The sequence below is a fragment of the Armigeres subalbatus genome, chromosome 3 (assembly GCF_024139115.2).
Source record: "Armigeres subalbatus isolate Guangzhou_Male chromosome 3, GZ_Asu_2, whole genome shotgun sequence".
NCBI lineage: Eukaryota > Metazoa > Arthropoda > Insecta > Diptera > Culicidae > Armigeres > Armigeres subalbatus.
The window spans coordinates 352715403-353762556 of NC_085141.1; the positions used below are offsets into that span (position 1 = coordinate 352715403).

At 40.6% G+C, this 1047154-nt stretch overlaps 8 protein-coding genes and 1 long non-coding RNA gene across 31 annotated transcripts; 4 read left to right on the forward strand and 5 right to left on the reverse strand.

Annotated features, from left to right (window-relative positions):
- Nucleotides 1-26086: 26086 nt before the first annotated feature.
- On the forward strand, nucleotides 26087-29155 carry LOC134222813 (uncharacterized). The gene is made up of 3 exons (XM_062701962.1): nucleotides 26087-26351; nucleotides 26405-27324; nucleotides 27560-29155. The coding sequence occupies exons 1-3, from the start codon at nucleotides 26087-26089 to the stop codon at nucleotides 29153-29155; spliced, it is 2781 nt and encodes a 926-aa protein (XP_062557946.1).
- A 2683-nt stretch (nucleotides 29156-31838) lies between these two features.
- On the reverse strand, nucleotides 31839-75472 carry LOC134226074 (protein germ cell-less). 9 transcript variants are annotated; one of them, XM_062706604.1, is made up of 5 exons: nucleotides 75304-75472; nucleotides 73961-74440; nucleotides 46584-46745; nucleotides 46129-46501; nucleotides 31839-35082 (listed from the first exon to the last, which is right to left on the reverse strand). In XM_062706604.1, the coding sequence occupies exons 3-5, from the start codon at nucleotides 46718-46720 to the stop codon at nucleotides 34066-34068; spliced, it is 1527 nt and encodes a 508-aa protein (XP_062562588.1). In that variant the 5' UTR covers nucleotides 46721-46745; nucleotides 73961-74440; nucleotides 75304-75472; the 3' UTR covers nucleotides 31839-34065. The 9 variants fall into 9 exon arrangements, with proteins under 9 accessions (XP_062562588.1, XP_062562585.1, XP_062562584.1 ...); XM_062706601.1 differs by having other exon boundaries at nucleotides 73961-74456; XM_062706600.1 differs by having other exon boundaries at nucleotides 73961-74808.
- Nucleotides 75473-80237: 4765 nt separating this feature from the next.
- On the reverse strand, nucleotides 80238-127339 carry LOC134223217 (homeobox protein vnd-like). Of its 2 annotated transcripts, none has more exons than XM_062702355.1 (4): nucleotides 126837-127277; nucleotides 81648-82060; nucleotides 80751-81575; nucleotides 80238-80317 (listed from the first exon to the last, which is right to left on the reverse strand). In XM_062702355.1, exons 1-3 carry the CDS (start codon nucleotides 126989-126991, stop codon nucleotides 80791-80793), a joined length of 1353 nt encoding a protein of 450 aa, XP_062558339.1. In that variant the 5' UTR covers nucleotides 126992-127277; the 3' UTR covers nucleotides 80238-80317; nucleotides 80751-80790. The 2 variants fall into 2 exon arrangements, with proteins under 2 accessions (XP_062558339.1, XP_062558340.1); XM_062702356.1 differs by lacking the exon at nucleotides 80238-80317 and having other exon boundaries at nucleotides 126837-127062; nucleotides 127214-127339.
- Nucleotides 127340-146790: 19451 nt separating this feature from the next.
- LOC134223218 (uncharacterized) lies at nucleotides 146791-147495 on the forward strand. Its single transcript, XR_009982483.1, has 3 exons — nucleotides 146791-146863; nucleotides 147233-147349; nucleotides 147421-147495. It is a non-coding gene; the product is annotated as an uncharacterized LOC134223218 (long non-coding RNA).
- Nucleotides 147496-148573: 1078 nt separating this feature from the next.
- On the reverse strand, nucleotides 148574-186331 carry LOC134226078 (ADP-ribosylation factor-like protein 5B). 8 transcript variants are annotated; one of them, XM_062706615.1, is made up of 7 exons: nucleotides 186021-186331; nucleotides 185115-185326; nucleotides 172025-172140; nucleotides 160564-160656; nucleotides 159299-159424; nucleotides 159124-159233; nucleotides 148574-149365 (listed from the first exon to the last, which is right to left on the reverse strand). In XM_062706615.1, the coding sequence occupies exons 2-7, from the start codon at nucleotides 185158-185160 to the stop codon at nucleotides 149317-149319; spliced, it is 540 nt and encodes a 179-aa protein (XP_062562599.1). In that variant the 5' UTR covers nucleotides 185161-185326; nucleotides 186021-186331; the 3' UTR covers nucleotides 148574-149316. The 8 variants fall into 8 exon arrangements, with proteins under 8 accessions (XP_062562599.1, XP_062562595.1, XP_062562598.1 ...); XM_062706611.1 differs by having other exon boundaries at nucleotides 185999-186331; XM_062706614.1 differs by having other exon boundaries at nucleotides 185932-186331.
- Nucleotides 186332-192785: 6454 nt separating this feature from the next.
- On the forward strand, nucleotides 192786-824368 carry LOC134226090 (uncharacterized). Of its 7 annotated transcripts, XM_062706634.1 has the most exons (6): nucleotides 583655-584368; nucleotides 655294-655323; nucleotides 721271-721296; nucleotides 760224-762359; nucleotides 795488-795801; nucleotides 818933-824368. In XM_062706634.1, exons 4-6 carry the CDS (start codon nucleotides 761626-761628, stop codon nucleotides 822433-822435), a joined length of 4551 nt encoding a protein of 1516 aa, XP_062562618.1. In that variant the 5' UTR covers nucleotides 583655-584368; nucleotides 655294-655323; nucleotides 721271-721296; nucleotides 760224-761625; the 3' UTR covers nucleotides 822436-824368. The 7 variants fall into 7 exon arrangements, with proteins under 7 accessions (XP_062562614.1, XP_062562620.1, XP_062562618.1 ...); XM_062706630.1 differs by lacking the exons at nucleotides 583655-584368; nucleotides 655294-655323; nucleotides 721271-721296 and adding exons at nucleotides 192786-193463; nucleotides 549803-549949; XM_062706635.1 differs by lacking the exon at nucleotides 721271-721296.
- On the reverse strand, nucleotides 437678-439081 carry LOC134222814 (uncharacterized protein K02A2.6-like). The gene has a single exon (XM_062701963.1). It carries the CDS (start codon nucleotides 439079-439081, stop codon nucleotides 437678-437680), a length of 1404 nt encoding a protein of 467 aa, XP_062557947.1.
- A 17533-nt stretch (nucleotides 824369-841901) lies between the features above and the next one.
- Nucleotides 841902-843581, reverse strand: LOC134222815 (uncharacterized). Its single transcript, XM_062701964.1, has one exon. It carries the CDS (start codon nucleotides 843579-843581, stop codon nucleotides 841902-841904), a length of 1680 nt encoding a protein of 559 aa, XP_062557948.1.
- Nucleotides 843582-979363: 135782 nt separating this feature from the next.
- Nucleotides 979364-982233, forward strand: LOC134222816 (uncharacterized). Its single transcript, XM_062701965.1, has 3 exons — nucleotides 979364-979528; nucleotides 979693-981822; nucleotides 982024-982233. Exons 1-3 carry the CDS (start codon nucleotides 979364-979366, stop codon nucleotides 982231-982233), a joined length of 2505 nt encoding a protein of 834 aa, XP_062557949.1.
- The last annotated feature ends 64921 nt before the right edge of the window (nucleotides 982234-1047154 follow it).

A 1047154-nucleotide genomic window follows, 5' to 3' on the forward strand; every position in this document is an offset into this window, starting at 1 on the left:
TCCAGGCTATTTGGTTGAAAGTCTCATTATAACTTTCTAGTTTTAAATCCATAAGTCTTTTTACAGTTTTCCACAGCATCTGTAAAAATCTCATGGAGGTTTGACTGTATTCGTATAATACACATTGCATTTTTTCTAATAATTAGAGTAAAACTAAAAAAACGTCCGGTTTCAAGCATGCTTATCTATTCCGTATTTATAAATTCTTTGAATAGTTCGTTATTATAAATGACGACGTTAGCATTAATATCTTGATCAAAATTATTAAAGGCATGTTTTATTTTATCCTTTTAAGGTTGCATGGATCGCATCACTTACCAAGGTGAATCCTGATCTGTGCAACTACTTACCCCATCCAACTAGCATAAATCCATCCTGTGACAACTGTGGAGATGCAGAGGTGATCTCGGTCTCTAGTAACAACAGATGCAGATCATCAAGACCATGAGATTTTTCAAAAGTTTTTGTCACTATTCGAGTCGCGTTTGTCGTAGATTAACTTTAATAGCGAGAACTTTGACCTGAGAGTGACCTTCTGATGGAAACGCCGATTGTTAAGAATCGGCAAAACAATCGAAGTAGCCATGCGCTATTTAGAAGATAATAAAATTCATTTCACATTATTCTGTCGTCGAAACTAGTTGTCTTTCCTTCAATCTACGATCACGAAAGTAGAAAATTTTGTTAAGCAATTCAAAGGGAACTGAATCCGTACCTTTTCGATGGAAAGATCTTTCCAATCTGGAGTTTTCGGATGGAACAGCGGCAGCTAGTCGATCGTGTGGAGGGAAGGGAACGAAACTGGTGGAGCAGAAACTTCAAGATGATCGTTGCAAGTCGTTTTTGCTGTTGGTGGAAAAGATCGCAGATTCGCAACTGGAGTACATAAAGGGCAATTCCACTCCGAAATCAATCTGAGCAACTTTGCAGAAAGTGCGTGCGAAAAAAGGAATTTCTGGTCAGTCTTACTTGCTGAAGCAACTGACCGTTATGAAATACAACGAAACGGATCCGATGGAAGAACACCTGCTACGTTTCGAAAAAATCCGACCGGCTGGTAGTGTTCAATTTGATGCAAACCGTGCCGAAATCTTTCTAACAGCTGGTGACAGTCCTCGAAACGTTCACTCCTGTAAGTTAGAATATAACACTATGGGTCTCCGGGATTCCTATAAAAAGTTTGTTTTTGCACGATATGTTGTGCAATGGTGCAATGCAGGCCAACTCCAAATATGCAAATTTTCAGAAACGACGTTTTATAATACATTTTTGTTATATATTTTTTTCGAACATTTCTGCATGATACAGTTAGTTTTGTGTGTTTTAGCGATACATTCATAGATATTTATGAACTTTTGGAAAAATCGACAAATTTTGAAATACACATAACTTTTGATATATTGTGCATTTTGACCTGAGTCTTTGTCAGGTTAAACTTAATACCATTTATCGCAATTTGCCATCAAAATATCAAAAACGAAAAATTTTGAGTTGTGCCAGTATTGCACGAAACCGTCGATATAGAAAGGCAGAAGTGTGCCTATGCTGCAATGTCCCGCTGCGTGGGTTCCAGTCGTTTCCGCCCCTACGTAACATAAGGCCAACCAAGCCTCACTTACGATCCCAATTTCTGTTGCTATCGGCTTCTGGTGACAACGACGATGGAGCTCTTTGTTCGAGATCCAGTTGTGAGGTCACCAGGCACGAATTAAATATATACCGCAGGCATCTTTTGATGAACACATGCAGCCGTTGAGTGTTCCCCACAGATACACACCATGTTTCGCTAGCATACAGATTTTACCGTAGAGTTGAATGTTTGGATTTTTGTGCGGTCACTTATCTGCCTGTTTTTCCAGATGATACAGATGACATTTTTTAACACTGCTCAGGCCTTTATTTTTGTGCATATGCACAGCATATGTTTCGAAATGGACAAATTGATACGAAATTTGTGAAAAAAAGTCCAACCTGTTTTGTTCAAGCCCGTTTTTCATCACAGTAGTATTTCATACTTTTGAGAACAAGCAAACCAAAACAATAACTTTGACATTCGAGGTTAACGATCGAACTCTCTACGCGAAATCCTGGTTACTATGGTTAAACCATGCTGAACACAATACTGCCCATGATCGCATATTTGTAACATTTGCATTTTTGTCGATTTTGAGATAAGCTCATGAATCATCTCCAAATTGCTAGTTCTTCCAGCTGACCAGGTGAAACAAGAAAGTTTGTTCCAAAAAACTCGAAAAACTACCAGGTTGTTTTGTAACATTAAGCAAAGTGACCGCATAACCGTAACACTGGAAAACTTTATTGCCGGTACGTCATGCGCTTTGTACAAAAAAATTCGAAAATAGATGGCATTCAAATACCAAGTAATGGAAATGTTTCTACCGAAGATTCCAACTGGATAAAGTGTTTATGCAATTTTTGGGAATTTTCAGAAAATCATTGAGATTTGCATACTTATGCATATTACAAACTTCATCGTTTCATTTCTCCCATGCCTACTTTTGTCGATTGTTACAAATATGCGATCATAGGCAGAATAGCTGTATGGGATAACTGTGCCTGTAGCGTTCTAATAGTTGTGTTACTCAGTAGATGCATAAGTATTAGATTGCTAATGTCGCTCCTGTTCGCGTGACTAACATCTAGGTCACTTCGACCTGACAGCCAAAGTACTGGTACTACAAGTGTCAAACCGATGTTGGTGATGAAACAAAACATGCACTACAACATGATGTATAAATTATGGCCAATAATTGAAGGTTGTTGAGGTATAATTTAGCAAAATAATTTAAATGACTACAGCGCCACTGGCGTTCTAGTACTTATGCTTCCACTTGTTACTCACTCAGATTTCATTCATAATACTATAGTTGCTTCGTTGTTACTGTGTTGGCTCGTGACTGGAAACAGAACCTCGGTTATCCCAGATAGTATTGCCATTCAGGGGGTGCGCATGCACAGCTTTTACCGTGGCTTCCCCACCTCAGGGTTTTTTTTTAACTAAGTAGAGGATTGTGATGGCCATATGAGGAGCGACGAGAGGGGATGTAGAGCAGTGCATGGCGTTGTAGAGAACGGTGCGGAGTGTAAAAATTTACTTGTCTCAATAAGTTTTCGCAGTCAATCACATTCCTCACCAGGTCAAAACAGAAGACCCTCTGTAGAAATACACGTGTCGATGTCAACTCGCATCGGTATGGGGAGCCTAACCCGATCATTCCACGGCAAGTTTTTTTAAAGCATGCGTTCCTCCTGCGTCCGGTGGTACGGTGCTCAAACTTGTGCCGCGTATTCTAGCACGCTCGGATTATAGCGCAATATACTGATTTGAGAACGTGAATGTCGTTAAACGATTTAGCGATCCTTTTTGTCAACCCTAGTAACGCAAAAGTTTTCGAGGTGGTAGTGGGGATGTGTTCGTTGAAGTTCACTTTACTGTCGATGACAACACTTTCACGATTATGGAACTTTCACGCTGTAATGCTTATGATGCCATTGTATAATCCAGCATCAATGGGAAACAAGATCGAATCATCCTACTTTTCCCGGCATTCATTTTCATGCCGTTTATTTGGCACCATTCTTGCAGCACGTCAAGGTCACGTTGAATAGCACAACAGTCTAAATACGATAGCACAGTTCTGTATTAGCTCACACAAATCGTTTATGAATCCAGCTTTCCACTTTCACCATAATGGCGGATGCTATAATTTTTTTGACAAGAACTGCTTCCAGACACTGAACTGGAATTCCTATCTAAGCAAACGATGATATCCTCGTTACCAATGACATCCATTGAGTTGTTTATTTTACTATCAACAAGCAAAATTTGCGCAAGATTGATCACTTACACTTAAACTCGACACTTACCCACAACTCCTCTATGTTCTTCCACGTATATCCCCACTGATGAACTCCTCGACCTCGCAAATCTGCCTTAAGTCACAGTAAGAAGCAGCTTAAACATGGTGTATTATCGAGGAATAAACAAGTGAACGTATTCCGAAATGAATTGGTACTTTTTTGCTACTGCTCCCTACGAAAACCATCCAGTCTTTTTACGTCGTGCCGAGCAGTTTGGCCTCTTATCAAAATTTTGTTTCTTTATGGGGTTTTAGGGGTAATGAAAATGGTAATGAGGTAATGGCAATGGAAATAGGTAAAGGCAGAAGTATCTGTGCAGATCAGATCACAAACCCCATTGGGAAAAATAAATATTGGTTGGAGTGATTGGTTTATAATTATATTTCAAAAATTCGATTCCAATATTTTTAATGATTTTTAAAATTAAATCAATTAGATTTAATTGAACACTAAACATCAAATTGATGTTCAGTGTTCAATTAAATCTTCTTCTGACTTGGAAGGAGCTAATTTTGAAGAAGTTTGAATGGTAAGTTCAAGCAAATATAGTATATTAAAATCTTTGGTTCAAGGGTAAGGTCGTCTATCTATCAAGTTATTTTATCGGTGTCAGTGTCACGCTATCAAGTTTGATAAAAGTGTAAATATACTGCATTCTAGTGCCCAGTAAATACAATAATTTTATCAGATTTATGTTTTGCTTATATGTACGGGTAGTTTCCATAAGGAACAGTCGTAAAAAGGTTACAATTCGTTTCGGAATTCATTCGTTCGTCATTGGGGTTATGGAAATACAAATTTTGTTATTCTGCTGATCATTGCCAAAATTCTGGACACAAAGATTTGAGGGCGTTGATTTTGAAGAGGTAAAAAAATGTTGGGTTCCTACTCCAGTTCGGGAAACTTTCCGCCAGCATATATAGTTTTGGTATCAAAAATATGAAAAGCTGTGGAAATTTTGTTGAGTTTCAGTTCGACTCATAGAATAATAAGCATCAATCTCGAATATGAAATTAAAAAAGAAAATTAGCACATTTTGAATTATGAAATCAATCTTGCGCAAAATTTGCTTGTTGATATTAAAGTAAAAATCTCAATGGATGTCATTGGTAACGAGGATATCATCGTTTGCTTAGATGGGAATTCCAGTTCAGTGTCTGGAAGCAGTTCTTGTCAAAAAATTTATAGCATCCGCCATTATGGTGAAAGAGGAAAACTGGATAGAACTAGAAGAAGCGGCCCTAAATGGCTGCTTTGCGGAACGCCCGTTGAACAGCCATGAACTTTCACATAAGCGTAGCGTGTCGTCAAGTATGATCACAACCAAACAGTTATCCACTGTTTGGTTGTGATGCTGTACTTTATCAAATGCATTCGAAAAAACCAATGCAAATCGTGTCGACCTGTGGATTTTTACCATCTTATTCTTCAAATTATCCACAAAAGACACCACATTAGTTGTTGTGGACCGACATTTCACAAACCCATGCTGGTGCTCGGAAATAACTTACGGCTTTTTACAAAGCATCGTGGGCACTTTAAAATCGAAATTCCACGGTAGTTTCCAGCGTCGTATAAGCTGCCCGATGTATGGATTGGAGTGATTGAAGCCCTTCCATAGCTCTGGAAATTCTCCGATAGAGAAAGAGCGATTGAAGATTATAGATGCTGGCAAAGCTTCAGCGCATTGCTTGATAAATAATGGTGGAATGCCATCCGGACCAGGACCCTAAGTAGAATCTAAATCTGAAAACCGCATAAACACGTCTTCCACCGACACTTCAATGAGAGGCATATGCCGGAATCGGATTTCTTGCGGCGTAAAGGCTACCTTACACCTCGGGAAAATTTTCCGCCGGATTTTGGACCCGTACATTTTTAAATGGGGCCGGGATTTTGATTTTCCGTGCCCGAATTCTGAAAACATCGCATATGTAAAAATGCATGGGGAAAATCCGCGGACCAAATTCCCGAGGTGTGAGGCTACGTTAGCATTACGTTCCAAACCGACGATATACTCACGAAAAGCATTCTTTTGCAGATCCAAATATTCTCGTTCCAACATTTGAAGCACTAGCATGTTTTTATCACATCGATGCTTGAAGTAGCGCTTCCGCATATTGCATAACCTGTTCCTGAGAGTGCGAAGATTGCTGTTCCACCACGGCTGAGTAAAGCGAGTTCGACGGCTTTTCTTTCGCGGCACATGCTCCTGAAGAATGTGGTAAAAAAATTACATCGTAGAACTTGCAGACTGCATAATCAACAGAACACTCATGAAGATGATCGAATTCCAGTTAACGCTGGCTAGACTTCTACAAGCTGCACTTTAGGGCAGTTCACATTTCAAAAATGTTCGAAAATTCCAACTCCCATATGTCTATTAGCATCATTTTGATAATATAGGAGTCCTGGCAAAATTTCAGGCAATTCGGTGGCCATTTAGGGGTGGCGCGAAGTCAAGCCTGCCTACAACTGTCAAATCGTGTTGAATTCAAATAAACATCCCCAACCTCTCTTTTTGGAATCTATATAAATGAGACCTCCGGATAACACATTAGTTATGAGTGGATTGGATGGTTCTATTGACAGTGTAAATATGGGATAAATGGCTACAATAGTGTAATTAGCCTCAACGTAGCAGTGGAAATTTAAATCAAAATTAATGAGTTACCCACTGATTGAGCTTAAATAAATTCCAAAAAGGAAGGTTGGGGATGTTTATTTAAATTCATCACGATTTGATAGTCGTAGGGAGACTTGCATAAATTTTAAGTTTTTCCCATACAAATTTCCATATAAATATAAATTGACTTCGCGCCACCCTAAATGGCCACCGAATTGCCTGAAATTTTGCCAGGACTCCTATATTATCAAAATGATGCAAATAGACATATGGGAGTTGGAATTTTCGAACATTTTTGAAATGTGAACTGCCCTACTGCACTTACATCATATTGTCGGAAGTCAAATTGGCAAATTTTAATGTCGTTGTCACAGTCAGTTGAAGGTAAAAAAGAAGTCAAAAGGAAAGGCTTATGATGTGCGTCAACCTTCCATATTGGCATCGGTGGCTGAAAAACTTCCACACATTGTGGGCCGTTAATGAACGCCAAGTCCAGTTGTGATTGACAATGTGTGAAACTTGAAAAAGGCCAAATGCAAGCACAGATTCCCGTCAGCATGATTTCTGACTCAGAGTAGGTGTCAATTGGTACATAGGGAGTTATATCGTCATCAAAGCGCCAAGATAGATGCGGTAAATTGCAGTCACCAAGGAGACAACTCCGCATCTGGGATTTCGCTGTGTAATCAGGTCTCCGTAATTGCAATTACATCATAATCGCAGCTACTCAGTTGCAGATATAGTTCTTTCGTCTTAGTTCTCGAGTCACGCATATTTTGATAGTATACCGAGAAGAAGAAACTAGAGTATTCAACGATGAATCGGCGACGGAAAGATTTCATTGATTCGGTGGGGGTAATGGAAGTTGTTGATCCAGAATACCTATGCTGTTCAATCTTGGAGAAACTAACCCAGCGTTGATTCTGGTCATGGATACCAGGGCTGACAATCGTCATCGTCATAGCACGAAATGTCACAGTAGCGACGAGTTGCATTGTCTTCATTGCTACTCTACACATCGTCAATGACGCGCACGACGTTAGCTTTCGCCGTGCAACCAAATCGTCATGACGTCATCGAAGAACGAAGACTTCATACCGTTATTCTTCAAGCAGCAGCTGCCATGCGAAGATTTTTACTAATTCATAGTAATAATGAATTTGAAGCAACGTATTTTTGTTACCAAATTTCCTACTATTTGTTTATTTGAGACGCTATTATGTTTTTAACCAGTTCGTCTATAATGACGTGCAATCAATTGTGTGAAGAAGTGACGACGAAAATCGTCATAACTTTTGGCTGCGCGACTATCGTCGTGGTACGCATGTGGCGCGAAGAAAACGAATAGGTGTTGCGTCGTGCAGTGTTATGACGAAGACTAAATTTTTTTCGCTTTCTTCATACGACGAGAATGACTATTGTCAGCCCTGATGGATACTGTCTCGTTATACTCGATGCTCCCGGATCGGTGCGATGAACTGACCTTCAAATGTGTATGTCTAACGCTTGGACTATTGTCAACATATTCCCGGAATCGTATTTCTTGAGGCCAAGTGGAGGGATCCATGACTTTTTATTTTAGATCATGGCTGATCCTCACTTTGAAAGATATACACGATAACGTTCGCCCTCTCGGCACAAGTGCCTTCGCTACTATATCTTCAGCTTGTGGGCAGCTCTTGGAGAGATTTACAATGTCCTCAACAGCTTCGGGTTGAATTTTCGTCAAATATATCCAGAATTTATTTTCCGGCCTCTCGGTTGGTACCGCAATATCGCTCGTGGTCTGATTAGTTTCGCGGAAAATTTTTTGTGGCCTATCCGAAGTCGGTATAACAGCTTCGTCTCGTTCACGTGTTCTCTTCAATATAGGTCGGTTATTAAATTGGAACCAGACGGGAGCGGGAGAGAGAATCGCTGGCGAGAGTTTATTAAATTATAAGTTTTGAAAGCAGTTGCATTTGCTAAGGTTGATCTCGTGTGGAGACGCGTGGTATCACAAACTCGTTAGAGCTTCAATGTAGAAAATTTTAATTTTATAGAGCTGACTCCACGATTATCAAATTTTATGTTCAAAATGAGCACATAGATCCAGCAAGCGAATTTAAAACAGTTAATGAATTCCTTCGCCGATTTTGTTAAAAAAAATTATGACTTGGACGTTGTATTGTCGAAATTGGAAAACATAGCCCTTCGTAGAAGCAGCAATCAGTGATTAGTTATGATTATGTAAGTATAGCTTAATTGCTTCTGCTTGCATATCAAAATCATAAAATGCGATTGTACAGTACAAACCGGACGAGAATAATAGGCATTGGCGAATCTGAAATGAATTATAATTATTAGGCTTCATTTGATCTTATGTTTACCAAAACCATACTCAAAGCGTATATGTCTGTTTTATAAACGAAATTGATTAATAGCAAAAATACTCGAAATTACTAAAACGATCAAGCAGACATTTGGATAGAATAATCGAAATATACAACAAAACAAATGAGAATCACAATAACTACAATCTTTTTCAAATCTATTACATGAAACAAGTAAATCCAAAAGTAAAACATATAAATGCCTTGCGTGTGTGATCAATATTCTTACATGATAAACAAAACAGTCGTTCCGAGACATACAAACGTGTTATAGATTACATATTTGCAAAGCAGACACCTGTTTACTCCTTGTAAATTATGTGTAACAAAACAAAACAAAAAAAAATGCTCCAACATCGCTAAAATAGTTGAAATTTGGAATGTGAATAATATTTCGCCGCATCGGTTGTAGGAAGTTGAATAGGAAATGAATGACCGGAAAGATTTAAATGGAAGCTTTGCTTTATTGTGCTTGTTAAAAAAACATTCATGTATTGTGCATTTGTAAGCAAAAACTCCAATTCAAGTTTGAAAATCTAAGCTCCATATGATTTCAACTTAAACTCTACTGAAAAATCAAATAAAGTTAACTTCGGAGAACACTGAGAACTACAAAAAATACGCATACAGTTGCCTTGATTTGCCTGTGCTTCTTCTATATATGTTTTCATTATTTACAAACGTGCAACAAGAAAATGTGAAATTGAAACTATTTATATATGAGTCGCCATTGAAGCGTAAATTATTAATACCTGCCAAAATCAAAGCTAAGGAAATTCATGAATGAGAATCAAAGTCAATGAACAGTGAACGAATTGCAATTGTATAACGAGGGAATTTGAGAATTAACGCAGGAAAACGATTAGGAAACATGGAAGAGAAATAGAACAATCGCGAATCCACTTCTGCTCCTTCTATCTGTTGTAACCACTGTCCACTAATGTACAGCGACCCTCAGAACCCCGAACTAATGAAAATGAATTGGGACATGAAATTATACAATGCGTAGAAGACAAAACAAAACAACAGACGCTATTTTTATAATTGTATTTATTACCACTAGCGAGTAAGTGTAATGAATCACTATGCTGTTGTGGCGCGAAAGTGATAGAGACCTAAAAAATGGATAGCTAGGAGACATCATCCTCACCGTGGTCCTTTTTTGCTCTTTATACACATTTAGTGATGAAATTCGAAGAAAAAAAGATCGTATGGAGACGCGAAAATTTTCAAGAATAAAACCTTAGTGCGTAAGTTTACTGTAAGCTTAAGAAATGTGCAAAGTGAAATGTGACGACAGCGAAATATGGCATATGAGGAGGCGGGAGAGAAAGCAGAGAAACAAAAAAAAACAGCAGAAACCGTTATAATTTGTTGATTGTATATTATTGTAATGTAAACAACTGTATTATGATGCAAAAGTGAACAAGAATATTCTCAATAAAAATGAAACGAAACGATCGGAAGGTGTTTTTAAAGGTATCACATTTCCAACACTAGACCTACCTGGATACCTGGTTGGCTACAACGTCGATACACCTATGCCTGGGGTATTGTAGAGCCTTATAATCGTCGGTCTTGGGCGATGTTCCCCGAATGTTTAGGGTCCCCAGGTCCGATTCCACCGCGTGCAGCCAACGTGTTCGTGGCCTTCCACGAAGTCGCCGGCATCTATCCCGGTTCTCTGTTGAATTCTGTTTTCCCTATTTTTTCCTCTAGCATTCGCACTAAGTGTCCAGCCCACTATAGCCTGTCGCATTTTATACGATGCACAATATTTTCTTCTTTGTATACTTGATAGAGCCCATGATGCATGTGTCTGTATCACACACCATTTTCTAGTTTCCCTCCGAGTATTGTACGCAGCACTTTGCGCTCGAAAACCCCGAAAGCTCTCCGGTCCACCTTTTTTAACGTCCATGCTTTATGTCCATAAAGGGCCACTACTGGTAGAATCAGAGTTTTGTATGGGGGGCGCAGACACATTTCAATTGGTCTATGGTAATTTTTTTCTGTTCCGATCGCAGTGATACGATATTGTAATTTATCCGTAATGAATCTAATATAGATGATAAAGTTCTTGTATTCGGCAACTGAAATTTGAACTTGTTCGCATATTAGTGCCTAATATGCTGCTCTGTGCAAGTGTCCATATTGCCCCTAAAAAGGCATTTTTTGGGAAAATGATGTTCTATGATAAATTCAGATTCAGATCAGTACAAACATGTGTGCACAATATTCAATTATAATAGATCTTTCGACTGTGGTGCATTTTTTACCTGTATTTTAATCAGTTTTGTGTCAAAACCTTATTTTTAAACTTTAAATCTTATAATAAGTCCGATACAAATATTCAAAACAAATTATGTAACAAATTATGTAATATTTAATTAAAATTATGTCCTACTGCTTTCCAAAAGGTCAAGGGGGAGGGGAATAAAAAAAAATATATCACTTGTCATAAGACGAGATACTGTACAATGCCTTACTGTTGAGGTCCAAATAATTGTATCTTGACAAGATACAATTTCGAATTCAACAGTACAGGCTCGTCTTATGACAAGTGATATATTTTTTATTATTCCCCTCCCCTTGACCTTTCGGAGAGCAGTAGGACATAATTTTAATAAAATATTTGTAACGGCCTAATTCCGCAAATGCAGCGAAAATTTACATTTTTAGTTGTATTTTCATGTTTGAATTGAATTTTAATTCGATTTTAACGGTGAGGCTAATGTGGAGCATTCTCTTGAAGATCATTTAACTTTGACATGATAAAACTTGTCAATAAGCTCAAATTAAGGGTGGCTCATGTTGCCCCGTATGCTCGTATTGCCCCAACTACCCCTAAAGCTAAAGCCAATTTGGGAAAAACTCGTTCGAGATTTGCACTTCACCTTCACCTTTGCTAGCGAGTCCGCTTGAATGAAACTTATTGCGAGAACATCGATCAGGGTGTCTATACTACCTGGAAAAACATGGAATAGCTGGAATTATCAGGGAATTTCTCCCCACTTGGAAAATATTTGGAATTATCAGGGAATTCCTGATATAATCAGGAAAATTTCAATACCCGGTGATCATAGTGACTTTGGCTGCCTTTGACGAGAAAAAAGTTACACCATGCACGCCTGGTGGCATATATAACTGTTGGCAAACGCGTCTAATCTTGTACTAGGGTGGGTGTACCAATTGTCGCCATACATAAGAACAACTATTTTTAAATAAATAAGTAAAAGACATGTGGGTGAACTTAATATATCAAGCGAAAGGTTTTACCTCCTGCTCCTTAGAGCAGCTGTGAAAACCACAATAAAATTTGTTATTATCCGCAAAATTGATTAATCCATAAAAGGAACGCATGCACCAGTTGTGGCACTATTCTTAATTTTGGTTCCTTATTTGGCAAATCCCATTGTTTTCTTATGGGATTGGCCAAATAGGGACCACTAGTGCGACAACTGGTGCAAAGTACGTCAAAAATTAAGCAAAATCAATTTTTACAATTATGCTTTGCTTGTTTTGGAGGAGTTCAAAGGTTTTATCGTATCATATGAATATGCTTTATCGATATGAACTTGGTTTGCGGTTATTTGATTGGCCATTTGGCATATAAATCACTAGTGCGACAACTGGTGCTATAGCCACAACTGGTACACCTAGCCTAATTAATTTATTCTCCGACGCACAATGCACATACCCAGGTTTCGAGACTATTTTGTGTCCTATTACGAATGAGTGTGAACACAGATAACAGACGTTTATGCAGGAACAAATTTTATTTGAAAACGTTTGTAAATTTTCAAAATAAAATACGTTGAAAGTCAATGACTCACTACCGCCATCTACTCAACTTATTGCGTCAATAAATCTGACATCAGAGACGATCGAAATGTGCGCATGTCGATCTGTCAACAACCGGTAAAAACCTGTAAAAACATTACAACGTTCCGAATTTAATGGAAATCGCGAAATTCAAAAAGGTGGAAAAGGGGTGGACCAGCAGCATCTATTTCGAAATGTGAAAAAAAAAAGTATGATAAAACGGTAGATGAACAGTCATATGGAGAGAAATCAATCACAGTAGCTGTTGGTTTTTATGCACTTGGTAAATAACGGTATATTTGTAGTCGAAACTGTACGAATCTATAAACTTTTCACAGCTTTCTGGAGATACAGATAGATATATCTAGGCACTGCATAACAATCCTTGCTTCCTGGGGTTCACTGTTGAAGAATAAAGTGTCACAAAACAATGGAACATCTGCAATGTAAGTACATAATTGACAATTATCAAAATCAATAAGTTTTTCATTCCATTATTCCATTAGGGTAAATGATCCAATAGTGGAGGAACTAAGCACGCCCCAACACTATTTAATCGTTTATAATTTAAAGATACCTCATTCCACTAACCTCACAGATTATTTCCAAACCTCTTTCAATTCTTTTTGCTGTGAGAATACATCGGTTCCTCCAGGATGTCAATGTTCCACCTAAAATGAGTCCTCCAAGTATTGGTACACTGCTCCCATAGTTGCGGTAATTTTTAATTCGTGTTCCTATAGTTGCGAATCCCATTGTTTACTCATGGAGCTCGCAACTATAGGAACACTACCGCAGCTATTGGTGCAAAGGTGATAAAATAATAAAGTAATATAATGATATTTACCGATTTATATCGAATTTCACGTCTGCAATTTGTTGTTTTGAGTTATGGTATGTCAATAAATCGATCAACGAAGCAGGTTGCTGCGTTAAATCCGCAGTTTTTGCGTAAAGAGCACTACCGCAACTATTGGTACACCCACAACCATCGGACCGTTTACCCTACAACAGGAAACAGCAATTGCCACTCTACATCTTGTTCTGCTACAGTATCCAGATAACGGTCAATATTGCTAAAGGCCACAATTTTTTTTCTGGAGAAGGATTGCAATGAAAATTGGAGCTGCTGTTGAACAAAGTAGAACTGTTGGAGCAAAATCTAGTGAATGCTCAAAAGATCTTGCCAAACCACCTGATTCAAATTCTGGAGCAGGGCTGGTGAGAAATAAAAATTTGAGTAAGGATCATCAAACAAACGATACGGCCGTTTCGAGGATTTACTACACGCTCGGCAATGGAAATGTACTGTATAATGTGGCTTTGCATATCTGGGGGTTTCATTGAAGGCAAGCTGTATCAAAAGAAGATGGAAACTACGCTGGCGCAAGAAGAAAGCAATCGAGAAGAAGTTATAGAGAATAGTTGAAAATTTTTGTATAATTTTATTATATATTGTTAAAGCTCGTGTACTCTGCATCGAAGCTTAGAACCGGTGTTAGGGCGCAATCGTTAATGTGAACATTTTTATATTCGGTTATTTACTGCAAATAAATTCTTTTTCGAGTCCCTATAATCAAGCAGGTATCTCAAGCATACCGCATCGTTATATTGCTGCATGATTGAGTGTTTAATTTTGATAAAATATCGAAAATAAAATTCCCTGACTTTCCCTGACTTTCCAGACCATTCCTCAAAAAATTCCAGATATGAAAAATGTTTTTTTTTTAATTCCTAGAAACGTAATAAAATCTCTGCATGTGTGAATCATTTAAGTCCATATGAGTTCCTGAGCTACTGGAAACCTAATCACTTCTAGAAACAGAACATTAAGGATTTGTATATAGGTAATTCTGGTCGTTCACAAAGATTCAAGTAAATGCGCATAACTCCTGAAATATTTTCATATTTCTAGACCAACATTCAAAAAGGCGTAACAGCCTAAAATAAGATTTTACAGGTTTCTAAAATTGGCTCCAATCAATGTTATAAGTTTTCTGGTGCCTTCATCCACCATTAGGAATTCTCACGGACTCCCTGGAGTCGCAATATAGACATCCAAGACAACTGATGGACTTCTTCAAATCGTTGAAGTTTTCATTATCTTTCTGGAAATTTGTGTGAACTCTTGTATCTTTTGACACGACTTTTGAACTTCCAAACAGTCGGAGAAGCTTCTAGAAATCCTTCTAATGCTGTAAAAATCGTACGGATTAGGTATTTTCGAGAACATCGAGAAACCTCCATTGGCTCTCAAGTATGATTACGGAGTAAGCATTCTTATTCACTCTCTGTGGAGTTTATAGACTTCTAAAATTAGTTACGGATCAATCCCTTCAAGCTCACATAATTCTATGCAGCACTTACAGTAAGCCCAGCAAAACACTCTAACCATTGCAATACTTTAAATAATTTGGCCTGAATTATTTATTTGAACACCGTCTTCAATTTATAGATTCTTTCACGAAGACATTCAATTCAAATTTGAGTAAATACTATACAATCTACCAAGTTTTTGGAGCAGAGCTTTTGAAAAAATCTACTGAACATCTATCGAGGAGATTTTTGGGATTTTTTACTTATCAGTGAGAATTCTGAGGTACAAAATTATCATAGATCAAGCAGAATATTTCCCGATTAAATTGTTTTAAAAACGCCAGCAGCGAATGTAAAACTGAAACATTACTGTTGATAACAACATTATCCGCCTCTTGCGTCCAAGCATAATTATGGAGTATCGAGTAACGTTTAATTGAGACCTTCACCACCTACGTATATGAGGTAGACCATAATATATTATGATGCTCTTTTATCCACTGTCATTCTCTCTACATGACCATTATTTTGACCACCTAAGGACGTGAGGATCGACCAATGACTGTATAAGCCCATCATTAAATGGAAGTTCCCGAAAATTTTTAAAACATTACCTACAGAATCTTGTTTAGAGATACTATTCGTTGTTTTATTTTTTAACAATCTTCCTAGTTGATTGTATGTTGAACGGTTCTGAACTATAGCCTATTTCAGTCATTTGATTCAGTTTTGACTGCTTTCACGAGATAGTTTTCAAACATTTGGGCGTTACATTTTCATCAGAAAGTATGTGATATATTAGGTTTTTAATTAGAGTTGGTTACTAGTCAGCAATTTAAATTCATCAGGATAGATCGCATTATATGAAATGTTCCTATATCATAAGTACATCAACATAATTTTATAAGGAATGACTCTCCCGATTGATGATTAAGTACCGCCATCGGGGGTGACAATGGGTCTGGGGGGTGAGAATGAGTCAACGCTCTCACCGGCAGTCTGGTCGTACAGCAAAATCGTTCAAAAAGGTCTCTTATATTTTAGTCTTCTTGCCCTCAGATACATTCAATCTATTCTAGAAGCATTCTAAGTAGCTGAAACAGTGACCCATTCTCACCCCCATTTGACCCATTGTCGGTATTTGAACAAATTTTCAGAACTTATTTTGCTTGATGGGAACATGACAATTCAAAACGACTCCGACACAAAATCACTCAAACTAAATAATCTAAAAAATAAAAGGGGTGTTTAAAAAATTCTATCAGGTCTCAACAGTGACCATTTGAGCAACGTGGCTTTTAACCTCTGTTATTGCTTAGAGAATCATAGAAACAAACTCGATCACAATGGGGAACATGAAAAGGCCTCGTAGTAGACTTTTAGTCTAGAGACTGCCAACAGCCACAAAAAAATCTTTATAGCTTGATAGTGGAGGTGGTTGTCGAATATAACTGCCTCGGAGTATTGTTTATCGGCTATGCAGTCTGATGACCAGCTAAAGCGCAATATTAATTCTGATCCGGATCCGACGATTCAGTACTTTTATCGGTCCTTTTTCAATGGATTAAAATTGGTTAGTTTAGTATACATTGCTAGAAATAAAAAAAATCACTATAAATAAGTATCAATATTGGGTTTGTGATTTTTTTTCCCTGACCTCAATCAAAATTCCCTGACTTTCCCTGACATTCCAGGTTCAAAATGAAATTCCCTGACTTTCCCTGACTTTCCAGGTTTTTCCAGGTAGTCGACACCCTGCTCGCCATAACAAAAAGGTGGTAGAGAATTAACACTGTTGTTTACAGTTTAGAACCAAATCCAGATGTCGCACATGTTGGGGTAGGGATTCAGTGCTCCACCTTCTCCCCCTGGTTCGGTTCCTGATTCGCTTTACTGTTCATCCCGAACCATTTTCGATCTAATAATCTTTTCGGACAAATCGGCACCAACATTTCATAGGGCCAAAACTCACGTCGCTGCTGGTTCGCGCCATTTATAGAAAAAAAAAAAACAAGGGTTCGCTGCTTCCATCAGTGGTGTTGGACTGCGTGGTTGGGCTCAAATTGGCCCACCAGTGACGTGAGAATCTCTTGTTTACAAAACGCCAAACGAAATTCGGCTAGATGTCTTTCAGCTTAACGTGTTATTCGACTAAGTGGCATTCGGACGAACAGCTTCCGCCGAATGACTTTTGGGTGGAAGTAACAAGGCCGGAATATGTTTGGCCGAATTTATAATATGGCCGAAAACATCGTTTAGCCGAAATGGACATAAGTCCAAAATGTCGTTAAACCGAACAGGTCATTTGGTTAATACTATTAACTTAATAGATTCGTTTGGCCAAATAGGTAATTTGACCAAAAATGCTGGCCATTCCATCCAAACGGCATTTTCGGCCAGATTACTTATTTAGTCAAACAACCAAACGACCTGTTGGGCTTAAGCAAAAAAAAAATTCGCCTGAACTGTTTTCGATCTAATAACCGTTCCGACTAACCGATCATTTTGGCCAAATAGCTTCTCGTTGAATGATTTTCTGTCTGACGACCCTTCACCCTTTGATTATTTTCTAGTGGAATTGCCGAAGAACTTATTATAGACAATGCACTAAAATTCCTTTAAAATTTTTCTTTTAAATAGGGGAACAGTTCGCCACTTCATCTCATAGCTCCTATTTTCAGCCCATCAAAAACAAAGCAATGGAAAGGAATTTGGTTTGTTTATTATTTTTGTGATTTTTTTCAGCAGTGAGCACGCACGTTGACGAATTTAGTGCCGTATTTCTTTGTTTAGCGATGAGATGGAAATATGTACAGTGAGATGGAGATCGGAACATTTCCCCTAAATCTTTGGGGCCATCCAGAAACCACGTGGTCATATATGTGGGGGGGGGGGGGGGGGGTTGGAAAATGACCACGATAAGCCACATGGGGGAGGGTGTTGCTCTCGAACCACGTGGTTTTTTTACACGAAAAACTTTTGGTGAATAACAATAGCGGTGTAAAAAATACAAATCATTAAAATTTAATGATTTAATCATTAAATGCAAAGCGCATCTTAGGGCCGATGCTCACGTAGCGTCTTTTCAACTCAGCGTAGGTGTGCATTGAGAAAAACCGGTAACGCAGCGTCGGTCGCAACGACGATGCATATCTGCGTTATTTGACCATCTTCCATCATAGATCTTGACCACCATAGATCCTATTTCCATAAAAAAATAAACGAAAAAACAGTCTCAATTTCCACAAAAAAAATTTCGCCGCAGATGGTTTTTGGCATCACTTTTGCATCAGCGGACTGCAGCTACAATTTTGAAAAATGTTCATGTTTTTAAAATAATCCAAGAAAAAATCTTAAGAAAAAAACTTATAAAGAATTTCTTGTGGATATTTAGGGAAAATCCAGTAAAGAAATTTCCTGTAAAAACTTTGACATTACTTCATACAATCCTGATAAAGTGCTGACATGCAGAATGGTTTTTGAACAATTCTCTCTGAAAAATTTTTCTTGGAAATTTTGCTACAAATTGTTAATGAAAAAAAAAAACAAAACATCTCCAGTGTAGGTTCCGAAAAAATTTCCTTAAAACTCCGATAAAAATTCCATGTGAATTCTGTCTGAAAATTCAAAACAGTCCCGTGGGAAAAACATATAATTTTCGGTGGAAAAAAATGTTCATATTTTCATATTTTTGCCTTTCTCGTATACTAAGTATACGGTAAAGGCTATATGATCGCTCCAAAAACAAACTTTTTATAGAAGGCCCGGAGACCCATAGTGTTATATACCGATCGACTCAGCTCGACGAATTGAGGTGATGTCTGTGTGTGTGTGTGTGTGTGTGTGTGTGTGTGTGCGCACCCACTCAAAAAAGAGTCACTCATTTTTCAGGCACTTATCATCAACCGATTTACTCGCAACAAGTTGCATTCGACGCAGGATACTCTACCATTGTTTCCTATTGAAAATTGGTCATATCGGACTATGGGCTCGGAAGTTATGGCCAAAATACCACTTTTTTATAGAAAAATTGAGTAAAAAAATGTCACTCATTTTTTAGGCACTTATCATTAACAGATTTACTCACAACAAGTTGCATTCGACGCAGGATACTCTACCATTGTTTCCTATTGAAAATTGATCATATCGGACTATGGGATCAAGAGTAATGGCCAAAATACTATTTTCATAATGCACGAGAAAGGCACCATCACCGCTAGGTGGATTAATCAGGTTTTTTAACATTCTAATGAATTTCTTCGACAAGTTCTTCCGAATCTTCACCAGAAATTCTTTTTCTTTTTTCGAACATTTTAAGGAGTGCACTTCAAAATGTTCAGTCTCCAAATAGCCTTGCGAGCAAAGGCGTAGGATTGCCAATCCGGGTGTTTTCGGGTGGAAACATTCTCGACACCCTAGGTATAATGTATCCATCGTATGTACTTGCTACACAAGATATATAATCGTGCAACGGCTGGCATATTAAAGCATTCAATTTATAAATGAGGAAATGCTAATAGAATATACTAAGTTGAACAGTAGACCAACTTCCAGTTGGAATGTGGTGCCATAGAAGAAGAAGAAAACTTCTACATTTTTCAAGAAAAAATCTTCGGAATTTCCAAGAGATATTAAACAGCCAATATTACATGAAACACTTTGATATTTTCGTTGGTTTTTTGTTTTTGGATATTTTTTTTCAAATTTGGAATTTTGAAATGATAATTTTGAAATAAAATTTGAAAAGTAAAAACATCGGAATTTCTTCAGAAAATTCATGATTGGTGTTTCAGATGAACTTTTTTCGATTTCCTACTGGAAAATTTTAGGAATTTCCATCGGAAATATTTTGGCATATTACGAATAATTTCTTTTGGAAATTAAAAAAAGAATTTCTTCTGGAAAATGAAAAAAAACCATTGGAAATTTTGAAGAATTTCATTTGAAGATTCATTAAAGTTGCCTAAGATTTTGAAAAAAATCTTTAGAGATTCTGTAAAAAAAAGTAAGCCGGAATTTTTTTTCTAATTTATACTGGAAACTCTTCAGAATTTGATGTTTATTGGAATTTTCATCGTAAATATGCATTTCGGATCCTTCTACGGATTCTTATAGTTCTTCAAAATTTCTACCGAACATTTGTCGGAACTCTTCCACAGAATTTCGGAAAAAAATGTCGTTGAAATTCTAAAGATTTTTCCGTGGAGACTCCGAAGAGTTTCTTGTCAATATTCCGAAGGGTTTCCCTTGCAACTCCAGAATAATTATTCTTGAAAATTCAGAAGATATTGGAATTTAAAATTAATCCAAGCAATAAATGTAGGCAATAATTTAGGCTTAAGAAGCCTAGTTGTTTATGATATTGAACAATTGGGATAACTGATCGAAATATTTAATAATGCACCTAAATGTTCTAAAGAGAGCTAGGCCACCATTTTCTTCAGTTAAGCCAGTGATTAATATTCAGGAATACGAGATGCTCAAGGTACTCCAAAACGTTCACAAGTTCAGCCCACGATATCTACCAGATCAATCAAGACATTTACAATGTCCTCATCATCGGTATATACCTAATCCGATGCAATATGCATTTGATCCTAATTTCCATTAACATGAGATCCAAGAGACAAGGTACCCAAAATTATCTTGAGTCAACATCAAGTTGCACAATGACAAATAGGTTTGTTCGCAAACTTTTTTGGAGGTCCTTATAAGCACTGGGTTCACGGACTTGAATGATCAAGTAGTTCAAACATTACGACTTGCAGGACGTTTTGTATAACCTAAAATGTCTGTAGTAGCTTGTATAAATAATAATTGAAGTCATGTCAACCCAATGGACCTACTGGAATATTATATCACACATCATTCATAAGTTGGTTAATTGGATAAATCGAATGATCCCAACAACAAAATAATAATTGGTCTATAATACATTCATTCCTCTATGAGTCGCTTATGAAAGGACCATTGACTGAAGCATATTCGAGATGTGGAAAAGAAGTTCCTTGGAAATTTATTCGAAAGAACCATCAGAGTGACCGATAAAATATTTTTAGTATGGCATCATTGGCTTCCACGAGACGATATCAAAATAAAATTTCAATGAAGAATTAGAAATTTTGAGAGATGAGCCAGCTCTGGACTGAAAATCTCTATAATAAAGAAAAAAATAGAAATTTTCCATAATAAAATTAGAAATTGCCAATATGAAATCAGGGTATGAGTATTAAATAAATATAAAATTCCATAAATAGTTGAAAAATTTCCACAAAACAATAATAAATTGACACTTGTAAAAGCAAAAATTGCAATTATGAAATAAAAATTTTCCATAAAGAAATCAAAATGTTCTACGAAAAAAATACAAAATTTTCATGAAAAAATCAATATTAGCAATAAACAATTACAAAAAATTTCACAAAATAAATATTTTTTTCCACAAAAACATTTTTTTTCCACAAAATCTCTATATAATACAAATGAGTTGAGATTTCCTTCCTTACGATTTAACTCGCGAACGGGTTGACCGATTTGCAGAATTTTCCCCCAATCGATTCGCTGGTGAATTTAACGGGGAAATGTAAAAAGTAATTAAAATACAATTTTGGGTCAGCTGTTGAGGAAAACAAACGCACGAAAATTGATCTAGAGTGCGGTGCTGCAAATAGTTCATTGTGACAATTGCAACATTTGAGCAATGCTGGGTTTCTTTCACATCAATAAAGAGCTATAAAAAATAAGGAAATTTCTATTAAAAAAATACTAAAAAGCAATCAAATTGATAAAATTTTCCATGAACTTCAAACGCTTTTAAAGAAAGGGTAATCTATGGAAAAATGCTCAATTTCATTGCTTTTTTATATTCTTGAATGGAAAATTTTCTTTTGTTTAATTCAGGCAATGGAATATAAAGGACATTGTGTTACGGTTCTGATTAGAATCATAGAATCTTAGCATAATGAAGAGAGTTTTGAGATTCTGAATAAAACTTGTATACCCTTAGAAAAACCGAATAATATTGGAAGGTAAACTAATTTGATGATTCTTTAAACAATACTGGAATTTCTACAGGAATGCTACTCAAAAGAAACAACAGTAGGAGGTTTTATTTGCATACATAAGAATACATAATAACTTTGTGATTCTCTGATAAACTTTTTGATGTAAGAGTTCAGTTCAGATTCTTCGCTGAATAGTTTTAGGGAAATTTAAAAAAATATAATATAATTAAAAAAATAGCGTTTAAGTTCTGTATAATTTTCAATGGAAATTTTGAACCGATAATGCTCGAGAAGTACTTGCAAGCACTCGGAGTGTTCGAGAGACGGATGCTGAGAGAGTGAAATCAGTACACTCTAAAAAATCATCACGTCATATTCACGTGAAAAATCACGTAACTCGTCTGTCTTGAACAAACGACGATTTTTACGTGATGTTAGTAATGCTTACCGGAAGGAAATTCACGTAACTTACACTAAAAATCTTGGTGAATATGACTGTATACCCACGTAAACAATTTAAGTGAGATTGTGTTAGTGTGATTGCAGCTTCGGCATTTGCGGAAGACCTGCATTGTAAACAAGAATGAATGATACATAACCTAAACATAATGAGGCTTTGCGGAGGTAAGTGATATTTTCCGTACCTGAATTTTTCCTCCTTGGAAAAAATCAACGAAGGTTGGATAAAATTTATTAGAATCGTTGTAAAATGATGTGAAAGAAAAGGAAGCTGCTTGGAAGTCTAGAGCTACAGTTGTTGAATACGCCCCTAGCGTAAATGCGCACCCTATCACCCAAAACACACATAGATGCAAAGTAGTGATTATGACACACCTTCCCATCCATTATATTGCCCATGATTGAATGCCTTTGTAAGAGCTAGCTTTGTATTCGATCGAGAATCAAAACACGCAGTTTATCGTTGAAAGATTAAAACTAAACTCATAGCTCCTTAGCTCCTAAATTATACTTATTCTATAAAGAAGTGAAATCAAGAAATCGTGCTAATCTACAGAAGTTTACTAGGTAGTATCCTAAATTGAACATGCCTTAAAATCTTGTTATTCTAAACTAAATATCTATTCCACAGTGCTTGCCTAAAGTATCTAAATACTTAACCTAAAATCCTTTCTATATCTATATCTACGTGCAAAGGTAACTACTATTAATCGAACTATTTACATGAACTTATTCAACGGCTATTTTAGTACGGATTTATTTAGTCACACAGCACTAGTTTGTGAGTAGTAGCATATACGACCCCCGGTGATTCGAAGCCTAGATTCCTTCCCGTAAACGTAGGACAAACGGGACTAAACGTAAGTGCAAATAGATAAAAACAACATTGAACTTGATTCAGGACGGTGTAAAACCGTTATTTACATTGTAACGATTGTAGTCTGTAAGACGTAATATCATTGCAGGAATATATTAATACTAGGATAAGAACATAAATCCTCTCGTTCCGGTCGTTCCTCACCTGTATTAATATCTCGGAAATTCACCCGTCAATTGGTTGGCTAATCTCCAACATTTTAATATATTCGTTTACGAGTCGGCGCGGTCAGATACGGTATGTCGAATCGAGGTCGGTCAAATAAAGGCAGCAATGCCGGTGGTAGTGAAAAAGGTGCAATCGGTGGTGTGCAAGTGGTGGTCACAAGTGAAACTATTGAACCAGAACCCTCCTTCCCAGGACAGTCGTGCAGAGTTTGCCGTACAAGCGACACCGAAGAGATGGTGAGGTGTGATACATGTCTCAAATGGTACCACTTTACCTGCGTTGGCGTCACTCAAGCTATCGAGAATAATCCTTGGGACTGTGTATACTGCGCGCAATCACTGAACGTTCCTGGTAAGCTACCAAGTCGGAGAGACGGCGGAATTTCCTGCGGTGGTACAAAGAAGAAGCAGACTGTCAAGGTTTCTGGTGGTAGCAACAAATGTTCGCAGCCGAATGATCTGCTCACACCCAGATCGTCGAATCCATGTCAGACAGGACTGGGGCTGGAACCTAAAAGAACGAGAAGAAGAAGTCATCGAAAGGAAAACGGATATACCGGATCATCTCTCCCAAGATCAGCAGCAGGTAAAACAGATCGCCGAGTTAACACTGAAAGAATACGCAATTCCTGCGATCATTAGTAAAAAACTGCAGTCTAAAACTAGCGCCGAGGAATTATTGAAGGAGACGGACGGTCGCCCACCGAAAAACAACAGCGGAAGAAGTAATTCGATAGTTTCCGGTGCCTCTAACAGATCTACACAATCTCTCGCCAAACTGCGACTGCAAAACTTGAAGAAGAACGGATCCTTAATCAAAAGAAGATTGAACAGGAACAAGCATACTTGGATGAGAAATACAAACTACTGGAAGAGCTAGCAAGTGATGACGGATCAAACATGTACAGCGAATCGGAAGCCATAGAAAATGGATACCTCAAGCCCAATCAAGTCACCATTCACAACCGGAGGATCAGCGTTCGTTACCTGAAGAATCAATTGCATCTGAATCATTCGTAACTAGAAATCAACAACGCAACGATCGAACTAGAACATTTGTGAATGCACAACGTAACGTCCAGCAGCGTATTCCAGAGTGCATCGCTCACGCACCACAACCCGAAGAAGAGATCTGTTCACTAACTAGAAACCAGTTAGCAGCACGACAGGCTATATCCAGGGAGCTGGCCCAGTTTTCCGGTGATCGGGAGGATTGGCCTCTATGGATAGCCAGATTCAATAACACAGGGGCGGTGGGTGGTTTCACGGAGGACGAAAACATATTTCGGTTGCAGAAAAGTCTTCGAGGCCGTGCTTTCGAAGCTGTAAGGTGCCGTTTGGTTCATCCTTCTAACGTTCCTGGTGTATTGAAAACGCTTAAGATGATGTTCGGACAGCCTGAATCCATAGTTCATACGCTCATAGAAAAATTCACTCCCTACCGGCCATAAGAGAGGATAAGCTTGAAACTCTGGTGGACTTCGCCGTGAGCGTGGAGAACTTTTGTGCAACTGTAGATGCCTGCGGCCTGGACGAATACCTCTACAACGCAACTCTTCTACACCAGCTTGTGGGCAAGCTACCTCCCACAATTAAACTGAACTGGGCACAGCACAGGGTTTCCCTTCCAAGTGTCAACCTAGCATCATTCAGTAATTGGGTTTATTCGCTTGCGGAAGCTGCCAGCACAGTGACCGTTCCAAATATCACCCATTCTACAACCATGAAGAGTGAGAGAAGTGGAGCGAAGAAAGGGAATGCCTTTGTGAACGCCCACTCAGAGAGCAATCTACCTGAGTACAATACATCGCGCCCATACAACAGAAGGAACATCAACGAATGCCGTGTGTGCAGTGAAACTTGCAAATCAATAGACAATTGCAAGCGCTTTCTGGAACTTTCTCGTGATTCGCGCTGGGCCATAGTGAGAGAATTTGGACTCTGTCGTCGTTGCCTCTCTCGTCACGACGGTGAATGCAAAGCCAAACCTTGCGGGAGAAACGGATGCCAGTTTAAACATCATATGCTGTTGCACAATGATCAAAAACAGCAACTACAAACTACTTCGGGATCATCTTCACCGTCAACATTGTCATCTGAGCACGCCCCGAGCAGGAGAACCCGGCAGCAGGACCTAGTTCAACATCGCACAGCTGCCACACGCATCAGACAAAATCAAGCGACATACTTTTCCGTTATATTCCCGTTGTGCTGTACGGAGCGCATAAATCAATTCGCACACATGCATTCCTGGACGACGGTTCTGATCTTACGTTACTTGACGAAGAGTTAGCCCACGAGCCACAGCTGAACGGAGAAATAAGATCCCTTTGTCTACACTGGACCGGGGGAACGCAGCGTCAAGAGGTTAAGTCGAAGGTTATCGAGCTAGAAATAGCCGGCTCACGAAATGGGTCCAAAAGATTCGCCATCAGCGGTGTGCGTACCGTAAAGAACTTCTACTTCCACATCAAACTATGGATATGGAGGAGCTTTCTTCACTACACTCTCATCTAAAGGGAATTCCAATTGACTCATACCATGGCGTTCGACCTCGAATGTTAATCGGACTGAAGAACCAGCATCTCAGCATCGCTCTCAAGTGCCGCGAAGGAAAGCCGAATGATCCTGTAGCTATCAAAACTCGATTAGGCTGGACGGTGTGTGGTGCTGGTACAGCAGAATCTGCAACCAGTCCGGTGCACTCTGTCTACCATATAGGTTCTAGTGAGAACTATCGACAATCCGACGACGATCTGCACCAAACTATTAAAGAGTATTTTGCACTGGACAGCATGGGAATTATGAAGCCACAGGAAATAAGTCTGTCTGTTGACGATCAACGAGCACAATCTCTTCTTCAATCACAAACCAAGCTCATAGGACAACGCTACGAAACCGGTTTACTCTGGCGCCACGACTCAATCCGTCTGCCGGACAGCCAAGCGATGGCTATACGACGTTTTACTGTCTCGAGAAGCGCATGAAGAAGGACGAAGCACTCGCAAACATACTGAGGGAGAAAATATCCGAACACCTTAACAAAGGTTACATACGAAAGTTATCCGAGGACGAGCTACGCCAATCATTTCATCGCATCTGGTACCTTCCCATGTTCCCAGTAACAAACCCAAACAAGCCAGACAAGGTGAGAATAGTTTGGGACGCGGCTGCTGAGGCTTTTGGGACATCACTCAACTCAGCGTTATTGAAAGGCCCAGAAAACTCCTCATCCCTGTTTGCTGTGTTGACTCGATTTCGAGAGCACCCCATAGCTCTGACAGGTGACATACGGGAGATGTTTCATCAAGTTCTCATCCGGAATGAAGACCAACAGTGTCAACGCTTCTACTGGAGAGACGATAACGGCCAGATAGCGACCTACGCGATGTGCGTGATGACCTTCGGTGCTTGCTGCTCCCCTAGCTGTGCCCAGTACGTTATGAGATTGAACGCCGCTCGCTTTGCTCAAGACTATCCAGCAGCAGTGGAGGTGATAGAGAACAGACATTACGTAGATGATATGTTGGTTAGCGTGGACACTGAAGAGGAAGCCATCAAACTAGCTCGGGACGTGAAGTTCGTGCACTCACAGGGTGGGTTCGAAATCCGAAATTGGACCAGTAATTCTCGGCGTGTCCTGGAATGCATGCATGGAAGTACCGACGAGGAAAAAAGCTTAGACCTCTCACCACAGATGACAACAGAAAAGTACTTGGAATGTGGTGGTGTACCTCTACAGACGTCTTCACCTTCAAGGTCAAATGGGATCGTTACGATACAGACTTGTGGGAAGGTAATCGCCGACCTACGAAACGGGAGGTTCTACGAGTTCTAATGACGATATTTGATCCGCTAGGCCTTATCGCACCATTCTTGATGTTTTGAAAATACTTCTGCAAGAAATCTGGCGAAGCGGAATCAAATGGGACCAGAAGATTGACGACAATGCCTTTGGCAAATGGTGTAGTTGGCTTAACGTGCTGCCCTTGGTAGAGCAAGTTCAAATAAAACGGTGTTTTTGTCCCCAGCTAGCCCCGAAATACTACGAGGTACAACTACATACATTTGTAGACTCTAGCGAGAATGGTATGGCCGCTGCATGCTACCTTCGATTCGTTCAAGATGAAGCCGTTCACTGCTGTCTAGTCGCCGCCAAAACAAGAGTCGCCCCGCTAAAATATCACTCGATCCCACGGCTCGAGCTTATGGCAGCTGTTATCGGAACAAGACTCTCCCGAACTGTACTCGATTCTCTCTCGTTCAATGTGAGCAAACTGTTCTATCACTCTGACTCTCAGGATGTAATCTGTTGGTTATACTCAGATCATCGCCGGTACACACCGTTTGTTGCATGCCGAGTCAGCGAAATATTGGAAGCAACAGAACTAGATCAATGGCGCTGGGTTCCCACAAAGCTCAATGTCGCAGATGAAGGAACAAAGTGGGGAAAGCTGCCAGATATGACTACAGATTCCAGATGGTTTAATGGACCACAATTCCTGCAGCAACCAGAGAAAGAATGGCCATCTCAATTAGCAAGAAACAGCCAGACGGATACGGAGCTTCGCCCCCGTCTTTTAACTCACCACGCCATCTCGAGTCCGGCAATCCACGTCTCTAGTTGGAAGCGGCTAATCACGATATCCGCGTTCGTTCATCGTTTTATCGCAAACTGTCGTAGAAAAATACAGAAGAAATCCATTATCTGCGACACATTATCTACGGAGGAGTTGCAGATCGCCGAACGTTCCGTTATACGTCAAGTCCAGCGAGAAGTTTACCCATCCGAAATAGCTGCTCTCAAGGACTCCATGAATGGACCGACAAACTGCATTCCGAAGGCCAGTCCACTGTTCAAACTGACTCCCTGGCTAGACGACCAAGGTCTACTGCGAATGCGAGGAAGGATAAGTGCCTGCAGTTTAGCAACCGAAGACGCTAAAAACCCGATAATTCTCCCACGTGACCACCACACCACCTCACTCATAATTTCACATTATCATAATAAGTACCACCACATAAATCACGAAACCACGATAAATGAACTCAGACAGAGATACTGCATACCTCGTCTACGTGCGACGTATGCGAAGATACGCTACAACTGTCAATACTGTAAGAATCATCGTGCCGTACCAAGGCCTCCAATAATGGCCGACCTCCCTTCGGAACGACTCGATGCATTTGCACGGCCTTTCACCCATATTGGTATCGATTACTTCGGCCCAATCGAAGTTGCCTTAGGCCGTCGCGTTGAGAAACGGTGGGGAATGTTGATTACATGCCTAACCATTCGAGCCATCCATATCGAAGTGGTGCATACTCTGAGTACCGATTCCTGCATCATGGGGCTCCGTAACTTCGTAGCACGCAGAGGTACACCAAAGACCATCTACAGTGACCATGGAACCTGCTTCATAGGCGCTAGTCGCGAATTACTAGAGGCTGCGACGACAATCAATCAGGACGAGATTATGAAGGAGTTTAGTAGCACTGAAATATCTTGGAAGTTCATTCCACCAGCTTCGCCACACATGGGCGGTAGTTGGGAACGCCTTATTGGTACCGTGAAGCGCAACCTAATGGAAATTCGCCCCTGCATAAGCCCAATGACGAGATCCTGAGAAATCTTCTAACTGAGATCGAGAACACGGTTAACTCTCGGCCACTAACACACGTCCCGGTAGATGACGAATCTGCAGCTGCGCTTACCCTAATCACTTCCTTCTGGGGTCATCTGACGGGACGAAGCCCCTATGTGCTCTGGACGACAGAGGTAAAATGCTACGAAGAAACTGGCGAATGTCTCAACAACTAGCTAACCTGTTCTGGAAGCGTTGGCTGAGTGACTATTTGCCAGAAATCACACGCAGGACTAAATGGTACGAGTACCTGAAGCCAATCGAGATTGGCGATATAGTTGTCATCGCAGATCCGAAGTTACCCAGAATGTGTTGGCCCAAAGGTAAGGTCATCCAAACTAACATCAACAGTAAAGATAAGCAGGTAAGGTCAGCAACCGTGAGAACAGTCAACGGAGTATTCGAGCGTCCTGTATCAAAGCTGGCCGTTTTAGATGTAAGATGCGTACAACAGTAAGCTGATCCAATGGTCAGCGTACCCGGGGGGAGTGTTGAATACGCCCCTAGCGTAAATGCGCACCCTATCACCCAAAACACACATAGATGCAAAGTAGTGATTATGACACACCTTCCCATCCATTATATTGCCCATGATTGAATGCCTTTGTAAGAGCTAGCTTTGTATTCGATCGAGAATCAAAACACGCAGTTTATCGTTGAAAGATTAAAACTAAACTCATAGCTCCTTAGCTCCTAAATTATACTTATTCTATAAAGAAGTGAAATCAAGAAATCGTGCTAATCTACAGAAGTTTACTAGGTAGTATCCTAAATTGAACATGCCTTAAAATCTTGTTATTCTAAACTAAATATCTATTCCACAGTGCTTGCCTAAAGTATCTAAATACTTAACCTAAAATCCTTTCTATATCTATATCTACGTGCAAAGGTAACTACTATTAATCGAACTATTTACATGAACTTATTCAACGGCTATTTTAGTACGGATTTATTTAGTCACACAGCACTAGTTTGTGAGTAGTAGCATATACGACCCCGGTGATTCGAAGCCTAGATCCCTTCCCCTAAACGTAGGACAAACGGGACTAAACGTAAGTGCAAATAGATAAAAACAACATTGAACTTGATTCAGGACGGTGTAAAACCGTTATTTACATTGTAACGATTGTAGTCTGTAAGACGTAATATCATTGCAGGAATATATTAATACTAGGATAAGAACATAAATCCTCTCGTTCCGGTCGTTCCTCACCTGTATTAATATCTCGGAAATTCACCCGTCAATTGGTTGGCTAATCTCCAACAACAGTTTTCCGGTCGCGTTAGTATAACATTTGTAGTCTAGTTTCCACTACTTTTTGGTTAATTAACAGCGGCAATATTATCAATTTTCGAGCAAAAAACTGGTTTTAAAATCCTCAGCGATTCTCATTGACATCATTTCTTAATAAATCTGATAAATTCCATTCAACATCCGCCGATAACTTTGTTTTTTCTTCAACAGTGTTTCTGCAATAACTCCAAAGCGCAATGACCAAATGACGGCATTTCAATGTATCAATGCATCAACAACGTGAAAAAGATTCCCTTTTATAGGAAGTCCCTGTTCATGTTTGCATTCATTCCAAAATCACTATATTTCAATACATTTCAAAACATGTAGTGGTTACCTGCTGTCTTGTAGCTTTCACTAAAATTTCACGTAACCAGTACGACCAAATCACGTCAGGTTCACCTGATCAAACACGTAACTACTTTCAAGCTTCACGTCATTAGTACTGGAAGATCCAGTCAGAGTCACCGGATAAATCACGTAACTCAAGGGAACTAAAATTTGTTCAGGTTACTTGTCATTCAGGTCACTCTTACGTGAAAAGTATGGTGGATGAGAACCACATTTGTTTTCAGGTAAATATGACGTGAAGATTTTTCAGAGTGTAGTGATTCTGTTTCATTCCAAATCTTCGACCACTATTCTAGTTTGAATCTGGAGCAAAATAGAACAAACTTGCTGGTTTCCCCAGTAGTGTTTTAAATATTTGAATCTCGTGATTCATTCGTGGTTCAAATCTGCAGAAAATAGAACGGAGCGTTATACCAGTTTTATTTTTTTGACAGTTGAGTGGTATAAAAAATTAATCTAGAACAGCTGCTGGGAAAATTAATGTTTCAGATTCATATTCAAACTGACAGCTGGAAGGGAAAGATGGGCAGGGCATGTTTATGCACACATGTCGGACAGCAACCCTGCAAATATGGTGTTTGTGTATCAAGCACGATGATTAGCATGCCATGATTTTGTAATTCATTAATAATTGAAATAAACGTTAGTTACTCTTAGACCATCAACCAAACAGGTTGTACTTTCTGCTACCTCGAAGAGCTTCCGACTCAGGAGGTACAAAAAAGCGTGGAGCACAGCGAGCAAAGTGGGCTGACCAGATACAGAACGACTTGGCGATTTTGGGGTGCAATCAAGGATGGAGAGATGTAGCCCAGAACCGTGTATTGTGGCGTCAAATTGTTTATTCAGTGTTATCTGTTTATATGTAGGCTAAATAAAATGAATGAATGAACATCGCCGCAGGTATTAAAGGTAGGGACCATATGGATTGATGAATTAGAAGCCCCCTAGATGTTGTTCGCTTGATTTCTCATTAAAATGGCTTTCTCAGGGTAAACAAATCTACATTACTCGTTCAGATAGAGAACTTTACTTCGATGTTATATTGTAAATAAAATCGTATATCCTATAAACAAATATAAATTGCATTTACATATGTTGTGCCTGCCATCGTTTAGTTTTATATACACAGTCTAAATAAAAAACCTAGGCATGGAAGTTAGTCACAGAATCACGTAATGAGAATGCAAGACTTGTTTGCTAAGTTATGGTGTCGAACAACATGTTCAGTTCATTTCTATGTATCTCACTCACTGCTGTAAATCATGATGGAAATGGAAGTTTTTACACGTTTTGACACAGTACAGACCTAATGAGTTAATAAACTAGTTAAGTAATTTTACCCTCCTCTGGCGAGCTTACTTTAACTTTAGTTATTGTGTTATATGGAAATTGAACGCTTATTATCACTTATCTTCATCATCTTCATATTTATAAAATGTAAGTGTTTGTTTTAATGACTAAAAATAATGCAAAGCATATGACTGGGTTTTTCTTGCATAACCTAATATTGAACTTATCTATGGCGGAGTTTAACTTATTTTGAGAGATTTAGACGTATAAGCTACGGGATAGTTTATCAGATTTCCTCATGCTGTTGTAGTTACAACTTACTGGACTGGGGACAGTTAATATTAATTATGTGCATTATATGAGAAACATGACGAGTTTCTTTGATATTTTTTAAATAATTAAACAAATATTGGATGCTCCTTTGGCGAATACCCACGTGTGTAAGGCACGCTATATATGATTACTGATCGTACTCCGTTTAAGACGTTATAAAGGGCGAATTTTGAATAATTTAAAAAAAACTGCGAGTTTCTGTACGGAAGATTTGCGAGTTGATTTTCTTCTTTAAGTTGTGCTAGTTAGGAGTCAAAGAAAACTATAACCCAGAAGATTCCATACAGTGGATAAATGATGTTAAATTCGTCTTTCATTTAGAAGAAATGATAGAGGTAGAAGTTTTGGAAATGTTATTGGAAGCACGAGGTCGACAACAGCAGTGAATACTTTTTGAAAAAACGAGCTAAATATTCATAATTAATCGTTTACTAGATTTGAATTCTATACCAAATCAATAAAATTCCATCAAACGATAGGCAGTATGTCATCTAACATAAACGGTTACATGATGAATTCCTATCGAATTACATCAAATATGGCGGACACTGGTGCTTATGGTAACTTTCAACTTGTACTAAGACAAAAAACGAAGTGCCATCGACGAAAACCAACGAAAACGAGACGTATTGGGTTTGCCTACGCAATCAGCAACGATGTAATGCGGATAATACCCCTAGGGGAACGGTTCGGCACTTCATCTCATAGCTCTCATTTCCATCCCATCAAAAACAAAGCAATAAAAAGGAATTTGATTTGTTTTTTTTTTAATTTTTGTGATTTTTTTTCAGCAGTGAGCACGCATGTTAGCAAAAAGAAGCAACAAGATTGGTGCTGTATTTCTCTGGTTTACAATGAGATGAATATATGTTCAGTGAGATGGAAAATGGAACAGTTCCCCTATATCATCATAACTTATTGCGATTTGGGAGCAAATGCTGGACCATTAATAACAGAAAGTTATACAATTCAAAAACAAGACATTTTTTATTTGTATGATTGTCGAATAAATAGCATGTCTTCAATTATGTTCATTTTTTTGGAATACAAAAGAAAAATTGGATCAACAACAATAATAAATACAAATAATTAAATTCGTTTGAAAGTTTCCAAATGTTTGCAATATATTTGAGGCTAAACCCTCGTTACATAATACAATTCAGAAGTTGTATACTCTTCAATATATAAAACACTTCTTGACATTGGTTCTAACCTTCGGTAGTTACAGAATAAGACACTGATTGTTAGAGGCGGTGCGAGAAAAACGGAAACACATCAGTTCGTCTCCCACAACGCTCGATTTACGCGCTTCGAACTGATATCAGAAAGGGACATCTTATCATTTGCAATGTACCTAATTAGATTTCAAAGCAAAGCAAATTCTGTTCGTATCCACTAATATATGTTATCTGTGCGTAACAACAGTTTTTTTTTTCGAGTAATATTTGTCGTTGCCAAATGATCACGATAAGTAAAAACAGCTGACACAAACCCGTTGAAAGATAACACAGAACGACGGGTTCAATAACCCCACTGTCCAGTACATTTTTCAGCACCCCGACGTGCTTCCACCGAACCGCCGACCGAGACGGCGAGCCCGTTTGACCCGAATGGTTTGTAATCATGAGCCCAGTGCGATATTGTTTCCACTGGCGTCCAATGATTCTTCTTCGTCGCGCTGCGACTGTCGAGAACTGGACGCACCATCTGTTAACGATCCTTGGACGGTCGACGAGTTAGAATTAGATCTTGGAGGTGATACGACCAGCATGTTGACCGAAATGAGTAACGGGAAGGTGAGTTCCTTATCGAACATGATCAGCATCGCTTCTTCGTTTTTGTCCAGCGATACTGTCTGGATTTGGGTGGTTTGTTGGTGTTTGATTTGCCGAAGGTCATTTAGGGAAGCTACCGACACCCTAATCTGGAACTGCCGTTTCACCTGTAGGCTAAGTAACCGTTCGTTTTCAGTTCGGTGGTGCCTTTTTACTCTCAGGGTTTTCGTGTCCGATATTAGAATCAAGTCCAATCCGAAATTAAATCCCGTCCATCGCCACTTGAGGTACTCATTTTCCGGCAGGGTTCGTCCACATCGTATGCAGGTTTCCAAGAAAAGTTTTTCCTCTACGTCCTTAGGTCCTTTATCTAGCGTTTGATCAACCAACAGCATGCTATTCCACTGCTGAAACAGCGGTTCGTGCAACCATTCCACCGGAATAATATTATCCTGCTTCAGCACTTTGATGTCCACGTGGTGGTTAAGTAAATTGTGTAAGCGTAACGCGCGGAAGCACTTCTCGTACGGCTTCCCCTTCGGAGTATCCAAGAATGCAACTGAGCTCTGTCTGTTTGCGAAATACTGTAGCTTTTCCTCTGAAGCCGCCACCTCCTCTCCCCCTGGATGCAATTTCAAATACATCCAATACCTCAGCAACGTATAGAGTGACAGCTCGGTTTGCATCACATACAGACCGGGACTGGCGACCAGCAGCTCCATCAACTCGACGCTAATCAACCGTAACCACTTGCCAGTTTTGTAGTACAGACTCAGCAGGTTTACCAGCAGCCAATTGAACGTCGATTGTTTCACACTTTTTACTCCGTACTCGCATGCAGCTTCGTAATACTTGACCGCCGTCTGAAAGAAATGGGGACATATGTTAATTATTATTATACAAGGGATGCTAATCAAAAAGCAAATGCTGGAAACGCATATAGATAATGTGAAGTACTACTGATTATCATTGGCGTAAATAAGGGGGGGGGCGGGGGGGGCTGGCCCCCTCCAGACCTACTTGTTCCCCCCCCCCCCCAGAAAATTTTGAAAAGTAATTTTCACTTTAGTCAGTTTTTATTTCATTTACATATTTCCTACATATTTCTTAGTTTTGATTATGAATTCTATAAACATTTTTTTTGTTGCGTTATCACATCTATGACCATTTGTTCAGCAAAGCATCGAAATATTTAAGTTGGACCCCCGGGAACATTTTCTCGATTTTTAAGCTAAAATCAATGCCGCTTCTAATTCAGTTGCTAGCATAAAATAATAAATTTGTTCTGCATTAGTTTGACTAGTATCCTGGTCGCAGAAACATAAAAACATAATTGTATTAAGATATAAATATTTCTGTTCTATTAAACTATCATCCGCTTCAAAAAAGACTGAGCAACTACATCAAAATGAGCACATGTACACAAATACGGTCAATGAAATTTCGAACGACCATTCTTTCGAAAATCTTCGAGTTAATCGCAAGGTATGTCGCAAAACAGTTGATCAAATTCCTATGGAGCTTTTTGCTCTCGCTATATAATTCTGGCACAGAAAGATATAAAATTATAAAACTTAAGAATCTTTGTTACAATGACAGAAAAATCAACAACGCATTCCATTGAAAGTATTAGGACAAAACTTAGGCAACCTTCGCACTCACAACAGAGATTGCATTAAAGAAATATTTTTATAATCCTCAAAAGATCTTGTTCTATTTAATTTTTTGGCGATTTCATAAGGATCATCGGAAAACTCTTTTGTGCCTGCTTTAGTTAGAATTTGTTTTTTAGGATAAAAAAAATAGATTTAGAAACCAGTCCGTATCAGAAAACATTTCTTTTACAGCTCACTTCAGATCGATTTGGTTGCTTCTCAAGTCTCTTTGATTTTTGCAGAGAAATCTCTCACCTATTCAGAAAACCATAATAAAGCCTCTTCCTAACGTCAGTAACTACAAAAACCCTATGTTATTCTGGAATTTGATTTATGACTCATAATTTTATGACGCATGGAATTTATGACTCATAAAAAAACACTTTATGATTCCAAATTTGTGTTCAAATTTGTGAAGCAATCACAGCATCATTGGATCCATGCGCACAGTGTTTTAAATCGGCTTTGAAAATTACATCCCACCAGCTGGTGCCATGGCCCCCCCTGGACCGAGACTCTAGTTACGCCTATGCTGATTATTGATAATCGTTTTAACCCATTAACGCTTGGAGTATAGGCAGAGCTTACTAAAAGTTCAAAAGAGCTATTTTATAAGTATAGGACGCTGGGATAATATGGTTTAACTTGTAGAATGCACTTATTCAAATAAATTTAATAACATATTTACAAGGGAACTATTTCATTTTTCTTCTTTTTTTCATTTCAGCCTAAAACAAAAATATCTATTTTCAAAATAAAAAAAAGCATTATTGTACACGGGGTCACATTCCGCGTAAATTCCAAAGCCACATAAAAACGTTACAAAGCGAGCCCGTCGTGTACTGTTGAAAATCACAAAAAGAAGGTTTATGAGATGAAGCATTTCCAAGAAACCAAAAGTTCGTTTAAAAGTACGTTTTTCGCTTTATCAGCTTGACTTGACAGCCATTCGCATACAGTTCTAGATTATAGTTTGAGGATACCATCACTGCACAGAACTGTCTGTCTACCACAGACAGTTATTTGGGATTAGGACCAATATTACTGCCTGCTATACTGCTTATGATCGCATATTAGTCCAATATGAAAAAAAAACATCAAATGAAGGAAATAGGAAACAAACATCGAGCGCAAGTAACAGTAAGGCCATCTTCAGTGTCTCGTACTCAACTCCACTTGACTTGACTTGGAATTCCTCCCGGATTTTGATTACAGTGTTGGTAAAAACTCAAAATCTCAAAACTCAACGATTCAAATCAATGGTGAGTTGAAACGCATCCAACTCAGCCCCTAGAAACGCTAGGATGAGTTGAATCATTGATGATTGAGATTGATGAATGATTTCACCAACACTGCTTATGACACGTTAACGACATTCCACTAAAAGCTCAAAATGATTTTCTCTAAGCATTCCTGTTTAACAGATGCATTCGACAATACTATGATGAATATGACCGTTACAGATTCTAACTAGAAAACTGTTGGGCAGGGCAAACGAACAGAGGAATCTTCTGAGGAACGCGAAATAAATACACGTGTGTATGATTGAAGTGACAAAAGCAGGGCTGTTACAAACTAGTCGAATTCAAATCCGCAAAATCCGCGACTAGCAAAATGTAATCCGCGACTGTAGAACCACATTCGCGACAAATGAAAATATGGTCGTCATAATACATTCCACTAAAAGCTTAAAATAATGTTCGTATATAAAAATATGGTTTCTTACTTCAAAAACACGTTTCATGAAATCGAAATTTCAATATATTTGCTTCTAATCTATTTACTCATTTTTCATCCATACAAAATTTTGCAACAACAAAAAAATCTAGCCGCTTGAGATTTGATTGTGTAGATTTGGCAGATTTGAAGACAGCACCTTTCTACTTTTATCCAGAGCTTAAAATATTCATCTTCATGAAGCAACTTCGGTCCGAATTTTGACAAACATCGCATGAATATTCAAAACATAGAATGACATAGTCAGACGACTACTCCGGGGCCGTTCAAAAATTACGTCCAAGGTTTGAGGGGGGGAGGGGGGTCAGAGTTTTGTGACAGTTTGTGACAGGGGAGGGAGGGGTTCGTCTTATGTGACGTCCGTCCACAAGAAAAAAATACTGAAAGCATTTTAGAAACAACTTGCATTTTAAAACATTCAAACTGTTAGTAAGGGACATAACTCACTATGTTATTGTGAAAATAGTGTACGAAAAAGATAAACCACAGTAATCGCTAAAATAAAAATGAGACATGTACGTACAGGGGGAGGGGGGGGGTCAATTATTTGTGACAGTTTGTGACAGGAGGGGGGGAGGGGGGGTGAAAATGCCGAAAAACGATGGACGTAATTTTTGAACGATCCCTCCACGAACTCATTCATTCGACTGTCACTGAGTGTGTTTACTATGTGCAGAAAAAAACATAATTATCATTGTTTATGTTGATGTTTACCGCTGAAAGTGCCTCGCGGATGAAAATCGGATTCAGTCCTGCCACTTTACTTTACTTTACTCATTTGAAACGTGTTCAGATTTCAGATAATTTATCAATTTGTAAAATGTGCATAAATATTCAATGACTAATATTCAACTGAATATTGACTGGCTAGAGCCGACTCTGAATATGTCGGAAGTGAACTGACAAATGAAGAAAAATTGACTTCACTAAAAATTTATGATTATTTTACACTCTGCTTTTATCAAAGCAAGTTCTTGGAGTGGGATCAATTCCCTCGAATATTTTTAAATTCAATTTTTTTATAGTATAGCATAGGATAGTTACGGTGTACTTCGTAGATTGGACAATAGCGATACTCATGTTTTTCTTTTGGAATCTTCATTCAGATTACTAGGTATCAGAAAACAAGATGGGTGTGGTCCTTGAATTCAATCTACGACACAAACCACAAAAGCATGAGGATTGCTACTCCTGTCCACGCCTTCACCTCTGGGAGAGGAAAGAAGTGTTGATGTAGTACTAAATAAGAGGCCCCCGACACAGCGACACCCTCATAAGTACAATGGAGTTGAATATTAGGGAAGGTTTTCGTTGGTCAGGATTTGCCTGTAGCTGAAAATTTGACCATGGTAAATCTTACACCGTAATGCACCACGCAAAGGTGTCTACCCAGCGTTAGAGAGCTTTAAGGGGGAACATAGATTAGCATGAAACCACTACATAACTCCGCATTTTTTGAATGAGTGTTTCTCGGTGTTGCACACCGCCGGTGGTAAATCATTCAGAAAGCGCTTTGCTGTGAAATCCGTAGAGCGTCAAGCGAAGATAACATACACCAAGCACTAGAGAATCCAGAAGAGGCCATAGGCTTCATGAGGGCTTTTTTTTATTTTGCAATTGAAGAGGACCTGAGAGTACGAAACTTCAGTGCGCTTTTAAGCAATTGGCCTCGGATTGACTACGTAAGAGTTAATGAATCTCAATCGGAGCGAAGCTGGGTAAGCGGAAATTGTTAGATTCTGCCACCACCTGTAAAAACTAGTTTGCAGTGAGTCATGTCCCAAATTGAAGCTAACGGACTTTCAATGGATGAAAGACGAGGAATTTTGAAGCACAGGTAATGGAACAAAAGCGTATGGAACTGAAAAAAAAACTATTCTACCCATGTTAAATTTATCCTATTAAATTGAGGGAACTCCGATTTTCACGAGAGTGTAATTGAAATTCGCGATTTTTGCGACAATGTTTGACGGAACCGCGATTTCCGTGACTAAAAGAGTAAATCCGCGACTGTCCGCGACTGTTGTAACAGCCCTGAAAAAGATAACTGAAGCTTTATTCAAATTATATCATCATTTAGTGTCATTTAGAACTATTTGGTACTCGGTGGGCCATGCGCTTGTATTGCGCTTTGCTCCGGTCAAGAAAAGTGCCATCCATAGTTTGCTTGCAGTTACCATTGGGCAAGTAAGTATAGAGTGCTGCGCGTCATTTCGGTCGCGATGCTCCACAGTCTGCATATGCCACCGGGCTCGGTTAATAGACACTTCGAACGATCTGGTATCATTGTGCTTTGTACAGTCGAGACGTAGCTTGTTTGCTGCAAGTAGGGGAATTGTGGGTAAAACCGACACTGCGGGTAAAACCGACACCACTTCAAATCTCTGATTTCAAGTGATTATCGGACAGAATTTCGACACACTTTGAATAAACGTTTGGTTTCTTGTATTTCTAGGCATTTTGTAGCTGGCGGAGACGTGTAAGAGTCATAATAAACAGACAAATAGCATTGATCGCCACTGAGAAGATAAGTTATGTAAAATTTTGGCATCGGTCTATAAGCTTTTTCGACAATAATTTGTAGATTTTCAGTATTTAATCCATCTCTGATCCATAATTGAACATCATTTTGTGCATGTTGAGCTTGAGCTTGAGCTTGAGCTTGATTGACTGCTCGTAGTTGCTACTCCATTATGACCAGATCAGCTGTTCTTGCACAGGGAACCAACAGATGTTTGCTTGGGACTAGCACACATCTCCAATGTACAAATACTGGTGATCTCATTTGTTAGGTCATACTGGCGCCTGCCACGTCAGAATGCAAGTCAATATAGGGAAGGGGGAGGAAATGATGATGCAATCACTCGCCCACTGCAAGCCGAATATACCTCTGCACTTGCCACGAGTTCATGCGGAATTTGTTGGAATTTCTGGGTTAGGTTGGAGAGGCAGAGGTCCGTCTTGGTTAACGAGCTGCCAATGTGATAGATAGGAGAAGGTAACTGATGGAATTTCTAATTGGATGTAGGAGCTCTATATTAATTTCCAATTCTAGCAGATTACTGATAGAATACTCAAGTTGAAGGTATAGGAATAGTAATGGAAACGGTGAAGTCCATGGAAGTCCATTTCCAGTTCTAGCGATTGCTAGAACATGAGAAATAAAGGGAAGATCCATTAATTACGTAACGCAAAAATTGGGCATTTTCAACCCCCCCTCCCCCCTATGTCACACTTTTTGTATGAAACGTCTGCAAATTTTGTATGGATCGTCACACTTTGACCAACCCCCCCTCCCCCCTCAAAGCGTTACGTAATTTGTGGACGCTCCCAAAGAGAAAATACAAAGTAGCAGAATGGAACGGACCTGGGATTGAACCCACGACCTCCTGCGTATGAGGCAGAAGCAGTAGCCATATGACTACCAAGCCCGCTTCTGAACATCATTTTGTGCATGTTGTGGAAAAATTGTTAACTTTTCTAATTTTAAACATCCACATGTATCTCATCATTATTATGTTATCAGTTGGGGTAAATTCGACACCCGCCATCGAATCACGAAATACCTCTGTTTTATTAGACTCATCATTCGCATAATATAATTCAAGTATTGGAAAACGAGGCGCCTGAATACAACTTAATCATAGACTAATAACATACCATATCATCATTGGGCATGACAATAGGTCTAGGGGGTAATATTGAGTCATCAAGGAAAACCTGCAGGTCAGATGACAATAGCGCTCAAAGAAAAACCGTATTTTAGGCTTATTTTGCTCTTAGATATATTCAGTCCGTTCTCTAGTATTGTTCTCTTGTGATCCATTTTCACCCCTGTAAATATGTAGCTTGTCACCTACGGAATTAATAATTTTCATTTCTTGTAATAACTGCACCATCCGTATTTATTTTAAATCGCCGTTATAAACAACTATTTAAAAAAAAGTGGAATTTAAATGTAGGTCAATATTTACAGTAGTTAATAAATTTGTTACTAACATTCTTATAATCTATATATTTTTTTACCCGACCCACTAAAGAAACTAAATAAAATATGATATATGGTGATGATTTTGAATATATAAAGTTTTGTTCAACCTCGTTTAGGGGTCACAAACCCTAAACATGAATTTCATACACAAATATCAAAATGAATGTTGTTAAACATTTTGTTGTTAAACATGGTTCTGGTGTTCGATTCCATAACGACTTGATGTGTCGGTTTTACCCTCATGTGGTGTCGATCTTACCCGCACCCCAGTTGGTTGGGCTGGAAGATGGACTGTTCGCATTTTCATCATAAATCAAATTTTATCAAGAAATATTGTCCTGAGACCTCATGGACTGATGCATGAAGAGCCAAAGTATGCTTGTATGAAATTTCTAGACCGAAAAATTGCTTCTTAGATTGGGGAATTGTAAAGTTGCTTAAGGTGTCGGTTTTACCCACTTTTCCCCTATGTGGTCATCCATCACGGATTCGAGTGACAGTTTGCTAGCAAACTGCCACTTGTCTAGCAGCATGATAATCTCCACAATTCTCATCAGAATCCGAGAAGAATTCCCAACAGAATCCGAGAAGAATTCTCATTGGAATCTCTGAAGAATTCCTTTCAGAATCATCGAAGCATTCCAACTGGAATCCAAAAGAATTCACACTGGATTCCTTTCGGTTTCGTTGAGGGATACCCTTGGGAATCTGTGGGGGATACCCTTCATAATCCATGGAGGATTTGCTTCAGAATCTCTCGTTGATTTACTTCGGAAAGATTTGTTTCGGAATCGTTCGGTGATTTGCTTCGAAATTCCTTGGGGATTTGTTTCAGAATATTTCGACAAATTGCTTCGGAATTCCTCGAAGATTTTGTTAAGACCAAGGATTGAATCCTAAAGAGAAAGAGCAAGTCTCTCACTTATCATCTCTGTATACATATACGATATGTAGCATACCGCAAGGTACTTTTTTCGCAAGCTGTCATGATAGAGAACTGATTCGGGATGCTATACCCTATGATAAATTTCTTTTAGAAAGCTCCAAATACGGGGAGCCCTGGTCCTGATGATGCATTTCAACTTGTTCTACACGCCTGTGCCAACACGAAAGGAGCGAAAACAAAGCGAGAATCACCATTTTTCTGTGGGAGCTGCCTATCCGATTCTGTGTTTTCGCACTTGTATACAAGTTTGATAAATTTGTTATCATGGCTTTTTAAGCTTCGGAACAGTTTTTGCCTCTCTTTTATCGTTGTTCGTTATCTATTGAGAGCAATTTCTGCAAACCCTCTTTAGGACTCTTATAGATTATTTACCTATAAGTATTAAAAACCTTATCCAATTTAGAACAATTGAAAATAACAAACAATAGTCAAAGTGCCCTGCTAAGGCCAATTTTGGGCATTAAAAGACTAAGAAAAAATAGTTTTAAGAAAAATGTCAAAGACAAATGCGAAAAGAGCAATATTGATTTCCCGTGCCAAATCACTTTTTATTAATATAAGTTTGAAAAAAATAATCTGTGGATTAACAAGAATCTTAACAAGGGAAGAACATAAAAAAATGTAATTTTTATTATATTCATCTAAAGGTTGGCACATATGAATAAATGTGAAATCTTATCAATTCACAGTCCTTTTTGATTGAAATTGATTTAAATGACGCTACTTTTAGCGCCACACCTTGAGAATATTGTCCATTGATTTTGCTCCCATGTGATTCAGTAAAAAGGGAACCCATAAACTGTAGAAGTATTGGTGTCGTATTTATAAAAAAAAAACGAGGAATATTAGTAGGGTAGTTCAAAAAACGACCCAGCGCCACAACGCTCACTCGACACTCCGAGTGTCCTCCAAAAATCGATTTGAACAAAAACTGTTGAGCGCAAGCAAGTTCAAGTTTTAATACACTGGTTACAGCGCCTCCCTCCAAACGCTGGCGAAAAGATAACCCACATGAATGAAAGCAACATTCCAGAGACTTCACTGAACAAAAACCGCACCTTAGAAAAGATCCATTGATTACGTAACGCAAAAATAGCATTTTATACCCCACTCACCCCCATGTCACAATTTTTGAATGAAGCATCTGGCCCTGGTGCGATAGTGTCGACTAGACTAGACTAGAAGTATCTGCCCCTGGTGCGATAGATATCACAGACGAATTCCGGGTATTTTGTTGAATTGCACGTTTCACTGATGCCTTCTGAGAAGCCTAATTATCATGCTAAAGATTCGCAACCTTGATTAAAATCGACTCCCAACTGTTCGAACGACCATTCAATATGCATTGTCTATGGTTTTGAAGCTCTTGAATATTTCATCCAGTCAACGGGAAGTGTGGGATTGACCCGTGGAAGATCCGGTTCCATATTGACTGCCATCGTGGTACTTATCCAACTATGTCCTTAACGGAATCCCATAAATCCCGTCCACACACATGGGAGTGAAATTTACAGACAAGCTCCTGATGTGTAAACTGGCCTTAAAGTACGCGAGGACCTTGAATCCCTAGAGGACCTAGCCTTTATTCCGACCAAATTTTCCCTCAGTTTGAAACTTAAGCTCCATGTTGTGCAGTTTATTTATAAACTATTTTTTCATGCCGTCGCTTTTAGAAATGGACGATTTCGAAATATTCAGAAAGACTTCGAATGATTTTTAATGGCTCTAAAAGAACATAATGATTGAAAAATATGTCGTAAAGCAGATTTGAAAAAAAATGAATCACATACTTCGGAAGATTTAAAAAGAATAATAGAAAATTAACTTAATCTGAAAATTAGAATGTCTGTCCCTGCGCTTCATTTTATTGACGTTGACATGATTTTCAGGAAATACTTGCTTACCAAGTAAGATAAAGAGATAAAGACACAAAAAACACTTTCCATGCATTTGAGTTTAGATTCCTAGTAAAATATAAAATTTGTTTGAATAATATTTTGGAGCTCTTTGGAAGCATCATTGAAAAAACGGAACTGAGGATTTTTAAGATTACGACGGGACAGCACAATAAGGTTTAAACAACGGAACTGTCCCGTTGAATACGGTACGTATGGTCAGCCTACTTAACAGGTATTTTAGTAGAGTATTTTAGTAAAGTCATGTCATTTCACCAAAGAAAACCCGTACCGCCTTATAGAAACCATCTTTCTTTACCACCAAAATAGGCGCCCGACCTTCTTTCCAAACACCATTCCAGCCACCATTTCGAACACAATTTCAGCAGCAGTTTAACCTGCCTTACCATGTTCCGACGCAGCATCCAAAACGACACCAAGCATTTTAACAATCCTCGAACCAGCCTCAAATGACATTTCCGAAACCCGAACCCAAGCATAAGAATAAAAATGGTAAGCTACGAAAATAGACCACCCATTCAGATGAAACGCCCAGCATCTCATCAATATCCAGTGCCACCATTCAAGAGTGTGGCTCATCCACTTGAGTATTTGATTACGAAGAATAGCCAGAATACGTCGATGGTCCATACGAACCGTATTATAATCAGGATGAAGAACAGGAACGTGAGGAAACCATGGATGAGAATGATGTATAGCAGAGGAGCAACAACCATCTACTTCTACTCAAGTCAATTTTTAGACTGGAAACCGAGTTGTTAAATCCAACTCTACCTATTTAAAGAATTTCCATTTTTGGTAGACACTGGAGCGAATATAAATATGACCGAACCCAAATTAGCATACAGTTATAAAATTTCAAATCCTTATGATTTTAAAGCCAGTGACATTTTTTGTGCAAGTTTCCACGCAACCGCAGCTATTGATATTATTTTCTTCAATCCCAAAATTAACTACAATGCCTAATTTCTTCTTCATAAAGTTTACCCATTTTTGAAAGGAATCATCGGAACCGGAATTCTAAAGACGAGCTCGGTGGTCTAGTGACTACCGCTTCTGCCTTATAAGCAGGAGGTCGCGGGTTCAATTCCAGGCTCGTCCTTTTCCTACTTTGTATTTCTATCTTAGTTCTTTCTGTGTTTCACGTTCTACCAAAACGATTCCTACTGTTATAACCTTCCACACAATCTCAAAACCTCCCGTGGCACCTATGAGAGATCGTAGAGTTCTCTGCATCTTTCTTAAGTAAGTGTCCAACTAACCATCCTTCCCCTTCCTCAGCATTCGCAAGGACGTGGCCAGGACAGATATCGACTATTGGAGAGTGCATTGCTTTCATCTAAGAGATAGTGATTAGTCCCAAATCAATATCTGTGGTAACGGATGAAAATGATGCTTCTCTCATACAATAGTCTTGGCTAGTACCACCTACGAATTTGTGGGAATTGCTCAATGTTGATGCTAATGCTAATCATCGCTAATCAGCCATTTATTGGCATTCGTTTAAAAAATATGCAATAAATAACTGTAGTAATACAAGACAGACAAACATTTGACTATATTATTTATCTATAATAATTATAAGCTTTTGAACGGTTTTACATGTTTAACGGTCTAACAATCAAAGTGCGACTTGAATGGGAATGCTAGCGAATCACACTTACCTCCGCGTTTGATGTTTCAATCATCACCTCCGCACACCGATCAATCAAACTATCCAACTGAAAGAGGGTGGCCGTTGCCAGAATGGAAACAATTTCCCTCGGTTCCAGCACCACCTCGTCCATGTACAGCGACCCGAACACCGAGTACAGCGATTCGATAGTCACCTTCGGGTCCACAATCTCGATATGGACGTAGTCCTCCTCCGCCTCTCGCCACGATCCGTTGAACATTGTGGCGAAGTAAGGACTCTGGCTGAGGTAAACTTTGTGCAGGTGCCACACCTTACCTAGGGCGTGCACCGTGATGTCCGAGTTGCGTTCCTCCTTGAATAGCGCCTGGTAGATGTACTTGGCCGTCGAGATGAGCTTCTTTCTGCAAGCGAGGTAGTAAACAAGTGGTAAGCGATCCCGAACGGAACCAACGGGGCGTGAAAAAAGTAAAGAAAAACAATTACCGTTTCGGAGTAGCAAGCGATTTGTCGAGCAAATCGTTGATCTCCTCGTTGCTGTCCGAGTCGTCGTCCTCGTGTTTGCGCTTCTTACCGCGCATTGCCTGGATCGGGCTGGTGACTTTGTTCATTACATTGCCCATTCTGTTGTGGATATCGGGTGGGTTTCTGTTGAAGATTTGGAAACAATGATAATGTTATTTATGGAACATGATTTATAGTCTGATTACATTTATGGATCATTTTTAGCGGTAACGTAACATTATAAAAAAACATTTTAGGAATGAGGAGTATGTGCATTCAATGAAAGTTGTTTATCTCCATAAAAGCCACTCTATGCGCTGTGGTCCTTATTCAGTATGTAAAAAATGTGTATGTCTGCGAATTCGCTAGTATTTTTTATTTTTTATTGTCTTGTTTCATTGGATTTGATTCAATAAAAATCGTAAATCATTACCTAGAAACCTATAAAATTATCTCAAATTAGGTCACCGTGTTTCTATAGCTGACCTATTAATGGCTCGTGCGAAAGAATATACTAATATCCGGTACCATTGAGGGAACTTCCAGTTTGAACATTTGGAAATCATCACATATTTCTTCATCGGCTCTTTACACGCTGTTGAAGTCGGCCTCAAACATCCAATCAAGCCGACACGGCGAAGCTAAAACACATGTTTCCATCATAACATTGGCCTGACATCACCCAAACATACAAAATTACGTTCCGAATTAGTCGCCACGCAGCTAAAAATAAACACCCTCGAATACGATGAGAGAGAGGGAGTAAAAATTGTACAAATATTGCACAGTGCGTACACTTTGTAAACCTAGCTTCTCAAAAGGGCTTTATATCGATGATGATTATTTTTTCAATTGCTTCGAAACATCTGTCGATACAGATCGTAATTAGACACTATTATTATGACTGAAATCTAAAACCATGGAACCAAGCTTTGAAAGATACTTTAGCTCATGTGAAAAGTTGAACGAAGAAATCATCTGTTAGATTATACAGACGCTAAACGAGGACATTCAACTTTCTGCTAATTCATATTCACGCGCTTTCTCAACAACGCCAGCAGTGTGCAAAAAGATGATGTCAACTATTTCTGTTTTTTGGTTTCGACTTTATTTTAAACACAAACCACCGGTTTGCGGTGGTTCTCAATTCCGAAATTTACACAACTAATGGACAGTAGTGCGATTCGATGCGTTCATGCATACTAACCCGGTCCAAAATTGTTAATTAGAAGTAGGTGCTGCACTATACAACATCTATATTACATTTGAGATTTATAATGAGCGATTGTTAACACGTAATTTGCTATTAAATGTGCTAATCTGTGCATTACAATCGAATTTTCTTACTCATTTCTCAAAACTTAAACATAACACCATACCTTTATCATTGAGTTTTTCTTCACTAAACTATCTGAAACTGGGCCACACAATTCTTCGATATACGAAGAATGGTTAGAGCATTTGATAATAATTGGTTTTAAGAAACCCCTTTCACAATCCTAGAAGAAAACCTGCCAAGGCCACCATAAAAACCATCTTCGTAAAAAACTTATTCTTTGATTTGCATATTCATCACTACTATTTTTCTTGAGCTGATCTAACGCGTATACATTGGTGATGTCACTACAGAATACAGATAAAAAAAACCTTCACATCAGCACAACCGTTTGCCTTCAAAAGGGGTTCCATTCTCTTCAAACTCAATGAAATATCAATAAAGCACGTCCATACGCACTTCAACTCGAATCACTGGACTGGATGGCATTCGATAGGGCAACACACAACTTGTGCATGGTAGTCTGTATGTAAACAAACCACTGCGCTGGCGTCATACCTTACTATAGTTAATTGCGCATCTAATCACACGAATTCAATCCAAGCTTCGTAGGGAGGTAAGCAGCTTCAGATCCCGATTAAGTAGATAACGTTCAATACAGTGCAGTGTTCGATCGCGCGCGCGTAGCTCCATGCGTCCACGTGATTGCAAAACTGAGTTGGCGGCGCCCGTCAACGGCGATGTGTGTATCAACAAGCTCGCGGTTCAGCACAGACTGCCATCGGCGGCGGTGCAGCTCCGAATCGGCTCTTTCCCGGTACAACAACAAATGGATGAACTTGACTGAAGCCATAAATACTTCCACACACATATTCTGCTCGCTATATTTACATTGCCGGCTGCATGTGGCAGCAAAGCGGTAGTAACTTTACTATAGACTGGTTGATAGAAGATTGAAATATATTTTGGGATTCAAATCTCTCAACGATTTAAATGAAAAAGCTTCACCTAGGTATAAGAAATGTTTCATACAACATTTGAAAATTTGCAAGAAAACAATATGACTGACTATGCCATATTCGTAAACATAGAACTATAAGAACTTTGCATGACTCAAAGAGGAATTGATAAATAATTAAATTCATAGCCTATCGTTGCATGAATTCGCGCAGTTAGAAGCAAATGGAAAAGCATATGCAAAAGCTCAATATGGATAGCTCTTTGCACCTTTTATTATCAGACTAAGACCGGAGTGGCCTGTACAGTGCATAAAAGTCTTCTCCATTCAGCTCGGTCCATGGCTGTACGTCAACTACCTCGCAGCCGGCAATGTAAATATAGCGATCCATCTTGCTCGCTGCACCTCGCCTTCTTGTTCCCGTCGGATCGTTGTCGAGAACCATTTTCACCGGATTTATGTCCGATATTCCTGCTACGTTCCCGGCCCACCACAGTTATCCAATTTTCGCGGTGTTAACGATGGATGGTTCTCCCAACAGCTGATGCAGCTCGTGATTCATTCGCCTACTCCACGCACCGACCGTCATCTGCACCCCACCATGGTACTGATAATACGCAGCACTTTCTTTTCGAAAACTCCCAGTGCTCGTTGGTACTCCACGAGCATCGTCCAGGTCCGTAGAGATCTACCGGTCTAATAAGCTTTTGTAGATAGTCAGTTATCGGAGGTCACAAAAGATCCCAAGTACACGAATTCTTCAACCACCTCGATTTCGTCACCACCAATGCTAGCCTAATAATCGAACACTGCCCGAGTAGATGTCATTTAAAAAAATTTGGCCTGATTCAGAATGATATATGTCGTTTCTGTAACATGGAACATGAAAGCTCAGAACATCTGCTTTGTATAAGAAAATGATTTTGAGCTTTTTAGTGGAATGTCTTCACTTGTCATAAGACGAGTTAGTACAATCCCATTGAATTCCACCACTTAATTGTATCTTGACAGATACGTATTTCGACCTCAAATGTAAGGCCGTCTTCAGTGTCTCGTACTACTCGTAGTCGAGTCAAGTACGAGACACTGAAGACGGCCTTACATTTGAGGTCGAAATACGTATCTGTCAAGATACAATTAAGTGGTGGAATTCAATGGGATTGTACTAACTCGTCTTATGACAAGTGATCTGCTTTGTAGTTTTGATGCATTGTACAAGTGTAAATCTAAATTTATAAATAGTGGCTTTATGCAACCAGGAGAGTCCTGGAGTGGGAGGACTCTAAACATACCTGAACGACAAACCATCACGTGGCTAGGTATCGTTGTGCAGCGTACACACGTTCAAGCAGTTTGACCAACATTGACTCCACCCTTTGTTTGGTCAAGCATCGACCATGTTCTACCAACCGCGAATCGACACGAACACTCAATTTATTCGACAAACAATATCACACACCCAGAAGATGCCGAATGTGATTACTAAGGTGGTAGAATGGCTTTTGGCCACACGCATCGTACGACTTGACCGGCGGACCAGGGGAGGTGATGTGGCCATCGCTCTTCGATACAACAGCAGCTCTCGCCTGCTGCCAAGCTTATAGCTGAACATCACTGAGGCCATCGGTGTCGAAGTTACTAGCACTGTCGGCACAATCACGCTCATCGCGACGTACTATCTAACTCGAGCCAAACTGCCGTAATCTGGCAAAGTGACGTATACGCCATTTTCCAAAAATGGTAGTAGTACTCATCGTACTCTTTAACAGAAAAATGGAAATCATGTATGTTGTAAAATGGCGCATACGTATACGTCACTTTTTCAGATTACGACAGCAAAGCCGGCGATGGTTTATCGGCCGCCCTGCGTAGGGACATCGTGAAGCTCACTCGGAGGCCAAACATCAAACCTGGGGGTTCAAAAATCCCAAAAAATTGCTTACGTAAAAAGTGTACGACCCCTTACAACATCAACTACATCGAGATGCGCCTCTCGAAACTTCCCGAGCAGGAACGACGACCTCGATAACAGAAATCGGTATGAACTAGCCTTGCATAAGAGGTAAAATACCAAAAAATAATACCAAACAAAAACTTATATGCCGAATACTTGAGGCATAACGGTATTTCAATACCAGGCTTAGGTATTTCATTCATTTTATTCATTTCATTAGGTATTTCAATACCAAACGAATAATAATTTGTTATGCATTTGGTATTGAAATTGAAATTAATAACAGAGCATCTTTGGCGGTGTGCAAGAAGACGGTGTGTGGCGGCGAAGAATGAACCATGAGCTCGCCCAACTCTACGGCGAACCCAGTATCCAGAAGGTAGCTAAAGCCGAAAGGGTACGATGGGATGTTGCAAGAATGCTGGACAGAAACCCTGCAAAGATGGTGTTCGCTTCCGATCCGGCAGGTACGAGACGGCGTGGAGCGCAGCGAGCGAGATGGGCAGACCAGGTGCAAAACGACTTGGCGAGCGTGGGGCGTATCCGAGGATGGAGAGATGCGGCCTCGAGAAGGCGTTCGACAAAGTATGGCATGATGGCCTGGTGTTCAAACTACAACGCTACAATCTTTCCAGTTACCTGGTAAAATCATCAACAACAATCAGAGCGCGCTCAGACCGCATCGTGCTTTCGTGCTGTGCGGTTCTTTCTCTCTTTGCGGAAGGAAGTTTTTAATACTACCCGAAGCTATTTTAATTTCAACGGTGCTTCTTAGCGCTATTTGTACCCACTGATCCCGTTACGATCTTTGCAAGGACCCGTGCCTTCGTTTTACGTTGGACCCGTTTGCGGAAGTAAAATTCCGACAAGCGGTGGTAATCCTGCAGGGACACCGTTCTGGGAAAAAACCTCTTAGAAGGTCACGTCTCCACGCTCAGCCATGAGCATTAATAAAAACAAGAGGAAGGGGAGTCTCTGAATTCTCCACTTCCTTCAAAGAAACAAGGTTTCAAGACCGTCCTGCCAAAGCGCGGAAAAAATAGAAGGAAGCTGGAGAATTCAGATATTCCTTCTAACTCTAATATCGGAAATAATTCTTCTCCAATCGAACTGAGCAATCAGTTCAGTTCAGTTCATTTTCAGTTAATTTCCAATTTTAGACAATAATCGTTGCAATCTTCTATTGCAACGATTAACTCCTTGTACCCTTAGTATAAAATAGGTTAAGATTAGTTTAAGTTGAAAATATTGTAATTCCTACATGGTTCAATTCAACCAGAGGAAAAATTCTAACTGCCAGAGGCAATTGAAATGTATTAATAATAACTAAAAATATAACATAGCAAATAAGGATGATAGTGTTAAGAAAACACGGAACACCTAGTCTAAGAGATGAATGCATGTATTAGATAATTAGCAAATAAAAAAAAAAAAAAAATCAGAGCGCTAGTGGGAAACCCCAACAAGGTCTGTATGCCCTGATAGAACATCTCAACAGCTGGAAGATCTGTATCAACACGGCGAAGACCCAGGTAATAATTTTCCCTCACTCCAAATACCTTAAATATGTTCTGCCTGGAGACTGTAAAATTATCCTCAATAGCACAACTGTGGAATGGGCAAATGAGGCCGAGTACCTTAGCTGGACCCTCGACAGCAAGCCTATTTTCCGGCAACAGGTTGACGAGACGGTGAAGTGTCACGTTTTGTTGAAACTACTGTACATGAGCTTGCTGTCTACAGGTAAATCATCCTCTCTGTGATAGAATAAGGCATGCCGGTCTGGGAAAGCTGCGCTAAAACGCATCACCACAAACTTCAACGGATTCAAAACAAATTCCTGAGGATGTTCCTTAACAACACCAATAATTGTTTTGAATAGTTTTTCAAGCGAAATCTTAGGATATTGAAAGCATGATGTCTCAACTGAAACCATCCAAAAGTGTATAACTATAATAAATCTGATTAAAACCGCACTACCCCCACTATTGGTGCTACCTCCACTAAGGGTACGGTTACCATATTATACATTGATTAAAAAAAGGATTGAAGCATCGGCAAAGGACATGGCAATGTTCAACGGAAGCTGATTGGAAACTCTGTACTTGGAACGATAGACCCTGTTGGAATCTGTCCGAGTTCGAGAGATGTAAAGGTGAAAACGGGTTGTTTCGCGCAATGGAACGGTTCAGTAAATGATCGTTCTTCAGCTTGATCAATGCATATTTCCTTTCTTTAGAAGCTCTGATAAATTAATTTAATTCCTTAATCAAGAATCATCTGAAGAACGTGTTATATAATGAATTCTAATAATAATAATACATAAAATTCGAATAAATAAATTAAATAAAAACATATGTAGATTAATGGAGGATTCTTTTTTTTAAAATTACGAGGAAATCCAGGCAAAGTAATTTATTCTCCAAGAAGTCCGAGGAAAATCTACTCCAACAAAGCTGGGGAGTTTCATACCCAACTTCTCTAGAAAATCAAATAATGGAGTATTCTTCCTCCATAAATTCTGGAGAATTCCAGCTTCCCGGTATTCTGAGAAATCCCCTCTTTTCAAGGAATTCGGAAAAAATCTTTCTCCAAGAAATCAAGGGATACCTATCTTCTACAGGAATTACATTGTTTGGTGTTTGTTGCGCTTTCACTTTCAACCGCAAGGTTTCCAAGTCAAGTTACCATTTTTGCATTCGTGTATCATCAGCAGTAGTGTTGGGAGAAACTCGAAAATCATGAATGACTAGAATCAAGCATGAGTTCAAATCTACCAAAGAAATGTTCGTAATTCGACTCATAGTATTATTTTTATGTATTAATGTATGTTTATGTATGCTTTTAAATTGACTGAATTGATCCCCAGTTGAGTGGATCAAACTTGACAATAGGTAAATATTTTATTAACATGACAGTAAAGTTAAACTATTTCGACCACACTTACTCAAATTTGACTTCCCACATGCAACTAGAGATGTCGCAAATTAATCGATTACTACGATTAATCGATTCATCGTTGTGATAATCGATTAATTTTGAATCGATTATTACCAAACAATTAATCGATTCAATAATCGAGAGGAATCGAGAGTAATCGATTAGTTACTAATCGATTAATCAGGATTTTACGACATCATAAGGATGTCGCAATTTGATCGATTTCCTCGATTAATCGATTCATCGTTGTGATAATCGATTAATTTTGTATCGATTAATATCCAACGATTAATCGACTCAATAATCGAGGAGTATCGAGAGTAATCGATTAGTTACTAATCGATTAATCGGAATTTTACGACATCTCTACATGCAACCTCGAAGTTGAACGGATTGCACGCACTTAAATTTACACTCTTATAGAATATTCTGCTTATGATCATTAAAAGTGCATTCAGAAACACAACAAAGCTAACGAAGGATAACTTTAATAATCCAACCTGAAACGGTTGATTTGCAAATTACGATCCCTCATTTAACATGTAATGCACATCCGATTCGTGACATGTTGCCTTCAAGGGTGATTTTATCGCCCAACCAAATTTGGAAATGGAACAATAGTGGTGTGATTAAATATTGCTATAAGCAGATTGAAGATATAGTTAGCAAGTTCTATTCGAATAGTATACTAATTCATACATATATAGTGCATCCAACACCCACGGACGCGGTTCGACCGGTAAATGTGACATCATATTCCCACACAAATAGCCTGCTGGCCTAAAGCGAGCTGTGGGCTGCGCGTTGGTGGTGTACTATTATTACACAACTGTCATTGGGGCGTGTGCGCGACTGTTTTGTTTGCAGTTGGACAACGGAAAGCAGGGCTGCTGTAGAATAAAGAGGAACATCATCGATAGTTGAAGAATATATACGAAATACTTATTCTCACTATTTGAAGTTAAACTGATTAACGACCGAAGTATATGCGAAGCACGCTCTGTGTTCATAAGAGCTGTCCTAATTATAGGACTTTTTTTTTTTTTTTTTTTTTTTTTTTTCATGTAACCCGTTGGCAGTCTCTCGACTCAAACTCTACTCCGGGTCCATCCCTGTTATTCCCCACGGTAATTAAATTTGCTTCTATGAGCCTCTATTTTAGATCAATAACAGACGTTCCTAAGCCACGTTGCTCAAATGGTCACTGTTTTAGGCCTGATCCAAATAGTTTTATTAAATAGTCCCCTTCAATAACACGATCACCGTTTTCACCATTATAACTATCACTCATCACTCTAACTTAACACTAGGTCTATTCCCTGTTGATCCGGTGATTAAATTTGCTTCTACGAGCCTCTACTTTCGATCATTAACAGACGTTTCTAAGCTACGTTGCTCAAATGGTCACTGTTAAGGCCTGATTCAAATAGTTTTCTACAAAATAATCCCGGTAGCATCACTTATTATCGTTTTCACCACCATCACTATCATAATTACTATTGTCCCTGTCCAAGGATGTTACCGATCATCCAGCAACTCGCGCTCGATCATCCAGTAGTCCGTCAACAACTCACTCCAGAAACTGAACCCCAAAATGCGCTATACGGTGGACCTCCAGTTCGAAGGCCTTCCTGCAACTCTGCCTCACGGTTCGCTGTCCGAATTCCACCAGTAACGGAGTTAGAGCTATAGCTTCAGTAACTTAGACTAAATGATAACAAAATTCCAATCATTTAGTTTAAGTTACTACAACTATCGCTATAACCCCCATACTAATTGAACTCAACAACGGGCCACGAGGCAGAATTGCAGAAAAACCCTCTCACTAGAAGTCCACCATACAACACATTTCGAAATTCAGCCTCTGGGATGAATCACTGACAAACCACCAAATGACCGAACGCGAACTACTAAATGATCGATAACATCCTTGTCCCTGTCATCACAAATATCTTATTTACAGTCATGAACATACACACAATGAATCGATCTTCAAAACAGCGCTGTTATATATCATATAAGAACCGACACTTCTACTAGCTTTCATAGGACATGTACCGAATATTTAACATTATTTCTAGTATAATTATAAAATAATTCCCACTTCTAGCACCTCAACTCAATATTGCATTTCATTCTTCATACTCACTGCGAACATGTTCCCATCCCAAATCAACTCTATCTTTTACCTAGCTTCTTCTGTCACTATGTCTACACCACCAATACCAACTTGTGTATTAACCTTTTCACTAACACTTGCATAACCTCACAACATTACCATTTTCATATCAACAACCATTTTTTTCACAATTTCATCGAGATCAGCAATTATCACTACTATCCCTACTACAATGTTAACGAAAACAAAAGCTAGTCAGTCATTTTTTTTTTCGAAGTTTGCAGTTTCCATCAAACAAATGAAGCTCAAAAAATAATAAGCTTAAAATCTATCGCGAGAGTCAGTCTTATTGTAGATATGATGACAAAGAGAGAAAACTCGAATAGAAGTGCATTTTGAAACAATAATAACGCACTAGATTTTGATAAATACCGTGCAAACTCAAACTTCGGACGCTTAAGCACTTTCTGATATAAAATCATCCAGTTTACTCACATTTTTAATCACATTGTTTAAATCACCATTGCAATCATCAAGTAAAGTATTCATCTTTGGACTACGTATTTAATATGTGCAAGATATTGCGAAGAATGTTTGCAATTTATGAAAATGTCCGGCTTCTGTTTGATTCAAACCTCGGACACCGGCGGGGTTGGATTCATATTTCGGACACAAAGATTCAAATTTCGGACACCAGATTACACAGTACCAAGAAGAATAATTGAAAACAATTCTCACTGCACAGCACAGACTGTCTTTCAATCATTCCGTTGCATTGTTTTAACATGTCTTATTAGAATGTAACTATACTAAAACAAGCTAAAACTATAAGTCCTTCCTACCCAGCTTGACGAAACATTTCGATGAAATATTTCAGAAAATTTCCCATACGAATTCAAGTGTCCGAAGTATGAGTGCGTCCGAAATTTGATTCACCACGGTATGACTCGTTTAAAATTTATTGTGGAATCTATTTAGTCTATTTACCAGGCCACTCTTCAGAACCGTGCGCCCAGCAATTATCAAAAATTCTCAACTTAACAACACCGAATACTGTTGCTATGGGCCTGTTGGTCTTCAAAAGATTCGAAATCGCCTCCGAATAAAATTCAACAGGTAATAATTTTACAGACATTTCTTGAGCTTCGAATTTTGATAGGGTTAGGAAGTCTTAACTTAGATCTTTATGTCTATGGATCTACTGTTAATCTAGTCATAATTATGTCGAATGTTTCGCACTGTGTCATTATTACTCTGTCTGTCTTAGTTATGTTATGTTTCCTACGTTATTCAGTTCAATTCTATACTCATTGTAGATTATGTTACGTTTTGATGTCAGTTCATTGTCTCTATTGCTAAAGGTCACCTCCTCTCAGGCGAGTATCCTAGTTCAAGCGTATAAGTAAGTACCGCTTAAGAGTTAAGCAAACGTGAAAAAATGCAGAATGTCTTGATGATATTTTCTACTGGTTAATTCCTACCTAGCTATGTTTAAGCGTGGCTACGACTCATCATCATCAGGGAACGCCTCTGAAAAGTATTGCCGCATAGCAGAGATCATTATCACTGATGAAAAGGACCTCTACCTGTCTGCACCACCATTCAAGGCTCCAAGATACGATGTCCGTTGAATCACATGCACATTAAACAAAAAATAGTCAACATGTGATATCACCACGACAGGATATGTCTTTGGTTGCCATATCAGTGCTAATGGCGTAAGCCCACCCATCGCGGCAAGATAACCTATCCGAGGGGAGGGAGAAATAATGTAAGAAAAATGCTTGAGAATATCATTTCAAGACCAAAGTCTCAAAACTACCCATACGCTGCTGCAAACAAAGACCCAAACGACGACCCGACGAATCCAACAGCTCTCCCATGCAAACCAACACCATCAACACGCACGCGAGGGTCTCTGCTGTTGACAGTGCTGGTCCGCGCGAGAGCGCCACCAGACTCCCGAAATCGACACTCGAGCTCGAGTCCCCGCCCACAAAGACAAGTCACTGTTCAAACGAATGTTGCCTTAACTGACTCCCCCATCCCGGGCACAGATTCTTTCCGAAGGATACTCAATATAAGTTCCACCGGGAAGCCAAGCACCAGAGATTGAGGAAAATCAGATAATCCAGCATCAGGCGTCTCGCGTCTGTTATTTAAGCAGAGAAGATGTTATAGGTGATATTCTCAATACGGCCGTTCAGAATGGTTCAGCGGATGTAAATTATGGATCATTATTAGGTCTTGTAATTTTGAACAAAACATTCTGAATACATGCGATAAACTATAAATATTATTATATCAAAGTTTTTAATTAGGATCGCGAATCAAGTAAAAATACTGATAAGTATAAGTTTGTAATTACTACCGACATTGTATTTGTGATCAAAACTGACATTGTGTTTTTAATTAAAACTCAAGTATACTAAATACGTAACGGAATAAAGTAGTGTTAATAAAAAAATTATAATAATTTACATTATAAATTCTGATTAATATCAAGATACTGATCCAACATCACATCTTCAAGGGCTCCTCACAAGCTACACATTTCATTCAGGCACTTTAGAACGTCCATGTAGTAACTTGTTCACACTTGAAATCTGCCTCGACCAAGTTGGCAGAACGCGCCCTTACCCTTTCTGAACCAAAGGGCAGGGAGAGCTGTCCTAATTATAGGACGTTGAGAAAATATGGGTTAAATAATGCTAATTACATGATGACTTCATTATTTAATCAGCAAATAGACTCCCTCAAATCTTTTGTACACTTTACTTGCTGAACAAATTGAATCAACATAAGCAATACACTCATTCGTCTCATTCAAACAAGATCTATGCTATGCATCAAACAACGACTACACAACACATACCCGCGCATTCAACAAAAACTGATCTAGCCGAGCTGAGATGTGTTTGGATTTTTTGTTTATCTTTCACACTGATGAACTGAGCAAACCGATGCCTTCGTTGAGACGTCCATCAGCTGTGTATTCGCAGTCCAATCGATTGGAACGGTGTGCTTAGAAATAATTATTAGAAAAGTTTCTATGCATTGCATATAGGGTAGAGAACCATTTTGGCAGCACCCCCTATTCTCGTCAGCAACTATAATAACTCGACCGCGTTCCAACCAAATGGCTTGATTTTTTGTACATAGTTTGTTTCTGTCGATATCTAGTGATGTACAAAAAGTCAAGCCATTTGGTTGGAACGCGATCGAGTTATTAAGGTTGCGGACGGGAATAGGGGGTGCTGCCCAAATGGTCCCGCTCCCTAGTACCAGTGGATAGGGATTGAGATTTGAGATCTCAATGTGCATAGTCGAAGAGCTCGGACCGGAAAGTCGAGAGCAGAAAGAGCTGAGCAGAATGAATACGTTTGCGTGTGTTTTGACAGTTTTGCCATGGGAAAACTGTCAAAACGCACGCAAACGTATCCATTCTGCTCCGCTCTGAAGCGTCGACCTTATGCGTATGAAGCAGAAGACATATGGCCACCAAGTCCATTTATTGGGGATCATCCACAGAATATGGGGTATCGGACCATTTGGACAGCACCCATTATGCCCGTCCGCAACATCTACTACTATACGTCTCTAAAAAATAACTTTGAGTTTTTTCATATAAGTGTGGTCCATTCTAATATGCAATTACGATTGTTCTGGTCAATCACGGAGTAGTAACTACGAAGTGTACTGTGTACAATCATCATGCCCATGAACAATAAAACTCGAGGCTATGTTGTTTGTCCCTGATAGATCGCAAGAAATATGCACGAAAATAATTTCGCGGTCATCACTATCGATAATTATTGTAAAAATATTCGCCGACGGATATCAGGTAATGACAGTTTCGTTTGATTTTAGCATGTTCCAACTTGGACATATGTCGTTTTCAGAAATCACGCATAATTTTTTTTTACTGTCGCGCCTTGTTGCCGCCAGTGGCCCATTGAGCAAGAATCTAGAGGAATAATAATGTGAATATCCATTCTCAAACCAGATCACGATCGTTTACTGTTTGCATCCCCGCGCAATCAGCAATTGAATTTGGCATTCCGAATCCCGCGCCAACAGTGAGTGTACAAGACAATTATTATTCTTTCGCTTGATGATCACATCAAAACAAATAGTGCTTGGCTACGGTTGGAACATGCATTGCACGTTGATTGCCGCTCAGCGTGTATCAGCTGAGTATTTAACTAGGACTGGATAAAATGAAACATCTTATTTTGAAAACAAGAATGCGATTAATTGAATCTCAATAAACACGTATACCGGTAGCGACTAAGGTTTTCCTATTTTCTACTGAATCGAATTAACTTAAATGGGAAATTAAAAGTGATAGAATTTTATGGGTGCCTTGTGCGGGCAATACTGATTGGAATTGGAATGTTATTTTCAATGTTGATTTATTGCTTTTCCTAATCTGATCAGTGAATGGTTTGAGAAAGGTTAAACTGATCAAAACACATTTGAAAGAAACATTTATCTTCGTTTTGTAGAGGCACGACGGAAAAAGTAATGATCGACGATAAAATCCTTACCTTTAGAAAAAATACATGTTCGGACTCTAGGTACGGAAGGCTACCCTTCTGATATAACTGAGTTATTCTACAATCTTATCATTTGTCCCATATATTGTCGATTCGATGTCGTCGATTCTATTTACATCAAGCGATAGCTCACACTTGAAAACAACCCATAAATGCTCGCGCAGGAGCTGCTCCCAGTCCCATAAACATTTTGAAAACTAAAACTCGAAACGTGCTCTCTCCGGTTTTGGAAGCGGTAAAGGTCAACCGCAAGCGGCCTTAGTAAAAATGTTGCCGCGTTTCACTCAGTTTCTTTTGGTTTCATTCATCTAAGTGTATACATACATAGCAGAAAAGCCCTATACATACAATACAAAATCATTTTTAATTTTATGAACTCAGTCAAATTTTGAAGACAGATATTTGAAACACATCGTCGCAGTTTCATTAAAACTACAATTTACATATCAATCTTTTAGGGAAAATCACCGAATGTCGAACGGCTAATTACCTTAGGAGTGGTGGGGTAAATTGGACACTATCATAAAAATTACATTATTCAACGCTTATCATGTTGGTTATCATTATCAAAGTATGCTGTGAAAACAATTTTAAAAAAATGTCCGAAGTTTGTTTTATACGACATCAACATTTCGTAGCGTTACAACGCAAGGTACTCTAACATAAAGAAGTATACCACTTTGATATCAATTTTAACATGAATTTTCGATTCCTATAGTATGGTATTGTACTAAAATGGAAAAGATGTAATATTCGATAATGTATTAGATGAAATCCTGGTTTTCGATTAATGGCACGGGAGGGTTAATTCAACATATTTTGGTTTCTTTGCAAGACACCACCGAGGAGAAACAAAAATCTGATCGTTCGAGCATAATACGCAGTTTTTTTCTGATGTAAAACTTTCGGAATAATTGAAATTGATTATTTTATGAAAAAAAAAAATCTGAAGGGTTATGTACAAGACACGACCGCCCAACGTAAACTACGTAAAACAATTTGGTGCGTTAGGAATGTAGTCATCACCATGCATGAATATTATAAGATAATTCATTCGATTATTTATGTCACTGGTTTATAACAAAATTTACGAAGCTTGGAATGTGAAAATTCTTGTATATCGTCGTCGGGTGTGACAATGGGTCAGCGCCCTTACCGACTGTCTGGAGGTCGGATAACAAAATCGTTCAAAAAGGTCTCTTATAATTCGGTTTTCTTGTCCTTGTCCTCAGATACATCTACAAGCATTCTAACAATGACCCATGATCACCCCCATTTGACCCATTGTCTCCCCCGACGACGGTACGATAACTTAAAATTTTCACTTCAAAAGCCCAAAGGTAAATTGCCTACATTTCAATAGAAAGAAAAATCTTTTGTACAGCGCTATCCCCCCTCCTTTTCCCGTCCGCAGCGTTTATTAATCGAAAGCGTTCCAACTACACAGATAGAAAAAGTTGATGAAATTTACACGAAAGTAATGTACATAAAAGGAATGCCAAAAAGCATACATTTAAACGATATTGTCACCTGAATGTGTGCAATTTCTATTGCATTATGTAAGTATTTCTCGCTTAACTTTTCAAAAGGACCTAAGTAATATTTTTTTCATGAATTAATTTGAGTACTGCAAACAAAAGCCTTCGTATTGGTCTATTGATTGCAATATTAAAATTAATTCATAATTTTTTTTGAAAAGTAAAGCACGATTTAAAAACATAATTCACTAGAAATTGCATACATTTAGGACGAATTTGTTGGAAAAGATTCTATGCTCAGAATAGTGTAATTTTCGGCGTCTTTATTTTTTACGCGCTGATTAGTTTTCATTATTTTTTCTTGTATATATCTTGATTTTTTGTACATCACTAGTAAATGTAGTAATACATAAATGGAAATGGTGGAGTATGATTATCAAATATGGAAAAATATTATTTTTAAACAAAAAACTCTATGATTGATATCGGTAAAAGAAATTCGACTAATTTTTCGAGAGTGCTCATTGATGATGCCACACGATGTTCCGGGGCCAATCCATAAGCCATGGCATTGCTGTTGGAGAAGGGATAGTTGGATTGTCGAGTACGACAAAGAAGTGCGGGTCGATAAAACCCGGTCGCGAGAACTAGAAATCAACAAATACAAATGCCAGCCATATGTACCAAACACCAAGTTATTCGGTTGTGATGCGCCCGAGTAGTAAACTGTTGCTGACGGGAATAGGGGAGGGGTGTTATTTTATTACAATATAGCTCTCACTGTCCGAAAGTGGCATTACGCTATTACGGATACAATATTCGTGCAACCAGTTTATTAATATAATTGCAAGAATCTTAGATCCGGGAGCTAGAAGGTGATAGATCTATTGTAACTCCTATAGCCCGTTTCAAGAACGTATGCGTTCCGAAGCTGTACTGCCGTCATACGCATATTTGTCCCATGTTTGCTGGGATTCCCTTTATACATGGGACAGTTATGCGTATAACGGTAGTATAGTTGTATACAATAAGCCCCGCATGATTGATACATATCATAAGAATATTTGAAGTGCATTCACACTTCCTGAATCAAGATTGAATCCTTTTGATTCTGGCGCGAATTTTATAATAAAAATATAATTAATAATTTGCAGTTTATCATAAAATGGCTTATCATTTTCATAAGTTATCCTTGAACCGAACATGTTTGTTCATTTACATTGCGATTATCGCATAATCACATTCAACGATGTTAGAAAATCGTTTCTAGCGACCAACGAACATGTACACAGCTTATGACACATTGTGAGATCTATTAGCATCATCGTCAATAAGCGATGCTTTTGCGCTCTCCACCCTTATTTGTGCGGAGCGTTTCGGGTAGTGAGTTACCATGATCTCAAGAGAGCAAGATACACGTAAATCTGTGTCGTCTACACTCACAGCTTGTAACTCACGCGATTCAACGTTTATTGCGAGAGCACGCAAAAAGCCGTTACTCTCAATGTGTACAGTTGTAGACATCAAGTTAATCGGAACATGTACAACTTACGATCGAATGGAATCGAATCACGATCATTGCTGCAATGATCGTGATTCTTCCTTTCAAATCGGACATGTGCTTTCGCTAGGGGCTGCCCGTTCACATGCGGAACATGCCGTTCGTATGTTTTTTACGGTGCAAATAGAAGAAAATACGTAGCTGCGCGTCGAAAGTACGCGGGCATAAATACTCGCTGGTGGAATTCAGGGTGCGCGTCCGCGTGACTCCTGCGTATAGTCTTTAACAGCTTAAACTGACATTTAGAAAATTCAAACATTCTTCTATTAGTTGCATTAACTAAATGACGGTTATAAAGTTGTTAAAATATTGAAACATAGAGAGTCTATTTCCCGATACTTTTCTTATCCCGGGAAAAGGTTAAAAACATAGTTTTGAATTCCCTCCAAGACTGCGAAGCAAAATACTTCCCAAATAAGCCTAAATTCATGTTAAAAACACTGCTTGTTCCAGGAAATAACGGGATTTTTTTTGTAATAAAAAGCAAAACTGAATCCTGATAAGGGATCTTTCATATAGCAAAAATTCGTTGCTGAAAACAATTTGGAATATTCGTGAGTTTTGTTCAAATTTGTTTTCGTGACGGATTACTGAACAATAGTTTGCACTGTGTTTTAAACGAATCACACTATATGTCACAAATCGCAACACCAGCATACAACAATGTCAAATAATTCAATTCCCAGTTTTCATTCAAAGTTATTACGAGGTCTTCCCCTTTAAAAATTTGAATTTGTAGCAATTGTTTAATCGATTTAACAAGGCTTATGAGGAAATATGTTTGTTCAAGGATATTAACATCCATATTTGGCAGCATAATTTTGCTTTATATTTTCATAGCCTTTCTTTATAAATAAGTTTCTTCTCTTGGTTTCATATCGCTTTCATAACACACTTCAAGTTTTTACCAATTTCGTTGCCAGGATTGAAGCAGAGGCGACATTCCAATTGATAATGTAACCCTTTTTTTTTTAAATTTAAAAATCGAGATTGCACCACATTTTTTCCTAAAATTAGAAAATTGATGTTCCTCCATAAATTGGACCTGTGCGCCGCCGCCGCCTCTATGTGCAAAAAGATGATTATTTTCAGCACCAGTATTAATTTTATTGAGTTTTTGGACTACGGATCAGCCAGTAATTTCAACAGCAAAATTGTCATTACCGAGAGTTCGGCATAAACGACAAAGTTCAATAAATATGGACATAACTGAGTTAGTCAGTAAATGAGGAATTGTTCTTTTGGAAACCTATTTTACTGACTGGACAGTATATTCAATCAATGTTCATTCGCATAAAATAAAAGTATAGGGTAATACAAACTTTGGCAGTTTTTGATTGATAAAGATTGAATGAAAAGAAAATCTCTCACTTATTATCATCATCACTTACGATAGGTAGCATAATATGAAAGATGTTTAGTACGGTATCTCAGGAAGCTTTGGCTATACTCTATGATAATTTCTTTTGAAAATTTGCAAAGGCAGAGGGCATCGATGCATTTCAACTTGTTTTACACAGCTATGCGATCTGTGGCTGAGTTTTGCAAAACACAAAAAAGTTCACTTTTGGAAACGCAGGTCAACCAGCACGACGGAAACAATTTACAAAATATTTTTTAGCTCCACGGGTAAGACATAAGCAACAAAAAAGAGCGAGAAGCTCTACAACCGCGTTTAGTATTTTCAAAAGGCTGGTCGACAAATTTTAATTTTTTACCGGTGGCGCTGTATAAATTTCTACCGACTTGTTGTGCCGTTCAGCATTTTATGGATTTCATGATTTATTCAGCAAAAATAAATAAAAGTCATAATAATCAACATAATTTGTTACCGAGACTCGGGAATTTATTACTGACAAACGTTGTTGGTCTACTAACAAAATGGAATTTCAGTAAAAAAGAAATTTTCCAGTTGAAACTCGGCATACAAAATACCGAACATTGAAACGCTGGTTAAGTGTATATACATTTTTCAAATCAAAATCTTCCACATAATGTACATTTTCACATCTGAGTTTCAAAGCATTGTAAATTAAGAACACGAAGTGCCCATTCCGCTCGAGCTCATTACGCTATGAAACTCTCTTACCCTCTTGATCTTAATAACCCATTTTTAACAATAATAGGTCCAAACCTGCCAAAACCATTATTTTTCCTTCAAAAATTTGTAAAAATATTTGAAAAACACGAGAAAAAAAATCTGCTAGAACATACCTATCAGAAAACAATTCTCGGATAATTCGAGTAAAAAAATCCAAAGGGAGGGACAAAAGTTAAAAATAATTTCAATCAACGAACTTGATGCTTTAAGTGAAAGAATTAAATTATATTTTTCACATTGTTTTACAAATTAAGGTCACAGATTTTACGTTCTTAACGTTTCTACTGATCAGGGACAGAAAAAGTCATTTCAACTACACTCAAACAGCTGACATCCAACACACAATCAAGTTGCTAGTCCTTCACGAATTTGAATGTGCGAAGAATAGCGGACGGCATGTGCACGAACAGCAGCAAGCGTCGACTCTCGGTGTCAGCGTTGTTTTGTGCGGTGTCAAAATGAATCTTCAGCTTGGCACATTGATATTCAATTTGAAATCTCAAAATTTGAATATCATTTTGTACTGCGGTGCATTGATTCAACATTTTGAAGTCAGATTCCTAAAATATATGCATCTGTTCAGTATATAAAGAAAAACAATCATCATTTATCGGTACAAATTTACCGCAATTCAAAATATTCATTTCAGCCCCGTTAGATATTCATTTTTTACGCTCGATTATCAATCGGCTATTGAAGATCGGGCGGTAAATTTGGTATGGAAGTTTGACAGCATGCTGCGAGATGTTCGTGCCCGCATCGCCGAGCTTCTGATCAAAACAAACACGAATCAATGACGAAGCTGCCTACTGAACATCAATGCAAGTGATAGTAAAACGAAGATTTCCGTCCTTGCTACTGATTTTGAAGGTTGCTATAAAATGATCCTCTCTTTAAGACAGGGCACAGACTGGTGTGCGCCAATTACCGAGAAATAACCATTCTTAATTCGGCGTACAAAACTATCTCCAGATTTCTGTTCAACAGATTGAAACCGCTTGAAAAGTCCATCGTCGGCGAATACTAGACAGGGTTTCATGAGAGCCGAACAACGACGGCTTACTGGTAATACTTGCTGGAAACAGAAGTATATTACGGACTTATAGAATATTTTTTCCAATAACATGCTCGTATATTAATAATGGCATTCGCAGAAGAACAATTTCGGCATCATTTGTGTCCTTTTTGTTTTTCATGCTGTTAGCTGAAAATCCCAAAACCCAATTTGAATCGCACCTAGTTTGCACTTAAATTGAAAGCTACTCAGAAAGAATTTTACTTTCAAATTTGAAAGACATTGCTTCTTCTCACGTCAATATTTTGATGATTTTAAAAAGTATTTAACTAGCGAAGTTCTCGAAACTACAGAAAATTAATCTGCAATAAGAAATAAAATGGGAACAAAGTACACATAATGTTAAATAATTAGTTGAGGAGCTTCAATGTACAGTGCACATAATTAAGCAAGCGCGCTCAACGTCCCGCTTGTAGTCATGCAAAGAAAACAGAAAGACACTCACGCTCTAGGGGCAAATAGTTGTCACGATTCGTTCATAGGTAGAACGGCTAGAGTAACTCATTTCTCAGAGCAAGACTCAATCTTGCAATATTTTGTTATGTGCGAGTGTCCAAGGTAATAACACTCAATCGAGAAAGATGGGAACTCGATATTGTTCGTAAATTGTACAGATCGCGATCTGTACAGTTTAGGATAAACGTCGAATCGGATCATGTTCGGTCGATTTCCATCGCTGCACATTGCATTGCCCTTTTTTCACAATCGATCATCCTATACTTGTACAAACATGCGCGTGTGAGTATATCACTTTTCATGCACTACATATTCACTATAGAGTAGGGTGGGGCAAGAGTACGCACTTAGTTTTCAATCGATCATGTGGCCCTTATGAAGCAAGCTTCTTCATATCAAATCAGTGTCGATGATTTATATACTCTTCCTTTATGTTACCCAGTGGAAAAAATATTGAAATTATTGAAATTCGTTTTAGTAGAACCCTTATTGCAAGACAAGTGAAAAACGCACTCTTACCCCACCGGTGGGGTAAAAGTGCGCATCGGGTGGGGTAAGAGTACGCATTTATCCAATCATGTGCTTTGAGTATATATTACCACAAATAAGAATTAATAACATTTAATTGATGTTTAATGAGCATATATTAGGAAATGTTTAAAGATTACGTAACTCTTGAAGGGGGAGGGAGTCCCAAAAATGTGCACTTTCATACGAAAAACCATTGTTTTTTTATATATGCAAAAAACTACAGAGGTAAAAATATATATCAGGTTTCGCGTGGCGTATATAAAAACATTTTCCTTAAAGAAATTTGGCTATTTCATCACCTCTCCCCTCTATCTTATACTATTTGTATAAATCCTCTAAAAATTATATGGATCGTCACACATCTCGCAACCCCTCCCAGCTAAACGTTGCGTAATTTATGGATGTTTCTTTTGATTAAATGAAATTATCATTTAGATGAAATTGTGTTTTCGTGCTATGTTTAGGTGTACAACAAGTCCTAATACAATTTTATTATTTCGCTTCAGTGCTTTGTTCGCTAAGTCCTTTCTAGCACCGAATTACTTCAACTTATCCCAAAAACTTGTTATAATTTCGAATTCTGTCCCTTTATTCTTAGTTGTGGATCTTTGCGCTTTAGAAGAAGTCTTATTTCGGCCGGAGATACGGGTTTGACATCATAACTTGAAGATTCATATGAGTACTTTTGCCCCACCGGTTCCTGCGTACTTTTACCCCACAGTCCCAAAAATTATTCAAGTAATGGTTTTGACTTCTTGGAAAACCAACCGGATTGGTGTTCTGTACCATAAAGTACTCTATACAATAGGTTATCGAAATGGTATAATGTTCACCTGATTGAACGTATATATGGTAATTAAATACTAGTTGCGGAAACCCAATTATTTTTAGCAAAATGACCAAAAAGTTATCTAACTCCATATCTCCCTTGTTGTTTATTCAAATCGTTTACAATTACACATGATAATAGTTGGCCAGAATACCTGTCAAACTGATGCAGTGTTGCTAGTTTATCTTTTTATATTACTTCAAAAAATCGAAAACGTACTCTTATCCCACGCGCACTCTTGCCCCACTCTACTCTACGTTAAGGGTCCCATACGCGCTCCGAAATGTTGTACAACTTTGACTCCGCCCCGAGGAAATTTGATTCGGTCGGAGTAAAGTCGGACCGTCTGTGGTAAGTTGTACTGCCCAACGATCGTACAACTTGCCCACAGACGCTCCGACTTTACTCCGACCGAATCAAATTTCCTGGGGGTGGAGTCAAAGTTGTACAACATGTCGGAGCGTGTATGGGGCCCCTTACACACTACGCATTTCTTTCGACCGCTGTCACTGCTCCGGCTCTACTTTTTGTGCCAAACTGGTGCGAAACACCACACAAAAAGAAGAGCCCAAAAGCCTACCGTGCTGGACGACGGCCGTAAGGAAACTCACTTTGTGGTGCTGCCAAAATGGTCCGATACCCTAGTTTAACGTTGATAATCAGAAGATCGAATACAACTGGCAACTTGGTGGAGAGTTTCTCGATTGATATATAAATCTCAAAAAACCATCGAAAGATGAATGCGCTAGTAACGTTCAAAATCTTACATGATTTCGTGACGGTCCTCAATTTTGAAATTTTCATTTTACACCCTGTATCCGAGTCTTACCCTTAGACGTAGTTTACGTCAAAATACATTTTAATCTAATGATAAATTATATCATAATAGTAGAAGGAAGTGTGTATAATTGGACTTCATATTCCGAAGGCACGCTTTGAGAGTTTTTAAACGCCAAACTGTTTGAATGTAACTTCAATAGCATAACTAGTTCTGAAAAAATGTATTGATAGATTGTCCACGTTGTCTTCTCTTCCACGTGAAATACAAGAGGCTTCATGAAATTTAGCATTAGTATTTAGTTATCTGAAAATGGTTGGTTTAAACTAGGGAAAAACTAATATCCTACCAACTTTGATAAATCTTGGCGAAATTTCCGAAGGAATTCCTGAAGCAGTTCCTGAAGACAATGCTGCACAAATGCAGCGTTTTTCCTTCGTAAATTCCTTTGAGAATTTCTTCCGAAATTCCTTTAGAAACTCTTTCCTTTTGTAAAACCATTCAAAATAGCTGAACTCTATCCGATAATTTGTTGGGAAAAAATCCATAAATTTACTGTACCGAAGAAAAGAATAGTTTCAGAGGGGGATACTAGAAAAAAATTCAAAAGAGTACTTAAAGGTCTTTCCGAAGGTATTCCTGACTTTATTTCAGAAGGAATATTGGAAAGAACTTATGAAGGGATTTCCTACAATATGTTTGAAGGAATTTTTGATGGAATTTTCAACGGAAAGGAATTTTGGAAGCATTCTCTAAAGGCATTCTCGAAGGTATTCCTAAAAGAATTTACAAATTATTTCCTAAAGGAATTTCCTAACGAATGTTTACAGGAACTCCGAATTTCTATAGGAATGAACTATGGAAATTATGAAAACAATTCCGGAGGAGTTCCTAAAGGAATTTATGGAGCAATTCCCAATGTGATTTCTGAAAGAGTTGCTGAATAAATTGCAGAGGAATGTTTTAAGTAATTTTCTAATGGATCTCCCGGAGGAAGTTCTGAAAGATTTGCTGGCGAATGGTCTAAAGGAATTTCTGCAAACTTTTTTTTTATGAATTACTAAAAGAATTTTTAAAGAAATTCCTCATTTCTTCAATTTCCTAAAGAACTCCTAAATAAATTCCTAAAAAAAATCCAAAGAAATTTTTGAACCCATTTCTTAAGGAATTTCTACGCGAATTTCGAAACCTAAAGAAATTTCCAAAGGTATTCCTAAAGAATCCCCTAAGAAGTTTGAAGGGATTTCCGAAAGAATTTCCAAAATATTTTCCACAGGAGTTTTGGAAGGTATTAGGGAGGTGGACAACATCAGGAGGAAGTTTCAAATTCCGAAGGAACTCTTGAGGTAAATTCCTAAGCAAATCTTTAAATTCCTTCTTACAATTTTCAAAGCACCAACCGGTGGAATTTGAAAAATAATTTTAAGGTTTACTTCCGAAGTTGTTTGCGGAGCATATTTCAAATGAATCTCTGGAGAAATTTTTGAAGAAAATTTTGAAACAATGCCCAAAGAAATTGTTGAAGAAATCTAAGAATGTCGGAATTTTCTTCAGGAATTCCTTTCAAAAATCCTTCATGAATTAATTCAGAAATTCCTCAGGAGTTTCATAGGATTTTGTTATAATTTTGGAAGGATTTCCAGACAGAATTTCTAAAAGTATTCCTCGAGGAATTGCCGAAAGAATTCTCGAAAGAATTCTCGAAAGAATTACTGGATTCATTTCATTTAAGAAATCCCTCCGGGAAGGAATTCCCTGAGTATCTAAAGGAATTTTCGGAGGAATTTTAAAATGTATTAATGGTGAATCATTTCCGAAAGAATAACTATCTGGGGCTATTTCCGAAGGAATTCCTGGAGAAATCTAGGAATGTCTTTGGAAATTCCAGTATTTCTGCTGAAATTCATTTTGGAATTTCTTCCTGAAATTCTTTAGGAATTGATTTAAAAATGCGTGCAGGAACTTTTTTTGAAATTCTTTTAAAAATTCCATTAGATTTTTTTTCATATTTCTCCAGAAATTTCTTTAACGAAAATTCCATCAGTTTTTTTTATTTCTTCGTGGATGCAGCCGGAAATTTTTGGAAGAGTTGATTTGGAAATTTCTCCTGAAATTCATTTAGAAATTCCTACAGGAATTCCTCCACAAAGTCCACATTTTTTTGGGAGCTCCCTAAACACTTTCCTCTGGGAATAATTTTAAAAAAACCTCGCTCTTTTTGTATCGCGTTGTATTCGAGCCATGGATAACGGATTTCAAACGGATGTGATATATACTGACTTTAATTCGACCGTATTGAACACAGCATACTGTTAAGAAAATTATTTTGAGCTTTTTAGTGGAATGTCTTCACTTGTCATAAGACGAGTTTGTACAATCCCATTGAATTCCAATTCCACCATTCCATTGTATCTTTTCAGATACGTATTTCGACCTCAACAGTAAGGCCGTCTTCAGTGTCTCGTACTTGACTCGACTTCGTAGTCCTAGTCGTACGAGAGACTGAAGACGGTCTTACTGTTGAGGTCGAAATACGTATCTGTCAAGATACAATCAAGTGGTGGAATTCAATGGGATTGTACAAACTCGTCTTATGACAAGCACAGCATACTACTGAAGCGGCTCGAAATGCTCGGCATTTCAATAGATTACATTCGCTGGATCGCTTGTGAATCGTAACAATAACGATTCCCGTGAAGTGAAAAGATGTATTGCTGCTGCGAATAGGGCCTTGTACGGATTACGTAACCAGCTTAGTTTCCGCAGCATGCAGACTGAAACGAAATTTGCTCTATACAAAACTCTGATTCTACCAGTGGCTCTTTATGGACATGAAGAAAGGACGTTAAAAGAGGCCGACCGGGAAGCTTTCGGGGTTTTCGAGCGAAAAGGGCTGCGTACAATAATCGGAGGGAAACTAGAAAATGGTGTGTGGCGGCGGCGGGTACATATGAATACCAATCTACAGTCGACTCTTTACATCTCGATGTTCTATGACTATATCTCGATATCTTTCCCTATGTCGATGGTTTCCTCAGTCCCTTCAATCTACATTGGGCTTTCTACATCTCGATAACCTCCATATCTCGATATCTCTCTATCTCGATGGTTTCTGACCATATTTTGTTCAGGATTCACTCTTCTTATGTCGATATGTTCAAATTTTTAGACTACTAGATGGTCAAGACTACTAGATTGGGACAATAACAAACACACCAACAACAAGAAACAACGTTTGTTTTATTGTCGTTTTTCATAGTAACGGGATTTTTTCGGATCTAGTACCCATTTCAATTTTCCTTCTATTACACTCGATCTCTCCCTATCTCGATGGTCCCTTCAATATCGAAATATGGAGAGGCGACTGTATTTTAAATGTATTTACTAAGTGACAGACAGCAATTCAATATTTAGAATCCTGCTTACGCTAGCAACGAGAATTTGATCCCCTCACCCCATGCAAGATTTTTCCCATAGCACTTCTCGTAAGCCTAGGAAAACTATTCAAACCACTGCGATGTTTACACAATTTTATTTTTGGAAATTGGACAAAACAAAAATGAGTAATCGATGCTTCATGTTTCGTTCATTATCAATTGAGAGAGAATTCTTGCTTAACTTTTCTAAATGACCTAAGTAACAATTTTAGAAAAATCGAGTGTTACAGATAATAACTATCACACATATAAAAATTTTGTTATAAACTCTAGACTTCACTGTTTGGTATCTATACTGCCGTTATACGCATAGTTGCCCTATGTTTGCTGGGATTTCCCATGTACATGGGACAGTTATGCGTATAACGACAGTATAGCACGTATTACATTTTGGGCTACACAACAATTCGCTTACCATGACCCAACGAATTTTATTTGGTGGCTTTCACTGGCAGCTGTTTCAGAATTTAATCCCTGCTGATCAATAGGTGAAGATACGGCGAGGATTCGCACCGGCAAACTAATAGCCAGGGAGTGGGCAATTAACTTGGGAGGGGAAAAACCAAAACGTCCAAGGGACCGTAGACTAAGACTTACTACGTAAGCATTTATGTGGTTAGGGGGTCTGTCGGGGGAGGGAGGTTCCAAAAATCCTGAAAAAATGCTTACGTAATTAGTGCACGACCCCCAATGTAGCATCCTCGAACATCAAACGACCAAAACAACATGATCAATGTTGTACAGCTGAGAGAATCAAAATTTCCTATCTGACTTTTTCGATGTAATTATTTCAAATTCAACATGTAATGTAATGTTGTGTGCTTCTACCAAAGTTCACTCTCTTTGGTCATACATAAAACGGGATTCAGAAAAAATGGTTATGTTTGGAACACTTCCATAAAATGTTTCCCAAGTCTTCAACCTTGTTTTTATCGTAAGGAATGGATTACAAAAAAAAAGCAATTCAAAAGTTAGACGAAAATTCTGTATTCCTTGCGAATGGTTCTGTAGAGTTTTCTATTAAACAAATAAATTTAACAAAAAAATAAGAAAATGTGTAGAAGTGTACAACGTGAGTTACTTTCAATGACACCGTCTTAATCAGAAAACATTTTAGCCCATGGATGACATACCTAGTTTTGACCATTCACAGAAAAAAAAAGTTTCATATATTTTAAAAAGCCAATACCAACTTGAAACGCAAAAAAATATTATATAATTATTTCTCTATGACTTTCGATTAAATTTAAAACTAAATGGATTAAAAAAATCAATCATTTAGAACATTGTTGTGATGTTGTACTTACCGTGAATTATTTAACTTGACGATAAAATATGCCAATTCTAAAACTACGCCAGCAACCACTAGTTAGCTGTAGTAATTATTTTATTCTTCTCCCAGTTCCAGTTGGTTTCTTTCAGCTTGCGTAGGTATGACTCACAGATGCAACCTTTGTCAGATCCCCTCCACAGATAGTAAAGCTAAGCGATGAAAATATGCATTTCACATCACGCACGACTTGGGCACAATCGCACGAATATGCATTTACAGTTGTATGAATGTATTGTTGCGATAAATTGACTCCAGCCAGCAGTAAGTACATCCAACAGCACACACGGATCACACCCCCGCAACAGATTATTATTAGTGTATTAAACCACAGCTTCTTCTTTCGACGCAGCACCTTTGTTTCCACTTGCACCGAGTTTCAGAACGAAGCGGATTCCTTCGATTTATAATTGCACTATTTTTGCCATGTAATTTTTAAATTGCGCACTTGATATAACTAAATAATTATTTAACTAAATTGTAAACGAAACGAATTGAGGTCAAGATAGGGATGATTATACAATCACCACCTTTTTATCAACAATCGATTGGCACGAGCCTATCCGTGAACGTGAAGAAAACGACAGACCTCTATACACAATGAATGAACAACACTAGACAATTTTTTTTATTTCACTGGAAACAACTTCACTGCAATAGGTCACGGAACAGCTGAACGTCTATTCCGTCTGGGTGTCTTTTCGGTAATTCATACCGATCCAACTCTGATAGTGTTCTCCCTCTTCGCCGTAAATATGAAAACAAAACCATGCAACGCATAGAAGGAAGAGTTCGTGAAATAACCGGTGTAAAGTGAATAATAATCTATTTTAAATGAAAGACAATTTGATAAGGGAAACAATCTAAGATAAAGCAAACGCTTTATATGTGTTCTGGATTTTTCAGAGTGCACACGTAACTACTAGCAGGAGTGACGACTTTGGGAATTGTTCACCTATTAACGTCCGGGTGAAATTCGGCAAAACAATCTTTAAGAGTGCTTACTCGATAGGTAAATCCTGTCCTCTCCGTTTCTTCAATAATGTACTAATTTCAAAAGTCTAGCTCTACATAACTCGATGATCCATTCAATATCAAATAAGGGAGAGTTCACATTGGGCTAAATTTAAGCGTAATAAATTTTGAAACCGTCTTGAATATAGTTCACGTACCAGCAATAGATTAGAAAATATCCAAATCAAATCCGTATCCAAGATTTTAACAAATTCACCCCACTGTGCTAATCTTGTTCAAGGCTTAAACTCCCTACGGAGAACAAAGTGGTTCTTCGAACTTTCACTTTTAAACGATGTTTCTCACAGATTTTTCGCTCAAAGATAACTTCTTTCGATGCGCAGCTAAGGATATTAAAAACTCAATGCAAATAAATCCTCAATTCGCGCACGAATGCCAAAAAGTTTGAAAATTTCCTAAAAAGGCACAAGCAACCGCACGCGACTGAAAACAGACTTTGCGTCAAAACAAAAATGGCTCGGTTTTGTTTTGTTGATGTCCGTTCCACTTCTCGTCCGTTCCACCTTCCAGATGTCCCATTTCCATACACGGAAAAACTAAATTGCACACTCATTGCTTTCTACTCATAAATATATACCAATTACACGGTACCTCATGTTATTTTGACGTTAGACAACGTCATTCGGGATAAAAATGTATATTTACTATCGGTTCAATACAGAATGGCACATGTCGCCAATCTTAATTACATACACTCTGGGTGGTCAATAACATCGCTAGTCAAGTTGAAAACCAGAATGGGGGACTATCGAAGTTGGATTTTTCTCGCAATCCGTACGTTAAACCTAACTTTTTTTTAAATTTCTTTATTCAAGTGATTTTCAATTAAACCTAACTTCGCTTCACTGAGCAAACTTAAAATAAATCGCCGAATTCGGTAAAATTTTACCGAAATCTCAACAGCTGTTCGGTAAATAGTTTTACTGGTTTTCGGTGATTTGACAGTTGAACAATGGAAAAAATTACAAAAAATCTGTACAATAATTACCGAACACTTCTGCTGTTGAGATTTCGGTAAAATTTACCGAATACTGTGAAATGAGTTAAGTGTGAGATAATTCCCCATCTACACGGAGAAAAAGGAAAGAGCAAGTTAGCTTAATATTTAATCTTCTCAAATCTTTTTCAAATTTTATTCCTTCTGAAGCCTAACAATCAGGGGGAGAAGTCGGAGCACTGAATCCTCACCCCAACATGTGCGACATCTGGATTTGGTTCTAAACTGTAAACAACAGTGTTAATTCTCTATCACATTTTTGTTATGGCGAGGCAATAACTTTTATGCACACTTTTGTTTTCGATATTTTATCAAAATTAAACACTCAATCATGCAGCAATATAACGATGTGATATGATTGAGATACCTGCTTGATTATAGGGACTCGAAAAAGAATTTATTTGCAGAACTAACCGAATATAAAAATGTTCACATTAACGATTGCGCCCTAACACCGGTTCTAAGCTTCGATGCAGAGTACACGAGCTTTGTTCGCCAGTGACAGGCGTATGAGGCCCTTGCTAACAATTAAGCTTCATTTTATGCATTGCAATGATTTTCAAAAATGTATTCTTTGCCTAGCTTAGTATAATTGGGACTTAGGAAAAAATCAATACGAAACATTTTTCGCAGGTAGGTGGCGGCCATATTTCACTTAGTTTTTTTTTCGGATTTTATGAAAAATATGTTTTTAGCATGTTTCCTAAAACGACATTGCTGGACGACATTCCCGAGGACCGCCGGAAACAAGTATGGTTCATGAAAAAGGACAGCAGCATCATCATCTTGGACCAGGTTATCGTGGAAGGTCAAGGCAGTACAGTCAGATTGTGGACGGGTATGGAGTGGACGGGTATGGATCCCCTCACCTATAAAATAAATTCGACGAGCTAAAAAGAAACGGCAATAACGGTTATAACTTTCCTCGCGGTTCCATTATTTTTATCTCTGTAGTGCGCTGTGCAGGATTGCCAAAGGAATCCTCACAGTTAAAACATATCCGCAGTATTTCCAGCAGGACTCCCGAAAAAAATCCCGCAGAAATCCCAGCAGTTTTCCACATACAGTCCCCGCAGCATTCCCGAAGGAACCTTCACAGGATTTCCAAAAGAATCGTCACAGAATTCCAAAAGTAGTCTTCGCAGAATTCTCGATGGAATCTTCAAAGGATTCTCAGCAGTATTGCCGAAGGAATCAGCGCAGTATATCCGTTCTAGGTTCTAGACATCGAAGAAAAATATCTAGGAGACTCAACTTTTTGTCTCAGAGATATCGCGGAGATGTCTAAAACAAATTTCCGAGCGGGAATTGTTTTGATTCTAGCATTGGAAAATAAATAAACATAAACATTGATAAAAGATATTAATTGCTTAAATGGAATTTAATCATTGATGTAGGATTATTTTCAAAATAATCATTTCCAATGTTTAAATTAAGTTTAATCCTTGAAGGCTTATTTTTAAAATAATCTTTAGGATGAGTGGATAGACCGAATATGGTTTTAGATTTAAATTTAAGCTAAACAGCTTTTATATTTTTATCCGTGTAGAAAATATGTGCACTGCACATATATTTTTGCAATCAAGCTTTGCAAATGTATTTTATTGGTTTTGCACATAGAATAAGAAAATCTGCTACCCTTATATTTTATGTGCACTCATTAACAGAATTCAAATTCATTTGAAATATTTATTATTAATTCATTCCAATATGTTTAAGTGCAACAACTAATAATAATCATTTACCCGATTTTTTTAAATCGTTTCAAGCTGATTTGGCATTTCAATTCCATGAAACAAAAAAAAAACAAGAAATGCGAAGAAACTCTCTTTTTATTTAAATTAATTACCATTTACACAACTTACTGCCTTAGCTTTAGAAACATCCCGTTTTCTGGCCGAAGTTCGACGACATGTGAATATTCAGGACAGATCACAAATTACGTAACGCGGTAAGGGTCAGTACAGTTGTTATACGCCCCAAGTAACCACTAAGCCGTTGAAAATGACATTAATTCGGTTCTATAGTCGCATTAAAGTAATGTGACCAGACGTCCCGCGTTTCGCGGGAAATTTAGCCCAGTTGGAAGACGAACTTTACAGTGTTGATATTCGATATCGATAGTAATAGATCCAACAGTTACGTTGAATAACTTGGTACTAAAACGTTATCTAAAAATTTGAATATTGTGTTCAATGTAGCCTTACATTCCTGGAAAATTGTAGGCCGGAATCTCCAGCTATCTGAAATTTGATGGGATTTTGATTTTCTGTGCAGATATTTATTCAGTCTCACCTGTTTGGAAATAGATTGGAACAAAAATCGTAGGCCATATTCCTGAACACGCAAACTTCAACCAGAACTTTTGTTAAAGAAAATATCTAATTTATTCATAATCACAGTATCTACTTTTGTTAGGTATTTTAGAAAGAGTTGTTTAGGTTATTCAGAAAATAATTTTCGAAATTCGAAATCATTGCTTCTATCGCTACAAAAAATAATATTTTAACAAAATTCTATACAATAGTCGTTCATCAGCTGAAAGTAATTTAACTGCAATAATTTTTAACTGTAAAAACTGTTGCAACTATAGTTTTTCAGTTATCGGACAGGAGCTGCATATTCAACGTTTGAAGGAAGCTTTGACTTCTAAAATGAGTTGACGTTTATTGAACAGTTAGCAAACTAAACCTTGGTAAAAATTAAAAATTGAGAGATTTGATTTAAGCGTATTACTTAAACATCTCAAACTATGAACTTTTTTTTTCCCGCGCTCACACAAAATTTATCTGGTCACATTACATTAAAGACATGGTCAACAGTGCTGATAAGAAGCGATTCAAATATGACGTCCACTACTTTTTGGGATTTCTAGACCCCTTCCCCCCCTCTGTCACGCTTTTCTGTATACCTAGTACATGCACTGTCACAAAATCTTAGACCACCTCCCCCCTAAAACCTGTGACATTATTTCGGTCAATCACTAAATTTCTTACAGAGTCGCAGTTGTCGAGAGCATTTTTAATGTCTGTACTTATGTTTAATCTCCTTAGCCGTGCGGCTACAAAGCAAGACCATGCTGAGGGTGGCTGGGTTCGATTCCCGGTGCCGGTCTAGACAATTTTCGGATTGGAAATTGTCTCGACTTCCCTGGGCATAAAAGTATCATCGTGTTAAGCCCCAAACGCAATACAACGGAACGGCGACGGAAACGGCAAATTTGACAGAAAATATATGGGCTAACTGTCAAATTTTCCGTTTCCGTCGCCGTTCCGTTGTATTGCGTTTGGGGCTTTAGCCTCATGATATACGAATGCAAAAATGGTAACTTGGCTTAGAAACCTCGCAGTTAATAACTGTGGAAGTGCTTAATGAATACTAAGCTGTGAGGCGGCTCTGTCCCAGTGTGGGGATGTAATGCCATTAAGAAGAAGAAGAAGAAGAAGATATGCGTCAGATTTTTTTTTAACTCAGTATTATTCGTCTTTGCACCTTGGTGCGGCAAAATTCAAAGATTTGCGCGAGCACCTTGCATGCAAGTAGGTACGATTTCAATTGCCCCCATTTTCCCACGCTCATGGCATGCTCGCGCAACGGTGCTTCGGGCATTTATCTTAGCTCTAAAAATGGATGGAACAGTTCCGGGATTTTGCCGTCGCTCTTGTACACTTTGGCAAAAGTCAGCATCAGTGACCGCTATTACGACATCCAGCTATAACAGCAGATATGAACGAGGTTTGGGCAGAGGTCCATGATTAGATCCATGTTCACTATTGTATATTTATTTTATTTCATATTTGATAATAAATGTATTTACTCTGTATCCGATGTAATTATCTTTTAACTGAACAAGATTGATTTTTTCGATTTGACAAACTCAAAATCCTATATATCAGATTTTGTGAATTTGAGTTGGTGTGCCCCCAAAAACGCGAGCACTTTGAAACATGGATTCCGTCAGGAGTGACCTTAAGCCAGTTTTTACGATTTTGAGTTAAACTGACCCAAATTTGAGTTCAGCCGGTGTAGAAAAGCTGCTGGAGAAAATTAATGTTTTAGGGGCCCCACACACGTTCCAACATGTTGTACAACTTTGACTCCACCCCTAGGAAATTTGGCTCGGTCGGCTTTTCTCCGACCGAACCAAATTTCCTAGGGGCGGAGTCAAAGTTGTACAACACGTCGGAGCGTGTGTGGGGCCCCTTAGGTGGGCCCCTTCATGTTCAAACAGCCCCGAACGGTTTGAATCACTGCTGATTTTTAGAGGCTTCAAAAAATATGGATTCATTGAGAGAGTTGATCCTAACTAAGTCAAAGAATTAGGACAATAAACCATGACATCTCGCTTCAACAGGGAATAGTTCGGAAAAAATAATTTCGGCGAAACTAATGATAGGATTTATAATATACATAATATACATACTTACCACTTTATCACATAGCACATTGCACAATAGCAAATCAATCTCACGGCCACCATCTACTTCCAGTGGAAGCTCCGTGATTCTGCATGATACCCTGCCCACCATGTTCAAACAGCCCCGAACGATTTGAATCACAGCTGATTTTTAGAGGCTTCAAAAAATATGGGTTCATTGAGACAGTTGATCCTAAATATGTCAAAGAATTAGGACAATAAACCATGACATCTCGCTTCAACAGGGATTAGTTCGGAAAAAATAATTTCGATGAAACTAATGATAGGATTTATAATATACATAATATACATACTTACCACTTTATCACATAGCACATTGCACAATAGCAAAACAATCTCACGGCCACCATCTACTTCCAGCGGAAGCTCCGTGATTCTGCATGATACCCTGCCCACCTTGTTGATAGGCGATCCCAAGTGAACCGTGATCTGAAGCCCCTATACCAACCAACGAATGCAGACTCCCGCTCATGAAATGCGGCTGCTGTTGGTGTTGTTGTTGCTGCTGATGGTGCTGTTGCTGTTGTGACGCCAAACATGGCTTTCCGTCACGCACAAGCACCGGAACGTTGATGCGTTTCGGTGAAGTTCCTAGTTGATGCGCAAAGCTTGTCGAACTCTTTTCTATTTGTGCCCTTTTCGTTTTGTAGCGATGATTCTGAAACCAAATTTTCACCTGTGTCGGAGTTAGGTGAATCATGTTGGCCAGATGCTCCCGTTCCGGAGCTGACAGGTATCGTGTTTGCTTGAATCGTCTTTCCAGCTCAAAGGTTTGCGTCTTGGAAAACAAAATTCTTCGTTTCCTTTTCTTCTGATTACTGCTACCACCAGCGCCCGTACCGTTCTCACTCCCTGCACGGTCATCTCCGGAATTTCCAACCTCGATGCTGTCGTCCAAGGATTCCCCATCGCAGGTATTGTTGTTACTATCGATTGTACGGGGTGTATCATGAGAGGAACGTTCCAAAGCCAACCGTTCAGAAGTTTCAATAACGGCCGTTGGGATATTGCTGTAGTTCCCTAAAGTGGCGTACGATGATCCTTCCGTCACCGATGATGTACTATCCGGACTAACATGGTGGTGGATGCTGTTCTCTATGCTTTGTTGAATTACTGCAGGTACTAAACACATTGCGATAGAACATATTGAGTTCAAAGATTACATAAAAATTATGTTACGACAAACATGCTTACCATAATCGGCATTTCCGTTGTCATAATACCAAGTTCTAGATGAACTGCCTATTGTACCGGAAAACAGGTGATGAGAGTGGTGGTAGTATGATGGAAGATCTCCATACGGAGGAGGCGGTGCCACGTTTTGCAACGGTACATAACCATTTGTGGTAGTCGTATTATGGTATTGCTGTGCGGCAGACTGAGATAATTGATCTGCGTTCTGGGAAGGGTACTCTCCAGCGCTTGGATGGCTGGTTCGGGCTGTATTCTGATTGGATTCAGAGTTTGTGCTACAAGGACCCTGATTATGCAGATGGGAGATTTCTTTGATGTTATTTTGCTGGCTGGTTTGATTGTTCAACTCTAAAATGTCGCTAATGTGGAATCCAGATCGCTGAACAGCAGGAATTTTCATGCTATCCAGTATCCTAAAAGAAAGAAAGCACGTTTCAATAAATTATGTTTAGCGGTCGCGAGAGTTGACTTCGATTTTCAACTGGAAGCATAATTATTCTAGGTCGGTGGAAGTATTCTAATAGATGCATCATAAAAAGAGCAATCCCAGAGTGCTATAATGCTACCGTTTTCTGGCCAACCAGTTTCAGAACGAAGCGTTTGTTTTATGTGAATCATGGCTAATCCCCGATGTTTTGTTTAGTTTATTTGTGAACCTCCTTCATGCAATATTTGCCGAAATCATGCAAACAGACATGAGTCTCAGAACATGAAAAAGTATTGTTGGGGTTGAGAAAACAGCACTCCTTCTATAGAGTCGATCATGCCCTAATGCCAGTAATCGAAGTCGTCGCATGTCAGGTGGCTACCAAAGAAAAAAACCTGAGTATTGCCACAATATATCATCAACCAAGAAGTGGAATATCTCGCATACACCTGCCACACATGTTTTACGGTTATACCCGATCCACATTTGCTCTTGGTATACGTCAACTCTCACAGATCAGGCTGGGGGAAATGTACGACCTCTGCGACGGCTTCGAAATGACCATTTTTAACACAGAAGTTGTAGCTGTACAATTCTACATACGCTAATATGTTAATATGTTCGAGCTCACTATCACTGGACTGCACAGTGCACATGGAGGGTAGTCGCGGATCGTTTGTTAATCGAAAAATCAATCTGCATTGGAACATACCAAACAACTCTGATCGACATCGCACATGACCTCACGAAACACATTGACATTGACCATTGACGGTGCTTCAATCGCGGAAAGAGTACCAGTTTAAATAAATAGGGTGGGTGTACCAATTGTCGCCATACATAAGAACAACTATTTAAAAAAAAAAAGTAAAAGGCATGTGGGTGGACTTTATATATCAAGCGAAAGGTTTTATTTCCTGCTCCTAAGAACAGCTGTGAAAACCACAATAATGTTAGAATATCAGGTAGTGTGCGACGCTTCGCTGTAGATCGAAGATGGTAAGAAGCAGGCGCCGGTTAGTTGTAGTTGCTCTTTGGTATAGATTAAGGAATATTGTTGTTGATGATTGTATATACTGCCGCTAACCGCAAGTCGAGCACATCTGTATATGGCATCCATATACAGATGTGCTCGACTTGCGGTTAGCGGCAGTATACCTGTTGTTGAATAAAATAGAGCTGCAGCTGCTGGCAGAGTATCAGTCAGTAGCCTGGCGTGGTGTAGGTTTTATTTTGGGCCCAGGAACGATTACCGTTCTCCATCTTAGTGAGATGTTATGGCCGTCGACGTTATCGCAGTGGGATAAATGGGATCATGGATCGGCCGCATAAGTCGCGTGGCGCAGTGGGATCATGGATCAGCCACGTAAGTCTTGGGTAGCGCCGGACGGAATTCATCAGGAGGTTGGAACGTTCGGTAGGATGCTGGCTGATCAGCAGGATTCCAGGAGGAGCGTCGAAACATTCAGGAGATGGTCAACAGAGGGTGCTGTGCAAACGTCGAATAGAGGCCATTTATACGGGCAACGGATTGGACCTGGAGGAATTGTTCGGAGAGGACTTGCTCAGGACTAGAGGCTCAGTGATGGGAGGAGCCAGGAGAGTTGCGAGGCCTGCACACTGAGGAGAAGTGTTGGAATATCAGGTAGTGTGTGACGCAGTAGACCGTAGATGATAAGAAGCAGGCGCCGGTTAGTTTTAGTTGTTCTTTGGTATAGATTTTGTTATTGATGATTGTATATACCTAATGTTGAATAAAGAGAGCTGCAACTGCTGGCAGAGTATCAGTCAGTAGCCTGTCGTGGTTTGAGAGGGAACTCTAGTATTTTTTATTCTTAGTGAGGGGGTTTTCTTTTCTCCGGTCAACAAATAAAATTTGTTATTATTATCAAAATTGATTAATCCATAATAGCACCGCTTGCACCATGGCACTATTCTTAATTTTGGTTCCTCATTTGACAAATCCCATTGTTTTCTTATGGGACTAGCCAAATTGGGTCCACTAGTGCGACAACTGGTGCAAAGGACGTCAAAAATTGAGCAAAATCAATTTTTACAATTATACTTTGCTTGTTTTGGAAGAGATGATGATGATGGTTCCACCAAATACCCCTACAAATGTTTAAGCTAGACGAGTTATCTTTAAGATAATTAATTAAGATCAATTTATTCAGATTTGCCATTAACAAAAAAAAAACGATCCGATTATTTTACAGATATAAATTCTAATACTGTCCATCGCTATACAGCAAAAAAAAAATTTAAAAAATGAACTGCAGTTCCAATTCACCACTTAACAAACACCGGTAGTGATACCTCGAGGTCTACAGAAATGCAATACTTGTGATACCTCTCGCACAGATTTCAAAAGTTTCGCCAGCAGCCGCTTTACGCATTCAACATCTCGGAAGTATCTTCCAGCATTTATTTTGATTTTCGACAACAAAACGCCTAAACTTGTGATACCTCTCCGTCGATATCAATAGCTCATCTTCTATCGCGTACAAAGACAATCTACCAGGTAGCCAAGGCCACTCATCTATTTCCACACATTACTAGTCATTCAAAATTCACTTTCATCAAAGATCAAAGGTGTTATCGTATCATATGAGTATGCAGGGTGTCGACTCAAATTTAAAAATGAAATTCCCTGACTTTCTGACTTTCCAGAGTTTTAGAAAAATTCCAGGTACGAAAATATGATGGTTTCAATTTACATTTTATGGTTTTAATTCTAAACTTTTATCAAAGATATAAAGCAGTTTCAACTTTTAGTATTTTTATAGTATGTACTTATCAATAATAACTGATTCATGAAACCATGATAGAATTCGTCTGATTACATACGGTTGAAATTACGGGATGGGAGACTTTGACAAGATTCCAGTGAGTAGCAGTGAGCAGAATCCATGATGTAAGCTGGTCTGAAAATTAATAAGTATTTCTTAAAGCCTGAATAATAGAAGCATATGAAGATCAGTGTTGATAGAATCTTGCTCAAATCTCAATAATCGAGGCCTGATGCGCGAGCTAACTCGTTGCGACTCTGATGGAGAGAGAACATCGAGGATGATTTTAGTTCATATATAACCGAATTGAAAATCAATTGAAGTGAATCTTAATCATTGAAACCCAATCGAAGCGTATTCGATGTTAACATATGGATTAATTTCATTGTTTAAAAATTTAAAAGAAAGAAATTAAGAAGGAATTATTTCGATGCATTCAACAAAGAAGAACACATGTTGAAGTCCTTGAAGACCGTGCGAGTCCCTGAGTTACTGGAAGCTTAACCACTTCTAGTCATTCTTAATCACCTCTAGAAGGAGAAAAGTAAGAATTTGTAGTTTCCTTAAATATTGTAAACTAACCTCGAGTCACCACGAGTACGCTGGCTCCTATCCCTCTCTTACTAACTGAAAAAAAATGACATTGATTGTATATATCACAAAGAAACATGGCTCCGTAAAGTGTTATACACGCCTGAGCCTACCAAATAAACGAACTTGAAAAAAAAATTGTGGTTAATGTTAAATTAGTAATTTTAAAGTAAAATCATGGAAGTTAATCAAAATTCATCATTAATCACATCCTTCCATTATTGATTCCATGTAATGTTATGTATACGGACTTTCTTGAATTCTTTTCCCCTAAATCATATTTACCTTCGGATTTTTTCCCAGACTCACTGGAATCGTGATAAACCATCAGGATTACTGACAGACTCTTACAAATCATTGGAAACATTTCAAAAGTTCTCAAGATCTTTCTGGAGATCGATACGTCCTTCCGGGCATCTTCAAGGACTGTTTGAGTTCTTTAGACTTTCGACAACTTCAACAACAAGATTTCTTAATCACACAGTTTCGTTTGTTGGCTGTTAAAAACAGTCACGGACTGATAGCGATCCTCCAACATCCAGATAATTTAAAATTCAATCCTTATAAGCTCATTAAAATTCATCTATTTCCTCCAGGAAGATAAACATAGATACATTTTTTGAAGAAATCCTGAAGATGCAGAAAAACGCATACGCCATTAACAATTGCACCATGACGTCATTTGACATTTTCTGCTTCTTCTTTTTTAATGGATCAGAATTCTAACTTGAACTTGGCCTGGTTTTCAACTTAGTATTTTATTGGTATTTGCTCAGTTAATAATTAAAAGCTTTTCTATGCCCGCCATACACTATGCCCAAGAGGTCGAAATGTTTACCACTCGAAAACATCATGAACTGGGGCCTCCTTGCGAATCTCCTTTCGATAGCTCTTTCGTATGACAGTTTGCATGTTTTGCTCGTTTCTAGTCGAGGTGCGCAATGCCACCCCTGGTCGAAAATTAAACTTGCTGTCTCCGTATGGACATCCTACGCTTTTGCTCGCAAGACTGATACATTTTTTAACCCGTGAATTCTCATTACGAGTGAATTCTCACGAGGACCATTTTTTTCATGAAACTTTTGACTCGTGCAACTGTCTATGAAATTCAAGGAACATCCATAATAATCTATCTAGTGGTGTTAGTGCCTTTCTCGTGCCTTATAAATAACCACTTTAAAAAGACAAATGTAGAGATTTCGGCTATCTCAGCTTATACTGCCATGAATCGCACGTCAGTCTCATCTGTATAAGATAAGGCATTCATATATAGATGCCGACTTGCGATTCACGGCAGTATAATACCACAAACAGACGTAACACTTCTCATTTCAACATCGTTCATGTGTTTAACGGTTGATTTGAAATTCATCTGTGTTACGCGATTGTGCCAAGAGAGGCACTAGTGTTCAATCGCTTTGACATTTGATTAGTGTTTATGCTGCTGAATGTTTTATGTGTTCTATTTGGCCTTATGGTTTCATGGTAGTAAGGTGTAAAAAGTGTTCAAAATGTAACAGTAAGTGCTTCAAATCAAGATACGATTTTAAAACGATTCTTAATCGCTGGCGAGTTTTTATCATTTTATAATTTAAAAATAGGATCGCGGGTGAGTTTGATCATCCTTGATTTTTTTTAAATTTGATTTTTCCCAACCCTGCATCGATGTAAAATGATTCAATATCAGTCAAAAGTAATCTTTTTCTCTGTGAGCAGGGTTACAATCAATATCATTTTATCATAAAGTTAATAAGAGATGGGTAGAAGCCAGCGTACTCGTGGTGACTCGAGGTTAGTTTACAATGTTCAAGGATGGACAGGGCTTAGGATTTGGGATAAGGAAATTTTAGCTTCTCAGCCGGGCATTTGGCGTCAGTGACGATGTGGCGTGTCGTCGTGCTCAAGGAATGGTTCGACTGGGAGCATCTTCCGGATGGCAAGAGCTATGGAGCTCTACGGAATATAAAGGCAGAGACTAAACAAAAAAAAAAAACTTTGAAGGAAGAAGAAAAAAACAAAATATTAAATTTTGATGTCAGAAGCACAAAGAAAACCATAAATGGCCTGCATATAGACAACATAACGATCTCCCAAACCATTCGAACTTCACTGAAGGGTAGTTTACCTCGGGCCACAAGGGTATCCAATAATTGCTCTCAGGCGTCATTTTCCGAGCAGGACCAAACTACGTGATCGATGTCATCATAACCGGCTCCGCACCTACATAAGTTGCTATCGACAAGGTTTATTCTGTACAGATTAAACGCACATCTGAATTGTGATTAGACATAAGTCTCGACATCACGCGAATGAAGCCTCGACTTAAGTCCTCACCTCTGAACCACGCTCGCCCAGAAACTTTTGGAACTATGGAAAATAGCCACCGTCCAAGTTCGTTGTGTGTCCAATTTCTTTGCCAACTTTGAAGAGTACTCTGACGGACTAATGGGAAAAACTCGTTGCTCGAGTATTGTCTATCATAAACTTCATCTTCCTGTGCGCCCACCTTTGCCAGCGAGTCTGCCTTCTCATTGCCGTAGATTGAGCAGTGAGATGTGACCCAAAAAAAGATAATCTTGAATGATTTTTCGACCAAAACACGCATCTGCTCCCTGATGTTTGTAAGAAAGAAAGATGCGTGCTTAACAGGTTTCATCGACCGGAGTGCCTCGATAGAACTAAGACTATCCGAGAAGATGAAATAATGGTCTATGGGCTGATTGGAAATTATCCCCAAAGCGAAGTTAATTACTGCCGGCTCAGCAACATAAACCGAACACGGATCCTGAAGTTTCCGGAAGGTGGATGAAGTTACATTGAAAACACCGAAGCCAGTTTATCCGTTGATGCGAGAACCATCAGTGAAATATCTGTTGTTGCAATTGGAATGAGTTATTGATAGACTACTAAATGATCGAACGCAAATTACTAAATGATCGATAACATCCTTGACTCAAAATGGAGTTTCCAGGTACATTTGGAATCAAACACGGCCCTAAGGTATTTAGAAGATAAAGATTGGTTGATGTCATCATTCAACAGCTTGAGTTTCAGTTGAGCAGGATACCGTTTCTTAGTAAGCACAACCAACTGAGTTTTTTGTGGTGAAAACTCGATCCCTAAATGTCTGGCCCAAACAGTCAGATTATCTAAGGTACTTTGCAATGGTCCTTGCAAGACAGCTGCACATGGACCTCTTAGAGAGACCACGGCATCATCTCCAAGTTGTCTGAGCGTGCACTGTCCTTCCAAACAATTGTCAATATCTTTAACATAGAAATTATAAAGCAATGGACTTAAATACGAACCTTGAGGAAGGCCTATGTAGCTATTTCTGGAAGTTGTCAGAGTGCCGAGTGTGAAGTTCATTTGTTTTTCTGACCACAAATTGTACAAGAAATTATGAAAAATAACGGGTAATCCACTGCTGTGCAGATTGTCTGACAGTACTTCTATGAAAACTGAATCAAAAGCGCCCTTAATGTCCAAGAATACTGAAGCCAATTGTTCCTTGTGCGCAAAGGCCAGCTGTATATCTGAAAAAAGCAACGCTAGACAATCGTTTGTTCCTTTTCCTTTTCTAAATCCAAACTGAGTATTTGAAAGCAATGCATTTTCTTCGACCCAATGGTCGACTCTTGAAAAGATCATTTTCTCCAATAATTTTCTCATGCATGATAGCATGGCAATCGGTCGGTATGAATTGTGATTAGACGCTGGTTTCCCAGGCTTTTGAATAGCTATTACTTTGACCTGTCGCCATTCAGGTGGCACAATGTTGGATCTTTACTGTACGGCAAATCCTTCAAAAATGCCGTGAATACCAGGTCCCAACGCACCATCTGTTCGTTGATTTCAAGGCGGCATACGACAGTATAGACCGCGTAGAGCTATGGAAAATTATGGACGAGAACACCTTCCCTGGGAAGCTTACCAGACTGATCAAAGCAACGGTGGATGGTGTGCAAAACTGTGTGAAGATTTCGGGCGAACACTCCAGTTCGTTCGAATCGAGCCGGGGACTAAGACAAGGTGATGGACTTTCGTGCCTGTTGTTCAACATTGCGCTAGAAGGTGTCATGCGGAGAGCCGGGTGTAACAGCCGGGGTACGATTTTCAACAGATCCAGTCAATTTATTTGTTTCGCGGATGACATGGACATTGTCGGCCGAACATTTGCAAAGGTGGCAGAACTGTACTGCCGCTAACCGCAAGTCGAGCACATCTGTATATGGGCCTCCATATACAGATGTGCTCGACTTGCGGTTAGCGGCAGTGTACACCCGCCTGAAACGTGAAGCAACAAAAGTTGGACTGGTGGTGAATGCGTCAAAGACAAAGTACATGCTTGTGGGCGGAACCGAGCGCGACAGGGCCCGCCTGGGAAGCAGTGTTACGATAGACGGGGATACCTTCGAGGTGGTCGAGGAATTCATCTACCTCGGATCCTTGCTAACGGCTGACAACAACGTTAGTCGTGAAATACGGAGGCGCATCATCTGTGGAAGTCGGGCCTACTACGGGCTCCAGAAGAAACTACGGTCGAAAAAGATTCGCCACCGCACCAAATGTGTCATGTACAAGACGCTTATAAGACCGGCTGTCCTCTACGGACATGAAACATGGACAATGCTCAAGGAGGACTTGCAAGCACTCGGAGTATTCGAGAGACGGGTGCTTAGGACCATCTTTGGCGGTGTGCAAGAAGACGGTGTGTGGCGGCGAAGAATGAACCATGAGCTCGCCCAACTCAACGGCGAACCCAGTATCCAGAAGGTAGCTAAAGCCGGAAGGGTACAATGGGCAGGACATGTTGCAAGAATGCCGGACAGCAACCCTGCAAAGATGGTGTTCGCTTCCGATCCGGCAGGTACGAGACGGCGTGGAGCGCAGCGAGCGAGATGGGCAGACCAGGTGCAAAACGACTTGGCGAGCGTGGGGCGTATCCGAGGATGGAGAGATGCGGCCTCGAACCGTGCATTGTGGCGTCAAATTGTTGATTCAGTGTTATTTGTTTAGATGTTAACTAAATAAATGAATAAATGAAATGAATGTTGTACTCCATGAAACAGTTGTGCAGGTCGAGCAATCGTATTTTTGCGACAGTGAGCAGGGTTATTCGTTAATTATCGTTGAGTTAAATTTCAGTTTAATTCTTCAAATGAGACAGACCTAAGAATGCATCCATCAGTTCGTGGTGGGGTGACATTTAAACACAGCTGTAGCTCGAAAAATCTGCAGTGCCTGAAGATTTTTTTTTAAACATAGTCCTCTCGTTATTCTTCGCTGAAGACGAAGTCGAAGAAAAGCGGTTACTGGCGGCCCCTCGTTCATGGTTTATCATGTGAGATCTCAATGTAGTAGACCGTAGAAGCATAATTTTTAGAACGCTGTTATCCTCTACAACATTTGTGATCATCATTAGTCAACCATAGTAACCTTGATTTTGCATAAAGGGTGTGGTCGGTACCTTGAATGACACATTCATTGTTTTGGTTAGCGTGTTCTCAACCTAGAATCTCAAGTATGAAAATTGGGCTACTGTGATGAAAAACATGGACATCTGACACATAAAGTACCGTCTAGAACCAAACATTTTGATCACAAGATTTGAAGCGCCATTAGCAATCAGGTAATACTTAGGCATCTACTATGTAGACATTCGGTTCGTCGAGAGAAATATGTGTAACATCGTCACCGATTTATTTCATTGTTCTATTTTGGCCTTTATACAGGATATTCCGGGTTTCCGTAACCTGATCGGTGGTCATCCGGAGGCCAATTTATGTCTATTTGGTTATCGGTGTCAACCATATTGACCATTAAATGCTTATACTAAAACACCTGTTATGACGTTAAATACTTCAAAATCCTGAACATTTGCATAAAAAATAACTTACGCCACACTTAAAAACTTCTCCTTCCAAAAGAGCATTTTACCCATTTTACCCATCTACTTTTTAAAACTCCCCTTGTCGCAGTTGAAACCGCTTGCATTTTAGCTGAAAACTGACAGAGAACGAGCTGTTTTAAGTTGTCAAGAATCGTCACGGCAGTTTGAGGGTTAACTGTCTGTGTTCAATAAAAACATACGTTATATGTACTCTTGGGTCCTATTGAACCCAATTTGAAATTGCAATAATTTTTTTTATTGTTTAGCCCATTTTGGATTCTTGGGCAGTTTCAAAAGATAATTTTATCATCTTTCAGGTCGTAACCTAAGATTGAACATAGGTAGGCGGGTACCTCTCGGGGAGGGGTTTTTGTGAAAAGGGGAACAAAAATAGTGATTTTCAATGTCTTTTATATCTGAAAATCCTACCCATTTTGAACTGCAGTTTTTCAAGAAGGTTGTGCAGAAAGACGTGTGCTTTGACATGAGGTAATGATTAGTTTAGAACTTGGACACTAGGTGGTAAATTTTAAATCATTATTTTAGACTACTCAAGATATTCCGATTTATGGAATTTTATACATTGTCAATATTCATATCGCACAAATTTGAAATTTGTAAAAATGATGCCTTAAGCAAAGGTCGTCAGGTGGAAATGGACTGTCTTGTGACGGGAAAAGAGATTAGGAAAAATCAATCTAGTGAAATAAGCATGAAAAAGCAATTATTATTATTATTGCCCAGGGGCCCTCCTTAGCCGTGCGGTAAGACGCGCGGCTACAAAGCAAGACCATGCTGAGGGTGGTTGGGTTCGATTCCCGGTGCCGGTCTAGGCAATTTTCGGATTGGAAATTGTCTCGACTTCCCTGGGCATAAAAGTATCATCGTGCTAGCCTCATGATATACGAATGCAAAAATAGTAACCTGGCTTAGAAACCTCGCAGTTAATAACTGTGGAAGTGCTTAATGAACACTAAGCTGCGAGGCGGCTCTGTCCCAGTGTGGGGATGTAATGCCAATAAGAAGAAGAAGAAGAAGTATTATTATTGTCTTTATTTAAGAGGCTTCCAGCCCTTGGCTGGCTCACCTCTGAAAAATCACTATTTTTGTACCTTTTTTCACGAAAATCTCTCCCCATGAGATACCCGCCTCCCATGATCAATCTTATGTAATGTCTTAAAAGATGATTCAATTATCTTTCGAAACAGCCCAAAATCCAAAATTGTCCAAACAATAGAAAAGTTAAAGCAGTTTCAATTTGGGGTCAATATGTCTCAGAGCACAGATAACTTAAGCTTTTTGATAAAAGTATATTGTAGCGCTCTGTTTCAAGATTTTTCAAGCAAATTTGCACCAAGAAGACAGATCTTGGCGAGTTTTAGCAAATTACCAAAAACTAGGAAAATCGGTTAAAAACTAAAAAAAATGACAGTCTTTGAAAGTGGCCTGGTGTCATATTGACACCAGAGCACAGACAGAAGGTTAATGAGGATCTTGAATGCTCACCGACGAATCCATTTACAAATAAAAAAAGACAAACAACGGTGTTAGCTTCATGAAAGATCCTAAAGCACAGCATAGGAAAATAATTTTAAAATTCTTATAATAAATCCTAGACAAAACACATAAACATCATATCAAAATATAGCTAAAATCTGTTTGATGCACGATACGGAAACAGTTCGGAAGCATATTTAGGGTGGTTCAAAAAATCGATTTTACTCCACAGTGCTCATCTGATTCTTTACCATGTTCTGAGTGTCCTCTGAAAATTTGAGCTCATTTGGATTAAAACTGATTTAGCACAAGCCGTTTCAAGTTTGCATGCAAATTAGTATGGGGAAATTTATTTTTTCATTATACTGTTAATGACGTTTCCCCATTAAGCGCAGGTTAAAAGAAAACCTACATAGCTAAAAGAGATACTCAACAGCTTTCACCCAACGAAAACCGCATGTTGATTAATCGTCCCAATAATTAGTAATCGATTTTAAGACAGGTTGCGAATCTTTAGTCATGATCGTTAAACTTCTTTGAGGGCATCACTGAAATGTGCAGTGCAACATAGTAGCCTGAATTTGTGTGTGCTATCCAGAGTTACTGTGCACGTGCTTAACTTGGTGGTGTATGAGACGCATATTTAGCTTTCTCGTATGAGCGAAGTAGGTGATGCGCTTCTAAATTGCGTGCCTCCTCCTAGTTGCTATGTACCTCATGGGCTGCACATGCGATCCGTCTCATGCGCTCGTCGCATGAGCTGATCACCTAGTGACCCTAGTGACGAAACGCTAGGGAAAATAAACAGAGTCAAGAAAAATGCACTGGTGCGCTTTTCATAGTACTTGACAACTTCACAAGCATCGGATGTGAAGGTGCTCCTGATAAATTACAGGATGATTTTAGCTGGTTTAATGGCGAAACATCTTTAGCTGGCAAGAACAGAAAGGATGTCAACAAAAAATCAAATCATTTAGACAGCAGCGACAATTTTGCTCTTTATAGGCCCCTCCATAGATAAAAAATAATTGAATTGTTTGCGTGTGAAATAAGTGCACATATATATAGATTAGACCTCTTCATGTTTTCAAAAAGTATCAAAAATTCAACCGGTCAGCCCAGAATCACAATTCTTATGCTAAAATAAGTCTCCTGTCAAATTTTCAGCTAATTCGGATAAAATTTCGAGGTGGCTCAAGTCGATTTAGTGTTTTTGGGCTATTTTCAATTTTGAAAAAAAATCTAACAAGTGATATGAACGTCGAAACCTATAGCAACAACCTCTATACGGAAGCTTTTGGTGTACTCTACAAGTCTTGTGAACATTGTGATTCGTTTCGTTCACGTTTTGTCCATGTTAAAGTGATTTTTAAGCTTTTAAGTGCATAAAAATACTGCTTCCCCCAAAAGTCGTTGTTCTACAAAATTCCTGAGTTTATGACAAATGATTGTAAATTTATTATATTATTATTCCTCTTTTTACCTTGAAAATTTGAGTAATATAATTGCCCATGTGCGATTTACCGTTAAATTCTTAAAAATCAGAAGCTGAACATTTGTCATAAATTTGCACGCTAGGATTTCTTTAAGCAAGTTGTTCGAACAAAACATAAATCAAATCATATGATATTTGATGCTTACAACAAATGACTTCTAAATTTTGTTAATTTCACCATATGTCTGCATGCTTTTAACATTGAGTGCATCGTAGTAACAAGTGAAATCGAAGCTTCTTTGTTTGAACAACTTGTTCGAAAAAATATCAGCGTGCAAATTTTTGACAAATGTTCAGCTTCTGATTTTTAAGAATTTAACGATAAATCACACACGGGCAATTATATTACTCAAATTTTCAGGGAAAAAAGAGGAATAATAATATAATAAATTAACAATTATTTGTCATAAACTCAAGAATTTTGTAGAACAACGACTTTTGGGGGAAGCAGTATTTTTATGCACTTAAAAGCTTAAAAATCACTTTAACATGGACAAAACGTGAACGAAACGAATCGCAATGTTCACAATACTTGTAGAGCACACCAAAAGCTTCCGTATAGAGGTTGTTGCGATAGTTTTCGACGTTTATATCTCTTGTTAGATTTTTTCCAAAATTGAAAATAGCCCAAAAACACTAAATCGACTTGAGCCACCTCGAAATTTTATCCGAATTAGCTGAAAATTTGACAGGAGACTTATTTTAACATAAGAATTGTGATTCTGGGCTGACCGGTTGAATTTTTGATACTTTTTGAAAACATGAAGAGGTCTAATATAGATACTGTGAAGGTTCTATAGGCAAAGTTGTGGGATTTTGTTAATCATTCCGGAAGTAATCGTAAAATTTCAAGATGCAATTTCCAATTGTAGATGACATATTTTATTTATACAAAATACTCCGAAATTATCACGATTAAAAGATTCAACACCTGTAGCCGAAAGATGCATGTAACACACCACCTAATTCCTGTTTCGCTTGCGTTCAGTCAAGCTCGTTTTCTGGAAGATTTGAGTGTCCACATTATGGCCATCCGGAGAGCATTCGCTTTTTTAACGTTGTAACTATTTTTTCAGAATCCTGAAAAAAACTGTTGTTCGTTAACGTCCAAGGTTTGAAAATTTGTTAGCTCGAATCTCGTGGGAAACAAAAATCATTTATTTTTTGTTGATGGAAGCATTAAAAAAACCATGGATACGCCCTAGCATTTTCAATCAAAACATTTTGTTTATTTTAAGAGAGCGCATGAGATAGCGCCCGGCGACGAGCGCGGGGCACGCGCACTTGATTTTTCTGAGGGGTCACATTTATTGCGCGCTCAAAATTTTGATTCATGCGTCCCTCTATAATCCAGCACGCTTCGATTCTTATGTTCTATGAGCCAGTTTGGTAAGAGTCTCAGTAGCACATTTTTGTACGCATGAGTAAAAAGTAACTCTGAGTGCTATCTGAGAGCAATGTTGCCTGTTGATGAGTTATGCAATTAGCTCCAGAAAACCACGTTTTCACTGACTGAAAGCTGTTGAGTATTCCTTTTAGCTATGTAGGTTTTCTTTTAACATGCGCTTGATGGGAAGCGTCATTAACAGTATAATGAAAAAATAAATTTCCCATACTAATTTGCATGCAAACTTGAAACGGCTTGTGCTAAATCAGTTTTAATCCAAATGAGCTCATATTTCCAGAGGACACTCAGAACATAGTAAAGAATCAGATGAGCACTGTGGAGCAAATTCGATTTTTGAACCACCCTAATATATATTTGAATTCTACGATGAGTGTAGAAGTATTTGCAGGAATACTCCCCAGACAGATCGTTTCACGGAATTATCGCTCTGGTTTCTCATCCGTTGTGAGTACCGAGGCTAGATAAACTTGTCAAAATTTGAAAACGCGTTTGCTGTTCAATCGGTTGTTCCAATCGAGCACAAGGTTTTTAAATGGTGGAAATGGCGTCATTTCTAGGAATGACAGTTAATAGTTTTGAAAATTCAACAACGTGTTGCAGCTACTTCGAACAAACGAATTAACATTCGATACTCAATTAAAGTAGACTGATTATTAGACAAGCAAGCACAATTTAAATTTATTTCGTTTATTTACATGCTCCAAATATCTGCATAAAAATACATTTAAAATCACAACATGTTTTTATCTGTATATATCCAGGCACTTCAGCTGTGAGGTACATAACACATTGGTAATTGAAAACTTCAAATCTGCTTGAACATAATCCATGGACCATGGACCACAGTTCAGAACCGTTCACCAAACAACCATAAAAATATCAACCTGCAGCTCTAACAACTACATATTTTGAACCTTGTTCCATGAAAACGACGAATACTATCTTTGTCGACTTATGACGGCCTTCCATAGCATCAACATCGTCTTGGAACTAGTTTCAGTAGGTAATGTTTGAAAACCATTTCGTGAGCCTCCATTTTATGATGGGCCTTAAAAAGATATTGGTCGATCCTCCTGGCGACCTTAGGTGGTCAAACTACATTAGTCCTGTAGAGAAAAAGATATTGGATAAAAGCATCGGTTGAGTTTTAGTCGATTATGAACTTGAGCGTCAATGAAACTATGAGTTCACACCGCGAAAAAAATCACAAATAAAATCAAAGAAAATTTCGAAAGCTGTGAAAGATCAGGTTAACCAACCGTGTAGTAGTAGTGGTATTTTTTTTCAATTTTTTAAGAACATACCTTCTGATTTCATTTGGGCAATAATAAAAACCAACAATTTTGAGACGATTCATAAGCTTCACTTAAAATCCAAAAAAAAAATCCAGGCGATCATGGCCAGTGCAGCTAATTCTAAAGTAAGTCTTACCACATGTTCAAGAACACGCATGTTAGGTAAATACATAATTCGAACTAATAACTATCCAATGTCCATTGTGGCCACACTTATTCCGCAACCACATTAATCTCTCACCCAGGCAATGACGAGTTGAACATAATCGGGTAGAGCGCCGCTGCTCGTAGCAGGCTGTGATTCAATGCCGCCGCTGGCATGAATATAGGCGCCCACTGGAGAAATGGTGCACATTTCGATAGCAGTTTATCCAATTTGGGTTTAGAAATCCGTTCGTTCGCCACTTTGCACTCTATTTATTGGATATAATCCTTTCTTCTGGTTCGAACTAGACACAACATGGATTTACGGATATGCACTTCGGCTAATGTTCATATCGCGATCGCGAGTTCTTTGCAACTGAGGGCATCCACATCCCAATACCCGGTATATATTCTATGCAACATTAATTTCTTCTGTGCTAGGATACTATGGAAACCCAATTTGTTTATTCTATCAACGGTGTGGAAGTTATGCTTTTCTCATCAACAGTGGTTTTCAAATTTTTTGAGATCGGTTTCCATTTGTTGTGAAATTGGTTAGCGCTCTTATGGAGAGAAAACCATTTTCTTACTTAAAGCGTAACAAGAAGGAAAACAAGTTAGGAAAAAGCGTACTTTGAGGAGAGGGGAGGCAAAAAATTCAGCAAAATCAACATAATTAGTTCCCCACTATGTCCTAGCAGGACATATTAATTTAATTCGACCATCGATATTCACATTCAAGTATTGATCATGAAGGCTATTTAGTATTAAACGAAGAAATAAATAAAGATGAATTCGCTAATTTTACTTGAGTTTGCATCTTCTTGAAAATTGAACGGTTGAATTGAGATTATTAAATGTGAATGCCCTGCAGAGGAAATCCTTTTCAATTCATTATTACTCGGTGTATCCGATAAAAAGAAGGCACTCACTGCGCACTTGTCTTCTTATGCCGCTGATTGGCTTTGCTTGCTGTCGCACGACGTTCGCTGCCATTGCACTGCATGGAAGAAGAGCCGGCAGGCACAGAGCAAAAATGGAGAAGCCAGGCGGTTCACTCCGGTGCACATTATCAACATTTTTCGCTTTTGTTCGCTCGAAGCCAAACAGCCAATCCGCGAAGCGGTGACCATTGAAAACGCTATGTGGGCGTTTCCCAATAATGGAAAGAAAGTTAATGACTGACAAAGTGGGTGTGTAGCAGAAGTGTAAACTGAAATTAGTTCTACGCTCGTTGGTTTTGACTATAATTTCGACAATAGCTATAGTTTTGAGTTCATCATGAGGAATTTATTGGAATGTATCTCTAACTTGTTTTATTCAACTAATAATTAATCCTGAATGCATATTTATTTAATTATGTTCATAAAGTGAACAACGTTTATCAACCTTTCATTCCTCATAATTGTCGTTTTGGAGAATGACCGTTGCTACTAAGCGAAGGAATGTGTAATTTCAACGATGTTGAACTGGTTTATACTAAATGATAAAAGTTTATTATCATTCACTGTATAAGGTAATACTAGGGTTCTCTTTAATATAGAGAAACAGAAACTTAAAGAATCTCTACATAATTTTCATATGCAACAATTTTATATGTTACAATTTTATTCGTTTTTTAAACTGAAAACGTGCGAACGTGAATCTGTAATGAGAAAAAGGTTTCGATTTTCAGACGCCTTGGCCTTCACCAGTGGGCAAAAGGGACGTGACGCTTTATTTTTGGTTCAGCAAAGACCCATAGTATCATATGCCAATCGACGAATTGAGGTAAAGTCTTCGTGATATTTGTAATATTTTTGCCGGTTCAAATCCACCTACGAATAATAAATTACCTTTTTATGATATGTTCAAAAATTAAACAGTGTTATTATAAACTGATACAGAAGAGTCAGCTCCATGACAGTTTAATTGTTTACTCGGATTTGTTTTTCCATTACTGAGCATTACTAAGGGTCGTGGGTTCGAGTCTTATCGAAGGAAAGTAGTTACCTCCAATACATTTTTCAAATCATAATCTTTCACATAATGTACATATTCACATCTGAGTTTTCAAACCATAGCAAATTAATGTTCAAGTCGGGTGGTATAATACCGGAATATCGGAAATTAACTTTGATTGAACTACTCGGATTTGTTTTTCCTTTCCCGTTTTCACACGTTCATGATATTTTTGATGACTACACGCCAAAATAGAAAAAGCTGAAGGCAGCTGAGGAAAGAAAACGATTTACTCGCAATAAGTTGCATTTGACGGAGAATCCTGTCCCAATGTATTCTATTGAAAATTGACCAGATTGTACTATGGACTTGAAAGCTATCGCCAAAATATTTTTTTTATGAAAAAGCGTGTAAAAAAGTCTGCTTAGTTTAGCCTAATTTAGCCAACTCTGAACAATGTATATTTTTCAAAAACTATCGATCAGTCTCCACAGCGAAGAAGCATAAGTGATATATATCCGGTTACAGTTAATACAGTCGCCTCTCCACATCTCGATATTGAAGGGATTATCGAGATAGGGAGAGATCGAGGAATGGAAGAAAAATTGAAATGGGTACTAAATCCAAAAAAGCTCGTTGCTATGAAAAACGACAACAAATAAAATGTCATTTCTTGTTGTTGATCTGTTTGTTATTGTCCAAAGATGGTCTAGTAGCCTCAAAATTTGAACATATCGACATAAGGAGAGTGAATCCAGAACAAAATATGATCAGAGCACATCGAGATAGAGAGATAATCGAGATAGGGAGGTTATCGAGATGTAGAATGCCCAAATGTATGTAGATTGAAGGGACCGAGGAAACCATCGACATAGGGAGAGATATCGAGATGTAGAACATCGAGATGTAGAGAGTCGACTGTAAAACCCTCGGGAATTGCTTTATTTTCATTATGCAAGAAACTGGCCAAATTAGGAACATAGCCAAAACTGTTACGTTTACCCTACTTATCCTTAACTGATTTACTCGCAACAAGTTGCGTTAGACGGCGAATCCTGTCGCATTGCTTCCTATTGGACTGATAGGACCCTGGGCTCGAAGCTTTTGATCAATATACTCTTTTGACAAAAGAAAACTTTTTATATGAAACCGAAAACACATTTTTTATTTGTAAAATGCAATTCAAAAACTGTTAAGAACTAAATCTTAACCTATTTATGCATAACAAGCATTGTATCCTATTAGTAAAAGCCCATATCGGACTATGGGCTCTACAGTTATGACCATAATACAATTTTTATTTGTCAAGTGCGCATCAAAAACTTACTTTTATAGCCATTTATTCTTAACCGATTTATTTCAAAAAATTACATTTGTCGATGCTGCCGATACTGCTGGTTTTGTATTGAAAATGATCTTAAAATTAATAGCCAGAATATTAAGTGTTAAAAGCGAACTCATTTTTTGAGCATGGTCGAATAGAGCTCTGAGTAGGTATATATCAGTTCTATTCAGCTGTCACGTATTTTTCCATGATTATTAAAAAACGTTAATTCGTAGCTAGTGAAGTCTCAATAGAATATCAAGTGCCATCGACAAATACAGACTGAAGATTTTCTCAAGATGTCACGCTCCTTTGACACAGGAATATCTCATCAAGGAGCAACTTCAGTGTTCATAGTAGTGAGCGTTTATTTATCTTAATCTTTTCGATTGATATAATTCATAAATCTTGTTTAATTCGAGATCCGTGGACATAATTTAAGCCTTGAAATATTATTCCAACAGCCAGTTAATGCAAAGTAAAAAAATCCAAGAATCGCTAGCTCGGATGGTGGAATTTTAAAGGCCTTTGTAGGACTAATTGTAAATATGTCGGTGGAAGCGATTCATAGTCGACTTTCTAGAAACACATTAGGAAGATGACGAGTTGGAAGATAACGAGTTCTGCTTTAATCAGAGCAAATCAAAGTATCAAGTCGCCCAGTTAGTTCCTGCGTAACGCACTTCTATCTACCACTAGCTTCTCATACGCAGCCGTGAATAGGATTTAAGCTAATTTTGTCCCTTGTTTGAATTATCGTTATACGAATAAAATTCATCAATAATGAGCATTTGTGTTTTTAAGGATTAGTTATCAGTAATCTAATTTTCTACTATTTTACTATTATCCAATAATGATAAAAAAGACCCAAACAAATAAACATATAAAAGGGATGTTGTTGTCAAAAATGATTTTCACACACGTTTAAACATTTTTGGTTTTCGAAAAAGTTATGAAAGTAATAATGATGCTTATTATTATTTATTCAGACTAAGGCAGTCTACGGAGGGTCCGCAAGTCATCTTCCACCTGATCGATCCACCTTGCCCGCTGCACACCGCGCCTTCTTGAGCCCGTCGGATAGTTCTCGAGAACCATTTTCACCGGGTTGCTGTCCGACATCCTGGCTACGTGCCCGGCCCACCGCAGTCTTCCGATTTTCGCGGTTTGAATGATGGATGGTTTTCCCAGCAGCTCATGCAACTCGTGGTTCATTCGCCTCCTGCTATAGATAGTTCGCATTGCTTATAGTCTGTTCAGATTACTAGATTTATAACTTAATATAATGTGAAACAACAACCTTGACATCTAGATACTCATTATTCTTTAATTCCATACATGAATATTAGACTGGCCCAGGAAACAAAAAGTTGTAGAATTCCTCGGGGCACCAAAGACCCCCCCAGGATTGTAAATATTTGATATCGTACAACGTTCTGTGGAATTGTTCTGTTACATACCACCTGCCTTTTTTTTTTGCAATTCTGAGTTCAATCGAGCAATCAGAACCAATTTCCAGATCGAATGAGTGGCGGAGGTGTATTTCCATATATATTTTGGCTATAATACCCGAATGCGCCAGCTTATGCAACAAGCGATTGAGCTGAAATTTTTAGAGATTGATTTTCTCACCCAAAGACACAATCCTGGGGGGTGCCCCGTGGAATTTTACAACTTTTTTTTTCTCCCCTGTGGGCACCCTTTTGTGTTTGGTCCATAACTTTGGCCCTGGTTGATCTTATGTCGACATTTGCATAGCAATCGAAAGCTAAACTTATAACCTTACTACTAGCAAAGAAATTAATATGATTTCATCGATTTAGAAAAAAATATTGACAATTTAGAAAATTTGACATTTTTGGACATTTTTATTTCGTGGTTCGGTTGTGGGCACCCTTGAAAACTTAGCCAAAAATAAAGAAGCATGGATAAAAACCACACAGATTTAAAGACAAGGAATAGTTTATTCATTCTAAAAGCCAGGAGACGCTAAAAAACTCAAATCAATTCACCTATCAGTGATGATGCCTCCCTCGGTACATTAAGGAGGACGTTGAAATAAATCACATAAGAAAGGTCTAAATAGTACTTTATGTAAATGGGTTTTAATTTTTCATTGATTTACGTTTTATTGGTATGCATCACAGTCAAAAAAATCCTGATTAATCACCCTAGCGGCAATAGTGCCTTTCTCGTTCATTTCAAAAAATAATATTTTGGCCATAAATTTTGATCCCATAGTCCGATCTGACCAATTTTCAATAGGAAACAATGGGAAAGCATTCCCCGTCGAATGCAACTTGTTGCAAGCAAATCGGTCAACGCTTTGTTCCAAAAAGTGTGTGTATAATGACTAGACATGCCCAAAGAACAAAAATATTAAATAAACTCATTATTTCGAACAATTATGTCAAACGCACAAGCCCAACACGAGTGCCAACCGGCACATCAGGATTAATACCAGTGAGATTCTGATTACGGTATACTGGTCACGGCCACCGACACACACACGCGCGCGAAAGTAATGCATAATAAACGACATGTAAAATAAACGTAAATTAACATTCTTATTTAACCTCAGATAGAGATAAAATAAGGGTTGCTGAATGACATTGGCTTTCCGATTACTATCAATGTGGTTAAACAGCCCTGAATATTACTTTATTTTCAATTTTAATCCCGTTTTTTACTTTCCTTACGTTAAATAAATGATGACGCGGGCGCCTAATTCGGAATTCCAATAAACAATCGCTCACTTAGAGCGATTGATTGTTTATTCTCGCGAAGAATGAATGATTGAACATATTTAGGAAATGCTCATACTGTTGTTTAGAAGTTGCATAGGTCACATCACTTTCCATGGTGAATCCCGATCTATGTTACTGATAACCCCACCCAACTAACACTTATTCCTTCCCGTGGTAATTGTGGAGATGCAGAGGTATTCTCGGTCTTTAGTAGCAACAATAACCACACACTAACATTCCCTCCATTTCCCAACTGACTGTAAGGACTTGGCCGGCGCCGTTATTGATCAACATTTGCGAGCTGCTGAAACGTGCACTTCGAGAATAGATGGTAAATCCCAACCACTGTTCACTTGGATCGTAGTGCAATTTGCACCAGTTCTGATCAATCACGGAGTAGCAACCATTGATATGTACAGTCAGTCTAAGCTAAGCTTAAGAAAAACAAAAAACAACCATGCGTTCACCATCATTTTATGTGCATGCAATTGAGTCATTTTAGACCACCATTCGGGCGTTTTGCCCTAGGCCTATTTTTAAAACATTTTTTAAATGCGTTAGGAAGTCATGAAACCCTTATTGTTTTGAATAGGATATCATTGTACAATGTAGCTGGGTTTGTAAATTGTGCACCTATACGTATTTTTGTTTATATGGGCGAAAACATCGAAAAAGCTTAAGGGGTGCATTTTGGACCGTTCTCCCCTATATAGAGGTGTGCGCCGGTCCGATATTCGTCGGCGGCGGCGTTTGCCAGAGTCGGCGGTCAGCGGCGGCGTGAATCGTTGTGACATTTTTTTTTTCATAGTTACATAATTTGGAAATGATTTTCGGATTTTCCACGGTAACTACTTTAAAGTTTCGAGAAATCTTTGGAATTCCCAAATATTTTTTTTTTGGAATCTCAGCATAAAATTCGTCGGAATTTATATAAGAAACTTTAGAATTTCCACGAGAAATTGTTCTTAGCTTCTACAGAAAAATCGTCGGAAATTCACCGAAAGTTCCTGTTGAGTTTCTGTTGAACATTCTTCGAAATTTACACAGACAATTCTTCATTATTGTAGGAGAGTGCGGCTGGTAGAACGTTGGCTTTCTCAGTCTAGAATAATTAAGACGGCTAGTTTGGCATGACCACCGATAAAACAGTAAATTCTTAAGAATTTCCACGGGAGACTCTAAGAAGTTTTTAAGAAAAATTTTCTGGAATTTCAACAAATCGGGACTGATTTGCGATTTGGGCGTAACTTATTTTGTAAACAAACATTGGAAGGCAAATTCCCTCTAAAACAAGCATTTCTCGGGAAAAGCACGATATGCATCCGACAGAATGAGCTATCCTCTATCAGGTAAGGGAATTAGTTTTGGAGAAAAGCGCTTACATTCTTCGGAGTCTTTGAAATAATGTTTGTTTACAAAATAAGTTACGCCCAAATCGCAAATTGGTCCCGAAATGTTGTATTGAACGTATCATATACGATAATTTTTACCATAGTGAAAATCAATCGTAATTGTGTAAATAAAAACTCATAATGACTTATATTCCTTGTAATATCCTATATCAGTGCGAATGAATGTCTACGTGAATCGTAATACAATCGAAACCACCTCAGTCCAAGTGGCTTGCAGAAGTTTCAAGCAGTTGTAAAGATATAAATTGTGTAGTTTATGTTGGACAAAAATCCGACTCACTTCAAGATGTGCACTATGGTGCCGTGGTAGAGTATCCGCCTGCAGATCCAAAGATCGCATGTTCGAGACTTGGTGCTCGTAAGATTTTTTTTATTTTTCATATTTTAATGTTTAATCGTAATACTGTTCGTATGATGTCGGGAAAAATCGTGAAATAAAACTCGTATGTACCTATATCGCCTCCACTTTGGTACGTATATAGCCATTCTGTGCATTATATACGATTTAGTTGGTTCTTATATAATAACCTATATCAAGAGTTATAGGTACCAAAAAGTTGACTGGGAAATGTAGATCAATTATACTTAGTACAATAAATACTTATTATCTAGCAGGATTAATAGGAGCGTAAAAATTAATATTTGCCAAAATTTCACTACTATCCACTCTTTGTGCGATAATATCGTTTATGAAAGCTATCATTGAGAATTCCCTGCGTTTTTTGAGTTCTCCTAGGTTAATCAATGAACACCGTGATTCATAAGGAGGCAATGTGACGTTCAACCTAGTTTTCGAAGCGCAAAGAGTAAAAACTGTTTTTGAACTGATTCTATGCGGTTCACATGTGTTTCTTGATACGGAGTCCAGACTACACTGCAGTATTCTAAATGAGGCCTAACATGTGCAACGTACAAAGCTTTGATTGTGTAAGGACCATTAAAATTATAACTGAATCTTTTGATAAAACTAAGCATGTTGCTTGATTTATAAATAATATGATTGTAGTGATCTATGAATGATAATTTGGAGTCCAGAATGATGAGTTTGGTCGAAACGGTCGTTTGACAGAATGGGCCATTTGGCCGAAAATATCGTTTGGGCTAACAGGTCATAAGGCCAAATGTCAAAAACTGAACGGGTAATTTAGTCAAAAATATCCATCCGTTTGTACTAATGACATTTACGGCGAAAAGGCCTTTCTGTCAAACGACCGTTGAACGAAATTTTGTAACCTCTCTACATTTTAAGTCGATACTGACCTTTAAGCCACAAGTCATGTAACTAAATCCTATTAAGCCGAATTGAACGAAACTTATCATGTCGAAAATGATTTGACCAAAAATGTCGTTTGACCGAAATCGACGTACAGCCGAAATGGACATTCTGGTAATATGGTCGAAAAAAATCATTCAACCGAATAGATCATTTGACCGAATATGCCGTTTGGTAGAAATGGTCATTTGGCCCGGAAATGTCCTTTCTGCAAAACAACCCTTTCGGGCAAAAAGTCGATCAAAAAGATATTAAATTAAGTAAACATAGTCGATGATTTCACAACATTAAAACAAGTAATCGATTTTCTCTCAAGCTTTCCTCGGGTAGGCTTCTACCAAATAGTCTTTTCGGTTAAACGACATATTAGACCAAACAACTTTCGGCCTTGTGGTCTTCGGTCAAATGGCTTTCTGCCGAACGACTCGTTTCTGTTCAAAAATTCAATTTAAAAGAATTTTTTTGGGTTTCAACGGAAAATCCTTCGCAATTCTCATACGAAGTTTTGCTTAGTTTTTACGGAGAACTTTTCGAAATTTTAACAAGGAATTATATGGAATTTTCATGGAAATCATTGGAAAAAAAAATTTGGGCTTTCAATGTTATGTTGTAGGAATCTTTTAGTAAATTATACGAAAATTACACTGAATCTTCGGAATTTCCACTAAAAATTTTGCGGATTTATTCAAATTTGAATCGGCGTGGAAAATTAAAGATCAGCGGCGTGAACAATTTTAAACATGAGGATCTGATAATCTAAGGAGTTAAAGGCAGTGTTTGCAGAAATAGCTCTCATTAGATAACGAACAACGATAAAAGAGAGGCAAAAACTGTTTCAAATTAGTACAAGTCATGATAGCAAATTTATCAAACTTGTATACAAGTGCAAAAAAACAAAATCGGATAGTAAGCCCCCAACGAGAAGTGATATCACGCTGATTTTGCGTTGGGTTGGGGACCATATGTTTCCGCAAAGCCGTGTAAATCAAGTTGAAATGCATCATCAGGACCAGTTCCCTCCTGCGTTTGGAGCTTTGTAAAAGAAATTTATCATGGGGTATAGCCTCCCGAATCAGTTCTTTATCATGACAGCTTGTGATAAAGTATGTATACATCTGTATAGATGATAAGTGAGATACTTTTTCATCCTCTTTTGGATTCAATCCCTGGTTAAAGGACTTCCCGGATAAAAATTTACAGTAACCTGTATGACATAACCCATTGAAATACAATAGATTGTGTGGAAAACAATACAAACTATTGAATGCTTATTGTAAAATGTTCACGGTTGTAAAAGATCTTCATTGTACGTACATTAAAAAAACAATATATTTAAATGTTTCCGATATATTCTATTATATTTTTATTGTTCGCTTATGTTTAGTATTGCTCATATAGAAACTAAACAAATTTTAAAAGTATTCGGTTTGGATGATCTGGAAATCCGTCTAATGTTATTGAATTTATATATTTTGGAATATTTCATGGATTTATTATATTGATGAAATAACAATTGAAAACAATAAAATTACAATAGCTTTGTTTGTTAAATAAATAAAAATGTTATACCGATTCTCAAGTATATATTTTCATATTGCAGGTCTTGTTGCAGGTCTAGAAATGTTATGCAATACAAATTTGATTTCAAAAAAATGAAAGGGAACAAAAACTTTTGCTTATCATTTTACTCGGAGAATGGCTGGATTCATTTGAGCGTGTACAGTTTTGTTTATAATTAGTGAAGAGATGAAAATAATGAAACTGTATGGTGCAGAAAGTGTCTTTTTCATTACAGTTTCTGCTGCTGGGCAAGCGGTAGATCACTATGGCTTCTGTACCGTGGTAAGTATCTGAAGTGTTGAAGCGCGTTAGAGCATACTGTACTGTCATTTTAGATTAGTCACTCTTTTTCGCATCGGTCACTATTTTCGGTATTTTCGGTTATCATTTTGGCTAGGATAGGATGTGACAACTCAATTGAGACTGCCTTGTTGTTTTTTAGTCGGTTGCTCTGACGAGGTGGTCGCCAGTGCAACCAAAGTAATTTGGTACAAAATCTTCCAAATATCATGTATCAAAATTTGATGTTTTTCTTCCCGTTCCATCCACTATTTATGTAAGAGAAGTGAAAGACTAACAGAGAGAAGTTTTCGCTACTGAAAAAATGACTATGAGATCGAAAATGACAGAAAGGTGAATGATAATGCTTAAATTCAACAGTTTTAAACCTGTACAACCCTGGAGAATAATTTATATGGCGTTTGCAGTTCAATATAAATTTATTTCTTACCAAAAAACTGGAACTCAAACATTTTCGTATTTTGCTTAATATCAACTTTAAAAACCTGCAACACGGCCAAAGGGGGGTTGTTTGATTTTTGTTACGCTTTGTTACGCAAAATATAGGAGGTGGGGGTCCTTCGAAATATTGTTACGCGTAACAAGTTATTTCCAAAGGGAAAAATATTTAAAAAATTCAAAAAAATTTCATTATCTTTGAAAAAGCATGAAATATACTGCCCATAAATGCACAATAGTCCCATGTGGAAAGGAAATCAAGCAAACATGGGACTGTTGAATTTATGGGCAGTATACAGAAGATAATAATTTATTGCACCGTCCTTCAAATTCTACTAAAATTAAGATCTATTTAAAAAAATCGCATTTGTTACGCGTTACGCATAGGGGTGGGGGTAGTTCTGAAAATTGTTACGGATTGTTACGAGGGGGTGGGGGGTTCTTAAAAACAACATTTTTCGCGTTACGTAATATTTGAACAGGCCCAAACTAACAACATGCTGCCCTACGGAAAACGCGCCGCCACCGATCGAAGTAATCGATTGTCAGTTTCAACCAATCAGCAACCGGTACGATTGTGACAGCAAATCGGTACGATTTTTACTGACTACTTGTCACATCCTATCCTAGCATTTTGGTGGCTGCATTCCGTATCGGTGACGTTCGACGTTTGATAGTTCATCAAATAGTAACGCTATTATTTGGTCAATTTGGTCACCTGTCAGTTGCGCTACTGTTTTAGCAGCGCGTTTAGTAGCGACCGGTAAAGTGTCAAGTAATGATACTGCGCTGACAAACGGTTTATACTCACCACCGGTAATCGTAATCTTATACAGTAGCCGTTCGATAACTGCAAAATGTTTACTTTTCAGTTAACGAATACTTACTTACTTACTTATACTTACTTCAGTAATCGCAAATGACTCGTTTTCGGTCAGTTTGCGAATAAATTGAAAACATTTTGATAACGAGGAATTATAGTACATGCATGGCAACAACTTACTTACTTACTAATGGATCCTGTACACCTCCGGTGGTGCAAAGGGCCGACTTGAAAGATATCCATCCTGAGCGTTGCCCGGCTATCGCTTTAACCTGTTGCCAGGTTAGATTTCGGTCGACTTCTTTTATTTCTTTATTGAGGCTTCGCCGCCATGAGCCTCTGGGTCTGCCTCTGCTGCGATGTCCCGCTGGGTTCCAGTCTAATGCTTGTTTACAGATTTCGTTCGATAACTGCAACGCATTCTAGACGTCAAACGGTTGTCAATCGTCAGATGCAATAAAAGTGCATCTAAATGTACAGCGCAATGCAGCTGTCATTGAGTTTAACACCAGTTTGAAGTTTAGCGACTGTTGTAACTATCGAATTGCAGTTAAATGACTTGCAGTTACTGAACGTCTACTGTACTACAAAAGTTCAATGTACATAATGAACACTGGTTCATTCCGAACAAAAAATAAATGAAAATTTTATCATCATACTACCTGATGACATGCCTGGTAACATGTATCCTTGTTCCTTTACAGAAATGAAGCTTATGATAAATAAAATACTGCTGCTTGCTGGCCACTGATTCAAGATCGTTCAGTGGCTACCATTGGCCAATCTCACCAACGGGATATAATAAGAACTGATGCAGGTAATTTTTCTTTTCTTCTCGACGTATTTTTCTAATAAAACTGACATTCTTTTATAATTTACATTTTCACAGGTCTATTGTATATTGTCTATTCGGAATAAAGTTAGTACGCTTTTTAAACCGATGTTGGATTTTCTCCAGATACAGGCAACCCACTCAACTTTGGAAGTAGTGCGCTGGATTCGTCTAAAGATATGCTAAACAACCGAAGGAAAATAAAATAAGTTGTAAAACAATTAATTGTATTTCATTTTTATTGTAATATTGGAGTATAATGTATTCTAAATCCTGTTGTTTTTCTATTGTAAAACAATAGAAACAGTAATTGAAAACTTTTAAAACGCAATGTTTTCTATTGTTTTGTCGCTCGAAATCATCCCATTGAAGAACCGTAAAATCAATTGTTTTGCTTCGAATTTTGTATGAAAAATTTTCGATTTTTTTATTGTAAAGATACATAACAACCCCCCTTTTCAATTGTAAAAGTCCCATTTACCATTCTTTTTATCGTGGAAAACCATTATTTCTCATGTGATTTTATTGTCAAAATTCCATTATATTCAATGGTAAAAATTATGTTTTAAATGGTGTTGTAACAATAAAATTTATGATACTTTAATGATATTTTTTATCCGGGTTTCTTTTGTACTACATAAGATGGTGGAGGGACCGCTGCAAGTGTCGTTTTCAGAAGTGTCCGCTATTTAGAGCTGTCTGGCGCTGGGGATCTCCCCCTCCTATCTTCTTAGTATTTTATAAGCTGAAGTTACTTTGTTTCAATACTGTTCACCAATTCACCAAATAATTGATTACTTTTCCTCATGTAAGCTTTCTTTCCTCTAAACTTGATAGCGACAACGGAATAATAATCCCCAAACTTTTTTAAACCACCAAATATCTTTAAATGATCGTTTACCAAGTGCTGTACATTATTCCTTCTCTCAAGGAATCACATAAAAAGACTGATTTTCCAAGTGTTACTTGAATTTATATTGCAATAACTTTGAAGCACGTCATCTTTACATGTTAAAGGAACACACTTACAAGATACATGAGTATGCAGCAAAAAACTCCACATGAATGATTCTAAGTAGTTTGACATATGAAATATTGAATTTTGTCGTTTTTTTACTGTACAGAAGAGCCATCAAATTTCGACACGCCATCAGACCAAAAGCCTCCCTACTTGTACATACTGCTAGTGCTCATGCATGAGCAATGGTTCCGACTAACTAAATAGGTAGCCGAAACATAGTTTTGCATGTTTCCCTCTGCTTCATAAGCTAAGGGCTCGGGTGAATCCAAATAGAGCCATTACTCTTCCCATTCTAGTTTCTGAATGGGTATTCTTCATTTGATAGCACACTTGACTGCGAAAACCCTAACTTCATATGAGCACGAAAGTGCACCTTCGCCGCGTGTGATCTACCCAAGTAGCGATATCATCAACGTTACGAACGGTGCATAACTCCAGGTGGAAAGCCAATCTACGAAAAACAATCTACCATGGCAAGTCATAAATAGTCGGTAATTATGAGTTGGCATGTGAGCAGCTAGCTTTCCATACCGGAGCGTCCGAGCCGGGGCGCCAAAATTAGTTTGTTAGAGAAACATCTTCCGATTTTCCCAGGGCTATCAAAAATAATATCTCCTCAAGGCTGAGGTGCTCTGCGGGGCTCTCAGAACTCGGCACAACAAGTCTTCGTGACAAAACGGAATGCGACATAAATGGGTGTAACCTTCTTCAGAGCAATTTCGGCTCTGTTTGTCTATTCTGCTCTGTGCTTGTGGGTAATGTGCAAGTTTGCATGACTTTGGACTTTGATGTGATGGATCGGAGACTTGATTTACCGTTTCGAGCTACATATTCTATTTCGGTTCAACTCAATTACGGGACGTCAATCCTTGGGTTGGATGTCGACTCTTTTGAAATGTAATTGAAGTTGACAATTTATGTCAGAACTGTCCCCGTTTGGTTCTCTGATTGACTCCGTGGTCGATTACGAGCAAAACAAATTTGCAATCTAAATCGAATTATCTATAATTTAATTTTGATTTATTACAGGCCTCTCCACCTCTGCTTTCTTAGCAGCCCACTCCGCACTCTTCTTTCAAATATACAAATTAGTTCCAAAAGCCTACATTGTATCAACCCCGAACCCTCGTTGACTCATGATTGATTCAACCGCTTTTCAGTCTTCATTAACAACTTTCAATTCACCCCTCAAAAATTGAACAGCTGACGATGATTCCATTATACCCATAACTCTCTAAACTTCATCGAACCTAATTGATCACGTATTGGCTACCTGCCACTACCTCGTAGGAACACTATGGGAACTCACGTAATTGGTTCAACAAACAACACATGAACAGCCGAGTGCTCTTCACTCCACTTGGCGTAGAACCCAAGTGCACCCGTAATACGATTTAGCATGAAGCCCTTACTGATTTTGTTAGGTAGTATTCACTCATAGCAAAGTTGGGGTGCCCATGGTCAGGTTTCCTTGTTGTATGCACGTACGTACGTCGAAAAGGTTAGCAAAAGCTGTTGAAGGAATCAAATGACTGCACGAAACGAAATATGCTTATTTACCATGCGAATCAACCAATACTGGATTGTGTTGCTAATCGAAATAAGGAGAAAATGTGCATTTTTATATGTTGTTTTTTTTTTCTCAGAAATTTAACCGGAATTGCTAAGATGTAGCAAATTATATTACGACACGAAAATTGATATTTCTTTGCCCAATGCATATGTTTTCAAGCAGTAAGGTAACCGTACCCTTAGTGGAGGTAGCACCAATGGCGGAGGTAGTGGGGTTTTAATGAGAATTTTCATAGTTATACCTTTTACGATGGTTGCAGTTGATGCATCGTGCTTTAAATATCCGGTTAAATGTGCAAGCAATATTTGGTAGTTGTAAATGTTAACTAACACCAATCTCATTTTTGTTAGTAAATTTATTCAGCGATTCCACGGGAAAAGAATAGAGTTGAAAAAAAAAGTTGTCCAATTTTGCTCAAAATCACTTGGTATGTTCTTCATCGAAAATAATTAGACCCGTATTTTTTTATTTTTTTATTAGGGTGACCATGTTCGATATAGGGTTACCAGAAAAATCGCTATTTTTCGAATTTTTTATTTTTAAAAAATCATAACTTTTGAACCACTGGATCGATTTGCAATATTTTTTTATGGATAGAAAGCTTATTACTTCTAGTTCTTACTAAAATTTTTGGTTTGGTGTATTGGCGTACTCAAATTTGCTAAAATGGTCAAAATATTCGTTTTTTAAGATTTTTTAAATGTTGGACCACAACGACTATATATTTTTATATTTTTTTATGAAAATTCAAATATTTTTACATAACATATCAAAAAATTAGAAATGTTCATCGAGCCGTTTTTGTGTTACATTTTTTTGAAAATTTCAAGTTTTCTGAACATACACACATGGAATGAGCATAATTTTCCATCACTTCAAAATAACTGCGGGAATCATTCTGTTGAAGTTATCAAACTTATTCCTAATAAATTCATGATAACCATGTGTACTAATCTAGTTTTATTTGTGAAGTAATGTACCTATCAAAAGTAGGGGAGTCTTGTCCAATTCTGACCCCATTAAATGTAAGAACTATAAATCACCCTCACATTGTTTAAAAGCAGAGACCAACATTGCTAGGGTTTACTCACCCATGGTGTACGCTTTAACTGGAACCACAATGGTCCGTTAGCGTCCTAATTCAGCATGAGTGCTCATAAGGGTTGCAGAGGCACTCATGCCGAATTTGAGTGGTAGCGTAAATCACGACTGAGTACTTAACTATTTTGAATTATTCCACAAAAGGGTCATTTTGAGTGAACCGAACTGAAACTAGAATATATTTTTTTAGCGTGTAGATTTTTTTTTTATATTTAGTGAAGTTGAAAATCAATTTTGAAGTCCAAAAAACACAATTTTTCCGGCCAATGAAATCTACGCTGAAATTCTTTGTGTAATGAATGCTTTCCATTGGTATTATTAAAAATTTGGCAACCAGCGCTGTCTGAGAGAATCTTGGCTCTGCTATATTGAGGAATGGTAGCTCAAATCTCAAAGCTTTAGACTACAAGCAATGGTTTTCTCTGATTACCTTCAATTAAAACTCAGCATTTAATTCGATTTTTTTATTTTTCATAATTCATCAAAAAAATATTACATAGCAAAATTCTTACAATTTAACACACTTTTCTTCATCTGAAAACGAAAACCGTTTCACGATAATGTAATTTTCATTTTGTGGCTTAAAGTAATGAAACGATTGTGTCCCAGAGATTTGTTTTACACGAGTATAACGGTTTTTTATTTTCTTTTCCATTGCATTGTAATCTTTTTCCGAGAAAAACTCGTAATACATTTTGGAATCTACTTTAGAAACATCCCAAGAGTAAAGTTCGTACGCAGTTGTAATATGATGGCCTTGTAAACTTGCTTTTGAAGCGTTTCGCTTTAGAACACCTCCTAAAGCGTCACAAGGCCCTTTTCCATGGCAAGTGGCAAAAAAGTTCCCCTCTGCTTTAAGACCGAAATCTTTGTACATGTGGCACAAATTGAAAGCAGTCATCTTATTTTTGTATTGTCTGCCTGATCCATCAGAAAAAAATGGATATTTTTCAGGTAAGGTAGCTTTTTTTTTTAATGAAATTCACACAATTTGTTATAAACAGCCGAACGGCAACATGGTTATGTTTAGTAAATTCTGCGATTGCTATGAAGCTTGTAAACTTTAAATTTTGTGCTTCATCTTTATAATATATGGCAAAAGGATGGATTGTGCATTGAGCGTTTGCCCAATGAAAACCTTGTATAGCGTCCTGAATAACAAAAGAGTAATTTTCAGAGAAGTCAGCAATTATAATGCAATCAGTTGCCTCGGGCTGAAAGTCTCCTTAATAAAGACACAAAAAAAATGCAATCAGTTGCTTCCAAATTAATTTTAAGTTGTTTTAAGTAGTTTCCTTGTTGCTCTGCAATAAAATTATGCGGAGATAATTCGCTTAATTTTTCTAAAAATGTTTCCACATACTCTTCTGCATCCATTCGCATTGAATTTAAATGACAACGATCTGTTTACCTCCATTGTATAAATTCTAAGGAATCGACATTTTCAAGAGAATTCATCAGGTCATTCTCTAGTGTCTGCGTACCCGGGCAATGATCACAGGTTTTCAACCAACATTTCTCTGTAGGATTTTCACAAAGTATTTTAAAAAACAAGTCATGATACGTTTTTAAATGGTTATGAATAAGTTTCTTGTCCTTAAGGGTTTTAAACATTCTGTTTTAACATTCTGATGATAAATGCATACGCAGACAGTATGCGTTCCACTTGAACAAGCTAGAATACAATTTTTTGGGCGGCTGCTGGAAAACATTGAAAATCCAATTTTAAAAGTAAAATATTGCTCTTTGAAAATTGAATAAATTTCACGAAGGTTACATAAAAGTAACCTGCGCTGTACATGCACTTTTTCTCCTGCCATATTTTCAATAACGAAATCCCTTTTCCCAGGACATGCTCTGCTTATCTCGTCACTATTATAAAAGTCCCTAACTACAGTTAGAGTATCATCGCTCAAAGACAACATATTTACTCTGGTCTCCGGTGTGCTCATAAAACCTTTTTCAATCTGTAATTTCTTTGCACGTTGAGCAGTTCGTTGCGAAACACCGAATTTTTGCATCATTTTGTATGCAGTCCAAGATTTGGGAAGGGAAGTTAGAATCCTATATCGATCGTTTCTGTCAGATATTTCATCAAATTTTGTCTTCATTTGTTGAAGAATTTCCTGACCGTCTCCGGGTTTCTGGGCACCAGCGCTACCAATTGATTCAGCACTCGTTGATTCCAAAGAAAACAAAGATTCTGAAAACAAGATGGAAAAATAACTATTAGTTAGGAGCATGTTTCTTCATATAATGTAATACATATTGTATTCGATTATTCTATTTTGTTGCATGATAGGCAACTGCTCTACAAATTGAGCTACTAGGTCGGATTAGGTAAGATTATACGGAACTGATGTTTTTCAATTTTCTGAATAATCGAGTACAACTAGTATAACGTAGCAAATCATGATGTCTGAATGAACAAAAAGAAGAGATTATTCTACTTACCAACACTAGGAACAGCGTCAATTTCCGATGATCCAGCGGCATTGGGATCGATTATTTCGAAACCACCATTATTGATGTTTGCTGGTGCGGCGAAATTGTTCACTCTAGATGGTCCCGCCACGAGGAAATTATTGATGCCTGATGATCCGGCAACGGCGAGATCATCAAGAAACAGTGAGTTCTTGATTTTCACATTCTATATTAACTGCACTTGGAGCTGCTGGCTCGTTTCCTTTCTTGATAATGCGATAAAGTCGGCAATAGCAGGTATTACAAATGTAGGAACAGCTTTTATCCAATTTTATTCTCCTTTCCGCTGCATAATCATACAGTTTAGGAGTAAGTTTCCTGTAACAATTACTCCAAACATGGCAATTTGAGCATTCGTGCTTCATTGTATTAAACGTTTCTTCAGTAAGGCAACTGGACAATTTCACTGATTTTCTTGACTGACATATACTTTATCTTATAGACCACTTTAAATAGTCCCTTTGGGCATCATTTAGGTAGAGTGAACAAGGAAAAGGAGACAGATGAATCATAATCAAAAAAGAAAATACAATGAATTACCTGCATCAAAAATATTGAAAAAATATAAACAAAGCAGGTAACCTATTGTATGGATTGCTGAAAACCAACCTTTTTGAAAAACGACATATTGCTTTGCCGATTTTGGAGAATGAAGTCAATAACAACAATAGTCTGTTCCGATTGAATTATTTTCAACTATTGCGATTCGTAAATTCTTCTAATAAACGAGACCAAACAAACACTCTTGAATAACATTTTCATACTTTTGAAATAGTGGAGAATAACGTTCATTCCATGTGTGTATGGGCAGAAAACTTGAAATTTTCAAAAAATGTAACCCAAAAACGGCTCGATGAACATTTCTAATTTTTGATATGTTATGTAAAAATATTTGAATTTTCATAAAAAATATAAAATATATAGTCGTTGTGGTCCAACATTTAAAAATCTTAAAAAACGAATATTTTGACCATTTTAGCAAATTTGAGTACACCAATACACCAAACCAAAATTTTTAGTAAGAACTAGTCGACCCGGCAGACGTTGTCCTGCATAGTAGGCGGAAATGCTCGTTGTGAACTGCCCATAGGAAATTTCAATACGAATCCTAATTTTAATTTTTCACGATTTACTCAACCTTACTCGTGATTTATGCGTGAGGAAATATCATATAAACCCGTCGGAAACTATAATGAACGTAACTGCTGAAGGAATGAATAAAATCCATCCAGCCGTTTTCGAGTTATGCGGATACGAACACAGACCATTTCATTTTTATATATAAGACTAGAAGTAATAAGCTTTCTATCCATAAAAAATATTGCAAATCGATCCAGTGGTTCAAAAGTTATGATTTTTAAAAATAAAAAAATCGAAAAATAGCGATTTTTCTGGTAACCCTATATCGAACATGGCCACCCTAATAAAAAATAAAAAATACGGGTCTAATTATTTTCGATGAAGAACATACCAAGTGATTTTGAGCAAAATTGGACAACTTTTTTCAACTCTATTCTTTTCCCGTGGAATCGCTGTATTAGTTTATCTATTAGCTAAGATATTAAACTTGTATATTTCCCATAATTGCCATCCATCCCAAATCTCCAGTAGCCTTGCGAGTAAAGGCGTAGGATTGCCAATCCGGAGATGGGGAGTTCGATTCTCGGTCCGGTCTAGGGTGTTTTCGGGTTAGAAACATTCTCGACTCCCTGGGCATAGTGTATCCACCTGCCACACAAGATACATACTTATGCAGTGGCGAGCATAGAAAGCTTTCAATTAATTACTGAGGAAATGGTAAAAGAATACTATGTTGTAAATCAGGTCAAGTTCCAGTTGGAATGTAGAGCCATTGAAGAAGAAGAAGAAGAAGAAGAAGAAGAAGAAGAAGAAGAAGAAGAAGTTATTTCCCATAATTATCGATTAAAAAAAATCTTTTTTGGATCTACTAGTACCTCCACTATTGGTACCGTTACCCTAATGATAATCATTTAATAGTTTTTGAAAAGTTAAAATATAGGGTATATGGCTCAAACCTTAGCCTATTATGCGGTGGTTGAGCACATTTATCGATTTAAATATTCATATATTGAAGATCTAAACGAAATTATGCCACCAAACGGCTTTATTACTTTTGGTTATTATGTTATGTAGTCAAAAACAACAATAATTGTTCACAATCTATTATTTAATCCATCAAAAGTTTCGTGCGAAATGGACTTTATGTTCGTCCAATTTTACTAAACTTGATATACTTTTTCAAAGAAGCATTGATAATTATCTCTCTACAAAACAAATTATTGTTGAATTATTGATTAATTTGCGTGATTAGCCAACGTTGCATCCAGGCCTAACATTACATCCCGTTACCCTAATGTTTTATTTTGTCGGTGAAATTTTTGATTGTTCGTGTTTTGAGGAAAACAACAAAGCCCCGAGGGCTAAACAACTATGAATCGTCGGGTGAAATATAAGAATGATGTGCTAATCGTCATTTGCTCCAACGTTTGCTCCTTTTTTTCGGAAAACTGCAAGAGTTTCCTATGTAAAAGAAACTGTCTAAGCTAAAACAGTTTCAGACGTGGTGAGAAGCTAAAAAAACCCCTCGATCAAGAGCTCGACATACCGAGAGTTCATTGTCAAATCACTATTTATTCGCGAAGTCGAGGTAAAATTCTTCACACAAACAATGACAGTTCTTTATGGGTTTTTACAGTAGAGCAACAGAGAGGAGGAGATGGCGGCCATGTTTCACTCAAACTCTGACAGATAGCAATGGGATTTCCCATGGGAGGGAAGAGCAGAATTTGCTTCGACTTCGCGAATAGACGAGGATGCTGTCGTGCCGCTTAGTGGCCATTAGATGATTAGATGATTAGATGATCAGATGCGAAAGTTCGAACTTTTTCGAAAGGCATTATAGGAATGTAGGAGGAGATCACCAGGGCTGACGAGGTACCCATGATTGGAGACGTGCCAATTTAAATTCGGTTGAGGGGTTCGTACGGGTTCACACAGACGGCGACGACGGAAAAAGGATTGTGAGTGCTCGAGAATCTCGGGCTCATTAAGTAGCCGCTAAGCTGTAGGCTGACCATACGTACCGTATTTAACGGGACAGTCCCGGTTTTTAGACCTTATTGTACTGTCCCGTCGTAATCGAAAAAGTCGTAATGGACACATTAAGAATCATTCAAAGTCTTTCTGAATAATTCTGAGTATTTCGAAAAAACGAGGGCTTGGAAAAATAATTTAAAAATCAAATGAACAAAATCGAGTTTAAGGCAGTTTGAAACCGAGGGAAAATTTAGTCGGATTAAATGCTTTACGGTCCTCACGTACTTTACGGCTGGTTTACACATCATGAGCTTGTCTGCAAATTTCGCTCCCATGTGTGTGGACGGGAGCCTGATTTACAATACAATCCGGCGAAGATCTCCGAGAGTCCGAGCTAAGAACGAGCTGTAAATCAAATTATAAATTGGCCAGGAAATTTTTACTATTCGTGACGAAATTGCATGGATCCCGCTTTTTTGGGATCAAAATCAATGGACAAGATTCCCGAAATGTGAGGCTACTTTAAACGTCATTTAAATCAATTTAGATTAAAAAGGACTGTGAATTTATTAGATTTGACATTGATTCTTATGCGCTAAATATATTCATGGAAATGATTAAAATTATATTTCATTAATGTTCGTTCCTTGTTGAGATTCTTGTTATTCTTATCCGCAGATTTTTTCCCACTTAAACCCAGTTTTTTTTTACACGGTTTGGTTTTAGTCGTTTAAGACCTTAAGCATCAATGAAACAATGAGTTAACCCCACGGAAAAATTCACAAAAAAATCAAAGAAAATTCAGGGGGTATTTAACAAGCTGTGAAAGTTTAGGTTACCCGAGAAATTAATGTATTCCAACCGCGTAAAAAAACCTGGATGTATATTCATTAAAAAAGAAATTGGTACGAAAAATCAATAATCCCATTCTATTGCTCTTTTCGTAATTGAGTAATTTTCTAAATTGAGTCAAAACAGATCATGTCACACCTCAAACATCAGGAAATAATAATCTAAGGGTTCCTGGGCAACTTGGGTTCAACGCGGTCACATCGGATACAATCCAGGTCTTACGAATTCGGACTGTAGTTTTAATTTTTGGAAGCCCTTACAAACAGACGTCAGTTACGGAAAGGTTGTGTGACACTCAAACTTCATAATTTTACAGAAAATGTTGGAAATAATATTCTTAGGATCCCTGGGCATTTTGGATATCCGGCGACATCGGCCATGATCTGAGGGGCCTACGGAATAGCCACTTCTAAGATCAATTGACACGCCGAAGACCGAGATCAGTTTTGAAAAAAACTTAAAATTTAAATCTACTACGCTCTGTCCCAAAACAACGTCAATACTTCAAGCCCACACATGTCCATAGGGTCTTATGTACAACTTGCAAATCAATCATGCCTGTACCAGGTTTTCTAAGTTCTCCAAACTGCTCCGTAGTTCAGACCTGTACCACACGACATCAACTCATAAAGCTCACACATGTCCATAGAGTCTTGGTGTATAACTTGCAATTCAAGCATGCCTAAGCCAGTTGTTCCAAAAACTCCAAACTGTTGCGGACCTCAGATCAATTAGTCTACCAAGTCAACAACATTCTGCATCACAACGACGTCTACTTTCAGAATCGAGTATTGATAGTGGCGAGACAGACGAAGGCTTTACTAGCGTCCTCATCACGGCAGGTGTCCCACAGGGATCAATTCTGAGTTTATTGCTGTGGAACGTTGAAGCTCCGGCCAGGAGTCAAGGCACAGGTTTGGACATGCGGTTTCCCCGCCTGTTCACAATTCCCAGACTTGACAGAAACGACTGAGCACATCCTGTTAACTTGTCCCCGGTTCAAAACGGAGAGTATTGCGATGTTTGAGGTATGCGAAATAGACACCACCATCGATAACATCGTCAGAAGAATGTGCCAGATTGCAGAACAGTGGAGTACGGTCGCAAGAGTGACGACCAGGATAGCCGGCATCCTACAGCGAAGTTGGCGTAGGAAGCAGAAGCAGCAGGCCGCCATTGCGGATAGCACAACATGAGTACACCACCGACGAAGATATATGTCGATAATGAATGGGAACGGCAGCGCCTGCTACCAACGTCGCAACTGTTTTCAGCTTGCGGCGAGCGCGTACCCAGTCAACATTTTGGTACCTATAACTCTTGATATAGGTTATTATATAAGAACCAAATTAATCGTATATAATGCACAGATTGGCTATATACGTACCAAAGTGGAGGCGATATAGGTACATACGAGTTTTATTTTACGATTTTTCCCGACATCATAAGAACATTATTACGATTATTCATAAAAAAATAAAAAATGGAAAAAGAATTTACCAGCACCAAGTCTCGAACATGCGATCTTTGGATTTGTAGGCGGATACTCTACCACTGCACCATACTGCACATCTTGAAGTGAATCGGATTTTTGTCCAACATAAACTACACAATTTATATCTTTACAACTGGTTGAAGCTTCTACAAGCCATTTAGACTGAAGTGGTCTCGATTGTATAACGATTCACATAGACATTCATTCGCACTGATATAGGATATTGCATGGAATATAAGTCATTACGAGTTTTTATTCACACAATTACGATTGATTTTCACTACGGTAAAAATTATCGTATACGGTGCATTCAATACAACATTTTTCGACAATAATCTGACAAAGTTTGATATACAATGCGATTTTGATTTTTGATGGACGCAAATGCGACTTTATTTGCTGTTTATTATACGATATGTGGTTTACTGGGTTTCCGCAGTATAGCCGCGGAAGTCAAATGGCGCAACGAAAAAGGTAGAAAGTGAATGACTCAAGCGCATCGAAAATTGGTTGTTGGAGTAGGCTATATCCACCACCCGCTGAGCTGAGTAGACCGTGGCGTGTGAATGCACCCGCCTCGGGTCGTCGGAGCACCATTTAACCGGAGATAGCTCCAATGTTTGGTCTGACCTAGGCATTCGTCCGTTCACCTGTTGAAATGTTGAAGTGAGTTGGACTTGAGCTGATCTATGCATATGCTGACCAGTTGAAAGCGTAGTATTGGTGATGTAATAGCCCTCCAGGGATGCGGGTCGTCGGTATCGGGAAAGCTTCTGCTGCCGGGGGACTATCTGAGTAGCTTGCTAGCACGTTGAGAACTAAATGACAAAAAAAATGTGGTTCTGAATGACACAAGAATAATAAAAAGGGCTTAAGGGCTCACTGCTTTTGCGTGCTTACTGGCACAAGCAAGAGAGCCAAAGGGCTCAAAAGTTAGGCAAAACATCGAAGTGAGGACCAAATAGCCTAAGGGCCACGAAAATAGAATTGATTTCATTGTTTTGCGAAATCATCAAGTATGAGATGGCACACGTCCTATTTTGTTTGAATTTAAAAAATGTCCATTTCGTAGGTCTTCGGATTATGGCCGATGTGGCCGGGTTGAACTCGAGTGGCCCAGGAACCCTGAAAACATTTTTCAGTTAAGTCATGAAGTTCGAGGTGTCACACGTCCTGTTTTGAGTTAAATTTGTAAATGGCCACTATTTCCGGAAACAACTGACCCTAACGGATTCTGGAATCTTTCGGGAACCGTACTGCGGATTAAAATCCAGTTTGAATCAAAAATTGGGATTCATCTGGAAATGTGGTTTTACAGCAGTTTTAATTTAAACAGACGTCAGGGACGGAAAGGTTAAAAGCACCAGTCTAGCGTACTGAAGGTCGTGGGTCCAATTCATTTTTTAAATCAGAATCTTCCACCTAATGTACGTATCCACATCTGAGTTTCAGAACATTATAAATGTAAGATTGTTAATTATGGTTCCGTTTCATTGCACCTTTCAGCACCTTCAAAGCATCTAACATGACGAACCAATCGGATGTCTCCCAGATATTCTAACACTCGATTTGGATCCTTCCAGCGTCGCACGAATCAGCCTAATAAGCTTTGCCGGAAAGCCATGCTCTAGAATTATATGCCACAGTGCGTTCCGTTTCACTGAGTCGTACACTGCCTTGAAATCCACAAACAGATGATGAGTCCGCAGGCTGTATTTCCGGAATTTATCAAGGATTTGTCGCAGAGTAAATAAATAACCAATCCGTTATTGATCGTCCTGCTCGAAAACCGCTTTGATGTTCGATAATACGCCAGATACTAATATTTTTTTTTTAAATATGCTCCATTCCTTGGATTTTTTGGCCCAAAAATAATATTTTGAAGGAACAACAAAAAATTTCCTAAAAATTTAAGGGATTTTCAAAACATTCTTTAACATTTTTTTTTCAATTTTAATATTCTTTTTTTTATTACAGCACCCCACACCTCCCCCCCTTGACCTTTCAGAGTGCAGTAGTACATAATTTGTATTAATTATTTGTAACGGTCCGTATTTTATTTTTCGGGAAACAAAGAAAAACTTTTTTTTTAATCTTAATAAACGAGAGCTTAATAAAAAATTAGAAAATTTCCTTAGAAAAATATGAAAAGGCAATGAAACTGAGGATTTTTATTCCATAGATGACACTTTAAATGCATTTATTGTTCATGAAAATTTTGATTATGGTATTTTTTTTTCTATTTCTTTAATGAAAATTCCATTATTTTTTATTGCTTTTCATTGATCATTTGTGGAAAAACAACATAATTATCTTTTAGAACATTTTGTAATTGGTTGTTGCTAATATTTATTTATTTATGGAAATTTTTAATATTTTTCAATATATTTTTTATTTATTTATGGTAAACTAGTTGACCAGGCGAACTTTGTATCGTCAAAAATTGATCAATTTTCTGTTACAGTTTATCAAGAAAACAAATGCAAATTGAACGAACAACCAATTACCAATTGAACAAATTCCTATTACATCAAAACATTTTTCCTCGTAAGAAGAAGAAGAAAACGGATATAAATTAGCGAAAATTGGGCTGTCTATTCTTGAGTGGTGCGCGGTCGTACAAATGCCAACTTTGTTTTATATATATAGATTCTTCTTTAAATAATTGCAATTTTTACTTTTAAAAGTGCTAATATATTTTTGCTTCTTAGAAAATTCTTGATTGTTTATGAAAATTTTGCCTTATTTAGGTAAATTTTATATTTATTCATTGCTTTTACACTTATTTCTCTAATTCTCTATGGAAATTTAATCTTACTGCAACATAGATGTATGTTTTTTTTTTCAATTTTTTAAAATATAAGACGCGATATCACGAACAGAGTACCACAAAGTACCACAGGGAGCAACATATAAAGTGGTGTTTCGCGACAAGACTGTGCTCAAACGGGAAGTAATGAGCTAGAATGAGTTGTGCCGAGAAGGTGATGTCAATCTATAGACCAAGAGGCAGAGCCGTAGTGTTGACTCTCAGCGCCCTTGGCGAAACCGTTATTGGACGCCCCCTTACTTTCATGCATGTTCAAAACAAATAGCAAGTCTTCCGGTCAGACGAACTCTACATTGGAGTGGATCGAGTTACCTTCAGAATCGCCATTGGACCTTGGTCGGTGGACTACTGGACTTGGAAGGGTGTTCTTTGACTAGATAAGATGTCATACTCGGAAATTGGTTTTATCAGTCTGAAGAATCAGGACGATTTTTTTACTTGTCCGACGTTCCTGTCGATGGGTTGTGGCCTTTTTCCATTGTCTATTGTAAATAATGATAAACCACGATCGATCAGTGGTAGAGAGGGTGCTTTTCATGCTAGCTTTTTGTAAAATTTTGGAATAGTGATTTTAAGATTGGGTTTGTTTTCTAACATACAACAACAACGTCGGGCAAGTAAAAACCATCGTTCTGATTCTTCATACTGAGAAAGCCAACTGCCGGACTTTAAATGAAATAAATATTTTGGAGAGAATTGGTAGAAGGTAGGAATAGCGATTGGACCAAGTCGAATCAATAAAAACCTACTCCAGACCTATTCGGATCAAAATTATATCAATTCTTAAGGTAAGTCTATCGAAAGTTTGGTGGCATTGGTTGAATTGGTTAGGTCAATAAATTTCCACTTTGAAGTAGATCAGTTGCCATCATTACTGAAATTCCCTTATGCTGATTCTCATATTCAGCATGTTTTAGACAAGTGCCTCGTTTAAAGCCTTACCAGATTATATAGACCCAAAAGAAAAAAATCAAATTCAAAATATCATCGAATATTCAACGGCTTTGCTTGTTTTTTACCCTCATACAATTGTCTGGTTTAAAGGAATCGAAAATGTCACTGGATCAAAATGGTCCGAATTTATCTCAAAATAAAACAAACTCCCTATCACTACTTCTACAATTTAGTGCTGGCGACACAATAGCCGTTTGAGACCTTCAGCATCAACAAAACAATGAGTTAACCTCACCAAAAAATTCACAAAAAATCGAAGAAAATTCAAGTTGTATATAACCGCGCAAAGAAGACCTTTTTCTCATAGTGCAATTCTGGATTTCGGCGCCCCTTTAAGGTTTGGCGCCCTTGGCGGGGGCCAACCTGGTCAACCACATGCTACGGCGCTGCCAAGAGGTCAAGACAGCCTTCCGACGACAGCTGAAGGCCAAAAGGAGAATAATCTCCACAAGCAATGACGGGGCGCGCAGCTTCGATAAACAGTACGGTACAGTTTTCCAAATGCCAAGCAAGAAAGACAGAGAGCAGAGATGACGCCGGTTATCCGCGTTTGATGGAACGATGGCACGCTAGATGCGAAAACCCCAAGCGGTCTCTGACAACTGGTGGATAGGAGGAAAGGTTATCCCTAGGATCCTCCGGGAAGGTAACAAAGGTGAGATATAGACGCAAGACTTTGCTACTCAAGACGGATAAGGACAAACAAGTACGCGGACGTCCTCAAATCGATGCATAGTGCAGAGAAGCTCTCGGCGCTGATGGATGATGTCTGTGCTCAATACCTACTTGTACTGCGTATAAGTAGGTAGCACAGGAAGTTTGGAGATGGCGTATAGTCTAAGGCAGTATGCGTTATTACTGGGATGGGATGATCCCCAACATAACGCAAAACTTAGTATTTTTCGAACCCCGTCCACTCCCTGGTAACGACTGCGAATGGGCACTAAAACGATTCCTCCAACATGGTAACTGTTTCATTTCCCGTTATTCGATTTTATACTGATGGTTATTCTTGCAGACAAACGTGATCACTGATTTAAAATCACAAAAGTAATTAAACATTTCGGACTGAAAGTAAAGATACTTTTAGTAAGACAGCAAATAAAAGGAAAAAATGCATTTGCTTCTCTCATAATTATTTTTTGAAGGATTGAATATGAGAGGAGATATATTGAAAACCCCGAACAATTACCCTACCTGTTAAGTAGTTATCAACTATAATCATGATGCATACTCAACCCAAAGTCTGGAAATCACGGCCAACACAAATAATCTCACTCTCTTACCAAAATTTATGACCTCTCGTCTCGGGATGCCCGGCGCACACCTTTTCAAGAGGTTCACACGTAATGAGACATCAGCCACTCCAAAAGTTATGCCTCAACCTAGGGAAGCCGCCCGACGCATTTTCAAGTGGTCCAAGCCTTTATTGCCACAAATATAGCACCCGTTACAATTGAGACAATTAGCTTCCTATTCGACTTCTGGTTGTCGATGTCCAAATTTTTACTACTACTTCGAAACAGCCCAATTTAGCACCGCAGTTATCTCTGATAGATTACGCGCGTGCGATCATAAATCTGCCTGCGCGAACGTATTAGGCTATTTGTCCCGAATTAGCTCGATAACTTACTCGTACTTGTAGTCGTATTCGGTGGCACCATAATCCGGCGGAATGAGCTGCCAGCTGGAATCGTAGTACTCGTCGTACCCAGCGATGGAGGCGACCACCGTGGGAATTGGCCCAGTGACATTGCCAGTGCCGGCCGGGGCACTACTGTTGCACATTTTGCGCTCGCACCGAAGAGTGGATCACTTGAGCTCAACAACGGTTTCGAGGGGACACACACTTGATTAACCTATTCATTCAATCGAAAAAAAATCACTAATTGATAAGTCAAACTACCTCTCACGATGAATGCTACACAGGATGAGTGTTTATTTGGCACTTGATATTCGGAAGCATTCAAATGAGTACCGGAACCACCAGGCGCGGATTGATTGACTCACCGCTGCGTCGACCTGCACGTCTACCGGGAACTGAATCCAGCGACAACTATCCACTTACTGATCTTGGGCAATCGAAAGTACTGTCTCGCCCGGTGAAAGCCATTATCTGTATCGTCGACTGTTGGTAATCGATAGGGAACGGGTCGGAGGGGTGCTTTTGATGGAAGAATGGACCCTGGTTGTTGATATTATGATGTGGCGTATGAAATTGCAATAAGTCGTGCAGGTTCATGATAACTATCGGAGTGCGTTGAAGGGACATAAAACGATATTTCCTGGAGATGATCTGGGAAAATTGCACTGAATGCGCTGATCCTTTTACTAAGCCCTGAAATAGTTTATACCTTAACGTCCGGTTGTATATAATCGTATTGACAGTTCAAACATGGATTAAGAAATAATGAACTGATAATAATGGAGACTATGTTGCCGGTATCGTCCCACCCACCAACGACCCGCTAAGGGATTGAAGACGACGGGCTATCTTGCCTGTCGCTATAGATGCCTATCGAACAAAACCAACTTATCAGTTAATCGCGCGCATTGGCGATTCAGCCAGCAGTTGTGGACATTCTCGCGCAATCAATTTATTAGTTTGCGGACGTTGCGTATCGATTCGATTCAAGGATAGCGACTGGTGCACGAACTATCGTGCCCGGCGACCAGCATGTGCATTACCGCTGATGTGTTCTGTTTGTGCAGAAACGCGCCTGATAAGAAACTGAGGGAAATAAATGCAGGTATGACCGACAGGTGATTTTGTGAACTTCATTGGGCACGTTTGAAATACTACACATGTTCAATGTTTGCTCGCAAATAATGCTAGTAAACATGGTTTTTCATTCATGTACTGTATAGCCTTCAACGCTTTGCGAAGTTTTATAGTATTAGACACCTAAATTAAGGCCGAAGTTATTTTTTTCGGTATGTCAACATTCTCTTCATTCCGTCCGGAATCACGCAGTGTGTGGGGGGTAAATTATCATCGATCTGACCTGATCGATCAAACTTGACCATTCCACATATTGTCTATTCATATCTGAGGAATAACTATCAAGAAAAAAATTACAAAAAATATGATTCTTGCTCCCAGCTTCGCTAACATGCCGTCTTCATTATTTGTTGCATCACCATTGATATGTTCTGCATGGTGTAGTCTACATTCGAGCTCGGTGCATCTGTTTCAAAGGGGTTTAAAAACTATGACTCTAAAAAAAATATTTTTGATTAAAAAATGTATTGTATAATACGAGCCACTGCTTTTCTTGGTTAATAGACAGACTAAAGTTACAAAACCGATAGTAGCTGATGCCCAAACATGTTTTTAGATCACCAAATTAGTGTTTGGATTACCAATAATAGTTAGGTACGACATCTATAACAAAAATAAAAAAAAGGATTTCACTCATAAAACGAACTTTAAATGGAGGCCTCGGATACCCATAGTGTCATATACCAATCGACTCAGCTTTACGAACCGAGCAAATGTCTGTCTTTCCATGGGAATGTGTGTATACACTAAAGCTAAGATAAAACGTTAGTCCACTTTTCTTATAGTAATCATTACCCGGTAATTCATATAGTAATCATTAAATGATAATTACAACATCTATCGATTGATCGCAACAGCTTGACTAGTAGTCTCCAACGCAGACCAACCTACAAGGAGGCATTACGAGTTGCAAGAAAATTTTGGATAACATGAAAATTCAATGCCGTTCGATTGAATATTTTCCGAACAATCCAATCCAATCCGCGTTCCATTCTTTCCCAAAAATTCATTCAGTACCAGGATCCCTTATTCTCAAACATCTGTTAATTTCTGGTTGCGTCTTGAAGCGCTATCCACGGAAGAAAAAAAAATGAGATTTTTCAAAACTGATCAATTCCTCCTGGAGTAAGCTTCTCCAAAACTTCAAACAAACTTTCGTTTTAGATTGTAAAGCCGCGTTTCCATTTTTTTTCCAAAAATTTCTTCATTACCGATCATAAGGGACCCCAAAATTCAGTAAAATTTTAGTTGCATCTTGAAGCGCGGTACGCGAGAGAAAAAAAAAATAGATTATGATTTTTCTAAAACTGACTAATTTATCCTGGATTAAACATCTCCATTTTGATTTTGGATTGAAAGCCCTGTTCCAACGCGACTTTTCAATTAAAAAAAAAGGGTGGAAGAAGCTCTGGGAATGGTCGGTCTTGAATAGGGTAGTCGGCGGTTTCGAAATCGGTAATACCGGTATTACCGGCCAATTTTGAGTACCGAAAATACCGGTATTAGAGAGGGATAATCCCGTTCACGCTACAAACAAAAAATCGGTCGTCATCGTCATCAGTCATAAGCTTCATTCTCTTAGCTATCTGTAAAATTGCCAATAGACCTGTGCAGGAGTTCATCAAATTCACTCACCTAATAGATTTTGACACTTGAGCGGGGTATTCACTCGAACAAAAGTTCATTTTGCGTTCATTTACGACTCGCTCAAATAATTTCTTCGGGGAGTTCATTTTGCGTTGGTCTATAATTTTGTTTCCATCGTCGAATAATTTCCATATTTTCCCGCAATTCTCGCTTAACTTTTCAAAAGGTCCTAAGTAACATTTTTTTCATGATTTAATTTGAATATTGCAATCAACAGATTAGCATGAAATATGTTGATTGCAATATTCAAATTAAATCATGAAAAAAATGTTACTTAGGACCTTTTGAAAAGTTAAGCGAGAATTAGGTTCTGCAGCGACTGCATGTAACCTCAATCTGGTGACCGTTTAGTAGTACTTTTTGTTGGACTCAGTGGCAGCCAACCAATCACGAACTCGGCCGTTGTCGGAGTCCTCGTCGGAGTCAGTGGAAAGTACTACCGAACTGTCAAAAAAGTTCATTTGACGAGGACCGAATTCATTCGTGACGTCATGCTATGCTGCAGAACCTACACAGAAAAAAATAATGAAAAGTAAACAACGCGTAAAACTTGAGATGCGGAAATTTACGCTTTTCTACGCTGAAATGGTGACCTTCCTGACAAGTTTACTTACAACTTGCATGCAATATTGATGATTCACGTCAAAGATTGTATACATTTAGGCCTTATTCCACATGGAATTACGCTAATAATGGCGTTCCATTTATGTGCATGATTTTTAGCGTAAATTTCAGTGCATTTTTCTATCTGTGTAATATATGAAATTGTGATGAAAGTACGTGCCGTAGTACTTCTCTCCCGGGGATCACCTGTGAAAAATGATTTGCTACAAAGATATGTCCGTTCTAAATTCGGAGAATAGCTTGTACTAGTGGTTGCTACCCAGACACGCTGGAATAGCATGTTATCCATGTGCAAACGGTTCTATTAATGGTAGGGCACGGTGCCCCCAGACGCGAATATTATCGCACTTTTATGAACCTCCGTGGTTTTCTCACGAAAAGAAAGCTTAGAGCACCAGGAAAAGGATACGGGGTGTTTTAAAATCTTTCATCGGTGAAATTTTGAATACGCCCTATTTTAAAATTGTATGGTTTTTCCCATATACATACATGTTTGCTGCAAAATAGAAATATATAGTGCTTTCCTTTTCAATAGTAATTGGATCAAGTATTGTTAAAATGCCAGTAGCAATATGAAATCTTCCAAATAGATGAATGTTCTTCGACATTTGGGTAATGTGTCCAGCCCACGTAGGTCTGTCATACATTAAGATTGGTCGAACTCTAAATTCGATGGAACAACAGTGCTGAACCCGTAAGTTTTCGCTCTTAATTGCACAGTTTACTCACCAGATTAGACAATCCAATGTTTCCATGGTAATAAACCCATGCGTCAAGACATGTTATGATATAGAGTATGTGATATGTTCCCAATAGTCATTCCCAAAAGATCGATTACGAAAAGTGCCGCAACTTAGTTTGCGTACTGTGTTTGGTAACGAAATCCTAATAAAAGATGTGTGCAAATGCCAATTCACTATTGCATTATCACGATAAATTCGACGAATTTTATTGGATAATAGGTACTGTAAGAAAAGTGTCACATGTAAACATAATAGATTAAAACAAGCATAAGTAATTGTCAAATCCTGAGCACAGATAGGGGAACAGACGGCTTCGGCAGGTTTTGTTCTATTATTGGCAGGGGGTTTTTGTCGACCGAATTTTATGAAATTTGGCCACAATATTCTTTGATATGCAGAATTTGAGCAGAATCAGTCATAAAAAAACCCCCTGCCAATAATAGAACAAAACCTGCCAAAACTGTCATTACCCCTATGTAAAATTTAATGATTATAATAAAAACAAATCACTGGTTACAAAAATCGGCCCAATAGCGTAAATTTGAGTATATTTAATATTTTCAATATTGTGTGTATCAAAGTCCACTTTTGTTCGCTTTAGGATAAGTTTAAGAATGATTGAAATGCGATATTTTCAGTGTTAAACAATAGAACTTGCTAAGCTTACCGTGTACCGATTGCATAGGTACTGAGTCTTCTGCTAGATTTTGTAACCAGCGATTTGTTTTATTATAAACAACAATTTTATATACCTGTGCTCAGGCTTTGACAATTGTTGATGCATTAGGAAAGCGAATATTTTATGCTTGTATTAATTCATTATGTTTACATGTGACACCTATTATCCAATAAAATTCGTTGACACAACACATTTTTTAATAGGATTTGCTTTACAAACACAGAACGCAAACTAATTTGCGGGGCTTTCCGTGATCGATCTTCATGACTATTGTGAACATATGCATGATCCTCTGAGTGACGTGTCCCGACAAACCTGCCACCGTACGAGGAGCGCTGTCGCTTGATTAGCATCGACCCACTAGAGGTAAGGCGGATCAAGCTAAGTTTGCTGGAAAGCTGCTTACGGGCCATATCGATTATCCAGCACTACTATCGCAGTTAAATCTGTACGCATCTGAAATACCTCTTCGCCAACGCCTATTTCTGTATCTAGAACTGCAGACGAGCAACTACATATGCACTATACTAGCCAATTCGATCTATCAGTCGGCACTTCAACGAATTCTTCGACATGTTTGACTTTGACTTATCAGTTGACGTGTTTCGTCATCGGTTACAAGACTTTTTCCGTACCGCTGGCCGCAACCAATTCATTTAGACATTTGTTGTCAGTTGGAAATTTTAATAAATGAACAAATAAACAAATATCACTTACTCAATATCATAACATGTCTTGACATATGGGTTTATTACCATGAAAACATTGGATTGTCTAATCTGGAGAGTAAACTGTGCAATTAAGAGCGAAAACTTACGGGTTCAGCACTGTTGTTCCATCAGATTTAGAGTTCGACCAATCTTAATGTATGACAGACCTACGTGGGCTGGACGTATTACCCAAATGTCGAGGAACATTCATCTATTTGGAAGATTTCATATTGCTACTGGCATTTTAATAATTGATAATTGATTCAATTACTATTAAAAAGGAAAACATTATATATTTCTATTTTGCAACATATATGTACATATATGGGAAAACCCATACAATTTTAAAAGGGCTTATTCAAAATTTCACCGATGATGAAAGATTTTGAAACACCCCGTATCCTTTTCCTGGTGCTCTAAGCTTTCTTATCGAGAGAAAACCACAGAGGTTCATGAAAGTTCGATAATATTCGCGTCTGGGGGCACCGTGTAGGGGTCCATTCAAAAAACTCTGATCGATATGTAACTTTAATCCAAATTCAACTTCAGTGATGATGATTTTTTGACGGTATCAATTCAAATAACTGAAATTACCGTCAATTTATTCGATGCTATCAAAAAATGAATCCCAGGGAGACGATAAAAATACGCTGCTTCTTTGGCTTTTTTAACAATCCTGCCGTATAGGTAAAGCAATTGATCAGAAACGATTTTGGCATTTTCTCTCAAGGCATCCAGAGGAACCTACTTTGATTAAGCAAGCGGACGATATCTTGAAGTGTCTAATCATTCCTGATGTGATCGTTGAAGATGAGACAACGACCGACAACAACAACCACACCTAGCGATCGGTACGAAGAAGATGCCTCTGTGATGATTTTTATGATTAGTCGGTTAAAGAACAAATCGTGAAGAGCTGCAGCAGAGCAACACACTTGCGCTGCCGGTGGCAACTGCGTTAACGCCAGGATCCTTGCAAGCAATCTGTAAAAAAATCTTTTACTGTGAATCTAAAGGGATTAACGGCAAATACTTGACACTGGTTTTCGACGCTCATTCGTCCAGCTTTGGTTGAACTAGAGAGGACATTTTCAGCAGCAACATTGCCAACAAAATTCGATGCGAAGTTGGAGATGAATCGCAAAGTATATTTGTATACTTAAGTTTCACTTTGCCCAGCTAAAAAAAAACAATGATTTTATCACAGACAAACAGACATAACACATTGAGCATTCCTTCATAAAATTCATCGTAGTACAAACACTAACGACATCTGTTGTTTTCACTAAGTTTGGTAAATCACGAACCAGATGGCGGTAGTGAGCAAACGTCAAACTCGAACAAATCCGATACACGCGCCACGAGTGATTGATTGCTCAACTGATGATTATTTTAAATTGACCAGTAAATCAGTGAACGAGTGTAATGTCTGTTTGTCTGTGATTTTATTATTTAAAGTTTGTCAACAAATTGTGTTTTACCCAAAAGTCTAAATCATGTTTTTTTAAATATAAACTAAACTAAATACTGAATACCGGTATTTGTAAAAAATGGCCAATACCGACCACCCTAGTCTGGAAGAAGTTGATCGGTATCGAAAATTTCTAATTCAAGATGCAATAAAAAATTAATCAAAGTTTAAGGCTCCTAATGAAGCAGAAGAATGTACGAGACATTGAAGACGGCCTCTCTGTTGAGGTCGATATACGTATCTAACTCATCTTATGACAAGTGATTCAATATTGAATAAGAACCAAATATTCAGCGGTCTGCTTCAACAGTTCAAAATAGCTGTGCAGCCCATGATAGTATGCATGCTGGGAGCAACTGATCTAGAACATCCTTTTCTGGAATATTTGTATCGTAAATCATATCTTTTGAACAGTATAGCCATGATTAGCATCCGAACAGTATAACCAGATGTAGATGACTGCCAACGTTATGGCACATTGCAGCTGCAAATAGGACTTATTACGGACTTCGTAACCAGCTAAATCCCGTAGTCTGCAAACGAAGACAAAATTCGCGCTGTATACTACTCTGATTCTTCCGGTGGCTTTATACGGCCATGAAACATGGACGTTAAAAGAGGCTGATCGGTGAGCTTTCGGAGTGAGCATAAGGTGCTGCGGACAACAGTCGGCGGTAAACAGAAGAACGCTATCTGGCGGCAGCGCATGAATCACGAGTTGTACCAGGAGTATAAAGGACTGGATATTATTAAGCTTATACAACACTGCAGACTACGGTGGGCTGGACACGACACGTATACCGGAAGAACGTCAAGCGAAGATAATATTTAGGAGAGAACCCGAAAGAGGCCACATGCTTCGTGGAAGGCCGCGTACACAATGGCTTTTTGCAGTTGAAGAGGACCTGAGGGCGCTCAATGTTCAGGACGACTGGAAGCGATTGGCCCAGGATCGAGTCCAGTGGAGAATGATACTCCATTCGGCGTAGATTCATCTAAGAGCTGTAGCCCATCAAGTATCAAGTAAGAAAATAATACCTTTGTACCCTGTGAGCCTGTATGGACATAAACAATTCCATATCAGGTGTAGTTTACCTGGAAGACCAAACGATCTTAACTCCAAAAGAATTTGGAGAACCTAGAACATCTGTAGGAACACTTACTGTAGCATGCCTGTTCACATTTCTGAGATTGTTCAAAGCTTAATTCTCGAAAAACCAGAATTAAAATCAGTCGAAAAATGACGAAAATACTAAGTTAGGCAATTATTGATCACCCCTCAAAGTGATATGCCTCTTTGCTTGAACATCTCAGATTTTCCATACAAACTTGCGTTTTGGATTTTAAAGCCGTGTTCCAAATTTTTTTCAAAAATTCTTTCACCAGGGGTCACTAGAGACCCCAAACGTCTGTTAATTTTTGGTTTCATCTTGAAGCGAGAAAATTTTCATAATTTTTTGAGCAGTGTTGTTGACGACGCACACGTGGACCGCACTCTCGGGAATGATTCACGGGAATTCGCTTAGGAATCTTACTTTCGACCGTTGACTGGTGACTTCACTCCTTTTCCGTTTGACTACCTTTACAGGCGGGTCTTATCGCACGCTCGAGCTCTTGATGACCGTTATACGAAATGACGACGCCACACGTATTCCAGTCGAGCATGAGCATGAGCATGATTGACCGCCCACGGTTGCTACTCCGTTATTGCCAGGTCAGCTGTAATTACACAGAGAACCAACAGATGAAGTTTGGGACTAACATCATCTTCAATGTGTAAGAACTGGTGACCCAAAAATAAGCAATACCAGCGCCGGCCGTGTCCGAATGCAGGTCAATTGAGGAATAGGTAGGATAATGTTGACATGATTCTCGCTTTGATAGAAGCCGACGAGTCATCTGCACTTCCACGAGAAATCACTGGGATGTTGGATATATGGGGTAGGAATTGTGGCAGGGTTCGTTTTGGTAAACGGTATGCCGTGTATGCGTGTAGTTTGATTGATTTTAATACATTCGAACGAACACTAATTATTTTAAATATCTACCGCACTAAGCAGAACCATTTTTTTTTATGACCGGCCGATCGTTCTGCTTATTGAAGAAAACACGACCGGAATCGATACAAATCTATACTTCCTGATTAGGTTACACAAAGCAGAACAAAATTTCGATGACCGGCCGATCGTTCTGCGTACTGAAAAAACACGATCGCACTCGATACAAATTTTTACTTTCTCGCATTCGTCAGCATATTTCTGAAATAGGAAATAGAAACACGATCGCACTCGAACTTTTAATTTCTGATTAATTTGCTCACCCGCACAAAGCAGAACAAAATTTCGATGACCGGCTGATCGTTCTGCTTATTAAAGAAAACACGACCGGACACAATACAAATGTTTACCTTGTGATTAATTTACTCCCTCGCACAAAGTAGAACAAAACTTTGATGCCCAGCCGATCGTTCTGCTTACTGAAAAAACACGACCGCACTCGATACAAATTTTTACTTTCTCGCATTCGTCAGCATATTTCTGAAATAGGATTAATGATAATTGTTTTATTTCTAGACCAACATTCGAAAAGGGCGCAACAGCCAAAACTCCCTCCGATTCCTCGCATGAATATACAGCTATATATTATCAGTTCAGCAGAAAACCGAACTAGCCGCCAGCGAAGTTGGATTCCTCCCACAATCCACACGCCAAACCCAACCTCGGAAGTGGAGCGCTGTATAGCGCATCACCAAATGAAAACAGCGCACCACTTCCGAAGCCAGGTCCAGCGTACGGACTGTGAGAAAAATCCAACCCCGCCAATCGCCCACCTCGGCCCCCTACCGAACTGACAATACGTGTACGAAGAATCAGCAGGAACAAACCCCGGCTGCTACGCCCCCTCCAAATGTTAGTCTAGATTTAAAGTTGACTTTGTTGTATAATATTGTGCCAGATCCAGCATATAATGTGTCTAAAAGATATTAATTGAGGGAATATTTTTCATTTCAATACCTGCATTTCCAAACTCTCTTATTAGGTATAAAGAATATAGAAAACTAAATAAAGACATAAGAATACAAAAAAATAATAAATATGTACGAAAATGTGGAGGTATGAAAAGACAGAATTACGAGAATATGAAAATACAAAAATAAGAAAATAATGAAATACCGTTTTGACTCAAATCCCGAACATGACTTACACTCCGAACACTGGCGTTTTAGCGCCCTAAAACTAAAACTTTTCGACTTCCTGTGGAGAAAATTAAACGAATTAGGCCAAGATTTAGGCCAAAATAGCGATTTAAAAGCGAATTTTCGGAATATAAAATTTACATTTTCTTAATTTTGCACTCATCCTAAATGTTTAACGCATATTCATTATCACGTGATATTTCACGATCACGTTGCAAAGATTTTGGTGGCAAATCTAAGTCAAACGATTAGAAATACGAGCAAAAAAAATCGTGTAAAAACAGAATCCCGTGTACAACATTATACCACAAACAATCACACTATTGAAAACCGCTGGGGTTAGGAAATTGATCTGTTTCGCAGCCTTTTTAATACTTAAACAACATCTTTTCAGCAAGTATCTGGATTCCATAATGTCCATAATTTTCGTTCTTTATTTGATGGTCTTTGCCTTCGTATTAAAAACGCAATAGGAAGAGACAAACCTTATTTTAGTTATCCTACCCTACCAAGCTAGAATTGAAAAAAATGGCAGTGCTTCCAATTTGGCTGCGGATGATCTTCACCTCCGATGCCGATAACGCTGGCCATTTCTCCAACTGAGCAGAGAGTCAGCATTATGTACGGCTGCAGCAGCACTGTCAGCGGTTACCGCAAAGATCAATGTTAATATTCTCGGCACCCTTCACACTGTATCATATACAAATTTGGAGGCTGTCATAATGAGGGGGATGAGCAATTCCTTTATAAGCAGTACATTTATCTAGGGAGTTGGCAATTCCCCTCTCCCAACCCACATACTTTCAATTGAATGCCCTTGATATCGCCAACATTTAAGTAGTTTATAATAATTGCAGATGTTTTACTTACTGTTTTACAATAATACTTTCAAAAGATAATAAAGGTACATGGATAGATCTCACCAGGAATTTCCAGAATCTTCAGAATTTTCCGCATTTTGACGGCAAGTTTTTTTTCGCTACAATGCATAATCTTTCTGTTCACCCAACACTATGTCAACAGATAACATAAAAACACCTAGAAAACTATCCTTAACATCACAAATTCTGCACAGATGCATCAAAACGTTACGACCAGCCGAATAATATTATTTCGCTGATGATACGCAGATGCAAAATTTTGACACGATTTTTTTTGCAACCTCTCGTGGCGCTTACTACGATCGAACCTCTCCTGCTAGGGTGAGTCTGGTTGGTCAATCAACGCCACACGTATTCCAGTCGAATACACAAACTCCAGCCCGTACCAAAAAGCGCAAAGCGCTGGAAAAGTTCAACGTAAAATCGTTTAATTAACAATTCAACATTTAAAGTTATAATTCGTTATACCGTATACGTTTTGGATTTTAAAGCCGTGATCCATTTTTTTTTTCAAAAATTCTTTCACCAGGGGTCACTAGAGACCCCGAACCTCAGTTAATTTTTGGTTTCATCTTGAAGCGAGAAAACTTTCATAATTCTTTGAGCAGTGTTGTTGACGACGCACACGTGGACCGCACTCTCGGGAATGATTCACGGGAATTCGCTTAGGAATCTTACTTTCGACGGTTGACTGGCGACTTCACTCATTTTCCGTTTGACTACCTTTACAGGCGGGTCTTATCGCACGCTCGAGCTCTTGATGACCGTTATACGAAATGACGACGCCACACGTATTCCAGTCGAATACACAAACTCCAGCCCGTACCAAAAACCGGATTGAGGACACACTAATGATGGGGACATTGCAAAATCCTGGGTTGATCTGGTAGATACCGTGGGCTGAACTCGAGAATGTTTTGGACTGGAATATTGGGTATAAGCCGATGATGAGGACATTGTAAAAGTCTTGGTTGATCTGGTAGATACCGTGGGATGAACTCGATAACGTTTTGGGGAACCTTGAGCATCACGTATTTCTGAAAATTGATCACTGGCTTAACGATGAAGATGACTTAACCTCATAGTGTGTCAAAATTATCAAACAATGCGGTATAGGACTCAAATATTTCAGATCCTTTTTCATGCTATCAGAAGCGAAATCTTCCCAAGGTTTCGGATATCTGGGTCTTCAGGGTATAGTCATACTTGACCTCCGATATTTTTTCTGTAAATCCAATGATGAACAACTTTGCTCAAGAAAGCGAGGACCTTGCTCTCTTCTGTGATTTTACACAGCCAATCTAAAACGCTGGGCATAAAAAAAAATCAAAATTTACTTAGTATTTCTGGCTTTGTACAAGGAATATAATTAATATATCAGTAAACTGCTTCCGTTGCAGTAAAATCCCATGTTTATATAAAACATGGTACTTTAAATATATCGCTAAAACGATTACTATCGACACTTCACGATGCTAAAGTTTCACCTGGCGTGAAAATCGCCACCAGTGTGAAGCAGTGCAGATAAAAACGCCAGCCATCGTTATCAGTGCACAGTGCGGTTGCAGCAGTGGTGTGATAAATATTGCATTATTAGTTTTTCGATGCAGTTTTTTTTTCTTCTGATTCCGCCCTACACCTCGCGCTCACAGCAAGGGTACATGAAATTACTTATTGATAGGCCGATTGATAGCTTCGCAGTGCTCCCGCTGATAAGAAAAGCCGTAGTCGCCGACCAGCGACGGAGGGAACTTCGCCGAGGGGAAAATGCATCACTGTTTGCGCTTTAAATTTTCCATCGTTTTGCTTGTTTCATGGAAATAAAAACTATCCGCGTGCTATCTTATCGCTTATTTTGCACCAAACAACGATTTTGCTATCTGCAAATCGGTGCAAGGTTTCAGCTATTTGTCCTTCGGTTGAATGGTAAATAGCGTCAAATTATATTTTTATTGAATGTTGAGAGCAAACTTTCTGTAATTTCTATAGTTCTTGATTACTAAAGGGGATTTTCGCACTCCGAAAATTTTTCAAGCTTTATACAAACATTTACTTCCAATATTTTCGAAAAATCTAACTCAGAATTTTTGGGATTATCTTAGAATATAGATGGAATTCTTGAAGTGTGTTCTAAGAGATAAAAGTAAACTGTTCAGCGAAACCCTGTTATCATTTGGAATGTTAATATGGAAACTTCATTATGAAATTATAGAAAGATGGAAACTCACACAATCTACGCTTTAGTATAGCGATTTTTATCGTTTCATTCCGTATTGCAGGATATGATTTTACGATCTAAAAAACTCACGCTTCACGTAGTTTTGCAGAGGTGTTTCCGGAAGGTGGCCATATTGATTTATCATCGTTGCAACAAAATTGTGACTTAATTGGCATTTTCCAAAAATATTCAACATGTTATCGATGAAGGTATGTGCTCAAATAAATAAGCCAAACGTTTTGCACACAGACACACACATACATCATCTAAAATCATCAAACTAAGTCGATTGGCATAATGGGTTTCAGAGCGTTCTATAAAAAGTTAGTTTATTTGTAAGTTAGCTCTAGAATCATAGCATTTTTTGCTGTAGTCAACTCAATTTTGACCAAAATGTCACTTACACCACTCTGCTTCGAACTCAATTCGAACAATTTTCGATAGAGTGTAAATATAAATCCGCGATTTTTGCGACAACATTTCGAGGAACCGCGATTTTCACGACTGGATGAACAAATCCGCGAAAATCGCGAAATCCGCGGCTGTTGTAACAACCCTGTATGTTTCTTGTGTGGCAATCACAATGGGTACCCCTAAACCCAGGAACCGATAATGTTTCTCATCCGAAAATTACGTCAAGTCATATGGCCGAACGGATCGAAAAATCGAAAAAAAAAAAGTAATGAAATATTCTTACTTCACGAAAAAAAATGGAAAGTCGGGTCACAAATGAGGAGTGAAAAGGGGCTGTCCATAAACCACGTAGACTCTTGAGGAGGGGAGGGGGTTCGAAAAGTCTACGTTAGTCTACGAAGGGGGACGGCGTAGATCAAATGTCTACGTAGACTATAAAAACTTTCGAAAAAATTCAAAATTTTCACTTGGATTTTAATGCAAATTCTACTACAATGTCTTTTGATTTCCGGCAGGAACGTCTTTGGAAACTATATACAAGTGATTCTTTAGAATTTTTATGGAAAACTATGTAGCATTTCAACGGATTTTTTTAATTTACAAAGGAAGCAGAGGAATTTGCCGAAATTTCCACAAAAAACAGAATTCCTACTGGAGATTTTCTGGGAAATCCCCGGGAAATTTCTTTCAATTTCGGAAATTCTTCGGAATTTTCGCGAGGAATTCTTTGGACATGCAATTTTGTGGGAAAGCCTTTATAATTTTCATGAATATTTATTCGAAATTTTTACGAGAAATTCACCAAAATAACCACTGAAAACTCTTCATAATTTTCACCGCAAATTATACGGAAAAGTCTTTGGAATGTCCGAATTTGCAAGAACGTATGAAACCATTCTATAATTTCGGGGGAAACATCTCGGAATGCTCATTTAAACTTAAAATTACCTCGGGAAATAATTTTTGATTGCCACAGAAATTTACTCGGAGTATTAACGGGCATACTTTTGAAATTTAAAAGGAAATTCTTGGGATTTCAACGGATAATTCTTCAACGGGATATAATTCTTAAGAAAAGCTTAGGAATTTTCACGGAGAGTTCTTTGAAGTACTATCGGGAAGCTTTAAAGGTTATCAATCGGGAAATTTTACGAAATTTCCACGAAAAACTTATTGGAATGTAGACTCGAAACATTCTCGGAATTTTAACTCGAAATTCTGAAAATTCTTCTATTTTTTTTTACAAATTTCAACCGGCGTGGAGAATTATATGTCAGATGTGTAACAGATTTTAAACAGTGGCGTACCTATGCGAAAGTGTTGGTAGCAGTGGCGCACACCTTTACGAGGAATCGAATCCAACCGAAATTAAATAAATTAACTTCGAGAGTTGATTTCAAGAGTTGTGACAAAAGATATTTAAGTTACAAGATAAAGAATTTCGCTGTCGTCACCGTCTGGAACATCTTTTGATGGCGAGGATAGAGTGCTAAATCTCAATGTCTTTTGACGAAAATTGAGTAAAATTTCCATGGGATAGAAAGAGAGAGCAATACAATTTTACTGAGTCACTGAGTAGTTGAAAGTTAGCGTGTTGTTTTGATGGATTTTGTTCAGTTTGATTGTTATGTTTAAAAATCGAATTTTATTTTGTGAAATTTGGAAAAGTCTACGTAGACTTCAAGGGGGGAGGGGAGGGGTTTCGGAAAAGTCTACGAAAGTCTACTAGGGAGAGGGGTTTGAAAATGTAAAATTTCGGTCTATGTGGTTTGTAAAAAGTAAGAGATGAGAAATGTGAAATTAGAAATGAAAGGCATCAAGTGAGAAGTGAGAAGTTCGAAATAAGAACTTGTGCCTTCAGCGTGTGTTTATAGATTCACATCTTAGCGTGTGAAACGGCGAGAAGCAATCCATGATTCTGCACTGCCTCTTTTGGTCAGATCTTCGCTTAGTGCACATGCATCCACGATGCATCCACGTTCCGGCCATTTGGGGCCACACATTTTGGCGATCCTGCCAGTCTACTTTTTGGATCCTGTCGCTGATTTCATGAGGTGAGTTGAATTCAAGTGGTTAAATTGTGAAGAGTGATATATTTTAGTTTGCAAAATCACAAGACGCGTCTCGAAGACCGTCGGAAAATGGTTTGTGGTTTGCAAAATCACATGGCGTCTCGAAGACCGTGGTTTGCAAAATCAGAAGACGCGTCTTGAAGACCGTCCGAAACTGGTTTGTGCTTTGCGAAATCACAATGCGCGTCTGAAGACCGATGGAAATGGTGTGTGATTAAGAAACCTGCGTGCCTGAAAGGTGTCCGAAAAATGTATTGCAGTATGCAGTTCGTGAAACTACAAGGTGCGTATGGATTACCAACGGGAAATGGTTTACGATCTATAAAATCTCAATATCCTATATAGAACATTGATTTTTGTTAAAACAAATTTAGATTTCATGTAGCCACTTGGCGGCGTTAGTGTACATAAAACTACCAATTGAGCTAGTATTTCTCGGGTACTTACTCAAAAGGACGTATGTTATTTTGTAAACAAAGAATCAAACGTTGATTTCTCCCATCTGATGCACTCCCACGCAAACCATCACCACAGAGAGGTAGGGGAAGCCTCGGGCTACCTGTTCGTGGTGATTGTTTGCGTGAGAGTGCTATCAAATTGGATAAATCGATGTATGAATTTTTGTTTGGAAAATTACATACTTCCTTTTGAATATATACCCGAGATTTAACGAAATCTGAGAGAAATATATAAATATTCTATACTGCACTGTTCGAAACTGTTGGGAAAGCCAAATATATTATCTTGGGGGCCCTCCTTAGCCGTGCGGTAAGACGCGCGGCTACAAAGCAAGACCATGCTGAGGGTGGCTGGGTTGGATTCCCGGTGCCGGTCTAGGCAATTTTCGGCTTGGAAATTGTCTCGACTTCCCTGGGCATAAAAGTATCATCGTGTTAGCCTCATGATATACGAATGCAAAATGGTAACTTGGCTTAGAAACCTCGCAGTTAATAACTGTGGAAGTGCTTAATGAACACTAAGCTGCGAGGCGGCTTTGTCCCAGTGTGGGGATGTCATGCCAATAAGAAGAAGAAGAAGAAATTTATCTTGGAATGTACTGACTTAGTAGCCATAGCGGGATTACCCGTAGGATCAGATATATTGGAATTTTCATAAGGTTGTCGGATTTGACAAAGCTATTCGGAAGGTCGAATTTATTATGCGTCTCTCTTTTGGGTATAATATCTCAGATTTTGCTCGGATGGTCAACATCAATATGCTGAAGTTCGAATTGATGTACACCATCAATGTATAATACACGAAAGTAAAAATTGGATTTGGAATGGATTTAAATTGGATCTGGATTGGATATGAATAGGATTTGGACTGGGTTTAGATTGGATTTGAATTGTATTTGGAATGTTTTTGGAACTTCATTGTATTTGCTAAAATTTCGGATAACAAAAGAAAGCCATTGGCTTCGTAAATTTGTTGTTCTCCAATCATCCATTCATTACATAGATCCTAATTGTAAAGCTTGTGTAGATTTGTGGCACGGAGTAGAAACGAAAGTATGAATCACGTTTCATCCTTCGCGACCCACATTTTGGGAACCCATGTTCTAAATCATTGTTCTGGTATTAAAACCATGATGTTGAGACAAGTTCATTTTGGTGTGCAGTTTTCAATTGAGTTACCGGTTGCATTCTTTCTCCATCTTTCATTCGCCCTTTATCCTTCTTCCTTCTAACTTTTTCCTTCTTCAATCCCTTTTCTGCATTCTTCTTTCTTTATTCTACTTTCTTCATTCTTCCTTTTGCTTTCTTACTTCTTCATGCATCCTGCATCCTTCATCCTACTTACTTCTTCGTTCCCCTCATTTCCTAATTTCTTCTTTTCCACCTCACCTCCACCTTTTTACAGAAGCCACTTCAATTCGTCGATCTGAGTTGTTTGGTATACAGTGTTAATCCGATTTTGTCTACCCGACTACACCACCAAATTTTGAAAATGTTAGTGGTTCTTTTTATTTTCGGAAATAATACCGAAAACAACAATGATTTTCATGAAATAACTTTCACTGCCTGTAGTTTATTATGTATAATTTCTGAGTATCTAACTAAGCCTTTTTGACAAGAAATAGCCGGTACCGTTCACGCATTTTGCCTTTCCAGGGCATAAAGTGATTCATATTTGTGAAACTGATTAAACAATTTGAAATATTTTAGAAAAATTTACCAGGGGGTTATTAAATCAGGAAATTACTGTATATAATTTTTATCTATCTAATTCAGTGGTGCTCAGCATTTTCGGCGTTTTTCCTATTAATTTGCTTGTCACACAATTAAAAAGCGGCTTCTTCCAACAAGTTAGTACTTGGACGAAAGCTTCCAAACATACCTATCAGCTGAGGGCATTAATACGAATATTGGTCTTGAAATCACTCTGTACGACTTGATCAAAGTGAAATTACACTGTGGCCCGCGGGCCGCACCTTTATTTTACTTTAATCGTTCCGTACGAAGTGAATTTAACACCAATATCCAGCAGATAGATATATTTGAAAGCTTTCGACCAAGTGGTAATTTGTATGGTCAAAGCTCATTTTCATTGTGTGAGAAGCAAATTGAGGAAAAAAACGCCCGAAGTGCTGAGCACCACTGATCTAATTGAAAGCTTCAAATATGGATCGCTAAAGCATCCAAATGATCCATGCTTTTATGGGCGACTTAGCGACACCTATTTGTCATATCCGAAAAGATCAACAGCTTTTTCTTCAGTTATAGCAATCACGACTAGGTAATCACCGCTTTCAGTTGAACCGTTTCGCCATCGGTCAAGTCGAACTTCAAAGCTTCAATCACATGTGCATTTTTTTCAATAAATTCATTGTGTTTTATGTCTTGGAGTTTGGTTCTGGTAAAAGCAATTTGGAAATTTTCTTATTTGTTAGACTTAAAGTAATGTTACACTACTCGCTGGAAAATGAACACGACAAATGTGCATTCCGCATAGATTTTGGATTGAAAAAATTATAAAAATGTTTGTAACGCTGCATAAATTGATTCAACTTTGAAAAAATCAAAATGAAAAATGCAGCGTCCTGCGAAACGCGGGACGTGTGGTCACTTTACCTTAAAGAGCACATGTGTATAGAAAGTTGAAAATTTCAATTATCAAAATTTAAAATTATTTAATAATAGTGTAAAAAAAACTAGCAAGACCATACAATCTAGGTCTAGGCAATTTTCGGTTTGGAAATCGTCTGGATTTCCTTGACATAAAAGTATCATCGTGCTAGCCTCATGATACAACTAGGGGAGAACGGTCCAAAATGCACCCCTGGGGCAAAATGGCCTCACTCATAAAATCACTCATATAATTTGTTGTAGTACATTTATGAACGAATATTACCATTACACTTCATAATTAGTTATCCATCATTGAGCTCCATTGGAAAAATTTAGCAAAATCCCTTTATATTCACTTAAATTTAACGATTTGTTATTCTTCCGCCACATCCGTAAGATTGCAGTTCAATCCATTAGGAAAAAACAAACAACCATGCGTTCACCATCATTTTGCATGCAATTGAGTCATTTTAGACCACCATTCGGGCGTTTTGCCCCAGGCCTACCCGGATGAAAAATTACAGTAACTTGTATGACATAAACGATTGAAATACAATAGATTGTGTGGCAAACAATACAAACTATTGTACGCTTATTGTAAAATGTTCACGGTTGTAAAAGATCTTTATTGTACGTCCATTAACATAACAATATATTTAAATGTTACCGATACATTCTATTATATTTTTATTCTTCGCTTATGTTTAGTATTGCTCATCCAAAAACTAAACAAATTTTAAAAGTATTCGGTTTGGATGATCTGGAAATCCGTCTAATATAATTGTATTAATATAATTTTGGAATATTTCATGGATTTATTATATTGATGAAATAACAATTGAAAACAATAAAATTACAATAGATTATTAAATGAATAAAAATGTTATACCGATTCTCAAGTATATATTTTCATATTGCAAGGCTAGAAATGTAACGCAATAAAAAATTTAATTCAAAAAAATGAAAGGGAACAAAAACTTTTGCTTATTATTTTACTCGGAGAATGACTGAATTCATTTTAGCGTGTACAGTTTTGTTTATAATTAGTGAAGAGATAAAAATAATGAAACTGTATGGTGCAGAAAGTGTCTTTTTCATTACAGTTTCTGCTGCTGGGCAAGCGGTATATCACTATACGGCTTCTGTACCGTGGTAAGTATTCAAAGTGTTAGAGCGCGTTAGAGCATCATTACTGGGTGCGAGTATTTTGAGCACCCTCATTGTGCTGTCATTTTAGATTAGTCACTCTTTTTCGCATCGGTCACTATTTTCGGTTATCTTTTTGGTAGCTGCATTCCGTACCGGTGACGTTCGACGTTTGATAGTTTTTTTTTCGGAGACGAGCCAGCCTCGGGCTGAAAGTCTCTTTAATAAAGACACAAAAAAAATCTTATACTACATACAAAAGTTCAATGTACATAATGAACGCAGTGGTTCATCCCGAACAAAAAATAAATAAAAATTTTATCATCATAATACCTGATGACATACCTGGTAACATGTATCCTTGTTCCTTTACAGAAATGAAGCTTATGATAAATATTTAAAATACTGCTGCTTGCTGTTCACTGATTCAAGATCGTTCAGTGGCTACCATTGGCCAATCTCACCAACGGGATATAATAAGAACTGAAGCAGGTAATTTTTCTTTTCTTCTCGACGTACTTCTAATAAAACTGACATTCTTTAATAATTTACATTTTTCACAGGTTTATGCACCCGTAGCCAAGTAAGCAATGCGAGTTAAAATTAGTTAAAATCAAGTTTTAACTGAATAAAAATTAATTTGAAAATAAAAAAAACGTAAAACAACTAATTGTATCGTATTTTTATTGTAATATTGGAGTATAATGTATTCTAAATCCTGTTGTATCTCTATTGTAAAACAATAGAAACAGTAATTTAAAACATTTGAAACACAATGTTTTCTATTGTTTTGTCGCTCGAAATCATCCCATTGAAGAACCATAAAATCAATTGTTTTGCTCCGAATTTTGTATGGAAAATTTTCGATTTTTTTATTGTAAAGATACATAACAACCCCCCTTTTTAATTGTAAAAGTCCCATTTACCATTCATTTTATCGTGGAAAACCATTATTTCTCATGTGATTTTATTGTCAAAATTCCATTATATTCAATTGTAAAAATAATGTTTTAAATGGTGTTGTAACAATAAAATTTATGATATTTTAATGATATTTTTTATCCGGGTATTTTTAAAACATTTTTTGAATGCGTTAGAAAGTCATGAAAACCTTATTGTTTTGAATAGGAGATCATTGTGAAATGTAGCTGGGTTTGTAAATTTGGCACCTATACGTTGAAATGGTTGGGTATTTTTGTTTACAGGGGCGAAAACATCGAAAAAGCTTAAGGGGTGCATTTTGAACCGTTCTCCCTATTAACTGCGAGGTTTCTAAGCAATGGTACCATTTTTGCATTCGTATTAAGTGAATATAAAGCTAAATTTTTCCAATGGAGCTCAATGATGGATAACTAATTATGAAGTGTAATGGTAATATTCGTTCATAAATGTACTACAACAAATTATATGAGTGATTTTATGAGTGAGGCCATTTTGCCCCAGGGGTGCATTTTGGACCGTTCTCCCCTAACTGTGTAAGTGCTGAATGAACACTAAGCTGTGAGGCGGCATTGTTCTAGTGGGGGATGCAGTGCCATAGCCAGAAAATCAGCCTCGCTCGGGAAAGGGGGGTTTTCTGAACATTTTACTTTTCGAAAAAAAAATTTCTTCTCAAAATTTTTTTTTTCAAAGTTTGCATTAAAATTTCGGTGATGATGTACCGCTTGGTGCTTGAAATGATGTGATATCTATGCAATTAAAACTCTAATATTATCCAATTTTATTTTTGTTCATTTTGTATTAACTAATTATGTAAGTATATCTCTGTTTAATTTTTTCTTCTCTTTTTCCAACATTTTACGTTCCACTTTTAGGTTCATATATTTAAATAATAAATCAGAAATAAAACACTTATCCTAGAGGTCTTCACCGGGAGAATCAAGGGGAGAGAGAACAAACGACAGAACACTTCAATAAGTCCTCTCCGCTCAGTTCTAGCGTGTTTCTTTCGGTTTCGATCTAAAGCTTAAAATGTTTCCCTTCAGGTTCACTTCGTGTTCTTTTGAATATATTTACCCCTACATTGATTTAGTTGCAGTAGGTTATACGATATTAATTTTATTTCTAAACGAACAGCAGAGGAGTGGCGAGCGATTACGCTCAGTATCAGTAAATTCTTACGTTTTTTTCTACAGCAGTCGACTGAGCACATCTCGGCGGAATCGCGAATTTTTCAGATTTTTGAAAAATTTATTCTATTATCCCGTCAACTGATGAACTGGAAATCGGTGATTTATGGGATTTTGTTACTGTAATTTGTTATACATTTTTTTGCTTCGCTTTTCCATCGTTAGGTATACATACTTTTAAGAACTAAATTTGATTGGAATTAAACTAAAACTCTCACTTGTTGTTCGCACCCGGGCTGTGTCATAGGGGATCCTGTCTGGCACACTGCTACGTTAAATGGTGAAACGGAAACGTTAGACGACTTACCCTTACATTTACTCTGGCAGGTGTCATTTCTTTTTGATCCTCTGAGCTATCCATTCTAAGCCCTGGTAAAGTCTGAAAATTTGAGAGATTGGACGCTTTACTTCATCATACGTGAGTTGGGACTTAAACCTAGGCAATTGAAATACAGTCCAATTAAATGAAATAATCAATCAATCAAGAAATCAAGAACATTCATAAAAGGGCCAATTTATGAATTTCAATTCAAAGTACCGATATTTGTTTAAGCATTTGTATGTACATTCCGAGTACAGCATTGACATTGTGACTCATGCTACCATGGTCCTCCGGAATATCCGGAATGGGTTCGTTCACAAATTACGTAACGCTAAATTTGAAGATTTTGAACCTACACCCCCCCCCCCTCGTAACGCTTTTTATATGGAAGGTTTCATTTATTTGTATGAATCGTAACGCACGGTTTCGGTCACGGCGTTTCGTAATTTGTGAACAGCCTCAATATTTATATGAAAAAATGGTTATTTCGCAAACGATGGTCCATGTAAAGATTCAAACACTGTAACTGATGTACGCATAGTAACAACAAAAAATCCTTGTGTTTAGGGAACATCCGTAACGCAACGCAATTTAGAAGTTTTCATTTTTTGGGATCTCCCAGATTTCCAGGAGGACCATACAGTGGTTAGAGGTGTGCGCCGTCGCCGCCGACAGTTTATGGCAATCCCGTTGAAACTCCAGAGGATTTCTCGTGAAAAGGCTATTTTTCAAATTCTAGAAATTTCCCGGGTAAATTATAAAGAATTTCCTTTGGGATTCTCGAAGAATTACCTGCGTAAATTTCCAAGGATTTCCTGTTGAAATCTACAGATATTCACGTTGAAATCAAATGTTTTGACGGGGAAGGGCTGTTTGTTGTTTGGCCGAATATGTCATTAATCTGAAACTCGACTGCCCGAAATGGACATATGGCCGATAAGGTCGTTCGGCCGAACAGATCATTTGACAGAAAAGTCGTCTAATCGAAAAGGTCATTTAACCTAAAAGGCCTAAATGGTTGTTTGGTAGAAAAGGGCCATTTGGCCGAAATGAACATTTGGTGTTGTTTGCCCGAGCTGCCAAAACTGATTATTTTGCCGAAAAAGACGTTTGCTCTGACAGCTCATTTGTTCAAAAATGGCGTTTGGCTGAACGGGTCGACGTTTTTCGCCGTATAATCCGATCAGCCGTATAACATTTTCGGCCAAATTGCCCTTCCTGCTAAATTACCGTTTCGGTCAAATGGAATTCCTATTCAACCAAACGACCTTTTAGGGCATACGGCTTTTTCGGCCAAATGACTAGTTTGGTCGTACCGCCAAACCATTTTCCACACAACGGTTATCGGAAAAATGGAATTCGGCTAGATAGCTTTCGGCTTAACGTATTATTCGGCCATGTGGTATTCGGTCGAATGACTTTCAACCTTTCAATGGCCTTTTGAAAATCGTAGAATTTCCGAAGAATTACTTATAGACAACATAAGGAATTTCCCGTAGAAATCCAAAGTAATTCCGTAAAAATTCCAGATGAAATTCCGTTGAAAACAGTTTATGTGAAATTTTAAAAAATCACAATGAAATTCTGTTAAATTCAAAGCATGCATGCCCGGTGGCATGGGCAAACTCGTAAACAATTTCCCGTGAAAATTTCAAAGAAGTTCCCGTGAAAACTTTAGAGCAATTCCTGTTGAAAATCCGAAAAACTTGGAAGAATCTCTTGGGACAGCTCATTAGATTTTTCCAGGGATGTCTTCCGTTAAGGTGATTATAGAATGAAGCCCGTGGTGAATTTCAAATTCACCACACGTTTATCTACATACATTTAAAAAAAACCCCAAATCTGGCGTAATAGTCTTCGTACAGTGCCGAAACTCAAATTATGATTGTTCAGCATAACTAAGCAAACGATCTACCATTATTTTAGCCCCATACGCGTTATGGTTTTTTCATCTCGTGCTCTTGAAAAAAATATTGGAAAAGCACGTGGTTTACAAAATGGCCGATTTCTGGCTTCATTCTATAATCACCTTAATGTCTTAAAATATCCTAAAAAAAATCGCCAAACCATCACCGACCAAAATTATGACAAACGTTGCCGCTTCAGGCTTCTGAAATAAATGTTTTGAACATATTTTAGTTAGACATAAAAACAACTTCTCTATAAGAATAAAAAAGTTCCCATAAATATCGTCTGAATTCCTTTATTTTTAGTTTATCCAATCCAGCGTTGGTGTTACAAGGAAGTTGTAGAAAATTAATTAGAATTTAAGCTTTCCCTTCTTTTTTATCAACGATTTTATTGAAAAATTCAATAAGGAATTCATCTGGGTGTTGCTTCGATGAGATTTTCTATAGGAATTTAAAAATGAATCCCGCATTTTTTCCTGAAAAACTCAAACCGATTTTTTTTATTTTTCGATTTTTTTTTATTTTTCCTATTTCATGTAGTTTATGAACTCATCTAGAAGCATCTACATAATTTTCGTTGAAATATTCCTTCAAAAATTCATCCACTTGTTACATAAATTCTAAGGATATCAGAGGATATTTTTTTCGATTTGTCGTCAAAAGTTTTTCCAAAACTTCCTACACAGAGTTTCCGACAAAGGCGCTCCCAAAAGCTCCTGTTTATTAGCAATTTGCACAACAACGGGAACTTCACTAGAAATCCTGTCATCAAAAATAATGAAATAAACTTTCAGGACTTTACCAAAACTGGCCAGAGTGGCATCTCAATTCTCATTTTTAAATTCTCAGTTCTCCCGCCTCATGTTTCAACTTTTAACTGAGGTGTATTGACGGACTTAATTTTCAATGAATGGTCCAATCAATATTAAACGCACATCTCTACAGAATAAATCTTCTCGATAGCAACTTAGTTTGGTTCTTCTCAGAAAATGACACCTCCAGAGTGTAACTATTGAGACCAGTGTAGGTCAGTTGGATTCAATATAAATAAAGAATAAAGAATACCCTTGTGGCCCGAGGTGAACAACCCTTCAGGGAAGTACGCGGTGTTTCGGGAGATCGTGATGTAGTCTAAAAAGACAGGAGCACCGTCTTCGACCAGAGGTCCTACAGAGTGAACACTTAAGACCTAGCATGAGACAACGGACAGGACACATAACACCCAGTGGACCAGTGGAGAAGTTTTCGATCACGAAAAGTATCCTCTTTACCGAGGCGGTAATCGAACCAACACTCCCTAGCACATGCGTCTATACTCGACGATTGACGTCGCTGGACGCACGGCCACGAACCGCACGCCCACGAAGTGGTGTGGTCTAGATACATCAAAGTCCAATAGTTTGTTTTTTCTCTCCGATTTTTTTTGTTTCTGTCCTATTTTACTATGCATCACGAAGATCAGGCCTTCTGGAAGACGCTCCCTGCCGTATCATAACGAGCACAACGCTACGCTACAAGAAGTCAAAGGCCCGGATGAGCTGCAGAGAAACCGAAGATCCAAATCCTTACCCTGTCCATCATAGAATAATGTAAAACCTCTAACCTCGAGTAACCACGAGTACGTTCCCCGTTCTACGTCCCAATAACTTTTTGCAATAAGATAATATCTATTGTAAGTATCATTATCTTAAACTGTGACTTTGCTGGTTGAACATGCCTACCAAGTAAACGCATTGAAAAAAATATTCGAAAGTTCCGGTTGTTTCTCAACCCATGTGAAAATAAAATCTATGCCATTAGTAAAGAATGCATGATTCTATTGGAAGTAAATTTTTTTGGAAACCATCAATTTTAGAATTTTGGGCAAATATCCTGAAACAAAGTAAATAGAGTCCTTAGCAGCCCCTGTACACATCAAGTTTTTCTAGGCCAATGACAGACATTATCCCCGACATTATCGACGTCAGGACCTATCGTGGCGCTAGCATCGAGTCTGAGTCTGGCCTGGTGATGATTAAACTGTGCCCAGAATTGCCCGTTATCAACAATGTTCGGTATCGACGGACGCTTCAGTACGTCCTAAAGCGACTGAAGCAACCTGATGTCGCCAATCCATACGTGCAGCATCTCGTGGCAGTGTTGCCGGAAGAGGGTGAGCTCGATGGGGCCCCTCGAGAGCAATGAGCTAGACTTTACTAAGGTGGCGCAGATCAGCGTTGCGTTCCACTAGTTATCTCTTTTATTTTCTCGCTGCTCTTATGCAACGCAAATAGTGACGTCGCTATTTGCGTTGCATAAGAGCAGCGGGAGTGTAAAAGAGACAACTAGTGAAACGCAACGCTGATCTGCGCCACCTTAGTAAAGTCTAGTTCCTTGCCTCGAGAGGACTGCAGGAGTACAGTTAAAGCAGCCATTAATGACGCAATGGAGTGCAACGTCGGGTAAAAAAATCTTGTTCATATTTTTAAGTGATAGCCCTAAGGGACATCATTTCGTTATAATAAACACGTCACAGTAATCACAAGATATCTACCTACTACTCTTGGGTAAAGATATTGATAGTCGGTTCGGTCGACAAATCGTTCAACCTTGGCCATACTTTTGAATTGGAAATGCTCCATAGAAGATCACTTCCCTATTATAAACATGTTACAGTATTCTCAGAACATCAACGGTACTCCAAACTATTCTTGAGCTCAGATCTTAAAGCTCTGTATGGTCAATAAAGTAATCTACGGGATAAAAACCTCTATTCTTGAGCAGGCATAGCTGTTTGAAACAATATTTCGCTATTGTAAACATGTCATAATATTCCTAAAACATCAACGGTACTCCAAACTATTATTAAGTTCGGATCTCTGTATTATTGAAAAAACGTTCTACATGAGCTTGACCATACTTTTGAGTTGATGAAATACATTGGATATCATTTATCTATCAAAAGCAGATCACAATTAGTCAAGAATCATACTTTAATTAATGGGACGGTACATGGAGGAGGCGAATGAACCACGAGTTGCAACAGCTATTGGAAGAACCATCCATCGTTCACATCGCGACAATTGGAAGACTGCGGTGGGCCGGGCACGTACCCAGAATATCGGACAATAGCCAGATGAAAATGGTTTTTGATAGCGCAGCGACGGGCACAAGAAGCGAAGCGTCGACGAGCGTTTTCAAACCCAAATCTGTTGAGTAAATATTAGATGTCAACGAAGAACTAATCAATACACCGGTTTTGGAACATTATGATTGCGACACACTGCCAAGAGACAATCAACTCTGAAAAATTAGATATTTATTACAGAGCAGTTATATTCGAAGCTGTATGATTGGTATCCTTGGAAGTCCATGCCCATGCTGGAGATATAATAATTCATTCACCAACATCGTTAGGAATGCTTGCTGAAGAAGCAGCTGAATGCCAATACAAGCACTTAAAAAAGTCGGACTCATCATGCCAGCATCAAGAGAGGAAAAGTTATGTGTCATTTTCATTCGTGCTATGAACTCGTCGGATCCTTTCATAAGCCCACTCAACTTAAGTAACCGACTTCAAAGTTAATCTAATCTGGAATATCCTGAAGATGTTTTTAGTGACTGAAAGTTCCTGCAGTACAACAGATACGAGTAAAGATAAAAATAGCTCTAGCAGATATTGTAATCGAACTTTGAGGAAATAATTATTAATTTTTGAGGATGTTCATGAACATAATAAATAAATAAATGTTGTTGCAGTATACTTGTAAACCTTGAAACCTTTATTACATGGAGTTCATGTAGCTCTCTTGGAGCATTACATTGTATTCCCTTTACTTGTTTTAAGGGTTAAGAGTCTGAACCAATTTTTAAAAAAAATCTATCAATGACAACCAAATACGCTTGTAGATGAAAAGGCCTGTATTCCATGAAGTCCTTGGGCGACTTAGAAAATCTGTACAACTCCTTATACCTTAGTCATAATAAAATACTCATCAATAGACTGCTGAAACATGTACATTACGAGATCAAATGGCTATATTCTAGGAATTTGAGAACCTCAAAGGTAATAATGACTTGTAAAACATATATTTCACATATTTTAGCCATTAATCTTCGAAATAACTGTAAAATATTGCATACATGTCGTGAAAACATTTTAGGTCACCTTCGCATATCTTCTTGTTGATTGTTTAGAATATCAAAATTTAAACTTAAAGACAGTTTGAATTGTCGTAGATATTCAGATAATGTTGTAAAACGCCCATAATGGTATTATGATGCCTCTAGAAGCTAATCCAATGCATAACAATGGTGCGGATATCGGATATCTTCATGTTGATTATTTAGAACATCAAGATCTGACTGTTTGAACTGCAGTAGACATCCTAATAATACTGATGAGTATCCAAAATGGTATTATGACGTCCTTAGGAGCTAACCCAACAGATACAAATAGTGGGACCATCGCATATGTTCTTGTTGATTGTTTCTTGATTGATTTGAACTCAAAGACAGTTGGAATTGTTCACCCAGCAAAAAAAAATCACTGTAATGAAGAAAGAAGTTTGGATTGTCGTAGGTATTCTGATAATACTGTAAAGTGCTAATAATGGCATTGTAATGTCGCTGTACCGCCTAAAGCCGATTTTTAACAACTGACTTCATTCTTAAATATTGGGTCAAATGTATATGACTCATCCGTATTGAATTGGCGAAGTGAACTAAGCTTGAAAAAAGGAGTGTCCTACGAAACGCTGAAACACATAAGGCTGAATACTCATAAGCCTGAACTCAAAAGGCTTAAATCGCAAAAGACTGAAAGTGTCACAAGGCCGAAAATATCAAAACGCTGTAAAGTATCAGAAGGCTGAAATATATCGAAAAGCTGAAATCGGCGGGATTCAACGACAGGTTGAGTGGTTAATAATGAATGAAGAAACAAAAATAAAGAATAAAGAAAAAGGAATTGAAAATAGAAAATAAAAAAAACAAGCAACAAAGAATTAAGAATAAATTATAAGAATAAAGTAGAATCAAGAATGAAGAAGAAAGAAGGAAGAAAAATAGGAGAAATAAAGAATAAAGAAGGAAGACAATAATAGGAACTTGGAAGAAAGAATAAGGAAGAAAACAGAAGAAAGGAGAAGGAACAAGGAAAACGAAAGAATGGTGAAGAAGAAAGAAAGAAAGATGGAAGATATAAGACGGAAGAAGGAAAAAAGAAGGAAGAAAGATGCAAAAAAGAATAAGTAAGGAAGATGTGACGGGGACAAGGAAGAATGAAGGTAGATTGAAGAAGAAAGTTGGAAGAATGAATTAGAAAGAAATAAGAAGGAACAACGAAGAAAGAAGAACGATGGAAGAGGGTAATTGGAAGACGGAAGAAGAAATTGAAAAACGAATAAGGAAGAAAAAAATTAACAAGGAAGAAGTAAAAGTAAAAGAAAGGAGGAAGAAACAATAAAGAAGGAAAAAGGATCAAGGAAGGAGAAAGAAAAAAGAGGGGAGAAGGAAACAGGAAGAAAGAAGAATGAAGAAACGAGGATCTTGGAGGAAGAAACAAGACACTGGGAGGAAGAATAGAAGGAAGAGGATAAAAGGAAGAAGAAATAAAGAATAAAGAAGATGGAAAGAAGGAAGAAGATTGAAAGAAGGAAGAATAAAAAAGGAAGGAATAAAAAGCGAGAAAGAAAAAAGGAGGAGGAAAGAAGGGAAAAGATAGATGGAAAACAGAAGGAAATCAAAAGAGGGAAGATGGAAAAAAGGAGAAGGAAGAAGAAAGAAAGAAAAGGAAAGATGGAAGAAAGTAGAAAGAAGAACGAAGAAAGAAAAAAAGAAGAAAGACGGAAAAAGATAGAGAAACGAAGGATGAAGGAAGAAGGATAAAAGAAAAAAGAACAAGGAAATAGTAAGAAGAAGAAAGAAGGAAAAAAAGACGAATAAAAGAAGAATATAGTAGGAAGAAGAGAGAAAGAAGAATAAATAACATAAAATATAGAAGTAATCTTGGCAAGAATCAAAAACCAAATGCAAGAACCAAGAACAATAAATAAAGCCTTGTTCCTTTCTATGCTACCTCTGTAATACAAAAGATGAGAATCGCGAAAACGTGCGATCGTTTACATCGCATCGCTTACGTTCGCAAAGCGATTGCAACGATGTAAAGCTTACGGCTCGAATTACGAATCGATCGATGCGACCACTGACGAGTATATGCTGGTCTTAGCAAAAGTCACTCCAGGAACCTTCCATTGGGTTCTATGCTAACACTTTGTAAACTAAGCATTTTTGAGGTCTGGATCGTCCTATAAATAAGATCCGTCCAGCCATAATAAATCAGTTCAGTTTTGGTCTTCGGACCAAGTGTTAACCCGGTATTTAAAAGTGATTAGTGATTATCACACCATCCTTCATCATCGTGGTGCCAACAAGGATCAATCCTACAGGTGGAATAGACGGACTATTACAGAGAAAAAGGCATAATAGCGGTCAAATTAGGAGGTGCTCCTCTTACCCCGGGGTGCGATCTTGTTCCGTCCTCCCCTATATTCATTTATTGTAAAAAAGATTCGAAAAAGTACTGAACAGGCCTTAATTTTAGCGATTTTCTAGGAAATAACGCATAACATAAAACATAAAAACCCAACTTAATTCACCGAAAAGTGATACTGCCTTTCTCGCATTTAACCAAGACACCAACCTTATATGGTTCAATCAAGGGTTCAATGAACCATTTTCTTAATAACTTTTGAGCGCAACGGCCGATCATCACAGTTCACAACACAATTCAATAGTGATCTACAAGCCCTTACCACCTTTCGAATGCAACTTGTTGCGAGGAAATCGGGTAATGATTACTACATGAAAAGTTGTCTAATGTTTTACTTAGCTTTTGTGCACACACGTACACACACACATACATACACACGGACAGACAGACATGTGCTCAGTTCGTCGAGCTGAGTCGATTGGTATATAACACTATGGGTCTCCGAGGCTTCTATAAAAAGCTCGTTTTTGGAGTGAAATGAAAGCCTTTCGGTACAACTTTGTTGTACGAGAAAGGCAAAAAGAGATAACTCTAGTAGTTATGATGAAATAAAAACAAATAAGAAAAAACCCAGATTAATCCACCTAGCGGCGATGATGCCTTTCTCGTGCATCGTAAAATGTACTGAAAAATCACATAGGAAAGGTCAAAAAGCACTTTAGGGGATAGATCGCATATTTTCTATCATTTTGCATGTTTTTGCATTAATTACTATGCATTCCCACCATTCTTGAAAAAAAATTTTTTTCGATTTTGTAATTTTTTTTTCCAAAGGGGGGGCCCTTGGCAAAAACAATGATTTTTCAATAATTCCGAAATGCAATGTCCGATCAGGCCAATTTTCAATAGCAAACAATGGGACCGCATTCGAATGCGACTTGTTGCTAGTAAATCGGGCAATGCTAAGTTCCAAAAAGTGTGTCTACAAAATTTGTACACATACACATACACACACACACACACATACATACATACACACAGACAGACATCACCTCAATTCGTCGAGCTGAGTCGATTGGTATATAACACTATGGGTCTCCAAGCCTTCTATCAAAAGTTTGGTTTTGGAGTGAAATTATAGCCTTTACGTATACTTAGTATACGAGAAAGGCAAAAATCATATATAAATATTGAAGCTCTTAAAAATACATAGGAGGAATGACGGCTTTGGCAGGTTTTGTTCTATTATTGTCAGGGGTTTTTTATGACTGATTATGCTCAAATTTGGCCTAAACATTCTTTGCATATCAAAGAATATTGTGGCCAAATTTCATAAAATTTGGTCGACAAAACCCCCTTAACAAAAATAGAACAAAACCTGCCAAAGCCGTCTTTTCCCCTAGTACAATAATTTGATTAATTGATTAACTTACCCTTCACCTGTGAGCGCACAACAGGACTGTATGTGCCACTGGTGCTTTTTGATTGAGGTCAAGTCTAACTGTTTGGAAATTTCAGCTGCACTCATCGATTCTTTTAAATCCTAAAATAAAAGTACGCACGGATCAAATAAAGAGCGACCAAATTGCATTCCAACCGAGAACTCACCTGCTTATTGGCATACACTAACAAACTAGCCTTGGTTAAGTCTTCATGCTGCAACATTTTGTACAGTTCCTCCCGCGTCACCGCTAACCGCTCGCGGTCTGTCGAATCTATTACCATTATGATAAACTGTTGCATCGCCACCGCAGCGGGGCCGGATCAGTAGCCGTGGGGATTCATTCATATTATAACGAAAATGGACGAAAGCCAAGAAACACGAGAAGAAGAAAAAACACGGGAAAATGTTGTTTACTAAACAGTTGAACAGTTGTTGCTTTCTAGCAGCATGTAATAAAAAATAAACAACAGCATAAGGCTGTGCACATGTTTGCTTAAAAATAAACCCGAAATGGAACTGGTGCAACATGATTGACTGCTCGGAAACGTAAGGCGGGCATGGAAACGGTGGAAATACGGCTAAGAATCCGAAACCAAAATAAACACAAGTAAAAAGGCACATGTTTGTCTTATTACGGATTACTCATGTGCAACGCCAGCACTAAAAGAAATCAACATCAATAGTGGGAGTAATTTAAAAAGCTTGGTCAGTAGGGCGAATCAAAAAAAAAATAATCAATGTTGAAGAAGCCATCATGGTAGGAATGGACTAGAAGGAACTGTGTAGAATTCTTTTTTTCAGTCCAGCCTCGTGTAGTCAACTTCGCAATATCTTCGCAGTATCTATATCGCAAAGAAATCTACGTATTGAACGAAACACCATATAAACTACCCAAGGGTAAAAAAAAAATCTACAAATTGATATCATAATATGATCATGTGTACAGTGTATGTATTTGATAGATTCTAAACCATTTTTTCACAAACGATTACATTCGGCAGAAAATACTATTGGCTATAGAAAATTGGCCAAACTGGTCATTACGATCCAGAGTTATATTTGGATTATCGACCTACAATAACTAAAATAAAATTTCGTAAAGAGAGACAAATCGTTATGATTTTAAATTTAATTCTTCAGTTTTTGTATAGAACAAATCTATGAACTACGAGTTTAGGAATCGACATTGTAGCCCTATTACATTCGCTAATTTTATTTCATTCAACAAAGCTTCTTCAACGATAATATTCTTTTCTGATGGGGCACCCTATTGGTCAGTCGCCAGCTGATGGCAAACGCACGTGAGTGTGAAACCATTCCCAGTGCAGTTTGACCATCAACCAACCCAATCCCTACCATTCATCATTATGAGGGTGGGAAACCTTACACACTGGATGCCTGAAGCTGAAAGTGGACGCATGACTCTTACCTCTGTGTTTGTGTAATACGTGCTCCACGCGGCCCGTAAACTCTGCTGGCCGCCCAGGTCCCACACCAGAAAGTGAATGTTTTTCCACACGATCTGCAGCCACCGATGGGATTGTTGTTTGCGGGTTGTTGAACGCGTTCGGAACGGACGTCGGTTGTCGTCGAAAAGTTGACCCGGATGGTGTGGGATAAGGGGCAGCGTGCCCGGATCATGAAACGAAAGTAAGAACGGGGGGAAGGATAAGTTTACAAACAGCAGTAAATCCTATACTGTAGCGGGAAATTATCTCTTTCCCTTTTTATAAGTGACTGATGAAGATTTAGTGCAGGGTAAATGCTTATTTCTAGTTCACTACCAGTTTTCACTGTAAACATATTGGTGTTTTTGACTTTGTCTTCAGGTTTTTTTTCGATAAGTCAAAGACCAAGTGATCTACATATGTATATACCAGAGTTGATCTACCAACTTCTTTTGACTGATAATATCGTTGCTTGAATAAAATTAATCAAATTGATTTTCCCACATAATTTGAAAGGGTGTCAAAATAAATTCTCCATCAATTCCACCATTTGTTACTTTTATGACGGTTTGACCTAAGTAAATATAAGATTGGGTAATCAATTTTATTTTGTCAACGAAGGTTGTAAATATTGCAATGTTTGTACCTTATTTATTTTCTTCATATTAGCGTCCCAGTTCAACAATCAAGCTGATGCAGAGCACATTATGATAGGTTGAATTTCTTAAAATCTAACTGGAAAATTCGAAAATCTAAGAGAAAGTATTAAAAACTAACCTTTATTTACAGGAACCCTTTGCTATAATCTGATCATGATCTAACAAAATTTCTAGCACTTAAGTTGCTTGTAGTTGACTCATTACATCACTCAATTGTGTGAAAAACCACATTTATGTTGATAAAACTATTTTGAGCATTTAGTGGAATGTTTTCGCTTGCCGTAAGACGAGTTCGTACTATCCCATTTAATTCCACCACTTGGTTGGAATTTTAACAGTACGCATTTTGACCTCAACAATAAGGTCCTCTTCAGTGTCTCGAACTTGACTCGGCTTACCCATTTATGTACAATTGTTTGAAAAAAAAAATTTTTTTTGATATTGTTTTTAATATTTTTTTAAGAATGTTTCAAATTACGCTGAGTTCAGTTTTTACGCCAGAGTCGTTTTTATGCAGATCATTTTTTTTTTCAAGATACACTTATACGAGCAACACCCATTACTTACATAAAAACAGACTCCATTGTATGAACAATTTTAGTGATATTGAAATCAAAATAGGATTTTCCAATCTCTTATAACTATCTCGAACCATATTTAGAAGTCTCATGAACTTCATAATTTCAAGAAAATTCATGGGATCTTTGGAATAAATTGGAAATTCTTAAAAAAAAGTTAATAAGGCCAAATATTCATTGTTTTTTCGTCCTTAGACGTTAATGGTCACAAATACTGACTGAACTTGTTCATGTTATGTGATGCTTCTTGTAGTTGACTCTTGCAAAAGTATTAAGTTATTCGGGAATCAACAAAATTTTCTTATGAATTTCCTCGCACCTAGTGGACTAGATAATTGGGACCTATTGCAAAAACTCAGTGCAAAACGAAAACAAACCTGCTGGCTCTCCCATATTAAAATCCAAGATGGCTGAATTGTGAATAAGAGTAAAATCAGCAGTGATTCAGTTTGGTTGCAAATTTTCGAATACTATTCTAGTTTGAATATGAGCCAAAATAGAACAAACTCACAGGCTTCCCCAGCAGTGTTCTATTCATGTTTGATTGTTTTTCCATTAAATGAAATGATTATGTTGCTGCTGAGGAAGGCGCGGTAAATGCAAAGTGGATTGATCCGTACATAAAATGACGCATTCATGCACCAAAACAATTGAAAAATATTTGAATCTCGTGATTCATTCGTGGTTCAAATCTGCAGAAAATAGAACTGAGCGGTATAACAGTTTTAAGCTTTTGAATCTCGACTGTTATAAAAAATGAATCTTGAGTCACTGCTGGGAAAGTGCATGATTCAGATTCATATTCAAACTGACAGCCCCGAACGATTTGAATCACTGCTGATTTTACTCTAAGCCATTTTATGAGACAGATTCGAACAGCTGATCGAAATTTTGAGTGGACGGCTCGGTCTTTGTTTTGGTAAATTTGCATGTAAACCATCATCATTTCGTCATCATCATCATCATTTCATTTCATTTTCGCAAATATTCCTTGTAAAATGTAAATATTAGTATTTGGTCTCCTGTCATTTGAGCTTTCTATAAAATGGCTTATTTGGCAGATTGGAACACCTAGTGGTGTATTCATCTTGGTCTGAACGGCCTACTTTCTATTAAAACCGTTTTGACTCAAATCCCGAACATGACTCATATTCCGAACAGTGGCGTTTTGGCACCCTAAACCTAAAAATTTCATCGGTTTTCAGTTCTGATTATCAAGATTACAAATGAATTTAAGGAGAGAATTACACTAATAAAGCCAAAACGGCCATTCAAAGGCAAGTCTTCGGAATATGAGCCATGTTCGAAATTTGAGTTAAAACTGTACTACAGGGAGTGTTTGGGTATAGGGCACTGCACGGACTGCTTTGTCTCTTTCTCGCTGCAAAGAAATTAGAAAACAACAAGGCCAGTAAACGTCAAAATGCAGGAAGAACGAAAGAAAAAAACATTCGTCCGTGCAGTGCCCTATAGGGCACTGCACGGATTGCTTTGTCTCTCTCTCACTGCTAAGAAATTAGAAAACAACAAGGCCAGTAAACGTCAAAATTTAAGTGCCCCTATCGGGCACTGCACGGAAACATCTCTTTCTCTTTCGTTCCTCATAATTTTTTACGTTTACTGGCCTTGTTGTTTTCTAATTTCTTTGCAGTGAGAGAGAGACTAAGCAATCCGTGCAGTGCCCTATAAGATCGACGCACCGCTCGGCGGGGATACACTGGATGGTGTGCGTAACCACCCATCATGAAGAGTTTTTTCGACTCTGCGACGGCGTCAACCTTTGAGGGAAAGTCTCCTACAAGCCATCAAAAAGTATCGGACAGGTCCAAATTTCCGAGGAATTAAATCCAAAATATGTGTGTAGTGATAAGAAAATTATTTTGAGCTTTTTAGTGGAATGTTTTCACCTGTCATAAGACGAGTTTAAACAATCCCATTGAATTCCACCACTTAACAGACAGATACGTATTTCGACCTCAACAGTAAGGCCGTCTTCAGTGTCTTGTACTTGACTCGACTTAGTCGAGTCAAGTACAAGACACTGAAGACGGCCTTACTGTTGAGGTCGAAATACGTATCTGTCAGGATACAATTAAGTGGTGGAATTCAATGGGATTGTTTAAACTCGTCTTATGACAGGTGATGTGTGTAGTGTTTAAGTAGAATAAATGTAGTTTCTGTTAAATAAAGTTTGTTCAATAAGCCAATAGCCAATAACAATATACAAATTCATGAAAAGTGACCTAGAACCTCTCCATTTAATTCGTGTTTAACAGCTTACAAGAATATCAAGTTAAAAGGTCGGCCAACTTTCAGTAGGAATTTGAAGCCATAAAGACTTTCATTAGTGTGATATTACCATCACTTAAATTAAGCACCAAAGCCAAGAAGACGTTGAGACCAACTTTTAAGTCAACAAGCTCTTAACTTTCATTTTCCTAAATCCGTCATTTGGTTTGAACAAAACATCATTCGCCAGGTACATAAATATTCATATTTTACAAAGATGTTTCTAATAAAACCCTTGATTTTATTCAAAATATTTGAAAAAGTGGCGTTTTACGAGAAAAAGTGACTTTAGTGACTTGAGCTAAAAGAGACTTTTTTGTGACTGACCCGAAAAAGATGTCCAAGTCACTAAAAAGTGACCTTAAATACTTTAACGGGAAAATCTTTTGAATTTTTCTACAAAAATCCAATGAATTTCATCGAAGAAATATTCTGGATTTCGGCGTAAAACTACCCCGGTATCATGTATTCTGTATAAGTTTAGTTTAAAGTTATTCAGCATTCCCACTTGGAATTATGCAGATTCCATGAAAAAATCCTTTGAGTTTCCACAGGGACTGTTTTTGGAAATTACACAAGGAACATTATTTTTAAGAATGTTCATGGGACATCATTTCGAATTTCAACAGAAAATTCTTTAGAATCTCCAAGGGAAGCTTTTTGGGAAAATTGTTCAGAATTTCAATGGGAAATTTTTCGGAATTTCCGCAAGCAATTCTTTGGACTTTCAAGGGAAGTTCTTCAGAATGGCCGTGGGAAATTTCTTCATTTTTTCAATGGAAATTCTTTGGAATTTCAACGGCAATTTCTTCGGGATTGCTGATGGAAAATCTTTGGAGTTATCAAAGGAAAATTTTCGGAATATTATGATGAAACTATTGAAAATTTCGACAAGAAATTATCTGTTTTTATCATTTCCCACTTGGAATTCTTGGAGTTTCCATAAAAAAATCTTCGTATTTCACAGGAAAGCCTTTGTAGTTTTCATGGAAAGTTATCCGAAATTTTCACTAGAAATTCACCGAAATTTCCACAAAAAAATCTTTGCAATGTTCTTATGAAACTGCTTAAAATTTGTGAGGAAAATCTTCAATTTTTCTTGATTGATGACTTGTGAGGGAAGTCAGATTTTTACTTTTTTTATGGAAAAGGTGTCTAATTTTGATACATATAGTTAAGTTTGCGCCATTTTAAGGTGTTTTTATGAGATATTGCGAAAAGAGATTTGGCTGCCGGTGGGACTTGTACTTATCCGTGTACTTATTGGAATAGTGTGGGTTCAAGTCCCACCGGCAGCCGAATATTTTTTCGCAATATCTCACTTATTGGAATAGTGTGGGTTCAAGTCCCATCGGCAGCCGAATATTTTTTCGCAATATCTCATAAAAACACCTTAAAATGGCAAACTTAACTATGTGTATCAAAATTAAACATCTTTTCTAAGAAAAAAAAATCCTTCATTAATTTCCAAGAGAAATCATTCTAAAATTCCTCGGAAAATATTTCGAAAATCCGAATATTCGAATATCTAAAATTACCTTGGCAAAATATTATCAAGTTTCCACTGAAGTTTACTCGCAATTTCAACGGTAAAACCACAGACAAACAGACATAACACATGGAACATTAGGCTATCAAATTCATCGTCACGCGAACACTAACGGCATCTGTTGTTTACTTTGACTTGGGCAAATCATGAACCAGGTGTCGCTAGTGAGCAAACGTCAAACTCGAACAAAATCGACGCACGCGCCTTAGGTGGTGGATTGGCCAATTAATAAATATTTGAATTGATCAGTAAATCACTGTACGATGAGATATTCTCGAGTGTTATGTCTGCTTGTCTGTGGTAAAACTTTTGGAATTTAGGACGAAATCATTTGAATTTCAACGGAAGATTCTTTAGAATTTCCACGAGAAATCTTTCTCATTTTTTAATCAGTGGCGAATCCACCGGAAATTCTATTATTTTCGAAATCTGGTTTTAGCTGCCGTGGGCAAAGGATTGAATTTGATTCAGTTTCAATTTGAATTTTGTTTTGTTGGATTTCGTTGTTTAAAATTTTTCTTTTTGTTGTTATGTTCTCATACCAATATGGATTTTTACTTAACACGTGATTGATCTTCCTCCACGTTATTTTGAAATACACAACACATATATCAAGCTCTATCTGGAATAAGGGCGAATGTCGCAAGAGAGAATTCTCTTCGCCGACTTCCCCTCTTTTAAATTAAAGTGACAAGCAGATGATTTCGTTGCGGTTTTTCCCCTCAGAATGAAAGAAAACAATGAAAACTTGCATTCTGAGGTGATAGACCGCGAAGAATCTCTCTGCTTGTCACTTTTATTTAAAAGAGGGGAAGTTGACGAAGAGAGTCCTCTCTACCGACATTCGCCCTTTTACCAAATATAGCTTGATATATGATATTTTGTAAAATTTGAAAAAAATCCTCGTATACTTTAGTGAGGGAGAAAGGGGTTTCAGAAAAGTCTACGAAAGTGTACTAGGAGGAGGGGGGGGCCTGGAATGTGAAAATTTGGTCTACGTGGTTTGTGAACAGCCCTTCAACTTGGCTTAGAAACCTAGCGATTGATAACTGTGGAAGAGCTTAATGAACACTAAGCTGCGAGGCAGCAATGTCCCAGTGGAGGATGTAATGCCAATGAAGAAGAAGATGTTATATGATCGAGACGATCTAAGGTCAGGTATGACCGAGTTGTACTATTCCGTGTATTTCGATTTATCTGTGTATTCAAACCGTCCAAGTTACGATTATCGTGCTTCCGTTATTATTGATTTTCATTTAAAGAGTACTCCGTTACGATTAAGCGTTTTATTCAGTGTATGAAAAAACACCTTTCTTAAAAGACATATTGTATAATTAGACTCTCGAACGTCGAACTGGAAAACTCTAGAACGTCGAAAGGGAAAATTAAAATCGATCCGAAGTATTATCTTAGAGGCTTCATTTATTACCGCTCTGGTATACAGAAATGGTAAGTGAGATTATTTCATTTCGTTTTGGATTCAATCCCTGCTCATTGTTTGTGCTCTTCAAGTTTTCAAAAAGTACGAAGCGATAATTTATAATAAATTCGAGAAGCACTTAAATGTTCTGAAATCACTAAAACATGGTCAGACCGAAATGAATCGTAATGTTCACAAGACTTATAGAGCCAGGGCTGGTAGCGATAAATGCCGTTTAAAATAGTGACTTAGTGACCAACGATGACGAAAAAAGTGACCAAATAGTGACTTTCAGATGCAGAAAAAGTGACCAAATAGTGACTTTTGTATGAAGTATTAACTAGGTAGTGAGCTGAGTTGCATTTGCATTGTAACTGTGTAACCCGTAGTAGATTGTAAACTAGTGATATCATGTTTTTCTTTTGAAATCCTTATCTAGAATGCTATCAGAAATCAAGAAAAGACAAAAATTACAAAAGCACGAGGATTACTACTGCTGGCCGTCCCCATCTTCACCATAACTAGGAAAAGGATGAAGCTTAGCAAGAGGCATCCGACTTGGCAACACCCTCATAAATAACACAAAGTTGGATATTTAGGAAGGTATCTATTGGGTTAGCTAAAGGCTAGCAATATGACCATGGTAAACCTTATTCCGTGACAAACCACGTAATGGTATTTACCAGCGTCGCTAAACCAAGTTTATAATTTCAACAACCATTTTTAAGATTTTTCCGTGAAACTGCAAAAAAGTGTGAAAGAGTACAAGAACGATGTTTTGGATTGCCTCTGGAGACGAGCCAGCCTAGGGCTGAAAATCTGCTTAATAAAGACAATAAAAATGTTTTTGATTGTGCTTTCGCTGATTCCTATGCAGTTAGACGTGTGAATATTTGTGTTGGCACGTTGAAAAATTAGCTGTACTTCGATAAAAAAAAAAACAATAAAATGATCTAATTAATTAGGGTTAAGGCAGGTATTTTCGGCAGGTATGGCAGCCTATAACCATGGAGCATCTAAACGACTTCGAATTGGCTGATGACGTTGCACTCCTCGCGCAACGGCGCTCTGATATGCAGAGTAAGCTCAACGACCTTGCCGAGCGCTCCTCTTCGGCAGGTTTAGTCATCAACGTCAACAAAACCAAATCGTTGGATGTAAACACGGCGACTCCTTCCAGTTTCACAGTAGCCGGGCAACCAGTGGAGAATGTTGAAAGCTTCCAATATCTTGGTAGCCAAATGGCGTCAGACGGCGGTACCAAGATCGACATAGGCGCACGGATCAAGAAAGCAAGGGCTGCCTTTGCGAGTTTAAGAAATATCTGGAAAAACAGGCAGATAAGTGAACGCACCAAAATACGAATTTTCAACTCTAACGTGAAATCTGTGCTGTTATACGCTAGCGAAACATGGTGTGTATCAGTGGAGAACACTCAACGGCTGCAGGTGTTCATTAACAGATGCCTGCGGTATATAATTCGGGCCTGGTGGCCTCACAACTGGATCTCAAACAATGAGCTCCATCGTCGTTGTCACCAGAGGCCGATAGCAACAGAAATTCGGGATCGGAAGTGGGCTGGGCACAATCTGTAAACAAGCATTAGACTGGAACCCAGCGGGACATCGCAGCAGAGGCAGACCCAGAGGCTCATGGCGGCGAAGCCTCAATAAAGAAATAAAAGAAGTCGACCGAAATCTAACCTGGCAACAGGTTAAAGCGATAGCCGGGCAACGCTCAGGATGGAGATCTTTCAAGTCGGCCCTTTGCACCACCGGAGGTGTACAGGATCCGTAAGTAAGTAAGTAAAAGGTATTTTCGTCTTTTCGTCATAGTCTCGAAAACCAATAAAGGAGACACTTTTTTGACAAACTCATTCGTATCAAATCTTAAGCTCAGGGGATACGTTCTGCTATAGTGGAGCTCTAGCGAATGGATGTTGCTTTCGATGGTTTTAGCCCCTATGACGATGGACGGAAATACCTGCCGTGTCCCTACTAGACAGTGAATTATTTGGAATCACAAAGCTTATAAATCTATATCAGCACAAATTGTTTCAAAAAACTTGAAGAATTCAAAATTATTTCGACATTTTTTAAATACAATTTTTAATATTTATTAATAACATTTTTAATAATAATAAATTTAAATGCATACAGTCATTTTTTGAGCTCCTGGTCTCGGTTGCGCGTGAACCGATTTGACTAAAAATTTAACCCGAACTCAGATATAACATAAATTTTACCATACCTAAGTTTCGACCGACGCGAAATCCGCGCCAACTAAAATCAAATATGCGACATGAAATCCAATTCGCGCCAACTACGCGCGAAATATCAAGTTTTGTTACCACAATTTACAGAATGTGTTCTTCTTCAGTACGTTTCATATAATATAACTGATTTTATACATGATTTTCCCACATTGAAAAAGAACATATTCATTAGTATCACATCTATTCTGGATGGTCCTGTTCACCAACGTTCTAACTAAGCAAACAAGAATGAAGCAGTCAAAATTATTTTAAACGTTTCATGGATAAAATGATGGTTGCAGCTTTGTTGTAATTGTTGTTCATAAGCTAAACTTACGTATAAAATAGGTAATAAAATAATGTTAATTTGTTCTTCGAACAAAACTTCTGTATACGAATTATTTGAACTCATAGAAACATATGAAATTATTTGGATTAATATCCAGAGAGAAATAATTCAGAATCTTACAAAGTTGGTCAAGTTTCGTAAAATGTGATCCATGGTGTTCCATCCATTCTGAAGATATTTTTTTTTCAGAAATTTCAGCAGAAGTTGAATTTCTGTGGAAATTTCTAGGATTTTTTAAAAGTAATTGTGCGGAAAATACTTCAATTCTTGTGAAATATTTCTCCAGGAGTTCGTACGTTAGCACAAAAATTTTCGGAGACTCTTTCATACCATAAATTCAAATCGGATTATATTGCAGATATTCCTGCTGTCTTTCAAGGAATCGCAAAGTTAATTCTTGTAAAAATTTCTCCGGCAATCCATGAAAAGAAACCTTCCACAAATACAAGCGTATTTTTCCATGAATTCCGGTGGAAATCGCTTTGAGAATACCTGTAAATATTGTTTAGTGAATTCAAATTCCTAAGAAAAACATTCGAAAAATTATTTCCCAAATTCAAGACGGAATTTTACGCAAAGATTTAAGCAGTCATCGCTACAAAAATTACAGTGTAAGTTCCTCCAAGAGAAAAAAATCTATTTTTTTGGAGCAAAGTTCAGCAGACTGAAAAAGAGTCTCATCGAAATGTTGAAAAAAAAAATTCAACGGGAATTACTTTCAGAATAATCAGAAAAATTCTATTTCTGTACAAGAAACAAGGAACATATTTGTTTTTCAAATTTTTGTATAGACCCTGTTATAAATGCTATGAAAACAATATTGAACCTTCAATGCTTTAAACTAATTCCTTACAAAAAATATCGAAAAATTTCATGCTGTGTGGTTCGTCGTAGACGGGGTTAATCAAGCAGAAACTCGGAATTATGTCAAAATTGACGTGACAAAAAATGGATATTCAAAAACGATGAAAAATGACCACAAGTGAAGTGTTTACCCTTAGATTGCTTGTTAAACGAGTGCTCAAGAGCATTCAATAATGGCTTGGGTACGGCATAGACTTCAAACGTGGAGTTCCTTCTCAACAACATTTTGCTATCGAAAACCACGCTCCTTTTTTATTAAATTTCCCTCCAAAACTAAATCCGTGCGAAGCCTTAAAACCTTAAAACATGAATTGCCAGCAATCTGGCGATTTCCACAATTCACTTGGAGCTTTTATGGTGCAATTTCTCAAGCTTCATATATTTTGCTAACAGCTTTACATTTGATTTTATTGATGATAATGGTAGGTACAAATGATTTTTATTTTGAATTTTTTTTTACAAACGGCGAAACTATGCGAAAAAAGTGACTTTAGTGACCATTTTACGAAAAATAGTGACTTTTGGATGCAAATATTGACTTTTTAGTGACTAGGCTCAAAATAGTGACCAAGTCACTAAAAAGTGATTCGCTACCAGCCCTGTATAGAGCTTACCTACCACAAGCTTTCGTTTAGAAGTTGTTGCGATGATTTTCGACGTTTATATAACGGGTTATATTTTTTAAATCTTGAAAGTAAGTCGACTTGAGCCTTCAAGGTCAGAATTAGCTGAAAATTTGGCAGAAGCCTTATTTTAGCTGATCAGTTGAATTCCTGATACTTTCTGAAACCATGAAGAGATATACTGCTCATGCCAAATACATTCTGTTTGTGAATTAACTATTTGACTTTGATAAGATAATTGAAAATCAGCTATTTGATTGCCTTATACCGAAAACTCCATTACAGGGGTTATGATTTAAGTTCACTTCATTCGACCTCGACGTTCAATTATACACATGTCCTCAATATAAAACCCTGTTTGAATAGGATTAGGATGGAAGCTTTAAGAAAAATCTGCCCTACCCAATCCTAAATCCAAACTTGAGCATCCTCCCTTTTCGGAATAACTTAATCCCGAAAAGCTGAACGAAATGTTCAATCCTACCTGGAAGCAGTGTTTCTATCAACACCATTAATACCATCACCGGCCATTCGCATCCTGATCGACCCGGCCCAGAACACTAATGGGTCGGTATTTCGCATAAAATTAAAGCTATCCTACTCCTGTTCGCCCACACTCTGTTGGGAAAAGTGCTACACAAGCACCCGATAGCTCCCATTGACTCCCTTCCAAATTGTCCCATTGTGTGTTGCTTTTGTGTCTTGTGAAAAACTAACAAAAGGGATACCGTGGCGGACCGAAGAAGGGTAGGCTTAAAATTCAGATTCTCAAATAAATACAAAAGCAGGAAATAATGGCCCATTCAGTTGATTGGCAAGGATTGGAGGGATTTTCGATCCGCCGAGCGCTACCGTACCTCTTCCACGTTGGATCCGATCGTCGGGCTCGTGTGAACGACTTCATTCATCAGAAACTGGTACAGGATGGTGGTTTTGCCGGCGTTATCCAGGCCGACCATCACTAGTTTGTGTTCTGCAATGAAAGTGGGAGAGAGAAAAATAAATGGAAATCTGTTAGAATAGTGATAAAACCAAACCGAAATCACTGAATAATATGCTCAATCGAGAGGGGGATAACTGTGCGGACAGGAGGCAGTTAAGCGACGAGAAAAGGAAGAGGGATTTAGGTGGCACACGGCCACCGTGCGATGATAAGATCTCTCGAGTGGTGGTAGTCTCGTGTTGGTTGGTTGAAGCGAGTTTTTCGACCGCCATGGACACGTGGTGACAATCGTAAACGGCACTGACATATCGTCAAGGGGATCTCAAGTAGCAGTTTAGACGCATTTTCATTATCGCCAAATCAGGATTATGTTTCGTAAAAAACGCAAATGAGCGCAACAGATGATCTAGTACAATTTACCATCATGGTTCATTGAATTGTCTAACCAGACTTAAGGGAGGTTGTAATGAATGTACAATAATTGTGTATAATTATTATTCATGTTGCCTAATGTTGCATATTCATCATGTTGGTCGAAACTGATCTTATTTAAACGAACTAGAGTTCTTGGTCGTTCAAAAACGACAGTGCAGTGTGACAGTAGGTACATATAATAGGTATACAAAAAAGCGTGACATAGCGGGGAGAGGGATACTAGAAACCTCAAAAAGAAGTGGACGTCATATTTGAATCGCACTGCAATAGCAAAAGTAGGGGTACACCCAACCAGCGGATGACAGATTTTACTGCAGTTCCGCATAACAACCTTACAAAAACTTTATAATATTTTGGCATTAGCATTAACATTGAACAAATCGCACAAATTCGTAGGTGATACAAGCCTAGACTATTGTATGAGAGTACTAGAGTAGCATCACTTTCATTCGTTACTGATTTCGAACTAATCTCTATCTCTTAATGGAAGCAAGGCACTCTCCAACAGTCGAGATCCTGGCCACGTCCTTCCGAATGCTGAGAAAGGGATAGGACGTTTAGTTGGCAACCTATTTAAGAAAGATGCAGAGAACTCTACGACCTTTCATAGGGGTAACGGGAGGTTTTGGACATGTTAGTGTGGAAGGTATAACAGTAGGAATCGTTTTGGTAGAACGTGCAACACCAGAAACAACTGAGATAGAAATACAATGTAGAAAAGTGACGAGTCTGGGATTGAACCCACATCCAGGGTTACTGAGTCCTACATAGCTGGGCTTATTCTACGAGTGGAGTGACGTGAGATTGCTCGAATGACGTGAGAAGAGTCGTATAGCCCCATTTGAATAACATGGTCACCTCACGTTAGAATTGGTAAAATCGACTCACCTCACTCGACTCGTAGAATAAGCCCAAGCATCATCTTTTGATGCCGCTAAGTGGTAAATACTACAGCTTTCGTTCGTATGTCTTTGCCACACGTGAGAGCACGATACTTAATGAATCAATTAATACATTTTGGGTTTCCTTTTTCATCCGTGGCAATCGCTGAGGTACCAGGGGTGGCATTGCGCATCTCGAATCGAATCACTCGATTCGTACGTTTTTCCATTCGTATCGAAAAAATTGCGGCATTGTGCATTTCGTTCGAATTTATTCAGTCGCAGTACAAGATTTCGAATGGTGCTGTACTAGCTCAATCAAGTATGTTCTGTCAAACGAAATGTAAACAGAGAGAATAAGAGCTAGCTGTCTCCGTGTTTAGTCTGTTTAGTATGCAGCCCGCTAGAGAGACAACCTTCAGCACATGGCGAATATGAGTAAACAGAGAGAATAAGAGTAATTTCATCTGCGTGTAGCATGTTGCCTGTTGGAAAGGCATCTTTCAGGGCATGAATTGGCAGTTCATTTATAAACAAGCAAACTGTGCCCAATGACTATAAAAAGCAATATTATTTATTGAGCAGTTGCAACCTATTGAAACATTCTGCTAATATGATATGTTTTATAAATTAAGATATTGTTAAGACACAAATTACAGGCATACCTCGATAGTACGTACACCTCCGTAATTTTAGTGTACGTACTATCGAAGCGTACGTACTATCGAAGCAAAAAAATACCGATCAAAAAAAATTTTTTTTTGCCTTTCTATTTATTTGGGAGTGGTGTAATGTTTATAAAACCACTCGGAAGCCAAAATTTCGATAGAAGGCTCTGTATTCTAAGCAAATTTATATTTGATATAGTACACAACGGACCAGCATGACTCAGATTTTTCTTGAAATGGTGCCTACATGTAGCATTGCGCAAAATTATCGTCCTTGTAAATGTGAGGCTATTGTTTTTATGAAATATTGTATGTTAATGCTTCGGAACATCCATAAGTTACACACTTAAAATAGATTTCGCTGTTCGGTAAATTTTTTGACGAAAAACTTCGGTAAATACTAAAATTTACAGTATGTTCGGTTGATTTGCGTTATTTTGCCGAATATTGGTAAAATTCTACCGAACGAAATGTAATTCCAAAATTATTTTACTGAATACGGTACTTAAAATTACAGTTCGTTCTGTAAAATCGAGTTATTGCAGTACATTGTAAAATAAATACGATAAATACCGAACAAACTGTAAAACAAACTTATCATTACAGGACTACGGTAAACTAAATCTGTCAAAATCCATGTTTGTCTACTTGTGTGATCGGGAAGGGAATTGCTTTCATTTGAAGATTTTTTTTTTCCAGCGGACCAACAACACAACGAAATGAGCAATCACGCAGAGCCGTTGATGGGAGGAATAATAGCAGGTACTTAACATTCATGATCTACGCAGTATGTTTTTTCACCGCAATAATTTTCTTTTCAGCTTCTCCAATCAGAGAGATTTTCCATGGAAAATCACGCGTTTAGCTTTTTGCGGAATGGAACAGAAAAAGCGATCCTTATTGACCCTTTCGTTTCGTGTATGAAAGACGTACCAAAAATGTATTATTAACCTTAGCCGAAAAACAAATTGAAAAATAAAATCTTTGTTGGAAACCGCATTTGTTTATGTATTTTGTTTAACTATCATTGAAATTGAAAAACACATTTATATTTTTATATTTTTCTGAATAAAAAAGTACCGGAGCGTTCGGTAATTTCGCTTTTCGAATTACCGAACTGTACGGTACTTTTTGACAGATCATCGAAAAATCAAACTACCGAACGATCGGTACTCGTTTCGTTTACCGAACTGATTACCGAACGTTCAGCTGTTGAAAGTTCGGTAAAAAATTACCGTATACTGTAAAATATTCTAAGTGTGTACCGTAGTAATTTTGAGAATGGCTGCAGTGTCTTCCGGGAGAATCCCTTAAATAATTACCAGAGGAATTTCTAGGGGAATTTTTGTAGGTAATTCCGAAAGAGTTTTGACCAGTGGTGGAAATCTGTGAACCTTGTTCATAAAACAAGAAGTAGGCCATGCTTGTTTTGACTTTTCTTGCCTACCAACTAATCGCAGAGAAAACAGAAAAGCGAACCCCGAAATCGATCAATACAGTTAAGCGCGAGATTTGTTCATTGTTTTTGTATTTATGTGTGAAGTTTATCCATTTTATTCGAAGTAACCTCAAATACTCGCGATCGTGATTTTTACTCGTGAAAAAAACTGCCCTGCTTTTTGTCATTGCTCTGCCCGTACACGCGAACAAATCAGGCGCTAGAAAAAATACAGGCAGTAGGTTCGCGCGAGTATGGCATTTCTAGTAAATAACACTCTTTTCTTACGCGTGAAGCGAGTATTTCCGGGAACAATTTTCCGGGAGAGTTCTTGCAGGAATTTCTGGAAGAATTCCCGGGGCGTGCGTATCAAGGGCTTCCACGTGAGTTTCTGAAGAAATTCAACGAGAATTTCCGGAAAGACCTCGAAGTGTCGAAGTAATTAATGGAGAGATCTTGATGGAATTAAAAAGTTACCGTGAAAATAACGGAATTTAGAGGGTATATTTGGAAGGATTAACGAAGAAATATTTGGCTATAATTTAAGATGGATGTTCGGAGAATTTTTGTAAAAATTCGCGGAGAAAATCCTACAGGAACTTCCAGCGGAATTCCTGGAAAAACTATCAGAGAAATATCTGGAAAAACTCCCGTAGGAATTCCCGGAGAATTTTTCGGAGGAATTCCTAGAGGAACATCCAGATAAATTCCGGAAAACTTGTAATACACGAAATTATTTCACGCTGACTCACGCCACTGCCACTGGGTGAAAATGATCTATCACGCCTCACCGTCGATAAAATTTCAATCAGCGCGCAGGTCTAGATAGAATATTGAGTTAAATCATGTATGGAATTTTCGACCAAACTACCAAGGTATCCCAGGAAGAACCCTTGGGAGGAACTACTGTTCCAGGATAAACTTCTTCGGAAATCCCAGTAAGACGTCTCAGAGGAAATTTTCGACCAAAATTTTTCCTCATTTTAGTAACGCTGCTAATTTGTTTCTCAAGAAAAAAATTGTGGAACTAAACTTAATGTAAACTTAATTAAACAGTAAAATATCTTGCCGAAAATTCAATTTTATGAATCACCATTCCCATGATGGAATTAATTTACTCCTCGGGGAAATATTTTCTGGTCTATCAGATGAACTAATGCTTGGGGAAGGGTTCTAGAACTGGAACTAATTTCCTTGATAGATAAAATAATTCATAAACATAATAATTGTTCAATCCACTTATAGCTTATAGCTAATCTGCTTTCTAAGAAAATCATACCCATAAAATTTCAATTATTGCTGATAACACTCTTATGCCGGTGACAAACTCACGCGAGTGCGTGTGCGAACGCGTCCAAGACAAAAGAATTCCTCTTGCTGATATTCTGCTTTATGAGGGCTTGGACGCGCTCCGCATCGCTCAGCTGTTTCAGATGTACCTTCAATTGTTTTAAATGATTGTATAATATATGTTACGTAAGACTGGCAAACATTTATGACACGCCGCTTTTTTCAAAGTTTTGCTACTAAATTCGTTATAACCTCACGATGGTGTTCAAATCAGTTGTGAAATTATTACGTAACATATGAAGGACCCCCGCATGTGCCATGATCAAAGCATATTCAAATATTTACAAAAATCGTACAGAAAATTGAACAAAAAAAAATTTATGTACGCACTATCGAGGTAAAATGTACGTACAATCGAGAGTACGTACTATCGAGGGTACGCACTATCGAGGGTACGTATTATCGAGGTATGCCTGTATAAGTTTTATGATTTTTCGAGTTCATGCCACAGATCCAATTTTGAGGTAAATAATTTAAAGCTAATTCACTTGCGTCTGACATGAGGTATTGTAAGATCTCTCCAAATCCAAGAGATGTTATAAGATCTCCAAATTGTCCTGGAGTTTGAATCAAATGGTCTACCGAATCAACCAAAGCCTTCATGATGTCCCAAGCCGTGGTATCAACTCAATTATGTCCTCCGAGGATTTGTCTTTCACTTGCGTCTCAAAACAAGACATATGAGGTGTTGTAAGATCTTCAAATTGTCCTGGAGTTTTAATCAAATGGTCCACCGAATCAACCAAGGCTTTCATGATGTCCCCAGTCTCGGTGTCAACCCAATTTTGTCCTCCGATTATTTGTCTTCCAATTCCGTCTTCAATTCTTGCATGTATGAAGTTTTAAGATCTCCAAATTGTCCTGGAGTTTGAATCAAATGGTCTATCGAATCTACTAAGGCTTGCATGATGTCCTCAGCCGCGGTATCATCCCAATCATGCCTTCCGAGTATTTGTCTTTCACTTGCGTCTCAAGTCCAGGTATATTAGATGTATTAAGATCTCCAAACTGTCCAGGAGTTTGAATCAAATGGTCTACAGAATAAACCAAGGCTTCTACTATACCCAGAGCCGCGGTATTAACACAATTTTGTCTTCTCAGTATTGGCCTTTTACTAACGTCTTAAATACAGGTATATGAGAATTTGTAAGATCTCTAAATTGTCCTGGAGTTTAAATCAAATGTTCTATCGAAACAAAAAAAACCGTTCATGATGTCCTAAGCCGTGCTGCCAACTCAATTATGTTCTCTGAGCATTTGTCTTTCACTTGCGTCTTAAAACAAGACATATGATGAGTTGTAAGATCTTCAAATTGTCCTAGAGTTTGAATCAAATTGTGTAATGAATCAACCAAGGCTTCCATGGTGCCCCCAGCCGCGATATCAACCCAATTATGTCTTCCGATTATTTGTCTTTCACTTACGTCTCAAATCCAGGCATATGATATGTTTTAAGATCTCCAAATTGTTCTGGAGTTTGAATCAAATGTTCTGCCGAATCAAACAAGGCTTTCACGATGTCCCCAGCCGCGGTGTCAACCCAATTTTGTCTTCTGAGCATTGGTCTTTTACTAACGTCTCAAATACAGGTATATGAGATGTTCTAAGATCTCCAAATTGTCCTGAAGCTTAAATCAAATGATCTATCGAATCAACCAAAGATTTCATGATGTCCTAAGCCATGGTATCAACTCCACTGGTATGGTATCAATACCATATATACAATTTTTTTTAATATATATGACCTGTAATGGAATAATTGTTGAATGCGTATCTAATATGGATCTATGGATCAAAATGGGATGAACCATTTAAAAATAATAATCCTGTAGACCTAAAGACCAGTACTCCATGACTTTTCTAAATTACCAGTCCTATGGATCAAAACGGGTATGAGCAAGTTTTTTTAAGAGATAACAGCTTTTTGGTTACGCGTGTTGACCGTGAAGCTTATATTTCAAGGATGGTTGATATTCATGGATGATCTGCAATGGAACAATAGTTGAAGCCGTATTCACTTTGGTTCTATGGATCAAAAAGAGCATATCCCATATGAATTGACCGAATTTAGTCACAATCAAATGGCTACAACCATCCCTACAAACATTTTAGTTTTATGCTGATTTTACCGAAGTCATGTAGAGCAAATAATGGTTTTCATGACCGAAGTAGAACTAAAAATGTTCCTTGGGATGAGTGTCTGACTTATGCTGCTCGAGTTGTTACTGGGGTTGCTGGGGACATCATGAAGGCCTTGGTTGATTCGGCAGACTATTTGATTCAAGCTCCAGGACAATTTGGAGATCTTAAAACAACTCATATGCCTGGAATTGAGACGCAAGTGAAAGACAAATACTTGGATGACATAATTGGGTTGATACCACGACTAGGGAGATCATGGAAGCTTCGGTTGATTCGGCAGACCATTTGATTCAAACTCCAGGATGATTTTGAGATCTTACTACATATCATATGTCTGGATTTGAGACGCAATTGTAAGAAAAATACTCGGAGGACATAATTGGGTTATTACCGCAGTTATGTACATCATGGAAGCCTTGGTTGATTCGGCAGACCATTTGATTCAAACTCCAGGATGATTTGGAGATTTTACTACATCTCATATGTCTGGATTTGAGACGGAATTGAAAGAAAAATACTCGGAGGACATAATTGGGTTATTACCGCAGCTATGGGTCATGGAAGCCTCGGTTGATTCGGCAGACCATTTGATTCAAACTCCAGGACGATTTGGAGATCTTACTACATCTCATATGTCTGGATTCGAGACCCAAGTGAAAGACAAATACTCGGAGGACATAATTGGGTTATTACCGCAGCTATGGACATCATGGAAACCTTGGTTGATTCGGCAGACCATTTGATTTAAATTCCAGGATAATTTGAAGATCTTACTACATCTCATATGTCTGGATTTAAGACGCAAGTGAAAGACAAATACTCGGAGGACATAATTGGGTTGATACCGCGGCTGGGGACATCATGGAAGCCTTGGTTGATTCGGCAGACCATTTGATTCAAACTCAAGGACAATTTGGAGATCTTAGAACAACTCATATGCCTACATTTGAGACGCAAGTGAAAGACAAATACTCGGAGGACATATTTGGGATGAATCCGCGGCTGATGAGTCTAGGGATTTCTTGGATGACCAGGAAAGGAACGGCTGCTTAAGGCATATTGAGTTTGGTTTTATAGATCATATAGAGCATGATCCATTTAAAAAAAAGAGATAATAGCCCTTCGGTTACGCTGGTAGACCTCAAGACCTATATTCCAGGGAATTCTTGTATGTCCTGGAACGGAATGTGGTTTAATATATCAAATAGGGCATAAGCCATTTTTTACAAGATATAACAGCGTTTTCGCTACGCTTGTAGATCTAAGGTCCTTGGTTACGCGTGTAGACTCCAGGAAATTCTTGGATGACATGGAACGGAACAATTGTTGAAGGCAAATGATGAATATACAAAGCATCTACTTTGTTCTTTGGGTTGCTAAGAGGGCCTTCTTATAGGCTTACTTTTGGATGTCAATAATGTTTCAAATTCTTTTTACGTCACGTGCCGTAAAAAGGAGGCCGTAAAACGAAGTGATGTATAAAAAACTGCCGTAAAAAGAGGGTTGAGTGTATCTCGAAATCTGTAAAATGTAGAACGCTGTCGGCTTCTACAAAGTTGTTCGGGGCTCAAAACCAAAGCGATGAAAAACAATTTGATTTGTTATTCGAACGTTATAAGGAAATAGTTAATTTTGGTAATCACTCAGGTAGGGAGTATGTAAAATTTAGAAAGTTTCCGACATTTACAAACTTGTTCGGATGGTAAGAAACATTGTGATTATTATTTGTATTCATCCGCTTGGTTGCGCTAGTGTATGGAAAATAGTCTTTCTGGTTATATGTCACAGAAATTTAGTAAATTGTTTGTTGGAGTTACCCCCACCCCCATTCCGCAAGAACCATTTTTTTTTGAAGAAAAATTTCGTTCAAACCCTCATATGAATTTTTTTTTACTGCGCGGCTGAATAGAACTAATGGGTAAGGTCTAGCAATTTTTGGAAGGTTCAGCCCAAGTGATCACCAAGCATTAATTATCACAAACTAGCATACTAAATCCTATTTGCATTAGATCAGTTTCAACGATATAAAGAGGCATTTATCAAGCAACGATACACTAGCTCAGCTATACGAATGCAATGATGCATTACTGATGCTTTGTTTCAACATGTTAAAATAATGAACCATTATTTCGGTCGTGATAAAGGGACTTTTTTCACTTTAAGTCAATTTTGGAACAACAGGAATAGACATCCATACCGTTTCCATTTCTATACTATAGCTTCAAATTGACTATTCTAGTAGGTAGTAGCTGCTAGAATTTGAAATGAACGGAAAAGCTCGTTTCCTATATCCAATTAGAATACCATCAATTGCTATCTTCTATCATATTAGCTGGGCAACCTCACCAAAAATTCCAATAAAATTGAATTCATGGCAAGTGCAGAGGTATATTCGGCTTGAAGTGGGCGAGTGATTGCATCATCATTTCCTTCCCCTTCCCTACATTGCATTCTGACGTGGCAGGAACCAGTGTGACCTAACAAATGAGATCACCTGTACTTGTACATTAAAGATGAGTGCTAGTCCCAAGCAAACATCTGTTGGTTCTCTGTGCAAGAGCTGCTGATCTGATAATAATGGAGCAGCAACTACGGGAAGTCAATCAAGCTCAAGGTCAAGTCAACTTTTGGTGTGCTGTATTATTTAGAAGCATATATAGCTTCATGGTTACTTAAAAGTCGATTTATTGACTTTCAGTTAGCAAATGCATTTATCTTCATTTCTCTAGTACACTGGGGTCGCTTTTTACGCGACTTTTTTTACGCGGATTCTGGGATTTACGCGGTTTTTTTCACGAGGATTTAATTTTTGACGCGATTTCTTGAAATAGTCTTGAAATCACGTAAAAATTGTAAAAAGTTGATCTTTTATCGATTTTGCAAAAGTCGTTTTTTACAAGGATTTCGGATTTTACGCGGTTTTCAAAAAAATATTCTAAATCTTTTTCAAGGGAAAACACTTAGAGTATTTAATGGAGGTACGATGCTGGGTCATTAGAGCTAAGGCCATCAGTCCCGAAGGTCATTGGGCCACTGCCGTTAACTCGAAGTGAGAAGTGAGAAATGAGAAAAAAAGGTGTAATATGTGAGGAGTGAGTAGCCCTTTCTGTGAGAGAAGTGTAAAGTGAGAAGCGAGAAGTAAGGAAGTGAGAAGAGAATAGTGAGAAATGAGAAGTAATTTGTGAGAAGGAAGTAGTGAGGAGTGTGAAGTGAGCAGCGAGAAGTGAGAAATAAGAAGGGAGAAATGAGAAGTGAGAGCCGAGAAGTGAGTAGTGAGATGTGAGAAGGAAGAAGTGAGAAGCGAGAAGTCCATCGGAGAGGAAAACAAGAAGAAGCAACGCAAGCAACACAGTTGAATCTTAACCACTGTGCATCTGTCCAGCATCTGCTGTGGCAGTCGGTCTCGGAGCTCTCCTGTCCGGCCCGTACAACGTCCCTGACTTGGGTCGTTATTTACGTGACTATTTTTACTCGGAATTTATTCCATGTACCACAAGGAGCAAGCAATTTATTTGAAACAGGTCGACAGACCTTTGTTTACGCGTGTAGATCGAAAGGCCTTGTTGCAGGAATTTCTTGGAGAGACAAGAAACTATGCTGTGTACACATTATATTCTATTTACAATAAGGAACATGTACCATATATGAAACAGGTCGACAGACCTTTGGTTACGCGTGTAGATCTAAAAGGCCTCACTCCAGGAATTTCTCGGATGGCCAAGAAGCTATTGTTCATTCACATTTTATTCTATGTGCCACAAAGAGCATGCACCATATTTGGAACAGATCGACAGACCTTTGGTTACGCGTGTAGATCAAAAGGCTTTACTTCAGGAATTTCTTGGATGGCCGAGAAGTTATTCTTCATACACATTCTATTCTATGTAGCACAAGGAGTATGCACCATATTTGCAACAGGTCGACAGACCTTTGGTTACGCGTGAAAATAGCGTAAAACCTTTTTTTTTATTGAAAGTCGTTTTTTACGCGGCTTTCGGGATTTACGCGGTTTTTTAACGCAATTTTAGGTATTTACGCGGTTTTTTTACGTGGTTTTCAAAAAAGGTTCGGAAACACATAAAAACCACAAAAAACGAATATTAGTGAAGTCGTTTTTTACGCGGTTTTTGGGATTTACGCGTTTTTTACGCGGTTTTGATTTACGCGGAACGTATCCCCCGCGTAAAAACCGACTCCAGTGTATAAGGTGATTCCATTAGGCATCGAATTATCACCGTATGCATAACAGGGATGCTCAAAATTTGTTCAAATTTATTTGTTGCAACTGGAAGTGCAAATCCGCAAAAAACGTGCTTTTCCGATCGTTAGCCCAACACTGATGCTCATCGACAAATATTCTAAAAAAATCCAAAATAGTATAACAAATTCGTCATAAATATCGCAATACACCAAAGAATTATTTCAACGATCTGGATCTAATTGAAAAAAAAATAATTTTTTTTTTAAGAAGTAAATAAAAAAAAAAAAAGAATGGAAAATCTCAGCATGCAGTCAAACACGTGCTCATCATTCTCACGTCCCAGCTTAATGAGGAATGTAAATAAATCAAAACAAACGAGCACGCGGAACCTGTCCGTAGGCAATCAAAGCGACAGATAGTGCGACTATCATTAGACGCTGGAACCAGATGACTTGTCGTGTTATGAATAATGAGCCAGTTGCCATTATCAAATATGTTTTCATAGGCACGATAGCGCGTGCCAATTGCCCCCTCCTGCGCACAGAAAAATATGCGATAAAAGAAGTAGGATAAACTCGTTTCGCAATTGTACACAAAAAATAATGCAATACGCGAACTCAGTGATCTCTTGACAGCCCCCTACTCTTTGTTGTGAGACACTTGAGTCTCTTACATAAAAATGCCTACAGCAAATGGACCGTCAATCCGCTTACTCGGAAGGGCTGTTTTAGTAATTGGAGCTCCGACCGACACATTTACAACTCTGATGGTCAAACCATGTGATACTTCAAAGATTAGCGCCGCGTCGTAGCCATGAGCGCCTTCGTTGAATCCCCAAAACAAGTTTTAACGTCTTACACTTTCCATTTTTGTTCCGGTCAGTAGAACTGCTTGAATACGCACGTCGCTTTCAATTAGCATAGGACGGTGAATAAGCGAAATTGGGATTGCATGCAAATTGTTCAAATCGCTGATGTTTGAGCGCCTTTCGGTTATTTGCATAGGATTGCGCCAATGAACGAATGATATCGAAGTAAATGAAAGAGACACGAACGACACGACTTGCGTTTACCATTGCCCTGGATCTGTGGCTAGTAGAGGATCTGTGGGAAAGAATTAAATTGTGATTCAATTTGATTTGAAGGAAAACCAGTTTAATGCACGTTCGTTAAGCAGCTGATTGGTGGACACGGAATCGCATTAATGTGAGCTAAAAAGCTGAAAAATAGAAAACACGATAGATTTTTTTTCTTGGGTCAGAGCACAAAGATTTCTTCTTTTTTATTAAACATCGATGAAATGATTCAAAAAGTTTATTGAAAACACCCATTGATTGATTCTCAATTATTTATGTAAACCGCCTAATTTCACTATCTACATTTTTATAGGAAAATCATATTTGAAATGAAGAGCAATGAAAAAATTAAAACCAAATGATCTTACCAATAGCAATAATAGTATATGCGGGCAATAAACTCATCTCAAACTCATTTCCCATCAATAGCACCGCCGCCTAACGGCGTTAGCCCATTCTCATATTTCACTCTCCCTATTCTACATTATGTCGAAATGCTTGATGCTGCTGGTACGCAGTTTGCCAGACAAGTTATCTTCCTTGCTAATTGACAACGACGGAAGAGCAATTAAACATCGCCCGCCACCGAACTTGTGACTGCGATGAGGAAACTCACTCATAAATTAATCATCTACATCTCAAGCGCAGACGACTACCCCTACTGGGGCAATCAAGTTTCTTTCTGTGCTCAACTTCCTACGTCTAGCTGTCAGCTGACGACGATGAAATCAAAAACTAGTTCCGTTCAAGGGCAATTTTTTTAGGAATATAGATTGGTGAGCTGAAACTGAATCGAATCGAAAACAGGACCTACCTTCATTCCCAAAGAGACTCCATATTTTGGCGAACAGCAGACCCATTTTGCTGTGACTGTTGGTCTCCTAAATCGACTATCCGGAATGACTTCTGTTGTCACTTTATTTGCAGGGCGAGTATTTTATTTCTTCATCAATAACGATTCGTCAATCCGAGACATTCCATAGCCCTCCCCTCACTTTCGCTTCGGGCTTTTACGCACTCTTACACCTTAAACAACAACAAAAACACAGATTCCGTTTCGATAAACTTATTTCTTTACAATCGCGCACAACACTCATCAACTATTGCTAAATTTCCTTTCGCTTCTAATCACACTGTGTAACATTTGAAAAAATAACTTCAGAAGTTGCTGTAGAACCGATAGGGTTCTTCTTTGAGTATTAAGAACTTTAAATTAAGTGTGAATGCATAGAAGATGAAAAACCAACTTGAATGGTGATTTGACTCAAATTACTTATCCAGAATGGTTAACTTTAGAAAAATCACAAAACCGTACGACCTGTGTAATGGATGTTTACCTTGCTCGGAAACTTTGCGGATGGGAAGTCTCTTTATTTGAGCAAACGCGATCGCTCTCGATCTGCAGCACACCGAGGCGGGTTACGAGTTACGACGGATTTCTTATGTCTTTTGCAATTATCAGCATCAGCAGCATCTGCTGCTGTTGTTGTTTGCCTTTATTCGAATCCAGCACACAAAAAAAAAACGCGATCACACTCTCCTTACACAACCACACTCGTTCGATTCCGCTCCGTTTTCTTTCGACTGACACAGGTAGCTGCAACTAATTTTTACATTCCTCCTCTATCTACCTGCTCAGGTGTTGAAACCAAAGAGGACAACGAAACCTTCGAAAGAGTCGTTTACCAACAACAGTACCTCTGCACTAGGGCCAGCACACCTTGGGATCGATTCCTTATGGGATCCAACGGAGCGTAATCACGGCGTAAAAGAAACACCCAAAAGCGCCACAATCAGCACTCGAAAACAGTGGGGGTTTCCGCCCGAAAATGTGACGGTTTCCACAAGCGCGACACCGAAGGCTACTCACTGCGACCGAATTACGAAAGATTACCACCAATCGCACTACTCTAGTGGCGATAATTAGCGCAGATTGGAAACGATATTCTTCGCGATACCGAGCTGCTTTCCACTTCCATCAAGCTGCGGGCGATCCGCTCCGAGGCTGCAACTTTTTCGATGGCAATTTTTGACGTTTTGTTTTCTGACATTTTTTGTTTAGCTGGGAGCGTCGCTTACAATGCTGAAAAGCTTTTGAATGAAGAGGGATAGGACTCATGCGAACAAGTAAATCGACACAGTTGTTTCATAAGGGCCAATGTCGCAATGAGCTCGAATGGAGAAAAATGGGTTGGAATGTTCCATGACATATTTTCAATTGTATTTCAAAGAGTAGATGTTATTTTAAATGTTAATAGTTTGCATGAAGTTCATCCATATCTAATCATTGAATCCACATATAAATAAAATTTACTTCGGATTTATTTCGATTTGAAAATATGATTAAAGAATTAGTCGTCCTTTTTCTAACGAAGTACACTTGCGCCCTTCAGAAATGCGCCATAATGTTTTGACAACACCTTTTCGCCCAAATTCCACGCCCGGCTGTCAACCTGTTTGTCAGTATCGCCTGTTTGCATCGCCCGTTGTGTTTTCAAAGTACCGTTTAGCCCTTTTGCTCACATGTGTTTTGATGCAAGAACGAAGTGTCATAATGCAAAAATGGAACACAGTTTAGCCCTTTTGCTACCATGGAGAAAACGGGGCGCAATCGCACCGAGAAAAAAATTCCAACGGAAATGTAATATCGCCCTTCTGTATTTCTCTGTTTTTACAGCAACAACATTTTGTGCCATTTTGCAAATGCTACATATAGTACGTTTCCAGGAGGTTCGATCTATGACATAAACTCGATTTGTTTACATTTGCGACTTCGGCCCTTATGAAACAACTATGTCGAAATAACCCATTAAAATTAAACTTCTCGGGAACTTTTTCAAATCGGCGTATGTAACATTTTGATCAAGCTGAGAAAATGAGCTTGGAAGTTTTCAGAATTTATTTTTATTCCTATTTAGAAACAAAACATTTTTACTGCAATTGAATACACCTCAACGATACATTATGAAAAGGTTCATCGTCACTGACCCTGAAATCTGCACTGCGTGTGAACATTTCAGTTATTTTGATAAAAATATATGTTACAACGTTCTGCAACAAATAAATCACATACGTCGTTTTGATACGTCAGCATGACCGAGGTCATGCTACTTTCGTCGAAATGTTACGCTGCTCCGTACGCTGCATTGTTGATACGTCGAAATGTTGCGTCAAGTTGAAACGTTTCACGCACATGCGTCAAAAAATTGCAACACTTACAACACGACGTAACAACATTTTCTGCAGAAAAACAACGTAAAATGTTTTTCTTAACGAAAATCAGAATATTCTAGCAACATGCTAAATTTTGAAATCAGTGATGAAGAAGTACAAGCAGACGCATGTTTTAAACTATTTAGTTGTTCGAAAAAACCTTTTAAAGTACATTTTCTGCTAAGCGGTGTATGTGCAATATTTTCAACAATGATGTTACACCGTTTTGAAAAAAATTGATTTACATTTTTAAAAACACATTTTCATGTAGCTTTGAAGATATACACATTTTTAGATGAATTTAATGCCATATGCTGTTAAAAACGGGTTTGTTTACAATTTGCGACATACGCCGTTTTGAAAAAGTACCCGAGACTTTATATTTTCCAAAAAAATGTATCTACACGGTTAGATGACTTTACCCATTAATGGGTACTGTGTTATTGTTGATATTATGCCCACCGTGAAAAATTCATCCATTTTCTTCAAAAAGCGCCACTACTCATTAAAATGGGTAGTGGCACTTTTCAAGAAAATGGGTGAATTTTTCACGGTGGGAATAATATCAACAATAACACAGTACCCATTAATGGGTAAAGTCATCTAACCGTGTATTATACAGTTCGGAACTTTTTCCGTATCGTACATCAATCAGATTTTAATTACAATTTGTCTAGAATTTGCAGTTTGAGTTTGCATCTGGAGCAAAATAGAACAAACTTGTTGGTTTCTCCAGCAGTGTTCCAATCATGTTTTTCAAATTTTCAATTAAATGAATTCATTATGTTGCTGCCAAGAAAGGCGCCGTAATTGCAAAGTTGATTGATCCGTAGATAAAATGACGCATTCATACACCAAGACAATTGACAAATATTTGAATCTCGTGATTCAATCGTGGTTCAAATCTGCAGAAAATAGAACGGAGCGTTATACCAGTTTTATTTTTTTGACATTTGACTGGTATAAAAATGAATCTAGAACAGCTGCTGGGAAAATGAATGTTCCAGATTCATATTCAAACTGACAGCCCCGAACGATTTGAATCACTGCTGATTTTACTCTTATTATAAGCATTTTAAAATATCTTCCTACACACTTAACTCATTTCACAGTATTCGGTAAATTTTACCGAAATCTCAACAGCAGAACTGTTCGGTAATTATTTTACAGATTTTTTTGTAATTTTTTCCATTGTTCAACTGTCAAAATCACCGAAAATCAGTAAAATTATTTACCGAACATTGCTTTTGAGATTTCGGTAAAATTTTACCGAATTCGGCGATTTATTTTAAGTGTGTATGCTGTGCTGTAGGGGGATGTTAAAAAAATACGTCCAAGGTTTGAGGGGGGAGGGGGTTCTAAAATTTGTGACAGTTTGTGACAGGGGAGGGAGGAGTCTCGTCTTGTGTTACGTCCGACAAGAAAACATTTTAGTAACAAGTTGATAAGAAAAAAAAGGATTGGAATTTGCTATTAAGGGAGTTAGTTCTCACTAAGTTTCTTGTAAAAAAAGTGTACAAAGAAGACGAACCTTTATATAAATAACAGTTGTACCTACAGGGGAGGGAGGGGGTTCAGTGATTTGTGACTGATTGTGACAGGAGGGAGGAGGAGGGTTGAAAATGCCGAAAAACCATGGACGTAATTTTTGAACGATCTCTAGGGTCTGCCAAAGTTTTTGGCTTCACTTTGACAACCAAATCGATTCTATCCGCACCACCCAGGTTAACACCGTCGTGTGTCTTCTTCTTATTTTTACTTGGATTCGTCTATAAGGCTTTTCGGGAGAGAGATTTTTTCTCTCTGAGCTCGAGCTGATGACGATTCGGAAAAAAATCCCGTTATCGGCCCCGAAGTTGGAGAAGGCTAATTCCTAACAGAAAAAAAAACGAAAGGCTTGGCCGTTTTTTAGGGTGGACCTCAAGGGGTAAGCCACTCGGCACAATGTGCCCACGGCACAGTACGGCACACTTCCGGCACATCTGGGCACCCTTTCTGAGTTTGACAGCTGGACTGTCAAGTGCGGTTGTCAAACCATCAGATGCCAACGTGTTTGAAATGAAATAAACATAAAACCATTCTTCGTGGGATGTTTCCGTGGTATCCGTAAAGCCAACGAATACCTGCTGCAAGATATCTTTCGGGACATTCTGAAAAACGGCATTTCATGGGAAACACTCATCACGACAAATAGAAGCGGAAGGACGGCCGTATCTTTTTGGAGCTGTTTCTCCAGTTGCCGGGCATCGACGTTAAAAATCCAGACAACGAACGTAACATAGCGCTCCACTTCGTTTCCCAAGCTGGGCTTTCGGACGTTGTAAAAAAGTTGACCATAAAGTGCCGGAGAAATACCTGCCCCAAAAAAAAATCACCTTTTTAACGAAGGCTCCAAAGAATGACTCCGTATGCTAAGCTGGTATACTATTTGCTGGGCATCCTCGATATGCGGCATCGCAAGACAGACAGCCCACCAAAATGGGCTTCATTCTAAATTCCACAATGTATTCCCCTTCAAGCAACAAACAAGTTACCACGAAAGTGGATGAAAACTACTCCAAAATTTGTTACGGCCTTAGTCTACCCCAGGAATAAGAGAATTATTAGTGACATACACCAAACACTACATTAATCAAAGGATTTGATTTACCATCCGCAGTCACAGTCTCCCTTCCACAGTCTATGACCCTACCTCATCTTCTCTAAAACCAGTTTTATTCATTTATATATGCATTAAAATATAAAATTATATAGTTATTCATAATTTTTCTCATTAAATTCTTATTACTGTAAAGAACGATGATAACGTCGATTGTTACCTCTATATCAGCACCTAGCAGGTTCACATTGTTACTGTTTTCAGTTGTTTGCCGCCGGATCCTTCGCCACTTTGAGATGTCCTTCCGATGTTGTTGAGAGGTACTTTTGGAACGGCTATCGGATGAAACTATTTCGGTTGGGCATGTTTATCGATCCATTGCGACAAACGGTTCGGCATTAGTCGACAAAATTTCCTCGCCTGGTCTGATCTCGTGCGACTGCTGACTGGCTGGAGGTTTTTCCAGATATGCCGTTATGATGAAGGTTGAAGACGGACATTGTAATCAAACTGTACGGATGATAAATTTTATGGAACTTACTTGTGGAACTAGTACTATGCCGGTCACTTGTGGTGATACCAGCCAGTCCCGATGGCAGTGGCAGTGGTGGTCCTATGAAGAGTTTCCGTTGTGGGTGGCGTAAGTGACGCACGGGTAGCGTAACGTTAAACATATTTAAATATGTCTTTCTGCGTGTTATATCCACTGAGGTCTGCGGAGCTGCCAACGATATCAAACGGAATTAGTTTACCTGCAAATAATGCTGCCGTTCGAAGCGTTCCTATTTTTGTTTTTTTTTTCACAAAACATAAACATTACCCCGTGATGCCAAATAGCTAATCATAACCAGTGTGGCCAAAACAAAAGTTTTTTTTTCTCGGCACTTTTTCGGCACACTTCGGCACAACATAAGGCACAGTGGGCACAATTACCCATTTTGAAAGTGTGCCGAGTGGTTTACCCCTTGGGTGGACCTACACAATATTTTGAAAATAACACGTTGTAGGCCCAATCAAAAATTAGTTTTTCCTAAGTAATTAAATTGAAGATGCGGAATATTTTTATACGATTAGTAGCTATTAGAGGATGCTATCGAAGGGTATGAAAATTGAATTTGTTTATTTTTTAACGTACCCAAGTAATAGTACGTTCAGATTATGAGCTATATCAATTGATATAGAGCATCTTGACATCAGTGTTTGTACATCTAGTTTTCACTGGAAATAATGCATATGGCATCTCATGTCAAGATTCGCTATATCAACTGATATATTGCGCATAAATCCCAAAATTTTATTCCCACCTTTGGGTTTCCGCGCCGAGCACTCAGCGCAAGACTCGGCGACAAGGAGAAAGTTATAAAGTTGGTAACCCTGATTTTTGACAATTAATGTCGATTGTTTGTGTGAGTGCACCGATGTCAAAAACTGAAGCTTTTAGGTAAATTTTTCATTGTCAAATGCAAGTTTTGATAGTATTATTCATGTATGAGTGAAAAACATGCATAAAAGGTCTATAGGGGAAGCAGTCGCTGGAGACAAATGTCATTGTCTTCAACGACGAAACGAAAAGTTTCAATGCAAACAGCAATAGCTCATAATCTGAACGTACTATAATCGTAAGCATTATGCATACCCCTAACCCAATTGACGTTTCCCATCAAAACTGTATCTCGTTGCATTGTCTTAGTCGATTCTTTGGCTTATTTAAGGTCAACAATTTTTAAAATCGAAAAAGTGCTGCACGTGTGAGCCTTGACAAATTCACCCGATGTTCTTTCAAAATCTGGCCAATCTGAAAAAAAAAAACAGTATTTTTTTCGATTTTTAATTTCAATTTTAAAAGTACTTACCCTGACTTAAATCCAACCATATCCATTATGTGGCTATGTGAATTCGCGTAACATATATGGGTAAACACACATAAAATCAATAACCTTTACGTGGATTCTCCTATAGCGGGTGGTTATCAATGCGATGCTTTATCACAACTTGTAGGCATTTTGAAGCCATTTTATAGCACATAAACGGCTTACCATAGTGCTTAATGGTTTCTTGGAAATATATTTTATTATTATTTTACAGTGGGTAACAATACAGCTTATTGTTATTACAATAAAATTTATCGGATTGTTACAATTATTTCTATTGTAATTCTATTGGAGTTTTTTATTCGGGCAATTGACTTCTCCAAATTAATAGAAGTGTGCGTGATTCCGCAGTATTCCTCTCAAAGTGTTTGTGATAGTTTTGCTGCAACTGGATTACCACCCACTTTTATTTTACACATCGCTTTGGAGAAGTCAATTGAATCTTTGATTTTTTTTTTTGAAAACTTGAAGAGGTCTGCTAAACATTGGTTCTTTTCGAAAGTAACGCTAGTTATATCCGGACTGTCCCTCACGTGAAAGCTCACTTTTCGCAGTCGCAAAAGCTCTCTCCTTGTTTTCTTTCAAACCTTTCTGACAGCGCTCTGTTTGGGTTTTCCTTTGTCGCCGCTCGCGAGAGAATCGCCTGTCGAAACAAGTTTCTTGCATGCATGTTTTGCATGTATATGCGTCGGTGGAGGCACATCAGAGCTCCCTTGCGTGAGCAAAAGTGAGATGGCAGAGTTGTGCGAAATCGCCTTCGAACCAACACGACAGAGCGAGACACATCGATAAAGGGATACAATGGCCGCGCGCAGTTATACGCAGACAGGATCGTTGCCTTCGCGAAGTGAAGTTTTGATGTTTTGGTGAAAAATCGCGAATTTTTCAATGAAAATAGTTGAGTGAATTTTCCGATCGGATTGTGGTGATTGTGACCCAGTGGATTACGATCGAGATGGTGTTTGGATTTTGATTTCAAAGGTGAAATAATTTTGTGAAGAATTTTAAAGTTTAATGTCCTTTTTGTGACAATCGGCGAGAAAAAAAGGTTCTGAGATTCAAGGAAAACAAAAATTGTCTCGGCGTTCGAATTTTTCCAATGGTGAAAATTGTTTGATGAGATACCTATTGTTAGTTTGAAAATCATTGCTAACTTCGAATGATTATTGTCGATGTATTCGGATAATGATAGTGCAAAATAAAATTTAATAAAAAGGAAGATTCCGACAGATGATTTTGGGATTAGTAAATTAATCAAAATACGATTACTGTTCCCCTGAATGCGTGCGGAGTGCGAAAGATTCAGTGAAGCGAATAATGTTTCATTTCGGAAGTGTTTTACGGTGAAAATTCCCAAAGGATATTCTACTGATTTGAATAAGTCGTTCGCCTTGAAAGGAAAAACTGTCTGGGTTTAATCCGTGGAAGTGCTAATGGTCGAAAGAAGAAAGGAGTTCTAATCTTGGACGATTCTTGGAAGGTAAGTTGAAAAAGTAATGTTTTTTTTATGAATGGATTAATATTTGACATTAAATGTAATGGAATTGTTTAAAACATATATAATACGTACAATAAGGCTTTCAAAAAGGGTTCAAATAAATCTTCAAGATCTCTCTATATATAAAAATTAAATGATCTGTGTTTGTATCCACATAACTCAAAAACGGCTGGATGGATTTCCTATTCATTCAGCAGATATCTTCGTTCAAATTTCAGACGGGTTTATATTATATTTCCTTATTCAACAATTTTGAGTTAAGTTGAGTAAATCGTCAAAAACTAATTGTGATTTATTTGGGAATTCTGCATGGGAAGATCACAACGCGCTTTCGCCTACTATACAGGACAACGTCTGCCGGGTCAACTAGTTGTCAATATTTTCCCATATTCTCTAAGGAATCCTTCCAGAATTCTCGAAGGAATTATTCCTGGATTCGAGGAGAAGGAAAGGACTTTCGGAAGAAACGTTCCTGGATTCTTGAAGGAATACTTCCTGAAAAGGATTCCTTCGTGAATCCGGAAAAGGATTCCTCCGAGAAACCAGGAAAGATTCCTCCGAGAATCCGGGGAGGATTCCTCCGAGAATCCGGGGAGGATTCCTCCGAGAATCCGGGAAGGATTCCTCCGAAAATCCAAGAAGGACTCCTTCGAGAATCCGGGAAGAATTCCTCCGAGAATCCAGGAAGGATTCTTCCGAGAATCCGGGAAGGACTCCTCCGAGAATCCGGGAAGAATTCCTTCGAGAATCCGGGATGGATTCCTCCAAGAATCCGGTAAGATTTTTTTCTAAGAATCTAGGTAAGATTCCTCCGAGAATCCAGGAAGGATTCCTCCGAATATCCGGGAAGAATTCCACCTAGAATCCGGGAAGGATTCCTCCGAGAATCCAGGAAGGATTCCTCCGAATATCCGGGAAGAATTCCACCTAGAACCCGGGAAGGATTACTCCGAAAATCCAGGAAGGATTCCTCCAAGAATACAGGAAGGATTCCTCCGAAAATCCAGGAAGGATTCCTTCGAAAATCGGGGAAGGATTCCTACGAAAATCCGGGAAGGATTCCTCCGAGAATTCAGGAAGGATTCCTCCAAGAATTCAGGAAGGATTCCTCCGAAAATCTATAAAGGATTCCTCCGAGAATCCAGGAATCCAGGAATCCGACAATCCGTGGAGGACTTTTCCGAGAATCCGGGGAGGATCCCTCCGAGAATCCTGGGAGGATTTCTCCGAGAACCCGGTAAGGATTTCTCCAAGAATCCGGGGAGGATTCTTCCGAGAATCCGGGGAGGATTCTTCCGAGAATCCGGGAAGAATTCCTCCGAAAATCCGGGAAGGATTCCTTTGAGCATCCGGGAAGAATTTCTCTGAATCTGGGAAGGATTCCTCCGAGAATCCGGAAAAGGATTCCTCCGAAAAACCAGGAAAGATTCCTCCGAGAATCCAGGAAGGATTCCTCCAAGTCCGGGAAGAATTCCTTCGAGAATTCGGGAAGGATTCCTGCAAGAATCCGGTAAAAAAAATTCCCGAGAATCCAGGAAAGATTCCTCCGAGAATCCAGAAAGGATTCCTCCGAAAATCCGGGAAGGACTCCTTCGAGAATCCGGGAAGGATTCCACCGAAAATCCAGGAAGGATTCCTTCGAGAATCCAGGAAGGATTCCTTCGAAAATCCGAGAAGGATTCCTCCGAAAATCCGGGAAGGAATCCTCTGAGAATCCGGGGAGGAATCCTCTGAGAATCCGGGAAGGATTGTTTAAAAAATCCTGGGAGGATTCCTCTGAGAATCCTGGGAGGATTCCTCCGAGAATCCTGGGAGGATTCCTCCGAGAATCCTGGGAGGATTCCTCCGAGAATCCTGGGAGGATTCCTCCGAGAATCCTGGGAGGATTCCTCCGAGAATCCTGGGAGGATTCCTCCGAGGATCCTGGGAGGATTCCTCCGAGAATGGAATGGAAAAGAATGGGAGGATCCTCCCAGGATTCTCGTAGGAATCCTCCCAGGATTCTCGTAGGAATCCTCCCAGGATTCTCGGAGGAATCCTCCCAGGATTCTCGGAGGAATCCTCCCAGGATTCTCGGAGGAATCCTCCCAGGATTCTCGGAGGAATCCTCCCAGGATTCTCGGAGGAATCCTCCCAGGATTCTCGGAGGAATCCTCCCAGGATTCTCGGAGGAATCCTCCCAGGATTCTCGGAGGAATCCTCCCAGGATTCTCGGAGGAATCCTCCCAGGATTCTCGGAGGAATCCTCCCAGGATTCTCGGAGGAATCCTCCCAGGATTCTCGGAGGAATCCTCCCAGGATTCTCGGAGGAATCCTCCCAGGATTCTCGGAGGAATCCTCCCAGGATTCTCGGAGGAATCCTCCCAGGATTCTCGGAGGAATCCTCCCAGGATTCTCGGAGGAATCCTCCCAGGATTCTCGGAGGAATCCTCCCAGGATTCTCGGAGGAATCCTCCCAGGATTCTCGGAGGAATCCTCCCAGGATTCTCGGAGGAATCCTCCCAGGATTCTCGGAGGAATCCTCCCAGGATTCTCGGAGGAATCCTCCCAGGATTCTCGGAGGAATCCTCCCAGGATTCTCGGAGGAATCCTCCCAGGATTCTCGGAGGAATCCTCCCAGGATTCTCGGAGGAATCCTCCCAGGATTCTCGGAGGAATCCTCCCAGGATTCTCGGAGGAATCCTCCCAGGATTCTCGGAGGAATCCTCCCAGGATTCTCGGAGGAATCCTCCCAGGATTCTCGGAGGAATCCTCCCAGGATTCTCGGAGGAATCCTCCCAGGATTCTCGGAGGAATCCTCCCAGGATTCTCGGAGGAATCCTCCCAGGATTCTCGGAGGAATCCTCCCAGGATTCTCGGAGGAATCCTCCCAGGATTCTCGGAGGAATCCTCCCAGGATTCTCGGAGGAATCCTCCCAGGATTCTCGGAGGAATCCTCCCAGGATTCTCGGAGGAATCCTCCCAGGATTCTCGGAGGAATCCTCCCAGGATTCTCGGAGGAATCCTCCCAGGATTCTCGGAGGAATCCTCCCAGGATTCTCGGAGGAATCCTCCCAGGATTCTCGGAGGAATCCTCCCAGGATTCTCGGAGGAATCCTCCCAGGATTCTCGGAGGAATCCTCCCAGGATTCTCGGAGGAATCCTCCCAGGATTCTCGGAGGAATCCTCCCAGGATTCTCGGAGGAATCCTCCCAGGATTCTCGGAGGAATCCTCCCAGGATTCTCGGAGGAATCCTCCCAGGATTCTCGGAGGAATCCTCCCAGGATTCTCGGAGGAATCCTCCCAGGATTCTCGGAGGAATCCTCCCAGGATTCTCGGAGGAATCCTCCCAGGATTCTCGGAGGAATCCTCCCAGGATTCTCGGAGGAATCCTCCCAGGATTCTCGGAGGAATCCTCCCAGGATTCTCGGAGGAATCCTCCCAGGATTCTCGGAGGAATCCTCCCAGGATTCTCGGAGGAATCCTCCCAGGATTCTCGGAGGAATCCTCCCAGGATTCTCGGAGGAATCCTCCCAGGATTCTCGGAGGAATCCTCCCAGGATTCTCGGAGGAATCCTCCCAGGATTCTCGGAGGAATCCTCCCAGGATTCTCGGAGGAATCCTCCCAGGATTCTCGGAGGAATCCTCCCAGGATTCTCGGAGGAATCCTCCCAGGATTCTCGGAGGAATCCTCCCAGGATTCTCGGAGGAATCCTCCCAGGATTCTCGGAGGAATCCTCCCAGGATTCTCGGAGGAATCCTCCCAGGATTCTCGGAGGAATCCTCCCAGGATTCTCGGAGGAATCCTCCCAGGATTCTCGGAGGAATCCTCCCAGGATTCTCGGAGGAATCCTCCCAGGATTCTCGGAGGAATCCTCCCAGGATTCTCGGAGGAATCCTCCCAGGATTCTCGGAGGAATCCTCCCAGGATTCTCGGAGGAATCCTCCCAGGATTCTCGGAGGAATCCTCCCAGGATTCTCGGAGGAATCCTCCCAGGATTCTCGGAGGAATCCTCCCAGGATTCTCGGAGGAATCCTCCCAGGATTCTCGGAGGAATCCTCCCAGGATTCTCGGAGGAATCCTCCCAGGATTCTCGGAGGAATCCTCCCAGGATTCTCGGAGGAATCCTCCCAGGATTCTCGGAGGAGTCCTCGCGGGATTCTCGCGGTGGTCCCCGCAGGATTCTCGGAGGAATCCTCCCAGGATTCTCGGAGGAATCCTCCCAGGATTCTCGGAGGAATCCTCCCAGGATTCTCGGAGGAATCCTCCCAGGATTCTCGGAGGAATCCTCCCAGGATTCTCGGAGGAATCCTCCCAGGATTCTCGGAGGAATCCTCCCAGGATTCTCGGAGGAATCCTCCCAGGATTCTCGGAGGAATCCTCCCAGGATTCTCGGAGAAATCCTCCCAGGATTCTCGGAGGAATCCTCCCAGGATTCTCGGAGGAATCCTCCCAGGATTCTCGGAGGAATCCTCCCAGGATTCTCGGAGGAATCCTCCCAGGATTCTCGGAGGAATCCTCCCAGGATTCTCGGAGGAATCCTCCCAGGATTCTCGGAGGAATCCTCCCAGGATTCTCGGAGGAATCCTCCCAGGATTCTCGGAGGAATCCTCCCAGGATTCTCGGAGGTATCCTCCCAGGATTCTCGGAGGAATCCTCCCTGGATTCTCGGAGGAATCCTCCCAGGATTCTCGGAGGAATCCTCCCAGGATTCTCGGAGGAATCCTCCTAGGATTCTCGGAGGAATCCTCCCAGGATTCTCGGAGGAATCCTCCCAGGATTCTCGGAGGAATCCTCCCAGGATTCTTGGATCCAGGAAGGATTCCTTCGAGAATCCAGGAAGGATTCCTCCGAAAATCCGGGGAGGAATCCTCTGAGAATCCGGGAAGGATTCCTCTGAGAATCCGGGAAGGATTCCTCTGAGAATCCGGGAAGGATTGTTTAAAAAATCCTGGGAGGATTCCTCCGAGAATCCGTGAAGGATTCCTCCGAGAATTTGAGAAGGATTCCTCTGATAATCCGGAAAGGATTTCTCTGAATCTGGGAAGGATTCCTCTGAGAATCCGGAAAAGGATTCCTCCGAGAAACCATTAAAGATTCCTCCGAAAATCCGGGAAAGATTTCTCCAAGAATCCGGGAAGGATTTCTCCAAGAATCCGGGATGGATTCCTTCGAGAATCCGGGTAGAATTCCACCAAGAATCCTGGAAGGATTCCTCTGAAAATCCAGGAAGGATTCCTTCGAGAATCCAGGAAGGATTCCTTCGAAAATCCGGGGAGGATTCATCCGAAAATCCGGAAAGGATTCCTCCGAGAATCCGAAAATGATTCCACTGAGAAGCCGGGAAGGATTCCACTGAGAATTCGGGAAAGATTTCTCCGAGAATTTGGGAAGGATTTCTTCGAGAATCCGGGAAGAATTCCTCCGAGAATCTAAGAAGGATTCCTGCGAGAATTCGGAAAGGATTCCACTGAGAAGTCGGGATGGATTCCTCTGAGAATCCGGGGAGGATTCCACTGAGAATCCAGGGAGGATTCCTCCGAAAATCCGGGAAGGAATCCTCTGAGAATCCGGGAAGGATTCCTCTGAGATTCCGGGAAGGATTACTCTAAGAATCCGGGTAGGATTCCTCCGAGAATCCGGGGAGAATTCCTCCAAGAATCCTAGGAGGATTCTTTCGAGAATACTGGGAGGAATCCTCCGAGAACCCGGGAAAGATTCTTCCGAGAATCCGGGAAGGATTCCTCCGAGAATCCGGGAAGGATTCCTCCGAGAATCCGGGAAGGATTCCTACGAGAATTCGTGAAAGATTCCTACGAGAATCCAGGGAGGATTCCTCCGATAATCCGGGAAGGATTTCTCCGAGAATCCTGGGAGGATTCCTTCGAGATTCCTGGGAGGAATCCTCCGAGAATCGGGGAAAGATTCCTCCGAGAATCCGGGAAGGATTTCTCCGAGAATCCATGAAGGATTCCTCCGAGAATCCGGGAAGGATTCCTACGAGAATCCGTGAATGATTCCTACTAGAATCCGGGCAGGATTCCGCTGAGAATGCGGGAAAGTTTCCTACGAGAATCCGGGAAGGATTTCTCCTAGAATCCGAGTCTCCGAGTCTCTTGAGAATCCGGGGAGGATTCCCCTGAGAATCTGCGAAGAATTCCTCCAAGAATCCAGGAAGGATTCCTCCGAGAATCCAGGAAGGATTCCTTCGAGAATCCGTGGAGGATTCCTCCGAGAATCTGGGAAGGATTCCAACGAGATTCTGTGAAGAATTCCTACGAGAATCTGGGAAGGATTCCTACGAGAATCTGGGAAGGATTCCTGCGAGAATCCGAGGAGGATTATTCCGAGAATCTGGGGAATATTCCTCCGAGAATCCTGGGAGTATTCCTCCGGGAATCCAGGAAGGATTCCTTCAAGAATCCAGGAAGGATTCCTTCGAGAATCCAGGAAGGATTTCCCCGAGAAAGATTCCACTGAGAATCCGGGGAGCATTCCTCCGAGAATCCTGGGGGGATTCCTCCGAGGATCCGGGTGATTTTTTCCGAGAATCCGGGAAGGATTTCTCCGGAAATCCGGGAAGACGACGATTCTCCGCATTGCCGAATTTTTTGAAGTATTCTTTGTGGATTCTCGGAGGAATCCTTTCAGGATTTTTTGAGGAATCCTTTCCGGATTTTCGGAGATTTTTTTGCGGACTTTCGGAGAATTCCTTCCCGGATTCTTGGAGGAATCCTTTCCCGATTTTGGGAGGAACATTTCCTGGATTTTTTGTAATATCTCCCTGGATTATTAGAGGAATCTTTCGTGGAAAAAATATTTCGAGATACTCGGAGGAATCCTTTTTGAAATCTTCATGATTCTTAGAGAAGTTCTTGGCGCAAATTCGGAGGTATGCTTTCCGCATTATAGGAGAAATCACCGCCGGGTTCTTGGAAGAATTCTTCTCGGATTCTCAGAGGAATCCTTCCCGGATTCCTGGAGAAATTCTTCCCATAATCTCGGAGAAGTTCTTCACGTATTCTTGAAGGAAACCTTCCCGGTTACACGGAGGAATCCTTCTCAAACTCTTGGTGAAATCCTTTTAGGATTCTTGAAGGAAACCTTGATGGATTCTCGGAGGATTTTTTCTCGGATAAAGTCCTTCAAAATTTTCCGAACATATTTTCAATCTATGTTTAGAATATGTTAATTTCTCTTACATTTCTTTTCTGAATTTACTGACAAAATTCTTCAAACATTTTCATGATTCTCATTCATTCACACGTAGAAAGCTTCAAAATTCTTCTTTTATTTGTTTTTTTAATTTGGTTTCGTTTGAATGCTAAATACATTCGTGAAGAAAACTTTTCAAAATTTCAAAACAACTTTTTTCACAATTTACATTGTTCAGTATTTGATGGAGTGTCTTCCACCCCAATGGCACTACATTCATAAAGTAACTGTTCTACTGCTGCTTTGAGGTAGCTAGCAACCGCCTTCCCTAGTTGGGATCGCCTTGTCATCGATATGTAATGTAAAACCGCGGAATGTTTATTCTCCCGTCGTTGCTCGACTCCCTGCCAGATCCAACCATATAGCTTCCCCGCTCCCGAGAGCGACACGAATCGGTAACGGTTGGACTGTTGAAGTGTACAAGTCAGTGGATGTGAAGCGATGGACGTCGTCGACGACGATCATTAGATTAGGATAAGGACTCAAATGTATACGCTTTCGATATTTTGGAAATTTCGCATAAAATACTCGAAATCTTTTTAAATTTCCATAAATTGAAAAACCTTCAGACCAATGCAATTTTCGAAAAAAAAATTTAAACTATTGTTTGTGTATTTTTGAACAAAAATATATTTTTTCATTTGTACGAGCTAAAGCTACCTCGAATTTGGTCCTACTGACGGGGGCAATACCGAGAGGGGAAGAAGTAAACAGCTTTCAGAGATAGAACGAAGCACTTAACTACTAACCAGCGGGTATGGCGGATCAATTCGCTTTCGGGTGTAGGGACCAGCCAGCCGCCGCTATTTGCTGGCTCAGATGGATTCGAATCGAAGAGCAAAGCTACAAATCAGCTAAGTATGCGCCGCCGCCGCCGCTGGTTGCCTCGCAGTGACACTTGGACATAGGTACGGCACCGATTCGATGCCGATGCCAACAAGTCAACATCTGCAGCAACAACAGCGAACAAGAATTATGGAAAAAATATAAGTGAAGGGAAGGTCATTTCCCAAAAACGGTTTCGATTCGCCTCTGACTAGCTGTGGTAGCTCGGTGAGCCCGAGCTCAATTAATAACACCGGACTGGGGCTTATTGGAATGCAAATTGGAAGGTGATATACTGTAAATTGTTTGCATTAATCGACATTAGTTGTTCACGGTCAGAAGCGGGAAAAAAAAGAGATGTGGAACACACATAATTTGCGTGACGGATGCTATCTTGGCGCAGGTTGGACAGCTCGGCGAGATTAGAGCGATGGGATTGGTTGGAATTTTCAGTTCAGGCTGGGTTTTAAGTATTTATGAGTAATGATGAAGGTCTGTCAGGCGATGATCGCCATGTTGAAGCCGCACCATACAGATCGTGGGAATACGTCTTAATATCGAATTCCCCAAGTTTCGCTTGAATAATCAGATTCTTTTACCACGTTTATAAAAAACTTATCGGAACCTGAGAAATATTTTCTCGAAAATTAAAGGTTTTCAGTTAAGGCGATTCCTACACTACCGTTCCAAGCATAGTTGTCCCATGTCGTTTTTAGTTGATGGCCTTCTTGCTGCCCTGGTGGCTAAAAAAGAATCCATCAATAGATTTAAGAGCTAGAAAGGTTTGCTGGCAAGCCTAGTCATGCTGTCTGATAGAGAAATAACTTGTCTGAACAAATGCGACACCACCAGCACACTGAGCATCGTAAAATAAACAACATGGGACAACTATGCTTAGCGCGGCAGTACAGGAATCAAAAATCTTATTTTTTCTTGCTAGAATTTAACAAAAAGTTATCAGATTAATTGACATATACCGTGCGGATTGCCGAATAATTTATTCCCAAATTTACTAAACCCCTTTCTTCTATGTTTTTGGTAACTTTCTAAATTGCTAGGCCGTTTTTTTTATATAGTTCTAACTCATGTGTTCGTAGTAATCTCTTTGGAACATATTCGCCGAATCTTTTTTGGATTTCTTATGACACTTTTAATGGCAAAGATATTTTAGTGTTTTAAATTGATCTCATCAGCAACGCCTCTGAATCTCCACTCTAACCTTGCTTAACAAAAAAGTCTTCCAAATTTGGTACCGATTCATTACCGAAACATTTTCATAAACTAAGTAACTTCACTGGCAAAGGTAAACAATCCAATCCAGCGTCAGTCCCAGATGGTGGGTACCGAAAATTAAACTACTCACAGAAAGCGAGGATTAATGACTGCGGTTTTCTGGTGCTTCTCTGTTCCGATCGCATTATCATCATAAACAACATCAATAACAAAACAGCTGAAGTCGACACGGTGTATAACGCGCAGGGAAACCGAATTGTATAATTTTCCCTACCGCGCTAAACTGACACGATATGCTCTGGCTCTGGTGGAGTGAGGGATTCATTCCCTCTTTTCCGCTTGAGGCCACTCACTTTGGTTTCGGGGTTTTAAGTGGTTCTTTGGTGCTGCGGTGGAGGTGGCAGCGTTGTTGGCAAGCACGGCGACGAAACTCCGGAATTAAACTGGGGGAGGTACGCTGAAAAGTTTTTGGTGTTTAGGGAACGATTCTTGTCTCATTTCGTTTCGATTTATATCCATACCATCCATCCGGCGAGGCGAGTGGCACCGAGGGACGGACGTGGCCGACCGTTGTTGGTGTCATACGGAGACGCCACACCACTGCTAATAGTGTAGCAGCTACTGCTGCAGGATGTTTTCCTCGCCGTGATGGGCTTTGTTTACATCCGACGTGGTTTTTTTTCTGCCTCCTGCATTTCGTTAGAAACAGAATCGATTTGAATATTTTACCGAAAATATGATCTATTCGGTATTGCTGCTGCGACGACGACAGTGAGACGGCATTTTTTTTTAAAAGGGGTCAACTGACAGGCGCTTGGCCTTTCCTAAATAAATCAATTTCGGGGAATTTCGGGCGTAGGATTACCGTCGGTGCGCGACTGTCAAAACAATCATCCGGCATTTTGGGTGCGTGCGTTCCGCTTCCGAGCCCGATAACGTGAAAGCGGCTTTCTGATTCGTTCGATTATTCCGAGGGGGAATCACGGAGACGGTGATAAAGTTCTAAGGCTTTTTACGGTTGAGATGTCTTCATCAATATTCACTTAGTGGCGCGTTTCGCGTAAAATGTATCTCAATCGTTGATTCCACTGGTGGATTAAAGTAAACAGTATTCTATTCAGCTGCCAGTTGATCAAACAGCTTTCAATCCACAGAGGATATGAATAATAATACCATGATGAAAGTAACAGCAACATGTAGAAACGCTGGAACGTGTCTTTAACAAGGTCGTACTTAATAGGCGAAACCTCAAAAATCGTTGAAAAATCAGTTGTCTATGAAAAATGCAAGAACAAGTTTCAGATACTTCGATCTAATTTGAGCATGAGTATGATGACCGTGCATTTGATTTCGTAGTTGCTACTCCGATATTGACCAGAGCAATCGCAATTGCATAGGAAACCAATGAATGGAAGCATGGGAATTGCTCTCCAACATTGAATGCACAGTCCGAGAGCTCTAGTATTTTAAATGGCCGAGTGATGATGCAATCACTCGCCCACTGCAAGCCGAGAACACTTCTGCACTCGGCACGAATTCATGCATATTTTTATTCGTATCTGGGGGTTAGGTTCTATGTCAGAGGTGGTGGTATGTCATTTGGCATAAAGTCGATTGGTATAAGTATAACACCGTGTTTGGCATAATGGTCATTTTTCATAAAATTATTTTTTAATTTTGATATATAAATACCAATTTCGGAACTTATCCAAGTAACTAGCATGTTAATGTTCCGAATCCAAGTAACTAGCATGTTAATGTTGACACGAGAACAAAGTATAGATCAGTTACGACGTATTTTGTTGTGTTCTTGTTCACCCAACGAAAGGGCAGACAATCAATCGCTCCGGTAGAGCTATTGTTAATTTGTCTTTTACCTGTCCGCGATAATCAGCTATCGTAATGGTTTTATATTCATCTAACGCGGGGGAAAAAATCAATATCTGCTTATTGCAGCAAAGATCGCACGGTAAGAGTGTACTGAATCTCAAGCGACGATTCATCCTGAAATAAAGATCTGTGGCAAAACTGGCATCTGGTTTGCATCGTTAAATGTTAACGGCTGTCGAACAACCGAAAAACGTGAATTGTTCACTTGTTCATCCTTCGCGAGGACAAACAATCCACCGCTCAAAGTGAGCAATTGTTCATTCAAATTTTTGGTAAGTACCTACGTCATCATTGCTCCAACGCGAGGAATGTAGAACAAGAATGGGCCAGATATTTAATAAAGGATTTAGATAAATTAAACATCCTACAACCTATAAATGAGCAATTAGTTGCAAAGTTGTTTTGCAGTTGCAAAACCTACATTTATTTCCAAAGAAACTCATTTCTTCGACGCGGGGGTATTCAAGAGACAAAAATGTAAACTCTCTCTAAAAAATTATATCGGGCTTTTTTGTGGAATGTTTTCACTAGCGGAAGCCACCAGACGTGTTTTGTATGTTTTATCTTACAATCCTGTACAATGACCCATAAAAATCATTACAACTGGGCATATGAGAAATTGATAGATTCCTCTACACTCCATCTGACAACTGGCTGAAAAAATGTGACACCTATTTTAAATACATAATTGGGACACAACCACCCTATAAATTGAACACGCCACAACATTTTCACAATATATCAATATACAGTATATCGAAGAAAATGTACTCAACCCTCTTATTATGTATGGGCAAGAATCTCATTGATACGTGAAATGAGAAACTAACAAATTTCGTATATTAGTAATCACAAACAAATATGCTCACAACAGGATGTCCGTTTTCAGTTTTCCTTCGCAAAAAAACGTAATTTTTATCCCCCCCTATTCATCCCCTAGATATAATTCTGGTGACCATCCAAGAGTGACGCAAAGGCAAACTATGTTTACATGGTAATCCATTCCGGAAAAATCTAGATTTGCTCTTCATTTTATGACAACTAAGGGAAGAGGAAGGGAGATGCAAGAGAAAAAAGAACCTAAAATTAGGTACCCTTTTTCAAACCGTGCACACTACCAAATATTTCATGATGAATTCTAATGTACATTCCCAACACTCACCTCCAGCATATCTATACAAATAAAACCACAGAACAATTAACTCGTCGTGCGTTGATTCTGTTAGCAAATCAGTTGACGCTAATTGCACCAAATTATTTAGGGTTTCTTACCCCATTCCCGGCCTAACATGCGTACGACTGCATTATTTGATTGATATTTGTGACAGGAAGCAACATACCTGAATTTTGTGGGCTGTATAATACTCCAATGGGGTTCACTTCTGCTTAAAAAATAGCTATTCGTGCTAAATATCGTTCAAAAAAGTTTTTATTTGATTTAAATTAACGAGGTGCAGCACTCATTTCAGTCATAGCGATTGCCATTCCGGCATACATAAAAACTAGTTCCCGGCCTAAGCAAAATTTCACTCAATCTCTCAACATTTTACTCTCATTCTCTCTCGGGACGGTAGAAAATGCGACGAAAACAAAAATATGCACGATCCACGACAACAAGATGCCAGATGGTATTATTCATAATCATTTATATTAGGTTGAGAAGATATATTTACTTTACTTTACTTATGGATCCTGTACACCTCCGGTGGTACAAAGGGCCGACTTGAAAGATCTCCATCCTGAGCGATGCCCGGCTATCGCTTTAACCTGTTGCCAGGTTAGATTTCGGTCGACTTCTTTTATTTCTTTATTGAGGCTTCGCCGCCATGAGCCTCTGGGTCTGCCTCTGCTGCGATGTCCCGCTGGGTTCCAGTCTAATGCTTGTTTGCAGATTTCATTCCCGGACCTACGTAAAGTGTAGCCGACCCAGTCCCACTTCCATTTCCGAGTTTCAGTTGCTAATCGGCCTCTGGTGACAACGACGATGGAGCTCGTTGTTTGAGATCCAGTTGTGAGGTCACCAGGCACGGACTATGTACCGCAGGCATCTGTTGATGAACACCTGCAGCCGTTGAGTGTTCTCCACTGATACACACCATGTTTCGCTAGCGTATAACAGCACAGATTTCACGTTAGAGTTGAAAATTCGTATTTTGGTGCGTTCACGTATCTGCCTGTTTTTCCAGATGTTTCTTAAACTCGCAAAGGCAGCCTTTGCTTTCTTGATCCGTGCGCCTATGTCGATCTTGGTACCGCCGTCTGACGCCATTTGGCTACCAAGATATTGGAAGCTTTCAACATTCTCCACTGGTTGCCCGGCTACTGTGAAACTGGAAGGAGTCACCGTGTTTACATCCAACGATTTGGTTTTGTTGACGTTGATGACTAAACCTGCCGAGGAGGAGCGATCGGCAAGGTCGTTGAGCTTACTCTGCATATCAGAGCGCCGTTGCGCGAGTAGTGCAACGTCATCCGCCAATTCGAAGTCGTTTAGGTGCTCCATGGTTATAGGCTGCCATAACAGCCCGCGGTTTGGTTCACGGTCAATCGCATCTACCAGAATCTCATCGATTACGATGAGGAACAGTAACGGTGATAGAATACATCCTTGCCTCACACCAGCTACGACCCGGATAGGGTCGGACAGGACCCCATTGTGCAGCACTCTACACGAAAAGGCCTCGTACTGTGCTTCGATGAGGCCGATGATTTTCTCAGGAACCCCCTTGCGTCTCAGGGCGCCCCACATATTCTCGTGATTGAGACGGTCGAAAGCTTTTTCGTAGTCAATGAATACCAAGTAAAGGGACTCTTGGAATTCGTTGACCTGCTCCAAAATGATGCGGGGCGTGACAATATGGTCCACACAGGATCTTCCGGCACGGAATCCGGCTTGCTGCCGCCGGAGAGTCGCATCGATCTTCTCCTGAATCCGGGCTAGGATAATTTTGCACAGAACTTTGAAAACGGTACACAGCAACATAATGCCTCGCCAGTTATCGCATACAGTCAGGGCACCCTTTGTGGGCACCTTCCCTAAGATACCTTGCATCCAGTCGACCGGGAAAGTTGCGGTGTCCCAGATATTACGAAATAAACGATGCAGTAGTTGAGCGGATGTCATGGGGTCAGCTTTGAGCATCTCGGCTGATATGCGGTCGACCCCTGGGGCTTTATTCGATTTCATGCTTTGGATGGCTGTTTGAATCTCTAGCAGTGATGGAGCTTCGGTATTGACGCGTGTTATACGTCGGATCCTAGGCAGGTCATGCCGAGGTGGTGATGGCCTGGCTGGCACTTGAAAAAGTTGTTCGAAGTGCTCGAACCAGCGTTTCAGCTGGTCAGTTGGGTCGGTCAATAACTGATCATTCGCGTCTTTCACAGGCATCGTTGCATTCATCTTCGCCCCGCTTAAGCGTCGTGAGATATCGTAGAGGAGGCGAATGTCCCCGGTTGCGGCGGCTCTCTCTCCTTCGTCGGCCAGAGAGTCTGCCCACGCTCGCTTGTCCCGTCGACATGAGCGTTTTACTTCCTTCTCAAGAGCCGCGTATCGTTGACGGGCTAAGACTTTGGCTCCTCTGGTTTTCGATCGCTCTATCGCGGCTTTGGCTTCTCTTCGCTCCTCTATATTTCTCCAGATCTCATCGGTGATCCATTGTTTTCTCTGGGTGCGTAGTTCGCCCAGATTGTTCTCGCTGGTGGTGATGAAGGCATTCTTGATGGCGGTCCATTGGTCTTCCACGCTGCCACCTTCCGGAATATCTGCAGCACGCGTCTCCAGTTCTTCAACGAAGGACCGTTTCACCGTGGCATCTTCCAGTCGGCGTGTGTTGAATCGTCGTCCAACTCTTTCCTCCTGCCGACGAATCCGCGCAATGCTCAGGCGTATTTCGCCGATGAGGAGGTGATGATCAGACGCGATATCGGCACTACGTTTATTCCGTACATCAAGAAGGCTCCGTTTCCATTTTCGGCTGATGCAGATGTGGTCGATTTGATTTTCTGTAAAGCCGTCACGGAGACCCACGTGACCTTGTGAACCGGTCGATGAGGGAAGAGCGATCCCCCGATCAGCATGTCGTTATTACCACGAAATTCTGCGAACAGCTCTCCGTTTTCGCTCATTTCTCCGAGACCATGGCGTCCCATAATGCGCTCATGGTTCGAATTGTCGGATCCGATCTTCGCATTGAAGTCGCCCAAACAGATCTTGATATCACCCTTCGGAATTCTATCTACGACGGCATTGAGTTGACTGTAGAAGTTCTCTTTGTCTTGCAGATCGGCAGCATCGGTTGGTGCATAACATTGGATTATAGTAAGGTTTCGGACCCGTGTTCTAAATCTGGCAACGATTATCCTTTCACTTATAGGTTCCCATTTCATAAGCGCAGAGTGTGCCTGAGCGCTTAGTAGGAAGCCAACTCCGCGATGCCGGGGAGCGTGTTCACCTCGTAAACCAGAGTATAGCAGAACTTGTCCCGACGGCGTTCTGTGTTCTCCAAAGTTTGGCCAACGGACTTCACTCAGTCCCAGGATCTCAAGCTTCATGCGGCGTGCCTCATTGGCAAGTTGTGCCAATTTACCCTGCTGGGCTAGGTTAAAACGTTCCATGTTCCTATTCGTGTCCGTTGTTTCGCGCTAAGAGTCGTCGCCGTAAAATCAGTCCGTATTCTTTCATTATCGGATTCTCGAACAAATTGATGTTTCGGGAACAGTAGGTTGTTGGCCCAAGGTTCCCTATCCACCGGGATGGGGCTGCCATCTTAGGTATAGCTTCCGGGGAATAGCATTTCATACTCAGCCGCTGGATGCCAGAACAGACACTGTTGGAGCCGCACCTCCTTGGTGGACAGACGCTCGATCAGTCGGGTCATATTTGTTTAAAGTCCCACCCAACACCAGGACTAGGCTAGTGCGCTTTGAGCGGCACACGGTCGCTTTGATAGGGCCTGCTTGGGGACACATGCAGCTTTTTATAGAAGTTCAACAGAGCCCACTGTCGAACCCCACCACATCCTAGGCAGACATCCACAGTACGCACCCTCTCACTCTAGCTGATGTCAGAAGGACAACAGTGCCCAGGCTGCACTACCAGCTAAGTACGCAACCCTTAGCTGGCGGTCAATTGTCATCGGAAGACCCGTGGAAGCGTGAGTATTGGAACTTGTGAGGACCAGAGCTATGTTAGGCGCCCCTTCCCGGATGTCAACTCACCATTTCGCAGCCCAAAGAAGAAGATATATTTACTCATCCAAATTTCTTCCAAACACTTAAAAACAATATTCTTTTCACCTTTTGAAATCGAGAGAATTATAAATAACATGATAGCGTCAACATATTAGACAGTTTTCCCGTTATGAATGAAGGATCATTTTCATACTTCTGGCCTTTTGGCAGCACGGTGCTGCTAGAAATTCTTGGGCCGAGGTGAATTTTTGTTCGGTTTGAGAATACATTTTCTAATGTATTCTAGTATGTTTATAAAAGTTCTAGGGATACGAACAAATCTCGCTTAACTTTTCAAAAGGACCTAAGTAACATTTTTTCCATGAATTAATTTGAATACTGCAATCAAAAGCTTTCATGTTTTTCTATTGATTGCGCTATTCAAATTAATTCATGAAAAAAATGTTACTTAGGACCTTTTGAAAAGTTAAGCGAGATATGTTCTAGTGATAAGATTGAAGCGCGTGTGTTTAGAATTATTGTGTGGTGATTAACAGCTTCAAGCAATGATTGTATCGAGCACTGTGACGATTTTCATCAGGTTTATTTGATGATACCGTTTTGTAAAAGTGGAAAGAATCACTCCGGCTCAGTGGTGTGGCATCGGATAGCGAAATTTTGGAACCTACATTTTTATTTTCTACAATTGGAACAATTAGGAGTCAAAAAGTGATTGAAAAATATTGAGTATTGTGAAAAATAAATGGGAGACTTTTTAAAAATTATCAATCATAAACCTACGGCTTCCAAACAGTATAAATCATTAGTTTTCTGTGCAGTGAGCCGGGAACCGGGTCCATAGGCCCAAGTAGTGATTTACCCTATTTATCTCATATAAACAATGCCAATTACATCGCTAAATCAACTCAAAAGTAATGGTAATGAGTCATCCGCATGCTCCGCCCATAGACACGGTACACAGCAAAAAAAAATTTGTAATATCACATCAGATTCGATGCACATCATCGCCGTCGTAAATTGCATGTGTTATTACATCTGTTTCATGTAACAAAAAGTGACGTAATTGGCATTTTGTCGCCAAAATGAAACAATGTAAGACGTAATATGTCTGACGTAATTAAAAAAACGACGTAATATCCAGCCAGCAGAAACCTCGCTTTCGGCAGCTGGGTTAGGGGTATCCGGGAATTTTCTTTCAAGCTTGAAAAACACATTTTATTTTTTTTCGATTTCTCATAATTTGACACGTCAATATACAATTAATTTATTGATTTCCGTTTCAATTTACAGTATTTTCACTCGATGAAGTTTTGTAAAAAGTGTAAAAAATGACAATACTTTTGTTTTAGTTTAGATTTTTAGTTTTTCAGGTTTAAAGTTGAGGATTTGTATTCTAAGATTTTTGAACTTTTAGTGAACCTGTGCGCCGTTAAAAATATTATCGCCATGGTGTGATAAAACATTTCCAGTCGACGGCGATGGCGTGGACTTATTTTATACATTACACTTTTTATGTCAATTCTGGAAATTTCTTGATGAATTTCTCTGGAAATTTCTTGATGAATTTCTCCGGAAATTCCTCCAAAAACCCGTTTTAAAATTCTTTCGTAAACTCCTTAGGAAATTTCGCCAGGAATTACTCCGCAATTTCTAAAGCAGTTTCTCCTCACTGTTCTGGAAATACCTTTGCGACTTCCTCCAAGAATTTCTCCACGAGTTTATCTGGAATTTCTTCTAGAAGTTCTTTCGGAAATTCTTCCAGGAGTTCCTCCGGAATTATTTCCAGTATTTCCTTTGGAAATTCCTCCAGGTGTTCCTTCGGCAATTCCCCCCAAAATTCCTCCAGGAGATCCTTCGAAAGCCTTCAGGAGTTCTTACGGAAATAACTCCAAAACTCCTTCGGAAATTCCTTCGCGAATTCCTTCAGGCATTACTTCGAAAATTCTTTGGGGAGTTCTTCCACTATTTCTTTAGGAGTTCTTCAAAAATTTCTACAAAAATATCGTAAATTCCATCGCATTCCATTCCTTTGTAAATTCCATCGCAAATTCGTTGAGGTTTTCCTCCAACAATTTCATCAAGGATACCTAACATAATGAAATTTTCTTGAAATTCCGTCAAAAGTATCTTTGGAAATTACTTCAAAAACTGCATCAAAAACACCTCCGCAAATTCTTCCAAGAGTTTTTTTTTAATTCTTTCAGGAGTTCTTCTGTAAACTTCACCAAGAGCATCTTCGGATTTTTATTTTGAAAATTCATTCATGAGCTCCTCAGAAATTCCTCCACAACTTCTTACGAAAAGTCCGCCAGAAGTTTCTCCAGAAGATTCTCCGGAAATTATTCCAAGAAACTTCTGGTAGATTTCCTACGGGCCAAGATTTCCTATAGCCAGGATAGGAAACCGAATCCAACACGATCCGGCAATCGTATGGAAATTAAAGGTCCACATATATCCTAAATCCCTCCAACTAAAACCACCATACAAACACAATTCTTCACCAATTTGGTCGAAATACTGCCAAAAAAATCCAACAGAAGACATAGCTAGAACCCTCAAACTTTCTATAAAATGTAACAATCCTAATATTCAATTAGCTGAATCAAACTGGCTGCCACATATTATCCCAACACCTAATGTAAATATGGGTCTTTATGTGAGAAATAATAAAATAACTTACCGAATGAGTCCTTCGCAACTGGTTACCTTTAAAGCTTCCAACCCAAATCCGGCATCGAAGGGCATTTATCCATCCGAAGCTGCCCGATGGATTCGCTGGACAACACGAATGGGACACGAATTGAGATGTTTTTGAGTTGGCTCATTTTCTTAAATTGTGGTGACATTTTCGGGTTTAAGCGTCAGTATTTTGGCCGTCTAATAAAAAAAACTTGAAAAAACAGTAATTTTCTTTTTTTTAGTTTGAAAATTTTCACCATGAAAATAGAGAGAAAATCTGTCAAGCGTGGAAAAAACGTCTTTCCTGCCCGAGGCCTCTCAGTAGCAATTTCGTCGTTGACTAAGACAAACTACAAAGCTTGAGCTTGATTGACTGCTCGTAGTTGCTACTCCATTATGACCAGATCAGCTGTTCTTGCACAGGGAACCAACAGATGTTTGCTTGGGATTAGCACACATCTTCAATGTACGTACAAGTCTGGTGATCTCATTTGTTAGATCATACTGGCACCTGCCCCATCAGAATGCAAGTCAATGTAGGGAAGGGGGAGGAAATGATGATGCAATCACTCGCCCACTGCAAGCCGAATATACCTCTGCACTTGCCACGAGTTCATGCGGAATTTGTTGGAATTTTTGGGTTAGGTTCGAGAGGCAGAGGGTCCCGTCTTGGTTAACGAGCTGCCAATGTGATAGATAGGAGAAGGCAACCGATGGATTTTCTAATTGGATGTAGGAAACGAGCTCTATAGTTCATTTCCAATTCTAGCAGATTACTGTTAGAATACTCAAGTTGAAGGTACAGGAATAGTAATGGAAACGGTATGGAAATCCATTTCCAGTTCTAGCGAATGCTAGAACATGAGAAATATAGAGAAAGATACAAAGTAGGAGAATGGAACGGACCTGGGATTGAACCCACGACCTCCTGCGTATGAGGCAGAAGCAGTAGCCATATGACTACCAAGGATGAATTTTCCCGGCATATGACAAAGGAAGATACGATTCCTTTTTTCAAATAAAGCATTTGCTCGGCACAACACAAGGGAGAAATAAGAATATATATGGTACTTATTCTCAATATATGTATTTATTCAATTAAAGGAAAGCGTAGGTATAATTCCTTATCTCAAAGATGCATTTACTCGGCAAAAGGAAAGAGAGGATATGATTTGTTTGATCAATTAAGGCAATTGCTCGGTTTAATACAAGGAAAGATATGAAACCTTCTTTCAAAGGATGCATTTGCCCATCAAAAGACAAAATACGATATGATGCCTGCTTTCAATTCAGACATTTTCTCGGTTAAAGGCAAGATATAATATGATCCCTTCATTCAAAGGATGAATTTGCCCGGCAGATGGCAAAAGACGATATGGTTCTTTCTTTCAATTCAAGCATTTGCTCGGTTCAATGCAAGGGAAGATATGATCCCTTTTTTAAAAAGATGCATTTGTTAGGTTTAAGGCAAGCGAAAATATAATCCATTCTTCAAAATGAATCCTTTTCAAAAATCATGCATTTTTCCTCTCTTTGGTTCTTTATATTGAAGCATGCATCAGCCCTGTCTAGGAAGAGAACATATGACCTAGTGCATAGATAGTTTCCCAAATTGGTGGGTCGTGACCACCGCATGTGTAAAGGAAGGGGGTTGCGACCCCCAACTAGTAGAAGGCCTGGAGTTCCATAATTCTATATACCAATAGATTCAGCTTAACAAATAGAAGTGATGTCTGTATGTATGAGCGTTTTGGGAGAGCGCAAAATTATGATCTCATTTTTTCATTGCGCATGAGAGAATTTGAATTCTTTTCTTAATAAAAGGGAGTAATGGTCAAGTTTTCTGGCATACCCTTACATGAAAAACAAAACTTGCTGGTAGGTGTCAACATTTGAAACTTTCTCATTATTACAGGAAGCTTCTTTGTTCTTAACTAGCTGACCCGTTAAGCTTCGTCTCGTCTAAAATTAATTAGTTAGCACAATCATCTATTTTGTATTCACATTTCCAGTTCAAGCGATTGTTAAAACATGATAAATGTATGGAAATATATAAAGTATGAGGATTGAGACTGGCCTGGGATTGAACCCACGACCTAAGGGTCGAAACTTCGGCAAACTGATTCTATCTGGGAACTTAACATAACTACACCACAGAAAAACAGATGTAACAGCTTGAACAGTTTTCTTGAAAATCCATCGTTCAACTCATCTACCACCATCTTGCGAGCATGTTACACGAAACAATGTTTCGTATGACAGTGTCATCAGAAGGCGCTGGAGTGAAATGTCAAACTCAAAGGATTACGACGCTAGCGCTTCTAGTTGTGGAACGCGCAATCAATCAAATTCAAATTGATCGTTTAAGTCATGCCCGATGGTAAAATAATTTATAGGCAGCCATTGTTTTTCATTTGCTAGAACGGATTTGACGTTATTTGGAATTGCTGGATGAACCTGCAGGGACCGAAAGTACGAAGCCGGTTTAACAGGCTTCCAAGGTGGGTTCCTGTCTAATAAACTATTTTTCTGCTGGTTAAGAAAAGAGATGTCGTAAAATCCCATTTAATCGATCAGTAACTAATCGATTACTCTCGATTCTTGTCGATTATTGAATCGATCAATCGATGGATAGAAATCGATTCAAAATTAATCGATTATCAACGATGAATCGATTAATCGATGTAATCGATTAATTTGCGACAACTTTAGTCAGTTTGTTTTCATCCCTCGGAAGGGCAACAGGTTATTATTTTCGGTGCAAACCAAGCGGTAGATGTATATTCAAGGAACTCCTCCGGAAGTTCCTCCAGGAATTCCTCCGGAAGTTCTTCCAGGAATTCCTCAAGAAGTTCCTCCAAGCATTCCTCCAGAAGATCCTCCGGAAGCACCTCCGGGAATTCCTCTGGAAGTTCCTCCAGGAATTCCTCAGAAGTTCCTATAGGAGTTCCTCCGGAAGTTCCTCCAGGAATTCCTCCGGAAGTTCCTCCGGAAGTTCCTCCAGAAATTCCTCCGGAAGTTCCTCCAGGAATTCCTCCGGAAGTTCCTCCAGGAATTCCTCCGGAAGTTCCTCCAGGAATTCCTCCGGAAGTTCCTCCAGGAATTCCTCCGGAAGTTCCTCCAGGAATTCCTCCGGAAGTTCCTCCAGGAATTCCTCCGGAAGTTCCTCCAGGAATTCCTCCGGAAGTTCCTCCAGGAATTCCTCCGGAAGTTCCTCCAGGAATTCCTCCAGGAATTCCTCCGGAAGTTCCTCCAGGAATTCCTCCAGGAATTCCTCCGGAAGTTCCTCCAGGAATTCCTCCGGAAGTTCCTCCAGGAATTCCTCCGGAAGTTCCTCCAGGAATTCCTCCGGAAGTTCCTCCAGGAATTCCTCCGGAAGTTCCTCCAGGAATTCCTCCGAAAGCTCCTCCAGGAATTCCTCCGAAAGCTCCTCCAGGAATTCCTCCGGAAGTTCCTCCAGGAATTCCTCTGGAAGTTCCTCCAGGAATTCCTCTGGAAGTTCCTCCAGGAATTCCTCTGGAAGTTCCTCCAGGAATTCCTCTGGAAGTTCCTCCAGAAGTTCCTCCAGGAATTCCTCCGGAAGTTCCTCCAGGAATGCCTCCGGAAGTTCCTCCAGGAATGCCTCCGGAAGTTCCTCCGGAAGTTCCTCCAGGAATTCCTCCGGAAGTTCCTCCAGGAATTCCTCCGGAAGCTTCTCCAAGAATTCCTCCGAAAGTTAGTCCAGGATATCCTCTGGAAGTTCCCGGAATTCCTTCGGAAGTTCCTCCAGGAATTTCTCCGAAAGCTCCTCCCGGAATTCCTCCGGCAGTTCATCCCGAAATTTCTCTGGAAGTTCCTCTTTGACGTTCCTCCCGGAAGTTCTTCTCGGAAGTTCTCGAATTCCTTCTTTCGAAAAAAAACTTCCGAGAGGAATTTCCGGGAGGAACTTCCGGCAGGAATTGCGGGAGGAACTTCTGGCAGGAACTTCCGGGAGCAACATCCGGGAGGAACTTCCGAGCGTAATTTCGGGACGAACTTTCGGGAGGAACTTCTGGAGGAATTTCGGGAGGAACTTCTGGAAGGAATTCCGGGATGAACCCCGGGATGAACTTCCGGAGAAATTCCGGGATGACCTGCGGAGGAATTCCGGGAGGAGCTTCCGAGGGAATTCCGGGAAGAGCTTCTGGAATAAATTCCGGATGAATTGCCGGAGAAATTCCGGGAGGAACTTCCGGAGAAATTCCTGAAGGAACTTCCGGAGGAATTCCTGAAGGAACTTCCGGAAGAATTTCTGAAGGAACTTCCGGAGGAATTCCTGAAGGAACTTCCGGAGGAATTTCTGAAGGAACTTCATGACGAATTTCTTAAGCAACTTCCGGAGGAATTCCTGAAGGAACTTCATGACGAATTTCTGAAGGAACTTCCGGAAGAATTTCTGAAGGATCTTCCGGAGGAATTTCTGGAAAAATTTCCGTAATTCCTACCGGAAGTTCCTCCCACAATTCCTGCCGGAAGTTCCTCTCGGAATTCCTTCGGAAGTTCCTCCCGGAATTCCTCCGGATGTTCCTCCGGAAGTTCCTCTCGGAATTCCTCCGGAAGTTCCTCTCGGAATTTCTCCAGAAGTTCCTTTTGAAATTCCTCCGGAAGTTCCTCCCAGTATTTCTTCGGAAGATCCTCCAGGAATTCCTCCGGAAGTACCTCCAGGAATTCCTCCGGAAGTTCCTCCAAGAATTCCTTTGGAAGTTCCGTCAGGAATTCCTTTGGAAGTTCCATCAGGAATTCCTCCGGAAGTTCCTCCAGAAATTCCTCCGGCCTCCGGAAGTTCCTCATGAAACTCCTCCGTAAGTTCCTCCATGAATTCCTCCGGAAGTTCCTTAATGAATTCTTCCGGATGTTCCTCCGGAAGTTCAACCGGAAGTTCCTACAGGAATTCCTCCGAAAGTTCCTCCAGGAATTTCTCTGAAAGTTCCTCCAGGAATTTCTCCGAAAGTTCCTCCAGGAATTTCTCCGAAAGTTCCCCAGGAATTCCTCCGGAAGTTCCTCCATGAATTCCTTTGGAAGTTCCTTCAGGAGTTCATCCGGAAGTTTCTCCAGGAATTCCTCTGGAATTTCCTCCAGTAATTCGTTCAGAATTCAGGGATTTGGCATGAAGTTCCTCAAGGAATTTCTTCGGCAATTCCTCCAGTATTTCCTCTAGTGTTTCTCCAGGAGTACCTCCGAAAGTTCCTCCAGGAATTCCTACGTTCTTCTGGAAGTTCGTCCAGGAGTTCCTTCGAAAGTTCCTCCAGGAATTCCTTCGAAAGTTCCTCCAGGAATTCCGGAAGTGCTTTCAAGAATTCCGGAAGTGCTTTCAAGAATTCCTCCGGAAGTTCCTCAAGGAATTCCTCCGGAAATTTCTCCAGGAATTTCTCCGGAAGTTCTTGCGGAAGTTCCGCCAGGAATTCCTCTGGAAATTTCTCCAGGAATTTCTCTCTTCCGGAAGTTCCTCCAGGAATTCCTCTGGTAGTTCCTCCAAGAATTCCTCCGGAAATTCCTTCGGAGGTTTATCCAGAAATTCCTATGGAAGTTCCTTCTGGAATTCTTCCGGATGTACCTCCAGAAATTCCTCCGGAAGTTCTTCCAGGAATTCCTCCTGGCATTCCTACGAAAGTTGCTCCTGGAATTCCTACGGAAGTTCCGCCAGGAATTCTAATGGAAGTTCCTCCCGGAATACCTCCGGAAGTTGCTTCAGGAGCTTGCTGCCATGAATAGATCATCTCTGAAGGTATTCATCATGCAGTCTCTGAATGATTTTTAAATAAATTCCAGTAGAAGATCGCGAAGGAATGCCTGGTTTGAATCCTTGGAGGAATATTTGGAAAATTTTTTGAACTTGCGATGTAATTTCCGGTGCATTTTCTAATGAACTTTCAGCGGGAATTTTTGTAGTAAAATCATGACAGAGTTGTTAAGTTCTAGGAGAAATTCTGAAAAGAATTCCTACCAGAGTTTCTGCAGAAATTCCATGAAAAATTCTAGAAGCAAAAGTATTTTCAAACAAAGCTCATAAATAATTTCTTTAAATACAAATCTTCAAAACTAATTTGTTAACAAATTTTAAATGAAATTTTGACTTAAATGCAGACCGCAATACCAAAGGAATTCTTGTAAGATTTTTCGAAGCGTTCTAGGAGCAATTCCTTAAATTCTTAAAGTACAAGTCCCACATTTTCTGAAAGATTAAATGTCTGTTGGATTTTTAAAGGCAGACTAAAATAGAAGCTAACCATCAAAACTAGAAATTTCTCATATATATTAGGAAATTGTCTAACTAATAAACATAAAATTCCCCAAAATAGTACAAAATTTCTTTAAATTTTTTTTTTCTAAAAACTAAACAAATATTATTAATTTGAAACCTATGGAATCACCAACAGTGGCTGTTTTCCTACCCATAGCGGACAGCATCCAGGCACTTACGTATATGCATAAACAGCAGCATGAAGTAACCGCCAGAAATGTGTATGGCGAAAGACATCTAATGTGGATTTTTCGAAGGTGGGAAATTTTTTAAGATAATATATTTGGTATCAGTTTTGAAAGGGGCTCGCCCCGTATCAAACAGTTTTTTGATAATGCATTGTTATTTCGAGAAATTTAACCTTAGATACATTTTGGCAAAAATCTTTCCAACTTGGGCTACATAAGGACTGTATCGAAAATAAGTTATCCACATTATTTTATTCGAATAAAATCGAATGAATTAAAAAAAAATCTAGCAACATATGTTAATTCTGTTTGTTGAGTTTTATGAAAAAAATTAATCATGAATATATTGCACTACATTCATTCAAGCTCGTTTTAAAAAATGATTACTTTCTGGTCCAAATTCCGGTCACTTGATTTTGATTTTCTTCCTTTTCCCAAAGGTAAGCGAACGTGTAGTATTCCCCAAGCTTGTTGACCATGTATTTTTTACCCTTCTTACGGAGCCATGTGCCCAAAAATCGAGCTTCAATATCACTTTCAATTTGCGATACATCGGAAGCAACAACTTTTCAACAAACAAACAAAAATTATTTGAAACTTAACATATGAATACATCGAATGCAGAGTCAAACAACCCAATACCTTTATTAGCTTCTGAGTAGTAACACTTTGAAAGTGGATAACTTATTTTCGATACAGTCCTTATTCAAAGTTCATTTGAATCTGAGTTTACTAAATACATGCTAACAAATAAAGTACCAGTACTAATTAAAAGTTGTACTCTCTAAATTTTATAAAAAATTGGAGAATTTGCATATCATTGCACAATTAAACTTTTGATTATATCACTTTTCATTTCACACATCCTTTTATCCCGTAGTCATAAACATTAATTTGTTCTCACTCAAGCCATTCATTTGCAAATTATGACTTCAGCGTTCAATGCGCAGTCAGTTTGGTCCCACATGTGCTAATAATCCATCTCCGTCGGACACTCCCCCTATGCATAACTCTAGAGTCAACCGATTTGCAATCCAATAAACCCCTCCCGTTTCCTCTCCCGATTACTAAATACTGAAAAAAGTTCACTAGGTCGCGGTGCAGCTGTTAGACTGCTGAACTGACCTGCCAGTTGCCACCCCAGAGGCAGCTACTATGGTTTATGGCACTTGCGAGTGCATCAAGTGTCCAGCCGACCTGAACCGAACCGGATCATGAAAGCCACCGGCCGCAGCAGCAGCAGCAACAGCATCAGCAGCGGTCCCAGGGACCATGAAAAACGATTAACGATTAGCGATTAGGAAAGCCGTTTCCTATCTGTCCAGCCATCGCTAATAACTCACCAGCTCGCTGCCAATAATATGTACATAACTATGCGAGTCACTTCGCCAATCGGTCCGAGGAGCGGTCGGCTCAAAATTCATTCAAGGGCTTTTGCGCAGTCCATAACTCGTGTTTAGAAGCGTTAAATCCAATTCGCGTTCCATCCACCTCCCCCGTCCTGTAGCCAGCGTCGTCCCGTGTCGCGTCGGTCGCAATTTAGGATCGGATCACTTAACTGCACATTATTATACAACAAAGAGCAAAACCAGCAACGGCGCACAGTGGTCGGAAAAACATATCGATGCACAACAAAAGTAATTAAATTGGTATTTTATTCAAGATCGTAGTTGATGAAACCTGTGTGTGAAAATCAAAACGCATAATGCCAATTCATAAGAAACATTTTTTTTTTAAATATTAATTAAGTTAATTTACATAATCCCATCTATATTCATGCTGCCGTTGACAATGAAGCTGGATCAGCAATTATGTATTGTCGAGAAACAAATTGCCAATAATTCAAAGGCCGTTTCTGTTCGGTTGGCAGAAGTTGTCATCAGTGACTAAGTATTCGAAGTCCATCCATTTTTCATTCGAAAACTCGCTACTGTGCGATGCGACCCGCGCGCGAGCAGTAAGCCCCCAGTCGAGTGTGGTATTCAAAACAAGGCTCAACGTAAAATTTCAACACATCCCCACGTTGCGGCCGTTGATGACGGTTAGGTGGCATTGCCTGCCTGCGCGCGTTGCGAGTGTCATGGAGAGCCGCGCTGCAAATCCCCATAAATTGTGTGATATATGAGTAATACATGGGAATGACTCTGCGGTTGGGTAGCCGGGGGGCTTAAGCCCCAGTCAGTCGGCACAATCTAGCGCCCGTGGATGGAGTTCTGCTTGTTTCCAAACAATGAGACGAACGAGACAACGGAGCTGCACATAAAAGTTTGGTGGCAAAGATCGCCTTCAAAGCCTTCGCGGAGCTGGTTGCTGAATTTGTGGCGCGTGAGATTCGTGAGCCGGAGGAGGAGCACACTCAGTGCCAGTCAGTGCAGTGTTTCGAATTCTTCGCTTCGATGGTCGTTTGGTTTGGTTGGTTGGTTGAGGGTGATTCTGTCAGTAACTGCCACGGCAGCAGGGAACACTTGTATCTTATGTCGATTCGATAGGTGGTAGGCGTACGTACACTGTACAGTATGGTATGGTGCTGCTGCTGTTGCCGCGTGATGAAAAGTGACTGTCTAGCTGGGCCGTGACTTGGCGAGAGCAAGTCGCATTATGGTAGCAGCAGTTGCAGAGATCTTGCTGGAAGGACATGCCAAATTCCGTGCTACACGGTTCGAAGGTAGCTGCCATGGGAAGGTCTGATCATTGATTTTAGCTGTCATAACTTGCATTGTGTGTTTATTGGCGATTATTGGTACCAGTTCAGTTCTGTCTAACAAAAGGCTCGTTGATTGATGTACAGGTTTGGCTTCACTTCTTGGCGTTTACGGTATATAGCAATATCTTCAAATAATTTGATTGATTATTTAAACCAGTTAACAAAAACAAGATTCCAAAATTTGAGATACTTAATCATTGAAATTTCTTATTTCAAACATTGAATTTCAACTTTCGGATTAATACTCTGATACTTCTGGCATTGGTGGTAGCTACTTTTGAGGAAATGGGTCGAGGGAAAATAGACGAAAAAAAATATCCGCATACAGGTAATCTTCTATATAACGCTCCCGCGATATAACGTACACTTTGAAAAATAGATATCCCAAATAATTTAGTAAATTACCATGAGCATTCATGTAGAGCAGCGTGTCTCATACATGTACCCCTGGTGGTACCTTCGCTGGCCTACCTGGGGGGCTACCTCGGACAAAAATGCGTAATAGCGGACGTATTACAATTCCAATCAAAACTTATTGATGATGTTCTGATAATTGTGAATTTTTTATTTCAAAACTTTGTCTTGTACATAGTATGCATGCGATCAGTAAATCACAGCCAATTCGCGACTACGAAGGTAAATTCTTCACGCACAGTCTGACAGATAGCAATAAGTTTTTTGCATAAGAGTAAGTTACCTTCGTATTCGCGACAGGCTTGTAAATATTCGGCAGCACTGGATGAAGGTGATGCTTTTCTATTTCATTTTTTTTATTTTCTTACTTCTTGAAATCGAACTCATATTCCCGAAGAGGGAGAGGAGTAAACAATAGAACTCACATCACCCAGTGCGTAACGAATATGAAATTCACCACAGTAAAATGTAGGGGGAGATCCTCCAGCGCCGTACACCTCCCAACACCGGACACTACTCAATACGATACTTGCAGAGGTCTTTCCACCTGCACGAGCCCGAGCGGTTAGTTTTATGGAAACAGTCATCACAATTTGAAAAATAAAACACTTGAACATTTCTGATGTGACTTGCTAACTCCAAGTCCAAAATCCGACTCTCTTCTTTATTTACAAAAACGTTATTTATAATTACTGGCTATTGTTTACAATTTTTCTCTCATTTTCAATAATGTTGCAGAATGTTGCATGCTACCTACATTTACTCTCATGTGACATTCTGCTCCGAGAGCATTCGTACTCTCTAAATAAACAATTATTTAACAATTGAGTCAGCTACTATTTCTAGGCCAGCTTATTCGCCAAGTTTTGCTTATACTTAAATATCCGTTGTTTATTTTCAACAGCGGTTGCTATTTGATAAACATAAATGGACAGGTTCCAACCTGTCCAATCTTTTCTTTTGTTCGTTTATATGACATACTTTAAATATAGAAGACAAATGATGATTATTGCATGGCGTTTAGGGTCGCTACATCTCTTCCAACCCACTGAGCTTGAAATTAGAATTGTAAATTATCATTTCAAGTGGATAGTTGATGGTTTCGTTTCAAAACTTTACGGTTCTCCTGAAGCTATAGTTCAAACATATTCATGAAATATTCAAAAGTTGTCCTCTGATCATTAAAAAATACAAATTTTCAAGCAGTGTATATCTTTGAAATTCCTTGATACTATTTTCGTGCAATTTTCTGATTCCTCAAATTAATTTTGCTATAACTTTTTTGTAATATTTTCGCCTAATCCCTCTACACATATACTTCCTCGAGAGTGTCTTACCTGATGATGCCTTCTTAACTCGCCTAGCGTCTGCTTGCTGATGCTCGCTTCTTCATAATATCTCGTGTAGATCACTTGGTCGGTTTCAGATTCCGAGTGCAGGGTATACTCCTGGTCTGTTGCTTGGTTGTTTGAACTTGTAACGTGGTGAAGTTTTTGATATATGATGTCTATCGTTTGCTGGGTGCGTAAAATTTGATCGTACCGTTCACTAGTAATAATTTGATGTGCCATCTCCGAATGTATATGTTGCTTTCCTCTGGTTGTAGTTCATGAATTTGCTGCTTGCCTTATAGCAAAAATGTGTAGCTATTATAGTGTATCTCCAATAGTTTTCAGTTGATTCGCCGTTGATACGTAAGTTGTGGTGAATTGCCGTGTATACGCTGCTCAGTTTTGTTGTGAGACATTCGCATCTTTTTTTTATTTTTTTTTTTTATTTTTTTTTGTGTGGTGCAAATTAGTTGTTATTGATAAAATTTTGCTCGTTTGATATTTCGCCTTGGGTTGATCCTCTTCATAACTTGTCTTCTATCGTGGGAGTTTAGTCTTCATGGTTTTCCTGTTTCTGCTTATCTCGGAGTTATTGTGTTATTCCGCCTGGTTAAATCTTCTTTTATATCGCCTTGTATAATTCACCTTTTCCTGATGTTCCTCCGAAAATTTCTACTCCTGATGTTCCTCCAAAGATTTCGTCCCGTTGAATCCGTCTTGATACCCCCACACTCTTTATCTTCAACCTTCCGTATGACCTGTCGTTCTGGTGATACCAATTAACTCTGGTATGTATTTCTCGATGCACTGTTGTCTTCCTTCGCCATCGGATGTTGTCTGTTCGTCTTCGCTGGATGTTCTCTCGCCCGTTTGCCTCTCGAGTAAGTTATTGTGCACATTTACATTTGGAAAATAATTGTGAACTATTTTACTGTCTTTTACTACTCTACACTGTTTTTGTTTTTTTTTTTTTGATTACCGGATAATGATTACATCTTCAGTGCTATGTTACTATTTTTATGAATTTGATTCTACTTATTGGGCCTTGCCTCCTTTAAAATTGATCGTTCGATAATAAAAAATAATTGATTGTATTACTTCATCTGATTATGTTATTCTCGCTGAATTATCCCCCGTGAAAAAAAATTGAGTTGAAGCAAAGAATGTATTCTGCAGGTTTTTGTACAGATATAACTAAAGATAATATAATTTTCTGCAAAATACTTTCTGCCACATATTCCATATTATACCTTATTGGTTGGCCTTGATAGTTAATTGCTGCAACTGCTCCCCTCCACCGTTTCTGGCTTTTGGCGTGTTTCTGAAATGAGACTTAGACCTCGTGTTTAGTTTATATTTCATATTTAGGCGATAATTTAACAAAAAGCATATTTGAACAAAAAGCAAAATTCTCAGATTTTATTAATTTAACAGTAACCCAGCTTGTTTGTAATACCTCGATAATTATAATAATATCAACCATTTCCGAATTCTCTTTCTTTTCACGAGTCTTACTATAGTAATTTAAAAAATGTTATTTAGTATAACCATGATTACCTTCCCATTTATTTGTTTTACCTTTTTTTTCAATTCTCAAATTTTTCAATTGTCTAATGCCCTTTTTTTAATTCAATTTGATATTGATTTTCCCTAGATTTCACTTAGATTCGTTCCACTTTGATTTTTTTTATCCCCATTTTAACCACATTGTCTCTTCTCCCATATTTCATGATTTTCGTTTTGTTCATTTTTGCAGTCACTATTTGTTACATATTTAATCAATCATTCATCAAGTTCCATATTCACACATTCCGAGGACGTCTCCTCTTGTCCATTCAAATAACTGTTTACCTTCATACTATCAAGCACTCAAACAAAAATTTTCATTTGTTGTCATACTCTGTCACATATTCCTTCTTAATGATATGTTTAATACAAGAGATTCCATCGCGCAAATCTCTCTCGGTACCCAAAACTAGTTTCTCATACTCATATTAATTAGTTTAAAAAAAATCACTTTCATATATCGTTCTTCTAGAATCATATTTTTACATTTCCGTTATACTTACAAACTTTACGAGTTTCCATCGATTATAATTTATTTAGCTTTTTCCATATTACATATATATTTTTTTAACTTTACTTGTTGTCTTCTCATACCTGTATTCAACTTTTAGTTCCTCATAATTCTTTTTTTTTTAGCATATGTCTTTCATATAATAATTTTGATATTTATATTACCTGATTTATCTTCAAGTTGATCTCATATTCTTACATATATTATTATCTGTTTCATTCTGGATGGCCATCCATTATCTTTTTAAAATGCTTTCTCACTTATCATCAGTTGTAAATACGTTTGTAATAAATCATTCTGTTTAAATTACTGTTTTATCTTTGCATTTTAATTTTTCTCGCAACGAATCAATTAAACTTTTCATAGAAATTCTTTTTCCATACCATTTTGTATTTCAGCTATTTAACAATATATTTTTTTTATATCCCATTACATGTTGCCTTTTTATTTTCCCTCAGTATCCCTCTTTCATATTTTCCCATAGTTGCTCTGTTTTAGACCTCAGCAGGTTACCCATTTTCATCCGTATTGGATTTATCATTCTTTTTTTTGTGGTCTCCCATAGTGCCCCTGTTTTAGACCCCAGCGGGTGTCCCATTTATATTCTCGTTCGTGTTAATGTTTTGTATTTTCCCATAACTTTCCCCATAGCTTTTACAAGCTTTAATAGAAGTAATAGTTGATTCGTGTTACACAGCTTTCCGGCAATGCTGTTGTTATACTTGTAAATGTAGGTTCGTTAAATTTAAATTTTAATGCGTTGACTATACTGTTTATGCTAGTTACCTTCTTCATCCGTTGTATTAAAACATATAATATACGCCTTAAAAATGTGAACCTATAAATCATTCCATTTTTTGTACTTAATTCATTTGAATTTATTGACTACTTTGTATACTATTTAAATAAATGTTTTTTTTTTTCATCATGCTTGCTAATATTTTAGTTTTTCTCCAATAATAATAGTTATGCGCCTAACTAGATTTCATATTGTTTTAAATTTATTGTATTTATATTTATTTGCTAAATCGTACTTATTGACTGTATATATAACTTTAATAATGTAAATTAAAATGTAAAGATATCAAAAATAGTCTAAGTCAATATATTATGTACAGAACTTAAATCAATACTTATTCTAACTAAGTTTAAAGCTTATTTTAAATAACTATGTTCTATCTATTTACATTACTTATGCTAATCCTTATAATGATAATCCTTAAACTTACTATGTAGACTCACCATGCTCGATACTAAGCTTTACTTTTCAGTCGTTGTATTTCTTTAGTCTGTTATTATGCACTTTTTCAAGTCTTTTCCCGTTTTTGATTATTGTAGTTTGTGCACTTGGAAGACTAACTACTTCATATGGACCTCTCCATAAAGATTGCAATTTCTGTCCTGTACCTGTGGGGTTGGCTTTCACTAAAACCATATCTCCCCACATTGGTTGCCAATCTTTAGCTGTTTTGTCGAAATATTCATTCCGTTTCTCCTTCGATGCTATCAAGTTTTCTCTAGCCGTGTCGTGAATATATTTTAGAGTGACTTTCAATTCGTTGGAATAGTCTCCATAGGTAAATTCCATATCTCTCATTCTGTATATTGAATTAGGTATTCTTGCTTTTCCGCCATAGAGTAATTCGAAAGGCGTGAAACCAGTCGATGAATTAATTGTAGTGTTATACTGGAATGTAAAATGGGGTAAAAGCCTATCCCAGGTTTGTGGATCTCCTCCTATAAATTGGCGTAAGTAAATTTTTAATTCTCTGTTGGATCGTTCCACAAGATTTGCCTGAGGATGATATGCTGTTGTTGTTATCTTTTTATTTTTAAAACTTTACAAACATTTTTCATGAGGTTGCTCACGAAATTTGCACCTTGATCTGTTACTAGTTCCTTGGGTGTTCCAAATTTACAAATAAAGTTATCTACGAAAGTTTTCGCTACAGTTTCGCTTTCTTGATTTTCCATTGCCGCAACTGTTAGATATCTGGTTAAGTCATCCTGTATGACCAGGCCATATTTGTTGCCATTATTAGATTCAGGTAGTACTACAATATCCATAAATATTTTATCGAATGGTTCAGTAGATGTAGTGGTAATCTTCATTGGAATTTTGTTTGAGGCACTAATTTTGTTCTTTTGGCAAGAGTCACACTGCTTTACATAGTTTTCAATATCTTTTCGCATATTTTCCCATATGAACATTGGGCTTATCCGCTGAAACATACGTTTACCCCAACATGTCCCCCAATGGGCAGTCGTGAAATTCCTTAAGTACTGTATCTCTTTCTTCATGTGGCACCCACATCCTCTCTTTGTTTGGGGCAAACAACGTGAATTTCTTATTTAATTTTTCTGCAATAAATCGTAGCATGTTTGCATATATAGGAGCTTGGAGGTTTCTAAACGAAATTATTTGAATATTTTTCGCTTCATTTGCGAATACTGGATGTTTGCTAAATCCATTCGTCAATTCCTGAAATAATATTTTCGGGTCTTCTTTTGATTGCTTGGTTCCGTTCAATATAATGCCCCACATTTTGTGATCTGGTATTGAAAATATGCTTCCATTCAAATAATCTTTTAGGCCATGAGGCAGCTTAGTCAATTCGCTCAACTCTTTGTATGCTGATCTGCTGTTAAGAATAACAAACGTTGCATCTATTTTATTTTCTGGAATTCTTTCTTTAGAAAAGTTCAAAAATTTGAAATCAATTTTACCATCTCGTTCAGCGTTTTCAAATTCTTCGTATACATTCTCATGACATTGATCGTCATCTATGTTGAAGCTTAAATCAATGTTATCCATCCCATCCATATCTGCGCTCCAATTTTTACTCGATTTTCCATTGAAAGCTTTTGTGTTTGCATTGTTTGCGTTGGTCTTTTCCTTTTCTTGCTGTTGTATTTGCCTTCTTTGTCGTCTGGTAACGACTGCAATATGGTTTGGGTTACTTTCCTTCTCATTATCCGGCTGCTGCAGTCTAGATAAGAAGTCCGCTACAACGTTATCCTTTCCTTGTTTGTATCGAATATCAATTTCCAATCCCTGCAATTTCAACCTTAATCTGGTCAAGGTTGGAGAGGTTTCCTTCAAGTGCCATAGCGAAATCAGTGGTCTATGATCAGTGTAGACTATAAACCGCTGTTGATAAATATAATGTTTAAAATAGTTTACCGCCCATACGATTGCAAGTAATTCCTTCTCAATTGTATGATATTTACGTTCAGCGCCAACAAGACTCCTACTGGCGAATGCAATAGGTCTGTTTATAGATTTTTCATTTGAAAGTACTGCTCCGATCGCATAATCACTAGCGTCTGTAGTTAAAACAAATGTATCATTGTAATTCGGCCTTACTAATAAGGTATCTGAAGTTAGAAAGTTTTTCAGTTTTATAAATGCTTGTTGGCATTCGCTGGTCCAATTGAACTTTACGTTTTTCCTGAGTAAATCATTTAATGGTTTTCGTATTTCGGCTATTCTTGGTATGAATTTTCCATAGAAATTAACTGTTCCTAGAAACGAACGAACATCTTTTACTGTTTTTGGTGTTGGCATCTTTTGAATTGCTGTTATATTGTCTGTTACAGGATGAATTCCGCTTTTATTCACGATGTGTCCCAAAAATTTCAATTCGGTCCTCAAAATTTGGCATTTTGATGGTTCAATTTTCAAATTATGCTTACGAAGAGCCCCCAATACCTTTGACAAGTTTTTGTTGTGTTCTTCAATTGTACTTCCTGAAACTATTATGTCATCTAAATAAACGAATGCTTTTATGCCTCTTAGTTCGTATAACACAGTGTTCATCAATCTTTGAAATGTTGATGGGCTATTTCTGAGTCCCATAGGCATTCTCGTAAATTCGAAATGTCCTGTTGGGGTGGAGAAAGCTGTTTTTGGAGCGTCTTTCGGATGAATAGCAACCTGATAAAATCCTGATTTCAAATCGATTGTTGAAAAGTATTTGCTATCACCAAGGCTATCTAAAATTTCGTCAAATATGGGAATTGGGTATACAAAAGGTTTTGTGATAAGATTTAGAGCTCTGAAGTCTACTACAATGCGATATTTCTTATTGCCGTCTGTATCCAAGTCTTTCTTCGGAATACACAAGACTGGTGCATTCCATGGACTTTTACTCGGTCTAATGATCCCTTGCCGCTCCATTTCCTCTATCTCTTTATTGATTTGAATTTTGGTTTTCTCTGGGAATCGATATTGTCGTTTGTTGATTGGAACATTAGTTGTAGTCTCGATCTCATGAACAGCCGCATTTGTTACTGTAAGGTGATCTCCTTGGAGAAAAAACACATCTTGGTAATTAACCATAATTTGGGCCATTGTATTAAAATCATCTGTTTTCAAATGTTTCATTTCTAGTAATTTCATTAATTCACTTGTTCTAATATTTCCGTGCAATTGTTCATGAATGTTGTTTTCTACAAGGCTGCAATCCAGTTTTTGATCTAAATTTTCGAACCCATAAATTTCCTCGGATGGTTCTTCTACCATAGCCTCTGATGTAAAAACTTCTCCCATTTTCTGTTAAGTTTGGCAAGGTCGTCATTCACAAAAGTATTCGCAAAGTATTCTTCTTCGTCTGTGTATATATCATCTGGACCTGGTTCCTCTGGTTCTTCTTCATCTTCATCAACATGTTTCTTTAAACTGTATTGGTCTTCAATATCCCTTAAGACGTAGTCTACTATGTTCCATCGTATTCGATTATTTTCCATATATGGCTTCTTACCCTCTGCATTAGTTTTGAAAATTCCAATTTTAAAATTATCTTCGATGGCATGAACGTGTTTTTGATAAAATTCGCTCCAATTATTGCTGGGACGGTTAGATTTTTAACCACATAAAATTTTGTGGGAAATATTTTCTCTCCAATCTTCAAATGTATCCAAATAGATCCTATTGATAAAATCGAATTTTTAGTCACTCCTTGAACTGTCATTTGATCTTTCGTATTAATGGATTTTGCCCCTACTCTGATTGCTCTTTTGGCGCTGATTATATTCATTTGAGCCCCAGTGTCTAAAAGGTATTTTGTTAATTCGTTTGAATTTTCAAGTGTGGCAAGCTCCAAACAGAATCGATGATCGTAGGTAAATTCTATGGGGTGTCTAATACCTTCATTTTTAATTTCGTCTAATTCCTGGTTTTCTTGAACCTTAAGCGAATAATTGTCTTCGAGTTGGTTGGTTTGTTCCTGTTTTTCATAATTATTTTCTGCAAAACAATTTAAATCCGTATGTTGTTTCATATAAGTATCCTTAGAAAAATAATCTGTATCAATAGTTTGATTATTTGTTCGACATCTTTTGTCAATAATATGTTCAGCTTCTTTAAATGCAAAATCTTCGTTATCTGTTGTCTCTGTTTGACAAGCCATGTCACTAAATAATACGTAATTCCGATTACTTGTGTTTCCTTCACTGATTTTTCCAGCTAATGAGTTAACGCCATTTATTCTCCTTTTTGATTTATTTTTAGTAGTGTTCACAATAATATCTGGTTTGCGCAAAATGATATACGCAAATTGCTGATCAATATATAATGTATGTTGCTTAAGAAATTCTGCTCCTATAATTCCCGGTACACATAATTCTTTTTATTAAATGGAATTTAATTTTATATTGCGAATTCCCCATTATCATATTTATTTCTACTGATCCTAATGTTAACGTTTGCGTTGAATTGAATCCAGTCATATTTAATTTGTCGGACACATTTACTTCAGTTTGCCCCATATTAGCAGCTACGTCCCATCTCATTAAGTTACCACAAGCACCAGTATCTATCAAAACTTCATTTTACGATTGGGATAGCCCATTGCTTTGAGGGCTAATAAAAATTGATTATCGCGTGTACGTATAATTGGCACCCTTTCATGTGCCGGAATACAAATATTAAGCTTGTGCATACTTGTAGAGGAGTTTTCTTCCATCTTATTTGAATGTGAATTATTGGAATTTTCCCTATAAACTTTAAATTTATTGTTATTATTATCCACATTATTATATTTAGCAATATTAGTGTTATAGCGTCTAATTGGTTTATTATCTATTTGTCGGGGTGTTCGGACGCGATATTCGAAACCCCCATTGATCAGTTTTTTTGTTTCGTGTTAGATGTAGTCCTTTGAACATATGCGTGTGAAAAAACATTTTGACATTCTTCACCATTCAAGTTTTTTCTATGTCCCTCGTTAGAGATTTGATTGAGATTGTCTTCCATAGCCTTGTTAATATTTCCACTCTTACGTTGATCTCTTCAATTTCATTTCTATCGTCCCACTCGTTTTTTAACCAGATGAGTAACTCTGGAAATGTTTTTTCTCTCTGGAATATTCCTGCATGGGCTAGATACTTGTTTCGAAGTCCCCTAAGAAGTGTTTTCGCAAAGATGATAACCCAAACGGCCCTTCATTTTCTATCCATTTATACAATTCTTCTCCTCTCGCTTTATATTCATCAAACGATTCGTTTGGTTTCTGTAAAAGTGTTTCAATATCTTTCATGAGAGCACTAATGCTTTTCTGAAACTTAAATTTTCGTTGTAAATTAGCTTTCACTTCTGTCCAAGTAGGGAAATTCTTCGAAGAGCCTTACCTTTCAATTTCATCCATATAACATTCAAAAGCGGAGTTTGATCGTGTCCTTCTAACTGAGATGCAAATAATTCCAATTGTAAAATGAATGGTTCCAGCTCTTCTGGATTTCCATCATATACGGGTATACATTGGAGTGCTGTTATTTGTGAAAACTCCATTTTACCTTCCGTTTTGTACCGAACTTTCACCAAAGTATTTAATCAAGAATCAATTAATTGTGACATTGAGGTGTTAAATTGAATAAACTTGTTTGTAAGAACACAAATCCTGCGAACGCATATTGCTGGCAATTACTGTACTGCTGTTGCATACATTATTTCATTCAAATCAAAAGCTCCCGTACGTAGACGTGTAATCATATCCAATGCATTGCATTGGAAACGCGCCCATTACCGTGCGCCTATCTGCTCGTCCGCGGTTTGGACGACTAATTGCCGACGCATCAAAATGTACTCATTCCGTTCGCGGGTCTTTCGTTCAGTTCGTTCGCGGGTCGTATTGAAAAAAGTGCCGAGAGAGTTACCGAAAAAAGTGTGTCATCCAGTGTCCAGTGTAGAACATCGTCGTGGAAGGTAAATATATAGTGATAATTAATTTATTGTAGGTGAACATATGTGAATGCCATGGGTATCTTAATTTTAGTTTTCACCGGAAAATCCATCAAGACGTCTTCGAGTTATGCGAAAACGAACAGAGACCGTTTAATCGTGGACAAATTCTAGTGCTTTACCGCAGTGTTTCCTGTTGTGCGGTAACCAAGTATCGGTGATAGGTGAGTATAACACCTCTGTATCGTGTAAATAATTTCACCTTTCAATTTTAGGACTTAATACCAACTTTTAATCGGATACTCTGGGCTTGGCATCTATTGAGTGTGAGTATTTAGTAGTAAATAATTTGTTGAGGATACTTGTATTATGGTATTTATAAATAAAAATGTTTTATTTAATATTACATGTAAATGCTTCGAAAAGCCCGAAATTCATGTACTCACCTATACCACATTTTTTTTTTACTGCTCCGATGCTCCAGGGAATTTAATTAATTTGTCCGAGTTTTTTGTTCATTATGACTGATTTTTTTTGTCCTTTTTCGCACATTTAAAGTTTTTATTCTGATGTGCACAATCATAGTTTTCTTCACTTTTTACACATTTTGGATGTGAATTTCATTTCACTAAGTTTTTTTTTGAACTTTCTCACTTTGAAATTCAACCATTCTGTCTTCTCGATTTTTTATAACTACTAGACAGTTCGAAACGGCGTTTCCATTGCCAAATTTTAGCGGTTACCGCTGTCACCAATTGCACGCGCTCGAGCGGTTAGTTTTATGGAAAATAGTCATCACAATTTGAAAAATAAAACACTTGAACATTTCTGATGTGACTTGCTAACTCCAAGTCAAAAATCCGACTCTCTTCTTTATTTACAAAAACGTTATTTATAATTACTGGCTATTGTTTACAATTTTTCTCTCATTTTCAATAATGTTGCAGAATGTTGCATGCTACCTACATTTACTCTCATGTGACATTCTGCTCCGAGAGCATTCGTACTCTCTAAATAAACAATTATTTAACAATTGAGTCAGCTACTATTTCTAGGCCAGCTTATTCGCCAAGTTTTGCTTATACTTAAATATCCGTTGTTTATTTTCAACAGCGGTTGCTATTTGATAAACATAAATGGACAGGTTCCAACCTGTCCAATCTTTCCTTTTGTTCGTTTATATGACATACTTTAAATATAGAAGAAAAATGATGATTATTGCATGGCGTTTAGGGTCGCTACACACCATCTAATGTAGTGCAAAGGATAGCTATTTCAAGGCCCATCACCTGTAGGAAAAAAATGATCTTTATAGGTTGATGAGTTTAGGTCTTTGTTCAAAATTTAGGATTTAAATAAAATGGTCAAAATTTCCTTGTATTGCCTTACTTTAGGAGGTTTGAATCAACAAGATCAAATTCGATCGGAAGCATTCTAATCATGTAGAGATGGTCAATATCAGCCATAGTTTGAATAACGATCATGATTTGTTAGATATGTTAAGTAATTGTGGTGCAAAGTCAATTTCGTCTATCCGGCAGCTGTTCCCCAGCTGTCCGGACAGTGAGATTCTTATGTAAGCAAATAGTCATTTTCACACCAGTTTTGTTAAACTTACTTCAATTTCATTGCTTTTTCTTACTAAAGTATCAGGAAGCCACAGAAATAAGTGGAACAAAAATTTGAAGATGGCATTGAAAAAAGGTGAGAATTTGAAGTAGGAAGTAATAAATTTAGCTGGAGAGTCGATTAAGCTCTATGAACACATTTTAATATCCACAACTCAAAGCAAGTGAAAAATAATGCTATTCTAAATGACGTTTCTACTCATATAGTAGCAACTTCGTTATATTTGAACATGATGCAAAAGTGTCCGGTACTAGGGTACGCTTTTCTGAAAGGTGATATTTTCCACAAAAATTCATCAATCAAATACATTGTCGCAAAACGTATTCAAATGCTCATGTATAGTTTGTATGACTCATCAATGATCATATTTTGTGTATACGGTGTACCAGTTACCATAATCTGTATAGTTGGTGAGATTTTCGTTAAATGGCTTATGTGTCCGCTATTGGAGGATCTCTCCCTACACATTCCCTCAGCAAATGACAAAAAATCATCACGCGTTTAAATGGGCCACTCACATTCATGCGGTCAGAGCGACTTGTGTTGGGTTGAACGCCAAATCGAATGGTTGGTGCTAGAATGATTTTTTGGCTGCCTCACAGTCGCACTCACGACGGTGGCGATGAGATTGACCGAAGAATATGCAGAGATCCATGTTTTTCACTGCATTGACTTTGACGTATGTCAACCCTGATTCACGAATTGAGTCATACCTTCAAGAGGCCTGGAAGCCTCTTTTCAAGAGGCCTGGAAGCCTCTTTTCAAGAGGCCTGGAAGCCTCTTTTGAAGAGGCCTGGAAGCCTCCTTTCAAGAGGCCTTTCAAGAGGCTCGGAAGCCTCCTTTCAAGAGGCTCGGAAGCCTCCTTTCAAGAGGCTCGGAAGCCTCCTTTCAAGAGGCTCGGAAGCCTCCTTTCAAGAGGCTCGGAAGCCTCCTTTCAAGAGGCTCGGAAGCCTCCTTTCAAGAGGCTCAGAAGCCTCCTCCTTTCAAGAGGCTCAGAAGCCTCCTTTCAAGAGCTCAGGCCTCCTTTCAAGAGGCTCGGAAGCCTCCTTTCAAGAGGCTCGGAGGCCTCCTTTCAAGAGGCCTGGAAGCCTCCTTTCAAGAGGCCTGGAAGCCTCCTTTCAAGAGGCCTGGAAGCCTCCTTTCAAGAGGCCTGGAAGCCTCCTTTCAAGAGGCCTGGAAGCCTCCTTTCAAGAGGCCTGGAAGCCTCCTTTCAAGAGGCCTGGAAGCCACCTTTCAAGAGTCCTGGAAGCCTCCTTTCAAGAGGCCTGGAAGCCTAGAAGGCCTGGAAGCCTCCTTTCAAGAGGCCTGGAAGCCTCCTTTCAAGAGGCCTGGAAGCCTCCTTTCAAGAGGCCTGGAAGCCTCCTTTCAAGAGGCCTGGAAGCCTCCTTTCAAGAGGCCTGGAAGCCTCCTTTCAAGAGGCCTGGAAGCCTCCTTTCAAGAGGCCTGGAAGCCTCCTTTCAAGAGGCCTGGAAGCCTCCTTTCAAGAGGCCTGGAAGCCTCCTTTCAAGAGGCCTGGAAGCCTCCTTTCAAGAGGCCTGGAAGCCTCCTTTCAAGAGCCCTGGAAGCCTCCTTTCATGAGGCCTGGAAGCCTCCTTTCAAGAGGCCTGGAAGCCTCCTTTCAAGAGGCCTGGAAGCCTCCTTTCAAGAGGCCTGGAAGCCTCCTTTCAAGAGGCCTGAAAGCCTCCTTTCAAGAGGCCTGGAAGCCTCCTTTCAAGAGGCCTGGAAGCCTCCTTTCAAAGGCCTGGAAGCCTCCTTTCAAGAGGCCTGGAAGCCTCCTTTCAAGAGGCCTGGAAGCCTCCTTTCAAGAGGCCTGGAAGCCTCCTTTCAAGAGGCCTGGAAGCCTCCTTTCAAGAGGCCTGGAAGCCTCCTTTCAAGAGGCCTGGAAGCCTCCTTTCAAGAGGCCTGGAAGCCTCCTTTCAAGAGGCCTGGAAGCCTCCTTTCAAGAGGCCTGGAAGCCTCCTTTCAATGGGCCTGGAAGCCTCCTTTCAATGGGCCTGGAAGCCTCCTTTCAAGAGGCCTGGAAGCCTCCTTTCAAGAGGCCTGGAAGCCTCCTTTCAAGAGGCCTGGAAGCCTCCTTTCAAGAGGCCTGGAAGCCTCCTTTCAAGAGGCCTGGAAGCCTCCTTTCAAGAGGCCTGGAAGCCTCCTTTCAAGAGGCCTGGAAGCCTCCTTTCAAGAGGCCTGGAAGCCTCCTTTCAAGAGGCCTGGAAGCCTCCTTTCAAGAGGCCTGGAAGCCTCCTTTCAAGAGGGCCTGGAAGCCTCCTTTCAAGAGGCCTGGAAGCCTCCTTTCAAGAGGCCCTGGAAGCCTCCTTTCAAGAGGCCTGGAAGCCTCCTTTCAAGAGGCCTGGAAGCCTCCTTTCAAGAGGCCTGGAAGCCTCCTTTCAAGAGGCCTGGAAGCCTCCTTTCAAGAGGCCTGGAAGCCTCCTTTCAAGAGGCTCAGGCCTCCTTTCAAGAGGCCTGGAAGCCTCCTTTCCAAGAGGCCTGGAAGCCTCCTTTCAAGAGGCCTCAAGCCTCCTTTCAAGAGGCTCAAGCCTCCTTTCAAGAGGCCTCAGAGCCTCCTTTCAGAGGCTCAGAGCCTCCTTTCAAGAGGCCTGGAAGCCTCCTTTCAAGAGGCTCTGGAAGCCTCCTTTCAAGAGGCCTCAGGCCTCCTTTCAAGAGGCCTGGAAGCCTCCTTTCAAGAGGCTCAGAAGCCTCCTTTCAAGAGGCTGGAAGCCTCCCTTTCAAGAGGCCTGGAAGCCTCCTTTCAAGAGGCTCAGAAGCCTCCTTTCAAGAGGCTCAGAGCCTCCTTTCAAGAGGCTCAGGCCTCCTTTCAAGAGGCTCAGAGCCTCCTTTCAAGAGGCTCAGCCTCCTTTCAAGAGGCTCAAGCCTCCTTTCAAGAGGCTCAGAAGCCTCCTTTCCAAGAGGCTCTGGAAGCCTCCTTTCAAGAGGCTCAGAGCCTCCTTTCAAGAGGCTCAGGCCTCCTTTCAAGAGGCCTCAGGCCTCCTTTCCAAGAGGCTCAGAGCCTCCTTTCAAGAGGCCTGGAAGCCTCCTTTCAAGAGGCTCAGGAAGCCTCCTTTCAAGAGGCTCAGAGCCTCCTTTCAAGAGGCTCAGAGCCTCCTTTCAAGAGGCTCAGGAAGCCTCCTTTCAAGAGGCTCAGGCCTCCTTTCAAGAGGCCTCTAGCCTCCTTTCAAGAGGCTCAGGCCTCCTTTCAAGAGGCTCAGAGCCTCCTTTCAAGAGGCCTGGAAGCCTCCTTTCAAGAGGCTCAGAGCCTCCTTTCAAGAGGCCTCAGAAGCCTCCTTTCAAGAGGCTCAGAGCCTCCTTTCAAGAGGCTCAGAGCCTCCTTTCAAGAGGCTCTGGAAGCCTCCTTTCAAGAGGCTCAGGCCTCCTTTCAAGAGGCTCAGAGAGCCTCCTTTCAAGAGGCCTCAGCCTCCTTTCAAGAGGCTCAGGAAGCCTCCTTTCAAGAGGCTCAGAAGCCTCCTTTCAAGAGGCTCAGAGCCTCCTTTCAAGAGCTCTCAAGCCTCCTTTCAAGAGGCCTCAAGCCTCCTTTCAAGAGGCTCAAGCCTCCTTTCAAGAGCTCAGAGCCTCCTTTCAAGAGGCTCAGAAGCCTCCTTTCAAGAGGCTCAAGCCTCCTTTCAAGAGGCTCAGAAGCCTCCTTTCAAGAGGCTCAGGCCTCCTTTCAAGAGGCTCAGAGCCTCCTTTCAAGAGGCTCAGAGCCTCCTTTCAAGAGGCTCAGAGCCTCCTTTCAGAGGCTCAGGCCTCCTTTCAAGAGGCTCAGGCCTCCTTTCAAGAGGCTCAGAAGCCTCCTTTCAAGAGGCTCCAGAAGCCTCCTTTCAAGAGCTCAGAAGCCTCCTTTCAAGAGGCTCAGAGCCTCCTTTCAAGAGGCTCAGGCCTCCTTTCAAGAGGCTCAGAAGCCTCCTTTCAAGAGGCTCAGAAGCCTCCTTTCAAGAGGCTCAGAAGCCTCCTTTCAAGAGCTCAGAAGCCTCCTTTCAAGAGCTCAGAAGCCTCCTTTCAAGAGGCTCAGAAGCCTCCTTTCAAGAGGCTCAGAAGCCTCCTTTCAAGAGCCTCCTTCAAGGCTCGGAAGCCTCCTTTCAAGAGGCCTCAGAAGCCTCCTTTCAAGAGGCTCAGAAGCCTCCTTTCAAGAGGCTCAGAAGCCTCCTTTCAAGAGGCTCAGAAGCCTCCTTTCAAGAGAGCTCAGAGCCTCCTTTCAAAGAGCTCAGAAGCCTCCTTTCAAGAGGCTCGAGCCTCCTTTCAAGAGGCTCAGAAGCCTCCTTTCAAGAGGCCTCAGGCCTCCTTTCAAGAGGCTCAGGAAGCCTCCTTTCAAGAGGCTCAGAAGCCTCCTTTCAAGAGGCTCAGGCCTCCTTTCAAGAGGCTCAGAAGCCTCCTTTCAAGAGGCTCAGAGCCTCCTTTCAAGAGGCTCAGGCCTCCTTTCCAAGAGGCTCAGAGCCTCCTTTCAAGAGCTCAGAAGCCTCCTTTCAAGAGCTCAGAAGCCTCCTTTCAGAGGCTCAGAGCCTCCTTTCAAGAGGCTCAGAGCCTCCTTTCAAGAGCTCAGAAGCCTCCTTTCAAGAGGCTCAGAGCCTCCTTTCAAGAGCTCCAGCCTCCTTTCAAGAGGCTCAGGCCTCCTTTCAAGAGGCTCAGGCCTCCTTTCAAGAGGCTCAGAGCCTCCTTTCAAGAGGCTCAGAGCCTCCTTTCAAGAGCTCAGAGCCTCCTTTCAAGAGGCTCAGGAAGCCTCCTTTCAAGAGGCTCAGGCCTCCTTTCAAGAGGCTCAGAGCCTCCTTTCAAGAGGCTCAGGCCTCCTTTCAAGAGGCTCAGGGCCTCCTTTCAAGAGGCTCAGAGCCTCCTTTCAGAGGCTCAGAAGCCTCCCTTTCAAGAGGCTCAGAGCCTCCTTTCAAGAGGCTCAGGCCTCCTTTCAAGAGGCTCAGAAGCCTCCTTTCAAGAGGCTCAGAAGCCTCCTTTCAAGAGGCTCAGAAGCCTCCTTTCAAGAGGCTCAGAGCCTCCTTTCAAGAGGCTCAGAAGCCTCCTTTCAAGAGGCTCAGGCCTCCTTTCAAGAGGCTCAGAAGCCTCCTTTCAAGAGGCCTCAGAAGCCTCCTTTCAAGAGGCTCAGAGCCTCCTTTCAAGAGGCTCAGGCCTCCTTTCAAGAGCTCAGGCCTCCTTTCAAGAGGCTCAGGAAGCCTCCTTTCAAGAGGCTCAGAAGCCTCCTTTCAAGAGGCTCAAGCCTCCTTTCAAGAGCTCAGAGCCTCCTTTCAAGAGCTCAGAAGCCTCCTTTCAAGAGCTCAGAGCCTCCTTTCAAGAGGCTCAGGAAGCCTCCTTTCAAGAGGCTCAGAAGCCTCCTTTCAAGAGGCTCGAGCCTCCTTTCAAGAGGCTCAGAAGCCTCCTTTCAAGAGGCTCAGGCCTCCTTTCAAGAGGCTCAGAGCCTCCTTTCAAGAGGCTCAGAGCCTCCTTTCAAGAGGCTCAGAAGCCTCCTTTCAAGAGGCTCAGAGCCTCCTTTCAAGAGGCTCAGGAAGCCTCCTTTCAAGAGGCTCAGAAGCCTCCTTTCAAGAGGCTCAGAGCCTCCTTTCAAGAGGCTCAAAGCCTCCTTTCAAGAGTCTCAGAGGCCTCCTTTCAAGAGGCTCAGAGCCTCCTTTCAAGAGGCTCAGGCCTCCTTTCAAGAGGCTCAGAGCCTCCTTTCAAGAGGCTCAGGCCTCCTTTCAAGAGGCTCAGAAGCCTCCTTTCAAGAGGCTCAGAAGCCTCCTTTCAAGAGGCTCAGAAGCCTCCTTTCAAGAGGCTCAGAAGCCTCCTTTCAAGAGGCTCAGGCCTCCTTTCAAGAGGCTCGGAAGCCTCCTTTCAAGAGGCTCGGGAGCCTCCTTTCAAGAGTCTCGAAAGCCTCCTTTCAAGCGTCTCGGAGGCCTCCTTTCAAGAGGCTCGGAAGCCTCCTTTCAAGAGGCTCGGAAGCCTCCTTTCAAGAGGCTCGGAAGCCTCCTTTCAAGAGGCTCGGAAGCCTCCTTTCAAGAGGCTCGGAAGCCTCCTTTCAAGAGGCTCGGAAGCCTCCTTTCAAGAGGCTCGGGAGCCTCCTTTCAAGAGACTCGAAAGCCTCCTTTCGAGAGGCTCGAAAGCCTCCTTTCAAGAGTCTCGGAGGCCTTCTTTCAAGAGGCTCGGAAGCCTCCTTTCAAGAGGCTCGAAAACCTCCATTGAAGAAGCTCGGAAGTCTTCATTTCAGAAGCGCAAAAGCCTATTTATAAGAGACTTGGGAGCTCCTCCGAGATTTGCTTCTAGTGTTTTTTTCAGGAATTCCTTCGAAAGAGATACAGGCAGTTCCTCTGTCGGAAATTTCACCAGAAATTAATTCTAAAATTCCGCCAAAAATTTCTTTGAGAATAATTCCAGGATTTCATTCGAAAGTTCCTGGAGGGATTTTTTCAAAACATCCTACGCAAATAAATAAAGTAATTTCTTCGCAGATCCTTCCATCCTTTATTTTACTCCCAAATTTACCCCCAAATTTGTTCAAAATTTTTATAACGAATACCTCCGGAACAGTTTTTGAACAAAATTCTTGGGAACTCCTGGGAAGTTTCTGAACAAATTCTTCAAGGAGTTTCCAGAGGAACTTCGGAAGGAATTCACAACATTTTTAAGTATTTCCAGGAGTTCCTTTGGACATTCCTTCAAGATGTCCTCAAAAAGTTCCTCCAAGAATTCCTTCGGAAAATCCTCCGGAAATAACTTCAGCAGTAAATCTGACAATTCCTTCTTAAATTCCTCCGGATGTTCCTTCGAAAATTGAAAGAAGGAACTTTAAGACTAACTTTAGAATTCACCTCAGAAATTCTCTCGGAATTCAGAACTTGTTTCTGGAATATCTTCGGAAATTCTTTAAATCATTCATTTAGTTTACGAATTCCTTTAGATATTTCTTCGGAAATTCCTTCAGAAATTCATTCTCTTAAAAAATGAAAATATTTTGAAATATCGTTCGCGTATTCCCTTAGAACTTTTTTTTAGAAATTTATTACGGTTTTGGAAAATTCATGTAGAAATTTGTTTAGAAATTTCTTTACAAATTTCTTTGGATTTTTTTCAGTAATTCCTAAACAAAATCCTCCAGGAATCCCTTCAGAACAGTCTCCAAAAATCTTTCATGACTTCTTCCAGGAAATCCACGAAAGAACTTAGAAAGAACTTACTTAGAAAATTCCTCATTAAATTTTTCAGCAACGCTACGCTCCGTAAAATTCTTTACAATTTCCATAAAAGAACCTATAAAAATAGAACTCCTTCAAACATATTTTAGGAATTTCTTCGCAATTCCTTTTCGAAAGTCTTTGACTATTCTGTTGAACATTCCTTCAAACATATTTTAATGAAATACCTTCATTAGTTCCGATATTCCTTCGAAAGGTCCTTTAAAATGCTCCTCAGAAATTCCTACCATCAGAAACTATTGCATTCTTCAGTACAGTAAATGATATTTTCTGATTTTTTCCTTTTAAACTTTCTAGGTTTTATGAATTGCGTGAATTCTGTTCATTCTGTGATTCAATGTAATGTAAATTCTGTAGACTTATGTAAAATATGAAAATGAATGATTATTGCTTAACCCTCTCCTTGCCATGGTAGCTGTAGTTGCTGTAGAGCTCCATCAAATTTTGCACCTTCCAACTTTTATCGAATTGTTTCAACAACAAAAAGCAATATTTGGCACATGTTTATGGTTTCATAAGACTGCTATGTATATATTCAATTTTGTGTAAAAATGGTGAAACTATTGACAATCAAGTAACTTTTTTTTCGTTTTCCACTAATTTTTGACAGGCCAAATAACTTCTGACGTCTATATAACGAAATTTGAAATAAGTGCGTTAAACAAGATTGCATACACCGGGCCCAAACGCCCTATTCTATTTAACTACATTTCCCACACCCTCTTATCCACCCAAAAACTGTGTACATTGACCGCAAGAAATCGTACACTTAACGTAAGTAGCATTACAAGTATCCCTTTTAATCCCTCGTCCGTCAATAATTCGAGAAGACACATCGCCTTGTAAACCACTTCGTAATGCTTACTTAACTAAACGAAGGAACTCGGGCAGGAATCCATCTTATGTGACAAATAAAACAAACAACAACACCTCTTTCCGGAAGAGGGTGTGAGACCAAATATGCAACCGAAACGGAGAGTCCCCGTCAGCCATCGATTCAAACGGACGGCAACCGAACGGAAAGTGTTTTAAACTTCGAATAGCGCTGGTTTGGCCGATGCAAGAGGGGCCACCACCTCTACAGGAGACAACTAATCGCCTTACTGGGGCACCGGGCCAAATACGACATGGTATGATACACAGACTGCCGCCCTCGCCACCGCGTCGCGTCGCATCGTGGTCGCATGCGGAAAGGCTCAAAAGCGCATCACACTCTTTACGTTCCGGGCTCGTCTCTCAAGGTCCATATACCTAATACTTAGTTTAGGAAGTTTTGTTGTCAGCCCCATGTGTCCAGTAGACAGCTGCGCACACAGTAGAGCAATGAAGCGATCGGAAACGGTCGGTATCGCGGCGTTGTTGTCGCCTCGGCCGACGGCGGTGTGTTCTTTTGGGGTGAGAAGTTGATTCCCCCATCAGTGCAAAGTCCATAAGTCGCAAGGCAGTAAGTTCCGCCGCATCGGTTTCCTTCACACATCGTTTGGAGTCATGATCCCTCCTTCTGCTACAGAGACAGCCTCATCCAGGTGAAGTGCCTCTTGAACGATGCGGTACGTGTAACCGATCCGTTTTACTTCCTTGTTGTTTTTACTTTGCAATGGGAAAGGTATTTTAAGTACTTAGAATACATCAGAGCTGTGTCAAAGTGGAAGTAATACAATCAAAAAGAAAATTTTATTCGACGTGTTCCTCGTGACACGATAGCATCTTTTATTAAATAAACAATCGTCCACACTAAACACAAAGCATTTCATCAGCATGATAAAAGAACTTAAAGCTATTCGTGAATACATTTAGTTAGGTTAGATCACTAAAAACATTATCTAAAAATTGAGGTCTAATCATGTTGTCTTTCCGTAATTCAACGGTAACAAAAGCTAATCTTGATGAAGGTGGCTGAATTTCGAGTAACTGGTCGGTATTATGAATTTTTTTGGTAGGGAGTTTCCTCAACTTATGTAGATATAAGAGTATTTGGGATGGGTTATGAAATTGTGAAACAACATCTGGGCAGCAGCGTCCACCCATAGCTCGGGTCATAGCTCACTAGTTCCAATTCTCATTCTTTCACGGGTTAGGGGTTGCGTACTTAGCTGGTAGTGTAGCCAGGGTACTGTTGTCCTTCTGATTTCAGCTAGAGTGAAGGGGTGGAGCCAGTCTAGAAAATGGTGATGTTTGATCTGTTGAACTTCTATAAAAAGTAGCATGTATCCGCAAGAACCTCTTCACCTAAACGATCATGTATCGCTTAAAGCTTACTAGCTTACTTAATACGATGAATGTATCCGAATACAATACAGGATTCAACAATCCAGGAATTCAGTTGAAATTCCTTCCTGAATTCAGTTGGATTTTCTTCCGGTATACGATTAGAATTCCTTCGGGAATTCGGTTGGAATACCTTCCAAAAATCGTTTAAGTCCTTCCCGAATTCGGTTAGAATACCTTCCGGAATTCGTTTAGAACTCTTTTCCGAATCCGGTTAAAACTGCTTTTCGAATCCGGTTAGAATTCCTTCCCGAATTCGTTAAGAATTATTTACGGAATTCTGTCGGAATTTTCTTAAAAAAAATTGGTTAGAATTCCTTTTGGAAAGTTGAAATTCCTTCCCGAATTCAAATAGAATTTCTTCCGGAATACGATTAGAATTCCTTCCGGAATTCAGATACAATTCCGGAACTCGTTTAGAATCCCTTCTGGAATTTGTTTTAAATTTTTTCCGGAATTCGGCTGGAATTTCTTTCGGAATTCGATTAAAATTCAGTTAGAATTCTTTCCGGAATTCAGCCAGAATTCCTTTCCGAACTTGGTTAGATTTTCTTCCGCAACTCGTTTAGAATCCCTTCTGGAATTCGATTAAAATTCCTTCCAGAGTTCAGTTGGAATTCCTTCTGGAATGCGGATAGAATTGTTTCCTGAATTGGGTTAAAATTCCTTCGCGAATTCGGTTAGAACTCCTTCCGGAATCCGGTTACTAATCCTTTCCTAATTCGGTTAGAATTCCTTTCGGAATTCAGTTCGAATGCCTTCAGGGATTCAGTACAGTTAGAAATGCTTCCCGAATTTAGTCAAATTGCTTTCGGAATTCGGTTAGAATTGCTTCCGGAATTCGCTTAGAACTGCTTCCTGAATTCGCTTAGAATTCTTTCCGGAATTTGGTTTGAATTCCTTCCGCAACTCGTATAAAATGCCTTCTGGAATTCGGTTAAAATTCTTTCCGAAGTTCGGTTAGAATTCCTTCCGGAGTTCGGTTAGAGTCCTTCCGGAATTCAGATACAATTCCTTCCGGAACTCGTTTAGAATCCCTTCTGGAATTTGTTTTAAATTTTTCCCGGAATTCGGCTGGAATTTCTTTCAAATTCGATTAAAATTCAGTTAGAATTCTTTCCGGAAGTCAGTCAGAATTCCTTCCCGAACTTGGTTAGAATTTATTCCGCAACTCGTTTAGAATCCCTTCTGGAATTAAATGATTAAATTATTAAATATTATAAAATTCCTTCCAGAGTTCAGTTGGAATTCCTTCTGGAATGCGGATAGAATTTCTTCTCGAATTCTGTTAAAATTCCTTCGCGAATTCGGTTAGTATTCCTTCCGGAATCCAGTTACAAATCCTTCCCTAATTCGGTTAGAATTCCTTTTGGAATTCAGCTTCAGGGATTCAGTACAGTTAGAAATGCTTCCCGAATTTAATTCAAATTCCTTCCGGAATTCGATTCGAATTTCTTCCAGATTTTTGGTTAGAACTCCTACCGAAATTCGGTTCAAATTCCTTCCGGAAATTGGATAGAATTTCTTCTGCAACTCGTATAAAATGCCTTCTGGAATTGGTTAAAATTCTTTCCGATTTCCTTCCGGAGCTCGGTTAGATTCCTTCCGGAATTTGGTTAGAACCCCTTACGGAATTTGTTTGGAAATTTATATATTTTCTACGGAATTCAGTTAGAATTCTTTCCGGAATTTGGTTAGGATTACTTCCTGGTTAGAATAGGTCTGGTCGACAAACAGGAGAACGGGAATTCCGCGCAGTGGTATCAATTGCGGGTACTTCCTTCAAGTATCACAGCTACTACAGTGGTGGCAAGAAGGCGGAGCTTGAAGTTGACTTCTTAGAGCTTGGTAAGCAGCAGCGTTGAATCATTGGATGGAGGCCGATAAGTGATCGCATCTGCGAGTTGGGAATTAAGTTCTTCAGCTACTGCTTGATAAATATATATACACCAACCAATGACAAACCCGATGATGTGAAAGACTAGTTCAATGAGAATGCCCTACATGACAAGATCTATGAAGAATGCCTATGGAACTTTCGCCAAGGCATTGGAAAGGAGAGCCTCCACGCAACTACCAACGACAATGGCCTGAGGCTAGTCTATTTCGCCGCAGCCAGAGGAATTGCTAGTGCTAGTATCTATTTTGCGCGCAAGAATATTCGAAAGCACACTTGGAGACACTCAAATGGCGATACGTGTTCTCAAATCGATCATGTTTTGGTGGACGGTCGGCATTTCTCAGATGTCATAGATGTAAGGACCTTCCGCGGGCCAAATATCGACTCTGCCTAATATCTGGTGGTTTGCAAGATGCGCGCAAGGAAGTATCACTGACTCTCTACGTAAGAGAACCATGCGGCTGAACATACTGGGACACTCGGGATGGATTGACGTAGAGGGCCAAAGAGTGACAGGCAGCTGAGAAAAAACTCCAGAGGGAAGATTTTCCAGAAACGACGCGCGGGAGTTCTTCAAAACGATCAACAACATGCGCAAGAAAAGCGCACCGACGCCAGTCATGATCAATGTCAGCGCGGAAAATCTGTTGACCGACCGAGCAGGGGTAGCTGTTAGCTGTAAGGAGCACTGTGAGTTATTGAGCACAAACAGGATTGTAGTTGATGGACAATCAGCAGAGCTACCCACGCCGTAAGAAAGGCTGTTCGAGAGCTAAAGAACGGTAAAGTAAGGTCGCTAGAAAAGGACGGAATCTCGATCGAGCTTCCGGCTGAACCGAAAAATCCCGATTTAGATTTGAGATGGAGAAGGAATGCCTCCGAGCAGGCTTGATGACCTCATCTGTCCCTTCTACAAGAAAGGGCATAGAGTAGATGGTGCTAACTATCGAGATAAAACACTCCACAATACTGTCTATAAGGTATCTATCTCGAGTCTGTTTAGCAGACTACGCCCGTTTCCGGAGACAAGAACAATGAACATCAGACCAGATAATTACTCTGCGAATGTGTACGACTCAGTGAAACGGAATGAACTGTGGCGTATTATACTAAAACATGGGTTTTCATGGTGAGACATCCGATTCATTCGTGACGTTAGATGTGCATTTCATATCCTAGAACCCCGCTCATGCAAGTGCCTCGATTTGCATACAAAACCGTATACTGCATACACCGTTGTTTCTGGCGATAGCCTTGGCACCAAGGCACAGTTCTCCGTAAGCTTCGTCGTCCTCGGATGCATTAGTTATCGTTCTTGTAGGAACGACCAAAGTAAACATTCCGGCAGCAAGAAACACATTACGCGGGCGTGCGGGAACAATACTTCGATATAACGTACATTTTCCCCCGATATAATGTACACTTTGAAAACCAATTTTTTTTGGGTAGTTATTCCAAAATATTTTAGTAGATTGTCATGCGCTTTCATGACATCGTCTTATAGAGTCTATTTTTATCACCTAGAGACATTTGTTACTGTTTTCTTCAGTACACACGATACTCAGAATTCTCCCGAGGTATTCGGAAATATGTCGGACAAATGTCTAGTCGAAATAGGGAAAATTTCTGTCAAAGTCGGACCTAGTATCGGATTGCTTCCAAGTTTAAGTCAGCCAATGTCGAGTGAGGTATTGGTATTGTAGATCCAAGTTTGAAATGTGTATCAGAGTTTTTAAATTAGTCCAAGAGGAAATTTCAAGAGGATTTTATGGAGGAATTCCTGTAAGAATTCCCAAATGAATTTCAAGAAGAGTTTTAGAATCAGATCTAAAAAAAAACGAATTCATGAAGAAATTAAAAAAAAACTGGAAGGAGTTTTCGAAACGAATTCGTCAAGCAATTTCTAAAGAAAGAAGAATTCCTAAGGGAATATCCGAAAGAAGTAATATTTTCTAAGCATTTCCTAAAATATTTTAGAAAAAAATTCCGAATAGAATTGCGGTAGATATAGGGTATCTGCTCCTATATCAATAACAATAAGGCAATGTGCATATGAAATGCATTGATTTCTCACCCAATAATCAAGAAACATGAGAATAATTATGCTCGGCTCACGTAATTTTCAATTGAAAACAATTTGGTAACTTCGAAAATGAAATTATTATCACATTATAGAAGTATTTAGCTAAAAAACATCATCACCGCCATGTACCTATTTCAATGACATTCAAAAACAGTTAATCCTATGCTTGTACCTATATCAATAATACTGTTTCCAACACAAAATACGCACACTATTACTTGTGTGTATACGTAACGATATGATTGCAGTGATGCCGAATTCTTCAATGTTTTGTATTTAACTTGAAATATAATTACAAAACTGCAGTTTTTGTTGTAGTTTTTCAACTTATCAGTTTAATTTTATGTTTGTCATAGATATGTTTTTGATATACCTTATTTTACAAACATAAAAGTTGAATTTCACAGTGAGAGTTCATTCAAGCATTTTTGAAATAAAAATCTAGGTCGGCAACCCTTGAGAGTACTGGAAGCCATGTAAACAGTTTGGAATACGGACAAGGATAATTTAGACGTTGTTCGAAATAAAGCTATATCAAACTATAGGAAATCGCGTTGGTTTTACAAATTTAATTATATTAATAGTGAAAATGTGATGTGCTTTATATGTTGTGAAGTGAATTTTGAAAGGATACATTTGTGTTAGCTTGAAATTGAGTGGAAAACAACGGCGTGAAAACAGATGAATCTGCTAGAAGCAATCGAGCAGTGCATCAAACCAACAGTTCAGAGGTAGGAAAATGAAAATAAAAGTGCTTCATAATTTTATCTTTTAAAAAATTGATTCTTGTGCATTTAAACATTACTCAAACAAAATCTTGAATAATATTCCAAACTTTCGAGAATGTGTTCCATCCATTATTGTGTACATACGATGTGTGAAATTGTAATTAAATTGATTTTTTTTGGTTTATCGACGGCTGGGATTAATATACAGGCTGTTATTAATATGGGAACAGATACCCTACTTATTGGAATTTTCAAATTAATTTATAGATTTCTCCAGAAATTCCATCGGAATTCTTTCAGGAACTGCTCCGAGAATTCTTTTAAGAATTTCTTCGGGAATTCCTTCGAAAACATCCCCAGGTAGTTTCTTCTTTGGGAATACCACCAGTTTCCTTTGTATTATTCCTCTGAATTTTTTTAGGAATTCTTTTGGAAATTCCTGGAGGGATTTCTGTAAAATATGTTCCGGAAATAAATCTCGAAAATAGTTGAAGGAATTGCTTCAAAATTTCTTTCAAAAATCTATTCAAAATTTTCATACCGAGTTCTTTATGGGAAATTCTTTAGGAAAACCTTAGGAAATTCCTGCAAAATAACCCTTCGGAAATTTCTTTAAGGACGAACTTTTTTATTTCTAACTAATTTTATTTGCTAATTATCAAATACATGCATTCATCTCTTAGACTAGGTGTTTCGTGTTTTCTAAACACTATCATCCTTATTTGCTATGTTACATTTTTAGTTATTATTAATACATTTCAATTGCCTCTGGCAGTTAGGATTTTTCCTCTGGTTGAATTGAACCATGTAGGAATTACAATGTTTTAAACTTAAACTAAACTTAACCTAATTTATACTAAGGGTACAAGGAGCTAATCGTTGCAATAGAAGATTGCAACGATTTTTGTCTAAAATTGGAAATTATTTTGTTGGACATTTGTTGCAATGTCTCAATATTAGAAATTCTATGAAGTTCATTGGTACTATACCACGGAGGCAACTTCAGAATCATTTTCAAAATTTTATTTTGAATCCTCTGAAGTGCCTTCTTTCTGGTATTGCAGCAACTAGTTCATATTGGCACAGCATACAACATGGCTGGTCTAAAAATTTGTTTGTAAATCAAAAGTTTGTTCTTAAGACAAAGTTTTGATTTTCTGTTTATAAGTGGATATAGACACTCAATATATTTGTTACATTTGGCTTGAAGGCCTTCAATGTGATTTTTAAAAGTTAATTTTTGATCTAGCAGAAGTCCTAAATATTTAGCCTCGCTAGACCAATTAATTGGAACCCCATTCATAGTGACAATATGTCTGCTAGAAGGTTTCAAATAAGAAGCTCTCGGCTTATGTGGGAAAATTATAAGCTGAGTTTTGGAAGCACTCGGGGAAATTTTCCATTTTCGCAAGTAAGTGGAGAATATATCCAAACTTTGTTTGCAATCTACTACAAATGACACAAAGGCTTCGCCCTTTGGCTGAGAGACCTGTGTCATCTGCAAACAAATATTTTTGACACCCTGGTGGTAAATCAGGTAAGTCAGAAGTAAAAATGTTATACAATATGGGCCCCAGTATGCTGCCTTGGGGGACACCAGCTCTTACAGGTAATCTATCAGATTTGGAATTCTGATAGTTTACCTGCAGTGAGCGATCTGATAAATAATTTTGGATCAGTTTAATGATGTACAGAGGAAAATTAAAATTCATCAATTTTACAATTAAACCTTCATGCCAAACCCTAAAAATGCTTTCTCTATATCAAGAAGAGCAACTCCAGTCGAATATCCTTCAGATTTGTTGAGCCGAATTAAATTCGTTACTCTTAATAACTGAGGGAGGTTGAATGCCCATGGCGAAAACCAAATTGCTCATCAGCAAAAATTGAATATAGAATATGAACCATCATTCTATTTAAAATAATCTTTTCAAATAGTTTGCTTATTGAATAAAGCAAACTGATTGGGCGATAACTAGAAGCCTCAGCCGGATTTTTGTCCGGCTTCAAAATTGGAACAACTTTGGCGTTTTTCCATTTATCTGGAAAGCATGCCAGTTGAAAACATTTGTTAAATAAATTAACCACATAGGAACAGGAGCTCTCAGGAAGTTTTTGATAAGTATGTAGAAAATACCATCATCACCCGTGGCTTTCATATTTTTAAATTTTCTAGTAATAGATCTCACTTTATCCAAATTTGTTCCCAACGGAGGGTCAAAAACATTCTCTTGATTGAGAATGTCTTCGAAGCTCCGTGTAACCTGATCCTCAATTGGACTAGTGAGACCTAGACTAAAATTATGGGCACTCTCGAACTGCTGAGCAAGTTTTTGAGCCTTTTCGCCATTTGTTAATAAAATTTTATTTTCCTCTTTAAGTGCTGGAATTGGCTTTTGAGGTTTTTTAAGAACTTTCGTTAATTTCCAAAAGGGTTTCGAACTGGGATCCAACTTCGAGATATTATTCTCAAAGTTGGTATTTCTCAGAATAGCGAAACGTTTTTTAATTTCATTTTGCAAATCACGCCAAATAACTTTCAACGCGGGATCGCGAGTTCTTTGGTACTGCCTTCGCCTCACATTTTTAAGACGGATCAGTAGCTGAAGATCGTCATCAATAATAATGGAGTTGAATTTAATTTCACATTTAGGAATTGCAATGCCTCTGGCTTCGACAATTAAATTTGTCAAAGATACGAGAGCATTATCAATATCACTTTTGGTATCGAGATCAACATCAAAATTCCTATCGATATTCGTTTTATATAAATCCCAATCAGCTCTATGATAATTAAAAGTAGAGCTGATTGGATTTCAAATGTCACAGGAAGGTGATCAGAGTCAAAGTCAGCATGAGTTACCAATTGGCCACACAGCTGACTTGAATCCGTTAAAACCAAATCAATTGTCGAAGGATTTCGAGTGGATGAAAACAAGTTGGACTATTGGGATATTGAATAGTATAATATCCCGCAGAACAATCTTCAAATAAAAATTTGCCGTTGGAATTGCTTTGAGCATTATTCCATGAACGGTGTTTGGCATTGAAGTCACCAATTACGAAGAATTTAGATTTGTTGCGAGTTAGAATTTGATGATCAGATTTCAACAAATTCTTTTGCTGTCCATTGCATTGAGATGGCAAGTAGGCTGCAATGAAGGAAAATTGTCCAAAATTTGTTTCAACAGAAACTCCCAAGGTTTCAAAAACTTTGGTTTCGAACGAAGAAAATAATTTATGTTTGATACGTCTATTAATGACGATGGCGACCCCACCACAGGCGCTGTCAAGACGATCATTTCTGTAGATAAAATAATTTGGATCTCTTTTAATAGAGAATCCTGGTTTTAAATACGTTTCAGTTATAATGGCAATATGCACATTATGAACTGAAAGGAAGTTGAATAATTCATCTTCCTTACCCTTTAGAGAGCGGGCATTCCAATTTAGAACTTTCACACAATTATTTGGATCCATTAAAACGGAGTCCGATAACAATTTTTTGTGAGTACTTTATACCAACCTGAACAGCTTCAGGTATGGTATTTGCGTTGAACATTGCATCAATCATGTGATGCAATTGTTCAGTAAAAAAATCAAAATCGGAAACAGACATGCTACCTGAATCGGCAACATGACCGTTATTTTCCGTTTGGATATGGGTATAAACCTCATTTTGAGAAGAGAAATTTTGTTTGTTTTGAAGCAGCGATGTTTGCATACGTAGGTACGACGGGCGGCGAAATTTGTTTGTGAATTGTGGTGGGTATGAATTGCTCGACCGGTAACTGGTTTCGAAATTTGAGCGTTTGAAAAATTTCTACCCGTCGAATCTGGGATCCGATTGGAATTTCCCGTCATCAATTTTGCAGGGGAATTCAAAACTTTTTTGTGTGAAGAGCATTCCCAGAAATTGGATTTATGATTACCCCCACAATTTGCACACTTAAATTTATTGGAATCTTCTCTCACAGGACATGCGTCCTTGGCGTGAGAGGTTCCACCACAAATCATGCATTTAGCATCCATGTGGCAATGTTTGGTTCCGTGACCCCACTTTTGGCACTTACGGCACTGAGTGGGGTTTTGGAAATTTCCCCCAGGCCTGCGGAAATGTTCCCATGTAACACGGACATGGGACATAATACAGGCCTTTTCCAAACTTTTCATATTATTTAGTTCACTTTTGTTAAAATGAACTAAATAAAATTCTTGAGAAATGCCCCTTTGGGAAGTACCAGAGTGGGATTTATTTTTCATCTTAATTACTTGGACTGGTGAAATCCAAGTAATTGAGAAATTTCAATTTTAATCTCATCCAGTGATTTATCATCACTGGGGAGACCTTTCAAAACGACTTTGAACAATCGCTCAGTTTTGTCGTCGTATGTGAAGAATTTATGGCGCTTCTCAGTTAAATACTGAAGAAGACGTTTGCGATCGTCAAAGGATCCCGGCAAAACGCGGCAGTCACCCTTCCTGGCAATCTGAAATGAAACCTTGATCCTCTGAAGGTTACTCAAGATTTCATTCCGAAAGCCAGAAAACTCGGCAACAGATACCACAATTGGTGGAATCCGTTGTTTCTTCGCATGAATCGAATCACCTGGGCTAGAGGTAGATTCGATTTTCTCAAATTCGTCGTTAATCAAATCGAACTGATTGCTCAGTTCGATAGGAGAAGAAATAATGTCAACGTTAGAGTTAGAAGGAATATCTGAAGTCTCCAGTTTCCTTCTATTTTTTCCGCGCTTGAAAAATATATGAAGCTCGTTTAGTGGAATGTATTAAACCGTCTAAGACGAATTAAGTACTGTCCATTTAATTCCACCAGTTAATTTTCGTTATCTTTGCAGATACGTATTTCGACCACAACTGTGTGGTCGAAATACGTATCTGCAAAAGATAACGAAAATTAACTGGTGGAATTAAATAGAAAAATCTTGCAAATCGGGCAACCCGTTTGCGATTTAAATCATCAGAAAGGAAATCTCAACTCATTTTTATTATATAAGAGAAAACATTTTGTGAAAAAAAAATTGCGGATTTTTTTTTATTTTGTGAAAAATTTTGTAATTGTTTATTGCTAATATTGTTTTATTCATAAAAATTTTGTATTTTTTTCGTTGAACATTTTGATTTTTTTATGGAAAATTCTTATTTTATAATTGCAATTTTTGCTTTTGCAAGTGCTAATTTATTATTGTTTTGTGGAAAATTTTCAACTATTTATGGAATTTTATATTTATTTCATACTCATACCCTGATTTCTTTATTGTCAACTTCCTACTTTATTATATATATATATATAATGAATCTACAAAAAAAATTCTTCTAAATTTCCAATGGATTTTTTTTCATTTTCCAAAAGAAATTCTTAGAAATTTTCAGTAGGGCAAAAGACCCAATAGTGGAGGAACTAAGCACGTTCCAACACTAATTTATCTTTAACACCTAATCCATATTTCATTTCCCTTACCTTAAGAGTGCATCCGAAACCTCATTATCTCTATTTTATTCGTAGCGTGCCATAATTTCATCAAAATCCTTTATTGATACCTAAAATCAATCCTCCATTTATTGGTACAATGTTCTACTGTGGGCAGACATACCGTTGTAAATGCGTTGTACGCCTCAAATTGTATGTCTGTCACCATTTACAACGCTAGAACCACGGAAGCAACGCGATTCCCGCGTGGTTTCTGTACCATCATCGTACAGCGTTGTATGTCTCTCTCCATCCACAACGATGAAATCGAATAGGAATCATGCGCTACAACCGTTGTACCCGTACCAACCTCGATGTGCGTTGTACCAGCGTTGTTCTGATTGAATCTCGCATTTTCAGAAGAAAAAAAGCTTTCTTTCTCATTTGATTACTGTTGGTTAGATTACAGATACAAATTTGATTCATTGGATTTTAAAATATACAAGTTTATTTTGAAAATGTTCGAATCGCGTATATATTTATTTATATTTCAAACAAACTGGCATATATGTATTCATACACATATGTGCTAATGAGGAGTTTTGCACTCGTTTCAAAGATAAACAAAACTAGACAACTTATATACCATATAATAGGTGGAAGATTTTTTATCTATAATCCAAATTAATGACTGTGTATATTCAAGTAGAGAAAAAGAAAAACACATGAAATATGGACGATTTAAATGGCCTGAGTTTTTCTGACTTTCCAGACCATTCCTAAGAAAATTCCATGCATGAAAATATCCAGAATTCAAATTAAAGAAAGTATCATTGCTTACAGAAATATATTACCAATTTTTCATTTTCCATTTGTAAAGCGGTCATAGAATCGAGACGTATTTTTAACTCAAGCATGTACTATTAGTACTCACTATTGGAACTCATGAAATTCCTGAATTTTTAAAATAATTCTTTGCATAAGGGAAAATGAAATGTTAATAACTGTAACGAGACATAAACAAGATCCCAGTTAATACTCTCAAGGGTCCACAATGTAAGTTGGACTGAAAGTCAATCAAGATATTGTATAGCCTGATATAACGATCCCTGCAAGTTTGAATCCTCTAAGTTATCCTGAGTTAAGGTAAGCTATATAGCAAGAAGAATTTAAAGAATGCCGGAAGTAATTCTGGACTTCCCTTGAAGGTTAATCTACATTAATCACATCCATTAATAAACACGATGATAAAGTTTAAAAAAAATCACATGTTTAAACATTGTCTTCCTATACTGTCATGGACTTTTTAGAATTATTATTAGTAAACTAAATTTTCTCCACATTTTTCTTAAAATTAAGATAGGTTTCTATACTTCCTGCTCCGCTTGATCAATAATTGTTTTTTTTTAATGTTACTCTGAATTGCATTCGGCATTATTAAACTTTTGTTCTAACATTCACTAAAATAATTACCCATATTCTTGTTTATATACGCACGTGCTTTCGAACGAAAGTTGAAGCGCATTCTCGCTGGCCTAAACAGCAAAATCAAATGGAGAAACCGTTCAAATGAATCACATTCGTTCGAAAGTATCGTTCGTCCGTAAACAAAAATAAGGGTGAATAATAGAACATCAAACCGAAATCAAATATCTTTTGAATGACTTGGAGGGGTTATACACGTATTACGTAAGCGATTTTTTAGCTTTCTACTCGAGACGAGCCATCCCAGGGTTGAAAGTCTCGCTAATAAAGACAAAGAAAAAACCTTTCTACAGTATTCCCTTTGGAAAAAAAATCATGTGTTTTATTTCATTTGGATCGTTGGAAAATGATAGCTCTGACATGGTTATTTTTTCATAAAGTACTTAATGAACCTTCCCAAACACAATTGAGATTATTCAGCCCAAAGAAATATCATTTCAGTGTCATAGGATTGGACTGCTAGTAACTATATTTTAATTTGTTTTACCATTTTACATAGGACTAGCTTTGAAGTAACTTTATTTCAAAGATTTTATGATGTTGATGAAGCTAAAACGCTTTAAGGATCCTATACCGTTGTCTAACAAAATTTGGTTATAAACACAAAGTGTAGGGCACAAGAACGTAATTCCAAAATTTTCACAAAGAGTAATATCCCGTCTGACCATCTTATATGATCATTGAAGTTTTTCAGGTTCATGAAAATTCCGAATTGGAAATAGCTTTTGGAAAAAGCTATAAATAAATAATTCTCATAATACCTAAATAACATTTCTCAACACTGCTCAGATCCAGAATATTCGAGTGATGAATGAAAATCAATTCACGCTATGAAGAAAACTCCTTGAAACTTGAGAAATAAGTACATTTCTATACATTTGTCGATACATTTACAATGAAGCTTATATAAAAGCAAAATTTCTAGAGGAACTTTTGTCGGAATTTTCTGTCGAAATTCTATGAAGAAGTTTCGAAGATATTCATAAGCAATCTCCCGAGAAGCTCCTGAGTGAATTCCCGGAGAAATTCCATGAGGGAGTCTGGGAAGGTGTTTCTGGGTAAATTCCTGGACAATTCTCGGAGGAATCTGAAAGAATTTTCCTTAGAATTATCAAAAGACCTGATAAAATTTCCGAAAGAATCCTTGGGGCATTTTTACGGAGAGTTTTTGATTTTTTTGGGATGGCATTCCAAAGGAATTTCAGGAGGAATTTCTTGAAAATCTTTTGAAACATTCCTAGAGAAAATTCTAAAGGGTTTCATTAAGGAGGTATTTCTGAATGTATTGCTGGAGTAATTTTCCAAAGGAATTCTTGAAGGATATCCGGATAAACTCCTGGATTAGTTTTGGAAGAAGTTTCGGAGTTATTAACGGAAGAATTGCTGGAGATTTTTTGGAAGAAGTCCATTAACAAATTCACGAATTAATAACTTGACCAATTATCCCGAGAATATATAAATCAAATATTCTTTATATTATATTCTTTTACAAAATACATTGCTTTGAGATTTAACTTCATCATAAATCAGAGACGGTTCATGAATGTATTAATATCGTTATTTCTATTAGTTGTAGATGCGTTCGTCTTTTAAACGTATATCAACGATTCATGGTGATTCATATCATTATTCTTTTTCAGAAATGATTTAGTGTTATTGAATATCGACTTAATTATTTCCTTTTGCATAAATAACTTTGATAGAGTTTGTCGATGATTGGTCAATAATAATAAATAATCAGCTATGGGCCATTTTAGGAAGCAAATTCGGTTAGCTGATCAAAATTGTATTATTAACTGATAGGACGCCTAAATCTTTTGTTTCGCATTTTCTCAACTGTCTCTCATTTGACAAATAGAAAGTAATTTTGGTTTTACAAAAAAGGATTATATTCCATCAATGATATTTCCATCAGCTGATCAAAATGCGAACCAATTTTTTTCTTCGCTGCCCCTATCGAAGTTCGGCACAGCCATAATTTATACCATGCTTTGATTTTTTTAACAGTGAATTATATTTGCGGTACTTGAATGAAATTTACCCAGCATTTTTTATAACTTTCTTATATATAATTTTCACATCATTTGCAAAATCTTGATTTTCAGAACAGTATTTTCAGTATAAATGCATACACCCCAGACCCCACAGCGATATATGGTTCACTCTTGTTGTGTATTTCTCTCTATTTTGTGTGGCCGAAATGAGAGCATGGTGGTGTTTGACAGTTTCTAATCGAATAGCGGGAGAGTTTCCAATCAGAAACAAAACCTATGTGAGCATACAGAATAGCAATGAAAAAACAACAACAACCATACTCGCATCAGCCGAAATCTACCCGTACTGAAGGTTGTTCTCTCTTCGCTTTTCTTCCTATTCTCTCAGGTAAGAACAAAATGTACACGCTTAAAGTAAATTACACATCGCATGAATAATTTTCACACATGACGACGATGACACGAGAGAATAGCAATCTGTGTGAAAATTATGTGTAAGACATGCACAGTCGCTGTGTAATGTCTTTTATTATTTTAATATGTGTAAGAAACTTTGCTTCGAACTGTTAAGTCCATTTTGACCGCCATGATGGCGGTTGCGTCCGGCATGCACCGCAACGAAAATGACTTTTTCTGTGGATTTTCGTTATGTTTCGATACGATACAACTAAAATGTGCGACTATAAACATCGCACTTTAGTTTGGTCATATCGAAACAAATGGGAACTCCTCTGAAATAGTATAAAAATGTTGCGATAATTTTCAATTTACATGAAAAAATATAATTGAGGTTAGGTCCGTTTTCCGACCGCTCTCTCACTGTGTGAAATGAACTCATCGGAAATCGTTCACCGTCAATTACACTAAAATGAGTAACATGGCAGTTACTCATAATATGTGTTGTTCCAGGTTAGGCCCGTTTTGTGTGAACGAAACACAAAATTGTGTGAATGACTTTAAGCGTGTATGTCTGTCACTATGCTCCGTACACTTACAGCGCTGTACGCCTACAGCGCATTTACAACGGTATGTCTGCCCCTAGTATTCCAATAGTTGTGGTATTTTGTTATTCGCGTTCCTATAGTTGCGAATCCCACAGGATTTATACGGGATTCGCAACTATTGGAACACTACCGTAACTATTGGTGCAAGGGAAAGAAAAAAATAAAGTATTTCGTAGATACTTTACCAGTTAAATGAGATTCCAATGTTATTTTTGTTTCCATCGTGTTATGACAGGTCGACTAATTGATCGGTGATGTGGGTTACTGCGTTTCATTTGACTCACGACTACCGGAACTGTCACCCTAGTTTTTTTTTAATTTCCAAAAGAAATTATTCGGAACATGCCAAAATATTTCCGATGAAAATTCTTAAAATTTTCCAATAGAAAATCGAGAAAAGTTCATAAACACCAATAATGAATTTCCTGAGGAAATTCCGATGTTTTTAGAAGTGGAAATAACGAAGAAATTGTACTTATGTTGTACTTTTGAAGCATTTCCAGTAGAAATTCCTCAAAAAATTAAATCTAAATTTTAAAGATTTTTTGATAAATTAGGTAATTTTCTGTGAAAATTCCTTAACATTTCAAAATCATTTCCTGTGCATCTTTGCATGGTTAAGATTTAAAGCAATATTTAGCTGAACCTACAAAGAAATTTGAATGACTTCCTGAAGAAGAATGAATTCCTTATAAAATTTTGAAAGAATTTGTGGTGCAAATTCTAAAAACATAAACCTTGAGAATTTTAAAGATTTATTGGGAAATAATCCATAGACTCTTCTGTGGAAATTCTAAATAATGCCTTAAATAAAAAATACTTGGAAAATTTTAAAAAATGTTATAGATTTCACAAAGAGCGTAAAAAAGTATTCCGGAAAATTTTCATTTCAAATTTCCAAATTTGAAAAAAAAAATCCAAAAACAAAAAAATCAACGTAAATATCAAAATGTTTCATGTGGCATTGGCTGTTAATAACTCTTGGAAATTCATAAGAATTTTACTTGAAAAATTTAGAAGTCTTCTTCTTCTATGGCTCCACATTCCAACTGGAAGTTGGTCTACTTTTCAACTTAGTATATTCTATTAGCATTTCCTCAATTATAAATTGAATGCTTTAATATGCCAGCCATTGCACGAATATATATCTTGTGTAGCAAGTACATACGATTTTCCACCCGAAAACATCCTAGACAGGAACGAGAATCGAACTCGTCATCTCCGGATTGGCAATCCTCGCAAGGCTAACACTGGAGACTGAACATTTTGAAGTGTACTCCTTAAAATGTTCGAAAACCTTCTTTTTGAAATGAAGAATTTCTGGTGTAAAAAAACTTGTCGAAGAAATTCATAAGAATGTAAAAAAATATGAAAATAGGAACAATTTTTTCCACCGAAAATTATATGTGTTTCACACGGAACTGCGTTGAATTGGAACCACATGAAAAAATTTCAGAATTTACACTGGAGGTTCATTAACAATTTGTAGCAAAATTTCCAAGCAAAATTTTTCAGAGAGAATTGTTCAAAAATCATTCGGAATGCCAGCACTTTATCAGCATTGTATGAAGTAATGTCAAAGTTTTTACAGGAAATTTGTTTACAGGATTTTTCCTGAATATCCACAAGAAATTCTTTTGAAGTTTTTTTTGTTGGATTATTGTAAAAACATGAACATTTTTAAAAATTGTGGCTGCAGTCCGCTGATGATAAAGTGTCGGCGGCGTGATGCCAAAAACCACCTACGGCGGCGGCGCGGCGCGGCGGAATTTTTTTTAAAAATATTTTGCCATTTTTCCTTTCCAAGTTTTTTTTTGTGGAAATTGAGATTGAATCGCAACCTGTTTTTACGTTTATTTTTCTGTGGAAATAGGATCTAAGGCTAAAATGGTCATATAACGCAGATATGCATCGACCGGCCGTTGCATGCATCGCGGCGTTGCGACGCGACGCTGCGTTACCGGTTTTTTCGATGCACACCTACGTATTTTTGACGCTGAGTTGAAAAGACGCTACGTGGGCATCGGCCCTAGGATGCGCTTTGCGTTTAATGATTTGTATTTTTACACAGCAAAAGCTTTTCGTGTAAAAAAAACCACGTGGTTCGAGAGCAACACCATATCTGCTAATGGATTCGAAGCAGGACCACTCTAGAGAGCATAACATCTATAACTTCTGGAAAGTTACGGTATGCCAATTATAAGAAACAATGTAAACAATGATGAACAATGTAGCCTTTTACATCCTGACAATGATAAACAATGTAGCCAATGTAGTGAGTACTTGGAAGTGGTTGGCATGGAATCCATTACATGCTGTTTGTTGTTTTACACAAGCCACCAACTTTGTTCTACAGCAATTGAATGAAAGTACTGTACTTTTGCGCTAGTTTTATACGATCGTGGTACTTTTTAAAACTTTAGACTCTTTTTAGTAGCCTTCTGGGACAGCAAAATAGATACTGAATTAGCCCTATTATATTAAAGGCAGCGTCTAGTAAAACAGTAAAGCAAAATGAACAACTTAGGCTAATAGAATATGTATGAACTGGTATCAAGTCATAGTTTGCAAATTGTTTTCCTCCAAACTTCGGTTAACGATGAAACTCCGACTTACACAACAACTCGTACTTCCAATGCCTACCAAATTATGAGACCATGTTATGAAATTTCGTCTCTGCCCAGCCACATCAAACCCATAAGCCGTATTAGTCTTTGATATTAGCCTTCGACTCGTAGCTCTCTGAACACAACTTTCAAATACTGCATATTTCCTGGTAAGTTACAGCGCTCCTCCTCGGTCGTCCACTTCATAAATCTCCAATAAGCTGGGGACTGGGCACTGGGCCAACCACAATATAGTACACATAGAAGTGGTGGCAGCCGCTATTGGTGATGACTAAGTAACCCGGCCGGTCTGTCTTTGGGCCTGCCGCAATGCGAGGAGTTAGTTCGGCCATCGACGAGGACGATGGCGACGACGTCGCAAAGACGAGGATTAGAGCGTTTGATTGCGCTTATGAGTTTTACCGCGTTTGTGTTCCATCATCTAACAGTTTTTTTCCCTCTCGCCTTCCCGCGCGGATAAATGCCGCACTTTGCGACCATGTATCTAATGGATAATAACTTAGAGCTGCTGTATGAGTTTTGCGGATTATGAGACTCGGCTGCCGCTGCTGCTGCTAGCTCAATCCACTATAACGCAAAACTTGTGCCATAACCTTATCCACGCTGACGACGACGACGACGACGACAACGGCGACGCCTCTCGCCTCGGCGCCCACGCTCGCTGGAGTCCTGGTCGCGAGAAGCAAAGAAAGCCAAAAGCAGCCGAGTCGGTTTTCTGCGAATATGACTATGAAAATTTATGCATGGAACGAGGAAAAATTGCGATTGGATTACAGCTCGTATTTTTCTCGCTGCCACTTGCTGGCACCAGGCAAGGAATGGCTCCATCCGTGGCTCGACGGTGCGGTTGGTTAGTACCGTGCCTTTCCGTTTTATGGGAACTTTACATAGATTTACATGCTGCTAAACAGTTGTGTATGATCAACAACTTACAAAATGTCCATAAAACGGATTTTAGGGGAAGAGGTTCAGTTCAGTTTATACAAAAACGTTCAACATTGAAGATTTTACAAATTTTGCCTGCTGCTATTGCCTTTCCCTACGAATAATTGTCGAACAGTTAAGGAACGTATTTTTCTTTCGCCTTATTATGATTGATAAGATAAAATGCCATTTTATGGAGACACTATACGTTTCCCCATTTCATCAAGAAACATGAACCTACTGTACGTGAATAATAAGCAACAGTGCACACGCCGCAACCCGCACTGGATGGATGTTGGTCGGAGCAGGGGTTCGCCGCCAATGCGATACCTACTTTATCGGGAATGGTGGATGCTGCTGCTGCCGCTGCTGCTGGCTGGCTGGATGTCGTCTGTTGGTCTCTCGCGATCGGTATCACCCGTGTTCTCAGCGTCGCTCGTCGCCATCGTTCGATTACACGCGTTCCAATTCGTGGCTATGGCCGCGCGCGCGCCCGATTACATTTTTCGACGGAATCGTCCGCGGCTTTTGTCAACACCAGCGAACAAATTGCTTTTAGCTTCGGGTATGTACCGTGCTCGGCTGAATTCCGATCAGATTGGCCGACAATGTGTCGAATGCAGGCGCATTCATAGTTCACACCGATCGGACTCCGCCGCAGAACGGTAGGTAGGCACCGTGGAAAGGAACAGCGAGCGAGTCGATACATAGAAGAAAACCCTCGGAGCGAAAGGATGGTACTCGAGCACCAAGGAAGGGATGGATATCAAATGAAAACACGTTTTGTATTCAATCGATGGGAGCACTATAAATTGTGATAGTGCGATGCCTTTCGAAATAGATACGTCGCACTTATTATTTTAGAGGACATCTCAAAGTCGATGGTTGCTGGCTAGCCATATGGAACCTAACTTTATACATAATAGTTCAAATCTTTGTAGAACGAAAACGCTTATTGTCACGTTTTACGCTCTGTAGATTGGGGTAGAATTGTATTGCATTTGGATTGGTTTTGGATTCAATTTGAATTTAAATTCAATTTGGATTGAATTTCGATTACATTTGGAATGTACTCAACTTGATTTGGATTAGATTGTATTTGAATTCAGTCGATTAGAATCAATTGAGATTTGATATACGAAATAATTTGAAATGGATAGAGTTAAAATTTCTACATTACCAACTAGCGGGTGCCTGATTTTCTGAATTACTTACAAGAGCAAAACAAAACATGGAATTTCAGGTAGAATTCAATTTGAATCCCAAATGTAATTCGATTGGAATCCCAATTAAGATTCGATTGGAATATCAAATTAGGTTTAATTGGAATCGCAAATGGGATTCGATGTGAGTTTCAAACGGGGTTCGATTTGAATCTTAAATGACATTCTTCGGGAATCCTAAATAGGATTCGATTTGAATCTTCAATGGGATTTGATTGAATAACAAAAGATAGAAATTCCAAACAGGATTCGTCCATTTCATTTATACATCTAAACCAGCGGTTCTCAACCTTTTTCTTGAGAGGTACCCCTTCAAACTTTCGCGTTAATTCAGGTACCCCCTCTTGAAGTAGGCTTCCAAGCCATTTGAAAGTACAATTCAAAGCCTCTAGCATGGAGCTTCTGAACCTCTTGAAAGAAGGCTTCTGCATCTCTTGATAAGAGGCTTCTGAGCATCTTGTAGAGAGACTTTCGATCCTCTCGAAAGGCGGCCTTCGAGCCACTTGAAATGTTAAAATAAGGCCTCTTTAGCATCTTGAAAGGACGCTTCTGAACCTTTTGAACGTAGAATTCCGAGCTGTACACCTGTACACCTCTGGTGGTGCAAAGGGCCGACTTGAAAGATCTCCATCCTGAGCGTTGCCCGGCTATCGCTTTAACCTGTTGCCAGGTTAGATTTCTGTCGACTTCTTTTATTTCTTTTTGAGGCTTCGCGGCAATAAGCCTCTGGGTCTGCCTCTGCCCCGATGTCTTGCTGGGTTCCAGTCTAATGATTGTCTACAGATTTCGTTTCCGCCCCTCCGTAGAGTGTGGCCGACCCAGCCCCACTTCCTATCCTGAATTTCTGTTGCTATAGGCCTCTGGTGACAACGACGATGGAGCTCGTTTTTTGAGATCCAGTTGTGAGGCTACCAGGCCCGAATTATATACCGCATGCATCTGTCAATGAACACCTGCAGCCGTTGAGTGTTCTCCATTGATACACACCATGTTTCGCTAGCGTATAACAGCACAGATTTCACGTTAGAGTTGAAAATTCGTATTTTGGTGCGTTCACTTATCTACCTATTTTTCCAGATACTTCTTAAACTCGCAAAGGCAGCCCTTGCTTTCTTGATCCGTGCGCCTATGTCGGTCTTGGTACCGCCGTCTGACGCCATTTGGCTACCAAGATATTGGAAGCTTTCAACATTTTCCATTGGTTGCCCGGCTACTGTGAAACTGGAAGAAGTCACCGTGTTTACATCCAACGATTTGGTTTTGTTGACGTTGATGACTAAACCTGCAGAGCAGGAGCGCTCGGCAAGGTCGTTGAGCTTACTTTGCATATCAGAGCGCCGTTGCGCGAGGAGTGCAACGTCATCAGCCAATTCGAAGTCGTTTAGGTGCTCCATGGTTATAGGCTGCCATAACAGCCCGCGGTTTGGTTCACGGTCAATCGCATCTACCAGAATCTCATCGATTACGATGAGGAACAGTAACGGTGATAGAATACATCCTTGCCTCACACCAGCTACGACCCGGATAGGGTCAGACAGGACCTCATTGTGCAGCACTCTACACGAAACGTACTGTGCCTCGATGAGGCCGATGATTTTCTCAGGAACCCCTTGCGTCTCAGGGCGCCCCACATATTCTCGTGATTGAGACGGTCGAAAGCTTTTTCGTAGTCAATGAATACCAAGTAAAGGGACTCTTGGAACTCGTTGGCCTGCTCCAGAATTATGCGGAGCGTGACAATATGATCCACACAGGATCTTCCGGCACGGAATCCGGCTTGCTGCCGCCGGAGAGTCGCATCGATCTTCTCCTGAATCCGGGCTAGGATAATTTTGCACAAAACTTTGAGAACGGTACACAGCAACATAACGCCTCGCCAGTTATCGCATACAGTCAGGTCACCTTTTTGGGCACCTTCACTAAGATACCTTGCATCCAGTCGACCGGGAAAGTTGCGGTGTCCCAGATATTACGAAATAAACGATGCAGTAGTTGAGCGGATGTCATGGGGTCAGCTTTGAGCATCTCGGCTGATATGCGGTCGACCCCTGGGGCTTTATTCGATTTCATGCTTTGGATGGCTGTTGTAATCTCTAGCAGTGATGGAGCTTCGGTATTGACGCGTGTTATACGTCGGCATCGTTGCATTCATCTTCGCCCCGCTTAAGCGTCGTGAGATATCGTAGAGGAAGCGAATGTCCCCGGTTGCGGCGGCTCTCTCTCCTTCGTCGGCCAGAGAGTCTGCCCACGCTCGCTTGTCCCGTCGACATGAGCGTTTTACTTCCTTCTCAAGAGCCGTGTATCGTTGACGGGCTAAGACTTTGGCTCCTCTAGTTTTCGATCGCTCTATCGCGGCTTTGGCTTCTCTTCGCTCCTCTATCTTCCTCCAGGTCTCATCGGTGATCCATTGTTTTCTCTGGGTGCGTAGTTCGCCCAGATTGTTCTCGCTGGTGGCGATGAAGGCATTCTTGATGGCGGTCCATTGGTCTTCCACGCTGCCACCTTCCGGAACATCTGCAGCACGCGTCTCCAGTTCTTCAACGAAGGACCGTTGCACCGTGGCCGGGGAGCGTGTTCACCTCGTAAACCAGAGTGTAGCAGAACTTGTCCCGACGGCGTTCTGTGTTCTCCAAAGTTTGGCCAACGGACTTCACTCAGTCCCAGGATCTCAAGCTTCATGCGGCGTGCCTCATTGGCAAGTTGTGCCAATTTACTCTGCTGGGCTAGGGTTAAAACGTTCCATGTTCCTATTCATGTCCGTTGTTTCGCGCTAAGAGTCGTCGCCGTAAAATCAGTCCGTATTCTTTCATTATCGGATTCTTGAACAAATTGATGTTTCGGGAACAGTAGGTTGTTGCCCCATGGTTCCCTAAAGGAGGCTTCCGAGCCTCTTGAAAGAAGACTTCCGAGCCTCTTGAAAGAAGGCTTCCGAGCCTCTTGAAAGGAGGCTTCCGAGCCTCTTGAAAGGAGGCTTCCGAGCCTCTTGAATGGAGGCTTCCGAGCCTCTTGAAAGGAGGCTTCCGAGCCTCTTGAAAGGAGGCTTCCGAGCATCTTGAAAGGAGGCTTCCGAGCCTCTTGAAAGGAGGCTTCCGAGCCTCTTGAAAGGAGGCTTCAGAACTTCTTGAAAGGAGGCTCCCAAGGTTCTTGAAAGAAGGCTCCCAAGCCTCTTGAAAGGAGGCTTCCAAGCCTCTTGAAAGGAAGCTCCCAAGCCTCTTGAAAGGAGGCTTCCAAACCTCTTGAAAGAAGGTTTCCAAGTCTCATAAAAGGAGGCTTCCAAGCCTCTTGAAAGGAGGCTTTCAAGCCTCTTAAAGAAGGCTTCCAATCCTCTTGAAAGGAGGCTTCCGAGCCTCTTGAAAGGAGGCTTCCGAGCCTCTTGAAAGGAGGCTTCCGAGCCTCTTGAAAGGAGGCTTCCCAGCCTCTTGAAAGGAGGCTCCCGAGCCTCTTGAAAGGAGGCTTCCGAGCCTCTTGAAAGGAGGCTCCCGAGCCTCTTGAAAGTAGACCTCCAAGCCTGTTGAAAGGAGGCTCCCAAGCCTATTGAAAGGAGGCTCCCAAGCCTCTTGGAAGGAAGGCTCCCAAGCCTCTTGGAAGGAAGGCTCCCAAGCCTCTTGGAAGGAAGGCTCCCAAGCCTCTTGGACGGAAGGCTCCCAAGCCTCTTGGAAGGAAGGCTCCCAGGCCTCTTGAAAGAAGGCTTCCGTACCTCTTGAAAGGATGCTACCGGGCCTCTTAAAAGGAGGCTCCCAAGCTTCTTGAGAGGAGGCTTCCAAGCCTCTTGTGAGGAGGCTTCCGAGCCTCTTGAAAGGAGGCTCCCAAGCATCTTGAAAGGAAGCTCCCAAGCCTCTTGAAAGGAGGCTCCCAAGCCTCTTGAAAGGAGGTTCCCAAGCCTCATGAAAGGAGGCTTCCAAGCCTCTTGAAAGGAGGTTTCCGAGCCTCTTAATAGAAGGTTTCCGAGCCTCTTAGGGTCTGTCTCATTTGGAGAATTAAACTTAAAAGTGACAGTTCGAAAATTAAAAAATCACCCTGTTATAAGAATGGCTGGTGCTACCCAGCAATTCCAATAGGACATCGATGGAAAATGATTCGATATCTGTCAAAAGTAATCTTGCTCTGCGAGCAGGGTTATTCGATAATTATTGAAATGTCACTTTTAAGTTTAATTTCAGTTTAATTATCCAATTGAGACAGACCCTTAATAGAAGGTTTCCAATCCTCTTTAAAGGAGGCTTCCAAGCCTCTTGAAAGGAGACTTCCAAGCCTCTTGAAAGGAGCTTTCCGAGCCTTTTGAAAAGAACCTTCCGAGCCTTTTGAGAAGAACCTTCCGAGCCTTTTGAAAAGAACCTTCCTTCCTTTTGAAATAAAAATACAGAATTATCAAAACTTAAATAATAAGTTTCAATTGGAATTTAATACGTCCGCCATTACGCATTTTTGTCCGAGGTACCCCCTAGGGCCAGCGAAGGTACCCTCAGGGGTACATGTACCCCAGATTGAGAACCGCTGATCCAAACGGATAACATTCAAGCAACAAATTGACAGGATTCGATCTGAGATATTATTCAAATGAAATTGGATTGGGATTCGATTGGAATCGTAAATGGGATTTGATTTGAATCTCAAATGGATTTTTTTCGGAATCCTAAATAGAATTCAATTTGAATTTTAAATGAGATTCGATTAGAACTCGTAAGTTAGATTCGATTGGAGTCCCACCCAAATAAGATTCGTCCGAATTTCAAATGAAAGTCGATTATAATTCCAAATAGGATCGAATGGAATCGCAAAAGAGATTCGATTGGAATTTCAAACGAGATTCGATTTGAATCTTAAATGGGATTTGTTTGGAATCCCAAATGAAATTCGTTTATAATTCTAAATGGAATTCGGTTGGAATTCCAAATGCGATTTGAATGAAATCCTAAATAGAATTCGATTGGAATCCCAAATAAGATTTGATTGGAATTTCAATTAACATTTGATTGAAATCCTAAACGGGATTTGATAAGAATCTCCAATTGGATTAGATTGGAATCTCAAATTGTTATTTGGTTACAATCCTTATGGGATTCGATTTAAATCTCAAATGGCATTCTTTTGGAATCCTAAATGGGATTTGGTTTGAATCTTAAATGGGATTCGATTGGAACTCCAAGTTAAATTCGATTGGAGTCCCAAACAAGATTCGATCGGAATCTCAAATGGAAGTCGATTGGAATCCCAAATTTGGGATTGGAATTTCAAACGAGTTTCGATTCGAATCTCAAATGGCATTCTTTTGGAATCCTAGATGGGATTCGATTAGAATTCCAAATTAGATTCGATTTAAATGCTAAATGGGATATGATTGGAATCTCGAATGTGATTCGTTTGGAATCCGAAATGGAATTCGGTTGGAGTTCCAAATGCGATTCGAATGAAATCCTAAATAGTATTCGAATGAAATTTCAAATCGTGTTTGATTGGGACACCAAATAGGATTCAATAGGAAAATCGAATTACCCTTTCAGGACGGATGGGTCATATATGCCCAGCGTTTTAGATTGGCTGTGTAAAATCACAGAAGCGAGATAAGTCCCCACTTTCTTCAGCAAAACTGTTCACCGGGATGTTGGCTTTGCAGGAAAAATATCGGGGGTCAACTATACCCTGAAGACCCAGATATCCGAAACCTTGGAAAGATTTCGCTTCTGAGAGCACGCAAACGAATCTCACATGTTTGAATCCTAAATCACATCGTTTGATATTTCTGATTACTCAGACAAGTTGAGCCATCCTGAAAGTTATGCCTCTGATTAATTTTCAGGAATACGAGATCCTCAAAAAAAAACGTTCTCGAGTACAATCCACGGTATCTACCAGATCAATTAATGTTTTTGCAATGTCCTTATCGCAGGAATATCATTAGTCATATACGGTTCATAAGGCATATACGCATCATGCAACCCCCGTTTTTCTTAAATACGAGATGCTCAACTTACTTATGGGTCCTGTACACCTCCGGTGGTGCAAAAAGCCGACTTGAAAGATCTCAATCCTGAGCGATGTCCAATTGTCCATCGCTTTAACATATTGACAGGTTAGCTTTCGGTCAACTTCTTTTATTTCTTTATTGAGGCTTCGTCGCAATGAGCCTCTGGGTCTGCCTTTGCTGCAATGTCCCGCTGGGTTCCAGTTGAGTCTAATGTTTGTTTACAGATTTCGTTCCTGCCCCTACGTAGAGTGTGGTCGACCCAGCCCCACTTCTGATCCCGAATTTCTGTTGCTATCGGCCTTTGATGACAACGACGATGGAGCTCGATGTTTGAGATCCAGTTGTGAGGCCACCCCAGGCCCGAATTATATCTGTTGATAAACACCTTCAGTCGTTGAGTGTTCTCCACTGACACACACCATGTTTCGCTACCGCCCAGAACTCACGTTGGAGCTGAAAATTCGACTTTTGGTGCGTTCACTTATTTGTCTGTTTTTCCAGATATCTATTAAACTAGCAAACTATTGTGCAGTACTCTACACCTCTACACCACACCAAAGGCCTCGTACTGTGCTTCGATTAGGCCGATGATTTTCTCAGGAACCCCCTAGCGTCTCAGGGCGCCCCACATATTCTCGTGATTGAGACGGTCGAAAGCTTTTTCGTAGTCAATGAATACCACGTAAAGGGACTCTTGGAATTCGTTGATCTGCTCCAGAATGATGCGGAGCGTGACAATATTGCTGCCGCCGGATAGTCGCAGAACTTTGAGAACGGTACACGGCAACATAATGCCTCACCAGTTATCGCATACAGTCAGGTCACCATTTTTGGGCACCTTCACTAAGATACATTGCATCCTTGCATACCTTGCATCATGCTAATCCAATTTACTTGAATACGGGATACTCAAGGTACTCCAAAACGTTCTCGAGTTCAATCAAGGTTTGATCAATCAAGGCTTTGGCAATATCCTCATCGCCGGTATACACCCAATTCGGTTTAATAAGCATATACGTAAAAAAAAAACATTTTTCTTCAGTACGAGATGCCCAAAACGTTCTGGAGTTCAGTCCACGGTATCTACCGGACCAACCAAGGTATATACCCTGTCCGGTTCAATACGCATATACGCATCATGCAAATGCCATTTTTCTAGAATACGAGATGCTCGAGGTACTCCAATGCGTTCTCGAGTTCAACCCACGGTATCTACCGGATTAATTAAGGTTTTTGTAATGTCCTCGTCGCAGGAATACACCCAATCCGGTTCATTAGGCATATACGCATCATGCAACCCCATTTTTTCTTGAACACGAGTTGCTCAAGATACTCCGAAACGTTCTGGAGTTCAGCCCACGGTATCTAGCAGATTTATCAAGGCTTTAGCAATATCCTCATCGTCGGTATACAGCCAATCCGGTTCAAACGCATGATGCAAAACCAATTTTCTTGAATACGAGATGCTCAAGGCATCAAGAGGCATAATGACAATGAGGTTAGCCTGTGATTCGTTCTGCGTTCACTGACTTGGATGATCAAGGTGTTCAATCGTTTCGGTTTCCAGGATGTTTTGGTGAACCTAAAAGGTTTGTAGTAGCTTGTATGAGTAATGATTGAAGTCAAATCAACTCAATGGACCTACTGGGATATCACATCATACATCATTCATAGGTTGGTTAATTGTATACATCACATGATCCGAGCTACGAAAAGGGTATACAATAATGAAAGGACCATTGATTCAAGCATACATCGAGATGTGGAATAGAAGTTCCTTGGAAAATTGTTAGAAAAATTATTTTTAGTATGACATTATTTGTTTCCACGAGTCGATATCGTGTCGTAGACCATCGAATCATGGAGGGCCTATTGTAGCTTGTGAAAATAATGAATGAAATCGTATCGGCTCAATGAACTTGCTGTGATGTTTGGCACTAAACGGATACTTCGTTCAGGACTTGGTAGATCGGGTAGATCGCACGCTCTAAACTCCATGACGTTTCGGAGAACCAAAAAGGTATTTAAAAAATAATTAGTAAAATCCTATCAGCTCAATGGACCTGCTGTGATGTTTAGCGATGCACGAATGCATCGTTCAGGACTTGGTTGATCGGGTAGATCGTATGCTCTGAACTCCAGGACGTTTGGAGACCCTGGAATAGGTAACATTTATACTAAATTCGATAATTTAATGTCCAAAGATCCCATAGATAATTTTTGAAAAAAATCACAGCTTTGGACATTTTGTTTCTAGAGATATTTTCTTATGTATACGAGGATATGTACTCCAGAACAGTTTGGATAGCGTAGGACATCTGAAAAAAAATGTTCAAGTATTTTTTTATTTTTTAGTTATTTCTCTACAAGTTTTGATAGGATCGAGCGGAATAAACTAAATCTGTACTTTAAATTCATGTAAAAAACTCAAATCGGGTTGTACGCAAAGGTGACGCAAGACTACGCAGCATCACGCTATGGATTTGGTAGCAGAACAAACCCTGTAGATATTGCTTATGGGTTGGCAGTAAGTGTTTCGGTACGTCTATAGGGCACTGCACGAACTGCTTTGTATCTTTCTCGCTGCAAAGAAATTAGAAAACAACAAGGCCAGTAAACGTCAAAATTTATGAAGAACGAAAGAGAAAGAGATTTTTCCGTGCAGTGCCCTATTTTTTGCATCACGGCACTTTTTGTTGATTTCGTATTAGAATTATACGCTCTCTATGGAAGAGACACCAAGTGAAATTTTCTCTTTTTTCTCTTATCTTTTCGACTTTGGGTTTGTTGACGTTTGTGATGGAAAATGCGCATTATTGGAAATAAATCATTTTAGAAAACATTTTCAATATTTCTATAATGCGCTTTTCCAAACATTGCGGGCAGCAGGGACTATGTCCAAGGGCTTGACGATCCCTCCCCAGGCCATCTGTGAGTTGTGGGGCTTGCCTAGGATGTGGTGGGGTTTGACAGTGGGCCCTGTTAAACCTCTATAAAAAGCTGCATGTATCCGCAAGTAGGCCCCACCAAAGCGATCGTGTGCCGCTCAAAGCGCACAAGCCCAAGTCCTGGTGTTAGGTGGGACGCTAAACAGCCCTGACACGACGGCCCTCCGACGAGACAGGAGGTTTGTGCAGGACCAATATGCCGTCTGGAAAACCAATAATTACGAACAATATAAGAGCTTTTCCAAACATAACAACCAAATGACTAAATCGTGTAAGAAAACTTCATTTCCTACTCCTTAATGGTTGCAGAAGCTATCTCAGTGAATGACTTTTCTGAAACAAACAATCACTGACGGCCATCATTGCTACTTATGCTATCATTGTTATTGTTTTTTTTTGTCGATTTGGAGAAAATTCATCTTGAATCAACTTTCTTCTGTTAAATATGGTGGTCCTGACAAGGAACGATTTACGCTTTTTGTTGGTTGGGTAAAATGTTGGTTCGCTGAGGTTGAATGATCTGCAGTAACAAGGCCGTCGACCACCTTCAATGCGATGGTTCCGCTCTCTGCGGAATTCCGATCAAAATGGCTCGCACACGCCGGAAATCAGCTTTCTTGTATTCAATAAAGTAAGCCCATTAGCTCCGCCTTTTTGTGATCTGTTATGGGTGTAAATATAATGTGCGGGGCGGGGCTATTGGAATTACTTCATAAGATACAAGAAAGCTGCTTTTCGGCGCGCAAGCCATTTTGACCGGGATTCCACAGAGAGCGAAACCAACGCATTGAAGTTTTGTTTTGTTCTGTTGCAGTTGGGGATTGACAAGTCGTATTATTGGTTCTTTGCTGGACTATTATTTTACACAAAGGAAAGTAGATCCGAGAATTTTCTTCAAAGTGCAAAATAAATCATTTGGCGACTACAGAAAGTTACCCTTTGGTAGCAGAGTTACAAGCGCGCGTTGGTTGCTAGTTCCAATCTAGGTTATCAAATTTATTTATTGTAAATATTAGTGTACATAGTAGTTAGGTTATCAAATTTAAAAAAAAAACACACCAGCGCCTCCTAAAGGCCGTCATGATATATCATATCTTAAAACTTGCTTAACTTAGATAACAATGTAAACGTAAAAATTCAAAATTGAAGTTGGAGGGCCAAGCCGGCCGAGCACTGTACATGTAAAAAAAATAATTGTAGAACAGAAAATGAAACAATAAAGAAGAATTTTACTACTAACTACCGCGCGTTGGAGGGTGACGATGCAATAAATTTATGGATGGAATCACTTGTTAGATTCGTCCTTGTCAGAGGGCAAAGAGCAAGGATCGGACCGGCTAACAAACATAAAAACGCCTCAATTCATAAAAAAGCTGTGTGCAAACATTTTATTTTCCTCGTTTGATCTGCTTTTTTAACATGGTTGTTTACTTTTTCCCCATCTCTTATCTTCTACCCTGCATGCCTGCTAACCGTAAACGCTTACCTTTTCTTCTTTCACACCATTTCCCCTTTCTTCCTCATCACGGGGCAACTCACGAGCACTGAGTTCACTCTTCAAACCAAATCTTCCCTTTTACACGGCCAACCGCTGCTTCGCGAACCCGCGGAACCGGAAGTACTGGTTGTGGGGGAGGCGGCCTGCCGACTAGTCCACACCTTAGATCGCTCCTTCGACCGTGCCTTGGAGCACTTCCGACCGCACGGTGACTCAAACGAAGCCAAAACCAGAAACAAGAGCCCTGTCGAACGACTTACGTCAGCATTTGTACAATAGGAAACTTTCTGTGTCTACTTACTCCTAGTGGAGGCTCTTTTGGTCGGAATTTCGTCTCCGTTCAATTCTTCCGGTGAAATTTGGACACCTTGGAGCGTGAACGGCGCCCTCAGACTCAAGCCATTTCTTTCCGGATTATCCGCTTCGCTGCCTGGGTTTCCTGCCTTGATTCGCTCACTTGGCTATGCGAAGCCGTGCTGTCTTACGCTCGGTGCTGTTGCCCTATCCGAGTTCGCTGTTTTTGCCGCTACTTTTGCCTGCCTAGCTTATCCGATTGCGCAGATCCGGACGGTGTTCACTTTCACTTTTGGGTTTGTTTTTGTTCTAGTTTTAGTTTGCACACATTAAAAAAATCAATCAATAAGCTTCAAAATACGAACGTAACACACTAACAGCAACCAAGCTACCACGCCAAACGCTGATGCCACCGAAACAGTCCATTTTTGCAATCAACCCTTTCTTTCCAGAAAATGCTGGTCCTGAGAAGAACCAATTTTCTTTCCCCAATAAGCCTTTCCAATAACTAACTGCAACCAATCTTTACGTTGAAATTTCACTTTGTGCTGTTACTGTCCGACGGCTACTCGATGACTTTTCGCTAAGACGCCACAATTTGGAATAACTTTTCAGCATCGCCACTGGTGGCGCGGGATCGCAACAGGGCTATTTTGTAGTCAACCCTTTCTTCACATAAAATGCTGTTTTTGTTTTTGTTAGGGCGTCCATTGAGTTGAACTTTTGTGGTATTAAATTCTGGTTTGTTGAGGTTGAATGATCTGCAGCAATATGTCAACTACCGACCAATGCGATGGTTTTTCCGTTGAGAATGTTACCAGCGCTTTCGTGTTGCTGTGTCCGCTCCGCTATGTCCGCTCTGCGTGATATATTGTTCAAACCAAGGATTTGATTTTGATGTCTGTGCTTGCGATGCATGTATGTGATTAGTTGGTTTATCTCTATCTAACTTTTTTTTTCGATTATCGATAAAAAATAGTTAAAAATCAGTATTTCCAGATGAATAAAAAGGAAGCGTTGACGCATCCTTGATCGAATGGGCAAAAAAAAAGATCAAAGTCTATCATATTTTCGTGACGGTCTCCGATTTTCGCAATAGCAAAGTGTTCCCCAATATAGAAAAGACAGACGTAGTCCTACTTTAAAACGATTGTATTCCGATGTTATTCTGATTTCAGTTGACTTTCATTTTAATTATTGATTGGCTAGAATTATTTGGATTTTTCGTACGTTTTTGATTGATTTGATTTTTTGGGGTTTTGTTTAAAATTCTACTTTTGCCAATTTTACTGTTTTGAATTGGTTTCTACTGAAGAATTTGGAATGGATTTCGGCGTTTCCTCATGCACAGCAAATCAATGATACTAGTATTTAGAACAAACTCTCCACTACTCTATTCCAGAAGTGTGGTTCAATTTTCAAATCAACCGAAATTTTAAAGTTTATGCTCGAATTGAAAAAAATCCTCGACAATTTAGTTGACCACCATGGCAAACCTCTGAAACCGAATTTCGATTTCAAGACCAGACCAACGCAAAACCCCCATTAGCAACACTCTCGCGCGCGCAAAACCGGCAGTAGCTTAGTCCTCATCGTCCGTTTTCATTCATTTGGAGTATTCCGTTCCCGGTTATCTGCACATAGATAGATACCGTAAATACTTGCAGCACAGGAATCCCACGATCCAATGCAATGGTGGCAAGTGTGAGCAACAACTCCACCGGAGAGTGACAAACGATATTTCGGTCTGGAACTAATTTTATTGCAGCATCCAACAGGCCAGAAGAAATCCAATAATTCACCGTCTGAACCGCAGTCGTCATCGCACGCTCGAATCCGCCAGGGCTAGTCGGCAAGCAACAGCCAGAAGCAGGACTCTCGCAGCAGCCGCTTGGGAGTTTGGGAGTCACAAGGAACGTGGCAAAGTGGAAGAGTGCGCTTCTGTGTACACGGGGAATAAGCCTGAATAAGTGGCATCCAAAAGCTTGGGCTGGAATCGCGAGTGCAGCACCCAACAACCGAGGCGAACATATATGATTTTTCGTGCTCAAGAGTGCGCACCTTCACTGCCCGTCATCGGCGTAACAAATGCGGGGGTATGTTCATCCCTTTTAAAGGCTGGAGTAAAATGTTTCACACTTTCAATTCCATTCATGATCATAAAAAGTCCTTGGAACACATGTTTAAAATATTGATGCACATTTCTGAAAGTGTCTCAGTGATTGTTCACCCTCGCATATCCCAATGTCTAAATACGTCGATGGACACATTGAGGAGAAAAGGCGTAAATTCGCGACGAACCAACCGGCGACGACGGATAGGGACGACAACGAAACACGTATCTTGTGCGGTGTGTCCTCGGATAAGAGCAAATGCTGGCTGGCTGGCTGGTGAGGAGTGCTGGAGTAAAAACAATTTGGAAGTGAGGCTGCTTTCGCGATGCTTGCTGCTCTAAGAGTTTTGCCATAACCTCTGGTTACGGTACGGCTAACACATAACTGAAGCTACTAAACTCCAGAAGGGGCGAAGCTGTGTTAGATCTCGTATGGATCTATTCAAGCTGCGGCTCCAAAGAGGCTCACGGCAGCACCGACGCTGGGGGAGGATGAGGTTTTTTATATAATCATCGCCCGAGGTGCCTTTTCTGTGTTTCCACGGCCGGAGGGTATCGTCACGAACTGCTTGCTAACGGCGATAGTGCACTATGGATTCTAGCGACTGTGCTGTGCTGTTGGCCCAGAAGCCACATTATTTGAAAACAATCATGACGATATGTGGCGACGATGGATTCTGGCCCTGCCGTATAGGAAAGCGAACTGGGCTTTTGCTGTCATTTGATATCAATGCGACGAAATAATCACGCAATGCAAATGAAGCCACAACAGGAATGGGTGACGACTGTACAGAACTGGTTATGGGAGATTTCTTGTCACCCCTCTAAAGGAATGCAATGTAAACACTTCTTGAGGAAATACGAGATACATGCATTATGGCCATTATGCTCATAGATGTTACGTAATCGATGACTTTCCGTAGAAATAAGCAGCTATTTATTTAGAATGCATTGCTCATGCCAAGTTTAATAGAGGTGTTGACCGATTTCTCTTCATAGATTTTCTCTTTCGGTGATATTTCACTCAACTCGATAAAAAGTTACAAACCTTAATACAGTGCTAGACATTTGTTTAGTCGCATCTAAAACAGAATTTAATAGTTTTCAACAAATTAATTGAACATGGTTTTGAAGTGGTGTGATTTGTAGCTTGTTGACGTATCATTAGTACAACTAATACACTTTTATGGAACGGACATTCATATCACTCATAACATACATTTGCGGTATTGAAGGAAATAAACAATCAAACGCCATTTACACTGCAGACATAGGTTTGGGCAGCAGGGACTATGTCCAAGGGCTTGACGATCCCTCCCCAGGCCATCTGCGAGTTGTGGGGCTTGCCTAGGATGTGGTGGGGTTTGACAGTGGGCCCTGTTAAACCTCTATAAAAAGCTGCATGTATCCGCAAGTAGGCCCCACCAAAGCGACCGTGTGCCGCTCAAAGCGCACAAGCCCAAGTCCTGGTGTTAGGTGGGACGCTAAACAGCCCTGACACGACGGCCCTCCGACGAGACAGGAGGTTTGCGCAGGCCCAATAAGCCGCCTAGAAAACCACTCATTACGAACAATATAAGAGATAATGCGACTCGATATAATCGGCAAAGACCTAGGCGACGAATACAGGATCACGATTGGAAGCTTGGAACATGGAATTGCAAGTCGCTAGGTTTCGCAGGTTGCGACAGGATGATCTACGATGAATTACATCCCCGCAACTTCGACGTCGTGGCGCTGCAGGAGATTTGCTGGACAGGACAGAAAGTGTGGAAAAGCGGGCATCGAGCGGCTACCTTCTACCAAAGCTGTGGCACCACCAACGAGCTGGGAACCGGCTTCATAGTGCTGGGTAAGATGCGCCAACGCGTGATTGGGTGGCAGCCGCAAGGATGTGCAAGCTGAGGATTAAAGGCCGTTTCTTCAACTATAGCATCATCAACGTGCACTGCCCACACGAAGGGAGACCCGACGACGAGAAAGAAGCGTTCTACGCACAGCTGGAGCAGACATACGATGGATGCCCACTGCGGGACGTTAAAATCGTCATCGGTGACATGAACGCACAGGTAGGAAGGAGGAAATGTATAGACCGGTCATCGGACCGGATAGTCTGCACACCGTATCGAATGACAACGGCCAACGATGCATAAACTTCGCAGCCTCCCGCGGAATGGTAGTCCGAAGCACCTTCTTTCCCCGCAAAAATATCCACAAGGCCACATGGAGATCACCTAACCAAGAAACGGAAAACCAAATCGATCACGTTCTAATCGACGGTAAATTCTTCTCCGACATCACGAATGTCCGCACTTACCGCAGTGCGAATATTGAATCCGACCACTACCTCGTTGCAGTATGCCTGCGCTCAAAACTCTCGACGGTGTACAACACGCGTCGAAGTCGGACGCCGCGGCTTAACATTGGGCGGCTACAAGACGGTAGACTAGCCCAAGAATACGCGCAGCAGCTGGAAGTGGCACTTCCAACGGAAGAGCAGCTAGGCGCAGCGTCTCTTGAAGATGGCTGGAGAGATATTCGATCCGCCATTGGTAGCACCGCAACCGCTGCACTTGGCACGGTGCCCCCGGATCAGAGAAACGACTGGTATGACGGCGAATGTGAGCAGTTAGTGGAAGAGAAGAATGCAGCATGGGCGAGATTGCTGCAACACCGCACGAGGGCGAACGAGGCACGATATAAACAGGCGCGGAACAGACAAAATTCGATTTTCCGGAGGAAATCGGAGGATCGAGACCGTGAAGAAACGGAGCAACTGTACCGCGCTAATAACACACGAAAGTTCTATGAGAAGTTAAACCGTTCACGTAAGGGCCACGTGCCACAGCCTGATATGTGTAAGGACATAAACGGGAACCTTCTTACGAACGAGCGTGAGGTGATCCAAAGGTGGCGGCAGCACTACGAAGAACACCTGAATGGCGACGTGGCAGACGAAGATGGCGGTATGGTGATGGACCTAGGAGAACGCGCGCAGGACATAATTCTACCGGCTCCGGATCTCCAGGAAATCCAGGAGGAGATTGGCCGGCTCAAGAACAACAAAGCCCCTGGGGTTGACCAACTACCAGGAGAGCTATTTAAACACGGTGGTGAGGCACTGGCTAGAGCGCTGCACTGGGTCATTACCAAGATTTGGGAGGAGGAAGTTTTGCCGCAGGAGTGGATGGACGGTGTCGTGTGTCCCATCTACCAAAAGGGCGATAAGCTGGATTGTAGCAACTACCGCGCAATCACATTGCTGAACGCCGCCTACAAGGTACTCTCCCAAATTTTATGCCGTCGACTAGCACCAACTGCAAGGGAGTTCGTGGGGCAGTACCAGGCGGGTTTTATGGGCGAACGCTCCACCACGGACCAGGTGTTCGCCATTCTCCAAGTACTGCAGAAATGCCGCGAATACAACGTGCCCACACATCATCTATTCATCGACTTCAAAGCCGCATATGATACAATCGATCGGGACCAGCTATGGCAGCTAATGCACGAACACGGTTTTCCGGATAAACTGACACGGTTGATCAAAGCGACGATGGATCGGGTGATGTGCGTAGTTCGAGTCTCGGGGCATTCTCGAGTCCCTTCGAAACCCGCAGATGGTTACGGCAAGGTGATGGTCTTTCGTGTCTGCTATTCAACATCGCTTTGGAGGGAGTAATACGAAGAGCAGGGATTAACACGAGTGGTACAATTTTCAATAAGTCCGTCCAGCTATTTGGTTTCGCCGACGACATAGATATTATGGCACGTAACTTTGAGAAGATGGAGGAAGCCTACATCAGACTGAAGAGGGAAGCTAAGCGGATCGGACTAGTCATCAACACGTCGAAGACGAAGTACATGATAGGAAGAGGTTCAAGAGAAGACAATGTGAGCCACCCACCGCGAGTTTGCATCGGTGGTGACGAAATCGAGGTGGTAGAAGAATTTGTGTACTTGGGCTCACTGGTGACTGCCGAAAATGACACCAGCAGAGAAATTCGGAGACGCATAGTGGCTGGAAATCGTACGTACTTTGACTCCGCAAGACGCTCCGATCGAATAGAGTTCGCCGCCGTACCAAACTGACAATCTACAAAACGCTAATTAGACCGGTAGTCCTCTACGGACACGAGACCTGGACGATGCTCGTGGAGGACCAACGCGCACTTGGAGTTTTCGAAAGGAAAGTGCTGCGTACCATCTATGGTGGGGTGCAGATGGCGGACGGTACGTGGAGGAGGCGAATGAATCACGAATTGCATCAGCTGTTGGGAGAACCATCCATCGTTCACACCGCGAAAATCGGACGACTGCGATGGGCCGGGCACGTAGCCAGAATGTCGGACAGTAACCCGGTGAAAATGGTTCTCGGCAACGATCCGACGGGCACAAGAAGGCGAGGTGCGCAGCGGGCAAGGTGGATCGATCAGGTGGAAGATGACTTGCGGACCCTCCGTAGACTGCGTGGTTGGCGACGTGTAGCCATGGACCGAGCCGAATGGAGAAGACTCTTATATACCGCACAGGCCACTTCGGCCTTAGTCTGAATAAATAATAATAATACATAGGTTTAGCCACAGTGTAAAAACAATTGAATTTTATTCAAAATTCCAGTGTTTTTTGGAATTTTTGAAACTTTGTTTCGTGGTTTTCTTTTTGGAAGGTATTGTAAAGATGCGCATTGTTAATTGTTGATTTGATTTGATCTGTGAATATATTACAGAAATGGCGAAAGGAATCCGTTCGGTTGAAGAGCAACGGCAAATCGTAACCCAGTTCAAGGGCGAAGGGTTCTCAAACCGTTCCGAAAAAGTAATTCGAAACTTGTTTTTAAAAAGGTGATAATTTTGGCGTAAAAATCCCCACAAAAGGGCGAAGCAATACGTGAAACAACCAAGAACTGATTGTCTTGCTCACATCTTGCTCGCATTTTGCAAGAATAGGCGAACACGAAATGGGCGAAACTGAAGAGCAAGTCGAAATCGACGAAGTCCCATAAAGAGACCCATCTCAAATTCGCAATTCGAGTTTTGGAGGATGTTTTGGTCGGACACATGGAAAACGAGATATCAAAAACAATATTTTACAACAGGACAATGCTTCGATCTATGTTTCCAAGCAGTCTAAGGCATGGTTTGGCGAAAAAACATTTCACTGCTTGAATGGCCGGTATGCAGTCCTGACTGCAATCCTATCGAGAATCTCTGAGACATCTTAACTTGGCAAGCGTACGCAAATGGACGGCAATATGACAGTTACCCAGCCTAAAGACAGCTGTTGAAGAGTGCTGGGCCAACATATGCATGATCTCACTACAGAAGCTATCCGATTCAATGCCAAATCAAATTTTTAGGTTATCCGAAATGGAGGAGACCATACAAAGTACTAGTTATGGAATAACTTTGAAATTTGTTTAATAATAATATTTTAGTCCAAAATTTCAATGGTGTGACTAAACGGATGTCCTGCCTTTTTTTTATTTGATGTTCAATTAATTTGATGTTTTTTAATATCTTGGGCAATGAATAGAAGAGATTAAATAAGTTGTATCCCGAATCAACAAAAGTAATCAATAAATTTATTCATTTTTGAATAAATTTATTGGTTACTTTTGTTGATTTTAGATACAACTTATTTATTCTCTTCTATTTATTGAGCTTGAGCTTGAGCTTGATTGACTGCTCGTAGTTGCTACTCCATTATGACCAAATCAGCTGCTTTTGCACAGGGAACCAGCAGCACACATCTTCAATGTACAAGTACTGGTGATCTCATTTGTAAAGTCATACTGGCGCCTGCCACGTCAGAATGCAAGTCAATGTAAGGAAGGGGAGGAAATGTTGTTGCAATCACTCACCACTGCAAGCCGAATATACCTCTGCACTTGCCATGAGTTCATGCGGAATTTGTTGGAATTTTTGGGTTAGGTTCGAGAGGCAGAGGTCCGTCTTGGTTAACGAGCTGCCAATGTGATAGATAGGAGAAAGCAACTGATTGGATGTAGGAAACGAGCTTCTTTTTTTATAGTTCATTTCCAATTCTAGCAGATTACTGCTAGAATACTCAAGTTGAAGGTATAGGAATAGTAATGGAAACGGTATGGAAGTCCATTTCCAGTTCTAGTGATTGCTAGAACATGAGAAATATAGAGAAAGATACAAAGTAGGATAATGGAACGGACCTGGGATTGAACCCACGACCTCCTGCGTATGAGGCAGAAGCAGTAGCCATATGACTACCAAGCCCGTGCTTGTTTATTCTCTTCTTTCTATTGCCCAAAAACTTATCCGAATATCCAGCACTATAGCTGTTTCTGATGCATGAATCTTTTTTGCTCCAAATCATATAAACTTAGATAAATTACCGCATTTCTTGCATTGATTATAAGAATGGTGAAGATAAATGTTTCTAAGCAGTTAGGTCGTTTCGAAACTAAGAAGAAATTTAATCGAAATTCTATCCGAATTAAATCCATATCCAAATCCAATCCAAATCCAATCCAAATCGAATCCAAATCCAATCCAAATCCAATCCAAATCCAATCCAAATCCAATCCAAATCCAATCCAAACCAATCCAAACCAATCCAAACCAACAAACCAATCCAACCAATCCAAACCAATCCAAACCAATCCAAATCCAATCCAAACCAATCCAAACCAATCCAAACCAATCCAAACCAATCCAAACCAATCCAAACCAATCCAAACCAATCCAAACCAATCCAAACCAACCAAACCAATCCAAATCCAATCCAAACCAATCCAAACCAATCCAAACCAATCCAAACCAATCCAAACCAATCCAAACCAATCCAAACCAATCCAAACCAATCCAAACCAATCCAAACCAATCCAAACCAATCCAAACCAATCCAAACCAATCAAAACCAATCCAAACCAATCCAAACCAATCCAAACCAAGTCCAAACCAGTTCAAACCAATCCAGATCCAATCCAAACCAATCCAAACCAATCCAAACCAATCCAAACCAATCCAAACCAACCAAACCAATCCAAACCAATCCAAACCAATCCAAACCAATCCAAACCAATCCAAACCAATCCAAACCAATCCAAACCAATCCAAACCAATCCAAACCAATCCAAACCAATCCAAACCAATCCAAACCAATCCAAACCAACCAAACCAATCCAAACCAATCCAAACCAACCAAACCAATCCAAATCAACCAAACCAACCAAACCAATCCAAACCAATCCAAACCAACCAAACCAACCAAACCAATCCAAACCAATCCAAACCAATCCAAACCAAACCAATCCAAACCAATCCAAACCAATCCAAACCAATCCAAACCAACCAAACCAATCCAAACCAATCCAAACCAATCCAAACCAACCAAACCAATCCAAACCAATCCAAACCAATCCAAACCAACCAAACCAATCCAAACCAATCCAAACCAATCCAAACCAATCCAAACCAATCCAAACCAATCCAAACCAATCCAAACCAAACCAATCCAAACCAACCAAACCAATCCAAACCAATCCAAACCAATCCAAACCAATCCAAACCAATCCAAACCAATCCAAACCAATCCAAACCAACCCAAACCAATCCAAACCAATCCAAACCAATCCAAACCAACCAAACCAATCCAAACCAACCAAATCCAATCCAAACCAATCCAAACCAATCCAAACCAATCAAACCAAACCAATCCAAACCAATCCAAACCAACCAAACCAATCCAAACCAATCCAAACCAATCCAAACCAACCAAACCAATCCAAACCAATCCAAACCAATCCAAACCAATCCAAACCAATCCAAACCAACCAAACCAATCCAAACCAATCCAAACCAACCAAACCAATCCAAACCAATCCAAACCAATCCAAACCAATCCAAACCAACCAAACCAATCCAAACCAATCCAAACCAATCCAAACCAATCCAAACCAATCCAAACCAACCAAACCAATCCAAACCAATCCAAACCAATCCAAACCAACCAAACCAATCCAAACCAATCCAAACCAACCAAACCAATCCAAACCAATCCAAACCAATCCAATCCAACCAATCCAAACCAATCCAAACCAACCAAACCAATCCAAACCAATCCAAACCAATCCAAACCAAACCAACCAAACCAATCCAAACCAATCCAAACCAACCAAACCAATCCAAACCAATCCAAACCAACCAAACCAATCCAAACCAATCCAAACCAATCCAAACCAATCCAAACCAATCCAAACCAATCCAAACCAATCCAAACCAACCAAACCAACCAAACCAATCCAAACCAATCCAAACCAATCCAAACCAATCCAAACCAATCCAAACCAACCAAACCAATCCAAACCAACCAAACCAATCCAAACCAATCCAAACCAAACCAATCCAAACCAACCAAACCAACCAAACCAATCCAAACCAATCCAAACCAATCCAAACCAATCCAAACCAATCCAAACCAATCCAAACCAATCCAAACCAATCCAAACCAATCCAAACCAATCCAAACCAATCCAAACCAATCCAAACCAACCAAACCAATCCAAACCAATCCAAACCAATCCAAACCAATCCAAACCAATCCAAACCAATCCAAACCAACCAAACCAATCCAAACCAATCCAAACCAATCCAAACCAATCCAAACCAATCCAAACCAATCCAAACCAATCCAAACCAATCCAAACCAATCCAAACCAATCCAACCAATCCAAACCAATCCAAACCAATCCAAACCAATCCAAACCAATCCAAACCAATCCAAACCAATCCAAACCAATCCAAACCAATCCAAACCAATCCAAACCAATCCAAACCAATCCAAACCAATCCAAACCAACCAAACCAATCCAAACCAATCCAAACCAATCCAAACCAACCAACCAAACCAATCCAAACCAATCCAAACCAACCAAACCAATCCAAACCAATCCAAACCAATCCAAACCAACCAAACCAACCAAACCAATCCAAACCAATCCAAACCAATCCAAACCAACCAAACCAATCCAAACCAATCCAAACCAATCCAACCAACCAATCCAAACCAATCCAAACCAATCCAAACCAATCCAAACCAACCAAACCAATCCAAACCAATCCAAACCAATCCAACCAATCCAAACCAATCCAAACCAATCCAAACCAATCCAAACCAATCCAAACCAATCCAAACCAATCCAAACCAATCCAAACCAATCCAAACCAACCAAACCAATCCAAATCCAATCCAAACCAATCCAAACCAATCCAAACCAATCCAAACCAATCCAAACCAATCCAAACCAATCCAAACCAATCCAAACCAAGTCCAAACCAGTCCAAACCAATCCAGATCCAATCCAAACCAATCCAAACCAATCCAAACCAATCCAAACCAATCCAAACCAATCCAAACCAATCCAAACCAATCCAAACCAATCCAAACCAATCCAAACCAATCCAAACCAATCCAAACCAATCCAAACCAATCCAACCAATCCAAACCAATCCAAACCAATCCAAACCAATCCAAACCAATCCAAACCAATCCAAACCAATCCAAACCAATCCAAACCAATCCAAACCAATCCAAACCAATCCAAACCAATCCAAACCAATCCAAACCAATCCAAACCAATCCAAACCAATCCAAACCAACCAAACCAATCCAAACCAATCCAAACCAATCCAAACCAATCCAAACCAATCCAAACCAATCCAAACCAATCCAAACCAACCAAACCAATCCAAACCAATCCAAACCAATCCAAACCAATCCAAACCAATCCAAACCAACCAAACCAATCCAAACCAATCCAAACCAATCCAAACCAACCAAACCAATCCAAACCAATCCAAACCAATCCAAATCCAATCCAAACCAATCCAAACCAATCCAAACCAATCCAAACCAATCCAAACCAATCCAAACCAATCCAAACCAATCCAAACCAATCCAAACCAACCAAACCAATCCAAACCAACCAAACCAATCCAAACCAATCCAAACCAATCCAAACCAATCCAAACCAACCAAACCAACCAAACCAATCCAAACCAATCCAAACCAATCCAAACCAATCCAAACCAATCCAAACCAATCCAAACCAATCCAAACCAATCCAAACCAATCCAAACCAATCCAAACCAACCAAACCAATCCAAACCAATCCAAACCAATCCAAACCAATCCAAACCAATCCAAACCAATCCAAACCAACCAAACCAATCCAAACCAATCCAACCAATCCAAACCAACCAAACCAATCCAAACCAATCCAAACCAATCCAAACCAATCCAACCAATCCAAACCAATCCAATCCAATCCAAATCCAAATCCAATCCAAATCCAATCCAAATCCAATCCAAATCCAATCTAAATCCAATTCAAATCCATTCCAAATCCAATCCAAATCCAATCCAAATCCAATTCAAATCCATTCCAAATCCATTCCAAATCCAATCCAAATTCATTCCAAATCCAATCCAAATTAAAACCCAATCCAAATCCATTACAAATTCAATCCAAATCCAATCCAAATAAAATCCAAACCTGTCATAAGACGAGTTTAAGCAATCATTGAATTCCACCACTTAATTGTATCTTGACAGATACGTATTTCGACCTCAACAGTAAGGCCGTCTTCAGTGTCTCGTACTTGACTCGACTTTAGTACGAGTACGAGTACGAGACACTGAAGACGGCCTTACTGTTGAGGTCGAAATACGTATCTGTCAAGATACACCATGGTGGAATTCAATGGATTGTTTAAACTCGTCTTATGACAGGTGAAAACATTCCACTAAAAAGCTCAAAATAATTTTCTTATTAAAATCCAAATCCAATTTAAATCCAATCCAAATCCAATCGAAATCCAATCCAAATCCAATCGTAATCCTATCCAAATCCATTCCAAATCCAATTCAAATCCAGCCCAAATGCAATCCAAATCCAATCTAAGCCCAATCTAAATCCAATTTAAATCTAATCCAAATCCAATCCAAATCCAATCCAAATCCAATCCAAATCCAATCCAAATCCAATCCAAATCCAATCCAAATCCAATCCAAATCCAATCCAAATCCAATCCAAACCAACCAAACCAATCCAAACCAATCCAAATGCAATCCAAACCAACCAAACCAATCCAAACCAAACCAATCCAAACCAAACCAATCCAAATCACATCCAAACCAATCCAAACCAATTCAAACCAATCCAAACCAATCCAAACCAATCCAAACCAATCCAAACCAATCCAAACCAATCCAAACCAATCCAATCCAATCCAAACCAACCAAACCAATCCAAACCAATCCAAACCAATCCAAACCAATCCAAATCTAATCCAAACCAATCCAAACCAACCAAACCAATCCAAACCAATCCAAACCAATCCAAACCAATCCAAACCAATCCAAACCAATCCAAACCAATCCAAACCAATCCAAACCAATCCAAACCAATCCAAACCAATCCAAACCAATCCAAACCAACCAAACCAATCCAAACCAATCCAAACCAATCCAATCCAATCCAAATCCACTCCAAATCCAATCCAAATCTAATCCAAATCCAATCCAAATTCATTCCAAATCCAATCCAAATCCATTACAAATTCAATCCAAATCCAATCCAAATAAAATCCAAATCCAATTTAAATCCAATCCAAATCCAATCGAAATCCAATCCAAATCCAATCCTAATCCTATCCAAATCCATTCCAAATCCAATTCAAATCCAGCCCAAATGCAATCCAAATCCTATCTAAGCCCAATCTAAATCCAATTCAAATCTAATCCAAATCCAATTCAAATCTAATCCAAATCCAATCCAAATTCATTCCAAATCCAATCCAAATTAAAACCCAATCCAAATCCATTACAAATTCAATCCAAATCCAATCCAAATCCAATTTAAATCCAATCCAAATCCAATCGAAATCCAATCCAAATCCAATCCTTATCCTATCCAAATCCATTCCAAATCCAATTCAAATCCAGCCCAAATGCAATCCAAATCCAATCTAAGCCCAATCTAAATTCAATTCAAATCTAATCCAAATCCAATCCAAATCAATTCCAAATTCAATACCAATCCAATCGAAATCCATTCCAAAATCAATTCATTCTAACTCAAATTCAATCCAAATCCAGTCTTTATATAATCCAAATCTATTTCATTTAAAAATTCAATTAACTCGTAATCCAATTCAAATCAAATCACAATAATTCGATGTCGTTCGCAAAAGAAGTTTGTTTGACAAAACTTTTCTCCTATAAAATGCACTGCAAAGTTTTTCAAAATCTTCATATTTTCCACTCTATTTTTTCATAACCGACTTAGAAAACCATATTTTCATATTTCTGCAAAGCTCTATATTAAATGTTGTAACTCAACGAAGTTTCATCAAAATGTCTTTTGCACCCCTCCGCCTGTGACACCCTCATTTGAAATCCTGTTGTGTGCTATCGGAACAAAATTTATTTTGATCCTACACCATTTCTAATTGAAATCTAGTTTGACTTTCTCTTTCAAACCTATTGTAGAGCATTCTTCCATCTTTAATTTGATCGATTAGTTGTTCGCTTGTTTGCATTTTGTCATCATTTGTCACATTTTTTTACGGTACGAAAACTTAAGGATTGTTTTATGGATCATGACACCATGACATACCCTCCGCAAAGCGTGATGTGAATATATGAAGTCGTGGTAGATGTGATTTATTGTAGTTCTCTTGCGATAATAGGGCGGACTGCTGAATTCATGGATTAAAACAGAAGTATGTTTCATTTCGTTTTTGTTTTGTAATGAGGTCTTTTGGTATTTCGTTTTTTAATCCTCTTTAAATTGAATTGATATTTCTATGATCGGCATTAAAATTTTTACTGACACTTTTATCTTCTTATCACTTATATTGTTTAATTTTTGTATTTACAGGTAATCCATTCATTATTTGAGCTATACTGCACATAAAGATTAGTATCGACTTATGTCTGCTTTGTACATTATCAAGGTAAGTGCAAAAGTGAAGAAACAATCGGTCGAATGTTTTGTACATTTCGTAGGAATTTGATTCGATGCACAAAGGTGATTACCTTCACTTCGCCTGATTCAACAGAATCCATTTGTGAGCAAACATTGCGTTGCTATCAGCAAACCTGCTCACCGCACCTTTTAGTCTCGGGTTGGCTTCCAAGATAATGGATATAACATTCATTGACACGCATAACCAATCCCTAAGTTGGACATCAAGCCCATTAATCTTCTCGACTATGTCAGGGTCGCCGTATCCTAATGCCACCTGATTCGGCCGCCCGTCATTCGTAAATTGAAGCAATCTTCGCCAAATGCCAAATAATCTCCGGGAAGAACACACATTCACAAGAATCATCCCCAATTCGACTCATCGACCGCAGAAGACGTGTTGGGCTCAACAAAGAGCGACCCCATCGCGTCTTCGCAGTGGCTAACCATTCCGGGCCAAAACTCTTTCACGGATTATTGTACTTTATGGTTGGTCAGGATTTGTGTCAAAATGTTATGGGATGCCACCGCCGGTCGGTCGTTTGGAGTGTGTGTAAAGAGCGTTCCTTTATGCCTAGTCCGTAATTCCGTAGCTGAGCATTGCTGGTACTGCTGCTGCTGCTGCTGGAGTGGAGGGCCTGCCCCTTTCCCAACACTAATGGGAATGGAGATGGCGAGAGCCTGCTGAATATTCCGATTGTGGCTTGGTCATAAGAAGAACACTGAACACAATGGGCCAATGCCAATCGTGCGGCCAAAGAGCGTAGCAAACGAGCTTCCACTCGCGCACTCTTGTGTGTGAGCCGGGTCGAGACCGCTTTGGGCGTAATCGTGGTTGGAATTCGATGAATCAGTGCCAAGAGGTGTGTGATCTGCCTGCTGCTTGTCGTCGTCGTTATCGTTCTGCTGCTGTCTCAGCTATTACAGTGCTGTGCTGGATTCGCCCATTACTTATTCTGATTTTAGCAACAACAAAGCTAGTCATGACATTTTTAAATTTTTGCATTTTCGTACAAAAAAGATTTCATTCCAGCTTAAAAACGATGCACGGGATGATCACAGCAATAAACAGAACACATCAGGATTTTTTCTGCTTTTGTCCTACGATTGGTAACTTTTTTGTAGAACAAACTATCTAAAAATAAATCATAAGGTACTTTGTTAGTTCATGCCGAATTTGAGTACAGATGTCCTAAAAAACTTCCTTGAAATAAACATAAACAAATATAAAACAACATTCAGCATCTTAGATTCTAGAGAGAGCGTCATCCCCAACGTTGTTTGGAATACTGAATCAAAAATCTCGTTCGGTATTGAAGATTCCACAAACAACTTTAAAATCGATTTCGTTCAAAAACATTCAAAACATCGCAGTTATGATGCCAAAGCCAGGATGGCACTTTATCACGCTATACACAACTATGTATGAATCGCTGCTAGCTGCCATTTCGCCACTTCATTGCTTCCGTTCGAATTGTCATCCAGATCATGATCTCGCAGCTGCTGTTGCTGCTGCCTGGCTACTCGATGTGTCATGGCTGCTGGGAAACGAGAAGTAGGAAAATCCTGCTTCGTCCGTCCAACCGCGCGGCTCTGCGCCGTAGCACACCGAAGGATGATGATTCGGTTTGGCCGTGCCGCGCTCTCGGAATCACGGGAGGTGGGTAATGTAATCTGACCTTGATGCTGGCGAAACGAAACGTGTCGGGCCGAAGTGTGGAATAAAAGGCATCTTTTTCATGGTCTATTCTTCCAGTGTTTCTCCCACCATATCGGTGTGGCGCAAGAGTGGCCTTTTGTCAGCCTTTTGCCTGCCGGGATCAGGTCTCGCCTGCGGGGGTAACGGTCGGTAAGCATGGGTTGGGCCGTATGGGGATGGGGATTCGAAAAGCTGCTAAATAGACAGCCGGAGATTCGTATCGGTTCAAGATGGGTAGGTACCTAACCCGCAGCAGGGGCCATAATCTTCGGCCGCCGCCACTGCCACCGCTGTGTGCCGTGTTGTTAGTAGCTATTGACAGCTTTCGAGCATTGGGAAGAGGAAAAAGAGCTTCCAGCGATGAAAGATCTATCCATTTCGTAGTGAAGTTTTGAAGTTGAATTTGGATGGGATTGGAGCTTTGAGGGACGGGAGCATGAAGGGGCCAGGCCATTAGTTCAATTGATTTTCGATGCAAAGTTTAGATAGTGTTGTTTGCCATTCTTCGTTCCGCGCTGTTGAGTTTAAATTCCGTTCATTTTTCCAATGTTGAACACTCATATCTTATTTTGTTGTTTTGTTGATTCTTCATTACCAGAATTTTCATGATTTGATACTCGATGGAAGTGTCAAAGCTTCATAGCTTGAAGCGAATATAGAATTCATCGCATTATATTCGGTTTACGTGTTAAATTTTATTTTAATTCACAATTTGACTACTTTGATAGCGTCGTGAAACAGTTTTGGAACGTGGCCGTGCCACTGATCAAGATAATCTCAATTCATCGTTACAAGTAACCACCAAATCCGACTCCACGTAACTCAGGCTATTCCCGCACTCGCAGCTGACAATCTGGTGAAAATCACCAAATCCACATATTCCTACATCAGCTATGTCAGTCTCCTCTCCGTCGATGGATATCGCGTAAGCTGAATTGTGCTAATCGGCCATCCTTTGGTTTCCGCTGGCCACCATCTGCAACACAGCCCGTCTACTCTTCACGTACTTCTGGGAAAGGTAGGCTTCCTCTGCTTGGTGCGTAGCAGTTCTTGCGGGATTTGTTCCATATCACAAACCCTGTCAACGGAATGCCCTGTGTTTTAGGTAGGAGTTGCTGAAGGGTTTTCTTGCGGCCACGAGAACCTAGAACATGCCGGTGCAGATCTCAGCCTATTCAATGTCGGTACTCCAAGTTGATACGCCGAAACAACCCTGAGTACAATCAATTCAGGCCACAGTATCATGCTCCACAGTTTATATTCGGATTCAGTCAAGACCGCTTCATGAGTGAATCAATTACATCTACGGGCGATCATTGGTATACAGTCTTCAAACGCGGGCAACATGAAATCCTTCGACTTTACTAGTCGAGAACAGGATGACGTCAAACCAGGGGCTTCATTACTTAACTCTACTTGGTAGCGTTTTGGTTCAATTGTACACATGAAAGCCAAATTCCAAATGTTATTCTACTTAAGTTAGATACAGTACACTGATAAAGACGAAAAATAAAGGAATGCCGAGCTACCATACAGGAGACCAAGAAAAAAAAGTGGGAAGAATTTCTCGACTGTTCAATCCGCCGAAGAAATTTGGAAAAAGTTTAAATCCCCTAATGCAGCAATTCTCAACCTTTTTCTTGGGATGTACCACTTCGAGGTTTTGCATTCATTGAGGTACCTTTTATTTTAAAAGATGTAAATGAAAATAAGCGTAACTTATAAGATATATGCCCAGGGCTCTGTCAAGTTTTAATTTACCGGATTTAATTGATTGCAAATCTAGGATATTCATCAGCCCCTACAGCCCATCAGCCCCCCTAGGAAATCCTACAACAAATGTACAAACGACCTCCGTTTTTCTTGTATAAATAAAATATCCCAAGTTAGTCAAAAACCCGCTTGGTGTGGTTGTTTTAGTCTTTATTAAGTTTTTTTTTTAAATTTAGGATTAAGTGCACTTGGTGTGGTTTGGTAACCTCGACGATATGAAATACGGGCTTTTAAACTAACGGGATATAACAGGCCTGCTCAACCGTTTTAAGCTACGGACCAATTTTCAGAATGACCACTTGCTGTTGGGCCAAAAAATTGGGTACATATTTTTTTACACATTTTTAACAGAATCAATGTAAAATACATTTGGCTGATTTTTATTAAAAAACCCAGATTAATCCACCTAGCAGTGATGATGCCTTTCTCGTGCATTATAAAATATATATAGAAAGCATCACATTAGAAAGGTCAAAAAAGCTCTTTAGGAGAATAGATCACATTTTTTCGATCATTTTGCATGGGTTTGCATTGTATTGCATGTATTGCCACCATTTTCGGAAAAACAAATTTTCGGTTTTGAATTTTTTTTCCAAGGGGGGACCCTTGGGAAAAGACAATGATTTTTTAATAATTCCGAAATGCAATGTCCGATCGAGCCAATTTTCAATAGCAAACAATGGGACCGCATTCCCCGTCGAATGCAACTTGTTGCGAGTAAATCGGATAATGCTAAGTTCCAAAAAGTGTGTCTACAAAATTTGTACACATACACACATACACACACATACATACATACACACATACAGACATCACCTCAATTCGTCGAGCTGAGTCGATCGGTATATGAAAATCGGCCCTCCGGGCCTCCTATCAAAATTTTGTTTTTGAAGCAATATTATAGCCTTTACGTACACTTAGTGTACGAGAAAGGCAAACACCATTTTGCTTTGCATTGCTCTTTTTGTGTGCTTGTTTGGAATTGTTGGCGCAACAACCAATACACATCGAATATTGATTTCACAATCGGTGATCAAATTCAACAATTATTTTTCACTGCTTTCATTTTTTATAAGAGCTGTTCACACAGATGTGTAGGCTTCAAGCTAACCAGCAAATTTAACAGATTTTCATGAACTGTTTTGTACAAGATTTGAAAAATGTATCAGTTTTCGGCAATCAGTTGTTCCAAATTATTAATTTTGTTTCAATAAATTTGCATGTTGGATAATAAAAGTTCAACATGTTGATCCCTGCCTGGTGACATCTACTATAAGGGCCAACCCACTAACTCATTCAGAATTATACAGCTCGGTCATTGGTTTTCCTTAATAAAGAATATAGTGTGATTTCCTTTCAAAGAGAATAAAATCTCTCAAGAAAGGTGCTTTAGTCAACGAACTTCACAGTAACTAAGCAAATCTCTGTATTATTTTTTTTTTCAATTTCGTTTATTTGGTAGGCTCAGGCGTGTATAACATTTTACGGAGCCATGGTTCTTTGGGATATGTACAATCAATATCATTTTATTATGAAGTTAATAAGAGAGAGGAAGAAGCCAACGTACTCGTGGTGACAAATCTCTGTATTGTGTTTTCATTTCCACCAACAGTTGAATTCCTTCGCGTATAAGGGTAAAGTTGATTGTTTTAATAACGAGCATTGCTTACATCACGAATATTGATTGTTTTTCAACAAAGATTTTTGTTTGGGGAAAAATGCAATGTGCAGAGAAATATCACAAATTAACATTTGTGACTGACTAACAATTGATCAACAAATAAACAATTTAGATACGAGCCTCCCTAGTGCTGAAAGTCTCCCAAATAAAGACAAGAAATAAACAAATTGCATTTCTTTTCCTGAAAGTTTCCCATTGCCCGTGTTCGCTTCCGTAATTGCCGAAGCTCCATCAGTTGTTGGGCCTTAAGTCCAAGCTCCCCCACCAAACAGGTCTTAACAGCTTTCCTCTGGTCTATTCCGATAATCGATCCCTTTATTAGGACCAAAGCTGGTAATTCCTCTGTGATTTGAATCATCACTTCCACTTATAAAGACACCTACATGTGCTCTGGTTTTTTACATTCAGTATTTTCACCAATTGCGGGCAGGTAGAATCGCAAGCAGATGGCAGTAACGTGTACTTAGTGTTGAAATCTTCATCGCGAACTTTAATTCTACACCGTTCTTTACGACAAACTAATATTACTGAAGAAGGCGTTTCCCTATGGCACAAGATACCACCAACACCCGATATGCATTTCCTAACAAGTTCACCGTCCTAGAAAGGTTTATCCGTATTGCCAAAATCTCATTAACAGCAAAACTGGCCGTACTGCATTATCCGACTTCGTGCTTGCCAAGATTTATTTTTTAATCAGTAGTAACTTACAGAACTATTATCTATACTGATCCGTCCGTGTCACTCAACATTAATTAGTTAGCACAAATATTTTGTATTCACAAATTAAGCAAACGTTGCTCTGCGCTTTGAGTTCATTTGGAAGAGCAACGTGAAAACTCCTTTTTCCCCATGCCGAATTGGGTTCCATTTGCTTGATTGGTTCTTGAGTTATGCAGAAATGTGTATTTCAGTTTTATGGAAGCCCCTTTCTAGAACGGGAGGGGTCTCGAACCATCTTAAGAACCTTTCCCGGCTTAAAAAACCCCTGCATACAAATTTTCACACTGTTCAGTAGTTTCCGAGTCTTTAAATATAGATAACAAAAAGCAGCTTCTCGAGCCAGATAGAAAAGCATGCGGGACGGTTATGCAGGCCGCGGGCCACAACATATTATGCCGAGGGCCGCATCCGGCCCGCGAGCCGTACGTTGGGCGGCCATTCCGAGCCTCTTGAAATGAGGCTTCCGTGGGTCTTGAAAGGAGGTTTCCGAGCCTCTTGAAACAGGCTTCCGAGCTTCTTGCATGGAGGCTTCGAAGCCTTTTGAAAGGAGACTTCGAAGCATCTTTGAACTTTCCAGGTGCATGGAATTGAGCTTTCGAGACACTTAGAAGGGAGGCTTCCGAGTCTTTTAAATGGCGGATTCGGAGCATCTTGAATGGCGGCTTCCAAGCATTTTAAAAAGCGACTTTGAAGCCCTTTTGTAACTTTCGAGCTGCATGGGAGTAGCCTTCCAAGTCTCTTGCAATGAAGTTACTGTGGTTTTGGAAAAAAAGGCTTTCACGTCTCTCAAATTGAGGCCTTCAAAATTATAGATTCTAGATTTTTGTTTAGAAGCATATTTACAACGGTGGTAGGTCATTTGCATAAAGTCGTTCGGCATAATGGTCGTTTAGCATAATAATTGTGGAATCATCAATTTCAGAACTAATCTAAAATTTGTTCATTTTTTATGATTATTGTTACTTTGACATCATCATCAAAGGAGAGATGTTGTGTTTTATATCTGCCTTTTCCACTTGCCATCTTTTTTGCCCGACAGATGACACGGAAGGATAAGATTCCATCTTTCAATTCGGGTATTTGCTCGCTTTAAGGAAGGGAAAGGAAGGAAAGGGAAGGCAGAAAGCAAAAGCAGATGTGGTTGCTACTTGCTTCATTCGGTTCAGGAATTTGCTCGGTTGAAGGCAACTAGAGAGATGACTTTTTCTTTCAACGGATCCATTTGCTCGGCAGAAGGCAATTCAGGCATTTACTCGATTTAAGGCAAGGGAAGATGTGATCCCTTTTTTCGTAGGATGCATTTGCCCGGAAAATGGCAAAAGTGGATATGACTCCTTCTTCCAATTCATGCATTTGCTCGCTTTAAGGCATGGGAGATACGGTACTTCTTTCAAGGAATGCATTTGCCCGGCAGATGGCAAGAGAGAATGTGACTCCTTCTTTCGATTTAGCCATTTGCTAGGCTTAAGGCTATGGGAGATATGATCCCATCTTTGAGAGATGCATTTGCCCGGCAGAAGGGTAGCAAGGATATGACTCATTCTTCCAATACAGGTATTTTAACGGTTTAAGGCACGGGGATATGTCATCCCTTTTTTTGAGGAATGCATTTTCCCGGTAGCAGGCAAGAGAGGATATGATTCCTTCTTTTAATTCAGGAATTTGCGCAGTTTAAGGAAAGGGAAGATATGACCTTTTTTTTCGAAAAGTGCATTTGTCCGACTGATGATAAGGTAGGATATGAAGTATATGGTGCCGATGGTGAATAAGTTCGACAAATAGAAATAATGTCTTTATGTATGAGCGAATGAGATTCCCTTTCAAAAAATATTTTTCAGAACGCATGAACGAATAGGATTCCTTTACCCAATAAAATCGGGCTTTCCAGTAGCCTTGCGAGCAAAGGCGTAGGATAGCCACCAATGTCAAATTAATTCAAGAGAGATTTATCTTGCTAGTAGGTGTGTCAACATTTGAAATATTTTTGTTACAGGAACTTTTTTTATTCTTCAATGTTTGGTAGAATCAACGAAGCTGGCTTAATGTTATTCATCTACCACAAAAATTTAATAACAATTATGGCAAATGATCGTTATGTCAAACGACTTTATGCTAAACAGGTGCACAGCCTTATGTGCCGACACCTTCCTAAAACAATTTTAAATACTGATGGCAGTGAGATATTGTAAAAAAAAGGCCGAATATATTCAATTACTCAACTCAAAGTAATTTAAGCAATCAACATAAATTTAAAATGTTGCATGTAGGAATTGTTGGGTTAATTTACTTTTCATCAATTTAAAAGTTATGTGAAATATCGCATACCCTTATCACGCGAAACCATCGAAAACAGCTTAGTCAGATTTACTTAACTGGAGCGCGGTGGATTGACATGTTCAAACGTGTTCAAACACTAAGGAAAGAATTTGTTTGGGTGCGGAGCGCGGAATAATAACTTAGCCAAAATTATAGAGACAATAAGACATTGAATCTACATACACGTATACAGGTGTATGGATCTAAAGGGGTTTGTTGCCCAGTATGAAAAACAGAGAGAACATGATTTTGTTCTTACCAATATAAACTTGAAAGGAAATATTGATATTGGGGTCTGAGTGGTTCGGAAAAGGAAGAGCCGACCTGAAGGGGTAATGATTCTTTAGGGAAAGGGGAATTTAATTCAAAGCCCAGTTGAAAGAAAGAGAAAAATATTGATTGATTTTTAAGAGTATACTTAAAATCAAAGAGTAATACAAGCGGTAGCTGTTAATAGCTCGGCGGTATGGTGCGCTGTTTTACAAAGAACCCATGCTGGGTTCGAATACAGATTTTTAAGTGAAGGTTTTCACAACTCCGTTGGTTTAGTAGTATCATGCATTATGAAACATTTGGGACTTGTGAACATTACTCTGTGAGACAGCAATGGTCAAGTTTACGTGTAAAGAAAGGGGCAGGACTTAGAGATACTCATTTTATACAAAAGATATATGAATTAATACATTAGTAAATTGAAGTAGCCACTTGAATGTGTGCTCGAAATAAGAGAGTTTTAGAGAGTGGAAAGAGAATAGAATTTTTCCAAGAGAATTTCAAAGGGAACATCCAAATAAGGGGGCAAAGTTTCGTAAAGTATGGAAATCCAATATTAAGGCTGAATTAGCTAATTTATGACAAGAAATTAAATAACTATTGTAAAAATTTAGAATAAAAAGAAAGTTGTTTCGGAATTTATGGATTTTTCAAATAAGCTTTCAATTAAGCTGATTTCGTGCAAGAGAACTTTAGGGAGCATCCATAAAGAATGCAAAGATGAGTAATGAATAGAAGCTAAAAACTGAGGATATTTACGAAGTTGAAATTAAAACTACATAGTCTGAACAGATAAATGTGGGATGAAGAAAATGAATACGTTATTTAAGGATTCTCAGACCTTTCGTGGGGTCCAAAGTTCAGTCTGATGCAATTCATGAAATCATTATGAAATTCAGAACTCGGATTGACTATAAATACCGTGCGCTTTCCCAAGCTCGGGGTCAGTCCCAAATATTCAGCAGCACCTTTATTGGAATTCGGCGCTTTCTAGGTTTCCCTAGCCGGCCTACCGAACACTCCAATTGAATCAGGGTTGTACCTTAGACACCTCGCCACTCGTGACTAGTGCACGAATCGAGATCTAAGTTTAAATTAATTAACTTCTTGAAAAAAATAAAAGTGAACAGTTAAATAGTCCGTCGCGGTAAAATTGAAAATCGGTGTTAGAGTCTCAGAATAAGTATCGATAAACAAAAAGTGTTAGTATCTCTAGGAAAGACATTGTCATACGGGAAATAGTGCAAAAGTTTGTAAAAAGGAAAATATTCGAGTTTATAATTATACGAAAGGTGTTAATTGAAATAATTGTAATAAATAAGTGCTAAAATGTAAAAGAAGTTTATAATTGTACAAACAAGTGATACATAAATAATAAAGTTTTATTCTAACCGTGATTGAGTGTTTGAACTAAAAACCCGAAAAACCAGTGCCGCGCCTTCGGCATAGAACGCTTAACACATCGTGGAAAGGTGATTATTAACATTTGAGCGTGAACAATACATCGTAAAAAAGCAGTTTCGCTTCACGGGGTACAATCGAATAAAAGATATGCAATAATCAAAACTGTATCAATAAACTGTAATAGATCTGCCATTACGCCTTCTTTTCGAATGTACTCCCAGGGGTACATGTACCCCAGGTTGAGAACCGCTGTCCTAATGTAGAGCGCACCTATCCACCTCGATCTACAATTTAGTATCGTGTCCAAACCTCCAGAAGTCGCTCGCCGATGCTCGCGAAAAATATTTTGTGTCGCTCGGCTTCAGCAAATGGATATTCCTCTGACTTTCGAAATTCCGTCACTGCTCAAAGCCTTATTATCTTTCTGGAAGATTATCGGCCCCCCGAATCTGCAAGAACCAGCAACTAAATCACCATTTTCGGCAGTCGAGTTAACATTTGCCCCCGCTAAAAGATGTGGGATATCGGCTGGTAAATTTTGAAGAATCTGTTGAATACTGTCAAGCTCAAGCCAGTTCCCTAGATCTGATCAACCAGGAATTGCGCAGCCAGACCTTTCCGCAGGATCGATAGAGGAATTGAGGCATACCCGACCGATTCCGCTTCGCTTTTCAGGCTCCAGCATCAAGTTGCCTGCTCTGAGGCAGGTATTCTACCTTTTTGCCACCGTGTGCAGGCGGCTATTTACCGCAAAGCTATCTTGTTTGCTGCTGCGGAGAACACTACCACGGAGCGTGGAGCTGGCGGCACTACTCCAAAGCCATAGTAAACGACTTCGAGACGAAACGCTTCAGAAGGAAAAAAATGTGGAGGCCTTCTTTTGGTCGGTATTATTGATGTTATAAACCAAGTTTGCTGGATACGACCTCAGGTTCGGAATCTGATTAGATGTCTCCGGGAATAACATTTACAGTTTCTGCTAGTCTCTTGCTTAATACAGCGAGGCGGCTGCTATTATCATCGTAGCGACCACTCCATCAGATAAGTCAATTATCTGTGGAAATGTCCAATTCCGCCAGTGCCTACGCGGCACTGCACAGTGAGATCCATACCATCCCTGGATCTAGACCATTATTTGCCCGAAAATGACATTTTCCTGAAAATAAAGCTAAAATATCCATCTACCGAAAGTAATATTTGCCTAAAATATATTTTTTTCAAAGAAATCTCGTCTCCGTACAGGGCACACCCAGTTTCCACACAATTTCGGTGGTGGTACATTCCGGGTCATTTCATCCAGGAATTCCTCCGGGAGTTCCTCCCGGTATTCCTCCGGAAGTTCCTCCAGGAATTCCTCCGGATGTTTCTCCAGGAATTCCTCCGGAAGTACCTCCAGTAATTCCTTCGGAAGTACCTCTAGTAATTCCTTCGGAAGTTGTTCCAGGAATTCCTTCGGAAAATCCTCTAAGAATTCCTCTGGAAGTTCCTTCAGGAATTCCTCCGGAAGTTCCGGAAGTTCCTCCAGGAATTCCTCCGGAAATTCCTCCGGGAATTCCTCCGAAGGTTCCGCAATGAATTCTTCCGAAAGTTCCTCCAGGAATTGTTCCGGAAGTTTGTAGAAATCGTTTATTATAGCAATCCAAATTAACTGCGAAGAATATTGTGATCTATAGGACAATATCAGGAACACGCTCTGAACATGAGCTGTATAGGGAGATGCGCTCCCTCACTCGATGGAAAAACTCGTCAGTTTGTTCGTTCCTATTTCAATATTTCTAGACCAACATTTGAAAAGGGCGTAACAGCCAAAATTAACTCCTTCTGATTCTTCGTCCACATATATGGCGTCCACAAATTATCGGAATCGGCAACTTCTTTGGATGATCCGGAACTTCCGGTAGACCAATTATTGGTCTTCCGGGATCAATGGATGGTCCTTGAAAATAATTTGGCCTCATATTGCTATTCAAAAAATTCGGCCGTTTGGCCGAATAGTTGAAATACTTTTCCTTATTGAGTGTGTGAAGTGAGAAGTAAGAATTAAGAAGGGTTCGTAGTGGGAATCAAGAAGTGGAAAGTGAGATAGCGAGTAGCAAGCTAGGAGAAAGAAGAAAGAAAGAAGAAGAAAAAGGGAAAAAGGAAAAGAGAAGAAGGAAGAAGGAAGAAGAAAGGAGGTAGAAGGAAGAAGAAAGGAGGTAGAAGGAAGAAGAAAGGAGGTAGAAGGAAGAAGGAAGAAGAAAGGAGGTAGAAGGAAGAAGAAAGGAGGTAGAAGGAAGAAGGAAGAAGAAAGGAGGTAGAAGGAAGAAGGAAGGAAGAAGAAAGAAGGAAGGAAGAAGAAAGAAGGAAAAAGGAAGAAGCAAGAAGGAAGAATGAAGATGGGAGAAGGAGGAAGAAATAAGGAAGAAGGAATAAGGAAAAAAAAAGAAGAGAGAATTACCCATTCCCATTAACAAGAAGGAAGAAGATAGAAAGAAGGAAGAAAGAAGAAGGAAACACAAAGGAAGAAAGAATAAGGAAGAAAGAAGGAAGAAAAAGAAAGAAGGAGGAGGAAGGAAGAAAGAAGAAGAAAAAAGAAAAAGGAAGAAGGAACAAGAAAGAAGGAAGACAGAAGAAGTAAGAAGGGAGAAGGATAAAAGAAGAAGTAAGAAGGAAGAAGGATAAAGGAAGAAGTAAGAAGGATAAAGGAAGAAAGACGAAGGATAAAGGAAGAGGGAAAAAGGAAGAAGGAAGAATGAACAAAGAAGAAGGGAGAAGGACGAAGAAAAAGTGAAGAAGGTGGAAGGAGGAAGGAAGAAGGAAGAAGCAAGAAGGAAGAAGGAAGAAGGACGAAGGAAAAAAGAAGAAGGACGAAGAAAAATGGAAGAAGGAAGAAGGAATAAGGAATAAGGAAAAAAAAGAAGGACAAAAGAAGAAGGGAGAATGGATAAAGAAGAAGGAAGAAGGAAGAAAGAAGAAAGAAAGAAAAAAGAAAGAATAAAGAAGAAGGAAAAACTAAGGAAGAAAGAAGGGAGAATGGATAAAGAAGAAGGAAGAAAGAAGAAAAGAAGAAAGAAGAAGAAAAAAAAACAAAGTAAGAAGGAAATAGGAAGAAAGAAGGAAGAAGGAAGAAAGAAGAAGAAAGAAGAAAGAACGAAGAAGGAATAGGGAAGAAGGAAAGAGAAAGAAGGAATAAAGAAGAAGGTAGAAGGAATAAGGAAGAAGGGAGGAGGAAGCAGGGAGTAGAAAGAAAGACGAAAGAAGGAAGAAGGACGAAGAAAGAAGTTCTCTGAAAAAGAAAGAAAATAAGAGGAAGAAGGGAGAAGGAAGAAGGAAGAAGGAAGAAGAAAGAACGAAGAAGGAATAGGGCAGAAGGAAAGAGAAAGGAAGAATAAAGAAGAAGGTAGAAGGAATAAGGAAGAAGGGAAGAGGAAGCAGGGAGTAGAAAGAAAGACGAAAGAAGGAAGAAGGACGAAGAAAGAAGTTCTCTGTTCTCAGTTCTCAGTTCACTTTTCTCGTTTTACTTTTTACTTCTCACTTCCTACTTCTCATTTCTCACTATTCCCTACTCGTAATCTGAAGTCAATTTTTTAAACTTTTCGGCCAAACGGGATTCGGCCAAATGGCCTGACACCGAAAAATCATTTAGTTTAGATATTTGAATTCCGAAAAGGTAACCAGCCGGCCACATAAGGGTTAAACTCATGTTACTCCATGTAAAAACATTTGTCTGATAGAACTTATCAATTTTCATTACAAATACTGGAACGAATGGACGAGAAATCATCCAATTTTGATGCATAATATAAGTGATGAATTAATAAATCGGAAGTGAGAAGTAAAAATGTGAGAAATTACCATTGGAAAGGAAGATACGGCAAGTTAGTAATAAGTGGTAATTAAAAATAAAATAAGAAGTAAAAAGTAAGTATTTGAATTGAGAAATGATATGTGATAAAAGAGAGAAAGTGAAAATTTAAAAAATGATGTTATAAATGAAAAGTGGCATGACAAGTTACAAATGAAAGTGTGAGAAATGACATGTGAGACGGGAAAAATAAATCATCATCAGCATCAGAATTAAGATGTGATATATGTTAAAAAAAATAAGTAAGAAGTGGGAGGTAAGTGAAAAGAGAAAAATGAGTGGTGAAAAGTAACAAATAGGAAGAGAAAATAGAAGTGTTAAGTGATTAAAGAAAAGTGAGATATGATTTGAAAAGCGTGAAGCTAAAAGTGAAATGAAAGAATTGAAACAAAAGATGTGAGAAATAGAAAGTAAAAAGTGAAAAATAAGAATACATAAAGTGAGAAGGAAAATATTGGGTCAAATACCAATTTTTGTGCTCTTCACATCGAGCTGCTCGTTCTACACCATTTCTGCATTAAACTCCGAACCATATATTTTTCGCTGAGTAGCAACTACAAAACGTAAGTTATCCTGCTCATGCTCATAGCTGGCTACTTCGCAAGATGCCAGACTGATGGTCACCGGCGTATAGGACTTTTCACGAGACGTTAGAAATCAGCCTGATTTTATCGTCAATTGACAGTTCTTCTATAAAAATGACAGCTTCGGATTTGCACGTACCACTCAGTGGTTGTAAACAAGTTCAGTCTCGGCTGTGTCACATGAAAAGGCTTATTGTTTCCAAAATTGAGACATATTCTTGTTGCGGATTAAGTGTATTCGCAATGCCTTTATGAAATGTTCCACAATCGGGTTATCATTGGCTATAGTTCAGTTTTACATTCTCAATGGGACAGAAGCTATTTGGCCTCGTAAAGTCCATAGCACTTGATCCTATCAAACAAACTATCGAGTAAAAATCTGCTCTGCGATTCGATTTCATTTGGCCCTTCTGAAACCTCTTTCTCGAGAGAGACGATGAAGTATTCTGAAGGGGCAAATGTCATCGCAGAGCAAATTTCGTAACTTCTGTTATTTCAACATGCCAAATTTGGTTCCATTTGCTTGATTAGTTCTCGAGTTGTACAGAATTTTTGTTTTGTTTCATTTGTATGGAGAGGGACAGGGGTCTCGAACCATCTTAAGAACCTTCCCTGACCCGAAAAAAACCCTGTATAGAATTATGCTTTAAGGTCGCACGCTTGTCTGGCTCTAGGTACACAGTTTTGAGTCAGTTTTCCATTGCCGTCTTGTACCCTCCTATGTGGGACTTTTTTTTTTGATAAATTAGACCCAATTTACAACAGAATCTATCAGCGATGAGATATCCATTTTTAAATATTGCATACCAATAAAACCATTTCTGCTCACCATAAATGAGTCGTTCTCATTCATACTTCATCCCGATTTTTGACAATCATCATGATTGACAGCTTGACATTGACTTAGTCTTTATACAATGCTCATAGAGTATGCTGATTGTGTTAAAAGCATGAAAACTTTCTTGATTGTATTAAGGAGCATTGGGTGAACACACCCAAAATGTGTTTTCTTATGAAATTTTCACCCGAAAATATGATTTTCCTAGCACTTGGTATATGGAATGCAAACAATTATTCACTGATGCATAATAAATTGAAAATTGATAGAGCAAAGCCGATTATGTTTGCCTAGAAACAAATTGACAAAAAAGATACGCGACCTTCACATATTTTTTTATCATTTTAAAGCTCTGCTTGGTACTCTCAAGCTCATTCAAGAAAAAAGTCATCTCGTCTATTTTTTCTATAAGACCTAAGTAGGGGATTCATTTAGCTAATCTTCGCAAGGCTGAATTCGTGCTTTTTGTATATAAATCGAGTTAACTCAATTATCCTTCAATTTATTGCTTAAATAGTTTAAAGTTCTCTCCTCGCCTTTTGGGTAATGTAAACTAAGGAATATTCTTTCAATGCTACTTTAGTCCTTTTGAAATGTCAAACAAAATATGCCCCGTTCCAACAGTTGATCGCACAACAGCTCGCTTGGGAAAAATACACTTTCTTTATCTTTCGGGCAGTTAAGCACGGTTCAGTTGAACCTGTTCCGATATCTGATATTAGTTGCGGAGGGTGGCATCCACCACCATACCGGAGAGGGAAAAGCAACCAATGAATATAACGCCAGTTACCTACTTGGCACTGTTTCGGCCGAAGCAAGGGACAACAATGTCGAGAAAGAAGACGGCTACGACATATCGATTGTGACAATCACGTCGTTGGGCTTCGGGTGTCGATTTCAACTGAAGGCAACCAACATACCAATAGGGACGACGCACTATGGTACCAGGTGTAATATTCGTTTCTCAAAGCTCAAAATTAAAATTATTCTGGATGTGATGTTTCAGAATTAGAAACATGATCAAAGCTTTCGCGACTCGATTCGAAGAATAAACGTAGTTTCAAACTGTTCGCACTTTTGGTCACACAGCACTTGTACTTCACTGTACAGAGGACGCCGAAGCCCTTTTCGTCGGGCATCACCTAGTTAACGTTTCGCAGTCCCCCAGCTAGAAGCAACTATTTCTGACCAATATCTCGAAATCGGATCGAATCAATGATGATGTTGATGATGGTTGTTCGCTCACTGCTGTTACGAAATTCGAGAAAAGGTTTCGCATTCGCGCTGCGAATCGCCAGCCCGCCAGCAGGCATAAACGTTGCGTTGCTAACAACTAATGGGTTTTCTGGATTCCTAATTACGCCGACGGAATATTAAAACTACCATTTGTTGACGTAGCGTGTGTAGCGAGCTGCTATCTTTCTGTCGGGAGGTATCGAGTGATGGTGCCGTGACATGAGAGCCGTTGGATTGAATCTATTTTGCATACAGATTCCCATCATTAGGAAAGGTTTGATGGTTATGACGATGACGGGACACACAGCTGAACTGACTGTGTGCTCCATTCCGTTTCCAGAGAACGAAGAGGACAGCACCTCAGGGAATGCCTCTGTGCTCGGCGTTTCAATTGATACACTTGCTAATCAGACTGTGTTGTGGGTTGGGCTGGATTTGGAAAAAGGTAGCAGGTTCGGATTGATTAGATGGCTCGTGACGAGCTCGCTTGTTAGTGGAGAACCGTCAGCTTTGTGCGGGTAGTTTTAATAATGGGGAGAGTAAAGTTTGGAGTTCGCGCACGACCGCGTTAACTTCGCAACGGGGAATTAATTTGAGCCGATAGTTTATTGCGGTGTGTGTGGTGTGTGGTGTGTATGTACGTGGTATTTAATTAGCGGTATTTAATTAGGACTAGTATGCATGGTACGTTGAGTTATGGCATTAAGCTGAAAGCGATGAGATCAACGATGACAGTTTAATAAGGAACATTCCTTTGAAAGCCAAAGAAACTCAACTCAATGGAATAATGTTAGAAATTTGAAATTATTGTATTAGGGTGATACAAATTATTTAAGTCTTGGGTGGCCAGTGAATCGGGAAATCAGGAAACGCGGGAAATATGCTGGAATTGAAATTATATTCGGAACTGCGCGAAAAATTCGGGAATTTCTCTTTCTTCGCCTTTTATTAAATCGTGTATTCTTATTCTAGTGTAAAACATGAAAAACACTATTCTAAATGCATAGGCCTTTTCACGTAACGTTTTAAAGCAGGTAACTTAACATTATATAATTATCCGATTTGCTCGTAACAGGTTGCATGCGACGCAGAATGCAGCCTAGTTTTTCGCTATTAAAATTTTGGTCCGATTGGCCTTTGCGATCCGGATTTCCTGCATGTACACTATTCCATACATCACTCTATTTCAGCCGAATTCAAAAGTATTTATGTATCTGACATTTTTGTAATATACGTTCGTAGTTCGTAGAACCATTTGTACGTAAATTCCAAAATGAATGACCAATGGCATGTAAAAGATATTGGAAACAGAATTCTTTAATGTCAAGTCTAGATGTCTTCTAGGAACTGGTGATGGAAAGCAACATGCCACCTACGCTTTGGAAGGTTTCTGAGACCAAGGAAATCTCCGAGAAAAAGCTAATAGCATTTTGTTGCAGCTTGTGGATTCCTTAAGAAGATGTTTTTTCGATATTCTCTTGAAAGTGACTGGAGACTTTTGTCGACCGTAGTCGAGTGTGGGCAATTATGTTCAATTCCAGACAGACAACTCAACAATCTCTGATTATTCGTTGCTAACATCTTGATTCTATCAGATTATATTCATGAACAGTGTTTAGTCATAAAGCATCCTAAGGATTAGGAAAATATTGGCATAAATCTTCTTCTTACGTATACATAAAAATGAATTTATGTTTGTCTGACCCTTATAGACTCGGAAACTACTGAACCGATCGGCGTGAAACTGTGTATGCAGAGGCTTTTGGGGCCGGGGAAGGTTCTTAAGATGGTTCGACATCCCTCCCCCTTTGGAAAGGGGAGGCTCCCATACAAATAAAGCACAAATTATTTATTTCTCCATTTAATTCCACCAATTAATTTTCGATATCTTTGCAGATACGTATTTCGACCACAACTGTGTGGTCGTCTTCAGTGTCTCGTACTTGACTCGACTTATTCATAGCTCGAAAATTAATTAAGCAACCGAACCAAATCTGACATGTGTGGCGTTCTCAATCCTTTTTTTCTTCAACGGGTAAAAGTTTAATAACTTTGAATATTACTAATCAAAAGGTGTCAAATTTTACTGGACATAGTTTGATTATTGTAGAAGTGAATAAACTCACTTAATTAATAATTGCTTATTTTCCATTGAATAAAATTAGTAAGCAAAAGTGCATTATTAAGGCGTTCGTTGTATTCAATCGCTTATTATTGTTTTATATGTAACTAATTGTTCTGTTATAATTATTTTTTAGTTTAAGGATGAATTGAATTTGATTACTCTTCAATTTTGTTAATGCCATGTGGTAAACGCGGCCGGACTAACACCCAAAAAGGATGCCAGTCCACGCTGGCTGTGATATAAACTATTCTGAACTCGTCTATGGTTCTTCTAAGACCCTTTATTATTATAAAAATGACTTAACCTAAACTCAAGAGTACGATTGTGTTGTCTACCAACCGTCTATACATCGCAAGCTGGGTACTTTAAAGCAAAAAAAAAGTTTTTCTACCAAAAACTTTTTCTTTTTCGAATCGATTTCAGTGTGCTTTCATCCGAAATTAATCCAGTAAAATTCTAATCATCTCAGAATCTAGGGATCCTATAATGAGAGATATGCGAAAGCGACCATTGTGAGCCAATCATGCATTGAAAACTGTAAAAATGTGAGCCAAATGGACATTTTTATTGTTGCAGATTGAGAGGAATTGTTATGAAAAAACTTCAAAGAAATGTTTCACCGAATAAACAATTTGTTTTACTTTCGCGAGTAGAAGTAATCTTGTTTATGCATCATATTTCATTCATTTATATTGCATTTTAATTTTAGTGACGCGCTCATTTAAACACTGTTAGTGGAGAGACAAACATATTACAGATTGTCATCAACAAGTTTTCGCATATCTCTCATTATAGGATCCCTACTCAGAATCCAATGAAGCTCTTCTATTGTAGTATTTTATCTGATTTAACAACCAATTGTACTTTAAAAATGGAGAATCTCAAAGAATTGTCAAAGGGTTTATATCTTTAAACAAAAATTATAATAATCCATTAAAGAAACAAATCCGAAAGATCCTCCCTGGAAATTCTCAAGAATTTCCTTTGATAGTTTCTCTAAAAAGTCCTCCGTAAGTTCGTCCGGGAATTCCTCCAGAAATTTCTCCGGAAGCTATCCTTTCTATTGTACATACTTCCGATAAAAACACAATTAAGAGTTCTCCAGAAATTATTCTGGAAGTTTCTCCAGATTCCGTCCGAAGTTACTCCACGAATTCTTTCGGTAGTTCCTCCGGAAGCTGTCCTAAAAACTTCTCCAGAAATTCTTCTTAGCATTCCTACGCAGGTTTCTCCAGGAACTCCTCCAGAATTTCCTTCTGGATTCCTCCGAAAGTTCCTCCTGAAATCCCACCGGAAGTTCCTCCAGGAATTCCTGCGCAAATTCCTCCAAGAATTCCTTCAGAAGTTCCTTGAGAAATGCTTTCAGAAGTGCTTTAAAAAATTCTTTCGAAATTTCCTCCAAGAATTCCTCCGCAAGTTCCTCCAGGAATCAGTCCGGAAGTTCCTCAAGGAATTCCTCCGGAAGTTTATCCAGGTATTCCTCCGAAAATTGCTCAAGGAATTCCTCCGGAAGTTCATCCAGCAACTCATCCGGAAGATCCTCCAGGAATTTCTCCGGAAGTTCCTACGGAAATTTCTCCGGAAATTCCTTCGGAAGAAGTCCTGGAGGAAATCTTGGAGGTATTCTGGAGAAACTTCCGAAGGAATTCCTGAAGGAACTTGCGAAGGAATTCCTGAAGGAACTTTCGGTGGAACTTGCGGAGGAATTCTTGGAGGAGTTCCTGAAGGAACTTCCGGTAGAATTTTGTGGAGGAACTTCCGGTGGAACTTGCGGAGGAATTCTTGGAGGAGTTCCTAGACGAGTTCCTGGAGGAACTTCCGGACGAATTCCTGGAAGAACTTCCGGTGGAATTCCTGGAGGAACTTCTGGTGGAACATGCGGAGGAATTCTTGAAGGAGTTCCTGGAAGAACTTCCGGACGAATTCCTGGAGGCACTTCCGGTGGAATTTCTGGAAGAACTTTCGGTGGAATTTCTGGAGGAACTTCCGGTCGAATTCCTGAAAGAACTTCCTGTGGAATTCCTGGAGGAACTTCCTGTGGAACTTGCGGAGGAATTCTTGGAGGATTTCCTGGAGGAACTTCCGGACGAATTCCTGAAGAAAATTCCGTTGGAATTCCTGGAGGAACTTCCGGATGAATCCCGGGGAGAATTTTTGGAGGAGATATTCCTGGAGGATTTTTTAAATACTATGTTTAGTTGCTTATATAAGAAAAATCCCATTACAAATTAAGTTTTATGTGTTCTGAAATGATTACTGGTTTAATTTCAGATGAAAACACACTGAAAAAATAAAATCAGTTCGAACAAGAACAAGTTGTTGTTAGATTTTTTTTGTACTTAAAAGTGCCCAGCTTGCGATGTATGGACGGTTGGTAGGGAACATATTTACCTGTATTGAGACAAAATTTCGTCCAAAGGGGTGTTTTTTGCAAATCGACTTTTAACTTTAAAAACCGATTTTTTCAGTGTATGACTCAATTTGGGTTTTTTCAATACTTTTATTTAAAAACTTGACTGATTTTGCCATAGTCACCCATACAACACTTTTTTGTATGACGTGTCGTTTTTCCATTTATCCATTTGAAAAGAATCGGTATAAAACTTTGGCCTTTCCAAAAGATAGACTATTTTGGTCAATTTTGAAAAAAACTAAATATGCAAAGTGGCTTTTTGTTACAAAGTTCACATGTCCAGAAAGTTTCATTCAAATCTGAGAGGGTGCTGCCAACATTTGTTCGAGTTGGCGCGAAATCCCTCAATTGTAATTTCCCTTTTAACTAGGGCAAGTTTATTTACAAATCACTATTTGCATTGTATTTTATCGCAAACCTTCCTGTCTGTCTTTCTAAAGAACTTTTAACAATAGGCTAATCAAACCGCTTTTTCAATTTAGAGACAGGATAATAAATTAAAAATTAACAAAAATATCAGTTCAATCAAAGTTAATAACTTATATTCTGGGTATTAAACCACCCGACTTGGACATTAATTTACAATGTTGTGAAAACTCATATGTGAATATGTACATTATGTGGAAGATATTGATTTGAAAAATGTATTGGAGATAACCACTTTCCCTTCGAAGGGACTCGAACCCACGACCCTCAGTACGCTAGACTGGTGCTTTAACTAACTATGCTACGAAGGATCTCCGTCGTCCATCACATTTCAGCGGCAATTCATCAAGTGACTGATGTTGGCGTCAGTAGCAGTCAAGTGGAATATTTTTTCAAAATTCTGATTTTGTTTCTGTTCGTAGTTGGAATTATTGAAAACAAATGGGTTCTTTTGAGAACCGTCTTTTCTTGTCCGACCGCTCCTTGCCGCTTTTCATGGTGTGTTGATGTGAAAATTAACTATTTTTTCTATTAAGCCCTTTATAACTTTGACGGGTGTTAACCCTCTAATGACCAAGACCGCCTTAAGCCGGGGTATTTTGATTATTTTTTGTAATTTTCAATTGACTTCAATGCATGTTCAAATGTGGTTTAAGGTCAATTTTCACAGTTCTACACCAGGGCTGACAATAGTCATCGTTACAGTATAAAATGCCACAGTAGCGACGAGTTCAAGTGTCTTCATTGCTACTCGACACATCGTCAATGACAGCTTTTGTCGTGTAACCAAATCGTCATGACGACATTGAAGAACGAAGACTTCATACCGTTATTCTTCAAGCGGCAGCTGTCATGCGAAGTTTTTTGTTAATCCTTTGGAATAATGAATTTGAAGTAACGTATAAAAGCGTTATGAATGTTATCAATGCATTTATGTTACCAAAGTTCCTACATTTAGTTTAGACGCTATTATGTTTTTAACCAGTCCGTCTATAATGACGTGCAATCAATTGTGTGAAGAAGTGACGACGAAAATCGTCATAACTTTTGGCTGCGCGACTACCTTCGTGGTGGGCATGCGGCGCGAAGCAAACAAAGAGGTGTTGCGTCGTGCGACGTTATGACAAAGACTATATTTTTTCGCTTCCTTCATACGACGAGAATGACTATTTATGATTTATAAAAAATATTGAAAATTGAATAATACTTTATTCCTTCGTGTTTTCGCTCGTATACCTTTGAAGAGTGAAATATTTCTATTTTCTACAACAGACCTTTCTCAATAGAAGGTTATAGTGGTGAATGTTACACTCTAAAATATTTATCCAACTCGTTACACGGAAAATAAAAAGTAACCCTGAAATTTTAAAAATTGCAATAAGTCAGCATTGAATAGGAATTTTCAAACTCTAAATATGTTAAAAAATCAAGATTAATAGATTCAAGAAATTATTTGATTAGATGAAAAAACTCGAAAAACAAAATTCTTTAAAATCAAAATGAGAAAATTGATACAATTGCGAATTAAACATTTTTAATGCCCAAAGTATTGATTTTGAACTAAAACAAAAAAATGGGTTTTAGAGGGTTAAAATTGATCAAAGTAGTCTTCTAAACAAACATGTTTTTTGTCATTGTGAACAACTGTCTAGAATAAACCATATATTGCTAAAATCATTTTCAAAAATGTCATGCTCAAAATATGATTCAAAACAAAACGTGATCTAACAGAATAGGTGTTACAATTCACATTCTCTATAACATAGCAGAGGACAACCACTGGTTTTGTTCATTTCAAGGTGAATGGATCCTTGATGTTTTCTTATCAAAAAAAAGCCCAAGAAATATCCTTCAACTCTTCTGAAGACACCATGTCTATAGAATGTAGTTTTTAGGTCAAACACTATAAAAACGCACTTTTTAAGGGCTTTTTAACCTAAACAGAATGAAAAAATCTCTCACTTATCATCTCTGTATACATATACGATATGTAGCGTACCGCGCTAGATTTTTTTCGCAAGCTCCCATGGTAGAGAACTGATTCGGGATGCTATATCTCATGATAATTTTTTTTTTAAAAAGGCTCCAAACGCGAGGATCACTGGTTCTGATGATGCATTTCAACATTACACAGCTGTGCAGTCCCCAACATAATACAACAAAGTGAGATTCATCACTTCTTTGTGGGGGCTGCCTGTCCGATTCTTTTTGTTCGCACTTGTATACAAATTTGATAAATTTGTTATCATGGCTTGTTATGATTCGGAACAGTTTTTGCCTTTTTTATCGTTGTGCGTTATCTATTGAGAGCGATTTTTGCAAACCCTGCTCACAGTGCAAATCATAAATACCCAAGTATTGTGTTTAAACACGACTATAATAAAAACTCCCCCTTAATAAATAGAAATTTTCCATAAAATATTTGAAAATTGCCAATAAAGAAAAAATTTAATATTTCCATAAATAAATCAATATTCTTCTTCTAATTGGCATTACATCCCCACACTGGGACAGAGCCGCCTCGCAGCTTAGTGTTCATTAAGCACTTCCACAGTTATTAACTGCGAGTTTTCTAAGCCAAGTTACCATTTTTGCATTCGCTTATCATGAGGGTAACACGATGATATTTTTATGCCCAGGGAATTCGAGACAATTTCCAAGCCGAAAATTGGCTAGACCGGCACCGGGAATCGAACCCAGCCACCCTCAGCATGGTCTTGCTTTGTAGCCGCGCGTCTTACCGCGGTCAATATTAGCATTAAACAATTACAAAAATTTTCACAAAATAAATATTTTTTTCCACCAAAAATTCAAAACTAAAGAATAATAAAATAAAGAAAAATAAAAAGCAATAAAACTGAGCATTTTTCCATAGATGAACCCCTTCTTTAATAGCGTTTAAAGTTCATGATAAATTCTATCAATTTCATTCTTTATTGATTATTTGGTCGAAAGTCTTCTTTTTTTATGGAAAAAAATATTTATTTTGTGGAAAATTTTGTAATTGTTTATTGCTAATATTGATTTATTTGTATTCATTGACTACGAAAAAGCTTTCGATCGTCTCAATCACGAGAATATGTGGGGCGCCCTGAGACGCAAGGGAGTTCCTGAGAAAATCATCGGCCTCATCGAAGCACAGTACGAGGCCTTTTCGTGTAGAGTGCTGCACAATGGGCAGGTTTAGTCATCAACGTCAACAAAACCAAATCGTTGGATGTAAACACGGTGACTCCTTCCAGTTTTACAGTAGCCGGGCAACCAGTGGAGAATGTTGAAAGCATCCAATATCTTGGTAGCCAAATGGCGTCAGACGGCGGTACCAAGATCGACATAGGCGCACGGATCATGAAAGCAAGGGCTGCCCTGCCGTAATCTGAAAAAGTGACGTATACGCCATTTTCCAAAAATGGTGTTAACGAGTATTACTCATCGAGCTCTTTAACAGAAAAATAGAAAACATGCATGTTGTAAAATGGCTGTTACGTCACTTTTTCAGATTACGGCAGTGCCTTTGCGAGTTAAGGAATATCTGGAAAAACAGGCAGATAAGTGAACGCACCAAAATACGAATTTTCAACTCTAACGTGAAATCTGTGCTGTTATACGCTAGCGAAACATGGTGTGTATCAGTGGAGAACACTCAACGGCTGCAGGTGTTCATCAACAGATGCCTGTGGTATATACAGGGGTTAGACAAAAAGGTTGAGATAGGTAAATTTATGTCGAAATTCAAATCATCATAACTTTGCGTGCAATAATCCGATTTTGATAAAATTAGGACCATCAGAAACGGATACTTTTCTAGTATACTGCCCTTCTGCAAAACCTAAGATTGGTCCTTGGCCACCGTAGATGTTCCGGGTTTTCCGAAGGTATGTTCAAAATGCATTTTTTCCACTACTTGTCATTTTATGTGAAGTTTACTTTCATCATGTTTTATGCTTTCTCAAAAAACTAGAACTAATATGCCGGCCAATGGTGGCTGTAGATCGAGAATCCATCAAAACTACGCAGAGATATGGCAATTTCCGTAAAAACGGTTCTGGGAACATGATGAAATGATAACAGGTCGGAATGTTGCAAATATGGGTATCTATGTTCATGGCTTTGCGAGACGATGATTACAGAAACATTTCCAGAATGATAGTGTCCACTGTCACCCTTATAGCAGGTTCCAAGGGCCTTCCAGGAGGGGCCAGTTTTGGCACCGTCTGGAACTATGCATATATGGGTGTCAAAATTCATGTTTTCCCAAGACGATGAATATAGGATCTTTATTAAAGATACATTATGGTGACTGTAAGACTCTCTGGCCAATTTGTAACATGTTCCGGGTGTTCTGCGAAAGTGACATTTGTTCAGGGTGTATGGCCAATCCCGTACCGATTTTACGAAAATGGCCATATCTTTGCGTATTACAAACGAATTTTCGATCCGCAGCCAGCATTGGTCAGCTTATTAGTTCTAGTTTCCAGAGAGAGTATAAAACATGATGACAGTAAACGTCAGATAAAACGACAAGCAGAAGAAAAAATGCATTTTTAACATATCCTCGGAAAACCCGGAACATCTCCGGTGGCCAAGGGCCAATCTGAGGTTTAGCATGGGGACAGTATACTAGAAGAGTTTCTGCGTCTGAAGGTCCCGGTTTCATCGAAATCGGATCATTCTACGCAAAGTTATGCTGACTTGAACTTCGACAAAATTTTGCCTATCTTAACCTTTTTGTCTAACCCCTGTAATTCGGGCCTGGTGGCCTCACAACTGGATCTCAAACAACGAGCTCCATTGTCGTTGTCACCAGAGGCCGATAGCAACAGAAATTCGGGATCGGAAGTGGGGCTGGGTCGGCCACGCTCTACGTAGGGGCGGAAACGAAATCTGTAAACAAGCATTAGACTGGAACCCAGCGGGACATCGCAGCAGAGGCAGACCCACAGGCTCATGGCGGCGAAGCCTCAATAAAGAAATAAAAGAAGTCGACCGAAATCTAACCTGGCAACAGGTTAAAGCGATAGCCGGGCAACGCGCAGGATGGAGATCTTTTAAGTCGGCCCTTTGCACCACCGGAGGTGTATAGGATCCATAAGTAAGTAAGCAAAAATATTGATTTATTTATGGAAATTTTGTATTTTTTTTTTGTGGAACATTTTGATTTCTTTATGGAAAATTCTTCTTTAAAAATTTAAAAGTTATAATTTATTTTTGTTTTATGGGAAATTCTTGATTGTTTATGGGAATTTTGCTTTGCTGCCGTTCAAGAACCTACCAAAATCTGTACAAGAACTGGGCATATGCGAAATGCTAGATTCTCATACAAAAATTGTATGAGACCATACAATTCTGCAAGCCTTTCATACAATATTAGTTTGCAAGCTTACATTTGTTGTATAACAATCTACCAATTTTGCACATGTCCAGTTCTTATACAGGTTTTGGTTCTTATACAGAATTGTTAGAAAATCTAACAGTCACTGCTGGGTGCTAGCAACAGCTGAAATTTACCACCATTATGTACAAGATGAAGTTTGAAGAAGTTTTCTCTAAGTTACAAATGCAGAGGAACGTTATAGATAGATATTAGAAAAAAATAGGTTACAATACAACTGTTTTGGACAATATCCATTTCGAGATAAATTCCTGGTTGATCTCCAAGATGAACTCGTAGAAGGACCATAATATGAACTTGATTTGTTGATAATTTTTACGAAAATTTCTTTATTGATCTATCTTTGGGGATTTCTGAAATATTTCCTCCGTTTCCGGATGAACCTCTGTTTTCAGCATGCAACAACAGATTACCGAAGAATGCTGCTGATGTAGGAGTAATAAATACACTGTCACTGGACTGGACTGGAACATTCAACCAAACAAATATGTCCTCCTGTCAGTAATACTGCTGATTTGTTTCTCAAGTAAAAAAGCAACGAATGTTTTTTTTTTCGAAAGTGAACAGATCCATCTAATTGAAACTTAATTTACTTCTAAATAAATTGAACGATAAGATGCAGCGTATTTTTTTAAACACAATGTTTCAATGTTTGAATCAATGTGTTTTCAGAGGCAAATTGCTTCCGTCCGTCAAATTGCTTTCGGAGATTTGATGTGGAACAAAACTGGAACAAATTTCGTCGAACATTATAATCTGTGAGAATTCCCACATTTTATTCTTTTTACGTGAAATTTTTCCGGATGTCAATACAAAATTATTCGGAATTTGTCTTGGAATCAAAAATTACTTTTGTTATATATGTTTTAAAGTTAATCCTCTGTCATTTCCGATAATTTAGGCTCAACATTGATTATTAATAGATGCAATCATGCTCGCTTCGCAATGCATCTATGCACCAGAATAGGAAAATAATTTCGTTCGAAAACCTTTTTTCGAGAAACCCGATCTGGCCATTCAAAATGCGTGCGCAAAACCACCAAACGACAGTTGCTCTACCATTTCACGTCCACGGGCCAATCATGGATGGCGCTTAGCGAGAATTTCGCTGCACCAATTTCCACGAACTGCGGCAACACAATGTGAATCCATGCAAGCAACAACGGTGCAACCGAACCGACATCAGCGCTTGAAAGCGATCCACCTCTCGTACGTCATCGCCGCTGCACCCGCCGTACCATCATCAACTCCGGTTTACTGCCATCATCCGACTCTGTAAAGTATCCGTATTACCAAATGACGACCGAAATTGGGTGTTAAATATGAATTTTCTTTCACTCCGGAGTTATTATTCCCGGGAAATGTTCCCCGACAGCCTGTCGGTCCGTTGTTGTTGCTGCTGTTGTTGCCGCAAGCTGTTTGCCAGGCTGCTGCTGTTACACATTTTTATACCGCCTCTACACCCATTGCATCGGGTGAGCTCGCGGCAGGTTCCAAATATGGAACGAAACCGAGTAACCTAGAATGGAAGAGGATCCAGAGCAAAAAAATAAAGAATGTGAATATAGTGATTTACATTTTAAATATGCCCGGTCGGTCGACCGATGCGATAAATGAGCTTTTGTGTCGGATCGAAAATAGCAATGATTGCGGACAGGAAGGAGCGTATTCGTGAATTTGAATAAAAAAAATGTGTTGGGCTACTTTTGGGAAGTTTTTACTCTTCTTGAATCCTTCGCCTAAAAAGCGTTAAAAACAGATAAAACGTAATTTAAGTGTACCGTAGTCAGTGGACGACGCCCCATATCGGAAGGGAAATTTATGTGCAACCGTTTATATAGCCACCACCACCACCGCAGACCGTTGGTTTTTGCAGCCAGCCTCCTCCTCATCCTCCTAATCAAATAACACTCCACGTGCTGATATCGAATCGAATATTTCCAGCCTTTTCACGGCTGGTGGTGGTGGATTAGCACACCACCAGCGGCTAATATGCGTATGGGGTTTTGGCTTGGAATAGTTAGAAGCGGCATCGACGAGCGGACTGCGCGCGCGGAGCAAACAGACAACAAACGATCAACGATGATTGTGGTGTCAAATATTTGCACCAAGTATCAATATTGAGCTGGCTAAATAAGCACGTTTGATTAATCTGTGGGAATTTCCGGGACTTTGTGTGCTAGTTGCGGTTGGCTGTGAACAACTTTTTCTGTCGTAATGATAGGCTGCTGCAGGATCCGCTTGGTGGAATATGCTAATTTTTCAAAGTCACTGTTTATGATAGTGGCAAGTCGTGAATTATTCGAATTAGACAATATTGTTCGATTCGATCATCGCCGGTCAGTACAACAAGCCACCGGCCCTAATTTTGTTTATCTAAAGGAGTAAGCCATTTTCCTTTATAACATAGCAGTTAAGCGATGGGTATGCAAATTTAAAGCTAGGCTAACCCAACCTCACACGACGATGAAGACGTAGATATGATATAATGTCCAACGAAACCCGACGAGGATGGTGAGCTGTTGTGAACGTTAGTGCTGTGTACAGCAGAAGAAAACTCAGAAAAGCAATAACTTATTATTGTGTTAATGGTAAATACCCTGTCTCGCTAAGCAGATTAGATTCCATTACGAAAATATAGAGACAAATTGCGGGTCGTCATTTATGTGTTCAGACCTTGGATTTATAGATGGGCATGTGTTCGATAGGTACGATCTTCGGATATCTACGTGTCAAGCATTAACGATCGTGTGCTGTTGGCCAATTTACTCCTTTGAATTGCTGTGACATAACTTTGTGGAGTTCTCGCCACCAACCTCGTGCAGAGCAATGTCGTTTTGTAACCAATGCACTGCTTTGGGCTGCAATACACGGAATATTTTGATTGTATAATCCTTTCGGGGATTGTAATATGGTTTTCAAATTTTCCAAACGCATGAAAACATTTAGCGATTGAAATTTAGTTCACAATATGTATTTGAAATAATCATGGACGTGACATGAACATCCTTTTCTCATCGCTAATATTAGATATATGATGGTTTTGAGGGAGCAGTGAACATTTGGATTCACCTTCATAGATGTTTAGTGATACCGACTTTCTTATGATGAATCAACTACTCCGGTTGTTCATGAGCTTTTTTCAAAAACGTCTATCTCAATCCCAAGAGAAAGGGTGATGTTTTGGATCTCGCGTTATGCTCAAACGAACTACCATGCAATGATCCACACATCCACTGGAAAGCAACAGTAGATAAATTGGGAAGGTAATCTATTGGAAGTGGCCTTGGTTCGAAACCAAAGACAAATACTGTTTTTTCAATGCGCTGGCTTGCCAAGTGGTGACACAATCTGTCGTTTTTTTTCTATTGCTATTCAAGGCATATTCATTTTTATACTTTTCCTCGTGAGCGTTGGTAAACCAAGCTGTATTTTGATCCATTGCGCAATCTGTGAGAATTATCTTTGTACTAAGTATGAGGAATATATGATCGAATAATTCTCGCTTAACTTTTCAAAAGGACCTAAGTAACATTTTTTTTTCATGAATTAATTTGAATAGCACAATCAACAGAACAATATGAAAGCTTTTGATTGCAGTGCTCAAATTAATTCATGTAAAAAATGTTACTTAGGTCCTTTTAAAAAGTTAAGCGAGAATTGTTAGTTGCTACTTCTTGATTGACCAGAACTAGAGGAATCACACAACGAATTGATCAGTAGGCCTGTAGATTAGCACTACATTCTTCAATTACACTCTCCAGTTAGCCTTGCGAGCAAAGGCGTAGGATTGCCAATCCGAAGATAGCGAGTCTGATTCTCGTTCCGGTCTAGGATATTTTCGGGTGGAAACAGGGAATCAATATTCGAGCAACGCCTAACAATATACACTTTATCATCAACAGAGTTTGTTACTGACAAACGCACCTCGCAACAAGCCTTTATCAGAGCCCGAGTACAATATGACAAGAATCATTTGCCTTGCATGCTTTGATATTTCCGAAAATACAAAGCTATTTTTGTTATTACAGTTAGATTCTCAAATATTTCCATAAAAGCAGAAGCTACGATAGCATAAAACCGAAATTTGCTGTAGAGATAATGCAAAATAACGGAATGAAAAGTTAGCAACAAAATTGTCTACTTTTTTGTTGCTGACAAAATTTTTCGGATCTTTGTCATTATTTTCTCCGACAAAAACAAAGCTTTGTCGTTAGTTCTCTTTTGTCGCTTGTTTCGCATGCGCAATTGATTCCCTGGGTGGGAAACATTCTTGCCACCGTAGGCATAGTATATCCTTGTGCTTGCCTCCCAAGATACATTCTCATGCAACGGAGGGCATAGAAAAGCTTTCGATTTATAACTGAGGAAATGCCAATAGAATACTAAGTTGAAAACCAGGCCAAGTTCCTCCCAGTTGGGCTGTAGAGCCGTAGAATGACGAAGAAGAAGAAGAAGAAGTACATGTCCCAAAAACCCAACATTTACTCAAGTCAATAACGGCGTGGCCGAATTCTTCCAGTTATCAAGAAAGGAAATGAAATTTAGTGTTAGATCTGTTGTTAAAGAGGTATTGTTGGTGGGAGAGGGAAATGTCATCAGTCAGATCAGGTTGAACATGTTGAAGTGTTGCTAAATTTACTCCGGAAGGCTGATTATCGAGAGAAAGCCGTCATTTAGGTATTTTGATGAAAATTATTTGGATTCTGGACAGTTTCATCTTAATATGTCGCATGTCTTACGGTGAACTTCTAACACTAAGAATACCGAGATCAGATCTGAAAGATACTTAAAATTTCAATCGCTATATCTCTGCCGATTTGCAACATTTTTTCATTGATCTTTTACCCATCTCATGTAGTTTTATAATAGGGGAGACTGGATGGACTTGATCCCCTTTTCTGATTTCCGATGTATTACAGCCAAAAATAAATAAACATACGCGATTTCCACACAGACTCTAAGAAATATAGCATTTAACTTTACTGATGTATGACAGTCCTTAAATTATTGTTGTTATTGATACACAATCGATTTTTTGGAGTCAAAAATCGACTTTTAAAATATTCGGGGGAAATTGATCCCTCTCCAAGAACTTGCTTTGATAAAATTAGAAAGGTGCCCTCAGATTTTTTAAATATTTTCCCTTCAAAATACGCAGAATTATCGAATTGCTGTGCGTATACATGAACGATTTTTGTTATTGAATTCGATAGCACATGCAATTTTAAAATTTGGGGAGACTTGATCCCCTTTCTATGAGATCTACGCAATAAATCATTTTTCCTGCCAACCCTTCATCAAATCCGTCAAATCTACAAAAAATTAGAAGCCTAAGAACAGATTTATATTTTTTCGAATTTTTTCGCAAAATTTTTGTATGGGTGACTAACGGGGGATCAAGTGTCCCCATATTGAGGCAATAACTTCAAATCCAAATATCCCAAAACTTTGATGGAATGTTGACATTTTCATCAGTTCAGATCAAAAAGCATATTTATGGCTTGTTGCTGTGAAAAAACAAAAGACTTTGGGCATTGTTATGAAAAGTTGTTCAAATTTTGCGTGGCCAATAAAAAAATCTTTTGGAAGGTCAAAACATACAAACCGCCCTGCAGAATAAATAAGGTTGTCAATTCAAAAAATAACTCACCACATAAAGGTCATTTGTCTAGAGGATCTATACTAAAAATACGCTAGAACAAAACTACTTTAGTTCTCGAACAAAAAGGGGGTGATCAAGTCTCCCCGGGGATCAAGTCTACCCACCTTCCCCTACTGGTTTACCCCATGGAATGCCGTGAATCAGGACGCTGCCAATCAAAAAAAAATCCACTAACAGTGCTTCTTTTACGCAGTTATCTGCCCGAGTATTCAAGCGTCGAAGGGCGTGTGGTCTCCTTACCGGCCTCCCAATCCCGACGACCATGGTTCGAACCCAGTCTGCGGCGTTTTACTTTTTTGAAATGGAAATCATCATTCATGAAGCAGTATATGGAAATTCATACCGATTCCTTGTGGCAAATTTTCAATAGGCGTTTGGTTGAAAATCATACGCCCATTTTCCTTAATATAGTTTACTAACATTTCATAAGGAAATGCCACATAAGCTCTTAGAACATCCTCAGATCCCTTTTGAAGGGTCCACTATGTTGGAAAACAAAACAAAACAAATCGACATCGAAGTTAATCCATCAAGCCCACACATGTCGTAAAGCCTTTGGGTGTTACTTGCAATGTAATTATGCCTCAACCAGGTGTTCTAAAGTGCACCAAACTGTTCCGCAGTTCAGATCAGTTGGTCTACCAGATCTAAGACTACGTTCTGTATCACAACGACGTCAACCTATCAAGCCCACACATGTCCATAGAGCCTTTGTGTTCTTCTTCTTCTTATTGGCATTACATCCCCACATTGGGACAGAGCCGCCTCGCAGCTTGGTGTTCATTAAGCACTTCCACAGTTATTAACTGCGAGGTTTCTAAGCCAAGTTACCATTTTTGCATTCGTATATCATGAGGCTAACACGATGATACTTTTATGCCCAGGAAAGTCGAGACAATTTCCAATCCGAAAATTGCCTAGACCGGCACCGGGAATCGAACCCAGCCACCCCTTGCTTTGTAGCCGCGCGTCTTACCGCACAGAGCCTTTGTGTACAACTTGCAATTCAATCATGCCTCTACCAGGTGTTCTAAGTCCTCCAAAGTGTTCCGGAGTTCAGATCAGTAATTACATGTGTGGATGTGTCACATGATACGGTTCTCAAAACCTGTGCTAGAGAGTCGATTTCAGCTATTTTTAGTAGACCTTTGCGCCGATTGAAAATTTACCGGCAGTGGCGTGATAGATCATTTCCAGCCAGCGGCGGCGGCGTGGCGGCGTCACGCCGTTGGTGATCGGCGACGCGGCGGCGTGGGTTGGCGTGAACTGATTTCAAACATAAAAAATTCTTCAGTTTCTTCGGAAGTTTCTTAACGAGTTCATTGAGAAGGTCATTGTTGGGAATTGTTGCACGACGACACAATTATTGAAAGCAGCCTTCAGTTGGGCAACTTCAATGCTGGAATTCATTTTATTACAAATTATACATAACATAATGATGTTTACATAAATTAACTAATAGTAAACCTACATTTTGGTAGTGAATTCGTGTACTGTGGAATTCCACAACCTCCCAACCGATATTGATATAGATATGATACTAATCACTAAGGGGTATCGCAGCAGTGTTACCAGTTTCACTAGAAAACTCTCACAACAAAAATTCCTTTGGACATTCCTCCAGGAATTCTTTCAGAAGTTCCTCCAGAAGCTCCCCCATATAAGCATCCGAAAGTTCCTCCAGGAATTTACCCGGAGGCTCCACCGAAAGTTCCTCGGGAAGTTTTTCTATGGAAGAAGTCTCTTCAAGGAAGTGGAAGAAATCGTGTTCCCCCGGAAATTCCTTCAAGGATTTCTCCGGAAGTTCCATCGGGAATTTCGTCGGAAGTTCCTTCGGGAATTTCTTCGTAAGGTCCTCCAGGGGTTCCGTCGGAAGTTCCTACAGGAATTCCTTCGGATGTTCCTTCAGGAGTTCCTCCGGAAGCTCCTCCAGGAATTCCTCCGGAAGTTCCTCCAGGAATTCCTCCGGAAGTTCCTCCAGGAATTCCTCCGGAAGTTCCTCCAGGAATTCCTCCGGAAGTTCCTCCAGGAATTCCTTCGGAAGATCCTCCAGGAATTCCTCTGGAAGATCCTCCAGGAATTCCTCTGGAAGATCCTCCAGGAATTCCTCCGGATGTTCCTCCAGAAATTCCTCCGGAAGTTCCTCCAGGAATTCCTCCGGCAGTTCCTCCAGGAATTCCTCCGGCAGTTCCTTCAGGAATTCCTTCGGCAGTTCCTCCAGGAATTCCTCCGGCAGTTCCTCCAGGAATTCCTCCGGCAGTTCCTCCAGGAATTCCTCCGGCAGTTCCTCCAGGAATTCCTCCGGCAGTTCCTCCAGGAATTCCTCCGGCAGTTCCTCCAGGAATTCCTCCGGTAGTTCCTCCAGGAATTCCTCCGGTAGTTCCTCCAGGAATTCCTCCGGAAGTTCCTCCAGGAATTCCTCCGGAAGTTCTTCCAGGAATTCCTCCGTAAGTTCCTCCAGGAATTCCTCCGGAAGTTGCTCTAGGAATACCTCCGGAAGTACCTTCAGGAATAAGCTCCTCCGTAAACTCCTCTAGGAATTCCTCTGGAAGTTCCTCCATGAATTCCTCCGGTAGCTCCTCCAGGAATTCATCCCAAAGTTCCTTCATGAATTCGTCTAGAAGCTCCTTCAGGAGTTTCTGCACGAATTTATGCGGAAGTCCCTCCAGGAATTCTTCCGGTAATTCTTTCAAAAATTCTTCAGAAACTCTTCCAGAAGTTCCTATATGGATGCTTCAGGATGTTTGCTCAGGAAATCTCCGAGAAGTCCTGTAATTACTTAAGTAATTACTCATCGAATTTCATCAGATTTCTTTCCGGAGTTCCTCCAAAAACTCCTCCACTTAATAAATTACTTCGCAAACTCTACATAAATTACCACGCGTACTCTTCACACATTTTTTCCGAATTTCTTTCAAAATTCACATGAAATTCCACTAAACCCAACCCGAGTATTCTTCCGGAAAATTGTCCAGGAATTTTTGAAGAACTCCTTATGGAAATTGAATTGCGAAATCTAGATCTAGAAAATCTTACGTGCATTCCTCTGGGAATTCTTCTAGAAATTCCTACCCAAAATATCTTGAAGGATCCTCCCGGGAAGTCGTTTACAAATAAATTCTGGAAATTATTTCTCTGGGTATTTGTTTAAGAATTCTTAGGAACTCCTCCGCATCCTCAAGGAATCTCCCCGGCAACTCCTACGAAAATTTCTACACAATTTTCAGATTTCTTTAGAAACTCTCCAAGAATTCTCTCAAACAATCCTCAGTTCAGCGACAATTCCTTCATTGTATATGTGCTCCTGAAAGCGATAATTCCTTCATTGTATATGTGCTCCTGAAAATTTCTGTAAAAAATCCTCAATGAACTGCTCCGGGAATTTCCTCTTGTATGAACAATTTACGACGGAACTTTTATGGGAATATCCGAAGGAGTTTATAAAAGACTTTGATGATCAATGCATGGAGTATTTCTTAAAGGAATTCGCAAAGGAAGTCCTGATTTGAAACTCAGAAGAAATTTTCACATAAATTCTTGAATAAATTTTGTGTGGATTTCCCGATGGACTCTCACTGCCGCTAACCGCAAGTCGAGCACATCTGTATATGGAGGCCCATATACAGATGTGCTCGACTTGCGGTTAGCGGCAGTACAGGAGGAGAAATTCCCAAAAGAGTTTATGTAGAAAATCTAGAAGTAGACGTATTAGGTTTTAAAGAATTTAATAAAATAAGTCGAATTTCCGAACAATTTTAAATGAATTTCTGACGAAGTTCTAGGAGCTTTTTTTATTCCTGAAAAACAATTCTTCAATTTCTGAATAATCAAATGTCAGGTGCATTTTGTTTTTTTTGATCCAGCATACGTTATACAACGTTGGCACGGCAAATGCTGGGTAAAGCGTACCATTGGTACTTCACGTACCTGAAGGAATAAAATAGACCCCATCTCGCGGTCCTTAGCCTCTTACCCAGCAACTCCTATCCCTACCTCCCCGCGGCGCTGGCCGGGATATGAGCAACCTTAGGGAAGATCGGGTAACCAACCCCGGCGGGAACTATGATCGTATGCTGACAGGGAAGGGGAATTTGCTCCTCTCCGGTTGTGTAAATCTTATCAAGCCTCTGTTCTCCATGTTATGAGCGGCTCACAATAGCGTCTGTTCCCCATATTAGGGGCGGCTGATCATCGTCCGAGTGCCAGCGAGGGACTCTAAGTGAAACTGTGCAGCATGGTCCACCGGAAATAAGGAGGAATGGTCCTCCGGAAATTTAGGGGGTTTGGTGTCAGGCCCTGCAAGCCAGCCTTTAAAAAATCATAAGCAACGAACAATCAACAAGAGAGTACGGACCGGAACCATCGGCGAAGACCACTGCGACGAAATGGGACTAGCGATTGGAAACTCGGTTCGTGGAACTGCAAATCCCTCAACTTTATCGGGAGCACACGCATACTCGCCGATGAGCTCACGGACCATGGATTCGGCATCGTAGCGCTGCAGGAGGTTTGTTGGAAGGAATCAATGGTGCGAATGTTTAGAGGTAATCATACCATCTACCAGAGCTGCGGCAACACACACGAGCTGGGAACAGCTTTCATAGTGAATGCAAAGGCGCGTGATCGGGTGGTGGCCGATCAATGAAAGAATGTGCAGGTTGAGGATCAAAGGCCGGTTCTTCAACTTCAGCATAAACGTCCATAGCCCACACTCCGGAAGCACTGATGATGATAAGGACGCATTCTACGCGCAGCTAGAACGTGAGTATGACAGCTGCCCAAGCCACGACGTCAAAATCATCATAGGAGATTTGAACGCTCAGGTTGGCCAAGAGGAGGAGTTTAGACCGACTATTGGAAAGTTCAGCGCTCACCGGCTGACGAACGAAAACGGCCTACGACTAATTGATTTCGCCGCCTCCAAGAATATGGCCATTCGTAGCACCTACTTCCATCATAGCCTCCCATATCGGTACACCTGGAGATCACCACTGCAGACAGAATCACAAATCGACCACGTTCTGATTGATGGACGGCACTTCTCCGACATTATCGACGTCAGGACATATCGTGGCGCTAACATCGACTCTGACCACTATCTGGTGATGGTTAAACTGCGCCCAAAACTATCCGTCATCAACAATGTTCGGTACCGACGACCGCCGCGGTACGACCTAGAGCGACTGAAGCAACCTGATGTCGCCACTGCATACGCGCAGCATCTCGAGGCAGCGTTGCCGGAAGAGGGTGAGTTCGATGGGGCCCCTCTTGAGGACTGCTGGAATACAGTCAAAGCAGCCATTAACGACGCAGCGGAGAACAACGTCGGGTATATGGGTCGAAGTCGACGGAACGATTGGTTCGACGAAGAGTGCAGACAGATTCTGGAGGAGAAGGACGCAGCGCGGGCGGTCGCGCTGCAGCAAGGTACTCGCAGAACGTGGAACGTTATAAACGGAAGCGGAGACAGCAGACCCGCCTTTTTCAGGAGAAGAAACGCCCCCTGGAAGAAGCGGAGTGCGAGGAGATGGAACTGCTGTGCCGTTCTCAAGATACACGCAAGTTCTATCAGAAGCTCAACGCATCCCGCAGAGGCTTCGTGCCGCGAGCCGAAATGTGCCGGGATAAGGATGGGAGCATCTTGACGGACGAACGTGTGGTGATCGAAAGGTGGAAGCAGCACTACGAGGAACATCTGAATGGCGCTGAGAGTACAGGCAGTGAAAGTCAAGGCAGCGGAGGAGATGACTACGTCAGTTCAGCGGACGATGGAAGCCAACCAGCCCCCACATTGAGGGAAGTTAAGGATGCCATTCAACAGCTAAAGACCAATAAAGCAGCTGGTAAGGATGGTATCGGAGCTGAGCTCATCAAGATGGGCCCGGAAAAGCTGGCTACTTGCCTGCACAAACTGATAGTCAGAATCTGGGAAACCGAACAGCTACCGGAGGAGTGGAAGGAAGGGGTTATATGCCCCATCTACAAGAAAGGCGACAAACTGGAGTGTGAGAACTTTCGAGCGATCACCATCCTTAATGCCGCCTACAAAGTGATATCCCAAATCATCTTCCGTCGTGAACCACCATTAGTGAACGAGTTCGTGGGAAGTTATCAAGCCGGCTTCGTTGACGGCCGCTCGACGACGGACCAGATCTTTACTGTACGGCAAATCCTTAAAAAATGCCGTGAAAACCAGGTCCCAACGCACCATCTGTTCGTTGATTTCAAGGCGGCATACGACAGTATAGACCGCGTAGAGCTATGGAAAATTATGGACGAGAACAGCTTCCCTGGGAAGCTTACCAGACTGATCAGAGCAACGGTGGATGGTGTGCAAAACTGGTTGAAGATTTCGGGCGAACACTCCAGTTCGTTCGAATCGCGCCGGGGACTAAGACAAGGAGATGGACTTTCGTGCCTGCTGTTCAACATTGCGCTAGAAGGTGTCATGCGGAGAGTCGGGTGTAACAGCCGGGGTACGATTTTCAACAGATCCATTCAATTTATTTGCTTCGCGGATGACATGGACATTGTCGGCCGAACATTTGCAAAGGTGGCAGAACTGTACACCCGTCTGAAACGTGAAGCAACAAAAGTTGGACTGGTGGTAAATGCGTCAAAGACAAAGTACATGCTTGTGGGCGGAACCAAGCGCGACAGGGCCCGCCTGGGAAGCAGTGTTACGATAGACGGGAATACCTTCGAGGTGGTCGAGGAATTCGTCTACCTCGGATCCTTGCTAACGGCTGACAACAACGTTAGTCGTGAAATACGAAGGCGCATCATCTGTGGAAGTCGGGCCTACTACGGGCTCCAGAAGAAACTGCGGTCGAAAAAGATTCGCCACCGCACCAAATGTGTCATGTACAAGACGCTTATAAGACCGGTTGTCCTCTACGGACATGAAACATGGACAATGCTCGAGGAGGACTTGCAAGCACTCAGGTATTCGAGAGACGGGTGCTTAGGACCATCTTTGGCGGTGTGCAAGAAGACGGTGTGTGGCGGCGAAGAATGAACCATGAGCTCGCCCAACTCTACGGCGAACCCAGTATCCAGAAGGTAGCTAAAGCCGGAAGGGTACGATGGGCAAGACATGTTGCAAGTATGCCGGACAGCAACCTTGCAAAGATGGTGTTCGCTTCCGATCCGGCAGGTACGAGACGGCGTGGAGCGCAGCGAGCGAGATGGGCAGACCAGGTGCAAAACGACTTGGCGAGCGTGGGGCGTATCCGAGGATGGAGAGATGCGGCCTCGAACCGTGCATTGTGGCGTCAAATTGTTGATTCAGTGTTATCTGTTTAGATGTTAACTAAATAAATGAAATGAAAATGAATGAACGTTATACAACGAGGGATCTAGTGGTTCCCCAACAAACAATTAAAACTGAATAAGCTACTTTTTCAGCTTATATAACTTATTTTAATGAAACAGCATCAGCTTTCAATTTTGTTGGGTCTAGACTTTATTGGAGATGAGAATAAATGCTGCATAATTGTAAAGAAGATAAATGTAGACCAAACAGTAAAAATGTCATCGGCGTGAAAAAAAATTCGGCGGCGTGGTCTATTTTCATAGTTGCGCTGATTCATTTTTGACGACGGCGCAATGTGGGGAATTCTCATACAAATGAACGGCCAAAAATATTCATTCAATGTGAACAGTTTCTATGCAACATATATTGTGTGAAGGAATATTTAAGAACCCCTTTTAACCCTTTAAGGGCCATCGTTAACCCTTCAAAAATGTCACAAGCGAAAAAAATTTTTTTTTCCAAATTTTATGGGCATTTTTTTTTTGTTTTTTTTTTCGATACAGCATACATAAAATACCAACCATATTTCTAGTAATAATGATGTTTATTTTCTAATCATTATGAGATATCTATATAATAAGAATGAAATGGTCTGTGTTCGTATCCGCATAACTCGAAAACGGCTGGATGGACTTTCTTCATTTCTTCAGCAAATATGTTAGTCATCGTTTCCGATAGGTTTATATGATATTTTCCAATGCGAAAATTACGAAAAAGGTTGGGTAAATCGTGAAAAACTAAAATTAAGGATTATGTGGAAATTTCGCATGGGAAGTACACAAAGCGATTTTTTGCCTACTATGCAGGACAACGTCTGCCGGGTCGACTAGTAGAGAATAAAAACCACAATTTTCAAGAAAATTCTGATTGCAGCGTTCTCGTAAAAGCGCAAATATGCGCAAGCAAACCACTCACTATAAAGTGGTACTAGAGTTATATTCCATTCCCCCATCTACAGATCAGGAGACATTTGAGGACATTATATTCGCGGGAGCATTTTATAGTAAAGAATCATAATAATATTTTTTTCTTCTACAGCTTTTTGATATTAATCTTCGCGTGCGAAACAAAACAAACCATCAAAAACTAAGGTTTTAAGATTTGAAATGGTATGAAAAAAACTTATATTTGGAGAAAAAATTACTTCACGTGACATTCACAAATCAAAGTATGGAATAATCTTTTTATTTTCATCAGTTTTTTTTCACTTCGCGAGCCCATATATTTTAATTGAATGAACATGACGCTTCAATATTTTCCAATTCTCTTATCCAGGGTATATACTTTCATAAGATATATAAATAAGACAAATTAGAGATAGTAAATTTTTCGATTAATGGCCACCCTTTTTTCCATCGAAGAATATAGTAGTCTTCTTGGGTAGTGGACGCCTATAATGATAACTCGTTAAATCAATTCGATTTCCTAGTGTTATTTCTTTTTACTGCAGTTTTGCATTTTATAATGTGATGTGTAGTGTCACGGTGCATGCGGGTGAAGTGAATGTGAATAAATATGACCGGCATTTGAAGGAGAAATTATGATTTAGTTTGCTTCTATTTTGTGAAGTTTAGTTCATTTTTAGCGCTAATGGCAGTGTTCTGCACACATATACTGCCGTTGGACGCTTAAATGTCACATGTTACATTTTAACATTTTTGAGGTTTTGATGTTCAACGTCATAATTTGATACGTATTTTCGAAATATTTTGTCAAAACAGAGGTTTTATTCTAGAAAACTCGAAAAAAATGTGAAGTCAATTTGTCACATTCGAACAAATGGACGCATACTTGTCACACCGGGATAAATGGACGCATATTTGTCACACTAAAAAAAGGAGATATAACAATCACACAAAAAGACACATAGCACTGCGTGATGTGTCCTGAGGACCGTCCATAAAATAAACCATGCATTTAGGGTTATCTACAATCCACGTGGATAGTTTAGAAGGGTGGCTGGTAATCCTGTAAGGTCTTTCCCTACTTTCAGAATTTATATGAAGGGTTGTCCATGAAAGAATAGGGGAGGTATTATATTGTCTAGAACCTCTCCAAGTATAACGTGAAAGGCCTCTTGGGAGAAGACGATATGAAACTGTGACATAATTTAAATTTTCAAGGCCTGTAAAAAAGTGATAAAGAGGAACCCTTTAGCAAACCCGTTTTTTTCTAGTATGTTTCTAGTACGTTTCTTTTTCTAAGTATGAAACGAGTACAAAGATTAATCAGACGCTTCTTGCTTCGTCCCAAGATCAATGAAAAACGATTTTTCCTTTTCGGTGTTGTTACCACTTTTATTGGAGAAGTTTTCTTTTCTACTTCAATTCCTAGAGGAGCATTTTGCCAACGTACATTTGTATAAGAGGATGAATTCTTTACAACCAACTTAAATTGCTTCTTGGAAAACAACTTGCAGTATTTAAGGTCTTTACTGTTGATATTGTTTGCGTATCCAATTTCATAACGGCCTTTTTTAAACTCCACTATTTGCATGGAATCCACATACGGGCGTGGCTTGCAGTGGTTTATCGTATACTCCAAAACGGTGAGCTTTGAAGAAGTCAGTTGCTTGCATATCAAGTACGTCAACATTGTTCTTTGCATTGCCAACCACAGACTTGAAGTTTTCATAACTGACGACATGTTCATGGCGCATTTTGGAATCAAACGCCGCATGGAGAGTCATCGGTCATAAACGTATGTCACGATTGAAAGTTCTCCAACAGTATGCGCTTGACCTGAATTTCATTATTGTTTATCAGTAGAGTAATGTGATGGGATAAATACCAGTTCTTATTTTGCGAACAACAATTATCCAACCAAAAGATAATTGTCTTCAGGTCAGCGTACTTCACAATAACTTAAAAAAACAGCTAAGGATTTCGTTGGCTGTACGACCATCAACTGACTCGGACCAAATGCACGCAGACAATGGGAATGCTCGTATGTAGGGGCCAACAGACGCAAAGCTCTCATTAAAGACCAGCAGCCTTTACGCTAATGCTCTTGAACCTATCCAACCGTGGAAGCCGTATGACCTAGAATATAATCTCTATAAACAATTAAGAACTTTTTGCAAATCCACAGAAAAAACTATTTCACCTGGTAGCACTTTGTCACCATCATCTCGATAAGACAGTCGTGATTCCTTTGGACGTTGAGGATGTTGTGCATGTCCTTGTCCAGGGCAAGGAAACTACGCCACTGCCGTCAAGAATCGGTTGGTCAACCTCTGGGACCGGTAATGGAACGTTTGCCGGCTCCGCAAACAAAACACGATCACCTGTGTCATTTTTTAAATCGAACCCGAGGAAGTCCTTTTCCGATTCCAGCCACTGGATTGTCTGTATTGGATATTCCATTTCCGGTTCCACTTCTACCGACAGCAAAAAATCACACCAAAGAAATTCAATCGTCGCTCGCGAAATGTAAAAACAAATTAACAACAACTATCTCTCAGTTCACAGTGTGACAAATATGCGTACATTTTTCACCTGGCCAGTGAATTTCGCGGCATAAGCGTCACATTCGTGTTTTGATTGAAAAACGTGGGAAAAATTGTTGTTTTTGGCAATGTTTGAGTCCGGCCCAACGAATATGAATATTCTTCTATAGTTTATTGGGTTAAAGTCAATGAAAAAGCAAAATTTTGCTATAATAGGATGAATGTATTTTGAAACTTCAAATGGCGTTTTTTCTCATTTTTCTCGTTTGTAACATGTGACATTTATGCGTCCGACGGCAGTATAGGAGTGTGTAAACATGTGCTTCCTAGTGTCTGTGTTAATGTCCGCACCCATGGTTTACATTATTTTAGGGGTGGTGAGTACCGGTAACTCCCGACATTAGAATCTGTATTTCGGATTTAAATATTTTGATTTTATCCGGTATGGGTAAGTGAAAAATCTACAACATACTAGTAATTGTTTTAAACGGAATTTCTGTTTACATAATGATTCTCATTTGCAGTTGGCTTCTGCATTAATGTGGGATGCAAAAAAAAAAAATGCAATATTTATACCAAAGTCTAATAAAATTAGTCTTTGTTTATACCGTAGTATGGTCAACGAGGTACTAGAAACCACTAGTACGCTTTTCATTATAGAGGCACTCCTATATTAAAACACTTAATGGCCACAAGTTCTTTCGTTGTAGTGAGTGGCTATAAAGCTGTTTAATTTGATGCCGATACTGTGATTTATTTTTATTGTAGTGCAATTAATGAGGTACTAGAATCGCTTGTATGCTCTTTCGTGTGGTGGTGAAAACTCCACAATAATATTGGTACTTCTTAGATACTTACATCCATCAGTGGCTAAATAATTTACCACACATTAGCAATACAATCATCGCAACTGCTTGTACTGCCTATTGTTGACTTCTAATACTGACAGTTGAAAACACTTTATGGATAATTGCGTACAATGTCGTATATCATTTGAGTATGTAAATTTATTTGCGTACACCAGTGAAATACCATCATACTTATGCCAAGTGTTTGTAATTTGTATTTTTGCGATGATTTTATTTCTCTCCACTTTTGATACCAAGTTCTCTCCAATATCAGATGTGTTGGTGGGTCCATAATAAACGTCGGGCCATTGGAAGTGTTTCTGATTACAGATGATCTTTCTTTCGCTCTCAGACGTCGTCGATCGCTGTTCGATTTTGTCGCTGCTAGTGATACATTCCGTTTCATCAAAATGGCTGAACAAACAGGTAATGCATCTGATATTTCACAACAGTTTTCAGAGCCTGCTTCGGTAGCATTTACTGGGCATGTGACCGAGGAAGCTCTATGTATTACGCATTGCAAGAAAAATTTGGAATACAGGATAATTCAAAGCGCCTCCAATGAATATTTCCCTGGCAAATGATCAAAGACAGCTGTTGTGAAATTTGAAATGTTTTGTTCATATTCATACTCATGACATTTCGTCCTGAATCGTTCAACGCGTAATGAAAAATCTCAAAATAAAAATATTTTACTGTACAAAAAACGATGCCTTGCAGAATAGAAAGGGGAAATTCAGTTATATTCAAAGTTTGTGAGTTTCCGGGGGAGCACATTATATCCACAAGTAGCCGCTACTAAAGAGACCGTGTGCCGCTTAAAATACGCTAGCCCAAGTCTTGGTGTTGGGTGGAGCTTGACTCGATAGCCCGGACCTGACTCGGCGAGAGGTTGCAGGCTGAATAAGCCGCCTGTAAAACCAACCGATACGACCTATGGTATACCACGCGTAAAAACCGACTCCAGCGTTCATCGGCACCTCAAAAGAAAAGTATAATGCGTTTCGGGTTAGTTGACTCCTCGGCCAGGTACTGATTGTTATTAAATCTTTTCATATCTTTGTACGTCAAATCATTGGACTTCAGGGCAGCAGATTTGTTGTTATGTCCATTCAACGCACACTATGTGTGATTTGTTCTATGCGGGGATTTTCCTCTGCGCGTTATTTCCGCGAAGCTATCCAAATTTTTCTTTTTCTCCGTAATACTGTGAATGAGTTATTAGATGCGCAACCTACAGAAGCCACCATTCATTGGTGGTGTTAATAGTGAGTTTGTCGATAGAGGCAAAAACTACAATAAAAACCAAAGAAAGAAGGTTAACCGAGAAACTGCCTCAGTGGCTTTTCTGGTGGAGTTGTTAAAAGTTCTTTACCTTCATTGCGTTTGCAAGTAAGCCTTGTAAAAGGACTATTTTCAAACGCTCTGAAGGATGAGCTATTACGGGACTTAAATATCGTTTTATATCAAACGGCTCCTGGCTCATTTGTTCCATCGTTCTTTGGTTGTGGTCTCAGATATGGCAAAATTTGGTTTTCCCCGGAAAACCAAGAAAGCAATAACTGGCTGAAACAAAGCCTGTTGGTAATAAATGAGAAGGCGCCGAGCGATTTCAAGTTCTTGATAGAACCATTTGATCTTCATCTAAACAGCATCTGTTTAAGTATTCCTTGGAATGCAAATGAAGATCTCAATCAGAACGATGTTCTGAATAGATTGATTTTCCAGAATCCTAAAATTCTGGCGAACTTGTGGAGAGTTAATAGAGTCAAACCTACTGAAAAGGGATATCGACTGTTCTTTTTCAGTATGAGTAATGACTCGGTAAATTTCCTTAAACTGCAAAACTTTTCAGTAAACTATGGTTTCCAAAAGGTTTTTGCTCGGGTTCTTTCGAAAAGATTCGCTAGAACTTCCTAAGTTCTTTCGTCTAATATGCCGTCTTACAAGGCTAAATTGCAGATGAATTGAATATTATTTTGAATTCTAATTCGTTCTCAGTATCCCTTCGGGGGTGCAGAAACGAATTCATAACAGTTACTATTCACACGCGCATCCCAGTTGGGGTGTTTGTATGAAATAAATCCTTTCTTATATGTATTGTTTTGTATATCCTAATTTCCTTTTACCCTGCTCCTCCCATAATCCTATCTCTCCCATCGGGTAAATGATGAGAAAGGCTGTGAAGTGCGAGGCACAAATCTTCCATTGATAGGAGAACGTGCTGCCTGAGCCGACGTTCTGATACCTGATACCTGATAGTGCGGTGGCAGCGTGAGTAAAACGTTGGCGGCGTGGCGTGGCGTGGCGGCTCATAGGTCTACTATTTACCTTTGTAAAACTATACAGGGCTGACAATAGTCATTCTCGTCGTATGAAGAAAGCGAAAAAAAATTAGTCTTCGTCATAACATTGCACGACGCAACACCTATTCGTTTTCTTCGCGCCGCATGCGTACCACGACGATAGTCGCGCAGCCAAAAGTTATGACGATTTTCGTCGTCACTTCTTCACACAATTGATTGCACGTCATTATAGACGGACTGGTAAAAAACATAATAGCGTCTCAAATAAACAAATAGTAGGAAATTTGGTAACATAAATGTATCGAAAACATTCATAACGCTTTCATACGTTGCTTTAAATTCATTATTACAAAGAATTAGTAAAAATCTTCGCATGGCAGCTGCCGCTTGAAGAATAACGGTATGAAGTCATCGTTATTCGATGTCGTCAGGACGATTTGGTTACACGACGAAAGCTAACGTCGTGCGCGTCATTGACGATGTGTAGAGTAGCAATGAAGACAATGCAACTCGTCGCTACTGTGGCATTTCGTGCTATGACGATGACGATTGTCAGCCCTGACTATAATATTTTCGAAAATCGACCCACGGCGTCAAAAGTTATGATCAAAGTGTCAAAGGTTCGGTCTCGGTACAAAGTAAGGGCTGCCTTTTTCTTTTGACAGATTTTTTCTGATCAATACAAATATATTCTTAACACAAAGATGAACCGAAAAACTAAAACATTATCCCATTTTTTTCTGGATAAAAAGTATGTGGTCTGGAATGAACCCTATTTAATTTTCTAAATAGTTCAGTCCACCCATAGTCAACATTTTAAATTCAAATCTTAAATATAGAATAGCAAGAAACAGTTCAAACATGGCAAATGTCCTTCATGTCAAGCGTCCTTCTGCAAAACATTTTGAAGCAAAATGAGCCATCGCTAAGATAAATAACTTGGATAACTTTTCCATCTCTTATATTCGCAAGAAAAGAATACTTTGTCTACGAAGAAAGATTAGGTTTGTAGAATACCGTCGTACACGTGGCAAAATGCTCGAATGCAACATATTCAGATGCCGCTTTTGCACAAATTCAATCGAGCGGTACCCAGTTCCTTGCATGCCATATAACTCCCACAGCTAACACGAGCAAACTTTTCCATCCTAGGTCTTATTTATTCATCCGCGTCTCAGATCTAAGACAGAATAGCGCACGAGATGCCCGTATATGAATTTGCTGCTGCTGCTGATGCTGGTGGTGCGACCACTAAAGGAATCACCGCACACACCATGGCAGCCACCAGTCATCCGACGGAAAGGAAAAAGAAGCGGCAGTCGAGCTCGTAACCGTATAATGACGCCAGAGAAAATATCCCGAGGAAACCTCTTTTTTTTGGGGTAATACCCCTTTTATGAAGATCCACACCGGTTGGCACGCTAGCGCTGGTGCTGCTAGAGAGCTGGTGTCTCGTCTGAATAAGAAAAGTGTCCCCATTATGACACGATTACGACCGAACCGCCCAACCGAGCGAGGCACGGCTGGCCGCAGCTGAACGGAATGGATGATGTGGTTGCCACCGAGTGCGCGCTTAGACCGTGCGAAATGGTACTTTGCGCTCGGTACTGTCTTCTAACTCCCCCAGCTGGCTGGAGGCGTCCGGGAAAAAGGGTGTGAAAAGCATCCGCGGCGGTCACGGGGAAACAGTCAGTCAGTGGCTCTTTACAGCATTTCTGAGAAGCCACTCCAGCGCTAGCGCTAGAAATCCTGCTGCTCAGTCAGCGTAGGTGTAGGTAGACTGCAGGACAACTAATGGTACCACCCGGCGCGGCATATCGCTGTAGTGGAAATTTTCGGGATGCAGGATTTTCATGGAATAATAACTCATTTGCGAGTGTGGTTCCATCCTCCAGCTCGGCATCCAACCCCATTTCTGTGTCAAGTGGAAAAGGACTGAAGCGTGATTGTAAGTGGGAAAAGTGTTGCACAAAACGGGTTGATGCCCAAGGCCAAAATGCAATGGAGAGCTTGACACTTGCAATTTGCATTTTTATTCGCTGTCAGCTGGGGGAAAATAGCGACGGCTATTTGGGTGTGATTTAATGGAAGTGGGATTTCATGTAGGGGAAGCAATCTCATTTTGTTACTGAAATTGCGAATTACTGTTGGGCATTCATACTAATACTGACAAAAAATCCTAAGTTCGTCAACAAATTATTCAAATCATGCTTCTATTCCGGACGGCATACAATTGGAGAAGTGTCTTGTAGACGCCTTTTAGCGTTTAGCTTTCAGATATGTTCTTATGAAGTTTCTGTAAGTATGGGCTGAATCCAAAATTAAATCCGAAAACCAACCTCAACTTTCTAAAATGGTAAATACAAAGGTTTATGAGAGCTTTTTCCATGTCGAAATGCCAAGCTCCATAATAGATGCCCTTTTATTAACTACCACTGTATTGTGTATCCAAGCTCACTTCCAGGTCATCCGTGGGATTTTCTCTCATGCTTACCGGGCTGCTCAACCCACAAAAACCATTCATCCGTCTTCCATTGGTATTGACACGCACCGACACTAATCCCATCGGTCCATTCAACCGGATCCATCCTCAAGAGCAGCACATCGATCGGTAGCGCTTTCCTACTCCCGTCTATATACTATCGCCGCCAGAGGTTGCCCCTGCTCGCTCCAATCGATCCGAATCGAGCCGAACCGAATCGTAACAATAATTATTAGCATTACAGCCGGATTACTATCCATAATCTTCATCACCGGTCTGCGCCCACCGCCGTTGTGATGTAGGTACCTACACGCGGCCACGGCGCCCACCGTCACTGGACGCGGGAATCGTCACACGGCGCGACGTGACACATTCGTTTCCATCTCGTTTAGTTACCGTCGATTCTTGTGCAACTCGATGGTAGTGTCTCAATATTCATTTTATTACAAAAGAATTCTATAAACAAAAATAAACGGAAAAGATCTTTGACCGGACCGAGAATCTGCTAACCGGCACACAATTCTAACATGAACTTTTGTTTTCCGACTGTGACGGGATTGAATTTCAATCCTGGTCCCATAGTAGGTAGCACGGAACGGTAACGCTCAACTCATTCTAGGTGAGGGTATTCCAATATTCAGGAAATTAAACCGGATTCGAGTGTGTGCCCAGTGACACATATCTTCGTTCCGAACAATCCCATCGACCGAGCTGCCGAGCGATATGCAAGAACGCTTCCGAACCAGCCGGCCGCCGCCGCTGCCCGGTCAGGCCTGCCCTGTAGAATATCTGATTCGGATTTTGGCCACTACTGCGCTCTTCTTCGGTCTGGTGGGCGGCTGTGACGGTGGTCTTCATTCCATTCATTGGTCCGTTAAATGATGAAGCATATTTATCGGGAGGAGGGCCGACCGCCACTCTGCATTGAATGTGCAATGTGAAAATGGAGATAATTACCTGGTAGACATGGAACGGTTTTGATTTTGGATTTTGCTGGGGCGGTAGAACAAGCGGGGTGTATAATTGCGGGGTGATATCATATAGAAATAATCTTTTCGATCGGTTAGACTGATTCATGAGCTATGAACGGAAGCCTGTTTGGCTGATGAGACGAATGATCGGTCTTGACCCTGGAATAGATTTTTTGGGCATACATAGTAAGACCATGTTCATGCATGAGCAACGAGCAGAGATGACCACCAGTACCAGTGCAACCAAAACTACACAAATATCAGTGCTTATAGCCTGGCAGTTGCTCTCATCTCTTATGTACAACGTTGAGAATTCTGAAATTGCATTCAAAAACTGCGCAAGTAACGTGATATTCATCCCATAAAAAACAAATGACTGAAAATCAGTTAGTCTTTTTATATTTTTGTTGAAAAAAAAAATCACGCTTGAAGTTTTAATTTTTTACTGCTGAGAAGAGATGTATTTGTAGCAGTTAGATAAAAACTGGAAAAGTTGCCCATCATTCTATTTAAAATAATATTTTCAAACAGTTTGCGAACTGATTAGGCGATAACTTAAAGAATCAGTTGGATTTTTGCTCGGCTTCCAGATTGGAGCAAGTTTGGCGTTTTTTTCATTTATCTGGGAAGTATGCCAATTGAAAACATTTGTTAAATAAATTAACCAAAAAGGATAAAGAGCTCTCAGGAAGTTTTTTGATAAGTATCATATTTTTGAATTTTCTAGTAATAGAACTCACTTCATCCAAATTAGTTCCCAGCGAAGGGTCAAAAATATTATCTTGATTGAGAATGTCTTCGAAGTTCCGTGTAACCTGATCCTCTATTGGACTGGTCTAAAATTATGGGCACTCTCAAAGTGCTGAGCAAGTTTATGAGCCTTTTCGCCATTTGTTAATAAAATTTTATTTCCCTCTTTAAGCACTGGAATTATGGGGCCCTCCTTAGCTGGCTGGGTTCGATTCCCGGTGCCGTTCTAGGCAATTTTCGGTTTGGAAATTGTCTCGACTTCCCTGGGCATAAAAGTATCATCGTGTTAGCCTCATGATATACAAATGCAGAAATGGTAACATGCGAGGTGGCATTGTCCCAGTAGAGGATGTAATGCCAATGAAGAAGAAGAAGCGCAGGAATTGGCTGTTGAGGTTTGTTTTTTAAAGAATTTTCGTTAATTTCCAAAAGGGTTTCGAACTGGGATCTAACTTTGAGACATTATTCTCAAAGTTGGTATTTCTCAGAATAGCGAAACGTTTTTCGATTTTAATTTTCATATCTTTCCAAATAACTTTCAACGCGGGATCGCAATTTCTTTAGTATTGCCTTCGCCTCACATTTTTAAGACGAAGACGCTACGCTGGGATATGGATACTCTGAAGTAGTCCGTAACGGTGTAAATCCGGTCATATCGCCAGGCTCGGTACAAAACTGAAGCTGACAATATGACGTCCCTAACCCCGAATCCCAAGGTGTCAGGCGTGCCGAGGGGATAAATGGCCTGGGGGTGAAACAATTACGCAGGCAGTTAACGGAGCCTGTAATGTTTGGTAGACACTTTTTCGTGCTGCATTACGGAGAAAGATCTACCACACTGTGCTCTAGTTCTTACTATTCTTGTAATACTTATGAGTGATGGTCGGAAGAGTATGAAACGACTATAATCTGCTCTTAGATGACCCACCTTTTGCTCCTTTTGAATGGAGTCAAAGGAGCAAATTATAAAAACGTAACTCAATCTTAGGCTGATTTCGAACCCGACGACATTAATCTCCAAGCTCCAGAGCGCTCATTAATTAAGAAAGAAGCGAATACGAATTTGGTGGATCTGCTAAACTATCAGACTAATTAAAGCTCGGTGTAAAGGTGAAATTCAGAAATGCCAAACGCAATGAAATCAGATCTCTGTACAAAAACGAATTCGGAACCCATAAGAAGCAAAAATATGTTTGAACAGATGCATGACCAAAATCAGTATTATCCCACTTAATGTTGAGCCAAAACTGATTGAGGGGCGCGCCATTTGGGATTCCATTCGCATCCCATTTGGGATTTCATTCGAATCCCATTTGGGATTGCATTGGAATCCCATTTGGGATTCCATCCGAATCCCATTTGGGATTCCATCCGAATCCCATTTGGGATTCCATCCGAATCCCATTTGGGATTCCATCCGAATCCCATTTGGGATTCCATCCGAATTCCATTTGGGATTCCATCCGAATCCCATTTGGGATTCCATCCGAATCCCATTTGGGATTCCATCCGAATCCCATTTGGGATTCCATCCGAATCCCATTTGGGATTCCATCCGAATCCCATTTGTGATTCCATCCGAATCCCATTTGGGATTCTATTCGAATCCCATTTGGGATTCTATTCGAATCCCATTTGGGATTCTATTCGAATCCCATTTGGGATTCTATTCGAATCCCATTTGGGATTCTATTCGAATCCCATTTGGGATTCCATCCGAATCCCATTTGGGATTCCTTACGAATCCCATTAGGGATTCTACCCAAACCTCATTAGTGATTCCATCCGAACCCCATTTGGGATTCCATCCAAATCCTATTTGGGATTCCATTCGAATCCCAATTAAGATTCCATTCGAATCCCAATTGAGATTCCATTAGAATTCCATTTGGGATTCCATCCGACTCCCATTTGGGATTCCATCCGAATCCCATTTGGGATTCCATCCGAATCCCATTTGGGATTGCATCCGAATCTCATTTGGGATTCCATCCGAGTCCCATTTGGGATTCCATCCGAATCCCATTTGGGATTCCATCCGAATCCCATTTGGGATTCCATCCGAAACCCAATTGGGATTCCATTCGAATCCCATTTGGGATTTCATCCGAATCCCATTTGGGATTCCATCCGAATCCCTTTTGGGATTCCATCCGAATCCCATTTGGGATTCCATCCGAATCTCATTTGGGATTCCATCCGAATCCCATTTGAGATTCCATCCGAATCCCATTTGGGATTCCATCCAAATCCCATTTGGGATTCCATCCGAATCCCATATGGAATTCCACCTGAAACCCATTTGGGATTTAATCTGAATCCCATTTGGGATTCCATCCGAATCCCATTTGGAATTCCATCTGAATCCCATTGGAGATTCCATCCAAATCCCATTTGCGATTCCATCCAAATCCCATTTGCGATTCCATCCGAATCCCATTTGGGATTCCACCTGAAACCCATTTGGGATTCCATCCGAATTCCATTTGGGATTCCATCCGAATCCCATTTGGGATTCCATCCGAATCCCATTTGGGATTCCATTCGAATCCCATTAGGAATTCCATTCGAATCCCATTTGGGATTCCTTTCGAATCCCATTTGGGATTCCATCCGAATCCCATTTGGGATTACTTTCGAATCCCATTTGGGATTCCTATCGAATCCCACTTGGGATTCCTTTCGAATCCCATTTGGGATTCCTTTCGAATCCCATTTGAGATTCCTTTCAAATCCCATTTGGGATTCCTTTCGAATCCCATATGGGATTCCTTTCGAATCCCATATGGGATTCCTTTCGAATCCCATTTGGGATTCCATTCGAATCCCATTTAAGATTCCTTCCGAATCCCATTTGGGATTCCATGCGAATCCCATTTGGGATTCAATTTGAATCCCATTTGGGATTTTATCCGAATCACATTTGGGACTTCATCCGAATCCCATTTGGGATTCCATCCGAATCCCATTTGGAATTCTATCCGAATCTCATTTTGGATCCAAATCCCATCCGGGATTCCATCCAAATCCCATCCGGGATTCCATCCGAATGAAGTTTAGAATTTGGAATACCATCCGAATCAAATTTTGAATTCCATCCGAATCAAATTTGGAATTCCATTCGAATCAAATTTGGAATTCCATCCGAATCAAATTTGGAATTCCATTCGAATCCGATTTGGGATACTATTCGTATTCCATTCGATATTTCATACAAATCCCATTTGAGATTCCATCAGAATTCCATTTGGGATTCCATCCGAATCCCATTTAGGATTCCATCCGAATCCCATTTGGGATTCCATCCGAATCCCATTTGGGATTCCATCCGAATCCCATTTGGGATTCCATCCGAATCCCATTTGGGATTCCATCCGAATCCCATTTGGGATTCCATCCGAATCCCATTTGGGATTCCATCCGAATCCCATTTGGGATTCCATCCGAATCCCATTTGGGATTCCATCCGAATCCCATTTGGGATTCCATCCGAATCCCATTTGGGATTCCATCCGAATCCCATTTGGGATTCCATCCGAATCCCATTTGGGATTCCATCCGAATCCCATTTGGGATTCCATCCGAATCCCATTTGGGATTCCATCCAAATCCCATTTGGGATTCCTTCTAAATCCCATTTGGGATTCCACCTGAAACCCATTTGGGATTCCATCCGAATCCCATTTGAGATTCCATCCGAATCCCATTTGAGATTCCATCCGAATCCCATTTGGGATTCCATCCGAATCCCATTTGGGATTCCATCCGAATCCCATTTGGGATTCCATCCGAATCCCATTTGGGATTCCATCCGAATCCCATTTGGGATTCCATCCGAATCCCATTTGGGATTCCATTCGAATCCCATTTGGGATTCCATTCGAATCCCATTTGGGATTCCATTCGAATCCCATTTGGGATTCCATCCGAATCCCATTTGAGATTCCATCTGAATCCCATTGGGGATTCCATCCAAATCCCATTTGCGATTCCATCCGAATCCCATTTGGGATTCCACCTGAAACCCTTTTTGGGATTCCATCCGAATCTCATTTGGGATTCCATTCGAATCCCATTAGAGATTCCATACGAATCCCATGAGGGACTCCATTCGAATCCTATGTGGGATTCCTTTCGAATCCAATTTGGGATTCCTTTCGAATCCCATTTGGGATTCCTTTCGAATCCCATTTGGGATTCCTTTCGAATCCCATTTGGGATTCCTTTCGAATCCCATTTGGGATTCCTTTCGAATCCCATTTGGGATTCCTTTCGAATCCCATTTGGGATTCCTTTCGAATCCCATTTGGGATTCCTTTCGAATCCCATTTGGGATTCCATTCGAATCCCATTTGGGATTCCATTCGAATCCCATTTGGGGTTCCATTCGAATCCCATTTGGGATTCCATTCGAATCCCTTTTGGGATTCCATTTGAATTCCATTTGGGATTTTATCCGAATCCCATTTGGGACTTCATCCGAATCCCATTTGGGATTCCATCCAAATCCCATTTGGAATTCTATCCGAATCTCATTTTGGATTCCATCCAAATCCCATCCGGGATTCCATCCAAATCCCATCCGGGATTCCATCCGAATGAAGTTTAGAATTTGGAATACCATCCGATTCAAATTTTGAATTCCGTCCGAATCATATTTGGAATTCCATTCGAAGCAAGTTTGGATTTCCATTCGAATCAAATTTGGAATTCCATTTGAATCCGATTTGGGATACCATTCGAATTCCATTTGATATTTCATACAAATCCCATTTGAGATTCCATCAGAATTCCATTTGGGATTCCATCCGATTCCCATTTGGGATTCCATTCGAATCCCATTTTGGATTCCATCCGAATACCAGTTGGGATTCCATCCGAATCCCATTTGGGTTTCCATCCGAATCCCATTTGGGATTCCATCCGAATCCCATTTGGGTTTCCATCCGAATCCCATTTGGGTTTCTATCCGAATCCCATTTGGGATTCCATCCGAATCCTATTTGGGATTCCATCCGAATCCCATTTGGAATTCCATCCGAATCCCATTTAGGATTCCATCCGAATCCCATTTGGGTTTCCATCCGAATCCCATTTGGGATTCCATCCGAATCCCATTTGGGTTTTCATCCGAATCCCATTTGGAATTCCATCCGAATCCCATTTGGGATTCCATCCGAATCCCATTTGGGATTTCATCCAAATCCCATTTGGGATTCTATCCGAATCCCATTTGGGATTCCATCCGAATCCCATTTGGGTTTCCATCCGAATCCTATTTGGGATTCCATCCGAATCCCATTTGGGACTCCATCCGAATCCTATTTGGGATTCCACTCGAATCCCATTTGGGATCCATCCAAATCCCATTTGGGATTCCATCCGAATCCTATTTGGAACTCCATTCGAATCTCATATTAAGCGGAATTTGGTTTAAAACCTTGGTGAGATTTGGATGGAATCCAGATATTGGATCCCGATGATATTTTCACATGTTTCGGATGAATTTCGATGTGGGATTCGGATTCAATTAAAAACATTTGCAAGATATAATTCGGTGGTAAAGGGGATTCGGATTGATTCCCAAGCGAGATTTAGTCGTAATCACGAATGAAGATAGGGTAAAAAATCTACCTCTCTGATCGATTACCAGGTGGCAAAGATAAGATGATACATTTGAATTAATCAATAAAATTTGAATTAGATAATCTTTATAATAAAACGTAGTAACACCGTGAATACAACGCAGATTCATTAAAGACAGTTTAGTTTGAATGTAGTTCATGCTTGTAGATCGATATAATAGTGTAGAATTTTCGTCAAAGAATCAATTGTGCGACCAAGAAGTTTAATGACTTTTCAAAATGAAGGATCGTTTCTAGAATTACATATGTGAAGAATCAGTTTATAATATCTTCATTGCATTCAAACTTTTCAGCAGGTCTCTTTTGAAGCTTGGTAGAAAGTTTCGAAACTTACTTTTTTACGAGACAGGCCAAGAATTTCCAGAAAACAGGAAAGCATTATTTGATAATTAAGGAGTTTGCTTCAACTTCTTATGAATGAATGTATTTCACTAGTCAATGATTGATCATAACGAGTCGATTGATGTTGGCAATTGACAAATTAATTATCCTTTCAGATCGACGGGAGCTCTTTCCCAGCAGCAAAATGAATCAGTCTACCGACCAGCCGAGTATCATATTTCCATCGTTTGCCATTTCCCATATTTCAATCATAATATTCGAATCGGATTGGTTTTCTCCCATTTTTCCCCCATATCATCCGGATCTCATCTGCCTCACTTTCCGTATGCATGAGCGCACCGTCGGCACTGGTTCGTACCTTCGCGCTGCTGGTTTCCAACCTCCAGTAAAGTGTCATCAGTGTGCATTCGATTCGCCCCTCGGCTCGGTAGGGAATCACAACCAGATAATTAATTTGTCATATCGATAGTTTGTGCAGGCAGCCACCGACCGTACGTCGCCTGTGCCTGTGCGGGGTCGTTCCGCTCTTCTACGCCGACCCGAAGTGCCATCCTGGATACCACAATCTGAAATCTTGATATAGATATCGGAAGAGCAAGAGCAAATGCGGGAACGAGGCAATCTATCATTTCTGGATTTCCTTCCCTTGGTGGAGCCGTGCGCGCTGGAGGCAAAGAGTTGCATTTCACATACCACCTTTCTGATATCCAGTATCGATTCCGGGAAGCCCCCGGTAAGGATGGGGGTGGCTTTGCGGTGGGATCTCTCGGCGCGGGATTGCCAATCGATACGTTCTGCATGCGCAAACATATGGCTTTGTGCGACGAAGTGTGCAGCTTCTTCCGATTGTTGCTTCGCTTCGACTTCAATATTTAGGACATTTCTCGCCTCCCGGGGGCGTTGGCGATGGGATGTTTCGGATTGCTGCTGCTGCTGTGTGTTCTGTGCTTCCCGTCCAAATGGCAACAAATGCAGGCTGGTGGTGCCCTCGACAACGACGAAGACGACGACGGCGTTCAGTTTGGTTGTGCGCACGTGTCACTGAAATGGAACACCACTGACTGGGGGCTGGAGGCTGAAGGCTGGAGAAGAAAATATCGTGATCGTGTGATTACACGATTGAAGCAGCATACCTACTATTTGTGAGATTTGCTTTGACTTGCGGGGCTTTCGATGTTTGTTCTGTTGTTGGATTCAGTCTTTTGTGGAGGTAATAATTGAATGTTTTCCTTTCTCTCGTTGCAGGTACGATACGGTGGCACCCTTGGGCAATCGATTCGAAAAAGTAGGACGATTCTCGGATTGATCGGGTAATTTGAGGAAATTAAATGGAGAAAGGCCCATTGGATTAATTGGTGAAGGTTGCACTCTATAATTTGATAAACCTGCACTGCCGTAATCTAAAAAAGTGACGTATGCGCCATTTTACAACATACATGATTTCCATTTGTCTGTTAAAGAGTACGATGAGTACTAATCGTTGGCACCATTTTTTGCAAAATGGCGTATACGGCAGTGCCGCACTGCCGCTAACCGCAAGTCAGACTTATCTGGATATGGCGTTCATATACAGATAAGTCTGACTTACGGTTAGCGGCAGTGCAGCTCTCTATTCATATAATTTGTTTAGTGAACTGTTTAATAGACACAAATGGAGTATCGCACCAAAAAGGTTGGTGTTTTGGTTAATAAATTCATTATTAGAGATGGTTTCGGAACAATGGGGATCACTTCTGTTTAGTAGTCCGACAGAAGCAGTGTAAACCTGTAATTTATTATCAATAATTACTTCAGTGATAAATTATCCATCATTTACGTAACACTTACAGTATTTAATTGCCCAATTCACGAAACCTCAACCCAAAACACTTTTTATTGGTAGAAGTGTATCGAATAATTGTGTTTTATTATTAACTCTAGGAACAAATTTAGGAAGCCAATTTTAGAAATGGCTCTTTGCTCGCATATAATTAGGTTTTATAGTAGAATAAGTATAGTGGTTCGGGGGTTAACGATTCTTGTTCGACATCGTCCAATGAAGCGTACGTCAGCGTTCGTAAGTTGACGATCGCCTCCGCTTCCAGCACCACAGTCTCCAGAACCTCGTCGTTCGGATGACGATGATGACTGTGTAATGCCTGCCCATCGCTGTCTTCGCCATGTCCTCTCAACAACCGTCCATATGAGGGGCAGATGGAGGATTGATTTGCCAGATTGTCGTCGTATATATTATTACGTCACTGCACAATCTTCATGAATAGTTTTTTAGCTGCCCAGTCAAGAGTTTTCTAGCTTCTCGTTAACTTGTCCCATTGTCGAAGTAAGAATCAGACGGAAATTTGTTGCATGTACAAAATCTACGAATCGCCGTTTCGCAGGATTGCATGGACACGATTAATTAAGATGCGGTTTTCGCTGAGTAAAATCTCTTGAGTATTCCTTTTAGCTATGTAGGTTTTCTGCCTGCGTCTAATGAGGAAGTGCCATAATCAGTATAATAAAAAATTAATTAACCTCATACTAATTTGCATGCAAATTTGAAACGGCTTGTGCTAAATCAGTTTTAATCCAAATGAGCTCAAATTTTCGGAGGACACCAGAACATGATACAGAATCAAATGAGTGTTGTGGAGCAAAATCGATTTTTTGAACCACCCTACTGGAGAGAGGTACAGGCTTCTACGTCTTGTAGTACTGACAGTTTTTGACTTCTTAAGTCTCTCCGATATTCGTGGAGGTATTCCTTTGAGAGTCTAGAAGAGATTCTTTCGGAAATACTGAAAAGAGAATACTAAGAATACATGAGGGAAGTAAATCCTCCAAGATTCCTCAAGAGAAGCCTGGACGATTCCTCCGAGAATCTTGAAGGGATTCCTCCGAGAATCCTGAAGGAAATCCTCCAAAATCCTGAAGGGATTCCTACGAGAATCCTGACGGGATTCCTCCGAGAATCCTGACAGGATTTCTCCGAAAATCCTGACGGGATTCCTCCGAGAATTCGACGGATTTCCTCAAAGAATCCTGACGGGATTCCTCCGAGAATCCTGACGGGATTCCTTCGAGAATCCTGACGGGATTTCTCCGAGAATCCTGACATGATTCCTCCGAAGATCCTGAAAGAATTCCTCCGAGAATCCTGAAGAGATTCCTCCGAAAATCCTGACGGGATTCCTCCGAGAATCCTGACGGGATTCCTCCGAGAATCCTGACGGGATTCCTCAGAGAATCCTGACGGGATTCCTTCGAGAATCCTGAAGGGATTCCTCCGAGAATCCTGATGGGATTCCTCCGAGAATCCTGAAGAAATTGCTCCGAGAATCCTGAAGAAATTCTTCCGAGAATCCTGACGGGATTCCTCCGAGAATCCTGACGGGATTCCTCCGAGAATCCTGACGGGATTCCTCCGAGAATCCTGACGGGATTCCTCCGAGAATCCTGACGGGATTCCTCCGAGAATCCTGAAGGGATTCCTCCGAGAATCCTGAAGGGATTCCTCCGAGAATCCTGAAGGGATTCCTCCGAGAATCCTGAAGGGATTCCTCCGAGAATCCTGAAGGGATTCCTCCGAGAATCCTGAAGGGATTCCTCCGAGAATCCTGAAGGGATTCCTCCGAGAATCCTGACGGGATTCCTCCGAGAATCCTGACGGGATTCCTCCGAGGTTCCTGAAAGGATTCCTCCGAGAATCCAGAAGGGATTCCTCCGAGAATCCAGAAGGGATTTCTCCGAAAATCCAGAAGGGATTCCTCCGAGAATCCTGAAGGGATTCCTCCGAGAATCCTGAAGGGATTCCTCCGAGAATCCTGACGGGATTCCTCCGAGAATCCTGACGGGATTCCTCCGAGAATCCTGACGGGATTCCTCCGAGAATCCTGACGGGATTCCTCCGAGAATCCTGACGGGATTCCTCCGAGAATCCTGACGGGATTCCTCCGAGAATCCTGACGGGATTCCTCCGAGAATCCTGATCCTGACGGGATTCCTCCGAGAATCCTGATCCTGACGGGATTCCTCCGAGAATCCTGATCCTGACGGGATTCCTCCGAGAATCCTGATCCTGACGGGATTCCTCCGAGAATCCTGATCCTGACGGGATTCCTCCGAGAATCCTGAAGGGATTCCTCCGAGAATCCTGACGGGATTCCTCCGAGAATCCTGAAGGGATTCCTCCGAGAATCCTGAAGGGATTCCTCCGAGAATCCTGAAGGGATTCCTCCGAGAATCCTGACGGGATTCCTCCGAGAATCCTGACGGGATTCCTCCGAGAATCCTGAAGGGATTCCTCCGAGAATCCTGAAGGGATTCCTCCGAGAATCCTGAAGGGATTCCTCCGAGAATCCTGAAGGGATTCCTCCGAGAATCCTGACGGGATTCCTCCGAGAATCCTGACGGGATTCCTCCGAGAATCCTGACGGGATTCCTCCGAGAATCCTGACGGGATTCCTCCGAGAATCCTGAAGGGATTCCTCCGAGAATCCTGAAGGGATTCCTCCGAGAATCCTGAAGGGATTCCTCCGAGAATCCTGAAGGGATTCTTCCGAGAATCCTGAAGGGATTCTTCCGAGAATCCTGAAGGGATTCTTCCGAGAATCCTGAAGGGATTCTTCCGAGAATCCTGAAGGGATTCTTCCGAGAATCCTGAAGGGATTCTTCCGAGAATCCTGAAGGGATTCTTCCGAGAATCCTGAAGGGATTCCTCCGACCGAGAATCCTGAAGGGATTCCTTCGACCGAGAATCCTGAAGGGATTTCACCGGGAATCCTGAAGGGATTCCTCCGACCAAGAATCCTGAAGGGATTCTTCCAAAAATATCGACGGGAATTCTCCGAGAATCCTGAAGGGATTCCTCCGAGAATCCCGGCGGGATTTCTCCGAGAATCCTGAAGGGATTCCTCCGACCGAGAATCCTGAAGGGATTCCTCCGACCGAAAATCCTGAAGGGATTTCACCGGGAATCCTGAAGGGATTCCGCTGACCGAGAATCCTGAAGGGATTTCACCGGGAATCCTGAAGGGATTCCTTCGACCAAGAATCCTGAAGAGATTCCTCCGAGAATCCTGAAGGGATTCCTCCGAGAATCCGGAAGGAATTCCTCCGAGGATCCAGAAGGTATTCCACCGAGAATCCTGAAGGGATTCCTCCGAGAATCCTGAAGGTATTACTCCGAGAATCCTGAAGGATTCCTCCGAGAATCCTGAAGGGTTCCTCCAAAATCCTGACGGGATTCCTCCGAGAATCCTGAAGGGATTCCTCTGGGGATCTTGAAGGGATTCCTTAGACCGAAAATCCTGAAGGGATACCACCGGGAATCCTGAAGGGATTCCTCCGACCGAGAATCTTGAAGGGATTCCTTCTAGAATCCTGAAGGGAATCCTCCGACAATCCTGAAGGGATTCCTTCGAGAATCCTGAAGGGATTCCTCCGAGAATCCTAAAGGGATTCCTCGGAGAATCCTCAAGGGATTCCTCCGAGAATCCTGAAAGGATTCCTCCGAGAATCCTGAAGGGATTCCTTCGAGTATCCTGAAGGGATTCCTCCGAGAATCCTGAAGGGATTCCTCCGAGAATCCTGAAGGGATTCCTCCGAGAATCCTGAAGGGATTCAGAGATTCCTCCGAGAATCCTGAAGGGATTCCTCCGAGGATCCCGACGGGATTCCTCCGAGAATCCTGAAGGGATTTCTCCCAGAGTCCTGACGGGATTCCTCCGGGAATCCTAAAGGGATTCCTCCGGGTATCCTGAAGGGATTCCTCCGAGAATCCTGAAGGGATTCCTCCGAGAATCCTGAAGGGATTCCTCCGGGAATGCTGAAGGGATTCCTCCGGGAATCCTGAAGGGATTCCTCCGAGAATCATGACGGGATTCCTCCGAGAATCGTCTTAGAATCCTGAAGAGATTCCTCCGAGAATCCTGACGGGATTCCTCTGAGAATCCTGAAGAGATTCATCCGAGAATCCTGAAGGGATTCCTCCAAGAATCCTGAAGAGATTCCTCCGAGAATCCTGAAGGGATTCCTCCGAGAATCCTGAAAGGATTCCTCCGAGGATCCTGAAGGGATTCCTCCGAGAATCCTGAAGGGATTCCTCCGAGAATCCTGAAGGTATTACTCCGAGAATCCTGAAGGGATTCCTCCGACCAAGAATCCTTCCAAAAATCTCGACGGGAATTCTCCGAGAATCCTGAAGGGATTCCTCCGAGAATCCCGGCGGGATTTCTCCGAGAATCCTGAAGGGATTCCTCCGACCGAGAATCCTGAAGGGATTCCTCCGACCGAAAATCCTGAAGGGATTTCACCGGGAATCCTGAAGGGATTCCGCTGACCGAGAATCCTGAAGGGATTTCACCGGGAATCCTGAAGGGATTCCTTCGACCAAGAATCCTGAAGAGATTCCTCCGAGAATCCTGAAGGGATTCCTCCGAGAATCCTGAAAGGATTCCTCCGAGGATCCTGAAGGGATTCCTCCGAGAATCCTGAAGGGATTCCTCCGAGAATCCTGAAGGTATTACTCCGAGAATCCTGAAGGGATTCCTCCGAGAATCCTGAAGGGGTTCCTCCAAAAATCCCGACGGGAATTCTCCGAGAATCCTGAAGGGATTCCTCCGACCGAGAATCCTGAAGGGATTCCTCCGACCGAGAATCCTGAAGGGATTTCACCGGGAATCCTGAAGGGATTCCTCCGACCAAGAATCTTGAAGGGATTCCTCCGAAAATCCTCAAGGGATTCCTCCGAGAATCCTGAAGGGATTCCTCCGAGAATGCTGAAGGGATTCCTCTGAGAATCCTGAAGGAATTCCTCCGAGAATCATGACGGGATTCCTCCGAGAATCGTCTTAGAATCCTGAAGAGATTCCTCCGAGAATCCTGACGGGATTCCTCTGAGAATCCTGAAGAGATTCCTCCGAGAATCCTGACGGGATTCCTCCGAGAATCCTGAAGGGATTCCTCCGAGAATCCTGAAGGGATTCCTCCGAGAATCCTGAAGGGATTCCTCCGAGAATCCTGAAGGGATTCCTCCGAGAATCCTGAAGGGATTCATCCGAGAATCCTGAAGGGATTCATCCGAGAATCCTGAAGGGATTCCTCCGAGAATCCTGATGGGATTCCTCCGAGAATCCTGAAGGGATTCCTCCGAGAATCCTGACGGGATTCCTCCGAAAATCCTGAAGGGATTTCTCCGAGAATCCTGAAGGAACGCCTACGAGAACCCTCTAGAGCATATTCTGTGAATTAGGGAGGGATTGATCCGATAATCCAGGAGGAAGCCATTTGATAATCCTGAAGGGACGCCTCCGAGAACCCGAGGAATCTTCTGTGAATATTGGAGGAATTTATCTGATAATCCCGGAGAAAATCTTCCAAGAGCCATTAGATTCTTCCATACTTCATCAAATTGAAGAATCATTAATTATTTCCAAGTTCTCATAAAATATGAGAATCCTGTACGAATTGCTCGTATAATCCTGAAGGATATCTCGCAAGAATCATAAAGGGTTCCTTCGAGAAGGAGGAAGCAGGAAGCAGAAAGGAAAAAAAAATTAAAGCAGGTAGAAGAAAAAAGAAAAACGTAAGATCAAAGTAGGGAGAAGTAGAAAGGAATAATTTCCCATTTTTAAATTATTATTTCTCACTTCTCATTCCTCGCTTTGGAATTCTGATCCCTTCACACCTTACTTATAATTTCTCACTTATCGCTTCTCACTGTTTATTCTTCATTTCTCACTACTCACTTCTCTTCTCACTTTTCTTCTTAATTCTCACTTTTCATTCTTGATTTTGCAATTCTCAATTTTTGAACTCCCAATTCTCACTTCTCATTATTCACTACTCGAAAGTGAATAGTATTTCCTTGTTTTTAATTTTCAACTTCTTACTTCTCAGTGAGTTATTTTCAACTTCTTACTTCTTAGTTCTCACTCTCCACTCCTTATTTCGAATTTCTCACTTCTTATTTCTTATTGACTACTCACTTTTCAGTTCTGTTTCTAGTTTTCCACTTTATATTTTTAATTTCTGACTTGCTATCTTGATCTTCTCACATCTCACTTTTCACATCTTATTTCATATTTTTAACTACCGCCATCGGGAATGAGAATGGGTCATAGCTCTCATTGGCAGAACAAAATCATTCAAAAAGCCGGCTTGGAACTTTAACCCTTAAAGGCGCAAGGCGATTTTTTTTAGAAACCGTTGGAAATATTTTTAACGTAAACAAACATTAAAATAATTTATATTAAACGTATTTTCGGTTTGTTCTTTTAAAACAACATTGCGCATTTGAGGGTTAAGCGAAGGATGGGAAATAGATTTTGCGACGCCATCTTCGTCATTGCCACAACGAGCACACATCCCCAATAACATCATTCAACGAATTTATTGTGGTTTTACAGCACACTTGAGTAATCGATGTCTCCAAGAGCATTTTAAAACCTTAGTGTTACTTGGGATCGCACATTCTCCTCTTGAAAAATGCACCACACATAGGCGTATGTAATTGGAATTCGAATCGAATTCCATTCAGTTTCCCATCCGAATCCCATTTGAGATTCCAATCGAATCCTATTCGGAATTCTTATCGAATCCAATTAAGAATTCTAATCGAATCCTATTAGTGATTCCTACAGAACCCCACATGGGATTTCAATCGAACTCTTATCTGGGATTTTCTTCGAATTCCATTTTGGGCTCCAACTGAATCTCTTTTGGTATTCCAATTCAATCCGATTAGGGATTCCAATCAGATTTTTTTAAAACTGATTTTTTCAGTCCTGTAGAACAAATTTTCCAAAATTTGGTTGGAGCATTTCCTCAGAGTTCAGGAAGGAAGAATTCCTCAGAACTTAATTCCTGTAGATAGAATAACCTAAACTTATTGGAAAATCAGTTTCCCAGAATTCCTGGGGAAGGATATCCTCAAACTGGTATCTGGATAATTCTCTTCCGGTAATTTAGCAAGGCATTGAGCACTACTTCTATTGCTTTAGTAGACTATTGACCTCCTTTTCTCTTGAGAGAAATAACTTTAATTTGTTTGAATAATTTGAACATATAAATTGTACACACAACAAAGTTGTACCGTAAGGCTATCAATCCACTTTAAAATGGAAGTTTTTATAGAAGTCTCGGAGACCCATGATGGTATATACTAATCGACTCAGCTCGTCGAAATGAACAAATGTCTGTATGTATGTGTGTGTGTGCACACGAAAACCGAAAAACATTAGCCACTTTTTCATATAATAATTCTTAACCGATTTTCTCGGAACAAGTTGCATTCGACGGGGAACAAACCCTAGTTGATCACTATTGAAATGAATCACGAACGGTCATTGCATTCAAAAGTTATGAAGAAAATGTTCTTTATACCATATAAGCTTGATTGGTTGATTCGCTATACAGCGTTTGCAAGAGCCGTAATGTAGGCAACTATTTATGGTGTGTACCACACTAAGGCAAAAAGAAAGACATCGTCACCGCTAGGTGAAATAATCTGTTTTTTTGTTTTTTTTTTCACGGTTTGCGGGATTTAATAAATTGTAGGATAGTAGTAGCGGCGACGAAATATCGTTCCCAAATTCGGAATTAACAATTTTCTTAAAATTGACCATGTGCAAATATTATATATTATATATTATCTATTACTTAAGTATTTTTGCATTTGTGAAATGTTTCCAAACGAGTATAAATCCTAACCATTTGAAATAACTTCATCATGTGTACTGATCAAATTTGTTGAATCAAAATCTTTTACAATGTAGTTACGGAGGAAACTCTTGTCAAATTTAAATCCAAACTGCATCCATTTATCTTGCACTAACATGCAGGCCATTGTATTCCACACCGGACGAATCCGTCCCAGTAAATCAATCTCCATTCATGCCCCTAAACTCTTATCGACCTACATTGTTAGTGCATCATCATTTCCCTACATATCTACTGCTGTAAATTGATGCCACATTTCCACTTTCATCTATGATAAAAAAGAATCAAACAGCAATCAACCTCACTCCCAGGTCGGTGGTCGATGGGAATAGCTGCGGTAGTCCGCTTTTCCTTGCGGCAATAGCAATATCAGCAATCGGATGGCCTGTCTATCCGACTGCACACAGTACTGCTAGCTGGCGTGTTCTCGGTGGTGTGCACACAAGATCCATGGTACAAAGACCGATCCAGGTGCCAAACCATGAGCTCTGTAATCAAAGAATCGATAATAACTCAAACAAATATGTATAATTTCCAACATTCCCCTCCCCCCGCTCCTGCTTTCGAACGAACAACACGACAAACGGAACGGCTGACGGCGACGGGGTGGAGTGATCTGGTTTTCCACCAACCCATCATCCCGCAACTCGCCCGGTTGCGTTTGCTTTAGGGCTTCCAAGAGTGCGACGACGACGACGATGGCGATGATTTTCGAGATATTGGACAGCTGACACAATTCATTACTTAAGGTGAACCGCAATCGGCCAACCGAACTGATGCGCTGAGCCAACCAAACAACAACCTCCCAACCAACCGATATGTGGGCCTGTTATAAAGGGTTGCATTATGACAACAACGATTTGAGACTACATGGTACGGAAGGAACGTGCGACCGAGTGGGAATGTTGATATCGATGAAGCGATAACTAAGTGGTAATATTGTACCCATTCAGTTTGTGATGTATTATCATCAGTGTTGCTCGGTGGGATGGGGTGTCTGTTGTGCGATACACTTTCTAGAGAATCCCTTGTGGATGTCTAGAAAAGTTTATTTCAGCATTAGGATTGTTACGGTATTCTTCGTAGATTGGGCACCACAGACACACATGCTTCTCTTGACAAGATTTATGGGAATTTCAACAGATTTTTTTGAAATTTCTTTCTTGTTTTTACCAAAGATTGTTTTAGGAATAACACTATTTAGAATCAAAACAAATTAGTTTCGATATTGTAGTATTTTTTTTTGCGGTTCCAAAAGGAAAAATCTATTTCTGGTTTTTTACAAAATCTTTTTTGACATTTGAGCAAACTTCCTGTTACAAATCCAAAATAATTTTATTTTAAAACTTTTCAGCCATTGGGATTCCTATTGAATCCTGATTGAAGTTTCAGATGCGTCTCGATTGGGATTCCAATCTAATTCGGATTTGGATTCAAAACATACTAATTGAGATTCCAATCAAATCCCGATAAGGATTCTAATTGCATCCCGATTAGGATTCCAAACGAATCTCAATAAAGATGCCAATGAATCCCAATTGGGATTCCAATCGAATCCGGATTGCGATAGGGATTCCAAACAAATGCTGTTTGAGATTCCAAACAAATCCTGATTGAAATTGCAATCAAATCCCGATTGATATTCCAATAGAATCCCGATTTAGATTTCAAACAATTCCCGATTTGGAATCCAATCGAATCCCAATAAGGATCCCAATCGAATCACGATTGGTATTACATTTATATCCCGATTGGAATTCTAATCGAATCCGGATTAGGATTCCAATCGTACCCAATTGGGATTTCAATTGAGTCTCGATTAGGATTACAATTGAATCGCATTTTAGATTCCAATCGAATCCCGAAAAGGTTTCTAAACAAATCCTGATTGAGATTCCAATCGAATTATTTTTTCCAGAATATTGTTTGGGATTCCAATCGAATACGAATTGGGATTCCAAACAGATCCTAATTGAGATTCCTATCAAATCCCGATTGCGATGAGGACTTAATCAGCATTTGTTTGGAGTCCCCATCGCAATCGCAATCCAAATTAAGATTCCAATAAAATACCTATTGAGATTCCAATCGAATCCAGATTGGAATTCCAATCGCTCCCGATTGGTATTCCAATAAAATCCCGATTAGGATTCCAATCGTATCCCGATTGGCACTACATTCGAATCCCGATTGAGATTCCAATCTAATCCCGAATGGGATTCCAAACGTGTCTCGATTAGGATTATAATCGTATACCGATTGAGATTTCAATCGAATCCCTAAAGGGTTTCAAACAAATCCTAATTGAGATTTTCATCAAATGGGATTCCGTGGACAATCGAATCCGGATTGGGATTACAATCAAATCAAAATTTTAAGGCGACTCTTGATTAGGATTCCATTCGAATGCGGATTGGGATTCCGATTGAATCACGATTGGGATTCCAATCGAATGCCAATTGGAATTCTAATCGAATCCCGATCGGGGTTGAAATCATTTCCCGATGAAGATTCCAATAATCATGGTTTGGATTTCAAACAAATCCCGATTGATATTCCAATTGAATCCCGATTGGGATTCCGATCGAATCCCATTGGAGATTCCAATTGCATCCCGTTTTATTATTATTAAATCCCATTTTAAATTCCAATCGAACCAGATGGGTTCCCAAACAAATTCTGATTGAGATTTCAATCAAATTTCGATTTAGATTCCAGTCAAACCCCTATTGATAATACAATCAAATCCCAATGAAGATTACAATCGAATATCGATTTTAATTACAATCCAATCCCGATTGTGATTACAATCGAATCCGGATTGGAATTCCGATAGAATCACAAATTGAATTCCAATCGAATCCCGATTGATGTTACATTCATATCCCGATTGGGATTCCAATCGTATACCGATTGAGATTATAATCGAATCCCATTTTAGATCCCAATCGAATTCTGATGAAGTTCCCAAACAAATCCTGATTGAGATTTCAATCATATTTCGATTGAGATTTCCGATTGAATCACGATTGAGATTCCAATCGAATGCAAATCGGGAATCTAATCGAATCCCGATCGGAGTTCTAATCGTTTTCCGATGGAGATTCAAAAATAATCCTGATTTAGATTTAAATCAAATTCGATCGAAATTCCTAACAAATCCCGTTCGTAATTTCAATTGAATCCCTATTGGGATTCCTGTTTTATAATGAATTTGCGTTTAATTTAAAAAACCCAGATTAATCCACCTAGCGGTGATGGTGCCTTTCTCGTTCGTTCAAAAGGTTTGAAATAATCTAAAACAACACCAATATGTGGATTGGTCTTATTTTTCATATTTGTTCATAGGCATAACAAAATTTCGTCACGTCGAATGCAATTGCAAATCGGTTGAGGAAAAGTGCCTGAAAAATGAGTGATAATTTTTTAGCGATTTTTCCATAAAAAAAATGGTACCAACTTTTTACGCTAGCCATAAAGTTTATAAGGGGTGATTCAGCTATGACAGATGCTGTGTACAGTTTTATAGGTTTAACGAAGCAGCCCTTGAATATTGTTTTCCTATCTGTCAATAATTTGCACTTGTTTATGTCACGGTAAATTATTTGTTAAAATTGTTTATATTAGTTTCCTATATTTTAGGTTTCCTACATTAATATTATCGGAATTGGCATTGGCAATTTACAGTCGGGCTTGGAACTGGTTACTTTCTGGAGGAAGCCCAAACCTGTAACTGCTGGACAGCTTTTAGCGCGGAAATGACCTTATGAATTTTGAGCCCTAAAAGAGACATGAAAATGCTTGTGAAATCAATGGAATTTTTTTTCTGATATAATGGTTTCGAAACTGAATTCAATAAGGGGCGCACCGAAGTGTGGTATATGCGTCGAAGACTGTGTTGATGTTCCTCCTGTCGCACAAAAGAGTAACTAGAACAAATTCGTGGACAAAACCCAAAAAAAAATCTCAACGTTTATACATTCTTATATTTTTTTAGATACTTAAAAACATTCTGCATACTATGGCTGTTTCAGAAGTGAACTTTGTAAAAAATATAATTAGGGCTCAAAAATGAGGTATTGAATTGGAATTTATCTACTTTATTTGTGGAGTATTTGGAAAATCTGATTTTTACACAACATAAATGTTATCAACAAGCTATTATTAGTACACAACGAGTAGATTATTATTGTATGTCTTTATTTTGTTCATGTTTATGGTCAAATTATAAATTTTATGTTTCAGGTCATGACCACTTGAAAATCACTATTTTTTCTATTTTTCATGTTTTTCTTCAGAGGATCTATACGGCAAGATCCGGCAAAGATAAAACACTTGGGTGTAACTTCAAGATATGGACTAAGCATTCCACGTGAAAACTCGTCCGCAAACGTCCGCAAACTAGATTCTGAGCTATTTGAATAAAATGCGATTTTCAATCATTTTAAAACAAAATTTAACATTTGTTCATAAATTACCACATATAACGAATCCAGAAAAAAAAAGTAAAAAGCATGCTATTTAGCATGCATTTTGTCAAGACACAAATAGAATAATGGGTCTCCCATAAGTTGCGTTGATATCTTTTTGAAAACCTTATATTGAAATCGTTTATCTATAAATTCTGCATTGTAGAGAAATCTGTTACAACCTATTATTTAGGATGAATCCGTTTTCATTGAAATGATCATAATTTATGAACGGTGCCTAATAATGATAGTTTCGTCATGGCAAGCTATGATATTTTGTGGGCTTCGACTCGGACATGGTAATCGATGTTGTTTCAAACCATGGTATATAGAACACAGGTGATTTATATTTTTTACTACAGGCTTCACCTTTTCAGACCTCAATTTTTAAGGTTAGGGTTTAAGTTAAGGAGAAAAGAGTGTTCAAGCAAAAAACAGTGTTTACTTTTGTGCATGCGAATTTATACAACCATTTTTCTATTGGAATCTTGGGCATGGGTTAAAATAAGTTAGATGTTGTTTTCCTATGTAAATGTTAGAAAATCCATTTAAGGATAGAGCTTTCACTACGGGTTTCTTGCTACTTTGGGAAATATAGCCATTTTAGAATCGTTCGCGTAGCGGGAGCAAGAAATTTTACATAAAACGCGAGGTTTTATTTGAAAACACATGCATTTTAACATTTTATCTGGTTTTACACTGTTAGGTGGATAGATTTAGCCAAAAATTATATTTTCCTGCATAATTGGCAATTATTACTTCGTCCTAGGAATATCAGGCCCAAATAACCGCAAAACTAGTTTTGGCCAAGAATTGGTTTATTTACTTCTATGTGTGTCGGTGGATTACACGTTTCGCACCGTCAATTAAAATGTGTTGCAATGTACATACCAGGAACATACTATTAGATTGTCATTACTTGTGGTAGTGGGGATTCCCACAATCCTGAGCCGGATATGTTTCGTTTGGGCCTAAGGATCCCGGAGGCTACCTTGAAGCTGGTTTCAAAGCCATGTGGGTTTTATTCTTTTCTATCTTCTTAAAGCGATACATATAGTGAACACATTTTTAATACCCTTCGACCAAAGTGGTTACCCTTGGATTCGTAAGATCCGAAAGATTCACGACAGTTCATGAAAAACGCACGATATCAAATTTACGTTGTCTAACCTTCTGAGTTTTTGAATTTTGCGAAAATCAAAAGTTTTCCACACTATTCTGGGGATCAGCACTCAAGCACTTTTGGAAAACATTTTGCATAAAATCGCCCGGAGTTCTTATGGTTCCAGTATTGCAAAGAATCATATAACGACACATCAGAACTGTAATGGTTCCCTTTGGAAAGATTTCCGACACCAATGACAATATTGTGTCAGGCGAGCGTTTTAAATTTACTGCAACAGCAGTCTGCAAGTACCGGAAGACTAATACCCAAAAATGCATTCACATTAGTTCTTCAGTCCCAGAAGCATGCATCATTCATTGGAAACCTAAAAGTGAAACAGAGAAAATATATTTCATGAGGAAATAATAATTGTCGTATCTTCGAATTAAATTTTCGTTTCGCTGATCTATAGAAACTTTTTTTCGACACTAATTATTTAAGCGTCCGTTTTTACCAAAATTGGCCACAGTATTGCTGTGACGAACGGACGCTTAAATTATACATCTATTTTAGATAAGTTTTATCCATTTTAGATTTTCTCCAGCCGAATAACACCTATTGGGAAGCTGCAAGAAGACAATTCTCGTGATACAGCGTATGCTCCTAAAGTTTAATTTAAGTCAGTTCCCTGGAATAAGGAATTCTTTTTATCCTGGCCATTGTTACATGAATTACTTCGTTAGTAAAACCGACATATGCTTATGATAAACTAATTTCTGATCTTTCTGGTTCAACTTGAAATGCGAGAGCAAGTTTTTCAATTAAAAATAACAATATGGAAAAGGCATTCGCTTTTCACGAACACAATGTTTCGATGAGTCTACTCGTTGGAGAACTTGTAGGAAAAAATCCACCAGATTAAATTCGATAACTTCTAACGAGCCCTTCTTAAACTGATTAAAGATCCGTATAGTTCTTCATTCATATCATTAGATTTAGATTAGGCAAATGAATGCGTGGACTTAACTGATTTCAACTTAAACTTAAACGTGGTTAACTCTCTTCCAACGGTTTTAATCGGTCATTTCGAGTTGTAACTTGTTAACTTGAATTATATTTTTCTAAGTCTAGTTTAGATTCCCTTGACTGCTACGCGAAATGAACACCTTCGTTAAACTCATTTGAACATAAACAAAGTTGAACATGTTCAACTTTTGGTAATCCAATTGGATTCATTATGTGTCAAACATAGCATTAGAGCGGCATGACGTGAAACGTGCTATAACAAAGTTTGAATCGATCTTCATGTCATATGAACCCCAAGTAATCACCATTTGTTGCTTGGTTTCTGGCAAAGGATACGGTAATTGAAAATCACGTCCTCCGCGTTCCACTGCTCGGAAACCGGAATTCGGCATTTATTTTGAGCAAATGCGCAGAGCGACATCATATACCACATTCGGAACATTTGTAGAACACCGTACGCGAGGCTTTTGGTTTCGCCAACATAAAAAAGCATCTAGCTCTTACCAAGAGAGTACATCTCGTTTTTATCAATTCCGAAACCCAACAAATTGCCTATGTGCGTCTTACTCACAGTTTATGTATGGGTCAAATCTCCATGTTCAGCAGATGATGCCGGTTCTAAAGACGAGTGGTATTCACAGAGAGGTACCGCTCAGATTAATCACACCCACTAGCCTTCTATGAAACCCGTCTCGTCAGTGACATCGAATAATGAACAGTTTTTGAAGTGCTTTGAGAGGGCGGAATGCAATCGATTGATACAAATAGAACGGAGGAATTTCCATCACAATCATTAGAAAATGATCAGTCTGGCGAGGTCTTATCTTAGATCTTAGACAAATCTTAGATCAAATAAGTCGCGGGTGGAAACCGCCGTAGCACCTCGAAAACCTATCATTCTCTTATCCTGGCACATATAATCAATAGTCTCGTTTCCTCCAGGCGTGTTTCATAACATGCTCAACCGTCAGCAGCTCTTGAATTGCCTAAAAGTAGAAAATTTATGAAAATTAACTGAAATAGCAAAATTGTTGGTAAAAACATTAGGTAAACATGATGACGTTTCCATTGTTTCCATGCATAATCACCGTTTTTCAACATAACAAAGCATACTTTGATCGAATTATAAAAATTATAGTGGACACCTCAAACGTCAGATGGGGGTGATTCAAAATTTATAGCATGACCCGCGTAAAAAGCTGGATAATTTTCGATCCCATAGTCCGATATGGCCAATTTTCAATAGGAAACAACGGGACAGGATTCTACGTCGAATGCAACTTGTTGTGAGCAAATCGGTTAAGAATAAGTGCCCGAAAAATGAGTGACATTTTTTACGCGATTTTTTTGTATGAATTTGTATTTTGGCCATAACTTCTGATCCCATAGTCCGATCTGACCAATTTAAAATAGGAAACAATGGGACAGGATTCTGCGTCGAATGCAACTTGTTGCGAGTAAATCGGTTGAGGATAAGTGCCCGAAAATGAGTGACATTTTTTACGCGATTTTTTCGTATGAATTTGTATTTTGGCCATAACTTTCGATCTCATAGTTCGATCTGGCCAATTTCAAATAGGAAACAATGGGACAGGATTCTGCGTCGAATGCAACTTGTGGCGAGCAAATCGGTTGAGGATAAGTGCCCGAAAAATGAGTGACATTTTTCACGCGATTTTTTCGTATGAATTTTGTATTTTGGCCATAACTTCTGATCCCATAGTTCGATCTGGCCAATTTCAAATAGGAAACAAAGGGACAGGATTCTGCGTCGAATGCAATTTGTTGCGAGTAAATCGGTTGAGGATAAGTGACCGAAAAATGAGTGACATTTTTTACGCGATTTTTTCGTATGAATTTGTATTTTGGCCATAACTTCTGATCCCATAGTTCGATCTGTCCAATTTCAAATAGGAAACAATGGGACAGGATTCTGCATCGAATGCAACTTGTTGCGAGCAAATCGGTTGAGGATAAGTGCCCGGAAAATGAGTGACATTTTTTACGCGATTTTTTCGTATGAATTTGTATTTTGGCCATAACTTCTGATCCCATAGTTCGATCTGGCCAATTTCAAATAGGAAACAATGGGACAGGATTCTGCATCGAAGGCAACTTGTTGCGAGTAAATCGGTTGAGGATAAGTGCCCGAAGAATGAGTGACATTTTTTACGCGATTTTTTCGTATGAATTTGTATTTTGGCCATAACTTCTGATCCCATAGTCCGATCTGACCAATTTAAGATAGGAAACAATGGGACAGGATTCTGCGTCGAATGCAACTTGTTGCGAGTAAATCGGTTGAGGATAAGTGCCCGAAAATGAGTGACATTTTTTACGTGATTTTTTCGTATGAATTTGTATTTTGGCCATAACTTTCGATCTCATAGTTCGATCTGGCCAATTTCAAATACAAAACAATGGGACAGGATTCTGCGTCGAATGCAACTTGTGGGGAGCAAATCGGTTGAGGATAAGTGCCCGAAAAATGAGTGACATTTTTTACGCGATTTTTTCGTATGAATTTTGTATTTTGGCCATAACTTCTGATCCCATTGTTCGATCTGGCCAATTTCAAATAGGAAACAATAAGACAGGATTTCGCATCGAAGGCAACTTGTTGCGAGCAAATCGGTTGAGAATAATTTCCCGAAAAATGAGTGACATTTTTTACGCGATTTTTTCGTATGAATTTGTATTTTGGCCATAACTTCTGATCCCATAGTTTGGTCTGTCCAATTTCAAATAGGAAACAATGGGACAGGATTTTGCATCGAATGCAACTTGTTGCGAGCAAATCGGTTGAGGATAAGTGCCCGGAAAATGAGTGACATTTTTTACGCGATTTTTTCGTAGGAATTTGTATTTTGGCCATAACTTCTGATCCCATAGTTCGATCTGTCCAATTTCAAATAGGAAACAATGGGACAGGATTCTGCATCGAATGCAACTTGTTGCGAGTAAATCGGTTGAGGATAAGTGACCGAAAAATGAGTGACATTTTTTACGCGATTTTTTCGTATGAATTTGTATTTTGGTTATAACTTCTGATCCCATAGTCCGATCTGGCCAATTTCAAATAGGAAACAATGGGACAGGATTCTGCGTCGAATGCAATTTGTTGCGAGCAAATCGGTTGAGGATAAGTGCCCGAAAAATGAGTGACATTTTTTACGCGATTTTTTCGTATGAATTTGTATTTTGGCCATAACTTCTGATCCCATAGTTCGATCTGGCCAATTTCAAATAGGAAACAATGGGACAAGATTCTGCATCGAATGCAACTTGTTGCGAGCAAATCGGTTGAGGATAAGTGCCCGGAAAATGAGTGACATTTTTTACGCGATTTTTTCGTATGAATTTGTATTTTTGCCATAACTTCTGATCCCATAGTTCGATCTGTCCAATTTCAAATAGGAAACAATGGGACAGGATTCTGCATCGAAGGCAACTTGTTGCGAGTAAATCGGTTGAGGATAAGTGACCGAAAAATGAGTGACATTTTTTACGCGATTTTTTCGTATGAATTTGTATTTTGGCCATAACTTCTGATCCCATAGTCCGATCTGACCAATTTAAGATAGGAAACAATGGGACAGGATTCTGCGTCGAATGCAACTTGTTGCGAGTAAATCGGTTGAGGATAAGTGCCCGAAAAATGAGTGACATTTTTTACGCGATTTTTCGTATGAATTTGTATTTTGGCCATAACTTCTGATCCCATAGTTCGATCTGGCCAATTTCAAATAGGAAACAATAAGACAGGATTTCGCATCGAAGGCAACTTGTTGCGAGCAAATCGGTTGAGAATAATTTCCCGAAAAATGAGTGACATTTTTTACGCGATTTTTTCGTATGAATTTGTATTTTGGCCATAACTTCTGATCCCATAGTTTGATCTGTCCAATTTCACATAGGAAACAATGGGACAGGATTCTGCATCGAATGCAACTTGTTGCGAGCAAATCAGTTGAGGATAAGTGCCCGGAAAATGAGTGACATTTTTACGCGATTTTTCGTAGGAATTTGTATTTTGGCCATAACTTCTGATCCCATAGTTCGATCTGTCCAATTTCAAATAGGAAACAATGGGACAGGATTCTGCATCGAATGCAACTTGTTGCGAGCAAATCGGTTGAGGATAAGTGACCGAAAAATGAGTGACATTTTTTTACGCGATTTTTTCGTATGAATTTGTATTTTGGCCATAACTTCTGATCCCATAGTCCGATCTGGCCAATTTCAAATAGGAAACAATGGGACAGGATTCTGCGTCGAATGCAATTTGTTGCGAGCAAATCGGTTGAGGATAAGTGCCCGAAAAATGAGTGACATTTTTTACGCGATTTTTTCGTATGAATTTGTATTTTGGCCATAACTTCTGATCCCATAGTTCGATCTGGCCAATTTCAAATAGGAAACAATGGGACAAGATTCTGCATCGAATGCAACTTGTTGCGAGCAAATCGGTTGAGGATAAGTGCCCGAAAAATGAGTGACATTTTTTGAGTAGTTTTGCGCACACACACACACACACACATACACACACACACACACACACAGACATCACCTCGATTCGTCGAACTGAGTCGATTGGTATATAACACTATGGGTCTCCGGGCCTTCTATAAAAAGTTTGTTTTTGGAGCGATCATATAGCCTTTACCGTATACTTAGTATACGAGAAAGGCAAAAAAATAAAATAATAATCCCACATGTGGGCCCTGCTTAGCCGTGCGGTAAGACTACAATCCTAAATGTAAATGTTGAAAACCCCTAAAAAACAAACGAAAACTTCGTTTAATCAAAGTTAATTTTTCGGGAGTTGGCCACTCCCATGTGAATATGTACATTATGCGGAACTAAGATAAGTTAATACAATCCCATTGAATTCCACCACTTAATTGTATCTTGACAGATGCGTATTTCGACCTCAACAGTAAGGCCGTCTTCAGTGTCTCGTACTTGACTCATTAACTCGTCTTATGACAAGTGAAGACATTCCACTAAAAAGCTCAAAATAATTTTCTTATCATTATGCGGAAGATTTTGCCCTTAGTATTGAGGGTCATGAGTTCGAGTCCCATCGAAGGAAAGTGGCTATCTCCAATAAACTTTTCAAACCAAAATCTTCCACATAATGTACTTATTCAAATCGGAGTTTTCCAGAACACTGTAAATAAATGACAATGCAGTGGTGCAATTTATCAACAATGCCTACTGAGTGTGATTCTTTTGTTTTGTATTTTTCTCTGCTCCTCTTTGCCTATGACGGTGCCTTTCAGTCAGAACGACAACGCAGGAGTAGCTTAGCAAAGTCGGTTTGCCAACAACGGGCTGAAGCTGATGATCATTCGGCACAAATTTCCTGTCATTGTCTTTCATGTGAAGTGAGTGAATGTGAAGAGGCAATGGTATCAATATCCAACAAATTTCAGTCACTAAGATTGAGAATTCGCACCACTGATGACAACTAATCTCAAGTGTCAGAGATTTCAGAAATTTCAGGAATATTTTTTTTCAATTCAGAGATTGAAGAAATCACAACCGACAATCCTTTCACTTCCTAGATCCTTTCACGTGTCGCAGCTTTCTTCTCGAAATACAAATACATTAGCTCTGAAATCTGTTAAGTGTTATAGTTTTATTAGTTAAAACTTCTAAATTGTTTCTATTCAAGAAATCACACTTACCGTCTATACATCTGTTTGATAATTTTAGAAAATTATATTAGCATTACAATCATTCTAAAGCTAAGACATCAAACTGGAACCTTAGAAGTATATCTGAATTTAAGAATTCTTTTCGGACACATAGTGGTCTGTGAAACCATTAACAATACCCTATTTCTTAAAAAATGCTTTTCCAAAAAACATCAAGCATTTTCAAATTCTCCGAGAAATCTTACAAAAATATTTCTTGAGCTGTCTCGTTTTTTTATATTTTAAGTATGAACGTTTTGAAATAGTTTATTTTTTAATCAATCCTGTCTCAAATTTCTAAAGCATGTTATTTTTTTAACTTGATGAGGCGGTAAATTGGAAAGTTCATAACAACGGAATACGAATGCCATGAACTCACATTGAATAGAAGTGCTTTATGATATGAATACACCTCTCATGTTTAACTTTATATTTTTTTCGGTAGTTGTTATTATTTTTCTTATTTTTCGGTAATGTTTTTTCAGGAATTTTTTTTGCTGGAATCATCTTTGATATTTCAATCACATTTTGGATCAAGCTCATTATAACTCGTTTATTTTTCGAATAAAAAAATACAGCAAAAAATAATTAAAATAATTAATATAATTGCTTCTATCACTTACCCAGAGCTTCGTGTAAATTAACGTGTTGCCAGTGTGAAAGAAAAGAAAGAATGAATGCAGACATGAGCTTTGATTCAGTTCTAACAGTGACTGCTATAATGGTCAAATTGAAGGTATTTAGAATAGAGATGGAAACGATCTGGAATTGAACCCATGGCCTCCTTCGTATGGAGCAGGAACGAGCAGTGGCCTTATGACTTCCAAGCCTGTTACTGAAAAAATCGTCATAGCGGAATTTGCTTAACAGGTGCTTTATATTAACACATTGCCATATTGTTTTCTTTAATTTGTTGAGGATGTATTGTAATACAATTCCAAGGATTTTGATGGTGAATTTAAGTCACATGATCAGAGATTTGATCAAAATTTGGTCCAAATCCAACCGGCTCGTGTCAAACTTCGACTTTTTATGGCCGGTTTCGCCTGACACTGCTCTATCATTAGCCCAAATGGAGATCTAAACGCGAATGCAATAGGAACTGAATACAATGAAATCAGCCACAAAAAATCGATGAACTGAAATAGAAAGATCCAGGAACGATGCGCGCATTCTGTATAAGAATTTTTTTTAACTAATAGTAAAGTTGAATGAGCCGTAGATTCCTTTGAACCATTCAATTCACCGGATAGAGATGAAATTTTTCTTCTACCATTGCAAATGGGTAATTTTGTCACCTACTCTAACAAAAAATGATATTCCAAGTAGGTTTATCATTAGGCTACATTCCATCCGCTTGGCCACTAGTGCGGATGACATTTACCCCAAAATTGGCTTCCCAGATCAATTTTTCGTAAGGAGGACATATGATTTTACGGACAAATAATAAGGAGAATATGTGGAAAGTTATGAAAGTAGTTGCAAAATTACCAAGATTGTAAAAATACTAAAATGTTGATGTGCTGAGTAGAAATGCAAAACGAATGCAATAAACATAATCTAGAGTGTGATGCAGTAATAAGTTTAACAATGGGGCACTGCACGGGCTGCTTTGTCTCTTTCTCGCTGCAAAGAAATTAGAAAACAATAAGGCCACTAACTGTCAAATGTCATGAAGAACGAATGAGAAAAAGATTCGTTCGTGCAGTGCCCTATTGTCAATAATCAAATTATTCCGGACATACTGCCTTCATTATCACAATAAAAAAAAAACAATACAACGTTTGCCGGAGTTGATAATAAATAGTATTTCTTTGTGCTACTAATACGGTCTGATAAGATCTTGGTTCTTTCATAAATTACGTAACGCTAAATTTGATGATTTTGATACAGCTCTCCTGGTAGTTGGTCAACTCTAGGGGCTTTGTTGTTTTTCAGCCGGCCGATCTCCTCCTGGATTCCTGGAGATTTGGAGCCGGAAGTCGCATGTCCTGCGAGCGTGCTCCTAGGTTCATTACCATACCGCCACCGTTGTCTGCCATATCGCCATTCAGGTGCTCTTTGTAGTGCTGCTGCCTCCTTTGGATCACCTCACGCTCGTTTGTAAGAAGGTTCCCGTTTATGTCCTTACACATATCGGGCTGTGGCACGTCCTTACGTGCACGGTTCAACTTCTCATAGAACTTTGAACAGAGGAGATGATGCCTTCTTTAAATGGACGCGTTTGCCCACTATAGGTCACACAAAGGAAATAGTGCATTCTTTAAATAAACGAGTTTGTACGCTATAAGGTACACAGAGGAAATAATGCCTTCTCTAAATGAACGCGTTTGCCCGATATAACGCTGGCAGAGAAGATGATACCTTCTTTAAATAAACTTGTTTATACCAGGATGAGGCACACAGAGAAAATAATGCCTTTTTAAAAGTAACGCGTCTGCCCGATAGAAGGGGAACAGAGTTGATGCCTTCTTTAAATCAACACAACTTGCCATACTGACTCACCCCCATACTCACTTACTTCCTCTACCTCACTAATTATTACTTATTCACCCATTCTTACTTACTCAACCACCTTAGTCACTCAACCACTCTTACTCAGTAATCCACTTTTACTCACTCAGTTACTCACTCTTAATCACTCACTCACTCACTTTTACCCTTAAATCCCCTGTTACACACTTACTCATTTTTACTAATTCACTTACTCTAACTTACACCTTCCTCTTACTCACTCCCTCACTATTACTTACCCACTCACTCTAACTCACTCACTCACTCTTACTTACCCACTCACTCTTACTCACTCACTCGCCCTTGCTCACTGGCTTACTCCAACTCACTCGCTCATTCATACCACTCAATTTTACTTATGCACTCACTATTACCCACTTGCTAACTCACTCCCTCTTACTTACTCACTCACTCTTTTTTTTTTGTTGAGGCGAGAAACCACTGCGTCCACTAATTGAACTTTTGTGGTGTCACTCACTCTTACTTACTCACTCACTCTTACTCACTCACTCACTTTTACTCACTCACTCTTATTTACTCACTCACCTTTATTTACTCACTCATCACTCACTTTTACTCACTCATACATGCTCTATTACTCATTCACTCACTCTTACTCACTCATTAACTCTTACTCACTCACGTCTACTCGCTCCCTCTTACTCACTCATTCACCCACTCGTCGATTCTGAGATTTAGACCACGCTTCATCCAGAATCCGTTGCTTTTACTACAGCGACCAAGGAACAACTTCAACCTAGTTGCCCTTGTAGCCATGCTGACGTGGACAATGATTGCCTCCAACTCCCTCGTTGATTCTGAGACCACGCTTCATCCGTTGCCATTACTACAGCGACCAAGAAACAACTTCAAGCTTGTTGCCTTTGTAGCCATGCTGACGTGGACCGCAATTGCCTCCGATTCTCTGCATTGTACATAAGAACATGGTGCATAATTTTCCCTTTAGAAATCTTGAAGGGTGCCATACGAAGTGGAACAGGGTGTTACGGAGTAAGAATACTTAATGCTATACTGTATTGAAACAGTACCAGGCGAAGCGCAATCTATTATTCGTTCATATGAATTCTGAATAAACTTTTATTGAGTAATATTAATTCAATTGAATAATAAACTTGAAACAATGACTGATTTGGGGTACTGCATCATTCGGGGTAGTGTGCCACTAGGGTTAATGGCATTCGAGGTAGTGACTCTTTCGGGATAGTGGCGTTCGAGTCGGTGGCCTACACCCCGCATTATGGGTAGTGTCGTAGAGTCAGTGGAGAGATATAAGACAGAAAGAAGAAAAGAAAGGAGGAAAGAGAATCTCGTTTATACTTTTCGTTCACTCTTCTTCCTACTCCCTTCTCACAACTCCCTTCTAACTCCTCATTCCTCACTTCTCACTACTTACTTCCTAATTTTCTCTTCGCACATCTCGCTTCCCACTACTCTCTTCTCACTCCAAAGTTCTCTTTTCTCACTATTCATTTCTTATTTCCCGCATCTCACTTCTCATTTTTCACTTTTCACTTCCCCTTTCTCGCTTTTCACTTCGCACTTTGAATTTCTCACTTCCCTTTATTTATTTCTTACTTTTCATTCCCATCTTTTACATTCACTTATGTTTTCTTATATCTCACTTCTTACTTCTCATTTCTCACTTTCTCTCAAAAAAAAAAACCGGTAACAAAGAAAGATACAGACGGTGTTCTTAAAGCAAACACGTGTATTGAAAAGTCCCAAAATTCTTCAGAAGAAGACATCTGTGAAAAATAAAAAAAGCAGGTTAAAATGTTTTTTAAAGGATAACTCTTATCCTAGCAATTAAAATTAAATATTGAAAATTTAAATCTGTGAACTTATGAGCTATAGAAATAGCTTATATAGCAAAGTTGTTTAGAAAGATGTTTACTATAATTTTGTAATAGATTTTATGTCAATATTCGGGAAAAAAAACCTTTTTTTTACCCTTTTTGCCTTTCTCGTACAACAAAGTTGTACCAGAAAGGCTTTCATTTCACTCCCAAAACGTACTTTTTATAGAGCGCTTGTAGACCCATAGTATTATATACCATTCGATTCAGCTCGACAAACTGAGCAAATGTCTGTCTGTCCGTGTGTGTGTCCGTGTGTGTGTGTGTGCGTATGTGTGTGCACATTGAAACATTAGCCAATTTTTCTAGTACTAAACCTGAATCGATTTTGCTACAACAAGTTGCATTCGATGGGGAATGTTTTCTTCTTGTTCACTATTGAGTTTCATAATGATGGCACTTCTCAAAAAATAGTAAATATTCAAAGAGTTATGAGACATCATTATTTCGTAACAAATAAGCTATCGATTTTGTAGGTTATGTTCTCCCAAGACACAATTTATTCGAAACCGGCACACTGACAGCATAGAATACACAGCTTACACGGAAGAAAAAACTTCACAAAGAAACATAGAAACCCATTAATGAGTTAAAAAGTACCTATTTTAAGATTTCATGTGTACACTGAAAATTCTCGTTTATTTTTTCAAAATGACCTAAGAAACATATTTTCATGAATGAATTTTAATATTGCGATCAACAGACCAATATGATAGCTTTTGATTGCAGTACACAAATTAATTCATGAATAAAAGGTGACATATCTTGCTTAACTTTTCAAAAGGACCTAAGTAACATTTTTTTCGTGAATTAATTTGAATACTGCAATCAATAGCTTTCATGTTGTTCTGTTGATTGCGCTATTCAAATTAATTCATGAAAAAAATGTTACTTCGGTGCTTTTGAAAAGTTCAGCGAGATATGTTCTTTTTAAAAGTTAAGCGTCATTTCTGCCATTTCTTTCCTCTATGGGCCGATGTGAGCAGTGAGAAGTGAAAAGTGAGACGTGAGAAGTGCGAAGTGAGGAGTGAAAAGTAAGAAGTATTCTTAAATGAGAAATGAGAAATGAAAAATCACCAGATGATCCGAAATGAAAACAAAAATGTTTTTCCAAATTTAATCTAGACTATCCTTTGAAAAGAGCTGAAATTTTTTTGCTAATATTTTCAAATGGATATAATAGAAAAACGACGCATCCCACAAAAAAGTGTTGTATGGGTGACCATCGCAAAATCAGTCAAACTTTCTAGTGAAAATATCGGAAACAATCCAAATTGAGCCCTACACTGAAAAAAAATCAGTTTAAAAATTTTAAAGTCGATTTGCGAAAAAACGCCCTTTTTTATTTAAATGAAATTTTGTCTCAAGATAGGTGATTATGTTCCCTACCAACCGTCCATACATCGCAAGCTGGGCACTCTTAAGGAAAAAAAGTTTTTCTTGTCGGAATTATTTTCAGTGTATTTTCATCTGAAATTAAACCAATGAAAGCCATCGTTATAGAACCCCAAGCAAATCTATTTTTATGATACATTGTCTAATTTAGTCACTAAATATAGTTTGTTTTTAAATTAAGAGTAATATTAAGAAGGGGTTTATATCTTCAAAAAAAATATTATATTCCATTATTAGCTTCTTTAGTTGCGACCAGTTACGACCAAAACATTGTACTCTGCCTGACTGTACAGGAATACTTAATATGAGTATATTATGTATACATATGTTAAATCCACCCCTTAAAGACACTGAAAAAATCAATTCCGTCAAGAAAAAGTTTTTGTTAGAAATTTTTTTTTCCCTTCAAAGTGCCCAGCTTGCGATGTATGGACGGTTGGTAGGGAACATAATCACCTATCTTGAGACAAAATTTCGTCCAAATCGAAAAGGGCGTTTTTTTGCAAATCGACTTTTAATTTTTTAAATCGATTTTTTTTAGTGTAGGGTTCAATTTTGAGTTTTTCAAAAAGTTTTATTAGAAAGTTTGACTGATTTTGCGATAGTCACCCATACAACACTTTTTTGTAGGAAGGGTCGTTTTTCGATTATATCCATTTGAAAAAATCAGTAAAAACAAGTTTGACCCTTTTCAAAAGATAGTCTGAATCAAATTTGAATAAACTAAGTATGCACTTTTCTTTTAACTGCACTTCTTAAATATTGACCAATAAATTTACAAAAAGTCAACTTAAACAATCAGAACACTTGCAAGTTCCCAAAAAGTTCTATTTTGGCTTTACGCATTTTATTACATTTCCCGCATAACTTTTCAAAAGGACCTAAGTAAATTTTTTTCATGAATTCTCGCTTAACTTTTCAAAAGGACGTAAGTAACATTTTTTTTCATGAATTGAATATAATTTGAATACTGCAATCAATATTGTGATTCTCGTGAATTGAAAATAATTTGAATACTGCAATCAATATTGTGATTCTCGAGATATTATAGCATTTTGCTCATTCACCTCTGCCTCGCTTAGTTGTGCGCCGCTAAGGTATTGTGTCATATTATGGTACTTTACTCAATTTAAGTGTAGAATATTACATCACAAATTAAACATAATTGCACTACTAATATCCACTTAAACAATATCCCGAACGCAACACAGGCGAAAGAAAAGCAAAAACTACTAAACCTCGACCAATTTCACTTAAAAATATCTTTTCGTAAAGGGACGACAATATGCTACATACCTTACAAGCGAATGTGGAAAAGCTTATCGAAAGCTCACATCTATTTGACATTGGTTTATTTACTTTTGCATGGCGCACAACTCAGCGCATGGGACCCGGCGCGTAACTGGTGAGCCAGTATGCTAATTTTAGAAAAGAATCGCAATAGCTTTCATGTTGTTCTGTTGATTGCAGTACTCAAATTAATTCATGAAAAAATGTTACTTAGGTCCTTTTGATAAATTATGCGAGATCTATAGTACAGCAGAAAGTCCATTGCTGATAAAGCTGATAAACGTTCATTTCGAACAATACACCGCAGATTGCTGGTTAATTTTTTTTGACATATACTCTGTCTCGCTCAAACCAACAGCGAATAATCTAGCGACTACTTTAACGAACTATTTAAGGAACAGCTACTTTAACCGACCGTGTCCATTTAGCAAGTACGGTGTTGAACATAATCTGGAGATTAAAATAACACTTAATAAAGTTTAAAAAAACTTAGCAAGTAACCGCACAATATTGAGTAAAACAAATTAAGGGTGTAGCATTTCTGCATGCGGTGAATAAATTTCGCACCGTGTATATAACTGACAGCATGAATGTTTGTGTTGCTTCTTTCGTGCTTTATTGATGATGCTAACCTCTCAAGCAAAGTTTTCCAAAGCTTCAAATGTGGAAGACGAAAACTAATGGACGAACACACACGCGCTAGAGACCCGAAGCCGATGACTTCATCCGCCTCAACACAGCTGTAAAAGTTTCGTCGTTGGAAATAAAAATCGCATACCTACGTACATGCTTTCTCGTGCGCTCGTTACGTTTGCTGCCATTTTGTTTCATGCTTTGGAAGGACAGAAGAGGCGTGTCATTAAGGCTAACTGCTTTTTGGTTTGGGTGGTTTGGTTGGTTTGGGTGGAAGATGGTGTAGTTTGGGCATATGGGTGATTTGAATATAACGTTCGTTTTCATACACCTCCTTATTTCCATATTATGCGGCTTTTTTTTTCATTTATATTTATGTGAATTGTTGGTTTCATTTTCACAAATGTACTTGTACAATTATTACACAAAGGGATGCAAAATCAATGTATGACATACAACTATGCAGTATGATTGAACTTTAATATTACATTGGTGAAAAAACACTACGTGGGAATCAGGAAAGTTGGAAACATATCGAATTTTAATCCATATGTATTTTTCAAAACGCGCCGTTGCGCTAATCATTGTATTTACTATCGCTAATCATTGTACTACCGCACGATCGCATATTTGTAACATATGCATTTTTTCCTTTCTCGTACAACAAAGTTGTACCGAAAGGCTATATGATTGCTAAAAAACTTGATAGAAGGCCCGGAGACCCTTAGTGTTATATACCGATCGACTCAGCTCGACGAACTGAGGTGACGTCTGTTTTTTGTGTATGTGTGTGTATGTGTACAAATTTTGTAGGCACACTTTTAGAACTTAGAATTATCCGATTTACTCGCAACAAGTTGCATTCGACGGGGAATTGTTTGCTATTGGAAATGGGCCCGATCATTGCTTTTCGGAATTATTGAAAAAACATTGTTTTTCCCCAAAGGTCCCCCTTGAAAATTCAAAGAACGATTTTTTTTGAATGGTGGCAAGGCAAAAATATTAAAAATGATCGAAAAAATGTGATCTATTCCCCCAAAGAGCTTTTTTGACCTTTCTAATGTGATTTTTTCAATATATTTTATAATGCAAGAGAAAGGCATCATCACTGCTAGGTGGATTAATCTGGGTTTTTAGATAACTCTATAACAAGGGCCTTAGTATCCAAAGCAACTTCGTAGATCAATTCTTTTAAGTTTTGACAGAAAATGCATTCTTTCTCGTAAATCTGCAGATTTTTGTCATCTTCCGAAGACTTTTGAGGCTTTTCAAGACCCGTGGTTTGCTATAAGAGCATTGTCTGTATCCTTTTCCGTTACCAGGTTATATCTATTTATATGAAAAAATATTACATAAGCCAAACTGATAAGACTTGAGATAAAAAACATTTCTCCAATTTTCTGATTAATGAAGAATATGAGTTGCTCTTTCAAATGCCGTGTAGATATATTGTTTTTGGTTTGCGCCAGACGGAGACATCCACTTTTGAAAAAATCGTATTTTTTATTTTTGATTGGTTAAAGATATTGAGCATATCCACACATCAAAAGACGCATTTTTTAGCCTTAAAAGTCACTCAAAGACGACTTTTCCGAAAAAAAAATAAGAATAAAAAAGTAAATCAACAATACTGTTTTTTGAGGGTCACCCTAATCGAAGTTGATAAAATTGTCCTAAATCAGCCGACTTAAGCCCTCCGCATCATAATGATGCCCTTACTTATTCCGAACATCTTTCTAGAACAACATATTTTTCATGATCTTCTCAAGTATCAGATAGCCCAGGGCTTCGAAATAATTGGTTTCGCCGGCGATTGGTGGCGGAGTTCCTACCGACGTAGAAAAAATATCCATCCCAGCTCAAACGAGAATTACCTGGAGTATCGGTCTTGAGCTCCATGAGAGCTGCTTGCTTATTTATTTGTTAATGCTGATTGTGGCCCATAGAATTGAATTGGATGAGCCCCCCGTAACACTGGGTAGACACCTTTGCGTGGTGTGTTACGGTGTAAGATCTACCACGGTCACATTGTCACCTACAGGCAAATCCTGACCCAACGAACACCTTTCCCAATATCCAACTCCGTGGTACTTATGAGGGTGTCGCTGAGTCGGGGGCCTCTCGTTAAGTAAGTACTACATCAACACTTCATTCCCCTCCCAAGTTACGGTGAAGATGGGCGTGGCCAGGAGTAGTAATCCTCATGCTTTTGTGATTTTTATCCTAGATTGAAATCAAGGACAACACCCACCTTGATTTCTGATAGCAATCTGAATAAGGATTTCAAAAGAAAAACATGAGTATCACTAGTGTCCAATCTACGAAGTACACCGTAACTATGCTATGCTATGCATAGAATTGAATTGGATGAGCGTTCAACAATTTTTCCATTACAGTTCATCCAAGAATTCCCTGGAATTTCGGCCTGAAGGACTGCATGCGTATCCAAAGGGCCGTACACATATTACACAAGCACTTATCGAGAAGGGGGTCTATTTTTTCTTACGCACCATACAAATAAAAAATCATTTGTATGACAGAAACCTTGCATGTGTGGAGGGGGTAAACAAACCCAGAAAATTTGATTTCGTAATACAGCCAAACGGCTGTTATTTTGTTTTTCAAAATGGATAATGGGCTTTGTAATCCATAGAACCAAAAACATTATTTTATTCCTGGTCTTCCGAGAATTCCAGGTCTTCCGAGTATACGCCCTAATGGCTGTTAGATCTTTCCAAAAATGGTTCATGTTCTATGTGATCCATATAAACATATTGAATATGCCTTAAACAAGACGTCAAATGCTATTTGATCAAAATGATAACTAACAGCATGTTCATTTCGAGAAGAGCAAATAGATCTTTCATTACCCGTATAGACCTTAAAGTCTATACTCCACGAAATTCTTGGGTTACCTGTAATGGAACACATCTTGAAGGTATGTCCAATTTGATTCATGAATCGCTAGGAATATTGATGAACAGACCGGAAGATATTAGCTTACGCGTTCCACTAAAAGTTCAAATTTTTTTTTTATTTTAAATATGGTCGCAGTGATAAAAATATCCGACAAGGAAAAAAACTAAGGTTCCAAATGAAACCTATTTGGGATTCCAATCGAACCCTAATTGAATCCCATGTTTAACTACAATCGAATCCATTTGGGATTTTAATCGAATTCCTTTTAAGATTCCAATCGAATCCAATTTGGAATTCCAATAGAATTTAATTTGGGATTTCAATCGAATCTCATTTGGAATTCTAATCGATTCTTTTTGGGGATTCTAAACGTATTACTGTTGGGACTCCGATTGAATTTTATTTTGGATTCTAATGGAGTCTTAGTTGGGATTGAAAACGAAGCCCATTTGGAATTCAAAACGAATCCCATTTGGGATTCCGATGAAATTGTATTCAAATCGAATCCCGTTTCCAATCGAATCTCATTTGTATTGTATTTCATCAGTCCAAAAATTGTTCTATTTAAAATTTGAAAAGGCAAAATATGACATCGCATACCCTTCCCAAACCACGGTGCCCAGTCATGTCCGAGACAAGAAAATCCTACCCATTGATGTTCGGCCTGACTCACTATACAACAATCCGATATCTTGTTGCACACTGCAGTGTCACGTCCATCCAGTTCGGAACGGAAATGTCTGAAGGATGATAAGCAGGGGTTTTTTAATTATAAATGATTGATTTCGGGGTTCGAATTGCTTCATCTTTTTCGATCAGTATTGTATACATGATTGTCACTCTCCTGATGGAGAAAAATTTGCATAACGCTCCATCACTTTACCGGCCGTGACGCGGCCGCTTCGATGTGAACAATATTGCGAATTGGAAGGTTGATTCGAGAACTAACGAGCTGACGCCATCCATCGGAGCTGTCCCCGTGTCCTCTGCTGCGAACAATGTCGGTCGCTGTTGAATCTGCACGATCCGGTCCAGCCGGGGTGGCATCTGCGAGCGGGGTAATTTTATCGAAATGTTGGACATTCCTTGCACCGCCACACAGAAGGACCAATCTTCAAAAAGACGGTCAAAAAGCATTTTTTCAAAATGATCCAAATTGATAACTTGAGTCATGGGGTGTTAGTAGAATACTTGACGATGATGTTAACATAGTTTTGAGTCATTTTATTCGGGTGGATCTTACCTTTACAGCCAATACAAGTTGAGCATGTTGTCGATTTTTAATTCTGTTAAATCTTTTAACATTTATCTTACAGCTTCATTATGTTGGCCACGACGTATACATCACCCAAACCTATTATATTTGGCACCATCACAAAGTGTAGTCCAAAAACTAATAAAGCCACGCATATACGTTCGTAAATTATTTTTGATCGCGCAGAAAGTACTCGGTCTTTATTATGTATAAAATTATTATTGTATTATCTTCTTGCTGTATTCATTGTGAAATTCAAAAAGGTACCCATCGGTACCCATCAATGAAATTCACACTGTAGTTTCATTTTTTTTGTCAGGAATCCAATCCTGCAGAAATTAGGTTCCGCCACCCTCCGCCCGCTCAGTTATTTCGGTTTTACTGACAGTGGTCGTTTCGGTGTGCCAATCAATTTTGATAAAAAGCAACGCACAATATGTTTTCTCTTCTCCTAATTCTCATTTGCCCCAATACAATGGTGCAACATCAGCTGAAAATTGTCTAGGGGTCGTACACTTATTACGTAAGCGTCATTTCTGTTTTTTCAACATCCCTCCCTTCATGTAAGATTTCTTACATACAAATGATTTTTTTATTTATAGGTAAAACGACAGATCCCCCTCCCCCATCAGGGCATACGTAATATGTGTACAGCCCCCTAGTACCATTTGTTCTTTTCTCACGCATACTTTAATTAAGGAAATTCCACGTGATCATGAGTTTTTACAGGCACTTGCGCTCTGAGATTTTGAAAATATTGTTAAAATAAGTAGGAAAACTATCAAGTCATGTCATGTTTAGTCGCAATGCAGGGAGAGTATTTTATTTGACCCCTACGTCTAATTTTCCATACTTACTCTGTAAAAAGATCATGAATTTTTCACATGAACCGTAATATCAAGAAACGATTAGCGCCTCTACAGCTTTACTTTGTGTAGGGACGAAATTAAATCCATTCTATATGTTTACAATTTCTAATAACGGAATACATTTTTCTGTTAGCACTGCAGTGAGGTGACGACAGAAATTGGTAATTAAAGGAATACCTCTGAAAGTGCTCATAGAAATAGAACTCTACACTGGCGGTGCCAGCCATTGATATTTGATGAGGCACCACTTGGTGCAAGCACGTTGTCTTTGAGAACGTTAGCGTGCTTGCGACGACTGGTGCCCCACGTCTCGTTCCGGTAGTGGATCTCTAGCTTACGAGTCGGTGATGTCGAGAAGATGAACCATCCATTCAATGAAATATCATAATATGTGGCCTGCTAGACCATTTTTTTCATTTTTCATTAACATTTTTGACCGTCTTTTTTGGAATTGGTCCCACTGTGCGCCATCGCCGCGACATTTTTATATTCTTCGTAGTGCGTTAACCTGATCATCGCCGCCGCCGCCGCCACTGCTGCATTCAGGTACTCGATGTTCAGCTTTTCAATCTGTTGTCAATTTTAAAATCCATTCGCGTTTCGCGAATGGTTGTTGCTGCCGCCGCCCGCGGCTTTCGCCGCGAGTGTATCCATCCAACAAGCCCGCTGAATGCAGTTTTCTGAGTTTGCGAAATTAAATTGGCAGATTCTCGGCAGTCGAATGCGAAATCCGGGAATTTCTTCTTATCGGCTGAGCACACCCAACTGGAACATTGCTTTAACGGTTAGTATGCTACGGAACTTAACAGGCATGTTAGCATTAATGCATTTGTAATGATACACTGTAAGGATAGTTAAAAGGAATTTTCATCTTAAATATGGTACCGCTGAGCTACGGAAGACTCCACAAAACCCAAGAATGATGCTGCGTTATTGACGCAAAAGGTCATCGCTCTCGAATGAACACAATCATTGTATCTAGAAAAATCTCTTCAGGATCTGATTTATCGAATAAGCACGTTATCTATTGAGTAGAGACAAGAAGTATTTTGCCTAATAATATATGGTTAATTGAAAATTAGATAATTGACTTGTTTGTAATTGATGAAGAAATTGGGCTAACGAAAACCACACTTCGGACGGCCTTCGACGCCTTTACCCCATCATTTTTCACGTGCCTTCAGTTAATGAATCAAATCTATTTTATTATTATTTTGGCAGCGCAATGACACACCGGACGGATCGACACGGCTCGGGCAGCGAGTCACAAAAATGCCGCTGCTGTGTTGTGTCTATTAGCCGGGCAAGTGTCATGAACGTGACTTTTATATTCGGCCGAGCGCAGGTCACAGATTTTCCTGGAGTCCCGCAGGGACTATCCGATGACAATCCGTTACGGCCGTTTCACGTCCACCGACTGGTAGAACGGGGGAGGGATCGTGCGGGAAGGCGGCGGCGTGCGCTTTTACTGCGCTTTCCATGTTGACAAAGTTTTGAATGGAATTGTTGTTTGGAACAGATTTTTCGTGTCACATCTCGTTTTTCTTTTTCCTTTTTTTCTCTGTCGAGTGACACGATTTATTTTTTGTTTGACAACGGCATTATAATGTTGTTGCTTGTTTGCGCCCTTCAACCGGGCATTGCAACTGAGTTGTTTCGAGTATTAAGTGAATTGAATTGTTAACTTTGGATGCCCTTTCGAATTCGATTGCATCTGAGTGTGGGGAAAGGCAATTGCATTTGGCATGGTCATTGTAAAATAGTTCCCAGAATTTAATTATTCAACTGTTTTGCTATCTAAGTGAAATTAATACTCATCTTTCATTTACCCTCCCCAGTAACATTGGGGTTTTGAACTCCACTGGTTTTCTGGAAGTCGTGTAGAGTAATTAATGGTTTTCTAGACCATAATAAAACTAAAAATATTACTTGGGCGGCCACAAGAAGTGTCTACATTTCGTTTGCCACTTGAATCGTTTCATTGTCCTCCATCCCCCAATGAATGTTCTTATGTTAACTCATGTGCAGCTCTAATAATACAAAATTTAGTTTGTCAGCAAAGCATAAAATTATTTGTATAGTAAAGTGAATACATTCTACCAAAAATCAATCATACGGTGTTAAACTATTGTACAAAAACAATATAATTGTGAAGAAGAAAATGGTGGAGAGCACTAACTCATTGTCGTCGGCGTTGCTTGTCTGCAGCTGCTGCCGCTGAAGTTTTGTTTTGCTGTTACAGTTGTGTGGAGTATTCTCTATCAGAGCATAAAATATTCATCTTCATGAAGCAACTTCGGTCCGAATTTTGACAAACATCGCATGAATATTCAAAACATAGAATGACATAGTCAGACGACTACTCCACAAACTCATTCATTCGACTGTCACTGAGTGTGCTTACTATGTGCAGAAAAAAAACATAATTAGCATTGTTTATGTTGATGTTTACCGTTGAAAGTGCCTCGCGGATGAAAATCGGATTCAGTTCTATGTGATACATTACTTTACTTATTTGAAACGTGTTCAGATTCCAGATAATTTATCAATTTGTAAAATGTGCATAAATATTCAATGACTAATATTCAACTGAATATTGACAGTCCAGAGCCGACCATGAATGTGTCTGGAAGTGAGCTGACAAGTGAAGAAAGGGGAAGTTCACCAAAATATTTCGATTATTTTACACTCTGTTCTCTATCACCGTATCTTTTTCGGCATCTTTCAGATCATAATAAATCAGATTGTAGAGAAATTTTCTCGATTTCTAAAGACAACCCCTTCCCCCTTACCCTCCCTTTTTTCCCAATGACCATTTCACCCATTTTGTTATCTTCTCCTTAGGATAGAGAATGTGTGTACCAAATTTGGTTGAAATTGGTCAAGTGGTTCAGAAGTAGTTAGCGAACATACATACATAGGAGAAGTGCACCGGTTTTGGCCAACTTAGTGCCTAATTTGGCCAACCCAGAAAAATACATATTTTTCCAAAATAATCGATCAGTTCAAAGCAGCGTTGAAGCATGAGGGATATATCTCTTGTTGGAACTAATAAAACCCTTGTAAATTGCTTTATTTTTAAAGTTATTCGCAAAATTAACCAAATTAGGAACATGGCCAAAACCGGTACAGTTCCCCTACATAGATTGGTTTATATATATATAGATTTTGTTAAATTTGGAAAAGTCTACGTAGACGTAGGATGGGGAGGGAGGGGTTTACGAAAGTACACTTGGTCGAATGACGTTTGGTCCGAAGGACATTTGGTCGAAAGCAGATTTTCGAAGGAATAATCTTGGTGCATTTAATCGTTCCACCGAGTGTCAAAAAGTCATATAATTATTGCTCCAGTATTATCTAAAGAATGAGGGGTAATAAAAAAGAATAAATAATAGGAAAACGATAAATATTCCCGACAGGATATTGACTTTGGCGAACCCCTCTAACCAACTACGATGAATCAATACCACCTGGTCAAAAGACATTAAGTCAAATGATGGTTCGTCGAAAGACACTTGATCGGAAAGACATTACGAAGAATAGACATTGGTTAGGGCATATGGATATTTGGCCGCAATTAAGCTTTCGGCCCACCATTAACGAATTATGGTTGGGAGAGAATTTTATATTAATTATTGTACAAATATTGTGCTAAAGAAAACGTATCCATGGAAAGAATAAGAAAACCTATGCTGCACTTTACTTTTGCTGAAATGTCCATTCGACCAAATGTCCCTTCGACTAAACGTCCTTTCGGCGAAATTTGCCAAAGCTGACTACGATGAAGCATTTGCAGAATAATATTGAATCATTGGTATTTTAGCTTGCGTCAAAAATTGAATAGACAAAAAAAACAAGTTCAACCAAAAATACATTGACTAATTATCCATTTTACTAAATTATCTATTACCGACTTGTTATGCAGAAATTCACATTCAACATTCGACTAAATGTCAATTCGACTAAATGTCCTTTTGACCAAACGTCTATCGACTAAATGTCAATGCGACCAAAATGTTCTTTCGACTAAATGTCATACGACCAAACTGCATTCGACGAACTGTGCCAAAGCCACTTTTATGTACCTCAGAAACCACTTCTGATTTTGTTTCAAAAACTTCTTTCAATTGAATTAAAATATCTATGAATTTAACTAAGACTTGGAAATTTCCACTGCATTGGTCCAATAAGACGAAGTAAGCACAACTTATTACAAGAAACTAATTTCCAAATACTATGTGGGATGTCAATGTCCTTGGTTTCCACGTGGACGTGAACAGTCAGGCACGTGAACAGAGCTATCCAGCGTTTTGCGTTGCTCCTTCCTATCTTCGCCGTCAACGGCCTAGTTAGCTGAGAGAATCGTAAGGAGATGCTGTCATTTTTCAGGTCTGGACCGTTTCCCCATTTCGTTGCAATGTCAGGCGGATTCTGTGTTGATGGTATCCACCGTCAGAGTCTCACATTGCACGCAACAAACTGCTTGTATTTACGATGAACAGCTCGAATCCAAGACAGAACAGTTGCCGAATCACTCCACATAACTTTTCTTGTAGCACGCACAGTGTGATTTTCTTCAACAAATTGCGATAAACAAGCTCAAAGGACTGTGGCTTGCAGCTCTAGTCGTGGAATAGATTGTGTTTTCGCAGCCACAAGCACACATTCCGGCACTCCATCAGAGTTCAACGTCCGAAAATACGCTGCCGCGCAGTATGCAGACTCTCTCGCATCTACGAAAACGTGTAACTTTAAATCTCTGTATCTCTCTTTGACAGCACCGAAGAAGTAGCAGCGAGGAATTTTAAGCTTTCGGACATCTTTAAACAGACTTGTCCAATTTCGCCACCGTCGATGCAGCTCGTCACTCACTACTTCATCCCACTCCGGATCGCCACACATCTTGAAGGAGGATTTTCCCGTGACCAGCGAATTAGCTCAACAGACCCAGCGGATCTAAAAGCGAAATCAAACACTTCAGCATCTGTCTGTTTGTAGGTTGTTCACAGCTGTTGATCAAATCAACTATCTCCGGCTTCATCTCCGTTGAAAAACTGAAAGCATCCTTTTTTTGTCAGCTATAACAACCCAAGCACTCGTTCGTAGCCATCTTGCTTATCTGCTTGGTGTCGCCCAGACTGCGTAGAACTTCGTTGCTGTTCGATAGCCAATTTCTCAGTTCGAAGCCACCTTGCTTGTCATTAACCGCATGTCCTGGGACACTTTAATCGCCTCCTCTATGGATTCGTAGCTTTCCAGAGAGTCATCCACGTAGTGGTTAGACGACACAATGCCTTCGTAGGCACGAGGATACAGTTCTTGGAAATCACTTGCGTTCTTGTTTTTGATGTTTTGTGCGGAAGCCGGTGAGCACGTTGAGCTGGACGTTGCGATTGCTACATCCATAAGGTATACGTCTGGTCTTTTAGAATGATTATTTCGCCAGAGAAATCATTGGGAGTGCGATATGCTTTACGAATGATGATTTGGTGGACCTCGGAGACGAGCCAGCCTCGGGCTGAAAGTCTCTTTAATAAAGACACAAAAAAAAAAATGATTTGGTGGAACATCTCCTTAATATCGGCAGAAACACCTACGTTGTATTGACGGAAACGTATTAGCACGCTGGGAAGCGACGTAAGTTGGTCCGGACCTTCAGCAGTACTGAATTCAGGGAGATGCCGTTCACGGCAGCTCTTGCATCCCAAATCATTCGAATTTTGCCTGGTTTCCGAGGGTTGGCTACAGCTCCCAGAGACAAGTACCAGACATCCGCGTTGGGAAATTCTTCTGCACGGTGGGCGTAGCCTTTTTCTTCGTATTTCACTAGTTGACGCTGCAAGATTTCCCTTAGTTCTGGGTTCCTATTCATTCGCCTCCCTAAGCATTCTAGCCGTCGAAAAGCCATAGTGTAACTATCAGGAAGCTCAATATGGTCAAACTTCCATAACAGATCGGTTTCAAAATGGTTACCGATTCCAACCGTTTTTTTTTCTCCAACATTTTTTGAGCACACTTTTCTTCTTCCGAAAGAAGTGGCGCTACAGGTTGCGCTCCGACATCATCCGTGGCGAAGAAATCTTTGACAAGATCATACAAAGTTTGATCTGACAGACATTCACAAGCATGACAGTTAACGGATGGTTTCTGACCGTTGCTAGTTGTACCGCCATAGATACACCAACATAGTCTGGTTTTAACGGCAACGGGTTCGTGTCTGCGACCTTCACGTGTCTTCAGCGGGACCATTAAGCTCAAATTATTAACTCCGATAAGCAGCTTCGGAACGGCATTGCAATAGCTGCGAGTACCGTTTGTATAGAAATCCATACGAAAGTGTTTGAACTTCCTCCAGAGAGTACTTCTTCTTTTCGTCTGATGAAACTACCAGATTCAGCTGTTTCGAATCCTTCTCTATTCGCGTGACATTTGCTATCCACAGCAAGCACAGTGGGCTCTTTATGTATACACCGCTGACACCAAGCTCCACGGCCAGACTGTTCTCAATTAGCGTTAGGATAATTATTAGGATTAGCGTAAGATATCCACCGGTCAATTGGGTCCGTGCAAGGCCACCGGCACTATTATTCGAAAAAGTAACGACCTTTTAACTAGACGATGTGTGTGATTTTTCGCGGTACCGTAGTGTCTGAACGGCGACGGGAAGAGTGTAGAAGCGGGTGATGACGGTATTCACACCCATCTGTTCCGCAGACGCTGCTCTTCCTGCAGCTTCTTCGGCCATGGAAGCCTAAACAGTTTTTGCAGAGACCGCTTGATTGGACACACCTCCATCTGCCATCGGTGGAAAGTGACTTGAAGTTGCGACAATCCTGGACACGACGACGTTCGCTCTTGCAAACTGGACACGATTTTACTTCCTTCCTCTCCGTGGAAGGACTTATTCCAACACTAAACTTCCGATCACTACAGTGGGCATTCACATTTCCTTTGGGTTTGACTACGAAAGCGCTAGATCTTTCGCTACTACTGTTATACACTGTCACTTTACTCACTGCTCTCACTACGCTGGACATGAAGCTGCCGAATGTTTTCAGGTTACCTTCCGGAAATCTGATCCTTCCGGAAGGAAGGGGTTTGACAGATGTGGAGTTTGACCTGCGACTTCTAGATGATCGCATGAGCTCTGTATGGACATCCCGAAATTAATTATATACTTACTTGATACTTGATGGGCTACAGCTCTTCAATGACCCAATATTGAGCGCCCTCAGGTCCTCTTCAACTGCAAGAAGCCATCGTATACGTGATCTTCCACAAAGCCTGCAGACTCTGCCGGTTCTCTACTGGATATTATCTGCGCTTGACGTTCTTCCGTCATACGAAAAACGTGACCAGCCCACCGTAGTTTGCCGTGTTGTATAAGCTTAATAAAATCCAGTCCTTTATACATCTGGTACAATTCGTGGTTCATGCAACGCCGCCAGATACCGTTCTCCTGTTTACCGCCGAGTATTGTCCGCAGCACCTTACGCTCAAACACTCCACAAGCTCTCCGATCAGCCTCCTTTAACGTCCATATTCATGGCCCTATAAAGCCACCGGAAGAATCAGAGTAGTATACAGCGCGAGTTTTGTTTTCGTTTGCAGACTACGTGACTTAAGCTGGTTACGAAGTCCGTAGTAAGCCCTGCTTGCAGCTGCAATACGCCTTTTCACCTCGCGGGTAACATCATTATCGCACGTCACTAATGTTCCAAGATACACAAATTCTTCTACCACTTCAAATTTTTCACCATCCAGCACCACTTGAAGTGACTTCGCTACCACCACCACTAATGAACCCACGTTGATTGCCAGCGACCATGTACTTTGTTTTGCTGGTATTGATCGTGAGTCCAATCCTCGCTGTCAACCTTTTAAAAGGCACGAAAGCCTCTTCCACGGCACGGCGATCAATCCCGATAATATCGATATCGTCCGCAAATCCCAGGAGCATATGCGATCTTGTGATAATGATACCGCTTCTTTGCACACCAGCTCTCCTATTCGCTACCTCGAGCGCTGTATTGAACAGTAGATTCGAGAGTGCATCACCCTGCTTTAATCCATCTAAGGTAACAAATGACGTCGATATTTCATCCGCAACCCTTACACTTGATTTCGATCTGTCCAACGTTATACGAATCAGCCGTATCAGTTTCGCCGGAAAACCATGTTCAAGCATAATTTCCCATAATTCATTTCGTTTCACTAAATCGTACGGATTTGTCTCAGGGTAAATATTTGATCCGTCGTTGATTGGCCCTCACGAAAACCTGCTTGGTATTCGCCGACGAAGGACTCTTCAAGCAGTCTCAATCTGTTGAACAGAATATGGGACATAATTTTGTACGCCGAATTAAGAAGGGTTCTTCTTCTTCTTATTGGCATTACATTCCCACACTGGGACAGAGCCGCCTCGCAGCTTAGTGTTCATTAAGCACTTCCACAGTTATTAACTGCGAGGTTTCTAAGCCAAGTTACCATTTTTGCATTCGTATATCATGAGGCTAACACGATGATACTTTTATGCCCAGGGAAGTCGAGGCAATTTCCAATCCGAAAATTGCCTAGACCGGCACCGGGAATCGAACCCAGCCACCCTCAGCATGGTCTTGCTTTGTAGCCGCGCGTCTTACCGCACGGCTAAGGAGGGCCCCTAAGGAGCGTTATTCCTCGGTAATTGGCGCACTCCAGTCTGTGCCCTTTCTTAAAGAGAGGGCAAATGAGGCCGTCCAACCAGCTAGCAGGTATTTCCTTGTCTTCCCTTATTCTCGACATATATGGTGCAGAACTTCATAAAGCTGCTCACTGCCATGTCTGAGAAGTTCAGCCGGGAGCTAGTCCTTCCTCGCAGGCTTATTGTTTTCAGCTCTTTCACAGCTTTTTTAACCTCATCTAGTGTAAGTGATTCCACAGCTTGTCCATCGTCGATAATTTTTATTCTATTCACCGATGCACCGTCACTTCCTCTATTCATCAAAGTCTCGAAGTGTAGCAAATTCCCTTGTTGGTCGTTGCACATGACGGGAGATGGCGCTGTCTTTCTCCGCACGCATAGAACCTTGTCATAACTTTATAATCAGCGCTCGTTTGGGGCTGCGGAATTTGGCATTCATCCGGAACCCTAGAAATTTTTGGGGAATACGTTTTTGGAGCCATCGGGTAGACAAAATGTTCTTAACTCTACGGTGTTTGGAGAACCATAAAAGTTCCACGTACATGGAAGGTCAATATAGTACGAGGATATTCTGTTTAAATGAATGTTCTTGGGCAATTTTTTGATGTTGGGACATTTAATTACCAGATGTATTTGCCAATACATCCCAAAATACGTCATCTTGAAAAGTCATGCTGAAAGCAGGTTCACTGTTTGAGCTCTTTTTTATTTTTTATTACCAGTCTAAGGCCGGAGTGGCCTGTACAATACATACAATTCTTCTCTATTCAGCCCGGTCCATGGCTGCACTTCGCCAAACACGCAGTCTGCGGAGGGTCCGCAAAACATCCTCCACCTGATCGATCCACCTTGCCCACGGCACACCGCGCCTTCTTGTTCCTGTCGGATCGTTGTCGAGAACCATTTTCACCAGATTACTGTCCGACATTGTGGCTACGTGCCCGGCCCACCGCAGTCTTCCGATTTTCGCGGTGTGAACGATGGATGGTTCTCCCAACAGCTGATGCAACTCGTGGTTCATTCGCCTCCTCCACGTACCGTCTGCCATCTGCACGCCACCATAGATAGTACGCAGCACTTTCCTTTCTTTTCTTTCATGCATTCTAGTTCAAGACAACAGCACGTACAAACGTGTTTTTTGCTCGCGCATTTTTGCCAAGTGTTCTTTCTCGTTTGTTCGTTGTTTACGTTTTCGCTTAGTCGCGTTGGCGTTATTTTCTCCCGGACCCGTCATGGGAGACTCGGTGGCCGATTCGGTAGCTGGAAAAGTGCCTAAGCGCACTGCTCTGCGCACTGTTTGTGAAGGGCGATCCGCCGGATTTACGCCCAAAAATTCGCCAGCTGATCGCTAAGGGGCTGAAATGTACTTTTCGGCTCTGCAGCGAGGGCGTGAAAGTGATGCCGGCAAACAAGGACCATCATCAATCCGTCGTGGAGTTCCTCGAGGTCCACAAGCATGAGTACTACCCTCACGACCACCCCGGCACGAAGCCGCTCAAGGCTTTGCTGCGAAAACTCCACGACATGAAGGATGAAGAGTTCCAAGCAGAGCTTGAAAGTTGCGGACTGAAGCCAGTAGCCGTGCACAAGATCGCTCGTCACGACAAGGCGAGGAGATATCGCGATCAGCTTTACCTGATCCATGTGGAGCACGGCTCCACTACCTGGAAGGACCTGAAGCTGATTGGCTCCCTCCTCCTGGGTTCCGTCGGCAGTCGGAGGACGAAGCCGTCCCACTGGAAGAATCTGCTCCGCTGTACAATCCGGAGCAACTGATGCCGATCTTCGCGCAGCTCGCCACTCGGCTGCGCGGCTGCAAAAGCCGCTTCGACCAGGTCTTCATCATTGAAAATGGCTGCTAGGGTGGGCCTGGTCAGCTGGAACGCTTGCTCGCTAAAGAGCAAAATAATTGAGCTGAAGGATTTCCTTCAAGAAATAGACGTGGCGTTAATCACCGAAACGCACTTAAAACCGGAGGTGAATGTCAACATCCCGGACTTCCGCATCGTGCGACTCGACCGGCCGATCAGGGGAAGCGGTGTGGCCATCGCTCTTCGCTACAACATCAACTATCGTCTGCTTCCAAGCTTCCAGCTCAGTTATGGAAACTCATATGTGAATATGTACGTTATGTGCACAGATAGAAAAATACAATGAAATTTGCACTAAAAATCATGCACATAAATGGAACATCATTATTAGCGTAATTCCACGCGTGATATAGCCTAAATGTATACAATATTTTACGTGAATCATCAATATTGCTTGCAAGTTGTACGCAAACTTGTTAGGAAGAGAACCGTTTCAGCATAGAATAGCGTAGATATCCGCATCTTAAGTTTTACGCGCTGTTTACTTTTCACATTTTTTTTCTGTGTGGAAGATATTGATTTGAAAAATGTATTGGAGGTAACCACTTTCCCTTCGATGGGACTCGAACCCATGACCCTACAGTACGCTAGAACTGGTGCTTTAACCAACTAAGCTACGAAGGACCTCCGTCGGACTTCGCAACCTAGAGGCTACTGAACGAGCTCGAGATTAAATTGGACGTGGGTCTAGCGTACTGTAGGGTCATGTTCTGAGTCCCATCGAAGGGAAAAGTGGTTACCTCCAATACATTTTCAAATCAATATCTTCCACATAACGTACATATTCACATATGAGTTTCCATAACATTGTAAATTAACGTCCAAGTCGGGTGGTTTAATCCCCGGAAATAGGCAATTAACTTTGATTGAACCATTCCAGCTCAGTGTCATTGAGGCCATCGGTGTCGAAATCACCACTTCGGTCGGCACAATTGCGCTCATCACGGCGTATTGTCCAACGCAAGCCAAAGCCGGCGATGGATCATCGGCTGCCCTCCGGAGGGACATCGTCAAACTGACGCGGAGGCAAGGCCAGTATATCATTGCCGGCGACTTAAAGGCCAAACATTAAGGCTGGGGCAACTGTCGCGGCAATCGAAACGGCACCATCTGGAGCAACGATATGGAGGAAGGCCACTACACGATCTTGAGCCCAGATTCCCCCACTCAGCTGAGTCGGTCCGGTATCCACGCAACCCTCGACGAACATGAATGATCACGTCTCGCAGCCGGTCGTTCACCAGGAGCTCAGTTCAGATCACTATCCGGTGGTGGCGGAAGTGGGCTCCTTGGTCAATCGGCACCAGCTGCTACGACGAAACTACCATCGAGTGAACTGGCAGCGGTTCCAGCAGTGCGTCGACAACTCCGTCGATTACGAGGTGCGTCCGGAGACGCCGGAAAGTATCGACCGCCAGCTGTGCGCCATCGAAGAGGCAATCTCGGTGGCCAGAGAGCAGCATTTCCCGACGGCTCGGCAGGTAGGCAACTCCTTAATCGAATCACAAAAATTATCAAGCCCAGAATGGTGGACCTCAAAAATAATGGCTTCTCCAATAAAATCCGCACTCTCCCAGACTATGCTAAGCCGTTCTTTAAAATGACCCAAATACTAAAATCCAAGCCTCGGCCCATTCCACCTTTGATCCCACAATAATGGCTCTAAGGATCGCTTGATAACTCCTGCAGAGAAGGTCGCTGAAATAAGTCGTCATTTCGTCAGCTCACACAATCTTGGGCAGAACATCGTCAGTCCACACGAAGCAGCCGTCAACGAGCATGCTAACAACATCCATTTGATTTCCAACGACTTCTCGGAGGAGTTGGAGATCTCAGCTGGCGAATTGACGGCATATATCAAATCGCCGAAGAACATGAAAGCCCCAGGCTTCGACAGCATCCTGAATCTCGAGCTCAAACACATGAGTGCCCCGTTCTTTGAGCACCTCTCGCTGATCTTTAATCAGTGTCTCCGGCTCAGCTACTTCCCATCGTCCTGGAAGTCAGGAAGTGGCAAAACTCCAATGAGGCCTGGATGCCCTGACAGAGTACCTCACCAGCTGGAAGGTCTGTATCAACGCGGCGAAGACCCAGGTCATCATTTCCCCCCACTCCAAATCCCGTAAACTTGTTCCGCATGGGGACTGTAAAATCATCCTCAATGGCACGACTGTGGAATGGGCCAATGAGGCCGACTACCTTGGCTTGACCCTCGACAGCAAGCTTATTTTCAGGCAACAGGTTGACAAAACGGTTACAAAGTGTAACGTTTTGTTGAAACTACTGTACCCTTTGATCAACCGCCGCGGCGCTCGTCATTTTCCCGAAAAATAAGCTTACTCTCTACAAGCAAATCATCCTCCCTGTGATCCAATACGGCATGCCGGTCTGGGAGAGCTGCGCTAAAACGCACCACCTCAAACTTCAACGGGTCCAAAACAATTTCCTAAGGATGATCCTCAACACACCTCCCAGGACAAAAACATCCGAGGTCCACCGTCTGGCCGGGATAAAAACCTTACATGAACGCTTTGGTGAGTGTAAAAAAAAGTTTAGGGTCCGTTGCTTGCATTCAGATCAGGCTCCAATTAGGGCGCTAGTTCCAATCTAGGTTATCAAATTTTTATTGTGAATATTAGTGTACATAGTAGTTAGGTTATCACATTTTAAAAACACACTAGCGCCTCCTAAAGGCCGTCATGACATATCATATCTTAAAACTTAAATAACAATATAAACAAAAAAAATTGAAGTTGGAATTTCAATTGAATTTCAATTTCATGCTACGTTTCCATCTACCTAATTATTGCTGTCTAATCCTCATTTGTATAGGATGTGTGTAGTGTATCCACAAACTCATAATTTAATCACGAGAAGCCATAGTTCATCGCCGCAGCCTCGCAGTACACAGCTGGAGCCATCCCTCCTGCCACAAGCGCGCAAGCAGGCGGAGGCGATTGCATTGCAAATCGTGTCGAAGGCGCGGCACCACCCTCGGGGAAGCGCATGCATCTTAATGTCAAAGGCTCACACACAGGTCGGCTTAATTTGTTTGAAAATTGCTTACGACTATTTGTGTGAGGTCATTCCAAGCGGCAGCAGCAGCACCGCGCGCGCGTTGTCGTCATCGTCGTTGTCGCGTGAGAGCATGATGGCACCAACAGGCGAGGATGTCAAGAGCCTTCGGTGGTGTCAACTATTTGTGCGAGGTGAGAGGTGGAATTATGAGCTTCAAACGCAGGATCGCGGCAACTGTTGGCCGAGACACGAGTCGGAATGTTATGATTGGTGGTTTTTCTCAGAAGGCAACCTCACATGATTCGGGCGTTATTATTATGATTGACAAATTTGGATTTTCTAACTGAGCTTTGGTGTGATGGAAACATAACATGCGGACAGTTTATGGGCGAGTCCAGCATTGTATGCGTGTAGAAAATCGGCGCCATCCGTCCTACTTCCACACGATGACGACGGAATGTCATCAACGCGGCTTCATTCGACTCTAATGGAGAAAAATGTCCGTAGCCCTTCGCCGAGTCACGTCGCTTCCTTCCTTCCCTGTGATAAGTTCGTCCTTCTTATCTCACGCGGTGGCAGTTGCAACGAACGTACACCATCACCCGGAGTTATCTATATCGACTGTTACAACAATGATGTGCCTCGTTCCGTTCTAGAGACTCGGTTTCCACTTCATGGAATGTAGTTCTGTATGCCACCAGGTTCATCATCGTATGCATGCCGCTCGTACCAAACAGCTCGCTACAAAGATAGAGCACAAACCGGTCCTCGACGTGTCTAGGCAATAATGCAATGCAGCCACGTCTGTCGCCGCCATCATCGTCCAATGGGGAGCAAAATCAATATCACTCTTTGAGGTTTTCGGTGCCAGCGAGCGGCATTACATGCGTCGTCCCGATCGACTACGGTTGTTCATATCGATACCCGAGAATTCGGCCCTTGATGACACCGTTTTCGAGTTCATCGAGTGTGACATCACCTCGAAAAATCGTTCACATCGTTCAATGTAGCACATGACAGCTTGCTGGCGCGCTCTCTTTGTAAGCGAAACACACACCGGCCAGCAGCAGCAGCAGTAGAAAGCCTCCAATCGAGCTTGGGAAATCGAATTCCTGTTGAATAATCATCGCCCATTACGTTTACACGTCGCGGTAGCTATCGCCGATATTGATAGGCCCCCGTGTCTTGTCTTGTCCCCGGTCGTCCAACGTCCCCATCTGTTGTCGACGCCTATTCGGTAGGAACGGTTCCGATGGTTGATAGGCACCAGCGATGGTTGGATGCCAAATAAACATCATCCTTTTTCACGTTCATGGAACACCGCCGCCGCCGCCATAAGCGACCGGTCGATCGGTGTGGTGTGGTTTACTTGGAAAATATAACAAGTAACAATTGCCTTCCAGTTGGTGGTGATGTTGGAGCGCCACCAATTCGGCGAAGCCGAGTCTATCGGGTGAAATGTGTTGCGCACAAAACACGCCAACGGCAGTCACCCTAGATGCCGTCCTCTTCCCCTCGGGGTAGTATAATTGCCTATAGGGACGGGGAAAACGGTTGCCCAATGTTTGGGCAAGGTATCGCGAAATTTTTTGCATTCTGTTGTGGAATAAATTGAAGCAATCGGTTCAATGTGGGTTGCAATCAGCACATTTTTGACGTTATTGGCATATTTCCGGCGAGGTAGTTACCATGCGAAATTAATGGAATGTTTAATATAGAAGATGGTTCCAGGATTCAGTTGTTGCGAGGTGCATGGCAACGCAAATTTAATAATTATATTCTCGCATTTGTTCCAACACAGAACAGAAACTGGAAATACAACGAAAATGTTGAAGTTGAATTGAATAAAGTTGAATTTTACAAACTAAGAGTAAAATACATATTAACAATGCAATTGTAAGCTTAGCTTAGCTTAGCTTAGCTTAGACTGACTGTACATATCAATGGTTGCTACTCCGTGATTGATCAGAACTGGTGCAAATTGCACTACGATCCAAGTAAATAGTGGTTGGGATTTACCAACTATTCTCGAAGTGCACGTTTCAGCAGCTCGCAAATATTGATCAATAACGGCGCCGGCCAAGTCCTTACAGTCAGTTGGGAAAGGGAGGGAATGTGAGTGTGTGGTAATTGTTGCTACTAGAGACCGAGAATACCTCTGCATCTCCACATTTACCACGGGAAGGAAGTAGTGTTAGTTAGGTGGGGTAATCAGTAACATAGATCGGGATTCACCATGGAAAGTGATGTAACCTATGAAACTTCTACACAGCAGTATTAGCATTTCCTTATTTGTTCAATTGTTCATTCTTCGCGAGAATAAACAATCAATCGCTCAAAGTGAGCGATTGTTCATTTGAATTTCGGATTAGGCGCCCGCGTTATTATTTCATTAACGTAAAAAAAGTAAAAAAGAAACGGGATTGAAAATAATTAATAGTAATCGGAAAGCTAATGTTATTCAGCAACCCTTATTTTATCTCTATTTGACGTTAAGTAAGAATGTAAATTTACGTTCATTTTACATGTCGTTTATTTTGCATTACTTTCGCGCGCGTGTGTATCACTTGCCTTGACCAGTATACCGTAATCAGGATCTCACTGGTATTAATCCTGATGTGCCGGTTGGCACTCGTGTTGGGCTTGTGCGCTTTGAGCGGCACACGGTCGCTTCCCAGTCTACATAAAATCGCACATGGTGCAATACAAGATGCTAAATTGGAGACGATATACATACATGTTGTGTGGAAAAGTACCTCTATCGCCTGCACTTCAGCATCCTACACGACACCATATACGTTCATGTGTTGACTGCGTTTGATAGGGCCTGCTTATGGACACATGCAGCTTTTTGTAGAGGTTTAACAGAGCCCACTGTCAAACCTCACCACATCCTAGGCAGGCCCCCTAACTCGCAGTGGCCATGGGGAGGGGTCGTCAAGCCCTTGGACATAGTCCCTGCTGCCCCTATAACAATTTTATGGCAACATATCATCACGAAACAGGACCCTTTGAAGCCTAAATTAAAGTCTCGGCTCGACAGTATCTAAGGAGATCTTAGTGCAGTGCCCTACTAACGTGTGAATTGTCCAGCGTCAATTAAATCGACGGAGATAGGCTACGGTCAAAGGGTGTGTTGATATTACTGGATTACCAGCTTACTATTTGTATGATGGAGGATTCTTGTTTTTATGTGGCAACAAATTAGTGAACATTCATAATTTCCTCTTAAAACTGCGTCCACAATTCATATACAACTCAAAAAACCAGATTCCATTGGATATTGATAGCTGCACATGTGAATGAAGGGCCACCAGATGTTTATCCAGGACAATTAAATTTATCCCGCCTATCAATTAGCTCCAAATTACGGTACACATGTTACTTATAAATGATGCTGGACAGTTAGGGTGGGTGTACCAATTGTCGCCATATATAAGAACAACTGTTTTTAAAAAATAAGTAAAAGACGTGCGGGTCAACTTTATATATCAAGCGAAAGGTTTTACTTCCTGCTCCTTAAAACAGCTGTGAAAACCACAATAAAATTTGTTATAAACCTCAAACTTGATTAATCCATAATAGGAACGCATGCACCAGATGTGGCACTATTCTTATTTTTGGTTCCTTATTTGGCAAATCCCATTGTTTTCTTATGAGATTGGCCAAATTGGGACTACTGGTGCGACAACTGGTGCAAAGAACGTCAAATATTAAGCAAAATCAATTTTTACAATTATGCTTTGCTTGTTTTGAGGGAGATCAAACACCAAGCGCCAATGAAAAAAATCCCACTTTTTTGCCAAAGTTTTCGTGTAACAGATTCAATTAACCAAAAACCACATCAAACATCGTTCAACGCCATAACTGAGGATATACTACAACAGATGTATTTATGAATTGACATGAAATACTTTCCGTTTTCCTTTTGCGAACAAAATATTACAAGTCAGTCAAAAAGCCGCTTGGTGCGGTTTGGCTGAACCCCGACCATATGAATATGCTTTATCGATCTGATCTTGTTTTGTGGTGATTTGACTGGCCATTTCGCATATAAAGCACTAGTGCGACAACTGGTGCTATAGCCTCAACTGGTACATGTAGCCTAGTCACTATTTATAGGAACATGTGGTCTTGGAAAAAGCCATCCGATATGTATAGGGAAAACAGTCGAATACTTCTTCAGTTGCCCTTTACATATGTTGCCCCTACTCGCAAATCAGTCCCATACTGTTTTTTAACATACTGAGAAAATAACACTTGAAAGGTTGTTACGAAGATCCTGGAATATTTTCCGCGCCGCCTAGAATCAAATCCACGTGAATCAGCACTCAATTCTAGTCGAATACGCGCTATTTTGGTTATTACAATTTTCAGAACGTTTTCTTTTCAAGTGCGTTTTATAAAATACTGGTCGCACCTGCCCGATCTCGCCCGTTTTTTACCAAATTGACAATTGCAGCGTCGCACTCTAGATCGATTTCATTTCGAGATTAATGGCTTTCATTAGAACTCGTCGCTGTTGGTGAGATTAATTTTGATCAAAATATTTATAGTAGTCCGTGAGAAAGAATCAGCTTGGAGCATGTGGAAGGACCAAGACTTTCGCGAAACATTCTGTGACCAGTCATACTCTTTTGAGAAAGCAGCTTGCAAAATTGCGGATGGAGGAGGGATCATCTATAGGCCTGCCTAAACTTTTTAAGCCACGGGTTAATTTTCAGAACGACAACTTGCTGGTGGGCCAGAAAATATTCGGTACATATGTTTTATACATTTTCAAAATAGTCAAAGTAGAATACATTTTTTTTTTTTTTCAGAATGGCATTTGGCTTTACAGAATGGTAAAAAAAACTAAACACGATCTATTTGCGTTTGAACAATCTTTTTGGGCTTATTTTCATTTTGTTTTTACGTAACAGAACATGGAATGTTTGGTTTCACAATTGGTGATCGAATTTTGCTAGCAGATAAGGCCTTAACAAGTGTTTTATTAAAATTATGTCCTACTGGCAGGGATTGAATCCTAAAGAGAAAGAGCAAGTCACTCACTTATCATCTCTGTATACATATACGATATGTAGCATAGCGCGAGAAATTTTTTTCTCAAGCTGTCATGATAGAGAACTGATTCGGGATGGTATACCCCATAATAAATTTCTTTTAGAAAGCTCCAAATGTGGGGAGCACTGGCTTTGATGATGCATTTCAACTTGTTCTACACAGCTGTGCAGTAACCAACACGAAAGGAGCGAGAATCACCATTTTTCTGTTGGGGATGCCTATCCGATTCTGTTATTTCGCACTTGTATACAAGTTTGATAAATTTGTTATCATGGCTTGTTATGATTCGGAATAGTTTTTGCCTCTCTTTTATCGTTGTTCGTTATCTATTGACAGCGATTTCTGGAAACCCTGCCAACTAGTCTTTAAATGTGCAGGTACATTATTCACATCAGTAAACGGTGTCGAGGAACTGGAATTCTCGAAAAATAGGCTTAAAAATGTTACATAATAAGAGTTCGACGTGTTCATCCCTGATTGGCAGCTTTATGCTCAAGCCATAGAAATGTTTGGTTATATTTACTATAAAGGCTAAGCCACTCACCCATTCAGGATCATGTAGCTTGGGCATTGGTTTTGCTTTATCTTGTAAAAACAGTGTGGTTTACGTTCGAAGAGAATATTTTCTCTCAAGCAAGGTACCACAGGTTATCCAACGAACATCGCAATAACACAACAAATTTCCGTATTCTTTGTTAGGCCTCAATTTTTTTAAGCAGAGTTCAAGCTCGATTATGAGCAGGTAGAATCAGAAGCAGGTGTTTTTTTTCACGTAACGTAGTTTTCTGTGAGAACTCTAACTCTTCACGACGTAGCGTGATGTTGGCCAAGTTGGTCCCCGCTAAGGGCGCCAGCCTTTAGGTGGCCCGAAATAAAAAAAAATACATATTAACAATGCAATTGTGAGATGCATTTATTTGTATGCTGCAAATGTGTGTAAGTAAATAGTTTGAAACTAAAATACTTTTATCTGTGTGAATTACGAAGTTCTTGTTGTGTGTACTGAACTACCTAACATTTTAAAGTTTGAAATAATATCTAGACTGATCCACCAAGTAAGAACTTCAAAGCGAAGCTCTGGCGTGTTGGAGCTTTGGAAGTGCTTTTGTCCCTGGGTACCAAACACACATTGTTTATGACGTTTTTCTGTAATGGTAGGATGCACAATCTGGCCAAAACAGAACAGATCATTTGTATTGCTTCAGGATAAAAAAGATGTGGTTCTAGACATTCGCACATATATTTCCTAGTTAACGGTCCAGGCCATAGTGTAAACGTTGTCCTTCAAATATGTTATTTTCCCCTCTCTGATGCGGTATATGAACTCATGTCCGGTAAACTGTTTAATCTTTAGTAAACAACCATATGGGTACCAACACTATTGAAGTTGTTTCGGAAACACAATTTTATAAGTAATAAGGCCATAGGTGACTTCATGGCGGGAAATCGTAAATACTTTGAGCTCCTCCTGATACTTCGATACGGATACGAGAACTGAGCCTTGTTCGTGAAGGTCCAATACTGAGTATTCGCTAACTACGGGTTACGTACTGCGTTGGAGAGGATCGATAAGCGTCCGAAGCACACTAGGGACACAACAGGCAGTCTTGAACCACTAGGCTAGACCCCGAACTGTTGGTCTAGAGCTAATGACAGCTCATGGGGTGGACACCAAAGGCCACTTTTGATCCCAGGTCCCATGGCGTTGTAAGCGTATGATATTTTATACGTAGGTAACGTAATCTATGGGGAGTTGATAAGCGATAACACTTGATAAGCGATAACACGATCCGATGTCTAATTAGCACGGTGTCAGACCTTTAGGCCGAAGGTCATTAGGCCGAATGAGAAATAAGAAGCAGCACGTAAGAAGAGAAAATTTGTCTTCTTTCTTCATCCCTCTTGCTTTTTCCTTCTTCATTCTTGCTTCTTCCTTCTTTCTTCATCCTTATTTTTTCTCCTTTCTTTGTTCTTCGCTGTTTCTTCTTCGCTCTACTTTCTTTCTTATTTTTTCTTCCTTCTACTTACTTTTTTCCTCTTTAGTTTTTCTTTTTACATTTTTCTTCTTCTTTCTTTATTCTTACTTTTTTCATCTATATTCTTCCTTCTTTCTTGTTTTTTTATTATGTTTTCTCTCTTCTCTCTTGTTTCTCCTTTCTTCTTATTTCTATCTTCTTCCTTCTTCCCTCTTCCCTCTTCTTTTTCCTTTTTTCCTCCTTTCTGCATTCTGCATCCTTCTTCCCTTTTCCTTCTTCCTCCTTCCTTTTTCATTTTTCCTTTTCCCCTCTTTCTTCTTCCTTCTTCTTTCTTTCTTCTTCCTGCTTCCTTCTTTCTTCTTCCTGCTTCCTTCTTCTTTCCTGCTTCTTCTTTCTTTTTTCTTCAATCTTCATACTTCCTTCTTCATTCTTCTTCCTTATTATTTCTCTTTCTTCCTTCTTTCTTATATCTCTCTTTTCCCTTCTTTTATCTTCCTTCCTTTTTCCCTCTTCCCTCTTCCTTCTTCCTTCTTCCTTCTTTCTTCTTTCTTCATTTTTTTCTGCTTGCAAGTTCTCCTCGAACATTGTCCATGTTTCACGTCCGTAGAGAACAACCAGTCTTATTAGTCTTATTAGTCTTGTACATGACACATTTGGTGCGGTGGCAAAACTGTTTTTGACCGGAAACAATTATGGATATTTTGACGTATCACATGCATGCGCTATACAAGCTTGTTAAATTTTGTGTCGACTACCGATCCAATCAATTGCCTTTGTTTTAAAAAAAATATTTTTTACCGAGTGAAAATTTACCGAGGAATTTTTGCCTTTCGCGTATACAAAGTATATGTAAAGGCTATTAGATCACTCCCAAACTGAACTTTTGATAGAATGCTCGGAGACCCACAGTGTTATATACCAATCGACTCAGCTCGACGAATTAAGGTGATGTCTGTATGTGTGTATGTATGTATGTGTGTGTGTGTGTTTACAAAAAAATGTGAGACACACTTTTTTATTTATCTGATTTGCTTGCAACAGGTTGCATCCGACGCAGAATACTTCCTAATTTTTCGCTATTGAAAATTGGCCCAATCGGCCATTGCGTTCCGGAGTTATTAAAAAAACATTGATTGTTTCCCCATTTTTCCCAAGAGAAAATTTTCCCTTGGAAAAAAAAATATCAAAATCGATTTTTCTTTTTAAACTGCTGCAATGCATTCAAATAAACGCAAACAAATGTGAATTGATGGAAATAACTGAATCTACCCCCCCTAAAGGGCAGTTTTGACCTCTCTTATGTGCTTTTCTTGTTACTATTATGGATTTTCTTGGTTTATATATATATATATATATATATTTTAACAGGCAGATAAGTGAACGCACCAAAATACGAATTTTCAACTCTAACGTGAAATCTGTGCTGTTATACGCTAGCGAAACATGGTGTGTATCAGTGGAGAACACTCAACGGCTGCAGGTGTTCATTAACAGATGCCTGCGGTATATAATTCGGGCCTGGTGGCCTCACAACTGGATCTCAAACAACGAGCTCCATCGTCGTTGTCACCAGAGGCCGATAACAACAGAAATTCGGGATCGGAAGTGGGGCTGGGTCGGCCACACTCTACGTAGGGGCGGAAACGAAATCTGTAAGCAAGCATTAGACTGGAACCCAGCGGGACATCGCAGCAGAGGCAGACCCAGAGGCTCATGGCGGCGAAGCCTCAATAAAGAAATAAAAGAAGTCGACCGAAATCTAACCTGGCAACAGGTTAAAGCGATAGCCGGGCATCGCTCAGGATGGAGATCTTTCAAGTCGGCCCTTTGCACCACCGGAGGTGTACAGGATCCATAAGATATATTTTTAGCTCTTTATTAGCCTTGGTTTATAGTACACGAGAAAGGCACCAGAAAGGTGGATTATTTTGGGTTTTTTTTTTCGTTCATTCGTCTAGTGTTACAAGATGAAATAAACCAATCGAAAGGTAAATTCATTACGTATTTACAAAGTGAATTTACTCTATTTTGTGATTCAATATTGAATGTTTCCGTAGCGTTTACAATTAAAAGTTTATTTTCACTTCTCAAATAACTTATGTCGGTTGTCGCAGCACCCAAGACAAATTAAATTTATTTGCATAATTTCACGATATGAGTGAAAACTTGGGTAAATATGTTCTCAGATGTAAATAATTTTATTGCCATTTACATAATAAATCTTCATGTTTGCAACCAAAACGTGCTCAGTTCATATTTTTCCGTTTTTTATAGATTTTTATGGTGCCGACAACTGACTACATTTATCTAAACGGCATTAAAACAACTTTTAGTTTTTGCTCAAAAGTATTATTTTGCTTTTTAAAATCTATCTAATCACGTTTTGGGCAATTGAAATTTTTATTTGGCGATTTATTAAGTAATTTCTAAAATCTATTCATATTTATTTTTTATTTTTCACCATATTTAGAGTTTCAATGCTGACTTCTTGCAATTTCAAAATGTTTAGGGGTTTCCTTTGTGTAGAAATTAAGAGAAATAGTTTAGAATTTATCATTCATTACTGGGGCTTTGAATAAGTTTAGGCTTGGTTAGGTTAGGTTAAACTACAGATTTTTCACTCTTCAAAGGTATACGAGCGATAACACGAGAGAACAAAAAAATACTAAAAATTATTTAACTAAAATATTAAATTTGAAGGTTCAGAAACCTTAAGGCATAAGGGCTTTTAAAAAAACTCTTGAGAGCCTGCTTCTACGTGGTTTGAAAACCTCTTTCCAAACTAAATAATTGAAATATTAGAATTGATAGTTAGGATAAAGGGGGGGTCCCGTAGCGTAGTTGGCTACACGTTCGCCTTTCAAGCGAATGGTCATGGGTTCGATTCCCAGCCCCTCCACCAAAACCCTCGTCAGTCGACGGATGCGCAGCCTATGCGGTGGCGTATTGGGGTGCACGCCTCACCGTTACGGCTGCCTGATGACGACTGACAACTTGTTCTTCTCGGAGGCATTCCTCCAACGTTACCCGGATAAATGGCAACCGGACAATGGCAACGATCATTGGATACACGACATGGACAAAACGAACACAATGGACTCACGACGAGATGGACCGGCAACGACAACAACAATGAATAATGGAAAAATCTAAAAATAGATTCTGTGTGGATTCTGGCTGCAGAATACCACAGTAGATCTCGGCACAGTAGCGGTTAAGTAACACAGAGTGCCTATCAAATAAATAAAAGGAATAAAAAAAAAAGTTAGGATAAAGGCTTTTAAAAAAAATGTATTTTTCTACGCGGTTCAAAAGCCTCCTTCCAAGACCTTTTCAAGAGACTTGGAAACCTCCTTTCGAGGAGCTCAGAATTCTTCTTTTAGTCAACCATATTTCAAGTGGTTCGGAAGCCTCTTTTCGAAACGGTCGAAAGCACCATTTTAGGAGACTCGGAAGCCCCCTTTCAAGTGGCTCGGAAACTTCCTTTAAAGGTGGTCCGAATTCTACCTTCAATAAGCTTAGAAGCCTATTTTTAAAAGGCTCAGCAACGTCATTTCAAGAGGTACGAAATTCCCCTTCCACGAGACTCGAAATTCTTTTTTCGAAAGGTTCCGAGTTCTTTCAGCCAACCCCAACCCCCCAAGTGGTTCGGAAGCCTATTTTCGAAAGGGTCGGTAACCCAGCTTCAGGAGGCTAGATAGCCCCTTTTTTAAGAGGCTTAGAAGCCCTCTTTCAAGAGACTCGGAAACCGCCTTTCAAGCGGCTCGGAAATTTCCTTTCGATGGGCTCGAAATTTTTCCTTGGACAAGCTTGGAAGCCTATTTTTGAAAGGGACGTCATTTTAAGATGCTCAATGCTTCCTTTCAATAGGCTCGAAAACCCATTTCATGGAGCTCGGAAGCACCTTTTTAAGAGGCTCGGAAACCTCTTTTAAGAGTTTTCTAGAGGGTTTGAAGTCCTATTTCAAAAGACCCGGAAGCCCCCTTTCAAGAGGCTTGGAAACCACCTTTCGAAGGGGCTTGGATTTTTTTTTTCTGCCAGCCCCCTTTCAAGTGGTTCGGAAGGCCTTTTTTTGAATAGGTCGGAAGCCTCCTTTCAAGTGGCTCGAAAACTTGCTTTGGAGGGGCTTTCAAAAGGCTCAGAAATGTCATTTTAAGATGTCCAAAGCCTCATTTGAAGAGGCTGGAAAGATCCTTTTTCATGAGGCTCGGAAGCCCCTACGAGTGGCTCGGAATTCTTCTTTCAAGAAGCTTAGAAGTCTACTTTCAAACGGCTCAACAACGTCATTTCAAGATCCCTAAAGCCTGATTTCAAAAGGCTCGAAAGACTCTTTTCATGTGGCTTGGAAGCCACTTTTTGAAAGTCTTGGAAACACCCTTTCGAGGGGCTCGGAATTATTCTTTCAAGAGACTTGGAAGCCTACATTCAAAACGTTCAGAAACGTCATTTCAAGATGTATAAAAGTCTTTTTTTAATAGGGTTCGAAAGCACTCTTTCAAGATAATCTTATGAGTTACGCTTATTAAAATAAAATCTCATTAAAATAGAATCAATGAATACAAAAACACGAAGTGGTACCTCTCAAGAAGAAGGTTGAATTAAATTAATAATTTAAAAAATCTAACCAACTTACGATACCGCGTGCTCAAATGTCAAAAGACATTTGGTCGGGGTTCCGCCAAATCCCACCAAGCGTCAAAGGAAAAAGTAAACATTTTCTGGGTTAGGGACAAAAGGTCGAAAGACAAAAAATCGAAAGGACAAATGGTCGAAAGACAAAACGTCGAAGGGACAAATGGTCGAAAAGGACAAAAGGTCGAAAGGGACAAAAGGTCGAACGGGACAAAAGGTCGAAAGGACAAAACGTCGAACGGGACAAAAGGTCGAAAGAAACAAAAGATCAATCAGATCAAAATTCAAAAGGGACAAAAGGTCAAAATAGACAAGAAACTGAAACGGAGAGAATGAATCTCGCACCAGAGTTGCAGTGTATTACACATCGGTGTATTTCCAATGCGCGCCCCTGCGTGGCTGTGGCATGCACTATTTTGACAGATCGAAGTAACATTAAGAAAACTTAGATACCCATCTATTATTTGCACTCATTTAATGAATTTTGTTTAATTATTAAAAATAATGAAAAATAAAAAAGAAATTTTTTTGCCAACTGTATGGGACAACTCTGTCTCGCGAAATACAAGTTTCATTCATTCAATCTTTTTTATATCTAACAGAACTGTCTAGATATTTATAATATTGTTTCATAGTAATTACTCCTTCTTTGAAAATTGCTCATTCTTCAACTTTTATTGATGAGGATTTCACAAATCCTTTGGAATATACCCAACTTGTTATCAACTCGTTCTTTATCGACCTTTTGTCCCTTTCAAAATTTTGTCCTTTTGACCTGTTGTCTCTTTCGACCTGTTGTCCCTTCGACCTTCTGTGCCTTTCGACCTTCTGTTCCTGTCGACCTTTTGTCCTTTCGACCTTCTGTCCCTTTCAAGCTTTTGTCCTTTTCGACCATTTGTCCCTTCGACCTTTTGTCTTTCGACGTTTTGTCCTTTCGACATTTTGTCATAGATTCACATTTTCTTGCACAAGCTTCCGTAAAGCAGATTCAATTATTCACAAATCGTAACAACATCAAACGTACGAATAAATTGACATGAATTCTTTCCCGTTTTTATTCTACGAACAAAATATCACAAGTCGGTCAAAAAGGCTCTTGGTGCGGTTTCGCTGAACCCCGACCATTTAGTCGAATGATATTTCGTTGAATGTCACTTGGTCGAACAGACATTAGGTCGTATGGCCATTTGGTCGACATTATTGTTTTCGGCAACCATTAACGAATCACGGTTGGAAGTGAATGTTATACTGAATCAATTATTATATAAATATCAAGTGAAAGAAAGAGGTTCCATGAAACGAATGAGGAAACCTATGCAGCACTTAAGTAACTTTTGATTGAATGTCCATTCAACCGAATCTCCCCTCGACTAAACGTCTTTTCCGCGAAACATCATTTGATCAAACGTCAAGGATGCAAGAAGAAGGAAGAAGAAAGAAGGAAGGAGGAAGTACTACTCGTAATCTGAGAAATCTACGACAAAAGACTGAAAGACAAAAGTTGAAAGCACAAACGGTTGAAAGAACAGGACAAACGGTCGAAAAAAACAAAAGGCCGAAAGGACAAAAGGTCAAAAAGGCAAAACGTCGAAAAAACAGAAGATCGAAAGGACAACAGGTCGAAAGGGACAAAATATCGAAAAGGAAGAAGGCGAAGGAAGAAGGATGAAGAAAAAAGGAAAAAGAAGGAAGAATGAAGAAAAAAATGAGAAAAAAGGAGGACGAAGAGAGAAGAAAGAAGGAAGACGGAAGTAGGAATAAGGAAGAAGGGAGATGGAAGAAGGAATTCGAAATGAGGACGAAGGAAGAATGAGGAATGGAGAAAGGAGAATGAAGAAGAAAGAACGATTGAGAACAAAGGAAAAAGAAAGAAAGAAAAAAGAATAAGGAAGACCAAAGAAAAGACGGAAGAAAAAAGAAAGTATAAAGAATAAGGGATGAGGTAAAAAGAAAAAGAAAGAAAGAAGAGATAGAAAGAATTCGGAATATGGAAGAATGAATAATGAAGAAGTACAAATAAAGAAGAAAGAAGGAGGAAGAAGAAAAAAGAAGGAAGTTGAAGAAGGAAAACGTAAGAAGGTAAAAAATAAGAAGAAAGGAAGAGGAAGAAAAGAAAATGAAGAAGAAGGATATAGTAAGGAAAGGAAGATAGAATAAGGGAAAAGGAAGAAGCAAGAAAAAAGGAGAAAAAAATGAAGGAAAAGGTAGAAAGAGGAAGCAGAAGAAGGATAAGGGAAGGAAAGGAAGACGAGATAGGGGAAAAAGAAGAAGCAAGAAAAAGATGAAGGAAAGAAGAAGAAAAAATAATGAAGAAAATGGTAGAAATAGGAAGCAGGCCGAAGGAAAAAGGAAGTATTTTTTTCGCTTTCGACCTTCTATTCCTTTCAAGATTTTGTCCCTTTCGATGGTTTATTCCTTTCGACGCTTTGTCCGTTTCGACCTTCTGTCCTTTTCGATCTTTTGTCCATCGATATGAAACGTATGCTGCACCGTGAACTCTTGCTGAAAGAGGAATTTTCGGAGCATTTCCTGGAGAAAGCCTTAACCGATTAAATACGGATTTTTTATTTCGTCATATTTCAACATAAATTTTGGACATACTGCTTCTAAAACGGATGCAAACCATAAAAAAGTAGAAATATGGGGGAAAATATTTTTTTTGAGATCTTTTAGGGCTTCCAAACCCTTCTTGAGTAGAGTAGAGTGGGGCAAGAGTACGCACTTAGTTTTCAATCGATCATGTGGCCCTTATGAAGCAAGCTTCTGCATATCAAATCAGTGTCGATGATTCATATACTCTTCCTTTATGTTACCCAGTGGAAAAAATATTCAAATTATTGAGATTCGTTTTAGTAGAACCCTTATTGCAAGACAAGTGAAAAACGCACTCTTACCCCACCGGTGGGGTAAAAGTGCGCATCGGGTGGGGTAAGAGTACGCATTTATCCAATCATGTGCTTTAAGTATATATTAACACAAATAAGAATTAATAACATTTAATTGATGTTTAATGAGCATATATTAGGGAATGTTTAAAGATTACGTAACTCTTAAAGGGGGAGGGGGTCCTGAACATGTGCACTTTCATATGAAAAACCATTGTTTTTTTATATATACAAAAAACTACAGAGGTAAAAATATATCAGGTTTCGCGTGGCGTAAACAAAGGAATTTTCCTTGAAGAAAATCCACCAATTACGTAACGTAAAATTTGGCTATTTTATCACCCTCCCCCGTATCTTACTCTTTTTGTATAAATCCTCTAAAAATTATATTGATCGTCATACATCTCGCAACCCTTCCCAACTGAGCGTTGCGTAATTTATGGATGTTTCTTTTGATTAAATGAAATTATCATTTAGATGAAATAGTGTTTTCGTACTATGTTTAGGTGTACAACAAGTCCTAATACAATTTCATTATTTCGCTTCAGTGCTTTGTTCGCTAAGTCCTTTCTAACACCAAATTACTTCAACTTATCCTAAAAACTTGTGATAATTTCAAATTCTGTCCCTTTTTTCTTAGTTATGGATCTTTACGCTTTGGAAGAAGTCTTATTTCGGCCGGAGATACGGGTTTGACATCATAACTTGAAGATTCATGTGCGTATTCTTGCCCCACCGGTTCCTGCGTACTTTTACCCCACAGTCCCAAAAATTATTCAAGTAATGGTTTTGACTTCTTGGAAAACCAACCGGATTGGTGTTCTGTACCATAAAGTACTCTATACAATAGGTTATCGAAATGGTATAATGTTCACCTGATTGAACGTATATATGGTAATGAAATACTAGTTGCGGAAATCCAATTATTTTTAGCAAAATGGCCAAAAAGTTATCTAACTCCATATCTCCCTTGTTGTTTATTCAAATCGTTCACAATTACGCATGATAATAGTTGGCCAAAATACCTGTCAAACTGATGCAGTGCTGCTAGTTTATCTTTTTTTATTACTTCAAAAAATCGAAAACGTACTCTTACCCCACGCGCACTCTTGCCCCACTCTACTCTACAGAACTTGGTGATCTACATAAACAACAAAGCGTTTTACGGGGCCTCAATCCTAATATGAGGTTGGCAATGGTACTTGAGATATAATTAAACTATTTTTATTAAATCGCAGTGTTACCAGAACATCAACGGTACTCCAAACTATTCTTGAGTTCAGATCTTGGAGGTCTTCAAGACCAACGGAGTGATTGATAGGTTCCTGACCTTGTGTGTTAGTTGTAGAAACCCCATGGGACATTATTACACCAGTATACACAAATCACAATATTCTCAGAGTTCCTGCGGTACTCCAAATCATTCTTGAGTTCAGATATTGGAGGTCTACAAGACCAACATTCATTGATTCATTTTCATGTTGATCTTTTTGAATATCAGGATCTGTACTCAAGGACAGTTTGGAGTTTCGTAGGTATTGAACAAATTCTGTAGTGTGTCTGTAATGGTGTTTTGAAGTCCCGTGGAGCTATTCCAACTAATAAAAATAGTTGAGACATCAAAGATCTTCATGTTGATCGATTTGAATATTAAGATCTGTACTTTAGGATGGTTTGGAGTGTCGTAGATATTGATCGAATTCTGTTGTGTGGCTGTAATGGTGTTAGGAGGTACCTTGGAGCTATTCCAACTCATAATAATAGTAAGGACATCAAAGATCTTCATGTTGATCGATTTGAATATCATGATCTGTACTCAAGGATAGTTTGGAGTGTCGTAGATGTCGAACGACAGACCAGGTGCAAAACGACTTGGCGAGCGTGGGGCGTATCCGAGATGGAGATGCGGCCTCGAACCGTGCATTGTGACGTCAAATTGTTGATTCAGTGTTATCTGTTTAGATGTTAACTAAATAAATGAATGAAATGAAATGAAATGAGATGTCGAACGAATTCTGTAGTTTGTCTGTTATGGTGTAATGAAGTCCCGTGGAGCTATTCCAACTAATAAAAATAGTTGAGACACCAAAGATCTTCATGTTGATCGATTTGAATATTAAGATCTGTACTCAATGATGGTTTGGAGTGTCGTAGATGTCGAACGAATTCTGTAGTTTGTCTGTTATGGTGTATTGAAGTCCCGTGAAGCTATTCCAACTCATAAAAAAAGTTGAGACATTGAAGATCTTCATGTTGATCATGTTGATTCATGTTGATTTGAATATTAGGATCTATACTCAAGGACAGTTTGGAAAGTCGTATATGTCGAACGAAGTCTGTTATGTGTCTGTAATGGTGTTACGAGGTACTATGGAGCTATTCCAACTCATAAAATTAGTGAGGACCTCGTAGATCGATTTGAATATTAAGATCTGAATTCAAGGACGGTTTAGAGAATCGTAGATATTGAAAAAAGATCTATACCGCTGGGCAGGCGCAGAATTTTATCATTAAGCATTTCAACTTCAATTATTTAACAAGAATATGGTAAAGTATGGTGTTGATTAATATGAACATCAAAATTACAACTCAAGGATAGTTTGGATGCTCTAGATCATCGTAGTGCCCGTAACCTGACCTGTGCAATATTTTTCCTGGATGGAGCAGTTAATTTTGAACATTTTTGCTGAAGAAAGCAAGGCTCTATCTCTTAAAACTGATTTTTTTTTTTTTTTTTTTACCAAATGACCGGATGAGTTGCTGAAATTCTTTGTTTATTATGGTTCACTGATTCCCGAATCCTAATCCCCGTCCATCCTTAAACATTGTGAACCTAACCTCGAGTCACCACGAGTACGTTGGCTTATTTCCCTCTCTTACTAATTTAATAATAAGATTATGTCGATTGTACATATCTCAAAGAAACGTGGCTCCGTAAAGTGTTATACACGCCTGAGCCTACCAAATAAACGAAATTGGGAAAAAACTGATTTTTGACAGCTGATTTTCGTCTTTGGTCATATATGACCCATCCGTATTGAATCGGTTAAGGAATTTCTGAGGGAATTCCAAAACGAATTTCCGGATGAATTTTTGGGGAAATTTTTATAAGAATTCTTGAAGTAATTTGCCGTGGAAATTCATGAAGGATTTCATGGGAGAATTTCGGGAGGAATTTCTGTAGGAGCTCGTGGAAGAGAAAGCGGGAGAAAATCCGGAATTCCGGAGGAATTCCTGAAAGAGTTATTCGAAGAAAAAAAATGTTTGCTTGGAGATTTGGATTGGGGGTTTTAACCTACCCAAATTTTTAGGGACTTTTGGTAGGAATTTCCAAGATAAATTATGAAGCAGCATTTGTGACAATTACTGGGAGAATTTCTTTAAAAATTTCCAGAGGAATTTCCGTGAGAATCTTGGAGGAAACTACGGATTTTTTGTCTTCATATTTTCCTATATTTTTTGTAATTGATTAATTTTTTTTTAAATAAAATTGTTTAAACGAAAACAAAATTTAAAATTTTTAAATTTTTTATTTTTTAAATATATTGTGGTGATCTACCACTACATTGTCTCAAAGCATCTACCCGTCAAGGTAGATCAGGACAATGAAAACCAGGCAGCTCATCGATAGGTAAATAATTATGAATATTTACCTCTCGATAGTTACCTGATCATGTATATATATATAGTATGTAAGTAGATAATAAAATTAGAGTTAAGGTAGAACCAAAGGCGTTTGGTAACTCTCCCAGATATCACATTCCCAGAGGACGACGGCTCACTTCATTGGTGGCAGCGGTGGGATGCGTTGGACATCAGAGGAGCATAAACGGAACAGGAAACGGAACTGAGGTTCGAAGAAGTCGGAAGTCGGATAGATAGAAGATGTGGTAAAAGTTGCAACCAGGTCCACGCATCGAATCATTTTTTTCCCTTTGGGGATGAGTAATGTGGTGATCTACCACTACATTGTCTCAAAGCATCTACCCGTCAAGGTAGATCAGGACAATGAAAACCAGGCAGCTCATCGATAGGTGAATAATTATGAATATTTACCTCTCGATAGTTACCTGATCATGTATACATATAGTATGTAAGTAGATAATAAAATATAGAGACGAGCCAGCCTCGGGCTGCAAGTCTCTTAAATAAAGACAAAAAAAAACCCAGATCAATCCACCTAGCGTTGGTGGTGCCTTCCTCGCGCATTAAAAAAATAAGAAAAACACATAAGAGAGGTCGAAATAGCACTTTAGGGGGATAGATTTTACTTTTTCCATCAATTCATATGCATTTGCGGTCATTTGAATGCATTGCTGCAACCCTTGAAAAAAAAATTTTTTTTTTCGTTTTTGAATTTTTTTTTCCCAAGGGGGGACCCTTGCCAGAAAAACAATGTTTTTTCAATAACTTTGGAACGCAATGACCGATTGGGCCAATTTTCAATAGGAAACAACTAGACCGCAATCCACGTCGACTGCAACTTGTTGCGAGCAAATCGAATAATGCTAAGTACCAAAAAGTGTGTCTCACATTTTTGCACACACACACACACACACACACACACACACACACACACACACACACACACACACACACACACACACACACACACACACAGGGGGCAGCAGGGACTTTGTCCAAGGGCTTGACGACCCCTCCCCATGGCCACTGCGAGTTAGGGGCCTGTCTAGGACGTAGTGGGGTTTGACAGTGGGCTCTGTTGAACCTCTATAAAAGCTGCATGTGTCTGCAAGCAGGCCCTATCACAGCGACCGTGCGCCGCTCAAAGCACACAAGCCCAAGAGGAGTGCCAACTGGCACATCAGGATTTATACCAGTAAGATCCTGATTATGGTATACTGGTCACGGCAAACGACATTGGACGATTCTCGGTTTTTGGATAGGATTAGGCGTATATGGGCTGACAGTCGAGCTATTCTGTTTCCTGAGTAAAAAGAGTGACATCTTTTGAAACGGCAGGCAGGCTAATGGTTCGACTGCCTCCGTCCCGGTAAACAACCTGGCAGGCCTCCGGTAACGCTCAACACCTGTCACCTAGACTGGTGGGTAGTAGGTTCAGATGTAACATTCCTGATCTACGTCGATCCGGCTCTGAACACGGTGCTATAAGGCACCGGAGTCAACCCTTGCATGGACCTCACTGTTTACAAAGGCACCCATGGGATCACAAAGGCGACTATCTACAACGGGTAGAGATAACGGCCCGGAGGGGGACCCTTTTAACATGGAAGCGAATACAAAAATCAACGAAGGAGCAGGCGGAGCGATTGTTTTCGCAAAGAGTGGGAAGCTGCAGCGATCTCCAGTGATGGCGCAGGCAGCAGTAGTAAGTACCAGCAGTTTGGCCAAGACTTCTGAGAACCAGGCAGGCCAACAGGAGCTAGGATCCGAGAATAGGGTGTCCACACCAAAATCGGCAAGTAGTGTTATTCAGGAGGAACTACAACTTGGGAGGTCCAACCTGATGGAAGTGCGGAAGCGAGTCAACGAGCTTTATGACTTCGTGAAGGACAAACACAATGTCCACACTAAGATAAAGGTTCTAGTGACGAGCATCAAATCCGCCGTTAAAGCTGCCGAGCACGAACAGAACGCGCTCAAAAAGAGCTGAGGCAGCTGAAAAAACGCTGAGAGAGGGAGCGGAGCATGCAGCAGACACACAGCAGACACCAATGAGCATCCAAAATACTCGCACGGAGAAGCGAAGCAGGGACTCGCCAGGGGAGCAGGAAGTCCTGAAGAAGCAGCGGAACGTGCACGATTGTGCTAACGTACTAAAGGATGGCGCCAAGAACGGTGATTGGCAAACCGTGGAAAGTCTGCGAGAGAAGAGGAAGAAGAAGAAGGTGACTGTGGAAAAGAAGATGGAACAGAAGAAGAAAGAAAACGTCGATCTCCTCAGGAGAGGGTCAAGGGCGACGCCCTGATCATCGAAGCGAGCGACAGGACGACGTATGCAGCAATCCTAAGGAAAGTAAGAGAAAACCCGGATCTCAAGGACTTGGGAGAGAAAGTAGTGAGGACTAGGCGTACCCAGAAGGGGAGTTGCTGTTCGAGCTGAAGAAAGATCCAACAATCAAAAGCTCGGCCTTCCGGGAGCTCGTTGCCAATTCCTTGGGCAGTGAAGCAAACGTAAGAGCTCTTACACAGGAAGCAGTAGTCGAGTGCAGAGACCTGGACGAGATTACGTCGGAAGACGAACTGAGGGAGGCTCTTGTCTCACAATGTATGCTGAGTGAGGTGCAGATGACGATCCGGCTTAGGAAAGCGTACGGTGGTACACAAGTAGCAGCGATACGATTACCAGCAGTTGCTGCCAACAAAATGGTGGAGGTGGGCAAGGTGAAAGTCGGATGGTCGGTGTGCCCGTTGAGACTCACTCCGCGGGTCACTAAAGAGATGGAGAGATGCTTCAAATGCATGGCGTTTGGACACCAGGCGCGAAACTGCAAAGGTCCGGATAGATCCGGTCTATGTAGAAAATGTGGCGAAGAAGGACACGTGGGACTGTACGAAGCAACCGCGATGCCTGCTCTGCAAACCGGAGGACGGAAACGACCATACGACGGGTGGCTTCCAATGCCCTGCATACAAGAAGGCGATGGCGGGCCGAGATTAATGGAGATCATCCAGTTGAATCTCAATCATTGCGACACCGCACAGCAGCTGTTGTGGCAGTCGACAACAGAAGCAATGTGCGACGTGGCAATTATTGCTGAGCCGTACCGGATCCCTTCTGACAACGGCAACTGGGTGGCGGATGCTACGGGGATTGCGGCTATCCAAGTGATGGGCAGATTCCCTATCCAAGAGGTGGTAGACAGCTCTAACGAAGGTTTTGTTGTCGCCAAAATCAACGGGATCTTCGTGTGTAGTTGCTACGCACCCCACGGTGGACTTTAGAGCAGTATAACAGGATGCTCGATGCACTCACGGAGAAGCTGATCGGCCTTAAACCCGCAATCATCGGAGGCGACTTCAATGCTTGGGCAGTGGATTGGGGAGCAGGCTGACCAACGCCAGAGGTTACAGTTTGCTGGAGGCGCTTGCAAAGCTGGAAGTCAGACTGTGCAACGAAGGTACCGTTAGTACATTTCGCAGAGACAGCAGGGAGTCCATCATTGACGTGACGTTTTGCAGCCCGTCGCTGGTGAGAAACATGAACTGGAGAGTTTGTGAGGACTACACTCATAGTGATCACCAAGCTATCCGGTATAGTGTTGGAACACGGCTACCGACGACGCGGAGAGGGATAAGGACTACCGGGCGAAGATGGAAAACGAAGGACTTTGACAAGGAGCTTTTCATCGAAGCACTTCGAGTTGACAGCGGCGCAATAAATCTGGAAGCAGATGAACTGACGGAAACGTTAGCGAGGGCTTGCGATGCGTCGATGCCAAGAAAACTGGAGCCATTAGACAGCCGACGCCCAAATTACTGGTGGAACGAATCTCTTGCCAATCTTCGTGCTGCCTGTCTCAGGGCCAGGAGACGTTTTCAGAGGGCAAGGTCTGAAACGGTAAGAGAAGAACGTAAGATAGTTTTCCGGGAAGCTAGAGCGGCTTTCAAACGGGAGATCAAAGTCAGCAAGTCCAACTGCTTCAAGCAGTTGTGCCTAGAAGCTGACGCTGATCCTTGGGGCAATGCTTATCGGGTGGCAATAACGAAAATCAAGGGTCCAGCGACGCCAGCGGAGATGTGTCCGGACAAGCTGAAGATCATCGTGGACGGTCTTTTCCCGCAACATGATTCTACGATGTGGCCGCCTGCACCGTACGAAGATGAAGACCGTGTCACCATTGCAGGTATGCAAGTCTCCAACGACGAGCTGTCATCAGTGGCGAAAGGTCTGAAGAAGAAGAAAGCTCCGGGTCCGGATGGAATTCCAAACGTGGCTTTAAAACTGCGATACTGGCGTTTCCAGATTTGTTCAGGATGGTGCTGCAGAAATGCCTAGCAGATGGTTACTTTCCGAATAAGTGGAAGATTCAGAAACTGGTGTTACTGCCGAAACCAGGAAAACCGTTGGGGAATCCAGCTTCGTATAGGCCCATATGCCTGCTGGATACACTAGGAAAGCTTCTGGAAAGGATTATTCTTAATCGGTTGACGCAGTTCACGGAGCGTCGGATCGGCCTATCGGAGAAGCAGTTCGAATTCCGAAACGGCAGATCGACGGTGGATGCAATTAAGGCGGTCGTTGAAGTGGCAGAGGAAGCATCCAAGGAAAAGAGGTGTGGCAATCGGTTATGCGCCTTAGTAACGATTGACGTCAAAAACGCCTTTAACAGTGCTAGCTAGGAGGCCATCGCCGTAGCGCTGCATGGAATGCGGGTCCCTGGCTATTTGTGTAGAATGCTTAAGAACTACTTCCAAAACCGGATTCTGGTCTACGATATGAATTCGGGGCAGAAGACGATTAGTGTTATGGCAGGTGTTCCGCAAGGCTCCATAATCGGCTCAATGCTGTGGAACGTTATGTACAACGGAGTGCTAAAACTGAAGTTACCCAAAGGTGTGAAGATCTTCGGAGTCGCGGATGATGTCGTCCTAACGATAACCGGAGAGTCGCTGGAAGAGGTAGAAATGCTGGTGGCAGAGACGACCGACGCAGTTGAAGACTGGATGAAAGGGGTCAAGCTGCAGCTTGCTCACCACAAAACGGAAGTGATGCTGGTCAGCAACTGCCGAATCATACAGCGAATGCAGATTATCGTCGGAGAGCACGACATACCGTCCGTGCGGGCTTTGAGACATCTAGGAGTGATGATCGACGACCGTTTGAATTTCAACACCCATGTCGACTATTCCTGCGAGAAGGCGGCAAAGATGGTCAGTGCGCTTGCTAGGATCATGCCGAACGTTGGCGGACCGAGAGGCAGCTGTAGGCGTCTTCTGGCGACCGTATCATCCTCAATACTTAGGTACGGCGTTCCAGCCTGGGGAGCTGCGCTCAAGACGAAACGTAATCGCAGGAAGTTGAATAGCGTGTTTCGTCTAATGGCCATTCGAGTGGCGAGTGCGTACCGAACAATTTCGTCAGAGGCAGTTTGCGTTATCGCAGGATAGATTCCAATCTGCATAACCTTAGCAGAGGATATCGAGTGCTACCAACGGAGAGGTACCAGAAATGTGAGGGAGACGATGAGACTGGACTCAATGATGAAGTGGCAGCAGGAGTGGGACAATGCAGACAATGGAAGGTGGACCCACCGGCTCATCCCCAATGTGTTGACGTGGGTGAACAGGGAGCATGGAGAGGTGAACTTTCACCTCACTCAGTTCCTATCCGGACACGGTTGTTTCCGCCAATATCTGCACCGATGTGGCCATGCGTCATCGCCATTCTGCCCGGCGTGCATCAACGTAGAGGAGACTCCAGAGCACGTGTTATTCGATTGTCCGAGGTTTGCGGAAGCACGTAGAGGAATGCCTGCCCTAAGCGTGGACAACATCGCAGAGCGAATGTGTCACGATGAAGATACGTGGAATGTGGTAAGCAGAGTCGTGAGGCAAATATTGTCAGAGCTGCAGCGTAGATGGAGAAGGGACCAGCAAACAAGCGTCGGCTCGGAGGAAAATCCAGCATAGTGAGCAGTGTTGGCCTCGGGTCGTCGGGGCGCCGGTGAACCGGAAGTTTTCTGCCAACCGGAATCGTCGGACCGACTTCGGCACTCGATCAGTCAACCTGCTGAAGAAAGAAGAAAGAAGAAGGAAGTGCTTCGGGTATGTAGGGCACCGCCAGTGCGGACGTTATCCACCACCGGAACTGCCGGACCACCTCTGCAACCCGAAGACGAAGTCGGCGCAATGCGCGAAAGCGTCCCCTGCGATAGCCGCCGGTAGTCGGGGCACCATCAGTGCGGAAGTTTCCTTCACCGGAACTGGTGGACCACCCTCGAAGCCGGGGGAGTCAGGAGGATTGGAGTTAGGATGTTGTGGCTTGGCCCCTGAGGGATCGAGACAACGTAGCAGTGGATCTCAGCAAGCCAGACGACGAACTAGCCTAAGCTAGGGGCCGGAATTTTAGAAAAAGTGCATGAGCACACCCCTCCCGAAGTAGTCGCAGCATCCCGTGGTCCCAGGGGGATCGAGGCAAGGAGGATAAGGGACCCGGTTTATCCGAGGCACATTTTAGCAGGTCGGAGGAGCCCATCCCTGTTCGCCTTCGAGCATAGTGTGGATGCTCGAGGTGTCTGTCGCGCAGATTTTGATGGCCTTTAACCCTTGTAAAAAAACACACACACACACACACACACACACACACACACACACACACACACACACACACACACACACACACACACACACACACACACACACACACACACACACACACACACACACACACACACACACACACACACACACACACACACACACACACACACACACACACACACACACACACACACACACACACACACACACACACACACACACACACACACACACACACACACACACACACACACACACACACACACACACACACACACACACACACACACACACACACACACACACACACACACACACACACACACACACACACACACACACACACACACACACACACACACACACACACACACACACACACACACACACACACACACACACACACACACACACACACACACACACACACACACACACACACACACACACACACACACACACACACACACACACACACACACACACACACACACACACACACACACACACACACACACACACACACACACACACACACACACACACACACACACACACACACACACACACACACACACACACACACACACACACACACACACACACACACACACACACACACACACACACACACACACACACACACACACACACACACACACACACACACACACACACACACACACACACACACACACACACACACACACACACACACACACACACACACACACACACACACACACACACACACACACACACACACACACACACACACACACACACACACACACACACACACACACACACACACACACACACACACATACAGAAATTACCTCAATTCGTCGAGCTGAGTCGATTGGTATATAACACTATGGGTCCCCGAACCTTCTATCAAAAGTTCGGTTTTGGAGTGATCCTATAGCCTTTACGTATATACGTTGTATACGAGAAAGGCAAAAAATAGATAATAAAAGTAGAGTTAAGGTAGAACCAAAGGCGTTTGGTAACTCTCCCAGATATCACATTCCCAGAGGACGACGGCTCACTTCACTAATTTTTAAAAATTTTAAAGTTATTTATTTTCACTTTCAAAACGATTTTGTAATAAAAGACCAATCGACTCAGCTCGACGAGTTGAGATGATGTCTGTCTGTATGTGTGTGTGCGTGTGTGTATGTATGTGCGCAAAATAAATCTCACTCATCTTTTAGGCACTTATCTTGATCCGATTTGTATGCAACAAGTTGCATTCGACAGGGAATCATGTCCCAATGTTTCCTATTAAAAATTAGCCAGATCGGACTATAGGATCAAAGTAAGGGCCAAAATACGATTTCTATACAAAAAAACACGCTGAGAAAATCTCCCTCAAGTCTTTTTAGAATATATAATGCACGAGAAAGGCTAGGTGGATGAATCAGGGTTTTTTATTCAAAAACTAGCGGAAGAAACCCAGCTTTGCCCGGGTGTTGCAAATGTCACAATAAACTATTTGCAGCATCGCACTCTAGATCAATTTCCTTGCGTTTGTTTTGTTTTCCTCAACAGCTGACCCAAAATTGTTTCTAATATTTTTTTTTTACATTTCCCCGTTAAATTCGCCAACTTTTTGTAGATACAAACCTTGCGGATCCCAAATCGAATCGATTAGGGAAAAATCTTGCAAATCGGTCAACCCGTTCGCGAGTTAAATCGTCAGGAATGAAAATTCAACTCATTTTTATTATATAGAAGATAGATTTTCCTTCAAGGTGATATGTGAACTTGAAAAAATATATCCGTTTAGATTAGTCATAAAGATCAAACTAAGATCGGTTGAGCCTGCTCTCGGTGTCTTCCGTCGCATCGACTCAAATATCCTATTCGAATCGGTTTAAAATCCCATCTTCAGTCTAATTTCATCACCCTTGATGTGCCCGTCAACGTCGTAAGCACTTATTGAAGGCGTCATCGTCGCCGTCCAAAGGGTCCAAATAATGGTCACATTAGTCCGCGTTTATTTGCCATCCCGTTCGGGGCTCCATCATCTTCGACCCGTCGTACATCCCCATGCCGCCGTTCCCGAAATTCACACCGTGTCCGTCCGTCAGTGGAGCAGATGTCTATCAAAATCTTTTGCCGAACAGACGCCAGGCCGCGTTCGATTCGCTCGAAACGTGGGAGGCAGGTGCAGCTCCGGCCCGGAGAAGGGGGTAAACGACCGAACTATATTAGACTTTGCTTTTCGGTTCGGTTCGGATCAACAACGGAGCCATAAGCATCAGTTTGGTCCCAGTCCCAGTCATCCCAACCGATAGCACAGCGCGATTGTTGGTGGAATCTCGCACCAAATATTTGTTTATTTGTGTAGCTTTTATTGCGTTTATGGGTTTTCTGTAGTTTCACGCGGCGCTTCGGCAAAGCTCGAGTGCGTTTTTGTATGGCCTCATGACTATGGGGGATCCCCATACAAGCGAGCGGTCAAAAATAAAATTGGACTTTTAAAGTGATTTTCCACTTAGTTTTAGCTGTGTATGGTCGAAATAGCATGAATATACAATTTCAACCCCCCTTTGGGGATCGTCTATGAATTACGTAATTATTTTTTCATAGGTTCGATTAACGTGACAAAGCAAACCTATTTGGGAAGTTGAAATTTCGTGCGTTTTCTTAAGGAGAAGGAAGGGGCTGTACAAAACTAAGTTCAGCAATTTATGGACATTATGGCGGCGATCATGTTAAATGACATTAATTTCATGACATTCCGTGATATTTTTTGTTCTCACTCTCATGCCTCACAATTTGTATTTAGAACAATTTGTGTGACAAAGTACTAGGATCTGAAGGATCATAAAGCATTAAATGTTAATCAAATAATCAGAATTGAAAATAACTTTTGAAAAAGGGTATTAGCAAATTAGAAATCGCAATCCCATGACATTTTTACGTGTACAAGTTATTCAAAAATGAGATTAATATATTCTCAAAAATGTGGACATTCATTGTGGAATGTAAGAATGCTCCATTCTTCCGAAAAGCAAAATTCTTTTAATTTAAATAACAACACTATTTGAATTACTTTTGATTTGTTTTCATGATTTCTACAAGTTATATACAGCATCATTCTTTTTCTGTGTCAAGGTTTAAGTCTTCAATGATATTTTCTTCAATTCCATCAACGCAACGATGGAAGATGAGATAAATTCATCTAAAGTATTAGAAGATAAAGAACTTTTGAAAATCTTCAAATATTACAAAATTACGCATGGCATAAGAATAACTAAGTGAAAAATTTTTTTCCAACGTCTCCTCGTTATCCAAATCGAGCTTAAAATGGATCTGATTCATGTAAGGCACGAAGGAAAATGTCAACATTTGCCTCTCTTGATCATTTTCTTGCATTATGAGTTCTAAATTTCTTCAACTGTTTATATTGACTTTCCGCTGGTTGTTCAGCCAGTGAACCTCAAAGTGTAGATGAGTGAATAAATATTTCCCTACCATTAGCCAGACATTCATGAACACTAGCAGGAATTTCATACGCTCCGTTCTAACTAAGATATTGTTCGTCTTTACTTTTGCAATAAACATGTCGGGAATTATTGATTCCAGGAGATTTATAAATATTTACATATTATGAAATCTCATATTTAGTTCTCCATCAGTAGCTAATGAATAGCTCAGAAAATTAGGTTTAGAGAATGACTCAAACCACTCAAGCCCCAAACGCATTTCAGCGGAATGGCGACGGAAACGGTAAAATTTGACAGGAAATATATGAGCGAACTGTTAAATCCTTCCGTTACCGTTGTGCTGCATTGCATTGGGGTTTTATTCATTTACTCCTTTGAAAAGTTAATTAAATGAGCTCAAATGGTTATAAATAAAGTCGAAGTTATTACCAATAAATGTATTTTGACCATACCCTTTGAGCGCATAGTTCAGTCTGACCCATTTTCAATAGGAAACGATGGGACTAGATTTCCCGTCGAATGAAACTTGTTGCGAGAAAATCGGACACAAATAAGTGTCTAAATGGCGATTGCGTTCTTTTGCGCACATACATACAGACGCGCATGCACACACATACAGACATCACCTCAATTCTTCGCGCTGAGTTAGTTGATATATACCACTAGGGGTCTCCGGGCCTTCTATCAAACATTCGTTTTTGGAATGAGCATTAACCTTGGAGTACGAGAGAGGCAAAACACGGTAAAAAACAAATGAAAAAAAAATCAGAGTGACTTAACTCTGTTAATTGCAAATACTGGCAAGAAATTCTTTCAGGACATTTTAGTCGAAGCTTTGTCCTTGATGTGTATCATAAAGAACCTGGGATTCCTGAGGAAAAAAGTTCTTCACTATCAAAGTTGAAAATAGCGTCGTTTTTGGAAAAATATTGCTTCCGCATTTTTTCAATTTTTTTTCACAGTGTAACCATTAGTTTTTGCACACCATTTAAAAGCTTATACAATAACCTTTGTAATGATGTATTAACATTGAAGAAAAACATTTAAAAATATTTCAATAAATAGTTGAAAATAAAATATTTTTCAGAAAATTTGCTAACTTTTTTACCCATTTCTGACTTTGCCACCTTATATCTTTGGAACTAGTGCACCTAGAGACTTCAAATTCAGAATTTCTCTTAATTAGAGTATTGACAATGGAGAGAAAATATTTTAAAATAATTCGGAAGACATGACATTTTCGATTAATGACCGCCCGAAATCCTATAGTGGCATGGGAGTGAGATGGCTGTCGAATGGTGACTATCAGGCGGACGCGATGCAGAGGGTCTTCTGCGAAAAGCAATCTAAACTCACTCTCGGTTTAGATGAAATAGCGGGAGAAGTTCGAATGAGTTATCCTTCACTTGGAGATTGGTGAAATTAAGTTGAATGTGATATTACCAACATTAGCTGCTGGGACAGCAGCCAGGGACCATGTTTTGATTTAGGACTTGGCGATCATACGCTCTGCTAGTTGAGAGGATTGTACAGGATGAGGTGTAGTTAAATTATGGGTTCATTCAAAATACTATAAAAAATCTTTAAGGATCATAATATAAACCCATTTGCCGCTGGAGGCACGCAAGCTTAGGCCTTTGAACAAGTGGGACATTAAACAGACCGGAGGTACACTTGAATGAGATCAAAACTAATGCTACAGCAATTCAACCAAAACCTTGGAATAGGCCAATTATACTTAAAACAATTTTACTAGTTGTGACGGAATGTGTTCTGTTGGAAAAAAGACAATCGGATCATAATGAAGTAATTGTAGCACCAATTATAAATCTCGTAACTATGAAAGCTTAATTGTTGTCTTGTTTTCCCGATTATGCAAAACGTGGACAATTCCAAGTACTTTTCGACCAAGCCTCGTAGAGAAACTAATCAAATTTCGCTCCATCGTAAAAACGAGAGTGCTTCTATTAAATGATCCGGCATTCCCCACACATGAAACACTTTCACCCAATTTATTAAAGTAAAATGTCAAAAAAGCCATTTGCGACAGTCGAATTTCACTCGATTTAGATTCTTCCACGCTCATTATGAGTAATAAACAGTAATGGTGCACGCACATTGAGGTCCACTTCTTAACGGAGCAGCCAGCAGCGGGGTGTGTGGTGCTGTGCGGCGTGCGTTGCGCTGTGGTGCCAAGATTGATGGCCGTAAATTATGATCATTCCGAGTCGATGGGCTGTTTGAGTTTCCTATTTGCTGTTCAGCTCACCCCGCAGCAGCTGAGCTGTGTGATCGCTGAATCGGATGGATGGTGGTGTGTCGAAATGTAGCCGAATGACGACGGTGGGTGGGTTGCTGTTGATGATTTCTTCAACTTCGTAGAAAAGAAGCGAGTGCTCAAGTTGAAAGTTTGTTTGAAGCTGCTGCTGCTGCACGTGATGGATTCCATACGGCGTGGTGGATTTGTTTATGTTTGCCGTTCGCATTTACGGCTTGTTGGTGCGAGTACGAAACAAAAGTCATCTCCACGCGGTGGAGTCTTGGAATCGATGCGATGGCTGGAAACTTCAAGCTATTTGGTTTCTAGGAATTTCTGGTGCGACGAGGCTCTGTAAAGTTTTCGAAATCGATTGTTACCTCTGCTGGAAACATTCCAGAACAACTCGACGATGGCAGTAAATTTTTCGTTGGTTGGTAGCCCGAAAAATACATTTAGGAACCTGCAACCACCATCGCTCTGCGCTTGTTTACGTGGCAGTCCTTCTTGTTTTTCGATTACCGGAAAGGCACCCCAAACGGCCCAACAAGGATAGACGTTCGCACCGGTGTTGAAGGAAACCCAACGAAAATTCTCTTCAATAATTCGCAGAAAAATGGCAACAATCCGACCATTAAAACGAGACTTCACTATGCTAAGTAGGTAGAGTGCTGTTTAGAGACCCGGCGAAATTCCTTATCCGCATGTAATTAATTTTACGTGTATAACAAGAGGAATTATTACTTCTGTCCTCTATTTCGTAGCGTCCCGTGCCCAACGTCGGGGATGACGATGACGGTTGTTTGTTAACACAACACCCAAAAATGAATTAGGGCGTTGTTTTCTACTCCATTTAGCATTGGCGTGCGTGCTATTGGGGGGCCATGCTGGAAGTAATTTTATGGGCGACATAAACATCTATCTTATTCGATCAATTGGTGGTTGAATAATTCATACTTTTTACGGTAATTTTATGAGACATTTTTGTTCTGCCTATTTGTTTGCTGTGAGCTATGCGGGTCCGGGTTTATTCATTACCGTTTTATTTCAATATCGTTTATTTCTATTTACCACTTCATATAAATTGAAGTTCTTATAACCTAACATATTTAAGTCATTTAGATTAGTTTCAATGATCTTGATCTTCTAGGTTGTTTCCGCAAGTGTATTGCCTAAAGCAATAAAGTGGTTTATAGCCGACTCACAATTTAGTGTTCTAGATGAGCTTCAACATAGAAATGTGCGACATTTTTGCATCGTTGCCATGCTTTTTAAAATCTGGCCTGATCTTTAATTTCTAACTCCGTTTCAAAATTGTAGAAAGTTACATTTACCAGTGACGTGTTATTACAACTTCGTATATTATCACTGCTTTATTGCAGAAACTGAATGGGGAATCGTAGGGAATCGACAAGATTTCGTTTATTCGAGATTCCACGGAGAGCGCACGATGGCGTCCGGTAGCGGTCTCAGCGGCAACTGCTGCCGAAAATTCAATTGCAGTTTTTCTTTTCGCAACGATTTTCGCGTCAAGTTCTCTTGAAAGAAGGCCACCGAGCCTCTTGAAAAAAACTTCCGAGCATCTTGAAAGGAGGCTTTTGAGCATCTTAAAATGAGGCTTTCTAGCCTTTTGGGAGGAGGCTTCCGAGCCTCTTGAAAAAAGGCTTCCGAGCCTCTTGAAAAAAGGCTTCCGAGCCTCTTGAAAGGAGCCTTCCGAGCTTCTTGAAATGAGGCTTCCGAGCCTCTTGAAAGGAGGCTTTCGAGCTTCTTGAAAGGAGGCTACCGAGCCTCTTGAAAGGAGGCTTCCGAGCCTCTTGAAAGGAGGCTTCCGAGCCTCTTGAAAGGAGGCTTCCGAGCCTCTTGAAAGGAGGCTTCCGAGCCTCTTGAAAGGAGGCTTCCGAGCCTCTTGAAAGGAGGCTTCCGAGCCTCTTGAAAGGAGGCTTCTGAGCCTCTTGAAAGGAGGCTTCTGGAGCCTCTTGAAGAAAGGCTTCTGAGCTTCTTGAAAGAGGCTTCTGAGCCTCTTGAAAGGAGGCTTCTGAGCCTCTTGAAAGTAGGCTTCCGAGCCTCTTGAAAGTAGGCTTCCGAGCCTCTTGAAAGTAGGCTTCCGATCCACTTGGAAGGAGGCCTCCGAGCCTCCGAGGCTACCGAGCCTCTTGAAATAAGGCTTGCCAGAAACTTGAAAGGAGGCTTCCGAGCCTCTTAAAAGGAAACTTCCGAGCCTTTTGGAAAGAGGCTTCCGAGCCTCTTGAAAGGAAACTTCCGAGCCTTTTGGAATGAAGGAAGGAGGCTTCCGAGCCTTTTGGAAGGAGGCTTCCGAGCCTCTTGAAAGGAGGCTTCCGAACCTCTTGAAAGAAGACCTCCGAGCCTTTTGAAAGGAGGCTTTCGAGCCTCTTGAATGGAGGCTTCCGAGCATCTTGAAAGGAGGCTTCCGAGCCTTTTGAAATGAGGCTACCGAGCCTCTTTAAATAAGGCTTGCCAGCAACTTGAAAGAAGTCTCTTGAAAGGAGGCTTCCGAGCCTCTTGGAAGGAGGCTTCTGAGCCTCTTGGAAGGAGGCTTCCGAGCTCTTGGAAGGAGGCTTCCTGAGCCTCTTGAAAGGAGGCTTCTGAGCCTCTTGAAAGGAGGCTTCCTGAGCCTCTTGAAAGGAGGCTTCCGAGCCTCTTGAAAGGAGGCTTCCGAGCCTCTTGGAAGGAGGCCTCCGAGCCTCCGAGGCTACCGAGCCTCTTGAAATAAGGCTTGCCAGAAACTTGAAAGGAGGCTTCCGAGCCTCTTGAAAGGAAACTTCCGAGCCTTTTTGAAGGAGGCTTCTGAGCCTCTTGAAAGGAAACTTCTGAGCCTTTTGGAAGGAGGCTTCCTGAGCCTCTTGAAAGGAGGATTCTGAGCAACTTGGAAGGAACCTCTTGAAAGCAGGCTTCCGAGCTCTTCCTGAGCAGGCTTCCAGGCCTCTTGAAAGGAGTCTTCTGAGCCTCTTGAAAGGAGGCTTCCGATCCTCTTGAAAGGAAGCTTCCAGGCCTCTTGAAAGGAGGCTTCTGAGCCTCTTGAAAGGAGGCTTTCCTGAGCCTCTTGAAAGGAGGCTTCTGAGCCTCTTGAAAGGAGGCTTCTGAGCCTCTTGAAAGGAGGCTTCTGAGCCTCTTGAGAGGAGGCTTCCTGAGCCTCTTGAGAGGAGGCTTCCTGAACCTCTTGAAAGGAGGCTTCCGAGCCTCTTGAAAGGAGGCTTCCGAGCCTCTTGAAAGGAGGCTTCCGAGCCTCTTGAAAGGAGGCTTCCGAGCCTCCCGAAAGGAGTCTTCCGAGCCCCCCGAAAGGAGTCTTCCGAGCACCCCGAAAGGAGTCTTTCGAGCCTCTTGAAAAGCCTCTCGAAAGGAGGCTTCCGAGCCTCTTGAAAGGAGGCTTCCGAACCTCCGAACCTCCGAACCTTCCGAACCTCTTGAAATGAAGCACCCGAGCCTCTTGAAAGGAGGCTTCCGAACCTCTTGAAAGGAGGCTTCCGAACCTCCGAACCTCCGAACCTTCCGAACCTCTTGAAATGAAGCACCCGAGCCCCTCGAAAGGAGTCTTCCGAGCCTCTTGAAAGGAGGCTTCCGAACCTCTTGAAAGGAGGCTTCCGAGCCTCTTGAAAGGAGGCTTCCGAACCTCTTGAAATGAGGCACCCGAGCACTCTTGGTAGGAGGCTTCCGAGCCTTTTGAAAGGAGGCTTCCGAGCCTCTTGAAAGGAGGCTTCCGAGCCTCTTGAAAGGAGGCTTCCGAGCCTCTTGAAAGGAGGCTTCTGAACCTCTTGAAAAGAGGCTTCCGAGCCTTTTGAAAGGGAGATTCCGAGCCTCTTGAAAGGAGGCTTCCGAGCCTCTTGGAAGGAGGCTTCCGAGCCTCTTGGAAGGAGGCTTCCGAGCCTCTTGGAAGGAGGCTTCCGAGCCTCTTGGAAGGAGGCTTCCGAACCTCTTGAAAGGAGGCTTCCGAGCCTCCCGAAAGGAGTCTTCCGAGCCTCTCGAAAGGAGGCTTCCGAGCCTCCCGAAAGGAGTCTTGCGAACCCCCCGAAAGGAGTCTTTACGAGCCTCTTGAAAGAATGCTTCCGAACCTCTTGAAATGAGGCACCCGAGCCTCTTGAAAGGAGGCTTCCGAGCCTCTTGGTAGGAGGCTTCCGAGCCTCTTGAAAGGAGGCTTCCGAGCCCCTCGAAAGGAGTCTTCTGAGCATCTTGAAAGAAGGCTTCCGAACCTCTTGAAAGAAGGCTTCCGAACCTCTTGAAATGAGGCACCCGAGCACTCTTGGTAGGAGGCTTCCGAGCCTTTTAAAAGGAGGCTTCCGAGCCTCTTGAAAGGAGGCTTCCGAGCCTCTTGGAAGGAGGCTTCCGAGCCTCTTGAAAGGAGGCTTCCGAACCTCTTGAAAGGAGGCTTCCGAGCCTCTTGAAAGGAGGCTTCCGAGCCTCTTGAAAGGAGGCTTCCGAACCTCTTGAAAGGAGGCTTCCGAACCTCTTGAAAGGAGGCTTCCGAACCTCTTGAAAGGAGGCTTCCGAGCCTCTTGAAAGGAGGCTTCCGAGCCTCTTGAAAGGAGGCTTCCGAGCCTCCCGAAAGGAGTCTTCCGAGCCCCCCGAAAGGAGTCTTCCGAGCCTCTTGAAAGGAGGCTTCCGAACCTCTTGAAATGAGGCACCCGAGCCTCTTGAAAGGAGGCTTCCGAGCCTCTTGAAAGGAGGCTTCCGAGCCTCTTGAAAGGAGGCTTCCGAGCCCCTCGAAAGGAGTCTTCTGAGCATCTTGAAAGGAGGCTTACGAACCTCTTGAAAGAAAGCTTCCGAACCTCTTGAAATGAGGCACCCGAGCACTCTTGGTAGGAGGCTTCCGAGCCTTTTGAAAGGAGGCTTCCGAGCCTCTTGAAAGGAGGCTTCCGAGCCTCTTGAAAGGAGGCTTCCGAACCTCTTGAAAGGAGGCTTCCGAGCCTCCCGAAAGGAGGCTTCCGAGCCTCCCGAAAGCAGGCTTCCGAGCTCCCGAAAGGAGTCTTCCGAGCCTCTTGAAAGGAGGCTTCCGAGCCTCCCGAACGGAGTCTTACGAGCCCCCCCGAAAGGAGTCTTCCGAGCCTCTTGAAAGAATGCTCTTGAAATGAGGCACCCGAGCCTCTTGAAAGGAGGCTTCCGAGCCTCTTGGTAGGAGGCTTCCGAGCGACTAAAATAAATACTCCCCCTAAACAATTAGAAAATTCCCATAAGAAAATTGAAAATTGCCAATAAAGAAATCAGGGTATGAGCAATAAATAAATATAAAATTTCCACAAATAAAACAAAATTTCCATAAACAATTAAAAATTTTCCACAAAACAAAAATAAATAAGCACTTTTAAAAGCAAAAATTGCAATTATAAAGAAGAATTTTCCATAAAAAAATTAAATTTTCCACGGAAAAAAATAAAAAAATCCCGTAAATAAATCAATATTAGCAATAAAAAAACAAAATTTTCCACAAAATAAATATATTTTTTCCATAACAAAATAAAAATTTTCCACGAAATGATCAATAAAAGCAATAAAAAATAAGAAAATTTCCATAAAGAAATATAAAAAGCAATCAAACTGTGCTTTTTTCCATAGATGACCCTTCTTTAAAAGCGTTTAAAATTCATGTAAAATTTCATCAGCTTTATTGCTTTCTTGTATTTTTTTATGGAAATTTTCTAATTTTTTTTATTGATCCGTATTGATTATTTTGTGGAAAATTTTATTTTTTTATGGAAAAAAATATATTTATTTTGTGGAAAATTTTGTAATTGTTTATTGCTAATATTGATTTATTTATGGAAATTTTGTATTTTTTTCGTGAAACATTTTCATTTCTTTATGGAAAATTCTTCTTTTATAATTGCTATTTTTGCTTTTAAAAGTGCTTATTTATTTTTGTTTTGTGGAAAATTCTTAATAGTTTATGGAAATTTTGTTTTATTTGTGGAAATTTTATAATTATTTATTGCTCATACCCTGATTTTTTTATTGGCAATTTCCTAATTGTTTATGGAAAATTTCTAATTTTAAATGGAAATTTTATTTAGCTGCCCTTCCGAGCCTCTTGAAAGGAGGCTTCCGAGCCCCTCGAAAGGAGTCTTCCGAGCATCTTGAAAGGAGGCTTTCAAACCTCTTGAAATGAGGCACCCGAGCACTCTTGGTAGGAGGCTTCCGAGCCTCTTGAAAGGAGTCTTCCGAGCCTCTTGGAAGGAGGCTTCCGAGCCTCTTGGAAGGAGGCTTCCGAGCCTCTTGGAAGGAGGCTTCCGAGCCTCTTGGAAGGAGGCTTCCGAGCCTCTTGGAAGGAGGCTTCCTGAGCTCTTGGAAGGAGGCTTCTGAGCCTCTTGAAAGGAGGCCTGAGCCTCTTGGAAGGAGGCTTCTGAGCCTCTTGGAAGGAGGCTTCTGAGTCTCTTGGAAGGAGGCTTCCAGGCCTCTTGGAAGGAGGCTTCCGAGCCTCTTGGAAGGAGGCTTCCGAGCCTCTTGGAAGGAGGCTTGAGCCTCTTGGAAGGAGGCTTCTGAGCCTCTTGGAAGGAGGCTTCGAGCCTCTTGGAAGGAGGCCTGAGCCTCTTGGAAGGAGGCTTCCTGAGCCTCTTGGAGGAGGCTTGAGCCTCTTGGAAGGAGGCTTCTGAGCCTCTTGGAAGGAGGCTTCTGAGCCTCTTGGAAGGAGGCTTCTGAGCCTCTTGGAAGGAGGCTTCCGAGCCTCTTGGAAGGAGGCTTCTGAGCCTCTTGGAAGGAGGCTTCTGAGCCTCTTGGAAGGAGGCTTCCTGAGCCTCTTGGAAGGAGGCTTCTGAGCCTCTTGGAAGGAGGCTTCTGAGCCTCTTGGAAGGAGGCTTCCGAGCCTCTTGGAAGGAGTCTACCGAGCCTCTTGGAAGGAGTCTTCTGAGCCTCTTGGAAGGAGGCCTGAGCCTCTTGGAAGGAGGCTTCCGAGCCTCTTGGAGGAGGCTTCCTGAGCCTCTTGAAAGGAGGCTTCCGAGCCTCTTAGAAAGAGGCTTCCGAGCCTCTTGGAAGGAGGCTTCCGAGCCTTTTGGAAGGAGGCTTCTGAGCCTCTTGGAAGAAGGCTTCCGAGCCTCTTGAAGGGAGGCTTCCAAGCCTCTTGAAAGGAGGCTTCCGAGGCTCTTGAAAGGAGGCTTCCGAGCCTCTTGAAAGGAGGCTTCCGAGCCTCTTGAAAGGAGGCTTCCGAGCCTCTTGAAAGGAGGCTTACGAGCCTCTTGAAAGGAGGCTTACGAGCCTCTTGAAAGGAGGCTTACGAGCCTCTTGAAAGGAGGCTTCCGAGCCTTTTGAAAGGAGACTTACGAGCCTCATGAAAGGAGGCTTCCGAGTCTCTTGAAAGGAGGCTTCCGAGTCTCTTGAAAGGAGGCTTCCAAGCCTTTTGAAAGGAGGCTTCCGAGTCTCTTGAAAGGAGGCTTCCGAGTCTCTTGAAAAAAGGCTTCCGAGCCTCTTGAAAGGAGTCTTCCGAGCCTCTTGAAAGAAGGCTTCCGAACCTCTTGAAAGGAAGCTTCCGAACCTCTTGAAAGGAGGCTTCCGAAACTTTTGAAATGAGGCACCCGAGCCTCTTGAAAGGAGGCTTCCGAGCCTCTCGAAAGGAGTCTTCCGAGCCCCCCGAAAGGAGTCTTCCGAGCCTCTTGAAAGGAGGCTTCCGAACCTCTTGGTAGTAGGCTTCCGAGCCTCTTGAAAGGAGGCTTCCGAACCTCTTGAAAGGAGGCTTCCGAGCCTCTTGAAAGGAGGCTTCCGAGCCTCTTGAAAGGAGGCTTCCGAGCCTCTTGAAAGGAGGCTTCCAAGCTTCTTGAAAGGAGGCTTCCGAGCCTATTGAAAGGAGGCTTCCGAGCCTCTTTGAAGGAGGCTTCCGAGCCCCTTGAAAGGAGGCTTCAGAACCTCTCGAAAGGAGGCCTCCGAGCCTCTTGAAAGGAGGCTCTGAGCCTCTTAGAAGGAGTCTCTGAGCCCCCTGAAAGGAGTCGTCCGAGCCTCTTGAAAGGAGGCTTGAGCCTCTTGAAAGGAGACTTCTGAGCCTCTTGAAAGGAGGCTTGAGCCTCTTGAAAGGAGGCTTCTGAGCCTCTTGAAAGGAGGCTTCTGAGCCTCTTGAAAGGAGGCTCTGAGCTCTTGAAAGGAGGCTTCTGAGCTCTTGAAAGGAGGCTTCTGAGCCTCTTGAAAGGAGGCTTCTGAGCCTCTTGAAAGAGGCTTGAGCCTCTTGAAAGGAGGCTCTGAGCCTCTTGAAAGGAGGCTTCTGAGCCTCTTGAAAGGAGGCCTGAGCCTCTTGAAAGGAGGCTTCTGAGCCTCTTGAAAGGAGGCTTCTGAGCCTCTTGAAAGGAGGCTTCTGAGTCTCTTGAAAGGAGGCTTCTGAGCCTATTGAAAGGAGGCTTCCTGAGCTTCTTGAAAGGAGGCTTCCTGAGCCTCTTGAAAGGAGGCTGCTGAGCCTCTTGATAGGAGGCTTCTGAGCCTCTTGAAAGGATGCTTCCGGGCATTTTGATAGGAGGCTTCCTGAGCCTCTTGAAAGGAGGCTTCCTGAGCCTCTTGAAAGGAGGCTTCCTGAGCCTCTAGAAAGGAGGCTTCCTGAGCCTCTTGAAAGGAGGCTTCCGAGCCTCTTGAAAGGAGGCTTCCGAGCCTCTTGAAAGGAGGCTTCCGAGCCTCTTGAAAGGAGGCTTCCGAGTCTCTTGAAAGGAAGCTTCCGAGCCTCTTGAAAGAAGGCTTCCGAGCCTCTTGAAAGAAGGCTTCCGAGCCTCTTGAAAGGAGGCTTTCGAGCCTCTTGAAAGGAGGCTTCCGAGCCTATTGAAAGGAAGCTTCCGAGCCTCTTGAAAGGAGGCTCCTATTTAAGCCTTGTTAAAGGAGAGTTACGAGCATCTTGAAAGGAAGCTTGCGAGCCTGCTTTCGAGTGCAAATAGTGACCGGTCTCAACGAGAATTACTCCAATGTTTTGTTGCCAATGCTTCATCGTAGTCGGCTTTGGGACATATCATATCCATTTAGTCCAATGACACTTTGGTTTTATAACATTTCGCCGGAAAGACGTTCAGTCAAAGAGACTTTTAGTCGAATGGACATATAATGGAAAGTAAAGTGCAGCATAGGTTTTATCATGCTTTTCATGGATACTCTTTGTTTCACTCAATATTTGTACATAATTAGTTAATTGATTATAGTTCGACCAAAATATTTGTTCTTGTCTCCTGGTTTTTTCAATCTTAAAATTTCAGAAACAGGTTCACATTTGCATTCCCTGACGTTTCGGTCCGTTTATTGGTCCTTTTGCAAGGTAAAAAATAATCTGTCGTTTTTCGTGTACTTCTAAGTGTCCGAAAAACTGCAGATAGATTTTCCCTTGCAAAAAGACCCAATAAACGGTTCGAAACGTCGCGTCGGGAAATGCAAATGTAAACCCGTTTGAATATTTTTCAGACTGAAAAATCCAGAAAACATTAATAATTCGCTAATGGGTGACCGAAAACTTAATTTTGCCCTAATGGCCATATAATCTAATGTCAATTCGACGTAATGTCTTTCCGACCAAGTGTTATACAACGGAACAATCATACGACTAGATGTCTTTTGAAAAAGGGGTATAGATCCATCGTTGTTAGTTAGAGGGATTCGCCAAAGTGAATATCCTGTCTGGAATATTAATCGTTTCCCTTTTATTTAATTTTTTCATGAACCCGTCATTCATTGGTCAAAATCGGTTATCGTAATATAAATAAATACCCACTGACTGATATGCATTCAGAAAGAGACAGCGCACAACCAAAAATGAATATGCTACGAAGTGAGGAGACAAAGATAGCCCACGGTGTGTTTGTCCGAAGAGGCTTATTTTCAAAAAATCAGTATCTCCAAAACACTCACTACATGAAAGTATAGGTTTTCCTCTTTCACGTAGGTGCATTTTTAAAATGTTCTATCGGGGGTCATTTTTCCATACATTTTTGGGGGGTTAAATCGGCTATCATTTGAGATTTCTATGGAATTTGCACTGAAAATAGTGAAAAAAATAAAAATTGTTCTAGATCCCCCGATAGAACATTTTAGTTTACCCACTATATGAAAGAGGAGAGCATCTACTTTCGCGTAGTGGGTGTTTCAAAGATACTGATTTTTGAAAAATAATGTTTCCCCATAGACACACCGTGAGCCGTTGGGCTTCACCAAAAACAATCGCTTAGCTCCAGTTCAGACATTCTCAGTGTGCAAATTTCAGTGACTCAAGCTTTCAAATGACCAAATGGCCACCAAGTCAATTAGGAAAACGGAAGGAATATTGATAGGTGTTTTTTGCTGTTTGAAAACCGTGTTCACCTCTACGTCTCCACAATAATCACAGGTAGGAATATTTGTTAGTTGGTAGGCATCGTTGGATATTGCTAGGTTTATCATTCAGGGCTTTTCTTGTTACCGGCCATTTCATTATTTTACACTTCATTATCAAGATAACCGGGAAAACGGAAAATTCTTTCAATTCGATCTGTTTTTCACAGAAAATATCCTGAAAATGGGATTTTTTTTCTTAGTTTACCCGTAAATTTATTCTGATTTTCCCCAAGTATATCTTCTGGGTATTCTTTTGAATTTCAAAGGAATTGAATTTCAATTCCTCATTTCCATTACCCATTCTTCTGAATTCCATACACAAATTATTCAGAATTTCCAGGGGAAATTTCCATGAAAAATTCTCGTGAATTTCCAATGGACTTTCTGAATTTCCAACAGATTTAATTTTATGAATATTTAAAGGATTTTTTTTAATTCCGAGAGAAAAGTCTCTTAATCTTCCAATTGAAATTTTTCTGATTTTCCATGAAATTCGTCTGACTTTCTCCGAGAAATTCTATTAAACCTCTCCTGGCAATTATTATAATTTTTTCGGGAAAAATCATCAACCATATTCTATGAATATGTAGTAACATTTTTGTTATTCATCCTTCTAAAATGTCATTCCACCTTATTTGTTGATCTTCTCTTTCCATTCGCCCCAAAAATCTCAGCTCAAGCTCCGCCACTGAACTTCGGGTCGACAACCCAGGCTGTTGGGTAGAAAGGAAGCTTAAATGAAATACGTAACTAATTTAAGTAAGCGTATCTCTGATGGATATCCACTGTGAATGGTTCGCCATCGTCTCTAAAGTTATTTCCCACCCCAGCCCTACACGGGACAAAATCCACCCATAGCCAGTTCCTGTTTATTGCAATAAACAACTTGAGGACGTACCCACGTCTACTCAGCTTAGCTGATAGCAACGCGAGGGCAAATGTAGGGAAATCCTCATTACTTTCAACTTACGGTGGAAGGCAAGGAAGTAATTATAAAGAACTAAGACGAACATTCCAAAAGGCCTCAGATTGGATATTTCGTTTCATTCGCATTTATCATGTGACCAGCGGACAATCATAATGACTTTGATCAATATTTAAATAGCCTTAAAAATATAACAGAATAATTAAAAGTAGTCTAATTATTTTTAAAAACAGTATTTTGTTGAAACCTTTTTGAATGTTTGGCCTAAACTGTATCTCGCTCCTCTTCATTAATCCACAACATCGGACTCGTGGTTCATTAGATCCACGAGTATTCCCAAGATTTGATTTCCAAAACTCAAAACACCATTTGAACGAGCATCTTCAATTCAATTTCTCCCGCCGAATTGCTTTTCGATTTACATAACAAAAATAATAATCAAATTTGACTCGGCTGTCGTCCATCATCGCACCAACACACGGACCGAACCCGCCCGGGACACAGCACCCGGGTGCGCGACGGAACCGGGTCGAATCTCCCCGGCAAGAAGAAGGTCCAGCCGAGAGCTCCCAGCGGGGCACATCCATTCATTCAATTATTATTATTGAGAAACACTTACCAAAACGACGCGACGCAGTCAGCAGTGTGTGCACGCCGGGTCGGTGCGGTTCAAAAACAGATAAATTGGATTCGTAAAACTCCCTGAAATTTGCACACTTTGGGTCCACCTCGCAGCAGGATACGTGATGTTCATATGAAGTTTATTCGCATACCTATAACAACCGGTCGGTCGGGTGGCGGCACCGTGGCCGATAGCTGGACAAAATTTCAAATCTAATCAAGTGTTTTAGCAAATATTATATGTTTAGAAGAAGCATAAGCTGCATAACAATGACATACAGAAATACGTCTTCTTGACGCTATTTCACAAATAAAACTGTCTTCAAGCTGTCAATATTGATTCATTGTAGCTAGAAACAATTAAATCTACATAGAATGTTTTCAGTCTCATTCTTTACAGCAAATATCAATTCAATGCACTTTAATTTCAAAGTTACTAAACATTTTCAACTTCTGTTCCGGCCCCGGCTCGGTTTACGGAAAGGTAACCCACCACTGCGTTGTAGTTCGGTTTGGGCGGTTCGTTCGGTCGCGTAACCCTTTTCGCTTCGCTTCGCCCAACAGGATCGAAGGTGGTACCTACGCCAAAGCTGAATGCTGTTGTGCTACACACATCCACGAGGGAGGCCCCGGCCCTGTTGGCTGATGATGTTTGGCCGGTGAACCGAAAACCGCCTCGCAGTGTGCGCGACCAAAACTCAAATTATGCGAATCGCAGCCTTTTCGCGTGCCATGGCCATAATGAACTGGGAGCTCCTCGTCGCATCGGGTGTGCGTGTGTCGCAGTGCGCTCCTGCACAATTGGCCAGAGTTCATTTCTAGGATGCAGATTGCACCGGGTTCTGGACGGTTGAATGACGTCGAGTTTTGGTTAACTGCAGACGATAATGGCGCGAGTAGTTTGATGACTTGGAAGGATACGATTTAGCGGAATGAAAATGATTTAGTGAAGAGCAGATAGACGATGCATTGATTTAGGACATGATGAATGTTTCAAAAAGTTTTATTATAAGTCATATTATTTTCTTACGTTTCAGCATCTGTGCGCCGCCTGGTGATTTTTGAGCGCCGCCACCCTTTTTTGACCGCGCGGCCACCCTGTGAGTTTAAAGCGCCATCTAAATAATTTAAGTGCCATAACCTTTCCCTTCAATTTGTTAGAAGAAACATTCCGTTCAAACTCAATTAAGTTTAAAAAAATGGCTGCGTCGTTGAAAAGAACATGCAGTAAATACATGATCTGTTTATACTCGAAATTCAATTAATAACGAGTAAGGCCGCTGAATATGCTGAGATCCATGTATTTCACTGCATTGACTTTGACATATTTCAACCCTAAGGCGTCAACATCTAGATTTACTCCATGAGAAATGGAACAATTTTGAAAACCAATAAGTTAAAAAAAATCTGGATGCATTGAATCCAAAAATTATCAAAGAGACATGTGTTATATTTCGGACTGTTCAATAAAACACGACTGAATTCTATTAATACAACTTCAGAAGAGAGCGAATGTATTCCTCGACTACTATGATTAGATTACATATTAATAATTCAAATATCTGCAATCCCTTTTCATTTAGGTAACGGCTACCCGTTACCGATCCTACATTCCCTCCTTTTCCTTCATGTTTCGAACAATATTCACTTGAAAATCATTTGAATACCTAGGCTGCCGAAGAGCTCGTTGAGGTCTCTGTTTGAGAACTACTGTTTCTGAATTTGAATCTCCTAATGTTGTTTCCGGAGCTGCTTGGTGGTTTGATATTGCTTCCGAATCTTCAGTAGTTTCTTGAGCACTGCTACTGCCTTGGTCCGTTGTATGATAACCAGATACAACAGGTTTAAGGTGAAACACGTTCCGATGTAGAATTCTTCCAGACTCTTTTGATCTTACTGCAACATTGGAACCAGTCCGATACAGCACTTCTAATTCTTCGGGACTGAAATTACTGGATAACTTATTGGCCTTAATCATACGCTTAGCAATCACTGTATCCCCTGCTTTAATTTGACTCGGTTGGGCATGTCTGCGTTTGTCTGCATATTCTGCCTCTTTCAGCTTCTTTTCACTGTCGCGGTCCATTACGTCCTCTACCAACTTGGTTCCTAACGTACGCATTTCGGGAAGTTTGTCACGGAGAACCCTTCCAAACATTAACGCCGATGGAGCTACTCCAGTGGTGGAGTGAGGTGTGGAATTATACATTAAAAGGTACATTCTAAGATCCCATTTCCAATCGGCATTTGACATTTCTTGACTGATTTGAAGTCGCTTTTTGAGTGACCTATTAGCTCTCTCCACTTCTCCATTAGCTTGAGGCCAATATGGCGAGGTTTTCATTAAATTAATTCCAAATTCTTCACAGAACTGATCCATTGCCTCACTCACAAACTGCGGACCATTATCTGTCTCCATTGTTTCCGGTATTCCATAACGGCAAAATGTTTCATGTAGTGCTTGAATCGTTAGCTTTGCTGTTATTTCTCGCATGATAACTACTTCAATGAAGCGACTAAAGTAGTCAATAAGAACCAATAAGTTGTGGCCGGAAGGAAGTGGTCCCATAAAGTCAATAGCGATGTGGGTCCATGGTTTATCCGGCATTTTAGTTCGAATCAATGGTTCCGGCGGAGATAAAGAGGATACCAGGGTACATTCTTTGCAGCTTTTGACAAATATTTCAACTTGTTTATCCATAATGGGCCACCAGACTTTATGTCGCAAGCGCCGTTTCATTACGACAATACCAGGATGTCCTTCATGTGCCAGATTTAGAATGCGATCCTGTAGAGAGTGTGGAATGACGATCCTCTCTCCCCTTAACAACACGTCTTCTGATACGCACAATTCCGTCATATAAGGTTTGAATGACTTTGCACGTTCCGTTAAACATTCTCCGTTAAGCGCTAATACGACATCACGGATTACTCCATCATCTTTTGATTTGGCTTTGATTTCTTCGACCTTTACAGCAACTGGTGACGTAAAATTGTACGTAATTTTCATTATCATTGTCAAAATGAGAATTATCTGCTTGTGACAGTCTGGATAGTGCGTCGGCCAAGTTAGTGCTTCCAGCTTCATGAACTATCTCATAACTGTAAGACTGTAGTCTCAGGACCCGCCGTTCTAACCGTGCACATGGCTTGGATCGAGGACTAAACAAAAATAGCAAAGGTTTACAGTCGGTTATTAATTTGAAACGCGTTCCCTGTAGATATAAGTTAAACCTATCGACTGCCCAAACCAAAGCTAAAGCTTCCTTTTCGGTTTGAAAATACTTGCGCTCCAATTCGTTTAGCGATTTGCTAGCATAGGCAATAATCCTCTTTGAACCATTGGCATTTTCTTGAAGTAAAACTGCACCAAGACCTGATGGACTGGCATCTGCAGTCAAGATTGTTTTGTCTCGGGATCGGAAAATCCCAGATGACTTATATTACAGATCGCTCGTTTTATGTCCTCAAACGCTGATTGCTGACTTTTTGTCCAAACAAATTTGTTTCCTGCTCTTAACAACACGCAAAGAGGATCAGATTTAGTCGCGAAATGGGGAATAAAACGGCCCTCGTATGTAACTAAACCAAGAAAGCTTCTCAGTTCCGCAGCGTTAGCTAGTTCCCGAAACTGCTGAATTGCCAACACGGGACTCTGTATTGGTTTTATTCCTTGAGGTGACAGTTCATGGCCGAGAAATTTAAGCCTATCAACGTTGAACACACATTTCTCCAAGTTCAAAAGGACCCCATATTCATTCAATCTTTTCATCAAGGCTTCCAGACGCTTGTCGTGTTCTTCCTGCGTACCACCAAAAAGCAAAATATCGTCCAAATAAACTACAACACCTTCCAATCCGGCCAAAATTGTGTCCATAACTTTTGAAAAAGTTCCGGAGCACATGAAATTCCGAACATAACGCACTTATATCTAAAAAATAATTGAGAAGTGTTTGAAGTATTAGTAGTTTATTAGTTGTTGGTCCAGTTCATTATTGTTACTCTTGTTGTTTAACCTACCTGAATAGGCCATACTTTGTAATGAAAGTTGTTATTGATCGTGATTTTTCCGAAAGTTCAAGTTGATGATAGGCCTCCTTCCTCCGGCTCAAATGTCCAGTTTAGTAAACTTTTTGGCCCCTCCCAAACCTCCTAACATTTCTTCAATGAGTGGTAGTGGATGCGACTCTCGAAGGATAGCCTGATTGGCACGTCTCATATCCACGCAGATTCTTACTTCGCCGGAGTTTTTCACTATTGGCACCATCGGGGAAACCCACGCCGATGGGCCATGAACCTTTTCTATTATGTCCTTTTCCAGTAGTGACTTCAGTTTATCAAAAAATTTCCCTTCCAAAGCAATCGGCGCTCGTCTGTACCCTTGCTGTACTGGTTGGACAGATTCGTTAATGGGGATCTCAACAACGACACCCTTAACCTTCGGAAAACCGGCCGATTCGGCATCATTTACTGACGCGACGTCGAAACCAACCTTCAGTACTCCTAATTGTTTTGCTGTCTTGTCGCCGAGTAAATTACGTTGCCCCTGCTGTGCAATGTAGAACCTCGCATCCGCTTGCTTCTCTCCTGCTCTAACAACCGCGCTGAACACTCCTAGAATCTCGATTGGCTTGTTGGTCGCATACGCTACTAGTTTACGATCTACCTCCTGTGTGTATTCGGAAAACTCAATTCCCAAATGGTTCATCTTCACCCATGTTTCTTCCGTAACAATATTGGCATCGGCACCGGAATCAATAATCATCGGAATTTTTACGCCACCTATGTCGAATTCAAAAACATTCTTCCCCATTGCATAAAAAATTTCGTCCGCTGGTAGCTCAGATTCTTCGATCATTCGAACCCTCTTAGCTTTAAAATTTGATGGACCATTGTACAGACTATTGCTTGGCCGCTTGAGACAACGATTTGCAAAATGACCAACTTCATTGCACTTGATACACTTCGCATTCTTAGCCCGACAGATTAAATCTCCTTTCATATGACCCCTTTGACCGCACGCAAAACAAGCTCCTACTGTGCCTTTACCCGGTCTGCCAAAACTCTGCTCTGAGCGATTGACCTTCGCGAAAAACTTCTTACCAGTTGCGCGCATTGAAACCTCATTCAGGTTCTGCTGAAAATTCATGAGATATACATGTAAATACCTATCAACTATTAGCTAAAGATATTGCCTACCGGCTCAAATGCAGCAGGAACGCGATTCATTTCTTTCACCTGCTGCTGCACATCTGCTAATGTCGCTCCGTGAATCGCGATTTCCTCCAAAGACATATCCCTAGCCAATATTTGTTGACGAAGTTCGGAAGATTTACAGCCTTCAACAACTTGTTCGATGATTCTATCATCACCTTCTCGAGCATCATACCGATCAAACTCACAACGTTTCGCTTGGATGCGCAAACGAAGAATAAAATCCGCAAATCTTTCACTTTCCTTTTGAATTACTTGTCGGAACAAATGGCGTTCATAATTCCTCCTACGCATCGGTTCAAAATGCTCATCAAGACGTCGAATCGCTACGTCGTAGTAAGGAGAATCACTTCTTGTACCTCCGGACCCGCCAAATGAAGCATTTGGGAACGCTTTTCCCACTGAGAAATGATGCCGCTTGCATCGAAATATCGCTCCAATTCACGCTTCCATTTTTGCCAAGCGGTAGGTAGTTGTGACCTATCCGCAACGAAGTTAAACGGCCGCACGCGATGCATCGAATCCATCCTGATTAAACATTCAAGATATAGCATTTGATGCCAATTTAAAAACGAATGGATGGAATAAGCTCCTTGCCTTAAAATATTTTATCAAAACCCATTCATGAATTCATGTATAACAAAAAAATCAAATGTTGCCTTCTTAAATTCCGTTAGTTCAGCTTGATATTCCCACACGACAGTGATCAAACTTAACGGAACATCAGCTTTTCTCTCCAATCCTAAATTCTAATAAGAATTTTCATCTGATCATTAATCACAATCTGATCAATTGTCACAACTGGACACAGAAGTCCGTTTCAGCAATTAGTCAATAACAAAACATTTCGGTAACATAAACCAAGCATGAATACTCCTTTTATTCGATATCATGTTATGACTGCCTACTCACCCCTTTTTCCAGAGCACACAGTTGCTATCACATTTAGCACACGGTTGCTATTCCGTATTCTAATGGAACACGGTTGCCTCTTTTTTTTGTTTTGTTTTTCACTGGCACACTCTTGCCATCATTCCCAGCAGCACACAGTTGCTTCTCCAATTGGCACACAGTTGCCTCAACACGTTTACTCTTTTTCAACGAATTTTCACTTACTCACCGCACACAATTATTATTTTCGTCTATGATTTTATCAATTCCTTTCCAATACACACTCTGTTATTACTGTTCTTTCCATTTCCAATCATAACAAAGAACAACTGTCAATTGGCGTTCCAATAGGATTCCAAATACCCCATTTTAATCAGAACCCAATACAAAAAAACGAACTCTCATGTTCCGTTACTACCACCAGGGTTGTCATGGTAACATTTGAAGAGTATCGTGAGGAAGTATCAAGCAATTTATTTTTTTTTTGTGACGCTCATTTTAAATGATGATAAATTCAAATCTCACAAGTTCCTCACTATTTTATAACGTAGATATTTTTTTAAATATTTTATGCTCTTATATCCCTTTCCTTTTTTTTTCAACAGCTTTTTCCATTCATCGTTTTATCTAAGCGAAACACGTGGCATCGCTTCTGAAATAGTGTTTTTTATTCACTTACCTCCAATCACTTGTTATATACAGTAAATCTTGAATTTTTCTCAATTCTTAATTAGCCTTTCCGAAGCACACCTTTTTCCGCTGATTTTTCCTATCGTCGCCAATGTTATATTTCGGACTGTTCAATAAAACACGACTGAATTCTATTAATACAACTTCAGAAGAGAGCGAATGTATTCCTCGACTACTATGATTAGATTACATATTAATAATTCAAATATCTGCAATCCCTTTTCATTTAGGTAACGGCTACCCGTTACCGATCCTACAACATGGAGTTTGATATATGTTATTCATGGCTCATATTGGATCGCCCGGATTAGTTCCATTTTTGGTCGCTATGGGCCGTTACCGAGAGACTCCTGGATCCGTAATGTTGCTGTAAACATGTGATGGTATATTGTTCTCAAATTAAGTGGTTAAGACGAGTTTAGTACTCTCCATTTAAATCCACCAATTATTTTGATATCTTTGCAGATACGTATTTCGACCACAACTGTGTGGTCGTTTTCAGTGTCTCGTAGACGACCACAAAGTTGTGGTAGAAATACGTATCTGCAAAGATATCAAAATAATTGGTGGAAATAAATGGAGAGTACTAAACTCGTCTTAGACGGGACTAAAATAAATACTCCCCCTAAACAATTAGAAAACACCCATAAAAAAATAGAAAATTGCCAATAAAGAAATCAGGGTATGAGCAATAAATAAATATTAAATTTCCACAAATAAAACAAAATTTCCATAAACAATTAAAATTTTTCCACAAAACAAAAATAAATAAGCACTTAAGGAATTTTTTTTTATTTATTTATTGCTCATACCCCGATTTCTTTATTGGCAATTTCCTAATTGTTTATGGAAAATTTCTAATTTTTAATGGAAATTTTATTTTGCTGCCTTTAGACGGTTGAAAACATTCCACTAAAAAAGGGCTTGAAATTTTTTTTTCCGTCAAATTAAGTGGTTGGTTTTTATATTTTTGCTTTTGTCAATCCATTTTCTCAGGAGCATACTCCGATGTAGTCGGAAAAAAAATGTTGATAGCATTATTTGATTCAGTGGACTTGCCCAGATCCGAAGACGACCATCGACCAGCCCACTCCAGAGTTCGATTTTACTGACTAACAAACTAACCAACTAACTCCAGTTTTTTGACTTCGTTATGTATCCAACTTCCAAGTTGAATTTTTCTTGATCCTAATAGGTCCGATGACTATTCGAACAATCAACCAAAGAGTTTCCGTTTTTTCTTTCACATTATTGTTAGTTTTCTGAATCTCAAGAAAATCGTAAAAAACTTTAATTGTTAACCTTCTCTCTGTGCTCAAAAAAACTTACGTTGTCTGTGCTCTGGGGTCAAATTGACCCCAAATTGAAATTGCTATAACTTTTTTAATGTTCGGTTTTAGTGAACAAGGATACAAAAACAGTGATTTTTCATGATTATTTTACTTATATCCGAAAATCCTACCCATTTTGAACTGCAATTTTTTAAAAAGGCTATGCGGGAAGGCATGTGCTCTGGCATGAGGCGTTGATAAGTTTAGAACTCGGCCGCCAGGCGGTGGTATATGTGAATTCATCATTTTAGACTACTCAAGATATTCCGATATATAGAATTCTCCTCAGTGTAAATATTCTTATCGCACAAATTAAAAAATGGGAAGAAGTGCTCATTATATTGAGCACCGCTTTGTAGTGCTAGACATCCTGAACAATGTTGCCGAATACAACTTGGGTGTAGGTATGAGGGATCTCAAGCTAAAGCAATATTTCATATATGCAAGAATATTGCAAGTACACTAGCGCCGCCTATTTGTAAATTTCCTTATTATTTATTCCGTCACATGACAGTCTATTCCCACCAGACGAACTTTGTTACAGACGTCATCTTTACAAATTTCAAAATTGTGCGATAAGAATATTTACAATGAGGAAAATTCCATATATCGGAGTTACTTGAGTAGTCTAAAATAATGAATTCAAATATACCGCCACCTAGCGACCAAGCGCTAAACTAATCAATGCCTCATGTCAAAGCAGACGCCTTCCTGCATAACCTTTTTGAAAAGGTGCAGTTCAAAATGGGTAGGATTTTCAGATATAATAAAATAAGCATGAAAAATCACCCTTTTTTACGAAAACCCCTCCCCGCGATGTACCCGCCCACCTATAGTCAATCTTTGGTAACGACCTGAAAGATGATTAAATTATCTTTCGAAACAGCCCCAAAAATCTAAAATTGGCCAAACATTAAAATAGTTATAGCAATTTCAATTCGCGGTCAATTTGACCCCAGAGCACAGACAACGTAAGTTTTTTGAAAAAAGGACACTGTAGCGCATATTTTCAAGATTTTTCAAGCGAATTTTGCACCTAGGAGACAGATCTCGAGTTTTACCAAACTACCAAAAATTAGGAGAATCGGTTGAAAACTAAAAATATGGCAGCCACTCAAAGTGGCCTGGGGTCATATTGACCCCAGAGCACAGACAAAAGGTTAATTATCATCTAAAGTGAATTTCTTTTTTTCCATAAGAGTCCACGCTACGGCTCTGACCGCAGGCACCTGTTGTTGAATACCTGTCATTTTCAAGTCAGAATCTGTTATGGTCATATTTCATATATAATATTAATTGATAAAAAGTCGAAAAAAATATGTCATATGGAATATGACCGCATATGGGTCCCATCATGTTCAAATTATAACTGCTTTGGCTAATTTTCATGCCATTTTGTGGCTATTTTCAATATAAGCATGATTGTTTTCAGATAATGATTATCGAGCTCATACTCTTCATCTCGTAAGCATCGTGGTTCATCAATAACATCCAATTCCTCTTTAAACAATACAAAAAGTAATGAGAGCGAATGATTAGGACAGACATTAAAAACTACCACTTCCCTATGTTTACAATAATGCGATCATTTTAAAGATGGAGTACGCGTTCGCTTGTGTTTAGTATTTGATGCAGAACAATCGCGCGATTAGAGAAGAATTTGGTTCTCCTTTAAGCGGATGAGTAAATTAATTAGAAAGTTAAGCCTTCGGTACTTGAGTACGCGTCAGCTCTCGTTTAGAATGGGATGAAGAATGATCGCGCAGTTATAGAAGTGTTTTTGCTTTGTGCGGGAGAATAAATTAATTAGAGAAAACTAATTACAAAGCAAACCTTAGTGCGCGATTGTTCGTGTTTTATTTTGGATTATCGAAATGTTGGTTCTGCTTTGTGCGGTTGAGTAATTTACTTTGACTAAGCTTCGTACAAAATATTTATTGAGTCGTTTACTGAGGCTACTTTCTATAGATTACCTTCTCATCTAACAAAGAGATGCAGAGGATCCCTCGGTCTCTTGTAGCAATAAGTGTCGAACTAATTTTCCTCCTCTAAATCTAAATTGACAGTGAGGACGTGGCAAATGATCGTTATTGGGAGCCGGCATCGTTATTGGTCTTGAATTATTGGAACTCCAAATAATGTAAAGTGGGAATGGCTTTCTATGCCCAGGAAGGATATTCAGTTGGTGAGCTAAGCGTATCTGTTGTTTCTCGGCCAATCATTTTCAAGATGGGGCACAAAAGCTAAGGAAAACATTATACAACATTTCATATAGTAATCCTTTACGAATTTTCTCACTACAGGTTGCATTCGACAGAGCGCAAGGCCTAGGTCAGCGATTCTCAACCTTTTTCTTGAGAGGTACCCCTTCGAACTTTTGCATGATTTGAGGTACCACCTCTCGAAAGTAGGCTTCCAATCCTCTTGAAAACATAATTCCGAGCCCATTTGAAGGATACTTTAAGCTTTTGAGTCCCTTCAGAGTAAGCTTCCGCGCCTTTTTATTAGAGGCTTCTGAGCCTCTTATAGAGAGGCTTCCGAGCCTCTTGAAGGCGGTTTTCGAGCCACTTAAAAGGAAGCTTCCGTTGCATCTTGAAAGAACGCTTCTGAGCCTCTTGATAGTATGCTTCCAAGCCTATTGAAAGAAGAATTCTGAGCTTCTTGAAGCGAGGCTTCCGAGCCTCTTGAAAGAAAGCTTTTGAACCACTTGAAAGTAGACTTCCGAGCCTCTTGAAAGCAGGCCTCCGAACCTCTTGAAAAAGGCAACCTAACCATTTGAAAGGAGGCTTCCGTACCTCTTGAAAAGAGGCTCCGAACCTCTCGAAAGGAGCCTTCCGATCCTCTTGGAAAAAGGCTTCAGAGCCTTGGAAGCCTTGAAAGGAGGCTTTTGAGCCTCTTGAAAGGATCCTTCCAAGCCTCTTGGAAAGAGGCGTCGGGGCCTCTTGAAAGGAGGCTTTTGAGTCTCTTGAAGGGAGGCTTTCGAGCCTCTTGAAAAAAGGCTTTCGAGCCTCTTGAAAAAAGGCTTTCGAGCCTCTAGAAAGGTTCGAGCCTTATAGAAAGGCTTTCGAGTCTTTGGAAGGTGGTTTTCGAGCTACTTGAAAGGAAGCTTCCGTTGCATCTTGAAAGAACGCTTCTGAGCCTCTAGATAGTATGCTTCCAAGCCTATTGAAAGAAGAATTCTGAGCTTCTTGAAGCGAGGCTTCCGAGCCTCTTGAAAGAAGGCTTCCGAACCACTTGAAAGTAGACTTCCGAGCCTCTTGAAGGCAGGCTTACGAACCTCTTGAAAGAAGGCAACCTAACCATTTGAAAGAAGGCTTCCGAGCCACTTAAAAGAAGACTTCCGAGTATCTTGAAAGGAGGTTTTTGAGTCTTTAGAAAAGGAGGCTTTTGAGCTTCTTGAAAAGAGGCTTCCGAGTCTCTTCTCTTGAAAGAAGGTTTCCAAGCCTCTTGGAAGAAGGCTTCCGAGCCTCTTCAAGGGATCCTTCCAAGCCTCTTGGAAAGAGGCGTCGAGGCCTCTTGAAAGGAGGCTTTTGAGCCTCTTGAAAAGAGGCTTTCGCGCCTATAGAAAGGCTCTTGAAAGGAGGCTTCCGAGCCTCATGAAAGGAGGCTTTCGAGCCTCTTGAGAGGGGGCTTCCGAGCCTCTTGAGATGAGGCTACCGAGCCTCTTGAGAGGAGGCTTCCGAACCTCTTGAATGGAGGCTTCCGAATCTCTTGAAAGGAGGCTTCCGAGCCTCTTGAAAGGAGGCTTCCGAACCTCTTGAAAGGAGGCTCCCGAACCTCTTGAAAGGAGGTTTCCGGACCTCTTGAAAGCAGGCTTCCGAACCTCTTGAAAAGAAGGAGGGCTCCGAACTTCTTGAAAGGAGGGTTTCGAACTTCTTGAAAGGAGGCTTCCGAGCCTCTTGAAAGAAGGCAACCTAACCACTTGAAAGGAGGCTTCCGAACCTCTTGAAAGGAGGCTTCCGAACCTCTTGAAAGAAGGCAGCTCAACCACTTGAAAGGAGGCTTCCGAGCCTCTTGAAAGGAAGCCTTCGAGCTGCTTGAAAGAAGGCTTCTGAGAGGCGTAAAAGGATGCTTCTAATCCTAATCCTGGTTGTGGAAGGCCGGATTCAATTGGGATTTATTGATCGCATTACATATTATGTACAATATAATTTTTTGAAATAGAAAATACACAATTATCAAAACTTTATCAATAAATTTTGATTGAAATTGTAATATGTCAGCCATTACGCATTTTTGTCCGGGGTACCCCCTAGGGCCAGCGAAGATACCCCCAGGGGTACATGTACCCCAAGTTGAGAACCGCTGGCCTAGGTGATTTGATGATGATCGAGAAAAACGGTAACACTACTAGGTGTATTAAATTGTTTTTTTTTTACATATGAGACTGGATGCGATTATAGGAAGTGTAGCCTTTGAGTTTCCGGATGAACTCGTGGAGAAATATACAGCTCAATTTCACGAGGAGGAGGAATTCTCGGCAACATCCTCGGAGGAATTCCTGGGTGACTTTTTGTAGGAATGTCTGAAGGCATTTGTGGAGGAATTCCGGGAAAATCCTGGAGGAATTCATAAAATTATAAGTGCTAAAAGAATTCCTGAAGCAACTAGTAAAAAAATTCTTGAGCAATTAGTGACGGAATTCTATGAACAATTCCTGCAAAAAAATCCAGAAAAAAAACATGGCGGAATTCTTGGAGCAATTCCTGGAGGATTTACTGGAGAAAGTTGTGGAGGAAAGCCTGGAGGAATTCTTGAAGTAATTATTGGAGGAATTTCTAGGGGAATTACAGGAGGAATCTCTCCTTAGCCGTGTGGTAAGACGCGCGGCTACAAAGCAAGACCATGCTGAGGGTGGCTGGATTCGATTCCCGGTGCCGGTTTAAACAATTTTCGGATTGGAAATTGTCACGACTTCCCTGGGCATAAAAGTATCATCGTGTTAGCCTCATGATATACGAATGCAAAAAGGTAACCTGGCTTAGAAACCTCGCAGTTAATAACTGCGGAAGTGCTTAATGAACACTAAGCTGCGAGGCGGCTCTGTCCCAGTGTGGGGATGTAATGCCAATAAGAAGAAGAAGAAGATGAGGAATCCCAGGAGCAATTCTTGGAGGCGTTCCTGGAGTAATTCTTGGAGGAGCTCCTGGAAGCGCTCCTGGAGAAAGTCCTGAAACAATTGGTGGAGAAATTATAGGAAAGGAGGATTCTTAGGGGAATTTTCCAAAAATTTCTGGAGGAAATCCCGGAGGAATTCTTGGAGTAACTCCCAGAGGCATTCCTGGAGGAAATCCCGAAGAAATTTCTGGAGAAAATCCCGGAGGAATTCCTGAAGAAAATTCCGAAGGAAATCACAGAGGAACTCGTAGAGGAATTCCCGGAAGAATTTCCGAAGGAATCATTGGAGGATTTCTTGGAGGGATCCCCGGAGAAATTCCTAGAAAAATTCTTGGAAAAATTCCTGGAGCAATTCCTGGAGGAATTCTTAGAGGAATTCCTGGATAAATTCGTGAAGGAATTCTCGTGGGAATTCCTGGGAGAATTCCCGGAGGAATTCCTGGAGAAAATCCCTGAGAAATTCCTGGAGAAATTCTCGGAGGAGTTATTGGAGGAATTCTTGGAGGAATTCCCGGAGCAATTCTTGAAGGAATTCCTGGAGAAATTCTTCAAGTTAAGAATTCCTCCAGGAATTCTTCCGGGATTTTCTGCGGGAGAATCCCTCTCATAATTTCTACAGGAATTCCTCCAAGAATTCCTCCAGAAATTCCTTTGAGAATTCCTCCAAGAATTTCTCCAGGAATTCCTCCGAGAATTCCTTCAAGAATTCCTCCAATAACTCCTCCGGGATTTTCTCCAGGAATTCCTCCGGGATTTTCTCCAGGAATTCCTTCAGGAGTTTCTCCGGAAATTACTCCAGGAATATCCCGGGAACTTGTCCAGGAATTCCCCCGGGAATTCCTCCAAGAATTTATACAGTAATTCCTTCAAGAATGTCTCAAGGAATTCCTCCAAGAATTCTTCCAATAATTTTTTCAGGAATTCTTCCGGGAATTCCTCCGGGATTTCCTCTAGGAATCCCTCCGGGAATTCCCCCAAGAGCTCCTCCGTGAATTCCTCCAGGAATCGAGAATTACTTCGGGAATCCCTCCAGGAATTACTTCGGGATTCCCTCCGGGAATTCCTTCGGTAAATCCTCCGGGAATTCCTTCGGTAAATCCTTCGGGAATTCCTCCGGGATTCCGGCTGCGTTTAATTAGTATAATTTTTGAAAATCGTACTACCGCAACTATAGGAAGACCAACGACTATCGGATCTTTTGCCCTATTTAAATGCGAGAATATCTTCCATACTTCAGAATAGGACAAGATTATATAAAAACATAAATTTTCTAAAAACAGCGATGATCGTGCATTATATGGGTTGGGACAATACTTTTCTAAAAATTCGTAAAAATTGGGAAACGATTCGTTGGGCTCATTATTTTACTTGCTACAAAGAAACGTAGAAAACGAAAAGATTCTGGATCATTGTATTCGAACGACGCGGGACACAACATCGGGCAGAAACTTAATTCTTAGTTGCTTAACCGAACGAAATTCAGAAGCCATCCTCCCTACAATAAAATTTTCTGGCTCTGCTGCTGATTTAGAGAATATATTGTTTAAGACATCTGATATTATTAATGGTGGGCGCGATACGGTGATCAACATGAACTATTTCAAACACCTCTTTTCATATCTACTTAGTGCCAATCCAGGAAATCCTTCTGGTGCTAAACCCTCCCTGCGAATTTGGATTTTATGTAACGCATTGGATGCGTTACATAAAAATAATATATGAAATCATGAACTAAATTCATGAAATCACGAAATAAGTTCATGGTGTATTTTCATACCATGAAAATATACTGGATTCCTGAAATCATGAACTATGTTCCCATTTCGGGAAACAGTTTTTTATCCGTGTAGTGTTCGTTGAGCACTTGCACAGTTATTAACGAAGAGGTTTCTTAACCGATTCACAATTTTTGTATTCCTGTGCCATAACACTAACATGATGATGCTCTTAGTCATAGGAAAGTACCAAAAAACCTACACTGTACCATGAATTAACCAGTCACATTCAGCATAGCCTTACTTTGTAGCCGCCAGGCTAAGGAAGACGCAATTTATGATTTTTGCAAAAGAACTGTTGAAGAAGCAGGAGAAATCACTGAAAAATCGTAAAGAAATTCATGACGAAATTTGTAAAGGAACCTTAAGTGAATCTTCTCATAGCATTCTTGAAGGAATTACCGGAGAAATTATTAAGGAATTCATGAAAAAGTTCCTGGAGGGATTCTTGGGGAACTTCCGAAGGAATGCTTTATACATTCTGCACAGAAAAAAATAATGAAAAGTAAACAGCGCATAAAATTTGTCATGCGGATATTTACACTATTCTTCGCTGAAATGGTCCTCTTCCTAACAAGATTGCTTACAACTTGCTTGCAATATAGATGATTCACGTCAAATATTGTATACATTTAGGCTATATTTCGTGTGGAATTACGCTAATAATGACGTTCCATTTATGATTGTTAGCGTAAATATCAGTGAATTTTTCTATCTGTGTGGATTTTTCAGAAGAATTCTTTAGAAGTTCATGACAGCGGTTGACTGACAGCAGCTGAAGTTACATTTTTTCCTCTTTGCCAGTCCCGTCCCAGGGTAGAACCTCAGAATAAAACACGTTTGAGTCGTCAGGCTGCGAACGACTTCAAGGTAGACACCTGTCGTAGTCACGCAGGTAAACAAACAGATGTACCGCTTCTCTTAGACTGTGATAGTCACGGCCCCCGAACAGTTTTTCTAACCGCCTTCTACACGGTTTCTGTGGCTGGAACTGTTTCTATGTTCAATCCGCTTTTTCCTCCGACAGTCAGAAATACCCTCCCCTTTGTGTACTACTATCGACTCGATCATGACGATATCGTGGAATTGGACACACAAGCCTCTTAGGTGGCTTTGGTGCGATGCTTTCCTGCAAGCAATCCTCCGTCTGATAGAGGAATCGTATGTCTGAACCACTGGGCTGGGTGGCTGGGTGGCTGGGTTCGATTCCCGGTGCCGTTCTAGACAATTTTCGGATTGGAAATTGTCTCGACTTCCCTGGGCATAAAGTATCATCGTGTTAGCCTCATGATATACGAATGCAGAAATGGTAACTTGGCTTAGAAACCTCGCAGTTAATAACTGTGGAAGTGCTTAATGAACACTAAGCTGCGAGGCGGCAATGTCCCAGTGGGGGATGCAATGCCAACGAAGAAGAAGAAGAAGATGTCTGAACCACAAACCATCGGTCTGCATGCTGTGCACTTTCTCCCAGTTTGCCATTCCGCTAACTTTGCTAGACTGCGAATGCCACGAACTGTTTACACCGACGGTGGTCAGTAAATCCGGCAGAGTAGAACTCTCGAGTCGGACTCTTCTCCGCTGCTTGATTTCCAGCGAATGAACGAATGGATGGAATTGGCAAGACTTGCTCCTAGTGTTCGGGCTTGCAACTCCAAGTGGGAGACAAACATGTGCTGCAGCGGTGCTCTTTTGATCTTGCCATCACTAGCGAACATATAGGTCAAGTCGTTTCAATGCGGCGTACGTTGCATCCTGGCATCCGTGCCATAATTCAGGGAAAGCCCTCGGTGTAAATAACAACAAGGGATTTGCATTTCATCGAAATCCGCTTCTCTGAACCTTCCTCGCCAATATGCTGGTCCAAACTCGGTCACCAAACTTACAAATTGCCGCCGGCAAGACGGTCAGATTCGCTCCTTTCAGCCGCTTCGAGTTCAAACTCATGCTCTAGCGTCCCACACCGGACTATTTTCTCTGGTTGTAGACGATGTTCAGGCAACACACCTTGCCTTGTGCGCGTTCCTCTTCATTAAGTAGTTGGCGATCGTGGTCAGCACCTTGGCGTACAATTCGGAATATTTCCTTGGTTGATTCTCCGGCTAATTAGTTTGACGGCCATAGGATAGGTGTTTAGGAGCTCAGATTCGTCGTTTTTCCACAGCGGCTCCGTTTCGATGCGGTCTCCTAACCTTTACATTACATCCTCACAATCTCCTTCATTTGTCTGCCTTATTTCGAGTCGGAAAGTAAGGCCACTTAAGTAACGGATTGTTCCAGAATGCACTGGCTTTTGAGCAGGTGGTGCTGCTCCTGATTAGTAACGATTGCGGAACGTCTTCAACCAACAGTCCGGGAAGGAGTTTGTACTGGTTCACAACTTGTAACACAGTTAATGCTGTGAAGATTTCAAACTCTACATAGTGTGGGTACTCTTGATGAGAAAACGTTACGCTGATCCTTGCGGAGGTGAACTGATTCGCACACTATCCTTAACTCGTCAGACTTTGGTGGTTTGTGCTACTCGTAATGGCTTCCACACACCACGATTGACCAGCGTTTGCTCCTAGTGTGTACGAAGATCCTTCGACGAGGAACATGCTGAAAATGACGTATGGCTTCGGTTGGATAGCGTGAACGTTGCAATTTTAACCGGTGACCGACGTCGGTGAACACAGAACTGAATGTATCGCTTATGCACCCGTTGATGTTGTACCGTTCTCATTCAAACACATTTGGCACAGTTCCAATCTACTATGTGCGCCCCACTTTTGAATACGGTGATCCACTCTGCCACAAATCCTTCACGGATTTTTTTCTCCTTAGCGAGCGATCTTGAAGTTCTGCTCATCGCCGATGCTTGCGCGTGTAGAAAGCCTTCCCTCGTTCTGCTTCTCGGATTCACTTTCTTCGGACCGAACTATCCGTATCGCTTCTCCGTAGATAGCCACTTCGCTTGCATACTTCACTCTACGCTACAGGAAATTGGACAGCGTCACCACCTTGCAACTGCGTTCCTGCAGGCAACCTAGATATAAGCTCTTCATCAGTTGCGTGGTCAACCCTGTGTAGTCTCTAAACGGTCAGCGAGCTGTTGGACCATCACACAATAAATAAATCTCGCCAACCGCTCGACTTTCTGAAGCGCCGTGCTGCGTATTTCCGCAAGCTGCATATGCGGCAGAAGTAGCCTGATTCTAACAGCGTCGAGTGCTTTTCTTTTCTAATACTCTTGTAATCGAGCCAAGTTCTCCACTTGAGCCGCACGCTTTAATCGACGTTTCATAGCTGCATATGAACATTGGTCATTCCTCTAGTTTCCCGGAAAACGTTGGTAGCTTCATTTACAGAAACAGACAAGTATATAGCTGAGCCCTTTTCGGCTCTTGAAATATAGTTAGCTGGCCTTCCTTTACTTCTGCTCGCTTTCAATCGGATTTTCTTTTCTCTTTCACTTTTTCGGGACTATCCAAACTCTGCTTCTTCTATGTACTGTATCTTCTTTCTTATCCGCGAAGCTTTCTTCTTTTTCACAGCAGCTATCTTCTTCGTATGAATCTTTTTCCTCCATCTTTACTTTCCGACTCCACAATAGACTGACTCTTATTTTGCAAAAGTGCTCCTCCATACAGCGACTAGCGCACTAGGCTTTCAGCAACCTCGACTTTCATCATTTTTTTGTTGTTAATAATGATTTTGGAATGATGTAGGTAACATCTATTACTACTATTTAAGGGGAAAAAATAAAAAAATAAATGTACCCAGTCAACATAACAACATATAGGGTCATTCGCCAAATGTTAAACAGCTTATTTCTTCGTCTATTGTTAAACACACGTGCATTTCTTATGGGAGTTCAACAATAGGCGACAAAATTAGCCGTTCAACATCTGGCGGTTTCCCCTAGTTGTCCCCTAGATGCGAAAGGGAGGCGTAATAGGTACTTATCCATATAGCATGTATGTATATCGCCGTATTGCCTTTTGTTTGTTCGGTGCCTTCTTTCGAAATTTTTCTGTGTTTAGTGGCCAGTCCTGGAAATCGTTTTCTTTTTTACTCACTTGCCTGGCTCGCTCCGCGTGATCATTCAATACAATTGATTACAATTCCTTGACAATTTTGATATTCAAGATTTGTGCTCCACTCATTTGCTGATTGGTCAAAAAAGCTCTTTCCGAGACGAAATATTTTGAAAAATTCCACAATGTGGACCAGCGCATCGAGCGAAGTGCTCCGCTCTGTGACATTTCGTTTTTGTTTGGTTCTAATAGCTTCGATAATCTTCTCTCCTTCTTCAAAAGATTGTTCAGTATCAAACACAGACAGACCAATGAGTTCCTCACTTATGTACCACAAGTACATTTTTGGAAAATTGTTACATCGGATTAGGTTGTAAGTCCCATAACTGAGTGATACACGTTTCCTAGGTCAAGATCCAACGGCTATAGGACAAAAGGTCGAAGGACAAAAGGTCGAAGGTCAAAAGGTCGAAAGGACAAAAGGTCGAAGGATCAAAAGGTCGAAGGACAAAAGGACGAAAGGTCTTTCTTTTTTCTTCCTTTTTTCTTATTTCTTCTTCCTTTTTCCTTGTATTCTATTCCTTCTTCTTTTTTCCTTCTTACTTCATATATTTCCTTCCTTTAATTCTTTGTCCTCCTATCTTCTTTTTTACTTCTTTCTTCCTTCTTCCTTCCATATTTCATCTTATTTATTTCTAACTTCTATCTTTTTTCCTTTTCCTTCCTTCTTTGCTTCATCTTTCTTTCCACATTTTTTCTTCCGTCTTTCCATCTTCATTTTTCTTCTTTTTTCATCCTTCTTTCCACCTTTTTTCTTCCTTATTTCTTCCTTCTTTTTTTCATTCTTTATTCTTACTTGCTTACCTCGTTTTTCTTCTTTATTCCTCCTTTCTTCCTTATTCTTCTTTCTCTCTCCCCTTTTTTCTTCATTTTTGTTTCCTGTTTTTCTTCCTTCTTTCTTTTCATTTTTTCTCTTCTTTTTTTTCTTCCTTCCTTCCTTATTTCTTTCTTTGTTCTTCTCTCTGCCTTTCTTCCGTTTTTCCCCTTTCTTCCGTCTTTATTCCTTATTTCCACCTTCTGTCTTCCTCTTTTTTCCTTCTTTTTTCTTTCTCTTCCTACTTTCTTTCTTCTTTGTTTTCTCCTTTCTTTCTTCTTTCCTCTCTCTTCTTTCTCTCTTTCTTCTTTCATTCTTTCTTTCTTCTTCCTTCTTGTTTCTTGTTTTACTTCCTACTTTCATTTTTCTTTTTTCTTTCTTATCTTATTTTTTCCTATTTTCAGCCTTCTTTCCCCCCTTTTTTTTCTTCCTTATTTGTCTCTTCTTTGTTTCTTATTTTTTCCATCCTTTATCTTTATTTCTTTTTTCTTCCTTATTTCTCTCTCCTTTGTTCCTCATCTCTTCCATATTTCTTCTCTTTTACTGTTCTTCTTCTTACTCTTGTTTTGCTCCATTGCATCTTCTCTCTATCTTCTTCCTTCTTTCTTTCTTTCTTTTGCTATTTTCCTTTTTTCTTCCTTCTTTCTTTCTTCTTCTATTTTTCTTTTTTCTTCCTTCTTCCATCTTCCTCCTTCTTTCTTTCTTTGTTCTTGATTCCTCATCTGTTCTCTTTCATGCTTACTATATATGTTTCCTCCTTTATTCTTTCTTCCTTTTCACTTCTTATTTACATCTCACTTCTTCCTTCTCCGTTCCTCAGTTCTCACATCACATTTCTTACTTGTCACTTTTTACTTCTTATTTCTTTCTTTCCACTTCTCACTTTTTACTTCTCACTTCTCATTTATCCATACTCACTACTTCCATCTGGCATCTCACTTGTCACTACTCACAACTCCCATCTCATTTCTTGTCTTTTTGTTCTTTAGACCATTTGTCCTTCGACCTTTTGACTTTCGACGTTATGACACATATTCGACCTTTTGACCCTTCGACTTTTTGTCCTTTCGACCTTTTGACCCTTCGACCTTTTGTCTTTCGACCTTTTGTCCTTCGACCATTTGACCTTCGACCTTTTGACACAGATTCGATCCAACGTATGGTGAAGGGAGGGCAACAGCTCCATTTTTCCATCCTGAAGTGCACAGGAAAATACGTATTCAAAATCATTGTTTTCCCGACCTTTTTTTAAACAGCTATTATAATTATATTTTTCAAACTTCTCTAGTCTCTAGTCCTGGTCAGGCAAATTCTTTCGCTTCAACCTTAACTGCTTCCTTTTTTGCATCACGCATTTCGTTAAGTTTCTTCTGATACGCCTCTTCTTCGACGATCATCTTCTCCATTTGCGCCTTCTAAAACTGCTGCGGTTCCATCTCTCGTTTTTCTGTGTTTAGGTTGCTGACACATCTTGAACATCTGTTTTTGAGTCCTGTTCCCCATTTCTGATGCAAAATTCTCCCCTTCTTCACTCTTGACTTCTACTTCTTATTCTACTTTTCAAGATTCTTCAACACTTTTTTAAGCTTTCTTAAAAATTGAGATTCTTCACGTTCACTTCCATCGTTCCTTCTACCGCATTCCTGACAGCGAAAAGAAACATTTTTGGCTTTAATCGTAACATTAACAAAGCCGAAATGCTACCACCACTGACAACGGCAATTGCAATTCTTCTTTAACTGTGTCCCAAGCCGCGCAGCTAAACTCTGTTTTTTCTCTCAAAATGTTGCCGGTCGTGATTTAGTCAACAGATTATAAGTTGGGATTACCATCAAAACGAAGTTATGAAGAGAAAACTCTGTTGGTAGTAACTTTCTTTGAATTCTCGAGTTAAGTCAGCATGGGTGGGAGAGTAATGACAAACCGCCCAGAAACATGTTAGCCGTGAAGTGATCTTCACAGTTGACATCCTGCATAGATTGCGTGCTGTTCTACCAGCACGACACAATGTTCCCAAAAACAAAAAACCTGATGTTTATTCAAACATTTTACTTCTCATTTCTCACTTCTCACTACTCTGGTCGATCATTTCACTTTGTATTTCTCATTTCTCTAATTGAGGAAACAGATTTCAACTATTCGATGAAGTAACTCTTTTGGCCAAACGGTTTTCTGCCAAATGACCCTAAGCCATCATAGTGGATTCGTACGACCACCCATGGCCAATGAATTTGCAAGTGGGCATTTTATTATGTCGACCACTGTAAGTAGCGTTCTCACTCGCTACGAAAGAGTGGATGAAAAGTAAGATGGGAGTAGTAAAAGATTAGATATGAGAAATGATAGTTTAATAGTGACAAAGGAGACAGAAAACATAAAGAAGAGAAAAAAGGAAAGAAGAAGATAATAAGAAGGAAGAAAAATAAAGATAAAGAAGGAAGAAGAAAAAGAATAAGGAATGTGGATATGTCTCTCTTTTCAATTCTCATTCCTCACTTTTCACTTCTCATTCCCAACTTTTTACTTCTGATTACTCACACCTCATCCATAATTTCTAACTTCTCACTCTTCATTCCTTTTTTCACACGTCTCACTTCTCATTATTTGTTTTTCAGTTCGCACTTCTTATTTCAAATTTTCCACATCTCACTGCATATTTTTCATTTCTGACATTGCGATTCTTACTTCGCACTTCTCATTTCTCACTACGTATTTCTCATTTGACACCTCTCTTTTCAAACTGCTTAAATTTCACTTTTTACTTCTCACTGCTATATTACTCATTTCTTCTCACTTTTTACTTTTCACTATTACTCGGGATGTCTCACTTCATACTTCTTGTGTTATTGATGTTCCATTTTGTTGAACTCTGTCGAATTCAATTAAGACGTCAGCAACGATTACAGAACTGACAAAAGGACATTAAGATATGTTTTAAGAATGAGTATTTTGTTTTCTAAAATATCTTATCGAAGATAGGGAGCTCCACTTCCGGCAGTTTGAACTGCGATTGTACCGGAGCAGCATGTGAATGAAAATTTGGTGGAGAATCAAAGGCGAGCTAGCGAATCTGGTTTGTAAGAGAACTAGAGACAAGTACATAATCTAGTTTGAAACTCGGTGTCAGGCCATTGGGCCGAAGGGCATTAGGCTGAACGGTCATTAGGAGGTTGAATGGTCAATAGGCCGAATGAGACTTAAGAGGTGATGAGTAAGAAAGGCCCTCCTTAGCCGTGCGGTAAGACGCGCGGCTACAAAGCAAGACCATGCTGAGGGTGGCTGGGTTCGATTCCCGGTGCCGGTCTAGGCAATTTTCGGATTGGAAATTGTTTCGACTTCCCTGGGCATAAAAGTATCATCGTGTTAGCCTCATGATATACGAATGCAAAAATGGTAACTTGGCTTAGAAACCTCGCAGTTAATAACTGTGGAAGTGCTTAATGAACACTAAGCTGCGAGGCGGCTCTGTCCCAGTGTGGGGATGTAATGCCAATAAGAAGAAGAAGAAGAAGAAGAGTAAGAAGAAGAGACGTTAGAAGTCTGTATTCTTTTTTTTTCACATCCTTCACTTTTTTCTTCCTTCTTCTTTCTTCCTTTTTTCTTATCCTTCACCTTTCTTCTTCTCTTCTTCCTACAATTTTTTCCTAATTTATTTCTTCTACTTTTTTTTCCTCCATTATTTTTCCTTTCTTCTTCCTTCTTTAATCTTCTTTTCCTCTTCTTCCTTCTTCCTTCTCTTTTCTTTCTTCTTAATTTTTTCATTTCCTTTTTTTCTTCTCCCTTTTTCTTTTTTTTCTTTCAAATTATTCTTATTCCATTTTTGCTTCTTCTTTTCTTTTTTTGTCTTTCTTCTAAATTCTACCTTATTTCTGTTTTCTTTATTTCTTCTTCGTTTTTCTTTCATCTTTTTCCTTTCTCTTTTTCCTCTCTTACTTCTGTCTTCTTTCTTCTTTCTTTATTCTTTTCTATTGCTTCTTACATGCCAGTTCTCACTTTGCACTGCTGCCTTTCTCACTTCTTAATTTTCACTTTTCACTTGTCGCTTTTTTACTTCCCACTTATTACTTCTCACTTTTTACTTCTTACTTATCACTTATCACTAAGTTATATCACTTTCCACTATTCACTTCTTCTAACTTCTTATTTTTCACTTATCATTAGTAAACTCCAATTTCTCACTTTTCACTTCTCATTCCTCATTTCTCACTTTTCACTTCTTAAAAACGTGAAACGTGATAATTTTACTAATCACGTCTCATTTTTCATTACTAACTTCTTATTTTTTATTGTTTACTTCTCACAACCCCTTTCCCACTAATCACTGCTTACATCTTGCTTTTCTCTTTTCACTTCTCATTCGACCTAATGGCCTTCGGCCTAATGACTCAGCGTCTGAAACGCTGATGAATGAGATCATTGTTTTCTTCTACTAGGGGAAATCGTCAAATGTTGAACGTTGAAAATCTTGCCTTTTGTTGAACACCCATTAGAAATGCACGTGCATTCAACAATAGGTGAAAAAATTTAGCCATTTAACATTTGGCGAATTACGCTACTGCATTTGTCACTGTATCAGTCTTCCTATTACCCTCTTTCCTCATCAAAGGCGAGCTTGCGAATCTGGTTTGTAAGAGAACTAGAGACAAGTACATAATCTAGTTTGAAACTCGGTGTCAAGCCATTATTGGACCGAAGGCTATTAGGCTGAACGGTCATTAGGAGGCTGAATGGTCAATAGGCCAAATGATAATTAAGAGGTGATGGGTGAGAAATGAGACGTGAGAAGTCTGTATTCTTTTTTTCACATCCTTCTCCTTTTTTTTCTTCTTCTTTCTTCCTTTTTCTTCTCCTTCATCTTTCTTCTGCTCTTCTTCCTACGCTTTTTTCCTTATTTATTTCTTCTACTTTCTTTCTTCCTTCTTCCTCCATTATTCTTTCTTTGTTCTTCCTTCTTCAATCTTCCTTCTCTTTTCTTTTTACTTTATTTTTTTATTCCCTTTTTCTTTTTTTGCTCATTCCTTTCTTTTTTCGTCTTCCTTCTAAATACTACCTTATTTCTGTTTTCTTTATTTCTTCTTCGTTTTTCTTCCTCTTTTTACTTTCTTACTCCTGTTTTCTTTCTTCTTTGTTTATTTTTTTTCTTGCTTCTTCCATGTCAGTTTTTAATTTGCATTGCTGCCTTTCTCAATTCTTAATTCTCACTTCTCACTTGTCGCTTTTCACTTCCACTATTTTCTTCTCACTTCTTCTAACTTCTTATTTTTCACTTATCATTACTAAATTCTTATTTCTCACTTTTCTCTTCTCATTCCTCATTTCTCACTTTTCACTTCTTAATTATCACGTTTCACTTATCACATCTCATTTTTCACTACTAACTCATTTTGTATTGCTCACTTCTCACATGCCCTTTCCCGCTAATCACTGCTCACATCTCGCTTTTCTGTTATCACTTCTCATTCGATCTAATGGCCTTCGGCCTAATGACTCAGCGTCTGAAACACTGATGAATGAAATCATTGTTTTCTTCTACTAGGGGACGTCAAATGTTCAACGGCTAAAGTCTTGCTTCTTGTTGAACGCCCATTAGAAGTGTACGTGCGTTCAACAATAGGTGGAAAAATTATCCATTCAACATTTGGCGAATTACCCTACTGCCTTTGTCACTGCATCAATGTTCCTATCACCCCTTTCCTCATCATCTTATAGCTACCGTACTTCTAGACGATTTGTTTGAAATGTTTCAAAAACTCCTTCAATTTGTTTATACTACCAGCCTAGTTGATCACTTTGTTACATTCTCCCAATCTCGATGTCACTTCGTAACCCCAGAGCACACTTGAGCTAGGACTTGGTACTTGGCGTAGGACCCAGACTTGAGGTAGGACACTTCAAATGGTCACAGCCTGATGTTGTGTTTGTAACAAATGCTAGATTTGCTATCTAAAAAGATCGAGAATCAAAAATTATATTTTCTAAACTTTCTTTTCCCGTATGCAAATGGAGATTGATTTAGAGCAATTGATGAAAAGGGAATGCTCACGCTCAATTGTGACTGGCAACGTTGCTTCTATTTGTGATCATTATTCACGTCAATGTTGCAACACTTACCCCGCCATACGTGTCTATCTTATCGTTTTTATTTTCCACTTAAGCCTCCTCCTTTCAATCAAACTTCACTTAATAAATAAACCCAATTCAGTGAACCGTTCATCAGTAGATAGCATACCGCTTGCATCAGTAGATACCACCACTAAACGCCAAAACACCAATAAATCACAATTGATTGCACCCAATTGCTAAATCTGCCTAAATTAAGTGTTATCATTGGCTTACGACCGTCCTCAACCGCCCTACTGGCGCGGAAGAGTGCCGCCGCTGACGGCGACGGGTCATATTTCATTACGAGCACCTTCCTCAAACGTTTTGTGTTTCCTATTGTTCCGTCCCACGCGAAAAATCCCATCAACTAATCCATCATCAGCGGAAATCAATTTTTCCCATTCACCTTCTCGACTCGCCCGTCGTCCCCTCGTCGGCTCGGTTCCATTCATCTATATCGCACCCGAACCCGATCCAGCAGAGAACTGGCACCCCGACGATAAGACCAAGCTCCCCCCCACTCCAGAGCTAATTCGAATTTTAATAAGCCTTTTTATTAGCTCCTCCGTTGTTGCCCGCGAACGATTTGGGGTGTTTATTGAGTTTCGTCGTATCGCCGCCCCGGGTTGCCGCGCGTTATCAGCAGTCCACTGCGCGGCACCAAGATTCGTGGAAAAAGGCTCACGCAAATATCTATTTCTGACTGTATGGTGAAGCCTTCTGGAGCAACTGCAATCCGCGCTCGCGCGAAATTGATCGATTGGTTTATTGTTATTGAGCGTCATATTTTTTATACGGCCGTATTATTATTACTATTATTATTTCCCGCTCGCTTTCCGATAATTTTGATTTGTTTGGCCAAGATCAAGATAGGGCCCCGCGAGCGCGGACGAGCAGCGGCCCAACATATGTGTGGCTAATAAATGAGCTCATCGAATGTGAATGGGATCTATTATTGGCCGTGCGAGGCCGCGCCTGGTATTGGATATACACTGAATCGAGTGAGTAAGTGACGCGCTTGTCGTACCACCGAAAACTAAGCCAACATTCGAGATAAGGATGTGGCCATATTGCTGAATTGGGGCTCTCGAGCCAACAATGGGGTGCATTATGTGCTCGTTCTTTTATGGACCGAAATGAAATAATTAGTGGCGGAGAACGGTTCATAGTTCGATATATAAATAGACTTTATTGATGTTTTTGGGGAAAGAGTAAATCGAGAAAGGCATTGACGAAGAGAAAAGAAGAATCCAAAATATTATGGCAGAGACAGATAAGGATGAAATACAAAATAATATGACGAATAAAATATTTATAACGTAAGAAACTGAAGAAAAAATAAACAAAGGGAATAGTTTAAAGCTAAGAAAAGGGACAAATGTTAGATTTAAATGAATTTTTCAAAGATACATTGCGAAATTAAAGACGAATAAAATTCTGAATGGCAATAATTTGATTGGTCATCGTGGTCACAGATCATTGAATATTCAACTCTATTTAGGCTTGTTGAACGAGAGCTCGTTAAGAAAGTTCGTCTCGAAAATTTGGATTTAGTTACATAGTCCGCTCTGGCTAAATATCATTTCTTCTTCTTTTAACAACTTTCTTCTATCAAATAATTCCTTTCTCTTATATAATTGATTTTCTTAAATTTATTCTACTCGTCATATTTAATATTGTATCTTCCTTTATATTTTCATCTCTCATTCAGCAGTTCAGCAGTTCATGTATTGTGTTCTGTCTCATTTACTACTTTTTATAACTTCTACCTTCTATACACTTATCATTATCTTTTTTTCCTTTTTGATTCTCTTGACTTCTTATTATTTTATTTCTGCATTCTCCTCTCCTCCTTCTGTATATTTTTTACCCTGACCTAACATCGCTTAACCTTCCTAGTGCATTGGGGTCAATTTCGACCCAAGCACACCGCAAACAACGCTGTAACTTTGTAACGCATCGAGATAAAAATCTGAAAAATTCTGACTTCTCCTAACTTTTGGAAACTAAGATTCCCTTAGAAAATCAGATTCCAGCGGCATCTAGCAGAGGCGCCACAAAAAAAGTGACACATTTTGCATTGGGGTCCATTTGGACCCAAGATTTCATCACGATCACAAAAACTCAAATTTCAACCGATTTTCGATCTTTAGGCACCAAACGAAAGCTGTAGGTTCCTAGAGCTCAAGGCTCATCCAAATTGACCACTCTAGCCCCGAGGAACCTGTGATAAAGAGGTACTGTTTGAGCTTCTCAATTTGGCACCAAATTTTCGAGTATCGTGTTATGAAACATAAAATTGCTTGCAAATATGTGCTCTAATGATCCCAACTGTATTTGCCATATTGTATATGCCATTTCTGGGGACATTTATTCCTCTAGCGGTCATCGGAAAACCCTCTGGAAGATCCGGAACTTCCGTAAAACGGACAATTCCAAAAGTTCATCCCAGAGCCCCGCGATTTTTTGGGAACCATTCATTCTGGTAAATTGTGGGTGCAATCAATAGTAAAAGTCTTCTGTGACCCCCAAATGTCCCAGAAACGGTCCTCCGGAAGATCTGGAATATCCGTAAAATGGCCAATTCCAAAACTTCAGCGATTTTTTTCCGCTACCTTTCATTTCGGCAAGTTAAAAGGGAAAGTCTTCTGTGACTTCCAAGTGCTTAAGAGACGGTCCTCCGACAGATCTGGCTCATTCGTAAAAGTGGTCAATTCCAAAAGTTTATCTCAGAGCATCGCGATTTTTTCGTAACCACCTATCCTGGCGAATTGTGTTTGCAATCAATAATAAAAGTCATCGGTACTGTACGGTAATGGTACTCCGGAAGATCCAGAACATCCGTGTAAGTTGACAATTCCAGTAAGAAATCACGGAGGAACTTCCGGATTTATACTTTCTTCAGAATTTCTGGAGGAGTTCCCGGAGGAATTTTCGGAAGAAGTTCGTTGGAGTTCCCGGAGCAGCTCCCCGAGGAATTAATTGATGAACTTCTGGAGGGATTGGCGGACGAACTCTCCGAACTCTCAGAAGAACTTCTAGACGAATGCCTTTAGGAACTTTCCAAAGGATTACTTGATGAACTTCCGATGGGATTATTGGAGGAACTTGTGGACGAACTTCCGGAGGAAGTTCATGAAGAACTTCCAGAGGAGCTTCTGGAAAAGCTTCGAAGGAATTCAAGGAGGAACGCCGCAAGGCAGCCGTCACTGGCTAATAATGATCTGTTCGCTAACTGTTTGATTTGGCCTCTTTTACGGATGTTCCGGATTTTACGAAGGAATTTTTATTAACGAAGCTTTTAGGATTAACCTATTTTACGGATGTTTCGGACCGTATTGTGGTCATTTCGGGTCACAATAGACTTTCGCTATTGATTGCATAATCAATTCGCTAATATAAACAGTTTCGAAAATTTGCTTTGAGATGAACTTTTGGAATTGGCCACTTTTACAGATGTTTCGGATTTCCCGGAGGCCGTTTGTGGTCATCTCAGAAGACTTAAACAATTTATTGCGTACACAATTTGCCCATATGGATGGTAACGAATAAAATAGCAATACTCTGGAATTATTTTGTGGTATCGGGAGCGTTTGAGGGTCGCAGAAGACTTGCACAATTGATTGCACAGGCAATTCGGTTATGAATAAATTGCGAAGTTCTGAGATTTATTTTTGAAATTTGCCACTTTTACGTATGGTCCGGATCTATCGTATGGTCCGGATAATGCGTATCTCTGGGATGAACTTTTGGAATTGACCATTTTTATGGATGTTCCGAATATTCCGAAGCACCGTTTTGGGAGCATTTGGTCTCTGAGCACTTCCACTATTGATTACATACACAATTCGCCGGTATGAATGGTTTCGAAAAAATCGCGAAGCGCTGGGATGAATTTTTGGAACTGGCCATTTTTACGGATTTTCCGGAATATCCGGATGACCGTTTCTGGGGCATTTGTAGGTCACTGAAGACTTCAGTATTGATTGCGCCAAAAAATCGCGATCCAAATCTTCCGGGGGATTGTTTCTGGGCCATTTGTAGGTCGCAGAAGGCTTTATCTTGACCAACTACCAGGAGAGCTATTGAAACACGGTGGTGAGGTACTGGCTAGAGCGCTGCACTGGGTCATTACCAAGATTTGGGAGGAAGAAGTTTTGCCGCAGGAGTGGATGGAAGGTGTCGTGTGTCCCATCTACAAAAAGGGCGATAAGCTGGATTGCAGCAACTACCGCGCAATCACATTGCTGAACGCCGCCTACAAGGTACTCTCCCAAATTTTATGCCGTCGACTAGCACCAATTGCAAGGGAGTTCGTGGGGCAGTACCAGGCGGGTTTTATGGGCGAACGCTCCACCACGGACCAGGTGTTCGCCATTCGCCAAGTACTGCAGAAGTGCCGCGAATACAACGTGCCCACACATCATCTATTCATCGACTTCAAAGCCGCATATGATACAATCGATCGGGACCAGCTATGGCAACTTATGCACGAAAACGGATTTCCGGATAAACTGACACGGTTGATCAAAGCGACGATGGATCGGGTAATGTGCGTAGTTCGAGTTTCAGAGGAATTTTCGAGTCCCTTTGAAATGCGCAGAGGGTTTCGGCAAGGTGATGGTCTTTCGTGTCTGATATTCAACATCGCTGTGGAATGGGTAATACGAAGAGCAAGGATTAACACGAGTGGTACAATTTTCAATAAGTCCGTCCAGCTATTTGGCTTCGCCGACGACATAGATATTATGGCACGAAACTTTGAGAAGATGGAGGAAGCCTACATCAGACTGAAGAGGGAAGCCAAGCGGATCGGACTAGTCATCAACACGTCGAAGACGAAGTACATGATAGGAAGAGGTTCAAGAGAAGACAATGTGAGCCACCCACCGCGAGTTGGCATCGGTGGTGACGAAATCGAGGTGGTAGAAGAATTTGTGTACTTGGGCTCACTGGTGACTGCCGAAAATGATACCAGCAGAGAAATTCGGAGACGTATAGTGGCTGGAAATCGTACATACTTTGGACTCCGCAAGACGCTCCGATCGAATAGAGTTCGCCGCCGTACCAAACTGACAATCTACAAAACGCTCATTAGACCGGTAGTCCTCTACGGACACGAGACCTGGACGATGCTCGTGGAGGACCAACGCACACTCGGAGTTTTCGAAAGGAAAGTGCTGCGTACCATCTATGGTGGGGTGCAGATGGCGGACGGTACGTGGAGGAGGCGAATGAACCACGAATTGCATCAGCTGTTGGGAGAACCATCCATCGTTCACACCGCGAAAATCGGACGACTGCGGTGGGCCGGGCACATAGCCAGAATGTCGGACAATAACCCGGTGAAAATGGTTCTCGACAACGATCCGACGGGTACAAGAAGGCGAGGTGCGCAGCGGGCAAGGTGGATCGATCAGGTGGAAGATGACTTGCGGACCCTCCGTAGACTGCGTGGCTGGCGACGGGTAGCCATGGACCGAGCCGAATGGAGAAGACTCTTATATACCGCACAGGCCACTTCGGCCTTAGTCTGAATAAATAAATAAATAGAAGGCTTTATCTATTTATTGCACCCACAATTTGCCAGAATGAATGGTTTTTAAAAAAATCGCAAAGCTCTGCAATGAACTTTTGGAATTGGCCATCTTACGGATGTTCCGGATCTTCCGAAGGACCGTTTCTAAGACATTTGTAGGTCAAAGAAGGCTTTAACTATTGATTGTACCCACAATTTGCCAGACTGAATGTTTACCAAAAAATGGCGAAGCTCTGGGATAAAATTTTGGAATTAACCATTTTACGGATGTTCCAGATCTTCCGGAGAACCATTTCTGGGGCATTGGGAGGTCATACTTACTGACTTGATACTTGGGCTACAGCTCTTCGATGAACCTACGCCGAATGGAGTATCCTTCTCCACTGGACTCGATCCTGGGCCAATCGCTTCCAGTCGCCCTGAACATTGAGCGCCCTCAGGTCCTCTTCAACTGCAAAAAGCCATCGTGTACGCGGCCTTCCAGGAAGCCTGCGGCCTCTTCCGGGTTCTCTACTAAATATTATCTTCGATTGACGTTCTTCCGGCAGGCTTTGGGACAGTTCGTCGAATGACGTTTAGTCGAATGACATTTAGTCGAAAGTACATTTCGTCGAAGGGACATTTTTTCGAATGAAGATTTAGTCAAATGGACATTTAGTCGAATGAACATTTAGTCGAATGGACATTTAGTAGAAAGGATATTAAGTCGAATGTTGAAAGTGTTTAGTCGGTAATAAGTAATTAGTTAAATAGATAATTGTTCAATAGATTTTTGGTTAAATTTGAATAAATAATCCACAAGATACATGGATAAACTGATAAGAGGAATTCAGTGGACGTGAGGAAGTTTAATCAGCAGTGGAAGAAACAAATACAAATGCTGATGAGGATTTTTCACCTGAGTTAGCAGAAACTTGTGGAGAGCCTGGTGAATTATAGAAAAATTGAAAATCTACAGGAATAGCATAATATTAGGTACTGATGGTGATATACCCTCTATTCTATTTTTCGGCACATGTTAAAAAACTAATGATTTTAATGTTATTTTGTAATACTTCATCGTAGTCGGCTTTGGAACATTTAGTCTAATGACATTTGGTCAAATGACATTTCGTCGAAAGGACGCTTAAGAGCTGAGCAGAATAGATACGTTTGCGTGCGCTTTGACAGTTTTGCTATAGTAAAACTGTCAAAATGCACGCAAACGTATCCATTCTGCTCAGCTCTTTAGTCGAAGGGACATTTGGTCGAATGGAAATTATTTTCTTATTCTTTTGATTGAATCTCTTTCTTTCACTCAATATTTATACAATAATTAGTTCAGAATAAAATTGTCTTTCAACAATAATTCGTTAATTATTGGCCGAAAATTTAGTTCCGACCATATGGTCATATGACCTAATCTATTCGACGTCATGTCTAATGACGAAACATCATTCTACTGATTTTTTTACCAGGTGGAATAGATTCATCGTAGTCGGTTAGAGGGGTTCGCCAAAGTCAATACCCAGTCGGGAATATTCTCGGAATATTCACCGTTTTCGTATTATTTATTCTTTTTATGAACCCATCATTCTTTGGACAATATCGAAGCAATAATTATGTGACTTTTAGAAACACCACAATAAATAATTTATTTTTTAATTTTTATTGACTAAAGTTTTTTCCTTCAAATAACCATTCGACGGATCGTCATTAGATTAAATGTACCAAGATTTTTAATTTGAAATCCGCTTCCGACCAAACGTCATACGACCAAATGTACGAAGATTCTTCATTCTAAAATCTGATTTCGACTAAATGTTTATTCGACGTAGTGTTCTTTCGACCAAATGTCCTGCGTCTCTAGTGCATGGTTTCCCAAACTGTGGGTCCCGACCCCCAGGGGGGTCGCGAGCGGATTGTAATTGCAACTCGAATGCCGAACCTTTTGTTCATTTTTTTTCAGGAACATTATTTCAAGTTCAAACCGCATTTTATTTTAAATATCCATCACCACGCTATTTTATTTAAACATTTATGCCTAAAAGCTGTCCCCTTAATAAAATAAAATAAAAACGCTAACATTTTGACAAACAATACCATGTTAGTCATTTTTTGCATTTGTATATGTAAGGTAACGTGAATATTTTTTATGTGGAAGAAGCCGAAACAGATGACATTCTGATTCAATTAATGCTCAATACTACTTGGTAAAATGCATTTTTTCATAGGTGGGTCGCGAGACATATAGAATTTTGCTAGGTGGGTCGCATACCCAAAGGTTTGGGAAGCTCCTAGTGTATTAAAAATCATTTTCGACTAAATGTTCCTTCGACCAAATGTCCATTCGACGTAATGTCCTTTCGACCAAATGTCATTCGACTAAATGTTATTCGACGAAATGTCTTTCGACGAAATGGTATAGATTCCTTCCGGCATACGAACAACGTGACCAGCCCACCGTAGTCTGCCGTGTCCAATAAGCTTAATGATATCCAGCCCTTTATACACCTGGTACAATTCGTGATTCATGCGGTGCCGCCAGATACCGTTCTCCCGTTTACCGCCGAGTATTGTCCGCATCACCTTACGCTCAAACACTCCGAAAGCTCTCCGATCTGCCTCCTTTAACGTCCATGTTTCATGGCCATATAAAGCCACCAATCAGAGTAGTATTCAGCGCGAGTTTTGTTTTCGTTTGCAGACTACGGGACTTAAGCTGGTTACGAAGTCCGTAATAAGCCCTATTTGCAGCTGCAATACGCCTTTTCACCTTGCGGGTAACATCATTATCGCACGTCACTAATGTTCCAAGATACACAAATTCTTCCACCACTTCAAATGTTTCACCATCCAGCACCATTTTACTACCACCACCACTAATGAACCCACGTTAATTGCCAGCGACCATATTTTTCGTTTTGCTGGTATTGATCGTGAGTGCAATCCTCGCTGTTTCCCTCTTAAAAGGCACAAAAGCCTTTTTCACGGCACGGCGATCAATCACGATAATATCGATATCGTCCGCAAATCCCAGGAGCATATGCGATCTTGTGATAATGGTACCGCTTCTTTGCACACCAGCTCTCCTAATCGCTCCCTCGAGCGCTATAGTGAACAGTAGATTCGAGTGTGCATCACTCTGCTTTAATCCATCTGAGGTAACAAATGACGTCGATATTTCATCCGCAACCCTTACACTTGATTTCGCCAACGTTATACGAATCAGCCGTATCAGTTTCGCCGGAAAACCATGTTCAAGCATAATTTGCCATAATTCATTCCGTTTCACTGAATCGTACGCCGCCTTGAAATCAATAAACAGATGATGTGTCTGCAAGTTGTACTCCCGGAATTTATCAAGGATTTGTCTCAGGGTAAACATTTGATCCGTCGTTGATCGGCCCTCACGAAAACCTGGGGTAACATTGCGCATCTCGAATCGAATCACTCGATTCGTAAGTTTTTGGATTCGTTTCGAAAAAAATGCGGCATTATGTATTTCGTTCGACTTCATTCAGTCGCAGTACAAGATTTCAAATGGTGCTGTGCTAGTTCAATCGAGTATGTTCTGTCAAACTAAATGTAAACAGAGAGAATAAGAGATAGCTGTCTCCGTGTTTAGTATGCCGCCTGCAGGAGAGACAACCTTCAGCGCATGGCGAATATGAGTAAACAGAGAGAATAAGAGTAATTTCATCTGCGTGTAGTATGTTGCCTGTTGGAAAGGCATCCTTCATGGCATGAATTGGCAGTTAATTTATAAACAAGCAAATTGTGCTCAATGATTTTAAAAGGCAATATTATTTATTGAGCAGTTGCAACCGATTAAAACATTATGCCGATACGACATGTTTTGTAAATTGAGACACAAATTATAAGTTTTATGTTTATTCGAGTTTATGCCTCAGATCCAATTTTGAGCTAAATAATTTAAAATTAAAGAAGGATTCGATAATAAATTTCTTTGGTGCTTCCATATGTTTTAGTTAAATGCACTTGGGTTATCTCAAGCGCGTTTTTTTTATTTAACTCATTTATTTTTACGTAGATTTTGGAATATACACGTTTTTGGGCAGATTTTCCTCATGGATTTTTCACGCGGTTTATCGAAATCGTCAAGAAATACGTGAAAACTTCGAAAAACCGATTTTAGTTGAAGTTGTTTTTACGCGGATTTCGGGATAATTACAGATTGCATATTGTCAGGGAACTATGAAAGTAGGTTTACTTATTTTTCCTCAAGAGACAATAATAAAACATGTATTCTCTTCTCGTAGAGAAATAATAACAAATTATAACTTAAAACTTTCAGCAAGAAATGACTCTCGAACAACATTCGAAAGCTATAGAGGTGACGAGTGTTTTTCATTCGACTTGAGTCGTTTTTCAGTGTGCTATCGAGTTTTCTTAATGCCAAAACATCTCGTTATTCTTTTACCTCCTCGAGCATACTCGAACGATGAGTCGTTTTCGAGATCGAATCGAAACCCGTAATGCCAAACATGTTCGACTCGATAGAATTGCGTTCGAATCGAGATGCACAATGCCACCCCTGCTTGGTATTCGCCGACGAAGGACTCTTCAAGCGGTCTCAATCTGTTGAAAAATATACGGGACATAATTTTTTACGCCGAATTAACCTTTCCGTCCCCAACGTCTGTTTTTAAGGGCTTTCAAAAATCCAAACTGCTGTAAAAACCGCATTTCTTGACCGATTCTTTCGCAACAAGTTGCATTCCATCCGGATGGATCCCAATTTTTGATTTATACTAACAATTTTTCGTGGAGACATTTTGAACAATCCTCCGCGGAAATTCTAGAGAAGTTTCCGTTAAACTTACGGACAATTTCTCGTGAACATTCCAGAGATTTTTTCTTCAAAATCTCCCGCGGAAAGAGGTTTGAGTGTACATGTTCTTTTCAGCGGCCAAATCTTTCAAATGTATTAGGGTTTGTACAGAATTTATCTTCTAACCAAGAGAGCCGCCCAAACCACCCCTAGGCTACAGCATTAAAATTATTTCAACAGCGCGCCTAAACTTTACTGGCGGCGCGGTAAAAAAAAATTGCAGCGACACGCCAGTCGAAAATAATGGCGGCGGTGGCGCACAAAAATCTTTGTCTGTGCGGCGTGGCGGTGCACACCTCTAATAAGCCTAAGTACGAACAAGTACATACATTACATACACACATACAGACATCACCTCAATTCGACGAGCTGAGTCGATTGGTATATAACACTATGCTGCCTATGATTTCATAATTGACGTATCAACCATTTGAATTTTCAGGGAATTTCGAATTTACTACGCGTTTACTAACCGCTTTTTTTTATGATTCAACCGCTGCAACATCGATACGTTGCTTGTTCAAATCCTCATTCAACTGCTCACGAGTTGAAATGTTTTAAATTTGCAATGATTGTCTCTAATTTATTCGAAATACATGCGAAAGTGCAATGGTTGTTACGTCAACTATGGAATTATGGACAGTATGGGTCTCCGAGCCTTCTTTCAAATGTTCGGTTTCGGAGTAATCGTATACCCTTTACGTATACTTAGTATACGAGAAAGGCAACTATGTTTCACTTCTTTTAAAAAGCTAATGAAATTTTACAAATATTTCGCAAAAAATGTCATTGACTTCCGCACTCAGTCACAGTAATACCACGTTGTCAGAAATCTGCAACAATTATGTAAAGCTCTTAAAATCTTAAGCAAACAAAAATTCTTTAATCGGGTTCACTTCAACATACCGAATGCTTGGTTAGAATTCCCAAGCTTCTTGGTTTGTCTTGCCATAACTTTGCGATAATCAATTTGGCATCTCGTGCGAATAGCGCTGACCTACCCAGAAAACTTTCCGAAATTCCTCCCCCATACGCTACCGACAAACTGAAACTGCTCCAACGAGTGCTAATCCGATCATAATAACTTGATTTACTTGATTGGCTCCGAACAGTTTCCCACCGATAATGACACATTGCTTGCCAACAAATTACACAACATTGATTAGAAAGAGAAAGAGATTGAGATAGAGAGCGAGAGAGGGAAAAGACCGGTTCCTAATCTAATTTGCCGTCGATAGACATCAGAGACACGGAATCCAACCCGAACCGAACCAGATGGCCATGACCAATTAAGAGATAGAGGCAGACACCCACGAAAGTCGTCGACCATTCTGAACCACAGTGGTTCATCCTTATCACGGCATAGCGGGACGAGCCAAACCGAACTCAATCGATACCAATAATCGAATGTGTTCTATACATCCCGTTGATTCTTTCGTGTTCTAACGAGATTGATATCGATGACGACGATGGTGATGAAGTTGTCTCTGGTCGACAGTGTTCGGGTCATTGCACACCGGGGTAAAACCGGAAGGTGGCAAAGACCGCACGCGGAGGGTCGGTCGGTGCCTCCCTCCGGCACCGAGGAATTTAATTAGTTTATTAAATTCTCGTTGTTTTCGGTTCACTAGTTCGCTGCCACTTATTCCGGTTGTCTCCTTATCGGTGGCATGTCATCTTTCATTACACATGTGAAGTTTCGTGTTTTCGGTCGTGTTACTGGTTGTAGGTAGTTAGGCAGTTATTGCTGGCTGCTGCCTTTTTTTCGGGGCACTAATTAGTCACTGCCACCGGTTTGGAGGGGAATGTTCGACCGAATGGTTTGGGGAGGCGAATGAGAAATGGCCGGCTATTATGAGAAGACGACGTAAACGGCGACCGGTCATGGAACCAGCGATGCCAACTGTTTCAGAACCACTCGCAGAATACGATTGAGATACGGAATAAGACCGATTCAAACTGATATCCTTCAATGTCAACAATTGAAATGAGAGTAATTTCCAATACCGAAACCGTAACAAGAAAAATCAGATCGTTCCAAGTGACCTGGCATCCCTGCGGGTGGAACCGACCATCCAGATCTTGTTTGTGTCGCTTTTGGGTTGTCCATCCGTTCCACCTTTGTTTCGCGCAGCTCGACTGCTCCAGCAACAGAAGATTTATCGATCTTACATAACCGGCGTAATTTCAAATATTTAATATTTCTTCTGTTTTTCTCCTTTTGTGTGCTTTGGTTTCAGGTAAGCAGCCGTCGACGCCAGCAGCCCCCGCTCGGGCATTACGACTGGATCCATAATTCTACGCCCGGTCGCACGTGGAGACCTCGACCTGTTCCGCATATTTGTTAGGGATAAGGCACCCAGCTCGGTTTGTTTTCCGTGCGGTCCGTGCGAGCCGGATTCCTTCTTCTCGGTTGATAGAGCGGTATGTAGTGCATTTGTCCTTGCTGGCTGGGATGTATGAATAATGGGGGGTGGATTCGTCGGTCGTTTTGGTACCAACATGTCCCATCATCCGAGCTTGATAACATATGAGGGACCAAACGCGAGGGTGAGTCGAGCGTGCGAAAACAAGCTGATAGTCGTCGTCGTCGTCGTCATTCCACTTGGGGGTGGGAAGTCCACATGTGTGTGGGCCGGCCGGCAGTTGCCCCAGTGACAGACGGACGGATGATCCTTCTTCGTGTGCTCAAGTTTGTTACGGTTGAGGAAATGCGGCCACACCGGCACCGTGAAATCGATACATCTATCTACCTTCGGGTGACCGGTGTGACGATGTACGTTAGCAAGGGTATTCCAGGCCAATAAGCTTCTTAAGTTAAGGTTTTTAGATGGATCATCTCGCTTGAATGATAAATTGAGGTCAGCGAATTAGAGTGACGGCTTGAACGATGTTCACAGTTTACGGGTGAACATTTCGCCCAGGGACCTATTGTGTATAAAGTAGGGTTGAATGGCATGAAATTTATTAGGATTCACGGAAACTCATTTAAGTGGTATCTTTGTGACAAATTAGAAGAAGCCTCATGTTATCTGCGAGATTTATTTCGATAACACAAGTTTATTTTGAAAAGTGACTTTTCCGGCCTCTTTACAAGCATTGACAAGTACGAAGCTTAAGCTACGAGCCTTCTTTTTCGTGGATCTGTTTTTATTTCAACAGCCACAGTTATAGATTGCCTGTCAATTCTATGGCAACCGGAATTCCAAGAGAATTTTTTCCGCAAAACGTTAATTCGCTAGACAGAGAATGGAATTAAAAAAACTCGAATCATGATACAATTTAAACAGTGTGACAAGGTAACTTCTTAGATTATTGTGTGCTGTGGTATTAACTGCGGCAATATGAAAATCTTTTTAAAGTGTATTGAAGATTGATCATAGCAAATTCAAATACTGTTAATAAAGAAAATAGAGTGAACCCGAGCAGATGAAAGTAGTTCAATAATGACAAATCGTGATGTGATAACAAAATGAGATTTGGACATTATTGAAATAAGCTTAGCTTAGACTGACTGTACATATCAATAGTTGCTACTCCTTGATTGTTCAAAACTGGTGCAAATAGCACTTCGATCCAAGTGTTTAGATGTTGCGATTTACCATCTATTCTCGAAAAGCACGTTTTAGCAGCTCGCAAATCATTGACCAATAGCCGCACCAGCAAAGTCCTTATAGTCAGTTGGGAAAGTGAGGGAATGTTAGTGTGTGGTTGTTGTTGTTACTAGGGACCGAGATTACCTCTGCAGCTCCACAACTGCCACGGGAAAGAAGTTGCGTTAGTTGGGAGGGGTTATCAGTAACATAAATCGGGATTCACCATGGAAAGTGATGTGACCTATGCAACTTCTATACAACTGTATTAGCATATCCTTATCTTGTTCAATTGTTCATCTTTCGCGAGGATAAACAATCAATTGCTCAAAGTAAGCGATTGTTCATTTGAATTTTGGATTAAGCGCCCGCGTCATCATTTCTTTAACGTAAGGAAAGTGGAAAAGAAGCGGGATTGAAACTGGAAATAAGGGAATATTATCGTCTGTTAAACCTCATTGCTAGTAGTAGGAAAGATTTTTTGTATCTTTATTAAAGAGATTATCAGCCTATGACTGGCTCATGTGTATAAAAGGAACGCTAATGTCAAGATTTACATAAAAGTAGAAGTGTGTTGAAGCAAAAACATAACTACAGTAACAGAAAGCTTTTCAATCGCTGAATGTGTAGCAAGGACTAAGATAAACTGTTACACTTGTTATTTTATTCATTTTTTTGTCCATTGAACGACTGAAAACTGAAGAACTAAAAAACAGAAATACAGAAAGTCGGAAAATTGAAACACTTTTAGGCTAAATAACTGGAAGACTGAAAGATTTGAAGACTTATAGACTGGAAAGCTAAATTATCAAAAGACTGAATGATTGAATTACTGAAAGGCTGAGGGACTGAAAGGCTGAAGGATTGGAAGACCGAAAGAATGAAAGACTGAAACTCTGATAGATTGAAAGACTTAAAAACTGAGAAATAGGAAGATTGTTATTTTTAACACAAGTAGAAAATCCGAAAAATTTGAAGCCTGGGAGAAACTAGAAAATTGAGTTTTCGAAAAGAATAAAAAATGAAAGACTGAAAACTGTAAGAGTAGAAGACTAAACGGCTGAAGGACTGAAAAACTGATAGATTGGAAGACTGGAAAACTTAAAGATTGGAAGATTGAAAGACTAAGAGATAGAATGGCTAAAGACTGAAAGGCTGAGTGCTGGGACTGAGTAAGAGACTGGCAGACTGCAAATCTGAAAGACTGAAAAATTAAAACACTGAAGACTAAAAGAATGGATTAGGGACAAAAGATCGATAGAAAAAAGGTCTAAAGAACAAAAGGTCGAAAGGACAAAAGGTCGAAAGACAAAACGTCGAAAGACAAAAGGTCGAAAGAAACTAACGATCAATAAGATCCAAAGGTCGAAATGGACAAGGAACTGAAACAGAGAGTCAATTTTTTTTATTCCCTTCTTTATTTGGTAGGCACTCTGTGTTACTTAACCGCTACTGTGCCGAGATCTACTGTGGTATTCTGTAGCCAGAATCCACACAGACTCTATTTTTAGATTTTTTCCATTATTCATGGTTGTTGTCGTTGCTAATCCATTTCGTCGTGAGTCCATTGTGTTCGTTTTGTCCATGTCGTGTATCCAATGATCGTTGCATTGTTCGGTTGCCATTTATTCGGGTAACGTAGGAGGAATGCCGCACTCCAATACGCCACCGCATATGCTGCGCATCCAACGACTGACGAGGGTTTTTGTGGACGAGCTGGGAATCGAACCCATATGACCATTCGCTTGTAAGGCGAACGTGTAGCCAACTACGTTACGGGACCCCCCACTTTTTTTTAAGGCTTTATTAAGGTGTTAAGGACCCCCCATTGGAGAGAGTCAATCTAGCACCAGAGTTGCCCTAGACAGTTAGCAAAAACTCTGCTCTTTTATTTTTCACAATTTTAAACAACACAATTCATTCAGTGAGTACAACTAGTAGATGGATGTTTAGTTTTCTAAATGTCACTTCAATCTGTCATAATGGTGCATGCGTGCATTACCTAAATCAATTTTTTTTGTCTCTATCAGAACTATCTAGATATTCATATTATTGTTTCATAGTAATTACTCCTCTTGAAAGGAGGCTTCTAAGCTTTTTAAAAGAGAGCTTCCGAGCTTTTTGAAAGAAGGCTTCAGAGCCTCTTGAAAAAAGGCTTCCGGACCGCTTGAAAGAAAGCTTCCGAACCTCTTGAAAGAAGGCTTCAGAGCCTCTTGAAAGAAAGTTACCAAGCCTCTTGAAAGGAAGCTTCCAAGCCTCTTGAAAGGAGGCTTCCAAGCCTCTTGTTAGAAAGCTTCCGAGCCTCTTGGAAGGAGGCTTCCAAGCCTCTAGAAAGAAAGCATCCGAGCTTCTTCAAATGGGGCTTTCGAGCCACTTGAAATGAGGCTTCCGGGTCTCTTGAAAGAATGTTCCCGAGCCTCTTAAAAGTAGGCTTCCGAGCCTATTGTAAGGAGGCCTCCGAGTATCTTGAAAGAATGCTTCCGAACCTCGTGAAAGGAGGCTTCCAAGCTTGAAAGGAAGCTTACTGAGGTCTACTGAGGCTTCCGGGCCTCATGAAAGGAGACTTCCTGGCCTCATGAAAGGAGGCTTCCAAGCCTCTCGAAAAAAAGTTTCCGAGCTTCTTGAAAAGAGTCTTTCGAACCACTTGAAAAGAGGCTTCCGGGCCTCTTGAAAGAAGGCTTCCGATCCTCTTTATAGGAGGCTTCTAAAACCTCTCGAAAGAAAGCTTCCGAGCCTCTTCATAGGAGGCTTCCAAGCCTCTCGAAAGAAAGCTTCTGAGCTTTTTGAAAGGAGGCAGCTGGGCCTCTTGAAAGGAGGCGGCTTCCAAGCATCTTGAAAGAAAGCTTCCGAGCCTCTTGAAAGAATGCTTCCGAGCCTCTTGGAAGGAGGTTTCCGAGCCTCTTGAAAGAAATCTCCCGAACCTCTTAAAAGCAGCTTCCAAGTCTCTTGAAAGAAAGCTTCCGAGCCTCTTGAAAGGAGGCTTTCGATCCACTTGAAAGGAGGCTTCCGAGCCTCTTGAAAGAAAGCTCCCAAGCCTCTTAAGGCTTCCAAGCCTTTAGAAGGAAAGCATCCGAGTTTCTTCAAAGGAGACTTTCGGGCCACTTTAAAGGAGGCTTCTGGGCCACTTGAAAGGAGGCGGCTTCCAATCATCTCGAAAGAAAGCTTCCTAGCCTCTTGAAAAAATGCTTCCGAGCCTCTTGAAAGAAGGCTTCCGAGCCTCTTGAAAGGAGGCTTCTGAGCCTCTTGAAAGAATGCTCTCAAGACTCTTAAAAGGAGCTTCCAAGCCTCTTGAAAGGAGGCTTCGAAGCCTCTCGAAAGAAAGCTTCCGAGCTTCTTGAAAAGAGTCTTTCGAACAACTTGAAAGGAGGCTTCCGGGCCTCTTGGCCTTCCGACCCTCTTGATAGAAGGCTTCCAAGCCTCTCGAAAGAAATCTTTCGAGCCTCTTGATAGGAGGCTTCCAAGCCTCTTGAAAGAAAGCTTCCGAGCTTCTTGAAAGGAGGCTTCCGAGCCATTTGAAAGGAGGCATCTGGGCCTCTTGAAAGGAAGCGGCTTCCAAGCCTCTCGAAAGTAGGCTTCCGAGCCTTTTGAAGGAATGCTTCCGAGCCTTTTGGAAGGAGGCTTCTCGAAAAAAGGCTTTCGAGCCTCTTGAAAGAAGGCTTTCGGGACTCTTGAAAGTATGCTTCCAAGCTTCTTGAAACGAGGCTTTCAAGCCTCTTGAAAGAAAGCCCCCGAGCCTCTTGAAAGGAGGCTTCCAGACCTCTTGAAAGAAAGCTTCCAGAACCTCTTGAAAAGAGGCTTCCAAGCTTCTCGAAAGAAAGCATCTGACCCTCTTGAAATAAAGCTTCCGAGCTCCTTGAAAGGAGGCTTCCAAGCCTCTTAAAAATAGGCTTCCAAGCCTCCCAAAAGATAGCTTCTGGGCCTCTTGAAAGAAGGCTTCCGAGCTTCTTGAAAGGAGGCTTCGAACCCTCTTGAAAGAAAGCTTCCGAGCCCTTTGATAGGAAGCTTCCGAGCCCTTTGATAGGAAGTCTCCAAGCCTCTCGAAAAAAGCTTCTGAGCTTCTTGAAAGGAGTCTTTCGAGCTACTTGAATGGAGGCTTCCGAGCCTCTTGAAAGAAGGCTTCCGAGCCTTTTGAAAGGAGGCTTCCAAGCCTCTCGAAAGAAAGCTTCTGAACCTCTTGAAAGAAGGCTGCCGAGCCTCTCGAAAGAAGGCTGCCGAGCCCCTCGAAAGAAGGCTTCCAAGCCTCTTGAAAGAAAGCTTCCAAGCCTCTAGATAGAAAACTTCCGAGCCTCTTGAAAGGAAGCTTCCGAACCTCTTGATAGTACGCTTCCGGGCCTCTTGAAAGTAGACTTCCGAGTCTCTTGAAAGGAGGCTTCCAAGCCTCTCGAAAGAAAGTTTCCGAACCGTTTGAAAGGAGGCTTCCAAGCCTCTTGAAAGAAAGCTTCTGAACCTCTTGAAAGGAAGCTTCAGGGCCTCTTGAAAGAAAGCTTCTGAGCCTCTTGAAAGGTGGCTTCCAAGCTTCTCGAAAGAAGGCTTCCAAGCCTCTTGGAAGAAAGCTTCCAAGCCTCTAGATAGAAAACTTCAGAGTCTCTTGAAAGGAAGCTTCCGAACCTCTTGATAGTACGCTTCCGGGCCTTTTGAAAGAAGACTTCCGAGTCTTTTAAGAGGAGGCTTCCAAGCCAAGCTTCTGAACCTATTGAAAGGAGGCTTCCAAGCCTCTTGAAAGAAAGCCTCTTGAAAGAAGGCTTCCGAGCCTCTTGAAAGGAGGCTTCTAAGCCTCTTGAAAAGAGGCTCCAAGCCTCTCGAAAGAAAGCTTCCGAGCTTCTTGAAAGGAGTCTTTCGAGCCACTTGAAAGGAGGTTTCCTAGCCTCTCGAAAGAAAGCTTCTGAACCTCTTGAAAGGAAGCTTCCGAGCCTCTTGAAAGAAAGCTTCCGAGCCTCTTGAAAATAGGCTTCCAAGCATCTCGAAAGAAAGCTTCCGAACCTCTTGAAAGGAGGTTTCCAAGCCTCTTGAAAGAAAGCTTCCGAGCCTCTTGAAAGGTGCTTTTTAAAAGAGTGGCTTTCGAGCCTCTTGAGAAGACCCTTCCGAGTCTCTTGAAAGAAGGCTTCCAAGCCTCTAGAAAGAAATCTTCCGAGCCTCTTAGAAGGAGTATTCTAAGCCTCTTGATAGATAGCTGCCGAGCCTCTTGAAAGGAGGCTCCCGAACCTCTCGAAAGAAAGCTTTCGAACTTCGTGAAACGAGGCTTTTGAGTCGCTTGAAAGGAGGCTTACGGGCCTTTTGAAAGTAGGCTTCCGAGCCTCTTGAATGAAAGCGACCTAACCTTTCGAAAGAATAGTTGGTTTCCGGGCCTCTTGAAAATAGGCTTCCGAGCCTCTTGAAAGAATGCTTGCGGGCCTTTTGAAAGAAGGATTCCGAGCTTTTTGAAAGAAAGCTTTCAAGCCTCTTGAAAGTAAGCTTCCGATCCTTTTGAAGGAAGCTTCCGGGCCTCTTGAAAGAAAGTTTCCGAGCCCCTTGATAGGAAGCTTCGAAGCCTCTCAAAAAGCTTTCGAGCCTCTTGAAAGAATGCTCGCGAGCCTCTTGAAAGAAAGCTACCGAGCTTCTTTAAAGGAAGCTTCCAAGCCTCTTGAAAGAAAGCTTCTGAGCCTCTTGAAAGGTGCTTTTTGAAAGAGTGGCTTTCGAGCCTCTTGAAAAGACCCTTCCGAGTCTCTTGAAAGAAGGCTTTCAAGCCTCTAGAAAGAAAACTTCCTAGCCTCTTAGAAGGAGTCTTCCAAGCTTCTTGATAGATAGCTTCCGAGCCTCTTGAAAGGAGGCTCCCGAACCTTTCGAAAGAAAGCTTTCGAACTTCGTGAAACGAGGCTTTTGAGTTGCTTGAAAGTAGTCTTCCGAGCCTCTTGAATGAAAGCGACCTAAGCTTTTGTAAGAATAGCTAGTTTCCGGGCCTCTTGAAAATAGCCTTCCGAGCCTCTTGAAAGAATGCTTGCGGGCCTCTTGAAAGAAGGATTCCGAGCCTTTTGAAAGAAAGCTTCCAAGCCTCTCGAAAGTAAGCTTCCGATCCTCTTGAAGGAAGCTTCCGGGCCTCTTGAAAGAAAGTTTCCGAGCCCCTTGGTAGGAAGCTTCGAAGCCTCTCGAAAAAAGCTTTCGAGCCTCTTGAAAGAATGCTCGCGAGCCTCTTGAAAGGAAACTTCCAAGCCTCTCGATAGAAAGCTTCTGAACCTCTTGAAAGAAGGCTGCCGAGCCACTTGAAAGAAAGCTTCCAAGCCTCTTGAAAGAAAACTTCCGAGCCTCTTGAAAGGAAGCTTCCAAACCTCTTGATACTAGGCTTCCAGGCCTCTTGAAAGTAGACTTCCAAGCCTCTTGAAAGGAGGCTTCCGTGCCTCTCGAAAGAAAGCTTTCGAACCACTTGAAAGGAGGCTTCCAAGCCCTTTTGAAAGAAAGCTCCCGATCCTCTTGAAATGAGGCTTCCAAGCCTCTCGAAAGACAGCTTCCGAACTTCTTGAAAGGAGATTCGTGCCACTTCCGGGCCAAGCATCCAAGCCTCTTGAAAGAACAGTGCTGCAAAGTGTCACCGTACAAGTCACGCAAAGCGTGACAATAACAAAATCCAGGTCATGTGTCAAGTACTCAATTGTGATGCTCAATGTGGATCTCACATGCTTGGTATAACGATCGCCATGAAAGTGACATTTTAGCAACTAGCGCTTGGTCACTCACCATGTCTTCACTTCTTCTGCCTGTGATCACCAGCATGAATGATAGGAAAACTTTCCTGATGTTGTGGTTGTCATATCCATGTCATCTTGACTATCGTGATGATCACTTGACCTATGCGGTGTTTGGTTCGAAATTAACGCTCGACAGCAATGGAATAATCCACTTAGCGGAATTAATGGATTTTGCTGTGATAAAAATGCATGAAGCCAAAATAGAATTTTTGGGAACATTTAAGTGTTCTTATTGTTTATATTGACTTTTTGTGCAATATTTTAAGAGGTGCTATTAAAAGAAAAGTACATACATAGTTTTTCCAAATTTGATCCAGACTATCTTTTGAAAAAGGCCAAATTTGTTTTATTGATTTTTCAAATGGATACAATTAAAAACGACGCATCCTACAAAAAATGTTGTATGGGTGACTATCGCAAAATCAGTCAAAGTTTCTAATAAAGATATCGGAAACAATTCAAATTAAGCCCTACACTGAAAAAAATCAGTTTCAACAGTTTCAAAATTAAAACTCGATTTGCGAAAAACGCTTTTTTGATTTGTATGAAATTGTGTCTCAAGATAGGTGATTATGTTCCTACCAACCGTCCATACATGGCAAGCTTGACACTTTTAAGGAAAAAAGTTTTTCTAACAAAAGTTTTTCTTGTTTGAATTGATTTTTTTTTTCAGTGTCAAGGAGTGCCAGTGGATTTAACATATACATACATATATTTAAATATTCCTGTACAGTCAAGCAGAGTACAATATTTAGGTCGTAACTAATCGCAACGGATAAAAATACACTGAAAAAAAATTAGACGAGAAAAAATTTTTGTTAGAAAAAGTTTTTTCCCTCAAAGTGCCCAGCTTGCGATGTATGGACGGTTGATAGGGAACATAATCACATATCATGAGACAAAATTTCGTTCAAATCAAAAAAAGCGTTTTTTCGCAAATCGAGTTTTAATTTTTGAAACTGTTGAAACTGATTTTTTCAGTGTAGGCTCAATTTGAATTGTTTCCGATATCTTTATTAGAAACTTTGACTGATTTTGCGATAGTCACCCATATAACATTTTTTGTAGGATGCGTCGTTTTTTGATTGTATCCATTTGAAAAATCAATAAAAAAATTTGGCCTTTTTAAAAGATAGTCTGGATCAAATTGGTAAAAACTTAGTTAGAGCCATTCACAAATACGGCCCATACAAATTTCAGAACCCTCCCATACAAAATACGTTACGAGAGGGTGGGTGGGGGCTTTCAGCCCCCAGGTCCATTTTAGCATTATGTAATTTGTGAATGAACCCTTAATTTAACTATTGATTTATCCAATTTATCAATTAAAAACGACGTCAGTCCAATCAAACGACAACAAAATCAATCAATAACGGTGCTCACCTGCACTTTTGACAGCTGACCGACCTGATGCTCTTTATGGCTCTCAGCTTGTGGTTGTCAATCTGGGTGTCACGCTTACCGAAGGTACTCACGTGTCAGCTTCTACATGTCACGATGCGCTTGCAGTGATTGTCAGTAAAGAACATCGTTTAAAAGCGTGGTGGTTTTGTTTTCATTTCTGATCATCTGGTGATGGTCACGACATTTTGCAAGACTGTGAAAGGAGGCTTCCGGGCCTCTTGAAAGTTGACTTCCGAGCCTCTAGAACGAAAGCTTCCGAGCCTCTTGAAAGGTAGCTTAAGAGCCTCCTTGCTGGCAATCTGAAATGAAACCTTGATCCCATGAAAGATACTTAAAATCTTATTCCGAAAGCCATAAAGCTCGGCAACAGGAACCACAATTGTTGGAATTCTTTGCTTCTTTGCTTGAATCGAATCATCTGGCCTAGAGGTAGATTTGTTTTGCTCAATTTTGTCATGAATCAATTCGAACTGATTGCTCAGTTCGATAGGAGAAGAATTATTTCCAATGTTAGAGAAGAAATATCTGAAGTCTCCGGCTTCCTTATTTTTTTTTCCGCGCTTTCCGTCAGGACGGTCTTGAAACCTTGTTTCTTATAAGGAAGTGGAGAATTCAGAGACTCCCCTTCCCTCTTGCTTTTATTCATGCTCATTGCTGAGCGTGGAAACGTGACCTTCTAAGAGTTTTTTTTTTCAGAACGGCGTCCTTGCAAAATTACCACCGCTTGTTGGAATTTTATTTCCGCAAACGGGTCCAATGTAAAACGAAGGCACGGGTCCAAGCAAAGATCGTAACGGGATCAGTAGGTACAAATAGCGCTAAGAAGGACTGTGGAAATTAAAATAGCCACGGGTAGTATTATAAGTTTTGGGATGATATGGTCTTCCGTTTGTCCGAACACAATTCAGCTGATGTCGACGGATCCTCGATTATCGCCATCACAACTAACTTGTTGGGCGTTTCTTTAAAGATTGAGGTCTGTTTCTCCACAAAGATCCGTCCCAAGGCCGTCTTAGTTTCGCTAAACTCTGTTCTTCACTCTACGCTCGCCCCTGGCTCTAAGTCAAGTAGCACGTAGCACACTGAGCCACTCGCTCCACCAGTAAGCTGGACGCTGATTGCTCCTTTTCACGGGTTCACAGGCCGTTACCATCCTTTTTTTTAGATTGGCCACATGGATGTTCTTGGTACTGCTGTCCGGTCAAAGAAGAGCTCTTTGTCGAAGGCTTTCCGTCTTTCACTTCCACTGACCGGTCATCCGTGATGCGCCAGGATATCGTTAACGAATCACCTGTTGAGTGTACTTTTGATTGACTCTCCAATGCGTATTGACCGCCTATCACACTTGTCAGAGTACAAAAATACACGAGTACTAAAACTTATTTATGGCTGAATTAAGTCATAATTGGTATCTCCATTGTGCTGCAATTGACGTTTTCTTGTATATACTTTTTTTATTCCAGTGCTGGCTTTAGAGGTAAATTATTAATCAATCAATTTTTGATATAATATGGGACTTAGATCCCCATCCTTTAAATATCTTAGTTACGCCAATAATGGTTTTCCCATAGACCTAAATAATTTCGCAATCACACTGCACCACTTAACGTATCTCAAACGGCCAACGCAACCCAACACACGACGAAAACAGTTTTCTCGCCGTTCTTCACCAGCCAGGGTCGGGTGCGGGTGGTGGCGCTACGCTTGCCAGCTCTATGTGCGCAATCTATTATGCATCGGGCTTCGCTTCGTCATCCGTCAACCCGTGTACCATCGACCGAGCGACAGTCGTTTCGGAAATGTTTTAACTTGTCTTTCACACATGAATTATTGATGCAGTTTTAAAGAAACAACTGCGCCCTCACAGGAACGGTCGGACGGGCGAACGATTGCTGCTTCAACGCGACGGGCAATTCGAGGGGATTGCTGTTGTCACAGTTTTCGATTCTGCTCTCTGGCGATGGGAAACTAGCGACAGCTGACTGTGACAGCGTCCTGTCTTTAGTTCGAGAGTTATAGTTGAAGTTGACGTTTAGTTGGGTGGTTGCAACACTGGGGTATCGTGTTGCTATTTGGCGAAATTTTAGAGACGGACGGGGACAAAAGGCAGACGTTGTTCGGGTCGGAAGAAATAGCTCCGGGCTGTGTTCTGTGTGTGTACGTTCTTTCAAGAAGTATGTTAATAATTTAATCGGTACAATTTGAATAGGGGGATCAGGACGGACAGGTTGAACATGCATACGAATCAGTGCCGACGGCAAAACTTGTCTTAGTCGTAAGCATATGGTTATGGAAACAAATTCCCCACTCCAGAGGAGTTCCTTTTCCCGGGGAGAGGCTTTCGAAGGAGATCCACTTTTCATAAGTGATTGCTACATTCGTTACCGAAGGTTTTTTTTTCATTGGCGTATAGTCAAATAGAGCATAGAGGGTAATAATGTTTTACTTATTTCGGATTTAAGTGGCTTTCAAACTTTGGCGAATTCATTATTTTGAGTCGATCGAATAGAGGTAATAATCTGTACTTAGTAAATATCACAAAGAATGAATTGGACTTCAGCACATTTGGTTATGTATTTTGTTCTTACATTTCCGAAAACACATTGAAAGTGACTACAGAAACCTGCCCCCACGGTTGGATTCCAACTACGTCATTGAAATGTCCCACGCCACAAGCGACGTGCATGTCATCTAGCAAATGTAATTCCAATCGACCTTGTAACGGATTCAGTCGAAAATGGCTTTCGTTCATCGACCTGACATGTGTCGTGTCAAAGTTCAATTTCCAGTCATTCTCTGTGTGTCGCGTTCGCCATCAACGTTTAAAATATCCAGCTGGGATGGAAACCCCGCAACATCGAGGCAGGGGAGAGGCAATAAAAAAGATCATAATTACAAACCATCACTCCATATTTACCACTTCAATGCCGGCCGAACCGATTCCTTCTAATTCAGATGTCCTCTCTTGATTCGGGTGAATAATCATTGTGCAAATAATATCCACGCTTCGGTGAGCTGTCCCAGCTGCTTCATTCCAAATTACTGCCACAGGGCACAGTCGACGTCGTCACCGGCGACGACGACAACGACGACGGTCGGAGGCATGCCAATCCTAATAATGCTCAAATGCGATAGACGACAACGATGGCATGCTTTTCCCAAGCAGTTGCCATAAAGCTACGTCGCGCCGTTGTTGCAGAACTAGGTTGGTATCTTTATCGACCTCTATTCATCCATCCAGACCAATCACGATGACGACGGCAGCGATTTCTCCTGAGTTGGCTTGGTTCTTTTCGCATTGTTGCTGGTTCGGTTTGAATGCGTCGCGCGATTCGCCAGTCCGCCCCAACTCAACTCTTCATTATTCATTGAAATTCTTGTCCGCTGTTGACTTGTCAGATGTTTGCAACGCTGAGCCTCTGCTGGACCGATTGGTGTCATATACATAGCTCAGTGTGGTTATTATGCAGGCTCGAACTCATGCCCAACAAAACGAGGCTCCCCGGCGGGAGTTGTGTGATAAATTTATTCCTACTGAACATCGTTGGGTATGCGAATTATGCAGTAGAAATAAAAACAAAGCGAAACTAAGAATAAAATAGTTTCGCATTCTGGAAATGCAACCAACACACCCATTTTCGTTTCGATAAACAACGTTGCACACCCACTAGATGGACAATAGCTGCTTCAATTTCAACTAGAGTAACTTGGATACAAATTTTGTGTTTCATACAGTGTTTCATTTCGTTTACGATGTTCTTCAATTGATTCCATCTCAAGTTATTCTTCATGCGCTTAAACCTGTTGCTGACAGAACATCTTGATTTATAAAGATTGACATAAAGATTTCCCAAATCAATCTGCATTATGAACAGAAGGACTGAATTGAAGGCTAATTCAAAATGGAATATTTTATAAGACCGACCCGAATTCGCTTGAATATAAATTCGGTCCATCTTCTATGAGGTGGGAAAACAATCTAGTGTTTTTGATCTTGGCTTGGAATGAAGATTTTGTTTTTGAATTTTTTGATTTCACAGAATGCGATGTTGCAACAATTTTTCTCCTTCGCCGGGGGTGTATCAAAGCAAAAGCAAATGCGAATAACGGCAATATATCACCGGACAAGGCAAAAAAAATGCTTTTCGTAGATCTGCATCGTACACTCCAAGCTCTTTTTCATTTATTGGAAGGACGTAAAAAGAATTATAAGTAATCATAGTAATCTTAAGACCCAAAATGAATAAGTTACCATCCCATGTTCCAGGTCGTCCAAGAATTTCCTGGAGTTTAGGCTTTCAGGCCTTAACACGTACACTAACATTGGCCCGTGCCCCTTGCGGTTCATATATCAATATCCTAGAATTTACTGGAGTTTAGGCCTTATGGTCGATGATCGTAACGAAATTCCTATTTGCTTCTTTTAGAAATGAAACATGCTCTAATTGATCTATTTATTTATTTATTACCAGACTAAGGCCGAAGTGGCCTGTGCAGTACACAAAAGTCTTCTCCATTCAGCTCGGTCCATGGCTGCACGTCGCCAACCACGCAGTCTGCGGAGGGTCCGCAAATCGTCCTCCACCTGATCGATCCACCTTGCCCGCTGTGCACCTCGCCTTCTTGTTCCCGTCGGATCGTTGTCGAGAACCTTTTTCGCCGAACTACTGTCCGACATTCTGACTACATGCCCGGCGCTCCGCAGTCTACCGATTTTCGCGGTGTGAACGATGGATGGTTCTCCCAACAGATGATGCAACTCGTGGTTCATTCGTCTCCTCCACGCACCGTCCGCCATCTGCACCCCAACATAGATGGTACACAGCACTTTCCTTTTGAATGCTCCCAGTATTCGTTGGTCTTCCACGAGCATCGTTCAGGCCTCGTGTCCATAGAGAACTACCGGTCTAATAGGCGTTTTGTAGATAGTCAGTTTGGTAGGGCGGCGAACTCTATTCGATCGGAGCGTCTTGCGGAGTCCAAAGTACGTACGATTTCCTGCCATGATGCGTCTCCGAATTTCTCTGCTGGTATCGTGACCGGCGGTCACCAGTGAGCCCAAGTACACGAATTCTTCAACCACCTCGATTTCGTCACCACCGATAGAAACTCGTGGTGAGTGGCTCTCTTGAACCTCTTCCTATCATGTACTTCGTCTTCGACGTGTTGATGATTAGTTCAATCCGTTTAGCTTCGTTTTTCAGTCTGATGTAGGCTTCCTCCCTCCTCTCAAAGTTATGTGCCATGATATCAATGTCGTCGGCGAAACCAGATAAGGTACCCCGGGGCAAGTGGGACCTAAAAAAATGCTAGTTCAGCAAAACTGTTAACGTTTACTTAGAAAACAGGGTATTTCAGGACATTAACCACGGATACAACATTATATGCTTCCGTTGTTGAGGTGTAGACGTGTTGTAAGCCATTTATTCAGTTACAAAAATATTGGTAGTGACATAAATAAATTTACCTGTGGGACCCAATTACCCTTTCAAACGGGGCAAGTGGGACCTATTCTGCTTTATACTGTCGAACGAAACTTATTTGAAGAATGTAGATATATTGTTCATGTAATTTCTGAGTCGTAGTATTTCAGATCATGGATGGAGGTTTATTGCTTGTCAGACTTTTGTTTTTGCAAAAAGAAAGGGATTACAATGTTAGCAGATATAAACATAAGACAACAGCCGGTTTACTGTTTAAATGGCTATTGTCTGACTTTCCATTAGCTTTCCATTCTTACCAAATGTGTTAGATGGAAGAGATGAGCAAATCTTTGTACACTTTTAGAATGAATGTTTATCTGTTTAGAACACAAATTATTACATAAATTAGAACTTTAAAAGGAATGTTTTTATTCAGGCGATGCGCAGTGTTGTAAATTTGTAATAGAACGAAATGACCAATTTATGGATTATGTACTTTATTTATCTGAAAATCTGTTAATCTGACGCGATGTTTAAAAATAACAAAACACAAGAAGAAACCTGTTGATCTATTGTAGAATAAATATATTGTTTGCACTGTAAACGGAAAATTTTGCATAATTATAGCCATTGCTCTTTCCCATGAGGAAGATAATTTCCAGAAAGTAAAATACACATTTGGTAAATCAACTGTTTACTACTTCTGTACAACGAAACCAACGATATCAACTGCATTTGATTCAAATCCATATGATATATGGGTGTCCAAGTTATTTTTCACTAGAAAACAATCTAAACACAGGTAAAATTGCTCTATCGAAAATGTTTTTCGAATATGTCCCACTTGCCCCATGTATGTTAAAACTTAAGGGCAAAAGAAAATTGCAGATTTTGGCTTTAATCATAACTTTTAAATCGTTGTCGGTGTCACACAATTATTTAATTGCTCAAAATATTCACTTCCCACATCAATGATGAATTTAGAAACGACTATTTTGTTGGAAATCCATTGGATTAAAATAAAAGTAAAAGCTTTTGCCGGTAGTTTAAAGTCATGATTAAACAATACTATTAGTATGGTGCCGCAAATGATTTTGATTCCATTTTTTTTTTGTGTCAGGCGAATTCGCTGATAATTCTGCTTCATCTTTCTAGAATACTGTTACCATTAAAAACGTTCACCGATTAATCGGCAGCCATAGTACCCACTTACCCCGTATTTTCACTTGCCCCGGGGTACCTTAACTGGACGGATTTCGTAAAAATCGTACCACGCGTGTCAATCCCTACCCTTCGTATTACTCCCTCCAAAGCGATGTTGAATAGCAGACACGAAAGACCATCACCTTGCCGTAAAGCTCTGCGCGTTTCGAAGGGACTCGAGAATGCCCCAGAAACTCGAACTACGCACATCACCCGATCCATCGTTGCCTTGATCAACCTATCAGTTTATCAGGATATCCGTTTTCGTGCATTAGCTGCCATAGCTGGTCCCGATCGATTGTATCATATGCGGCTTTGAAGTCGATAAATAGATGATGTGTGGGCACGTTGTATTCGCGGCATTTCTGCAATACCTGACGTATGGCGAACACCTGGTCTGTGATAGAGCGTTCACCCATAAATCCCGCCTGGTACTGCCCCACGAACTCTCTTGCAATTGGTGTAAGTCGGTGGCATAAAATTTGGGAGAGTACCTTGTTCATCAATGTGATTGCTTGCGCAGTAGTTGCTACAATCCAGCTTATCGCCCTTTTTATTGATGGGACACACGACACCTTCCAGCCACTCCTGCTGCAGAACCTCACCCTCCCAAACCTTGCTAATTACCCAGTGCAGCGCCTCACCACCGTGTTTAAACAGCTCTCCTGGTAGTTGGTCAACTCCATGGGCTTTGTTGTTTTTCAGCCGGCCGATCTCCTCCTGGATCTCCTGGAGATTCGGAGCCGGAAGTCGCATGTTCTGCGCGCGTGCTCCTAGGTTCATTTCCATACCGCCACCGTTGTCTGCCACATCGCCATTCAGGTGTTCTTCGTTGTGCTGCCGCCACCTTTGGATCATCTAGAGGTGAGCCAGCCAAGGACTGAAAACCTCTCAAATAAAGACAACAAAAAACTTTTGAATCACCTCACGCTCGTTTCTAAGAAGGTTCCCGTTTATGTCCTAACACATATCGGGCTGCGGCACGTGGCCCTTACGTGAACGATTTCACTTCTCATAGAACTTTCGTGTGTTATTAGCGCGATACAGTTCCTCCGTCTCTTCACGGTCTCGATCTTCCAGCTTCCTCCGGAAAATCGAGTTTTGTCTGTTCCGCGCCCGGTTGTATCGTGCCTTAGGTTGTATCGGTGTAGCAGCAATCTCGCCCATGTTGCGTTCTTCTCTTCCACTAACTGTTCACATTCGCCATCATACCAGTCGTTTCTCTGATCCACGGGCACCGTGCCAAGTGCAGTGGTTGCGGTGCTACCAATGGAAGATCGAATATCTCTCCAGCCATCTTCAAGAGACGCTGCTCCTAGCTGCTCTCCCGTTGGAAGTGCCACTTCCAGCTGCTATGCGTATCCTTGGGCTAGTCTACCGTCTTGTAGCCGCCCAATGTTAACCGCGGCATCCGACTTCGACGCGTGTTGTACACCGTCGAGAGTTTTGAGCGTTGGCATACTGCAACGAGGTAGTGGTCGGATTCAATATTCGCACTGCGGTAAGTGCTGACGTTCGTGATATCGGAGCAGAATTTACTGTCGATTAGAACGTGGTCGATTTGGTTTTCCGTTTCTTGGTTAGGTGATCTCCATGTGACCTTGTGGTTGTTTTTGCGGGGAAAGAAGGTGCTTCGGACTACCATTCCGCGGAAGGCTAAGAAGTTTATGCATCGTTGGCCGTTATCATTCGATACGGGGTGCAGACTATCCGGTCCGATGACCGGTCTATACATTTCCTCCCTTCCTACATGTGCGTTCATCGTATGTCTGCTGTGCGTAGAACGCTTCTTTCTCGTCGTCAGGTCTCCCTTCGTGTGGGCAGTGCACGTTGATGATGCTTCTTCTTCTTCTTCTTATTCTTCTTCTTCTTCTTCTTCTTCTTATTGGCATTACATCCCCACACTGGGACAGAGCCGTCTCGCAGCTTAGTGTTCATTAAGCACATCCACAGTTTTACTGCGAGATTTCTAAGCCAGATTACCATTTTTGCATTCGTATATCATGAGGCTAGCACGATGATACTTTTATGCCCAGGAAAGTCGAGACAATTTCCAAACCGAAAATTGTCTAGACCGGCACCGGGAAGCGAACCCAGCCACCCTCAGCATGGTCTTGCTTTGTAGCCGCGCGTCTTACCGCACGGCTAAGGAGGGCCACGATACGATGATTTTCACCGTAGTGAAAATCAATCGTAATTGTGTAAATAAAAACTCGTAATGACTTATATTCCTTGCAATATCATATATAAGTACGAATGAATGTCTATGTGAATCGTAATACAGTCGAAACCACTTCAGTCCAAATGGCTTGTAGACGTTTCAAGCAGTTGTAAAGATATAAATTGTGTAGTTTATGGACAAAAAAAAAAGTCCATCTCACTTCAAGATGTGCAGTATAGTGCAGTGGTAGAGTACCCGCCTGCAAATCTTAAGATCGCATGTACGAGACTTGGTGCTGGAAAGCTTTTCTTTTTATTTTCTATATTTTAAAGTTTAATCGTAATAATGTTCTTTTGATGTCGGGAAAAATCGTAAAATAAAACTCGTATGTACCTATACCGCCTCCACTTTGGTACGTATATAGCCAATCTGTGCAGTATATACGATTAAGTTGGTACTTATATAATAACCTATATCAAGAGTTTTAGGTACCAAAATGTTGACTGGGGAATAGATGAGTGACTTAGCTTTTCTAGCAAATATCGCTATGCAAGGCAAGGAACTACACTCCAACTGGTACATTTCTATCAATACGCTGGTAAAGTAACGAAATTCTCATTTTATTAACACCGTTAACCGATGGGAATAATTCAGATCGTAGTAGTCAAGGCCAGGCAAACTGACGTATGTTTCTGGACAGCAGATTTTTGGATGTCTTTTTTTGGATCAATGGAAGTTTATAAAATTGTGAAAGTTATCTTTGCAAGTTTGAAAGAATATCAGAAAAATAAACAGTGAAATTTTAAAAGAAGTGGTCTAAAGTGACTGAGGGGTGTCATGAGGGAGTCATTGAACAACAAATGCTGATAAAGACGAGCACATGAAGAATTAAACCATTTGAACTATTCTCGCTCGAAGGATATGCTTTACTAATTCAAACAAGACGATGAATCTCGGATATCTCAAACATACGCCAACTCATTTCCATGATGAAATATGCTTCGTAATTGTAAAGGAAATTCGGTGAGCCCTTTCCGATTATCCTTATTATCCATTTGCTTTCAGTTCTCCGTAACATTCTATTTTTATTATTCGATGAAATTTGTATAAGTATATCGTTGTTTTTTTTATTTAAAAGTCAGAAAAGGTGGGATTTCTGTCTTTCTTGTACTAACATTAGTGTTTAGTAATTCGTTATGGAATTAGTTTTTGTTCTCGTTTTATCTTTTTATTTGAAATCTTGAAACTAAGTATGATTTTAATTTAAAGACAAATATTGTTAATATGAATATTTAAAATATGTATCAAAATATTCACGTTACAATATTCACATAAATCCAAGGTAATTCAAATCAAACAAACCCCTAAAAAAATAATTGAGAAGGATTATTTTCAAAAGGTATATCATAAGTTGCAGAACAAAGTTTATATTTAATTCAAGAGACTGATATTACAGTTAAATCCGCGATGTTTATATAGAATTTTATAGCCTCTGAGTTCAAATCTGAATTAAAACTTAAGTAAACAAAGGATCAATTGATAAATTATTAGGCAGTGGGAAAAGACCGTGTACACTATTTCACCGAAGAATTCCTATTTGTTGCCATAAACATCTGCAAGTCTGTCTGCAATACCGAGTCAATGCTACGAAGCATCCAATGAGCTTTTTTAATTAATTGCATATTATTCGGCAACTCGGCCGTACGAAAACCATTTTTTTGTTAAATATCTTGGCTGTGCATATGCACAGCCAAGATATTTAACAAAAAAAAGACCTTTTTTAATTGTTGGTTCTTCAAGAAATTATGTACACAACTCATGAACTCAAATATTTTATATGGCTCCATTTATTCCATAAGTTTAAATTATTCTCATAGATTTACATACATTTTTATTTTTATATATTTTCATTCATTTATTGCCATGAACTTTCTCACATCTACATACGAAACTATATTTACTCTAATTCTTATATCGAATCATATTATCCGTATGTAATTTTACACATATTCTTGAATTATTTACCTTTCAACTAGAAATACTAGAATAAGAGATCGACGATGATGCCATCTTGTTTCCAATCGAATTGTCAAAAGCGGTTCCAATTCGACTTGTTTACTTTTTCCATCCATAAGAAGCAAGCAAAAAGTTGAAGTGCTGCCAGTATTATTTTCGCGATTTCATGCATTTTCATACGTTGCCAATTCGACAATTTTTCACCACGCCGGTCTCTGGTTATAGGGTTGCTACTTTCAACGAACTTAATTTTTTTAAGGATTATTAAGATAACAATACCTATATGCGGAAATCCTGATACATATAAAATTAAAATTACCAGTTCTCAAATTATTCTGATAAGGAAAAAAAGTGACATCAAATAATAATTTAGTATATTAATCAAAAAGGTTTTTTTTATATCTTTATTAAAGAGACTTTCAGCCCAAGGCTGGCTCGTCTCGTATATCAAAAAGGTTTTGTTTTTACATTATTACCACTGCAACTAGTATTTTAATCTATTGTGACTAACCAAAAAGTTTACTTACAGCATTTCTTATAAAATTTAGTTACTAGGTACATCTTACAACACCATATATTGTATTTAATATAAATTAATAATCTAATTTATATTATACTAGCGAAAGAAAACCCAGCTTTTCCCGGGTGTTGAAAATGTCACAATGAACTATTTGCAGCACCGCACTCACCGTAGATCAATTTCCGTGCGTTTGTTTTGTTTTCCTCAACAGCTGACCCAAAATTGTATTCCAATGATTTTTTACATTTCCCCGTTAAATTCATCAACCTTTTGCATATACAAACCTTGCGAATCCCAAAACGAATCGATTAGGGAAAAAATCTTGCAAATTGATCAACCCGTTCGCGAGTTAGATCGTCAGGAAGGAAATCTCAAATCATTTTTATTATAGACTAGCGAAAGAAACCCAGCTTTGCCCGGGTGTTGCAAATGTCACAATGAACTATTTGCGCTATAGATCAATTTCCGTGCATTTGTTTTGTTTTCCTTAAAAGCTGATCCAAAATTGTATTCAAATGATTTTTTTCACATTTCCCCGTTAAATTCACCAACTTTTTATATATACAAACCTTGCGGATCCCAAAACGAATCGATTAGGGAAAAAATCTTGCAAATCGGTCAACCCTTTCGCGAGTTAAATCGTCAGGAAGGAAATCTCAACTCATTTTTATTATATAGATTACAACCTTCATACAAATCATATTTGATCCTGAATGGCTTAAACTGAATAGCATTAATCCTGAACCAGACACGTCACTATGTTCTCATGGAGCACGAATGCGATTATCCAATATTTATTTTTTATTTTTTCATTGATGATTATTATTATTATCATATTTATTATATTAGTTTTTATATTTGTGTTTAAATTTATCCATTCTAGCTCACAATCAAGGGAAAAAGCAAATATATTATATTAACAATATGGTTCACTTCGAGTTTTCCCATACAACGAAATGGCGAACAATTTGCCGGTGATAACAACATCATCTAGCGAGCAAAGAGGAATCTAAACATGTTTTTTTCTAGCTTGTGCTGGAAAACCCTCCTGCCATCTTCCGGTGAGTAGCCATACAGTTGTTCGATGATATTTTACAGTGTGGGGATGTCCATACATTTTTCAATAAATCGATTACCGGAATATCGACTTTGTTAAATGCAAACACTACTGTAAATATTTCGATGAAGCAGTGCAAAGCGGACAAACTACACCTTTGCTTCAATCGTTCAAACTGTGAAAGCCGTTCCGCAAACATTAAAATGATTGTTCCACTGTAAACATTTCTATCATTGTCTTCAGCAAGAAATTTGATTAATTCTTTCTGAATATTATCGATATTATTCCAATGTATCATTCTTCTTCCTCTTCGGTGTCCTAAATTCCTACTGGAACTTGACACCTGCATTTTCAACTTATTATGAATTGAAAACTTTTTGCTGCCCACCATTGATTGAATGAATATGTATCTTGAGTGGAAAGCCATAAAGATGACACTCATCCGATTGCGTTTTGTTATGTTGCGCTTATCATAATGGGTATGATTATTTTGTTACATTTAGACATGGAAAGTGAATTGAACAAGTCGCTTGGATTAAACGCGTCCAAACACCTTCGCTCAACTCACTTGAACGGACAGTAAGTTGAACATGTTCAACTCTTGGCAAGTAAATTGCATTCAACTAAGTTGTTCAATTCACTTGCCCTTTCAAAACGTAGCATTACGGTGAGATGTTTCGTCTAAACTTAATTAGGCCTATTTTATTGTGCTTTCTCGATTTCGTATCCAATAGATTATTTCTCGATACTTTCGCAAGAAAAACTAGTTGAACGTACCCGACCTTGCTCGGGATTACATTACAGTCACTCTCCACATCTCGATATTGAAGAGACCATCGAGATAGGGAGAGATCGAGGAATGGAAGGAAAATTTAAATGGGTACTAGATCCAAAACAGCTTGTTGCTATGAAAAACGACAACAAAACAAATATCATTACTTATTGTTGATCTGTATTGTTATCGTCCAAATATGGTCTAGTAGCCTAAAAATTTGAACATATCGACATAAGGAGAGTGAATCCAGAACAAAATACGATTACAACACATCGGGATAGAAAGATTTCGAGATAGGGAAGTTATCGAGATGTTCGATATCTTTTTTACATATATACCCAATTATTTCTCAACACCTGCCAAAATTGAAACTTGTTATGCGAATGAATAAGTTTAACTGGTGTCATAAAATTATTCAAAACGATTGATCATGCTAAACAATAATCTACCATAGTAATATAAAAGCCTTCCTTAGCCATGCGGTGATATCCCAAGCAACATTACAAGTTTTATTCCGTTCTAGGGATGGTTTTCAAGATCAATTTATAAGATTTAATTATAAAACCCAATATTACACGGCAACTTCCCGATGACCACTATAAGTGTAAAATATGGCCAAGTTACCCTCTCTACATAACCACTATAAACCTATTATAAGAGTATTTAGGGAAAAAATTTAGGGAAAAAAGGGAATTTGGCTGTTGTAGCTGTCAAAAACAAAAAAGCTTTGAAAAAAATATAACACCACGCACTCTCAAAATAATGTAGTTTTGAGCATTCAATTTAAAATAATTGTAGCAGCAATATACCTGATCTCCCTTGAATATATTGATATTTCTCCCTAATACATTTATACAGTCGGGATTCGCTGGTTGGGATTTTAATACTTGGGTCACTTTTTAGTTGGGCCTCCGCTGGTTGGGCCATGGCCCAACTAAAAAGCAACCGTACGTCAAAATTCAATGTAAACACGGAAAACGGGATTGGGCGTCACTGGACATCATTTGTGATGTTCAAGTCGAAATACACGTGCTCAAATGGCTGTCAGTTGGCCCAACTAAAAAACCGAATTCGTTAGTTGGGCCGAGGTCGTGGCCCAACCAGCGAATCGCGACTGTAATGCAAATCAACTACCAAAAAAGTGTTTTACGTGGTGAAAACATTGTCTAATAGTGAATTATTGGAACGATTAATTGAGATGCGGTTTTCACTGAGTAAAAGCTGTTGAGTATTCCTTTTAGTTATGTAGGTTTTCTTTTAACCTGCGTTTGATGGGGAAGCGTCATTACCAGTACAACGAAAAAATAATTTTTTGAACCACCCTAATGCTCATCTCACAAGTAGGTAAAATATTTTGATCATATCATCCTTGAAAATGTGATAAAAATCGTCACGTTTTCAAAAATCCTTGAGTCTTGAATGTCGGAATTCCATCGCTTTTCGAGCTCAAACAATCAACTCTTATGCATCTATATATCTATAAATCATGAATCTATAAATCTCTACGAATTTTGTTAATTTACATTTAAATTCAAAAAGTGTAACAAAACATAAGTAAATTGATCAGGGTCACATCCTTGCTGTTAAAAAATACCAGTGAGTTTAACCATTGCCTACCGTGCGGGACCGAAATCCGTACAGCACCGAAATCCGTCCACCTCATGAGATATCAATAAATTAAAGGGGGTTAAAGGTAATTAATGTAGAAATAATTTATCTTGTCCTGTTCAGATACTTGGCAGTAAGCATTTAGGGCATAGAAATGGAAAGAAGGCTTTGAAATTAAAACAGCAAAAATCAAAAACAAATCGCCACCCACCAAACGCGGAGTTTTTGCCGCCATTTTGTTTTTGGGTAGAGCATTATTGCACCAAAAGTAACTGTGTAACTGTGATAAGCGGAATACAAATCGAAGGGATCGCTGCTCAAGGTGCGTATTGAACTATTTACAGTAGTAGTTTAGTCAATCAGACACTGTTTCAATTTAAATATTTAGTAATTTTTAACTGTACGGATTTAGATCCATTGATTCGAAATCCGTCCATGGTGGACGGATTTCGAGTCAGAAGTAGTTAATTTTATTCATTATTTTGTTTTGTTTTTCGTAGTTTTTAATGAGTAAATGTGAAACACTTCAAGATAGCGGGCTTGGTAGTCATATGACTACTGCTTCTGCCTCATACGCAGGAGGTCGTGGGTTCAATCCCAGGTCCGTTCCATTCTCCTACTTTGTATCTTTCTCTTTATTCCTCATGTTCTAGCAATCGCTAGAACTGGAAATGGACTTCCATACCGTTTCCATTACTGTTCCTATATCTTCAACTTGAGTATTCTATCAGTAATCTGCTAGAATTGGAAATGAACTATAGAGCTCGTTTCCTACATCCAATTAAAAAAAATTCCATCAGTTACCTTCTCCTATCTATCACATTGGCAGCTCGTTAACCAAGACGGACCTCTGCCTCTCCAACCTAACCCAGAAATTCCAATAAATTCCGTATGAACTCATGGCAAGTGCAGAGGTATATCCTGCTTGCAGTGGGCGAGTGATTACATCATCATTTCCTCCCCCTTCCTTACATTGAATGGCATTCTGACGTGGCAAGCGCCAGTATGACCTAACAAATGAGATCACTAGTACTTGTACATTGAAGATGAGTGCTAGTCCCAAGCAAACATCTGTTGGTTCTCTGTGCAAGAACAGCTGATTTGGTCATAATGGAGTAGCAACTACGGGCAGTCAATCAAGCTCAAGCTCAAGTAAATGTGAAACACTTCGAAAGTAGAAGCCTCCATGCTACTGTGTCGATGACGAACGTTTTCTTTACATTCGATTCCTATTTTCTAATGACTTTTTCATATACTAAGGTGCTTAAGTGTACGGATTTCGATGCCCCACGATAGCGGTAATGTTTGCTAGCCAAATGTTGAATTCAATAAATTCGGCTCTGTAAGTGCGTGTGTGTATAACGATCGTCATATGTTGGGTAGTTTAATTATAACGTGTATCGAACTTTTTGACGCGACGCCACATGTGGGGTCGCCAGAATTTCGTGAGAGTGAATCATATTGTTAATATATTATGCATCTCGAAATAAAATAGAATACTGCAGCTTCCTACTGGTGTCTTCTCAGGTAATCGCAACGGTCACTAAACACAACAGTGTCAATGAAAATCTCTCCCACTGTATGCACTTGCCATGATAAATACTCTCCATGTACTCAGTGACTCCGGTTGCCTCTCACTAATACAATCGAACACTGCTGTCATTTCGCGAAAAGCACGTGGTTTTGTTTTGAGCGGGAAAATTCTGCCTATCTTTTAACACGGCGGCTATCTTGACGTTTACCTTCGCAGTCGAGCCTGCGAGTGTAAGACCGCCGCAGCATTCTAGAAAAAGATTAGCGCGACAATAGTATCAAGCATGGAAAGCATCATTCGCGCAGCGTTCAATTTGAAATCATTATTGAACATACCTCTGCTGTGACAAACAATCATAGCAACCAAGCATGTGGAGAGTTTCGCATTCATGCGAAAAGAGAAGAACAAAACATAAACATGAAAGAGTTGACAGTTTTCATTAATGATTGTGTTCATCTGTTGATTCATTCTTGCTCTACACAAAGCACTCCATGATTGCCTGTCAAAACAATCATAAGTGAACGCATTCGTTGAATCACGACGATTGTTTCGAAAGCATTCGCGGATTGCTAATTGCTTGCGTTATTTGGTCCCCTTTTTGGTTTTATCCGAGCAAGTAAGTACTTTTCAATTTCAATAGTCAACTCGCTTTATAACCGTAGCGTATGAATTTCAGGATGGAACGTCAAATTGAAGCAGCTAGAGCTGAGAGAGAAGGTATCGATTCTCGATACGTCGCGTCCTGGTCCGTCGACGAGCGCTGCGAAGCCTGTTCGTTTCAATCTATTGAAGCATTGGGTGAGCCAGAAGTTCGTAAGCCCCGAACTCTACAGAGTTTCCCTGATTGTACTATTAGTTTCGGCCACTCAAGTTTCTGTCGAACGAGCTTTTAGCGCCCTGAAGCTGGTGCTAAACGATCGAAGAATGAACCTCACGGCCGCTGCTGTGGAAAATTATCTGCTGCTGAAATTCAATCCAGATCTGCTTCCTCAAATCGCTGCCATTATTGAAGGAGAAGAATCGTAGCTCGCCTACAGTTTGCTCTATTATAATCAACGTTTCATTTTCTCCCATTTCCTGTTAATTCTAGCGGAACCTTGGCTGTGGAATTATGACCATTTCATGAAATCATTAATACATTCAATTTTGTTCTTGTGATATTTCTTTAAATATTTCCGAATGTTACGTTTTTATTCCATATAGTAAAGCAAGAGAGTTTTTGGTGCAAAAGGGAGGCTGGATAGACTATATCCTTTGGAAGACTTGCTGTTCCTCGAAGAGAATAGAATTTTCTTTCAAATAGTTTCGGTGCATGATTCCATAGTTTTATTCGGTGCAAACATATGCATATTCTAAAAAAATCATGAAAAACGAGCCGGCATATTTTGGTTCCCGGGCGTGATCAGATGGGTAGGTTCTCCCGATGGAGTTTCATAGCAAAATGTTTACATTGTGCTGTAAAAATGCAAAAATGGCTGGAGGGTCCACTATTGGGCACTTTACCCTATATAAATTCCTATTTTGGAGTTTTGGTGTACAACGGAAATTGTCCCGTCACTGGTTCCACCGGGGCACTCCAGAGGGTCCCGGAGGTTACCAAAGGCGTCCGTGGTCCTCTTCGAAAAAAAAAACAAAATATGTCGATTCTAGAAAAATCATGAAGAAAGAACCGTCACATGCCAGGTTTCGGTGTTAATCTGAAATTGCTACCCATCGCCGGTTTCCTTAAGTTACTCTAGAGGTTTCCGAACGAGGCCAATAGGGTCAATAATTCTCTTTGGCACAAAAATATGCACATTCTTAAAAAAAAAACGTGAAGAATGAGCCGTCACACGGAATTTGTTGATGTAAAATTAATATTTTCCCGTCACCTGTTCACCCGAGGTACCCCGGCGAGGTTCCCTGACGTGGGCAATAGGGTCCATTATCTTTTTCGGCACAAACAAATGCATGTTCTTGAAAAAATCATGAAGGAAGAGCCGTCAGGATGCAAATTGTCACCTATTACCAGTTTCCCAAGAACACTACAGAGCTTCCCAGACGTGGCCATGGTGCTCATCGAAAAAAAACATATGCATGTTCTTGATAAACTATGAAAAATGAGCCGTCACACGGGATGTTTTTGGTGTAAAACTATAATTATCCCGTCACCGGTTCCACCGGGGCACATCGAAGTTGTTCAATGCGTCACATTTTCATATTACGGCAGTGGAGTCCTTCTTCCTATTTTACACAAACTTATGCAACAAATTTCAAAAAACATGAATATCAACCAATTCTTTATATATTTTGTTATGAATAAAAATGTTATTGCATTCATTGCTCCCCAAAAAACTGTCCCGTGAAACCTCAAGGATGCAATCTTGCAATTAAATTCCAATAAACAGATTGAATCACGTGTAAACCTTCACGCAAAAATCTTCTGATTCAATTTTCGGCTAATGATTTACGATCTGCTTGAATCACGTAGTGTGCTGTCATTCATTCTCTCAGTTCATTGCTTTGTGGAATCGCCCGTATCAAAAATCGCTTTGGTTCATTTGGAGAGATTTCACCATACTGCAAATGAACGGGAATAAACTGTCAAAGCAATGATCGCATTCGTCAAGAGTCACACGTGTGAATGAATTCTTCCATCCTTGAATAGTATATTTCTAGACCAACATTTGAAAAGGGCGTAACAGCCAAAATTTATTCCTTCTGATTCTTTGTCCACATATAAAGCTATATATGTGGGCTAAGAATCAGAAGGAATAAATTTTGGCTGTTACGCCCTTTTCAAATGTTGGTCTAGAATTGATAAAAGTGTTGCAGTCAAATGAGCAAACAGCAACATGGTGTGCGAAACAGAGAGCGAGTAGGTACATTGCTAGAAGAATGTAAACTTCTACAGCAATCTCGTATAGCTCCAGGGGGGTAATATGCGGTGCATCGCGCCTCCTCTGCATGTAGTATGAAGCAAATGTAAATAAACAATCCCACAATTTTTTCGTTAGTCAGCAGTAGTGTAGGTTAACCAATATCCTACAAGATTCCAGTTCGAAAAATGTTACACTTGCCAAGCGGGGTGGCCCATGGTGGCCCGCCTTTCCCAAGCGGCGAGGCCCGGATAATACATCTTAGGTAGGCTTGATTTGTTCGTGGATGACAGGCTTACTCCCCCCCTGTATAGCTCTCCAACTGCTTCAGCGTGTGTCAATTTCGATATGGTCCACCGGTCCCGCCGGACCGAGCTATACGAGCTATATCAAATTTATTATACATTTCCACGAAAATATGCCTACCACACTTCTGCTACAACATTTAATTTTCCGTTTGCATTCGATTAAACATAATCGATTAAGTTTGCAAACAAAACATCAAGCATCCCTATTTTTTTTTTCGTCATATCGATCGTCATATTTTGGGTAGTTCGATTTACGTGTGTATCGATCCTTTTGGACGCGAGTTGGCGCCACATGTGGTGTCGCCAAAATTTCGTGAGAGTGAATCATATTGTTAATATAGTATATTTGAAAAAAGTCATGTCGGACGAAAAACTTTTATTGGGGACAGAAACAGACCTTTAAAACATACATATTTTTGTTTTGTTTTGCTCGTTGCGATATTTTTATGGATTTAATAAATGGCCATCTTAGTGCTCGCAAAGCTATTGTTTAATACTCATCACATTTCTTCTTATCATGCATATATTTCATTTTATTGACAATACATAATCATTTTTTCAATTAATTAAAGACTGCTTATGCCATCAGGGATATTTTTTCTGATACAGGCCCGAGGTTCAGTGATTCTTCAACCGCAACACCACCGTATTAAGTTGTGCTTGCAGGAAGTAACTACTTATAGCCAAAATTAGCAATGAAATTGATGTTTCAGAGCAAGGTATAGGAGCACCGTCGCTTCGTAGGATTATCTACCAGATCACTATTTGATATATTTTTTTATTTTTACTTTACTTACTTATGGGTCCTGTACACCTCCGGTGGTGCAAAGGGCCGACTTGAAAGATCTCCATCCTGAGCGTTGCCCGGCTATCGCTTTAACCTGTTGCCAGGTTAGATTTCGGTCGACTTCTTTTATTTCTTTATTGAGGCTTCGCCGCCAAGAGCCTCTGGGTCTGCCTCTGCTGCGATGTCCCGCTGGGTTCCAGTCTAATGCTTGTTCACAGATTTCGTTTCCGCCCCTACGTAGAGTGTGGCCGACCCAGCCCCACTTCCGATCTCAAATTTCTGTTGCTATCGGCCTCTGGTGACAACGACGATGGAGCTCGTTGTTTGAGATCCAGATGTGAGGCCACCAGACCCGAATTATATACCGCAGGCATCTGTTAATGAACACCTGCAGCCGTTGAGTGTTCTCCACTGATACACACCATGTTTCGCTAGCGTATAACAGCACAGATTTCACGTTAGAGTTGAAAATTCGTATTTTGGTGCGTTCACTTATATGCCTGTTTTTCCAGATATTTCTTAAACTCGCAAAGGCAGCCCTTGCTTTCTTTATCCGTGCGCCTATGTCGATCTTGGTACCGCCGTCTGACGCCATTTGGCTACCAAGATATTGGAAGCTTTCAACATTCTCCACTGGTTGCTCGGCTACTGTGAAACTGGAAGGAGTTACCGTGTTTACATCCAACGATTTGGTTTTGTTGACGTTGATGACTAAACCTGCCGAAGAGGAGCGCTCGGCAAGGTTGTTGAGCTTACTCTGCATATCAGAGCGCCGTTGCGCGAGGAGTGCAACATCATCCGCCAATTCGAAGTCATTTAGGTGCTCCATGGTTATAGGCTGCCATAACAGCCCGCGGTTTGGTTCACGGTCAATCGCATCTACCAGAATCTCGTCGATTACGATGAGGAACAGTAACGGTGATAGGATACATCCTTGCCTCACACCAGCTACGACCCGGATAGGGTCGGACAAGACCCCATTGTGCAGCACTCTACACGAGAAGGCCTCGTACTGTGCCTCGATGAGGCCGATGATTTTCTCAGGAACTCCCTTGCGTCTCAGGGCGCCCCACATATTCTCGTGATTGAGACGGTCGAAAGCTTTTTCGTAGTCAATGAATACCAAGTAATTCGTTGGAATTCGTTGACCTGCTCCAGAATGATGCGGAGCGTGACAATATGGTCCACACAGGATCTTCCGGCACGGAATCCGGCCTGCTGTCGCCGGAGAGTCGCATCGATCTTTTCCTGAATCCGGGCTAGGATAATTTTGCATAGAACTTTGAGAACGGTACACAGCAACATAATGCCTCGCCAGTTATCGCATACAGTCAGGTCACCCTTTTTGGGCACCTTCACTAAGATACCTTGCATCCAGTCGACCGGGAAAGTTGCGGTGTCCCAGATATTACGAAATAAAAGATGCAGTAGTTGAGCGGATGTCATGGGGTCAGCTTTGAGCATCTCGGCTGATATGCGGTCGACCCCTGTGGCTTTATTTGATTTCATGCTTTGGATGGCTGTTTGAATCTCTAGCAGGGATGAAGCTTCGGTGTTGACGCGTGTTATACGTCGGATCCTAGGCAGATCATGCCGAGGTGGTGATGGCCTGACTGGCACTTGAAAAAGTTGTTCGAAGAGCTCGAACCAGCGTTGGGTCGGTCAATAACTGATCATTCGCGTCTTTCACAGGCATCGTTGCATTCATCTTCGCCCCGCTTAAGCGTCGTGAGATATCGTAGAGGAGGCGAATGTCCCCGGTTGCGGCGGCTCTCTCTCCTTCGTCGGCCAGAGAGTCTGCCCACGCTCGCTTGTCCCGTCGACATGAGCGTTTTACTTCCTTCTCAAGAGCCGCGTATCGTTGACGGGCTAAGACTCCTCTGGTTTTCGATCGCTCTATCGCGGCTTTGGCTTCTCTTCGCTCCTCTATCTTCCTCCAGGTCTCATCGGTGATCCATTGTTTTCTCTGGGTGCGTAGTTCGCCCAGATTGTTCTCGCTGGTGGCGATGAAGGCATTCTTGATGGCGGTCCATTGGTCTTCCACGCTGCCACCTTCCGGAATATCTGCAGCACGCGTCTCCAGTTCTTCAACGAAGGACCGTTTCACCGTGGCATCTTCCAGTCGGCGTGTGTTAAATCGTCGTCCAACTCTTTCCTCCTGCCGACGAATCCGCGCAATGCGCAGGCGTATTTCGCCGATGATGAGGTGATGATCAGATGCGATATCGGCACTACGTTTATTCCGTACATCAAGAAGGCTCCATTTCCATTTTCTGCTGATGCAGATGTGGTCGATTTGATTTCCTGTAAAGCCGTCACGGGAGACCCACGTGACCTTGTGAACCGGTCGATGAGGTAAGAGCGATCCCCGATCGCCATGTCGTTATTACCACAAAATTCTGCGAACAGCTCTCCGTTTTCGCTCATTTCTCCGATACCATGGCGTCCCATAATGCGCTCATGGTTCGAGTTGTCGGATCCGATCTTCTCATTGAAGTCGCCCAAACAGATCTTGATATCACCCTTCGGAATTCTATCTACGACGGCATTGAGTTGACTGTAGAAGTTCTCTTTGTCTTGCAGATCGGCAGCATCGGTTGGTGCATAACATTGGATTATAGTAAGGTTTCGGACCCGTGTTCTAAATCTGGCAACGATTATCCTTTCACTTATAGGTTCCCACATCATAAGCGCAAAGTGTGCCTGAGCGCTTAGTAGGAAGCCAACTCCGCGATGCCGTGGAGCGTGTTCACCTCGTAAACCAGAGTATAGCAGAACTTGTCCCGACGGCGTTCTGTGTTCTCCAAAGTTTGGCCAACGGACTTCACTCAGTCCCAGGATCTCAAGCTTCATGCGGCGTGCCTCATTGGCAAGTTGTGCCAATTTACCCTGCTGGGCTAGGGTTAAAACGTTCCATGTTCCTATTCGTGTCCGTTGTTTCGCGCTAAGAGTCGTCGCCGTAAAATCAGTCCGTATTCTTTCATTATCGGATTCTCGAACAAATTGATGTTTCGGGAACAGTAGGTTGTTGGCCCAATGTTCCCTATCCACCGGGATGGGGCTGCCATCTTAGGTATAGCTTCCGGGGAATAGCATTTCATACTCAGCCGCTGGATGCCAGAACAGACGCTGTTGGAGCCGCACCTCCTTGGTGGACAGACGCTCGATCAGTCGGGTCAAATTTGTTTAAAGTCCCACCCAACACCAGGACTAGGCTAGTGCGCTTTGAGCGGCACACGGTCGCTTTGATAGGGCCTGCTTGGGGACAAATGCAGCTTTTTATAGAAGTACAACAGAGCCCAAGGTCGAACCCCACCACATCCTAGGCAGACACCACAGGACGCACCCTCTCACTCTAGCTGATGTCAGAAGGACAACAGTGCCCAGGCTGCACTATCAGTTAAGTACGCAACCCTTAGCTGGCGGTCAATTGTCATCGGAAGACCAGTGGAAGCGTGAGTATTGGAACTTGTGAGGACCAGAGCTATGTTAGGCGCCCCTTCCCGGATGTCAACTCACCATTTCGCAGCCCAGACAAACTCATCGGTTTTTGTTAATTCAATTTGTCTTTCTCTTTTGTTTTGCGTAATGTGAGCATGAACAATTTTGCAAAATGTAGTTAGCGATCCGGAACTGGTACAGACTTTAAGTGACCCACTAACTCTTCCAATCAACCCAATTAGCGGCCGGAAGCGTTCTTAGATTATTGGCTTCCCGTCCTTAGTCATCAAATATATTGAAATGTGCATCGATTGAATGATTTCTCTGCTGCTCTATCCAACCGTTGAGACGCATCGTCAGTCTTAGGGGAAGACATCCCATAATGCACCTCGGGGACAACAACAACTTTTTTTCGGTAGCCTTCCATTTTTGAATGTGTTTGAGCCAGATACTAAACTGAATCTGATATTATAAAGGTTTGAAGTTGAGAAAACATTTTTAAATTTGAATTAAACTTCCAACTACTTTGAGAGGTAACACCTCTGATGTACTGTACGCACCTCTACGTTTTATCCACACTGAAATGAGAACAGCGGGCGCATGGTGCGTTGTTCACGAAGAAATGCCGGTCAACATGGATGCCTTCATGGGATTTCCGGCAACAGAACATATTTAGACACAACAGAACATGGAACACAGTCTGGATGGCGATAATTGGAAATATTATTGAGATTTATTGCATTGATTAGATGTCATATACTTGTTTGTTGGATAACTTTCATAACATCGGAATCCGAACAGCCATCAAAATTGTTAACAATAAAAAATTGTAGCTGCATTTACTCAACTGGAACATACTATCTCTCTCTCCCTAACGACCAGCGTACGGCAGCGGCAGTGCATTCGTCTGTAAGATTCTTCATTCTTCATCTCCGGGTGCGCGCAGTTTCTAATGCCCAATTCCTCATCGGACTTATAGTCGAAATCCGATGACCACGCGAAAGGTAGAGAGCAACGCGATCCAGGATTTCTTTCTCTACGACTTTCGTTCGACAATCGAACAATAACCATAACCACATGCAACAATGGCAACAAAATCCGAAGACCGCACAGGGCGGACGTAGTTTGCGCGGCGAGACTTGATCCGATTGACTCTGATTGGTTTTTTTTTGTTCCGCGAATGAATGCCCGCCTGAGTAAGCGCGGGAAGGTTGATCGACATAAAGCGTGACTTTTGCGACGCCGTCGTCGTCGACGTTCGTAGTCGACACTGTTCTAATTCCTATTATTGACTGAGAGTTTCTCTCCTTTATGCTTTGGTTGTTTTACGCCCAGCCTTCGTGTCCCCCAGCACTGCACTGCACTGGGCCGACCCTCCCACACCGGATTCCGATAATCATTTGATTTGGTTTTGTGCCGCGCGAATGGGCAACCTTCGATGTTCGTCTAACTAACTCATTTCTGCGCGCTGACGATGATGATGTCTTTTTTGTCTGCGGCTTTATGGGTGCAAGTCAGTCACGAAGAAGCGCCGTTGTTGGGCTCATTGTTGTTGAGATGCTTAGTGGAAAATTTGCAATCGATGACCTGAATTTGTGTGCGGTTTGCTCTATGAGATTTCTGTTGGAATGCTTTGATTCTGTGAAGGGGATTCGAGTGAGGAGGAAACGAAGGAAACAAAGTTGGTTTAGTTCAGACGATTAAGGAATGCTTTGTGCAGAGATATTGTGGTTGATCCTTTGCGATGGATGTAATCGTTTGTGACCGAGATACTCGAACTGGACAAGAATGAATGTCAAAAGACCAAAAACGCATTTTAATCGATTTCACAATAGATGTAAACTCTATTGAATCGATAAGCTATTTCTGGATTGCAACAATTAGTTTTATGTAGCACACCAAAATTTCATAAAAGAATGACGAGAAAGGATAAATAAGACAGAAATTTCTGAATTGATAATTTTGTTGATCATTTTGCTATTCTTTTGCTCAGTGCCACGAGAAAAGCACCATCATGACTGGGTTAAATTCGTTTGCAAAAACCTTACTTTCACCTCTAATAGCGTACTTTGAAATAACGGCATCATATTTATGCAATGCCTGAAACCCATTATCCCGCTCATTCCAGTCCGAGTGACACTCTCGCGATTCCAACCTATCCGATATTTAAATTTCCATTTCTTCCACCATCCACAAATAGGTACGTTTCAATTAACCTAAACAGCATCCAATTTCCTGGAGAACAAATTCAATATTTTTGCCCCGCGGCGGGACCACACCACCGCCCTCCTACGCCCTACACAAGCACTCACAAGTGCTGCAATACTGCCCGCCGGAATGGATGGGCGAAAACTGTGCGTCTAGTGCCTGCCGTGCCAATGATGATCGTGGTCGGGCCGAATGGAACCGATGGAATAATGTAGAAAACATTCAAAAGCATTAAAATTAAGGGTTCCACGCATGCTAAGAAAGGCAAGCATCACAAAACGGTTGATCCAGAGTCGATTCGAATGCTGCTGGTGCTGGATTCGAGCTGGTCAAGCGGTATGAACTCTCAGTTCGGTTCAGCATCATCGATTGGAGGCACGATTCACGGTTTGAATTTCCCCGTTTTGCTGCCTTCTTCCGTGGTTCTTCTTCACTGGTTCCGCGAGTTTTATTTTGGTTCGATTCGGTTTGCTTCATTCGTTGTACTGAGTGCTCCATGGGGACTAAATCCGTAATCGCAAAGAGATTTTTGTCAGATACAAATTTGAAATCAACATTTTGCAATTTTGTATTTAAATTATCTAACAAGTAGCGTTCAAGTGCCATTACTACACATGGAGCCATAGTACCGATGTCTGTATGTATGTTGAATTATTTTTGAAACACATATTCGAACCTCATAAGCCAACGTGAATCAAATAGCGACTAAGTAATTCCGATTGCTGATGATGAAAATGATAAAAAATGCTGACGATGATGACGACGGGCACCGTCGGAATACGAAACCTGCACCGGGCGCATGGTCCGCTCGAGATGAACTAAAACACTATTATTGTAATTATTTCATAATCTGTAATTTGTACGATCAAATATCAAATCGCTTTGGCTATGGCTTAGCCACCGTTCGCTTCGGAGATTTCCGATCGCGGGCAGGGGGAATTATGCGGCCATAAGTAAACTACTGCGGAGTGCGTGCGGCTTCGACTCAGTGGGAAATCGATTTGAATTTTTTTTTTCTCCTCTTTTAGTGGATGCTTCTGCTGCCATTTATGTTAACCTTGAGAAGTTCCTGTGCGGTTAAAGATAATGTCAAAAATTTGCAGAATCATTTACCGGTAAACAGTGTGCTTGGGATGCGATGGCATTGACTCCATTCGAGCTCGGAGTCAATAATAATGCAAAATCGATTTCGATTCCGTAATAAATCGAAACTGGTTCTTCTTTGCTCGTTGGTATTACCATATCAGCCATATCAAATTAACGAGCCAGGAATTATTTTACGATTATAGCGCAATCAGCTACAAATGGTTGGGAGTTTAAATCAATCATGATACCAAGATAATCGATAACAAGCAAAATCTTAATAAATTATTATTCGATTGCGAGTGATTCGTAAGAATCAATTCAGATATTGAAATTGACTAGTATCAATTCGATTCCACACAAAGGCTCAAGGGATCTTTTTTGTCAGACCACATCAACGGTCACAAAAACTCCCTTTTGTGGAAATCGAATAACTGCAAAGTTGTACATATTTTAAGTCATGACATTCACTTACGAAATTCCTTTAAACTCAATATTCGGTTTATTTTTGTTCAGTTCCCCGAGTAGACGAAAATAGCTGAAAAATATCAAATGTTGATAAGATAGCAAAATGAGATATGGACATGATTGATATAAGAGATAAAAGATCAGACGACAATATCAATATTTTGCACTAAAATATCATGCAGAAATCATGTTATGCTATTTGTAATAAGTGATCAATATCATGTACCATTAGTTTGTTCTTATCCATAGCCTATCTTGCTATTTAAATGATATTTCGGTGCAAATATTTGATATTGTTGCCTGTTCTTTTATCTCTTATATCAATCAAGTCCATATCATGTTTTGTTAGTCTGTTCATGGCTTCTGCCCGGGTCTATTCAAATCTGCCTAGTTTTGTTTACATTTGTTCATTTCTTTTCAGTTCTGCCAATATCTGTTCAGTACTGATTAGTTCTAACCAGTTCTGTTCGGTTCAGTTCAGATTTGCTCATCTTCTGTTCCGTTCTGCTCAGTTCTGTTGAAATTCTGTACACTTCCAATTTAAATCCAATTCACATCTATTCCAAATCCAACCTAATTCCAATCCAAATCCAATTCGAATCCAATTTAACTCCAATCCAAATGCATTCCAAATCTAATCCAAATCCAATCCAACCTAAATCCAAACCAAATCACAACCAAATCCAATCCAAATCCATTCCAATTGCAATCCAAATCCAATCAAAATCAAAACAAAATCCAATTCAAATCCAATCCAAATCCAATTCAAATCCAATCCAAAACAAATCCAAATCCAAACGAAATCTAACCCAATTCAAATCCAATCCAAATCAAATCCAATCCAAATCCAATTCAGTCCAAATTCTATTCGAATCGAATTGAAATCCAATCCAAATCCAATCCAGATTCTTTCCAACTCCAATTCGATTCTAATCAAAATCCAATTCAAATCTAATCGAAATCAAAACCAAATCCAATCCAAATTTTATCCAAATCCAATCCAAATCAAATCCAAACCAAATTCTATCCTAATCCAATCCAAATCCAATCCAAATCCAATTAAAATCCAATCCAAATCCAAATCCAAATCAAATCCAATCCAAAACAAATCCAAATCAAATCCAATTCAAATCCAATCCAATCCAAATCAAATCCAATCTAATTCAAATTCTATTCGAATCGAATTCAAATCCAATTCAAATGTAAACCAAATCCAATCCAAATCCAATTCAAATATTATCCAAATTCAATCCAAGTATAATTTAAATCCAATCCAAATCAAAGCCTAATCCAGTCAAAATTCAATCCAAATCAAATCCAGAATATATACAAATCCAACTCGAATGTAATCGAAAAAAAATCCAAATCTAATTGGAATCAAAACCAAATCAAATCCAAATTTTATTCAAATCCAATCCAAGTCTGATCCAAATCCAATTTTAACCCAATCCAAATCTAATCCAAACCCAATCAAAATCAAATCCAATAAAAACCAAATTCAATCCAAATCCAATCCATGTCAAAACCTAATTCAATCCAAATACAATCCAAAACCAATCAAATCAAAACCCATTAAAATCCAATCTAAATACAATCCAAATTCAATTCAAATCCAATCCAAAACAAATCCAAATCCAATCCGATTCCAATAAATATCCAATTCAAATCTAATCGAAATCAAAACCAAATCCAATCCAAATTTTATCCACATTCATTTCAAGTCTAATCCAAATCCAATCCAAATCCAGTCAAATTCAATCCAAATCGAATCTAAATCCAATCCAAATCCAATCAAATTCAAATCAAAATACAATCCAGCTTCTATCTAAATCCAATTCGAATCTAAACGAAATCCAATCCAAATAAAAAACAAATCCAATCCAAATTCATTCCAAATCCAATCCAAATTTATTCCAAATTAAATTCAAATCCAACCCAAACCCAATCCAAATAAAAACGAACTTCAATCAAAATCCAAATACAATCCATAACAAAGCCAAATCTAATCCAAATGCAATCCAAATCAAATCCAAATACAATCCAACCAAAATTCAATCCTAATCAAATCCAAATCCGAATACAATCCAAATAAAAACAAAATCCAATCCAAATCCAATCCAAATCTAATTTAAACCCAATCCAAAACAAATCCAAATCCTATCCAAACCAAATCCAATTCAAATCCAAATCCAATTCAAATCAAATCCAATCCAAATCTAATCCAAATCCAATCAAAAGCAAATCCAATCCAAATACAATCCAATCCAAATTCTATTCGAATCGAATTCAAATCCAATCAAAATCAAAACAAAATCCAATCCAAATCCAATTCAAATCCAATCCAAATCCAATTCAAATCCAATCCAAATCCAATCCAAATCCAATCCAAATCCAACCCAAATCCAGTCCAAATCCAATCCAATCCAAATCCAATCCAAATCTAATCCAAATCAAGTCGAAATCCAATCCAAATCCAACCGTAATTCAACCAAAATCCAATCAAAACACAATCCAATCCAAATCTAATCCACAGCAAGTCGAAATCCAAACCAAATCCAACCCTAATCCAACCCAAATCCAATACAAATTCTATTCAAATTCAATCCAATCCAAATCCAATCCAAATCCAACCCAAATCCAGTCCAAATCCAATCCAAATCCAACTCCAATCCAATCCATATCCAATCCAAAACATATCCTTTCGAAATCTAATCCAATTCAAATCCAATACAAATCCAATCCAATCCAAATTATATTCGATTCGAATTCAAATCCAATCTAAACCCAATCCAAATAAAACCGAAATTCAATCAAAAATCAAATACAATCCCTAACAAAGCCAAATCTAATCCAAATGCAATCCAAATCAAATCCAAATACAATCCAACCAAAATTCAATCCTAATCAAATCCAAATCCGAATACAATCCAAATAAAAACAAAATCCAATCCAAATCCAATTCAAATCCAATCCAAATCCAATTCAAATTGGAATCCAAATCCGATCCAAATCAAATCCAATCCAAATCTAATCCAAATCCAATCAAAAGCAAATACAATCCGATCCAAATTCTGTTCGAATCGAATTCGAATCCAGTCAAAATCAAAACAAAATCCAATCCAAATCCAATTCAATTCCAATCCAAATCCAATTCAAATCAAATCCAATTCAAATGCAATCAAAATCCAATCCAAATCTAATCCAAATCAAGTCGAAATCCAATCCAAATTCAACCGTAAGTAAACCAAATTCCAATCAAAACCCAATCCAAATTTAATCCAAATCTAATCCAAATACAATTCAAATCTAATCCACAGCAAGTCGAAATCCAAACCAAATCCAACCCTAATCCAACCCAAATCCAATACAAATTCTATCCAAATTCAATCCAATCCAAATCTAATGCAAACCCATTCCAAATCCAACCCAAATCCAGTCCAAATCCAATCCAAATCCAACTCCAATCCAACCCATATCCAATCCAAAACAAATGCATTCGAAATCTAATCCAATTCAAATCCAATACAAATCCAATCCAAATTCTATTCGATTCGAATTCTAATCCAATCTAAACTCAATCCAAATAAAACCGAAATTCAATCCATAACAAAGCCAAATCTAATCCAAATGCAATCCAAATCAAATCCAAATACAATCCATCCAAAATTCAATTCTAATCAAATCCAAATCCGAATACAATCCAAATAAAAACAAAACCCAATCCAAATCCAATTCAAATCCAATTTAAATGCAATCTAAAACAAATCCAAATCCAATCCAAATTAAATCCAATTCAAATCCAAATCCATTCCAAATCAAATCCAATCTAAATCTAATCCAAATCCAATCAAAAGCAAATCCAATCCAAATACAATCCGATCCAAATACTATTCGAATCGAATTCAAATCCAATCAAAATCACAACAAAATCCAATCCAAATCCAATCCAAATCCAATTCAAATCCAATGCAAAACAAATCCAAATCCAATTAAAATCCAATCCAAATCTAATCCAAAGCAAGTCGAAATCCAATACAAATCCAATCAAAACCCAATCCAATCCAAATTTAATTCAAATCTAATCCAAATCCAATCCAAATCTAATCCACAGCAAAACGAAATCCAAACCAAATCCAACCCTAATCCAACCCAAATCCAATACAAATTCTATCCAATCCATTCCAAATCCAATCCAAAACTAATCCAAATTCAATCCGAATCCAACCAAAATCTAAACCAAATTCTTACCAAATCCAATTCAAAACCAATTCAAATTGGAATCCAATGCTTGCATTGCATTCAAATCTAATCCAAATTTAATCCAAGTCCAAATCGAATCCAACCCAGATCCAATCCTAATTCTATAAGTTTATTTCCAATCTAAACCCAATCCAAATTCTATCCAAGTCCAATTCAAATCCATTCCAAATCCAATCCAAATCTAATCCAAATCAAGTCGAAATCCAATCCAAATCCAATCCTTATCCAATCCTAATCCAACCCAAATCCAATCAAAACCCAATCCAATCCAAATTGAATTCAAATCTAATCCAAATCCAATCCAAATCTAATCCACAGCAAATCGAAATCCAAACCAAATCCAACCCTAATCCAACCCAAATCCAATACAAATTCTATCCAAATTCAATCCAATCCATTCCAAATCCAATCCAAAACTAATCCAAATCCAATCCGAATCCAACCAAAATCCAGTCCAAATCCAATCCAAATTCTTGCCAAATCCAATTCAAAACCAATTCAAATTGGAATCCAACGCTTGCATTGCATTCAAATCTAATCCAAATTTAATCCAAATCCAAATCGAATCCAACCCAAATTCAATCCAAATTCTATCCAAGTCCATTCCAATCTAAATCCAATCCAAATTCTATCCAAATTCAATCCAATCCATTCCAAAACCAATTAAAATCTAATCCAAATCAAGCCGAAATCCAACCCAAATCCAATCCAAATTTAATCAAAATGTAATCCACATCCAATCCTAATCTAATCCACAGTAAGTCGAAATCCATACGAAATCCAACCCTAATCCAAACACAAATTCTATCCAAACTCAATCCAATCCATTCCAAATCCAATCCAAAATTAATCCAAATCTAATCCGAAACCAATGCAAATTCATTCCAAATCCAACTTCAATCCAACCCATATCCAATCCAAATTCTATCCTAATTCAATCAAACTCATTCCAAATCCAATCCAAATCTAATCCAATCCAATCCAATGCAAATTCATTCCAAATCCAACCCAAATCCAGTCCAAATTCAAACCAAATTCAATCCAAAACCAATTCAAATTCGAATCCAATGCAAATGCAATCCAAATTGAATCTAAAATCAAATCGAATCCAATCCTAATGCAATGCAAATTCAATCCTAATGCAATGCAAATTCAATCCAAATCCAATCCAAATTTAATCCAATTCGAATCCAACCCAAATCCAATCCAAATTCTATCCAAGTCCTAAAATCCAATCCAAATTCTATCCAAGTCCAATACAAATCCAATCTAAATCCAATTCAATTTCAATCTAAATCCAATCCAAATCTATTCCAAATCCAACCCGAATACAGTCCAAATCCAATCCAAATCTTAAATCCTATCCAAATTAAATCCAAAACCAAATCAAATTTGAATCCATTCTAAACCCAACCCTAATCCAACCCAATTCCAATCCATATCCTATCCAAAATCAATCCAAATCCAGTCCAATCCATTCCAAATCCAATCCAAAACTAATCCAAATCTAATCCAATCCAAATCCATTCCAAATCCAACCAAAATCCAATCCAAATCTAATTCAAATTCAATCCAAATCCTTTCCAAATCCAATCCAAAACCAATTCAAATTTGAATCCAATGCAAATGCAATCCAAATCCAATCCAAATCCAAATCGAATCCAATCCTAATCCAATTCAAATGCAATCTAAATCCGATGCAAATCCAATCCAAATTTATTCCAAATCCATTCCAAATCCAACCAAAATCCAATCCAATTACCAAATGCAATCCAAATCTAATCCAAATCCAATCCAAACTCAATCCAATCAATTCCAAATTCAATCTCAATCTAATCCAATTCCAATCCAAATTCTATCCAAGTCCAATCCAATCCAAATCCAACCCAAATCCAGTCTAAATCCATTCGAAATGCAATCCAGATCCAGTTCAAATCCAATTCGAATCCATTCCAAATCCAATCCAAATCCAATTGAAATCCAATCCAAATCCATTCCAAATCCAATCCAAATTTAATCCAAATCCAATTCAAATTCCATAAAAATCCTATCCAAACCCAAATCCAATTCAAGTCCAATCCAAATCCTTTCCAAATCCAGCCCAAATTCAATCCAAAATCAAATCAAATTCGAATCCAATCCAAATGCAATTCAAAACCAAATCCAATCTGAATCTAATCCGAATCTAATCCAAATGCATTCCAAATCCGTTCCAAATCCAATCCAGAACCAGATCAAATCCAATTCATATCCTTTTTGCGGAGACGAGCCAGCCTTGGGCTGAAAGTCTCTTTAATAAAGACAAAAAAAAAAAAAAAAAACAATTCATATCCAATCCAAATCCAAAATCCTATCCAAATTCAAGCCAAATCCAAATCCAATCCAATCCAAATCCAATCAAAATTCTATCCAAACTCAATCCAGATCCTTTAAATTCTGTTTATTTCTGTTCAATTGTAATCTGTTCAGTTTTCTGTCAGTTCTATTCAGTTCTGTTTATTTCTTCTTAGTCCTGCTTAGTTTAGTTAATTTATACTGTGTTGTTCTCACTTCTGCTATGTTCTGTATAATTCTGCTCAGTTCTATTCAGTTCTGCTAAGTTCTTTTTATTTTTGATCCATTTTGGTTAGTTTCCTTTCAATAATGTTCAGTTTCTGTTCAATGCTTTTCAATTCTTTTCAGTTCTGTTCAGTTCTGCTCTGTTCTGATCAATTCTGTTCAGCTAGGTTCTGTTTTGTTTATTTTCTTTGCAGTTCTGGTCAGTTTCAGTTTAGGAGAAAATTCAAATGTTTTTCGCGCCCAGTCGTGTTTCTCCAGTAAGCAGAATAATCGGCCGGTTAAAGAAGATTTTGTTCTGCTTTGTGCGTAAATTAATCAAAAAGTGAAAAGTCCTTAGTTTTTGCTCTACTTTGTTCAATTTCTGTTCAGTTCTGTTAAGCTCTCTTAAGTTTTTGTTCAGTTCTGTATAGTTCTGCTTAATTATGTAATGTTCTGCTCAGTTTTTGTTGAGTTCTGGTCAGTTCTATTCTGCGGGCTTGGTAGTCATATGGCTACTGCTTCGTTCCGTTCCATTCCCCTACTTTGTATCTTTCTCTATATTTCTCAAGTTCTAGCAATTGCTAGAACTGGAAATGGACTTCCATACCGTTTCCATTTCTATTCCTATACCTTCAACTTGAATATTCTAGCAGTAATCTGCTAGAATTGGAAATAAACTGAAAAAAACTCGTTTCCTACATCCAATTAGAAATTCCATCAGTTGCTTTCTCCTATCCTAACCCAAAAATTCCAACAAATTCCGCATGAACTCGTGGCAAGTGCAGAGGTATATTCGGCTTGCAGTGGGCGAGTGATTGCATCATCATTTCCTCCCCCATCCCTACATTGACTTGCATTCTGACGTGGCGGGCGCCAGTATGACCTAACAAATGAGATCACCAGTACTTGTACATTGAAGATGTGTGCTAGTCCCAAGCAAACATCTGTTGGTTCCCTGTGCAAGAACAGCTGATCTGGTCATAATGGAGTAGCAACTACGAGCAGTCAATCAAGCTCAAGCTCAAGTTTTGGTCAGTTCTATTCAGTTTTTTGAGTTCTGCTCAGTTCTGTTAAATTCTGTCTTTGTCAATTTTTTCAGTGTCGTTCGTTCAGTTCTGTTAGTTGTATTTAGATCTGTTAAAATATTTGCAAATAGATATGTTTCATGGAATGCCTTATAAATTAGCAAGAAAATGCTCATATACACAAAATTATTGATAAATTAAAATGCATATCGTATTGCAAAACAATCACGTCCAAAACTTAATTACGTTGCCTTTTTCACATCAATCAGCAAATGTCTAACATCGATTCCGACAAAAAGTATCCAATGATCATAATTCAGTTCGACCTTCAGCGTTTCTGACTAAATCAAATCCATAAAATACAATCTTCACACGTACATATGTCGAAATTAAGTCTTTGTGATTTGCGGCTGCTGCTAGTGCAGATCCACCTCCGGTGTGGCCCACAATCACCTAACCATCCGACTAATAACAATCTAATGGTCTCCATCGCAAAAGATCGCCGGTCTGTCATTCGTTCCATCCAGCCAACATTGTAGGAAACGTGATGTTGCATCGAATCGAGCATTCCACACACCACATCACACCCGACACGTTCAAGCGGAGGGTAATTTAGACGCCTATATAATTAGCCGGTGCAGGCTACCTGCGCAATCCCGCCAGTCTGGCAGCCCCATATGTCGTGCTGATGCTGGCTGGGGGTGTTGGGGCAATTAAGTGTTGCATTTTTATGGATCAACATCGCACGTTTGGTTGCGATCCATCGCCGATTGAACGCTTCGCAGCTGTTGGTTGCTGGCCCATCACAGGACCCGATTTCCAGATTGATCGATCGATCACCATTCGGAGTATCACGATGAACGACGACGGAGGGACTTTCAGATGGCTCCGGCTGACTAGAGTGGCTTTAGCGCGTTGTTGGCCGGAGGGGTGATGATGATCAAATATTTTATTTACAGTCAATTAGGCAAGCAAGCGATTGTAATTGCATTGCATAAATAATCGATAATGGTGTTGAATCGACGGGTAACGGCGATCGTGTTGAATAACACAGGGCTGGTAAGATTCATTATTTTGATTTTACAATTCTCCGGGATAACTTTGAGATACTACAATGAACACAAAAACTGATTTAGAAATAGATAACCCTGATTTTAGTTTTGTTCAGACGCAAAAACAACCCCTGGTTCACGGTAACTAGATCTTCTTCTTATTGGCATTACATCCTCACACTGTGACAGAGGCGCCTCGCAGCTTATAGTGTTCATTCAGCACTTCCACAGTTATTAACTGCGAGGTTTGTTACCATTTTTGCATTCGTATATCATGAGGCTAACACGATGATACTTTTTATGCCCAGGGAAGTCAAGACAATTTCCAATCCGAAAATTGCCTAGACCGGCACCGGGAATCGAACCCAGCCACCCTCAGCATGGTCTTGCTTTGTAGCCGCGTGTCTTACCGCACGGCTAAGGAGGGCCCCATATTTCAAATCAATTTCGAAAAACTTAATTGTTCACCTCTAATTTTAATTATGAGCTGTCAATCAGTGACATTTCCAAAAGTTTGGAAATAATTCAAAACATCACATTTAAAGTCTGCGATTGTGAAATATTAATGTTGTAGCTAAGAAAAGGTGTTGTCATATACAGGTCGGACTCGATTATCCGGAGACTCGATTATCCGGGGACTCGATCATCCGGGGTTCGATTATCCGGAATTTTAAACTCGATTATACGGAGGATTTTTTTTCTTCGATTTTTTTTAAATTTAATTTTTAATATCTATATACACTATGACTATTTTAACAATATGGGACGTATCTAGGTTGTAGGAGGGGGTTGAAAAAGGGGTTGTTTTGTATATTAAAATTCAACTTTAGGCTTGTATATCAAATTCATGAATACAAATGAATATATTACTGACTGTTGTATTCATACAAAACATGATTATTGGAAGAAACATGAACGTAGCTGGAATGGGAGGGACTGAAGTAGGGGTGTTTTATATATGGAACTTTACCGTGGAAGTCCGTTTGCTTCTTGGTTTGCTCTCTTTTCCTTCCATGCTATAAATAAATATCTTGCAGAACGCCATAATCTATCATTTTCAACCCCCCTCGCTCGTCCCATCGTCACACTTTTATATTAATCATCTTAAAATTGTGTATGGATTGTCACACTTATGTAATTAATGGACGTTCCATTTAGGTAAGCAGAGATTAGATTTAGGTTTAGTTAACAATATTAGTAAAACCAACCTGATGATTGTGACCACGGTGACCCCTTCCAGCTACCAGAGGAAATCTTCCAAATTTTCTTGAGTTTTTTACAAGGTTTTTTAACATTCAGGGAAAGTTTATCTGAATAGCTTGAACAATTTTTATGAAATTCCATTGGAAGCTCCTCCCAATTTCCAGGCATAATACCATTAGATTATTTTTTTTAAAATTGATTAGCACTGACATTTTAAGAGCCAGTTCGCGAGAAGCGCGACCCCCTTTCCAAGGGAGGTTGCAACGATGTTCTCCGATTTGGATGAAATTTTCAGGGTTTGTTATGTAAGAGAAGGCATTTTGCTAATTTTCAGATTTTTTCATTGAAGGGAAGTGGGGTAAATCGGCCCTTCAAACATTATTGCTCAAAAATCGCCAAAACCAAAAAATGCAATAACTTTGGCAATGAGTGACCGATTTTGTTTAAATTTTGCACGCTTTTTCTACTCAATTAGTACTTTATACCAAATGGTTAATGTGGTTATAAAGTTGCTTACTTTAGGAGAAAATTGACTTTTTCGATAAAAAATGGTCGTTTTTCCCTAGGGAATATTTTTCACCAACAGATCTAGGATAAAAAACTAAACCCGTAAGGCAATTGAGGAACTAAAGAGCTTTCATCTCATATATAATTCAGAAGCGCCAACTCAAGAATTTCTAAGAAAATCGCAATTTTCTGCAACACTGTTTATTCTTAAGAAACTCGCACAAATTTCGACCCTACTTATGTTTATGTTTTCCGATCTGGTGAAAACTGTCCAAACACTTTTTTGTCTAAGTTGAAATTAAAAATCAGAAGTTTCTATTAGGGGAGTGTAGGGTAAAATAGTCCTTTAAAAATAAATGTCAAAAAATACATCATTTTTTTATGTGAGTTCTAGCAGAAAATACATAAGTTTAAAAACACTATTTCTTCTTCCTTTCAATTCATCTATAGTTTTCGTCTCAATAGATACGTATATCCTTCGCTGATCTATATTAGATAGTAAACTATTTGCAGAACAATTTTCAACAGAAGTAAAATAGGACCAAAATAAGTGCCTTAAACATTAGCACGTCTTTCGCAAACTGAAACAAAAATGAACGAATTCGGCGAACGTGCTTGTTGATATTTTTTCTTGAATAAGCTACAATTAATGTGGGTACCGGTTGTGATGTTGCCTTTACAGCTATGCGAAAAAAAAAATATTCTTAACGACAAATGAGCAATTTCGGTAAATTGGGTAAAATAGCCTTGTAAAAATAAAATGCCAAAAATTCATAAATTTTTATATGTGAGCTCAAGCAGAATATACATCAAACTTATTGAAACTTATTTCATTTCGCCGACTTAAGAACAATCAATCAAATTATGAGTTTCTGCACATTGCACTGTTTGTTTGCAAGCCAGTTTGTGAGAATCGTCACTCCATTTTATAGTTGTTTCAGCATCTGGCTGAAACTTACAAGGTTTATTTCTATATGTAGATGAAACTATTTGGCAAAATATTGGGATGGGGAGAGAGGGGTAAAATAGATCTCCAAATATAAATAATGTTACAAAACAAGATAATCGTAACCACACTTCTTAGATTTGATTATTCCGACTCAACTGGCAACTAATCTAGTGATTTTGCTAGTTTGCTTCGAAATTCTTCCAAGCTTAGAATTTTTATAGTTTTTTATCTGTCAATAATTAAATCCTTCACAATCTCTCAATCTCAAAAAATAACGTGAACTGGTCAACTAGTCATGTCATTTCTATAATATTCCGGCGGAGGTATTGTAAACTCCCGTTCAAAAATATTGTTCCATCAAAATATATTCCCACCAGTTCCTCCATGGTGACGTCTTAATTGCAAGAACGATGCATGGATCAAGAACGACGTAAAGCAAAATCCAATGCTTTAGCTAGTTTCCATCCATTCGGAAGTGAGAACATTTGTTTTGGTACTTCAACACGGTAGTCTATTTCTCGGTGAAAAAAGCAATAGATAGATTTCTCAAAAAGTATTGCAAGCTGTTACTACCCAAGTACTACTTCTTAGCAAACCACACCTTATGATTGGTTGGAAATATGTTCATATAAGGTTAGCAAAGATTTCAAGAGAAAAATGCTGATATTTAAGGCATCCTTTTTACAATCAACTACACAGTCTTGTTGGGGTACTCAAGCACTTTCAGGTGGTGTAAATTAAGCCGAGAATAAAACAGTTTTGCGTGGTAATCTTTAAATTAATTCATCAGGCGATCTACAATTTATATACTTTATCTATGAGTGTAGAAACGTGTATCCTAAAATTTGAAGTATTTTCATGAGGGGTGTGTTTTCAAATCGTCAGGCAATTGATACTCTATCCTATTCAATAGTATACACATTACATTTTTACGCTCTCCATGTAAAAAATCAGCTCGTTGTAGAAAAAAAGGTTTTTCCCGTATTGTGCAAAATGAATGCAACTTTGTTAAACTTTGGAGTGTTTTTCACACAGTTGTGTAAACATAGAATCGAGGGTATTCCATTACCTATGAGATAAAATTGTCCAACCCTTGAAACTATATCCTATAGTCCATTCAGTCAAACATTTTGTTTAGATTGTATCTCTGCAATATTAGCTAGCAGCTTGAAGGTTAGTAATTCAAAATGTATGAATGGTACACGGTTTGACGTTTTTGCACAATAAACTTGCAGAATTTGTTTTAAATTGATAATGATCGAGGATCAAAGAGAGTTATGAATATCGCACAATCGTTACAAGCTACAAAAACAAGCCTATGGTAACCTGATGCAAGTAGGTACAAAAGAAAAATATAATCTGAGAAGCAGCTCCACCAACAAGCTATGTTTAAACGCTACGAAATTGCTCATTTGCCGTTAAGAATAATTGTTTTTTTTTCTCGCATAGCTGTAAAGCAACATCAGTACCGGTACCCACATTAATTGTAGCTGATTCAAAAAAAATATCAACAAGCACTTTCGTCGAATCCGTTCATTTTTGTTTCAGTTTGTGAAAGACGTGCTAATGTTTAAGGCACTTATTTTGGCCCTATTTTACTTCTGTTGAAAATTGTTCTGCAAATAGTTTGCTATCTAATATAGATCAGCGAAGGATATACGTATCTATTGGGACGAAAAATATAGATGAAATGACAGGAAGAAGAAACTGTTTTTTTAAACTTATGTATTTTCTGCTAGAACTCACATAAAAAATTGATGTATTTTTTGACATTTATTTTTAAAGGACTATTTTACCCTACATTAATGGAAAATTCTGATTTTTAATTTCAACTTAGACAAAACAGTTTGGACAGTTTTCACCAGATCGGAAAACATAAAATTAAGTGGGGACAAAATTTGTGCGAACTTTCTTTTAAATAAACAGTGTTGCAGAAAATTGCGATTTTCTTAGAAATTCTTGAGTTGGCGCTTCTGAATTATATATGAGATGAAAGCTCTTTAGTTCCTTAATTGCCTCACTGGTTTAGTTTTGTATTCTAGATCGGTTGATGAAAAATATTCCCTTTGGAAAAACGACCATTTTTTATCGAAAAAGTCAATTTTCTCCTAAAGTAAACAACTTTATAACCATATTAACCACTTGGTATAAAGTACTAATTGAGTAGAAAAAGCGTGCAAAATTTAAACAAAATCGGTCACTCATTGCCAAAGTTATTGCATTTTTTTGGTTTTGGCGACTTTTTAACAATAATTTTTGAAGGGCCGTTTTACCCCACTTCCCTTCATTGCAAAAATCTGAAAATTTGCTAAATGTCTTTTCCTATATATATGAACAAACCCTGAAAATTTCATCCAAATCGGAGAATATCGATACAAGAGGGGGTCGCGCTTCTCGCGAACTGGCTTTTAAAGCTTGATCCATTTAGTATTTGGCCGCACGAAATTAGCCATTTCTTTGCCGAAAAAGTACATAAAAAGGTGGTTCAGGTTTTATTATACAGGGAAGGGAGTTCAGTAGACTTTGAAGGAAAAAATATCGAAAAATTATTCATTTGCATTTCGGATGAATTTTCAGAATTTTCTCTCAATACCACTCGTTATTTTTTGCACAGTAGAACGGTCAACTTGATCTGCCATTTTTTTCCACCACTTCTCCATATAAGATGGTTTTCTGATTGTTTTGCATCATTTCTCAAGTTTCCCAGTCAGACACCGGACAGTCGTGTGATTAAATGAATGCCAAAAACCGCAACGATGTGATGTATGCTACTTCTCGGTATGGCCACCAGAGGCGTCACAGTAATTGGAAAGAAACGGCCAAATACTAAGTGGATCAAGCTTTATTTGCATTTAAAATATAAGTAGAGATTACAAGGAGTTGTAAATGGTTATTTAATGAGCGGATCATTGGCTAATTGTTTGATTCTCAAGCGTTCTTTCTGTCAGCCTATTGAAAATTGGTTGGATCGGGCAATTGACTCAAACAGTTTCATTACTTTCTGTTGAAAATTGACTAGATCAAACTTTGGATTCATAAATAATGGCCAAAATACTATTTTCTGAACAAAGAGCGCATAAATAGTCAAGCGATTTTTTGGCACCTATTCTCAAACAACAAATTGCATTCAAATGGGAATCCTGTCTTATGATTTCATATTGAAAATTGGCTGGATCGAACTATGGACTCAAAAATTGTGGCAAAAATACTATTGTTCCATAATATAACAAAAAGTTACCTATACCGCTGAGTGGATTATTCATGTTTTTTTTCCTAAATAATTTCTTACTACACCACTGCAAATAAAATAAAACATAAGTTTTTCGTTATTTAATTGCAAATTTGATTTTTTTTTCTTGGTGATTCGATTATCCGGAGTAAAAACAATTATACTCTGGATAATCGAGTCCGACCGGTATTTTGAAGAAAAAGAATGTGGAAAGTTCTCAAAACATAATTGCTTATCGAATCGATTCCACTTTATTTCATACAATAACTTCACTGCCCATGATTTCATAGTTGACGTAACAACCATTGCACTTTCGCACATATTTCGAATAATTTAGGGAGAACCAATGCAAATTTAAAACATTTCAACCCGTAAGCACTTAAAGGCGGTTTGGAACTTGCAACGTATCGATGATGCAGCGGTTAAATTACTCTGGTAAAGGCGCAATAAGTCAAACTCGGTGAAATTTCGAATGGTTGATACGTCAACTATGAAATCATGGGCAGTTCACAGGTTATAAGTTTCAAATCTGTTTCGTTTTAATCCTGAACAACATTTGAAAGAATTTTGAACTTAATCCAATTCATTTTTTGGAAAAGATTTGGATAGTATTTGGTTTGGATAGGTTCTTCTAATGTCAAAATTCAATGAAAAACTAAACAAAATTCAATAGGAATCCAACCCAAATCCAAACGAAATAGGTGTAGGGTCATTTGGCCGAATGCCGTTTGGCCGAATAGTTGAAATACGTTTCCTAACGATGTGAAAAGTGAGTAGTGAGCAGCAAGAAAGAAAAAGGAAGAAAGAAAAGCATGAGCATGAGCATGATTGACCGCCCACGGTTGCTACTCCGTTATTGCCAAGTCAGCTGTAATAACACAGAGAACCAGCATATGATGTATGGGACTAACATCATCCTCAATGTATAAAATCTGGTGACCCAAAATCAAGCAATACCAGCGCCGGCAGTGTCCGAATGCAGGTCAATTAGGGAACAGGTAGGATGATGTTGACTTGATACTCGCTTTGATGGAAGCTGACGATTCATTGCACTTCCACGAGAAATCACTGGGATGTTGGATAAATGCGGTAGGAAGTGTAGCATGGTTCGTTTTGGTAAACGGTTTGCCGTGTGTAGCGTGTAGGCTGATGAAGTTTGAACAAAGACACAACCGAACGCGCACTAATTATTCGACTTATCGACCGCAGAACAAAATATTTCAATGATCGCGCAATCGCTCTGCGTACTTATCGAAACACAATAGAACACACACTAAATTGTTATTTGATAATTAATTCAATTACCCGCACAACGCAGAGCTAAATATCTAAATGATCGCGCGATTGTTCTGCTGGTTACAGGAACACGTTCGGACGCGCACTAATATTTCATTTGGTAATTAGTTTATTCACGTACACAACGCAAAACAAAACATTTTTAAGATCGCGTGATCGTTCTGTATTTATAAATTATTTCTCTCATTCGCAACCCAGTACAAAACATTTAGGTGATCTTGGGATCATTTTGCAGGCTAGAAGTTCCTACTATTACATTGATTGTTCAATTTGTTTAAATATAATCGCTCAAAAGAAAACCAGCCTGCAATATTTTCAACATATAAGTCACGGTATGAAAACGTATACTTGATTTTTTTGTAGCACGGAAAAGTAGCCAGAACACTTTATGTTCAGAAATATTAGTCTACCATATATTTGACATTCCATGTTCTTCTCTGTTTCTCACAAAACAATTTGATATGTAGGTTAAATAGTGAAAATTGTTTGAAAAGCTTTAACACTAAACTTTAAGCCTCCAAGAAGAACAATTTGTCAGTCGTCATCAGGCAGCCGTGTCGGTAAGGCACGCACCCTAATACGCCACCGCATAGGCTGCGCATCCGGCGGCTGACGAGGGTTTTGGTGGAGGGGCTGGGAATCGAACCCATGACCATTCGCTTGTAAGGCAGACGTGTAGCCAACTACGCTACGGGACCTTCCTACAAAATAAGGTGACGTCCAAAATATACTGACACGCGGATTTCTCCGATCGATAGTGTTTCCTTTTCAATTTCAAAAACATCTTCTGCAGCGGCAGATTAAGTTCAGTTGAGATAATTCACATATTGTCTAAATATAACACAGATGGTCCTCCTTTATGATTATCCATTAATGACTTTCGCTTGTGTTCAATTGAAAAAATAAATCCACTTACCTCGCGTGGCAATACATGTCATCATGAAGCACAAGTCCCTTGAAAGTATCACAGTACACTCACCGATGTACGGACACCAAAGAAGTATCCTGAAGGTTGATCGCATCTCCATGGGTATAACCTTTGATGAATCCTTTCTTGATAATGTATTTCGATCCTGTGCGTTCTTGTTTCACCAAGTCCAAGTTCTTGTTTTATCTGATCAAGTCAAAAAGATTCTTCCTTCTTTTGGTGTAGGTAATTAGCATAATTATAATTAAGTTTTTTGAATTTTTTTCATGAATAAAGGATAATACGAAAATTTCAAAGGAAGAAAGGAGAAAGAAGAAGGAGGAAGGAAGAAGAATGAAGGAAGATGGGAGAAGAAAAAAGAAAGAAGGAAGAAGGGAAAAGAGAGAATGAAGAAGTAGAAAGGAAGAAGAAAGAAGTAAGAATGAAGAGGGAAAAAGGAAGAAGGGTGAAAAAAGAAAAGAAGGAAGAAGGGTGAAAGAAGAGAAGAAGGCAGAAGAAGGAAGTGAGAAGAAATAAGAGAGAAGGAAGAAATGTGAAGGCAGAAGGAAGAAGGAAGAAGAAAGAAGGAAGAGAGAAGAAGGAATAGGGAAAAAAGTAAGGAAGAATGAAGAGGGAAGAAAGAAGAAGGCAGAAAGAAAAAGGGAGAAGGAAGAAAGAAGAAGTAAGGGATTTGGAAAAAAGGAAGAAAGAAGCAAGAATAATGAAGGAAGAAGGAAGGAATGAAAGAAGAAGAATGAAGAGGGAAGAAGGGTGAAGGAAGAGGCAGAAAGAAGAAGTAAAAGAAGGGAACAGATAAGGAAGAAGGAAGAAAGAAAAATGCAGAAAGAAGAAGGAAGGAGGAAAAAGAAAGAGGGAAGATGGAAGTAGGCAGAAGGAAGTAGGGAGCATGAAGCAGGAAGAATGAAGAAGGAACAAAGAAGAAAAAAACAGAAGGAAGAAGGAAAAAAGAAGAAGCAAGATGGAAGAACGAAGCAGGAAGAAGAAAGAAAGAAAAGGGAAGAAAGAGAAAGGAAGAAGAAAGAAGAAAGGAGGAATAAGGAAGAAGGAATAAGAAAGAAAGAAGGAATAAGAAAGAAAAAAGGAATAAGAAAAAAAGAAGGAAGAAAGAAGAAAAAGGGATAAGGAAGAACGAAGAAGGAAGAAGGAAGGAGGAAAAAAGAAAAAGGAAGAATGAAGAAGGAAGAAAAACGATGGAGGAAGGAAAAAGAAGAATGAAGAAGGAAGAAAGAAGAAGGAAGAAAAACGATGGAGGAAGGAAGAGGAAAGAATGAAGCAGGAAGAAGAAAAAAGAAAGTAGGAAGAAGGAAGGAGGAAAAAGGAAGGTAGAGGATGGAAAAAAAGAAGAAAAAAGGACGAAGGAATAAGGAAAAAGGAGGAAGGAAGAAGGTAGAAATAAAAAGGAAGTAGGAAGAAGGACGACTCCTAAATTGAAGTCAAACTTTTTTTAACTCTATGGTGTCTCGACTGTTAAATATATGTAATGGGATTCGGCTTTACAGTCTCAAAATTGTTCAAACAATAATGTTTTAACTGCCCGACGTTTCGGCTGTGTTTGGCAGCCTTCTTCTGGGGGAAGGCTGCCAAACACAGCCGAAACGTCGGGCAGTTAAAACATTATTGTTTGAACAATTATTAGACTGTAAAGCCGGAACCCATCACATTTTTTTAACTATTCGGCCAAACGGCATTCGGCTAAATGGCCTGACACCAAAAAATCCAATCCAAATCCAATCCAATACAAATCATGTTCAAGACAAAACCAATCCAATTTAAATCCAAATCCAATTCAAATACATTCCAAATACAATCCAAATCCAATCAAAATCGAATCCATAGCGAATTCAAATCCAGTCCAAATGGAACCCGTATCAAATCCAAATTCAAACCAAATCCAATCCAATTTAAACCTAATCCAAATCCATTCTAAACCTAATACAAATCCAATCAAATCCAAATTCATTCCATATCCGAGTTAAATCCGATCCAAATTCAGTCAAAATTCAATAAAAAACAAATTCCAAATTCAATCCAATCCAAATAAAATCCTAGTCTATTCCAAATACAATCCACATTCAATCCAAATCCAAATCCAAATCAAATCCAATCCAAATTCAATCGAAATTCAATCCAGTTCCAATCCAAATTCAAATACAATCAAATACAATCCAAATAAAATCCTAATCCAATCCAAATCCAACCCAAATCCAATTCAAATGCAAATACAATCCAAATCCAATTCAATCCAAATTCAATCCAAATCCAATCCAAATCTTACCCAAATCCAATCCAAATTCAAATACAATCCAAATCCAATACAAATCAAATCCAAATCCAATTCAAATCCATTAAAAATTCCAAATCCAATTCAAATTTAGTCCAAATCCAATGCAAATCCATTCCAAATGCAATCCAAATCCAATCCAATTCATATCCACTCCAAATGCCAACACAATCCGAGTCCAGATTCAATCCAAATGTAATTAAATCCAAATCCAATCTAAATACAAGGCCAATCCGAATTAAATTCAAATCCATTCCATATTCAATAAAAATCCAAATCCAATCTGAATCCTATTCAAATCCAATCCAAAGCCAATCCAAATCAAAATCCAATCCAGACCCAATTCAAATCCAATTAAAATGCAATCTAGATCCAATTCAAATGCAATCCAAATTCAATAAAAATGCAATCCAAATACAATTCAAACCAAATCCAATTCAAATTAATTTTGATTCCAATTCAAATCTATTCCATATTCAATTAAAATCCAATCCAAATCCAATCCAAATTCAAACCAAATTCAATCCAAATTCAATTCGAATCCAATCCAAATTCAATCCAAATTCAAACCAAATCTAATCCAAATTCAATCCAAAACCTAGTTAAATCCATTTCAAATGAAATTCAATTCCAATTCAAATCCATTCCATATTCAATTCAAATTCAATCCAAATCCAATCCGAATAAAATCCTAATTCAATCCGAATCTAATCCGAATTCAATCCAAATCCAAATCAAATCCAAATTCAACCAAAAACCGAGTGTAATCCATTCCAAATTAAATTCAATAACAATTCAAATCTATTCCATATTAAATCCAAATTCAATCCAAAGCCATACCAAATCCAGTACAAATTGGCATGGCTTTGGATTGGATTTGGTAGTCCAATCCAAAACCAAATCTAATCCAAAACCAATCCTTATCCAATCCAAATCCAATTCATATGCAATCCATATCCAATCCGTATCCAATCTAAATTAAAACCAAATCCAATCCAAATCCAGTTTAAATCCAATCCGAATTCAATCCAAATTCAAACCAAATCCAATTTCAATCGGAAACCGAGTTTAATCCATTCCCAACTAATTACAATCTCAATTCAAATCCATTCCATATTCATTCCAAATCCAATCCGAAACCAATTGAAATCAAATCCAAAACCAATCCTTATGCAATTCAAATGCAATCCAAATACAATCGAAATCCAATCACAAGCCAATCCCAATCCAATCCAATCTAATCCAAATCCAAACCCAATCCAAATCCAATCTAATGCCAATCCCAATCAAATCCAAATCCAAATACAAATCCAATCCAAAGCCAATCCAATCCAAAGCCAATCAAAATCCACACCAAATTCAATCCAAATCCAATTCAAATGCAATCTAAATCCAATCCAAATCTAATCCAAATCCAATTTAAATCCAATCCAAATCCAAATCTATTCCATTATTTATTTATTCAGACTAAGGCCGGAGTGGCCTGTGCGGTATATAAGAGTCTTCTCCATTCGGCTCGGTCCATGGCTACACGTCGCCAACCACGCAGTCTACGGAGAGTCCGCAAGTCATCTTCCACCTGATCGATCCACCTCGCCCGCTGCGCACCTCGCCTTCTTGTGCCCGTCGGATCGTTGTCGAGAACCATTTTCACCGGGTTACTGTCCGACATTCTGGCTACGTGCCCGGCCCATCGCAGTCGTCCGATTTTCGCGGTGTGAACGATGGATGGTTCTCCCAACAGCTGATGCAATTCGTGGTTCATTCGCCTCCTCCACGTACCGTCCGCCATCTGCACCCCACCATAGATGGTACGCAGCACTTTCCTTTCGAAAACTCCAAGTGCGCGTTGGTCCTCCACGAGCATCGTCCAGGTCTCGTGTCCGTAGAGGACTACCGGTCTAATTAGCGTTTTGTAGATTGTCAGTTTGGTACGGCGGCGAACTCTATTCGATCGGAGCGTCTTGCGGAGTCCGAAGTACGTACGATTTCCAGCCACTATGCGTCTCCGAATTTCTCTGCTGGTGTCATTTTCGGCAGTCACCAGTGAGCCCAAGTACACAAATTCTTCTACCACCTCGATTTCGTCACCACCGATGCAAACTCGCGGTGGGTGGCTCACATTGTCTTCTCTTGAACCTCTTCCTATCATGTACTTCGTCTTCGACGTGTTGATGACTAGTCCGATCCGCTTAGCTTCCCTCTTCAGTCTGATGTAGGCTTCCTCCATCTTCTCAAAGTTACGTGCCATAATATCTATGTCGTCGGCGAAACCAAATAGCTGGACGGACTTATTGAAAATTGTACCGCTCGTGTTAATCCCTGCTCTTCGTATTACACCTTCCAAAGCGATGTTGAATAGCAAACACGAAAGACCATCACCTTGCCGTTACCCTCTGCGCGGTTCGAAGGGACTCGAGAAACTGAAACTCGAACTACGCACATCACCCGATCCATCGTTGCTTTGATCAACCGTGTCAGTTTATCTAAAAAACCGTAATCGTGCATTAGCTGCCATAGCTGGTCTCGATCGATTGTATCATATGCGGCTTTGAAGTCGATGAATAGATGATATGTGGGCACGTTGTATTCGCGACATTTCTGCAGTACTTGGCGAATGGCAAATACCTGGTCCGTGGTGGAGCGTTCGCCCATAAAACCCGCCTGGTACTGCCCCACGAACTCCCTTGCAGTTAGTGCTAGTCGACGGCATAAAATTTGGGAGAGTACCTTGTAGGCGGCGTTCAGCAATGTGATTGCGCGGTAGTTGCTACAATCCAGCTTATCGCCCTTTTTGTAGATGGGACACACGACACCTTCCATCCATTCCTGCGGCAAAACTTCCTCCTCCCAAATCTTGGTAATGACCCAGTGCAGCGCTCTAGCCAGTGCCTCACCACCGTGTTTAAATAGCTCTCCTGGTAGTTGGTCAACCCCAGGGGCTTTGTTGTTCTTGAGCCGGCCAATCTCCTCCTGGATTTCCTGGAGATCCGGAGCCAGTAGAATTATGTCCTGCGCGCGTTCTCCCAGGTCCATCACCATACCGCCATCTTCGTCTGCCACATCGCCATTCAGGTGTTCTTCGTAGTGCTGCCGCCACCTTTGGATCACCTCACGCTCGTTCGTAAGAAGGTTCCCGTTTATGTCCTTACACATATCGGGCTGTGGCACGTGGCCCTTACATGAACGGTTCAACTTCTCATAGAACTTTCGTGTGTTATTAGCGCGGTACAGTTGCTCCGTTTCTTCACGGTCTCGATCTTCTTGCTGGCGCTTTTTCCTCCGGAAAATCGAGTTTTGTCTGTTCCGCGCCTGTTTATATCGTGCCTCGTTCGCCCTCGTGCGGTGTTGCAGCAATCTCGCCCATGCTGCATTCTTCTCTTCCACTAACTGCTCACATTCGCCGTCATACCAGTCGTTTCTCGGATCCGGGGGCACCGTGCCAAGTGCAGCGGTTGCGGTGCTACCAATGGCGGATCGAATATCTCTCCAGCCATCTTCAAGAGATGCTGCGCCTAGCTGCTCTTCCGTTGGAAGTGCCACTTCCAGCTGCTGCGCGTATTCTTGGGCTAGTCTACCATCTTGTAGCCGCCCAATGTTAAGCCGCGGCGTCCGACTTCGACGCGTGTTGTACACCGTCGAGAGTTTTGAGCGCAGGCATACTGCAACGAGGTAGTGGTCGGATTCAATATTCGCACTGCGGTAAGTGCGGACGTTCGTGATGTCGGAGAAGAATTTACCGTCGATTAGAACGTGGTCGATTTGGTTTTCCGTTTCTTGGTTAGGTGATCTCCATGTGGCCTTGTGGATATTTTTGCGGGGAAAGAAGGTGCTTCGGACTACCATTCCGCGGGAGGCTGCGAAGTTTATGCATCGTTGGCCGTTGTCATTCGATACGGTGTGCAGACTATCCGGTCCGATGACCGGTTTATACATTTCCTCCCTTCCTACCTGTGCGTTAACGTCCCGCAGTGGGCATCCATCGTATGTCTGCTCCAGCTGTGCGTAGAACGCTTCTTTCTCGTCGTCGGGTCTCCCTTCGTGTGGGCAGTGCACGTTGATGATGCTATAGTTGAAGAAACGGCCTTTAATCCTCAGCTTGCACATCCTTGCGTTGATTGGCTGCCACCCAATCACGCGTTGGCGCATCTTACCCAGCACTATGAAGCCGGTTCCCAGCTCGTTGGTGGTGCCACAGCTTTGGTAGAAGGTAGCCGCTCGATGCCCGCTTTTCCACACTTTCTGTCCTGTCCAGCAAATCTCCTGCAGCGCCACGACGTCGAAGTTGCGGGGATGTAATTCATCGTAGATCATCCTGTCGCAACCTGCGAAACCTAGCGACTTGCAGTTCCATGTTCCAAGCTTCCAATTGTGATCCTTTATTCGTCGCCTAGGTCTTTGCCGATTATATCGAGTCGCATTATCTCTTATATTGTTCGTAATGATTGGTTTTCTAGGCGGCTTATTGGGCCTGCGCAAACCTCCTGTCTCGTCGGAGGGCCATCGTGTCAGGGCTGTTTAGCGTCCCACCTAACACCAGGACTTTGGCTTGTGCGCTTTGAGCGGCACACGGTCGCTTTGGTGGAGTTTACTTGCGGATACATGCAGCTTTTTATAGAGGTTTAACAGGGCCCACTGTCAAACCCCACCACATCCTAGGCAAGCCCCACAACTCGCAGATGGCCTGGGGAGGGATCGTCAAGCCTTTGGACATAGTCCCTGCTGCCCGCTATTCTATTCCATATCCAATCCAAATACAATCCAAAATCAATCCATATCCAATCTAAATACAATTCAAACTAAATCCAATCCAAATCCAATCAAAATTCCAACCAATTTCATAGCAAATCAAATCCAATTTCAATCCTAATTCTAGTTAAATCCGATCCAAATTCAATTCCAATTCAAATGCAATCCAAATCCAAATAAAATTCAATACAAATCCAAATACAATTCAAATCAAATCTAATCCAAATACAATTCAATTTCAATTTAAATCCAATCCAAATCCAATCCAAATTCAAACCAAATCCAATCCAAATTCAATCCAAACCCGAGTTAAATCTGTTCCAAATTCAATACAATTCCATTTCAAATCTATTTCATATTCAATCCAAATCAAATTAATATCCAATCCTATTTCAATCAGTCAAAACAAAAGCTCGACAGCATGAGCTAGATTTCGATATAAGCAGAAAAGAACTTAGAACTCAAAAAGTAGGATCTTAAAATGAACTCGTTTTCTTAACTAGATTCTGCACAGACTGTAACCTACCAGATTCGAAATAGAGAATTAAGATTAAACGTCAGCAATATTTATTATGAATATATTCTGACCATATTCAGAATTAAATGTTTCCTAATCGAGAACCGATCCAAAACAAATTCCACACAAATTATTAAGAGTTTGTAAAAAAAAAATATGTCCAATAAAAAGATTACTTTTTTTTTTGGTTTAGCAAATAACTGCACCGTGTTGGTCGCAACCAGCCCTGAGGTTGCAGAAAAGGATCGTGTGATGTTTGATGTTTGTCGAGTGCAAACCGTCGTTGGCCGCTGCCAATCGATGGCATTCCTTTTTCGTCTTGAAGTACCAACTAATAACAGTCGCCTTGTCGTGTACTTACTGAAAATGGAAAGAGAAGAACAATGGGGCGGCGGTGGCGCCCACCATCCCAAAAAAAAGCTTCTATTCCGAAACCACCACGAAACAACAATAAAGCAGCGGAAATCGAACGGTATACAAAATTTCACACAAATAATAGGCATATCGTTGATGAAGATGACGGGACAGAGTGAGGAGTGACGTTCTCCAAATTCCCAATCTGACATTCGAACGCACTTGGGCTGACTGACGCGCGGGGAGAAGCACGAACAGAACCAGCGAGGTATTTGTGCGGCAGTAAATTTGTAGCTTTGAGCAGATCAAATTTAATGTCGGCGGATGACGACTGATGAGGGCTTGAAGAAACGGGCCAAATTTATTGAAAATGTGATGAAATAAGTTCTGATTGGTTGGAATTGCAGTTGAATGGTTTTATATAAAATCAAAATTAGCTAGTAACCATTCCATGGCGACATTTAATGGTACAGCGACGACTGTATGACGATTCATAATGTAAATTTCTTTGAGATATTTCAAACTACACACAAGACAAATTTTGATGTACCTAATTTAAAATGTTTTGTTCACTAACTGAATGACGAGAATAATTAACTGACATCATGTTGCTACAATACAGCTTGTATTTTTTTCGGAAATAAATTATAAAACGCATACAGAACGCACCATCATATTATTTATAAATGTCTCATGCTTGTTTAGATTACTCCAGTTCCACAATAAACGAACATCTTAAGATAACTTGAGTATGCTGTACTGCCCACGATATAGAAAGAGATTTATTCGATTAGAACTCTAACGAACAGAAAATCTCATTATTCTATTTTCAAGTTCTGCAAACAAATTATTCACGCTCTTCTCAAACTACACGCTCCCATTTCCATGTTTTGTTGTTGTTGCTGTTCCCACTAAAACCCACATTCACCGATGCTTTTCCGACTTCTAATGTTTAGTTTAGTAAGTATATTTATGGAAATGTCTTTTATGCCTTCCCACACGAGCACGCACATGCGTCGTATCTGAGCTGATCTGCACACTCGCCCAAGTCTGCAGATTTGGCCCTGCCGTCGTCGTCGTCCTCGTTGCCATCGTCGTCGTTGGTCGTGGCGTGGTCCATTCATGTGCGCTGAATTGGAAATTGAATGTTATTGCCAAAATAAGAAAAGTTTTTTCCTCCGCTATTTCTCTAATGTCATGAACGTGCACATTCACAGGAGACCTCTAATAATAAAACTTTCGCCCTCTTCGGGGGAGCACAAGTGCCCTTGCGAGAGCGAACGGCGACGTTAATTCAAAGTCAATTTCGGCTCACAGAAGTAAGTGGAAAAAGCTCGATTTCTTCGTCGGTCATTGCTCTACCGACATAATGGGGAGACAACGGTTATGCCATATTTGCAATTGAAATCTCTGCCAGGTAGACGTTTGCAAAATAGGTTATTCTTCAGATTTTCCCAAACAGAGGCAGATAGCGAATCACTTTTTTTTGTGATTCGGAGTAGACTTTTAAATTTTGTGAATGTATTCTCAAGTGATTTGATTTAAACTGAAAAATGGATTTGACTTCACTTGCACTTTGATTGAGTTTGCTTTGTTATGTATTGGATTTGGATTCAAAATAATTAAGATAAAATTTGGTGTGACTTAAATTATCCTTGAATTTGGAGTAGATATGGATTGGATTAAGTTTGGATTCGCATAAGGTGGAACTGGATTTACATTGAAGTTGAAATAAATTTGATTTTAATTGTGATTGGATATCGATTGGATAGCTTGTATTTGAAAGAAATTTGGATCGCATTTGATATATTAGGAGTATGGATTGGAATTGATGTTGATTATTAGGTTTTGATTGAATTGGATAAGAATTAGATTGATTTTGGATTGAATTTGGGTTGAATTTAAAATGGTTAGGATCTGGATCGAATTTGTATTGCATTTGGGTTTGTTTTAGATTCGACTTGGATAGAATTAAGATTAGATTTGGGTTGGATTTGGGTTAAATTGGGATTTTTTTTTTGCATATGAAAAGGATTTTTGTTGGATTTGGATTGTTTTTTAATTGGTTTAGGATTTGGCGTGGATTTAATTTGGATTAGAATTGGATTTGGATTGGATTTTGATATCGATTGGATTTGGATTCTAATTAGATTGAGTTTGGATTGGTATCAGATTTGGATTGGATTTCAATTGTGTTGGATTGGATTTGGATGAGATTTGGATAGAATTTTTGATTTCGAGGAGATTTAGATAGAATTTGGATTTCATTCGAATGGGAATTAGATTAGGATTTGGATTGGATTCATATTGGGGTTAGATTGGATTGGATTTGGCTTGGATTTGGATTGGATTTGGATCTCGATTAAATTAAAATTAGATTTGGATTGGTTATGGATTGAATTTGGATTGGATTTGGATTTCGATTAGATTTGGATTGGATTTAAATTGAATTTGGATTTTATTAAGGTTGGAATTGGATTTGGATTGGGTTTAAATTTGGTTTGAATTGTATTTTGATTTCGATTGGACTTGGATATCAATCGGATTGGTTTTTGATTTAGATTTGATAGAATTTAAATTTAGATTGGATTGAATTTAGATTGCATTTGGATGAGATTTGGATTTATATTTCATTTGATTTCGCTTGGATTTGGATAGGATTTAGATTGAATTCCGATTTGAGTTAGATTTGATTTAGACTTGGGCTGGATTGGATTTAGCTTGGATTTGAATTTCGATTGGATTGAAATAAGACTTGGAATTGGATTGGTTCTGGATTTAAATTGGGATGGATTTGGAATGGATTTGGATTGGATTCCAGTTGGATTTGAATTAGATTTGGATTGAATTTAAATTGGAGATGAACTGGACTTAGATTGGATTTTGATTCAATTTGGATTGGATTTGAATGTGCATGGGATTTGATTGGATTTGAATTTTGATTTCGATTGGATTTGGATTGGACTTGGATTTGATTTGGAAAGGATTAAGATTGGATTTGGATATGAGTTAGATTAGATTTTAATTGAATTTGATTAGATTCAGATAGGTTTTTATTTGGATTGTAAGAATTGCATTCGGATTTAAATTAGATTTGGATTTTGATTGGTTTTGAATTGAACTTGGATTAAACTTCGATTGCGTACGAGTTAGAATTGAATTGGATTCCAATTGGATTGGGGTGAGATTTGAAATGGTTTTGGATAGGATTTGGAATGGATTTGGTTGGATTTTGATTTGATTTGGATTAGATTTGGATGACTTTTGTATTGGATTTTAAATGCATTTAGATTGGATTGAATATGGAACGAATTTGGATTGGATTTGGGTTGGATTTGAATTGCATTTGGATTGGATTTGGAGTGGATTTCGATTGGATTTTAGTTGCATTTGGATTGGATTTGGAATGGATTTTAAATAGATTTAGATTGTATTTGGATGTGATTGAATTGCATGCATTTGAATTGGATTTGGATTAGATTTGGGTTGAGTTTTAATTGTATTTGGATTAGTTTGGATTGGATTTGGAAAGGATGTGGATGACATTGGCATTGGATGTGGATTGGATTTAGATTAGATTTGGATTAGATTTGGGTTGCATTGAGATTATATTAGGGTTGGATTCAAATTGGATTTGTTTCTGGGTTTGGATTGTTTATAAGTTGTAGTTTAACTGGACTTAGATTGGATTTGAATCAGTTTTGGAATTGGATTTGCATTCAATTTAAATTGTAGTTAGATTTGATTTGGATAGGATTTTAATTGAATTGGATTAGTTTTGGATAGGTTTTGATAGGTCGAATTGCATTCGGATTTATTTAGATTTGGATTTTAATTATTTTTGAATTGAACTTGGATTAAACTTCGATTGCATTTGAGTTGAAATTGAATCGGATTCGGATTACATTGGGATGAGATTTGAAATGAATTTGGATTGGATATGGATTGGATTTTAATTGGATTTGGATTGGATTTGGATTGGATTTGGATTTGATTTGGATTGGATTTGGATTGGATTTGGATTGGATTTGGATTGGATTTGGATTGGATTAGAATTGGATTTGGAGTGGATTTGGATTGGATTTGGCTTTGGTTTGGATTGGACATGGATTGGGTTTATTTTTAATTTGGATTGGGTTTGGATTGGATTTAGTATGGATTTGGATGATATTGGAATTGGATTTGGTTTGGATTTAGAATGGATTTGGTTTGGATTTGAGTTGGATTTGGATTGGATTTGGATTAGATTTGTAATGGATTTAGATTAGATTAGGGTTGGCTTCGAATTGGATTTGGTTTCGGGTTTGAATTTGGTTTTGGGTTTGGATTGGATTTGGATTGGATTTGGATTGGATTTGGATTGGATTTGGATTGGATTTGGATTGGATTTAGAATGGATTTGGTTTGGATTTGAGTTGGATTTGGATTGGATTTGGATTAGATTTGTAATGGATTTAGATTAGATTAGGGTTGGCTTCGAATTGGATTTGGTTTCGAGTTTGAATTTGGTTTTGGGTTTGGATTGGATTTGGATTGGATTTGTGTTGGATTTGGATTGGATTTGGATTGGATTTGTGTTGGATTTGGATTGGATTTGGATTGGTTTTGGATTGGATTTGGATTGGATTTGGATTGGATTTGGATTAGATTTGTAATGGATTTAGATTAGATTAGGGTTGGCTTCGAATTGGATTTGGTTTCGGGTTTGAATTTGGTGTTGGGTTTGGATTGGATTTGGATTGGATTTGTGTTGGATTTGGATTGGATTTGTGTTGGATTTGGATTGGGTTTGGATTGGATTTGGATTGGTTTTGGATTGGATTTGGTTTGGATTTGGATTGGATTTGGATTGGATTTGGATTGGATTTGGATTGGATTTGGATTAGATTTGGATTGGTTTGGTTGGTTTGGATTGGATTGGTTTGGATTGGTTTGGATTGGTTTGGATTGGTTTGGATTGGTTTGGTTGGTTTGGATTGGTTTGGATTGGTTTGGGTTGGTTTGGTTGGTTTGGTTTGATTTGGATTGGATTTAGTATGATTTGGATGATATTGGAATTGGATTTTGAATAGATATGGATTGGGTTTATTTTTAATTTGGATTGGATTGGGTTTTGATTGGTTTTGTATTTGGATTGGGTTTGGATTGGATTTGGTATGGTTTGGATGATATTGGAATTGGACTTGGTTTGCATTTCAGATGGTTTGGATTGGTTGGGTTGGATTTGGATTGGTTTGGATAAGATTTGTAATGGTTTAGATTAGATTAGGGTTGGCTTCGAATTAGATTTGGATTAGATTTGGATTGGTTTGGATTGGTTTGGTTTGATTTGGATTGGATTGGTTTGGATTGGTTTGAATTGGTTTGGATTGGTTTGGATTGGTTTGTATTGGTTTAGATTGGTTTGGATTGATTTGGATTGGATTTGGATTGGTTTGGATTGGTTTGGATTGAATTAGGATTGGTTTGGATTCGATTTGGATTGGATTTGGATTGGTTTGGATTGGTTTGGATTGGATTTGGGTTGGTTTGTGTTGGATTGGATGTGGTTTGATTTGGATTGTATTTGGTTTGGATTTGGTTTAGATTTGGATGATGTTGGATTGGACTTGGTTTGCATTTGGAGATGGTTTGGATTAGATTTGGGTTGGATTTGGATTGGTTTGGATTGGATTTGTAGTCCGTTTCCAGTCAATCCAAATCAATCCATCAAATCAATCCAAATCAGGCCAAATCAATCCAAATCAAATCAAATCGTCAATCAGTCAAATCATCGTCAATCAATCAATCGATCAAATCAATCAGTCGATCAATCATCAATCAATCAAATCAATCCGATCAAATCAATCAGGATCGATCGTCAAATCAATCAGTCAATCCGTCAATCGATCAATCAAATCAATCAGATCGATCAGTCAATCAGGTCAGTCAGGTCAGTCAAGTCAGTCAATCCATCAGTCAGGTCAATCCAGTCAGTCAATCATCAGTCAATCAGTCAATCAATCAGTCAAATCAATCAATCGATCAATCAAATCATCAGTGGTTTGGTTGGTTTGGGTTGGTTTGGATTGGTTTGGATTGGATGTAATCGTTTCCGAGTCAATCCAGTCAATCCAATCAATCATCAATCCAGTCAGTCAAATCCAATCAAATCAATCCAGTCCAATCCAGTCGATCCAGTCAATCGATCCAATCCAGTCAGTCCAATCAAATCGATCAGTCAAATCCAAATCGGTCAAGTCAGTCAATCCAGTCCAAATCCAGTCCAAATCAGTCAAATCAGTCAGATTCAGTCAAATCAATCCAAATCAGTCAAATCAATCCAAATCAATCCGATCCAATCAAATCGATCAAATCAATCCAAATCAATCCAAATCAGTCAAATTCAGTCCAAATCTAATCCAAATCCAATCCAATGGATTTGGATTGGATTTGGTGGGATTTGGATTGGATTTGGATTGGATTTGTAATCCATTCCAAATCCAATCCAAATCCAATCCAAATCCAATCCATCCGATCAATCAAATCAATCAAATCAATCCAAATCAATCCAAATCAATCAAATCCAATCCAAATCAATCCAAATCAATCAAATCTAATCCAAATCCAATCAATGGTTTGGATTGGATTTGAGTTGGATTTGGATTGGTTGGATTGGATTTGTAATCCATTCAAATCAATCAAATCAATCCAAATCAATCCATCCAAATCAATATAAATCAATCCAAATCAATCAAATCAATCCAATCAAGTCAAATCAATCCAAATCCAATCAATCCAAATCAATCCAAGTCCAAATCCAATCAATCCAGATCCAGTCAAATCAATCCAAATCAATCAAATCCAGTCAAATCAATCAAATCAATCAGATCAATCAAATCCAATCAAATCAATCCAAATCAGTCAGGATCAGTCCAAATCAATCCAGGTCAATCAATCCAAATCAATCAAATCAGTCCAAATCAATCCAAATCAATCAAATCAATCCAAATCCAGTCCAGATCCAGTCCAGATCAGTCAAATCAATCCAGGTCAGTCAGATCCAGTCCAGATCAGTCCAGATCCAGTCAAATCCAATCCAGTCAGTCCAAATCAGTCGATCCAGTCAGATCCAGTCAGTCCAGTCAGATCCAGTCAGGTTCAGTCCAGATCAGTCCAGATCCAGTCAGGTCAGTCCAGATCCAGTCAGGTTCAGTCCAGATCAGTCCAGATCCAGTCCAGATCTAGTCCAGATCCAGTCAGATCAGTTCAGATCCAGTCCTAGTCCAGTCCTAATCCAGTCCAGATCCAGCTCAGGTCCTTTCTGAAGTCAGGCAAGTTCAGTCCAGATCCGGTTCCAGTATCGTCCAGGTTCAGTCCAAGATCCAGTCCAGATCAGTCCAGATCCAGTCCAGATCTGATCCAGGTTCAGTCCAGGTCAGTTCAGATCCAGTTCAAGTCAGTCCAGATCCAGTCTGGGCCCAAAGCCAGATCCAGTCCATATCAGTCCAGATCTAATCCAGATCCAGTCCAGATCAGTTCAGATCAGTCCAGTACCAGTACAGATCCAGTCAGGCCCAAGGCCAGATCCAGTTCAGATCCAGCCTAGTCTAGTCTAAATCCGTTACAGATATAATCCTAATCCAGTCCAGGTGCAGTTCAGATCCAGTTCCAGTTTCATCAGATCCAGTCAGGTCCTGTCAAGTCCAATCAGATCCAGTCCAAGATCAGTCCAGATCAATCCAGATCCAGTCAGATCCAGTCAAATCCAGTCCAAATCAATCAGGTCAGTCAAATCAATCCAAATCAATCCAGTCCAAATCCAATCCAAATCCAGTCCAAATCAATCCAAATCCAATCCAAATCCAATCAAATCAGTCAAATCAATCAAATCAGTCCAAATCAGTCCAAATCAATCTAAACCCCAAAACCAAATCAGTCCAAATCCAATCCAAATCTAATCAAATCCAGTCCAAATCAGTTCAAATCAATTCAAATCCAGTCCAAATCCAATACAAATCCAGTCAAACCCAAAACCAAATCCAGTTCAGATCCAGCCTAATCTAATCTAAATCCATTACAAATATAATTCTAATCCAGTCAAATGCAGTTCAAATCAATTCCAATTTCATCCAAATCCAGTCCAAATCCTGTCCAAATCCAGTCCAAATCCAGTCCAAATCAGTCCAAATCCAGTCAAATCAGTCCAAATCCAGTCAAATCAATCCAGTCCAATCAAATCAATCAAATCCAATCAAATCAATCCAATCCAGATCCAGTCCAATCAGGTCAATCCAATCCAAATCAGTCAAATCCAGTTCAAATCAATCAAATCCAGTCAGTCCAAATCCAATCCAAATCCAGTCCAAATCAATCCAAATCCAGTCCAAATCAATCCAGTCCAATCCAAATCAGGTCCAAATCCAGTCAATCCAAATCCAGTCCAAATCCAGTCAAATCAATCCAAATCAATCAAATCCAATCCAAATCAATCCAAATCCAATCCAAATCGGTCAATCAATCAAATCCAATCCAATCCAAATCCAATCCAAATCCAATCCAAATCCAATCCAAATCCAATCCAAATCCAATCCAAATCCAATCCAAATCCAATCCAAATCCAATCCAAATGCAATCCAAATCCAATCCAATCCAAATCCATTTCAAATCCAACCCTAATCTAATCTAAATCCATTACAAATCTAATTCAAATCCAATCCAAATGCGATCCAAATGCAACTCAAATCCAAACCAGATCCATTCTAAATCCAAACCAAATTGAATCCAAATCCAATTCCAATATCATCCAAATCCATTCTAAATCCAATCCAATGGATTGGATTTAGTATGGATTTGGATTTGATTTATTTGGATTGGATTGGATCCAATGGATTGGGTTTGGATTGGATTTAGTATGGATTTGGATGATATTGGAATTGGATTTGGTTTGCATTTAGAATGGATTTGGATTGGATTTGGATTGGATTTGGATTGGATTTGGATTGGATTTGGATTGGATTTGTAATGGATTTAGATTAGATTAGGGTTGGATTCGAATTGATTTGATTTTGGGTTTGGATTGAAATTGGAGCTAAACTGGACTTAGATTGGATTTGAATCAGGCTTGGAATTGAATTTGTATTCATTTTGGATTGTAGTTAGATTTGATTTGGATTGGACTTAGGTCGAATTGCATTCGGATTTTAATTATATTTGAATTTTGATTGGTTTTGAATTGAACTTGGATTTAACTTCGATTGCCTTTGAGTTGGAATTGAATTGGATTAGGATTGTATTGGGATTAGATTTGAAATGAATTTGGATTTGATTTGGATTTAATTTGGATTGGATTTGGATTGGGTTTGGGTTGGATTTGGAAAGGATTTATTTTTAATTTGGATTGGATTGGATTTTGAATGATTTGGATTTGGTTTGGAATGGATTTGAGTTGGATTTGGATTGCATTTGGATTGGATTTGAATTAGATTTGGATTAGATTAGGGTTGGATTTGAATTGGATTTGGTTTTGGGTTTGGATTGAATTTAAATTGGAGTTAAACTGGATTTAGATTCGATTAGGATTGGATTAGGATTTGATTTAGATTGTATTTGGATTTTGATTTTTTTGATTAAGATTAGATTTGGATTGGAATTGAAACTGGATAGGATTAGATTTGAGTTGTATTTGGATTGGATTTTGAATGGATTTTGATTGGATTAAGTTTGGATTTAAATTAGATTTGGATTGGATTTATTTTGTATTTGGATGAAATTTGTTTTTTGAATCAATTTGGATTGGATTTGGTATGGATTTGGAATGAATTTTGGTTGGATATGGAATAGATTTGGATTGGATTTTTGTTGCATTTGGAATGGATTTGGATTGGATTTAGATTGGATTTGGATTTGGAAGGGACTTAGATTAGATCTAGATGAGATTGCATTTATGTAGATTCGATAAAAAATTATATTAGTTTTAGAATTAGATTGTATTTGGATTTTGATTCAGTTTGGATTGGATTTGAATCATGCTTGGAATTGGATTTTGATTCAATTTGGATTGTGAGTGAGATTTGATTTTGATAGGATTTGAATTGAATTTTAATTCGGATTTCGGATTCGGATAGATTTTGATTCGGATTGGACTGTGGTCGAAATGCATTCGGATTTGAATTAGATTTGGATTTTGATTGGTTTTGAATTGAACTTGGATTCAACTTCGATTGCATTTGAGTTAGAATTGAATCGGATTCGTATTGGGATTGAACTTGGTTTGGATTTGGATGAAATTTGAATTAGATTTGGATTTTAATTGGGTTCATATTGGAGTTGGGTTGGATTTTGTTTGGATTTGGATGAAATTTGGATTGGATTTCGATTGGATTTGAATTGTTTTTGAATTTGATTTTGATTGGTATTGGATCGGATTTGGATTTGATTGGATTTGGATGAGATTTAAATTGTATTTGAATTTGATTTCAACAGAATTTGTATGTTTTGGATTAGATTTTGATTGAATTGGATTAGATTGGAATTGGTTTTGATTTGAATTGGATTTGTATTTAAGTCGGATTGCATTCGTATTTGAATTATATTTTGCTATGGATTGGTTTTGAATTGGATCTATGTTGGAATTGAATCGGATTTGGATTGAACTTGGTTTAGAATTCGATTGACTTTTAATCGGTTTTGGAATGGATTCGCCTTAGATATTGTTTTGATTTGAATTTAATTTGAATTGATTTTGAATTGGATTTGGGTTGAGCTTTGTGAGGATTTTTATCGGATATGATGTGAATTATATTTTGACTGTAACCGAAATGCTTTGAATCCAAATCTATTGGTCTTGAATTCGATTTGGATTTGGATTTGAATCGGGTTTTGGGTTTTAATATAAACTTTGTTTGAATTTGATTTGGAATGTGATTGAGTTGAATTGGGATTGAAATTGATTTGCATTTAGATTGGTTTTGATGTACATTTTGAATTGATTTGGGTTTTGGTCGGAATTGAAGTGGATTTAAATTTGAATTCGATTAGTTTTGGATTTGGTTTCAAGGTTAAGGAGCCGACCATAGGGTGGTTAGGGAAGCTATTTGGAAAAGGGAGAAGGTGTGGAGGGAGAAGAATTATTTAGTTATCGATCAACTCATTATAACTTCTGAGCTCTTTGGCCGATTTCAACCAAATTTGGAACACACATACTTTATGTTAATAAGACGTCGATAGGGGAGTTAGGGATGATATTTGGAAGAGGGAGAGGGGTATGCTTAGCAGTCGATCACCTCAGTTTAACTTCTGAACCCCTTTGTCGATTTCAACGAAATTTGGAACACGCATTCTTTATTTTATGGAACCGATAGGGGGGTTAGTTATTGAAATGGAAAGGATATGGGGATCAAATATTGTCTGTACTAAGGAAACGATTGATGTGGGTAGGTCATGAGGGAGGTGTATGGAGGGTATGAGGGAGGCTTTTTGTTTAGTTGTCGATCAATTCAGTGTAACTTCTGATCCCATTTACTAATGTCCACAAAATTTAGAACCCTCTGTCCAATGTAAACTAAATTTGCAACACGCATTTTCTACCCAAAGGAAACGATTATAGAGAGACTGGGAGGGACTTTTTGAATGCGGGGGGTTATTGGGGTTGGGTAATGTTTACAAACGAACGAACAATTCAGTATGACTTCTGAACCCTTTAGACATAATTTAAATTCCCTATTATTTAGTTCATCCGAGGTTTTTTGAAATTGTGCAATGCTCCGAAAAATAATTGCCAAAATTCCTCAAAAATGGCAAATCCTCAAGAATAGCATTTTTCTGGATTTTTTTTTCCCAAAGATGACGTAAACGAAAATTATATTTCATTAAAATGATATCCCTGAAGGAAGCAGGCCATTGGCATAACATCATTTGACCTAAGGTCATTCGGCATAAAGGGCATTTGGGATAATTATGAACAGCATCAAAAGTGATGGTCATTTGACTTAACGGACGTTTGACATTTGTTTTGTGCTAACTGAAACTGTTATTTGTTTGAGTGGTGCTGGAATAAAGCCGTAATGGTGATAATAACTCCGGTTGATAATACAATTAAAACACAAAAACCTTTAAGAGAAAACATGCATTAGCTGGGTATAAAGCAAATATAATAGTCACCCTATATCGGAATCATGGCTTGCCCAATGAAAGCAATGTGTTTCCTTCTGGATGGTGGATGTGATTGCTCCATCGGTAGCATCAGTGGATGTTTTTCCTTCTTTAGAAATAGACGTTTGCCCGGAATAAGGCCATATTTTCTTCAAAATCAGTGAATGTCTCCAAAAGTGAAATCTGCCTTATTTTAATCAAATGATGAAGTTTCAAAAAGAAAACAAAATTACCATGTTGACCAATTAGTTTTACCATTCTCCGGTTGTGAAAAAAAAATTACGAACCAAACTGGCAATTCCGAGCAAGGCCGGGTACATACAGACAGCTAGTAATCTATTATAACTGGATTTACTTTTGTTTACATTTGTTTTGAACTTGTAGTTAAAGTTTAGTTTGGGTTTTATTATTGGATTTGATAAAAATTTAATTAAATATGGATTAGATTTTTTTCTGAATTGTTTTTGCTTTGATTTTTTAACATACTTGGTGAATTCATTTAAAAAAACTTTTTGGGGATCAAAATTTAATATACATTATATGTGCATCTTACCGGGGCCTTCCATTCTCGTGCAGTAAGAAGCGCGGCTTAAAAGCAAGACCATCCTGAAGGTGGCTGAGTTCGATTCTCGGCCCGGTCTAGAGAATTTCTGGTTTCGAAATTTTCTCGACTTCCCTGGGCATAAATGTATCATCATGTTAGTCTCATGATATACGAATGCAAAAATGATAACTCGGCTTAGAAACCTCGCAGTTATCAACTGTAGAAGTTCTCACTGAATACTAAGCTGCTAGGCGGCAATGTCATAGTGGGGGATGTAATGTCAATAAGAAGAAGATACGAAGTTGAAATCTTCTACAACCCTAGACTTTCCCGCGAAATAAATTCTTTGAAATAGTTCTCCTAGAAACTTATATTGTCACAGACATGTTTTTAAGCGAATAGTCCCCGATAGGAAGCCAACTTCAGTCAACCCGGTCGCTCGCACCGCACTCAGGGAAAACATAACATCCTAAGTAGAAAAAACAAGCAGTGAAAGAGACACACAAGCACTTAATCCCCAATCCCCTTCCTATACTTCATCCGGATCACGAGCGAACGAGCGAGAAAGCCAGATGAAAACACAAACAATAATTGTGCAATTTTCCAACTTCCAGCTAATCCATCTAAATGCCTCCACCCTCTTAAGGCGATCGCACCGACCGAATCGAACCACGAGGCACGGTACGAACCCTGCCTGCCTGCGCGGCTGGGGCCAACAGCCAGCTAGGCTAGGCCAAGCCATCGGCTGGCTGACCATAAAGGTAAGTTGTTTTTCAGCATCTTACATTTTCAATTTGCTCATATCCATTATCTCTCCGGCTGCTCTCTCGGTCGGATTTCTTCCGTACCCCGGCCACTGACTACTTTCGCCCGTCCGTCCGGTCCACGATTTTGAATAGACTTTATCCGCGTGCCCACACCACCCGTGCCTTGTCGACCGAACCGTTTAATATGGCTTGTTTGTGTGGTTTTAGAGAAGAGTTTTGTTCGGTCGGTATGCACTTCCACTTCCATTTCATCGTCAAACGTGGACACGGCGAATTCCAGCTTTTGAGTGGATTGCCACTATTCGTTGGATGTTATTTGGAACGGATTGTCTTTGGGTGACAATTTAATACTCAAGTAGCCCGTTTTGATGATGGCCATTTTACGATACCGACCGTCAGTGGTGCCATCCCAGTGGACCCTGTTTTCAGTTCTAGAAGGCACTGTTGTATTCCAAAAATAAAATTAGATATGTTCTACATTATCAAAATAAACACATTATTAGCAGAAATAATTAATATTGAGCGTCTTAGGGGAAAATGTTACAAGGAAAATTTCAAACTTCCATTTACTTCCACTATAATCACTAATGTATCATCAGATACGTATTTCGTTTTCTACTTGAAAACTTCTTCAGTGTTTTGTTATCGACTGAAGAAAAACATTGATTTCTAACTTTAAATATGGAGTACAGGTACAAAAGGTATGAATTATGTGGGTACAATTAGGGCATGTCACTTGGATCGGTTCGTCGTCGTCTTGTGGGTAGTAATTTAAAGAGCCAGGTGAATCCGTTTCCTTGATCTTTGTTTAGTAAGTTTAATTGTTTTTGTTTGTAAATTTCTAAGCTTTCTGCTACGTCAAGTTTCCAAGGATTTTGGATGTGTCTGAGAATTGATATGTTGTCTTTAGTTAAATGGTGATCTTCGATAAATATATGTTCTGCTACTTTTGATTTGAAATGATAATGTAAACCTTTTTCTGTGTCTTTGGTTGCTTTTGTGACTTCTGCCAAATGTTCTTTGAACCTCATATCTAATGTTCGTTTTGTTTGTCCTATGTAGATTTTGTCACAGTGAGGGCATGATATTTTATAAACTCCAGATTTTCCCAAAACTAGTTCGATACCAATTTTTTTAAGTTTAGAACGTAATGGTCTGGTTAAGTTATGATCAAAATTTACGGTTACGCGTCGCAATTCATTTGTTATTGTTGATAATGTGGTTAATGATTGTCTGTACAAAGTTTTTCTATGTTTGTCAATGATGGTCTGAATGGTTCTACTTGAGTGTCCGTTTAGTCTAGCTGTATCAAAAATGTATTAGCTGTTATAGCAAAAATACAATGATATAATCAGGAAAAACAATGGCCAGGAAACTATCCGTCAGTACGAACAATTTTGTGAATTCTTCCTCAAGGCCAGGGTTGCTACGACTACGCGGATTTTTCGATTTTCGCAGATTTCGCGGATTTGGCGCGGATTTACATAACGATTTTATGGTTTCGCGCGGATTTGGCGCGGATTTAGTTTCAGGTGAAAATTTAATCAATACAATGATAAATCTAAGGAAGTTTTTTTGAAAATTAGTTTGATTCCTATCTATAGATGGGCTTTATTTTCTTTTACAATGGTGTTGAAAAAAAATTTACGTTTCAAGGTTTTTAACCAGGCATTGCAATATCATCTGAACACAGGATATTATCTTTGCTTCTGCAAAGATATTATCCCAAATCAAAGAGCACTCTGAAAAGATATTATCATTTGAGCGTTTGATGATGATCCGGATAGCCGGCGCAGCTCGGGGTTTCTTCGCGTTGCGAAGGTGTTGCCACAACAAAAGCTGTGAAAAATTATGGACATTGCACTTTGGTTACTGAGCGGATAGATAACTAAGATCGATATCCCATCATTTCATCAGTATATTTGCTCAAAAGATCGAATGATGTGATGGTTTGCAATGCCTGTTATTAACATTATTTTTTCGGATAAGTACAAGTCCTTATTTAATGGCATGTATTACACTCTCAAGCATTATTAAAACTAATGTTATGAGGAGAGATACGCCACTTGTTGTCATTTTTAATCCATTCTAAAACACGACGCACACAAACCATGTTGTCTATTGAAGGACATGAACACCAATTTTCATCTTGTCAATTTCTTTGTAATTCCAAAATGTTTGTCAGTTTCGAATTGGTTGTTTCTTTTACGATGAACCACTCATCATGATATATTATATCATTCTTCAAAAGTAGTCAAGAATTCTTTCATAATATTGGAACATTTTATATTTCCTTTATAACATTCATCTAGAACGAATAAGGGTTTTGAAAACATAAAAATGTTCTGTGATTTAATGCAGATGTCTCATTTTAATAAGTTCTTCCGCAGAAAGTCGGTAAAAAATTAGAAAATGATTCTCAAAAGTTATTTCTGGCGGGTTTTTTATGATGTTTTCGGTAAACTCCGATTTTACAGGATTACCAACAGAAAACGAAGAAAATTCCTTAAGAAGTTTCCACAAAGACCCTATGGTGATCCTTGTATAAATTCCTTGCAAATAAATTTCCACAGCGTAAAAAGGATTTCTGCAGCATTAAAAACCCGAAAAATTATAAATACATTTTTGGAGGAATTTCCTGGAGCGGTGACCTCAGGAATGACTATAGAAAATCGAAAAGAATGCCGCCTTGAATTTACAAAAGAGTTATAGCGATGATCACAGAAATTTCTTTAATAATTTCTCAATAATAGAACCGGGAGTTTTTCCGCAGGAAGTCACCAATCAATTTCAGCAAGAATTTCTAAAGCGATTTCCGTAGGAATTCATGAAGGGATTTCTGCAAGTAAGCTCTGAAGATTTTCCGGAGGTTATTTGTGGAGAGTTTACTTGAAGTCATAATAAATTTCTCAAATGAATTAAAAAATAATTTCCCAGGAATTTTTTGTAAAAATTCTCGGAGGAATTCCCACAGATATTTGGGGGCAATTTCAGTACTTCAGCAGATTCAAGGGCAGTTGGATTTCTGCAAACATTTCTATGAAAATTTCCGGAGGATGACCCGTAGAAATTTCTGGGATGAATCTGCGCACGAAAGATAAATTCCAGTAAGAATGGTCAAACAAATTTCTGCATGAACTTTTTAAAAAGCTTGATACAAGAATTGAAGGAGAAATAACGGACTAATTTCTGTTGGAGTTTAAGCAAATTATTCAGCCGTATTTCCAAAGGAATTTCTTCTGAAATTTCTAAAAATGTTCCTCTGGAATTTTTGAAGGAATTTACGCTTGATTCTGACTTAAAAATTAACGGAGCTTGAGCAACTATTTTAGATTTTGTATTATTTGTTTCTTGATATGAATTCAAATATTTGTTTTACAGAAGTTTTGTTTAAAAAACTGAGCTTCATTGTCTAATTTCTTAATATCTACGCAAGTTTGTCTTGTCAATAACTACAACAAAGCTGCATAATTAATTACTTCAAAAGAAATTGCGGTTTTGACAGATTTTTTTTAAATATTTGCCACGTTTATCTTTAATCAATTATGATCAAATCTGGCCTTAAGGGGATGCGGGAAGCACGAACAATCATTAATCCGTCATCATTTCCATCATTGAATGCTTAATTTTATTTCTACAACAAATATGATTTTGAAAAAGCATCAGCGACGCGTGCTTACTCGCCATCTACATGCTGATACATTTACAGTTACATCAAACAACTGAAAACCGTAATTCATTTGTATATCAACGTACCTTTGCTGAATTTTTTAAAGTTCTATTAACAAAAAAAACCCTGACAATAACGGAACAAAACATGCCAAAGCCATAATCTAATCCAAATAGCGGTGCTTATGCAAATTGTTTTGACTGTTTAGTTCTTGTTCCCTTAGAGGCCATTTAGTAGGGTTGTAATACTTACTGCGGTTTTATTAGTCCTATTAGCATTTCGATACAAACATATGTTGCAGTTTAAAAATATATTTGAAATCAGTAATATTGTAAAAAAAGAACTGGAACAGAAGACGTTCAATAAATTGTTATACAAAAATTGACATTTAACGTGTATTTGCTTAGAGTTTAGATCTGGATCGCGCGGGTTTGGCGTGGAATGGATTTCACGTCGCGCGGATTTGATTTTAGTCGGTGCGGGTTTGGCGCGGAAAATATTTCAGGATCTCCGTAACAACCCTGGATTATCTAACACCCTAGTATACTGCTCTATGCTCCATCTAGGAGGACAGTAGCTATAACAAAACCCTCATCATCAGGAGATGACCCATTTCTCCTGGATGGAGTACCTCCCGCAAGTCCAGAAGGTCACTATTCCGGACTTATCCGCAACCCAACTGCTATGTTTAGCAGGGATGCGGTACGGGTCGGACAGCAAAGAAACATAGGTCTTATTCTCGTGTACCAACTGTTGTAGCAGCACTTGCGCTGCCTCGCAGTGATTGTGCATGGTTGAGTTCGTCTCCCTCTACACTGGAGATATAGCAAGCGACCCGTGCCAAGGGGATGCATGGTCTGAGGGGTGAAATAAATACCAGGCCGCTAACGGAGCCTGCGGGGTACCTGGGCACCCCCAAAATATAACGTTCGCTTACCACGTTATTGCGGAGCTCGTGGGATCAAAATGTCGACCAAACCAAAAAAAAAAAACAAATTTGAGAAGCCTCTGAAGAAAGGATGTATCCCTTCGACAGACGAAGTGGCCTTAACAGGTCGCCCCACCGATCGCCAGGGGCAGGCGAAACAGAAGAGCGTGGCAGGTCGCAGGAGCCGCCCATCGAGATCAAGATGGACGGACCTACCCTGACCAGAGTCATCGGAAGTGATGACCAGTCACAAGGAGAGCGGAGGCCAGAAAACGAAGGTTATTGCAGACGTAACGGACGTAATCATGTCCTTTCTGGACGACGGCCGGAAGTACCGCAAGGATATTAAGAAGTCCGTGCTGACCCTCTGCAACATGTTTGTAGAGCCAAAGCAGGAGTGGAAGTCCTTACTGCAGGCAAGTAAGAAGGTGGAACGAAAGATCCGCCAACTAACTGAGGAGAAAGAGTTGGCAGTGAGTCAAGCGGTGGAGACCAGGAAAAAAGCTGATTCGAAGATTCGAGTCTCTACTGAAGAAAAGCAGCTGGCCGAAAGCCAGTCTGCAGAATTCCGCAGACGCATGGCTGTCACTGGAGCAACTTCTAAGCTAAGTTAAATCAGTATGGCAAACGTCTTTAAGGGAGCTAGTGCCAAGCTACGAAGGCTACTAAGATCCGTCGAGAGAAGGTTGGGCAGGTATCCGACCCTAAGGAACGACGAAAACCAGCTCCTCCTTCTACGAGGACTACTAAAGTTCGCCGGGAGGAAGGGCTGCCCTGGAGGCAAGTTATGAATCCCAATAAGGCGAAGAAGGAGCGAAAAGCGGTAGAAAAAGCGAAGGCGCCATTCGCCAAGAAGAGGAGTGCCCGTAGAGGAAAGGTCATGGCAGGAATGACAGAGGCGAAGCAATTATCATCAATACTGATGGTAAGAGCTATGCTGATGTTCTGAAGGCTTTGTGGGGCGATAAAAAGCTCACTGGTCTAGGGGATGATGTCCAGTCAGAATGCGCAGAAGACAGAAAGGCGAGATGATCCTCGTCCTCAAGCGAGATGCTGCGCGGAAGAGTTCCGCGTTTAAAAAGTTGGCAGAAGAGGTGATGTGGTTCACGTGAGCCCTATGCCCAGTAGAGATAATCCAATGCGGAAACCTGGTCGAAATTACCGAGCTGGTAGCTGCACTGACAGATCAGTGTGGCGTTGAAATCCAGGATACCGCGATTCAGTTGCGGAAAGGTATAGACTGGAACGCAGGTTGCCTCATTCCAGGTACCTCTGGCTGACGCCAAGAAGGTACTGGATAAGACCAAGCTGAAGGTGGGTTGGTCGGTATGCTCGGTGAGCGCAAACCAACAACCTCAGGCCTGTTTCAAGTGCTTCGATTACGGACATAAGTCATATGACTGCAAAGGTCCTGATCGGAGTCGGCTTTGCCGGAGGTGTGTAGCTGAAGGTCTCAAGGCTCACACCTGCCAATCCGCACCGAGGTGTTTGATCTGTGGTCCTGGCACAGACAACAAATACCCATCCAGTGGGCAGTCCTGTCCGGCCTCCAGATGGACTCAGCCATGAATACCGAGCAGAAACACGATCAAACGTGCACTTGGTTTCAGTATGGAAAGATTTTATATGACGAACCCGACACATGAGCCCTTAAGATAAAAATACCTTCGATGCAAAGTTTCGGAAGGCCACATAAACCAAGAATTTTCTTTTCCTCAAGAAGATCTTGATTAACATATTTATGCATATCGAGGTGAAATAAATTGTAAAATATACGGCTTTCCACCGAGACAAATGTGATTAACCTTTCCGGATTCGCTCAGTTTTTGGTTACGCATGCAGTCGCGCCTGTGTTATGTAAAACAAGCGTGCTTCGTTTTACGATGTTACATCTGTAACACCAAAAATCTACGAAGTTCTGAAAGCAAGCAATTAGTTATCCATGTCGGAAAATTAAATAAAAAATAAACCCGTCTTTCGAATACACCGGATGCTTGCAAGTCCTCCTCGAGCATTGTCCATGTTTCATGTCCGTAGAGGACTGCCGGTCTTATTATCGTCTTGTACATGAAACAATTGGAGCGGTGGTGAATCTTTTTTGTCCGCAGTTTCTTCTGGAGCACGTAGAAAGCCCGACTTCCACAAATGATGCGCCTTCGTATTTCACGACTAACATCATTACCAGCCCTTAGCAAGGATCCACGGTAGACGAATTCCTCGACCTCCTCCAAGGCAGACCCTGTCGCGCTCGGTTCCGCCCACAAGCATGTAATTTGTCTTCGATGCATTCACCACCAGTCCAACTTTTGTTGCTTCACGTTTCAGGCGGATGTACAGTTCTGCCACCTTGCAAATGTTCATCATGCAAAAGTCCATCACCTTGTCTAAGTCCCCGGCGCGATTCGAACGAACTGGAGTATTCACCCGAAATCTTCACACAGTTTTGCACACCATCCACCGTTGCTTTGATCAGTCTGGTAAGCTTCCCAGGGAAGCTGCTCTCGTCCATAATTGTCCATAGCTCTACGCGGTCTATACTGTCGTATGCCTCCTTGAAATCGATGAACAGATGGTGTGTTGGGACCTGGAATTCACGGCATTTTTGAAGGATTTGCCGTACAATAAAGATCTGGTCCGTTATCGAGCGGCCGTCAACGAAGCCGGCTTGATAACTTCCCACGAACTCATTCACTAATAATGACAGACGACGGGAGATGTTCTGGGATATCATTTTGTAGGGGGCATTAAGGATGGTGATCGCACGAAAGTTCTCCCACTCCAGCTTGTCGCCTTTCTTGTTGGCCACCCCTGGTAGCTGTTCAGTTTCCTAGATTCTGACAATCAGTTTTTGCAGGCAAGTAGCCAGCTTTTCTGGGACCATCTTGATGAGCCTTGCTCCGATACCATCCTTATCAGCTGCTTTATTTTTGACTGTTGGATGGCATCCTTAACTTCTCTCAAGGTGAAGGCTAGTTGGCTTCCATCGTCCGCTGAACTGACGAAGGCATCTTCTCCGCTGCCTTGGCTTTCACTTCCTGTACTCTCAGTGTCATTTAACCCTTTCAGGACGGATGGATCATACTTGCCCAGCCCGATGGGCATATATGACCCATCCGTTCTGGAAGGGTTAAATGTTCCTTGTAGTGCTGCTTCCACCTTTCGATCACCACACGTTCGTCCGTCAAGATGCTCCCATCCTTATTCCTGCACATTTCGGTTCACGGCACGAAGCCTTTGCGGGATGCGTTGAGCTTCTGATAGAACTTGCGTGTTTCTTGAGAACGGCACAGCTGTTCCATCTCCTCGCACTCCGCTTCTTCCAGGCGGCGTTTCTTCTCCTGAAAAAGGCGGGTCGGCTGTCTCCGCTTCCGTCTATAACGTTTCACGTTCTGCCGAGTACCTTGCTGCAGCGCGACCGCCCGCGCTGCGTCCTACTCCTCCAGAATCTGTCTGCACTCTTCGTCGAACCAATCGTTCCGTCGACTTCGTCCCACATACCCGACGTTGTTCTCCGCTGCGTCGTTAATGGCTGCTTTAACTGTATTCCAGTAGTCCTCAAGGCCCCATCGAGCTGACCCTCTTCCTGCAACGCTGCGCGTAAGCAGTGGCGACATCAGGTTGCTTCAGTCGCTCTAGGTCGTACCGCGGCGGGGCCGTCGGTACCGAACATTGTTGATGAGGGATAGTTTTGGGCGCAGTATAACCATTAGGGGCTGTCAAAATACCACGTGGACAGTTTAAGGGGAGGGGGAGTATGTCGATTGTCCACGGTCCATACACATTTTTAAAAATTTATTTGAGGGTCCACGCTAGGGGAGGGGTATCTAAATCTGACCCAAACTGGTCCACGTGGTATATGGACACTGGACAGCCTCTTACCAGATAGTAGTCAGATTCGATGTTAGCGCCACGAGATGTCCTGATGTAGATAATAGCGGAGAATGAAAAAGAAATGCCCGTAATAATATTTGTGACTAGCTTTATGTACCCGGCCTTGCTCGGAATTGCCAGTTTGGTTTGCAGTTTTCTTTTACAATCGGAAAATGATAATACCAATTGATCAACAGGGTAATTGTGGTTACTTATTCATACTTTATCATTTGATTAAAAGAAGGCTTTTGGAAACATTGACTGATTTTGAAGAAGGGATCTTGGGTTTGAAAGGTCTTATTCCGGGAAAACGTCTATTTCTAAAAGGAAAAACATTCATCGATGCCATATTCGGGCAACGCATATTTTTAAAGAAGGGATCACACCCACCATTGCCTTATTCCGGGCAAATGCCTACTTTTGAAGAAGCAATCACATCCACCATTCAGAAGGAAACACATTAATCATTGCTTTTCACTGGGCATACAATTATTCCGATGAACAACAATACCCAATCCCAATACCCCCCACATCCCATTCCAAAAGTCCCTTCCAGCCTCTCTATAATAGTTTCCTTTGGGTAGGGATTACGTGCTTACGCGTTTGGTTTGAATTGACCTATGCGATAAAAAGGTATACTAATCTGTTCGTTTAATGAATATACCCTCTCTCTCATTTAGCTATGGCACTCATACCCAGTCTGATATAGTCTTCCTTAGACAGATAATATGGGTTCCAAATTTGGTGGACATCGATAAATGGGTTCAGAAGTCATGCTGAATTGATTGATAACTAAACAATACCCCCTGTCCCGCACCCTCCATTTTTTTTTAAATTACTTAACCACATCCACTAAAATCGCTTCCTTAGGACAGATAATATTTGATACAAATTTGGTTCAAATCGGTCATGAGGCTCAGGATTTACATTGAGCTGATCGATTGCTAAACAATACCCCTCCCCCCATACCCTCCCTCTTTTGTAAAGAACACCCCTCCTCCCATACCCTCCCTCTTTTCCAAAGAGCATGCCTAACCCCTATCGTCCCTTTCTTAAGGTAAAGAATTTGTGTTCCAAATTTGGTCGAAATCAGCCAGGGTTCAGAGTTTACACTGCGTTGATCGATAATAAAGCAATACCCTCCCCATACCCTCCCCTTTTCAAAGGGCATACTTAACCTCCCTATCGTTCCCTCTGTAAGATAAAGGATTTGTGTTTCAAATTCGGTTGAAATCGGCCAAGGGGTTCAGAATTTAAACTGAGCTGACCGATAACTACCGATAACTCCTCCTTTTCCAAAGAGCATGCTTAGCCCCCTATCGTCTCCTTCTTAAGATAAGGTAATTGTGTTCCGAATTTGGTCGAAATCGGCCAAGGGCTCAGAATTGAAACTGCGTTGATCGAAAACTAAGCAATACCCTCCCCACACCCTCCCCTTTTTCCAAAGAGCATGCTTAACCCCTATCGTCCCCTTTTAAGATAAGGAATTTGTGTTCCAAATTTGGTCGAATTCGGCCAAGGGGTTCAGAATTTAAACTGCGTAGATCGATAACTAAGCAATACCCCTCCCCCCATACCCTCCCCCTTTTCCAAAATGCATGCTCGACCCGTCCCCTCCTTAAGATAAAGAATTTGTGTTCTAAATTTGGTTGAAATCGGCCAAGGGGTTCAGAATTTACACTCAGTTGACCGATAACTAAGCCCTATCGTCGTCTCCTCAAGATAAAGAATGTGTGTTCCAAATTTGGTTAAAATCGGTAAATGGGTTCAGAAGTTATGCTGGAACATACATACAAACATACATACAAACATACAAACATTGAGTTTTATATATATAGATAGATTATCTCCTTCAATCAGATATACAGTTTTTGATTCGAGCTTCGAATGCAACAGCTTCTGTAGGTTCTAGCTGTAGTGGCAGTTATCTTCGTTTGTGCATTCGTGCTTCGTAATCCTAAACATATTCGGATACTCCAGGGCTGCTTTTTTGGCACCAGCATTCCTTAATTATCTTCTTCGTGTCGGAACCTCGTTCTGGGTTGGGCTTTTTATTTACGCCAAGATAACTCCATAAGCGCCATGATAACTGGCAATGCATTTACATTGGCGCTATGTTGAAGCTATGTGAAGCAGGCTTATTTGCTTAGTCTAATTACTTTGTTGGAAGGAGATTTTTGTGATCCCTTTGGCGTCATTGCGAGCTTCTGCATTCTTCATCTCATTCAGTTTAGGAGACAACTTGCAATTTGATCTGCAATCATCGTGTTCCACCAGAACCTAAATATCAATAGTTCGTTTGTAATCCCCGTTCCCATTCCCGTTACAAGAATTGGCTCTAATAATTTTATCAGATAAATAAACGTTCCCCAACAATAGAATAACTTCAACGGTCAAAACCTCGTTAGCGTGTAATTACTTCTCGTTTTGATCTACCGCAAGACTGAAAATATATCAACCAACCGATTTCGGAGATTATTATTTTATTGCATTTCATGCATAAAATCTGATTCCTGCTTTAATTTCTAATCCCATTCAACAGTAGCTCGCTGTCTTCTGGCTTGGCACCGCGCTGCTGCTACCGAAATCGCTTCCAAAATACCCACCTACCCAACCCATCCATATCTATGGGTCGGTCGAATCCCGTGTCATCGTGCCGGGGCGAGCACCCTCGCCCATCATCCAAATCTTGTCGAGTTTCGACGACGACGACGACCAGAAACACGGCGTTGTGCGGAATGTTTGTGTTGCCTTTGTTGCCTGTTTTCATACGCACGCACACAATCGCACGTGGTATCTTCCAGCCAGAAAAACAGGAATTTGGCCGTACCGAAGTGTACTACTCCGAACTGGAGTTGAGATTTGCGTAAATGTGTATCGGCGGCAGCAGCCAGCCAGCCAGCCAGGCAGGAGTACGGTGCACTGGGATTTCGTACCATAATTTTCTCCTGAGCCCACTTTCGACTGTTTGCGTGTGTTTTGGGACGAATGTTCGGACCAATACAGAAGCATACGCGCACCGTGTGCACCGTGTTTGAATAAGGGAAACTCTGTCGCCGCCTGGCCTGACTTCATTCCTATTGAAGCGAGCAGCGAGGAACGCGCTGCAGCCAGCGAAGAGCGAAGAGCAAAAGGCATGCAATATCGGTAGGACAGTTTATGCTTTGGGTCTCCCAACTCCCAACGTATAGAGATGATTGTGCGATGGAAACATGAATGGAACTCAGTCACTGCTCTTGCTGGTCTCTCCGGTTCGAACAGTTTTCCGTTTCGGATGGATCCGTGAAACAAGATGGCTTCAATGGCCTCTGACATATATATCTGTATCTGGTCGAAGGGTTTTGCTATACGGTGCTGCGAGAAGAAAAGCGATTATTGTGAGAATGCGAGTTTGTTGAGTTTAGGAGTACGGCTGAAGTTGCGTCGGAAGGGAGATTATTGGCTTTATGGGTAGATTTATGAACCGATAAATAATGAAATAAATTTTATTGATTATTATGTATGAAACTCGATTATGCATATGTACAACATGTGATAGATTTAGTTCGGAAAAGGTATTGGAGGGTAACCGCCCCTTCGGTGGGCTTTGATCCCACGACTCTAGTACTCTAGTACTTCCCTACTAGAATTTTATTGATTGAAGCTCATTCTGCATTTTTTAAACTTTCAATCGTTGTTGTAACCTATGTTACGCATTCAATAGTATGTATGCAATTTCAGATCCGGATATACATATACGCTGTAATATGTAATGCACCATCACTAGCTGTATCAAATGAACAAAAATGTGAATCGCAGAAATTAGGGAAATTTCAAGGGGCTGGGATGTCCGATGGAATTCTCGTAACAGTTTCCGAATGGATTCTCGGAAAAATTTACGAAGAAGGTCTCAGAGGAATTAGCTTAGCTTAGCTTTGACTGACTGATTGATCAGATTCCACAAACAGATCAAATAAATTATTGACTGAGATTCATCAAGCATTCTCAGTGTGCAAGTTTAAATTACTTAAATGTTCAAATGATCAAAAACGGCTCCGGCCACGTCCGTGTAATCAGTGTAATCAATTTTGCTATTTGAAGACCGTGCTTACCTCTGCGTCTTCACAAAATCCACAGGAAAGATAATCAGTTAATCGGTAGACATCGTTGGATTTACTCTGATAAGTGATGTGACCGTGCTTGTTTTTTTTTACACAATTTTTTTAACGGACTATTATACGACCGCACAAAGCAAACGAATGAATTATCAGCGCACCAAGAAAAAAAAATCGCACAATGCATGCTCGGTGGCATATGCAAACTGTTCCGATGAAGGTCTCAAAAGAATTTCAGAAGGAGTTCTTCAAGAAGTTTTCGAAGGAATTTCCGGGGGAACTTTCACAGAAATTTACAAAAGAAGTCTCGGGTGAACTTCCGATAGAATTTTCAAACGAACTCCTGGAGGGAATTTTGAACGAATCCTCGGAAAAATTTCCGAACGAAATTCCAAAGAATAACGATAAAATCATCAATTAATAGTACATAGTAAATATTACTTGCATTTTGTTTGATTATTCTATTCTACTCCGAAAAGAATTCTTCGAGTATTGCTTTCGGATTTCAAGCACAAACGAGTTCCGTTCGGAAGCTCCAACGGGTTCTGGTTAGGACTGGAGAAGATTTCCCAAGGTTCAAAAGAATTCCGGTTTTTTGATCGGTTTCCGAATATTTTTTTTTTTTTTTGCGTTCAGAACGGAATCTTTTTGGGCTACTGAACGGAATTAATTTGGGATTTCGAAAGGAATTCCTTGGACTTCCAAATGAAAATCTTGTAGGGGTTCTGAACGGAATTCTTTGGTGCAGCCAGACGTATTTTTTCCAGTCTTTCGAAGGAAATTCTTTAAGGCTTCTAATCGGAATTTCTCTTGGATTCCGAAAGGGATTATTTGGACTTCCGACTGAAATTCTATTAGGCTTCCGAACGAAACCCTTTGAGACTTTCGAACGAAATTTTGTTGGGTTTCCGAACGGAATTCTTTTGGGCTTCGGAGAAGAACGGAGTTCTTCAGATTTCTTAACAAATTTTTTTTTATTTTTTTTTGTTTTTAACTTATTTGGATTTCCGATCGGAATCAGCGGGATCGGTAGTCAAATGGCTACTGCTTCTGCCTCATACGCAGGAGGTCGTGGGTTCAATCCCAGGTCCTTTCCATTCTCCTAATTTGTATCTTTCTCTTTATTTCTCATGTTCTAGAAATCGCTAGAACTAGAAATGGACTTCCATACCGTTTCCATTACTATTTCTATACCTTCAACTTGAGTATTCTAACAGTAATCTGCTAGAATTGGAAATGAACTATAGAGCTCGTTTCTTACATCCAATTAGAAATTCCATCAGTTGCCTTCTCCTATCTACCACATTGGCAGCTCGTTAACCAGGACGGACCTCTGCCTCTCCAACCTAACCCAGAAATTCCAACAAATTCCGCATGAACTCGTGGCAAGTGCAAAGGTATATTCGGCTTGCAGTGGGGCGAGTGGTTGCATCATCATTTCCTCCCCCTTCCCTACATTGACTTGCATTCTGACGTGGCAGGCGCCAGTATGACCTAACAAATGAGATCACCAGAACTTGTACATTGAAGATGGGTGCTAGTCCCAAGCAAACATCTGTTGGTTCCCTGTGCAAGAACAGCTGATCTGGTCATAATGGAGTAGCAACTACGAGCAGTCAATCAAACTCAAGCTTATTTGGATTTCCGATCGGAATCATCGAGGTATCCGAAAGGAATACTTCTAGATCGGAATCATTTGGGGCTTCCAAACCGAATTCTTTTGGACTTTCAGAGGTAATTATTTTCGGCTTCTCAACAAAATTGTTTAAGGTTTCCGAAATAAATTGCTTGGACTTCCGATCGAATTCTTTTGGAATTTGAACGATTTTTTTTTTTTGGGATATCGAACGGATTTTTTTTTTGACTTCCGAACGAATTTCTTCCAGGCTTCTGAACGGACATTTGAGACTTCCGAAAGGAATGCTTCGGACTTCCGAACTGAATTGTTTTGTGCTGTCGAAAGGAATTCTTTGGATTTGCAAATGAAATTCTTTTGGATTTCTGATCGGAATCATTCTAGGCTTCCGAACGGAATCTTTCTGGGCTTCCGAACGAAATCCTTCTGGGCCTCCGTACGGTAGCCTTTAGGGCTTCTGAACGGAATTCGTTCGGGTTATCAAATGACATTGCTATCGGCTTTTAACCAACATTTTTTATGCTTCCTAGAGGAATTCTTTGTACTTCCGAACGGAATTGTTTTGTGCTATCGAAAATTATTCTTTGGACTTGTGAACAAAATTCTTTTGGATTTTCTGTCGGAATTATTAAGATCTCTGAAAGGAATCCGCCCGCAAACGGAATCCTTCTGGACTTTTGAACGTGAGATACTTTTGGGCTTTCGAAGGGAATTATTTTGGGTTTTCGAAGGAAAATCCTTTCCGGGTATTAGACAAGGTAGGAATCACTTGCTTTGGGACTTCCGAGTTCCTTTTTGAGCTTCCGAACGGCATTTTTTCAGGAATAGAAATTCATTTCACTCAGCATTACATTCAGCATCTAAATATAATTCTTTTAGGCTTTCAAACGGAACTTTTGAGTTTTCCGTACAACATTCTTTTGGGCTGTCGGACGGAATTTTTTTTGACTATCGAAGGAATTATGTTTGGGTTTCTAAAAGGAATTCATTAGTCTACCGTACAATATTCTTTTGGTCTTTTGAACGGAATTCTTTGGGGTTATCAAAGAAAATTCGTTTTGGCTTCTCAGCAAAAAAATTTCAGGCTTCCGAAAGAAATTATTTGGATTTCCGAACGAAATTCTTTTGGCTTCTAAACGACTACTGAAAGGAATTCTGTGGACTATGGACCGAATTTTTTTTTGACCTCGGATCGGAATTATTCTGGGTTTCCTTTGGACTTGCAGGCAAAATTCTTTTGGGCTTCCGAACAAAATTTGTTTAGTCTTCTGAAAGAAATTGTTTTAGGGTTCTGAACGAAACCCTTTGGGGCTTGCGAAAAAAAAAGCAATTTCATTTGATTTGGGCTTTCAAAGGAAATTGCTTTCGGTTTGTAAAGAAAATTCTCTTAGGCTTTTGAAAAGGACTTTCGAACAAAATTCTTTTGGGCTTCCGCACAAAATTCTCTTGCATTTTTTTGATCGGAAATATTTAGACCTCCGAATGAAATCCACCTGCACTTCCAAACGGAATTCTTTTGGCCTTTTGAACGGGATACTTTTGGGATTTTAAACGGAATGCTTTTGTGATTCCCAATGGAATTATTTTGGGTTTTCGGAGGAAATTCTAAATAAAATTATTTTAAGCTTCCGGTTAGAAATCTTTGGAGTTCCAAACACAATTCATTTGAGTTTGCGAACGGAATTCTTCTGGGCTTCCGATCGGAATTATTTTGACTTCTGAACGAAATCGTTTTGGGCTTCAAATCTAAACTATTTTCGGATATCGAACGGAATTCTTTCAGGCTTCTAAACAAAATTCTTCTAGGCTTCCGAAAGGAATTCTTTAGATTGCCGAATAGAATTATTTTGTGCTATCAATATTTTTTTTTCGATTTGTGAACAAAATTCTATCGGGTTTCTTTTAGGTTTCAAACGGAATTCTTTTAGGTTTCATTTATCCATCGGGTTTTTCGAACGAAATCCATTAGGGCTTTTTATCAAAATTCTTTTGGACTTTCAAGTTAAATTCTTTTCGGCTTTTAGGCTTGAAAAGAATTTCTTAACTTCCGAACAAAACTGTTTTGGGCTTCTGAACGGAAAAGTCTTCCGAATGGAATGCGTCTGGGCTGCCGAACGGAATCCTTTTGGCATATTTTTCGGAATGTTTTCGGTCCTCCGAACGGAATGCCTCTGGGTTTCAGAACGGATTTTCTTCTGCGCTCCTTCCAAACAATGTTCTTTGAGGCTTCCAAAAAAATTTTTTTTTTAGCTTCCGAACGGAATCCTGTTGGACTATCGAACGAGATTGTTTTGGGTTCCCGAACGAAATTCTTCCGGCCTCCAAACAGTAGTCTTTTGAGTTTTTCAAAGGGATTCATTTGGGCTTTCAAAGAAATTTTTTTCGGCTTCTTGTCGAAATTCTTTTGATTTACAAACGGAGCTCTTTTGGACTTTCGTACGGAATTCTTTTGTGCTATGAAAAGGAATGCGGACTTTTTTTCGAACAAAATTCTTTTGGGTTCCCGATTGGAATCATTTAGGCTTTGAACGGAACCTTTTGGGGCTTCCGAACGGAATTCTTTCTGGAATGGAAATTCTTTTCGAGTTCTGAACAAAATTCTTTTAGGCGTTCGAAGGGAATTTTTCGGACTTCCGAACTGAAATATATTGCACTCTGGAACGGAATCTATTTGGACTATCGAAAGAATATTTTTTTGGTCAAAGTCCGAAAATTGAATCCTTTGGGGGTAATCAAAGGATTTTTCTTGGCTTCTAAACAACATTAATTTGGGCTTCCGAAAGGAATTCTTTGGACTCCCGAACGACATTATTTTGGCTTCTAAACAGAATTCTTTCAGTCTTCTGGAAGGAATTCTGTGGATTTCGAACCAACATTTTATGAGTCTCCAATCGGATTTATTTTGGGTTTCCATTAGACTTGCAAACAAAATTCTTTTGGGATTCTGAACGGAATTCTTCCCACTTCTGAACAACTTTCTTTTGGCCTACCGAACGAAATTATTTTAAGCTTACGAACGGAATCCTTTGAGGCTTGCAATCGAAATTCTTTTGGGGTTGCAAACGACACTCTTTGGGGTTTTCAAAAAAAAAATGTTTTTGGTTTCTTTTTTGCTTTGGATTCCCGAACAGGATTCTTTTGGGTTTCCGATCGGAATTATTATGACTTCCGAATAAAATGCTTCTGGGTTGTCGAACGCGGTTTCTGAACGGAATCCTTTTGCCCTTCTGAACGGAATTATTTTGAGCTTTCAAAGGAAATTTTTTTCGGCTTTTTATCAAAATTCGGGTTTGAATTCTGTGGACTTCCGATCAAAAATTTTCGGCTGACGAACAGAATTCTTCTGGGTTTTCGATCGGAACTGTTTAAACATCCTCTTGGAATCTGTCTGGGCTCCCGAATGGAACCCTTTTGGAATATCGAACAGAATTCTTTCGGGCTACCGAACTGAACAGTTTTTTTTTGCTTCCGATTAACATTCTTTCGGTCTTCTGACCGAACTTTTATTGAGCTTCTGATCGATTTTTCAGGCCTCCGAAATTGCTTCGAAGTTCCGCACGGGATTATTTTGTGTTATTGATAGAAATTCTTTGAATTTTGCAAACAAAAGTCTTTTGGGTTTCCGATCGTAATCACTTTGGTGTCCGCATGGAATTCTTTTGGGTTATCAAGAGAAATTGTTTTCGGATTTAACCAAATATCTTTTACTTCCGAACAGATTTTTTTTGTTCCATGGAAAGCAATTCTTTGGACTTGCGAAAAAAAAATTCTGTTGGGGTTTCGAACGGCATTCTCTCTGGGTTTCGGAAAGGAATTTTTTGGGCTTTGGAATAATATTTTATGAAATCTTTGAGGTTATCAAAGGAAATTCTTTTAGCTTCTTAACAAAATTCTTTTAGGCTTTCGGAAGAAATTCTTTGGACTTCCGAACGAAATACTTCTAGCTTATAAACGGAATGTGTTTGGGTTTCTGAAAGCAATTCTTCTAAAAAGGCTCCTGAAAGGAACTTTTTATCTCTAGCTTTTTGGACCTCTGATCGGAATTCTTTTGGGTTTCCATCGGGCTTGCAAACAAAATTCTTTTGGGCTTCTGAACGGAGTTCTGTGGATTTCTAAAAAGCATTTTTTGGGCTTCCGAATGAAGTTGTTTTGGTCTTTTGAATGAAAGGCTTTCGAGCGAAATCCTTCAGGGCTTCCGAATAAAATCCGTTTTTGGGTTCTGAATGGAATTGTTTAGATTTCCGAATAGAATCTGTCTGGGCTTCCGAATGGAATCATATTTAGCTATACAACGAGATTCATCTGCGATTTCGAATGAAGTCCTTTTGGACTTCCGAACGAAATTATGTTGGGCTTTCAAATGAAATTCTTCTCGGCTACTAACCTAAATTATTTAAGGTCTTCGAGAGCACATCTTTAGACTTTCGAACACAACTATGTTTGGCTGTCAAAAGAAAATCCATTTCTACTTCGTTATGTTAATAATTATTATGTTATATTATGTTAAGCTTTGGGTAGGAATTCCTTGGAGTTCCGAACGAAATTCTTTTAGTTATGTGAATATTTTTTTTAGGCTTTCAAGTGGAATGCTTTGGAGCTTTCGAATATTATCCGGTTTGGGGTTCCAAATGGATTTATTTAGACTTCCGATTGGAATACGACTGGGCAAACGGAATCCTTTTGGGTTTTCGAACGAAATTCTTTTGGCCTTTCGATCTGAACGGAATTCTTTGGACTTCCGAACAACATTTTTTCAGGACTTCGAACGGAATTCTTTTGAGCTTCTAAGCGGGTTTCTGATCGTATTTTTTTTGGGTCTCGAAAGGAATACTTTGGACTTTCGAAAAAAAAAAATATTTTGTGCTACCAAAGAACTCCTTTTGGACTAGCGAACAAAATTCTTTTGGGTTTCTGAACGGAATTCTTACGCGTTTTTGATGGGAATCATGTAGGCTTCCGAATGAAATCCTTTTGGGCTCACACATTTTTTTTTTTGAGTTGAACAAAATTCTTTTGGACTGCCGAACTGATTCAGAATGGAGTTTTTCTGGCTTCTAAACAAAATTCTTTCAGGCTCCCGAACGGAATTCTTTGGACTTCCAAACGAAATTCTTTTGGATTCCTAACGAAATTCTTTTGCGCTTCCGAACGAAATACTTTTGAGCTTCCGAAAGGTATTCTGTTATTTTCCGAACAAAATTTTAAGGCCTCTGATAGGATTTCTTCTAGGTTTTCGGAGCTCCCAACAAAACGGTTATTGAACCGTTTTTTGGGCTTCTGAACGGAATTTTTTTAAGGAATCCAAAAGAATTTTTTTGGACTTCCGAAAAATGTTCTTTTGGGTTTTTCAACGTAACTCTTTGGATTTTCAAAGGAAACCCTTCTTGGCTTCTAAACAAAATTCTTTTGGGCTTCCAAATGAAACTATTTAGACTTTCGAGCGAAATTATTTTGGCTTTCGAATACAGTTTCTGGGCTTCCATAAAGAATTCTTTGGAATCCTTTTAGGCTTTGGAACGCAATTCTATTGGTTTTGCTAAAGGAATTCTATATACTGACAACATTTTTTTTTCGGACGGCCTACGATCGAAATTGATCATCGGACTTGACAATAAAACTCTTTAAGTTTTTGGAGGGAATTCTTTGGATTTTCAAACAACATTTTAGGCTTATGCATTTTTATTTAAGCTTCTGAATGAAATCCGCCTGGACCTCCGAATGAAATTCTTTTGGGATATCGAACGGAATTCTTCCGGGCTTCCGTACAACTTTTTTGGGACTTTGAACGGAATTCTTTCAGGCTTCTCAAAGGGAATTCATTGAGCTGCCGAATGGTACTCTTTTGTGGTATCGAAAGGAGTTATTTGGATTTGCGAACAACATTTCTTTGAGTTTCTGATCGGAATTCTTTTGGATTTCCGAACGGAAACATTCTGGCTCCTGAATGGAGTCATTATGGTTTTGCGAGAGGATTTATTTGAGACGGTTTTCAATGAAATTTTTTTTCGGCTTCTGTACAAAATCTTTTTAGGCTTCCGAAAGGAATTCTTTGGACTTCCGAATGAAGTTGTTTTGTGCTATCGAAAGGAATTCTTTGGAGCTTCCGTACGAAATTCTTTTGGGCTTACGGCTTACGACTTTTAAAGGAAAATCTTTTCGGACTAAAACAATTTTTTTAAGCTCCCGGAAGGGATTTTTTGGACTTTTGAGCAAAGTTCTTTTGGACTTCCGAATGGAGTAGGATTAGGTTTCCAAACAAAATTCTTTTAGGCTTTCGAACAAATTTTGTTTTGGCTTCTGAACGGAAAAGAACCAACCAACCGCCTATGTTGCCGAACGGAATCCTTTTGGTCTATAGAACGATATTATTTTAAGATTTTTTGGTGCCTCCGAACGGAATGCCTCTGGGTTTCAGAACGGATTTTCTTTTAGGCTACCGAACGAGGCTCTTTTTTCCTTCCAAACAATGTTCTTTGAGGCTTAAGAATGGAATCCTGTTGGACGAGAACGAGATTGTTTTGGGTTTCTGAGCGGAATTATTTCGGGCCTTCAAGCAGTATTCTGTTGAGCTTCTCTTCGGTTTTTCTTTTGATTTCCAAACGGAGTTCTTTTGGACTTACGCACGGTGTTCTTGTGTGCTATCAAAAGGAATTCTTCGGACTTTTTCTTTGAACAAAATTTTTTTGGGTTTCCGATTGGAATCATTTAGGCTTCGAACGGAACATTTTGGGGCTTCCGAACGGTATTCTTTTTGGAATGGAAATTTATTTTGATTTCTGAACATAATTCTTTTAGGCGTTCGAAAGGAATTTTTCGGCCTTCCGACCTAAATTATATTGCACTCTACGACGGAATCTATTTGGACTATCGAAAGAATATTTTTTTTGGTCAAAGTACTCTGGATTTCCGAAAATGGAATCCTTTGAGGTAATCAAAAGATTTTTATTTTTGGGTCTAAACAACATTAATTTAGGCTTCTAAAAGGAATTCTTTGGTCTTTCGAACGAAAGTATTTTGGCTTCTAAACAGAATTCCTTTTTGGTCTTCTGAAAGCAATTCTGTGGATTTCGAACCAACATTTTATGAGCCTCCAATCGGATTTATTTTGGGTTTCCATTAGACAAACAAAATTCTTTTGGGATTCTGAACGGAATTCAACTTTTTTTTGGCCTACCGAACAAAATTATTTTAAGCTTCCGAACGGAATCCTTTGGGGCTTGCAATCGAAATTCTTTAGGGCTTGCGAACGACACTCTTTTGGACTAAAAAAAAATGTTTTTGGCTTCTTTTAGGCTTTGGATTCCCGAACAGGATTCTTTTGGGTTGCCGATCGGGATTATTATGACTTCCGAATAAAATGCTTCTGGACTATCAAACGAGGTTTCCGAACGGAATCCTTTTGCGCTTCTGAACGGAATTATTATGGGCTTTCAAAGGAAATTTTTTTCGGCTACTTATCAAAATTCGGGAATGAATTCTGTGGACTTCCGAACAAAATTTTCGGCTTTCGAACACAATTCTTCTGGGTTTTCGATCGGAACTTTTTAAACCTCCTCTCGGAATCTGTCTGGGCTCCCAAATGGAATCCTTTTGGAATATCGAACGGAATTCTTGCGGGCTTCTACCGAACTGAACAGGTTTTTTTTTGCTTCCGATTAACATTCTTTCGGGCTTCTGACCGAACTTTTATTGAGCTTCTGAACGATTTTTTAGGCCTCCAAAAAAATCTTTTGGGATTCTAAACGGAATTCTTTGGACTTATGAAAAACTTTCTTTTGGGCTACCAAACGAAATACTTTTAAACTTACGAACGGAATCCTTTGGGGCTTGCAATCGAAATTCTTTTGGGCTTGCGAACGACATTCTTTGGGCTTTCAAAGGAAATTGTTTTTGACTTCTTTTAGGCTTTGGATTCCCGAACAGGATTCTTTTGGGTTGCCGATCGGGATTATTATGACTTCCGAATAGAATGATACTTTTTTTTCGGCTTCTTATCAAAATTCGAGAATGAATTATGTGGACTTCCGAACAAAAATTTTCGGCTTACGAACAGAATTCTTCTGGGTTTTCGATCGGAACTATTTAAACTTCCTCTTAGAATCTGTCTGGGCTCCCGAATGGAATCCTTTTGGATTATCGAACGGAATTCTTTCGGGCTACCGAACTGAACAGGTTTTTTTTTGCTTCCAATTAACATTCCTTCGGGCCTCTGCTCGAACTTTTATTGAGCTTCTAATTCTTCTCTTAGGCCTCCGGGAGGATTGCTTTGAAGTTCCGCACTGGATTATTTTGTGTTATCGATAGAAATTCTTTAAATTTTGCGAACAAAAATCTTTTGGGTTTCCGATCGGAATCACTTTGGTGTCCGAATGGAATTCTTTTGGGTCATCAAAGGAAATTGTTTTCGGATTTTAACCAAATATCTTTTATGCTTCCGAGAGGAATTCTTTGGACTTCCGAACGGATTTTTTATTGTTCCATGGAAAGCAATTCTTTGGACTTGCGAAAAAAAATCTGTTGGGTTTTCGAAAGGCATTCTCTCTGGAATGGAAATTCTCCTCGGCTTCTAAACAAAATTGTTTTGGATTATCAAACGGATTATTTCGGGGTTTCTGAAAGGAATTTAATGTGGCTTTCGAATAATAATTTTTATTTCTACCTTTGAACGGAAACCTTTGGGGTTATCAAAGGAAATTCTTTTTAGCTTTTAAACAAATTTCTTCTAGGCTTTCTTAAGAAATTCTTTGGACTTCCGAACGAAATACTTCTAGTTTATAAACAGAATGTGTTGGGCTTCTGAAAGCAATTCTTCTAAAAAGGCTCCTGAAAGGAACATTTTATCTTTAATTTTTTTGGGCCTCTGATCGAAATTCTTTTGGGTTTCTATCGGGCTTGCAAACAAAATTCTTTTGGGCTTCTGAATGGAGTTCTGTGGATTTCTAAAACGCATTTTTTTGGGCTTCCGAATGAAGTTCTTTTGTTCTTCTGAATGAAAGGCTTTCGAGCGGAATCCTTCGGGGCTTCCGAATAAAATCCGTTTTGGGGTTCTGAATGGAATTGTTTAGATTTCCGAATAGAATCTGTCAGGGCTTCCGAATGGAATCATATTTAGCTATACAACGAGATTCATCTGCGATTTCGAATGGAGTCCTTTTGGACTTCCGAACGAAATTATGTTGGGCTTTCAAAGGAAATTCTTCTCGGCTACTAAACTAAATTATTTAAGGTCTCCGAGAGCACATCTTTAGACTTTCGAACAGAACTATGTTGGGCTGTCAAAACAAAATCCATTTCAACTTCGTTATGTTGATAATTATTATGTTATATTATGTTAAGCTTTGGGTAGGAATTCCTTGGAGTTCCGAACGAAATTCTTTTAGTTAGTTGAATATTTTTTTTAGGCTTTCAAGTGGAATGCTTTGGAGCTTTCGAATATTATCCGCTTTGGGGTTCCAAATGGATTTATTTAGACTTCCGATTGGAATACGACTGGGCAAACCGAACGAAATTCTTTTAGTTATGTGAATATTTTTTTAGGCTTTCAAGTGGAATGCTTTGGAGCTTTCGAATATTATCCGGTTTGGGGTTCCAAATGGATTTATTTAGACTTCCGATTGGAATACGACTGGGCAAACAAAATTCTTTTGGCCTTTCGATCTGAACGGAATTCTTTGGACTTCCGAACAACATTTTTTCGGGACTTCGAACGGAATTCTTTTGAGCTTCTAAGCGGGTTTCTGATCGGATTTTTTTTGGGTCTCGAAAGGAATACTTTGGACTTTCGAAAAAAAAAATATTTTGTGCAACCGAAAGGAGTTCTTTGGACTAGCGAACTAAATTCTTTTGGGTTTCTGAACGGAATTTTTACGCGTTTTCGATCGGAATCATGTAGGCTTCCGAACGAAATCTTTTTGGGCTTTCATTTTTTTTTTTTGAGTTGAATAAAATTCCTTTGGCATGCCGAACTGATTCAGAATGGAGTTTTTCTGGCTTCTAAACAAAATTCTTCCAGGCTCTCGAACGGAATTCTTTTTTTCCTTTATTAAAGAGGCTTTCAGCTCTTGGCAGGTTCACCTCTGGAAAACGAACGGAATTATTTGGACTTCCAAACGAAATTCTTTTGGATTTCTGACAAAATACTTTTGCGCTTCCGAACGAAATAATTTTGAGCTTCCGAAAGGAATTCTGTTATTTTTCGAAAAAAAATTTCAGGCCTCTGATAGGATTTCTTCTAGATTTTCGGAGCTCCCAACAAAACGGTTATTGAACCGCTTTTTGGGCTTCATTCTTTGGACTTCCGAATAATATTCTTTTAGGTTTTTCAACGTAACTCTTTGGATTTTCAAAGGAAACCCTTCTTGGCTTCTAAACAAAATTCTTTTGGGCTTTTAAATGAAACTATTTGGACAGAATTCTAGCGAAATTCTTTTGGCTTTCGAATACATTTTCTGGGAATCCTTTTGGGCTTTGGAACGCAATTCTATTGGATTTGCTAAAGGAATTCTGTATACTGACAACCTTTTTTTTCGGACGGCCTACGATCGAAATTGATCATCGGACTTGATAATAATTTTTTTTATGTTTTTGGAGGGAATTCTTTGGATTTTCAAACAACATTTTAGGCTTATGCACGGAGTTCTTTTGATTTTTGATAGGAATTATTTATGCTTCTAAATGAAATTCTTTTGGCAAATTGAACGGAACTCTTTCGGGCTTCCGTACAACTGTTTCGGGACTTTGAACGGAATTCTATTAGGCTTCTCAAAGCGAATTCATTGGGCTGCCGAATGGTACTCTTTTGTGCTATCGAGAGGAATTATTTGGATTTGCGAACAACATTCCTTTGAGTTTCTGATCGGAATTCTTTTGGGTTACCGAACGGAATCATTCTGGCTTCTAAATGGAGTCATTATGGTTTTGCGAGTGGATTTATTTGAGACTTCTGAACGGTTTTCAATGAAATTTTTTTTCGGCTTCTACACAAAACCTTTTTAGGCTTCCGAAAGGAATTCTTTGGACTTCCGAACGAAATTGTTTTGTGATATCGAAAGGAAATCTTTGGAGCTTCCGTACGAAATTCTTTTGGGCTTACGGATTACGGCTTTTAAAGGAAAAACTTTTCGGACTAAAACAATTTTTTTAGGCTTCCGAAAGGAATTTTTTGGACTTCTGAGCTTCCGAATGGAGTTCGATTAGGTTTCCGATCGGAATTATTGAGAATTTCGAAAAGTATTCTTTTGGGCTACCAAACGATATTCTTTTAAGTTTCTGATCGGAATTTTTTGGGATTTCAGAAAGACCTTTTTGGATATTCAAAAAGAATTCTCATTTTTTTTTGTTCCTGAACGCAATTCTTTTAATTTTCCAACCGAAATCTTTTAAGCTTCTAAACGGATTTGTTTTGGGTTGCCAAAGAATTTGGCTTCTTAGAAAAAAATCTTTTGGACACCTAAACGCATTTTTTGTTCCCAATCGAAATTCTTTGGGCCTCCGAATGGAATCCTCTTAGGACTCTGGACGCAATTCTTTTGAGTCTCCGATTGCAATTACTTAAGTTTCCGAATGGAATTATGTTGGGCTTTCAAACGAAATTCACTTGGGCCCATAAGGTTTATTTTCAGGTTCAGAAGCCCCGAAAGAATTCCCTTCTGAAGCTTAAAGGATTCCGTTCGATAGCCCAAGAGTAATCCGTTCGAATACACAAAAGTATTCTGTCATTATGGTTTTGCGAGTGGATTTATTTGAGACTTCTGAACGGTTTTCAATGAAAATTCTTTTCGGCTTCTAAACAAAATCATTTCAGGCTTCCAAAAGAAATTCTTTGGGCTTCCGAACGAAGTTGTTTTGTGCTTCCGAAAGGAATTCTCTGAAGCTTCCGGACGTAGTGCTTTTGGACTTAAAAATGACTTTTTTGTCTTTCAGAGGAATATCTTTTCGGCTTAAAAAAATTGGTTTCCGAAAGGAATTCTTTGGCCTGTTGGACAAAGTTCTTTTGAGCTTCCGAATGGAGTTCGATTAGGTTTCCGATCGGAATTATTGAGAATTCTTTGGAATTCCGATTTTTTTTGGTTCCAGAAACATTTTTTTTTGGTTTTCCGATTGGAATTCTTTTGAGCTTCTGAACGAATTTCTTTTCGATTGCCAAAGAAAATTCTTTTCGCCTTTTCGGCTAAACGCATTTTTTTTATCCCGATCGGAATTTTTTGTGGAACTTCGAATAGAATCCTTATAGGCCTCTGGAAGCAATTTCTTTTAAGTTTCCGATTGGAATCTGTGCGACCTAATTCCGCCGAATTCTTTTGAATTGTCAACTATTTCATGTTCATGATCCTCCAGCTGTATTCCTTTTAATTTTTTTTGCAAATATATCCAGCATTGCAATCCAAAACCAATATAATTCGACCCGGCAGACCAAATCCAATTGAATTCGATGGCCTTCCAACGGGATAGCCAAAACAATATCGGTGGCTCTCCAAACATACTCTGTATTGACTTTTTAAGCTTAAGCCAATCAGCCCGGCACTCTCAAGCAACATCTTCGAAATTAAAATTTGAACCGTTGCGTTCCAGGGCAGCAGGGACTTTGTCCAAGGGCTTGACGATCCCTCCCCAGGCCATCTGCGAGTTGTGGCGCCTGCCTAGGATGTGGTGGGGTTTGACAGTGGGCCCTGTTAAACCTCTATAAAAAGCTGCATGTATCCGCAAGTAGGCTCCGCTAAAGCGACCGTGTGCCGCTCAAAGCGCACAAGCCCAAGTCCTGGTGTTAGGTGGGACGCTAAACAGCCCTGACACGACGGCCCTCCGGCGAGACAGGAGGTTTGCGCAGGCCCAATAAGCCGCCTGGAAAACCAATAATTACGAACAATATAAGAGATAATGCGACTCGATATAATCGGCAAAGACCTAGGCGACGAATAAAGGATCACGATTGGAAGCTTGGAACATGGAACTGCAAGTCGCTAGGTTTCGCAGGTTGCGACAGGATGATCTACGATGAATTACATCCCCGCAACTTCGACGTCGTGGCGCTGCAGGAGATTTGCTGGACAGGACAGAAAGTGTGGAAAAGCGGGCATCGGGCGGCTACCTTCTACCAAAGCTGTGGCACCACCAACGAGCTGGGAACCGGCTTCATAGTGCTGGGAAAGATGCGCCAACGCGTGATTGGGTGGCAGCCAATCAACGCAAGGATGTGCAAGCTGAGGATTAAAGGCCGTTTCTTCAACTATAGCATCATCAACGTGCACTGCCCACACGAAGGGAGACCCGACGACGAGAAAGAAGCTTTCTACGCACAGCTGGAGCAGACATACGATGGATGCCCACTGCGGGACGTCAAAATCGTCATCGGTGACATGAACGCGCAGGTAGGAAGGGAGGAAATGTATAGACCGGTCATCGGACCGGATAGTCTGCACACCGTATCGAATGACAACGGCCAACGATGCATAAACTTCGCAGCCTCCCGCGGAATGGTAGTCCGAAGCACCTTCTTTCCCCGCAAAAATATCCACAAGGCCACATGGAGATCACCTAACCAAGAAACGGAAAACCAAATCGACCACGTTCTAATCGACGGTAAATTCTTCTCCGACATCACGAACGTCCGCACCTACCGCAGTGCGAATATTGAATCCGACCACTACCTCGTTGCAGTTTGCCTGCGCTCAAAACTCTCGACGGTGTACAACACGCGTCGAAGTCGGACGCCGCGGCTTAATATTGGGCGGCTACAAGACGGTAGACTAGCCCAAGAATACGCGCAGCAGCTGGAAGTGGCACTCCCAACGGAAGAGCAGCTAGGCGCAGCGTCTCTTGAAGATGGCTGGAGAGATATTCGATCCGCCATTGGTAGCACCGCAACCGCTGCACTTGGCACGGTGCCCCCGGATCGGAGAAACGACTGGTATGACGGCGAATGTGAGCAGTTAGTAGAAGAGAAGAATGCAGCATGGGCGAGATTGCTGCAACACCGCACGAGGGCGAATGAGGCACGATATAAACAGGCGCGGAACAGACAAAACTCGATTTTCCGGAGGAAAAAGCGTCAGCAGGAAGATCGAGACCGTGAAGAGACGGAGCAACTGTACCGCACTAATAACACACGAAAGTTCTATGAGAAGTTGAACCGTTCACGTAAGGGCCACGTGCCACAGCCTGATATGTGTAAGGACATAAACGGGAACCTTCTTACGAACGAGCGTGAGGTGATCCAAAGGTGGCAGCAGCACTACGAAGAGCACCTGAATGGCGATGTGGCAGACGAAGATGGCGGTATGGTGATGGACCTAGGGAAACGCGCGCAGGACATAATTCTACCGGCCCCGGATCTCCAGGAAATCCAGGAGGAGATTGGCCGGCTGAAGAACAACAAAGCCCCTGGGGTTGACCAACTACCAGGAGAGCTATTTAAACACGGTGGTGAGGCACTGGCTAGATCGCTGCACTGGGTCATTACCAAGATTTGGGAGGAGGAAGTTTTGCCGCAGGAGTGGATGGAAGGTGTAGTGTGTCCCATCTACAAAAAGGGCGATAAGCTGGATTGTAGCAACTACCGCGCAATCACATTGCTGAACGCCGCCTACAAGGTACTCTCCCAAATTTTATGCCGTCGACTAGCACCAATTGCAAGGGAGTTCGTGGGGCAGTACCAGGCGGGTTTTATGGGCGAACGCTCCACCACGGACCAGGTGTTCGCCGTTCGCCAAGTACTGCAGAAATGCCGCGAATGCAACGTGTCCACACATCATCTATTCATCGACTTCAAAGCCGCATATGATACAATCGATCGGGACCAGCTATGGCAGCTAATGCACGAAAACGGATTTCCGGATAAACTGACACGGTTGATCAAAGCGACGATGGATCGGGTGATGTGCGTAGTTCGAGTTTCAGGGGCATTCTCGAGTCCCTTCGAAACCCGCAGAGGGTTACGGCAAGGTGATGGTCTTTCGTGTCTGCTATTCAACATCGCTTTGGAAGGGGTAATACGAAGAGCAGGGATTAACACGAGTGGCACAATTTTCAATAAGTCCGTCCAGCTATTTGGCTTCGCCGACGACATAGATATTATGGCACGTAACTTTGAGAAGATGGAGGAAGCCTACATCAGACTGAAGAGGGAAGCCAAGCGGATCGGACTAGTCATCAACACGTCGAAGACGAAGTACATGATAGGAAGAGGTTCAAGAGAAGACAATGTGAGCCACCCACCGCGAGTTGGCATCGGTGGTGATGAAATCGAGGTGGTAGAAGAATTTGTGTACTTGGGCTCACTGGTGACTGCCGAAAATGATACCAGCAGAGAAATTCGGAGGCGTATAGTGGCTGGAAATCGTGCATACTTTGGACTCCGCAAGACGCTTCGATCGAATAGAGTTCGCCGCCGTACCAAACTGACCATTTACAAAACGCTCATTAGACCGGTAGTCCTCTACGGACACGAGACCTGGACGATGCTCGTGGAGGACCAACGCGCACTCGGAGTTTTCGAAAGGAAAGTGCTGCGTACCATCTATGGTGGGGTGCAGATGGCGGACGGTACATGGAGGAGGCGAATGAACCACGAGTTGCATCAGCTGTTGGGAGAACCATCCATCGTTCACACCGCGAAAATCGGACGACTGCGGTGGGCCGGGCACGTAGCCAGAATGTCGGACAATAACCCGGTGAAAATGGTTCTCGACAACGATCCGACGGGCACAAGAAGGCGAGGTGCGCAGCGGGCAAGGTGGATCGATCAGGTGGAAGATGACTTGCGGACCCTCCGTAGACTGCGTGGCTGGCGACGTGTTGCCATGGACCGAGCCGAATGGAGAAGACTCTTACATACCGCACAGGCCACTTCGGCCTTAGTCTGAATAAATATAAAATAAATATATAACCGTTGCGTTCGGCTGGTCCACCACATTAACGTTTCTTTGACGCTAACATCAAAACCGAGCGTCTTCGACATTCCAAGTTGAAACCGATGAGCAAATCATTCAATCCGACGCTCTTCCAGAGCGTTTTCGACGGCGCACTTCCCCTCGACATCACAGGTCGAAACCGAAGAAAAAATGTCCCAATCACGCTCACAGGATAAATACTTACAAAACAATAATTTCCAACCAGGAATAACAGGATTGGATCGACTGGACAGGATCACCTAATTCCGCCGGATAAGCTATCCTTTGGTTTTATCGCTGTGAGCTGTCTTAACGAGCCTGCAACTGCGTTCGTTGCCCGACGAGGAAAGAGGCAAAGTCATGGCCTGCTATTCACTAGTCAATGTTGGCAACCGAACCGTTATACGGAAGATATTTGCATATCTGTCATCAATGTACGCTGTGAGTGAATTGCCCAATTTCCAATATATCTCACCCTCACAGAATCATTTAGGCTTCCGAGCGGAATCCTTTTGGGCTTTCAAAGGAAATTATTTTCGGATTTTAAACAAAATTCTTTTGAGCTCCTGAACGGAATTCTTTTGAGTTTCTGGTCGAAATTATTTTGGGCTTCCGAACGAAGTTCTTTTGGGCTTCCAAATGAACTTTCAAATTGAATTATTCAAGGCTTTCAACTGGATTTTTTTTAATTTTTGTAACGAAATTCTTTTGGGTCCATAAATTTTTTGTTCTGAAGCCCCGACAGAATTCCATTCGGCGGCCAAAAGGATTCCGTTTGATAGCCCAAAAGTAATCCATTCAAAAGCGTAAAAGCATACAGTTTGGAAGCTCAAGCAAATTCCTCTCGGAAGCCTTAAAGGGTTCTGTTCGTAATCTTGATGGATTTTAGCCCGAATCCTATAAGGTCTTACTGCACAGTGTTTTATTTCGTCATTTTCACGATCGAAATTCAAAAACTCGAAAAGTGTTGATTTTGGATATAGGGTTTGTTCACAGAAGTTTCAAGATATTTAGGAGCGCATCTTCCGATAAAAACAGTTTGATGATTAATCCCCCTAAAAGTGAGTTGAGAAAATTATTTTTCCACCAGAATGAGATAGACACGTAGTGTCTTCCGCAAAGTTGTAGCAAATGTTAATACGAGCAACTTTGCTGAACATCCCGAGTTTCTATCTCTTATATATAACAAACTTAAGTCGTTTTAAGTAAAACTCCATTAAAATCTTATTTTTCATTCTAACTCTTTCCAATGATTTTCCCATTTTCCGTCTCTTCTACAAAGTTGTTAAACAAGCAAAATTACATGTTTTTGCTGAACATTGTAACATTCCATCTCACATACAACAAAAGTTATCGTTAAATTATACATATTTTTAGATGTTTCTCCACTTGTGATTACTCCTTAATTGCAAAAAGTCGCAAATTTCTTCACGATATGCTGAAAATCGCTTATTTCATTTTTATACTGACATTGAAAACTTTTGTCGACAAGAGTCTTCTCGAATGGTGTGTTAAAACTTGTAAACCTAAGAAAAATCATAATATTTGAATAACTTTTGTTTTATAAGAGATAGAAAGTTACAATGTTCAGCAAAAACATGTAATTTTAATGGTTTGACAACTTTGTAGAAGAGACGGAAAATGTGTTTAAGTTAAAAGAATGATTTTATGTGGAAATCCCTTAAAATCATTCTCTTAAATTAAACTAACTCTAATGATTTTTTCACATTTTTGTTTCTTCTACAAAGTTGTCAAACCAGTAAATTACATGTTTTTGCTGAACATTGTAACTTTCTATCTCTTAAAAAACAAAAGTTATTCAAATATTATGATTGTTCATAGGTTTACATGTTTTTAACACAGCATTCGAGAAGACTCTTGTCGACAAAAGTTTTCAATGTCAGTATAAAAATGAAATAAGCGATTTTCAGCATATCGTGAAGAAATTTGCGACTTTTTGCAATTAAGAAAGTAATCACAAGTGGAGAAACCTCTAAAAATATGTATAATTTAACGATAACTTTTGTTGTATGTGAGATGAAATGTTACAATGTTCAGCAAAAACATGTAATTTTGCTGGTTTAACAACTTTCTAGAAGAGACGGAAAATGGGAAAAATCATTGGAAAGAGTTAGAATGAAAAATAAGATTTTATTGGGGTTTTTACATAAAACGTCTTAAGTTTGTTATATATAAGAGTTAGAAACTTGGGTTGTTCAGCAAAGTTGCTCGTATTAACATTTGCTACAACTTTTCGGAAGACACTACGTGTCTATCTCATTCTGGTGCAAAAATAATTTTCTCAACTCACTTTTAGGGGGATTAATCATCAAACTGTTTTTATCAAAAGATGCGCTCCTAAATATCTTGAAACTTCTGTGAAGAAACCCTATTTCCAAAATAAACACTTTTCGAGTTTTTGAATTTCGATCGTGAAAATGACGAAATAAAACACTGTGTACTGGGATTATTGTTCGAAGGTCTCACTGCCAACCCGCATTGCGGATAGTACTTACGTTACGGCAGTTGTACATCCAGAATGAGGTTTGAGACATCAGTGCAATTGCAACACGGTTCTTCAAAAATGTTCTTGCAAGCCGTAGCTCAAGTTATTTCTTGCAGGTTTCGAATAGAATATCGAACAAATTCGCCCGAAATTCCTGAGAGAATCCTTTTGGATACATTTTATCTACTAAAAGAAAACAGTATTTGCCTATTCCGGCAGGAATCTGATTCTTAACAGTGGACTTATGAAGTATTGCTCCGCAGACTCGGCATATTGCATAATCCAACGCAACAGGTCGAATCATGACTGTGGAACTGTAATCAATTAGAAAATCGCATACCAATTAATGTAAATGTGATGACAACAAATATTGTAAATTTATTGTAAATACAATAGATTGATTTTTAGTATAAGAAATCCAACATTACAATCATAATGTTTTTTTTTCAAATTTATTTATTAACGAGACTTTTTTTTGTCTTCAATAAATTATCGTTTCTGTACTGCTCACACCATTTGACCTAAATTATATCAATATTATTTTCAATTTAACATTATAAACAATGCCAATTTCAATATTTTCCAAAACATTCAGTCGGCGCTTAGATCTATCCTACCCATCGTTGCAGCAATGAATATTAATCCGGAGAAAACAACAAAACTGCTGGTGAGCGTAACAGAGAACTCTCTTCTCGTTTGGATTGCGTTTTCTTTCGCAAGTGTCAAATACGGATTATTGTACTAAACCTTTTCATTGTTTAACCAATGACCAGTCTTCTAGGCTTCAATTAAAACAGCTTATAAATATTCTCAAATCACAGCAGCATAGATTTGCGTGAGATCATCCTCACTTGGACGCATCAATTAATCATCAATCATTCATCAGAGCGTGCTGTAAATAAAACCACTTTAAATCCCATTTTCGTTCGGAGTTCGAACGCTGAACTTTGATAGACCTCTCGCTCGTAATCTCTCCGCATTTTAGTACGATTCTCTCTCGTCGCCTTTCTTCGCTCGCTATTCGCTCACGGTCATGATGTTTTCGTTGGATATGTCCGTGCCGTGACCGCGTATAACAGTCGTTCCGTAGAACAGTATAACAGCCGCTAGCCAGCCAGCAGAAAGCAGCATCGACACCGCTGCTCGCAGAGAGTTGCCTTTAGTACTGTTCGGGATCGTCGACGGCAAGATGGCCATTTTGTTTACTCCCAGTGCGGTTGGCTCCTGTTCTGTCGTTCAAGTGCTATTGTAGAACCAAAGCAGCAGCAGCAAAGCAGTAGACCGACCGGAGAAGGATTCTTCTTTTTTTGTTCATGTGCGTTTTCGGCTTCCACCTCGGAGGAAAATCGATAAAGTTCTGGTGGACGGCGACAGGGTTGTGACTGTGGTCACTGGCTTCCGGTGTTCGGGACTTTCGGATTTTTTTCGGTGGGTTTCTGACGGATGTGTGAAGTGCCAGAACAAGCAGCAGCAGTGTGTGACCCCATTTCTTTTCGGGAGATTTTGCTGCTTCTCTAGCGGAGAAGTAGCTGTTGGTGAAGTTCGGCATCGAAGAATCGGGCTGCCATCGTCGGGTCAATAGTCGTCCGTCTGGAAATTTTTGCCGTCTGCGGTCGGAAGAAGAAAATTCGATTTAAAAAAATTGTCCGTTTCGGTAGAATTGAAACAGTGGAATACAAAAATCAAGTGAACAGCAGCAGCAGAAGCAGAAACCGGATTGTGTGAATTATTTTGTGCAAGTGGAGGACGGAGAACGAGGAAGGAGCAAAATTTGGAAGCAGTACCAGCGCAGCGGAGATTCTTCTGAAAGGGAGCGAAAAAAGTGGGTGCTTAATTCAGAAATTTTAGTTTCGATTTCCTAATATTCAATTCATTTCGGCAGTAGATTTTAATTCGAGTGGAATTCCGTGGAGAATTCGTTATTTTTTTGTTCCTTAGTCGCGGGTTGCGGGTCATAAAATAAGAGAGTATTTCTACCTTTCACTTGTGCACTTCTTCATGGGTTGAACAAGTTCGAGCTAACGAACCACCGAACGATACACGGCAAAGGAACGAACGAACGAAATGTTGTTGAACACGGTGTGTTCCCTTCGGAAAGTTGTTGTGGAGTATGCATTCAGGGTACTACAGAGTGCTGGAAGGCAAAACAACATCAGCAATAACAACAACGTCGATCGAATCAACTTGAAACGAACGTGAAGTTCAAGTAAAAAGCAAAACGAATGAACGAACAAACGAAAAAGAAAGCAAGCGAAGAAGAAAATAAGCGCTCCGCGGATGATGATGATGGGAGCAGCACCACGGTGTTCCGTTCCGTCCCGTGTAGGTACCTCTAGTCGTCGTCGATAAAGAGCGGGTGGGTGGGGGGAACGGACGCGGCACAAGAGAGATGAAACAAAATTTCTTAGAAAGAATATCGAAAACACGAAACAAAACGACGACGACGACGGTATGTGCTTGAGCTTGAGCGCGCGGTACACTGTAGTGAGGGCTTCGTGGGATCAAAGGGAGACAACCGAAGAAGAAGCGAGTGTGCGAGTGAAGAAGAGGGTGCGCGCGGGAGGAACGAAGGGTTTGTGAAGTTTTTCTTCGGAGATCGAGGTTTTTATTTTATGTTTGAAGAAAGAAGCACGATTCCCAACAAAAACAACAACAGCATCAACATCGATTGAGAATGAGAATTGGTCGGGATAGATGTAACCACATAAAGAAACAAACAAGCAAGTGAAGGCAGGGGGTTGGGAAGACAGTGCTGCCATCAGTGAGAGGAGAGCGAGCGAATCGTTGGATGCTGGATGCACTGTCGACGATGGTGGTGGATAGTAATGAATTGTGTGAATGTGTGGATGTGAAAACTATCAAAAATGGATTACGAAGGGGACGGGTGCCGCCAGTAGCCGAGAATAGAACGGAGGATTATATTTAAATGCACTCTAGATTAGAACCGTTTTCGTCGATGATGACCGGTCATGATGACAGCAGTCGAGGGGGAATTCTTCGATGCGATAATCGCGAGCATGAGCATTGAGCAATGAATCTTGTCGATAAGCAGCAGCAGCAGCAAAAAAAGCGGAAAAGGTTTGTCTGGAATGGATGTACGGATGAGCGGACACAAATCAATTGATGACATCGATGGCTTCGACACCGAAGACTAGAGATTGGGTGGTCATCGTTCCGACGTCTGCATCAGAAGGAAACAGGGATGTCAGCTTAGAATTGCTGAGAGGATCGTCAGTTTTGTAGATATTTTAAATGTTTTTCGAAGCCTTTTATGATCAAATCATCTGAGTTTCTTTCAAATTCGTAAACTTTGAGCGAACACTTTCTTATTCCTATATTGTTTTGAGATTATTGTTCCCAAAAACTACTTTTTTCTCTCACAATTTGGAAAATTTAACATGTGCAATCAGCACAGTGTTTAAATTCCATTATTTGGGTTCGTCATCGATGGCTTCTACGTGAAACATTAGAAGTAATCAAATTATCGGACACCCCTGATATACCAGCGGGAGGATGATTCATCTGTCACCGCACCGCAAGATTCGCCGTGACGGTCGATTAGGAGCGCAACCATCGGCGGTGATTTAGGAGCGGTCATAAAAATGCTTGAATTTAGAAATTGTTTTTGATACGACGGCGATGAACATTCGAACATTCTATGCGAGACGCCCCAAATGGCCAAACTCTGACCGCCGTCGATAGTGCGGGAGTATGTTTTTCGGTTGAAAAGAAAGCAATAAAATGGTCGGGGCTATTGTTTTCGGCGATAAATCACTTCGATTGGTATGTTGCTTGATGGATTTCACCAAAAGTGATATAGAGGGAAGTTGACGATGCTCGGAAAGCGTTTGGTCAAGTCATGAATATTTATTCAGTTTAAGATGATTTTGACGGGCCGAGATATTTCTAAGGCTTTTGTTTATGGAAAGTGAAGCGAAGTATGAACGATCAAATCAATTTCGGATTGCAAGAATTGCCTCCCCAAATATGATTATTTGGTGTGACAAACGCACGCATACTCGAAAACACACAGCTTGAGCCAACTGCTCAATATTTGATAATCCATGTTTACTCGAATATTGTCGTTGAATAAATTATTTGCTAACGATCAACATAAAGCTTTATTTGGCAAACATCGCTTCGGTTGATAGCGTTCGTTTGTGAAGTGGCTTCAATTCCGACTTCCTAAGCTGAAAAATCAGATTAGATAAAGATGTCCGAAAATCATTGGCGGCAGCGGGGTTTTAGACGTCACACCGATAGCAAGTATATCCAGCGGTCTTGACCCGCGAGGCTATTTGTTCTCACGAGAAAAACGCCTCAGTTTTTCAAGGGAGACTCTTCTTACCTTTCAAAAGATCCAGAAAAATATATTAAGCTCTTTTAGTGGAATGTATTCAACCGTCTCAGACGAATTAAGTACTCTCCATTTAATTCCACCAATTATTTTCGATATCTTTGCAGATACGTATTCCGACCACAACTGTGTGGTCGTCTTCAGTGTACTCGACTCGACTTCATAAGTGGGGAGCCCACTTCGTAAATCGAGTCAAGTACGAGACACTGAAGACGACCACACAGTTGTGGTCGAAATACGTATCTGCAAAGATATCGAAAATAATTGGTGGAATTAGATGGAGAGTACTTAATTCGTCTTAGACGGTTTTCAAAAGATATTCTTCTGATCTGTCGAAGAGTACTAATTTAAATTTCTCATGCAATTCGTTTGAGTTATTTTATGGGAATTTTTCTACTTTGACTAGTCGAGTCAAGTACGAGACACTGAAGACGTCCTTGCTCTGCTAAGATCAAAATACGTATCTGTTTTTTACCATCAAGTGGTGGAAATAAATGGAATAGTATGAGCTTTTTAAAAATCACCACTAGACTACTAGAGATGTCAGTTGTCCCACATTCCATGGAGCATTTGGAATTCAATGGTCACGGTACATCTTCATGGAATTTTGGGCAATACTAAGCATGTGTACACCCATTGACTCTCCATGAAAAGTTTTAAGCAACGGCATTTTAAATGAAGCGTCGCAATCAGTTTAAAAAAAAACTGGGCTGAAATTTTGTGTTCGGTGAGACGCTCGTAAGTAAGTTAGTTTTGTTTGCTTCCACTCTTGAATCCAAAACTACTGAATAAATCTGCCTGAAAATTTGTATGCAATAGTTTTAGGGCCGGGGAATGTTCTTATGCTGGTTCAAGTCCCCTCCCTCCTCTGTAGTGGGAGGGGGGGAGGTGGATCTCCCGAACAAATAAAAAAAATCGACCTTACTCGCCGACCAATCAAACAAATGGAATCATATTTGGAAGGTAGAGGCACGATCTCTACTGATAATAAAATCATCCAGTTCGTTCAAAAGTTCGAAACATTTCTGTAGCGGATGTTTTTCTCCAAAGACGGTGCTACATATGTCTGGCATTCCGGTATAGCAATTATTGGCAAGATAGTCGCGCCGACACGAATATATTCGCCGGTTCTAGCTAGTCTGATCAGTCGATTCGGCCGCACAGTACGTCGAAACCGAACATTTGATGCATGAAGACACGCCTATCGCGCAGCTGTTTTATTCGTATTAACTGAAAACGGTGCTCGTATGTGGGCGGGATTGTTCCATGAGAGTTGACGTAGAGCAAATCGAACAAAACTCCGTTGAACCCCTTCCATTCGAAAGAGTGTGCGTTACTTGATGCAGAGTCCAGATTTGAACGCCATACTGCAGAACATCACGGACCGGTCGAGTAATGAAGCTCTTTCGATGCATGCACGTCTTGAAACTTTGAGGCTTTGAGGAAAATAAACTTTAAAATAGCAAAACTCTATGTGCTCGTTTTGTTTTCAATGCTTCGTCAAGGTTTGGCGTAATACTTCAGCAAAGTATTTTGAAGCTACTCTTCCTACTCGGAACGGACAAGAATGCTTCGAACAGTTCGTAGTTTTGTTAAGAAAATTATTTTGAGCTTTTTAGTGGACCAAATCAAGCAGTTCACCGACAGCATTCCGAACATAACAAATTTGCTGCAGTCCACTAGCCATCATGCCAACACAAGTTCCTGCTCAGAAGAAGCTTTCATCGGAAGATAGGAAAATAATGCAAAAACGTCACGAGCGAATGTAGGTAGACTTGGTTCGTAGAAAGGGACATCCTTTGCCAACTTTATATCTCGAGGGTTGATGGATCGATCGTCAGGACCTCTGGTCTCGTGGCCAAGTACAAGTGACAAGTGCGATAGACTTGAGATCAATCGGAATTCCTACCTTGCGAGACCCGAATGTAAGCGATCTTGTGATCCATGAACCTCGTGGCACAAGCTTAGCAACTTACAATTTGGAAGTTCTCCTTTCAGATTCCGCCAGTTCAGTGACCTTACTCCCGAGCAGCACACATGTTCGAAATAGATGGCTGCAACTTACATATGACCAGATTCAGTCACAATCAAGTCGCAGCAACCAAATTCGTTCCGATTGTGCTCCTTGGCTTGAGAATTAGATAAATCAACTTCAAATAGATTTGTGTCTCCGGCACTGACTGGTTCCGAAACTCCACATGGCTTTTGCGGGACGTCGAGAAGCCAAATCATCATCGGCGCTGGAGTACGAGACGCTGAATAAATCGAAGTCTCGAAATTAGAGTAAAATTTTAAGGTTTTATGTCTTTAAAACAGTCTTAAAATATCATACATACGCGATTTATTTACAAATGCATTCAAATCTAAAATATCGATTTTTTAAAAGAAAAGATCGATTCTTTTACGGGACACTCATAAATATTTAATCAGTTTCCAAACATTTTTTTTTCTTTATTAAAGAGGCTTGCAGCCCTAAGCTGGCTCACCTCTATGACAAACATTTTATTTTGGAGGGAATCTGAAACATATTAAACATTATTAACATAGTAAACAGTAAACAGTTAAACAGTTAGGCGGAAAATTTTGCAAAAACACTTTCTATAATAAAGCATATTGATTGTTGCGTTCAAAAATGTGTTCAATTAACCTCGTTTCCAATTTAAAACTACTTTGAAGAGTAAAAGACGGAATCAGTGATAGGGTATTTAATTCTCTCGTTTCTGATGCATTGGAAAGATTTTATCATGTTTTGCAGTGTCCTTCGAAACATTCTGCAATCAATTATCCTTGTTCTAATTTAATCGATAGAGCGTACGATTGCACCCAGATTCGTGAAATTTCGCGTTTTGTGATTACTAAAAATCGGATTACTTTCGGATGCCTTACATTCGTAAGAAAAATATCCTCATTTTTGCGTCTAGTGGGACACTAATAAACATTTCCCACACTGAATATAATGGGGGCAGAACTATACAGACAGCAGTGCTCTAAGAAATAAAAATCTATTTCATGCAACATTATTCATTAATTAGTCTATCAAGTGGCCAATATAATTCGCTGCAGCCAACTCCGTTCCTTTTTTATCCGTTGAACATATTCGTTTTTGAATTTTCTCACGCTTAGGTGGAATTTAAATTGTCTCGCACCCACGTGGAACATTCATATTCAAATATAATTGATTCGAAAACACATGAGGTACGAACATTTATTTGGCACGAAAAGAAAACTTTTCCACTTGTGTTTTCGTGAGACACTCAAAACATATTATTTCGATTTGTTTGTCGATGTGTTTCCATTATGCACCACTTCGCAGTTATACCCAAATCTGCTTCAGTGTAACTCGAACATCTTGCAAGCACAGGCGTAGGATTGCCCAACCGGAGATGATGAGCTCGATTCTCGATCCGGTCTAGGATGTTTTCGGTTTGGAAGCTTTCTCGACACCAACATAGTTTATCCATTGTACTTGCCATACAGGATACAAACTCATGCAATGGCGGGCATAGAAAAGCTTTCAAATATTAACTGAGGAAATGCTAAAAGACTACTAAGTTGAACAGCAGTGCAAGTTCCAGGTGGAATGTGAAGCCATTGAAGAAGAAGAAGAAGATTACTCGAGCATACGTGAATCCTTTTTTCAACAACAAACTGTGTTTTCCATATCAATTTACAAAAGCGTTCGAAAGAGTTCCACAACAGTGAATGTTTGCGGTAAACTAGGACAGAATGGGGTTTTCCATCTGGATGACACGCTTCCTGGAATGGATAAAAATCCTGATGGAACTCCTGAAGTAATGCTTGGAAAAGCATTTTTTTCTAAATCTTTATGTGAATTTTGATTTTATAACAGTTTTCACTTGTCGGTGAGATAATCAGAGCCAATGAGGCACCTGGTTGTAAGGGGAAAAGGCTTAAAATAAGGCCACACTTAGATCCAACCTAGGAACCTTTTTTTTGTTGGGATTTTAACCACTGCGACCATTAAGTTGATCTATTGTTGTATACCCCTTGTTAGTATTGCATCTACTCAGATCAGCGAGTTGTGGGGTTACCGCTATTGTCTTCTGATGCGAAGTACCCCAATCTGGTATTACCGTTTCAATAGACTTTACTACCATATTGGGATTTGCTGTCCAGATATCGGTAGGACTTCTCAAAGTACTTCTTTCTTCGCACGAATAGTGCTGGACAGATGTTAAGAGGTCTCAATCTTGCAGTCACAAAAGCGACAGATATCAGTTTGACTTCTGTTTATCTTTTTCAAATGATATCTTCCCGGACAATAACCTGTGAGCACACCAATAACTATTTCAGAAAACTTTTTTTTTTTCAGATTTAGCAATTTATTGTATAGGGTGATAGTATCGTCCGCAAGAGCGTTCCTAACCTGTAGATTGGTGTCCAGAACGCCGCAGATATCGCATGATGTCCGGAAGGTCCTTGATATAATATCGGGAGTGATTTGCGATTTGAGCGTAACTTATTTTGTAAACAAACATTGCTTCATGGATTTCGGAGAATGCAAGCGTTTTGATCCTAAACTAATTTCCTTACCTTTTAGGGGAAACTCAATCTGTCGTTTCCATACCGTGGTTTTCTCATGAAATGCTTGTTTTAGCAGGAATTCTAGTTCCAATGTCATAGATCGATATACTCGACAGGTATACAGCGCCAATAAAAGCCAAGACGGCTTCGGCGTAGAATATGCTGCATTGTTTCGGGAAAATGTCCAAGATTGTCAAGTTGACGCCGGAAATCTAGATTCCGACTCTGCGGCTGAAAACTGACCCACCCGGTAAACGTGTGCTCGTGATTCCTGTACTGGTCTTGTAGGAGCTCAGCCACCGACCATATGATTGCCTCCGAATTGTCATCACTGCCAAAACATTGAGCTATGGAGTTATTTAAAGTGGCTGAAGATAAGTGCCAGCTCCTCACTCCACGCCATTGGGCTCGTGCCACTTGGGAGAGACCATCGTATGCTGGCCGTTGTTGGTAAAAGCATTCACAAATCTCAATCATCGTGCCCTCCCGCGCAAGCAAACTCGTGTGCAAATTTGTAAAAAAAATGTCATAGGATTGTTATTACTAATTTGCTAAAAACTTTTTTAAAACGTTGATTATAATTCTGATTTTTTTTATTGACATGGAATGCTAAAAGGATCCTAGAACTTTGTCAAACAGATGATTGTTCTAAATACAAAGTGTGAGACATGAGAACAAAGTTTTAAAAAGATGCCACAGAATATATGAGCATCGTTGTGCCTTGGTACATCTGCCAACTTTGGCTAGCAGGAGGATTCTCTTGCAGCGTTTATTCGTGTAAACTTCGACTGCTCAACAACTTCGACTGCTCGGAACTGTTGAACCACATCGATCTCAACGTTCCGGCTAGAAATACTCGAAGTGCAGAATTCCTTCGTCTTACTGTTCATCGTACTGTTTTCCCTTTCAATGTTTGTTGTCGTCGTTTTAACAAAGTGTCTCCGAAATTTGATTTTAATTTGTCCAAGTTAATGTTTAGAAATAGGATTAGTGAATAGTTTTATTTGTCTGTGCGACCAGTTCGAAGACTAGTAGAAGTAAATTTAAAATAAGAATGTCATGACATTAATGTCATTTGACACTAATTCGGCTCTCACGCCGCTAATTTCTGATTTAGAGCAATGAAATATTGGAAAAAGTTTTAGGATCCTACTACATGTGTATGTAAAAAACACAATAGGAAATAACTTGTAAAAAAGTTATTAAAAAAATTAGCCCCATGACATCGAAATGACATTTTCCGTCACTGTTCTGAACATTTGGGTTAACAAGTTGAAAAATTCTTAAGTTTAAATCATAAAATCAACTGCAAAATAGTTTTAAAATCATTTCGCTCCAAAAAGCGGTTAAAATCAATTTGTGGGCAATTTTATTGTTTACACACGCAAAAGTAACCATTATTCTATGCGACGAACGTCAATTTGGCGTACAGATTAAGGACATTATAATTGCCCAACAATAATATAACGTTGAAATTTTTTTGTTTGTAATTTGAATCAATGTTTTTGGAATTTGAGACAACTTTTACTATGGGTGTTCGGCATTTGAGACAAGATTAGGCAGAATAAAATTATTTAGTATTGATAGTTACAATCAATCGCTTATATGAAAGTTCCATTCTTTCGCTAGGTGATGGTAACAAATGATCTATTTTTTTTTTTTAATTCATGTGCCATAAAGACCTTCGAAGTGAAAAATGATTAAATGGATGATTCAAATCAGTCATGAGTTGTAGGTGCTGAGTTTTTAGACTTTGACACTGGTGCTGGCCATCGTGTGCATAATACGGTCTCTTCCAACAAGGAGAGGCACGATACCGCACTCAGCACAAGCAGACTCGGTTGGTGTGGACGGGAGCAGCTCAGAAGCATCTAATGATAATGAGCCAACGGGAGCTGGCAAGTAAGCAAAAAAACATCGATTAGAGCCTATTCATTCCGCTCGTGAAGCTTAACAAGGTAGCCCAATGGACGACAGCTCTTGCAGTGGATACGCGTGCGTTCGGGAGTGTCTCTGACGACGACCAGTAAAATGCCGTCGTCATAGATCAAGTCAAGTATGTGGACATTGTAAAGTAGGAAACTGAAAAATCCGTACACGGCAATAAAAAACAAGGTGACTACCAGGACCGACCCTTGGGCTACCCCAATTTACCCCTGGAAGCATTGAGGATTGGCTTCCGATGGGGACAAAGGTCAGACATATCGAACAAAACCCCACTAAGTCGTTGAAGTACTTGTGGGTCCTTGTACGATTGAGCGTCTTCGAGATATCCATGGCTACCGGGTCCATGTGTTTATCCTTGTTAGAAGCGTTCCGGAGAACGTCTCCTAGATTGGCAAAATAACAGCCCCTTCCATAGCCAAAGCGGAAGCCTGCTGCCGAAAGCCGAATTGTCCGAGCATGTGCCGGAAAAACCCGTGCGGTTCCGGAAGTGCTTATCAAGGTCAATCGCCCTTTACAGAATTGTCAGAATCGTAACAAATCATAATCATAAGCAGGAATAGGGAAGGAATATTAGTAGGCTATTTGAAGATCGTGTTTACCTCTGCGTCTCCACAAAACCCACAGGAAGGGTTATCAGTTAGTCGGTAGGCAGCGTTAGATCTGGGGCCTCATTACGCATTCCCTTTCGACAACTCTTTCGTATGACAGTTTGCTTGATATGCTTGTTTCGAGTCGAGGTGCGCAATGCCACCCCTGGATTCACTCTGATAAGCGATGCTATCGTGCTTGTGCCATTTTTTTACACAATGATTTGAAATAACTATGATTTGGCCCATTCACATCTCGACCGCACAAAGCACAACGATACAACTCCTATGAATCGAGCATGAACACTCCGATAACATAACCGGTAAGAATCGCGTTTTGGATTCTCCAAACATTATCAATTACCTTTGCTGTCCATCTACGAAAGAAAAATAATAAATGGCCGGTGGCATATCCAAACTGTGAAGGATCGCGCTTTAGAGGATCGGAGCGACGCGCAGCACTCTGTATTTCTTTCCCCAATAGCTACTCTGTACTCACTTACGGCTACTCCAAACTATTGAAGCGATGGATCTAGCCTACTCCGACTAGAAGTTTCCTGGAAACTCATCCAAACTGAACTTTTCTAAACATTGAGCCATTCAGCTCCTAGTATAATTTTCTTGTTTCGTCATTTTCAAACACTTTTTGGTTGAGCCATTTAGCTCCCAGCCAAATCGCGGACTACTCAGATAATCACCGCTGACAGCTCTATCCTACTTCGACAGGGAGATCCCCATCGTTGGAATCTCCCTCGGAACCAACGACTTGCTTCCGTGTAAGGCTTGTTATATATCCTTCGCCACTTTTAACATTTCTTTGGTACATATCTGGAGCCCTTTCAGTGAGTGACCGGTCGAGTGCCGAAGTCGGTCCAGAGATTCCGGTTGGAGAAAATCGTCCAGTTCAATGGTGATCCGACGACCCGAAACCAGTACTATAACGCGTCACGATCTATTCGGCCTAGTCCCCGATGACGGATCTAGCCTACTCCAACTAGAAGCTCCCCGGCAGCGGAAACTCTTCTGTGAACTTCAGCCATTAAACTTCCGGGGTTTACTCAGATAACCACTGGGGGCGGTCCTATCCTACCTCGACAAGAAGTTCCCCAACGGCGAATGCTTCCCCGTAACCGACCGTGCTACTGTGATCGCTCCCAGATAATTTCTGGTCTTCGCTGCATCGACAACATGATCTGCGTTACCACTCTGCCTACTTCGTTCCACGTATTCTCGTTCTTGCACGATGTTCTCGGGACTTATATTACGAGCGCTGCCCGCAAATATCACACTTCGTTCTGCCCTGAATCGTGGACAGTCGAAAAACATGTGTTCCGGTTTCTCCTAGCAGTTCGGACACGTCGGGCAGAAGGGGGACTCTGCGTATCCGAATCTGTGCAGATACTTCCTGAAACATCCATGACCTGACAGGAATTGTAACAGGAAGAAGTTGACTTCCCCGTGTTTTCTGTCCACACACAACGACAGGTTCGGAATGTGCCGATATGTCCATCTTCCTTTCGAACTACTGTTCCAAGCCAGCTGCCACTTCCTCATCAAATCGGCTCTTGCAATCATGCGAGCACCAACAGTTTACTCGCAGTCTGTAGCACTCACAGTCTTCCTTCAATAAAATGTTTACTACTATGACACAAATTGCATCCATCGATATGGTACGATATGCACTTGCTACTCTCATGGCCATCAGTCTATAGGTGCTATTGAGCCGAGTCAGATTTGCGAGTCGTGATTTTACCAGCCACCCTGACGGGAGCTCCGTATCTGAGTATTGACGTAGATACGCTGGCCAGGGGTCTCCTCTACTACTGCTACTAATCGCAGAACTGTTTGACATGATTCTGGTCAACGCTGTGATCGCTTTAGTTGCCTCCTCGCAAGCATAATCGATGTGGTCATTGGAATTGAGCCGGTCGTCGATCATTACCCCAAGATGCTTTACCTCTCGCTTCTAGCCGATGGTGACTTCTCCGACCGTAATCGTACTATGATGTACTGCCTTTCGGTTCTCATCAATTCAATTTTTTGATGAACCAATGCCAGCTTTTTTCCGCACATCCAGTTTTCGATTATTTCCATCGCCTGCGTTGCTCGTACTTCCACCTCTTCTACTATTTTTTTTTCGATTGAGAACCATGAGAATCATGTCGTCCGCAAACCCAACGATCTTCACACCTCTTGGTAGTGTTAGCTGCAATAGCCCATCGTACATAGCGTCATAGCGTCGGCTGCCAGCAATCGGGAAAGTTTCCTTCGTCTATGCACTTCTGCAATGTAATGCGAAGCATATCCAGATTTACCTGGAACGCCGTTTAGAAGACCAGATGGGGGATACCATCTAGTCTCGGAGCCTTATTAGTTTTTAGGCTTTTTGCAGCTTGCTTCCGTGACCTGTTCCTGGTTAGTGACACGAACTCCATCCAGGCCTGGGAATTGTCGCGTTTGTCAGTGACACCTGACAAGATACATAAAAACATGGTCAGTCAAAAAAAACTTGTCAACTTTCAGTTTTCCGTCGCACGACTGGATCCCCACGACCAGATGACAACTTTTTCCAATCGCGACAATTTGCTTTTGTTGTATGTCGTGTACTGCACACATCTGCGACAAAAGTGTGACAAGGCATACACTTTCGGCTCTGTGCACGACACAACATTGGTCCCGAAAGTAAGTTATGTCGCATCTTCTGGTTGTCTTCTCGTGGAGCAGCAATAGCAGCGTACAGATTTAAAATATCATACCGAAAAGAGCACTTTATAATTAATCATTTCTTTGTTCTCTTGACAGATTTTCTGTTGAGAAATAAGAAAATTTATTCAACTTTTTTTATTTTGCATAGAGAAAGATCCCCAGTGTCGAATAGCTGAGCCATTTAACGCAACGCAAGTTTGCTCGCTTTTAACGCGGGTTGTGGAATTTTCGCGCTTTCCAAGTTGGTTTTGGATTTATTTGTTCCCGCGATTTTTAAAAGATTGGAGGATACGTGTAAACGAAACAGGGATTTTGTCGTTTTACGCGTTTTTGTGATTTGCGCGGTTTTGACTTGCGCAGTACAATCGTTCAGGTGAATATCGACTTCAGTGGATTATGACTGGTACACCTTGTAGCTTGTAGCAATTGCCTGGTGGACGTTTTTTTAACTGCAATACTTTATTTATAAGAGAAATACGGAATTTTCTTCATGCGTATAACCTATATTGGGGGCAATCAGGGAACATTCTTCGATAAATTTATGATTGATTGGAATTACTGCACGTTATTTTGGGCAGAGTATTAAATTTTAATCGTTCTGCGGCACTGTTGTGGGGGCCGTACACTAATTACGTAAGCATTTTTTCTGTGTTTTTCGAAACCCCCTCCTTCAATGTGAGATTTTTTCACACATTCTTTTTTTATTTATATGGATCGTAAGAAAATAATAGTACTCCCCCCATAAGTGCCTACGTCATAAGTGTATGACTATGAAACGCTCATGCGGGCTTGTTCATGCTATGTATAGCGAGCTATGTTTTTTGGTTCATGTTGTTCAAAATACAACAGCTTGTGTGCTCGAGTGTTAATGGCCCACTTAGAAGATTTCCTGTTATAGATCATTACAAACCATTCGTGATTTTTTACTCATGAATTTAAGATATGGTAATTTATTCAGTTACCAAAAAAAAACAATTATCTTCAAAATAAATTAATTCTTTGCCTTTACAGCTTGATGGTCGCATTTTTTTATATATTCGTAGACTGAGCTACGAGGTTTGAGATAATGTTTATATATTTCAAATATAACAAACTAAATGTTCAAGAGCATTGAATAACGAGTAAAGAGCTGGACTAGGTAAAATCACCAAAATTCGAAACATTATTTTAATGCCGTACATATTAGTCGTTTTTATAATGAGCTAGGCTTCAACTGCTGTAAAATCCAGAAACCACACCGTTTCAGCGGTTTCCCAGCATATTGTCGTCAATTCATAATGACAACATTTTGCTGACAACGACAACAATTTTTGTCGCGACAGAATTCGAAGGTGACATGACGAGCCTTTTTGTCAATAACCATGACAACTAGTTTTGTCCGTATGGTATGTGCAAAACTTTTGTCGTGGTGCAAAGCGTCACGCGACAAATATATCGTAACAAAATAAGTATGTGACAAGTTTAAAAATGTCTTGTCGGAGAGGGAGACCAGTAGTGTGCTGTATCGGGTGTCGTTGGTTAGGTTGTGTTGTCAAGTTTGAGGTGACTGTCTTTTCTTTGGTTTTGTCGCATGGTTTTTCTGTGTGAAGGTGACAAATCCCAGGCCTGACTCCATCTCTACTGGTGTTGACCTCACCATACGGTGTGGGAGGCCAGACTGATGATTCGTTATGCGGAAACAGTCCTTCGATATTGTTTTGAGTTTTTCTGGGCTCCTCTCTAGCGGGATCGCTGGGCCTTCAATCTTAGCTATAGTGACCCTGTATGCATCCCCCCATGGGTTTTACTTCCGCGTTGTGGCAGAGCTCGGGACTCAGATTTTGCAGATTGCGCTCGAATCGCATTGCTTCCGCAAGCACATCCTTGTCAAAGGCTTCTGTCTTCCACTTTTGCTCCTTGATACTGCTTTCGCGTGGTTCCGAATTAATATCGAACCGCTTGATAGCTATGCGTACCGCAGACTCTCCAGTTCGTGTTCCTTGCTAAGGCAGGAGTGCAGAAAGTAACATCGATGATGGACTCTCTCTGCCATCCTTCGATATGTGCTCGTCGAACCTTCATTATTTAAGTCTTCATTGAGCCTGGCAAGTGATTCTGATAGACTCCAACCTCTAGAGTTAGTGCATCGGCTGCCCCACTCTACTGCCCAGGCGTTGAAGTCACCAGCAATGACGACTCCTGTCGATCAACTCCTCTGCTACCATATCCAGCATCCGGTTGAACTGATCAATCGTCCAACGTGGGGGTTCTACAGATCTGGCTTTTTGCAACTTTGTGCCTTATGACCTTCTTCTCCGCATCTTCTACAAAGTTTTGACCTATCTAGACCCTTGCAGTTCCGTGCCAGGTGGCTAAACTCTTGGCACCTGAAGCACACACCGACCAACCGACTTTTACTTTGCCGATTCACATTGCTGTATCAGAAAATTGAACAATTTTTTCTAGACAAAGCTTGCCGGGTCAGCTAGTTTCAAATTTAAATCAAATGTGCCTTTCTTTCAAATCCCTTGGGCCAACCCGTGGAATTTCGGGAGTGGCCAATCGTCCTTTACAGATTCGTCAGCAGCGAAAAATCATGAAAAATATCTTTCGCATGCCATTCGAAAGGCCAAAAACCAATCAAAAATATCACATAAAGATTGTGTACGATTCAATTTTTGCAAAAACTGTGGTCATTTTCAAAACAATTGAAAAGAAACAGCTTCAAATTATAAGCGCTGAAAATTGATGATTTTGTTTATTTTTTCTAATATTTGACGAATGGACAAATGGAGATCTGTATAACAAAAGTATCTATATTGCAAACAATGCCATAATTGATATCCAGAACCACAATCTCGGAATATGAAATTTTGCGTAAGTTATTCAATTGAGTAAATCCGTTTGAATCTTAATCCTAAAACTCTATTTTAGAACCACGGGTATTATTGATGAAAATACGATCGATTTGCACCTCTTTGATGGTTTTTGATGACGTAGAAATAATGGAAATTTGGTAAAATACCGTAAATGGTTTATGTTTTCGAAGAAGAAAAAAATACTGCTGTCTAATTAGAGGGACCACCTCCATCTAAATAAAGCTTCTTAAGTACGTACTACAAACTATCGTATTTACGGCATTATGGGACATCCGTGTAAACTACACTTTTGAATAAATAAAACGAAAACGTATTCGAAACACAGAGTGTATTCGAAGAGCGTCTTCTAATGAAATAAAATGTCTATACTTCGAATCGATTGGCAAGATGTTCAAAGACAACTTAACTATTGTTCAAAAGAATCTAATCCTTAGGTTTGGTATTAAGCGGGACACTCCAATTTATTTCAACTCTGAGTAATAAAACGATTTTATAATTAATTTCAAAAGACGAGAATTATGGAAACTCATTTGACAGAGACTATATCGATTGAAATAGGCGTAAAATTATCAGAAAATACCATTTTTATGTTTTCATTTTATCTTCAAGTGTCCCACTTTCCATTCTTATCCTGGTTTCGCCCCTGTAGATTAACGTTGATGAACTTTAAATAGCTGAATAATAATTTCAAGCACCTGCCGATCTCCTACAGCAGTAGCAACTAATCTTCATCAAGAAGTCTCGTTAGAACAGGAAGAAAATTTCCACATGATCCGGTTTTCCTTTTAGCCTGAGCTTATCATGTTAGTCATTCGACCACAAATCCTAGCAGTCGGAATGACCCACCTTTCAAGCGCTCGATGGCTGCAAAACCGCGCTGCTATTCACCGAGCGAAAGAACAGAGGACGACTCATCGCAGCGATGACAACCTCTTATCCTCATAAAACCCAAACCAAAAAGAGCCTGAGTAATGTATGTACGTGTACATTCGGGCGACCAGACAGACAGCCACAGCCTGCGTTTGGGTGGGCCCATCCCGAGGCCCACCATTACACGCACAAAAAGTTTCCCAAAGTATCTGTTTAAAACGGCATAAAGAAACAAAGAACGGACAGAAAAACAGAAAAAAAAGAACGGAATCCGTAATGACGCAACTGGTCCGCGGCGCACTGTCGTCGCATGGTGCAGCAAGTGTGATGTGATCCGATCCTTTGGGCACGGAATTTTACCGGGGATGGGCCGAGCACTTTGGCAGAATGAGAAAAAAAAATACGATTCGGAGTAATTTTACTACTAGATGCGGATTGCCTTTCTTCAATCGACACAAGCATGGTAGTAATTCCTCATTAAGGCTCCCCCAAACCTAAGCGATTTCATCGCCGCGACGGCGACAACTAGTCGCAGCGATTCTATCGTTGGGTCGCTGCAGGCAATGTTCTATTTACGCTTCCATACCAACGGCGACAGAATCGCTGTCGCCAAGTGATAGAATCGCGTCGCTACTGTCGCGTCGCGTGTGTTTGGGGGAACCTTTACACTGTTTTGATCATATCTTGGGAACTCGAACTCAAAATCATCTAAAAAGAACGTTGAATTTGACCCTAATTAAGTTAATTTCATTTAAAATAAGTTTGTCAAAACAAAATACACACATTGGCACATACACACAGACAAGCCTACGAAAATTTGCACATCGTTTTTTCGCAACGACTGCATAACCTTTCGATGTTAAAACTTGATACTCTTAAAACACCCAAAAAGGCGAGACCCTTTCCAAGGGATGATGATAATGGTTTCGGTTCGGAAGGTAGAAGGCCGGCCAAAGAATCCAACGCATTTTGGATGGCCAGACCGAACTGGGAATATAGAAGAGGGACCGAATGGAAGAAAAAAGTATTTCAAATATTTACCAAGTCAGCGCGAGAAGAACGCGTAGAAGAACTCGAGACCTGATCCCGATGCGACGACGTTGTTGGCCGACGAAAAGCAACAGAGAGAGTAGGGAAAAAAACACAAACCTAACCTCACTGTCGATGCCCCTCAGTGCTGCGGCACCACCATTGTTGAGTTCATTAGGGATGGTATAGAAAATGTGTTTTTTTTTTCGGATCGAGACTTCCTTTGCGTTTGAGAGGCCCCGAGCCGGGTTCAACGGCGATGATGATGATGACTCGGAATGGATTCATAATCATATTTAATCGATTAAGAATTAGCATTCTCATGGTGGTGGTTCGAGGCGGCTCGGTTTCGGTGGATGGATCATCCACCTTTAATGGCTGAAATGTACGAGCTTCATGATACTTAAAAAAATGTCTAAATAGAAGAGGCATCTAAAGCTTTTTTTCTGCTGTAAAAAAATAATAGTTGATTGAACTACATTACCCCAATTTTGATTACGATTTATAATCTCCTACTCATGTGACACTGCTTTAAAACCATAATAAAACCTTGAACTCGAATAGGGTTATCAATAAATTTGAACGTGTAAAAATATTCATAGATAAGTTGAAAAATTTCACTTGTTTTGCTGGAGAGTATGAATCAAACATTTTCCAATGTTTACTTTTTTATTTTGTATGGAAATTTTCCAATTCCACTTATTTAAAACATTGAATTTCTGATTAATTGAATTTTCTACTTTATTTCGAGTCATCCATTTTGCTGCCCCACCTGCTTGGCGGGTGCCTTAGAAGGGTATTTTTTCTTAATCAATTACCGAAACCGTTTCGCATTACGATGATGATGGCGATGTTGATGATGGCCGTGTTGGGTCACCGTCATCATCGGTCGGCAGAGTTCCAATGGAGCAGGCCCCGGTGACAGATGAATGTTCTTGCTTCGCGTTAAATTTGGGCTGGGCCGAAAGGTGGGTCCGGAATATTTTCTTAATTTTCGAGGGAATCGAACCAGGTGCGTGATGATAATGCAGAAGTTGGGATCGCTCGAACGCGTTCGTACGTCGGTTCCGAAGAAGAGACCAAGTTTGTTTGCTTAATTTATCCTTTGATGGAAAAACGGACAGGCAACAACTGTTGGACGCACCGAGGATTCTGGTTGAGAAGCGTTAATCAGATGAATCGTCGAAAATGTTGAATCGGGGAAAATCAACAGATCATGAATACAATAATTGTGAACGAGTCTTGTTCAATCGAACCCGTGCATAGATAACATCAAAAAGTATCAAGACGATTTTTTTGATTTTATGAATAACTTTAATATTAGTTTACCAATTATTTCACACAAATCTATTCATAAACTTATCCATTGAAATTTTTTGATAAGACACCTTTCTGATTTTTATGATGGTTAAAAAGGGAACGAATTTTTAAGATTGTTCCAAATCAAAACAAATCAAAATGCTATAAAAGCATCCAAAAGTGAAGCTAACGTGATTTAAATGAAACTAAAGCTTCGAAATTGTAAAAAAAAATTAAACTTGATTTTTTCCGCCATTTCAATTTAAAAATTCATCTCAAATTGCAAATTTCTCCAGATCTATTCCCAGCAGCCCATTCCCGAAATACCCATACGGATTGAGTCGTTCAGTTAATTGAGTCGCTTTATGGCATGCCGATGAATAACAGCAAAAAAATCTCACCTGCCGTGAACGTGCTAAAATACCGTCCGAAATAACGCTAACGACTGCACGACTCGAAAACATAACAAAAGCACTTTGGGTGCATTGTTTACATTTCGCACCAATTGGGAGAAGAATTTTCCCCTCACAGCACCACCTGTCGTGTCCCAATTGCCACCATTTCGATATTATATTTTTATGGCACGAATGTTTCCACTGCTGCTGGCTGGTGCTGCTTTTGCACCCAGTCAGTGCAGAGGTACACCCAACGACGACAATTCCGATTCATAATTCATATCCTTTCGTTCGACAACATCCTACGGGCGTTCGTCATCGCCTCAATGGATGCAATTTTTATTCCACTTTAAATATTTAGTTTGACACGATTGCCATACTTTATGAGTTTCGGAGTTTCGGCGCGCTCATGTGTGTGTCTGTGTACGTGGACTTCGATCCGACAAAAAGTGAAACAAAAACTTCACAACCATCGGCATTAAGCAAGGATTAAAAAAATCCAAAATCGTCCTGCTGCATGAACACTGGAGACTGCTGCTGCTTCCATCATGTGTGAAACGTTTGTGCTGTGCGGTGTTGTTTTTTTTTGCTTGCTCTGTTTGTTCCATTTTGTTTTTATTTAATTTCCCATGGAAGGGAAATGGAGAATACACGCACTTCCGGTGAAAAGGGTACGGACCGCCCCGGTGACGGCCTCATTAAAGGACGAAGCGGAATGTATATTGCTATTAATGGAATTTATGATATTTATGCTGCAAATAGTGGGAAAAACATTGGTAGAAAATTGTAAGTTTGGTCTTTGACAGAAACAGTAACAGTAATTAGACGAACAGTGTTACAGGGCATATTGTTATGGTAACTGGCCCTTATATAAGGATTTATTATGTCATTTTGTATTACAAAAGCTTAGATTTATAGTTGAGAATACTGTTTCACAGTTCTACAGTTTTGTTTAATTTTCTTCTGAGCATATTCGCCAGAAAACGGGGTTGAATCTGATAAGTGGCGTCATAAATTTATCTTCTGTCAAGTAGGAAAAGTTTAAGGGAAAATTATGGTAGCCTGCTGTAATTGGAGGGGTTGATGGCAAATTCTAGAGGTATGGTTTGAGATTTATGAACATTAAGTGACGTTGATTGCCTCGGCAATGGCATACGTTTGAAGTGGTACGCCAAAGTTTTTATCAAATTACAATCGATGATTAAATTTCTGTAGATTGTTTTTAATCCATCTCTTAGAAGACAATTTGACAAATTAGATTTTTTCCATTTTGCTTTGGAAGAACAGTTGAATGGATTAGAACGGTGGTGTTCTTGGTATCACTTCGACAGGTTTTTTTACTTTATTTATTGCTCAACTACGAAATTCGGTTCGTACAGTAGCAAGTAAATAATACAGTTGTATGGGTATTGGCATTCTGAACAAGATTATGCCAAACTAAATAAAATTTGATAACATTCTGTTCAGTTTTGCGTTAACATGAACAGTCCTCACAATAATCCTGATTTTTATCGATCAAAGAACACTAGTAGGGTTTTGATAGACATTGGCAGGAACGCAAGGATTCTTCTATCCTGCGGTAAATGCCACAAATAATGGACAAAAAACCCAGATTAATCCACCTAGCGGTGATAGAGCCTTTCTCGTGTGTTATAAAAACAATGAGACAGGATTCTGCGTCGAATGCAACTTGTTGCAAGCAAATCGGTTACGGAAAAGTGCCTGAGTAATGAGTGACACTTTTGCAACATTTTTTTTGGGTGGGTGCGCACTGACATACACACACGCACACACACTTCTATAAAAAGTTTGTTTTTGGAGCGAACATATAGCCTTTACGTGTACTTAGTATACGAGAAAGGCAAAAATAATGATGTTTATTATGACCGTTATAAAACCAAAATGTTACTTTATCAACGCTTTATAAAGACTACACTTTGCAGATTTGCCATCGATAGGTATTTCAAAGTTTGTTCAAATTTTAGTGCTCCTTGAAAACAATTTTGGTTAATACTCTTGGTTAAAGATTGAGAACAGTGATATTGGTTGGAATAATCAAACTTCTGAAGAAGTAACTGTCGCCCACTTGGAATGTTTTTCGAGAAAATATCCAACCTACAAATTTACTATCGGATGTTTCACACACTTCTCATTTTCTGTCATGGCGGAATTCATTTAGTGAATAAATTTTCGACAATAAATTTGAAACACAATGAGAATAAAATATCTTCTTCTCTTAGTGTACTTTCTAGAAAAACAGCCATCGATAAAATCAAACATCAATAAATGTTCGCTTCACAAAGTCGTCATTCTTAACATTCTAATAAATTGTGATTTCCACGATATTCTTTACGACATTTCAACGTATTTTAATTTCAAATTCTAACGAATTTCCTTCGGGTTTGTTTTGGTTTGGATCCCGGATTTGGATTGAATTTCAATCTGGATGAGATTTGTGTGAGACTCGGAATGGATTTGGATTGGATTTGAATTAAGTTATGCAAATATAATTTAAATTGCAATGTGAAAATGAAAATAATTTGAATTTTTATTAGGTTAAGAATAAATGTGGATTGAATTCTGTATGAAATCTAATTTGAATCGATTGGATTTGAATTGGATTGGGATCGAATTTGATTTTAGTTAGATTTGGATTGGTTCAGGATTAGATTTGGATTGGATTTGGAGTAGAATTGAATTTGGATTTATATTTGACTTGGATTAAGACTGTATCTGGATGAATTTTGGATTGGGTTAAATTTGATTTAGATTGGATCTGGATCGAATTTGAATGGGATTTGGATTGCATTTAAATTCGATCCGGATTTGATTGGAATTGGTTTTGGACTATATTTGGAATTGGATTGAGTTTGAATTCGTTAAGGATTGGATTTTGAATGGAATTTGATTTGGATTAGATTAGCTTTAGATTTGAGAATGTATTTGGATATTATTCTGATTGAATTTGATTTTAATTGGATTCAAATCGAATTAAGTTTGGACTCTTATTGGATCTGAATTGAAAATGAATTTAAATTGTAATTGAAATGGATGTGGATATGATTCGAATTATATTTGGATTGGATTTGAGTTGGTTTGAAATGAATTTGGATGGGATTTGTATTTTATTTGATTTAGAGTGGTTTTGGACTGGATTTGGATAAGATTTGATTCGAAGTTGAAATGGATTTGATTTGGATTGAATTAGAATTGGTTTTAGATGGGATTAGGATTGGATTTCGATGGATTGTGGATTGGATTTTGATCAAATTTGAATTGGATAAGGATTGGATTCGGATTTAATTTGGATTGGATTAAGATTGGTTTTAGACTAGGCTTGGATTTGATTTGATTGAAATGTAAATTGGATGTGAATTTGTTTTCCACTGGATTTCAACTGGATTTAGATTGGATTTGATTTGGATCGAATTTAAATAACATTTGGATTTTAATTTATATTGAATTCTGATTGGATTTGGATAGGATTCGGATTCAAACACAATTTTTGAATTTTTTTAAAATGAATGAAAAAATTTGCTTAAAAAATTAGATTTGATTTGGTTCGGACTTGAATTGGATGTTAGGATACCAATGAAAATGACATTTTCGAATTTCAAAAAACGACATTGCTCAAATTTGAGCTCAATCGGACATGATTTAAGGGGTGCCTAAAATTCATCAAAGTTTTGAAGTTTTTACCCATGAAAATTTTCCCAAAGGGGGGGGGCAAAGGAAAAGTCGGAAATCATTTTTTTTGGTTCCGATGCCAAATGACTTAAAAATGCATGAATCAATATCTGAAGTCATCTAAAAAAAATTGATTTTTTCTCATTTTTGGAACTTGGGATGCAAAATTTCAGCCAAATTGGACATGATTTAGAGGTGCTCAAAATTAATCAAAACTTTATTTTTTTCTCACAAGGGGGAAATAATTTTTTTGTTTTTAGATGCCAAAAAACTCAAAATGCATGAAACTTTGAGAATTTTTTTTTTCAAACTCGACTGTTTTGGGACTTTGAAAAATTATGACCCCATGCAAAATTTGAGCTCAATCGGACATGATTTCGGGGTGCCTAAAATTCATCAAAGTTTTGATGCCAAATTACTTAAAAATGCATGAAACGTCGAGATCTGATGTTATTTAAAAAAATCGATTTTTTCTCTTTTTGTAGCCAAAAATATCCCACCTAGGCAAAATTTGAGCTAAATCGGACATAACATGGGTGCTCAAAATTAATCAAAACTTTTTTTTTTCTCACAAGGGGGATTTTTTTTTTGTTTTTTGATGCCAAAGGACTCAAAATGCATGAAAGTTTAAAAAAAAAGTTTTTTTTTGAAAAAAAATCATCTGTTTTGGGACTTTGAAAAAATTTCTTTTGACGAAAACAATTTAAAAACCGGACGTTACGTAAACATTTCCTAAGCCCTAAAATATGCCCCCTATATAAAATATGAGTTCCATCGGACATGATTTAGTGGTGCTCAAAATCTTACTATCAAAGTTTTGATTTTTTTTCTCTAAACCGTGTCCGAATTAGCTCAAATTTTGCATAGGGGACATCAGATCTCGACGTTTCATGCATTTTTAAGTCATTTGGCATCAAAAATAAAAACTCGATTTTCGACTTTTCCTACTTCGACGGAAAATTTTCATGGGTAAAAATTTCAAAACTTTGATGAATTTTAGCCCACCACCCCCCTCCCCAAATCATGTCCGATTGAGCTCAAATATTGCATGGGGTCATATTTTGGGGTAACTTGGGGAAACTTGTGAACAATGTCGTTTTTTGACATTCGATGACAATTTTTTTCCCACACATTCCATTGGCACCCTATTGGATGTGGATTTGATTTGAATTGAATTTGAATTTAATTTAGATGGGATCCGGACTAGGTTTTTATGGGATTTTGATTGGGTGTAATGGGATTTGGATCAAATTTGAATTGAATTCGGATTGGGTTTGGGTTTGATTTGGATTAGACTTGAAATTGATTTGGTTCGAATTTGAATTGGGTTCCGATTGGATTTGAATTAATTCTTCACTGGATATGAATTGGATTTGGATTGGTATTGGATTGAATTTTGATTCAGATTGGATGCGGATGATTGGATTTGGTTCGGATTTGATTTGGATTGGATTTGGATTGGGTTTCAATTGAATTTGGATTGGATTTTGATTGGGTTAAATTTAGATGGGATTCGGACTGGATTTTGGTGGGATTTTGATTGCATTTGATAGAATTTGGATTGGAACTGGATCGAATTTGAATTGGATTCGGATTGGATTTGGATTGGACTTGATTGAGTTTTGATTGCGTTCGAGTTTGATTTGGATTCAGATTAACTGTTTACTGGATTTGGATTGGTTCATGACTGGATTTGAATTGGATTTGGATTGCTTTTGAATGAAATTTTGATGGGATTCGTATTGGATTTGGATTGGATTTGGATCGAATTTGACTTGGATTAGATTGGATTTGGTTTTGATTCGGTTCGAATTTCGTTGATGTGTTTTGGATTGGTTCTTGACCAGATTCGAATTGGTATTGTATCTGATTTGGATTGAATTTGAAATGGATTTAGATGGGTTTTGGATTGGTTTTTAATGGGATTTGGCTTCGAATTTGAAAAGGATTTAGATTGGGTTTGGATGGGTTTTGAATTGGATTTGGATCAAAATTAATTTGGATTTGGATTGGATGTGGATATGATAAGGATTAGTTTTGGATTAGATTTTGATTTTATTTGGTTTGAATTTAAGTTGGATTTGGATTGAATTCAAATTGGTTCTTGACTACATTTGAATTGGATTTGGATTGGATTTAGATCAAATCTGATTGATTGATTGAATTCAGATTGGATTTGGTTTAAATTCGGTTTGGGTTTGTTTCGGTTTTGATTTTGGTTGGGTTCGGATGGATTTTTGAATGGTTTTCAATTGGATTTCGATTAGGCCTGGTATAGGATTGAATTTGGATGAAATTTAGATTGGTTTTTTGATGATTAGAATTTGATTTGGTTTGCATTGGAAGGATTTGGATTGGATTCGGAATCATTTTTCACTGGATTAGGATTCCAGAATTGGTATTGGATTTGGATTTGATTTGGATCGAATTTGCATTTCGATTTTAATTTTGATTGGATTCGGAATAGATTGTAATTGATTCGAATTGGCTTTGAGTTGGTTGTGGATTGGATTTTGATCGAATTTAATTTGGATTTAGATTTACATTTGGCTTTTATTGTTTCGAATTTGATTTGGATTTTTATTGGATTTAGAGTGAACTCGGATTGGATTTGATTTGGTTTTTGACTAGATTTTAATTAGAGTTGGATTGAAATTGGATTGGATTTGATTAGGATCCCTTTTTAATTGGATTTGGATTGGATTTTGCTTTTGATTTCGATTGTATTCGGAGTAGATTTTAATTGAATTCGCATTGGATTTGAATTAGATTGCGATTAGAGAAGGATTGAATTTTGATTGGATTTGAATTGGATTTGGATTTATTTGGATCAGAGTTGGATCGAATTGGGCTACGTTTGGGTGGGTTTAGGATAGGACTTGGATAAGATTTGGAGTTTATTTGGTTCAAATTGGAATTTTATGTGGATTAGTTTTAGATTGGATTTGATGTGATTTGGATTAGGTTTTTATTTTATTTGGATTGTTTTTGGATCGCATTTGAATTGGATTGGGATCGGATTTAGAATTGATTAGATTAGATTTTGATCAGTTTGGGATTTGTTTTGATTTGGATTTCGATATGATTTTGATTAGCCCTGGATTGTATTTGAATTGCATTCCGAATGGATTCGATTTGGATTTGGGCTAAGTTTTGATTGGATTAGATTTGGATCAATTGCATTTATATTGGGTAGGACTTGGATTTGACTTGGATTGGATTGGATTTACATTTTATTTAAGTCGGTTTTGTTTTGGATTTGAAGTGGATTCGGATTGGATTTGCTTTGAATTTGGCTTTTATTTGGTTTAGATTTGATTCTGCTTTGGCATTGGTTTGGATTGCATTTGGATTGAATTTGATTTGGGTTTGGATTCATATTTTTGATTCAAGGTTCAAATTGATTGAATTCTGGTTGGGTTTCAATTTTATTGGAACAGATTTGTATTAGATTTGGTTTGGCTTGGGATTTGTTTTGAATTTGATTTGGTGTTGGATTGCATTCCGAAATGTTTTGATTTGGATTTGCATACAAATTTTCACGCCGATCGGTTCAGTAGCTTCGGAGTCTATGAGGTTCAGACAGACAGAAACTCATTTTTATGTATATAGATTAGAGCTTGTATTATGTTTGGTTTTTAGTTTGATCGGATCTGAATTGGATGCATATTCGATTTGGACTTGATTTTAATTCCTCGGTTTTCTATTTGTATTGGATTTGAGTTTTTTTTAATTTTATTTGGTTTTGATTCAGTTTGGAATGGTTTGCATTTGCAGGCCTGGTAGCGGGTCACTTTTTAGTGACTTGGTCACTTTTTTCGGGAAAGTCACTAAAAAGTCTCTTTTTTCGACCTCAAGTCACTAAAGTCACTTTTTCTCGCAAAAAGTCACTATTTTCAACTATTTTGAAACTATTGACTATTTTTAAATAAAGCTCTATGTATAAGTTGGATGATGCTTTGTTCATGGCGGAAATGAAATTACGGAGCTTGGAAAAATGATCGCTCTGAAACTTCGCCAGCCATACTATTCGCTGCTTTTATTGGCATTTCACCACTGCTTTTATTGGTAGCTAATTGACCTTTCCCGTCAACATTTTTAACTTGCTCAATCGATTCTTTATTTTATTTAAAGTCAAGTTTCCCAAAAAACCCATATTTTTTGACGCCTCTAAGTATTTTTCAAATTTAAAACAAAATATTTAAAAAGTGTTGTTTTCAAGATTGGGCTAACAATGGACTGGGATAATAAAATGAGATGCAATTTTTGACGGGAAAGGATATAGATATTATATAAAGGGGATAAAGTCTCCCCAATTTTGAATATTGCATGCGCTGAGATACATCGAAAATGAGAAAAGTGGATCAAGTTTGCCCAGTCTCCCCTATCAATTGCACTATTGGCGGTTCAGATTAATCTTTTCAATTCTAGATATTCTTTCTGGTGCTTCAGGATGAAAGGCTTGTTATTTAGTGCATACCTAAAACAAACGTGCTTATCAGTTTTTTATACCAGAAAATTCAGAAAAATATATTAAGCTCGTTTAGTGGAATGTATTAAACCGTCTAAGACGAATTAGGTACTGTCCATTTAATTCCACCAGTTAATTTTCGTTATCTTTGCAGATACGTATTTCGACCACAACTGTGTGGTCGTCTTCAGTGTCTTGTACTATTTCGATAAATATTTTGGATTTTTTTTTTAAACATATTGTGATGATAATTTATACATTTGAAACAGCATAAATGTGAAAGATTCTTCAATTCGTTCAATTCCAGGTTCGTTGTAACTGAATTTTCCTAATATTTGTATCGTTTTCTACCAAAACGATCTGTACTGATGTTCCTTTCGCACTAAAAAATCCAAAAACTTCTTAAACCTATAGCAAATCTGCATCTTTCTTAAGTAGGTGTTCAGCTAATACAGTGATTGTAATTTTCACTCATTCTCACGAGAAGAGAATGTTCATTCACGCAGGTTTTTGCCTATAAATCATTTTTCGGGGAAGAAAAACAAGTCTTATGAGTGATAAATAACCATGTTTCGCTCTCTTCCAGTGGCGCAAACGTTTGATTTGCTCGCAGGACTACTCATAGTTTTTAGTAGTCCTTCTTTTGACTGATATTTAGTAAAATATCCTTAGGATAAAAAGAGAGAAGTTAGCGTGCACGATTTTCGTTTCTTTTCTGAGTTCGTTATGAGAGAGCGATGAGTGGAAGATGGTTTCCGCCACAAATTACGAAAAAAAATTCACCCTGGATCCAGAAACGCTTAATTTTGTCTCATCGAAATTGCAACTGATACTGAAAGTCACTATTTGGTCACTTTTTCTGCAACTAAAAGTCACTTTTTGGTCCCTTTTTTCGTCAGCTTTGGTCACTAAAGTCACTATTTTGAGCGGCAATGGTCGCTACCAGCCCTGCATTTGGATTGGGTTGGCTTTCAATTGAATATGAATTGAATTCAGGTTGGATTCATATTGTTATATGATTATTAATGTTGTATTCAATTTGAATTAGATTCTGATTCGCATTTAATCTGTTTCCAAATTTCAACGATTCTGCATCAGAATTTCTATCGAAATACTGTCGAAGAATCCATCGAATATCAATCGGAAAAATCAACTAATTTATATGGGTATTGCAAAGCATTCCCAACAAATTTTCTTTGAGAATGCAATCATTTATTTCTTGGAAATTCCAACGATTATCCTTTTTTAAATTTTAGCAGATTTTCATTATGATGGGCTTCGTAGGCGTGCAGTTAGCGACGTCAATCGTCTAGACGCATGTGCTGTGGAGTGTGCGTTCTATTTCCGCCCCGGTAGGGAGAAAACTTTTCACTAGCCACTGGCTGTTGTATAAATGTCATGTCCATTGTCTCATGCTAGATGTTTTTTTTTGTTTGGACGTAGAACTACATTGAGTTGAACTTTTGTGGTATATCTTTGTTTGTAATTAATTATTCTCATCTTGTAGGTTGATTACCATTTGTCAAGTAAATAACCTACGACGTGTCTTTCTACAGTCCTGCATAATTGAATCATTAAATCCCAATGCCCTACAAGTATTTGCAGTACTAATATCTCCTGGTTGCTTAAAGCCATTATCAAGAAATGTAGATCTACAATTGTGCAATGCATCACAACTGCAAAGCAGATGTTCCGAGGTTTCAATGCTTTGATTGCCGCTTGACTGTCTGTGAAAATACAAATATTTTCACATCTATATTTTATTTTTCTAGACAGACACTGTAGGAAAATCTCCGCTTGGAACACCGTTGAATAGAAAAAATATTTTAAGCTCTTTTTAGTGGAATGTATTCAACCGTCTAAGACGAGTTTAGTACTTTCCATTTAATTTCACTACGTTTTGTTATCTTTGCAGATATGTATTTCGACCTCAACTGCGAGGTCTTGTCTTTTTTTCAATCAATTGAATTCAGCTGAGCTGATCAATTCAAGTGCCCAGTCAAATCGTAACATAAGAGCGTTACTTTAAATAAATTTCGAAGATTCAAACAAAATTTCTGACAAAAATTAACATCATCACTAAAGTTTTGAATACCGTTTTTTGTAGAATCTTGAATTCAAATAAAATTAAGCAATTAGGCTCTAAACAACGGCTCTATAACAAAGCGTGATTCCATTACCAAAGAAACTCATTTTCAAGTACAAAACAAAACCTCCCATCGCAAGCGCTGGAAAAAAGTCCCCAGAACGCTGTGAACGAACAGATCTTCGAGTCCCAGTTCTCGGTTCTCATACCAAGCAACGAATCGACGACCATCAGGTATCAGAGGCCACGCTACCGTCGTCATCCAGAGAGAGTCAGTTTTTGATTAATTGCATATTATTCGGCAACTCGGCCGTACGAAAACCATTTTTTGTTAAATATCTTGGCTGTGCATATGCACAGCATATGTTTCGAAATGGACAAATTGATATGAAATTTGCGAAAAAGAATCCACGTGTCTTGGAGGGACTCGAACCTTCAACCTCCTACTCTCTAGATAGGCGTGATAACCCCTACACAACAAGACCACTTAAAGGTCACGTTTGCGGAAAAGCCATCAGAATCCGAGTACCAACCTCCACCGCGGTTAGCTCTCTTTTTGCAAATTGAATATCTTTCGGATGCTTGATTTGCCCAATCTCCACATTTGCTTTACTGTTGTATATCCACAGCCAAGCGAGTGCACATTGTTTATTAAACGAGAGGATCGCACTCCATGCCCCCAGCAACGGACTGGGCGGGACGGTATAGAATGCGAATTCAATCGCACTCTGCTGTGCCAAAGGCTTGCTTGGCTAAAGCATTTGATGAGTTTGATTGCCTTCACGTAAACGGTCGCGTGTACTCAGACGACTAATGACGGTGAAAGACCGACACTTGATTACAATTAATTGCATATTATTCGGCAACTCGGCCGTACGAAAACCATTTTTTTGTTAAATATCTTGGCTGTGCATATGCACAGCATATGTTTCGAAATGGACAAATTGATATGAAATTCGGATGCATCCGAAAGATATTCAATTTGCAAAAAAGAGAGCTAACCGCGGTGGAGGTTGGTACTCGGATTCTGATGGCTTTTCCGCAAACGTGACCTTTAAGTGGTCTTGTTGTGTAGGGGTTATCACGCCTATCTAGAGAGTAGGAGGTTGAGGGTTCGAGTCCCTCCAAGACACGTGGATTCTTTTTCGCAAATGCAATTTATGCACAGCCAAGATATTTAACAAAAAAACAGTTTTTGATGTTGTTTTTTGTTGTGCTCCATTCTCGTCGATTCCTTCTCATCGGCTCCGTGAAACCGTGAGCCCGAGAAAAATGTTCCTTCAGCTCCCTGATCCGTCCCGTCCCGTCTCGATCCAGAGAAAACGACGACGACGACGACGACTGTGAACAAATCTGATCCAACCAAAGTTGTTCGTTGTCTGTCGCTCAGACCCAGACGTGCTCGAGGATGGAACTGGATGCTGCGGAATGCGGCGAGGTCGCGCGGAGGAAGGTTGCTTTGGTACCTTTTGCATCGGACAGAGAAAAGAACCGTTCTTTATGTTTAACCATTGCACATAGACTGAAGCAAAAAAGGTTGTTGAGATGCGTGCGTTCTTATGTGTAGGTGCATGAGGCTTGTTCGCTTCGAAGGTCCGAAATCTGTGTTAGTTTTATGCGGCACGGCCTATCTATCTGGATTTTGGTATCCGGTGGTGTATTGAAAAGTTGAATTACATCTTCAATGAGCAATTACCTAATTCATTTGACTTAGTATTTCGTTTGTTTCGAAATTTTAAAATTGACATTTAAAACTTCTATAAAATCACGAATAAAATCTTAATTTGTCACATTTGTTAAATAGATATTTTCCCTTTTCATTTAAAAGGGAACTTTAAAGAAAAATTAATAGGCTTTTTTTTTGTTAATTTGATAAGTTTCCACTATTTGCTGCACCACAGCTGGATTCAAACATCAATCTGCAATCTTCGAAAATCTATCCAAATCATAGGTAAACAACTTCAAACCCTGATTACGCATTCCTCTGGTTTATTAGCTTCAACGATCTTTAAATTGACTGAGTCAAGTAACTGTAATTCTGCTGAGATTAAGAGTTAAAAGCAACCATAGTCGTGATGCAGTCGCGTCAGGTGGATTATTCGTGATTTTTTGTCGGTGTCAAACCCGAACGTATTTGTGTTATTTCTTACGCTTACGGCTTCGATGCATTTCATGGGGAAAAGTGCACACTCAAAAGTACGACAAATCCGCCGTGCCGTGCCTCGGAACAATTATCGGCCTAAATGTTTAACACCGAATTGTTTTTATTTGAAGAGTTCTCTGTATAAAACGCCGTATGGGATCCTATGTCGGTAACTGTTGATTCGGATGTAAATCAAGTCCGTGCTACTAAACTCAAGTAATCCCTCAACTACTTTAGAGTAAACCACCAAACTAAAGTCTTTTGTGGCTCGTTACACTTTTGTTCACCGTCCGGCCACTGTTCCGCCAGAGGAGAATGCAAGAATCGAAGCATAAAACGACCTGGCAGCATCAGCATCGCACGGTCCAGAGCAAAGAAGTGATTTCCATCTCCCGTTTCTCCTATTCCCGATGTTCCTCATTTCACTCGAGATCGGTTCAGATCCCATCTGCGCGGGGACGTTAATTCAAAGTGCATACACAGAACAGACAGAGCCGCAGCCTTCTGCTGGCTCTGGGGTTCGAGAGGAGCGACGACGACGACGACGAGATGTTATTTTTTTTTATTTTCGAAATACAGTTTCTTTTCCAGTTGGAAAAGACGAACGTGATACTTTCCGCGCTCGCTAGACGATAGACACACGACCCGGTAGGTACGATAGGTACGGTAAGGTGAGATTAGAATCGTGATGATCGTGGGGGAATGACGGCGGCAGAGGGGGTATTGATTTTCTTTGGAAACTGGGAAGCGATGGAGTCGGAAAATGGGAGAATGGGAATTTGAAGCAGTAGCAACAACAGCCGATGGAAACAGATGTATGCAAATGCGATGCCTAAATGATGATTCCGTTGCGTGGAGACGTTGAAGGCAAATTCGTTGATATAAAGCAGTTGCTATATAGCAGACATTCACCGAGGGGAATGTTTCGAAGTATTGGACATGATATAACGAAATATTGATCAAAACTTATCAATATTTTGGGCAGAATACGACAAACGTTTGGATAGGACAAGGCGAAGTGGATCGATTTGTTTTGTAATCATAAACATTTGCTAGTTAATTTTCTAGATTTTATTGAATTTTAATGAAATTAAAAATAAGTCACAATCATCGAAATGATTCTTATGGAATTCTTTTTCCCAACTAGTCGGAGCATTTCTCCGAAACTGGCGGAGAATTCTGACGAATCCAGCAGACGATTGAGACGAATCCATCTAATCTGAGGAATCCGATTGCTCCGGATCCGGGAGAGGATTCTGACGAATCAATCGGGGGACTCTGATAAATGCGTCGTAGAATTCTTATGAATCTGTCGGAAAATTTTTGCGATTCCGTCGGAGGATTCTACAAATCTGCCGCTGATAAATTTGGAAAATGATTTTGATGAATATGGCTGAGGATTCCGACGAAATCTCCTTCGGAAGATTCTGTCGGATCGGCATCGGTGGATCCTGATGTATTCGTTGGAGCTTGGACGATTCTGACGAATTAGTTGGTGCATCCTGATGAATTATTTGGAGGATTCTGGCGAATTCTTTGAACGATTTTTTCGAATGCAGCGAATGGTTCTAACGAACACGGCGTTGAATTCTGACGATTTATTAGGTGGATTCTATCAAGTCCGGGGCAACTGACTCTTAACTTTTCGACAGTATTAGTCATTGTCCCGCAATGATATTTCGTGGTATCTCTAGAATCAGGTAACTGTACCAGTTTTAGCCATGTTCCTAATCTGGCCAAATTCTCGTATAACTCGAAAAATAAAGCAAAGTTCGAGTGTTTTATTAGTTCTAACAGGAGACATTGCTTATGCTATCAATATTTAGACTTCTGCCCTTCTGCGAAAATTTTTGATAGTGGGTCATAATTCCTCATCAATGCGATCTGTCAAATAAAGTTGGCCATACCAATTCAAGAATTTGACATCCCACAAATGCTTATCAGCGTAGGTGAGCAGTTGATGTCAATTTAATTTATTTAATTTTAAATGTTTAGCTAATGTCAACTTAAAAAAAACTGTTATCTGTTCCATCAGCTCCATCCTCACGAATGATCGAATATATACCACAAGCAGGGGTCAGGGATTGAATCCTTGAGAGAAAGAACAAGTCTCTCACTTATCATCTCTGTATAGGGTAAATAGTATATATAGTAAATAGTAAATAGTATGAAACAATTGAAAACCACTAGGTTCATCCAAATACATAACCTATGATTAGTCTTGTGTCTCCATTGTCCAATTTTTGAGTAAATTACGTTTACTAGGTGTAAACTGTGATATACTGCGAACTGAAATATTTTCTTTTTGGACATGAAATATATAATTTCGACATGGAAAATGCATATATTTTGGACAGAGTCATTTTCTCCTAATTTAAAAATGGCCACCTACAGATCTCAATGGTATGACTTACCTACACGTATCCACATTCATTTAAATGCATTTATTTGCTTAACTGACATAGATTAAACCAGAAATTAACATTGTTTCGCAATCTTATCGATATCATTGAAAACAGCCTAAAAGTTGGCAATTAATGGTTCATCCATGTACTGTACATGGGGTGACCAATAAATGTCTGATGCATAAAAACATAACTTCATTTTGGTCACTCCTTTTTTATCCGTCTCAAGTTCATGTTAAGCGATTGGAATATGTTAGTATCTCAATTACAATCAAACTTTGGCCGCAGGACCTCAAGATTGCCGTTTGAACCAATTTAAACGTGTTTCAGGTGCACGTTTCGAAGAGTCCTATAATGCATGTTCTCCTGCATACTGGCGTCCAGCAGGCACTTTGATAGAAAGCTTTACTAAATTAATGATTTCGTGTGTGTTACTTCTACGTGAAGTTAAACGATTTACAATGATATGGAAATGCTAATATCATCTTCCAAACTTGGACGTACATGTTCATGATAGCATTAGAGGCGAAAGTATAGAATTGATAGTTCCGTTAGGATACGGCAGGCATGAAGAATGATTTTATAGAAGTCGATTTAAAAGCGAGCGGAGGGCAATATTTGTGATGGCACATATCGCACGACCTTCCTTCTGCCAAGCTCCCGTATGAAGGGGGAGGGAAGAATATCAGTGTGGAAGCTGATATATCTCCACTGCCTTTCTCTGCTTTGTTCTCTCCGAGGCAGCCAAGTTGGTTGCGACGAGACGGACGCAATGAGAAAACAGAACTGTGCAATAAAAATCCTATTCGACTAAATGCTGATGTCATATTAGAAATTTGGGGACAGTACTCGTCGATAGCAAATCCTTCCGCACGCGATGGCATATGAGCAAGTCAAACCACCTTCCTTTTTCCAGTGGAGATATATCAGCTTCCACACTGATATTCTTCCCTCCCCCTTCATACGGGAGCTTGGCAGAAGGAAGGTCGTGCGATATGTGCCATCACAAATATTGCCCTCCGCTCGCTTTCAAATCGACTTCTATAAAATCATTCTTCATGCCTGCCGTATCCTAACGGAACTATCAATTCTATACTTTCGCCTCTAATGCTATCATGAACATGTACGTCCAAGTTTGGAAGATGATAGAAAGCTTTACATTTTAGATAACTTTAAAGATAAATAAAAGTTGATTTGTGAATTCTTATCAGGAGCCGCTAGAGTTGAGGTAAAAGTATGCAATGATCATACTTTCGATAAAAATTTTCCTTCACATTATCTAAAATTGATCGAAGAAGCTCAGGCTTGTCCAAAATATGTACATGTCCAAAATATATCATTTACCCTATATATATATATACGATATGTAGCATACCGCGAGAGACTTTTTTGGCAAGCTGTCATGATAGAGAACTGATTCGGGATGCTATACCCCATTATAAATTTCTTTTAGAAAGCTCCAAATGCGGGGAGCATTGGCTCTGATGATGCATTTCAACTTGTTCAACACAGCTGTGCAGTAACCAACACGAAAGGAGCGAAAACAAAGCGAGAATCACCATTTTTCTGTGGGGGCTGCCTATCTGATTCTGTTTCTTCGCACTTGTATACAAGTTTGATAAATTTGTTATCATGGCTTGTTATGATTCGGAAAAGTGTGGAGGGTATGATTTTTGACAAACAAAGATACGGTTGCTAGTTCGGTTGTTATGGTGTTAGTCAATGAGTTGTTGAAACACCTGATTTCCATCTTCTACAGATTCTATAAAATTTTCAAACCGCATTTTATATTTCTATTGTCATCAAACCAAAACGGGAACTCCAAAGATTATTTGAAAAGTATTAGTAATAGAAATAGTTGTTCTATGATTTTTTTTATGTTTTCAAAGGAAATAAAAATCTTTTGTCGTCCTCAACGGGGTGGACTGTATTGACTGAGTGCCGGAGCAAAGTCTGACAACTTGATGAGTGCAAATATAAAGCATATTTTGATATCGACATCAAATTGAAATTCTTGTTTCAACTTTTTTTTTTTTGAAATTTTGGTCTTCGTGATTGATTACTTATTTAGTTATCAAAAACCTTCATCAAAATAAGTTTTCAATTTGCTCTCAGCGACAGCAATAATAGTTTTCAATTTGATGTCACAGTAAGATTTTTCTGCTGTAGATTTTATTATTTTAACCGTTAGAACGACCAAAAAGTGAAGAATTCGTCGGAGGATTCTGTTGATTCCGTCGGAGAATTCCGCGGAAGGATTCTGACGAATCCAGCAGAAGATTTTAATGAATTCGTCGAAGGATTCTGACAAAGACGTCGGAAGATTTTTCTGGTAGAAGATTTTGATTAATGCGTTGAAGGATTCTGAAGAATCTGTCGAAGGATTCTGACGAATACGTTGCATTGCATTAGGAGGATTCTGAAATCATTAGGAGGATTCTGGAAAACCGGGCGAGGACTCTGCCAAACCCGTCGGAGCATTTTGATGAACCATTAGGAGCATTTCAACGATTCATTAGGAACATTCTGACGAGTCCGGCACGAAATTCTGACAAATGCAGTGAAAGATTCCGACGGCCATTTGAGAGGGTATCACTCATTGTGTTGTTAGTTCTTTATTTGCAATCTACTTAATTTATTCCACATTTAGCTTACTTTACTAAGCGCTACCCAGAGTTGTTTTGTGACGTCAACTGTTTTGCGAAAGGCTTCTTAATTTTTTTTCCAAGCAATAAATTTTCGTTCATCGTTCATTCGCTGCAGTAATAATTCTCCGTTCTCAAAGTCCTGCCTGTAACGTATCGATACGTCTTCTGTAAGCTCTATTGTGTGTCCATTCGGATTGATGTTGTGGTTCGCAGGTGGTGCTTTGTGTATCAATCAGGGCACAATGCACAGTGGGGAAAAGGTGACTCAAAAAGGTACCTATTTATTGCGGCTACATAATGTGGCAGAGAAATGCCCTTCCTTAAGGGAAAATTCACGACAAATCGAATGGTGCTATTTTCATTCGCCGGAAATTATGGGAACTGGCCGTTTTGCCCCATTTATCCCTAAAAAACATTATTTTTTCTTTGGCAGCTATACTTAAAAGCCGATTGCGGCTTTGCCCCATTCTTCTATAAACTCATTTTACTATGACAGCTAATATTTAAAATCAATTGTAGCTAACTATTTATATATTTTCTGTTTCTAACTAAGTTATATATTCCGGGCTGAGTGAAAGTGACTGTTTAGTCCTATATTCCCTCAAGATAAAGTTAATAAAGTTTTTTATTCATTTTTATACATATTGTGCATATTCCGTTCCAGATGTCGTATAGTCCTATCTTTTCAGTACCCATGAACTAAACATAGCAACACGTATTGTTGATAAATTGTTATTCACTACTGCGAATCAGCAAGAAATAACAGAAGAAGTTTTCCTGGGGTACATGGGGCAAAACCAGCCCTTTGAGTTGCGACTTACATTCTGGATGTATGACATATGCATTCTCAACAGAATTAGCATCAGAAAACATAAGAGTAGTTAGCCGCAATCGGTTTTAAGTATAGCTGTCATAGAAAACATATGTTTATTAGGGGTAAACAGGGCAAAACAGCCACTTGCAGTCATGTTTTGAGACCATACTTATTCTCTACTAAAATAGCATCAGGAAACATGGGGGTAGTTAGGGAGCATCCACAAGTTACGTAACGCTCAGGGGGGGGGCGGTTGTTTTTTAATCTTTCGTTTATTTGGAAGGCTCATTTGCCGTGAAGCGTGCCGGAGCCGAAATTGAGTTTATTAATACATTTCTTGATTCTTATACATAGTGTTAGTTCTGAAGAACCGAAAGACTCGCGGTTTAGTCGAGGTTAGGGAATACAATAATACAGTAGGAAAGGAAAGGATTTTAGGGTGCTTAAGTAATTACGATGCTGATGTTCACAAAGTTGACATTCCTCGCATTTTTACATCTGTAACGGGACAAACAAACTTTTTTTGGGAGACAACGACGAGAGGAAGACATACGGAAGGGATTAACGACAGACATTGAAATGTACAACAAGAGGAAGACATTCGTAATGGGGTACGACAGACAAGGGAATGGGCAGACAATGATTACAGTCTTACATCAGCAACTTTCAAAAATTGGTGGACCAGGGACATGTACTCGAGATCAAGGCCCGACAACACTTCCCTAATAGGCTTTGGTTGTTTTCCTCGGACCCGGAGATGTTCAATTAAGCGTAGATCTGGGGCTACGATGCTCCTCGCACGCCCACACGACATGATCGATGTCCTGATAATCCTCGCCGCAAACACAGAGATTTCGTTCCGAGAGCCCCACTCTGAAAAGATGTGCATTTAAAGTGTAGTGATTGGACATTAGACGACACATGGTTCGAATGAAGTCTCGTCTCATATTCAATTTTCTGAACCATGGACGCTTCGACACCTGCGGGCGAATTGAATACAGTCATCTACCCAACTCCCCATTTGTCCATTTCTGTTGCCAGCTTTTCAAGGTCTCTTGACGAACTAATGTGAAAAATTCATCGAAGGTGATTTGCCGATCGTAAATATCAGCTTCCATAGCGCCCACCTTAGCCAAAGAGTCCGCTTTCTCATTTCCCGGGATCGAGCAATGAGAAGGGACCCAAGCCATGGTGATTGTGTAAGACCGTTGTGATAAGGCACTCAAAGCTTTCCGTATCTCATTCAGAAGATACGCTGAGTGCTTAACCGGTTTCATTGACCGAACAGCCTTCAAGGAACTTAGACTGTCGGTGAAGATGAAGAAGTGGTCAGGAGGTAGGGATGCGATTTGCTCGAGTGAATAGTGTATATCTGCTAGCTCAGTAGTATACACGGAACAAGGCTCTTTGAGCTCTCTCCTCACTGGCGTGCCCGTAGTTGCTTGTAAATAATGGAGGTATGACCTCCGCACGAAGGAAGTCTGGTATTCCATGAACCTCCTGCTTCATGGACAGATTAAAAGTAACAGAGGAACTGTTAGAGTCTAAGAAGTTAGCACGATTGGTGTCAACCAAAGATGGGCTTACTTCCAGCGTTATGTACCAGTGGAAAATACTCATAAATCGAGATTGAGGGTTTTGTTCGAGCAGCTTCTCGAAGATGTCAATGACCAATGGATTGAGAACCTCACAGCGGATGAGAAACCGGAGCGATAATTCCGCGAAACGATCTGTTAGTGGCAGTACTGCCGCAAGTACTTCCAAGCTCATCGTGGTATTTAGAAGACATGCTATGAGTGATTGTCTTACCCATCAGTTGGAGTGGGAACTTTACCGGCTTATGTTTTTTTGAAATTTGATACCCAGCTTCGTAGCCCAAGTGGACAAATTGTTCAGAGTATCTTGCAATCTTGCAATGGTGCTTGTAGATCAACTGCGGTTGGCCCCGAAACGGATGCAACGCAGTCATCGGCAAGCTGTCTTAACGAGGAATTTGGCATGAGACATTTCGAGACTGATTTGCGATATGGGCGTAACGTATTTTGTAAACAATCATTGGAAGGCAAATTCCTGCTAAAACAAGCATTTCCCGGGAAAACTACGATATGTATCCGACAAAATGAGCTTTCATCTATCAGGTAAGGGAATTAGTTTCGGAGAAAAGCACTTGCATTCTTCGGAATCTATGAAACAATGTTTGTTTACAAAATGAGTTACACCCAAATCGCAAATTGGTCCCGATTTATCAATGTCTCAGACGTAAAAATTGTAAAGTAGGGGGCTCAAACATGAGCTCTGGGGGAGACCCATGTAGCTAATTCATGAAGTTGCCGAGTCCCCGTTAGAAAAACTCATACGCTTCTCTGTCAACAAATTGTACAAATAATTGTTTAAAATTGGTGAAAGTCCACACGAGTGGAGTTTGTCGGATAAGACATCAACGCAAACTGAATCAAAAGCCCCCTTAATGTAAAAAAAAAAAAAACTGAGCCCATTTGCTCTATTTTAGCGAAAGTAAGTTGAATTTCTGAAGAAAGCAACGCAAGACAGTCGTTCGTTCCCTTGCCCCTGCGGAAACCAAATTGTGTATCTGACAAAAAACTATTCGATTCAACCCATTAATCTAGCCGGAAAAGAATCATCTTCCCCAAAAACTTCCGAAAACAGGACAGCATCGCGATGGGGCGATACGAATTATAATCCGACGCGGGTTTTCCGGGCTTCTGGATGGCTATCACCCTCATTTGCCTCCAATCATCCGGAACAATGTTGTACTCCAGTAACTGGTTGAACAGGCTCAATAAGCGCCTCTTCGCGACGTCTGCGGGGTTTTTAAGCAAATTGAACCTGATTCTATCCATTCCTGGAGCGGAATTGTGACATGAAAGGAGAGCAAGCGAGAATGCAATCATCGAAAAGGGGCGATTCATGTCATCCCTGTCAGCAAAAGCATCACGTAGCTCTTGTTTCACCGGCACCGAATCCGGACAAACTTTCTTTGCGAAGTCAAGTATCCACCGTGACGAGCTTTCACGATCTTCGTTTACGGACGACGCGTTACGCATTCTTCTCCCGACGGTCCACAGAGTTTTCATTGAAGTCTCGCGCGATAAACCTTCAACAAAAGTGCGCCAATATCCACGTTTCTTTACCAGCTTCTTGAACTGGATCTCGAGCGCGCTGTACCGTTTGTGAAAAACGATCGAACCGTGTTTCCGAAATTCTTTGAACGCGGCGGATTTCTTGCGATAAAGTTGTGTACACTCGATATCCCACCACGGACTGAGTGGTTTCCTACGAACCGATGCTCCTGACCCAAAAAGTGTTCACTGAATCCGAATCTGACTTCAGATTTGGTAAAACACGTCGAGATTTTGAGATACATCTCAATGAATGTCGTAAAATCAATAATTTTGACCATTTTAGAAAGGTCTCCATGAACCCTAAAAAACTAATTACTTGTCAATGCAAGTCCAAAATAATCCACTCAAATCAATCTTTCGAAATGTGTTGAATTTTAGGCGATTTTTTGAAAATAACTGAATTGCAACGGAATGCCTTGAAATGGCATCCCGTTTTTGATTGCCAAACCAAATGAACATTAGCAAAGCAGCAACCCATACTCAATTCCATGGATCTTTTCTTACAGATCGTGAGCGACACTTGTTTGTTTCTTAAACACAGTTCACGATCATAGACGTTACGCGATTTCAGAGGAAATAGAGCTCGATCGAGTTTATCCGGTAGATAGCAGGACAAGTTTTTGACAGCTGTTTCTTGATTGTGAAATGTTCAACGATACGTGCAGTTAATGGTAACTTATCTACGCCGACTGCCGTCAGAGGTTCTTGGGCATGAACCGAATTCGCGTGGAAGGCCTCTCATTTGGCGAACCGAAAAAAAAAATTGCTCGAAGAGGGTATGCCGTGTATTTTGTTGTAGAAATCGTAAGTGTCCGACTTTGACAGCATATCAGTCGGTAAAAATGGGCGTTTCCACCGTTGTGATGATCCACCTCTGTTGATCATTGGATTCTGCTTTTGCATAGGTTTAATCCTCGTCCAAATTCAGATTGTATGTAGTTATTGCCAAGCTGTAGTCTCTCGTCGAATAGTGAGTTTAGTTCTTCCATATTCGTGTTGGTCAGGTCTATAACAATCACACTTATAATAAATCGTAGATTTCTGTAAATATATCACCGAGATCTCAATAGCAGATCTGTTCGGTGATTCATTTTACAGATTTTCGGTGGTTTCGATAGTTGGACAAAGAAAAAAATCGCAGAAAATTGGTAAAATAATTACTGAACAATTCTGCTGTTGAGATTTCGGTGGAATGAAGCGAAGTTCACCGAAATCTGTGAAATGGTTTAAGTGTGATAGTTTCTATGGAAAGTTCGTTGGATTTTAGTTGAACTTATTGTTTGTTATATTTCGCCACCTTGATAAAACAAATATATTTTTTAGCGATTCAGCGCAATATTTTACCTTATCTCTATTTTGCAATCATGCAGACTCAGTAATCATCCATACGATATCTAAAAATGTTCTTATTATAAATCATTGATTTCTGATGAAAAATGCAACTGAAAATAGTAGTCTCGATGTCAAGGCTTTTTTGGTCTGTTTGAAGAACACAACAAAATAAACAAATGCTGGAAGACTGATCAAATCCTAAGTTTGACTTAGGACCAATATACGTACAATATTCATAAATGTCGATTACTAATGCTTTGATATAAAATAGTTCATATCATAATTAAGCCGCTTTGATTATCCTCAGACTGAGAAAGCCACATCCATAAGCAACTTTAATTGCAGTCGACAATTAACAAATAATATGTTTTAGATTGCTGAAATACGGTAAATATTTTGCTGAGAATCAGTAATAAACAAAATTTTCTGCCGTAGTTTAGTTTTTAAATTTACTGAGTTACAGAAGTGTAACACCGATAAGTTTTTTTTATTAATTTCGATTCTTCGCACAGAGTACATACATCTTGGAAGGTCAGATGGCATTCGATTCTTCATTCATTCGTGTCAATTGAGTCCACTCCAGTTCAAATGCAATATTCTGTATGGTGTTCAACGTCGCATGCTGGAGAATTTCAGTGAGTTTAGTCAGCTTTGTGAGCTTATCGACAATCTAGACGAAAGTCGGGCTGAAAGTCTCGATAATAAAGAATAAAAAAAGCTTAACGACAATGCTCTGGAACTCGTGTGAAAAAGGCATCGAGGCGGAGGTTTACCGGTCGTATAACCGACTACTGAAAACGATTTTTCGGATCAATGATATACTAAAATGTACACGATTATTTTATACACGGAAAATCCTTTTGAAAAAGCCGTGTAACAAAGCATCCGGTGTTTGTTCTATTGTCGCGATGATTTCACCAGTCATTTGATTCTACTTGAATTTCAAACAATTTACTTTAAAAGGGTGTTTTTTGACTGTATTGTTCGGAAGTTGGCTTTCTCAGTCTGAAGTATCAAAGTGCGGTTGTTGTATGTTAACAAACAAACCCAGTTTAAAATCACTTTTTCAAAAAATTACAAAAAGCAAGCAAGAAAAGCACCCTATCTACCACTGATCGAACGTGGTTTACAATAATTTACCATAGACGATAGACTATACGAACCTTGAAAAAGCCCACAACGCATCGGCCGAAACGTCGGGCAAGTAAATAAACCATCGTTATAATACTTCAGACTGAGAAAGCCAACTTCCGAACATTTACATTAAATTTCATACGAACTACATTTATTCGATGAGTACAGTTCAGGGTATATGCGGAAAATATTTCAGGGTAAAAAGATTAACTTTTAACTGGAGCGTTTTAATATACAACGTGACCAAATCACTCGAAACTGATATTCCAGAATGCTGAATTACTAAGCCATTAAGCTATGTGGTTCAATCTTCACAATAATATGTCGAACCTTTCCGCATTAAGCCATTACGCTCCTAACCTTTTCATGGTCTCCTTCAGTTATTTGCGGTTGCACGTTATCAACCTCAGGATCATAAGTCTCGTAAATGACCTTTATCAATCATTCATTGCTCTATTCTTGAACTACATCAACATTTATACCAAAATTAAACCACCCCAACCTCTAATCGACCCCGCGCCGATCCGGACATCAGTTCCCATCGATAGATACCCCGAAAAACTTGCCCCATCACGACCTATCCGATTGGAGGCGAACAATGCCCATCATTCTTGAAACTCAATCCGTCACGCGAACCTATCGGAATGAACCGAAATTCCTCCGTCGTCATCCAGGTTTCATAATCCACCGGCGGCGGCGGCGGCGGCAACAGAGACCGGGGCGGGGGAAAAAACCAACGACGACGGCGACGACAACGAAATGCCAATTTAATCGCACAAATCTCTTCCACCCGAATGGGTTGTGCGCTCGGCGTCCATTGCGTGACACCGAAACAGAACGACCTAAGCGAGCGGGCGCGCGTACCTTTCTCTTTTGGGCCGCCACCACCAAAGAAGCGCGCGTAGCCATTATTATGCTAAATCACCCTCGCTATCAATCTAATAACGATCGCACCGTTCCCGTGCACTATCGGCCGTAATCGTCGTCGTCGTCGTCTTTGACGTTGACGTCGTTCCCCGTCATCATCATCAACATCAACATCAACAGTGTGTCACAGCCGTTTCGATCGGGAGGGAGAGCAGCACCTTCATAGAACCGGTTGTCCTTCGTCATCATCGCCGTTCGTCGTGATGAGCAGCACTATAGTGAATAATTAATCACCCGGTACGGTTGGGAGATTTATGCGCGTGTACCGTTTCGAAAGGGAAAAAAACGGACGCATTAGTTCAGGGCGGGTGTGGGTCAATTGGAACGATGTTCGGCGGGTAGAACTTTGTGTGATGAAATGTGTGGGGGTTGAGAGGGATTTTGGCTAATCCGTTACAAGCCCGACACGAATTTGTCACTGTATTTATCAACAAATCAAATCTAATTTGAAAAACATTTAGAAATGTGTAAAAATGTTTTGGGAAAATGAGTGCAATTAGTCTCCAATTTCTTCGAAATGCTTGGACGAATTCGACTGAATCCATTTACGGATCCATCGCAAATTAGTTGAGTACATATTTTCAGTGGAAAATAATTTTCATCGACCCCGAGAACAATCCCACACTAACCCATCAATAATTCCGCGTACCATGAGGCGTGACGAATCAGACAACAATACCAGAACCCCCCACAAAACAACCAATCACACATCCCGAAGCCCGGCAGAGGAAAACTGCACAAAGCACATTTGCAACAATTAGTGAGTGGCGTGGCACTTGAAGTCCTATGCAATCACTCATAATGGCTCCTTGAGAGTCGAACCCGGTTCGTTCCCACAGCAGCGACTATGATTCACGGCATCTAAATGTCGGTGGCTGTGCGACGACCACCGAAAACCCATTCCAGCAGTCCAGCAGTGCAATGTTCGTAGGCTATCGACTAACTAAAAGGTATAATCGCTACATGAGAAGGCAGCGAGCGCGAGGAGGCACACCAACAAACAGCAACGGAACAACGATCCATGACTAAACACTCGCGCTCGCTAACTCCCGGCTAAGGCTGTGGCTGTGGATGCTATGGATTCTGTGTGTTGAGTCGCGTCGCGCCGCCGCCCCGTCCGTGCCGAGGTATGAGGAATTCCTGTGCAGCACTGACTGACTGCAGCACCATACTGTGCTGTGCTTGCTCTCCGGGTTTGGCTCCGGTGGTGCTCCTTTGGCCCGTTTCACGACTTCAACTTTTTCTCGCCCGTTACCGCCATCATCGTATTATTATTATAGCTTCGATTTAGTATATGTTTAAAACGTCCCACCAGGTTTCAAGCCTCCTGCGAACTCTTTCTCCCCATCCAATCCATACGCATTCAAGGGGTTTGCCACCTTACACAGTGGTGATCTTCGAACAGAAATCAAACGGAATATGAGATGATATTCGAATATAAAGGAATTGTCTCACAAATTGTTAACCAGAATCTTCCAAATATTCTCCGACGTGGAGTCCTGGATTGCCCACAAATGTAATCCGATTGGAATTGAATGAAAAAAAATTTCATCCAACCTTCGACCACTGTGTCCCAAGCCACGGTTTATCCGGATTGCGTTCGGATGGACCCGTTCGTTCAGCATCGCTAGGCTGCGGCACAGAGCCGCTAAGAGTTGCTCGAGCGAAAAAACCTGATTTGAAGTTGATGATGATGTTTGGGGTTTGGGTGGAACAAGATTCGAGGAGACTTTGCAGAGCAATGGGGACGACGGACGGCGGGTTACGAGCGTTCGAGTTCGTCCAACGATGTTCGTTCGTTCTCCAACCAACAGCGTCGTCGAGTTCGCCTTCGCCATTAACATGGAACCGAAGAGGCTGCAAAGAGCACGGCACAACTGCACACACAGGCAGCAGCCATACGGCCGGGGCTTGGCTCGACATCAGATCGACATTAGTTTGCTTGCGCACTGCCGAGTGCAGTGCCATGTGCTTGGTATGGTTGAAGTGCGAAGAAATTAGAGTTTCGAGGACGCAGTTTGAGAAAACATGATTTATGGAACTTTAGTAAATTCGGGAAATGTTAGAAAAAATGACTTAATACTTTAAATGACAGCACCTTGCCATTAGTCTTCCGAAAAATTCGTTGAACTGTTTTAATTTCTTTTGAGAAGTTTTCGACTATTGCACCTGGACATACTTTAGAGCCATTTTGCGAAACCATTCTGAAAACACAAATAAACTCATATTATTTAATATAGCCAAGGACTGCCTAATCAAAATTATATATGTTAATTGGTTTTTGAATCTCGGTGCATATAAATTGGGTGAAAAAAAAGACGATTTGAGTTATGGTAAATTCGTGAGAATGTTTTAAGGAATCCGTCGGAGAATTCTGCCAAACCCGTAAGAAGACCCTGACGAATTAGTCGATTCTGAAGAATCCGTTGAAGGTTTCTGACCGATACGTCGAAAAATTCTAAAGAATCTGTTTAAGGATTCTTCCGAATCCATCGCAGCATTCAACCGAATTCATCGAAGGATTCTGCTAAATTAGTATATCAAAGCCTATTGAATCCTGGCCACCACATCCAGAACAGTGTATGAACCCGAGCAGGAGCGACGACCTTGATAACAGAAATTGGTATGAACTAGCCTTGCATAAGAGATAAAATACCAAACAATGATACTTTCAAGAGGCTCGGAAGCCTCCTTTCAAGAGGCTCGGAAGCCTCCATTTAGGAGGCTCGGAAGCCTCCTTTCAAGGGGCTCGGAAGCCTCCTTTTAGGAGGTTCGGAAGCCTTCTTTTAGGAGGCTCGGAAGCCTCCTTTCAAGAGGCTCGGAAGCCTATTTTCAAGAGGCTCGGAAGCCTCCTTTCAAGAGGCTCGGAAGCCTTCTTTCAAGAGGCTCGGAAGCCTCCTATCAAGAGGCTCAGAAGACTCCTTTCAAGAGGCTCAGGCCTCTTTCAAGAGGCTCAGCCTCCTTTCAAGAGGCTCAGAGCCTCCTTTCAAGAGGCTCAGAAGCCTCCTTTCAAGAGGCTCAGAAGCCTCCTTTCAAGAGGCTCAGAAGCCTCCTTTCAAGAGGCTCAGGCCTCCTTTCAAGAGGCTCAGAAGCCTCCTTTCAAGAGGCTCAGAAGCCTCCTTTCAAGAGGCTCAGAAGCCTCCTTTCAAGAGGCTCAGAGCCTCCTTTCAAGAGGCTCAGAAGCCTCCTTTCAAGAGGCCTGGAAGCCTCCTTTCAAGAGGCCTGGAAGCCTCCTTTCAAGAGGCTCAGAAGCCTCCTTTCAAGAGGCCTGGAAGCCTCCTTTCAAGAGGCCTCAAGCCTCCTTTCAAGAGGCTCAGAGCCTCCTTTCAAGAGGCTCAGAGCCTCCTTTCAAGAGGCTCAGAAGCCTCCTTTCAAGAGGCCCGGAAGCCTCCTTTCAAGAGGCCTCAAGCCTCCTTTCAAGAGGCCTGGAAGCCTCCTTTCAAGAGGCTCAGAAGCCTCCTTTAGGAGGCTCAGGCCTTCTTTCAAGAGGCTCAGAAGCCTCCTTTCAAGAGGCCTGGAAGCCTCCTTTCAAGAGGCTCAGAAGCCTCCTTTCAAGAGGCTCAGGCTTCCTTTCAAGAGGCTCGAGCCTCCTTTCAAGAGGCCTGGAAGCCTCCTTTCAAGAGGCTCAGAAGAATCCTTTCAAGAGGCTCAGAGCCTCTTTTCAAGAGGCTCAGGCCTCCTTTCAAGAGGCCTCAAGCCTCCTTTCAAGAGGCCTGGAAGCCTCCTTTCAAGGGGCCTGGAAGCTTCCTTTCAAAAGAGCTGGAAGCCTCCTTTCAACAGGCCTGGAAGTCTCCTTTCAAGAGGCTCGAAGCCTCCTTTTATGAGGCTCGAACCCTTCTTTCTTGAGGCTCAGAAGTCTTCTTTCAAGAGGCCTGGACGCCTCCTTTCAAGAGGTCTGGAAGCCTCCTTTCAAGGGGCCTGCAAGCCTCCTTTCAAGAGGCTCTGAAGCCTCCTTTAAGAGGCCCAGAGGCCTCCTTTTAGGAGGCTCAGGAAGCCTTCTTTCAAGAGGCTCAGAAGCCTCCTTTCAAGAGGCTCGAAGCCTCCTTTCAAGAGGCCTCAAAGCCTCCTTTCAAGAAGTTCTGAAAGCCTCCTTTTAAGAAGCTCAGAAGCCTTCTTTCAAGAAGCTCAAGCCTCCTTTCAAGAGGCTCAGAAGCCTCATTTCAAAGGCTGGAAGCCTCCTTTCAAGAGGCTCAGAAGCCTCCTTTCAAGAGGCTCAGAAGCCTCCTTTTAGGAGGTTCAGAAGCCTCCTTTAGGAGGCCTCAGGCTTCCTTTCAAGAGGCTCAGGAAGCCTCCTTTCAAGAGGCTCTGAAGCCTCCTTTTAAGAGGCCTGAAGCCTCCTTTAAGAGGCCCGAAGCCTTCTTTTAGGAGGCTCAAGCCTCCTTTTCAAGAGACTCAAGCCTCCTTTCAAGAGGCTCAAGCCTCCTTTCAAGAGGCTCAGAAGCCTCCTTTCAAGAGGCTCAGAAGCCTCCTTTCAAGAGGCTCGGAAGCCTCCTTTCAAGAGGCTCGCAAGCCTCCTTCCACGCGACTCGGAAGCGTCCTTCCACTCGACTCGGAAGCTTCCTTCCACGCGACTCGGAAGCGTCCTTCCACGCGACTCGGAAGCGTCCTTCCACGCGACTCGGAAGCGTCTTTCTAAGAGGCTCGGAAGCGTTCTTTCAAGGGGCTCAAAAGCGTCCTTTCAAGCGGCTCGGAAGCGTCCTTCCAAGAGGCTCAGAATCGTCCTTTCAAGAGGCTCGGAAGCCTCCTTTCAAGAGGCTCGGAAGCGTGCTCTCAAGATGCTCGGAAGCGTCCATTCAAGAGGCTCGGAAGTGTCCTTTCAAGAGGCTCAGAAGCGTTCTTTCAAGAGGCTCGGAAGCCTCCTTTCAAGAGGCTCGGAAGAATCCTTTCAAGAGGCTCGGAAGCCTCCTTTCAAGAGGCTCGGAAGCCTCCTTTCAAGAGGCTCAGAGCCTCCTTTCAAGAGGCTCAGGAAGCCTCCTTTCAAGAGGCCTCAGAGCCTCCTTTCAAGAGGCTCAAGCCTCCTTTCAAGAGGCTCAGAAGCCTCCTTTCAAGGGGCCTCAGAAGCCTCCTTTCAAGAGGCTCGAAGCCACCTTTCAAGAGGCTCGGAAGCCTCCTTTCAAGAGGCTCGGAAGCCTCCTTTTAAGAGGCCCGGAGGCCTCCTTTTAGGAGGCTCGGAAGCCTTCTTTCAATAGGCTCGGCAGCCTCCTTTCAAGAGGCTCGAGCCTCCTTTCAAGAGGTCTGGAAGCCTCCTTTCAAGGGGCCTGAAGCCTCCTTTCAAGAGGCTCAGAAGCCTCCTTTTAAGAGGTCCGAGGCCTCCTTTTAGGAGGCTCAGAAGCCTTCTTTCAAGAGGCTCTCAAGCCTCCTTTCAAGAGGCTCGGAAGCCTCCTTTCAAGAGGCTCAGAGCCTCCTTTCAAGAAGTCTGAAAGCCTCCTTTAAGAAGCTCAAGCCTTCTTTCAAGAAGCTCAAGCCTCCTTTCAAGAGGCTCAGGAAGCCTCATTTCAAAGGCTCAGGAAGCCTCCTTTCAAGAGGCTCAGAAGCCTCCTTTAGGAGGCCTCAGGCTTCCTTTCAAGAGGCCTCAAGCCTCCTTTCAAGAGGCTCTGAAGCCTCCTTTTAAGAGGCCTGAAGCCTCCTTTAAGAGGCCCGGAAGCCTTCTTTTAGGAGGCTCAAGCCTCCTTTCAAGAGACTCAGGAGCCTCCTTTCAAGAGGCTCGGAAGCCTCCTTCAAGAGGCTCAGGCCTCCTTTCAAGAGGCCTGGAAGCCTCCTTTCAAGAGGCTCAGGCCTCCTTTCAAGAGGCTCGAAGCCTCCTTTCAAGAGGCTCGGAAGCCTCCTTTCAAGAGGCTCGGAAGCCTCCTTTCAAGAGGCTCGGAAGCCTCCTCTCAAGAGGCTACGAAGCCTCCTTTCAAGAGGCTCGGAAGCGTCCTTCCACGCGACTCGGAAGCGTCCTTCCACGCGACTCGGAAGCGTCCTTCTAAGAGGCTCGGAAGCGTTCTTTCAAGGGGCTCAAAAGCGTCCTTTCAAGCGGCTCGGAAGCGTCCTTCCAAGAGGCTCAGAAGCGTCCTTTCAAGAGGCTCGGAAGCCTCCTTTCAAGAGGCTCGGAAGCGTGCTCTCAAGATGCTCGGAAGCGTCCATTCAAGAGGCTCGGAAGTGTCCTTTCAAGAGGCTCAGAAGCGTTCTTTCAAGCGGCGCGGATGCGTTCTTTCAAGAGGCTCGGAAGCCTCCTTTCAAGAGGCTCGGAAGCCTCCTTTCAAGAGGCTCGAAAGCATATTTTCAAGGGGCTCGGAAGCCTCCTTTCAAAAGGCTCGGAAGCTTGATTTCAAGAGGCTTGGAATCGTTCTTTCAAGAGGCCTGGAAGCCTCCTTTCAAGACGCTCGGAAGCCTACTTTCAAGACGCTCAAGCCTCCTTTCAAGACGCTCTGGAAGCCTCCTTTCAAGACGCCTGGAAGCCTCCTTTCAAGAGGCTCGGTAGCTTCCTTTCAAGAGGTTCGGGTGTCTCCTTTCAAGAGGCTCGGAAGCCTCACTTTAAGATGCTCGAAAGCTTCCCTTCTAGAGGCTTGGAAGCCTTCTTTCAAGAGGCTCGGAAGCCTCCTTTCAAGAGGCTCGGAAGCGTCCTTTCAAGAGGCTGCTCGGAATCCTCTTTTTAAGAGGCTCGGAAGCCTCCTTACAAGCGGCTCGGAAGCCTCCTTTCAAGAGGCTCGGAAGCCTCCTTTCAAGGGGCTTTCAAAATATCATCAGTGAGTCAAAAAGCCCCGATCAATTAATATCCTCAACTCTCCAGCACATCCCTGGCGAAGCAGGTACTTCCGCCTAGTGCCTTCCTGTATGTAAACCCTAATGGCATGCTCTTTTAGATTCATTTATACTATTGTATACCATTGAACAAACTTTAGTTCTAAAAAGTCATTTAAATAATATTTTTGAGATTGTTACCAAAATTGGGAAGAAAATGTTGCCATAGACGAGTGTTGCCAATATCGGGATGGGACTGTATTTAAAAGTGAGGAATTAATCCTTTTTCCTTCTTTTCTTTTTGTTCCTTTTTTATTCCTATGTTCCTCTCCCTTTTTCCTTCTTCCTACTTTTTTCTCTCTTCATCCTTCTTTCTATTTTCTTCCTTCTTCCTTTTTTGAATTTGCTCCTTCCTTCTTAACTTTTCTTTTTCCTTTTTTCATCTGCCTTCTTCATTTTCCCTTTATTCTTCATCATTGCTTCGTCCTTTTTCCTCCATTCTTCTAACTTCTTTCTTCCTCATTCTTTATTTTTTCTTCACTCCTTTTTCCTTCTACTCTTTTCCCTCTTCTCCCTTTTCCATGTTCCTAAATTTTTTATACTGCTTCCTTTTTCTTTCTTCTTGTATTCTTTTTCCTTCTTCTTTCTTCATTCTTCCTCCTTCTTCCATCTTCCTTCTACGTTATTCCTTCTCTTTCTTCCTTTTTCTGTCTTCCTTTTTCTTTATTCTTCCTTCTTTTTTCTGCTTTCTTCCTTATCACCTCTTGCTTATCACTTCTCACCTTGTATTCGCTTATCACTTCTCATGTATCACATCTCACATTACACTACACACTTCTCACTTTTCACTGCCCACTGCTTTCTTCGAACATCTCATTTCTCACTTCACACTTCTACTGTTCACTACTCACTCGTCACTTCTCACTTCGAACATCTTACTTCTCATACATTTAATAAGGAAACCTATTTCAACTATTCGACCAAACGGAATTCGACCAAATGACCCTAAATCGTCGGAGGATTCTCACGCATTAGTCGGAGGATTTTGATAAATCGTTCAAAGGATTCTCAGAAATCCGTCGGAGAGTTCTGACAAATCCGTCGTAGGACTCTGACGATAGAATTCTGACGTATCCGTCGGAAGATTATATCGTATCCGTCGGAGGACTCTGACGAATCCTGAAATCGTAGGACAAATCCGTTGGAAGATTCTCACGGAGGATTCTGACGAATTCGACGACGGTTGACGAATTGACAATCAGTTGCAGGATTCTGATGAATCCTTTGGAGGACTTGACGAATTAGTTGGAGGATTTTTGGCGAATGCGTTGAATGAATGTGATGAATCCTTTGGAGGATTCTGACGCATTATTCGGAGGATTCTCATGAATCCTCCAAAGACCTCTGAGAAATCCATCGAAGTATTCTGACTAATCCGTCGCAGGATTCTGACGAATCCGTCGAAGGACCTTGTCGATCTTGTTGATGAATTCTGACTGATTCTGATTAATACTACGGAGGATACAGACAGATCTATAGTAGTGGTCTGCCAAATCCGTTGTTAGATTCAGAGAATTCAAACGAATTCGTCAGAGGGTTTTATCGAACTTCCCGAGTATTTTAACGAATCCGTCGGAGGATTCTGACAAATCTGTTGGATGACTCTTCAAAACCTGTCGGTGGATTCTGACGTTTTTGGAAATTTCTTAAGAATCCCACGACAAATCCGTCGGAAAATTATGACGAATTCATCGGCGGATTCTGACGAATGGATTCGGACGTCGGAGGATTATTTCGAAGCTGAACCATTTAGATGTCGATTCTAACGAATCTGCCAGAGTATTATTCTGAATTCCTCGAAGTATTGAGCCGAATTCTTCGGTGGATTTTTTTTTCAAATTCGTTGAAGGATACTTCAGAATTCGTTAAAAGATGTGGACAAAAGCTTCTGAAAACTCTGACAAAATCGTCGGATTTTGATATATCCTTCCGAGGATTAAGACGAATCCGTTGGAGGCTTCAGACGATTCATTCCAACCACTTTTTATTAATGGAGATTATGGATATAGACACCATCACTTCTCTCCAAATAAGCCGCATGTTTTTTTTCCTGCCACCAGCATTTTATTCCTAAATCGATTTATTCGTCTAGCTCTTCCAACTTTCACTGCACCCATCGAACGACGACACGGTTCCCAATTTGAATGCTTCTTTGATGAAATTATGATCCACCAATTTTTCCCTAATCTCTTCCGTACCACTCACTGACTGGTTTCAGCGAAGCTGAGTACGTCACCCGCTGCGCTGCTGCGTTTGGAAAGCGGCAGAGATCTATCAATTTTTGCCCCCCCAATCGCACAGCGAGAGTGGGAGACGTAATCCATTAGGCATGCTTTCGGTGAAAAGTTCATTTATATTGCACAAACGGCACTTTCGGCGAACAACGAAAGCCTCTCTTTTCTCTGGCGGATGCAGCACGGGTGTCTTCCGATTAACTCTTTCTGGGAGACATTTCTCCAGTGAATTTCGTTCATTTGAAAAATGTTGTTTGATTTAGTTTTTCCTAGGTAGCTATTTACGTTTGGATTCGAAATAACCAATTGCAATGAGAAATAACATTTCTTGTGTATTACTTCGCCCACGAAATCACCGTCAATATTATTCTGCTATCTACCCATTCCCCAAAGGGTTAAACTCACGAGGCAGGTTTGCTGGCAGCAGCAGCAGCAACAACACTGTGAGGCCAGGCGGAAAAGAGAAAAATGCCAAGTAGCTACACCAAAAACAGGTGTACCGCTCTGTACTACCGATATACATTAACCGCACGGCAACCGACACACGGCACCAAGCTCATTAAATCGCTCACCTCGTCCGCCGTTGTTCGCCCTCGGCGCGATCGTCGCCGTCGTCGTTTTTAAGCGCGACGCACCGCCACACATTCCAGGAAAATCCAATTTGCCATCTCTCCGATGCGACCGACCCAGCGGGCACCCCGACATCACCGGATACTGCGTGGTGACGGCAACGACGACGACCGATACAGAGCGCGGTGGAAATAAATCTCCAAAATAATCAAATGACCCAATTTTATACAATTTCGGTAATATTTTACCAAATGTGCCCCGAGATTGCCTCGGACTTTCATAATCTCTGAGACCCCGCGCCCGCTGATTGGCTTCGTTCCCCAACAGGGGGTGCACCGGATCGGACCGTCCGAAATTTATGGCTTCCATTGGGCCTCTACGCGCGGCCCCGAAGCAGAGATAGGCCCGATTCCGCCGAGGGATCCAGAATAAATAATTCAGTCGTTTGGTAAAAATTGCAAGGTGCTAATTAACAACCAACTTTCTTCAAATGGACTCAAGTCTGGTGGCTCGTGTTGCGAGATTTATGTCGCTTTCCAACCGACTTGCTAGAATTACCAGATTTGGATCGGTCGGGTGTGGGTGTTAAGCCCGTGCATGTTTGGTATCAGGTGACGCCTCTTCCGGGTGATCTAATTTTGCACTAAAATAGATTCGATGTTATTCAATTATATTTTCGCTGGAAACCCTAGCCACCACGGACTGAGAAAACTCGTGTTTTTCGGTTGGTTCGGTCTGTATCAAAAGTTCTGCCATCTATCTTTGTTCCTGCTTGCTCAAGCTGCTACCACCGACCGGCCAACAACCGTCACACCGGAATTCTATTCCAAACTGATCTACTGCACGCTCTCTACACGAAGAACCCATTGCCCAGAGGGGATCCGACTTTAATATTTTATTAATGAGGAACATAAAATTAGCAAATGGTTCTTCTCCACGCTGCTGCTGCTGCTGCTGCTGCTAGTTCTGGGTTTCCGTCTCTTAATCTTTCAACGGCTGTGCGAACCGAACCGGCGAGGGTGGACTACTGGAGCAATAAAACTCTGCTCGCTCTAGAGTCTATGCCCGACTCGATTGCTGGTGTTATTTAAATTCCATCCAGCTGTGTGTGGTTGTGGTACAGTTTTTTTTGTTTCATATTCAAACGTACAAACACGAAATTGCGCTCGCGACATTCAGTAGCCTCCATCTCGCCGTTTGAAATTCATCAAAGAGAACACAATGCTCCCCCGAGGGAGCGACCGATGCGCGGCGAAGCACCGGAGAACGGGAACGAGTTTTAATTTTAGAGTTGCGATGCGTGCTCGGTGCACGCAGTCACTGTTGCTGCTGCTGCTTGGGAGTTTTGACTTCAATTAGAATGCTCCTCCAGCTCCGGTTCCTCCGACAAGGTGGGGCGACGCGCCATGACGCTGGGTAGTTATTAAACTTGGCCTCGCCGGCGGTGCCGTCGAGTTTCTAAATTTGGCCAGGTGATAATTTTGGAGCGGCTGAATTTCGGGGCAACGCAACAGCGCGAAGGTGTTGCGGCTTCTCTAGTTGGTTGGTTTTAACGATGTAATTATAGTCGAATCTGCCGTGTGTTCGTGTTTTGGAAAAAATCTATTAGCATTCAATTGGGACCGTGTTGAGTGGTTTAGGCTGGAAATGATTTACTGCGGAATGCTAAAACTGTATGCGACGAATCGGTTGTAAACGATCGTTCCAATGGTGAAACTTTGTGTAGACTGGAAAGTTTAATGGCGGTCGTTGAATCTGGACAAACGTTCAAGGGTGAAGTTTTCAGTTGGACAAGAGTTAGTTAGAAGTCCCTAACAATCATCTGGAAAACTAAGATACCGTCATCGGGGGTGACAATGGGTCAAATGAGGGTGAGAATGGGTCACTGTTTCAACTACTTAGAATGTTTGTAGAACAGATTGAATGTATCTGAGGGCAAGAAGGCTTAAATATAAGAGACCTTTTTGACCGAATCTGATCTACGACCTCCAGACTGCCGGTGAAAGCAATGACCCATTCTCACACCCCAGACCCATTGTCACCCCCGATGGCGGTAAACAAACATATTTGAACACTTACAAAAAAGGCAATTGGGAAAATAAAACACAAAATAATCATTCTATAGTAAAAAATTCTCGCTTACGGTTTTCGTAAAGTGACAATGAGGGCAAGTGAGTACCAAAAGTACAAAAAAGCTTTCGTTTCCACATTCAGTGTCCAGGCTTTAGTCCAAAAAAGCTTACACACATTTACACATTTTCGCCGAGATTCCAACAGCCGAGATCTCGATAATGTTAATTTTTTACCGAGATCTCGATAACGATTACCGATGACTCGGTAAAGTTATCTGAAATCTCGGTAAAAAAATTTAACGAGATTCGTCGAAATTATTGCTTAGATCCTGGCTGTTGGATTCTCGGCAATTGTAAAATTTTGATATGACCAATAAGGTGTTTTAGTGGTGTCTAATGAATTTTAAATTTAAAAGCAAAATAAATAAAAATAAGAGAAATAATTAAAGCTATTCAAGTTTCTGTTAACATTCACTTCAATAACAAATGATTTACTTTGTGGTCACTTTGTATATCCTCGAATTTGTTTCATCGATTTATCAATTTTTTTTATCAATTTCATATTTTTATAATTCAAAGATTAATCAATTTAATAATTTAAAAAAATCAAACTAAAAACTGTAAAATTAAAAAAAAAACAAAAATGAAAAACAACGCCTCTAAAAATTAAAATGTATAAACATAAATATTTTAAACTAAAAAACTTAAAAGGCCGTTACAAATATTTAATTAACTTTTTGTCCTACTGATTAACCTAAACCGAAAGGTCGAGGGGGAGGGGAAAATAAAAAATAAATATTAAAATGAAAAAAAATCAAAAAACTACTCGGATTTGTTAAAGAATGTTTTGAAAATCCTCGAAATTTTCCGAATTTAATTTTATTGCCCCCTTCAAAATCTAATTTTTTTTGGCAAAAAAAATCGGGGGGGGGGGGGATTTTAAATATTTTATCGGCCTCATTTAAAAATTTAAAATACAAAATTAGAAGAATAAAAAAAATTAATTTAATATTTACCAAACAAAAAAAAATAAAAACTTGAAAAATTAAAAAATCTACTAAAGAACGAGAAAAAGAAATCAATTTTAAACAAATTATAAAATTAAAATTTAAAAGTTTTAAAATATGTAAACTTAAAAATGTTTAAACTTAAACATTTACTAATAAAAAATAAAAAACTGAAAACATTAGAATTTTTTTTCAATTAAATGAAAAATAAAACTTAAATTTTGAAAAAAAAACCCTGATATATCCACCTAGCGGTGTTGGTGCCTTTTTCGTGCAAAAGAAAAATACTAAAAATATAAGTGAGTTTTTTAGCGTGTTTGATCATGAAAAATATATTTTGGCCATAACTTCTGGTCCCATAGTCAAATCTGGCCAATTTTTAATAGCAAACAATGGGGCAGCATTCCCCGTCGAATGGAACTTGATGTGAGCAATTCCTCAATTCGCCGAGCTTTTGGTCTCCGAATCTTGGTCCTCTGAATTTGAAAAACATAATTTGAGAAACTTAAAATTTTAGCAAAAAAATTATATACATAAAAATGAATTTCTGTCTGTCTGAACCTTATAGACTCCGAAACTACTGAACCGATCGGCGTGAAAATTTGTATGCAGAGGTTTTTGGGGCCGGGGAAGGTTCTTAAGATGGTTCGAGACCCCTCCCCCTTTGGAAAGGGGGGCTCCCATACAAATGAAACATCAATTTCTTCATAACTCGAGAATTAATCAGAGAATAAATCAATTTTAGGCGAAACGAAGTTCGTCGGGTCTGCTAGTATTCGAATAAAAACTGAGAAAATGAGAAATTATTCTATTTTGAAAATTAAAAAATTGAAAGATTTAAAAATTTAAGCTTTGAAAGTTTATAAAATAAATTCAAACATTTGAGATTCAAAAAATAATTTAAAAAAATCCCAACAACATGCAAATTAATGAATACTTAAATTAATGAATTTAAAATTTGAATAATTTAAACAATTCAAACATTTTAAAATTACAAAAAAATCCAAGAAATTCGAATGTAAAAAAATAAAAAAATGATTCACACTTCAAAAATTGAAGGGTTTAAAAATTTAAAAATTAAAACTTTGAAAGTTTGAAGAAATTATCAAATTTTAAACTTAAAAATTTTGAACTTAGAAAAAGAATTGCAAAATGTAAAATTTGGAGAATGACAAAAAATTTAAAAAAAAATAGTTACAAAAATCTAAACATTTAAAAGTTTGAAAAATTTAATAATTTAAAATTGAGAAATTGAAAAATTGAGAGATGAAATTTTAAGTCTTGAAAATTTAAGTATTAAAATTATAAAACAAATAATATTAAAAATTTTAAATTTTCAGATACAATATTTTAAAAATTCAATTAATTTAAATTATTTTACAATTCAAAGATCAAGAAATTTAATAATTTAAAAAACCCAAAAATAAAAAAAACAAAATCTGTGCACTTAAATATTCATACAAACATTTAAAATTCCAAAAACTCAAAATTTAAATCATTCAAAATTATAAAATACAAAATTTAAAGAAAAAACCCAGATCAATCCACCTAGCGTTGGTGGTGCCTTTCTCGCGCATTAAAAAAATAAGAAAAACACATAAGAGAGGTCGAAATAGCACTTTAAGGGTGTAGATTTAACTTTTTCCATCAATTCATATGCATTTGCGGTTATTTGAATGCATTGCTGCAATCTTAAAAAAAAAAAATTTCATTTTTGAAAAAAAATTTCCCAAGGGGGGACCCTTGGCAGAAAAACAATGTTTTTTCAATAACTTTGGAACGCAATGACCGATCGGGCCAATTTTCAATAGGAAACAACTAGACCGCAATCCGCGTCGACTGCAACTTGTTGCGAGCAAATCGAGTAATACTAAGTACCAAAAAGTGTGTCTCACATTTTTGTACACACACACACACACATACACACATACAGACATCACCTCAATTCGTCGAGCTGAGTCGATTGGTATATAACACTATGGGTCTCCGAGCTTTCTATGAAAAGTTCTGTTTTGTATAACCTTTACGTATACTTTGTATACGAGAAAGGCAAAAATTATATTTCGAATGTAAAAAATTGAAGGGTTTAAAAAATTAAAAATTAAAAGAGAAATTGAAGAAATTGAGATATGAAATTTTAAGTCTTGAAAATTTAAGTCTTTAAATTATTAAAAAAAATAATATAAGAAATTTTAAATTTTCAGATGCAATATTTCAAAAATTTAATTAATTTAAATTATTTTACAATTCGAAGATCGAGAAATTTAATAATTTAAAAAACCCAAAAATGAAAAAGATCTCTGCACTTAAATATTCATACAAACATTTAAAATTCCAAAAACTCAAAATTTAAATCATTCAAAATTATAAAATACAAAATTAAAAGAAAAAAAAATTATTTAATTTTTTTCAAATTTGGAAGTTAAAAAAAAATCAAATGTAAGGATTGGAAAATTAAAAAATCCTAATACAAAAAAATGAAAAAATAGAAACCAATTGAAAAATTTATAAATTTGAATTTTAAAAGTTTTAAAATAATTAAACTAAAAAATGTTTAAACTTAAAAAATTACAAATTAAAAGCCTGTTAACTTTAGAATTTAAAAATTTTAAGATAAAACGAAATATAAGCCTTGAATTTTGAAAAAAAAAATGAAAACTATAAAAACACAAAAAGTTTTTAAAAATTTAAAAAAAAATTAAAAAAATGGAATTTTCATATTTAAAAATTTTGAAATTCTAAAACTTTCAAAGTTCAAAAATTTAAATGTTAAAACTTAATTTTTTGAAAAATTTAGAAATTGAAAAAAAAAAACTAGAAATGTTTTGAATTTAAAATAAAATAAAATCAAAAACTACATAAATTTGAAATTCTTTATTTTCAGAATTAACAAAAATTAATTTTGAAACTAAAAAAAGAAAAGTTTCACAGTTCAAACATGTAACACCTTGAGCGTAAAATTTTTTGAAATTTATAAATTTAAATTAATTTAATATATTAGAAATTGATTGATTGTTGGCAATGAAAACTATAATAAAAAAAAACTTAAGAAATTGAAAATATTTTATTTGAAAAATTAAAAATTGAAGGATTTCAAAATTAAAACTTTGAAAGTTTATAAAATACTAGCTTTATGTACCCGGCCTTGCTCGCAATTGCCAGTTTGATTCGCAGTTTTTTTCACAATCGGAAAATGAATAAACCAATTGGTCAACAGGATTTATAGATACTTCATCATTTGAATAAAAGAAGGCAGATTCAATTGAAAACATTGACTGAATTTGGAAAAGGAGCGAACCCATAATCGCCATATTCCGGGCAAACGTCTATTTCTAAAGAAGGACAAACATCCACCGATGCCTTATTCCGAGCAAACGTCTATTTTTAAAGAAGGGATCACATTCACCATCCAGAAGGAAACACATTAATCATTGCTTTTTACGTTGGGCAAACCATGATTTCGATAAATGGTTGAATTGATCGATAACTAAACAATACAATAATGGGTTCAGAAGTTAGGCTGGAGCACACACACAAACATACAAACATTGAGTTTTATATATCTCGGCAACTTATTCAAAACGACGTATGTGATTTTGTAAACAAAGATGCATACGTCGATTTGTCAAATATGATGACACTCCCACGCAAACCAATACAACGAACATGTATCCGAAACCTCCCCCTACCTGTATGTGGCGATAGTTTGCGTGGGAGTGCTATCAGATTGCAGAAATCAACGTTTAAATTTTTGTTTACAAAATCACATACGTCACATACGTTGAATAAGTATCCGAGATATATAGATAGCTAATAGCTATATGTATCCGGCTTTGCTAGGGACTGAAAAGTAAATTATAGAATTAAAATGTCCAATGCTGTAGCACGAAACCCACAGAGGTAGATCTACCGCTCATAGAATTGAACCTTTGTATCAATATATTTTTATATCTTTGTTTGGCCCTACCTTTTCAATAAACATCTTCCAAAAATAGAGAATAAGTGTACCAAATCTGGTTGGAATTTATCCTGGGAGTTACACTGAATTGCTCATTTTTAAAGACAACCCTTCCCCCATAACTTTCCCTTTTCCAAAATGACCTCCCACCTTCTTTGTTATCTTCTCCTTAGAATAGAAAATGTGTGCACCAAATTTGGCTGAAATTGGTCCTGGGAGTTGGGTGTTACACTGAATTGCTCTTTTCTAAAGACAACCCTTCCCCTTACCCTCCCTTTTCCCAATGATCATCCCACCCCTTTGTTATTTTCTCCTTAGGATAGAGAATGTGTACCAAATTTGGATGAAAGCGGTCCAGGGTTCAAAAGAAACACTGAATTGCCTGTTTTCTGAACAATACCCTCCCCAGACCCCTCCCTCTTTCCCAAATTACACTTCCATGTGATCGACTTCTCTTAGTGAATATGTGTACAATATTTGGTTGATATGGGTACTGGAAGTTGGGAGTAACACTGAATTGCTCGTTTTATAAAGACAACCCTCCCCCATACCTCCCTCTTTTTACAATGACCGCCCCACCCCCATTTGTTATCTTTTTCTTTAGGGTAGAGAATGTGTGTATCAAATTTGGTTGAAATCGGTGCAGGGGTTCAGAATTTACTCTAAATTACCCGTTTTCTGAACAATACCCTCCCTCCAGACCCCTCCCCTTTCCCAAAATCTCTCATATGATTGTTTCCTTATAGTGAATATGTGTACAAAATTTGGTTGAAATCGGTCCTGGGAGATGAAAGTTACACATAATTGTTCGTTTTCTAAACAAAACCCTCCCCTTTCCTAAATGACCCTCCCACCCCTTTGTTAACTTCCCTGAGGATAGAGAATGTGTGTACCAAATTTGGTTGAAATCGGCCAAGATATAAAATAACAAATATTTGAAATTCAAAAAATTTTAAATTTGAGTAATTTAAAAATCAAAATATTTAATAATTCATAAGACCGTTACAAATATTTCATTGAAATTATGTCCTACTGGTCTTCAAAAGGTCAAGGGAGGAGAGGGGGGTCAAGCCCAGATCAATCCACCTAGCGTTGGTGGTGCCTTTCTCGTGCATTAAAAATTTTTTTTTAAAAAAACACATAAGAGAAGTCGAAATAGCACTTTAGGGGGATAGATTTTACTTTTTCCATCAATTCTCATGCATTTGCCGTCATTTAAATGTATTGCTGCAATCTCTGAAAAAAAAAAAAAATTTCCGAGGGGGGACTCTTGACAGAAAAACAATGTTTTTTCAATAACTTTAGAGCGCAATGACCGATCGGGCCAATTTTCAATAGGAAACAACTAGACCGCAATCCGCGTCGACTGCAACTTGTTGCGAGCAAATCGAATAATGCTAAGTACCAAAAAGTGTGTCTCACATTTTTGTACACACACACATACATACACACATACAGACATCACCTCAATTCGTCGAGCTGAGTCGATTGATATATAACACTATGGGTCTCCGAGCCTTCTATCAAAAGTTCGGTTTTGGAGTGATCCTATAGCCTTTACGTATACTTTGTATACACTGGATTCTGTTTTTACGCGATTTACATTTTCTCAATTTTCTACTCATCCTAAATGTTTAACGTATATTAATTATCATGTGATTTTTCTTTGATTTATTCTGGATTTTTGGAAACATGTTGCGAAGATTTTGGTGGTAAATTGAGGTCACACGATCAAAAAACCGAGCGAAAAAAAAATCGTGTAAAAACAAAATCCTGTGTACAAGAAAGGCAAAAATAAATTAAAAAATGGAAGTTTCTACTTTGAAACTTTGAAAGTCTAAAACTTTTAAAGTTCATAAATTTAAGTAAAAAACCCAGATTAATCCACCTAGCGTTGATGGTGCCTTTCTCGCATTTAGTTAAGACACCAACCTTATATGGGGTTTATATGGTCCGATGTACCATTTTCTTCATAACTTTTAAACGCAATGACCGATCGTTATAAAATTCAATAGTGATCAATAAGGCTTTGTCCCCTGTCGAATGAAACTTGTTGCGAGAAAATCGGTTAAGGATTTCTATACGAAAAGTTGTCTAATGTTTTTATAGCTTTTGTGCACACATATACACACACACATACACATACACACACAAACAGACTTAGACATCTCAATTCGTCGAACTGAGTCGATTGATATATATCACTATGGGTCTCAGAGCCTTCTATCAAAAGTTCGTTTTGAGTGAAATGATAGCCTTTCGGTACAACTTAGGTGTACGAGAAAGGCAAAAATAAATTCAAAAATTTAAGTAAAAAAATTATAGGTAAAAATTAATTTTTTTGAGAAATTTTAAAATTGAAAAAAAAAAATAGAAATTATTTGAATGAAAAATAAAAAACCCAAACCTATAGAAAGAAAGAAATTAACCTATAGAAAATATTGGAATTAAAAATTAAAAGAATTAAAGAAATCGAAATTTGAGATTTTATTTTATTTTGAAATAAAAAAAAGATTTAGGATTAAAAAATAAGAAAACTTTCACAGTTCCAAAATGTGAATGTAAAACCTTAACCGTAAACATTTCTGAAATTTAAAAAAAATGTGGATTTTTTTTTATTGCTTTTTATGAAAACTAAAAGAAATAGAAAATATTTTATTTTGAAAATTAAGAAATTGAGAGATTTAAAATTTTTAAAATAAAACTAAAAGTTTATAGAATAAATAAAATGTCAAATATTTAAAATTTAAAAAATTTGAAAATTCGAGGAATTTTAAACTTGAATTATTTAAAAAAATCATAATATATATAATCAAATTCATGTCCTACTGGTATTCAAAAGATAAGGGAAAAGGGGGGGGGGGGGGTTCGAGAATCATTATTTCCGGGGTGTTAGGACATATTTGTTTTTAAGTACTTATAGCGGCCTTTAAAGAATTACAAAAGTATTTTTAAATTGAAAATTTTTCAAGCTAAATAAAATCAAATACAAGGATTGAAAAATTGAAAAATCTTGAAACTGAAAAATAGAGAAAAAAAAACAAATCGAAAAATTTGAAAGTTTCAAAATAAATAAACCTAAAAATGTTAAAACTTAAAAAATTTCAAATAAACAAAAAATAAAAACTTTGGAACTTTTGAATTTTAAAATCAAATGAAATATAAAACTGTAATTTTTAAAAAAATATTATAAAAAAACTATAAAAACTTTTAAATTTGAAAATGTTGTGATTAAAAATAAAAAAAAAATATATTTTTTAAACTTCTAAAATCTACAAATTTGTGTAAAAATTTAAATGTAAAAATTATTTTTTTTGAGAAATTTAGAAGTTGGCTGGTTTAGAACTAAAAAAATGGCTGGTTTAGAACTAAAAATAAAAAAGACAAAAACTACAGAAATTCAAAACTATTAAAATTGAAAATTAGAAGAATAAAAAATTGAAATTTAAGATTTCTAGTTCTTCAATTTAAAAATTTAAAAATTAAATAAAATTTAAGACTCAAAAATAAGAAAACTTTCAAAGTTCAAAAATGTAAGCCCGTAAAAAAATTGAGAAATTTAAAATTTTTGAATTTTTTTGATTGTTGGTAATGAAAAACAAAAAAAAATATATGATTTTGAAAATTTAAAAATTCAAGGATTTAAACATTTTTAAATTAAAACTTTGAAAGTTTATAAAATAAATGAAATAACAAACATTTGAAATTTAAAAATTGAAATATTTATAAAAAAATACATTTTTTTTTCATTAAAATTATGTCCTACTGGTCTTCGCAAGGTCAGGGGAAGGGGGGATAAAAAAAAATAAATATTGAAATGAAAAAAAATTAAACAACTTCTCGGTTTTGTTAAAGAATGTTTTGAAAATCTTCAAAATTATACGGCTTTTTTTTTGTTGCCCTCTCAAAATATTATTTTTGGGCAAAATATCTGAGAGAGAGCGGAAGAAATAATTGTTTTTTTTTTTATTATTTTTATCAACCCAATATGAAATATAAAAAACTTCCCAACATTATAGAAAATAAAAAAAAAACTTTTTAATTAATTAATTTAAAACAATTCAAACATCTGGAATTACAAAAAAAATTCAAAGAATAAAAAAAAATTAATTCGAATGTAAAGCATTAAAAAATAAAGCTTCAAACATTAAAATCTTGAGGAAAACAAATTTAAGCTTTAAACTTACAAATTTTGAACTAAAAACAAGAATCGTAAAATGTTGAATTTAGGCTTTAAATTATTTTTTTTATTTTGGATTAAACATCTAAAACTTTGAAAAATTTACAAATTCAAAATTGAAATATTGAGGGATTAAAAATTAAAAAATTTCAAGTTTTGAAAATTTAAGTTAAAAAATTATAAATAAATTAATATAAAAATTTTAAATTTAAACATATAATATTTAAAAAATTGAAAACAAATTTTTTTAAATTTATAAAATTTTAACCTTAAAATGTTTAAAACTTCCAAAGTATTAAAATTGAAACGCAAAAAAACTCTTAAATTATAAAATTCAAATTAGGAAAATAAATTCTGAAATTTAAAATTTTCGAGGTTTGAAAATTTAAATACACCCGATTCTTTTTTTACACGAGGGTCGCGTTCTGTGTAGAAAAAATGTTTTCAGTTCAAAATTCTAAAATCCGTGTAAAAAAAGTTTTATGTTTTCTCGAATCATGCAAAATGGAGCAACTTTGCAAAAAAATTGTTAAAATTGTGTAAAAACAGAATCGGGTGTACTTAAACTCATGAAACATTTTTAATTTCAAAAAATCCTAAATATGAAAATTATAAATTTTTATTATCTTAAAAATAAGGAAATAAAAAAAATCTAAAACTTAAACGTTTTGGGATTTAAAAATGTAAAAGTTTGAAAATTATTTTGCAAATTTTGAAATTGAAACAAAAACCCAGATTAATACACCTAGCGTTGGTGGTGCCTTTCTCGCTTTTAGTTAAGACACCAACCTTGTATGGGGCTTATATGGTTCGATGTACCATTTTCTTCATAACTTTTAAACGCAATGACCGATCGTTTTCAAATTTGATAGTGATCAACAAGGATTTGTCCACTGTCGAATAAAACTTGTTGCGAGAAAATCGGTAATCGATTACTATACGAAAAGTTGTCTAATGTTTTTTTTTAGCTTTTGTGCACACACATACAAACGGACAGACAGACATGTGCTCAGTTCGTCGAGCTGAGTCGATTGGTATATAACACTATGGGTCTCAGAGGCTTCTTTAAAAAGTTCGTTTTCGGAGTGAAATGATAGCCTTTCGGTACAACTTCGTTGTACGAGAAAGGCAAAAACAGATTAATTAAATTATTAAACAATCCAATTAATCAATCAAATTCATTATCGGAAAATTAGTTAAAATGCTGAATTATTTGCTTTGGAGTGTATTTTCGTGAATGCTAAGTAAAATTTTATTAGCATGCGAGCTTTTTTCTACCTGTAAAAGGGTTATGGCGTTATGCGTACTAACCTGCATGCTATCAAAGCTTGTGTCCCATTTGTTGTATTGAAGTCGTGTGCTAAACCGAGTAGAAGAGCTGGGTTGATTCTCCAAGGCATTTTAGAGTATGTTATGACTAATTATTCACTATGTTTCAAAACTATTTTAATATTTAGAATTTTTCGGAATGCAATTCAATAGTGATCAACCAGCTAATGTTTTTAATGGCGCATGTGCACACAGGCACATACACACGGACAGACAGACATCTGCTCAGTTCGTTGAGCTGAGTCGCTTGGTATATAACCTTTGGTGCCTTTTGGTGCAACTTTCTTGTACTAGAACATGTTCAGAATTGCTTTGACAACATCCAAAGTTTCATCCTTGCTTCAAAACAGTTATTATATGCGGATTAGTTGAAGACCGCTGGCGGCGCCACAGTTCTAGTTATGGTGGGGCACCGCCATTTTTGCGTACTTGGTTAATTTACAATTTGGCGTCAGTGTGTAAGTAAGAATAATTGGAGGCGTTAATCAGTCAAGCGATAAATCAATTAAAAATTGTCAGACAGTTTCAAGTTTAACCAAATTTTAGTGCATATTATCGTCTGTAATTCAAAAGGTCACTAGTATTTTTTTGGAACATCTTTCCAAAAAATTCCAATTCCTGCGGCAGTTTGAAGGGTTTTCTAGCAAGCAGATTGCTTAGAAATTAACTTTCATGCAATTCATTCCAATTTGGGATTCTAATCAAATCCTAATTGGTAATCTAATCAAATTCAATTTGAGATCGAAAACCATTCAGGACTGCAATCCAACCCAATTTGGGGTTCATTTGGCATTCCAATCGAATCTTTTTTTTCCATTTGGGGCCCCAATCTAACAACATTTGGGATTCCAATCCGACTCCATTCGGGATTCCAATCAAATCCCAAAATTCCAATCAAATTGGATTGTATCCAATCGAATCCTTTGCTTGTGTCTATGGTGATGATAATGGATCATAAATTGCATTGTTACATTGAGCTTGAGCTTGAGCTTGAGCTTGATTGACTGCTCGTAGTTGCTACTCCATTATGGCCAGATCAGCTGTTCTTGCACAGGGAACCAACAGATGTTTGCTTTGGGACTAGCACACATCTTCAATGTACAAGTACTGGTGATCTCATTTGTTAGGTCATACTGGTGCCTGCCACGTCAGAATGCAAGTCAATGTAGGGAAGGGGGAGAAAATGATAATGCAATCACTCGCCCACTGCAAGCCGAATATACCTCTGCACTTGCCACGAGTTCATGCGGAATTTGTTGGAATTTTTGGGTTAGGTTCGAGAGGCAGAGGTCCGTCTTGGTTAACGAGCTGCCAATGTGATAGATAGGAGAAAGCAACTGATGGAATTTCTAATTGGATGTTTGGAAACGCGCTTTATATATAGTTCATTTTCAATTCTGGCAGATTACTGTTAGAATATTCAAGTTGAAGGTATTTTTTTTATGTTTTTCATTTAGGGAGACTTTTAGCCCGAGGCTGGCTCGTCTCCAAGTCGAAGGTATACGAATTGATATGGAAACGGCATGGAAGTCCATTTCCAGTTCTAGCGATTACTAGAACATGAGAAATATAGAGAAAGATACAAAGTAGGAGAATGGAACGGACCTGGGATTGAACCCACGACCTTCTGCGTATGAGGCAGAAGCAGTAGCCATATGACTACCAAGCCCGCTATATAATGGATCATAAATTGCATTGTTACATTGTCGGAATAATAAGCGTTGATTTAGTGGGGTTTTTGAAAGTGATATCGGCATTGTGTTGATAACAGCTAACAGACAATCAGTCGATATTTTTCGGCGAGTTCCGGAACGAAACAGAACGCTGATAAAACTCTTATCTATTTTTTTTAATTGTTCATCATCATTTGGATTTGATAAGCAATGTTTACACATTTAGCGATTGAAAAGAAATTGCAGCGCATTCCATATAATTCGTTTCGAACTTTGAAACGATAAGCTTGCCGCATCTCTAAAGCCAAACCCCCATCCAGCTTTATCCCGAAAGCCGACCGATCTCCAACGCTTGCACTCCAACAAAAACTCCAATCACCGACCCATCATTGTCGGCGGCTATCGAAAGGTGTTTGTTGATTTTTTCTCGCCTCTTCAGTCCGCTGCTCAGCCAACGGTCCCATCAAGCCTCCAATCAACTTCACCGTCGTCATCTTCTTCGCCATGCGCTCTTTGTCGTAGCCACCGCTGCTGGCTGCTGTTGATGCTGGGACCCTCATTGCACCCTCAATCACCGGAGGTAACTCCACTCCACTCGACGCGAAGAAGGTATTTCCGCGAGCGCGCTCGCAAATCTTTGGGCGCATTCTTCGCACTGTTCCTGACGATGATGATGGTGGTGGTGGCGACCGCGGCGGCTCGGATTGATCGGGACTTGAAAGGCGCACACAAATCTTCTCCAGCCGCTTGGAAAGCGCGGTGCGCGATTCTCAAAACAGTCCGGCCGGGTTCGATAATGGTCGGCCTTTTTCTTTCGCCTCGCAATTCCGCACGTTTTAGGAAGAGAGCGGCTGTTCAGTCGGGCGACGGATTTGACACGGACCCTGTCCGACCGTCCGTCCGTCCATCTATCTGACTCACCGCTCTGATTGATTGATCCACATCGCAGGTCCCTCTCCCCGAGTCTAACGTCCAATTGGGGAAGGGGCGAGCAGGTCGAATGAAAATGGTTCGCACGAGCGCTGGAAGGTGCTGAGAGAAAGTGCAATATCAATTTCGCTCCCAGGAAGATTATACCGCGGTGGTGGTGCCGCGGTTTGCAGCTTTGGAACTTAACCTTTCCATATAGGTCCACCAGACACCGTTCCCGCGGTCGTCGACACCGTCGTGATGGGTTTCATGGAATGGTGGCTGGAGTCTAATTTCAGGAATGGTTCAATTCGGGGCAAAAAAGGCATCCTAATGGTAATTATAGCGGTGGAGCGGTCGTCTGCGCTGCAGCAGTTTTCAAGCTTCCAATTAGCGGATTTAGAACTGGAAATCCCGTCGGGATGTACTACGCTATGTACGAGATGTACAAAAATAAATTTTTTTTTGAAATTGCATAAAAAAAGATTAACTGGAAGTTTTTTTCTGTTAAATTCTTAAATTACAATTTTAAGAGTTTAACAATTAAATCCAGTGATGGAATTGGATTACTCGGAATTCGAGAACCACTGACCCGCTGAATAACATAATCACACAGATGATGGTAGCTGGTAGGAGCAGAACCGTTCGGCTAAATTGCATTATACCGTCAAAAATTACACTTTCTAGCCATTTGGTTTGGCACCTGCCTTAGACCTTTCTCCGCGTCCATATTGTCGTTTGGGCAAATCGGCTTGACATGGGATTCCACTTGAGATCAACCGACCGGGCCCCAACGTTGATTGTGGTTCCGTGAGGGGGCGCCATCTGGAGGTGAGCCATATTGAAAGTGTGACCGAACTGGGAATGTGTCCGGGGAGAAGCAGCAGCCCGAGAAATCGAATTATGGAAAGTGACGATGCCACCGCCGCCGCGCCGACGATTCGAGGTGTTATAATCCACGGTTTTGTGGAAAGTGGAATTAGGGGGGACGCATCATCAAGAACCACCACACGACCACAAGTGGGTCTCTCGGCGGTGCTGATTGAGTGGGAACTCTCGAGCTTCGCCGTCATACCACCGCCAAGTGGAGCTATAGCTTAAGACAGTGAGACGTGTAAGCATTTCGGGGCGAGAAAAAGTAAGTTTGAGGCCGCGCGCGTGATTGGTGAAAGTAGCTTGAGAGTTCGACATGCACTCTTGAATTTTCCCCCAGACTTCACTTCACCGCAACGCCGCACCACGCAGTCAAACGTCGCTCGTACTCGAGAGAGTAATCAAGTTGTTAATTCTTGAAAACAATTGACCACTGAAGTAAAGTGGTGCGACCGTCCGACCGGCCAAACGACCGACGGGGACGGGGCAATTATTGATCGGCGAGCGGCGGTTAGAAGGGGCACCCCCGGAGAAGCGGAGGTAATTGTAGTGTCAAGAGATTGCTACATTTTACGGTTGGCACATGACAACAAACGAACGAACGAACGATCGAGGGGTGAAGTGGGCCGACTATCGGTTAAAGGCCGGAAAGTCCCTCGAAAGAACAAGTATGATGAAGAGTGCTCGGCACACTCAACTTGCGGTTCGGGGGGAATCAAAGTAAGTGCAAACGGTTTGCCAGCTCTGATTTTGATCAAGTGGGGCACTTCAGATAGTTTCAAAGGAAATGTAATTTAGAGCGCGACTGGGGTTGACGGGTACGAGATTTTTGGACTTCCCTATATGGGTATTGGAGGTGGTTAATTTCTCAATAGTAGCTCTTTGTGAGACAAGTTAACTGACAGAATGGAACCATTTCCTTGAGCACAAAAGGTAGTGACAAATAAAATTGCAGCACTCATTAGGTACATGGGATGATACGTACCCGGAAGTTTTGTAAATAAGACTCAATTAACATCGGACTTCAGTAATGATTTGTGTGATATTCGGATCAGCAAATTTATTGGCGCGGCCGGATTAGATTAGAATCATAGTGCTTATAAGATTTCGTTTGATCGGGTGGGGTGTTTCATCCATTTGAAAAAAAAATCATGTATTCAAACTCCAAAAATATGGATATTTTTGGAAGAGCCCGTGGGGTTCGTTTGTGGGGTTAAAGAACTTGACTTCCGTTTTGTGAAATCAATGAGTCTATATTTGGAGGCATTTTGTAATAATAAATAGTTAGGTGTTAGTGATAAAAATTTGCATTAGAAGCCTAGAACCTATCAAACCTGCATTAGAATTAGAACCTATCAAAAAAATGTTTTCTTGTATCAACTTGGCCAATTTTTACTAATTATTGTTAGATATATGTCGCTTATATTTGTTTATTAGTGGTGGCCGAGAGTCAGATGATTTGATCTTATCAAAACCCGTAATATAACCGAAAAGAAAAATAATTTAAATAAAACTTGGTAGAACATCTGCGGCACCTTTCTTTAATCTGCATGCTTGGTGCAAGTGCAAGTGCTACTCTTGATCAAATAAAATGAATAGAACGTTAATTTGATAAACAAAATTCACTAAATAAATTTGAAAAAAATGTCTTTTATTTCTTTTATTTCAATATCTCAATATGAAGTCTACTGCCGAGCCAAATGCTATTTATCTTTTAATTGATTGCTTCCTTATTTGAATTTTTAAATTCTAATAATTTTCTTTTTTTCTTTTTAGGTAATACATAATGTCCTACCTAAGCCAATAGTAAGTAGAAATAATATTAACCTTCCTATTGCATTGAAAAGTGACACGTTGTGCATTAAAGACCTAAGATTTCATCACGATAACAAAAACTCAAATTTCGAAGGGAAGTCGAGACAATTTCCAAACCGAAAATTGTCTAGACCGGCACCGGTCGTATCAATCGTACCCAACCACCCTCAGCATGGTCTTGCTTTGTAGCCGCACGACTAAGGAGGGCCCCTACAAAGAAACCCGCTTAGGATGATTTTTCACAAGGCTTCTATAAGGATTTCTGCTGCATTTAAAATACGAAAAATCGTTGATTTTGAATAAATTACCACCAAAATTCTTGAAGCGGTGACCACAGCACTTACTATAAAAAAAAAATCGCAGGAATACTGCCTTGTAAGAATTCCTGGAAGGTTGTTTGCAGGATTTCACCAAACAATGTCTGCAGAAATTTCCGAAGCGATTTCCAAAGCAATGCATAGAGGAATTTCCGAATGTATTCCCGAAAGTTTTTTTTTGCTGGGATTCCCAGAGAAATTTTGGCAAGAGCTCTCGTTATAATTTCCTCAGAAATAGCCGTAACGATAATCATAGAAAATTCTGTAAGAAAAATCTCGGAAATTGCGCCTTGAATTTTTTTCGAAAGTTTTTCCTGCAGGAAGTCCTTGGTTTCGGATTATTTTATAATTTCGACAGGTATTTCCAAAGCGATTTCCGTATGTAGTCTCCGATGATTTTCTGCAGATTAATTTTAATGAATTTAGAACTTAATTTCCGCAAAAATTCCCTAGGGAACTTTTGCAAGAATACCCGGAGGTATTCTGGTATTGAAGGTCTAGAAAGATTTTCTGCAGACAATTTTGAATCGATTTCTGCAGCAGTTCTAAAAGCAAATGGATTTCTGAAAAACAAAATCCAGGAGAACCTCCGTGAGAAATTTAGGATTTAGATTTAGCCTAGAAATTCCGGAGATGAATCTGCGCATGAATGATAAATTTCTGTAGAAATTCTCGGAGTTATTTTTCGCAGATATGCTTGGAGATTTCAGCAGAAATTGCAGAAAAAATAACCCAGAAATTCCTGTAGAAATGTTGCGGATTATTTTTTTGCTAAAAATTTCGAATTTTTCATGAACTCCTCAAGAAACTTCCTACAAGATTTGAATGAGGACTTCCTATACAAATGTTTGACCAATTTTCGCTGTACAAAATTCCCGAAGAAATTTCTGCTGATATACTTCCGATAATATTCCTCTGAAATTTTCGAAGGAATTTTCGCCTTAACCTTCTAAAAACGAAGTTGAATTGTCTCATTCTCTAATCTCTACGCAAGTTTGTTTTTTAAATAATAATTACAACATAGTTGCATAATTTATTACTTCAGAAGAAATTGCTCTTCTGACAGATGTTATATTGCCACGCAGCACTTTTCGCTCGAAAACCCCGAAAGCTCTCCGGACCGCCTCTTTTAGCGTCCACGCTTTATGACAAGCTTTTATACAGAGCAAATTTCGTTTCCATCTGCATGTGTGGGACCTAAGCTAATTACGTAATCCATAGAAGGTCCTATTCGCAGCAGCAATACGTCTTTTTCAGGTCATGGAAAACGTCATTGTCACATGACACAAGCGTTCCAAGGTAAACAAATTCTTCAACAACTTCAAACACATCCCCATCAAGCACTACCTCAGCATCAACATCACTAGGTCTTCCTCTATCTCTACCTGCCACCATGTACTTTGTTTTGGTAGAGTTAATGGTTAAGCCTATCCTCGCTGTCTCCCTTTTCAGTGGAACAAAACCCTCCACTACTGCCCTGCTGTGACCGTGACACTTCGTCTGCCATTCGAATAGTTGATTTACAGCCATCGAACGTTGCACGTATGTTCGCCGACAAAGGACTCCAAAGTGGTTTCAATCTGTTAAACATCATACGTAACAGGATTCAGTGCCGAGTTCAGACGGGTGATCCCTCTTTTTTTTTTTTTTTAAACTTTATTAAAGTGATTTTTTAAAATTAGAGTTCATCACTAAAGGGTGATCCCTCTGTAATTGACACACTCTAGTTTGTGCCCTTTTTTATAGATAGTCATATGAGGCCATCCAACTATATATGATGAGAAGCTGCCCCTTAGGCTAGTTGGATGGCCTCATAATAATGTGGTGAATCGCTCACTTCTGAATTTGAGAAGCTCGACCGGGATCTCTGTTTTTCAACCCATGTAAAGCCTTCTTTACCTTATCCAGCGTTGGTGGTTTCACAACTTGACCGTCGCCGACTAATTTCAAGAGGCTCGGAAGCTTCCTTTCAAGAGGCTCGGAAGCCTCCTTTCAAGAGGCTCGGAAGCATCCTTTCAAGCGGCTCTGAAGTCTCCTTTCAAGAGGCTCGGAAGCTTCCTTTCAAGATGCTCGGAAATCCCTTTCAAGAGGCTAGGAAACTTCCTTTCAAGAGGCTCGAAAGCTTCCTTTCAAGAGGCTCGGAAGCCTACTTTCAAGAGGCTCGGAAGCCTACTTTCAAGAGGCTCGGAAGCCTCCTTTCAAGAGGCTCGGAAGCCTACTTTCAAGAAGCTCGGAGGCCTCCTTTCAAGAGGCTCTGAAGTCTCTTTTCAAGCGGCTCGAAAGCTTCCTTTCATGAGGCTTGAAAGCTTCCTTTCAAGAGGCTAGGAAACTTCCTTTTAAGCGGCTCTGAAGTCTCCTTTCATGCGGCTCGGAAGCCTCCTTTCAAGAGGCTCAGAAGCTTCCTTTCAAGCGGCTCGGAAACCTCCTTTCAAGAGGCTCGGAAGCCTCCTTTCAAGAAGCTCGGAAGCATTCTTTCAAGAGGCTCGGAAACCTCCTTTCAAGAGGCTCGGAAGCCTCCTTTCAAGAAGCTCGAAAGCCTCTTTTCAAGAGGCTCGAAAGCCTCTTTTCAAGCGGATCTGAAGTCGCCTTTCAAGAGGCTCGGAAGCCTCCTTTCAAGAGGCTCGGAAGCCTCCTTTCAAGAGGCTCGGAAGCCTCCTTTCAAGAGGCTCGGAAGCCTCCTTTCAAGAGGCTTGGAAGCCTCCTTTCAAGAGCTCAGAAGCCTCCTTTCAAGAGGCTCAGGAAGCCTCCTTTCAAGAGGCTCAGAGCCTCCTTTCAAGAGGCTCAGGCCTCCTTTCAAGAGGCTCTCAGCCTCCTTTCAAGAGGCCTGGAAGCCTCCTTTCAAGAGGCTCAGAAGCCTCCTTTCAAGAGGCTCAAGCCTCCTTTCAAGTGGCTCAAGCCTCCTTTCAAGTGGCTCAGAAGCCTCCTTTCAAGAGACTCAGAAGCCTCCTTTCAAGAGGCTCAGGCCTCCCTTTCAAGAGGCTCAGAGCCTCCTTTCAAGAGGCTCAGGCCTCCTTTCAAGAGGCTCAGGCCTCCTTTCAAGAGGCTCAGGAAGCCTCCTTTCAAGGCTCAGGCCTCCTTTCAAGAGGCTCAGGCTTCTTCAAGAGGCTCAGGCCTCCTTTCAAGAGGCTCAGAGCCTCCTTTCAAGAGGCTCAAGCCTCCTTTCAAGAGGCTCAAGCCTCCTTCAAGAGGCTCAGAAGCCTCCTTTCAAGAGGCTCAGGCTTCCTTTCAAGAGGCTCCAGGCCTCCTTTCAAGAGGCTCAGAGCCTCCTTTCAAGAGGCCTGGAAGCCTCCTTTCAAGAGGCTCAGAAGCCTCCTTTAAGAGAGCTCAGAAGCCTCCTTTCAAGAGGCTCAGGAAGCCTCCTTTCAAGAGGCCTCAAGCCTCCCTTTCAAGAGGCTCAGAAGCCTCCTTTCAAGAGGCTCAGGAAGCCTCCTTTCAAGAGGCTCGGAAGCCTCCTTTCAAGAGGCTCGGAAGCCTCCTTTCAAGAGGCTCGGAAGCCTACTTTCAAGAGGCTCGAAAGCTTCCTTTCAAGAGGCTCGGAAACCTCCTTTCAAGAGGCTCGGAAACCTCCTTTCAAGAGGCTCGGAAACCTCCTTTCAAGAGGCTCGGAAACCTCCTTTCAAGAGGCTCGGAAACCTCCTTTCAAGAGGCTCGGAAACCTCCTTTCAAGAGGCTCGGAAACCTCCTTTCAAGCGGCTCTGAAGTCTCATTTCAAGCGGCTCGGAAGCCTCCTTTCAAGAGGGTGGGAAGCCTTCTATTCAAGTAGCTCGGAAGCCTTCTTACAAGAGGCTCGGAAACCTCCTTTCAAGCGGCTCGGAAGCCTCCTTTCAAGAGACTCGGAAGCTTCCTTTCAAGAGGCTCGGAAAACTCCTTTCAAGAGGCTCGGAAGCCTCCTTTCAAGAGGCTCGGAAGCCTTCTTTCAAGAGGCTCGGAAGCCTTCTTTCAAGAGGCTCGGAAGCCTCCTTTCAAGAGCTCAGAGCCTCCTTTCAAGAGGCTCAGAAGCCTCCTTTCAAGAGGCTCAGAAGCCTCCTTTCAAGAGGCTCAGAGCCTCCTTTCAAGAGGCTCAGAAGCCTCCTTTCAAGAGGCTCAGGAAGCCTCCTTTCAAGAGGCTCAGAAGCCTCCTTTCAAGAGGCTCAGGAAGCCTCCTTTCAAGAGGCTCAGAAGCCTCCTTTCAAGAGGCTCAGGCCTCCTTTCAAGAGCTCAGAAGCCTCCTTTCAAGAGGCTCGGAAGCCTCCTTTCAAGAGGCTCGGAAGCCTCCTTTCAAGAGGCTCGGAAGCCTCCTTTCAAGAGGCTCGAAAGCCTACTTTCAAGAGGCTCGGAAGTCTCTTTTCAAGAGGCTCGGAAACCTCCTTTCAAGAGGCTCGGAAGCTTCCTTTCAAGCGGCTCTGAAGTCTCCTTTCAAGAGACTCGGAAGCATCCTCGGAAGCCTACTTTCAAGAGGCTCCGAAGCATTCTTTCAAGAGGCCCGGAAACCTCCTTTCAAGCGACTCGGAAGCCTCCTTTCAAAAGGCGCGAAAGCCTCCTTTCAAGCGGCTCTGAGGTCTCCTTTCGAGAGGCTCGGAAACCTCCTTTCAAGAGAGTCGGAAGCCTACTTTCAAGAGGCTCGAAAGCATCCTTTCAAGAGGCTTGGAAACCTCCTTTCAAGAGGCTCGGAATCCTCCTTTCAAGCGGCTCGGAAGCCTCCTTTCAAGAGGCTCGGAAGCTTCCTTTCAAGAGGCTCGGAAACCTCCTTTCAAGAGGCTCGGAAGCCTACTTTCAAGAGGCTCGGACGCATCCTTTCAAGAGGCTCGGAAACCTCCTTTCAAGCGGGTCTGAAGTCTCCTTTCAAGAGGCTCGAAACCTTCCTTTCAAGAGGCTCGGAAACCTCCTTTCAAGAGGCTCGGAAGCGTCCTTTCAAGCGGTTCGGAAGCCCCCTTCAAGAGGCTCGGAAGCCTTCTATTCAAGTAGCTCGGAAGCCTTCTTTCAAGAGGCTCTGAAGTTTCCTTTCAAGAGGCTCGGAAGCCTTCTTTCAAGAAGCTCGGAAGCCTCCTTTCAAGAAGCTCGGAAGCCTCCTTTCAAGAGGCTCGGAAGCTTACTTTCAAGAGGCTCGAAAGCATCTTTTCAAGAGGCTCGGAAACCTCCTTTCAAGAGGGTCGGAAGCCTCCTTTCAAGAGGCGCGAAAGCCTTCTTTCAAGCGGCTCTGAAGTCTCCTTTCAAGAGGCTCGGAAGCTTCCTTTCAAGAGGCTCGGAAACCTCCTTTCAAGAGGCTCGGAAGCCTACTTTCAAGAGGCTCGAAAGCCTCCTTTCAAGAGGCTTGGAATCCTCCTTTCAATAGGCTCGGAATCCTCCTTTCAAGCGGCTCTGCAGTCTTCTTTCGAGCGGCTCGGAAGCCTCCTTTCAAGAGGCTCGGAAACTTCGTTTCAAGAGGCTCAGAAACCTGCTTTCAAGAGCCTCGGAAGCCTACTTTCAAGAGGCTAGGAAGCATCCTTTCAAGAGGCTCGAAAGCCTCCTTTCAAGCGGCTCGGAAGCCTCCTTTCAAATGGCTCGGAAGCCTCCTTTCAAGAGACTCGAGAGCCTCCTTTCAAGCGGCTCTGAAATCTCCTTTCAAGCGGCTCGGAAACCTCCTTTCAAGAGGCTCGGAAGCCTCCTTTCAAGAGGCTCGGAAGCCTACTTTCAAGAGGCTCGAAAGCATCCTTTCAAGAGGCTCGGAAACCTCCTTTCAAGAGGCTCGGAAGCCTCCCTTCAAGCGGCTCTGAAGTCTCCTTTCAAGCGGCTCGGAAGCCTCCTTTCAAGAGGCTCGGAAGCTTCCTTTCAAGAGGCTCGGAAACCTCCTTTCAAAAGCCTTGGAAGCCTACTTTCAAGAGGCTCGGAAGCCTCCTTTCAAGAGGCTCGGAAACCTCCTTTCAAGAGGGTCGAAAAATTCCTCTGGGCATTTCTTTATGAATTCTTTCGGGAGTCCCTTTTGTAATTCTTTCAGAAATTTTCTCCTGAAACTCCTTTCTAGAACTCTAGAAATTTCCGTACTATACTTTCAGGGATTTCTTCGCTTAATCCTCCAGAAATTACTTCGAAAATGAGTCTAGAAATTGCATCGGAAATTCCTCCAAATATTTTTCAAAAACCCTATAAAAATCCGTTGTTATTTGTTTCAGGAATTCCTTCGGAAATTATTTAAGTTCTATCGTCGTCAATTCCATAGTTTTATTAGAAAATCCATTAGGATTTTTTTTTCGGAAATAGATTTACGAACCCCTTTGGAAAATTCATAAGAAATTTCAATCCGTGTTTTTCGACGTGATCGTATGTGAATATCCATCTTGGGGAAACCTAATTGCGGGAATAACCAAGAGAAGCAGGATGCAGGACGTCTTAAAGGATTCTGAACAAGAATATCGTTAAACCCAACAGTCTAACCTTAATTTCTAAAGAGAGTATGACTGAGTATGTGAATACAACTCTGCTTCATCTCCATTACTAAATGAAAAGTCCTAGCCGTGTGCGTTCACTGGATAAAATATCGTGATCTTCCAGTAGTGTAGTGACGATATCGTCAGTAGCAGTAGTAGTAAAAAAGCACCAAAAGTAAACGACAGTGTCATTAACAGCGGTGGCGAAACCATTGCTTCACCATTCATATCGCCAAACCAATTTGATGAACTGATTGATTATGATGAAAGAGAACCAATTTGTAGAGAATCGCAGCCGAATAAGCCATCGAAAGTCAGATTGCCGCCAATCTACATAATGGAATTATCGATCAACGATGTGTTCAAGCTCTTGTTCTGTGCCATACCATAGTACGAATATTTCTTATCAAAACACAACAAAACATTTGCATTTGACATTTGAAAGAACAGTATTGGGGCTGAAAAGCAATAACGTCCAGTTTTTCACACTCGGAACCTCGGATAACATCCCCGTCGAGTTCGTCCTATCCGGTTTACCTCGAATCGACATAAAAGTACTCCATATCTGATTGCTTGGCTCTTGCTAGGGATATCTTTATTCGTCCCAGAACATGTTGCAATAAAAAGGAACAGTTTTTCGCACTTTCCGAACTTATGACGAAGTACCTGTATAAAATTGTCTAACAATCATCTGCTTAACATTGTTAATTGTAACAGTAGGTCCACCCTACCAAACAAAAATTGCAATCAAATTGATATTGCTTCTGGTTCAGAAACATGGCTAAGAATTGTCCTCATCACCCCAGTTATACAACAACTTGAATTCTAAATATCCTGAAATTGTGATGGAATATTGACATTTTGATCAGTACAGATAATTTGGAAAATTCATGGCTTTGTGCTGTGAAAAAATCATAGCATTTGGTCATAATTAGGAGAAGTTGTTCAAATTTTGCGTAGCCACTAAAAAAATCTTCAGGAGAGTCGAAACAAACAAACCGTCTTGAAAATGTGTTGAATAATCCTACGTTTATCAAACAAAGTTGTTTGAATTTGTATATGCAGCTAGCTTTCAGTGCTTGTAAACTTTTTCCACCGTATGTTCCGTTTTTCAAACTATTATTACAATTGTTGATTTTTTTTTCAATGTAAATAACCTCTAGTAGAATTATTCCACAGTCCACGCAGACGGTATTATAAATCGCTTCCAATTGGTTGAATCTATCTATTTCTTTTCTGACTACAAATATTGAAGACATATGTCTTCAACTTTTGCGTATTATGGATCTCATCCGTCCCGTATTTATTTTCGTTCATTCATAATCATAAAATACATGATAAATGGTCCATAGACAAATTCAGTTCCTCTATAAATTTTGTTTTCGAAATACAAAAATATACTATTTCCGTAAATTGCTTCTCGCATCCGTGTTACTTTCAAAACGGCGACGATATCCATTTGCCAACGCCGTTGATGATGATCAAACATCATTTTCGTACACTGACTGCGAAGGTGTTCTTTTTAACGACGAGACGAGACGCTTGCTTGGAAAGAAGCAGGTCAGCACAGTCAGCGCACCCGACCGCTGCTTACGCGCGCGCCCGCTTGCCGTTCGTTTGAGTAGGAAGTTTTGACTCTATTTTTTTTTGCTTTACGCGAACCAGAGCAAGCGCCCCACTACATAGACACCAACAACCAACGAAAACATCTTGATTGGAACGTGGGTAAATTGGTGATTGCCGGGGTGTCGTCGTCGTCACCGTCGCCATCTCCCACCAGCAACTATACGTGCCAGCACTACAACATAGGCCACTCACATAGGTCTAGGTTGGGTTGATGTTTTTGTTTTCGACAATCGATTTGTATCAAAGCTGGAGATTGTGAGATTAGGCAGCTGCCGCCGCCGATGCCGAGCAGTTGCTACCGCGGAGGAAGAAAAATCGTTTCACTTACTAATAATTGAAACTGAAACTTATTATCAAAATTGGATATATTGATTGGATGTTGGCGCAGGGCACAGGTGCAGACGATCGAGTTCTGCCCGAAGTAGAGCATTATTTCAATTTGAGTGAAAGTTTATGATAGTTTAGAAGAAGTTTTGCGAATAAAAGCAATATCGCTCGCTTAGAAATTCCTAATAGATTGCTGCTGTTTTCTCTTGGCACACTTTAATTGTCATATTACAAGAAGTAGTAGCACTATTATATATACATGTAGGTACATAAACATAGTATATTCGATTTTGAATTTGTATCACTGCAAGGAGCAGCTTTTGTTTTCTTTCTGAAATCTGAATAGGGAGGAAGTCATGATGTATTATAGACCGAACATTACTCTGCATTTAGGCTAGTTTGTGTCGATTATTTTGGTGATTGAAAATCCTAAATTGGATGAAGTATATGAACTGGCAGTTAATAACCTTTTAAGAAACAGTAAAAGTTCATTAAAATCTGTAAATTTTGAAGAAACACAAATCGAACTTCCACTAGACATTTTTTCGAATTTCCACCTAAAATTCATTTGAATTTGAAACAAAAATGCTGGAATTTCAACAAACAAAATCAAGTTTGTATGCTTTCCCCGTTTTCACGCTATAGTTTGCCTCTCAAGCCCATTTCAAAGTTGCGTCTCGGATCACTGCAAATTTCGCAATATAAAACGGTACGGCATCGCCACATTTCAACGGATCGGGGCGGCATCATTGACGAAATATCAATCGATCACAGTCGTCGTGTCGGTGAAATCCGATCCGTCGACGACCGTCACTCAAAGGTCGATCAGTCGTCATCGGTCATCGGTCAGCTTGTCCGGTGCTTCTAAATTAATATACCTCGCCAGTCGATCACGTTGCGACCCCAAAACAGCGCGCGCTCAAACGAACTTCTAACCACACGGAAGGGAAGAGTGGGTGAGCAAAAAAAAAAGGCAAATCAACTTTGGGTCGCGAAAAACGACCCTGCTGCCACAGTAACATGGTTCCCGCGCCCGCGTCGCGCGGCCCCGGATGGATTTTGTGTGGGTTTCCCATAGGAATTAAGGCTAGATCATTAGCTTACGGGGGTTTGCGTTTGTAAATGATCTTTTTCGCTGCCTCTTTCCCATTTGTGTATTTTTTTTTCGTTTTCGGGGTGCGGCTCGAATTACCCTAGTTTCTTGGGGGACGATGATGTGGTTCCGTGGACCCGGCAGCTGCTATTAACAAAGAAATTGTTGTTTAAGGTTATGAATGCTTAATCACATGACAGGAAGGACGGTAAATTAGCGGTGGACGGGAGGATGGAGTTGTTCTAATTCATCACGTCTGTTGAGAGGGAAAGCGATGTCAAAACTATTTTTAAGAGCTGATGAAGTTTTCCGGTTTACCAAAATATATTCAGCGCTTGTCGGTGTGATTTGATCTCAATTTATCGCTATACGATTTGTTGCTTCATTTTTTTTCAGTTTATGGTTTTTTGTATTGAGGTAACATGATAAGCATCATATTCTTTAAAATGTTTACGGAGATAACTGAATTCCATTGCCTCATTTGAACAGTAGTTCAAAACGGCACTTTTTCTCACAGTTCCACGCTTTTTCACCAACCTGCGATGCTCCTTTGCGAACGTCGGGCTTTTGATTTGATAGATCGATCCGGCATTATCGTTCTTTTTTTATGGAGCTACATATCTTGGTTTTAATGAAATAAGAAAAAACCACACCACCGGTCGTCGTCGTCGTCTTCACTTTGGCCGTCCAAGACCATCACCGAACTTCGATAGCGATCTGCTTCTCCATCCATCAGTTCAGTCGGCCCTGCCTGTGTGCAAACCAATCACGGCGCCCATCGATGATGGTGCTGACCGAGCTGCACTCTAATGCCGTCTTATGGGTCCGTGGTTCTTTTCAGCCTTCTCTTGTAAATCAAGCAAGCAGGCAATCATTGCTCCATCCGTCCGCATTGCGCCGTGTCTTGTCGGTCGTGGTCGTGGTCGCCCTCTGCTCCGAAGGTAATGATGTGCTACTTACAAAATCACCCGTCTCTGGGGGCTCGGGCCTCTAACCGGAGCCCTGCCAGAGTGGGGCATGCCAACGACATTCGTGCCGATCTTCCTGTCACTTGGTTTCCCTGAGCACCGTTTCATAGTCTAAACGTGTCTGGTGTTTTTTTATTCTGCATAGTCAAGCTGGTGATGGACGATCAGCCGATAGTATCTAAGGCAAGAAGGCATTTTCGATGGATGTGCTGATGCTGCACCCCAAATCTGAGCAAATAAATCGTCGAGCGAGAGTGATTTGACGATCTAATTCGAGGAAGTTTTCTACATTGCTTTTCAATCATCTGGGAAATTTGAAAAAACGAATGCTTGATTGAAATATTTGTTAATCTAATTAGTTTTCCGTTGCAATATCGCAGCACTTTAATCAGTTGAAGGGTTACCGGGTCTCAGGGTCTTCCCTGAGCGATTAAAACACTTACAAGTTTGACTGATGTTTGCGATTATTTCCATGGTTCATGATTGATTGTACATAAAAAGAAAATTACAACTTGTAAATATTTTAGGGTTGTATATCGAACGCATCATATATTTATTTATTAGCAAATTATTCAAAAATTTAGGATCTGAATTACTCGCGATTGGTACAAGAATAGCGCACATAATGTTACGGGCGGACGAGCAATGAATTCAAGACACATAAATTATGACGATGGTGATGTTTTCATTCTTGGAAGACAACAACACGAGAAATGTGATATTCGAGAAAGTCTTATTGTAGAAAGGGAGAGTAATTCAATATTATATTATTATATTCTCCTCCATACACTTGCACTACACATGTTTGTATCAACGGATACGTATTTTATTTTCTACTTGGATCCTTCTTCAGTTATCGACTTTTGAAATGAAATACGTGTCTGTTGATACCAAGCGGAAGAGTAGTGAAAGGGACAGGAAGCAACAGTTGTAGTAATTTCTGCTTAGAACCTCCTATTCAAAGAATATGATAAGGACTGTTCAGTTTATAACGAGGGCATTTTGTATTGTCGATGTTTTTTAAATCATCAATCTTTTCAGAAACGGGGAAGGGTCATTTGGCCGAAACCCATTCGGCCGAAAGCCATTTGGCCGAATGCCACTAGGCCGAAACCTATCTGGCCAAAAGTCATTTGGCCGAAAGGGTCGTTTGGTCGAATGGGTCATTTGGTCGAAGGGATCATTTAGTCGAAAGGGTCATTGGCCGGAAGGGTGATTAGGCCGAAAGGGTCATTAGGCGAAAGGGTCATTTGGCCGAATAGGTCATTTGAAAAGTGATAAATGAGGAGTGAGAAGTGAGACGTCTCACTTCTCAATCCTCATTTCTCGCTTTTCGATGTAAAAAGTAAGAAGTGCAATGTGAGTAGTGAGACGTCTCACTACTCACTTCGTGCTCCTTTTTTTCTGAAGTGAGAAGTGAGAAATAGGGATAAAGAAGTGAGACGTCTCTTTTCTCACTTCTTATTTCTCATTTCTTACTGTAAAAAGAAGAGCGCGAAGTAAGTAGTGAGACGTCTCACTACTCATTTCTCACTGTGAAAAGTGAGTAGTGCGAAGATGGTACTGAGACGTCTCACTACTCATTTCGCGCTTCTCACTTTTTACAGTGAGAAGAGAAAAATGAAGAGTGAGAAGTGAGATGTCTCTCTCCTCATTCCTAATTTCTCATTTTTCGAATGAACTGCTCCTCCAAATGACCCTTTCGGCCAAATGTCCTATTCGGTCAAATAACCTTTTCGTCCAAATGACCCTCTTGGACAAATGACCCTTTCGGCCAAACGTCTCTTTCGGCCAAACGACCCTATCGGCCTAATGACCCTTTCGGCCTAGTAACCCTTTCGGCCAAATGACCCTTTCGGCCAAATGTCCTATTCCAGCGGTTCTCAACCTGGGGTACATGTACCCCTGGGGGTACCTTCGCTGGTCCCAGGGGGTACTTCGCACAAAAATGCGTAATGGCGGACGTATTAAATTCCAATTGAAACTTATTGTTTAAGTTTTGATAATTCTGTATTTTTATTTCAAAACTTTGTCTTGTACATAATATACCAGACGAAGGGTAAATCAAAGCCAATTGAATCCTGTCCTTCTCAACCAGCACAGTGTATGAAAAGCTGCAGAATAAAAATCAAACGAACAAAACGTCAAATGAGCGAGTTTGGAAAATCTTCTACCTTCTTCTACCTGATCTAAACAAAATGATGAATAATATGTTAGGAATATGATGCTCAGATGCTCAGAAGTCTCTTATAATGCGGTGCAGAGGCCTTCTTTCAAGAGATTCAGAAGCTCCATGCAAGAAACTTTGAATTGTACTTTCAGATGGCTTGGAAGCCTACTTCAAGAGGGGGTACCTCAATAAATGTAAAAGTTTGAAGGGGTATCTCTCAAGAAAAAGGTTGAGAACCGCTGTCCTATTCGGTCAAATAACCTTTTCGTCCAAATGACCCTTTCGGCCAAACGACCCTTTCGTCCTAATGACCCTTTCGGCCAAGTAACCCTTTCGGCCAAATGACCCTTTCGGCCAAACGACCCTTTCGGTCAAATAACCCTTTCGGCCAAATGACTCATTCGGCCAAATGACACATTCGGCCAAATGACTTAAGCCTAATGGTATATTCGGCCAAACAACCCTTTCGGCCAAATGACCCATTCGGCCTAATGGACTGGGCCAAATGGTATATTCGGCCAAACAACTTTCGGTCCAGTGGCATTCGGCCAAATGGTTTTCGGCCAAATGACCCCCCCCTCCATTTTTGTTTTGTTGTCTTCTGTTCCACTGAAGCTCGTTAAGTGTTCAATAATAACCTTCTAAAATCAACATCAATTTAGATTGCAACTTTAGTTTCTCCAGACGTAACACTCCGATTTTCTGCAAATAGCCCAGTTCAGTTCCCATTTCAGATGCACGGAACTTATCCAGAAAGTCCGGTAAAAAGTGGCCACGGAATTACGCCAGATTTTCTTTCGATAATTTAGGAATTTTTCATTTTTTTAAAATATATATTAAAGAAGAGACTTGCGTACCTAGTGTGGCTCATCTCTGCATTGTTCATAGTTTCTCCAGGAATCATTTCGGAACTGATATCTGATATTTTTCAGCAATTCTTCACTTCCATTATGACTTTTTTCTGAAACGCTTCAACAGTTCTTTCTCCGAAGTTCTAGCAATTTTGGTAATTTGAATTTTCTTTTTGAAAGGCTGCTCAACTGCCGCTGCAAGCATAACTGCCCTATATTTGCTTGATTTCCTTACGAAGAACAAGTTATTAGTGAGGCGCAGGAAAAAATGGAGCAGAACGATATGCGGAGGTTTTACGAGTCTGTCAATGGCGTGCGGAGAAAGACAGCGCCATCTCCCGTCATGTGCAACGACCAACAAGGGAATTTGCTGACAGATAAAACTGAAGTGGCTGCCAGGTGGAAGCAGCACTTCGAGACTTTGTTGAATGGAGGAAGTGACGGTGCATCGGTGGACAGAATAAATATTAGCGACGATGGACAAGCTGTGGAGTCACCTACACTAGATGAGGTTAAAAAAGCTGTCCAAGAGCTGAAAAACAATAAGGCTGCGGGGAGGGACCAGCTCCCGGCTGAACTTCTCAAACATGGCAGTGAGCAGCTTTATGAATTTCTGCACCATATTATGTCGAAAATATGGAAAGACGAGGAAATGCCTGCTAGCTGGTTGGACGGCCTCATTTGCCCTCTCTTTAAGAAAGGGCACAGACTGGAGTGCGCCAATTACCGAGGAATAACCCTCCTTAATTCGGCGTACAAAATTATATCCCGTATTCTGTTCAACAGATTGAGACCCCTTGAAGAGCCCTTCGTCGGCGAATACCAAGCAGGTTTTCGTGAGGGCCGATCAACGACGGATCAAATGTTTACCCTGAGACAAATCCTTGATAAATTCCGGGAGTACAACTTGCAGACACATCATCTGTTTATTGATTTCAAGGCGGCGTACGATTCAGTGAAACGGAATGAATTATGGCAAATTATGCTTGAACATGGTTTTCCGGCGAAACTGATACGGCTGATTCGTATAACGTTGGACGGATCGAAATCAAGTGTAGGGGTTGCGGATGAAATATCGACGTCATTTGTTACCTTAGATGGATTAAAGCAGGGTGATGCACTCTCGAACCTACTGTTCAATATAGCGCTCGAGGGAGCGATTAGGAGAGCTGGTGTGCAAAGAAGCGGTACCATTATCACAAAATCGCATATGCTCCTGGGATTTGCGGACGATATCGATATTATCGGAATTGATCGCCGTGCCGTGGAAGAGGCTTTTGCGCCTTTTAAGAGGGAGACAGCGAGGATTGGACTCACGATCAATACCAGCAAAACGAAGTACATGGTCGCTGGCAATCAACGTGGGTTCATTAGTGGTGGTGGTAGCGAAATAGTGCTGGATGGTGAAAAATTTGAAGTGGTAGAAGAATTTGTGTATCTTGGAACATTAGTGACGTGCGATAATGATGTTACCCGCGAGGTGAAAAGGCGTATTGCAGCTGCAAATAGGGATTATTACGGACTTCGTAACCAGCTTAAGTCCCGTAGTCTGCAAACGAAAACAAAACTCGCGCTGTATACTACTCTGATTCTTCCGGTGGCTTTATACGGCCATGAGACATGGACGTTAAACGAGGCTGATCGGAGAGCTCTCGGAGTGTTTGAGCGTAAGGTGCTTCGGACAATACTCGGCGGTAAACAGGAGAACGGTATCTGGCGGCGTCGCATGAATCACGAATTGTACCAGGTGTATAAAGGGCTGGATATTATTAAGCTTATACAACACGGCAGACTACGGTGGGCTGGTCACGTTGTTCGTATGCCGGAAGAACGTCAAGCGAAGATGATATTTAGTAGAGAACCCGGAAGAGGCCGCAGGCTTCGTGGAAGGCCGCGTACACGATGGCTTTTGCAGTTGAAGAGGACCTGAGGGCGCTCAATGTTCAGGGCGACTGGAAGCGATTGGCCCAGGATCGAGTCCAGTGGAGAAGGATACTCCATTCGGCGTAGGTTCATCGAAGAGCTGTAGCCCATCAAGTATCAAGTATCAAGTAGTATTAGCTTGATTTCCTATCTATATGGGACAGTTATGTTTTTATGGGCAGTTAAGCTCCCTTGAAAAAGATCTTTTTAATTGTAAGCGAAGAAATATGATCCCGGTATCAAAATTCACAAAAATAAGGCATATTTTTTTTAATAGTGACACATCTCATAAAAGGGACATTGTTGCCTCGATGGAGCAGTGACACTGTTTATTAAGTGCAAGGTTTTTAGGCTAAGTACAATAGCAGGATACCCAGACCGAATAGCTGAATAAACTGGATTGGCTAGATAAGAGACGAACTGTACTCTGAATAAATTAATTCGTTAGCAGGCTTCCCAGGATCTTGATCAGAATTCAGTAAAATTCTTTCAAAATTCAATTCTGGACTGAATGCATTGGACAGACTGGACAAACAGATAGAAGACGGCGTTCTGGACGGACTGGATGAACTTGGATAGACTGTACAGACTGGACGAACTGGATAAACTTTGATTGGACGGACTAGGATGGACTGGACGGACTGGTCGGAATGGACGGGTTGGATAGACTGAATCGACTGTGCACGGACTGAAAGAACAGGACAGGCAGAGCAAAAATAGACGAACTGGGTAGACTGCACAGACTGGCTGAACAGGACGAACTGCACCAACTAGCTAGAATTGGATGGACTGGACGAACTGGATAGATTGGACTAATTCGACGGAATGAACTAAATGGACTGAATGGACTGGGCGGACTAGACGGACTTGGATGGACTGGATGGACAGGACGAACGTGGATTGATTGGACGGGAAGAACAGACAGGACGGACTAAACGGACTGCACGAACTGGACGAACTTGGACGGATTGGTAAAATTTTGCTGGATTGGTCTGAATATACGGAATTAATGGAATGGACGGGTTGGATAGACTGAATGGGTTGAATCAATTGGCCAGGCAGAGCGGAAAAGACGAAGTGGACAGACTGGACAGATTGGGCGGACGTGGATTGGGTAGACGGACTGCACAGACCGGACAGACTGGACGGACTGGCCCGACTTGGATGGACTGGACGGGCTTGATAGACTGGATGGACGGACTTGGACAAACTGGACAGACTGGATGGGCTAAACGAACTTGGATGGCCTGGACGTAAGAAACGAACTGGACAGACTGGATAGGTTGGATGGACGGACAGGTTGGTATGGACAGAATGGCCGGACTGACGGACTTGTAAGGACTGGACGGCCTGGACTGGGACTTGACTTGGATGGACTAGACAGACTGTATGGACTGGACGAACATGGATGGACTGGGCGGATTGGACGGACTTGGATTGACGGACAGGTCGGGTTGGACAGAACGGCCAGACTGACGAACTTAGATGGACTGGACGGTCAGGGCAGGGCGAACTGGAAGAATGAGACAAACTGGATAGATTGGCCGGACTTGTATGAACTGGTCGGACTGGACGGATAAAACGGACTGGATGGGTTTGGATGCACCAGACGGACAGGACAAACAGGGCGGACTGCACGCAAGAAGCTAACTGGACAGACTGGACGAACTTGACTTGGATGGACTAGATAGATTGTACGGACTAGACGGACTGGACGTAAGAGACGAACTGGACGGACTTGGATTGTCGGTCAGGCTGACGGACTTGTAAGTAAAGACTGGATGGACTTGGATAGACCAGACAGATAGGACGGATGAGACTAACTAGACGGACTTGGATGGACTGGACGGACGGATTTGATGGGTTGGTCGGAATTTACGCATTAGGAAAATTTGCCGTATTGAAAAGATTATACGGACTGGTCGGAATATATGAATTGGACGGACTGGACGGGTCGGATAAACGGAATGAATTGAATCAATTGGCCAGGCAGGGCGGGCAGAGCGAAATAGACGAACTCGACAGACTGGACAGATTGGACGGACTTGGATTGGGTAGACGGACTACACAGAGTGGATAATCTTGGATGGACCGGACAAACTGAACGGTCTGACCCGACTTGGATGGACTGGACAGGCTTGATGGACTGGATGGATTTGGACAAACTGGATAGACTGGACGAACTTGGATGAACTGGACGAAAGAGACGAACTGGACCCAGTCAACACAAGATCGTATATGATATCACATAAGATGTTAAAGTGGAGGCCATATAAATTCATTCCCATACAATATGTACGTACATCGCCTCCACTTTAGCATCTTATGTTGCATCATATACGAGTTTGTGTTGACTAGGGATAGACTGGATAGATTGGATTGACTTGGATGGACGGACAGGTCGCTATGGACAGAATGGCTGAGCTGACGGACCTGTACGGACTTGGATTGACTGGACGAACAAGGATGGATTGGACGGACTGGATGGATGGACGGACAGGACGAACAGGGCGAACTGCACTGAAGAAACTAACTGGACAGACTGGATGAACTGGACGAACATGGATAGACTGGACGGACTGAACGGAAGAGACGAACTGGATGGATTGGACAGACTTGGATGGACGGACTGGTCGAATTAGACAGAATGACTAGACTGACAGACTTGTAAGGACTTGGTGGCCTTGACGGACAGGACAAACTGGACGGATGTGATAAACTGCATAGATTGAACGGACTTGGATTTGACGGACAGGATGGACTGGATGGACCAGACGAACTGAACGGACAGGATGGACTGCACGGAAGAGACGAACTGGACATACTGGACGTACTGAAAAGACTGGGCAGACTGGTCGGACTGGGCGAACTTGGATGGATTGGATGGACTGGACGGACAGGACGGACTGGACGGATGAGATAAACTGGACAAACTGAACAGACTGGACGGACTTGACAGACTGGATGAATTTGGATCAGCCCCATCACACCCTTCCTAATTGTGACACTCCGCAGACTATACCCCAAAAACATCCCGAATCACCCAGATATTCAAGTCCTAATAGATGGTTCTTGCATCCAAATAGTCGATTTTAAATCATAACGTGCCAATTGCAAACAATGCTTTGTCCTAAACTTGGACAAAATAGTTTCAAATGTTTGTTTGACTAATAACGGCTAGTGACGGTTCTATACTATTTCGCCGAAAAACATTCCGGGAATTTTTTATCCGCTACAACATTCCGCGGAATGTACCAACTGTACGAAAAAAATTGCTGAATGCATCTTTTCACCGCGGAATGCCATTTGACGGAATTCAGTTAGAATAGATATCATTAAAATATTTACTTAATTCTACTTAATCACATGCTGCTACTGTTCTGCAATCCGGTCTAAATTATTTTGGATTGGCGTTTAAAGCGATGAAAGAAGGCAATACTTTTTTTGAATTAGCGCATTTGGCCGGTCTAAGGCAAAGTGAGGAAATAATTCCTTTTTGAAATGGACGCGTTTGCTCGGTATAAAACAAAGGGGAAAGATAATGCCTTCTTTGAACGGATCCCGGACAGAAGCCATGAACAGACTAACAAAACCTGATATGAACATGATTGATATGAGAGTCCAAAATTTGCACCAAAATATCAATTTAATATCAAGATATGATATGGATAAGAACAAACTAATGGCACATGACATTGATTTCTTCTTACAAATAGAATAACTTGATCTCCTCATGATATTTTAGTGCAAAATATTTATATTGTCGTCTGATCTTTTATGTCTTATATCTTCTTCCTATTCTTCTTATTGGCATTACACCCCCCACTGGGGCATTTCCGCCTCGCTGCAGGTACCATTTTTGCAATCGTGTATCATGATGCTAACACGATGATACTTTTATGCCTAGGGGAAAATCGAATCCAGCCACCATCAGCATGGTCTTGCTGATAGTAGCCTAGCCATCCTACCGCTAGGCTAAGTAGGGATCTCTTTATCAATCATGTCCATATCTCATTTTGCTATCCAATCAACATTAAGTTATTTTCGTCTACTCTGGATGCATCTGCCCGGTATAAGGCGAAAGGAGTAGGAAATGCCTTCTTTAAAAGAATGCGTCTGTCCGGTATAAGGCGAAAGGAGGGTAATCCCGTCTTTAAAAGAATACTTTTGCTCGGTATAAGTGAAAAGGAATAAATAATGGATTACTAAAAAACAGTCTGTCCGTAACGAAGCAAACGTCTGCCAGGTAGGGTAGGGTATCCAATAATAGGGTTTGAACCAAATGGCAGTCATCAGATGAGTCGGCCAAAACAAAATTCAGATATTTCATTATGTATAGAAACATGTTACAACTGCGAACTCTTGGTTATATGGACGCTTAGTTCATTGCCTTCCAAAAAACATCCTGATAAATGACAATCAGCTGAATTCTACGCCATTCCGAACTGAAAAAAAATGCCAATCTACTTTATACATCATTTCGCAAAACGGCATTCCGCCTAATGGCTTTCGGCGAAAAGGCACAATCCGCCAAATGTCATACCGTGAAATGGTTTTCGGCGAAATGTTATACAATCGCTAGTGGGTCCTTCATTTGAAGATCGATTTTACTCGTAAAAAGACCGAATTGTAGTTGGATCCTATTCAATAACACGTATGCGAACTTTTATGCACTAAATAAAGTGAACGACGGGAAGCCATCTTTCGAAGCATGCTTTGTCCCGAAATATGCCGACAGCATCTTTTTTATCCGCGTTCGCTCGAAAAAAGGCAAACCAATCGATGAATCCGTCTTTGAATTAAGTCTATTCCTGCAATTAGTCATTACAGTGAATGACTTCTTGTTTCATTGCATGCGTTTTTAGTTTTTTTTTTGCGGCGAAAGGGTAGTTGACTTTTTTGAAACGTGTGTTTTCCTGTATTCGAAAACAAGTAAATGATTCCTCCTGTTAACGAACACGTTTAAGCTAAGATAAGCAAACAATTAGATTTTTCCTCCATTCAAGTTAGGTATTTGCCCGGAATAAAACGAATGTCTATGACTCGTTCTTACGAAGCACGCGGTAAGGTTGACAGAGTGAAGAACTCTCCCTTTTGAAACACTTTTCTGCCATGAATACGATGCAAGCATAGCAGCACACGTAAGTTGGCATAAGTCAGCAGTGTAACTCTCTTGTTCTTTCATAGCATTCGTTTTATAGAATTAAAGGAAAAGTATTGAAGGCTTGTTGTTTTAAAGCACCCGCTTACCTAGAGTATGACAAAGGAACAGATAATGTAGCTCGGAACGCTACTAAAGTCCACGTTTGACCGGAACAAGGCAAAATATGATATATTTTTGCAAAAAAAATTGTTGGAAGCCGCTGTGCGCCGCCGCGCCGCGCCGCCGCCGCCGGTGGTTTTACTCACGCCGCCGCCGCCGGCGATTTTGGGTCGGCGCGCCGCCGATCATAATTCTGCCACGCCGATGACTAATCGCAATAAAAAAATCAATTAACTTGAGTCGAGTCGAGTGAAATAAGAGACACTGAAGATGGCCTTACAGAGACGAAATACGTATTTGTAAGACAATACAACGTGGTGGAATTGATTGGAATAGTACTAAACTCGTGTTATGATTGTTGTTGTTAGTTAGTTGTTAGAATGTTGTTGAGGAGGAACTCGTCAGATTTCAATTTCAAATCTACCTCAAGTGATGGTGCCTCTAAGACAATGTGGTGACAAACATTGGATAATGAATTGGTTGGTTGATTAGTTGTAAATTTGAATTAGGCTGTATCTAGTAGATTTAATCTACTAAGTAGAATAATACAAAAAATGTTGAAATGGTTTTTGGAATTCGTCTAAGCCGTCTGTCTGTAGGTTACTCGCAAATTATGTTTGTTGTGGCACATAAGCTTTTGTGAAGGCTTGAATACATCCCCAAAGCGCCAAAACCACTTGGTATATTTCCTAGTAAATTCCTCCAGATATTCCTCCGAAAAGTTTCAATAAAAAACCTTGGAAAATTACTTTATGTGTTCTTCCGGAAATGTCTTACAAAATTTCTCCGAAAATTCCTTATGGAATGCATACAAAAAAATGTTTCAGTAATTTCTACGAAAATGTTGTTAAGAATTCCTTAGGAGAATCGTTAAGGAATTCCTTCGGAAGTTTCTTTAGCGATTCCTCCGAATATTTCTTAATAAATTTCTCAAGAAATTCCATTTGGAGTTTCTTCTAAAACTATTTAGCAACTCTTCATTTTTTTAAATGAATACCTCTTCATGAATTTCTTCGGCAATTATTCTATGACATTCCACGTCGAGCATCCGAGCGAGACGGTTGTAAGTCCGCGCACGGTCTGCTTCTCTTTTGGTTTTTTTTCCTGAAGTACAGGTAGAGGTTTTTTCCGAAAGTGTTTTGAAGCAAGTGCTTGAGTAGAAGTGGTGCTTAGCTGAAGCAGTTGAGTAGCCATTTCGTTGCCTTTGCAAGACAACGCAAAGTTTTTTTCTTCGGCGTCCATCGCAGGCGCAGGCATCATCGCCCCACGCCGACAGTCATCATCCATCGTGCGTCTCCACCAACACAGACGCTGCCGTCCTGCCACCATCCATCCACCCAGTTGCAGTGTTGTCTGCGGCAAGAACACCAACAACAGCGTGGTTCGCTTCGACCGCACCACCGCCCCGGCGATTGTCCATCCAGTCAGTGTGTGCTGCCAGAACCGTTAGCCGGCGACACAGCAGTGTGAACGCAAGTATTTACTTGAGCTCCCTCTCGTTGTTCCCCTCTCTTCTCCATCTTATTGGAATAGTTTTTTTTTTCCTTTTTCTTTAACTCGTCTTCCCCTCTCATTAATTTGTGTGTATGTATGTTTTTTTCTGTTCTTGTGATAAGTGTTTAGTTTTAAAATAGATTGTGCCTCGCTGCAGCGGCGCATTTCGTGTCCGCAATGCGCGAAGGCGAAGTTGACGGGGGTACTTCGTATTCCATGTCAGATGTTTCGTTGCATTCGGGTGTTCCAAACCAAAATGAAATGGACACCAGCAACGCTAAAATTTCCTCTACGAGCCCCCGTCCCAAGGTCTACCCTCACGACTCTAGTGGGCCGTATGTTGTTTTCTTTCGACCCAAAGGCAAACGTTTGAATATCAGCCAGATTAGCAAAGATCTGGAAAAGCGATTTTCGTCTGTCACGACCATTGACATGGTTGGGTCCAGTAAACTCCGTGTCACGGTCAGTGATCGCAAACAGGCCAACGAGATTGTCACCTGTGAGCTTTTCACTCTCGAATATAGGGTGTATTTACCGTCAGCAGTGTGTGAGATCGCGGGGTGGTGACGGAGGGAAGTATGACATGCGACGATTTGAAACAAGGTTTCGGTCGTTTCAAGAACGTTTCTTTGCCTCCTGTTGCGATACTGGATTGCAAACAAATGTATTCGGTGTCGCAGGAGGGAGAGAAGCGGAGTTATTCCCCCTCTGACTCTTTCTGCGTCACTTTTTCCGGGTCCGCACTGCCTGACTACGTAGTGATTGGCAAACTTCGTCTACCTGTTCGGCTGTATGTACCGAAGGTGATGAATTGTGTTAATTGCAAGCAGCTGGGCCACACCGCTCAGTACTGTTGCAATAAACCTCGCTGTGCATCATGCGGAGAGAAGCATGTGGAGGGCGCGTGCAAGACGGCACCGAAATGTGTCTATTGTAACGAAAGCCCTCCACATGCTCTTGAAGCTTGCCCAACGTACATACAGCAGCGAATCCACCAGAAGCGGTCTCTTCAGCAACGTTCTCGGCGAAGTTACGCCGAAATGTTGAGGAAGGCCGCTCCTCCACTCGTTTCTGACACCATCTACTCGTCTCTTCCTTTGGACGATCAAGGTAGTCTGACTCCGAGGTTGGAAATGGGGTTCCCTTTGTTTTCAATGGCTCAACGAGGAAGAGAATAAAACAGAGCCAGCGACCCTCGAAAAAGCCTAGAAAACAGCCTCAAAGTGAGCCCCAATCCAACATGGTCAAATTCAAAGCGGGAGGAAATATTCAAAAACGATCAACTTTGTGGTTTCACATCGGGATGATCGAGAGTTTCCACCGCTTCCGGGAACATCTAAAATCCCAGATACCCCATTTTTTGCGATTTCTCAGCCAGAAAGAGAGCATACAGAGCGAGCAGAAGAACTCCCGAGCGCTCCAATGTTCACACTTTCCGGCATCGTGGAGCTCATCCTCAACTTCTTTGATGCTTCCGACCCCGTGAAGAACATGGTCAAAACTGTTCTTCCTATTCTGACTCCTCTCCTGAAGCAGCTGGCTTCGAAAATGCCCCTCCTCGAGTCATTTGTATCCTTCGATGGCTAACTTAGTCAATAAGGGTAACATGATTTCGATTCTACAGTGGAACTGTCGAAGTATTCTTCCAAAATTAGATATTTTTTTTTAGTTAACAAATTACAATGCGATGCTTTTGCTTTATGTGAAACATGGCTAACACCAGATGTGAACCTTCATTTTCCTGATTTCAACATAATCCGCCGCGATCGGGCAAATCGATATGGAGGAGTGCTTTAGGGATCAAAAACAGCACTCCTTCTATAGAGTCGATCTTGCGCCGATGTCTGGCACCGAAGCTGTCGCATGTCAGGTGACTATTCGAGGAAAAGACCTCAGTATCGCCTCGATATATCTTCCTCCAAACACCGCGATATCTCGAAGAGATCTCTCGCACATCTGCTCGGTTATGCCCGAGCCACGGTTGCTCCTGGGAGATTTTAACTCCCACGGAACAGGCTGGGGGAACTGTACGACGACAACCGTTCATCAATGATATACGACCTCTGCGACGACTTCAATATGTCAATTTTGAATACAGGAGAAGTTACACGAGTGGCTCCTCCAGCAAGAGATAGCCGTCTAGATCTTTCCATTTGTTCGAGCTCATTATCGTTGGACTGTACTTGGAAGGTGGTCCAAGATCCCCATGGTAGTGATCATTTGCCGATCGAAGTTTTGATTTCCAATGGACATAAGCAATCTGTTTCCATCGATCTTTCATATGATTTAACGAAGCACATCGATTGGGGCAAATATGCGGACGCCATCAGCGATGGCATACAGTCGATAGAAGCACTTCCCCCGCGGGAAGAGTACGAGTTTCTATCGCAGTTGATTCTTGAAAGCGCTCTTCAGGCACAACGTCGGCCGGTGCCAGGAGCTTCGGTTCGTAGGAAACCCTACAGTCCGTGGTGGGACATCGAGTGTACGCAACTTTATCGCGAGAAATCCGCCGCGTTCAAAGAATTTCGAAACACGGGGCGATCGTTCTTCACAAACGATACACCGCGCTCGAAATCCAGTTCAAGAAACTGGTCAAAGTGAAGAAGCGCGGATATTGGCGCACTTTTGTTGAAGGTTTATCGCGCGAGACTTCAATGAAAACTCTGTGGACCGTCGGGAGAAGAATGCGCAACGCGTCGTCCGTAAACGAAGATCGTGAAAGCTCGTCGCGGTGGATACTTGACTTCGCAAAGAAAGTTTGTCCGGATTCGGTACCGGTGAGGCAAGAGCTACGTGATGCTTTTTGCAGACAGGGATGATATGGATCGTCCCTTTTCGATGATTGATTTCTCGCTTGCTCTCCTTTAATGTAACAATTCCGCTCCAGGGATGGATAGAATCAGGTTCAATTTGCTCAAAACCTCCCAGACGTCGCGAAGAGGCGCTTATTGAACTTGTTCAATCAGTTACTGGAGTGCAACATTGTTCCGGATGATTGGAGGAAGTGAGGGTGATAGCCATCCAGAAGCCCGGAAAACCCGCGTCGGATTGTAACTCGTATCGCCCCATCGCGATGCTGTCATGTCTTCGGAAGCTGTTGGAGAAGATGATTCTCTTCCGGCTAGACAAATGGGTTGAATCGAATAGTTTGTTGTCAGATACACAATTTGGTTTCCGCAGGGCAAGGGAACGAACGACTGTCTTGCGTTGCTTTCTTCAGAAATTCAGCTTACTTTCGCTAAAAAAGAGCAAATGGGCTCAGTGTTTTTGGACATTAAGGGGCTTTTGATTCAGTTTGCGTCGATGTCTTATCTGACAAACTCCACGAGTGTGGACTTTCACCAATTTTGAACAACTATTTGTACAATTTGTTGTCAGAGAAGCGTATGAGTTTTTCTCATGGTGACTCGGCAACTTCACGAATTAGCTACATGGGTCTCCCCAGGGCTCATGTTTGAGCCCCTTCTTTACAATTTTTACGTCAGAGACATTGATGAATGTCTCATGCCAAATTGCTCGTTGAGACAGCTTGCAGATGATTGTGTTGTATCCGTTTCAGGGCCAACATCGGTTGATCTGCAAGGACCATTGCAAGATACTTTGGACAATTTGTCTACTTGGGCTACGAAGCTGGGTATCGAATTCTCTCCGGAGAAAACTGAGATGGTTGTCTTTTCAAAAAACATAAGCCGGCAAAGTTCCCGCTCCAACTGATGGGTAAGACAATCACTCATAGCATGTCTTCTAAATACCTCGGGGTCTGGTTCGACTCGAAATGTACCTTCAAGAAGCACATTGTGTATCTGACACAAAATGCCAGAAACGGATCAACTTCATGCGATCAATAACCGGAACATGGTGGGAGCGCATCCCGAAGATCTTATGACGTTGTATAGAACAACCATTTTGTCGGTCCTCGAATACGGTAGTTTCTGCTTCCAGTCCGCGGCTAAAACACACATGCTGAAGCTTCAAAGGATTCAGTACCGCTGTCTCCGTATCGCGTTAGGATGTATGAATTCGACACATACAATGAGCTTGGAAGTACTTGCGGGAGTACTGCCACTAACAGATCGTTTCGCGGAATTATCGCTCCGGTTCCTCATCCGCTGTGAGGTTCTCAATCCATTGGTCATTGATAACTTCGAGAAGCTGCTCGAACAAAGCCCTCAATCTCGATTCATGAGTATTTACCACTGGTACATAACGCTGGAGGTAAGCCCTTCTTCGGTAGATACCAATCGTGCTAACTTCTTAGACTCTTACAGTTCCTCTGTTACTTTTGATCTGTCCATGAAGCAGGAGGTTCATGGAATACCAGACTTTCTGTGTGCGGAGGTCATACCTCCATTATTTGCAAGCAAATACGGGCACGCCAGTGAGGAGAGAAGCTTTTTCACAGACGGGTCAAAAATTGATGACTCCACTGGTTTCGGTGTTTTTAACGTTTTTCATAGCGCCTATTTTAAGCTCAAAGAGCCTTGTTCCGTGTATACTGCTGAGCTAGCAGCTATACACTATTCACTCGAGCAAATCGCATCCCTACCTCCTGACCACTTTTTCATCTTCACCGACAGTCTAAGTTCCTTGGAGGCTGTTCGGTCAATGAAACCGGTTAAGCACTCAGCGTATCTACTGAATGGGATACGGAAAGCTTTGAGTGCCTTATTACAACGGTCTTACACAATCACCATGGCTTGGGTCCCTTCTCATTGCTCGATCCCGGGAAATGAGAAAGCGGACTCTTTGGCTAAGGTGGGCGCTATGGAAGGTGATATTTACGATCGGAAAATCACCTTCGATGAATTTTTCACATTAGTTCGTCAGGAAACCTTGAACAGCTGGCAACAGAAATGGACAAATGGGGAGTTGGGTAGATGGCTGTATTCAATTCGCCCGCAGGTGTCGAAGCGTCCATGGTTCAAAAATTGAATATGGGACGAGACTTCATTCGAACCATGTGTCGTCTAATGTCCAATCACTACACTCTAAATGCACATCTTTTCAGAGTGGGACTCTCGGAAGGAAATCTCTGTGTTTGCGGCGAGGATTATCAGGACATCGATCATGTCGTGTGGGCGTGCGAGGAGCATCGTGGCCCCAGATCTGCGCTAACTGAACATCTCCGGGTCCGAGGAAAACAACCAAAGCCTATTAGGGAAGTGTTGTCGGGCCTTGATCTAGAGTACATGTCCCTGGTCCACCAATTTTTGAAAGTTGCTGATGTAAAACTGTAATCATTGTCTGCCGTACCCCATATCGATTGTCTTCCTCTTGTTGTACATTTCCATGTCTGTCGTTAATCCCTTCCGTATGTCCTCCTCTTGTCGTTGTCTCCCAAAAAAAGTTTGTTTGTCCCGTTACAGATGAAAAATGCGAGGAATGTCAACTTTGTGAACATCAGCATCGTAATTACTTAAGCACCCTTAAATCCTTTCCTTTCCTACTGTATTATTGTATTCCCTAACCTCGACTAAACCGCGAGTCTTTCGGTTCCCCAAAACTAACACTATGTATAAGAATCAAGAAATGTATTGTTAAACTTGATTTCGGCTCCGTAACGCTTCACGGCAAATGAGCCTTCCAAATAAACGAAAGATTAAAAAAAAAAAAATTATTCTATGAATTCTTCAAATAAATTCTTCCAGAGTTTGCATAAGGGATTTCTTCCAAATTTTCCTAAGGAATTTCTTCAGAGCTTCTTCCAGCAATTCCTTTAAAACATTCTTCGAGAATTCTTCCAGAACTTCCTGCAGGAATTCCATCGAAAATGCCTTCATGGGTTCTTTACGAAATTCTTTCAGTAATACCTTCGGATTTTTTCAGTGTTAGTTTTTTAATTTATTTGTTTTATTTTTTCCAAAATTCAATTAGCAACTCCACCGAAAACTGTTTCATTATCTAATTAATTTTCAATGTATTTCCTGGAAGAAATCTAAGAAGGAATCCGGGAGGCTTTTCGAAGAAACTTTTTAAAAAATCCCTGGTGAAATATCCAAAGGAATTCTTGGTGAAGTTTTTTTCGATTATTCAAGGAAATTTTTTTGAGGAGCTCTTAAATGAATTTTTGGAGAAATTCCTAGAGGGTTTTGTGCTGGAATTTCTAAATATATTTCCGAAGGCATTTTTAAAAGAGAGCCTGAATAGATTTTCGAAAATAATTCCCGTTTGAACTACTTTAAGAGATTTTGAAAGTATTTCTAAACAACTTCCAACAAACCGCGTAGGCCGAATTTTCACATTTTCAAACCCACCTCCTTTACTCCCCTAGTAGACTTTTCCAAAACCCCTCCACCATCCCTTTGAAGTCTACGTGGTCGGGGTTCAGCCAAATCACACCAAGCGCCAACGAAAAATTACCGATTTTTCTGCTCAAACTTTCGTTTAGCAGATTTAATTGATCGCAAATCGCATCGAATATCCCTCAACCTCATAACTGAGGATATACTACTGCAAATGTATGCTTAAATTGATATGAAACTATTTCCGTTGTCCTTGTACGAGCAAAATATTACAAGTCAGTCGAAAAGCCGCTTGGTGTGGTTTGGCTGGACCCCGACCACGCAGACTTTTTCAAATTTAACAAAATGTCATAAGTGATTGGAAAAAAATAGGAAATCAACCACGTTTTCAGCAATTCAAATATACAAATCCATTTTCAAATCCATTGTGAACACTACAGTAAAATTCAAATTTCAAACCTAACAAAATCAAACTGAATAAAATCCAACTCAATATCAACGAAATCAAATTCAATCATCTGTCCATAGCTCCTGAAACCAAATCTCGAAGCCAATTAATTTAATTTCTGTTGGATTTGATTCCTCCTAGAGGTCACCGCCACCGGCACTTGCATAGGCGCGCCACTGCTTAAAATCTGTCACGCATCTGAATTATAATTCTTCATGCCGGTTCAAATTTGTAGAAAACCCAAGAATTTTCAGAATTCCGAGTTGAAATTCCGAGAACGTCAAGTCTACATTTCAAAAAGTTTGTCGTAGAAATTCCGTAGAATTTCCCGATTTATAACCTTCAAAGTTTTCAGGTAATACTCCAAAGAACTCTCCGTGATAATTCCGATATTTTTCTTAAAAATTCCATTCCGTTGAAATCTCAAGAAATTTTTCTAAATTTTGGAATTTTGTTTTCCCGTTAAAATGTCGAGTAGTTTTCCGTGAAAATTTTGAACTATTTCCCGTTGAAACCATGCTAAAGGTTTCCTACGATATTTTGACATTTCTCTTGCGAAGTAGGAGCGATTTCCTGAAGAAATTAAAAAAAAATCCTATGGACATTCCAAAGAGTTTTCCAGATAATTTTCGGTGGAAATTATGGAGGATTTCAGTTGAATTTGTGGTGAATTTATCGTAAAAAAATAGAATACATTTTCATGAAAATTACTAATGCTTTCTTACAAGAATTGCAATAATTTTTTTGTGAAAACTCAAAGAGTTTTTGGTGGTAAATTCAAATAATTTCTCGTGAAAGTTTTCAAAAATTTATTTTTCCATAGATAATTCCAAAGAATTTTCATTAGAACTGCCGAAGAAATTACCGTTAAATTTCGAAGAATTTCGCTTATATGTATGTCCAAAAAAATCCTCGCGAAAATTCCAAGAATTTCAGAAATTAGGAAAAATTTCCCGGGGACTTCCCAGAAAATCTTCAGTGGAAATTCTGAAGAATTTCTCACGGAAATTTCTCCGGAAATTTTTCCCCTTACAAGTTCCAAAGAATGTCTTTTGGAAATTCCAAAGACTTCTTCTTGGATATTCCAAAATGCTTCCTTTGTAAATTCTAAATATTTTTTCGTCGAAGTGTGGTATAATTCCCCGTGGAAATTCTAAAGAATCACTTGTAGTTTCTAAAGAAGTTCCTGCCGAAAATCAAAAGATATTTTAGTAGAATCTACAATGTAATTAATGTAATCCAAGTGGAAATTTTGAAATTTTTTCGAATTTTTTTATAGAATATTTTGGAGAATTTTCGTGCTCAACACAGAAGAATTTGCTGTTAAAATCATGATATTTTTAAGCCGGAGTTCAGACTATTACTTCAGTGAAATCCATAAGAGATTCAAGAGATTATTTCGGTAAAGTGCAAAAAAAACGGAAAAATCGAAAAAAATTCAAACAAGTGAACTTTGCACAAAGCTGCTGTATGAAATGTTTTCCGTAAAAAAAAAATAAAATAAAAAAAAGTATACGTAGACTTTTTGTATACCCCCCCCCCCTTAGTAGACTGACGTAGACTTTTTCGAATCCCCTCCCCCTCAAGAGTCTACGTGGTTTATGGACAACTCCTAAAAGAATTTCTTAAGGAATATTTGAAGGAATTTCCGGAGGAATTCTCAAAGGAATTTATGAAGAAATTTCTAATAGAATTTCAGAGGAAATGCCTACTGGTATTTCTGAAGTAATTCCTAGATTTCTCTGGGATTTTTATTGAATTTCTCCAAAAAATCCTATGGAGATTCGTCCAGGAATTTCCTCCGGAAACGAATTCCAGAAAGTCTTTTGAAAATTCTCTCAGCTATATTCGGAAATTTCTCTCAGGAATTAGTTCGGAAAAAGTTCCTTCAGAAATTTGTTTAAGAAAACCTTGGGAACATCGTTAAGGTGTTTTCCCGAAAATTCCCCAAGAAATTCTTCTAAGAACTCTTTTGGAATTCCTTGGAAAGTTCTTGGACAAAATTTACTTAAGAATTCCTGAACAAGTTCCTGAAGTAATATCCGTAGAAGTCCCTGCAGGTTTTTTTTTTTTTCAAAGTAACTCCTGAAGAAACTTCTGACAGTCTTAGATATCTCCCAAAATTCTTTTGGACATTCCGTCAAGACTTCGTTCAGAAATTCGGATATACCTTCTGAAAATCCTTCTTTTTGAAATATCTACAGAGAATGTTTTAGGAGTTCCTTAGGAAATTGTTTCAAAATTCCAAATCTCTAAAAACTCCTTCAGAAATTTATTAATGGATTCCTTCGGAAATTTCTGTCAGCTTCGGAATTTTGCTTTGGAATTTCTTTGAAAATCAATTTGATATTCCTTCGGAAATTATTTTTAGTAATTCCTCTAGGAGTTCCTTAGCAAGTTCCTTGACAATAATTGTTCCTGAAATTCCCATAGGAATTCTTCCAAAACTACTTTAAGCAATTTAATAGAGAATTTCTCAGGGTAATCCTTTGAAAATTCCTCCAGAAAATTCTTTTGTAGTTTCACGAAGCTACCTACAGACACTGACAAAACTAGCTCTGTACACATCGTTGATTCGTTCAGTCGTCCTGTACGGCCATGAATCATGGAAGCTAAAAGATGCAGATTATCAAATTCTCAAAGTGTTTGAGTTGAAAATACTGTGCTCAATACAACGTGGTGGAAAATGGTAAATGGAGCAGCTCAATGAATGAACCACGAGTTAAACCAAGTATACAAAAATGCAGGCAGGTTGATAAAATAAGGCAGATTACAGTGGGTTGGACATGTAGTGCATATGCAGGAAGAGACACCAGCAAAAGAACTTGCAGAGAACCTGGAACAGGACGTTGGCTCTGGAGTGTGCAATCGAGGAAGATGCGGAAGCAGCCGCTGATGCATTTTGGAAATACTGTTAGGAATTCCTTCGAAATGTCTGTGGGTATTTGCTCAAAATTTTCTTAAAAGGTTCCTACTACACTTTCCAACACTACTTCAGGAATTTTCTCGGAAAGTCCTTTAGAAAATTCTCTTAGGAATTCCATCAGAAAATAGTTCATTCTTTAATAAATTTCCGAATGAATTCCTGCAGGAATATGTTATGTTTTACTAAAGGAATTTCCCAAAGAGAACCTGAATGGATTATTCTTTCTAAAATAGAAAAATTCTGCAGACATTGTCATAGGATTTTACGAAGGAATTCCTAATGAAATTTACTGAGAAATGCCTGTAGGAATTAAAAAAATCATAGTTTCCTCCAGAAATTCATTCAGAAACTCCACCAAGCTCCACAAGAGCTTTGTTGGCATATTTAGGCAAATTTCAGTAAAATATTAGATTTTTTCTGAAACTTAGTTATTTGGAGATGAAAACGACTGAAGTGTATCTAAATCTTAAATTGGAAATAACTTTTGAAAAAAGTTATTACCAATTTGTTCTATGACACCGAAATCTAATTCTTAACACTTAGGGGTCACGAAAAAGTGAAGCAGGATTTATTGTTAAAATTTTATTAATCAAAATCAAATAATAACAAAACATTGTTAAATAACAAAATTTAAATAACGTTTTGAAATCAGGTATTGATTAGTGGCGCCGGCAATTGACTATTTTGAATGTGCTGTTTGATGATCGACAAACGTAGAATATTGCAATTTTAATCCACTGAAGTCGATTTTTATACGGGCGATTCCTACCGTGTGAATCAAACCGCGTTAATCCAAAAATCCGCGGTAAAATTGATTTTTTCAACCATTCAACCATTCATCCACGCCGGTTCACGCCGCCGCCGCCGCCGCCGCCGCCGATAAAAGTCAACGGCGCGCCGCCGTGACGCCGCCGCCGCCGGGGCAAAAGTGACCACCACGCCGCCGCCGCCGATGATATGACCGGCGCACAGGTCTATGGAAGCGTAGATATTAATAGATAGTAGTTTTGCATTACTCCCACCTTTGCATTTGTCTACAAACTGAATTTTCCATAACACCTCCACTAATAGATCCGCCTTGATACGATTTTCTGCTGTCTCATGATTGGCGACCATAATAAAAATAAAAATCATAAAAATCAACCTGTTTAGTCGTTTTTAATCGATCGATTTACATACAACCTATTTAGGAAACCTCGTAGTAAACAAGTGGATACCTGTGTTAAACCCTCATTAGCTTCGCAGTAACAAACGGTCCATTGGTTCCAAACAGAACCGGCCGAACTGTAAAAAAATGCTAGATGGGGGGTGTAAAACTCAGCCATAAAAATAAACCAAATACCATGCTCAGCTAAGTTGGCATATCTCAATTAGACACAGTTCGATACTGTCACATTCTTCGGAGACTACTAGGAACCAACTTCACTCCACGAGTGCATTATTGACGCTGATTCGATTATGACTGTCACGCGTGATGTAATTCTCGCAAACAATGACATGGGTTGCGTTGGGTACTCAACTCACTCAGTCGCATACACAATCAACTGCCAGCTGGAGTCCGCGGTATGCAAAGCATCCCAATCAGAATGCGTATTCCGCGACGCCCGTTTTCCCTCACCACGCGATGCTTTCCCATGGCCGACCGTAATGAAATGCACTCGTATTCCGATTAATATTTCTCGACTGACCGCATCCGAACCGATAACTGCGTCGTCGGTCGCAATCAAGGACCGGGGAGGGTTTTCCTCATCCCACGCGTGGTGGTGGTTCATGTCCTGTGCCTTTCGTCGCACAATGGGGAAATTAAACATGAAAATGTTACTCCATAACTTATAATTTTGGTGGAAAGATTTGTCGACATGGCTTTTCCTCAACTTGAGTACAATCTATTGCTGTGCATCATCAGGTGTGCTTCATAATAACATTGAAAACATTTGACTTAAAAATTATGAGTTTAACAAAAACGTAAATATGCATATTATTGCACTCCAATTTTTTTTCCAAGTGTTTGAAGCTTTCTTAGCTCAAAATTAAGTGCATCATTCTCCAAAACATAATCATTGCAAGGGTAAAAATTGTGAAACGTTTTTACATTTTTTACACAATTTCGTGCTAAGTTGTTTTTAAAAATGTCTCAACATGGTATGTAGGCTGATTTTAAATTTAACATCTTTTCTTCACCTTTTTATATCGAATCGTCGCACTGTTCACCGGCTCATAGTACAGTACAGCACACTACTGCAGTGATGTCTGCTCGACAAAGGATGTCGCTCGTTTTGGGACAGAATTAATTACCACACCATCATCAGCGGGCATCCGATCCAAAAAATGAATCGATTTGGTTTGATGAGAGGGAAAAAAAGTAAATTTTATATGCACATTGTGGAACGGCCACGCTACCGGATGCGGTGTGGGGGGAGGCGTGAGAATAATGTTCTGGAAGTACTGAAACGAGAGTCAAGTGAAAATTAAAACGGAAAACTATGATGAATCATCTTACAAGTGCGATTCGATTCGTATTCAGCAGCAAACAAGACTCAATAAAGAAAATGACAACTCTAGCAGGATGACCAAACATTTTGAAATTCGTCTACAAGTATATTATACTGAATGTGAAAATTTTTGAGCTTAGTTGGTCTGACAACATTTGAATGGTCTGAACACACACAATAATGATGGACCGGATCCATCCAAAGCTGTCCTATGTCTAATTTATTTTATTAGTTACGTGAAATCTATGTTGCATGTTGATCAGTTTTGAAAGATATGCAAGTTGCTAAATTTTAAGTTGTATATCATCCTAATAATGTCTGTGTCTCTATGTGCTATGTGCATTAGAGTGATTCAAATTTTGACTTTTTCGCTCCCCTGTGCTTAAACGATTGTTTTTGCTATTTTAATAGTCCTTCCAAATTTTTAGCTGATTTGGATGTAATTTGGTTGTGCACGTGCCGTTTGAAGGTTATATGAAAATTACTATGAAAATGGCCACTTATGTAAAAGATCGTTTCGTGAAGCAGCTCAGAATATATTTGAATATATTCAACGTATTCAATTATTAAATAAATTCCATTTTGCGTTTTATCAGAAATTGCTTCGGAGAATACCTCAACAATGTCTTTTATGAATCCGTCATTGTTTGCTCTAAAGTATAGTCCAAGGATCAAAGGCCTCCAGTAGTTAGGTATGCTGTTGTATTGCGAACCACATCCCAACCAAACATCGACTACAAACTACAAGGAACAGCCCCTTTATTGACTGTGCAAACAGTAAACGTAGCACTGCGGAAGCTGTGTCATATTTTGATTGAATTCCGTTCATTCAATAGCGGAAGGATTGCATGGAAAAATTAGAAGCATGTTGGGAATATTTTTCCTATAAATGAACAAAATTCGCAATTTATTCACTCAATTGTTTCAAGCAACTTTCCCTATGACGCATTCAATTATTTTCAAAATGTAAAGCATACGAAAAAGTGCTGTAATTGAATTTTAGACATTCGCCCGATTTTATTTTAATCGTTTTTCAAAATAGTTGTGGTTTAAAAATATAGTTTCTTTGAGAAAGTTGACCCTCAGCCTTCAATGAATAAATAATGAGACGAAAAGACGAGATAAAGTAGGAATGATCAATAAAAAATCGTTAAGCGCTTCAAAAATTACCTCAATTCGCTGAAAACTTTATAAAAAAATAATAGACACAAAATTTCAAAAGAAAAAAAACCTTTACAATGCTTTAGAAATTTAGTTAAAAATTTCAGGCCTCATTGCAAATTTCAGAAAATTCTTCGGAAAATTAAAAAAGAAATCATTGAAATCTCGATAAATTTTATTTAAATATTAATTTTAAAAAATAATCGCATAAAAATTGTGTGTTTTTTTTAAATTCGTTCTGTTTGGACAATTGAAAAAATCGTTAAAATAAATTCCTATAAATAATAATTAAGAATCAATGATAAAAATCGCCATAAAAAGCACATTTTTTTATTTATGTCCAGCATAATTGATTTTATTTTTTGTTAAAAAAGAAGATTCGGCTATTGATGGGACCTGAACCCAAACATTTCCACTATGTACGTACTTCCAATTGTACAACAGCGGCCCTGATCCATAGCCAGATAAGAACATTACAAGTATATTGGTTCAAGTCCCATTGAATGCCGAATCTTTCTTCGCGATAATTAATAGAAATCGATGGAAGAATGCGAGTTCAAGTCCCACATACCGCCGATGTTTTTTCGCGACATTTCATAAAAAAAAATTGTTGTGCTCTTTTTTCTTATTGGCATTACATCCCCCACTGAGACATTGCCGCCTCGCAGCTTAGTGTCTATGAAGCACTTCCACATTTGTTTACTGCGAGGTTTCTAAGCCAAATTATCATTTTTGCATTTGTATATCATGAGGCTAAAACGATGACACTTCTATGCTCAAGGAAGTCGAGACTATTTCCAATTCGAAAATTTCCTAGACCAGAACCCGGAATCGTACCCAGCCACCTTCAGCATGGTTTTGCTTTGCAGCCGTGCATCTTACCGCAGAAGTGCCAGAGCCTTCTTTCAAGAGGCTCGGAAGCCTCCCTTCAAGAGGCTCGGAAGCCTCCCTTCAAGAGGTTTGGAAGCCTCCTTTCAAGAGGCTCGGAAGCCTCTCTTCAAGAGGTTTGGACGCCTCCTTTCAAGAGGCTCGGAAGCCTCCTTTCAAGAGGCTCGGAAGCCTCCTTTCAAGAGGCTCGGAAGCCTCCTTTCAAGAGGCTCGAAAGCCTCCTTTCAAGAGGCTCAAAAGCCTCCTTTCAAGAGGCTCGAAAGCCTCCTTTCAAGAGGCTCCAGCCTCCTTCAAGAGGCCTGAAAGCCTCCTTTCAAGAGGCTCAGAGCCTCCTTTCAAGAGGCTCAGAGCCTCCTTTCAAGAGGCTCAAGCCTCCTTTCAAGAGGCCTCAGCCTCCTTTCAAGAGGCTCGGAAGCCTCCTTTCAAGAGGCTCGGAAGCCTCCTTTCAAGAGGCTCGGAAGCCTCCTTTCAAGAGGCTCGGAAGCCTCCTTTCAAGAGGCTCGGAAGCCTCCCTTCAAGAGGTTTGGACGCCTCCTTTCAAGAGGCTCGGAAGCAGGCATTGCATTATCATCTGAGCACAGGATATTATCTTTACTAATGCAAAGATATTATCCCTAATCAAAGAGCACTCTGGAAAGATATTATCTTTTGAGCAATCAATGATGATCCAGATAGCCAGCGTGTTTCGGGGTTTGTTCACGTTGCGAGGGCGTTGCTACAACAAAAACAGTGGAAAAATGTTTCTCCATGGCGAACATTGCACTTTGTTTACTGAGCAGATAGATAACTAAGATCGATATCCCTGGATATCATCAGTATCTTTGCTCAGAAGATCGAATGATGGGATAAAATGCAATGCCTGCTCGGAAGCCTCCTTTCAAGAGGCTCGGAAGCCTCCTTTCAAGAGGCTCGGAAGCCTCCTTTCAAGAGGCTCGGAAGCCTCCTTTCAAGAGGCTCGGAAGCCTCCTTTCAAGAGGCTCGGAAGCCTCCTTTCAAGAGGCCTCAGGAAGCCTCCTTTAAGAGGCCTGGAAGCCTCCTTTCAAGAGGCTCAGAAGCCTCCTTTCAAGAGGCCTCAGGCCTCCTTTCAAGAGGCTCAGAAGCCTCCTTTCAAGAGGCCTCAAGCCTCCTTCAAGAAGCCTCAGAGCTTCCTTTCAAGAGGCCTGGAAGCCTCCTTTCAAGAGGCTCAGAGCCTCCTTTCAAGAGCTCAGAAGCCTCCTTTCAAGAGGCTCAGCCTCCTTTCAAGAGGCTCAGAAGCCTCCTTTCAAGAGGCCTGGAAGCCTCCTTTCAAGAGGCTCAGGCCTCCTTTCAAGAGGCTCCAGCCTCCTTTCAAGAGGCTCAGAGCCTCCTTTCAAGAGGCTCAGGCCTCCTTTCAAGAGGCTCGGAAGCCTCCTTCAAGAGGCTCAGAGCCTCCTTTCAAGAAGCTCAGGCTTCCTTTCAAGAGGCCTGGAAGCCTCCTTTCAAGAAGCTCAGAGCCTCCTTCAAGAGGCCCAGCCTCCTTCAAGAGGCCCAGGCCTCCTTTCAAGAGGCTCAGAGCCTCCTTTCAAGAGGCTCAGGCCTCCTTCAAGAGGCTCAAGCCTCCTCCTTTCAAGAGGCTCAGAAGCCTCCTTTCAAGAGGCTCAGAAGCCTCCTTTCAAGAGGCTCAGAAGCCTCCTTTCAAGAGGCTCAGAGCCTCCTTTCAAGAGGCTCAGAGCCTCCTTTTAAGAGGCTCAGAAGCCTCCTTTCAAGAGGCTCAGGCCTCCTTTCAAGAGGCTCCAGCCTCCTTTCAAGAGGCCTGGAAGCCTCCTTTCAAGAGGCTCAGAAGCCTCCTTTCAAGAAGCTCAGGCTTCCTTTCAAGAGGCCTGGAAGCCTCCTTTCAAGAGGCTCAAGCCTCCTTTCAGAAGCTCAGAAGCCTCCTTTCAAGAGGCTCAGAAGCCTCCTTTCAAGAGGCTCAGGCCTCCTTCAAGAGGCCTGGAAGCCTCCTTTCAAGAGGCTCAGAAGCCTCCTTTCAAGAGGCTCAGCCTCCTTTCAAGAGGCTCAGAAGCCTCCTTTCAAGAGGCCTGGAAGCCTCCTTTCAAGAGGCTCAGAGCCTCCTTTCCAAGAGGCTCAGAAGCCTCCTTTCAAAGAGGCTCAAAGCCTCCTTTCAAGAGGCCTGGAAGCCTCCTTTCAAGAGGCACAGAAGTCTCCTTTCAAGGGTCTGGAAGCCTCCTTTCAAGGGGCCTGGAAGTATCCTTTCAAGGGGCCTGAAAGCCTCCTTCCAAGAGGCCTGGAAGCCTCCTTCAAGAGGCCTGGAAGCCTCCTTTCAAGAGAGGCCTCAGAAGCCTCCTTTCAAGAGGCTCAGGAAGCCTCCTTTCAAGAGGCCTGGAAGCCTCCTTTCAAGAGGCTCAAGCCTCCTTTCAAGAGGCTCGGAAGCCTCCTTTCAAGAGGCTCGGAAGCCTCCTTTCAAGAGGCTCGGAAGCCTCCTTTCAAGAGGCTCGGAAGCCTCCTTTCAAGAGGCTCGGAAGACTCCTTTCAAGAGGCTCGGAAGCCTCCTTTCAAGAGGCTCGGAAGCCTCTTTTCAAGAGACTCCGAAGCCTCCTTTCGAGGGGCTCGGAAGCTTCCTTTCAAGGGACTCGGAATCCTCCTTTCAAGAGGCTCGGAAACCTCCTTTCAAGAGGCACAGAAGTCTCCTTTCAAGGGGTTCGGAAGTATCCTTTCAAGAGGCTCGGAAGTCTCCTTTCAAGGGGCTCGGAAGTATCCTTTCAATGGGCTAGAAAGCCTCCTTCCAAGAGGCTCGGAAGCCTCATTTCAAGAGGCTCGGAAGCCTCCTTTCAAGAGGCTCGGAAGCCTCCTTTCAAGAGGTTCAGAAGCGTCCTTTCAAGAGCTCGGAAGCCTCCTTTCAAGAGGCTCGGAAGCCTCCTTTCAAGAGGCTCGGAAGCCTCCTTTCAAGAGGCTCGGAAGCCTCCTTTCAAGAGGCTCGGAAGGCTCCTTTCAAGAGGTTCAGAAGCGTCCTTTCAAGATGCGAAGGGAGCCTCCTTTTAAGTAACGCGAAAACCACCTCCAAGGGATTCGAAAGCCTCTCTACGAGAAGCTCAGACGCCGCCTATCAAGAGGCGCGGAAGCCTTCTTTAAAAGGATTCAAAAGCTCCTTTCAAGAGGCTCGGAAGCCTCCCTTAAAAGGGCTCGGAATCATTTTTTCATGATGATGGGCAGTATTGACCCGTACTTGAAGTACCCGAGAGGGGGTACCTCAATTAATGCAAAAGTTCGAAGGGGTACCTCTCAAGAAAAAGGTTGAGAACCGGTCTCCTAAACTATGGAAAGACTTGGAAAATCTGTCTTTGGAAATAATTTAATCACATTGAAAATTCAAAGATTTTAGGAAATCAAAAATTTGTATGAAAAGAGCCTTTATCATCTAATAAGAAAGCATCAAAAAGCATCAAAAATTTCAACGTTTCAAAAATTTAATCAAATCGATCATTTTAAAAATGATCTAAAGAAATTTAAAATCTTTTCAAAAATTTTGATTTTTTTCGAAAGTTTAATATTAATTTTCAATATCGTTAGAAATTAAGGAGTTGAAAAATTCCAATGCAAAACTTTCCAAATTTTATAAAAAATAATTAGAAGAACAAGAAACAAAAAAAAATTCAACAAGGGTTTCTAAATTTCAGAAAGGCCTTCACAAATATTCTTTTAACATTATGTTCTATTGGTCTCCGGAAAGTCAATAATAAAAAATAAATATTAAAATGAAAAAAATCAAATAACTCCTCGGATTGGTTAAGGAATGTTTTGAGAATTCTCAAAATTATTCGAATTTTATTTTGTTGCCCCTTCAAAATATTATTTTTGGGCATTTGCAAAGATAGAAAAATATGTCGATTTGCCTGAAAATCTCAAATTTTATCGTAATCTTATCTAGGTAAAAAAACGAAGGAAAACTAAATTGAAACTTTAAAAAATTTCGCGTAAATGTTTAAAAACATATTTTCGGAAAATTTTGGGTGAAAAGATTGATCGAATCAACGAATATCATCAAATATTTTTTCAAAATCAAAGTTGCTACACTTCATAACTACCAAACCTTTTTTTCGCAACATGAAATATGAAAAGACTTGAAAAGCAGTTCAAAAATGAAATAAAAAATATGGATAAAAAGGGATTTAATCATTTAAAAAAAGCGTCCTAAAATTCGACGAAAATTTGTTGATTTGGAATATTTCTTTCTACCGAAAATCTAAAAAAAATTTCTTCGAAAACTATAAAAAGTTTAGGAATTAAAGAAACAGCAACATTGAATTAAAAAATCCCAATATAATTTTCATAAAAGAAATGAAAAAAACCTTTAAAGTTAAAAAAAAACTCATGAAGATTTAACTCGTTGACAAAAAAAGAAATTTTTTCGAACAATGTCGTGTGTAAATGTTAACCCTAAGCTATTTTGATTAATTATTTTTAGAGCGTCTTAGGGGAAATGCTACAAGGTTAAAAGACTATTATTCTTCCATTTACTTCCACTATTAACTTTTTTATGTATCAACAAGCAGATACGTATTTCGTTTCCTACTTGGAAACTTCTTCAGTGTTTGTTATCGACTGAAGAAAAACATTGCTCATTAACTTTAAATATAGTGTGTAGGTAGAACTGTAGGTACAAATTAGGGCATGTCGCTTGGACCGATTCGTCGTCGTCCCGTGGGTAGTAATCTAAACAGCCAGGTATATCCGTTTCCTTGATCTTTGTTAAGTAAGTTTATTTGTTTTTGTTTGTAAATTTCTAAGCTGTCCGCTACGTCAAGTTTCCAAACAAACACAAAATCCTACAGTACCTACAGTTCTACCTACACACCATATTTAAAGTTAATGAGCAATGTTGAGGCACGGCAAATGCTGGGTAAAGCGTACCATTGGTACTTCGCGTACCTGAAGGAATAAAATAGACCCCATCTCGCGATAGTGGTGATAAGGACGCATTCTACGCGCAGCTGGAACGTGAGTACGACAGCTGCCCAAGCCACGACGTCAAAATCATCATAGGAGACTTGAACGCTCAGGTTGGCCAAGAGGAGGAGTTTAGACCGACTATTGGAAAGTTCAGCGCTCACCGGCTGACGAACGAAAACGGCCTACGACTAATTGATTTCGCCGCCTCCAGGAATATGGCCATTCGTAGCACCTACTTCCAACACAGCCTTCCGTATCGGTACACCTGGAGATCACCACTGCAGACAGAATCACAAATCGACCACGTTCTGATTGATGGACGGCACTTCTCCGACATTATCGACGTCTGGACATATCGTGGCGCTAACATCGACTCCGACCACTATCTGGTGATGGTTAAACTGCGCCCAAAACTATCCGTCATCAACAATGTTCGGTACCGACGACCGCCGCGGTACGACCTAGAGCGACTGAAGCAACCTGATGTCGCCACTGCATACGCGCAGCATCTCGAGGCAGCTTTGCCGGAAGAGGGTGAGCTCTATGGGGCCCCTCTTGAGGACTGCTGGAGTACAGTTAAAGCAGCCATTAACGACGCAGCGGAGAACAACGTCGGGTACATGGGTCGAAGTCGACGGAACGATTGGTTCGACGAAGAGTGCAGACAGATTCTGGAGGAGAAGGACGCAGCGCGGGCGGTCGCGCTGCAGCAAGGTACCCGGCAGAACGTGGAACGTTATAGACGGAAGCGGAGACAGCAGACCCGCCTTTTTCAGGAGAAGAAACGCCGCCTGGAAGAAACGGAGTGCGAGGAGATGGATCAGCTGTGCCGTTCTCAAGATACACGCAAGTTCTATCAGAAGCTCAACGCATCCCGCAAAGGCTTCGTGCCGCGAGCCGAAATGTGCCGGGATAAGGATGGGAGCATCTTGACGGACGAACGTGTGGTGATCGAAAGGTGGAAGCAGCACTACGAGGAACATCTGAATGGCGCTGAGAGTACAGGCAGTGAAAGTCAAGGCAGCGGAGGAGATGACTACGTCAGTTCAGCGGACGATGGAAGCCAACCAGCCCCCACCTTGAGAGAAGTTAAGGATGCCATTCAACAGCTAAAGACCAATAAAGCAGCTGGTAAGGATGGTATCGGAGCTGAGCTCATCAAGATGGGCCCGGAAAAGCTGGCCACTTGCCTGCACAAACTGATAGTCAGAATCTGGGAAACCGAACAGCTACCGAAGGAGTGGAAGGAAGGGGTTATATGCCCCATCTACAAGAAAGGCGACAAACTGGAGTGTGAGAACTTTCGAGCGATCACCATCCTTAATGCCGCCTACAAAGTGATATCCCAGATCATCTTCCGTCGTCTGTCACCATTAGTTATCAAGCCGGCTTCGTTGACGGCCGCTCGACAACGGACCAGATCTTTACTGTACGGCAAATCCTTCAAAAATGCCGTGAATACCAGGTCCCAACGCACCATCTGTTCGTTGATTTCAAGGCGGCATACGACAGTATAGACCGCGTAGAGCTATGGAAAATTATGGACGAGAACAGCTTCCCTGGGAAGCTTACCAGACTGATCAAAGCAACGGTGGATGGTGTGCAAAACTGTGTGAAGATTTCAGGCGAACACTCCTGTTCGTTCGAATCGCGCCGGGGACTAAGACAAGGTGATGGACTTTCGTGCCTGTTGTTCAACATTGTGCTAGAAGGTGTCATGCGGAGAGCCGGGTGTAACAGCCGGGGTACGATTTTCAACAGATCCAGTCAATTTATTTGCTTCGCGGATGACATGGACATTGTCGGCCGAACATTTGCAAAGGTGGCAGAACTGTACACCCGCCTGAAACGTGAAGCAACAAAAGTTGGACTGGTGGTGAATGCGTCAAAGACAAAGTACATGCTTGTGGGCGGAACCGAGCGCGACAGGGCCCGCCTGGGAAGCAGTGTTACGATAGACGGGGATACCTTCGAGGTGGTCGAGGAATTCGTCTACCTCGGATCCTTGCTAACGGCTGACAACAACGTTAGTCGTGAAATACGAAGGCGCATCATCTGTGGAAGTCGGGCCTACTACGGGCTCCAGAAGAAACTGCGGTCGAAAAAGATTCGCCACCGCACCAAATGTGTCATGTACAAGACGCTAATAAGACCGGTTGTCCTCTACGGACATGAAACATGGACAATGCTCGAGGAGGACTTGCAAGCACTCGGAGTATTCGAGAGACGGGTGCTTAGGACCATCTTTGGCGGTGTGCAAGAAGACGGTGTGTGGCGGCGAAGAATGAACCATGAGCTCGCCCAGCTCTACGGCGAACCCAGTATCCAGAAGGTAGCTAAAGCCGGAAGGGTACGATGGGCAGGACATGTTGCAAGAATGCCGGACAGCAACCCTGCAAAGATGGTGTTCGCTTCCGATCCGGCAGGTACGAGACGGCGTGGAGCGCAGCGAGCAAGATGGGCAGACCAGGTGCAGAACGACTTGGCGAGCGTGGGGCGTATCCGAGGATGGAGAGATGCGGCCTCGAACCGTGCATTGTGGCGTCCAATTGTTGATTCAGTGTTATCTGTTTAGATGTTAACTAAATAAATGAAATGAAATGAATCCTTTTTGGATATTACTATGAATCTAAGTCTCAAGATAAAATTCTTAGCAACATTTTTTTTTAAATACAAATCTAATAAAAGTAACGAAGATTACTTTTATAAGCTATTTCATTAGAAACTACACAAGCTCCTTTATGAATGTCTTCAACAGTTATTCTATAGATTTTTTAGTACAAAGGAACCAATGGTGAGACTTCAATTCGAATCTACAAACTATATATGAATCTCATTTAGTGGAAATAGTGTTTCGCTGAAAAAAGCATTTGACTGAATACGCAATTGTACCAAAGCTAAGTATCCTTAAGATAATGGAATTGAAAAACAATTATAGGAATCCAAATAGTATACATCATCAAACGAAAAACGTTTAATTAAATGTCCCAGTTGAATACAAAATCCTGGGAAAATTTAATGTTTTAGGCGGAACAGAGCAATCACCTAAGTGCACTGTTCCGCCTAAGATATATAAATGACACGGACGTTCGTATGTACACTATGACCATTTGACAGAAGGGGCTGATCAATGAATAGACCAATTTAATCGACCCAGCTGAACACACGATCGTTCCTCTCATTTCCATAGGTGCCATAAAAAGGTAGAACGTCAAATTGGACGAATCAAGGTTGGTTGGTGAAATTCAGCATCCGGTCTTGAATGGCCACTGCTCACTGCTGCGGTCATTTCGCTGAAGCCATCGACGGTGATGGCCGCCACATCCATCCCACTCACCCACACAAAAACACACACATATTGTAAATTGGTCACCCGTTCGTCCAAATTAAAATCAATAGGGTTTCTTACCCCATTCCCGGCCTAACATGCGTACGACTGCATTATTCAATTGATATTTATGACAGGAAGCAACTTTTCCTGAATTTTGTGGGATGTATAATACTGCATTGGGGTTCACTTCTGCTTAAAAAATAGCTTTTCGTGCTAAATATCGTTCAAGAAAGCTTTTATTTGATTTAAATTAACGAGGTGCAGCACTCATTTCAGTCATAGCGATTTCCATTCGGCATATCACAAAAACCAGTTCCCGGCCTAAGCAAAATTTCACTCAATCTCTCAACATTTCTCTCTCATTCTCTCTCGGGACGGTAGAAAATGCGACGTAAACAAAAATATGCACGTTCCACGACAACAAGATGCCAGATGGTATCATTCATAATCATTTTTATTTGGTTGAGAAGATATATTTACTCATCCAATTTTTTTCCAAATACTTAAAAACAATATTTTTTTCACCTTTTGAATCGAGAAAATTATAAATAACATGATAGCGTCAACATATTAAACAGTTTTCCTATCAACGATGAAGGATCATTTTCATTCTCCTGGCCTTTTGGCAGCACGGTGCGGCTAGAAGTTTTTGGGCCGAGGTGATTTTTTGTTCGGTTTGAGAATACATTTTTAAATGTATTCTAATTATGTTTATATAAGTTCTAGTAATACGTTCTAGTGATTAGATTGAAGTGCGTGTGTGGAGCATTATGGTGTGGTGATTAAAAGCTTGAAGCAATGATTGTAACGAGCACTAGGACGATTTTCAGGTAGGTGTTTATTTGATGATACCGTTTTGTAAAAGTGGAAAGAATCACTCCGGCTCAGTGGTGTTTTTATTTTCTACAATTGGATCAATTAGGAGTAAAACAAGTGATTGAAAGATATTGAATATTGTGAAAAATAAATGGGAGACTTTTTAAAAATTATCAATCATAAACCTACGGCTTCCAAACAGTATAAATCATTAGTTTTCTGTGTAGTGAGCCGGGAACCGGGTCCATAGGCCCAAGTAGTGATTTACCCTATAATAAATATTTATTGGAAATATTTTCCATCATTTGCGCGTTCCCTGCCCGCTTTCAGAACGCTGGCACTGATCGGGTAAGTAATTTCCGCTCGGCGGCAAGGCAACGCGCCGATGTCGCTCCATTTGGACTGAATCGATGATTGTTTGCCCTCCTCTCCGATTCGCGAAAAGCAAGCCAAACATGAATAATCATAATTTGCATTCGATTGCATAATTTCGGGGGGCGTAATTATGCAAATTTTCGTCACCACTCGAAAGCCTATAAGCGACCACCGCGCGTTCCAATTGACCGCGCGACCGGCGAGGCAGTTCGAGTGGCTTGCCGCTCGACATCGGAATTGAGTCTTTGGGAATGAAAGGCGCAAATCGTATAACCAACCGAATCTTAAAACATGAGGACAACGCGCCGCAACAGGGCCATAAACAACCCATTTCGGCTACTCAACCGTCGCTTCGGTCGTATCTCACCTTTTACCGGTCGGCGATGCTGGCTGATGATGATGATCATGATGTGCCCATTACCCGTCAAACTTTTACTACTTTGCAAATTGCCACCAACCCTTAACTTCTTCGGTTTGAAGCAGTTAAATGGGGGGAAAGTGAGACCCTTGTGGATAGCGAGTGCCGCAGTTTTTTCGTCCTCAGTATCAACCGGCTGCGATGATTTCACGGTGAGGCCCATTATCTGCCGTTTTTTTCGCTTTTCGTGGTAGGGTTACGCACTGTTGTCCATTCGGATCTAATGTCAGTCTTAGGGTAATGTAAAACGAAAGGTTTCTATTAGCAAAAGCCTAGAAAGTATCAGCACGAACTCGTGTCTCAGACCACTGCATATGATCCGAAGAAAATGCACAGTCAACATGATGGACTTATCTTTCACTGACTGTGTCCTGTAGAAAGGAAAATCAACTCGCAACCCTAGCTAATGTTCCCACCTGCGAGTGGTTTGTTTTAGCCCGCTGCTGTCGGTGGGTCATCCGGGGCCATTTGGTGCCGGCCCTCACCCATTCGGCAATTACCGAGCAATAATACAATGATTAGGGAGGCACATGCGAAACGCCCGTCCGACAACGACGACGACGACGACGGGATTATCGACCAAGGAAAGGGTTCCAAATGGTAACGTGCTAATTTGGTTGTTTTTACATAAGAGGTACGTTCCGTACGGGCTTAATTGGTGATAGTTGGGCACTTGGACTGGTACTGAATACATTGCCTTGCCCAGTCGATGGATATTAATGTTCGAAATATGGAAAGATTTGTCCGATTTTGATTTCGAATGAAAATTATTTTTATGGATCACCTGTATGCAACATATTATTATAATTTCATTTCAATAAAATCAAAATCCAGCATAGTTCTGAATTTATAAAAGGCTCACTCTGTATCTGTTACACAACCACTAACAATGGTATCAACCGAACAATTGAGTTCGAACACCAAACCACTTCTTGTTCGATTGACAAATGAGTAAACCAAATCAAATAGTAAGGCTTACTGAACAGCATTATGGACTGCTCAAATGCTGACTTTATTTTTGTGAATTGAAACTAATGATTAATCCTGTTTTCCAATACGTTTGCTGATATTCAGTTGGTAAAGGAGAAGAATGCAGCATGGGCCAGATTGCTTTGTAGCCGAGCATCATACCGCACGGCTAATGAAGGCCCTCTGTGCCATTATTTCCTTATTACAAAAAAAAAAGACAAATTGGGTTACGGGCACAGACGCTATGGCAAAAATTCTATTTTTATAAAGAAAGAGAAAGGCGCCATTACCGCTAGTTTTTTTTCAACTGACAGATTTTCGTACTATAGGGTAAGACGGTATAATATGCCCCTCTAAGGAAACTCCTTGATAACTGTTTACTTTTCAACGCAATTTATGCAAACTTTGTGTTATTTGGTAGTCCAGGAAATATAAAAATATTACAGATAACACGTAATAAAGCATTTTGAAAAGTCGTGAAAAAATGGATTTCCAAAATTGCCTGGGCAATACGCCCCACCTTAACCAAAGACATTTCATAGCCCTTCATTAGTATTTTATCATAATAAAAAGGTTACAAATCCTTATGATCATTTAAGCAGGTTTGGATTACATTTCAATAGTTTCCATATAATTTGGAAGCAACTGCTGCAAGCTCGCCGCGCTTGTGTCCAGTTGGTAAGGGCATATCGTCCTGCCTACACTGGGGCGTTTTGACCAGTGAAACATATTTTTGAAAAACTTTACATTTTTGAAGATGCAAGCAATTTTATATCATATTAACCACTGAGAAAAGTTATTTTGTTGCCCAACTGAGTGTTCCAGTGCAAGTTTTGCGGACGGTATGCTAGCGTCGCTCCAGAATGTTGAGCAAACAAACATTAAAAGTTACATCCAAACTGTTACTTTTTGTATTTTTCTACTATTTTCATTATGTAATAGGGTAGAATACGGCTTTGGCAGGGTGCGACAGTTGTTGGCACCCTCAACAATATTTGCGTTTTCCAGCAAACATACACTATTTATGAACATAATTTTGATTCAATCACACAATTTCAAGTCTAAGCTTTCATTTAAATAAGTTGTTTGTGTAGAAGTAACAAGATTTGATGTGTTAATCACCGAAACAAATTTGCACCTACGAAATCCTTGCCATTATTGCATTGCCAAAGAAAGCAGCGCATGAAAAGCAAACTGTTACATACTTTTTTGGATCGCCTGTTTTTCCTCTTTATTGCGTACGACACGAAAAATTAAGTACGTAAACTACTTTTTACACTTTATCACCACTTGATTATCACCACAAAGAGCAAATTTATGCAATATTTGCTCTATGTTTCACTAAATAAAATCGAGACTGTTCGTTTTCTTTGGCAGCAGCACACTTCGGAATAGAGCGGGAGAATGTGTTTGTGAGCATATCAAACACACGCTAAAAAATACCACGCACAATTCTTTGTGATTTGATTTTAGGAAAAATACGAACAAAAAATCCGGCAATGGCATTTATTTAAAAAAAAAAAAGTGTTAACATACAAATGCTTCTATTCAGATATTTACGCAGACCATAAATTATATCAAAAGTGATAGCAACACCGTAGTATTTTTACCCTTATGTGGCTGACAGGACCGTTTTGTTTTCCTTTTGCAACTTCAATTTCCAAGCTCATCAAAAAAATCATAGCCATCCCCGTTCCTACATAGCGCATTTCAACCATAAATAATTGCCTACTTTTAGGGTATTATCTATCATTCAACTGTGAAACGTAGTGTAAGAATGGGGTGGCTCCAGCGGCTGGATAGGACAGTTCTGCCCATTATTCAACATATGAAGACTCACGAGGTGGAATATATTGTTAATATACTATACTATTAGAACCGACGAGCTTCGTTTCACCTAAAACTGATTAATTATATATTTGTTACATTATTTAAAAGACGGTTAAGTATTCGAAATTCGCAAATTTGGATCCCATTTTTTAGATTAATTTTCGATTAAAGCAGAAATTTGTACTTCATTTGTATGGGACTCCCCCTTCCAGAAGAGTAGGGGTCTAATACCATCATAAGAATCTTCATCGTTTCCAAAAACCTTTACATACAAATGTTCATGCCGTTTCCTAGTCTATAAGGGCAGACAGACAAAAACTCATTCTCGTATCTTGTACACAACCACCATGATTTTTTTTTATGAAACAAACATATCATGTAAGGACCGCAAAGAGCAAGTTGTTTATTTGAAACTGGTTGATTGACTTTTAGCATTACAAAACTCTAAGACTCTAAGGCATTACAAAAGACAAAAAATGTAAATCTTGGCAGCGAACAAAAAGCATATAAGTTCTCTTCTCTAAAATGGCCAACATTATTCAAATAGGTTGAAAATGGTAAAAGTTATGAAACGGTCAATATCTGGGTACACGGGTGCCCTATCTGCCATTCACGTCTGTTTTTTGTTGGCCGCATAAGGGTTAAATTTGTTTTGCAATGTGTTTAAATGCTTTTGCCTATCTGTCTACATGACATAAAATTGATGCCAAGGCTAAAAATTCATGTTTTGCTTTAAACCAGTTTTGATAAACAAAGTTTGTTCCAAAATTGAGTGAAGCGAGATGAGCGTGCGGCCGATTAATATGAATGAATTTTACTACTGGAGAATATAAACAACCAGCATTTGGCACCAATACATTACCAGTTTTCTACTTCCATGTCTAGTTGCTAAAGGGAGCAAACTCATTGCTGATAATAGAAATTGCTATGCCAACAGAAGAAACGTTAACCTGTTACTTTAAATCAAATTTACTGAGTTTGTGGTAAAAGCTGTTATATTTAGTGAACACCAACCATCAAAGAAAGAGCATACAAATGTATACCAGTTAAACTGTACCTGTGTTTTAGTGTAATTACTCATTATTTTTATCATTCAATTTGGCGAATGTCTTAGACTGCCAAGAATAGGCATTTTCCCCTACAAAAATACTTCCACATTCACATAGTATGATGGTTTTACAAATATTCATAGGTACCAACTGATTATGACCCTTAGTTAGTTATAATTTTCTAGATATCAAAAGATATCAAAGGGGGGCGTTTTGGCCATGTTGGGCGCATTATACCGTCTTACCCTAAATATCAACATTTTGGGAAAATATTTTAATTTCAAATATTTTTAGATTTTTATATTTCAGAATTTGTATGTTTAATAAGCTGAAGATTTCGATTAACAAAAATATATATAACTTTAAAATGAACAAATATCGAGTATGAAAAACATTGTAAACTAAAACTCTTATCGGATAATAAATACCCAAAATGTAGGCAATTTACTTTGATTAACCAGAAAAAATTAAAAAAAAATATTGTGGTTAAGCATTTTTCAACAAAATTCGAAATTTAAAAAAAACTTTGTTTTGGGTTTTGAAAAAAAATATAATGAAGATTCAAATTTGAAAAGTTATTTATTTTAAATTTAGGATTTAAAATCTTTATAAATTTTTAAATTCAACGATTTTTTTTTTGTATTTTTTTATATATTTTGTATATATCTAAATAATTTTCAATTTCAAATTCATAGTAGGGGAACGGTTCGCCACTTTATCTCATAGCTCCTATTTCAATCCCATCAAAAACAAAGCAATGGAAAGGAATTTGGTTTGTTTATTATTTTTGTGATTTTTTCAGCAGTGAGCACGCATGATGACAAAAAGAAGCGACGAATTTGAATCCGTATTTCTTTGTTTAGCGATGAGATGGATATATGTACAGTGAGATGGAGATCGGAGCATTTCCCCTATTTAATTTTTTTTTAATTTGAGATTTATAAATTTTAAATGTTTTAAATTTAAAAAAAATCAATCTCTAAATTTTTAGAATTACAAATTTTTAATTTTAGAAAATTTTAAATATTGAACCCTTTTCGAATTTTTTTTTATTTTCAAGTTTTTGGATCTCAAAATTTCTATTTCTTTTAATTTTTAACTTTTATTTGTTTGTTTATTTCAATTAGGCTTCAATCTGTAACAGCTGAGTCATACAGACTGACTAATACTTACATATCTAATTGTTCCAATTTTATTGTTCAAAGTAAACCTACTAAAAATTAAATCATAAACTTTTACACCGTTTAGAAATACGAAATATCTTTCAAGCGAGTTGTTTCGTCCGAAGGTTGAACGCCAAGAGCCGAAAAGAAACAAAAATAATCACCAGTTGTAGAAGATCGAGACAGTCTATTCGGTTGCTCATTACTATTAGGTGAACATTGTAAGCAGAGATATGCGTCGTTTTAGATTTTAAAATCTCATAATTTTGAACTTTGAACTTTTTAAATCACTGGATTTTGGCATGTCTATTTTTTTAAACATTTCATTCATTTATTTAGTTTACATCTAAACAAATAACACTAAATTAATAATGGGACGCCACAATACACGGTTCGAGGCCGCATCTCTCCATCCCCGAATGCACCACACGCACGCTTTTAAACATGTTAGTTTTTAAATTTCTGTTTATATTACTAGTCCCTAAAATTGTAAAATTCCAAATTCTTAAATTATGAAATAATAAAAACTGTTTTTTTAAGTTTGATTTCAAGTTTTTAAAGACCTGAAAAATTAAATTTTAAAGCCTTAATTTTTACATTTTTAAATATTTAATTGAAGACCATAATATTTATTTTTGTTAGATTTTTAGATTCTTAAATTTTTTTTTATTTCGTTATTCTTCTTCTTCTCATTGGCATTACATCCCCACACTAGGACAGAGCCGCCTCGCAGCTTAGTGTTCGTTAAGCACTTCCACAGTTATTAACTGCGAGGTTTCTAAGCCAGGTTACCATTTTTGCATTCGTATATCATGAGGCTAACACTATGATACTTTTATGCCCAGGAAATCGAGACAATTTCCAACCCGAAAATTGCCTAGAATGGCACCAGCCACCCTCAGCATGGACTTGCTTTGTAGCCGCGCGTCTTACCGCACGACTAAGGAGGGCTCCTATTATCGTTATTAGGCGGATACAAATATTTAAAAACAATTATGCTCCCCCCCCCCCCCCCCCCCGAATTCTTTTTGCCAAAAAAATAAAATTCGGGTAATTTTGAGGATTTTCAAAACATTATTCAACAAATCCGAGGAATTTTCTGTTTTTTTTTATTTAAATGTTTATTTTTATTATCCCCCTTGACCTTTCGGAGACCAGTAGGACAAAATGTTAATTAATTATTTGTAACGGCCTTATTTTAGTTTTTCAACACATTTTTTTTTTAATTTTTTTATTGTGGTTGTCCTTTTTATTCTAAAATGTTGAAGTTTTTAAGTTTTTTATTTTTTTTATTCATAAATTTTAAAATCCAAACATTTGAAGTAAAAATTTTGAAATTTTTAAGTTTATGAAATTCAAGTTTTTGAGTTTTTTAACTTCGAAATGTTTGCTTATAAAATTTTATTTTTTTAGATTTTTAAATAATAAAATCTCAAAATTTTAAAATTTTTAAGCATTTAAAGTTTATTAATTTTTAATCTTAATGTTTTTTTTTTAATTTTATTTTTTTTGGGTTTCAAATTTTTAAAATTTTCAAATTAATAATCAATTAAATTTTTGAACAATAAAATTTTTAGATTTTTAAGAGAAAGTAAAAACTTGTCTCGGGTCCGGTCGTGTTTTCTCCAGTAAGCAGAACGATCGGCCGGTCATCAAAGTTTTGTTCTGTTTTGTGCGGGTGAGTAAATTAATCAAAAAGTAAAAATTTGTATCAAGTCCGGTCCGGTTTTCTTCAGCATAATGCGTGTTTTAGTCGTCGGGAAAATAATAAAATATCTATTTTGTGTTCGGTGGTTCATACGCATGTATTGCGCATAGCTCCGATCGAAACAAGCGCGATCTTCAATAGTTTGCAGTAGCTATCGGGCAATTAAGTACAGAGTGTTGCGCGTCCGTTCTGTCGTTCATATGGAGATGGATCCCTTCCTATATGACCGTAAGGACGTGGCCGGCGCCGTTATTGACTTTAGATATTTGAGCTTCCGAAACGTGTACATTGAGAATGGGTAGCTAGTCCCAAGCCCAATTTATTGTGTTCTCTGTACAATTTCGCAAATTCTAGTCAATCACGGAGTAGCAACTACGAATTTTGCGGCCGTAATGCTCATGCATGCTCATGTTCATAAGAAATTTAGATTTTTAAATTTAAAAACTATTGAATCCTCAAACGTTAAAATTTTTCAATTTTGAAACCTTTAAATTGTTAATTATCGAAGATTTTTAATTTTTTAAATTATTTTTTTTTTGGTTTTTCCACTTTTATGTTTTGAATTTTTTAAATTTAAAAAAAATTCAATTTCATATTATTAGAATTTTTGAATTTTTATTTTTTTTTTCAATTTTCCAATTTTTTTTACTGTTTAATTTTAAATTTCAAACGTTTAGATGTGTAAATTTTTAAATTTTTAAAATTCAGGGTTTTTGAATTTTTGGATTTTTAATCTCTAAATTAATCATTTTTGAAACTTGCTTTCTTCCCAAATACAAACGGGTGTAAGCGGCAAAAACTTAGTTTTGAGAAAATTGTGTGCATAGTTTTTCAATATTTTTCCATTTCAATTGTATGGAAATTTAAAAAAAAAACATCAGTTTTCTGTGAATGTTCACATTTACTGTAAACAACGTACAAACTATATCGACAACTAAACTCTAAAACCAGAGTATTTTTGCTGTAGTCAACTCACGTTTGACCGAAAAAATGTCACTTACTTTCCTTTGCTTCTAACCAACCAATTTTTGAGTTTAATTTTTTTTTTATCCTTAAAATTTTAAAATTATGTAGGTATTTTATCTTAATTTTTGAAAGAAAAATATTTTTTTAGGTACAAAATTAAAAAAAAAAATTTTATTATCAATATAACACTAGAGTTCTTAAATAAGGGAAAAGACGGCTTTGGCAGGTTTTGTTCTATTATTGGCAGGGGGGTTTTTGTCGACCAAATTTTATGAAATTTGGCCACAATATTCTTTGATATGCAAAGAATGTTTAGGCCAAATTTGAGCATAATCAGTCATAAAAACCCCCCTGACAATAATAGAACAAAACCTGCCAAAGCCGTCATTCCCCCTATACCGATTTTTAAATTTTTTGAATTTTAAAATTTCATAAAGCTTCAAATGTTTGAGTCTTTTAATTTTTTCAAATTTTTGAATTCTTCAATTGTTTAAATTTTTTAATTAAATATTTTCTCAATTTTTTAGTTTTTATTTTTAATTTTTGAATCAATAAATTTCTAAATTTTCAAATCTCTTGAGTATCAGAAACACCGATTTTTTTTCATTTAAATTTTGAAAATTCGTATATTTACATTTACGAAAGTTTAAAATTTTTGAGTTTTTGAATTTATTTTTTTTAATTTAAAAACATGAAATTTTATATTAAAATTGTTTAAATCCTCGAATTTTTAAATTAATAAATTAGCATTTTTTTTTCAATTTTTTTTTGTTTTTTTTTATTCTTAAGTTTTCTTAAATTTCTGTATAAAATTAAATGTTCACATTTAAATTTTTACACTTTACGTTACTAAGTTCTAAATTTCAAATGTTTCAATTCAAATTATTTTATTTTTATTTTCAATTTTCTAGTTTTAAATTTTTTATTGTTTCTCGATTTTTTAATGCTAGTAATGGACCCCTTAACGACGGAAACTTACTTCAATCGCTTCGCTAGAGTAAGACTTATGACAAATTGCCATTCTGCAGCACTGGATAAAAAGCAACAGGTATCAGCATCGCGTTTCGTACATAACACATGGTAAAACATTCATTTTAACTACTAAAATATGTATTTTAAAATTATGTAGCCAGGTTGCCTATTATGGCCACCCCGGGTCCATAATACGCAACATCGAGTTTGTTTACATACTTTTAATGGTCTCCCCATTTGATTTACATGTTCCATTTCCACATGTTCCTGTTGCCTATTATGGACCCCCTTCTGTGCTAGTAATGGACCCTCTAGCGCGTTTACATTCATAAATTAGTCAATATAACTAAATTTCAGTCTCCCAGTGCAAAACAATTGTATGGAACTACTACCATGATAAGTGAACCAACTTTATCCTATGGAAGTTTGCAGGAAATTATAGATTCAAGCGTAAACTCTCGGTTTTCGTTCAGGGGGTCCATTATACGCACGGGGTCCATTACTAGCACTCACTCCCTAATTCTGAAATTTGAAAGTTTTAATTTTTTTATATTTTATATTTATCACTAGCAGACCCGACGAACTTCGTTTCGCCTAAAATTAATTTATTCTCTGATTAGTTCTTGAGTTATGCAGAAATTTGTGTTTCATTTGTATGGGAGCCCCCCTTTCCAAAGAGGGGAGGGGTCTCTAACCATGTTAAGAACCTTTCCCGGCCCCGAAAACCTACGCGTACAAATTTTCAAACCGATCGGTTCAGTAGTTTCCGAGTCTATAAGGGTCAGACAGACAGAAATTCATTTTTATGTATATAGATTTTTTTAATGTATCAATCAGGGTTGTAAATATTCGGCAGCACTGGATGAAGGAGATGTTTTTTATATCATTTTTTATTTTCTTCCTGCTTTGAAATCAACCTCATATTCCCGGAGAGGCAAAAAGGTAAACAACAGAACTCACATCACAAACTGCGCCGCGAAGATGAAATTTACCACAGCAAAATGTACACATTCACCCAGCAAAATGAAGAAATTCACCACGCGTTTAAATGGGCCACTCACAGTCATACGGTAAGGCCCGAACTGAGCAGCCTGTCAGAGCGACTTGTGAGTGGCTGAATGCGAAATTGGATGGTCGGTGTTGGAAATGATTTTTCGGCTGCCTCCAGTCGCACTCACCACGCATTTCACCACGGCGCACAGTGGGCGCAGCAAGCCAAAAACGTGCGTTTTATTATTTGCCTGCAAACGGTTGATTTTACATAGGTGGTGTCAAAATTCGGAAGAAAATTTTATCAAAAAATAAGCTATGTTTTGGAAGATTAGGGTGACCAAAAATTCGCCTGTTAGGGTGATCCAAAAAAAATTTTTTTCATTTTCGTTCGATTTGACAAACATTAAGGTGACTCAAATTAGTATAAAAATCGTTTTTTTAATATATTCATGGAACACTCTACCGTTTAATCATTTTGCCTTTCTCGTACAACAAAGTTGTACCAGAAGGCTATAATTTCACTCCAAAAGTGTGTATGTGTGTAGCCCATATTTTTTTTTTGTTAAACGCGTTTCATATAGAAGGGCTTGACAGATTCGAGTGCAACTGGTTTCATTCGACGGAGCAAATTTCCTAGTTGGACACTATTGTTTTTGTTTTTTAATAAATCAAGCAGTTTGGATTATATTTTTATTTTTTAATCAACAAAAACAGAAATGCACATTGAATCATTAATCATTTTAGCCGTGGCGCAACCCAGGGTAACCCACGGTAAGTAATTTTTAAGCAACGTACTAGAATTGCACCAAATCTTTTTACCGCCGAAATGTAGGCAATAAGCACTGCATTTCTAACATTAATTCGAATTCAACATATTGAATCGAGAAAGGCATCATCACCACCGGTGGATAAATTTGGGTTTTTATTATTTCGCTCGCTGCTCTGTACATATTTGGGTCCAAATTGGTAAACGTTTTGACAGGACAAAATTCATTTTTTCGGAGCCTCCTTAATAAAGATACAAAAAAATCTGTTTTTAATGTGTTGGGAAATATATCTAAACATTTTTCATACATTTTCACATAAATGAGTTTAACATCGTTCTTATACATGCTTTAGGCATTTCTTTTGCTTTTATGTACTTTTTTTGTACACTAAGAGTTACAGTCGAGTACATCGAAGAAATTTAAAGTGACTCGTATGTTGGGAAAAAAGGTGCGCTAGATTATAATAAATAAATTATGTTACAGCTTTCAAGCTGATCGAAATGGAATCTGCTCTCAAAAAGTATTTAAACGTGACTATTCCCAACAATAGTGTTTTAGCATGTTTATATAAGATTGAGTCATTTTTATGTAAATCAAATCAATAGCTCCTCCAAATTACTTCTATTATAACAGAATGCATTGGGCATATCAATCCGCTTAATTTTATTTTTCTCGAAGTCCTGATGCTTTGCTCACATTTCCATCTATATTGTAATCGTTTGAACGATATTAAGCTCATTGCGGTGATGACTGAGAAAATGCATGAAAAACAGTTCAGATATACATATTTCCCCACTCATTTTCCAAAAACTTTCTAATATTTTTTGTGAAGACAAAACGTTTAACAATTCGGGTGCAAATATGTACATAGCATCAGTGTTTCAAGCGAAATAAAATAATAGGTTGGTCCATGAATATATGAAAAAAAAATATTTTTATACTAATTTGAGTCACCTTAATGTTTGTCAAATCAATATTTCCTCCGAATTCCTCCTAATAAAACAGAGTGCATTTGGTAGTTGGACGTCTATACTTTCATATGGTTGGTGTTTGATCTGCCACTATTTGCCTCAATTAAAGATATGGACATAGCAAAATTGCATTATATAATATAAAAAAGTCGAATAACTTCTCTAATATACCTCCGATATATCCACATTTTTTAGGAAAACGTGTGATTTGATGTACTTGTTCACTTTGTACAATATGTCCATGTCGAAAAACAATAAGAAAAAAAGTTTTCTTGAAAAAAACTGGTTTTAGATACGATTTTTTGAAATTTCATCATAACTCGCTACCGTTAAAAGATAGAGAGTTGGTATATTTTACGAAGTTGTTTGTATTTTCAAGCTCTATCACTTCTGTAGCGGCTCAATTTTTTTGAACGAAAATGAAAAAAAAAATTTTTTGGATCACCCTAACAGGCGAATTTTTAGGTCACCCTAATCTTCCAAAAGATAGCTTATTTTTTGATAAAATTTTCTTCCGAAGACACTACCTACGTCAAATCAACCGTTTGCACGTAAATAAAAAAACGCACGTTTTTGGCTTGCTGCGCCCACTGTGCGGCGATGAAGGCGACCGCAGATTATACTGAGATCCATGTTTTTCACTGCATTGACTGTGAAATATTTCTACCCTGGTTTCAATTTTTCCAACTGTTAAATTTAAACAAAAAAAAAGTATTCTTTTTTATAGTTTTTTCAAAATGTTTAAAATTTAGAATTTTTGTTTTTTTTTTATTTTTAAATATTTTCGTCGTAGGGGCTAAAACCAACTATAGCAACGTTCATTTGCTAGAACTCCATTATGGCTGCATTTTCTCCTGAGCTTACGATTTAGTACAGATGAGTTCGGAAAGAAAGTGTCTTTTTTTCATTGGTTTACGAGACTATGACGAAAAGACGAAAATGCCTGCCATAATTCTATTTTGTTTATAAATTTTCCTCATCTTTAAATTTAAAAAATTAAGTTTCTCAGTTTTATTAAAGTTCTGTCTTTATTTGGATTGAAGTTTCATTAAGGTAAATTTTCCAATTTTCAATAAAAAAAAAATCACAATTTTGAATAATTTTTTTGTTTATTTGGATGCTTTTTTTGTTTTTCAATTTTAAAGTTTTCAAATGTTCTTATCTAAACGAAGATTCGATATGCTAAAAATATTATTTTGCACAGTTTGAGATTCATCCGAATATTTTGCACAGAAACTTGAATATCTTTAAATATTTTTTTTGTTTTTAATTTAAAATTCATTGGACATCACTGAAACACGTTATTGGCAATGTTAGTCATACGTTACTGATTTCAGATTTTCTTAAATAGCCTGTTTAATGTTTCATGATTTCATATTAAGTTCTTGTGTGACATTAATTCCCTGCCCTTTGGTTCAGAAAGGGTAAGGGCGCGTTCTGCCAACTTGGTCGAGGCAGATTTCAAGTGTGAACAAGTTACTACATGGACGTTCTAAAGTGCCTGAATGAAATGTGTAGCTTGTGAGGAGCCCTTGAAGATGTGATGTTGGATCAGTATCTTGATATTAATCAGAATTTATAATGTAAATTATTGTAATTTTTTTAATAACACTACTTTATTCCGTTACGTATTTAGTATACTTGTGTTTTAACTAAAAACACAATGTCAGTTTTGATCACAAATACAATGTCGGTAGTAATTACAAACTTATACTTATCAGTATTTTTACTTGATTCGCGATCCTAATTAAAAACTCCGATATAATAATATTCATAGTTTATCGCGTGTAGTCTGAACGTTTTGTTTAAAATTACAAGACCTAATAATGATCCATAATTTGCATCCGCTGAACCATTCTGAACGGCCGTATTGAGAATATCACCTATAACATCTTCTCTGCTTAAATAACAGACGCAAGACGCCTGGATTATCTGATTTTCCTCAATCTCTGGTGCTTGGCTTCCCGGTGGAACTTATATTGAGCATCCTTCGGAAAGAATCTGTGCCCGGGATGGGGGAGTCAATTAAGGCATAATTCGTTTGAACAGTGACTTGTCTTTGTGGGCGAGGACTCGAGCTCGAGTGTCGATTTCGGGAGTCTAGTGGCGCTCTCGCGCGGACCAGCACTATCAACAGGTAGCAGAGACCCTCGCGTGCGTGTTGATGGTGTTGGTTTGCATGGGAGAGCTGTTGGATTCGTCGGGTCGTCGTTTGGGTCTTTATTTGCAGTAGCGTATGGGTAGTTTTGAGACTTTGGTCTTGAAATGATATTCTCAAGCATTTTCTTACATTTTTCTCCCTCCCTCGGATATGTTATCTTGCCGCGATGGTTGGGCTTACGCCATTAGCACTGATATGGCAACCAAAGACATATCCTGTCGTGGTGATATCACATGTTGACTATTTTTGTTTAATGCCGCGTCACATATAATCCGGCATTGATGCAACTGATTTTACGCATGTGCATGTGATTCAACGGACATCGTATCTTGGAGCCTTGAATGGTGGTGCAGACAGGTAGAGGTCCTTTTCATCAGTGATAATGATCTCTGCTATGCGGCAATACTTTTCTGAAGCGCTCCCTGATGATGATGAGTCGTAGCCACGCTTAAACATAGCTAGGTAGGAATTAACCAGTAGAAAATACCATCAAGACATTAATAGGAATTGACTCTTGGAATCACTGAGTAGAAGTTTTATCAAAACTAGGAACGTGGCACCTTTTATTTTGTTATGTCTCACTTTAACGAGCCATAATTAAAATACCACAAATTAAAACGATGGTATGCATACAATCTTTTATTGGCTTCATTCTCGACATTTTTTTAATAGATAGGAATAGGCTTGATGAAGCTGTACTTTGCCACCGAAAAGTGAATCCTATAGCTGACCACGACCCATAAAATTACAGTAATGCTACGCTTGTATGTAAGGCTTTGAGACTATTAGGGCCGATTTCTTCACCTCCGCTTAGGCCTTAAACCAGGTTTAAACGTATGGGTGGGCACCGCTTGGGAGTTAAGCGAAGGTGAAGAAATTGGCCCTTAGACAACTTAAAGACCATTTCTTCACGTTTGCTTAACTTTTAAGCGGTGCTTACTTATACGCTTGAACTAGGATACCTTTAGCAACCTTTAGCAATCCCCATACCTTTAGTGACCTTTAGCGATAGAGACATTGAACTGACATCAAAACGTAACATAATCTACAATGAGTATAGAATTGAACTGAATAACGTAGGAAACATAAGATAACTAAGACAGACTGAGTAATAATGACACAGTGCGAAACATTCGACATAACTATGACTAGATTAACAATAGATCCATAGACATAAAGATCTACCAGCCTGTCCTTCCTAAGCCTATCAAAAATTCGAAGCTCAAGAAATGTCTGTAAAATTATTACCTGTTGAATCTTATTCGGAGGCGATTTCGAAGCTTTTGAAGACCAACAGGCCCATAGCAACAGTATTCGGTGTTGTTAAGTTGAGAATTTTGATGATTGCTGGGCACACGGTTCTGAAGTGTGGCCTGGTAAATAGACTAAATAGATTCCAAAATAAATTTTAAACGAGTCATATTTATCAAAATCTAGTGCGTTATTATTGTTTCAAAATGCATTTCTATTCGAGTTTTCTCTCTTTGTCATCATATCTACAATAAGACTGACTCTCGCGATAGATTATAAGCTTATTATTTTTTGAGCTTCATTTGTTTGATGGAAACTGCTAATTTAGAAAAAAAAAATGACTGACTAGTTTTTGTTTGCGTTAACATTGTAGTAGGGATAGTAGTGATGATTGCTGATCTCGATGCAATTGTGAAAAAAAATTATTGTTGATATGAATATGGTGATGTTGTGTGGTTATGCAAGTGTTAGTGAAAAGGTTAATACACAAGTTGGTATTGGTGGTATAGACATAGTGACAGAAGTAGCTAGGTAAAAGTAGGGATCCTATAATGAGAGATAAGCGAAAGCGGCCATTGTAAGCCAATCGAGCATTGAGAAGTGTCAAAACGTGAGCCAAATGAACGTTGTTATTGTTGCAGATTGAGACGAGGTTGAGAGGTATTGAGATAGATTTTAAGAAAAGTTTCATCGAATAAACAATTTGTTTTACTTTCGCGAATAGAAGTAATATAGTTTTTGTATCGTGTTTCGCCTGTTTGTATTGCACTTTTATTTTAGTGATAAAGCTCATTTGAACACTGTTAGTGGACAGACAAACATAATCCAAATTGTAATCAAATGCAAAGTCATATACAAGCTTCAACACTTTGCGCTGCGGCAAGTGCTGGAAGCGTTTGCTAACAAAAGTAACAGCGTTGCTAAATCGCCTGGAAAAGTATTTGCATATCTCTCATTATAGGATCCCTAGGTAAAAGATAAAGTTGATTTAAATGGGATGGGAACATGGTCGCAGTGAGTATGAAGAATGAAATGCAATATTGAGTGAGGTGCTAGAAGTAGAATCATTTTATAATTATACTAGAAATAATGTAAAATATTCGGTACATGTCCAATGAATGCTAGTAGAAATGTCGGTTCTTATATGATATATAACAGCGCTGTTTTGAAGATCGATTCATTGTGTGTGTGTTCATGACTGTAAATAAGATATTTGTGATGACAGGGATAATAGTAATTATGATAGTAATGGTGGTGAAAACGATAATAAGTGATGCTACCGGGATTATTTTATAGAAAACTATTTGAATCAGAGCTAAAATTAGAGTTATTTGAATCAGGCCTTAACAGTGACCATTTGAGCAACGTAGCTTAGAAACGTCTGTTAATGATCAAAAATAGAGGCTCGTAGAAGCAAATTTAATCACCGGATCAACAGGGAATAGACCTAGTGTTAAGTTGGAGTGATGAGTGATAGTTATAATGGTGAAAACGGTGATCAGTTATGTTATTGAAGGGGACTATTAAATAAAACTATTTGGATCAGGCCTAAAACAGTGACCATTTGAGCAACGTGGCTTAGGAACGTCTGTTATTGATCTAAAATAGAGGCTCATAGAAGCAAATTTAATTACCGTGGGGAATAACAGGGATGGACCCGGAGTAGAGTTTGAGTCGAGAGACTGCCAACGGGTTACATGAAAAAAAAAAAAAAAAAAAGTTTGTGACATTAATTATATCTTGGCTTATAAATTAATATTCTTTCAATCTTCAAAGAAAATAAATAAAGTACGTGATTCCTTTTTTTGGATCACGTCATTTTCACTGAAGGTGAAAGCGAGAGCTTTTTTGTTCAGGAGGAGATCCCCCAGTGCCTGATACTGGGTTATGTTTACTTGTATACCATATACACAAAATATGATCACTGGTGTTTCATACAATCTATATTTGATCATTTGAACACGATTTCGGCGATGTTTCTTGATGATAAATTTTGGTTTCAAATTTCACGGTACAGAACAGTGTAACCTAGTAAGTACCGTATACTATTCTCACCTTTTTCAATGACATCTTTAATTTTACTTTCTGTTTATTTATAAGGATTCCTGATGCCTCCACAAGAATAAACATTTGAATTGAAGTAAGTTTAACAAAATAGGTGTAGAAAATGCCCTCATTGTTCAATTCGTTAGAGAAAATTGGACATTTTGCTCAAAGTGAACAAAGTCTTACCGCGTGATATCATCAAATATTATTATGGAGACCGAATCCCACGCTGCAAAGGGACGAAACAGGAGGAAAAACTGACCACAAATCAAAAAGATAAAACAAATGCTGGTGATATGTAATATTTGTGTGGGAGTCTGGTTCCTTGGTGAGAACTGAGTGTCTGAATTTCATTTAATCAGCACTGGAGCGGGAAACGGATTTGCTATATTGGAAAAGCTTCGATGTCTTCCGCTGACTGCTTTGGAGATAACTGGCTTACATTTCGAAGGACAGCAGGACTTCAGATCGTCAGTTCGTTTCAAGCTCACATCTGTGGAAGAGACAAAGGGTGGGTTTCCGGGTTTTAATGTGATAGCGAGAAATCAGAAGATTGGTTAAACAAGTTGTTATGACTTGATAATGAAGTCTCTCTTCCCAACAGTGTGGTTTGGTCTTTTTTTTCATAAGATATGAATATGATACATTGAGATAGAAAATAGAAACTTTCCCCCATACGATCGCATCGTAAAAATCTATAACAGATTCTCCTAGAGCCAGTTTCCACAAATACCAATTTATTTCTAATTTAATGCGATGTTTGTTAAACATCAGACACTATGTAAAAGAAAAATTCACAATCACGCATAAATGAGTTGAGAAATGTGACACTTCAGCAAAACCGTACTTTGTCGCGCCATCCATCCTGGGGGGACCCCGGCAGCCAAGTGGCAACTACCAGTGCCCATATCGTTTGCAATTCCCTCCCTCCATAAAACGTGGCCATAAATTGTTCCCACTTGAACGCAAACCCAAACAATGGTCTAATTTGTCTGAAATGGTTTCTTCTAGTTTTACAGCACCGCATCGTTATTGCCGACCACGGCCAACCGACACCCTTCGCCCATCCTTCACCTCCTTTACAGCGCTTTGCGTCGTCATTTCGTTGTTATCGTCCTCATCATCGTCATCACCACCAGCAACAACCGCCATCGCCACCCGACCGACATTCGCCATCGTCGTAATCTGCGCTGTGCTGCTGTCGTTCTGTTGTGATTGCTCTTCGGTGTTTTTTAACGACCAAGAACAAAATTGCATTACTCACCTCGGCTTAACGGCGGCCGAGCCAAGCGCCTAAAGCAAACAAATCCGAGCAAGAATTCCGTTCCCAGCCAGCCCCGCCGCAACGAATATGTAGGTACGCCGCTCTGATGGCCTCTCGGTACCTACTTGGGGGTGAGCCGGGACTTGCGCTGCCTGGCGACATTCTGATTCGTCACGGTCATATTCAGTCACAATAAATACCCGTTCCTTGCACTTAGGACGATTTGCGTTCGGTCGGCGCACTTTGGACGATTTCCGTGCCGCCATATGGTCAAGAATTGTCAATTGTTTAGCGTTGTTCGTTCGGTGAGGTGTTTATGGTTAAATTATACATACAGCAAATATCTTCCACTTTGATGGTCTTTCCTTACGTGATATCCAGACCGAACGGATATTAAAATGTGGCAGCGAAATTGGATATTTCTTTCAGTCAGTCATAAATAAATATTTTTCTTTTGGATCATGACGAAGATTTCAGTATCTAAATTGTGCAGATTTTTGTGAATTTGCTCCAGATGCACCAAAATAATATTAAAGACGAATTTCAAATTTTATCCATCCAAATTCACATGGTGCGTGACTCGTCTTCTCAATCCACCAAGCCATATAATAACGGAATAAATCAATGAAACGTTTTGTACAACTTGAGAGCAGCTTCATCAGCAACCGCACCAGGACTCTCGTTCGTTGGGTCCCCCCTTAGTTGCGAGTCGCTGAACGTTGCCATATAAATGTTTTGAGACTTGCGAGTCGCGAGTTAAGCTCCTTCTTGACGACTGCTGATGGCGACTTGCGTTGCATGATCTCGTGACGAATGGGATTACAAATGGTGGGGTCCGTGTGACAGCGAATTTATTGAGCGCGCTTTGTTCGAGGCCCGTCGTCAATGCTTGACATTGTTGGCCCCGGCGAATAGCCGTGTCTGATGCGCTTTGTGGTGTAAATGAGATGAGGCTCTTTTCGGGATGTGTGGCACTGGTCAATAAAGGCGAGGTTTGTAAACGAAAGATATCGATACTTGTTGGTTTTCGTGGAGGTTGGGGAAATTTGAAACGAAGATTAACAATAAATGACAAAAATATTACAGTTATAAGTGCGGAATTGCGCAGAGATGACGAATTGAATCCTGAAGCGAATTGATGATATTTTCTCACCAAATTTTTGTGAAAAGCTGCCTGTTCATGCAGGCAATAAAAAGTCCATGATAAACTACAAATTCACAGTATAAATCGAAAATTAAAAAAAAATGTAAATCACTTTTCTGTCACTTATTTTTATCATCTCATTAGTGGAAAGTCATTGTCAGGTTTTCAAATACTAGTCCACATGGGATTTATATCTATTACATACTTTCATAAATTCTTTTCACTCTTTTTTTCTCTACTAATGTTTGTTTTCTGTTTTTTCAGGTAATGACAACTGTTCCACATCAATAGTAAGTAATAATCTTAAATGTGAAGAGTATGATCTGAAACAAAATTTCAGGGCTACAAATCTCTATAATAAAAGCATAAAAAAAATTAGAGGCCCATAAAGCTAAATTTTTATTTTATTTTCATAATTAAAAAAATTCAACTGTTGAACCGCTGAACCGATTTTTTTATGCTGTCTTAAAAATGTTCTAGGAAGAATACGAATCCCTTAGAAATATTTGATTTTGTCTCGAAAAAAAGGTTTAGCACTAAAATTACTTCTTCTTTTTATTGCATTTCTTGTTCGGAAACCAATTGCCATGGAAGTGTGGTACCCGCAAGTTTTAGTTTATTGGTCTTAAACTCTAAATAATGCAAGGAATAGTGAAATCAGCATTTTCTTTCAAATATCATGGATTTTGACGATTCACCTACCAAACGAACCGGTTAGGTCTCTAGTTTTCAAACCACGAAAGAGAATTGACATTGGCAACCTGGTTCCGGAATAATTTTTATTCTCAAATCAAATGTACTTGCTAAAAGTCTTAAAACTCATTTTTTTGGTGTCTCCTACTTTATTAAATCACGAGATATGTTCAATAGTGCCTCTTCCAAGATTCCTTGGTGGGTTTGGACAGGTTCCGTGGCATTCCGCGGACCTGGTTCCCCCGGGGAAGTGGCCACTTTTTTATATGATCTGAAACCCATCTTGCGACGTCTCAAACTTCATGATTCCGCGAAACGAGCTAAAAAGGGTCTGTTTTGAGGTACTGAGTGGTGCTGGTCAGGTTCCGTTGCATTCCGGGAACCTGGTTCCCCCAGGGAAGTGTCCCTTTTTGATGTATGTGATCTGAAATCTATTTTGCAACGTCTCAAACTTCATGATTTCGCGAAACGAGCTCAATAGAGTCTATTGAGATACCTGAATGGTGTTCGTCAGGTTCCGTGGCATTCCAAGAGCCTGGTTTTCTCGGAGATGTGGGCTCTTTTTGGTAGTGATCTGGAACCCATTTCGCGACAATCTTCATGGCTTCACAAGACATTTTCAATAGTTATTTTTTGAAGGTACTTGAGTGGTGTATGTTATGTTCCGTTCTTTTTTATGCATTTTGAAACCCATCATGTATCGTATCAAACTTGTGTCGTATCAAAGTGGAAACTATCCAGAAGTACAAAGTTTCTCAGAATACTCGAGAGCATGTACAACATTTTAGAATTTCATGTTTCGTTGTTCATATTTCAGATTACATGATTCAGGAATCAGATTACATAAATCAGTTTCTTCATTCCCGAGGGCACCAGGTTCCCGGCATAAGAAGAAACGTCTGCAAATCTGCGTTCGAAATAGATTATTGAGCTCGTTTCGCGAGATCATGAAGTTTGAGACGTCGAAATATTGTTCAGTTCAGTTCACATTAAAAAATGACCACTTCCCCGGGGGAACCAGGTTCCCGGAATGCTATGGAACCTGATCAACACCACTAAGGTACCTCGAAATACACTCTATTGAGCTCATCTAGCAATAGACAACGGACAGGACATTCACACAACACCCAGTGGACCAGTGGAGAATTTTTCGCTTTTCGAAAAGTTTTCTCCTCACTAGTGCGGGAATCAAACTCACACTCCACGGCATGCAAATGCGCCTAGGCAACTGACGCTGCTTACCGCACGGCCATGAAGCCCACAAATGAAAAGCTGGCCACTATCCCGGGGAACCAGGTTTTCGGAATGCCACCAAACCTGACCAGCAACACTCAAGTGCCTTAAAATAGAATCTTTTAAGCTCGTTTAGCAAAATCATGAAGTTTGAGACGTTGCAATATGGCTTTCAGATCACATCAAATCATGAAGTTTGAGACGTCGCAAGATGGGTTTCAGATCACATAAAAAGCGGCCACTTCCGGTTCCCGGTTCCCGGTTTCCAGAATGCCACAGAACCTGTCCAAACCCACCAAGGAACCTTAAAATAGGCACTAAGAACATGTCTCGTGATTTCATGAAGTAGGACACACCAAAAATGAATTTAAGACTTTTAGCAAGGTCATTCGATTTGAGACCCCATCTCCATCGGCATCATGTCCTCTGTTCGCCTTATAGAGACGCGAGTAGACGCGTTCATTTAAAGCAGCGGTTTCCAACCTTTTCCTTTTGCAATTCAAATATAGTTTATACACCCAGCTTCCTATAAGACTATAGACTTTTGGAGGGTTCGAGCCTCTTGAAAGTAAACTTCTGCGCCTCTTGAAAGGCGTTCTCTGAGCCTCTTGAAAAAAGCTTCCGAGCTTCTTAAAACTAGGCATGAGCATTTTGAAAGGACATTTCTTAGCTCCTTGAAAACAGGCTTCCAAGCTTCTTAGAAGAAGAATTTTGAGTCTCTCGAAGGAAAGCTTCCGAGTTTTGTTTTTTAAAGGAAGCTTCCGAGTCTCTTGAAATTAGGTCCCCGAACGTCGTGAAAGGAGGGTTCTCAGCATTTTGAAAGCAGACTTCAAAAAAGAAGAATTCTGAGTCTCTCGAAGGAAAGCTTCGGAACCTTTTGAAAGGAATCTTCCGAGCCTCTTGAAAGGCGGCTTCCGAGCCTCTTGAAAGGCGGCTTCCGAGCCTCTTGAAAGGAGGCTTCCGAGCCTCTTGAAAGGAAGCTTCCGTGCCTCTTGAAATGAGGCTTCCAAGCCTCTTGAAAGGAGGCTTCCGAGCCTCTTGAAAGGAGGCTTCCGAGCCTCTTGAAAGGAGGCTTCCGAGCCTCTTGAAAGGAGGCTTCCGAGCCTCTTGAAAGGAGGCTTCTGAGCCTCTTGAAAGGAGGCTTCCGAGCCTCTTGAAAGGAGGCTTCTGAGCCTCTTGAAAGGAGGCTTGAGCCTCTTGAAAGGAGGCTTCCTGAGCCTCTTGAAAGGAGGCTTCTGAGCCTCTTGAAAGGAGGCTTCCTGAGCTCTTGAAAGGAGGCTTGAGCCTCTTGAAAGGAGGCTTCCGAGCCTCTTGAAAGGAGGCTTCTGGAGCCTCTTGAAAGGAGGCTTCTGAGCCTCTTGAAAGGAGGCTTCTGAGCCTCTTGAAAGGAGGCTCTGAGCCTCTTGAAAGGAGGCTTCTGAGCCTCTTGAAAGGAGGCTCTGAGCCTCTTGAAAGGAGGCTTCTGAGCCTCTTGAAAGGAGGCTTCCTGAGCCTCTTGAAAGGAGGCTTCTGAGCCTCTTGAAAGGAGGCTTCTGAGCCTCTTGAAAGGAGGCTTCTGAGCCTCTTGAAAGGAGGCTTCTGAGCCTCTTGAAAGGAAGCTTCTGTGCCTCTTGAAATGAGGCTTCCAAGCCTCTTGAAAGGAGGCTTCCTGAGCCTCTTGAAAGGAGGCTTCTGAGCCTCTTGAAAGGAGGCTTCTGAGCCTCTTGAAAGGAGGCTTCTGAGCCTCTTGAAAGGAGGCTTCCTGAGCCTCTTGAAAGGAGGCTTCCGAGCTCTCTTGAAAGGAGGCTTCTGAGCCTCTTGAAAGGAGGCTTCTGAGCCTCTTGAAAGGAGGCTTGAGCTCTTGAAAGGAGGCTTCTGAGCCTCTTGAAAGGAGGCTTCTGAGCCTCTTGAAAGGAGGCTTCTGAGCCTCTTGAAAGGAGGCTTCTGAGCCTCTTGAAAGGAGGCTCTGAGCCTCTTTGAAAGGAGGCTTCTGAGCCTCTTGAAAGGAGGCTCTGAGCCTCTTGAAAGGGAGGCTTGAGCCTCTTGAAAGGAGGCTTCTGAGCTCTTGAAAGGAGGCTTCTGAGCCTCTTGAAAGGAGGCTTCTGAGCCTCTTGAAAGGAGGCTTCCGAGCCTCTTGAAAGGAGGCTTCCTGAGCCTCTTGAAAGGAGGCTTCTGAGCCTCTTGAAAGGAGGCTTCGAGCTCTCTTGAAAGGAGGCTTCTGAGCCTCTTGAAAGGAGGCTCTGAGCCTCTTGAAAGGAGGCTTCTGAGCCTCTTGAAAGGAGGCTTCTGAGCCTCTTGAAAGGAGGCTTCCTGAGCCTCTTGAAAGGAGGCTTCCTGAGCCACTTGAAAGGAGGCTTCCGAGCCTCTTGAAGGAGGCTTCTGAGCCTCTTGGAAGGAGGCTTCTGAGCCTCTTGAAAGGAGGCTTCTGAGCCTCTTGAAAGGGGGCTCCTGAGCTTCTTGAAGGGGGGCTTCTGGGCTTCTTGAGGGGAGGCCTCTGAGCTTCTTGAAAGGAGGCTTCCTGAGCCTCTTGAAAGGAGGCTTCTGAGCTCTTGAAAGGAGGCTTCTGAGCCTCTTGAAAGGAGGCTTCTGAGCTCTTGAAAGGAGGCCTGAGCCTCTTGAAAGGAGGCTTCCTGAGCCTCTTGAAAGGAGGCTTCTGAGCCTCTTGAAAGGAGGCTCTGAGCCTCTTGAAAGGAGGCTTCCGGGACTCCTGAAAGGAGGCTTCATGGCCTCTTGAAAGGAGGCGTCAGAACCTCTTGAAAGGAGGCTTCCGAGCCTCTCGAAAGCAGGCTTCCGAGCCTCTTGAAAGGAGGCTTCCGAGCCTCTTGAAAGGAGGCTTCCGAGCCTCTTGAAAGGAGGCTTCCGAGCCTCTTGAAAGGAGGCTTCCGAGCCTCTTGAAAGGAGGCTTCCAAGCCTCTTGAAAGGCGGCTTCCGAGCCTCTTGAAAGGAGGCTTCCGAGCCTCTTGAAAGGAGGCTTCCGAGCCTCTTGAAAGGAGGCTTCCGAGCGATTCTCTGGGCCATGATTCTGATGGAATTTAACTCACGCATAAGATACAAGAAGAACGAAGGCACAAAGGAAGAAGGAAGAAAGAAGAAGCAAGAACGAAGAAAGAAGAAAAAAGGCAGAAGGGAGCAGGAACAAATTAGAAGGAAAAAGGAAAGAGGAAAAAGGAAAAAGGATAAAAGAAGAATGAAGAGGGAAGACGGAAGAAAGAAGAAGGAAAAGGGAATCAGGAAAGGAAGAAGGGAGAAGAAACAAAGAAGAAGAAGGAAGAAGGAAGGAGAAAGAAGGAAGATGGAAAATGGAAGAAGGAGGAAGAATAAAGGCGGATGGAAGAAGGAAGTAGGAAGAAGAAGGAAAAACAAAGCAAGAAAAAAGAAGAAAGAAGGTAAAAAGAAAGGAGGAATAAAGAATAAGAAATAAGAAAGAAGGAAGAAATAAGAAGGACGAAGGAAGAAAGAACAAGGAAGAAGTTCTCTGTTCTCAGTTATCAGTTCACTTCTCTTTTTTTCACTTTTCACTTCTCACTACCTACTTCTCATTACTCACTATTCACTACTCGTAATCTGAGGTCAATTTTTTCATCTATTTAGCCAAACGACCCGTTCGGCCAAACGGCATTCGACCAAAGGCCTGACACCGTCCTAACAGGTCGTTTTGCCAAATAGGTAATTTGGCAGAAACTGTTCTTTGACCTAAATGGTCGTTTGGCAGAGGAGCCATTCGGCCGAAAATGTCGTTAAGCCGAATGTATGATCATATGGTCGAAAATGTAATTTGCTGAACGGGGAATATGGCCAAAAATGTCAACCCGTTCGACCAAATGGCTTTTTCTGTCAAATGATCCATTCGCCCTAACGATTTTTCGGCCAAAGGACCAATTCCGCCTAACGACATTTTCGGCCGTTTAGGCCAAATTATATTTTCAGCAAAATTGTTCTTTCTGCCAAACGAAAAATTCGGTCAAACGAATTGTCTGTTTCGGCCAAATGACATACTCGCCCAAACAAATTTTGGTCTTGTGAGCTTTGGCCACGTGTTTTTTCAAACGGCCCTTTCGTTGTTTTCCCGAAAGTCGCAAATGTCGTGTGATCGAACTTTTGTCCTAAAAAGTCGTTTTGCCGAATAAACTACTTTTTCGGCAAAATTAGCAGTTCGACCGTTTGTCTATTTCGGCCAAACGTTTTTCAGCCAGATAGTTTTGGCCTAATGGTTTGATCGGCCAAATGATATATTCAACCAAACATTTTTCGAGCTTGGGGTCTTCGACCAAAAGGCTGTCGGCCAAACAGCGCTTTCTCGTTAAATACAAATATTTATTTTATTTTTTTTCCTTCGACTAGCTTGATAAGTAACACTTTGATCGGCTTCAGTTTGTTGTTTTGAAATTTGTCGACGATTGCCTCCCGAGTAAATTCATTCATAGGCTTGGTTCTTGGAATATCATCAGAGTAAAACTCGTCCGTCTGGGTCAGTAAATTCTTACCAACACCCTGATAGTCGGTTGCGATGGTGCAGAAAATTTTCATTCCAACGCTGCACAGCTTGAATGGAGATTGAGTGTGCTTCTTGGAAAGATGCAAAGCTTGGTGACATCCTTCGATGAGCTAAAAAGAGGTGGGCTCTTCATTTTGAAGGGTACTCGCTGGTCTGGCAACTAAAAATTTCAATTATCACCACCCTAATTTTAAATTCCAAAGACAAAAATTGATTTCGATTCCGGGAGTTTGAGGACGGTAAAAGCATCTGGCCAATCCTAATCCCGTAAGTACCGCCCTGGGAAGACAATTCTCTCATTGCACATCCTTCGTGTTGACTATTCGATGGTAAAGGTACTTAATCCGCACCGTCGTCTCTATTCTTTTTTTTTGTAATTCCACAGAATGACTCACATTGAGCCATCAAGGCCCAATCGCCGTGAAATTGTGCCGAATTTGCATGCATAATCAGAATCTTCAGCGTTGTTAACTCACTCAGCCGGAGCAAATGTGTGAGGCAGACACTTTCGAGTCTCTCTTAGTTGGCATGCTACGAGTATACATATATATGGCTTTAATCGGTGCGCAATAAATTCACACTTATGGTTCCAATCACCGCACCATTAGAAATCAATTTTCTTGAAGAGGCATGAATATTGAATAGAGCCGCGGACGAATAATAATTGTTGCGAATGGCTTTGCGGCGTCCATCGTCGCCAGCTGGACCGACTCACTCGCGCCGCACTTCATAAATATTTGGACACCTGATGAATGGATGACTGCCTCGGACCGGCCCCCGACCCCTGCCTTCAGTCTGTCATGCGGAGCGCTAGTGTTTGAGAAGCTAAGTGCTTCTTCACTTGATAATTGCTTCGCTGCGTTCAGAACCGAAAACGCATTTGACGCGCGTTGATTCGTAGGTGTAGTTAGGATTTGTTGAGTTACTTCCGTTTTTTTAATGCTATTCAGATTTGAACTGGTCACTTCAATGAAACTGTATTGAAATAAGCTAAGACCAAACAGCACAAAGGTTTGTGTACCGATTTTATACGATGGCGGTATGTTGAAGATAATTTATTTTTCTAAGAGGTAGACAATTAAGATTGCAATTATCAAAAATCATAAATATAGTAAAAGGTTCTTGTTTGAGAATCCATCCCTGAACTACGCCAATTTCTTAATGTTTTGAGCGGCATCGAATACTGTGTACAATGCTGTTTATAACCGAGTGTTGCTCCTATTTGTTTGGACATCGTCTACATCTCCGCATACTTCGCTGATTGAGAGAGTTCCATGCGAGACCTTCTTTTAGTTTTAGCCGGTCTTTCAGCTCAAACCACTTCGGCACTTACTCGGACGTACGGCGATTGTGAACAGTCGCGTGATCGATATATTAACGGCAATTAATTGCTTTTCGGCCAGCGGGGACTCGCTTCAAGAAGGTGCGACGTGCTGTTGGAAGGCACAGCAGCACACAACCCGGACCGGGGCGGGATTTGGACGCAGTTGACAGGGGCCATGTGATTATATTCAATTATGTCGCCGCATTCTACTAAAATGTCCGGTCCAGCAAGCACCGCATGGCCGCTTCCTTCGTCTGGTCTTCTCGTCAATGTCGAACGGGCTTCTAAGTGTCGATGGAGACTAATTGGACAAAAAGTAGTTGGCGCGCGTTGATCTGTGATGATGACGATGGTGACCACCTACCGGATGGTTGTCATTCCCAAAGGGGTGTAATTTGTGCAATCACCACCACCGCTATTACCTCGGCCACAACCACCACAGGCACCGAATAGCCGCATTAAGTACCTGCGAAGATTAATAATGGCTAATGTGTGCTCCACATTAGATCAGTAAGATTCTTTTTCGGAAGTAATTTGACGCAATTAGTCAATTAATTCGAGAAGCTAATGACGTGCTTCGGAGGTTGAAAAATACTCACTACGAGGATTTGGTACATTAAACCATTTTTCTGACCTTATTGAAATGTCTCACTTTCTTTGAGCATTTGAGTTCCCATCTAAAATGTTGAAAAGATTTCAATCGTTATTGATTTTGGCGGACTGTTTTTTCAAAATCGTCAATATGCTTTTCAATTGCACAATTACCAAAACGCAATGACCTGGATATTCGTTTCTGTGCAAGTAATTTTTCCCAGAAGTGCATAAACCCACAAACGTCCATTAGCCCCATTAGAGCCCACAGCAAATATGTTACGAATTTTCGATATATTTCACCGGCACACCGCACCGTATCACAGTATTACGCAGTTCCGCAGACCGATGAGAACATGGAGGACGCAGAACCAACATAAAATTGGGGAAAAAAATCCGCATTCTTTTCATCATACACATACCGTATCGCATCACTGACTCACCACACCGACTAACCGACGTCCATTATCGCCGATGAATCGGAGCCGTAGGGTTGATCGATCGAAAGTGATGCGTTCAGCGATAATTAAATTGCTGAATTTTAATAGTTTGAGAGGCTTGCCTGCCAGCAATGTTACTGCTCCACCAGCTCTTCCACTGTCCACCTCGGTCGGGCGGGAGTTTCGAACCTTTTTGCCTGCAGGCTCTATCTCTAAATGGAGGGCGAGCAGAGCCAAATGGATTCCGCGAATTATCCAAACTATCTATCTGACCGGGAGCGTGAGAGCGTGCAGAATTGATCCACGTTCGATGAGTTTGATGTGTTTTCTTTTTTTAATAAAATTTCAAGATAATTAAAAAAACCATTATGCTGGATGTGGAAAGTATTAATTTTGACTCTGGAAGTGAAAATTTAGGTATTAGTTGGAAGTTATATTTTTCCAGTGAATTTCATTAAAACTGAATACGTTTTTATGATATAAAATGTTAATAATAAATAAGGAACAGTCATGTCGTCAATCGTTGTGCCTCTTGTCATTACTTTACAAATAATGAAGCTACTTTTCCCATCGAATATAACTTGTAGTAATTAGGGTTACGGAAGGTAATGTTAGCCTAGGATGTAACGTTGGCACATCATGCAAATTAATCAATGATTTAACGATAATTCATCGTTCTACAGTAGGATATTAATCACTACTTCCTTAAAAAAAATCAAGCCTATTTCTGTTACATTATACTAGATTCATGCACTTCTTCAACTGATAACGGTTTTTATCAGCCACTTAAACACGCAGGCTGTGCAAGAGTTTTATCTATTTTTGCACATTAGATGAACGGATAACAATCGCACTATTTTAGCATTCATATTGAATTCACAATTTTCATTACTTAGTATAGCGACACGGTTAACCACTTGGAACATTGCCGTCCGAACCTCTCCTCTCGTCGCTAAATTCGAGCAATGCCTAATCGGATCACGCCGAATAGAAGGTGATGGTTAAACGCGATGTCAGCGCTGCGTTCATTTTCATCATCGACATCAAAAAGGCTCCGTCTCCATACTTAGTGGCGTGGTGGAAAATGGTGAATGGCGCAGACGTATGAATCAGAGTTGTACCAAGTGTGCAAAACTGCAGACATCGACAGGCTAATGAGATACGGATGATAACAGTGGGCTGGACACGTAGTACCTATTGCGGAAGAGAGACCACACCCAACTAGCGGATGACGGATTTTAAAACAATTCTCGCTTAACTTTTCAAAAGGACCTAAGTAACATTTTTTCATGAATTAATTTAGTGCAATCAAGTATAAAGCGAAACGGTAGAAGATAATGGAGGCAAGTTGAAAATCACTTTCACACATCTGTTTTGTAATGTGAATCTTTTTAAGTTTTGACTTAGCAGCATGACCCCAAACAATAATGAGATATTGCAGTATATAATGAATACACGCATAATAAAATCGCAACAGGGCTTCAGGAGGCACAAAAGAGCGGACTCTTCTCATACGTCCACATAGCGAAGATACTTTACATGCTACATGTTGTATGTGCTTGTCCCCTGAAAATCAAGGGTCTAAGTGAAGCCCCAAGTATTGAAAGGATGAAACTTTTTCTATACGCAAATTTTCGATGCATGGATCAGAATGCGGCAATGATGATCGAAGTAAGCATTGCGCGCGATCGGTTGTGTTTGATTTTGTGACAGCGAATTTTTGTCTTCGATATCGTTAAGTTTTTATTTTGGCTGGTGCTACCGCTAGGATTTTTCCGGTTTTAGGTTTCGTAAACTAACGTATAGATATATCGCAACTTGCGCGAGTGTTAAAAAAAGTGCGGTTTTGTGATTTATTTTAACACTAGGATTCATTCGTTCAGAAAATCGTTGTAACTAAATTTTCAAATGACTATATCTCAGTGGTTTTTCAACCGATTTTCTCAGTTTTTTCACCAACCTCTTAGCCATCTCTTCTAGTTTCTGGACATTGCAAAATATTGTATCTAGGGGTGTTCAATTTTTTACTAGAGCTGTGGGAGTAAAGCAACGGATTTAGAAAAATGCGATTTTGGAGATATACTTATATTTCATTACCAAAAATGATATCTATTCATATAGTGATGATGGAAATGATAAAATAACAAATAAAAGACATCACCTGGAACATAAGAACACATTTTGAGCATCCCTACTATGCATACGATGATAAATCGGTGCCTTTAGGAACCACTTTATGCTACAGGATGTATGAAGCTTCAGAAAATGTTTTCAAGCATGTTTTCTACTGTGAACTTGTTAAAATAAATGTAAACTATATACGAAACATGTGTGATAATAAATTATGATGTTCTAGGATCTCCAAATTGTCCTGGAGTTTGAATCAAATGGTCAACCGAATCAACCAAGGCTTCCATGATGTCCCATACCGCGGTATCAACTCAATTATGTCCTCCGAATATTTATCTTTCACTTGCGTCTCAAATCCAGGCATTTGAGATGTTGTAAGATCTCCAAATTGTCCTGGAATTTGAATCAAATGGTCTACCGAATCAACCAAGGCTTCCATGATGTCCCATACCGCGGTATCAACCCAATTATGTCCTCCGAGTATTTATCTTCCACTTGCGCCTCAAGTCCAGGCATTTGAGATGTTGTAAGATCTCCAAATTGTCCTGAAGTTTGAATCAAATGGTCTACCGAATCAACCAAGGCTTCCATGATGTCCCATACCGCGGTATCAACCCAATTATGTCCTCCGAGTATTTATCTTCCACTTGCGTCTCAAGTCCAGGCATTTGAGATGTTGTAAGATCTCCAAATTGTCCTGAAATTTGAGTAAAATGGTCTATCGAATCAACCAAGGCATCCATGATGCTCCCAGCCGCAGTATCAACCCAATTATGTCCTCCGAGTATTTATCTTTCACTTGCGTCTCAAATCCAGGCATTTGAGATGTTGTAAGATCTTCAAATTGTCCTGAAGTTTGAGTAAAATGGTCTATCGAATCAACCAAGGCATCCATGATGGCCCCAGCCGCAGTATCAACCCAATTATGTCCTCCGAGTATTTGTCTTTCACTTGCGTCTCAAATCCAAACGTATGAGATGTTGTAAGATCTCCAAATTGTCCTGGAATTTGAATCAAATGGTCTACCGAATCAACCAAGGCTTCCATGATGTCCCATACCGCGGTATCAACCCAATTATGTCCTCCAAGTATTTATCTTCCACTTGCGTCTCAAATCCAGGCATTTGAGATGTTGTAAGATCTCCAAATTGTCCTGAAGTTTGAATCAAATGGTCTACTGAATCAACCAAGGTTTCCATGATGTCCCATACCGCGGTTTCAATCCAATTATGTCCTCCGAGTATTTATCTTTCACTTGCGTCTCAAATTCAGGCTTTTGAGATGTTGTAAGATCTCCAAATTGTCCTGAAGTTTGAGTAAAATTGTCTATCGAATCAACCATGTCTTTCATGATGTCCCCAGACGCGGTTTCAACCCAGTTATGTCCTCCGACTATTTGCATTTCACTTGCACCTCAAATCCAGGCATATGAGATTTTGTAAGATCTCCAAATTATCCTGGAGTATGAGTAAAATGGCCTATCGAATCAACCAAGGTTTCCATGAAGTATCTAGCTTGTCTTTCACTTGCGTCTCAAATCCAGGCATTTGAGATGTTGTAAGATCTCCAAATTGTCCTGGAGTTTGAGTAAAATGGTCTTTCGAATCAACCAAGGCTTCCATGATGTCACCTGCCGCGGTATAAACCCAATTAAGTCTCTACCTTATTTATTTTTCACTTGCGTCTCAGATCCAGGCATTTGAGATGCTGTAAGATCTCCAAATTGTCCTGGATTTTGAGTAAAATGGTCTATCGAATCAAATCTATCGCTTTACGATGCTGCTCTGAATTGTTTTCAATTCCCTCATTTTTTCGATTCAAAAAGAAAAAACCGAAATAAAACAGGTAGTAAGCGATCCTTCCTCTCTTGCGTTTAGCCAAGACACTAACCTTTTTGGATTGTTTCAACTCTCTTCATAACTTTTGAAAGTCGACTAGAGTGTGCCAATTACAGAGGGATCACTCTTCTGATCTCGGCGAACACAATTCTGTCGCGTATTCTGTTTAACAGACTGAGACCGCTAGAAGAGTCCTTCGTCAGCGAATACCAGGCAGGTTTTCGTGAGGATCGATCAACGACGGATCAGATGTTTAGCCTGCGGATGATCATTGATGAATTCCGGGAGTATAATTTGCAGACCTACCAAAGTTCTTGTTGGTGTATCGAGTAACCACCCCTCTCCCCCTATTTTTTGGCGATAATGGACATCAATGTGCTTGCCTATACGTTCAATTCTAGTGTCTTCTTCCGTTTACCTCGAGGACGCCATTACTAGGATCTGATTATAACAATTTAATCAATGATGATCGGATTTAACGAGACTTGTAATGTTGTGATGTAATGTTCTTAAATGTTCTTAAAACTGAGGTTTTTAGAGTAAAGTTTCATTAAGACAAACATACACTGTCGGATGATTATAATAATAATAATAATAAACAATAAACATCATAAATAAAGTACAACATCTCATATGCCTGGATTTGTAATGCAAGTAAAAGACAAATACTCGGAGGTCATAATTGGGTTGATAGCGCGGGTGGGGACATCATGAAAGCTTTGGTTGATTCGATAGACTATTTGATTCAAACTCAAGGAAAACGACGCAAGTGAAAGAAAAATATTCAGAGGACATAATTGGGTTTATGCCGCGGCTGGGGTCTTCATGGAAGACTTGGTTGATTCGTTAGACCATTTGATTCAAACTTCAACACAATTAGGAGATTTTACAACATCTCATATACCTGGATTTGTGACGGAAGTAAAAAATATACCCGAAGTACATAATTGGGGTGATACCGCGGCAGAGGACATCATGGAAGCCTTGGTTGACTCGATAGACCATTTTACTCAAACTTCAGGACAATTTGGAGATCTTACAACAACTCAAATTCCTGGATTTGAGACGCAAGTTAAAGATAAATACTCGGCGGACATAATTGGGTTGATACTGCGGCTGGGAGCATCATGGATGCCTTGGTTGATTCTAAAGAGCATTTTACTCAAAATCCAGGACCATTTGGAGATCTTACAACATCGCCTATGCCTGGATTTGAGACGCAGGTGCAATACAATTACTCGGAGGACATAATAGGGTTTATACTACGGCTGAGGACATCATGGAAGTCTTAGTTGATTCGATAGATCATTTTACTCAAACTCCAGGGCAATTTAAAGATCTTACAACATTTCAAATGCCTGGATTTGAGATGCAAGTGAAATACAAATATTCGGAGGACATAATAGGTGTTATACTACGACAGAGGACATTTTGGAAGCCTTAGTTGATTCGAAAGACCATTTTAATCGAACTCCAGGTCAATTTGGAGATCTTACAACATCTCAAATGCCTGGATTTGAGACGCAAGAGAAAGATAAATACTCGGAGGACATAAATGGGTTGATACCGCGGTATGGGACATCATGGAAGCCTTGGTTGATTCGGTAGACCATTTGATTCAAATTCCAGGACAATTTGGAGATCTTACAACACCTCAAATGTTTGGATTTGAGACGCAAGTGAAAGACAAATACTCGGAGGACATAATTGGGTTGATACTGCGGCTGGGGCCATCATGGATGCCTTGGTTGATTCGATAGACTATTTTACTCAAACTTCAGGACAATTTGGAGATCTTACAACATCTCAAATGCCTGGATTTGAGACGCAAGTGGAGCATGAGCATGAGCATGAGCAGGATAACCGTACAATTCGTAGTTGCTACTCCGTGATTGACTAGAACTTGCGAAATTGCACAGGGAACCAATTGAATGGAGCTTGGGTTTAGCTATCATTCTCAATGTGCAAATTTCGGAAATTCAATGCATTTTACTAAGTCAATTACGGCGCCGGCCACGTCCTTACGGTCATCAAGGGAGGAAGGATTATTAGTTCAACTCTCGTTGCTACTAGAGACCGAGTATACCTCTGCATCTCCACGATAGTCTTAGGATAGGATATTGTGTTAGTATGAAGGGATATATTATCTGGATTCACTTTGGTAAGTGATGCGATCTATGGGATAGGAATATATGAATGAGAATTAGAAGTACTAGAGTAATGAGAAAGTATTAAAGTGAATTCTAATGGGATTCATTTTTACAATTAGAATTTGAATGCTATTGGATTCTAATACCACGCACACGTCTACCACACCATCGCTACCCGCACACTAACCTCACACATTCTTACTTGTATGAGGCCTGCGCGAGCATAGCGACCGTATATAGCATTCGTATGCGGGTACAAATGAATACCAATCTATTTTTACATTTTATTTACTGCTACTAAGTAACAGGCAGCTTTTTATAACAATTCTATATTTGAAATCATACTTGCTAGCAATGAGAATTTGATTTGCAAAGAGATTGAGTTATATGATTAACGAAATTATCTAATAGGAAATTGGAAAGGGCCAGGGATCAAACCCTTAATCTCCTGCTTATGAGGCAGAAGCAGTGACACAAGGCCACCAAGCACCCCTCTGGATTTGAGACGCAAGTGGAAGATAAATACTCGGAGGACATAATTGGGTTGATACCGCGGTATGGGATATCAAGGAAGTCTTGGTTGATCGGGTAGACCATTTGATTCAAATTCCAGGACAATTTGGAGATCTTACAACATCTCATATATTTGGATTTGAGACGCAAGTGAAAGATAAATACTCGGAGGACATAATTGGGTTGATACTGCGGCTGGGGCCATCATGGATGCCTTGGTTGATTCGATAGACTATTTTACTCAAACTTCAGGACAATTTGGAGATCTTACAACATCTCAAATGCCTGGATTCGAGACGCAAGTGGAAGATAAATACTCGGAGGACATAATTGGGTTGACACTGCGGCTGGGGCCATCATGGATGCTTTAATTGATTCGATAGACCATTTTACTCAAACTTCAGGACAATTTGGAGATCTTACAACATCTCAAATGTCTGGATTTGAGACGCAAGTGAAAGATAAATACTCGGAGGACATAATTGGGTTGATACCGCGGTATGGGACATCATGGAAGCCTTGGTGGATACGGTAGACCATTTGATTCAAATTCCAGAACAATTTGGAGATCTTACAACATCTCAAACGTTTGGATTTGAGACACAAGTGAAAGATAAATACTCTGAGGACATAATTGGGTTGAAACCGCGGTATGGGACATCATGGAAGCCTTGGTTGATTCGGTAGACCATTTGATTCAAATTCCAGGACAATTTGGAGATCTTACAACATCTCATATGTTTGGATTTGAGACGCAAGTGACAAAGAGACAAATACTCGGAGGACATAATTGGGTTGATACTGCGGCTGGGGCCATCATGGGTGCTTTGGTTGATTCGATAGATTATTTTACTCAAACTTCAGGACAAGTTGGAGATCTTACAACATCTCAAATGCCTGGATTTGAGACGCAAGTGAAAGATAAATATTCGGAGGACATAATTGAGTTGATACCGCGGTATGGGACATCATGGAAGCCTTGGTTGATTCGGTTGACCATTTGATTCAAACTCCAGGACAATTTGGAGATCCTAGAACATCATAATTTATTATCACACATGTTTCGTATATAGTTTTTATTTATTTTAACAAGTTCACAGTAGAAAACATGCTTGAAAACATTTTCTGAAGCTTCATACATCCTGTAGCATAAAGTGGTTCCTAAAGGCACCGAATTATCATCGTATGCATAGTAGGGATGCTCAAAATGTGTTCTTATGTTCCAGGTGATGTCTTTTATTTGTTATTTTATCATTTCCATCATCACTATATGAATAGATATCATTTTTGGTAATGAAATATAAGTATATCTCCAAAATCGCATTTTTCTAAATCCGTTGCTTTACTCCCACAGCTCTAGTGAAAATTGAACACCCTAGATACAATATTTTGTCCAGAAAATGTCCAGAAACTAGAAGAGATGGCTAAGAGGTTGGTGAAAAACTGAGAAAATCGGTTGGAAAACCACTGAGATATAGTCATTTGAAAATTTAGTTACAACGATTTTCTGAACGAATGTATCCGCGTAAGTTTTTTTAGCGAATCAATCCTAGTGTTAAGAAATATACGTAAAAAAATGTGTATAATGTGGAAGCTTCATGGGAGCTAAAAGTCTCTCCCATTTTTTCGGGAATGGATTAGTTTTGTGGGATTGTCTCATAATGCTCTAGCTATGTTTCCTACTATTATGTTTCCTATATCAAAATAAATACGCGCTGAATTGAATAATCTGGAAGTTTGCTTATGGATCCATTACGAAAATCCGGAAGAATCTTTCCTCCAATCACAAAACCGGCCGCGCACAACGACATCACCATTTGGCCGAGATTCACCGAGACTGCAGCGATGATGACCGTATGGACCTGCTGGGAGCTCTTTGGTTCATGTTAATGGCAGCATGGATGGGCCTGTCTTGGTACAGTGATCACCACGTCACTATCCAAGCCGTTCCTGGGTGGACGTTAGGCAGAATAACAGCAATTTCAACAATGTTTGTTCTCTCATATGGCCCTCTGCTAATCTTCAGTTTCTATTCATTTCACACTTGCCGCTCGCTTGCGGTGTCAATCGAATCTGTATCTTCATTACTTTCATCTACTCCCTTTCGCTTTGAGTAGTATAATTATCACCGAAAAAAGCCAATAAATTAATTTCGATTAGGATGGAATTGTGCATTAATGGCAAACTCGATACAATTTCTGATGGTGATGGAACTTTCGAGAACAATTGAAATCGAGAAAATCCAAATCTCTAAGCATTTTTAAATAAACTTATAATTACCGTCATCCATGGGTCTATGCCGTGAGAATGCGTAATCGCCCCGACAGTTTGGAGGCCGGATAACGAAATCGTTCAAAAAGGTCTCTTATAATTTAGTTTTCCTGCCCTCAGGTACATCCAATCTATACTACAAGCATTCTAAGTAGTTGAAGCCGTGACCCATTATCACCCCCATTTGACCCATTGTTACGATTAGCTTTCAATCGAACATGTGGCCCTTATGAAGCAAGCTTTTGCATATCAAATCAAGGTCAATGATTCGTATACTCTTCCTAGATGTTACACAGCGGGAAAATGTGGAAATTATTGAAACTCGTATGTACCATTTCTTGCCATGATACGTCTCCGAATTTCTCTGCTGGTATCGTTATCGGCGGTCACCAGTGAGCCCAAGTACATGAATTCTTCAACCACCTCGATTTCGTCACCACCGATACAAACTCATGGTGGGTGGCTTACGATGTCCTCACTCGAGACAATTCCTATCATATACTTAGTCTTCGACGTGTTGATGATTAGTCCAATACGTTTAGGTTCGCTTTTCAGTCTGATGTAGGCTTCCTCCATCCTCACAAAGTTACGTGCCATAATATCTATGTCGTTGGCGAAACCAAATAACTGGACAAACTTCGTGAAAATCGTATCACTCGTGTCGATCCCTGCCCTTCGTATTACCCCTTCCAAAGCGATGTTGAATAGCAGACACGAAAGACCATCACCTTGCCGTAGCCCTCTGCGGGTTTCGAAGGGACTCGAGAATGCCCCTGAAACTCGAACTACGCACGTCACCTGATCCATCGTCGCTTTGATCAACCGTGTCAGTTTATCCGGAAATCCGTGTTCGTGCATTAGCTACCATAGCTGGTCCCGATCGATTGTATCATATGCGGCTTTGAAGTCGATGAATAGATGATGTGTGGGCACATTGTATTCGCGGCATTTCTGCAGTACCTGACGAATGGCGAATACCTGGTCTGTGGTGGAGCGTTCGCCCATAAAACCCGCCTGGTACTTGCAATTGGTGCTGATCGACGGCATAAAATTTGGGAGAGTACCTTGTAGGCGGCGTTCAGCAATGTGATTGCGCGGTAGCTCCTATCTTTATTTCACAATCTATTTGAAAAAAGACAGTTCAGCTAAGTAGGTATGCTAAGAAAGATGTGCCAAAGGTACTGCAAAAATATAAGATCTTTCGACAGTATGGAGTACAGAGCAGTAGAGGGCCCTTTTTGCCTTTCTCATACATATTCTTTCCTTTTCTCGTATTAGTATATGGAAAGGCTATTGGACCGGTCTAAAACCGAACTTCTGATAGAAAGCTCAGAGACCCATAGTGTTATATTCCGAATCAGCTTAACGAATTGAGGTGATGTCTGTATGTGTGTATGTATCTTTTATCTTTTATGAGAGGGAAAAGCCGGCGGGATTTGAGTTAAGAATGAATTTCAAGCCTTCTCCCGTAGGCATAAAACCTCTTGTTTTTTCATATCAACAGTTTATAAACCAAATGATATATTCTTGGTAGTGTACTGGAGTGTCGGACTCGACCATACCGGTAATACCGACTAAACTCCCTTGGGCTCCACCATCGTTTCCCCCAGGAACTACCTCCCAGTACTACTTCTGGGGCTGGTGTTTTTGTGTGTGTGCACAAGAATGTGAGACACACTTTTTGGTATTAAGCATTATCCGATTTGCTCTCAACAAGTTGCATTCGACGAGGAACGCGGCTTAGTTTTTCGCTTCCGGAGATATTGAAAGCATTGTTTTTTTTTTGCTGCAATGCATTCAAATGAACGCAAATAGATGTGAATTGATGGAAATAGTGGAATTTATCCTCCTAAATTGACCACCAACGCCAAGGTGGATTAATCTATCTGGGTTTAGAAGATAGGTTACTAAACCTATAGGTTACTGAAAGATAGGTTACTGAAAAATCTGGGTACTGAAAGTAAAGTTTTGGCAAGCTTGGTAGTCATATGGCTATCGCTTCTACCTCATATGCAGAAGAACGTGTTTATAGCGGCACACTAGGAATTAACTTTCAGAAATCAGTATGGCGAAAAGCATCTAAGACTTAACTTTGACTTTGAAAATAAGCCCTTAAAAATAATAATATTTGGTAGGCGTGGTAGCAGACACCTGGTACCAAATAGTTTTTCATTAAAAATTCCTACTGTTGAGCAAACCCGCGTAAGATGTCTTTCACCATACAAACTTCCGGTGATTAACTCATGCTGGCTATTATTACATGTAAGTTAGCGCCTGAAGCTGGCAGCGGCGGGTACGAAACCATCCACTTTATGTGATTCATTGAAAATGAATGGAAAGCTAGTCTTCTATATCACATTAAAATTCCATCAATTGCTTTTTCCTACCACACTGGCAACTTGTAAACCAAGACGAACCTCTGCCCGTCAACCTCACCCAAAAAATTCTATAAAATTCCGCATGAACTAGTGGCAAGTGCAGAGGTATATTCGGCTTGCAGTGGGCGAGTGAATACATCATCAATTCTTCCCCTTCTCTACATTGACTTGCATTCTGACGTGGCAGACGCCAGTGTGACCTAACAAATGAGATCACCAGCACTTCTACATTGAAGATGAGTGCTAGTCCCAAACAAAACATCTGTTGTTCTATGTGCAAGAACAGCTGATCTGGTCATAATGGCGTAGCAACTACGGGCAGTCAATCAAGCTCAAGAAGCTCAAGCTCAAGGTTTACTGAAAATGAAGTCCTAGCTTGCCTTTTTACAGTAAAAGACTGTTAGAGCGAACAGGCCGTTGGTACTGTTTGACTATCAATGCGAGAAGGTAGAGAAACCATTATTATTTAGATAAAAAAAAACATGTTGGAATATTTTTATATTTTTTTTTCCATATATTTACGCTTTTCATTATTTTCATGGAGCATGGCCACATAGGTTCTAGACTTCAATCAATATTTTTGGACGAAGCAACAATTAGAACTTAAAGCTTTTGCACCAGTCTGTTAGAATGTTAGAACGCAATGCTTATTATAAAATAACTTAATTGATTCTTACAAATGATGTTGAACATTGTACATACCAAGAAACTATTCTCCTCCTTAAAAAAAAAAATACATACATTTTTTACATAATATGGACTAAAGTGCTCAAAATATTTTCAGTTACTTTTTAGTTTTTCGGGGAAAATTTTGGAAACCCTACCGGGAAAAACGGGAAAAACCCGGGAATTTATTTTGTCGACAAGAGTGGTCACCCTGCCTTTCACATATCAGGCTGTGGTACGTGGCCCTTACGTGAACGGTTCAACTTCTCATAGAACTTTCGTGTGTTATTAGCACAGTACAGTTGCTCCGTCTCTTCACGGTCTCGATCTTCCTGCTGACGCTTTTTCCTCCGGAAAATCGAGTTTTATCTGTTCCGCGCCTGTTTATATCGTGCCTCGTTCGCCCTCGTGCGGTGTTGCAGCAATCTCGCCCATGCTGCATTCTTCTCTTCTACTAACTGCTCACATTCGCCGTGCAGCGGTTGCGATGCTTCCAATGGCGGATCGAATGTCTTTCCAGCCATCTTCAAGAGACGCTGCGCCTGGCTGCTCTTCCGTTGGGAGTGCCACTTCCAGCTGCTGCGCGTAGTCTAAGGATAGTCTACCGTCTTGTTTAGCGTGTTGTACACCGTCGACAGTTTTGAGCGCAGACATACTGCAACAAGGTAGTGGTCAGATTTAATATTTCCACTGCGGTAAGTGCATACGTTCGTGATGTCGGAGAAGAATTTACCGTCGATTAGATCGTGGTCGATTTGGTTTTCCGTTTCTTGATTAGGTGATTTCCATGTGGCCTTGTATATTCTTGCGGGGGAAGAAAGTGCTTCGGACTACCGTTCCTACCATATCCTTTCCGATGACCGGTCTATACATTTCCCCCCTTCCTACATGAGCGTTCATGTCACCGATGACGATTTTGACGTCACGTAGTGGGTATCCATTGTATGCCTGCTCCAGCTGCGCATAGAACGCTTCTTTCTCGTCGTCGGATCTCCCTTCGTGTGCGCTGTGCACGTTGATGATACTATAGTTAAAAGAAACGACCTTTTATCCTCAGCTTGCACATCCTTGCGTATCCTCGAGTCGTATTATCTTCTATGTCATTCGTAATGGTTGTTTTTAAAGGCGGCTTATTGGGCTTGTGCAAACTTCCTGTCTCGTCGTCTCTGTTTAGCGTCCCACCTAACACCAGGACTTGGGGTTGTGCGCTTTAAGCAGCACACGGTTGCTTTGGCGGAGCCTGCATGCGGATACATGCAGCTTTTTATAGAAGTTTAACAGAGCCTGTCAAACCGCACCACATCCTAGGCAGGCACCACAGCTCGCAGATGGACTGGGGAGGGATCGACAAGCCCTTGGACATTGTCCCTGCTGCCCACAAATGTCATTTCGATGTCATGGGACTAATTTGTTATTAATTTTTTTTACAAGTTTTTTGCATAAATAGAATCTGATCAGTCTGTTGTTGAAGAATTTGCCATTCATTCTCAGCATACAAATACGTTCGCTTACCATATAAGGCTGATGCCATGCTTTGAGAGAAGAGGGGCAATTCAAAGAGTTTAGAGAGAAGCGAAGCGTCCGCGTGCAAGTTCTTTCAATGAGCGATGTATGGAAAACGCTTATGCCTGGCATAGTGGAAACGATGAGAAGAGGTGAGAAGCGACCCCCAAAGAGGTGAAGCCGCTTCACTTCGCTTCGCTTCTCTTCGCTTCCAGTATGTCATCAGCCTAACTCGCTTAATCTACTTCCCTACCACGTTCTGCTCTATATAGCTGTCGCAATTAAGAATGTGGTACTTCGATGAAGTGTTTGTCATCGGACCCATCGCTTGAAATCCACGATCTTCGGTTTTGCGCCAACGTATTTCCTGGATTGCTGCCACGATCACTGCCACAGCACGAGGTTTGCTATGGTAAACTTTTGAATACATCTCTAAACGATCTTGCTGAAATATTCATGTTGAAAGAGTAATTACCGAAGTATATTTTTGATAATCTCATCAATCTCAGGAATTTTCAAGCAGCATTGAGAATATTTTGACGTAGGACTTACGTCTTTCTTCACTATACTGGGTGTCATTTAGATTTTTGGAAATCGAGAGCGTTACGCTGAAAGGGAAGATTTCGAACGTAACTAGCAACTTCACCTTTCGATAGATTTTGAAGATTTATATATGTACACGGCAGGTATTTCCGTCCATCGTCATAGGGGCTGAAACCATCGAAAACAACGTTCATTTACTAGAACTCCACTATAGCAGAACGTATCTCCTGAGCATACAATTTGATACGGATGAGTTTGTCAAAAAAGTTTCTCTTTTATTGGTTTTCGAGACTATGACGAAAAGACGAAAATGCCTGCCTTAACCCTATCAATCGACTCGGATACTCTCCAGGAGTTTTCCAATTCCATTGAAACATAAAATTATTAACGATAAGTTATTGAAATTTTTTTTTCTTGTCGAAGTCATCAACAATTTGTAATTAATCCCGTGCATTCCTAACACGGATATCAGAATTCTGTGAGTCACGGGCCTTTGGGTTCACCGCAAGATTTTCTTTGTGTTTGAAAGAAGCAGTGCCTGCAGTGTGCGAGTCATTACAATTTGTGACAGCAGCGCGTACTGACGTGCTTTTTGCTCGCGCATTTTTCATTTCGTTCATTCGTTTGCTGTGTTTACCTACACAGCATGCAGTCGCCAGCGGCAGAGCTGCTGGAGGGTCTGCGAATATGCATGGAAGAAGAGGGTGCAATTTTTTGTCATTCTGTGCTTGATGATGGTCGGATGCAGTAGCATCGATCGTCCATCGCATCGATCAGAGTTCACGGCTAGAGGCCGATGATGGCTGAGGCAGCGATGGCAGCGGTTGTAGATGAAGAAGAATAAAATTAGCCCAGAGAGATTTGGATTGCTCATTCATGGAAAGTGATTGGTTTCATAAATCCATTTGATACCGGGATGAGTACGAGTCATGGCATATGACTGACCATATGTTAAGTTGTGATTGGTACTGAACGACTACTAGTACTACTAGTAGGGCTATTGCTCCTTGACTAGTTTCTTATTGTTCAGGAGTGAGCACGCATGTTAGGAAAAAGTTCCCATAAAATAGCACATTTGGTGCAAGTCTGAAAATTATTTATTATAGAATTTTTAAACTTTAAATACTATCATCAATAAAAAATCTATAAAGGCCCTTCATTTGCTTGAGTAAATAGGGGCTTAATAGTTAGAAACAAACCTATTTTAAAGACGGAAATATTCCAATGACAATCAGTCACTATGCAATAAGTAAGGATAACGTTAGACCGAGTCCAATGCAATGCCTAAATTGGATTGCTTCGCAAAGGACTATAAGAGCGAGACTGTACAGATAAAAAAAACTAGATCCTTTCTACTGATTGCACTTATTTGAGTAAATCCAGTTGGCGATGTACCTGGTAGTCAAGTTTTCTCAAATTCATGCAGATCTCTCTTCAGTTTAGGCAAATGATTAAGTTTTTATGACTTAGGAGATCATCTGTACCCTTGCAAATTAGCACTGGCGGTGCCAGAGTTGTGGTAATGTTGGTTCACCAGCAATTTTGACGTACATAATTCATTCATTCTTAATTTGTCCAGTACAAAAATTAAACGAAATCCCTTTTTGACACTGAAATTAAGATAGCAGACCAAGAAAATCGCCCAAAATATCGAGATTAAATCCATCTTTCTATTAGGTTCAGAAGTTCCTCCAGAAATTCCTCGAAAAAAAATCTTGGAATATTCATCCTGGTGTTATTTCATAAATTTATCAAGAAATGCTTTTGAAAGACATTTTTTTTTTGTAAATACGAAATACTATACGAAATACCTCCAGGACTTAATTCGGTAAGTCATCCATAAATTTCTACACTCAATTTTTGCCTCACTAAGTATACGGTAAAGGCTACATGATCGCTCCAAAAACAAACCTTTTATAGAAGGCTCGGAGACCCATAGTGTTGTATAACGATCGACTCAGTTCGACTAATTAAGGTGATGTCTGTGTGTGTGTGCGCACCCACGTACCAAAATGTAGCAAAAGTGTCACTCGTTTTTCGGGCACTTATCCTCAACCGATTTGCTCGCAACAAGTTGCATCCGACGCAGACTTCTATCCCATTTTTTCCAATTGAAAATTGGCCAGATAGGAGGTTATGGCTAAAATACTATATTTTATTCGTACGAGAAAGGCACCATCACTGCTAGGTGGATTAATTTGATTTTTTTTAGGAATTCGTTCGGGAATCCTCTAAGTGTTTAATTAAAAATTATTTCAGGAATTCATTTTAAAATTCCAACAGAACTTCTTTTAAAAAATCTTCAGAAAATAAATTATGAAATTTCTACAGGAAAACCAAGTTCCGTAAGGAATTCTTCTAGAAATTCGTTCAGAAATTCTAAGGACTCTTAAGGGAAATCTTCCAAAAATTCCTTTTGTAATATTTTCAGAAAGTCCTACATGAATTCATTAAGAAATAATTTTATTAATTCCCATGGAATTTTGTAAAAGAATTTTCAAAATTCTTAAATTTCTCTTTCGGAATTTCTTCCAGGGCTTTCTTTGGAGAACCCTCACGAAATTACTCCAAAAAATATTCCAGAAAATTCTTGAGAAATTCCTCAAGATATTCCTTTGAAAGTCCAAAGAAGGACTTTTAATAATTCTTTCGGAATTTCCCCTAGAACATTCTTCAGAACTGCCTCCACCATATTTCTTTTAGAAAACCTTTGGAAAATTTCTTAGAATTTTCAGAGGATTTCCCATAGAAACTTCTAGAGATGTTTAATACAGCCTTTTCCGGAGGTATCCCTGGAAGAATGTTCAATGGAAATTATTTGGAGCTCCTGGAGGAGCTCCCGAAAGTATTTGAATTATTGAAGGATTTTTAGCGTATGGCTCGCATATGGGAGACACTAACCTGAGTCTAGATTTTGGCAAAGTTGATTACGATCAACTTTGGTATCATCTTCAAGTTATCGACTGGGATGGGACTGTTCAAACGTGTTTCTGGATGTTAATGAAATGGCGATCAAATCCTGTCTAACGAGTCACGTCATCCGTATTCCATCAAAGCTCTGCCACTGACGCCGAAGCTGCATCCGCCTCGATAGACGTTGCATTGGATTTGATTAGTTTAACAGTGGTGACATCCGCAATGGTCATCGTAGCCGCTAAGAAGTTGAAAAGCTCCCTGTCTCAGGGCCCAGAATTCAGATTAGCTGATTCCATTTGCTTTATTCTTTTTCTGTTCTACTGCTTTTGCCGAACTTTTTGTTCCTGTTTTCTCCCGATTACTCGATGATCGACACAGACTCGATGACAAGCTATTCGAAATAATCGTTAGTCAATGAATTACATCTCAACTTATCAGCACGGTTCTAGGCCAAGAAGGACGGTCACTACAAACTTGATCATTTTTATCAACACTATGATGTAGTGAACTATGGAAACCAAGGCTGTCATCTAACTGATTTCAATGCAGCCTGCGATAAGATCGTCCACAATATGTTGCTAGCCAAACTTTTTCGTCGTAGTCCCTCTACTATGTTCGAACATGGTCAAATCCTACCTAAATGGGAGGAAACTGTAGTTAAAGTGGTGTACTCCTGTTTACGAAATGCTTTAACGATGTCGGTGCAAAACTAAAACTGGAATGCAAAATCATCTATGCTGACGATCTGAAAATTTATTTAGCGATTCCACTGGCGATTGCAAAAATCCAAGGCTCATTGGATCTGTATTCGTTGCCTGGAGTCAGCGGAACCGACTTATCAGCATTCCAAAATGTTCCGTCAAGGCGTTCCATCGATTGAAGGAGATACTGCTCCATAATCGGATAATTAGGATAATACTTAAAAGGGTTGAGAAGGTTTCCGATCTCGGAGTCATATTGGATACAAAGTTGAGGTTCAACTCTAATTATATAGCGATATTTCCCAAAGCGAATCATTTTTTTTATTGACAAAATTTTTACCAAAGCATATTGCTTGATGTCTCTGTATTGTGCGCTAGAACGACATATTCTTGAGACCGCTCCTGTTATCTGGATGCCAAATGATGTACCCTATGTAGGATTGAACGAGTTCAGCAAAAGTTCATACGCTTGGCATTACGGCCTTACCCTTGCGCGATCCAATGACCCTTTTTGCTTACCCTGATCCCTATGAATGAACATAAAGACAAAGACATGATCACCGTCTTCAACCAGAGATCGCACAAACTTTACACTTAACATCTAGTATAAGATAATGGATAGGGCATTTGCACTACACCCAGTGGACCACTGAAGATTTTCCGCTTTACGAAGTTTTCTTCTTATCGAATCCACAGCACACGCGTCTAGACGATTGACGTTACTAACCGTATGGCCAAGAAGCCCACAGCCCAACATCCTAGAAAGAAGCAAGAACTGAAGGCAAATTCTAAAAAAAAATCATTGTTGAGCAACTCTTAAAGGATCTCTTTGGCAAAAATCGAAAGTAATTTTAAAAAATCAAAATAAGCGTCGAACATATATTCTGATGAGCAGTTCTGAATTAGACAAACTGAGGATGAGTTTTTTTTTTGTGGAAGAAATTCTGAGGGCTATTTATGGCATCTCTTGAAATGTTTGTATGAAATTTCAATTAATGAGTTATGGGACATTTATTAATAATAAATAATTCGTTAATCTTGTTCAGATCCGCAAAAAATTAAATCCCTTGTTAATGTCATTTGAATGACATTTTGTTTTTCAAACCTCAGATTACATATTTACTGCATTGTCCTGACAAAGTTGTAGGCACATTTAAGCACTATTAAGTTCATCATATTTCATATTTACATATCATATTTACGTAGTTTGTAGACGTTCCCTAATTGCTTAAAAAAACCATCACTCCGGTCAAATACCAACGTCAGATTCGTGGTTCATATACAGAGATTGTGAAAGTCCCTCGAAATTATTGCAAGCGTTTTTGCCCAAACATTCAACAGAATCAAATTCTCTAGCTTGATGCGATCCAAACCGGGTGCCGTGTCTGTCAATTACTGCCACCGTGTCGCCGTTCGCAACACACGTCGTTTTCTGCGGTGACATCTGGTTCGATAGCATGTGTACGTGTCCCGGCATGGATGCAATACCAATCGCAATCGCCAGCCCGCTGAAGCAGAGCAAAACATCAACAACTTTATCCTCCAGCAGCCGTAGCGTTGTTATGGGTTTGGCTACTCCTCTGCTGTGTGTTCTTCGGTTGACCTATTTATTGATGGGTGCCTACGTACATAGAACCTTTTGGTCGACGTCGTCGCCATCGTTGTCGGTCCCTCCAGAGTTTCGAGCGTTGTTGTCGGCTGGCGGCCGGCGGCGGGGGTTGAATGCTGTGTCACTTTCCACCTCCATCCACGGCTTTGGCACAATGTTTCAAGCTGTTTCAAGTTATTCCAAATACAAAAGATGCACAAATTGAGTGCTGCTACGCAGCGGATGGGTGGTTTCGTTTCGTGTTCTCGAATCAAAATACAATGTCTTCAAATCCACTCCATAAAAGTTGGTTATGCATGCAAAAGTGCGGTGCGTGTTTCCTTCATTGAATGGGACATTGTTGCTCCGGAGTAGTTGGTGACGCAGAAGATGAATGGTTCTGGTTTTTGCCTTCCTCGTACATCGTGTGGTGCACCGAAAGGCCACATGTTTACTTGAGGAAGGCAGCCCCTTTAAAAGTCTACTGACTGTGTTATATATGTTGCGAATATATTTTGCCTGTCACCCTTGTTTTGCATTTTGTTGTTCATTAAAAATAAGCTAAAATTATAGAAAAGTTCTGACAAAAATACCTATTTTTAATACTATGTGGGGATTATTAAGAAGTCACAAAAGGTATCCACACCGCAAGGTGAATTATTCATTTTTTTGTTCAGGAAAGCATGAAATATAACGGCTTAGAAAACAGAGTTGTATTGAGATGACATTGTTGGTGGATTTAACCTAATTATTTTACATTTTAACTCGATTGTTCTTTCGGCTAACTCAAGTAGAAGATTAACATGAACTGTAGCCAATTGTAGGCTACTGTGGGTATCAAAAGAAAATGACAATAATCCCCGAGTTTCTTTTCAATAATACTTCAACAAAAGCATAATCAAATTATTCATCACAGTACTCCCCAGCGAAACGCCAACAATCGTTCCGAAACAGTTGACCCAACAACAGCAGTTGAAAATGTTCGCATTCGATTACTAATGAAGTACACCAATTTTCATTGGAAAGTCGCGTCGCTATGATGAAACACGAACCATCATGTTCCCTCGAAATCTGTTTTAATTGTTTTCCAAAGAATCCCCACGGCGGCGAACTGAATAGTTTCACGGTTGCACACGTGTCCACTAATTATAAGCCTCCAGGGAGGTTGTTTCAAACAAAGAGGATGTTTACAAAACAGTGGAGTAGTCTCATCATCATCATCATCATTATTATTACGTTAATCAGAGGAGGAACGCCGATGGCCATTACCTACTTCTGCGAACCGAAACAAAATCGATGTAACCGACCGGTCTGGCAGTGGCCACACTACTGCCGGGGAAAGTAAATTATGATATTAACGTGAACAACCGCCGATTGATGTGATTCGTTTATTTTCCAAATGAAACTATTTGGCTCGGAAAATTACGCTTTGAAGCAATGAAACTGTTAGCCTGTGGTGTGGTCGGAATCATATTTCTAGGATTCAGGTAACACTTTTGAAAAGTTTTTCTGTTAAAATTGTTATCATGCTGAGATAGGCCGGTGACGTATTTTCTCGAATTGGAATCCAAGCCAAACAATCAATTTTGTTGCATAACTAAAAAATACGGTCATGATGTATTAAGTGTTGATGTCTTTTGATAGCCATCATTTGTCTAAATGGTGATGCACTTTGGGGTGATTGATCACCCGTGGATGCAACTCCGATCTTCTTCTTCTTCTTATTGGCATTACATCCCCACACTGGGGCAGAGCCGCCTTGCAGCTTAGTGTTCATTGAGCACTTCCACAGTTATTAAATGCGAGGTTTCTAAGCCAAGTTACCATTTTTGCATTCGTATATCATGAGGCTAGCACGATGATACTTTCATGCCCAGGGAAGTCGAGACAATTTCCAATCCGAAAATTTCCTAGACCGGCACCGGGAATCGAACCCAGGCACCCTCAGCATGGTCTTGCTTCGTAGCCTCGCGTCTTACCGCACGGCTAGGGAGGGCCCCAACTCCGATATCGCCAGATTAGTTGAAGTTGTGTACAGGACCAATTGATTAATTACCAGCCTTATCAATTATTACCTTAGCAAAATTTTGGTCAATATTCTCCATTTTTAGGGATATTCGCATACAAGTCTCATACGCCAAATCGGCGAAACAGCTTTTCTAAAGTGTGATATGAAGAAGTTGTTTTTCATTTTATTTCGATGAACCTTGCTGAAAATTCCAAAATTCCAGATTCTGCTGTGATGATTTAGGCCTATACAAATATTAAATTTATTTTAACAAAGCTTAAAGCAAATCCATATAGGCTAGGCAATTTCTGTGTGTAACTCAGAAATGCAAACCGTTTTCAAATAGCTTTTCAAAAATATCGAGGGGGCGAAATTACTTTTATGTTGCTCGGCACACGATATTCAGTTGTAAGGCCGTCCGAATTATATGTAAATTTTAGACATAATCTGCGTTATCTTTGCCTATGCACAACACGTTTCACGATAGAGAGTAGGTAGTACATTCGAACTTTGGTGCGTGGATCAATCCGGTTGGGTCTCCAAATATTTCGAAAATTCGCGAAGGTAGCTACAGCCTTTCTGACTCGTGCTTCCATGTCGATCTAATCGAGGGGCTATTCCCGTTGGCACTCAACCAGCTGGTCCCCTTGACGTTGATGGTGACACAAGACAAATCTCCGACGCTATCTGAAAGTGAAAATCCTTTGAATCCCTGAACGCCACACAGACTTTCGAGATTCAGACAACAGAAAGCTCTTCAGTAGTCAATGAATACCACATAAACTACTAACTTGTTGACCTGCTCCAAAATAATGCGGAGCGGGGCAAAATATTGCATAATAGTTGCTACAAGCAATCGTACATACAGCATAGGGTCAGTCCTTAGCACTTCTGCCGACAGCCGATCGACCCTGAGGGCCCCTTCTGATTTTTCCCGATGCGCAGCCTTTGCTTCTCAATCTCCCGTCGGGTTACATCTGTAATACATTCTTTTCGCTGAGAGCGCAGCTCACCCAAGTTGTTCTCGTCGGTTTCGATAAAAGCATTCTACGCCTTCCACTTCTCTTCTACGCTGCCACCTTCCGGAATATCCACTACCCGAGTTTCAAGTTCTTCAACGAATGATCTCTTCACAGCCGGATCTTCTAGTCCGTCTACACAATTATTTTTTTCCGCCGAGATCTCAGCATTTTTTGTTTATTTTCCCGAGGTGGGCACCGCCGAGTTTCAGCAAACATGATTTTTTCCGAGATTTCAGTAAAAGTGACGTTTCGGTTACTGAGATACAGTAAATATTTTGCTGAGAATCAGTAACAAACGAAACTTTCTTCCGTAGTTCAGTTCTGAAATTTACAGAGTTACAGCGGTGCCCAATTTTGCCGAGCTTGAAAAAGAAAAACTTAGTGTGTATGTTAATTCGCCGCCCTAGCTTCTCCTACCGCCGCTGAATCCGAGCAATGCGTAATCCGATCTCGCCAATAATAAGATGTTAGTCAAACGTGATGTCGGCGCTGCGTTCATTACGGAATCAAGAAGGCTCCTTCTCCATTTTCAGCTAATCAATTTCCAGAGCAGCCGAAAAGTAGTCCGGCCAACTAAAAGCGGCTCCAGATAAGCAAGTCAAACGTTGCTGGCAGCAGACAAGAAAAGCGGGCGCGGTATTCGCCTCCTCTACGACATTTCACGATACCTATTTGGAGCAAGGACAAATCCGTGAATATCAGAAAAAGAAACGCCATGTCAGTCACTCACCGATCGAATTGATCAGTTGAAACGTTGGCTCGTCCACTTCGAACAAAGTTTTGATGACTTTTCAAGGTTGACAATTCTCCGACGGCAGCTGACAGTATTCCGCCCCGTAATATTATGTGAGGACCATACCGTCACTCTCTGCATCTTCCTGAAACTGGTCAAGGAATTTCAAGAGTCTCTTCATTTGGTACTGATTGACCACGGAGAAGCATTTGATCGTCTGCACGAAAAACGGCGTCCCTCGAAGAAAGGGAGGTCCAGAAAAAGTCCAGAATCCTGCACAATGGAGTCAGCTTCACCTGAGTAGCCGCTAGAGTGAGGCAAGGATGGATTTATTATACCTCTGTTACTGTTGCCCATCGTCATCGACGAAATCATGGGGCAGCCCACCACCATAGAACATTCGATCGACCTCAACTCAGACGACAATACTGTTAAAAAAACGAAAAACTTTTTGTAGAGCAGCGGTTCTCAACCTTTTTCGTGAGAGGTACCCCTTCGAACTTTTGCATTAATTGAGGTACCCCCTTCTTGAAAGTAGGCTTCCAAGCCTCTTGAAAGAATAATTCCGAGCCCTTTGAAAGGAGACTTCCGAGCCTCTTGAAAGGGCCTTATGAATCTCTTGAAAGTAGGCTTCCGCGCTTCTTGATAACAGGCTTCTGTATCTCTTGTAGAGAAGCTTTGCATATTGAAAGGACGCTTATGAGCCTCTTGAAAGTACGCTTCCAAGCCTCTTGAAGGTAGAATTTCGAGCTTCTTGAAGGAAGGCTTCCGATCCTCTTGAAGGGAGCTTTTCGAGCCTTTTGAAAGGAACCTTTTGAGCCGCTTGAAAGAAGCCTTCCGAGCTTTTTGAAAGAAGGCCTCCGAACCCTCCTAAAAGGAGGCTTCCGGGCCTCTTGAAAGGAGAGGCTTCCTAGCCTCTTCAATAGCGGCTTAAAAGAACGCTTCTGAGACTCTTGAAAATACGCTTCCAAGCCTCTTGAAAGTAGAATTCCGAGCCTTTTGATGGGAGGCTTCCGAGCCTTTTGAAAGGAGCTTTCCGAGTCTTTTGAAAGAAGCCTTCCGAGCTTTTTAAATGAAGGCTTCCGATCCTCTTAAAATGAGGCCTCCGAGCCTCTTGAAAGTAGGCTTCCGGGCCTCTTAAACTAGACATTCAGGTCTCTTGAATGGAGGCTTTCGGGCCGTTTGAAAGCAGGCTTCCAGGCCTCTTGAGAGGAGGTTTCCAGGCCTCTTTAAAGGAGGCTTCCAGGCCTCTTGAAAGGAGGCTTCCAGGCCTCTTGAAAGGAGGCTTCCAGGCCTCTTGAAAGGAGGCTTCCAGGCCTCTTGAAAGGAGGCTTCCAGGCCTCTTGAAAGGAGGTTTCCAGGCCTCTTGAAAGGAGGCTTCCAGGCCTCTTGAAAGGAGGCTTCCAGGCCTCTTGAAAGGAGGCTTCCAGGCCTCTTGAAAGGAGGCTTCCAGGCCTCTTGAAAGGAGGCTTCCAGGCCTCTTGAAAGGAGGCTTCCAGGCCTCTTGAAAGGAGGCTTCCAGGCCTCTTGAAAGGAGGCTTCCAGGCCTCTTGAAAGGAGGCTTCCAGGCCTCTTGAAAGGAGGCTTCCAGGCCTCTTGAAAGGAGGCTTCCAGGCCTCTTGAAAGGAGGCTTCCAGGCCTCTTGAAAGGAGGCTTCCAGGCCTCTTGAAAGGAGGCTTCCAGGCCTCTTGAAAGGAGGCTTCCAGGCCTCTTGAAAGGAGGCTTCCAGGCCTCTTGAAAGGAGGCTTCCAGGCCTCTTGAAAGGAGGCTTCCAGGCCTCTTGAAAGGAGGCTTCCAGGCCTCTTGAAAGGAGGCTTCCAGGCCTCTTGAAAGGAGGCTTCCAGGCCTCTTGAAAGGAGGCTTCCAGGCCTCTTGAAAGGAGGCTTCCAGGCCTCTTGAAAGGAGGCTTCCAGGCCTCTTGAAAGGAGGCTTCCAGGCCTCTTGAAAGGAGGCTTCCAGGCCTCTTGAAAGGAGGCTTCCAGGCCTCTTGAAAGGAGGCTTCCAGGCCTCTTGAAAGGAGGCTTCCAGGCCTCTTGAAAGGAGGCTTCCAGGCCTCTTGAAAGGAGGCTTCCAGGCCTCTTGAAAGGAGGCTTCCAGGCCTCTTGAAAGGAGGCTTCCAGGCCTCTTGAAAGGAGGCTTCCAGGCCTCTTGAAAGGAGGCTTCCAGCCCTCTTGAAAGGAGGCTTCCAGCCCTCTTGAAAGGAGGCTTCCAGCCATCTTGAAAGGAGGCTTCCAGGCCTCTTGAAAGGAGGCTTCCCGGCCTCTTGAAAGGAAGATTCCCGGGCTCTTGAAAGGAGGCTTCCGAGCCTCTTGAAATGAGGCTTCCCGGCCTCTTGAAAGGAGGCTTCCCGGCCTCTTGAAAGAAGGCTGACTGAAAGGAGGAGACTTGGCCGAACGCTCCTTCACGGCGGATAATCATCATCAATATCATTGTCAACAAGACCAAATCGTTGGATGTCAACACGAACAACCCCTCCAACTTTAGGGTAACCGAGAAAGCAGTGGAGATGATCGAAACCTTTTAATATTTTGGCACCCAGTTAGCGTCGGACGGTGGATCCAAGATCGACATAGGAGCACGATTCAAGAAGGCTAGGGCTGCGTTTGCGAGTTTACGAAATATATGAGGATCAAATCAAATTAACCAACGCACGAAATATCGAACATTCAACTCTAAATAAAATTTGTGTTTTTACACGTCAATGAGACTTGGTGTGTATCAGCAGAGATCACGCAGAAACTGCAAATATTCATCAACCGAAGTCAACGTTTTATAATTCGGACCTGGTGGCGTCACAACTGCATTTTGAATGCTTTGCCCAATCGACGATCCCATCAAAAACCGATATCAACATAAATTCGAGAGCGTAAATAGAGCTGGGTCGACCACGCATTACGAAAGAGCGATTACGAATTCTCCAAGCAAGCGCTGGACTGGAATCCGGCAGGACTTCGCAGCAGAGGTAGACCCAAATGCTCGTGGCGATGAAGCCTCAGCAAAGAAATAAAGGAAATCAACAGGAATCTGACCTGGGTCCAGGCCGAGACTAAACCCGAGCAAAGGCAGATAACTGAAATGATATTAAACTGATAACACGCTGTCGTCCTTATTATCATTTTGATATTTGAATCATTTGTTTGAGAAACTGCAAAACAACGAAAAACTGTTTTAAAACAAATTGGCACCGAATCTTTCTATTTCTTCGATACAGATCAATAGTTTTTGGCAAAACTCAACATCCTGATATGAATAAAAAAATAAATATTAAAATGAAAAAATAAAAAAAATAATTTAAAAAAAAAACTCATCGGATTTGTTAATGAATGTTTTGAGAATCCTCAAAATCATCCGTTTTTTTATTGCCTCCTCAAAATATTATTTTTGGGCAAATAATCCGAGGGGGGGAGACATAAATGTTTTTTTTAAATTTGTATCGGTTTCAGTGAGAAAACTAACCTGAGCAAGGTCGGGAACGATGGCCTAGTATTTATATATTTTATAATTAATGGGATGAGTGTATTACTTCTACGTTAAACGATTTACAATGATATGGAAATGCTAATATCATCTTCCAAACTTAGACGTACATGTTCATGATAGAATTAGAGGCGAAAGTCTAGATTTGATAGTTCGTTTCGCGTTTCAAATTAGGCAAAGAGATCTAACTATTTTGGTCGATAAAACAGTGATAGCTGATAACTAAATTTTAACTAAATTAGTTTTTTGAGTAAATAACATATATAAAAAATTGTGTTATCACCTTGGTATCAGGGATAACTTAATTTGTTTCCATTTAGTTATTTCAGGAACAAAATTCTGGTATCATTTTTATTATGATGGCTTGTTGCTGACAGCACTGCTATGCGTAAAGCGATGGATGACAACACCGATGGGATTGAAGACGAACGTCTTCACTAACGTCAAAATAAGCGTATTATAAGTAGCGTTCTACTTCCTGTAGAAAAGCTAAAACAAGAGAGATACATTTCCAGTTGGATGAAAGGTAGAAAGAAAGTGAGCCACGCCAGGTGGCTATTATTCTGTGTCATTATTATTATTAGACAACCATACCTGATAGTTCAGTAACAGTCAAAACCGTAAGTTCCAAGTTAAATTTATCTAAAGCCTAATCTAAAAAAATGGTTAAAATAATTAGGAACACGCGTCGCAGAATAGGAGTTCAATAAAATTGACATCGAACGTTCGAGAACTGATTTATGTTAGTGATGAAAATATGAAATTGTAAGTGATGTAGAAGACTCGGAACATCTGTTATACCATTGTCCGGCAATTTTTTCATAACAAACCTTGACATTTTGACATTCTCTGGGCCTTTCAAGCTATTCAAATGCATCAGATTCGTAAGATTCCAGAGTGTGACAAATTTATTCAACTTTTGTTGATTCAAAATGCCAAACTTCTGAAAAGGAAAAAAAAAAGACTATCTAAATTATTTAAACCTTCATCCTCCAAGTTCAATAGGCCATCAGGACTGCCAAGTTCTCCCATTCTTCTGAATTTTGGGATTTATTTTATATATTTGACATTCCATTTCCTATAAAGATTCCATAGATTGTCCAGACTTTACAGATTCTTCATGGAATGCGGGACGTATTCCGGGACGCCTGGAAATGCACGTAGGCCGAATCCGGGACTGTCCCGCATAATCCGGGACGTCTGGTCACTTTACAATAGATCTAACAAATGGTCGCAGTGATTAAAATACTTTTGTATGGAAAATCTAAAATCAATTAAAATTATAGCTAAAAGCGTAACATAACCTCAAACAGGTGTTTGTATTGGCTAAATTGAAATCGGACCTTCCTCCACGTCCAGGTGTTCGGAACAATGATGGCTATTTATTCAGCCATAATGATAACAAGTTCAGTTATCAAAATGTTAGACAACCGGTTAATAGAATTTGTTATCAAGAAGTTATTCATCTTTGCTCGGGAAGCGAGCAGCCGCCCAGGATAAAGATCTATTACGTTGGCCCTATGCACTATTAGAGTTGCTCAGGATATATGAATGAGTGAGAGAGTGAGATTCTGCTAGAGGGTTTAATCCTCAATAATCCATTGCTAGAATCATGTGACATTCCGACCAATGAACAATTTTCTTTATTATCCGTTTTTTTATTATCACAGCAAAACTTGTTTTTTATTAGTTTTCACAAAATTAGGGTATGATGGGGCAAGATGGGTCGCCTAAGGCGAACCCTGAATATCTCAAAACAGAAACATTTTATTTCAACTTTTCAACATGGATCTATAAAAATAGCTCATAATCTGTAAGCCAGGGGTATGAAATAACAAAAACTCCACTTTTTATTCCATTTCGAGTCATTAAAGTAGAAGTCTATTTTTCTGTCAATCAAAAAATGGCGGGGTAAGATGGGTCAAACAGCGGGGCAAGATGGGTCACCTTTAAATACTGCAATTAATATTGTTTTTATTCCCGATATTGAATTACACACAGATAGATAGCTTTATTGCCAATGATTATATTGAATAAAAAATAAGTTTTAAGCCATGGATGAAGAAATGGCTCTACATTTAAAAATGTCTGCAAATTCTTATGAAAACAAGCCGTCTAAGTATAGCTTTCTTAAAAACAAAAAATAGACATTTTCAATAAACAAATTAACATAATTATGTCAAAAGTAACCCTAAAATGATTAAACAAGCAGTGGAAAATATGTTTTGAATAGGAACTATGCCCTTCAGTATGTACTGACCCATCTTGCCCCATTTGTAAGTTCACGTTAGAATGTCTAATTTTAGATCAAATTTATTTATTTCAACGCAGTTAGTATAACATCACCTACATTACTTATAATACGTTCACTATGTTACTAAAAATGTTTAAATTTCACATTGATCGACGAGATTACACGTTTTATAGAAAGTGTGTTTCGCATAAGAAACAATGCTGAAAAATATTTTACTTTGCCATACTCTACCAAAATAAAATTGTATCATCAAATCGAGTGATAATAAAGTAGAACCAAATTATTCCTCCTACAAAGTCATAATATCCACATTAAAATGTACACGATGCTCAAAAACGGCCCTGACCCATCTTACCCCGTGACCCATCTTGCCCCGCCTAACCCTACTTTTACTGATTCACAAAATCAATCTTGAGTGATTTGTTGTTCGTGTTGTACGTGCTATTCAAATCGGGGTGACGTGTTTCTTTTCTTTTCCTTTTGCTTGTGACATTGCCGCCTCGCAGCTTAGTGTTTATTAAGCACTTCTACAGTTGTCAACTGCGAGGTTTCTAAGCCGAGTTACCATTCCGTATATCATGAGGTTAATACGATGATACATTTATGGCCAGAGAAGTCGAGAAAATTCCAATTTCCTAGACCGGACCGGGAATCAAACCCAGCCACCTTCAGCATGGTCTTACTTTGTAGCCGCGTATCTTACCGCACGGCTAAAGAAGGCCGTGTGACCTATCCGATATTTGAATTCCATATTTCAATTGGTTCAGCGGTAAGATGCGCGGCTATAAAACAAGACAATGCTTTGGTTGACTGGGTTCGATCCCCGGTGCCGGTCTAGGCAATTTTCGGATTGGAAATTGTCTCGACTACCCTGGGCTTAAAAATTTCATCGTGTCTCATGATATACGAATGCAAAAATGGTAACTTGGCTTAGAAACTTCGCGGTTAATAACTGTGGCAGTGCTGAATGAACACTAAGCAGGGAAACGGCAATGTCCCAGTGGGGGATGTAATGCCAATAAGAAGGAGAAGATTTGATATCATACGAAACAGATTTGCATTCCTCATGATGTGAAATTTGGTACCTTCTGACAACAGAAAAACAACACTGCAAAGACAATTTATCTCCACAATTCAAAACAGTCACCCCCATTCAGATCATTGCGTTTCCAATCGAGATCCAGCAGCTACGGCGCTTGTAGCGAAGCCGTTTGTTTGATTGCTGCGTGCTGACTGCCTCCAGCAGTGACCAACAGCACGGCAAAAGAAATCAAAACCAATTTCGAATCCAATTTTTCCATTTGAATCCACTGAGCGATGCTTTTCCATCAACTATTTTATTATACCTCTTCGACCCAGTCGTTGGGGAAGATGGTGCACAATGCAGTTCCAATTTTTTATTCAAGTTTTTTATTTCTGGTAATAACAAGTCGTTTATTTCTTATGAATTTCTTATTCAATATTCATCACAACCAATTTACCTACAATCATTCTAACACTAACTTATAAGTATTTTTTCTAAATACTATCCAAGTGTTATTTAGAAGCACGACTCATAAGTTTATGTTAGAGTGTTTGTTAAAAAATCGCTGTACTTCCATTAATCATACAATACAATTTTCTATTTTTGGAAAATATCATTTGAAAACACTTTTATTCTTCAAAATATTTCCGCTTTTGCAGTTTTGCCCATTATTCCCCACACCCCGTGTGTTTATTAATTTTCCACTTTTCTCAAACATCGATATCCTTTTCCTTTCTCTCTTTGCAGGACTCTTCGATCGTCGCTCTCTCAACAGGAATAGGCAAAAAGCCTTCGACTCGGTACCAGCATTATCCTTTCTCTCGCACAGTTTCGCCTGAAATCGACTTCGAGAGCGAGCGTGTGAGTCAGTGAGTGAGAGCAGCAGTCAGCGAGCAAGCAAGGACATTCCACACACGTAGGCTGCTCCGAATGGGTGAAAGAGCCGAGAGGCCCATCAGTTGCCATCGGGCAGAGTTCTGAACCGGTTGTCGTGCGCGTCGGGACACTGAGGATTGAAAAACGAGGTCACACCGTATCGTCGCGTACTGCCCCATCCACCCAGAAGCAAGAGGAAGGGAAGTGGACCCCGAACGGGTGAAGATAATACAATCAAAGTGATAGAGGCTCGTCGCGCCGCTAGTTCGAGGCTGGAAATTCGTTATTCGGTTTTTCGATAGAACGGTCTCGGTTCGACGATTTTCGGCGTAAATTCGGAGTGGTTCCCGTTACGGAGTGCATCGAATTGATCCGCGCTGTCGGGTTTGATCAAGAAGAATTAGTTGAGCAACAGCAACAGCAGCAGCAGAAGAAGTGGTAGAAGCAAATAATTAAATATTCCGCCTGTGCCGTGTGAGCGAGTGTTTGTGCCAGGCAGGAAAGAAAGAGAATCTACGGAGTGCTGTTGATGCTTCTCGGGAAGACGAGTGCGGTGCTTGTGTCTATGTTTCTTTCTATGCTAGCCCAGCAGGGTGGAGTGCGGGGGAGGGTGATTAAGTGGAATGAGTGAGCCTCCTCTGTCGGGTTCGTTCTCGGTGTTTCTAGTCTTCTGCTCCTAGGCAGGCATAAGCAGACGACGGCCTCCGTCCGTCCATCCGTGCTTTGTGTGTTCTCCGAAACCTGGAATTATTCTCCATACACTTCAGGTCGTCTTGTCTGAAAAAGCGCTGAATCCAGGATTTGTGCCGGTGTGAGTGCGTTTGTGTTTGGTGAATTCACTCGCCAGGAACGCAAAGAACCCCTCGCCCCTGGGTTGACCGGAGTTGTGAATGTATCTGCTGCCGATGCCAGTTTAGAAGAAACAGACATGTGATAAATGTGAACGAAGCGGTGTTCACCGAAAAGCGAAGAGTCCCAAGAAGAGCACTCAAGTACCAAGTGGCAAGAAGAATGTGAAAAAAATGACGAAAATCCTCGACGAAACTCGACCGAGATGTGCTTAGACAGTGTTTCGAGGCGTTTTTGTTCTAGTTTGGGATAATTTCCATCATTTCGGGGGTGAAAATCGATAATCCTCCACTCGAGAGGTGGGAAGCTCTGTGAATACGTAAAACAAAAAGCACTGAAAGTGTGAAACCAGTGCATTAGCATAATCGCTCCAAATCCCAGAAAACGGAGCGTACGTGCGTGCGAGAGTGTTGCACGTTCCACAATGTTGGCCGAAGGAACATTGCACAAGAAATACAAGATCTCTTTATCGTTGAATCGTGCCAACGAACCCAGCCATGACCGCAGCAGTAGCCCCAACAGGATAGGTCGGAATCTACTGGTCTCCCGACAACCAACGCAATCGGACGATGATTGCATCAGTAGCCTTGATAGTAGGATCAGTAGTGATATCGACAGCTGTCTACGGCTTCGGCCGAACCTGCTGGATTGCTCCTGCCAAGCGGACTCCATTAGCGATTACGGCCACAACGACATGCTGCCCAGCTGCCGCCGAATGCCCAGCATAAGTCACCCCAACTCTAGCACCAGTAGCAGTAGTAGCTCTACCCGCAAATCCGGCCGGCGGAGACAACGGCGACCGGACACCGTTAAAAAAGTCCGAGTGAGAAACCCCAACCGGACCTTCATCGCCGAACTGCGACGGTCAACCACCTCCCTAGCGTTAGTCCTAATTACCACCCTCCTAGTGCTGCTGCACCCCGTCCGGGTATCCTCGGTGCTGCTGGATCCGAACGGGGATGGCACGGGACCGGCCGGGGCGCCAGTGCAGGTCTTCGGCGGCGATGGCTTCGGCAGTCTGAACCTGGAGAAGAGCATCGCGGCCGTCTTTAGCCGAGTCGCGTACGGTTCCACCACCACGACCAAGCGTAGCATACCGGACAACGTGTACGTGCCCAGTCTGACGACCGTTTCGACGCCCCTGCTGACGACGTTTAGGTAAGTGCCCGCCGACCGACCGTACGACTTCCTGTCTAATCAAATTTGATGTATGCATTGTTTCGAGTGGGGTGCCGGGTTTGGGCTGGGGGGAGGGAAGCGGAACGCGTGCAACATTATTATGTCTGACTGGCGATTGCATCGCGACGCGATTACAATCGAGTGGAATGATTTATGAGCAGATTTACGATAAACTTCCGGGCAGCCAGCAGCGGTCGGGATTTCGGGAAGTGTGATTTTTAGGGACCATAAACTTTGTTGCACTAGGATCGTTCGTTCGGACGGTTTCCCCTCGGCGCTCCCGGCAATATGTAGAATTACGATGGCATCGTGATTTTTATATGAGAACGCTGCCATATGCCACGGTTGCATTGTTTTTGCGCTTTGAAGCAGCAGAGGTCATTACAGCAGGGGGTTCTCGTTTAGGGCGAGTTGAATTTTTCATTAAGTGCAATCAAATGGAATAACGACTGATACGATCGAACGATGAGGCCAACGCAGGTGCAATATGATTGATGCAATTCCCGTGGAACGGGCAATGGACCCTGTTGTGTGTTTTCGTTTTAGAAATTGAAATATTCATTTATCGTAAATATGCATCGTTAAAACAGTTTAGAATTGTGGGTTATGTTTTAGTACAGCAGGACATCGACTACATATTGTAATATTATTTTTAACTTTATAATTAAAATTTTCTTATTAATACCTCATTAAGAATCTGGTCAGATCCAACTAACTTTTTTTATCATTAAAATTATTAAAATACTAAACAGAAAATCTTCCGCAGAAATACTCAAATCTTCCGCATGTCGAATGCTATTCAAGAATATTTTCAATTTCATAGTTCGGACGAATTTCTTGTAGACATTTGGATGAATTTCTTGGCAATATTTGGATATTTTTAGTAAAAATTCAAATGAATGTCCCGTGGATATTCGGATGAATTTAATAACCAAAAAAAATGGAAATGTGGATGAATTTCTGTTGAATTTTGGATCAATTATCGTGTAGATCTGTGGAAAATCGAATAAACTTTTCCTCGTGAAACTTCATACAACTTTACATGGATGATTTTTTGTGGAAATTTTTAATTGACTTTTTGTAGAAAATTGAATGAATGTGGATATTTAGATAATTTTTGTATGTGCAAATTCGTATGAATTACTCGTAGAAATTCAGATATTTTTTAAAATTTTATTTGTTTGTTTGAAGCAGGAAAAAACTCTTGTGAGTGGAAACATTCCAAAATGCTTCGCCCAAAAGCATAAAATCTCCTCTTTCCAATTGTACATTAATATAAGAAGGGATACACTTCCAGTAAGATTTAGTATCTCTTTAAAGGAAGTGCATTTCATTTGAATGAAGTAGTTGATATTTGGCCATGATTTGCACGCAGCAGGTAGCTCGTTGAAAAGTCACATCCGATATTGCTGTGTTCCTGCCAAACTTCCTGTTAAGTCGACTTATCACCAGGATTCCGTCATGTCTCGAAATTCGAACTCTTGATACTCTCCTCAGGGACGAATTGTGATAGTGTTGAGTTTTGGTTGATAATTTTCCATACATGCGTTAGGAATTGCTAATCATAACGCGCTTTAACAGGAAGAATTGAGTCGGAATTAATTCATTACACGTAAGAACTAAACAATCCAAAAGTGAGTTCAATCCACCCAACTTCGCACTTCCGTACGGAAAGCCAAATTTGAGTAAATGAGGTCGAAGTAGGTTGCCGTTACTAAAATGTAAAAAAAAGTACCTAACGTAAGTTCTATTTATTCAACTGAAGATTTATTTCACTCAATTTTGAGTCAGGCAGCAGACTCAAGGTTGGCTTCCCGTATCGAACTGGCATCGATGCATTTCGTTTGTTTTTGACAACAGAAGAAGAGAAAAGAAGAAAATACTCAAAAGTAAGTTTAAAAATACTTAACGCTAGGTACTTTTTTTTCGTGTACATCTACTCTGCATGACATGTACAGTGAACTCTCTCTTACTCGATATTGAAGGGATCATCAAGTTAGGGAGGTATCGAGAGGAACACATGTATATTTTTTCCAATAATATGAAATACTTTTCATAGCATGTAGAAATATGGTTTAAGGCCATTTGGCTGAATGCCATTTGGCCGAAAGGGTCATTTTTTGAAGAAAGGGTCATTTGGCCGAATGCCGTTTGGTCGAATAGCTAAAATTGTTTCCTTATTAAGTGGAAACAGAGATAAGTGAGGTTTTTGAAGTGAACATTTAAAAGTGAGAACTGAGAAATGAGAAATCAGAAGTTCGAACTGAGATGTAAAATGAGTGGTGAGCAGTAAGATGCGATAGTTGCGAAAAGTAGGAAGTGAGTAGTGAGAAAAACAGAAGCAAGAGGTGAGAAGTGATAAATGATAATTGGGATGTGAGAAGCTAGATGCTGAGAAGCGAGAAGCTAGTGGTGAAATATAAGACAGAAAGAAGAAGGAAGTAGGATGGAAGAATAAATAAGAAGGAAGAAGTAAGAATGAAGAAGTAAAAAAAAATAAGGAAGAAGAAAAAAGAAGGAAGAAGGAAAAATGGACGAAGGAATAGCGAAAAAGGAATGGGGATAAAGGAATAAGGAAAATAGAATGAGGAAGTAAAAGGAAGAGGGAAGAAAGAAGAAGAAATAAGGAAAAGAAAAAAGGAAAAGATAAAAAAAAAGAAGAAGGAAGAGGGAATGAGGAAGAAGAAAGAGAGACATAGGGAAATGAAAGAATGAAGGAAAAAGGGAGCAAAAAGAGGAATGAAGGAAATTGGAAATAATAAGGATTAATTTCACAATTTTCACTTCTCACATCTCACCTCTCACCAGTCACAACCCATTTCTCACTCCTCGGTCCTCAGTTCTCACTTCTCATTTCTATCTTCTCACTTCTCAATTTTCACTTCTCATCTCTCACCCCTCACTCCTCATTATCACTTAACAGTTCTCACTTCTCTTTACACAAATCTCACATCTCACATATTTCTTCTTACTTTTTCCTTTCCACTTTTACTTTCCATTTCTCTCATTTCTCTTTTCACTTCTCTCTTCTCACTGTTTACTACTCACTTCTCACTTCTTAATTCTCGATACCTGATTCTCACTTCTTTTCAACGAGAAAAGAAGAAGAAAGCGGAAGTAAATAGAAGAAAGGAGAAGAAATAAGAGAAATCGTGAAGGAAAAGGAAAAAGAAAGAAAGGAACTTGGTCCTTCTGTTGTCACTTCACTTTTTCAATTGTATTAGATTGTGTCTGTTTTGTTGTTGATTCTGTGTCTGGATTTGAATAGAAAGCCTTAAAGTAGGCAATCAAATGCTAAGTAGTGATTTGCTCCAAACACAGACATCGAATCGTTGATGTCAAATGGCATTAATTGATTCGAGGGGTGCCCAAATAGGATAAAAATCTTACACAAAGGGTCAGCTATGAATACAGCGAACTAATTGCTTTAGACAAAATGCGCAATATGCAATGAAAAGATATTTGCGGGCTCAACGTAGGGCACGACAAAATAGTTTGTTAGACTTCTTATTTTTCACTTCATACTTCTCACTTCTTCTACTTACTTATCACTTTTCATTTTTCGATTTGAATTTTTTAATTCTCATTCCTCACTTTTCACTTCTCACTTCTCAATTCTCAATTTCCACTTCTTACAAGATACTGTATTCTATTATGAAATAGTGCATGGTATAGCCTTACTAATCACTTCCTCGGTAAGATGTTTGCTATTTTCTCGAAAACTCCGCAGATAGAGCTCAATTTGCTTTTGAACCTGTTTATGTGGGCTATCCGTTTTCCAGACGGGTCCATCGTGAGTCCGAGAACGAGTAATTCTGTCACCTTCGCATTTTGACATACACCCGATTCTGTTTTTACACGGATTTGTTTTACACGGCCATGTAAAAAAAATCCCATGCAATTTTTTGGCAAAGTTGCTCCATTTTGTATGATTCGTCGAGCAATCATAAAACTTTTTTACACGGATTTTCGAATTTTGAACTGAAAACTTTTTTTTACACGGAACGCATCCCCCGTGTAAAAAAAGAATCAGGTGTACTTTCATTTCAATACCATCACGTGGAGGTAGACGTTTCCAGGGTGAATGGAAGTTTATGTATTTTGTTTTATTGAGGTTAAGGTTCGAACTAAAAAAAACTCTTCAGTGGGGCTACGACGTGTTCTATCTGTCTCTGCAGATCTTCTATCGCGCTAGCTTCATAAAATACTGAAGCAAATACTGAATAAATTCGCGAAAAGCCGAAGTTTTTCTTTTAAGGTTTTGAGATCTCATTGTTGAAAATCAGAAATAGGATCGGCCCATGTTGTTACCTTGTGAAACCCCTTACCGAACCAGGAAGGCTTTCACTATCTCGCACTCGAACAAGCTGATACCGGTTTGTGGGGTAATTTTTTTTAATGCTTTATTATCGTGATTTTTTATGTTTACAATAAGTTCATCACCTAGTGGGGTAATTTTCAAGTATTGAATTGGTAACTCCTCTAAATCCTAAAACTTCCAATTACGCAATCAGCCACCTGTGATCTATTGCGTCAAACGCTTTCTTGAGGTCGATAAATAGGGCAGCAGCTATTCTTCTGTGGTCTAGAGTGTCGTAAATATCATCTACCTCACCAGGTCACTACATGCTTTCAATGTGCTAGATTCGTTCCAAAATCCATATTGATGTACGAATATCGCAATTGTAAAGTTGCAGAAACTCAGTTATCCTAGCAGCGAGGAGCTGTTCTATAATTCGCTTCTACTGCCTGATTTAAATATGGGAACTACACGAGCAAGTTTAAGGCAGTTGGGTACACACCAGTGCAAATCATCTCGTTGGAAATATCCATAATTAGTATTACAAAGAACTGATGATGGAGTTGAACAAAATTGGCTAGTAGAGTGAATTTTGTTGAGATTCGATTTCCAAATGTATGGATGTTTAGGTCGCTGTTGATGCAAGTGGCCAAAGAAGGGCAAACAATGCAAAGCTACTCATTAAATATATTACAAATGCTGTCGGGTTCAGTAGCTACTAGCCCGTAGACCTCTACTGCTGATATCTTATGCTTCTCCAGGTCAGGTTCCGGCTAATGAAGCTCCAAGCTGTTTTGAATCTAATCTGTCTATTTGTCCTTAATAATAAACCTTTTTACATTGTGTCTTTTTTGACGTAAACTACGTCTAAGGGGAAGACTCTGATACAGGGTGACAAATGAAAACTTCCAAATCCGAGACCGTCACGAAATCATGTAAGATTTTGAACGTTAATAACGCATTCATCTTTCGATGGATTTTTGAGATTTATATATCAATCGACTCGGAAACTTTCCACCAAGTTTCCAGTTATATTGAAACATTTTATAATCAACGTTAAAGTAGGGTATTGGACCATTTTGGCAGCACCTCTTTTTCCCGTTCGCAACGTGAGTCTCATTCGGCCGTCGTTCAGTGTAGTTGGTTTTTGGGCTCTTCTTTTTGTGCGGTGCTTCGCACCAGTTTGCCACAAAAAGTAGGGCCAGAGCAGTGACCGCAGTCGGCGATATACATACAAGCGCATATTTGTGCAAAGATAGGATGATCGATTGTTAGCAATGGCAATGCAATGTCATAATGCGATAATCGCAATGCAAATGAACAAACATGTTCGATTCAAAGATAACTTAGGAAAATGGTAAGCCATTTTATGATAAACTGCAAATTGTGAATTATATGTTTATTATTAAATATGCGCCAAAATCAAAAGATTTCAATTTTAAAGGTTCCCCCAAACACACGCGACGCGACAGTCGCGACGCGATTCTATAGCTTGGCGACAGCGATTCTGTCGCCGTTGCTATGGAAGCGTAAATAGAGCATTGCCTGCAGCGACCCAACGATAGAATCGCGACGACTAGTTGTCGCCGTCGCTGCGATGAAATCGCTTAGGTCTGGGGGAGCCTTAATTCAGGAAGTTTGAATGCACTTCAGATACTCTGTGGGTACAATCATGCGGGGATTATTGTATACGGCTATAGCATCGGAACGCATACTTTATTGAAACGGGCTATAGGTTACAATAGAACTATTACTTTCTTGCTCCCGGATCTAAGATTCTTGCAATCATATTAATAATATGGTTGCACGAATATGTTATCCATAATGCCACTGCCAGATAGTGGGAGTTAGATTGTAATAAAATAGCACAAAAACCCTATTCCCGTCCGCAGCGTTTACTACTCTGGTGCATCTCAACCGAATGGCTTGGTTTTTGGTACCGTTCTGACTCAAATCCCGAATATGACTCATATTCCGAACACTGACGTTTTAGCGCCCTAAAACTAAAACTGTCATTGGTTTTCCGCACTGAGGATCAAGATAACAAACAAATTCAAACTCCTGTGGAGAAAATTACACGAATAAAGTTAAAATGGGCTTTTAAAAGCTAAAGTTCGGAATATGAGTCATGTTCGGAATTTGAGTCAAAACGGTACATGGCTAGTATTTGTTGATTTCTAGTTGGCGCAACCGGGATTTATCGACTCGCGCTTCTTTGTCGGATTCAACAATACGACTATCCCTTCTCTGCCAACTATTCCTGGTCACTCCAAATAACAGAAGGCTGAGATTCTGCCAAAGGTCCAAGGCTCGTATTCTTCCACCAGTGATGACTCGATGCTCTGACTACCATTGGACAGAGGTACCTGTTTGTCCGTAGCCAGAGCAGAGATTCTTGTGTCTGTCGTAAAATCGCTAAATCGTGGTACACGCACTCACCAGTATACACCCCCAGCAACAAACATATTGCACATCGATCACAGTAACTTATATATGCCCGAATTCTCTCACAATATGGTTACTTCAAAAAGATTGGCTCAACGTGTGCTGCTTGGGATATAATAACCATGTAACGCTAGTGAGTTATTTTTATTTCAGAATAGTATTATTTAATAAACATACTCCACTATATCCACCTATATATTACTACAAATAAACTAGAATAGTGGGCGAAAATTTGGAATGAAACTGAATCCCTACTAATTTTACTCTAAATCGAATGCAACAGTTGGAATTGCGAAAAGCATTATTACCACTTGGGGTTTTAAAGTTAAAATTTTAAGTTATCGTACCGTCGTCGGGGATACAACGGGTCAAATGGGGGTGAGAATGGGTCACTGTTTCAACTACATATAATGCTTGTAGAATAGATTTAATGTATCTGAGAACAATAAAACTGAATTATAAGTGACCTTTTTGAACGATTTTGTTATCCGATCTCCAGACTGTCGGTGAGGGCTCGGACGTCACCCCTGACTACGGTATCCAACATTTTTTTATATTTTAAGTTATGGTAATTTTGTTTCAAACCAGTGACATAAGTAATTGAATGAATTATCTTAAAATATGACTACATTCAATGCACCAGACTGTTCTACGTAGTTTACGTTGGGCGGTCGTGTCTTGTACATAACCCTTCAGATTTTTTTGTTGCTGAAACAACTTGGAAGCTCGTAATAATAGTTCCTTTGGCCAATGGGATGTCGGGAGAACGTCGATGTCTACGTAGTGCATTTATTTTCAAACGAATCAGTTTTGGCCTTTTAGTTTTGCCTGTAACAGTGTAACGTTACTGACTTCGCGCATTCAGACAGAATAGATTTGTACAAGCTTAAATATCACGTGTTCAAGCTGGTCTACCGCACTAAAGTTCGTGGGAAATTGTGTTATGTGCCAAACAAACATTTCATTGACTCATGTGCTATGAAGAGTGGGTTTGATTTCCGCCCCGATAAGGACGAAATTTTCGTGATCGAAAAATTCTTCACTGGCCAACTGGGTGATATGTGTCCTGTCCGTTGTCTCCTGCTAGGTATTAAGTGTTCAGTCTGTACGACCTCTGGGCGAAGACGGTGTTCCTGTCTTTACTTCATTTGTCGATGCAACTCCACACCGCGTGGTGTCAACTCATCCATCAACATGAGTTTTCCTGTAGGTCCAGACGGAATGAGATCGATTGTTGACAAGGTCCTTAAAGCGTTCATTCGAAGAAAAAAAAATTGAGATTGACTCTGCGTTGCGTTGCTCAGCCTCGTCGGATGAGAAAAGGTGCCTAATATCCACGATGGAGCCATCATCCTTGGCATTCCAAAGAAAATTGGGTTTTTCGACAGCGCTATTTTGTTCAAGCGAACCATTTCAGTTCCAGCTCGCTAACAGTACCACTTAAAGCCTGTCCACGTTAAATTTCGGACAGATAGACAATGTTCAATTGATTTTGTAGTCAATCCATCAATTTGAACAAGAGCTAAGACATGCTGAAAGCAGCAGTAAAGCGAAGAGATTTAGCTGTCATGTAAATAAATCGTCTCAGTAGTGAAAATGTTCAAAAATCGCGTTTGGAGATGGGTGTCCGAAATTTAACGTGGACAGGCTTTATATCCTGATATTTCAACTGCATCTCGTAGGCTCCCGATTTAAGGACCTTCAGTGATTGAAATTCTTCTTAAATGGTGTCTATTTTATTCGATAAAAAGTGAATCGATTAATTATCTTCGTTAATTTTACGCCAACTTCGATAACGATAACGGTTGTATGATAATGCTTCGTTGACGATAAAGTGAGCGTTGAATTAACGTTATTCGTTTTATTTTTAATTAACGTTATCGTTATCGTTTATTTATCGATAATTATCGAGTATATTGTGACATGTACTACCGTTATATGAATATTTTATGACTCACAGTGTAGACTAAACTCCTTAGCCTGTCCGAATCATATTGAATAGGTGGCAAGGTTAGTCCACCAATCTGTTGAGAGCAGGGTTCGTAATGCTCACTCAATCTCAGGAGCACATGATTTTCCATCACGAAAGTTTTCGGGGAGAAATCGCTTTTCGGGAAAGAAAAACAGCCTGGTGAGTGAAAACAATTTTTCGCTCACTTCGATTGCCGCCAAACGTTGGTTTGCTCTTTTTCTTTCATATTCGAGTCTTTTCGTGGCATCATCAATGCAAATGGTAGTAGCTTATGTGGAACAAATAACTTAACGCTTTCATACAGATAGCGTGGTGGTGTGGCTAAAGTAAGCGCATCCCCACAGCTATTGTTGTTACTATTCTGGGTTCGAACTTGGCGCGGCCATACAATTTTGTAATTGTTCTGCGATAATTCTCGCGAAAAGTGAGTGAGAGGTAAAAGTAATGAAACGAAAAAGGATTTTCATCTAACAGGCAAGATTTTCGTTTATCTTCCAATGCCAATTCTAGAGAAAAGATTGATGGGTGAAAGATGATCCTCAACATAAACAACGAAACAAGAATTTCCCTTGGCCCGAAAAACGCTTGCTTTGGTCTCATTGAAATGAAAAGTCGAAACCCTGGTTGAGAGTATGTTTACTCGGTACAGGTGCTCTATGCCTGGAATGCAGCACTACAGATCGCTGCCTCAAATGAATTTCTAGTACTTGGATCCCAATATATTGCCGAGAGGTTCCGATTCCAGGTGAATATTTTTTCTTATACTATAAGGATTAGCAAAGGAATGTTATCATGCGCTCTCAGTAAAACGTACTTATATTTCCGCGATCTTCTAATCGGAACATCTATGCTGTATTCTGAAACAAAATCACTAAACTGTGAGGGTGAGGTATATTAGAAAATGGACAATCCACTTCCAGTGTGCATTGATGACAGAAATGCAAATCAGAGATGCCAGATTTGAAGACATGTCTTCAATTTGAAGACATTTGAATCTTTGTGAAGACATACATTTCGTGAAGACATTTTGAAGACTTTTCAAAATATTTGAAGACTTATCTACTTATACTAATGACAAACTGGTACAAGAATCTTGAAATGAGTACCGTACCGATTATTGTCTTTATCAGAGATAGTCTTGGAATAATTTTCTTGTCCTCTTGTACATGGTACAAGTACCACAGGTGTGTCCTTAGTATTATTTGAAGACACTTGAAGACAATCAATAAGCCAGCGAATAGAAAATACAATTTTATTACTTACTTACGACTTCTATATATAGATTATAAAAATATAACAAAAGTTATGATAGTCTTTGTCTCGGGCTTAGAATCTCAAACACCAGCCGATTGTAAACTGCAACGCATTTGAGACTTCATACGCACTTAACTTTAAGTTGTGCACCGGTAAACAAACATTCCCAATGGCAGCATTCGTTTGAATTTTCCTTGGCGGATGCGGCGTTTTTGACGTGTCTGTAAAAGGATATTTTCAACATTACATCGGAATGGAATGACCGATCAAATTTATGGTAGACTGAATTCTTTTATGACTTGATTTGATCTATTCAACCGTTGAACCGATGAAAACAAATCCTATCCATGCCATTGAAATAAAAGGATGAGTAAACGTCTGCAAGTTCTATTTTTTCTTAAGTTTCACAAGTTACTCTGAACTCCCACAATAAATCCCTTTTAATTTCCACAAAAAACTTGTCTCAATTAATTTCTATATAACATTTTTACGAATGTCGACAGAAAATTTTTCTGGTGTCAAATGGATATTTCTAAAAATTTCCATGGTAAATTTCTACAGGAAAATCTTCTTAGAAGAAATTCAGAAAAAAAACACAAAAAACCGATGGAATTTTATTTAAAAACTAAGTAGAAAATTCAGAGAAAATTTGTTACACACTTTCGTTAAATTCGTCCTTGAATTCCTTTGGTAATTTTTCTAGACAAAAAATTAGACATTCTTCCAGTATTTTCTCTGAGAACTCCTCTATGAATTTCTCCAAAAAATCCTTAAGGTATTCGTTCTAAAATTCGTCCTAAAGTTCCGCAAGGAATTTGTCCGAACGTTTTAGGGATGCCTCCGAATAATCCTCCAGGAATTCCTTTGGAATTTCCTCTAGGAGCTCCTCCGTAAAATCGTCCAGAGATTCCTCCGAAAGTACATCCAAGAATTCCTTCGGAAGATCCTCTAGAACTCCTCCGGTAGTTCCTTCACAAACTCCTCCATCAGTTTCTCCCTCCCTTTCAAGTTCCTCCAAGAGTCCTGAAATGCCTCCTAAAAATCCTCCAGCAATTTCTTCTGAAGTTCCTTCAGAAATTTCGCCGGAAGTTCCTTCAATAAATCCTTTGGATGTTCCAAAAGGAATTCCTTGGAAAATTTCTTCAGGAGTCTTCCAGAAGTAATTAGAAGCTCCATCCAGAAGAAATTCGTATAAGTAATAAGAAGCTCAGGAGTTTATACGGAAGTTGCTCGAGAAATTTATCCGGAAGTTCCTTCAGAAAGTTCTTTGTGTTTTTCTTCAAGTACTTCACGGTAAATTTCGAATCTCTCTTTCTTTCTAAAAGTAAATTTGGAAGAATTCCACGTGAAAATTCAGTTAAAAATTCCGGTGGAATTTTAATCACAGACTCTGTAGAAAATGCAGGGGAAACTCGTTATACACTATCTTGTGAAAATTGTACAGAATATTCTCTTGAATTCTTACAATTTGAATGAAAAAAAAACATTGTTCCATTTTAGTAAAACAAGGAGATGGTTGAATTTACAAACCCATTGGATTTTTAAATTTCTTGCTGATTATCGTAATTTTGTAATATTGAAGACATTTGAAGACATTTTTAAACGGCTGTGAAGACATTTGAAAATATCATCTGGCATCCCTGATGCAAATACATCCGTTCGGCTGCCAACATTGACTAGTCGGGCAACGAACGGAGTTGCACGCTCGATAAGATAGCACTCAAGCCAACGGATAGCTCGTTCGGCGAAATTAGGCGGCACATAAACAACCAACAGATCACCTCACTTCTTACCGTTTCGTAGAGTAGCAGGCATTAAGCATTAATTCTATAGTATGCCGCTTCAACAAAAAAATTAACTCTGATCAACCAGCTGCAAACAATTTGTTCTATTCTCGGTTTCCAAGTCGGTTTCTGTCAAAATTTAACTTTATTCGCGTAATCTAGTAATCCCATTATCGCAAAATTATCGAGTTAACTTACATTAAATTAACGGACTCCGATGACAATTCAGTCGATTCATCGTTATCTTAGCAACCGATAACGTTGCTCACAATCAACTTTATCGGCGCCAGAATACACAAAGGATGATGTGTAGAGGCTTATTCGGCAAACTGATTCGTTATACAAATGCACTATCGTCGATAAGCTGGTCTTGATTCATATGTGACACTTTGGATGGTTTTTATTATTTTGGTTATTTATAAAATACGTAACTCAAGACAAATAAATCTTATTATGTTACATGATAAATATTATGGTGGTACAGCGGTTCTCAACCTTTTTATTGAGAGGTACCCCTTGGAACTTTTGCATTAATTGAGGTACCCCCTCTCGAAATTAGGCTTCCAATCCTTTTGAAAGAATAATACCGAGCCCTTTGAAGGGAGCTCCTTTAAGCTTTTGAATCCCTTTGAAGTAGACTTCCGCGCCTCTTCATTCGAGGCTTCTGAGCCTCTTGTAAAGAGGCTTCTGAGCCTCTTGTAAAGAGGTTTCCGAGCCTCTTGAATGAGGGTTTCCTCTAAAACGACGCTTTCAAGCCTCTTGAATGAGGGTTTCCGAGCCTCTTGAAAGAAGGCTTCCGAGCCTCTCGAAAGGAGCCTCCCGAGCCTCTTGAAAGGAGGACGTTTCTGAGCCTCTTGAAAGGACGCTTCAGAGCCTCTTAGAAGGAGGCTTTTGAGCCTCTTGAAAGGATGCTTTAAAGTCTCTTGAAATGTGGCTTCCTACCCTCTTGAAAGGAGCCCCGAGCCCCTTGGAAGGAGGCTTTTGAGCCTATTGAAAGGAGGCTTCTGAGCCTGGAAAGAGGTTTTTGAGCCTCTTGAAAGGATCTTGAAAGGAGACTTACAAACCTCTTGAGAAGAGGGCTTCCAGGCCTCTTAAAGAAGGCTTCCAGGCCTTTTGAAAGAAGGCTTTCCAGCCTGTTTGAAAGAAGGCTTCTGAGCCTTTTGAAAGAAGGCTTCCGAGCCTTTTGAAAGAAGGCTTCGAGCCTTTAAAAGAAGGCTTCGAGCCTTTTGGAAGAAGGCTTCCAGGCCTTTTGGAAGAAGGCTTCCGAGCCTTTTGGAAGAAGGCTTGAGCCTTTGGAAGAAGGCTTCCGAGCCTTTGGAAGAAGGCTTCCGAGCCTTTGGAAGAAGGCTTCCGAGCCTTTGGAAGAAGGCTTCCAGGCCTTTGGAAGAAGGCTGAGCCTTTGGAAGAGGCTTCCAGGCCTTTGGAAGAAGGCTTCCAGGCACTTTGGAAGAAGGCTTCCGAGGCCTTTGGAAGAAGGCTTCCAGGCCTTTGGGAGAAGGCTTCCCAGCCCTTTGGGAGAAGGCTTCCGAGCCTTTTGGGAGAAGGCGTCCCGGGCCTTTTGAAGAAGGCTTCCGGGCCTTTTGGGAGGAGGCTTCCCGGCCTCTTGGAAGAAGGCTTCCGAGCCTTTTGGAAGAAGGCTTCCGAGCCTTTTGGAAGAAGGCTTCCGAGCCTTTTGGAAGAAGGCTTCCGAGCCTTTTGGAAGAAGGCTTCCGAGCCTTTTGGAAGAAGGCTTCCGAGCCTTTTGGAAGAAGGCTTCCGAGCCTTTTGGAAGAAGGCTTTCGAGCCTTTTGGAAGAAGGCTTTCAAGCCTTTTGGAAGAAGGCTTCCCAGCCTCTTAAAAGAATGTTGAAAGGAGTCTTCCGAGCCTCTTGATAAGAGCCTCTTGGAAGGAGGCTTTTGAGCCAGGAAGGAGGTTTTTGAGCCTCTTGAAAGGATCTTGAAAGGAGACTTCCAACCCTCTTGAAAAGAGGCTTCCGAGTCTCTTGAAAGAAGGCTTCCAAGCCTCTCGAAAGGAGCCTCCCGAGCCTCTTGAAAGAAGGAGGCTTCTGAGCCTCTTGAAAGGACGCTACAGAGCCTCTTGAAAGGATGCTTTTAAGTCTCTTGAAATGTGGCTTCCTACCCTCTTGAAAAGGGGCCTTCCGAGCCTCTTGATAGGAGGCTTTTGAGCCTATTGAAAGGAGGCTTCTGAGCCTGGAAGGAGGTTTTTGAGCCTCTTGAAAGGATCTTGAAAGGAGGCTTCCAAACCTCTTGATAGAAGGCTTCCGAGCCTTTTAAAAGAAGGGTTCCGAGCCTTTTGGAAGAAGGCTTCCGAGCCTTTTGGAAGAAGGCTTCCCAGCCTCTTAAAAGGATGTTGAAAGGAGTATTCCGAGCCTCTTGATAGGAGCCTCTTGGAAGGAGGCTTTTGAGCCTCTTGAAAGCAGACTTCTGAGACTCTTAAAAGTAGGTTTCTGAGCCTCTTGAAAAGAGCCTCTTGAAAGGATATTGAAAGGAGGCCCGAGCCTCTTCAAAGGAGGATTTTGAGCCTCTAGAAAAGGAGGATTTTAAGCCTCTTGAAAGGACACTTTAGAGCCTCTTAGAGGGAGGCTTTTGAGCCTCTTGAAAGGAAGCTTTTGAGTCTTTTGAAAGGGATTTTTGAGCCGCTTGAAAAGAGGCTTCCGAGCCTCTTGAAAGAAGGCTTCCGAGCCTCTTGAAATGAGTCTTCCGAGCCTCTTGAAAGGACGCTTCCGAGCCTCTTAGAAGGAGGCTTTTGAGCCTCTTGAAATGATGCTTTTGAGCCTCTTGAAAGGAGCCTTCCGAGCCTCTTGGAAGAAGGCTTCTGAGCCTGGAAGGAGGTTTTTCAGCCTCTTGAAAGAAGACTTCTGAGCCTCTTGAAAAGAAGTCTTTTGAGCTTCTTGAAAGGAAGGCTTCCGAGCCTCTTGAAAGGAGGCTTTTGGGCCTCTTAAAAGGGATTTTTGAGCCTCTTGAAAGGAGGCTTTCGATCCTCTTGAAAATAGGCTTCCGAACTACTTGGAAAGAGGCTTTTCAGCCACTTGAAAGGAGGCTTCTGAGCCTCTTGAAAAAGGCTTCCGAGCCTCTTGAAAGGAGGCTACCACATCTCTTGAAAGGAGGTTTCCATGCCTCTTAAAAGGAGGCTTCCGAGCCTCTTGAAAGAAGGCTTACGAGCCTCTTGAAAGGAGGCAACCTAATCACTTGAAAGGAGGCTTCCGAGCCACTTGTAAGAAGGCCTTCAAGCTGCTTGGAAGAAGGCTTCCGAGATGCGTAGAAGGATGCTTCTAATCCTCTTGCAACGAAGCAACCGAGCATTAGTGAAAAAAAATTCATTTTGTTCATTCGACGTTTTGCTCGTTCGATCTTTTGTGCCGAAGCCCTATATACATTGTGCTGGTTGTGGAAGGCAGAATTATATTGGGATTTATTGATCGCATTGCATATTATGTACAATATAATTTTTTGAAATAAAAATACACAATTATCAAAACTATATTAATGGGTTTTGATCGGAATTGTTATACGTCCGCCATTACGCATTTTTGTCTGAGGTACCCCCTAGGGCCAGCGAAGGTACTCCCAGGGGTACATGTATCTCTGGTTGAGAACCGCTGATTTAGACGAATTTCTGGGATGATTTTTCTTGGGAAATTCAAATGATTTTTTCGTGAAATGTCGGATGAATTTTTCGTGGAAATTTAGATGCATTTCCCAAGGCAATGCAGATGCATTTCTCATGGATGTCCGATATACATCAAAAATAATTTCCAATTCTTTCAATCTTTGAAATCTTTATGATTCTCAACGAAGATTTCTCCACACACTCTGTACATTTATGCATATATGCTTTTATCGGCACATTTCTTATTCTAAATGTTTACACTGCAAGATGCTTAACGCTGTCTGATTTTCATCATGCCTCACGTTTACTTCATGTAGGATGAAAGTGTAATGTTTTTCAATTTTTTTTTTCAATCTCAACTCAACTTAGGGAGAGGGAATTCTGAACATAATACAACCAGAACACATCGAGATAGGGAGGTTATCGAGATGTAGAAAGCCCACATGTGTGTAGATCGGAAGGACCGAGAAAGCCATCGACATAGGAAGAGATATCGAGATATAGGAGTCGAGATGTAGAGTCGACTGTATATGCAAAATTCCTAAGGACTTGTATTAGACACAAACATGCATTCATGGTTTTATATTGAAAATGGTAAATTTGCGCTGGCAATTATTTTGAAATTCGATAAAACTCTGCTTCGTTTACGCTTCCGAGAATTTGGTCATATTCTCTTTAAATATCTGACGATGTTTCCTCAAAAAAGGTCTGCCAATCCCATTTGGAAAATATCTCACTCCATTATGCAAAACTGAAACGTTCGTAGTTTGTATTTTCATCCCGAAATATCGTCATGAAAATCTCATAAAATATTATCAAATTATTCGTTGCCACGCTTCATATTCCGACGGAAATTGAATGACACAACCACCAGTATTTGCCTCCGGGATCTAATTTGGGCCCCTGCATGCATCACTGGATCAATACACGCCCATCACATCTATTCGATTCGTAACCAAGCCAGAAACAAACGACATTTCTAATTCGGGCTCGCTCCAGATCTATTTTCGAAACATCCGCCCGCACATGAAATCGTTGCTCTCCTCCCGGCAGATACCTATATGTTGCTAAAGCTCCCTGGCAGCCGGATAATCCGATTTCCATCAAACTGAATTGCTGCTGCTGCTGCTGTGACACGAGATAAAGTCCACCCAGCTGTCTCCACACGGTCTAAAAATAGTTGCCGCAATTTTGCCTCCATTTCGGTCTTATCATATCACAACCGAATGGGAGCTTCCTGATTAGGCTTGATCCCCAGAGGACCAACTCTCGGCTGAGGTTGTTCTCCACGCCAGCCAGTCGAAAGTTAAAAACTAACAACTTATTCATCGAGGCCCCCGCCGGCTCCGGCAAAGTTAAACATATCAACTCGCTCGCTTTATCACACCAAAACTGACAAACTGACGGACGGCTGACTGGCTGAAGTGAAGTTTTGAAAACACTAACTTTTCAAACTAAACATCTGCTGCCGGGCCGCCATCCATCGCCCAGCCAAGTCAGCCAATGTGTATCGACTTCATCTATGTAAATATCTGCGCTTCGTCGTTCCCCTGAGGGCCGCCCACCCACACTCGAACGGGAAAATCCCGCTTTCCTGGAAGGATCAAATCGATGGGGTGAGAAAGAAGGAGAGAAAGCACCAACACCATCATCATCAAACTTCTGGTACCGAATGACGACTGCTTGGTCCCAGCCGGTAGCGCAACCCCTTGAAGTCAGTCGGATGGTGTAATTCTTGCTGAGACGTAAATTCTCCAAAATTGTTTAATTCGACCCTACCCCCCACACCTGATCGTCTTTTTTCCTTCATTTTGGAGTTCGGTAAAATTTGAGTCTGCCAAAGGAATCGGCATCGGGTGGAAGTTTATTTACATTTGCCAAATGTAAACGTATCGAAAAGGCACGTGGACTGCTTGTGGCGGCGGCTGCTGAAGGAGTAGTCCCACCAGTTCCCGGTTTGCATGCTAATAAATTGTCTCCGCTACGCCTTAGGCCGGGGTGCTGCGGAAAATGCCGAGGCCTTTTGATGTGCGCTAATTAGGTTTCGAACAAAGGAATCCAACGTTATGTATCTGCAGATCGTCGTTGCTTCCTAATAAATTATTAACCATGCAATTCACTTAGCCCGAGTTTAGTCAAGGAAAAAGTTAAATTGTTTGCTAAACCCGACATATCACGCCGCTGTGAATCCCCGCTGGAGCGCGAAAAGTTTAATCGCTTTCCCGGCACACGGAAGGCACAAGGCCGTCACGGACGAAACAGCCCTTTTGGGCCCGATCCAAGAACCGCTTACCTAATAGAGACGAGTTAATCATAGTGGGTATTTTGTCAGTACCTACTTCAAACGGACTGAGCTGCAATTAGATTGCTGCCGGTACCGAAATTGTAGCTTCACGGGGCAGTTAGTGGTGGCGCAATATCGGCACCACACATACGGCACTCATCGTTTTACAAATGGGCCGTAATTACACCCGGGCCTGGTTTGTATAATTGCCGATGCTTTACCGATTGTTTGCTGGGAAGTGTTTATGACAGGAACGTTACGAGTTCCGAAGCAGTGCTCATAGGAATGTAAGTGATTTAAGTGAATTGGAAAGATAGAGCTGTAATCAATTTAGGAATCGAACTCATTTTAAACTCAAATTTTTGAATTTATGTGCTGAACGATGTTTAGAAAGCAATTTGGAGGGGCAGCAGGGACTATGTCCAAGGGCTTGACGACCCCTCCCCATGGCCACTGCGAGTTAGGGGGCCTGCCTAGGATGTGGTGGGGTTTGACAGTGGGCTCTGTTAAACCTCTACAAAAAGCTGCATGTGTCCATAAGCAGGCCCTATCAAACCCAGTCAACACATGAACGTATATGGTGTCGTGTAGGATGCTGAAGTGCAGGCGATAGAGGTACTTTTCCACACAACATGTATGTATATCGTCTCCAATTTAGCATCTTGTATTGCACCATGTGCGATTTTATGAAGCGACCGTGTGCCGCTCAAAGCGCACAAGCCCAACACGAGTGCCAACCGGCACATCAGGATTAATACCAGTGAGATCCTGATTACGGTATACTGGTCAAGGCAAGTGACACACACGCGCGCGCGAAAGTAATGCAAAATAAACGACATGTAAAATGAACGTAAATTTACATTCTTACTTAACGTCAAATAGAGATAAAATAAGGGTTGCTGAATAACATTAGCTTTTCGATTACTATCAATTATTTTTAATCCCGTTTCTTTTTTACTTTTCTTACGTTGATGAAATGATAACGCGGGCGCCTAATCCGAAATTCAAATGAACTCACTTTGAGCGATTGATTGTTTATTCTCGCGAAGAATGAACAATTGAACAAATTAAGGGAATGCTAATAATGCTGAGTAGAAGTTTCATAGGTCACATCACTTTCCATGGTGAATCCCGATCTATGTTACTGATTACCCCACCCAACTAACACTACTTCCTTCCCGTGGTAAATGTGGAGATGCAGAGGTATTCTCGGTCTCTAGTAGCAACAATTACCACACACTCACATTCCCTCCCTTTCCCAACTGACTGTAAGGACTTGGCCGGCGCCGTTATTGATCAACATTTGCGAGCTGCTGAAACGTGCACTTCGAGAATAGTTGGTAAATCTCAACCACTATTCACTTGGATCGTAGTGCAATTTGCACCAGTTCTGATCAATCACGGAGTAGCAACCATTGATATGTACAGTCAGTCTAAGCTAAGCTAAGCTAAGCTAAGCTGAACGATGTTTAGAAAGCAATTTGGTTGCAAAGTGGAAGCTATGTAATTTGGTCAAGAACGAACGAAAATTCTCAAAAAATAGTTCATCTTATTTAAGAGAAAAGTTTCAACAAAATTAGAGTTGAATGTGTTAAAAATACGTGTCCAATATATTCTCATACAAATTCAAACTTAACTTAACTCAGAGTTATTCGGATTTTCATGACAATTGTCTTTATTGAAAGTTAATATAATATGAATCAATTACTTACAGCATGTGTTTCGCAATGATACCGCCTTTAATCTTTTTGACCAGCTTCAAACATTCTTCAAAACTATCGCAAGCGGCAGCACATTGAAGTGGGAGGCCATTCAACAGTTTTGGACCAAATTTAGTGTATGAGAAGCCGCTTCGGCCGTTTCAATTTAAATTTAATGAGGCTCATGTTTTTCTCATGATTTATTATTTAACCTTTAAGTTAAATTAAGTTTTCTAACGGTTAACTGGCAGAATTTGATTTTTTTTCCTCTCTCTCTGGATGCAATCAATGGTTTATCAATCAGAAGATTAATGAAGGACAATTGGTGATTTTTCTAAGAAGACTTTGGTCAAAATGCTACAATAAATTCTTGGCTCGTGAAGTGTATAGAACCACACTCATGGAGCTAATCCTATTACTAACCAAATTTCGTTAAACACGATTTTCGAAATTTTGCTGCGTTCCACAAAGAACGCATTTTTAAGGATCAAACCGATTCAGCGGCATTGAATAGGCACCCCACAACGTGCAATCAATTCGCACAAATACCCGAATTCCATTCGTCAATAAAAGGTGACAAATAATTCGGCGTAAAGTCGTTAATCGTAATTCTAAATCTCCATTTGGCCTAAAAAGGTTTTTTTTTTTAATGCATTTGCCCTGAAATTCAAATATTTTTATTGATAAACTGTTTGACACAATGCCGTTTGCAATAAATTTAAAAAAATATCCAGCTCGGTCTTTCGAACAAATGCATGCTTTAAAAGAAAGAACGTTATGCTCTTGTGTTCACCGTCACCGTCCTTGACAGTTGTTTGCATCACGCCGCGACCGACAATTTTGCATCGGCAAGCGGCAGCTCAAAATCTGTCAAGCCGATAATCTATAAATTATCCTGCCATTTCAAATTTGTAGACATTGATAATGGTTTCGAGCGAATATAATTTGGGAGATTGTCATACATGCATATAGAGTAAAATTCGGGTGTTAGTTATCCATTTTCGTTCTTTATATTATCGGAGGACCACCTCCACTGCTTTTGAGTTTTTGAATTTGAAGTTCTGATATCAAACATATTTTCTTACTAAACGCATACTCAGTCTCAAATTTGGTTAACAAGTATGTTATTTATCCAACATTTCGACACGGGGGTTGTGTCTTCCTCAAGGGGAAAAAACCGTCGGATAAATAACATGCTCGCTTCACTGAATTAAAAACTGAACATCCGATTATTATTTATTTGAGAGTGAGCCCAAGACTGAGTTATTTTTTCACGATATTTTCCTGCTAGAATTGCTTTTTATTCCAAATTCTTCAGTCCCCAGGAATTCGAAATAATTAAATTTGTTGATGACGAAAATCAAAAACATTTTCCTCTAAAAAAATTCTACCCACTATGAACGCTTTACCAAAGCAACCACCTTGAGGTTTAACATCACATCAACCCACAATGAATTTTCTGAGCCATATTTAATTTACAACACTTTCCTCTGAGTTTCTTACAACAATTTTTCCCTATTAAGGTTCTACGCTCTTATTAGTTTTTTTTGAGTAATTTTCGCCTCACATATATTTTAAATTGTAGGATCCTAAATTACAATTACAATTCAGACCCTCTTGAAAGGAGGCTTTCGAACCTCTCGAAAGGAGACTTCCGAGTCTCTTGAAAGGAGGCTTTTGAGCATCTTGAAAGGACGCTTCTGAGCCTATTAAAAGAATAATTCCGAGCCTCTTGACTGGACGCTTCGGAGCTTCTCGAAAGAAAACTTCCAAGCATTTTGGAAGAAGTCTTTTAAGCCTCGTAAAATAAGAATTCCGACCCTCTAGAAAGGAGGCTTCCGAGCCTCTTGAAAAAAGTCATCCGACCTTTTTAAAATAAGAATTCCCAGCCTTTTGACAGGAGGCTTTCGAGCCTCTTGAGAGGACGCTTTGGAGCCTCTTGAAAGAAGACTTCCAAGCATTTTGAAAGAAGTTTTCCGAGCCTTTTGAAAGGAGGCTTCCGAGCCTCTTGAAAGGAGGCTTCCGAGCCTCTTAACAGGAGACTTGTGAGTCTCTTGAAAGCAGGCTTTCAAGCCTCTTGAAAGGAGGCTTCCGAGCCTTTTGAAAGGAGGCTTCCCAGCCTCTTGTAAAGAGGCTTCCGAGCCTCTTGAAAGGAGGCTTCCGAACCTCTTGAAAGAAGGTTTCCGAGCCTCTTGAAAGAAGGCTTCCGAGCCTCTTGAAAGGAGGCTTCTGAGCCTCTTGAAAGGAGGTGTCTGAGCCTCTTGAAAGGAGGCTGCCGAGCCTCTTGAAAGGAGGCTTCCGAGCATCTTGAAAGGAGGCTTCCGAGCCTCTTGAAAGGAGGCTTCCGAGCCTCTTGAAAGGAGGCTTCCGAGCCTCTTGAAAGGAGGCTTCCGAGCCTCTTGAAAGGAGGCTTCCGAGCCTCTTGAAAGGAGGCTTCCGAGCCTCTCGAAAGGAGGCTTCTGAACCTCTTGAAAGGAGGCTTCCGAACCTCTTGAAAGGAGGCTTCCGAACCTCTTGAAAGGAGGCTTCCGAACCTCTTGAAAGGAGGCTTCCGAGCCTCTCGAAATGAAGCTTCCGAGCCTCTTGAAAAGATACTTTAGAGTATCTTTGCAAGGAGGCTTCCAATCTTGTTGAAAAGAAGCTTTCGAGCCTCTTTAAAGGACGCTTCGGAGCCTCCTGAAAGAAGACATCCAAGACATTTGAAAGAAGTCTTCCAAGCCTCGTAAAATAAGAATTCCGAGTCTTTTGAAATGAGGCTTCCGAGCCTCTTGAAAGGAGGCTTCCGAGCCTTTTGAAAGGAGGCTTCCGAGCCTCTTGAAAGGAGGCTTCCGAGCCTCTTGAAAGGAGGCTTCCAGAGCCTCTTGAAAGGAGGCTTCCAGAGCCTCTTGAAAGGAGGCTTCCGAGCCTCTTGAAAGGAGGCTTCCGAGCCTCTTGAAAGGAGGCTTCCGAGCCTCTTGAAAGGAGGCTTCCGAGCCTCTTGAAAGGAGGCTTCCGAGCCTCTTGAAAGGAGGCTTCCGAACCTCTTGAAAGGAGGCTTCCGTGCCTCTTGAAAGGAGGCTTCCGAGCCTCTTGAAAGGAGGCTTCCGAGCCTCTTGAAAGGAGGCTTCCGAGCCTCTTGAAAGGAGGCTTCCGAGCCTCTCGAAATGAAGCTTCCGAGCCTCTTGAAAAGATACTTTCGAGAATCTTTGAAATAAGGCTTCCAATCTTCTTGAAAAGAAGCTTTCGAGCCTTTTAAAAGGATGCTTCGGAGCCTCCTGAAAGAAGACTTCCAAGAAATTTGAAAGAAGTCTTCCAAGCCTCGTAAAATAAGAATTCCGAGTCTCTTGAAATGAGGCTTCCGAGCCTCTTGAAAGGAGGCTTCCGAACCTCTTGAAAGGAGGCTTCCGAGCCTCTTGAAAGAAGGCTTCCGAGCCTCTTGAAAGGAGGCTTCCGAGCCTCTTAAAAGGCGGCTACCGAGCCTCTTAAAAGGAGGTTACCGAGCCTCTTAAAAGGAGGCTTCCGAGCCTCTTGAAAGGAGGCTTCCGAGCCTCTTGAAAGGAGGCTTCCGAGCCTCTTGAAAGGAGGCTTCCGAGCCTCTTGAAAGGAGGCTTCCGAGCCTCTTGAAAGGAGGCTTCCGAGCCTCTTGAAAGGAGGCTTCCGAGCCTCTTGAAAGGAGTCTTCCAAGCCTCGTAAAATAAGAATTCCGAGTCTCTTGAAATGAGGCTTCCGAGCCTCTTGAAAGGAGGCTTCCGAACCTCTTGAAAGGAGGCTTCCGAGCCTCTTGAAAGAAGGCTTCCGAGCCTCTTGAAAGGAGGCTTCCGAGCCTCTTAAAAGGCGGCTACCGAGCCTCTTAAAAGGAGGCTACCGAGCCTCTTAAAAGGAGGCTTCCGAGCCTCTTGAAAGGAGGCTTCCGAGCCTCTTGAAAGGAGGCTTCGGAGCCTCTTGAAAGGAGGCTTCCGAGCCTCTTGAAAGGAGGCTTCCGAGCCTCTTGAAAGGAGGCTTCTGAGCCTCTTGAAATAAGGCTTCTGAGCCTCTTGAAAGGAGGCTTTTGGGCCTCTTGAAAGGAGGCTTCTGAGCCTCTTGAAAGGAGGCTTCTGAGCCTCTTGAAAGGAGGCTTCTGAGCCTCTTGAAATAAGGCTTCTGAGCCTCTTGAAAGGAGGCTGTGAGCCCTTGAAAGGAGGCTTCCGAGCCTCTTGAAGGAGGCTTCTGAGCCTCTTGAAAGGAGGCTTCCGAGCCTCTGGAAGGAGGCTTCCGAGCCTCTTGAAAGGAGGCTTCCGAGCCTCTTGAAAGGAGGCTTCCGAGCCTCTTGAAAGGAGGCTTCCGAGCCTCTTGAAAGGAGGCTTCCGAGCCTCTTGAAAGGAGGTTTCCGAGCCTCTTGAAAGGAGGCTTCCGAGTCTCTTGAAAGGAGGCTTCCGAGTCTCTTGAAAGGAGGCTTCCGAGTCTCTTGAAAGGAGGCTTTCGAGGCTCTTGAAAGGAGGCTTCCGAGGCTCTTGAAAGGAGGCTTCCGAGCCTCTTGAAAGGAGGCTTCTAAGCCTCTTAAAAGGAGGATTCCGAGCCTCTTGAAAGGAGGCTTTCGGCCCTCACGAAGGAAGCTTCCGAACCTCTTGAAAGGAGGCTTCCGAGCCTCTTGAAAGGAGGCTTCCGAGCCTCTTGAAAGGAGGCTTCCTAGCCTCTTGAAATGAGGCTTCCGAGCCTCTTGAAAGGAGGCTATCGAGCCTCTTGAAAGGAGGCTTCCGAGCCTCTTGAAATGAGGTTTCCGAGTCTCTTTAAAGGAGGCTTCCGAGCCTCTTGAAAGGAGGCTTCCGAGCCTCTTGATAGGAGGCTTCCGAGCCTCTTGAAAGGAGGCTTCCGAGCCTCTTGAAAGAAGGCTTCCGAGCCTCTTGAAAGGAGGCTTCCGAGCCTCTTAAAAGGCGGCTACCGAGCCTCTTAAAAGGAGGCTACCGAGCCTCTTAAAAGGAGGCTTCCGAGCCTCTTGAAAGGAGGCTTCCGAGCCTCTTGAAAGGAGGCTTCCGAGCCTCTTGAAAGGAGGCTTCCGAGCCTCTTGAAAGGAGGCTTCCGAGCCTCTTGAAAGGAGGCTTCCGAGCCTCTTGAAAGGAGGCTTCCGAGCCTCTTGAAAGGAGGCTTGAGCCTCTTGAAAGGAGGCTTCCTGGGCCTCTTGAAGGAGGCTTCTGAGCCTCTTGAAAGGAGGTTTCAGGCCTCTTGAAAGGAGGCTTCCTGAGTCTCTTGAAAGGAGGCTTCCGAGTCTCTTGAAAGGAGGCTTCGAGTCTCTTGAAAGGAGGCTTTGAGGGCTCGTGAAAGGAGCCTGCCGAGGCTCTTGAAAGGAGGCTTCCGAGCCTCTTGAAAGGAGGCTTCTAAGCCTCTTAAAAGGAGGATTCCGAGCCTCTTGAAAGGAGGCTTTCGGCCCTCACGAAGGAAGCTTCCGAACCTCTTGAAAGGAGGCTTCCGAGCCTCTTGAAAGGAGGCTTCCGAGCCTCTTGAAAGGAGGCTTCCTAGCCTCTTGAAATGAGGCTTCCGAGCCTCTTGAAAGGAGGCTATCGAGCCTCTTGAAAGGAGGCTTCCGAGCCTCTTGAAATGAGGTTTCCGAGTCTCTTTAAAGGAGGCTTCCGAGCCTCTTGAAAGGAGGCTTCCGAGCCTCTTGATAGGAGGCTTCCGAGCCTCTTGAAAGGAGGCTTCCGAGCCTCTTGAAAGGAGGCTTCCAAGCCTCTTAAAAGGAGGCTTCCAAGCCTCTTAAAAGGAGGCTTCCGGCCCTCTTAAAAGGAGGCTTCCGGCCATCTTGAAAGGAGGCTTCCGGCCCTCTTGAATGGAGGCTTTCAAGAGCCTCTTGAAAGGAGGCTTCCGGCTCTCTTGAAAGGAGGCTTCCAAGCCTCTTGAAAGGAGGCTTCCGAGCCTCTTGAAAGGAGGCTTCCGAGCCTCTTGAAAGGAGGCTTCCGAGCCTCTTGAAAGGAGGCTTCCGAGCCTCTTGAAAGGAGGCTTCCGGCCCTCTTGAATGGAAGCTTCCGGCCCTCTTGAAAGGAGGCTTCCAAGCCTCTTGAAACGTGGCTTCCAAGCCTCTTGAAAGGAGGCTTTCGAGTCTCTTAAAAGGAGGCTTCCGAGCCTCTTGAAAAAAGGCTTCCGAGCCTCTTGAAAGGAGGCTTCCGGCCCTCTTGAAAGGAGGCTTCCAAGCCTCTTGAAACGTGGCTTCCAAGCCTCTTGAAAGGAGGCTCTCGAGTCTCTTAAAAGGAGGCTTCCGGCCCTCTTGAAAGGAGGCTTCCAAGCCTCTTGAAACGTGGCTTCCAAGCCTCTTGAAAGGAGGCTCTCGAGTCTCTTAAAAGGAGGCTTCCGGCCCTCTTGAAAGGAGGCTTCCGGCCCTCTAGAAAGGAGGCTTCCGGCCCTCTTGAAAGAAGGCTTCCGGCCCTCTTGAAAGGAGGCTTCCGGCCTTCTTGAAAGGAGGCCTCCAAGCCTCTTGAAAGGTGGCTTCCAAGCCTCTTGAAAGGAGGCTTTCGAGTCTCTTAAAAGGAGGCTTCCGAGCCTCTTGAAAAGAAACTCCGGAGCCGCTTGAAAAGAGGTTTCGGACACAGTCGGTAATATTTTGTAAATTAACGTTTATTTTGATGCTCGTATTTAGAGCATGAAAGTTAATAAATGTATTGCAATTTTATATGTAAATCAATTACAAATTACGCGATCATGTAACAATAAAGCAATATTATTATTTTATTAACATGTCGTCGAACTTTCATTACTTTTTTCCGTGAAACCTCTTGAAAGGAGGCTTTTGAGCTGCTTGGAAAAAGCCTTATGAGACACTTAGAAGTAGGCTTCCAAGCCTCTTGCAACGAAGCTACTGATTTTTTGATTTAAAAAAAAAAACCTTCATGTCTCAAACGGAGTTTAGATTTTAGATTCTAGTTCGGAAGCATATTCTTAACATCTTATTCAACATTTTGTCTTGGACAGGTAGGTTTTATGGAACATTTTTTTTACTTTTGTGGATTCATTTGTTAAAAGTCGTTTGTCTTCTTTATCTTTTTTCCCCACAATCTTCCATACACTGTGCTGGTTGGGGTGGTCAGGATTCAATAGTCTTTGTTTACTGATCGTCGTACGCATTATGCACATTACAAAGCTGTATAATAAAAAAAGTATACAATTATCAGAACTTTATCAAAATGTTTCTTAGAATTGTAATATATCCGCCATTACGCAGTCTTGTCCGAGGTACCCCCTGGGGTCAGCGATGATACCCCAGGTTGAGATCCGCTGATATAATAGATCTTTTCCTCTTACCGTGGACCCCTGATACTTTGAACTGTACCTCAATCAAATTAACCGTGTTCATTTTTAATTTGAACTTCTGAACCGTCTAAGACGAATTAATACATTCCACTAAAAGAGCTTAATATATTTTTTTGAACTTCTGGTTACTCTATTGGCATCAGAAAACTGGTTTCTGGCTGCTCTCCTTGCTGGTTTGATTTGATTCTGCGTTCCGTTTCACGATGTTCCATTTTTCTTTTCTCGATTCCACGTGCTAAATGACGAACCATTTTTAATTTGAACGATGTTCAAACGAACGGGGTTCATATTAAAAAGTGAAAACGTCATATTACCGGGGGTCCACGGTATTAGGAACAGAAATTCTAAAAAACATGTACTCTCATGAATTGATCTATTGATGATAAGCGTTAGAGGCAGCAATTAGGAGCATATATTCTTAAAAGCGACGACTCAATCCGCAAACATGTTCGCAACCCCTTCTGGTAAGACTGCAATGGCGTCATCAATGTAATAGAAAAGGTGCGAGAACGTAATCCACTCATGTTGACGAATGCCTTCCTTCCACTCGGATAAGACTCATCTTGCGTTTTTTCGCCTTTAGATATACGACCAGAATTAAGCCGGATTTTTTTTCTTGTTGACGTCTCTAATCGAACAATGTAACTACAAAAAAAAACTGCGCGATGCATTGAAGACTGCATCACAAGTCACAGTTGAGCTTGAAATACGTATCTATAAAGATTACAAAACGTGCTGGAATAAAATTGAATAGTAATAAACTCGTCTTATGACAGGTGAAGACACTAAAAGAGCTTAGATAATTTTCTCAAAACGGATTAAACTGTCATCACGTTAAAGATCACTAGACTGAGTACGTTGTTGCGAACTCTGAGATGAGACATTGGAGCATAACCAAGTTTCTGCGAGGACAATAACGTCTTATTTAGATGTACTTAATTAGATTAGAGCTTGTTTGTTTTACCATAGATTCCTTACACGTTTTGGTAATAAACGGTCACAAATTTCACGTCGTTTTTGTGTGCGGAATTTGCTGCAACAGACAGTAAGAAATATCTGGCAGAGATGTAGTTGCATTTTTTGTTATAACTGTCGGCTTGACGTTTTGTTCCGTACGCTCAGAGGACTGGATTCGGTCACTGGAAGAAATTGCCGGTTTCCAAAACACTTTGCGTGAAGTACTCTTTTCTTCAAAATTTCACTAGACCATGTAGAAAAATGCATCAGCATGCCCACCTTGAATGACGCAAAGCTTAGGATGTGCAAACCTTTTCCCCGGGAAACTAATTTAACAATCAATTCTCAATCCAGTCAGTGGAGCCTAATCTTTGCTGCTCCAATTCCTCGACGAGATCTTTGATTGTATCAGCAGATGTATTAGAGACATTTGACTACAATGACAAAAGATTGTGCGAAGATATCTATACCACGACGGTATTGAAGAGCATTTATTTTATTTGATTGAAAGAGTGTTCATGTGTATTCATTTTGTTATTTCTTTTTAAACGTAAATCAATGCCAACGATACATTTTAATCAATTATCAGTTTTCTTCCACACTCTTGAGCATCGTACAATATGTACTGATGCTTTACATTTTCGAACAAGCAGCCTTCAGTGAATTACCAGATCCATAACATTCTTAAAATAACTATTTAATTGGGAGTAATCGTCAAGTCATTTCTTAAAGGTGCAATTAAATAGGCTCCCCAATCTACATTCTGCTGTCATAATTACTGATAAAGTACTTCTGTTTGCACAATATCACGAAATCAGTCGAGTGTATTTTATGTAAAGACAAATCACCCGTTCAGGGATCTCTATTCTGAAGTCTAGAAGTTGAATACTAAAAATGGTTGACCAAATGGTTAGAAAAGCTCTACCCACCAACTATTCCGCTCCGTTATGGCGACTGGAGTGAATCAAACTCTGGCATCGAGGGAGACCTTCGAGTTCGTATTACTATAGAGAAAGGTGATGCTCGGATAGTTCCAAGTTTGTACATTTCATTTCATTTCATTTATTTAGTTAACATCTAAACAGATAACACTGAATCAACAATTTGACGCCACAATGCACGGTTCGAGGCCGCATCTCTCCATCCTCGGATACGCCCCACGCTCGCCAAGTCGTTTTGCACCTGCCGGATCGGAAGCGAACACCATCTTTGCAGGGTTGCTGTCCGGCGTACTTGACTCGACTCGTACGAGACACTGAGGACGACTTTACTGTTAAGGTCGAAATACGTATCTGTCAAGGTACAATTAAGTGGTGGAATTAAATGGGATTGTACAAACTCGTCTTAAGACTTAATGACTTATGACTTAATTTTTCAAACTAATTTACTGATTGAAAATTCCTATTCAATGCAGACTTATGGCAATTTTTTAATTTTCAGCATTATTTTTTTATTTTTCGTGTAACGAGTTGAATAAATATTTTAGAGTAAAGTTAAACCTCCATGAGTCGATGTTCTATGACTCGATATCGACTCATGAAAGCAAATTATTCCATATTAAAAAATATTTTCTGGGTTACTATGATGGTCCCTTCAAACAGCTTACCAAGGATTTTATATTCCACATCTCGATAGTTCCATGAGTCGACGGTCCCTTCAATATCGACTCATGGAGGTTTTACTGTATAACATTCACCACTATAACCTTCTTTTGAATAAGGTTAGTTGTAGAAAAATACTAAACTACAAATATTTCTTCAAAAGTATACGAGCGAAGACACGGACAAAATATCACTTAATTTTCAATATTTTTTTCATAAATGTGTAGAACCATGAAAATTGACTTTAAGTTACATTTAAACATGCAGAATTGTAAATCTTAGCTTTATTCTGCTGGAAAGCGAAATATGGGCTCACCAATCACTCGTCGTGTTCGATTTTGTTTATCTCTAGCTTTTCGATGTAATCTTGATATCCACACGAATGGAGATTTCCCTGAAATGAAAAAGTTCTCCAAACCACGAGTACACACTTCTCCGACTTGGCTGCTGCTTCTTTGTGAAAATCGTGCATATGATATTGCCTTCTATCAGGAACAGAAACGTTGAACTTTTCAACCAAAGGAAGAACATTCCTATCTCGTCTGCCCAGAAAATGGACTTTTCAGCCAAATTAAACCGATTTATTTGTCGTTTTCAGAACAGAATTCCAAAAGAGATTCGACAGAGATTTAATATGAGATTCGATTGGAATCTAAATTGGAATTTGATTTGAATCCAAATTGAGAGTTCGATTTGAGTCACAAATGAGATTCGATTAGTATCCCAAATGGGTTCCGATTAGGGTACCAAATGAGACTCCCACACGACATACGATTGGAATCAAGATTAGGAATCGATTGGAATTCCAAATGGTGTTCAAATGGAATCCCGAATGGAATATAAAAAAATATGTTTTAAATCCCAAATGTGATTCGATTGGGATTTCAAATAAGATTCGATTGGAATCCTAAATTAAAATCAATTTTATTTAATGATATTTCAAAATGAGATTCAATTGGAATTGGTTCGTTGGGAATCCCAAATGGGATTCTATTAGGAGCTCAAATGGAATTCGATTGGAATTACAAAATGACAGACAGACACCTTTCCTCTCGAAAAAGACCAAATAAACGGGCCGAAACGTCGGGCAATGCAAATGTAAACCCGTTTGAATATATTTCAGACTGAAAAAGCCCGAAGTCAAGAACAAATGTCTCAGTCGAACTATAATCAATGAATTCGATTGAAATCTCAAATGGGATTCGATAGGAAAATAGGATTCGATTGGGGCTTAAAATGAAATTCGATTGGAATCTCAAATGGGATTCGCCTGAAATCCAAAATAGGATTCGATTGGAATCCAAAATGGTATTTGATTGGATTTTCAAATGGAATTCTATTGGATTTTTCTATAGGATTCGTTTGGAATCCCAATTGAGATTCGATTGGAATCCCAAATAAGATTCAATTGGAATCCCAAAAGGGATTCGATTGCAATCTCAAATGGGTTTGATTGGGTTTGATCGAATTCAAATCTGGTATCAATTTGAACCCCAAATGTGATTCGATTAAAATCGCAACTGAAATTCAATTTTTATCGCAAATGGGTTTAGAATCTCAAGTGAAGTTCGATCAGAATCTCAAATAGGAATCGTTCAGAATCCAGAATGGAATTCGATAGGAATCAAAATGTAGTTCGATTAGAATTCCAAATGAGATTCGATTGGATTCCCAAATGAGGTTTGATTGGAGTCCTAAAATATCCATGTAACTTTGGGTTCAGCCCAAATAATCGAGCAGTCATTTAGATTCAACTTATGAATTATTAGAATCAACATTTCAAACTAACTCGGTTTACCAGAACCATTTTATTCAAGGACATGACTCCACTCACTAGAACAGAAACATAATCTAAGCCGTTAAGTTCGTTTAATAAATATTTTCTGCACCAAATAACACATTTTTCTGCAAATCAGTTTTTAAACATGGAAAGCATGTCATTTATAATCGGCAGATTTTTCATCCACCCCAATATATTTTACAAGCAGTTGAAATATTTGTTTATTTCTAGAACCGGTTACCCATAAAATCGTACTCTTTCTTAGTTATTTTTGACCTATTGGCTTTCCTTGTTTGAAATATTAGTTTCACCGGCTATAAAGCAATTCCACCCTGGCACGAGCTTCCACTCGTTTTTTTTCTTCTCAGAAAAACACCTTTTTTGCATCCGCACAAACCGAATTATGTTTTATCACCTTGTCCAGGACGGGGAAAATAACATCTATCTTTTCGAACGACCTCCTACCCTTAAACGATCCCAAACAATCCAATTTGTATTTCGCCTTTTGCGGGGCAGCGCAGTACTCATCACCATCTGCAGCAACTGTTGCTTGGGCGGCCCATCATCCATGTGCTTGCGTGCTCGCCCGGTGGATAAACGGTTTTAAACATTTACTGGGCCCGTAATTGTTGTGTAGTGGCCTCCGCTGATACCGATCGTCGGCGGACGAACAAACGACCTCTCGCACAAAGGACACATCGGAGAAAGGGAAGTGAAAAGACCCTAAACTACTAAAAATGTAATTTTTATTGATGATGCACATTTTACGTTGATACCCGGTGCCGATGTGAATCATCATCGAGGGAAAGTAGAAGGAAAATGTGTCGGCGATGGTGGCGGAATCAGGAGTTGCGGCAGGGATGGATATCAGCACTCTTCATCACGCTCGACTGAGCTTTGCGTTCCCTGAGAATGAATGCCGCTGGCTGATCGACTTTCATTCTGACCTGGCTGACTGACGACAGCAACAACAAGAACAGGCAGCTCAGGTACAGAAGTAGGCGGATGTGAGCATTAGGCGCAGTGGTTTTCAGGCACTTTGTTTGACGAAACACTGTTGGTGAAGCCGTCAGATTGATCAGCTGGGTAGAAATAACTTCTTGCAATCTACTAATCACTTCTCAAATTATATCACTTTATTTTATAAACAAATGTATTAACATATTAGGATTTTTCCGCAAATCATTGAGTGGATTCATGCAATTTAATATGAAATCTGATTGTTGTCATCAGACACATTCCCATTATCTCACATGTGACATATCATTTAGTTTTGAAAACGATTTGAAAACGTCTTATCTCGGAAGAAAGCTCACTGCCCAGGTTCGAGCGACCCGGAGAGCCCACACATTTGACTCGTCACTGCCTCACCGTCTTCCGCTGAAGCGGGTCAACAACAGCTTTCTCATTCCGTGTTTCTTCCTCCCCGGGCTGCACAGCCCGCTGCTGCCACACTGTGGCCTTCCCTACTCTATGCACACAAATTGGTACTGCCTTAGTCAGTCAAACACACCCCCTACCGGCGACGAAGATTGCGGGGACGAGGGTCCAGGGGCTTTTGTCGGAATATATCAATGAGTATAATTCATCGAAGAAAGAGAATGCTTATTGGCTTTCAGTCAGACCGTCTGTTGTCCCTGACCCTGGTCCTTAGGGTGTCCCAGAAATTTCCCAGCTCTAAGCTTGGCGACTTTGTAGATTTGCTTATTTGCCAATATGTTGTTCGACTATGTGAATTCACATGACGACGAAGAAAACTATATTTGACTTCAATTATGATAGACATAACATTTTTCAATCGTTTCAAAAAGTTTGATTAAAAAATAAGCATAGAATATTTTCCGAGAAACAATTTTATGAGGAAAAATGTCGTGCTACCCTAATGGCACTGTCTTTCTTTGAGTTATATTGGGTCCTGTCCGATCCGACGCAGGTAAACCCATAGAAGCAAAAACACTTCGTCGAATCGAAGCATGAAGAAATGATAAAATTCCTTCGCTTTCTTCTCATGTTTGCGTTGAACTACTCGGCCACCTTCTGCTTCCCTTTTCGTCGCGTCGCATCACCCGGCTCTGAAAATTCATAACGAGCCGTAACATCTGTTTGTCAGGTAATAAAATACTAACAATGTGCGTGTTTTTTTTCCTATCTCCCTCTCTCTACACAGGTACCGAGAAAAGGACAAGGATCCGCTGGGTCTGGGCGGCAGCGGCGGAGGCAGTGGAGCCGGTCTGGGTGACGGATTCGGCTCCGGGGTGGGTGGACCGCCCGGCATCGGGCGAGACCCCCACTTCAACCAGCAGCAGATCAGTGCCAATCATCGGAACTACGAACTGGACCTGGAGCGGGACCATGTGCTGCCCACGTCGGCACCGAACGCGGAAATCCTCAAGAGCAACAGCAACCCGACCTACCCGAACCCGAACCGGCACCACGGGCACGACCGGCACCGGCACTCCAACTCGACGCCCTATCCGCATGGTGAGTTGATTTTTTTTTGTTCAGTAACATTGGATGCAACTTGATTTCGTTCCTACAGAAGTCACATAAAATGCTCTTAAGCTATCAATACACTATTTGCCATTAAGACAAATATTTATCAAGTCAATCTGATATTCATGTCTATTTCTAATCAGTTTGGTAGATGTCCTGATAAACTTGACAGATATTTGTAATTATAACATACAGTGGACTACGGACTTTACACTGGGTGAGCAATGAGCATACGAAATATTTTTGCAAAAATTGTGGAACAAAATCTTTACCGCACGTGATTCCTGCAATACAACTCAAATGTAGCCGCTATCAGAAGAAATACATAAACATTATGAATTTTTCATAGTGTTATCCGTTCACTGCCCTTAAAGGTACATAGTTGCTTAGAGTTAAATGAATTATGTAACGGTATGAGTTAATCAATTTTTTCAAGGTTCAACCAGTTCCGAATTCCGAAGACCCAGATAAATTTCTTCATAGAGCATCAACATTACTGCTGGATAATTTAATACTAAAGATATATGTTTATTAAGGAGGCTTTCAGCCCTTGGCTGGCTCACCTCCGGTACAGTCCTAATCTGATTCCCTAGAAAAATCCGGGATTTTGGTAGAATGCTCCGGTTTGATTCCCGCTGTAATGTTAGGAATCGTCAGACTACGTTACGGAGGAGCTTCAAAATCTTTTTTTGAAACAAAAACCTCACATTGGTTTCTAAAAGTAGTCTAATCCCCATCTGAAAGTGTCAGACTGATTTCCGCAGGGAGTACCACACTGATTCTCGAATTAATTTCCCCATGAATCAAACTGATTCACAGAAGTAATCATCATCTGATTTGCACAGAATACCCCATACTTATTGATGAATGATGTCGTTATCTGATTCCCGAAGATAGCCTTAGCTTGATTTCTGGATAAAGACTCCATCGGATTTCCTAATGAAGCTCCAGACTGATTTCCGCAGGAAGCTCCATTCTAATTATTAGATGAAGTCTCTATCTGATACCCCACAGAGTTCTTTGTCTAACTTTTGCAAACTAATACTCGAATAAAGTCTCCATCTAATTCTTGGTGGAATCTTCTACCTGAATTTAGCAGAAAACCCTGGAATGGCTTCCTGATGAAGTCTCCATCTTATTCCATGAAGACCATAACTGATTGCAGGATGAGGTATTTATCTGATTCCCGAAAAAAAAAATCTCAGACTGATTTCCAAGATTGATTTATTTGATTCTCAAAGGAATCAATCAGACTGATTTCAGCAGAAATCCCCAGAATTCCGGGATTATATACCTCATCCTGCAATCAGTTTTGTTCTTCATGGAATAAGATGAAGATCATCTAATTCTCAGATGATGGCTCAGATATCAGTCTGATATTCTGTCATTAGGCCGCAGAATGATTTCCGGAATTGATCCTCATCTGGTATTATAAAGAATTCTCAAATAGATCCATCATTATTGGCGGATGAAGTCTGCATCTGGTTTCAGAAGGAAGCTCTATATTTATTACTCAAGGAAGCCCCAAATTGATCCCCAGAAGTAATTCCCATCTGGTAAAATAATAATAATAAGTAATCCCCATCTGATTTTCGAAGAAAACCTCAGACTGATTTCAACGGAGGACTTCCATAATGTAGGACTACCATAGGACTTCATAATAACGGAGGACTAGCATAATGTCATTTGGCAAAAGGTAGTTTGGGATAATGCTATTTGGTATTAAGAATTCCCTAGTAGCACAGTTCAGATAGATTTGGTTGCAGCAACTCCAATATGACTGAATTTGGTCGCATATGAGTCACAGTGACTGATATGTGACAAGTGTGCTACTCGGGTTAAATTCGTAAGTGTCATTCGGTATTATGTGTTGGTCAGGACTAAAATAAAAACTCCCCTTATAAAATTATATTTTTTCCATCAAATATTAGGAAATTCCCAGAAAGGAATAAGGGAAGAAGCAATAAATAAATATAAAATTTCCATATAAAATGCAAAATTTCAATAAAAAGTAAATAATTTTTCAAGAAACAAAAGTATATTAGCACTTTAAAAAGGAAAAATTGCAATTATAAAAGAAGAATTTTTCATAAATAAATTAAAATATTCCATTACGTTATAGTAAGTTTTCATTAAAGTTTAATATTAGCAATGAACAAATACCAAATTTTCCACAAAATATTTTTTTTTCCACAAAATAATAATAAAGAGCAATAAAAAAAAGATAATTTCCTTGGAAAAATATTAAAAGGCAATAAAAATGAGCAATTTTGAGTTCCTTTTCCTGTATTCCTTTTTTTCTGCGGGTACGGTGTTTTCGGCGTCACGCCGAAAGCCATTTAATTAGCGGCGGCGTGAAACGGTCTGGTGATTTTTCTACTACGTTTTTTTATTATTGATTTTCTCTGGAATTTCTTTAGATTTGTACGAGAATTTTTTTTCTATGGGAAATTATTAAAATAGAAGTAGGTCGTTTGGCCGACAGTTATTCGGCGGAAAGCCATTTGGCCGAATACCACATGGCCGAAAACGCGGTAGACCGAATTCCATTCACCCTAATTAATCGTTTGGCCGAAACTGTTATTCGGTTGAAAATGGCTTGCCGGAAGCAACCGGAAAGGATATAGGGCCGAAATTGTAATTTAGTAGAAAAGGCCGTCTGCCGTAACAGGTAGTTTGGCTGAAATGATCGTTTGGCAGCAAAGACCATTTGGCTGGATATTATATTTGACCGAACTGTTTCTACGGCCGAAAATGTAATTTGCTTTACAGATACAGTCGCCTCTCCACATCTCGATATTGAAGGGACCATCGAGATAAGGAGAGATTGAGGAATGGAAGGAAAATTGAAATGGGTACTAGATCCAAAAAAGCTCGTTGCTATGAAAAACGACAACAAAACAAATGTCGTTTCCTGTTGTTGATGTGTTTGTTATTGTCCAAAGATGGTCTAGTAGCCTAAAAATCTGACCATATCGACATAAGGAGAGTGAATCCTGAACAAAATATGATCAGAACCCATCGAGATAAAGAGATATCGAGATAAGGAGGTTATCGAGATGTAGAAAGCCCAAATATATGTAGATCGAAGGGACTGAGGAAACCATCGACATAGGGAAAGATATCGAGATATAGAACATCGAGATGTGGAGAGTTGACTGTAATATGGACAAAAAAGTTAACACGTTCTGCCAAATGGCCCTTTCTCCCAAACAAGAATATCATTTGGTTGAAAGCGACGCACGACCGAACTAGTAATTTGGCCGAGATTGCCGTTTTGCCCTAACTGATCATTTAGCCGAACCGAAAAAGTTGTTTAGCCGAATGGGTCATTTTACCGAATATGCTTTTTGTCCGAAATAATCGTTTGGCCGAAAAGGTCATTTGGCTGAACAGGTCGTATGGCCGAAAATGTCATTTGCTGAATAGCACGTATGGTCAAAAATGTCGATTTATTCGACCAAATGGCCCTTTCCGCCAGCTGTATGCCCATTTTGGCTTGGTCAAACGGCCCTTCTCCATTCAAAAACATATTTTCAGCGAGAAAATCTTTGAATTCCATCGGAAAATCCTTGGGAACTTCTTTAGAAATGTCCGCAAGTAAACTAAAAAATAATGTGAAATTCTACAGAATTTCCACGAAAAATTCGGAAATATCGATTGTAATGGGAGTTCGACTGATCGAGGTAATTATACTTCGTTTCGGCTATGCTGTCTTGTTAATCAAACGATAATTTTGATTTAATCCCTACGTTTCGACCACTTGGCGTCAGACGGCGGTACCAAGATTGACATAGGCGCACGGATCAAGAAAGCAAGGGCTGCCTTTGCAAGTTTAAGAAACATCTGGGAAAACAAGCAGATAAGTGAACGAACCAAAATACGAATTTTCAACTCTAACGTGTAATCTGTGCTGTTATACGCTAGCGAAACATGGTGTGTATCAGTGGAGAACACTCAACGGCTGCAGGTGTTCATCAACAGATGCCTGCGGTATATACAGGGGTTAGACAAAAAGGTTGAGATAGGTAAAAATAAGTCGAAATTCAAATCAGCATAACTTTGCGTATAATAATCCGATTTTGATAAAACCAGGACCATGAGAAGCGGACACTCTTCTAGTATACTGTCCCCCTGCAACACCTGAGATTGGTCCTTGGCCACCGGAAATGTTCCGGGTTTTCCGAGGGTATGTTCAAGATGCATTTTTCCACTGCTTGTCATTTTATGTGACGTTAACTTTCATCACGTTTTATGCTTTCTCCGAAAACTAGAACTAATATGCCGGCCAATGGTGGCTGTAGATCGAGAATCCATCTAAACTACACAGAGATACGGCCATTTCCGTAAAAACGGTACCGGGAACATGATGAAATGATAACAGATCGAAATAATGCAAATATGAGTATCTAACTTCATGGCTTTGCGAGACGATGATCACAGAAACATTTCCAGAATGATAGTGCCCACTGCCACCCTTATAGCAGGTTCCATGGGCTTTCCAGGAGGGGCCGGTTTTGGCACCATCTGGACCATGCATATATGGGTGTCAAAAATCATGTTTTCCCAAGACGATGAATATAGGATCTTCATTAGAGATATATTTTGAGGACTGTAAGACTCTTTGGCCAATTTGTAACAGGTTCCGGAAGTTCTGCGAAAGTGACATTTGTTCAGGGTGTATGGCCAATCCCGTATCGTTTTCACGAAAATGGCCATATATCGGCGTATACCTAACGGATTTTCGATCTGCAGCCAACATTGGTCAGAATATTAGTTCTAGTTTTTGGGGAAAACATCAAACATGATGGCAACAAACGTCATATAAAATTACAAGCAGCAGAAAAAATGCATTTTTAACATAGCCTCGGAAAACCCGGAACACCTCCGGTGGCCAATGGCCAATCAGAGGTTTCGCATAGGGCCAGTATACTAGAAGAGTTTCCGCGTCCGATGGTCTCAGTTTGATCAAAATCGGATCATTCTACGCAAAGTTATGCTGATTTGAACTTCGACAATTTTTTGCCTATCTCAACCTTTTTGTCTGAATCTATGACAAAAGGTTGAAAGACAAAAGGTCGAAAGGACAAAAGGTCGAAAGACAAGAGGACGAAAGACAAAAGGTCAAAATGACAAAAGGTCGAAAAGACAAAACGTCGAAAGGGTCATAAGGTCGAAAGGACAAAAGGTCGAAAGGCACAAAAGGTCGAATATCGTTGTGCTCCATTTTTTCCTGCGCCTCACTAATCACTTGTTCTTCGTACTCTTTTTTCTTCCTGCGGTGGGTTCGTTTTTCGGCTGCTCTTGCTTCCTTGTATCGATCTCTATTCGATCGGGTACCTGACACCAACATCCGGCTTCTGGCAACGTTCTTCTCGTCTGTCACTCTCTGGCACTCCACATCGAACCAACCCGTCCTGGGTCGCCTCTGTGCAGTGCCTACCACTTCTCGTGCTGTTGTGCTCACCGCTCCATGGATCGACTCCCATAGATCGTTGATGTTGTCGCTAACGTTGATTGCACTTATCCGTTCGTCGAGCTTCTGGCGGTACTCAGCCGATACTCCTTCCGCCGACAATCGCTGGATATTGTAACGCATCGTTCGTTGTGATCTTTCGTTCGATACAGTTGACAACCGTGATCGAATTTTACTGACAACGAGGTAGTGATCAGAGTCAATGTTCGGACCAGAGCGTTAATGAATAAAGCTTCCAATGAATGATTAAATTTGTTATGATTAAATCATTCAACTCTATGATTAAAGATTATGAATAATGATTTATTCGTTTTTGACAATGATTAATGATTATGATTAACGATTAAATTAATTTTTGACAATGATTAACGATTATGATTAATGAATAAAACGTTTGGAGTATGATTAACGATTATCAATCATGATTAAATGTTGACACAATATGTGTATGATTAATGATTAACGATCGATATGATTAATGATTAATGATTATGAATAATCAAATTGAATGATTTGCATAGTGATCAAAATGCAAGTAACCTTTCTTTCAAATTGGGTTATTAAAAGGTATAGAAATTATATGATTATGATTGAAGATTATTGAATAAAAGCGATGTATTCAATGATTAAAATTGATGATTAATGAATAAACTCAAAACAATAATGAATATGATTAGTGACTAATGATTAAGTTTAAAATTCTATGATTAACGATTAGTGATTAATGATTAAATCGTATTTTTTGTATGATTATGATTAATGAATAATGATTAAATAACCCATTATTCATTAATCATGATTAAATCTATGATTAATCACTAATGCTCTGGTTCGGACCTCTGAATGTCCGCACATCGATAACATCCGAGAAATGGCGCCCATCCACCAGAACATGGTCTATCTGGTTGCAAGTTTCACCATTTGGGTGTCTCCAGGTGTGCTTTCGGATGTTCTTTCGTGCAAAGTAGGTGCTACTGATGGCCATCCCTCTGGCAGCAGCAAAATTTACTAGCCGTAGGCCGTTGTCATTGGTAGCGGGGTGAAGGCTCTCCCTACCGATTATGGGACGGAAAAAGTCCTCTCTACCGACCTGAGCGTTAGCGTCTCCGATAACAATTTTCACGTCATGCTTTGGGCATTCTCCATAGGCTTTATCAAGACATTCATAAAACGTGTCCTTCACGTCGTCGGATTTATCGTTTGTCGGTGCGTACACGTTGATTAGGCTGTAATTGAAGAATTTGCCCCGTATCCTCAACACACAGATTCGTTCGCTAATGGGTTTCCACCGCATCACACGCTTCATCTGCTTGCCCATCACTACGAAACCAACTCCATGCTCTGCTTTTTCACCGCCGCTGTGATAGATGTTATACTTGAATGCAGTATTGGTCGTGGGGTCCACGGCTCGGAATTCACGTTCTCCGGATCTAGGCCATCGGACTTCTTGAATAGCAGCCACGTTCACTCCAACCTTCTGCAGTTCACGAGCCAGAAGGCTCACTCGTCCAGGTTCATTTAGGGTCCTGACATTCCAGGTACCGAGTTTCCAATCATAGTCCTTATTTCGTTGCCGGGTCGGTTGCCAACAATAACGTTCTCTTTTCTTCTATCTCCATTTTTCGTGGTATTTGAGAGGCTTCAGTAAGCTACCTTACCGGGGTCGCGTTACCTACATCGCGATGATGGGGCTGCCACCTTAGGTATAGCTGACGCGATACAGCATTTCGTTAATCAGCCGCTGGGTACCAGACAGACGCTGTTTGAGCCGCACCTCCTGGTGAACAGACGCTCGAGGCGTACCTTCTCACTCAAGCTGATGTCAGAAGGACAACAGTGCCCAGGCTGCACTACCAGCTAAGTACACAACCCTTAGCTGGCGGTCTTTTGTCATCGGACGACCCGTGGAAGCGTGAGATAGGGACTTGTGGGGACCAGAGCTCTGTTGGGCGCTCCTTCCTTGATGTCAACCCACCATTTTTTAGCCCAACGATTACGGTTGCCTTATTTCAATCAAACGCTTGCCTTTGAAGAAGGAATCGCATCCCCCTTTGCTTTATTCTGGGAATACGGCCTCTACGCCTAAATGATTTCATGTCGAATAGTCTGCTTTTTTATTTTCCAACGATTATAAAAAACGGTCATTATGCCAAATGGTCTTAAGGTACTCATCAGAATATAGCTGTGAGCCGCCGCGCCACGTCCGTATCACAGACAGTTTTGAGCATCACGCCACTGTCGTTAAAAATCTGTCACTTCGCTGATCCTCAATTTTCCCAGCCGATTTAAATTTGTAAACATCCACAGAACTAGCGAAATTTCTGTAGAATTTTCCGATTAATATTTCTGAATTATGCTACGTTTCGGCTATGCAGTCTTGGTAATCAAACGATAATTTCGATTTTATCCCAACGTTTCGACCACTTTTCGTGTCTTCTTTAGGGGTCAAAGTTGTCGAAACGTTGGGATAAAACCAAAATTATCGTTTGATTACCAAGACTTCCGTTGCAGTTGCTTAAAATTATAACAGATGACCGTTCTACCAAATTACCTTATGTGAAATAACGCAGACTCGAAAAATAGGAATCTGGGTTATTTGGCATAACGCCATTTGACATTAGGTTATTGAACATGAAGACCATTTGGTTTAACGATCATTTGTCATAACATTCAACAGGTAAAAAGAAAAATGTCATTCAGTGTATTTGTTTCGTTACCCTAGTTGCACAACTCAGATCGATTTTGTTGCATGAATTTCAATGCGACTGGATTTGGTTGCAGATGAGTGACAGTGACTGATATATGACAAGTGTGCTACTCGGGTAGAGTGACACACCTGCATTATACCGACAGTCTTTTGCTTTAAAAGAAGAAATTATATCAACCATTACCTTATTCCGGGCACTTCCAAAGAATGAATCATACCCATCATTGCTTTATCACGGTCAGGGGCATTCTTTTCTAAAAAAAACCCAGATTAATCCACCTAGCGGCGATGATGCCTTTCTCGGGCATCGTAAAATGTACTGAAAAAATCACATAGGAAAGGTCAAAAAAGCACTTTAGGGGGATAGATCGCATATTTTCTATAATTTTGCATGTTTTTGCATTAACTACTATGCTCTCCCACACTCTTAAAAATTTTTTTTTTCGATTTTGAAATTTTTTTTTTCCAAGGGGGGACCCTTGGGAAAAAACAATGATTTTTCAATAATTCCGAAATGCAATGTCCGATCAGGCCAATTTTCAATAGCAAACAATGGGACCGCATTCCTCGTCGAATGCAACTTGTTGCGAGTAAATCGGGTAATGCTAAATTCCAAAAAGTGTGTCTACAAAATTTGTACACATACATACACACACACACATACATACATACACACATACATACATACACACAAACAGACATCACCTCAATTCGTCGAGCTGAGTCGATTGGTATATAACACTATGGGTCTCCGAGCCTTCCATCAAAAGTTTGGTTTTGGAGTGATCATATAGCCTTTACGTATACTTAGTATACGAGAAAGGCAAAATATCACATCCACCGTTTTCGGGGCGGATGCGTTCGTATCAATCACAGACTAGACTATTTAATTAAAGAATAAATTAAACTCACCATTGCCTTATTTCAGGCGAATGCGTACTTCTGAACAGAGTTCCTGAACTAGTCTACGCTCCGAGCTGTTGGTTTGAAATCAACGGCAGCTTATGGGGTGGGCACCGAAGGGCTCTTTTTCTCCCGAGCCCCTGGGCGTTAGAAGCGAAGGAAAGTTTTCGGACATTGCCGCCTCGCAGCTTAGTGTTCATTTAGCACTTCCACAGTTATTAACTGCGATGTTTCTAAGTCAAGTTACCATTTCCGCATTCGTATATCATGAGGCTAACACGATGATACTTTTATGCCCAAGGAAGTCGAAAAAATTAGCCAAACCGAAAATTGCTTAAATCGGCACCGGGAATCGAACCCAGCCACCCTCAGCATGGTTTTGCTTTGTAGCCGCACATCTTACCGCACGGCTAAGGAGGGATAGACTTCTTACGTATATATTAAAACGAACTTGGTAATGTTTTCATGAGCATTACTTATGAGGGTGAGATACAAGGTCGCGTTGGTTCCTGCTCTTGACCTTTGCATGTGGACAGCTCTGGCATTGATGGTGGCCACAGTTTGGCGAAAACACGTCGCCCTCGGACTCGTTGATCGTATATGGTGACAATAGTTATTTTTACTATTATTATATTGTCCCGAGTTATCGCGTAGAATTTTCGTTTTTTGCCGGTATTTGTACATCAAAGTGACCTTTTCGATGTGATGGAACCGGAACTGGTGCTCAGGAGCATAATACATGCCAAAGCTAATCCACTCTATTCCGTGGCAAATTCGATCGACTCCTCAATTTCACTTTTTCACCATTGGCTCTTAATGTCACTTAATAACCATTTGTCTGCAGTATTGCCGCATTTACACTGACTGGCCCACGCTTTGTAACGGGAGCAACCACTCAAATATTTCGGGTTGATCGTTATGAAATTAAATTTGAGTTCCCTTTTCCCAAACCATGAACCTGGCCAAATGTTGTCGACGTCTTCGATCACAAGAATAAATGATTCCTTTAGAAACATGCATACCCTAGTAACATTTTGGTTTTATATTGGTTTTATAACACTCTTGTAGAGTGAATTATGGTCTTCAAGAGCGTTATAAAACTTAAAATGTTACTTGGGATATCCTCCTAATAAGGCAAAAGGCAGGTGACTCTTGTAAAACACGCATAATATCCAGGAAGGATTTCCAGTACAATCCCTCGAAGAAATCATCACTCCAACTTTAGGAGTCTTCCTCAACTTATGCCCCAAATGAATGTATTCAATCCTTTTGGGAGGAAAATTCAGATTGATTTCACGATGGATTTATAGAATTACTCTTGAAAATATGTTTTAATTAGGATAAGATACATAAATAGCTTGAACTTGCTTATGTTCACAATGGATTGGTTATTTAAAGGTTTTCCATTCCATGTCCAATAACTTTGAGAGTATTAACAGGAAAATATTTTCGACTTTGCATGATTATTGCAAAATCTTTTGGCCGACCGATTTATTACTCCCAGTTCTGATCCTCAGACATCGATACCCCGAAAAAAAAGCATAACCTCAGACTAGACGAACAGACCACACCGAAGAAACCCCACTCGGAAATACTTGGTTCCGGCTTGTACCGGGTCGTGTCGTTCGTTATGTCAAAACCGCACTGCCGCTGTCCCTGGATCGAACAACGGCGGCGCGGTAACGGCACGACCACGACGGCTGAGACTGTCTGCATCCCTCTCTGTGAACATTTCAAAATTTATGACTCGTTGCCCGCACACACGCCATCATCGTCATATAGAAGACGTCGTCGACGACGACGACGACGGAGGACCCTACCCAGGAGAATGCCTCAGAAGTTGCGTGAAAAGGGTTCATTAACAAGCGGGTAGTCGCGTACCGACTGCATGTTTTTAACACAGAGTTAGGGAGAGGTTCTATAGTAAAAGGGTCGAAATACTGGAGGTCGAATGGAGACTAAGATCAACTTTTAAAATATATGAAAATTATATTTTTATGTAGACCATATTTTTCACGTTTTGTTCCGCCATCTAAATAACAAAACAGTTATTTAGATACTTTGATCGAATGATATTTGAACCTTGACGCATACGTCAAGGTTCAAAGACACGTCGAAATACAAAAAAATTGTTCAATAAACAAAAATAATTGCAAATATAATTCATAAGAACTGTCAAAAAAGCAACGCGGAAACGTATGAAACAGTTCCTTCCATTTCAACAGTTGTTCTATAACAATGGAGACGAACTCAAATACAGTCTCAAATAATTACAAATTTCATTTCGACCTTTTGTTGTTCGATTTTTTGACTTCCTACATACCTTTCTTTGCTCTTCGAAAGAGTGTTTACTTCACAGTCATTCGTTCGGTGGGTTGTTCTACCGCCAAAGCCGCGCGCCAGTCGATCCCCAAAGTCAAGTGAAGCAAAAAGATGGCAGCAGAAAAAAAAATTGAGCCAATAAATTATTCCACCTAATTTCTTTTCGGTGCTTCCCCTGCCCCCTCTAGCTTCGAGGACCCGACTATTACACAGCCCTGCAGTAGTAGGTGCAGAACATTTTATTCGGTGCCTTTCCCTTTTCGTTTCGACTTTCAGTAGAAGTAGTCGTCATTTGTACCGTCGGCAATCTACTTGGGATCAATTACGTCCCGGATTTTTGTGAGTCCCTATTTATGAATCCTGTAAAGGGGGAGCAGTAATAGTATCAGTTTTTAATTCCAGAATGGAATAGCTAATTCGGGTCATAAAACTGCGGGCAAACAGACGTTGAATGTTTCACAGGACTTGAAGTTTAAAGAAAGAAAACTGAAATATTGAAATTAGGATTTCGTTTACTATACTGGTCGGAGTAACAATTCCATATCGAGAGAAATGCGATACTGTGCATTACGAAACTTCACAGAAGTTCGATTTCCGATCATTAAAAGTTTTCAGTAACAAGCTCTTCCTCAGTTCGTCGTATCATCGTACAAAAGTAAACCCGGCAATAACAGCAGCAGCAGCTATTGTGTCCTGTATGTTGACAGTAAAACTGACAACTACGGACAAGGCGTGCGCGCGTGAAGAAACAACAACGGGCAATTAAGGATATTGGCAGTCGGTAGTACGTACGTACACCTACGGGCGTCATCCGATATCCGGAACCGGGGAGCCCACCATCGTCGACGCTATGAGCCCGCAACATTTGAACCAATAAACTAGGCAAAGAAATTGAAACGTCCCGAGGCGAATTGCTTTTTTTCCTCTCTCGACTTCTTTCGTTTTCAACCTTCAGGGTCACGTACATACGTATGCAGGCGGGCAGGGCACATCACATGGCGAACGAACGAACGCGAACGGTCGGAACGGTAGGTCGGTCGGACCGCGTTGGTTGGACCGGAACCAAGCGACGACGTTTTGCGTCGGCATCGGGCCTGGTTGACTGATGTGCGTGTCACGAATGAACAATGACGGGGGCGAAAGTTATGGGTTCTTCTTCGAAAGTAGACTTTGGATCAAAAGTGAAATTGATGAATTCGGGCGAATGTTGTTCAATTTTTTCCCCTTCGGGGCTGACATGATATTTTCATTTTTCACATACGTGTTGAGCGATATGTTTGAAGTGGAAAATTGCCCAGTCATAGCGTGGACGTGGATTGAGTGAAGGGTTGCTTTCTCTATTTTTTAACGAATCTGCCATTTTTAGTAAAGGTCATAGTACACTTTTAGTCCAATCGTCGAATATGTTCCAAGTTCCTCCAGATATTTTGCAGAATTATAAGACATTTACATAGGTATCATACTCACAAGACAAATATTTGACGTTTTGATAAAGGATATACTGACATATTTGGAGCTTTAATCTATACATAGCCGGAAGCTCACCTTTTTTAGTTATGAATAGTTAAGATGTTCTGACAAATATAACGCTTGTTAACTAATTTTCGGTAGAACAGACCCATCTTACCGTGTGCATCTGAAATTTCGCCTAACAATTAGTTAGCTCAGCCATGCCAATTTCTTGGCATGTTTGATGAGACCTCGATAAACATGAGTTCTGGTCTTAAAAAAAATCCACATTATCTGAGAAAGTATGCCATTAAGGCAATCCCGGAAAATTTTTCATTTTAGAATTAATTTTCTAAATACATTCGAAATTTTCTAAAATTCATCCACGGTTTCGCCAGAAAATTTTCGGAAAGCTTTTGGTTGAGTTAATTCCAAACTTTTATTAGTTTTAAATTCATTCAGAAGCGTCTCTTTATTAGCAAGGAAGTTTTGCCAAGAATTCTCTCTAAATCGCGCTTGATTTGAATCGTGGGTGAGATTTGAGAATTTGAGTTTTTACCAACACTGATAATAATGTAATCTGGATTGGGCTTAAGTTGGGGTTTTCACTTGACCCTTCTGCTTCCTATCACATCCCCGACCAACCATTTCTTCAATTTTCTTTAAAATTCTTCATATGTGTAGATCTTTAAAGGTTTTCATATCAAAAGTCGATAGCGATCGATGCCATTTAATGAAGAATTTCAAATGAATCAAAAGTTAAAACACGGAAAATTGTTATCGATCTTTCCAAAATATCGATATCAATTGATGCCGCCAAAAGATAAAAAAAAATACAGTTCTGCTTTACCGACCTGTCATTGTTTTCAACGAAAACAAAAAAAAAAGATTCTTCAGAGGCTTGTTTTTACATTTTTTTTATCTATTTGTTTAATCGGGAATCGAACCTGGATAAGTAATGATGAGAAATATGCCCAGAGAAACTCGCATAGAACTTAATCATTAGCCCACAATGCAGTGTTGATTGTGAGTAATCAAATAGTATTAACATTCTACGCCTTGTAATTTCCGTTCAAATCCTTGTTCAAATATTACTTGTATCTTGTATAAACGGGAATTATTTCCCACCTCACACTATTTTCATATTATTCATCTCATTTACCCAAATGCAAACCTAAAACATCAATGGCGGTCAATTTGTTCGTAAATTATATTACGGCATTTAGAATTGAAACCCGATAATGTCGTTTCCGGGATGTAAACAAACACCAAAGTATCCATCGATGTTTTGTTATCCAACTATATGATTCAACAGTAAAATTCGTTGACAAAATATATCATAACGTTGAGATCGTACTTTATCAAAAATCTGATAACGTTTCATGAATATTCATATCGTCATTGCAATTAATTTAGTGGTAAAGACGTAGCGATGTTCATCTTCGAAATACTTTGTCAAAGTATATCATTGCGTTGATATCATACTTTACATGAATTGTGATATCGATTAATTAAGATTTGTATCATTTTTGGGGATAATTTAGTGTAAAGAAATACCGATAAAATCATTTAATTTTATGTAAATACCTTTGAAGAAGTTTGAAGAATGGTTGGCCGGGATCATAGTCGGATTTAATTGACCCAACGTAGGACAACAATGCATCCATACCATGGACAGACCCACTCTAGATTTGGATTTTTCTCAATCTGAATAGGTCCGATGGTATCAGGTATCAGAACGTCGGCTCAGGAGGCACGTTCCCCTCAATTTGGGAGATTTGTGCCATCGTCTTCACTGGCCTTTCTCATCATTTACCTGACGGAAAAGGAAGTGAAAAGGGGAAAGGAAGAGGAAGTGAAGTTGGAAAGGAGAATGGAACAGGTTTCTGGAGAAGGAGGATACAATCAATAATACATACATACGATGCATTTTGTAAAACGCAATGAAACGCGAAGCATACAATATACTGGATAAGTCACACAATGCAAATGCATATGATATACCATTTATAGGAAAGCCAATTATGTAGACTCACACGCATTAAGCTAGGGACTAAAGAGAGGTGTTACAAAAACACTGAGGACGTAACAATGGACGAACGACAAAGACGAAACACAGAGTGCACTGTGAAAAACGGATAATGCGAATCCATATAGGCGCCAATTTGATGAAAACTAAGTAAAACATTTATTCATATCCCCACTCTCACGTTGAGATTGAACAAGAGTAGCCGAAGCCGAACGTCAAAGACGAGACACAGAGTACACTGTGAAAAACGCATAATGCGAATCCATATAGGAAACAAACACAAAGTACATTGTAAAGAAACGCATAATACGAATCCATATAGGTGAAAATTTGTTGAAAAACTAAGTAAAACACATATTCATAACCCCACTCTTATTTAACCTCTCGTTGAGATTGAATAAGAGTAGCCGACTATCTCGGTGAAGCAAAAATCGGTGAAGCAAAAAGTCAACTGCGCCATAGCTCCGGTTAGCGCAGCGAGGACTAAATACTGTGAAGGGGGCCCTGGTGCTTCACAGGCTCCGTTTGCGGTTAGGTTCTTATTAGACCCCCCCTAACCATTCATTCGTAGGCACGGTAAGCATAAAGCCGCATCACACCGAGAATTAGGGGTCACCTGTATGGCGGACTTTTACCACTTTTTTTTTTCTTCCTAAACAATGGAGGGGAAATCTGCTCAACAGACATCCTGGGTTGACCAGGAAGTGCGGGGTTAGGGATCACCGAGGGAGGCAGGACTACATCCCCGACCCGCTAAACCGTTTCCATTGCCGCCAAGCCCATAGTCCCTTTGGTACAACCAGAAAGTAATGCTTCAAAGGGGGCCAGTGCACAACGCACCCTCGAGGTTAGCTGCGTGTCCTTGCAGCACCGAACATCGTAACTCGCCTTTTTAGAAGAACACCATGGTATCGTGCCAGCGCGTTGCCGGCTTTCCAGGTGGCCTTACCACGCCCTATGTCCTCGGAAGGTGGGAAGGGTCGACTTCGCGCCTGCTTCCCTCTGCACGACTGGTATTAAGTATGATGATGTCGCGTGCACCCCAAATTGACCTTTCTGCGATAGGGCCTATTCGCCAGCACACAGAGGGACTTGCCGACGCGAGGCTTACGCCTGCCCCAGCCTTGACGAGGACCCCTTTCCGTCCTCGGGCTCGGAACCCGCCCGGTTGACCGACGCCGCGAAAGCGACGATACCATGTTGTTCTTCGCGCGGCCACTTGTTCGATAAAAGGATCGAGTTCGACCACAGAGCATGACCACCGGTATGACCCATGAAGCCGACTCCGATCCCTTGGACCACCTCTTATTTGCGCCTGAACTAGCCATCCTTGAGTCCACGCGCCACCTTCTGTGTAGCTCCGATACGATTTGGGCGATAGCCGATAAAACGGCGTTCCAGCCAACTTCATCTTTACACATCCTCCGAACTAGGTTGTCCGGGGTAGTGTCCAGACCACATGTGGCAAGCATGTGGTCACGCATTGCGCGAAAACGTGAGCACACGAACAACACGTGTTCCGCCGTTTCCTCTAAACCTGCGCACACCAAACACTCGGGCGAAGCCGAGCAAGCCAGCTGCGTTACCTGCACTTTGATTTTGCAGCACGCTTAAACGCCGGACACATCGAACCCCCCATGGGGTGCTTGCTGTTCACGGCTTTGCTGGAACAAATCAAACAATTGGGAGGGTTCGTGCAGCATTGTGCCTTATGTCCCTCCAATCCGCAGCGTCGGCAGAGATTGCTTCTGTCAGGGCCTTTGCAGTCCCATTGCTTGTGCCCCGGTTCCAGGCACTTGAAGCAAACTTCGGGTTGCTCGTATATGCGCACAGGGCATACCGACCATCCCACCTTGACGCTCCCTAACTTGACTACTATGGAGGCGTCCGCTGCAGATAGCAGAACCAATGCTACCTGCGTCCTTGCCGGACCTTTCCGTAGCCGAACGGCTGAGCTGGGCGTCTCCACTTCGCACTGTCGTCGCAGTCCCGTGACGAGCTCTTTGACTTCAGTGATCTCGTCCAGGTCTTTAACCCTTAGATTCACCTCCGTCGTGAGTGCCCTCACCTTGACCGTCTCGCCTAGGACCTCCTCCGCCAACTTCTAGGCGGCGCCCTTTTGCGAGACGCCCCGCTTCAGCTCGAGTATCATCTCGCCCATCCGGGTACGTCTTATTCGACGTACGTCGGCGCCGAGTTCACCGAGCTTAACGTCACTCCTCATCGCCTTCAAAACATCCGAGTACTTAGCCTCGTCCGCCGTGATGGCTAGGGCATCGCCCCTGGAGCGATTGGCGCCTACCCTAGACTTCTTGCTACCCTCATTCGCCTGGGCCTTCTTTACGGCCCTTGACGTCTTCGGTTTCCTCTTGTTCTTGACCAGGGTCCAGGAGGCGTCATCCCCCTCTATTTCCCTGGTCTGGTGCGGCTGAGAACTTTCAGCCTGCCGTAACCCCTTACCACCGTCTTGCCTGAGTGGACGGACCTTTCCAGGTCCTTCCTCCCCGGTTTTGGAGGTACCTGACCGGGGTTCAGCTTCCAGCCCCACTACCCTTGTTCGGGGTAGTAACCTCCGCGTTTTGGAGCGGCCCCCAGGGAGCTCATCCCCTGGAGACTGTCTCCCCCGTTTTTGTGTCTGCTCCGTTGGAGCAGTCACCCCCGACGTACCCGCAAATAGGTAGACTTTGGCACCACCGTCTTCGCTGGCACGCCTTCGGTCGATTCGACCTTGCCCGAGTCCGCGAATCCTTGGGCCTCAGTCTGGGTAGACCTCGACTCCACCGATTTCACGGGTTTACACTTGGCCGCCCCGACCGCCCTCTCCAGCTTGGCGTCCAGCATCGACTTTCGAAGTTTCTGCAAGCTCCTCTTGAGGTCCTTGCTGATATTATGCTTCGATGACGCAAAGTCGATGATGGCGTCCAGCTGTTCCGTCGCCACCTCAAAGGCCGAAAGCCCATCGCGTTTGCGGACTTTTACCACTGGAACAGGCAATCCGTAATGTTATTCTTAGCCAGATAATCAGCTGCCGACACCACAAGGCTATCTAGGCTGTTCGTGGAGAGAAATTGACATTGACTTTACGTCAACTCTCAATGTGGCCGAACAGCCAGTCCGATGGTGACTTCAACCATCAATTAACCCACTTGAACCCAACCCGCTTTTTCTTGATCAAGGGTTGAATTTCATTAACCCAACTATTAGGCAGTAGTGGATCCGAACCACTGACAGTCCAACTCAAGGCTGGGTTTGTTTTAATCCGAAAAGGTTTGACCATCGACCGACCTACTCTAAAGCCTGATATAAGATCGAATAATGTCTGGAAAATATTAATTTATTTGATGGATTTTAGAAATTTATCTCAATCAATACGAAAACACACAACCAGTTCGCGGTTATTTACGTTAAACCAGTGAAAATTTCAATTCTTATCAAACCCGGTAAAAATGTTTGATGGGCTACAGCTCTTCGATGAACCTACGCCGAATGGAGTATCCTTCTCCACTGGACTCGATCCTGGGCCAATCGCTTCCAGTCGCCCTGAACATTGAGCGCCCACAGGTCCTCTTCAACTGCAAAAAGCCATCGTGTACGCGGCCTTCCACGAAGCCTGCGGCCTCTTCCGGGTTTTCTACTAAATATTATCTTCGCTTGACGTTCTTCCGGCATACGAACAACGTGACCAGCCCACCGTAGTCTGCCGTGTTGTATAAGCTTAATAATATCCAGCCCTTTATATACCTGGTACAATTCGTGATTTATGCGACGCCGCCAGAAACCGTTCTCTTGTTTACCGCCGAGTATTGTCCGCAGCACCTTACGCTCAAACACTCCGAAAGCTCTCCGATCAGCCTCCTTTAACGTCCATGTTTCATGGCCGTATAAAGCCACCGGAAGAATCAGAGTAGTATACAGCGCGAGTTTTGTTTTCGTTTGCAGACTAAGGGACTTAAGTTGGTTACGAGGTCCGTAATAAGCCCTATTTGCAGCTGCAATACGCCTTTTCACCTCGCGGGTAACATCATTATCGCACGTCACTAATGTTCCAAGATACACAAATTCTTCCACCACTTCAAATTTTTCACCATCCAGCAACATTTCACTACCACCACCACTAATGAACCCACGTTGATTGCCAGCGACCATGTACTTCGTTTTGCTGGTATTGATCGTGAGTCCAATCCTCGCTGTCTGTGTCTTCCTCTTAAAATGCACAAAAGCCTCTTCCACGGCACGGCGATCAATTCCGATAATATCGAAATCGTCCATAAAACCCAGGAGCATATACGATCTTGTGATAATGGTACCGCTTCTCTCCAGCTTCACGCCAGCTCTCCTAATCGCTCCCTCGAGCGCTATATTGAACAGTAGATTCGAGAGTGCATCACCCTGCTTTAATCCATCTAAGGTAACAAATGACGTCGATATTTCATCCGCAACCCTTACACTTGATTTCGATCCGTCCAACGTTATACGAATCAGCCATATCAGTTTCGCCGGTAAACCATGTTCAAGCATAATCTGCCATAATTCATTCCGTTTCACTGAATCGTACGCCGCCTTGAAATCAATAAACAGATGATGTGTCTGCAAGTTGTACTCCCGGAATTTATCAAGGATTTGTCTCAGGGTAAACATTTGATCCGTCGTTGATCGGCCCTCACGAAAACCTGCTTGGTATTCACCGACGAAGGACTCTTCAAGCGGCCTCAATCTGTTGAACAGAATACGGGACATAATTTTGTACGCCGAATTAAGGAGGGTTATTCCTCGATAATTGGCGCACTCCAGTCTGTGCCCTTTCTTAAATAGAGGGCAAATGAGGCCGTCCAACCAGCTACAACCAAGGAAACATGTGAAGATGATTTTGGGATATCCCGGGTCATCCAGACCGTCCTTGAGTTCTTAACTTGCGATCTGCAGCCACCACTCTAGCTTTTTTCGTCGCTTCAAGCTTGGATATGTATTCAACATATCCATAATATATTTGTTAAGATCAGGAGACATCTAATAATGTCTGGAAAATATTAATTTATTTGATGAATTTTAGAGATTTATCTCAATTGGTACGAAAACTTTCCACCAATTCGCGGTTATTTACGTAAAACCAGTGAAAATTTCAATTCTTACCAAACCCGAAAAAATTTCAGAACAAACCTATCCCGTTCATGAGTCCCTAACACGGACATCAACAATAGTGTTAATGACCGGACTTTTGGTCCATCGCAAGGTTTTTTTTTAAATTTTAAAACAAGATGATATGCAGACGTTATAGTAATTTGTGCAACCATCTTATCAGGACCACCATTTCACACAAAAGAAGGTTTTGTCGAGATTTACTTTCTTGAAACAGCCGAGAGAAATTGTCGTGCAAATAATAATCGCTTGGTGACAGAGGAAAGTTGCCGTCGGTGGCAGAATCACTAGCCCGCGTCGGCGAGAGACACCGCAGAAAGTTATTCGCATAGATGGCGTCAGTAGCAGTCGGTGAAATTTTCTTTCAAGATTCTGATTTTTTGTTCTGTCGCGCGCTGTTAGTGGTTGAAAAGGCGTACTATTGAATATAAATTGGTTCTTTTCAAGACCACTATTCCATACTAAAGAAGGCCGATCGGAGAATAAATCTCTTCAAAATACAAAACACAATCGCTCGGTGACGGTAGAAAAATCAAAAGAAATGATGGCCTTACGTTGTCCAACGCGTACCTTGCGGTTGTGACTTGTACATATCCCTCCTGATTTTTTGTTTGTTTTATAACTTTACTAAGACTAGATAGTTGGAATAACCAGGTGCTCATTGTATCTAAAATAGAGAAGTTACTTTAACGGATCTTTACTTGGCTGACGGATCGTTTGCATTAGTCCGTATTATATTTCCGATTTTAACCGCTACTGTGACCTAATGTGGTACTCTGCTGTACAGAATCCACACAGAATCTATTTTTCGACTTTCGTTATTGTTAGCATTGCCGGGTCCATCTCATCGTGAGTCCCTTGTGTCCATATCGTGAATCCAATTGCTCTTTGTATTATTTGGTTGCCATTTATCCGGGTAACGTTAGAGAAATGCCTCCGAGAAGAACAATTTATCAGTCGTCATCGAGCAGCCGTGTCGGTGAGATGCGTACCCCAAAACGCCACCGTTTGGGCTGCTTTTCCGACGACTAACAAGCGTTTGGTGGAAGGGCTGGGAATCAAACCCATGATCGTCCGCTTAAAATGCGAACTTGTAGCCTACTATGCTACGGGACCCCCCGTTTTTTTCAAATATTTTATACTAAATTTGTTCAATGAATTCTTAAAATCTTGGAGATTTCTTGGTGTACATATGTTTCGGAATAAATCCTGTACGAATGTTGTGAAGGTTTTATTTCGAAAAACTTTTACTGTGTTTGAAATTTTATTAAAAATTTTCAGAGGAATTTTCCGAAGATTCTTTGGAGGATTTTTACATTGACACATCCCCCTGGGTCAAATTTTTTATAAAACCGTTAAGACTATAGAAGGATTTCGGAAGCGATTTTTGAGAACCGTGGGAAGATTTTTTTTAACTTAAATGTTTTTTAGAGTAATAGATAATAAATGATTTTCTAAGAAAAACTGCGTACAGTATGCAAAAAAACAGTTTATCCACTCTCCAATTCACAATTTGTTTCGTTTGTCTGGTGAAAGGCAGTTCACTTTGAAGAGTGTTTCTCGACGATTAATCAATTTATGTTTATTTACACATTGCCATTAGGAATACAATTTTCATATCTTTGCTTGAGATTTCATTATTATTTATTATGAAGAAGGTTAAAAAATACTCAAAAAAAGTTGTGGTCCATTTAGTTTTAGTTCTGCGTGTGACCACGTTTGGCTTCAAAAACTGCTGTGTGGCTGTGCTAGCCACTCTATAACCTTGATACGCTTTTCCTTGAACCACTGCGAAAGCAGTTTGAAGTTGTGCTTCGGATCTTCATCTTGTTTTGAACGTATATCTGCGCCCTAACTTAAGCTTTTGTGCAGTCGCTGGTAGTTTTGGGTTCAAAATGTACAAATTGGTCATGATTCCATCGATGAACTCAAGTTCTTCGACGCCATAGCAGCCACAGATTCCCACATCATGACTCTACCCGCAGAAAAAAATCAAAATCATGGTCAGTTGGTTGAAAGATCAATGTTGTTTAAGATCACCACCGCCATACATGACTGTAGACCGCAAACACTCCGTTTTCAAACTTTCACCGGTTCAATACTTATATTTTTTCCACACGCCAAAATTGGTACCGTTTGCTTGTTTAGTTCTCGAGTCATGCATCAATGTTTGGTATATTTGTATGAAAGCGGACACCTTCCCGCTCGAACCATCAAAGAAACATTTCTTGTCATCAAAAACCCCCACATGCCACATTTGGTTTCATTTGCTTAATTAGTTCTTGAATTATATGTAAATTTGGATTTCATTTGTATGAGAGTCCCCCTTTCCAGAAGGGAGGGGTCTTGGCATCTTAAGAACCTTCCCCGGCCAGAAAAACCTCTGTATACAAAATTGTACGCTGATCGGTCCAGTAGTTTCCGAGTCTGTAAGGGTCGCGGTGGGCCGGGCACGTAGCCAGAATGTCGGACAGTAACCCGGTGAAAATGGTTCTCGACGGATCGTTGTCGGGCACAAGGCGAGGTGCGCAGCGGGCAAGGTGGATCGATCAGGTGGAAGATGACTTGCGGACCCTCCGTAGACTGCGTGGTTGGCGACGTGTAGCCATGGACCGAGCCGAATGGAGAAGACTCTTATATACCGCACAGGCCACTTCGGCCTTAGTCTGATTAAATAATAATAATAATAATAAGGGTCAGACAGACAGAAATTCATTTTTATGTATACCCGGGTAGAAGAAAATAGCAAAAGATTAACAAATTTTACCATTTATAGATGAATAACAGAAGAGCAAAATCTGATGTTGGTTTGTTTGATATAGTTGCTAAAATAACAAAAATATTAGCAGATATTGTAAAAAATAAGTCATTTTGTCATTATCAGAGCAAACCAATAGGAAAATATTTACAGAAAAAAGAAATATCAAAATGAGTTATTATTGATTCGTTGGTTCGGAACCTACAATTACTCATAAATATGTTCTCCAGGATGAGGAATTTCATGTTTTCGAAGCTTCTATGAGTTTTTAACGAAACATTATCGCTAATCCAGTATCTTACTAACCACATTCTCCTCTTCTCTCCATTCCTTTAACAGGTCACAACAAGAAAGGCTTCCCCACCAACCCGATGGGGGACATCCCGTCCTACTCGCCGCCGTCGCGAACCTTCTTCACGCCACCACTGCCTCGCAACTACACCAACCCCTTCGCCGACAAACCGACCTTGCGCGGAACCAACAGCGACAGCACCATCATCAACACTGGCAGCTACGTCAACAGGCGGCCACTACCGCCGCCCAGCCTGATGCCCGGTCACGAGCGGATCCCCATTCGGCCGGACCTGAATGGCTCGGTGAATCCGCAAAAACCGGCCCTACCGATGGAACCGGTGGCGGTGAATGGCGGCGGCGGCGGAGGTGGCTCTGGTGGTCCCGGTGGGGGTCCTCCGTCCAGCTCGTCCCAATCAATCGACGCCCAGCGGAAGAAGGCCCTCAACACACCGTCGGAGAAGAGCAACAAGCTGGATTCGGCGAAAAGCTACGGAGTAGACAGTAAGTTCATGCTCGATGGGAACGCGAACTCCAGTGCGATATTGCCCAATGGGATGCACTTTCCGTCGATTTCGCGAATACTCAGCGGTTCCAACGGGCGGACGCAGACCATTCCGGACGTGTTGCTACGATCGGTTACTTCGGCACCCCGACCGAACCAGCCTACATTTGATCTGAACCCAGCGGTGACTTCGTTAAGTAATTCGAAAAGTTTAAATAAGGGGAACGATAGGAACGATGGGGATGATGATGGGATGGATTTTGAGAATGGAGGGGATGGCGGTAGGGATCAGGACGATGAGGATGACGAGGACGATGATGACGATGATGTAGTTGGGGAGAAGGAGGGGAGTGCGTATTCGACGCAGGCACAGAGCGTGCTGACAAGTACGATGAGCTCGTTGGTTCATTTGTCATCCTCGTCGTCGCCGATCACGCAGAAGATGCCGAATCTGAATCTAAAATCGGTCATGGTCAAAGCCAATGCTAGCGGGGAAGACGGTCAATTAGGTAACGGGTACGGGAATGATAGGAATTTTGCAAGCGATATAGAAGATATCAACACGTGGACGATCGCGTTGAACATTCACGTGTACTTATCGGCGATTCTGTTCACAATACTGGCCGTGTATTCGATATTTAAGATTATATTCTATGATAAGTTGACGCACCTCTTCTCGCAATCGTACTTTATCAGTATTCATTTGATCTTGATCATAATCTGCCTGTTGCGTATTTTCTACCTTTGCTATGACGCTTACAATCTACACTCTAGTTTTAATTTGTTTACGTCGGAGCTGCTGCTGAATTTGCCACTGACGTTCCTGACGACGACGTTCGCGATATTGATTCTGTTTCTGCTGCTGCGATCGATCAATCACAAAACGAATCGGTACAGTTCGATCCTGCGCCCTTTGACGATCATCATCGGCTCCGGAGTGCACGTGGGATTGTGCATAACGCTGCATCTGGTGGAGTCGTACGAGATGCAGCAGTTCTACCACAAGCAAGCCCAACTGATTGCCAGCAATCGGGGAGGTCAGGGCGGTCATGTTCCCACCAATATCCAAATCCCACCGAGAGTGCTGTCGTTGATCTGCCAGATTATTTACATATTTATCTGTTTGTCCTTGGGGATTCTGTATCTGTACATGTATCGGTTGTTGAAGCGGATTCTGCACAAGAGCCAGAACTACATCCATGGGTATAACAATTTGTCGTACGCCATTCATATTACGATCGCAACGGCGCTGCTGTTCATCCTGTTGGCGGCGTTGCAGATCTACGGTGCCATTAGCATTAGCTCGCAGACTAAGGTGAAGCTCTCGCCGAATAGCAATTTGAACGACAACTCCGCCAAGAAGACGCTGTGGGCACTGCCAATCGAGATGAATTGGTTCCAGTGGGGCTACCAATTTAGCTTGAGGATAATAGAGATCGTGATAATTGCATTGCTTTCTTGGGTGACGGGGTTAAAGACGGGAACTTCGAAGGTTATTCAGAGAGAGAAGGACATGGAACAGCCGAATGCCAGCGGGTTCGCCCTGTTTCCGTGCACGTCATCTTCGAGCCAGGAGAATTTTGAGACTGACTACCCAGCAGTTTGTAACGCTAATACCAACCTACATACGTACACGTTGCGGACCGGGAAGCCCATATACGATGATAACTTTGCGCTGAACTCGTTGAATTTGGAGCAGAACAGCAACCAGGATCTACAGCTGGGTCCTGGGGGTGGCGATTTCCAGCGATCGATCGAGACGAACAGCATGCGATCGAGTTCGCACAACTACAGCAACAATTACAACGGAAGTCAGCAGGCCGAGCAGCATGATGATTTTATGAACGATAACGAGCAAATTCCCGATCATTACGAGAACCCGAATTTCGAGCTGAAGCATCATCATCGAGGGGAACCTCGAGATGGGCCACAGTATCATGACATCATGGATAACTGTTATTCGGAACCGATCAACGCTCCGCCATACGATACGAAGAGCTTGAGGGGCGCTGCAGGTGGTCCTCCGGTTCATATACAGCAACCTCCTCGGAACTACGACTTCCAGAACTTTGAACGACCGTCGTTCGACCAGGCGGCTTCCTCGCAGTCAATTTCCCGTGGAGAGTTCCGGGCGTCGAAGAACCTGAAAACGCTGAAGAGCGGTCAGGCGAACTACGACGGTACGAATACGGTGGGCCACCACCACTACAACCACTTCAACAACTACAACGATTCGTTCGAGAGGAGAATCGGCGTGCGGAAGAGTGGAACGCTGAACAACATTGGCGGAATGCACTTCAATCAGCATGTTGGGGGAAGTGGGCGGAATAACAATAACTCGACCTCGTCGGCTTCATCTTCGGCTTCGTCCAACAACCGGGGTGCAATACAACATCAACAGCAGCTGCAGGGACGACCTCCTCGGGGGATTGGCCCGGAGCGTCACATGAACGGTGCTCAGACGTTAAGCACAGCTGGCCGAGGTGGTCCAGATCATCACCACCATCACCATCATCATCCCCAGGCAGCGCCGAGGAATCTCCCTGGAGGAGAGCTCGTCCACCCGGGAAGTTTTAACGATCGATTGGTGAACGGAGGCGGATTTGTTACCGGAGCTGATCTGTCGTCCCAGGATAACATTAACAATTGTGATGATAACAGCAGCTCGGCGAGCTACTACCACAGCAAGAAGCGTTCGCGGGAGTCGTCCAGCTCGAGCTACACGGGCTTCAACAACAATGGCAGTGATCACGGTCCGCCGAACCATGATCCGGGCAGTACGTCGCCGACGGTGTCCGGTTCGAACGTTCCGATCAATGGGTTGGGTGGTAGCAGCTCGGGTGGTTCCTCGAGTGGAGTTTTGCCTGGTAAGATGGGCCCTGCCGTGGCGGCGTCGTCGTCGTCCGGGGCGGGTGGCGAAGGCGGTGATAGCTCGACGATGCTCGTCGCCGAGCAAGGTTTCGTGCGGTTCCGAGCGCTGGAAGAGCCCACGCTCGGCTCGCGAACCAACATTAGGGATAAGAACAAGCTATTTATGAATTCTTAGAGTTTAATCAGTCGGCAGCAGCAACTGTAATAAAATGGCAGCGATTTTTGCATTTTCACACATAGGTTCTTTTTTCGACTTGTAGAAATTTAGGATTTACAATGGCGCAGAAGAGGTGATACCCATTCGATGGTTCACGACTCACGACTTCTCCCCCGCAAAAGCCCCCCCCTCCATTAGTGAACCGAACAAATGAATAAAAACAAAACAAATGTTGTGTCTCGTTGTAAATAGTTAGCGCGAAAATGAAATGCAAACAATTCAAGTCAAGTGATCGATTTATTACATACTAAAGTAAATTAAATTGAAAGAAATCTACGATTTTTAGTGTTGTAAGGCCCTCCCCCGGAGGTAGTTGTGTATAAAGTTAGGAGCAGCAAGATTCCCCTTCAATTCTTTCGAACAAATTAAAGGATAATCGTCGTCGGCCTACCCTTCGTTGTAAATTATCGTTATTTTCCTAAGTCTTTTCCCCCTTTTCCATTGCTTAAGACACGAAGAGAAAAAAATATGTCGCTTCAATGTATATTAAACTCTATCTCTCACACCTTCTCGTTCAGAAAAAACATAAATTTCCTATCTCGATAAATCACCAACAGAAGCGAAGAAGAAAACAAAATGCATTTCTTTCCTCCCATTCCCCCCTTTGATTGGCGCAACAACAAAAAATGTGAAACAAATTGCAACATTGGAACTTAGCAGGCGTGGAAAAGAAAATCCCCGTCTCTTCTCCCCGTTCCCTTCAGATCAGTGCAATTAATTAGTGAGAGAAATGTTGCAATTTGCCCCCAAACTACAAACTTAAGAAAGCGAAAACAAAATGGATAAAAAAAATAAAGAAAACATAAATGGAACAAGCAACCAATTGTGATGATTTAATCCGTCGTTTATCTTTGACACAAAACTGAAAACACAATACAGATGATCACAAACAAACATACAAACACAGACCCCGCAAAAAAAAAAGCAACCAACAAAACAAGTAGAGTGAAATAGCACGCAAGCAGAATCACACGGAAAGATGAGTTAAGAAGAAGATTTAATAGCTGACCGTTTAATAGTCGTTGCATTGCATGTCGGTCGATGTCGAATGTTGTGTCAAAGTCGCGCGCACGTATCGAAGCAGCAGCCAAGGCGCCGATGATTTCGTGCAGATCTATATATGTTTTAAATGGGAATATTTTAAATACCGAACTTGTGTATATTTACAAACTGATCAGAACCGTGACAGTGACAGTGGCAGTGTTAGTGAACCGAAACGGGAGACGGTCGTCTGAAATGAGTTAAGCTTTGCGAACATTAAAGGTCAGAAACTGTATTAATAGATACCGAATTTAGTTGGTTTTAGTATTTTATTGTACTCGTGAGATGGTTTTAAATATTTGTTTTATTTTTTTATATTTTAAATTATTTGAATATTTAACATCTTTCGTAATACTTTTATTTAGCAGAGCAAGGTGAGTTGAAAGTCGAATATTTCTAAAATCGTAGATACAAATGTTTCTTGACATACGGCCTATTCCAAATTTCCATGAGAAATCTCGCTTAACTTTTCAAAATGACCTAAGTAACATTTTTTCATGAAATTATTTGAATACTGCAATCAATAGCTTTCATGTTGTTCTGTTGATTGCGCTATTCAAATTAATTCATGGAAAAAATGTTACTTAGGTCCTTTTGAAAAGTTAAGCGAGAAATCTTTGATTTTCTTACAAGAAATTCTTCAGGAATGCAGAAAATAAATCATTAGCATTTTCACAAAACAACTTTTGGAATCTACACGAGAAATTTTTCAATATTTCCACGGGAAATTCTTCTAAATATCTCATGAACATTTTAGGAAAATAAACAATAATATATCTACGTGATTTACGGAGGCTATTTTATGAAATTTTCTTGGGAGATTTTTCGGAAACTTCAAAAAGATTTTTTTTTTAATATTTTCATGGAAAATCTTTGGAATCTCCGAAGAACATTCATTGCGTCATGAGAAATTCTTCAAAATTTTGCAGTGTTTTTGTGTTATGTAGGCGCAATAATCATTTCATTGGTGTTGTCAATAAAAATAGGAACATATCAATTCTAAAAATATTAGTTTCCAGTTAATCGCGCCAGAGTTTTTTTTTATTTAAATCTGATTAAGAGTTTTTTAAGGGCAACCAAGGGCAAAATTATTGTCAGGGGGGTGAACCTTAGAGAACCTTGGAAATAAATTAGATTCTATTAGATTCCGAAACATTTTGATTTCATTTTGAATCATTGTTCGCATGGGTATTACTCAGTAAAACAAATTTTCCTTTGAAATAAACGTAAATATAAGTACCGAGTAAGTTTCGCAGAAACTCTTTTCTCTCAGCCTTCATTAATGCTTAATCCAATGTCCATTTTTGTCTCATTTCGTCTCATTTCGTCATCTGCTGTACACCAGATCTCCAACGTCAATTGGCTAAAGTCTCTGCTAGCTAGTGGCCAGCCCCCACTCGCATACACAATGGGCGAAATACTTTGTAAAAATCTTCCATGGTTTTCTCATCGGTTGTTGGCGAAATTTTGTCAGCTACCAACTCAACGTCGCAAGCCAACGAATCTGAACGACCGCCAATGTGGATTAATACACAAAGTCGGATTTCCTCTGTGACATTTGGTTCTACCGAGTATTGCTTTGACCAAACTTCTTCCGGTTACATGACCAAAAATCTACACGGAAGAAAAAAAGTACCCAAAATTGAGTATTTTTAAACTTACTTTTGAGTTATTTTTTCTCTTCTCTTTCATCCACTCTTTCTTTTGTTGTCAAAAACAAAAGAGTCAAACAATCCAACGACGCCAGGTCAATACGGGAAGCCAATTTTGAGTTTTATTACCTGAGGTCGAAATTGAGTGCATTAAACTTACATTTGGGTAAATAAATTTTCCGTTGGGTACTTTTTTAACATGGGAGTAAAGGCAAACTACTTCGACCCTACTTACTCAATTTTGGCTTCCCGTACGGATGTTCGAGGTTGGGTGAATTAAACTCACTATTGGGTAGTTTATTTCTTCCGTGTACGGACCGCTCGAGTCCAAACTACTGCCGCTCTTGCATTTGGTCAGGTCATCTGCAATGTTGCTCTTCCGTTGATGTGCTTCGTAAGGCTTCAGGTCTCCCTAATTCGAAAAACCACGAATTGTTTTTAGTTTTGCCGCTCTTCTTAGATCAACGAAATATCCGTTGCGGAGTCTGACAAGTGCTGCAATCGCGATCCGATCACCGCTGCCTGCAATTCCAGTCTTGGAATTATTTAGTTTACGTGTGGATCTTGCTGTGCATCCCGAATAGTAAAAAGGGCGGACTTGAACGATCTTTATCCTGGGCGATGTCCAGCTATCGAAATAACATGTTGCCAAGAGCCTCTGCGGCAATGTCCATTTCCGCCCCTGCGTAAGGTGTTGCCGATCAATTTCATCATTAATTGATCGATCCCATTACCGTTGGGCCACAGGTCATTAAACAGCATCCTAAAGTGGATCATGAAGGGTGCCTGCATTCCCAATGGATTGAAGGGACTTATAATGCTACTCATGACAACCATTTTAGTCGGTCACCTCTTAATCCTAGAATTAAAAAAAAACACATTAATAAAGTTTACAAAAAAAAGGTCACCTTCGCCCGCCAAGTCAACAATCATCAATTCGTTTGGATGTTTTACCAGAAATGTAAATTTGTTGCTCTCCGACTCCTTATCATGCAGTATTAGGATACTCCGAAGTCCGAACGGCTACTTGTTCGCCAACCCCTTGGAGGAATTCTTTGGAGTTAGCAATCCAATTACGGTTCCCGAAGTCGCCTTTAGCATGGACTATTTTTTTTATCTTTTTAAGCCCGCTTCATCGACCGTGTTCGCACTATTTAAATTGTCTTCATCTATCGCTTTGGCCGCATCTGGAAACAGCACTGCATACTCTTTCGCATTGTGGATCTTCACGATGTTGAGGATCCCCTTCGCTCTCTTATCTTCGTTAGAGTAGCGCTACAAAAACCAGCGACTCTTCTAACTTGTAGTGACATCGCAGTAGATCACGCCGCTCAATTGGAAACTGTTTCGTTATTATGGTGCCCAATTACTCCAGAGTCTGCGTCTGATCCACTTGCATAGGAAGGACCGTAAATTGTCTATCTTGTCTATATTATCTACTAGTTGACCCGGCAGACGTTGTCCTGCATAGTAGGCGTGAATGTGCGTTCCGAACTGCCCATGCAAAGTTCGCATAGGAATCCCAATTTTAGTTCTTCACGATTTGCTCAACTTTACTCGTAATTTTTGCATTAGAAAATATCATATAAACCCGTCGGAAACTACAACGAATGATTCTGCTGAAGAAATGAAAAAAATCCATCCAGCCGTTTTCGAGTTATGCGGATACGAACACAGGCCATTTCATTTTTATATATAAGAGATATTGTCTTTGACCGCACAGCAATCAGCTCGTCTGGGTTGGCGATAGATGTCCTTCATTCCTATAAGGAGTTGCGAGTTGTTTTAACAGTACAATCAATCCCGATTCGGTTGAAGTAACTCATTTTCTAACGTGTAACCGTGTTACCGTGCAGGACCGAAATCCGTACAGCACCGAAATCCGTCCACCTCATGAGATATCAATAAATTAAAGGGGCTTAAAGGTAAATAATGTAGAAATAATTTATCTTGTCCTGTTCAGATACTTGGCAGTAAGCTTTTAGGGCTTAGCAATGGAAAGAAGGCTTTGAAATTAAAACTACAAAAATCAAAAACAAATCGCCACCCACCAAACGCGGAGTTTGTGCCGCCATTTTGTTTTCGGGTAGAGCTTTATTGCATCAAAAGTAACTGTGTTTCTTTGCTAATTGCGAATCATTACATAAGATAAGCGGAATACAAATCAAAGGGATCGCTTCTCAAGGTGCGTATCGAACTATTTACAGTGATAGTTTAGTCAATGAGACTGTTTCAATTTAAATATTTAGTTAGAAAATAGCTGTACGGATTTTGATCCTTTGATTCGAAATCCGTCCACGGTGGACGGATTTCGAGTCAGGAGTAGTTGACTTTATTCATTATTTTATTATGTTTTTCGTAGTTTTTAATGAGTAAATGTGAAACACTTCAAAAGTAGAAGCCTTCATGCTCCTATGTCAATGAAAAACGTTTTATTTACATTCAATTCCTATTTTCTAATGACTTTTTCATATACTAAGGTGCTTAAGTGTACGGATTTCGATGCTCCACGGTAACAGCTTGCGTGCTTTTTGAAGCTTTTTGAAGTTTCTCAGCTGCGGATTCGATGATCGCAATTCGCAATGGCCACAAATTCGGAATGTTTTTTTATTGCTTTGTGGCACATTAGTGGACGAACTCTTCTTTCTTAATTCATTTGAAACGTTTGATCTGTTTGTACCTCGTGCATGGTTGTAATCATCTTTCTCGTAACTGGATCCTTATCGGTTTATGTGGAATTTTGATTTTTTTATCTCCGGAAAATTGGCTGTCATTAGACTGAAAATTGGCTGTCATTAGGAATCTCGGACCATTTCACCAAAGACAATTTTCCCACAACCTTACTGGTAGTTGTCCATTAGAACAATAATTATTATGCTATCCAACTTCACGGAAGGGCATCTGAAGTGCAGTGATGATTTGATCAACCAATTTCTTCAGAAAAATCGAGGCAAAAAGCTCCTTTCGTGGTATAAAAAGCCCACGTGATATGGAGCTACCTTTTATTTGCTGCTCAGGAGTCAGGCATCGGCTCGACGGAACCATGTCGTTCGTGGGAGATCGTTTCCGAAAACGTAACACATCTTAGGACGCAAATACGACTTATGTAGCTCTGAAACAGATGCTTCGTTGTTGGTTGGCTCTTTAGTACCGGAATGGTCAACTTCCGACTTGACGATCGTACTCATGGACTGGAACTTGCTTCTCGCGATCTTTGTTGGATGAACTTTCGGAATTGGAGCACCATTTGTGTATAAGAAAACCTCCTTTGGATAGCAAAACTTTCAGAGCAGACTTTTGCATTCAATAGCTTCTTGGGGTGTCGACATAGAAATCTTCTGTTAGAATCCATAACCTGGCTGGGATGTCAGATCCTTCGTCGTTGGTTAGTTCGACTAGACACATCTTGTTGTCTAGTAGGATGCTCAAGCTGTGCCATCAGTGCCGTAGCGTGCGGTTGGCTATGCGAAATAGAACATTGTTATTAGTTAAAGCGCAATTAATAACAAAATTACTACAAAGTCCGAAGGCCTATGGAAGAAGTGTTTTAGTAATCTACAGTTCTAGATCAAACATATAAAATTTATTTATTTTCACTTCAACATGTCATACGCACTGACAATTTGTTTTGTTTGGGAAATCTTGAAGTTTGAAACCCGAATTAGATTAATTCCATTTTGACCACTGACCATCAGGTCATCGAGGAACTTCCAGAACCATAATGCTTTACAGCAGAAAGGACAAATTACAAATGATTTGGTTTGAAAAGTTTCAGCCTACTGTCCAAGATCCTCAGAGCCCTTTTGTTCTAAAGATTGATTCCGAGAAATAGTCGTCTGGATTTCGTGTAGATTTGAGATCAATTTTCCTGTTTTATTCAGAGAAACTCCATGTGGTCCGATTTCAACAAACCAGAAGCATTTGCAAGTGAATTTGCTTTTTTTCACTGGGGCCTACAAGGCCTGAAAACAAGGATGCGTGTTCCAAATGTTAGACGTTAGACGTTTTTGTTGAATAGAAATCATTTGAAGGATTTCTGTAACAAAATATTTGCTTCGTTAAAACTGTTAGTTGGGCAATAATTGAAGACTTGCTTCATATGGCGATTCTGATCATTGACCAACCTACTTCTGAGTTGGATTTCAATCAACCAGAAGTGCTCCAAACCATCGGGTGGTGGTTGAATTTTTCTCGTTCCAAATAGGTCCGACAGCAGTTTCGGTCACCAACCAACCCACTTCAGACTTGGGTTTTTCTTGATCCGATTAGGTTCTAAAGCTATTCCGATCATCTTCCACTCACTGCAGAGTTGGATTTTGTCAATCTAATCAAGTCCAGTTGCTCTTTCAAACCAAAGACCAAGCGACTTCAGATTTAGATTGTTCGTAATTGTTGACTAGGTCTGTTAGCGAATTCAAAAATCGATCAATCCATTTTGGAACTGGGTTTCACTGAGTTTCCAAAACACAGACAGACTAGTAAGAGATATATTTTATCTTTGATCTGAAAGGCGAAAAGATCCGGTAGCAATTCCAACTATCGACTTCGTAATTATATTTAGCATTAATGCTTAATCATGCTTGTAGATAGGTCACAAGGGCTTACAGAAATCATAAAAATCCACTCTCCTTGTCACGGCTTTTGGCCACTATTATCTAAAATTATGTAAATTATGGTCACTATTATCCATTATGTACGTTATAGACGGTCTAAATCTAAAGAACTTTCAGCAATTTTTTGAACTTCCTGCCCGGTGCTATAAAGATCCTTAACTCCTTACAAACTTTGCAATTATGTTATTACAAACAAGTTCACGGCTGAATATTTTATTTGAATCTTCTTAAAAGCACTAAACCGTTTTATATATCCTATGCGGATTTGCGACGTTCTTCGATAATTTTGGCCAATAGTGGTCCTCGCAAGTTAGAATGGCCATTGATGGCGTTGTACATCACTAAGGACTGTTTTGCTAGTTTCAAACTGTCTATCATGTGAAGTTTTTAGAACGAGAGCTCTGGATTCGATGGTCGCAGAGGTCAAAACATTTGGTTTTTTATCCCTTTGTGGTAAACTAGTGGACGATTTGGTACCGTGCGTATGCAAAAATCGATTTTGTTTTCTTCTGAAACGTTTGATCGGTTTGTTCCGCGTGCAATAATCTTTCTCGTAACTGGGTCCTAAATGATATAATCGCCCACCATTTTCGTATGCTGGTCGTAAACTGCCCAATCGCTTGCATGGTTGTTTTCAGAATACACGCTGGATTTCATCGCCAAGATGCAGATTTTGGATGATTGACGTAGCTCTGGAATGGTGAGGAAGACCCCTTGCTTTCGATCTGCTGGCAATTTCGATGTTGGGCAATTTGTGAATAAATAGCAAAACGTATCCCATTATGCGTTGAATTTGGCGAAAGGAACTTACTTTAGAGAAAAATGAAAATGACTCAAAAATTACGGCTGATGCGGACATTTGAATTTTTATCTCCGCAGTGGCTTGAGAATCTTCTTCGATGTCGTCGAACATGTAATCTGTTGTCGTTAGGAAATTTCGTCAAAAGTAGCGAAGCACAATGCTCTTTCCGTGGTATAGAAAGTACATCTTGGATGTACCTGCCACGAAAGTAAAAAGATACTCAGGAAATTGCAAAGTGATTGCAAAGATTCCATTTTCCCCAACTAAGTGATGAAATCCCCAGCAGGGCCAATTTGTACCATGGTCCTCCCTTTTGGAAGAGTATCGCAAGAGTCTCTTTCTCTATACGCGCGTACCTTCGGTCGAAGCAAACATCGCTACAAAAGCCTACTGCAGAAAAACGCAATGTCGATCACCCTTTTTTGGCGACTGTCACAAATAACACGATAGTAGCAGATTCGATTGTCACGACAATCGTCTTCTGCTGCTTGTAGAGAAATCTGCACTTTGCATCTGGAGAATATAGTGCGAAAACTTAAGCTGATGCCATACGATGAACGATGAACGAGAATAGAAGAGATGCGACGAGGCAAACGTTCTTTGAAATACTGCAAGCGTTTGTAAAATCGTGCAATTCTGTACAGTTTGACAATAACGCTTCACTTAGCCGACTATCAGCTGACATTCACTACGTTTCGCAGCACAGGTCGGAACTATTTGGCCCGCAAGCCACGCAACTTTTCCTATCACCTTCTTTAGATTTTCACGAACGATCACATTACAGAAAGCCCCGGTGTCGTTTTGACAACAAATCTTCTTCATCTCTTCACCTCTCTTCACAGCGAAACCCAACGCTGCTGCCGTTATCTCATCTTCGACTACTTTTAACTCCGAAATACTGGTGACGTAATCTTCATCATCGTTGTCTTCACAGCTCTCTTCAAGTTCTATACTTCTTTGGCATTTTTGCACTTGCTCGAGAACGATGACACGTCATGCCGATCGCCTTGTCCACCTCACACACTGCCTCACATGTGACGAACTTCCTGCGCGCACTTGTGTGTTTACTTTTGTGATCACTTTCGGCGTTGCATTCGGATCGCGTGGCTCTTCTTTGATGCTCATAATTGCCATCCTGTCTTCAACCGGCTTCTGGACGCGATTGGTATTGGTGGCCGTCTTGAGAGTCAATTTTGCCGTCTTTTAAAATGTTTTCCGGGTGTCATCCGAACGATAGACGGAGTAAATGAGACCGTCCATTTAGCCTGTAGACAATATTATCCATTCTCCCATATTCGTTATTCTCCGAATAACGTGGTTGATTAGTTGATGCAGCTGCTTATTTTAATTTTTCTGGATTTACTTACGACCGATTTTTATTGTTCAAATCAAGATCTACTTATGGAATTACAAAATTCTTTCTTTTACTTCCACTTAAGTAAACTTAATGGTGGAATCAAGTATGTAGAAGAAATTTATAATCTCATAATTGTTTAATTTTACGCTAAGACGCTAAACAAAAATTAATCAAGACTGAATACTTATTGATTTATGGGTTGGCCAGCTATTCTATTAAAAACCACTGTAACCGACATCCATCGCTTAGTTGGACAAAATTGTCAAGTCTAACACTAAGCGCCATACTATTTCCAACAAAATCATGTATTAGATATGTGCCATAGACCATCGAACATAGTATTTCATCTGCACATTTAACTCAATGCACTAATGTAAGTTAAAGACCCGTTTATTTCGATGAGTACATTTTGAAGCATTTTTCAAATTATAGTTCCTGACATTTATTGGTACTACAATAGATCTAAATAGCTGGTCGTAGTTGCACACCCGAATGAAAATGAAAAAAACATTGATTTGTATGTGAAAATTCGACTTTCAAAACACCTTGCGCCTCAGATCTTTTATTAAATTCTATTTTCAAGGATACTCAACCGAACGAGCGTTTGACTTTATCATTCTATTGAGCAAATAATGTAGCTTCATAGTTTTTATGTCAAGTAAGATCGTTTTAATGACAGAAGTCTCATACTAACCGTTTATCTGCTACATATTTGTCAGAATACGATCCGAAATGTAGGGACCATTACCACCACGAAAAGAATATTTTTTGTTATATCGATTGAAATTACTTTATTTATTTGAATTGACTTTTATTTAAAGATGTAAATCATTAACCGTCTCAAAACTGTCACACTGATTACACTGAAAACCAAGGCTAGTCTTTTTCATTATTTTATCGGTCCATTTTACTTAGTTATCAACGCTATCATAAAAATCCTATTCTCACACTTTATCCATCCATTGAATCAAGAACGCCAGCAATGATTGTATTTAACTTCAATACGTCCCACATTAACGCTTGCACATCCCTTCTTCTCATCTATCACATGTCGTTCGATTCCATTCCCCCCTTCAAGTCTTGCCTATACAGCAATCCAGTGTAAAGATTAAAACCCCTCGAAGCAAGTACTACTTAATATAAGACAAGACAACCAGGCAGCAGCAAACAAAAACAGAACGCATCACGTCCCACTAGCGAAACGTTAATTGTGTCAAGAAACAGTCTGTGTAAGAAGAAACTGATTATTTTGTAAGACAAACATTAGACACAGAAATCCTCACAATAACACACACACACTGCTCGAACCGCGAACAAACACTAGACAAATTGTACGCAACAAATTTTCCTCTCTCTCTACGATAATCGAAACCGCATCAGATTGATTGAATCAATCGCCAAGTCACGCGCCATCATCGTTGTAAATGTCGTTCGTTCCGTTTCGTTTTTTTCGCCGCCGCGAAAAATAAAAACGTGCTCGCAAACCCTCCCGATGTAAATTTTCTCCTCCTGTGGTTGTTATTCGTTCTCCTCGCCAGACGAAGAGATGCAAAGTGTAACACAAAACTGAAACAAACAAAAAAGAGAAGTAAACACAAACTTAGTCGGTAAGATCGAAACGGAAACATGATAAAACTGACCTTAAATGAAAAACCCTTATAATTGATAAAACAAAAACAAACTGAACGGAAGAATCGCTGAGATAACGCTGTCGTATATATGAAAAATAGTAAATGATAAGAACAAAAACACTGAAGAAAATGAATATAATGAAATTATAAATATTTAAATTAAAACAAAACAAACAAGGAAAACAAGCTAACGCATTACATTGTCTCTATTGTATAAAGTCAAAATTCCAGTAATTAAAAAAAAAGAATGAAAATACGAACAACGGTCCTGTTTCCAACTACCTATCTCTCTCTCTCTAATCACACGATGTAATGTTTTTCCTCTTCGTCCCCGATCCTTATTTCTCGTCTTTATTTGTGTCCTCGTTTCTCCACGATTCGGCATTCGGCATTTTTCTCCAGCTCTCTCTCTGTACACGTGATATCACACCATGGTGTTGTTGGTAATCGTAGATCTATGGTATGTGCGTAACACATTACATTTGTCAAGCGTAAAACAAGTACTGATGGAAACTGCGATGTAATAAATAAGTAACTGGTCACATAGGACATATTCAGCAAGGAAGAGCCGGGAAGAATCGAAGAGAGCGCCAGAAAGAAGAGCTTCGTAGAACGAAATACGGGCGACGAGAGACGGAAGAGAGAGAAAGCGGAAATTTCCACTCTTTATTAGCCAGTAAGTTACACTCTTCGAACAATTGAACACAAATAAAAACAAAAAACAAGTGAGATGAGAATTCGAGGCGACAGTAAAACAAATATTATTTTATATATATTATATAAATAATATTCTCTATAAATACCGAAACAGAACAAGGTGAAACACGCTGAACAGTGGAAGGAATGAAAAAAATGAAGAAAAAACAAACAAAAACAAGAAAAACCCTATGTAATTGCAAATAATTGAAAAAGTATATACTCAGTAAAAATAAAAAGTGAAAAAATCTTAATCTTATAGTGCAGCTGGTGTCGATAGAAAGGTAAAGAAATTTCCTTGAACTCTTGCATAGTTTACAATAAACAGAGAAAAGATTTGTATAAGTATGAAAATCAGTACTGGTAGTTTTCGTGATCGTCGTGTGAAAGCGAAAAAAGAGTCATTTTCATTTTCAAGAGCCCAAAAAACTTTTCACATTACGAGCGATCATAACGGGAATATTTGCTTTGCTTTGAAATATGTATAAATTTATAAATGTCTGTCTCATTTGGAGAATAATTAAACTAAAAAGTGACCGTTCGAAAGTTAAAAAATCATTAAAAAAAAATTCCAACGCTTCCAATAAAATTATTCAATATCTGTCAAAAGTAATCTTACTCTGCTAGCAATTCGATAATCATTAAAATGTCACTTTTAAGTTTAATTTCAGTTTAATTCTCCAAATGAGACAGACCCTAAGGGTGCGGCCAGAGTAGACGCGATGTGCGATGCGAAGCGAAGCGTCCATACGATTTGACAGCTCCTTATTTTTGATTGTTATTCCCTTGCTTGCAAATTTTGCGCGGCGTCGCGTAGACGCGTCTACTCTGGCAGGCACCTAAATCATGTCAATAGTTTGGCCCCAACGACGATTTACAAAACGATTTTATAGCTACGCGCGGATTTGGGGCAGATAAATTTGAAAATGTGAAAATTATGTGAAAATTTATTCCAATAGAGTTTCGGAAGGGATTTCTTGAGGAATTACTAGAAGAATTTGTTTGAGAACATCCTAAAGTAATAAATTGCTTATGCAATTCCTTAAAATCAAATTTGAAGGAGTTCCTAACTCAATTTATGCTTTATGAATTCAAAGAAATTCATGAAAACAATTCTCCTTAAGGGATTTCGGATTTTTTTTCCCTAAAACAATTTCCGTGTTATTCTTAAAGTCATTTGCGAATGGTTTTCCGTAGGAATTCCAAAATAAATTCTAGTGGAACTCATAAAAGAATTCCTAAAGGATTTTCTAAATACATTTCCGATGAAATTCCTAAAAGAATTCTCGAAGGAATTCCTAGAAGAAATTCCGAAGGATTTAGAAAGGTATTTTTTTACGAATTCTTTTGGGAATTTCTTCAGACACTCTTTTAAAAATCTTCGGAAGTTCCTTCAGGAATACCTTAGAATTACCTTAGGAAATATCTAAAGTAAACTTTCCCAAAGAACCCATATTTTTTGACGCCTCTAAATATTTTTAAAATTTAAAGCAAAATATTTTAAAAGTGTTGTTTTTCAAGATTGGGCTAAAATTCGCCCGATTTTGAACGAACAGCGGGTGAATTTTTCAGACCGGTTTACACGTGCAGCATTTTTTCAACTTTTGTTTTGGATTTTTAAAATAGTTGAAAGCTTGAGAGTTTAAAAAAAGTTGAAAGAAAGAGAAAGTTGATCTTAAACAAGCCAAAGAATCGATTTAGACAATAAAACGAGATGCATTTTTTGACGGGAAAGGATGTAGATATTAGGCCGTTACAAATATTAAATTGACTTTTTGTCCTACTAGTCTCCGAAAGGTCAAGGGGGGGATAATAAAAAATAAATATTAAAATGAAAAAAATCAAAAAAACTCCTCGGATTTGTTAAAGAATGTTTTGAAAATCCTCAAAATTATCCGAATTTTATTTTGTTGCCCCCTCAAAATATCATTTTTTGGCAAAAAAAATCCGATGGGGGGAGACAAAGTGGATTTTAAATATTTGTATCGGCCTTATATCAAGGGGATAAAGTCTCCCCAATTTTGAAGATTGCATGCGCTGAGAAACATCGAAAATGAGAAAAGTGGATCAAGTCTGCCCAGTCTCCCCTATCAAATGCACTATTGGCGGTTCAGATTAATCTTTTCAATTTTAGATATTCTTCCTGGTGCTTCAGGGAAACCAATAGTTGATGAAAGGCTTGTTATTTAGTGCATACCTAAAACAAACATGCTTATCAGTTTTTTTATAACAGAAAATTGTTTTATCACAAACCTCGTGCTTAGAATCATAGGGGCGTAACTGCATTAATCCATTGCTCTTCGTCGATGTTTTCTTTTGTGTTTCTGTGTAGCGAATTGCGGTTTGTTTGCCAAAGTTTTCTCGGGAACTTTTTCAAATCGGCGTATGTAACATTTTAATCAAGCTGAGAAAATGAGCTTGAAAGCTTTCAGATTTCATTTTTATTCCTATTTAGAAACTAATCATTTTTATTGCAATTGAATACACCTCAAGGATACATTATGAAAAGGTTCATCGTCACTGACCCCGAAATCTGCACTGCGTGTGAACATTTCAGTTATTTTGATAAAAATATATGTTACAACGTTCTGCAACAGATAAATCACATACGTCGTTTTGATACGTCAGCATGACCGAGGTCATGCTACTTTCGTCGAAATGTTACGCTGCTCCGTACGCTGCATTGTTGATACGTCGAAATGTTGCGTCAAGTTGAAACGTTTCACGCACATGCGACAAAAAAATTGCAACACTTACAACACGACGTAACAACATTTGCTGCAGAAAAACAACGTAAAATGTTTTTCTTAACGAAAATCAGAATATTTAAGCAACATGCTTAATTTTGAAATCATGATGAAAAAGTACAAGCAGACTCACGTTTTAAACTATTTAGTTGTTCAAAAAAACTTTTTAAAGTACATTTTCTGCTAAGCGGTGTATGTGCAATATTTTCAACAATGATGTTACGCCGTTTTGCAAAAAATTGATTTACATTTTTAAAAACACATTTTCATGTAGCTTTGAAGATATACACATTTTTAGATGAATTTGATGCCATATGCTGTTGAAAACGGGTTTGTTTACAATTTGCGACATACGCCGTTTTGAAAAAGTACCCGAGATTTAATGGTTTGGTGTGATAAAGAATGATTGTATCTTGAACCAGACGCAACAATCACGGTTGTAACTATTGAGTTATTAACGAAGTTATGATTCTCAGCGCTTTATATTTTGGTAAAATAAAAGTATTTATTTTCAAATCGAAATAATGATAATTGGATCTATGATTGTACTGCAATCGAATTGAAAGGGGATAATTTATATATGTGGGGGCTCTCCTTAGCTGTGCGGTAAGACGCGTGGCTACAAAGCAAGACCATGCTCAGGGTGGTTCGATTCCCGGTGCCGGTCTAGGAAATTTTCGGATTGGAAATTGTCTCGACTTCCCTGGGCATAAAAGTATCATCATGTTAGCCTCATAATATACGAATGCAAAATTGGTAACCTGGCTTAGAAACCTCACAGTAAATAACTGTGGAAGTGCTTAATGAACACTAAGCTACGAGGCGGTCCCAGTGGTGGGGATGTAATGCCAATAAAAAGAAGAAGAAGAATTTATATATGTGAGGGATCCCCAAAGTAAGAACAAGAAAAGAAAAAAAGAAAGGCAAAAAGCCGTTTTTCCCTCCCAACATCCACTTCGATCAATATTTTGGAATTTTTCAAAATAAGGTACAGTTGGGTAAGTGGGTAAATGGGGTAAGTGAAAAAAAAACGCAAATATTTCACTAATGAAGCACAGAATTATTAAATTTCATTTCACAATCATTCAAGGCCATTCAAATCATTGTATTGAATAAGCGAAACATGAAATAATGAACCAATTTAACATGCAAGAGTAAAAGTTTATTAAGCTGCCATGTTTATCATTTGCACAAATTGTTTTGCTTGTCAATAAATACGGATATTTTTTATGTTGGTTTTCATGATACATTCAAAATAAGTGCATTGATAAGTTGGTTTTCTCTGTAGTTTGGAATTCCAGCCACAAAAGTTATGATATTAACATCAAACAATTTGATTTTTTTTTTTATAACTTTGCCTGTTTTTTACCATGGGTGGGGCAAGTAAAAATTTTCCGACATTGAATGCATTTCTTTTTTTTTTCAAACACAAATAATTTCTATTGAGCGTATACCGTGGATAATCAAATTTCGGACAAACTCAAACTTCGGACAGTTCAATTCGTATGGGAAATTTTCTGAAATATTTCATCGAAATGTTTCGTCAAGCTGAACCAGAAGGACTAATGGTTTTAGCTTGTTTTAGTATAGTTACATTCAGATAAAACATGTTAAAACAATGCGATGAAATGATTAAAAGACAGTCTGAGCTGTGCTGTGAGAATTGTTTTCAATTATTCTTCCCGGTACTGTGTAATCAAGTGTCCGAAGCTTGAATCTTTGTGTCCGAAATATGAATCCAACTTCGTCGGTGTCCGAGGTTAGATTCAAACAGAAGTCGGACATTTTTATAAATTGAAAACATTCTTCGCAATATCTTGCACATATTAAATACGAAGCTCAAAGATGAATACTATACTTAGTGATTGCAATAGTGATTTAAACTGTCTTATTTAAAATGTGAGTGAACAGGATGATTATATTTCAGAAAGTGCTTAAGCGTCCGAAGTTTGAGTTTGCACGGTATAAACAAATGATACCAATTCAAACTCATTCGAAGGCTTTTGGTAATTAAGGTGACACGTGGTAATACTAAGTCAGGAACCGATAGTGACGCTTTGCACGCCGATAGTGCAAAGCGTGTCAGTGTATAAAATAATCCATGTTTGATAAATCGTTCGTGAAAAATGGTATTTATAGAGCTTAAATACAAGAATCACTACAATTGCAAATATATCAACAACTATGATTTATTTAGTCGAGATTTAGAAGACTTAGCCATTTGCTAATGGAGACTCTTCTACGGAAATCCTAAGTGGATTGTTAATGAACATACACAAAACAATACTATCGCCAAGGTTCATTATCTTACTTTAAACCTGAAACAAGGGGAATGTTGTACACAAATGGAGATGAAATGTAAGATTTAAAAAAGTTCAAGTAAAGAAAACAAAAAAAAATCTATTAATGGAGGCACTTCAATGCCCTTTGACTTTCTTGAAGTATCAAAAAGCATCATAACAGAACACAATTATGCTCTATTCAGTATAATCATCGTTTGCAAGAAATATATGAACAGAAAATGTGTTCTTATATCGAAAAATCTACTTTTAAAATTATTTTTTCACTTACCCCACAAGTGGGGCGAGTGAAAAATTCAAACAGACTTTTTGGATTTCTAAATATTTTGTATCCTAAAAGTATTTTTCAAAAATCTTGTTCGCAGGCATATAAAGATTGAATAGATGATTTGTTATAACATAAATATGATCAATTTCAATATTATATTCAACTTTTATGACTTGATGAACATTAACTATACGATTTCCTTTACCCACTTGCCTCGCTGTACCTTATATTGTGACACATTTAAAATAGCATAAATGTAAAAAATTCCAATCGTGATTTTTTTTTTAATTTTGTTGGATTCGTTATATTTTGATAACTTTTGAATTTGAAGATGAGCCCGACGGTCCTGTATTATAAGCAGGAGGTCAAGCGTTCAATCCCAGGTTGTTGTAACTAAATTTTCATAATTTTGTTTCGTTTTTTACCAAAACTGATGATCCTTTCGCACTAAAAATTCTAAAAACTTCCTAAACTTATAGCAAATCTACATCTTTCTTAAGTAGCGACCGTAACAGTGATCGTAACTGTCACTCATTCTCACGAGAAGAGAATGTTCATTCACGCAGATTTTTGCCTAGAAATCATTTTCGGGGAAGAAAAACAGGTCTTATGAGTGATAGATAACCATGTTTCGCTCACTTCCAGTGGCGCAAACGTTTGATTGGCTCGCAGGACTACTCATAGTTTTTAGTAGCCCTGCTTTTGACTGATATTTAGATAAAAAGAGAGGGGAAAAGTTAGCGTGCACGATTTTCGTTTCTTTTCTGAGTTTATTATGAGAGAGTGGTGAGTGAAAGATTCTCCCTCGATTCAAAAACGTCTAATTTCTTCTCATCTGAACTGAAACTGAAAGTCACTGTTTGGTCACTTTTTCTGCAACTGAAAGTCACTATTTGGTCCCTTTTTTCGTCAGCTTTGGTCACTAAAGTCACTATTTTGAACGCCATTGGTCGTTACCAGCCCTGTCTTTAGGATTAGCTTTGGAAATTCCTTCAGGAATTTCTTCAAAGCTACAGTAATTCTTATAGGAAATTACACGGTCATTCCTCCGGATTTTTGTAGCACGTCTTCTAGAAATTCCTCTAGACTTTCGGAGATTAATTTTGAAATTCCTTGGGAATATCCTTTGAACATTCTTTCGGGTATCTGTTAGGAAACTCTTAAATGATTCTTTGGAAATTCTTTTGGGAACTCCTTCGACTTTTTTTAGAAATAACTTACACAATTCCTTCAGAAAATCATTTTGAATATCCGTTAGAAACTCCTACAAAAACTCCTTCAGGATTTTCTATTTAATTCTTCAATAATTTTTCGGAATAATTCCTGCAGGAATTTTGAAAGGAATATAACCTTGTTTTGCTAAAGGAATTTCTCAGATATTTATAAAGGCCTTTTGGGAGGTTTTACGGAGGTTTCCTTAAGGAATATGCAAAAAACTACGGAGGGTATTTTATAAATTATTATAATTTCCAAATGTATTTCAGGTAGAATTTCCGAATAAATTCTTGAAGTAATTTCCTATGAACACCTGAATAGATTTTCAAAAATATTTTCCTAACTTATTTCTGAAGGAATTTATTAAAGAACTATTAATAGAGTCCACGAAAGAAAACAAAACTCTGTTTTGAATCTGGAATTAAGACTTCATGCCAAAAATAAAAATCCAAAAATATCGGGTTTGCAGTCGATCCATCATCATACTTCTTCGGATATTCTCAAGAATTCCTTGGGAATTTACTTCAGGAGTTTCCCAGAGAAATTCATTCCAAAATCCTTCGCAAATAAATCTAGAGAAACCTTCAGAAATTCCTTTAGGAATTTCCACAATTTGTCTATTTTTTTTTCTATAAATCATCTGGAATTTCTTTCTGGAATCCCATGAGCAATACACTCAGAAATTCTCCCCTCATTAAGAAGAAATTAAAAATATTTATAAACGAATATAAAAGTTAAATCCAACTTCCTAAAGTGCTATTTTTGACTATCCGTTTTATTTTTGTTGCCGATTCGGTTATCATTTGGCTACTAACTGACCTAACTGCTCGGTGCAGTCCACGCTGACCGATGCCTGTAAATCTGACCGTTTTGTAAATCTGTGTTGAGTGTTACAATAGTATTAAATACAGTATAAAGTGTCTTCTAGTGATTGTGAGTATAACAGTTTCTATTAGGGTGTTCAGTGTTATTTATGTTTCGTAGTTTAAGATGATAATTTACTAATCCTAATTATTAAGTTTTTTACTCTAACAACTAACATTACCGGCCCCCTTGAACTTGTTTCAACTAATAATTACTTACAAATTAACACACTTATCAACTAACTATCTTCATTGCTATTCATAGATTCATCTGGTAGCGGACAAATTCTATTTACTGGCCGCCTGTAGATCCCTCTAGTCGTTCTGACCGTGACTACGCGTACGACACCGTCGTCGCCAGGGTGGACCTCGATAATCCTCGCCAATGACCATTGAAGAGGTGGTATGTTGTCTTCCCGAAGTACCACAAGCGTCCCAACGCGGATTGGACTTGGACGAAGATGCTTGCTCATCTGTTGAAGACCGGTGAGATACTCTCGACTCCAGCGTTGCCAGTACCGTTGAAACATCTGCTGCCGTTGCTGATAGTGGGTGAGGCGGTTTGAGGGTATGGCTGTCAGATCGGTATCAGGGAGGGCATTCATAGACGTTCCGATCAAAAAATGGGCTGGTGTGAGGGCATTTGTATCGGCGGGGTCATCTGACAATGGGGTAAGCGGTCTTGAGTTGAGGGCAGCTGCGATTTGTACTAACAAAGTACAGAAGTTCTCATGCGTTAACTGGCTTGATCCGATCTCCTTTTTGAGGGCTGTTTTGGCAGAGCGAACGGCGGCTTCCCACAAACCTCCGAAATTGGGAGCTCTGGGTGGGATGAAGTGCCATGAAATCCCCTGCTGTGACAGTTCGGTTCCGATTGATGTTTGACCCTGTTTGCTGCTTAAATTTTTATGGAGGTCATACAACTCATGCTTTGCTCCTTGGAAATTCGTGGCGTTATCCGAGTGTATTTCATGTGGCCTTCCATGATGCCCGATGAATCTGCGAAGCGCCGAAATGAAGCCGGCCGTTGAAAGATCCATCACCAGCTCCAAATGTATTGCTTTTGTTGTAAAGCAAATGAAAACAGCAATATATGCCTTTAGCGGGGAAGCTCGCCGATGGTATGGTTTCAGATAAAATGGCCCGCAATAGTCGATACCGGTTATTAAGAACGGCCGGGCGGGGCGTACTCGAGTGGAGGGTAGTTGTCCCATTGGTTGCTGGATGGGCTTAGGCTTAAAGCGAAAGCAGCGTTGACATTTTCTAAGGACGGAGGTTACAGCTCTTTTGCCGTGAATTGGCCTCGTAGAGTAGCCCTCAAGAGAGTTTCGTAAGCGTCCACCCACTCTTATGATGCCGTCCTTATCAATGAATGGACCAAGAAGTTTAAGAGTTGATTTCGATGATACCTGATACATTTTCTTCAAGGATTTGATGTCTTCTAGAAATATTTCTTCTTGTGCTAGACGAACAAGGTGCATTTTAGCCTGGTTGATCTCCCGCACGGTCAAAAATACAGAAGTTTCTCGTTGGTTTGGCTTTTGACAATTGGCCGAAAATCGTAAGCAGAGCGCCACTACCCTGACTAGTGGTAACAGCGTCGACCGAACGGAAAATATGGGGTTCACTTCCTTCGATGTGACATTAGCTTGAACAATGATGCGTGGTTCGAGATCTATTTCTGTTGGCATAGTCTCAGAAGACTCATTTATCCATTTGGAGGGAGATTCCTTCAACCAGGTCGGCCCATCCTTCCACAGGCTGCTTTTCAAGAGATCATCGATTTGAAGTCCACGGGAAACCAGATCAGCGGGATTTTCTTTGCCAGCAACATGTTGCCATGGGTTCCCGTACGTTATTGTTTGAATACTGGAAACGCGATTTGCTATGAAGGTTTTCCATGTATTCGGTGGAGCCATCAACCAGTGTTATACGACCATCGAATCTGACCAGAAGAATGACCGGACCCTGTCCAATGCGAGGGCTTTAACCACGGTTTGGTAAAGTCGAGTCAAGTACGAGACACTGAAGATGGCCTTACTATTAAAGTTGAAATACGTATCTGTCAGAACTGGTGGCAGGTGGCAGAACTGTACACCCGCCTGAAACGTGAAGCAACAAAAGTTGGACTGGTGGTGAATGCGGCAAAGACAAAGTACATGCTTGTGGGCGGAACCGAGCGCGACAGGGCCCGCCTGGGAAGCAGTGTTACGATAGACGGGGATACCTTCGAGGTGGTCGAGGAATTCGTCTACCTCGGATCCTTGCTAACGGCTGACAACAACGTTAGTCGTGAAATACGAAGGCGCATCATCTGTGGAAGTCGGGCCTACTACGGGCTCCAGAAGAAACTGCGGTCGAAAAAGATTCGCTACCGCACCAAATGTGTCATGTACAAGACGCTCATAAGACCGGTTGTCCTCTACGGACATGAAACATGGACAATGCTCGAGGAGGACTTGCAAGCACTCGGAGTATTCGAGAGACGGGTGTTTAGGACCATCTTTGGCGGTGTGCAAGAAGACGGTGTGTGGCGGCGAAGAATGAACCATGAGCTCGCCCAACTCTACGGCGAACCCAGTATCCAGAAGGTAGCTAAAGCCGGAAGGGTACGATGGGCAGGACATGTTGCAAGAATGCCGGACAGCAACCCTGCAAAGATGGTGTTCGCTTCCGATCCGGCAGGTACGAGACGGCGTGGAGCGCAGCGAGCAAGATGGGCAGACCAGGTGCAGAACGACTTGGCGAGCGTGGGGCGTATCCGAGGATGGAGAGATGCGGCCTCGAACCGTGCATTGTGGCGTCAAATTGTTGATTCAGTGTTATCTGTTTAGATGTTAACTAAATAAATGAAAATGAAACGTATCTGTCAAGGTACAATTAAGTGGTGGAATTAAATGGGATTGTACAAACTCGTCTTATGACAAGTGAAAGAATTGCAGCTTCTCTGGCTGCGCATAATTCTAATCTGGGAATCGTCAATCGTTTTAGAGGAGCGACCCGTGGCCAGTTTAGATAGTTGACGGTGAAAATCCTTCCATTTCCGCTCTAGCTGCGTAGGAACCGTGGAATCCCATCCGGATTGTAGTAGCGCCAACTCCTGCATGATTATCTTTGCAGTCACCACCACGGGAGAAATCAAGCCGAGCGGATCAAACAACTTCGCTATCGCAGACAAAATACGCCGTCTAGTCCAAGCACCATCATCGTCGCTAACGTTGAATATGAAACGAAGTTAATCCGCTTTAGGTTCCCATGTGATGCCTAAAGTTTTTACTTTTTCATCCGGGCTCAAGTCGAACGAAATCGTGAGATTGGTTCCTAATTGGTCTTTAGGGACACCTGCCAAAACTTCAGAGTGGTTTGAACACCATTTACGGATTGGGAATCCCCCTTTGGCCATCAAGGACGTTAGATCTCCACGTAGTAATACTGCCTCTTCAACGGTTGAAGCGCCTCCAATATAGTCGTCAATGTAAAAATCTTTCTTCAACGCGGCATTGGCAGGAGAGTTTTCCAAACTTTCATCGGTTGCTAACTGTTGAAGCGTACGGGTTGCCAGATATGATGCAGGTTTTAGCCCATACGTTACCGTTAGCAGTTCGTAGACACCAATTGGTTCATCCTTGTTGAACCGAAAGAATATTCTAAGGCGAAGAGAATCGTTTGTATCATGGAGAACCTGCCTATACATTTTTTCCATGTCCCCCACAAGAGCAACTTCATGCTTGCGAAAGCGAACAAGAACATGGAGAAGCTCGTCCTGAATTACCGGTCCCTTCAACAGGGCATCATTGAGGGAATAACCACTGCTGGAGCACGCTGAGGCATCAAATACGACGCGCAACTTGGTTGTCGTGCTCGACTCCTTAAGCACCGCATGGTGCGGCAAGTAAAAAACCTTCCGTTGTTTAATTTCGTCCATTCCATTGGCCTCCTCTTGCATCTCCACATCCGTTAACCTTCGCATGTGACCCATGTCCAAATACTCCTGCATGAATGCGTGATATTGCTCCTTCATTGTGGGATTCCTCTCCAGCCGATTTTCCAATTTTCGATACCTGTCCAAAGCTGCAGTTCTTGACTCTCCCAGCATTCGATCGAAACTAAGATGCTTTGGAAGCTGAACAACGTACCGTCCATCAACCGCTCTGGAATGAGTGCGTTTGAAGTCCTCCTCGCAGTCCTGCTCTTCCTTTGACCATGCTGGTCCTTCGCTGCAGCTTTCCACCTTCCAAAATCTTTCCAGCATTTCTTCGAGATTGACGGGGGTAGTTACTGTACAGCATCGCACCGACCTCTTTTGTTGTAGACTTGCGTCCTTCCCCGTCCTTGGCTAATCTTTGGTTACGCATGTAGACCCAAAGGCCTTAGTTCCAGGGTTTTCTTGAATGACCTAAAACATATTCTGTGAACACATTCTATTATTTGCAGCATCGCTGGAGCAGGTTGAATGCAAAGAAAACTTTTGATGAACTCTACCACAACATTCATGATTGCCAAAAATGCTACAAACCAAAATACATCAGATCTCACATGCAACAATATACTCAAATATAACAGCTCATTAGCGCCGCATCTTGGAAGAACTGCTCATTATATTGAGCACCGCTTTGTAGTCCTGGACATCCTGAACAATGTTGCCGAATACAACTTGGTTGTAGGTATGAGGGATCTCAAGCTAAAGCAATATTTCCAAGATGCAAGAATATTGCAAGTACACTAGCGCCGCCTATTTGTAAATTTCCTAATTATTTATTCGGTCACATGACAGTCCATTCCCACCAGACGAACTTTGTTAAAGACGTCATCTTTACAAATTTCAAATTTGTGCGATAAGAATATTTACAAAGAGGAAAATTCCATATATCGGAATTACTTGAGTAGTCTACAATAATGAATTCAAATATACCGCCACCTAGCGACCAAGATCGAAACTAATTAATGCCTCATGTGAAAGCACACGCCTTCCTGCATAACCTTTTTGAAAAGGTGCAGTTCAAAATGGGTAGGATTTTCAGATATAAGTAAAATAAGCATAAAAAATCACTGTTTTTGTACCCCTCCCCACGATGTAGCCGCCCACCTATAGTCAATCTTTGGTAATGACCTGAAAGATGATTAAATTATCTTTCGAAACAGCCCCAAAAATTCAAAATCGGCCAAACATTAAATATGTTATAGCAATTTCAATTTGGGGTCAATTTGACCCCAGAGCACAGACAACGGAAGGTTTTTTGAAAAAAGTACACTGTAGCGCATATTTTCAAGATATTTCAAGCGAATTTTGCACCTAAGAGACAGATCTCGGCGAGTTTTACCAAACTACCAAAAAATAGGGGAATCGGTTGAAAACTAAAAAAAAATGGCAGCCACTCAAAGTAGCCTGGGGTCATATTGACACCAGAGCACAGACAAAAGGTTAAGGTCACTCCTGACGGAATCCAAGTTTCAAAGTGCTCGCGTTTTCGTGAGCACACCACTCGATACGGAGGCGTCGTACATCTGTCATTTTTGTTGATTTAGCTTTGCTGCGTCGCAGCATGCGTGAAATATTAAAAATAACAGTTGTGCATTCCTTCCGTATCGAGTGGTGTGCCCCCGAAAACGCGAGCCCTTTGAAACTTGGATTCCGTCAGGAGTGACCTTAAGCGGTCTCAATCTGTTGAACAGAATACGGGATATAATTTTGTACGCCGAATTAAGGAGGGTTATTCATCGGTTATTGGTGCACTGACAGTCTGTGCCCTTTCTTAAAGAGAGGGCAAATGAGGCCGTCCAATCAGCTAGCAGGCATTTCCTCGTCTTCCCATATTTTAGACATAATATGGTGCAGAACTTCATAAAGTTGCTCACTGCCATGTTTGAGAAGTTCAGCCGGGAGCTGGTCCTTCCCCGCAGCCTTATTGTTTTTCAGCTCTTTAACAGCTTTTTTAAGTCTGAAACTTGATTATGCATATGTACAACATGTGATAGATTTAGTTCGGAAAAGGTATTGGAGGGTAACCGCCCCTTCGGTGGGGTTTGATCCCACGACCCCAGTTCGCATGACAGGTGCTTTCCCTACTAAGCTACGAAGGACCTCCGTCGTCCACCGCAGCTTAGCGGGTACTGATGAAACCAAATTCCCAGCACCAGGTACCAGCCGATCTCTCGCAATACATTTTCAGAACTAACTCTCTCAAATGTATTTTTGTACACATCATGTCAACCAAGTAGGATGAGTATTTAGTATTGTCCGGCTCCTACACACTTGCTTCATCAGCAACGGCGCTCAATGAAGTAGGGTTGTGTGAGGTTGTGCCAGTTTGGTCGTCAGATCCCAACACGACCACACAAGCGAAGAGAGATCGCCACTCGAGATCAGTACATTCAAAGTTAATTGCCTATATGCCGGGTATTAAGCCACACGGAGTGGAAATTAATTACTATGTCTGAAACTTGATTATGCATATGTACAACATGTGATAGATTTAGTTCGGAAAGGTATTGGAGGTAACCGCCCCTTCGGTGGGGTTTGATCCCACGACCCCAGTTCGCATGACAGGTGCTTTCCCTACTAAGCTGAAGGACCTCCGTCGTCCACGCAGCTTAGCGGGTACTGATGAAACCAAATTCCCAGCACCAGGTACCAATGATCTCTAATACATTTTCAGAACTAACTCTCTCAAATGTATTTTTGTACACATCATGTCAACCAAGTAGGATGAGTATTTAGTATTGTCCGGCTACTCCGACCAAACTGGCACAACCTCACACTGTCCAGCTATTCATTGAGACGGAGGTCCACTTAGTAGAAGCAGTCATGAACTTCGTGGGATCAACCCCGAAGTTACCTCCAATACCTTTTGAACTAAATCTATCACATGAATATGCATACTCAAGTTTCAGAATTAATTTCCACTCCGGGTGGCTTAATACCCGGCATATAGGCAATTAACTTTGAATGTACTGAGCTTTTTTAACCTCATCTAGTGTAGGTGACTCCACAGCTTGTCCATCGTTGCCAATATTTATTCTGTTCACCAATGCCCCGTCACTTCCACTATTCAACAAAGTCTCGAAGTGTTGCTTCCACCTGGCAACCACATCGGTTTTATCTGTCAGCAAATTCCCTTCTTGGTCGTTGCATATGACGGGAGATGGCGCTGTCTTCCTCCGCACGTCATTGACAGTCTCATAAAACCTCCGCATATCTTCTGCTCCATTTTTTTCCTGCGCCTCACAAATCACTTGTTCTTCATTTTTTTTTTCTTCCTGCGGTGGGTTCGTTTTTCGGCTGCTCTTGCGTCCATGTACCGATCTTCATTCGATCGGGTACCCGACACCAACATTCGGCTTCTGGAAACGTTCTTCTCGTCTGTCACTCTCTCTGTCACTTACACTCCACAGCGAACCAACCCGTCCTGGGTCGCGTCTGTGCCTACCACTTCTCGTGTTGTTGTGCTCACCGCTCCATGGATCGACTTCCATAGATCGTTGATGTTGTCGTTAACGTTGATTGCTCTTATCCACGGCTCGGAATTCACATTCCCCGGATCTGTGCCATCGGACTTCTTTAATAGCGGCCACGTTCACTTCAACCTTTTGCAGTTCGCGAGTCAGAAGGCTCACTCGTCCAGATTCATTTAGGGTCCTGACATTTCAGGTACCGAGTTTCCAATCATAGTCATTTCGTTGCCGGGTCGGTTGCCAAAAATAACGTTCTCTTTTTTTTCTATTTCCATTTTTCGTGGTATTTGAAAGGCTTCAGTAAGCTACCTTACCGGGGTCGCGTTACCTTCATCGCGCTGATGGGGCTTCCACCTTAGGTATAGCAGACGCCATACACTATTCCGTTAATCAGCCGCTGGGTACCAGGCAGACGCTGTTTGAGCTGCACCTCCTGGTGAACAGACGCTCGAGACGTACCTTCTCACTCTAGGTGATGTCAGAAGGATAACAGTGCCCAGGCTGAACTACCAGCTAAGTACTCAACCCTTAGCTGGCGGTCTTTTATCATCGGACGACCCGTGGAAGCGTGAGATAGGAACTTGTGGGGACCAGAGCTCTGTTGGGCGCTCCTTCCTTGATGTCAACCCACCATTTTGCAGCCCACTTCATTACGTAACTGGCAGCAATTCGATTTTTTTTCTTTCACTCACTTAACTTTTGAAGCCGTCTTGATTTTTTTTCTGGGTTTTCGATTTAGTTAAACCAAGAACTGTGACGTATTAAAAGATTGGATCGCAGCAATCGACGGGCGCGGTTGGCTCCAATAATTTTTCCTTTCACGAATTTTTCAATTTTCTCGAATTTAAAAAACAAATATTCTAGAGACTCGCTTACAGTTCTTACAATAGTGATTTTTATGTGTGTAGTGCGATAGTGGACGGTATTTTAGGTAATTAAAATAAGCCTCCGTTCGGCTTGGCGCCGCCGGGCGGTCGTGGGTTTCGGGAGATTCTGTTAAGAAGAGGGACCGAATGGCGGGTCCGTAGCGAAAGAGTCTTTTAATTGAGGAATTACTACGAAGGAGGAATAGGTGACAGTACTTCTTTTTTACATGAGTGAGTTGTCAAAACAACTCTCCGAATACGGAGAGAAGATGAAAATCATGGCGAAACATTTGAACTTTTTTTTTTAAGAATTGGAAGTGTTTTTAAAGAAATGTAACAGACAAAGGAATAGAAGAAGATAGAAAAGTTGTGTTGGATGTGTGGGAGTATACGAAGACTGACATCCAAATTCCAATCAATCATAGCTAATGAACATCTATTAGTGTGGATGGAAATAAATAATTGTAATTTGTTTTAACAAGGTAAGCGATTCACAATTAATTATATAATTCATATGAAATGGAGGACAAATGATCTGAGCTGTATTAAATTAGCCATGGATGTAAAATCAAATAACAAAAAAAAGGAATAATCAAATAATCTGTAAAGTTTTTTGTTTAGAAATTTACATTACATCATTCCAAATAACGAGTACCTAACATTTATAAAAATTTATATATATTTGAAATTAATGTTTAAAATTGTAGAAGTGACAAATATTGAACAGTGATATAAAATTACGAAGATAAAGCGTTATTCTATGAAATTGGATTTAAAATAGCATTCAGATCTCAATAAAGCACAAGTATAACAAAAGTGTGACACTTTTCACGCATTTTATGAAAAATGCTTCAAATATTGATTTTTTTTATAAGAGCATTAATATATATGAATGATGTCAAATTCTTTACAGTTTTGCATAATTTAGCTGATACAATTTGAACTTGAAATTTCTAAGAAATTTATAAATTAAACGTATACAAAATACCAAAAGATAATATAAAATAAAAAAATATAAAAACATAACTTTGAAAATATTAATTCAAAATAAGTACACATTAATAGCTGAATAATGTCTACCCTATAAGGACTATAATATGACTATCCACGATGTCAAAACACTATTCACAATGTCAAACACTATTAATTATTTAGCTAAACAATCTTCATAAAGATGGAGAAAAGGATATCCCTTGTAAAATTGTGATCATGGTGAGAAACTAAACACCAAATAGGTAAGTGATCAATCTATTTCCAACCATATGGATAACAATCTTCTTAATATTCTGTATGAACCAAGCACTAAATACGTACAGAGCATCGTTTGCTGACTATTGCCGCGGATATTGTGGGAGTCCCAGATATCCGGTTCAAGCTTTAGTTGGCAGTGGTGGCTCTTCTTGACCTTCTACTCCCCGAGTAGTCAGTACGAATAAGGGCGTCTATGCGATGTTTTGCTGCACCTGTTACGAACCCCTAGTACATCCCAATCCCTAAACTTGATGAGACTTCTTGCCTCTAAAGTGATCCTTTTTTTGGTACTAGCCTTCGTAACGATAAGGGCACCATTAAGTAGCATTAGATTTGATCAAATTATTCGTAGTACTACTTATTCAACGCTCCCGGATGGGTGAGGGATAGAGGATGACACACACACACACACACACACCAAGAACTGTGACGTATTAATTATCCATATCTATCGTATGGTAAAGTAATTATATGTGCCCAACTTTCGCATCTTGAACGATGTCGTAAACGTCGCTGTGCTATCTGGGTTGTTATAATTTTCAGCACATATTTGTTCAGATTGTTGTTGATCTTCTCGCTTCATCCAAACAAGTATAACTTTCATTCATCTTGGGCGCAAAGTAACGATTCGAGCGGTTGACTACCCCACCGCATCGAATTTATGAAAAGGTGATGAATATATGCTGCTCTGTGACATCACAAGCAGTTTCGTTCGAAATGGGAAAAATCTCGGTGAAAAAGCTCCAATCGTTGAATGTATTCCGCAAGAAGTAGCCGGGGACCGGGGAAAAAAGCGTGTTTGAATGTCCTCACCAGCGTACGTGTCGGTTGGCTTGATGATGGTGGTGGTGGTGCAAAAAGGAAAATTGTCACTCCTCCCCGAAACCACCCAACTACCGACGCACAGCTTTTCTTACAAGCAGCCAGCAAGCTCCGGCAACCGAGGAAGGGAAAATGATTACAAATGGTGTGAAAAAGTAGTACGGTATAATGTATGAGGTGGCCTTGCTTGAGCACTTTGTCAAGGATCTACTACTTACAAGCCAACCGAGCAAGCGGCAGCCAATGACGAAATGAATGGGTCCCCTCGAAACGTCTCTGAATGTTCGAAGAAAAAAATGCTTGGTTGGGAGTCCTGGATGAATCGTTTGCTTGCTAAGCGCAAAAACATTCCGTAGATGATATTTTGTCCAAAAGTAGAATTAATCCGATATAATCAAACAATCTTAGTAAAATAGTTCATTCACATTATTTATTCACAAAGCCGCATGCTGTTGTATTTTGAACAATGTTGTCGAAAAATTATCGCTTTTTGTATGTGCACAGAATAGGCGTGGTGATATTTCTGACTCAACACGAAACATTAAAAAATAGTTTTGTTGAAAAATTAAATTTAAAATAAAAATAAACATTATTTTACAGGAAAACGTAACGTTTATGTTTGAGAGAAATTTCAAGCAAAATTCTTTAATAAAACTAAAATAAAGAAAAAAAAAACAAACGCCTTATGCGACTTAATTGAAATCGGCACACTCGTTTTTTAATTGCATCTTTCGAGCCGTTAACGCATTTGCTGGTTTAAACGAAAATGTCAATCGACTATAGTTGGAAAGTACATTCAAACTTAAACAAGAATAAGGGAATTTATTTTAGATATGTATAGACAAGGAATTTGTTTTATTTCAGTAACTTAAACCATCTCATTTGATATGTGTTACAGAATTGGACTTAACTGTTTGCACGAGCTATGCGTTCAAATGTGTTTTACGACGATTTACAACAGTCACTCCGTACAATAGAACTAGAGAAGCACGGCTTGGGCGCTGGGTGTGTTCCAAAGTACCTATGAATATGTGCGCACGTTCAAAAGTCGATATGATTCCCATCATTCCGGTAATGGATGTAGAATGTGTTGAGTGGTGGGGCGAACGATGAACGAACAATTGACCTAGTTGGGGAGAAATACACGCTCATGCGAACTGTCACCGATTGGTAATGTATTCCATTTTTTTTACTGAAATTTTTCATGGTTTATTGTTATCGAAGCTGAACATCTGAATTAATCCCATAAAAAGTTAATGTGCGCCTTTCTAAGATGTGCAGATACAAAACAAGACCATGCTGAAGGTGGCTGGATTCGATTCTTTGTCCATGGCCAGCAGGCTAGAAAGTTTTCTGGTTGGAAATATTCTTGTCCTCCTTGGGCATATAAGTATCATCGTGGCAATGTCCCAGTGATAATCCACACCCAATAAGTTTTTTGGTTCTCTGCTTTCGTTTGCAACGCAAGTAAAATTGCGTGAGATCCAAAGAGCAACCCATCTTTATCGTTCGTGTATTTGTAATTACCAATGTAATAAACAATCACTTGTCCCAAATGGGCAGAAAAGCATCCACATGAAAGCAAAGGTTTGGGGAATTAGTCAAGATTAAGTCAATTTCACACAAGACTTTTGATGGTTTATGTGGCCAAAGGCTGCTCAGTAGGGTGTCCCAAAATTGGACAAAGTCTGGGATTTTGGGGGCTCAACCTTCAAAGAAAAGCTTAGGGTAAAACAAAAGAAAAATTGTTCTACGACAACTCTGGGAAATGACGTTTAGGGGTGGCCCCGACGCGTTTTATGAAAAAAGTGCATTTTTTATAGGTAACATCGAAAATACCGGTATATCGGAAAGAAATTCGATGAAACCCATCCATTTTATATTTTTTACATTTAACTTAGGGTCTATACTTTATGGTAAAACTTTGATACCGCATGTTTTAGGTCTATATATTTTTCACTGATGCTTTAAATGCCCAAAAATGATGAATTTTTCTTAATATTTTTTATTAATGCATCCAAAACGGGTATCCATCATAATGCTTTCGAAACTAGATATACATAGAAAGATGGGGAATTTTATAACGAATATTTTGCTAAAAATAGCAACCTTCTATCTCTATCCGTTTAAAAGTTATTCACGATTTACTGCAGCTTGGAAAAAGACTTTTTGAAATTTCGGATCATAATACCTGGAACATGTTTAAGTAAAGAAACGCCTACTTTCCCATACCAACCAAATGAGTGTTTTAATAATCAATATAGCATTCATATGAGTTGCAAAAAATTGATTTTAATACTTATTTGTGTGTTATAATGGAAACCCAACGATGGACCAGCAGTAACATGACTGACTACAAATTGTTCAGTTAGTCTGGGTGAGTGCTCAAATAGATTGATGAATATGGTTTCAAAACTACCCATAGGTAGGTTCAGTTTTCGTGTCATGGTTTGTCGAGCTGTGCAATGTTTCTCGATAACATGGAAATTAGTTGTTTTGTGACCATCTTGATTTTTTGCAAGAACGATCACCCCGGGCCACCCCTAAACGTCATTTCCCAGAGTTGTCGTAGAACAATTTTTCTTTTGTTATACCCTAAGCTTTCATTGGAAGGTTGAGCCCCCAAAATCCCAGACTTGGTCCAATTTTGGGACACCCTACTGCTCAGGTTTTCAGCTCGGCGATGCGACATACTGCGATTATTCAACTGGTCTTGCTGAAGTCAGCGTTTGTTAAGTATTCTTTCCTTATTTCTTCAAGTTACTGAATTCTAGTTATTCAGGCTCGTTGTGTTCTTATTGTGGATATGACCGGAAAGCCCAAACTTCAGTGACTTGGCTTGGTGGTCACCACTTCTGCTTCAAACGCAGGAGGTTGTGGGTTAAATCCCAGGTTCGTTCCATTCCTTCTACTTTGTATCTTTTCATATATTTTTCATGTTCTAGCAATCCCTAGAACTGGAAATAAGCTATCATACCATCAGTATTTATTTTTATTTATTACCAGACTAAGACCGGAGTGGCCTGTGTGGCGAATTTCTCTGCTGGTATCATTTTCGGCAGTCACCAGTGAGCCCAAGTACACAAATTCTTCTACCACCTCTATTTCGTCACCACCGATGCAAACTCGCGGTGGGTGGCTCACATTGTCTTCTCTTGAACCTCTTCCTATCATGTACTTCGCCTTCGACGTGTTGATGACTAGTCCGATCCGCTTGGCTTCCCTCTTCAGTCTGATGTAGGCTTCCTCCATCTTCTCAAAGTTACGTACCATAATATATATGTCGTCGGTGAATCAATTAGCTGGACGGACTTATTGAAAATTGTACCACTCGTGTTAATAACTGCTCTTCGTATTACCCCTTTCAAAGCAATATTGAATAGCAGACACGAAAGACCATCACCTTGCCGTAACCCACTGCGGGTTTCGAAGGGACTCGAGAATGCCCCTGAAACTCGAACTACGCATATCACCCGATCGTCGCTTTGATCAACCGTGTCAGTTTATCCGGAAATCCGTGTTCGTGCATTAGCTGCCAGAGCTAGTCCCGATCGATTGTATCATATGCGGCTTTGAAGTCGATGAATAGATGATGTGTGGGCACGTTGTATTCGCGGCATTTATGCAGTACTTGGTGAATGGCAAACACCTGGTCTGTGGAGGAGCGTTCGCCCATAAAACCCGCCTGGCACTGCCCCACGAACTCCCTTGCAATTGGTGTTAGTCGACGGCATAAAATTTGGGAGAGTACCTTGTAGGCGGCGTTCAGCAATGTGATTGCGCGGTATTTGCTACAATCCAGCTTATCGCCCTTTTTGTAGATGGGACACACGACACCTTCCATGCACTCCTGCGGCAAAACTTCCTCCTCCCAAATCTTGGTAATCACCCTGTGCAGCGCTCTAGCCAGTGCCTCACCACCGTGTTTAAATAGTTGGTCAACCCCAGGGGCCTTGTTGTTCTTCAACTGGCCGATCTCCTCCTGGATTTCCAGGAGATCCGGAGCCGGTAGAATAATGTCCTGCGCGCGTTCTCCCAGGTCCATCACCATACCGCCATCTTCGTCTGCAACATCGCCATTCAGGTGCTCTTCGTAGTGCTGCCGCCACCTTTGGATCACCTCACGCTCGTTCGTAAGAAGGTTCCCGTTTATGTCCTTACACATATCAGGCTGTGGCACATGGCCCTTACGTGAACGGTTTAACTTCTCATAGAACTTTCGTGTGTTATAAGCGCGGTACAGTTGCTCCGTCTCTTCACGGTCTCAATCTCCCTGCTGGCGCTTTTTCCTCCTGAAAATCGAGTTTTTTATGTTCCGCGCCCGTTTATATCGTGCCTCGTTCGCCCTCGTGTGGTGTTGCAGCAATCTCGCCCATGCTGCATTCTCCTCTTCTACTAACTGCTCACATTCGCCGTCATACCAGTCGTTTCTCTGATCCGGGGGCACAATGCCTAGTGCAGCGGTTGCGGTGCTACCAATGGCGGATCGAATATCACTCCAGCCATCTTCAAGAGACGCTGCGCCTAGCTGCTCTTCCGTTGGGAGTGCCACTTCCAGCTGCTGCACGTATTCTTGGGCTAGTCTACCCGCGGCGTCCGACTTCGACATGTGTTGTACACCGTCGAGAGTTTTAAGCGCAGTCATACTGCAACGAGGTAGTGGTCGGATTCAATATTCGCACTGCGGTAAGTGCGGACGTTTGTGATATCGGAGAGGAATTTACCGTCGATTAGAACGTGAGATTTTGTTTTCCGTTTCTTGGTTAGGTGATCTCCATGTGGCCTTGTGTATATTTTTGCGGGGAAGAAGTTGCTTCGGACTACCATTCCGCGGGAGGCTGCGAAGTTTATGCATCGTTGGCCTTTGTTATTCGATACGGTTTGCAGATTATCCGGTCCGATGACCGGTCTATACATTTCCTCCCTTCCTACCTGTGCGTTCATGTCGCCTATGACGATTTTGACGTCTCGCAGTGGGCATCCATCGTATGTCTGCTCCAGCTGTGCGTAGAACGCTTCTTTCTCGTCGTCGGGTCTCCCTTCGTGTGGGCAGTGCACGTTGATGATGCTATAGTTGAAGAAACGGCCTTTAACCCTCAGCTTGCACATCCTTGCGTTGATTGGCTGCCACCCAATCACACGATGGCGCATCTAACCCAGCACTATAAAGCCGGTTCCCAGCTCGTTGGTGGTGTCACAGCTTTGGTAGAAGGTAGCCGCTCGATGCCCGCTTTTCCACACTTTCTGTCATGTCAAATCTCCTGCAGCTCCACGACGTCGATGTTGCGGGGATTTAATTCATCGTAGATCATCCTGTCGCAACCTGCGAAACCTAGCGACTTGCAGCTTCCAATCGTGATCCTTTATTCGTCGCCTAGGTCTTTGCCGATTATATCGAGTCATATGATCTCTTATATTGTTCGTAATTATTGGTTTTCCAGGCGGCTTTTGGCCCTGCGAAAACCTCCTGTCTCGTTGGAGGGCCGTCGTGTCAGGGCTGTTTAGCGTCCCACCTTACACCAGCACGACTTGAGCTTGTGCGCTTTGAACGGCACACGGTCGTTTTGGTGGGGCCTACTTGCGGATACATGCAGCTTTTCATAGGAATTTAACAGGGCCCAGTGTCAAACCCCACCACATCCTAGGCAAGCCCCACAACTCGCAGATGGCCTGGGGAGGGATCGTCAAGCCCTTGGACATAATTCCCCGCAACGAACGAGCAGCCGCGCTAGCGAAAACGCGTGTCCGATTCGCAGGGAAGAATCATGATTATTACAGCAATGATCATGATTCGATTCTGTGAGGGTGAGATATATTAGAAAATGGATAATCCACTTCCAGCGTGCATTGATGACAGATATGCAAATATCATTCGTATAACGGTTCGGTTGCCAACATTGACTAGTGAATAGCAAGCCATGATTTTGCCCCTCCTTCCTCGTCGGGCAACGAACGGAGTGACACGCTCAATAAGACAGCACACCAGCGATCACACCAACGGAGAGCTCCTTTGGCGAAATTGGCCACACATTTGGCGATCCTGCCAGGTTGTTCCTGGTTGGATATTTTTGTTTTGTAAGTATTCTTTGGGCGTCATTGGGACATTTTTCGGTTTCGTTGTGATGTCGAGTGTGAGGGAAAAGCGCAGAAAAAAAATGATTAAAGTTTTCTCATCGGTTTCGACTAGTACTGTCGAAGGCGCTCTGGAAGAGAGTCGGATTGAATGGTTTTCTCATCGGTTTCGACTTGTGATGTCGAAGACGCTCTGGAAGAGCGTCGGATCAAATGTTTTGATCATCGGTTTCGACTTGTAATGTCTAAGACGCTCTCGAAGAGCGTCGGATTAAATAATTTGGTCATCGGTTTCTACTTGTGATCTCGAAGACGTTCTGGAAGGGCATCGGATTAAATAATTTTTCATCGGTTTCGATTTGTGATGTCTAAGACGCTCTGAAGGGCGTCGAATTGAATGATTTGCTCATCGCTTTTGACTTGGGATGTCAAAGACGCTCTGGAAAAGCGTCGGATTGAATGATTCGCTCATCGGTTTTAGTTTGTGATGTCGAAGGCGCTCTGGGAAAGTGGTGGATTGAAATATGTGTTGTTTCTCAACTGTTTTGACTTAAAAAGTCAAGCGCCAGCATAAATTATTTGATTTTTGGTTTCGCTTTCGATATGTGATGTCAAAGCTGCTATTTTAGATTGCCGGATTGAATGACTTGCCCATCAGTTTTGGTTTGTGACGTGATAAGTGATTTGTTTTCTCATCGGTTTGACTTAATCGAGCTAAGATGTCGGAAGAACTTTGGAGTAGTGCCGAGACAAATGATTCGTATTATTATCGGTTTTCACTTGTTATATCGAAGGTACCCGATTAAACGATTTGTTGTTCTTATCGGTTTCGAGTTAACATGATTTGTTTTCGGAATAAATGATTTGCTTTTCTCAGCGGTTTCTGCTTGTATTGTCGAAGGTGCTCTTGAAGAGTATCGGATTCTTGTAGCTTTCGATGGTAAAGGTTGTGTAGAAGAGGGGTGGTTTGGTCGTGTAAAAGGTGGACCAGCAGAACGCAACGATTCAAATTTGAATTAGAATGTATTTTAAAATGGGAATTGAGTACGGATATTGGATGTACAATCCAATTAGACTTGGCTGCAACTAAAAAAATGAGATGTAAATAGTTGTTTATAAAAACCCCAAGACAATGGTTTTTTTCCTCTTTTTTGGTGAGAGAAGAAGGAGAATGTGAGGGTGAGATATATTAGAAAATGGATAATTCACTTCCAGCGTGCATTGATGACATATATGCAAATATCATTCGTATAACGGTGCGGTTGCCAACATTGACTAGTGAATAGCAAGTCATAACTTTGCCCCTCCTTCCTCGTCGGGCAACGAACGCTCAATAAGACAGCACACCAGCGATCACACCAACGGATAGCTCGTTCGGCGAAATTGGCCACACAGATTCCATTTGATCGTTGTTGTACATCGATGTGCTTCAGTGAAGGTGTGGGCCAAAGTCCTCTATGCCTGTATTAGTCGAAAAAATAATGTAAATATCGCCACCCACAGTGGGCGGGCGGAGTGAAACGTCACGTCTGTTATAAAAATTGTACTGAGTATGCCAGACGTGACGTCACGGTCGCCTTCGGCCATCTTCGGCAACCCAGCTGAGAGTTTCTCTCTCAAAAGAGCGAATTTTCGTTGAACAAATACTACTTTAGGGTTTGGCCCACACCTGTACTAAAGCACATCGGGATCTCACATGTTTGTTGGTCGCTAGAAGCGATTTTTTAACATCGCTGGATGTTTATTCTTATTGTGTTGCACACCTAGGTGCACACATTTTTAATAGTTTATTGAGAAATGAAATAAAATAAAATTATTTATTGTCATGCTACCGAAAGAACTAATCACTTGGTTCCGTAAGGATCCAACTCGCAACCATGAAAATACTCCCTATTAAGCTTTCTACGCTCACCATAATTGCGGATGTTATACAATTTTTGACAAGAACTTTTACTGAACTGGAACTTCAATCAAAGCAAACGTTGATGATTTTTGTTACCAAGGATATCAACTGAGTTGTTTTTAAACAAATATTATTAGCTAATTATCTATGCATTCATCTCTTAGGCTAAGTGCACCTTTATAAGGTAGTGGCAACTATATTACCACCAACAATTTAGAGTAGAGTGGGGCAAGAGTGCGCGTGGGGTAAGAGTACGTTTTCGATTTTTTTAAGTAATAAAAAATGATAAACTAGCAGCACTGCATCAGTTTGACAGGTATTCTGGCCAACTATTATTATGTGTAATTGTGAACGATTTGAATAAACAACAAGGAAGATATGGAGTTAGATAATTTTTTGGTCATTTTGCTAAAAATAATTGTGTTTTCGCAACTAGTATTTCATTACCATATATACGTTCAATCAGGTGAACATTATACCATTCCGATAACCTACTGTGTAGAGTACTTTATGGTGCAGAACACCAACCCGGTTGGTTTTCCAAGAAGTTAGAATCATAAATTTTGGGACTGTGGGGTAAAAGTGCGCAGGAACGGGTGGGGCAAGAGTACGCATGTGAATCTTCAATTTCTGATGTCAAACCCGTATCTCCGGCCGAAATAAGACTACTTCCAAAGCGTAACGATCCACAACTAAGAAAAAAGGAACAGAAATCGAAAATTATCTCAAGTTTTAAGGATAAGTTGAAGTAATTTGGTGTAAGAAAAGACTGCTTTGGCAACATTTCACACCCTGTTCTCTCTACCCAACTATGTGTATCAGAATTGGACAACAATCGGTTGCGTTTGAATCACAAACATGTGCTTCTATTTGTCGTATAGGTCATTGCGCGCGGCAAACCTAACCTCACTATTTTGACAGGTACTGGTCCTGTTGTTTACGTTTCGGACTTAGATTTTTTTAATCCAAATTAAATCTGCATATTTCACGATGTTGAAGACATTCTGCACATTCCGCATTCAAATATTGGTAATTATCGATAAGTTTAGGTAATTATCGATCAGAAAATCGAAAGAATGATAGAAGTATCCCAAAATTAAAATAAAGTCGTCTGTAAACAACAGGACCAGTACCTGTCAAAAGTCGTGCGTGACGTCACTGTGCAATAGAGTATTGAGACGGGTTTGCTTCTGCAACGACTTGAGTTTAAGGACATAGTTGGAAGAGTACCACGATGGCCGTCAATATGGCACCTGACCTTCCACGGGGCAACCCCACACCTCCCGCACTTCTCTCCGACAAATATTCGAATGCATCGAACAGCTTCGAACAAAAGTTCAATATTCGAATTACTAACCTGTTCACAGCATATTTATTCACTTCCCGTGATAATGAACATGTTTCTCCGAAGAATCCCATGTATTTCGGCTCGAATTATATCATAAATCAGCAATCTCGTGCCAATTTAATAGCCGTTCGTGATTTGGTGGGGTTATCACTGCACTTCACTTCTTCTCAAAGGGCATTGGAAAAATCAAGTTTTTATTCACTTCTCCGCACATGAGCAGCCCGAAATGTTGATGGAATGCAAGTGAAACATCACTTTTTGAAATCAGTCACTTGTTTGAACCGAAAACTTTACAATTTATAAAAACTGCTATTTTTGCCAGAAAAAAACTATGAAAAACTGATCGCGGAGCGAATGTAAACACCGGCGGCACCGACGGCAGCAAACTAATAACTAGGGTGGTGCAAAAATGATTTTGCTCCGCCAGGCCCAGTCGATGATGTTTCATATTTTGGGTGTCGTTTGATGGTTTGGGCTGGTTTAAAAAGGGGCTTATCGTGCACAGGTCGTTTCAGGTTTGTATGACTGACAGTTGATATGGCGAGGTTGAATTTAAAATTATTCTGATTGTGGCACTCCGTCATTGGGCGATGGCGAGGGGGGAGACCATATGACTGGATGAAATACCACTTGTCATAAGACAAGTTTGTACAATCCCATTTAATTCACCACTTAATTGTACCTTGACAGATACGTATTTCGACCTCAACAGTAAGGTCGTCTTCAGTGTCTCGTACTTGACTCGACTTAGTGGTGGAATTAAATGGGATTGTACAAACTCATTCACTCCACTAAAAAGCTCAAAATAATTTTCTCAACAAAATGGTTGAAATATTCAAGAGCTTTAACTCCATAGACAATGCATATTGAATGGTCGTTCCAATAGTTGGAAGTCGATTTTAATCGAGGTTGCGAGTCTTTAGCATCAAGGATGTTATCGATCATTAAGTAATTTGTGTTCGATCCACTAGTAACGTAGTTACAGCAATATTTTCAGTAACTTAGACTAAATGATAACGAAATTTCAATAATTTAGTTTAAGTTACTGCTACTAGCGCTATAACTCCGTTATTAGTTGAATTCTAACAACGAACCATCAGGCAGAGTTGTAGAAAAACCTTCGCACTAGAAGTCCACCATACAACACATTTTGAAAATCAGCACCTGGAATAAATTATTGACAAACTACTAAATGATCGAACGCAAATTACTTAACGATCGATAAAATCCTTGTTTAGCATAATAATCAGGCTTCTCAGAAGGAATCAGTGAAACGTGTAATTCAACAAAATAGCCAGAATTTGTCTGTGATATCTGCACCAGAGGCAGATACTTCGTACAGAAAGTGTGACATGGGGGTGAGCGGGATATAAAATGCTATTTTTTGCGTTACGTAATCAATGGTTCTTTCCTGCGGTGCGATTTTCGTTCAGTGAAGTCTCTAGAATGTTGCTTTCAGCTATGTGGGCTTTATTTTCGCCAGCGTTTGGAGGGGAGGCGCTGTAGCCAGTGTAATGAAAGGTTTAGTTTCACATACTAGTTTTCATACAAACTTGAACCAGCTTGTGCTCACCCAGGTTTTGTTCGATTCGGTTTTTGGAGAACACTCGGAGCATGGAACGGAATCGAGTGAGCGTGTTGGAGCTGGGTCGTTTTTTGAACCACCCTACTAATATTTTATGTTTTTTATAAATACGACACCAATACTACTACAGTATATGACAGTTTTTATTGTACCAATACTTTCAAAGCTTTGTTTTGGTACTCAACCCACCTTCACCTTAATACCATGTCAACATTATGTCCTATTGTTGTTTTTGTTAGTTTATTGTTTAGATTCGTCTGCTTTATAAAGAGTTAAAGCCAATTGAATCCTATACCATTACCACAGCCAGCACAGTGTATGAAGAGCTGTGGCACAAAAGATTAAAAGTCGTAGGTGCAGTTGTATAAAACTTTGTTCTGACCATTTTAAAGTGTGCTGAGAAATTTGGTGAAAATTTGCGTATTTTCGGTAGAAAGTTGGGAAGTAAACAAGGATGACGTCTCACATCATTGAATTGCGTTAGCAGTCAAATGAAATTTTCCCAAGATTCTAATTTCGGTATTCTTGCTATTTATTATTGGAAAGGCGCGTCATTGGAAACAAAATCATCATTTTATACGAGAGAAGGTTGAGCCGAGACAAAAATTTGCCAGTGCTTTCGTACATAACCAGAGCCTCTTCTTCTCCTTCTTTTACTTCTTCAAAGTGCTAATTATAATCGCTTGGCGCCGGCAGCTCTTCGGAGGGGGATGCTGCGAAAATTGATTCGCATGGAGCGGTAACTTATCGAGTTGCTAACATTGGGGTCAGTAGCAATGAAATGATATTTTCTCTAGATTCTGCTTCGGTTTTGTCGCTGCTTGTGATTGGGAAGGTGCATTACTGAAAACAAATGGGTTCTTTTCAGAATCATAATTTCACACGAGAGAAGGTTGAGCCGAGACAAATATTTTTCAAAGTACAAATCATAAGCTTTGTTGCTGCTTGTGATTAGATAGGCGTATTGTGGAAAACAAATTGGTTCTTATCATGACCATCATATTACATGGGAGAAGTTTGAGCTGAGACGAATTTTCTTCATAATTGCTTGGGAGCAATGAAAATTGCTAACAGTTGAGTAAATTTTCAATCGAATATCATCTTTAATCCCACACCCAACCAGAGATTGCAAAAATTTATTACAATCTCGCATTAGTTTCGCGTACAGTTTGCTATAATTTGCGACATATGCACAGATTGTATTAAGTCACGAGAAAATAAGAACTGGTTATGTGTATTTACATTGAAGCTAATTTTACATTCCCCCCCCATTGACTCCTCAAATGCTTTATACTTCGATAACTTCAGCTCAGCAACCTTACAACAAAATTCGGTCAAAGACGGGTATTGAACCCGGACCCTCCACACTTAGCACATCTAGACTGACGCGCTGACCATCTGGACTATTTACCAGATGAGGAACGACGCGACCAAAGGCAATCATAATCAACGTTTCATACTAGATGCGAAATGGAATCGGGAAGAATGTGTGGATTACAGTTATATTGCTGTACACGATTCATATACTTGTTCTAGGAGGAGCCAACGAGATTCGTTTGGATGTATTGATCGAAACCAAATAAACCGACTCAATGCAATGAGCTGTATTAACAAGTATGACATTCTCTGATCGGTTTGAATGCGAGATTTGATACAAAATGCTTAATACAAAGAATGTCACACCGAATTGATTTGGGTGCAGCACCTACTAAACAGGAGTAATCTTGGAATTTAAATTTTTTTTTAACTGCTTGAATTCAATTTATTTTCATTTTCTTTTTGTATTTATACAATAGTGTATCAGTTTAAGTGTTTGGCCACCTGGCCCTTCATCTTCATTTGTTGTTTTTTCTTGTTTGTTTTGTAAGGGTAATTGTTTTGTGTTCAATTTTTTCATGTTAACCTTGAGGAGGCATTAGTTAATTTTAAAATTTGATAACCTAACTAACTATTTACACTAATATTTACAATAAAAATTTGATAACCTAGATTGAAACTAGCGCCCTAATTGGAGCCTGATCCGAATGCAAGCAACGGACCTTAAACTTTTCTTTACACTCACCAAAGCGTTCATGTAAGGTTTTTATTCCGGCCAGACGGTGGACCTCGGATGTTCTTGTCCTGGGAGGGGTGTTGAGGATCATCCTCAGGAATTTGTTTTGGACCCGTTGAAGTTTGAGGTGGTGGGTTTTAGCGCAGCTCTCCCAGACCGGCATGCCATATTCGATCACAGGGAGGATGATTTGCTTGTAGACAGCAAGCTTATTTTTCAGGGACAATGACGACCGGCGGTTGATCAAAGGGTACAGTAGTTTCAACAAGACGTTACACTTTGTCACCGTTTTGTCAACCTGTTGCCTGAAAATAAGCTTGCTGTCGAGGGTCAAGCCAAGGTAGCCGGCCTCATTGGCCCATTCCACAGTCGTGCCATTGAGGATGATTTTACAGTCCCCAGGCGGAACAAGTTTAGGGATTTGGAGTGGGGAAAATGATGACCTGGGTCTTTGCCGCGTTGATACAGATCTTCCAGCTGGTGAGGTACTCTGTCAGGGCATCCAGGCCTCGTTGGAGTTTTGCCACTAGCGCTCTAATCACTCTACCGTTGCAGACGATGGAGGTGTCATCTGCGAACAGAGACAGAATGCCGCCTTCTGGAGGTTCTGGCATGTCGTAGGTGAACAGATTGAAAATCAGGGGCCCGAGCATACTGCCCTGGAGGACGCCTGCGAATATGTTGTGCGCATTAGAACTCGCTCCGTTAATTGAGACCCGGAACGTCCTTGCCGAAAGGTAATTGTTGATGATTTTCACCAGTTAGCTGGGAAGATTGTAGCGTTGTAGCTTGCACACCAGGCCATCATGCCATACATTGTCAAACGCCTTCTCGACATCGAGTAAGGCCATGGCGGAGGTTTTTGAGACAAACTTGTTCCGTCTGAGGACGTTAGTAACTTGGGTCAGTTGGTGTACAGTCGACCGACCGCGTCGGAAACCAAACTGTTCCTCGAGCAAGATGTTGAGATTTTCGGCAGACTCAAGTAGCCGATGATGAATAGCTTTTTCGAATAGCTTGGATAACCCTGAGAGAAGGCTGATGGGTCGATAACTTTTGGGGGAGGAAGGATTCTTCCCAGGCTTCCGGATGGGGATGACTTTCGCTGACTTCTAGGACGATGGGAAGTAGCTGAGCCGGAGACACTGATTAAAGATCAGCGAGAGGTGCTCAAAGAACGGAGCACTCATGTGTTTGAGCTCGAGACTCAGGATGCTGTCGAAGCCTGGGGCCTTCATGTTCTTCGACGATTTGATATAGGCCGTCAATTCGTCATCTGAGATCTCCAACTCCTCCGAGAAGTCGTTGGGAATCAAATGGATGTTGTTAGCATGCTCGTTGACGGCTGCTTCGTGTGGACTGACGATATTCTGCCCAAGATTGTGTGAGCTGACGAAGTGACGACCTATTTCAGCGACCTTCTCTGCAGGAGTTATCAAGCGATCCTTAGAGCCATTATTGTCTAGTGGGATCAAAGGTGGAATGGGCCGAGGCTTGGATTTTAGAATTTTGGTCATTTTCCAGAACGGCTTAGCATAATCTGGGAGAGTGCGGATCTTATTCGAGAAATCGTTATCTTTTAGGTCCACCATTCTGGCCTTGATAATTTTTGTGATTCGATTGCAGCGTGCCTTAAGCTCAGGCAGTCCAGTACGCTGAAACTGCCTGCGAGTGACATTCCGCAATCGAATCAAATCTTTGGTGAGTGTATCGATGTTTAAGGAGTTGCTTACCTGCCGAGCCGTCGGGACATGCTGCTCTCTGGCCACCGAGATTGCCTCTTCGATGGCGCACAGCTGGCGGTCGATACTTTCCGGCGTCTCCGGACGCACCTCGTAATCGACGGTATTGTCGATGCACTGCTGGAACCGCTGCCAGTTCACTCGATGGTAGTTTCGCCTTGTTAGCTCGTGCCGATTCATCGAGGAGCCCACTTCCGCCACCACCGGATAGTGGTCCGAGCTAAGCTCTTGGAAGACGACCGGCTGGGAGACGTGATTGTGCATGTTCGTGATGTAGATGTCGAGCGTAGCATGGGCCCCGGACCGAGTCAACCGGGTAGGGCTGTCAGAGCTCAGGATGGTGTAGTGGCTCTGGAGCTTGTTTGATCGAACCTTACCAGTAGGGTGGCTCAAAAAACACTTTTTCAAATTTTTTGATGGGCCGCCCTCTCATTCGGTTCTATTTGATGCCCTGATGCTCTGGACAAAATTTCAGCCAAATCGGTCAACGTTTGGGCAGTGCTAAACTCGTTGGAAGTTTATATGAAAAAATGTATGCAGAAACATCCAAAAACAGTGATTTGCAGTTGGACTGCACAATTTACGATCAAGAACCATGATACTCATTCAGTTCTTGTAAAATAAAATACAGAATGTTATGCTGAAAAATGTTTCCATATAAACTTTCAACGAGTTTAGCACTGGCCGATGATCGATTTGGCTGAAATTTTGTCCAGAGCATCAGGGCATCAAATAGAACCGAATAAGAGGGCGGCCCATCACAAAAATTGAACAAAGTTTTTCCCATACTAATTTGAGCCACCCTACTCACCAGCCTAAAACCCGGAATTGTTGCACTTACCTCGGGCTTCAGGTGGGTTTCGGTGATGAAAGCCGCATCAATCTCCTTCCCCTGAAGGAAGTCGCTGAGCTCGATGATTTTGCTCTTTAGTGAGCAAGCGTTCCAATTGACCAGACCCACCCTAGCAGCCATTTTCAATGACGAACATGCCCAGGGTGAAAATCTGGTCGAAGCGAGTTTTGCAACCGCGTAGTCGCGTTGCCAGTTGGGTGAAAATCGGAACTAGCTGTTCCGATGTGTAGAGCGGTGGGTCGCCCTCGGCCGGAAGGGGCTCATTATCCTGACGACGGAATCCAGGGGGAGGAAGCGGAGGCCATTCGCTGGTGGATGGTGTTGGAGCTTGAACTGATGCTGCAGCAGCCGCCAGCCGTTTGTGTGGCTGCAAAGGTGGAAGAATTGGTATCGCTCGCCGGGGAGCCGGGATGGCCGGAAAGTTCACCTCGTTGAGAGCAGGAACTCGGTTCTTTTTCGGCAGGGACCTGGTGGAGGCCTTCTTCCTGATTTCCAAAAACGCCGCCCGCTTTGGACAGTCCTTGGTTGTAGCCCGATGCTTGTCGCCACAGTTGGCGCATTTGGGATTAGCAACCTCCATCTTGTCGCACTCATCGGTCGGATGGAGCTCGCCACATTTGTTGCAGCGCGGCTTCATGCGGCAGTTCCTGGTACCGTGCCCGAAATTGAAGCAGTTGGTGCACTGCGTGACGTCGCGGTGCACTGGCCGATATCGCTCCCAGTCAACACGGTGTAATTTATAACGCCAACCAGCTTTAGGTCCTTCCACGTGATGGAGCCGTGCTCCAGGTGGACCAGGTAAAGCTGGTCGCGATATCTCCTCGTCTTGTCGTGACGAGCGATCTTGTGCATGGCCACCGGTTTCAATCCGCAACTTTCGAGCTCAGCTTTTAGCTCCTCTTCCTTCATGTCGTGGAGTCCTCGCAGCAAAGCCTTTAGCGGCTTCGTGCCGGGGTGGTCATGAGTGTAGTACTCATACTTGTGGACCTCGAGGAACTCCACGACGGATTGATGATGGTCATTATTTGCCGGCATTACTTTCACGCCCTCGCTGCAGAGCCGAAAAGTACATTTCAGCCCTTTAGCGATCAGCTGGCGAATTTTTGGGCGCAAATCCGGCGGATCGTCCTTCACAAACACGGGCGGGCACTTCTCCTTCCGCTCCGGTTGAACCTGCGGCAGCTGCGATTGCTGCTTCTTCCTCGTTTTCGGCGGATTGCCGGTGTCATCAAGTGGCAACGGAGAGAACACGTTGCTCTGCAAAAGATGCTTGGAGGGGTTACCCGCGCCTCCAAGAGCAGTGCGCTTAGGCACTTTTCCCGCGACCGAATCGGCCACCGAGTCTCCCATGACGGGTCCGAGAGAAAATAACGCCAACGCGACAAAGCGAAAACGTAAACAGCGAACGAACGAGAAAAAACACTTGGAATAAATGCGCGAGCAAAAACACGTCCGTACGTGTTCAAGTTCCAGTAATCTTGGAATAAACATTTTCTCACCAGGTTCAACCTGGCATTCAATATGCATGCATTCTCTAGCACAGACATCACTTTCAATGGCTAACGTGATCTAATTTTCAAATTTTTTGACGTAGAATTACGACTTTCGGTAAGATCAGTTAATCTTTTTAAGTTCGGTAAGATCAGTTAACTCTTTAAGATTTTGTACAACTATTGTAAACAATTGTTTCATTGTATTTAACTATTGAAAATCCAATTTCGACAGGTAGTGCTTAAGTTTAACTTTTACAGTCGAGACGAGCCAGCCTCGGGCTGAAAGTCTCGATAATAAAGAATAAAAAAACTTTTACAGTAAATTGCCTACATTTCGGCTATATCCATCCGCTGAACATGCACAAAATAATTGAATTTCGCATCCACTATCGAACGATAAGTAATTCTACGTTCAATTTGCGGTCGTGTCTTTAATACAACCTTCTACTTTTTTAGAAACTCAAAATCATACAACATAATGTTGATTATGTTGCATAAAATGTTGTGGATTAAATTTGAATAGCTCCCATACAAGCAGTGCGCTAAGACTTGATTGACCGCTCGTAGCTTGATTGACCGCTCGTAGTTGCTGCTCCATGACCAGATCAGCTGTTCTTTCACAGAGGACCAACCAATATATGCTTGGGACTAGCACTCATCTTCTATGTAAGTACGGCAAAGACGTAACTAGAGTTCTGGTCTATGTAAGATTTTACCCATACATTTTTTTGGGTATGTGGAGAGTATCCAGCTTTCCACGTTCGCCATAATGGCGGATGCTATAAATTTTTTGACATTAACTGCTTCCCGACACTGAACTGAAATCTTAGTCTAAGCAAACATTGATGTTGGCCGTTACCATACTAACAACCAATGCGTTGTTTGTTTACCGTCAACAAGGAAAAATTGGTGATCAATATCTTTCGAAAAATACTCTTTTTATTTCTAATACTACTAACGTTATTTTTTCTTTTATTCTAGATATATAGATAACCTAATAACGCTATATTATGAGGCCTACACATTTATTGCTTGAACGAAATAGCATACCCTCAGTAACGGCAATTGATGAATCAGTACATTTCCAGTGTAAAGTGGACGCTATTCAAATTCCAAAAGATAAATACAACCACTTCCGTAGAATTTGAATGAAGATTGTACCTTTTAATATGAAGCAAGACACGAGCAATTTGCAGTGAGCCTCCAAAAGACCCATTTTTCGTAACCTCTCGCGCTCATCATAAATTTATATGATCCACGTAAAAAATCATTTACTCTTCGTGACTTGGGCAATAACCGGAGTTCCGTAGATAAAGTTCTAACAATTTTCAAAACAATAAAATATTTTACCTTATTTTACAAAACTGTTTGAGTAGAAATACCTGGCCTGGATTGTTGAATCATTTCATTGCTAAAGAATAAGTCTGGTGTTGAGCATATCTTTGATACCTTAATCATATACACCACTCGTGAGAGGCAAAACCTATTATGTATCGGAAGGACTAAGTTTTCAAATAAAGAAAAGAAAAGGGAGAACTGGTGTCGTTCTTTTCAACGCTTAACAATTTGAACTTAACAATGTGTGCCATAGGATATAAATTTATAAAATATTTAGCTGTGTGGATGAAGTTATGAGAGCTTCACCTACTAAGTCCCAGCCGGTCCCAGCTGTATCCTAAGCCACGGAGAGCGAAAGACCTCCGATGTAGGCCAAATAAAATTATGATGTGCAGTGATTCAATACTTCAAAATCTGGGTATTTTTGAGGTCCATTTTAATTCTGTTCAGCGTATTTTTTAAGTAACATTGACATCAAAGAATCTCTCCAATTCCTGCATGACCGGCATGTTGTTTTTTAATAACTATTTGTAATCTCTATCAATAGAGTACTGTCCTGGAAGTAAATATCAGCTAGCGGGAACTATTTGGATGTCCATTCTATAAACGCATTGGCTTCTAATGGTAACGGCAAACACCAATGTTTGCTTAGACCAAAATTCCAGTTCAGTGTCGGGAAGCAGTTAATGTCAAAAAATTTATAGCATCCGCCATTATGGCGAGCGTGGAAAGCTGGATTAAAATGACAGAACGCCTCCCCTCTCCCAAAAAAATCCTGAGTAATAAGTATACGACCTCTTATCTATCTATGTATTTATGACAAGGAAATGATTATGCAATCACTCGCCCATTGCAAGCCGAATATACCTCTGCACTTGTCACAAGTTCATGCGGAATTTATTGGAATTTCTGGGTTAGCTTTGAGAGGCAGAGAGGTTAACGAGTTAAAAAATAGGTATTTCAAAGACCAAACCAAGTATCTCTAAAATTATCACATATGTATATCGAGAACATATTTTAATTTTAGCCAACTTTAACATGACATAAAATTGTATTCTATGCTAATCAGTAACAGATGAAAATAAACCTGAATCGATATTTGAAAAATTGTGTCATCCAAAAAAATGCGCCGAATCACCAAATAATTGAGCCCGATCTAATAATCAATCAAGGAAATATTTCTAACAATTAAAAAAAAAATCCTTAATCTGTACATAAATGAGCATTGTCCCGATTTTATTTTCATTCTTCTGTCAATCCTTTGTAGGGCAAAACTCGATCCATAGCTCGTAGGATACTGAACCAGGGTGGCTTCCAGGAACAGCTGAAACCGCTTGCACTCGGTGCTCCGAATTCGTGATGGATATGCGAACCGCTTTCAATAATGGAAATCAATCACTTGACAGGTAGAACAAAACATCCGAACAAACACGACAGATCCAACAGCCAGCGCAGCGACCTACCTACCATACCAATGATGGCGAGTTCCAACCCAACCGCCATGCAATGGACAAGGAGAACGAGGCGGAAACCAAGCGCAACCGAATCGAATTTCTGATCCATCCGATGCACACCGAGCGGGGAGGGAATTGATGGAAAGCGGCAGCAAAGGAAGCCACTTCAGTTACCGGAGCGCAATTGCATCGCATTCGAACAGCATTGCACTGGCAGGTAAAAACGAACTCATTTCACGACCATTATCACCGGTCGGGTGCTAACTGATCCGAGTGCGGTTTGTCTCTTAGTTGGTTTTTCCCATTTTGCCCCGAACATGTGCAGCAAATTGCTGGAAAAAGGGAAAGATCCACATTCATGGTTCTTTTCTAGTTTTCCTAATGTGCTGGTAGCTGGCAGGGGTTGCTTCCGATTTTGTTCACCTTTTTCTATCAAAAGAGATCGATTCCATTCTTGTCTAATTTCACGGAGTTGCAACACTAATGACACTTGATCTCTTTTCTCGTTAGGGTTGCGTCATCGAGGGGTTTGTAATGCTAATGCTTTCTTATACATGTTTTCAAATTGATGCTTGTCTTCGGATTATGTACGGGTAGGAAAAAAATGAGTCAACAGCAGCAATGCTCTCAAGTGCTGGTCTCTACTAATAACGATTGTGCGCCCGGCCAGGGCTGATTAGTGCAGTTCCCATTCCATCAAGCTCGTGAGTCTATCAAACACCAAGTGAGATCCGAAGCTCATCTAGAAAACTAACTCCACTGTAAACACTTGAGCGTTTTAAATTACTCAAAAGTAGTTTGCTGCAGTTGCTTGCTCTTCTTAGCTCATCCGCCCCTACCAGCCGTTGAAGAGTCTCGGATTAAGTAGCACGAGCATACACCACCAGCCAGTATGGGCACCAGGCACCAACCGAAATGAAGTGTTATCAAGCCTGTGTCGGAGTCTGCCGGTGCATGATGGACTAACGACGAGGAGTCAAGATGGAAACGAGCAAATGATGGAAAATTATATGCACACTATTATAACGCAGTTAGCGAGAAGTTTGCCGGCGCTGGCCTAGGGGTAGTAATGCAGCCAGTCAGTTCCATCGCAGAAAAAAAAAGTTCTTTGTTCTTGAAGATGCAAGTGATGGCAAAAGTAGAAAAGAGAAAGGTTCGTTAAGTAGAAGGAAAAAAAAATACATTTGTATCAAGGATTAAGGGATCTGTTTGAGACAACTTGTATCAACTTCTCGCAGGAGATAAAAAAACTGTAATCTTCTTGATGAAATATGAATGAATGGCGAAGACCGAAATCATAGTTTCGAACCATGGACGTATTTGTGCAGAAAATGTAAATGAATAAAGAAAGAGTAGCTTTATAATTTGATAATCAACACAGGTTTCTTTATTTCTCATAAGATATATGGCAAAAACTTTGGCCTAATATGTTTCGGTTGAGGACATCAAATGTTGTAAATCGTCATACCTACATACACCCGATTCTTTTTTTACACGGGGGATGCGTTCCGTGTAAAAAAAGTTTTCAGTTCAAAATTTGAAAATCCGTGTAAAAAAAGTTTTTTGATTTCTCGACGAATCATGCAAAATGGAGCTACTTTGCAAAAAAATTGTATGGGATTTTTTTTACACGGTACACGGCCGTGTGTAAAAACAGAATCGGGTGTATATACATTGAAGTTTCGATCAAAGTTACGCCACCATATGGCATGCTGTTTGCCTTTCTCGTACAACAAAGTGCCGAAAGGCTATCGAACTTTTTATACACTGAACAAAAACTTCCGGCGCATAATGAATGATTTTTGTCTCACCCAAGCCCCATGCCTATTATCGGATGATTTTTAAAAGATAATCATTCAATCCGATCCGCAGAAAGCCAAATTAATTGAAAGAAGATCATGTTTATTTCGTATTATTATCACACAAACCTTAATCAAAACAAAAACGTTGGGAATGATTATCATTCAAAATTCAACCATTGCAACAGTCATTTTATAGGTGAAAATGGGATCCGCTTTCAACGATGTTTATATAGTTCTGTAGGGATTTTGTTGGTTATAAAACTATTTTCAAAATAGAGTGAATAAGAAAATAGGCAATCAGTTTAATTTATTTCTTTATGTTATCTGTTCTCAAGCAACACCTCTTGTTTTTCAGTGAGTAACAACAACTGTGGTGTGACTTACTAAAGGTACTTACTGGGCATAAAGTATCATCGTGCTAGCCTCATGATATACGAATGCAAAAATGGTAACCTGGCTTAGAAACCTCGCAGTTAATAACTGTGGAAGTGCTTAATGAACACTAATCTGCGAGGCGGCTCTGTCCCAGTGTGGGGATGTAATGCCAATAAGAAGAAGAAGAAGAGGAATTTTCATTGTAGCCTCAAGATGTTGAAAATAGGCTCCACCTCTTGCGCTTTTTGTGTCACAAAGGAGTTACAAATACGACGCGTTGTGCATAAGTCAGACCTTTAGTAAGTCACACCACAGTTGTTGTTACTCACTGAGAAGCAAGAGGTGTTGCTTGGGTACGGAACATGCAGGGGACTGTCAAAAATAAAATACTGCTCAGCTGAGCTCAAAGTGTTTTGCAACATATCAGGAACATTGTCGTAACAGCAATGAACCGAAGTGTTATTAATTCTGCAACTCATCTGTTTTGTTTCTGATATGATACACATCGAATTTTAAACCACCCAAGAAGTCAGATGGGTAGAACATTGCGACGCCGCTTAAACGGAAATGAAACATTGTGATTCTCTGAAACTGGGAAGTGGCTTTAATATGAGTCGATGTATTGCCAGTGCCTTCAATGCAATTTATTAGAAACAAACACCTATGTGAAAGATGTTGCGCGTGCTGCTTGGGTTATCTGCTAATGCGATTTAAACAATTATGCGATGTGACCGTATTTTTGCTGACAGCGCTGGTTGTTTCCACTCGTCATCAGTACCCTTGTCGTGGCACATCATTTCGGAATTGGTGTCTGGTAAAATGAAGGGAAAAAGGTCACTCATGGAACGAAGAAATATTTCAGCAAACATTACCTCCAAAGTAGAGCTCCCACTCAAAGGTGCCCCAACTAACATTTAATGTCAATGTAAATGTTATTTCAACTCGTCTATACGGCTTTAAGCTGAATATGTGTGCTGTACATATGATCAAGAACTTCTATTCAATGCTTTTACCAGCAAATCTGGCGAATCTATTCAGCTGTTTTTGACGTGTCTGCACAGCTACTTTACAGCATGTTACACAGTTTTTTATCAATCTTTACTAAACCATTTAGTAATATAATTCGCTTCAATGGCGCTTATTCAGATTTTTTGAATCTGTTAAATAAGTTTTATACAGCCACTGAATTCAATTTGATTAAATATTATTTGAGAGGAGAGTAAATTTCGGGAGTTTATTAAATATTTTTTTTGTGAAAACTCAAATATCAATTTTGTTGCTACCTAGATTCAAACTCCTGATCTCCTGATTCAATGGCTTCTGCTTTGTCATCACCGTCACTTTGACATGTATAAATAACAAAGAAAATTATGAATGTGCTTCTTCCCATACCCTATACAGGGTGTCTACTACCTGGAAAAACCTGGAAAACCTGGAATTATCAGGGAATTTCTCCTCACCTGGAAAAAACCTGGAATTATCAGGAAATTCCTGACACAATCAGGGAAATTTCAATACCCGGTGATCATGAGTGAAGTTCTATCAAAAGATGAAAAAAATCCTAACAAATATTTGAATAAATATTCCAATCGAATCTACGAAAATGTAGTGAACATTAATGGATCGTTGTTCCGCAAAAAACGTTTTGCCATCTTCAAAACAATTCCTTGAGAATTTCCGAAGCTATTCTTGGTGAAATCTAGGAATTCATTCGGTGAATCAATTAGACATTGCTTTGTAAATTCTTTTGTGTATTCCCTCGGGAATTCTTTAGGAATATAATAAAAAATACTAAATTAGTTGGGATTTTTCAAAGCAATTCCTGGAGGAACTTTGGAAGGAATCTCGGGATCAGTTTTTCAAGGAATATCCGGAGCAGTGGTGCGAATTCTCAATCTCAGTGACTGAAATTTGTTGAAATTGATACTATTGCCTCTTCACACTCACTTCCTAACAGTGAAAACTGAAAATGGTTAGCAGCAACAATCAAAGATAGAGTAAACAAAAGACCTATCTTCTCATTACACACGCAGCCTGCAGTGACAGTCCATTCAGTTCACTCGCTGCTGCGTGAATGCGACGGCCCTATATAAATGCATGGGTGAATACTATCACTTGAAAGACAGTGACAGGAAATTGGTGCCGAATGATCATCAAATTCAGCCCGCTGTTGGCAAACCGAGTTAGCTAAGCTACTCCTGCTTTGTCTTACTGACTGAAAGACACCGTCATAGGCGAAGAGGAGCAGAGAAAAATACAAAACAAAAGAATCACACTCAGCAGGAATTGTTGATAAATTGCACCACTGATCCGGAGGAATTTTCAAATAAATCACCTGAAGAGATTAAAAAAAAAGTTAAGTGATTTGTGAAGATTTTTTGCTAAAGGAATTCTTGAAATAATAGTCGGAGTTTCTAAAGGTATTCTCGTCGAATTTCCAAAGAATTTGTAAAAATCAAAATATCCGGAAAAACTCCTCCAGGTATTTTCTAAAGTTTTTCTCAAGATACTTCTGCATGAGTTCCTAAAAATTCGCAAGGAATTTCAATAGAATACCCGAAGCATTTTCCGAAGGTTTTTACAGTAAAGCCATAAGTAATAGAACGCTGGTGGTGCTTTGTAACCATTAAAATTATTCTGCCAAAACCTACTTAATAAGGACGTTAGGTATAAGGACGTTAGGCATAAAGGATGTTAAGCATAAATGCCCAAAAAACAGCCCACGACATAAAAAAGGTAGTATTACGCCTAACGTCCTTATGCCTAACGTCATGGACCCCACAAAATCTCATATTTTTGCATCAACACATTTACTGAAGGAGTTTTCGCAAGAAGTTCTGAAGGAATTCCTGAGGAAATTCCCGAAATTCTCGCGAACTGACTCTTAAGATTCTCTTAAAAAAAATAGCTGAAAAAAAATTCATAGAAATTTCCGAAAGAAATTTCAATTAAATTTCCAAAGAAGGCATTGAAAAACAAATCGTAAAGGAATCGCTAAATGCATCTCTAAAGCATTTTCCGGAACCATTCCTTGAGATGTTTTCTAAAGTTTTTGCAAAGATATATTGAGAATAAAATCCTGTAGGAACTTCTAGGGGAAATTATGAAGCAATTCTCAATATTCCCTCTTTGAAGGAATTTCTGTAATCATTTCCGGAGGATTTTCCGATGGTATCTATGGAGAAATTTTCAAAGGAATCCTGGAGGAATTTCCTATGCGATTCCTGTAGGTATTTTTGATTGAATGGCTGAAGTAATTTCTGGGTGAATTTGCGAAGGAATTCCTGGAAGAATTTCTTGAATAATTTACAACATTGTTTTTGTAAGGCAACCAAATTTCGCAATATTTACTTGTTTAAATCGATTATTTCGCTGCTAAAATCTATATATGGCAAGTTTGTTTTTACCTGGAAATTAATGTAAAACACCTGGAAAAATCAGGGAATTTTGTTTTTGCAGATGAGTAGACACCCTGCTATATGTTGTTTTACTAACGCTATTTTCAGATTCATGCTGTATAAACGTTAGAAAGAGGCCTACATGCTGCTTTCAGCACATAAGCTTGAAAATTATGCTTTCAATCTATCAATTATGCTATCAATCCCTGAAATTGTTTTTAGGCAACATTTTCTCGACCTGTATAGATGCTACTTTGCTGCTAATCGTTTAACAGTAGCCGTCAACAGAAATATCGCTTCTAAATGGCTTGTTTTCTCACGCTATCTGCTAGCATTAATGACAGCGCTTTGTCAGTTGCTATAAGAGCATGTGAATATCTTTGTAGCTGCATTACAGAAATCAATAGCTCATACACAGCTCCGGCAACAAAAATCAAATGTAAATATAGGTTTTGACGTTTTATACTGATATGCTATTAAAAGAAGCAGTATAAGGTTTACTTAAACGTTGTGTAATCTTCAAAGGTACAGAAGTTGCCTAAAAGCTTCGTTAGTTCATTTATAGCGCCATTACGCTATATTGTTAGTGCTATAACAACAGCAAAAACGTTTTCATTGTGAATGCTACTAACCGTAATATGGGAAGTTGCTAACAAGCAACTCAGTTACATACATGAGCTCTTAACCGATAAGCTTTTTTGCTAATTCAGACAGAGCTGTTTTATGACTAGGCTAGATGTACCAGTTGTGGCTATAGCACCAGTTGTCGCACTAGTGCTATATATGCCAAATGGCCAATCAAATCACCGCAAACCAAGTTCATATCGATAAAGCATATTCATATGATACGATAACACCTTTGATTTCCTCCAAAACAAGCAAAGCATAATTGTAAAAATTGATTTTGTTTAATTTTTGACGTCCTTTGCACCAGTTGTCGCACTAGTGGTCCCTATTTGGCCAATCCCATAAGAAAACAATGGGATTTGCCAAATAAGGAACCAAAATTAAGAATAGTGCCACAACTGGTGCATGCGTTCCTATTATGGATTAATCGATTTTGATGATTATAACAAATTTTATTGTGGTTTTCACAGTTGTTCTAAGAAGCAGGAAGTAAAACCTTTCGCTTGATATATAAGGTCCACCCACATGCCTTTTACTTATTTTTTTAAAAATAGTTGTTCTTAGGTATGGCGACAACTGGTACACCAACCCTATATGAAAGCTGCATAAACGATAAAAGATTGAATATATTCGGCACACTGACTAGCTGATAGGTATTTGGGTAATAGTCGAGTTGAAGTTTAAGGGATTATTTGTGGAGGCTTTTCTTTTATTCAGCATTGGCGGCTTTTATTCAAATATTATACAGCCAAAGGCTAGAAGTTGAAGCTTTTAGCACCAAAAATGTTAGTTGGGGCGGGTATATATTTACGTTCTGCAATGATGCTGCCAAAGAGGTTCGTTTTACCGAATTCCAGGTCGCAAAATAAATCGAATGCGGGAAGGAATTCTGGTGCGGTCTAATGACGATTACTTGTGAGTAGTCTACTGAAAAAAAGTGTTTAATGGCATACATCATATTTCATATGTGCATGCTCACCGACACAACACGCTGTACGGTTGTTTATGATAATTCATTGCTCTTACCTATAATAAAGCGTCCTAAAAATTGAAATTTTGAGGAATCGGAGTTGCAGCTTGCTAGTTTTTCAGTACAGTAATTCAAACAAAATTAAAAAGTAAATGATAAAGATGCAATGATTTCTAAAATGATAATTGACTATGTTTTTGAAAGAAAATATGTCAGGGGCTCATCTACATGATACACTTTCATCAATAAAACAATCTAAATGACAATTAGGTTCAATCGTGCCGAAAATCATCCAATCTGATCAATCATACAAAAAGTGTACGTTGCCAATTTTTATCCAACTGAAAGATGAATCATTCTTTTTGTTTCGGATGCTTTCGTTCAGTGTAGAAGGCTCGTAGACCCATACCAATCGACTCAGCTCGACGAACTGAGCAAATGTCTGTCCGTCCGTGCGTGTGTGCACAAAAGCTAAAACAATGAATTATTGGCAGTGGCTGATTTTCTACCCGCCGCTTCCACGTCCAGGCGCTATCGTATATGTGCAAATAGCTAGCATGAGTTAACCACCTGAACTTAGTATGGGGTCGTACACTTATTACGTAAGCATTTTTTCTGGGTTTTTCGACACCCCCTCCCCCCATGTAAGATTTTTTTCATACAAAAGAATTTTTATTTATATGGAGCGTAAGATATTGACCGACTCCCCTCCCCCCATAAGTGCTTACGTAATATGTAATACGTAATATACGGCCCCTATGGTAAAAGACATCTAAAGCGGGTTTTCTCAAAATTAGGAACTTTTCATGAAAAACTATTTGGTACCGGTTATGAAGGATGGTGTCCGCTACTACGCCTACCAAATATTTTTTCGATTGAGATGCTCAGTTTTGAGAAATCGAACCTTCGATGCCTTTCGCCATACTGATTTCAGAAAGATAATTCCTAGTGTGCCGTTGTAAGCACCTTAACCGATTTTCTCGCAACAAATTGCATGCGAAAGGGGGTAAAGCCTTGTAGATCGCCATTGAATTTGATAACGATTGGTCATTGCGTTCATGGCTCAATGCTAGAAAGGGAGTACCACTACTAGGTGATTTTGGTTTTTTCCTGTTCGGATGTGCCACGGCGATCAGTTATTAGATCTATTGTAGCATTACCCGCATCCTTAGTGTAGGAGTGCATATCGAATTACTCCAATTCTATTGAGCAATGCAGTATCAGTTTCGATACAGATTTTTTTGTTTTTCTCATATTATGTAGGTATTATGACAAGGCCCGGTATTTAGCCTTTGCAGAGAATTATATTATTAAATCTTGTTTCTAGAATATCACCAGTAAAGCGCAAACCAGGGATTTAACTCTATCGCAGGGAACAGACATGGAGGCTAGAACAAAGTTTTATTGAAAACGTGTGTAAAGCTCCTCAACGTAGACTGCCCAACATACAAACTCAATCTTACTAAACATTGGCGTTGGCGTACACTACATAAACAAGTTGGTGCTACCATCTAGTGACAATTCGGAATGAACCCTAGCGCTTAAGTTCGCCAAGCGGTTATGATTTGCACTTTGAAGAAAATATTTCGGCTCTACCTTCTACTATTATTATTTATTCAGACTAAGGCCGAAGTGGCCTGTGCGGTATATAAGAGTGTTCTCCATTCGGCTCGGTCCATGGCTACACGTCGCCAACGGTATCAGGCCATTAGGCCGAAGGCCGTTAGGCCGAAGGCCATTTGGCCGAAGGTCATTAGGCCGAACGATCATTAGGCCGAACGGTCATTAGGCCGAACTAGCAAAAAGAAGCAAGAAGTGCAAAATGAGAAGTTCTTTCTTCACCTTACACCCTTCTTCCTTCTAACTTCTTGCATCTTCCTTCTTCTTTCTTCATTCTTCCCTCTTCCTTCTTCCTTATTCGTTCTTCCTTCTTCCTTTTTCCTTCTTCTATTTTCCTTCGTTTTTCTTTCTTGTATCTTCTTTCTTCTTCCCTCTTCCTTCTACCTTCTTTATTATTTCTTCTTCTTTATTATTTCTTCTTTCTTTCGTTTTCTTCCTTCTTCCTTCTTTCTTCTGTTTTTTCCTTCTTCCTTCTTTCTTCTGTTTTCTTCCTCCTTCCTTCTTTCTTCCTTCTTCTTCCTGCCTTCTTTCTTATTTCTAATGCCTTCTTCCTTTTTCCTTCTTCATTCTTCCTTCTTCCCTTTTCTTTCTTCCTTCTTCCTTCTTCCTTCTACCTACTTCCTTCTTCCTTCTTCCTTCTTCCTTCTTCCTTCTTTCTTCTTCCTTCTTCCTTCTTCCTTCCTACGTTTTACTTCTTTCTTCTTTCTTCTTTCTTCTTTCTTCTTTCTTCTTTCTTCTTCCTTTTTCCTTTTTCCTTTTTCCTTCTTCCTTCTTCTTTATTCCTTCTTCCTTCTTACTTTTTACTTCTTCTTTCTTCCTTCTTTCTTTTCATCTCTTCCTCCTTCCTTCTTCCTTCTTCTCTCTTCCTTCTTCCTTCTTCCTTCTTCCTTCTTCCTTCTTCCTTCTTTCTTCTTTCTTCTTCCTTTTTCCTTTTTCCTTTTTCCTTCTTCCTTCTTCCTTATTCCTTCCTCCTTCTTACTTTTTACTTCTTCCTTCTTTTTACTTCTTCCTTCTTTCTTTTCATCTCTTCCTCCTTCCTTCTTCCTTCTTCCCTAATGACATTCGACCTAATGACCATTTGACCTAACGGCCTTCGGCCTAATGACCCAGCATCGTCCCCAACCACGCAGTCTACGGTGGGTCCTCAAGTCATCTTCCACCTGATCGATCCACCTTGCCCGCTGCGCACCTCGCCTTCTTGTGCCCGTCGGATCGTTGTCGAGAACCATTTTCACCGGGTTACTGTCCGACATTCTGGCTACGTGCCCGGCCCACCGTAGTCGTCCGATTTTCGCGGTGTGAACGATGAATGGTTCTCCCAACAGCTCATGCAACTCGTGGTTCATTCGCCTCCTCCACGTACCGTCCCCCATCTGCATCCCACCATAGATGGTACGCAGCACTTTCCTTTCGAAAACTCCAAGTGCGCGTTGGTCCTCCACGAGCATCGTCCAGGTCTAGTGTCCGTAGAGGACTACCGGTCTAATGAGCGTTTTGTAGATTGTCAGTTTGGTACGGCGGCGAACTCTATTCGATCGGAGCGTCTTGCGGAGTCCAGAGTACTTACGATTTCCAGCCACTATGCGTCTCCTAATTTCTCTACTGGTATCATTTTTGGCAGTCACCAGTGAGTCCAAGTACACAAATTCTTCTACCACCACGATTTCGTCACCACCGATGCAAACTCGCGGTGGATGGCTCACATTGTCTTCGCTTAAACCTCTTCCTATCATGTACTTCGTCTTCGACGTGTTGATGACTAGTCCGATCCGATTAGCTTCCCTCTTCAGTCTGATGTAGGCTTCCTCCATCTTCTCAAAGTTACGTGCCATAATATCTATGTCGTCGGTGAAGCCAAAAAGCTGGACGGACTTATTGAAAATTATACCACTCGTGTTAATCCTTGCTCTTCGTATTACCCCTTCCAAAGCGATGTTGAATAGCAGACACGAAAGACCATCACCTTGCCGTAACCCTCTGCGGGTTTCGAAGGGACTCGAGAATGCCCCAGAAACTCGAATTACGCACATCACTCGATCCATCGTCGCTTTGATCAACCGTGTCAGTTTATCCGGAAATCCGTGTTCGTGCATTAGCTGCCATAGCTGGTTCCGATCGATTGTATCATATGCGGCTTTGAAGTCGATGAATAGATGATGTGTGGGCACGTTGTATGCGCGGCATTCCTGCAGTACTTGGCGAATGGCGAACACCTGGTCCGTGGTGGAGCGTTCGCCCATAAAACCCGTCTGGTACTGCCCCACAAACTCCCTTGCAATTGGTGTTAGTCGACGGCATGAAATTTGGTTGGCGGCGTTCAGCAATGTGATTGCGCGGTAGTTGCTACAATCCAGCTTATCACCCTTTTTGTAGATGGGACCTTCCATCCACTAATGCGGCAAAACTTCCTCCTCTCAAATCTTGGTAATGACCCATTTTGACTTCTGAATCCGACCCTGATCGAAATTTTAGAAACTCAATTTCAATTGCAAACAGAATTCGTTGAGCTCCTGATGTGTTTTCATGAAGTTTGAGCAGTCGCATGGTGTTATGGCCGCTGCTGTCCGGCCCTGGTAAGAATTTCAGAAGATCACATTCAATTGAAAATGGAAATTCAAAAACTCCTGATTTGTAAAGCTTGTATAGCTGCATGTCAATTCCCGCAGGCATGTTTCATTGTAATTGGTTTTGTAGCCCACACTATACCATTGTGACCCCTGTATCCGGCCCTGAATTTAGTCAACCATGTCCTATTCCAATGGTGAAACTATCGAAATCGACTAGAGTTCTTGTCAAATATATTTTAGAAATGGTTTGGTGGTTGATTTGTAAATTCCGGACGTAAACATGGCCAGAACATTGAGTTGATGTTCGAATTACAGGGAAAAAGACCCCCGCGCACACTTATTTTTAGCAATAACTTGGACCTGAACAGGAATTTTGAACAGAATGTATCAGGGCAAAAATATTGCTATTCTCATTGAGCACAAACGAAACCGCGAAGAATTCCGACGATCAGGTGCTGAATGCGAGCCATTTGAAAAAAAAAAATCCGTTCGTTCTTTGATGGTTAAACATAAAAGTCTTATAAACTACATAGCTCTCGTAAAAGATAAAATCTCCAATTATTGCAATCCAAAAAATTACGAAACTGGAATTAAAGCCCCGTTGATCATAAGGTTCATCAAAAAGGTCGAGATCCCTCTTTCCCTGGAATAAAGAAATCTCTATGCAATCCAGAACTTCGCTTCAGATTCGTGGTATGTTTGTCAAGTACCACCGCGAAGTAAATAGAATAGATTACCCCCTGTCAGAAAAATCCTATCCCAAAATTTTGAAAATATGAACTAATCAGTTTTTTTTGGTGGTTGCAGAATCCTGAAGTCCTAAGAAGAATTGCTTTCAGTTCCTCGAAATAGAGCAAAAAGCTCCGCTCAGAGCTGATTCGAACCTAAGACGTTGCGCATTAAAGCCCTGAATCAAGACCTCACCTCTATAAACGCTTCGTTATGCAAGTGCAAAAAATGTGCACAACATGTTTAAATTTTTAAATCATACCTTCATTGAAGTTTGGTTCAATTCTCTTATTCGAGATATGAATAACAAGGAAAACTTAAAGAATCAACAATAGTTTCCCTAGCAACCCGTTCATTTACCTAAGTGTAGCATTCTTGTGTGCAAGCGCACATGTTTGAACCCAAGTTTAAACTCGATGTTTGAACATTGCACATTGCGCCTGGGTGTATCGGAGTTCAGGCTCGTGTTCAGATTGCTATGTGCAAGTTCGAACAAACCCTAGTAACATTTTAGTTTTATGATGGTTTTTAAGAAGTCATGAAGAGCAAATAACTAAAACTAAAAATGTTACTTGGGTAGCAAGCAATGTTTGATTGGGTGCAAAAACTTACGTGAACATCTCACATATGTTGCACCTTGAAGACTGAGTATGACTATTTGTTAACTAAGCGATAATAGATGCGATGTATTAGTTGGAGCTTCTGAATCGCGACGCCAATAGTTCGAAGCTGGTCTGATTTGAAAAACTAGAAGAATCATCACTGCGGTTAACACAACACAGTAGGCCTGGGCGTTTTAACGTTTATGTCATACCGCAGTGCTGGTATGCTCTTTGCCTCAATATTGACAAGAAAAATTTTTAGACATCAATTATTTTCCAGAAAGTATTCTTTGTACCTACTGGCTACGTTTGTGTTCGATTAGATTTGACCAGAAAATGAATGTGTGATCGTAAGATGTAAAATGATTCACTCGCCCTATATATATATCTCCCTCATCTTCTCGGTATTTTGCATTTGCTTCCAGTGCCTAAATTTAAACTTTCCCCGTAAAGCTTCCATAATAGCTGATTCTACCAGCACTAAAAATAGCCACTAGTAACGGTATTAAATCGGCATAACTCCCCAGTAAATGTCCCACTTTAGCGCGTTCCCATGGCATGGTCGGGAGCTGCACTACTTATTACAGTTAGTGGGCTTACATCGCTTTGCACGCAGTGCGGGACAAAAACGGCACCAACCGACAAGGCTTCCCAAGAAAGAGGAACAATGCACACGTTAACAATGAAGTGAAAATGAGCCCCAAGGGACCCGAAAGGACACGCTTCCCATTGTTTTGTTGTCCTTGCGTTGGCGTTTTTTGTTGCTGCTGTTGCTGCCGCCACCGCACCAGAACGGTATTGGTTTAGTAGTTCGGAGCTCTCCTTGCCGGAATGATGCTTGTTCACAATAATACAGTCAATACGTTCGCTACTTATTATAATGTATAGGGAAGTTCGCTGCAAGAGCACAAGGTGCAGGAAAGAAATGGCCCCGAGCGCTTTTTACTACGCTGGCGCTGTCTCTATTAAGGATCTTATTTTGCTGCTCTAGTGGAAGGATTTTTTTTCCTGTTGCAGACTGCTCGCTCCTTTCTACTTCCGCAGGATTACGTGGGAAATGCTTCTTTTAATAATTGTTTCAACTTTATACTGGCATCAGCGCAAGTATCAGCTTACTTTTATTTTTGTATTCAATCATTCAAATAAGAAATTGGATATTCACAAAATTAAATAATTAGATAAATTAGATATCCTTGTAGCATACAGCAACAGTAAAAGTAACCAAATTTAGACGGCGAAGGGCAGCTGCGGACCGAGTACTTTGACGTGTCTGAAAGAGGTTATACCGTAATGATTATGACTCATAAATATCCATCTCTGATCGAAAATCAATTGAAGCTTATAGAGTTATTGTAACAACGCGGGCTCAATGAATTTCTAAGCGACCTTCTTGATTGTTTTACGACTAGCTTTGTTTGATTTTCCTGACTGCTATAAAACAAAAAGTAATGATTGCTCCAACAATAAACGCATAATAAAATTTGAATAAAGCACGGGAGTAATTGATTTGTTTCTCATGATGTAGCCGATGGTTAGCAGGAATCTCCAAAGCTGCTTTGTCGTTTGCTATTGTTCTAATGAGGCAAAGCCCTGAGGCTTACCGGCGTCCGCCATCAGTTTTCCGTGGAATAACAAACAACACTCCGACAACAACTGAAAGCTCATCTTCTCTCAGCGGCGCTCTTGGACCATAATAAACGATTAATTTACATAAAACATTCACAGCAATGAAAAATCAATTAATAGTAATAAAAACAATAACGACGGCAACGAAGAGTGAGAGGCCGCTTTTACCTCCCGAGACCGCGCACCCGAGATTCAGTATAGTTCGCGATGAAGACGACGACGTGATGGAAAAAGTTTGCTCCGTTTTCTGTTTCGGACGGGTCTTCTTTGCCCGTCGGCTGCTTCATTACCATAATTATCACTCCTATGCGAGATTTAAATATTTATTATGTTTTTCCCGGTTTTGGATTGGCATTCGCGCGTTCGGCGGATTTAAAACCGAGCCATAAGCAACGTGGGCACTTGGCATTGCTTTCTTTATTTCCGAGAGGAGCTTAACGCGCGCGCTCGCAGTGGCGGTCCTTTGGCGAAACCTTCGATCTTAGTTTGAGTGGTACTAATTTTAGGGTAATTAATAATCATTTAATTTCCTGGTGAATAATTTTGTGCTATAGTAACTATCATTTTGATGACAGTTATGAGCCAGTTATTAATATTTAGCTAACTGAGCCAAAACAAATTTCCAGAATGCTTCGCTTTTTGGCGAGGTCTGCAGATAAGTTATTCCTTCAAACGTGGTATACCTTCAGCAATGTTTTTTCGCCATAGAAGTAAAGAGAGACATTAGTTTAACCCTCGAGATAAGGAGAAAAACTTTTTATGTAGGAATAAGATCAAAATTGATGAGTTCGTTCTTAAGGCCGACTTATTGCCTTATTGCCATCGTCTGCCTTTGTCATGGCTAGTTTTCCACCCGAAAACATCCTGGATCGGATCTTGATTCGAATTTGATATCGTGGTACGCCATCACAGACTGATTCACAGTGCGTTGAATATATGGCAATTCGGGACAAAAATCATAACTGGATGTTTTAGGCTTTTTTACACATATATAACATAGGAGGGCTTTACCCAAACCATTACCAATGCTATTAGCATAAATGTCACATACGGGTAATAGCAAGAGTGTCTGAAATGCCAAATTTCAAAAGAACTATAATAATTGTGAAGAAATTACAACAAAAGTGAGTCTCTATTTTCCTCTAAAGGAAAATATCAAATTGTACGTTAAGAAAACTATTTTGAACTTTTTAGTGGAATGTCTTCACTTGTCATAAGACGAGTTTGTACAATCCCATTTAGTTCCACGTGTTTGAGTAAATTACTAAATATCCCCTGAACTGTTTGCGGTCTTGATTCGACCCCGACTAGATGAGCATAACAAAAATTTAACACAATTTTAACATATTGTGATATTTATAACTAATTTTGATACAATTTAGATCTCAGTAGCCATTATCTTTCAAATGTTGTAACAGGATTATATCATAATATGATTTGAAAAATGTTTAACGCCGAATTGCCCAACAGTAGGCAATTAAAATAGATGTAGCAAAGTCTCCCAGCCATAGATATCACAACGCTGATATAATTTGAGAAGGTTGCCTTATTTGTAATGTTGGTAATTTCATGTTCTCGAAAAATATTCTTGTTCAGAAAAAAACAAAAAATTATGATTGTTTATCGCAATCCGTAGCCCTATCACGACCTGTAAAAATTCCAACTGCACAGAAACAATATATTTTGTATCTGATTCTGTTATAAATTTCTAACAAAATATGTTATTTTTATGATAAAGTTGTAACAAAATTTGATAGTTTTTTGTTTCCAGTCGTGCAGTTTTTGATAGAAATTTAGATATTTTAACAACATCCTGCACCATGTTTCTAACACATTTTGTTATAAAAATTTAGTATAACACAGTAACATAGGATGATATAATTTTGATTTGACCTTCTAGTCGGGACCGTCTTCCAGTGCGGTTGGTTTTTGTGCTCTACTTTGCTAACAATGCTAACAATAGAACAAGTGCAGAGACCGCGGTCGAAACAAATGTGTAGTATATAAAAAAAGTGCTGCAGATCCTGAAGACGCGCGCATGTTCGTGTATGCAAGGGCTGATTGATTGTTATCCTTGCCGGAGCTGGAACACGCCTTTCGAATCCAGTCCTCCCGACATCGACTGCCATGGGCATGTTACGGCTGACGTTAGGGTCTTCACACAAGAGTGTGATGGTTTGCAGACTCGTACTTTCGTACATTCGTTCATTCGTTCCTATCGTATAACCCAATGAATCAAGATCCGGACTGCTAGGGGGCACAAATCTTTCGACCAAAATATCATGTTGTTCTTCAGCCATTGTTGGATCGATTGGACGTGTGACATGGCGCCCCATCATGCTGTAGAACAACGTTTTGATTCTCGGAGAATTCGGCCTTCCCCCAGGCAAGCATTTGGTCCTTTAAAATACCAATAAACAATTCGGTGTTGATTATATTCCCAACATCAATGAAAACAGGCGGCAGTTTCTAACCGTTGGATGCCCCCAAGCCCAACATCATGACACCAGCCGTAAGTAATAGAAACTTGTTTTTTTTTTACAAGGAATGCATTTACACACTAACCCTATCAGTACACGTGCATTGTAGTTGCCAAACTACCACACGGAAGTGGAGTGTCGGACTCGACTATACCGGTAATACCGACTAAACTCCCTTGGGCTCCACCATCGTTTCCCCCAGGAACTACCTCCCAGTACTACTTCTGGGGCATGGCAGTACTAAACGTACTCGCTCATTCTCGCTCACACAGGCACCCGTCCCATGCGAGTCTGACTTGGGTGCTCGCTCTATCGCACCCTCAAACACACCCTACATACTTCTCATGCCATGTGGGTCTAACTTGTATGCCCACTAGAGTGATTCAAATTTTGACTTTTTTGCTCCCCTATGCTTAAACGATGGCATTTGCCATTTTAATAATCGTCCTAAATTTTTAGCTAATTTGGATGTAATTTGACTGAGCACAAGCAGTGTGAAGCTTGTATGAAAATTACTATTACTATGAAAACAGTAACTTTTGTGAAAAACCGTTCCCCATCATTGCCCATGAGGCTCTAAAAATGTATGAATTCGTTAGCAACATAGAAAATTTAACAAGGGAAAATATCGTCGTTGTTGCTAAACGATTTGATGCTGGCAACAAAAGTTATTAGGGAATGCACGCATATTCGACATGGCTACCGAAGGTAAGCTTGTCGTCTATGATGACCCCAAGAATCTTCAGACTCCGCTTTGAAGTGATCGCGACGTCTCCCACGTGCACAACTGCATGTTGTGCCGACTTACGGTTGCTGACGATAACCACCTCCGTCTTATGTTGAGCGAGCTCAAGGCCTCTCGCACTCATCCAGTCCGCCACAGTGCTGATCGCGTGTTCTGCGGTTAGCTCTACTTCGGGGATTGACTCCCCGTAGACCTCTAGGGTTACATCGTCAGCAAAGCCGACGATCTTCACACCAGGAGGGAACTTTAGCTTCAGAACCCCGTCATACATCAGGTTCCATAGTACCGGGCCCAGGATTGACCCTTGCGGGACTCCTGCGGTAATAGGAACACTTTTCTGACCGGCATCGGTCTCGTATAGCAGCACACGGTTCTGGAAGTAGCCAAGATCCGATACAGTCCCACCGGCAGGCTAAGCCGGTGTAACGAGAGCGCGATGGCATCCCAGCTTGCGCTGTTGAATGCGTTCTTCACGTCCAGTGTCACCAACGCACAGTATCGAATTCCTCGTCTTTTCCGTTGGATCGCTACCTCTGCAGTCTTGAGGACTGAATTGATAGCGTCCACCGTGGACTTACCCTTCCGAAAACCAAACTGGTTACTCGACAGGCCATCCGTACCCTCTGCGTACGGGGTGAGCCTGTTGAGGATGATCCTCTCGAGCAGTTTACCCGTCGTGTCGATCAGGCAAATTGGTCTGTACGCCGATGGGTCACCCGGAGGCTTCCCGGCCTTCGGCAGTAGTACCAACTTCTGCCTTTTACATCTCTCAGGGAAACAACACTCATCCAGGCATCTCTGCATAGCTAGCCTGAACATGTTCGGGTTCGCTATGATCGCTGCCTTAAGTGTGCACTGTTTGGAACTCCATCGGGGCCTGGAGCCTTGTTCATTGCAAGGGTGTTAGCCACTGCGAGTAACTCTTCGTTCGTCACCGGAGCCACCATTTCGGCCACACTCCCAGCGCCTTGCAGCGCAGGAGGAGGCCAGGGACTTGTGTCTCGGGACGGGAAGAGTACTTCGATAATCCTCGCCAACCGGTCCGGTGACCGTTCGGGGGGTGAAGAGCCCCCTTTGGTCTTGGCCATCACGATCCTATAGGCGTCACCCCACGGATTCGCATTGGCACCCTCGCACAGGTTGTCGAAGCACGCTCTCTTGTTGCTCTTAATGGCCTTGTTAAGGGCCAGTCTCGCAGCTTGAAACACTTCCCGGCGGACCGCTCTTTCCTCCTCGGTGCGGGCTCGTTGCGTCCTACGTCTAGCCTTGAGGCAGGCTGATCGTAGGGCTGCAATTTCGGCACTCCACCAGTATACCGGGCGTCTGCCATTTCTTGGTAGGGCTTTCCTCGGCATAGTAGCATCGCATGCGCGTGATAGGACAGCTACCAGCGCATCCCCGCTTAGACTGTCGGTGTTGGCCTCCAGTCCCAGGGCCGCGGTGAAAACTTCGCTGTCGAAGTGATTGGTCTTCCACCCACGGACCTGACAGGGATCACTCGCCCTCGGACGCTGCACACCATAGTTGATCTTGAAGCGAATTGCTAGGTGATCACTATGGGTGTAGCCCTCGTCTACCCTCCAGTCCAGGTCCGAGACCAGACTGGGGCTGACAAACGTTACATCTATCCATGACTCGGCCCCATTCTTACGGAATGTGCTACTGGCTCCGTCATTGACAAGCACTGCGTCGAGTTTTGCGTGCCTCGAGTAACGCTTGTCCCTCTGATTGTGCAGCGGCTGCCCCATTCCACAGCCCAAGCATTAAAGTCTCCCGCTATAACGAACGGGCTCCGACCTACTAGGTCGGTCGATAGCCTGTCGATCATCTGGTTGAACTGTTCCATTGGCCACCTTGGTGGGGCGTAGCAGCTTCTAATAGAAAACCCCATTGATCTTGGCTATCGCGACACCCTCCGCGGAGGAGTGTACAACCTCTTGAACGGGGTACCTTCCCGTTGTGCAGATTGCCGCCGACCTAGACCCGTCCGCCACCCAGTTGCCATTGTCGGCCGGGGCGTTGTACGGGTCGGACAGGAGGGCGACATCGATCCTCGACTCCGAGACCGCCTGCCACAGCAGTTTGCTGGGCACTCCACTCGCCCCCTCTTTAATAGGGGACCTCGCTAGACCCCTTTTGGCAAAGGGGTCCGTCACCTCCAACTCCAAAGACTGATTACGTTCAATGCTCATTGCTGTATGGGTCCCCCTTGCGGCTGCCGCCGAATCCTACTGGAGTAGTCGCTTTTAGTGATCCCATGGTTATCTATGCCTGCCTTGCGGCAAGCAGGGAGGCCATGTGAGGGTTGACACTTGCGTGTTCAGAGCCAGATCAGCGCAAGTCAAGAAAGGGCATCTGAGCCTACTCCCACCCAGTAGGCAAAACTGGATGGCAGGATTGGGCAGCGTGCTACAAGGCCCACCACGGTTTTATGGGACGGAAGACAGCCTAGCCATTAGCCCACTCGCCGTTTCGAGTCGGTGTCACCCGGCCCTACTAAGAGAGTAGAAGGTCAGACTGCCAGCCCTCGCTTCACAATATAACAATATCCAAATACAAGACCAATAAACGCAACCAGTATGCCATAATCAGGGTCTTACTGGTATCAACCCTGATGTGCCAGTAGCACTCCCTGGGATTGTGCTTTTGAAGCGGCACACAGTCGCTTTGATAGAGTCTGATTACGGGCACTTGTGGTTTTTTGGGAGGGATTTTAGCAGAGCCCACTGCTAAATCCCACCACGCCCTAGGCAGTTCTCCCTGACTCACAGACAGCTGGGGAGGGGTCGTCAAGCCCTTGGACATGGTCCCTGCTTGTTTGCAACATGTGTACTGCTCAGGGGCACGAGCAACCTTAGAGAAGATTAGGTACCCAACCCGGTGGGAACTATGGTCGTATGCTGATCTACTATAAGCTAATGTTTCGGAGTAGTAAATCCCAGAATGTCAGAATAAGCCCCAGAGCCAGACAGCTATTAGATTTATTAGCAAAACAATGTATTATTGAACTGCCAATATCTTCACTCACTCTTTTTCTACTCATAAAAAAGTTCCTGGACGCTTGATCCAATATATTTTTTTATAACTTTTTCTTCTAATTGGGTCCTAAAATGAAGAATCGATATTTGATTTTCTTGCATGGAACGCATCAGTTTTTCTTTTGACTTAGAAATTAAAAGAAAGATTGTTTAATTTGAAATTTAAAAATAGATGGAAAATGCTTCCTCGACATTTTCGGTCTCGTTTGAAATGTTGCACAGCCCAAAATTTGCCTTAAAATGTCTTAAACACAAAAATATTATTTTTACTGATTTAGATAGGGGGAAATACGGCTTTGGCAGGTTTTGTTCTATTATTGGCAGGGGGGTTTTTGTCGACCAAATTTTATGAAATTTGGCCACAATGTTCTTTGATATGCAAAGAATGTTTAGGCCAAATTTGAGCATAGTCAGACATAAAAAACCCCTGTCAATAATAGAACAAAACCTGCCAAAGCCGTCATTCCCCCTATTTACCAGAATTTTTTTAACATCGGTTCAAGTATTCTTGACCGATGCACTATCGTCTGCAACCATAAGCGAGGTAGGGCTTTAAGACCCAATTCTTACCTAATACTTTTGAAGTTTGGATTGTGGAAGAGCGAGCAAAATGTAATGGCAACTGAAGTTCAGGCTCTGCATTCATAGAAGTTTGGTGGTGACCCAGATACAAATGCCAGCGAGACCAATCAAAATGCAATCATATTGATTCTGAACCCTATGTTTGCTGGAATCAATTTCGACACCCTAACGGAATACATCCGTGAATCGAACCGGAATCCATCTAGCAGTGAAACAGTTCTCGGATTTTGTTGCTGAGCTTGAGCTTGATTGACTGCTCGTAGTTGCTACTCCATTATGACCAGATCAGCTGTTCTTGCACAGAGAACCAACAGATGTTTGCTTGGGACTAGCACACATCTTCAATGTACAAGTACTGGTGATCTCATTTGTTAGGTCATACTGGCGCCTGCCACGTCAGAATGCAAGTCAATGTAGGGAAGGGGGGAAATGATGATGCAATCACTCGCCCACTGCAAGCCGAATATACCTCTGCACTTGCCATGAGTTCATGCGGAATTTGTTGGAATTATTGGGTTAGGTTCGAGAGGCAGAGGTCCGTCTTGGTTAACGAGCTGCCAATGTGATAGATAGGAGAAGGCAACTGATGGAATTTCTAATTGGATGTAGGAAACGAGCTCTATAGTTCATTTCCAATTCTAGCAGATTACTGTTAGAATACTCAAGTTGAAGGTATAGGAATTGTAATGGAAACGGTATGGAAGTCCATTTCCAGTTCTAGCGATTGCTAGAACATGAGAAATATAGAGAAAGATTCAAAGTAGGAGAATGGAACGGACCTGGGATTAAACCCATGACCTTCTGCGTATGAGGCAGAAGCAGTAGCCATATGACTACCAAGCCCGCTAATTTTCCGGACTTTGTTGCTGATGAGAAAAAATCCTATGCAAATTTTCCATCCATCACTCATCAGCCGGAGTTCTTTGAGTAAAAATCCAAATTTGCCAATCAACTCATTTTCATCGATTGTGGAAAGTGAACACTATTCTTGGGACAGAAGCTGATCAATACAATACCAGCAAAAGAGTTGACGCAGTTCGATAGGATGAAAAATACACCGTGAACTCGTTAGTTCATGAATTCATGAACGCTTTTTTTTGCGTGTTGTGAACGAACCGACGAGCCTGAACGATGGGAACAATAGTATAAACGGAAAGAAATATAACAAAGTTTTGATACAGGGAAGATATGGCTAGATGTATACTTCACGACTTCGGTAAGTTCGATCCTTTTCTAAATTATGTTTAACCATACTGTGGGGTTGGTGTTAAATACCTCCATCGTGTATTTGTAGTGGTACTCCTTAACATGTTAGCGGTTGAATGAATTGGGATTCATTCACCCGTTTACCGATATCATTATGCACAATGGGCTAGGAGAACCGGATGAATGCTGTCATCAGAGAAAAAGTAGAATCACTAAAATTTACCACGGCAAGGTATAGTCAACGGAATTCAAAATAATTTTAAAAATTACAAGCTGATTTTTTTTTGAAAATAGTTTATTGCACCGTCGGACGGAATTTTTAAACACACTAATCACTAATCAAGATCACCGTGACGAAAAGGGACTAGCGATTGGAAACTCGGGATCAATGGTGCGAACGTTCAGCGCTCAACGGCTGACGAAAGAAAACGGCCTACGACTAATTGATTTCGCCGCCTCCAAGAATATGGCCATTCGCAGCACCTACTTCCAACACAGCCTCCCGTATCGGTACACCTGGAGATCACCACTGCAGACAGAATCACAAATCGACCACGTTCTGATTGATGAACGGCACTTCTCCAACATTATCGACGTCAGGACCTATGATGCTAACATCGAGTCTGACCACTTTCTGGTAATGGTTAAACTGCGCCCAAAACTATCCGTCATCAGCAATGTTCGGTACCGACGACCGCCGCGGTACGACATAGAGTGACTGAAGCAACGTGATGTCGCCACCGCATACGCGCAGCATCTCGATGCAGCGTTGCCGGAAGAGGGTGAGCTCGATGGGGCCCCTCTTGAGGACTGCTGGAATACAGTCAAAGCAGCCGTTAACGATGCAGCGGAGAACAACGTCGGGTATATGGGACGAAGTCGACGGAACGATTGGTTCGACGAAGAGTGCAGACAGATTCTGGAGGAGAAGGACGCAGCTTGGGCGGTCGCGCTGCAGCAAGGTACCTGGAAGAACGTGGAACGTTATAGACGGAAGCGGAGACAGCAGACCCGACTTTTTCAGGAGAAGAAACGCCGCCTGGAAGAAGGGGAGTGCGAGGAGATGGAACAGCTGTGTCATTCTCAAGAAACACGCAAGTTCTATAAGAAGCGCAACGCATCCCTCAAAGGCTTTGTGCCGCGAGCCGAAATGTGCCGGGATAAGGATGGGAGCATCTTGACGGACGAATGTGTGGTGATCGAAAGGTGGAAGCAGCACTACGAGGAACATTTGAATGGCGCTGAGAATACAGTCAGTGAAAGTCAAGGCAGCGGAGGAGATGACTACGTCAGTTCAGCGGACGATGGAAGCCAACCAGCCCCACCTTGAGGGAAGTTAAGGATGCCATCCAACAGCTGAAGATCAATGAAGCTGCTGGTAAGGATGGTATCGGAGCTGAGCTCATCAAGGTGGGCCAGGAAAAGCTAGCCACTTGCCTGCACAAACTGATGGTCAGAATCTGGGAAACTGAACAGCTACCGGAGGAGTGAAAGGAATGGGTTATATGCCGCATCTACAAGAAAGGCGACAAGCGGGAGTGTGAGAACTTTCGAGCGATCACCATCCTTAATGCCGCCTACAAAGTGATATCCCAGATCATCTTCTGTCGTCTGTCACCATTAGTGAACGAGTTCGTGGGAAGTTATCAAACCGGCTTCGTTGACGGCCGCTCGACAACGGACCAAATCTTTACTGTACGGCAAATCCTTCAAAATGCCGTGAATACCAGGTCCCAACGCACCATCTGTTCATTGATTTCAAGGCGGCATACGACAGTATAGACCGCGTAGAGCTATGGAAAATTATGGACGAGAATAGCTTCCCTGGGAAACTTACCAGACTGATCAAAGGTAGATGGTGTGCAAAACTGTGTGAAGATTTCGGGCGGACACTCCAGTTCGTTCGAACCGCGGCGGGAACTAAGACAAGGTGATGACCTTTCGTGTCTGCTGTTCAACATTGCGCTAGAAGGTGTCATGCGGAGAGCCGGGGTACGATTTTCAACAGATCCAGTCAATTTATTTGTTTCGCGGATGACATGGACATTGTCGGCCGAACATTTTGCAAAGGTGGCAGAGCTGTACATCCGCTGAAACGCGAAGCAACAAAAGTTGGACTGGTGGTGAATTCGTCAAAGACAAAGTACATGCTTGTGAGCAGAACCGAGCGCGACAAGGCCCGCATGGGAAGCAGTGTTACGATAAACGGGGATTTCTTCGAGGTGGTCGAGGAATTCGTCTACCTTGGACCCTTGCTAACGGCTAATAACAATATTAGTCGTGAAATACAAAGGCGCATTATCTGTGGAAGTCGGGCCTACGGGCTCTAGAAGAAACTGCGGTCAAAAAAGATTCGCCACCGCACAAAATGTGTCATGTACAAGACGCTGATAAGACCGGTAGTCCTCTACGGACATGAAATATGAACAATGCTCGAGGGGGACTTGCAAGCACTCGGAGTATTCGAGAGACGGGTGCTTAGGACCATCTTTGGCGGTGTGCAAGAAGACGGTGTGTGGCGGCGAAGAATGAACCACGAGCTCGCCAAGCTCTACGGCGAACCCAGTATCCAGAAGGTAGCTAAAGCCGGAAGGGTACGATGGGCAAGAAGAATGGACAGCAACCCTGCAAAGATGGTGTTTGCTTCCGATCCGGCAGGTACGAGATGGCGTGGAGCGCAGCGAGCGGGGTGGGCAGACCAGGTGCAAAACGACTTGGCGAGCGTGGGGCGTATTCGAGGATGGAGAGATGCGGCCTCGAACCGTGTATTGTGGCGTCAAATTGTTGATTCAGTGTTATTTGCTTAGTATTTATTTATTTATTCAGACTAAGGCCGAAGTGGCTTGTGCGGTATATAAGAGTCTTCTCCATTCGGCTCGGTCCATGGCTACACGTCGCCAACCACGCAGTCTACGGAGGGTCCGCAAGTCATCTTCCACCTGATCGATCCACCTTGCCCGCTGCGCACCTCGCCTTCTTGTGCCCGTCGGATCGTTGTCGAGAACCATTTTCACCGGGTTACTGTCCGACATTCTGGCTACGTGCCCGGCCCATCGCAGTCGTCCGATTTTCGCGGTGTGAACGATGGATGGTTCTCCCAACAGCTGATGCAATTCGTGGTTCATTCGCCTCCTCCACGTACCGTCCGCCATCTGCATCCCACCATAGATGGTACGCAGCACTTTCCTTTCGAAAACTCCAAGTGCGCGTTGGTCCTCCACGGGCATCGTCCAGGTCTCGTGTCCGTAGAGGACTACCGGTCTAAATAGCGTTTTGTAGATTGTCAGTTTGGTACGGCGGCGAACTCTATTCGATCGAAGCGTCTTGCGGAGTCCAAAGTACGTACGATTTCCAGCCACTATGCGTCTCCGAATTTCTCTACTGGTGTCATTTTCGGCAGTCACCAGTGAGCCCAAGTACACAAATTCTTCTACCACCTCGATTTCGTCACCACCGATGCAAACTCGCGGTAGGTGGCTCACATTGTCTTCTCTTGAACCTCTTCCTATCATGTACTTCGTCTTCGACGTGTTGATGACTAGTCCGATCCGCTTAGCTTCCCTCTTCAGTCTGATGTAGGCTTCCTCCATCTTCTCAAAGTTACGTGCCATAATATCTATGTCGTCGGCGAAACCAAATAGCTGGACGGACTTATTGAAAATTGTACCACTCGTGTTAATCCCTGCTCTTCGTATTACCTTCCAAAGCGATGTTGAATAGCAAACACGAGAGACCATCACCTTGCCGTAACCCTCTGCGGGTTTCGAAGGGACTCGAGAATGCCCCTGAAACTCGAACTACGCACATCACCCGATCCATCGTCGCTTTGATCAACCGTGTCAGTTTATCCGGAAAACCGTGTTCGTGCATTAGCTGCCATAGCTGGTCCTGATCGATTGTATCATATGCGGCTTTGAAGTCGATGAATAGATGATGTGTGGGCACGTTGTATTCGCGGCATTTCTGCAGTACTTGGCGAATGGCGAACACCTGGTCCGTGGTGGAGCGTTCGCCCATAAAACCCGCCTGGTACTGCCCCACGAACTCCCTTGCAGTTGGTGCTAGTCGACGGCATAAAATTTGGGAGAGTACCTTGTAGGCGGCGTTCAGCAATGTGATTGCGCGGTAGTTGCTACAATCCAGCTTATCACCCTTTTTGTAGATGGGACGCACGCACCTTCCATCCACTCCTGCGGCAAAACTTCCTCCTCCCAAATCTTGGTAATGACCCAATGCAGCGCTCTAGCCAGTGCCTCACCACCGTGTTTAAATAGCTCTCCTGGTAGTTGGTCAACCCCAGGGGCTTTGTTGTTCTTCAGTCGGCCAATCTCCTCCTGGATTTCCTGGAGATCCGGAGCCGGTAGAATTCTGTCCTGCGCGCGTTCTCCCAGGTCCATCACCATACCGCCATCTTCGTCTGCCACATCGCCATTCAGGTGTTCTTCGTAGTGCTGCCGCCACCTTTGGATCACCTCACGCTCGTTCGTAAGAAGGTTCCCGTTTATGTCCTTACACATATCAGGCTGTGGCACGTGGCCCTTACGTGAACGGTTTAACTTCTCATAGAACTTTCGTGTGTTATTAGCGCGGTACAGTTGCTCCGTTTCTTCACGGTCTCGATCTTCCTGCTGGCGCTTTTTCCTCCGGAAAATCGAGTTTTGTCTGTTCCGCGCCTGTTTATATCGTGCTTCGTTCGCCCTCGTGCGGTGTTGCAGCAATCTCGCCCATGCTGCATTCTTCTCTTCCACTACCTGCCCCCATCCGCCGTCATACCAGTCGTTTCTCTGATCCGAGGGCACCGTGCCTAGTGCAGCGGTTGCGGTGCTACCAATGGCGGATCGAATATCTCTCCAGCCATCTTCAAGAGACGCTGCGCCTAGCTGCTCTTCCGTTGGAAGTGCCACTTCCAGCTGCTGCGCGTATTCTTGGGCTAGTCTACCGTCTTGTAGCCGCCCAATGTTAAGCCGCGGCGTCCGACTTCGACGCGTGTTGTACACCGTCGAGAGTTTTGAGCGCAGGCATACTGCAACGAGGTAGTGGTCGGATTCAATATTCGCACTGCGGTAAGTGCGGACGTTCGTGATGTCGGAGAAGAATTTACCGTCGATTAGAACGTGGTCGATTTGGTTTTCCGTTTCTTGGTTAGGTGATCTCCATGTGGCCTTGTGGATATTTTTGCGGGGAAAGAAGGTGCTTCGGACTACCATTCCGCGGGAGGCTGCGAAGTTTATGCATCGTTGGCCGTTGTCATTCGATACGGTGTGCAGACTATCCGGTCCGATGACCGGTCTATACATTTCTCCTTCCTACCTGCGCGTTCATGTCACCGATGACGATTTTGACGTCCCGCAGTGGGCGTCCATCGTATGTCTGCTCCAGCTGTGCGTAGAACGCTTCTTTCTCGTCGTCGGGTCTCCCTTCGTGTGGGCAGTGCACGTTGATGATGCTATAGTTGAAGAAACGGCCTTTAATCCTCAGCTTGCACATCCTTGCGTTGATTGGCTGCCACCCAATCACGCGTTGGCGCATTTTACCCAGCACTATGAAGCCGGTTCCCAGCTCGTTGGTGGTGCCACAGCTTTGGTAGAAGGTAGCCGCTCGATGCCCGCTTTTCCACTTTCTGTCCTGTCCAGCAAATCTCCTGCAGCGCCACGACGTCGAAGTTGCGGGGATGTAATTCATCGTAGATCATCCTGTCGCAACCTGCGAAACCTAGCGACTTGCAATTCCATGTTCCAAGCTTCCAATCGTGATCCTGTATTCGTCGCCCTAGGTCTTTGCCGATTATATCGAGTCGCATTATCTCTTATATTGTTCGTAATGATTGGTTTTCTAGGCGGCTTATTGGGCCTGCGCAAACCTCCTGTCTCGTCGGAGGGCCGTCGTGTCAGGGCTGTTTAGCGTCCCACCTAACACCAGGACTTGGGCTTGTGCGCTTTGAGCGGCACACGGTCGCTTTGGCGGAGCCTACTTGCGGATACATGCAGCTTTTTATAGAGGTTTAACAGGGCCCACTGTCAAACCCCACCACATCCTAGGCAAGCCCCACAACTCGCAGATGGCCTGGGGAGGGATCGTCAAGCCCTTGGACATAGTCCCTGCTGCCCGTTATTTGTTTAGTGTAGACTAAATAAATGAAAAGCACCACCACAATAGAGATGTTAGCAGACAGTCCTCGATCATAAAACGGTTGCCGTTGGAAAGGCATCAACGGACAACATACATCACAACAAGCCACGGGCATCATAGAAGGCGACGAATTCAACTCGCCCTGTTTCGATTGCGACGGTGTGCGGACGCATCAGGCAGGAATCTTCGGCAAGCAACCATAAAGTCTCCAGTCACCGAAGTTCTTGGCGGTAACAACCATAGGACATACGAGACATGTAACAGCAGGATGACAAAAACTCGCATTTTTAACTCCTAGCCCGTCCTAGATGAAAGAAATACCATCAATTTCCTCAAGGATATATTATAATATAGTATAATACTTGTGCAACAAATTTTAAAGGCACCCCCTCCCCCCCAGTAATGAACCTTGACAACTCTTTGAATAAAAAGGGACACAAATCAAGACCCCCTGGAACTATAATCGGACACCGCAACAATCCTGGACTTTATGGAATTTTGCACCAGTTTGGAGATTTGCAAGTTTTTTTTAAATTTTTTTTTTTCCAAAACTAGAGTAGGTATAAAATTTGCAACGGCACTAAACTAAAATAAATTTTAAAACAGTACCCTTCCGACTCGAGCAATCATCTAGAATAATAAATTATTTTCTCCATGCAATGTATTATAATTCTTTTGCGACCAAATTTGAGCCAGTTGAGCCAGGGTTGTTGCAAATTTCTCCACTAAAGATAAAAAATAGAATTTATTTTGTTTGCAGTTTCCGGCCACTGTGCACCATGTCATCCAACGTCCCCTGCGCGGCATCGTCGCTGGTCGTTGCCTGGTCGTTCGGCTCGCAGAGGGGGGTTCCATTCCAGTGCCGTTTTCTGGCGGTTTAGGAATTGGAACGCTCTCGAAATCGCTTTCTTGAGTGGCCGATACCAGTTTTGCATTTCGGGTGCGGATTTTTGGGTAAACGTTGGACTTTACAGCGGCAGCAGCAACAGCGCTTACACATAACAATAACGGATGGAGTGTTTTGATGGAATCATTGGAGACTGTTCAATATTTCTTTCTTTATCGATTGGAGCCGAACGAAAATGGGATTCGATTTGAATATTGTCAACTTAGGTTCGTTGAGTAGCGCATAACGGAAACTATCATGTGGGTTTATTGATAATACTGTCAGCGTGGTGAAAGGCGGCATCTAATATAATTTTTATTTTATTAAGATTTCTCGATCGTGATGCAGTTCTGATGGAAATGAGTTATTTAGTGCAAATTTGATACATTTTTGCATATCTTATTTTAAATTATTTTTATGATTGAACTAGTTTCAAAGCTCTTTTGTTTGCGGTTTTCATTTTTGTAACAATATTAAAGTGCTTGAGAAAGCTCCATATTCAATCAACAGACCGGTAATACAATAAATTTAAAATTAATTCACCTTGTCAATGGCATCATCAACTTTCGCAAGCGCAGTTTCCCAACGGCCATCAATAAGATTCCATCAATCATCACCTCATTCAAATTTGATTACCGATTGAAAAATTGACTAAACTCGCCAATCTCCCCCGACTGAGACTTGTTTCCCGAGGCCATGCGAATCTGCAATTAATAACCGACATTTTCATCGAAAATTGCTCCTCCGCCTCTTGGTGATGATGACGACGACGACGCCGGCTGCCGTTCCGCAGCGCAACAGCACCCAACGGACTTTCCACCCAGCTCCGGTTTTCAACAGGAAGAGGATCCACCCAATCGCGTGAGAGCCGCCTGTTTGTTGGGTGCGTGTCTACTTAGCGAAAGAGGAGACCGGGCAAGGCCCCTCCGGTACCGATTCCATTTGTGTTGCTGCTGCCGCTGCCGAGCGACTCGCAGAGTGCACTTATCTATTTACGCGCGAACGTCCGCGAAGCCATTAAATTAAATTTAGTGATCAATCAACCACAATTAGCTGGTTTGCTCTCTGTTTCTGCTGCCCCTCGATGACGCTTACTGATTCGATTGGACTGCGAGTTTGTCTTTTCTGTTGGCCTTGGGGCAGTGTGGGCAGACAGCCGGTAGCTTGAACATTTCCTTCGAGGTGACTTCAATTCGAAGAAGTTCTCGAAAACGGAGAGTTGTTTGCAGACCTTTTTGCTCAACTACATCTCGATGCCCTGTATTTCGGAATCTCTCCCTATGGTTTTTTCGGTCCCTTCAATGCGCATACAATTTTGCTTTCTACATCTCGATAACCTCCCTATCTCGATATCTCGGATGTGTTTTTGTCAAATTTTGTTCAGGATTCACTCTTTCTATGGGTTAAGGTTAAGGGTTAACGCAGGCATTTTCGTCATAGTCGTGAAAACCAATAAAATAGACACTGTTTGCCAAACTCATCCGTACCAAATCGTAAGCCCCAGAGAAACGTTCTGTTATCTAGCTTTCCACGCTAGCCATAATGGCGGCTGCTATAAAATATTTTGACATTACTTGCTTCCGACGCTGAATTGATTTCGACGCTCAGCATCACATATTGATTTTCAATGCTTATGCTATTATGCAACGTCTAATACCAATAACTACATACTGAACAAGATATTTAGATTCCGTTTAAATAAAGAAAAACTTCTTTCGCACCTATGATTTCTAGGGAAATCGTTCCAAATTTTTATAGCTCGTAGGCGGAATGAGTCTCTTAAACTGTTTGTGAAACATCTAGGAACGATAAGTAACGAACCTCGCGAAGAGCGAGTATATCTGAAAAATTCTTATGTAAAATATTATGTTTAACACCAACAGATATCAATGGATCGCAAAATGACAATCTTTCAAAAGAATAAAAAACAAAGATACTCAGATAAATGCATTAAAGATTCTGTTTTACCAACAGTTTTGATTTTTCTTCTAATTAACTTTAACTGCCATTCTTGTCATTATGAACTGGAAAAGTACTTTTCTACGAAATGGAGTAAGAGAGCCTTTTTTTTCAATAGAACGCGTCTTCTCGGTATAAGGCGAACAGAGGAGATGGTGACTCCTTTAAATGAACGAGTTTGCCCGGAATGAACGATTTTGCTCAACGACCTCCAGGCTGCCGGTGAGAGTGATGACCCATTCTCACCCCCCAGACCCATTGTCACCCCCGATGGCGATATCTCAGATTTTCTTTCAAAGAAAGAACATTTTTTCAAACGTTGAATGGCGCAAACCGATTTTGAATCTGCCGGCAACAGCCTCGTAACACCTATACCTGGTAATCAAAATATCTTTAAGTACTGCCTATCTCTTGCAAGTAATACTGAAAGGCAGTTCTGGGGTAATTATGGGATTGGAGCCCAAGGAGGGTTTAGTGGGTAGGACCGGTCACGGCTGGAGGATTACCACACTTTGGTAGCTTGGCAACTATGTAGAGGTCCATAATCGTCGGTGTTGGGCGATGTTCCTCCAGTGGAGTGTCATTGAACGTGTGAGGTCCCAGGTCTGTTTCTACCCCGTGCAGCCAGGCGTGCTCGTGGCCTTCCTCGAATTTGCCGGCTTCTATCCGGTGTTCTGTTGAATATAGTTTTTCTTGTTTTTTTGTACCAACATTCACACGGAAGTCTGCCGTATGTTATACGATTCGCCATATTTTCTTTTGTACACTTGATACAGTTTGTGATTCTTGCGGCTGTCCCATAAAAAATGGTTTTACGAGCGGCCTATTGGGTGTATACAAACTTCCTGTCTCGCCGGGAAGGCAGGGAGGGAATGGAAGGCCGGAAGCCGTCTTTGTCCGGTGAGTCGCACCCATTTTAGATTAACGACACGTAGTAAGCCCCGTTGGGCTGCAAAATGGTGGGTTGACATCAAGGAAGGAGCGCCCAACAGAGCTCTATATCACGTTTCTATATCACGCTTCCACGGGTCGTCCGATGGCAAAAGACTGCCATCTAAGGGTTGTGTACTTAGCTGGTAGTGCAGCCTGGGCACCGTTGTCCTTCTGACATCAGCTAGAGTGAGAAGGTACGCCTCGAGCGTCTGTTCACCAGGAGGTGCGGCTCAAACAGCATCTGCCTGGTACTCAGCGGCTTATAAACGAAATGCTGCATCGCGTCAGCTATACCTAAGGCCATCAGCGCGATGTAGGTAACGCGACCCCGGTAAGGTAGCTTACTGAAGCCTCTCAAATGCCACGAAAAATGGAGATAGAAGAAAAAGAGAACGTTATTTTTGGCAACAGACCCGGCAACGGCAAGGACTATGATTGGAAACTCGGTACCTGGAATGTCAGGACCAGGGTTGTTAATCGTTAATTTATCGTTATCGCCGATAAAGTTGATTGTGATCAACGTTATCGGTTGCTACAATAACGATGAATCAACTGAATTATTATCGTAGTTCGATAATTTAACGTAAGTTAACTCGATAATTTTGCGATAATGGGGTTACTAGATTACGCGAATAAAGTAGGTGTAAAATTTTGACAGAAGCCGAGAATGGAACAAATTGTTTGCTACTGGTAAACCAGAGTTAATTTTATTGAAGCTGGGCACTCTAGAATTAATGCTGAATACCTGCTACTCTATGAAACGAAACAAAAGTGAGGTGTTCTGTTGGTGGTTCAGTGATTTTTTTTTAACTATGCTATGCAGTTTTCCGTTAAGACCGCGGAAATTTGCTCTACCCAGGCGGACTTAATTCTCTGAGACAGAGACACTTAAATATAAGTACGCTTCCTACTGAGAGCACATGATTACTTTCCTTTGTCAATCCTTTTTCCTTATCGTATAAGCAAGAATATCCAGCTGGAATCGGAACTCCTCGGCAATATATATTAGAAATTTATTTGATGCAGCGATATTTAGTGCTTCATTCCAGGAATAGAGCACCAGTACCGAATAAACATACTTCAATAGGTTGGTAGACTAACCTCGTCACCTATTCAATATGAATCGGTTATACTAAGGAGTTTGGTCTTTACTGTGAGTCATAAAATAATCATATAACTGGGTGCTCCGGATCTTCCAAATAGAAGTTTTGTTAATCTTGCTAGATTAAACATAAGTGTAGACATTAAAAATGCTCTCAGATTCTCTACTATGGACAACTGCGACTCTATATGAAATTTAATAATTGACCGAAATAATGTGTTGGTCAATTCGGTGACCTCTTCTTTGAATCCCAAATTTATTCCAGGATTTAAAAGCGTTGAATTCCGAGCCGTGGACTCCACGACCAACACTACATTCAAGTATAACATCTATCACAGCGGCAGGGGGAAAAGCAGAGCATGGAGTTGGTTTCGTAGTGATGGCCAAGCAGATGAAGCGAGTAATGCGGTGGAAACCCATTAGCGAACGAATCTCTGTGTTGAGGATCGGGGCAAATTCTTCAATTACAGCCTAATCAACGTTTACGCACCGACAAACGATAAATCCGACGACGTGAAGGACACATTTTATGAATGTCTTGATAAAGCCTATGGAGAGTGCCCAAAGCATGACGTGAAAATTTGTTATCGGAGACGCTAACGCTCAGGTCGGTAGAGAGGACTATTTCCGTCCCATAATACCAATGACAACGGCCTACGGCTAGTAAACTTCGCTGCTGCCAGAGGGATGGCCATCAGTAGCACCTACTTTGCACGAAAGAATATTCGAAAGCACACCTGGAGACACCCAAATGGTGAAACTTGCAACCAGATAGACCATGTTCTGGTGGATGGGCGCCATTTCTCGGATGTTATCGATGTGCGGACATTCAGAGGTCCGAACATTGACTCTGGTCATTACCCAAGCAGCACAAGTCGAGTGAAACTGGTTGAAGCAATTTAATTGTGACTGAATCTGGTCACATATAAATTTTTGCGATCTATGTGCATTTTGTGTGCTGCTCGGGTACTTCGTTGTCAATAAAATTCGATCACGGTTGTCTACTGTATCGAACGAAAGATCACAGCGAACGATGCGTTACAATATCCAGCGATTGTCGGCGGAAGGAGTATCGGCTGAGAACCGCCAGAAGCTCGACGAACGGATAAGTGCAATTAACGTTAGCGACAACATCAACGATCTATGGGAGTCGATCCATGGAGCGGTGAGCACAACAGCACGAGAAGTGGAAGACATTGCACAGAGGCGACTCAGGACGGGTTAGTTCGATGTGGAGTGTCAGAGAGTGACTGACGAGAAGAACGTTGCCAGAAGCCGGATGTTGGTGTCGGGTACCCGATCGAATGAAGATCGGTACAAGGAAGCAAAAGCAGCCGAAAAACGAGCCCACCGCAGGGAGAAGAAAGAGTACGAAGAACAAGTTATTAGTGAGGCGCAGGAAAAAATGAAGCGGAACGATATGCGGAGGTTTTATGAGTCTGTCGATGGCGTGCGGAGAAAGAATGCGCCATCTCCCGTCATGTGCAACGACCTTCAAGGGAATTTGCTGGCAGATAAAACCGGCTGCCAGGTGGAAGCAACACTTCGAGACTTTGTTGAATAGTGGAAGTGACGGTGCATCGGTGAACAGAATAAATATTAGCGACGATGGACAAGCTGTGGAGTCACCTACACTAGATGAGGTTAAAAAAGCTGTTAAAGAGCTGAAAACCAATAAGGCTGCGGGGAAGGACCAGCTTCTGGCTGAACTTCTCAAACATGGCAGTGAGCAGCTTTATGAAGTAATTATTATGTCGAAAATATGGGAAGACGAGGAATTGCCTGCTAGCTGGTTGGACGGTCTCATCTGCTCTCTCTTTAAGAAAGGGCGCAGACTGGAGTGCGCCTATTACCGAGGAATAACTCTCCTTGATTCGGCGTACAAAATTATGTCTCGTATTCTGTTCAATAGATTGAGACCGCTTGAAGAGTTCTTCGTCGGCGAATACCAAGCAGGTTTTCGTGAGGGCCGATCAACAACGGATCAAATGTTTACCCTGAGACAAATCCTTGATAAATTACGGGAGTACAACATGCAGACACATCATCTGTTTATTGATTTCAAGGCGGTGTACGATTCAGTGAAACTGAATGAATTATGGCAATTTATGCTTGAACATGGTTTTCCGGCGAAACTGATACGGCTGATTCGTATAACGTTGGACGGATCGAAATCAAGTGTAAGGGTTGCGAATGAAATATCGACGTCATTTGTTACCTTAGATGGACACCTTAGATAAAGCAGGGTGATGCACTCTCGAATCTACTGTCCAATATAGCGCTTGAGGGAGCAATTAGGAGAGCTGGTGTGCCAAGAAGCGGTACCATTATCACCATATTGCATATGCTCCTGGGATTTACGTACGATATCGATATTATTGATAGCCGTGCCGTGGAAGAGGCTTTCGTGCCTTTTAAGAGGGAGACAGCGAGGATTTGACTCACGATCAATACCAGCAAAACGAAGTACATGGTCGCTGGCAATCAACGTGGGTTCATTAGTGGGGGTGGTAGTGAAATGGTGCTGGATGGTAAAAATTTTATTACGGACTTCGTAACCAGCTTAAGTCCCGTAGTCTGCAAACGAATACAAAATTCGCGCTGTATACTACTCTGATTCTTCCGGTGGCTTTATACGGCCATGAAACATGGAAGTTAAAGGAGGCTGATCGGAAAGCTTTCGGAGTGTTTGAGCGTAAGGTGCTGCGGACAATACTCGGCGGTAAACAGGAGAACGGTATCTGGCGGCGTCGCATGAACCACAAATTGTACCAGGTGTATAAAGGGCTGGATATTATTAAGTTTATTCAACACGGCAGACTACGTTGGGCTGGTCACGTTGTTCGCATGCCGGAAGAACGTCAAGCGAAGATAATATTTAGTAGAGAACCCGGAAGAGGCCGCAGGCTTCGTGGAAGGCCGCGTACACAATGGCTTTTTGCAGTTGAAGAGGACCTGAGGGCGCTCAATGTTCAGGGCGACTGGAAGCGATTGACCCAGGATCGGGTCCAGTGGAGAAGGTTACTCCATTCGGCGTAGGTTTATCGAAGAGCTGTAGCCCATCAAGTATCAAGTAAGTAAGTAAGCCCCGTAACACGGTAGATCACTTTGACGTAGTGTGTTACGGTTTAAGATCTACCAAACAGAGCCCTAGCTTAATCCATTTGTCGAGCTAGGGCAATAAGTTGTGGTAATTAAGGATTCATCGTATTTAGTCCTCGCTGCCTACAACAGTGTTTGAAGTATAACAACATTAACGTTACCTTTTTTTTTTTTTTTTTTTTTTTTACAAGGGAGAATGCATTTACACACTAACCCAGTACACGTGCATTGTAGTTGCCAAACTACCACACGGAAGTGTACTGGAGTGTCGGACTCGACCATACCGGTAATACCGACTAAACTCCCTTGGGCTCCACCATCGTTTCCCCCAGGAACTACCTCGCAGTACTACTCGCAGTACTAAGCGTACTCACTCATTATCGCTCACACAGGCACTCGTCCCACGCGAGACTGACTTGGGTGCTCGCACCCCATTCACTCCATTTGAGTCTTACTTGGATGCTCTCCCGGACGCTCCGCTGCCATGCCTCGAGGTGTCAGTAGCGGTAACTGCCTGGGCCTACAGATATTGCGCTACGACACTCTGCCTCAGCACGAGCAGATCAATCACACCACTGCCGAAGCAGACCATACGCTACCCTGCCGAAGCAGGGACACTCCCCATGCACCACATGTGCACAACTGTAGGTGTGTGGGTACAACCCACTGCTACCCTGCCGCCGAAGCAGCTTCTCCAAAGACCATTCGCTCCATGTGACCCTTTTTCGGGTGCTCACTCTAACACTCCACTGCAATGCCTCGAGGTGTCGATGGGATACCTCGACTCCTGCCTCAGCATGTGCAGTCCATACTCAGACTTCTGCTGCGCTTTGAGGTGACAATAGCGGCGGAGACACGCTATGACACTCCTGCCTCAGCACAACCAGATCACTCCCTGCCGAAGCAGCTCACGCGCTACCCTACCGAAGTAGGTACACTCCACAACTTATTCTAACACTCCACTGCCATGCCTCGAGGTGTCGATAGCGGTATGTGGGGACTAATCAACGATACTACGCTACGACACTCTTACCTTAGCATGTGCAGTCCATACTCAGACTTCTGCTGCGCTTCGAGGTGGCCATAGCGGCGGCGACTCGCTATGACACTCCTGCCTCAGCACAAACAGATCACTCACTCCCTGCCGAAGCAGCTCACGCACTACCCTACCGAAGTAGGGACACTCCACATGCCAATTGGCACTCCCTGGGCTTGTGCTTTTGAAGCGGCACACAGTCGCTTTGATAGAGTCCGCTTACGGGCACTTGTGGTTTTGGGAGGATTTTAGCAGAGCCCACTGCTAAATCCCACCACGCCCTAGGCAGTTCTCCCTGACTCGCAGACAGCTGGGGAGGGGTCGTCAAGCCCTTGGACATCATGCTGTTCCTGCTGTCCCTGCTGCCCCCAAGAGACGTTACCCTGCAGATAGTTGAAAGACTCGAATTTCCACCGTTTGAGGCTAAACTGTATGCAGCGGAAGCAACTTTCCAGCAATTAGTTGAAAAAAAAACCTGGGTGCCCATCCTAGGCTGAACTGATCGCTGGAAAAATCGAGTTAGGGGTTTTAATGCGTACTAACTCTTCATGAACTGTTAACAATGGTAGTGAAAGGAGCACACGGAAATTCTTATTACTGAACAAATTCTTGAGCTAGAAATGGTTTTGTAGATAGAACTAAATCCCGGGTTTGTAGCTTTACTGGTGATATTCTAGAAGCAAGACAAGGATATGGCTAGGGCTCCGATGCATGGCCAAATAACTGTTCTGTTTTCTCAAGGATTGATTTCCTATTGACAAGGGGCGCGCCTTCAATGGGATTGCTCTCTGTGAAGGGTCTAAATAGCGGGACCTTGTCATTATGCTCTTGAAAAAACAAAACAAGAACTGTATCGAAACCGATACTGCATTGCTTCTCAATAGTAATGGAGAAATTCGACATGCACTTATACACTAAGGACACGGGTAATGCTACAATAGATCTAATAACTGGTCGCAGTGGCACATCCGAACAGGAAAAGAAAAGCCTCACAAATAGCGTCCAGCAAAGTGAAAAGTGTAGAGATCATCAAGCATCATCTATAGTCATGACGATTTAAAATTTCACGTCGTCCATCCCGATAGCTAGTTTTGCCGCTGCAGCTTAAAGATTTAATAGAAAACACGGCGACATATTTCAAACAAACGAGCATTCCACTAGAACAGACTCATCTCTAGAGAATTTAGCATCACTGCTAGAAGATGAGAAAACCGGAATGGGTTAGTCGATGGAATTATTTCATCGCTTTTAGCTACAGAGTGCGAATCTCCTGCAATATAGCCATGCACCGAGCGATGCGTCCGCGTTGGTTGACTGGAGACACAGAGGAGTCGGGTCTGCGCTTTTTTTCAACTTCTTTGCCCCACACTCACTCGATGAGTTTTCAAAGAGTGATCCATCTATGCTTTCGCCCTCACGCACGCTTGATTGCACGGAACAGGAACTCGCTAGAAGGATGACGATGACGATGCGATAGCGGCGGCGCGGCGGTGGCGGCCACATGGTTACGATCGAAACTAATTAATTGGGTTTTATTGCTGTTGCCGTGTATTTTTCTCCGGCTAAGCGGTCCTTTGTTTGCGATTCTCGTTCTCCTGGTGTGGCAATCTTGCTGTCATGTCGGCCGGCGCGGTGTGTAGATTGAATCCGCAGATTGAATGAGTGATTCCAGACTTCCAAGTAATACAGTGCCAAAGTAGCTGGATTATTGCTCAATAAACTAATTATGTGGCAATTTGCCCCGAAAAGGGTTGTGTCTGTGGAATTTTGTTTTTTTGTGTGTGCAGAATGAGTGCTGTTTCGAAGCATCGAAACTGTTTTTCGGAGACGTAGCATGCAATTTGAGATGTATTTGACGATGAGTGATGTTGGAAATGATATCGGCCACCTAATTAGTGGTTTATCATTTAAGCTGACAGTTTAATGTGATCGTTCTGTAACCTGTTTGTCATCTTTACTGTCGTCATAATATAATTTGAAAATGAAATTTTTGTATGTTTGCCTCTCGACGACGATATAGACGTTTTTTGTGTCCTATATTTTGATTTCGATCGATGAAAATTAATTCTGCATGTTGAGTTTCATTCAAGTCTTTTTTTAGCGCTCGTTTTATTTATTTTCTATTTAAGAATAGAACTTCAAACATCTGACTTCATCAACCTCCCATAATTTTCACACTTTTCAACACGAAATGTGTTGACATTTGATTCTGTATATTTCTCTTTTGAGCGACCAAACTATACACCGCAAGCTCGAGCATCATTATCGTCACCCTCAAAGCCGATACCAGTCCTCAGTTTTCGGTCCTCCATTTAGTAATGGTAATTTGCTGAGGCGTGAAAAATATCCCATTTGAAGGATCTGGCTGGAATGTTAACCGTCCCAGTACCAAACAAGTCCCAAAATGAACCCGAAACGAATCGACCCAACCAGGACCACCCCGAGTCGGTGCATGCCATCGCCGGGGGATGACTACGGTGCGGTGCGGTGGTGGCACTAATAGGAACAACAGCATCGGATATCAAGAAGAGGGTACTAATGTAGGCGCTCTAATAGGTTGCTTGTATCGTCAGCTCAGCTCTCAAGTAGGTACCAACATAGCGAAAAAGCAAACGAGCAGAGCCGATAATGAAACAAAAAGGTCACAACCGAAGGAAAAGAGCAACCAACTAACCAGCTGAACCACGCTGTCGGTCACCGCCGCTGCCGCCATCAGTTGAAGACTTCCGGTTGGTTTTTCCGGCCAGGCAGTCACAGAAACTCACATTAGTACGTAGGTAGACTGTAGGCATGGTATGGAAATTGCGACGACAGTGTCCAACTTCCTTGCCTTGCCGAGCCGACGCAGACGGGGCCTGACAGAGATCGAGCGTATGGTGCAGAAGTTCTATTGTGGTACGCAAATACGTTCATTTATCAAAATGGCCACCAGCCGCATGTGTCCCATCGGAAAGCGGGGCGGTTGACTGTTTAGTCGGCGAATGCTTTCGAATAGCTTCAAGTCAGGGGCGTGAATCAGAATTAAGGCCCAAATTACCGTAATCCAGTCATTGACAAGAAAACAGCCACGTGCTTGTACCACCCCCAGGAAAAAATCCTCCCACTGAGGAGAAAATGCATTCCCCAGCTGAATCGGGGAAGCACTCTAGTTTTAAAACTACATCAACATATAGTGATGACTTCAATACACCCGTGGGATGCTTCATTTGGATGAATTTCGTAATATTATTTGAAAAAACTGCCTTTTGCAGAAAATATTGCAAAGTTGAAAAAATATTTTTCCAGGAGGGGAAACCGTCGATTTACTCTCACGCTCTCTTATACTTTGCAGATACTCGAAAATCATCGTTCAGTGTTGCGTGTTGATTTGTTCTATATGTTATGCTTGTTTTCTCGAATATGTACGTAAACATCAAGCAATAATCTATGAAAATGATGCTTTTCATGCTATATATTGACACTAGATATTATATGTGAGCTAGAACTGTAAAAACGCAAGCATTCATAAGCAACGCAGGTTATTTATTTTTTCATAATTCAAGTGTTGATAATGTAATGAAATGCTACAATAATAATATAATGCTAAAACGGCATCACTTTTCATATACACAGAGAGAAGACCGATCATATGGTCATGTAAACAATCCATTGAATCTGGACGAACATTTGAGAAGGTAGTCAACTGCATCATAATTTTACATTCATGTAAAATGCATGTAGGAAATTGTGTAATTAGGAGAAGGATGCACAACAAATCAATCTCAGATGCATGTTTGAGGTTGTTTATGCGTATGACTATAATCTGTGCGCTGTACAGGTATTGAAAAGGACGTTAATATTTTGTGGAAATATAAAGAGTTTGATATCTTTTGAAATGTTTGTATACTTTGTACAAAATCAGATCTGAGCGAATGAGTAGGCTCTCCGCAAAAAAAAGAAGCGAACAGCAAGAAAAAGAAGTCGATTTGATGTATGACATTTGAACCTTAACAAAAAGGAAACTTTTGATATAATCTATTAAGAATCTATAGCTAATCAAAGGCATAGAATAATTATTTTATGTTGTGATTAGGGTTCATTCTTCACCTCAAATACCAATTTAACAATACAACCTTACATTTACAAATTATCTTGTAAAATTCTTCGCGTTTCAAAATGATACGATTTGGCCGGGGTTCTGCTAAATCACACCAAGCGCCAATCTAAAATAACCCATTTTTATTGCCCAAATTTTCGTGCAGAAGACTCGATCGATTACAAATCGTATCGGATATCCCTCAAACCCATAACTGAGGATATCCTACCCTAGCAACACGCAAGTTCCACTGCAACACATATGTAATCAGATTCAGTCACAATCAAGTTGCTGTAACCAAGGATCTTATCGATCATTTAGTAATATACCTTCGATCATTTAGTAGTTTGTTAAGGCCCAAATTACCGTAATCCAGTCATTGACAAGAAAACAGCCACGTGCTTGTACCACCCCCAGGAAAAAATCCGCCCACTGAGGAGAAAATGCATTCCCCAGCTGAATCGGGGAAGCACTCTTGTTTTAAAACTACATCAACATATAGTGGTGACTTCAATACATCCGTGGGATGCTTCATTTGGATGAATTTCGTAATATTATTTGAAAAAACTGCATTTTGCAGAAAATATTGCAAAGTTGAAAAAATATTTTTCCAGGAGGGGAAACCGTCGATTTACTCTCACGCTCTCTTATACTTTGCAGATACTCGAAAATCATCATTCAGTGTTGCGTGTTGATTTGTTCTATATGTTATGCTTGTTTTCTCGAATATGTACGTAAACATCAAGCAATAATCTATGAAAATGATGCTTTTCATGCTATATATTGACACTAAATATTAGATGTGAGCTAGAACTGTAAAAAACGCAAGCTTTCATAAGCAACGCAGGTTATTTATTTTTTCATAATTCAAGTGTTGATAATGTAATGTAATGCTAAAATAACAATGTAATGCTAAAACGGCATCACTTTTCATGTACACAGAGAGAAGACCGATCATATGGTCATGTAAACAATCCATTGAATCTGAACGAACATTTGAGAAGGTAGTCAACTGCATCATAATTTTACATTCATGTAAAATGCATGTAGGAAATTGTGTAATTAGGAGAAGGATGCACAACAAATCAATCTCAGATGCATGTTTGAGGTTGTTTATGCGTATCACTATGATCTGTGCGCTGTACAGGTATTGAAAAGGACGTTAATATTTTGTGGAAATATATAGAGTTTGATACCTTTTGTAATGTTTGGGTACTTTGTACAAAATCAGATCTGAGCGAATGAGTGAGCTCTCCGCAAAAAAAAAGAAGCGAACAGCAAGAAAAAGAAGTCGATTTGATGTATGACATTTGAACCTTAATAACTCATTCCAAAAGCATAATTTCAAAATGTGTTGTATGGTGGACTTCCGATGCGAAAGTTTTTCTACAACACTACCTAATGGTTCGTTGTTTGATTTCCATTAGTAACGGAGTTATAGCTATAGTTTCAGTAACTTGGAGTAAATGATAACAAAATTCCAATCATTTAGTTTAAGTTACTGCAACTAGCGCTATAACTCGTTATTAGTCGAATTCTAACATCGAACCATTAAGAAGAGTTGTAGAAAAACCTTCGCACTAGAAGTTTGCCATACAACACATTTTGAGATTCAGCTTCTGGAGTGAGTTATTGACAAACTACTAAATGATCGAATGCAAATTACTAAATGATCGATAACATCCTTGTCTGCATGGCCTGATTTAGGGGGGGGCCGGGGGGGCCATGGCCCCGGGCCCCCACAAATCTTATGTACCAAAACCAACCTATTTTGTACATTTTGGGGCCCCCACATACTGTCGGCCCCGGGGCCCCCTTCCGGCTAAATCCGGCCCTGCTTGTCTGTAACCATTTTTGTCTGACTTGTGCTGCTCGGGTACAACAAATGTGCACATGCATTGATATGAATGAATTTCCGTCTTCGTTCTACGAACAAAATATCAGAAGTTAGACGAATTTCCGCTTAGTGCGGTTTTGCAGGACCCCGACCAACTGAAATTCATTAAATTAAATCCTTGGTAACAACTTAGACTATCTAAATGTTATGACTGGCCGAGTAAATTCCACAACCGCTAACTTAGTTTATAAATAACAATTACAAGGGTCCGTCCAATTATTAGGGTCCGTAGTTGATGCAACAGACTGAGGGCGCGCTATCGGTCTCGCACAAACGCAACAGTCCTCACCTTCTCCCTAGGCGTGTTCACCAATTATTCACGCAAATGCGCACCTACCTCAGCAATGTGGTCAATGTGGCATTCCTAAACTCGTCCGTCGTTTAGCTTTCTCGACGATCTTCCCGAACTGCCACTTGTTTCGCGAAAGAAAGTCTCACACTCGAATGCGGTCTCCGTCTTTGAACTGTCGTACTGTCCTTCGTAGACTTCGACTTGTCGGCAGCATCAGGTCGATTCTCCAGATTTGGCGACCGATCATCAGCATGGGCGACAATAGACCTGTGGAAGGATGCAGCATCTTACGGTATGTCAGCAGAATGTTCGAGGTCGATACGCTCCTACGCCGTTCATACGCAAAAACTGTTGGAATGCCTCCGAAGTAAATTTCACTCTGTGATCGCTAACTAGCACCGATGGAATTCCGAATGTAGCGAATATTTCTCGATAAATTCTCACCGTACTCTCCGCAGAAATAGACTTGCACACTTTTATTTCCAGCCATTGGCTGTACACATCAACCAGGTGATACGGTCCAGCAAAATCCACATGAACTCTCTTGAACGGTATTGTCGGCGTCTCTTAATAATGGATTTTGGTTTTCACTGGATCAGGTCGGTCCGATTGGTACTCGGCACAGTTGTATATCATCTCCTCTATATCGTAATCCATTCTTACCCACCAGCAGTAGGCTCCGGCTAAGGACTTTGTACGTATCATACCGAAATGGGTACAATGCAATTCTTCCAGCACTTCCTTCTCAACACAGGTGGAACATTCCGTATAACGCGCAGCAAAAAACTTTTCTGGAGTGAGAACTCGGCCTGATCCACCCCGAAACGTTCCTCCACTGATTGTTCATACTTGATCCCTCCGATGAAGTTCCACACCGTCTCATCTTCAGCTATGGCCTATGCAGCAGTCAGCGGCATTCGCGTTGGAATGCTCGGAAGAGTTTCTGGAACTCATCCGTCAAGCGACTGCAGGAATGTTGCATAGTGCTGCATCAGAATGGCGGACATCACCGGCGGGTCTTTGTGTTTCCCAAATATTTTAGGATATTGTTCGCTTGTCAGTGATAAGTGAACTTCCTGACATACAAGAAATGGAAGCACTTTTTGACGCCGAACTACTTGAATTCGGTTGAGCGTTTGAGAAGCAAATTATCTGGGACGATTAATCCGTAGTAGTTAATCAGGCCAACGATCGACCGGACTGCATCCTTATTCTTGGGCTGATGCATATCTTGAATAGATGTAAACTTCTCCTGCATCTTATGGATACCTTCCTTATCGATGACATATCCTTGTGGGGAATGGAATAAACCTGAAAAAGCATTCGATTGGTTTAGTTACATTGTTTGATAAAGCGGGTTCATAAGGTCGGGGTTCAGCCAAACCGCACCGAGCGGCTTTTCGACTGACTTGTGATATTATGATCGTACAAGGACAACGGAAATAGTTTCATATCAATTTAAGCGTACTTTCGCAATAGGATATCCTCAGTTATGGGGTTGAAGGATATCCGATACGATTTGCGTTCAATTAAATCTGTTAAACGAAACCTTTAGCAGAAAAATCAGTAATTTTTCGTTGGCGCTTGGTGCGATTTGGCTGAACCCCGACCATAATAAAAAATAATTAAATCTAGACCAACATTTGAAAAGGGCACAACAATTAAAATTCATTTCATCTGATTCTTCGTCCACATATAAAGCTATATACGTAGACGAAGAATCAGAAGGAATAAATTTTGGCTGTTTCCCCCTTTTCAAATGTTGCTCTAGAAATAAACTAAGACATTTTCAATTGACAATAATAAACAATGATAGAAAACTTGAAATCCAAGTGGGTGGAATGACAGCAGCAAATAAGAAAAATTCAAATTCAATCTCAGTAGGCTTGCAAGGGATGCGTGAAGCGTGACGTAGAAAACGAATGAAGATCATTCAGTGTTTGATTCTTGATGAGTTAAGTCGGTAACTAATTTTCACTAGCTAATTTTCTGCGGAAACGGGGCTGTGCTCATGCACTTCTTCTAAAATTCCGGCCCCTAGCTTAGGCTAGTTCGCCGATTGGCTTGCTGAGATCCATTGGCACATTGTCTCGATCCCTCGTCGGTCGTGCCACAAACTCGAATCCTCCTGACTCCCCCTGCGTCGAGGGTGGTCCACCAGTTCTGGCGAAGGAAACTTCCGCACTGATGGTGCCCTAACTACCGACGGCTATCGCAGGGGACGTTTTCGCGCATTGCGCCGAATTCGTCTTCGGATTGCAGAGGCGACAGTTCCGGTGGTGGATGACGTTCGCACTGGCGATGCCCTACATACCTGAAGCACTTCCTTCTTCTTTCTTCAGCAGGATGGCGGTTCGAGTGCCGAGGTCGGTCCGACGATTCCGGTTGGCAGAAGACTTCCGGTTCGCTGGCGCCCGACAACCCGAGGCCAAACACTGCTCACTGTTATGGATTTCCCTCCAAACCGACGCTGGTCCCTTCTCCATCGACGCTGCAGCTCTGACAGTATTTGCGTCACGACTCTGCTTACGCTCTGCGATGTTTTCCGCCCTTATGGCAGGCATTCTTCTACATACTGCCGTAAACCTCGGGCAATCGAATACCACGTGTTCTGGAGTCTCTTGTGTGTGTGTGTGTGTGTGTGTGTGTGTGTGTGTGTGTGTGTGTGTGTGTGTGTGTGTGTGTGTGTGTGTTTTTCTTCCTAAGCAATGGAGGGGGAATCTGCTCAACAGACATCCTGGGTTGACCAGGAAGTGCGGGGTTAGGGATCACCGAGGGAGGCAGGACTACATCCCCGACCCGCTAAACCGTTTCCATTGCCGCCAAGCCCATAGTCCCTTCTGTACAACCAGAAAGTAATGCTTCAAAGGGGGGCCAGTGCACAACGCACCCTCGAGGTTAGCTGCGTGTGTGTGTGTGTGTGTGTGTGTGTGTGTGTGTGTGTGTGTGTGTGTGTGTGTGTGTGTGTGTGTGTGTGTGTGTGTGTGTGTGTGTGTGTGTGTGTGTGTGTGTGTGTGTGTGTGTGTGTGTGTGTGTGTGTGTGTGTGTGTGTGTGTGTGCGTCATCCTCTATTCCTCACCCAACGCCCCCCGGTCAAGTAGTACTACAAATAATTTGATCAGATCTCATGCTCCGTAATGGTGCTTTGTTACGAAGACTAGTACCGCAAAAAGGATTCACATCTGAAGTAAGAAAGGTTTCTTCGGGGAGTGTAGGGAATGGGATGTACTATTGTACTAGTTGTTCATAACAGGTACAGAAAAACTTCACAAGGACGCCCTTATTCGTATAAGCTACTCAGGGAGTAGAAAGCCCAGATGAGCCACTTTTGCTAACTAAAGCGTGAACTGGATATCTGGGATTCCCACAATATCCGCGGTAATAGAAGCAAATTATGCCCTGTACGTATTTAGTATTACATTTTAAGCATTTACAGATTGGTGAAGAAATGAGAGAAAGGAAACTAAAAACTGGAACGTGCTCACCAATTTAGTATGTTCGTCCAGAATTTTGCATTTCCTATCCTCCTTTGCTGTCTTTATTGGCCCAACTATGGCTGATTTGGTAGTCGAGCTCGGTGGTCTAGTAGCTTCCGCTTCTGCCTTATAAGCAGGAGGTCGTAGGTTCAATTCCAGGCTCGTCCTTTCCTACTTTGTATTTCTATCTTAGTTTTTTCTGTGTTTCACGTTCTACCAGAACGATTCCTTCTGTTAAACCTTCAACACTAACAATCCAAAAACCTCCCATGGCACTTATGAGAGGTCGTAGTGTTCTTTGCATCTTTCTTAAGTAGGTGTCCAACTAACCATCCTTCCCCTTCCTCAGCATTCGCAAGGATGTGGCGAGGACAGATCTCGAATATTGGAGAGTGCATTGCTTCCATCTTGGGGGCCCTCCTTAGCCGTGTGGTAAGACGCGCGGCTACAAAGCAAGACCATGCTGAGGGTGGCTGGGTTCGATTCCCGGTGCCGGTCTAGGCAATTTTCGGATTGGAAATTGTCTCGACTTCCCTGGGCATAAAAGTATCATCGTGCTAGCCTCATGATATACGAATGCAAAAATGGTAACCTGGCTTAGAAACCTCGCAGTTAATAACTGTGGAAGTGCTTAATGAACACTAAGCTGCGAGGCGGCTCTGTCCCAGTGTGGGGATGTAATGCCAATAAGAAGAAGAAGAATTGCTTCCATCTAAGAGATAGCGATTAGTCCCAAATCAATATCTGTGGTAACGGATGAAAGTGTTGCTACTCTCATACAATAGTCTTGGTTTGTACCACCTACGAATTTGTGCGAAATGCTCAATGCTAATGCTAATGCTAACTATGGCTGATTTGGTGGCTGCAAATGTTCTCATGTGGTTAGCGGCTGTGGAAGTTCTGATAGCTGTTAGTGCCATAGCTGCTTCAATATCTTCAAATGCTCAGAAATTGAGAATAGTTCAAATATTGAAAAATGAAATTCTTGAAACTGAGCCGACGTTCTGATGTCCGAACCGATGTAAATACTTTCGGAAGCATCCGTGGCCCGACAGAAACTGCGTCAGATGAAAGTTTACTTCACCATGCTTTCTGTTCTTCCACACCGACAGGTGTCCACCTTCCTTTCTCCATAATGTCCCACCCTGGGGGCAGCAGGGACCATGTCCAAGGGCTTGACGACCCCTCACCAGCTGTCTGTGAATCAGGGGGTTCTGCCTAGGAGGTGGTGGGGTTAACAGGGGGCTCTGTTAATTTCCTCCCAAAAACCACATATCCGCAAGCAAACCCTATCAAGCGACAGTGTGCCGCTTAAAGCATACAAGTCCCTAACCCTGAATCCCAAGGTGTCAGGCGACCCGTGCCGAAGGGATGAATGACCTGGAGGGTGAAACAATTAGCCAGGTCATTAACGGAGCCTGTGGAGGTTCCACAGAGTGAGGGCTGCTTCGGCGGCAAGCGGGTGGCAGAGGGTGGTACCCACACACCCCCAAGTGGTGCACATGTGGTGCAAGCGAATGTGAGTTGGGGGTATTACTCGTAATAGCCCCACAGAGTGAGGGACCGAGTGTATGGGTGAGCACACAAGTAAGTCTCGCATGGTACGCATGGTCGGTAGTGTTAGAATGACTGAAGTCTGGTGAGGCCTGGCAGGAGTGTCGGGGAGCAGATACCTCTGCGGCACCTCAGAAGTAGGGGACACGAAAGTCTCGCTGCGTCTGGCAGGAGTGTCGGGGGGTTGATGCTTCTGCGGCACCTCAGAAATCGGAGACATGTAAGGTAAGTTTTGCCACCCCGTTGCAGGATGGAGAGACCACCACACTGGCTGAGGACTACCTGGGCTTCGAAATGTCAATAGGTGGGTGCTGCCAGAAAAGTACCTGATGGTGACCTATTGGTAGTATCAAAGCCTGGGTAGGTGAGTGTTAGGCACGCCTGACGTGCCGGGTGTTCCACGCTCAAACGATGCACAGGAGGTGCACAGAGTGAATAAAAATGGGAGATGGAGGTATCACAACCCCCACTGAGTGAGTGACTGAATGTCAGGAGAGTGGTGCACAAGTGGTGCAAGCGATTGGGACTGAATGTATGAGCGAGCACACAAGTCAGACTCGCACGGTACGTATGGTCAGAGTGGCTGCTTAGGCAGTAGTGTGATCCGGCTGCTAGGGACGGATTGAGTGAAGTCTCGCTAGGCCTGGCAGGAGTGCCGGGGGCAGATATCTCTGCGGCACCACAGAAGTAGGGGACACGAAAGTCTCGCTATGACTGGCAGGAGTGTCGGGGGGTTGATGCCTCTGCGGCACCTCAGAAATAGGAGACATGAAAGGGTCTGCCTCGTAGCTGAGGTAGGAGCGGCATAGGAGCCACCAACCTAGGGTCGCCTCCGGCTTGGTAGACAAGTGGTGCCATTCTGTTGCAGGACGGGGTGAGCACCATACTGAATGAGGACTGTCTATGTTGTGAGATGGCGGCATGGGGGTACCCCCTGCAGGGTACCTTCCTTGCAGTCAATCAAGCGGCATAGGCAGGTGAGTGTTGGCGCACATGTGGTGCCAGTATGACTTGTGCAAATGTGTTCCCAAGCAGCACATATTGTTTCACTACTGAACATTTCACTGTGTTGCAACTATTCGGAAAGAAACAATATTGGCGTATGTGCCTTTAAATATAACTCTCTTGCAATCTAAAAAGCGCAAGAGGTGGAGCCTACGGAAACATCCTTCGATTGCAGTAAAATTGCAATAATGTTGCAATATACTACAGCGGAAAAAAATTAAACAAAAATATAAAACGGGATTCGATTTATGGATCTTCTAATTGATAGTCCTTCACTCTACCACTGCACCATTCAACACTTCGAAGGGATTGCATGTTAACTCACCATAAAAACCATACGATTATGAAGTTGTGTACTAGGGTTTCCTGTTACTTGATTGCACCATCACATAAAAAAATGTGAGTTGTCAAAACGTTGAACGATGCTAGATTAAACACGAAGACGCATTCAACTTATCTGCAACTTAATTTAAACAAACAATTAAATTTTGAAAGACGCATTGAAGTTACATGGAAATAAATATGCAACTTAATGATTTTGTTTCTTTTTTGCAACATAAAATGCAGTATTCTTTGTTTGTTTGTTTCCAAATGTCAAACACGTACTGCATTGCAATTTTAATGAAACATTGATCACAATTCGAACGTTTTTGACATCTTGATGCAACTTTTTCGTGCTTCGATGTTTTTCCAATGCCTTCAATGAAACTGAATAGAAACAATGTGCTTTTAGGAAGATGTTGCGTGTGCTACTTGGGTTGCATGGGGAGTGTCGAAGAGTTGAGGCGCATACGTGCACTTGTGTACGTCATGGAGGGGCGCAATGCCCAATAGTCATCCCCCGAAGTATTGCTTAATTGCGGGCCGGGGGAATTACTGGAGAGGAAGGAGTTGGTTTTAGTGGGTCGGGAGTGGTGATCCCATCCCCACACTACCTGGGCTCGCCTCCCCAGGTGTGTCTGTTTGCAGATTTCCATTACCTTCGTTAAAAAAAAATACTGTCCCACTCTTGGTGCCATCTCGACATCGAACGGATTCTCACCTCGATGTCTTTCGCCATAGTGATGCAAATGGGTACCATCCCGGCGATAACGCATACTGCCTCTGACGGTATCGTTCTATACGCACTTACAACTCGTATGGCCATCAGCCAGCCGGAACACACTTTTCGGCTTTTCCCGGTTCCGCTTGGTTTGCAGTGCATTGCCCCAGGCAGGAGTCCCATACCGCAGTACTAACTAGACACTAACTAGAAGATGCCTTGTGAGTCGTGCTGCTTCTTGGGCCGCCAACGTTTGGCATGATCCTTGTTATTGCGTTCAGTAGTAGTAAAATTCATCTTTATTTAAACATTTTTTGTTCTACAATTTTTTTTACATGTACACATCGGCCGGCTTGGCTCTCCAATTTCGATTTAAATTTTTTTTTTTATTTGAGTTTTAAAATATAATTCATCATGGCGGCCTTTAGAAGGCTCTATTGTGTTTTAATATTTGATCACCTAACTACTATGTATAATAAGTACTAATATTTACATTAAAAATTTGATAACCTGATCCGAATGCAAGCAACGGGCACTAAACTTTTCTTTTGTTTAGTATCCCGGTTTGTATCCCAGTCAGACGGTGGACCTCGGATGTTCTTGTCCTGGTAGGGGTGTTGAGGATCATCCTCAGAAATTTGTTTTGGACCCGTTGATATTTGTGGTGGTTGGTTTTAGCGCAGCAATCTTAGACCGGCATGCCGTATTCGATCACAGGGAGGATGATTTGCTTGTAGACAGCAATCTTATTTTTCAGGGACAATGATGACCGACGGTTGATTGAAGGATACAGTAGTTTCAACAAGAAATTACACTTCGTCACCATCTTGTCAACCTGTTGCCTGAAAATAAGCTTGCTGTCGAGAGTCAAGCCAAAGTAGTCGGCCTCATTGGCCCATTCAAACAGTCGTGCCATTGAGGATGATTTTACAGTCCTCAGACGGAACATGTTTAGAGGATTTAGAGTGGGGAGAATGATGACCTGGTTCTTCGCCGCGTTGATACAGATTTTCCAGCTGGTGAGGTACTCTGTCCGGACATCCAGGCCTCGTTGAAGTTTTGCCACTAGTTCTCTGGTCACTCTACCTTGGTAGATGATGAAGGTGTCATCTGCGAACAGAGACAGAATGCCGCCCTCTGGAGGTTCTGGCATGTCGGTGGTGAACAGATTGAAAAGCAGGGGCCCGAGGATACTGCCCTGGGGGACGCCTGCGACGATGTTGTGCTCATTGGAACTCGCTCCGCTGATTGAGACCCGCAATGTCCTTGCCGACAGGTAATTGTCGATGATTTTCACCAGGTAGTTGGGAAGATTGTAGCGTTGCAGTTTGTACACCAGGCCAACATACCATACATTGTCGAATGCCTTCTCGACATCGAGTAAGGCCATGGCGTATGTTTTAGAGACAAACTTGTTCCGTCTGAGGACGTTGGTAACTCGGGTCAGTTGGTGTACGGATGATCGACCACGTCGGAAAGCAAACTGTTCCTCGAGCAAGATGTTGAGATTTTCGGCAGACTCAAGTAACCGGTGATGAATAAATTTTTCGAATAGGCTGATGGGTCGATAACTTTTGGGGGAGGAAGAATCATCCCCAGGCTTACGGATGGGGATGACTTCTGCTGACTGCCAGGACGATGGAAAGTAGCTGAGCCGGAGACACTGATTAAAGACCAGCAAAAGGTGCTCAAAGAACGGAGCACTCATGTGTTTGAGCTCGAGAATATTATCGAAGCCTGGGGCCTTCATGTTCTTCGATGATTTGACATAGGCCGCCAATTCGCCAGCTGAGGTCTCCAACTTCTCCGAGAAGTCGTTGGGAGTCAGACGAATTTTGTGTGCATACTCGTTAACAACTGCTTCTTGTGGACTGATGATGTTCTGCCCAAGATTGTGTGAGCTGACGAAGTGACGACCTATTTCAGCGACCTTCTCTGTTGGAGTAATGAAGCGATCCTTAGAGCCATTATTGTCTAATTGGATAAAAGGTGGAATGGGCCGAGGCTCGGAATTTAGTATTTTGGTCATTTTCCAGAACGGCTTTGCATAGTCTGGTAGAGTGCAGATCTTGTTCGAGAAATCGTTATTTTTGAGGTCCATTATTCTGGCTTTGATAATTTTTGAGAGTCGATTGCAGACTACCTTGAGCTCAGGCAGTTCAGTATGCTGGAACTGCCTGCGAGTTACATTCCGCAATCGAATCGAATCTTTGGTGAGTGTACCAATTGTTAGGGTGTTACTTACCTGCCTAGCCATCGGTACATGTTGATTACGGGCCACCGAGATCGCCTCCTCGATGGAACGAAGATGCATCCATACACTTTTGGAACCGGCCCCAGTCGACTCGATGGTAATTTCGCCGGGACAGCTGATGCCGATTAACCGACGAGCCCACTTCCACCACCACCGTAATTTTTTGACGGGAAAGATCAATGGGATTATTTCATATACGGCACATGCCCTTTGTGATGCATAGAATTATCTTTTGTTGCGCATGTACTTCAGGTTTGTCTTGGATAACCGGCAACCTATGCCGTAGACGCATCATATTCTATAATTTAAAATGCTCATCGATCGTATTATCTTTGGTTACTCTTGTACACCTGAATGCCTATCTCAAGGGATTTATTGGATGACCAAGATCCTAAGCTGTTTCTATTCTGTGTATCACAAAGGGCATGAACCACATTTAAAATATCCCGATTGATTTTTAGTTACGCGTGTAGATCCTAAGACCTAACTCCAGGGAACCTCTGCCATTGACACATTTTATTATACACGCCCAAAAGGCATGTGCCATATTTAAAACCGTTTGATTGATCTTTAGTTACGCGTGCAGTTCTTGAGGCCTAACTCCTGGTATTTCTTAGATGACAAGTTGACTAATTCTATTCTGCACATCCAAAAGGGCATGTACCATATTTAAAACAGTTCGATTGATCTTTCGTAACGCGTGTAGATCTTTAGCTTATACTACGGTATTTCTTGGATCCCTAAAAATCTATGCTGAAAAAACTCTATTCTGAATAGTCTCCACACTATATACTTCTCCCCCTTCGTCTCTCGTCGCGCGTTTCTTTTCTATATTCTCCAATTTCATTCCTTGCTTCCCACCTTGCACCGCTCTCGTCTTGTTTCTAACTTCCCTCATCCTATTTATCAATTCTCATATTCCTCTTCTTGCGTTTTCACTTCTCATTTCTCACATAAAGTATCCGCTTATTACTTCTCACATTTTAGTACTTGCTCCTCGGTTTTCACTGATCACATCTCATTTTGCACTTGCTTGCGTATCGCGTCTCGGTTATCAATTCTCATTCTTTCTTCTCACTTCTCCCATCTCACTCCTCACTTCTCATATCACAAATCCCAGTTTACAATTCCCGATTGATTATAAAATTATTGAGTGCTTTTTAAAGACTTTCCCAATTCCTACTTCTCACTTCAATTTCTACTTTTTCACTTTTTAGTTGATAATTATTTAAAAATAAACTATTAGTGGCACACGCCCTCATCAAACTATGCCATCCTTAGTCAAGCATATCTGATTGGCGCGTTTTGTCCTGCATGCAAATATAAAATTAAAATGTGTGTTTTAGTAACTTGGCACAATCTTTACTAATTTGTTTTTCGAGACATAATGCAAAGATTATTGAAAAAATGTTTTTATCTTGTGAAAAAAACTTAAGGAAACGGAAGCTTAAATTTTATCAAAAGGTGGGTACAAACAAACTTTTTTTTTTTAATTTTGTCATAGATGTCTTGACTAAAATTTTTTTTATTCTGTTGATCTAAAACATGTTTTGACGTCATCTTCCATCGGTTTCGTAACTTAATTTAGCCTATTAACCCAGAAAATGCCCTCCTTAGCCGTGAGGTAAGACGCGCGGCTACAAAGCAAGACCATGCTGAGGGTGGCTAGGTTCGATTCCCGGTGCCGGTCTAGGCAATTTTCGGATTGTAAATTGTCTCGACTTCCCTGGGCATAAAAGTATCATCGTGCTAGCCTCATGATATACGAATGCAAAAATGGTAACCTGGCTTAGAAACTTCGCAGTTTACAACTGTGGAAGTGCTTAATGAACACTAAGCTGCGGGGCGGCTCTGTCCCAGTGTGGGGATGTAACGCCAATGAGAAGAAGAAGAAGAACCCAGAAAATGCAATGGCTCGTATTAGCTGACTGGCGCAATTTAAACCTAGTTCCCATCTATAGTCTGACAAATTCATAAAAACAGTTTCTACAGAACGAACAATAAGCATGTGTTTGGGAATTGCTCAAGTTCAATACAAATTTATCTTCTACTTATGTTAAAATTAATCATTCATTATTCGCAACACATTTTTTTCTTGTAAAAAGTGAAACAATTTAGTAGTACGGAAAAGGCAAACACTAAAATGTCATTTGAAATTCATGAAGTATGATACCCATAACTGAAATACTTCCCTCGGGGCTACATCCGCAATGAACCTCTCGAAGCACAATTGTTGCTCGGAAACAGTGGCCAGCATTTTGTATGAAATTGAGATAATTTCCCAAAAAATGGTAAATTTGCAATGAAGTGTCTCAAGAATACATGATTAAGTAGGCTGACAAATATGAAAATGTCGTTGTCTTCTACTCATAACAGCAAAGCAAGTCCATTATGTATTTTTATTATTACACTAAGGTTTTTTTTTACGTCGCTCCATGTACCGCGTAAAAAAAACCGCGTAAAAAAACCGCGTTATTTCAAAAAAACGACGTAAAAAAAACCGCGCTATTTTAAAAAAACGACGTAAAAAAAAACCTATTGGGGGACTTAGAAAATTTTATATGTTGGTGCCTACTGGGGACTTAGAAAATTTTAAATTGGGACTTATAATGGACGGGGCTTCTTCCTATTTGTTTGCTAGGTGTTGTTTGTAGGTCATAGTACGCGTGATATGGTACATGGTTTTTGTGATATGAAACCAAGAATGTGTTCCGATCTATGCTCAAGCTCATCCAAGAATCTCCTGAAATAAGGCCTTGAGATCTATGAAATAAGGCCTTGAGATCTATAAAGATCTGTTCTCTTGTTTCAAATATGGTACTTGCTCTGTGTGACTCATAGAATAGATTGTGTTCAAAGCCTGAGTTATTGGTCATCCAAAAAATCCCGAAGAAAGGCCTTTAGATCTACACGCGTAACCAAAGATCTGTCCGCCTGTTTCAAATATGGTACATGCTCTGTGTGACTCATAGAACAGATTGTGTTCAAAGCCTAAGTTATTGGTCATCCAAATAAATCCCGAAGCAAGGCCTTTAGATCTACACGCGTAACCAAAGATCTGTCCGCCTGTTTCAAATATGGTACATGCTCTGTGTGACTCATAGAATAGATTGTGTTCAGAGCATAAGTTCTGGGTCATTCAAAAAAATTCCGAAGCAAGGCCTTTAGATCTATACGCGTAACCAAAGATCTATCAGCCTTTTTCAAATATGGTACATGCGGTGAGTGACTCATAGAAAAAAATGTGTTCAAAGCCTAAGTTCTTGGTCATCCAAAAAAAATCCGAAACAAGGCCTTTAGATCTACACGTGTAACCAAAGATCTGTCCGCCTGTTCCAAATATGGTACATGCTCTACGTGACTCATGGAAAAGATTGTGTTCAAAGCATAAGTTCATGGTCATCCAAAAAAATCCGAAGTGAGGCTTTTGGATCTATACGCGTAACCAATAATCCGTCCGCCGGTTGCAAATATTCTACTACTAGAGGTTTCAGTTCATCGTAAACCAAGTGGCACATTGCGTTAAAGTATAACCCAAAGGATACCGAAAAACTTTGCTGAAGAGGGCACGTTGCTGGAACGTCCACGAAAAAAGTTATAAAGCTTCGAAGATTGAGTGTATAAACCATATGCAAGAAATCGTTTATTCTGCCAGCACTGCCGAACTAACGTAGTTTAATAATTTAACTGAGTGTTATTTCAAAATAATTGATATTATAGGGCTTTAGAGCTAATGGGAGCTATCCGGAATCATTTCTCAAAGAAAACAATACGACAAGAAGGAAAATGGGTTTTGCCCTTCGATAACCATAGGTTGTCCGGTAGTGCTGGCAGAAACATTGATTTCTTGCATATGGTTTGAACAATCAATTTTCGAAACGTAATAACATTTTTTATAGACCTTCCAGCTACGTACCTTTTTCGGCAAAGACTTTCGGCATCTTGCAGACTATATGCTAACGCACTGAGTCATGTGATTGATGATAAATTGAAGCCGCTAAGAGCAAAAATGTAAAAAAGTACGTTTTTCCATACTAATTTCCATGCAAATTTAAAACGCGATGCGGCATGCGAGGTCGCAACCAATCGAGCCCATATTTTGCACAGTTGATTGGGGTCCCAAAACGATTCAGAAAAACCTTGATCTCACTTGATCGGACGAAGTTAGCATTTTTCCATACAACTGCGCCCCACTCTAAGGCTGATAGATCTTTGGTTACGCGTATAGATCTAAAGGCCTTACTTCGGAATCTTTTTGGATGACCAATAACTTAGGCTTTGAACACAATCTATTATATGAACCACACAGAGCATGCACCATATTTGAAACTGGCGGATAGATCTTTGGTTACACGTGTAGATCTGAAAGCCTTACTTCGGAAGTTTTTTGGATGACCAATAACTTATGCTTTGAATACAATCTTTTCTATGAGTCACACAGAGCATGCACCATATTTGAAGCAGGCGGATAGATCTTTGGTTACGCGTGTAGATCTCAAGGCCTTACTTCGGAAGTTTTCTGGATGACCAAGAACTTATGCTTTGAACACAATCTTTTCTATGAGTCACACAGAGCATGCACCATATTTGAAACAGGCTAGTAGATCTTTGGTTACGCGTATAGATCCAAAGGCCTTACTTCGGAATCTTTTTGATGACCAATAACTTAGGCTTTGAACACAATCTATTATATGAACCACACAGAGCATGCACCATATTTGAAACTGGCGGATAAATCTTTGGTTACGCGTATAGATCTAAAGGCCATACTTCGGAAATTTTTTGGATGACCACTAACTTAGGCTTTGAACACAATCTATTCTATGAACCACACAGAGCATGCACCATATTTGAAACAGTCGGATAGATCTTTGGTTACGCGTATAGATCTAAAGGCCTTACTTCGGATTTTTTTTGGATGACCAAGAACTTAGGCTTTGAACACAATCTATTCTATGAACCACACAGAGCATGCACCATATTTGAAACAGGCGGATAGATCTTTGGTTACGCGTATAGATCTAAAGGCCTTACTTCGGAATTTTTTTTGGATGACCAATAACTTATGCTTTGAACACAATCTATTCTATGAACCACACAGAGCATGCACCATATTTGAAACAGGCGGATAGATCTTTGGTTACGCGTGTAGATCTAAAGGCCTTGCTTCGGGATTTTTTTGGATGACCAATAACTTATGCTTTGAACACAATCTATTCTATGAACCACACAGAGCATGCACCATATTTGAAGCAGGCGGATAGATCTTTGGTTACGCGTATAGATTTCAAGGCCTTACTTCGGAAGTTTTCTGGATGACCAAGAACTTATGCTTTGAACACAATCTTTTCTATGAGTCACACAGAGCATGCACCATATTTGAAACAGGCGGATAGATCTTTGGTTACGCGTGTAGATCTAAAGGCCTTGCTTCGGGATTTTTTTGGATGATCAATAACTTATGCTTTGAACACAATCTTTTCTATGAGTCACACAGAGCATGCACCATATTTGAGTCAGGCGGATAGATCTTTGGTTACGCGTGTAGATCTAAAGGCCTTGCTTCGGGATTTTTTTGGATGATCAATAACTTAGGCTTTGAACACAATCTATTCTATGAACCACACAGAGAATGCACCATATTTGAAACAATAGGACAGATCTTTATAGATCTCAAGGCATTATTTCATAGATCTCAAGGCCTTATTTCAGGAGATTCCTGGAAGAGTTTGAGCATAGATCGGAAGACATTCCTGGTTTCATATCACAAAAACCATGTACCATATCACGATCCATACTAGCGTACTATGACCTACAAACAACACCTAGCAAACAAATAGGAAGAAGCCCCGTCCATTATAAGTCCCAATTTAAAATTTTCTAAGTCCCCAGTAGGCACCAACATATAAAATTTTCTAAGTCCCCCAATAGGTTTTTTTTACGTCGTTTTTTTTAAAATAGCGCGGTTTTTTTTTACGTCGTTTTTTTTTAAATAACGCTGTTTTTTTTTACGTCGGTACCGCGTAAAAATATCCGCGTAAAAAAAAACCGCGCAAAAAAAAAACCGCGTAAAAAAAAACTTCAGTGTACTTTATTTTTATTTTTATACGGAAAGCAAAATGCTATCATGTTTAATTAGATCTGAATGTGAGCGTCTTAACTGTACGATTAGTCACACTCGTGTCTCCGGATAGTACCTACAACTTTTTTACTGTATACGGATCTAGCTTTTGACGAAAAGCTTATATGTATTATTAATAAAATTTTATGAGGAATGAAGATGTTACCAAGAATAATAATGATGTTGTCATCAAGCACAATATAAACATTTTTTCTCAACATTTTGTTTTCATTCTTTAGGGCTTGTATTGTTTATAATTATCTATTTTATTTACCTAAAACAATGCAATCTCTCGAACAAATCAAAATCATAAACTTTTTGATGCTAGCTGATTGAGCTTAGAGGTTCAAATGAGCAATAGGCAATAATAGCAATTTATATCGGCTCCGAAGAATTGGATTCATATCAATCAAGCATAAATTTGTTATTTGCGAACGTTAATCAATTTAAAAAAAAAAAATTTGTTGTATGTCTCATAAAGAATCATCTACCAAACGTGACTTCCAAATTCGTGTTACTAACAGCACATTTGGCATGATAACACCATCATTTTTACACATTTCAAAAGAAAATAATACGCATTCATAATATCAGTTTTTCGTAAAGGTCATTCATCAGGTCCCCCTCTAGGGTATAATCTTTCACACGCCAATGCAAATATCAGTTCGGTGCTCTTTCAACTCCAAATTCCAACTAAAGCACATCAAGTCTGCTACCGGGGGTCAAAGGAAAAGTCACAGCATAACTCATGGCGAATTTTCGTGGAACAGTGAGCTATCTTATCGCCAGTTGATAACAGAAATCCAAAAGCCTGAAACGAGTTGAAAATGGCATTGAAAATCAGAGCTTCCAAAGATGTCTGAGCGGAACAACAACGTTCAGCGCGGAGGAATGCTGCTAGGCAGTTATGCGAACTTGACAGCCCCAGAGGCAGCAATGCTAATGTTGGCCGACCGACTGCTCAACATCCAACGCAACACAACAACGGGGCAGAAATCTCCAGGAAGCGAAAGGCTAATAAGTGGTAATTTTTTAATGGACTGGAAAGCAATATTCCGAACGAACACGACGACGACGGCCGGAGAGGTGCCGCAGAAGGAGGCTTATTGCTTACGTTGCTCTTTCGGTGAGCAGCTTGTGCTTGCACCGTCACAGCGCACAGAGCCTAAAACCAAGTGGGAAGATAATACCTACGGGAAGAGCTCGTAGATACCGCGCTCCGATCGTCGCATGACAAATTCAAGGTTCTCCCGGTTGTTTTCGTTCCGTTCAGTTTTAGTTTTTTCCTTCATTACCAGAAGCATGCAACGACGACGATGGTGACTACGTTGACGGTCTTGTCAATCCCCATTTCCAAGCTATTGTTTCTAATTTCGACCTTCCTCCCTAAGCGTCCTCACCCCCGGGGTTTTGGTCATTAAGCTTGGACCGAACGACGACCGGCGGGGTGTATGAATGTATCTATTTTTATTATCTCGTCAAAAAAATTGCTCATTGCTTTTCATGTGGCATTGGTTCAACGAAACAGCAGAAGGCAGCCGAACCGAGTGGAAGACTCTGGAGGGCGGGTGCGTTGTGACCAAATGAAACAGATACCTTCACAGCCATTATTGGGCGAAGCGGGATTCAGTTTTTGGAGGACTCGGAGGCAACGGTCCGTTTCTAATAATTTTAATGTCTCTGTTTCACGTGCACAGCTATTTCTAAGTTGGTTGGCATTTTTTTTCAATTCCGAAGGGAGGAATCTCTGGAATTCCATTTCGGCTTCTTTCAATTAGGCTAATTTGTTCCCATGGTGCATTGGCGTCTGGGTCTCGATGGGGTTGACACAGCTGGCAAGTAGAACGATCGATTAGGGCTAGGAAATTACGAGTTGGGATAGATCATAAAGATTGAATTGTGGGAGCAACACTAATAAATTGGCTTTAGGAGTGATTTTCTTCACACCTAATGAGTCGAGTGTGACCTACTTTGAAAGTAATATTTATGTCTACGGTGTATGGATGATTAACATTAGGAAGTTAGTTCTATTTAAGACATATTGAGATTAGGCAAATTCAATTCCTTTTGAAAATCATATTTAATTGAAGACGATTTTCCATTCAAGAATGTATTTATTTATTAATTTTTTTTATTGGGTAACGTTTTCACTACAATCATTTTTTTTCATCTTGATCACGGCTAACTCCTGGTACGATCCCATAGTATTTTCACCAGTTCTCACTAAAAGTAAGAAAAAACAAATGAATAAATAATGTATAAATAGTGTTTTCCGAGACGAGCCAGTCATGGGCTGAAAGTCTCGATAATAAAAAAATGGTTCTTTTAACCAACTAAGCTACGAAGGACTCTGGTCCAGCGTGGGTTCGAGTTTCATCGAAGGGAAAGTGGTTACCTGCGATTATTATTATTTTTATTTATTATTATTTATTCAGACTAAGGCCGAAGTGGCCTGTGCGGTATATAACAGTCTTCTCCATTCGGCTCGGTCCATGGCTACACGTCGCCAACCACGCAGTCTACGGAGGGTCCGCAAGTCATCTTCCACCTGATCGATCCGCTGCGCACCTCGCCTTCTTATGCCCGTCGGATCGTTGTCGAGAACCATTTTCACCGGGTTACTGTCCGACATTCTGGCTACGTGCCCGGCCCACCGCAGTCGTCCGATTTTCGCGGTGTGAACGATGGATAGTTCTCCCAGCAGCTCATGCAACTCGTGGTTCATTCGCCTCCTCCACGCACCGTCCGCCATCTGCACCCCACCATAGATGGTACGCAGCACTTTGGATCACCTCACGCTCGTTCGTAAGAAGGTTCCCGTTTATGTCCTTGCATATATCAGGCTGTGGCACGTGGCCCTTACGTGAACGGTTTAACTTCTCATAGAACATTCGTGTGTTATTAGCGCGGTACAGTTGCTCCGTCTCTTCAAAATCACGATCTTCCTGCTGGCGCTTTTTCCTCCGGTAAATCGAGTTTTGTCTGTTCCGCGCCTGTTTATATCGTGCCTCATTTGCCCTCGTGCGGTGTTGCAGCAATCTCGCCCATGCTGCATTCTTCTCTTCCACTAACTGCTCAGTGCTCACATTCGCCGTCATACCAGTCGTTTCTCTGATCCGGAGGCACCGTGCCAAGTGCAGCGGTTGCGGTGCTACCAATGGCGGATCGAATATCTCTCCAGCCATCTTCAAGAGACGCTGCGCCTAGCTGCTCTTCCGTTGGGAGTGCCACTTCCAGCTGCTGCGCGTATTCTTGGACTAGTCTACCGTCTTGTAGCCGCCCAATGTTAAGCCGCGGCGTCCAGCTTCGACGCCTGTTGTACATCGTCGAGAGTTTTGAGCGCAGGCATACTGCAACGAGGTAGTGGTCGGATTCAATATTCGCACTGCGGTAAGTGCGGGCATTCATGATGTCGGAGAAGAATTTACCGTCGATTAGAACGTGGTCCATTTGGTTTTCCGTTTCTTGGTTAGGTGATCTCCATGTGGCCTTGTGGATATTTTTGCAGGGAAAGAAGGTGCTTCGGACTACCATTCCGTGGGAGGCTGCGAAGTTAATGCATCGTTGGCCGTTGTCATTCGATACGGTGTGCAGACTATCCGGTCCGATGACCGGTCTATACATTTCCTCCCTTCATACCTGTGCGTTCATGTCACCGATGACGATTTTGACGTCCCGCAGTAGGCATCCATCGTATGTCTACTCCAGCTGTGCGTAGAACGCTTCTTTCTCGTCGTCGGGTCTCCCTTCGTGTGGGCAGTGCACGTTGATGATGCTATAGTTGAAGAAACCGCCTTTAAGGTCTGAGGGAAGCTCTCTCGCGGTAGAGCGCTATTTTTGTACTAAAATGTCTATAACTCGGAATTGGAAACGCTTATCCCAACTGACAATCTCTTTGAAATTTATCAAGGAATGTTCCTACAAAATTTCATGGACCTACTATTTCCCAAATTTGAATTAAGCTCTAAATACTGAACTATTGTAGAACTGAAATTTTCGCTTCTCAGTACCTCTCTCCAATGATTTGAAGCACAAAGGAACCGAATTTCGCAAAACCCAACTGACAAAAGTTTTGAATTTTTCCAACGATCATTTTGATGTATTAAAAAGTATATGTCACCGCAATAAATTTTGCAGGAAGCTCTTTTTACTTCAACCAAGTTTTTTAAATTTCATACAAAAGTTACCATTTCGGGAGAGCAGCCAACAGCATATTTTCTTGTGGCGCACGGCAGGAAAGGAGCGATAAGAGCGATAGAAAGTCCGTCAACTTTGTATCTAGCGTGACACTACGAAAAAGCGTATTCCTATTAATGAACACGAGGATACCAAATAAATAAATTGAAATCAAATATAGGAATGAGATGAGATAAACAATTGAAAATAAATATGACAAATAAGACAAATCAAACAAATAAGCCACATTAAACACATAAGACAAATAAGACAAATAAACCAAATAAGACAAATAAGACGAAATCCTTCGGAAGTTCCTCCAGGAATTCGTTCGGAAGTTCCTCTACGAATTCCTTCGGAAGTTCCTCTAGGAATTCCTTCGGAAGTTCCTCTAGGAATTCCTTCGGAAGTTCCTCTAGGAATTCCTTCGGAAGTTCCTCTAGGAATTCCTTCGGAAGTTCCTCTAGGAATTCCTTCGGAAGTTCCTCTAGGAATTCCTTCGGAAGATCCTCTAGGAATTCCTTCGGAAGTTCCTCTAGGAGTTCCTTCGGAAGTTCCTCCAGGAATTCCTTCGGAAGTTCCTCCGGGAATTCCTTCGGAAGTTCCTCCAGGAATTCCTTCGGAAGTTCCTCCAGGAATTCCTTCGGAAGTTCCTCCAGGAATTCCTTCGGAAGTTCCTCCAGGAATTCCTTCGGAAGTTCCTTCAGGAATTCTTTCGGAAGTTCCTCCAGGAATTCCTTCGGAAGTTCCTCCAGGAATTCCTTCGGAATTTCCTCCAGGAATTCCTTCGGAAGTTCCTCCAGGAATTCCTTCGGAAGTTCCTCCAGGAATTTCTTCGGAAGTTCCTCCAGGAATTCCTTCGGAAGTTCCTCCAGGAATTCCTTCGGAAGTTCTTCCAGGAATTCCTCCGGAAGTTCCTCCGGAAGTTCCTCCGGGAATTCCTCCGGAAGTTCCTCCGGGAATTCCTCCGGAAGTTCCTCCGGGAATTCCTCCAGAAGTTCCTCCGGGAATTCCTCCGGAAGTTCCTCCGGGAATTCCTCCGGAAGTTCCTCCGGGAATTCCTCCGGAAGTTCCTCCGGGAATTCTCTTAGGAACTTCCGGAGGAATTCCGAGTCGAGTCCCTGTCCCTGTCGATGAAGCACTCCACATTTTCCTCCAGAAGTATGTCTATCGGCATCATCCGAGCAATAACGCACACCACCTCATAAGATATGGTGCGGTATGCGCTTGCAACCCGCAGACACATCAGCTGGTGTACCGTGATTAATTTCTTAACATTGCACCCGGCCTCTAGTGCTTTGGACCATGCTGGTACGCCGTATCGGATAATGGACAATGCTACACCCGCTATAAGCCTACGCACCTGACTTTGCACCGCCGATCCGTTGGACATCATTCGCGATAAAGATTTTATTGATAAACACCTGGAACACCTGCTGACACTTCAATCGACTGTTGACCATCGTCGGTGTCGACTAACAATATCCTGTTCTGAAAATAGCTTTTCAGAATCCTGCACAGACTCTCCGGGACTCTCGAGCGATGCAGGGAATCAGCTATAGCTGTTATTAAATACATTCTTTACATCTAGTGTAATCAATGCACAGTTCCTAATAACTCTCCTATTCAAACCACGCGCTATCTTAACCGTTTCCGTTACCGACCGAATTGCTTCGATGGCCTTTACGGAACCCATACTGGTTGCTTGATAATCCGCCAGAACTCTCTGTACAGACCGACAATATATTTAGGATCAAGCTCTCGAATAACTTACCAGTTTTATCGAGTAGGCAAATTGGTCTGTATGCCGAAGGGTCTCCCGGAGATTTCCCAGGCTTAGGCAATACCACCAACTTCTGCCGTTTTCAACGATCTGGGAAGTTTCCTTCGTCCATGCAACGTTGGAGGCAGCTCCTGAACATATCCGGAGCGGCAAGAATCGCGTGCTTCAGGACCACGTTAGGATTACAATCCGGCGCTGGTGCCTTGTTTAGCTTAAATTTTCTTGCAATCGGCGATAAGCTCATCGTTAGCCACAAGCGGTACCACGTTCACTGACTCGTACGGTGTGGCGGGCCAGTCTGATGAGTCATGCTGTAACGTTCGACGGATATTTTGAATTAAATTTAAAAGAAATTCAAAAGCTTTAGACGTTTTTATCTTTTTAAGCAAAATCAATTGTAAATAAATTTTGAAATTAGTTTTCATTATTGTAATTAAATTAAAGAGAATAATATTTAGATTGAATTAAAGCTTAATTATTGTAAATTAATTACTTTTATTCTTTTCTGTATATAGGTATTTTATTTAATTTGAATTAATTTAGCTTTGGACGTTTTTATCTTCTTAAGCAAAATAATGCTGGAATTCGTTAAGGTCACTCCTGACGGAATCCAAGATTAAAAGTGCTCGCGTTTTCGGGGGCACACCACTCGATACGGAAGCAACGCACAACTGTCATTTTTATTATTTCACGCATGCTGCGACGCAGCAAAGCTAAATAAACAAAAATGACAGTTGTGCGCCGCCTCTGAATCGAGTGGTGTGCCCCAGGAAACGCGAGCACTTTTAATCTTGGATTCTGTCAGGAGGGACCTTAAGTCGGCTTGGCGATTCAAAGTCCAAAGCGAGACCAAAATACAACCAGTCTTTGCTTGACTACTTGACTGTCTTGGGTTAATGAAATGTTTCGTGCGGTTTGCATCTCGGCTGAGCAAAGTGGTATACTGCTTCAGTGAGTGCAGCAATGGCTCCTGAAAGTATAGAGCTCTTTTTCAACCATTTGCTTAAATCTAGGAAGGCGCCAAACTGCTATCGCCATTCGAAAATCGCTAAAGAATAAGCAATTGTCCTTCAAGGTTTCCTGAAGGATAGTACCCTTAAGCTCGTTCATTTTCGCTCGCACTAGAGGAGTAGAAGTATCGCGGTTTTTCAGTTCCGAGTTTGTGAAACTTTCAAAGTGAAACGTGTGCACCTTCAAAGTCTGTCGAAGGTAGAAAACTGAGAACAGTGGTTTTAAAAAAGTGAAGTGATGTAAAAGGAATCTTTTGATGTCTTCCAGATACAGCTTATCGTCCGTCAGTGCGCCTGACGATTACGTGATTCTACTCCATTTTCCGGAGGAATTATTTAGAAAAAAAAAGGTAATTCGTGAGAATAGTTTTTAATTAGTTTTGACTAACGTTCGCCATTCGCGTTGGACTTCCAGCGCATAGGCGTTTTTTTTGTACGGGCTGGAGATTTGAAAGCGACCAGCGGAGTCATTTTGGGGTTCCCGTCCGAATTTCGTTGTGGGTCGCAGAGCGACCATTCGAGCTCTTGTGTCCGCTAAGGCCCGCCTTTCGAGGTAGCTAAACGGAGAGGAGTGAAGTTCGCCAGTCAGTCGAGCGAAAACTGACCCGACAGTCGCCAAAAACTGTCGTAGAACCACCCGTACGCCACAACCCCCGGTGGTCAGGTTCCGAGAGCACGGTCCCCGTACGTCGGCTTCCTTTTAGTCCTCGCCCGGTGAATCGGAAAGGTACGTGAAGCCGGGTCGTAAGGGAAAGTGGGCTACTAGCTCGAGGGAACGGTATTCCGGACGCTCTCGAGGTTCGTAAATCGGAAGTCTTCCGTCCAGCCGCCACTCCCTCCGCACCTTTAATTCGGCCATTTGCGCACGAGCTCACACCGCCATCTTGTGGAGCAGCGATCGCCCACTCTCAAGCCACAGGTAACTCGACGCTCCGGAGACACCGACGTCACCAGCAAGGTCGAACGAGTCGTCATCGTCCTCGTCGGACAGTTCAGCGTTTTCGGCACCCCGCCGGAGAAACCTACGTCTTCGGCGCCCCGCCGGAAAGTTCCCCATCTTCGGCACCCCGCCGGAAAGCCATCCGTCTTCGGCACCCCGCCGGAAAGCTCTCCGTCTTCGGCACCCGCCGGAATCCCGCCATCGCTACGAAAATCCTGCGCAGGTACGTGGAAACATTGTAATCATGGCCATGAAGTTTCCCTTATAAATAGTAAGCCCATTTAGCATGTCGTCCAACCCGAATGAATTCCCTTGAGAATAAAATATGTTGAATTAGAAGATCTGGATGCCAATTGATTTTATTTGCAGCATTTCCGTTTAGAACACACTGTTCTCGTACGTTTCAGTCTTTTCGTTGGTAGATTGGTTATTTCAGACTTCTATTCCTCTTCGGTCAGTGAGTATTGGGTTGAGCGAGCTTAAGGGAGTACGAGGGGCAATAAGGGATAAGCGGAGCGAGTTTGGGTTTCCGTTGGTTTGGCAAGTTGTTTGGAAGATTCAGCCAGCAACCGTTCGAGGATTTCCCCTGAGGTATTGTCTCAAGAAAGTCGGGCAAAACAACAGACTGGTAGTCTCACACACGTGAGAGTGGCGCTACAAGCCACCAAGGTTTATCAAGTACCTCATACGATTTTGCGAACGGTTACAATGCTTCGGGAACAAACCTTCAACGATCCTGGCCAACATCTCCGGGGAATTCTCAGAAGGTGTGCTATTGGTCCTAGCCATCACTATCCTGTATGCATCCCCTCATGGAGTATTATTGGCCATCCTACAAAACTCTTCAAAGCAAGCTCTCTCCTGCTCTCCTCCTGGACATTGTCACGTCCAATGCTCGTGTTAGGACATCGGATAACTCATCACCACTAAGGCCTAGAGTCCGATTTTCCCAACCGTAGTGATTTTTCCAGCAGTTCTGGTTCAAACTGCGAGGTACGCCATCCTAGATCAACTTTACTGACCCGCTTTGTGGTTCTGTTGAGGGTATAGCTGACCATAAAACGTATGGTCACTGATGGTCACTATCAGTATACCCTCCGTGAAGCCTCCATTCAGGCTCCACCATCCATCCCGCGCTGCAGAAGGCCACATCGACGCATGACTCGCCATTCGGTCCTCTGAACGTTGACGCTTAGTCCTCGTTAAGCAGGATCACGTTTAGTACCGCTAGAGACGACCTCTAGCGTTAGTGAACCGAGAGGCCCAATCCACTGCCCACTCGTTGAAGTCACCTGCTACAACTAATGGTTTAAGACCAGTTAGTCTCGCTGCAAGATTACCTAATACCCTAGTATACTGCTCTATGCTCCATTTAGGAGGACAGTAGCAGCTACAGAAGTAAACTCCGTTTACCTTTGATATAACAAAACCCTCATCATCAGAAGATGACACTATCTCCTGGATCGGGTACCTCCCGCAAGTCCAGATGGTCACTATTCCGGACTTATCCGCAACCCAACTGCTATGTTTAGCAGTGATGCGGTACGGGTCGGACAGCAAGGCAACATCAGTCTTATTCTCGTGCACCGAATGTTGTAGAAGCGCTTGCGCTGCCTCGCAGTGGTTGAGATTTAGCTGAGCTACTTGCATGACTGAGCCCGTCTGGAGGCCGGACAGGCCTGCCCACCGGATGGGTGTTTGTTGTCTGTGCCAGGACTACAAATCTAACACCTCAGCCTGGCAGGTGTGAGCTTTGTGACCTTCAGCTCCACACCTCCGTCAAAGTCGACTCCGATCAGAACCTTTGCAGTCATATGACTTATGTCCGTAATCGAAGTAGGCCTGAGGTTGTTGATTTGCGCTCACCGAGCATACCGACCAACCCACCTTCAGCTTGGCCTTATCCAGTACCTTCTTGGCGTCAGCCACAGGTACCTGGACTGAGGCAACCTGCGTTTCAGCATAACCTTTCCGCAACCGAATCGCGGTATCCTGGATTTCAACGCCACACTGATCTCTCAGTGCAGCTGCCAGCTCACCGGCTTCGGTAATTTCGTCCAGGCCTCGGCATTGGATAACTTTCTACTCCTTATACTATTTCGTCCAGGCCTCGGCATTGGATTACCTCTACTGGGCTAGGGCTCTCATCTGAACCACATCACCCAGCACCGCATTCAATTTAGCGTTAAACCCAACACAAGTCGCTCTGACAGGCTGCTCAGTTCGTGCGTTACTGCATGAATGTGAGTGCCCCCTATAGACGCGTGGTTATTTTTTGTCATTTGCTGGGTGAATGTGTACATTTTACTCTGGTGAATTTCATATTCGTGGCGCACTGGGTGATGTGAGTTCTGTTGTTTACTTTTCTTCGGGAATATGAGATCGACTTCAAGGAAGGAAGAAAATAAAAATATGAAATAAAAAAGCATCACCTTCATCCACTGCTGCCGAATAATTACAAGCCTGCTCTGGAGTAAGGCCTTAAGGTCTACATGCGTAACCATTGGTCTATCGACTGGTTTCCAAAGTGGCACATGCTCTTTGAGATTTTTGGAATGGAATGAAATCACTACATATGTTCTGCGCTATCCAAGAAATCTCAGAAGTAAGGCCTTGGAGTCTACACGTCTAACCAGAGGTATATATAGGAATTTCTTGGATGATCTGGAACATATTCTATACTGAGTACCACAAAGAGCATGTGCCGTATTTTAATTTGGACGATAGACCTTTGGTAACGCAGGCAGACCACAAGATTATACGCCAGGGATTGGTTGTATTGTATACGTGACGCGAAAATTTATGATTCTCGACGCAGTCACGCTGCTCGGAACCGCCATCTCCCTAGAAGCGTGACGTACTTTTTGGATGGCTCATTTCTTCGAAAGTACTGTGGATTTTGTTCAGATTTTGAAACAATAAGTAGGGTAACGGGGAAGGGTCGTTCGGTCGAATAGGTTGTTTGACCGAATAGGTTGTTTGGCCGAATAGGTCATTTGGGCGAATAGGTCATTTGGTCGAATAGGTCACTTGGCCGAATAGGTCATTTGGCCGAATAGGCCATTTGGTCGAATAGGTAATTTAGCCGAATAGGCCATTTGACCGAATAAGTCATTTGACCGAATAGGTCGTTTGGCCGAATAGGTCATTTAGCCGAATAGACTATTTGGCCGAATAGGTCATTTGGTCGAATAGACCATTTGGCCGAATAGGTCTTTTGGCCGAATAAGCCATTTGGTCGAATAGGTCATTTAGCCAAATAAGCCATTTGACCGAATAGGTCGTTTGGCCGAATAGGTCATTTAGCCGAATAGACTATTTGGCCGAATAGGTCATTTGGTCGAATAGGCCATTTGGTCGAATAGGCCATTTGGCCGAATAGGTCTTTTGACCAAATAGATCATTTGGCCGAATAGTTCTTTCAGACCACCAGGTCATTCAGCTAAATAGGTCATTTGACCTATTGGCCATTCTATCTTCTTAATTCTCAGTCATCATTTCTCACTTCTTATTGCGAAGAATGCTTATGCTTCTTGTCGTTAATTATCAATTGAAAGCGAAATTCGCAATTCTTATTATGCACTCAAACATATCGTTCTATGGTGGCGAGGTTACGTTTTTATCTGTAGAATTGTCTCAAATTCAACAGCTTAATTGGCAAACGATCAAGTAATTGCATGGAAGATAAAGAGAGGAAACGGACAACCATAGGAAATTTCTTGAAGTAAGAAGTTTGTGGACATGTTCTAGAGAAAACAATTGATTCATGGAATTAAGATTAAATATATAGAACACCTCTACTTCAGTCCCTGCCATTCCAGCTACGTTCATGTTTCTTCAAATAATCTAACTGTGTATATAATAGTAAAATATTCATTTGCAAAACAATCACTTTTCCAACCCCCTCCTACATCCTAGATACGGCCCATGTTGTTCAAATAATCGTATTGTATATTATAATATTGAGATTAAAAAAAATAAAATTTAAAAAAACGTAGGAAAAAAATACTCCGTATAATCGAGTCTAAAATTCCAGATAATCGAACCCCGGATAATCGAGTCCGACCTGTACTCTGTTTTTGCAGTGAGAAGTGAGAATTGAGCATTGAGAAGTGAGACGCCTCATATTATACTCCTCATTTCTCACTTCTCACTGTAAAAAAAGAGAAGTGTGAAGTGAGTAGTGAGACTTCTAACTTCCCACTTTGCACTATTCACTTTTTACACTGAGAAGTGAGAAGCGATGAGTTAGAAGAGAGACATACTTATTTTTTGTAGAAATGAGGAGCGAGAGGTGAGACGTCCCTAGCAGCACATAGGTTACTGCAACTCTTATGTGTCCAGATTTGATCACAACCAAGTTGCTGCAACCATTTTTGTATGACTTGTGCTGCTCGGGGTCTCACTTCTTATTGTAAAAAGTGAGAAAAGCGATTTGAGTAGTGAGACCTCTAACTTTCTACTTTGCACTACTCACTTTTCACATTGAGAAGTGAGAAACGAGGAGTGAGAAGTAAGGAATGAGATGTCTCACTTCTCACTCCTCATTTCTTTGTTATCACTTCTCACTGTGAAAAGTGAGAAGATTGAAGTGAGAAGAGAGTTGCCTCTCTTCAAACTCATCATTTCTAACTTTTCAATAGATATGTCTTACTTCTAACATCTCACTCCTCATTTCTCACTTCGCGCTGTGAAAAGTGAGTAGAGATGTCTCACTTCTTACTCTTTAATTCTTATTTATCACCTTTCTCACTCATCAATCCTTTCTCAGTTTTTTGCTGTGAGAAATGAGACGTGAGAATTGAGACGTCAAATGACCAATGTGGCCAAATGACATATTCGGTCAAATGGCCTGTTCAGCCGAAATACCTAGGGTAAAATGCCCAATAGTGGACCCCCTTGTAGCGGAATTTTCCTCTTCCTGTTATAAGGAGAAGAAATTTCCAACATATCAATTCTGCTAATAATATCTAATAACAAGTTCTGCATCTCCTCTTCACGATACATACATAAAAGACTCAAATACACGAAGTCATACGGTGAAATTAACATTTCAAAGTTTGTCCTATAGTAGACCCCCTGGGGGTCCATAATAGGAAAATGCTTCCTTATAGTCGACACTTCATTTGATTTTCGTGTTCCGTTTCGTGACGTTCTTCTGCCCTATTATGGACCCCCCAAAATATTCCTATAATGGACACTCTCGTGTTTATTTTTCATAGATTTGAAAAAAATCATCTAATTTTAATTCTCATAGCATTTCCAATGCATGTAATCAAATAATAGGACTGTAACGTAGGTTCTCCCAATGGAATTTCTTAGCAAAAAGTTTACATTGTGCTGTAATAATGCAAAAATGGCTGAAGGGTCCACTATTGGTTAGGGGTCCACTATTGGGGACTTTACCCTATTCCACCAAATTACCTATTCAGCTATATTTCGGACTGATGGTCTGTTCGGCAAAATGGTATATTCGGCCCAACAACTTTCGGCCTTATGCCCATCGGCCTAGTACCCTTCGGCCAAATAGTATTCCACCGAATGGTTTTCGGCCAAACGGCCCTTTCCTACATTTTTCAGCGCTGAGCCATTAATTGCTTTTCATTTGTGCTGTTTCGACCTCCCGAATGAACTTTTCTCGATACATCTTATAATAAACGGGAAAGGCATCATCACCACTAGATGGATTAATCTGGGTTTTCATATAAAGGTTGGCAGGGTCAGTATAAATGATGTACGGGGTGTTTCAAAATATTTCAATGACAATTAAAAAAAAAACTTATTATAAAAACTTATTAAACTATATTAAAAAAAAATTAAAATATAAAAGAGTATTTTTTAGCGTGTTTTGGGCTAAAAAAAATAGTATTTTGTCCATAACTGCTGATCCCATAGTCCGATCGGGCCAAGCAAACAATGGGACAGAATTCCCCGTCGGATGGAACCTGTTGCGAGAACAATGTTAAGTTCCAAAAGGTGTGTCTACAAAATTTGCACACATACACACATACACACACGTACAGACATCACTTCGGTTCGTCTTTTTTTTTCTTCCTAAACAATGGAGGGGGAATCTGCTCAACAGACATCCTAGGTTGACCAGGAAGTGCGGTGTTGGGGATCACCGAAGGAGGCAGGACTACATCCCCGACCCGCTGAACCGCTGCCGCCAAGCCCATAGTCCCTTCGGCACAACCAGAAAGTAATGCTTCAAAGGGGGGCCAGTGCACAACGCACCCTCGAGGTTAGCTGCGTGTCCTTGCAGCACCGAACATCGTAACTCGCTTTTTTAGAAGAACACCATGGTATCGTGCCAGCGCGTTGCCGGCTTTCCAGGTGGCCTTACCACGCCCTATGTCCTCGGAAGGTGGGAAGGGTCGACTTCGCGCCTGCTTCCCTCTGCACGACTGGTATCAAGAATGATGATGCCGCGTGCACCCCAAATTGACCATTCTGCGATAGGGCCTATTCGCCAGCACACAGAGGGACTTGCCGACGCGAGGCCTACGCCTGCCCCAGTCTTGACGAGGACCCCTTTCCGTCCTCGGGCTCGGAACCCGCCCGGTTGATCGACGCCGCGAAAGCGACGATACCATGTTGTTCTTCGCGCGGCCACTTGTTCAATAAAAGGATCGAGTTCGACCACAGAGCATGACCACCGGTATGACCCATGAAGCCGACTCCGATCCCTTGGACCACCTCTTATTTGCGCCTGAACTAGCCATCCTTGAGTCCACGCGCCACCTTCTGTGTAGCTCCGAGACGATTTGGGTGATAGCCGAGAAAACGGCGTTCCAGCCAACTTCATCTTTACACATCCTCCGAACTAGGTTGTCCGGGGTAGTGTCCAGACCACATGTGGCAAGCATGTGGTCACGCATTGCGCGAAAACGTAAGCACACGAACAACACGTGTTCCGCCGTTTCCTCTAAACCTGCGCACACCAAACACTCGGACGAGGCCGAGCAAGCCAGCTGCGTTACCTGCACTTTGATTTTGCAGCACGCTTAAACGCCGGGCACATCGAACCCCCCATGGGGTGCTTGCTGCTCACAGCTTTGCTGGAACAAATCAAACAATTGGGAGGGTTCGTGCAGCATTGTGCCTTATGTCCCTCCAATCCGCAGCGTCGGCAGAGATTGCTTCTGTCAGAGCCTTTGCAGTCCCATTACTTGTGCCCCGGTTCCAGGCACTTGAAGCAAACTTCGGGTTGCTCGTATACGCGCACAGGGCATACCGACCATCCCACTTTGACGCTCCCTAACTTGACTACCTTGGAGGCGTCCGCTGCAGATAGCCGAACCAATGCTACCTGCGTCCCTGCCGGACCTTTCCGTAGCCGAACGGCTGCGGTGGGCGTCTCCACTTCACACTGTCGCCGCAGTGCCGTTCAGCTCTTCGACTTCAGTGATCTCGTCCAGGTCTTTAACCCTTAGATTCACCTCCGTCGTGAGTGCACTCACCTTGACCGTCTCGCCTAGGACCTCCTCCGCCAACTTCTTGTAGGCGGCGCCCTTTTGCGAGACGCCCCGCTTCAGCTCGAGTATCATCTCGCCCATCCGGTACGTCTTATTCGACGTACGTCGGCGCCGAGTTCACCGAGCTTGACGTCACTCCTCATCGCCTTCAAAACATCCGAGTACTTAACCTCGTCCGCCGTGATGACTAGGGCATCGCCCCTGGAGCGATTGGCGCCTACCCTAGACTTCTTGCTACCCTCATTCGCCTGGGCCTTCTTTTCGGCCCTTGACGTCTTCGGTTTCCTCTTGTTCTTGACCAGGGTTCAGGAGGCGTCATCCCCCTCTATTTCCCTAGTCTGGTGCGGCTGAGAACTTTCAGCCTACCGTAACCCCTTACCACCGTCTTTCCTGAGTGGACGGACCTTTCCAGGTCCTTCCTCCCCCGGTTTTGGAGGTACCTGACCGGGGTTCAGCATCCCAGCCCCACTACACTTGTTCGGGGTAGTAACCCTTCGCGTTTTGGAGCGGCCCCCAGGGAGCTCATCCCCTGGAGACTGTCTCCCCCGTTTTTGTGTCTGCTCCGTTGGAGCAGTCACCCCCGACGTACCCCCAAATACTTGAGCCTCAGTCTGGGTAGACTTTGGCACCACCGTCTTCGCTGGCACGCCTTCGGTCGATTCGACCTTGCCCGAGTCCGCGAATCCTTGGGCCTCAGTCTGGGTAGACCTCGACTCCACCGATTTCACGGGTTTACACTTGGCCGTCCCGACCGCCCTCTCCAGCTTGGCGTCCAGCATCGACTTTCGAAGTTTCTGCAAGCTCCTCTTGAGGTCCTTGCTGATATTATGCTTCGATGACGCAAAGTCGATGATGGCGTCCAGGGGTGACATTGTGCATCTCGAATCGAATCACTCGATTCGTACGTTTTTGCATTCGTTTCGAAAAAATTGCGGCATTATGTATTTCGTTCGACTTCATTCAGTCGCAGTACAAGATTTCGAATGGTGCTGTACTAGCTCAATCGAGTATGTTCTGTCAAACGAAATGTAAACAGAGAGAATAAGAGATAGCTGTCTCCGTGTTTAGTATGCCGCCCGCTGGAGAGACAATCTTCTGCGCATGGCGAATGTGAGTAAACAGAATAAGAGTAATTTCATTTGCGTGTAGCATGTTGCCTGTTGGAAAGGCATCCTTCAGGGCATGAATTGGCAGTTAATTTATAAACAAGCAAATTGTGCTCAATGACTATAAAAAGGAATATTATTTATTGAGCAGTTGCAACCGATTAAAACATTATGCCGATACGATATGTTTTGTAAATTGAGATATTGTTACGATACAAATTATAAGTTTTATGTTTATTATAGTTATTATTATATTATGCCACAGATCCAATTTTGAGCTAAATAATTTAAAGCTAAAGAAGGATTCGATAATAAATTACTTTGATGTTTCCATGTGTTTTAGTTAAATGCTCTTGGGTTATCTCTTGTGCGTTTTTTTATTTAACTCAACTATTTTTACGTAGATTTCGGAATATACACGTTTTTACACAGATTTTCCCCATCGATTTTTCACGCGGTTTATCGAAATCGTCAAGAAATACGTGAAAACTGCAAAAAAAATAGTTGTAGTCGTTTTTACGCGGATTTCGGAATAATTAGAGATTGCATATTGTCTGGAAGCTATAAAAGTAGGTATACTAATAACATTCTTTCCTTCAAGATACAATTATGAAACATTTATTCTCTTCCCGTAGAGAAATAATAACAAATATAATAAAAAACTTTCAGCAAGAAATGACTCTCGAACAACATTCGAAAGCTATAAAAGTGACGAGTGTTTTTCATTCGACTTCAGTCGTTTTCCAGTGTGCTATCGAGTATCCATAATGCCAAAACATCTCGTTATTCTTGTACCTCCTCGAGCATACTCGAACGATGAGTCGTTTTCGAGATCGAATCGAAAGCCGTAATGTCAAGCATGTTCGACTCGATAGAATTACGCCTCCACAAGCCATGGGCCGTCAATAACCCCTACCGGCGTTTTTCTAGCCGAGAGGAAGGTTGAGTGACCCACGCTGGCGCTGCGCACTGAGCTGCCGACTATTGCCTCTGGCCTCCTAGGCGGAGATCTGAATAACCCACCTCTTGCGAAGGGGTTGTCGCCTACACTACTACCACTAATTGAAGAATTGACTTGGTTTTCCATTTTGGTCCCACGAGTTGCTCGGGAAAAGAGGTCCACCACGCCAGAGCCCAGCATGACGCGGTAAGGGACAATTACTGTGGGGTGCCCAGGTACCCTATAGGCTCCGTTAAACTGCCGCTAACCGCAAGTCGAGCACATCTGTATATGGGCGTCCATATACAGATGTGCTCGACTTGCGGTTAGCGGCAGTAAAAGCCTAGCTTATTAATTCACCCCCCTGGCCATGCATCCCCTCGGCACGGATCGCTTGACGCCTTGGGATTAGGGGTTAGGGACGATGGTCCCGGTCTAACTCGCAGTGGCCATGGGGAGGGGTCGTCAAGCCCTTGGACAAAGTCCCTGCTGCCCCCTACTTCGGTTCGTCTAGCTGAGTCGATTGGTATATAACACTATGGGTCTCCGGGCCTCCTATAAATAAATCGCTTTTGGAGTGATCATATAGCCTTTCGGTACAATTTTGTTGTTAGAGGCAAAAAGTAATTTTTATTGTTTTCTTCTCCAATACACTAATATCCCGATTTTATCACTCGTCTGGTGAATTTTAGGATGATAAATAGGTAATGTGACAAAATCGGAAAATTTTAATTTTCATGTTTTTAATTTATTTCACCAATACAGTATTGGCAATACTGGAACCCATAATTTATTGTCGAAAAGGGCTTCAAAACTGTTGACATGTACCCAGAAAATATAATTAATAAACAACAGGCGGTGAAAGTTATTTTATTGAAAATTGTTGTTTTCGGTATTATTTACAAAAATAAAAAGAACGACTAAAACTTTCAAAATTTTTTGGTGTCAAAAAATCAGGGGTTGAAAAAATCTGGGAGTGACAAAATCGAGTCAATTATAGCGTATGAAAAGTCAATTGGTAACTCAGCAATGCATAAATCACAACACTCAAAATTGAGAATGTGCACATTTGAAGCTTTTTTTGGATAGAAAACCTATCTTAAAACAGATCTAAAATTTAAAAAATTGACGTTTTTGTTATAGTTCGGTTAAATCAAAGCATGTTTTTTGTTATTTCTATTATTTTGACGTTACACTTAACCCTCTTTTTATGGCAGTTTTTTATAAGTCACTTTGTTTTACGGCCTCCTTTTTACGGCACATGACGTAAAAAGAATTTGAAACATTATTGATATCCAAAAGTAAGCCTATAAGAAAGCACTCTTAGAAACCCAAAGAACAAAGTAGATGCTGTGTATATTTATCATTTGTCTTCAACAATTGTTCTGTTCCAGGTCATCCAAGAATTTCATGGAGTCTACACGCGTAACCAAGGACCAAAGGTCTACAAGCGTAGCGAAAGAGCTGTTATCTCTTGTAAAAAATGGTGTATGCCCTATTTGATATATTAAGCCAAATACCGTTCCAGGTCATACAAGAATTCCCTGGAATATAGGTCATGAGGTCTACCCGCGTAACCGAAGGGATGTTATCTCTTTTTTAAAATGGTTCATGATCTATTAAACCAAACTCAATATGCCTTAAGGAGCCGTTCCTTTCCTGGTCATCCAAGAATTCCCTAGACTCCTCAGCCGCAGATTCATCCCAAATATGTCCTCCGAGTATTTGACTTTCACTTGCGTCTCAAATGTAGGCATATGAGTTGTTCTAAGATCTCCAAATTGGAGTTTAAATCAAATGGTCTACCAAATCAACCAAGTCTTCCATGATGTTTCCAGCCACGGTAACCATCCATTTATGTCCTCCAAGTATTTGCCTTTCTCTCGCGTCTTAAACCCAGGCATATGAGTTGTTCTAAGATCTCCAAATCGTTCTGGAGTTTGAATCAACCGATGCTTCCAGGATGTCACCAGCTGCTGCAACAAGGCATATGAATTGTTTAAAGATCTCCAAATTATCCTGGTGTTCGAATCAAATATTCTGCCGAATCAACCAAGACTTTCATGATGTCCCCAGCCGCGGTATCAACCCAATTATGTCCTTCGAGTATTTGTCTTTCACTTGCGTCTCAAATGTAGACATATGAGTTGTTCTAAGATCTCCAAATAGTCCTGGAGTTTGAATCAAATGGTCCATTGAATCAATACAGTCTTCCAAGATGTCTCCAGTCACGGTATCAACCCAATTATGTACTCTGAGTATTTTTCTTTCACTTGCGTCTCAAATTCAGAGATATGAGATGTTGTAAAATCTCCAAATTGTCCAGGAGTTTGAATCAAATGGTCTACCGGATCATCCAAGGCCGACATAATGTCCCATGCCGTGGTATCAGCTCAATTATGTTTCCAGGGTATTTGTCTTTCACTTGCGTTTAAATTCCAGGCATATGAGTTGTTTTAAAACCTCCAAATTGTCCTGAAGCTTGAATCAAATGGTCTGCCGAATCAACCAAGGCCTTCATGATGTCCCCAGCAGTAGTAACAACCCGAACAGCACAAGTCAGACAAACATCCCAAGGAATATTTTTAGTTCTATAACGGCAAAAACTTGAAATGTTTGTAGGGATGGTCGTAGCAATTTGATTGTGATTAAATTCGGTCAATTCATATGGGCCATACCCCTTGTGATCCATTGAACCAAAGTGAATACGGCTTCAACTATCGTTCCATTGCAGATCATCCATCCCTGAAATATAAGCTTTACGGTCAACACACGGAACCAAAAGGCTGTTATCTCTTTTAAAAAAATTGCTCATACCCGTCTTGATCCATAGGAGTAAATTGGATACCTCTTCAACTGTTGTTCCATTCCATGTAATTTAAGAAAGTCATGGAGTACTGGTCTTTAGGTCTACAGGATTATTATTTTTAAATGATTCATCCCATTTTGATCCATAGATTCATATTAGATACGCGTTCAACAATTATTCCATTCTAGATCATCGAAGAAATATCTGAAATCTAGACTTCATGGCTGGAGACATAATGGAAGCCTTCGGTAGACCATTTGATTCAATCTCTAGAACAATTGGGAGATCTTGCAACATGTTACATGTCAGAATTTCAAACGCAATTCGCAAACAATCCAAATTCCAGGACAACTTTGAGATCTTACAACACCTCATATGCCTTGATTTGAGACGAGTGAAAGACAAACACTCGGGGAATATAATTGAGTTGATACCGCGAGTGAAGAAATCATGGAAGCCTTGGTTGATTCGGTAGACTATTTGATTCTAACTCCAGGATAATTTTAAGATCTTACATCATCTTACATGCTAAAATTTGTGACACAAGTGAAAGAATAATACTCAGAAGACAAAATTGGGTTGACACCGCGGTTGGGGGAACCATGGAAGCCTTGGTTGATTCATTAGACCATTTGATTCAAACTCCAGGACAATTTGGAGATTTTACAACACCTCATATGTCTTGTTTTGAGACGCAAGTAAAAGACAAATACCTAGAGAACATAATTGAGTTGATACCACGGCATAGGACATCATGAAGGCTTTGGTTGATTCGATAGACCATCTGATTCAAACTCCAGGACAATTTCCAGATATTAAAACATCTCATATACATCGATTATAGACGGAAGTGAAAGACTAATACTCGGAGGGCATGAGTGGGATGATACCGCAGCTGAGGACATCGTGCAAGCCTCAGTAGATTCGGTAGACCATTTGATTCTAACTCCAGAACAATTTGAAGATCTTAAAACATCTCATTTGCCTCGATTTAACAGATAAGTAAAAGACAAATATTCGGAGGACATAATTGGGTTGATACCGCGGCTGGGAGCACCATGGAAGGGTTGGCTGATTCACAGGGCTATTTGATTCAAACTCCAGGGCAATTTGGAGATCTTAAAACACCTCATATGCCTTGTTTTGAGACGCAAGTGAAAGACAAATACTCAGAGAACATAATTGAGTTGAAAGCACGGCTTAGGACATCATGAACGCTTTTTTTATTCGATAGACCATTCGATTTAAACTCCAAGACAATTTGGAGATCCTACAACTTCTCATATACCTGCATTTGAGACGTTGGTAAAAGACCAATACTCAGAAGACAAAATTGGGTTAACACCGCGGCTCTGGACATCGTAGAAGCCTTGGTTGATTCTGTAGACCATTCGATTCAAACTCCAGGACAATTTGGAGATCTTAAAACATCTAATATACTTGGACTTGAGACGCAAGTGAAAGACAAATACTCGGAGGGCATGATTGGGATGGTATCGCGGCTGAGGACATCATGAAAGCCTCAGTAGATTCGGTAGACCATTTGATTCAAATTCCAATTTGGAGATTTTATAACATCTCCTGGATTTGGAGAGATCTTACAATACCTAATGTAAGACGCAAGTGAATGTATTTGAAAGTATTCTCACGATCAATAAATTAAGTGAAATACTAGAAATTTTAGCAAAAGGGTTGAGTGTATTTATAATCTCTTCAGCAATTGTTATCTATTTAAAGCCTTCTATATGGCTCTCTGTTGAATATTGTATTTACAATTATTCTCTCCGACATTCGTACTACATGGCCAGCCCATTGTCATTAAAGATCTAAATTTCCTACCAAAAAAAAAAAATTGGACAATTATGGTTATTATGGACATGAAACGTGAAGATGCAGGTTAGGAATCTTTTGGATTTTTCGAGTGGAAGGGCTGCGTACAACACACTATATATTAGACTGGCCCAGATTACTATGGCGAGAAAAAAATGTTGTCGAATTCCACGGGGCACCCCCCAGAATTGTGTCTTTGGGTGAGAAAATCAATCTCTGAAAATTTCAGCTCAATCGCTTGTTGCATAAGCTGGCGCATTTGATTTGAAGTTTGTATGGGGATTTCAGCCAAAATGTATAGGAAAATACACCTCCGTCACTCATTCGATCTGGAAATTGGTTCTGATTGCTCGATTGACCTCAGAATTGCAAAAACGGCAGTTGATATGCTACAGAACAATTTCACAGAACATTCTATGATGATTAAATGAACTTTTATATAGTTTTCTGCTGATGCGATTCGATCAAAAAACCCAAAAATACACAAATCAGCTCCTAATAAATCAGCCGAAAATTATATAAAAGTTCATTTAATCATCATGAAATGTTCTGTGAAATTGTTCTGTAGCATACCAACTGCCGTTTTTGCAATTCTGAGGTCAATCGAGCATTCAGAACCAATTTCCAGATCAAATGAGTGACGGAGGTGTATTTTCCTATACATTTTGGCTGAAATCCCCATCACATGTGCCAACCAATCACCACTGGAATCACAATGATAACAAAGAAGGAACATATTAAGATTCACAGCTATCGAAATAAACCCTGGAGGGAAGACAAAAATTGCGTAATTAGAACATTATCCACTTCCCCCGCAGTGTTTGATACCTGGGGTAAGTGTAAAATCTTTGAATTATTTCCTTTCTTGGTACAAACCACTACCAATTGAATGGGATTAGTTTAATTATATTATAATGGTCACCTGTGATGTAAATTCACTTGAACAAGGGAAAATTGGTGCAAATAAGAATTGAATTTATGAATGCAAAAATCAACTTTTCGCGAAACTTCAAATTACAGTTCATGCGTTAACCGTGTTAGTGTATGTATTATACAAATTTCAACACAATATTAGTGTGAGCATCAAAGTATATTCTTATATAATGTTATGATGTGGTAAAAACTGTAAAGTATGCACAATTCCAATTTTTCGAGTCGATTTTTACACTTACCCCCTTTTTCCACTTCCCCCAGTGTACCTTATTATGAATTTTGTAAATGAATCTTATAAATTCCACTTCAGTGAGCATGTCATCTAGTACAAATGTCAGAAGATAGAATTGCAAAAACAATATTTATCAGAGAACTGGATATGTACCGGAGATAGGTTATTGTTGATAACGCAGAAATAAAAATAAAATAACACTAAAAATACTTTGAAAACGTGAGAATTACAGAAAAGCATAATTTTCCAAAATTTAAAGATTCACATTAATAAAAATAAAATCAAGGCAAGACCACTTTCTTAAAAAATCGCCTAATGACCTTGCCTAAGTTTTAATGGAATAAAATCAAAGGTGCATAAAACTGTAATAACAAGGTGCATCGTGTTCTAGAGATAAACAATCGTGAAATTTGATTAGAGCCTTTTTCTCTAGCTGTTTGCAAAGAAAAAAAGTGACATCTTAGACTCTAGGTGACACAAATTATGAAAAATGCGGACTAAAATCTGCATCTTGTCGAAGATAATATCCGCAGATAAGGTAATGAGTGATAAACGTCTCATATTCCACTCATATAAGGTCGGTTCCCAACGAGTTCTGTATAATTGTTGCCCTCTGCTTCCCAAGCCTCATACGTTATAATCAGCCGAAAATATACGTTAATCAATTTCGTGTCACGTTTAATTACCTACGAGTTCAACATTTCTCCTCATAAACCCGGCAAAATGATAGTCGTTGTATCCGCATTTTTTCCACCGAAACAAAAATTTCGCACGCCACCTTCTCCCGGTTCCGTACCTCGTACTTTATGTATCCGAGGGCATCTCCTTATGGCGGCCCGAGCGCCACGAAACTCCCATATAAAGTAAAAGCAAAGATAACAATTACGTTATTATGATGATACTCCGTATGACATTCTCACTCATGTCGAGCGAAACCGTATACCGAGATTATCTCTGGCGTTTTTCTCTGTACCCGCCCCTTGGTCACTGCTTTTGCAACTTTTTCCGCCTTTTGTTTTTGCCGTACAATCTCGGAGATTTCACTGTGTTATGTACATTTATGCACCGCACAAGGGTGTCCTGAAATGTTTAATGTTGGAATTCCTGTCGTGCTATTACATGCAAGGATTTTCACGATATAAATTTGCGTAGAAAAAAATCACTACACTTCAATTTTAAATTTACATCAAATTGATATATTTATAAAGTAAGTAAATTAGATGAAAGATCTTCAGAAATTAATTGGACAAAAATCAAATTTTCTAAATTTAAGTCAAGTACAAATCAATATCAAACGTTAATGTGAAAATATTTTGAACAAATATTTCCTTTCTCATTCGAAAAAGTATCAAGACTGCTGTCTGTGTATGTTGTATGATAGAATACTTTCTGGGATTAGTAGGCTAGACAAAACGGAGTATGATCTACAATGGTAGGTGTATTAATCAATAACTTGGCAGAAAATTCATTTGAACAAATTCATTTGTTCAACGGTTAGTGTTGCAAAAAAACGCTGGAGGTAATCAGCAAGAATCTTTGGAAGAGTACCACAGTACCAATACTGATTTTTTTATGAAACACCCTATTTCGCACTATCTTCTTTCCTTATATCGGTCTATCACTATCTTCTGATATATGCGGCGCAGCAAAACATCTCTTCAGCGCAATGATGAGGACGACAACGGTGATGGCAAATGATGGAAAGCAGCAGCAGCATACGATTTTTTCGTCGTTGTTCATTGCTTCGGATGTTAACCTTGACCTCGCTTGGGATGTACAACATCGAAGACTATGGCAATGCTTTATATCCCAAAAAAAAAAGACAAAAGAACCTACTATCGGTTACTCTCGGCCAGCAAGGTCCTCCGATCTTCTTCGCTCGACAAATGTGTTGAAATTCGATGGTGAAAGGATCAGAATATATAAAATTGTTAAACCATCTAGTGGGGACTGGACCTTTCTTGTGATACTGTAAGAAGTAAGTGTTAATCTATTAAGTACCATTCGGATAAAACATGATGGTTACAGACAGTGCTGATGCTACCGGCATACTGATATCTACTAGTTGCCTACATATGAAATTGTGCGATTTCATTAAACACAAATCTGAACATAGAAAAAAACGGACAACAGAGGATACTATTTTGGTAGGAAATTTTTTTGTTGGTGACGAAGTTTTCGTAATTGCTTACTGATTGCTCCCTGGTTTATCTTTGTCTAAGTGCTTATGGAAATCCATCCGGGAGGACCAGAATGAGAAAGCAAGAAATCTGCCGTAATCGGCTACGCGCTTCTTTTCCGTGTGGTGTTCTTATCTAATAAGTCCAAGTTTCAGCGCAATTTACAAAAAATTCAAACACATTCTATGGGATAAAACGAGTATCGAATGAATTCAATATAAAAGGTGGACCACCAAAAAACTTATCCTTGACTTCCGAATGGCTGTTTTCAATAAAACCTCAGATTCTCAGAGGATTCTTTTTATCGCACATTCACAGGTAGGATGAGGCGGGGATCCTGCCTTGCTTCGGAAAAGTGAGATGTTTGCCGACGCCAAAATAGTTTCGACAACGACGTCGTCATTCGGGCGTGCAAAACCGTCAGTCAGTCGTTCGTTTGTAAGATACTTTCTGACCAAGGCCAGAAAAACAACAAACTGTGCGAAATGTTTCTGCTCCTAATGCGCGCGGTGACCGGTAAAGGTTGGTTATTTGCTGAGTGCTGCTGATGAGCTGCTGATGGTCCTGCATATTGTTCGCAGCATGTTTACCCAAAACGGTCGCGCATTTTTGGGCATGTCGTTAGGTTTCGATGTTTTTGCTCTGGATTCTGCAGATAATAGGTCCAGATCGTTCGACAATCAGTGTAGAGAAAAGGTCAAGTGGCCATCTGGTTTGTATTATTTTTGCCTTTCTTGTTGACTGCCGTTATATGCATTACTGTCCCCCGTATGAAGCAATCTCCGCAAACTTAAGACAAGCATGTGTATGATGTTAGTACATTCACATTTGGATCATCGATTTGTAACATTTGCGATTATGAATAGTCTCCACATTGCTAGTTCTTTAAGGACGAACTTTTCGGAATCCAATGTTGTTCCAACTCGCGTTTTCAAGGGCACCACTTCTAATATTGAAGCAACGAGCAGCTGTCATCTTTTTATTCTACGCTTGCTGCGACGCAGCAAACAGAAATAAAAAGATCACAGTAATGCGTTGCATCTTTGTTGAGACTGGTGCCTCTGAAAACGCGAGGTGAAAATTATTTGGATTCTGGACAGTTTCACCTTGAACAGACTGGGTGAAATTAGAAAGTTCGTTCTGAAAAACTCGAAAAAACTACAAGCTGTTTTGTAAGATTAAAAAGTGACGCATAACAGTAACACTTGAAATATTCTATCGCTAACGAAAGTCGATCAAAAATTATTGGATTTAATTGGCATTCAATTAGGCCGTTACAAATATTTAATTAACATTTTGTCCTACTGGTCTCCGAAAGGTCAAGGGGGGGGGGGGAGTGATAATAAAAATAAAAAATAAAAAATAATAAAATAAGTATTAAAATGAAAAAAATCAAAAAACTCCTCGGATTTGTTAAAGAATGTTTTGAAAATCCTCAAAATTATCCAAATTTTATTTTGTTGCCCCCTCAAAATATTATTTTTTAGCAAACAATCCGAGGGGGGAGACAAAATAGTTTTTAAATATTTGTATCGGCCTTAACAAGTAATGTAAATGTCGCCACCAAAAATTTCAGCTGGGAAAAGTGATTGTGCAATTTTTACGGATTTTTAGAAAATAAATCAGATTTCCATACTAATGCAAATCGAGAATTAAGGGACGAACTTTTTGGAACCCAATTTTGTTCCACCTTGCGTTTTCATGGGCACCACTATAGCAATACTGAAGCAACGAGCTGCTGTCATCGTTTTATTCTGCGCTTGCAGCCAAAATAGAAAGATGACAGTTATTCTTGCTTCTGTTGATTCTTTATCGATATTGAAAACGCGAGGTATAATTTATTTAAATTCTGGACAGTTTCAGTGAACCTTCAAGAGCCAATAGATTGAATAATCCAGTATTTAACCAATCAAATGCTTTGAACCTTATACCAACAAATTGTATTTTTTGTGTGAATCAAGCTAAAATATTATTAACATAAGCTCAAAATAATTCTATGTGATTCTATTCTTACATGCCATTCATTCATGCTTTATAGCGTTGTAGTACTAGTTCATCCACACAGCGACAACGCTTTTATCTTCATTAAAGCTTTCACTCGAAGCGGCGAAATGGAAGCAAAATAGAAAAGAAAGCTGCAAATTATCCTGTGCTGCGGAAGCTTTTCCGTTATTAGATGGTGCCATCTATATGTCGTTTTTGCTTAGTACAATGCACATGAAAATAATATGTGTGCATTCTGAAATCAAGATACTTTTATCAAATGATTAAGCTTGTAGTCTGGATCAGTACTGCGATTTCTCATTTTCAATGAGCGATGTCACGCGATGTTTACATATCTGCCCCTCTCAATATCAGATATTGAGAGGGGCAGATATGTAAACATCGCGTGACATCGCTCATTGAAAATGAGAAATCGCAGTAGATTCTACAGAAACGCGAAAGATGAATGGCATTCTACAAAAATCTCGATTAATACCTACACGGAAGAAATAAAGTACCCAATAGTGAGTTTGATTCACCCAACCTCGAACATCCGTACGGGAAGCCAAAATTGAGTAAGTAGGGTCGAAGTAGTTTGCCTTTACTCCCATGTTAAAAAAGTACCCAACGGAAAATTTATTTACCCAAATGTAAGTTTAATTCACTCAATTTCTACCTCAGGTAATAAAACTCAAAATTGGCTTCCCGTATTGAACTGGCGTCGTTGGATTGTTTGGCTCTTTTGTTTTTGACAACAAAAGAAAGAGTGGATGAAAGAGAAGAGAAAAAATAACTCAAAAGCAAGTTTAAAAATACTCAATTTTGGGTATTTTTTTCTTCCGTGTAGGTATTTGCTCCGTGACAGGGTGTGAAGGTGTGCAATATCTGCTTTATTTATGTGTTTATTACCACTTCTAACTCGGTGAATTAAAGGGATATGATTAATTTATCGACTAGTCATCAATCTTTGAATATAATTATCAAAATAATTTAGAAATTTTAATTTTAAAATGAGGCACAACATCCTTTTATGACTGTCTTTCATGCGAAATCGATCAAAGGACCCACGATACTTTTATTTGGTGTGTGTGTGTGTGTGTCATCCTCTATCCCTCACCCAACTGGGGGCATTGGTCAAGTAGTGCTACGAATAATTTGATCATATCGCATGTTCCGTAATGGTGCCCTTTTTGTTAAGAAGACTAGTACTACAAAAAGGAATCACTTATGAGACAAGGAACCTCAGGAAGTGTAGGGAATGGGATGTACTAGTTGTTCATAACAGGTACAGCAAAACATCACAAGGACGCCCTTATTCGCACTAACTACTCAGGGAGTAGAAGGTCGAGAAGAGCCACCGCTGCTAACCAAAACGTGAACCGGATATCTGGGACTCCCACAATATCCGCGGCAATAGTAGCAAACGATGCCCTGTGCGTATTTAGTAGTCAATTATATGATTTATGAAGCATCAAAAACATAATAGGGTAAGATGGTGTAATTCACCCCCGCGGGTGATTAGGGGGGTCTTTTATACCTTATTACCCTAACATAGAATAATTAGAACTGGCTCAACAATGCAATTTATCCTTTCGTTGTTAGCAGCTTCGGAAGAACTGCCAAATAGTGTCATTCAGTCATCTGAATCGAAACACATCCCCCGAGCCGACATCCCGTCTTTGAAACCATGCGCTGAATCCGAATACGTCTTCGAACATGATGAGGAAGTCTTGATACCCAACGATGGCAGCTGACTGCAGATCATCATCATGGGCACTGCTTCTCCAGAGGACTAACGTCTGGATTTTGCGTCCAGGTAGCACGTTGGAATTCTAGCTTGGAATCCTTCCGGCGATTGAACTGACGGCGTTGCTTATCACGAGTGCAATCAATTCTTGTGCGGTGCGGTTTCCAGAATCGTTGATAATCGGCCGAAAAACTTAAAACAAAACTTGACAGCAGAAACAAAACGCGACCGCCCACGCACAAATGCTTGCTGCGACTTCCCACGATACTTTTATTTGGTGCCTTAAATTCATATGCGGCTTTGAAGTCGATGAATAGATGTTGCGTGGGCACGTTGTATTCGCGGCATTTTTGCAGTACTTGGCGAATGGCGAACACCTGGTCCGTGGTGGAGCGTTCGCCCATAAAACCCGCCGGGTACTGCCCCACGAACTCCCTTGCAGTTGGTGCTAGTCGACGGCATAAAATTTGGGAGAGTACCTTGTAGGCGTCGTTCAGCAATGTGATAGCGCGGTAGTTGCTACAACCCAATCCAGGGATATTATACTATTCAATATACCAATGGTCCAACTTGTTTTTCTTCCAGTCGAAATCCTTCAACAATTGATTTAGGTTTAACGGATTCAAGTCAGCTGTGTGGCCAATTGGTAACTCATGCTGACTTTAAATTTGATCACCTTCCTGTGACGTTTGAAATCTCTCAAGAAGCCATTAACAATCCAATCAGCTCTAGTTTTAATTATCATAGAGCTGAATGGGATTTATATAAAACGTATATCGATAGGAATTTTGATGTTGAAATTCCTCTCGATGCCAAAAGTGGTATTGATAATGCTCTCGTTTTTTTGACAAATTTAATTGTTGAAGGCAGAGGCATTGCAATTTCCAAATGTGAAATTAAATTCAACTCCATTATTATTGACGACGATCTTCAGCTACTGATCCGTCTTAAAAATGTGAGGCGAAGACAATACCGAAGAACTCGCCATCCCGCGTTGAAAGTTATTTGGCAAGATTTACAAAATGAAATTAAAATACGTTTCATTATTCTGAGAAATACCTACTTTGAGAATATTGTTTCGAAACACTTTTGAAAATTAACGAAAATTCTTTAAAAATCCTCAAAATCTAATTCAAGCGCTTAAAGAGGGAAATAAAATTTTATTACCAAATGGCGAAAAGGCTCAAAAACTTGCTCAGCTGTTTGAGATTGCCCATCATTTTAGTCTAGGACTCACTAGTCCAATTGAGGATCAGGTTACACGGAGCTTCGAAAACATTCTCAATCAAGAGAATGTTTTTGACCCTTCGTTGGGAACTAATTTGGATGAAGTGAGATTATTACTAGAAAATTAAAAAATATGAAAGCCCCGGGTGATGATGGTATATTCTACATACTTATCGTAAAGCTTCCTGAGAGCTCTTTATCCTTTTTGCTTTATTTAACAAATGTTTTCAATTGGCACACTTGCCAGATAAATGAAAAAACGCCAAAGTTGTTCCAATTTTGAAGCCGGACAAAAATCCAGCTAAGGCTTCTAGTTATCGTCCAATCAGTTTGATTTCTTCAATAAGCAAACTGTTTGAAAAGATTATTAAAAAGAGAATGATGGTTCATGATCAATACCCTGATCGAAATGTATATTTTTGTAAATAATTAAAATTGTAAATAGTTAGATTTAAAAACACCTGAAATCGACGCAAACTTAATATCTAAATGAACTGTATTATAACCCGTCACCACAAATATGCAACACACTGTACACCTTAAAGTTAAAACAAAAACCCCTTTACCAAACACAGAAATTGTACAACACATCCCATACCCAACAGTAAGAAATAGAACCCCAAAGTGGACGGTAGCAAACGCGTATATCAATTTCTCGTCCGTTCGATCGCGCCAATAAAGGCAATTAGTTCAGTGCAGACCAATAAAAAAAAAAACAAATTTCTATCCCGATCCGAAGTCTCTGCGATTGTGGCCAACGGTGGCAGCTTAAGTCTTTTCGTGAGTGCGTGCGTGATAATCCGTGATCGCAATACACGGTTGTATAGGGACAATTGTGTTGTGACTCGTGAATTGTGATACATCACAATCGAGCTGTGATACCGTGGTAGGCAGTTTTACTGAAACACAGACCTGCAAGGTGATTTTAGTGGTGAATTTCACGACCCGTGATCTGGTGCGCCGCTATTAGCGCATAGCGGGAAGAAAAACCTCCGGTGGCTGGCATTTACGGGCTCCACGCTCGAACATTGGTCCTTCGAGCCAGGTCGGAGGAAGCATCCAAGCCCAGATCGACGCGCGAATAGGTGGAATTCGCCATTGCGGTAAGTGGTCAGAGTACGCTGATCACAAAAGGTAGGCCATTCAAACTTTACTCTATTGAGTGGCAGTTTACTGCACACGAGATTGGCGCCAAACCTTTGCCCCCCAGTACAGAAGTTGGTAGTAGGTACTGTGTGAGGAGGAATAAAAATTTGCATGCGAAGAATAAAGGCGAAGAACGATCGAATCGTTGCTATTGTGGAACAAGCGCACGTAGAAGTTTGCTATTATCAGCTGTGGTGGCATATTGGCTAGCCCATCTCAGCAAATTTGATAATTGCAAAGGTGTGCTTTACAGTGTCACACACATTTGTTGGTACAGTGGTGGACCAAATTAATATCAATTGCTATATTTGATATTCAATTTCCTACGATTGCGCGGTGGCGTTTAGCGGATCCGCGAGTCGTTCTGAGTCACGTAACCGCGTCGGGAAGGAGCAATCGTTACGATTTACGTGTTCTCTTTCGGTCGTTCGTTTCGTGTGCGCGTAGAAGCATCACGTGTCGCGACGGGAAGGATTATTTCGATCGATCACCGTGATGTTTCCGTCGTTATCGCGTATGAGCAGCACAACGCGACGGGAAGGAGAAAATCGTACGATTTTGTGTTGTTCACGTTCGGTTCGCGCAGTCAAGTGATTCGTGGTGGTAGTGAGTGATGGCACCTAAGAAGGAGAAGAAGATAGCTGAGGACAAGCTTATCCTCAAACGGGTTTTGGCATCTCGAGATGTGGTGGAAAGGTTTGTCAGGGAATACGACCATGAGCGGGATGTTGGAGAAATCGCCGTGCGGCTGGAAACGCTGAACAGAACAAACAAGGAGTTTCTGCACGTGCAGTCCGGAGTTGGAGAAGCTAGATGAAGAGGAGAATTTCGATCATCATATGGCGGTGCGGAATGATTTTGAGAACCGTTTTGCAAGCTGAAAGGTTTCTTGCTGATGAAGCGAGATCGGGATCATCCTCTCATGCATTCGACAAGGATGTCAACATCGGCACAGCTGCATAATACTACTACCTTTCATCATCGCTTGCCGAAGATCGACTTGCCAAAGTTTTGTGGAGACGAATCGCGATGGATATCGTTCCGAGACAATTTTCTATCCATGATCCACGGAAACGATGACATCCCAACGGTGAATAAGTTGCAATATCTGTTGCAGTCCTTGGAAGGAGATGCCAGGAAGCCCTTTGAGTGTGTCGACATACAAGCGGACAACTACGCGTCAACCTGGGACGCCCTCATGAAGAGGTACGATAACAAGCGGTTTTGCGAAAGGAGTTATTTAGACGGTTATTCGAATAGGCACCGATGAAGCGGGAATCAGCACACGAACTGAATACTTTAGTCGACGATTTCCATCGGCACGTCAAGGCGTTTGGAAAAACTTCTGGAGAACCCATTAAGCATTGGGATACACCACTCACATTCATCCTCTGCAACAAGCTCGACTCCTATACGTTTGCGTGCCTGGGAGCAAGAAACTCGAAAGCAGGAAGAAGTCAAGTATGACGAGCTGATTGAGTTCCTCACGAATCAAGTCCGTATGTTGGAAGTCAGTCTCCAGCGATCTACAGAACCGTTCCCAAGGGTCCCACATCAAGGTGGCCGGCCCAGTTCCGAAGAAATCCACTGACAGTCAGGTCCGTTGTCAACAATGCCACCAACGAAGTCAAGCCAAACGTTTCGCAATGTCACGCTTGTTCGCAGAAGCACTTACTAGTTCAGTGTCCGACGTTTGCCAACCTAAACATCGGACAACGTCGTGAACTAATAACCAAGCGAAGTTTATGTTGGAATTGCTTCCGTCCAAACCATCAAGCCAAGGCTTGTAAATCGAAGTTTTCGTGTAGAACGTGTCACACCAAACACCACACGTTACTGCACGACCAAGGTACACCCTCCAAACCCACGTCAATTCCTGCCGGCTCGTCGAATGCGACTGCTCAACAGTCTGCTCAATCCACGTTGACGAACGTGGGGACCGCTGGATCGTCGAATCCACCCGGAAGTAAATCTCCCCGTCCAATCAAGTAGAAGCACGGTCCCATGTGGAAACGGTTGTACTATCCATCGTCGACAAGCACGGCAAGGAAATCGCTATCCGAGCTCTTCTCGATTCCGCTGCGATGTCTAATTTCATCACCAAGAAGTTGGCAAACGCTCTTGCCACCCGTCAAGCCGTCGTTGATGTTGCAGTTGCAGGAATCGGAGAATCTACAAGCAGATAAAGCGGCAAATCTCCGCAACGATCAAATCTCGAACCGGTCCCTTTTTCCATCACACTCGAATTCCTGATCATGAAGAAACCCACTGCCAATTTACCCACTATAGCCCTCAATTCCGCATCGTGGAACATACCAAAGGTTCCATTAGCCGATCCCAATTTCGATACACCGGGCATGATCGACATCATGATTGGCGGAGAATGTTACCATGAAATCCACACCGGCAACCGTATGTCACTCGGTGAATGTCTGCCGTTCTGGTCGACACCCTATTTGGCTGGACAGTATCAGGAAACTGCCATCAATTCCTCCGCCACGCCACCGGTCTGCTACCTATCAACTGTTGATCGGTCTCTAGATAATGCGCTTCCAGAGATTTTGGGAACTCGAAGCTGTCGATCATGCGTACCCAACGTACTCCACTGAAGAAAAACGATGCGAAGAAATCTATGCCAACACTACCACCCGAACTCATTCCGGAAGGTACGTCGTACGCCTTCCTCGGTCCGAAGATCCGCAAGTCACCCTCGGTGACTCTCGAGCAATTGCCACCCGCCGTTTCTACAGCCTCGAGAGAGACGCCTTGAGAAAAATTCCGCCTTAAAGCAAACCTACCACGGAGTTCATCGATGAATACGCCTCCGAGTCGGCCACATGCGCAAGCTTGATGTTGTTGATGATGCTGTTCCCACACTGTTACCTACCACACCATCCGGTGTTCAAGGAAACAGTACTACCACCAAGGTAGTACGTGTGATTTTCGAAGCCTTCTGCAAAACGTCCACCGCAGTGTCCCTGAATGATACACTCCTCGTCGGTCCAGTTATACAGCAGCCTCTCGTCAACATCATTATTTGTTTCCGGTTCCACGTGATTGCCTTCGTCGCTGACATGAAAAAAATGTATCGTCGAGTGCGCTACCATCCCGAGGATCGACATTTCTTGCGCATTCTGTTCCGCCGAACTCCATCGGATCCGATCGACACCTACGAACTTCTGACGGTCATATACGGCACCATAGCAGCTCCATACCTGGCCACCCGCACACTTTTACAGTTGGCTATGTATGAAGGACACAACTTCAAGCAAAGCAGTCATCGAGGACTTCTACGTAGACGACCTCTTTTCCGGAGCAGCGAATCTGGAGGATGCCATCGAGCCAAATCACTGACATGCTTGCGACCGCTGGGTTTCCGTTGAGAAAGTGGGCCTCCAACGTGCCAGCAGAAGCATTGATTGGCGTACCATCCGAAGACTTAGTGATAAAACCGCTCCACGATCTCCACGACGATCAATCCGTCTCAACATTAGGCCTTGTGTGGGACACAAGAACAGACATGTTGCGGTTCAATGTCGAGATGCCGCTCCTGCAGCAATCCTCACAAAACGTAAAGTGATCTCCTACATTGCCAGAATAGTTGACCCATTAGGTCTGGTCGGTCCAGTGATAGCTGCCGAAAAAGTGTTTATGCAACGCATCTGGAAACTGAAGACTGAGGATAACAGTCCCTACGAGTGGGACAAGCCACTTCCACCCAACCTACAAGAAGAATGGAAGAAGTATCACGCCACTTTGGATGTACTTTCCGAATTACGAATGCCTCGCTTCGTTTCATTTGCCGATGCACCAATACTCCAGCTACACCTGTTTTCCGACGCTTCAGAATTGGCTTACGGCGCATGCTGCTACGCTCGTTCACAGGACGACAATCGCATTCACGTACAACTGCTGACTTCGAAGTCGAAGGTTGCGCCAATAGCCACCAAGCATTCCATCGCTCGTCTGGAACTGAACGCTGCTGTCCTGTCTACCAGATTGTTCCAGAAGATAAACCAATCAATGCGATCGTCAGCCGAAGTTTTCTTCTGACAGATTCAACCACCGTCCTGCAGTGACTTAAATCTGCACCGAATCGTTTGAAAACCTTTGTAGCCAATCGAGTTTCAACGATCCAGTCCAACACGGAAGGGTATTCCTGGAATTACGTTCCCGGAATCGACAATCCAGCCGATGAACTATCCCGAGGTCTGACACCGGCCGAACTACTGAACCAATGCCGTTGGTGGATCGGATCGTCGTGGCTTTTCCAAATCGTCCGATCATTGGCCAAATGCGAGCATCCTGCCTGCGAAGAGTTTCAATCTACAGCCGAAGAGGCACGCAATGTTTCGTTAATGTAGCGGTGCCTAGTGAAGAAACCTCATTCGCAGATCAGTTGTTCCTTCGTTTCTCATCATTTTCCAAAATACGTCGTGGTTGCCTACTGCATCAAGTACATCAATTCCCTGAAGGTTGCAGAACGAAGCTCGTCAAAAAAGAACAACGCTCCTTTCTACAGAAGATTTGCTGGCTGCTGACCGTGCATTATCTCGTCTCGCACAGCAACAAACTTTCGCAGATGACTAGCAGAGTTTAAATCAGTCGGAACCGTGAAACGTGTCCCATTAAAATGCCTGAAGCAACGCATGACCGTTGACGGAATCCTTCGTGTTCGCGGGTTACTCGAGAATGCCGATGCATCGGAAGCAAGCAAGCACTCTAATCATCCTGTCATCCAAGCACCCTCTGTTCCGTCTACTTTGCGATCATTACCATAAGGCACTCCTTCGTGCTAGTCCACAGTTGATGTTGTCCACTTTGCGCCAGAGATATTGGACTCTTGGAGGGAGAGACCTGCCCCGATCCACCTACCACCAATGTGTCAAATGTTTCCGCACTAAGCCGCAACTCATCCAACAGAGCACTGCTGATCTACCAACGTCCCGTGTCACGCCAGCACGGCCGTTTTCCATCTCTGGTGTGGATTACGGCGGCCCGGTGTTTCTCAAGTCTCCAGTGCGGAATAGATCTCGACAAAGGCTTATATAGCCATCTTCGTGTGCTTCTCGACCAGAGCAGTACACATAGAACTGATTTCGGACCTTTCCACTCCAGCCTTCCTCTCAGCTCTACGTCGCTTTGTTGCACGCCGCGGGCGAATTTGTGAGCTCCACTCCGATAACGGGACCGCCTTTAAGGGAGCAGCAAATGTCTTGCATCGCATCTACGAATGCTGAAGCTCAACGATAGTGACCGCGAATCCATCACCAACTGGTGTGCTGAGCAGGAAATCCAGTGGAAGTTTATACCGCCACGCGCCCCACATTTCGGAGGATTGTGAGGAAGCGGCGGTGAAAATCGTGCAAGTTGCACCATCTCCTACGAGAAATAGGCCAAACATCGATCAGCTGGGAAGATATGACAACGTTGCTGGCACAAATCGAAATGTGCTTGAACTCACGACCACTAACTCCGCTTCCAACAGATCCCGCCGACCTCAAGTACTTACCCCAGGCCATTTTCTTGTTGGTTCGAATCTCCAAAGCAGTTCCGTCAGCCAATGTTACCGAAATACCCGGACAACCGTCTGGATTACCGGCAACGAACCGAAAAGCAGTTGCAGCGTATTTGGACAAGGTGGTATCCGGAGTATCTTGCCCAACTTCAAACCAGAGCCAACAAGGGTTGCAAATCTCCAGTCAATCTGCAGTTAGGGCGGATCGTGGTCATCAAAGACGAAAATCTTCCACCGGCACAGTGGCCGCTGGGACGAATTACAAGCTGCATCCAGGTAAAGATGGAATCGTCCGTGTTGTCAGCATGAAGACAGCAGCAGCAGAGATCCGTCGTGCGACCAGCCACCGCGCCAAAAGGTGGCCCTTCTACCTATAGCACCAGACGATTACCAAACAGCATCGTAAGCAGACCCTACAAAGATCGGTAGAGCAGTCCGAAACTGTCTCAACGCATATTTTGATAGCTAACAGATGATGAGCGTTCCAACTTCTCTACCAGTCCTGTTCGTTCTACCGGATCTTTTTTCACAGAACACCGTTCTCTACCAACTCTCGACGTCGCGATCAACTCACCGCTCTTGTTCGTCTTCTGTACGCCGGCTGCTGTGTTCACCACCCGAAGTTAACCAAGCAGGAGAGAGTCGTGAGAGCGTATCACCACAAAGAGAGGATTGAAACAGCATGGCTATTTCAAGGTGGCCGGAATGATCAATACCCTGATCGAAATGTATATTTTGTAAATAATTTAAAATTGTAAATAGTTAGATTTAAAACACCTGAAATCGACGCAAACTTAATATCTAAATGAACTGTATTATAACCCGTCACCACAAATATGCAACACACTGTACACCTTAAAGTTAAAACAAAAACCCCTTTACCAAACACAGAAATTGTACAACACATCCCATACCCAACAGTAAGAAATAGAACCCCAAAGTGGACGGTAGCAAACGCGTATATCAATTTCTCGTACGTTCGATCGCGCCAATAAAGGCAATTAGTGCAGTGCAGATAACCAATCAAAAAAACAAATTTCTATCCCGATCCGAAGTCTCTGCGATTGTGGCCAACGGTGGCAGCTAAGTCTTTTCGTGAGTGCGTGCGTGATGATCCGTGATCGCAATACACGGTTGTATCAGGGACAATTGTGTTGTGACTCGTGAATTGTGATACATCACAATCGAGCTGTGATACCGTGGTAGGCAGTTTACTGAGCACAGACCTGCAAGGTGATTTTAGTGGTGAATTTCACGACCCGTGATCTGGTGCGCCGCTATTAGCGCATAGCGGGAAGAAAAACCTCCGGTGGCTGGCATTTACGGGCTCCACGCTCGAGACAGTTCACAATAATGGCTATTCTAATTTTGCTGATGAGCAATTTGGTTTTCGCCAAAGGGCATCCAACCACTCATTAGTTATTAAAAGTTACGAATTAAATTCATTTCTAGTTTTGAATTTAATTCAACAACTATCGAAGGATATTCGGCTGGGAGCTCTTTTGATATAGAAAGCCTTTGGTAGTGTTTGGCATGAAAGTTTGATGGTAAAATTGATGAATTTTAATTTTCCTCTGTACATTATTAAACTGATCCAAATTTATTCATTAGATCGCTGTAGCTTCTGGCCTACTTTTCGGGTGATGATCCTGAGGCGCCTCCTCCTGAGGTCGTATCATTTGTCATAATACTGCAGAGAGAATAACAAGTCATTCATCATTGGCTGTGATGCTAACGCGCATCATACCGTGTGGAGTAGTTCGGATATCAACAGTAGAGGTGAATGCTTACTAAACTATCTCTTATCCAATAATATTGATATTTGCAATGAAATGATCCAACATTTTCTAATGCAGTTAGACAAGAGGTCTTAGATCTGACACTGTGCAACGGTGCGACTTATAAAAGAATTGCAAACTGGCATGTCTCCAAGGAAACATCATTGTCAGATCATAGACATATTGTGTTTGAGTAGTTGCTTCTTCTATTTGAGTGGAGTAATGGGGAAAACGATCATCAACTTCATTTAGAAACGCTAGAAAAACGAACTGGGAACAATATGAGCAATATTTAAAATCAGACCATTTTACAGAAGGTGGAAAGATTGATTTAGTTCAAGAACAGGAATGTTTTTCCCAAAAGGTAAATGATAAGGTTTTAAAACTTTTCTACAACAGTTGTCCTATGAAACAGTCGTCCTCTGACAGGAACGTTCCGTGGTGGAGCTCTAAGTTGGAAAAACTGCGGAAGACTGCAGGTGTTCATTAACAGATGCCTGCGGTATATAATTCGGGCCTGGTGACCTTACAACTGGATCTCAGACAACGAGCTCCATCAAGTCGTTGTCACCAGAAGGTGCCGATAACAGAAATTCGGGATCGGAAGTGGGGCTGGGTCGGCCACACTCTACGTAGGGGCGGAAACGAAATCTGTAAACAAGCATTAGACTGGAACCGAGCGGCACATCGCAGCAGAGGCAGACCCAGAGGCTCATGGCGGCGAAGCCTCAATAAAGAAATAAAAGAAGTCGACCGAAATCTAACCTGGCAACAGGTTAAAGCGATAGCCGGGCAATGCTCATGATGGAGATCTTTCAAGTCGGCCCTTGGTACAGAATCCATAAGTAAAAAGAACCTCGAATTGGACTCTGTATAGGAGTGCACTTACTGAGTAATTATAACGAAATAAGAAAATCCAAAAGTCAATTTTCTATCCATGATCCACGGAAACGATGACATCCAACGGTGAATAAGTTGCAATATCTGTTGCAGTCCTTGGAAGGAGATGCCAGGAAGCCCTTTGAGTGTGTCGACATACAAGCGGACAACTACGCGTCAACCTGGGACGCCCTCATGAAGAGGTACGATAACAAGCGGTTTTTGCGGAAGGAGTTATTTAGACGGTTATTCGAATTGGCACCGATGAAGCGGAATCAGCACACGAGCTGAATACGTTAGTCGACGATTTCCATCGGCACGTCAAGGCGTTGGAAAACTTGGAGAACCCATTAAGCATTGGGATACACCACTACATTCATCCTCTGCAACAAGCTCGACTCCATACGTTGCGTGCCTGGGAGCAAGAAACTCGAACAGGAAGAAGTCAAGATGACGAGCTGATTGAGTTCCTCACGAATAAGTCCGATGTTGAAGTCAGTCTCCAGCGATCTACAGAACCGTTCCAAGGGTCCCACATCAAGGTGGCCGGCCCAGTTCCGAAGAAATCCCTACAGTCAGGTCCGGGTCAACAATGCTACCAACGAAGTCAAGCCAAACGTTTCACAATGTCACGCTTGTTCGCAGAAGCACTTACTAGTTCAGTGTCCGACGTTTGCCAACCCTAAACATCGGACAACGTCGTGAACTAATAACCAAGCGAAGTTTATGTTGGAATTGTCTTCGTCCAAACCATCAAGCCAAGGCTTGTAAATCGAAGTTTTCGAGAACGTCACACCAAACACCACACGTTACTGCGACCAAGGTACACCCTCCAAACCCACGTCAATTCCTGCCGGCTCGTCGAGCGACCGCTCAACAGTCTGCTCAATCCACGTTGACGAACGTGGGGACCGCTGGATCGTCGAATCCACCGAAGTAAATCTCCCCGTCCAATCAAGTAGAAGCACGGTCCTATTGGAAACGGTTGTACCATCCATCGTCGACAAGCACGGCAAGGAAATCGCTATCCGAGCTCTTCTCGATTCCGCTGCGATGTCAATTTCATCACCAAGAAGTTGGCAAGCTCTTGCCACCCGTCAAGGTCGTGATGTTGCAGTTGCAGGAATCGGAGAATCTACGAAGCAGATAAAGCGGCAAATCGCAACGATCAAATCTCGAACCGGTCCTTTCCACCACACTCGAATTCCTGATCATGAAGAGCCCAGCCAATTTACCCACTATAGCCATCAATTCCGCATCGTAGGATACCAAAGGTTCCATTAGCCGATCCCAATTTCGATACACCGGGCATGATCGACATCATAATTGGCGGAGAATGTTACCGAAATCCACACCGGCAACCGTATATCACTCCGGCGAAGGTCTGCCGTTCTGGTCGAACCCCTATTTGGCTGGACAGTATCAGGAAAACTGCCATCAATTCCTCCGCCACGCCACCGGTCTGCTACTATCAACTGTTGATCGGTCTCAGATAATGCGCTTCAGAGATGGGAACTCGAAGCTGCGATCCGGCCCAACGTACTCCACTGAAGAAAAACGATGAAGAAATTCATGCCAACACTACCCGAACTCATTCCGGAAGGTACGTCGTACGCCTTCCTCGGTCCGAAGATCCGCAAGTCACCCTCGGTGACTTCTACAATGCACCCGCCGTTTCAGCCCTCGAGAGACGCCGAGAAAAATTCCGCCTTAAAGCAAACCTACCACGAGTTCATCGATGAATACCTCCGAGTCGGCCACTGCGCAAGCTTGATGTTGTTGATGATGCTGTTCCACTGTTACCTACCACACCATCCGGTGTTCAAGGAGAGCAGTACCACCACAAGGTGCGGGTTTCGACGCCTCCTGCAAAACGTCCACCGCAGTGTCCCTGAATGATACACTCCTCGTCGGTCCAGTTATCAGCAGCCTCTCGTCAACATCATTATTCTTCGGTTCCACGTGATCGCTTTCGTCGCTGACGTGGAAAAAGTATCCCGACTTCACCATCCGACGACATCAACATTTCCTGCGCATTCTGTTCCGCCGAACTCCATCGGATCCGATCGACACCTACGAACTTCTGACGGTCACATGCGCACCGCAGCAGCTCCATACCCTGGCACCCGCACACTTTTACAGTTGGCTAAGGATGAAGGAGACAACTTCAAGGAAGCCGTTAAAGCAGTCATCGAGGACTTCTACGTAGACGACCTCCTTCCGGAGCAGCAAATATGAGAGGATGCCATCGAGAAGCGTCGCCAAATCACTGACATGCTTGCGACCGCTGGGTTTCCGTTGAAAAGTGGGCCCAACGCCAGAAGCATTGACGGTGTACCATCCGAAGACTTAGCGATAAACCGCTCCACGACCTCCACGATGATCAATCCGTCCAACATTAGGCCTTGTTTGGGACACAAGAACAGACATGTTGCGGTTCAATGTCGATGCTGCCCCGCAGCAATCCTCACAAAACGTAAAGTGATTCCTATTGCCAGAATATTTGACCCATAGTCTGGTCGGTCCGTGATAGCGCCGCCAAAATGTTTATGCAACGCCTCTGGAAACTGAAGACTGAGGATAAAGTCCCTACGAGTGGGACAGGCACTTCCACCCAACCTACAAGAAGAATGGAAGAAGTATCACGCCACTTTGGATATACTTTCCGAATTACGAATTTCGCTTCGTTTCATTTGCCGATGCACCAATACTCCAGCCACACCTGTTTTCCGACGCTTCAGAATTGGCTTACGGCGCATGCTGCTACGCTCGTTCACAGGACGACAATCGCATTCACGTACAACTGCTGACTTCGAAGTCGAAGGTTGCGCCAATACCACCAAGCATTCCATCGCTCGTCTGGAACTGAACGCGCTGTCCTGTCTACCAGATTGTTCCAGAAGATAAACCAATCAATGCGATCGTCAACTCGAAGTTCTTCTGACAGATTAACCACCGTCCTGCAGTGGCTTAAATCTGCACCGAATCGTTGGAAAACCTTTGTAGCCAATCGAGTTTCAACGATCCAGTCTAACACCGATAAGATTCCTGGAATTACGTTCCCGGAATCGACAATCCAGCCGATGAACTATCCGAGGGCTGACACGGCCGAATCTTAAACCAAAGGCGTGGTGGAACGGACCGTTGGCTTTCCAAATCGTCCGATTCATGGCAAATGCGAGCATCCCTGCGAAGAGTTTCAATCTACAGCCGAAGAGGCACGCAATGTTTCGTTAGTAGCGGTGCCTAGTGAAGAAACCCGCTCCGCAGATCAGTTGTTCCTTCGTTTTCATCATTTTCCAAAATACGTCGTGGTTGCCTACTGCATCCGTCCATCAATTCCTGAAGGTTGCAGAAGAAGCTCGTCAAAAAAGAACAATCCTTTACAGAAGATTTGCTGGCTGCTGACCGTGCATTATCTCGTCTCGCACAGCAACAAACTTTCGCAGATGAGGTAGCAGAGATTAAATCCGTCGGAACCGTGAAAGGTGCCCCATTGAAATGGCCACACGCTTGACACTCGACGGAATCCTCCGTGTTGGCGGACGACTCGAGAATGCCCATGCACCTGAAGCAAGCAAGCACCCAATCATCCTGTCATCCAAGCACCCCCTGTCTCGTCTACTCTGTGATCATTACCATAAGGCTCTCCTTCATGCTGGTCCCCAGTTGATGCTGTCCACATTGCGCCAGAAATATTGGACTTTTGGAGGAAGAGACTGACCCGATCAACCTACCACCAATGTGTCAAATGTTTCGCACTAAGCCGCAACTCATCCAACAGAGCACTGCTGATCTACCAACGTCCCGTGTCACGCCAGCACGGCCGTTTTCCATCTCTGGTGTGGATTACTGCGGCGGTATTTCTCAAGTTCCAGTGGGAATAGATCTCCGACAAAGGCATATAGCCATCTTCGTGTGCTTCTCGACCAGAGCAGTACACATAGAACTGGTTTCGGACCTTCCACTCCAGCCTTCCTCTCAGCTCTACGTCGCTTTGTTGCACGCCGCGGGCGATTTGTGAGCTCCACTCCGATAACGGTACCGCCTTTAAGGGAGCAGCAAATGTCTTGATCGCATCTACGAAATGCTGAAGCTCAACGATAAGTGACCGCGAATCCATCACCAACTGGGTGCTGAGCAGGAAATCCAGTGGAAGTTATATCGCCACGCGCCCACATTTCGGAGGATTGTGGAAGCGGCGGTGAAATCAAGCACCATCTCCTACGAGAAATAGCCAAACATCGATCAGCTGGGAAGATATGACAACGTTGCTGGCTAAATCGAAATGTGCTGAACTCACGACCACTAACTCCGCTTCCAACAGATCCGCCGACCTCAAGTATTTCTACCCCAGGCCATTTTCTTGTTGGTTCGAATCTCCAAGCAGTTCCGTCAGCCAATGTTCCGGTGTACCGGACAACCGTCTGGACTACGGCAACGAACCGAAAAGCAGTTGCAGCGATTTGGACAAGGTGGTATCTCGGAGTATCTTGCCCAACTTCAAACCAGAGCCAACAAGGGTTGCAAGTCTCCAGTCAATCTGCAGTTAGGGCGGATCGTGGTCAAAGGAGGCCTGAGCCTCTTGGAAGGAGGCTGCTGAGCTCTTGGAAGGAGGCTGCTGAGCCTCTGGAAGGAGGCTGTTGAGCCTCTTTGAAGAGGGAGGCTGCTGAGCCTCCTTGGAAGGAGGCTGCTGAGCTCTCTTGGAAGGAGGCTGCATGAGTTCTCTGGAAGGAGGAGGCTGCTGAGCCTTTGGGGCTTGGAAGGAGGGCCTGCTGAGCCTCTTGGAAGGAGGCTGCTGATGGTTCTCTTGGAAAGGAAAGGTTGCCGAGCTTTCTTGGAAGGAGGCTGTCGTTAGTTTCTGGAAGGAGGCTGCTTGAGCTCTTTCTGGAAGGGAGGCTGGAGCTGAAGGAGGCTGAGCCGGAGCTTGGAAGGAGGCTGCTGAGCCTCTGGAAAGGAGGCTGCTGAGCCTTCTTGGAAGGAGGCTGCTGAGCTCTTTTCTGAAAGCAAGAGGCTGCATGAGCTTTTGAAAGTGAGGCATGTTGAGTTTTCTTGAAAGGGAGGGGCTGCTGAGCTTTCTTGGAAAGGAGAGGCTCAAGCTGAGTTTCTGGAAAGGAGGGGCTGTTGAGTTTCTTGAAAGGAGGGCTGCCGAGCTCTCTTGGAAAGGAGGAGGCTGCCGAGCTCTCGTGAAAGGGGAGGCTGCTGAGCTTCCTTGAGAAGGAGGGAATGCCGAGCCTCTTGGAAGGGAGGCTTCTGAGCTCTCTGAAAGGAGGTTTGAGCCTTCTTGGAAAGGAGAGGTTCTGGAGCCTCTTGGAAAAGGAGGCTTCTGAGCCTCTCTTGGAAAGGGAGGCTTCCTGGAGCTTGAAAGGAGGCTTGAGAGCCTTTCTTGGAAAGGAGGCTTCTGAGCTTCTTCTGAAAGGGAGGCTTCTGAGCTTTCTTTGAAAGGAGTGCTTCTGGAGCTCTCTTTGAAAGGAGGCTTCTGAGCCTTTCTCTGAAAGGAGGGGCTTCTGAGCCTCTTGAAATGGAGGCCTGGAGCTTTTGAAAGGAGGCTTGGAGCTTTCTTGAAAGGGAGGCTTCTGAGCCTCTTGAAAGGAGAGGCTTCCTGAGCCTTTCTTGAAAGGAGGCTTCTGAGCTTCTTGAAAGGGAGGCTTGAGCTTTTGAAAAGGGAGGCTCTGAGTTTTCCTCTTGAAAGGAGGCCTTGAGCCTTCTTGAAAGGAGTGCTTCGAGTTTTCGAAAGGAGGCTCTGAGCTCTTTTGAAAGGAGGCTTCTGAGCCTCTTGAAAGGAGGCTTCTGGAGCCTTGAAAGGAGGCTTCTGAGCCTTCTTCGAAAGTGAGGCTTCTGGGAGCTCTCTTTGAAAGGAGGCTTCTGAGCTCCTCTTGAAAGGGAGGCTTCTGAGCCTTGCAGAAGTGAGGCTTCTGGAGCTCTCTTTGAAAGGAGAGGCTCTGAGCCTTCTTTTGAAAGGAGGCTTCATGAGCCTCTTTTGAAAGGAGGCTCTGAGCTCTTCTTGGAAAGGAGGCTTGAGCTCTTTGAAAGGAGGCTGCTGAGCTCTCTTGAAAGGAGGCTTCTGAGCTCTCTTTGAAAGGAGGCTTCTGAGCTCTCTTGAAAGGGAGGTGCAGTTCTGAGCTCTCTTGAAAAGAGGCTTCCTGGAGCCTCTCTTGAAAGGAGGCTTCTGAGCTCTCTTGGAAAGGGAGGCTTCTGAGCCTCTTGAAAGCGAGGCTTCCTGAGCTCTTGAAGGGAAGCTCTGAGCCTTCTTGAAAGGAGGCTTTCCTGAGCTTCTTGAAAGCAGAGGCTTCCTGAGCTTCTTCGAAAGGAGGCTTCCTGAGCCTTCTTGCAGAAAAGGAGGCTTGAGCTCTCTTGAAAGGAGGCTTCCGAGCCCTCTTGACCTCCTTGAAAGTGAGGGGCGCGCCTTGAATAAAATTATTCTTTTGTGAAGGGTCTGGAAGGTTGACATAATATTCAAGGAAAGAAAGCAAAACAAAAACTGTACCAAAACCTGATGTCACTCGTATTGCTTCTCACAATAGAAATGGAGATAATTCGACACGCCAGAGATGCATCCCTGAACAGAACATGAGTTTTCAAGAGCGCGCCTTGGTGTTCTAAGTTTTGAACTCTGAACACAGTTAGTGTGCATCTCGGGTTGGTACGCAAGCAAAAACGTGATCATGGTAATCTTAAGATTCCTTAGATTTGGAACTAAACTGGATCCTCAGAATGACATATGGGTAATGCTTTATTGAATTTTCTAACCCCGCTGATACAGATCTACAAAGATATAAGGAGTTTCTGCACGTGCAGTCCGAGTTGGAGAAGCTAGATGAAGAGGAGAATTTCGATCATCATATGGCGGTGCGGAATGATTTTGAGAACCGTTTTTGCAAGCTGAAAGGTTTCTTGCTGATGAAGCGAGATCGGGATCATCCTCTCATGCATTCGACAAGGATGTCAACATCAGCACAGCTGCATAATACTACTACCTTTCATCATCGCTTGCCGAAGATCGACTTGCCAAAGTTTTGTGGAGACGAATCGCGATGGATATCGTTCCGAGACAATTTTCTATCCATGATCCACGGAAACGATGACATCCCAACGGTGAATAAGTTGCAATATCTGTTGCAGTCCTTGGAAGGAGATGCCAGGAAGCCCTTTGAGTGTGTCGACATACAAGCGGACAACTACGCGTCAACCTGGGACGCCCTCATGAAGAGGTACGATAACAAGCGGTTTTTGCGGAAGGAGTTATTTAGACGGTTATTCGAATTGGCACCGATGAAGCGGGAATCAGCACACGAGCTGAATACGTTAGTCGACGATTTCCATCGGCACGTCAAGGCGTTGGAAAACTTGGAGAACCCATTAAGCATTGGGATACCACTCCACATTCATCCTCTGCAACAAGCTCGACTCCTATACGTTGCGTGCCTGGGAGCAAGAAACTCGAAAGCAGGAAGAAGAAGTCAAGTATGACGAGCTGATTGAGTTCCTCACGAATCAAGTCCGTATGTTGAAGTCAGTCTCCAGCGATCTACAGAACCGTTCCCAAGGGTCCCACATCAAGGTGGCCGGCCCAGTTCCGAAGAAATCCACTACAGTCAGGTCCGTTGTCAACAATGCCACCAACGAAGTCAAGCCAAACGTTCACAATGTCACGCTTGTTCGCAGAAGCACTTACTAGTTCAGTGTCCGACGTTTGCCAACCTAAACATCGGACAACGTCGTGAACTAATAACCTAAGCGAAGTTTATGTTGGAATTGCTTCCGTCCAAACCATCAAGCCAAGGCTTGTAAATCGAAGATTTTCGTGTAGAACGTGTCACCAAACACCACACGTTACTGCACGACCAAGGTACACCCTCCAAACCCACGTCAATTCCTGCCGGCTCGTCGAATGCGACTGCTCAACAGTCTGCTCAATCCACGTTGACGAACGTGGGGACCGCTGGATCGTCGAATCCACCCGAAGTAAATCTCCCCGTCCAATCAAGTAGAAGCACGGTCCTATTGGAAACGGTTGTACTATCCATCGTCGACAAGCACGGCAAGGAAATCGCTATCCGAGCTCTTCTCGATTCCGCTGCGATGTCTAATTTCATCACCAAGAAGTTGGCAAATGCTCTTGCCACCCGTCAAGCCGTCGTTGATGTTGCAGTTGCAGGAATCGGAGAATCTACGAAGCAGATAAAGCGGCAAATCTCCGCAACGATCAAATCCCGAACCAGTCCATTCTCCACCACACTCGAATTCCTGATCATGAAGAAGCACACTGCCAATTTACCCACTATAGCCATCAATTCCGCATCGTGGAACATACCAAAGGTTCCATTAGCCGATCCCAATTTCAATACACCGGGCATGATCGACATTATAATTGGCGGAGAATGTTACCATGAAATCCACACCGGCAACCGTCTATCACTCGGCGAAGGTCTGCCGTTCCTGGTCGACACCCTATTTGGCTGGACGGTATCAGGAAAACTGCCATCAATTCCTCCGCCACGCCACCGGTCTGCTACCTATCAACTGTTGATCGGTCTCTAGATAATGCGCTTCAGAGATTTTGGGAACTCGAAGCTGTCGATCATGGCCCAACGTACTCCACTGAAGAAAAACGATGCGAAGAAATCTATACCAACACTACCACCCGAACTCATTCCGGAAGGTACGTCATGCGCCTTCCTCGGTCCGAAGATCCGCAAGTCACCCTCGGTGACTCTCGAGCAATGCCACCCGTCGTTTCTGCAGCCTCGAAAGGCGTCTTGAGAAAAATTCCGCCTTGAAGCAAACCTACCACGAGTTCATCGATGAATACCTCCCGAGTCGGCCACATGCGCAAGCTTGATGTTGTTGATAATGCTGTTCCACACTGTTAGCTACCGCACCATCCGGTGTTCAAGGAGAGCAGTACTACCACCAAGGTGCGTGTGGTTTTCGACGCCTCCTGCAAAACGTCCACCGCAGTGTCTCTGAATGATACACTCCTCGTCGGTCCAGTTATACAGCAGCCTCTCGTCAACATCATTATTCGTTTCCGGTTCCACGTGATCGCTTTCGTCGCTGACGTGGAAAAAATGTATCGCCAAGTACTTCACCATCCCGACGATCAACATTTCCTGCGCATTCTGTTCCGCCGAACTCCATCGGATCCGATCGACACCTACGAACTTCTGACGGTCACATACGGCACCGCAGCAGCTCCATACCTGGCCACCCGCACACTTTTACAGTTGGCTAAGGATGAAGGAGACAACTTCAAGGAAGCCGTTAAAGCAGTCATCGAGGACTTCTACGTAGACGACCTCCTTTCCGGAGCAGCAAATATGGAGGATGCCATCGAGAAGCGTCGCCAAATCACTGACATGCTTGCGACCGCTGGGTTTCCGTTGAGAAAGTGGGCCTCCAACGTGCCAGAAGCATTGACTGGTGTACCATCCGAAGACTTAGCGATAAAACCGCTCCACGACCTCCACGATGATCAATCCGTCTCAACATTAGGCCTTGTTTGGGACACAAGAACAGACATGCTGCGGTTCAATGTCGAGATGCCGCTCCCTGCAGCAATCCTCACAAAACGTAAAGTGATCTCCTACATTGCCAGAATATTTGACCCATTAGGTCTGGTCGGTCCGGTGATAGCTGCCGCCAAAATGTTTATGCAACGCCTCTGGAAACTGAAGACTGAGGATAACAGTCCCTACGAGTGGGACAGGCCACTTCCACCCAACCTACAAGAAGAATGGAAGAAGTATCACGCCACTTTGGATATACTTTCCGAATTACGAATTCCTCGCTTCGTTTCATTTGCCGATGCACCAATACTCCAGCTACACCTGTTTTCCGACGCTTCAGAATTGGCTTACGGCGCATGCTGCTACGCTCGTTCACAGGACGACAATCGCATTCACGTACAACTGCTGACTTCGAAGTCGAAGGTTGCGCCAATAGCCACCAAGCATTCCATCGCTCGTCTGGAACTGAACGCTGCTGTCCTGTCTACCAGATTGTTCCAGAAGATAAACCAATCAATGCGATCGTCAACCGAAGTTTTCTTCTGGACAGATTCAACCACCGTCCTGCAGTGGCTTAAATCTGCACCGAATCGTTGGAAAACCTTTGTAGCCAATCGAGTTTCAACGATCCAGTCTAACACCGAAGGGTATTCCTGGAATTACGTTCCCGGAATCGACAATCCAGCCGATGAACTATCCCGAGGTCTGACACCGGCCGAACTACTAAACCAAAGCCGTTGGTGGAACGGACCGTCGTGGCTTTCCAAATCGTCCGATCATTGGCCAAATGCGAGCATCCCCTGCGAAGAGTTTCAATCTACAGCCGAAGAGGCACGCAATGTTTCGTTAGTAGCGGTGCCTAGTGAAGAAACCTCATTCGCAGATCAGTTGTTCCTTCGTTTCTCATCATTTTCCAAAATACGTCGTGTGGTTGCCTACTGCATCAAGTACATCAATTCCCTGAAGGTTGCAGAACGAAGCTCGTCAAAAAAAAGAACAACGCTCCTTTCTACAGAAGATTTGCTGGCTGCTGACCGTGCATTATCTCGTCTCGCACAGCAACAAACTTTCGCAGATGAGGTAGCAGAGATTAAATCCGTCGGAACCGTGAAAGGTGCCCCATTGAAATGGCTGAAGCCACGCTTGACACTCGACGGAATCCTCCGTGTTGGCGGACGACTCGAGAATGCCCATGCACCTGAAGCAAGCAAGCACCCAATCATCCTGTCATCCAAGCACCCTCTGTCTCGTCTACTCTGTGATCATTACCATAAGGCTCTCCTTCATGCTGGTCCCCAGTTGATGCTGTCCACATTGCGCCAGAAATATTGGATTCTTGGAGGAAGAGACCTGACCCGATCAACCTACCACCAATGTGTCAAATGTTTCCGCACTAAGCCGCAACTCATCCAACAGAGCACTGCTGATCTACCAACGTCCCGTGTCACGCCAGCACGGCCGTTTTCCATCTCTGGTGTGGATTACTGCGGCCCGGTATTTCTCAAGTCTCAGTGCGGAATAGATCTCCGACAAAGGCTTATATAGCCATCTTCGTATGCTTCTCGACCAGAGCAGTACACATAGAACTGGTTTCAAACCTTTCCACTCCAGCATTCCTCTCATCTCTACGTCGCTTTGTTGCACGCCGCGGGCGAATTTGCTAATTTTTCCACTGATAACGGAACCGCCTTTAAGGGAGCAGCAAATGTTTTGCACCGCATCTACGAAATGCTGAAGCTCAACGACAGTGACCGCGAATCCATCACTAACTGGTATGCTGAGCAGGAAATCCAGTGGAAGTTTATACCGCCATGCGCTCCATATTCCGGAGGATTGTGGGAAGCGGCGGTGAAATCGTGCAAGCACCATCTTCTACGAGAAATAGGCCAAACATCGATCAGCTAGGAAGATATGACAACATGGCTGGTACAAATCGAGATGTGCTTGAACTCACGACCACTAACTCCGCTTCCAACAGATTCCGCTGTCCTCCAAGTACTCACTCCAGGCCATTTTCTTGTTGGACAACCGTCTGGATCACTGGCAACGAACCGAAAAGCAGTTGCAGCGTATTCGGACAAGGTGGTATCCGAGTATCTTGCCCAACTTCAAACCAGAGCCAACAAGGGTTGCAAGTCTCCAGTCAATCTGCAGTTACGGCGGACCGCGGTCATCAAACACGAATATCTTCCCCTGGCACTCTGGCCCCTGGGCCGAATTACGAAGCTGCATCCAGGTAAAGATGCAATCGTCCGTGTTGTCAGCATTAACGCAGCAGCAGCAGAGATCGTCGTGCGGCCAGCCACCAAGGTGGCCGTCGACCTATAACACCAGATGAATACTATACCGCATCGTAAGCAGACCCTACAAAGATCGGTAGAGCAGTCCGAAACTGTCTCTACGCATATTCGGATTGCTAACAGGTGATTCCAGCGTCCCCACTTTTCTACTAGTCCCTGTTCGTTCTACCGGATCTTTTTTCACAGAACACCGTTCTCTACCAACTCTCGACGTCGTGATCAACTCACCGCTCTTGTTTGTCTTCTGTACGCCGGCTGCTGTGTTCACCACCCGAAGTTAACCAAGCAGGAGAGAGTCGTGAGAGAGTATCACCACAAAGAGAGGATTGAAACAGCATGGCTATTTCAAGGTGGCCGGAATGATCAATACCCTGATCGAAATGTATATTTTTGTAAATAATTAAAATTGTAAATAGTTAGATTTAAAAACACCTGAAATCGACGCAAACTTAATATCTAAATGAACTGTATTATAACCCGTCACCACAAATATGCAACACACTGTACACCTTAAAGTTAAAACAAAAACCCCTTTACCAAACACAGAAATTGTACAACACATCCCATACCCAACAGTAAGAAATAGAACCCCAAAGTGGACGGTAGCAAACGCGTATATCAATTTCTCGTCCGTTCGATCGCGCCAATAAAGGCAATTAGTTCAGTGCAGACCAATCAAAAAAAACAAATTTCTATCCCGATCCGAAGTCTCTGCGATTGTGGCCAACGGTGGCAGCTTAAGTCTTTTCGTGAGTGCGTGCGTGATAATCCGTGATCGCAATACACGGTTGTATCGGGACAATTGTGTTGTGACTCGTGAATTGTGATACATCACAATCGAGCTGTGATACCGTGGTAGGCAGTTTTACTGAAACACAGACCTGCAAGGTGATTTTAGTGGTGAATTTCACGACCCGTGATCTGGTGCGCCGCTATTAGCGCATAGCGGGAAGAAAAACCTCCGGTGGCTGGCATTTACGGGCTCCACGCTCGAACAGTTCACAATAATGGCAATTCTAATTTTGCTGATGAGCAATTTGGTTTTCGCCAAGGGCATTCAACCACTCATCAGTTATTAAAAGTTACGAATTTTATTCATTTCTAGTTACGAATTTAATTCAACAACTATGAAGGATATTCGGCTGGAGTTGCTCTTTTTGATATAGAGAAAGCCTTTGGTAGTGTTTGGCATGAAAGTTTGATGGTAAAATTGATGAATTTTAATTTTCCTCTGTACATTATTAAACTGATCCAAATTTATTCATTAGATCGCTGTAGCTTCGGCCTACTTTTCGGGTGATGTTCCTGAGGCGCCTCCTCCTGAGGTCGCATCATTTGTCCAATACTGCAGAGAGAATAACAAGTCATTCATCATTGGCTGTGATGCTAACGCGCATCATACCGTGTGGAGTAGTTCGGATATCAACAGTAGAGGTGAATGCTTACTAGCTTATCTCTTATCCAATAATATTGATATTTGCAATAGGGGAAATGATCCAACATTTTCTAATGCAGTTAGACAAGAGGTCTTAGATCTGACACTGTGCAACGGTGCGACTTATAAAAGAATTGCAAACTGGCATGTCTCCAAGGAAACATCATTGCCAGATCATAGACATATTGTGTTTGAGTAGTTGCTTCTTCTGTTTGAGTGGAGTAATGGGGAAAACGATCATCAACTTCATTTAGAAACGCTAGAAAAACGAACTGGGAACAATATGAGCAATATTTAAAATCAGACCATTTTACAGAAAGTGGAAAGATTGATTTAGTTCAAGAACAGGGATGTTTTTCCCAAAAGGTAAATGATAAGATTTTAAAACTTTTCTACAACAGTTGTCCTATGAAACAGTCGTCCTCTGACAGGAACGTTCCGTGGTGGAGCTCTAAATTGGAAAAACTGCGGAAGACTGCAGGTGTTCATTAACAGATGCCTGCGGTATATAATTCGGGCCTGGTGGCCTCACAACTGGATCTCAAACAACGAGCTCCATCGTCGTTGTCACCAGAGGCCGATAGCAACAGAAATTCGGGATCGGAAGTGGGGCTGGGTCGGCCACACTCTACGTAGGGGCGGAAACGAAATCTGTAAACAAGCATTAGACTGGAACCGAGCGGCACATCGCAGCAGAGGCAGACCCAGAGGCTCATGGCGGCGAAGCCTCAATAAAGAAATAAAAGAAGTCGACCGAAATCTAACCTGGCAACAGGTTAAAGCGATAGCCGGGCAATGCTCATGATGGAGATCTTTCAAGTCGGCCCTTGGTACAGAATCCATAAGTAAAAAGAACCTCGAATTGGACTCTGTATAGGAGTGCACTTACTGAGTACTATAACGAAATAAGAAAATCCAAAAGAAGATCTTGGGTTCAAACGTGTGGAAATATTATCAATACTCCAGAAGTCGCGATACTTCAGAGGGCATTTGCAAAAGGTCATACTAATGAACTAGGGAATCTGAAAAAAAGAGGATTGATTTTCCACACAAACTTCTGGTGAGACATTAAAGTTGATTATGGAAACCCATTTTCCTGGATCAATTATGTGCAGTGTTGCATTTGAACGCGTTCAGTTTGCGTTCAAAAATATTGAACTGAACCTGTGATCATAAGAACACCACGCCCTTCTTCTTCTTCTTCTTATTGGCATTACATTCCCCACTGGAACAGAGCCGCCTCGCAGCTGCAGTGTTCATTAAGCACTTCCACAGTTATTAACTGCGAAGTTTCTAAGCCAAGTTACCATTTTTGCATTCGTATATCATGAGGCTAACACGATGATGCTTTTATGCCCAGGGAAGTCGAGACAATTTCCAAACCGAAAATTGCCTAGACCGGCACCGGGAATCAAACCCAGCCACCCTCAGCATGGTCTTGCTTTGTAGCCGCGCGTCTTACCGCACCACGCCCGTTCCATTCAAAAAAGAAATTGAACTCCAAGGAGGCTTTGCTTGAACACAGCACGATCTTTGTTATTCGCTCAAAGATCTGTCAGTTCGTTCACACTACTTGAACTTGATGAAACTTTATGTTCCCTGCAAGTCAAGATACTAGAAAATGTTTGAAGAGCACTCGTTACATTCTTCTGATTTTATCTACTTCATGTTTTAATACAGAAAATAAATGATTTGTTTAGATGCCATTGTATAGTTTCCATGCTTTGAATCTCTTACGTATTTTAGCGGTTTGTCAGTTTGATATCAGTACCACTATTGCTAATATAATCATGATTCAAGAAATAAGATTGAGGAAAAGCTTTCATAAGAACCGTAATAATGTATACATATTATTTAACCATAACACGTTGTCAATTTTAGATTATACAAATAAAGAACGATAGAAATAGAATGAGAATCCGCCATCCTTGACCAAAAAGAACACTATTGTTCTTAGAACAATATCCTCGTTCGTATTTTCTTATGGGAATTTAACTCAGGATTTGGCCGATCAATCATTATTCACTATAGAGTAGAGTGGGGCAAGAGTGCGCGTGGGGTAAGAGTACGTTTTCGATTTTTTGAAGTAATAAAAAAAGAGAAACTAGCAGCACTGCATCAGTTTGACAGGTATTCTGGCCAACTATTATCATGTGTAATTGTAAACGATTTGAATAAACAACAAGGGAGATATGGAGTTTGATAACTTTTTGGTCATTTTGCTAAAAATAATTGGATTTCCGCAACTAGTATTTCATTACCATATATACGTTCAATCAGGTGAACATTATACCATTTCGATAACCTATTGTATAGAGTACTTTATGGTGCAGAACACCAACCCGGTTGGTTTTCCAAGAAGTCAAAACCATTACTTGAATAATTTTTGGGACTGTGGGGTAAAAGTACGCAGGAACCGGTGGGGCAAGAGTACGCATATGAATCTTCAAGTTATGATGTTAAACCCGTATCTCTGGCCAAAATAACACTTCTTTCAAAGCGTAAAGATCCACAACTAAGAAAAAAGGGACAGAATTTGAAATTATCACAAGTTTTTAGGATAAGTTGAAGTAATTTGGTGTTAGAAAGGACTTAGCGAACAAAGCACTGTAGCGAAATAATGAAATTGTATTAGGACTTGTTGTACACCTAAACATAGTACGAAAACACAATTTCATCTAAATGGTAATTTCATTTAATCAAAAGAAACATTCATAAATTACGCAACGTTTAGCTGAGAGGGGTTGTGAGATGTGTGACGATCCATATAATTTCTAGAGGATTCATACAAATAGTGTAAGATAGGGGGGGAGGGGTGATGAAATAGTCAAATTTTACGTTACGTGATTGGTGGACTTTCTTTAAGGAAAATGCCTTTGTATACGCCACGCGAAACCTGATATATTTTTTTACCTCTGTAGTTTTTATATAAAAGTGGTATATATAAAAAACAATGGTTTTCGTATGAAAGAGCACATTATTAGGACTCCTCCCCTTTAAGAGTTACGTAATATTTGAACATTCCCTAATATATGCTAATTGAACATCAATTAAATGTTATTAACTCTTATTTGTGTTAATATATACTTAAAGCACATGATTGGATAAATGCGTACTCTTACCCCACCTGATGCGCACTTTTACCCCACCGGTGGGGTAAGAGTGCGTTTTTCACTTGTCTTGCAATAAGGGTTCTACTAAAACGAATCTCAATAATTTCAATATTTTTTCCACTGGGTAACATAAAGGAAGAGTATATGAATCGTCGACACTGATTCAATATGCAGAAGCTTGCTTCATAAGGGCCACATGATCGATTGAAAACTAAGTGCGTACTCTTGCCCCACTCTACTCTACTAAGGCGGTACCGTCGTTCGGGGTGACATTGTGCCTAGAGGGTAAGATTGGGCCAAAAACGAAAAATGTTTCAACTCCTAATATCTCAGGAACTGTTACGAATTTTGATCAAAACTTCAAACGGTTTAAAATTAGAGTAAAACTCACGTCTAGGAAATCACAAAACACATTCCAAGAACTAATTGTGCTCGTACCATAATGCTTGGAATTTGAATGTAAAACTATTGATCGAATGAACCCGTATTAAAATAGTGTCAGTAATGCCCCACAAATCTATTACATAACTAGTTTTTAGATCGATGGATACCTGGTTATCATGTTACGATAATCTGTTGTTGTTTTATAGAGTTTTATCAACAATCAATATGAAACTGGCGAATATTTTATGGTTCCAGTTTCATAGACTATGGGCAATCCTCGGTACCCAATACGTAATTTATTGATACCCCCTTAGTACACGGTTTAGAACTGCTGTCATAGCAACGAATTTTTCACCAAACAAAAACAATATTCTAAAATAAAAACCGTATAGAAGTGGTTGTTGGTCAAAATCTACACCGTTTCTAAATATTTCCCAAATACTTTTATTAAACCCAAGATTAAACCATTATTATTTCTTTCAGCTCAACTTCGACCTGAAAAATTAACTTGTACTCAAGCATGCATATAAGAGATCAAATGATAATGAGACTTTAATTGTGTGGCCCCGGGACTGCACATATCCAGATGGGAACTTGCCCTAACCCCTAGTTGCTGCTCTAGCCACGAACGACAGCCACCTGGGGCGGACGCAGAAGGTCTCTTTTGCTCCGTATCTCCGGATGTTAGGCCATACCATAGGTTTCGTGGATGATCAAATTTTGTAGATTTCCGGTGAATTTAGGAGTTTAATTTTGAAACACTTACAGGGAGGTGCTATAGGTGGCCATTCGTTAGTTTGGCCGATGGGCGGTTGTGCAATGTTGCTGCCGACGAGTATGTTACGAGTAGGAAACGGTTAGCAACCTACCGGTGGTCAAACGGTGAATCAGCTAGCGAACTATGGAGCGAAAAGGTCGGCGTCGGTCTAATGGTGGCTGGACGGTAAAGCGGTCGGTGTTTAGCCGGTCAGTGATACAGCTAACGGGTTACGATGCAAACAGTCGATCGGAGATATGCCGGATGATAATGCGGACAGCGGCCTAGCGTCAGCGACAGCGGCGAAAACTAGGATCGGGGCTTCACACTTCAATTTATTTAATTGGATAAACATAATTCACAAGAGTTTTTCTTAATCTTTTTACAGGAACTCCCCCGTATATTCTTCCAAAAAAATGATTCAGAAATACCAATAATTCTTTCGGGAAATTCCGGATATTTTTCTAAAAATTCTCTAAAATTCCGAGGGGAATGAAACACCTTTTTCAAGTCCACAAAGTTTCTCGAGAGCGGCATTTCCCGCAAAACAGGCGAAATCGGATGTGCGGTCTGTTTCGGGATATTTTGGCTTGGATAAATATACCTGTATCATAACGCACTTAATTTTTTTCGCTGAGATCTCAGCATTTTTTGTTAATTTTCTCGAGGTGGGCACCGCCGATTTTCAGCAAACATGGTTTTTGAGATACGGTAAATATGTTGCTGAAAATCAGTAATAAACAAATTTTTCTGTCGAATTTCAGTTCTGAAGTTTACTGAGGTACAGTGGTGCCCGATTTTGCCGAGCTCGAGAAAGAAAAACTTAGTGTGTACCCTCGTAAAATTTACCCATGAAATTTCCTGACAGAAATTCCTCCAGAAAATCCAAACTCGTCCGGAAACTCCCCCAGGAAATAATCGGTTAATTCCTCCATGAATGCTTCCCAATTCCTCTGAAAATTCCTTTGGTTATATCTCCGATATTCTACCATGAATTACACAATAAATTCCCTTCAGAAATCCCCCGAACTCCCCCAGGGACTAGTTTAAAAAATCCACCCAGAATTCCTCTCGATCTTATGACCCGATAGAAATATGCGAATCAGTCTGTAATCTTCGGGATTGATTTGAACTTTAGAAATCTTTATACGATCCGTAAAACCAATTTGTATAACAATTTTGCTCTATATTATGGGATATGGTTTACGGCTGGTTAGATGAAACTATATAGAAACGTGGTAAAATATACAATTTATTCTGTAGGGAACTCTTAGACAAACTGTTTTTATGAGAAGTTTTAGTCATAAGACTGTGGATTAAACGTAAACCAGACAATAAGTGAACTCAGCCACTGCGAATAAAATTTATAAAATTTAATAATTTTTAATTTTTAATAATTTAATAAAATTTAATGTTAAAAGGAGAAAATATCGAACGCTCGCTTTCCGTGAGGAGATGAGTGCCCAAATCATAGGTTTAGTGAACGAAGCAATATAATATGTGCATATCGTGTCTTGTATTCGGCAACCCGGAAGCGCCACCTTGCTTCGACAGTCGTGGGCACTAGCCCAGCCAAACGATCGACCGGCCATCTTCTAGCAACACGATTGCGCATCCACCTGTTAGCAATCTTATCACCCGGCATCACACCGACCACGCTGTTTTAACGTAGATCGTTGGCTGCATCGTGATCCACCCTCCAGTCGGGAGTAAATAGTCACGCCGCTTTTTAGCCGTACCACCATCCGACTCTGGCCGGTTACGATTACTGCAAAGTCCGATTGTCCTTTTCGAGCGGCATTGCGTTTGACTTCAATCCACCTTGGCGCAGGTTGGCTGCCCGTCACCCGACCAGCCGTCAACCACCCTTTTGTTGAAATGTTTTCGTGAATGAATTTTGAATAAAAGGGCATTCAAAATTAAATTCTATGCTCAAGCCCTTCACGTCTTTTGAAGCCTACATCCTGAAAATCGAGGGAGAAAAAGACTTTCCTTTCCGTTGCTAGTTGTTTGCTAGGATGTTGTTTGGACCAATATCGGAATTGGGCGGTACCGGGGACATAAAATTTGAGTCATTTAAACCTAAAATAATAGAAAATATACAATTATTACATTACAAATGCAACTAATAAACAGATGATTTCACGAATTCACCGACTCCCTGGGGAAAATCATAAATAAACAAGTATGATGATACCCATGACGACGGTGAACAATTAGAACAAATTCAAATTTACATCAAAGTTTGCTTAGTTTCACTGGGTACCGCTGGGTACCAGAGAGCTTAGTACACTGGAACCATAAAATGAGTACTAATTTGCTCTGACCCCAACATCTTGATAATTATATCTATGGTTTTATGCCTATTTATATAGCGGTTCTGGTTTTTCGTAGCAACGAGCAATGTACGCTAAAAAGGGGTGAGATTGGGCCAAGCCTTTGGTTGATTTGCCATACATAGTTGGTAAGAGCCGTAATGTAGGCAATTATTTTTAATGAACGATTGAATCGTTGCATCGTCACTGCTGAACTTTATTGTACTTGGCCCAATGTCACCCCCTGTGAGGGGTGAGAATGGGCCAATTTTAAACAACATATAACTTTGAAGAATTTCCCTCATTTATTTTTTTCCCCCACGCAGTGGTAAACTTATTATTCAAGCTTGTACCAAACTAATTAAAACTTGAATCCAATGTTAACTACTAGAGCTTTGTAACATTTACTTGGAGCATACCACATTTTGGTCCAATGACACCCCCGTAGACGGTAGTACAGATTTTTTCGGATTTATGACCATGTTTCGACGGAATGCTATTTAATAGGGCGAATCATTGACCCACGCCATTTCCAAATCCCATAAACCAAGGACAATCAGCCGAACCAATTCGGTATTCACAGCCATGTGTAAAAATAAAGTATTCCGGACAGCAATACAAAATACTGGAAGAAGGGCTGGTGTTCAAAAAACGATGTTATTTTACCTGCCTTTGACACGAGTTAGTCGTTTCCAATTCAATTCCACTGTTTGTAGTCCTTTTGAGTCATTTTTCCGTGTATTAAGGACCGGGAAGCAAATTCCCGGATAAGCAGCTACAATTCCCTGATCTCAAATTCGAAGCCCCTTGAAATTCTGAATAAACCGTTGACTAAAGCTGCTTAATTAAAAGTCTATTTCCTTTAATTGAATTATGATCTATTTCATGAAAAAATGAGACTTTATAATAGCATCAGATTGTTTAATTTTACTTACGTGATATTTTGAACGCGTTCAAAAATAAGAACTGAACGCAGATCAAGATCCAAATGAAAAATCTGAACCACGGCATACAAAAACAAGGCACTATCGACACGTGTGTAAACATCAAGTTTCGTTGTAAACAATTGACGTCGCCGCTATCGCTGCTCGGAACGAAGCAAGCTAACGCTCTACGGTACAATTTGGCCTTCTTTTGCACTCGTTCATAGTGCGACAGCAATCACGTCATATTTGAACTGTCATTTTCTTAACGAGCCTACCTTGATTATGTATACCGTGATCTGAACGATGATCCAAGATTGCTGTGATCAAGTTCAGATTAAAAGAACGAACGGGCTTTTCTTAGCACGCGTTCAGTTCAAAATGCAACACTGATTATGTGTGTAGATCCAACAACTAAGTTGTGCAAGAACAACTAAAATGTCTGATGATTCGAAAAATGTTGCGCAAGCCTTGGCTGACGATATCTTTACGAAAGCCAGGGTAGAGAATGCAGTGAGTTCTTTAAATCTGTAGGACTGATTCCGCCGGTTATTGAGATTTTTAAGGCAAGTCTAAGACTCAAATACTGTACCGCTCATAAAAAAATCTACTCTTCCGCTCATTTTTGGTCGCAAAGAAAAATTCGCGCCAGATAGTCGCCTAAGAAAAACATGCCTATAGAAAAAAAAGCTACTTCGATACTTTTCAAAAATTTTCCGCCACGTAGTGCATTCTGTCGGTGCTATTTGTACTGCCGAGAATTTTTTCACATCTATGAGAGCCTTGGAAAATGATCACGAAAGTTGTCATTTTGCTGCAAGGTACAATATATTCCATCTTCATGAAGGCAAGTAAAAGTTATCTTTATACCAAAAGTGGGAAACCGAGATAAGACGCATCTTAAATCATTAGTCTTTCATCAGTTCTTTTGAAAACTATGGAATAGGTGTTGAGTGATTAAATATATCAACTTAAGTTACATGATCAAACATCCACTGTCTAAGTTCCAGTTCGCCTACCAGTCAGGTCAGTCAACAATTACGGCACTTTGTTCTTTCTTAAATATTGAAAGAGCCTTCGATAACGCTTCTTACTCGTTAATGGATCGTGTCATTAAGAAAAGAAACTTCGACACGAACATCACTAAACGGACTCGTACCATGCTTGAAAAAAGAGAAATCTTTTCGGAGCTGGGAAGTTCGTATGTCACAGTATGGGCATCAAAAGGTTGCACTCAAGGAGGAATTCTCTCACCATTAATGTGGTCGATAGATAGGTTTCGAGGTTGTAGGTTTTTCTGATGATAAGGAAGCAAGAGCAGTATGAAGAACAAATGATTAGCGAGGCGCAGGAAAAAATGAAGCAGAATGATATGCGGAGGTTCTATGAGACTGTCAATGGCGTGCGGAGAAAGACAGCGCCATCTCCCATATTGTGCAACGACCAAGAAGGGATTCCAGTCAACATTTTGATACGTATTGCAAATGATATCGGTTACCATATGCCTACAATGAATCATGTATGCACACAACCGCCGTATACATACTAAAGTGCAGGCCATATACGCACTGAACAATGACTTGCATGAGTTTTCGTAACCACTTATACAATCTAGTGAACAGTAAACATAAAAAAATATAACAAGCCCTGTCTCGACAATCGACCTCTAGATCTAAAGGCCGATACCCTACCATCGGTGCTACTAAGCAACTCTTGAAAAGCAGAACTATTTTGATAATCCCAATGTAGATGAATATTTAGTACTGAGCTTCGATGTTACAAATTACGATACATACTACATTTAAACGATTTAAGTACTTCGTTGTTACATGTATAAACGTGACTTGAATCGCATATGAAAATTGTATACGATTATTCCGATAATGTTCATGCATAACAACGATTACGTAGCATTTCAAATGATTCTGCGCACATATTTACGATGTTGAAACGTCAACATCAGCAAAGTTTTATTTCACCGCGTTTACCTCCGAAATAGTTTTATTCAGTTGTTTATGAAATTTGTCTTGACGAACTGAGCAAATGTTTGTCCGTTCATGTGCGTGTGGGCACAAAAGATAAAAAAAAATTGTAACAAACTTTTTATATAGAAATCTTCAACCGATTTTCTCGCAACAAGTAACATTAGATTACGACCAACGCAATGGTTAAAGTTATTAATAAAATGGTGTACCAAACCAAAAATGTTGTGTCTTGGCAATATGCTAGAAAGGCAGTATCACTACTAAGTGATTTTTTTTTCTGTTGCAAAAGATGCATTCTTGATGGAATCCGTGGAAACAATAATTCCAATTTCACCTCTTTCTATTAGCTACGCTTGCTCTCTAACGGTTGCATGACTGCACGCGGCTCGGATGATGATGATTTTAATATTGTACGAATGACTGATTCCTTTGAAAATGTTATGCACCACCAAATTGAAACTTTTTGAATCCATCCTACCTGTGAAACGATGCTCTACAGAGCGTTCAAATTTAATGACATTGTTTCCCTATCGTGGATCGCCTTGAAACGGGTGTCTCTGCCATTTGGCTGGCGTTATGGTCCTTCCATGTCCATGTACTATCCTCCAGTTCAAGAGGGGAAGTATAATTCATTTCAAACGAATCACCAGCACTAATTCGCTGTAAAATTGAAGCGCTTTGTATCGACTTACAGCGTTGATGATGAGGAAAAGTCTGTAAATGGACTCAAAATAAATCCCTGATATTATTTAATTGAAACCGACAGGCTGACAGCATTCGATTGGATCTCCCACCGCCGTCGCTCGGGCCGGGTCGGGACGATCCCCTGAAGGGTTGATCATTTTAACTCGCTTTTGCTCATTTTTGTTCATCAATTATGACCGCAATCGGGCAAATTTCCCGGGCCACTTGAATCCCAGGTAGGAACAGATTCTGCAAACAATCTCGTTCCATCAGGCAGCCCTCCTAATCAAACATTCCCAGGGCCGTATTACGTTTCCAACTATTTACACATCAATTAATTCGTATAATAACTTCTTCCTCCCGCTGGCTGTTGGCAAAGGTCTGAGTTGACGGTGGGCACTGTCCCGGACGAGGCTAAAAAAGAACAGCTGAACCAACTTCTATGCATGCAAGGCCTACCTCCGCCGTCTTCTGTCAGCCAACCTCTTCAAGACCTCTTCTGTATGCGATAGACGGTTTTCAATAGAGACAGTCATGGATACAATGGAGAATTAGGAGCCTTTTACATTTCTTTTCAGCCTCAAGCACTCGGCTCGGCCGCTTTCTTTGCCGATTTGAGGATAATTTGATTGCTTCATGGCAACTGTTGAGGTTAAAAAATGCTTTGAATTATTAGCTCACATGCAGTAGCATGAACCTGCGATGTAGGGTTTTTTGCTCTTAGTCGATTTAGTTTTTTTTTTAATTTTCATCCCATTTTACTAAGCTGAAACTTTTACGTTGATAGAATATTATTCAAAGCGGATTAATTCTGTTGCGGAAACTGGCCCGATGCCAAAAGCCGGTGTAGGCTCAGTTTGAAAAAATCATCAACATGTAACATAAAATCTTCAGATATTGTTCTTAATGTTCATAACAACTGAATATTATGTGCATTTGACCGGTAAGACAACGACTAACAAAACTATGCATAAACGGTCAGCCTCCAATGCAATGATTTATTTAAAGCACGTATTTAAAAGCATTCATGCGATATCCTTGCATTTATGTTCTAAACGAGCGGTCTATAGAGAAAATATAGGTGTTGATTCTGGAAATTCAAAGACACACTTTTAGTGGGAGATAGTGATGAACTGGTTGTAAAACCAAAATTCAATTTGATAGAGAATAAAAAAGATAAGTGTTCGTAATGTATTCTATATTGCGATACAACGCACGTATAAATAATACGTCAGTGACATTATACAATACAAAGAAAATTTACAAATGATGGAGCTCCAGGTCGGAAATGAGCCCAAAAATCCAAACATAAAAGTCCTCTAAACTACTTGGTTCTCACGATAAAAACTCTCATGTTAAAAATTCAAAAAAAGCACAGGATGCTCCCTCACGAAAACTTTGGGGAAGAAATCGCTTTTCGGGAATAAAAACCAGTCTGAATCAAGATGAATACACAGCCAGGTGTTTCAATCGGGTTAGGGACAAAAGGTCGAAAAAACACAAGGTCGAAAGACAAAACGTCGAAAGACAAAAGGTCGAAGGGACAAGTAGACGAAAAGGACAAAAGGTCGAAAGGGACAAAAGGTCGAAAGGACAAAACGTCGAACAGGACAAAACATCTAACGGGACAGAAGATCGAAAGATAATCAACTTCGCACAATACAAGTTTTTAAATCAACAATCTTTTTTATCTCTAACAGAACTATCTAGATCTTCATATTGTTTCACAGTAATTACTCCTTCTTTGAAAATTGCTCATTCTTCAACATTGATTGATGGGATGAGTGTGTTACTTTTGCTTGAAGTTAAATGCATTTCACAAATTCCTTTGGAATACACCCAACTTGTTATCAACTTGTTCTTGATCGATCTTTTGTCTTTTTTTCATTTTCGACCTTTTATCCCTTTCGATATTTTATTCCTTTCGACCTTTTGTATCTTTCAACCTTCTGTACCTTTTTGACCTTTTGTCCTTTCGACCTTTTGTCATAGATTCGTTTCAATCTGCGCAGGCTCTCCCATACTAAAATTCAAGATGGCTACACGCTATCCTGAAACAACCCAGTGGTCGGGTCGTTTGTACCAGGATTTTTTCGATATTAGCAGTTGCCAAAATCTGGGTATATCAACAAAATGGATCTGAGTCAGACGAACCCGAAATCTGGGTAACTGGGGACTTAAACATTCTCGGATATAGCAACATGGCGTCGACCAGCGTTGAAGTTGCATGCCGGAATTAATGTCGGAGTTTTTTCGCAGAATGCACCAAGAAACAGGTAATAAGTGTTGAATATATCATGGCCGAGCATTGTTGGCGCAGCCGGCAAATGATATGCATTGGGGAATTTGTTTTATTTAATACGGTGTACTTCGTAGATTGGACACTAGTGATACTCATGTTTTTCTTTTGAAATCCTTATGCAGATTGCTATCAGAAATCAAGGTGGGTGATTTCAATCTAGGATAAAAATCACAAAAGCATGAGGATTACTACTCCTGGTCACGCCCATCTTCACCGTAACTTGGGAGGGGACGAAAGTGTTTATGTAGTACTTACTTAATGAGAGGCCCCCGACTCAACGACATCCTCATAAGTACCACGGAGTTGGATGATACACAATAATAATTTTCTGAAGCGAAAAGAGCTGGGTACCAGTTACCCTGATTTTTTCGCTTGTACGGTTACCCGGATTTGAGCCAAGGTACCTGTTCAATACTTCACGGAATCCTGAAAAAATCTTAAATGAAAATTGTATATAATTAAAATTGAATTTGTAAAAAGTTAACCCTTACCTTTAAGTCCACTAATCCTAGAATAATCAAAAAGTTATTATGTACATATTTTTGATCATCGATATTCCCATAGTGCGCAAAACATGTATTGTAAATAGTTTATTGAGTTTAACTGGCAACCCTTCCACCAGTATGTTTATGCGCAACATAATAAACAACAACAGTTGAAATAAAATCTCGTCGCGAGCGGTTTGCCTTCCCACGGAATAGTTTGTTTTCTTGGTTTTTCTTGTGGAAGAAACAGCCAATTAGTTGCCGTGTGTCTCCTGCGTCAAAGGGAATCAATTCTTAGTGGTAGAAAGTGCAGGAATTGAACGGAAACCGCAAAAGTGATCCGTGGCGAAGAGAAGATAGTTATAGTAAGAGAAAGTGATCGAATAGAGTAGAGTGGGGCAAGAGTACGCACTTAGTTTTCAATCGATCATGTGGCCCTTATGAAGCAAGCTTCTGCATATCAATTCAGTGTCGATGATTCATATACTCTTCCTTCATGTTACCCAGTGGAAAAAATATTGAAATTATTGAGATTCGTTTTAGTAGAACCTTTATTGCAAGACAGGTGAAAAACGCACTCTTACCCCACTGGTGGGGTAAAAGTGCGCATCCAGGTGGGTAAGAGTACGCATTTATCCAATCATGTGCTTTTAAGTATATATTAACACAAATAAGAGTTAATAACATTTAATTGATGTTTAATGAGCATGTATTAGGGAATGTTAAAGATTACGTAACTCTTAAAGGGGGAGGGGTCCTAAAATGTGCACTTTCATACGAAAACCATTGTTTTTATATATACAAAAACTACAGAGGTAAAAATATATATCAGGTTTCGCGTGGCGTATACAAAAGGCATTTTCCTTAAAGAAAGTCCACCAATCACGTAACGTAAAATTTGGCAATTCCATCACCCTCCCCTATCTTACACTATTTGTATGAATCTTATAGAAATTATATGGATCATCACACATCTCGTAACCCCTTCCAGCTAAACGTTGCGTAATTTATGAATGTTTCTTTTGATTAAAAGAAATCATAATTTAGATGAAATTGTGTTTTCGTACTATGTTTAGGTGTACAACAAGTCCTGATACAATTTCATTATTTCGCTTCAGTGCTTTGTTCGCTGTTCCTTTCTAACACCGAAAATACTTCAACTTATCCTAAAAACTTGTGATAATTTCAATTCTGTCCCTTTTTTCTTAGTTGTAGATCTTTACGCTTTGGAAGAAGTCTTATTTCGGCCGGAGATACAGGTTTGACATCATAACGAAGATTCATATGCGTACTCTTGTCCCATCGGTTCCTGCGTTCTTTTACCCCACAGCCCCAAAATTCATTCAGCTAATGGTTTTGACTTCTTGGACACCCAACCGAATTGGTGTTCTGTACCATAAAGTACTCTATACAATAGGTTATCGAAATGGTATAATGTTCACCTGATTGAACGTATATATGGTAATGAAATACTAGTTGCGGAAACACAATTAGGTTTTAGCAAATTGACCAAAAAGTTATCTAACTCCATATCTCCTTTGTTGTTTATTCAAATCGTTCACAATTACACATGATAATAATTGGCCAGAATACCTGTCAAACTGATGCAGCGCTGCTAGATTATCTTTTTTTATTACTTCAAGCTTAATTCTGAAGTGTTGAGTTTATGAGAAAGCTCATATGTTTCTAGACAACAAATTGTTCAAATAGTTGTTAGTATTGGGGAAAGCCCACACTCGTGGAGTTTGTCTGAAAGGACGTCAACTAAACTGAATCAGCCCTTTAATGTCCAAGAAAACTGAACCCATTTGTTCTTTTTGAGAATAGACCAGTTGGATTTCTGTAAGCAGCAAGAGTCGTTCGTTCCATTGCGTCGGAATCCAAATTGAGTATCTGATAGAAAGCCGTTTGATTCAACCCATTTATCAAGCCGATTAAGAACCATCTTCTCAAACAGCTTGCATAAGACAACATCGCGATTGGTCGGTACAAATTATGATCCGAAACAGGTTTTCCGGTTTTTAACGGCGATCACTCTTACCTGTCTCCATTCATCTGGAACTGTTGCATTCCAGGAGTTGATTGTATAAACAAAAGTCTCTTCGCGACGTCTGGGAGGTTTTTAAGCAGGTTGAATCTTATACCATCTATTCCTGGGGCAGAATTGTCAAGAAGGAGGGCAGAGAACCTGACCATCAAAAGGGACTATCTATATCGCCTCGACCGCGTGTTACGTCTCGCATGAACCCTTGTATTGAACGGAACTGCACACCTTTTTGCGAATGCAATGATCCACGAGAGGAGCTTTCTCTATCTTCGAGCCGACGACGCGTTTCTCATGCTTCTCCGACGGTCCAGAGAGGTCATCGACGTTTCTCGCGATAGGCCATCAACGAAATGCGCAGTACCTCGTTTCTTGGCAGCTACGAGGCTCTGAATTTGCGCTCAAGAGAGATATACCGACCATAATTAACCCGCGAACCCCGCTCCGATAATCCTTGAACCGCGGATTTTTCACGATATACTTTAGTACACTCGTCATCCCACCAAAGAGGAGAGGGAGGAGTCGACGCGCTTGAAACCCGGTACTGATACGCTGCAAGTAGTGCGCTGGAATCAAACCGGCGAGAAATCGTATTCTTCCAACGGAGGAAGTATCTCGGCTAATAGCCATCGATGATCGCTTCAGCATATTTTACCCAGTCAATGTGTTTTGTGAGATCGTATGCATTGTCAACGGATGAGTCTAGGTATTGGCCATTTTGTCAAATACCGGTTTTGGTATTTGATGGAGTCAATATCGGAATACCGGTAGAATACCGGTTTTGTTGAAAATTCTTGGTAGTAAAAGAAAACTTTTGATTTGGACTTGGATGAAAACAATATTTGTAGACACACTCAAATGCTAAAATCATTGCTTGTTGAGCGCAAAGCGAAACTTAAGTAGACATTACATACTGAGCGACTCATCTCCCAATCCGCATTGGATTTTGTTAGCAATGTTGCCAACTACTGAGACCTTCGAAAATCAGTTAAATTTGCCGTAATCCTTCCGATCTATAATAGGCGAATTCCTTACGGATTGTATGCAAGGATCCGCGTATTTGCCACCAGAAACGCAAGTGTTCTTCACAAGTTTGTTATAAAACCAGAAAATAAACATGAAGCATCTTCTGTACGATCGTCAGGTATGATCGTTGTCTCAGTTTCATCGATCGCATCGAAATGATTAGACGCTTCAAGATCCCATACATGCAGTAGCTCAGGATGCCTGAAGAAAATGCAAAATCGTTTCTGATTAATTGCTTACGCAGAATTATTCAAAAAGCAAAAGATCGACGTATTTGATCATCTCTTTGGATTCATTCTGAAAAGCATAGAAATAGTGGCGGAAATATTCGACTTGATTTGATAATAGTTCCAACGTAAATTGGAACGCACGTCGGCTTTCATAGAGTGTAAACTCACAGAGCAGTAGTTCCACAACAGCTTGAACATGTTCGAGGGCGAAGTATTTCAGCGTGTCTTGGCATCAGCCTAATTAAAATCCTTTTCCGAATTCAGGACGTTTTCATAGGTAATCTACGGAAAAGAACTACACATCTCGTACCGTTTTCAAAATTTCATACATTACGAAAATTCTGACGACATCAACAATGTTCATTGAAGAAAAGTCTGATTTTTTATACTGAAAAAACTTCACCGAAAATACCGGTCATCTCTAATACCGGTATTTTCGGCACCAAAATTGGCCAGTAATACCAGTACTACCGGTTAGACCACCTAGATGAGTCTGACGCGATCCAGGCAATGAGATTTTGATAGGCAGGTGATCACCACATGGGAATCCTGGATTTTCACATCAATCCAATTAGAATCGAACATAAGAGAGTCAATTCTACTTTCGAGCCCAAGGTGCACACGTGTTGCTTCTCCGCTATTCAAAAACCTATTAAATAGTCGCATGTCATAAATCAAGAAGGACGGTTGTCATCTCAGTTCCCCCAGGCAGTACCGTGAGTTAAAATCTCCTATAATCAATTGTGGCTAGGCATAGCAGAACAAATAGCCGAAAGATCTTCGCCGTACCTTCGCTTCGGTGGTATGTACAGAGTATACTGAAGCTTTTGCCCGTATGGTGACAGACAAGCGACTACTTCAATGCCTATCGAGGGAAGATCTATTCTAAAAGGAGTGGAGCTTGTTGATCCCCAAGAGCACCCTCCATATCCACACCTCGATCTCGCGAAAATATTGAAATCGTGAAAGAGGGATTTTATCAGAAGTTAGCCATGTTTCACTAAGAGCAAATGCATCACAAAACGAAGTGGAACTAAATATTCAAACGTGGTAGGTTTTTTATGTTGCTCTACAGTCTCACTCAGGACTACGATCTTATCCGAACTCATTTTAAATTAGCCATCGAGGATAAGATCGAATCAAAACAGGCCAGAAATCAGTTGCTTCAACAATAAATGAGAAATAATCATATTGATAATATTTCTTACTGGGTGAGATTTCTAAAGATTGAAGATGAACACAATCCCAGAAAGAGTCATTTTATCTGAGACCTCAACTGATTGTGTTGAGGTGCTCGATCATTTTGTTGTTGTTGTTCGGAAAACGGAACAATCGTTTTAGATGTCTTGAAAGTGAAGGAAATTCGCCAGCCACGAACTTGAACCCCAATGAGGAAATTTTGGGGTTTTCCAACACTTACTAATTTTCCAGGGAGGTCGGATACCCTGCTGAATGACAGGGACTTTTAGCAGCTTTATAGGCTTGAGGTTTAGTTCTCATTCGCTTCCTCTTTGTACCTGTTAAATTAAAGCGTATTCCTCACCGTCCCCAGAGTCAGAGCCTTGGTCATCGAGGGTAGGGACGAGTAGAAATTGTTGTTAAAATGGTGGGTCGATGGTATAGCAGGCGCAGCGACTTTTGAGCATTTCTGCAAAGTTCGCCGTGATCGTTGTGAATGGATCGCAGCTGATGTTTCCCCACTATGTACGAGGGCATGTGGAAAATCGTGTGGAGCTTCTCCACAGCAGGGGCATTTCTGTTCTGTGCTGCAGAGACCCTCCAGTTCTCACCGCGCTTACTGCAGCGGGTTTGTTGCAGCAGTAAGTCCTAGTGTGCCCGATCTGCTGGCATTTGGTGCAATGCATTACACTCGGCACATAGAGTCGAACAGGTAAACGAAGCTTCCGATCACGAGATAGTCGGCAAAGCCGATCCAGAGAAGGCCACCGAAACGAGTCTGAAGGTTTTTCGTGCCATCAGATGACACGTGGTTCATTTGCCTAACATCGATCACCTGGACAGCTGGGTCGGCCCTATTTTGAACCCACCAGCGCCAAGGTTCTAATGTCAGCGCAAGACAGTACGGCTCGTGACCACTCCAGCATCTAACTTCTCGAATCGGTATATATACGTGATATTCCTCAAAAGAGCTCGTAGGCGCAATCTTGCCTGTTCCGATCAGTATCCGTTACTCGCAATTTGTTACGACTCGTATTCACTTCTTCAATACCTCGAAACGACTTGCCGGTCTTTTCGATTTGCAATTTGTTCAGCGGTTTCCTTGGGCCGAAAGAAAACCAGAAAGGGTCCTTTCGATCCCGTTGGGTATGCTTTCAGGCGGGGGTCGCTGTGGAAGTGTTTCCAGTGGAGAAGGGAACCAGAGTTGTTTTCATTTGCCACTAGAGTAGTACTGGTATCCATTAGTCTGGGAATGTGCAATAGGAGTGCCAGTTGATGTCGATGGCGGATTATCGATTTGCTTCACTTTTGGCGAATGTGAAGTCTGTTTGTTTGTGATTTCTTCTCGCTGGTGAGGCGAAGAGAGACTCGACCAAATATTCAAACGATGGCGAATCTACCGAATCGTCATCGGAAATATCAAACGCGTTTTTCCCGCTGACCATTGCATCCATCACAGTTGATTTGTTTTAATAATTTGAGCTCAAATCAACGCACCTATGCATGATTTGTTCTATGGGATTGCCCTCTGCGCGTTATTTCGGAGCTATCCAAATTTTCTTTTCTCCGTAATACTCGAAGCGAGTATTTCCACCACTGATGGACATTTAGTTGAAAGGAATATCAAACGGACATTTAAAGGACATTAGATCGAACGGACATTTAGTCAAAGGACATTAAGTCGAATGGGCATTTAGACATTTAGGAAATTTAGTCGTTGAAAGCGAATTGCGAGGAAGCTCAATGTCGTGAAGAAATGAATACGGAAGCTAATGAGGATTCTGGTGGACTATAGAAAATTGAAACTCAGAAATACCAAAATATTAGTCTGATTGGAATACCTTTCATTAAATTTTTACCATAAGCTAAAACAATGATATCAATGTTATTTGCAATATTTCATCGTTGTCGCTTTGGGGCATTTCGTTGATTGGATTTAGTCGAATGGCATATCGTCGGAACGACATTTAGTCGAAGGGACATTTCGAAACTATGGCAGCTTGCCTGTCAACACAAATACGTTTTGGATCAAATCCAGAACATGACTCATATTCCGAACGCTGGGTTTTGGCACCATAAAACAAAAATTCCATCTGCTTTCAGTTCTGATGATCAACATTACAAATGAACTCAAGATCTTATGGAGAGAATTACAGAATAAAGACAAAATGACCTTTTAAATGTTCGGTATTTGAGTCAAACGGTATATAAAAGTTGACCAAGCATCTGCATTTGAGCTGCAGGACTTAATGACGCCACTAACCCGGTTCAGCTGTGGCGATGAAGTTATGATCCAAGTCGAAAATCTTCCCGAACCTCGTCCTGACGATTCCAAGAGGAAGCACTGTTATTTAATTTTGACCAACTTTTCAACTGTTTGGGATCTTCCTCAGGACTCATTTTTTGGATTTCTCATCATCTGTGGTACTTCAGAACCATTGATTGTCACAAGGCCAGGGTTCTCCCACATAAACGAGAACCGATCGAGCACCGCGTTAAACCCTTTCCGCTTATCGTTCTCTGGAACACGGTAAGGTAATGATCTAATTCCCGTCGTAATTGGTACCTGATGCTTGGATTTCAACTCTTATTTTTAATTAGGGGTAGGGACTACTGACTCAACTAAGTTGTTGAAATGTATTTTAGAATTCCTGTTTTTGGTAGCCCTGAGTAAGTAAGTATATTGCGTGTTTTAGCTGTCGGAAATGGTTAAGATACCGAATCAGTGAAATACGTGTGATACACATTGCGTTTTCGTCTTTGTATCATCATGAATATGGCGTCGTTCAAATGACATCATTAGTCGCTTACCAAGGCGATTTCCAATAGACTTCCTTCTCAACAAACATATTATTCCTTCCCAGTGCGCACTTGGAGTTTTCGAAAGGAAAGTGCTGGTTCCATCTATGGGTGCAGATGGCGGACGGTACGTGGAGGAGGCGAATGAACCACGAGTTGCATCAGCTGTTGGAGAACCATCCATCGTTCACACGCAAAATCGGATGCGGTGAGCCGGGCACGTAGCAAGTGTCGGACAGTAACCCGGTGAAATATTCAACGATCCGACGGGCACAAGAAGGCAGGGCAAGGTGGATCGATCAGGTGGAAGATGACTTGGACCCTCCGTAGACTGCGTGGTTGGCGACGTAGCGCTGGACCGAGCCGAAGGAGAAGACTCATATACCGCACAGGCCACTTCCCTTAGTCTGAATAAATAAATAATAAAATTTGACTGTGAGGACGTGGCGGCATCAATATTGGTCTTGAACTAAATGAACTCCGAAGCATTTGCTCCAATCACGACTAGCAACAACGATGTACGATGCAGTCAATCAATTACTATCTGAAACTCCATAGCATATGATTTAATGGAACGTTTTGAGGGTAATCGCCTTCGGGGTTGACCACGAAACCAGTACGCCCCCTTAGAAAGCACCTTCTAGCATACTGGTTTGGGATCAACCCACCGAAGGAAGCGGTTACCCTCCAAAACCTTTTCGAACTAAATCTATCACATGTTGTGAATATGCATAGTCGAGTTTCAGACATAGTAATTAATCTCCACTCCAGGTGGCTAATACCGGAATATAGCCAATTAACTTTGAATGTAAGCGAGGTAGAGAGGGCTTCAACCTCAGGAAGGAGGCCCCAGCCTATTGAAAGGCTCGAGACTCCTTTCAAGAGGCCTCAAGCCTCCTTTCAAGAGGACGAAGTCCTTTCAAGAGGCTCGGAAGTCCTTTCAAGAGGCTGAAGCCCCTTCAAGAGGCTCGAAGCCTCCTTTCAAGAGGCTCGAAGCCTCCTTCAAGAGGAAGCTCTTCAGCTCCTTCAAGAGGCTAGTTTCAAGAGGCTCGAAGCCTCCTATCCTCCTCTTCCAGGTTGAGAACCGCTGGTTTATTAGGAATCGGTCAAAATTTGGGTCCCAGTAGCCTTGAGCAAAAGGCGTAGGATTGCAATCGGGAGATGACGAGTTCGATTCTCGCACCGGAATGGGATGTTTTCGGTTGGAAACATTCTCGACACCCTGGGCATAGTGTATTGTCACACAAGATACATATCCATACAATGGCGGGCATAGAAAATCTTTCAATTAATAACTGAGGAAATGCTAATAAAATACCAAGTTGAAGAGCCAAGTTCAGTTAGAATTTAGAACCATTGAAGAAGAAGAATCATAAGTACTCTTCCATTTTGTTAAGTTTGGCTACGAAAATCTGTTTACGTCCAATAACTTTTATTCGTCCATTCCAATATTCGATGGATTGTTGTCTATAAATCTATACGAATACCATGGTAGTGGATTTCCAAGTACACCAAATTAGTTTTTATGCACTGCGTAAAATTAATATGATCTAAATTGATAGAGTTGACATGTTTTAAGTAAGTTATGAGTCCATGAGGAAAAAAGGATAAAATAGTGTATGGTAGATGTTTACAGTTATCAGAGAAATTCGTATGAAGGCCTCAAACACACGTAACCAATGTCTACAGGCCTGTTTTGAATATGTTAGTGCCCATTGAACCCTAGATGATATTCAAAGTCCCCGTGGATAGATGAATCTAGCTCACGTTCCTCCGTAAGTCCACACCTCCTTACTGGATACTCAATATTTAAAAAAACAGATTAATCCACCTAGCGTTGGTAGTGCCTTTCTCGCCTTTAGTTAAGACACCAACCTCATAAACATAAACATAAGCCCCATATAGTTTATATGGTCCGATGTACCATTTTCTTCATAACTTTTAAACGCAATGACCGTTATGAAATTCAATAGTGATCAACAAGGCTTTGTCCCTGTCGAATGAAACTTGTTGCGAGAAAATCGTTAAGGATTACTATAGAAAAGTTGTCTAATGTTTTTTATAGCTTTTGTCACACATACACACATACACACATACATACACACGGACAGACAGACATGTGCTCAGCGCGTCGAGCTGAGTCGATTGGTATATAATACTATGGGTCTCAAAGGCTTCTATAAAAGTTCGTTTCGAGTGAAATGATAGCCTTTGAATAACTTAGTTGTACGAGAAAGGCAAAACCCTAGAAGTTGACTTAAGGTGGAAAAGTACCATAGCTTTGTAAATGTGACAACGTTTTTAACTTCGTGAATTTGGATTTCTAGTCCAACGGTAATTCTCTATGGCTACACAAATAAGCTTCAAGATAATATATTTTGCCTTCCAAACAACTCTTGTAGCTCAATCAAAGTTAATTGCTCATTTCGGATTAAACGACATGGACATTAATTTACAATGTTGTGAAAACTCATATGTACATTATGTGGAAGATATTGATTTGGAAAATGTATTGGAGGTAACCACTTTCCTTTCGATGGGACTGAACCCATGACCTACAGTACGCTAGACTGGTGCTTTAACAACTAATCCGAAGGACCTTCGTCGGACCTCGCAACCTAGCGGCCACTAAACGAGCTCGAGATTCCTAAATCGAACGCATAGTCATATCACTCGCAATCCATTTCTCAACACTTCTACATTAGAGAGCGTGAGTATTTAGAATGTCTGGCGGCTATACATTCTTCATCAGCAACTGTACTGATCAAATGACGTTGTGTGTATTTGCCAGTCGGTCGTCAAGCTAGACCCGACCGATTGCGGCAGAGAGCACGCAACTCAGGTTCAGTTCAATCTTGTAGCATTAGAGTTTTCCATATATCCAAGATTTCGTTATAATTTGCTTATCTGGTAGTCTCTGCATACAGCGCCAAGTGTATAAATTTCTAACAAAATTTATGTTAACCAAAAGCAATGCATCCAAGACTCACCATGGTATTTTCTAGATCGTCAAGTCTTCTCGTAGTCTCCCAGACTTGTGTATTCCAAATCAAAACCACTTAACTATTATACGCGCCTCGTGATTATACAAACCATAACCAATTTTCTGATTTTTAATCCATCCAATATTTGAACACATTAGCACATTAACCACTTGAATTATACTCACCTTTTGAAATCAGGTCTGGATCCAAAAAATAACCAGGCATGATTGCCAAATGTTTGACTAATATTGGTACGAAATGCAATGACAGCAGTCTCCGCACCGACGTGTGCGAGCCACGGCGATCTGGCAAGAAGAGGGTCCAGTCATTAATACTCCACTGGATTGACACGCTGAGGTGTTAATGGTATAATCAAAGGTGAGGGTAACTTGCTCAACCTCACGGTCCAAGCGAACAGTATTAGAATTTGGAAAAGCATACCAAAACTCGGGTACAAGATAAGTTTGAATTGTGTTTCGTTCTGTTTCCTGTCAAGTTACTTAAAAAAGGACTTTAAATACGTAGGGGAGCCTAGGGGTTATATGGACACCCTAAGGAATCGCGTCATTTCACATAGATAACGTTGTAATTTTGGGGATCTGAACGATTTACGTGAAGTGAATCACTACGATTACTTGAGTGGAAAACAATCATATGTTGTGATTTTATGACAATGAAAATTAGGATGAAAAATCACGATTTTAAAGTACGTAAGTGAAATGGTCGCTGTCGTGTCGTCAAAGTGTCGACGATTCATATACTCTTCCTATGTTACCCAGTGAAAAAATATTGAAATTATTGAGATTTTTAGTAGAACCTTATTGCAAGACATGAACGCACTCTTACCCCACCGGTAGTAAAGTGCATCGGTGGGTAAGAGTACGCATTTATCCAATCATGTCTTTAAGTATATATTAACACAAATAAGAGATATAACATTTAATTGATGTTTAATGATATATAGGGAATGTTAAAGATTACGTAACTCTTAAAGGAGGGGGTCCTAAAATGTGCACTTTCATACGAAAACCATTGTTTTTATATATACAAAAACTACAGAGGTAAAAATATATATCAGGTTTCGCGTATGCGTATACAAAGGCATTTTCCTTAAGAAAATCCACCAATCACGTAACGTAAAATTTGGCTATTCATCACCCTCCCCTATCTTACACTATTTGTATGAATCCTAAAAATATAAGGATCCACACATCTCGCAACCCTCCCAGCTAAACGTTGCGTAATTTATGAATGTTTCTTTTGATTAAATGAAATTATCATTTAGGTGAAATTGTGTTTTCTACTATGTTTAGGTGCAACAAGTCTAATACAATTTCAATTTCGCTTCAGTGCTTTGTTTCAACCTTTCTAACACCGAATACTTTAACATCTCAAAACTTGTGATATTCAAATTCTGTCCCTTTTTCTTAGTTGTGATCTTTACGCTTGAAGAAGTCTTATTTGGCCGGAGAATGGGTTTGACATCATAACTTGAAGATTCATATGCGTACTCTGTCCCATCGGTTCCTGCGTACTTTTACCCCACAGTCCAAAATTATTCAAGTTTTGTTTCCGATTGTATGACATCCATTTATACGGGGCCAGTGCTACAGGAATACTGACGGTTTCGGCAAATAAAATATGTGGGATAGATGGAGGACATTCTTTAAGTAATCTTTGAGTTGAGATGAATGTAACTTTTCATAAAAACTCTGCGCCAATGAGATACATTGCCAGCAATAGCATATCCAGAAACAGGCAGAAGTAAATTAGAATACTTATACTGAAAATTGATGACCCATATATTTAAATTTCTTGAACCTATTTTAACTTATTCCAAAAGTCTCTATAAAAGCCAGATATTCCATGATGCATGAAAGTCTCAGAGAACTTGATTTTTTCTTAAATTTGCGTTTATTTAAAGGCTCAATCGCCAGCAGGCATAACGAAGCCGTTATACTTTTGATTTTGTTTACAATCAATAATGCGCGTCTTAGGTTTTAATGTTAATTTTGGGGAGCCGAATAACTCGCGGCTTAGTCGAGGTTAGGGTTTACAAAAAACGAAAAAAAGGGGTGGGATAGGGCCAAGGGTTGTTTCATTGTCCTGAGCAGCGATGTAGAGGTGCTTTTGTTGTTTGACGTAGATTATTCAGGACATAACTGTAATGATACAAGCAAACTGTTTTCCGAGCGAAGGGGGGTGGGGTGCTTAGACAGGAGGATATGACCTTACAACAGACAGAGGATTAAACGCAAATATTGGACCTTTTCAAGAATTTGTATATAAGGACCATGTAGTCTAGGTCAAGCTTACCCAGCACATCTCGAATATCTTCCTTTTCTGATTTTCCTCGGGCCCGGAGGGATACACATAAATCGGACCTGGCAACACCGTATTCGGGACAGTCCCACACAGTGTGGTTAATGTCTTGATAGCCTGCACCGCAGCCGCATCGATTGCTGTCTGCTTGCCCTATTCTAAAGGAATGCACGTTTAATGAGTAGTGATTGGACATTAGCCGACACAATACTTTAATAAAGTATCTGCTAATATGCAATCCCTTGAACCAAGGCTGCTTCGATACCTGTGGGAGAATGGAATGTAACCATCTACCAAAATCTCCTTCATCCCATTTTCGTTGCCAGCTGGCCATGGCATGTTGACGAGCAATTGAGAAAAATTCGTTAAAGGCGATTGTGCGCTCATAAATATCGCCTTCCATAGCGCCCACCTTGGCAAGTGAGTCCGCTCTTTCATTACCCGGAATCGAGTAATGTGAAGGGACCCATACCAAGGTGATAGTGTAAAAGCGATTCGATAGAGCACTCAATATGGTGCGTATTTCCCTCAGGAAATACGGTGAGTGCTGTACCGGCCTCATTGAACGAATAGCCTCAAGGGAGCTGAGACTATCCGTGAAAATGAAGTATTGGTCAGAGGGAAGAGAGGCAATTCCCTCTAATGCATAGTGTATAGCCGCTAACTCTGCAACATATACGGAGCAAGGATTTTGAAGCTTATGAGCGGCGCTATGCAATTCACTAAAGACACCAAGTCCAGTGGATCCATTTGTTTTTGACCCGTTGGTGAAAAAACTTTTGTCGCAACTGACATGGCTGTACTTGCTTGCAAAAATTGGTGGTATGCACTCCGATCGGTGCGAATCTGGTATTCCACGGATCTCTTGTCGCATGGTCAGATCAAAAACTACAGTTGAACTGGAGGAGTCTAAGAAGCAAGCACGATTAGAAACATTCGAAGAAGGGCCAACCTCCAGGCTCATGTACCAGTAGTACAGTGTCATAAACTTTGATTGGAAGTTTCGTTCGATTAGCTTATCAAAATTTTCAATAACCAATGGGTTTAGAACCTCGCACCGGATAAGGAACCTGGACGATAATTCCGCGAGGCGATCTGATAAAGGAAGTACCTCCAAGCTCATTGTATGAGTCGAGTTCATAGAGCCTAACGCGATACGAAGACAACGATATTGTATACGCTGGAGTTTCAATATGTGCGTTTACGCGGCGGATTGGCAACAAAAACTACCGTATTCGATGACCGACAGAATCGTTGTCCGATAAAGCTTTATCAGATCTTCCGGGTGGGCTCCCCACCATGTTCCGGTAATAGTACGCATGAAGTTGATTCGTTGTTGGCATTTCTGAAACAGATGTCTAATATGCATTCCCCAGGTGCCTTTTGAGTCGAACCAGACCCCTAAATATTTGTGTGAAAGGCCTTGAGCGATTTTCTTACCCTTGAGATGAAGCTCTAGTTCGGGTGGCTTATGCTTCCTAGAAAAGACAATCAGCTCGGTTTTCTCCGGAGAGAATTCGATACCTAGCTGTATAGCCCAAGTAGACAGATTGTCTAAGGTATCTTGCAATGGTCCTTGCAGATCGCCCGCCCCTGTACCCGTAAAGGATACAACAGCGTCATCCGCAAGCTGTCTTAGCGAGCAATTATCCATGAGACACGCATCGATATCTCTAACGTAAAAATTATACAGAAGAGGGCTTAAACATGAGCCCTGGGGGAGACCCATGTAGCTAATTCTTGAAGTTGTTGAGTTTACATGAGAAAAGCTCATATGTTTCTCAGACAACAAATTGTTCAAATAGTTGTTTAGTATTGGGGAAAGCCCACACTCGTGGAGTTTGTCTGAAAGGACGTCAATGCAAACTGAATCAAAAGCCCCTTTAATGTCCAAGAAAACTGAACCCATTTGTTCTTTTTGAGAATAGACCAGTTGGATTTCTGTAGTAAGCAGCGCAAGACAGTCGTTCGTTCCATTGCGTCTGTGGAATCCAAATTGAGTATCTGATAGAAAGCCGTTTGATTCAACCCATTTATCAAGCCGATTAAGAACCATCTTCTCAAACAGCTTTCGCATACACGACAACATCGCGATTGGTCGGTACAAATTATGATCCGAAACAGGTTTTTCCGGTTTTTTAACGGCGATCACTCTTACCTGTCTCCATTCATCTGGAACTATGTTGCATTCCAGGAGTTGATTGTATAAGTTCAACAAGCGTCTCTTCGCGACGTCTGGGAGGTTTTTAAGCAGGTTGAATCTTATACCATCTATTCCTGGGGCAGAATTGTTACAAGAAAGGAGGGCAGGAGAGAACTCGACCATCAAAAAGGGACTATCTATATCGCTTCGACCGCGTGTTACGTCTCGCATGAACCCTTGTATTGGAACGGAATCTGGGCACACCTTTTTGGCGAATGCAATGATCCACCGAGAGGAGCTTTCTCTATCTTCGTTAGCCGACGACGCGTTTCTCATGCTTCTCCCGACGGTCCAGAGAGTTGTCATCGACGTTTCTCGCGATAGGCCATCAACGAAATGGCGCCAGTACCCTCGTTTCTTGGCAGTCACGAGGCTCTTGAATTTGCGCTCAAGAGAGATATACCGATCATAATTAACCCGCGAACCCCGCTTCCGATAATCCTTGAACGCGTCGGATTTTTCACGATATACTTTAGTACACTCGTCATCCCACCAAAGAGGAGATGGAGGACGTCGACGCGCTTGAAACTCCGGTTCTGGTTTACGCTGTGCAAGTAGTGCGCTGTTATGAATCAAACCGGCGAGAAATCGGTATTCTTCCAACGGAGGAAGTATCTCGGCTAATTGTACGCCATCGATGATCGCTTCAGCATATTTTACCCAGTCAATGTGTTTTGTGAGATCGTATGCATTGTCAATCGGATGAGTCTAGGGTATTGGCCATTTTTGTCAAATACCGGTTTTCGGTATTTGATGGAGTCAATACCGGTAATACCGGTAGAATACCGGTTTTGTTGAAAATTTCAGGTAGTAAAAGAAAAACTTTTGATTTGGACTTCTGGATGAAAAACAATATTTGTAGACACACTTCAAATGCTAAAATCATTGCTTGTTGAGCTGGGCAAAGCGAAACTTAAGTAGACATTACATACTGAGCGACTCATCTCCCAATCCGCATTGGATTTTGTTAGCAATGTTGCCAACTACTGAGACCTTCGAAAATCAGTGTTAAATACTTGCCCGTAATCCCTTCCGATTCATAATAGGCGAATTCCTTACGGATTGTATGCAAGGATCCCGGCGTATTTGCCACCAGAAACGCAAGTGTTCTTCACAAGTTTGTTATAAAACCAGAAAAATAAACATAGAAGCATCTTCTTCGTACCGATCGTCAGGTATGATCGTTGTCTCAGTTTCATCGATCGCATCAGGAATGATTAGACGCTTCAAGATCCCATACGCATGCAGTAGCTCAGGATGCCTTGAAGAAAATGCAAAAATCGTTTCTGATTAATTGCTTCACGGCAGAATTATTCAAAAAAGCAAAAAGATCGACGTATTTGGATCATCTCTTTTGGATTCATTCTAGAAAAGCATAGAAATAGTGGCGGAAATATCTGTGACTTGATTTGATAATAGTTCCAACGTAAATTGGAACGCCACGTCGGCTTCATATAGAGTGCAAAACTCACAGAGCAGTAGTTCCACAACAGCTTGAACATGTTCGAGGGCTTGAAGTATTTCAGCGTGTCTTGGCATCAGCCACTAATTAAAATCCTTTTCCGAATTCAGGACGTTTTTCATAGGTAATCTACGGAAAAGAACTACTACATCTCGTACCGTTTTCAAAATTTCATACATTACGAGAAAATTCTGGACGACATCAACAATGTTCATTGAAGAAAAGTCTGATTTTTTATACTGACAGCAAAACTTTCAATACCGAAAATACCGGTATTTTCCGTCTCTAATACCGGTATTTTCGGTACCCAAAATTGGCCGGTAATACCAGTACTACCGGTTAGACCACCCTAGATGAGTCTGACGCGATCCATTGGCAATTGAGATTTTGATAGGCAGGTGATCACTACCATGGGGATCCTGGATTACTTTCCACATACAATCCAATGCTAGTGAAATCGAACATATAGAGAGGTCAATTCTACTTTCGAGCCCTGAAGGTGCCACACGTGTTGCTTCTCCGCTATTCAAATATGTCATATTGAAATAGTCGCACATGTCATAAATCAAAGAAGGACGGTTGTCATCGGTCAGTTCCCCCCAGGCAGTACCGTGTGAGTTAAAATCTCCTATAATCAATTGTGGCTCAGGCATAGCAGAACAAATAGCCGAAAGATCTCTGTGCCGTACCTTCGCATTCGGCGGTATGTACACAGAGGCTATACTGAAGCTTTTGCCCCGTATGGTGACATGACAAGCGACTACTTCAATGCCTATCATCGAGGGAAGATCTATTCTGTAAAAGGAGTGGAGCTTGTTGATCCCCAAGAGCACCCCTCCATATCCATCACCTCGATCTCGGCGAATAATATTGAAATCGTGAAAAGAGGGATTTTTATCAGAAGTTAGCCATGTTTCACTAAGAGCAAATGCATCACAACACGAAGTGTGAACTAAATATTCAAACGCGGCTAGGTTTTTTTATGTTGCTCCTACAGTTCCACTGCAGGACTACGATCTTATCCCCGAACTCATTGGTTAAATTAGCCATCGAGGGATAAGATCGAATCAAGAACAGGCCATTTAGAAATCAGTTGCTTCAATAAGGGCTTCACCAGAGAAATAATCATATTGATAATATTTCTTACTGCGGGTGAGATTTCTAAAGTATTGAAGATGAAATCCACAATCCCAGAAAGAGTCATTTTATCTGAGACCTCAACTTGATTGTGTTGAGGTGCTCGCTGACTATTTTGTTGTTGTTGTTCTGGGCGAAAAACCGGAACAACTGGGGTTTTAGATGTTCCTGAAAGTGAAGGAAATTCGCCAGCCACGAACTTGAACCCCAATGAGGAAATTTTTGGGGGTTTTCCAACACTTACTAATTTTCCAGGGGAAGGTCGGATACCCTGTCGAATGACAGGGACTTTTAGAGTAGCTTTATAGGCTTGAGGTTTAGTTCTCATTCGCTTCCTCTTTGTACCTGTTTCAATTACAGCGTATTCCTCACCGTCCCCAGAGTCAGAGCCTTGGTCATCGAGGGGTAGGGACGAGTAGAAATTGTTGTTAACAATGGGTTGGGTCGATGGTATAGCAGGCGCGGCGACTTTTTGAGCATTTCTGCATAAGTTCGCCGTGATCGTTGTTGAATGGATCGCAGCTGATGTTTCCCCCGCTCTATGTACCGAGGGCATGTGGACAAATCGTGTGGAGCTTCTCCACAGCAGGGGCATTTCTGTTCTGTGCTGCAGAGACCCTCCAAGTGTTGCTCACCGCGCTTACTGCAGCGCGGTTTGTTGCAGCAGTAAGTCTCAGTGTGCCCGATCTGCTGGCATTTGGTGCAATGCATTACACTCGGCACATAGAGTCGAACAGGTAAACGAAGCTTCCCGATCACGAGATAGTCCGGCAAAGCCGATCCAGAGAAGGTCACCCGAAACGAGTCTGAAGGTTTTTTCGTGCCATCAGATGACACGTGGTTCATTTGCCTAACATCGATCACCTGGACAGCTGGGACGGCCCTATTTTTGAACCCACCAGCGCCAAGTGTTCTAATGTCAGCGCAAGACAGATACGGCTCGGTGACCACTCCAGCAATTTCAACTTCTCGACTCGGTATATATACGTGATATTCCCTCAAAAAGAGCTCGTAGGCAGCAATCTTATTTGCCTGTTCCCGATCAGTAACCGTTACTCGCAATTTGTTACGACTCGGTGCATTCACTTCTTCAATACCCCGAAACGACTTTGCCAGGTCTTTTTCGATTTGCAATTTGTTCAGCGGTTTGCCTTTGGGCCGAAAGAAAACCAGAAAGGGTCCTTTCGATCCGGGTGGGTACGCTTTCAGGCGGGGGGTCGATGTGGAAGTGTTTCCAATGGTAGAAGGGGAACTAATGGAGTTGTTTTCATTTGCCACTAGAGTAGTACTGGTATCCATGAGTTCAGGGAATGTGCTAATAGGAGTGCCAGTTGATGTCGATGTGGTCGGATTATCGATTTGCTTCACTTTTGGCGAATGTGAAGCTGTTTGTTTGTTTTGATTTGCCTCTGCTGGTGAGGCGAAGAGAGACTCGACCAAATATTCAAACGATGGCGAATCTACCGAATCGTCATCGGAAATATCAAACTGCGTTTTTCCCCCGCCTGAATCTATTGCATCCATCACAGTTGATTTGTTTTAATAATTTGAGCTCAAATCAACGCACACTATGCATGATTTGTTCTATGCGGGGATTGCCCTCTGCGCGTTATTTCTGCGGAGCTATCCAAATTTTTCTTTTTCTCCGTAATACTCGTGAAGCGAGTATTTCCACCACTGATGGACATTTAGTTGAAAGGACATTTAGTCAAACGGACATTTATTTTAAAGGACATTTAGTCGAACGGACATTTAGTCAAAAGGACATTAAGTCGAATGGGCATTTAGACATTTAGGAAATTTAGTCGTTGAAAGCGAATTGGACGCGAGGAAGCTCAATCTGTAGCGGAAGAAATGAATACGGAAGCTAATGAGGATTCTGGTGGACTATAGAAAAATTGAAATCCTACAGAAATACCAAAATATTAGGTGCTGATTGTGGAATACCCTTCATTAAATTTTTTACCATAAGCTCCAAAAACAATGATATTAATGTTATTTTGCCAATATTTCATCGTAGTCGGCTTTGGGACATTTCGTTGATTGGCATTTAGTCGAATGGCATCTCGTCGGAACGACGTTTAGTCGAAGGGACGTTTGGTCGAAACTAAAGTGCAGCCTCCCTGTCAACACAAATACCGTTTTGGATCAAATCCAGAACATGACTCATATTCCGAACGCTGGTGTTTTGGCACCATAAAACTAAAAATTCCATCTGCTTTCAGTTCTGATGATCAACATTACAAATGAATTCAAGATCTTATGGAGAGAATTACACGAATAAAGACAAAATGACCTTTTAAATGTTCGGTATTTGAGTCAAAACGGTATATAATAATAAGTTGTGACCACTAAGCCCATTGCATTTGAGCTGCAGGGACTTAATGACGCCACATAACCTGGTTCAGCTGTGGCGATGAAGTTATTGTGATCTAAGTCGAAAATCTTCCCGAACATCGTACTGACGATTCCAAGAGAAGAAGCACTGTTATTTAATTTTAACCAACTTTTCAATCCGTTTGGGACCTTCCTCAGGACTCATTTTTTGCAAATTTCTCATCAACTGTGGTACTTCTGAACCATTGATTGTCACGAGGTCAGGTTTCTCCCACATAAACGTGATCCGATCGAGCACCGCGTTAAACCCTTTCCGCTTATCTAATTCCCGTCGTCGTTGGTACTGCTTGGGTTTCAAATCTAATTTTAACGGACTAGGGACTACTGACTCTAACTAAGTTGTTTGTAGCATGTATTTCAGAATTCCTGCTTTTTGGTAGCTCTCGAGTAAGTAAGTATATTGCGTGTCTTAGTCGTCGTGAAATGGTTTTGGATATCGAATCATTGAAATACGTTAGATACACACGCGTTTTCGTCTTTGTATCATCATGAATATGGCGTCGTTCAAAAGAAATAATTAGTCGCTTACCAAGGCTAATTCCAATAGACTTCCTTCTCAACTAACATAATATTTCTTCCAAGTGCGCACTTGGAGTTTTCGAAAGGAAAGTGCTGCGTTCCATCTATGGTGGGGTGCAGATGGCGGACGGTACGTGGAGGAGGCGAATGAACCACGAGTTGCATCAGCTGTTGGGAGAACCATCCATCGTTCACACCGCAAAAATCGGACGACTGCGGTGAGCCGGGCACGTAGCCAGAATGTCGGACAGTAACCCGGTGAAAATGGTTCTCTACAACGATCCGACGGGCACAAGAAGGCGAGGTGCGCAGCGGGCAAGGTGGATCGATCAGGTGGAAGATGACTTGCGGACCCTCCGTAGACTGCGTGGTTGGCGACGTGTAGCCATGGACCGAGCCGAATGGAGAAGACTCTTATATACCGCACAGGCCACTTCGGCCTTAGTCTGAATAAATAAATAATAAAATTTGACTGTGAGGACGTGGCCGGCATCATTATTGGTCTTGAACTAAATGAACTCCGAAGCATTTGCTCGGCCAATCACGACTAGCAACAACGATGTACGATGTACAGTCAATCAATTACTATGTCTGAAACTCGATTATGCATATGATTTAGTTCGGAAAAGGTTTTGGAGGGTAACTGCTCCCTTCGGTGGGGTTTGATCCCACGAAACCAGTACGCTAGACGCACCTTAGAAAGCACCTGTCTAGCATACTGGTTTTGTGGGATCAAACCCCACCGAAGGAAGCGGTTACCCTCCAAAACCTTTTTCGAACTAAATCTATCACATGTTGTGCATATGCATAATCGAGTTTCAGACATAGTAATTAATCTCCACTCCAGGTGGCTTAATACCCGGAATATAGCCAATTAACTTTGAATGTAAGCGAGGTAGGAAAGAGGGCTTCCGAACCTCAGGGAAGGAGGCCCTGCCAAGCCTATTGAAAGGCTCGGAAGACTCCTTTCAAGAGGCTCGGAAGCCTCCTTTCAAGAGGCTCGGAAGCCTCCTTTCAAGAGGCTCGGAAGCCTCCTTTCAAGAGGCTCGGAAGCCTCCTTTCAAGAGGCTCGGAAGCCTCCTTTCAAGAGGCTCGGAAGCCTCCTTTCAAGAGGCTCGAAAGCCTCCTTTCAAGAGGCTCGAAAGCCTCCTTTCAAGAGGCTCGAAAGCCTCCTTTCAAGAGGCTCGGAAGCCTCCTATCCTCCTCTTCCAGGTTGAGAACCGCTGGTTTATTAGGAATCGGTATTCAAAATTGGGGTCCCCAGTAGCCTTGCGAGCAAAGGCGTAGGATTGCCAATCGGGAGATGACGAGTTCGATTCTCGCACCGGAATGGGATGTTTTCGGGTTGGAAACATTCTCGACACCCTGGGCATAGTGTATTGTCACACAAGATACATACTCATACAATGGCGGGCATAGAAAAATCTTTCAATTAATAACTGAGGAAATGCTAATAAAATACCAAGTTGAAGAGCCAAGTTCCAGTTAGAATTTAGAACCATTGAAGAAGAAGAATCATAAGTACTCTTCCATTTTGTTAAGTTTGGCCTACGAAAATCTGTTTACGTCCGTAATAACTTTTATTCGTCCATTCCAATATTCGATGGATTGTTGTCTAATAAATCTATACGAATACCATGGTGTGCGATTTCAAAAAGTACACCAAATTAGTTTTTTATGCACTGCGTAAAATTAATATGATCTAAATTGATAGAGTTGACATGTTTTGAATAAGTTATGAGTCCATTGAGGAAAAAAGGATAAAGTATGTGTATGGTAGATGTTTACAGTTATCAGAGAAATTCGTGAAGTGAAGGCCTCAAATCTACACGCGTAACCAATGATCTACAGGCCTGTTTTGAATATGTTATGTGCCCATTGAACCCTTACTAGATGATATTCAAAGTCCCGTGGATAGATGAATCTAGCCTACGTTCCCTCCGTAAGTCCACACCTCCCTTACTGGATACTCAATATTTAAAAAAAAAAACAGATTAATCCACCTAGCGTTGGTAGTGCCTTTCTCGCCTTTAGTTAAGACACCAACCTCATAAACATAAACATAAGCCCCATATAGTTTATATGGTCCGATGTACCATTTTCTTCATAACTTTTAAACGAATTCAATAGTGATCAACAAGGCTTTGTCCCCTGTCGAATGAAACTTGTTGCGAGAAAATCGGTTAAGGATTACTATACGAAAAGTTGTCTAATGTTTTTTATAGCTTTTGTGCACACACATACACACACATACACACATACATACACACGGACAGACAGACATGTGCTCAGCGCGTCGAGCTGAGTCGATTGGTATATAATACTATGGGTCTCAAAGGCTTCTATAAAAAGTTCGTTTCGGAGTGAAATGATAGCCTTTCGGTACAACTTAGTTGTACGAGAAAGGCAAAACAGCCCTAGAAGTTGACTTAAGGTGGAAAAGTACCATAGCTTTGTAAATGCTGACAACGTTTTTTAACTTCGTGAATTTCGGATTTCTAGTCCAACGGGTAATTCTGCTATGGCTACTACAAAATAAGCTTCAAGATAATATATTTTGCCTTCCAAACAACTTTGTAGCTCAATCAAAGTTAATTGCCTATTTCCGGGGATTAAACCACCCGACATGGACATTAATTTACAATGTTGTGAAAACTCATATGTACATTATGTGGAAGATATTGATTTGGAAAATGTATTGGAGGTAACCCACTTTCCTTTCGATGGGACTCGAACCCATGACCCTACAGTACGCTAGACTGGTGCTTTAACCAACTAAGCTACGAAGGACCTTCGTCGGACCTCGCAACCTAGCGGCCACTAAACGAGCTCGAGATTCCTAAATCGAACGCATAGTCATATCACTCGCAATCCATTTCTCAACACTTCTACATTAGAGGAGCGTGAGTATTTAGAATGTCTGGCGGCTATACACATTCTTCATCAGCAACTGTACTGATCAAATGACGTTGTGTAAGCTATTTGCCAGTCGGTCGTCAAGCTCAGACCCGACCGCATTGCGTAGGCAAGAGCACGCAACTCAGGTTCAGTTCAATCTTTGTAGCATTAGAGTTTTCCATATATCCAAGATTTCGTTATAATTTGCTTATCTGGTAGTCTCATGTACACTGAAGCTGCCAAGTGTATAAATTTCAAACAAAATTTATTTTAACCAAAATCAATGCTTCCAAGACTCACCATGGAATTTTCTAGATCGTCAAGTCTTTTCTCGGTAGTCTCCCAGACTTGTAGTATTCCAAATCACAAACCACTTAACTATTATACGCGCCTCGTGATTATACAAACCATAACCAATTTTCTGGCGATTTTTTTAATCCATCCAATATTTGAACACATTAGCACATTAACCACTTGAATTATACTCACCTTTTGAAATCAGCGTCTGGATCCAAAAAATAACCAGGCATGATTGCCAAAATGTTTGACTCCAAATGGCTGGTACGAAATGCAATGACAGCAGCTCTCCGCACCGACGTGTGCGAGCCACGGCGATCTGGCAAGAAGAGGGTCAGTCATGGCTAGCTACTCACCGATTGACACGCTGAGGTGTTAATGGTATAATCACACGGTGAGGGTAACTTGCTCAAACCTCACACGGTCCAAGCGAATATTGCGTATTAGAATTTGGAAAAGCATACCAAAACTCGGGTACAAGATAAGTTTTGAATCGAAATGTTTGTCGTTCTGTTTCCTGTCAAGTTACTTAAAAAAAAGGCTTTAACATGCGTAGGGGAGCCTAGGGGTTATATGGACACCCTAAGGAATCGCGTCATTTTCACATAGATAACGTTGTAATTTTGGGGATCTGAACGATTTACGTGAAGTGAATCACTACGATTACTTGAGGTGGAAAACAATCATATGTTGTGATTTTTATGACAATGAAAATTAGGATGAAAAATCACGATTTTAAAGTACGCGGGTGAAATGGTCGTGTCGTGTCGTGTCGAAGCCGTGTCGACGATTCATATACTCTTCCTTTATGTTACCCAGTAGAAAAAATATATAAATTATTGAGATTCGTTTTAGTAGAACCATTATTGCAAGACAAGTTAAAAACGCACTCTTACCCCACCGGTGGGGTAAGAGTGCGCATCGGGTGGGGTAAGAGTACGCATTTATCCAATCATGTACTTTAAGTATATATTAACACAAATAAGAGTTAATAACATTTAATTGATGTTTAATGAGCATATAATAGGGAATGTTTCAAGATTACGTAACTCTTAAAGGGGGAAGGGGGTCCTAAAAATGTGCACTTTCATACGAAAAACCATTGTTTTTTTATATATATACAAAAAACTACAGAGGTAAAAATATATATCAGGTTTCGCGTGGCGTATACAAAGGCATTTTCCTTGAAGAAAATCCACCAATCACGTAACGTAAAATTTGGCTATTTCATCACCCCTCCCCCCTATCTTACACTATTTGTATGAATCCTCTAAAAAATATATGAATCGTCACACATCTCGCAACCCCTCCCAGCTAAACGTTGCGTAATTTATGAATGTTTCTTTTGATTAAATGAAATTATCATTTAGGTGAAATTGTGTTTTCGTACTATGTTTAGGTGTACAACAAGTCCTAATACAATTTCATTATTTCGCTTCAGTGCTTTGTTCGCTAAATCCTTTCTAACACCGAATTACTTTAACTTATCCTAAAAACTTGTGATAATTTCAAATTCTGTCCCTTTTTTCTTAGTTGTGGATCTTTACGCTTTGGAAGAAGTCTTATTTCGGCCGGAGATACGGGTTTGACATCATAACTTGAAGATTCATATGCGTACTCTTGCCCCACCGGTTCCTGCGTACTTTTACCCCACAGTCACAAAAATTATTCAAGTAGAGTAGAGTGGGGCAAGAGTACGCACTTAGTTTTCAATCGATCATGTGGCCCTAATGAAGCAAGCTTCTGCATATCAAATCAGTGTCGATGATTCATATACTCTTCCTTTATGTTACCCAGTGGAAAAAATATTGAAATTATTGAGATTCGTTTTAGTAGAATCCTTATTGTAAGACAAGTGAAAAACGCACTCTTACCCCACCGGTGGGGTAAAAGTGCGCATCGGGTGGGGTAAGAGTACGCATTTATCGATTCATGTGCTTTAAGTATATATTAACACAAATAAGAGTTAATAACATTTAATTGATGTTTAATGAGCATATCAAGACAAAATTTTCAAAACGACTTATCTGCTTTTGTAAACAAAGATTCAAACGACGATTTGACGAATCTGATAGCTCTCCCACGCAAACCAACACCATCAACAGGTAGCGGAAACCTTCACCTACCTATTGGTGGTGTTGGTTTGCGTGGGAGAGCTATCAGATTCGTCAAATCGTCGTTTGAATCTTTGTTTACAAAAGCAGATAAGTCGTTTTGAAAATTTTGTCTAGATATATTACAGAATGTTTAAAGATTACGTAACTCTTAAAGGGGGAGGGGGTCCTAAAAATGTGCACTTTCATAGGAAAAACCATTGTTTTTTTTATATATACAAAAAACTACGGAGGTAAAAATATATATCAGGTTTCGCGTGGCGTATACAAAGGCATTTCCCTTAAAGAAAGTCCACCAATCACGTAACGTAAAATTTTGCTACATCATCACCCCTCCCTTCCTATCTTACACTATTTGTATGAATCCTCTAAAAATTATATGGATCGTCACACATCTCGCAACCCCTTCCAGCTAAGCGATGCGTTATTTATGAATGTTTCTTTTGATTAAATAAAATTATCATTTAAATGAAATTGTGTTTTCGTCTTATGTTTAGGTGTACAACAAGTCCTAATACAATTTCAATATTTCGCTTCAGTGCTTTGTTCGCTAAGTCCTTTCTAACACCGAATTACTTCAACTTATCCTAAAAACTTGTGATAATTTCAAATTCTGTCCCTTTTTTCTTAGTTGTGGATCTTTATGCTTTGGAAGAAGTCTTATTTCGGCCGGAGATACGAATTTGACATCATAACTTGAAGATTCATATGCGTACTCTTGCCCCGCCGGTCCCTGCGTACTTTTACCCCACAGTCACAAAATTTATTCAAGTAATGGTTTTGACTTCTTGGAAAACCAACCGGATTGGTATTCTGCACCATAAAGTACTCTATACAATAGGTTATTGAAATGGTATAATGTTCACCTGATTGAACGTATATATAATAATGAAATACTAGTTGCGGAAATCAAATTATTTTTAACAAAATGACCAAAAAGTTATCTAACTCCATATCTCCCTTGTTGTTTATTCAAATCGTTTACAATTTCACATGATAATAGTTGGCCAGAATACCTGTCAAACTGATGCAGTGCTGCTAGTTTATCTTTTTTTATTACTTCAAAAAATCAAAAACGTACTCTTACCCCACGCGCACTCTTGCCCCACTCTACTCTAATGGTTTTGACTTCTTGGAAAACCAACCAGATTGGTAATCTGTACTATAAAGTACTCTATACAATAGGTTATCGAAATGGTATAATGTTCACCTGATTGAACGTATATATGGTAATGAAATACTAGTTGCGGAAATCCAATTATTTTTAGCAAAATGACCAAAAAATTATCTAACTCCATATCTCCCTCGTTGTTTATTCAAATCGATTACAATTACACATGATAATAGTTGGCCAGAATACCTGTCAAACTAATGCAGTGCTGCTAGTTTATCTTTTTTTATTACTTAACAAAATCGAAAACGTACTCTTACCCCACGCGCACTCTTGCCCCACTCTACTCTACAGTAGACCTCTTCATATTTTCAAAAAGTATCAAAAATTCAACCGGTCATTGAAGAAATCTCAGCGTGCAAATTTATGACACATGTTCAGCTTCTGATTTTTAAGAATTTAACGGTAAATCTCACATGGGCAATTATATTACTCAAATTTTCAGGGAAAAAAGAGGAATAATAATATAATAAATTAACAAAAACACAAAATCGACTTGAGCCACCTTGAAATTTTATCCGAATTAGCTGAAAATTTGACGGGAGACTTATTTTAGCATAAGAATTGTGATTCTGGGCTGAGTGGTTGAGTTTTTGATACTTTTTGAAAACATGAAGAGGTCTACTGTACAGTGAGATGGAGATCGGAACATTTCCCCTACTAATCGATTAATCGGGATTTTACGACAGCGCTTAGTTGTCGATTACTTCGATTAATCGATTCATCGTTTTGATAATCGATTACTACTCAACGATAAATCGATTCAATAATCGTCATGAATCGAGAGTAATCAATTAGTTACTAATCGAATCATCGAGATTTTACGACATCTCTAAGTACAGGAAGCACCACTCGGATTGCAGCCTACTTTGCCTGCCGATCTTTTCCGAAAATGATTAAAGAGGCTTCGTTGGGATTTTCCCCAGACGGATGCTCGCATTTGCCAACACATGGTTTGCACGTTGATCTGTTGGTTTGAAAGATATTTTAGTTACTATATGAAGATTGTCGCCTCGGTTCCCTTTGTTCTGCTGTCCGGAACATGTTGGGTACCAAGCTGTCAAATCGTATGGATTTTCCTTCTTTGACATTTAGCTCGCCAGCAAAAGATGTTCCGGACAGCGACGACAGCGACAATCTTTATCTGGTAACTAAAATATCTTTTGTTGATTTAGATCGTTCTTTGCTTCGCGAGCGCGAGATAATTTTGCGATAGAAGAGCTTTTTGTTTTTATGGAAACGCGGTACAACGGAATGCTAGGAAATTTCAAATTTGGTACTATTTACAAAAACTATTAATCATACGAGTCGGGATATAACCGTGTCTTATGATGATAGTTCGCTTACTCATCATTAAATGTCGAGAAATCTGAGCTAGAGTCATATTCTTAGTTTCGACAGTGCCTACACGTGAAGAATAGTTATCAGTCTACTGATATTTCATGAAAGTGTAGTGAAACAGTGCGTAAATTGTGAATTATTGTACAGCTTTATGTTTCGCTCCATAATCAATCAAACAGTGGCCTCGTGATATTCCATTGTTATCGTCGTCGTCGCACGAGTTGTTGTTGTGTTTTCGCTTCAGAAAATACCCGAGCTGCGGATAGTATCACACACACAGTGAACAACCACCGTCTGCTTCTGTAAAACCTCATACCTAGGGGTAGGTAGTCGGTGACGGCTATCATAACGGCTGGTATTTAAGGGGTTTGAGTGACAGTGTGGTGTAATAATATTTGATCATTTCCATATCGCATGATAGTGAGTTACCTAATTTATCTACTGGTCGGCTAAATAGAAGAGTGGCCCATGGCCACAGGTGGTAGCTATGGTGGTACAAGACCACCTGGAAGGACTGTTCCTGAGTTCCTGGACCCACATGATCGTTTCGGAGCGCTGACGGTTCTGCTACTCCAAAAGGAGGGCAAGAGGGATCTGCCCAATCCGTTTGTCGTAGGATTATCGATAGAAAAAGTGGCCGGTGAAATCGAAAATACCAGATCAGTAAACGATGGCGAAAAGTACATTCTCAGAGTGAGAAATCCTACTCAAGTAAAAAATCTTCTAGCGATGAAAACCTTAACCGATGGTACGAGTGTTTCAGTTACGCTTCACCCTATTCTGAATAAATGTAAGTGCGTCATAATATGCCCGGAACTGTTGAAAATGGCTGAAGAAGATATATTGACGGAATTATCGGCACAGAAGGTTACTGAAGTCAGAAGAATCTACCGTAATGTAAACAACGAGAAGATCAAAACGCCTACTCTTATTCTCACACTATGTAGTACTACGTTTCCAGGGGCCATCAAAGTCGGTCCATTGAATGTCAGGACCCGCCCATATTATCCAAGCCCAATGCTTTGTTACTGCTGTTTTTAGTATGATCATACGAAATTACGATGCCCTGGCCCAGCGAGATGTAAGACATGTTCTGATACTGATCCCCAGGAAGATTGCAAGAAAGATGCATACTGCATGCACTGCAAAGGAGATCATCAACCTAGCTTTAGAAAGTGTCCCATCTATCAGAAACAAGTTGAAATAATTAAGACTAAGATTGATCATAATATCTCTTATCCGGAAGCCAGGAGAAGAGTAAACGAAGGTTCGAGTTCGAGTAGTTATGCCAAAATCACAGCACACGGCCGAATGAATGATAATCAAATCGTGAATGAAATGAAAAAGGTAATTTCTACGAAGGATGCTCAAATTCAGGCTTTGACCCAACAAATGGAAAAATTGAAAGAATTCATCAAAACCAAGTTGATGGTGAACCAAATTCCCCTTCGAACGGACGACAACCATCTGTCTCCATGTAGCATCACTGAGGACACTAGTCAACAAGCTGAAACGGATCATTCGCAGAACAACCAAGCGCCTTGCACAAATCCTGCCCTTACTCAATCTGTCTTGATTCATGATGGTATGACTACACCACCGAATAGAAACCGAAAACGCACTGATCAGAGCCAGCGAGCAACTTACAAAAGGATAAATATTTCACCACTGTCCTCCCCCAAGGCCACACCAGCCAAACAAGTGGTATTAGAGGTAGAGCCTATAAGAAACGACGACGATGCATCGTGGATGATTGAATGTCTGAATGATACTGTTGCTTCTAGTCCTTGCGGTGAATTCGACAACTTGGAATTTCTTAAACAATAACTCAATTATGTCTAATAAACCATCATCAACAAATCAAACAACCTGCAATAAACCACATAGCAACAATAACATCTTACAATCAAAGAGGTTTGAGGGTGGGGAAAGTAATGTACCCTCCTCACTTCCTGGAAGAGAAGCACTGTTGGCTGGGAAGATAGTCCGGGACGCAATACCCCAACCCGTAGACCTTCAACCTACCACAGTGACCGTCTGTCCACAGCAACCAGCAGACAACATATCCAACGCCCATCAAGTTCATCACAACAATGAAATCGATTGCACAATCAAATCAATTAGTTTCAAAACGTTAACTGCTGAGGAATATGATGAAATGTACTGTATACAACCAACCAACCACCAGCAAATCAACACAAAACTACAACATCGTCTATCTAAAACATGGCTCTAATAGAGCAAGGCCTCCCATGTCAACCCTGACTCGAGATGTTCCAGATATTTCTGATGAGCCTCGGGCGGCAGTTGACATGGGTTGCCTAACACCTCAGGCAAGTAAAAACAATAAAGTAATTAAGAACAGACACCATCCTCAGGACAATATTTTTCAGAATACCTTCGTAGTAAATCAACAAAAGCACCCACCGAAGAAGCAACGATCGACTTCCGATGGCTCTAGTAGAGCAAGGCCTCCCATGTCAACCCTGACCCGGGATGTTCCAGATGTTTCTGATGAGCCTCGGGCGGCAGTTGACATGGGTTGCCTAACAAATCAGGCAAGTCAAACTGATAATGTACTCGACAACAGTCACCATCTCCAGGAAAATATTTTTCAGAATACTCCCGCAATTAATCGTCAAGGTCACCTACCGAAGAAGCAAAGATCAACTTCTTTGAACTCCAGTTCATCTTCAGCATCTTATACCATGAGCGGTTTTAAGAAAATCATCGCTCTCCAGTGGAACATAAGTAGTCTTCCTAAAAATCTCAACGATTTGGTCATCCTAACGAAACAAATGCAGCCTACCGTTCTCGCGCTTCAGGAAACCCATGTTAAGCAAACGCGCCGCATCGACTCTTGGTTGGGTGGTGCCTATAAGTGGTACCTTAAAAGCGGAATAGTTTCACATCATTCCATCGCCCTGGCAGTAGCCGCTACAACACCCCATCGCGTTGTTCCCCTGAAGACCGATTTGCTGGCGTTGGCAATTCAATTATATGCAAATAACAATCTAACGATAGTTCCAATCTACATCCCTCCGAGGAGCTGCGATAGTTTTGAAAAGAAGATCCAGGATTTGTTGAACGAGCTTGCATCTCCATATCTCTTACTAGGCGATTTCAATGCACATCATATAGCATGGGGATCACCACAAAACGACAAAAGGGGAAGTATCGTCGCACAGGTAGCAGAAAACATGGACCTCATTATACTTAACGACGGCTGTAATACTTTTTCACGTGGCGCAGCTGAATCTGCCACAGATTTGTCGATATGCTCCAGCAGAATAGCGAGAAATATCAATTGGCGCAGAGCCAATGATACATGTGGCAGCGATCATTATCCGATCTTTATCCTTGGGAGCGACGCTGTTCCAGAAACCACCCGTCGTAGGAGATGGCTATTTGATTCGGCTGACTGGGAAAGCTATGAAAAAAATATTATAGAGCTGTTTGATCGTGACACGCAATATTCGGTGCAGGAAATCGGAGAACTGATAAGAAAAGCCGGAAATTCGAGTATACCATTATCATCATCTAAGGTAGGAACCAAAGCTACCTACTGGTGGAACACGGAAGTAGACGAAGCTGTTAAGCAGCGGAGGAAAGCGCTGCGTAAAATGAAAAGAATTAAACCTGATCACCCCGACAAAGAAATGTACATAGAAAGATTCCGCGATGCACGTCGCAACTGTCGAAGAATCATAGCTGAATCTAAAAGAAGAGCATGGGAAAACTTCCTCGATGGAATAAATGCATCTAGCTCCGTCACAGAAATCTGGCGTCGAATCAACTCTCTGAGTGGAAAAAGAAGAATACGAGGGTTCTCTTTATTAACCGATGACACTTCATCAGATGATCCACGAGAATTTAGCGAAGAACTGGCAAAATATTTTGCCAAATTGTCCGCTACCGATACTTACTTGGAGAAATTTTTGAAGGATCGAGAACGCAGTAAGCCCTTTCCATACTGTTCAGGTGCAGTCAAACAAGATCTTCTGGAAGCTTGCAACCATCCTTTCTTCTTTGATGAACTTCTTTTTGCTCTAGACACGTGCAAAAGTAAATCTTGCGGACCCGATGAAATTGGCTATCCCATGATAAAACATTTTCCATATACTGTTAAACGCAAACTATTGGACAGTTACAACATAATGTGGAAGAATGGTACATTTCCAGATGAATGGCGTTCAAGCATAGTAGTACCAATACCCAAAGCTGGACCAAGAAGCTGCCAACTACGAGATTTTCGACCAATTAGCTTAACAAGTTGTATGGCAAAATTAATGGAAAGAATGGTCAACAGGAGACTTATGGAGTCTCTCGAAAAATCTAGACTTCTCGACCATCGTCAATTTGCCTTTCGCAGAGGAAAGGGTGCCGGCGCCTATCTAGCATCTTTGGGAGATGTGCTTTCTTACGCAAAAGCCAACAATCTTCATGCAGACGTCGCTTGTTTGGACATATCTAAAGCGTATAATCGTGTATGGCGTGAGGGAATTGTGGACCAACTCAAAATATGGGGGATACTCAGGAACATCCTTAATTTCATCGAAGGATTTTTGGAAAATCGAAGCTTTCAGGTAGCCATTGGAGGATCACTATCTTCTTCATTCATTGAAGAGAATGGCGTACCGCAAGGATCCGTGCTTGCCGTTTCTCTTTCTTATTACAATGAACACCGTGTTCCAAAACCTACCAAAAGACGTTCATATATTTGTGTATGCCGATGACGTTGTCATCGTCGTCATCGGACCTAATGCTACTAGGGTGCGAATAAAAATCCAAAGCGCCATGAAGAGGGTTTTGAGTGGGCATCCAAAGTTACTTCCAAATATCCGCAGAAAAATGTGAAATAACCCATTGCTGCACTATTCGACACAATCCGATGCTGAGACCTGTGAGAGTGAATGACATCGCTATTCCGTTTCGGAAAGCACCTAAAATTATTGAGTATCTCTTGACCGAAATTTAAATTTCGTTCAACACTTCCAAAGAGTGAAACAAGAAGTGAAGAGTCGTATGCAACTAGTGAAAACAATTAGCAGTAGGCACACATGCAGTAATCGACAAGTTCTACAACGTGTAGCTAATGCGCTTATCTGCAGCAAATTATTGTATGGAATTGAGATCACTTGCGCTAGCTTTGAAAACATGATCCAAATCCTTAGCCCGGTATACAACTCCTCGATTCGAACAACATCCGGTCTACTACCAAGCTCCCCTACAATGTCCACCTGTGTTGAAGCCGGACATCTTCCCTTCGACCTCACGGTAGTGATAGCTATCGCAACAAGAGCAGTTCGTCTTGCGGAGAAGGCTGGCTTTGTTCAATACAAAGAACTTTTAACAAATGCCCAAAATTTGTTCCACCGTATAACGGATGCTACATTTCCACCAGTGTCCCAGCTTTGTAGAGTCGGAGACAGAAGATGGGATGTACCTTCTCCGCCGATTGATTGGACAATCAAAAAAAAACAATCCGAGCACGTGATGCACCAGCCAAGGCAAAAGCTGTTTTTCAAAATGTGGTATACGAGAAGTATCAGCTATACCGTCAAATATACACCGACGGTTCTCGCAGAGATAGCAGAGTTGGAATTGGTATATACAGCTCGACTGATGAAAAAAGTTTCCGCCTTCCAGATCAAATGTCTGTTTTTTTCCGCAGAAGCAGTTGCGCTCAATCTAGCTGCTAAAATGGCATCAGAGCTTGGTGGGAATTCAGTCATTTTCACGGATTCAGCGAGTGTGCTGATGGCATTACAAAACAAACGATCAACGCATCCTTGTGTACAATCACTTGAGGAATTTAATAAAGGCAACATTGTATTTTGTTGGGTACCAGGGCATAGCGGTATATCTGGAAACGTGAAAGCGGACATGTTAGCTGGTCGGGGCTGCACTGCAAGACGCTTGCGTATCAAAACACCAGGGGATGACATCAGACAATACATAAAATCATCAATAAATGCCACGTTTGCTACAAGATGGAATGTAGAGCGAAATGCGTTCCTCAGAAAAATAAAATACACGACGGAGAAGTGGTCGGATCAACCGAATCGGAAACAACAGATAGTGCTCTCGAGATTACGTGTGGGACATTGCAGATTCTCTCATCCACATGTGTGTAATGGGAGTAGAGATGAGAATTGTGAATGCGGTCGTGGAGCGCCTACTGTAGAACATACTATTGTTAACTGTCCAATTTATTACGATCTACGTCGGAAACACCAGCTAGAATTACCAATAGGAAAAATTCTTGAGAATGATTCATCGTCAGAAGAAAAACTACTTCTGTTTTTAAAAGAATCTGGTTTGTTTAAAAAAAATATGAATTTGTATTAATATATATAAGATAAGATATATCTAAATGTAACAGTTCAAGCTCATGACGTGACGTGAACGACTCTAAGAGTTTAAACGTCTGAAATAAAGACAAATAATAATAATAATAAAAACTATTAATAAAACTACTTTCTATATTTAAATCAAGTTCATATTCAATTATACTAAATATTTACAAAACTGTAACATACCGAAAGAAGTTACGTATTGCTAGCGTTTGGATTCCTGCAGACGATTCATAATAATGAAAATCATAAACCCCACCTGTCATAAGACGAGTTTATAAATCCATTGAATTCCACCACTTAATTGTATCTTGACAGATACGTATTTCGACCTCAAAATAAGGCCCTTCAGTGTCTCGTACTTGACTCGACAGTTGAACCGCTCAAGAGGAAATTTACATCTAACATTGTGAATGGATCTTTCAGAACCACTAATATACTTAGGAAGAGTTTTCGCAATAGAATCATTTTGAAATGTAGTACAATCAACTAATTAGAGAGCGTTTGCGTGACAATTTTATTAATTCGCGTTCCTGGCGATGAATTGTTATAAAATTCTGTCTTCCTGCTCACGACAAAAGAAAATGCGTTTCTTATTCCAAGATTTCAAAAAATTTTGAAATTTCTCCATTAGAATTCCAAAATTGTCACTGTTTTGAGTCTAAATATTTCAATTTAAAATTTGATTTATTTGTTGATGTGAATAGGAAATAGCTAGAATTGTGACTTAGGACTTACGTCTCTCTTTACTATACCGGGTGTCATTTCAAAATATTCAAATCGATCGCGTTACGCTGTGTGAAAGATTTTAAACGTTAATCTCAGTTCGTCTCAGTGGACGAATTTCTGCGTAAGCCCTCAATCGACAGATTTCAAGTATGCCTTCCATGTCCATGCTTGATAAGACCGAAAAACTTGTTTCAATAGGCATGAAACTGTTTTCAATGAAAAGCATTGAGATCAAGGGAACCTATAAATATGGGTACCGATAATTCTTGCATCATTCCATTACCACGTTCTGATTGGCAGACACCAGCGAATGAGCAGCCGCTGGGTCTGCCGAGAAGCCATAAAATAGCGCAACGCGATTTCTTTTCTTTCATTCTGACGGGACAAGCGAAGCAACGCATCATCGATTGAACAGCACTCAGCAGGGAATGAAGTCTGCACGACCGCTTTTTCGGCTCGACACCATCGAAGCGACCATCATCAGCCGAAACCTAGCCAGTACATCAGCAGTCCACCCTACAGACCCGACAAAGCAGCAATGCTGAGCAGATACGCAGCAGCAGAGTCGAGCCGAGACGGCCGGCATCGGTGCTGAGCGAGACAGGGAAGAAAAGCCACATGATGCAGCACATGTCCAAAACAAACGGTTCTTCGAGAGCCAATAATAGAGATCAATATCATCAAGCTTACCTCTTCGGGATAGAAATTGTACTTAGGTGCCAAATCCAATATTCTAGAGATAAAATTTTATGCGTGATTTTCATAATAGCGTCAAAACTAACAGTGGATAATTTTCTGATTTAATCGCGAAGTGGACGAAGGACGTTGACCATGCCTTTAAAGATTCATAAGATGTCCAAATCTCTCACATAATCTTATTTGGATAAAAAGCACCGATAACAGCTCAAACATTAATAAACTATCAATCGATTTTTCATCAGATGTTGAATTTTTTGGCATTGATAAAAATATGTAGATAAACATTGTTTGATACTGACGCACAAAAGCGAAGTGACTGAATGATCGTCCCATGTTACCAATTATCACCCAAAATCCCATGTGCGGGTGTTTCCTTCCTTCTACTACTAACATTGTTGTCTCAGAAAAACACGTACTTCCCACCTGAACTGCAATTCTAAGCTCGTTGCCCGGCTTATTGGCCTGTATCTGGGACGGACTTAAAGAGGAAAAATGTAACTTCATCTGCAACCAGCAAGCGCTGTCACGAATTGTCAGATGCAAGCAGCACCTTTTGTGAAAGTATTGGTATCCCTCGAAAAGTATTCCGAATGATTTTATTTACGAGTACTTTTGACTTGAAAAGATTCTACTAGCCGGACAGATTATTATTGAACAGTTATAAATACGTGTTTTATTTCCGATAGGAAAATCTTTATAAAATAAGTTTACAAATTCGTAAATTGCAAACACGTTTATTGTGCTCAGAAGATTCTACCCGGGATTTAGGTAAAAACTCAAGGAAACAGTTGAGAATTGATGATCAACTGTGATGAAAAGAAGAACAAGTGTCAAAACAAGGAAAAGAAAGCCGTCTTTGCAGGTCTCGTCTCAGGCCTGTACATGCGAAAAGTCCGTTAGGAAATAGACGCCAGCAGCGAGCAACAAGCGTAAAAAGAAGAAGCCCTTCTCGAACGCGTTGATGATGATGACGCTTTGGCTGACAAAGAAGGGATACACCTGATTGGCCACCAATTAGGAAGCAGAGAAGATTCAAAATTAAGTAGGTATAAACGAAAAGTGCTAGAAATTCGCGGTTATTTGAAAAGATCTTTTACTTTTGCACTTAGTGAAGACAGCCTTTTTCAAAGCTGTAAGAGTTAAAAATAATGTTCTTCGTCGCTATCGCACGCATTAGGAGGCTTCAGTGGAGGGGCTGAGATACAGTCTACATCCCCTGATAAACTTGTGGTTATTTCAGGCAGTCCTTCAGTGGGAAGGTGCCACTGTCGAGGCTAATATTCCGTGACCGGACAGATACTTCCTGAATTTTTTTGATGATTCTTATTCGAGGTAGATTTGATTTCTGTCGGTTTGAGAGAAGATTTTGCCAAGGAGTGGTATGCAACGCCGATTATTAGCATTAGATTAGCATTGAGCAATTCGCACAAATTCGTAGGTGGTAAAGCCTGACTATTGGTGAGAGTAGCATCACTTTCATCCGTTACCACAGATATTGAGGGACTAATCACTATCTCTTAGATGGAAGCAATGCACTCTCTCCAATAGTCTAGATCTGTCCTGCCACGTCCTTGCGAATGAAGGAAGGATGGTTGTCGGACACCTACTTAAAGATGCAGAGAACTCTACGACCTCTCATAGGTGCCTCGGAGGTTTTTTGGAAAGGAAAGGGACGAGCCTGGAATTGAACCCACGACCTCCCTTTATAAGGAGCGGTAGCCACCAGACCACGAGCTCGTCTGGTATGCAACGCCGATTATTTATCCAAAATAGTTGATGTGAGAAATTTGGACATATTATGTATCTTCAAGGATGGTCAAGTCAAGTCCTACGTCCACTTAGCGGTTAGTCACAGACATTACCCACTGTCTGTTTTATCTCGTAGAATTGTCAACAGCTTAATTGGCAAACGATCAAGAATTGCAAGAAGATAAAGAAAGGAAACGGACACATAGGAAATTCTTTGAAGTAAGAAGTTTTTGGACATGTTCTAGATAAAACAATTAATTCATGAATTAAGATTAAATATATAGAACACCCTTACTTCAGTCCCTGCCATTCCAGCTACGTCCATGTTTCTTCAAATAATCTAACTGTGTATATAATAGTAAAATATTCATTTGCAAAACAATCCTTTTCAACCCCTCCTAATCCCAGATACGGCCCATGTTGTTCAAATAATCGTATTGTATATTATAATATTGAGATTAATAAATTAAAATAAAAAACGTAGGAAAAAATATTCCGATAATCGAGTCTAAAATTCCGGATAATCGAACCCCGGATAATCGAGTCCGACCTGTACTCTGTTTTTGCAGTGAGAAGTGAGAATTGAGCATTGAGAAGTGAGACGCCTCATATTATACTCCTCATTTCTCACTTCTCACTGTACAGGGTGTTCAATAAGTTCGAATACAAATGTTTGATCATTGTGTTTGTAAGCCCAATGTACATATTCTGTATTAGTATTGGTGAGTTGGTATATATACGCTATAGGATGTGTGATGTTGACCTTCTGTCACTTGTTGTTTGTTTATTACGTGCGCTGAAAATGAATTGGGCATCATAAATAGCTTTTGAATTTCAAAATCATTGCGGCGCTACAAAACTGAGGTTTTGGGGACGATTGATGCCCTCGGCCCGGTGCTTAGACGGAGATGAGCCCTACGTGTTCCAATAGGACGATAACCCTTTATACACGGAAATTGATATTTTAGCCTAATATGGGGACAATTTATCGACTTTTGGGATTAACTTTGGACCTCACAGTTTCCCAGATTTGAACCCCTTAACTTTTCTGTGTGGTCCTTTATTATGTTAAGGCTGTACGAATACAAGGTCAGTAACTTGGACCAGTTCAAGACGTAATGCTCAAAACTGGAACGAAATGCCCATGCAGACCGTGCGTGCCGCTTGCGATGGGTCTTAGAAACGTTTGAAGCTCGTGAAGAAGTAAAATAGAGGTCATTCCAAAAGAAATGTTACAAATGTTCCTTTATAACAATACTTTCAGAATGCAACCGGAAAAGAAATAATTTAATTTCAATTTTAAACATTTTTGAATGTGTGTAAGTGTATCTTACTTTGAACACCCTGTAAAATAAGAGAAGTGTGAAGTGAGTAGTGAGACTTCTAACTTCCCACTTTGCACTATTCACTTTTACATTGAGAAGTGAGAAGCGATGAGTTAGAAAGAGACATACTTATTCTTTGTAGAATGAGCGAGAAGTGAGACGTCCCTAGAAATAGGTTACTGCAACTCTTATGTGTCCAGATTTAATCACAACCGTTGCTAACCATTTTTGTATGACTTGTGCTGCTCGGGGTCTCACTTCATTGTAAAAACGAACAGTGGGTAATGTCTGTGACATAACCGCTAAGTGGAGTAGGACTTGACTTGACCATGCCTTGAAGATACATAATATGTCCAAATTTCTCACGTCAACTATTTTGGATAAATAAGCATTGCATACCATTCCTTGGCAAAATCTTCTCATCAAACCGACACAGAAATCAAATCTACTGCGAACAAAAATCATCAAAAAAATTCAGGATCTGTCCGGTTAGAAATATTAGCGACAGTGGCAACCTTCCCCTGAAGGACTGCCTGAAATAAACCACAAGTTGGCTCAGCAGGGGATGTAGACTGTATCTCAGCTCTTCCACTGAAGGGCCTTCTAATCCGTGCGATAGCGACTGAAGAACATTATTTTTAACTCTCAGAGCCTTGAAAAAGACTTTTGCTTCGGCTAAGTAAAAAGTAAGAAAACGATCTTTTCAAATAACCGCGAATTTCTAGTGATGGTATAAAAGACTGAATGCTCATGGAATGCACTTTTCTTTAATTACTGCTTAATTTTGAATCTTCTCTGCTCCCAATTGGTGGGCCAATCAGCTAGTGTCTTGTATCCCGCTTCTTTGTCGCCAAAGCGTCATCATCATCACGCCATTCGAGAAGGGCTTCTTCTTTTACGCTTGTTGCCTGCTGCTGGCGTCTATTTCTTAACGGACTTTTCGCTTGATACAGGCCAATATGCCGGGCAAGCGAGCTTAGAATTGCAGTTCAGGGAAGAGGGTGTTCTTTTCTGAGACAACATTGTTAGTAGTAGAAGGGAGGAAACACCGGACATGGGATTTCGGATAAGATTTATAATTCATAACATGGGACGATCATTCAAGTTCGCTTTGTGTGCGGTCAGATCAAACAATGTTTTCTACATATTTTTTTATCAATACCAATATTGATTGATCAATGCATTGATATTTAACGTGTATTTGCTTAGAATTTAGTTTTTCGCGTGGATTTGGTGCAGAATCGATTTTATGTCGCGCGGAAATGGCGTGATTTGATTTTAGCATGGATTTGGCGCGGAAAATATTTCAGGATCTCCGTCAACCCTGCAATTTCTATCCCGCAGGAATTGAAAGCTTTGATATTGATCTCTATTATTGGCTCTCTGAAGAACCGTTTGTTTTTGGGCATCTAGCTGCATCATGTGGCTTTTCTTCACCTGTCTCGGCTCATCACCGATGCCGGCCGGTCTCGGCTCGACTCTGCTGCTGCTGCGGTATCTGCTCAGCATTGCTGCTTTGTCGGGTCTGAAGGTGGACTGCTGCCGTACTGGAGGTTTCGGCTGATGATGGTGGCTTCGATGACTTCATTCCTCCTGAAAGGTGTGAGTGCTGTTCAATCGATGATGCGGTTGCTTCGCTTGTCCCGGTCAGAATGAAAGGAAAAATCGCGATGCGCTATTTTATGAGCTTCTCGGCAGACCCAGCGGCTGCTCATTCGCTGGTGTCTGCAACAATCAGAACGGTAATGGAATGATGCAAGAATTATGCGGTACCCATATTTATAGGTTCCTTGATCTCAATGTTTTCATTGAAAACAGTTTCATGCCTATTGAAACAAGTTTTCGGTCTTATCAAGCATGGACATGAAAGGCATACTTAAATCTGTCGATTGAGGGCTTACCGCAGAAATTCGTCCACTGAGACGAACGCTATTAACGTTTAAAATCTTTCAACACAGCTAACGCGGTCGATTTGAATATTTTGAAATGACACCCGGTATAGTAAAGAGAGATAAGTCCTACGTCAAAAGTGAGAAAGCGATTTGAGTAGTGAGACCTTTAACTTTCTACTTTACTCACTTTTCACATTGAGAAGTAGAAACGAGTGAGAAGTAAGGAATGAGATGTCTCTACTTCACCTCCTTATTTGTTTGTTATCACTTCTCACTGTGAAAAGTGAGAAGATTAGGAGAAGAGAGTTGCCCTCTTCAAACTCATCATTTCTAACTTTTCAATAGATATGTCTTATTTCTAACATCTCACTCCCCATTTCTCACTTGCGCTGTGAAAAGTGAGTAGAGATGTCTCACTTCTACTTTAATTCTTATTTATCACCTTTCACTCATCAATCCTTTCTCAGTTTTTGCTGTGAGAAATGAGAAATGATGGTGAGACGTGAGAATTGAGACGTCAAATGACCAATGTTAAATGACATATTCGGTCAAATGACTTATTCAGCCGAAATACCTAGGTAAAATGCCCAATAGTGGACCCCTTGTAGCGGAATTTTCCTCTTCCTGTTATAAGAGAAGAAATTTTCAACAATCGATTCAATAATATCTAATAACAAGTTCTGCATCTCTCTTCACGATACATACAAAACTCAAACACGAAGGCATACGTTGAAATTAACATTTTAAAGTTTGCCTGAACCCTCTAGTAATCGTTTCCTTATAGTCGACACTTCATTTGATTTTTCGTCCTGTTCTTGACGTTCTTCTTCCCTAATGGACCCCCAAAATATTCCTATAATGGAATCCGTGTTTATTTTCATAGATTTGAAAAAAACATCTAATTTTAATTCTCATAGCATTTCCAATGCATGTAATCAAATCATAGGACTGTAACGTAGGTTCTCCCAATGGAATTTCTTAGCAAAAAGTTTACATTGTGCTGTAATAATGCAAAATGGCTGGAGGGTTCACTAGTGGTTAGGAGTCCACTATTGGGGACTTTACGCTATTCGACCAAATTACCTATTCAGCTATATTTCGGCCTGATGGTCTGTTCGGCAAAATAGTATATTCGGCCCAACAACTTTCGGCCTAATGCCCATCGGCTAGTAACCTTCGGCTGGTATTCGACCGAATGGTTTTCGGCCAAACGGCCCTTTCCTACATTTTTCAGCGCTGAGTCATATATTGCTTTTCATTTGTGCTGTTTTGATCTCCCGAATAAAATTTTCTCGATACATCTTATAATAAACGGGAAAGGCATCATCACCACTAGGTGGATTAATCTGGGTTTTCATATAAAGGTTGGCAGGGTCAGTATAAATGATGTACGGGCTGGAATTTCAATGACAATTAAAAAACTTATTATAAAAACTTAAAAAAATAAATAAAATATAAATGAGTATTTTTAGCGTGTTTTGGGCAAAAAATAGTATTTGTCCATAATCACATCCATAGTCCGATCGGCCAAGCAAACAATGGGACGGATCCTGTTGCGAGAACAATGTTAGTTCCTAAAGGTGTGTTACAAAATGACACATACACACATATATACACGTACAGACATCACTTTCTGTCTAGCTGAGTCGATTTGTATATAACACTATGGGTCTCGGGCTACTATAAAAATCGCTTTGAGTGATTCATAGCCTTTCTGTACAATTTTGTTGTACGAGAAAGGCAAAAGATTTATTCATTTAAAGACGATATTATTAATTTAATTACTTTGCTTGACAGATCAGTAAATGTTTTAGTGCTGTACTAGCTTAAGTCGAGTGCTACAAGACACTGAAGACGGCCTTACTGTTGAGGTCGAAATACGTATCTGTCAAGATACAATTATGGTGGAATTCAATGGATTGTATAAACTGTCTTATGACAAGTGAAGACATTCCACTAAAAAGCTCAGAATAATTTTCTTATCAACATGATTTTATTGTTTTCTTCTCCAATACACTAATATCCCGATTTTATCACTCGTCTGGTGAATTTTAAGATGATAAATAGGTAATGTGACAAAATCGAAAAGTTTTAATTTTCAATTTTTTAATTTATTTCAAAAATACCGGAACCCATAATTTATTGTCGAAAAGGGCTTCAAAACTGTTGGCATGTACCCAGAAATAATAAATAATAAACAACAGGCGGTGAAAGATATTTTATTGAAAATTGTTGTTTGCGGTATTATTTACAAAAATAAAAAGAACGACTAAAACTTTCAAAATTTTTTGGTTTCAAAAATCAGGGTTGAAAAATCTGGGAGTGACAAAATCGGGTCAATTATAGCGTATGAAAATTCAGTTGGTAGCTCAGCAATGCATAACAACACTCAAAATTGAGAGTGTGCACATTTGAAGTTTTTTTGATAGAAAACCTATCTTAAAACAGATCTAAAATTTAAAAATTGACGTTTTTGTTATAGTTCGGTTAAATCAAAGCATGTTTTTGTTATTTCTATTATTTTGACGTTACACTTAACCCTCTTTTATGGCAGTTTTTATAAGTCACTTTGTACGCTCCTTTTACGGCACATGACGTAAAAAGAATTTGAAACATTATTGATATCCAAAAGTAAGCCTATAAGAAGGCATCTTAGAAACCCAAAGAACAAAGTAGATGCTGTGTATATTTATCATTTGTCTTCAACAATTGTTCTGTTCCAGGTCATCCAAGAATTTCATGGAGCACACGCGTAACCAAGGACCAAAGGTCTAAAGCGTGAAAGAGCTGTTATCTCTTGTAAAAATGGTGTATGCCCTATTTAATATATTAAGTAAATACCGTTCCAGGTCATACAAGAATTCCCGGAATATAGGTCATGAGGTCTACCGCGTAACCGTAGGGATGTTATCTCTTTTTAAAATGGTTCATGATCTATTAAACCAAACTCAATATGCCTTAGGAGCCGTTCCTTTCCTGGTCATCCAAGAATTCCCTAGACTCCTCAGCCGGATCATTCCCAAATATGTCCTCCGAGTATTTGACTTTCACTTGCGTCTCAAATGTAGGCATTTGAATTGTTTAAAGATCTCCAAATTATCCTGGTGTTCAAATCAAATGTTGTGCCGAATCAACCAAGACTTTATGATGTCCCCAGCCGCGGTATCAATCCAATTATGTCCTTCGAGTGTTTGTCTTCACTTGCGTCTCAAATGTAGACATATGAGTTGTTCTAAGATCTCCAAATTGTCCTGTAGTTTGAATCAAATGGTCCATTGAATCAATACAGTCTTCCAAGATGTTTCCAGTCACTGTAACCATCCAATTATGTCCTCCAAGTATTTTTCTTTCACTTGCGTCTCAAATCCCGACATATGAGATGAAGTAAGATATCCAAATCGTCCTCGTGTTACCGAATCAACAATGGCTTCAATGATGTCCCTAGCCGTAGTAATAACCCACTTATCTGCTCCGAGTATGTTTTCGCTTGTCCCAAATGGAGGCATATGAGGTTTTCTAAATTCTCCAAGTTGTTCTGAGTTTGAATCAAATCCACAGAATCAACAGGCTTCCATTATGTCTGCAGTATCAACCCAATTATGTCCTCTGAGTATTTTCTTTCACTTGCGTCTCAAATTCAGAGATATGAGATGTTGTATCTTCAACAGGAGTTTGAATCAAATGGTGATCATCCAAGCGACATGATGTCCCATGCCGTGGTATCAGCTCAATTATGTTTCAGGGTATTTGTCTTTCACTTGCTTTTCAATTCCAGGATAAGTTGTTTTAAAACTCCAAATTGTCTCAAGTTTGAACAAATGGTCGCCGAATCAACCAAGGCCTTCATGATGTCCCCAGCATTGGTAAAAACCTGAGCAGCACAAGTCAGACAAAATCCCAAGGAACATTTTTAGTTCTATAACGGCAAAACTTAAAAGTTTGTAGGGATGGTCGTGCAATTTGATTGTGCTTAAATTGGTCAATTCATATGGGCCATACCTTTGATCCATAGAACCAAAGGAATACGGCTTCAACTATCGTTCCATTGCAGATCATCCATCCCTGAAATATAAGTTTACGGTCAACACACGGAACCAAAAGGCTGTTATCTCTTTAAAAAAATTGCTCATACCGTCTTGATCCATAGGAGAAATTGGATACCTCTTCAACTGTTGTTCCATTCCATGTAATTTAAGAAAGTCATGGAGTACTGGTCTGTCTACAGGATTATTATTTTAAATGATCTCCCATTTTGATCCATAGATTCTATTAGATACGCGTTCAACAATTATTCCATTCCAGGTCATCGAGAAATATCTGAAGTCTAGACTTCATGGCTGGGGACATAATGGAAGCTTCGTAGACCATTTGATTCAATCTCTGAACAATTGGGAGATCTTGCAACATGTTACATGTCAGAATTTCAAACGCTTGCAAACTATCCAAATTCCAGGACAACTTTGAGATCTTACAACACCTCATATGCCTTGATTTGAGACGAGTGAAAGAAAACACTCGGGAATATAATTGAGTTGATACTGCGAGTGAAGAAATCATGGAAGCCTTAGTTGATTGGAGACTATTTGATTCTAACTCCAGGACAATTTAAGATCTTACAACATTTTACATGCTAAAATTTGAGACTCAAATGAAAGACTAATACTCTGAAGACAAAATTGGGTTGACACGCGGTTGGGGAACCATGGAAGCCTTGGTTGGTCTATTAGACCATTTGATTCAAACTCCAGGACAATTTGAGATCTTACAACACCTCATATGTCTGGTTTTGAGAGCAAGTAAAGACAAACTTAGAGAACATAATTGAGTACGGCATGGACATCATGAAGGCTTTGGTTGATTCGATAGACCATTTGATTTAAACTCCAGGACAATTTGGAGATCACAATATCGAATATGCTTGAGACTTAGTAAAAGTCCAATACTCAGAAGACAAAATTGGGTTGACACTGAGGCTGAGGAATCGTGGAAGCCTTGTTTGACTTGTAGACCATCTGATTCAAACTCCAGGACAATTTCAGATATTAAAACATCTCATATACATCGATTATAGACGGAAGTGAAAGACTAATACATGGAGGGCATGAGGATGATACTGCAGCTGAGGACATCGTGCAAGTCAGTAGATTCGGTAGACCATTTGATTCTAACTCCAGAACAATTTAAAGATCTTAAAACATCTCATATGCCCTGATTTAACAGGAGAAAAGACAAATTCGGAGGACATAATGGGTTGATACTGCGGCTGGGAGCACCATGGAAGCCTTGGTTGATTCATTGGACTATTTGATTCAAACCAGGGCAATTTGGAGATCTTAAAACACCTCATATGTCTTGTTTTGAGACGCAAGTGAAAGACAAGTACTCAGAGAACATAATTGAGTTGAAAGCACGGCTTAGGACATCATTAACGCTTTTTTTATTCCATAGACCATCTGATTTAAACTCCAAGACAATTTGAGATCCTACAACTTCTCATATACCTGCATTTGAGACGTTGGTAAAGACCAATACTCAGAAGACAAATTGTAACACGCGTCTGGACATCGTGGAAGCCTTGGTTGATTCGACCATTGGATTCAAGCTCCAGGACGATTTGGAGACCATTAAAACACCTTATACTTGGACTTGAGACGCAAGTGAAAGACAAATACTCGGAGGGCATGATTGGGATGGTATCGTGGCTGAGGACATCATGAAAGCTCAAGATTCGGTAGATCATTTGATTTAAACTCCAATTTGGAGATTTTATAACATCTCCTGATTTGAGAGATCTTACATACCTAATGTAAGACGCAAGTGAATGTATTTGAAAGTATTCTCACGATCAATAAATTAAGTGAAATACTAGCAATTTTAGCAAAAGGGTTGAGTGTATTTATAATCTTTTTCAGCAATTGTTATCTATTTACAGCCTTCTATATTGCTCTCTGTTGAATATTGTATTTACAAAAAAAATTGGACAATTATGGTTATTATGGACATGAAACGTGAAGAGGCAGGTTAGGAATTTTTTTGGACTTTTCGAGTGGAAGGTGCTGCGTACAATACACTATATATGCATGATTTACTGGCAAAGTCTTCAAAGAATAATATATTATGAATTTTGTAAATGAATCTTATAAATTCCACTTCAGTGAGCATGTCATCTAGTACAAATGTCAGAAGATAGAATTGCAAAAACAATATTTATCAGAGAACTGGATACCCGAGCAAAGTCTGAAAGCGTAATGAGAGCATATAGAAAACATATTTTGATATTGATATCAAATCGAAATCATAATTTGTTTTCAAATATGAATCATCCGACTGATTACATATTTTGATCTCATTTTGCTGTTGATTTCTAAATGTGATCTGACATAAAACTGTGTACTTATTTTGTTATCCGAACCAATATCAAAATTAGTTTTCGATTCTCATCGACAGCAGGAATAGTTTTCGATTTGATGTCACAGTAAGATTTTTCTGTGTAGATTTTGATCTTTTAACCGTTAAAACGACCAAAAGGATATCAACCTGAGTTATCAAAATTAGGCGATTTCACAACAACAAAATTAGTTATCGATTTGCTCTCAAGCTTTGCTCGGGTATGTACCGGAGATAGGTTATTGTTGATAACGCAGAAATAAAAATAAAATAACACTAAAATACTTTGAAAACGTGAGAATTACAGAAAAGCATAATTTTCCAAAATTTAAAAATTCACATTAATAAAAATAACTTCAAGGCAAGGCCACTTTCTCAAAAAATCGCCTAATGACCTTGCCTAAGTTTTAATGGAATAAAATCAGAGGTGCATAAAACTGTAATAATAAAGTGCATCGTGTTCTAGAGATAAACAATCGTGAAATTTGATTAGAGCCTTTTCTCTAGCTGTTTGCAAAGTATGAAAAAAGTGACATCTTATACTCTAGGTGACACAAATTATGAATAATACGAACAAAAATCTGCATCTTGTCGAAGATGATATCCGCAGATAATGAGTGATAAACGTCTCATATTCCACTCATATAAGGTCGGTTCCAACGAGTTCTGTATAATTGTTGCCCTCTGCTTCCCAAGCCTCATACGTTATAATCAGCCGAAAATATACGTTAATCAATTTCGTGTCACGTTTATCACTACGAGTTCAACATTTCCTCATAAACCCGGCAAAATGATAGCGTTGTATCCGCATTTTTCCACGAAACAAAAATTCTGCACGCCACCTTCTCCGGTTCCGTACCGTATTATGTATCCGAGGGCATCTCCTTATGGCGGCCCGAGCGCCACGAAACTCCCATATAAAGTAAAAGCAAAGATAAAATTAGTTATTATGATGATAATCGTATGACATTCTCACTCATGTCGAGCGAAACCGTATACCGAGATTATCTCTGGCGTTTTTCTCTGACCCGCCCTTGGTCACTGCTTTTGCAACTTTTTCCGCCTTTTGTTTTTGCGTACAATCTCGGAGATTTCACTGTGTTATGTACATTTATGCACCGCACAAGGGTGTCCTGAAATGTTTAATGTTGGAATTCCTGTCGTGCTATTACATGCAAGGGTTTTCACGATACAAATTTTCGAATGAAAAAAACCATACCCTTAAATTTCAAATTTACTTCAAATTGATATATCAAGGAATTAAATTCGATGAAAAATCTTCAGAATTTAACTGGACAAAATTTTCTAAATTTAAGTCAAGTACATAGTACATACAAGTACAGTACAAGTACAGTCTATATCAAACGTTTATGGGAAAATGTTTTCAACCACAAAACGCTGGCGGTAACCAGTAAGAAACTTTGGAAGAGCACACAGCACCACAGCGCCAATACTGAATTTTTGTTGAAACACCCTATTCCGTACTATCTTCTTTCCTTATATCGGTCTATCACTATCTTCTGATATATGCGGCGAAGCAAAACATCTCTTCAGCGCAATGATGAGGACGACAACGGTGATGGCAAATGATGGAAAGCAGCAGCAGCATATGATTTTTTCGTCGTTGTTCATTGCTTCGGATGTTAACCTTGACCTCGCTTGGGATGTACAACATCGAAGACTATGGCAATGCTTTATATCCAAAAAAAAGACAAAAGAACCTACTATCGGTTACTCTCGCAGCAAGGTCCTCCGATCTTCTTCGCCTGACAAATGTGTTGAAATTCGATGGTGAAAGGATCAGAATATATAAAATTGTTAATCCATCTAGTGGGGACTGGACCTTTCTTGTGATACTGTAAGAAGGAAGTGTTAATCTATTAAGCACAATTCGGATAAAACATGATGGTTGCAGATAGTGCTGGTGTTACCGGCATACTGGTATTTACTAGTGGCCTTCATAACAAATTGTACGATTTCATTAAACACAAATCTAAACATAGAAAAAATCGGACAACAGCGACAACAGAGACAATTTTTTTGTTGGTGGCGAAGTATTTCGTATATCTTTGTCTAAGTCCAAGTTTCAGCGCAATTTACAAAAACTTCAAAGACATTCTATGGGATAAAACGAGTATCGAATGAATTCAATATAAAAGATGAACCACCAAAAAACTTATCCTTGACTTCCGAATGGTGTTTCAATAAAACCCAGATTCTCAGAGGATTCTTTTATCGCATTCACAGGTAGGATGAGGCGGGATCCTGCCTTGCTTCGGAAAAGGAGATGTTTGCCGACGCCAAAATAGTTTCGAAACGACGACGTCGTCATTCGGGCGTGCAAAACCGTCAGTCAGTCGTTCGTTTGTAAGATACTTTTCACCAAGGCCAGAAAAACAACAAACTGTGCGAAATGTTTCTGCTCCTAATGCGCGCGGTGACCGGTAAAGTGGTTATTTGCTGAGCGTGATGAGCGTGATGGTCCCATATTGTTCGATTTACCCAAAACGGTCGCGATTTTTGGGCATGTCGTTAGGTCGATGTTTTGCTCTGGATTCTGCAGATAATAGGTCCAGATCGTTCGACAAGTGTAGAGAAAAGGTCAAGTGGCCATCTGGTTTGTATTATTTTTGCCTTTCTTGTTGACTGCCGTTATATGCATTACTGTCCCCCGTATGAAGCAATCTCCGCGAACTTCAGACAAGCATGTATATGATGTTAGCATGTTAGTATATTAACATTTAGAAAATCGATTTGTAACATTTGCCGTTTTTGTTGATTTTGAGTTAAGCTTATGAATCGCCACCACATTGCTAGTTCTTTAAGGACGAACTTTTCGGAATCCAATGTTGTTCCAACTCGCGTTTTCAAGGGCACCACTTC

Excerpts from the sequence above, each read along its gene's own strand:
- LOC134222813 (XM_062701962.1), top strand. The coding sequence starts at position 26,087 with ATGTTAATCGGACTGAAGAACCAGCATCTCAGCATCGCTCTCAAGTGC. Across the intron at positions 26,352-26,404 it reads TATGAAGCCACAGGAAATAA|CTCATAGGACAACGCTACGA; the intron begins GTCTGTCTGTTG and ends TCACAAACCAAG. Across the intron at positions 27,325-27,559 it reads CGATACAGACTTGTGGGAAG|CTAGCCCCGAAATACTACGA; the intron begins GTAATCGCCGAC and ends TTTTGTCCCCAG.
- LOC134226074 (XM_062706604.1), bottom strand. The coding sequence starts at position 46,720 with ATGGGCAATGTAATGAACAAAGTCACCAGCCCGATCCAGGCAATGCGC. Across the intron at positions 46,502-46,583 it reads TCGCTTGCTACTCCGAAACG|AAAGAAGCTCATCTCGACGG; the intron begins GTAATTGTTTTT and ends CCTCGCTTGCAG. Across the intron at positions 35,083-46,128 it reads TTGAAACATCAAACGCGGAG|ACGGCGGTCAAGTATTACGA; the intron begins GTAAGTGTGATT and ends CATTTCTTTCAG.
- LOC134226090 (XM_062706630.1), top strand. The coding sequence starts at position 761,626 with ATGTTGGCCGAAGGAACATTGCACAAGAAATACAAGATCTCTTTATCG. Across the intron at positions 762,360-795,487 it reads CCCCTGCTGACGACGTTTAG|GTACCGAGAAAAGGACAAGG; the intron begins GTAAGTGCCCGC and ends CTCTCTACACAG. Across the intron at positions 795,802-818,932 it reads CTCGACGCCCTATCCGCATG|GTCACAACAAGAAAGGCTTC; the intron begins GTGAGTTGATTT and ends TTCCTTTAACAG.
- LOC134222814 (XM_062701963.1), bottom strand. The coding sequence starts at position 439,081 with ATGAAAATTACGTACAATTTTACGTCACCAGTTGCTGTAAAGGTCGAA.
- LOC134222816 (XM_062701965.1), top strand. The coding sequence starts at position 979,364 with ATGCGCTTCAGAGATTTTGGGAACTCGAAGCTGTCGATCATGGCCCAA. Across the intron at positions 979,529-979,692 it reads AGATCCGCAAGTCACCCTCG|CTACCGCACCATCCGGTGTT; the intron begins GTGACTCTCGAG and ends CCACACTGTTAG. Across the intron at positions 981,823-982,023 it reads GTGTGGATTACTGCGGCCCG|GGAGCAGCAAATGTTTTGCA; the intron begins GTATTTCTCAAG and ends ACCGCCTTTAAG.
- LOC134223217 (XM_062702355.1), bottom strand. The coding sequence starts at position 126,991 with ATGTGCAACAGTAGTGCCCCGGCCGGCACTGGCAATGTCACTGGGCCA. Across the intron at positions 82,061-126,836 it reads GAATACGACTACAAGTACGA|GATACTGGATAGCATGAAAA; the intron begins GTAAGTTATCGA and ends TCTTTCTTTTAG. Across the intron at positions 81,576-81,647 it reads CAACGGAAATGCCGATTATG|TACCTGCAGTAATTCAACAA; the intron begins GTAAGCATGTTT and ends CAATGTGTTTAG.
- LOC134222815 (XM_062701964.1), bottom strand. The coding sequence starts at position 843,581 with ATGGCTCCACCGAATACATGGAAAACCTTCATAGCAAATCGCGTTTCC.
- LOC134226078 (XM_062706615.1), bottom strand. The coding sequence starts at position 185,160 with ATGGGTCTGCTGTTCGCCAAAATATGGAGTCTCTTTGGGAATGAAG. Across the intron at positions 172,141-185,114 it reads GAGTCTCTTTGGGAATGAAG|AACACAAACTAGTGATGGTC; the intron begins GTAGGTCCTGTT and ends CTTTCATTGCAG. Across the intron at positions 160,657-172,024 it reads TCGGATCCAACGTGGAAGAG|ATCGTGTGGAAAAACATTCA; the intron begins GTACGGTAGCGC and ends CGGTGGCTGCAG.